General features: G+C 43.3%; 5 protein-coding genes and 1 pseudogene across 8 annotated transcripts; 4 read left to right on the forward strand and 2 right to left on the reverse strand.

Annotated features, from left to right (window-relative positions):
• Window positions 1-1,120: 1,120 nt before the first annotated feature.
• TOGARAM2 (TOG array regulator of axonemal microtubules 2) lies at window positions 1,121-40,806 on the forward strand (the record flags this gene model as incomplete). Its single annotated transcript, XM_082851435.1, is given in 24 exon segments — window positions 1,121-1,217; window positions 1,220-1,252; window positions 2,660-2,776; window positions 2,779-2,808; window positions 2,811-2,939; window positions 3,587-3,798; window positions 4,512-4,701; window positions 8,189-8,236; window positions 11,208-11,371; window positions 13,823-13,982; window positions 14,209-14,334; window positions 14,337-14,372; window positions 16,525-16,675; window positions 17,342-17,447; window positions 18,229-18,331; window positions 18,334-18,463; window positions 20,424-20,582; window positions 25,176-25,293; window positions 25,690-25,744; window positions 25,747-25,783; window positions 27,674-27,866; window positions 28,933-29,149; window positions 36,514-36,600; window positions 40,550-40,806. Coding segments are annotated over 24 exon segments (2,955 nt in total).
• Window positions 40,807-53,367: 12,561 nt separating this feature from the next.
• Window positions 53,368-61,981, reverse strand: PCARE (photoreceptor cilium actin regulator; the record flags this gene model as incomplete). The annotated part of the gene is made up of 2 exons (XM_082851278.1): window positions 53,368-53,542; window positions 58,236-61,981. The coding sequence occupies 2 exons, from the start codon at window positions 61,979-61,981 to the stop codon at window positions 53,368-53,370; spliced, it is 3,921 nt and encodes a 1,306-aa protein (XP_082707404.1).
• Window positions 61,982-90,855: 28,874 nt separating this feature from the next.
• Window positions 90,856-147,334, forward strand: CLIP4 (CAP-Gly domain containing linker protein family member 4; the record flags this gene model as incomplete). Of its 2 annotated transcripts, XM_082851675.1 has the most annotated exons (15): window positions 90,856-90,988; window positions 98,772-98,911; window positions 99,677-99,770; window positions 100,863-101,033; window positions 102,746-102,864; window positions 106,033-106,269; window positions 108,889-109,024; window positions 114,858-114,998; window positions 120,387-120,476; window positions 121,284-121,427; window positions 124,965-125,099; window positions 128,408-128,531; window positions 133,105-133,169; window positions 140,829-140,901; window positions 146,511-147,334. In XM_082851675.1, the coding sequence occupies 15 exons, from the start codon at window positions 90,856-90,858 to the stop codon at window positions 146,830-146,832; spliced, it is 2,124 nt and encodes a 707-aa protein (XP_082707801.1). The 2 variants fall into 2 exon arrangements, with proteins under 2 accessions (XP_082707801.1, XP_082707802.1); XM_082851676.1 differs by lacking the exons at window positions 114,858-114,998; window positions 146,511-147,334 and having other exon boundaries at window positions 140,829-140,905.
• Window positions 147,335-157,870: 10,536 nt separating this feature from the next.
• On the reverse strand, window positions 157,871-876,088 carry ALK (ALK receptor tyrosine kinase; the record flags this gene model as incomplete). Its single annotated transcript, XM_082851437.1, has 29 exons — window positions 157,871-158,554; window positions 160,436-160,526; window positions 161,211-161,345; window positions 168,563-168,664; window positions 170,923-171,015; window positions 182,506-182,603; window positions 188,729-188,858; window positions 190,264-190,328; window positions 190,458-190,548; window positions 191,228-191,414; window positions 193,394-193,498; window positions 194,497-194,649; window positions 195,138-195,236; window positions 196,475-196,657; window positions 199,249-199,393; window positions 200,148-200,279; window positions 205,770-205,920; window positions 216,129-216,291; window positions 236,362-236,490; window positions 236,661-236,755; window positions 259,684-259,853; window positions 278,639-278,739; window positions 280,907-281,038; window positions 288,762-288,893; window positions 344,259-344,386; window positions 485,204-485,405; window positions 640,826-640,990; window positions 660,483-660,608; window positions 875,422-876,088. 29 exons carry the CDS (start codon window positions 876,086-876,088, stop codon window positions 157,871-157,873), a joined length of 4,854 nt encoding a protein of 1,617 aa, XP_082707563.1.
• A 103,105-nt stretch (window positions 876,089-979,193) lies between these two features.
• LOC309969736 (small ribosomal subunit protein eS1-like) lies at window positions 979,194-980,040 on the forward strand (annotated as a pseudogene). Its single transcript has one exon. The product of its transcript is annotated as a small ribosomal subunit protein eS1-like (transcript).
• A 111,872-nt stretch (window positions 980,041-1,091,912) lies between these two features.
• YPEL5 (yippee like 5) lies at window positions 1,091,913-1,108,418 on the forward strand. Of its 2 annotated transcripts, none has more exons than XM_082851361.1 (3): window positions 1,091,913-1,091,951; window positions 1,104,900-1,105,064; window positions 1,106,508-1,108,418. In XM_082851361.1, the coding sequence occupies exons 1-3, from the start codon at window positions 1,091,940-1,091,942 to the stop codon at window positions 1,106,730-1,106,732; spliced, it is 402 nt and encodes a 133-aa protein (XP_082707487.1). In that variant the 5' UTR covers window positions 1,091,913-1,091,939; the 3' UTR covers window positions 1,106,733-1,108,418. The 2 variants fall into 2 exon arrangements, with proteins under 2 accessions (XP_082707487.1, XP_082707488.1); XM_082851362.1 differs by lacking the exon at window positions 1,091,913-1,091,951 and adding an exon at window positions 1,093,047-1,093,161.
• Window positions 1,108,419-1,153,433: the final 45,015 nt, after the last annotated feature.

The following is a 1,153,433-nucleotide window of genomic DNA, read 5'->3' on the forward strand; positions in this document are numbered from 1 at the left end:
CTGATCGTGAGGTAAATTCTCCTCAGACAGAGAACCCGAGTGGCTTGAGGCTATAATCAGCGGGACCAGGCAAAGGCTGGGCTGGGGCCATGCTGGCTGGGCCGGACTGGAGCCACTGTTTGGCCAGGAGGGTTGCTAGGAGCCGCTCGGCCTTCTGGGGCCTGGGTGGGGACGCGGCGGGCTGGCTTCCAGACGGAAGGCAGGTTTTCTCAGTCCCTGAGTTGGGATTTGTTGCTCAGCAAAAGGAAGTTGGCATTGCATCCTGCCCTGTCCCCAGATGATATCTCGAGGGACCTACTCTCGAGTAGAAATTGGGAGATTTGGGAGATGTGGCCTTTGCCCTTGATTTTATCACTGATCAGCTCTGGCCGTTCACCTCCCTGCCTGTCAGGGTGAAAATGGGTCACTCAGCAGAGAATTTAGAAAATTGTGTGAAGTCACAGCATCTGCGGGGAGACCCTTATCACATGGAAAAAGAATGAACTCAGATCAAGGGCGCGACCAGATGACTGACCCCAGAGGGTTAAGGGAGGCTGGGAAGGGCTTGGCGTGCTCAAGCGGTCAGCACAGGACACTGAAATGGCTGAGAGGGTCTGAGGTTGGCTTGGTCAGCAAAGTGAGAACAAGGGCCAGGAGCCTGGTACAGATGGAGACTGGCGCGCCTGAGAGAAAACTGGAGAGCTGGCCTCCGGGGAGGCCCTACCGCGTACCTGCGTGATAAGAGGGGTCACAAAGCTTGACACTCAGCGTGAGATTCCAGGGCAGCTGGCAGAGTGATGAGGAAAGTAGCAACTGATGGGGAAACAAAGTGTCAGACTCCCCCTTGATAAACTCCACCTTCCCCAAGACCCTGAGTTGTCCAAGAGCAAAGGCGGGTTCATGGGTTTCATGGACACTCTTCACAATGAACTCGGCCTACAGTCATGCAGCCCGGGGACTTGGTAATTTTGAAGCGTCCAAGAGAGTACAAATGTTATAAAAGAAGCGTCCTTTGGTTTAGTGGCAGATTTCTTCACTGTAAGAATGCTTTAACTCCTGGCGGGCTTCCCGCGAAGTGGTATAAAAAGCGTTTGTGGTTTGTACTGACTCCTTTCTGCCTCTCCCCATCATAGGTCCCTGGATGCTACAGGTTGGGGCCCTCTGGATACCTGAGGATCGTACTCACGGCCCAGAAAGTAGCTGCTCCCTGCAGACCACCTCCCAGGTGCCTTCTCCACCCAGGGCACGGGCACCCGTGACGCTGTCCCCCCAGGTAAGGGGCACCTAGGGAAGTCATGAGGGGGTGGGGATCTTCCTGGGGTACTCCCAGGGGCTCCGCCTGGGGGATGTAGCTGGGCTGCCGGGCTTTTCCATCCGGGCCAGGCTGTCTGTGGGCCCTCCCTGCTCAGCCGTCCGTCAGGGGCCTCCCTGGCCTGACTATGGCCTCCTCAGCCTGAGCTTTGCCTCCACTCTCGAGCTGGTGGGCTGGCCGAGGGGCTGAGCGTGGTCTTCTGTGGTGGGAAGATGGAGATGGGCAGAGGATACAGGAGTGGGGCCTCCAGGAGCACCAGCTGGCCCCATTTCCTCAGCTGACAGGGCAGGAGAGTGGGAACAGTGTGGCCAGCTGTGTGGCGGGAGACTGGGTCCCAGGCCTGGCGCTGCCACTGGGAGCCAGCTGTGTGGGCCTCAGTCTCCTCTGCAGAGTGAGGGGTCAGAGGTCCTGCCCTGGAGAGAATGGGTGCTTGTGAGGTGGAGGGCCACTTCTCCCTGGAGGGCTTGGAGCAGGGGCCTGGAGACCCCTTGGGAGGAGTGTGGAGAATCGGGAATGCCTGAGCAGTTCAGGAAACAGGCCGCGGTGCTCAGGGCAGGGCACCTGGGGAGCCCGTGAAGGAGGCTGAGAAGGTGTAATTGGGGGAGGGGTTTGGAGCCAAGCTGGGGGTAGAAGTCAGGCCGAGAGGGTGGGGAAGACTGGGCTCTGGTGGGGATCATGGTGCCCTGGCTGGCTGGAATTGGGATGGCAAGCCCCCACCTGAGGGCCAGGCTCTGCTTTGGCGGACAGGCTGCAGAGAGCCCGGGGCAGTCTGTCCTCAGTCCTGGCCTCAGTGGACTCTAAGATGCCGCTCTCCCTATGTTTCTGTCCCCCGGCAAGGTTCTGGCTCCGCTGGCCGTGTACTGTGGGAGCATCTCTTGGACCAGTGCTGGACACTCCCAGGGGGAAGCAGTGACTCCAGCCCAAAGACTTTTGGAAAAGGTGAGACTGGGGGACTGGGCCTAGTGACTTGGTCACATCAAATGACCTTCAAGTGCCCAGGGCAGCCTCTCTGGGGCCTTTGGGCAGAGATGGGGGATTCCACCTGACAGCTGCCCAGTCAGGGCCAGTGACCACAGAGCAGAGCTTGGGCCTCGTCCTGGAGGGAGGAGATGGGTGTGTTTAGATGCCCAGCTGTGTCCTCAAGCTACTGGCAGGTATTATTTTTACTTTGGTCCCTACTGAAAATGCCCTTTGGTTTTAGGTGGGTCCTTTCAATCCTGTGCCTCAGGGGATGGAGTTGTACAGAGGGGACCCGCAGGAACAGGGAAGTGGGGCTCTTCTAGGAACCCCGAGAAGGCAGGGCTGTGGTCCCTGGCTTCAGGACCTGGGCTCCTCTAGCACCGCAGCTCTGGTCTCTGCTTCCCTCAGCCTCCCTCCGGCCAGTGCTGAGCGTCCTGCCAGAGAAGCCGTCGCAGCTCTTGAGTGGATGTGGGGAGCCTGGCAGCCTCAAGCTGGGTGCTTCCCTGAAGGGCTGGCAGGCCAGGAATGGCATCCCAGGAAGCCCGGGGCCCTGTCACTGGGCCCCAGCCCCTGGTGCCACTTCCTTCGCTGGAGTCAGAGGCCAACCGTGTGGCCCGGGACACCACTCAGATTAAGGACAAGCTCAAGACAAGGAGGTTCTTGGAGGGCTTGGCAGCATCTCCCCGAGGTGAGCCCTGGGCCTGTCCACCTGCCACCTGGGCTGTGAGGACCAGCAGGTGTCCAGCTGGCAGCTGGGCTAGTCAGGGGGCGCCCGCCAAGCACCCTCTCTCTACACCCTCCACCTCCTCCCTGGAACGCCGTCTCCCACTGGGGCCTCTGCGGTACCTCCCGACCTGCCTCCCCATTCTCACCCTCGCTGCAGAGGAATTCTAGTCTTCTAGGCTTCGCTGCAGAGGAATTCTGGTCTTCTAGGCTTCGCTGCAGAGGAATTCTTTTTGAACACGAATCTGACTATATTCTTCTTTCACTCCCACGGGCTATGCTTAACGCCACCCAGTGGTTTTCAGATGGCCGCAAGGACTAGAACCTGTTGTCCTCACTCCTAATTCAGTACTGATTCTGTTTCCCTTTCTACCCAACCTGCCTCTGAATTTTAAATAGGTAACTTTGATTGACACTTTCTACCAAATTTTACAGGCGTGGGAAAGGACACTCAGCAGAGTCTAGTGGTGCGGGTAGAGCTGGGGGCGGATCTGCACCCTCATCTCTCCATCTCAGCTGCCCCAGGACATAAAGCCCTGTTGCCAGCATCTCAATTAACCCCATTCCCCGCACTCCTGGGACTAACCTACTCCCCGTCCCCACCCCCTACAGCCTCTCTGGATCCTGGGGGAGCCCCCAAAGGAGTTCCCCTGAGGACCGCCATTCCCCGGGCTGCCTCTCAGAGGCTGCTGAGGGTGCCCAGGCCGATGACTCCCATCCAGAGCCTCCCCACCGCCCCGGAGGCCAGCAGAACCAAGGACAAAGGCCTGGACCCACCCAGGAGCCATCAGGGACCCCAGGAGCTGAGACCCGGTGCCCAGGAGGTAAGGCGGTTGGACTGCTCTGAGTCTTGCTTCCCTGCCCTTCTGTTTTTCTTTCTATCCTTTACCAACCCCTGTTCCCAAGCCCTGAGCTTCTCTGGAGGTGTCTTCTCTGGCTTGGGAGTTGCCCCAGAGGTACTGAGCCCAGTCCTCCTGAGCAGAGGCTGTGTGACCACCTGTCTTACCCCTTGGTGGTTCCCAAGCCATCTCTGATATAAATGTTCCAGAATTCCTCATGCTTCTGGCCCTCCCCATTTTTGGGAAGGAACTGTGGCAGAGGGGAAAGAATGCTGGGCTGGGACTCCGGGGATCTGGGTTCTGGTTTTCACTCTGCCCCTCACTGGTTGTGTGACCTTGGGCAAGTCACTCCCCTCCCTGGGCCCCAGTTTGCACTAAGAAGAGGGAATTGGACCAGATGTTTTTGAGGATCCCTTTCGGCCCTGACGTTCTAGGATTTTCTGAAATGAGAAGAGAAAAACAAATAATAATAATAACAAAAGGGGTTGGAGTAGGAATGAGGGGATTCCCTTCTTGCCTAAAATGGTAAGGAAACAATGAACCTGGGCGTCCCAGGGTTGTGTGGCTGGAAAGAGAAACAGAGGATACTTGCCAGCACTTCTGCCCAGGTGGCTGCTGATAGAAGGGACTGCCTGCGAGGTGAGCATTCAGAGTGGAATGTTTCATGGACCAGACCCCTCCTCCAACTCCGCTCCCAGGCGCAGGTGTCCCAGCAGTACCTGCACTGCAGTGACGAGAAGATGCACAAGTCCCTGGCGGGCACTGTGATCCCGCCCATCCCAAAGGACAGGGTGCCCGCCGGGACCTCCTCCTGCACGCCTGGCTCCCTTCCCAGCCTCTTGCCTCCAGGCCAGGACATCCTCATGGGCCTGAGGCCTGCCACCACACGTAAGCAGCGCTAAGTCAAAAGTACCTTGCAGCCCTCTCTCCTCTACCCCCCAAGATCCTCTTGGGCTCCCTATGGCTAAGCCTCCACGCCAGGGCAGAACTCTAGGGGCTGGGCGTGTGAGGGGCAAGCCTCAGACCTGGGGTCGTCACAGCTCTCACCCTTGACTCCAGCGGGAGGGGTGTATGGGCTTAATTAACAATGTCTCGGCCTCTGTCTTCTACCAGTGTCCTGGTGTGTGTGGTTGCTGCAGTGATGAATAAAATACAAATTATTTTAAAACTCTATTGAATTCATGGTAGCTGTTTGTGACGACGTATTGATATTTTCTTAATTAATGGACACTAAAAATACAAGTGTTATCGTGTCTGTGTATATGGGGGGGGAGTCCACAAAACTTTTGAACTTAAAAAGGGGTCTTCATACCCCCAAAAGGCTTGGAATCAGTGGGTAGAGGATCTCTGTGTTGTAATGAATCTGGACTTATGGCTGGTAAGTGGGACAGAGGGTGCTCTCCACATGGCCAAAGACATCCCTGTGGTCAGGCCAGACTGCTGGAGTGACTGTGTGTGTATGTGAGAGAGAGAGAGAGAGAGGGCGAGAGCGTGCGCTTTATCTGGGGTCGGCTGTACCTATTTCTCTCAAGCTTCGTCTCTCCCTCTGTCTCCCACGCTGTCTTCCCTTCTGACTGTAGGCGTGTCCACATCTTTCCCACCCCTGGTGCAGTGTGGGAACCCACTGTGGACCTGCTCCTGGGTTTGAGTTCTCTGCCTGATTTCGCAGTTGACCTCCCTCCTCCCCATCGGCACTGCCTCCTCCTTTCCTGCTCAGACACCCTCCTCTCCCTCCCCTCTGAGAGTTCTTGGTGGCTCTCATGACTCTCTGGCCCCAGATAAGTGACCCTCCCATCCCATCCCACTGCTCTTGACTTTTTTGCACCATCTGAGCTGTTGATGCCCTTGAACTCTTCCTCACCTTCCTGACTTTAAACCTGCTTCTCGACCTTCCAGGCAGCCTCCTGTGCACCTTCTTTCATCATTTCTTAAGTTTGTTCCAGAGCCCTTTGCCCCCCACCTCCTTGTTCTCCCCTGGGATCTTATCTGTGCAGTGGCTTCCAAGATCATGGGGGATGGGTGACTTCCGTGTCCCCTGCTCTCACCCTGAGGTCTCTCCAGAGTCAAGCTCTGTGCTTCCATCCTCCTGTTGAGCACCCTCAGGGTCCTCATGGCTGAGGCAGATCCAGCATCAGAGGCAGCGAGGGAGGATGTGCCACCGTCACGGCATCACGGACAGAGCACCTCATGTTTCCCCAAACTGCCTCCCTCCTACAAGGTGCAGGTGTTCCCTTTGATCTTCCAATTTCAGCATCATCTTTGACTTTTGCTCCTATTGCCTCCTGTTCCCAACAGATGGCCACATCCCATTAGGTCTTTCTTGAACAGTAAGAGAAAATACAAAAGCTACCATCCCCGTCTTGCCCCTGCCTTTCCTCTCAGTTTGCACTTACTGGCTCCCTTTCGACCTGCCCCCGTAGCTCCCACCCGGTCTCCTTGCAGCCCTGGGCTCGCCATCCTAATCTCGTGTTTTCATCCACCCCCTGAATACGCCTCTTCCATGCATCTCACCTTTATGGACTTCCTGGTGCCAGCAGCTTAAAGATGAGTCTCCCTGGCCAGACCTTCAGCGTGTCCCAGCCCACCACGCCACACTTCCTCCTGTGCTGCTCTACAGGCTCCGACCCACCCTTCCCAATGCCTGTGCCGAGCCCTGGACGGCACCTCTGTGCAGCCCCAACATGAGCCTTTCCCCCTTGGCCCACTGATCAGTTCCTATGTTTCTCAAGCCCCAGCTCCACATCTGCCCCCGCTCTCAGGTCTCCCCTGGCCTCCTCAGGGGAGTGGGGAAGGGAAGCGCCTTCTCAGCACTGTCCACAGGCATCCAGCCTGTGCACTGCCTGACTACCTCCCGCCCACTGATTCGCTCCACGTTTATTTAAACCTCATTTCTATTCTTTCACTTGGAGCACTACAAGGCAGGGGCCATATCTGGGAATCTCTGCGGCCCCCATGGTGTCAAGCTTGGTCCTGGCCACGGACTAGTCACATAATAAGTATCTGCCCATTTGCTGCCCGGCTGTGCCATGGATTTCTCTCCATTGCCTCTGTGAGGCTAACAAATGGCTGGGAGGGAGCCTCCATTTCCGTTTCATCCATCCTCCCGTCCAGCCATGCATCCGTGTGCTCACTTAAAAGCTATGGAGCACCGCTCTGTGTCAGGCATCGTGCCAGGTGAAAGCAAAGCCCAACAAGACAGCCAGGGGCAACCACAGGGATTGCCCAGCTCCACCTCTGCCCCCCAAACCTGTTAGTGCTCCTGGGCAGTGGTGGGTTCCGTAGTGAAGACGCAGCGGAGGGGCTCCCTAGGCTGGGTGCCCTGGGGTGTTTGCCTACTGGCTGCAAAACACACAACCCCTCCATGTAGGTCCTGACCCAAGAGGCTGTGCGAGTTCCAGGGCGCAACTCTGAGTCTTGACTGGTCCAGGCCCACTCTGAAGCTCTGCCCCTACCTGTAGACCTCGGGTCCCCTGACCTCCACAGACCCCCTCGGATAGGGGCCCCTGGATCTGGGCAGGCACTGAAATGGGCTCTCCTGCTGCCTGTCTTCTAGCCACCCCGGCCCGGGTCATTCCGCTGAGTGAATCCCCTGAGGCCAGAGCACAGGATGTTGTGTTCCAGTCCTTGCGTTGTGGCTTGTGACCCTGTCAGCCCCCCAGGGGGTTCTGCTGTCTGTGCATTTCCCCGTGAGAAGAGAAGATCCATGTTGGAGGATGTATAGCTGGTCTTCACGGGAATGTAAGCCCCATGAAGGCAGGGATTGCCATCTGTCTTAGTGATGCTGTATTCCCGCTAAAATACAGTGCCGGGAATGCCCCATCTTCCTTTCCTGTGCTTAGTTTGGGATTGAACCTCTGTTACAAAACAGTGGTGATTTCCCTTCAGCAGCAAAGGGGGTCAGTCCCTCTAGACCCTGAGGGGCAAGGGTGGGGGGATCACCGAGCTCTCCTGGAGTGGGGGCTGTTCGGAGGACTTGAACTCAGTCTGCTCTGAGCTGGAAGGAGATTTATCCTCATCTGCGGCAGCCGCTCTCCTGCGGACAGAGCAGGGCACGGGCCTCCCTTTTGGACTGAGCAGTTTCAAGCGGAGGCTGGCTTCCTGGGGAATGGATGCGCTGTGCCTCTGGAGAATAGGGCTCGGAGCTGTGTCTGGACACTGAGGCTGGCCTGGCCTGGCCTGCCGGTCAGCCTGCCCTCAAGTTTGCGGAAGGGACTGCATCTCCTGCGGCTTTGAAGCCCTGGCCAGGAGCCTCGTTACAGGGCCACCCATGGCTCCGTCGGCCCTTGCCCCCTCCTGGAGCTAGCCTGGGCTCCTCACAGCAGGAGCTCTTGCTTGCCATCTCTCATGGGTGTTTTTTTCTCCCCCATTCTTTTAAGATTGGTTCGGGAGAGTGGGCCTTGGGAGAAGACCCCCAGATCACTGGGTATGTACTCGCCGTGCACACCCCCATGTGTTTTTTGACTCTCTGGTTCCTGGGCTGGATCATGGGATCAGAATTAGGGCCAGAGGAGACCTGGGTGCTGTCAGACTCAAGCCCCTCATTTCACAGACGGGAAAGCAGAAGCCACCCTGGTGCCACGGACGGTGGCCCCAGCTCTGTGCCGCCCTCCACCAGCGCAAGTCGCTTCACGAACACCCAGCTGAGAGAGACGGCGCTGTCCCCATTTGACAGAGGAAGGGGTTGAACTGAAGCTGGACCTTCTCCCTGGCCTCAGGGCACAGAAAGCAGCCTTGGTGCATTTGCACGCAGGTCCTCACGGCTCCAAAGCTGGCGCTTCTGACCCATCGTGTGTCTGCTGCCCCTGCGCGATTCTAAGTGAATAGAGGATTCCTCTCCAGACAGAGTGAGAAATTAAACCACATCCCACAATGCCTTAGTCAGCCCATCCCGGAAGGTTTCAGCATCAGGGGAATAGAGCGAACCCGGGTTGGCAGTGAGGCAGGTGGCCGAGGCCCAGGGAGGCTCTCCAGCCTGATGACCTAGTTTGTGGAGAGGATGGAAGGTTGGGGGAGGGGACCTGGGCGGAGCACCCTGAGCCTGGGCCGCAGGCGATGGGGGGCTAGAGGCGGCTGCTGTGCGGACCGGCAGGAGGGAGTGGACTCTTGTGTAGCTTCCCAGCAGCTTACTCTGTAATCAGCTCAGCAGGTGGGTCAGTTGGCCAGGGGGAGGCTGCTGCCCGAGAGGCCCCAGGGTTAAGATGCTCAGCTGCGCCCGAGAGGCAGGCCTGGCACAGAAACCTCTGTGGTGACTGCACCTCCCCCTCTCCCCGGCTGGGCTGCTGCGGGGTAGCCGGGGCAGTCTGGTGTGGCGCACGCCGGCACCCAGTGTCCCTTAAGAGCTACCCTGAGAGCCCTGGAACGGGGCTTTGGGCCAGGGGACACGAGCCTGTAGCTACGCCCTTGTCCGCCTCACCAGCTTGCTGCTTGAGAACCAGGTCCCCAGGGGGCAGGGGCAGGCTGCTTGGACAAGGCTTTCTAGGGTGTCTCTTGGAGGCATAGGTGAGAAGGGGCTACAAAGTGGCAAAGTCCTTAAGGGGCTCTCTGACCCTCCAGCTGTCGGCTGGGAACAACATTGCCCAATTTGGGGACCACGTCTGGCACGTAGTAGGGGCTCACGTGGTATTGTCTGAAGCTGAGGGCTTCCCCCAATCTTGTGGCTTTTCCGCAGTCCCTGCCCCGGTCAGCTGGCACCTGGACACCTGTACCCTCGGCCCTACCTTACTTCTGGGCAGATGGAGGCTTCGCCCCTCCTCTCCCTCGGCCCTGGATCCTTCTCCCAGGAGGGATCTTTGGCAGAAGATGTGAGCCAGGCAGAGATCTGGGGTGACCCGGGAGCCCTGCCGGACCCCCAGACTCAACACACCCTTTCTGGGGCTTCCCTGGTGGTCCAGTGGTTAAGAATCCACCTTCCAATGCAGGGGACACGGGCTTGATCCCTGGTCAGGGAACTAAGATCCCACATGTCGCGGGGCAACTAAGCCCACGTGCCACAACTACTGAGCCCATGTGCTCTGGAGCCCACATGCCACAACTAGAGAGCCCTTGCATCGCAACTACTGAGCCCGCACACCACAGCTAGAGAGAAGCCCATGTGCCACAAGGAAGATCCCACGTGCCGCAACTAAGACCAGATGCGGCCAAATAAATAAATAAATATTAAAAAAAGAAAAGGAAAAAAAAATACCTTTTTCAGCCTCAGGCAGCCCCAGATGGTGATCCCAATTCCAGAGGACCCCTGATTTGCAAGTTCACTCAAGGACAGTGAACTCCAAACTTTGTGAGCAGGAGAACCTGGTTAACATTTCTTTCATTAAAAGAAAACGAATGGGGTCTTTCCTGGTGGCGCAGTGGTTGAGAGTCCACCCGCCAGTGCAGGGGACACGGGTTCGAGCCCTGGGCCAGGAAGATACCACATGCCGCGGAGCAACTAAGCCCGTGCGCCATGACTACTGAGCCTGTGCTCTAGAGCCCGTGAGCCACAACTACTGACCCTGCGCATCTGGAGCCTGTGCTCCACAGTGGGAGAGGCCGCAACAGTGAGAGGCCTGCGCACCGCCATGAAGCGTGGCCCCCGCTCGCCCCGCAACTGGAGAAAGCCCTCGCACAGAAACGAAGACCCAACACAGCCAAAAATAAATAAATAAATTAATTAAAAAAAAAAAAAAAAGAGAAAACGAATGAACCTACCCGCACACTGCCTCTATTACCAGAAATGTGCTCTTTGAAGCCATTAATTGGGAAAATACAGAATGACAAAGAGATACTATGGATTTGATGTCCTTTGGAAATGAATTTGTATGTTATCAATTGTAAGAGCACCTGAAGGTCACTGGGTCTCAGCTTTCCTGTCTGTAAAATGAGAGCCCTGGGCTGGCATTAGTTCTCTGGGCCCTTCATGCTCTGTCATAGTCTCAGATAGGAGCATGGTGGTATATAACAGTCAGTGGGCTCATTTTATTTTTCCTTTTTCTGAAGTACACACCTCCCAGTTGAAACAGACTTACATTCTCAGGAAATATCTTAAAACTCTTAGATAACCGATCTGCCCCTATTTCCTGCCCAGCCTCCTCCCTCCTCCCTCCCCGCATCCCCCCACCCCCAGTCTTAGAATAAGGTGTGCAATACTAGTTGAATGAATGGATAGAGGGATGAAAGGAGGAGGGTGTTGGTCCTTGGGCAGCCTGTTCTATACGTGCCAGTGCCGCCCTGTAGAGTAAATTTAACCTGTGTCTTTCTCCAGCAAGGAAGCATTGGGCAGAAGAACCGAGGGTGAGGGGCTTAGGCAGGAAAATGTCACACCAACCACAGGGCCATAGAGCCTCAGCCCCAAAGGGATGGCTGCTGCTCCTGGGTGCTGGGCGTCCTCAGCTCCATTCTTGTTCTCTACTCCTCAGAGCCAAAACCTTTGGTCCTGCCCGTCAGAGACAGGTCTGCTGCCCCTGAGAAGCCTGCCCTGCCTTCCTCTCAGTCTGCTCCTATTCTGACAGCCTTCTCCTTCAGCCACGCCAAAGAAACCCAGCCCTTGCTAAAAGAAGAGGACCAGGAGAGTGGCACTAAGGTACCTGGAAAGCGAGGGGAAGAGGAAGCTGGGGTCAGAGTGGACCACTGGCTGAACACACACGTTTCTGAAATATGTAAGTGTGGGACCAGCTTGAGGAAAGCAAGGAAGAGCCCTGAGGCAGCTGCCCCTAGTACTTGAGGCCAGAACCTATAGATGGGTTTGGGGTGAAGGCTGGAGAAAAGAAGAGAAAGAAGAGAGGAGAAGCATGGAGGTGAAGGGAAGAGTACAGTGGGGAACTGAGGGGTGGGGATGAGGGAAGAAGGGAGGGCAGAAGGAGGTCACACATGGTTCAGAAGCAAGTAGGATGTGGGGGAGAGTGCAGAGGGGCTTAGGTGAACCAAGCTTAGTAATTTGAACCAACACCCAAAATAGCAACCCAGAGGCAGCTGACTCAGAGGCAGATCAGCCAAAGGCCTGTGCCTGACAGGCTGACAAATACCTTGGACTTCTAAGGTGACCTTGATCCAGATGATTCATCCAGATTCTCGTCTGGATGAATTTAGTGAAACGTGGAGAGTCACTGTTATGGTCATTATTTGAAACAGAGATATAAGAGTGCAATAAACATATCCTGAAAGCCTGCTGTATGCATATACTATGGGATCCAGTGATGCTGGTAAGGTCCAGGCACCACATCCTCCCACTCCAGCGAGGGTGACGGACCATGAGACAAAGGAAGAACAATTCAGGGCCATGAAATGATCTCATCCTCCACCCCACCTTAGCCGCTCACTCCCATGGTCATACTGTAGACGTTGGCACTGCAAACAACTTCACCACCGTCACTTCTCAGCCTCAAGCACCCCACTCACTCACCACCTTCTCCTACTGTTCTAGCTCAATCCATCTAATATTCCAGCTCCAGCACTTGTCCTTCTCCTGCATCAACAATGTTCTCCTTGAAATGGGATCATTCCCACCAGCATCCTAGCTCTCTGTTTCCTCTCTCATCTTAAAACCAAACCAAACCAAAGAAAAATATTGCCTTGTGTCTCTACTCGTCCTCTCCTGAGTGCAGGCCAGTGGGGCTTAGTCCCCGCCAGCCCCGTTGAGACTGCCCCCATTGAGGCATCAATGAGGCCACCTTCCCATGTGCAACACATCTCAGTGCTCTTCCAGCTTGACCCATTGCCAGCTTTTGTGGCTCATCCTTCTTGAATTCCCCACTGAGGGACGGAGATGAGGGATGGCTTCTTTCTTGCTTGTCTGACTACATCAAAATTAGCTCCTTCCTGGTCCTTCTTTGCTGGTGCCTTCTTGTCTTCCTGACCTCTACGTACTGGAGCCCCCAGGGCTCAGACCTCTAGCATCTTATCTATTTATACGGACCCCTGTGATTTGATCCAGCCCATGGCATTAGGTACCACCTCTATGCTGAGGATTCCCAGATCTCCCTCTCCAGCCCAGACTTTCCCCAATCTCCAGTAGCTGTTAAGTTATATGACTATGTTTATATAGAACTGATACTCGACGTCTCCATTTAGGTCTCTAATTATATCTCAAACTTACCTCGTCCAAGGCTTAACTGTTGAACAGTTACCCCGCAAAACCTCCTTTTCCCCGTGTCCCCTCTCCATGAATGGCAGTAAAAGGCAACTCCAGCCTTCCAGCTGCTCCGGCCCCAAATCTTGGGCCTATCCCTGCCTCCTGTCTTTCTCTCTCATCCCACACCTCATATATCAGCCAAAGCTGTGGGCTCTACTTTTGAAACATGTCCAGAATCTAGCCATTCTGCCATCTTCATTCCTGCTATCCTAGTCCAAGTCCCACCTCATGGGAACCCCTTGTTCTATTTTTGCAACTTCTCGTGAGTCTTAAATTATTTCAAAATAAAAAGTTATTAAAAACAACACTTAGAGAATACCCCCCATCCAGCCAAAGAAAAAGAAAAAGAAAAAAAAAGAATCAGATCATGTCAGTCTTCTGCTCAGAACCTCCAGTGGCTTGCTGTGTCCTCCAGAGGAAAAGCCCAAGTGCCCACCATGGACCACAGGGCCCAGTGCGCTGTGGCTCTGGCCCCATCCCTGCCACCTGCGACCTGTGTCCTGCCTCTCCTCTGACTCAGGGTGCTCCTGCCTCAGGACTCCCAGCCACGCCCAGCGCACCTCAGCCTCAGGGCCTTCTCCCTGCTTCATTTCATTTATGTCTCTGCTTCAGTTTCACCGCCTCTGGGAGTCCCCCTGGGTCTCCCTACCCGAAACAGAAGCCCCATCACCCTATGTCCCTTACTTGCCTTCCAGTGCATGTTGCCTGATACTAGAGGCTGTCTGTTTGCCGTCATCTCCCCACTCCATGTGGCTCATGGGGAGCAATGCCTTTGACCTTTTGTTCATTCTCAGAACAGCAATCAGCACACAGGAGCCACTCACATTCCTGATGATGGAATGAAGAAGGTATAGAAAGCACACTTGGGTCCCCAGCGTCATGGAGTTTGCCTTGATCTTGTACCGGATCCAGGTCACCGTAGCCAGGTCTGCCCAGGAGAAGATGCAGCTGAAGCAGATGAAGGAGATGGAGTTGGTCCAGAGAGTGAAGGAGCCGGAGAGGGAGAAGGGGAGGGAGCTCGCTTCCCAGAGCCTGGGCTCCCGGAGGACCTTGATGAAGGAAGGTACTGGGTGCTTGGGAAGGCCCTCTCAGGCTGGGCAGACTTCTTGGCCAACACCTGGGCCAAAAGAGAGGCTGTCCACGCCTCCCACCCTCTCCGTCCTGAGACTGGACAGGGAGCCACGTCTGCTGTCTTGTAGCTCACGGACGGGCCCATTTCCAAAGGGGGACTCTGGGGCCGGGGGACAGGCAGGACCAGCTCTGTCCTCGGACTTTCTCTGCCTCCACAGGCCTCCTTACCCTCCGGGGCAGTGGGACCCTCTCTGTGCCCACTGGGCTGAGCAGCCCCTGCAGAAACAACACTGGCGTCATCCTGAGGAAGCGGGCCGACAGGGCCTCACTGCCCAGCATCCCTGTCAGAAGCAGGAACTCAGCTTTGCCCGCCGTGCTTCAGGCGGGACCTAGACCAACTGGCTGGGGGGGCACGTGTCCCCCTCGCTACGCTGTCTTGGGGTGCTTTGGGGTGTGGCAAGGGTGACTTCTGCTGCTCTGCTTCTGCCAGTTGCCCATGTCAGAGGAGGGGGCAGCCTGGGGTGGTCACCTTGCCAAAGGCAGGAACAGTGTCTGGAAGTCAGAAGTATCTGGGGGCCAGGTTGGGGACCCAGGGCGTTGTAACGGGAATTGTGGATGGCTGGACAGGTGTGCCCAGCCTGCGTGACATGTCCTAGAGGACTCACCAGTGCACCGGGACCACAGATGCTGGAAGCAGCCTCCATGGGAGTAGCTGGAAACACCAGGAAGAGGAAAAAAGGGTTCTGGGAAGACCCTGGGTTCTTGCTTGTTGCCTCATAAAATGTCAGGGCTGGACAGGGCTGGTGACAGACTGGGATCTGAGGGCCTGAAGGTTCTATGGGGACACTCAGGAAGGTGCCAAGGGACAAGGGGAGGCCCTGTCCCCATTCTACCAGAGGAGTGTCTATTTTGTCTCCCCTTTTTGAATACTGGGGCTCCATGCGGGATTTCATTGGAAAAGATTTTGCTAGTAAAGAGCATTTGAAAACAAGCAGCCTGGTTCAGAGTTTCTTTAAATGTGGACATTGTTGGTAGAATAGAGCATCATTTTTGTGCTAGAAATAATATTGACTGGCCTCCCTTTTCTATTCTCTTTCTATCCTTTTGATTCCATCAAGTAGAAAGTCTTAATCTGGTGCTAGTTTTTAGCACCTCTCTAAGACTTGTGAATCTCCTTTTTAAACAAAGAGATCCTTCTCCCAGCTTGAGACATCAGACGCTGACTGTCCTTGTATAGCTTGAGTTTATAATGTTCTTTTACTGTACATATTTATCGTATACCATGACAACTAATCATTTACCAATTACGGTAGTGACATAAATTTCCCTTTAAAATAAACTTATTTAGGATTTGAAAAGTGGGTTGATTTGAAGAAAAGTACCATATAAATAAAGTAAAAGTAATTTAGAGATATAGCAAAAAAATCATGAGATTGGTAACTGAATGGTTGACACTTGGGAAATATTGAGCTATCTAACCTAAGCCACTCATTTTATAGACAACAGAGACTCAAGGTCACCCAAGGTCTCTCAAGGTGATGGTGGCCCATAGGGACTATGGCTAATGAATCTTTGGCAAATGAACCTTGATCCAATGGCAAAGCTGAGAGGAGAATCCAGGAACAAGTTCTTTTTTTTCTTGGTTTTAAATAAAGGACTGCCCCGATTCAGATTTACTCAGGACCTCCTAGATAGGCCATAGGGAAAGTCATGTAAAGACCAACCTCTGAAGAGAACTAGGCAGGAAGTGAGAGCTCTGGATTCCAGTTCAGGCTCTGTTGATGGAGGAACTGAGGCACTGTGGGCGTCCCCAGCCTCTGTGGGCTTCTGGTGCCTCAGCTCTCTGATTGGAGCATTGGACCAGATGGAAACCTCCAAACGTCCTTCCTGTTCTAGAATTTTATGATTCTGACATCTGTCCCCAAGGAAGGAGAGCCTAGGAAACGTGATCTGATTTTTAAACAACATCCCTGCTTATTGTCAGTCCCTGCAAGTGTGGCCACATCTTGACCACTCAAGTGTCAGCTGATCGTCTCGTCGGTGCCTTCACTGTCTCCTGCTTCCTCCCGCTGGCTGCCTTTGGGCCGCTTCCCTGTCTTGGGTGGCTTCACAAAAGGATGGAGAGACGGAGGGAAGGAGGAGGAGAAGCCGTAACACGGGCTCCTGGGTGGGGATGAGGTGAGAGCAGGGGAGTCATTCCTTGACAGACTTGCTGGCCTCACCTCGAGCCACAGACAGGGCGGGATTCTGGGTGTGTCACCAGCGCGGTGGGCTTGGTCACATGACATCAAGAGCCTATCACAGGCCAGCTTGTTTATAATAATCAGATGGGCGATGGTAGGGGTAGAAACTGTCAACCAGGGCTAGGAGTTCGGTGGTCTCTGTGGCTCCCCAGGGAGTGCAGCCCAGGCCCTGGCTTCTCACCCTCGCGGCTCCCTTCTCCCTGCGTGCCCCCTAAGGTGGGCTCGGCGCTGTGCGGGTCGCGGGTCCTCTGGGTAACACCCGCCTGCTCCTTTCCTTCTCTGTGAGTGCAGCTCACTCCTTACCTGCGGTGCTTACTTTGGGGTCTCCTGAGTGGGAAGAAGAGGAGGAGACGGACCTTCGGGCTTTTAAGGAGCTAAGGCCTTTCTCGAACGCGGAGCTGGGGCTGGTGGATGCCCTGCAGTGCTTGGACCGCAGTGACTGGTGAGGAAACATTCCCTGTGCTCCGGCCGCCGCCCCCCCGCCTCCCCCACTGCAGGCCCTCGTGGCTCTCCTCGTGGCCCAGATTTCATCAGAAGGAAGCATTGTCCCCAGGAGGAGGCGTGAGGGGGAGTGCCTGTGGGTCTGGCCGCCTGCACCTGCCCCGTGCACTGCTCTGTGGTGCACCAGAGCCAGCCCTTGAAAGTACGATCTGACTCTGTGGCGCTCTCATGGGGGCCTGAGGAAGGTCACAGCCCTTCATTTTTCTAAGTCGAGTTCATTCTGCTCCCGTGTTCCTCCCACACACAGTCTTAGTTGCGAGCAGAGCGATGACTTGGGGTCCAGAACCTTTGCAGGAAGGCCTCCTCGTCTTCAGTCCTCGCGTGCAAGCGCCTTCACTTGAAGGTGCTGGCTTTGTGTCTGGTGTAGGCCCGGGCTCTGGGGTGGGCTTCCATCCTGGGTGGGGATGGGCCCCGGGCCCCGTAGAATGGCTTGCACGGGACGGTTAGGATTTCAGCCTGGGGGTTACACCAGGACACCCTGCCGCCGAGGCCATTGAATCCCTCCGCACTGCGGTGGAGGTGTGGTGATGGGCATGCCCTGGTCTGCAGAGGGAGGGGGCTCCTTCCATGCCCACTGCCTGTGACAGGGCCTGGACTTGCTTCTCAGGCAGATGAAGGAGAAGGGCCTGGTAAGCATCCAGCGCCTGGCGGCCTGTCACTCGGAGGTCCTCGCTGGGAGGCTACACGACGTGTCCTTGGCCGTGACTGGAGAGGTGAGGCCTCCTGTGTCCTGTGTACTCCGCTTGACCCCAGCCAATCCCCCTTCCCTGGTGGTGTTGCTCAGTGTGGGTCACACAGCAGCCACGGAGGGGCCCACGGCTCCCTGCAACATGGGCATCCCTGCCTATTTCTCAGCCCTCAGCCACTGAAGCAGGAGCTAGCCACCCATTTCTCAGATTGGAAAGCTGAGGCCTGGGGTTCCCTTATTTCTAATCTCTGGGTATTGAAACAATCAGCATCTTATGTGCCCATTTGTCATAGCCCTGCATTGTCCTCTGTACTTAGGACGCCTCAGGAGGGATGGAGTGTTCTGGGCCAGATCTCTAACTTCTGGGCAGTTGTAACATTTCCCAAATTCTTTCTCCTATGGGGCTAGAGCTTGGCCTAGGCTGGGCTCAGAGGTGCAGTAAAATGTATCTTATCACAAGTGGAGGCCATGACCCATGCCCTTGGGAATAGACTGTTCCAGTGGGGAGCCTGTGAAGGTCCAATTAAATAATTGTGTTTTCAAGACTAAGTGTTACACAGATTTCAGATGATAATGATAATAATAGAATTGATAATTATGATGATAGCAACAGTAACAGTGTTTCTTTAAAACGGGACTGTTTTGCCCAGAGCAGCTGCAGGGTTTCCGTTTCTAGCCTGGCGAGGCCTGGGCCCAGGTGAGGGTGAAGTCTGCGGGAGGGTGGTGCAGGTTCCTTCTTCGTATGTGCTGGAGCCCTTGGCAGGGCCCAGCAGCCTGGCAGGGTCCCCCTCCCATCTCTTTCCAAGGTCACCAACCTCCACTCCAAGGTGTCCCGCCTGCCCATCAGCACCCTGGGAGAACTCTTCCGGGCCTTAAAGGAGAATATGGACCAGGAGGCTGAAGAGATCGCCCCTGCCTGCTCCAGAAGATGGGGAACACCAGCAAGTTCATCCAGAGGGCGGCCAGCCGGTCCCTGGGGGCCATGGTGCAGCACGTGACCCCCACCCGCTCCCTGGTGGCCCTCACCTCGGCGGGCATCTAGTATGCAGGGGCCTGTTGTCTGGGGGGGCGGTGGCCTGGGAAGGTGACGCAAAGGGGAGAGGCGCTGGGGTGGGGAGGAGCAGGGAGATGACGCAGGCACCTCACGTACTCTCCTGGGCGAGGAGGACCCCTGCTCCCTGGTGGGCTTCTCTCCCACCTCTCCTGGACCAGCCTGTGGGTAACGAGGGGAGCTCAGTGCAGCCCCGGGTCCCAGCTGGGAAGGGACAGGTGCTATTGTCTGCTCAACACTGGGGAGCCCGTAGTGGCTGTGGTAATGTCCCCAGAGACGGGGCGGCAGAGGCAGCCTTTGGCCTGTGCCTGAGGAGCCCCTGCCACTGTCTCAGGGGAGGGGTGCTTCCTTCTGATGAAATCTGGGCCACGAGGAGAACAAGGCACAAGACCTCCTCCAGCTGGTACCGCTTGGCCTTCTGGGGTGGAGGAGGGGGCTGGCAGCCAATGGAGCCTTTCTGCAGCCAGATCTGCTTTCTCTTCATGTAAAAACCAAACACAGCAGCAAAACCAGAAGCATTTCCCAAGCCCTTTCTCCCACAGGGTGAAACAGCTCTCAACCCCAGCAAGCCAGTTACGACACCGACCCTTACGCAGGGTGGCCTTTGGGGTAGAACCCAGGGCGTGTCGGAGCAGCCGAGAGGCCTTTGCCTACAGGCCCCCGAGCCGTGTTGCCTGGGTTCACATCCTGGATGGTTACTAAACTTCCCCATGCCTTGGTTTCCTCATCTGTAAAAGGGGGATAATACTGGGTTGGCCAAAAAGTTCGTTCGGGTGTTGCCGTAACATCGTGGGGCGAAACCCGAACGAACTTTTTGGCCAACCCACTGCTAATACTGTTGTGAGGAGTAAAGGAATTGATTCAGGAAAGAGCACTTAGAGCAGGGGCTGCCTCCACCTCACATCTATTGAACGCCCTCCGTGGCTACTGTTAACTCGGGAGAAATGAATTGTACTTATCTCTGGATTCCTCCCCATGCCGCCGCTTCCTGCCCTGCAAGATGATGACAGGAGTAGCTTACAGAGTTGAGGTGACGCTCGTTTGAAGGTGCTCAGTATGGTGCCTGGCAGGGAGGCTGTGCTCGCAGCAAACTGAGACAGTTGACGGTTGTCCGCAAGAACCAGGGGAGCCTGGTACAGGGCTGTGCATTTGAATTCCCGGGGGTCTGGCTAAAATGCTGATTCTGATTCAGGTGCTAATGATGCTGGTCCCTGGACCAGACTGAGTAGGGAGAGCCCAGAAGCCTCCCTTTGTGTTCCACTGGGACAGACCCCAGGACCAGTGTCACCTCATGGACTGTGGGCACATTGAATCCACATTGAATGGGGTGAGAAATAAAGAGGTGACATCCTGATGGGTTCCTCCTGTAAGATTTCAGGTTCTCCCTGAAATCATCCATCAGTCTCCTATCCCCCCCGGCCCCGTCTCAATTCAGCTCAGTGAACGTGCAGGAAGCTCCCACGAAGTGCTGAAGGGTCGGCATGTGCCTGGCACCCGTGGGGCATGGGGGATCCGACTGAGAGGAAGCCATGCGGTACCCCTGTACTTCCCAGGGGACAAGGACACTGCCACCCCCAGGGAGCACTACTGCCTGGAGGCCTCAGAAGGCAGAAGTAGGTTATTCTAAGTGGAGAAAATGTGGGGAAGTGCATCATTTAGGCAAAGGCAGGACAGGAGCTCAGGAAGGAACGGGGACGGCAGGCACACAGTGCGTCTGGTGACGTCACGTGCCTTCACGTGCTCAGTCCACCCTGTCATCATCCTTAGTTCCAGTGTCAGGAAGGTCTGCTCTTTCCTTGAAGATTCCCTTTAGTCTGCTCGGGACCAAATTCGGAGCCCACTGCGGCATGAAACATGGATGCACAGCTGTAGGTCCGTGTGTGCCAGGCTGGGGACCCACACACCGCATTCCTTGGCTGGGCCCTTGTCCGTGATTGTGTTTCCTTTCAGCCACCGAAACCCCTTAGTCTGGAAGTGCACTGCCGAGCACCTCTCGGTCGTCCCGGAGCAGATGGGCGCCGAGAGGCTTCTCTCAGGCACCAGAGAGAGCACAGACGTGCTGGTGCACAGCCTGGTGAGGCTGGCCCAGGACTCCAACCAGGACACCAGGTAATGCGGGGCCAGGGCCAGCCCAGGGCAGACAAGGCAACCAGCCAGCCTCGAGGGCCCAGGCCCAAGTAGCTCAGCTTCCCCGGGGCCACTCGGAAGGACAGCCGGTGGACGAAGCTGTGTCCTTTCCCTGCAGCTGTCGTCCCACCTCTCCACGCCGCCACAGCCGGGCCCGCTCAGGGAATGGCCACTACCCCCCGCCCCTGGCTCCCCTTTCTCACCTTCCACTCCCTCTCTAGCCATTGCAATCTTGCTCTAGTTCCCGTCCCAGCCCAGCTCCATTCTCTATGAGGCCATCCATTCATTCAATTTTTCAAGAGATATTTGATAAGCATTCTTTTCATTACTATGAATATGACTGTGAATAAGAAAAATTAGGCCCCTGCTGTCTTGGAGATTACCTCCTAGTTGGGTGATAAGCAAGTAAATAATTACGACAATTTTAGACACAGATAAGGGGTAAAACAAGAGGTAGTAGAGAACTGGGTCAGGGCTACTTTAGATTGAGAGTCAGGGGAAACCTTTCTAAGGAGTGACGTTTGAGTGGAGAACTGATGGGCTAGTAGGACCCAGCTCTTGGAGGGTCTGGGGTGCAAGAGTCACAGCAAAGGAAGATAGTACAGAGGCTCCCGGGTGGGATAAGCTTGCTGTTTAATGAAGAGAAAGGCGAGGCTTTGTGGAGCATCGTGAGTGAGGGGAGTGGCAGGCCATGAGGCGGAGAGGGCAAGGCCAGGCCTGCGGTGGGGGCCTCACAGGCCCTGGTCAGGAGCTGGGATTCCCGTTTGGGTGTGACCGGAAGCACTGGAGGATGTTTTCAGTAGGAGTGTGAGGCAGTGTTAGATGGTTTTAAGCAGGAGAGTGATAGGATCTGATTAACTGTCTTTAAAACCTGGTGTTGGGGTGCAGTTAATCACACTCCCCGGTTCATGGCGTGTTATCACCATGTCTAGGGCCCCCAGCACGCTCGGTACAGCTCCAGAGGGCACGTCCACACTGCGTCCTGTGTTGTGTCTGAGGCAGTGCCTTCGTGTGGGGTGTCCGTGCAGTGCAACCCTGGAGGGATGCGACGCACGGGATGCCTCCCACCCTGCCCAGTGCACTCCCACGGTGCTGTACCTCAGTCCTTGTAAGTGGCCCCTGACAGAGCCCAGGAGGATCTCTTTGGGAATTTGCCCGGAGCGCGAGTGAGGTCAGGGCCGTGTTCACTCAGGCCCCCCAGGCATCGCCAGGAGCCCTCACGCACACGGGGCCCCTCCACCTCCCTCCTGAGTGCCGAGGCGAATACATCCTTACAACATTGCAGTTTCTGGATTTCACATTTTTATCCATCTGATGGGGAAAAGTTCTAGCTCATGGCTGTTTCCGAATACTTTTTTTCCCCTTCCTGATTACTAACAAGTTTGAGTGCTTCTTTATATGTTTGCTAGCCTTTTGATTCAAAAAAACATCTCTTTATTCTGTTCCTCCTACAACATAATGTTAGGCTTTGGGAAATTCGATGGAGAGGAAGAAGGCCTAGACAAAACAGAGCTTTTTTATGCTTGGAACTTGCTGTCTCTGTAGGATCCTGTTTGGGGATTTTCTGCCTCTCCATTCTACCTCTCCAGGAATCAGCCCATGAAGATAGCACAGAGATTCTCTTTATCGGACCCACTACTGTTGAACTATCCTCTATCTGTCCTCTTTCTTAGAGGGGGCAGCAAGACAATTTTGGTCTTACTACAGTATTCTCCAAAATAATTTGTATATGCCTCAAGCCCTTCCTATATCATTAAGGATCCAGGTTTTTGAAAACCAAGTCAGGAAGAGACAACCCCTCAACCCTAGTATCTATTGTTAAATCCCTTCCTTGACTCACTGACCAGTGACAGGGCTGGATGACTAAAGTTAAAAAAAAAGAATTGGACATTTCAGGGGAGAGTAATCATGAAAATATTACCCTACGCACCAGATTTAATGATCCGCAAGCTTTCCTCCTGGTTTCCAAGCTGCTGGGTGATCTGATCTGGGGAAAGAGTGATTCACAATTTGGGCAGCTTTCTCATTTTTTAGAAAATATTCCCTTTGGTTACCTCATAAACAAAAATTATTTATTAAAAAAACAACAAACAAAAAACATCTCTGACTACTTACTGGAGGATTGATGGTGGGGGAGAGGGGCCAGGATGGAGAAGGGATGCCAGGCAGATGGCTACCCCGGAGTCCCGGCAAGAAGGGCTGGAGGCTGCAGCAGGGGGAGGAGGGGTGGAGTGGGGTATATTTTGAAGGCATAGCTGAGAGCAGTTGGGCGCTGAGGATTTCAAAGAGGAATCAAAGATGATGCTTAGGTTTTTAAACTGAACAACTGGGTGAATGATAGTGCCATTTACTGGCAGGAAGACTATTGTCAGGGAAGTAGAAGGTTTTGGTTGGCTGGTTCTTCATTGTTGGTGGGGGGATGGGCGTTAAGATCCAACATCTCTCCAGATCTAAACCCCTCTCCGTTCCGACCCTCTCTCTCACACTGGATGGCGTTGACAGCACTTCATTTTCCTTCTTGGAACCCTATGCTTCCGGCTTGCATGGTACCACATTCCCTGGTTTTCCTGGTTCCTCTGTGCCTTTCCCCCCGCCTGCCCGCACCCCATGCCCGTGGCTGCAAGAGTGTCTTCGTCCTCGTCCCCCTCTTGCAGCCTTCTCTGAGAGGTGCCGTCACTTCCTGTGGCTCCAGCCACGGCAAACTCTGATGCTTCCCCGTGTCTCCCTCCAGGCCAGCCCTTCTCTGAGCATCTGTCCCATCTCTCTGATGCCCCCACAGGGTCCATCACCGGGATGTCCCACTGTCATCGTCAGTGCAAACTGTCCCTAAATGAGCTCATTGCCTTCTCTTGAAGCCTGCGTCTCTGGCTGTGTTCCCTCTCTTATTAAAGTCACTATTATTTACCAAGTCATCTAGATGCAGAATGGGGAATTTCATACTTCATTTTCCCCCTCCACATTTTAATATCTTAGAATTCTAGGCATCTCACAGCTGCTGGTGGCCAGGCAGCAGTTATGACTTGGGCTTTACTATCTATACAGCTGCAAACTTGATCGTTGTTGCTCATTGTATAAACGTTTGAATTACAGTTTGCATCGTAGGAACTACATTATGAGCCTTTCTTTGCTGCTTAGCCTTTTATATTTATTTAAGGAGTCACTGTGGGGAATTGTTGGGTTTAATCGCGTTTAAAATGTCTTAGAAATATTACATTATTATTTGGCATTGAGATGAAGCGTTATCGTATATGAGAAAAGGCATGGAAATAGAGCGATGGGGCATAAATTCGATATTAACGCAAATATTCATCACTGAAAGAATGACCCAGATTCCACAGTTTCTTACAAAGCAACCAACAAGTACTTTATCCAACCTAAGGAAGGAAGGACACTTCCCACAAAAGTGTCACTTCTGTTTCTGAGATAGCATGTAAAAGGATGGCCTTCGCACACGGGGCTGTGTCACTGAAGGCAGTGGAAATCACCAGTGTCTTCTTTTTCTGTTTTTCCTTAGTGGAAAATAAATTAATGGTGCATTTTACAATCAGTGGAGTTTTAGGTTGAGTGAAGTATGATAATTCTAGATGCTTTGGGCTTCCCCTCCAATCACCTACCAAGCCCTTCAATTTCATCTTCTTTAGCAGCTCTTGAATCTGATCGTCCCTACTCACCCCCACCCTCCTGCCTATGTCAGGCCTTCATCATCTTTTGCCTGGACTATTATAATGGCCTCCTAACAGGTCTCCCGGCCCCGACCCTTGTCCCCAAAGATCCGTCCTCCACAGTGCTGCCTGAGACATTTTGACTTCAGTGCAAATCTGATCATTTCTCAGCTTCCCATTGCCTGCAGCCTAAAGCCCAACTCCTTCACATCTCCCTAAATTGAGTCCTATCTTCTTCTCTAGCCTATTCTCTCCCTGAGTCCAGTCCCTGCCGACTATTCTCCAACCACACACCTGTAGACCTATCAGACTGTCTTATGGACGCTGGGATGTCTCCCTCCTCCACTTACTCCTTAATCCCATCCCACTTGTGAACTCCTACTCATCTTTTGAGTCCCAACCCAAGGTCACCTCTTCAGTGAAGCCCTCCTTGATGCCCCCCCCTTACCCACCACTGTTTATCAGATAGAGTTGACCACTCCCCCCTATACTGCCCCGCTGCACACTTCCTCAGACTTCTAAATGTCTCATGCTAGAAAAATGTTAATACACTTTGGTATAGTCATCTAACAGAATATTATTTAGCCATTGAAGAGGATGACGTGGGAAGATGATTAATGGTAAAGTGAAAAAAGCTGGGTAAATGTTGCGTATATATTCTGATATCAATGAAAATGTATATATGCTTGGAAAAAAGACTATAAGAAAATATGTACAAATTTAAGTGGTTTTCTCTTGATAATGAGATTATGGTTGTTTATTTTATGAATCTAGTTCTTAACTGGGTGGGGATTACTGTCATAATGAGAAAAAGTATTAAAAATTCTCTTACTGCAATGAGAAGAATTATGTAGAGCAAATTTATATTGCATTTCCGTGGTTGTTTTTCATCCTGCTCTTTCTCCAATGGCAGGTTTTATGGCCGGAAGATGGTGAATATCTTAATGTCAAACACAAGGTTTGATGCATTTCTGAAGCAGTCCCTCCCATCCCACGACTTGCAGAAGGTCATGACAGCTATTAAACAGTGGGTGAGTCAGCAGGCAGCGAGGTGTGAGCTGGTCTGGGGCGGGAATCAGAGCTGAGCCCGGCAGCTCGCAGCCCTCACGCTGGTCAGGGGAGGGGGGCATGCACTCCAGAGGCTTTGATTTCATCCACACCTCCTGACGGGTGGAATTTCCTTCCTGGTGCTCAGACCTGCTTCTGCCTCTCACTGCCTGTGTCTCTTGAGCCTCCCTGGGCCTCTTTGCCTCCATCTTTTAAGTGGGGATCTTGATCCGTGACCCGATTACCAGTGCTCTGGAAGACCCCCCTGTGCCCTCCCAGGTGGAACAGATTATTCCTCTTGTTTTGGTCTAGACTGGAGTGTCTGGCCGTTCCCCATAGGGCCACCCCTTTTGGTTCATGTTCTGTGTGTATTTTTCAAGGGAATAGAAGATGGTGATGAACTTCCATCTGCCAAAGGCCGCAAGGTGTCGAGGAGTCTGTGGTGTGTGAGAATGGGCTGCCCGGCGAGGATGGGTACAGTAGCTCTTGTCTCCCTGGGGCTCCCCATCCAAGACTGCTGATGGAGATGTTCTGCTTGGCCCGGGCCCGCCGTGGTGGCCCTGTGGGGAGGGGTGTGCATCTGGGCTGTGACTGACACCTAGTTGGGTCAGCAGGACTCACGGGTCAATTTATGGGAAGGGCTCCCTCACCCAGATCTTGGGGAGAGCAGATGCTGGGCTCAGGGGCATCTGCTGGGAGAGATGGGCTCCTGCAGTCCTGGCCGTGTAGGTGCAGTTTAAGTGGGATGCATTGTTGGTCAGCCTTTTTGTGTGAGCTCAGAGTTTCTCCATTCACTTAGAGCAGCAGGGCCTTTCCCCATCAGAGTGGCCGGCCTGGGACTAGTTTAGAGGCAGAGGTGGAATCAAGGCGGATGAGAAGGAATGGGCCAAGGGGCTAGAGGGTGGGCATTAGGAGGGGTTAGAAATCCAACAGGAATCTGACAGTCACTCCTGTGCCCACAACTTAAGACCCTTCTGCGATGTCCCGGGAGGAACATGTGTAGACTCCTAAGCTGGGCCCCCAGGGAAGCCCCCTGCCCACCTCTTCTAGAGTAACTCCCTGCTCTCTCTCCCACGCATGCTCTCTCAGCTCATGTTCCCTGCGTTCTCTCTCACTCCTGTGCCTTTCCCTGTGCCGCGCCATCTGTACCGGAACATGCCTATTTATCCTACAAGACGTGGCTCACCTGTCACCTTCTCCCAGAAGCTCTCTCTGACTCTCTGCCCTCATGTCCTCCGGTGGGGCCGGTCGCCCCCCTCCTTCAGTCCTCTGTCTCCCATTGGTCTGTGAGCTCCTGAGGGCAAAGTCCACATCTCTCATCTCATAATTCTCAGTGTCTGACACTTCTCTTGGAACTCAGTAGGCAAAGAGTGTGGAATGTAGGGATGAATGTCAGAATGATGTGGGGCTCTATTGGGTGGGACCCGGGTGTAGGGCATGAGCTCAGAGACCCAGGTCTGAGTTGGCAGTGGGCGGTTGGAGTTCTGTGTGAAGCGGCTCCCATGCTGGCTGAAACAGGCCAGGGGAAATGATGGCCATGTGATCCCAATGTAAGACAACAGAGCTTCTTAACATTTCCCTAGTTCCGGAGGAGTGTAAGCAGAGCCTAGACAGCCAGGGCTCAGGATACAGGCTCCTGGTAAGACCTTCCCCCACTCTTAGGTTAAATTGTGCCAGTCATCCTTCCATGGATTTCCACCCCCTCAGTCCAAGCTCCCTCACCCCATTCTTTTTTTCTTTTTTTTAAAATTTATTTATTTAATTTTTGCTGCATTGGGTCTTCGCTGCTGCGCACGGGCTTTCTCTAGTTGCAGTGAGCAGGGGCTACTCTTCATTGCGGGGCGCAGGCTTCTCATTGCGGTGGCTCCTCTTGTTGCAGAGCACAGGCTCTAGGCGCACAGGCTTCAGTAGTTGTGGCTTGCGGGATCTAGTGCGCAGGCTCAGTAGTTGTGGCTCACGGGCTTAGTTGCTCCGCGGCATGTGGGATCTTCCCAGACCAGGGCTCGAACCCGTGTCCCCTGCATTGGCAGGTGGATTCTTAACCGCTGCGCCACCAGGGAAGTCCCCCTCACCCCATTCTTAACGTAGCTTCTGAAAAGAGGAAAAAAAGGCAGGAAGAGAGAGCCCTGCTGCCTGATAAGGGGATAGAGCTCTAGGCAACTGAACTGTTGCCCCCTGAGGAAAAAGCATTTCCAGAGTTCCCAAGGCCTGTGTCCCCAAGCGGCAGGTGGAGGGGAAGCTGGGATGGACTGCGTTGCAAGTGAAACTCTTGTTTCAGCCCCACCTGTCTTTGGGGCTTGTGCATGGGACAGGAGATGTGTCCATCCCCTGGGGCTGCCCAGGTCAGACGCTCCTTCCACGTAGGCTCAGCTCCAGTGGCCCGCAGCTGGCAGGGCCGCACTCCTCCACGCGGGGTGCCTTGGAGATGGCGGAGCAGCTGCGGGAGCTGCCGCGGCTGCTGGAGGCCGAGGAGTACCGGTCTCGGATGGAAGGCGTGGGGCGGCTCCTTGAGCACTGCAAGGCCAAGCCAGAGCTCATCACCGCCAACCTGGTCCGGGTGAGTGCTGCCCGTCTCTGCCCTGTCTTTCCCTGGTGGGCGCAACTTTGGAAAACTCGGGACAGGGCTGGACATTGCGCCAGACATCGCTTCAGGGTAAAGGGAGTCTGACAAGCACTCACTATCCAATTGCCACGGTAATGCCGTAAGACTCTCTGGAAGTGGCCAATTGGGCAAGGGCATCGCCTCCTGCTGGGTGCGCTGGGACCACTCAGAGATGTCCTGGGTGTCTTTCATCCTCCGAGCAGTTTTACAGGGAGGAGGGCAGAGGTGCAGGATGCCGCAGCTAAGGGCGACTCCTGATCCAGCTACGCACATGAGGTTTTGGGGGCAGAACATGTGGCTCGGAGTAAACACAGGCTTCCACAGGCTGGAAATGAGGGCAGATGCCTGCTACTTCCGGAAGTGAGGCAGCTGACACTCTACATAGAAGAGTAGTTAAGACACAGGCTTCAAGTTTCTTACTAGCTGTGTGATCTGGGCAAGTCATTTAACCTTTGTCAGACTCAGTTTTTGTTTTGGTGGTTTCTTTTTTTTTTTTTGGTACGCGGGCCTCTCACTGTTGTGGCCTCTCCCGTTGCGGAGCACAGGCTCTGGACGCGCAGGCTCAACGGCCATGGCTCACGGGCCCAGCCGCTCCGCGGCGTGTGGGATCCTCCCGGACCGGGGCATGAACCCGTGTCCCCTGCATCGGCAGGCAGACTCCCAACCACTGAGCCACCAGGGAAACCCGTTTTTTTTTTTTTTAATGGTAAACTGAGGACGAGAACACGTGCCTCATGGGTTGTTAAGATCACTCCATGAGCGAGTGCAGAGTACCTAACAAGATGCTCTACACCCTACACCCTTTGCACTCATCGAGTACTCAGTGTACAGCCGTTTCCCCTCTTGTCCTCCTCCCCTTTGAGAGGTGAGCTCTTCTTCGTCACTGGGAACGTTCTGGCACAGGCTGGATGGCCCCTGTCAGGGATGCAGGAGGAGTACCCTCCAAGGGCAGTTAGTTGGGCTGTGGGACTCCTGCCCAGACTGGGTTCCCATGGGCTCTTGGTTTCTGTTCCCTCAACAGGTCTTTGATGCTTTCACCCTAAGGCTTCAGGATTCCAACAAGAAAGTGAACCAGTGGGCGCTGGAGTCCCTCTCCAGGATGATGCCCCTCCTGAGAGAGAGCTTACAGCCCGTGCTGCTCTCCATCATCATTGCTGTAGCAGACAACCTCAACTCCAAGAACTCAGGAATTTACATTGCTGCGGCGACGGCGCTGGATGTAGTGATTGAGAGTCTGGGTGAGCCTGCCCACAGCCCCTGCTTGGCTCTGGTAGGCAGCTGGCTCCCTCCCTTGTCCCTCCGTAGGGTTAGGGTTGGACATTCCCACCTTCCCTGCTTGGGAATCAGCAGAGCAGTGAAAGGCATTGATTGGCTCTCAGGCCAAATATTTCCCCAGAGGTTGTGTAGGGCAGGGGTGGGCAGCCCAGGGCCTCCCAGGTTCTTGGTTGGCAGGATTTTCCATGGGACGTCCACCTGTTAGAAGTAGAGGAGATGTGGAGAATATCTAGTCTTGCCTCCTTGTGGTACAGGTGATGGAAATGACTCACCCCAGGTCACACAGCACCACAGTGAGTGAGCCGACAGGGCACTGATGGGAAAACAGACCACGATTGCCAAGAAGGAGCTAGGAGGAGTTGTCAATATTTTTCAGTTGTAGAGATGGTAGCAGGGGATGTGGCTTGTATGGGGACCAGGCAGGATGCTGGTGAGACAGTAGGGTAAGCCTGTTGGAGAGGACAAAGTTGGCCACCCTGGTTGTCTGACATGGGAGTCAAGCTGGGACCCATTGGCTTTTTGAGCATGGCATGAATGAGGGTTGCCTTTTAGGAAGACTGGGGCCAGGGCTTGGGGTGGGAGGGATTTGGGGTGAGGGGTGGAGAGTGAGGGTGGAGTGGAGGCTTGGGGGAGGAATGAAAAGAACAAAAAGGCGGGAGCTATGGGAGAGACATCAGGAAAGGCAGGAGCTCCTCTGTTCCTTATGTGCTTTGCAGTAGCACATCTTAGTTCTTGAACGTTAGGTGGAAATCTTGGTGCTGATACTTCTGTTATCCATTCCTTTCGTAGGTGATTAGACGGTGATATTCGGTGTATCTAGTACACAGACTGAAGTGCAAGTTTGAAACCTCCGGTGTGTGAGAACGTAGTACACGATAGACGTATGTCCAGACCAGTAGAACCACGAGTTTTCACAACCTAATCTTGCCTTGCTGGGAGGAAATGTATGATCTGAGAACCGCTGTTGGCTTGTTGCCATATGTCCCGATGAACACAGAGCAATGTCCTGCCTCTAGGACGTGCCAAGCATCCCCGTGGTGCGGCTGGAAACACTGCCTGGCGCACCCACCCCTCCTCCCCATACTGCACCCTGGCCTGAGTGCAGCTCCCTGGGGCTGGGACAGCAGCTGTGTCCTTGGCTGGAGCCTCCAGGAGACGTTTCAGTTACAAATCAAAGGTCTGGTCAGGCCCTTCTCCGCCTCTCGAGATCATAAATATTGTCAATTTCCTCTCTTCATCTCAGAGGGAATTTATGATTTGCTCAGTGTGTTGCTGTAGAACAAACAAAATAAATCCAGTTCTAAATTACGGCTGTTCTCGGCGCTGCTCTGGGTGAGTGAGATCGCTGTTGCCAACAACCGAGGCTCTTGGTAAAGCACCGCGGGCCCTATATTTATTGGGAAAACCTGCATCAAACAAAATAGCCTTTAGCTATTTGAAGAAGCTAAGCACCCTTGTCTGGCGAGAGGAGCTTTTAACGCTTCCCCCTCCAGGTGTTTTAGTTTCCCCTTTTTGCCTTTGAGTCGGCCTCCTTCTGCACGCTGGAGCCTTGGAACTTTGGGCTGCAGAATCCGGTGTCTCATACTGTCGCAAGACTCGGATCCCCTCTACGTGGGGCCCTGCTGTTTCCATTTGGGCTGGACACCCTGGAAAGGGGACCTGGGGATGGCCTGCTTCTGTGATTTGACCACACCTTGAGGCAGGTTGCAGCAACCAGGAAGATGCCTATACTTCTCCTTTCCTCCGGGGACAGGATCTCCTTGGGGATGGCTGACGGTGCTCCTTCTGGCCCATCAGCCGGAGGATTTGGTGCCGGGAGAATGGAGGCAAGTGAGAGGGGCACTGCCCTTCTCTCTAATCCTTAGGTCAGCGCTAGGCTGGAATGGAATGGGGTCAAAGGGATGGATGGAGCCCACTACCCCCCTGGCACAAGGCTCCAGAGTGTCACGTCCAGGGTGTTGGCTCCAGGTCATTTGAGCAGGCGTGGTCAAGGGCTTTGCTGTGAGCCATACTCTCTCAACCCAATCAGCAACGTTGCTTTTGGAAGTGTTCTTAACTGTGACGTAAGGATCCGGCTTCTAAATCCGTGAAGGTCAGAACTGGAGGGATTAGGTTGCCAATGAGAATTCATCACTGTCAGGGAGTACCAGGGGTGGAATCAAGCTCTCCCAGGGAATGGTTCTCTTCTGCCTGGAATGGTCTAGGCCTGGCCTGCAGAGGGAAAAACGGATGCAAGTAATGAAATTTCCCACTGTCCCAGGGGACTAGGTGGTGGACACAGAGGCTGGGGCGGGTGTGACAGGAGAGAAGGGTGTACGTCTTCCTTCCCATATCACCCAGGCTGAGCCCGGGCAGCTCTAGCCGACCTTTAGCACCCAGAGGCCCCTCCTGGAAGTGGCGTGGAGCCCTTCGAGCAGCGGGAGCTTTCTCCCAAGCCGGATTCTTCATGCCCCAGGAGGGATTCTGGGCTCCAGGCTGGAGAGGAGCTGTGAAGTGCTGTGAAATAAATGTGTGGAAAGTCACAGCATGTTACTGTTTGTTTCCTGCTCAATGGGGGCCAAGGAGGTCAAGAACACAGGTGAGGCAGGCCGTCTTCTGTCACAAAGTCCAGATCGCACAGCCAAACTGGGAGGTTGGTCTTCTTAGGTGACCTCTTGATTCTGGAATTGGGTGACAAAATCCACGCATCAGCCACCACGTCTCTCCCAGTCCCTTCCTTTTCCCTAGGGTGAGTGGGGCGGTGATGTGCTGGTTGACAGAACAGGTGGGATTTCTGCCCATGTCCCATTTTGGGGGACAGTAAAAAAGGAGACGTTGGGAGCCTTGTTCCCTGCCCTCTGCCCTCTGTCACTGCCTGCCTTAAGGCCTCTCTGGGGCTGAGCCTGGAGTGGCACCCTTTCTACTCCTCACCGAGACCCTCTGATTTCAGGGGAGTTGTTCCAGGGATAAGGCAGTTCCTCAGCAGACTGGCTGGTTCTGTCTTTGGGCTCTGTTACTGGGTTAGTTACAGAAGAAACTTCACTAATTAAAGCATCAGGCTGCTGACAGCTCACCGCACTCCTGGTTAGACTGAACGCCGGAAAAAGTTCTCTTAATGTAGTGCAGCCCCTGGCCAGTGCTGGAGGGAGCAGATAAACTCAGAAATGGGCAGCTTCAGATCTACAATACTTCTGCTCTTTTGCTCTGACTTTATTTAGTTTTTTATTATTATTTTTAAAAAATAAATTTACTTATTTATTTATTTTTGGCTGCATTGGGTCTTCATTGCTGCGCGTGGGCTTCCTCTAGTTGTGGTGAGGAGGGGGCTACTCTTCGTTGCGGTGCGCGGGCTTCTCATTGCGGTGGCTTCTCTTGTTGCGGAGCACGGGCTCTAGGTGCGTGGGCTTCAGTAGTTGTGGCATGCGGGCTCAGTAGTTGTGGCTCATGGGCTCTAGAGCACAGGCTCAGTAGTTGCGGCACACGGGCTTAGTTGCTCTGCAGCATGTGGGATCTTCCTGGACCAGGGCTCGAACCCGTGTCCCCTGCATTGGCAGGTGGATTCTTAACCACTGCGCCACCAGGGAAGCCCCTGTAAATACAATTTTGACTTTGCTCCTTTCATTTAATACCACCCAGTTTCCCATGCTGTTACATAGTCTTTCTAGTTAACTTAAATATATTAATATAAACTTTATTTTCCTCCACTGTAAAAGTCGTACTTATTAATTATGGAGAAAGTGAAAAATATGAAGCCTTCGGAAGGAAAAAAACTTACAGTCCCAACTCCTCAAAGAAACCATTATTAACATTTAGCGTTTTTTATGTTAGGTATTTTTTTCTGTGCATCTTTGTGTATAGTCATGATAATATTACACATTTAAATTTGCATCCTTCTTTAGAAGAAGCAGGCGTGAGCATTACATATAATGACACACTTGAGTCACTTTTAACAGTTCCGTCACGTGCTGTGGCATAGCCTGTAGTTTTCTGTTTCAGTGGATCTTTCCCAGTTTTCCTGCAATGAACAGACCTAGTTTTCCTGGCCACGGAGAATTTGGCTGTGTGACATATTATAACTTACTGAGTCTTGTGCTTATTGCTGGGAGCCCGGTTTGACTGCAGTGTCTTTGCTGCCACTGTCCACATAGCATGCTTCTTATGTTTTCTTAAAAGCTCTTCTCTGGCTTCCCGGCAGCCTGGGGATGATGTGGCTCAGTGACCTTGGGGTTTGGCTGAATAGAACAGGTGAGAGGCTTGCTAGACCTCAGCCCCACTGTGGGGAGGGGAGGCTAGGTCCAGGGAGGCCAAGGTGTCTGGCTTGCCAGCCCGTGGCTATTTTTTCTATATTGAAGGGCTTTGCTTGCCCCTTTGCGTGGGCAGCACCAAAGCCAGTGTGGCTTCCTTGTGGTGTGGAAGAGAAGCCTATGAAAACCCTGGGCTAGGCTAACAGAGCAGGATTTTTAAGTTTTTGAAAGTTAGATTCCAGCCTCTTAATTGGACGCCCTACCATGAAGGTTGCTGGGCTTTCAGAGTATTTTAGGTAATAATAGTAATAGCAGCCACAATAACTGATACTTGCATAGTAATTATCTGCTCAAGGCACTATCCTAAGCAGTTCTATGAGGAAGGTACTAGTATTTTATCCCTGTTTTACAGATGGGTAAACTGTGGTTTACAGAGGGTAAGTGACTTGTCCAACGTCACACAGTAAAACATGGAAGGTCCAGGCGATCTGCACCCAGAGTCCACCCCCTTAGCTGCTGTCTCATTAAACGTGGGTGTGACCTGAAAGGTGAGCCATCACTATGGAAGTAGTCAGAGGCAGAGAGGCAGCTCCTTGGGGTGGTGTCTGGGGTTTATAGACCAGTTTGGGCCAACTTAGTGTCTCTGCTTCAACATTGCCTTGTTCGCCATAAGCATTTATTGGGCGCCTGTTGTGTGCCTGGGAGCATGGGCTGGCACAGATGTCTGCTGGATGTGCATTTTCAAGTATCCCCCAGGTTCTTCACTTCTCTCAGGCTCTGGGAGGCCATGCCAGTGGCCAGGAGAGGGGAGGTCTAGCGGCACCCATAGACTGTCCTGGACTGAGTGTTGATGGGGGAGAGCAAGGAGGGAGAGGGCCTTGTTGTCAGAGGTGAGCTCATGGCTGATGATGGGGGTGGGACAAACAGAAGCACCTGGAAACAATAATGCAGGTGATGCTGAGATAGAGCTCTCTTCTTACACATTTACAGGTTTACCAGGACACCCTGAGACCACTTCTCGCTAACTGAAATGCTCTAGAGTCTGGCCTCTCTTTTATCTCCCAGAACAAATTATTTTAAAGACTCTGGACTTACGGATGGAGCTTTTGCAAGCTGCAGAGATGTGCATGTGTACATTTTCTGCTCTATATTTCTGACGGGTCTCAGCAGGAGAGCAAGGGAAGTAGGAGTTAGCTCTCAACTAATGGTTTTCTGATGGGAAAAACAAAGCTTTGCTTGTACATCTCTGGGGATGCTGGGGCTCTGTGCTGAGGTATGGAAGGAGCTCAGAGAAGGTGGAACCTTCCTGGAAAGACTTCCTTAGGCAGATTGCTAATCTCTGTCCCCTGCAAAGAGAAATCTGGCCTTGAGATGGTCAGCGGCTGGAAGTCCAGGACACACTTGCTGGGGCTGCTGTGGTAACGCACCTCACCTCCCAGACAGGTGCAGGAAGGCCCACAGCCGCATCCCTGAGGAATGCATTTTGCTGTTTGCCCACCTCCCATGGAATTCTGCTGTGCCTGCTGTGGTTGCAGATGTTGGGAGCTGGGGATGCTGGGTGCATCCAGGGGTCATGGAGAGGAAATCCAGGGGTAAAAGGAGATGGGTCCTGCCTTGTTGATTTTCTAGGTTAGCATCCCTTTCTTAGGTGAAGAGTCACTTTCCTCACCTTGCTCGTCCGTCTTTTGTGAGGGATGCAGGACTTCAAGCTTAATAGTTTGGGAAACCAGGAGACGTCAGCTGGAACGGGGAAGAAGGAGCAGCTTCTAAACCCGGTAGCTGTGGGATCCGGCTGGAGTTGACTTTAGAAATAACAATCAAAGAACGTCAGAGAGCCTCTTTATCCCCAAACATCCTCCAGCCCATTTGCTGGGGTTTCACCATTAGTGGTTCATCTCTAATAAACACTCCTTTAAGATCCCAGTGGAGAAGAGCTCGGGGCTGCAGCCTTCACCCATGGGTGTGGCTGGGTAGCAGGGGACCTGGGCTCCTGGGGCAGTGTGGCTGGAGTGCTCGCTGTAGGGGTGCTGGGAGGTTATAAATAAACTACTGAGAGATCATATGCGCTCCCCCCACCCCTAACCTGCACATTCCCTCCTCTGACCCTACCAGAGCCAGCCAGGGGCTTCTGCTCCTGACAAGATGACCAGCCATCAGGGTTTACCAGGGATGTGGGGCTTTCGGTGCTAAAATGGGGAAGGTCCTGGGCAGACTGAGACGTGTTGGTCACCCTAGCTCCAGAACCCCAGGCTCTTGCTTACATGAGCATGGATCCTCCCACCGCGTTAGAGTTCACGTTCAAGTGCCTGTCTCCTCCTCCAAGGAGTCTCTTGAGGGGGACGAGGAGCAGAAAGACCAGGTCTTATTTAGTTCTCAGCTCCACGCTTATTATTTAGAGGGGATCAGTAAATTTTCAACGTGGAAATAACCGACCATCTGGTAGTGGGTACATTCTATTGGTTAGAGCCCAAGTTCAGGCTTTGAGGAGAGCCGTGATTTCTGAATTCCGATCCTAGCCCTTTACTGACCTTTGGTATAATCGTGGCTCAGTGCCTCAGTTTCCCCTAAAACTGTATCTCTATATCCACATCTATATCTATTCATCCATCTATCTCTATATATCATTCACCTATCTGTTATCTATCATCTACAGCTATCGTATATAATACTTCATCTATCATCTACCTATTATCTATATCTATCACCTACTTGTCTGTCTACCTACCTCTCGACTATTTAGCTATTTCTATCTCATCTATCAATCGTGCACCTGTCATCAATCATCTATATCTACGTATTGATCGGTCTATCGATCTACCTACCTCTTTTGCCCCGAAGCTCACAGCAGTTTTGAGGAAGCACAGACAATATGAACCGGATCTACGGGAGTAAATGGGGCCTGTGATAGTGTAACTATCACTGTTCCCCAAACACCCCATGTACATTCACTTTTTAAAGTGGCCCCATTATAACCTAGAAAAATTAATTCGGCTTCCCAAAGCGGCTCTTCCCTATGTAGGTGCTGCGGGTACCTAGCCCGGAACAGTTGGTGCCTTCGCTCGGGCCACAGCATCATGGCCACTGACATTCTCCGTCTCTCCCAGACACCCTTGGCCTCCTACGAGCGTTTGCTGGGCGGGTGCGTTTCCTGAGTGGCCGCGCAGTGCTTGATGTCACAGAACGTCTGTCCGGTGAGCATCCAGCCTCCCAGCCCATCTCTGTTCTTCTTCTCTCCTGGCATGTAGTTGAACCACCTACTTATCTTAGACCAAAAATCATCAACTAATCCCCACAGACCATTTAAAAAAAGTTGATAATCTGCTTTAAAAAATAATTCCCACATTGCCAGAGACAATCTTTGTTTTGGGTCAAAATGAGGCAGGTCTGTACATAGCCAAAATAGTTTTAAAGAAACTATTATGCATTTCTTCCTCTTTGCAGATGGGGCTTCCACTAGCCCCACAGGGTACCTTTGTGTGAATCAGAAAAATCCACCTCTCTGGGTCAACACCACCTCATGGGTGCCTGGCTGGGTCAGCAGCAGCTCTGTCGCTCTGACCTTGGGCAGGTTACTTAACAGGTTACTGAACTTGCCAAAAGCCTCTTCCCCCATACTAGGAGGGTCCCACCTAGGAAGGAGGCAGGAGGACCCAATCTGTTCTCTAGACTCCCAAGGGCCCCCCTAAGATCCACACGGATCATGCCACCCCCAGCTTACATCCTTGCGTGGCTCCCAAGCAGTCTCCAGGATGGTGTCCAGGGTCCCCGGAGTGGCCGACAGGTCACTGCCTGGCCTTCTAAGCTCTGCCCCTTTTATTCACCCCCGGTGATATGTCCTGGGTCATTTACTCCTCATAACAACCGCACAAGGAGGGTGTGGGTTCCATGGTTGTCCCTTTTGTAGAAATAAGAAACACGGAGCTAAGGAAGGTTAAGGTCCCTTGACTAGTAATCCAGGATTTGTCTCCGGGAGCTGGGCTGCAGAGCCAAGCCCTCAACCTCTGTACGGTGCTGCCGTTCCTTGGGTGGCCCCTGCCTTGGCCTCTGGGCGCCAGCACGTTGCAGGGGCAGACCTCCCATCCTCTCCCCGTTGCCTGCCCACGGGCAAAGCCCTTCTCACTCTCCTTCCTCCACCGGGGCGGTGCCCACTTGGTCTGGCATCGCCTCCTCTGTCTCCCTTCTCCCTGGCCCTCCGGCCTGAGTTTCGCGTGCCAGCCTCAGTCGCTGGCCCAGCCAGGGCCTCCCAGCATTGAGCTCTCCGGGGGTGAACTCGGTGCATGTCGCCTGCCCAAGGGCGTCATTCCCGCTCCTCCGCCGCCCCATCTCTTGCTCCTGGCCTTGCCTCTGCGCCCTGGTTCAGTCCTCCCCGTGTCCCTGGAGTGGCCCCTTACTTCCGGTCCAGGCGCCAGACCTGCTCCAAGCAGATGGCGCGAGTGAGGCCATCTGATGGGGGCTACGATGCAGCTGCAGTGCCAGGCTGTGGGTGCCTTGGGGTGAGAATGGGGTCATGTAACTGAGACCACGTTGGGTATCAGACAAGGAACTCTTTTCTGTTACTCAAAATCAGCATTCTCTGATTACCTGTCCTTGCACAGGTAATTTATGGGCCCCAGAGGCGAGTGGGTATCCATTTACTGTACATATTACCCTTCTATTTCCAAGAGACCTCAAAAACAAGAGTTTCTACATAGTTCTATTAACTCTGTGTCAGCCAGGAACAGGGAAGAAAATTTCAATTGACGCAAGGTGTGGACTCACAATAGCACAGCTTAACGCAGGAGTAAATCTTTTGCTAATTACTTCAGCTGCCTTTTAAGCTCGATTTTAATGGGATTTTCCTCGTGATGCCCCCCTACCAGCTCCTGGGCCACCCGCTCCCCGCAGGCAGGTGAATGTGGTCTAAGGGTGGACGTGAGCTTCCTGGGGCCGGGGTGTGGATGCCTCACTGCGGGAGGAGAGGGTCCAGGGGTGAGGCGCCAGGAAGGAGGAGTGGGGGAGGTGTGGCAGGTTAGGGGCAGGTGAACCCCTCACCATTTGGTGGGGTCAGGGGAGCCCTGCCTGTGCCTGGCTCCTGCGATAGTTTTCACCTCCGGTTGCAGCAGAGATTCAGTGGAGGTTTAGGAAACCTTTGAGTTAGAGTTGTTCAGTACAGGTGGTTAATCGGATGATTAGTTTTCTTTCTGTTCCCTCTGGCTGCCCCCCTTCCACCTCCCCTTGCCCCTCCCACCCTCCCACCACCCTTGGGGCTGACCAAATGGCTTTAGGGTTAACTGTGCCCTCCCTTCTTAGCCTTTTTCCAGCACAGGTAACATAACTCTCACCTCTTGGCCCCATTTTATGAAGTTGGCGCAGCTGGCGTGGCTCACTGGGTGCAGTCCTGCCTTCCCAGGAATGAGGACCACCTTGACTTTGGAGGGCTCTGTGTCACCGGGAGCCCCCGGGGAGGCCCCCAGTGTGGGGTGCAGGAATCTTGAGGGTATGGCCAGAGAGTCAAGGTACACATTTCATGGGAGATGGCACAGTGAGAGAGTCAGGCTGAGCTGAGGGGGGCCCGGGCCATCCTCTCCAGTTCCCCACTATCCCAGGCTGGGTCTGAAATCAGAGGGACCCTACAGGGCCCCCGCTGCAAAATATCCTGGTGGGTTGGATGAAGTTGATGAAGGAAGAACAAATTGGGGGTTTCTCTAAAAATAAAACAAAACTCCAGACCAGCCTCTAAAACGTGGAACTCCAAGAGGTTTGGGGCAGCAAGAGGTGGGAAGAGCGTGGGCTTTAGAGTCAAGGAAGGCTTGGCCTCTGTCCTCTGCTCTTGTTAGCTGTGGGATCTGGGGCCAGCTCCTCGACCCCTGAGTGTTGATTTCCTCCGCTGTGAAACAGACGAGTGTCCTGCCTCTTGGGTGAGAGTGAAATGGCGTCACAGATGCATAGCTCTGAGCCTGGACTCAGGCTCCGGCAGTGTTAGTTTCCCGGGTGTGTCTCAGCTCAGGGAACTTTCCAACTTCTTTGTCCCATAAATAAATCAAGTGCTTCTCGAAGCGTTGTTTGCCTTCACCAGGACTTATCCTTTGGCGGGATGACAGGCAGCGTGCTGATTGTCAAGCAAGTATTTGCACGAACGCACGTAGGGTGACGCGGCCAAGGCTGCGGGCCAGAGCAGCCCCTCCGAAGCGGCTTGGGGTACCCCTTGATGAGGCCTTGACGTTGGAGGCAGCCCTGCAATTACTGTGTGACGGAGAGCCTGCTGGCAGGTTTTAGCCTGTCTCTGGGTTTTCTGGGGTCTCGAGAAGGCAGGGGGCCTGGGGTAACCAGATTTGGGGTGTTCTTCACTGGAATGAAGGGTCTGTGCAGAGCCTGATGGTTTCCAAAGCACGTTCACGCCTCCTGCATCACTGCTGGGCTTATCGTGAGGTGTGGCATCGAAACTGGGGAGGCCGTGCTGGTTTTATCTCCCACTGGCTGTTCTATCTTCCAGAATGCTTCATTTGAGAGTCTCGACCTTTCTTCCTAGTACAAGTTTTCGCTGTGTGAACTCTCCTAGGTGGTAATGCAGATTAAAGCACTACTAGGACCAAGTTACTCTTTGTCACATGCCTACTTGCATAGACACTTCGCCTACACGTATTATCTAACCTCTAACAGTCTTAAGAGTTTGGTTCAGAATTATTATCCTTACTTTACAGATCAGGCAACAGGCTCAGAAAGGTTGGGTGGCTTTCTCAAGCTCACACAGCTAGTAAATAACAGAGGCAGGATAGCAATCCAGATGCGTCTGCCTCTTTCCTTCGCCCTGGGCCTCAGGGACCAGTTATACTGTCATATGCCCTGAGCCCTTTCACCTTCGCATACCCCTTCCTCTGTAAAAAAAATGTTTAAAAGTGTACTTTATGACTGGTTGGTAGGAACATAAATAGAAATCAGGCTGGATAGCTTCAGACTTTTTTCTTCTGATTTTAAAAGAATTTAAAACATTTCCATGGGCCCCTAAGTGTGTTATGAGCCCTAGGTAGTGCGTCTAATGGATTAGTGGGCCCTGCTGGGTTGCCTGCCTTTTGGGGGACAGAGTTGGTGTCCCCAGAGAAGGCAGTGGGAGAGAGAGAGAGTGCTTGACTCAAGTAACTCTCCCTCTTTTCTGCCTGACAGTGTTGGTGGCCTCAGTTTACCCCCGAAAGCCCCAGGCCGTGGAGCGCCACGTACTTCCGGTCCTCTGGTACTTCCCGAATAACATGATCGGGAACGGCATCCTGCCCGGGCGCGGCGGGAGCGTCTGCACGGCCGTCTGCCGGCTGTGCAGGAGCCTCCAGGGGCAGATGGGCTCCCGGCTGCAGGACTTGGCCGCCAGCCAGCCAAAGCAAGTCCTCAAAACGCTCCAGGAGCTCTTAGACCCGGAATCCCTGTGAGACAGCCCCAAGGTCACTGACGGGGGCGGGGGAGGGCACCTGACAGCAAGACAACTGGCAGCTCACGCCCCTTTCATCTGGATTAAAGACAGATCTAGAATGAGCAATCGTTATTTTTATCTTATTTTATTTTTATGATGGAATAATCTCCTGGTCTACTTTCCCATAGAGTTCCAGATGTACGTAGAGTACTTTGAGGTAGAAATAAAATAATTACTTATTTTTCTAAGGTTTTATTGTCTTGTACTTTTTTACCCCCACAGAATTTTCTAGTAGCTAGGTTTACGACAAAGAAAACAAAACATGATATGCAAACAACCTATGTGCCCATTTTTGGATGAATGGATAAAGATGATGCGGTGCATGCGCGTGCGCGCGCGCACACACACACACACACGCAGGAATACTATAAGCCATAAAAAAGATGAAATCTTGTGACAACATGGATGAAACGTGAGGGTATTATGCTAAGTGAAATAAATCAAATGGAGAAAGACAAATACCATAAGATTTCACCCATATGTGGAATATAAAAGAACAAAAGCAAAAAACAAAGAAAAAGAACAAACCAAACAGAAGCAAACAAATACAGAGAACAGAGTAGCAGCTACCATAGAGGAAGGGGCATGGTGGGGGGAGAGCAAATAGGGGAAAGGGAATTAACTGTATGGTGATGAATAGAAACTAAACCTTTGGTGGTAAGCTCACTGCAATGTATACAGAAGTCAAAATATAATATTGTACACATAAAAAAATTAAAAGAGAAAACAAAACACGACAACAGCAAAACCAGCTGCTGATGCTACTGAGACGAAGAATGAGGGAGAGAAGTATAGCACAGATCCCCATGTTGCAGACCATTTTGGGGCATAGCTCCTATCTGTGCGCAGCTGGAAAAGCCCTCCTGAACCCAGAGACCCTGAGTTGGCCATTCAAATCCAGCCCATTTGTCATAAGCCTGATTTGGGGTGAACATAAGCATCTCTGGGGGACATCCTGCTTCTGCTTTACAAAATCTTCAGTGCAGCATCCTATGTCCTATGTCCTATGGGAACATTCTAACAGGATCTAAAGGCAAGGAGAGTTTGACATTGGCGTTACTGACAGCCTTCTCTGGAAGGTGGCTTCCTGGCTAGTTCTGAAGAGGACCGGATGATGATTCACATTTGAAAGACCGTAAACAAAAGGACTGGGTGAAGCACAAAGCACCATGGTGTGCAAATGTCATGCGGGAGCTCTGAAACCACACAGGTTACTCCAGCTGGGCCGGATGGGATCGTGGACCTGGAGAGGTGTGTTGGACGCAGGCTGGACCAGAACACGAAGAAGGTGGAGCCACTGATGGAGCAACGAGAGGAATGGGAAATGGGGTCCTGGCAGTGAGAGGGGGATGGATGCCAAGGGCTGGGGCTCTAGACACAGTAGGAGTGTCTCTGCCTTGCCTGGGGGCAGTGGCCGGCTGACAACAGTGTGACCAGAAAGAACTAGAGCTCAGATCGTGACCTCAAACACATGGGTAAGGTGAAGGCTGAAGGGGCAGCATCCCAGTCCCAACCCAGGAGCCAGACCCACAGCAGCAGTCTGGGGCAGATCCAGATGGCCAGGCCCTGAGGCCCAGCTTCATGCCAGCAAGTTTTCTGCCAGGCCCACCAGTGGACCCCTCTCCACTGTCACCCACCCCGAGGTACAACATCGGTCCACTTCTCTGTTCTGAGCCCCTCCTGAGAGTGTGGGGCAGAGGAGGCTGGGAATCTTCTGATCAGCTCATGCAATGTTGCCAGGTGTAACTACGCTGCCCCCCCTCGCCCCCCTTGCCACGAATGCCCTGGGGTGAGCCTGGGCGTGGCACAGTCATCCTGGGACTTGGGCTTTTAATAGGCAGCTTAAGTGTGCTGGGTAATTTCAGCCACAGCCTTAGCGGCTTCTCACCTCTTTGTGACCTTAGCAGGGACTTCCCCGGCACCACCATGCCCTTTGTTGATTCCGACTTACCGGGCAAATATCAAAGATGCCCAAGAGGCTGAATTTAAACTTTTACACAATTTAATTAATTGAGTTTGCTTGGAGTCTGAGCAGACTTCTTCAGTTTGAGACTGACATTTTCTGCTGGTCAAGATCCTAGAGCCTATCAGAATATTTCAGGATTTTTTAGAACTGTAGGAGCCCGAGGATTTTGAAGGATTTTGAGAAATTAAGCTCAAAGACGTTCCCCTGTCTGCCTGCATTCGGGTCCTGCCTTCTGTCTTCAAACCGGAAGCTTCCCATCTCCTGTGCTCTGTACCCATCCTCACAGGTGGGTGTTTAAAATAACTGAAAACAGCTGAAAAGCAAAGAATAAATCTTTGCATGGTTCTTTTCCCTTCACTGTTTCGGGTTTTAATCTAGTCTCTGGGCAGCTGGGCTCTGAGGGCAACACCCCTGGCAGTCTCAGTGGGGAGGCTGGCTGGAAATTTTGTCTCAAAAGTTTCCCACATCATTACTTTTAAAACAAAGGGAAGACAGCTTATTAGTAACCTGGGCCTGTTGGGAGTGCCTGCAGGACTGAGACCTAATGGGAAATGAAGATTGTCCTGAGAGCCGCGGCGGGTTTGAGCAGAGCCCACCTCATTCTTTGCTTGGCTGGCTGTGCGTGTAGCCAGGAGCTCTACTTACTCAAGGTGCTCTTGGGGTGGGAATATAGCATCGAGCTATGGAAGAGCTTTTTTATCTCTCTCTCTCTCTCTTTCTCTCTCTCCATTGTGAGAATCAAGAACCAAAGTCTTGTCTGAGAACATGTAACTGCTTAGGAATTCCTTGCTTGGGAATTTTTGAGATTTTAGGAAAATTGTTTTACAGGGCCCACTTCTTATCTTATTCTCTCTTCCCTGCTTCATTTCTTGCCTCCTGAGTGGAGAAAGGTTTCTCCATTCTCATTGTACTTCGGAATCGTCCAATGAGATTTTCAAAAATGCTGACACCTGGGCCCATCCCCGGGGATTTTTGTTCCATGGGTATGGGGTAGGGCCCAGACGGCTGTCTTCTCTTCTTTTCTTTTCTTTCTTTCCTTTCCTTTTCTTTGTTTCCTTCAGGCTTTATTGAGGTATAATTGACATATAACACTGTGTAAGTTTAAGGTGTGCAGTTGTTACCAAACCAGATTCATTTGCTTGACGCACAGGAAGCTAAACGCTGAGATGCTGAGGTCTGTAGCAGAGAAAGGGTTTCTAAGGCAGCCAAGCGAGGAGCTGGAAGAACGTTTCAGATCTGCTTCCCCAGAAGGTGAGGGGCTGGGATATTTGTAGGATAAAGAAGCAGGGGGGTTCTGAGGCGTGGGGAGTGTGGGGAAAGGTGATTGGAGATAAGAAAAAAGGTGAGGTAAGAAAAAGTTTGCGTTCTGTGCAGGTGCAACTAGGCTACGTGCTTCCTCATGGGACACGTGTTCAGAAAATGGTGGCCTTAGCATGTTCTGAGGGTGAAGTTTTTGGCCCTCTGACTTCAAAAGGTCATGACACTTAACGCATGCACAGTTGGAGGGTCAGTTGTCCCAACCAGTCTTAACTGGCTTGAGCTGGGCAACAGCTGACTCCAAGCTCCTGGAAAACAACTTGGGCAAACGTGTTATTGTTTAGGCTATGTAATGCTAGGAGGACGTGCAAGTTTTTGTGAAAACAATTAAAGCGAGCTTGATCAGCGTAGGCAGCTTATAGTTATTATTTATTAAGCAAGTTATAGTTTAATGGATCTAACTGATGACTAGCCTCGGCTCCACAATGTATTGTTTGATACGCTTACATATTGCAGAACGATGGCCGCCACAGCCTTAGCTCAAGCCTTCATCCGGTCACGCAATTGCGATTTCTTTTCTGTGTTGAGAATCTCTCAGATTTACTCTCTTGGCCACATTCACGTGTATAATACAAAACTGTTAGCTATAATCACCCTGCTGTACAGTAGATTCCCAGAATTTATCAGCCTTTTGACTGGAAGTTTGTACACTTTGATCCATGTCCCCCCATAGTCCCCACCCCTGGCCCCCACCTCCCCAACCCCTGGTAACCACCACTCTACTGTCTGTTTCTCCGAGTTCAGCTTTTTTAGATTCCACGTATAAGTGAAATCATACGGTATTTGTCTCTCTCTGTCTGACTTATTTCACTTTGCAAAATGACCTCGTTTCATCCAAGTTGTTACAAATGGCAGGGTTTCCTTCTTTCTTATGGGGTGTGTGTGTGTGTGTGTGTGTGTGTGTGTATCTCACATCTTCTTGATCCATTTCTTTTCTCTCTTCTCTTTTTTCTTTTCTCTACAAGTGATTCTAATGGGTGGCCAAATTCTGAAACCACAGTAAATCAAAGGTGTAGAAAGTGGCAGTGGCTTTGGCCCTGTGGGTGCCTGGCCTGCCAGCTCTTCCCAACTGGCAGCCCTGGGGTGTCCTGGGCTGGGGACAGAGGCTGACTGAGGCCAGGCACTGGAGTCAGAGGGGCTGGACTCGAGTGCAGGCACTGTTGCTCCTGGTGTGTGGCCTTGGAGACACTTGTCAACCTCTCTGATCTTCCCTTATCCATCCAGTGTGTGTGTGTGTGTGTGTGTGTTGTATATGTGGTAAGTGGGTGGGAGGAGGATGACAATATTGCCCACCTTAACTGGGCTGTTGTGACGATTAATGAGATAATTCTTGTAAATACTTAACACGAGGCCATGAGCACAGGAAATGCTTGACGAATATTGGCCATCATGTTTCTGGAGACATTGCTTTAGGATCCAGGTCTAGGCTCAGCTAGGACCAGGGTCTTGCGGGCTCTGCAGCCCTTGGAGTTGGAGGAGTGGATGTTACCTTGGAGACCTGCGGAGACTGAGACCCACTGTTAACTTGGCCGGGCTTGTTTCAGAGGATGGAACGTGGTCTGCCCTCTCTGCTGGGAAGCTAGCGCTGCTCTTGCCCCTGGAGCCTATCACCTCTCCAGTTGCCTTCCCCCTTCTCCTTACTTGACACGTCCCTCACAGCTACCCTCAGCATCCCCACCCCCTACCCCAGGAGAAATCTGGAAGCTCTTCTCCCTGCAGACTTGTTCCCTCCCCTCCAAGCCTCTTCTGACTCTCAGCTGGGGGCAGAATGGCTGGGAGGATCTCCGAGCACTTTCTTGCTGAAAGCATTTTCCTTATATTATAATTTGGTCCAGCCAATAGGAAAAGAAAGGAGAAATACTGATGGAAAGGGGGATCGTCTTCCTTCTCCTGGTAATGGAGGGAGGAAAAGGCGCCCCGAGGAGGGAAGACTGGAGGAGGGGTCAGCCTCTCAACAGAGTGTCTGCCGTGTTCCTGGTCCGTCATTCTTCTCAACATCTCGTAAGAAAGATATTTCTCCCATTTCCTGCTGAGGAAACTGAGCCTCAGAGATGCTTAATAAGCTACCTCAGCCAACGCCTGGGAATCACTGGGACTCTTGTTCAAGTGCAGACTCTGATTCAGATGGTCTGGGTGGGGCCCGAGATCCTTTGTTTCCAATAAGCCCCCAGGGGATGTCCATGCCACTGGTCTGGCAGGGACCACAATTTGGGGGCCAGGCCTTGGGACGCAGCTAAGGAGTGGCTGAGCATGGATCTGCACTCAGGGCTGTTTGACTCCAAAGCGCCTGGCATGCTCCAGGGTACTCTATGGCTCCCAGATATTGACCTCCCCTTGGGTCAGTCTGAGCCCCTTGAGAAGACCAGTTAAAATCCCATGGTCTCTTGGAGTTAGTCTGGCCCCAGAGTTCTGCCCTAAAACCTTCAGGGCAGAGAGGGTCTGCTGCATCTGCTCTTATCACCAGGGCTTGCTGCAGACACCTGGCCATCCAACCGTGGCCTTTGGTGGGATAGGATTTGTGCAAATAAATGAAGACCAACCAAATGAGAAGTGCAAAGACTCTCTATTCTTTATAGAGCTTGCTGTAGCCAGGGAGTCAGCCACAGTCACTCGTGTTCTGCAGAGACTCAAGGGCAGGTAGAGGAACAGAAAAAGGGGGAGGTTTCAGGTATGCCATGATTAGTGGAGCTGTTGGCCTGGAGAAAGGTGTAGACGCAGTGTGGATCGCGGCCTGCTGGCAACAGCAGCACCTGTGGTGCTTGTTAAAGTGCAGACCCCTAGGTCGCACTCCAGACCTACCGAATGAGAACCCTCAGCCATTCTTATACACCCTCAAGGTCAAGAGCCTGGGGCATCGTCCCAGTGCTCTTAGTGGCTGTTAGGTTTCCAGGCTAGCGCACACTTGAGAGTCAGCGTCCCTAAGCCAGTATTTCCCAAATGTGTTTGATGGAAACATTTGCTTGGGGAGGAGGGATGGAGACTGGAGGAGGGAGGGAGACAGGCAACGGGGTCCTTGGGGCCTGGGAACCTGATCTGCTGGAGATCAGGCCGGTTGCAGAAGCAGTGTCCCAACTGCCTGTTCCCAGCTGGGCTTCAGGAGTCCCCTGGGCAGGCAGGCAGGGCAGCATCACTGTGCGTACAGGTTGCTCACCAGGTGGGCGTTTCTGAGTCAGGGACCATTCAGGGGGTCCAGTTTTGTCCGTATTGTTACTGGGGCTTGCTCGGGGAGGCATTATGGCGTCTCTGTGTCCTACTACCTGGTGTTTCAGTGAAGAAGGCTCTAACATGTGAAGGGTTGGTTTTGTTTTAATCACAGCTTTATAATTACCTCTCTGTGGGTTGACATTAGCATCACTTAATTAGCATCACTTTGGGTCCTCCTTGAGAATTTTTACATCCAGAAAGTGATCCAGCACCTCTGTGGCTGATGTCAGAAGCTGTTATCTAAACAAAAGCTTTAGAATGTCACCAGGTTTTGTAAGCACAGCCAATCCTGTCCCCTTCCAAAGGAGAAAGAAAAGCTAGATGAGTAATTTTCACGAAGGCAATCTGTTTCCCAGGGTCTGTATTTCCCTTCTGTCTCATCCACTGGTTTTTACCACTTTGGGACACTGACAATGAAGCCTCAGAGGTGTCTCCAGAATGAGGCTTTGTCTGCTCCTGCCAGAAGGTTTCACCTGGAAGCCCACTTCGGGGGGGTCATGGCAACGAGGGACAAATAGTTTTCTGACAAGACTTTTTCTTAATGCCAGGGGCAGTTTTATCTGTGTGTGTGTGTGTGTGGGGGGGGCGGTGGATGAGGAGTGGTTAAGGTGCATTGAGGGGATTATTATTTTTTTTAATTCTCTTGGAAATTTTCAGCTTCCATCCAAGCTAGTTTAAGAGGAATTTCTAAAACTATAGCTAGACTTTGGCCGGATATGAAAAATTTCCTTTTTGTAAAAACTGGAGAAAACTGAGAATTTCTTCCAGAGAAGTTTGTTGTATCTTTCTCTAGGCTGCCCCCTGGAATAATCTAAATATTGTTGCAGTAGGTGTTAGAACCAAGGCTGGCCAGGGGCTAGGCGACTTGTTCTGCCACTAGCTGGCAATGTGTCTTTGGAGGAAAACATCTGACATCTCTCAGCCTCCCTTTTTTTTTTCATCTGTAAAAGGCACTGAAAAAATACTTGCTTTGCTCATCTCCCAGGGTTTTTTCCCCCAAAGATCTAATGAAACAATGTAGATAATTCTATTTTGAAAAAGTAGAGTGTTAAACACAGAGAAAAAATATAATTATGATTAACTCCAGTCTTATCCCAGTAAAACCTGCTATTCTGAAGGCATGCCAGTCATTCCTACCAGCTGACTGACAGATCACTTACGACTCAACGTGGGAATAACTAGGAGATTCAGAAACTTAATCTGCTTTTTTTCCTGTTTGGTATGTTTGACATATGTAGTTGTGATTGCCAGCTAAATGTTTTAGTCTTTTCACTTTGAAAGACATGGAATCCTTCAAAGAAGGAAGTCAATTCTAGCGGAGTTTGACAGCTGTTTTTAACTTTCTCCAAGGATCAAAGCTCAGATCTAGAAGGAGGGGGAAATGGTCCTGAGTTCTTTTCTTAATCAGAAACTTAGCATGCAGAGATGGCAGAGATGAACATTAAAAGCAAAGATGGCAGAGGGATTATGAGTTCAGTCCCCCCAAATGGCTCCATAAGATGGTTTAGAAAAGGCAGGTTTGCTCACGTCTTACAGAGGGTAGACGAGCCCATATAAGCCAGGTCACGGGGTGGGTTGATGGGAGTGTCAGGCCTCCGGCCCAGCCATCTGGAGAGGGAGAAAGTCTGGCTCGCAGGGTGACAATCACATGTACCACACCATTCCTTCTTCCTCCTTCTGCTTCTGTTTCGTTCTTCCTTCAATTCAGGCCTATCAGGTTCGTCTAGGGGCGTTAGCTCAGTCCTCAGTGCCACCATTCCAGCCAGATTGTTGCCTCGGGTGCTTGACTTCAAGGGTGTCTGAAATTACCGCATTCGGAACCCAGGCTACCAGGTCGGTTGAATTCTATAGTCACCTGATGCAGGGCCTTCAGACTATCATAAAGTTACTTTCTGAAGTCCATGAGTGTAATCAAGCCAGCAGCGTCCAGGGTCCTCCGTAAAACTGGATTAGAGTCCTGAGTGCATTAACTGTTTGCTCCCCTGCTTGTGCAACGCATCTTTAATTGCATTTCATAGAACCACCTGGATGGATTGATGGACCTTGATTTAAACTTCAGGGAGGTACAGGGAGGAAACCATAGTGCAGTATAACATGCTCTGTTAATATAGGCTCAGAACACATTTACTTTATGGCCGTTCAACAGACTTTGATGTGGGGCTACTTAAAAATATATTACCTTTGAAAAGCTTTGCTTTGGCAGATAGAGTGGGTGTTGGCAGCCTGTACGCAGTCAACCAGACGATCAATTGACAAACATGTTGACACAATAATTCATGGCACCACCTCCTCTGATACATGCAAAACGCTGGTTTATTTCAGAAAAATAGAATATATTTCTCAAAATCCCTTTCATTCATGTTGCAGGGTTTATGAGGCAAGTCTTGCCAAACGTAAGCACTTCACAATGAAGGAAAAGTCTCTCTGGTTTGTCTGCCCTTCATTTTCTATCAACGTGGATTATTTTAGGTTCTGAACTGGGTGTATGACGTGAGGAAGGAAAATAGATGCTGCTTAGAGTGAACGACCGCACAGAACCAAGCTGCGGAAGGAAGATATATTTCATCTTGAAGACTGTATTTATATTTGCAGAAAGCTATCACTGTTCCACTAGAATATTATATTTGCTTTTTTACTCCATGAATCCTTTTGATGGAACTAGAAAATTGTGTTTTTCCCCTGGGGCAGCACTCTTTGCTATGTTACTAATGTGTTGGATAAAGAGGGGGCTGGACACCTCCCTCTCCACAGCTCTGGGGTCCCCGTGTGCATGGAGGATGGCTGTAAACCCCCAGAAAGGAGTCGGCCCCAATAAGAATATGGGTATAATACGCACTTCTTAAATGAATCTCCTATGTGGACGCCCTTTTGTCTTTATACCCAACATTCCTTCTTGGTTTCTAACTGTGAAGAAAAAGAACAGACACATGAGTCTTTAATAGGTTGGGGCCATTGGCTTAATTAAACAAGACAAAACAAAACATAAACACCCTGCTCTCCCTTCTCCCTTGAGCACCGGAAGTGGATTGGGCCCGGCAAGCATGAGGTTCTTGGGTGGAGGGGGAGGGTGGGTAAGAGTGACCCATCTGAGAAGCTGTGGAGTGGGGCTTGCCCCTCAAGGCCACTGGGAGTGTGCTCTCCAGGCAGAGACAAAGACACAGATTTGAGGAAAGGCCTGATCTCAGGAGGGGTGAGACCGTGGATGCCACACAAATGGTCTATTGGGGTGGATTTAATTTCTTTTATACAAAGTCGAATTCACATGTAATATGGGCTGAGTGTGGTAGTTGGGATTGTAGCCCAAAAAACATACCTTTGACTCATCTGTTCCGGGGTCAGCTTGGCACTCCTTCATCTTAGACCTTTGCTGCCTTCCAGCCCCTTGGCCTCAGCAACCCCTCCCCTTTCCCCTCTGGGAAGATGACTTGGGATTCTTGAAGCCTCTGAGTCCTTGGGCATCACGATGGCTCCAGCAGCTCATCGTCCCTGCTGCCTGGGCCTAGAGGTTCTGGGTCTCTCATTACATCACATGTGAGGATATATGGCAGCAGCCTGGCCCTGTCCTGGCACAAGTAGGTGCTCAGTGGCAGGAATCCTGTGCACCCTGGATCCCTCCGCGGCTGCCTGCAGGACAGGAGGGGTGGGTGCTCTACCAGCCTAGCTCGGGCTGGTGGTCGGGGGAGCCTCTCCTCTCAGAGAACCTCCTGCCAGGCACCCTCATGAAGGCAGCAGTGGTTCATTCCAGACCCTTCCAGGGCATTTGCTCTGATGCCGACCCCCTCCATGACGTAATATGCTGCCTGGCTCCCAGCTGCCCACTCCTACCTCATGTCACTGCAGCTGGGTACCCTCAGCCACACCCACACACTCAAACCAGCCCCAAACCTCTAAGACCCTGTAAGGGGGGGACCTGTGCTGGAGACCCAGAACTTCCCGTTCTCGTGGATCTGGCCCCCACTTCTTATCCAGTCACTTAGACTTGATCATCCCTGGGGTTACATCCCCACGTTGCATCCCAGGTTCATCACCTGGGTCCCTGTCCAGTCTCCCGGCAGCTGGGGTTCTGCTTTGTTTCTTCAGACCTCCAGGAAGCCGGCCTCGAAACCCTAGCACGGGGCAGGTCCCCTTTCTGACCAATTCTCTTACCTCTGAGCTGGATTGCTCCACACGGCTTGCTTCCTGAAAGCCAGCCTACAGGGCCCAGCCCTCGTTACCCACGCTGCCGGCCTAACCATGCAGGGGGACAGTCCAGCTCTCTCTCAAGCAAGTTTCCTGAAGTTGGCTGTTCTCACTCACTCACCTGGGCCCGGGTGGCTGAATTTCCTCCTGTGTCCTGCAGCCCAGGCAGTTCCCAGGGCCCAGCCTCCAGCCCCTGGGTGTGGCTCTGCCCTGCTGTGGCCTGAGCTCTGCTCTGAGGATTAGTACACACTAACTGGGTGCGTACAGACATTTCCCAATAGACGGGTGGGTTGTGGTCCCTCTTGGTAGTTTAATCAACTGTTCCTGAGTGCCTTGGAAGAGGTTGTCCCTGTCACCCTGTCTGAATAACTGGACAAGTCAAGGTGGGGATCCTTTACTTGGAGCCGCAGCCTATCCCTGGGGGAGGGAGCTTAGTCCTCAGGACCCAGTTTAACATGTTCTTGAGTCGTGATCTACTTCAACAAGAAAGGACTTGAAGTCTATAATTTTTCCAAACTTAAAAAATCAGCTTTGAAGCAGATGTGGAGGATTGGCCCTTAGCTGTACCCTGTGGGTGAGAATTCTCGTCTTTTGACAACCCACTGAGCTGGCATTGAATCACCCAATTACTGCAAATTCTTTTCTAAATAGAAAGCACTCCACAGCCTCCAGTGGAAAAATTCCAAATTCTGCAGCGAATATCTAGCTCATTGGCAGAAGCAGGTTTGGGGCATGAACAATGGTTCTTCACGTCAGTCTCAACTCCAGCAGAAGTTCTGCAGATGACCTGGGAATAAGGTTGGCAGAGAAGCCCCTGGGGGAGACCAGGGTGTGTTTGTGTGTGTGTGTGTGTGTGTGTGTGTGTGTGTGCGCGCGCGCGTGCCTGCCTTACCCACACGTCCTTCTGAGCTTCAGCCCCCACGGGTTTCAGAGAATAGGCTGCTTTGTTTGCGAGGGTCGGTTGTACCCACTCAGTCTGAGAGGCGTGTGGGTGCATGGGGTAGAGCATCTGAGATATGCCTCTGAGACAGGCTTAGCTGGAGAGGCAGCAGGGCTGCACTGTTGGGCTGGAAGCTTTGCTTTTAGGGCTTTGGAGCTGAGCTTGGGAAGGAGGGTGGGTGGAGCTGTGTGTCTTAATGCCACCTCAGGCTTCTTATCTCTGGAGCAGTCAGCTTCTAAACAGAGCTCATGATGGGCACATAAAAGCTGTGCCACTATTTAACCTTAAAAAAAAAGAAGAAGCTTTCCACCTGTACAAGTACATACGTAGGCTTGCAAATGGAACAGTCAAGGGCAATGAAATGTTCAAAAAAATAAAAAGGAATGAAAGACAATAGAGTCTAGAGCCAGGCACACCTGTTTACGTTTTACTCTGTTCTCTTCCTAGTTGTATAACCTCAGGCAAGGCACTGGGTGGGGGGTGGGGAGTGAATGAACGAGAGGTGCTTTGGTTTTCTCATCTGCAAAAACCAGGAGAATGCTCTCTGCTTCATTCATTGTTGAACGAATTAAATGGTTTCACAGAGCGAACCCAAGTAAGACACCTGGCTCATGAAGCATGTGGTAAATATCGTTTCCTGCTAAATTAAGACCAGCACTTGAAGGATTAAAGAGTGTTGTTGTGGGGTCCAAAGTTATAGTTACTCGTTGAACCCCAAGGCAAACCAGGATCTAGGACTGCAAACAGTGATTGTTTAGAATTTAGGAGAGCCTCTGGGCAGTGCCCTTTCCAGGCCTTTCCTACCTCTCAGGAGGAGTTTGGTTGGCCCACCCTCTCTGGGGTTGTCTGACGCTTGGCTGTCACCCTTGCCTTCTGGGGTGACTGGCATCAGTGTGACTCAGTCAGCCAGCCCGTCAGGCCACTTCCTTCTGTTGGCGCTTGCCCTGGGCATGGCTGGCGCTGGCCTCCCGCTGCAGCCCGTGGCCCAGCACGCAGAGCTCTGGGGGCGGTGCACCCCTGCTGCCGCCCTTCGGTTCTGGGGCACAGGGACTGTTCCATGGCTCTGTGTCCTTGGGGCTCTCCTCGCTGCTGCAGAGAGAAAGCACAGGTGCCAATCAAACCCTCCTCGTTCCTCTGGCCCCGCCCCATCTCCATTCTGTCTCTCTCAAGCCCTCCCGTCTGTATCACCCACAGACCTGGTGGACTCTTGGTGCCAGGCCTCTGCCTTTCCATATCAGCTTTGCCTGCTGGTGCTGTCCTTGTGGGTGTCTGCTGGCACCTTGAGAGCCAAGCTCCTGGCGTTTCAGAGGACAGGCTGAGTCCTGTTCTCTCTTGGGATGCCCAGATCCTGCTGCTGTGAACAAAGCGTCTCCCTCAGGAACTCGGAAGCCAGGCCTTTATTTTGTTTTTGTTTTAAGAGCACTTCTTATTTAATAAAGAGCTAGGCTTAGCTAGTTGAATCAAAAATAACACCAACAATAACAGCAAAAAAAACCCTGCTTTGCTCAGCTGCCACCCTTTTCCTGAATGGAATAAAATGAAAACTGCTTGGCTCAGACCTGGCATTTGGCTAGAATAGAGCTTCCCAGCTGCTGAGTGCCACAGTGAGAGGGGCTGTGAACAGAGAGGGACACCCAATGTGCTCTGGGAGCACAGAATGGAGGGTGGTCACCAGCACAGATCAGGCCTAGGCCAGATGGGGGACCAGCTCGGAAAGCCACACTGGCTACGGGCAGCCAGGCTAGCCTGACAAAGACCACGTGGAGGGTGGAGTTGGCTGTCTGGGTTCGAGTCCTGGCCCTTCCACTTACTAGCTGTGTGACCTATAGCATGTTGATTGATCTTGCTGATTCTCAGTTTCCTGCTTTGTGAAAGGGAGATAGTAATAATACCCATCTCACAGGACACTCAAAGTTATCAATATTGGATGACGCCTGGAAAACTCTCCGCACACTAACCAGCATATGATAGGTGCTCACTAAATTGTCGGCTGTCACTGGTGCTGTTTTGTAGTAGGACTAGGAAGTCGCGCCAGCAAGGGACCTGAGGGACCACCCTGTCATATGACAGGTGGGCACCTGAGGCTCGGAGCCTCTCCATCAGTCACCTGAGGACCAGGACTGGCCCCAGCTCCGCACATGCACAGACCAGAAGCCCTTCTCTCTGCCCGTGACGGCACCTTCTCGACTGTATTATGAGTGTGCTCGGCTCTGCGTGGTTACGCTTACGTGGGACGTCCAACCAGTGGAGGACAAGTTTGAGTTTGGATCCTAACAAGATCAGGGTGGCAGGAATGGTGGGGGGAGGTGGGGTGGGCACTGACACGGGCCGTCATACGTGATTTTCAGGCAGTGAGGAACCCACCCTGTTCCTTAGAGCCAGTCTTATCTATGTCAGCCTCCGGCCCCATCATAAGTCCCTGCAGGACCCAGCGATTTGTGGGCCACAGCTCCCACCTTATTTTTTCTTCTTCCTGCGCCCCTTTTGAGCAGGGGTGGGGGCATGACACTTTGCTGCTCCCAGACTGGAGCAGAGGACAGGCCGTGGCACGCAGTGTCAGTGGAGGCTGACGCTGACGTGTGACGCAGGGTTTGGTTCTTGAACTGTGTCTTCCCCACCCCCAACCAGGTCCCACATATGTGTGAGGCTCAGGCCAGGAGGTCGACTGTTTTGGTTGCCATATGGCCGTGTTTCCACCTGTTCCCAGACCTGCTGGGGAGCCAGGCAGCCCAGGTCTCCAGGAAACGGGGTCAGGGGGCTGCAGAGAGACCCTGACTGGCTGGTCCAGTCCTGGCAAAATTAAAAGCACCGCATTTAGTGGAGCAAGTCTGGGCACACTGAGACCTGGATAGAGACAGGTGCCTTCACCTGGGCATTCAACACGTAAATAACAGTTGAAGCTCAGTAACAGAGCTTCCTGGGGAAGCCTCAAGGACTGTGCCCAATCCCCGGGCCCCAAGATGGGGAAGATATCAACACCATCAGTTTTTCTAAAAAAGCTGCACGGGATGACCTGCAGGGGGTCAACACCACACACAGGCCAGTGCATCCTGCAAGCCTGCCTCGGCGGCGAGATACAATGGGTAGGGCTGTCCCTGCAAGTCCCTGCTTGGGGAAACAGCCTGTAGGAGTTTCTGGCTCTCGGGCACTGGCTTGTTGTCTTGTTGCATGATCTCGGGGGAATCATGCTCAGTTCCCTGGCATTGTTTCCCATACGCAGGAGGGTAGAAAAAAATGCTTGTCATCTCCAGAGCCGCAAAAGCCCTCCTCTTACAGCTGGTGCACTTCTGCTCCCAGACGCCAGTTTTACAGGACTGAGTGGGGAGTGGGGTGTGTGTCTGGGGAATAGGCAGTTTCCCATCACATTCATCACGTGCTCACATTTTCACAGTCTGGAGCAGCTTAGACGTGTGGTCTGACCAGGAGATACGGGAACGGCTGTGAGTCATTCTGTGACCTTCCACGTGACCTTGGGAAGGCTCCTCTTTATGAATCCTCCTCCCTCTTTAAAGCTACAGTTACTCCCCATCCCACCTCATCTCTCTGAATATTGAGATTCAGGACATAAAACAACCTTTAAGGCCGCCCTATTCCGAGGAGAAACCTGGAAGAATGGCAATATTTTCTCCTTGAACAATTTTATGTTGCTTTATTATTGCTCCTGCTGTTTTAAAATGTTAGTGTTTTTAATTAATGCCATTTTATTGTTCTTGTTCTCTCAAGCTCTTCTCCTGAAGGGCACAGTTTTAGAAATCTAATAACTGAATAACTGGCTAGTGTGAGGAATAATGCAATAACATTTATAGAGGTTCTCAGATGAAAGGCACTGTGCTGTAGGAAGTTCATTTTAGATTTAAGAAAAGAGCAACGTTACATTAAGATTCTTGCAAAAATAATCAATATTTCATTTCTTTCAAGTGGCTGGGGAAGTTTTTATAACTATAATCATACACAACTTTCCTGAGATAATATCTTTATTTAAAATTGACTGCCTAGTACTTTGCGAAAAACTACCATTTATGCCAGGACAGACTGTGAAGGCTGTAACACATATCGCTCTGGCAGAAATTAACTTCTCATTTACACAACTGTGGGCAATGCAAAGATAGCAAGGACTGCTGTGGGTTGAGCTTTGTCTGATATGATATCAAGACACATTGATAAGAGTCCCTCTTTAAACGACCTCAGATTTACATTTTTCTCCCCATGCTACAATTTGGGAAAAGATGCGTGTCCCCATAAACTCTGAAAAATAATCACACCACCATTCAAGTCCTTTCAACTCCCAGGCAATGGCTATACTCTGAGTCACGCCCCCTTGTAGCTGCATGCCCAGACCTGTCTGCGGGGCTGCGCCAAGGACATGCAAGTCAGCTGCCCCTCATGAGAAAGGCACGATTAGACCTCAGCCGGCCCAGGGCAGGCATGGCAGCCCTTCCGCCTGGGTTCTGGTGCTCAGTGCTCATGGAGAGTCTTGTTCTTTTTTTCTTTTTTTTTTTTTTTTGCGGTACGCGGGCCTCTCACTGTTGTGGCCCCTCCCATTGCGGAGCACAGGCTCCGGACGCGCAGGCTCAGCGGCCATGGCTCATGGGCCCAGCTGCTCCGCGGCATGTGGGATCTTCCCGGACCGGGGCACGAACCCGCGTCCCCTGCATCGGCAGGCGGACTCTCAACCACTGCGCCACCAGGGAAGCCCGAGAGTCTTGTTCTTGCTCTACACTCCTCTGAAAGGGGAGATGGAGATGAGGCTGGATTGCAGAAGTGGGGGCAGGTCCTCAGGAGTATGGGGAAGCCAGACTTTTATATTCAATACCTCCAGGACCCGCTGTTTGTTAAGGTGTGTCCCCTGGGTGCCTCCCAGATCCTTTCAGGGGCGGGGGGGGGGGGCGGGGGGGGTTGTGTCCACGTGGTCAAAACTATTTTCATAATAATAGTAAGATGTTATGTGCCCTTTTCACTTATTCTTTCAGGAATGTAGAGTGGAGTTTTCCAGACTACATGATGTGTGATATCACAACAGATTGACTGTGGACAAAGGTCTGAGAATCCAAGTGTCTGTCTGTGAAGCCCACACCCTAAAGAGGTTTGTAAAACTATAAGACAGTGCCACTTCTTTCGCTCAATTTTTTTGTTATTGTGGAAAATATAGTTACTTTTCATTAGGATATAGTTTATGTTAACATAGAATGGGGTCGTTTTTTCAATTAATAAATATTTTAAACATCTCTCAATTTTAATTTGTAGCGCAGTAAAAAGCGATAGATGCAATGCACATAGGCAAAGGCTCCTTGGGGGTCTCGATTTTGAAGAGCTTAAAGAAGTCCTGGGACCAAAAATTTGAGCACCTCCCACTAAGATGCTGGGCTATTGCCGTAAACCAGGAAAGACAGAAATCAGGCTGCTGGCTCCAGACAGGTGACAATGACTCAACTTTGGGGGTCAAGTCACTTCACCTCAGTTTCCCCAAGTGTAAAATAAGGGGCACATGTGGTTGCACCAACCTGATTGTTTTAAACTTTTTTTTTTAAATTTTTTTTTTAAACTTTATCTTTAGTACAGCAGAGCCCCTTGCAATTAAATCTTTCTCGGGAACCTGAAGTGTGTAACAGATGAAAGACGGTTGCTTAAGCATGGGGGACTGGGAGATAGGACATTCCTAGACCCCTCTCCCAGCTGCTCTTCTCTGGGAGCACAGTTTGAAAACTACTGACCCAGATGAGCCTAAGGGCATATCAGCTCTATCCCAATAACTGCAGGGCTGTGGCCCGAGGACTCTCCTTACCTGCTCTGGCCAAGCTGGGATTCATAAGCGTCGCTGGTGGTGCCCGGGACAGGCAGGTGAAGGCGGATGCCCGGCTGGCAGTCAGAAGCTGTCCTTCTGATGAAAGGCTGAGGGTTGAGGGCACACAGGGCCGTCCCTCGCTGTGAGTCCGCCCTCAGTCGTGGCCCTGAGCTGCTCCTCCAGCATCCTGTGGGGGTCCCACAAGGACCTCCAGCTTCAGGTGGCAGTGATGGTGGGGTGAGTTGGGGTACTGTTGAGAATGGTGACTTAGCTTCGAACAGAGAGGAGGTGGCTGGACAGAAGATGGAACATGTGTTCCCAGATGCTTTGGCCGTGGCTGCCCGACTGTCTTCAGAATCTCTTGTTTCCTTGGGCCCCTGACTGGGAGACGCTGGGGGAGATGGGGAGGGGCCAGAGGCAGGGGAACTGGCTTCTGTGCACTGGGCAGGGGGGCTGGAGACCTTGTGCCGAGCGGGTGGGCTTGCCAAGGGAGGGGTGGACAGTTTGTGCTGCAGGGGAGGGGAGGCTCGTTTCTTCACTGTTGGGGGGCTTAGCATCCTGGGGCTCGCTGGAGGGCTGAGCGGTGGGCTGGGGGACCTGTGCACACAGGGCACACTTGGCTGGGCAGGTCTGTGAGTGGAGGGCACGCTTGGGTGCCTCTTGTCCACTCTGGGTGTCCAGTGTGCCCTCGTGGGAGAGGCCTTCCTGACCAGCACGGGGCTTCTGTCTTGGTTCTGCCTTGGGGCCTCGGGAGAATGTGGCCCTCTCATTGGCCTGGCCAGGCTGGGTTCCGAGGTCCTGTCCTGCCCGGATGTGTGGCTGGAGTGGTGCCCGTGGATGACCTTCCGGGGATGCTTGGAGAGGCCTGTGGCCCTGTCCGCTCGTGCCTGACTCTGAACCCTGCTGCCCTGCACCTCTGGGTTCCCGCTGGCTGCTGGTGGGTGACTGAGGTCCAAGGCGAGCTTTCCGGGATTGCAGCCGCTCTTGCTTCTCCCTGGTTCTGTGCTGCGGGCACTGGCGAGGGTGGCCGTGCTTTTGCTGGGCAGCAGGTCAGAGGGGCTCATGGCGGCTCTTAGCTTTGGGGAAGCCCACGTTCTCCGGGCGGGGCCGGCCCCTCCCAGCCCTGGCACGTGGGTCCCTTCAAGGGAGCTCTCTGCTAGATCGCTGTTTTCTGGGGGCTCCAGGGAAGTGAATGATTTGTCCATCAGGATTTCCAGAGGCGGTGGAGGGAGATGCTCTGGGTTCTCCTCTGTTTCACAGTTGAGGTCCTCACTCTTGGACGCTTCTGCTATGAGCAGAGGGGGAAAGGCGGGAGCAAAGGGCCTCCAGCCTGGGCCCATCCTGAGAGATTCTCCACCTGCTTCTGGAGAAATTCGAGGCTTTGGATACAAAGGGGCAAGTCCCCTGTAAATGGGGAACCTGGGAGGCATGGTGGGGACCCCCCACTTCCTGGGGCAGGGGCTCGGCCCAGAGTCCTTGGAATCCCCCAGTGTCCTTAGACCCTCGGTGGGACTGAAAGTTTCAATGAGTTTCTTGACCGATGTTCTGGTAGGACAGCTCTTGATGTTCCAGTCCCGGGCCCTGGGAGCCTCACTGGCCCTCTCACCTGATGGCATGACGTTTGGAAGCCCCTCAGCTTTCCCCTGCCAGGGCTGTTCTCCCTCAGGGTGGGGACAGCATTTCTGCAAGGTGCTCTGACTTGGCAAAATGCTGAAGTTCTTGGTGAGGGACGCCTTCAACTTGCTGATGGTGCTGCTTGGGGTGACCTTGCAGTAGTGGTCAGGCCTCAGCGCTGTTGCCCTGGGCTGCAGAACCTGCTTCTGGCTGTGCCCCTGCCGTCGGGTGTCCTGGGTGCAAAGCGCCTCCAGCCTCTGGCTGAGGTCTCTCTGGACCCTCCGCAGCTCCTGGAGCGTGGGGTCCTCCACGTGGCTCTTCAGACAGCCCTCAGATTGGGACCTCCTCTGCCTTGAGGGGGCCTTCCTGCTGTCGCTGGCCGTGTTCGGTCTTGGGGCCACCATGGTTCTCTCCTCTTCCTCGATCCATTCCTGGTGCTCAGAGGGCAGGGGGACAAACTTGATCCTTTCACTGATTGCTTCCTTCATCTTCAGAATCATTTCCTCGTCCTGGGGGCTCCTAAGCCTCCGGGGGTGTGGTTGAAATAGGCTTTCGGCACCACCGGCAGGTGAAGACCGAGGCCTCGCATGGGAAGCGCTTCCCTGCCCCGCACGCGGACTCAGGCAGCTCTCTTTGTCTTCCTCCGCCTCTGGGCTGCTGTCCTCACATTCACTGAGGGGCGGAGTGTCCATCAACCTGGAGCCTTTAGGAAAGTGTGCTTCCCTGGAGATCCTGATCCCAGGGGAATCACACGGAGCGCTTTGGCCCAGCCCCCAAGGCCTGGAGGCAGTATTTTCTGGGCCTGTGCTGGAGGGCCAGGGGCTCCCCGATCCACCCTGCACTGCTGGCTGAACCTTTGCTGTAAGAGGCCTGGAGAGCGGGCAGTCCTGGGGTCTGGCTGAACCCATCCAGAATGGGCTTTGCTGCCAGGTATGTCTGGACAGCTTGGCCTCCACTGTGGGTGGAATCGCTGGCCTCCACTCTGCAGGCTCCAGCACGAAGTCCCAGCTGGCTCGCTTGCCCAGTTTGTCTGCCAGCTGCACACACTCATTGTCAGCACCGATGCCACTGTCCTCAGAGCACAAGGGTAGGCCCTGCACTTCAGGGTCACCGTGGCCACTCGCTAAGCTCTCCAGGTGCCCCAGAACCCTGAGGAGGTGCTCATCCGCACCCTTCTTCTTGCACAGCTTGTTTCCCAGGTGGCCCGCGGCGCCGTGGAAGTAGCGGCCGGAGCCCTCCAGGAGGCTGTCAGAGAGCGAGGCCACCGTGCCGCTGAGCGCCTGCAGCTTGCTAACCGTGTACTGCAGAAGCTGCTGCAAGAGATCTGGCTGCTCCTGGGGCTCTCTTTTCTTCAAAGGCCAAGCCAGATCCTCCTTAACTTCCTGGAGGAGCTCTTCTCCATCCTTGGAGATTTCCCCTAAGAGCTGGTTGACCTCATCAAAACACAGCAACAGGAAGCCGACCATGGGCTGCAGCAGCTCCTGGGTCTGCGTGGCGCAATGGGTGATGCTCATAACTGCTTCGTATTTGGAGAGGCAGGTGTGCAGATAGGTGTAAGCACGCTGGTGGGCCTTCACCAGGGGCTCAGGGAAGTCTACTTTGTCTTCAGACTCGTGGGCAGGAAGGATGGTTTGGCAGTCATGGCCCTGTTTGCTCGACCTGTGACATTTTGGCCTCTTTCCCCATTTGGAAGTCTCCTGGGTATTGCTTTCCTCACTCTCTTCCCCAGAAAAGGCCGCCCCTTGTGATCCGTGGGAACTCTGTCTCTTGAATGGAACGTCTGTAGCCACGTAGCTTTGTGATTTGTTCAGCTGGGATGGGGAGGTTTTGGTTTCTGGGATCAGTCCTTCCATATCTTTCCTTTTGCCCAAAGTGGGATCTCTGGTGAGCTGACAAAGACTTTCAGCCACGGATTGGATCCACCTGGGACTTTGCTGCTCTTCTGGCCTCTGTTCCTGGGACGAGCCCCCTCCAGAGTCATAGCAGGTGGAGTTTTGAACCAGCAAAGGGATGGAACATCTTTCTCTGGGCCCCTGACATCCTGGCAGAGTTGCTTTGGGCTTTTTAAAAAACTGGATGCCACTCTTAGCAACGCTGTTAACAATATCACTGTGGGAAGGTGTACATCCCATGATGTCAGCCTGTAGTCATCTCCCATCTGCAACCCTCACAATTTTCAGAGAATTGTATTCAAAACAGGAACAAAAGGCAGTCTTACTAGTCCATCCAGGCAGTTTCCAAGCCAGAATCCTTTGAAGTCCAAGGTGCAATGTCCTAAACTTGGAACCGGCTTTCTTTACTTCCTTGGCCCCATCGTGTAGAGGTAGTGATGCTGCCGCCGTTCTGGTGTTGTTCTAAGTTTTGAACCCTCTGCTGCTGGTGAGCAATGGGGCAGTTCTCGAGGACTTCAGTCCCGTGGATTACCGGATTGCATTTTGCTCGTGTCCTGACAGATGTGCATGGCAAGTGGAACTTTAAGCCTATTAGGTTAATCATGCCCTAGCCAGTCAGCGCTCCCAGCGTGTTCTAATATAGAACTCAGCATTTACTATCTTGGGAAGCGGATTATTTTTGCACGTGCGTATGCTTTTAATTCTGTTCAGATGCCTGCCATATGAAACCTAGGGAAATGAGCCATAATTGCAGAAGGCTCTGGAAGAGACACATTTGTGGAGGGGAAGCGAGGGCTCACCGTTTATGAATCCTGGCAGAGAAGTGACCTTCACAGTTTAATAAGGGCAAACTAGCTGAGTGTGCTCCAACCTGCTGCCATCCAGAAGACCCCAAAACGGCACAGTAGCTGGGAATTGAGGTGATACATTGTTGTTTGTGTGGCTTATAAAAATGCTACGACTTTCTAGTGCTGGAGGACATCTCTAAATAGACAGGGAATAAAGAAGGCTTTCCTCTACACTAGAAAAGGGAGGTAGATCGCGGGGAGACTTGGAGGGGAAAGCAGGAAAAACTCTCCATCATATAAAGCTTAAGGCTGGTCCCTGTGGACTATAGGGGCTCGGGGAGACAATGCTCTCACAGGAAAAGGCTTTTTACTAAACCTTCCTCATAGGAAAATAAGCTAAACCTGGGCAGTGGAGAGCCATTAGGAGTAGAACTTAAGGGAAAAATGTATTTTCCTTTTCAAGCCCAGCTTCTATACTCAGTCTGAGCCTGGTGCTCTTGCCCATGGCTAAGGTCGCAGCTGCCCATTTAAAACCTCCTTTAGGGCTTCCCTGGTGGTGCAGTGGTTGAGAGTCCGCCTGCCAGTGCAGGGGACACGGGTTCGTGCCCCGGTCCGGGAAGATCCCACATGCCGCAGAGCGGCTGGGCCCGTGAGCCATGGCCGCTGAGCCTGCGCGTCCGGAGCCTGTGCTCCATAACGGGAGAGGCCACAACAGTGAGAGGCCCGCGTACCGCAAAACAAAAAAACAAAAAAACCTCCTTTAAAACTTTCTTTGCTGTCGGTAAAGTCTAGAGCAGGGGTTTGAAGTTGGAAGACTTGAGTTTAAATACTGAGCTCTTCTCCTTTTAGCTGGGGGAATTTCCACAAGTGATTTAACTTCCCTGGGGCAGAGCTCATCTTTGAAATGGGGATAGTGATATCTACTTCGTGGAGTTGTTGGGGGGATTAAGTCAATTGTCAGCTAATGCTAGGCAGGTGCTTGGTGTGGTGCTTGGTAAGAGGTAGGTACTCAAGAAAAAAAAAAAAGGTATTCCTTATTCCTTTCCCCCTGGCATCTAAGTCACTTGTAATAAAAGTCATGAGAAAATTCATTAGTTTGTCCAGGACCAAGCCCCAGTCATTTCCTGAATTGTCTGGGAATAACTGCCTACAGATGGCTTAGAGCCCCAGATCGGGTTTTTGCCATTCTACGTCTGTGCAGATGGCTCTCTGCTTGGCACACTGATGCCTCAGGACTTTTCTAAGGCCTCATTGTGTCACTTCTCTGTTCTTAAACACACAATAATTCCCACCAACTAAAGGAGGAAGAGAGGCTTTGATTTAACCATTTCATATTTTTGGTTATTTAGCTCATTGACAATGTTTAATTTTCCTAATAGAAAAAAGATTGCATCGAGCATCTCCTGAAGTTGCTGAGAATGGACTTACGTTCTGGCTTTACAGTTTTCATTTTCTCTCACTGAGCCCCATACAACCAACGAAAATAACATTGTGGGTTTTAGGACTTGGGGATCCCTCTTCTGCCGGGAGCAAGCTGCAGAGGGCTACCAGCCTGTGTGCAGAGCCTGGGGCCTATCACAGTCCTGTGCCCCAGAGTGCTTAATTAATCAAGTTCTCCTATCTGTTTATTTGAAGCAGGACTCATGGGAAACACAAAGCTGACTCAGTGCCTGAGGGCGAACTGCGTTAGGCATCAAAAAGTTGTTTCATTTGTCACAGCCTGAGCTGGCCCCGTAAACAAGCACACCATGTGGGAAGATTCTTCTCTCTTCCATTTAACACAGTGCAAAGCTCATCTGAAGGGTACTTTATGTAAGTTCTTCTCCTCTTGGGATTTTGGCCCCTGCTTGAATCATCTTTGTGAAAACTTTTGATCTAAGTGACTAAAATTATTTCCAAACCAATAATCAAAATTAAAGTATTTGCCCGGAGGATCAGCTGTCAGATAGCTCTGTGCCTTATAGACTGGTTTTCTTGACTATTCCAAATAATTTAGGAAGCTCTTTATTCACTGCCTCTCATTTTTCATTAAGACTCGCTTTTGTTTTTCTTTCTTTTCAAACTGGTGTGGCTTCCAATTAAAAAAAAAGAAGCATTACTTTCAGTGGGAATGTAAAAGTGACCAATTACTTTGGAAAACTGTTTAACAGTTAAACATACACCCACCTTCTGACCCATCAATTCTACTCCTAAGGATTTACCCAAGACTATTGAATGCCTAGGTCCACAAAAGGGACTGGTACAAGAACATTCATATTAGCTTTATTTAAAAAAATTTTTTATTTTTAATTTTTTCTGTATGCGGGCCTCTCACTGTTGTGGCCTCTCGTGTTGCGGAGCACAGGCTCCGGACACACAGGCTCAGCCGGCCACGGCTCACAGGCCCAGCCGCTCCGCGGCATATGGGATCTTCCCAGACTGGGGCACGAACCTGTGTCCCCTGCATCGGCAGGCGGACTCTCAACCACTGCGCCACCAGGGAAGCCCTAGCTTTATTCATAATAGCCTCAAATTGGAAACAATCCAAACGTTTGTCAATAGGGAAATAAATAAATTTGGCAGTGGAATACTTCCTAGCAATAAAAGGAACAAACTATTGAAATACGTAACAACATAAGCTTAAAAATTATTATACTGAGTGAAAGAAACCAGACATAAAAGTATATATGGAATAATTCCATTTATAGGAAGTTCAAGAATATACAAAACTAATCTATAGTTACAGAACTCAGAGAAGTGGCTACCTCTGGTAAAAGTTATTAACTGGATATGGGCATAAGGGAATTTCTTAGACTAATGGAAATGTTCTATCTCTTGACCTGGGTAGTGGTTACACGGGTATATGCATAGGTAAAAAGTCCTCGGGTGTACACTTAAGTTTTGCCTTTTATGTGTGTTAACACACACACACACACACACACGCACACACACGCGCCCCTAACTAAAATGCAATATTGTATACTTTACTTTGCGCCTAAGAGAGTCCCAGCTATAATATTCTTGGTCTTGGAAAAGGGTCCCTATATGAGTTGTCTATTGTTGCATAACAAATAACCCCCAAATTTAGCAGCTTAAAACAGCAAACATTATCTCATTATGAAACGTTATGTTTCTGTGGGTCAGGAATGTGGGAGCAGCTCCCTGGATTGTCCTGACTAAGGGTCTCTCATGAGGTTGCAGTGAAGGCATCAACCCGGTTTGCAGTTATTTGAAGGGTAGAGACTGGCACTGGTTGATTTGCTTCCAAGGTAGCTTGTTCACATAACTGTTGACAGAAGGTCTCAGTTCCTTGCTGGATGTTTGCAGGAGGCCTCAGGGCCTCATCATAGGGACCTCTCCATAGGGCTGTTTGAGTGTCTTACAACATGGCAGCTGGCTTCCCCCAGAGTGAAAAGTCCAAGAGAGAGCAAGGAGGAGGCCACTCTGTCCTAATTTCAGAAGCCAAAAACACCTTTACTTGCTTCACATTCTATTCTTTAGAAGTCAATCAAGGGACTTCCCTGGCGGTCCAGTGGTTAAGACTCTGAGTTTCCACTGCAGGGGGCGCGGGTTCAATCCCTGGTCGGGGAACTAAGATCGTGCATGTCGTGTGGTGCGGCCAAAAAAATAAGAAGTCAATCAATAAGTACAGTTCACACTCAAGGAGGGAAAAACTAGGCTCCACATTCAAAAGGTCACTAAATTTTTTTTTAAGATCTGGACATATTATAGGTCAAACCATGACATCCAAAACATAACTATGTACAGTAAACCTTTGTTTACTAAGGAATCGTCATTGCCCTTCAACATGTCAAATAAGTTCCACCCCATTTTTTTTCATGTGGCCCTGAACTAATTGGTCAGCAAAAGATGGTTCTCATGTGGCTCTGATTCTGAGCCAACACTGAAGTTCATTTAAGCAACCTAAAAAAATGCCTTATTTCTCAAATTCTGTCAGCATCACCAGTGAGCTCTCCTGAGCCTTCAAAACTAAGAAAAATTTTCCAATAGCCAAGCCTAGGGCACAGTTTGTCCTTCAGATCTGAAGGAATGTTCTTTGCAACACAATTTCCTGCTCCAGATGTGAGATGAGGCAATAAGCAAGCAACGACTGTGGTGAGCTAGCAGGAAAAGGGAGCTAGCGGTTGGTTGCAGACACTGTGTTAGGCACTTTACGTATATCATTTCACTAGCTTGCCTCCCCTGCTTTGCTGAGGAGAACCAGTAACCATCATTAAAAAATTAATCTGGCTACTGTTACACACCTTAGAGTAATCCATCCAGAGTTGCTCACGTGATAGGCAATTCTGTGGAAACCAGCACGTGACATTCAGGTGTCTGCTCTAAGTGGCTTCTGATTTGGTGATCATATTAGGAACCCCTGTGTCTTTTCACCAGTTCTTATCCTGTATGTCTTATTGTCTGAATCAGGAGTTACACAGGCCTCTCATTGTACTTCTGGGGGTTGACTGTTTAACTCTTTGAGTTGCCACTGAGAAGCCACCAAAATAAGTGTCTTCTATACTATGTAGCCTATATTTGGCATCAAAGTACCTTAAATGTACTCTCCAAATTTGGCAAGAATTTATCCAGTTTTGTTTTGTGTGTGTTTGTTTTGTTTTTTGGGTTTTTTTTTTTTTTTTGGTATGATAAGGTAACTTGTTTTATTGAAATAGATTAAATTCTTCCCTAAAAATTAGATATTTACCGTAGGGTATGTTAACTACTGTAACAAGCAACCCCCAAATCTCAGTGACTTAACACATGAAGAGTAATTATTGTTTACCCAATGCCAAGGTAGAAGTTCTTAGTTGGGCTGCTGTCTTAAACAGCTCTCCTCCAAGTGGTGATTTGAGGATCTAGGCCCTTCCATTTTGAAACACTGACAGCTTTAATACAGGACTTCCAAGGCAGAAGGGGAAGAGAGTATGGGGACGTCATACTGGATTCTCAGCTTCTTTGACACACCCATAATTTCTGCCCACATTTTCATGTCCAGGCCTTGTAACATAGCCCCACTTAGATGGAAATGTCCTGGGAAATGAAATCAGTCCCTGGCAGGATAGCTACTTTCCAGCAACATCTCTATACCATGGAAGGGAGCCCCAATTTTAGAGGCCCGGTAGTCTCCTCTGCGACACCCGTGTTTCCAGATAAGGAAACTGAGGCTGAAGAGTTTAGATAATTTGCTCAAATCACATAACTAGCATGTAGCTGATCTGGGATTTGAACCCTTGTCTCTCTGACTCCAAAGCCTGTGTTGTACTTACTACATTTTGGGGAATAAGACAGCTGTTATTTCAATCTTCTCTTGGGTTAGCAGTTCAACACATGTTGGGCTTTTCAGTCACCTGCTCAGATCCAGCCCCACCAGAGAGAGGGCTCTGTGAGAAGCAACTTTGGATTTGCTCTGCAGCCCAAAGAAGTCCTCTAGGTTTCCCTGCCCAACTGTCTCTGTCTCTGACAAGGACCTTTGGATTGATGACTTGGCCGGATGGTCATTGGTTTAAATTATGTCTCTGGGTGGCGACTTTCAGACAGCCCTTAGCCCTGAATTCCGGATCCCACAGGAAGTCCCAAACTCTGACACCCCTGCGCTCAGCCCAGACTCCTGGGTCTCTGGCCCTCAGCTGGCTCGCAGCCAGAGTGGTGCTTGGGACCAGGGAACTGAATATGTTAAATGGCTTTATGTTAACTACCAATTAATTGAAGTCTCTACTTGGTAAAGTAGACTTCTATTTCCAGCGATATTTTAAAGTAAGAGATGTGGATTTCAGCAAAAATGTTTGCATTTCATAAACATCTTTGCAATTTACCTACATTGTAATTTTTATTATTACTTTCCACTCTTTTCTTCTATTTGTACATATATTTTGCATAGTTGCTATTGTATTATTGTAATGCCACTGTATTATCCTCATTAACTTAAACGTATCAGAGATGTTTTCCATGTTATAGCGTTCACCACACTTTTTTTTTGAATTTTATTTTATTTTTTTATATAGCAGGTTCTTATTAGTTATCCATTTTATACATATTAGTGTATGTATGTCAATCCCAATCCATTCACCACACTTAAGGAGAAAAAACAGTGATGTGTATAATCGAGGCAACAACCTCTTACTTTAACAAAAAGATAAATAGCAACAAGTCTATATATATAAAGCAAAGCACAGTTCGTGAATTTGCTAACTCTTCTTTCCTGAGACAGATGTTTCTCAGGATAAAGTCCTTCACAGAAATGCATATAGACATAACCTCATACAGCCACCCCATGGTGTAGATGGATGGAGAAATACAGGATTTATTTGAGAAGCCAGTGTCTGTGTCAGAGACAAACATCTTAATGAAGTGGCAGAGCTGGACTTAAACCTCAGGTCTGGTTGACTCTCAGGCTCTGATCTTTCCACTGTCTCAGGCTGTCTGCTGTGATGGGTCAAAATGAGGGGTTGAAGTGTGTCGATAATTTTAAAATTCTGCTCTCAAGAGCCTGTGAGGGGTCTGAGGGACACCTCAGCTTTAACTGAACACTTCCATTTTTCTCTGTTTAATACACTGGGCTTTCCTGTAAAATACCTTGTGAAGGGATTTAGTAGAGATCTGTTGGGACTTCGCCAGTGCCCAACTCTGGGCTGTCACAATCCCTGTGCCACATCATAGATGGTTTCCAGGGTCCCTTCTGACTCTAACACCCTTGTCATTAGGATTGTGGTTCTGTAAGAGTCTGGCCTTAACAGCAAACAAGGTATTTTCCTTCAGAGCAATAATGTAGACGTCCGATCGCCATCCCTTCCTTACGAGTGATCATTAGGGGAACCCAAATCTCAAACCCTGTACCATGGAATTCTCCCACTGCCACTGGTCCAGATATATTGATCTGATTTCAGCTCAAATAGTACAGACATCAATCAGATTATACAATACCTTCATGCCCTTCCAACTTTCTTAATGCAGTAGTTATAGTATTTTTAAAACCGAAAAAAAGATTTTACTGTTTCTTCTTAATGTGAAGGCAATTAATGCACATAAATAAAACTAAACTGAAATGTGAATAATCCTACTGACTTAGGGATGGTGATGATGATGGTGGTGGTGATGTTTATCATCGTGAGGGTGCTAGGCTCCGTTGCAAACACTTTACATACCTTCATTAATTACGCCTCATGCAGCTCATGCCGCCGGAGGAGCAGGTTGTGAAGCTGAACACGTACAAATGGAATTTAATGTTATTATTAGACAAGACCCCATACCAGGAAGACAGGAAAGATTAAATTAAGCCTAGGTTTTCTGGGAGCTTGTCACTGAGGTGCTTGTAAAGAAGGCTGTGCCCTGAAAAGCCCTTGATTCACTGGCTGAATGGAGTCCCTCCTTTCTTCACTGCTGCCCTTTCTTCCACTCCCCAAGCCCAAGAAAAATCCTTAGCTCGTTGCCGTTGACCTCCAGGTCTCAGTCTCTGCACCCTTAACATGGGGAAGATAAGATGGTGCAGGGGAAGGGCTCCTGGCCTTGGAGTCAGAACACAGCATACAGGGGAGGAATTAATCAAGAATTCTTCCCTAGCTGTTAGATCACTGCTCACATGTTATCAGAAAGACCCATGGAAAAATTGTTTTAACATCCATATAAACGGAGGGACCACTTGCTAATTCCCAGTAGGGAAATAACAACAGAATCTAATTTCTTGACTTCTGTATATTTACTTTTAAACAGATGTACCCTGGGCTTTGGAAAGATCTTGGTTGTTAGTTGTACGAACTTCTCAAAATAGACTCTTGACTCTTGTTATTTTTGGTTTTGCGTATGTGTCACATTTGGGGAAAGACATCAGGTGATGATGTGAATTCATGGTGGAATGCGGGTGAGAATTGAGCCTCAGGATTTCCCAGGGTTTGCAAAGCAAGAAGAGAGAGACTAGCTAAAGAGCCTTTGTAACGTCATAGCCAACACTGTGCATTTTTCCTTATATTTAAATACTATAACATTTTCTGACCATTCCGCAAAATTGCCCTTGGATTGAAGAGTAGATAGCAGATTCAGTTCTTTTGTTAACATTTACATCCATAAGAATGGCTTGTCTGGGCTGACTAGGGGATGGAACACCAACCCCCGCTTATAACCTTACCTGGGAAATTTCATTCCTGCTCACTCCCAACTTTTTTGAATGCATTCCTTGTATAAATTTGGGATTACGAAGACAAAAATAGCCTTCCCCCAAACTGCCAAGTATTTATAATAATGTTTAAGAGAGATTAATTATCCAAGGCTGACCCTGAAGAACAACTAAGGCAGGCGATGATTAAAATACTTGAACTCAATCAGCTGGGACTTTGATCTTCTAGTCTCCAGAACCGTGAGAAAATAAATTTCTGTTGTTAAAGCCACCCAAGTCTATGGTATATTGTTACGGCAGCCTGACAAGACTAAAAGAGATATTATTTTTTTAAGAATGGCATATTTTTATTTATTATAGAAGCAATATGTTTAAACAGAAGCTTGTGTATGAATGTTCATAGCAGCACTATTCACTGTTCACTATAGCGCTATATCACTATAGATAAAGGTGGAAACAACTCAAATGTCCATCAACTGATGAAGGGATAGACAAAATGTGATATATCCGTACAGTGGAATATTAGCCATAAAAAGAGTGAAGTATTGATAATGCTATAACATGGTTGAACCTTAAAAACACGCTAAGTGAAAGAAGCTAGATACAAAAGGTCATAGATGACTCCATTTATATGAAATATCCAAAGTAGGGAGATCCACAGAAACAGAAAACAGATTAATGGTTGTCAGGGGCTGAGGAGTTGGGAGAATGGGAGTGACTGTCTTTCTTATGGTTAGATCGAGGCTGTGGGGTTTTGAGAGGAAGATCGCAGAGGTAATATGCCATTTTTATTACATCATATCAAGAATATGTACTGTCAGCATGATTTACGACTGCTGATGTGGACCTTGATGTCGATGATTATGATGTTGGTGTTGACCTGGCTGACGCAGTGTGTGTCAGGTTGTTCAACTGTAAAGTTATTCCCCCCAACTTTCCCTACTCTTTGGAAGTACTCTGGGCAGCCACGCAGGGAGAAGAGAGTTATGCTCCCCCTGAATATAAATATTGTTAAGGCTTTTGGTACAAATTGTGAAATTATTCTCCAGAAATATTTTACGAGTTTACATTCTCAGCAGCAGTGTGAATACGTGTCTACTTTACTGCAAATTTGCCGACATTGGTGTTACCCTTTAAAAAAAAAATCTGCTGATCTTAAAGAGGAAAAATGGCATCTCATTTGCATTTATGAGTTTATTAGAAAGTTGGTATATTTTAAAAATTATATACTTTGTTGGTCATTTGTATATTTTCTTTCAGGGATTACTTGTACATCCTTTCTTCATTTTTAAAAAATGAGGTGTTTACCTTTGTTTTATTAATTTTTAAGATATTAACATTTTGACTGGTCTTATAAGTTGTCATAATGCCATTGGTGTTTTTTTTAAAGTTTTCTTTTTGCCTTTTAATTTTGTTTATGGTATTTTGGGGGGTACAGAAGTTTTCATTTTACGTGATCAACTCTATCAGCCTTTTTCTTTGTAATTTCTATCTGTGTCGTCATGTTTAGAAATGCTAAATTTATACTTTGTAAAATACCTGGACAAATTTATAGTCAGGAAATTATTATTATTGTTGTTATTATTATTAGGAAGTTATTATTTTTAAAGTTGAGACTCCGTGAAATGGGAGGACATGGCTTGACTAGATTGAGCTTTGTCTCAGAAACAGCTAACAGTGGACACATTTCAAGATGGATGACTGTAACTTCTAGCCTCTTGCAGGGATTTCTGGGACTGGTTTTAACGTTTTAAAGAACTCTCAAAATGGAAGTGAACTGGCTGACGTATTATACTAAGTTCTTTGGGGTCACAAAATGAAAAACCAGTGGGATGACTTGAAAATGTGTATGTAAGCACTTAGTGAGAGATGAGCTTTGAAGTTTATGAGGATAACAAGTGTGATCATTGAGTAAGGAGACTAATTTGATCACCATCCTTCAGTAATTTACATATCTAAGTAAGTCGTCAGAAGTGGGGGAATGGGGGACTTGGGGTCCTAGAGTGCTGGGGTAGCCATAAACATATATTCTAACAAGTGGCTATTTCCCCAAAATATTTTTGAAACAATCTTGTTTAGAAATTTCTTCTGGTCAATTTCAGTTATGAAATAAAATTAATCTAATGACCGTTAGTATTACCTTACAAGGTAAAATAGTAAATGGAAATAAACCAGAGGATACTGCGGCAGACTGGGATGTGACAGGTCAATGGATGTGCTTTTCTCTTTACTTATGTGCATCAGATTTCTTCAGTGCATCTCAAGGCCTTATCTGGAGGCTCCTGACAGAAGAGGTACTTGTGTCCTCTCCCTGGACCACAGCCTGAGGCTGAGGAGAGAGGAAGCCAGCAAGCCTCGGGGGAGAAGTGCCTCAGGTCCTCTTGATGTGGCGAGTAGGAATGGTGGTGTGGCATGTCTAGGTACAAGAGGATAGAAGACTGGCCAGACCCAGTGTCCCACAGCTCAGAGTGGCATAAGAGGACACCCACAATGTCCTGAAGGTTTCTGTGTAGAGAAAATTTAGCTGAGAAAGAGAGAGAACCAGGGGGTTGGCCCAGGATGAAGTATGAAAACCAGGTGAGGACGGAGCTGCCCTCTTAATGGAGAGAATTAATGGGAACCCCCTTGTGTCCTGCAGACCCCCCAAGGGAGCATGTGTCATCTGCTACACCCAGAACCAGACAGCACAGATTAAGACCAAGAAGTGGGCTCCTAGGATAAGCCCTTGAGAGCTGAGATCAGTTCCAGGGAAGAGGAGAGGGCAGGGAGGATAAAAGAGAGGACGTTTTCAACCTAATTGTGACTGAATTATAAACTTGAATTGACTAAGAAATGACTGAATTCAAATGAATTTCTCTGAGAGTGACTAGATTAAATTTTCTCAATTATAAATTGAAATTACACTCAATTATAGGAGAATAGAGAAAATTACGCTTTTGCACACATGAGTCAGTAACTGTGAAATCTGTACTGGCTCCAATACTTACAGGCAGCCAGGTATCAGTAAATTCTCAAGAACAGAGCATGGGATCATTATGGGATGCTCTTTCAAGTTATTGCTTATCTGTGGCTGCAGTGCAAAAAGTCAACACAATGTCTTATCATCAGAAATCATGACAAAATATATTCAAATTTCTGTTCAAAATGTTCTCTTTATATTAGAAAGCAGAGCTAATGCTTGTTGGTGGAACAAGAACATGTGTTGAAGTTCTGAGGCGGTTCAGTCCAGATGATAAGCCTATGATTCTAAAAGGGGGAAGTATGAAATTGCAGGTTCTTCTGAATATCTTCTGTTTGCCCCTTCTAGGCCCACTGCCAAGCCTTGGTACCCTGGGGGGTGGGCAGGGCCCTAGGGCTCCCACCTTTGAGAGGCATTGGCAGGAACTTGGAGGGAGGGAGAAGAATGAGTCAGGATATTGGTTCCCCCATCTCTCTTTGGGAGAGTATCTTCAGCTTCCCAGGCTTCTTCCTTGCCATGAAGTGAAGGGCCAGGCCCCATTAACGATTCCTCCTCCTCTGCCATTGCTGCTGGAGCGTAAGAGGTAGGTTAAGGGTCATAGCTAATGGCCTCTGGCCCTTTAAATCTGGTAACCATAGCACCACAGGCAATGTCATTATTGTGTATTTGCTGCCTGTAGAAAAGCAGGCTAGTACACTTAAAGGAGGGTTCCACCCCAGGGAGGCAAGTCAAAGCCTGCCACCACCACCCAGGATTTCTCTAGCTGGAATCTGCATATGGGCCCAAGGGAGCCCATTATGAATACACCTGTTTCCATACACTCCCAGCCAACACTCTAAACAATTTGTGCTCTTGCTGAGGAAGACCCATGAGAAATTGAAAAAAATCTTTTCTGGATGACATTAAGAAGACCGTGACATGATGTGGGTAAGTTTCATCATAAAATGAATCTTGTGCCCGCCTAGGCCTCTGGTGAAGTCTCATTTCTGCCAAGGCACAGGTGAGCATGCTGGACAAACCATACTATTATTTTGGACAAATTAACACGGGTTTCAGTAACTGGACATAGACTGTGAGGCAATTTAGGTATGTTTTACATGAATGCATCCTTTCCTACCCAATAGCATCAAAAAGTCAGAAAGTCAGTTCAGTGCTTAAAAACCTGAATAAATTAAAAATGCTTCACAATCCACCTTTTATTTTTTTCCTTTTTACAATTGATAAGCCAGTATTGATACATTATTTTTAACTAAAGTCCATAGTTTACATTAGAGTTCATTCTTTGTGTTGTACAGACTATGAGTTTTGACAAGTGCATAATGTTGTGTATTCATCATTATAATATCATAAAAAATAATTCCACTGCCCTTAAAAATCCCCATGCTGCATATATTTGTCCTTTCCTCCTTCCCTCCCCAGCCCCTGGCAACCAATGATCTTTTTACTGTCTCCAGTTTTGCCTTTACCAGAATGTCATATGGTTGGAATCATACAGTATTGTAGATTTTTCAGACTGGCTTCTTTCACTTAACAATATATATTTAAGATTCCCCCCAAGTCTATTCATGGCTTGATAGCTCATTACATTTTATTGCTGAATAATATTCCATTGTATAGATGTACCACAATCTGTTTATCCATTCGCTTATTGAAGGGTGTCTTAGTTGTGTCCAATCTTTTTGTAATTATGAATAAAGCTGCTATACACATTTATGTGCATGTTTTGTACGGACATAATGTTTTCAAATCACTTGGGTAAGCACCTAGGAATGAGATCATGTGGTAAGACTATACTCAGCTTTGTAAGAAACTGTTAAACTGTGTTTCAAAGTGGCTGTACCATTTTTCAATCCTATCGACAATGAATGAATGAGAGTTCTGGTTGTTCCAAATTCTTGCCAGAATTTGGTACTGTCATTGTGTAGGGTTTTAGCATTCTAATGGGTTTGTAGTGATATCTCATTTTAATTTACACTTCCCTAATAGCTTACAATGTTGGGCATCTTTTCATGTGTTTGCTTGCCATCTGTATGTGTATTTTCTGTGGTCAAGGCTATTCAGATATTTTGCCCATTTTTCTAGTTGGGTTGATTTCTTATTGGTGTGTTTTAGGAGTTCTTGTATATTTTGGGTACAAGTCCTTCATCAGATATGTGTTTTGCAAAAATTTTCTCCCTGTCTATGGATGCCTTTTCATTCTCTTAACAGGGTCTTTTGCATAGCAGAAGGTTTTAATTCTAATAAGGTCCAATTTGTTAATTTTTTCTTCCATGAATTGTGTATTTGATGTTGTATGTAAAAAGTTATGACCAAATGCAAGGTCACCTAGATTTTCTATGTTATTATCTTCTAGAAGTTTTACAGTTTTGCATTTTACATTTATGTCTATGATCTATATGGAGTTAATTTTTGTTTAAGGTGTAAGATTTGTGTCTAGATTAATTTTTTTGCATGTGGATGTCCAGTTGTTCCAGCACAATTTGTTGAAAACAGTGTCCTTTTTACATTGAATTGCCTTTGTTCCTTTTTCAATGATTGGTTGACTCTATTTGTGTGGGTATATTTTTGGGCTTTCTATTCTGTTTCATTTGTCTATTTGTCTTTTCTTTTGCCAATACCACATTGTCTTGATTACTATAGTGTTATGGTTAAGTCTTTACATTGAGTCTTGTCAGTCCTGTGACTTTGTTCTTCTTCAATATTGGGTTGATTATTCTGGGCCTTTTGCCTTTCGATATAAGCTTTAGAATCAGTTTGTTCTTATCCACAAGATAATTTACTGGGATTTTGATTGGAAATGCATTGAATGTATAGATCAAGTTGGGAAGAACTGACATCTTAATAATATTGAGTCTTCCTATCCACGAACATGGAATACCTCTATATTTATTTAGATCTTCTTTCTTTCATCAGAATTTTCTAGTTTTCCTCATATAGATTTTTTTTTTTGGTGCTAGTGTTTATGGTGTTGTGTTTCTAATTTTGAATCCGTTTGTTCATTGTTAATATATAGGAAAGCAATTGACTTTTATATGTAGGTCTATCTTTTAAATGTCTTCTTTGCTCCTTTCTCTCTTTGCTTCTTTCTGTTTCTTGAAAGAGAGGATGGAACTCAGGATTTGGAAAAAGATATTAAATTAAACATTTCTAAATTAGTAGACTTCAATTTTGAAGAGCAGTTTTAAGTTCATAGAAAATTGAGCATACAGTATAGAGAATTCCTATAAGCCTCTCAAGCCCCTCACAGTTTCTGCTCACATCTTGCATTAGTGTGATACATTTGTTATGACTTTAATTTTTAAAATTTAATACAGAAAGTAGGTATTTGTGCTTTTAGGCAAAAAGAAATAATTCCTGCCCTCATGGAATCTACAGACCTCACCGGGAAGGCTGAACAAAATGCCTCCATATGAGCAACTAATACAAAATAGTTTACAGTTTTTTTTTTTTTTTTTGCGGTACGCGGGCCTCTCACTGTTGTGGCCTCTCCCGTTGCGGAGCACAGGCTCCGGACGCGCAGTCTCAGCGGCCATGGCTCACGGGCCCAGCCGCTCCGCGGCATGTGGGATCTTCCCAGACCGGGGCACGAACCCATGTCCCCTGCATCAGCAGGTGGACTCTCAACCACTGCACCACCAGGGAAGCCCACAGTTGGGTTTTAATATGTGTCCTTCCTTAAGTGAAAGGGAGAAATTAGGAGTAGTAGTTTGGAGTAGATAGGGAGCCAGCTCTCCACGGAAGAGGTGAGATGTAGGAAGGCTCTGGAAGAGTAGCAGGATTTGGAAAGATAGAGATTGACTGGATGCAAAGTGTAAGCATAAGAAATGTCATGCACAAGGATGCAGAGGGCAGTCTGGAAGGGGTGGGCTTTATCACGCTTGGCAGAGGTGGGAAATGACCTTGAAGAATGTCAGTGTGTATGGACACCAAGGGGGGAAAGTTGTGGTGGTGGTGGTGGTGGTGGGATGAACTGGGAGATTGGGATTGACATATATACACTAATATGTATAAAATAGATAACTAATAAGAACCTGCTGTATAAAAAATAAATAAAATAAAATTCAAAAAATAAAAAGAATGTCAGTGTGAGCAATCAGAAGCTGATAAAATGCTTAGAGCTGAGTTTCTAAGCAGATCTTTGGGGTCTGGTTCTTTTAGGATCATTGGGTTTTGGTTTCACATATACCTCAAGGCAGATATTCTGAACCCTTTGCTTCTTTGAATCAGAGTTACAGGCTCATGCCAGGGAGTGTTTCTAAGGAGAAGCACTGCCCTTCTGGGGAAAAGCTACCAAATGGGTCTGTACCTTTTTCATTTGCTACAAGAGTAGAATTTCATGTACACATATCAGGAAAAAGTAACTTGCTTGGGAGGTCCAAAATAGTAACACAGACCCCAAGGGAAGTTGCCCTGAGTTTCCCAGTCCCCTCACTGCCTGGCTGCATTGAACTCACTCTCTTTGAAGGGCTCTGTCATTTCTGGCGGGCAGGAGAACCCTGTGGAGTCTCCGAGGAGGGGGGAAAGCGAGGAGGGAAATGTATGAATCCCATAGCTTTAATCTCCTCTTACTACTAAGGGAAGAGCAAAGAGGGCATTAAATGCCCTATTTTTTTTTTTTCTTGGTCTGAATTAACTTATCTCAAGATGCCTCTCTAGAGTTATACATAATTGTTTATTTAGGTCACCAATAATGATCCTGCAGGGATTCAAAAAAGTTTTTATAGCGAAAGTACACATTCACATTAGAATTTTAATTACTGCCTTCTCCATATAGCCTTCCTTCATAATATCTCTCTGCATCCAACTCATTTTTTCCCCCCATTCCTGCTGCCTATAGGAGTGAGGTGGCTGAACTCAGGCCACTTACCTAACTATAATGATAGCCACATACTTGATCTCCTTGGCTACAAAGTCCCTCTCAAAGTGGCTTGGTTTCAAAATATGGAATCCACTCTTTTCCTTCATAATGTCTCATTCATTCTTTCTGTGAAGCATCTCTTCCTTTGGATTCTTACCTTATCCCGGGACCCTGCATCTTACCTCTAACTCTCCCATATATTCTGCATTAAGTCTAGGCTCTTTAGCCTGGATCTCAAAGTGTTTGCTCTAAAAACTTACAAGGCATCCCATGCATTGCTCCTGTCTTTGGTCCGCTGCAGCTCATGGGTATCCCTCTGCCTGGCATTTCTTTCTTCCCTCTTCCTCTAAAGGACGAATTGAGTTCTACCTCCTCTATGTAGGGTTGCCATTTTAAGCAAATAAAATACCTAGACAGACAGTTAAATTTGAATCTCAGATAAATAACAAATAACTTTTAAAAGTACAGTACATACTTATACTTAAAAAATTACTTGTTGTTTATCTGACATTCAAATTGAATTGGGCAATCTATATTTTTTCTGTTGAGTCTATCACTATGGAACTTTTTCTTAATGATCCAATTATCTCTTATCCCATTGTTTTTAGTTCCACAAACATCTCATTCAGTCTTTCATTATATGCTATCTTGTATTATTGATCGTATATGCAGAATTAACACTTATTGATCAACTATTCAATAGTAGGCACTGTGCTTAGTTCTCTTTATACAATAGCTTATTGAATTCTTAGAAGAAATATGTGGTACGGTAGTACTACGCTGATACCCATTTTATAAATGAGGAATCTGAGTCTTTGAGAAGTTATTTTATTTGTTAAGGTCCCAAAGGTAATTAAACTTGAACTTTCGTCTGTCTGTAGGGTGACCAACTTATTCCGGTAACCCTGGCACTGTTTTTGTTTTAAAACTGAAAGTGCCGTAACCTGGGAACACTTTCGGTTCCAGGCAAACCCTATAAGTCTGACTTCAAAGCCCGGGATTCTATCCTGCTTCCCATTTTTTGGAGAATTTTCATTTTTTTCCTCTCAGTTAGGCTATAAGCTCCCTGAGGACAGGGCAGTATCTAATGGCATTTATGATACTTAGAATTATTTAGTACATGCTTGACAAAGGAGGACCAGGAGCTCCCCTCACAGGTCACACCTCTTTTCTTGGGCCTCTTTGGATGGAAGGAGCTGAGGACCGTGTGGACCAGTGTGCTAGGAGGTGCCTGATCTCAGATGCATCAGAGATCTGAGTGTGGCCAGTAGTCTTTGCAACAGAGACACACAGTGTCCATGATGTCTCTGGCCATTGCTTGCAAAGATGCTAGGCTATTGTTACTAGCAACGATTCCTCTAAATTGGTGAAATGCAGCTCCTTAGCAGGCGTGTGCTGCCTCACTTGACAAGCTGAACCTTGAGAGACTCCCTGCTTTGAATTCTGAGTGAGGGCATGGGTGAAGCTGGAGAAACATCAGCACCTTGTTGGATGGACAGCACCCAAGAAAGCTGAGTGGCTGGGTTTTTTTTTTTGCTGGCACTGTGCTTTTGTGCAATGGGCACATATCCAAAAAATTAATATATTCTTACATTACTACGTAATAGCCAAGTGGTTGCCGCGTTACTGTTATGCGGCAAAGTGGTGGATGAAGTGTGATGTGAAACGCAGGAAAAGTAGGTTCCATCCCCTAAGGGCATCTGTAAAACTTGCCTCAGCTCCATTCTGAATGCAGGTCATTATTGAGCACATATTAAATATAAAACCTAAGCTGTCTGTGGAGAAATCATTTATAAAAATCATTTGCTACTTTAAAAAAATCTACAGAAATTGAATTGGTAAAGGCTAAGACTCAAGGTAACTATTTTAGGTGCTTAATTTCACTTTAAAATGCTCGAATTTTAAAATATGCTTTTGTTTCAGGCTTTCCTTAAGAGAGTATATCAGATATGGGACATAAAGGTTAGGCGGGGTTTCCGTTTTGAAGAGTGCCGACAGATTCCTTCGTTTTTCCCTCGTTAGAAACTCAGGTGGCTTTTCCTCAGTAGTGCATTAGGGTTGTGATTACCTTGATGATGATAAAGATATTGCCTGATATATTTTGATGGGCCTTGAAAAGATAGACTATAACTTCTTCTTGGGTTGAACCCCGTGTGAATCTAAAAAAGCAATTCACACTTATTTTTACTTTAACTGTTCCCTGCTGTTGCAAATATGGTTAGGTATGGAATGTCAGAACCGATCTTACTATCAATGCTGTTTCTGTCACAAAGGAGACTTTCTCATGACTCAGTACCAGCTAATTGGTCTGTCAATGGCTTTCTTTGTTAGGTGAGTCATTTGATCCATTGTTGACAAGGTGCAAGCTGCTCTCTACCCACTCTCAGGAAGTTCCAGTGGGTCTGACATTCTCTCAACCCCTAATCAAGATGTTATTATAGCAGCTGATGATTTCCAGTGAACAGAGATGAAGCTGTATTGGTTTTGTAAACAGCTGCTGGAAAGACAACTTGATGTAGCTTTAGTGATGTATGAATGCCTCCCACTTTAGAGTGTGTGCATGCATGTGATACAAAGACAACTTCTGTGATTTCTAAACTCCTTGGACATAATAATCTACCTTTACTGAGACTGAAATCTTAAAGGACCAGGCCCATTCAATCAACAAATATTTATTAAATTTTTACTATGGGCCCGATACTAGATATGTTCTAGTTATTGAGGATATAGCAGTGACAGAAATAGACGAAAACTTCTGTCCTCCTGGAGCTTCTTCTTTTAAAAGGTTATGGGTAAGGGTTCTATTTTGAACATGTTATATGTGAGATGCCTATTAACAGATGTCTATTAATCTAGAGCATACTCTAGATTAGATGTTGAGTAGACAAATGAATATATGTCTGAAGTTCAGGGCTGGAGACAGACATTTTGGAATCATGAAAATAGAGATGGTATTTAAAGCCAGGGACTGGAAGGGATCACCTAGTAAATGAGAAACTGGCTTCCTGGAAGCTCCTATAGGACGGTTGTAATGGTTCCTTTGAGGCATATCTATGAAGGCGATTGCCGAGTTATAAAAAATGCTGATAATTTTTTTTGTTTGTTTTACTAAATGTTACCAAATTGCTCTACAGAATGTATTTAGCAGTTTAAATTCTCATCAGCAGTGCATGAGGATTCCCATTTCCCCAAATCTTTGCCAGTAGTGGGGATTATCTTTCTGACTTTTGCCAGGTTGATGGGTAAATAGTGGTGTGTTGGAGTTGACTCATGAGAGCTGACTGAGCACATTTCTTCCCAATTTCTTGTTCAGTGACTTAGCACTGGTAGCTTGAAATCAGCAGGGGTGAGAGTATCTGTACCATGGAAACTGACAAACACTACAAATTAGGACTCTCCCTCAACTCCCAGCTGTTTCTAAGATATATACCAGCAAACCAGTGGCTATCAGCAGTATCACACTGTCTGTCTTTCCTTTCTCTCATTACTAGTGAGTTTGAGCATCTCTTCTGTGTGCTTGCTATCCTGGCTTTCCCTTCTGTGAATCACCTATTCCTATCCTTTTCTCACTTTTATATTGGATTCTCTGACTTCTTTTTGTTGATTTGCAAAAGTTACTTACATATTTTAGATATGAACCCCTAGCTGCTTTTGAATATCTATCTTCTCCCAATTTGTCAGCTGCCTGTTAATTTTTTCCATGGTATTTTTCATTGAAGAGAAACCTTCACTGTGATATAGTCAAATCACCTAGTCTTTTGTTTTAAGGTTTGCACTTTTGCCGTCTTGTTTTATGAAGTAAATCCCTACCCCTTATTCATACAGATTTTCTCCTACATTCTACCTACTTTTCAAATGTAGATCTTTAATCAATCTGGAGTTCACTTTGAATATGGTAGACATGGGGCATCCAACTCTAATTTTTCTTCTTAAACTAATCTAGTTTCCCCCAAACCATCTTCTAAATAATTTATATTTTTCTCATTGATTGGCAGCCCCACATTTACATATATTGAGGTCCCAGGGGTCTGCTGCTGAGTGTTCTATTCTGTGTGGCTGTTCCATTTGTTTCTGTACCAGTAGCATACTATTTTTATCACTATGTAGTAATGACGTAATATCTGGCAGGGTAGGTTTCCTCTCTCTGTTCTTGCTTTTCAAGATTGATTTAACTCTTTAAAATTTTAGTTTTCCTTATCTATTTTGTAACTTTATTGAAGTTCCTTAAAATTTGAGTTCCTGATGGAATTTTGGTTGGTATAACATTGAATTTAGAGATTAAATGGATATTTTTACACTGTAAAGTCATCCTATCCACAGTATATCTTCTTTTTATTCAATCTTCTTTTATGTCCTTAAATAGAACTTTAATTTTCTCCATAAAGTTCTTGCAAGTTGCTAGGTTAACTCTTGAATATTGTGCTTTAGAGTTTTATTGATATTGTGAATGGTCTCTTACAATCTATTATATTTCCTGGGTGCTTACTGATGAAGTAGAGGAAACGACTGATTTTTAGAAATTGATCTTGTATTTGGCAACCTTGTTGTACTCCCGTATAATGTCTAATAGTTGATTCTGTTGGGTTTTTTACGGTGATGATTTTATCATCTGCAAACATGATAGGAAGATTTTAGGGGTTCTACCCAGGGCTCTGATAGTCTATATTTAACTACCTCTGCTAGTTGGGCTCCAATCTGGCACCCCAATTCTCACAGCTGGATGTCTCCTGTACACTCACATTCTGGAAACAAGCCCTTGTCTTCCTCCCCCGTGAATCATATCCTGCCCAATACCTCGGTCCATGTACCAGCAGTGACACTGTCTTCTTTTGATTTTTTTCCCCTAACCATTTTCTCATGGACTGTGGTCCTGTTAGCCCCTGACAGACCTTCCTGATGCTGACATTTTGATTGGCTATCTGAATTTCTCAATGATCCCAGCTGCTCAACGCAGCATTTCTGTGTCCTGAATGCCCCAAAGTACACCCTGTGCAGATAATACAAAATTGTGGATCAACACAGGCCTTCATGATAGACAGACTAGGGTTTGAATCCTATTTCTGTCCCAGGGTACAGTGAGCCAGTTCCACAGCCTCCTGGAGTCTGATTCTTCATCGGTAAAGTGAAGGCAAGTAAGATCCCATAGGTAGGAATCAAACTGTGGTCAGTCAGTAATGTCCCCTTCTCCACATAGATGCTGACCACTGAGGCTGGTCACCTCCTGGGACTGTGGTTTATTGCTACATTGTCCAGGAACCTTGTTGTGCCTTCAGATATAACTGAATCTCAGCAGCTGCAGCTGGACCATTTCCCCATGTGCCTTCCCATCCCAGTGGACGTTTCATGTTCCCGGTTCTGGCCCCATATCATTACCCAGTCCAACTCCTGGTCTGAGGATTGTATAACCCATGGGGTGTTCCAAGAAGCATGACTCCAATCAGTGCTTGCATTCTTGACGATGGTCTAGGGAGTAACTTCAGTTTTTTCAGTAAATGTAAGCAGGTGAGTGGGAGATTCTCTCTCTAATGGCTTGGTATCCTGGGAATTTGCCAAGGCACTGTATAGTGTTTGGGTGTAGCAGAAAAAGCTAGTGGCCTGGCTGGTTCTCACAGAGACTTTCATTATAGTGAAAAGCAACTCAGCCAGCCACTGAGTTGCTTGTCAACCACTAACAGTGGTTTCTCAGAGGGATAATTTAAATCAGCAATAAAGTGAACTGTATATGTGGAAAGTTTGCCAACAGCACCTTCTGTTACACATAGACCTTTATGAATTTCTGTGGCTTACTGACAATAGGGCTTATTTACAGTTGCTTCAAGCCAACCAAGGGCAGATTATTTTCCTTCTTTTAACCAGTTACAGAGGTGGGTGGGGTCAGAGGAGAACTGGGTGTGATGAGAGCAGAGAGAGGGAGGCGGAACCCCCCGAAGGGGGGAGGAAGCATCTGTGTCACGTCATCATCCCTGAGAGTGCATAAGGTGCTGAACCTGCAGGGACAGAGAAACTGGCAGCTGACCAGGGACTGTGGGATGGTCACGGTGTTTAAACGTTGCATAAGCGCTATGAATTTTAGTTGACAGTATGTTCCACCCGATTCCACAATGGGATGTGACTGTCGCAAATGAGTATTTCGATACTGTGAGCTATGCTAATAGAAGCATAGGGCCAAGAAACAGGTGGCAGTCTCTCCTCTCTGCACTCAACAGGACACCCCCCATTCGTTCCTGAGCGTCACATTTAAGAGAGCTCTAGACAAGCTGGGATGCACCATAGAGACCCTTAAAATGCTGGTGAGTGGAATCTTAAGCATGTCTTATAAGGAGCAGCCTAAAGGACTGAGAATGCTTTCCCTGGATTCCTTGGAGTTGGACATGATCTGGAGTCTTCAGGGTAGAAATAGAACCCAATAAGGAGGAGATGCAGGGAACTGTATTTTAGCTTCCAAGGTAGGAAGAACTTTTCAACAAGGCTGGTCAAAGATAAAATGGCTGCTTTCCAAGGAAGTGAATTCCTGGTTACTGGAGGTGCTCAACTATGGCAACTTGGTGGGAGGATATCGTAAGGAGGACTCAAGCAAATGGAGGGGGGCCTTTTCCAGGGTCTGGAATCAATTATTCTAACAGGAAAAGATGCTCTTGAGTGCCTGAGCACTTACCTCTGCGCTTGAAGAGTCGTGGTAGACATTAATTTGTCCAACATTTGCTCTTGCCAGGCACTGCATTTGGTGAACGTGGAAGGTACAGTGTAGTAGTTGGTATATCAGAGCCAGAACAAAAAGGCCTCAGAGAAAGTTGTTACAGGGGAACACTACTGGCTCCCTGTTACAAACTTCAGTCATGGGGAAACAATGGACTCATTAAGTCCCTTCATTAAGTGTCAAGTAACACCTTTCCTTCCACAGACCAGGATGTCAGCATTCATCACCACTTTCTGATTCTTGGGGGATGGAGAAGGGGACCAGGAGAGAAGGGGGTGAGAAGGGAGCAAAGCATCAGGGGAAATAAACTTCTGGGACGACTACTTATGCATCCTCCTCTGCCTCTACACTGACACGCTTGGGTGTAATCATTCAACTTGGCTATGACCTTGACTAGGCTTTTTACAGCAAGACCTGCAAATAGGTAATTGACTGATGGCCCTATTCTGGGCCATGCACGGGGCTAGATACTGGGGAGCCTAAAAAGGGTAAGACGTGGTGCCTGCCCCTAAGAAGGTGTTGGAGTGCTTTCAGCCCAGATATGTGAGACTGGGAGGCCAGTCAGACTGGTCTAGCTAAGGGCTTTGACGGAGGAGCGTCTGTTCAGCGTGCCATGGGCTCTTTCCCCAAGCATGGCCTAAGGCCAGGCGGGGTTCCGCCGAGAGCCTGCCTCGGCTGCGGTGGAAATACCACAGTGGCGCCCCATCCTCGCAGGGTTGACGCCCGAAGCCCACCAGACCTTTCTGACCTCGAGCCTCAACCGTCGCTCTGCGGAAGGGCTCCGGGGTCGAAGGCAGGAGGCGGCGAGCTCAGGCGCGCGCTCCCCGCCTGTCTCCCCTCCCCGGCGCGTGCGCGGGCCTGGGCCGAAGCCTGCGCGCCGCCGGGACGCTTGCACTGCGCGCGCGCGCGCGCGCGCGCGCCGACCCCGCGTGGGGCCCGGCTTCGGCGCGCGCGGCGCGGAGGCGGCAGGCGGGAGGGGCCGGACGAGGTCGCGGAGCTGCGCTGCGCAGCGTGGCGCGGCGGGAGGCTTCGCGGCCGGCTACCGGAGACCGGTGCGGGGAGGAGACGCGCGCCTCTTAGCCTTCTCTCCGCGCCCCTGCGTTCCCCGTCGGCCGCCCGGAGAGGACCGGAGGAGGCAGGTGGGGCGGGAGGGCGCGGGGGCTCCGTGCCGGGCGGGCGGGGGTGCGGGTGCTCGAGGGCCGGTTGACGGTTCGGGGAGGGCAGCGCGGAGGCGTAGGGAGCCCCGCGGTCGCCTGCCGTGGGCGCCGGAGTCGCCGGCTTCTGGAGGCCTCCCTGGGGCGAGGGCGGGGTTGGAACGGCCCACAGGCGGGGAGCCGGGTTTCTGGTTTCTGTTCCTCACCGCCGGTTTAACTTCAGGATGAGATGCTGCCAGGTGTGTGGGACGGGCTGGACCCCACGGCGGAACTGAGTTCCGGCCCCCGCTCCGCAGCTCCAGCTTTGACCGCCCCGACGCCCTTGGGAGAGCGTCTCGCGCGCAGCGATGGGCAGCGTGCTGTACCCAGCCCTTCGTGGTTTTCCTGAAAGGGGCCTCTTCACATCTCTCATTACTCCCCTTGCTTATTAAGCTGTTTGAGAAACCTTTTGCCGGTGAGAATTCAAAGCTAAGACAAATGACTCTGCTTCCAGTCGTTTGCTACCCCGAGATTCCTTAATTCTAAATCATGGGAAGGGAAGTTAGGGAAAACACTTGCGCTGAGACTGCTAAACAGAAACGCCTCATCCTTGTGGGTTAAATTGGTGGGTTTATAATGTCAGCTTTCTTTTGAATTAGATGTCAGGTTGTTCATTAATCTAGAGACTATGTAGGCAATTTGGATTTAAACTCTGAGGCAATGTTTTGATATGTATCAGAGGAGGATATTCTCATGGGATGATAACTTGCTGTATGTTCCCAGCTAGACTGTGCTTCACATTGTAGCAACGTCATAGTATAAATTGGTGCCCTTTAAATATTTCGATGAAGAAACATCCTCCTTTGAAACATCCGCCAAATACTTTAATTGTACTTCACTTTCACATTGACATTTGTCATTTATGTTATCTTCTGCACGAATTAAAGTCATCTAAATGGCAGAAGATCACGTGGTGCGGGACATGTAGCAACTGTGCAGAGAAAGCAGATAATTGAAATTGGCAGAAGTCGAGCTTTCTGCATTTTTATGAGGCAAAGCCATCCTGGTTTCCATCCTATTTTGCTAATTTAAATATGCATTTTGAAATACTCTCGTTTGATATGGACTACCTGGGCTGTAAGATTGAATCTTGAAATAGAATGAATTTGTTTATTTGTTTTATAGAAGATTTGGCACATGGTATAGTATTTTGCGGGATTTATTTCGGACGTTTCAGATTTACCAGAAACAGCCCCTATCAGCAAGGCTTTTAGAAAAATATTTATATGATGTCTTTTATGGCTTATAACAACTCCAATTTTGAAACATACTAGTGATCTTCATGTTACAGAATCAACTTAACACTTTATCCCAGTGTAAATCTGCGAACATCTGGTTACTTTTAGGCTTACTGTTCTCTTGTTAATTATGTTTAATTAAGTATGCCACCATGGGCTTGCTTAGGTTGTTAGCCTTTGTTCCTTGTTGTTTCAGGCATTTGTATATTGTTTTCTTGTCTAGAGTTTGATTCAGTAGAACTTCCTGAGATGAGGGGAGTGTTCTTTCTTCAGTGTTCAGTATGGTAGCCACTAGTCACATGTGGCTTTTGAGCACTTATGTTTTTAGCACTTAACGTTAATGTTAGAGCATTGACCAGGTATCTCTGAAAAAAAATACAAAATATTAGAGCCATGTTACAAGTTGCATTTACTCAGAGCTGATTCGGGGTGATGAGATTCATATGTAAATCAAACTTTGGGGAAGTTGATTCTTGTTATTGCATCTGTTATGTACACAGTTAATTGGGGCCAACTTTTAATCTTGGATATCTTTACATAATCCATTCTCACCAAGTAACCATAGTAGGATTTGAAATGAAAGTATATACTCAATCCAGCTAAGCACATCTCTAGGTTTAACCAAGATTCCCAGATCCTTAGATCCAGAAATCGCTTTTAGGAAAGGATTCTAAACTAAAACTCTACAGAAGTTTGTGGAGATGTATAGCTTTCTTAAGTGGGACAAAAGGTAGAATGTTGGGCTTTTCGTGTGAAAGAAAGGGAATGGGACCAGGGGAAAATGCAATGCAGACACAAAATATGAAGAATATTCACTGCATTGTTCAGGTAATATAGTAGCTTCTATGGGTTTGAAATATCTAATATATAAAGTGAAGTTGATTACATCTTGTTGAATGAATCATCTTTCCACGTCAAATCTAGGATATGAATATTTATTAAATGTGTATAAAACACTAATCTAGCTGCTGTGGCAAGTGATAGTCGTGTAAGATACAGTTCCTGTCTTTAAGGATCTCAAGTCTACAAAAAAATGAAAGGTACACTCTGAAGGTCACTTTAAAAAATAGTTTTGAATGGGAAACCCCACTCTTTGAAAGGGAGGTTTTGAAAGGTGGCTTCCTCTTAACCAGCTCAGAAAGAAAACCACTTAGTCATTTTGCTGGAGCATTAAAAACATGGCTGAGTCCCAAAGTGTGATTGTAGTCAGATTAACCTTCCTAAGACAGCTTGAATCAGGACAGTCTCCTTTTAAAAAATCAACCGTTTCCAGTGCTCATGGAATTAAGTGGTTTGGTGTTTGATCAGGTATATAAAGCACTACTGAGGAGAGTCCTAAAAAACCACAACAGCCTTACCTCTTACTAGATGTGCCTAAGTTCCAGCCTGCTATTCCTTTAATGGGCTCCCCTTTTAAATTTATGCCCCTATTTCTGCCTACTCATCTTTCAACACTCATCTCAGTGATGCTTTTTTCACTGCACCATTTCTGATTCTCAGGAACTCCCATAACAAATGTTTCTTGTACTTAGGTTATGGAACATATTTCACTCAGTTTTATCGTCTATAGTTATTAGTACTATTTTATTCACCCTAGTAGATTGTAAGCTACCTAACAAGCATGGACCATCTGTTACTCATTTTTGTATTCTCTGAAACATCTAGAATAGTGTAGTGCCTTGTACATATTAATATTTATTAAATTTTATTTCTGGTCCTTGACTTTAAAGGATGTTTCATACCCGGCATAGACTATTTTGCTCAAATTTACTGCCAGGTAGGTAATTTGTAGAAGCCAACAAGTAGAAATCCTGACTGACTTTGAATACTGAGAAGCTATAGTATTGAAGGAGGGCTGTCTTTGTGGTAGGCGCTACTTTTTGAAATTGTTAGTATTTGAGGAAGTTCACCATGCTGTATGGCAACAACTTTTCCTATTTATGTGGCCAGGATAATGTCAAAATGATTCAAAGTATTGGGTGGTGAGTAATTTTAGCATCCAAGAAACCTTGAATACCTTTAACATAGTAACACTGTATTAAGTTATTTGATATATAATATCCATGTCCATGTAAACATGTACCTTATGAGAAAAAAGAAATTGCCTTACTCTTTACCAGTTTCTGCTGGTATTCAGAAAACATATGAATCTAATTGGAAACAAACCTCTTAGCTCAGAAAGGTGACTGTTTCTTTGGAGCAGGGTGGTGATGGTAGGTAAGCATGATAGGTAAAGGTGATAGACATAGAGTTGGTTTACCAAGTATAATAGAGCACACATTGAATAATATCTAGCATGGCATTATCTGCTAGAGTAAGCAGCTATCTGTTAACCATCTTTACTTATTCTATTCTTTCTACTGAAATAATCTAAAATCACCTTTATTTAGTTTTATAATATAGTTTTCTGCTTATATTTTGAACAGATATAGAGATTCGTAATATTTCAGACTGCAAAGATTTGGTGCAAAAGAAACTGGAAGGTTTTTAAGCTTCAGAGTTCAGTTTTACTAACATTTTCTCTGCATTCTGTGTCATCTCTGATACGTGTGCTGGGGTGCAGCAGCTGTCTAATTTAGACATATTTATTCTGAGTGCTCATGCTTCCTGGAAAAGAGAGGTAGTATAAGTGATGTGGTTTAAAAGGCATGGCCTTCCATCTTCTGCTGGGACGAACTAAACAGATCCTCTGCATTGTTAAGTGAAACCACGTCGGTAAGCTCCTAGATTTAGATTTGTACAAGTGATATGGTCAATTTTCAGTAAAGTTTTCTGGGATGTTGGAAAATAATGAGCACATTTTAAACTAGATTTTTTTCATGTGATGAGCACGTGGCATGAGCTACTGGATGACAGATGATAGAACTTGTGTCAGATCCTATGAGAAGTTAGAGATGCACCTACAAGGGATAACATCTCGTTTGTTACTGCGAGTAAAGAGAACATCACCCATTTAGGGCAGCTCAGTGTTTAAAAAATGTTTTCACCTATTATTAGGAAATATATAGTAGTAGTTTTTTATTACTCCCGAGCTTTGCCTAAAAAGATTACATGTGCCTGAGAGACAGTGTTAAGCAATGTATATTCTTTAACAACAGTTCGCTAAAAGGAAATATTTTTCCCTTTCTCTCTAAAATAGATTTTTGAAGGTTGAAGTTAAAAATGTCAATAGATTAGATATTTTAAAAAAATAGGCTTTTTGTGACTGAAGGCAGTTATTCTAAGTTGCATACAAATATAATAGATATGCTTTCCCCCCCACCCCCTTTCATTAAAGGTGGCTTTCTAGAAGATGACCATAGAGGACCTTCCGGATTTTCCATTAGAAGGAAGTTCGTTGATTGGAAGATACCCATTTTTATTTCAAGGTTCTGATACACCAGTTATCTTTTCCATTTCTGCAGCACCAATGCCTTCAGACTGTGGTACGTTAAGTTGCTGTGTTTATTTTCTGTGAACTGGTGACTTGACTTCTGTCTTACACCCTTTTATTATTTTATTTTATTTTGTGGTACGCGGGCCTCTCACTGTTGTGGCCTCTCCCGTTGCGGAGCACAGGCTCCGGACGCGCAGGCTCAGCGGCCATGGCTCACGGGCCCAGCCGCTCCGCGGCATGTGGGATCTTCCCAGACCAGGGCACGAACCCGTGTCCCCTGCATCGGCAGGCAGACTCTCAACCACTGCGCCATCAGGGAAGCCCTGTCTTACACCCTTTTTGTACTCCTAATTTTTCCTGAAACCATTTGTTGTGGTTTTCATAAAATTGCTAAATTTTCCTTTTTCAAAAATAACAATTGCTTATTGCTTTTTCTGCCTCTTAAGCTAAACGCTTTATTTCTGCTGTCAGCGTTTTTATTATGTAAAAACGTTCATTTTAAGCACCACGGTGGATTCAGAGGATTTTATTTTTAGAATACAGTGGTGCTTAGACATCTAGCATTCTTCTGCTATTGATGTATTTATTTTGATTAAATATATTGACTTGCTTAAAAAGCCATGTACAGAAAAAGAAAAAAAAGACATAAAAGCACAGTGCACTAGCCATCTTTAAGGGCCCTGTTGTCTCTGCAATACTGGGATTCTAATTAACAAACCAAATAATCACTGCTGAAATGATCCAAACTTGGGTGACAATGTAACAACAAGTGATGTGTTTTAATACACAAGCAAGCCTAATTTGGATCCTGTTTCAGTTGTCTCCCATTGTAATTATCAGTGTATACACAAAGTATAGTAAAACAAAACAATAAAAGCCCTGTACTTAGACAGAGAGGGTGAGACCTTTCCCTGGAACGTGGCGTGAGATTGATTCATATTTAAATTGGTTCATTTAAATGTTCTTTGTAAAATGTAAATTTAGGAGTATTCTAGTTTTTAATCTATTTAGACTTATTTCCCCAGGACCCTATTTTATCAGGTAGTTGATAAAGGAATAAAAGAAAACCAGGAGGTAAGCTTGATGGATGTGTTACATTTCTAATTTAGTTAGAGTTTTTCAAGTAAAATATTGGGCCACCATTTCAAATTGTCTTTGGAGGTAGAGATAATGCAATTTTTAAATATTAGTGAATATAAAATTATTGGATTGTGAATTTGTCTTTTTAGTCATATCCATTCTAATAACTACTCATCTCCAGGTATGCTATTTTATGGGTTCAGATTCTATAGCAGCTTGCCTTGCAGTCATCAAAGGTGTTACATAAAACCTGTGCCTACTAGATCTTGGGAGTTATTTGCAGTGTTTACAAAAATTGACTGGATATTGATTTTCAGATACAACAAAATCAGTTATGCGGGAACAACCTTGAAAAGCACTTTGCACCTTGCTAATGGCACTTCCCTCATTCTGTCTTGAGTCATAACTGTCTTATTTCCTTTCCCAGACTATAGCTCTTTGGATGGAGTAGAATCATGTTTTGTTTTTGTTTATCTCATTGGGCTAATGTAGTCATTTGTTGATATTAGTTGTTCAGTGTTTGTTGAATAAATACATTGGATGAAAGGTGATAATGGATATTGTTCCCTTTGTATAAGTGAAATTAAAAATTGCCTGTATTCTTAGAACGATAGATTCTTAGAATCTGAATGGACCTATAGTTCAGCTTTCCCTACTGATTTCCCAGTATAGAAATTATGTTTTCAGGTTCTCTGATAGATAACCATTCAGCTGCTTGGATATTGTCAATAGTGGGAAACTAATGAAATAGTCCATTTCATTGTTAAAGTTTTAGTTGTGATAAAATTGTTTTTGTATATGGACTCAAAGTATGTCTCCTTGAAACTTTGGCTAACTGGTTTGATATGTAGAACAAACACTTCTTTATATGATGACCTTCAAATATTTGAAGATAATTTGGACATTTTAAATTAAGTCTGTACTTCTTTAGACTACACATTTCTGGTTCCTTCACCAGTCTCTCATTGTCAGGATTTCTAGACCTTTTTCACTCTAGTTGTTTTCTTCTTAGTATGCTGTAGTCAGTCAGTGTCTCCTTAAAATGTGGCATCCAGGGTTGTATTTATTGAGTAAGTATTTGTTGAGGGCCTGTTATATGCTAGGTACTGTCCTAGATGCTGGGGATAGCACGGTGACCAAGACCGACATTCTAGGAGGGAAAACAGACAATAAACAAACAAATGAAGAAACCAATCATAAATATTATAGATTATAATGAATTCTGTGGAGAAAAGCAACAGGGTGCTGCGGCAGAGGATAATGGAGCAGAGAGGCTGTTTTAGATGGGCTGGTCATCTGGAGAATCAGAAGCAGCTGGTTGAGAGAAGAGCCTGGAGAGAAGTGTTCCAGGCAGAAGGATAGGAAATCAAAGGCACAGAGTTGGGGAAAAAACTTTGGTGTGTCCTAAGAAAAAGTGGAAGGCCTTTGAGGCTGAGAAGCAAAGTGGTTGAAGGGCAGAATGGCAGGAGATGAAGTTGGAGAGGAAAAGGCAGGGGCCAGACCAGGCAGGATCATTTAGGTCTTGGTAGGGAATTTGTATTTTATCCTAAATGTAATGGGAGCCATTGAATGTGAGACTGAGACTGAGATTAAAATCAAGAAACAAAGAAAAAGAAACCAACCCACACAAACCAGAGCTTAGACATTCAGCTCAGTGTTGACCCTTAAGGTGGTTACCCTGCAAGACTACAAAGATTTTTGGACTCTTTTGCTTTGAATGCCTTCAGAGTCAGTTTACATGTATTAAAAGTCCCCAAGTGTATTGTTATTATTTTTACATAAACAGTGAAGTTATCTCTTAAAGAGATTTAAGCAATAATAATAACAAAAAAATCTTATTTACCCACATAGTTACCATTTCTAGTGTTATTCATTCCTTTGTGCAGACCAGATTTTCATCTGATACCACATTCCTTCTGCCTGAAGGGCTTCCTTTAACGTTTCTTGCAGTGCATATCTGCTGGTGAGGAATCCTTTCAGCTTTTATATGTCTGAAAACATCTTTATGTCATCGTCTCTTTTGAAAAATATATTTGTTAGGTATAGAATTCTAGGTTGATAGTTTTTTCTTTCAGTGCTTAAAGATGTTGCTTCACTGTGTTCCCACTTGTCTTGATGGGAAATCTGCGGTCATTTTTGTTTCTCTGTATGTAATGATCTTTTTTTCCTGACTGCTTTTAAGATTTTCTGTTTATCATAGGTTTTGAGTAATTTTACTGTGATGTGCCCTGGTGTAATTTTCTTTATGTTCTTATGCTTGGGGACTGTTAAGCTTCTTGGGTCTGTAGGTTTCAATTTTCATCAAGTTTGGATAATCATTATTTCTTCAAATACTTTTTCTGCCCCTCCTCCTTTTCAGACACTCCACTTACACAAATATTAGACCACTTGAAGTTTTCCCACAGCTCACTGATGTCTTTTTTTCATATTTCAAGAACTCTTTTTCTCTTTGTATTTCATTTTGGGTAGTTTCTATTGCTCTGTCTTCAGGTTCATTAATCATTTCTTCTGCAGTGTCTAATCAGCTGATGATCTCTTCCAGTGTAGTTTTCATCTCAGATGTAGTTTTCATCACTAAAGTTTGATTTGGGTCTGTTTAACCTTTTGAACATTTGGAATACAGTTATAATGGCTGTTTTAATGTCCTTTTCTGTTAATTATAATATTTGTGTCAACTCTAGATCTGTTTTGATTGACTATTCCCCTGATTATGGGTCACGTTTTTCCCTTTGCAGGCCTGGTAGTCTTTGATTGGATGCCAGACATTGTGAATTTTACCTGTTGGGTGCTGGATATTTTTCTGTTTCTGTAAATATTCTCGAACTTTGTTCTGGGATGCAGTTTAATTACTTGGAAAGTGTTTGACCTTTTCAGATCTTGCCTTTATGATTTGTTAGGTGGTTCTGGAGCAGTGCTAATCTGGGGCTAATTACTCCTCACTACTGAGTACTCTACCCAAAGCCTGATGAATTTTTTTCTCACTCTTTTTAGCGGGAACAAGCACAGTTCTAGGCTCCATATGCTCACTGGGCACTAATCCCTCTTATTCTTTTGGATGGTTCTTTCCCTTACCTCAGGTTTTTCCTCACAAGCATATATTAAATACTCAAGGGGGACTCTCTTCAGATCTTTGGGGTTCTCTTGCTTTGCATCTCTCTCCTGTCTGATACACTGCCCTGTGAACTCTAGCTGCCTTATTTCCTTGAGCTCTCAGCTTTGTCTCCGCAACTCAAGGAGTCTGCTGGGCTTTTTCTTGGTTTCCCTCTCTCTCTGCTGAGATCTGGAAAGTCTCAGGGCAGAGACCTGGGGGCAGTTGTGAGACTCACTTGTTTGTATCCTGTCTCTTAGGGATTGTGTCTTTCATTAACTGATGTCCAGTGTCTTGGAAACCTCATTTCATCTCTTTCCTTTGTTTTTGTTTTCTGGTTGTTTCAGAAATAAGAACACATATGGTCCCTGTTATTCCATCTTGACTTGGTGGGGTATCCTTCCCATCTACCCTTCACCTCCTTTCTTTTGATTAAAACTTTTTTTTTTTTTTTTTCTGTGTGGAAGCTTAAAATTTGGGTGTAGTTAGATTCGTTAATATGTAGTATAGCTTAGAGTTTAAGATTATAGGTGAGTTTGGATTATAGGTCAATCCTGACTCAACAGGCTTGAGGATCCTGACTCAACAGGATCACACACTTCACAGTTGTGTGATCTTGGGCAAATGGCTTACTTTCTGTATTCCTTTGTTTTTTCTTTGATAAAATGAGAACAATAATAGTACCTACATCAAAAAAAAAAAAGTACCTACCTCATATGGCTGTCATGAAGATTAAATTAGGTAATATATGTAAAGTGCATAGAACAGTTCTGGCACCTATTAGACACTTTATAACATATTATCATTAGTATTTAAATGAGCTGTCTGCTGTTTGTCATTATCTCAGTATATAATTACAGAAGCATTATTATATGCTTTGGTATTTATTAGGCTAGTGTCCCCTACCCCCTACTCTGATCATTATTCTTCTTAGTTAAAATGTTCTTGCTTATTTCTCTTACATTTACTGTCTAGATATTTGCTTCTCATCACGTGGTACTCAGTCTAGTGGCATTGGCATCACTGGGAGCTTGTTAGAATGCAGTCCCTGCCCCCACCTGAGACTTACTGGATTGGAATCTACATCGTAACAAGATCCCTAGGTGATTCCTATCTACGTTAATGTTTGAGAAGCTCTGGCACAGATGAGCAGTAGAATAATTTTGTCTGTCTCCTCCCACAAATAAATCTTGGTGAAATTTTGATTGATTAAAATTGAAATTATTTAAAATAATTGTTGTTGGGAAAATCGACAGCCTTAAATATTTTATCTTCCAGTCCAGGAACATGATGTGTCTCTCCATTTAAGTCACCCACCACTTCAGTTTTCTTTAAATAAGCCTTACACATTTATTGGCACTTTTATTGTTATTATGTTCTTTTTCCATTGTGTTTCATTTTTTAAAAATGGGAAGTCATTTAAAAATGCAGAAAATGTAGTGATAGCAAACATGTGTCACACATATCCACCATCAGAAAGAATAATTATTAGCATAGTATCTTATTTCCTTTAGCTCCTGTTTTTCAGTTATAAGAATTAAAACCTTAAAGTTGAAATTCCCTCCATTTTCCTTTCTGGTTCCATTTTCCTTGCTCCCCAGAGGCAACCACCATCTTATATTTAGTGTGAAGATTGCAGACCATTTAATTATACATTTACTACATATATGAGCATCCATAGACAGTATATAGGATTGCTTAGTGTATTTGTAATTTTATGGAAATGATAGATGTTGTATATTATTCTTCAACTTATTTTATTGATCAATATGTTTTTTTGAGACCTATCCTTATCAATTCATAATGTAGATATCGAATTCATTTATTTAGTTGTAAGAAAGCATTGAATCCATCCTATGGATATACCACTTTCTATACATCCTCTATGGAGAGATGTTTCAGTTTCCCAGTTATTTTGCTATTATAACCAATGCTAGAATAAGCATTCCTGTACATGTCTCCTGTAGACACATGCAGAAGAGTCTGTTTAGGTATATATTTAGGAATTTCTCTACTAGAAATGCCCAATGCCTAGAAAAGTCACTGATCCATAAATATTTATTGAATGGCTGAATCAATTAGACCAAAAAAAAAAATTCCAGTAAACTGCTATTTATAGGAAACACACCCAAATCTTTGAGAAATTGGTATCTGTGTTGCATACTGATTCTCTTCTGACTCTTCTGTTTGTAGAGGACCATTTTGTTCTCTGAGATTTTGAATAGTACATGCTCTTAGTTTTAGTCTTTCTGATTCTCTTCTGATGGACTGCTCTATTTTTTTTTTTTTTTTTTTTTTTTTGCGGTACGCGGGCCTCTCACTTTTGTGGCCTCTCCCGTTGCGCAGCACAGGCTCCGGACGTGCAGGCTCAGCGGCCATGGCTCACGGGCCTAGCCGCTCCGCGGCATGTGGGATCTTCCCGGACTGGGGCACGAACCCGCATCCCCTGCATCAGCAGGCGGACTCTCAACCACTGCGCCACCAGGGAAGCCTGGACTGCTCTACTTTTATACACGTCCTTGGTTTTGTGCTTCTCCTTTCATCGTTCAGTTACCCTGATTCTAAAAGTAAGAGCTGTGTGTACATAGTATAATTTTGGAAAATCAATAAAGACACAAAGAAGAAAATAAAAAAGCCACACAAATCCTGCTACTCACATATGCTGTTAAAATCTGAGCTCAATAGTGAATTCTCTTGGGGAGACAGCATAATAGAGGAAAGAAGATAGACTTTGGAGGCAGACCTGATTTTCTACCCCAGATCTGCCACTTACTAGCTGTGTGAGTTTGAGCAGGTGTTATTTAGTCTGAGCTTTGGTTTCCTTATCTGCAAAATGAGAATAATAATACTTGTCAGGTAAGGTGTCTGGGAAGATTTGTAAGGTGTTTGGTAAATTGTAAGCACTCAGCAAATACTGCTTCTCTAATGCTTCTCTTCTTTAGATGCTTCTGGTTTTTTAGATTCCCTACCTTCTTATAGATTGTTCAAGATAGAATCTGATTTTCTTCTATTCTCTTTTATTCTCTAGCCATAGGATGATCTGTTCTCTCTGAATCTTAAGGAAGTTTTAAAAGATTTAAAAATCATGTTCAATTGTGTCTAGTATTCCATGTCTTTACTGATACATACTCCAAAATAACCCAATCACTCTGTCCCAAGGCTTCAAAGTAATGCCTGTTTATTATAGAAAATAAGGAAAACAGAGAAGTAAAAAGAATACTTAAAATTACACATTGTTCTAGTGCACTGTTGAGATTTTGGCGTATTTCTTTCTATTATGTATGTTTTAATCATGGATGTGGATCTGCTGTTCATGACATGTTTATGTTTTGAGAGGTGAAAATACCTATAAAATTTGACAGATTTTCTGTGCTTTAGAAGAAGTTCTTGGAAACTTCAGTGTTTAAGATCAGTACGCTCAGATTTTTGTTTCATTTGTGATAAGATGTAGTGTGTGATGCATGGAAATCTCATTCTCATAGCAGTTCAGAAATGCCTCATAATTTTTGGTGGTCCTGACTTTGAGAATTGCTTAAGGTAAATCTACTTTTTCTGCACCTAAAAATATTTTGTGTCATTTGAGTCCTGGTCTTGTTTATTATTTTCAATGTATTTATTTTGAAATTTTAACAAATTTAACTTACACCTTTTAAATTTCAAACAGAGTTTTCTTTCTTTGATCCTAATGATACATCATGCCAGGAAATTCTCTTCGATCCCAAAACTTCTGTATCAGAATTATTTGCCATTTTAAGACAGTGGGTTCCTCAGGTCCAGCAAAATATTGACGTTATTGGAAATGAGGTAAGGAATTCTAACGTTGTTAAGTCTTGTATTGTTAGGATTGTTAATTGTATAGATTTTTTTCCCCCATCTGAATGGAAAGGTGGTGATAAAGGGGAAACCTTTTAAAGATGCTGATGCTTGTTCTTCATAGGTTTTCATGGAGCAGTGAGTTAGTACGTTCTTTCCATTATTCCCTCATGCTCCTTACTCCCTGGCATCTGGAGTTCTGACATCTGACTCTTGGTGGGAGCAGAGGGAGCCTTCTTTCTTTGTACAAGTTGATTTTGTAAATTTAAAAATATACTTTCATGAGGTGATTTGATTACTGTCACATTTATCTATACTTTGGGGTGGCTTGGTAAAGATCTAGGCTTAAATATAATTTTAAAAAATATTTGATGTTTTGGAAGAGGGATAAAAGAATAGTGCTGGGTTCCTTGACCAGCATACTGTCACGTTGTAAGAAGAGGGAGCTTATACTTTTTAAAATACCATTACTCCCATTAGAAAGGAAATTTGCTTGTCCTTTGAGAAGTTAAGGAACATATTGGGGTGCCAAATTACTTTGGAATACTCTTTAAGAATTTCCTTCCGTCTGGTGACAAGTTCAGTTTTCATTTTTGTTGTAGGGTACAGACTTAAAATTTATCCTTAAGAGAAGCCAGTTCTGTCTACTCATTTTACTGAGAACTAATTTAATAAGATAGACTAACTTGGTTTCCCAGCATTGGTTTGAAATCAGTAGACTTTATGTTGTAATAATATCTTCCTTGGTTTCCTCAGATTCTTAAGAGAGGTTGCAACGTGAATGACAGAGATGGATTGACAGATATGACTCTTTTACATTATACTTGCAAATCTGGAGCTCATGGTATTGGTAAGTGTGTGGTGAATCTGTTAATGGCTTAAGACATCTGTATTTGTGCTTGTATAACTGTGTTTATGCCAACCAGAGTCCCTGGGAGGGCACCTGGCTGATGATAATACTATTCCCTGAATAGGCGAGGATTCAGTTAGGTCTTCCACACACCTTGTTGCCTTTCCTCCCTTTTCTCAAGGGAGTCTTTATAATCTCCTGGTATCTCCCAACTTTTCTGGAACAGGCTTCATACCAGCCTGTCTGCTAGGTGAGAGTAACTGGTAACACCTGGAACCTTCTTGAGAGTTTATGGCAAGGTTTGACAATCCATGCTCTGTTTTCCAGGCAGTCCCAATCCTACAGACCTGGTCTTTAGGTCTGTCTAAGGTCTGTTCCTACATACATAACATATGTGCATAGTTTCCAAAATTGATATTCGCCTGTTCTTTACTACTTTTTACACCTGCCTCTTACTTAATTATATACTGTGAACATCTCTCCCTGTTTCAATAGTCTGATACAGTGCTTCTTAAACTTGATAGCGAAGGACTTTTTTTTTTCTTTCTCTAATCCATCATGGAGTGATACTTTTGTAAAATAAAATAAAAATGAGTTTGTAATAGAAAAATGAGATGAAGACAAAATACAAGCCCAAGTATTTTTCAAAAGCATAAAATTATATTTCAGTTAATTTATTCAGAAGAAATGATTACACAGGGAAAAAGAAAAGAGTTATAAAAAGTATGAATTACAGTTTGGGACCGTCAGTGGTCCACAGAGTGCACTCTGTGTAGCCCTGGTTTTAATGGCTCTGTAGTATTGCATTATATGGATGTCTCATAATTTATTTAACCAGTGTCTTATTATTGTACTTTTAGGTTGTTTCAAAATTTTATTCATAATAAAAAGTGCTGTGATGAACATCTTTACAGCCAAGTGTTTATCTACCCTTGGGTTTGATTATTTTCCTGGAATAAATTCCTTGTTACATTTTTTGAGTTGTAAGTGTATATTCGGTACGCTGTTTGCATTGGATTTTTAGATGAGGTAGTAGATGGCCATCCACTGGAATTTGTACTGACGAAAAATAATTTAGAAAACCTTCTCTAGGTGATGTTGATACAGCTGTAAAGTTTGCAACTCAACTTATCGATCTGGGAGCAGATGTTAGTTTGCGGAGTCGCTGGACAAATATGAATGCTTTGCATTATGCTGCTTATTTTGATGTCCCTGAACTTATAAGAGTGATTTTGAAGACATCTAAACCAAAAGGCAAGTACTGTAAGATCACCATTAGATGTTATTAATTGAATACTTTATTAGTGGCATAAAAATTATAATTCAAAGATACTTTTACTTCTAATCCATCTTGTTCCATGTGACCTCCAATCCCATTTTATTTTTCAGAAACAGTTTAACTTTTCTTTATTGAAGATTAGTTACTATCCTTTCACAGAAGACTTAGTACAAAGAGAAACAAAATAAAGTGTTCTCTGGCCTTTTATATCTCTTCAAGTCCCCCAGTATAACATGGATTTTATAAAGTGTAATTGAATCTATGTATACTTCTTTTGTCTTACTTGTGTAGCCAGAAATAGAGCAATGAAACCTTCAGAGCTAAACATTGAAATCATGAAGAATATTTATTTTAGGTGGCATTCAGTTCTGAAATTCTGTGATTCCATTAAGGGATAGATTTTCATTTTTTTTTCATCCTGTCTTAATGGTGCTATCCTAAAATTGAACATCATAATATCTAAATCACAGTCCTGTATTTAGACATTCTCTCTGGGTCCTCTCAGGGGGTCAGTTTTCTTTTGAGAAAAAAATGAGGGCAAGTGCAGTAGTATTACTTTAAGTTAAAAGTTGTATGCAGTGTTTTCTCCATTTGTAGAAGACTTGTTTTAGAGATGGCATAGATAAATTTCCCAGAATGTCTGTTTCTAACCTCTGCTTTGTATAATTGTCCATCTCCTCTTTACCTTTTTACTTTTTCACTTTTTGAATGATGTTAGGAAGAAAGCCTCTCTTGATAGTACAGTGTCTTTAATAGCTCAGGAGAGTGTCCTGAGCATGTCTTAGTTTGTTTACAATAGTAGGTAGGGTGTGGGATGGTGGAGCTGTAGTTAGATTAAGGTCGGATTGGCAGAACCAGAGGTATATTAAACCCATATTCTAAAAAACAGTCAAAATGGGATCCCCAAATCTGGAGTATTTGCTGTATAGCATCGTGATGATTTGTTGAAAGTTATTAAAATGTTTTTAGAATTGCAAGATTCCCATTCTTATTGTGAAGTCCAAATTCATTTGTTGAATAAAGTATTGTGAATGAATACAGTATGTAAGCATGATGCATATGTTTAATTACTCTTTAATTTATTCCTGTCTTGAGAATTCTCCATTGTTTTACCTATTTTTTTCCGTGAAGAGGCAGATAGTAAATATTTTAGGTTTTGTGGACCCCATGGTCTCTGTTGCAACTACTTGATTCTGCAGTTGTGGTGTGAAAGTAGCCACAGAGACTGTGTGGCTGTGTTCTAATAAAACTTTATTTACAAAAACAGATGGTAAGTTGGTTTTGGCCATGGCCATAGTTTGCTAGTCCCTGACCTAAACCCTACTACATTATAGTTGTCATGGCAAATATGCAAGAGGTTTAATGAGAGAGTGTGTTAAGATAGTTACTTTTACAAATATGAATTATTGCCATTAATTGCTTTAAAATATAGTTTAGTTTGTGATGGTTGGAAAACCCATGATAATATCAGTCCATCTGATAGTGAAATTTTATTGTACTAAGAAAAGAATTAGTTAAGTAGGTTGTAATATGAAGAGTTTGTTCCATTGTGAGAATCGTCCTTTTAGTGGGTTGGTTTAAGTCTCATAAATAGCTAATACCCCTCCTCCCCCAAATAAACCCAGCCTGTCTCCTTTTACATTATACTAGCTTAATTTGAAAATTTTGTTAATATGCTTGCGATGTCTAATTGCAGATGTGGATGCCACTTGCAGTGACTTTAATTTTGGAACAGCTCTGCATATTGCTGCATATAACCTGTGTGCAGGTACTGTGAAATGCTTATTGGAGCATGGAGCAAACCCTGCATTTAGGGTAAGAGGTTAAATTAAAAGTGAAAAATATTAAAAGAATAAAAACATCAAGGGTGGGAGGGAGGGAGACGCAAGAGGGAAGAGATATGGGAACATATGTATATGTATAACTGATTCACTTTGTTATAAAGCAGAAACTAACACACCATTGTAAAGCAATTATACCCCAATAAAGATGTTAAAAAAATAAATAAATAAATAAAAAACAAAACAAAACAAAAAACATCTAACATTATCTCCCAGGAAAGAGTTGAATCTGGATGTTGTTGTAGAGCTCTTATATAGGTAAATAATTTATATTTTTGTGCTGCATGTAAAGAGTAATGGTGATAAATTTTATCTCAAATAAATTTAAGGCATAGCAGTGAATTTCAGTCCTTTTATATTGATAAGCTCTATAAACCTTACTTGCATTCAGATAAGTAAAATACTGTTTAAAGTATCATCTTTGAGTTTAAAAATGTCTTTCATTTAAGCTTTTGGTATATTTATAAAACCTTAGCTGTTAAATAAAAGCGCATATTTTAAAGTTATATTTCTGTATTAAATCATATTTTAAATTCTTTTGGAAAGAAGTTTTATTTCAGACAATTTAAAAAATGCATATTTAACAGTGCAGTAAACCTTTAAAATCGACTTAAAGGAAACATTTATTTTTTCAGGGTAATGTTATACATTTACAAAGTTAACACACAGGATTGAATTTCATAATCTTCAAATCATTTGGTATTTTGTTGTCTTCCCAAAAGTGGCTCTCAGTGTTCTTTTCTGTTGTATTGATAGCAGTGACTTGCTCTGGCAGGGATTCTTAATTGGGTCTGTGCCTTCTCTTGAAGGGGCAGGGGTGGGCAATGTTAGAAAAAGCCTCTTCCCTTCCTCTTTTCCTCGCTCCCTCTCTGCTTTCCTGTTTTCCCTTCCCTCCCTACTTCTTTGCCCCTTTTCTTTCTGTTTAACCCCGTTAATTATTTAATCAACCCCTTTCTTCCTCCTTCCCTCCCTCCTTCCTTCAGGTCCTCTTGTTTATTGGGCACTGGGAGAATACAACAACAAATACGTCTCTGTCATCAAAGAGAATATTGTCTAGAGGGGAGGACAGACAAGAGAGCAGTCAGTTTTACTGTAGTGTGTCCTGGCAAAAGTGATGTTGAGTGCTTAAACGTAGTTAAGAATTAACCAGGTACAGGAGGAAGCTGAGAAAGGCATGTTAGGCAGAGAGAGTAGCGTGCACAAAGGCTAGGAGATGGTAATTCAGTTTGGCTGGAGTGTGAAGGTGATACGTGTTTGCTTTTGCTAGTACAACTGTTGACAAGACCCTATTAGTGGAGAGAATATTTTGAACCCAGTAAGATGCAGTGAAGTGTGTCATTGAGGTAAATTACCAATTCAGACCCCAAAGAATTAATAGATTACCGAATTTTGGAGGTTAATACTTAAAAAAAAAAAGCAGTCAGCATGTGGGTCAGCAGTAGCCCTTGGATCAGACCCTGACAGCCACTACTTTAGAAGAAAATGGAATTCTATAGCTAATCATGAACAAGCCGCCTTATGTTAACACGATATCATTGTTACTTTATTATTATTTAGTATTTTTTAAACAGAAGTTTTATTTTATATAGGAACTGATGGAAGTGTGTGACTTACTCTAGAAAGGTGAGGACTTAAAAATCTGAAGTAAATATTCATTGTAAATATAGCTTATTTACAACTTATCATGACAGGTTTGTTGATTAAAAAAAGTTTTTTTCCCTCTTTTTCTCAAGAGTACGATTAGTGCTATAGGTATTTTCATTACATTTTGTACTTTTTCTTTAAAAAAAAATCGGGGATCAAAATAGTTCATCACTGTCCCAGAAATTTGATAATATGTCTTCCTACCATGTTTTTACTTAGGACGAAACTGACTTGAATTTTAAAATAAAAAATGTGAGGCACTTGCAAACTAAATGTGTTCTAAAAGCCTCATACTTTTATCCATATGGATCATTTGAAGATAATTATTAGAGGAGAAGGAAAGGGAAAAAGTTTTCTGAGCAAAAGAATCTTGGTTCATCTTATTAAGAAAAGATTACAGTCTGGAATCTTTCTGATGAAGCCTGAGTTTTTGGTTAGGGAACGTAGAAGAAAGAGAACTTGTTTGAGGGTAGGACAGCACAGAGCAGCAGAAGGGCTGAGAGTCCAGTGGGTGCTGGACATGGCCTGCAGTGTCATCCCTGCAGTAATTATGGAGATGATGCTGAGCGAGTCATTCATCTCTCCTTGCCTAATTTTCCTAATTGGCAAACTGGAAATGGTAGTGATATCTTACTTGTTTAGTTGGTGTCTTCTGCTACAGTCCAGACTCTTAACAGGTAAAAATTTTTATCTGTTTTATTCACAAGCTTTGTCTTGCTGTGATAACCAAATGAGATAATTTATATGATAGGATTTTGCTTATATAAACACTGTGCAAATGTTAGTGGGCCTGTGACTGCCCGTTTTTGCTTGCTGCAGGATAAATCCCAGCCCAGATTTTAGAAGTATTAAACCTATAGATTCTGTTCTTAAAATCTGAGTCACTCCATGAGTGGGCAGGATGGGTCAAGGTCACAGAGCCAAGGTGGCAGCTCTGGGGGAGGGGAGGGAGTCTCGGGTCTGGGGTTGGGAAGCCAGGCAGTCCTGTGACTTCTGTCTCCAGCCTGTGCAGCCAGGCTCGCTTCCCACTGACTGCCTTCCTGCTCTTCCCTGAGCCTGGACCTCGGTCCCCACCAGCTGAGCTGCCCTGTGTTCCCTCACCTCCCTGGACCTCTGCGCCAGTGCCTCTCAGCAGCGAGGCCCTCCCTGACCCCTGTGTGTGAACAGCCCTCTCTGTGCCCGTGTTCCCTGTCCCCCTTAACCTGCTTTGTTCTCTCTGCCGCTTTTTACCCTTCGATACACCATACATTTTATGTGTGTGATTATGTTCTGCCTCTCACCAGGCTGTGTGCTTTCTGAGGGCGGGGCTTTTGTTTTCTTCACTGTGTGCCTTTAGCACTTAGAATGGGGTCTGGCAGGTGGTAGAAGTTTAGTAAATATTTTTGAATAAATAAATGATAGATGAATTTAACTTACTTTTTCCAAAAATACTTTTATATGACCGTGTAGAGCTCTGAGCAGATATGAACTGAAAAATTTCTCTTCTCTTTATTTGTAGAATGACAAAGGACAGATCCCTGCTGACGTTGTTCCAGACCCGGTCGAAATGCCCTTAGAAATGGCCGATGCCGCGGCAACTGCTAAAGAAATCAAGCAGATGCTGCTCGATGCGGTGCCTCTGTCATGTGATCTCTCAAAGCCCTTGCTTCCAAGTTACGACCGTGTTACTAGCAAGGTGATGCTGACGTCACTTGGCCTGAAGCTGGGCGATCGTGTCGTTATTGCAAGACAGAAGGTATAGTCAGTAGCTGCAGTCTCTAAAGCGTTGTCCAAGGTCATTATGTGGCCTGTGTGCCAAGGGTGCAGTGTGGTTTTGAGTTTTTTTTTTTTAAGTTCCATATGTAGGTAGAAGGATACTTAATGGAAAACTTGAAACTTAGATGCACGGTTACTATAAAGCATAATTTAAGAATATAAACTATTCAAACTGGATAACGAAGACATCTTTATTTGAATGGGAGAAAAGTGGAGCATAGTGGAGCTGCCGAGTGAATTTAGAGGCATCCAGCCTGCAGGTTTTCCCTTGCAGCTCCCCGCTCGCACCCCTCCTCAGTAGTGATTCTCCCACAGCTACTACTGCACAGAAACGGAGCAAAGGTGACCCTCACTGTTCCTGGGTGTTTGGCTTCTTGATCCCACAAACAGGGAAATCTTAGATATGATTTCAACCTGGTAATGAAAATGTATGTGGGAAAGAGGACTCCCAACTCCACCCGACTGAAGCTTCTCTGGACACCTCTTTCTCCAGAGCCTCAGTTTCCAGGTGGCTTTCACTTGTTGCCCTTCTCTTTAAAAACCTCATATGGGAGAGTTGTTTTTCTCTTTTTGGGGCCAATTGGGAGCTTGGTATGGAGAATGGGACAGGGAATTTGCGCTTGCATGTGGAATTTCTAAAATAGCTACGGCTAAATATCTGGGTGGCTTCGTGGGGAGTGTTGTGCACTTTTCTCAGAAAACACTGAAATTTGAGTTACTAAGAAGGTTGCTTCAAAAAGGAAGGTAAGGGCTTCTCTGGTGGCGCAGTGGTTGAGAGCCCGCCTGCCGATGTAGGGGATGAGGGTTCGTGCCCCGGTCCGGGAAGATCCCACATGCCGTGGAGCGGCTGGGCCCGTGAGCCATGGCCACTGAGCCTGCGCGTCCGGAGCCTGTGCTCCGCAACGGGAGAGACCACAGCAGTGAGAGGCCCGCGTACCCCCCACCCCCCCAAAAAATGGAAGGTAAGCTACAAACTATTACACTGAGAATGACATTTACCAACTTCCACAAGAATACATTCATGGACATTTGTTAGTTTTCCGTTGTCCTATCTGTGGAGCTAAAATACCAAGAAATTATGAACGCATAGCATTTTCTCCCCTTTGGATTAATATTCAGCTTCTTTAGTATTCCTGTCCTACGTCTGAGAATGGACTTTTAGAAGAGTTATTCTGTTTTATTTTACTACTTTTTATTTTGAGTAATTTAAAGCTATACAAAAGTAGAAACATATAACGAACATGCGTATACCAGTCGGCAGTGTTTACCTTTGTCACCTCAGAGCCAGTCTTGTTTCATTTATATTTACCCTCAGTCTATTGCTTGTCTTTTCATTCTCTTAGGACTGTCTTTCAAAGAGCAGGTGTTTTAAATTCTCATGAAGTTCATTTTATCAAAATTTTATTTCATGGATTGTGTGTTTAGAATATCTGAGAAATTTTCTACTATGTTTTCTTCTAGATGTTTACAGTTTTAGGTTTTATATTTAGTTTTACATTTAATTCTGAGTTAATTTTTGGATAGAGTGCTAGGTATAGATAGGGTTTGTGTGTTTAGTTCTCTGTGTTTCTCTTTTTTTAAAAAATAAATTTATTTTATTTATTTATTTTTGGCTGCATTGGGTCTTCGTTGCTGTGCATGGGCTTTCTCTAATTGCGGTGAGCGGGGGCCGGTTGCGGAGCGAGCGGAAGGCCGTTGCGGTGCGCGGCCTTCTCATTGCAGTGGCTTCTCTTGTTGCGGAGCACAGGCTCTGGGCGCGTGGGCTTCAGTAGTTGTGGCACACGGGCTCAGTAGTTGTGGTTCGTGGGCTCTAGAGCGCAGGCTCAGTAGTTGTGGTGCACGAGCTTAGTTGCTCTGCAGCATGTGGGATCTTCCCGGACCAGGGCTTGAACCCATGTCCCCTGCATTGGCAGGCGGATTCTCAACCACTGCGCCACCAGGGCAGTCTTGTATTGCTGTTTTGAATGGAATATTTTATAAATGTCAGGTCAAACTGGCTTATAGCTGGTTTCAGGTTTCAGTTTTTCTGTGTCCTTACTGGTTTTCTGCCTTCTTGGCCTGTTGATTATGGAGAGAGGTGTGTTGGAGTCTCACTGTGATTGTAGATTTGTCTATTTCTCTTTTTAGTTCTATCAGTTTCCACTTCATATGTCTTGGAGCTCAGTTGTTAGGTACATATAGATTTAGGATTCTTATGCCTTCTTGGTCCATTGACTCTTTTATCATTATTTAATGTCTCTTTTTATCCCTGGTAATATTTTCCTTCTTCTGAAGTCTACTTTGAGAGAATTTTTTTTTTTTTTTTCGGTATGCAGGCCTCTCACTGTCGTGGCCTCTCCCGTTGCGGAGCACAGGCTCCGGACGCGCAGGCTCAGCGGCCCTGGCTCACAGGCCCAGCTGCTCCGCGGCATGTGGGATCTTCCTGGACTGGGGCATGAACCCGTGTCCCCTGCACTAGCAGGAGGACTCTCAACCACTGTGCCACCAGGGAAGCCCTGAGAGAATGTTTTTGAAAGACTTCCATGATGAAGTTGCAAGAGTGGGAAACTTAGAATTACTGGTAGTACTCAAAAGTTACTCTGATTTATGTTTTCTTTAGGTTGGAACATTAAGATTTTGTGGAACAACTGAATTTGCAAGTGGGCAGTGGGCTGGCATTGAGTTGGATGAACCAGAAGGAAAAAACAATGGAAGTGTTGGGAAAGTCCAGTACTTTAAATGTGCCCCCAAATATGGTAAGCTAGATACTCTCTAATTTCATGAGAATTAATTTAAAATAATAAAATTTTACTCTTTTATTATTTTTAAATAAAACTTTCTCCCCGGTTACTTATGTAATAAATGAAGCGACTGCCCTTTCCTTACTGTGAGCAATATTGTGCTTGGGAGAGGGTGTCTTACTAGGAGGGCACCTAGCTCTGGAGACCTTCCTGAATCCTGCTCATGGTGGTGTCATGAATGAAGGAGGGATTTTATTCTTTATTACCAAGGAAATACAGAGCTCTAGAGATTGAAAAACTTGAAAAATTGAAAAGCAGGTGAGGCCAACTTTATTACTGTGCTCCTGAGCTGGGATGATTCTTTTTCAGACAAATGTTTGCTTTATTTTATATTCTCTGTTTCTCTCGTATACACACACACACACACCTTGACACATTGATTTCAGTTTGCTTTTGTCACTTACTATGTTGTGAATATTTTTCCTTGTTGTGAAGTACTTTCCCAGAACATTAATTTCCCTGGTTGCGCAGTATTTCATCTTATAGCTCGACAGGGAAGGCAGTATATGGTACAGTGTTGAAGAGTATGGGCTTTGGAGCCCGACTGCTTGGGTGTGAATCAGCTGCTCTACCTACCAGCTGTGGGACCTTCTTTCTCTTCTTGTGCCTCAGTTTTCTTCTGTAAAATGAGGATAGCAATACCGCAAGAGTTCATGTGGGAATTAAATGTGTTGATAAATATATAAAGCACCTAGAATAGTGCTTGGTTCCCAGTAAGCATCCCCAAAATGTTAACTATTTGCTACCTGTTATGAATTTATCAAAATCACCAGTTTCCTTTTGTCATACACTTAAGATGGAGCCTCATTTTGGGGTATATCATTAAAATTTTTGTTTATAAAAAATGCCCATTATGTTAGATTTAAAAAACATAAAAAAGGAGAAAAAAATAAAATCACCTGTATATATTTTCTGTTTATTTTTTCCACAAAATTTGGATTATATATAGTTAGATAGTCTGCATTTTTATCTGACATCCTATTATAATTTCCTCAAATCTTTAAATATTGTTTGAAAATGTGATTTTTTATGGCTCAATTTCCTTTAATTTTTCCAATTTGATGGGTGAAAATTTCTGTTTAAATTCATGTTATTCTGACTGTGGTGAAATAAGATACCTAAAATGTTCTATTGTAGCACATGTATTTTTTGTGTTATCTTGGCAATTACCAAGAAATAATTATTCATATTATTTGCCAATTAAAAATTGGGATGTTAGCTTTTTAAAAAACTGATGAGTTTTTAAAAAATAAATGCATCTTTAGGGTATTAAGCCTTTATATTTATTACAGATATTTCGCCCAGTTTGTCAATTGCCTTTGAACTTCATTTGCAGTGTTTTTGGACACGTAGTTTTATGCAGTTAAAAGACTTTTCCTTTACAATTTCTTATAACTGCTTTTATGCTAAGGTAGATAGTTCTTCCTAATCCAGAATTCATTATAGGTTATATATTTTATTCTTTTGAATGTTTTAATTTTTAAATATCACATTACTTAATTTGGAGTTTATTTGGTTAGTTGTATAAGGATAAGAATTTAAGTTTAGTTTTACTCTATTAGCTAATTTTGGCAACTGTCAAGCAGACTAAGGGCAAGATCAAGACCATTAGCAACACAGAGAGCAGATGTAAACCAGAGCCATGAGAAATGCTTAGATTGTAACAGAATGCATGTGGCCTCCCAAATCCCATAATTCCAAGGAGAGGCATGCTTGATTAGGACAAAGATGGATACGCAAGGACCCTGTCTCCATCCCCTTTTACATACTTGACGGCAAGTTGGGGGGCAAGGGTCATGTGTTGGATTATATAAAAATGGGAATAGTCCTTCCTGCTGAGCCAGCTCAGTAGTCTGAGCCAGATCTTTGCTAAACTGTCAGTACTTGAGGTGTGGGGAGCAGGAGAGGCAGAGAACCCCCTGACTAAGCAGAAGCCAAAGCATTTGTCTCTTTTCAGCAACAGTTTTTGGGGGTTTTTTTCCTCTCTCTAAATCTGTCATTTTCCCTTTGGCTTGTTGTACTTCCTTTAATATAAATTAAGTTCTTATAAATGCTATAGTCTGTTTTGGGATTGTTTTGTCCCATTGATCTATTAATTCTAGCACATATTAGATTGTTTTGATTGTAAAAATTTTATAATAATTTTTTAAAGATCTTTTTAAAAGCAGCTTTTGGTTCATAGCAAAATTGAGAGGAAGGTACAGAGATTTCCTGTATACCTCCTGCCCACACATGCACAGTTTCCCCTTTTATCAACATCCCTTCACCAGAGTGTACATTTCTTACAGTGGATGCACCTACATGGACACATCATAATCACTCAGAGTCCATAGTTTGCCTTAGGGGTCACTCTTTGTGTTGTATATTCTGTGGGTTTGGACAAGTGTATAAGGGCATGTATCCATCATTGCCATATTACAGAGTGTTTTCACTGCCCTGAAAATCCTGTGCTCCACCTGTTCATCCCTTCCCACCTCAGCCCCTGGCAACCATTGACCATTTTATTGTCTCCATAGTTTTGCCTTTTCCAGAATGTCCGATAGCTGGAATCATAGAGTATATAGCCTTTTAATAATGCCTTCTTTCACTTAGTAATTTGCATTTAAGTTTCTTCCATGTCTTTTCATGGCTTGATAGCTCATGTCTTTTTAGCACTGAATAATACTCCATTGTCTGGAGGTATCACAGTCCTCCATTATTTCTCCATTCACCTACTAAAGGATATCTTGGTTGCTTTTAAGTTTTGGCAGTTATGAAATTTTTTTTATAATTTTTAATATTTGGTAATACTATTTTTATATCTTTTAATAATCACCAAAGTGAACACATATACCTAGTTTAATAAGTCAAGTTGTATTATAAGGTTTATTAAAACAACAGCTAAACCCTCTCCTGGCTTGCCCTTCCTTACTCTGAGACCTGTTCTTTAGAGGCAAGAACTTTTTTGACTTCTTTAGATGTATCTTCTGATGGTCATATTCATATTTTAAATAATATATGAATCTTTCCAATTTTAGACATCTATTGACTTCATACTATGAAGAGAAAGGTTTGGTGTTCGTACTAAGTCATTTTTTTTCTTGGTTTACTTATTTGTTTTGGTGGAGCACATCCTTCGGTAGCTTTTTGACAGAGGACTCATGGGGAGTGAATTTTTTGAGACTTTACATTCCAGAAATATGTTTATTTCTACCCTTACACTTCATATGATAGTTTAGTGGGATAAGGAGTGTTAGGTTGAAATTCACATTTTTTCAGTATTTTGAAGGTGATACTCTGTTGTCTAATGCAGTTTGGCAAACTTTTTTTGTAAAGGGCCAGGTAGTAAATATTTTGGTTTTATGGGTCATACAGTCCCTTGTTGCAAAACTATTCAGCTCTCCTGTTGTAGTGAATAAGCAGTCGTAGACAATATGTAAACAAATGGGTGTGGCTGCGTTCCAACAGAATGGTACAGAAATAGGCGGTGGAAGGGTGTGGCTCTCAGGCCATAGTTTGCCAGCTAGCATCCTGAGCTTCCACTGCTGCTGTTGAGAAGTTTCAGAGTCATCCTTTCTTCTGTTTTTGTCCTTTTCCCTGTTTTGGAAGCATCTTTGGAAGCTTTAGCTTTTTTTCTCTTTTTTTATCATTTTCTTTTTTCTTTAGAGTTTATACCATTTTTATTTCCTACTAAAATTTTAGTGGAGTTTTGGGAGGAATTGTGGTTAAACAAAATGGATCATGTTTATCCAGAAATTCATTACTCTTCTGTTTAAAAATAATTCTTCCTTATGTGTTTATTTTTAGTTAAGCCTTATCATTGTATGTCAAGATCTGAGGAGAGTCCCATCAGTACTTTGAGTAGCATGAGATTCTGAACAGGAAGGTTAACCCATACACAGTGCACACTTTGGGCTTTGATTATATCCAGCCTGTCATTGCTTTAAATTTAGTTTTGGTTTTCCCAAATGATTTAGTTAATTTAAAAAAAAAAAACAAGGAGAAAGAGCTATGTAGTTCATTCATTGAACGATATTATTGTGACATTAATGACACAGGTTTGAAAAATAATTTATGGTCTGCACTCAAATGTGTTTTGGTTTTCTATTTTTTACAGTCCTTCCTATATCCACACATACAACTTTTCAAAGATATAATCATAATGTAATCAAACATACAACTCAATTTTTGTTCTCTTGATTTACTTTTCATATATTTCTATATTTCTACATAATCTTCACTGTTTTACTTATTAACAGTGATGTCATAGTTCATAAACATAGTGGATTCATTTATTCTATTGCCAAATAATTGTTTTCTCCTACATATAGTATTGCAGTGATGATATACTCAGGTATGCAGTCTTTTCCTCCTATTTGGATTATTTTCTCGTAAATTAATTTCCAAAAGTATGATTGGGTTTTAATAGTAAACTAGAAATTGCTTTGGCTCTCGAAGTCTATCTTCTCCTTATAACATGCAAACGTAAGTTTGTAACCTTGTTCACACTTCTTAAGTATAAGTATTTCCTTATAATTAATGCCATAAAGTAAATTAGGTCAGAATTTTTGTCTTCAAGTAAGATTTTACATCCCACAGTATAAAATAATTTATTTCTTCAAACCCTTGGCAACACTGGATGTAATCATCATCAAGCTTGAGTGCGTGTGTGTGTGTGCATGTGTGTGTATTTGGCAAGGGAAATAATTTAGAGAAAAAAATAGAAAGCAAATCTGATAGGCGGGAGACAGAAGAGAGAAAACATTGTGGAGAAGTCAAAAGAGCTAGGAAAATCAGGAGGAAGGATTGTAGAATCTGATGGAGGAAAGAATTTTGAGATTAGCAGAAAAGTAGTATAGTTTGCACTTGTTAGCTATAAATGAAGAACTCACTTTTTGTAATCTTGAGCATTTCATCAAACCTATTTTAAAACAAGTTGTTTTAATGTATTACATTTTAGTCATAATGTGTCTTTGTTAGATTAGGCGTAAACACTGAATGGTAGTGTATAATGTACATATTATGTCTTTATTTTTTCTTCTTAAATGTCTTAGCCAAATAATCTTGGTATTTATAGTCCATATTCACTATTTCTAATGTCTGTGCATATTTATATATACTGTAATTTTATGCCTGGATAAATTTCTTTTTTAATGGAATTTTATACTCCTAGCTGCAGCAAACAGGCAGCCCCCTCCCCTTGTCCCCACATACCTTCCCACACAACACACACTGTATTGTTTCTGTTGTCAGTTGTCAGAAGCTGAGGGCTAAGCCTCTTGGGAAATTATGTTTTATACTCAAAAAGATTTTTTATATCCCTACTATGTGTAAGGCACTATAGTTAGGTACATTGGGGGAATGCAGAGATGAGTATTGGATTTTGTCTTCTAAAGTCTGGAAGATAGATAAAACATGAACATAAAAAGCTATAATATGGGAAAAAATATGTTCTAAGGAGCTATAGATAAAGGGACATGAGGAATAGTTTTTGTACTATATAGTGCACTGTTATTTGCCAGTACTTAGAAATAATTATAATTCTCTTTTCCCTGAGTTTCACTTAGTGCCTCGTTATGTTATGTGCTTCTTGAATTATTGTGTATGTTGTTAGTCTTGACAACTAGAGTGTAAACTCTCTGAGGGCAAGTACTGAGTGAGACGTACTTTTTCTCTGTCTCTCACTACAGGGCACCTAAGTAGACACTAAGAAAGAACTTAAAGATTTATATTAATGAATGGCTGTACTTGTCCTTTTATTTGAAGTGCTTTTAATTGCTTAACACTAAAATTCTGCATTCTCTCTTAGGTATTTTTGCACCCCTTTCAAAGATAAGTAAAGCAAAAGATCGAAGGAAGAATACAGCACACACTCCTCCTACAAAAGCTGTACCTCTCGTCAGGTCCCAGAAAATTGATGTAGCGCATGTAACGTCAAAAGTACATACTGGTAGGTCAAACCAGAAAGTTTGATATCTTGTTCGTGTTTTACTTTTATCTGTGGAATGCCTTATATTTAAATGGCTTCACACTTTTTGGTTAGCTGCCTGTGAAACCTGCATTTAATAAAACCTGCAAAGTTCTTGGTTTATGATTTTAATCCCTGACAAGCGTTTTTCAGATTTGTTCCTTCCTTTTTTTCTCTTCTATTTCCATACTTTTATCACCCCCAATCTAACCTCAAAGCTAGACTTCTATACCTCTGATAAGTATTTGTGCAACACAACTAGCTTTATGTTTCTCACCTATTCAAGAATTTTAGTGACTTTTTTTTATCAGAAAAAGTCTTGACTCTTGAAACTGGCCGTCAGAGACCTTTCTCCGATGGAGAAAGTTGAGCTGTGGTTTGTCACGTCTCACTGTCTTTTGTGTACATGGTTCTCACTCTTCCCGTCATACTTTCCCTATCTCTCTGGGCAGTATTTGACTTCTGCCTGAGGTTTGAGTCATTCTCTACCTCCTTACTCACATCCTGTTTCTCCATGAAAACCTCTGTGATGACCGCGCTCACTTCGATCTCCTCGTTCTCTAATTTCGTATCCACTCTAATCCGTACCAGCCTGTTGCTATTTGTTATCTTGGGTTTTGTCCTCTGATTGCTTTATTTGGGCAGATCTTCTATTCTGTTAGAAAAATCTTCAACTTTAAATGGACTGTGAGAGCATTTTGTACTTTCATATTCACTGTAGCACATAGCACAGAATAGGTGCTTAATAAATACTTGCTAACTCATCAATAACTGAAGCAGAAAGGCACTCACCACGACTAAAGGATTTTGTCTACAAATTTGGTTGGCCTTTCTGCTCTGTTCCACTGGCCTATTTGAATATCCCTGTGTTAGTAATGAACTTCATAATTACTATAATTTATTTATTTTTTTCTTTTCTTTTTTTTTTTTTTTTTTTTTTGTGGTACGCGGACCTCTCACTGTTGTGGCCTCTCCCGTTGTGGAGCACAGGCTCCGGACACACAGGCTCAGTGGCCATGGCTTACGGGCCCAGCCGCTCTGCGGCATGTGGGATCTTCCTGGACCAGGGCATGAACCCGTGTCCCCCGCATCGGCAGGTGGACTCTCAACCACTGCGCCACCAGGGAAGCCGTATAGTTTTTTAAAAAAATAAATCTTGATATCTAGTAGAGGAAAGCCTCCTATCTTTTTCTTGAACAGTGTCCTGCCTGTTTGGCCCTTATACATCAAACTTCCTTATAAATTTTAGAGTAAGTTGTTAAGTTTCTTTAAAAAAAATCTGTTGAGAGAGGAATGGGGGGCTGGGCAAAGTAGGTGAAGGAGATTAAGAGGCACAAACTTGCAGTTAAGAAATAAGTCACGGGGATGGAACCTACAGCATAGGGAACATGGTCGTTAATGTTGTAATAACTTTGTAGTGACAGAGGTAACTAGACTTATTGTGGTGATCAATTCATAATGTATATAAATGTCGAATCACTATGTTGTACACCTGAAGCTAATATAATATTTATGTCAACTACACTTCAATTAGAAAAATAAAAAGGAAAAATAAATAAATAAGGTGATAAATATATCTCCAGGGCAAGAAAATATTATTTTGCAAGTACAAACTGGAATTATATCTCAAAAAAAGTGCTTGTCACAAAATTAAAGTTTTTTTTGCTCCTTAATAGAAAGTTAACTTCTAGACAGATAAATTAACAAATTATGTTAATGTTATTTTTAGTGTCAAAGAATAAAAAATATCCGTTGAAGTTTTAGTTGGTGTTACATTTAAACCTTAAATCAGTTTGAGAACTGACATCTTTACAATATTCAGTCTTTAATCGTAAGCTTGGGATATTGCTTTATTTAATTGGGTCCCTTAAAAATATCTCAATAAAAGTTTATGATTTTCTCTACAGATATTTTGTACTTGTTTTGTTAGGTCTATTCCTAGGTACTTTAGACTTTTTGATGCTCTTGTAAGTAGTATCCTTTTAACTTGAAACCCAGAAGTACACAGCAGAGATGGAAAGAACGCTCAAAGAGAAGCCCTCTGTTTGTGGTCTGAGGAGCAGGAAAGGGGTCTCCTGCTAGACAGAAAGTGGAGGAAGTCCCTGTTTTCTTTTGTGATTGCTCTTCTTTACGTCTTTGGTTCTTTCCCACCGCAGTCCCTAGGCAGTCCTGCATGTTGTAATAGCAGCAGGGGATGGCCACGCACCTAAAACCCCAAGGGAGGGGAACCCTTGTTTCTGGCCAGAGAAACTGTGGTCCCAGGAACAGGGATGGAATCCCCATTAGTTTTTCTTCTTTTTTCTTACTGCTTGGCCCCATAGGCAAAGTCAATCTCAAAAGGTTATATGACAGGGGCTCCCCTGGTGGCGCAGTGGTTAAGAATCTGCCTGCCAATGTAGGAGACACGGGTTTGAGCCCTGGTTGGGGAAGATCCCACATGCCACGGAGCAACTAAGCAACTAAGCCACAGCTACTGAGCCCGCATGCCACAACTACTGAAGCCCGTGTGCCTAGAGCCCGTGCTCCACAACAAGAGAAGCCACCACAGTGAGAAGCCTGCACACTGCAACCAAGCGTAGCCCCCACTCGCCGCAACTAGAGAAAGCCCACGTGCAGCAACAAAGACCCAATGCAGCCAAAAGTAAAAATAAATAAAACAATCAAACAAGAAGGTTATATGACAGAGCAGGGAAATTAAAGCCTAGGCATTCTACCCAGAGTATCAGGAAGGGGTGCCTCTGGGAGCAGGAAAGTGTCAAGGAGACCGTGGTGAGGGAGGAGCTCAAGAAAGTGATCTCAGAATGGTGGGCTTACTGCCAGGTTGTGTGTGCATGCGTCTGACCATGGGCTTCGGTCTCCTGCACAGACCACTGCCCAGGTCTCAGACTGACTACTGGGTGGCTCAGCACACGAGACAGATCCCAAATAGGCTGTGGCAACTGAACTGACATTGGAGCCACAGTCACAGAAGATGGGTGGAAACTGCCAGCCTGAAACTAACCGTCTGCTAACTGTCGAATGCCTGCTAAAACAGAACAGAGCAAAACAGTCAGCACTCTCCATGGAATTTAAGCAAGACCCAAAGTCCTGTAAAATAATGTTCATACTGTACCGGATACGGTCCAAAACTGCTCCAGATATGAAAACCCAGGAAAATCTCACCAACTCTCAAGGAAAAAGACGATCAAAAGATGCCAACCCTGAGATTATACAGACATTTATCAGATAAAGATTTTAAAGAATATATTATAACCCTCTAAGAATTAAGGGTGAACCCTCTTGAGACAAATGGAAAAATTCAGCAGAGACATGAAGGTATAAGAAAAGAACCAATAATTCATATACACATGCACACACACACGAGTACAAGTAAAACTGAGGTAATCTAAGATTGGTGGATCGTAGCAATGTCGGTATCCTGGTTGTGCTTTTATGCTATAGTTTTGTAAAATGTCACCTTTGGGGAAAACTGGGTAAAGTGTGCAAGAGATCTCCCGATACTGTTTTTTACAACTGCATATGAATTTCCAGTTATCTCAAAATTTTCAAATAAAAGGAAAGACTCAAACGGATACTTTAGGACTGAAAAATATAACTGAAAATAAGAAATTACTCTGTGAGTTGACTTCACAGAGTCTCTCTCCCCCACCCCCACCCCAGTTTCTGCTGTTGTGGTTCTGGCCCTCACTCCTGGCCTCTGCTTCCAGTCTCTCCTCCTCTGGTTCCTTCTAAACTTTGCTGTTGGGGTAATGTTATTCACCTGTGACTGTTCATGGCATTCCTCCTTTCCAAAGCCCATCAGAGGCTCATTCCTTACTGAAGAGCTCCGGTTCCTTTGCCAGCACTGTTACCCTCTAAGATTTTACTGTGCCCCATCTATCCAGGTTACTTCTCCTGTGTCCCCCGAAAATCCATTTTATTCCAGCCAAGCTACTCATCCTTCTCTGACCCTGTCTTTCTTTTAAGTTTTTTTTTTTTCTTTTTGTCCATCCATAATGACTACCTTCAGTTCTTTCTGATCATACCTCCAGTATTCACTGGAAGAAATCTGACGTATCTCTCAAGACCCATATTGGAATGTGATCTTCTTGATGAGGCATTAATTTATCTTTATAACCATGATTATTGTCTCCTCCTTCTATGCTAGGGCTTATATCAAACATGTCCTCATATTATGGTTATTCATGTCTTTCTGCCACACCAAATTGAAAAGATCTTCCTTTAGGGCTGGGACCATGGCTTGTTTTGTTTGCGACGCTCAGAGTGCCAAGCTCATTTCTTCACCCAGAACGCTTTGTAAGTGAGTAGAATTGGAATGGATGCTTGATGGAATTCGAAACTGGGTGGAGTCCATTAGGTTTCTTATTTACATAGTTTGGTTCTGTAGAATTGAAACAGAAGTCTTAATATTAAGTAGAGTATTATTCATGAGCTCTCTTTTAAAATCAGTGTTTTGGGGGAGTTGGGTGTAGTGAGAGTCGGGTAGTCATTCAGAGAGTACAGGGTTTCTTACTATCTGACTCTGACTTAAATGAATAATTGCTATAATGATTTGCAGAAATTTTTACCGCAAATTTACTATCTAAATAGTCTGCTACAATGAATTTGCCTGCACACACCAGTGAAATCATGAGTTGTTTGCAGGCCTTAGTAAGTGTGCAGCCGTCGTAGCTGTATCAGGTTTGCTTTACATGCTAGCACTGTGCAGACACACTAAGGAGTGCATTAAGTATCAGACACTTAGATAGCTGTGTTTTAAATGCTTTATATTATTTAGAATTCCTTAGTGGATTTTTAAATAGGTGGAAAAGATACTTTAGTGATATTTGGGGAAAGTGATTGGGGTTTTCAGATGGGCTTAGGAATACATTCTTTTCTTTCCCCTTTAAATAGTGAAACATTGGCCCCTGCCGTCTGTGAATTTATCATCCAGCGTGTTCTCAGAAGAGGATAAGATTTAGATAATGAGGGATGTCTGTACTTTAAAAAGCAAATACAGGGCTTCCGTGGTGGCGCAGTGGTTAAGAATCCGCCTGCCAATGCAGGGGACACGGGTTCAAGCCCTGGTCCAGGAAGATCCCACATGCCGTAGAGCAACTAAGACCGTGCACCACAACTACTGAGCTCATGTAAGCCACAACTACTGAAGCCGGTGCGCCTAGAACCCATGCTCCGCAACATGAGAAGCCCGCGCGCTGCACCGAAGGGTAGCTCCCGCTCGCCACAACTAGAGAAAGCCTGCGCGCAGCAACAAAGACCCAGTGCAGCCCCAAATAAATAAATAAAATTTAGAAAAGAAAGCAAATACATATTTTTGTTTAACGTTAAAGAAAATTCTTTCTTGCTGAAAGTGTTTTGTTTGTGTTCTAGGATTAATGACATCAAAAAAAGATAGTGCTTCAGAATCAACACTTTCATTGCCTCCTGGTGAAGAATTGAAAACTGGAGCAGAGAAAGATGGTAATATAATTTATAACTTCTATTTTCAAAATTTAATTTACTGATTGAACTTTAAAATAATATAGTGATATAGCTTATATGAGGCTAAAGTTTAAAGTTTGTAAGGGAAGAATCATTACAGTAAAAATTTATCCTTAAAAATCCCCTAAGCAGCTCATAATAAAGTTTATGTATATATTATATACACACACACACACATTTTTTTTGTATAAAATCCTGTGTTGTGATTCTTACGTACACTTAAATTAGAGAATTACTGGACTAGATTAAGAGAATAAAAGGAAATTCCATAATGTAGGTGTCTTGATAACAGCATTTAAAGTTGCCTTTAGCTGTCAAATCATTGGGTGAATAGAGCACAAATAGAAAATTCAAAAGTATTCCTGCTTGCCTTCAGGTTAACTCAGAACATTTTAATATTAAGCTTTTGTTACCTTAAAAACACATTAGTATGTTTTTTATATAAATAAGATGTGATTCTACTAACTCATCTTAATTGAGAGGTGAGACAGCGGTGGTTAGGATAGGTAGTTGGTCTAAGTTGGTGACGTGACAGCGCTCCCCTGTATGAGATTGCCATCATATAGTGTGGGTCCTTTGGGTCCTTAAAACTGCTTGGGCTATAAAATCTTGTATGTGTGAACGACAGTCTATTTTGATGAAATCAGGCATTTAATTCAACACTAGTTAATCCACAACTGAGGAAGCTAAGTGGAGAGTTTCAGAAGGATTTACCTGGAAAAGCATCTCATTGGTTCACTTCTTATTTCCCACCCTCTGATGTGTTCTTTTCCTGTACCGTTTTAGTTACCCTGCTTGCATCCGTCAGCAGCTCCTCCTCTACATCTTCTTTGGAGCACAAGCAGAGTCACTCCAAGACACTGAATGCAAGTGGCAATAACAAGAAGACAATGAGCAAAAGCCCTTCTGTCTCATCTAGAGCCAGTGCCGGTATCTATGGCTTTTTCAACCAGGCTTTCTTGGTGTTTTTTATCTTGGTTTGTTTGTAAGTAGATTTGCTCTTTTTAAATGTGTAGAAGGAACCCTTTACTTCAGTCAGGTTGAACTACTTGTTCCTTCCCTGTCTCCCCCCAGCCCCCCACCTCCCTCCCCTTCGTCAGCACACTGGATCTCTGTGCCTTTCCCTCACGCTCCTACCATTTTTCCTTGTCTGGATTGACTTCTTCTCTTCCTCATGTATCTATGGACTCTAGCCCCTGTAAGGTTCGTATTAGAACTTTATGATAGATCTTCAGATACTTGGAAACCATACGGTCTGTTCTCTTTCTTTACTTATCTCTTTTCTAATCTAAACCTAATAATAATAACTGACATGTCAATGCATGTTATTTACTATTTCAGGTACTATTAAAGGAATTTTACATACCTTAGTTCATTTAATTCTCAAAATAAACCTATGGAGTAGGTACTATTATGATCATCTTCAATTTATGAATGAGGAAACTGAGGCTTAGGGAGGTTAGGCATTGGTGCACAGTGGCAGTTTCTAAGTGCACACCTGGGCTTCACCCGCAGGTCTATCTGATGCTTCGCTGCTACCAGAGTCCGCCTCTGTCTCAAGTACCTTCAGCTCTTCTTCATGCTGTAGGGTCCCCAGACCCTTTGCAGCCTGCTGGTAGAGAGCTGAACCACTGCCTCTCGGTACAAGTCCAGTCTGAGGCTACTCATGCAGTTTTGGTGACCACACTATGTCATTGGCTCAAACAGAGCCTTATGCCAAGTCTCTTCGTTTTGTGGCTTGACATAGGACTTTACGTTTATTTTCATTTAATTTAATTTTTATCCCTCTGAATTTTGTTTTTTACATCTTGTGTATAGCTTTTTCACACACTTTTGTGTTATCTTCTTATTTAAAAAGCATGCTTTCTCTATTTTTAGCCAAGTCGTTTAAAACTGTGTAGGAGAGGTTGACAGTGATTACCTTTTTAACTTGCTGTGAAGCCTGCATGATCCCATTCAGTCCACATTTCTTCAGTTATGTGTAAGGATATATAAAACACGTTTTCTTGTTGAAATCAACATATATATTGAATTTACTGCAGTTCAGTTATTTACCTGCATAGAAAGAAAATGAAGCCACTTTGGCATAACTTATTATTTATTTATTTATTTTTTAAAAATTGTTTTATTTATTTATTTTTGGCTGTGTTGCGTCTTTGTTGCTGCGCACGGGCTTTCTCTAGTTGCGGCGAGCGGGGGCTGCTCTTCATTGTGGTGTGTGGGCTTCTCATTGCAGTGGCTTCTTGTTGCGGAGCATGGGCTCTAGGCGCGGGGGCTTCAGTAGTTGTGGCACGCGGGCTCAGTAGTTGTGGCTCGCAGGCTCAGTAGCTGTGGCACACGGGCTTAGCTTCTCTGCCGCATGTGGGATCCTCCCGGACCGGGGCTTGAACCCGTGTCCCCTGCATTGGCAGACAGACTCTTAACCACGGCGCCACCAGGGAAGCCCATAACTTATTTTTAATGAGCCTCATAGTAATTACTAGATTCTTTTTCTAATACTTTTAATACTTGTACTGAACCAATATTTTATTGTAGAAAACGTTCATGACAGGATTTCTTTTTCTCTTTAAGACACTTAATCGTATGGGGGAAAAAACCCCAAACCCTCAGTAGTAACACTGATATAATAAAGTTAAAAGTTGAGGCCCTACAAGTGGAGAACCTGGAAACTTTGCTTGAATATTTATTTTCTGAATAGGTTCCTCTTCCCTTGAAACCAGTTTCTCTTTAATGCTGTGAGGAACAGAGGTGAAAAGGTGCAGTGATGTAGCGATCCCGTTTGTCCTCATTTTATTTACATTTTAAAGCCCTCTGCATTTGGAATTTGGGCTTTTGACATTGACTTGATTTTAAAATTTATGTGTGGGTATGGAATTATCTTTCTTACGCTTTATATAAGGGTATAGTTCTAGTGTGCCTACATACTTAACCTTTTTTTCTTTTTATAAATTTGAGGGGTTTGTGGACCTAAATAATAGTAGAGATGAAGAGAGTTATCAATTAGAGTGAGAAGGAGGTCCTTTTAAAAGGGGAGGGAGATGTGTGAGAGAAAGTTCCGAACCCCAGAGATGTTTTCTTAAGAAAGTATTGCTAGAGTGAGTAGATATTCCGCTTTCTCTGTCCGTTTGCATTTGGGGTAGATGTGGACCGTAGAGGGTGGACATTTAGGGGAAGCTAAGGACAGAGGATTAAGGAGAAAGAGGAGCAGAGAGAAGAGATTGGGGGATGGGAGAGGTTGGGGAGGACGTCTGTGAGCTCAGCCCCACTGTAGTCCACGTTGAACTCTCTGTCCTTGGTCCATTGTCTGCAGGCAGCGTGGGGACAGACGTGAGAGTTTCTGGTCACAGGGTCAGGGTTTTAAGTCAGGTGTGCCACTGACTCCTATGAACATCATGTCTTCATTAATTCCTGAGTTTGTTTCTTACCTATGATTATAATTCTCATGAAAAGCGCTTTGTAAACCGTGAAGTGCTTGGGAAATGTTAGTTATTTTGAGGGCCAAGGACTTTTTAATGTACACTTGATCCAGACCTTCCTTCTCCCTGAGTTTGTGTTCCTCATTTGTTACCATGTTTTTAGTTTCTCCCTGTTAACAGTCTGACTTACCCTCTATCCCGCACCCTCACGCAGGGTTCCCTAGGCCTTCTCAGATGACAGCCACTCAAATCTGTTCATGGACTGATGGGAGAAGCCTCAGGGGCCCACCTCTTCTCTGTTATAATTGAACAGCTTTCAAGGCAGTGTTTCTCCAGGACTTCTGATGTTCAGTAGCAGGAGTTGCAGGCTTTAGGTTTGAATCGAGATCTGGGCAGGGAGTGCTTTTGTTTCTAATAAGGAAATCAGTTTGGGGTAATTGGAATCTTAACAGCAATTTCACTTTTAAATTACATTTATGTATGTATTATTTACACTGAGTCCCACTGAACTACTATGATTCTAGCATTTTACTAGAATAGGGATGGGTGGACTATAGCCCATGGGGCAAATCCAACCTACCACCTATTTTTGCAAATAAAGTTGTATTGGAACATGTTGTGCCCACTTTGTCTGTCTGCTTTTGTGCTGTGACCGCAGAGTTGAGTAGTTGTGCAGAGTAGTATGGCTTGTAAAGCCTAAAATATTTACTATGCAGCCCTTGAGTCAGAACAGGTGTGCTGACCTCTGTTCCAGTAGAGAGTGCCACCAGGAAGTCAGAGAAAGCTGATACTTCACCAGGAATCAAGTGTAAGTCCCTGTGGCAATGATTGTCTCAGGAAACCCTTCAGATTTCTTTTGAGTAGCTTTACTTCACATGTGAGAAACACAGCTTAGATGCTGTGTATAAGGAAAGGCAGCATATATTGAAATCTCCAACTAACTAGACTGGTTAGAATAAATGGTAGTTTTTTGGCTTATGTGCTTTTTGACTTTCCCTTTGTTTTTTCTCTTTTCCTGCCCCATCCCCTTCCCCAACCAACCCCGAAACAGGTTTGAATTCCTCAGCAACATCTGTAGCAAGTAATGCACGCTGCGAAGGAGAACTCCGCCTTGGAGATAGGGTGTTGGTGGTGGGCCAGAGAATTGGTACCGTTAAGTTCTTTGGGACAACAAACTTCGCTCCAGGTAACTCATCTGTATGGTCTTTGCTCAACTTGAATTCTTTAGATAACAAAAGGTTCAAAATTTTACATGTAAATAAAACCTACAGAGAATTCTTGATTAATAGTTCTTGTGGGTGGTGGCTGTGGCACAGAAAATGGAAAGCATTGATTCAGATGCAGACGGTTTTTACTCAGGTTGATTGTTACTAATGAATTTTTCTTGCCATTTGTGTTTTAAATTGTCTAAAGTTAAAGTTAGTTGTTACTCTCCAGTTTTACTCTCACTGATTGCCAAGTGTGCTAAATAACAGAGAAAACATTTGAGGGTTAGATTTGTGCTAAGCATAATCTTGAAAATGAGTGGATAATGCGTTTACTGCATACAGCTTTTAACAGAGTGGCTTGGAGAGAAAAGCAAACAAAAAGGTTCAAAGGAAAATGAAAAACGTTTGCGCACTGTGGGATCTTAAAAATGCATGTTTGTGTATTTATATACTCACTCCAATCTAGACTTAACATTGTGTTTCCCAAAGTAAAGATTATCTTTCTTTTATATTTTCAGTAATTTCTGATTGTAATTTCAAACAGAAGCTGGTTGAATAAAACCATGTTTGTATTTTTAAATAGCAATATGCTGTTTTGACACATGGTGGCATTGCAGCATTTTAGGAAACGGTTACCTAGAACATTGATTTTTTTTTTTTTTTTTTTTTTTTTGCCGTATGCGGGCCTCTCACTGTTGTGGCCTCTCCCGTTGCGGAGCACAGGCTCCGGACGCGCAGGCTCAGCGGCCATGGCTCACGGGCCCAGCCGCTCCGCAGCATGTGGGATCTTCCCGGACCGGGGCACGAACCCGCGTCCCCTGCATCGGCAGGCGGACTCTCAACCACTGCGCCACCAGGGAAGCCCGAACATTGATTTTTTAAAAAAAGTTTGTAGCCTTCTGTCAAGAACTCTGAAGGATCTGAGATTTTACCCTATTTGCAAGTTAACAAGTTGGATTGCCATGGTTTCACAGATGCTGGCAGAAGATGGTAGGCTGCTGGGTCAGCGATAGAGGACCTCAGTGCTCTCTGCAATAGTGGTAGCCAAAGTGGCAGCATTCTCTTCTGTTTCCTGAGCCCCACTTCCCAGGGGGTGAGATAGGGAGGGCCAGGTGACACCTGTACACCCAGTGGTTTATGCTATAGGAGAGGATCCCCGAGCTTAAGGAATCTGAACCTTTGTACTAGACAATAAGCATTACTGTCTTTTGTGCCGGGGGAGACTCTGTCTCCATCCCCCAAGGCCATCTTCTCTACAAACATCCATGAAAAGACAGTCAGTGCCTCTGTCCATAAGGCCTGTAGAAACATGGAGAATTGTCTCCCAACACATTCTTGTTTCATTAGTACCATTTTTAATTGCAGTCCATCTACTAATGGATTGGAGATGGGCTATATGTTTTATAATTCATGTCTCTCTTAGGGCACCAGCTAGTAATTGAGATTAGTTAGAATGTTCTTAATATGGTTCTCAAATAAAAACCTAGGAATCCCAAAGGTAGGTTATTTTTCCACAATCACTATGTCTTCTGAGCTTCCTTTCTCTGGTTTTATTAAACAAGGCTCGAACGGTTTGTTTTGTTTGGAAGCAGTTGTTGTAGGTTGAATTTTAATTTTTAAACTCCTAGTGTAGAGCATTTAGAAATTTGAGAAGTAATAAGCAAATATAAAAGTTTGAAATTTTTCATTAAGGTCCTTCTGCTCTTTCAGAAAGAAGTAGCGTGTATTTCTTGTGTATTTCAAAATTTAGATCAATCAGTTCTATAGGACAGTGGTAATATCTAGGCTTTTTATAGATTATGAGATCTAGACCTGACAGAGGGCATGTTTAGCCCCTCCAGCATGTTTAGCAGTGCCACCTCGGAAAGAAAGTATCCAGACAGTATGCAGTCACTATTGTTAACACTTGCCATAATGCCTTCCTGCTGTGTGCTACACACTTTCAGGAGTTACATGGTAAACATGTAGCAGTGATATGGTGTATTAAAATGGGAAAATGCAAAAATTATATAGGAAAGCATCAAAGGCAGAAGGAAGTAAAACTTGGAAAATTATAACCGTGGCACTCAGAAATAACAATGGCAACCAGAGTAACCCAGTTAGCGACATTCAGAAATGCAATGACTGAGCATTAGTATGGCTGAGCAGTGGGTTTGATACCTCACTCTGTACCTGGGCAGGGTAGGACTGTTTAGGTATAAAAGACAATTACACGCATTACGTTAGTCTTTTCAACTCAAACTCCAATATCGGGAATGGACTCAGGTATCACCTTTTTGAACGTAAGAGGAAAAAAATTAAGAACTTCTAGATTGTCATTTTAGAGGTTATACAATTGACTCTTTGAACTGTTAATCTGAAGGGAACAGTATTTTTGTATTTTGTCATTTGTCATAAGTTTCTCAATATCTGTATCCTTTTTATTTGTTACTGATTCTAAGAGACCACATACAATTACTATTGTATTCTACTTTTAACTACAAAAATGAGTGGACTGTCAGGTACTTTTAACTGAACTGGAGGTACCCTCATCCAGAGCCATTACTCTAGGAGTATATGTCCATTTATCTAATATTTGCCACACTAAAAGCAACCTCACTATTTTAATTTTATGCTCTCTAGAAAAGGAAATCCTATTACTCTCCTCAGAGTGGGCCCTTTTAAATACTTAAAAGCCTTTTAGAAAATTATTCCTATTAACTTAACCTAAATCTTTTCATTTAGGTTAAAAATGATATTTTTTTCCTTCCTGGGTAGGGAAAAAATGAAAGAAAAAGAAGAGTCCCCATGAAGTCTAGTCATATTTTCCATATTATTTTTGTCCCCCTTTAATTATTTCAGAACTGTTTGTGGTATTCTAATACTGGAAGAGTAAAATGAAAAGACTGTATATTCATTTTATGATTTATACATCTCGGTATCATGCTACACTGCTCTCAAGTTAAACAGACCATACTACCGAGTTAAGGACAGTTTCTTATTGTAGCTTTTAGGTATATTTTGGTCATACACTACTGGTATAATAGCTAATCCTTGCCAAATTTGTGTTTGTACATTTTATCTTTCTCCCCTAATGTACAACTCTGCAATTATGCTTGTAAAATGTTTTTCTAGTTGAAAATTTTTCAAATTTTGTTTTATAATTTTATCATGTGAAAGCTTAATGGTCACGAGGATTTTGGTCATTTGTGAAGATGTTAAACCATCTAGACTTTGGGTTTGTATAATAGCATAACAATTTTGGATAAAGTGCAGATGCTTTTAAAATCCCATGTTCTTGTTCTAGGATATTGGTACGGGATAGAGCTTGATAAACCCCATGGCAAGAATGATGGTTCAGTTGGAGGTGTGCAGTATTTTAGTTGTTCCCCAAGATATGGAATATTTGCTCCCCCATCCAGGGTACAAAGGTGAGAAACAATGAAATTTACACTATTCACAAGAACTTTTTGTAATGTGCAGTGGGTTATAGTTAGAGTCCCTAATTTTATATTAAAGACATGCCCTGACTGTAGCCCATGTCTTCTTTCAAGGGGTTAACCAGCCACCTTCTTCAGAGGGAAGGCTCATGGAAAGCTAAATTTGCTTTGCTGAGGATTTGCAGTTTTAAAAACCTCCTTTATTCCTCATTTGCAAACCCTGTGAGTATGTGTAGGCTAGTAGGAGTGGTGTTTGCCGCTCTGAACAGTGAGAGCAGCAAGCTTAATCTGTCATGCAAACAAAAGTAAAAATGCTCTCTGATTGCCTCAGTCACATCCTAACTACATTAAATTTCCTGCCAGCAGGCACCCCATTCATTCTCCTACAAACCTAATGGAACCAAAATGGCATTTTCCTCTGATTTCCTTAGTTTTCAAAAATAGATAAGCAGTAGATCTTTGGGGGAAGTGAAGCTTCAAGGATTTATATATAATATACCTCCCCGGTGTTTCTTCTTAAGATAGTACGCTTTTGTACCAGCTCACTCTGGGTTTTTTAAAAAAAGTTGAGCAGAAGTGAGTCCTCATGAAATTCCAGGTACTATTGTGTGAAATGACTTAATGTGCTGAAAGAAGTTGGCTTGGTATGCTTTTCAGTGGATGGGAAATGGGATACTCATCTTTAAATAGGAAATAACATGTGTGGTATAGTCACATTCATGAGAATAGATCTATGATCTCAACCTTGGAGTCCCATCTTGTTCCCTCCAACTGGACTGTGTGACTGCCTCCTGGCAGATTTAACAGGTTTTATATCCATTTTCTTTCTCACTTTGTTTTTCTTATTGAATAATTACATGTAATTTTTGTATTCTTTTCCTTCTTCTATGATGTACTTAGTATAATTCTTTTCTTATTATTTATGATTTTATAACATTTAACGTATAATGCTTTTCAGTTTACAAAGTACCTTCAATTAAATGTTGTTTCATTTGATCCTAATAAGTATTTGGTCAGGTGAGCTGGCAAAGAATAACTACAGATGGTCCCTGACTTACAATGGTTCAGCTTACGAGTTTTTGACTTTATGGTGGGGCAAAAGTGATAAGAATTCAGTAGAAACTGTATTTCACATTTTGAATTTTGATCATTCCCTGAGCTAGCGATGTGCAGTACAATATTCCCTCAAGATGGCTGCGCAGGGCAGCAGCAGCTCCCAGTCAGCCACGTGGTCGCGAGGTGAACAACCAATACATTTACGACCCTTCTGTACCAATACAAGCATTCTGTTTTTCACTTGAAGTACAGCATTCAATAAATTATATGAGACATTCAACACTTTATTGTAAAATAGGCTTTGTGTTAGATGACTTTGCCCGACTGTAGACCCATGAAAGTGTTCTGAGCACATTTAAGGTAGGCGAGGCTAAGTGATGATGTTCAGCAGATTAGGTGTATTAAATGCATTTTCAACTTAAGGTGGGTTTATCGGGACGTAGCCCCGTTGTAAGTTGAGGAGGATCTGTACAAATAGTTATTGAGCATTTAGTAAGTGGTGGGCTCTGTACCATGTTACTTCATAAATCTCCCCCAGGCCCAGTGAGGTATAAGGTAATATGATTATTCCTATTTTTGCAGGTGAAGAAAAGTTACAAGAGTTACAGTAGCTTTGCTAAAGTCCTATAGCTACTGTAGGGGACGAAAAACTTGTCCTGTCTATGAATTAAACTGACAACAGATAGATGAACAGGAGAAAAATCATGCACACTTATTAAATGTTAATTTTACATGCATGGGGGCATCACAGAAAGCAGTGAATGCCCAAAGTAGTGGTGAGAGTGAAGAGTTTATAGACCATCTCAATAGGGGAAAGGGAGGGGGAGAACGGCCACTTGTGGGGGAGCAGATGATGTTAGGAAAGATTAGTGGGCCCTTAGGAAAACGGATGGGGACATGATAGTCTGTGACAGCGTCTGTCTGGGGTGTGGTGTTAACTACTCATGTTCTCTCCTGTGAGAGAGGCAGTCTTCTCTGCTTGATGAAACTCCCGGGAAGGGGATTTATGACAATTCAGTTCTTTTTTGGGAAGATCTGTTTTAGGCAGATAAGGGGAGTTCAGAGAAAGCCTCTGCCTGCATTTGTTGATTCTCAAATGTCTTTAGCTCAAAATAATCTTTACACCAGAGTGGCATGTTTTGGGTGGGATATTTTGATCTTGCACAGTAGTTAATGGTGGAGCTGGACTCAGCCCAGGTTTGTTATTTTGCTGTTGTTTTTTCCCTAAGCCCTTGCTTTTAGGCAGTTTGCTGGGGTTTTTCTTGGTAGTCATTTTATAATGAAGAAAAAGAGGTAGTAGCTAGTGGCACTTACACGTGCTGGCACTGTTTTAAGTACTCTGTATGTATTGTTTACTGCTGTGCAGCAACCCTGTGTGTCGGGTACTGCAGTTATCCCTATTTCACAGGTGGGGAAAGTAAGGCACAGAGAGGTTAAGTGAGTTGTGCAGTTGTACACAGCTCCCAAGTGGAGATTTGAGCTCAGGTAGTGTAGTATCAGAATGTGTGCTCTTAACCATTACCCTATAATGGTTAAAAGAGGCCCAGTGACTTTCTTTAGGACCTATACCTTATAAATGATTGATTTGGGAATAAAACCCATACTGAGTCACCCGTCAGTCTTCTGGGTTCTCATATTGCTTTGAACAAATCTTCATTAACACATTGCTTCATAAACACATTTTTTGACTTTATGGTGGTGCAAAAGTGATAAGAGTTCAGTAGAAACTGTATTTCACATTTTGAATTTTGATCATTGCTACAGTCTCTCCTAAGTTTTATTTGTCTCCTAGTCATGAGGACTGGGGTTCTCCGTCTCATGTTTGATTACCCGAGGAGCACATTCTGGCATGTTGTGTGCACAGTAAATATTGATCAGATTTTGTTCAGTGTTTTTATGCTGTAACGGCTTTCTTCTCTGTTATATTGTGAAGCCTCTTTCTCTCTCCCTTCTTTTTCTTGCTTTGTTTATGGAACACACATTTTTTACTTTTTTTTGCCATCTATTTGGTCTTCTTTAAGGTGATTCATTTAAAAGCAGCCCCCTCATCTTAGAAGAAGCAGGGCTCTCTCTCTAAATGAACTGCTCTCTCTATCCAGCTGTCTTCCTATCATCTTCTGATTGTCTCATTCATCATCATCAAATACTATTAAGTGTCTTTTAGCACTTTGTGCTGTGCTAGGCGTTCTATAAGTAAATAAAACAGACATGGTGCCTGATTTTGAGGAGTTTCTAATTTAAACCAGCTTTGGAGCTCTTTAAAGATAACACTGATCTTCAAGAAGGAAGAATTTTAAACTGGGGACTCCTGAGAGAACAGTCAATCACATAGTGACCAATCACAACCTCACCTTGCATTGCGCTCCTCCCCAGATTGTAGCTGGCCTTTTACAATTTTTTTATTTTAATAGTTCCATTAAAAAATGTGCCTCCTGTCCCAGAATGCACATGGTACTTTCCTCTGCTTGAATGGTTTTCTACTATCACCCAAGTATCATCTAGTTAATGCTTTTTCTTCTATTAACTTATATATCAACCAATATCACTTTAGAGAAATTCTAAGGCACTGACTGGATCTAATCTTTCTCTCTCTCTCTGTCTGTCTATTTTTTACTCAAGTGGTTTTTATCAGCATAGCATTAATTTTCTTATTCTCAGTTCATACCATTACATACTTATTACTAATGAACAGATCACTTTTAGAATTAGGTTCTCAACTCTCCATCACAGCATAATTCAAGTATCTGTCCTCTTCATCAAGTCATATTCTTTGCATTCATTAGTCTCTCATTGATTGCTGTATGTTATGTATCTTGTGAAAATGATGCATGTGAATTGCAAGATGAAATTGCAAATATTGTAAGAGTTGCAGGATTTCTTTATGGTAACAAAGTGTGCTGATGCAAGTGATTGATAGAATAAAGACTGCAGATTTAGGTCAGTAAACAATTGGAAGAAAATGAGACTGTTATAGGATTGGCTTTTTAAAAATAAAGAATGATTTGAGTATCAAAGAAATAGACCTATAGTGAACGTGACCTTTATGATTGTGCTTAGAGTCAAGTACAAAATAAAACATGTTGAATCGTATTAGCCAGTTTTATCAGAAAAATCACATATATACACAAACTCAGCTGATGTTTTTTCAATGTAAAAATGTGGTGTTTTTACAGTTATAACCTAACATTTGTTAAATTTCACATAAAATAAAATTTTCGCATTTTTTAGTTTCATCTTTGAAAATAAAGCTCCAAAGAAGCAAAGTCAGGCCCCTATTTGAAATGAATTCACCTGAAGTTGACTTTCTCTGTACTTACTATGCTTATATTGCCTGTCTGTGGTGCTAGATTGAAGTTCATCCCTGGCTCATGATAGATGCTTAGTAAATGCTTGTCGAACAAGTGAAATAAGAAAGAACCATTGGTGTGAAATCCTCAGTTAAGCACCAGTCTTAAATCTGAAGACCAGCTACTTCTAATGAGGTTTGCATTACTTGTTTTATTCACAGAGTAACAGATTCCCTGGATACTCTTTCAGAAATTTCTTCAAATAAACAGAATCATTCGTATCCTGGTAAGATTACGCAGTTTTATGTTCCTAATAATTATTTCTTTGCTTTTATTCAATGAAAAATTTTTATTGTAAAGTATATATGTATACAAAAGAGTATATGAAATATATTTGTATAGTTTGTGTAATCATAAACAACATCTGTTACCCACCCCATAGCCAAAGATGATGGTTACCTGTATGTCCTATAGAAACCGCTGAGTATCCCCTGAGTCTCATCTGCCTCCCTTTTCGTGTACTCTGTCTTCAGGTTGTGCATCTTGAATTTTATGTTAATTATTCCCTTGATTTTCTTTATGTCTATCCCCCATAGATATGTCAATAAATAATATATGTTTAGTTTTTTTAACATCTTTATTGGAGTATAATTGCTTTACATTGTTGTGATAGTTGCTGCTGTATAACAAAGTGAATCAGCTATACATATACATATATCCCCGTATCTCTTCCCTCTTGCGTCTCCCTCCCACCCTCCCTATCCCACCCCTCCAGATGGTCACAGAGCACTGAGCTGATCTCCCTGTGCTATGCAGCTGCTTCCCACTAGCTATCTGTCTTACATTTGGTAGTGTATATATGTCCATGCCACTCTCACTTCGTCCTAGCTTACTCTTCCCCCTCCCCGTGTCCTCAAGTTTAGTTTTGATTGTTGTTTGCTATGTTAGTTAGTGTTCCATTAAAATACATTATTCATTTATATTTGATGGATATTTGGGTTGTATCCTGTTTCTAACTATTAGAAACTATGCCATTGTGCACATTTGCAAACGTTTCTCCAGGATTGCCAGGCATGGGATATCCATATCTTCAGTCTTCCTGGGTGTGCCGAACTGTTCACATGGGCAGTGGATGAGAGTCTCTGTCACTTCTCACCTCACCAACAGTAGTCTTGTTTGCCCATCTGATGGGTGTAAATGGTATCTCCTTGTGGTTTTAATTTGCACTTTTCAGATTACAGATGAGGTTGGGCCTGTTGCCATGTTTATGGACCACATACATTTCCTCTTCCACGCTGTTCCTATTCACGTCTACTGCCCGTTCTTCTTTTGGTTGGTTTGTTTTTTTCTTATTAATTTGTAGGTTTCTTTATCTGTTTTGGCATTTTGTTTGTTGCAAATGTCTTTCCCAGTTTTTGACTTGTCTTTTGCCACCCCCTCCCCTTCCTTTTTTGGCATCTTTTGATGAGCAGGAGTTTTTAATTTTTAAGTTGTCAAAATAGCAAACCATTATGCTTTTGCATGTTTTGTGACTTGTCTTTTCATTGTCTTAACAGTGTCTATCACAGAGTGGAAGTTTTTAATTTTAATGAAGTCCAGGTTATCAATTTTTTCTTTCATGACTTGTGCTTTTGGTGTTGTATCAAAAATGTCACCACCAAACCCAAGGGTACTGTGATTTTCTCCTATGTTATCTCCTAGAAGTTCTGTAGTTTTGTGTTTTACATTTATATCTATGATTCATTGAGTTATTTCTTGTGAAAGGTGTAAGTCGATGCCTAGATTCATTATTTTGCATGTGAATGTTTAGTTGTTCCACCATATTTGTTGAAAAGGCTATCCTTTCTCCATTGAATTGCCTTTGCTCTTTTGTCAAAGATCAGTTGACTGTGTTAGTGTGGGTCTATCTCTGGGCTCTCTATTCTGTTCTGTTGATCTATTTGTCTTTTTCTTTTGCTAATACCAAACTGTATTGATTACTGCAGCCGTATAGAAATTCTTCAAGTTTAGTAGTGGACTTTGATCTTCTCCCTCAATGTAGTGCTGGTTTATCTGGGCTTTTTGCCTTTCTATAAAAACTTTACAGTGTGTTTATTGATGTCTGCAAAATAATTTGCTGTATTTTGATTGGGATTACATTGAATGTATAGATGAAATTGGGAAGAACTGATGTCTTAACAGTATTGAATTTTCCTATCCATGAACATGGAGTGCTTGTCCATTTATTTAGATCTTTGATTTCTTTCATCAGAGTTTTATAATTTTCCTAATATAGATTCTATACATGTTTTATTAGATTTATACCTACCTGTTTCTTTTTTTTTTTTTGGTGTTAATGTAAGTGGTATTGCTTTATAGTAATTCTTTTTACCTTGTATCAGCCTTCTTGTGGTTAAGTACTTGCCTAAAAAATCTTTTTCTAGCCATTGCCTTAATCTTTCTATGTTCTCATGTCTTTGGAATATCTTCTATTATCATTATTATTTTTTTTTTTTGCGGTACGCGGGCCTCTCACTGTTGTGGCCTCTCCCGTTGCGGAGCACAGGCTCCGGACGCGCAGGCTCAGCGGCCATGGCTCATGGGCCTAGCCCCTCCGCGGCATGTGGGGTCTTCCCGGACCAGGGCACAAACCTGTGTCCCCTGCATCGGCAGGCGGACTCTCAACCACTGCACCACCAGGGAAGCCCCTGGAATATCTTGTAAATAGAATATAACTGGATTTTACTTTTTTTAGAAAAAGACAACCTTTGTTTTTTAATCTGAGTTTCACCTATTTGCATTCATTGTAGTTAGTAATATATTTGGATTTATTTGTTATTTATTTGTTTTCTAATTTTTCAACTTTTTTGTACTTAAATGTTTTTCTTTCTTGACTTCATTCTGGTTATATTGCTACCCCCTCTTTTTTCCATTTAATTTTTTACTTGTATAAAAATTACATTCTATGAATATGCTTCCTAGTAATTAGGTACTTTGACATACATACTTAGCAAAGGCTAAAGTTAATCATTATGTTTACTCTTTCTCAAATAATAGGAAGTCCTTAGAAACTGAGTTTCTATTTTGTTTCCCTCACAAATTTCGCATTATTTTAATAGTTTTTATATAATTGGTATTTATTTAATTTGCTCATGCATGTCAGTATTTACTGATATCTTTCGTCATTAATCCTTAGAACTTACAGTTGAAATCATTTTGTTTCTACCTGATCTATATTCTTAAATATTTTTTTAGAAAGGGTCTATTGGTAGGAAACTCAGTTTTTGTCTGTCTTTTCTAATGATAGTTTTACTGAGTAAAAGTAAATATTGGTGCAATTTTTATTAGAGTTTGAAAGCTGTTTTCTCCCTGCATATTGACAATATAATTCTTCTGCTTTCTGTCTTCTGTCAAATTTTTGAGAAATCACCTATCAGTCTCCTTAATCCATACCATTGTAGGTGGTTTATCTTTGCTTTTTGACTGCTTTTAAAGATCTTCTCTATTTCCTTTGTGTTGTACAGTTTTGCTATGATTATGTCTAGGTGGAGATTTCCCTTTGTTTATTCTGTTTGGCATCTTGGGTCTTCCTGGATCTCGGAATTAGTATCTTTGATTAATTCTGTAAAATTCTTGCCCATATACTGAAAATATTTCTTCCTTCATGCTCTCTATTATCTCCTTCCAAAATTCTGACGAGTAGTATAGTCCACATTTTCACTTTTCCATGCCTCGTTCGTATTTTTCACAACTTTGTCTCTCTGGACTGCATTCTGGATATCTTCAGAGTATCTTTCTGTTTCTTGATTCTTTCTTCTGCTATGTTTATTCTACTGCCTAATTCAGCCGTGAAGTTTTTTAATTACAAATTTTTCATTTTTTTTCTTTTTGCAAGTCTGTTTGGTTGTTACTTATTGTCACTTATTCTTTCCCCACATTTTCAAGTTTTTCTTTTATGCTATTAAACATTTTAAATATTGTTACTTTTTATGATTAATAATTCAATATCTGAAGTCTTTGTGAGTCTGATTCTGCCGTCTGTTTCTGTTGAGCCTAACTTGTGGCACCTTCTTTCCTTGTGAATTTTGTTATTTATTGTTGTGAAATGCTTATTTTACTTAGAATTGAATGTATGGGAATTCTTTTAAGCCTGGGTTGATGCCTCTTGAGAAGATTGTACAGGCATATCTTGTTTCATTGTGCTTTGCTTTTTTTTGCTTCTCAGATACTACATTTTTTACAAATTGAAGGTTTGTGGCAACCCTTCATTGAGCAAGTCTGTTGGCGCCATTTTTCCAACAGCATTTGCTCACTTTATGTCTCTGGGTCACATTTCGGTAATTCTCACAATATTTCAAACTTTTCCGTTATTGTCATATTTGTTATGGTGTATCTGTGGTCGGTAGTCTTTGATGTTAGTATTGTCATTGTTTTGGGGCGCTATGAACCGCATCCATACAAAATGACAGACTTAATCGATGAATGTGTATGTTCTTACTGCTCCACCAACTGGCTATTACCCCATCTCTTTCCCTCTCCTCGGGCCTCCCTATTCCCTGAAACTCAAAAATCTTGAAAGTAGGCCAATTAATAACCCTACAATGGCCTCTGAGTGAAAGGAAAAGTTGCGTGTCTCTCACTTTAAATCAAAAGCTAGAAATGATTACGCTTAGTGAGGAAGGCATGTCAAAAGCAGAGACAGGTCAAAAGCTAGGCCTCTTGTACCAAACAGTTAGCCATGTGTGACTGCAAAGGAAAAGTTCTTGAAGGAAATCAAAAGTGCCACTCTGGCGAATGCACAAATGGTAAGAAACAGCCTTATTGCTGATCCAGAGAGAGTTTTAATGGTCTGGACAGAAGATCAAACCAGCCACAGAATTCCCTGAAGCCAAAGCCTAATCCAGAGCAAGGCCCTAACTTTCTTCAATGCTATGAAGGCTGAGAGAGGTGAGGAAGCTGCAGAAGAAAAGGTTTGAAGCCAGCAGAGGTTTGTTCATGATATATAAGGAAAGAAGCCGTCTCCATAACCTCAAAGTGCAGGGTGAAGCAGCAGGTGCTGATGTAGAAGCTGCAGCAAGTTATCCAGAAGATCTAGCTAAGGTCATTAATGAAGGTGGCACCACTACACAATGGGTTTTCAGTGTAGATGATACAGCCTTCCACTAGAAGAAGATGCCTTCTGGGACTCTCATCGCTAGAGAAGGGAAGTCAGTGTGAGGCTTCAAAGGAGAGGCTGACTTTCTTGTTAGTGGCTAATGCAGCTGGTAACTTTAAGTTGAAGCCAGTGCTCATTGACCATTCTGAAAATCCTAGGGCCCTTAAGAATTACGTTACATTGGGACTTCTCTGGTGGCGCAGTGGTTGAGAATCCGCCTGCCAATGCAGGGGACATGGGTTCTAGCCCTGGTCCGGGAAGATCCCACATGCCGCAGAGCTACTAAGCCCATGGGCCACAACTACTGAGCCTGCGCTCTAGAGCCCAGGAGCCACAAGTACTGAGTCCACGTGCCACAACTACTGAAGCCCGTGTGCCTAGAGCCCGTGCTGCGCAAAAGGAGAAGCCACCGCAACGAGAAGCTCGCACGCCGCAACTAGAGAAAAACCGCATGCAGCAACAAAGACCCAACACAGCCAAAAGTAAATTTAAAAAATACTAAATAAATTTATTAATAAAAAAGAATTATGTTATATCTACTCTGCTAGTGCTCTGTAAATGGAACAATAAAGCCTAGAGGACAGCACATATATTTACAACATGGCTGACCGAATATTTTAAGCTCACTGTTGAGACCTACTGCTCAGAAAACAAAAAAAGATTCCTTTCCAAATATTACCATTGACAATGCACCTGGTCACCCAAGATCTCTGATGGAGATGTACAGTGAGATTAACGTTGTTTACGTGCCTGCTAACACAACATCCATTCTGCAGCCTGTGGGTCAAGGAGTAATTCTGAGACTTCCAACTCTTAGTATTTAAGAAATACATTTCGTAAGGCTATGGCTGCTATAGACAGTGATTCTTCTGCTGGATCTGGGCACAGTTCATTGAAAACCTGAAAAGGATTCACCATTCTAGGTGCCATTAAGAATATTCGTGATTCATGGGAAGAGGTCAAAATATCAACATTAATGGGAGTTTGGAAGACGTTGATTCCAACCCTCATGGACGACTCTGAGGGGTTCACAACTTCGGTGGAGGAAGTACCTGCAGATGTGGTAGAAATAGCAAGAGAGCTAGAATTAGAAATGGAGCCTGAAGGTGTGACTGAATTGCTGCAATCTCATCGTAAAACTTGAACAGATGAGGTATTGCTTCTCATGGATGAACGAGGAAAGTGGTTTCTTGAGATGAAATCTACTCCTGGTGAAGATGCTGTGAAGATTGTTGAAATGACAATAAAGGATTTAGAGCATTACATAAACTTGGTTGATACAGCAGCAGTGGGCTTTGAGAGGATTGACTCCAATTTTGAAAGAAGTTCTACCGTGGGTAAAATGCTATCAAACAGCATCGCGTGCTACATCGAGAAATCATTTGTGAAAGAAAGAGTCAGTCGATGTGGCACACTTCACTGCTGTCATGTTTTAAGAAGTTGCCATAGACACCCCAGTTTTCAGCAAGCACCACCCTGATCAGTCAGGACCCTCCACCAGCAAAAAGATTGTGACACCGAAAGCTCAGATGATGGATAGCAGTTTTTAGCAATAAGGTATTTTTAAATTAAGGTATGTGTATTTTTTTTCTTTTGTACATAATGCTACCGCACACTTAATAGACTACAGTATAGTGTAAACAACTTCTAGATGCCCTGGGAAGCCAAAAAATTTGTGACTCGTTTTGTTGAGATATTTGCTTCATTATTGTGGTCTGGAACCGACCCTGCAATCTCTCTGAGGTATGCGTGTGTTTACTTCTGCCAGTTGCCTAGAGGCACTGCCAACTTTAGTTTACGTTCTCTGCCATGTTGTTGTTGTCGTCTTTATATTACACAGATAAAATGAATTTGGCTGGCGATCACAGATCTGGAGGGGAGAACATTTTGCTTTCTGCACAGTGGGGTTGACACAAGCTGCTTTCCTTTGTGTTCATCTGAGTGGTGCTTCATTTTGTTTCTCATCTGACTTGACACTGAGGATGAGCTGCTCGGGACGCTCACTTTTGTTAGGACCCCATCTTGGCAGGCCCCAGCTTCTCTGGAAGGCAGTGTAGTGCTGGGGTACAAGGTGGTTAGGTTGCTTTGGGGGAAACCTTCCATGGTTTCTCTTTTTGGTTTCTGGCCTCTTTGGAATTGTGCCACTTGTATGAGGTCAACAGTATTTTTTTTAAAAAAATTATAGTTGTTTTAAATTATACTTGCTTCATTCAGGAGGTTCACGCAGCACATCTGGTGTGCCGTAACTGCCAGAACTGGAAATCCCATTCTTTTTTAAAAGCATCTTTTAAAAACTTTACCTTTTGTGAAGTCTTTTTCTTTTTTTTTTTTTTTTTAATAACTCTGTCATTTGGGGATGCCAACAATCATAAGCTCTGAAATTCATTGTTCAGAATTTTATAAATGGGGTATATTTAGTGATAGTGTTTTTTTAAACCATTTTTATCCTTTTATTTTTTAATACGATTTATCAAGATTATAATATTGGAGAGTAAAAAGATTAAGCTTTATCAATGTGTAATTAGATTTCATTTGGTTTTCAGGAAAGTTTATAATAAAAACCTCCAAAAGTAATGTCATGATCTTAACTTATTCATGTAGTGCATAGTTTGATGAGAAAGGTGAGGTAACAATCGTCAAGAAGTCTAAACTGTTACAATCTGCATGCACTTATTTTCTTTGCTTTCTGTTTCCAAAGAAACACTTGGTAGAATAGAACGTCTGTAGAAGAAATGATAAAAGATAACTTTTAACAAGGACTGTGAATTTGTGATTTAGTTTTCCTCATCTGACCTTAACTTTCATATTTAGGTTTTAGGAGAAGTTTCAGTACAACTTCTGCTTCTTCCCAGAAAGAGATTAACAGAAGAAATGCTTTTGCCAAGTGAGTATTAAGAAGATTTAGAAAAAACGCCTTTCAGGATGAACATGACAGGATTCTGTGAAGAAATAAAAGTGGGATTTTGTATCTTTTACATTGCGTGGTAGAATTTTAACACTTAGGAGGAAAGGTGTGATGAGTGTGTCAGTGAGAAGAGTTCTTCCTCCCTCCTTTTCAAGCTCAATTAAAAATGTCACCAGTGACTAAAAGTAGTATACGGAATATATTTTCAAAGAGGTTTAGTACTGTTAATAAAAGTTGGAGGAATTTACATTCTGTGTTATCATTGAATAGGGTGGACTGATTTTAAACTCTGTTTACTTGATTAGTCAGAGAATTGATTTAATATTTTGGGAAGTCCATAAAAGGAATGTCAGGCCTATTTGCATCAGGTCATCTTATTATTATTTTAAAAAATACTCCTACTTCCTCTTGTAGAATATACTGCTCCCCTTTTCGTTGTTGTTGTTTCTTTGTAGAGAGAATCTCCTTTTCTCTTTTTCATTTATATTGCTATTTATAGACCTCAGACCCAGTTTACTCCCCCGAATAGTTTTCTGAGACGTTTAGGAACTTCTTAACCTTTTGAGGAATATGAGGCTCTTCTAGGCTGATTAGGTTAAGGAGGTGTTTTTTGTTTGTTTGTTTTTGTTTTTTAATTTTAAATCCTTCCAGTTAATCTATGAACAATGCCCTGGGGGAAAAACGTCTAGCTCAGTAGGTAAGTGCACTAGTTGTGGGGCCCTAGAAGCCACTAGGAATCATAGCCCACACAAGAGGACTTGACGATCACATGAGCAACAGGCAGGTAGTTTATATAATAATCTGGCATGAAGTTACTGGAAGGCCTCGCCAAGATCTGCGGTTTCACTTGAGAACCCTGACGGGTCCTGAGGCACTGTTGGGTACTGTTTAGCAGAGTTGGGTGGGTTTTGTTTTGTTTTTTTCCCTTCCTCAAAACCTCTACCAATTCTGAGATTTTAAAATTAGTCTCCTCACTTGAGTAGCTGAAAGAGTTTAAGGGCAATAACTTTATGCTCCAGTTTATTGAAGATATTCAAGAGTTCTTAGGCAGAATGGAAGAAATTACTAAGAAGAGGCAAGCAGGATATAAAGGATTTTGAAGGGGGAAAGGTATCAAAATCAGTGTCAAGATGTTGGTGAGGGGAAGAACATGATACAGAGAAGCAAGGGAAGGAGAGAGAATCTGAACCGTGGGAATTATACAGCAGGTATGGATATGTACAAGATGATCTGTTGACATGAGAAGAAAATATCAGTACTTCTGTTGGTTTTCTTTGAAAATAAAAATAAATGAAGCTTTACTGATACTTCTACAGATGGACTCTAGTACCTGTTTTAAAAAAATAAACATATTCTTACTGAGGATATATAATCAATTTAAAACTTATTTAGTTTTTACTTAAACAATATGTGACCAGATGTTTGGTGATCAGTGTTATACGAAACAAAAGAAAGACATTAGGTGTTTAGACTTTAGGTCCTAGGAAACCTGTCCCTGATCTCAGGGGTAAGAAACATTGTAGTGATTGGATGACCTTCTGCTGAAGTGACAGAGTTAATTGTATATTGTGCTGTTTTTAATCTGGAAGCATGATGTATTCTGAAGAATATGGGTTGAAGAAATGAGTTTATTGACATTTATCAAACCCTGTGCCATTTTCTTGTCTATTCGTATGGAAATAAAAGATACTTCCAGAAGAAGCATGGAAAATATAGTCAGAGATAATGAAAATCCCTGCGTAAGAAACTGGAAGGAATTGGGGCAAAGGGCATGTTTGCAAAAGAGGGCTGAGGAAAGGGAAGCAGCAGCCGGCTGCGCCGTTTTTTGAGAAAGAACAGATGTGCTTCTCCAGTTGGCTTATTGAGGTGGTGGGGATGAACACCTTCATTCAGAGGAAAAAATGATGGAGGCGGTGTTGGAAGCAATTCTTCTGTCTTCAGAATTCTTAGTATATCTAATACCAAGCATGGGGGTAATAAACACAGGGAGCTTGAGATGTTGGCATAGGTGTCACTGCCACCTGGTAGGCACAGGCATCCTCTCTCCCACCGTCTGCATCCAGCCTGGGATCTGTAGCTCACCTGTCGCTACATCTCATTTCCATCATTACCAACTTAGCTTCTCCCCGTGTTTTCAGAGTGCATCTCCTGAGAGTCTCCACTGGGTCCTCTCTGTGGAACCCAGCCTGTCCACATGATGTATTTGGCCAGCTCAAATTTGAATGTCTTTGGGTAGAACTCATATAACCCGGTTGGCTGCAGGTTCCATCATTTCACGTCACATGTTCTCATTTTCTGCCTGTCCCGTAAAGCTTTTGAATTCTCAAATGCGGAACGAAGTCCAGATTCATTGGCATAGCGTGTACAGGCCTGCCTGTTTCTCTGGACTTAGCTCTCGTGGTAAAATCCTCACAAGTGACAATTTGCTAAACTCTCTGCGCTGTTCAAAAAAATTTTTTTTAAGTTACACGTAATATATTTTGCTCCCATGACTATGTCTGCTTCCCTTCTCTGTCTGCTCATCTGTCAGATTTGTTCAAGTGTCACTTCCTCGCTGAAGTGTCTTCCCTGGGACCTTGAGTTCGAGGATAGATTTCTCCCTCTCTCGTGCGCCTTCTGCTTTGTACCCGTCTTTCTTGCAGGATCTGTAACGTTTTACAGATTACTATGCACAAGGTCCTGGAGCCCAGCTCTGGACCTGCCATTTCATAGGTGATCCGTTAATGTTTTTGCAGGAGTAAGCAACGCTCTCAAGTGTAGCGTAATTTATAAATTTCTCACTTCCCTGGGCTTTTAGAGCTTTGACGTAACGTGAATCAAATCATTCTTACTGGAATGTTAAATCTTTACCCAGACTATTAAGTTTTGGCTTGGATATCGAGTTCATTTATTACATATTTCTTTCTTTAAAATTTTTCTGATTATGAAAGTAGATTGGACAAAATTTGAAAAAATTACAGTAAATTAAATGCAGATCAAGATCGTCTGTAATTTTATCACCTAGATGAGATTATCACTGTTAGCATTTTGTCATATACTTCTCCAGCTTTTTTCTAATGCATGTATCTGAATTTTTAAGCAAAGTGGGACAAATCATACTCTATATACTCTTTGAAAGATTTCCCCTTAACATATCCCATAATAATAATAATTTTATTCTTCTTCTTTAATAATTTTACTCAGTGTGACTTTTGCAGTGTTTTTAAAGACTGTGCTGTGCTGTGATATGAAACATTTTTGTGGCATTTGATAATACGTGAAAAAACATGAACTAATGGTAGGTGGCATACTCTTTAAACGCATGTCCGCCTCCCCCTCCCCACCCACGTATGTATGTCTGTGTGTGTTCAGATGAATAGCTTTATTTTTTCCTAGTTCTTTCTTTTTTTTTAATTTATGCATTTAACTCTTTAATCTCTTGGGGATTTTTAAAATATGTAGTGTGTGGTAAGAATCATATTCTTTTCCAAATAAATGACCAGGTTTTACAGCATTCCTAATTAGAATGTTCACTCCTTTCCCACTGATTTGAAGCTTTACTTCTTATCACATATGAAATAATTGCATGTATTTTTCTAAAATATCTTCTCTGTGTCATTTAAAAGTACATTCTTACGCCAGGGCCACATTTTGTTTTTTTTTTAAATTTATTTCTTGGCTGCGTTGGGTCTTTGCTGCTGCATGCAGGCTTTCTCTAGTTGTGGCGAGCAGGGGCTACTCTTTGTTGGCGGTGCACGGGCTTCTCTTTGCGGTGGCTTCTCTTGTTGAGGAGCATGGGCTCTAGGCACGCGGGCTTCAGTAGTTGTGGCTTGTGGGCTCAGTAGTTGTGGCTCACGGGCTTAGTTGCTCCGTGGCATGTGGGATCTTCCTGGACCAGGGATCAAACCCGTGTCCCCTGCATTGACAGGCAGATTGTTAACCACTGTGCCACCAGGGACGTCCCCACATTGTTTTAATTTTTGTAATTTTATAATTTAACATAATGGCAATGTAAATTTTGCCATATTATTATTTTTCAACCTTTTCTTAATTATTAATACCCATTGTGCTTGTGAGCAAGAGCCTGGCCTTTGTGCTCGATAACCTTGGATCTGAACCCCAGGTCTCCTCTTTACCATCTCTCTGACCTTAGGCAAATAGCTTGATTTTTCTTAGCCTCAAATTCCTCCCTGGTTTGGGCGAGGTTGGATGAGATAATGTATGTGAAGGGTTTGGCACATAGTAGGTGCTCAGGAAGTGATAGATACTGTCATTATGTGAAATTCGAGTAATTTCATCAGGTTGCAAAAAAAAATATCATTTTGGGGAGGATTCATTTATATATATATGTTTCTATCCAGGAACAAAGCTTTTTCATTTTTCTTTTGTATATTCTTCGGTAAAGGCTTATACTTTTCTTACAGCTCTTATGTATTTCTTTGTTATCTTTGTATTCGTGCATTTGACGTGGTAAATAATATTTTTTCATTACATTTTATAACTAGGATTTATCAAATGTGGCATAGGACAGGCTTTGGCCTCAGTTTTCCTACCCATAAAATTAGAGTGCTCTTCCCGTCTCGGGGTCGTTAATAGGAAGAAATGAGACATGGTGTGTGAGAGTGTATTTAAATATACGGAGAGTGGAATAAAATAGAAACCAAGCAGGAACCAGACTCTGCTCGCAGTCAGGCTCCGTGCAGTTTTGGTAACAGGTTCCGAGTTGTCTCTACTGTGGGGCTGGGAGAAGGGTTTCTCCTGGAGGAGAGGTGACGTGGACGGCGGGTTGAAGGCTCCACTGGTGGTGGTTTCTGGATGACTGTTTTGGGAGGTCTCAGGTCATAGGACAAGCTCCTGGGCATGTTTCTGTTTTGGGCAGAGTTGGCTACTTCCCAGGGACAGTGGAGGAAGCCCTGGGCAGTATTGGCATGAGGCCTTGGACGGGTTCCACGTGTGGGTGCCCAGTAGTTGTGTCATCAGGTCAGGCTGGTGGCGGGTGCTAGGAGGCAGTGCCTTGTAAGTAATGTTTTGTTGTAGAGAAAAGAGGAGGGATCCTGATCCAGACAGCTAAGGTCCTTCCTAATGTTAGTGACAGGGAGAGTGGCAAACCCTTAAATGTAACTGGAGTTCATTCGTAGAAGGTGTGTGTGTGTGTGTGTGCATGTGTGCGTGTGTGTGTAGTTTCTAAAGTTGTGGATTAACAGGTTTTAGAAATGGTTTTCATGTAAAGGAATATTTGAAAGGTGAGCAAAATGTCATTTTATTTACCACGGCCAAAACACTAGGCTCTTTTCTTTTTGCTTTGTTCAACAGGTATAGGTGTCTTTTTTCTAATTGCTATTTTACCGAGGGCATGCGCATATAAAAATTGCTAGTGAAATCTTAAATCCAGATTAGGGTAGTATTAAAATAGCCAGAAGAGAAAAACGTTTTAATGTTAAAGAAAAGTATATCCGAATATTGCTATTTAGAATAAAAAAGATCAAGTCGTGAACATAAAGTATGCCCTTTTGTGAATGACTTGTGAACCTGGCTGTGGAAACGAATACGGTGAATTGCATCACGTGGCTTTCGTGTTTCAGAGTTTCTCTCGCGTTCCCTCTGCACAGGTCGAAGCCCGCTCTGCGCCGCAGCTGGAGCAGCAGCACCACGGCCGGCGGCCTGGAGGGGCGCGTGAGGCTGCACGAGGGCTCCCAGGTCCTCCTCACCAGCTCCAACGAGATGGGCACCGTTAGGTACCTGGGCCCCACTGACTTTGCCTCAGGGATCTGGCTTGGACTGGAGCTTCGAAGCGCCAAGGGAAAGAATGATGGGGCAGTGGGGGACAAACGCTACTTCACCTGCAGGCCAAACCACGGGGTCCTAGTGAGGCCCAGCAGAGTGACCTACCGGGGAATAAACGGGTCAAAGCTTGTGGATGAGAATTGTTGAGTTAAACTCCTACAGTATTAAATGAGCTCATACACACACACACACAACGTAAAATAAAGAGTCCATGGCAAATGGTTTACTTCATTTAGCTTTTAGCCGTTATTTAAAATTTGAAAACAGAGCTATCTTCATGAAAAGCATTGTAACAATTCAGAGAGACTCCTTTAAAAAGCTAGAAATATGAACTGTGGGAATCATGGTTCTCTTAAAACAATCTCAAAATCAGCCTTTTTTTTTTTTTTTAAGATTTAAAGCTTTAGACCCAAGAGAATTCTGAGACTTGGGAAAAAATGTGCCATTAAGTGACTGACTGGCGTTGCTCACTCTGTCTCATTTTTGCACAGAATAGTGGATTTTCCATATGCCATAACTGTGAAGGTTTTCACTAGCTTTGGTTAACATAAGACCTTCACATGACCTTTTTCTGTCAAGTATTTTCGGAGTTTTTATTTCTTTCTGTACTAATAAGGACAGTAAGAGAATAATAGCTGTGTGACTAGGTATTTTTCATGTCTTTGGGTCAAGTTATTTGCCCTTCCAGGAATGCCTCACCTACAGGTACATTAGGACTGTAGGTAAGGCATTCCTGGAAGGGACTCTGGAGCTCAGCCTCTTGCCCGCTGCCAGGTTCTAAAGCCGCTCTTCCTCACGCGGGGTCACAAGCCAGCTGGTTACCAGAGCTACAACTAGAACGTGGGTCTCCTGACCTGTGGCTCGGGCTCTTTCCGCTGTACAAAGCGTGTCATCTCAGATCTTTCTTCTGTGTTAGTGACTGACTGCCTCATCTGGAGGAACCACAAAAACCCATGATTAGGTTTATAAATTCAAGTCACAATTAGAATTTTTTGCACGTGCTTAATTAACTTCCTTATGGGACATACCTATAAAACATACATATATGAAGCACTTTTAAAATAAAGCATGATGCACTTTCCTCTTTGTGGAGGATTGGCCATCATTTCCTCCAGGGATATGAAAAACATTAAAAAAATTATATTTATGACAAGAGAGCAAATTAAGATGTGTTAAGAAGAATGTAGTAGCTATTCATTTAAATGTTTATGGTTTCTTGATGTTTTGTGTTATTATTCATAAAACCGGTGTTGCGTTTGCTGCTGTTGCTCTTTTTATATTTTCAGTTGTTGCAGAACTCAGCCTGTTATAAAGCTGCAGAACTGTATCATGTTTTTATTTTCCTTTTGAGCACATGTTAACAAACTAAGCTTCGTAATAGAGTGACGTAATAATGCAGAACATTTGTGTTGTGGATATGTATTGAAGTTTGTCCTGTATGTAGAAAGATATATCTTTTATTGTAGATATTTAGACTCTAAACTACCACGGAAATAGTGGAATAGTTTGCTTTATAAGATAAAAAGCATCCTTCAAAACGGAGCTTGCTTTGTGCTTTAGAAATAATACATTGAACTATTTTGCAATATACTATTTAAAATCTAAATTCTCTTGCTTTGCTGCCTTTTTAAAAAGGTGTGAAATTTCAAATATTGCTAGAGCTATTTTCCTGAAATACATTTGCAAAATAAGGCTGCTTTGTAATCAAGGAATATTTTTGATTGAAGAAAGTGACTGTACTGTGTCAAAAGTAAACTTATTTTATTATATAGTTTATTTCTTAAAAACTCTATTTATACCTTACCGTGAAGTCCATGACTACACTGAACTTGGTTGTCCATAATTCTTCCTGTTAAATATAAAACCCTGTATGTTAGTAACAGTAATGCCAACACTGAATTTATTTTGAGGTCAGAGAACCAATTGTTCTCATATTTAGATTAGGATTATTAAATCCATGTAATGTGTATGTTTACGTATACTATACATAAAAATTAGGTGTTTTCATTGGTGTTTTGCTTATGTCATTCAAAGTTCATGTCTTGAGCATTAATAAAAAGGGAAGCTGTTTTGGTTTGGAGTGGCATGTTGTCACTGACCCTGCCTGCAACTCTCCTCTTCTCAGGTACTCAGAGTATATATGCTTTGTAGTTCACTTTTTTCTTCTTACAGTAATGACTTGGATTTGTCCCATCCTTACCCTATAGCAGTGGTCTCCAACCTTTTTGGCACCAGGGACCGGTTTCGTGGAAGACAATTCTTCCACGGACCGGCGTGGGGGGATGGTTTCGGGATGATTCAAGCACATTACATTTATCGTGCACTCTATTTCTATTATTATTACATTGTAATATATAATGAAATAATTATACAACTCACTGTAATGTAGAATCAGTGGGAGCCCTGAGCTTGTTTTCACTTGCCGCTCACTGATAGGGTTTCGATATGAGTCTGCAAGCAATTGATTTATTACGGTCTCTGTGCAGTCAAACCTCTCTGCTAATGATAATCTGTATTTGCAGCCGCTGCTCAGTGCTAGCATCACAGCCTCAGCTCCACCTCAGATCATCAGGCGTTAGATTCGCATAAGGAGCACGCAACCTAGATCCCTCGCATGTGCTGTTCACAGTAGGGTTTGCGCTCCTATGAGACTCTAATGCCACCGCGGATCTGACAGGAGGCTGAGCTCAGGCAGTAATGAGAGGGATGGGGAGCGGCTGTAAATACAGATGAAGCTTTGCTCGCTGGCCCGCCGCTCACCTCCTGCTGTGCGGCCCAGGGGTTGGGGACCCTTGTCCTATAGAGTCTTAAAAAGTACCATGCTTCTACTCAGCAAATGAAGTTATGTTTTTAGCTACTCTCCGATTATATCGTTTTGATGGACAGAGAGCCATTTAAGAAAAGAATGTATTTCTTTGGTTTTCTAAAATTGCTTAATTATCTTTTATACCAGTGGGATTTCATTTGTTTATTTAGGGTTGGATAGAAAACCTTGAGTTTATAGATTTCAAAATATATATAAATAAGTATCTACATTCTACTAAAAGGCTTTGTTTCTATATTTCCAGGTAATTTGATGGGAGTATTTTTTAAGTGCTGAAAAGTGTTGAGATACAGACATTTGTGGAATCTGAGCTGAGGCACTGAAATCTTGGTGAGACCGTTGCACTGTCTTCTCCCGAACTCCTTATCCCCTCTCGTGTGTTATTTTTCTCCTTAGCATTTACCACCCTTGGTCATGCTACAACTTTTTGCTCATTACTTGTCCTGTCCCTCACTGGATTGAGGGATGGGTTTTGACTGTTTTGTTCATCATTTCCTCCCTAACACCTGGAATAACACTTGGCACCTACTGCAGGCTCGCGAAGCATTTGTTAAATGAACAGAGGCAGTGGAGGCTGTTGATGGTTTAAAGTAGAGGTGTTGTCTCGCCAGCTTCAGCCAGGTGGGCTTGAGAGACCAGGCCGTGGGACGGGTGAATTTTGCTGGGTAGGGGGGGGGACAAAGGACAAGAAAGGTTTGAGTCATGGTAGCCCAACTTTACCCCAAAATAGTGACATGAAGGAGATAGAAGAATGTTGGGTGTCAGGGGTAGAAATGGGGGCAGGAAAGACACAGTGGGGTCACCTAACTGCCTATCTATTGTCCCTGGGGCTGGTTTTGAATTTCTGTTGTGATATGATGGTAATTTAGGGAACACAGTAACATGTGTGGTCTAACACAGAGTGGATGAACTGGATCTCACCCAGGTGTGCACAGCATTGGTTTCTGGTGCCAAGCATTTTTGTTTCAGAGTTTTATTTTGGACCTGCCTATTTAGGCTATGTGATAATATTATTTAAGCCACGTTGACTGAGGCTAGAGACCTAATGTGTTAGGAATCATGCTTAGTTAAGAAATAGATCTAGTAATTTTAACCGTTCACTGGATATTTGTTACCTAAATGATTGACTCAGAGACATATAATATGTATCACCACATGGCAAGCAAGTAGGAGAATTTATTTTTTATTTTTCTTCATGCCCTTTGCTTCACTACACTTATTTGTAATACAAACACAGTAGGTAATACAAAACTCACATCACATATATTTTTAGTAATTGTTTAGTAATATCCCTTGGTACATAGGCTCTTATTTACAAACAATGTCACATAAGCTGCTTGAATATACAACAGACATTCTTAGTGGAGCTTGTGTGTGGGCTGAACAAGTTAAGTAGATCATGTTAAGATTTTCTTACTAGCAGAATATGATGCCTTTGCATAGGCAAAAACAATTTTTTCTAGCAAAATTTTTGCCAGTGCTCCTTTTTACAGAAGGGAAAAAGGAGTTTATGGGGAGGAATTAGAGTAGATGGACACATGTTACTGACAACAATATATTTTCATTATGCGTGGTAGAAATGAAATTTCTCTTCTGCTTGTAGCCTTTTCCCTTGACGAGAAAGGCACCAAGCGGTGTGGGAACCTTTTTCCTCTCGTCCCTTTAGAATATCTTATAACGAATAGAATTTTCACGATAAAGCAGCAGCAGGTCTCATTATTTTTCAGTTCAAATAGGGAAGTGTGGTCGTGGTGCTGCAGCAGGGCAGTAAGTTCTGAGTTATGTTAGTAAAGATACTCTAGGTGTTTAAATTGAGCCTATTAGCTTACAACATAACCTGTCCCTAGTGATCACTGCTGTCATTTGACAAATGATCATAAATATGGTTTTAATTTCAGCTCTAAAACCCTAAATGAACCCAGATGTCAAGTTTGTTGCTCCTGTAGATACGCAGGTCCTTACACTCAGGCACACCTTGTACGCCTCTGTCCTCGGAGGAACTGGTCTTAGGATTGGATGTTTAGTCGGAGTTGTTTGAATTGGATAGATGAAATTAAATAGGGAGTATCAGGAAGCTACTTGCGCTGAGCTGAATTTGAATTTGAAGCATTCCTAAAGTTTAGGAAGTTTAAATATCCAGATGCTGTGTTCTCCTTGACCTGTGTTGATCTCAGAGGTTAAGTTCTTTCACCTCCAGCCTGATAGAGGTGTTACTCAAAGTACCCTTACCTTCTTGAGGACTGGACTAACTATTTTTCACATAACAAATCAAATCAGACTGACATGGAAATGAATCATGTTAAAATTACATGCACAGGTTCAAGCCGTTCTTTTTATTCTTTCTCTAATACGACTTCCGAGATTCAGCTTACATCTCAGTCAACAGTGTTGTTGATGACACTGGCTGTCCCTGACAGTTCTTGTTATGAAGGATAGGTGTTACTACACAATATCTTTGGGAAAAATCCTAAAATGGATTTTAAAATGAATTTTAATAGTCATAAAAGTCCCAATTGGTCACAGGGGAAAGTAGATTTTGTATTATACACAATAGAGAAGAGGATTAAAGTGAAAGTTTTCAGTCTCCTTTATTGAACCTGCCAGTAAAAATGGATTTCTAATAAGAATTCCAGTAGATTATATGTATCAGTTTAAAATGTTGTGATTTTTCTCAAGCGATCTTTTCTCTTTCTTGAAGGGACTAGGGCTTAGGGAAGTAAGAAATAGCATGAGATTTCTTGAGGTCTCACTTCACACTCCTTGGGGTGTGACAGAGGAGAGTTCAGTGTCATGTTCTGCTTTAGTTTCTTTTATAAAACATCACCGGCTGCTAACTGGTACATACATGAGGAAAAAGAATTTGTCTTTAATCTTACTTTACTTCTTACTGAGAACTGTGAACTACCACATAAACATAATTTTGAAATAATGCAAAAATATTTAAACTGGTTTTTCTCCCCTCAACTCTTAGATGCGCTAAAATGTAGACAGTTGCCTGCAGTTGTCACAATCTTCTCTTGGTCTTTTGCTGGGGCATTTGAGTTGGCTATCTTTTGGGGATTCCCTACTACTAGATCCACTACAATGCTATATAATTCGGAACAGGTTTCCAAAAATTGCCCTCCAGTGGCAGTGGGTGTCTCCACAAACCCGAAAAGAGGGATTCTCTCCAATCCAGTGGTGACTGGGAGAGAAGACTCCTGTCATTAGTGGATTCCTCATCATCATGGTTCCATGATGCTTGTTCAGAGATGCCTGACTCCACAGACACTGCCTGGTCGCGAACGTGTGGCCTGTCCTGGGCTTTGTTACTCTGGGAATGAGCACTGACAGCAAGTGCGTCAGATCTGCCATCGAGTGTTAGGTGTGGTAAAAGATAACGCTTCAGGTGATAAGTCGCATGATTTTACTTTGCTAATAAGGTGGCCGCTGTGGCAAATGTAATAAAAGAGAGTAAGTGGTGCCGTGGTGAGCGTGAAGGGCGCGAAACAGACGTGATTCTCACAGTCCTGCGTCAGCTTTGCTTCTTTCAGGAAACCACCCCAGACAGCAATTTCATTTTGCCATGTTAATGATTTTGTGATTTGTTACAGAGATCTTTGAATAGAACAATAAACAGAGAGCTGATGCTAAACTTCTTTCTGGTCTGCTTTTGTATAAAGGTTAAATACAATTTGGCTCACTGGGATTGTGCACTGAATTAATTGGCTTTGCCTCGGAATGAATTAAGGGTCTCTCTCACACACACACACACACACACACACACACGTGCACACGCACACACCGGTCATGTCCTACCAACTGTGGGCCAGGTGTTGGGATTTACCTTACACGGAGGTGAAGTCTTACAGAATCATAGACTTCAGAATCAAAGGAAGGGGGCCTCTGAGACCAAACTGCTCATGTTTTTAAATGAGAAAGTGAGAGTTTAACTTGCTTGGGTCATGTAGGTAGGTAATTGCTGTCTAACACCTACGCCCTTAACTCCTGCTCGGTCTGCCTGCTGTTTCTCAAATAATTGATGAGCGCTAAACCATGCAACATATCATGACCATCTGAGGTTTTAACAGTCTGATAGTCATCTATACTGGCAAATAACCTCTCAAGATGTAAACGCTCTAGGGAGCGTTAATCTACTAGTTGCTAAGGCTTAGTGAGTTCATTTAGTAAGACTGCCTTTCAGCTAACACCGGCTGAAAAGCACCTACCCAACGAGCCTTTTAGTGATGGCGGGATAACTAATTGTGAGCAATTGCTTTCAAGGAGGCAGTAGGCCTTAGCAGATGAACGGAGTGGGGCAACCGCTGGAGCACGTGCCAAGCAGAAGGATCTGAGGAATGGACAGCGGACGGCGCTGCAGGCAGACCCGGGACCTGCGGTTCTCCTACCCTGGTGGTGCCGTCTTTACGTGGAAGGGTTACACGCGTGTTTACATTTACTGAACAGCCGAAGAGGGGAGAGACGTCGCTCTGGTGCTGTGGTTAGTGTCCGTGTTCCTCCCTGCCCCCCAACTCCATGCCATATTCTTCTGTTGCACTGAGCTTTCCAAATGTTTTAAAGCTGTTAAGCTAGGGCTAAAAATAGCTTTGCACTTGAGTGGTGCATTAGAACTTAAACACACCTACTGAGGATACCAAATCAAAACAGAATCTTAATAGAAGCCTTACCAGTTGTTCTTGATAATTATCTTTTATTTTAGGGCATCCTGTGGAGGATTATGGGAATGCTGGTTTTCGTTTTGTATGTTCACACAACAGCATAGGGAACCATCTGCTGCAATGAAATTAGCAAAGTCAAGTTGTATGTTCTTGGGGGACCCATTTAAAAAGTCATTAGCTGAAGACAGATTGACAACACACTTCATACGTTTTATGAATCTTGTCATAGGAAGTCTGTTATTCAGAGTAGTCTAAATTCATAAGCATCATGGTTTAGGTCTACAAAGCTCATGTGAATTTTAATCCTACTATTACGGAGAAAAATCTAGCAAAATAGCCTGATCCCTTAGACTTTCTTAGTGCTGTGCCACGTGGATTTGGATGCAAAAGCCTCACATTTTATGGACTGAAGTTAATCTCTGGTCACATAATATCTTAAGCTGTAGCGCTTACCAAGCACTACATGGAGAGGCCAGAAAATTTTTAAAAAGAATTCATCCAATGGGTTAAATATCTTCCTTTGATGCTTATTTTTTAACACTAAGTGTGGTAGAGAGTCTTTACATTCTTCTTTTGCCCTGAAAGCACTTGGTTCTGGTAGGGTTCTTGCTACCGTCATTAAATAAGTGACAGGCAAAGCCAACATGGCACAGAAGGGGAGCCGGGAGGGCCAGACGGGGGTGGTGGGGAGGGCAGGTGTGTAGAGACACACGCTGACTGTTGAAATTCTCCCCACACCCAACCCAAATCACTTGGGAATTCAAGAGGCATGAGAGGGAGTGCTTGTGCTTTCACACAATTTATAATCTTCCTGAGGGGCAGTGAGAAAGGGAAGTTGTTATCCTCATTTTGTACAATATATGGAGACGCTGAGGTATTGACAGGTCTGATAAGCCATGGAGAGCCAGGACTCACATCCTAACGGGCTAGAAAATCTGGTCTTTCAACTACTAAGTATACCTTACTCTTTCTAAAACATGAAGTTCATTCCTGCTATGTTGATTGGCTGTAATTTTGAGGTGCCACGTATTGATAAACTGGTCATTCCTCACAGATTGCTGATTTCCCAATGGAACGATTGTGAACTTCTGCTGAGCTTCCTTATAGACATGGAATAAGAATAATTATACTAGCTTATGGTTTAATTCACATAACATCTACAGACTTTTAATTGTGCCTGTTCATGTTCTGGGTGGGACTTTGCATCATAACTAATAAATATGTGAGTCCACAGCATCTGTACAAATTGCTGGAGCCATATGGCTCGAGCAATATTGAGTGTACAACAGTCCAGATTAATACCGTGCCAATACCTGGGCTTACAGTGAGTTAAATAAAACATCTTGAGGGCATTATATCTCAGTGTGGAGTTGTTTATTTTCCACGTATACAAGCTTTTAAGATTGGACTCTCATTTACACGAAAATTGATACCAATAAAGATGATTAGAGAGAATCAACAAATCAATCTCAGTGGTAGTAAGGCACAACCTGAAAATGTAATGGATCTGTAGTTTTTAAGAAGAGAAAGGGCTAAGATTTTTTTCCTTGTTAATGAAAGAGTTGGCTATTTAACCACGTAACATGCTCCCTGTTTCACTGGCTACTGGTGTTACGAATATAAAATGAAATTGTTCTTCTCAGTTTTGACAGCGCTCTGTCATCCTTTGAGGAGAGTGTTTTTCAAAGTGTGATTCTTGCACCCCTTCAGGTGGTTTACAAATTAGACTAATGTTTATATAATTAGACTTGACTTCGCACCAGGCATGAGCTAAAACTTTATTGATAACAGGTATTTAGAGATGAGTTCATTGATGTTTCATCTTCATGTGTGTCTGATGAAAATATTTTTGGCAGTTAAAGGAAAAGTGGTGTCCAGGGTATCAGTGCTTCTAGAGATGTGCAGAACTACTGACTAGGGCAAGGCTCTGCCACGGGAGGAATCAACACTCCCTGGTCTAGTGTTGGCTTAGAACAGAATGGCTTTCCCACAACCAGAGTGAGACTTTTTGTTTTCTTTTTTTTTTTTTTTTGCAGTACGCGGGCCTCTCACTGTTGTGGCCTCTCCAGCTGCGGAGCACAGGCTCCGGACGCGCAGGCTCAGCGGCCACGGCCCATGGGCCCAGCCGCTCCGTGGCACGCGGGATCCTCCCAGACCGGGGCACAAACCCACGTCCCCTGCATCGGCAGGCGGACTCTCAACCACTGCGCCACCAGGGAAGCCCCAGAGTGAGACTTTTGATGTAGGTGAACTTAAGAAGGTAGGAGAAAACGTAGATAAACACTGTCCTTTCACTTGGGAATGCTTAGTGCCTAACAAGCGATAAAAGATGCTTTCCTCCCAAAGCGATGTTTTGGCACAGCTACCACCAGAAAAGAAACTGGGCAAGAGAACGAAGGGGAGCAGAAAGAAAGAATGAGATAAAGCATCATTGCATATGTACATGTGTAAGGTTTAACAGATTCCCAACTCCTTTGCATGGAGATAAATTTCATCCGCGAAAACCAAGTTCAGAACTCCCATCCTAATATGTCACTGCCAACCTCAGCACTCCAAGTGTTCCTTAATTCCTTTACTCATTGCCACCCAGAGAAAAAAATTCTCTTTTACCCTGTAGTTGACAGGTATACAGATTATGCTATGTGTATTTCAGCAAATTTGTGTTTCCGTGTATGCTAGGATCACATGATTAAGGGAGCGAAAACTCGGGTGAAGCCCGAGGAAGGAAGGATAGATACTGCATTCGTACCTCTTCTTAGGACTGTCGGAGGGCCTGCTACTCCAATGATCCACCACTAGTAGTAGAAACTTCAACTTGGGAAGCTTCGTGATTGAAACTGTTGGAAGGTTTGACACTAATGCCCAAGAATGGATATGTTTCTATGCTTCCATGTATCACTGCTGCTTAAATTTTTTCTTTTTAAATCATCGGAGTTTATTTTAGTGGAAAGTCTTAAAATAAGTAATTAATAATTTAAATCTTGAGTTTTCAGCCCAGTAGGAAACCTCACACTCAGTTGTTCACTTTTAGTAGGAGGGTTCTCTTAAGGCATGAGGTATATTAATTGGATGTTGGAATCTCTCAATCTGTACCCGTGTTTTGTCATCTCAAAGCACTTTGAGTATTTGCATTTCATTTAGATGAGTGTATACACATCTTCTCTCTACTACCATAACTATTTACCACATTTTTACGGTCGTCGATGAATCACCACAACTGAAAACATCCAAACGTCATCCACAGTGACGTTTCAGCGAGTTGTCGATGATTTTTCTTTTCCAAGTAAAGAATGTCTTTCCTCGCGCTGACTCACCGCAGAGAACTCCCTTATTTCTGTTCCCTCTGTCCTCAAGTGGTCCATGCCCACATCAACAAGGTAAGGGAACATCTATGACTCCAACTAGGAAACACATGAGCGCTAGTTCTGCGTGCGTGGGGGCGGAGCGCACAGCATTGGAAAGAAACAGGGAGAGGTGGACACCAGCCGTGCGTCAAAACCCTGCGCAGCCCCGTTCGGGCCTCGTGTTTATCATTCGTCTTAATGAGATTTTCTCCTCTTGAAAGAACAGGATGAACCCGTGCTCAAAACCTCGTGAAGCAGTTTGAAAATACAGCTTGTGATGTGCCACTTCAAAACAAGTTGGCACAGAATGAAAAGTGACGTTTGCTCTGGGGCTCGCGCCCTCGGGCTGCCGCTCGGGCTCAGGGCGCAGGCTGGCTCTTGGCCGCGGGGTCCTCGTAGCGGCCCGGGCCCGGGGCGGCGGCCTCCGGGGGGAAGCCCTGCTGCTGGTAGCCGTAGTGGACGGTGCCGCACGGGAAGTGGCGCAGCCTGAACAGGGGCACGTCCCTCAGGCTGGTGGTCAGCGAGGACGGCTCGAGGAGCAGAGAGGTGCCTGGACGGTGGCCGGCGGCCGCGGGGGGCGGGATGGCACGGCCGCCCTCGCCGCCCGGGTTCCCCCTCTCGCGCTGCTCCTTCTTCGCCGGAGGATTGCTCTTTTTGGTGGGTTTCTCTGTAAACCAGGAGCCGTAGGTTGGGTTCCATAGGCTGGTGGGCTTGTTTCTGGACCCCTGGACTTGGTGCAGCTCCGAGGGCGGGTTGGACTGAGAGAATGCCATGTTAACGTGTCCCGCCTTCACGGCCAGCGCCCTGGCGCCTCGGGCAGAGGCCTCTGCGGCCACGGGCTTCTTGCCGGCTTTACCCGAGGAGGTGGAAGGCAGAGCCGTGCGGGCGGCTGGCTCGCGGCCCTCCTCCCGCTTGGCCTGGGGAGCGGAGACCAGCAGAGGAGGGATTCCCTCAGGGTCCTTGGGCCTCATGGGCACCTTCTCCTCCTCTTCCACGAGGGGCCCGTATTCTATGGGCAAAGCAGTGTTGATCACATCTGGGTCCTACAGGTGGGAGAAATGGACGGACGGAAACTTTGAACCACAGGCCAAACATGTTGGATCCGGAAGCTCCCTTAGCGCGGATGTCATCCGAACTTATTTTACAGATGAAGAGACTATTCAGTGTTTATTGGGAGTCTGCTAATTTATAAGCACGGGGGAATAAGAAACGGGAAATCATCCTCATCTCTGGAGAGCTTGGTGGATAAGTACCATTACGGAAGTGCCTGCAGGGTGCTGGGAGAGGGTGCCGGGAAGTGGCCCACTGCCAGGGCAAGGGAGAGGGGTCAGGAAAGACTTCGCAGAGACCACCTTTGGGCAAATCTTACAGATTAATGGATTTAAAAGATTGTAAATTACTTTTAAAAATGATTCAACTAAAAAGTCTATGTGTTTGACTTCAAGTGTGTGTGTGTTTGTGTGTGTGTTGGGGGCAAGGGGAGCGTAGGAGAGGAGAGACACACTATGTGGGCTTAACAGGTTAACCTCTAGTTCTCGTCTTTCCATTTCCATCATGTTTGGATGGGCTACACTTGATTATAACATTTCTGGGTGTTGTCATCGTATCATTACACGTGCCAATATCACAATGCAGTGGTTCTTTAACTAGTTTGTATCTGATGAAACCCAGGAAATACTGAAGTGCTACGAGGAAAACCGTTTACAAAATCACCTCTGTGCTAGATCATTTTTACAGCAACAGACTAATACAGAAAAGCAGAAGGCAGTTGCCAGAGATTTGAGGAAAATCTGTGGTAGAAAGCTTAAAGTTGCAGAAACTTGATTCTGTAATATTTTATGCAAATTGGAAAAACCATTACTTCGGTTTAACAGAAAAACATATAGGTCCAGTATTCATCAGTAAAGAGTTTAAGAATAAAAAACAACTACCTTCTAATTCTCTCTGCTTTAGTCTTAATTCCTTCCCTATTAATCATTAATCTCTATAGTGAGTCATTCAAAATATGCTTGTACAGAGTTCCTTGCTTTTAAGAGGGATCTTATGTACTTTGGAGAAGAAAATTACTCCAAAGTATATATACTTAAGTGGATGTATTCCATTAATATTACAACATAATAACCTAAAAGCCACTGAACGTAAAGGTCTCTGAAAGAACCCCGAATAACTTGAAGTCCGTGTAGATAAATGCCTTCCGAGCCCAAAGGACCCGAAAAGATGGAATCATGAGGAGAGGAAATGACTACAGTGTGAAAATGGGTATGTCTATTGTCACAGCTAAGATGAGAGGGAGTTTAGAGAGGTAGTGGCTTATTGTCTGACTTCTAAAATGTTCTCCAGAATTAGATATCCTGACGGAATGAGAGGCAAGAGAGGGAAAGAAAGCACATACAGCGGAGAGGAGGTAAGTGTTGGCCTGAAAGTGGTGCGAGTGGTGCAGAAGGAGGGGCCGCCCTGAAGGAGAGGAGGACACGGCTCCACTGAGGACGGCGCAGGTGCAGAGACGAGGGAAACGGAGGGGGCGGGGGTTCTCACTTGATGGCCTCCTCTCTTGAGGAGGTAGGAGGCATAGTCGTCTGCAGAAATGGTATCCCATTTCTATCAAAAGAGGAAAAACTTAGTCCTTACTGACGGAAATGGGAGCGGGATTTGCGTAGGGACCAGTGGGATGGCGGGGAAGCTGTGTGGCTTGGACAAAACCTCTCCAAGCCTCAGCTCCTCTTAAGTGGCAGCGACTAGTATTTGTCTACAAAACAGGCAAACTGAGCTACTACTCATTTTACTTTATAGATAATTAACATTCGTCCTCATGATCATAACTCATGTTTCCTGGCTGGTGTAACTGTTATTTCCCATTTTGGTATTTGCCATCTGCAAGACTTTTCCATATAAACGCTGGCCAAGGGGGGCGGAAATGTTTATACCTGGGTGCAGTATTCAATCCTCTCCAAAATTATGGCAAAGTTGGGCCTGTCTTCAGGCTGATGTTGCCAGCACTGGGTCATTATCCGGTATCTAAAATAAGAACAAGCACATTAATTAAAATCAAGAGAAACAGGATGAAAAATACGTTTTTTCCCCCAGCACTTTTCTAAATGGGACTGGAATGGTACTGTCTTCGAGGGTGGGGACTCATCTTGTCCCGTGTTGGCACATGTTGCCTTCTGCTGATGGGCAGAGTGTGAAGGTGTATATAACATAGGGCTCGTGAACATGGACATCCTGGTGTTTACGTTACATATGTCTCCTCTCGTTCCATTCCTGAATTAAAGTCAGCTCTGGGACAGAATATTCTATTTCCCATCTGCCTTGTTTGTGGGAACGAGGGATGCCAGACAGGACAGCAGAAAACGCAGGGAATAGAAACACTTAAAGGAGACTCAAGACCCATGGTGCAGGGTGGCAGGGGCGGAGTCTGGGACACAGATTCCTAGGAGGTGCTTGAGGCGTGTGAGCCTGGTGAATCCACAGCCTCCATCCAGACGACGGATACCTTTTCAGGTGTGACATTATTGCTTTCACGGGGCTGGAAGACTAACCCATTGAAGCCACAGACATAGTCCTCTCTTGGGGCATATTAAGTGAGGTCAGCCGTCTGGTTCCTTCATTTTAAAACAAAAAAGCATATGTGGCTGCAGATATTCTTTGAAAAGGAAAACTGTGCTTAGTAACTTGTAGAAATTCCTAAAAGAGTCGTACACAGGCCCGGGGCAGTTCTTAGGTGGGTCCATCCGTCCTCCACTGGTGACAAACTCCAGAACCTCCTGGTTGCTTTTGCTAGGGTACGGCATGTATCCAAGAGAGAAGATTTCCCACAGAAGCACTCCGAAGGACCTGCGCACAGGACGGGAGATGTGGATACGGGTACACACACAGACACAGGCACTGACACACACACGTGTACACATACACACTCGGACACACACATAAATACACAGACGCACATACATATCATACACAGGGTCATAAACACATACACAGACACACATACATAGACACACACAGACGTACACAATGTAAAATTTTAATTTTTTAAATTTCACATTTTTTCCACAATAAAGAACTCTTCATATGGAGAAAAAGAAAGGAATGAGAAAGTAGTCACATGTGAAGCTCCATAAAAACATAACCAGCATGTTATTTTTTTTTGTTCACGTTTCTGTGCTTAGATTTTTTTTTTATATAATTGCTGTGATTTTTTTGCAAATTCCATTATAGCATAAACATTCTGCATGCTAATACCAACATTTTTATAAATAGAATTTGACATGGCTGTAGAGTGTTCCACTGAGTAGCTGTGCCACAAGTTGCTGTATCATTTCCATACTGTTTTACATTTTTAAAATATTTAAAAATACTGTGCTGAACATCTTTATACATTTTTAAAAGGACAATTTCCTTAGGATAAATTTCCTGAATTTAGAATTAGGATAATCTAGTAAAATCTAGGATAATTTTAAAGGAATTACTAGGTCAAAATAATATGAACACTGAAACCGTCTTTACCCATATTGTCCATTTGACTTCCCAAGGGGTCACTCTGACCATCAGCCAGCATTGTGCATCAGGCACTCCCACCAACACTGAGAACTTCTGCTGACTTTCAAGGTAAAGAATGGTAGAATATTTTAAATTAAGTTTATTGACTTGATAATTAACACGGTTGAGTGTGTGTGTTAATTCACTTTTTTCTCCTATGAATGGTTCATATTTAACCACATATTGTCCATTTTAAACCACATATTGTTTTGGTATCGATCAGTTTTTTGATTTATAGACAAACTTGATATATCAAAGAGGTTAACCTTTTATCCACAATTCAAATAACTTCTATTAGTTGCTTTCTAATTCTCCTTTTTAGCATGCCAAAGATTTTTATTTTTAGGTAGTCAAATCTATTTAAAATTTTTTTTGTGATTTCCTCCATCTGTTTTATAGATTCTATAGTCCTCTCTTTACCAGCAATTAGATGAATATTTGCTATTTTCTTCCAGTTGTGTGTGTTTGTTTCTCTCTTCCCAAATCCAGTCGGAATTGAGTTTGGTGTATAGTGTGAGGTAAGGATGTCACTTTATTAGCTCTTCTAAAACCACTTTTCGAACAATACATATTCCTAAAATAATTTTCTCTTCAACTATTGACTTGTGAGTAAAACAGGCCTGTTCCAGGCTGTCTGTTCGCGTCGCCGATTTGCCTCCTTCTTGCACTGATGCTGCTCTCTTCTACTTTTTGTGTGTTTATGTTTTAATATCTGGTAGGGCATTTTCCCCTTATTTCTCTCTTTTTAAAGAAATGTATTTGATTTCTCATTTATTTGCTTTAAATGAACTTTATAATGATTTTTATCATGTTCCAAAATCATCTGCTTTGATATTTTGACTAAAACTTTTATTTTAAAACTTTAATTTCATAATTAGCTTTTTGACCCAAAAAAGAGCCTATTTTAATTTCTGTGTCTGGTTGTCGTTTTCTGATGTTAATAAATATTACCTCAAAAATTGTAAAGCACTATAGTTCCTCCATCTCCTAAGGAACACAAAGTACTTTTTATTGACATAATTTAGGTGAAATTTCAAAGGTTCTTGTGAGGAGAATTGGGCAAAGATATTTTCCATATATTTTAGGTGAGAAGGCTGAAGCAGAGGTTATTATACAGCTAATTCAAGGCAGACTGGAATACGTTATTAGATCTCTTAATTCTACTACCTACAGATTGCCTGGTGCATATATTATTCCTCTCTGTTTGGTGGTCTGCCCCCAAGGCAAAACAAAATAAGCAAAATCATGGATGAAACTGGCAGCAGGGCTTAAAGAATTCCAGCGATATGTTTTCTGCTTGTCTAGATAGACAGCTAGGGAGATAGATTGCAGTATCCTTTGAGAGAACCACTATATAGACTGAAAATAGGTGTTCATTTTCTTACTTTAGAGTTCAAGGGAGTAAGAAGTCATGCTGATTATAGAACGTGGATAATTTCAGGTAAGTAGTGTTGTCAGATTTAGCAGATAACCAGACAGGACACTCAGTAACATCTGAATTCCAGTTAAACAAGAAATACTTTATAGTATTAGTGTATCCCAAACACTGCATGGGACATACTTATACCAAAACATTATTCACTGTTCATCTGAAATTCCATTTTAACTGGCCATTTTGTATTTTATCTAGCAATCCTACAGATAGGGTAAATCTATATTTTGTATGCCAAATGGTTCTTTAATCACCTATAAGCTGAACCTGTCCTAAATAGGAACTACAAGGTCCAAAGCTTTGCACCAAAGCATTCAAAATCAAACAGAAACAAATATAAGAAAAAAATCCCACTCTGTTTCTCCTGGTATTGAACTTGCTCTGCCTGAAATTATAGAAATAGCTTAAGTGATTGCTGATGAAATTATTTTAAAAATTTGAATCAATGAATATAATCTGATGAAAAATTTAAAGTCACAACTGTGCTATGTTTATCACCTTTTAAAGCTAAACTTTATTTTCCTTTATTCATAACTTGAAGTTGGAAGATTGTCTCCAATTATGTCTCCGTGTTCACACTTTGCATGCCCCTTCCATCTGAACCACCACTGGCCCCAATTATGGTAGAGGGTGGGGCGCACTTTTAGGAAAAATGGGAACCCCAAAGTTACTGTATCGTATTTAAATCTCCAGCTGATTCCATCCCCAGTTCGCTGCAGTTCTCTGAGCTTCAAATTCATGTACCGCCATCTCCACCGGCCTATTTTAATAGACAACTCAGACTTGACATGTTCCAACGAGCTCTTTCTGCACCCAAACCCTCTCCTCCTCCAGTCTTTCCAGCTCGGCAGTACCACTGTCCAGCTGTCTGCTCAAGCAGCAAACCTAGGAATCGTCCTTGATCTCACTCTTTCCCACACCTCCCACTCCACATCCAACTTAGCGCAGTCTTGACTACTCTCAAGACAGAGCTTGAAACTGACCACGGCCAATGGCTTCCACTGCTGCCACTAGGTCTAGCCCCTCTCATCTCTTATCTAGAAATGAGCAGTGTTCTCCTAACTGGTTTCTCATCTTCACCTGCCCCACTCCAGTCTATTTTCAATGGAAGCCAGAGTGAGATATATATATATATATATATATTTGTGTGTGTGTGTGTGTGTGTGTGTGTGTGTGTGTGTGTTACGCGGGCCTCTCACTGTTGTGGCCTCTCCCGTTGCGGAGCACAGGCTACGGACGCGCAGGCTCAGCGGCCATGGCTCACGGGCCCAGCCGCTCCGCGGCATGTGGGATCTTCCCGGACCGGGGCACGAACCCGTGTCCCCTGCATCGGCAGGCGGACTCTCAACCACTGTGCCATTCATCTCTGATCTGTGTTTTTTTTTTTTTTTGCTGCGCCGGGTCTCAGTTGTGGCACATGGACTCCGTTGCTGTATGTGGGATCTTTTTAGTTGCGGCACAGGGGCTTCTTAGTTGTGGCATGCCTGTGGAATCTAGTTCCCTGACCAGGGATCAAACCCGGGCCGCCTGTATTGGGAGCATGGAGTCTTACCCACTGGACCACCAGGGAAGTCCCTTCTGATCATTTTTTACTATGATTTTATTTGTCTCCTTGGAAGCTTGCAGCATCTTGATCACCACTGGTCTGAAATTTCATGATGATGTGCTCTTGTGTTACTCTCTTTATTCACAGTGCTTGGCACTTGCTAGATGCTTTCACTCTGGAAACATATGTCCTTCTGGGAAATCTTCTTGGATTATTTCTTTGATATTTTTATTCCTTTCATTTCCTCTATTCATTCTTTCTGGGACTCCTAGTTCTCAGCTAACTGGGTCTAATGGTCTAATCCCTTTAATTTTCTTTTCTTTCCTATCTATTCCATCTATTTATAGTTGTTTTATTTTCTAGAAGATTTATTCGACTCTGTCTTCCAATCTTTCCATTACTTTCACACATCTATCATCATCTTTTAAAAACCAAAACCTTTATTTTCTTAAGAACAGTTTTAGATTGTAAAGAAATTATGAAGATAATACAGAAAGTCCCCACATACCTCACACTCAGTTCCCTCTATTTTTAGCATCTTACATTAATGTGATACATTCCTTACAATTAACGAGCCAATATGAAGGCATTATTATTAACTAAAGCCCATAGTTTATTGAGATTTCCTTAATTTTTGCTGAATTTCCTTTTGCTGTTCCAGGACCGCATTAGAACATCACGTTATATTTAGTTGTCATGTTTCCTTAGGCTACTCTTGACTTTGGCAACTTCTCAGATTTTCCTCGTGTTTGATGACGTTGACAGTTTCGAGGAGTACCAGTCAGGAATTTTCTAGAATGTCAAATTAGGATTTGTCTGTTTTTCTTAGGATTAGAGTGGAGTTATTGGGTTTTGGGAGAAAGACCACAGAGGTTAATTGCCATTTCATCATATCAGGTGAAGGTGCTTGCTATCAACATGATCTGTCACTGTTCACGTTGACCTTGATCGCCTGGCTGAGGTAGCGTTTGCCAAGTTTCTTTCTTCTCCCTGCTTCTCCCTCCCTGTGCTCTTTGAAAGGATGCTGCCGTGTGCTGCCCACATGGGCTCCGGGGAACTAATGCTCCATCTCGTTGGAGGGCTCTCTCATCATATTTTTATATCCAGGAATTTTTTTTCCCTAAAAACATTGTTTTAAATAATCTTTTGTCTTTAGATTATGGTTGCAATAATATAACTTTTGAGGATATTGTTTTTAAAAGTTTTCCTAAGCTTTCTGCATTCTTCTTCCTCCAAGTTCCTTTTTATACGTTTGTTTCCTTCAGATCAGAATCTTTTCTCAAGCGCTTGTTGATTCTTGGCTGTCTGTTCATGTATTAAGACTGGGACACGACAAAGCTGATGGGAAGCTCTATGTAGATGAGGCCTGTCAACTGGTGGGCAAACTGGCTCGCTTGTTTCACGAGGTGCATTAGTTTCCTGGCTGCTGTAACAAAGTACCACAAACCTGGTGGCTTAAAGCAACACAAGTTTATTCTCTCACAGTTCCAAAGGGTGGATGTCTGAAACCAGTCGCGTGGGCTGAAAGCAAGGTGACTGCAGGGCCACGCTCCCTCCAGAGGCTCTAGGGGAGAACTGTTCCTTGCCTCTTCCGGCTTCTGGTGGATGCTGGAATTCCTTGGCTTGTGGCCACATCTCTTCAGCCTCTGCCTCTGTCCTCTGTGTGTGTATGCAACTTCCCTCTGCCTCTCATGCCACTTGTGATGGCATTTAGGGCCCACTGGATAATCCAGGATAACTGTCTCACTTCAAGATCCTCAACTTAATCACATCTGCAGACTCCTTTTTTCTTATAAGGGAACAATGGCAGGTTTCTGGGATGAGGGCCTGATACCTTTGGATGGCCATTATTCAGCCCACTAGCACTTGTGGTGTCTGAAGTTTTTCACTTCATTGGTCAGTCCCTCCTTCAAGAATCTCCTCATCTCCTTCTGCCTAGCTGCCGTGTTCTTGGCACTGAGGGGATGGAGGGGGCATTATACCTTTAAGTAGGTAGACTTAAAAAAAAAAATATATATATATATATATATATATATATATATATATATATACACATGCTTATAGTAGAGAATTGCTGATGTCTGATGTCCCTAAGGCCGGAAAGACTTTAGTTCAACCTCTTCAGAGAGGGAACCCCAGCCCTGTGTGATGGTAGAGGAGGGATGGGGTGAGGGAATGATCTAGTTACTTTTTAAACAGATCTGTAACTCATTTTCCTCTCTGCTGCACCTCTACTTTCAGAGGTGCCGGCACCTTCCATCCCTGGGCCTTTCTGGGGCTCCTGATCAGGCAGAGTGAACCAGGCTGCTTCTGGATGGCCCTAGATATCAACTTTCTAATTTTCTAAGTAAGAGACCACTTGTCTGTAAACTCTCCAGTTTCCCAAATTTTGTCATTGTTGTTGTCTTTGACCTTGTGGATTTTTATGCAACTAAAAAGACTCCCTTGTATATGTGTGTGTGTGTGTGTGTGTGTGTGTGTGTGTGTATGTGTATTTTGGGAGGGAGCACAGGTTCAATTTGCCATTTAAAAAATTATGTGTTGCTCTTACAGGAATTATGTAAAACAGTATGGAGATTCCTCAAGAAATTAAAAATAGAACTAAAGATCTAGAAATCCCACTTCTGGGTATACATCCAAAAGAAATAAAATCAGTATCTTGAAGAGGTATCTGCACTCCCACGTTCGCTGAAGCATTATTCACAATAGCCAAGATATGGAAACAACCTAAATATTGATTGATGGATAAATGGATAAAGAAAATGTGGCATGTATATAAACCATAGAATATTACTCAGCCATAAACAAGAAGGAAGTTTGCCATTTGCAACAACATGGATGAACTGGAGGACAGTATGCTAAATGAAATAAGTCAGACACAGAAAGACAAACACTCAGAAGCGGAACCATGGACGCGGAGAGTAGAATGGTGGTTGCCAGGGGCTGAGGGGAGGGGGAGGGGAAGATGTTGGTCAAGGAGCACAAGGTCTCAGTTATGCGGGATGAAGAAGTTCTGGACATCTAATGTGCAGACAGTGTTTTCCAAACTGATTTTTAGCTGTAGAAGGGGTCTCACCACCACCATCACCTGCAGCACTTTTGTGCTCATAATTATTTCCTTTTCTCCATGATTCTGTCAATGTGGAGAATTTCATTGATCAATTTTTCTAGTCTTAACTCAATGTTGCATTCCTGGAATAAATCTAACTTCGCTATTATGTGTGGCTCTCAGTGTGTGGTCCCCCAGCCTGCAGCATCAGCGTTGCCTGGGAACTTGTTAGAAAGGCAACTTCTCAGCCACCTCAGGCCTTCTGAATCCTAAGCTCTCAGGGTGGGGTCCAGTGTTTACCTGTGTTTTACCAAAGCCTTTCCGGTGGTTCCGATGCTCGATGTACGCCAACCTCTGAGAGCTCCCGTAGGAGAGGTATGTTGATTCTTCTCACCCTTCCCCACGAGAGTGTGGGATCATTTGGCTCTCGAGCTCTACCTTAAGGCCCACGGTGGGACCTGGAGGAGGGCGGCAGAAAGACTCACCACGTGTCTGTTTTAGAAGTAAATATTCCTTCCATGAAGGCCTCCGGGGGCATCCATTTGACCGGCAGCATCGCACAGCCTCCCTTTCGGTAGTAGCTCGCTCTGCAGGGAGAAGAGAAAAGCAGACTTGGTTCTGGAAATGGCTCTGAGCCGGGTACCTTGAGAGAGTGGCAACAACATCTACCGGCTGATGGACTGAAATTAACAAGGGGCGCTTGTGGTTCAGGAGGGGAGCAGGGGACACAGATCACCTAGTTAACAACCTTCGTGTCACCTCACAGGAGACAGAACAGCCCACTGCAGGTGTGAAAGGAAAGAGCTACGCAATGACTAAAAATACCCACTGGCAGGTAGTTAGAGTTCCCTGATGGGTTTTGTTTATTACAGCTCACAATGCATAACATTACTCCAACCTTATAAGTACTGTTCTCGATGATCCACGGTAACGCGAGATCCCAAATGGGAGAATTGAGGGCAGGGCTGGTGTCCTACTCTGGATCCTCCTCGGCACTCACACAGCATCTAATTCAATACAGGTGCTTGACATGGAACCCTCTAGGCAGCGGGCGGGAAGCTGCATGCCATAGCAGAGCCCCCAGGAGAGCACCTGCCTTTCATGGCACGAGGTGACTCACTAGTTTTTGTCACTGATGTCATTAATGCAACTGACTGATAAAAACTAATAACTGAGTTCATACCACTGTGCTCCCACGCCTGGTGTGTTATGGGAGGCGGCTCCCCACCAGCTGCCTAGATTAATTACTCCAATAAACATGAACTGAGTACTTAGTATGTGTCAGGTGTTCTGCCACGTGCTGAGGACACAAATAAGTCAGACTCTCTCTTCCAAGGTATGGTTTAGTGGAAGAAACAGACAGAATCAACTGCAGTAAGAACAACACGTGATGATGTAGGTATGTACGAAGCTCGGTGACCAATGAAGAATGCATTTGTTCTACCCAAAGGGGGGGTAGAGTATAGGAGAAGTTTTTTGGGGGCGCTGTTGGAGCTGGAACGGCAAAGCAGCTCTCGAGGAAGACTATTCCTGACATGTGGCGTCGTGCGGTGCCTGTAGGAAGCCGGAGCTGTAGGGAAGTTGGGCGGTGAAGCCTAGAGCTGGGGAACTGTCGGTGCTGAGGATGGAGAGGAAGGGCCAGATCATGTGACTCACTAAGTCTCACTGCAACATTTGTGTCTTAGAGCACAGGCTCTCCCGGGGTGCTCTGAGACAGGAGGGGAAGGAAGGCTGAGACTCTGGGTGATAGAAGAGGGTGACATGGAGCATTAGCAGGGTATATGGTGGATACCAGTGGTAGATGACCGTAGCTGAAAACATTGCTAACTCCTAATTTCCTAGGTACTGCTGTCCTGTGGTAACAGGATGCCATCGGCATTCTTACCCCACGGAGATTGTTTACCAGTTCCGTGGGAGGCCTTCAAGGTCTCCCTTATTCTCCAAAGACTGAAAGGTCTACATGACCATCCCTCCTCACTCTACCTCTGGATTAGGGAAGGTGTAATTAGTGACCATGCAAGGGAGTCCCTTGCTCAGCTAATGGAGTGAGTCACTGTTGTAAATAATTAGACAAAGAAGAAACGGGAATTCCCTGGCCGTTCAGTGGTTAGGACTCTGCGCTTCCACTGCAGGGCAGGGGGCACGGGTTCAATCCCTGGCTGGGGAACTAAGATCCCCCATGCAGTGCGGCACGGACCAAAAAAAAAAAAAAAAAAAAGAAGAAGAAACTAGGGGTTGGGAAGAGAAGAGTGGGATAAAGTATAATAGAGTATTTTTTTAATTAAAATTTACTTTGTTTTTTAATGTAGCCTTAAGAATATTACAGGGGAAAAGAAATGAAGCTGAGCTAAGTACCTATGGGCTTTGAATACACTCCTGTGTCTCCTGGTGTGAGAAAAGAAGAGCCGATGAGCTGGGCCCAGTTTCCTGTCAGTTCTAAGGTGCTCTTGCCTGGGGTGATGGAAGCTAAGCCTGTTTAGAATTCCTGAGTATTGAGGAAAGGGGTCAAGCAACTTAAAGTTTACTTAGAAACGTTTCCCATATCAAGTATCCAGGTTATTCTGTGTCTCAGAACATGTTAGGACTATAGAGTTGGAACGAGAAAGACAATCTAATTAACGGCTTAGTGCCAATTATCGCAGGCAGTGTGATCCTTGAATTAGCCCTTCAGGCATGAGCAATGATTAAGGCTTCCCATGTCCTGAAAAGGAACTTAATGACATTTTAGGTGGCAGGTTGACAAGGCAGCAGAGATGCTTTAGGGCACAAGCAGCCTTGTCACACTCTCTTGAGGGGGTTAAGCTGAGGAGGTGAGCTCTGATGGGTGATGGCAGGCTGTACTCACCGGTAGATGTCTCGAGCCATTCCGAAGTCTCCAATCTTGGCCACCCTTCCAGGGCCTGGACAGGTCAAGAGGCAGTTCCTGGCAGCAATGTCCCTGGGAAGAAAAAAAATGAGAAAATGCATTTCCTAATTTTATTCTTGAAAAGATAAATGTATAATACTCAGCACAAGGATTTTCACCTCCAATCTGAAGGTTCTCTTTTCTTCCCTATAGTTCCTTGCTACATTATACTTCAGTATGAAAAAAATAGCTAAGCAATTCTAGGTCTCAGAACTAAGAGGGAGGGGGGAAGGCGGAAGATGGCGGAAGAGTAAGACGCGGAGATCACCTTCCTCCCCACAGATACACCAGAAATACATCTACACGCGGAACAACTCCTACAGAACACCTACTGAAGGCTGGCAGAAGACCTCAGACCTCCCAAAAGGCAAGAAACTCCCCACGTACCTGGGTAGGGCAAAAGAAAAAAAGAAAAAACAGAGACAAAAGAATAGGGACGGGACCTGCACCAGTGGGAGGGAGCTGTGAAGGAGGAAAAGTTCCCACACACTAGGAAGCCCCTTCGCGGGCAGAGACTGCGGGAGGCGGAAGGGGAAAGCTTCGGTGCCGCGGAGGAGAGCACAGCAACAGGGGTGCGGAGGGCAAAGCGGGGAGATTCCCGCACAGAGGATCGGTGCCGACCAGCACTCACCAGCCCGAGAGGCTTGTCTGCTCACCCGCCGGGGCGGGCGGGGCTGCGAGCTGAGGCTCTGAGGCTCGGGTTTCGGTTTCGGACTGAGCGCAGGGAGAGGACTGGGGTTGGCGGCTTGAACATAGCCTGAAGGGGTTAGTGCACCACAGCTAGCCGGGAGGGAGTCCGGGGAAAAGTCTGCACCTGCCGAAGAGGCAAGAGACTTTTCCTTCCCTCTTTGTTTCCTGGGGCGTGAGGAGAGGGGTTTAAGAACGCTGCTTAAAGGAACTCCAGAGACGGGCGCGAGCCGCGGCTGAAAGCGCGGAATCCAGAGGCAGGCGGGAGACGTTAAGGCTGCTGCTGCCGCCACCAAGGGGCCTGTGTGCGAGCACAGGTCACTCTCCACACCCCTCTTCCGCGGAGCCTGTGCAGCCCGCCACTGCCAGGTTCCCGGGATCCAGGGACAACTTCCCCGGGACAGCGCACAGCGCGCCTCAGGCTGGTGCAAAGTCACGCCGGCCTTTGCCACCGCAGGCCCGCCCCGCACTCTGTGCCCCTCCGTCCCCGCTGGCCTGAGTGCGCCAGAGCCCCCAATCAGCGGCTCTTTTAACCCCATCCTGTCTGAGCAAAAAACAGACGCCCTCCAGCGGCCTACACGCAGTGGCAGGGCCAAATCCAAAGCTGAGCCCTGGGAGCTGTGAGAACAAAGAAGAGAAAGGGAAATCTCTCCCAGCAGCCTCAGGAGCAGCGGATTAAAGCTCCACAATCAACTTGATATACCCTGCATCTGTGGGATACCTGAATAGACAACCAATCATCCCAAATTAAGGAAGTGGACTTTAGGAGCAAGATCTATGATTTTTTCCCCTTTCCTCTTTTTGTGAATGTGTATGTGTATGCTTCTGTGCGAGATCTTGTCTGTATAGTCTTGCTTCCACCATTTGTCCTAGGGTTCTATCCGTCCATGTTTTTTTTAATTTTTTTTCTTAATATCTAATTTTAATAACAATATTATACTTTACCTTCGTTCTTTCTTTCTTTCTTTCCGTCCTTCCTTCCCTCCTTTAGACAACGAATCATCCCAAATTGAGGAGGTGGTCTCTGACAGCAAGATTTAGGATTTTTCCCCATTTACCTCTTTTAGTGAGGGTGTATGTGTATGCTTCTGTGTAAGATTTTGTCTGTATAGCTTTTTTTTTTCTAAATAAGAATTTTTTAATTCAATAACTTTATTATACTTTATTTTATTTTTACTGTATCTTCTTTCTGTCTTTTTTCCTTCTGTCCCTCCTTCCTTCCTTCCTCCCTCCCTCCTTTCTTTCCTTCTTGCCTTCTTTCCTTCTTTGCTTCTTTCTTTCTTTCTTCCTTCCTTCCTGCCCTCCTTTCCTTCTTTCTTTCCTCATACTTCTACTAATTCCCTCTACTTTTTCTCCCTTTTATCCTGAGCCGTGTGGATGAAAAGCTCTTGGTGCTCCAGCCAGGAGGCAGGGCTCTGCCTCTGAGGTAGGAGAGCCAACTTCAGGACACTGGTCAACAAGAGACCTCCCAGCTCCACATAATATCAAACGGCAAAAATCTCCCAGAGACCTCCATCTTAACACCAGCACCCAGCTTCACTCAACGACCAGCAAGCCACAGTGCTGGAAAACCTATGCCAAACAACTAGCAAAACAGGAACACAACCCTACCCATTAGCAGAGAGGCTGCCTAAAATCATAATAAGGCCACAGACACCCCAAAACACACCACCAGACGTGAACCTGCCCACTAGAGAGACAAGATCCAGCCTCATCCACCACAACACAGGCACTAGTCCCCTCCACCAGGAAGCCTACACAACCCACTGAACCAACCTTAGCCACTGGAGACAGACATCAAAAACAGGAGGAACTACGAACCTGCAGCCTGCAAAAAGGAGACCCCAAACACAGTAAGATAAGCAAAATGAGAAGACAGAAAAACACACAGCAGATAAAGGAGCAAGATAAAAATGCACCAGACCTAACAAATGAAGAGGAAATAGGCAGTCTACCTGAAAAAGAATTCAGAATAATGATAGTAAGGTTGATCCGAAATCTTGGAGATAGAATGGACAATAGAATGGACAAAATGCAAGAATCAGTTAACAAGGACCTAGAAGAACTAAAGATGAAACAAGCAACGATGAACAACATAATAAATGAAATTAAAAGTACTCTAGATGGGATTAATAGCAGAATAACTGAGGCAGAAGAACGGATAAGTGACCTGGAAGATAAAATAGTGGAAATAACTACTGCAGAGCAGAATAAAGAAAAAAGAATGAAAAGAACTGAGGACAGTCTCAGAGACCTCTGGGACAACATTAAACGCACCAACATTCGAATTATAGGGGTTCCAGAAGAAGAAGAGAAAAAGAAAGGGACTGAGAAAATATTTGAAGAGATTATAGTTGAAAACTTCCCTAATATGGGAAAGGAAATAGTTAATCAAGTCCAGGAAGCACAGAGAGTCCCATACAGGATAAATCCAAGGAGAAATATGCCAAGACACATATTAATCAAACTGTCAAAAATTAAATACAAAGAAAGCATATTAAAAGCAGCAAGGGAAAAACAACAAATAACACATAAGGGAATCCCCATAAGGTTAACAGCTGATCTCTCAGCAGAAACCCTACAAGCCAGAAGGGACTGGCAGGACATACTGAAAGTGATGAAGGAGAAAAACCTGCAGCCAAGACTACTCTACCCAGCAAGGATCTCATTCAGATTTGATGGAGAAATTAAAACCTTTACAGACAAGCAAAAGCTGAGAGAGTTCAGCACCACCAAACCAGCTTTACAACAAATGCTAAAGGATCTTCTCTAGGCAAGAAACACAAGAGAAGGAAAAGACCTATAATAACGAACCCAAAACAATTTAGAAAATGGGAATAGGAACATACATATCGATAATTACCTTAAATGTAAATGGACTAAATGCTCCCACCAAAAGACACAGATTAGCTGAATGGATACAAAAACAAGACCCTTATATATGCTGTCTACAAGAGACCCACTTCAGACCTAGAGACACATACAGACTGAAAGTAAGGGGATGGAAAAAGATATTCCATGCAAATGGAAACCAAAAGAAAGCTGGAGTAGCAATTCTCATATCAGACAAAATAGACTTTAAAATAAGGACTATTAAAAGAGACAAAGAAGGACACTACATAATGATCAAGGGATCGATCCAAGAAGAAGATATAACAATTGTAAATATTTATGCACCCAACATAGGAGCACCTCAATACATAAGGCAAATACTAACAGCCATAAAAGGGGAAATCGACAGTAACACATTCATAGTAGGGGACTTAAATACCCCACTTTCACCCATGGACAGATCATCCAAAATGAAAATAAATAAGGAAACACAAGCTTTAAATGATACATTAAACAAGATGGACTTAACTGATATTTATAGGACACTCCATCCAAAAACAACAGAATACACATTTTTCTCAAGTGCTCATGGAACATTCTCCAGGATAGATCATATCTTAGGTCACAAATCAAGCCTTGGTAAATTTAAGAAAATTGAAATTGTATCAAGTATCTTTTCTGACCACAATGCCATGAGACTAGATATCAATTACAGGAAAAGATCTGTAAAAAATACAAACACATGGAGGCTAAACAATACACTACTTAATAATGAAGTGATCACTGAAGAAATCAAAGAGGAAATCAAAAAATACCTAGAAACAAATGACAATGGAGACACAACGACCCAAAACCTGTGGGATGCAGCAAAAGCAGTTCTAAGGGGGAAGTTTATAGCAATACAAGCCCACCTTAAGAAGCAGGAAACATCTCGAATAAACAACCTAACCTTGCACCTAAAGCAATTAGAGAAAGAAGAACAAAAAAACCCCCAAAGCTAGCAGAAGGAAAGAAATCATAAAAATCAGATCAGAAATAAATGAAAAAGAAATGAAGGAAACAATAGCAAAGATCAATAAAACTAAAAGCTGGTTCTTTGAGAAGATAAACAAAATAGATAAACCACTAGCCAGACTCATCAAGAAAAAAAGGGAGAAGACTCAAATCAATAGAATTAGAAATGAAAAAGGAGAGGTAACAACTGACACTCCAGAAATAAAAGAGATCATGAGAGATTACTACAAGCAACTCTATGCCAATAAAATGGACAATCTGGAAGAAATGGACAAATTCTTAGAAATGCACAACCTGCCAAGACTGAATCAGGAAGAAATAGAAAATATGAACAGACCAATCACAAGCACTGAAATTGAAACTGTGATTAAAAATCTTCCAACAAAGAAAAGCCCAGGACCAGATGGCTTCACAGGCGAATTCTATCTATCTATCTCTTTAGAGAAGAGCTAACACCTATCCTTCTCAAACTCTTCCAAAATATAGCAGAGGGAGGACCACTCCCAAACTCCTTCTACGAGGCCACCATCACCTTGATACCAAAACCAGACAAGGATGTCACAAAGAAAGAAAACTACAGGCCAATATCACTGATGAACATAGATGCAAAAATCCTCAACAAAATACTAGCAAACAGAATCCAACAGCACATTAAAAGGATCATACACCATGATCAAGTGGGGTTTATTCCAGGAATGCAAGGATTCTTCAGTATATGCAAATCTATCAATGTGATAAACCATATTAACAAATTGAAGGAGAAAAACCATATGATCATCTCAATAGATGCAGAGAAAGCTTTTGACAAAATTCAACACCCATTTATGATAAAAACCCTGCAGAAAGCAGGCATAGAGGGAACTTTCCTCAACATAATAAAGGCCATATATGACAAGCCCACAGCAAACATCATCCTCAATGGTGAAAAACTGAAAGCATTTCCACTAAGATCAGGAACAAGACAAGGTTGCCCACTCTCACCACTCTTATTCAACATAGTTTTGGAAGTTTTAGCCACAGCAATCAGAGAAGAAAAGGAAATAAAAGGAATCCAAATCGGAAAAGAAGAAGTAAAGCTGTCACTGTTTGCAGATGACATGATCCTATACATAGAGAACCCTAAAGATGCTACCAGAAAACTACTATAGCTAATCAATGAATTTGGTAAAGTGGCAGGATACAAAATTAATGCACAGAAATCTCTGGCATTCCTATATACTAATGATGAAAAATCTGAAAGTGAAATCAAGAAAACACTCCCATTTACCATTGCAACAAAAAGAATAAAATATCTAGGAATAAACCTACCTAAGGAGACAAAAGACCTGTATGCAGAAAATTATAAGACACTGATGAAAGAAATTAAAGATGATACAAATAGATGGAGAGATATACCATGTTCTTGGATTGGAAGAATCAACATTGTGAAAATGACTCTACTACCCAAAGCAATCTATAGATTCAATGCAATCCCTATCAAACTACCACTGGCATTTTTCACAGAACTAGAACAAAAATTTTCACAATTTGTATGGAAACACAAAAGACCCCGAATAGCCAAAGCAATCTTGAGAACGAAAGAAGGAACTGGAGGAATCAGGCTCCCTGACTTCAGACTATACTACAAAGCTACAGTTATCAAGACGGTATGGTACTGGCACAAAAACAGAAAGATAGATCAATGGAACAGGATAGAAAGCCCAGAGATAAACCCATGCACATATGGACACCTTATCTTTGATAAAGGTGGCAGTAGTGCACAGTGGAGAAAGGACAGCCTCTTCAATAAGTGGTGCTGGGAAAACTGGACAGGTACGTGTAAAAGTATGAGATTAGATCACTCCCTAACACCATACACAAAAATAAGCTCAAAATGGATTAAAGACCTAAATGTAAGGCCAGAAACTATCAAACTCTTAGAGGAAAACATAGGCAGAACACTCTATGACATAAATCACAGCAAGATCCTTTCTGACCCACCTCCTAGAGTAGTGGAAATAAAAACAAAAATAAACAAATGGGACCTAATGAAACTTCAAAGCTTTTGCACAGCAAAGGAAACCATAAACAAGACCAAAAGACAACCCTCAGAATGGGAGAAAATATTTGCAAATGAAGCAACCGACAAAGGATTAATCTCCAAAATTTACAAGCAGCTCATGCAGCTCAATAACAAGAAAACAAACAACCCAATCCAAAAATGGGCAGAAGACCTAAATAGACATTTCTCCAAAGAAGATATACAGACTGCCAACAAACACATGAAAGAATGCTCAACATCATTAATCATTAGAGAAATGCAAATCAAAACTACAATGAGATATCATCTCACACCAGTCAGAATGGCCATCATCAAAAAATCTAGAAACAATAAATGCTGGAGAGGGTGTGGAGAAAAGGGAACACTCTTGCACTGCTGGTGGGAATGTGAATTGGTTCAGCCACTATGGAGAACAGTATGGAGGTTCCTTAAAAAACTACAAATAGAACTACCATATGACCCAGCAATCCCACTACTGGGCATATACCCTGAGAAAACCAAAATTCAAAAAGAGTCATGTACCAAAATGTTCATTGCAGCTCTATTTACAATAGCCCGGAGATGGAAACAACCTAAGTGCCCATCATCGGATGAATGGATAAAGAAGATGTGGCCCATATATACAATGGAATATTACTCAGCCATAAAAAGAAACGAAATTGAGCTATTTGTAATGAGGTGGATAGACCTAGAGTCTGTCATACAGAGTGAAGTAAGTCAGAAAGAAAAAGACAAATACCGTGTGCTAACACATATATATGGAATTTAAGGAAAAAAATGTCATGAAGAACCTAGGGGTAAAGCAGGAATAAAGACGCAGACCTACTAGAGAACGGACTTGAGGTTATGGGGAGGGGGAAGGGTGAGCTGTGACAGGGCGAGAGAGAGTCATGGGCATATACACACTAACAAACGTAGTAAGGTAGATAGCTAGTGGGAAGCAGCCGCATGGCACAGGGATATTGGCTCGGTGCTTTGTGACAGCCTGGAGGGGTGGGATAGGGAGGGTGGGAGGGAGGGAGACGCAAGAGGGAAGACATATGGGAACATATGTTTATGTATGACCGATTCACTTTGTTATAAAGCAGAAACTAACACACCATTGTAAAGCAATTATACCCCAATAAAGATGTTAAAAAAAAAAAAAAGAACTAAGAGGGAAATGGAAAAGGATTTGGGGAGATTATTGAAATGTTTAATGGGATAATAATAATGAAAATAACTATAATAGGAACTAGAAAAGTGATTGGCCTTTTACTGTGTACTTAAGCATTGTTCTATGTGCTTCATATCTAATTCTCACAACTCTGTAAGACACAAGGTGCTATCATTATCCTTATTTTATCAAAAACACTTAAGCTAAGAGAAGATAACAGAGGGACGTAAGAAATGCGTTTGGCTGTAGGCTATTGTTCTGTACAGATTGCTGGTTGGTTTTTGCCGGTTGGATGAAGGAGTATTCTGGAACAGCATAATTTCCATGACCAGATTCAAGTAGGTCAAAGTATTCCCAAATACTTCTAGTTTTATTTTCTAATAAGCCATTATGGTTTTTACATCTGTGATTTTATCTAAAGCCTTTGCTAAGCTGTATGCATCATAGCTATGTGGCCAAAGAATCGCTTCTTTCGAGTTAGAAAGTTACCTTGTCTTCTTAGTTGTTACTCTCCAGATGGCCTATCCTCCCATAGCACACCTGTAAGCCTTGATCAGAAGCTTTCCAAGATTCATCAACTTCTACTCACTGACTGCTAACCCATTCTTTTTTTTTTTTTTTTTTTTTTTAACGGTACGCGGGCCTCTCACTGTTGTGGCCTCTCCCGTTGCAGAGAACAGGCTCCGGACGCGCAGGCTCAGCGGCCATGACTCACGGGCCCAGCCGCTCCGCGGCATGTGGGATTTTCCCGGACCGGGGCACAAACCCGTGTCCCCTGCATCGGCAGACGGACTCTCAACCACTGCACCACCAGGGAAGCCCCGCTAACCCATTCTTGACATGCATGTGGGGATTAAGGATGCAGCCAGAAGAAGTCTGGAATGGGTTTCTAATATCATTAAAGTCCTGGACGGGGAAAAAAAAAAGTACTCCTTGGGGGGAACAGGTGGTGTTTTCACATTTTCAGTTGGTTTCATGAAGGTTCTGACCTTTGGCTGAGAAAGAAGGACATGGAGAATAAACAACTGGATAGTATTAAAAATAGGGTCTGGATAGGGCCTCATGGCTTAGGAGATCAGAACAATGGGTCAGGGTGGGAGATGGATGTCATTAATGCCACTGCCCTGATCCAGAAGGTTTAAGTTGAATTTCGAGGAGCAATGGTGCATAAAATGCCCTAAGGCAACCATAAAAGCATAACATATATGACATCAAAAAGAAGAAAAAAATAGTAAGAGATATAGCCACTGCTTCTCAAGAGAAATATAGTGAAATAGACCAGGAACAATATTTATGGATCCAGAAAGGTCTTTCCATTGATGTGCAGGGAATGGTTGCTTAAAAAATTGATCTTGAATCTAATGGCAGGAAAGTAAATGTAACATCACAGAACACACCAAGAATTGGTAGAATGACACATATTTATGGCATATAATGGCATTATGACATATAATGGCAATAAAGCATGTCCAAAGGAAAGAGATCTAATAGAAAAATGGAAGCATGTGGATCTGGTGAGGGAGCTCCACTCTGAATTCAGCAGGTGTGGTTGCATGGGAGTCTGCGAATCTTAAGGCAGACACTGGGTGGAGGAAAGAGAATTAAGGTAAACCTATTGGGGGAGTGTGCCACAGACCTCAAGCCAGTTAGAAGATATAAAAGATGCTTTCTTCAAACCAATTACCTCAGAAGACAGCTTTGATCGAGATGGACAATTTCTGCTAATAGTCACCCTTTGCTTATAAAGCGATCATCTGATACATTATTGATTCAATCTTTGACAATTTCATTTCTCAAAAAAGATAAAAGGAGCAACAAACTGTTACTCTGGGATCTAATTCTGACCTTCAGTAACTATTTACAGATATGAAAGCCATAAGAATCTTAAGAGAATATGATCCTGTTATCTTATTATCTGTAATAACAGCACTGGATATAGTCAACACGTTATCATGCCTCTAGGAAAGCAGATTTCAAAACGTCAGAGGAAAGATGGATATGATCCCTCAGTCAGAGAATCTGGATGCTTGGTGACTAATGTGGGAGTGGAGATAAAAAGGCAGAAATGGGGACTTCCCTGGTGGTCCAGTGGTAAAGAATCCACCTTCCAATGCAGGGGATGCAGGTTTGATCCCTGGTCAGGGAACTAAGATCCCACATGCCGCGGGGCAACTGAACCCGTGCACCACAACTACTGAGCTCGCATGCGTCAACTAGAGAACCTGCATGCCACAAACTACAGAGCCCATGTGCTCTGGAACCCGTGCGACACAACTAGAGAGAGAAAAAACCTGCACGCCACAACTAGAGAGAAGCCCGTGCGCAGCAATGAAGAGCCCGCATGCCTCAACGAGGATCCCACGTGCCGCAACTAAGACCCGAAGCAGCCAAAAATAAATAAAATAATAAATAACTCTTTTTTTTTTTTTAAAGGCAGAAACGACCTCAGGGAGAAGTGAAGGGAGAGATCTGAAGTCACCAAGGGGACAGCACATGTTGCTCTCAGATGAGCCCAGATTTAGAGGATGTGGACAAAAGATGGCAAGATGGCTCTAGCCAAGGACTAATTCCAAAAAGAGTACAACCTTGTCATGTCTGAACAACAATAAAGCCCAGAGCTGAGATGTATGGAAAGTTGTGTACACATTAAAAAGGGCAAGAATAACAATGGCAGGGCTGGAGGAGAACAGAAAGAACGGAGCCTGGCTTCTCTTTTACTTCTGTTATTTCTATCAAGCACAATGATCTGCAAGTTGGAAAGGCTGAAAATCAACAGGAAGATCTGAAGATCAAAGTGATGAAGTGACAGTCAAAGGATGAGCCGATGTGAGCGTCTCGCCTTGTTTCCGGAATGGTTCTGGGAAGCTAGGCCAGTGTATTTCTTGACCTTCAACTTCCCCATTTTTATTAGGGAAGGAAGCATAGCTTGTTATCTACCTACACGCTTTTCTATTTCTAAACTCATACATATTCTCTCCTTTTCTACGTTGTATTACATATTCTAATTATTAGGAACATGTCTTATACTCTTGGATGGGTTAATGAATGTTTATTAGTTCACCAGGTTGTTATTTACTAAATTAGAAGCAAATGGTTAGGAAGAGCTTTGCAAAGAGCCTAACAATCTATTTGACTTTTCAGGTTTCAGAATCAAGCTGTCTGCTGAGAAAGCCATGAATGGCCACATGGAAGGAAATACGTGTCATCTCTCATGTCTATAGCATTACACATGGACTTGATGTACCAATGAAAACACCATTTAAACACAAGGAGTAGAGTAGAAGAGTAGAAGAAATGAAGTACAGAGGTGGAGAAAATAATCGTTATTTTTCATTTCAGAGTATTTTAGAAAAAAATAATTTATCCAATAAACATTTATTGTGCCCCACTCTGTGCCAGTGATATGAAGATGAATAAAACAGGGTCCTTGCCTTCGAGTTACTCATAGTCAGATATGTGAAAATATAAACTCCTTAAACGTCCCTTAAGGAGCCCAGTTTTCTAGATATGGAAACGTTCACATGATCTAGGACTTGACACAGGCAGGAGTCCCTGCAGGGGGTCAGGTATAGCTCATCTGGGTCTCCAGTGCTGGCATGGATGTCTTATGATCCCACTTTACCTATGGGCCAGATGAAGCCCTGGTAGAGTGGTAACCATCTTAAAGACAAAGCTGAGCCATCCAAACAGCTTTAGAGACCTATTGTTCTGCTCTGAAGGCACGATCTGGGCCCCTGAGACACGTAGGGAAGCATACAGAAGGTGGGGGTAGAGCAAGGCCACTTAGACTCACCGGTGGATGAAGTGATTTTCCTCTAGATACTGGCAGCCACAGGCGATGTCCCGAGCCACGTGCAGGAGGTCCAGCATGGCCAGGGAGGAGGGCTGATTCTGTGGCAGACAGAAGTGACCAGCTGATGAGAAGTTCTTGGGGGAGAGAAGATCTGAAACACTTCCCATGCTTGCTAGGAGGCCACACAGGTGCGCCACCCCCAGGGTCTCAGCCCTGGCTGCACATTCGAAATCACCTGGCGGCTTAAAAAAATGCAGATGCCTGGGCCTCAGCCCAGACCAAAGACTCCATCTCTGCAGGTGGGCGCAATATTTACAGGGTCGCAGCTCCCAGATGAGTGGGGCTGGAGCCCTAAACCACAGGAACCGGGACTGGCAGACGTCCTGCCCCTTTGCACTTTTTCTGCCCATTCTTCCACCTCAATCTTCATAAACATTTGGATCCCCCAAACGTACAAACAGGCCTGTGGGGAAATAAAGGGGGCTAATATTGTTTTAGAAATGCTCTAGTTAAATGCTTAAAAATATTTTTTAAAAATTAATTTTCTTCCTGAAGACCTAGACCTGAAGTGGATTGAAAAAGGAAAGCTTCCAGACAATGATGGGCAGCTGAAGAGCCATCTCCGGCCTTTCTGCATGATTCTCTTTTGTGCAAAAGCTGCTGCCGCCCCCTCACCCCCGCTGCCCCCGAGATGCACCCCGCCGTTGCCTCCCTGCAGCCTGGTGGAGCCCCGGGAAGTCTTTTCTGAGGGCTATGCCCTCCTTGGTGTCTTTTAAATTCCTAAACCCCCAAGTCTGCAGCAACACGTCGTCATGCAGTGTCACATTCACTGCGCTCTTCTGTGCTTATCTTACCATGTCCCCAAGGAAACTTCGAGGCACCCGAGGCAGGGCCTTCAGCATACACTTCCGTGGTCTCCAACACGACCCTTAGCTCGCTACCGTGGTTCAGTGAACAAGGGGGTTCGTTGGTTGATTACAGCGGAACTAGGGTTTACCCAGATGTCGGCCACAGACCGAGGGCCTCCCCGGGACTCCTTGGAGAGACAGCACGGGACTGAAGGAGGCAGAGAGGCGTTTGTCTAGGGCATATGCTTCAGTTCTGGGGGGGGGAAGGTTCAGGGAGGAGCATGGTCTCTGCCCATGGACCACTGGGCAGTGCCTTACATGCAACAGAGCAAGTCCCAGGACATGATCTCCTTTGATGCAACATCCCGTGTGGTCGGTAGGGAAGAGAGGTTACCTCTGTATTAAAGATGCGAGGGCTGAGGGCTCAGAGAGGCTCAGGTCACACAGTCAGCAGGGTGGAGCCGAAACTGCCCTGAACTGGGCTTTAAGGATCTGGGTTGGGGGAAGTAGGATTCTAGGAGTTAAAACGGAGTTTCTCGGGAGAGCGTGTCCCAGAAGGGCCGGAGTAGCCACGGGCGCAGCGCATGGTACCCAAGTGAGTACGGATGCAGCACACAGATGCCGTGAGGGCACATTTCGGTGCTCGGTTGAGCTGAGCTGGGCTTCATCCTGCTCGTCCCTTATTGGCTGTGTGAGCTGGGGCTGACCGCTTTGCCTCTGTCCAAGCCACCGTGTCCTGGTCTGTGAAATCAGCATGACACTCTTGGCCTCACTGGATGGTTAAGAGCACCTACAGTCAGAGGCACAGAGTGAGCGCTTCATAGAGGCTCTGCAGTTATGCAGGGGGCTGCTCCTGGGGGGTGCTGTGGGGTCTCGGGAAATGGCTCTTGTGTTGGGCTTCTCCCGGGACCTTGTCAGGCTGAGAAGTACTGGGCACTGTGAGAGACAGTACGCTTTTCCTGGGGAAAAGGAAAGTAATATATTTCCAAGGGGAATATGCATCCATCTTGCTATAGTATTAGAACAATCTTTTCTCTCTCTTTCTTTCAAATTGCTTTCTGTTCCTGCCAAAGAGGACCCAGTCCTAGCTCCCCCCCGGGTCTCTTTGTGTCTTAGCCCCCATCACTCAGTATGCAAGGACCACTGACGTCTCAAATGCTCCATGAGTCTGGTGTGCTGCAGGGACTAAACCTTCCCATGCATTAACCCACGGGCCGGGATTATCTGGGCTCCCTGTCTTTGGCTGCTCAGAGCAAATTAACCGCGCCGCTAATCAGTCTGAACAGAGCAGACAGACGGTAACCCATGGGTGTGTGTGTGTGTGTGTGTGTGTGTGTGTGTGTGTGTGTGTGTGTGTGTGTGTGTGTGTGTGTGTGTGCGCGCGCGCGCGCGCGGTGGCGGAGGTGTGGATGCTGTGGCAAATCCGATACTTAAAACTAGCAGTGCAGAGTGTAGCCAGTGTGCTCAGTGTCATTTCTATCCATCCTGGGCAAAGAAGGCCTTGGAACCAGGGTTTCTGCCCCCTATTCGCCACTGAATGCGGCACTTCCTTTGGCAACTCGGGCAGTCATGGTTATGGGTGTAGCCTGCCCAGTACTCAGAGAGGATTTTGTGCAGTATTTCCCAAAGCAGGCTGTGGGATGGAATTCAATCAAACAGGCATGGGAATCCCTGGGTTAAATAGGCTTCTTTATCACAGAAATGATCAGAGTCTTTGCTATACGCTAATGTGTGTTGAGAATCAGTAAGAGAGGAGTCTGCGTGGCTCTGATATTTGCTTGACCAAGGAATTCTTCTGAGCATGTGTGTGAGTGTGTAGCACCTCAGGGTACCGGAGTTCCCTTCAGGGACACTGTTTTGACCAATATCCTACTTTTACATGGGAGAAAAGAGGCCCCACTGAAGTGGAATAATTTCTTTGCTCGCAGTTTCTGAGGGGCTATTTCCAAAGGATAATGTATATACTAATAAAAGACAGAGTAATATTGATACCTGTTCCTTCCTTAAGTAGCTTCTGCATTTAGAGATGAAGGGTCACAGGACATGGGGGAGGAACTGTTTCACCAAGTGAAAAACAGACTAGGGATATATTTTAAAATTGACACATATGAGGGTAAGAGGGAAAGATGAAAGGAAGAAGCAAAGAATGCAGACAGGCGACACAAAATATTAAACGTGGCAAAACTCCATTTTGAAAAGTGATGAGATGCAAATGGTGCTGGGCCCTCATATTCCTGGCTCCTGACATGGCCGAGAAAATACCCCTCCACGCACTTTGGAGGCAGCATTGGTATTTGGCAAAGTTGAAGCCAAAGATGAAAACCTAAGCATTAGTTGCAACCAGAGGTTCTCACCTCTGTGCTGTTCACCTCTGACATCCAAGAAGCCGTCTTGTACTGAGCCTCTTCTCTAGAGCCATTACCTACAGGATTACCATGTTCCAAACAGCTATAGACACTATAGTGGTCAATGACCGCCACCTTGAATAAAGAGATTACTGACTCCTTAATGGCCTTTGTCATTATTGATTGAATCAACTGATATTAAAAGACAGCTACTAGCCTACATCTGGCATATATTAAACCCTCAATAAAAATTTGTTCAATAAAGAGAGCATCTGCAAAATTATTTTGACATTAAAAGGGTCCTTCCTTCTTGAGGAGGTGGGGTCCTGGGACCAAACGATGTTTTCTTCTGTACCCATGAATTTCATTTCCATGACAGACATGGTTGGCCCAGGTACCCATTCTGTCTTCTGAGTCTGTATATCCATCATTACTTCATGTCCTTCTATGCTGATGGTCCATGGAGCCACTGAGCCCCGGGGATGGCAGGAAGTGAGTACAGAGTGCTCGTGTGACTCTGAGTGCCCAGCCGGGTGCCTGCACACATCAGGTCATCATCAGGTAAGCCCGGAGACTCAAGGACTTCAAACAAATGAATCAGGTGGACTTCAGGCCTTTGAATCCAGTGAGCTCCACAGGCTGGAGGCACGACTCTGCCCACCCTCTCCTCAGGGCGTGTATCTCTCCGGCCCTGATGTCCATCAGCCAGCCCCTCCCTTCTTCATCATGTGTAGGATTTGCTGGTATTAGTCCCCTCGGTCCACTTCTAAATCGTGCTCCTTTCTCACAGTCAACCTGACCCCCACTCCACTAAGCTGGATTTTGTGGTTCTGAGAATCATGCAGGACACCTAGCAACCTCCTCCCCACCTCCCCACCCCTTCCACCCATGGCCGGAAGTTGCTGCTACAAACACATTTGCACGGGGTCACTCTGGAGGCTGTGATCCGACGTTTTAAATCACCCATCGTGGGCAGTACCTCAGGAACGACCAGCTCACCTGAGACGAGTGGGTGTGTAAAGGGGTAAGGAGGAGGACTGGGGTGCTACCAAGGGGCACGGTTGGCAGGGAGAGCCACACAGAAGAGCAGGGTCAAGGGTTAACGGGCAGATTTGGTGGGGGGGGATCCCGACCCTTAGAAGCGGCTCTCCCAAGCGGAGTCGACCTTCTGCTGGCTGTGGGCATCCCTCGGGCGGTAGCTGCAGCTAGAGGTCGGAACTCGGCAGCAGGCTCCTGCTCTGAGCCTCCTGGGGGCGGCTCTGGGGCTGGAGGTGGTGGGAGATATCCGTGACCTGCTTTTCCTTGCTGGTGCTTCGTTCTTTGAGACAACCTTCAAATCCTCTTTCATCATCAAGGGAGAGATACCTTTGCCTGCAAGTCCTCGGACTTGCCAAGTGAAGGGTTCCCAGATTCCCTTTACAAGGAGGTCACAATACTTTCTTGTCCTCAGCCCCAGGAATCTCCAGTGGGAAAGCCAGAGCTATGCCTCTGCCCAAAGTGTGATACCAAGTGTTCCGTGTGACGTCTGCCAGAGGCACTGCTTCCCAGCACCGCTCGGCCTTGCTGGGTGCTGGTGGGAAAGCCAAGGCTGGTGCCCAGACCTGGCAGAGATGCCGGCATAGCTGGCGGCATTTGCTCTGAACAACCCACCCTCACCTTGGCACTCAGGGCTTCTCGCAGGGGACCATCTGGATAAACAGCACAGCAGGCTGGAGAGAGCATGGAATCGGGATCCACCAGACCTGAGCTCTTTCACTGCCTGTGCACCTCGGCAAGTCACATGACCGCCCTGAGCCAGTTTTCCCGTCTCCAGAACGGGGTGAGATCTGTACCATCTCCAGAATGGGGTGAGATCTGTACCATCTCCTTCACAGGTGGTTGTGACAATGCAGATGAGGATTACCGTGAGGTGGGGGTAGTTCTCTCTGCCCCTCCCCCAGCCCCTTCCTCCTGCCAGGTGTGCTCAGGTGCACACACACTCATCTTCTCAAGGCGTTAGAGCGGACTCCTCTTAGATGCCGAGAGAGGCCACCCAGAGGCTTGCGGGAACAGTGTGGAGGCTCCTAAGGACGCGGTTTCTAAACTGAGCCTGAGCGAAGGCGTGGACTGGAGTAGGCGTGACCTTCCGAGGTTTCCGCAACCACTTGGGGTCCTCGTGAGGAGAGCGTTCCGTTCTGGTCTTGCTGTGGCAGAGCGGTTGTCGGTCTTGCTCTGCTGTCCTGGGGCTGGGGAGGGTTCAAGTCTTCCCCGTGGTTCTCGTAGTCCAGTGGCAACCAGAGGAAGTCAGGAAGTCAGGGGTCTGCTCTGCTCCAGTTTCCAGGGTCCAGGCCTCTTGAAGACCCCGGCAGTGTCAGGAGTGGACAGCTGGACTCCGGGCTCGCCCAGTGTGCTGTATTTTATAAATGATCTCTGTCCGAGATGTTCTAGCCTAGCCCGAGGAGTTCACGTTGCAGATGCTGAGGTTAGAGGGGGTTGGCTGCCCTAAGCAGGTTGTCTAATGGCCAAGCAGGGCTGGGCGTGGGTGGGTCACTTAGGTTTCTTCACTCCCCCAAGCTCTAGCCCTTTAACCATGACATGTATGCAGCACCTTCCTAAATACCCCAGCACTCTACTTTGATAGGAAAACTACAAGGTCAGGATGTCCACATCTGAGAGATGAGGACAGTGGGGTTCAGAACGGGTGGATGCAGAGTGACCTGCCCCAAGTCAGCTGGTTGAGTGAGTGACACGGCCGGCATGAAAGTCCCCCCACTGTGCTTGTCCCTAGTTTTGGTTTTCCACAATCAGCAGGCCATAAAAATAGATACAGCCTGGAGAAGCTGTTGCACAAGCCTTGCACAAGCTCCCTGGGGCTGGGCTCAGCCTTCTGCCACCTTCTGTCCCCTCTCTCCCGCCTTTCCCCCAGATCCGAGCCCATGGGCCGACTCGGTCCCACTGAGTATGTTGCTTCCCAGGCTGCCCACCCTGGCTCCTTCCTCCCCCTGCTCCGTCCCCCGGCACAGCTACTGGGAAAGGCTGGTTCTCACTCACCGGGCGAGGGCGCGTCTCTCGGAGGAAGGACTTGAGGTCTCCTCCTGCCATGAGCTCCAGCAGGATAAATCGCGGCAGGGCTTGCAGACTCACCCCGATACAGCGCACGATGTTCTGGTGGTTGAACTTGCTGCAGAGCAGAGGGGAGTAACCGAATTCAACTGAGCTGAGTCTGGGAAAACCTTAAGTGGGCAAAGCCGGGTACAGATTTATGCTTTCAGAAGCCAATTTTGTAAATGCTTTCTGTAAATGTGGGGAGCAGGGCTCCCAGGCTGGGCCTAAGCAGAGGATAATCCGGCAGCTGAGCAGCTGGGAGAACCAGAGGGCAGGTCTGGCGGGAGCTCAGTCTGCTTGAAAGAACTTGCTCGGGGGCGAGGGGGTGAGGACGAACTTGGGTGAGCAGGTGGGGCGGGGGTGGGGAGAGGAGGGCTTTGAGGCTGGGGCGCGGACTGCTGGCCAGGATTCACGTTTGGGGTTTGGGTTTTCAGAGGAAGGCCTCAGGCGGAAGAGGAACTGCTTTCCCGAGGGACTGCGTGAGACCTGCCAGGTGACCGTGTGTGGAAGAGAACAAGGAAGTGGGCCACGGATCCCACTGTGGACTCCTCATGGGGGCTCTGAGATTCGGGTTTTCCTGTTAACGTGATCCTATCGGGACACGTGAGGCAGCGGGGCCAGGCAACTCCACGTGGGCGCACGCGTGCAGAGGTGACACACCGGGTGACTGTACACCCAAATATAATGCTGCTTAGTTACTGCCAAGTACGGAGATGGAGTGATTCGGGTCTCCTTCCATCTACTCTTCTACTTTCCAGGTTTTATTCAATAATCACATACTACATGCTCAGTCAGAAAATACGTCATTTTTAAAGCAGGAGCTGAGCCTGCTGCTATCCTCCTATGGACCCAGCGCACCACACATGCTGCTCTGGACTCGTTCCACTTCTGTCAAGGGGAGACCTCGGGCTGCCCCAGCCTTCAGGATGTTTGAGGTTCCCCAGTGCACCAAGAGGCCATGAGCCTGGCCAGATCTCAAGGTCCAACATCTGCTGTCAGAGCCCCGGCCACTGAGACTCCCAGTGGGGGGCCCCAGATCCACCAATTGAAGGGTCAGGCCAGCTGGGTGGACCAGGGTGGGCGCCTTCCATCACTTGGGGGCCCATTTCCTTTACATGAGAGCTGAGAGCTGGGGTTGGCGAAGCACCTGGTGGAAGAGATACCTGGAGGAGGATTGTATCTTCTACTGTCAACAACCAGCATGCTCTGTTTCTTAAGAAAAGGGGGAAAAGTACCAGTGGTGACACAGGGATGCGGATTGAAGGTGGAGTGCTATCGATTGGATTCTTTTTCTAAGACAGCCATCTGGGTGCTGGTTCCACTCTGGTAAGACGTGCTAAGAATTTACAGAGTCTCCTGCTGGAGAGGGAGGGCTATGCTGCAGGACAATCCTGTTTCCCTCGGAGATGTGCCTGTTAGAAACATCTCGTGTCCCTTACAGGCTTGGGGCAGTGGTGTGGGGTGTCTCCCTGTATCGTTACCTGATGATCAGGGCTTCCATGAGGAAATCCAGTTCGTCCTGTTCGGAACACACCTCAGGCAGCGTCTGGGCACAGAAGGGAGGGTGGGAAGGAGAAGGAGGCTGTGAGCTGCAGAGGTCAGAGGCTTTCAGCAGAGAGCCACACTTACAGAGACCCCTGGCCAAGGTCAGGCCCACAAGGGAGCCGCCTCTTACCTTTACAGCCACCTGCAGGGGGCTCGGGTCGTTGGGCATTCCAGACACCTGACCTTCATACACCTCCCCAAACGCGCCGTGGCCCAGACCCCTGTTCAAAGAGAAGGCGAGATGAGACAGGGGCACATTTAGTGGACGCACACGGGAGCCAGGGGGTCACGCACACCCTCAAGGTTAATGCCCTCAGTCTGGCTTTGCTCGTCGGTCCTGGGCCTCCATTGCTTTACCCGGCAAGAAAGTTTCCAAGCCAGGATTCAGGACACTGGCTGGACATTCCTTCTGTGAACACTTACTGAGCCTCTATTATTTGCCAGGGACCTAGAGGGGACTAAGGCTCAGCCTGCCAGGGAGGCCTGTGCTCCCTGGGGCCGGGGGGGAGGGGCACAGACAGCTGGTGGACACCCCCTGGAGTGTGCTTGGTGAGTGACAGACACGTGCACAGGGTGCTCTGGGAGCTGGGAGTGGGGAGGGGAGCAAGGCCTGGGGAGGGGCACTTGGGCGGATTTTGAGGAGACCCCCATTCCTCCCATCTAATCCTCCTCTCATTGTACCAACCCCATGTGTATATGGGGTGTTGAACAAGCAAACACCCCCCCAATGGCCCTGAACACTGAACCTTCTCTCCCTGGGGTGCCCCGAGGGGTGGCTCTACTGGCTTCTTGCTGCCGGAGGAATTCGTGGTGCAGGGATGACATCGGCCCCCTGGAGATCTCCCTTCCCTGCCTCCCCCACACCCCCCGCTGCCCCCCAGGACAGTGATGGGCACTCACCGGATGAGGGTGATGTTTTTCCTGGGCACCTCCTTCAGGTCACTGATGGAGGAGGTTTTGCCGGCAAAACAGTAGTTGGGGTTGTAGTCGGTCATGATGGTGGAGGTGCGGAGCTTGCTCAGCTTGTACTCGGGGCTCTGCAGCTCCATCTGCATGGCTTGCAGCTCCTGGTGCTTCCGGCGGTACACTGCAGACACATGGAGGTCAGCGCAAGGTGGCCCGGGCCAGGCAGCCAGGCCACCTCCTCCAGGAAGCCTTCCTGGATCTCCAGCTCCTCCACAGGGATCTAAATCTTTCCATCATACTTAGTCATACGAACAAAATGATTACAGATGTGAAAGCGTACCTTTAACTGAAAGATGAAAGTAAATGTAAAGCTTAAAATCATATGAATGGAAAACATTTACTGTATCATGCAGGGGCAGAGGCACATTAGTTTGGGTCCTCTGAGAAGCAGACCCAAGACAGGATTAAACAGGCAAGGATTTTACTAGGGGAAATGCCTGTGAGAGATAATTGGGAGGGAACCCAGGAAGGCTGGGAAGCCACCATACTGTGTTGAAAGTCTGACCCCATGTGAAGGACAGGGTGAGGGAAGGTTGAGCAAAGACCCTAGATGGCCATTCAGTCTAAAGAAGTCCCAGCAAGGCTCTTGCTAGGTTCTGGATCCGCAGTCGGCCGTCAGAGGAGTCCCATGTCTCCAGGAGGGGGCCTGCCTTAGCAGCTCTGCTCTGCCCAGGCGCTGGGTGAGGCAAGCATGGCAATGGATTGGGGAGTACAGCTGGGGTTCTTGGTCACCTGTGTTTCCTACAGGTTTCCGGTTGAAGAACCGCCAAGCCACATAGCTGGAGACCGTCACAGAGTGAAAGTCTCTAAACTGGGTCTAAGCTGGTGCCTGAGTTCTAATTCTGCCTTTATTACTTACAAGCTGTGACACTGACAAGCGACACGTGACCTCTTTGGATCTCAGTCTCTTTCTCTGTAAGCAGGGACAATAACTCCTGCCCTGTCTCCTAAAGCCCCACTCCCCATCCCCTAGGTTTGTGGTAATGAAATGAATTCACCAACATAAAATGGTTTTGGAGGGAATTCCCTGGTGGTCCAGTGTTTAGGACATGATGCTCTCACTGCTGGGGTGTGGGTTCAATCCCTGGTCAGGGAACTAAGATCCCACAAGCTGTGCAGTGCCACGAAAATAAATAAATAAAGGCAGGCAGGAAGGAAGGAAGAAAGAAAGGAGGAAAGAAAGGAAAGAAGTGGTTTTGGAAAGTTCTAAACAGCTTTCCCAGTACAAGTGACCACTATCACTGTTACTACTATGTGTGAGAACATTCTATATATAAGGCAGACTCCATGGGGGTGATTCACGGGCCGGGGCCGGGGCAAGTGAGTCAACTCCTGTGCGCTCAGTTCCTCCTCTGTGAAACATGCCAACCGTGATCATAGCGTTCTTTGAGGGTCTGGTGAACTAAAATGTGTCAGTCACCCATCGCGTGGTAAGCGTGCAGCCAGGTAGCTCTCGTCATCCTGCCCTTTGCAGGATGGCATCACGGGGATCACATTAGCTGCCACCTCCCTGTCCCCCCCAGATTCCCTGCCCTCGAGCGGCTGGCCTGAAAGTGCTGTCCGGAGCTGAGCCTTTCCTTCTGCTTCCCCTCAGGTCCCTGCCCACCTGTCCCGGGCATTTCCAGCAGGAAGAGCCTGGCTGGACCATGCAGGGCCCTCTGCGACCTGCAGGTCAGCACCCCCTGGCTCACTGGCCTAATTGGAAACAGTCAGAAACCAGCTCTGCATTCTCTGCATGGAGTGGGGAAGGGCGGGCTGGAGGCGTGACACAGGAAGCGAGCCAGACTAGAAGCAGCCCAGGTCTGATGAGAGCTGAAAGGGAGGCCTGGGGTGGGGCTGACCTTTAGCACTCTGAAGAGTGCCCCCTCCTTGAGCAACCAGGAGGCTGTGCACAGGGCTGAGGTTCAGAGTCATGGCTCCTAGGAACCAGGGATGTGCAGGGGGTGGAGTGAGGGGGCCTTCACTGGCGTGGGCTGCCCTCATCACTACCACCCGGAGTGAAACCTCGGCATCCACGGCACAGCCTGAGATGCTGTTCTGTTCTGCCAGGTCTGCCTTCCCTGCCCCGCTTTGGAAGTGCTGGGGCTCTGGGACACTCACCGATCATGATGCCGGAGAAAGCCAGGACGAGGGCGGCCACGAGGGCAGAGGTCACGACGGAGAGGATCAGCGAGAGTGGCAGGTGGGGCTCCGGGGTGGGCGACACTGGAAGACAGGTCCCCACAGGGTACCAATGACCACACGGATTCTCCTCTGAGCTGGCCCCAAGTCAGAAAGACCCTCCCCGGCCTTGGACACCTGGACCACCATCCTTTTCAGAGGACCAGGGCATGAAGCAGGTTTGTCCTGGTTTTACAACTTTCAACAGTAGCTTTTGTGGGGAGGGAATATGTAAAAGGGATAAATATCAAAATCTGGACATTGATCCAAAACATCAAATGTGCATGACAGGATGAGGATGAAAGGTGAGCCAGCAGCGGCTGCAGAAGAGATTCAGGCACCTCAGATGACTACAAACTCAGTACGACCCAGCGACAGAGCATCCCGGTCAGTTAGACTCTAGAGGCTGACTTGATTCTCTGTCCGCGAGCGCACCGGGCCCAGCGCATGGGAGGGAGGGCCCGGGTGCACACTGGCATCGACCACACCGAGGCACCGTGCCTGGGCCCGGACACTGCATTTCAAAAGGGACGTTGACAACTGGAACACCAGGATGAGAAGGAGGCATAAACCTGTGTCCCACATGAATGGATGGAAATAAATGGGTTATTTAATGTGGAGAAGACTTGAGGAGGAGGACGGCAGCGCTGTGTTCAGACGCCGCGCCTGAAGGGCCCCTGTGAGCAGGGAGCCCAGGAGTGGAAGCTGGAAGGAACGGGTCTGGCGCTGTGACTCCCCGATGGGACGCTGTGCCTTAGGAGTACTGAGGTCCCTGGCGCTGGGGGGTCCAGTGGAGATGGGCCGGTCCCCTGGTGGGGATGTGGGGGTCACATCTGGGATTAGGGGTGGGACTAGGTGACTTGCGACTCCTTCTTGGGCCGTGACCCACCTTTCACACACAGGTCCCTCTACCCATCAGCAGAGCACTGGTGCTGGGGGCAGACAGGGGTGTCAGGAAGTTTACAAAACTGCATCTGAGGTGTCCCAGAACCAAAGAAACCAGCTGTGGCTCAAGCTCTGGGCTCCCTCCCCCACCCCCTTACCTATGCAGGAGACGCCGTCCTCGGCCAGCACTGTCCCGTGGTCACAGAAGCAGATGACCCTGTGGCTCTCGGGGTCCATGTGGCACTCATCTACCTCACAGTGGCTGCAGTTCAGGTAATGCTTAATATTCACTTCCCCGTGGCCCTCCATCACTGGTGAGAAGGAGGGAGGGTCAGCCTCGGGCGGAGGCCGCCCTGCACCCCACCCCCAGGCTCTGCGCTCTGTCTCCAGCTGGTCAGGGCGGAGGGCGGGTTCTCTGGTCCCTGCTCCTACGTCCCATTGCCGCTGGGAGCGCTGCCTGTGCAGGAAAGTCCACAGCGCATCTGGTGAGGGGAACTCAGATAGAGGACAGGCAGGCAAGTGGGAGGGTCCACACGAGGGTCACTTAGGTTGGTACAGGTACCGGGCCTATTACTGTTGCAGTTTCTAGGGCTGGCCAGTGTTCTCCTTCTGTGTCCAAATCAGATCACGCATCCTGATTTCCAGGAAACTTGGTGAGATGACCACTAAGTAGACTTGCCTGCAAGGGACCCACGATCACACCTTTGTGTCCTGGACTCACATCAGTAGCCCTGAAGTTTTAGCTGGGAGGGAGAACTGGCTTAAGGAAGCTGGTTCTGCCACCTGGCAGAGGGGGTACCTTTTAAAGCCGGGGTGTACAGGATGCCCAGTGGATTGATGAAGGAAACCCCATCCTCTCCGTCCATCTCGGGGTCATTGTTTGAGGCAGCATTGCCACCTGTGGCAAACCAGAGGAGAGTTTAACGCAGAGAGGTGGGTGCCCAAGTCTGGACACATGTGCGCATCAGCAGGGCAAGCAGCGGGGTCAGGGAGGGGCCTCGAGGGCGGGGCGGTGGGGAGGGAAGGGAGGCTCAGGGCACAGGGGCTGCACTTGGGGCTCGGCTCAGTAGAAGCCTGGTGTGTGGGCCACTTTCTCCTCCAGGTCCGGGCCAGCTCCCGCTGGGGGGTCTTCACCACTCTGCTGGGCCCCCCCAGGAAGCAGTCCGTGTTAGCAAGTCAGAAGAGTTCTAGTCTCCCCGGGCTGGGTTGGCCCCTTGGCCCCTCTCCCAGGACTGGCTGGGCAGTAGCACCGAGGAGTGGCTGTCCTGTCCCATCCGGTCAGGGTTGGGGCAGGGGGGATGGGCCCCTGTGCCTCTAGGCTCCTGTCCCTCCTTTCAGTGGGGGTTGGGTTATCTTTGGGCTCCTCCCCTTGGGCTCCGCCCACCCACCCTAGGCTTGGAAAAGAAGAGCATCTGGTCAACACGAGCATCTCACACACAGCGTAAAGCAAAACACGGACAGCACATCACAGCGCGTGCATGCATTGTGTCCTAGTCTGTGGGGATGCTTCTCAGCTTCAGAAGGCTCTTCTGCTCTGCTCTGAAGCCCAGAGGAGAGCTGGGGCCAGGGGCCAGCTGCTTGCTGAAGGGCTGGGCTGGGACTGCCCGCAGCTGCCCTCAGGGCAAGCACCCATCAGCAGGGGGAACGGCGCCCTTCTGGAAGCTGGCGGGCTGGGGCAGGAAAGGGAGTGTGGGGAGTCCATGAGGCCAGAAGCTGCACACCAGGCCCTCAGGGAGCAGGCTCGTTAAGGACTCGGGCCAGGCCATCCGAAGGGAGGCACGGGGTAGAGGAGTCTGGCCTCCAAGGCTCTCAGGCCAGTGCGTCCTTGGGGGAGGCCCAGAGGAGAGGCTGGGAAGCCAAAGCCCCTGTATCATTGGCTTTGGGGGAGATCAAGAATCGTATGGGATCTTGATGCTGCCCTATCGAAACCTTGAGGCAGGATGCTGGCTCGAAAGCCAACACCCTGCCTCTGGCTCGTGTGGTGGGGCTGGGAGGAAGGCGTGCAAGGTCACATTACAGTCCACACTGGGGGTGGGCCAGGGGCGTGCAGGCAGGGGCCGGGGGGCAGACAGGGAGGTGAGGTGCCTAGGACTAAGTGGGGAGGGCAGTGACACCTTGAACGCGAATCATCTTTACCTATATATCCTCCGCCTCCTCCACCTGAGGAGCACCCCCCTCCACCCCCTCCGAAACCCCCTCTGGTCTCCCACCCCCACTTCTTCACGGCCTGGGGGCAGGAATGTCCTCCGGTGGCACCTTCCAGCAAAGACTTTCCAGACCAGAGCAAGGAAGTGTTATCATTCCAGCCACCTCCGCCACCTGTGGGAAGAGACGGAGAAACGCCGAGGTAAGGGTGCTGGCTGGGCTTGGGCAGCAGCTGGGCCTGGCGAAGGAAGCGGGGCTCGGTGTCTTCGAGGGGTGCTTGCCCCTGTCCAGGTCCCAGGGGCCCTGTCCTCAGTGGGGCCTGGGGCCTTCAGAGTCCACGGCCGAGCGTGCCCTTTGCCCGAGGGAGAGCTGCTCTGGCCACAGTCGTGCATGTCCCGATGGGAGCCCCTCGCGCCCCAGCTTCTTGTCAGGCCTCTGGCTCAAGAGCCCGGCAGTGTGCTCGGTGAGGGACGGGGGAGGTGGAGGGGACAGGCTGCACGACTACTAAACTCTGCCTCTGCCTTCCCTCTATGCCTGCCAACTCCTGAAGCGCCCGGCCTGCGTTTCATTAACTGCTTCCCATCTCAAAGAACCGGGACCAGCTGTCAAAACCCTGCCGAGGTCACGGCAGTGAAATTCCTAGCAGGAGCCCTGGATTAAGGCACCACATAACCCAAAGTGCTTTAATTGTCTGCTAGGCAAGAACTTCCCCGGCCTGAGACTTGGTTTCCTCACCTGTCACTTGGAGATAATGAGACACCTCATGGGGTGGATGTTAGGATCAAAGAAGACAGGGAGCGTATGAAATATTTTACAAACCGCCAAGTGGAGGGCTCGTTGGGCGTTTGTGAGGCAGGACACACACAGGCAGAAGGCCTCAGACTCTGAAGCTCAGGCAGTGCCTTGCCTGCCTGCTTCTAAGGAGCTGCTCCGAGGTCAAGAGCAAAGAGAGCTGTGGGTGGAGGTGGTGATGCTCTGGCTACAGTGGCAGCAGCTGGAGCTGTGCTTCCCAACGCCTGGGCCTGCTCTGAGCTCTTGCAAATGAAATGTTCTTTACAGAGCTAGGTTGAACGTAACTGTATCTTAAGGCCACAGGCAGACCACAGTACAGCTCTCCCGAGGCCCTGGAAATTCCAGGACGCCCACCTTGTCTCCCCATATCATTTTGTGTGACATTTCAAGAGGCAGTTTACTCCGGAAGACCCCAAAGCCCTTTCTGCTCCAGCAGATGCTGGCAGGTGGGAACCAGGAGATACAGCTGTGCGTGTGTCTGCTGGAACCGTAAGGGTTAACCTGCCCGGAAGGGTCCTCTGGGAGAACTTGTGGCCAAGGTTCTTCTGGACCCAGAGGGGGCAGCAGAGGGACGTCTAGGTGGGGAAAGCTGCAGACAGGGATGACTATGGTGCTAGAAAGAGGGAGACAGGTTTCAGGAAATGAGGTCGAGGTCAGGAAGAAGCTTGGGTCTGGAACAGAGACAAGCAGAGCTGAAATGAGGTCCTGGACAAGTTGTGAGGACCTTCTGTCAGCTTCGGAAGCTACAGGACTCCAAGTGTTTGGCCTCCCTTTGCCAGCCAGAGGGTGGGTATGGGGCCAGTCAAGGTGGTTGATGTCACGTGGTGGAGGGAAGGCCCCTCAGCGCCGTTAGCCGGAAGTGGGCTCTGCTGGCTATTCGGGGCCGCGAGCTTAGTGAACAAGTTAGGACGAGATGGGCCTGATACCAGGTCTGCCCTCCTGCCCGGAGCACCCTACCCTTGCGTCCTGCACAGTCCCCAGCTAAGTTGGTTTCCGACCCCCACTCTATCTTGCAGCCTTCAAGCAAACGTGTGGAAAAGAAAACGATGGACATAAAAATAAAAACAGCAACAACAGTGTTTTAAAAAACGGACTAAGTACGAAACAGTTTGGCCATCTTGAGGAAAAAAATCCACCAACTTTCCATGAGCTTGTTGACTCTTCTGTAAAATGAAATGATATGTTTGGAACACCCTACAGGACTGTTTGGAAAAGCACATGTATAATAGATGTGGAAGTGCTTTGTAATTTATTACATGGTGGACGGATGTAAGGGGCACTGTATCACTGCGGTAATTCCTCGCTGTGGCCGCTTCTCCTCTTTCTTCTATCTCTCTCTCAATTGAAGAGAAAGTCTGAGTGTTTATTTTACTTAATCTCAAATCTTAAACGCCTTCAAAAATCCTCCCTTGATCTGATTGTGGAAAAAAGAAAATACAAAGAGGAATGGCTGACTTGGGAGGAATCAGAGAATTCACATCCCCTTTGGTGTCTGCCCCCTATTTCTGCGTTGCTGGCTCTCATTAAGGAGACAGAGAGCCCAACCATGGAGATTCCAGAAAGAGATTTTCCAGCAAGGAGCTGTGTGCCCTGGCAGCCCGGGGCCCGGAAGTACGAACAAGCCACAGGGGCCCGGGGGCCTGACTCTGCCCAGATTCCTTCCACCTGCTCACATCCAGTTGCGTTTGGTAAAACCCGGGGACGGTTGGGTTGGCGGTCAGACTGCTGCCGCCTGCCTCATTTTCTCAGTGACCTTCTGCAAGTCCAAACCCCGTGCTGGCAAGGGGGCCTCTGGGTCCCCAGTGTGTGGCCTGCCCTTCCTCTCTTGATCCCGGTACCAGTATCCAGAGCTCCCAGCATCTCAAGGGCCAGCGACTAAGATGCCCACAGGCGTGTGATGGCGCCCGGCCGAGCTGACGCTCACACAGTCCCGGGAGAATGTTCTGGGAGAGGGTGGGCTTGCAGTGGTTTACCTGCGGCTCCGGAATTGCCATTCAGCCCTAGAACTGAGGAGTTATTCTCCAGTCTCTCTGGGTGGAACGTGTCTGTCTTGGCTCCGTAGGCCCTGCCGCCACCGCCAGCCGCAATGATCAGGGGCACTGGCACTCCATCCTTCATCTGCCCAGGGGAGACATTCAGAGGTTGAGAAACCGAGTGCGGTTCCCACTCTGGAGACCCCTGAGCAATTTCAACGTGGCCGAGTGTTTGCTGGGCAGTGGGTGACATCTCAGTGGTCTGAGGGCCCTGATCTCATGTTACAACAACCCATCAGCTCTTCCATCCCCTCCAGTCCCGGGCTCGTATTAGTCCAGGTTCAGTACGTGAAGCAAAAGCACTAGGAGATAGAAATGTTTCTGAATACGAGGAGGCTGTTTCTACAGCCCCTTTCCTGAAGTTCCTCTCTAGACTCAGGGGTCTGGCAGCTGGTGTGCAGAAGCAGGTCTCTCTCCTCTCCTTCCTCTCTCCTTCCTCTGCACACTCAGGGGTCTCTGCTCTGATCCCCACAACTTCAAGAATAAGCCCTCGGCATCACCGTCCCTGCAGGAAGACCCAGCAGGAAACCCTTGCCTATTTTCGATGACATCAGAAAAGTCCACCTTAGGACAGAGGAGGGCACAGTGGGACCCTCTGGGACTCTGAAGCAGGATGGCAAAGGTGTGCGTGGTGAAATCCAGCTGGCATATCAACATGAGAAGGGCCTGTCCTTTCCTGGACGGACAGGGAACCTTATATTCCCTCTGGGCCTTGGTTTCCTCAACTTTAAACGGGGCTAAGAGCACCCGAAGTGCTTCATTCCCAGGTCTGTCCTTAGGATCCAACACCAGGACACAGAGAAGGCGCTGCCCTGGGGAAGCTGGCACCCAGACCTCACCTTAAATATGTAGGTTGCTCCGCCCCCTCCGCCGCCCCCTCCTGCCCACTCGTGCACACTTTTGTTCACGCGGATTTCTTCTTCTATCACGTTGTTCTCTCCAATGCAGACTTTCTGGATTAGTTGGTTTGTCTGGAGAAACAAAAAGCACCTCAGGTTTGTGCCCAGGGTTCTCTACCTCCCAGCACACAGACCTTCTATGTTTAAAGATAGGGTCTGACGATCTCTCAAATAGCTTGCCGTTGAATTGAGGAGACAAAAACTACACACAGATAACTGTCACTCTGGGCAGTATTGGAGAAGGACCACAGGGACAGCTTAGAAGAAAATGCATGGGAAGTTGAGGAGGGAGAGTGAGGCTTTGTTGCTGGACTGGTGAGCAGGGAGGACTGCCTGGGGGAGGTGGCATTCACTTAGGCCTTGAAGGATGGGGAGATTTTTAAACACTGAGAATGGGAGAAAATTAGGACATTACAGGGGAGGAGATCAGCATGAGTCCAGAGGGAAGGAGGTGAGCGTGGTATTTGGGGGGAAAAGTATAAGGAGTCTCTCTGGCTCAGAAAAGTCCATCTGAGGACAGACAGGTGGTCCAGGAGGACCTGCTGGATCCTTTGGATTCTGAAGAGGGGGTGATAAAGGCCCCATGCGGTAAGACAGTGCTGGCGGGAGTGTAAATGGGAGTGGGTAGAGGGAACCTAACTGGACAGTCAGATCCTGGACAGAGGCCTTGAATACGAACAGAGAAGGAGCTGGACTTCATTCTCTAAGCAGCAAGGAGCCACTGAGGGTTTTTGAGAAGTTGCAGTTTGAAGTATCTTGTAAAGAGAAGAAAACAGTGGGAGGCCAAACTCAGATTCTATTCCACCTGGTGTGGGCCCAGGCATCTGGGAGTCTCTGGGGACATGCTGGAAATTCCTGTGACCCAGAAGCCTGGAATCCCTGAATAAAGAGGGCAGCATTTCAAGAATAGCCACCCTGCTTGTCAGTCACAGCAGCTGAGACGAACTCTCCACGCATTGGCCTGACCTTGGAGGAAAATGACTGCTTTCGCTTAATAGAAAAAAGGCCAACAAAACATCAAATTTTCATCGAATGTTGCTGTGTAACCAGCCAGTGGACGTGGCAATTCATCTTGAGTGACTCCTTACGCTAAAGCACTCAGGGGTGCCGGGAATGAGTACTAGAGAAATTTCCAGATAAATAGCTGAGATGCAATTTGTTTTATGGCATTTTGGATTTAATGATGGAAATAATTTGATATGTTTTAGAGTGGATTTAGTGTGGGTGGAAGGGTCTGAATTGCTACTGTGGACAGCTGACATTTCTCCTGTGTATGTGCAGTGCCATCCAGGGCTGGGGCTGGGGCCGAGTGGCATGGAGTCTGCTGGAAGGAAACCCTGCCAACCGCTGCCTGGGGAGGGCCTGAGATGCAAGGGGCATGCTCTGAGGGCAGAGCCAGGGACAGGGCATGGAAGTGTGTGCTGCCAGCTAGGCAGAGCAGAGCACAGAAGACAGTGTCCAGTCTCACTTCCTGACTGGAGCTTTGCTGGGCCATCTGTCTGGATCTGTCCTCCTCTATTAACTGCAGAGCTGCGGGACTGCCCCGGTGGTCCAGTGGTTAAGAATCGGCCTTCCAATGCAGGGGACGCGGGTTCGAGCCCTGGTCGGGGAACTAAGATCCCACATGGCACAGGGCAACTAAGCCCGCGCGCCACAACTAGAGAGAAGCCCACGCGTCGCCACGAAAGATCCCACGTGCCGCAACAAAGACCCGATGCAGCCAAAAAGTCTAAATAAATAACTAAAAGAAATTGGGGAGCTGCCCAGTGCGAACCAGTGGTGCTAAGAAGGTCCATCCCCTCCGACCATGTTCCCTTTCTTCCTCTCCTCTGCCTGGCAGCAGTGGGGCCCCCACCCGTTGGGGATGCCCTCTTCCCTTGAACGGAACTTGCCAATGGCTGGAGATTGCTGGAGGGAGCAGTTGGGCTGCAGGATGGGCTTTGTCTAACTAGAGCCCAGCGTCAGCGCATTCCCCGCTGCCCCCGGGCGGCTCAGGTGTCTCCTTTGAATGGGGTGGGGGGAGGGAACAGTTGATTCGCTTCTCAGTCTGCATCTTTCTGGGTCCACAGCTGCATTTGGAGGAGCTGATCACTTTTCCATGATTCGCTTTCTTGACCTGACTTCTGGAGTCTCCTCTACATCCCTGGCTCCCCCCTCCCCGCCTCCTTTGTTGGTTCCTCTTTTCTCCATTTCTAAATGTTGGGGATCTGCAGGGTTCAGCCCGTGGTCCTCTCCATCTACACCACTCCCTAGACAATCTCAACCTGTCTCAGTTTATGCTGGCCTCTCCTGGATTTGCATCTCCTTTCCAGACCTCTCTCCTGAACGCCAGTGGCCTGTCTTCCTTGTCCACAAGCAGCCTCCACTTGGCCGTCTACCAGATCAGCTGAGCTCAGTGAACCTGCTCCTTCCGCAGCAGGCCCCAGCTCTCGTGAAGGCAGCTCCCTCCTTCCAGTGGCTCGGGCACAATTCTTGGATTTTATATTCTAAATACACCCAGAATTCAGCCGCTTTTCACCACCTTCACTGTTACTGTCTTTATCCAAGCCACCATCATCTTGCCTGGATGAATGCAATAGCCATTAGATTCATTGCCCCCGACTCCTCCCTTGGGCCCAAGTGGTCTGTTCTCCACATTGTAGCCACAGGAGCTAATATGCAAATCGCTTCAGGTCACTATTCTGCTCAAAACCGTCCTATGGCTTCAGTATGTTCGTCTGATGGCCTGACCCGGTCCCCATCACCCCTCCCTCATCTCTCACCTACTCTCCCTCCTGTTCTACCCACTCATCCTGGCTGCTCCTTGAGCACACCAGGCACGCTCCCGCCTGGGGACTCAGCCTCTGCTCTGCCGGAGTCCCCACTTATTTTCCTGGTTCAGTCCCTCAGCTCTTTCAGGACTCTGCTCAGCTGTCTTTTTCTCGGTAGGCTTCCCTTCACCACTCTATTTACGATTGCAAACTGCCTCTGAACTCCAGCACACCTGATGCCCCTTCACCCTACTTCTATGCACCCTAACCCTGTCTCTTTTGGGTGTCCTGAGGAACTTACGTTTACTGGTTATTGTCTGTTTGTCCCTCTTCCCCTGGAGTCAATGTAAGCTCCATGAGAGCAAGGATCTTCCTTTTGTTCATGAGTATCTCCCCAGTTCCTGGAACTGTGACTGGCGTGTAGTAGGCACTCAATACATATTTGCTGAATACATTTGAAAGACTTGGGAACTGGGTGGGTGTGGGCTGGCCCTTCACAGTACTTGCCTTGTGAGTGATGGTAGTGGTGGAAGCTAACATTTAGACCTATGGTTTTGCTCCCCTGGGGACGTTTGGAAATGTCTGGAGGCATTTTCGATGGTCATTTCTGAGGGATGCTACTGGCATCTGGTGGGTAGAGGCCAGGGATGCTGCTAAACAGCCTACAGTGTACAGGACGGGGGCTGAGGGGTGTGTGTGTGTGTGTGTGTGTGTGTGTGTGTGTGTGTGTGTGTGTGTGTATGGGGGGGTGGTTCCAGCAGCTGGAGCCCATTCCAGGCTTGGGTTGGCCAGGCACACGGGAAGAGCCACTCCACACAGAAATGCAGTAGAACCAGCAGAGCTGCCAAAGCCTGCAAGTTTAATTCCTGGGGTCCACTTCGTTCTCTAGTGAAGTCCATTTTTCGGCCTAGGGAGGACTGGAGATTGAGGTAGTGCCTGTAAAAGCTCTTTCTCCCTTTCTCAAATGACTCCTGAGGGGCGGAGGTGTGGAGCAACTGGGAAGAGCTATTCTTTTCCCCACGCCCATGCTATGCCCGACCCGACCAGCAGAGGGGGCTGCTCTCCGTCCCTGGCTTCTTTGGAACTTCCCTGGCACATCCAAGGTTTGAGAGCAAGTAGGTTGATTAATAAAATGATAAAATGCAGCAGTCCAGAGGAACAAGTAGATTACAATTGAATTAAAAAAGAAGGACTCAGTCCTGTGAAAAGACGTAATTGATGACAATCCAATCAAGTAAAAGTTCCTTGCGGAAGTCAATGCAATCTTTCTGCTTCGACGGAAGAATTACATTAGCACTCAATAAATTCCTGTGAAAATTACAGCGGCTTGTACTGTAATGGCTTAACACTTAACAAGCAGGTTGGAAAGTCCTGATTATAGTTGCTAAATAAAAGAGTCCAGACACTTCTCACGCACAAGCTTGCGCCTGCGCAGCTTACTCCCGTGGCTTGGTTTTCAGCCTCTGAGGTGGGGTTGGGGGTAGGGCACATACTTTACTCCTGGCTCCCAGCCTGGCGCCTGGCTCTTAGGAGCCTTGAGGTTATTCAGTGGAATTGAACTGCTTTCTCATAGCTCTTGTTCCCACATCTGTCTTCCAACTCTGCTCTTGAATAAGTTTCTGGGGAAGGAGCCCTGGGTCCTGAGACCTAGAACCCAGATCCCTGCCCCGGTCCCACCCAGTGCAGAAGTTCACCCTTGGGTGAGGGCGTGGCCTGGCCCAATGCCGAGAACCCCCTGCAGAGTGCTGAGTTCCCATCAAGACAGCCAGCACCACCAGGGTCCTGCGTCCCCCAGCACAGGCAAGAGGCATGGCTGCTGCTTTATCAGTCTCCACTGTCTCCCCTTCCTGGTCATTTTAGACCACTACTGGCTTTCTTAAGTACTGCTGTTGGAGCTCTCCCTGTTTGACAGCTGGACACCCCCAGTGGGGTCAGGAACCAGAATGAAGGGTTGTCTCTGGGGCTGCAGAGGATGACAGTCTGGCTTGTCAAGTGATGTGTTATAAGTGGAAAAGGGAAAAAGGCTGTAGAAACTGAGCCCCAAGCAAGTTTGGGGCAGCAAAAATAGGAGCCAGAGTCTCTGTGCTGCATTATGAGTGACTCTGGACAAGTCCCTTCACTTCTGTGGTCTCCATGTTCTCATCTGTGAAATGGGGGTAGTGGATTACATGGTCTTTCAGCTCTGAGTCTGTGCTTAAAATACTTAAAAAAATTTAATCACACAAATAATAAATAATATGTGAATGCATTATTTTTGTAACAATATCAGACATTACTGACAAAGCACCCTCAACTCCAGTCCCCTCTCCAGAAACAACCACTGTTATCTGTATCTTTCAGAACTTTTTCTATGGTTTTATATGCATATATGTGGCTATGAGTCTGTGATTTTGAGCTGAACAAGACATGTTTAGTCTGGTATTTTCCTGTTTATGATAATATGGCTAAAGACAATGGTGCCCTTGCAAGAAAGCTTAGGCAGTGGGCTTTAACTCGCACTTGTGCTAAGAGGAACCACCATTTGCCCATTTTAGCAGAATTCAGCTCTTCAGTTTTAAAGATTGCTCATAAAATCCATGCCTCAGCCTCGGTGCCTGTAGGGATGTGCGACCCCCAAAGCCACACCACCCACCTTCTCATGCACCCAAATGGCCCTGGAAAGGGAGGAGCGTTTGCAGGCAGAACAAAGGGTGAGTCCCGCCATCTTTGAACGTGAGGTCTCCAAAGGCATGTGTCCAGTGTTTGTGTCCTCTGAGGGACCTGCCTGGGTCCTGGTGAGTGTGGAGGAGAAACCCCCGCTCTGGGCACTTACACTGGGGCAGGCATCTTCCCCCTGCTGCCCGACCAGGATGTACAGCACATCGTCCTTCTCCAGGTTGAAGATGCCCAGCACAGACACGCCGTGGGATCGCATCATCGTGTTCTTCCCGCCTTTCCCGCCAGCGGCTCCGTAGCCTGATATGCTGCAACAGGACAGAGCGCATGGGCTCCTGCCATGGTATGAAGACTGACTCCCCTCCTGCCAACCCAGCGGCTCCTAACAGGCCGAGCGCATCACCCTCGTGCTGGAGGTCTCTCCCCTGCATCAGCCCATGAGGTCAGCAAGGAGGGTCCTCTCTCCGCTGTCAGGAGAGGGAGGTCAAGTTCAGAGAGGGGCAGGGAGATGCCTCATTCACAGAGCTAGGAAGGTAAAGAAGTAGTAAGGGGTAGAAGAGAGGAAGAGAGGGAGAAGGGGGGCAGGGAGAGAGAGAAGAGATGAAGACAGGGGGAGTCTGTATTAATGTGGGCTGTTGGGGTGATGGTGTCCTGAATACCTGGGGTTTCCTGTTATGGACTTCTCTCCCTGTCCAAGAGCAAAGAACTCATGTGGTCAACCTTAGACAAGTAATTGGACTTTCCAGTTCCTCATCTGTAAAATGGGGATAAGAAAAACCTACCTTCTAGCCCAGGTGTGTGGTGAAGATTGAAGAAATGAAGTGTCGCAAGTCTCAGAATAGTGGCTGGCATGTAAGAAGCACCCACTAAGTATTTATTATTCTTCTTACTGGTAGAAGGAGCAGTAATTGACTTGGTACAATGTTTTAAAGTCTCCCTATGGGGTCTAGACACAAGGAGTCCCACATGGAATGATTGAGGAGAGCGGTGTTTACGAGCACAGACTGTTTATTCGCATCCCGCCAGCAACTCCTTCTGGAGCAATGTGTGTGGGGACAACAAACAACCAATCATGATGAAAATAAAACCAGCAAGTGGGGATGCGGGAGTACTTCTGCTGCCCCTTAGGTTGTTGAGTTGAAGTCAAGCAGGGATGGGGGAGAAAGGACCCAACTGATGAACCGTACCAGAAGAGCGGTGTGCCCTGAAGACAGCTCGTGTGCCCGATAGACACGCCTCCCCAGAGACCGGCTGCCAGGGAGAGGGACTTGGGGGGCTTTCACGTCCCTGCATATTCAGATCCAAGGTCCTTGAAGAAAAGCTTCTGGGGAGAGCTGCAAGATGGTTTTGCACACGTGTGCACATGGCGGCTTCTCCACCTATACTTCTAGGAAATGTCCTGTGTTCCAAGCATGGGAGGGGCCTCCTGGAGGCCTTCCTAAGGCGGAGACCAGGCCTGTTCTGCAGAGACAAGCCTGGAGGGACAGCTGATGGCTAACGTGGCAGGTGAGGACCTGAGGTCTCTGTAGAGAGCGAGGGAGAATTGAGCCCACTGTCCTGTCTCCGGGGCCCGGCACCGATGGGAGATCATTGCAAACTGGTGTAAGACCACGTGCCTAAGAGGAGGCAGGAGACGGGCTCCAGGCCCTCGGGGGGCTTCCAAAGAAATTGGGGAGACAGAGTTATGACATCTCCCTGTGGGGGTGGTTATATCGGGGAGGCAAAGCGGAGGCACCAAAGGGCTCTGGGTTTCCATGTGAGGAGTGGACCTCTCAGAGTCCCAGATCCTTCCCTCGTCAAAGAGGGACCATTCTTTCCTTTCTGAACTCACAGGGGCATGGGAAGGTTCAACATCTGAAGGAGATAATGGGTGAAAGCCCCGAGAAAGTGGCAGGTCTCGGCACAAATCAGGGCCATCATGTGCTCGGGGCCCGGGAAAGAGGCGGAGGACTGCGACCGACATTGAGGCAGCGGAGCTGGAGGCCTTGGCTGGTTTGGGGCGTGTGGGGTGTGGGTTTGAAGTCGGCTTCATGGTGGAGATGATGGTTGGGTAGGACCCAGACAAGCAGAAAGAGGTGGAGGGTACGGGTCAGGCTTGTGTGAACGTGAATGAAGAGGCAGGAAACCTAGGCGCTGGGGTGGGGGAGTGGGGCGTCGTAGCTCTGCAGAGGGAAGTAGGGCCGATTCCTGAGCGTCCTGCAATGTGCCAGGCGTGAGTGCCTATGGCGTCCCCCCAGCAGCCGTAGACAGTAGCTGTTAGCGATCTCACTTGGCAGTTGAGGAAACCGAGGCCCAGAGGGGTCCATTTGGACCGGGCAAACCCTGGTCCAGAGCTCGACATTTCCCCTCATGGAGCCCATTTCCCCTCCGACATGCTGCTGCGAGGTTATATGATGCACGAGAGTGGTCCTAGAAGCTACTGGCCCATCCTAATTCACTCAGCCCCTCAGCCACACCCTCGCTCCTGACCCATTGGAAAAGGAGAGGTGATAAGGACAATTAAAAGGCTGAGGGAGAAGGAAGGCTCATTGCTGAAAGGAAAGCAGCAGAATTATTTAGCTCAGAGAAGGCAAGCCTGGGGCCGGGGTGGTGCTGGGCATTCCAGAGACTCTGTGGAGTATAGAGACAGCAACGTGGGCGTAGACGGGCCACATCTGTCCTGCTGGCCCCTCCAAGGTTCCGGGGCTTTGGCAGGTTACCTAAGAAAGTCGTTTCCATCTGAAGGTGTTGTGGGCTTGGAAAACTGCGGCCCAAGAGGGAGTCCTCACCCTGCCCACTTCTGCTATGTCTGAGAGGTAAGCTGTACCCGGCTCATCCTTTCTGCATCATTCGCATGCATTGTGAATCGTTCTGAACTCTTTCACATGTTTAAATTTAGCCAAAGCATTATATTTTAGAAGTTGCTTGTTCCTGACATGTTTTCCCCTCTCTAAGCCTTCTTTCCTATTTCTCTTGCCCCCAACCGAGTCTGAACTCCAGCCCCATTTGGGTCTTGACCTGGCTCTCGGCAGTGAAGTGGATGGAAAGAGCCCTGGGTTCTGAGTCATACCCTGGGCGCTCTGCTGGCTGTGTGACTTGGGGCAACTTGCTTAACCTCTCAGAGCCTCAGCTTCCCCTACCAAGGAAAAAAATGAGGACCCCCGCCCTCATGAGGGTAAGTAGTGGGTTTGAAAAGATTACAAACTGCTCCCAAGTGCAAGGGGGACTCTGGGCTGGGGTCAGCTCTACAGACCCCAAAGGAGACAGTAGAGATTGGCACCCAGGTGTCAGCAGCTGGAGTTTGCTTTCCTGCGTGATGGCCTCAGCCCCACGTTTCCACCTGGACTATTACTGGCTTAAAGACACGGGACTGGCGGCTGCCCACCTGGGCTACTGGTAGGGGGTAGTGCCTCCCTCATCAGTCCTGTGAGGCCTGAAATCCCACCACAGAGCTTCACTCCTTTGGAAACTTCTAGCTGCTACTAGAAGGCCCATCTCCTCCTGGGTGGGCTGTGCCACAGTGAAAAGAGCACAGGCTGGAAGCAGACAGACCTGGATCCAAATCCAACTCCGTCACTCAGGGCCAGGAACTGGGTTAGACATCTCCTGCTCCTGCCCGGGTGTTGGCCTTGCACTTGGTCAACCTTGAGAGCCAGAGCCTCCTGAACTTTTGTGTCCAAGGCACCTTGCTTACCTCTCCTGGTTCTGGCCCTGTTACTCGCCAGCTGTGTGACCTTGGGTAGTTTATGTACCCTCTCTGAGCTCCAGTTTCCTCATCTATCAAAGGGGGATAAGAATATTTACCTTAAAAGGCTGTTGTGAGAGTTATATGAGATAATGCCCCTTATAAGGGGCCTAGTTCAGCCCCTGGAGGGTAGCTAGTGAGTAACAAATAGTAACTGCTGTGCTAATGTACACCTGGGGGAGCCTGTCCACTCCTCTCCTGGGGTGACTTCTGAGAAGCAGAAGGGGGTGAGTGAATAAGGCCCCGGATTCTAGAGATCAGGGCAATAGGTGGAGCAGGGTGTGGCCGAGGAGCCAGGGTCAAGGGTGTTCAGTTTCACCCAGGACCTACTTCCACAGGGAGGCAGTGGGAGCATAATGCCAGCCCTGGCGCTCTGAGGACCCCCGAACTGTACGAATCATGTTACACAGACTTGTGCCAGAATAATGACCTCAGCCTGAATCTTCGAAGCCTTTTCCCATCCCTTGTAAACAACTTATTTGGATGGTTGACAAATGACAACAAATTAAAATACTTGCCACTCCAGTGGGGAAAATGCCTCGCAGTGATTCCAATTTACTGGAAGTTACAGGATACTGTTCTCAACGAGCTGATGCTGTAATTTTTTTGTTTGTCTTCATCTAAACCCACGTCCCCTAGTCAGCATGGATGTTTATTGGGTTTGCGTTTTGTATTATTGACTGTGAGCTATTGTTACCTGATGTAATTGAGTTGTGAATCTTCTTAAAATAAAGAATTAGCTGCAAATCAAAGTGGCTGCCTGCTGGAACCTGAAAGGAGAGCACAGCTGGTGTGCAGCGTGATGGCGGTGTCAGCGGCACACTTGGTGGGGCTGCCGGGGGCGGTGGAGGGGGGGAAGGAGTGAGAGGACCCCACCAGGGGAAGCAGGAAGCACCTCATTTCTCTTCCACACCTGCTCTGGGCTCTGCCTCTAACACCCAGTGGGACCTTGAGTGAGTCCCTTCCATCCTCTGTGTCTTGGTTTCCTCCTCTGTGAAATCAGAAGAGTTAGGTCCGCCCTGTGTATCCATCCTGCCTCCAGGTCTGCTGTGAGAGCACAGGAGACATTGGGTATGTGCAGGGCTTGGTCAGGGTGAGAGCTCTGTGCAGGTACAGAGTCGTATGATCCAGATGGGTCAAGCGAGCCATCAGATGACACCCCCGGGGGTCAGCGGTGGAGGCGTGTGCTCCTTGCTGCCCCAGTTCCATTCCAGTTTTGCACCAATGTGTAAGCCTCATCGTCCACTCATTCCCTACCACCTTCCTGACCCAGGAATATCAGAGCTGGAAGAGATGTCAGTGACCTCTCTCTCCAACCCCTCCTTCAACAGATGAGAGCAGGGGCAGCACACTTTCAAGGTCATACAGTGTGTCAGAAGTTGAACCCGAACTTCATTCTGCCTGCGGCTCATGGATCTTTGCTCAGTGCTGCCCCCCTCCCTCCACTTTCCCTGCTCTGTGCTCTTCATGGCTGTGGCTATCTGCACAATTACTCTGGCAATGAATCATGACTTGTGACTCTCTTCTACAATTGTTTAGAACTTGATTGGCATTGTGGACTGTTAGTGAACTTTTCTGCCCTGTGGCCTTTGCAGGGACTGCAAGACTCCAGAGGCTCAGTCCTCTCTACGAGTTCTGCAGCATCTATTCAGGGCCTGGCAGACAACTGGAGGCCCCTTGCACCGCACCACCCCGGCTCAGAGCCGGGCAGGCAGTAGGCGCTCCGTGGGAGGCCTGTGGATTTGAACGATGGTGTCATCCAGCTGCACGTGCTGGTCTGTGGCGCCAGGTGAGAAAACTAGTGTCAGTGATGGAGGCCGTCAGGAACAGCTGTGGCCCAGGTTGGCTGGGGGGCCTTGCTGGCTCCAGCTGGGATCTGAGACCTCTTGTACGTGATGTCTGAGGAACAAGTGAACCATGTGAGAACTGTCATCAGGAGCTGTGGGCTGTGCTTGATCAAAGTTTTTATAGACGATCTGTGGGCACGTGCGCATGCGTGTGCGTGTGTGTATTTGTGTGTGTACGTGGGAAGCTGGGGGAGGTGGGGGACAGGGAAGAATATGGAGAGGCAGGAGAACAGGCTATGGGCTGGGCCGAGGGAGGGAAGGATGAAGAGGGGAAGAAGTCAGGACAGCGAGAGGCTGGCTGGCTGACATCTGCATGCGACTGGCCCTGCGCGGGGTGTCACACAACGAATCGCACTAAATGCCCCCGGGCCTTGGAGCCGGACTCAGTCAGTGTGTGTCTCCATTTTAGGCGGAGGCTGAGGCTCCTGCCCCGGCACACACCCCACAATCCACGCTCCTGCTCTGATCCACCTTAGCTGCCCTCCTCCGTGGGCACTCAGAACCAAGACTTGGAAATCTCCCAGATCAGGTGTCCCTCCCGCTCCCATCCCACCCACCCAGTCCTCCAGTCATGCCGATTCTACCTCCCAAACATTTCGGCCTCTCCCGCCATGTTTCCCCTGCCCTGGTTTAGCCCCATGTGACTCTTGCCTCCATGACCTCACCAGCCTTCCCTCTGTTTTCCCTGCCTCCCCACTTGCTTCTCTCACCACCACCATCACGCTGGCACCAGAAGGAGCTGAACGTGTTCGGGAGGTGAGGCTCCAGCCTCAGGGCCAGGTCCTGCTTCAGCTCCTGCAGGCCCTGGCTGGCCCCAGGGGCTCCTTCCACCAGGAAGGCCCTCCCCTCGTCTTCGTAGACAACTCTGTCACCTTCAAGACTTAACTCAGGCTTCTGTCTCCCTGTGGAAGCCATCCATGAACTCAGGCCCTTCCCCTGGCCTCTGACACAGGGCTGTGTGTAAGCCTCCATTGCAGTACCTTCTACATCACACTGAAAGGCTTTGTTCCTACATCTACCGCTGACTGGGGCTCCTCTTGGGCAGAAACTGGGTCTTGCACCTCTTTATATAGGCATAGTGTCCTAATAGGTGCTTAATATGGTCCGCTGAGATGTGCACAGCAGGAGGGGAGCAGGTATGGACACCTGTCCTGTTCTGACAGAGGAAGTGGCAAATCCAGGGGAAGGGGAAGCCCAGGGCAGGAAAGCAGTATGTGCCTGTGTGGGGAGGAGATGGGGATTTAGGTTTTGCCCCAAAAGCCCCACCTTAGCCTGGCACGTCCCACCTGTCTCCTTCCTGGCCTGTCCTTCCTCTCCCTCTTCGTGGTAGTAGACAAAGGTGTAGAAGATGGGAGAGGAACACCGGCTAAATGACCAGTTAATTAAGAGTGGAGGTGTTTTCATTACTATATATAAAACAGATAACTAATAAGAACTTACTGTATAGCACAGGGAACTCTACTCAGTAGTCCGTAATGACCTATATGGAAAAAGAATCTAACAAAGAGTGGATATATGTATACGTATAACGGATTCACTTTGCTGTACAGCAGAAACTAACGCAACATTGTAAATCAACTACACTCCAATAAAAATTAATTTAAAAAAAGATTCTTTTTCTTTCTTTTTTTTTTACCTGTATGCATCCCTGAGCAAGCCCCAGGCAATGACGTCTCACTGTGGCACACAGTGGGTGCTTGATAAGTATAGCTCGCTTTCCCTCACCTCTCTGATCAGTAGGTAGAGACCTTGACTGTAGCAATAATCGTGCCAGGCCTCAAGCTGCAGCCAGGCAGAACTAGCTGAGCGCCACACTCTTCCAGGAATAGATGGACTCCCTAAGGAATGATTCCAACCTTTCTGTTCTCAAGAACCTTTTACATCCATCCTCCTGTGTGTCCTACGGTTGTCTCACTAGACGAACTGCACTTACTAAATAAGAATTAGTTAATATGGAGAAAATATCTTCCAGAAAAAGGGCACCTGACTTCTCAACCTGGATATTCTGACTTGGGGACATTTCGATGTGGTCTGAATAGCAAATCATTAAATGGTCTGCTGCTTTGATGCGATGTTATGTGACCAGCAGACATTATTGTCCAAGTCTCAAGCCTCATCCAGGGTCAAGGATGAGGTGAGGGTCAGGAATATCTGTAAGTCTTCGCTGGGTTAAAAAACAAGGAGTCAACAGCAACAACAAAAACCCAAAGGCAACATTGTTTGGCTTTGATTCTTCCATTTTGATATGGTGCTTCTCAGGCCAGTTCAAAAAAGTCCCGATCAGAAGAGTCCCCTTTACAAATGTGGGTACTTCGAAGTGTCCTGCTTCAACAGAGAAACGGCTCCTGCGCGTGTTTCGGAGTGTTCAGCGGGCAGTGCTGGGGGCTGGGAGCTAGTCTCAATATTCCAAAGAGAGAAACGGAAACCGTTCTCTGATTTGGGCTGGGCTTGTAGCAACATGGGTGGTTATACCGTGGCAATTTACACAGATCAGAAACCTGGCTAGACTTAGATGTGGCTGTGATTAATAAAAAATAGGAAAATGAATTATTACTTAATAAGTGTAGTTTGGCAGGCAAAACCTTTCAAAAGGCAGGGCCTATCTGAAGAAGTCAGAAAAAAGTCCTTGGAAGCAGAGAAGTCAGGAACTACGGCTGTTCCTGGAAATGCTGTCTGGCCACTGCCTGACACCACTCCAGGGGATTTCGCTGCCGTCACCTGGGCTGGGGAGCACCTGCCACATGCAGGGCATGTGCGAGGCACTTGTACGTGATCTTTGCAACCAACTGGGCAGGTGTTAGCAACCCCCAACCTTCGCCTTTTACAGGTGGGGAAACAGAGTCTCAAGAGATTAAATAACCCGCCCGAGTTTGGAAGTGGGTCTGATTCACACTATCTCAGGAGGAACGCAGCTCAAGAGGACCTCCATAAGTCGCAGAGGACTTCGAGCCAGTCTAGCCTGGGAGTTGCCCTGGGCAGGGATGGGACAATGGGTTTTGCTGGGGGTAAGTGTTGAGGTCTCTGTCTGCCTTACAGCTCCTCTGCTTTCTTCTTCACATTGCTTTTTGTGTGTGGGGATCTGCACCAAGGGCTGGGCTGGCCACTATCCCTTCAGGCGGTGGGGCCTCCCCTCCCAGGCTCTCACTTCTGGAGGCTTCCTGGAGGTGGGTACTGCATGATTCCTATGCCCCCTTCCATTTCCTGTTTCCTGAGTGGGAGTTTTAATGGAAAGAACCAATAGACTTTGAGACTGAGGGTCCTGGGTTCAAATTCCAGCTTTGTCACTGACTGAGTGGCCTTAGATCTATTGCTAAGCTTCCTGACACGTTTCTTCATACGGAATCAAGGGAATATGGATAAAAACAATAGTAATAACATCTACCTCATTGTGAAAAGGAGGAGGAATACCTAGTGGGTCCTCAACAGATATGCATCCCCTTCTCTCTAGGACAGTGGATGACCCCTGGAAATTCAGCCAGGTCGGAAGGGGAGGCCCGGCCTGCTCAGTATGGCGTGGCCAAGGGTAGCCGGAGGTCTTTGGCCATTTACTAGGGATGTGTGGGACCTGGAGCAGCTAATCTGATTGCAGTCAAGCCTTGTTATTGCATTCCTGCCCAGAATGTCATTTAAAAAGCACTCAGGGCTTTCCCCGGAATGCATTTACACTGAAGTCCCAGGGGTGGGAATGTGCGGAAAACAGGGCTACCTGAGAAGCCCCTTTCCTTCCCAGGGGGCTGAGGATGTGCCGGGGGGTTGGGGGCCGCGGGAGGGGAAGCAGCTCACTTCCCACTGTGTTCAGCCTCTAGGGGGCATCTGCACAAATGACAGCAAAATTACGATGCTTCCTGTTTACACAGCCCAGCCGTGTGCGGTGGGAGGAAACTCTGCAGAGCTGCGCCTCCGAAGTCTGGGCTTGGAGGCCATTTCTTGACCACGTGGCCGTGGGAAGCTCCTGACGCTCTGAGCCTCCGTTTTCTCAACTGTAAAATGAGGACTGCGGCACTGGCCTTGCCCACGGCATCAAGCTGAGCGAGGATGACAGCATGTGCTGTGGTTAACCCCGCGGCTGCATTGGCGTCATCGGGGAACTTGCTAGAAATTCAGATTCTCGGTGAATGAATGAATATGGATGGATACCATGAGTACAGTGAGTACCACTGGTGTCTCCCTCCTCAACCTGCATCCAATAAATGTCAGTGTTTTGTCATATTTGCTTCATTAATGTAAAAATGTTTAGCATGAAAAAAAGAAATTCATATTCTTGGACCCCAGTCCAGACCTATAAAATCATACACTCCGCGAGTGGAAGCAGCAATCTCTGTTTTAACTGGCCTTCCTGTCATTCCGATGCCCGCTCAAGGTTAGGAGCCACTGGTCTAGGCCTTGCCATTAGCTTCGCTTAGCTGAGTGCCCGTTGGAGTCGGGCCTCCCTCCAGCCTGGCCTGGCTCTGGTGGAACACTGTGGGGTTGGGCCTGGGATAGGAGTTCCAGAATAGTTGCTTCACTTGCACACAGTGAAGGCCCAGGAAAGGAGGGTCAAGCATAAGAAATCATCTTGCACGTGTATCACACTTTTGTCTCCCAAACATTTTGACATTCATTGCCTTATTTGAACAGCATGAAGTTCAAAGAACAGCTCACTATAATTACAGTTATTAATAAAGCTAAAGAATGTTCTGAAGCTGGTGCATGCATGCATATCATCTCCACAAATGAGTCTGGGCTCCTTGAGGACAGAGGACACAGCTTCCTTTCTTGCCATACTCCATTATCCCAAATCTCCCCAGCTCCAGCCCTTACACTCCAATGTGGGCCAGAGTCTGTGGCCTCGGAGCCTTGGCCTGCCCGGGCACCCCAGGACAGCAGGCATGCACCCAACGGCAGGACCCCAGTCCTCTTCGGGAGGGTGGATCTGCCCCTTGCCCTCCCCCTCCCCCATACCCACCTGTAGGTGTCGGTGGCTGGCACCTTCCAGGTCTGGATGCCCTTCAGGGGGCCCTCGCTCCCCACCACCACGCTCAGGTTGGAGTTCCGGTAGGCATTGTTGCACTGGGCCTGCGTCGGGCCGTGGGGCCCACTGGCCCCGCATGTGGTGAACAGCCAGTGAACTGCACACAAGAGGAAAGGCGATCACTCACTTGGCCTGGCCCTCCCTCCTCCGTGGGCCTCCCTCTGCTGCCTCTGAGCTGTCCGCTCCATGAGGCCAAACCCACATTCCAAGATGGTACCCATGTCGGGGCAAGGAACACTAATCAGTCATTTGAACTGGAAACGTCTGTTGAAGATCTACTGTGTGCCAGGCCCTGGACCAGATAGATACTAAGGGAGAGACACAAATGGAGCAGACTTGGACCCTGGCCTAAAGAAGCTTACAGCCTACTAAAGGGAGACCCAAAGGGATGCAACAAGACAGGACAGTAACAGAAAAAGAGCCTCAAGAGGGTCTGGCTAACATTGCACTGTGAAGGTTCTGAGGAGGGAGAGAAGACCCCTCTCAGGTGAGACAGGCGGGCGGTGGCCAGGTCCTCTCCTGGTTTCTCAATGAGTCCAGCACAGTGCTGGGCAAAGAACAGGTGCTCAATCTGTGCTATTGTGACTGGATCTAACCCGCTTCCGAAAGTTTGATATCTGCATATAGGATCTTCTTAGCTTGGAGAAGATCAGAAGAGTAAAGTGGACACAGAGTCAGCTCCATGCCCTCCTCCCCCACATTGGTTGGGTTTGGAAATGCATTAGAAGCAGCTCTCAGGCTCTCTATGTAACAGAGTGTAAAAAATGGGAAACAGGTCACATCTGCCTTTGGTGCACGTTCTTTTCCAAGCCCCTCACCGCTTCCTGGTGCTCTGTCCTCAACCGGAGCACCCAATGCTCTTAGGTGGCCTTCTGGGGGTGCCTCAGGAACACCCAGCACATCCCCACCCCTCCACTGCCACTGGGCCATTCCTTCCAAACTTTCTATCTTTGAGCCTGGCTGGACCTTGGGGAATTGTCAGATTTCATCCTGGCAGGAATTTTAACATGATTACAACCTATAAAAACTTCCAAAAAAATGTGCTCTTGATAAATTACTTTTACTTAAAATACAAAAATCTCATTATAAGATTGAAGAAATTATTTCCCTTTAAAGTGATTAAGTCGAACTCCACCTACAGAAAATTACGAAAAAATTAATTTGGGTGTATATAGTTTTGTTTGCTGAAGCATAAAATTCTTTTGATGACTTTCAGCTAACTTGATGCAAAAATGAAAGGTTAATTTGGGTTGCTAATTATTAGCAATCAGATTGAGATTACACTGGGCAGTCTTGATAATCTGAAAACCGGGCTGGCTGTGGTGGGCTTTTGTGACACTGCCCCAGAGCTGAGGTCGGGAGACCTCAGCCCTCGTTGGGGTTCTCATGCATACAGCTACTCAATACTGAGCACTCAATACCTTTCTTGGCTTCATTTTTTCGAATGAAGATGTTGGTTTCTATCTGGTTTCTGAAGGTTGTTTCAAGGGCAAGAGGGTGACGAATCCATTCATCTTTGGTGTGGATGGCTGATTGTTAATTTTCTCATCTATTTGTATTATAAGGGGTAACCTGTTCATTCAAAGGACTAACTCTTTACTGGAGGCATTTCAGCAGAGCTGTCTTGGCCAGATGTCCTTTCACCCTCTCCAGTGTTCAAATCACGTGTGTGGGCTGTGCCAGAGGGGAGAAGCGGAAAGGATTCAGGCTTTGAAATCAGCACGAACATCCGAGTTTGCGAGCAGCCTCATCATTGTTGATTATGGGACCTCGATCATGTTCCATTGTCTGTGAAAGGGGCTGGGTTGCCATGAGGATTAAAGAAAGCGAGGGGTATGAAAGGTCACTGTAAAGTCCAAAACTCTAAAAATGTGAGCTGTGTCGCTGACACCTGCCTGCACCCAAGGCCGGTGCTGTTCCTGACAATGGGAAACGCGGACAGGGTTTCTGTGTATAGGGATCCCTCCGCCAACAGCACCTAGGAATTTAAACTCGGTGAGTTGGGGATGACGATAGGAGCAGGGAAAAAGGAACAGCTCAGAAAAGAAGTTAAAAAGTACACTCCTCCCCGTGGTCTCTAGCTCCCTGAAGCCTATTCTGCAGGTTCAGTCTGTGCCTATAGCGAGCAGCCTGGGTTTGGGGGCAGCCTTATCAATCTGGGGCAGAAGCATGATGGTTCACTTAGTTAGTTCAGTCCTGGAAATTAAAGAATTTAGACATATATAAATATGTATTTTTTTTCCCCTGAAGAGTGTGCTGAGGAAGACAGTTCAAGGAAGGCGTGGGCTCGGCACCCTACTGGAGCACGTCCTTCAGCAGGACCCTCTTCTGCCTCGCTTAACATTGCTCTGAAGGTTCTGAGATGTTCCCAGAGAGGGTGGGCTTCTACTTCTTGGCCAAGTTGGGCATCTGACGGGGTAGGAAGAGGGGAATGGGCTTTGGATGCAGATGGGGCAAATTTTCTCATTGGATTTTACCTCTGATGAGGTATGAGAACTGGGGTAAACTCTACGTCCTCTCTGAGCCTCAATTTCTTAATCTGAACAAGTGGAGGTAATAACACCTAGTACTTAGACATGCTGTGGAGTATTCAATGATGACCTAAGCAAAGTGCTTAGAACAACATTATGCATTAGAGACGCATAGTGAATATAGCTTAAAAAGTGTGTAACTTCCTGCTCAGTTTTTGACTGTAAGGAAGCAGAGACACCCAATCTCAAGATTTATGTTCCCCAGTCCATAAAGAAGGGACTCTAAGGGCTGTTTCTCAATAAAGGGACCAATGTTTTCCCAACTCAGTGGACATATATTAGTCTCAGGTGGTTTCTATGCACAAAATTCTGTTTTCATTTTCAGCAACTGCTGATGGAGAGGTCCAGAGCGGGAATTCTTTCTAAAGTAGATTCCATGGGAATAGACGATTTGCCATCCCAGGTCAAACCCATGATTCACCCAGCTGGAATTCTGTTGCTCCCACAGCCTTCGAGGCATGGTGGTCCTCCCTGCTCCCTTGGATGGCTCTGAGTCTCGTAAATCTGCCCAAAGTTGTTTGGAATTAATTTCTGTGTCCCACCAGCAGCACTTCTTCGGGGTATGGATTCTCTGAGTTTATTGCCCATTGTGAAGGGCTGTCCTGCTTCTGATGTGTGTGGGCTTGTCTTACTAAAGCTTCATCCTGTCGGTTCTCTTTGCTCATTCTGTTTGGAATCTCATAGACATCACAGAATGCCACAGCAAGATGGGACCTTGGAGATATCTGAATTCAGTGGTTCCCAAACCACCTAAGGACCTTTAAAAATACAGATTCCAGGGCCCTGAAGATTCAGATTAGTAGATACTAGGTTGGGGCCACGGTGGAGGGAGGATAATATTTGCATTATATGACAACTTTTCCAGGAGAGCCAGACTGCTGTAAACAGAGTGGATAATCAGTCAAGCTAGGAGTTAAACATAGATCTTCTGAGTTTAAGTTCAAGACTTGAAAAGGTGCTACAGTCACCATGAAATCCTCAAGGAACCTTTCTGCAAGTCTGGGTTTTTTTTTTTCCCCCTTTTTAAACCTATGAGCCCAGAGCTCAGTTAAACCCGACCAAGTTTGCTCAGGACCGGAGAGTAGGCAGGCCACCATGAGGGGAGAGGAGTCTGGTCAGGGTATGTGGTAGGTACACCCTCAGCCTCAGAAAGTCCCACAGTAGCTTAGCCTAGCAAAGGGTGCACTTTAGGGGGTCACGGGCGCAAACCAGGGAAAACAGGTGCCCAGTGTCAGGACTCTGGCCCCCCGAGAGGCCATGGGGAGCCAGGGGGTGTCAAAAGGGAATCTGGTAACTGGAATGTTTACAAGATCAGCAAGCAGACATATGAGAGGGACTGGGTAATAAGCAACAAGGGAAAATCTTGGTTTTTAAAGAGAAGATCAAGGTCACAGTGAGACCAGCAGTGAGGTGAGCTTGACGCCAAGTTGCCAATCTGAGAGTTCAAGGGTCCTCACATTTCCCCAGCTGAGAGTCTACACTGATCCCCGAGGCTCTGTGGAGCTGTAGGAGGATTAAATGGCCCCCCAGGAGGAGCCTGGATTGGGAGCAGGCGAGGGAGGAAACCCGGCTCTTTCCTCTTCTCTTACTTAAAAAACAAACAAAAAAACAACCATTGTATTAAAACTCATTTATGAGAGAGAAAAGACGAGAACTGCTTTATCTTGTTCTTAATTATACCACCCACTGGAAACCTAGTTTAATACTCACAGCTGTATTGTATAAAGAACCCACAAACATCAAAATACTGATTGGTTATAGACAGCTGAGGAAAGAAAAATCCATTAAGCACTGGGTTTCATTTTAAGTATATTGCAGCCCCCTCCAAGAAGAAACAAATCAATTAGTAATACACAGCACAATGTTAAAAAAATAGGCTAGGTAGTGATCGTGCTGGTTTTATTACTGTTGCTAAGCCATCTCATCTGCTCGATTGAATGCAAAGAAATAAAACGTGATACAAAGGAAAACAAGTTCTCAACTATCATTACTAATCACAATAATAAGGATCTGCCTCACATCAAAGGCCTACATGGTTGTGCCACAGAAGAGTGCTCAATGGCTCTTGTGGATCTTATATACCATTTTTATTCTGATCCACGGAGCTCAATTTTATCCATATCTGTTGACTGAGCTGAACTTCATGGGAGCTGTGGCATATTGAACCATTTTGATGGCCACTGTAGATCTTGTTAAGCAAAATAATGACCAAAAATCCAAGTAAATATAATCATTCACCATCCATAAATGTATATGACACTATTCTTTATTATAAATTGGAGAAAGTAGCCCTTCTTGTGAGTACCTGGTGAAAATTAATAAGTTGTTCTCCTTATTAGGGCAAGATGAAAGCAATATACATATCGTTGCCATTGTGAGGTTAAAACATTTCAACTCTTTAAACAATGGAGTAGCATCCCCTTCTAGATACAAGATCAGTGTCTGATTATTGCTGTCTTTTTTTGATGTTAACAGTTGTTGAAGCTTAATGCCTAGGTTCGTTTATTTATTGGGAGTTGCAAAATAATGATATTCAAATTATATACTTTTTTCCTTATTTATTAGTTGACATATATTTATAAAGAGATGCTTCCTCTCACCTACCATGTTGTTACCCAGTGGTATAGTTCATATAGGAAAGGCAGGATAAATGCTCAGTTCTTTCTCCTTATTTGCAGTGTTCAAGGTAATGAATTGGTCCTCTATCATCCTCTGAAGCTGACTAATTAGTTGTTTGCATATCATTATGAATACATGAATTTAAACATATTTTGAGTTTTAATTAATCATAATTATTATTCCTTAGAAGCTCAAATTGTCACATTTTTGGTCAGTGGTAGCTTCCTGAGTTCTTTTACTTCCTTGCTATCTGGTATGATGAAATGTTCCTTCCCCCGACCTGGGCTCAGCCATTTTTTCAAAAGCTTTGGTTTCTTTTAGTGAAAAAAGGTTTTGTAAGTATAAAATCTGGGTGCTATAGACACTTATTGCTACCGGGTTGGTGATTGTTTCTAGGCTTCTTTAGTGGACAGAGCTAGGAAATATACATGTTGTATACATATGTATATCAGTATAAATACGCGCACACACACACACACACACACACACACACACACACACACACACACACACACATTTATATGACAAAATACCCATGAGTTCACACTGACAGTTCCAAACCAAAGTCAGGACTACAGGGTTTTTCATTTATCCTCTTCTATATTACATCTGTATTTCTTTTTCCACACTGAGAGTCTTGGTTTTCAAGAACAAAGGTGATAATGGAATTAGAATATTCTATAACTACTCATTCACTTTATCCTCCATTATACACACAATAGTATCAGAGTAACAATACTACTACTATACCATAATCAATAGAAAAACTGAGATCTGTAAAAACATTTTTTTTGGTATATGTGCTCTCTATTCTAAAATTTCTTGAAGTTGAAGTTGAACATTATCTACATTGTTTGGGCACATTGCCATTACATATACTACTCTTTCCTCTTTAACCTTTAGTTAGTCTGTAATTAGTGTATGCTTAATGCCCATATCAATCACGTTGATATATCTCTAGTCACTTTGGTTGTCTGAAGTTTGTTTTCAAGTAGATTCCTTAGGAGGGGCTCATAGGAGCAATATTCCTTGAGTTCTTGAATGTTGATAATATTTTTTCCTTTTGAGTATGTTAAATATATTACTCCATTTTCTTCTGGTATAAAGTATTGCTGTCAAACACTCTGATGATAACCCAAATTTCATTCTCTAATAAATCATTAGCTGTTTCTGCTTAGGTGCCCACAGTATTTTTTTTTCTCCTTAAGGTACAGCAATTCTACTATAATATACTGATACTTTGGTATTGCTCAATATGAGTCAGTATTCTCAGATACACAGATACGCTCTTTTAATAAGTAGTTTCGATAAGAACATCTTTCTTGAATTATAGCTTTAAACATTTGTTTTGTCTCCCTTCTTTGGTTTTCTTTATTCAGGCACTCTTGTTATCTGTGTGTTCGATCTTCTTTGCTCCTCTTTGATGTGCATCATCTTTTTGATTTAAAAGAGTTTCTCTTTTCACCTTCTATTTCTCATAAGGCATTAACTGTTATGTTTATTTGCTTTTGCACACCTTCTAATTTAGTCTTCATTTCTGAAATTATTTTTTCCTTTTATTTCAAATTCTTTAGAGAGTTCTACCATCTAGTTTCTGATTTTTGTAATAATGATTTATGTTATTTTCATTGTTTTCTTGTCTGTTAACTCATTTTGAAATAGCTTACAATTGTCATCTCCTCTGTGGACCTGTCTTTCTGGTATGCTTTCATTTTTCTGTAGGGATGTTATTCTGTCCTCTCTGCTCTTTTAAAATTCTTACTGTAATTTGGATGGGGTTCGATCTTGATACTTATGCATTCTAACATAAAATTAATTTGCTAGAACTTTTAGGATCCAGGAGCTTTTCTAACTTTACACAGCTCCCTTTACTCTTTTTTAATTTTCATATAGTGTTAAAAACTATGGCAGTTTGCTTTCTGACGTTTCTGGCTCTATTTCTTTCCCCCACTTGAATCTGGATATCTTCTCTTTTTGTGGTCCCTATTATCCCTATCCTAGTCAATATTGATTCCAGTCCTAGAAAGTTCTTCTCAGTGTGGGTCGTTTCCCGGAAAGGATGCTCAGTGGCCAGACTCTTCTAGCTCCTTCAGATCTTACCAAAGGCCCCTTGCTCTCACACACCACTGGGTTGGGGAAGAACTCTCCTAGTTTCAGTAGCTATTTTCAGATTGTCTGTCATTTCTAGCAAATACCTGTCAGCTATTTGGGGGTTCTCCTGTTCTCAGGTTTGTAAGAGAGCCTTTCTTCTCTTCCCCTTGTTCAGATGCTGATACTATGCAGGTCTTATGGTTGTTGGTGCTCTGTCTTCACTCACTTGTATTTTGGGGTTGGAGGGGAATATATTTGCAAAAAAATTTTTTTTTTGTAAATATACATGGGTTTTCAGTTTTGATACACGTTTCCTTGATTTTTGCATAGGGATTCAGAGAGATAAAAAAACAAAAACAAAAAAACTATGCTGTTACTGGCATCACTGCCGTCTTTCCAGAATCCTTAAAATTTTTTAAAATTTAGGAATCACTTGACATCATCTGCTATGATTAGCTCCTTTATACCATCTCTCTGGTCAGGCTCCTCACCTGTATTTCTACGCCTGAGACTGCAGGGTTTTTCAGACTTCACCTCAGGGACATCCCCACTGACCATGGCCTAGAACTTGCTGTTACATCATATTCTGCCCTTTTTCTGGATACAGCCCACTAAGTATAATTTAACTTCCTCTTGATAGTGCCACTTGGACTTAAGTTGTTTAGGGCTATTTGACCCTTTACTAAATGGCTGCAGATATAAATATTTTATATTAACTCACTGTCCTCTCTCTCTGCTGTCGGGTATGCTTTCTCAGTGGTTCAGGATGTTCTCTGATTAACCTTATTTGGTACCTAATGTTGGGTGAGGGCATGAGAAGGGCCCTATACCTCTCTGTGCATCAGACTGAGGGGCAGCTAGCTACAAAAAACCTTTACTTCAGAGTTTTGGAATGTATTTATACTTTGGTACTTATATTTGGTGGATAGTGGAAGGTACTAGAAGTATCTTCTATCCTCAGATAAAAGGATGCTGCTGTGATTCTGAACCAACAAGACTGGGAATCTTTAGTCCCTCAGTTTCAATGTACTTAATTACAGTACACGGATGGTGTACCTCCATCCTCCAGTTAGTTTAGTTTCTTAAAACCATGTTAGGTCAGTAGATAGGGAAGGGGGAAGAACTGTTACGTTTATCTCATAAGATAGGCAACCATGTAGAAAAGTTAAAGAAATGGCCTGTGGTTACAGAGACTAAGTGAGAAGGGGAACATCACATTTACTCTTTCTACAACAGTTTTCAGTTGATGAATTTTCCTTGTTGTTCTACTTTGTTTCTCAGACTGAATTTGTTTGCATCTACACACACACACACACACACACACACACACACACACCTCGTTTACTCATGCGTAGCTTTCTGGTCATTTCTCTCTTGTTCTATTTTGATGATGAGAAGTTAGGGGGGGGTAACAACAGTAATTGTAATACCAGCTCTGTCTTTTGTACTAGACATGCTCACACACATAATCTCTTCTTCACTTTTACATCTTTGTCTCCCTAGACCCTCACGCAGTTCCTCTAGATGGGCAGGATGCCTGTAAAAGCTGAGGTCTCCTGGGGAACAAAGACCAGAGGCCCACATCCCTCTCTGCTGGGAGGCAGACGTCCCTTCACGAAGAGGAACCTCTGAACAAGCCGGCCCCCCATCAATAGGGCAGCAAATCTGGGCTGTTGAGATAAAAGCTGCTTTCAGGACTGAATTACCCTAAACAGCTCTGACGCCTGGCAATCTGAGGCAGTTTTTAATGGCTCCTGTGATGGCGTCTGTGTTGTGTTCTCAGCCACCCCCTTCTCCCTGAGGGAAAGTGAGTAACACGTGAGAGCGGAAAGGTCACAGGAAAGACACTATCCTGAAAGCAGAGCTGTAAAAATTAAGTTAAGGGAGGCCTCAGGGCTAATTTGGTTATTCCCAAGTTGGCTTCAGGCCAGAGTTGTGTTAATAAAGTATTTGACATTGAGACGGGTGCTGCAGACTCACCCAGCTGGGGGTCACACGTAATGGATTTGGTTCTGAGGCTTAAGTGGGAAGTAGCAGTGGTTCAAATACCAGCCTTGCCACACTCAGGCCTGAAGGGTCATTGATTTCTGCCCCCATCTGCTCTTGTCCACAGACCTGGGAGAGAAAACCCTGGTCTGGTACCTCCTGTTGTAAGGTCCACTGGCTCCTGGGAGAGAGGCAACAGTGTGGGAGGCCAGCACCCCTCACTGCTTTATTGTTACTAGTTCTTGCTTATTGTTTGGTTCTAAATCATGAAGGGTGAAATCCTTACAAGGCCTTGGGACTGTAACACCTCTGACAGATGGGCAGATGCAGGTGCAGGCAGCCCAAGTGGCCAAGTGCTTAGGAGCTAAAAGAACAAATGTCCTGACTCCTGGGTCAGGGTCCCGGACCTTCTAAGATGAATTGGAGAACAGGGACACGTGAAAAGGGGGGAATCCAAATGTCCAGGGCAGAAAGGGAAGTAGTGGGGGAGCAAGTAGGACCAAATGGTGGACCAAAGACAGAAGACAAACTATGTTATACTAGAGAAGAGAAGGGAAGAGGCAAGTCTCTCTTATTCCCGCTTGAGGGCAGTCATGGTACCTGGAGATGCAGTGGCCATGAGGCAACAAGCATGAGGAAAAGGCCAAAAAGATCACAGAGAGGGGCCTCCCTGGTGGCTCAGTGGTTGAGAGTCCGCCTGTTGATGCAGGGGACACGGGTTCGTGCCCCGGTCCGGGAAGATCCCACATGCTGCGGAGCGGCTGGGCCCGTGAGCCATGGCCGCTGAGCCTGCGCGTCCGGAGCCTGTGCTCCGCAACGGGAGAGGCCACAACAGTGAGAGGCCCGCGTACCGCCAAAAAAAAAAAAAGATCACAGAGATGTGAGTCTTGACACCATCAGGCATTGAACTAATGAGACTAGTTATGTATAGGGCCCCCGAACCAACATCAGCAGTCATCTAAACAGTAATCTTTGTTATTGGACTGGACACGTCCTTGGGCTGCTGGACATTGGCTGGATCAGACATAATGTGGATGGAGCCTTCCTAGAATACAGATCTCCTCCCAACTGGCAAAGAAAACACCACTGACCAGAGAGTCCTGCTGCTCTCGCTCCAACAGCAATGCCAGGCCGGATTGGGACCGGGTTTCCAATGCTTCTTTAGAAACTGTGCGTGGCCTTCAGCCTGTCTTCCTTGGAGGAGAGCAGGTGTCTGGGTCACTCCCCCGGCCCAGCCTGCTCAGCCCAGGGGTGCTCCCCCTTCTCTACCACACTCTGCTCTGTGTCTGCACACTTCATGGTCAAGGCCTCTAGAGTTTATGAGAGCAGTAGTTACGTTGTAGAGGGGCCTCAGAGGTTCCCCAGGCCACGCCAGCCCAGGAGTAAAAAGTGGGGTCTTGACGATAGTAACAAATAGTATTATCCCGGTTCTGCTCTGAGGCACACCTGACGAAACCTTGAGTTCTCTCCCTTAACACCCATCGTTATAGCACACATGCTCTGCCACTGTCATCTCTGTCCCCTTAACTTGCTTTATTTTCTTCATAACACATCACCATCTGAAACTATATCATCTGTACACTTGTTTGTTTCCTGTCTTTCCCTCTAATGTGCAAACTTTACAAGAGTGAAGCTTAGCCGATTTTGTTCACTGTTTGTCTCCAGGACCTAAAACAGTGCCAGTCACACAGAAGATAGTTAATAAACCTTTGTTAAATGAAAAACAAAAACAAAACCAAGAAAAAAAAAATAGAAAAAAGAGAGTAGGCCAAACGCTAGCCGCCAAACCCACCTGAGGGGTTAGAAGGGGGAGCTCACACATGCTGCGGGTACTGTGCATGCTTCAAAGGAAGCATCTTTGACCCTTTGGAGTTCTTGTATTAGGGTTAGAACATCATAGGATGGAGTGGACCGGAGGCGTTCTGGTGGTACAAATGGATGTGTCGAAAGGCAAATTTTGTCTTACTCATGACGGCACAGCAGAGAGGGGGTAGGCTCCCAAGGAGCCGGCACACACCTTCACACACTCGCACACACACCAGCACACACTCACGCTCGCACACCCACACCCACATAACTGAGAGGCAGAGAGTCCTGCAGTGTTTCTAAGGAAACAGTCGAGTCCTGCTCCTTAGCAGTGTGGACACGCCACCGGCCCCATGGTTGAGGGAGCCGATCAGCTGTTAGACTGAATGGACCAGTTAGTAGGCTCCAAGTCATAAATCTGGGTGAAGGAAAAGAAATACTCCTTTTTTTCAGGGAGCTCTTCTGAGGCCCAGGAGTTTTTCTGACTTTCAGCTGGGTTGCTGAAGAAGCCCAAGCTGTACCTTATTTTCCTTACTTGTGAACATTAATCCCAGAACTGGGTCATTGAGTCTGTCAGTCACTCAATAAAAAATAACAATGAAAAGAATAAAATATACTCTCACATTATTATGCAGTCACTGTCAATACTCACTATAAAAACCAAATCAGGCCTCTGAGATCCAACCACCTGGGACTTGTTTGAAAAGCTGTCCCTGGAGAAAGTCCTGAAGTCCCCATTATTTCTGAGATCTTGGCAAGCTTTAAAAGACTAGAAACCCTCTTTCAATTTATACTGATGAGTGGGCCTTTTGGGGGGCAATCTTCTATGTCCTTACTCAAGTCACATATTTCCCCCAAGTGGAGTTTGAGGGTTTCACCTACAAATTGATGATCAGCTGGGTTGGGGGAATTGGTTGAACAAAAGGACCCAACGTGCAAAATACTGCCCCCTTTTTTCTTAAGACGGTTAGCTTTAAGAGGGCAAAAACTAGAATGTGCTTGAAACTTTCACAAAAAAATTAAGGAGGGCTTCCCTGGTGGCGCAGTGGTTGGGGATCCACCTGCCGATGCAGGGGACATGGGTTCATGCCCCGGTCTGGGAAGATCCCACGTGCCACAGAGCGGCTGGGCCCGTGAGCCATGGCCGCTGAGCCTGCGTGTCCGGAGCCTGTGCTCCGCAACGGGAGAGGCCACAGCAGTGAGAGGCCCGTGTACCGCAAAAAAAATAAAATTAAATTAAAAAAATTAAGGAAAAATATGCCCAGAACACATACTTACATACAAATAAAAGAGTGCACAGCTCATAGGTGGAGGAGGAGGATTATAAATACACTGAAAATGTATAGAAGGCAACATATGAGGGACAAGTGAACTGGCTTAGTCTTTTCTGTTATGTAGTTTAATAATGTTAATAATAATATCACACATTTTATATTAGCATATTCTTTTGTACCTTTCAAAGCAAATGATCTCATTTGCTCACTACAATAGCCAGCTCTGAAAAAGAACTGTGGCAGGTAATTATTATCACTACTTTATGAATAAAGAAAAAACTGGGGCTCAGAATGTTTGACTCTCCTGAAGTCCCACAGCTGGAACCACAGTCTCTAGAATTCTTTGTTGATCCATTTTCCATTCTGCTATGGACTGGCACTCAGTAGGTACTTAGTGAATATTTAAGTGTCTGTGGAATGTTGAACAGAGAGGCTTGAGATTGCTGCCAGGAATTCTGCCCATCAGAATCCACAATGAGCTCTCAAAGTTTCCTGGTGACTGGTTGACACACAAAAGCCACTGCAGGTAGGCTGTCAGGTGGCCCCCGTGATCTCTACCTCCTGGTAGCCACACGCTTGCATAATCCCTTCCCTTTGAGTGTGGGCGAGACCTGTGAGTTGCTTCTAACCAACAGACTATGACAAAGGTGACAGGATGTTATATACATGACTATGTTACATAAGATTGTAACTTCCATCTTGCTAGTAGACTCCCTATTTCTCTGTCTCTGTCTCTCTTTCTCTTTCTCATCATCAGCTTCCCCAGGAATTGCCAACAACCATGTGAGCTTAGGAGTAATTCGTTCCCCAATTGAGCTTTCAGATGAGACCCGCCCTGGCTAACATCTTATGCAAGCTTATGAGAAACTATGAAGCAGAGGACCCAGCTAAGCTGTGCCTGGTTTCTTGACCCACAGAAACTGATACAACAAATGTGTGTTGTTTTAAGCCGCTATGTTTTTATGGTAGTTCATTACAAAGCAATAGATACCCATCTGTATACCCCAAAGCCCTCCCCAGAAACCAATGCTTTCTTTGGCCTCATCTTCTTGGTAAGCACTCAGTGTGGAGGGCGCTGGTGGGCCCATTTATTCCCTGTGCCCTCTCTCTTCTCCCTGACTCAGTGATGGCTAAGGTGATTCCACCTCTTGCTCCTTTTCCTTTTGGCAATGTAGGGGCAAGCAGGGAGGAACAGCCTTTTGGGATCTAGAGTTAGCATTTCAGCCTTTCTCCCCCTAGTTCCACTGTCCAGCTCTGGGTCCAGATAAATTTTAAAAAACCTCTCTGTCCAGGATCGCTGAAGCTTTGCTCTAACAAGCAAAGAGCTGAATAGGCCCCGAGGGGATGCAGGGTTATTTTGCAGGCAGAACAAGCAAGTCTGAGAGAAGGACAATAATTAAAAGCGGACTTCCCAGATAACAAGTGCTTAACGCACCTGCACTGACGGAGGGGCCTTTGCGTCCTGTTAGTCTTGGAGCTAAACGATCTTAGTCAAGGTGTGCTGAGCTCAGAGTTCCCAGGTCATTTACTGTCTCTCACTTATGTAATCTTTCACTAAAACAAATGGGAAAAACAACATGTTTTCTCAGGCCAGCCAGGAGAGAGAAAGGCAATGGGTCCTCTCTGCTACTGAGAGGAACCACGGCACGGTGTGAAGGCATTTTGTCTGCAGCTTCGCCATAATGCCAACCAGCACGTCGTATTAGGCTGGGGGTTCGTGAAGCGTTTCTGAGTCTGCCACAGCTGGATGCTGCTGCACTATTTTTCCAGTGGGGCCCAGGGTCGGGCAGTTATGAAGTACACTGTTGATTCCTTGCTTTCTCAAAGGACACTGGATTTCTTTTCAAAAATGATGATCAGTTCAGCATAATTTGCAAGGCACCAGTCTTGGATGGAGACCCTTTCACCATCCAGGGCAGGATAAAGGCAGAGCCGGGGAGTGGGGGCACCTGTCCTAATTCCAGCTGTGATCAGAACTGGACACCTGATAAGGGATGCAGAGACTCCCTTGTACTGGGGTAACAGTGGCTTCATGTCAGGCTTATGTGGGCCCCGCTCTGGCTGGTACATTTTCCATGAGGGGCACTTTGGCTTGTTCGCAGCTGCAGGCCCCAAGGCACCCAGCACGGGACAGGGCACGGAGCGGGCACCAGCACAGGCCTGTTAAATTAAACTCGGCTCGATGTGATTTTTTTTTTTCTAGGAGAGAGATTCAGGGAATTGTGAACACATTAACTAGAAAGCAATGAGGTTTTCTGTGTTGAACGCTGAGCTGAATCTCCTCGTGGAAAGAGAAGATGGATGTACCCAGTCTGGATGTAGCAAGAGCTTCTCCCTAACCGCAGTCAGCAGCTGGATTGTTCCTAGTGGGCATGGGGCTAGAGCGGGAAGACTTTGGGGTGAGCCGGCTTGAGTGGGAACCCTGGGTCTGCAGCTGATTGGTGAGGTAAGCCGCATAACCTTTCTGATTCTGTCTTCCCAATTCTAAAATAGGGAAAATAATGACAGCTCATGTAGCTCACTTTGGGTCAAGCACCTCTCTAAGCCCTTGACACCAATTCACTTATGTGATCCTTTCCTCAAACCTATGAGATGGAAGCCCTAACAATATAAGTGCCATTTTTCTGGATGTGAGGAAACAAAGGCATAGAAAGGAGAAGTGAGTGGCTTTAAGTAGGTGGCAGGGCTGGGAGATGGACCGTGATGTCTCTCCTGGGGGACTGGTGGGGAGAGTCTGTAAGGATCACATAAGAGACACCTAGTGTGCTTAATAGCTGGAGACGGGCGTGCAGAGGGAAGGGGGCCGTCCGCAAACGTACGAAGCTCTGCTGCCAGTGGGTGCTCTGCTCAGGGAGCATGGCTTCTTATCCAGCCTTCAGTTCCTCCCTGCCACCATCACCGGGTCCCTGCAGAAGTGCTGTCTCTCCCTCGGCCGCCAAGCTGCCCCTGGGTCTTGGTGTCGGCCAGCTCCTGCGGATGCTGACTGGCTCCCCAGCTTGAAAGCCTCTTGCTCTGGGAGGGACTTGTTAACATGAGTAACGGGGATTGTGAGTCACGAATTAGTTCCAAGCTACCTCTCTCCCTGGAGCACAGCCGCGCTAGCTCCTGGGGAAGGGAGCTGCACCCAAACGAAGAGTGACGTCCTAATTGGAGGGCGCCGAGCCTGCCGCAGTGACTGGGGGCCCACGAGCCTTGTTAGAGCTGGTGCTTCACGCGTTATCACTAGTACTCTGGCTATAAATAGGTGATAATCTAAAATCAGTGGATAAGAGAGAACGCGCAGCACATGGTTAAACAGCAGGCCAGCTGAGCAGGGAAACGGCCAGTGCCCGAACGGGTTCCGAGGATTATATCTACAGCCCTGTGCCGGCCCAGCTCTCAAAGAGGGGCTCCCCGCAGTTGAACGGGTGCCGACAGAAGTGCCTTTCATGTGCACCCACGAAGGCTGGGGTGCACGGAGAGACGCAAATTAGCTGCAGTGATCAGCTTTCTTACATGTGCGGAGGTGCATTGTATGCCTGGTGTGCTGTTTTGAGTATTAGTGAAGATGCCTATGTGCTCTGTTTAAGCAAAAACTGACATTTTCAGTTCAGGGTTTTTCAAAGAGAGATTCCTCTAGAAGACCCATTCAACAGTGGGATTCCTTTAAGGTTTCTTGAAGGAAACTTTGCCCTTCCAAATGTTATTTGACTTACAAAACTTTACTTTGCATGTGATTTTAACCTTTTACACAACTTGTATAACTTAGAGCAAGTTACTTCCTCTCTGTGGGCCTCAAGTTCCTCATCTGTAAATGGGGGGTAATATTATAGTACGAGCAAATGAGATAATGCACGTGAAAGAGCCCAGCACATGGCGGTGCTCAGTGATAGTGGTTATTATTGTTGTGTAAAGAGGAGACGCATGAGGCGAGGCCTTTACTGTCTGAGAGCTGAACGCTGGGAGGATGCTGTGTGGCCTCGAGCCCGCCTCCTCTCCATCCCAAGGTCCACGCCCGTCTGCATCGAGGAGGTCGGGCTGCAGCCTGGGGTTCCTAAACTCTGTTTCAAACCAGGTTTTCCTTGTGAGTTTGTTAAAAAGGCAGAGCTTGACCTCTCGTTCTCAGACATTAAGATTACACAGGTCCGTGGGGCCCAGGAATCAGCATTTTAACCAGGAGCACTTGTGGGTCCTCCCTCCCCCAGCCAGGTAACCAGAAGCAGATGACGTGATGACACAGAGAAACCCTGGGCCAGATCTAGGTCCCCCACAGCCGACCTGCTCGCTGCTGCATTCATGCAGTCCCAGTTCGTCACTGGTTATTTCTGGAAGAAGCTGTTAATGATACAATGAACTTAGGAGTCTATTCTGAGGTCCCCCTGGAGTGAGTGGGGCATCTACCTTTACTTGTTGCCTGTCCTCCCAATGCTTTGGGGGCCTCCTGCCTTCAAAACTGGCACACAGTAAAGAGCCCCGGCTAAAGCAGGGATGCCAGCCGCCTCTGTACCTCCAACCTGGCATGAGGTTGTCTGCAATGCCAACAGCTGATAAGACGATAGGATTTTCTGGAACTGGATGAGAGACATGTATTTCTTTAGGAACTGGTACATCTTCACTAATGGGTATGCCGCTGAAATGAACCTGGCTGGGCCTGCAGGTGTGAAAGGCTCTGATGGAAACAAAGACCCCCAGTGAGTGAGAAGACAGTTCTGAGTGAGCGAGGCCAGGCCCCGTGAAGCCTGCCTTCCAATAATGCTGTCATCCCCAGAAGGGTGTGCTTGGAGCATAATGGCTCTAGCTACAAATTCTATTAACTCTAATAGTTGTTCTGTGGTGAACGGATAATGCATTTAGCAGAAATAGACCCAATCAATTTATGTGAAACACATAAAACTTTCTCATTGGAATTGGCATCTGTCCTTGAATCATAGGAGTGTGTGTGGAAATGGACAGTGTGTCACCCTCACTTCTGGGCACATTAGCAGTGGGCCAAGGAGAGCTCTGGCTCCCTTATGCCAAATCCCCTCAGCTCGTAGAACCATGGAGCTGGGGATGGCGAGGGACCTGGAGACTGTCTACTTCAACCTTGATTTTCAAAAGTAGCAGTTTTCTCTCCTTTGTCTGTGTTTGCGTTATTCCCTCAAACACGAACTGTTACCTGAGGGTTTGCTGACGTGCCCCAGCCATCAGATGAGGGGATGGAAGGCCGGACAGAGGTGAGACCTGTCTTAGGACCACAGCTTGCTAGTGTAGGCCAGCCGGGAGTTCTGACTCCTGGTCCAGTGCTCTTTTCCACACATTTTTAATTGTCTCCCCACCAACCTTTGGCACAGACGTGTATTCAGAATACAGTAAACCAACTGTCACCAACCAACTCAAAGGCAAGACTGTGTTGATGCCAGGGTTCTGCAAGTTATGGATACCTGTGGGTTGGGCTTGTTTGCATGTAAACTGAGCTGATTCCATCCTGCCCTCCTACACAATATGTAAGCTCGAAAGAGGAGAGATGGGTTAGGAAGCCGAGGCAGAGCCATCTGGCCCGGGGTCGGGGGAAGGTCCCGCCTGTCCTTACCTGGGCTTTTAGAGAGAGAGAAGGTGACGGAGCCTGCATTCACCTCCTCACCCCAGTGGTCATTACTGCTGGGGGGCGGGGGGGAGAGAGAGAGAGAGAGCGAGAGAGAGAGAGAGAGAGAGAGAGAGAGAGCGAGCACGAGCTCTGCAGCCTGTGATTGCATCATCCCAACCATATGGTTAGTGTGACTGTATGTGCAAAGTGGACAAACGTAATTTCTCAGCCTTAATACTTGCCCCATTTCTCTCTCAGTTTCTTCATCTGATTAGGTGAAGTGACTCAGAGGCTTCCGAGAATGTTCCGTGAAGCACCTGGACAGGCTATTCCCTGCCTGGATGCTACAGCGGCTCAGCTCTGCCCCGTGGGCTGGGCGCAAGGAAATCCCCAGACCCAGAGGGTCAGGCCCTCATCAGAGGGAAGGGCTGGCTTGGGGGACGTGAGGAGTGTTTAGAAATTTGGAAGCTCTGTGAGCGAAGGGTTTCAGAAGACCCAACTGGCATTTGCATTTCTAGGAGTTGCTCGAAAGCCTGCCGGGAGGAGAGTGGAAATGCCACCAGCCACCCTTGTTCCAAGCCCAGCAGAAACTGACAGTGCTGAACTTTGGGGAGAAAATCTTATTATCCAGCCTCCTCTGTCCTTTGTCGGGATGGCTGGGAGCAGATCTGTTTACTGATCATGCAGGGGCTCTCGTCTGGGCCACTCTCCCAGCTCTTTTCCATCTACAGCGCTGATCTCTGATAGGAGAATTAGATACTCGCAGTAGCTCAGTTGGCTGAAGAGTGCAGACTTCAGGGCTACGTCCGGGCCCCGTTTCCTACCAGCTGCGGGATGTTTACATTCTTCCCCATCATCGCTCTCCTCCCTGCAGTTCTAATAACAGCAGCGGGCCCTGGGCCAGAGTGAGGACTAGAGGAGTAGATGTGTGAGACGCCCCAGCCCAGGGTCAGGTGTGCTCACTGACTGTTCTTTCCTTCCCCTTCCCTCTGCCCCCAGCCCTCCCTTCCTCTCCAGGGGCTTCTCCCGGGTAGAAGCTCTGAGTTAGGTTAAGCTTGTCAACTACAAATTGACACTTGGCATCTACCTCTACAAGGATCAAATCATAGGCTGCTGTGACCGCTGACCTTCAACAGTCACCCTGAAAGGAGTTCAGGGGGTAGATCAGGAATGAGACACTCTGTGCTCTAAAAAAACTGGCAGAACAGGCCTTCAAATAGTTAGATACTTTCAGGAGAATTTTTTTTTTTTTTTGCGGTACGCGGGCCTCTCACTGTTGTGGCCTCTCCCGTTGCGGAGCACAGGCTCCGGACACGCAGGCTCAGCGGTCATGGCTCATGGGCCCAGCCGCTCCGCGGTATGTGGGACCCTCCCGGACCGGGGCACGAACCCGTGTCCCCTGCATCGGCAGGCGGACTCTCAACCACTGTGCCACCAGGGAAGCCACGGGAGAATATTTTATGAGCCCAATCCTTGCACCTCCTTATATCTAGAGAAAGCACTAAAATCTTTCGTGGTGATGTCTGCTCCTTGTGGCTAGCTGTAACCTTCATGAGACTAGCAGCAACCTTCTGTCCTGTGTGCTGCACTGCACGTGCTCCCCCTTCACCAAAACCACATATACACTGACTGTCCCCCCTGCCTCTTCAGAGCAGTCTCTCAGAGCTACGTGAAATGCCGTCTCCTGGGCTATCGTCCTCATATTGCCCCAAATAAAACTTAATGAGAAGTCACACCCGCAGTTTAGGGCCAGAGGCTGAAGAGGCCTATGTGTGAAGCAGCAAGGGCCCCACGAGAAGCCCTTCAGCACAGGGGATGCTGAACTAAACAGCTTCAGAAGGGAGCCAAGCTCTGGGGAAATGCGGTGAACCTGAAGCTTTGGGGGGTTTACCACTGATGAGCTAGTCTGCCTTTGAGCAACGGATAACCTTGGCCTTGGGCCCAGCCCTCTTTATGAGGAGAAGAAATTGATGGAAGGTGTGCTATGTTCAGTAAATGGGGAGTGGTTTCGAAGGACTGAGTTGAGAGAAGGGTACCAGCGTGGTTCCCGTTTGTGCCGGGGCCTGGGTACTTCCCAGCCATGGAGGACAGTTGCTCCTTTGCACAACTTTCAGAAGCTCCGTTTCCCCAGGGAATAGGACAACCAAACAGCTTCCTCTTGGAGCCCATTAGCCAGGGTGTAGGTGATGTTCTTTCTAAAGGTCGACTATTTTATTCTATAAACACCTCTCCCCACCCCAATCACAGCACATATCTTTCTTCTACCTTTTGCGACATAAGATCACTTTGCTCAGATATGTAAGTTGAACCCTTACCTGTAGGGTCAAAGACGGGGTTCTCTTTTGGTGTGCTTTCCCAGGGTTTTGTCTCCTTGTTTGGGTTTCCCTCAAACAGATTTCTTGACTTGGGTGCCGTATTCTGCAGCATCTTGTCCTCCCCACCAACTAGAATAGAGAAGACCCCACGGGCTGAGTTAAGTGAGGTTCGGTTTAAGGGAGAGAGATGAGCGTGCCCTGGGGAAGGTGGCAGAGACCACGGGCTTGGGTCTAAGAGGGATTGTGAGGCCCAGGATAGCCTGGGCTGGGGGCAAGTGCTGGGGACAGGGTGCACTCACTGGTGAGGTAGCAGTCCAGGCTGATGGAGATATTGTTGAAAGCCACGGTGGCTCTGGATCCTTGTTCCCACCAGGCAACGATCTGCAACCAGAACCTGTAAGCGTGTGAAGAGGAGCGGGTGTGAGAAACTACGCGGGTGGGTCATGTCCTGGATTCAACGTCCAGCACGATCCCAATGTGCACTGATGACCCGGCTCGCAACTGTAGCTGTTATCAGCCTCATCTAATCTCAGGGAGGCGGCGAGCGGGGAGCAGTCAACATCTCCCTGCTTCTCCAGCACAGGGCACTTCCCTTTCTGAGGGACTGCTCTGTAGGTTAATGGAATTTGGAGCTTGGGGCCTGAGATCAGGACTCCCGGATACTCTGAGGAGACCTCTTGTGCGTTCTGGGTGTGCAGGGTGGGCAGAAGGGCTAGGCTTCGTATCAGCTGGTGCTCATAGGCGGGGCTGAAGACATTATTAAACTATTGAGATGCTTCTGTGCCAACTGATAAAGCGCCTCTGTCCCCCACGTGTCCTCTGCTTGTTGATTGCCTCAGGCAGCATGGCTCTGTCCCTGGAGCCCCCTGGATTCCTCATTATCCAGCAACTGAAAGGTTAACTCCTCACACAGAGAGGGATCTCGAGGAACCCATGTCTTGCTCAGTATCAGTTCTGACTGGGGTTGGTCTCTGCAGTGCCCGACTGATTGTTAAATATTAAACGATTTGAGTGTGATCCCTGGGAGTGTTCGTAAGCAACACGGAGGGGGCCATAAATGTTAACAGTAAACCCATGACGTACTGTTTCCTTCCATCTCTTTCACAGCCTTGGAGGATCAGGTCCTGGGACTGTGGCCAGGGAAGGCTTTAGAGTGGGATAAATAGAAAATACCTTTGGTTCATCTGTTTCCTGGGAAGTCATCCTCCTGGAAGACTTCAGATAGCCAGCCCTGTCCTGCTGTAAAGTGAGTTTCCTGAGAACTTAAAAACCCTCTCCCACCTTTCAGAAAGTCAATCCAGCATGACCTTGGATTGCACAGAAGCAGGCACAGTCTCTGGTGTGGATGTTAAAATATCAAGAGAGACAACCCATGCCCACCAATGGGTGACTGGATAAACCACGTATGCGGTGGTCATACAATGGAACGCTACTCCCCAATATAAAAGAATGGGCATGGTTATAGGCTATAAAATGGATAGACCTCAAAAACATTACGCTAAGTTAAAGAAGCCAGATGGTAATTAAAGGCCTCACGACCCTATTCATCTACATTTTCCCATTTATATGAAACGTATAGAAGAGGCAAATCTATAGAGATTGAAAGCAGATTAGCGGTTTCCTGGGAAGGAGAACAGTATTGACTGTAAACCAACACAAGAGTTCTTTTTGGGGGGACGAAAACATTCTGCAACTGGATTGTGGTGTTCTTTGCACAACTCTGTACATTTGCTAAAAGTCATTGATGTGCACACTTAAAACAGGTGAATTGATGGTATGCAAATTATAGTTCGAAAATGCTGGTAAAACAAAAGGGGAGAGGGAACTCAGACAGTGGAGTTGGCAGTGTGGGGTAGCAAGAGCAGAACACAGAAGCGCTGGCAGGAGTGGGAGATTGACAGCATGCAGAAGGCGAGGCAAAGAGAGCAGAGCAAACACAGGAAACAGCCTTAGCAGAGGGAGGAGAGGCACAAAGGAAAGAAACCTGAGGAGAAAGAATGTCTGCTTATGATTTGCAGTGAGGGCAGCAAAGCTTTACAGTCAGTGCGTGAACTGCCACAGAGGCCGGAAGCCCCCCTCGTGCCCGTGAGCGGATGGCCTCTGATCCACACGTAGAAGGGCTCAGTGCTGGGACCAGAGAAGAAGTACTGCCTCTTGTGGGGGAAGGACTTGAAAACAAAATCAAACTTTTATCTAAATAGTGTTTTTGTGATCAATTATTCTTAACCAAGCTACTCCGTACATCCGTCTATGCCTTTACCTGTCTTATGAAATCTGGTCGATCACAAATAATCCTTCTTACTTGAAAGTCACGATTAGGGGGCCCAAACCTGGTTTGATTCTGAAGAGGCAATGCCTGAACCTGCTGTACTCACGCCAACCGCACTGGCGCCTTCAGGTCGTATTCCCCATGATGGGGCCCACGTGCCTCCATTAGGATAGACCGGTACAGAGGGCTGGCGGTTGGTTGGGCTTGGAAAGAAGAGTGCCCCGTGGAGAATCCCCAGATCCTGCTCTGGGTGGATGACTGTGCAGGAGGGGTCGAACCCACCCAACCTGTCCAGCCAGCTGTTGGCACAGGCCTCTGAGAGGCGCCTTTCGTGATGACCTTGACAAGAGATGGATTTTCGTTTCACGTACACCTCTCATGTACGTGTATTGGGTCCTACTTCAGACCTACAAGGGATTCTAAAAGAAATCAGACAAGATGCTGCATTCAAGTTGCTTGCTGACCAGTGGAGAGGCAAAGGGTGTCTACATCGGTGCAGAATCAGTTAGAAGGAGGTGGATACCACGTGAGAGGTGCCGGTAAGATGCTCTGAGAACTCAGAGGAAGGGAGAATTCCACCAGGCCGCGGAGATGGGGAGTACACCTGCACTGGGTTTCTCCACGAGTCTTGGCGAGGTCAGAGGTGTGGTTTTCCTGGATCTCCACAGGGGACATGGTCTACAGATGAACTCCTAGCTGGAGCCTGTGTAACCCCCAGGCACAGCCAGACCTGGGATTCTCAAGGGGCAAACAAGCGCCCTAATATTGCTGTCTCGTTCTCTTTACAGCAGTTGCCAGGGTTAGGGAGAGACTGCTCCCAGGCAGCAAGAAAACAGGTACTTAGAGCTACTTGGAGAGGGTGACTAGGAAGAATCACGTTCCCTGGTGGAACAGCAGGGAGGCAAATCTGCCCGACGCTCCTGCACAGCAGCGGGTAAGGGGCCCTCCGTCCACCTTTCCAATTCTCCACTCAGGCCCATCCTCTCCTAGACTGTCCTCCATAGGCCAAGGGGCCAGGCCAGGCACCGATTTCAGTGCTGACGTGCATCATGGGAGTACTTTCCAGGAGGGCCTGGGGAACACGAGAAAGTAAGTTACACCTGTGTGCCTATCAAGCATGGGGGAGAGGGCCGAAACTCCTGTTTCCCCCTAACTGATCTCTTCCCCTAAATGCATGTCTCCCCTTCCCTCTCTGCTCTCCCTGCCCCTCTCTTGCCTTCCTTCTTATTACTGAGAGATTAGAGCTGCAAAGTTCTCAACCAGCCACTGGGCCTCTTAGCATGGATGGCACGATGCAAGCTGGTGCTGGAATGGTTCCTAAATAGAAGAGTTTCTAAAGCGCTCCGCAAGGCAACGGCAGTGGCGGCTCCTGTCTCAAAGAGTTTGATTGACACTGGGAATTGCACATATTTTGAGTCAGGAACACTCATGACAATCAGGGAAGACTCAGTCAGATGCTGAATCAGATGTAAACATGTGATGCTGCCTCTGTCCACCCAGGAGGCCATGCTGCCAACCCTCCCCCAAATGCTCCAGACTCTGGAGGATGCAGGGAGGGGACAGGCGGGACAAAGGTGGGTCAGGCTGGGAAGTGGGGGGGGGGCAGGGGTGAAGCAGAGGCAGTTGGGGAGTGGGGTCTGGGGATGGTGGGGCAGGGAGGGCACAGAAGACCCAACCTAGGAGCTTCTTTTCTGTGGCACCACTAGCCAAGAGACCAGGGGGCGATCAGGACCCCCTAGACCCAGCCTTCTCTACTTTGGATGGTACCTCGCAGAGCATCTTTGCCTGAACCTCAGGTGAAGGAGAGTTTGTTCCTGGCTCTGCTTGCCCTCTCCTAGCTGGGGATGGGTGAGACTCCCTCAAGGCTCTCAGAGTCTTTCCGATCTAAGTGCAGACACGAAGTCATGCTCCAGAGTCAGCCGCGGCTTCAGGTCTTGGGTCTTAGCACATACCAGGAGGACTGCTCTGGGTCTGAGAGAAAACAAGGTCCATGCCACATTACTGCCAGGATGGCAGGGGCCAGGTGGTTCTAACAAGTGCACAGGTTACTCTGCTGCCCCAAAGCCCCAGCTCTGTGTGGGGAAAGGAAGCAGAGCCTCAGGGCCCGCACAGCCTCCCTCTCCCTCCCTGTGGGCAGCCTGGTCAGGGACAAGGAAAAGCCAGCTCTCTGGGGCTTGTCCAGCTCCCTTACTGAGCTGTGTCACTTCAGAGCGTGGCGGCTGAGATCCCTCCGTCTGGCCCTCAGCCGTGGGGATTTCACTCCCTGCCCCTCCACAGTTCACGCCTCCTCAGGGCTTTCTCTTTCTCCAAAGAAGACGCTTTTGATTGCCTGGGTGGTCGTTGCTTTTTCCCTCTTTTCCAGCCAGTGGGGTTTGGAGCTTGTTGCTAACACAGACTTGGCTAGAGATCTTGGCTGGAGCCTGGCTTTGCATGAAGAACAGCCCCCCGACTCTGTCTCGTTTAGCTTTACAGAGAGGCCTGTTGACAGCTGACCCAGGGGGCTTCTGTGAGCTGGCCGTTGGGGCAGAGGGCCAGGGTAGAGGGGCGGCCTTGGCATCAGGTGCCGCCCAGACCCACGGGGCAGATGTCTGCATGGGAGGTGCAGAGGCAGCTCACGCAGAGCTCAGAAACGCACAACCTTGTTCAGGCCACAGATTGTTAATGGACGGTGGATATAATGCCTTACTTGCCACCTTGCCAGCCTTAGGGATTGACAAACCTAATTAAGTTCACTTACTGATTTTAAATAGCTGACAAAAAGGTGTGCGTCTGAATGTGGACTGAGGGAATAGGAAGGCTTTGGAGAGAGAGAAGAAAGAATGGGCGGGCTGGGCGACAGGCATTTGATGGCTAGGCACCACATCTTGGATTACTCTGTGGGCCATTCAGCGGGCTTGGGAGGTGGGAGCGTCCCGCATCCCTCTCTGCAGCTTGACCATTCAGCAGGCTTGGGAGGTGGGAGTGTCCCGCATCCCTTTCTGCACGTCTTGGATTACTCTGTGGACATTCAGCGGGCTTGGGAGGTGGGAGTGGCCCGCATCCCTCTCTGCAGCTGGGGCTCTCCGGGCTCTGGCTGCTTAGGATGGGGCTGGCAGATATGCTGAGGAGACACGCTTTCTTCAAGTTCTCACCGTGCAGTTGACTTGCTCCGCAAAAGGCTTCTAAAATGGACTGTCGCAAAGCTCGGGTCACTGTATGCATTTCTATTAGAACGATGTATGTGATGACAAAGCCCTGCTGCGTCCATCCTATTATCTGCGTAATTGGCTTCAGTTACCAGTGGAAGAAGAAGGGCTGATGGCCAGCCTTGGGTGCCCGGGACCAGCCTTGGCTAGGATCGACGTGGCCAGGGCCAGGCACGTGTGCCCTGATGCTAGGAGTCTTTGGCTCCGGCACGGTAGAGCAGCGGTGGGCTGGACATTCTAGGCCACACTCAGCAGTTGGGAGGCCCCTGCTTCCCCGGCAGTCCCACTCGCAGAGTAATTTACCATCTCCTGACATGGTCTCCCCTCTGGGCATAATGACATCAAGAACAGAGAGGGGAAAAGTCATTACAGAGCGATTCCAGGGCTGCCAAGGGCCACACAGATCTTTCACAGTGAATCTGGCTTCTGTGAGGGAGCGCTTTGGGGTGAAATAGGGGAGAAAATGAATCTTCCGTCCAGCTAAGCAAGCATGGAGAACGCTCCAACCTTCCCAGCCCAGCCTTCCAGGCACTGGCTGTCTCTGCTCATTTTGGAGGCTGACTCTTAAGGATCTGGTGCCCACATGTGCTCTGGCTTGCCTCCTATCGGAAAGGCCCACCACAAGGATGTTCTGCCAGGCTGCAGAGCGGGGAGAAGCCCTTCTCCAGCAAGTTCCCAGTTTGCTCTTTCATTCTCTTATTCTGTGTCCCATATATTGAGCTATCCCTGGGCCCCAGGCTTTCAGGGGAAAGGTGAAAGGGAAATCTTGCTTCCTGGAGCCCTGGCCCATCGGGAGGTATCTGTGCACAAAAAAACCTGCCCCACAGGCTCGAGTGTGTCAAGTGCCCCAAGGGAGGAGAATTAATGTACTTTCCCCAGGGAGAGGTGGAGAGGGGGAGGGAGAGAGAGAGAGAGAGAGAGAGAGCGAGAGAGAGCGAGCATGAGAGCGAGCTTCTTGGGCTTGATGTCCCCTTCTGAGTTACTGAGGCTAGATTATCTCTGGGGGCGCCAGCATAAGAAGAGAGCTGAAGAAGGAAGGGCAGGGGCCTCCTGGGAGCATCATCTGCCTTGCCAGGTCACACAGGGAGACAGTAGCAGAGGGAAGATGGGAACTCGGGCCTCTTGCTTTCCCAGCCACTTTTTTTTGCCATCCCTTGCAGAACCATCCAAACTCTTTTAATCTCGCTTAGCCTCTTATGTCCTCCATACTACTGGTGAAGTACAATCAGCCCCTCAGAGCCAGAAAGCGCCTATACCCACTCATCTCAGAAAGACTGGGACACCTGCTCCACCTTTCTCAGGACACACAGACATTTCCAACACTAGCCTCATCCTCTACCCACTGCTGCTGTGCTAGCCTGTGGCTTGGAGGGCTCAGATGGTGCCAGAGATGGCGGCCCTCCCCATGGAGAGGAGATCCAGGGAAAGGGTGGTTGCTGGTTCCCTTCTCCCTTTATGAGGGTGAAGTAGCAGCCTTCTCTGCGTGGTGGAAGCAGAGTCTCAAAAGGTAAAGTGGGGTGAAGAATGGGCTGTATACTTGGTGGGACCCTGGGCAAGTCACTGAAACTTGTCAGGTGCACCTATGGTTTTTTAAAATCTATGTAATATGAGTATTTTCATATTGGAAGCCCTTCTTCAGTATGGGAGATTCTAGTTTGTTGTTCCTGTTTTATATTATTTTTTATTAGAAATCTGTACTTCCTCGGGCAGTATTATAAGTTACATATCTCCTCCTCTGCCTTCAAGCAAAGATTATTTGAGCACCTTCTATGAGTCAGGCACTGTGTCTGTAGCTGGGAGTATAGAGATGTATAAGACAAGGAACTTGACCTTGAGGAATACAGACAGACTTGTAATTCATATTATTCTCTGACCATGAGATTTGTCAAGTCCCTATTGGTTCTGCCCCCATAGAGCTAGAGTCTACACAACTTGAGAAAACATTGAATCTGGGCAGTGAGAGAAGTCAAGGAAGACTGAAGAACTGAATGCCTAGAAAAGAATGGTAGTGCTGTGGACGGGAGAATCACTCAGGAGTGAGGTGTGGGGTTGGGAGCCAGGTTGAAGGTGTGGGTGGGAAGTCAATCAGGCGGCTGGAAATCCAGCTGCTTTGCTTCAAATAGCAACAGCCCTGGTATCTCCTCAATTCCAGACCTTGTGCCTGGGAAGAGAAGGGGCTGAGAACACAGGGCTACATTTTCAGAGGCACTAAGAGTTAAGAAAAATGTATGCCTTTTTCTTGTAAACTGAGCTGTGGATCTGACCAATAAAATCTCGAGCAGATCTGAACATCCTGTTATTCTAAAGGGCTCCACTTATTGCTGTTTTGAGCAACTACTTCTTAAACCAGCCTCACAGGCCGGATCTGTCTCACTGTTTTGCACCCTTGATTGTGGAAATGTAGCAATCAAAAGCAACAACTTGTTCCAAACATCACGGTGAATCAGTGTTAGAAATAGGATTTAAAGCTCAGAGTTGCTAATCTACTCCTTGCTCCAATGATCTGGGATGTTTTCTGAGAAAGAAACAAGGCCAGATCCTTCCAGAGTTATGAATGTTTGATTTGTATATGTCAATGCCTGGCTGCACACGGCATTGCTAAGACCCCAGCCACTCTCTCGCTCTTCTCGGAGGCCTGACCCAAGCCCGTCCCAGGCTGATGGTGCCATTTGGTAGGCAGCGCCTCCTACAGCTCCTCTTCTCCCTTTCTGAGCTCCACTCTGAGGCTCAGATAATGTTCGGTCCCTCACAAGAGCCTCCAACAGTCTTCAATCTCAGTTTCCCATCCTCCATCCCATCGCTTTGCTCATGGCTCTCTATTCCCCACAGCCCAGAGTCCAAGATACTTGACCTAATATCCACAGCCACCCTCTCCAAGGAGACGGCTCAGGATTCTCTGACACAGCCTACTTGGCTATTCTTGAACGCACATAAAACATCCCCGTCTCGGGGCTTCCCCGGTGGCGCAGTGGTTGAGAGTCCGCCTGCCGATTCAGGGGACGCGGGTTCGTGCCCCGATCCGGGAAGATCCCACATGCCGCGGAACGGCTGGGCCCGTGAGCCATGGCCGCTGAGCCTGCGCATCTGGAGCCTGTGCTCCGCGATGGGAGAGGCCACAGCAGTGAGAGGCCCGCGTACCGCAAAAAACAAACAAACAAAACAAAAAGAACCCCATTCCTGTCTCGAAGCCTCTGCTTATCCTGACGGTGTTCTCTGGAAGGCCCTTGTCCCTTTCCCACTTCCCTAAGACCTAAACATTCCTCGAGGCCCAGCTTATAATAAGCCCATTTTCTCCACGCAGGCTGCCCTGACACGTGGGGGTCACTGCACCGTCTGAACACTGGCCAAGCTCTAGCGCACCCAGCACAGCGCTCTGTGTGTTGCTGTTTGCCTCTCAGCGTGGGTGCTCTGTGTCTCCCACGGCATGCAGGTCCTGTGACCCGGCAAGAAGCTGAGTCACACACCCCTTTCCATCCTCTGCGCTCGATGGGGGCTTAATATAGGTTCGCTGACAATGTGACAGCAGATGACACTTCTCCAGGCACTTGATTCCCTGTCTTGTCCACAAGACATCTGGATCTGACACTTTATGCCAGTGACTTCCAAATGTGGTCGACCCTCACAGTCACTTAGGAAACTTAAAAAAAAATTTATTCTGCGGCCCAGTATGTGATGTACTAAGTCGGAATCTCTGTGTATCTCTGTGTAATGCAGGGCCTAGGACTCTGCATTAAAGCAAGTTTTCTAGGTGATCGTAACGTCCAGCCAATTTTGTAAACCATTGTCCTGTGCTGTCCTGCTAGTCTAAAGTCTTTTCAAAATACCTTTTCCTGTTTATTTGTTTAATTTTTTGTTTGTTTTTAGAAAGGAAAAATTTAGTGAGAGAAATTCTCACTAAAAGTGAGAACGTGAGGGTTCGCTCTATCATAAAATTTGGGGACTGAAACATTCATACCTTAGAATAGATCCTGGAATTGATTTCAGCCTTGAATTATGAAGGTTCTTGGAGAAGACTGATCAATGCTCAGAGTAGCTACATAAGGAATCAGTAAGTGACACCTAATAGATGCCAGAGATGGGGGCCATATTCCTCGGCTTATCCCATCACACAACACGTATATATATATTTTTTCATCAAACCTATTTCCCTTTTTTCTGGGCACAGAGCTAGGCTACACTCCCCAGCATCTGTTGCAGTTAGTTATGGCTAGGTGACTGAGTTGTAGCCAATGGAAAGTGAGCTGAAGTGACGACTCATAAAAATCTTCCTATGCAAGAACCCTCCAGTGCTCTTTCCTCATTGGTTGTCTGAAGGCAAAGGATTTCAAAACTGGAGAGAAGGGTGAAGCCACAGAGAGAAGGAGCCAGGATCTCTGAATGACCACATGGAAGGCTACTTGCCAATTGGCACATTCATTTTGGATTTCACTTGAGTAAGAAATACATTTCTTTTTGTACAGCCTGAGGATTGGAGGTTTAATGTTACTCTGGGTAGTGTTACCACAACTACCGTATCATGTAGCACAAGCCTAGTTACTCAGGTGTGTTCAATGCACCTGGCGTGGTTGGGTTGACAACTAACCCACTCCTGGAGGTGGGGTGATGGGCAAAGTCAGCCCTTGGCTGGCTGCAGGTCTCTGAGCACAGCTTCTCTGACAGCTGCAGGACCAGGGACAGGCCTGGAGGAGGCAGGATGGGTCTTAAGGAGGGAGGTGTAGAGCGCTGGGACGCTAGTTCCTGCCTCCCTCTGGCAAGGTAAGGACAACAAGGCCAAGTTGCTTGTGAAAATCCTTGAACTTGATGGGTTTTGTCAGTGCAATTCACCCTGCTTGGCCTAACATTGTGCTGGAGCCCGTCATTCATCTTCTCTCTCTTCAGCCCCATGTTAATAAGCATGTCGAGGTCCTCAGCCCCTGCGGCTTCAGGAAGGGACACATGTGCTGTCACAGCTGGCTAGGGGCAGGGAGCACCTTTTGTTTTCTCCACTGCCTGTGAGGAGGGCCCTTGAAGGGCTGGGTTTTCCCTGTGGATGTGGACTCAGGGCAGCCGGACTCACGTTGTTGAGAAGGGCAGCTGCCATGCTGGGCAAGCAGAGCCTTGAGATCTTCCCCACCTTCTGCCCCCACCTCTGGTTTTGGAGCCTGTGGGGCTGCTCCTGAGTCTCTACTGTTAGGAATGAACGAACAAATGCAGGCCCGCACCCGGCAGCAGTCATCGCCCTCTGCTTCACTTGGCAACGGCTTATGTGGCAGAGGGAGAACCCCAGCTGGCCACCAGAGAGGAGCCTGTTGGGAAGCAAGGAGCCCCGACAGTTGTGGCTCACACTCCTCTTGCTTTTGGTGCCCCCCCATCCCCAGCCCTTACTGCCCTGTGATGCAACAGACTGGTTTTCCTGAAGGCCTCTCCTAATAGACAACACTCCTAGAGGGCTGGGCTGTATTGTTGTCTAGGTAAGCCCATCACCTGGCATCCTAACTGGGTAGGCAGTAAGTGTTGGCTTGATAAATAGTTACGTAATACCTGGATGACTTTGGCGGTTAGTACCATTTCACACCGGAGCATCTTCACAGGGTGCTCTCTGGTGAAGTGGAAGGAGATGGAAGCAGGAGCTCTAAGGAGGAGCCTCTAGTTTAACTGCCTGTAGGCCCTTGATTTAACCCCTTAGTTACTGAGAGGTGTGGGACAGAGCGGGCACCTCACGTTGTGAAGGAGTAAAGCACTGGGGAAGGGAGGTACATAGCTGCTGTGGGTGCAGAGAGAATGTCAGGGTAGGTTCAGCAGCTGCTGTGATAGTCGGAGCAGCCTGCCCAGCAGAAGGGTAGCAGGCACTGGCTGAATTGGGGGTGGGGTGCTCCAGGGTGTGATATTCTCCCATAGGCATATTCCTCCCTGGAGAAGGAGGGGTGGAGGCAAAGCAGTTACAAATGGAAATTTTTGGAGAAGGGGAGGCAGGCAGTGGTGAAGAAAGCATGCAGGGCCTGACCCTCTGCTGGTTTCTCATGGGGACTGGGTGGCCTGAGTTTTCTGTGTCAGTCCTTATGGAAGTGAACTTTATTCTCTGTTAAAGGTGATTCGTTAAATGTATAACCAAATGTATTTATTTTTTATGCTTTTGTTAGACATGGAACATTAATACATCTGCAAATAAAAGATGCCTATTGGAATGTATGCTCTAGTTTTGGAGTAGGGATAGTCAAAGGCATACTAGAGTGGTGACTTGAAAAGGCACATGGGGAGGGGCACAATGGCCTGGAAGGAAGAGTGGAGAATCTCCCTGGGCTTGTGATGCTGCCGCGCTGGAGGTGTGAGAGAAGGAAGGCAGACAGGGTGGGGCTGGGTCAGGGGAGGTCTCTAGCAGGAGCTGGTGGTGGGGAATTAAGACAATGGCTCTCAGGGGGTGGATGAAGCAAAGGAAACTAACTCAAAATTAGTAAGAGGTGTGGCGTAAAAAAATCCCCAAACCAAAATATTTTGTTAATTGTAATGGCTACTATATACCAAGTTTTCAACTATATGCCAAGCACTGTGCTTTCATTTCTTCACACATGTACATAGGAAGCGGACTAGCCTCAGGATCGAGGGAAAATTATTTCACCTCTTTAGACCTCAGTTTCCTCTTATATAAAAGGGATTAATTATAGTATCTACCCCCAAGGGACTGTTTTAAGGCTGAAATGAGATAATGCATTTTAAGTACTTGTTATAGTGACTGCCATGCAGTGAGGACTCAACAAATGCTAGCTCTAATCATCATCATTTATAACTTCCATGGCTCTATGAGGAAGCTGTGATTCAACTCACAAAAATAGGAATCAAACACAACTCTTTCAGGGGCGTAACTAGACCTGCAAACTAAGGTTCATTGGAAATCTCTGGATCTCCACTTTGGATTTTCACTCACTGAGTAGAGTACTTCTCTACTCAGGTAAGAATAAGTAATGAAAATGTCCCTCTAATGCCCTTCTCAACACAGAAGATGCTACACAAAGAGAAAGTATTGTGTATATAAAACAGGGATTCTGTGAATGAGAAACAAGAATGGACTAGGAGAAAAATCTTGACTCTGAGGAGTTTTTGGTCTAAGTACATGAAGCCATAACTCTCAGTCTAATTAATCCCATTTGAAAGATGACTTTGTGAAACACACCACTTGTCATTAGGACCAAGGATGCAAAGGGAACAGAAATCTAAATATCTCCAGAGGGAACATTTTCTTCTTGTTAAACTGTGTGGCTAAAGGCCTCTATAGTGATAATCCTGGGGAATAGAGCCTACATACGTGCGATAAGTTATGTACGTTCTATTTGGCTGTACGATTGCAGTGATTTGTAGGGCATGGCTTGATTCACGGTGTTTCCAAATCCATCTCGTAATAAGTTGAACTTAGCATCTGCTTCTGCACTGTAAGCATGTCAAAGCTTAGGATGGTGTAGGAGGATTGTGCTTAATTTATTAGGATATATAATTATAAAGAGGAAAACTAGGGTATGTCCCTGCAAGAGACTGACAATCAGAATAAAGGGAGAGAACTTGCGTTTCTTCCATTTTGAGAAAAGGTAGAATTAATTCCAGCAGAAGGAGTGGCAGTTGAATGGCAGGGGGAGGGGGGAAGCTGATGAAGTGGGGAGAGAATGGAGAAAACCAGTTATACGAGGGAGATATAAAGTAATGAGATAACTTTTAAGTACACATCAAGCCAGTATTTGAATTGGTGCTGTCCTTCAAAATTACCTTGAGAGACCACAATCCTGCAGCCTGTGGAACAAAAACCACATTCACAGAAAGGTAGACAACAAGAAAAGGCAGTGGGCTATGTACGAGATGAAGGAACAAGATAAAACCCCAGAAAAACAACTAACTGAAGTGGAGATAGGCAACCTTCCAGAGAAAGAATTCAGAATGATAGTGAAGATGATCCAGGACCTCAGAAAAAGAATGGAGGCAAAGGTTGAGAAGATGCAAGAAATGTTTAACACAGACCTAGAAGAATTAAAGAACAAGCAAACAGAGATGAACAATACAATAACTGAAATGAAAACTACACTAGAAGGAATCAGTAGCAGAATAAATGAGGCAGAAGAACGGATAAGTGACCTGGAAGACAGAGTGGTGGAATTCACTGCTGCAGAACAGAATAAAGAAAAAAGAGTGAAAAGAAATGAAGACAGCCTAAGAGACCTCTGGGACAACATTAAACGCAACAACATTCGTATTATAGGGGTCCCAAAAGGAGAAGAGAGAGAAAGGACCTGAGAAAATATTTGAAGAGATTATAGTCGAAAACTTCCCTAACATAGGATAGGAAATAGTCACACAAGTCCAGGAAGCACAGAGAGTCCCATACAGGATAAATCCAAGGAGAAAAACACAGAGACACATAGTAATCAAATTGGCAAAAATTAAAGACAAAGAAAAATTATTGAAAGCAGCAAGGGAAAAATGACAAATAACATACAAGGGAACTCCCAAAAGGTTAACAGAGCTAATTTCTCAGCAGAAACTCTACAAGCCAGAAGGGAGTGGCATGATATACTTAAAGTGATGAAAGGGAAGAACCTACAACCAAGATTACTCTACCCGGCAAGGATCTCATTCACATTCGATGGAGAAATCAAATGCTTTACAGACAAGCAAAAGCCAAGAGAATTCAGCAACACAAAACCAGCTCTACAACAAATGCTAAAAGAACTTTTCAAAGTGGGAAACACAAGAGAAGAAAAAGACCTACAAAAACAAACCCAGGGCTTCCCTGGTGGTGCAGTGGTTGAGAGTCCACCTGCTGATGCAGGGGACACAGGTTCGTGCCCCGGTCCGGGAAGATCCCACATGCCGTGGAGTGGCTGGGCCCATGAGCCATGGCCACTGAGCCTGCGCATCCGGAGACTGTGCTCCGCAATGGAAGAGGCCACGACAGTGAGAGGCCTGCATACCGCAAAAACAAAACAAAACAAAACAAAATCCCAAAACAATTAAGAAAATGGTAATAAGAACATACATATCGATAATTACCTAAAACGTGAATGGATTAAATGCTCCAACCAAAAGACACAGGCTCACTGAGTGGATACAAAAACAAGACCCATATGTATGCTCTCTACAAGACACCCACTTCAGACCTAGGGACACATACAGACTGAAAGTGAGGGGATGGAAAAAGATATTCCATGCAAGTGGAAATCAAAAGAAAGCTGGAGTAGCAATACTCATAGCAGATAAAATAGACTTTAAAATAAAGAATATTACAAGAAATAAGGAAGGACACTACATAATGATCAAGGGATCAATCCAAGAAGAAGATATAACAAATATAAATACATATGCACCCAACATAGGAGCACCCCAATACATAAGGCAACTGCTAACAGCTATAAAAGAGGAAATTGACAGTAACACAATAATAGTGGGGGACTTTAACACCTCACTTAACACCAATGGACAGATCATCCAAACAGAAAATTAATAAGGAAACACAAGCTTTAAATGACACAATAGACCAGATAGATTTAATTGATATTTATAGAACATTCCATCCAAAAACAGCAGATTACACTTTCTTCTCAAGTGCGCACGGAACATTCTCCAGGATAGATCCCATCTTGGGTCACAAAACAAGCCTCAGTAAACTTAAGAAAACTGAAATCATATCAAGCATCTTTTCTGACCACAATGCTATAAGATTAGAAATCAATTACAGGGAAAAAAATGTAAAAAACACAAACACATGGAGGCTAAACAATATGTTACTAAATAACCAAGAGATCACTGAAGAAATCAAAGAGGAAATCAAAAAATACCTAGAGACAAATGACAATGAAAACATGACAATGCAAAATCTATGGGATGCAGGAAAAGCAGTTCTAAGAGGGAAGTTTATAGCTATACAAACCTACCTTAAGAAACAAGAAAAATCTCAAATAAAGAATCTAACCTTACACCTAAAGGAACTAGAGAAAAAAGAACAAAGAAAACCCAAAGTTAGCAGAAGGAAAGAAATCATAAAGATCAGAGCAGAAATAAATGAAACAGAAACAAAGAAAACTATAGCAAAGATCAATGAAACTAAAGCTGGTTCTTTGAGAAGATAAACAAAATTGATAAACCATTAGTCAGACTCATCAAAAAAAGAGAGAGGACTCAAGTCAATAAAATTAGAAATGAAAACGAAGTTACAACAGACACCAACAGAAATACAAAGCATCCTAAGAGACTACTACTATGCAACTACTACTAAGCAACTCTATGCCAATAAAATGGACAACCTGGAAGAAATGGGCAAATTCTTAGAAAGGTATAACCTTCCAAGACTGAACCAGGAAGAAATAGAAAATATGAACAGACCAATCACAAGGAATGAAATTGAAACTGTGATTAAAAATCTTCCAACAAACAAAAGTCCAGGACCACATGACTTCACAGGTGAATTCTATCAAACATTTAGAGAAGAGCTAACACCCATCCTTCTGAAATGCTTCCAAAAAATTTCAGAGGAAGGAACACTCCCAAACTCATTCTATGAGGCCACCATCACCCTGATACCAAAGCCAGACAAAGATACTACAAAAAAAGAAAATTATGGACCAATATCACTAATGAATATAGATGCAAGAATCCTCAACAAAACACTAGCAAACAGAATCCAACAACATATTAAAAGGATCATACACCATGATCAAGTGGGATTTATCCCAGGGATGCAAGGATTCTTCAATGTATGCAAATCAATCAATGTGATACACCATATTAACAAATCGATGAATAAAAACCATATGATCATCTCAATAGATGCAGAAAAAGCTTTTGACAAAATCCAACATCCATTTATGATAAAAAACTTTCCAGAAAGTGGGCATAGAGGGAATCTACCTCAACATAATAAAGGCCATATATGACAAACCCACAGCAAACATCATTCTCAATGGTGAAAAACTGAAACCATTTCCACCAAGATCAGGAACAAGACAAGGATGTCCACTCTCACCACTTTTATTCAACATAGTTTTGGAAGTCCTAGCCACAGCAATCAGAGAAGAAAAAGACATAAAAGGAATACAATTTGGAAAAGAAGAAGTAAAACTGTCACTGTTTGCAGATGACATGATATTATACATAGAGAATCCTAAAGATGCCCCCAGAAAACTACTAGAGCTAATCACTGAATTTGGCAAAGTTGCAGGATACAAAATTAATGCACAGAAATCTCTTGCATGCCTATATACTAATGATGAAAAATCTGAAAGAGAAATTAAGGAAACACTCCCATTTATCGTTGCAACAAAAAGAATAAAATACCTAGGAATAAACCTACCTAGGGAGACAAAAGACCTGTATGCAGAAAACTATAGGACACTGATGAAAGAAATTAAAGATGATACCAACGGATGGAGAAATATACCATGTTCTTGGATTGGAAGAATCAGTATTGTGAAAATGACTATACTACCCAAAGCAATCTACAGATTCAATGCAATCCCTATCAAATTACCAACAGCATTTTTTATAGAACTAGAACAAAAAATCTTAAAATTTGTATGGAGACACAGAAGACCCCGAATAGCCAAAGCAGTCTTGAGGGAAAAAAACAGAGCTGGAGGAATCAGACTCCCTGACTTCAGACTATACTACAAAGCTACAGTCATCAAGACAACACGATACTGGCACAAAAACAGAAATATAGATCAATGGAACAAGATAGAAAGTTCAGGGATAAACCCATGCACCTATGGTCAACTAGGCTATGGCAAAGGAGGCAAGGATATACAATGGAGAAAAGACAGTCTCTTCAATAAGTCGTGCTGGACAGCTACATGTAAAAGAATGAAATTAGAACACTCCCTAACACCATACACAAAAATAAACTCGAAATGGATTAGAGACCTAAATGTAAGATGGGACACTATAAAACTCTTAGAGGAAAACATAGGAAGAAAACTCTTTGACATAAATCACAGAAAGATCTTTTTTGATCCACCTCCTAGAGTAATGGAAATAAAAACAAAAATAAACAAATGGGACCTAATGTTGCACAGCAAAGGAAACCATAAACAAGATGAAAAGACAACCCTCAGAATGGGAGAAAATATTTGCAAACGAATCAACGGACAAAGGCTTAATCTCCAAAATATATAAACAGCTCATGCAGCTCAATATTAAAAAAACAAACAACCCAATCCAAAAATGGGCAGAAGACCTAAATAGACATTTCTCCAAAGAAGACATACAGATGGCCAAGAAGCACATGAAAAGCCGCTCACCATCACTAATTATTAGGGAAATGTAACTCAAAACTACAGTGAGGTATCACCTCACACCAGTTAGAATGGGCATCATCAGAAAATCTACAAACAACAAATGCTGGAGAGGGTGTGGAGAAAAGGGAACCCTCTTGCACTGTTGGTGGGAATGTAAATTGATACAGCTACTATGGAGAACAGTATGGAGGTTCCTTAAAAAACTAAAAATAGAACTACCATACAGCCCAGCAATCCCACTAGTGGGCATATACCCTGAGAAAACCATAATTCAGAAAGAGACATGCAGGGCTTCCCTGGTGGCGCAGTGGTTGAGAGTCTGCCTGCCGATGCAGGGAACACGGGTTTGTGCCCCGGTCTGGGAAGATCCCACATGCCGCGGAGCGGCTGGGCCTGTGAGCCATGGCCACTGAACCTGCGCGTCCGGAGCCTGTGCTCGGCAATGGGAGAGGCCACAACAGTGAGAGGCCTGCGTACCACCAAAAAAAAAAAAAAAAAAAAAAAAGACACATGCACCCCAATGTTCATTGCAGCACTATTTACGATAGCCAAGTCATGGAAGCAACCTAAATGCCCACTGACAGACGCCTGGATAAAGAAGATGTGGTACATATATATACAAGGAACGAAATTGGGTCATTTGTAGAGACGTGGATGGATCTAGAGACTGTCATACAGAGTGAAGTAAGTCAGAAAGAGGAAAACAAATATCGTATATTAACACATATATGTGGAACCTAGAAAAATGGTACAGATGAACCGGTTTCCAGGGCAGAAATAGAGACACAGATGTAGAGAACAAACATATGGACACCAAGGGGGGAAAGCAGCGGGGGGTGGGGGGGTGGGATGATGAATTGGGAGATTGGGATTGACATGTATACACTGATGTGTATAAAATGGATGAGTAATAAGAACCTGCTGTATAAAAAAGTAAATAAAATTAAATTTTAAAAAAAAGAAAGGTTAAAAAAAATAGAAAAAAATTACCTTGAGAGCACATGTCTCTACTCCAGGGACATTGCCACTGCTCAAAGCATCTTGGGCACGGCTTTTGGAAATTTTTCTTGCTACTATTTATAGTAGGTTGTAAAGTTCCTATCACTTCATGATGAAGACAGACTATGGCATTGTTTCTATCACTTTGCCGGTTTGTAAGCGGACAGAAGAAATATCCTTCCATGGATCAATGCCTCCCTGTCAGCAGCCTGTATACACCTATGGCACATTCTCTGAGTCTTAACAGAAGGACTACTGTGAGGTGGGAGCAATCTGAGTACAGCTCTTTACTCTCAAGTGCCCAGTTCTGGGTCTCCCTACTCACAAGGACCAGGGCACACAATTAAGATCAAAGTCTTTCTTACAAAGTGATTGTGGCAGGACAGTGCCCAGAGACAAAGAGAGTGCAGGTACCAGGCAAGTCTCTAAAGAGAACTCCCTGTCACAAGAGTAACAAATGTTGTTTGGGTTCATCTGATGGGACACAGGTATTGTTCTGATATACAGAACACTGTATAGTAGTATTTCTTAAAATGTGATTCTATCTGTTTTGTTAGACGTAGTTTGAAGAGAGGAAGAATATTAGATGGATTCCAGTAAGTGAAATTCTCAGTTAATTCAGCTGGAATTTGAAAATACATGCAATTTCCCTCAATACTTTATTGTGTCAACATGCATTTATTGGGCATATGTGTTAGGTATGGTACTACACAATCAGGAAACCGCAATATAAGAGAGGCCTGATTCCTGCCTTGTTGGCGTGTATATTTAGATAATAAAAAACAGAGCAAAGAGTGATGTCATTATAAGGGTGTTTCAAGGGTCATGAGACTATATTGTATGTATACTATACAGTCTAGGGGTCTGGGGACGCTTCTTTAAAAAGTTAAGGAAGGGTAGTAATCAGGGAGATGGAAGGTAGAATAACATTGCGTGTGGACGGAATGGCAGGTGCAAAAGCCTGGAAATAAGAACTTATCATGATGCAACTGAGTTGAAAGAAGTTTAGTGAGGTTACCAGGTAGAGTAATAGAGGAGTGTATAAAAAGGGGCTGGTGAGGTTATGGTTGGATAGAGCACATGTGGGCCTAAATGAAGGTCTCTTTAAAGGAAATTGAAAGGCACTCTAAAAACCACAGAAGCCATGGAAGGATGTAAAAAATGAGAAATAATTAGATTTACATTTCAGAAAGTTTATTCCAGCTTCCTTGTGTAGACTGGATTGGGTGGGGATAAAAAATGGAGGCAAGGAGACAAGACAGGAGGTCACTGCCATATCTAGGTGGAGGCTAGTTTCATGTAATGTCTAGGGGCTATGATGAGTTTCTAGAGCCTGGGAGCTCTTTAGGGCTAGCCCTAATAAAGTTGCTTTTAAAACTTTGTAATGTCTGGAGGTTGGGGAACCTGGGAGCAGAGGTGATTTGGGACAGCATAGGGAATGAAGTCCTTGCCCTCTCAAGGTCCACGGCTGGAGAGCTGTCCAAGAGGCAGGTGCTGAATAGCTGAAGCCAGGACCTGCCTAATGACACTTCATGGCATGTGGGCAGACGGTAAGGTGCCAATGTCTACCTCAGGGTCGGGAGGAAGGGAGTTGGTCTTTGCCTTTTATCCATTTTCTTTGTCTCTTTCCCTTATTTATTTTCTTCCTCTACCTTCTCCATCTTCCCATTTTCATTTTCTGGCAATCTGGGCAGATATAGCTCACTCTCCCTGAAAGTAAGAGGGAGTATGTGCTTCCCCTTTATAAGAAGTCTACAGAGCACTGACGACCACAAATTCACATGAACACGTACCCCCATCTTAGGGTTGCATGACTGGTTATTATTGCTAAACTGGCCATCTTAGCCTTTTCTGAGGCATTAGATGGGGAGATATTATTATTATTATTATTATATCATAGTTATTGGTAGTAGTTACTACTGACTAAGCATTTACTGTGAGCCAGGCAGTTCACCAAGCACTTTACTTCTCCAAGCCTAAGAGGTAGACTTTATTATCTTTGTTTAATAGAATATGGCTTGGGACTTCCCTGGTGGTGCAGTGGTTAAGAATCTGCCTGCTGATGCAGGGGACATGGGTTCAATCCCTGGTCCTGGAAGATCCCACAAGCCACGGAGCAACTAAGCCCGTGAGCCACAACTACTGAGCCTGCATGCCACAACTACTGAAGCCCGCACATCTAGAGCCTGTGCTCCGCAACAACAGAAGCCACTGCAATAAGCCCCCGCACCGCAAAGAAGACCCAATGCAGCCAAAAATAAATAAATAAAATAAATACATTTAAAAAATAATAGAATATGACTTGACTTGGAAGATCAGCGGTTGTGATTTGTGCCACGTATTCAATAAATTATGAGGCCACAAAACTAAGGGATGATGATGCAGGGTGTGGGAAATAAACTTCACTGACATGTACTACACATAGATGCTTTTGGCAGTTACTTTAGTTAGTTTTGTAATAATCCTGTAAAATTGTACTGATGTTATACTCATTTTGCAGATGTAGGTGCCAAGGCCCAGAGAGGGTCAGTAATTGGCCGAGGTCACACTAGTTAGTGGCTGAGCCAGTGTTTAAACTTGGGACTCTCTGACTCTAAAGCCTGTGCTCTGTCATCCACAGGTCTGCTTTGGTTTTATGGGGCAGTCACATCTACAGCCTAGTTGGATTTCAGCGAGTGAAAGCTGCTCTGCCTCATTCTCTTCCAGTTCCATTTGCCTCTGGGTCTTGATGCCTCCTATATCATCTCTAGTTCCAGGGAGTGGGGAGGGAAGCATCCCACATCAGAGCGTGTCAGTGGTGGGCAGGCGCCCAGTGAATGGGGCCACTTGTGTAATTGCACATTTATTAGGTCACGAGGCATCATTCAACCAAGCTGGCCTTTGTCTGAATCCCCACAGGACGGTTTGGTCTCAATATCAGTATTGGAAATGTCAGTCTGGTAAACAGCCTTTAACAGGAAGGAGGGAGGCTAAGAACAAAGTCTCCTTCAAACAAAACTCTAGCCGACGGGAGTGAACAGAGTCAACATCTTACTTGCCTTAAATCCCCTGGAGTGGCTATGAAAGAGAGAGGACTTGCTGGGTTGAGGAGAAAAAAACCTTTTGATTCATCTGAATTAATTTAGCATTTCCCAGGAGGGAGGACTCTGGCATTACCCACCTGTTCCCCATGCCCTGCACACGAGCCCCTGCAATCCCGAAGGACAAAAGACTAGCCTATGGTGAGGGCGCCCACACTGCCCTTTCCTCCATTTTAATTAAATCCATTTGTCCTGGGGGCAGCACTGAGCCCTGGGATGTCCAAGTGCTTTGATCTTTAACCCACACACATCTGAAGGAGCGGGAAGCTGCTGCTCAGAGGTTGATGGCATCTTCGTATGACAGCACAGCTTGAGTTATGAGCTCTTGGAAATAGCAGACTCTGAAATCTGGGTGAAGAGTTTGGGACCCAGCTATATATTTACAAAGCTGTGTGTCAACGGGCATCACCCTCCACTTTGTCTTAAGCTCTTTGCCCTCATTTTTCGAAGGATCCACTAGAACAGCAATTTGAATGTACTGGGGAGTCAAAAGCAGAGGCTGCCCTGAGCCTAAATGTCATAGGCTTTGACATTTAGCCTATTAAAGATGGCTTAAAGATCCCTTCCAGATCCAGTTTTCTGTCCCATTTATATAAATGAGTCCCTCCCTCCCCGTCACTTTTTGGTCCGGAGCAGACCAGCACCAACTGTCGAGAGTTCAGTGTGACACAGCAGAGCATCACATTAGCAGCTGTGCTGGTCAGGCACTGCTGGCTCCAGGCTGACTGCAGGTGGCAGACTGGTGCCATCCTGGGGAGACAAGTGGCAGCTGAGCAGAGAAGTTACTGCTCCATTTCTGAGCCATGCGGAGTTAATGATCCTCTAGTCCAACCCTCTCAGTTTAAAGATGAGGAAACTGAGGTCCAGAGAAGTTCAAGGTTACAAAGGGCATTAGTCCTAGAATCTAACTAGGAATCGGGGCCTTTGGTAGAAGCACTCCCCTGTTTACTGAAGAATTTCTCATCCACCTGCTTTGGGGACCAGGCTCCACAGAGCACGGACTGGGATTGGCCAGAGCACCAGTCCTCACTCCAAGGCCGACTTGCTGTTGCTCCACCTCTTTGGTTCTCAGTGAAGGAGAACCCTGTAAAAGGGCCGGAATGAGGCTCCATAAGGTCTGCCCTACCTATGTCACAGGTTTTCTTATTGTTAAGAAGGAATAAATAGAACGCCAGATGGAAAAGTAAGGCAAAATCCATTAATTAAGAGAAAATGCCATATACACATAAAGCCTGATTATTCTTTGGGGGTCATATGAGTTGTTCGGTTCTACTTTTTCCTACAGATACTGGAGGCAGCCAATCAGGCCAGGCCAGAGGTGTGAGAGATACTCATCTCATTAGCATGGAAACCCCTCAGAGAAGTTCAGTGCTTCCTGTAAGTCTGCAGGAAGAATGTGTGTGCACATTTGTGTGTGCACGTGTCTGTGCATATCTGGATGTGTGTCTTGGGTAGAAGGAATAGGGGGAGGGAAGACAAGGGCCCCTCTGCATTTTGGCTGATACAGGAAAAGGGATTGATGGGGCTGGGTAAAGGCCCACCTGTCGGCCACATCAAGGAGAGGCAGCGCCGTCCACTGCCACAGGCTCAAGCCTTCCGTGGTGGCAACATGCCAGATCATTCTGCTTTGTTCCTTCCCGGTTTTGTTCTCCACCAGCACCAAGGAGACATTTCCCTGCAACACTCCACGGATGAGCCAGGACATTCGGAGCTGCAAGGGAGAGAAGAGCCAGAAGGACTAGGTGTTACTTACCTTCCTGGAATTCTCAAGGATTTGGCTGGAGATTCCGCCAAGGTCTTCCCCGTGAGGAGAGCTGGTCACCCACGGCCTGATCTCACTCGCGGTCTCCCAAAGTGGCTTTCACCAAGGTTCAAGGAGGTGAGAGGGGGAAACTGATGGGCAATTTTGGAACTTTGTTCAGGTTGATGTCATCATCTTAAACTTCACAAGATTCTGCCTCTAAGGGTATATCGACATCAATAGGGTATTAAATGAACTTCCTAAATAGGACCCAAAGGTTATTGTCTGTGGCCCCAATTCACTTTGTGACCTTGGGCAAGTGATTTTGTGATTCAATTTCTTTTAGCGATTTAGGTATCATTGATTTTTATTCCTTCCCCAAAGAGTGTAATAATCTTATTTGAATGGTACCATGTCATGTCTTAGCTAACTGGAGACCCTATGACTTGATACCTGTGGTCACTGGTGGGCAAAAGTGAGATAAGAATCTACCTATAAAGATCTTTTAATGTGGTATCTTTCAGAATGAGGGTGCACACTTTGCCTAAAGCAAGATATAATTGTATGTTTTCATTGTGTCTTTATTATAGGTTTCTATGGCATTGTACCCTAAGATATGTGAAAGGGAACTGTAACTAATCTATCTCAGAAAGTTTAAGTACAGTCATGCCCAGAGGCAGTATATACTATAAACAAGGTCTCTGGTCTTTGTGTTTAAAATAATAGAGGTTGTATGTTTGATAGACAATCTATAAACAACATTTAAAACTTAGGACAACTACAGCATATCATTGTCCTAAATATTCCTATTCAGATCCTGTAATAAAAATGGCTATTATAGAAAGGAAGATAAATTATGTCCTATGGCAATCTGGAGTTTTCATCAGCTATGATCCCTCCTTTTCTCTGATTCTCATTGTTTGAAGACATGCTTCTCTGTAAACCACTACTGCTTTTCTCCTAGACTCTAAACTCATGGTTGACTCACAATTTGATCGAAGAGGTTACGTACCATGAGGCACTGAAGCAGAAGACTCCCGGCTCGGTTGCATATCAACCCTTCACTAAGAAGGCCACCCCTGAGCCTGGTAAGCCTGGTCTATATAACCATATAACCTCTTCGCTTATACCTTTCCCATTTTCCCAAATCCAGTGTAGCAAATACTTGTCTCCACTGCATGTCCCAGGATAATCTCACAAATCTGTTAAATTTTTTCACTGGTCCCACTTGGCTTTCTTGAGCAGTCTGGATGCCATGACTGGAAATTTTAATCCTACTCTTGCTAACTAAACCCTCTCAGCCCTCAGCTCATTATCCTGCGGCGACCAGCTTGGGGCAATGCTTGCTACATGCTTTTTCTCCTTTTGCTCCCTGGCCACAGAATATTGCTGATTTGGACTGTTGAACCTTAATGTCCTGGATGGTTCATGTTCATGGTACTTATTCATCCACTGGTGATTTCCACAGTTGATTTCTTAACACACATAGCACAGTGGGTGTTTCAAACTCTTCCTCAATCACTGATGCTGTCACCTCTTGGCCCCCAATTCCCGATCCATTATTTTGATTCCTACTTTACTGATAAAGATTTACTGTACCAGGTGCAATCTTCTTCAACCTCTTTTTTTCCCCCACAGCATAATTATCTATTTATCTACCTTCTCTCTTCCTTCCCTGTTGTATAGGAAGATGTGTCCTTCACTTTCTTCTAACCCCTTCTCTTTCCACCCTGCTACCCTCGTCCTTGCTCTCAATAACAGCTCTTCCTTTCTTCAGAACCTTCAGAGTCTCTCTACTTTCTGGCTCCTCTATTTACAAACAAGATCAGGTTTCACGTATCCTGGAAAAATATTTTTTATTTGATCCTGCTAGCTCCTGTGGCTTGCAACCTATTTCTGTACCTCCATTCAGATGTTAACATTTTGGATAACTGGTACGTAACCACTGCTTCTATTTCCTTGTTGCCCATTCTCTCTTTAAATTCCTTCAATCTGGCTTCTATCCTCATGACTCTAAAGTAACATTCACCACGTCCTCTATAACTTTCTCTTTGTACTCTTTCCATAGCCTCCAAAAGTGCCTCTCCCTATCCATTCTTTCTCCCTTCTAAATTCTTCGGTATATCTCTGTCACATTTTCCTGTTTATCACTGCCATCTGTGACTCAGCAATGGTTTCTCACTCCCTATCAGTTAATATCAAGCCATTCACATTCCTCTATAATCTAGACAAATCAACTTTCTAATCATTCAATGGATATTTATCAAGTACTTTTGCTGAGCCACATGTATCCTCCTAGGATGGTCTAAGAGCTCTAGAGTCTGAGAGATCTGGATTCAAAACTTGTTCTTGCCACTTTGGTCAATTTGAAGCTCAGTTCTCTATTCTCTAAGAAGGGAATTGTTTTATCTACCTTACAAGGTTACAGGGCCAATTAGATGAGATAATACATAGTGCAACAAAATATTAAAAAGGAATTTTGGCTCAAGCCCTGAGGCAATAGATATTACATTTCAATGGGAAGTCTGACAGCATAGCGAGATACAGGGCTTTCAAGAGACGTGGATGAAAATAGGGTACACATTTCTTAATCCCTCAACCAGACTTTGGATATAAAAAAGTTGGTGGTTGACTCCTAAGAGAGAGTCTTGGGAAGGTGCTTCTGGTGTATCATGAGTTTCACCTCACTTCCCCTTCCTGTGAAGAAGGCTCCCTTTTCATCCCAACTCAGGAGAGAGTGGTTTTAGTGCTACCATAACAAGTACTCAATATTTACCCCCTGCAATTTGGGAGCACAGTGGATTAGTGTCAATATCTCACCTGGAAAATCTGAAGTATGAACAAGAGGGTGGTTAGCTGCTTTGATGGCAGAACAAGGGAGAAGTGACAATTTTGGGTGGCCTGCGCTCCCAGAGTTTGCTGGGGCAAAAAAAATGCATGAGGGCTGCACATAAACTACACTAGAGGGGGCCGTGTACAAAGGAGCCCATGTCAGTCATTTTAGATCTTGCCTGCAAGGGCTGCTTGGAGGGGTAAATAGAACTCAGCAGAAGGAAGCTGCAGGTATCCTGAGATGCCCAAAGGCAGAGTGAGCAGTAAGTGACCAACTGGATGGGAGACACATACGCCCTAGTCAAGGCAAAAGATTCCCAGCCATAGTGGAGGGACTGGGGAGAAAGGTAGACCTCCAAACAAACCTCAAAAGTGCCCCCTGTGAGAAACAGTAAGCCTTAAACACTTGTCACATCTGGAGAATACCAACGCAGGTCACTATAACAGTCTGGGCCAAGTAAGAGCTTCCCTATTCTCCTTACCTCTTCTCTTTCCCTGCACTTAAGATCTTGAAGGGTCAGAAGTTAGCAAGAAGAGGAGGAGAGTTGGATGAAGAAGAAAGAGGCCAATGATCACCGTCTCCCAGATTCCAGGCTTTTAATCTGCAACAGGGCCGAGAGTGGTAGGCGGAGGGGAAAGGAAGAAGCCCTGACTTTAAGCAAGACAGAAGTTTTGACGGGATGGGAATTTTGATTTCTCAATACGCCTGTGTTTTGGGTTTTGAAGAGACTTTAGGTGTGTATTACCTTAGAGTGACCAGATAAGTCGTGGGAACTGCCAGAGTTTTCACCCAGGAGTCCACGGGTTGGGGCTAAAGGAGTGTGGGTTCCTAGATTCCCCCCACAGGTCTACATGCCAGATTTGCACCTGCCGCGTTTCTCTGCTTCTGTGCTTTTGATCCTTCCATTTCTTCTACCTCCTCTTTCCTTCTTGCCACTTAAAAAATAAATCTTTTTTTGTTGTTGTTCATGGAGCCATTTCTTCTAATCTGTCTTAGAAATGACATCCCCCTTGTCTGAACTCTTATAACGGAGGCTGGTGGGACCGTCACGGGGTGTAGCTCTGCTGCCTTGTCTTCCCTCCTACCCTCATCCCCCTTGGGCCACAAGTTGCTTCAAGGCAGAGACTGTCTTATTCATCTTAAATTCACAGTAGTTGTCAAGTGTAGGCACATGGTAGGAGCCGATCAATGTAAGAAGGAATAAAAATGTATACATACACAAGAAGACCCTCCTTTTACCAGGTTCCCCCTCTCAGGGACAGAAACCAGCCCTGCATCCTGTGAAGCTCCTTAGCATTTGCCTGCATTCCAGGGGTCAGGTTCCCGGAAAGGGGGGAGGGTCTACCCACTTTGCAGCCAACTGGCTGTAGGCAAACTGTATAGTTCTCAGTTGCTCTTAGGAAACTACATTTGAAGTAGATTCTGCTAGTGGCATGAGCATGTCGGTGAGATATAGTCCTGTCTTATACAATAGACACGGGGCCATAGACCAGTGACTGCTGAGTTTCTCCATCTTCCTGCACTGTATTTTATGACAATAAGCCCGAGCAAGAGAGAACTGGGCTGGCTGCCAAAGGATGGTGCCTAGGATGGCATCCTTAGCTCCTTAAGAGGTCTACCGGGCTCCCTCTGGGTATCAGTCCTTGAGAGAGATGACCATCCATTCATTCAACAAATATTTATTGCATACCTACTCTGTGCTGTACATTATGCATATCTTCCCTGCCCTCAAGGAGCTTATCGTCTAGTCAGGAAGTCTGAATTTAAATGAGTAACTTCAATTGTGCTGAGTACAGCAAAAGGGAAAGTAATCAGAGCCACTTGACAGTGAGGACATAAGACAGTCAAGTCAAGACACTTGACGTAAGATAGTCAGGATTTGGGTCAAGATGGCCACTTAATCCAGTTTAGTGCTATGAATAAATAGAAGAATTAAAACTTAACTTTCATCTTACAATATTACCACCTATTTAGGCAACATGTATCTATAGCCAAGCTCAAGCCAAGGTGTGCACTGTCTGAGTTTCAGCAAAGTCTAGTTCTGGAAATGGATGCAAAAGGTTTGGAATAAGATTGCCTGCTGGCAGCCAGTGAGCTGCTAGCAAAGCATGCTTTTTGGCCATTTATGTTTTTCATCCACTGAGTGTTTGGTAAGATGAGGTAGCCAGGCAGATGCTGTTCTTTCTCAAGATACAGGCAGTGCAGAACCTAAAGCCTTTCACTTAACCATTTCTCACCTGTACTTAAACCCAGTGATTCCAGATTCTGCCTCTAAGAGTCAGTCAGTGCTTTGCTACTCAAGGAGGGCTCTTCAGGCTGGTGTCATCCATGTTGCCTGGGAACTCGTTAGAGATTCAGAATCTCTGGCCCGACCCCAGACCTACTGCATCAAAATCTGCAGAGAAGCATGGAACTAGAGAGCAGCCTCTAGGGCCTTGCCCCTCTGCTTCTATCACTCGTCCCACTGCCTTTCCAGAACATGCCAGAAGCAACTACTCTTTGTATCAACATTCATTCTCAGGTGGCTTGTCAGACTCTCCTTGTTTCCTTGCCTGTTGACAATTGGATAACTTGGAGTTTGTTCTCCAAGGCCAGAAAGAATTAACTGTATGAGTTTAAGCCAACCACTTACCCCTTTTGAACCTCTATTTTCTTATAGACAAACTTGTGATAATAACCGTACCATCCCTGCTGGCCTTAAAAGTGCTTATAAAGATTGAGTGGGGCTTCCCTGGTGGCGCAGTGGTTGAGAGTCCGCCTGCCGCTGCGGGGGACACGGGTTCGTGCCCCGGTCCGGGAAGATCCCACATGCCACGGAGCGGCTGGGCCCGTGAGCCATGGCCGCTGAGCCTGCGCGTCCAGAGCCTGTGCTCTGCAACGGGAGAGGCCACAAGTGAGAGGCCCGTGTACCGCAAAAAAAAAAAAAAAAAAAAAAAAAAAAAGATCGAGTGAACTAAAGAATGTGAAAGTAGAGCTCACATATAGTGAATGAAATGGTTAAACCTGTGGTTTTCAACGTGCTTTGCAGATTAGGATCACCTGGGGAGCTTTCAGGACTACCCACATCTGGGCTCCACCCCCAGAGATTCTGATTTAATTGGCCTTGGGTAGGTCCTGGGCACTGACAGTTTTTCAAATCTCTCCAGGTGATTCTAAAGTGCAGCCAGGCTGAGACCACTGGGAAGATGGGGCTACTTAGTGCAGGAAGCAGCCTGGCCTTCTCCATGAGGGGTCCATTTTCACCTTGGACTTTGAGTAAAAGGCAATCATTAAATAGCTAAAAAATGGCTTATGCTGTGCTCACCACCACCAAGGTATAGAAGGAGTGCTTTTCCTGCAGTGGGGGAGGACACAGTCCTCGGCAGAGGGTCTTCATGTGGCTGCCACACAATCTTTGGGCAAAGCCTGAGAATGACCTTGAGAGTGAGTGATCCGTGGGCTGAGGGTGAGCAGGGATGATCTGAGGATGCAAACAGGACCAGAACTATCATCTTGGACCTACAGGATAAGGTCCTCAAAAATTTCTTCAATAGAAGAACTGGAGGACGGATATCAATTCTTACAGAATATCCCTTATTAATTACTTGTATCTAAGTGTATAGAGCAACTATATGTGATTCCCAGAACAGATTGAAGGTTGAAGTCCTTTTTGAAGTCTTCCATTTTCTTTATATAGCCCTAGGTTAAATAACCCTTTTGATGTCATTATATGTGGATACTCAAATCAGGTAGGCCTGGTTTGATCTTGACAGTCAAGTTCAGGTACCCAGAGTAGGCAAAAAACTCTCTTGGAATTTGATCTTAATCAGACCAATTTCTATCTGGGTGGCCTACAGGATAAAGCACTTCATTAATTGACTTTCTTTTTTTTAACATCTTTATTGGAGTATAATTGCTTTACAATGGTGTGTTAGTTTCTGTTGTATAACAAAGTCAATCAGCTATATGTATACATATATCCCCATATCCACTCCCTCTTGTGTCTCCCTCCCACCCTCCTTATCCCACCCCTCTAGGCGGTCACAAAGCACCGAGCTGATCTCCCTGTGCTATGCAGCTGCTTCCCACTAGCTATCTATTTTACATTTGGTAGTGTATATATGTCCATGCCACTCTCTCACTTCGTCCCAGCTTACCCTTCCCCTCCCTGTGTCCTCAAATCCATTCTCTATGTCTGCAATTTATTCCTGCATTAACTGACTTTTTATTGAATATTAGAGAGCTATACTAGGCACTCGTACATGCTGTCTCATTTTACACTCACAACATCCCTTCCTGTACATATTATCATACCCATTTTTCGGATGTGGAATCTAAGGCTTAGAGAGGTTAAGTATGTCATGCATGGTCACTAAGCCCATATGCTGCAAACCTGGATTCCACACTAGGTTCTATGTTCCTTCTACCGTATCTATAGAGCTATACACATGTAACATATTACGGTAATACATGAATCTTTTGGGTGTGTCTTGTGAAGGTTTTCTAGATACTCGTTGCTCAAAGTGTGGTCTGTGGACCAGCAGTGCTGGCATGACTGGGAGTTTGTTAGAAATGTAGGGTCTCAGGCCTTACCCTTGACCTGCTGAATCAGAATTTATATTTTAATAAGATCTTATCATAGAAGCATCTTCATATTGGGGGAATTACCGATATAGTGCATTTTAAACCATTTACAATCTTCGTTTCTGCCTCTGCCGGACAATTAACAGTGTGTGTGTGTGTGTGTGTGTGTGTGTGGTGTACCTCAAATGTATTCACACAAATACGGGAAATCTTATACAAATCCTACATAATATCTGTGGGAAGTAACACTTGTCGGAGCCTGTAACAATAAAATTTTTGATCCTTTCTAGACCCATTCTAATAGATATAGATCATAAGTGACAGCTTTTGACTAATAAACCCTTTTACATGCAGACAACAAATGAGACAAGTGAAAAGAGACAACGCCAGGAGCACGCCACCAGCAATTGTATTTTCTGGCCCCAGCCTGCCCTTTCTGGGCCATTTTTCCCTCCCTCTTGGTGGGGCCCAATAGACTTTCCAATTATGTGCTACCAGTGTTTGTTATTTTATTAATTAAAGTTCTGTATGCAAAGCAGGAGCAGCCTCATGGCCAGGCCTAATGCTATTATTTCTCTCACGGCCCTTTCCTCCTCCAGAGGTAATGACTGCAATTTTATGTCTAGAATATGCCCCCTGTTTGCTATGCATATCTTGTGGCAACTTCACAAGTTTCTCTTGAACCAATTAAAAAAAAATCAGTATGGAATTTAGGCTGAAGTTGGACAAAAGAGACTCAATGGTATCAAATAATGTCTACTAGCAGGCAGCACCCCCAAATATAGGAAATGCTATGAAGGGGAGGTGCTACGTTTCTTTGAATTTCTGAAAGGCTGCATGTATTCTAGCAGTAGAAACAAAACCAAGAATGGATGTTCTAGTGCGTATTTCACCTAAACAGAAGAAAACACATTTTAACAGACTGAGATGCTCAGAAATGAGCTTGTTTGTGGCGGTGGGGTGGGTACTCCTTCGATATTCCCCACACTATGGGTCACCCAGCACTCACTGGATGGCCAGGATTAGGGATGTCGTCAAGGACATCCAAGTTTTGAATGGAGGTTAAAGCTTCTTCCCAATCTAAGATGCAACAGGGCTGTTAATTCTGGGTGTGAACTTGTAATTTTATTTTTTTAATTAATTTTTATCAGAGTATAGCTGCTTTACAATGTTGTGTTAGTTTCTACTGCACAGCAAAATGAATCAGCTATACATACATGTATATCCCCTCTTTTTCCTTCCCATTTAGGTCACCACAGTGCATTAAGTAGAGTTCCCTGTGCTATACAGTATGTTCTCATTAGTTATCTATTTTATACATAGTATCAATAGTGTGTATACGTCAATCCCAATCACCCAATTCCTCCCACCACCCCCCTTTCTCCCTTGGTTGAATTTGTAATTTTAAGAGGTCCTTGGTTTCAGTATGGTCTTATTAATTTTAACTGAGAGTACTGATTCACTGCAAAACCCAGTGTTTTGTACACCATCTTCTAATTCACCCAGAAAAAATAAACACCAACTCTCTAGCTATAAATAGCCTAATGAAAAATCAACCCGACTCAGCAAGAAGCAGGCCAGATGCGGATTTCTGATAACAAGCAAATAAAATATGCTGGGAAATACTTGCAATTACGGAGGCATAAGGATTCCTGGCCATGTAAGAGACTTAAAACATTGAGATCCTTTCTGAAAACAGCACCCCATGTCTTTCCTTCTTTCTCAGGCATCACACTGAAGCCACAGAACACCCAGCCAGGGACATCCACATGCCCCCTTAGCAAAAATACAGCAAGAAAAGCAATGAAGATTATATATTTGTTGGACCCTGGCTGGTGAAGTTACGAAGTTACGGGTATTTTTTTCCTTCTTTGGTATTTTCTTTCTTTTCTAAATTTTTTACAATGAACATCCATTACTTTTGATAACTAGAACAAAATGAATAAATTTAGGGTAAAATCGTATTTATGAAGAATGATATTGATCTAGGAAAATACAATATTAAGTAATGAAGAAGACACAAAAGGCTTATACGGTATGATACCAAATTTGTATAAACCCTTTATCTATCTATCCCTCTGCTCAAATCTACATTTATCTGCCTGGAAAGAAATTTACAAGCATGGTAACAGGGGTTATCTTTGGAGGGTAAGACTGGGCAATTTCAATTTTCTTCTTTAGTTTTTCCTAATGTTCTACAATGAATGCAGAGCATTTCTGTAATCAGAAAAAACAATAAACCCTGCATTAAAAAAGGCATCAAGGGAGGATTCCAATATCATTGGAAAGTGGGAGAAGAGAGTGCTGTCTTTTCACCGCTTTGGGGAGGATCAGGTTCTCTGGCCTGAACTGTGGGCTTTGCAAGGAAGACCAAGGGAAGGTGGGAGCTTCTGGGGGAATGAAGTGGGGTCATGCTGTGGCTCTGGAATCAGAAAGAACATTTCTGTCTTTATTTATGACATAATATCTCAGGGCCTCAGTCTTCATCTGTGAAATGGGGCCAACCATACTCTCCTTATAGAGTCACTAGGAGACTTTAATAGGATTATGTGAGCCCAGTGCCCAGCTTACCAAATACATTTATCAATGTTAGTTCCTCTTCCTGTATTGGAAAAAGCAGGTAGGGAACAATGACAGAGATAAACAGCTCACAAAAAGCAGAATAGGACAGGATGAAGGATGCTGTATTAAAATTTTCAGTCCAGTGTTTTATATTCCAGGTTCCCTATAGAATTATCTTTCCAGTCTTGTGGGAAGAAAACAATATTTTCTTTTGAGTTACATTGTAATGAGGTGATCTTGGGCAAACAACCTCCTCTGTGCCTCAGTTTCTCTGTAGGTGATAGAGATGATGCTGAGAAATAGCTTTGAAATCCTTTAGCTGGGGAACAGGATTGACTCTGTGAAATGAAATTCCTACAACCTTCATGAACAGCCATCAGAAAGAGAATGGACTCCAGGCACGAGAGTATCTGCAAGTCGCAAAGCCGCCTGGGGAGTGTTTATGCCCTGACAGCTGGGGAGAGTGTGCTTTCAACAGGTTGGCCCGTGCATGTGGACCACACGAACGTGTTATAATGATCACCACTAGTGGGAGCCACAAGGGGGCGTATGATGAACAGGTGGACTTGGAATCGGACCCAAATCTCTGCCAAGTGCCCAGGAGGACTTTATTCACACCCACGAGCCTTGACAGTAATTCTTCTATGCCTCAGTTTCATCATGTAATGGCTGAGGTATTAAGTTTGAATGACTCAAAGGTATTAAATTAATTATGTCTGACTGTAATTACAATGGCTGTTGATTACTTCAGCCCATTAGCATGTGTTCTGGCGGCATCAACCACATTACAGTAAGTGGTGACAGAATGCTAGGTTCCAGTGGCTTCCCAGCTCTAGGTACTGAGGTAAGAATTATTTGGACTCCAAATCTCAGTGGGGCTATATTTGTTGGACCCTTGAGAATCAATGAGGAGTCTCCTTGTTTGCGCTTATCCTGGATCAAGGTTATACTCATGATTGAGACGCTGCACAATTAATGAATTAATTATGATGAAGCAGGTTCATTGGGCACATCCCCCTGGCGCTAATACTAGGAACTGTGCAAAATAATGCTCCCAAGCTGTCTGCATGTTGCTAATTGACCCAGAGGAGAAATAAGAATGTCTGAATTTATGTCAGCAGTGGCTTCTTCACGTCTATGCAGAGTAAGAAGAGGGATAATAATAATTTCTGCCGTTCATAAAATATTGTAGAGATTGCAAAGAGCTTTCCTATTTTCATCTGATCCTCGAGCAAGTAACACAGGCAGTTTTATTCCCAATTAGGGAGACTGACTGACTTGAGTGACCTAAGTCTAGTCCAGTGACCTTAGGGTGTTTGCAGGATTGGCTTTGGAGTTGGACAGACCTGTTTTGAATCCTGGCTCTGCCTTTCACTAGCAAGGGTGACTAGTAAGTTACTTAAGCTTTTGAAGCCCCAGATTCTGCATCAGTAAATGGGGGTAACAATTCCTCACAAGTCTGTTTTGTTAATAAGATAATGCAAGTGAGATGCTTAGCACAGTGCCAGACACACAGGAGGGGATCACTATTTAAAAAATATAGTAGTCCCCTTAATCAGCGGTTTCCCTTTCTGTAGTTTCAGTTACCTAAGGTCAACTGCAGTCCAAAAATATGAAATGGAAAATTCCAGAAATAAACAATTCATAAGTTTTAAATTCTGCACCGTTCTGAGTAGCAGAACAAAATGATGAAATCTCCTGCTGACCCGCTCTGTCGCGCCTGGGACATGAATCATCCTTTTGGCCAGTGTATCCATGCTGTATACACTACCCACGTGTCAGTATAGGATAAAACATAGTATATATGGGGTTTGGTACTATCTGTGGTTTCAGGCATCGACTGGGGGTCTTGGAACGTATCCTCCATGGATAAGGGGGGGCTACCGTACTCCTTTAGTTACTCTACAGTTATTAAGGGTCCCTCCCTTAGCCCCAGACTAAGGGAAGGTTTCTTTCTCCTAGGAGTACAAAGATTTAGGGTGTTTGAGGGCTCTAGTTAAGAATTTTGGCTTGCTTTTTAATGTAACATAGCCACGTGGTTCATAAGTAACTTGGAGACCAGGACCTGTCATACTGAAAGTAAGTGTTCTTAACTTTTCTGCTGAATAAACACTAAAAAGTTCCCAGATTCCTGCGGTCTGTCTCCTGCACGGCTGGTCACATGGTGTGTTTGAAATGAATACTCGCTGGCTCCCCGCCTGAGTGAGGACCCTCTGTGCCCCTCCCTTCCTCAGTCCTCCCACCAGGCATCTGTGCGCCCATCGAACCCAGCCAAGTTCCACGCTGCCTTTCTGGTCCCATCCTGGCAGCTGCCATGTATCTCGTCCTGAGGGTGCCACCCCTGACCAAGTTCTCCAGATTCAGGATAGGGCAGGCTCTGGCCTTTGACCTTGGACTCATCACAAAAGTAATAATAGTAGGGCTTCCCTGGTGGCGCAGTGGTTGAGAGTCCGCCTGCCGATGCAGGGGACACGGGTTCGTGCACCGGTCCGGGAGGATCCCACATGCCGCGGAGCGGCTGGGCCCGTGAGTCATGGCCGCTGGGCCTGCGCGTCCGGAGCCTGTGCTCCGCAACGGGAGAGGCCACAAAAGTGAGAGGTAATAATAGTAATAGCAGCAGTGGAGGAGCAGAAACCACACTTATTAAGCATCTACCATGTGTCCAGATCCGGGCCGGGCACTCTTCTATCTTGGCTACTTGTTTCTCCCAACAGCCCTGCAGAGGATACTGAAGTTGAGAAGAGTGAGGTGTTTGCACAAGGTCACCCTGCTAGAAAGTGGCAGGATTCCACCAAGGTCTGAATGACCTCCAGGTGCTGCTTCTCCTATCACGTCACACTGCCTTGGTGATGCTCCTTTTGTCCTGACCCCGAATGACCAGCTGGGTTCCTCTGGACATGGGAGATGTCACAACTCTCGGGCCATGGGGCAGGGGGGGAGGCAGCTGCCTGGGGCCACCGCGCTGCTCTGACTTGCTTGAGATGTCAGCATCACCACATGGGAGCCAGAGGGGCCCTGTGCTTCCTGCTGGGCCCACCATGACGTCCTGGACAGAGATGGACAGCCCAGTTGGATGTCGCACAGGAAGCATGGAGTTCTATCCCTGCTTCTTCAAGGCTCCTCGAAGCTGAAGAGGAGGGGTGCAGAGAGTAGAGGGTGCAAAAACAAGCCCTAGCAAGTCTAGCTGGATTCGCTCTTGATTTAAGCAAACACTGAAGCCTGGAGCTGTCCGAAGACGAGCGGGACTTGCCTGTGAGTCGGTGAGCGTTCTGTCACTGCAGTGGATGTCACAGCATTAGATGAGATGGGAGTTGGATATCCAGACCTCAAACACCGTGCAAAGGTGCTCAGGCTCGTGGGAGGGGAGCTAGGCATGGTGTTGCCCCAGAATCCCCCCTAGCTTGGCATTGAGCCCTAACTGTTTACAAAGAGGGTTTCTGCAGCCACCACAAAGTGTTTGTGCAGCATTGCTTGGCCACGCAAGGCAGAGGCTGTCCTAGGTGGACTCTGGAAGAAACTGCTTGCTCTTCCCCCAGTCAGCACTCAGCTGAGACACAGGGGAGGACGGTAAGTAGGGAGAAGGGAAGGCTGAAGTTTGCTTCTCCCCAGGTGGGCCCATGTTCTAGGCAGAATGTTGAATGAATCCAGGAAATGACAGCCTTACTCAGGATCAAGCTCGTGAAGCCCCTTGGGGTAGCTTCTCCTTCCTGATTTGCTAAAATAAGTGAGAGCACGTGGGGCTGAGAACAAGGCACATACAAGGGGAGTGGCAGTGTCGCCTCGGTTGCTCAGGAATTAGACCCAGCAACTAGTCCCAGCTTGAGGAGAGGCAAAGTGGGTAACTAGTCTGCTACAAGATGGTATGAATTCCCTTCCTGCCTCTGGAGATGAGGAATCTATGGTGAGGTAGGGTGAGGGCTCTGGGTTAGGTGAGAGCCATGCCAGTCCTCAGGGATGCTTCTGAGGCCCACATCAAGTCCCCAGAAACTGAGAAGGTACCACCATTGCCGGGGACAGGGCAATGTGACAGAAAGAGCACGAGGCTTGAAGTCATAAGGCCTGAGTTTGCTCCTGATTTTGTATGTACTGGCTGTGCAGCTCTGGGTACATTTCTTTCCTGTCCTGAACAGATGGAACGCTCCATCCCCTGGGCAGCCCTGCATGAACCCTGACCCAGATCACGGGCGGGGCAGCCCCTGACACCTAGGATCTACTCCAGAAAGTGAGCTGCATAGAATATTCTTAGCGTCTTTAGCTCCTGCTTGTTGAGGGTTTGGTGGGGCTGACAAAGGAAGAGCCATTCAGGTTTTGCATTTTTTTCTTCCTCAAGCCATCCTAGAGCAATTATTGTTACTCTTATTCTCCTTTTTTTGCCTTTCCAAGGGGGATTTTGCTATTGAATTTAATAAACTGTTAAAACACAGGAGTCACGAAGTTCCTGTCTTCTTCCTATCTGGAGGTCCTGTTTGTCTGCCCATGGGGAGGGAGCGAGGCCAGCTTGACCAAGCCCCATCAGCACAGCCATGACACCCACTGTGGGTTACACCGAGATGCTGGAGAATGCCCCACCAGCCAAATCCCTGGGAAAGGATGGGCCCTGTGTCCAGGAATGGTCACCAGCAGCCTGGAAAGCCTTACAAAATCAACCAGAGTGCAATTCGCTGAACAACTCCCTCGCCTCCAGCCTTGCGGGCCCTGCCTGCGTAGCGGGCTCCTCCTCAGCGGGCCTTTGAGCAGAACTTAACAGGTGGCAGAAGGCAATTCCAGATGCCAGCCTCCTCTCCCACGTTCCTCTGGCCACATTTGCTGGTTTTAATGACACGGAGCTGAGGTCTCCTTCCCTGCAGGCCAGATAGCTTATGCCGACATGGAGGAGGCCCTCTGGTCGCCTTCTGCTCCCATCTCAGCAGCTCCTAGCCGCTAATGAAAGCTTTTATCACCACAGGGCTGATGCCAGGAGTAGAAAGGACCGGCTGTGCGCCAGCCCTAGCGTGTGTGTGCCTCCGTGTTCGCACGCGTGTGCTGGGAGAGCTCAGAGGCGGCTGCAGCTTTGGCAAGATCAGAAGACCAGTAGCCAGGAATTGGCCTGCCCTAGGCTGCCACCACAAATTAAGTGGCTCACGTGTCGCTTCCTGTGTCCCTTTCATTCCTGCAGCTCATAGATGAAAAACTACTTCCATGTTTTGGACGGGGGAGGAGATTGAGGGAAGCCCATTTCCCTACCCGCCCCCCCCAGCCTTGTTCTGTCCTGAGAACATGGCATAAACTATTCTAGTCACAGGCAGGCTATTCAAATAAAATAGAACTTCAAGCCACACTGGGCTTGTTGAGACATTCAGGCTTCTAGGATGTGTGAAAGGCAGGGGAGGGGTGGAGACGGCCCCTGCCACTCTCCCGTCCTTCTTATTACCAGCAGCTGCAATGCTAAACACATCCCAGTGTGTCTCCCAGCCACGGCGGAGGCCAGCAGTTCTGACAGCAAGCGAGCGCAGGAAAGCCACCGTGAGGCTCCCCTCCCCAGAGGCAACTTTAATTATTTGAACTGGAGCTCAGCAAAATAAAAATAAAATAAAATCGGAATATATCATAAGTGGTGCCTCACTTTCCCGCAGGGAATAGCTGGTGGTAGGTGGGCGGGGCAGGGCTGGGCGGAAGTCTTTAAATATTCAAGCCCCTCGTGCAAGCGTGCAGGCCGGGGTGGACGCAGCGTGTGCACTGAGAGCAGACAGTGGAGAGAGGCAGCTGGCTGCGGTGCTGCAGGGGTCTGGAGGGAGGAGGCCGGAGCTGGAGGGCTTCTGAGTGCTCTGCAAGCTGGTTGGCACAAAGACACACCCTGGCTCTGTCTCCATTGTCGGTGGGCACCTGACCCGGCTCCACGCGGGCTCTGAGAGGTGCTCTCCCAGCCCCTTCTGTCTCCACCATGTCTGTCCCCCGCCCTGTCATTTCTGCCCCCTTCTGTGACTCATCTTTCTAAAAGGCAAATCACAGCACATTCTTTGGAGTCCCAGGTAATGGAGGACAAGTCTCAGCATGGGCTCAGAACGAATTTCGGTCACAACTGGCAAGGACGCCTATGGCCAGTCACTCTTAAGTCTCATCCAAATCACCAAGTGTGGGGTTTGAAAATGCAGATCCCCGGGCCCCTGTCAGTTACGTCATTCAGGATGTCTGGGGTGGGTCCCAAGAATCTGCATTTGTCATGTTTTCCAAGTGACCGCAGCTGGAGAAACCTAGGCCTACTAGTTCGCTTACAGCTAGATTTCCAAGGAAAGGCATCGAAGGCGACACCAATTCCCCTATGGAACCCACTGACGACTGTGGGGTTTCTTGGAGTATTTTGAGCTATTCTGCAATTACTTCAGCTCCCTGGAGGCCATGGAGCAGGACTGTTAGGGTTTAGAGAAGATGCTCAGTGGTGGGTGTCAGCCTGGAGCTCAGCTCACCCAGCCGCCTGCTCCCGTGGGCCCGCCCCTCATCAGAGACCTTCACCCCTGGCTCTATCCGGTGTCCACCTTCCTGCACTATGGCCCCACAGCCATGGAGGCCTCTTTAGGGCTGGGGGGTTAACCTCACACAGTCTCACACAGCAATGCAACATCCGTTTCCCCGTCGCTGACATTCAGCCAGCCGGAGAGGTGGAAATCAACTTCCTGCCTTCAGCATTTAGGATTCGAGTGAAATAGATGGCAGGGCTTACGAACCTGGAAATGCATATTTCTATCTTGGTCATTTATTTTTCTGATGAAAACATTTCCCCCAACGTTGGGAATTCAAAGACCCATCAGCCTGAGATGAATAGTCTGAAACCCGAATGCGAAATAACTGAGCTGATCGCGGACTGGACTCATTGCTTTCCCTTCACTCCTTGTGCTGAGCCAAGTTCTGGAAAAGGGCAGGAAATAGCGGAAACCGCCCAGAGCAAATGTGACTGGAGGAATAACAGAACAGGCCAGTAAAACAAAACACCTGTTGAAGCTATTGATCAACCCAAAGGTTATTAGAGAAATGATGAAGTATTAGAAAAATACCAGTTTTACCTTAACATTTCTTTTTCTGAAATCAGCCTCATATTAAATCCAGTGAAGAATAAATTTAAAGATGGAATGCTTTTAAGGATCCCCCTCACCTCTCAGATGGGCCAACCAACTCTCCTCATTTAGATTTCTTCTTAAGAAGCTCCCTTTCTAGGTGCTGCTCTGTGGCACCCGAGAGATATCAATGATGACTGAGTAATTCCATCATCTGCACCGGAAAGCGTGGTTTCTCAAATACAATTTAACATAATGACTCTATTTATTTGTGCCCTGACTTCTTCAAGAAAGGATTTAAGGTGGCTCACAGAGATACACAAAACCTAGTCAGATAACATAAACTAGGAGAGGGTAAGGAAGATGGGGCAAACGTAGAGTTATAAAATTGAACCAGGAGTAAGGCTGCTACAAACCACACAGCATGAACCCCTATTTGCCTACTGGGTAAAGCATCAGATTTAATCTGACCATTCTTCTGATTAAAAAAAAATCATTGATACATCTCTTCCATTCTTTTTTTTTTATGTTTGTGGGTTTTTATTTCACAAAAAGCCTGGAGGGCTTGAATTTGCCTGTACCCCTAAGCAGGGGGAGGCTCTTTCCTGCATCTCTGCTGGTCAAAGCCCCACCTGCCTGGGATTGCTGGCAGCCCCTCAGAGGGGAAGCGAACCTAGTCAGTTTCACAATGCCCACTATTTCAAAGGGAACAAATTGCTCCAAGGGCACAGAGCTTTTCCTGAAATGAAGCCAGAAAGGTGTTTCACCTGTGAGTTTCCAGAAAGAGAGGACAGACGAATCTAAACTCTGTGCTGGCTTTCTACTGGGTGCAAGGCGTTGACGCAGTGCTTGGTGGGAGTGCAGAGAAGCACAGGCACGGCCCGGCTCTCCAAGAGCATGGAGGCAGGTTTTTGGCTAAGTCCTCTTCGTCTCCCCCTTTCTCCTTTGCATAATTATACAGGGTACCAGAGACTGTTGGTTAACTATTGTAGTACCTACGTTGTGCCAGGCCTTGTGATAAGCCCTTTACATATATTAACCTATTTAAGCCTCACCTCCTTGGGGTAGGCACTCTTATTGTCTCTACTTTCCAGGTGGGGAAACTGTGGTCCTGAGAGGTTATTAGCTGATCAAACAAATTGTACAGCCAGTCAGTGATGGAACCTGACTTGGACTTAGGTAGTTGATTCCAGAGTCCACGAGCTTCATCACTGGGCCCTGCTGGGGTCTAGCACATCTCCTGGTCCCTAGAGAATGTGACCTTGTGTTAAGAATCATGGCACCTTCAGTCTTCACATTAAAGAGGTAACAGCTACACGAACCATTTGGTTAAGTGGCTCTGGAGGTACCTCACTGAATGCCATTGATGCCTTAGAGAAATTTATGTAAGTCAAAGTTTTGATGTTCTATAATACTTAAAATGTATAATAAGAGATTGACATTTTTAAAAAGGATTCTGTAGCAAGTCGCTGTTACCCTCCCCTGCTGTGCCTTGGAAATACTTTTTGGTTTTGTTTAAATCAAGGTCCTATTGCAAATAGTTCAGTGAAGCTGAGTATGGTGTTTAAGGTAAGATTCTCTGCAGATGGGACTTTACCACGTTGGTGGGTACTGTCTGCCTACAAGTTGGCTCAAATGGCCCTCTTGTCCTCCTGCAAGAGAACAGGCAGCCCGACCGTCAGGTTACTTTGCTCATCTGAGTGGGTTCATCTGGAAGTGCCCAGAGGTGGGAGGAGAAGGCAGAGAACTAGAGAAACAGTGAGACTTGCCTCGCATGGAGAGTTCTTCATCGGTGCAGGAAACGTAGCGCTGGTCACCGTAGCACTTTCAGAGGTGGGGGCATCGGTGGTGCTGAGCAACAGGGCGTGGCCTGGGCAGAGAGGAAAAGAGTCAAAGACGCACCAACCTCGCACACTGAAGGGCCTCGGGGTGCAGGGTTAATGGGCCCTCCACCATGCTTCTCTAGCCTCAGGACATCTCTAAGGATACAGGTTTTCTGCGGCCTCTAATGGAGAAGACAGCCTGCTGACCATTGTCTACAAAACTTGGCTCATGCAAAGGTCTTCATTCCAAATTGCCTGCAATGTCCCAGCACCATACATCTGGGTTACTGCGTCCTTGATCTCCCAAGGTCACCAGCTTTAGCCCCTAGTCCGGGAGCAGCCTCAAGTATGCTGGACTCCCCCAGGCCCACCCCTGCCCCCCGTATCCAGTCATGCCAGCGCTTTGCCCTCCAATGGTCTCTAAACCTTCACTGTCTTCTTCCCCCTCTCCGGAGCCCAGGTCATCCTGTGCCCCATGTCCTGACCAGGAAGACTCATTTATTGTTTTCTAAGCACTGACCTGCCTGAAAACCTGGCAGAACATGAGCCCCAGCCCCACGTGGTGGTGGGAAGAAGCATCTGCAAATCTCCAGGAGTATTTTGTAGCTGGTAGGTGCTATGGAGATGGGGCCAGAGTGAGCTGACGACTTTTTAGGGGCCTCAGAGAACCCCAAGTAGGAATTCAGTCCTTCATTTCTATTTTTCTCTCTTAGCAAAGTCTTTATAGAGTTACTACCAAGTAACAAATTCAGGTGGGTCCAGAGCTGAGTAACTAGGCCAGGCCAGAAATCTTAGAAAGCACCCTGCCCATCCTTGAGGGGACATCAAGTGGCTGGGGTTATGTGACCCTGCAGAGAAAAGGCCTTTCGTGGTCGGTAGGTCATGATGGTTGTCTTCGAATATCTGAAGGGCTGCCTCTGCGGGAGAGGGCGTAGTCCAGTTCTGTGGGGTTCCAGGAGACAGAAATCAGGGCCAATGAGTAGAATTAACAGAGGGGTGGGGCTCGACGAAGAAAAGCGGTGTTTGATTCTGACCTGTTAAACAATGGAAAGGGCTACTTTTGGAGGCAGTGAGAGCCCTGTCACTAGAGGTATTCAACAGAGCGGTGAGGAGGCCGGGAGGAGAAGCAGGCGCTCTTGGCCTCCACGTCTGGGGAGGGCCCTGCAGCACTCCCCCGTGGTGCCATGACTCAGCCTCCGTATTCACGGGGCCCAAAGCCAACTCACTAGATGCAGCCAGCTCCGGGGACCGAGGACAGGACTGCACGGGCTCTGAGACCCTCAGTGGTTGATCTGGACATTGTCTTCTCTCACATTTATCATTATCATGAATCCTTAAAGGAATCTGTAGGATGTATGATCGTTGCTTGGAAAGAGAGAAATTTTGGTACAAGGGACTCTAGCTCCACAAAGAGCAGGTAGATACAGGGGAGGGGAAGGGAGAGAGACACCCCTGCCCGCCATCCTGCAGAGAAGTGGGCCCCAGGGCCTGCTCAGTCCTAGCAGCTGTGTACAGACCTAGGATAGGCCCATGGCTGGGTGGTCTGGCCTCTCCAGCAGCCCAGCTCTTGGAGATATGCTGGCCTCACAGACCTCCTCTGATCCCGAGGCCAGTTCCTCCGGGCGTGGAGTCAGCCCCGCCCAGCATGGGTGGCATCTCTTGGGTGTGTGGAGGCCCTCTGCCCCTCTGGCAGTCAAGCAGGGACTCTAATGAGGGGAGGGTGGGAGTTGCCAGCTGCAGCTGGATGCGGGATTGGGGGGGTATGACTGAGGAAGGAGGGCCGCAGGCAATGGTCTAGATATGGGGCAAGGTTCCCAGGGCACAGTTCTGGGGCAAATGACGCAACGGCCTACCTGAACCTTAGCTTCCCTGGTCATAAAGAGGGCTACAGTTTTCCTTATCTCTCAAGGATTTCTGTTCCTGATGCGTAATAGGTTTCAGCAAACACTTGTCAAATGAATGGATTATTATTATTGTTGCTTTTATTCTTATCTTTCAGCTAATCCTTGATCAAATTTCTCATTTTAAGGATCAAAAGGTGACATTAGCCTTGGCTTGATTCAATCATTCTAACGCTCAAGAGAGTGTGAAGAGGGAATTGTGTAGGTGTACCCCAGGGCAGGTCCTTGGGGGAGGTCCAGTGCCTCTGGGGTGGTGCCCCAAGTCTATTGTCTGGCCAGGTGGGCACCAGGGGAAGGGAAGAGAGGGTGGTACCTTGGTGGTCCTGGAACCGGGCATCCTTTAAGGTCCTGACTTGCCACTGGGGCGTGTGGGGTGACAGTGAGCTTTGGGTCCAGCCACAGAATCCATCCTCGAAGTTGCAGTAAAAACCAGCAGGGAGTTTACCTTCAGGGAGAGCACAGGGGTACAGTCATTTCCGGGACTGCTAAAGGCAAAATATGCCAACAGCAAGTAAAGTTAGCCAGGCATGACCATCCTCGTTAATGACAGCTCCCCAGCCAGACCCTCAATGTCTAATCATGCTCATAGTGAAGAGAAGCCCAATCCCTAACTTGTACGTGTGCTGGTTTATACTTTTCTGATCTTCAGAAAATAATAATATGGGGTACTGCTAACCCAGTTTTATATATGAAAAAGCAGAGGCTCAGAGATGTTAAGCAACCTGACCAAGGTCACACAGCCGACAGGTAACCCAGCTGGGATTTGAACCCAGCTCTTCTGCTTTTAAATTCTATGCTCTTTATACAGATCCACCATGAACATGATCCTAGAAAAGCCAGTGTGTAACTCACTGAAATTCATTTCTAATGGCACAATGATAAGAGTGTGGTGGTGGCAGTGGTAGTGTTGCCTGGGGGCTGGTTGGTTTGGGTCCCTCAAATCACCCCTGCGTGCAGAGACACATATTGCTCAAAACTATCTATTTGCTCCCCTTCATTTCCCAACCCCCTTGCAGTTAAGTGAAGCCACATGGCTAGTTCTGGCCAATGACACGTGAGTGGAAGTGTTGTGCATCTCCTGTGGATTGAGGCTGTGAAAAGCCCTGGTGTCATTTTCAGACTCTCTCTTCTGCTAAAGCAGCCAAGGAGAGTTCTCGTTCCTGGGGCTGCTGCATGATGGTGGCACTTCTGCCAGCAGGAGAGACTCCAAGGAGTAGAGGCCCCTCCCACCCCAACCCTTAGTGGACAGGTGCTGTAAATGTTATGTTAAGCCACGGAAATCTGGGGATGGTTTATTACTGCCGCATAACCTAGCCTCTCCTGACTAAGCAATCCCAGTCCCTGGGGCCTCTTTATATCATCTGTTGGCTCAGCATAAAGGGCCCTGTTAACGCTTTTCTCTACATCAGCCCGACCTCAGGTCCCATTAAAGAGGTCACAGTCAGTTCTATACACCATATATTTCCCCACTGCCCACAGAAGGAGGAGGACAGGAGGAGAGGGGTAGAGAGAGCTCCCTTGCTCCAGTTTACTTGGAGAATGGCTGCAGGGAAGGCTCTCAGCCCCGAGGAGCTAGTGGGCCATTCCAGGCGGCTACCCTGATAGTACCCAACAGCCCCGGCCAGGCCTGTCTCCACACAGCAGCTCTCGAGCCGGACCCACCGCTCTCAGTGTCCTTCCTCTGTCTCAGCCTTCTTGGCAACAGCAGGCTGACAAAGACGGCCCTACCGCTTCCTGGCTGTGACAGCACCTTAGTGAATTATTACTCATTTCTCCCTGATTCTCTGTGCATTTCACACAGAGGCAGAATTATAAATTAAAACAGGCTGTCACTGACTTTGAGCATCTCTTCCCATTTATACCCCCCTGAAGAAATCATCCCCCTCGCAAGCGCCGCATGTTCCCCTGATTAAAAATCCAAAAACTAAGGAGATCTTTCTATTTTATTTTTTATGCCCCCCTCAAGGGATCTCACATTCACTTCTTTAGCAAAAACTAACTGGTAGCTGGAAGTGACCTTCCACAAAGCGTCCTTCACACATACGCTTTAAACTGAACACCGTAATGGAAGATTCTAGCAGGCAATGGGCCCCTGGTAGAAGGAAGAGGCAGGGCTGAGCTGGGTCCTGCACAGTGTGTCATTCCCTCCTTACCCTTTTAGGAGGTAGAGGCAGAGAACTTAGCCTGGCTTATGGGTGTTGGTACCTCATCAGAACCGGACACCTGGGCTCTGGTCCTGGCCTCACTGCTTTCCGCTCTGTGACCTCAGGTAAGTCACTTCCTTCCTCAGAGCCTCAGCTCCCTCATCTATACAGTGGGGTAAGATTACTGTATATTTTGAAGGGCTGTTTTGAGGACAAAGTAAGGGAGAGAGTGTGGAAACATTCTGCAAACAGAGTTGAGCAAACATAGAGCGGCGGTGGCATTATTAATGATCACTCATACCCGGGACAGGGAAACTTAGCAGCAGGGGAGAGGCTGAAACTGCCAACACTGCCCTAGAGGCAGAGCCAGGTCCCTCAGCTGCCTCTCCGGAAATGCCTATGCCTCCCGCTGAGACAGGAATGAGGAAAGTCACTGGCACTCTCCACCTTCTGGAGGCCCGTCCTTGTCCCAGCTTGACAAAGGGTCCAGGGTGAGCTGGGAGTGGGAGCCCCTTTCTTTTTGGCTGACTGAATAAAAGGAGACGAGGTAGGCAAAAATAGTTAGGTCAACGGGCAATTTACGTGCCAATTAAAACCTTGAAGGGTGGGCAGGAGTGCCGAGAGGATTTCCAACACTGTAAGCACATCAGGGCATGTGCTCAGCAAGACCAGTCCTGAGGACGATGGTGGGGTGGGTACCAGCACCGAGCCCTCGGCAGATCAGGCCGGGTTGGGGAAATTGCTGGGAAGTCCACTGCTGAGCAGTGTTGGCGCCCAGTGTCGCGTCTAAGGTGTCACCCCCTTTGATCGCCTGCTCAGTGCTTGGCACACTGTAGGACCTAAATACTTATTTGCCGAATGACATGGGAGTGGGTTCAGTCTCCTAACCCTTTGCCACTCAAAATGTGGTCCAGGGACCAGTCACATTTGCATCACCTGTGAGACTGTTAGACGTGCAGAATCTCAGGTCTCTCCTTCCTACTTCCCGACCAAGTGAATCAGAATCTGCATTTTTAATGCTCTGCAGGTGACTCCTTTGCACCTTCATGTCTGAGAAGCGCTGCTCTAACCCACCCCCTTCTTGGGCTGCAGCCAGTTATTTTGTTGGCTGGATGGCCAAATCGGCTGTGTGTGGGTCAATCAATCCCAGAACATTTGGCACTTATGACACCTGATTCCACTCTAAGAGACACAAATTGATAGAGTCATAGAGATGTGACCTTAGCACCAGCTGCCAGGAGCTGCCAACTATAAACTCCAGGCCAGATGACACTACTTCTTTTCCTTCCTGTGTGACAACGTTGTTAACAATTTTTTTTTTTTTTTTTTTGCGGTACGCGGGCCTCTCACTGCTGTTGCCTCTCCTGTTGCGGAGCACAGGCTCCGGACGCGCAGGCTCAGCGGGCATGGCTCACAGGCCCAGCCGCTCCGCGGCATGTGGAATCTTCCCGGACCGGGTCACAAACCCGTGTCCCCTGCATCGGCAGGTGGACTCTCAACCACTGCGCCACCAGGGAAGCCCCGCTGTTAACATTTTTGATAAATATGTGTTATACATTTCCTTGAAAAATATAGAGTCATGGGAAAAGTGCTAGAAGAAATACATCAAAATATTATGGTTATCTCTGAATGTCTGAGAGGGAGGCTTATGGGTAATAATTATTTTCTCCTGTGTACTTTTTTGATTTTCCAAATGTTTTACAACCAACATGTTTTACTTTACAATAAAGAAATAAACTTAAAAAAAACCCTGTTTTTGCCTGATAGGAAGCGTATGCCCACCAAACCGATGAGATTATTGACTACGTGGAGGGGGACTGAGCTGCCTGCAATACTGAGAGAGTCAATGACCCAACCAAGGGATGAAGCGGGGCCACCTGACCCTTTTCTGGGGCACTGCATGCCGTCGAGGCCATTGCTCAAGACACACAGGGAACCTTGAAGACACCCTTCAGTGGGTTACAGCATCCTGGAATGTAAACATGGATCGGCAATGTTTAATTAGAAAGAGAAGGTGTGCGGTGTATGGTGTGTGGGCTTGGAGGACGGGGTGTGAACGGATCGGATGGAGAAGGGCAAGGGCGGTACCACCTCCATTTCAGGTCCCCTACTTATCCCAGCCAGAAATGTCCCACAAGGTTGCGTCTGGTAAGCTGAATGAGCTCTAGTGTGTGCGTGTAATTCCTTCCAGAGAAAATGTGGGGAGCTGAGGCTGGGAGTTGACAGGATACAACCTACGTTTCCCCTCCAAATTCTAGCCGTGGCAGTTTTTGGTTGAAAACTCTCGCTCAAGATTACTGACCCTCATGGGGGTTCCTTAGAAGACCTGGACATCCCCAACAGGCTTAAAGTGACCATTGCTCAGAGAAAATGTTCTAACAGGTTCCAGACCACCTGGGAAGGACCAAGTGAGGTCAAGAGCATTGCCCTTAATGCATCATGGGCGTCAGCACGTCAGCGGGCATCATGTTCCAATTCATATTAGAAGCGAGGAAAGTGAGGCCTAGAGGGTGGAGACGAATGATCTGAGTATCCCCCAGAAGAGCCCTGGACCTTCCCTGCCTTTTCCTCGTCCCTTCATCCTGGGTAGATATGCAGTGAAGGCTGTGCTAGAAACTGCTGGAAACTCACGAAACAAGTGAAACTGGCTTGCAGTGATTAAGAGCATGGGCTTTGGAATCAGACTGGGTCTGAATCACTGCTCAGCCACTGGCTAACAGTCTGATCATGGACTAATCTGGTTCCTCATCTGTAAGATGGGCATAATAGCATCACATAGGATTGCTGTGAGGGTGAAATAAGTTAACGCATGAAGAGTGTTTGGAGCAGCTCCTGGCATATAGAAAATACTCAATAATGTTAGCTGTTACTATTATTATTGTTGTTGTTATTTTCATGGGGATGGTTTCCAGAATCAACATCAGCCAGTGTGGTAGGGAAAACAGCAAAAATGCCAGAGAGAGTGGGGTGCCCAAAAAGGAAAAGGATACTTACTGAGTACTGCCAAGCTCAGAGTGGCCAAAAGAATCCTCCTTCTAACTGAACTCCCCTTCCCTTCTTGCAACCGATTTCTGTAGCAAAGAGCTCCATGGGGGTGTTCTTCAGGGCGGAGTGGTCATTCTGACAGCTGGTCAGAACAGCTTTTCAAGTGTGGCTGAAAAGCCTTCTGGGCTCCAGGCGCCTGCTTTCCTTACTGGGACCAGGCTGCCCTCAAGCTTGGAGTTGGTTCTAAAAACACATTAATGGCAAGCCCTGAAATGGTGGGAAAGTGCCCTAAGTCCACAATAATGGGCTGGATCCTGCAGGCTCCAAGCTCTAATCATGGCTCTGTTCCTGACATGCTGTGTGACCCTGAACAAATCAATTACCTTCTCTGTGCTTTCATTTCCCCAGTTGTAAATCAGGACATGGACTCCCTGACCTGTGTCTCAGCTGGGAAGTGGGTATCAAAAACTTTAAAAAGGCCAAAGCAAAGTCACACAGCTCAGAGGCACTGCTGGAAATAATACAGAGACAAATAACTAGAGAGACACACAGACAGGTCCCTGTCCAGGGCAACATGGGCAGGCCTAGCTTCCCCTTGGTCCATGTGTGTAGTGAGAGCTCCGAGAGGAAGCCAGGAGCAGAACAGTGCGGAACAAGCAAAGGGCTTTACCTGCAACTCTTTACTGAGCTTTATCTGACCAACCACTATTCCATGATTATTGGAAAACTTCATTGGAAAGTTTTGTATAAAAAGGACGATTTTCAAATTGAAAAATGGATTTCTTTATAGTTTCATTTAAAAGGGAATAAATAAAACCTTTCTTTCCCTAAGGGAAGATCTGTCCTCCAAATGACCTGGGGGACACTGTTACCTTCTTAAAAGCTATTTGGCAGGTCACAGCATCTTGGGGCCGGTGTATCTGAGGGGAGGGGCATTTGTTGGGTGTCCGAGCTCCACAGCACCCCCGGCTGCTGCATCCTTTCCCAACCACAACACCTTTGTTTCACTCCCTGCCCCTGTGTTGGATTTACAGCACTACAAGGACAGATGCCGTGTTACTTGTCCCTGCTCCAGTTTACTTTTTAGCTCATTATATATGTGTGCTAGAAGTGTCCGTGGTTTCCCTGGAAAAAACTTCTAGAGTGTTTACTCCTTGCCAGGAAGCAGCTGAGAACACTGTTTTCAAGTGTAGGGAGCACTGTGCTGGGAGTCTAACTCTGCCCCTAACTACCAGTGCGACCTCAGCAACCGGCTTCCTCTAGGGAACCCAGGTTTCCCAACGCATTTATTCATTTTGATCAACAAAGAGTCAATGAGCACCTATGCTGTGCCAGAAATCGTTTGAGATCTTGGTATGGGGAAGAGTACCAGGCCCACTCTGTCCACAGTGAGGGAGAGAGACATGGAAGCCACCTCCATGAAATGTGACGGATGCACACCCACTAGGATAGCTAACATAAAATGGCAGATAGGGCTTCCCTGGTGGCGCAGTGGTTGGGAGTCCGCTTGCTGATGCAGGGGACGCGGGTTCACGCCCCAGTCCGGGAAGATCCCACATGATCCCACAAGATCCCACAAGATCCCCGGGAAAAGCTCTCTCACGGCTGGGCCCGTGAGCCATGGTCGCTGAGCCTGCACGTCTGGAGCCTGTGTTCCGCAACGGGAGAGGCAACAGCAGTGAGAGGCCCGCGTACCGCAAAAAAAAAAAAAAAAAAAAAAAAGGCAGATAAAGAGTAAGTTTTGCTGAGGATATGGAGAAATGGGAATCCTTACACAATACTGGTGGGACTGTCAGATGGTATAGCCATTCTGGAAAGCAGCTTGGAAGTTCCTCCAAATGTTAAATATAGAGTCACCACCCGACCCAGCAATTCTACTCCTAGGTAGGAAATTGCATTTCCAAGAGAAATGAAAACATCTGTCTACACAAAAACTCATACATGAATGTTCACAGCAGCATTTTTCATAATAGCCAAAAAGTGGAAACAACCCAAATGCCCATCCGTTGATGAATGGATAAACAAAATGTGGTACAGCCGTACAATGAAATATTTTTTGGCGATAAAAAGGAATGAAGTACTGATATATTCTACAGCACGGATGGGCCTCAAAAACATTGCGCTAAGTGAAAGAATTAATCATGAAAGACCTCATATTATATGATTCCATTTATATGAAATGCCCATCTGTAGAAACAGTGAGTAGATTAGTGGTTACTTAGGGCTAGGCAGTGGGTGAGGGGGTCGGTGGGGGGAGGGATTGGAGGTACACGGGGAGAGATTGCGAGGGGTTTCTTTTGGGAGTGATAAAAATGTTCGAAAATTAGATTGTGGCGATGGTTGCTCAGTTGTGACTACACTAAATCGTACACTTTAAACGAGTGAATTGTATGGTATGTAAATTATATCTTTAAAAAGCTGTTAAAAAGTAACGAATGTTACGGTGCATGGATTCCAGGGGGCGGGTTCCAGAGGGAGAAGAAGCAACTATACTTGTGGGAAATGGTCAGAAGAGGCTTCCCAGAAGGACTGACTCTTGAGGTGAGTCTTGAAGGAGCAGATATGACTTAAGATGGGAAAGGGCATTCTGGGGAAGGGATAGGACACAAACAAAGCCAGGGAGGTGTGAGGGAGCTGAGAGGTGGTTTGATATGGCTGGAGCTGGGGTACACGGAAGGTTGTGGGGAGCAGGGAGGCAGCTGGGTGATGAAAGAAAGGCTTAAAATGTGACGGAGGTCCTGGCGTAGAGGGCTTCTCATGTCACGTTAGAGTTGGGCTTTAGTCTGCACTTTTTCTCTATACATGAGGCTGTTGAGAGCAAAACTTACAAGATCTTGCTTGGTTCTTAATTATATGCTGTTTCTAGACCATGGGTCTTAGCCCTGTGTTTTGAAGACTGTGTAGCTTTTGAAAGTTGCCACCAGAAGGACACAAGTGGCCCTGGTCATAAGGGAGGTCATTCAAGCCTCTGATGGTGGGGGAAGGAGGGCATGTGGGCATGGGTGGGGCAGGGCGGGCGAAGCAGCCCCATCTACTCACTGCACAGCTGGCCCTCATCTTCTCCCTGGGCACAGTCCCGGTGGAAGTCGCAGGCCTGCCCGAGCTGGAGGACTGTTCCGTTCCAGCAAGTGAAGGAACTCTGCAAGGCCATCTTGGAGCCCGGGGATGTTCCTGCAGAGCACACAGAGACACATGACACTGGTCAGCTTGGGTGGTCCCGTGGGAAGGCTGCGGGGAGAGCATCCCTCCCACGCCGTTCACATCTCAAGGTCTGAGACTACCCCATTTTAATCTGGCCGAAACCAGGGTCAACACCAGGAGGCTAAGAGGAAGTCAAAGCCCTAGCCCCCCGGCCCCCTGGCTGTGATGTGAGTAGTAGAGTGGGCCGAGGTTTGAGCCATGTTCCCCAACACTTTGGGGTCCTCCAACCCACGGCTTTAGTGTGCCAGGTGGACAGCTACAGGTGGAGTCTCATCTGCACACAGACAGCTTTCCCCTCAAGGTCAAATTTGGGGTACCAACAGGCATATCTGGTCCAGTATATCGTCCCCATGCACTTGACCCCAGATTCCACCACTGGAGTGACTAAAACACACAGCACTTCCTGTTTTGAAATGAAAAGAACGCCGTCGTAAGAGCAGGGCTCTGGGCCCTGGATCGGCTCCTCCATGAATGGCTGTGTGATGCTGACCCTGTTCCTTCTCTTTCTGGCCCCCTGTCTCCCCATCTACAAAAGGAGGGGTTTTGATGGTATTTCCAAGGTCTTGTCCAATTCTGAAATTCTTAGATAAGTCACATTATCCAGTGGAGGAAGGGAGAGGGGGCAGTTTATAGCAAACATATTAGCAGATATTTGCTTTTGTATCAAGAATGATGAGTTATGATAATTTATTAACCTGTGACCTCAGAGAGCCAAGCTTCAGCTGGCCTGGCCCAGCCTGCCTACTGAATGGGTCCCTTGCCTGGGGACCGCCTAGCAAGGGCCTGGCTGGTGTTTCTGACTGTGCCTCCTGATACCCAGCCTCGGTTGGTATGGGATGGGGGAGCCTCTAGCCCCTGTGGAGATGAGAGGGCAGGGCCCACCTGGGTTGACCTCCTATCCCCACCCCCCAGGTCTGGCTGCCTTGCTCTCTGTCCTATTTCCTAGCTCTATCCCGATGGTAGCTAGTGCCTCAACAGTCCTCCCACCCCCATACTACCTACCTCAATGCTCAGCTGGGTGGTGGAGAGGATGAACCAGGACCCTCACTTGGCCAAGCCCCACAGCTTCTCTGGGCCTCACATGAGGGGCGGGCTTCTTTAACCCTGGCTGTGAAATTAGACTCTTCTTTACTAAGTTTTATTTTAATAAAACCTTACAGCTGGTTGTGATGTGGGACTCTCCAGGTTAGATGATCTTTAAAATTCCATGATTTTCTGGTTCCCAACAGCACTGAAACTAACATCAAGTCCAGCCTCTTTACTTCTAGAATCTCTCTGTATACCTCAGCCCATCTGGTTCTGTAAAGAAGCCAGGCAAGTCTTAATAGTGTCCATTTCCTAAGTGGGGAAATGGAGTCAGAGTGGTTAAGTGACTTGCCTAAGGTCACACAGCTGATAAGTGGGATTTAGACCCAGCTTGTCCGACTGCAAAGCTGGCCTCTCCATCTCATGGAAGGGGGTGTTGGAGGTGGCCCTGGGCCCTCTTTCACAGGCTAGTCCAGATAAGGCTCAATGTGTCAGCTTATGGCGGATGGCTACCTGGCATTGTCAGACCAGCCTCCAGCCTGGCTGGGCGTTCTCAGTAGTTCCTGGGCATGGGAAACACAGGCCCTTCTGCTTTCAGGGAATCACATCCAAACCCTTTAACCTGTTCTTAAAGGTCCTTTGTGATGTGGGCCCAAATTTCCTTTCCTGTCTCACCTCTCTCTGTCTCTCCCCATGAACGCTGTGCTCTAGATGCATCTGGCATTGGTTCGTTGCAACCTGGCACTAGAACACACGTGTATGCTCCCATCTTCTCCACTAAGCTGCTCGAGTCTCTGTGTGTTCCCAGCCCTAGCCAGTGCCTGGCCCCTGGGAGGGTTCACAAAAGCCCTGCACATTAGGTTATATGGCTGAATAATGCTGTGTCCCCCCACCCTGCCCCAATACCCATATCCTAATCCCCCAAACCTGTGAATATGTTACTTTATGTGGTGAAAGAGACTACTGGTGAGATCAAGACAAGGATCATGAGGTGGGAGATTATCCTGCTTATCCAGGCGGGCCCAATATAATCACAGGGTTCTGATAGGAGGGTGACAAGAAGGTCAAAGTACGAAGTAGACCTGGTGATAGCAGCAAGAGTTTGGAGTAATGTGAGGAAGACGTCAACGTATTTAGGATAATAAGAAAAATTCTCCTTCACTTTTGCTTGGTGATTTCTAGTTTCCAAAGTATTTTTTCCTATGCCTTGTACATGATCACGAAATACAGTTAGGACCTTATGGCCCTCATTCCCAGCCCGACCGAAGAAAACATGAGCCACATAAAACGCCTGTAAAGCCTTCCTCAACTTGGAAACAAATGTAAGCTGTGTCCTGTTTTCTTCACACCTTATGATTAGGCCTTGTTTCTCATTGTGTGTTTTCACGAACACATGCACGTTTCATATACCAATTACTTGTCATTCCCCAAAGAGCTTTTACTTTTACAGTTTCTTTTACTTTCCTTCACTTGAAAAATATACGCCTATTGTCTAAAGTTCAAAACCAGGGTAAAAATCAACAAAACAATGCCCAGAATCCCACTATCCAGAAGCCGTCATTTTTTTACATCTCGGTAGATTTCTCTTTCGTTTTTTTTGGCCTGTGCTTTAAAGGTGTGTATAGTTGTGTCATATATGTATGTTGCTTAAATTAATTAAAATTATATCACAAGCTTTTCCAAGGGCTTAAAAGGACCTCATAAGAATACTTTTTAATGGCTATAATACTACGTGATATGTACCATAATTTATTTCAACATCAGTCAATGACTGGATTGTTAGATTGTTTATAATAACACTTTGAAGAGTATCTTTGAGCATAAACTTTCACCCGCTTTTCAGATTATTTTCATAGGATAGATTCCCAGAAGTGGAATTACTGAATCAAAGGGTATAAACATTTTAAAGGCCCTTGACACATATTGCCAAATTGCTTTCTAGAAATTAATCCAATTTACACTCTCACCAGCTGTGTTCATACATGCATGTTCCTCTTACTACATCCTGGCCAACCCTGAATATTATCATTATTTTTAACTAAAAGTATCCCCCTGCTGTTTTATTTGTATTTCTTTGATTGTGAGGGTGAATATTTTTTTGCACGTGTTATTAGCTTTATTTTACTCTGATTTTTAGGGAATTGCCCACTTCCTTTTGCCAGTTTATCTGTTAGGGTATTCATGTTTTCCTATTGAATTGTATGACATTATTAATAAGGATGTGAAACTATTTATTACATGCTTCACATTTCTCCCCAGTATTTTACGTGTATTTTCATTCTGTTTATAATGATATCTAGGAGTTTAAAATTTGTATGTAATCTAAACCTATCCATATTTTCCTTGGTGATTTCTTCTTCTTCTTTTGCACCTTAGAGAATTTGTTCCACGTGGGGTTGGTAGGTAACGTGTGGGTCGCCTTTCGTAGTCCTTGGTTTGCTCTCTCATTGCTAAGGTTGCCCTCTCATCAGGGAACGTCTTCCACCAACTCCTCCTCTTTCAGCAATGGGGATACACATCTCAGCCCCTCATCTGTGACATTTTCATGGACTCTCCCATTCTCTCCCCATCCATGGACTGTCCTTTCCCCTGGGATACCACAGCACATTACTTCTTCTTGCATTTAACTTGGCAGACGTTCTGCTGATACATTATAACCAGCCGTTTGCATGCCTGTCTTCCTCACCAAACTCTAAGTGACTTGAAGGAAGGGATCAAGTCTTATCTCCATGAATCTATAACAGTACCTTGTATAGGGGTCTCCCCACCCCAATATTTGGGACTTGAACTTATCCATTGAAGCTATCATCATGCCCATTTTATAGTTGAGAATACAAAGGCTCTGAGTGGTTACATGGACTGCTGGAGAGATTGGTGGAAACCCACATTTTCACATCTTGTTCTCTATCCTTTGTACCGTGTCTGTCTATGGGGTCCCCCCTCCCCAGGTGATGAGTGTCCTCAGGAGTGGTGATAATGGGTATGAAAGGGCAGGGAGTCAGTATCCCTGCCCTTTACTCCCAAACCTGGACAAAGAAGGGGTCCAGTCGTGGGAGGGGTGTGCCGCTTCCACTCTCTGGATGCCCCAGTGTTTATCCCCAGGACCTCTCTGTTGCACAGCCACAGCCCAGAGAAGCCAGCCCCTTAGGCCCTGCTTCTACCTGCCCCTCCCTACCTCCTCTCCCTGGCCGGAGACGTACAGCCTCCTCCATACCACAGGGAACTTTATGCTTGTGAGAGAGTCAATTAGATGGATGCCTAGTACTCTGATCTCTTCTAGCAGCCCAAACTCAAAACTAATGAAGCACAACAAAAAAACAACTGCTCTGTCTTCTCCAGTTCTTTTTTTTATGGGCCCCATAAATCCCAAGGAGGAAAGTACCCTTGGTGAATGGTTTTAATCAAGGGCCCGAGTTTCTGAAACAGCATCCTTTCTGTGGTTGTGAAATGATTGTTCTGGCTTGTGGAATAGGGTAACCTGAGGCCCTGCATGGTCACAACCTGCTCCAATGCAGCAAGGAAGGGGCGGAGCTTAGACAAGAAGATCCAGCACCCACTTTCTTCCGGCACATCCTGATGCCTTCCAGCCACGAGTGCCTGTGATTCCTGGAAACCACTGAAACACCAAATGCCCTAATCACAGCAAGATTAGGGAGAGCTAAGATCAAGCCACTCTGGGGAGAACGCTTGCCTGGGGACCTTTTGTTAGCAAGGGTCTTCTGCATGGAAATTTATTTATTACCTTTGAAAAGGTAGTTCTTCCCAGAATAACAATATAAGTCACTGGGGGTAGTAAACTGTCACCATTCCTTACTTTTGTATAGCATCGTAAGAGCTTACAATGTGCTTTCCTAATCCTTCTCTCTTTGAACCTCATAAAAAACTGGTAGAATAGTTATTATTATTCCCATTTGATTAATCAGAAGACTGAGGACTCAAGAGATTAAATAACGGATAGAGAAATGCTTTCTCAACAGCAAGGCACCACAAAATGCAACCAATTGCTTGCTAGGTGCTTTGCCTGAGGTCTCACAGCTAGTAAACCACAGGGAAGGCCCAGAACCTGGTCGGATGATCCCGGGTGGGGTTCTTCTCCCATCACTTGGATTAGATCGCCTTCTGGAGCAGCCCCCTGACGGCCCAGCGAGTCACTTGGGAAGTCAGAAATACTGTTGATGTTCAGGGCCCACCTGGACCAATGAAACCAGTATCTTTGGAGGATGGGCCCTTGGCCCTGGTGGTTTTAAAAGCTCTGGGCATGATTTTCATGAGCACAGGGTTGAGAACCACTTCCTTGGAGGGCTGGCGGATTTGCCCCTGAGCACCTGTGTGTCTTAGATGGGTCTTTTACCTCTTGGGTTCTCCACTGCCCCCGGGTACAATGAGGGGGTGTGGCCTCAAACCCAACCTCCAAGACCCCTTCCATCTTCAACATCCTGATTCTGCAGTTCTGAGCAATGGTTGTTGGTGGCTCTCTGTTTACAGGGTTGACCTGATACAGTGTGTGTCGTCTTTATTAATGCTGACCATTTAATGACTTCCTGGAGCCTGCTGCCAAGTCACTCACCCACCAAGCTTCCCCTGGTTTCCTCATGTTGGCTTTTCCTGTCTCAGTCATCTGTCATTTGCATCCTGGAACATCTCTCCTGAAACAGCATGACACTTGCTTGCCCATTTCTCTCCTCTGGGTGCAGTAGAAATCAGTTCAGATTTGCACCTGAGACACGTGTGGCCTGGGTGAGGTTACACGAACCTCTGTTTGACACCATGGGTGACTCATCGGGTTCACTCGATGGGAGTGATTCCTTCTCCCTAATTGCGCATTCAAAACAGAAACCCACACCCCTCCTTCAATCATGTCTTGGAGATTTGATGCTACAAAATCTACACAACTCTCTTAACTCAATTTTTTTTTGAAACAAATGTCAAGTTTTAGGGCACTTAATTAATTTTTAATTATGGTGATTTATGTAGCATTAAAAAAGGCACATTTGTATCAGCTTTCAGGCCATCTCCCACCTGCTTGCTCTTGCCTAACTAATGACACTCATTAAAGGGGGAAAAATTGAGTGCTGCATCAGTGAGAAGGGGGTCTTGCTCTTAATTAAAGAGAAGGGGAGATGACGTGTGGGAGGAGGCTGACTTCCACAGCATGGGGAGGTCAGGAGTGGGGCTGGCTGGAGCCCAGAGGCTGGGCCAGGCTCCCAGTGGAAACTTACTGCTTCGCGGGATGAGGAGAATCAGGTGCTCAAGGGTAAAGAAGCCCAGAGACGTGAAAATGGGTGGTGACATGATGAGGACGTAGCCACAGTGCTCGCAGGCTAACAGCCGCCGCCTCTGCGCGGACGTTAATGGGGATGTTGGAAGGTCTGAGAACTGTGTAAATTAAGCCTGGCAGAGACCAGTCCTGCCGAGGGCTTTGGCCTCATAAATTGTAGTGTGGACAACCTCATTAAAGAACTGGCATCTTGGATTCCTACTCAAAATATAAATCGGTGAGGAGAGGGCCCGGCTACAGAGGGCCCAGCGGGCTGGGTGAGGAAGTGCCGTGCTGGAAGTCTGGAGAGCTGGTTCGAGGCCTCGCCTTTTGCCACGAGGCCTCTGGGGCCATGAGCAGGTCACTCCTCTGGGCCTCAGTTGCCTTGTTTGTAGACTCTCCGCAGCCAGCCACTCACACTGACCACGGGCTTAGGCTACTGCCTTGATGGTGCGTCTGTAGACCCTCTGCATCTGTCACATGGAGCTTGGAGATCAGGCTGCTTCCGGGGCCCCACTGCAGACCTACAGGATCAGAACATCTCGGGGGGACTCTGGATCCAGCATGTTCCACAAGCTCCCTGGGTGAAAACTGGGTGCACCACAATCTGAGGACCTCTAGTGTTAGGGAAATGAATGGATCTTCAGTTCCTTCTCCCCTTGGAAGAATCCCAAGCCTTCCAGCACCACCCTCTCTCTCACCGGGACAATTCCTTCCTTGGTCCAGAGCTGTCAGAGCTCCTTTCATGCCTAGATTCCATTTCTGTTATGACTCCAGCAGGCCCAAGGCACCCCTTCGTTACTTTGTGTTGAAGAGACCCCTAAGGTACAGAGAAACTAACACTAGCTTCCAGTCTTCTCTTCTGCTAGCTAGTGGTGTGAACCCTGACACAGCTCACAGGCTTCTCTCTTCTGCAAGTTGGAGAGGCTATTTAATTTACAGGATTTCTGTGAGGATCAAATGACATTGGGTACATAAAACAGTATGTGGGGTTCTTATGAGCTAATTTTAGAAAGTGTCCCAAGGAGTTTGGGAGAATTGGCCATGGAAGTTGGGTGGGAAGTGGTCAATGGAGGGGTTGGACAGGCCAAATTTGGGGGACAGAGAGCACCTTTGGGGATCCCTCACATCGCACAGTAGAGGCGACGATCTACAGGGCCAGACCTTTGCAGCAAAGCAGTGGCAGAAACAAACGCAATGGTAATTTGCAACATAAATAATAGCTATGAAGAGTAACTGCAATGATGAATTTTCAAGATTATTTGTCTCTGGAGTCACCCCTACCACCAGTTAGCTTTCTGAGCCCAGCTCCTTTCGGGTCCGAATCCAAACCTTTGCTGGTTTCCACGGGATTCAGTCCAAATTGAGGCTTAGCACACCCGGAACAGCCCACTTTCCCAGATCACCGTGTTCCTTTGCATCTTCAGCTCAAGACCATGACTTGCGGTGTTTTGAACATGCAGCCACGGCTTCAGCCTTTGTGTAAGCCGATTGGGTGGGCTAGAATCATCTTCTCCATCTGAGCAACTCCTCCTAACTCAGGTGTAACCTTCCCCAGCTGCTTGTTCTTCTCTCTTGAAGGAAGACATGTGCCTCCCTCTGGGGCGCTCTGGCAATTGCTATACACCTGTAACTGTGAACTCGTCTCTCGCATTGGGCAATTACGTCTGCATTGCGAGCTTCTCCCACCAAATTCTAAATTCTTTGAGGCAGGGGGTCTGTCGTACTTATTTTATCTCCTGGAGAGTGCCTGGCACATGGCAAGCACTAATGAATGTATGTTGAAGTACAAGAGAGATCACCAGGTTTAAGCAGAAGAACAGGGTGAGGTAGGATTTCCTTGCATTCTGGAAACTGCAAATTCCTTTAGGTTATACTGTAGCAATTCCACACACACATCCCCCCGCAGCCAAATCCCATTCAAGCTTACAATTATTGAACGACTATGTTCAGAGCTTCTACTAAGAGCCTGGGGTTAGAATAGTGAACAGAGGGTGACATGGGTGACCTAGTTTGATAGGTGGGCCATGGGAGCCCTCTCTGGGGAGGAGATATTTGAGCTGATACTGAAGAATAAGAGAAGTCAGCTGTGTGAAAAGGCTGTGGAGGAGTAGGGAGTGCATTGCTGGCGGTGGGAAATGACGCTAATGATCTAGGAACAGAGCAAAGGCCAGTGTGGCTCAAAAAGTCACAAAGGGTTGGGTCATGAAGGGTCACTGGGGAGGAAGGCCGAGGCCTAGCTGGGCAGGATCTTGCAGGCTGTGAGGAGGGGTGTGAATTTTGCTTAAGGGGTTTAGGCAAGAGACTGAAAATAATGTCATTGATTTTTTTTTTTTTTTTTTTTTTTTTGCGGTACGCAGGCCTCTCACTGTTGTGGCCTCTCCCGTTGCAGAGCACAGGCTCTGGACGCGCAGGCTCAGCGGCCATGGCTCACGGGCCCAGCTGCTCCGCGGCACGTGGGATCTTCCCAGACCGGGGCACGAACCCGTGTCCCCTGCATCGGCAGGCGGACTCTCAACCACTGCGCCACCAGGGAAGCCCTGTCACTGATTTTTTAAAGAGCTCATTCTGAGCGATTTAGGGAGAATGGATTAGAGAGGGCAATGGAAGTGGGAAAACAAGCTCATAGACCATTGTAAGTGACCAAGCAGGTGATGGAGGCAACCTGCCTGAGCCTGCTGGTGGTGGAGCTGGTAAGAAGTGAGTGATGTGAGCTTCGTGTTGGAGGTGACCCTGACAGGACAGGCTGATGGCCTGGAGGTGAGGCTGAGGGAGAGGGGACATCAAGGATGGTGCTAGGGTGAAAGCATGGTTGCCAGCTGACATGACAGAGCTGGTTTCAAAATCCCAGATCCTCAGGGTTGGTCTTCATATAAACTTATGAAGAACCATGAGGATTCCTGCAGGCCATCAGTAGGAAAGCAGTATGTGTTTCATTTCTGCGGTTGAGCTCTCCTAAAAAATTAAAAACTTTCTCTCTGTAGCCTCAACACCCCTTGATTTTGTTGCATGGTCCTTTTCCCAAGGTTTCTCTATGTGACATTCATCTTCATTGCTTTGCTGAAAAGACAAAGCAATCATTTTATTTTTAATGTTATAAATGACCTCGGTGCACATTTACCATTAATCTCCCTAAAAAGCGATGACATTTAACCATTCTGCACCACAGCTCCCCATACACTATGTCATTTTCTCCTCTTGTTTGTTCAGTAAACAATGAACAATTCCAGTTGCACCTTGGAGAATTAATACTAATCACAAACAAATTACATCTACAACTGAGACCACTGGAGGGACTATGCAGATTACACAGTGGAGAAGGCTGCTTGGGATGGAGAGCGAGGGGGAGTAGAGATCATTCAGACTGGAGGAGTAGAGACAGGAACGCTGATTAGGGGGAGTGGTCCCATGAGGCACCTCCACAGAAGGGAGTCGGGGAGATCCGACTTCTTGAAGACAGATGGGAGGTCATCTAGCCTCCATTCCATCCATGGAAGCCATGGTGGGAGGAACGGCTGCTTGATGAAGAGACAAGATAGCCATTGGGTGCTGATACAGATATCAAGCACGATGAGAATAACTACCACCCTCACCATTCGCGGAGTGCTTATCATCTTCTAGGGACTGTGTTAAAGGTTTCCTACGCATCATTTTATTTAGACCTACAGCAACTCTATGAAGTAGTTATTATCTCCAATTTACTGAGAAGGAAACTGGGACCCAAGGTCATAGAGACAGATTTTATGTCTACCTGACTCTGAAGCCCATGATCTTAATCAATATGCTAGACCTACCAGGTGGAAAAGGCCATGTTAGTAGCCCCAGAAATAAACAAGAGGGAGGCTGGCGGACTGCAAGCAAGTGGAGTGACAGAGAGAAGATGAGCTGGAGACAGAGGCCCCATGGTCTTGGGAATGTGGAGGGGTGGAGGGTGAGGCTGGCTCAGGTTCTGGACTGGCTTCTGGCCCCTCAAGTGCTGGTCAAATGTTTTTAGGGGAGCGATGTACCAGGTAGGTGCTAAGACACGGTCCAGGCATAGGGGAATAAGATAGGACTTGAATATCAGAATTCATAGTTTATCCCCTGGACTGGACAAAAATCTCATCTTTATCAGAGGCTTTTGGGGTCAAAGGAGATAGCTATGGAAAAGTACTCTGTAAACCAGTGAGTGTAGCAAATGATTAAGATTTTATTTTTATTATTAACCACCTGACATTCCCATAGGATCTCACCGAAGCCACAACAGGCTCACTCCTCACCTCCTTTGTCTTTACTGAAATGTCACCTTCTCAGTGAGGCTTTCCCTGGTGACCTGATCTAAAGTCTCTCCCCTGACTCCACCCTAGACATTTCCTGTCTCCCTTCCCTGCTGTATTATTTCTCCTTGCTACTTACAGTTGGGCAAATATACAATGTCCTTATTCGTTTTGTTGGTAGTCTTTCTCCTCCACTAGCATTAAGAGGATGGATGGAGAGCTTAGTCTGTGTTTTCACTGTTGAATTCCCAGTTCCTAGAACAGTGCCTGGCATATAGTGGGCTCTCAATAAAAGTTTGTTAAAAGAATAGGTTATAGGGCTTCCCTGGTGGCGCAGTGGTTGAGAGTCCGCCTGCCGATGCAGGGGACATGGGTTCGTGCCCCGGTCCGGGAAGATCCCACATGCCGCGGAGCGGCTGGGCCCGTGAGCCATGGCCACTGAGCCTGCGCGTCCGGAGCCTGTGCTCCGCAACGGGAGAAGCCACAACAGTGAGAGGCCTGCGTACCGCAAAAAAAAAAAAAAAAAAAAAAGAAAAAGAATAGGTTATAGACACTCTTCAGTAAATAACTTTGGGCAGTGGTTTCAGAAGCAGGACTTATGTTTTACTCACAATTTAGAATTTGTATTTTTGAGAAAAGGCATTTCACTGAGGAGGACTTCACGTAGTCCCAACCCCCATGGCTCCACGTGTACATAGCTGGGATTCGTCTATATAAAAACCAAGTCACGTAAGAGGCTCACTGCAGTGATTGTGGCCTGCTCTGTCTAAAGACCTCACTCAGTGCTGCCAACCCAGTTCAGGACGATGGCTGCACACTCACACGTACAGTGAAGCACTAACTGGGGAAGGTGGGCTGTTGAGGAAGCTGCAGCAGGCAGGGGCTGCTGGGACCTTGCCACACGGGGTGGGAGGAAAGATGTGATGGCCGATTCACAGTAGGTAGCGAGAGGCTGAGACACTGTCAGAAAGTACTTTCCATTCCAGGCTCAAAACTAAGAGGGAGGCTGGGACCAGGCCCCAAGCTATGAATGTTCAGTGTTCCAGTCAGAGTCAAGATGAAGCAAAGTTTTCCTTGGAGGAAATGTGAAGAGCTTCTGTGTTATTCATTTAGATAGGCAAAGAAATCTGGAAAGGGGGTAGAGTCTCCTATGAAATGATCAAGGTCACTTGCTTTGTCTAGGAGTCAAGAATCTCTCTACACTTTTTGGTTTTTAGTTCTCTTCTAAGACTCTCATGTTGGGGTCTGACCTTCTCAGAACCACAAAAGTGGGAGAAATCTAATGAAGAAGGAAAGCTGGATGACAGGCAGGGAAGAAGGTTAAAATAATAATAATAAGAAGAAATAATATTCAATGGGTACCTACTATGTACCAGCCATTTTTTGTGTGTATTATCTTTCACTTGATTCTTTGAACGGACATAACTGAAATACATAAGAAGATGCGTGATTTAGAATGGTTACCATAAAAATGTGGAAAATAGCAAGTGTTGGCAGGATGTGGAGAAGAAATTGGAGCCCTGTACACTGTTGGTAGGAATGTAAAATGTGCAGTCAATGTGAAAAACCGTATGGTGGTTCCTCAAAAAGTTAAACATATAATTACCATGTGATTCAGGTATTCACTTCTGGGTATATATCCAAAATAACTGAAAGCAAGGTTTAGAAGAGATATTTGTATATTCATGTTCATAGCAGCATTATTCACAATAGCCAAAAGATGAAAGCAACCCAAATGTCCATCAATAGATGAATGGATAAATAAAATGTGGTATATACATGCAATAGAATATTACTCAACCTGAAAAAGGAAGGCAATTCTGACACATGCTACAACACGGATGAACCCTAAGGACATTATGCTCAGTGCCACAAGCCAGCCACAAAAAGATAAATACTGTGTGGTGCCACTTACATGAGGTACCTAGAGTAGCCAAATTCATAGAAATTCAACTTCCACAAATAGTGGAGTGCTGGTTTCCAGGGAATGGGGAGAGGGGAGAATGGGGAATTGTTGTTTCATGGGTACAGAGTTTCAGTTTTGCAAGATGAAAAAGTTCTGGTAATCGGTTGCATAACATGAATATTTTTAACACTACTGAACTGTACACTTAAAAAGGGTTTCATGTTATATGTATTTTACCACAATTTAAAAAAACCCAAGAAGATGATTATGCTGGCTTTCTTAAGTATGATTATCAGCCTATTGATTTATGCTGGCCTTGAAAATAAGCCCTAATTAAGACGGCAGGGCAAGAAGACATCAATATGGCCTCATGAGAAAAGCCCGTTGCAGTGGCTCTCCGAGAAGTTCAGGTTCTTCTTCTTCTTTCCTCTTCTTTTAAATCCCCCTTCTGTTTGGCTTCCAGTGGAATATGCTGATGTGTGAGGCACTGGATGCAGCAAGAACACACTGGCCTGGTGGTGAGGAGGCCTCAGATCTGCCCTGACACTGCCACGCACCAGCCGAGTGATGTTGGACCAGGCCTGCGCCCTCTTGGCCTCGGTCTGCTTATCTGTGAAGTGATGGGGTTGGACCAGATGAGCTGTAAGGGGCTCCCTCCCCACTGCCGTGGGTCAAAGACTCAGCCAACCACAGGGAATAGTGGAGAAGAGTTCCATTTGTAGGAGGAGGGTGCCAGGTGGGCTGGGGGGAGTAATGGTGATAAATGTGAAAGACAATTTGGAAAGCCTATGGGGAGGCTCCCAGCTCAGCTAGAGTCCTCTCAGCCTCTACTCTTGCTATTAAATAAATGTAGGGCACATCACGCTGAGGGCTGCTTCAGGCCCAGCAGATCCCCAGGCACACTGGGCTCCATTTCCACTTCTATTAGTATTTCCTGAACACCCAGGGGGGTTCCTGCCTGGTACTCTATGCTTGAGAGTAAAGTGCTACTGAACAGAGTTTACAATTTCTTTTAGAGAAAATAGGTGAGAAAAGAGGCAAGATTTGATGGAACAGATATTTGAGGACACCTACGGGACTGTTCATGCCCACAGGTCTTAGGCAGACCTACAAAGTCTCAGGGGCACAGACACGTGTCCTCTCTCAGTTCAGGGAGGGTCCAGAGAGGAGACCGGTTCTGCTAGGGAACTTCTGGGAGTATGAGGACGACCCATTTTAGATGGACCTGATGGAAAGTTTTTTAATTGTGTTGCTGTCCCAAATCTCCACTGGTCTTTGTGATCTGCCAAACTGTGCAGAGGCTAAGCAAAGAGGATTGGTTTTGGAGGCAGATGGACCAAATCTGAATTCTGACTTCACCACTTGGTCTTGTACAAAGTACTCAATTGCCTTGAGCTTCAACATCCATCTTGCAGGGTTGTTTTAAGGTTTAGATATATTACAGATGAACCTCAGTGCCCGGTACATAATAGGTGTTCAATAAATGGTAGATGATGAAGAAGACATAGTCTACCCTCTTGAGGCCACCCTGTACGTTGGGGCAAATATGTGGACAAATAGTTTTCATCATGGTAATCATCATCTGATAAGTGTTAAAACAGGTAACAGAGGTGTACTGTGACAGTTTTAAAACTGATCTATACATTCTTTAATAATTCTCTCGAGAGGGTTATTGGGAGGTGGAGATCTCTGTCTCCTTCTCTTGAATCCAGGACTGCTTGGACTAATTGCATATGGTAGAAGCCACCATGTGACTTTTGAGACTAGAGCACTTGTTCATGGATATATTTGGCCCTGGAGCCTGGAGCTTCTATGTAAGAAGACTGACTCCTCCAAGGCTACCATGCTGGAGAGGTCATGTGTAGGCACCCAGGGGACAGTCCCAGCTGAGCCCAGCCTCCCTGCCATCTTTGCCAATGCAGCAGACATGCAGAAAAGCCATCCTGGACCCTGCCCATCAGTCGGTCTGCCAGCTGAACACCATTGTGTGACCTCTATCAGTGCCATGTGGTACCAAAAAAATTACCTAGCTGAGGCCTGCCTGAATTCTTGTCCCACAAAACTGTGAGGCAGAATAGTTGTTTTAAGCAGCTGTACTCTGGAGTATTTGCTACTCAGAAATAAGAAACTGGAACGTATGAATGACAGGCACACAGAGGTGTCTGATTATGGGGCAAAGGAAGACTCTAGAAAAGAGGCAACACTTGAGTTGTGCTCAGAGAATGGGCAGGAGTTCACCAAATAAGGAGAAAGGACAAGGGAGCCCCAGGAAGAGGACAGCATGCTCAGGGAACAGCAGGTTGTCTGGGTGACCCCAAGTATGAGCTGGGGGGTCGGGGCAAGCTGGAAAAAGAAGCCGGAAGCAATTCGTGAAAAGCCAACACGCGTTATCTTATTCAGACCACATAGCATCTACACGAAGTTGTTGTCATTGTCTACATTTTACTGAGAAGGAAACTGGGATCCAATGATTTGTAGAGTCCTTTGCAAGGTCACAGAGGATTGGCAGAGCCAGAATTCTAACAGGCCTGCCTGACTCTGAAGTCCATGCTCTTAACCAATATGGTAGACCCACTAGGGTGGAAAAGGCCATTTTAGAATCTCAGGAATAGACAAGAGGGAATGCAAGCCCACAGATGACAAAGAATATCTAAAATACTTTCAGAAGGGACAGAACTAGAGCAGGACACAGGACTAGGACCATGTCCTAGAGGGTGTGGAGAAAGGTGTGGGGTAGGGTGGAGCTGGGGGACAGAGATGCTGGTGGCCAGAGGGCCATCGCAGGAATCTAGGCAGATCTAGGCCAGGATAGGACTGTGGGGTGGAGAGAAGGGGGCTGGTGAGAACTCTTTCAAAAATAGAGTCGTCAGGATAGGACTATGGCATGATGGAGGAAGACGTACAAGACGGCACTGAGGCTTAAGCCTCGGGCACTCGTGGACCTTTATCTGCAAAAGCAGATGAGAGAAGTAGGCTACTGCTGGCTGGGATGGTGCCGAGGGGCAGTGAGCTGGACCACCCACACCCCTTCTTCTTGCGGGGCCTCCCAGGGCGGCTGCCGTGTTGTTAGGGCCCAGGGACAGGGTTACATCAGGGAGCTCGGGGAGTGCCAGGAGGACTCCGACTGTGGCTCAGGGTAGCACGTGCAGGATGGTCCGGAGGTGAGGGAGCATTCTGGGAAGGCACGGCTCTAGAAGGAGCTGGCACAGGGGTCTTGTGTGTGGACACACCCACAGGCTGCAGAAGGGTGAGGTGTGGGCAGAGAGCCTTGGGATCCAGCTGGCCCCGGTCCCTGTTAACTTGGCTTCCCCATCACAAGCTCCTGTCTGCTGCCCTCCCCCAGCTTGTCACGAGGGGTGGTCCTTAAAGCTCCGAGAGCGGAGGGCTCCACAGCCCCTCCCTACCCTGCAGTCACCGCAATGGTTTACGGGTCATGGACTCTTAGTGAAGCCAAGACTGGCCTGAAGATGTAGGGGTGCCTTCTCCCCTCTCCTCCTCTGCTCCAGGGGTCTATTTCTTCCTCCTCACCACCTGTACCGCGTGCCAGCAGCGTGTGGAGCCCGGCCCTGGCATGGCCGTGTCATGGTGTCTGGGGAGGGGCGGGCAGATGCGTCATGGCTTTGGCCTTGCTCCCTGTGATGGAGATCGCACAGGGCTTCTCCCCGTGGGTCCCAGCCTTCCCAGCCACAGCCCCCGCCGCCTGCCTCTGAGCACAGTGAGTGGAGGGACTGAAGGCTCTGCAGGTAGCAGACCACATTCAAGCCCAGCTCAGCCGCTTAATATTTGTGGGACCCTGGATGTGTCCAACCTCTCTGAGCCTCAGCTTCCTCTTCTTGAAAATGAGAAAAATGTCTTTTTCTTTTGCAAGGTAATTGTAAGGGTTAAGCAGCATTTAGGAGAGCAGTCAGAGAGAGGCTGGCCCATAACACTTCCCTCTCCAGTCTTCACACCTGGGATTCCACCTCACCGATGAGGAGAATGGACAGGCAGCTCTGCTCTGAGCTTGGACTGGCAGTCACCGGCCCGCCTTGTCAGCTGAGCAGTTCTGGGTGGACGAGTCCCCCCTTGCTGCTTGGCACACACCTGCCTCTTGGTGGACGATGGCAGCCCTGGCTTCAGAGGGGGCTGCTCTGTGCTGGATTCCCCTCGCAGCTCTTGGTTGAAGTGCTCAGCCCCGCCGAGGGGAGAGGGCAGGCGCCAGGTGGGAGGAGGATGCTGGCTCAGACCCCAGGTTTGGGCAGCTCTGCAGTTTGATCCTGGCATTCGGAGCAGCAGCAGAGCCACTTCCGGACCTCGTTGCAGCATCGCCAGCGTGCTGGCAGGGCAGCCTCTTTGCCTATGGCAGACTCCGGGCCAAGGACCAGCACCAGCAGTGCTGACGACTGGGACTCATCCAAGTTATCGACGGGGCCAGATCTGCTGGTCTGGGATGTCTTATGTCTAAAGTAGGCTCAAGCAAAGAGAAGACTCTCAGGAAGATGCTTGAGCACAGACATCTTTGAGCTAAGCAGCCTACTTCCTGCAACGGTCATGTCAAACTTCGGAGGCCTCCCGCCAATGGAAGGTAGAAGCGGGGGAGGGGATGGGAAGGGGTAGGTGTGGTGGGGTGGAACTTGCAGCACATTTAAATTGTACCAAGGCTCTGGTGCTGGAGACCTCTGTGTGCATAACTCTGAGTTTAAGTTTCAGAAAGGAAATGAAGGTGAGGACCACTAGTCAGAACTTCTTATAAAGTACACTCTACTGAAAGCAAAGTTACTCTCTTCAGTGAGAATAAACAAGCTCAAGTCCTTGAAGATAACAGATGAAAAACTCAACTGTTTCTAGGTTGTTCAGAAAAGGATTTGAGGTTACCTGCAATTACATGTAATAAGAGATATAAATAAATAAATCAGGGTGATCTAAGGGTAATATTTTAGTACAAATGTGCCATAGAATTTCTACATGATAACTAAAATTTGGCTAAAGTACATTTCTGTGCTTCCTAGTAGCCAAAGCAAAAAAGGAAACAGGATCCATTATAAGGTTCAAAGTGTTCTTAGGAGAATGCTTTTTCTGACATTGAGCTCTAAGAGAAATGGTTTCCCAGGTCCTCATCAGTGTTACAGTTAACACCTTCACCTGCATCTGTAAAGCCAATACAACAGCAAGTTCATTTAGCCATTTTTTATAGTGCTATCTCTGAAGCACATAAGTCAACTGAGGGTCAGATTTTAGAAAGTTGGGCTGCATTAAATTAGCAAAGATTTTAAAATAATATTCATTACTAGCAAGGATGTAGTGGGTTAGGGACTTTACATACTGCTGGTGAGAATATGAACTATAGAACTTTTCTAGAAATGTTTGGAAATTGGTTACAAGAAGCTTTACAATTTTGCTCAGACTCTAAAACCCCAAAGTTCCCCTTCTAGGAAACATCCTTGAGGAAACAGAGAGTTATACAGATAATTTAGACCCAAAGACATTCATAGCAGATTATAATATCATAAAAGTAAAAACAAAGAAGGAAGAAATCCAATGACAGGGGAATGGTAATTACAGTTGGCACAGCTGTGTCACACAAAGAGATGTTTCTAAACACTTTTACTAACATGAGAACATTTTCATGGTAAATTAACTTAAAAAAAAAAAAGACAAACTCTCCTGTTTCTAAGAATGCTGGGACAGCATGGCAAAACCCATGAGAAAAAACAGAGAAAAACTAGAAGGAATATATCAAATTGTTAGCCCAAGTTACCTCTGAGCTGGAGGATTTTGAATGCTTTGAGTTTTCTTTATTCTACCTTTTCTGAATTTATGTGATCTATAATGGGCATGTATAACTTTTATAATCAGAAAAAAGGAAGTAAAGTTACCCTAAAAGAAGCACGAGAGAGTCAATCCTCCCCCTCTTCCTAGACCAAGGCTTACATTCTAAGGAGACCAATTCGTCCTGCGTTTCTATTCGTGAAACCCTTCGAACACTTTCACTTCCATTATCTCATTAGTTTTTCACAGTCACTCCAGGAGGCAGGCAGAGCAGGGTTTCCATACATTTTTAGAGAGGAAAACATCATGCTTAGCGATGTACCATTTGAATGGAATCTCTGCTTTATTTTCAGGAATCCATATCTCAACCACACCCCTGACCCACACCCGAGAACCTCCTGCTGGTACAGCGAGCCCTGTGGTAGGTAGGGATGGGGAGACGGACCTTACCCACGCTGGACCACCAAGCTGTTGGCACTTCTCAGGGCTACTGCATCCCCGAGATGTCCACAGTGCTCTGGCAAGGCTTCTAAGTCAAGGTTTAGACCCACACTTCTGACAGAGGCACAAACTGCTACTTTGCACTGCTGATCTCGACATCTGATTTCTTTTGACAGCTAAGTAAACAAATCAACTAAACTCTGATACATTTTCTGTTCTGTCTTATGTCAGATTGAATGTGTTCCAGGCCCAACACAGTGCAGAGGAGTTTGGGCTTACTGGCTCAGGAGTAAACTGTCAACTATTCACTGCATCCATTTCACTCACTGAACTAGGAAGCAATTCCTGCGTCCATCTGTCAGTCTCTCAACCGGGAGGAGAGGAATGAATCAGAGGCAGCTGACCTGGCCAGGCAGTCCCTAAGAGCTGGTCATTCACTCTGCAACATGCTTCCATTACAATCAGTGGGATAATTCCACTCCTAATTTCTGCCCTGATGGTCAGACTTGGTCTACGCCTGCTCCACTGACCTCACTTGTCTCTCTTGTAGAGCAGTGACTCAGAATAATAAAGGCCTTCATTTGCACAGCACTCTTCATTTTTTTGAAGCTCAATAACATAAATTATTTCATTTGATCTATAATTCTACGACATATTATTGTCCACCTCCGTTTTACAGATGAGAAAGCTGGTTCAAGGTCAGATGGGTTGTAAGGGGTAGAGCAAGACTAGAGTCACGATCTCCTGGTTGCCAGTCCAGTACACCTTCTCGAACATCCTAGAGCCTTCTAAGAGTGAGATCTCTTACCCTGCCTGAACAAAAGGGCCCTGACCATTCCTCTGAAGCTCTGGTACTCTGCCTCTGCTGGAGTCTGATTTTCCAGGTGGGCTGCTGCGCTGGTAGAGGGCACACTGACCAGGCAGCATGACTACTAGCCAGCCAGCTGGTGTCCCCTCCCTTTTTCATATTTAAAATTTTAAAAAATAGTGGTAAAATACACATAAAATGTACCATCTTAACCATTTTTAAGTGTACAGTTCGGTGGCATTATGTACATTCACATTGCTGTGTCACCATCCACCATCCACCTCCAGAACTCTTTTTGACTTGCGAAACTGAAATTCTGTATCCATTAAACACTGACTCCCCATTGCCCCCTCCCTAAGCCTCTGGAAACTGCTCTTCTACTTTTCTGTCTTGACGAATTTGACTACTCTGTGTACTCCATACAAGTGGAATCACAATTGTCCTTTTGTGCCTGACTTATTTCACATAGCATAATGTCCTCAGGGTTCATCCATGTTGTAGAATGTGTCAGAATTTCATTCCTTTTTAAGGTATTCAGCCTCATTATTCAAATAATTCATTGTATGCATATACAATTTGTTTATCTACTGATGGACACAGATTGTTTCTACGTTTTCGGCTGTTATGAATAATGCTGCCATGAACACTGGTGTATGAATACCTGTTCAAGTCCTGACCGTTCTTTTATACAATGGCAGAATAAGCATGTAGCCTACATTTGCTGAATCATCCTCACAATAATTTTCAGGAGCTGAGACATCTTCCCTTCTTTTTTTCTGTCAACTTTACTGACGAATATTTTATGTATAATAAGCCACATTCATTTGAAGTGTACAAATTGATGAAGTATGACAGTGATATACATCCGTGACGCCATTACCATAATTAAAATAGAGTATCTCTCCATCACCCCCCAAGAAATTCCTCATGCTCCTTTTCAGTCCATCCTTTCCCTCTAGCCCTGGGTCCTGGTACTGGTCTGCATTTCGTCACTCTAGATTCGGTTGCATTTTAGATAAATGGAATCATGTGGTACGGAGTCTTTCTCCTTCTCCATTCTTGATAATGCCACCCACTGAGCTCAGAGCCTAGACCCTGGAGGGTGGCGGGGGGGCACTGCAATGGGGAGGCTTCTGTTTGGGGTTAGTGTCTACACGTGGAGGGACACATGACAAGCTTCTGAGAAGCTACTCCAATCAGCCAGTGGCCAACACCAACTCCAAGTATTGGTGTGGCCAGACCATTCCATTATTTCACTTTGCAAGCCATTATGCAACTAATTTGGAATCTGTTATACTCAAATTTTAGGAAATTTCAGTAAAATCCTATATCCTTACCTCAAAGTATCGAGTTCCCAGAGGGGCTGGGGAGAAGAGAAAGTGACCCTATGTGATAAGGCGCTTTGTATATGATGGCTCACTTGATTCTCACAGCAACCCTGCAACATATGTTTTGCTCTCTCCCTAATCCAGATGGTAAAGAATTTTCAGGGGTCTAGTAACTTGCCAAAGACCACTCAATTATTTAGTTTTCGAGTCATTTTTCAGGCTCTGAAACCTAAGCCCCTCCCCTTGCCCCCTGCCTCTTCATGGGTGGAGAGGTCCCTGATGATGCAGACAGGGGATGGCAATGGGTTCTCTGCCACAGTCAGTGCCAACATCTTTGGTAGCAATTCCTGCTTGCCTCAGGCCAGTCTCAAGCTTCCCCTGACCTGCATCGTGAGTCAGATCCACATCCTTGCAGGCACTGACCTCGGCAAACCCCAAGCCTCCCGGGACTGCTGCCCGCCAGCTACAGGGCTGCAGCTTGGCGCTGAACTCTGTGTTCCTTCAATCCAGGCTCTGCTGATAACACTCTGGTGAACCCAGGGCAGATTCTCCCCAATCAAAACAGCTGCAGAGCAGCCTCTACATGCCATGTGGGACTGCAGAGATAAATGACACAGCATGGCCTTTGGCCCTGAGGTTCCCAAGTCAGATAAGACAATGTTGCTGGGGGATGCCAGGCTAAACAGAGAGTGTGCTTACTTGCTTCTGATCACATCCTGGTTATTAATTAACCTGGGGCTACCTGTCAGAGCAGATGTCCCTGCTTAGCAATGAGAGGTGGGAGCAGTTCCATTAACACTTGGAAGAAATACCAAACAAGACCACTAAAGCTAATCATTTGGTTTGGTTGGGGTGGGGTGGGTGGGGAAGGAGTGACACGGCTGATGCTCTGAGCTGCTGGGGTCTGCCTGCAGCTAAGACCTTGGCGCCTTTCTTAGAAGGCAGAGAGGAGATTTAGGTCCACATTCCGGGCCCCTAAGCAAAGGAATTTGGGAAGCCTGTCTCCTCTTACATCTAATAAGATTATAAAAGAATTAATTATAAAAGAACTGGATTACTGTCCCATCCACTCCTAAGATGCAGGGGCTACTTGGGCAACAAGGGGGAAGGAAGGGGCAGTAACGGTGTTGTGAGGGGGAGACTTTAACTTCCATCGCCTCTCCGGCTCCAGCCCTGAGAATAACGACTGCTCAGGAACTGGGCTGCCTTCGAGCTAACCCTCCACATCCGCGTAACGCCTCCCATGAGTCACAGAGGAGCTCTGCACCTGAATTACTGCGAATTACTCCAAGAAAGTGGTTCTCAAACTTTGGCACGCATCACAATCTGTTTTCTTAAAACCCCCAGAATCTTTCATTCAATAGGTCTAGGATAGAGCCTGATAATTGGCATTTCTAATTATGACAGTGCTGTGGTCCTGTAAACACATCTTGAGAACTTCTGCTATAAGGGTTTGGCTATAAGGAACAGCTATGGGGCTTTGCTGTGTCACCTTGATGGCCTGCCTATTAACATGACAAACTGGTCCCTGAGGGCTGGGGAAATTTGGGAGCGAGGGAGTCTACTCCCTTCTCTCAGAGACAACACAGTCTGTGCCAGGTTGGCCGTGGGTTGACAGCGTGAGCTATGGAATTCTGCCCCCACCCCAGTGAGATAGTCTCCTCATCTCTCCCAGGCTGACTTGGCATATCTACCCAGCCAGATGGTCCCCCACGATGGTCCATATGGGTCTGCTTAGGAGAATGAATGAACTGTGTCTGTAAAGAGCTGGCAGCTGTCTGGAGAGGGCACCTCAGCCCAATCACCATCATAATAAATGCTTTTCATTCATAGGGTACACTGTGGGTCCTCAGGGCACCCATGGGCCTCAGTTCGCTGGGGCTTTACAACAACTTGGACAATCAGGTTGGTAGGAAGCAAGGTGAGAAGGTGGCCATGTATCAATAGTATCATTCTATGGTTGAAAAGCTGAAGTTCAGAGGCCCCAATTCACAAAGCCAGTTAGTAACAGGACCAGAGTTCTTCACACACTGGTTCTTCATACAACAGCAAGTGTAAGTCACTCATATGGTCAACGTCATGGTTTCTGAAGCACTTTGACACATATTATGCGATTTCATCTTTGTTATAATTCTATGAAGTCGTTATAAAGCCACTAAGAGGTTTGGTTCTTGTCCAGACCACATGGAAGGAATGAGGCAGAACGGGTCCTGAACTGGGCTCTGAATTCGGGCTGCTGAGTTTGACTCTTGTCTAACATTGCATGTTAGCTAGCAAATTAAAGGCTCTGAGAAGCCCAATACTAGAGAAACTTGGGCAACATTTTAAAACTCAACATTCATTACATGTATTTGACCAGGGGGCACTTTTTCACCCCAACAGTGGTAGGAGATACTGTGTTATATCATGGCTTTTTTTTTGCAATTAATATATAGAATTATTAAAGATAGATGAAACATACTTTTATTCTTTTGGGACCTTATATTCTTGTGGGGGTTAAGACATATGGGAAAACTGAGGAGACGTGTATTAGAGTTTAGAGGTAGGACTGACTCACACTCACTGAAGGCTTCTCAAAGGAGACAACATTTGGGTAGGGCCATGGCAGATCAGTAGGGACCACCTGGCAAGGACAGACGGGAGGGTGTCCCAGGCAAAGGCCGGCGCACAAATAACATGCCCACACGGGATGTGTCAGTCTTGCTGCCTGCACTGCCCCGAGTTCCTGTATCCTCATCTCCACCTCATCTGACTGAGCCAGGGACAACCAATCCCTAGGCTGGCCATAACCTGAACGTATGTGAACGTATGTGGTCCAGCTCAAAGAAGTAAGCTAGAGCAATCAGATTCTCAACTTGGGAAATCTGGGCAAATACATGGAAAGACTCAGTGATCTGTGGCAACAACTGACGCTGAAAATTCTTGAGGTGGAGTCAGGCTGGAGAGGACCGGATGGGCCAGGTGCTGTTCAGTTACCTCAGCGGGGGGCCGGGGGGGCCGCGGGGAAGGCGCGTGCTTATTCCTTAAGCAGAGGGCTCTGGCTGGAAGAAGATGAGAGGAACCGACACTCGGTTGGGGCTGATCCACGTGAAGAGCAGATGTTGGCTGTAAAAGCCAAGAACTCTCCCGCTGGGGACCGCGCAGCCCTGGGAATTCAGAACCTCCTGAGGCCTGGCCCCAGCGAAGCCAGCCCTGTCATCACCCCAACGTTTGCGGCCACCATCTCTTCTTCTAGCCTCTACAGGTGGAAGGATTGGATGACGACCTTCTAAGAGCAAGGTGGTGCAGTATTACGGAGAGGGCAGGGGGCTAGAAGTCAGCCGTCTGTGTTCCAGTGTGCCGACCGGTAGCCATTCAACTTCACGTCTATCTGCGCCCTCACCTCCTCCACTGGTAACCCAGACACAATAAGGAGTGTGGGGAAGAGCAAAGGCAGTGCCGTGCGTGAAAGCCCTTGGTCAGCCTCATGAGGGGTATAGGTTTATTACTGTTATCAGTTGTGGAACGTAGGTAACGAGGAAAGGCGGACATGCTTTAAAAGCCACGGGGTGGCCGGCGATGCCTGCGGGAACGCCGCGAACAAGTCTCCAGCTGTAGTGGACCATGAGGTCCCGAGGGGGGTACAGCGTGAGGGCCGCGCCCCAGCCCTGCTCTCCCATATCGCCCCCCAAAGTCACGTGCGTGCCCGGTGGCGATCGTGAACGTGCTCAAGCGAAGGCACAGGAAACAGCAGGTCAACTGGGGAAACTGAGGCCCAGAAGGGTTATGTGAGATCGCGATGCTGACGAATTAATCAGCGGTGAGCAAGTCGGGCACCTCAGATCCATCTGTAGAGCAGTGACCCCAAGGCACCGGGACGGTGATGGGTAAGACGAGGGAGAGGAGAGGTCAGAAGGTGTTGTCTGGGGGACAGTGAGGAATAGGGGGTGTGGGGAGGGGGCAGAGCTCAACGGTGCCTGAGGGAGGGCGTCTCTGGGAAGGGAGAAAGGTGAGAAGGGTCAAGGGAGTGGGAGTGAATGGGCAGGGACCACTCATTCAGCATCACAGTTGGCACAGGGCTCACCTGGCTGCCCCTCTCATTCCAGGGTATCTGACCACAGGCACCCCTGTCTCAGACATCACTGATGCTGAACTGGAGTGAGAGCACACCTGACTGATTGATCATCTTGCAGATGAGGAATCTGAGGGGAGGGGCTAGTCCTGAGTCCCCTGACGTTAGGGGTTGACTTGGCCCCCAGGCCGGCATCTTCCGGGTTCTGCCTCAGCGACCTCCCTTTCCTCCGTGGCCCACCTCCTTCACCAGGCCCGGCTGGGCCACAGGGGCTGAGAAGAGCTACTGGGCTGGCAGAGGGCTGCTCCAAGGGAGGGTAACGAGTTGCGGGCATTGTTCTTCCCTATCAATCAACCGTCAATTTTTCACCTTTTTCTGTATTTACATTTGCAATTACTCCAAATTCCAGGAAAGAGAGGAGAAACAAAACAAAACGTGATTGAAGACTCATCTCTGGAACTTTCCAGCCTGAGAGCACAGAGCTCTTGTTGTGCTGCCGAGTCTGGGTCTGGCACCACGCACAGCCAGGCCCCATCTCTAGAGGGCAGAGCGCAGGGGATTTACAAGACGCTGTCTGAGCTGAAGCCGCCCGTCTGCACACCAGGGAGAGGTGTTGTGCTCACACTTGTGTTGAGCTGTAAGGGACCCGAGGGCAGAGTGCTGAGGTTTCGGTATTTTCGGGTGGAGGAGGTCATGGTGAAGTGAGGGACTCAAGGGAAAATATTTATTGAAAGCTTCCTATTAGGTTGAAATTGCCTACAATGGACCATTTTGGACCCACGAACACCACAATTTCATATGATTCAACCTAATGCATACAGACGCTGCAGAATTCTTCATAAACACTCCACAAGGAAAACATCTTCACTGCTTTTTCCCTGATTAGGATAGTGAGACTCAAAGCGAGGGAGAGAAATGGACAAATGCTGAAACTTTGAACAAAGGACAACCATTTGGTCCCTATTTGCAGGAGAGCCTCAACTCTGAGACAGAGGCACTTCCTTCACTTGCAGCTCAAACGTCCCACATTATCCTCCCACTAACACCTGCACCTTTTGTGTGACCTTCCAGTGGTCTCATGTGCCAGCCACAAGGTCTTTCAGAATTTTATCTGAGTATGTAGGGGCCACAAAAGACTGGAAACGTGTCCAAGGAAGGCAGGAGGTTGCAGAGAGGCTGCTACCGGCACTGGCTCTAAAGGAGTCTGTCGTGCCTTAAGTGGCTGCGTTCTTTCCATGCTGTATGACCCCTTCCTGGCCAAAACTGAAGGGCAGCCCCACCACAGGCTAGCTGAGCACCCGTTGTTCAGTTGCCCTTGCTTGAAAGGCCTATCTGGGCCAGTCAGATGCCTTTCTTCAGAATTTGAGACTGAGGCAGTGCTGGTTGCCTGTGAGGGCTCAGCTGAAGGGTCCTGGGGTGGATTTGGGGCCGAGGCAGCCATTCTGGGCCACGTTCCAGCTGAGGTTAAGCGGCAGCTCTTTAGCAGAGCAAGGCGACAGCAGCATCCCATCAGGGGTGCACGGGACACCGGGCCAACTCTTTATCTTCCTCTTTATCCTTTCTCCTCCTTATCGCAATTTTAGACATAGAAGAACTGAAACTCAGAGGCTTTAATTATCCCTGCCTCATAGGGGCAGAGGTGAGGTGCTCTCACATCGTGCATACACACACACACCACCCTTCCAGGTCTCTGCAATGCACACCATTATGCCGTGCTCTCATCCCTCAGCTGAGGCTTGTTGCCCAATGGGCCCTGGCAGTAATTGAATGGCTGCACTCGAAGGGAAATCCTTTAAGCCACAGAAAGAGTTCTGCTGATTCAATCTCATCTAATTAAGAATCACTGAACTGTCAGACACATTGCCTTTTGGATTAGGCATAAAACTAAGACCCTGAACTCTCCAAGCCTTTTTCTTCTTGCTCCATACTCTGCCCATTCCTGATGTTTGCCCAACATTAGGGGAAGCTTAGCTCCAAAGTTTGGGTTACCCTGAGGTGGGATATACAAAGCCAGAGCCAGGAGGGAGTAAGACTCCCTGGGCTCTGCACCAGGCTCCTCAGAGCCCTAGGTCCAGTGGTGTGCCGGAGCCAATCATGTGCCTGCATCTCTTCCCAAGTCCATGTTCAGTCACCTCAGGGTGGTATTTTAAAATTGGCCATGAGAATGTTTGCACTGCAGAAACTGACAAATGCTAAAATCAGGGCCCCCTCTCTCCTACCCCTCTGGAGAGGCAGTTGTTAAACATGTGCTGGCTCACCACTGCCCAGGGCCCCCAGAGGGACCACGAGAGCCTGCATGGAGAGTGTGGGTGGAGGCTGAAGGGGAAGAACTGCAGGCCCCTCAGTCCCCATGCAACCCCGGCAGCCCTGCTTTTGTCCGTTCCACAGACTAATAGCAGCTGACCTTTACTGAGCACTAAACATGTGCCAGCTTCTGTGCTGAGGTTTTACAAGTATTGACCCACTTTATCTCCTTATGACCCTAAGAGTAGGTAGTATTATTAACTGCCTTTTTGCAGATGAAAAAATGAGGCTCAGAGAGGTCAAGTAACTCACTGCAGGTCACACAGCTAGTAAAGATGGAACCAGGATTTGAATTCAGGCAGTCTGACTTTTAACTCTCAATCTTTTTTTTCTTAATTTATTTTTTTTTTAATATCTTTATTGGAGTATAATTGCTTTACATTGTTGTGTTAGATCCTGCTGTATAACAAAGTGAATCAGCTATACGTATACATATATCCCCATGTCTCCTCCCTATCCCACCCCTCTAGGTGGTCACAAAGCACCTAGCTGATCTCCCTGTGCTGTGTGGTTGCTTCCCACTAGCCATCTATTTTACATTTGGTAGTGTGCATATGTCATTGCTACTCTCTCACTTTATCCCAGCTTACCCTTCTCCCTCCCCGTGTCCTCAAGTCCATTCTCTACGTCTGTGTTTTTATTCTGTCCTGCTCCTAGGTTCTTCAGAACCATTTTTTTCCTTAGATTCCATATATATATATATATATATATATATATATATATATGTTAGCATGCGGTATTTGTTTTTCTCTTTCTGACTTACTTCACTCTGTATGACAGACTCTAGGTCCATCCACCTCACTACAGATAACTCAGTTTTGTTTCTTTTAATGGCTGAGTAATATTCCATTGTACCTATGTGCCACATCTTCTTTATCCATTCATCTTTAACTCTCACTCTTTTGCTTCTTTACATTAGATTTAACTTGGGGGAAAAAAACCCCCAGGTAAAAAAATATTAGAAAATTAACATTTTCACTAAAGTATTAATCGAGAGACCTGAGTATGCCCTTCTACCCTCCTGCATTTTGCTACCCCTGGTTCTAAATTTAGTAGACACTGCTTGCTCAGAGTTGGCTCAGTGAATGAGTGATAAGTATACTTCAGAAACCCCAAGCTTGCTCCACTCCTCCTGTCTGATTCTGGGACAGGAGACTGAGCAGACCCACTGGGGTGGTGGAATCACTCAATCATGCTGAAAATGACACCTAAATAAATAAAGAAAATCGAGCACACCATCTGGGCTCTGCACACAGCGTGGGCTCCTGTGCAGCTGCTCGGTGCTGTTTATTCTGGGCTGCCTTGGACAGGGAAGGAGAGACCTGAGTGCAGCTGAGGGTAAAGACTCTTCCAGGTTCCTGGATAGGAACTGAAACCTATTAGTGCCTGAAGCCTTTCCCACCATTTGTAACACTCCCTGGACTGCCCCAAGTCTAACTTTCCTCAAAAACTCCCAATCCCACCCTCAGGACCTTCAGCCACCTCCACTAGTCACAGTTTCCTAAGCAAGCCCCAAGGCTTTTCCCCATTGAATTGAATGAAAAGGTTTAGTCAGGACCGTGGTTGTCACTTTGTTCTCATATATTAGCTCTAATGAAAGCCTCAGCATCTCCAATTCTCTGTATTAAAATTGGGATAGGACTTCCCTGGTGGTGCAGTGGTTAAGAATCCACCTGCCAGTGCAGGGGAAGGTTCGTGCCCTGGTCTGCGAAGATCCCACATGTCGCGGAGTAACTAAGCCTGTGCGTCACAACTATGGAGCCTGTGCTCTAGAGCCCGCGAGCCACAACTACTGAGCCTGCGTGCCACAACTACGGAAGCCCATGAGCTTAAAGCCCGTGCTCTGCAACGAGAAGCCACCCAATGAGAAGCCTGCAAACCACAACGAAGAGTAGCCCCCGCTCGCCACAACTAGAGAAAGCCCGTGCACAGCAACAAAGACCTAAGGCAGTCAAAAATAAAAATAAATAAATTAAAAATATATATATTGGGATAATGAGCTACCATGTGGGTTAGGGTGAGGATAATAAGATAACCCATCTAAAGGCCTAGCACAAGGTTTGGTACCTGGCCAGGACTGAATATGGTCGGCTCTGATTAATGGTGACGAGGTGTATGATAGTGCTTTGCCCTCATTCCCTCCTCAACACTGTTCTCACTGTCCCCTCACCTGGATCACCCTCCACATCTCTCTGTCCAAGTTCTACCCCCTGGCAAGGCGCAGCTCAGTTGGTTCTTCTTTGAAGACTTGGGTGGCTCTTCCAGGGAGAAGAGGTCACTGATTTTAGCTTCTAGAAAGATCAGTTATATTATTTCTGAAGTCTCAGCAATCTTGGCAAACTTTCACGGCAGGTGTCTTTGCTATTTAGGGTCATACCATGGCCAGATTCAAAACTCATCCTGTCCTCCTGGTCACAGGTGAGTGCTGTGCCAACCCCCCAGTTCTCCCTGTCCTCTGGAATGTTCAAGGTACCCCATGTGTTCTAGCAAACATTTAGAGAAGAGCTAACACCCATCCTTCTCAAACTCTTCCAAAAAAACTGCAGAGGAAGGAACACGCCCAAACGCATTCTACAAGGCCACCATCACCCTGATACCAAAACCAGACAAAGATACTACAAAAAAAGAATATTACAGACCAATATCACTGATGAATATAGATGCAAAAATCATCAACAAAATACTAACAAACCGAATCCAACAGCACATTAAAAGGATCATACACCATGATCAGGTGGGATTTATTGCAGGCATTCACGGATTTTTCAATATATGCAAATCAATCAATGTGACACACCATAATAACAAATTGAAGAATAAAAACCATATGATTGGGCTTCCCTGGTGGTGCAGTGGTTGAGAGTCTGCCTACCGATGCAGGGGACACGGGTTCATGCCCCGGTCTGGGAAGATCCCACGTGCCATGGAGCGGCTGGGCCCGTGAGCCATGGCCACTGAGCCTGCGTGTCTGGAGCCTGTGCTCCACAACGGGAGAGGCCACAACGGTGAGAGGCCCACGTAATGCAAAAAACAAACAAACAAACAAAAAAAAACCCATATGATCATCTCAATACATGCAGAAAAAGCTTTTGACAAAATTCAACACCCATTTATGATAAAAACTCTCCAGAAAGTGGGCATAGAGGGAACCTACCTCAACATAATAAAGGCCATATACAACAAACCCACAGCAAACATCATTCTCAATGGTGAAAAACTGAAACCATTTCTTCTAAGATCAGGAACAAGACAAAGATGTCCACTCTTGCCACTATTATTCAACATAGTTTTGGAACTCCTAGCCACAGCAATCACAGAAGAAAAAGAAATAAAAGGAATCCAAATTGGAAAAGAAGAAGTAAAACTGCCACTGTTTGCAGATGACATGATAATCTACATGGAGAATCCTGAAAGTGCTACCAGAAAACTACTAGAGCTAATCAGTGAATTTGGTAAAGTTGCAGGATACAAAATCAAGGCACAGAAATCTCCTGCATTCCTATACACTAACAACAAAAGATCAGAAAGAGAAATTAAGGAAACACTCCCATTCACCATTGCAACAAAAAGAATAAAATACCTAGGAATAAACCTGCCTAAGGAGGTAAAAGACCTGTACTCAGAAAACTATAAGACACTGATGAAAGAAATCAAAGATGAAACAGATGGAGAGATATACCATGTTCTTGGATTGGAAGAATCAATATTGTGAAAATGACTATGCTACCCAAAGCAATCTATAGATTCAATGCAATCCTTATCAAATTACCAATGGCATTTTTTACAGAACTAGAACAAAAGATCTTAAAATTTGTATGGAGACACAAAAGACCCCGAATAGCCAAAGCAATCCTGAGGGAACAAATGGAGCTGGAGGAATCAGACTCCCTGACTTCAGACTGTATTACAAAGCTACAGTAATCAAGAAAATATGGTACTGGCACAAAAACAGAAATATAGATCAATGGAACAGGATAGAAAGTCCAGAGATAAACCCATGCACCCATGGTCAACTAATCTATGATAAAGGAGGCAAGGATATACAATGGAGAAAAGATAATCTCTTCAATAAGTGGTGCTGGGAAAATTGGACAGCTACATGTAAAACAATGAAATTAGAACACTCCCTAACACCATACACAGAAATAAACTCAAAATGGTTTAAAGACCCAAATGTAAGACCAGATACTATAAAACTCTTAGAGGAAAACATAGGAAGAACTCTCTGACATGAATCACAGCAAGATCTTTTTTGACCCACCTCCTAGAGTAATGAAAATAAAAATAAACAAATGGGACCTAATGAAACTTAAAAGCTTTTGCACAGCAAAGGAAACTATATAAATAAGATGAAAAGACAACCCTCGGAACAGGAGAAAATATTTGCAAATGAATCAATGGACAAAAGCTTAATCTCTAAAATATATAAACAGCTCATGCAGCTCAATATTAAAAAAACAAAAAACCCAATCCAAAAATGGGCAAAAGACCTAAATAGACATATCTCCAGAGAAGACATACAGATGGCCAAGAGGCACATGAAAAGCTGCTCAACATCACTAATTATTAGAGAAATGCAAATCAAAACTACAATGAGGTATCACCTCATGCCAGTTAGAATGGGCATCCCTCAGAAGATCTGCAAACAACAAATGCTGGAGAGGGTGTGGAGAAAAGGGAACCCTCTTGCACTGTTGGTGGGAATGTAAATTGATACAGCCACTATGGAGAACAGTATGGAGGTTCCTTAAAAAACTAAAAATAGAATTACCATATGACCCAGCAGTCCCACTACTGGGCATATACCCAGAGAAAACCACAGTTCAAAAAGACACATGCACCCCAATGTTCATTGCAGCACTATTTACAATAGCCAGGACATGGAAGCAACCTAAATGCCCATTGACAGATGAATGGATAAAGAAGATGTGGTATGTGTATACAGTGGAATATTACTCAGCCATAGAAAGGAATGAAATTGGGCACCACGAGTAGCGTAAATCCGCATTCAAGTAGAACCGGTGAACGGTCGAATTTCCCGATGCTTGAGAAATGGAGCATTGATGTGGATGGACCTAGAGACTGTCACACAGAGTGAAGTAAGTCAGAAAGAGAAAAACAAATACCGTATGCTAACACATATATGTGGAATCTAGAAAAATGGTACAGATGAACCGGTTTGCAAGGTAGAAATAGAGACACAGATGTAGAGAACAAACGTATGGACACCAAGGGGGGAAAGTGGGGGGGAGGGGGTGGTGGTGGTGGAATGAATGGAGAGATTGGGACTGACATGTACACCAATATGTATGAAATGGATAACTCATAAGAACCTGCTGTATAAAAAATAAATAAATAAAATAAAATTTAAAAAAATTAAAAAGTACCCCGTGTGAAGTGCCAAGCTCTGGCTGGGACTCTACCTGTCGTGTTCTTTTCTGTTAACAATTCCCCTTTGCAGAATCTGCAGGCTGACTTAGCAGGGTCTCCTGGAAGGGTGGGCAGAAAGAGTGCTCTTCTTACATGTGGTGCTCGATGGTATATCTCAGGAACTATCCCCTTGATTTCTGAGATGCTTAATGATATCTCATTGGCTTGGTCATTTCCTGGGTCTTTATAATCCAATAATTACTAGTTATCGAACCTCCTGATGTACTAATCACTGTGCTAAAGCCAGAATATACAATTCCTTATTTACTCCACTCAGCATCTCTATGAGATAAGTACTATTATTATCAGTATTTTACAGATGGATAAGTTGAGACTAAGAGAAGAAAAGGAACTGACCAAGTTCACACTGCCAGTAAATAGCAGGATGGAGACTTGAGCCCAGAGTGTCAGACTGCAGAGCCAGAGTTCTTAACCGATATGATACCGAGTTTGTCAAGGTATCTCTGAAGTTGTGTGTGTGCGCGCGCGCGTGTGTGTGTGTGTGTGTGTGATGAACAACTTACAGAAAAGTAGGAAAAAATCCAACGATAGGCTTTGTTCTTTGAATTAAGCAATGTATTCAGAAGATATTTTATCTTATTTATTTGGAACTTTACTTCTCTGAATGATGACTGATAAGACTAACCAAACTCTATAATTTTTAATAAATGTTTTAGTCTAAGGTGAAAAGTAAAGATGAAGATCCCTTACTCAGATAAATATTTGGGCCTCAGGAGGAACGTTAGGGAATCAGCCTACTGTGTAGGGCTCTCCGTCTTGTTTGTCTCCAGATAAGAACAAAAGTCTCCCGGCATTTGGCCCCCAGGAAGCAGTCCGGCTGAAAGCAAATTCTTCTAAGGGCTCCGGAGGAACCATTTCAATCTTAATTTTGCTCAAGCATCGGGAAAGTCGATTGTTCACCAGTTCTACCTGAATGCGGATTTACTCTACTCGTGGGTGCCCACCTCTCTGCACAGCTTCTCATCTGCATCTCCATAAAATCAATGGTGTGTGGTCTCAGAGAGAGGCGGGCACTGATGCCACCTCTCCTGTTTGGAGTCACCTGCTCTTCTCTGTTTCCACAGCTTCCCCCACGGTGGCATTTCATTCTGTTATAACTGGTTGTCATATATCCTTCTTCTTGACGACGGCACAAGCTCTGTGAGGATCAGAGATTCCCTACTATGCACATTCCTAGGTGATTAATATGTATTTGGGGAATTAATAAATAAATGGTTCCAGCAGAGGACTTTTTCAACTAAGGGATGAACAATTAGAAATATTCTAAGTATATCTAGAAGGATGGCCCAAAGCAGAATTTAAAAGGAGCCTTTCAACTTGCACTGTAGTATCGGCAGTCATGCAAACTGGGACTGGTGTCTTCCCTGGATCATCAAATCAGGGTTTGCACTGCAGACAGTCCCCCATGCCTTGACAGAGGGGTTATTTAGGCTGACCCATTGCTCCTCTGCACCGAGATCCTAACCTCCATCCCCTTCAAGCTCCACTGAAGCTGTGCTATACGGCTTTCAGACTGTCCCCACCCCCCTACCCCCCCGCAGCAGAGTTCCTGGCAGGGCTGGTGTCCCAGCCTTCTCAGCGGGGAGCTTAGTCAATTAGCCCAGAAATCCTGTTCCCTCTTCTTTGGGTATTTTCTTGGGGTTGGGCCAAGTCATGGTATTTCATTAGGATAATCAAAGGGAGAAAGGCAAACTCTCAGGATGTGAACGTCTCTCACATAATAAAAGCTGACGGGTAATTTATGGCTGTTCCACCTGAGGGTGACTTTGGGATCAATACACTCTCTAGTTGGACTTCCAGAGACTCGGTTGATACAGGCTCTCGGTATCATTAGGGGGCTGCACCGGCCAGCTCACCTCCCAGAAGGGGGCCAGCGCCACCCAGCTCATCCCCAGACTGCACATCTCCCGAGCAGGCGGCCTGGTTGGGTGGTCTCACCACCGTGTCCCCTCCTCTCTCCATCCTGTATTCTACCTGATACAGAGTTGAGGCAGCTCGGCCCTCTGGTGGTGTCTACGTCTTTGCAGACTTTGTCCAAATGTTTCCACATTGCTGTGGGGAAGAAGATGTGCGTTTCAATTCCCTTCTCATGTCCAGGGCAGCGGGTGTCCACAGTCCGAAAGCCTGATCAGATTTACAAGCCGTGAGTTGTGGCTTTTCCACCTTATCTCAAGTGTCCCTGGCCTTCTGCCGTCCACTGACTCTGCTCAGGAAGGCAGAGGCACACAGCCATGAGGGAGCCTTCTGTCTCAGTCTCCATTTGAGCCTGAGCGGGTTCCGTTTCCTTTCTTTCTGCATAGTGAGCTGCTGCAGAGTCTGTACGCTGTCCTGCGCTGGCCACACAACCCTCCCCCATCTCAGGTCTAGCCTCTGGGAGGCCTACTGGCCTCTGCAGAGTAGGAAGTACAAAGGACACACATTAACCAGAGCTTCCTACACAAGGCTCACCCCTGCACACAGTGGGTTCTTTGCTCTAAAGCCATGTATTGAACCTGTTTTGTTAGTGACTTCACGTTAAGGTTTTACTCATTGGGCATCTTCCATGTGTACGGCTCTGTGGTAGGTGTCTGGTGCTGCGGAAATACAGAGATGATTCATGGACTCTTATCCTCTAAGAGTAGCAGTGTTAGGGCAGATATGATAGGAGCACAAATAACAAGGAATTGTGGTAAAACATAAGTACCAGAATGGTGGTAAAAATAAAAGCCTGCAGACATTTAGAGGAGGAGAAGTTATTTCTAGGTTGACGAGATGAATTAGTTATGCTTAAATTTTGTGCTTTATAGTTGAGATGCTTGTGTATGAGGTTTGTTGAAAGAGGGGTGGTAGGAAGCCCACTTGTTCTTGGTTCTTCCAAGGATAGAGTGTTTCTCTGAATCCCCGCTCTCTACTCATCCTGTCACTGGGGCCTGGAACCAAAGAGGCTGCCAGGGGCTCAGTGAGAGGCCAGGAGAAGTGGAGAAGAACGGCCACATCTGAGGGAGGTTCCTGGAGGCTGCGCCGTCAGAAGCTGAGCAGCAAAGTTGCCCAGATCCTCCTTGTTGGAAAGACTCTCTCAGGAGCCCTCAGGAAACTGATGCACCTCAAATCCACACCCCGGATTGACAAAACAGGTCCCCGTGCTGTTAGCAGTGGTGACAGCTTTCAGACAGGGCATACCCTGAGAAAACCATAATTCAAAAAGAGTCATGTACCAAAATGTTCATTGCAGCTCTATTTACAATAGCCCGGAGATGGAAACAACCTAAGTGCCCATCATCGGATGAATGGATAAAGAAGATGTGGCACATATATACAATGGAATATTACTCAGCCATAAAAAGAAACAAAATTGAGCTATTTGTAATGAGGTGGATAGACCTAGAGTCTGTCATACAGAGTGGAGTAAGTCAGAAAGAGAAAGACAAATACCATATGCTAACACATATATATGGAATTTAAGAAAAAAAAATGTCATGAAGAACCTAGGGGTAAGACAGGAATAAAGACACAGATCTACTAGAGAATGGACTTGAGGATATGGGGAGGGGGAAGGGTGAGCTGTGACAAAGCGAGAGAGAGGCATGGATATATGTACACTACCAAATGTAAGGTAGATAGCTAGTGGGAAGCAGCCGCATAGCACAGGGAGGTCAGCTCGGTGCTTTGTGACCGCCTGGAGGGGTGGGATAGGGAGGGTGGGAGGGAGGGAGACACAAGAGGGAAGAGATATGGGAACATATGTATATGTATAACTGATTCACTTTGTTATAAAGCAGAAACTACCACACCATTGTAAAGCAATTATACCCCAATAAAGATGTTAAAAAAAAAAAAAGTCCCATCAGCATTATTCACCAGGGCAGGAGAACTGGTTTTGGTATCTGGGAAAAAGAGCCGTTTGGGTAATTACATTCTGTTTCCCCGAGCCTCCTCTAACTTATTAATGGGAGATAATATTCCACATTCTAAGTCCAGAACCATCCCACAGAGCTGCTATTAAGCAGCTGTCACTTTCCTCCCCATAACTGGATGCATTTCTCTGCAGGAAGAATGACCTCTGGTGTGTGTGTGTGTGTGTGTGAGTGTGTGTGTGAGTGTGTGAGTGTGTGTGTGTGTGTGTGTGTGTGTGTGTGCGTGTCTGTGCTGCATCAATCCTGGCATGCAGGAAATGTATGCCACAGGCAGAGGCAATGCACCGTAGTGGGAAAAACACTGCACTAGTTGTCTGGAGACCAGATTCTGGTTTTGGCTCAGTCGTGACTTGCTGTGAGACCTTGAGTCAGTCACTTGATTTCTCTGGTGCCTGGGTTTCCTAAGCTGTGAAGTGAGGAGGCCGGGATGGGTGATTCCCGTGAGATCTACAGTTTGGGCTCACTGGGTGGGCTCTTTTTCAGCAGAGCAGGGGCTCTGCATGACTCTTGCTTTGGGCTGGAAACTTTCAAAATGGATTGGCCATGTGATCCTTGGATACTGTGGTCTACCCACCGCCAGCAACCCAGAGAGTGAAGGCTGTGGAGGCACTGGGCCAGGGTTCTTCTTTGCTCCTCACTGACCTAAGGCGTAAGAAGACTGGAAACAAATTACAAAGGCTCATCCTTTCCCTCACTTCATTGCTTTTCATGATCCGTATCAGACCTCTGACCCCATTAAAGTAATGGGAAATTAGGGAGAGAAGGATGGGGAAAGGACACAAAGGCTTGGGGGGTAAGACGGGAAGTGGGAAGGGGCTGGAAAAGGAGGAGAAACAGAGAAAGGGAGAGTGTGGATGGATGCAGGGAGTGCAGGCATGGATGGGGGGCGAGAATTAGCAGTGTGTGTGGGAAAGAGGGACAATCGTGGAGACAATCATGGAGAAGGCGGTACTGGAAGGAGACCAAATACAGGAGATGGCAGAGGTTCTGGAGGTAAGTGCTGGAAGTTTAAGAAGTTCAGTTCCTCTTTCCCTCCCTCCCTCCTTCCTTCCTTCTTTCCTTCCAACAAACACTTATTAGCAACCCACGACCTGACACACAATATTCTACATCAACGGCCTAGGTGCTAAAGGTGCAAACGTGAGCACAACATGGTCCTTGCGTGCAAAGGAGCTCACAGTATATTAGGAGGAGGCAGAGTGTTTACTGTGTGACAAGGTGCGGAAAGCCTCTCACAGGAGAGGTGTGTATGCAGCAAGGGGAGTGGATCGATCGTACGGGACGGGGGAGGGAAGGGGGGTCAGGGAGCCTTCATGGAGCTGGATGGATCTCTCTAGAGGAAGAGAAGAATCTCTGTGCTTTTCTATACGCAGCTTCCCCTCTAAAGCTTTGTTGAATTATCTTCACGCAAGCCCCGAGTTAGTCACTGCATTCTCGCTATTTCCACAGCGCTGTGAAACCATTTTATCTGCATTCACCTCACCGCATGGTAATCACTTCCTTCAGTGTCTGCCTTACTCACTAGGCTGAGCTCTTTAAGGCCAGGAAACTTGGTTTAATTGCTTTTATATTTATATCGCCCAGGATCTAGCATGGAGCCAGCGAACAGCAGATGCTGAAAGAAACCACAACCCCCCAAACTCCAGCCCCCCCCCAGAACAATAACAAAACCGCCTTGAATGAAAGTGTTAGGCATATGTAATTTCCCTTCTACTGGTTCCCATCTACATGGGTTACCACCACAACTAAATTTCTAGCCAGCATTTCCACCACATTGCTGATATTTTGGGTGGAAAAGGGAAAGATGTTCCTCTGAATGCTTTTATCAACATCCATGCCTTGCCTTCCCTCTTTTCCCCGCCTCTCCCTTCCCTTCTCTTTCTTTTGCACCTGCCTCTTCCCCTCTCCAGGGATCCTGAGTGAAAGGGGGTGAGCCCCAGTTTCCCTTTCATCCTGGATGTCTAGAGCCTTTTCCTACAAGTGTGGGGTTTCAGGGATCTCTTCTCAGGCACAGCCTGGGGTGTGGACTAACATAATGAATCAATGGCTTTGGGAATGTCTGTTTCCTGGGAGCACAGACCCCACTTTGGCTTCCTTATTCCTGGGGCCTTCATCCATTGCTGTTGGGCTATTTTCTGGAAAACAGCATATCCAGGGAATTGGAGGCAGGGCCTTTTCCATGGAGTGGTGCCTCTCTGAGCTCACAGCACTCAGCCCCAAAGAGGTTGGTCTCTTGACTGGGAAGTCAAGTGTAGGTGGAAGTCAGCTGTCCTCCTCCCTCATACCCTCATGAAACCTTCACTTCTACTGGGACATGTCCACTAGGTCTATGAGCTCCCTGGACCACTGTCACCTCTGGATCTAAGGGGTAGGTTTGAGGATTGTCTAGACTGTAGTTGGCTTGGCCTACATATAGGTTACTCAGTATATTTTTCTGAGGGAATTGTGTCTTTTAATCTTTGTACACAAGCCCAGGGACCTCAGTGATGGACACATTTTAAAAACAGAAATAACTCTTCAATTCATCATTCCCACTGTGAAAGCAGGATACTTGGAAAGCTGTAGAATTTGTCTACAATTCAGACTCAGTTATCTCTTCAGAAAAGTTATTAAGAAGTGTATAGAAGAAACCAGATTGCAATCTGTTTGTGAAAAGCATTGGGAGAATATAATACCGTAGCTGGAAACTGGGGTACCACTGCTGCGGACTGACACGGCTTTCCCTATGAGACCTCCTTCTTCCTCCCATCCTGGGACTGAGATTAAGAAACTCTAATGGTCTCTCTGAAATACATCTAAGCCCTTAAAAATGTCACCCAACCTCACAGTCCCTCATTATTATGGGCCATAAACACATATTCAAAATGGGAAACAACTAAATATGACTGAGTTAATGTTCTATGTTGAATTGCAGTCTTTCATGATGAGAGATTAATTAAAAGGAGGCTTTTCATCCAGATTCCTATGTCTAAGACAGCTACCCCACCTCCACAGCAAGACATCTGGTGTTCTCAGACCTGGAACAGAAGTGCCCAGCTTAGGTAATGATCACATTGCCTCATGGCTCCTGGAAAGGGGAACAGAACAGCGTGAGGAGATGTGGCGATTTCTCTGAAACACAGGGCAGGTGTTAACCTGGGGAAGGTTCCAGCTGATGAGGTTGGCTTGCTGTGGGCCTCATGTTACTGCTTAGGAAAGCTGGAAGCCCCTAGTACACTTGTGCTAAGACGGAATCAGTTCTGATAGAAATCCTGCCAGTTGTTTCTGAAGGACACATTGTCCTTGAGGAAAGCGCCAACTATCGTTCCTTGCAAGTGCCCTGGTTTTCACTGTCCAGGAAACCGAAGCCTGCTCAGGGATCCTTGTCAAGCTCTTCCTTAGCAAAACGAACGAAGGAGAGCTGGAGCTCAGGGCAGTGGTCAGGAGGCCTCCCAGAGGCTGGGTGAAGCCGTCCTGGTGGAGACTGAATGTGGAGTAGAGAGCAAGTGTGGGACTGGCATGGTCCTAACATGCTGTTTGTTCTCATTAATTCATTCATCTATTTATCTTTCATCCATCAAGCACATCTTTATTGAGGACTTATTATGTTTCAGGCATTGGGCCATTGTGTGAGCTGGTAGGACCCATTTTGGTGAGTGGGGGCAGGAAGGAGGAAGACGTATAGAACTCTAAAGAGAAAGAAGGAAGAGAAGGGTTTGAAAATTCCCGGTGCCAATTTGTTACACAGGTTGTCTCACTGAGTCTAAGCCCATTGCTCCAAAGTTGCCATTATAATGACTCTCATTGTACACTGAGAAATAGCCAATGCTTAGAGCGGCTGAGTTAGGTGATTTTGGGGTGTGGCTCCAAAATCCGTTTCACTGCGGTGCATGGTCCTCAGAGAGTGTACCATCTAGACGGGCAGGGACACATTCTCATGGGTGCTGGAGGAATCAAGAGTTGGTAGACTCTACAGAACACATAGACTAGCACTAAAAGTGAAATCACTTTCTATGAGAAGCCATGAGCAGCGGATGCCTTAAGGCTAGTTAGTGCCAAATGCGTGGTTTAAACGACAATACTGTGGGAAGTGCTCACGGATGTCACTGGTAGAATGTCCACCTAAATGATTAAGCGAATATCTGAAATCATCTGAAACATTGATACATTTGCCTTGTTTACAATTTCCAGCTGCTGATCTCAATTTTCCACTCCGCTTGGACTTCACAGACACTTTCCACACTGTTCCCTCTTAACTCATTTTTTCGTTCACTCATTCAACACTATAAAAACTCATAGAGCCCCTATCATGTGGCAGGCTTTGAGCCAAGAGCTAGGGATACAGAGATAAGGTGGAAGGCTTGCAGCTTAGCAGGAGGGGGAAATAACAGAAGCAGAAGTCAAGCAGGCTTTGGTACTTGGATGACCCACCCCAGTCCTGTAAAGCCTTGCTGGAGCTCTGCACACAGAGCCCTGGGCTACCTCTCCTACCACACTTACTGGAGTTGTCTGCGTGGGAACCAAGGGCTGGGGTGGAGGTGCAGCTGAGGAGTTCTGCACCTGACAAAAGAGCCCATTCGTAGTGACTGTGTGACTCCTTTTCTAGTTTTTGTCTCTGAAAAGCAACAACCAACAATTAGAGACGGGGGAACCTCATATGTCAGTGGGGCCTCTGATGAAGTTGCACCAGATTATATAATAACATGGAAGTGAAAATAAAGATTTTTAAATCTAGAAAAGTCTCAAGAGATTGGATTCTTTAGTAAGGTCTCCAGCCTTGGTTCTGGAAGCCTAGATTTCTGTTGTGGAGTCCAGTTAGTAGATGGTGGGAAAATGGGAAGCCCAATTTATACATCTGGACATATACCAGGTAGGGAGATTCCACCTTCCTTAATCAATGCAGAATCAGAACCTCCAAGTTTGGCCCAGAAGGAGGACTTCCTGGTTGGGGGGGAGGGGCTAGACTTCAGCTTTTGCTCCCTCTCTTCTGCTTTTCTTCCCTCCCTTCCTCCTCCTTTTTCTAAGGTTTGTCATTTCCTTGGAGAATCCTGTGGATCACTACTGCCATCTTCAATCTGGTCTCAGGAGTGACATTTAAATCCTTTAAGATCCTGGACAGTATCCAGACAAAACTCTTGGAGTACAAGCAAGGTAAGCTGGAACGTTCAACACGACTCTACTAAAGACGGGGAAAGACAAGGGAGAAAACTTCAGGTGTGCACCATGAGCTTAGACTCTGTGCTTGCTGACCCCAGAAGAGAAGAAAGTTTTCCCAAGCCCAGCTAGTTCTCCTATCTAGCTTCTAGTGTCTTCCCATGCAGTGAGCCCAACCTCAGCTCCAGTACCCAAGAGCTCACTCCAATTCCATTTCTTGACCCCCAAGAGGAAAACACCAGACCCTCTTATCTACCCAGATCCTTGCCTTTGCCATGTGATTAACACCAGGAAAGACTTCCATCTTAGGTGAGACCTCACTCTCAACTAAAGACGGTGGTCTTGCCCCTAAGGCCCTCCTCAGGGTCACCGTATCCAAATGTCCCTCAAAATTCCTCACTGCTCATGAGTATGTACGTGCTTCTCTCTCTCTCTCTCTCTCTCTCTCTCTCTCTCTCTCTCTGTGTGTGTGTGTGTGTGTGTGAGAGAGAGAGAGAGAGAGAGAGAGAGAGAGAGAGGGAGCGTGTGTGTTTTGGGGCAGTGGCGAGGTTGCTGAATGAGAGCGTGACAGCTACATGAAGGGAAAGGAGGAAACATGGGGGAAGGGCAAAAGGAGGAGAGGAGAAAATCTCTGCTTAGAATCAGGAAGAAAAGAGGAAGACTCCATGTGCACACACCCCAGATCCACCCCGATGTAGCCAACCTGCCTGTCTCAGCTGTTGTCTGTGGGTGCAGAGCCTCAGGCCTGTGCCTGGAGTGAAAGCAGAGCAGGGCTCACCGATAATGGAGGCGGCCACAGCCAGCCCAAGGCTATTCCACGGCCCACTTTTCTTTTCCTCACAAGAAGAGGAAGAAAGATGAGAAGAGAATGAGTTAACAGACAAAAAGACAAAGATATCCAGAGTGTGGGAGAGATAGAGGGAAGAGAGGCTGAGGGCAGGGAGATGCAGCGAGAGGCTGTCGACGGGATGCCCCAAGAAACAACTGAGAAGGAAAATGATCTGTCTGCCTTTACTTATTTATTATCACAGAGTGAACACATGACAGGACTCTGAAAGGAGGAGAAGCTTTGGCATTACACACAGCCACAGGTAAGAGATGAGAGAAAGGAATGGGGAAAAGGGCCACACCAGGGGAAGAATGGCAGAGACTGGCCGAGATGACAGGCCTGTAACATTAGTGTACACACATGCTCTGTAGATAAAATAAGAGAGAGAGAGAGAGCGCACGTGATAGCCAGTGAACAAGCGTCTGTGTCTGTGCACTAACAAGAAAGAAAGATATCATTCCTGAGATGGTAAGATAGGAAGGAAGACAGACACCATCTTTCCTTCTAATTTTCTGCTTTCTGTTCTAACCCACATAATGTAATTCTGGGCATTTCTCACTCCAGCTATATACACTCATGGGCCCAAGTCCATAGGACGGAGGCTTTGGGCTACTCACAGGCTCTCCTCAGCCTCTGGGGACTGGGGTGCAGGGAGCTTGCTCCATTCCTGACCCTCCTAGAGACCCAAGTGACCTTCTCCAGGGTCCCTTCTGCTGCTGTTCCCAGCTGTGACAGCCCGTTCACCTGCACTGAGCCATCAACCTACAGATAGGCTGCCTCCTGACCCTAGACTTGGGCTGCCTGTCCCCGTAGCACTGGGGAGCTCATCAGAGCCAATGTTTTCATTATATTTACATTTCACAAATGAGTGAAAGGATCAGCTTATAAAAGCAAAAGAAAGTCGAGGCATTTAATCTCCTTGGGCCTTTTAAGACAACAGACTTATCATGTTCATGTGAATTTCCAGGAAGAAGCCTCTGATGAAAGCTTATTGCCTCTCAGCTGCCATTGGCTGGCGCTGCCGCGTGTCCTTCCTGTTCATTAGAGCGGAAGGGCATCCTAGTGTGGCTGTAGCCTCACAGAGCCTGTGCCCGCCTTCCGGCCCACTCCCCCACCGAGCTCTGGAGGATCCCAGTGCTGCCATGATGACCCCATCGCCCCCCTGAGTGTGACCTGGGATCCAGACAGGATATTACACCCGTGTTCTTGAAGGAAATGATAAGACCCTGGTCTACCAGTTGCATGAATGATTAATGAGGAGTAATTACTCAATATTTGTTAAGTGTTTTACAGACACAAAATGCTGGCTAAGAGCTAAATGAAGAAGCAAAAGCGGCCAAAGCCGAAAGACTTTACAACCACCCATAAGCTTCTCAGAGAATCCCAGAATGTCGGAGCTGAGGGAAGCAGGGATCCCAGAGACCATTTGCCCTGTGGTTTGCAAGCTGTGCATTGTGGGGCTTTCCAGGCAGCTGCGGAGCAATTCCCAGTGTTTCTTCCCCAAGCAAATCACAACAAGAAAGGCAAACTAAAGTTCCACAAAAGCTATGCTCACAGCATAACTTGAAGACAGAGAGGGCCCCAAATGACAACATAACCATGAGTGAAGAGAGCAGCAGAGCAGGCTCCTGAGCTCCCAAGTCTACGCCCATCAGCGAGCAGAGCAGGCGGTTCCCTCAGCCCACCCTCACTGTCCTCCACTCTGGACGTTCCCAGACCCCTGATGTGAGGCGCTCTGTCCAGGGATCCAGGAAGAGAGGAAGTAAAATGTCTCCCAGATCTTCAAAGGTTTGGTACCCCTCCCTGTGTCCCCCTTCAAACAAAAAACAAACCAAACCAACTCTGAGATCAATTCTGTCCTTGGGGAAATTTAAGAAGCTTCAGGCCAATGCACAGGGGACTTTGCAATCTCATAGTTGTTAGTCCGTCCCTGATCTGGTACCTAAATTTTAGGAACTGAGCCCTTCTCTGCTTCTTTTGGTAGATGAGGGCCGCACTGCTGATTTCTGGTGTCACCTGGGTTCTGCCTGCCATTCTGCCCATCCATGGCTTGCATTGAGAGGATACCTTCCCTTTGGCACCAGCTTTCCAGTGGGTGACCCCAGGCCTGGCTGTACCTCCTCTTACCCATGTCCCTCTGTCCCCCTGGAATGGTGCTTCACCAACATACCCTCTGATGTTCCCCCAATGGCAGAGAAGGGTGAAGTCACCTCCCAGAATCTGGGGAATCACTACGAGCAGAAAAGGTCTTTTATCTTAAATTTGTGCACAGTTTTCATTGGAGCCCAATATATAGCCCTGAAAATTTTAATAGAAAATGTCCTTCCACTCCAGTCTGGAAAGATGTACCATGTTGATTCTGTGGGTTTGGAAACTCCCAGAACATCACTATATATTCTTGAGGTACACGCATCCCAGCGTGAGAAGCGCTGGCCACACTTCACCTCAAGCCACTTGGTGGATCCTGCCCCCTCCCCATTTGCCCACAACCAAATGCCTTCAGCCATCATCCCCTGTGCAGATGAGCCTGTGGAGGCAGTGCAGTGAGCCTGATCTCAGACCTGTGGGGCAGAGCACTGAGAGCGGAGTTATCCCACCCCTCCTCCAGGGGACGTCCTGTCCTTAGACTTCACCAAGCCCCTGAGTTGTACAACTCCCTGTTGGCCTGATTTTCCTTGATGACTCATACCAACTGTTTGTACTAGGTTAATTAAGAGGTGCCAAGGCCACTGGATCAATACCGCCATGACACACTCTTTGGACTTAGAGAAGAGTAGAACTAACCCTGTTCGATTTCCCACTAGGTTCCAGGCATGTGGGCACCCAGACTAACATATTTAATCCCCACACGGACCCTGGGGCAGGTACCACTGTCTTCATTTCACACATGAATTATCCAGTACCGCAGGGTGTAATGGATCGCAGCACCCAAACAACTCAGGACCCAAATCCATGTTTTTCTCATCCAAATCCTATCCTCCTTCCACTATTCATTATGTGGTGTCCCTTGTTGTTCTTTCTGTTGCATCTTTTTGCCCGTTTCACCTGTTATGGCCTCTATCAAAGAATGAAAGAAACAGAAGGGGCGAGGTTGGAATATATGAATTTTTTTCTCAGCTGTTCCAGGAAGATGAAACGGGGCTGGGAGAGGTGGTGGATTGAAAGAGAAGTGTCAGTTTAGACATGGGTTATCATCTCCAGAATTCAATTATCTGGGCCCGCCCTGTTTGCCTCACAGCCCTAGGTGTTAAGGAATGGCTACAGAAGGGCCTTAGAGACCTGAAGAGGGAACACAGCTTCACCAAGCCCCTCATTCCTCACCAGCTGGAGCGATAGTCTCATTAATAACCAGGGCTTAATCCTCCGCATTCAAAGAGGCTCCCATTACCCAAAATAATAATTTTTTTAATTACCCAGGCAGAGTGGTAATCGCATATTGAACACTAAGAATGATTTAAAGCTAATAAATACTTTTGGAAATTTCTTGAACATTTTAATGAATTAAAAGTTATGAAATATTTATAAGCAGTAACAACACCATTTAGTACCATTAATAAAATAAATACATTAGTCAGAGAATGAAATTCATTACTATTTTACTACTAGACATTGATGTCAATGACTGAATATTGCTCCAAATTACTTGTCAGATAGACCAATTATTTTAGTGTGATTAATCTTTTCAATTATTTCTTTTATGTAGTTGTAATTTGGAAGTAATTTTCTTTTGGGAGTACAATGACCTCAGCACACTGGTTCCTTATCTATTTATATTTTAAGACCTTTTGTGTCTGCCCCCATTTCCAGGTGATTTTCAATGGTCGAATGTTTAAAATAGTCGCCCAAGCAGTCACTATTGTTCCCAAGCACTTCGTGGGGCATTTCTAATTGGCTTTATTAGTGATTATGAATAAGCCATTCATAAGCCAACAGCAGCTATGCATCAGTAGGGAAAGGAGGGGCGGACAAAGTTCTTTTCTGGTTCCACAAGCTGGGGGCCTGGTTGTTTTAGACCCCATGTTTAGTCTGCTTGAGGAGACAGTGTGACAAGCAGGTCAAAGGACTTTTAGGCTCTTCCTTTGTCTCCAATCATCTCCACAGGATTAAACGGTCTTTCTCCTTTGGGGACACAGTGGATTCTGTGCACTGAGTCACAAAGGAAAAAATGACTGTATTAGAGATAAAAGCATACAGAAGCAGCTTCCTTCAAAATCAGAATGTAGATCTGGGCTGTCAGGGTCTTTGTTGGACATGGGATAACCTCTACCTCGGCCCAATGGTTCAGACAATGCCCAGAGTGAGAGTGAAAAGTAGATTCAATTTACATGCCGATTAGAGAACTATTAGGGAATATTAAGGAATTATTATTAAAATTGTTATGTGTGATAATGATATTACGGTTCTTTCTTTTTTTTCTTAAAGAGTCTTTATCTTTTAGAGGTGTATGCTGAAATGTTTATGAATAAGATGATATAATGTCTGGGGTTTAGAAAAAGCCGTCTGGGAAGGAAAGAGTGCAGTGGTGGGTTACAGCCAGCTCATACTCATTGGCAAGAGCTGATTATTAAATTTTCAGAAATTTTGTGAGCTAGCTGATAAACAATTACTATTGAAAATTAAATTCTATAAACTAACAATTAAATAAGATATATTATTAAGAAGGTAATATATTAAAGAAAAAACAATAAAAATTAAAGTGAAAGGTGGGTGTGACCCTGCAAATATATAACACACCCTGGGCGAGTCGTGCAGAATTATTCAGCCCTGGTTCCAGAATGAGGACATTTAGCTCAGTCAGGGGACATGGGAGAGAGAGGAAGATGGTATTTACTGTGCCAAGCACTGTCCTAGGGGCTCTTCACACAATATCAGTTTTAATTTCCCAGCAAACCCATAATTATATATTATTAGCTCCATTTACTTATGAGAAAACCCAAACTCATAGATAAAAACAAACTAACAAACAAACAAAAAACCTCTTCTGAGCTCAAAAGGGTGGTAAGTGATGGAGCTGGAATTCTACACTCATTCTGTCTGATTCCAAAGCCTGTAATCTCTCTCCTACATTGTAACAGCAAAACCTTTATTCACTGCTTACCATGGGAAAAACACTGTTAGTTGCTAACTGGGATATAGGAGATTAAAAAAAAAAGACACGGTCTTTTTAAAACTAGAACGTAGCATCCATCTATTGAGCAAGACATAAATAACTCTGGAAGGAAGTAGACTGTTCTAAAACAGAAATATATGGAAACACAATTCTGGGCTGAGACTTCTTGGAGAAGACAGCATTTGAGCTGAGATTTTAAAAGACCTGTAGGACTGGGACAGGCAGATATTGGGAATGGGGGAGGGGGGCAGAGCTGGAGCGAAAGCTTGAGGTGGGGAGGCATTTGGGGAAATGTGAGTAGATCTCAGTGGCTAGATGAAATCATCATTTTAAACAGTATAGTCCACAGATAAATTATGGGCAAGAAGCTTTAGAAACTGGGAATTAAGAAGGGGAGTGTTTGGTAAACGGGGCTCACCCTCCACCTGGAAGACACAGTGAGAACTAAGTGAGGGCACCAGGCTGTGGCTCCCATTTCTCCTTGGCTTTCACTTCCAAGCAACAGCGCCCACCACCGCACAGTTGATTCAGTCCCTTAAAGAGACCAACCCAGGTGGTGGCCACCTGGGTGCCAGCGTCAGGTTGGCAATGCCGCAGCTCCCACTGCCCACTTGGCATTTGGTTATCATTAACATGAAACGTTTGCAGGAGGCGTCAGAAGAGCCAGTTTATTTCTGTGAATAGTAGTTTCTCCATGAGAAGCCGAGCAGGAGAAAGGGAGCAGCCTCATTTTTAAAGGCCTCAGGCCAGGTGAGGGCAGAGAAGTCAGGTAGCTCAGGGCAATACCTACAAACACACCTCCACAGCCATCTTCTCTTTTGACCCTCATGATTAAGGTCAATTTCAGGACAGCCATTGGCATATTGTTATTCTTATTTTAAACTAAAAAAACGATCAGTGTGCCAATTCTGGGGGACACCTTTAATGTCCCTTCTGATCCACAGAGTTGGCTAGTCTATGGCAAATAAGAGGTGGAAAGGGGACTTAAATCCCCTGATTGCTGATTCAGCGCACGTTCCGTGGTCTGAGAAAGGCGCATTGCAACTAGTTTGGAGGAAGACATCTCTACAAATGGAGCACGTATTCAATACCTCTGGTGCACACTAAATATAAGCCAGGGAGGTCTTTTGGAAAGCAGTGTTTGTGCCAAGTAGAATGGAGATCTTAAAGCCACCACACCAAAACTAAGTCCTAAGACAGAAACAAGTTTATATCAGTGTCACTATATACATATTGTGTTTAGTTTAGTACTGCTCAGTAAATGTCTGTCGAATGAGTGAGTGAATGCACGGATGGATAGAGGGATAAATGAGTCTGTTACATAGAGAGTTTTCTGCTAGCAGCCCCAAGACAGTGTGTCATAGTAATCTTCATTTTACAAGCACAGACTGACGATCCTGCAGGGCATTGCTTGCTTTTGGAACAGAAAATGCCCAGTTTGGGCCAAGCTGCCAGGAGCCCATGAGGTACTCCTTCATTTTACCCAGCTGGATTTTGGAGCTTACTCTAGAGGCTAATTGGTTCCACATGGCTGGCCAAAGATTAGAATCTGTTTGTTTAGCTTCTCTCATTTCCTCTTGTCAACTCTGGGTCTAAGGAGGACATCCTCCACTGCCCATCACTGTCTTTGGTGAAGTAAGAAGAGAGAGGAGACAAGGCCAGGAGATGCCACGCATGTTTTACTGGAAACATTCATACCAGCTCCATACCTAGCATCTCAAAGCCAGGACCCACAGTGACAAAAATTTGTCTTGTGGAAATGGCCCATATTCAAAGTACAATAGCCTTGGCCTTAGTCTTAATCATTTAAAGAAGGTATGGTTAATGTAACTACTTTTGTCTATCACATTTTAAATAAGTACAATATGATAGGATCAAAAAGCTGGAGTTAATACGAGAGTTGAAAATCAGACTGTCCAGGGGTTCTCAAACTGTACTTCATGAAAATCCATTTGGAGGGTGTGTCAAGGGCTGTGGAACGGGTGGGTTTCCCACCCTCACTTCCTCAAGGGCAGCTCTGCTTGTGTAATTTTATATACTGGACTTCTATATAAGATTTTATTTGAATTAAGAGTTCAGCCTCTAAAAAATGTTTAAGGACTGTGGATCTAGTTCAAATGCACTCATTTTAGGCCCAGAGAGGTTAAGATATCTGTGCATCTCCAACTCTTCTGGGACACATGTTTTAAGGTATCCACGGTGGGTGGACTGCATTTGACACCTTGGATTTCTTCCCTTTCCTGAACTACAGAAGTTAGCGAAATACCCACCCTGCCCCCCCCCCACGGGTAATGTGAAGATTCTGACACCCTCTCTGAATGGATCAGAAGAGGTAATGTGTAGGGAGATGTCTTGATAGGGTAAGGGGTCAAGAGCACTTCTTGTTGAGAAATCTGTGAGTGAGCAGAATGTGGCGCTGACCTGGGAGACCTCAGCTGTGAGATTCTTGCAGGTTCATTAGAGAGGAGTGGAACTATGGTGACCTGAAGTAAAATATGCTTAAGCTTACACTGGAACCATTTTTAGTTCCTTGATTTGCCCACTGTTGATCGGGGGCGGGGGGGGGGGTGGTCCTCCTAAACTGCCTTTGACCCATCTGGGCAGGGAGAGGGAAATTCTAAATTGGTTTCTTAGAAAAAGTGAGAACTTGACAACCATGAGATGGAAGTAGAAAGCACATTGGGCTAATCAGTAATTTAGTGTGTCAAAGTTCAAGGTAAATCTTTAGGCGTTTGTGCATTCAATTTCCACATGGTGGAGGGAGGCACATTAGATGCTTTCTGAGGTCCTGTCCAGCAGGGACCTTCTACAGGTAGCAGCAATGTGTGGTAGATAAGAGTATGGATGCTGGAGCCAGCTGGAGCCAAAGCTGTGAGACTTTGGGTAAATTACTTAGGTCTCTGTGCCTCGATCTCCCCATCCATATAATGGGAGTGATGATAATAATAATATATACCTCACAGTAATAAGGACTTAATGAGTTAATATAAGCAATGTGCTTAGAACAGGACCTGGCACATAGAAGGTGCTAGATGGGTGTTTGCAATATGTATTTTTATGAGCTGGTCAGAGGCACACTGATAGTTTTCAAATCCTTTTCAGTATGCTAATCCTGCCATTCTGACATATGTCTTTCTGTAGCTTTCTCTGAACATGAGGGGTCCCCATGAGTGTCCTTCACAATCCTATTGCTCTGGGTTGTTTGCTGAAGAAAGGTCGTTTTGAAAGGGTTAAGGGTTCCCTGGGAGCCAGGGCATGGGTGTCTCTAGGAGCTGACATGCCTCCCCTCAGTGCTGAATATACACACTGCTCTTTCAAGATGAGGGGAAAACCTCTTCCAAGTAATTTCCACTCACTGCTACTTTCTTTTGGGAGTAGTAGCCCAAAGCTATAAAAGCAGGAGTAGCATTTATCAATTGATTGATTAGCCAATCAGTCAACAAGTATTTACATTGTGTTTCTTATGTATTTATTAGCATGGTGTTAACTGCCCCCTGGAGAAATAAAAGAAATAGAAGACAAGGTTCTGAACCTCAAGTTAGGGTCCTAAAATGACTAGTTGAGAAATAATTATAAAACAGCTACTAAATTTAGATGCAGAGAGCAAAGTCTTCCGAGAAGAATTTCTTTAGCTGAGAATGATGTTCTGGAGGGTTTGGGCTCCAAGCTAGATCATAAATGATCAATCAGTGTTCAAAATGAAAGGCCTGGGACCAAGTAGGGCACTCCTGGCATAGTGTACAGAACACCAGTCTGACTAGAGGACAGAAGGTGTAGAGAACAGAGGGCATAATGTTGAACAGATACAGGGGGGCCAGATTGTAAGAACCTTGGAAATCAGGCAGAGACACTGGGGCTTTCCAGGCAAGACTGAGCAGTGGTGAAAATACCAAGGTCAGAGTCAAGATGGTCCAGCTCTACCATCAACTGGCTGGGTGACCCCCAGCCCATCATTTTCCTGGCCCCAGGAAATGAGTGAGGTGGTCCATTCTAGCCCTCATATTTCTGACATGGTAGACAATAAGAAGTTACTGAAATCCTCATGAAAGTGCCACAAGAAAAGGAATTTGGGGGAGATTTTCCTGGTAATGTGCGAAGGATGGATAATGATATCAGGGAGACCAGCTGGCTCTTGCCAAAGTCCCAGTATGCATATGTTAAGGCCTGGATAAGGCACATGGCTGAGGAAATGAAGTCAGAAGGATAAACTTGAGAAGCAGTAACAGTAGCATCTAGATAGCAACAGATAGAATGTGAGGCAGCCACAAGCCTAGAGCTCAAGACTTGACCATCTGGATGTAGGGATAAGAGGAAGAGTCAAGGATAATTTTAAGGTTTCCAGTAATCTATAAAACTCCAGCCTTTACACATTCCATTAAGGCAGCAGAATGTCATGGACAGAAATACTGGCTTGGTGATCCAGTTGACTTGGGATTGAGTTTGGCTCTACTTTTCCCTAACTGAATGACTATGGCAACTTTAGAAACTTCTGTGAACTTCAGTTTCCCCATACGTAAAATGAGGATAATAGTACCTATTTTTTAGTATTATTGTAAAGCTCGCAGGAGATAACTAACACACGTAAAGGGATCAGCACTTTACCTGTGCACATGGTAAGTGCTCCACAGATGTGAGCTTTTATTGCTTATTAACTGAGCAGCTATTAACTGTTACATACTGTGATAGGTGTCAGGATTCAGAGAGAAAAGAGGCACGACCTCTGCCCTGATGACACCCACAGATAGATATCATCTCCTATGCGAGGAAAATTGTCCAACTTCCCCTTTCTCCAGTTTAATTAAAATGGCACCTCTTGGGGGCTTCCCTGGTGGCACAGTGGTTGAGAATCTGCCTGCCAATGCAGGGGACACGGGTTCGAGCCCTGGTCGGGGAGGATCCCACATGCTGCGGAGCAACTGGGCCCGTGAACCACAACTACTGAGCCTGCGCATCTGGAGCCTGTGCTCCGCAACGAGAGGCCACGATAGTGAGAGGCCCACGAACCGCGATGAAGAGTGGCCCCCGCTCGCCGCAACCAGAGAAAGCCCTCGCACAGAAACGAAGACCGAACACAGCCAAAATAAATTAATTAGTTAATAAACTCCTCCCCCAACATCTTCTTAAAAAAAAAAAAAAAGGCACCTCTTTTCACGTGGGACAAGGAAGGGTTGTAGAGTTCTATAGAAAGTAGACCAGACTACTTTCTGCAAACCTGCAAACCTATTAACAACCTGGCTAGCATGTCATCAGCATCACCCCCTCAAAGATATTACTTCTCTCCTCTTAGCTCCTCCTCTTCATGACCTAACTAAAGCAATGACCTCAGAAAACGCAGACATTTGTCTATATCAAACAGGCCTTGAGTACACCTCCAAAACAACTCTTTCCCTTTAAATATATGAGGGTAGCTTTAGGGTGCTTCTTATGTTTGCAGCTTGTCCACACCAACTGATATGCACCTGAATTTGTTCTGTAACAGGAGGAAGAGTTAGAAGTTCTCAGGACACACTGGGACCACTTTGTTCTTCTCTGCCTTACACAGATCCACAGTGATCCCTTCACACCCCTTGGTGGTCACAGGATTCTAAGCCTGAGAAGGAGTGTAAAGGACACCTGTTCCCTATGGAAGCCATCTGTTCTTGGACTTGGAGCCTCTGAAGGAAGGTAGCTGGGCCATGAGAACCTCCCTGGGTCTCCTGGCCAGTCTACTTCCCCTAGGGAATCAGACGAAGACTTCCTTTCTCCCTCCTTAAGAGAGTGTCCTGCCAGAAGAAACACTTTCTGGATCATTAGAGAAAGTTAGAGAGGTCATCTCTCTTGGCTTCATAAAGGTAGAGAAGCAGAAAAGAAACATGTCTTTTAAACTGTGCAACAGGTCACTGCAAATGCAACATAAGCTACAGAGGAAAACTTTTGTAGCTGAAAGGAAGTTCTAAGGGACGAAAATTGTGCACAACTGGCTGATATCCTTCAAAGGTAGAAAGAATTTTTGCAGGACTATTTGTGCTGGGCCTGATACCTGGAGTTTTGTAGTCACTTATTCCCTTCTTCTGATGTTGTTCAAATGCAATTAGGCCAGTTCTGGGAACTAATGCCTTCTCCTTGACACATTCTTGTTAACCGGCTCCATTTCAACACATGGCCTCTTTTGGACAGTACATAGGTAAACCCTTGACATTTGTGAACACAGAGAGGTTCACAAATCCCTAAGCTCGTGAGTGTGGAAACGTTTGTACAAGCTCCTGGCTTTCTCCCAAACCACATGTTTCTTGTACAGTGCCTCACATCACAGGCTAAGCAACCTTTCAACTTGAACTGAAGTTCAATCTATCATGTTATGGTGACTTCTCTTTTTCCCACACATAAATCAGTTTTGATTAAAGAAAAAAAGAAACAAATACGCTTTTTCAAAGTTCTTGCAAGGCCAGCAATGAATGAAGAGCTACAGCAACGTAAGGAATTGGGTGGTCAGTGGGCTCCCTACCAAAGGGGGTCCGCTTCGTATACCAGCTCCAGATTCAAAACGGGGCCTCTACCTGCAACAGATGGCTGTGTGCTATGGGCCTTCATGGTTGCTCATGAACAGTCTAAATGGAGAGGTTAGGTCTGGGAGTGCCACAGGCTTCCTTCCTGTCAACACTTCATTCTTGGGCCGCCAGACCACAGGTTCCATGGCACAGGTGAGAGCTCCCTTCCCAGTGAGCCACTGGGAAGAGGCAGGCACAGCAGGAGAACAGTGGCAACGAAAGCAACTCTTTCCCTGAAGATTTGTATAATTCAAGCCCATCTTGTATACCCTCTACATGTGGGAAATAATAAAGGATGTTTATAATTATGACCCTAGGTCTTCTGAAGAACCAAGGAAAGATCGACCTCATATATGTATTGATGGCCAATCTTATCCTGCATACCAGTCAGACTTGAGGCAACGTCTAATGAAAGATACATATAAAACATGATCTTGAAAATAAGAATAGAAGATCAAAAACTCTGTAGAGGGAGGGGGAAATAAGCTCAACAAAAAACTACACAGATATAATTATTGTGATTAAGTACTGCATTTAGTTCAGAGTTGCCTGGCAACAAAGGCAAAAAGAAAAAAAATCAACAAATTATTCTTCAGGAGAGAGATGTCCTCTCTTGGTAATAAATCTTGAAATAAATTCACAATATAGGGCTTATGCAAAAGAAATTCAATGACACAGTGGACCATGCCCTAATGATTTTTACAAAATAAGCAAAAAAATTCACATATAACCATTTCCCACATTGTCCCTTAATGACAGCTTAAATCAAATCATTAAAAATATATAGTTGTAGATTTTACCTCAGGAAGAAAAGTAAAATACTAATCATTATCAAGTTAGCGGGGTGGAGATATAGGTGAAACAAAAATGGCAGAATGTTGATAACGGTTGAAACTGGGTTGAGGGTACATGGCGGTTCACTGCACTATTCTATTCAATTGTGAACATTTGAAAATTTCCACGAAACAAAACAAAACCATAGCTGAAAGTATTTGACAACCAGGGGAGTTAAGCTAATGTGTTATCTAACAAAGACTATATTCTATTTGATAAAGTTTTAAGTTAAGCAGATATAATACTATACTCGATCTTTGAAAATTGATCAGCTGAGCTATGGAGCACTTGACAATACTCACAATCAGACCCAAAGCACTGTAGACATTTCTATATAAGTGTGCACATTCCCAGCTAATCATGGCGGCAGGTAATTGACCCACTTAAGACAACAAGCTACCAAGGAGTGGAGGGGAAAGCCAGATTCAGGTACCTTCGCTGCAGTTTTTCAGGGCAAAGAAGTCCACTGCAGACAAGCTTCGGTTTCCACTCGAGATGTACTCCAGGGCCACTCGGAACGGGTTCTCTGGGCGCCCAATTCTTCCCTGCAGCACAGTCCAACTGGTTGCATTGGAAAGCAGAGGGGAAAAGCATAGAAAAACGGTGATGAGAAGCAGACCTAACCCGCAGAGAGGTCCTACCCCTGCACTGGCCCACATTCTTCATGCCGCACCAACAGGTGGAACCCTTTTTCCTCTTTCTGATTGTGCTGAGGCTAACCCTGTGTGCTTATGTAAATACTGCCTTAGGACAAATTCTTAGAACCTGGGTCAAAGCGTATGTACATTTAAAACTCTGAGGATGGTGACTCTGACGGCAACACACACACATTTGTTTCTTTCTTGTCCAGCTAACTCAGAGACCCAATTCTTAAACCCACTGTAGCCATTGGTGTTCCTTTTGTCATACTTTTTAGGCAACTGCAGACCTTTGGACTACGTCAGTAGCTAGTCTTACAGGAAAAGAATATACATGTCTGAGAAAATCTGCCAGCAGAGTGAAGGAATTGTCTTCAAAGCATTTGTCAGTGTATTCATTATTATCTCTGGAAAGAATGCTTGGTTTTTGTAATTTTATCAGATCCCAAAGTCTCAGAACCCTCAGGTTTGCTCTATAGCTACTTAAGGGAAGCTAGCAAGTGCTATTTATTTACTGAAGGAAAATTAAAGTGCACTGAAGCATGTGCTTTGGGGTAAAAGTTACCTAAGATTGACGTGGACTCCGCAAAAAGGTTCAAACAGAAGAAGACGGAAGCTGGTCAAACACTGAGCACTGCATCTATCTATAATCAAGGACACTGACACGGCTGGAGAACGGAGAATAAGCTAAATGAACATTTTTACACCTCACTCAGGCTATTAACCTCTTGGAGTAGCCTCCTGTCACTGATTGGAACATCAAATTTACTTTCCAAAATTGATTCAGGGTTTTTTTTATGTATATAGTTATTTTGACAATTTTGTGTGGAGAATGGAAATTACCTGGACTATTTTGTATTTTCTTTCCTTTTAAAGAGAAACAATTTTATTGAGGTGTAATTGATGTACAATAAATAAATCACATGTACAAAAGTGTACAATTCGATGAATTTTCACATTTGGATACACCCATGAACTCATCACAATGTTTCATAGTGTTTTGCCACTAGGTTGGGCTTAGGTATGGCAGTACAAGTACAAAGGAACTTAGGGAAAGACTAGCTTTCTGTTTGAAAAAAATTTAAAGCACCCTCCCAAACCCCAAGTATAAAAAATATTAAAAATCCAGAAAAGTTGGTCAAGGAAAGTAAAAGTCACCCAGAAGGTCATCCAGAGACTACCATGGTGAACTCCTCTGTGAACAGCCTTTTAGCTACAGTTTTACACAGATAAGGTCATACACACATAAGCTTGCTGTGACTGCACTTTGCACTCAACAGTATGTCACAAGACAATAAATATAAATTACATGATCAGTTCAATGATTGCATTTTTAATGATTTGTGCATTGTTCCTGATTTTTCCTCTCATGCTGAGGTTAACCCTGTGTGCTTATGTAAATACTAACTTAGAACAAATTCTTAGAACCTGGGTCAAAGTGTACATACATTTAAAACTCTGAGGATGTTGTCAGTCCTCCAACAGTGAATCAGAAGGCCCATTTCTCCATTTGCTTATTTGCTTGTTAACACTGGATCCCATCAAATCTTTTTTTTTTTTTGGTCGCACTGCACAGCTTGCGGGATCTTAGTTCCCCCACCAGGGATTGAACTGGGCCCTCGGCAGTGAAAGCGCAGAGTCCTAGACACTGGACAGCAAGGGAATTCCCAAGATCCCATTAAATCTTCTCCATCTGTTAACTTTTGGTAATGAAGGCGTCGCCTAAGGCAATCTATGGTCTTTCGGGTGGGTGTTCCTGGATGGGAGTTTTTGTCTCCGGTCCCTGCCATGTTGTTGGGCAGGCAGTGCGCTCTGCTGAAGGCAGAAGGCATTTCTGTTCCCTTTCTGTGCTCTTCTGTAGTTAATTCAGATCACTGGAGCCAGTGCCTCAGCCATTTAATAAAAGTGTATTAAATGTATAGCTGATTCACTTTGTTATACAGCAGAAACTAACATGCCATTGTAAAGCAATTATACTCCAATAAAGATGTTTAAAAAAAAAAGTGTATTAAGTTTCCCAACAATAGATTACGTAGAAGGGATTATTGCTGTTGTAGTTTGTTCTCTGTTACTGTACCCAACAGGATTTCTATCCAAAATAAAACCAGTACAATTGAATAAGGAAAAGGAGGCCTTCTGTTTAAATGTGTGACTGTCAAAGAAAAAAAATTTGAAAAGAAAATGTAAATGAGGGGTCCTTAAGGAAAAACACAAAGAGAGCAGAATTTTTCTTGTTCTTTTGAAAAATAAAGGACTCTTATTTTCGAGGAAATATGGTGATAAAAGGCATGACTATTCATATTCTTCCAAAATCATAGCTCTCTGCTCTGAGGAATGATGGATTTTAATTCCAGGTACACAGTGGCCCTTGACAATGATTTCCATTTCTGTATTGGCACTAGCCCTCTGGAAAAATGTGTCAATTGTTTTAGGGATTAGTTTCTGAGTTACTGATGCAATAACTTTTGTCTGAAATTCTCTGGCCTCCCATAGTTTCCTGCTGCAACTTTAATAACTTTCAGAGTAGTTGCCGAACATGATTTTATAACCAGGGAAGTTGGGACTGAAAAAGGGCAAGCTTAGACCTAGGCTCAGATTTGTGTAAGAGACAGCAAAAACCCTGTGAAAAAAAACTCAAGCTCTCTTTTCTCTCTGCCTCCATCTTCTTTGTTGACATCCCAGTGGTCATGAAACTTGCTCATTAGGGTCCTGTTTTCCTCTTTGGCTGGTGGCAACTCTACTTCTGCTTGCAAAGGGGAAGGTTATGTTCTAACCTAGAGCCTGCTAGAGACAAAAGTGCAGCTGTACCCATGTGCTGGGGATTTGTGGCCATCTCAGCATTGGTGCTTTAGTCAATCAATACGACAGTGAGGGGAGGCCATCTGGACTTTGGGAAGCCAAAGGCACAGTGTGGATGGCCTGTCACCATCCGTTATCTTCCAGTTGCCTCTCTGGAGCTCTCCACTTCCAGTTCTGGCTCTGCTCACCATTTGCCTGATGACTTTGAACAAGGTAGTTTACTCTGAATGTCTGAAATTTGGGATGTTTTCTGATCAAATTGTCTTCTCAACCAGAGAAAGTGTTTCCCCAATGTTTTATTATTTAAAGGGGAAAGAAAAGAATGTACTCCTAAGCCCATCTGAAAACCCCAATCACTTTCCCCAAATATCACTAAAGTATCTTTTCCACCTATTTAAAAATCCACTAAGGAATTCTAAATAATATAGAGCATTTAAAACACAGCTATCTAAGTGTCTGATACTTAAGGCACTCCTTAGTGTGTCTGCACAGTGCTAGCGTGTAAAGCAAACCTGATACAGCTATGACGGCTGCACACTTACTAAGGCCTGCAAACAACTCATGATTTCACTGGTGTGTGCAGGCAAATTCATTGTAGCAGACTGTCTATTTAGATAGTAAATTTGCGGTAAAAATTTCTGCAAATCATTAAAGCAATTATTCATTTAAGTCAGAGTCAGATAGTAAGAAACCCTGTACTCTCTGAATGACTACCCGACTCTCACTACACCCAACTCCCCCAAAACACTGATTTTAAAAGAGAGCTCATGAATAATACTCTACTTAATATTAAGACTTCTGTTTCAATTCTACAGAACCAAACTGTGTAACTAAGAAACCTAATGGACTACACAAGTTTCGAATTCCATCAAGCATCCATTCCAATTCTACTCACTTACAAAGCGTTCTGGGTGAAGAAATGAGCTTGGCACTCTGAGCGTCGCAAACAAAACAAGCCATGGTCCCAGCCCTAAAGGAAGACCTTTTCAATTTGGTGTGGCAGAAAGACATGAATAACCATAATATGAGGACATGTTTGATATAAGCCCTAGCATAGAAGGAGGAGACAATAATCATGGTTATAAAGATAAATTAATGCCTCATCTAGAAGATCACATTCCAAATGCTGGAGAGGGTGTGGAGAAAAGGGAACCCTCCTGCACTGTTGGTGGGAATGTGAATTGGTACAGCCACTGTGGAGAACAGTATGGAGGTTCCTTAAAAAACTACAAATAGAACTACCATATGACCCAGCAATCCCACTACTGGGCATATACTCTGAGAAAACCATAATTCAAAAAGAGTCATGTACCAAAATGTTTATTGCAGCTCTATTTACAATAGCCCGGAGATGGAAACAACCTAAGTGTCCATCATCGGATGAATGGATAAAGAAGATGTGGCACATATATACAATGGAATATTACTCAGCCATAAAAAGAAACGAAATTGAGCTATTTGTAATGAGGTGGATAGACTTAGAGTTTGTCATACAGAGTGAAGTAAGTCAGAAACAGAGAGACAAATACCGTAGGCTAACACATATATATGGAATTTAAAAAAAAAAAATGTCATGAAGAACCGAGGGGTAAGACAGGAATAAAGACACAGACTTACTAGATAATGGACTTGAGGATATGGGGACGGGGAGGGTAAGCTGTGACAAAGCGAGAGAGAGGCATGGACATATATACACTACCAAATGTAAGGTAGATAGCTAGTGGGAAGCAGCCGCATAGCAAAGGGAGATCAGCTCGGTGCTTTGTGACCGCCTGGAGGGGTGGGATAGGGAGGGTGGGAGGGAGGGAGACGCAAGCAGGAAGAGATATGGGAACATATGTATATATATAACTGATTCATTTTGTTGTGAGCAGAAACTAACACACCATTGTAAAGCAATTATTCTCAAATAAAAAAAAAGAAAAAGAAGATCACATTCCAATATGGGTCTTGAGAGATACGGCAGATTTCTTCCAGTGAATACTGGAGGTATGATCAGAAAGAACTGAAGGTTACCATTACGGATGGATAAAAAGAAAAAAAAAAACTTAAAGAAAGACAGGGTCAGAGAAGGATGAGTAGCTTGGCTGGAATAAAATGGATTTTGGGGGGACACAGGAGAAGTAACCTGGATAGATGGGGCACAGTAAAATCTTAGAGGGTAACGGTGCTGGCAAAGGAACCGGAGCTCTTCAGTAAGGAATGAGCCTCTGATGGGCTTTGGAAAGGAGGAATGGCATGAACAGTCACAGGTGAGTAACATTAACCCAACAGCAAAGTTTAGAAGGAACCAGAGGAGGAGAGACTGGAAGCAGAGGCCAGGAGTGAGGGCCAGAACCACAACAGCAGAAACTGGGTTTTGGGGTGGGGGAGAGAGACTCTGTGAAGTCAACCCACAGAGTAATTTCTTATTTTCAGTTATATTTTTCAGTCCTAAAGTATCCGTTTGAGTCTTTCCTTTTATTTGAAAATTTTGAGATAACTGGAAATTCATATGCAGTTGTAAAAAACAGTATCGGGAGATCTCTTGCACACTTTACCCAGTTTTCCCCAAAGGTGACATTTTACAAAACTATAGCATAAAAGCACAACCAGGATACCGACATTGCTACGATCCACCAATCTTAGATTACCTCAGTTTTACTTGTACTCGTGTGTGTGTGCGTGTGTATATGAATTATTGGTTCTTTTTTTATACCTTCATGTCTCTGCTGAATTTTTCCATTTGTCTCAAGAGGGTTCACCCTTAATTCTTAGAGGGTTATAATATATTCTTTAAAATCTTTATCTGATAAATGTCTGTATAATCTCAGGGTTGGCATCTTTTGATCGTCTTTTTCCTTGAGAGTTGGTGAGATTTTCCTGGGTTTTCATATCTGGAGCAATTTTGGACTGTATCCTGTACAGTATGAACATTATTTTACAGGACTTTGGGTCTTGCTTAAATTCCATGGAGAGTGCTGACTGTTTTGCTCTGTTCTGTTTTAGCGCATTCGACAGTTAGCAGACGGTTAGTTTCAGGCTGGCAGTTCCTACCCATCTTCTGTGACTGTGGCTCCAATGTCAGTTCAGTTGCCACAGCCTATTTGGGATCTGTCTCATGTGCTGAGCCACCCAGTAGTCAGTCTGAGACCTGGGCAGTGGTCTGCGCAGAAGACCGAAGCTCGTGGTCAGACGCATGCACACACAACCTGGCAGTCAGCCCACCATTCTGAGATCACTTTCTTGAGCTCCTTCCTCACCACGGTCTCCTTGACACTTTCCTGCTCCCAGAGGCACCCCTTCCTGATACTCTGGGTAGAATGCCTAGGCTTTAATTTCCCTGCTCTGTCATATAAACTTCTTGTTTGTTTGTTTTATTTATTTTTAATTTTTGGCTGCATTGGGTCTTTGTTGCTGCACGTGGGCTTTCTCTAGTTGCGGCGAGTGGGGGCTACGCTTGGTTGCAGTGTGCAGGCTTCTCACTGTGGTGGCTTCTCTTGTTGTGGAGCACGGGCTCTAGGCACACGGGCTTCAGTAGTTGTGGCATGCGGGCTCAGTAGCTGTGGCTTAGTTGCTTAGCTGCTCCGTGGCATGTGGGATCTTCCCCAACCAGGGCTCAAACCCGTGTCTCCTACATTGGCAGGCGGATTCTTAACCACTGCGCCACCAGGGGAGCCCCTGTCATATAACCTTTTGAGATTGACTTTGCCTATGGGGCCAAGCAGTAAGAAAAAAGAAGAAAAACTAATGGGGATTCCATCCCTGTTCCTGGGACCACAGTTTCTCTGGCCAGAAACAAGGGTTCCCCTCCCTTGGGGTTTTAGGTGCGTGGCCATCCCCTGCTGCTATTACAACATGCAGGACTGCCTAGGGACTGCGGTGGGAAAGAACCAAAGACGTAAAGAAGAGCAATCACAAAAGAAAACAGGGACTTCCTCCACTTTCTGTCTAGCAGGAGACCCCTTTCCTGCTCCTCAGACCACAAACAGAGGGCTTCTCTTTGAGCGTTCTTTCCATCTCTGCTGTGTACTTCTGGGTTTCAAGTTAAAAGGATACCACTTACAAGAGCATCAAAAAGTCTAAAGTACCTAGGAATAGACCTAACAAAACAAGTACAAAATATCTGTAGAGAAAATCATAAACTTTTATTGAGGTATTTTTAAAGGACCCAATTAAATAAAGCAATATCCCAAGCTTACGATTAAAAGACTGAATATTGTAAAGATGTCAGTTCTCAAACTGATTTAAGGTTTAAATGTAACACCAACTAAAACTTCAATGGATATTTTTTATTTTTTGACACTAAAAATAACATTAACATAATTTGTTAATTTATCTGTCTAAAAGTTAACTTTCTATTAAGGCGCAAAAAAAACTTTAATTTTGTGACAAGCACTTGTTTTGAGATATAATTCCAGTTTGTACTTGCAAAATAACATTTTCTTGCCCTGGAGATATATTTATCACCTTATTTATTTATTTTTCCTTTTTATTTTTCTAATTGAAGTGTAGTTGACATAAATATTATATTAGCTTCAGGTGTACAACATATGATTCGACATTTATATACATTATGAATTGATCACCATAATAAGTCTAGTTACCTCTGTCACTACAAAGTTATTACAACATTACCGACCATGTTCCCTATGCTGTAGGTTCCATCCCCGTGACTTATTTCTTAACTACAAGTTTGTGCCTCTTAATCCCCTTCACCTATTTCTCCCAGCCCCCCATCCCTCTTGCAACAGATTTTTTTTAAAGAAACTTAACAACTTATTCTAAAATTTATAAGGAAGTTTGAATGTATAAGGGCCAAACAGGCAGGACACTGTTCAAGAAAAAGATAGGAGGCTTTCCTCTAGATATCAAGATTTATTTTTTAAAAAAACTATAGGGCTTCCCTGGTGGCGCAGTGGTTGAGAGTCCGCCTGCTGATGCAGGGGACACGGGTTCGTGCCCCGGTCTGGGAAGATCCCACATGCCGCGGAGCGGCTGGGCCTGTGAGCCATGGCTGTTGAGGCTGCGTGTCTGGAGCCTGTGCTCCGCAACGGGAGAGGCCACAACAGTGAGAGGCCCACGTACCGCCAAAAAAAAAAAAAAGAAAAGACAAAAAGAAATTAAAAAACTATAGTAATTATGAAGTTCAGTACTAACACGGGATATTCAAATAGGCCAGTGGAACAGAGCAGAAAGGCCAACCAAATTTGTAGACAAAATCCTTTAGTCGTGGTGAGTGCCTTTCTGCTTCAGTTATTGATGAGTTAGCAAGTATTTATTAAGCACCTATTCTGTGCTATGTGCTACAGTGAATACGAAAGTACAAAATGCTCTCACAGTCCATTTAAAGTTGAAGATTTTTCTAACAGAATAGAAGATCTGCCCAAATAAAGCAATCAGAGGCCAAAACCCAGGATAACAAATAGCAACAGGCTGGTACGGATTAGAGTGTGTACGAAATTAGAGAATGAGGAGATCGAAGTGAGCGGGGTCATCACGGAGGTTTTCATGGAGAAACAGGACGTGAGTAAGGAGGTAAAGAATGACTCAAACCTCAGGCAGAAGTCAAATACTGCCCAGAGAGATAGGGAAAGTATGACGGGAAGAGTGAGAACCATGTACACAAAAGACAGTGAGACGTGACAAACCACAGCTCAGCTGCGAAGCAGTAAGAGACTCCATCGGAGAAAGGTCTCTGACGGCCCCCTCCTGCCTGCCTCTCCTGTTCTCCCCTCAGCCTCCTTCCTATGCCCGCAAAGACCCACGTGGCCTGGAGGGGGTTTGTAGGGCAGGGTACTGGCCTGGGAGCTCAGCAGGGTCCCAGGGCCCCCGTGGGCCAGGCGATCGCCCTCCGCTCCTCTCTCGCTCTTCCCGGAGAGTCCCTCCCGCTTGCCTCTCCTGATCTCTCCGGCCTCAGGGGCGCTGATCCTGTCTGGCCTCCACTTCTCCACCCGCCTCAGTCCCCCTATATCCTACTGGTTCACTCTGGGGTTCCTCCCATCTCCTTGGGTGTCAGGGTTCCTGACCAGCGGCCGCAGGCACCCTAGTTGTGGGGAGACGCTAACTCCACATATTCCCACACTGCCATCTTTAGCAATATGAATATTAACAAGAGCAACAATTCCAGTGATAACAATAACAGCACTAATAATGTGATCAACAGCAACAGTTAACTTTGATGGCCTACTGTATGCTCTGCTCTTCTTGCTGAATTTTAAACCCAGCGTCATGTGACTCCATAGTCCCTATGAACACCCCCTTAAACTGTCTCTTTTAAGCTTCTTAAGGTTAGAAACCATGTCCTCCTGAGCCTTTGTTTCAACTTCTGGCCCTGGTGAACACGGTTGGGGAGCTGAAGCTAAAAGATGTGGTCACTGTCACGTTCTGTAGTGGCTACAACAGCCAAGTCATTCAGGTGGCGACTACCCCCATGCTGGGATAGCCAAGCTCATGGGTTAAGTTGAGGATGATGGAAACCACACAATTAGACAGCCAGCAACGACTTTTTCACACAGAACTCAGTCATATGATTATTATTACTACCGAGCGTAACACTGTCAAGACTCAGGCCTCACAGCTGACATTACTCCACATGTCCCTTTGCTAAGACTCTCTCTTGACAAGTGGCCGGACGTCCGTGTGAAGATTCATTAGAAATAAGGAATTGGGCCTATGGGAGCTTGTCTAGATCAATTAAAAAAAAAAAAACTCAATTGCACTTCTCTCCCTAATCTCATCCTAAAGGAAAAAAAACACACATAACTTTCAAGGTTTTTAAAAAATAGACCTTGTAGTAGTTCTGCAGCAAATATAAACCTTTCAGCACTACTTTTTACTGTTTCCATTAAACCAGCCTGCTTTGAAAGCATTTTTATGGGAGAGAGCAGGAGTGAAAAATGCCAGATCAATGTAAATTTTACTGGAGAGTGTTGCTAGCGAAGTTTCTGTAATAATAATAACACTTGGCATGTGGTGTGGGGTCTTTTACCCAAGTAGCCCTGGCTTTGTTATTCCTTGTCCTTCAAAATTTCCCAGAAGTTAGATGCATGTGTCCTGGAGAGGATTGGATCTGGATGGAAGCTAGGTTTCAGGTTGATTCAGGATGTGGTTCCCACGAGCCTGTGGTGGAAAAGAGCTGCCCTGAGGCTGAGGGTGGCCTCTGGCTCTGCTGGAGGGGAGCTGTGGGAGCAGAGGGGTGCTGAGACAGGGTTGGGCTCCCTGGGGCCACAGTGGACTCTACTGCGACCTTAGCACTGGCGGCTGGAAAGCAGTTTTGATTTCTATCAGAGATACCGTATGGGTCACAGGCATCCAGAAGGTGGCCCAGCCTTCCTGAGGCGGGGGCCAAGACAATGTTCCCAGACTGCGCTTCCCCTAATTCTTCTGCCATGCTTTTGAGCAAAGAATAAAATTGAATGGTTTTGGGCTCTTTTTCCTGGCCTCTCTTTAGCTTCTTCTAATCTTACCTCCTCCCTCCCTCCCTCCTTCCCTCCATCCTCCCTTCCTTCTTTCCCTCCTTCTTTCCTTCCCTCCTTCCCTCCCTCCTTCCTTCCTTCCTTCCTTCCTTCCTCCTTCACTCCCTCCCTTCCCTTTTTCTTTCCTTCCTTCAGGAGAAATATATTAATTAAGAGTGGAAACTTTGGAGGCAGACTTCCAGTTTTATAATCTAAACTCTGCCTCTTACTGGCTGTGACCTCTGGCCAGCTACCTACCTAACCTCTCTGTGCCCAGTTCCATCATTAAGAAGTGGGGATAATAATAGAGCCTTATAGGGGTGTGGTGAAGACCATGTGGGTTAAGACATGTACAGTACTTAGCTGACACTCAGTAAGCATTAGCTAATACTGTTATTAATATGCATTAGCTAATACTGTTATTATTGTGCTAGTGTTTCTTTTCTCTCCTACACCCACTACGGCGGATGACCTTACAAGGAATTAATTTACAAGGTGAAACAGGAGACTGACCATGTGTGACAGGATTTCAGGGATTTGGGGAGAGCCTCCCACCCCAGAACACCAAAACTTTTGGGATTCCTTCCAGTCTCCCATGGGGAGCTGAAGAGACAAATGCACAAATGCAGATACCCCAGGGAACATTGTGCCCGGCACTCGATATACATTTCATTTATTTGTGTGTGTGTGTTTATTCATTCCAGAAAGGATTTAAGGCAGCTGTCTTACTTTATCTCATTTAATTTTCACAATAAATGCATGAAACAGATATTGTCATCCTTATTTTATAAGAGAGAAAATTGAGGCTCAGAGAACCTATAACCTTGCCCATGTAGTAAATGGTAAGAGGCAATATGAACCGAAGACGATTTATCTTCAAAACTGTTGCACTTTCTACTATATTGCACATGGGTGTAAATTTATGTTAAATGTAAATAGCTAGTTTTATAGAAGAGCTTTCTAGTGGGTTGGGGGTGGCTAGTATTTGAAGAGTGGCAGTGCTCAGAAAAGGCCTTCTCCAAGAACTATTTTGGCTTCTCCCAGTGAGGCCCCAGGCTGTCTTATTCCTTCTCTCCTCTGGTTCCACATCATCATAACCAGGTTGGAATACATGGGCTTGTGGGAGGGAGGCAGATATCCACCCTGGTCCCTGGCTGAGAGTTTTTTCCTACATTCTATATACCAGGCCACGAAGAGGAGACTGAGTCGACTTCTGCAGACCTCACCCCTAAACCACTGGGGGTGGGGTGGAGGGGAGTAGACTGATTATAGCCACAGTTATAAGAAAAAATGTTAGTAGAAGAAATGTTCTTAAATGACCTCCTGGTGACCAATTTGCTTCCTGGATTAGCATAATCTCTACATTCTATTTTCAGTGGAACACACTTGCTCTGAATGTTCAAGGTTACTCTCTAGTGCTCCTATACTTTCCACCCCTATCACCTGAGCTAATTTAGCTGTTCCCAATTCTGTTTATGCCAATTGTACTCATTAAGTTGATACAATGTGAGCAAGAAAAATTGGAATTACTTTGTGAAGACTAGTAGAGGTAAGTCACTAAAAATAATTGCTGTTTAACTAGATGTGAATGGGGCAACAGAAAAGATCAAGGGAAAAAAGCCTTAAAAATCCCAAAACCTTCAGATTGGTTCACGAGTGTTCTAAAATTATTTCCATCTTAGAGAAATTGAAACTGAAAATCGTGGCTGTGGTGTCATGGTGTCATGAATGTGACTTACATGGAAAGACAATGCAAAACTCCCAATCAACAGGGCCACACTGGAAGCAAAGGCCTTGGCCCTACAGCAAGAGACTGGTGAATTAGCATATGCTTAGAAATTGCAAATTAAAATAAAATGTTTAAGGGTGTAAGTTGATTCTCAAGCAACTATTGGTTGTAAGCTTATTGTCCAAGAACATTTCTTTGCTCTAGTTTGTATTTAAAAATACCTAGAGGGCTTCCCTGGTGGCTCAGTGGTTAACAATCCGCCTGCCAATGCAGGAGACACGGGTTCGAGCCCTGGTCTGGAAAGATCCCACGTGCCGCGGAGCAACTAAGCCCGTGCGCCACAACTACTGAACCTGCGCTCTAGAGCCTGCAAGCCACAACTACTGAGCCCGAGTGCCACAACTACTGAAGCCTGCGTGCCTAGAGTCTGTGCACTGCAATAAGAGAAGCCACCACAGTGAGAAGCCCGCACACTGCAACGAGGAGTAGCCCCCGCTCACCGCAACTAGAGAAAACCCACGTGCAGCAACAAAGACCCAATGCAGCTAAAATAAATAAATAAATAAGATTAAAAAACAATACACAGAGGATTCACTAGCGGTTTTCTTTTTTTTAAAGGAGGGAACACTGATTACTTAGGCAAAAAATCAAGTGCGAGAAAACTTCTTCAAGTCAGAAGTAGTGAGCCTGAGAGCCCTGAGGCCCCCTTTGATTTCTCTGAATTTTGGATTAGGTCCCATGCCAGTCACTATCTCCTCCAGCATCCCATGAGCCTCCCCCATCGGGGGCTGTGTGGAGGGACCAGTGGGATTCTGGGCCGGGGAAGTGAGAAGGGAGAGAGTTTGGTTGGTACCAGCATTCCAGGAATCATTTAAAATTACAGAAGAGAGCACAGGAGGGGACCCCAGAGGGGTTCCCCATTCCACAGACTCTTCAGACAGTGTCTCTGGCAGGGTGGGTGGTGGCTTTTCTCTGAGTAGAGGCTCAGGTGATCATTTCGCCCATGGAACTTCTTCTGTATGGGGATTTGGGCACATCACACACCAGCAGCCAGTGGGAGTCTGGAATCTGTTTTCCTAACTTTCTCTTCCTTCCAATAAAATTTTAGCACCACCTGTTCTTTTCAAATACAATCATTTTTTTCAAGCCAACTCGATGCAGTTAGTTCTTTTGTTTTTGTCTTTTTAAAATACATCCTCCGCAGAGCCAGATAAAGAAGATAAAGAAAACACTGAAACCTGAAATGTGGCCATTTTCTGGAGGATCCCTCCTTTGGCCCAGTCTGCCTCCAGCTTGAGCCCTGAGTCCTGAGTGGGGCAGGGGTTGGAGCTTTAAACCTGTGTCCCCGCCTCAAGGCCCAGGAATTGAGCCCAGGCAAGCTGTCCTCCTTGCCTGTGCTCAAATGAGAGCCAGTCTCCCATCTCGCTCCCTAGAGAACCAGCCTAAATGCCATTTAATGCGTTAATGTATTGATTCATTCAGTGTGAACTCAAGCCTCTGTGCCAAGCAAACTGCTGATGCCCAAGCCCAGAGGAGGCTCCATTTCAGTCATAAATCTCTGGCCAAGTCAGGCCACTGTGCTGAAACCGTATACGGTAGGGTAGACCTGGCCATAAACTGTGGCGCTGTAAGCAAATTCTGGGGCTGGGATAGTGGTCAGCTGGAAAAGGATGGAGGGTCCTGGCCGGGTGGGGTCGGGACAGCCCACAGGTTTGTCCCCACTAAAGATGATCCCCCATTTCACACACTGCTCCTGTATTGCCCCTTTGCTGGGTGGCCATCCAGGGGCATGGAGGCAACTGCCAGAGGCATTGATGGACCATATCCCAAGCTCCCTGGCACAGAGAGGCTCAGTGGCCCTGCTAGAGCCTAAACTGTACTGTGGCAGGTATAGTAGATGATGTTATTGTGGGGTTGAAAGATGTAAATCTGGCATGAATCTTGGAAACCTTGGAAATCACCATGTTCAATCCTGTCACGTGGCAGAGAAGGACTGAGGCCTGAACTATTCTCCTCTACTCTGTAGACACAGAAGGGTTCTATTCTATACATTGTGTCTGGAATAATTTCTTTAAAACTCAAGCATGACCATTGCCCTCTCCATTGCCCTCAAGACCCGCCTCTGGTTCCCCGTATATGGCAGGGCTCTTTCCTGCCCCTGTGCATGTGCTCAGGGGGTTCCCTGTACCCAGCATCCCTTTTCTATGTTTTCTCTACTGGGCTGTTCTTCATTGATTAGGGAATTCATCTTCCAGCTTGGATTGAATGACTGGTACAGGGGAGCAAGGGCAAGACGTGCCTGACTCTCCCTGAGACATTTGTAGAAAAGCTTCTTGAAGGAAGTGACATTTGTTATTTTTGGCTGGTCTACTCTGGTCTTAGAAGGGATGTTTAGAAATGGTGGTGTTTTGTGTTGAATTGTGTCGCTCTAAAAAGCTATGTTGAAGTCCTAACTCCCAGTGCCTCCGAATGTGACCTTATTTGGAAATAGAGTCTTTAGAAAGGTAATCAATTTCAAATGAGGTCATCAGGGTGGGCCCTAAACCAATATGACCATGTTCTTATAATAAGGGGATTATAATAAGGGGAAATTTGGACACAGAGACAGGCACACACACACAGAGAATGCCACATGAAGATGAAGGCAGAGGTTTGGGGTGATGCATCTTCAAGTCAAGGAATTCCAAAGATTGCCAACAAACCACCAGAAACTAGGAGAGAGGTGTGGAGCAGATTCTCCCTCACAGCCCTCAGAAGGAAGCAACCCTGGTGCCACCCTGAGCTTGGACTTCCGGAACTGTGAGACAATTAAGGTTTGTTGTTTAAGCCATCCAGTTTGTTATAGTTTGTTCTTTCTTATGGTAGCCCTAGCAAACCAATATAAGTGGATAGTTCAAAATCATCCCCACCAGAATGTAAGTTGATACAGCCACTATGGAAGACGGTACGGAGGTTCCTCAAAAAACTAAGAATAGGGGTTTCCCTGGTGGCGCAGTGGTTGAGAGTCCGCCTGCTGATGCAGGGGGCATGGGTTCGTGCCCCAGTCCGGGAAGATCCCACATGCCGCGGAGCGGCTAGGCCGGTGAGCCACTGCCACTGAGCCTGCACGTCCGGAGCCTGTGCTCCACAACGGGAGAGGTCACAACAGTGAGAGGCCGGCATACCGCAAAAAAAAAAAACCCAAAAAACTAAGAATAGAATTATATGATCCAGCAATCCCACTCCTGGGCATATACCCAGACAAAATTCTAATCCAAAATAATATATGCAACCCTGTGTTCATAGCAGCACTACTGACAATAGTCAAGACATGGAAGCAACTTAAATGTCCATCAACAGATGAATGGATAAAGAAGATGTGGTACGTATATACAATGGAATATTACTCAGCCATAAAAAAGAAATAATGCCATTTGCAGCAATACAAATGGACCTAGAGATTATCCTACTAAGTGAAGTAAGTCAGAAAGAGAAAGACAAATACCATATGATATCACTTATATGTGGAATCTAGAGTATGACACAAATGAACCTATCTACGTAACAGAAACAGACTCAGGGACATAGAGGACAGACTTGTGGTGGCCAAGGGGGAGGGGGTTGGGGGAGGGATGGACTGGGAGGCTGGGGTTAGCGGATGTAAGCTTTTATATACAGAATGGATTACAACAAGGACCTACTGTACAGCCCAGGGAACTATACTCAGTATTTTATGATAAACGATAACGGAAAAGAAAAAAATATCCCCCCCGCAAGTGGAGAAACAAACTTTACAATATTTTTACTGACGATGGATGACGCGTGGCATCACCCCTCTATGTGACGACCCCCGCCACGGACAGGCAGCCCACAGGCTGCTGGGAAAAGAGTTCATTTCTCGCAGAGGAGCCCCATTTTCCTTGGGGCCAGAAAGAGCGCTGGGCATGTTCCTACACATTTACCTCAGGCTCCCAGATGAGCAATAGCACCTTCGCCTCGGGGAGGCCCCACTTTAGAATGATACTAGAAAGTGCTGGCTACTAACCCAGGAGCCACGGGCCCATTAGATTCGCCTGGGTGATGCTCATACCTTTAAGCCATGCTTGAAGAAACTAATGGAATTTGAACTTCAGGATTCTACTGTGTCAGCCATGTGGGAGCTCTCTAGAACGTAGCAGATGGAACCACTTGAGGGGCCCTGAGATTGTGCCCATGGTATGTTTAGCCGGGAGCCAATTTCTGGGCTGAAATTTCCACCACCAGTTCTCACACGACAGGAAAGGGTCAGCTCGAAAGAGTGACCTGGAGCTTTGCAAGGATGCGCTAGAAGCAGAGCACTTGCGAAGCAGAGGCAGAAAGATGTGGGCTGGGGTTAGGGGTGGGCAGGAATCCCTAGGCGTGGGCTAAGCTTTCCTCCCCCTCTCAATTCATCTTGGACTGTGAATATTTATAATAAGAAAGCCTTGGACACTCAGAATCTTTTGACATTGGCCCTGGCCCTATATACTGGAAACTGCAATTTTCTGGAAAGGGCAGGCTCCCTGTTCCCCCTTCAGGGGTCTATTTAATCAACAAGGGCTTGGGGAACACTCACCTATAAGACAGGAATAGCCCACCTTCCTTTACCTGCCTCCCAAGGGATGTATGCCTCTCAGAGTGCCTTAGAAAGGGCTGCCTGAGTGCCTACTGTATTACAAAGGTCACCATAGCCACCGGTGAGGCTGAAATGCAGTTTTGTTAAAACCAAGGCAAGCAGAGACTTCCAAAGAGTCAAAACAACTGACTCCTGGGGATGAGGTTGTAAGACCCACCCTTTTGCTCAGGCCTTGTACTGATAGATCATGGAAGCTGGAGCCTATCCAATGGTTGGCATGTTTCTCGTGGAGCCCAGAGGGCAAGCAGGGTCCTCTTCCCCTCCTCAGTCTAAGGCGTCCTCAAAGGACAGAGGACTGCAGGAGCAGACGGTGACAAAGGCTGGGCAGAGTCCAGCAAAGGAGCTCCTGGCTAGTGTGAGCACTGTGGGTGTTTCCAAAGCTCTGCTGACAGCTTGCAGCAGGTTCAGAGACATCATTCAAAACAGCCCTGAGCCTTTGATTCTAGGGGCTGGTTGCCTCTGCACCGAGCAGGTGGCAGACACTCATCTCTGGCTCTTCATGCTCACAGAGCAGGGGCTGGGTAGCAGGCGCTGCTGTCGGTGGACCCTGAAGGATGTGGAAGGGAATCTGTGTTCTGCTAGCATCTCTGCCTTTGGAAACCCGCCAGTGGTGACATCCAGCAATGATGGTAATACTTGCTATATTGTTATTAGATTATTATAACTGTTATAATACTGACCACTCTTGGATAAAAAGGAACTCTACACAGCCATCTCATTTAGTCCTCTTAGGGGCTGTTAGAGGTAGGAGTTGGTGCCCCATTGTACAGATGAGGAAACTGAGATTCCAGCAGGCGAATTATCTTGCTCTCGATTTAGTAAGCAACATTTCATAAGCTGAGATTCAAACTCTGGCCTGTCAAACTTGAAGTCCGTGGATGTCTCTCTATGCCTTGGCTTCCCACAGAAACAGGATGTAGCCTGGGCTGCTGTAGGAGATGGGGAGGCTGGCCTCAGACACTCAGAGATACCACATCTTCAGAGCTGAGAGGTATCCCAGAGACGGCTGAGATAGTTTCTTGAGGGCCCACTGCGTGCAGAGCACAGAACTTACTGCATGTATCAGGAGATCTAGACCAGAGATGGGCTCAGGGTGAAGATGGACCCCCAGGCCAGAATCCTCAGGTTCACATGGTGAGTGCTTCTTGGGACAGCCATGGGACCACTGCCTCAGCACACTGGCTCCCATCTGAGTGGCTCCATGTTTCCACACACACCCTCTCACCTGATTCTTACAGCCCCCCTGGGGGACAAGAACACAGGTGCTCTTATCCTCTGTCCCACAGCCAGGTAGAGTGGAATAAAGGGTTACAGGGCTTCCTCAGAGGACTAGATAGGAAGTGCCAGGGCTTGGTCTCGTGATTCCCAGGCTGGTGCTCTCTTCTCCATCCCCTGAAGACTCCAGAAACAGGAAGGGCCTTGGCGTGTGGGGATTGGCTGCCATGATGTCTGCCTGACACTGGTACATGTGGAGCCTCGCTAATGATGTTCTGTTTCTAGAGCCATCCCTTGGCGGGGGCATGAAAAACATGTGTGTAGGGAGGGGCCTGGGAAAAATCTGAGTTGGGAGCCTCCTCTTTCCCTGGCATTTTTACATGGATGAAAATAAATATCAGTTCTTATGGGACAGGGATAATATATAACTCTTCCCATTTTACAGATGAGAAAATTGAGGCATGAAAAGCAGAAGGAAATGGAACTCAGTTTTTTAAATAGAAAAAGATCACAGACGCTAGAAACTTAGGGCCAGTATCTGACACCTAATCCTCGTTGCCTCTTACTGAACTGAGTAAAGGTAACTGGGGCCCTTTAGTCCTCACCTATGACTTGGCTCTGTTTGTGTTTTGTGGGCAGGTGCCTTGGGTGGACCAGGGGCTAAAGTCCCGTATTGAATTAAATTATATGTCACTGTATCCTTTAGTATCAAGTACATCATCTAATTTAAAAGATCTTATTACTTATTTTCCGTTATTATAAAAGTCTTTAGAGCATGCACACATACTCCTGTCAATCTGATATCAAATATTAGTAGAATTTAATATCTTATTTTTAGATGAGTAATACATATAAGTTGCTATGTTAATAGTACCCCCAATGAATCATTTTGCCCATGGGGTGACTACACTCTGCTTGGAGATGCCCCTTAGTCCATTGCCTTGTTAGATCAATACTCTTGAGTGAGGAAGGCTCTTCGTGCTTTGGACCAGGCCACTAATTGTCTTCTCACAGGTTGCGCCAGCCAGTGCAGAAAATCCCTCTGTAGGCTGTAAAGGGCTGATGACAGAGGGCCTGCGGTACCTCCTCGCAGAGGTCGAGGAGTCTCATTCCCTCCTGGCTGCCTTCACTCAAGGTCAGGACTGGAGCATCAGTGTATGAGGCCCTGAGTCCTGGGTTTTCTCTTTTCCTCCCAAGGCTCTTTGGTGAATTCCCCTTTTCCCAGTCTGAGCTCTGTCCCCCACCCAGCCCACTGTCAAACAGAAGCAAATGCTTTTGGCCCCACAATTAAACCTTCTTTCAGCAACTGGTGACTCTGGATACAGAGCGGTGCATTTCTCCCATACAAATTGCTGTCACCAGATATAAAGCACTAGTGACACCTCAGAGGTAGCTCCTTTAGCTACTCCTGCCCCCAGCATTCTGTCTTAGCCCCTTCACTACACCCTGGTCCAGCTGGATGTTTGGGAAGAGGGTAAGAGCTTGCTGTCACTCCAGCTCTTCTCTCTTCTCTGTGACATGGTTGCCCTTCACAGGCTGTTGCTGCTCCTGTATCCTCTTTCTGTCCTTGGTGATGGGGGTCCCTTTTCAATACTGTACAACCCCTCAGATAACACCTGCTTTCACTTTTCCCCCAAACATCACAGGGCTCCCTAGGGCTCAGTTAAAGGATCTCTCCCCTCCCTGACCCTCCCACCTGAATCCTCAAATCATATTCCTTTAAGCTATCTCCCATGGAAAAATTCCCAATATCATTTGCATGTTTCCAGAATTGTACAGCTTTCACAACAAGCATGGTGGAACATGCACATCCTAACGCATTCATTTCTTGCTTCCTCTTGGGGAGTGGAGGGGGAGGGGTAGATGGAGGTACGATCCCTGAACTTCCAACTCCCTGTGAGGGGAGATTCCTAAGAACCCTCCCAGGTTCTTTGGTGGGAGTGTTTGTTAGACCTGGTATCCTCAAACTGGGCCCATGGTTAAAGCCTCATATGCAAGATTCCAAAAGAGGGTGACACAAATTGAGTATTCAGATTGGCCCAATCCCGGGGGCCACTGTGTGCAAATAACTGAAGTCTTTTAACAGAGGTGTCTAAGAGAGCGATTAAAAGGGAATTGCAATTATTGAGCCCAGAGGTAACATTTCAGAACTGGCCCATAAATTCTGATTTGACATGAAATTTAAAACTCCCCAGTGGTCTCCAATGCCATATTAAAAGAGCTTTAATACTAAGAAGTAGAAATAATGAATGATAATCAGGGTGCTGTTTCTAGGAGTAGGGGCAGCTCTGAGGGCCAGGCTGGCAGGGAAACACAGGTTTGCATTTGGTTGTATTTTACATCCCTCACTTCACAAAAGAGCAGTGCAGGCAGGGAGGGTGGGCTTGGCAGAAGTGTGTTGAGTGAAAACCTGGCAGAGCCATTCCCCAGGGTACTCCAGCTCCAGCTCTGCTGAAAGCCACGGGTGCAGTTGTCTGTTATGCAGCTGCTCTGCGCCAGGCCCTGCAGGGAGCAGCTGCTGGGTGAGGGCTGGCCCGGGAGCTGACGTGGACAGGCAGCATGGCTCCTAGGAAGAGCGCTGGGCTGAGAGTCCAGAGATCCTGGCTTGAGATCTGGCTTTTTCACTGGCTGGTGGTTTGGCCAAGTCACCTCACCTCTCTGTTCACGGCTCCTCTATTTCACTGACTTCCTCACAGGACTGTTGGAAGGACTACATGGTAGAATGTATAGGAGAGTGCTTTGAAAATATATGTTATATAGATTTCTATTGTTTTGATATCTGGTACCTGCCTTGATGTGGTCGTTCTCCTCTGGACGTCTTTTAAGTTTGTTCCTTTACAATTCGTCGACAAAAATACAGCTAGATGACTCCTGAGGCTGATTTCAGCTCCTGGATACTAGGGCACTGGCAGTGCCCTGCACTGGATTGGCTGATGCAGGGAATACTGGTCAACCCTCCCTAGGATTTGGTTCTGCACCTGCTGCCCCTTAGGGCGTTGTCTTCTCAAGCAGCTGCAGGACACCAGGGCTTTATGTTAACTTGTAATCAATCGGAATCTCTCCACCTTCCCACCCCTCTCTAATCCTCTTCCCACAAACTGTTTCCAAGCCAGATCTTATAGGGTGTGGCTCAGAGCAGCAGATGGTTTAGAACCTGAGTGCAGGACCATCACATTTCCTGCAGCAAATTTTAACTGGTTTGGTTTCCAGAATTTAGAATCTGTAGTATTAGCCTTCCTACCAAGCTTGGTGTCATCAGTAGATCAGCCCCCCTATGAAATGAGATAACGAACATGTGGCTTCTAGAATGTCATAGGTCTGAACAAATGTTGATCCCCTCTCTGCCACCATTTCGGTCATGCATTAAAAACATGGAAGAGTCATCAAAGGTCAAGGCAAAGCCCTTTCTCATTTCTCTTAGAGACACCTTTCAGATGGACAGAGCTCACTCACTATGCCTCTTCGGATACAAGCGTTCAGTTTGCTGCAGACTCATCTACCAGAATATTAAGGGAAACACTGTCAAATGGGTGCTTAAATCAAGATGCTCTGTCTGTCACTTTCCCTTATCCTCCTAATCTCACACCCCTTCTGAAGAAAGGGTTTTCCAGGACTGGCTTTAGGTGAGCCTGTGTTGACTCTTGGAATCGCCGCATTCTTTTCTAAAAGTTCCAAAACTACTTCTTCAGCAACTTGTTTAGAATTTAACTGGGGTTAATATTTTTAAATTCAAAACATTTTCTGATTGACTCCTGATGTAAATAGAATCCTAAAAATATAGCATTGAGATCCTTGCATTTAAACCTAAAAATAAAATTGTCTATAAAAGGAAATCTAGTCAGATTAGCCTAGTTTCATCTGATATCGAGAGCACATAACGATGCACTCCAACAGGACACTTTACAGTTCACGCTGGGTTGGTATAAAAATCTGACTTTGAACAACAATTAATGTGGCCACACAACATGTGGAGGTCCTGTTACATTAATCTGTAGCAAGTGTTTTAGCGGTAGGGCAAAGGGAGAATAATACAGGAATCCTACCCTCAAGGAATGTTTTAATTGCGAAGGCTAAAGAGGTAGCATGGAATAAGAAATAGATTAGCCCAAGGTGCATACAAGCAATTTCACTGAATTCAATAAACACTTACTGAGCATACTGTGTACCAGGCACGTGGTAGGTCCTGGATATAGATGAGACATAGATCCTGCCCTAAAGGGACTTATATTCACATGTTGAGACTGCTTAAGAAAACTCAAAGTCAGGGAGAGCCTAGCTCAGCATGGGACAAGATTAATTAGGAGGAAATCTGAAGGAAATAGAGGCAGGGAAAAGACAGTCCAAGTAGGCCTCATGACACAAGGAAAAGCACGTCAGTCCTTCAGTTTCTGTCACCTGATTGCTCCAGAGTTTTAAAGTTCAAATCCCCAAGACAGAGACAATGGTAGAAGTGTCGAGAGAGAAGCACAATTCAAGTTTAACAAGAAATAGATAATGTTACAGGTCAGGGAATCCGTTTCAAAATAAGACGTTCTTTTTGACAGTGTCCCTTTAAATGATGTGACTCTGGGGACTCTTCCTCTCTCAGCATCTGCCACCCTACATGATAATTAGCCAGCGACACATTTTTCTTTGTTGTTCATTAAAGATTAATGAGGGGCAGAGCTTCAGGCCTGGTTAGATGGAGAAACCCTGAAGAGTACCTTTGAACCTTTCATATCTGTTCCTTTTGGAAATTCTGATGAACAGGTTTTCAGTACAACAATGCCATCTAACCTATAATAGGTCTTTGGTGGAAACTCAGACATTTCTGGCAGGTTGTCTCCCACCATCAGCTTAAAAGCACATGCATGAAAGGAGGCAGAACAGATGTTTGGAGCTCTGTAGCGGGTTGAGCACATTTCATGCCAGGGTGATGGGCATTTTCAGCAAAGTGTGTCTCCTCACTGTGCTAAGCTACTAAAGAAACCTCAGGTAGAAATGCCAGGTAGCAAGGCACCACTGTGCAAACACAGCGCGCTCTGGTCATTTGGAGGCAAGTCCTCCTTTACCTATTTATTTTGTTCTAACTGTTGGATTTCTGCTTAGTTCTCCTCCTGCAGACAGCCTCACCAGGAGAGACTGTGAGGTGATAAAGGAAAGTTTATTTAACAAAAGGGATAAAAGAAAACTAATAGAAGTTTAAATACTTCTAGTTAAAAGTAAGCAGTTGAAAATAATGGAGAGAGGAATGATACAGAAGACTCTGGAATAATTAACGTCTTTCTGAAATTTAGAAGGCCCTGGCCCTTTAAGATTAGCACACACGAATGGATTCAGGCTGATTTAAATCTTGCTACACAGAATGATGCCTGATTTGGTCCACTTTCTGCTCCTTTCTGTCTTTCACTTTCTGAATTTGGCACTGTTTAGCATCTTGTACAATGCCCTGTACCCAGAGCAGCTCAAAATCCATTAATAGATGATGTTGATGATGCCAATAATCAGAGCTGAGAGCTGTGATTGTATTATAAGCAAAGCATTTGACTAATTGCAGAGCCAGCAAGGCCCAGAGTGACATTTCTCCATCCCTATCACTGATGAGCATGACCTTGGGACAAGTCACCCTCTACTGTTCCCTGGGGATGCAATTCAGGGAAGGCCATGGCACCTTCTATAGAAAAGGTCAAAGGAACGAACACATCATTCCACCAAATATGCCTGTGTCTTCCCTAGGCTTCTCTGGGACTCTGACCTCCCGAAGCCCCTCTCCCACACCTCTTCACTCTCCATTCCTTCTGCCCAGAACCCCTTTGTACTGAGACTCCTTAGAATTTGAGGTAGAATGAAAATCTATGAGGCTATGAGCTGAACTGTTCCCAGCCCATTCTCAAGATTGCCTTCAGTAAATATGAGGTCCCTCTTAGGCTCAGGGGCCTCAGTCTGACCAATGACTAACACTTCTGGAGTCAGGTCCAACCATCACTGATGGTTTCTCTACTCATCTGCAGAGTCTGCGTAGAGCTGAGATGGCTGCCCAATTCATGGACCTTCTGTATTATGAAATTAAAACAGAATTTTCAGGAAAGAACAGGCATGAATATTGATGGGGAGGCAGAACTTCCTGATCCCCCATCCGTGGCAGACTCTGATCTTGTCCGTGTGTCAACCGTCCCAATTAGCAGCACATCTGATTCTGTGCCTGGAGTCCACAGGCATCACCTGTGCTCCTTGCTCAAGCCTGGGCAGGCAGAACTGCCCCTCAGCTCTCTAGGCAACACTTCCAGCTGCCTAGAATTCCTAACTTTCTGATCTGAGGCAGTTCTTTATCTTCTTAGCAGACCATATTTTCCACCCAGGCTCAACCATAAGTAAACCTATGAATTTATCCCCTATGGGTGAGATGTGCAACATCCCAGATAAGGGCTTCAGGAAACCTGGCTTCTAATTCCACCTTTGCTGCTGTTCATAGTCAACATTTACTTAGTTCTAATTGTTCTAATGGATGTTGTGTTAAGTTCTAATGGATGTTGTGTTAAGCACTTCTATCCATTTTTTTCATTCAACCTTCACCATATGAGGTAGGTCTATCATGATGAGGAAACAGAAATTGAAGAAAGTTAGGTGATTTGCTCAAGGTCACCCAGCTAGTAACAGATGTAGAGTGTGAACCGAGGACTCAGGTCTGCTCAACTTCAAAACTACTGCTCTTAACCACTACCTGTACTGCCTCCTGATCCATGTGGGACCAGGCAAGCTCCTTTGGGTCTCTGGGACTTGGTTTCTTCTTTATTTGCAAAATAGGGGCGTAGGTCTAGGCCTTCCCGAGGGACCTCCAGCTCCCACATGCTATAGATCAAGTCCTCACAACACCCTCTTTGACCAGCAGCCTTTTCTACCCACATTCCATTCAGAGCTTCCTGGGCTTGTGCCCTCTTCCTATGGGGCCGCTGACTTTTCTCTCCCCCACGTGCCACTGTCATGGCGGCCCAGCCATCACATCGCCTGGCATCTCCTCCATCTTCCTCTGCCTCACCTTGGATGAGCGTAGATTTTAGAGAGCAGGTGAGCCAAACAAAGGCCAATACCTCATGGTGTGCCTTGGAAACCAAACAGTGACAGAGACCCTTAGGACTGGAGGCACAGAAACCTGTATCACCATAGTCAAAGGACGATGAGTGAGCAGGCTCCGGGGTGGGGTCTGGGAAGATTCCTAGAGGCAAAAGTATTCAGGAAAAGACCTTGTTTATAGAATGTGCCAGGAGCTCCGGATGGGCGTGAGCCATACAGGGCAATGAGCCAACTGGAGCTCAGGATGCCGCTGAGAGAGGAGCACACAAAATGTCTTAGCCTGGCCCTTTGGGAGACAAGTCCCTACCACCAGTCACCTTGAACTAATCTCTGCACTCTTAACCTGGAGTCTGGGGTTCCCTGGAGGAATAAGCATGTGTTACAGGGACCCATAAAGTATCCTTTTTTTACTTTAAAAACGGCTCATACAATACTCTGATTTGAGAAATCTTATCTAACCATTATATGTACTAATGACCTTGAGTGAGCCATTTCATCTCTCCTGGACTGGTTCTTCATGTTAAAAAAAAAAAAAAAGGAGGATGAGTGGATGAGATAATTTTTAGTTCTAGGAATTTCAGGCTGAGAAGACAAGCATTTAGGAGGCAGGCAGACCTTTCTGAGATTGCTGCCCCAGACAACTGCCTCAAGGTCACCAGTTTTGAGCATGAAGATGCCCAGTTAGAAAACTGATATTTTCTCTGGCATAGAATTGCCCAGGGAGAAGGAAACACACAAACAACCACATGGAGAGGCTGATTTATTTCTGTGTCTTCCACATCTCAACCCATATTCTCTAAAGGAAAAGAAAACCAGGGACTCATTTAGTTGTTGTTTGCATTCTGGAGACAATGGAGATGCCATCTCATCGGTGAACAGTAATGCAAGTGGAGGGGAGGCACAGACAGGTGGACCTGATAACGTGCAACTCAAGGAAGAAAGCCCATATTTATTCTTGTGTCCTCTAAAATGTCACTTGTCTTTTCTCCACTTGTCTTCAATACATACTTCACTATTAGCTTCAAGTGAGGTAAGAGGATAGGTCACCTTTCAATTTGTTTATCCAGCCAGAATAAAGTGTTCTCTGAGGTCGTCTTTGACCTTTTTCTTTCTCTCTCTGCAGAGAGCTTGCCCATTCTCACAGGTTCAGTGCTGCTTTCTGTGCAGATGACTTTCAGATCTTCAGCTCCAGCTCTGATCTGATGGGTCACCTGGGCCACCAGTGCTGCACTTCCTGCTGCTGTGAACCATTTCTTCCCGGCTGTCCCCCACCACATGGTGCTCCCTTCAATCAGCCAGTCCTCCCATCCATTATTCTACATGTCTCCAGAGGGTAGGAAACAATTCACAAGCCCAGGGCTTCCTTGAATTGCTTTAATCAGAGAAGAGACCTTTGGACCTCCAGCCTTGTAAGTACCACGATTGGCAGGGCCAATGGCTCTCCATCAGGCCTCATCCTCTTCTTTGGTACTTTGGGGCTGTGGCCTTATATTTTTGCTGACTTTTGCCTTTCATTGCTAAGGCTCTTCTCTGGGTTCTTGATTCCTAAGGGGCTTCCCACCTGCCTGCCTGCTCTGTTGGTGACCTGTTTTGCTTGTTGAAGCCTAGATCCTCCTGCCCACTTCTCTACCCCATTGCCCCTTTCTGGCTTCTCTGGCTGCCCATTCTCCAGGTGCCCTGTTGGCTGCTCATCTGTTCTCTGCTTGGAACTTGATTCAAGTCAAGTTCTTCGAGTCCCACCCTCTTGCCTGAGCCTTTATCTCAGTCACATGTATCATTAAACATATATTCAACCTTCATAACTTGCAGCTCAGGAACCTTCAGAGTATGAGAAGAACACAAGGAAATCAAGGGGTTGAATCAGATGATCTCTAGGACCTCTTCCAGCCCTGAAATGCTATGATTTAACAGCACTGAGAAACCATTGCGGTAAACTCATTCACTTGAGAGATGAGAAACTGAGACCCAGAGAGATAAAGTAACTTGACCGCTTGGGGACTGAGCTGGGATTAGCATTTAGGTTTTTTGAGTCTTAACTCTTGCCAAAACTCTCCAGCTTTGCTGTTGTTGTCTCCCTCTCTCCCTGTAGATAGCCCTAGTTCAATCCCCTTGGCCGTCTGTTAGGTTGTTGTTTACTTGGAAATAAGAAGGAAAATAAAAGACCCTTGCTCCCAGGTCACCCCTTACACTAGCAGCTTCAAGATGGCAGTGGGAATGTGCAACGCACTTACGAGAACAAAGCGTTTTTAAGGACTAAGCACATTGATTGTTTGTGTGTGAGTGGCACCACTAATTACAAACAAGTCCTGTCTATTTATTAAAGCAAGCCCCTTTCAGACATTTCCCGCATTTAAACAACCCTTCCCCACAATTAGGGTAAATTAGTAAGGTTTCACTGAACTAATGAGACAATGTTTGTGAGGCTTGTCTTGATTTTTTCTAGGCTGTTTTGAGACCAGAGTCTATAATTGGGATTCTCAAACTGCCACATTCAAGGCAGGCTGCATGAAAAGGGAGGTTATCAAAACCCCCAGTCACTTCAAAGAATGCCACTTGGAGGTGTGGCTCCAGGCCCAGGGACACGCATACACCTGCATGTCTGCACAGGATATGGGCACACTCACACGTGCACATATATGCACCTCACACATATATACATACTTGTACAACAAAATCACATGTTTCTGTTCACAGTTAAGCTTCCCCCTCCCTCACTAACAAGTGACTATCCAGAATGCTATGGTGCTGACATGCTGGGTCTGAAATCCTGCCTGATTCATGAAGGATAATACAATACAAATACAGCAAAATAATAGCAGGAAACTTTTACTGCAAACTCGACTTTTGTTAGCAACTATCTTCACAACCTTCCACAGGATGTGTTATCTCCATTCAACTGGCACAGACACTGACGCCTAGTAACCCAAAGGGCATGGTTAGTACGCTGAGTTGGCATTCAAACCCATAATCTTTCCACTCTCTCCCAAAGCACATCCTTTATCCCTAGTCTAGTTCCTTCTGCTAAAGCTCTTTTTGGTCACCTAACCTGGCATGCTTTTCTCAAAAACTCTTTTTATCCTTTTAGCATAAGATGGAGTCTAAACTCAGGTCATTACCCTTTCCCCAGCCCCATCCTGATCCCTTAGATCCTTCAGGTCTCTACCCTGCATCTCTACAAGAGACTGTGAGCAAGGAGTGACCTTAGGGTGGTGAATTACTTCTTCAATCCATTGGTTTGTAATGAGCAGGCTCCCCAGTCAGATTCACTGTTTTGAGACCCGAAGGCTGCAGGTCAGAAGTGGGAGGGTGGGATGGGTACAGAACCCGCTCTTCACAATCTCTGCCAGGTGCCTGAATGCCTATATGCCAATCCAACAAGAAGCCAGGGGCTTTGGGGAATGGGATTAGGGAATGGAACTCCAATTTGCAGGAGAGCCATCTTTTTAGCTATTTCTTCCTGTACCTGATTTGTGATGTGAAATAGGACTAAGTCCCCTTTTAGCTTCTAGAAATATCAAATATGGCACCCAAGGGCCAGGCTTCAGAAGTTTAGTTTTGAGTTTTCCAGAAGCAGTTTTCCAAGGGATTAGCATGAGTTAACAGAAGATGGTTCAACAATAATCATTACGGGAGACAAGGGATTTTCAGAGGCTATCAGACTTTGGGAATAGTGTCAGGAAGCATGAATAACTCACTTTCGTGGAGCCACGAGGAAGAATATCGAGACTTCAGATCCAGTCTTAGGCTCCTTTTGGTCCTTTTGTCTCGATTCCCAGGATGCAATGTGATATACTACAGCAGTCAGAGGGATGAGGGTTCAAATTCAGATTTCATCCACCAATAGCTACCTGACCCTGTGCCAATTACTTAACCCCTCTAAAAGTCAGCTTTTCCACGTGTAAAATGGCGTTAGACTATAAGCTCCACGTTGCACCTCCAATACCTGACTCAACACCTGCCTTGTAGTATGCAGTCAATAAATATTTGCTCATAAGACAAGAATTACTCCTGTTATAGATTCTCTCAGGTCAAGCAATGTTAGCATCCTTCCTTTGCTTTGTGAATCAACCTCTGAAACCCATTCTCCTTCCTTTCCTCAAAATTCCTGAATCTGTTCAAGAGGCAAACTTATACTTCAAAGTGATAGTCCTATAGATGCTACAAATATTCACAGACACATAGAATTTCATCCACAAAAGAGAGCCCTAGGGTTGAAAGGAGAGACCCTCTGTTCTAATCCCTTAGTTCACCAGATGAAGAGACTGATGGGGAAGAACCTGATTTGCCCAAGACCACACAGCTAGTGACAGAGTATATTAATTCCAAGGCAAGGCTCTTTCTCCTGATTAAGCAGTCTCTAGCCTACATCCTGTGATCACCAACTAGACAATTTCCAAGCCAGATAAAAAGCCCAGATATGACACCAGGAAGAGACTCTTCCCCAATGCTGTCCCATCCCTCGTGCTTTACATGCATAAGGAATGGAACTGCTGTGTTCTAGTCTTGCAGCTGCTAAGAATCATGGTCCCATGTACTGGAATTCAGCCGAATACCATGCTTAACATTGAGAGCTCACTAACCCTAGTGGCTGGGCTTTTAATTAGTATGCTTCAGGACATGTTTATTTTATGTATTTACTTGCCACAAGTTCAGTTGTAATTCTATTTGCGAAAATCAACAGAAGAGACCTCTAAGCTTCACAATCCTGGGGCACAGAACCCCTATAATTCTTGCTTGCTGGTTTTCTTCTCTTACCCTATACTCACAACCCACAAGAAGCGGTTTGCTTTTACTGGCTGGATTCGATTAATCCTTAATTTGAGTAAAACCACAGAGAGCTAGATTTCCCAGTTCATGACCTTCGAGGCCTGACTCAACTCTGCAATTAAAAAATATTCACCTAGACCAGAAAGCAGTCAGCCTCTATGTGCTCTGGTTGGTCTAATTCCTGATGTTTTCCAACCTCTACACCTCAGTGCTCCTTGGGGATTCCTGGGACCAGAAAACCCAGCCTTTAGTTCCAAGCTTTTATACTCTACTCCCTTAGAGTATTTTTTCAACCAAGGAGTTCAGAGAAAAAAAAAAAAGCATAATTACTAACAGATATTTTATTACCTTGCTTTTCAAATCATATTACTAAGAAGTGAGTTTCTTTGCTTTGGGTGGCATAGGAAAATAGAGATTAGAGGTTAAGGGGAAGTTTGTCTAGTATTAACTAATTTGTTGATCACTCATTCTTTTTTTTTTTTTTTTTCTTGCTTTTTTGCGGTACGCGGGCCTCTCATTGCTGTGGCCTCTCCCGTTGCAGAGCACAGGCTCCAGACGCGCAGGCTCAGCGGCCATGGCCCACGGGCCCAGCCGCTCCGCGGCATGTGGGATCTTGCCGGACCGGGGCACGAACCCGTGTCCCCTGCATCGGCAGGCGGACTCTCAACCACTGCGCCACCTGGGAAGCCCCATGTTGCATACTCTTAATAAATAATTTTTTAAATGATGAATGAATATAAAATGAATGAGTGATCAGGCTTCCCTGGTGGCGCAGTGGTTGAGGCCATGGCCACTGAGCCTGCGCGTCTGGAGCCTGTGCTCTGCAACGGGAGAGGCCACAGCAATGAGAGGCCCGCGTACCGCGAAAAAACAAAAACAACCCCCCAAAACAAGAGTGAGGTCCGCGACTCCTCTGTTCGGATGGATAACCAGGTGGAGTGAGTCGCCAGCAGAGGAGACTGCGGGTGACTCCCTTTCTGCTTTGTCACCCTTTATGACCCGCTTATGGTCTCAGCGCCCTTCACAGGAATGTCTTGCTTTGCAAAAAGAAACAGATAATAACTACAGAAGGGAGAAATGCTAGCCCTGCAGCCTGTTATTAAAAAAGTATGCGGAAATGGAATGCTGGCGAGAACTTACTTTTACACCGACAAACTTGCCCCCTCTGCTTTGCAATTACACGCCCAGAACGGCAGCAGAAGCAATCCGGAGGCTGCATGCCCTCCTCCATCACGGAACTTGTCAGGGAAAACAATGGCCAAGGGGGCTGCTGATGGCTCAGGACCCCTTTTGTCTCCACACTGTTTGTCCATGTTCAGCCCAGGATGGCTCTGGTGGAACAGTGCTGTTGGTTCCATTCAGCCTGGTATCCAAAGGGGAAACTGGCTCCAATCCATTCCCGGAGTCAATGAATATCCTCTGCTGGTACTGCAAGCTGCAGCCCCTCAATGCAGAAGTCAACTGAGCAATGAGAGGAAAAGCTGTCCAGATTGAGTGCAAGCAGGAGGCCACCTTCTGTGAGTCTGCCTTTGGCTCCAAATGACTGTGCTTGAACGTGCTGATTAAGTCGTGTTAAGTGTTGACTTAATGAGTGATGGGGTAGGAAAGAGAGTTTTGTGTGCTAATATCAGCTCTGCCACTGAGTCGCCACCACAATGTACATTCGTTCATTCAACATTCGTTGAGCAGATGTCATATGTCTGCAGGCGGCTGAGAATATTAAGATAAATGAGATTTTTGAGGGGCATTCTGGGAGAGGAGGCATTTGGAAGGCTATTTGATGTCTCTGGGCCTGTTTCCTTTAAAGGCAAAGGTGTTGGACATTATTTCTAAGGCCTCTTCCTACTCCAACAGTATGTGAGTGGGAGACTGGGCTCTCTGACCCCACCAGGGATGAGCAATGGGTTACAGATGTGGTTCCTGACTCCGAGTTCACTGTTTCACGCTCAGCTTGGCTGCCACGTATGTCTCAGAAAGCCAGAGCATCTGAGTCAGGCAGGAGAACCCTAAGTGCCAGGCTTTGGTCAGGCATCTCGAGCCACCTCTGCCCAGATCACAGCCACAGTGGGGGTAAAGAAGAGCCCTTACCTTTGAACTTCCCTGCAAAGCCCCATTCTGCAAATCGTAAACTCTATGGGACACCTCACTGTCAAGAAGAGCCTTTGTTTGCTAGAAATCCTAGAAAAGCAACTCATTTTATAGTCAACTTCTTTTTTTCTTAACTTCTAAGAATGATTAGGATCGGCTGTTAGAGGAACCCCATTCTGGAATTTTCCTGGACAACTTCATTCCACACTGAGGCTCCTTGGGCTTTGTCTATGAGGAGAGGCCAAGGGCTGTGAGTCTGAGACTGAAACCAGGTGGTCTCTTAAGAGCCTGGAGGTAAGGTAGGTGTGGCTCAGTCGCTCTAGGCCAGGATCACAGAAGTAAAGGGCTGACTTTAATGACAGTCCAGTCCTTTCAGAAGAACCTAAAGGTACCCAGCAAAATCGGGTGAGATCCAGGAGGGTTACTTTCTCACTAACAGAAAACACAGTCCCCCTCTGCACAGGGACAGCCTTAGGAATGACTAACTGCAGGCCGCACATTGGTGGGATCTACTCACTCAGAAAAACCTCATCCCTGCTCCTATGGGAGGCCTCTCTGGTCCCAGGCTTCTTACCAGCTAGAGCAGCACCTCGGCCTTAGTAGGTCTGAGTGTTTCCTGAGGTGCCAGTCGAATGCGACACTCACCTTTCTCTCTTCCAGCTGCCCTAACACTTACTTTCTGAGAAAATGTTTGATGAAAGCAACAGGCTGCTCAAGAAGCTTTTATTTAGTTTGTTTTCTTTTTGAGACTTGTTGGGTATCCTTTACACCAAGCTTATCAAATGGAAATAAGAAACGCCAGTGACATCTCCTGCCAGCTGCTGTTTCTTCATGAGAGTCCCCATATAAAGGATGGAAGCACTCAGCATGGCCTGGGGTTATTGTTCCTCAAGGATCCCAAGTCTTACTCTTTCTATAGATATTGGAAGTCCTTCATCTTGAAAGTTGTTTCAGGAACTGCTTCGGAAGTGGTGCCTGGGTCTATGACAACCCCAAACCTCAATCAGAACAGCATTTGGTACTTTATTTTTTTTCTGCATCAAATCTCTGTTTAGTCTAAGGGATCTTACCTGTAAGTATGTCACCAACAATGCCAGGGGAGATGGGCATGGGTGAGGACTACTCCTTATATTTTTAGGAGGAGAAATGGAGGGCACATTAGTGTGAGAAGGAGAAAGAGAAGAGGTTTCTTTGTTTGTTTGTTTTTTTGTCTTAGCCCAGGGAAACAAATCTGGCAGTCGATCACAGACTATCTCTATGTGCCCCAGCGTTCATGAAACTACATTCTTTCGCATGTCATTTCACTTAATTCTAAAAGGAGGAGGAGAATGAAGAGGAGGAAGGGGAGGAAAGAAACTAAAACTGACTTAAAAAAGACTGTTACTTGCCTACGAGCCCTTCAGCTAGTGGTGAAACTAGGATTTGTATCAGGATCAAAACCCTAAAGTCCTGGCTCCCCCACCACGTTGCATCGACCTAACCAACAATCTGCATCCTTTTGTGACTAACTACATGGGATCGATTAGCATCAATTGGGAAGATGGTCAGAGTCAATGCCTAGGTTATGCTACATCTCAATCTGTCTTCTCCAGGCTGCCTCAGCTTGAAGATGCAAGTAAGTCAGCGGCTTGCTACTGGTAACAGAATATGCCTTTAGAAGTACGTCTTCAATTCTCCCTGCTTCTTCATGATGAAGCTGGTGTTTACAGGCAAATGATCTAATCAATAAAACCGCCATCAACTGCAGCAGGACAAGCTAACAGAAAATGTACATTGTAGATGAAAAAGGCACAGGCAAGAATAATGACGCCCCCATTCTCCGACTCAATAAGAACAATTAAGAGGGGGTGAATGATTCCTCTGGCCACTGGGGAGGCTCACTCGGCGGTTCTGGCTGAACTTACCTCGTGTACAGGTAGGGATTTACACATTCTCACATGTTTGCACTAAGAATGACAGAGAACAAAGGGAACAAAGAGGAAGAGGAAACATTCTCCTTGTAAAATATTAAAACATTACAGATCAGCCTAGTGTCCTCTTTCACCAGCAGGCTCCCTTCTTCCCCTTCCCACTCCCTTCCCTAGAGGTAATCACTATATTAAGTTTGGGTATGTATCTTCTTGTGTCTTACAAACGCACACACAAATATGTATCCATAGAAATTTCCACAAGAAGAATAAATTCATGTGTTACTTGGGTAATGAAAATTTAATTCAAAAAAAGAAAAGAGAAGAGAAAGAAAAAGTGAAACTTTGAAAAAATAAAGCTCACTTTAGGAATGAAGCTGATTCAACTTTTAGGGTGTCCAACAGATCATTGTATTTGTCAGAAATAGACTCAGGTACAGTCATACTGTTAATGACATAACTGATCTGAGTTTCTGAACAATACAGCATTAACCTAACCTAAACTAACCTTAGCACTAAACTAAAAGCTGCCAAACTGACGAATTATGCAAAAATCAGATAGCACAAAATAATACTACTATGATCTGTTGCTGAAATAAAATCAAAGGAAGACCTTTTGCAAATTCCAGAGAGCTTAGTACTATACTTCCTGAACATTGTGACTATATAGTACCCGTTGATTTAATTTAACAAATTTAGGATTAAAGTTGTTCTTACATATTATGATTGCCATTAAGGCAAAGGAACTAATTAGCAAAGTCAGAGAAGTTGCTGTGAAGATGCACTAATCAGCCTGAAAGCAAAACGTGAAAGGAGAGAGAAGAGCTGTGTGCTGATAGATATTCTTGGGCTTGTTATGCCTAAGAGTTCAATTATTTATCCATTCATTTGTAATTTTTTTCATTCATTCAGCCAGTACCTGTATTCCAAGCACTATGCCAGACACTAGAGCACAATGGCAGTATGGTGAAGTGGGAAGACCACAGACTTTAGAGAGTGACTTGGTTTGGGCTCTTGGCTCCAATACTTACTAATAGCGAGATTTCAGGCAAGTCACTTGCTGTCCTTAGCTTCAATTTCCTCACCTATGGAGGGATGATAATAACCAACTTGCTATTGAGGGGATTAGAAATAATATTCACAGAGCACCAAGCATAGTTCAGAGTAAATGTAGGCAGCAATTATTATTTGGATACAGCCCCTATTCCAAAGGAGCTCCCCATCTGGTCTGAGAGAGACAGAAAGATAAAGAATTGCAGAGGGGCTCCACTTTTGGAATGGTGACATGAGGAGCTCTGAAGACCTGTTCCCCAGTGAAAGACGCATAACTGGTGAAAATTGTTTTAAAAAACCTAATCATTTAATGCCTCTGGAAATTGTCTGAGGACATACAGCAAATGAAAAAACATTTATTCAAGAAAATCTACTAAAACTCAGTAAGAACAGTGAGCATCTGTGACATTTGAACCCTCCTTCGCTCTCCCTGCTCAACATGATGGAAACTCCACTCCAGGCAGTTTCAGTGAAGAACACAGGGCTCCCTCTATCCCCAGCTCCTGATCTAGGGTTCTGGAGCCTCTCCAGGAGGGGCAGGCCAATAACAGTTCTCATCTTCCCCAGCCATGTGTAGTAGAGGCTAAACTCCAGGCAAGTGTGGCCAAGAGGTCAAGGCTCTCTTACCACACCCAACCCCACTCATAGAGTAGAGGCTCTACTTGAAACATGGGACACTGAGAATGTTGGGGTCTTGATTACCCTGACCACAGCTCATGTGTAGGATGGAGGTGCCAAGCTGGAATAGGCAAGTTGAGAAGAAGAGAAGCTACTAACCCTGCCCAGCACCCTGCCCATAAAGCAGGGTGTCACTCCAAGAGAAACAGTCCCCAGCCCCAGGGAGAGGCAGGCTATAAGAATAGATATCTCCAAAGTTCTCTTGAAAGGAACTGACGTTATTTGAAACAGTGTGGAAGAGTTCAGGCCTAAAGATGCTCTTGAAAACAATGGTGATTTTGGTGCTAAATAATTGAGAGACTGGTAGGTTCAAGAGAGCAGAAGGTAAACAGTAGGACAGCTATTTTACCAGAGAGAACCAGGGAAAGAGACAGCTAGGAAGAGCCCAGCTGAGTTCAAAAGAAACTTCAAAGAATGCAAAGGGACCCACATTTAATTGGATCAGACTGGAGGAATATATGTCCCCAGAACTTTGCCAAAAACAATAGAGCTATCAGATAATAATTTGTGGCAGCCAACAGCTGGATGTGATGCTAGAAGCAGACAATTTAACAGAGTCAGGGAAAGAGACAGTTCAAGAGAGCCCTGTTAATACCACTGACATTGCAGGATGTCATCCTAGCATAACCAAGACTGAAGAGTGATTTCAGATGCTTCACCCTGCAAGGGAAATAGACCTCACTGAAGCCAGATAAAGTTACATCACGGGCACTGGGGGTTAGGGCTTCAACATATCTTTTTTGGGGCCACAATTCAACCCATAATATCCACACACAGACTTATTGCAGTAAAAATGCTCAATGTCAAAGACAAAGAGAAAAATTTTAAAGCAGCAAGAGAAAAGTGACTTGTTACTTACAAAGGAACCCCAATAAGATCAACAGCTGTCTTCTCATCAGAAACAATAGAGGCCAGAAGACAGTGGGATGATATATACAAAGTACTGAAAGGTTAGGGGGTAACCTAAACCCATCTACATGCTGTCTTTAGGAGATACACGTTATTTTAAAAATACAAACAGGCTGAAAGTGAAAAGCTGGAAACATATATGTCATGTAAACAGCAACCATAAGAAAGCTGGAGTGGGTATGCTAATATCAGACAAAAGTGATATTAAAACAAAAAATGTTATCACATATAGAAAGGATATTTCATAATTATGAGGATCAATATATTAGGAAGATATAAAAATTATAAACATAAACATATGTAACAATAGAGTCCTAAAATACATGAAACAAAAACTGATGGAATTGGAGGGAGAAATAGACAATTCACAATAATAGAAACTTCAGTATCCTCTTTCAACAATGGATAGTAATTAGGCAGAAGATCAACAAGGAAATAGAAGAATAGAACAGCATAATAAACCAGCTAGACCTAATAGAAGGATATAGAACATCTAATCCAACAATAGCATAATATAAATGCTTCTCAAGTGTACATGGAACATTCTCTGGGATAGACCACATACTAGGCCATAAAACAAGCCTCATTAAATTTAAAAGGATCGAAATCACACAAATTATTTTCTCTGAACATGATAGAATAAAATTAGAAAACAACAGCAGAAACATATTTGGTAAATTCATGGAAATGAAACAACACACTTCTAAATAGCAGAGGGTCAAAGAAGAATTAGGTGAACTAAAATAAAGAAATAATGTGCCAAAACTTGTGGGATGCAGCTAATGCAGTGCTTAGATGGAAATTTATAGCTGTAAATGCCTGCATTAAAAAAGAAGAAAGGTCTCAAATCAATAACCTAACCACCCACCTTAAGACCCTAGAAAAGAAGGGCAGACTAAGCCTAAATCAATCAGAGGAAGGAAATAATAAAGATTAGAGCAGAAATTAATGAAATAGAGAACAGGAAAAAATAGAGAAAATCAAAGTTGGTTGTTTGCAAACATCACTAAAATTGGTAAATTTTAGCTAGGTTGACCAAGAATAAAATAGAGAAGATGAAAATCACCAAAATCAGGAATGAAAGAAGGCACATTACTATAATACCAACCTTACAAAATAAAAAGGATTGTAATGGAATACTATTTTTTAAATGTGCCAGTAAATTAGGTGACTTAGATGAAGTAGACAAAGTCCTAGGTAGACATCAACTAGGTTATATGTGAGAGTTTATTAAATTAGTAATAAAGAAAAAAACCTGTCCACAAAGAAAATCTCAGGTCCAGATGACTTCACTGCTTAATTCTACCAAACATTTAAAGAAATAATACAAATTCTTCACAAACTCTTCCAAAAAATATAAGAGGAGGGAACCCCTCAATTTATTCTATGAGGCCAGTATTACCTTGATACCAAAAACAAGGACGTGATGAGAAAAGAAAACTACAGAGCAGTATCCCTCATAGATATAGACAAATATCCTCAACAAAATACTAGCAAAGTGAATCCAGCAACATATGAAAGGGGTTTTACACCATGACAAAGTGGGATGTATGTAAGATTGGTTTAATATTTCAAAATCAATTAATGTCATATACCATATCAGTAGAATACAAAACAAAACCACAGGATCATCTCAATAGATACAGAAAAAACATCTGACAAAATCCAACACCCTTTCATGATAAAATAATCAACAACTAGGAAAATATATAAGATTTCAAAATCAATTAATGTCATATACCATATCAGTAGAATACAAAACAAAACCACAGGATCATCTCAATAGATACAGAAAAAACATTTGACAAAATCCAACACCCTTTCATGATAAAATAATCAACAACTAGGAATAATCAACAATAAGGAATCAACAACTAATAAAGAGCATCTATCAAAAAATCCACAGCTAACATCATACTTAATTACAGAAGACTGAATGGTTTCCTCTAAGATCAGGAAGAAGAGAAAGATATCAGGTCATGCCACTTCCATTCAACACTGGGGGTACTAGCCAAGGCATTAGGCATGAAAAATAAGGAAAGGAAGGATTGGAAAGGAAGAAGTAAAACTATCTCTATTTGCAAATGACATGATCTTGTATACAGAAAATCCTAAGGAATTCACTAACAAATATTAGAATTAGTAAACAAGTTCAGCAAGTTTGTAGGATACAAAAATCAATTGTATTTCAATACACTTGCAATGTACCATCCAAAAAAGGAAATTAGAAAACAATCCCATTATAATAGTATCAAAAATATATTTAGAAATAAATTTAATAAAAGAAGTACAATACTTATACTCTTAAAAACTACAAAATATTGTTGAAAGAAATAAAAAATATCTAAATAAATTTTAAAAATCCATGTTCATCATCACTGTTGATATGATGCCAATAGTCCCCAAATTGATCTACAGATTAAGTGTAATTCTATCAGAATCTCAGGTGACTTTTTGGTAGAAATTGAGAAGCTGATCCTGAAATTCATATAAAAGTTTAAGTGACCCAGATTTTAATAAGAACAAAATAGGATGATTTATACTTCCTGATTTCAAACTTACTATAATGTGACAGTATTCAAGACAATGTGATACTGGCATAACTATAAATACATAGATCAATGGAATAGAATTGAAATAAACTCTCACATTTATGGCTAATTGATTTTTGAGAGGATACCCAGACAATTTAATGGGAGAAAAATAGTCTTTTCAAAAAATGTTGCTGAGACAACTGGATATTGAATGCAAAAGAATAAAGTTAGAGCCCTACATCATACCATAGAAAAGTTAACTCAAGAGAGTCAAAAGCTTAAATTAAGTGCTAAAACTATAAAATTCTTAGAAGGAAACATAGGAGTAAATCTTCATGACCTTATATTTGGCAATGGAATCTTAGATATAACACAAAAAATATAAGCAACAAAAGAAAAAAATGGAGAAATTGGAATTCACCCAAATTAAAAACTTTTGCATTCTAAAGGGTATCATCAGGAAAGTGTAAAGATAACTCACAGAATGAGAGAAAATATTTGCAAATTATATATCTGATAAGGGGCGTGTTATCCAGAATATACAAAAAACTCTTACAACTCATTAACAAAAAAACATATAAACCAATTTTAAAATGTGCAAAGTATGCTGTAAACCAACTGTAGGGGAACTTTTTCTGTAAAAGGCCATATGGTAAATATATTAAGTTTGAGGGTCACACAGTCTTTATTACAACTACTCAACTTTGCTATTGTAGCACAAAAGCAGCAACAGAACATGTATAACAGATAAACATGGCTGTATTCTAATAAAGTTTTATTTATAAAAACAGGTAGCTGCCCTGAGGGTCATAGTTTGCCAATCCCTGCACAACAGCAACTCCTAAAAGATAAAAAAAGCAAAGAGGTAAAGCTAATAAGTCAACTGTGGAGATACAATGGACCCTATGGGCATACCCAGACTGTGACAGGTGCTCATTGCCTGATGTAAAGAGAACAACTAATGAATAGTGTTTAATGAATGAACAAAGAAATGAATGTGCAAGGCATAGGCCACATATTGTATATGATCTCCCATGTTTTCTGATGCTAGATTCCACACAAATCTCCTATGTTTGGGGGCATCTTGATTGAGAGCCCAGTCAGGGCAGTGCTGGTACACTCTGTCAGCATTCCAGATGAAGTGCAGCTGGGCTGCAATGCAAGGTGAGGTCAAGGAGCTACGTTGCAAAGGGATGGCTTTTTTCTATAACTAGGGGGTAAAAGTAAGAGTTCTTGGAAACATAATCACTTCCACAAAAAATAAATTTGGAGATGCCAGAGACAAGAGAACTATTATAAGGAACAAACCAGAAAGGACAACACTAAAATAGCTGAAGACATAGAGGGATCTAGGAGTTTGGAAAATCAAACCAAATGAGAAATATGAGAAGATAACATGCTCTCAGGTTGTGTCCCCCAAGAGTCATTACTTTGTATTCAAGGCTATATCTACAAGACAGAAAACAACAGGGTGAAAAGCGGAACATTCAGGCTAATGGATTAACTAGGAGGTGAGAGTCAATCCTCTTGACTCCTGTAAGCAACTAACTCTGAATTTTAGCCAAAACTAAATCACAAATCAAAACCACTGAAGTGATTTGTCTTCTCCATTCATAATGGTCTATTCTAGGCACATGAGGACTGACTAATGAACCTGGTTAAACCTTTCTTGCTCAGGATTACGTGCAAATTGTCTACTTGCCCCTTGACTCAGCTGACTGCCAGGTATGTGTACTGCACCAACTGCAAGCAAGAACAGCAGCAGGGACTTTGGGGTTGTTCAGCTAGGTCTGTGCCTCTGGTGATGGCTGCCAGCAGATTTGAGGCTCCCCGAAGTTGCTGCAGTGATTCTTGCTATAGAAGCTGAATCGACCTGTGATTTACAAAAGAGCACCCCCCTAAAAGTTCCACCAACCAAATAGGGATTGAGAGCCTACTAAGATGTTTTGGGAAGCAGATATGAATCAGATGTGCATTCTGTCTTTAGGAGCTCCCAGGTCAGTATAGGAGCAAGTGTTCTGCACCATTTCATCTCATTCCATTCTCATTCCCATTCCCGTTCGCTGAGTGCAGAGGCAGCATTTTACGGGCTCTTGAAGGATGGAACTTGAGGGCGGACATTTAGCATAAAAGGAACTTTGGGGAGACCCCCTCAATCCCTGAAGCCTAGGTTACAGGTACGTAGGCCTCTCTCTGACACAGTTATTTCCTGGGTTTGTACTGGGACAAATAACGTTAGATTTTATGATAACTAGGTCATTTATTTGATGAAACTTGGTCAGTATCAATTTTGTCCTTACTCATGCCATGGCATTAATTACAGTACACATGACTGTGTTATTATGATTCCATTTTTTCCCCTTGAGAATTCGACTCTAAGCAGTGGATTACCTAATGGTAAATTAGATGTTGTCATTTTTTGCCGATCTGATCCATCGACCAGCAATTGATTTGTAAGTGATTCATCCAGACATGCCCTTGGGCCTCTGTCCTAGTTTCTCAGTGAAGTGGAGGTGAATAAGCACTAGACAGTGAGTTCAGAGACCTCAGTTCTAGCCCCAGCTCTCCCACTTACTAGTCATGAGCCATTGATCGTTTCCCTGCTCTGGGCTTCCTTATCTCTACCAGGAGGAAATCTGTAGTCAGTAAGATCCTACCCAGCTGGACCATCTATGATTTCACATAATCAAAAAAAATGTCCTCTTTATCAGACTTGTAGAGAAAATCTCTGTCTCCCAAGTGACCAGGCAATGTTTAACAACCACTGATATAAAAGTCTGTTATGACAATACTGGATGCATGGTAGGGACTTCAGGACGCCCCCTGTAAGTACCCTTTGCTTAGCTAAGTGACAGTTTCTCAGACTCCTCTGGTCTCAGCAGTGCTTCTTAAACTTTAACGTGCATGTAAGTCACAGGAGGATTTTGTTAAAATGTAGATTCTGATTCAGTAGGTCCAGAGTGGGGCTAAAGATTCTGTATTTGTAACAAGCTCCCAGGTAATGCTGATGTGCACTACACTTTGAGTAGCAAGGTTCTGAGGGTTTTGATGAGAGGACAAGAGACCAGTATTGGGAGGCCTGATACTATATCTGAGAGAATACCAAATTTCTGCTAACTTGTGCTCTCCCCAAGTGCTCACCCCAAGGCCTTGCTCAGAGCAGGTGCCTAGTAAGTGCTTGCTCACTGATTGATGGATTTTACTCTTTTGTTAAAAGTTACAAGAAAATGTATCTCTTTCCTTCTTCACTACCTTGGCCAATTTAGCCTAAATGGCTTCTCCGACCTGGTGTACACACCCTGTCCTGCTGGTAATTCCTATTAAGGCTTTCTGGATCTCTTGGGCCAAATTTAATGGAATATCTACAAGATGTTTCAAAACTCAGAGCTTCTTTGACCCCAAACTCCCAATATCTGGATCAGTCACTGGGTGTTTGTAAAGTAAAGGAAAGTGTGAAGAAGTAGTGGGCATAGGGGTGCATACTTTTGCCTGCAGTTTTATAAAGGATGTTTTCCATATCACGTCACCACTTGCACCTGTACAAGAATCCCTAATGTATCATCCTTGGTTACATTTCCAAAGGGAATGCATGCAGTTTTTAACTGAATATTTTCAAAAACTCCTGTATCAATCTTATATAGCTATCTATATGATACACTCTAAGTAGGCACATTGTCCTTTAAAAAAGAGGACGGAGGGGCATAATGGACTAATGAAAATAGGGTTGGGGCTACAATGGGATATTGGGGATAGCTTATTCCTTTTCTGAAAGGTGACAAGCAGAATCAGTCCCAAGGCTCACTCTCACCCCGGCTTTGCCTCCTAGGAATATCAAATTCACACGGATTGCTCTCTGATGAACAATTTGCAGGCTAAAATGGAAACAAGTTCATCAATTTAAGGCCTGGATTGCCATAATGTGTTTTTTGCTGAATATGGTGTGCATTACTTGGAAGCAACGCTAGTTGCATCATAAATATTTCAGCTGTTAATGTTTGGGACTTGTTTTTTTGACCTGGTTCTAAATCAGTCCATGAGTAATAACAATAGTTTGGTATTTAGAGTTCGAGGCGTGCTGACAAGCCACATGATTAAAATTCATAAGATAGGCGTTTATCAAAATCACACCTCGCTCACAAAGGAAAGGCATTGATCACTCCCCAACACATATAACATCCACTTACAATGGAGAGTCGCCTTCTAATTCTAATGGACATTGCTGGGCTCATGATTGGGAGATAAGGCAATTGTATGTTTCCCATTAGGTCAGTAGGAAATCCATTTGCAGTGACACAGTTTCGGATCACAGATCATTAGAACTGGAAGGAATAGTGGAAATCTTCCAGCCCGAAGCTGTCATTTAGTAGATAAGGAAACTAAGACTACAGAACTGAACTGATTTGCCCAAGGTCGTAGAACTATTTAAAGAACCCAGTACAGTTCAAGAAAGTACTTGCTTTGTATTAAGCAGTGTCCTTGGAAGCTCCCAATTTAGTGGGCCATTACCATTTCTACCAATAGATTTTTGTGGCTTTGACCCAAAACACAGGGGAAATGAACTAATCAATTAAAGGAAACAGAGTTTCTACCACTTGACATTCATTCATTACACACAATATATATTGAGCCTACTATATGCCTGGCACTCAAATGATTAAATGCCAAAGTCATCAAACTCTTTCACCTGGAATGTCAAAGCTTATTTCTCAACATGAAGACTCATAGCAGTGTTCAGCCCACCAGACCCACTCTGCTGGATCTACTTCAAGAGTAATCCCTTTATACGTCTGTCAGGGGTGGCCCTGCCGGGTGCTGTAAACAAGAAGATAACTGAGAACAACATAACATCTCAAAGGTTTTGAACCTCCAAGTGCAATGCTAGGTGCTTTTATATCCATGATCTCACCTGGTTCTGGTAATTACACAGTGAAGTATTGCCCTCTCCCCCACATATATACATATATATATATATATATATATATATATATAAACATAAGAATAGCGAAGTTTGTACAAGTTTTATGAAGTCTATCCAAGGTCACAGAGGTAATAAAATCTGAAGCTAAGATTTGAATACAGGTAAAGTTGACTCCAAAAGGCAATACAAGCTTCACCCTTTTGCCAATTTTATTGAGGAACCGTGTCAAGAGCAGTCAGCTAGACAGATTTTGGCAACTTTAACCCTTATAGTGCTATAGACTGTTTGTGTCCACTCTTCCCCCCAAATTAATATTTTGGAGACTAAATCCCCAATGTGATGGGAGGCAGGGTCTTTGGGAGGCGATTAGGCCATAAGAGTGGAGCTGTCGTGATGGAATTAGTGGTCTTATAAGGGGATGAAGAGACCAGAGCTTCCTCTCTTCACCGCGTCAAGATATAGCAAGAAAGTGACTGTCTGCAAACCAGGAAGTGGGTTCTCTCTAGATGCCGAATCTCCTGGTGTCTTGATCTTGGCCTTCCCAATCTCCAGAACTTTGAGAAAACGTTTGTTATTTAGGCTACCTAGTCTGTAGTATTCTTACTATAGCAGCCTGAGCATACTACCACAAGTAGCAAAGGTAGGATCCATTTGGTCATTAAGAGTCTTTCCTCCCACTTGTTGACCATTTAATTTTCCACCTTTGCCTTTGGTATTTTTATTTTTCTGTATAAGACATGGACTTAATAATGCTAAGATTTGACTTTGAGTATAACTTTGGTCCACAAAAAAAAAAAAAAAAGAGATAGCTAGAGGCCAAGAGGCATAGCAGGTACAGCCAGAGAACATTTTTAGTAATGCAAGAAAAGTGTAAGATCCATTTATTACAAAACCATCAGTAAGACTTGAACTCCTTAGAAATCTGATAGACATTTAAAAAATTTACCGATAGATGTCAACCAATTTTGCCACATCTTCCTGAGAAGACATGGTGAACTGACAGAAATGAGGCCAGGACCCTTTGCTCCCTTCTAACTTCTATCACTTGTACCTATTCCCAAGGGGACTGGTTTCATAATCTTTCAGCTGATATTGCCACATCAAATTATAACCTCCAAACTCTTCTCTTACATCATTTTCATTAGTCCCTTTAAATTAATCTGATTCAACTGATGCTATTAACTGAGACATAGCAGGTATCAAGAGTTCATCTTCTACTGGGTATCATGAGGTCTTTGAGAAGAGCCCCTTTCAACAGAGGCCAGTTTTGTTGCTATCATACTGATGTTTGCTCATCAGCTGATAACTCTCTATTAGCCCATCAAGTTGAGCTTTTAATGGACAAACTGTATCTGTGACGGCAATTCAATTTCCACTCAGCACTTGTGGTTCCTTGATACCTTGAAATTCTTTAAACCTGCTTGATCAGCCACCTGAGGTAAATGGCTTAGTCATTTTAAGTTTTATGAAACATCTGTGCAATTTGATCATAGACCAGAGGAGAAAATGGCTCTGAAATTCTCCTCAAACCATTAGCAAGCACAGACCCCAAGGGCTACGTGACATAGAATTCAGGGGGAGTGGGAGAGGTAACAGTCAGGGCCAAATCCATAGGATTTGGTTAAACTGGAGCCACTTAAGGGAATTGAATAGCATTGGTGTTTTCTAGGCTGACCTTTTGATGCTGCCTCCAATGGTGACCAATTATGAAGTGGAATCAACTCAATTTATCTGAGCTTTTCCTCTCTTCCTAGGGCCTCTTGGGGTGGATATGCAGACACACGACAGCCTCGTAACTACTTTTCCCTCTAAGTGTCTCATTCCCTCCTCCTTATTCTTTTCCCTCCCTTCTTCCTTCTCTCTCTTACCTACTCTAGGTGCATCTATTTTTGAAACTACATTTAGGCCCATGGTTCTACAGGGAAACTGTTGGTTTGAATACGTGTGATGTGAGAAAGAAGAGCGGCCCCTGACATGCAGAAGCCGGCCTGGCTCTCACAGCTCGGCCACGTTATTCTCCTATCAGAAACGAACACAGAATACTAAGTTCGGACAGGGTTACTCTGAGACCATGATAAAATGAGACAAAGCATGGGCCCTTCTAAGCACTGATGAAAATAAGATCACTGTGCTGCGTACAAAATACCAGACACCTCCCTCTTGCAACAAAGATGAGTTACTACTTCTTCTTTACCAATTACAATTGCAGCATGATCCTCATTCTAGTCTTTCCTCTCTGAGAAGATTTACTGAGATACCCAATCATAGAATTGTCCCTACTTTGGTACAGAATCCAATTTAGAACAACCCCCTTCTTCCCTAAACCTCCCTCAAATCATCCAACCAAAGCCCAAATCCTATGGTAGGTTCCTTCTAACACCCTCTTACTGAAACACCCCATGCTTCCCATGGTGTCTTTTCTGTACTGCAACTAGTAATAAACCCAGCTTGTGTAGCTACAGGTGTGTTACTGGTGGCCTTTGCCTGAAGGACATTGACAAGTGATAAAAATAGCTCACATTTAAATAGAAATTTACCTTTTAAAAAACTTTCACAAGCATTATTTTATTCAATCTACATGACTATGAGGAAGATGAGAGGTATTATTGTACCCATTTTCCAGATTAGGGAATTGAGGCCCAATGTAGTTAAATGGGTTGTGTAAATTCAAATATCTATTAAGTATTGGAATCAGCGATTAAGCCAAGTCTGCTTGTTCCATACTCAGTGTTTTCTCCCCTTGGCTGGTCCTAGAAGAAAGAAGTCCCTCAACTATTTGTTAATGCTTCACCAACTGGAGATTGCAGGTGAGAAGGGAATGAGGTTGGTGGTAGGCACAATGTTATGGAATAAATCTGAAATATCTTTTAGAAGCATTGATTTTAATATAAGATTTTTGAGGAAATAAGTTAGTTTAATATTTTTTAAAAGAATGAGGTTTAAACGTTTTGGAAAACTCAAGAAAAAGTTAAAGATAAAAAGAGAACAAAGAAATTTGTTATTTGCTGCAAGTGACTTAAGGCTACTCTCCCAGATATCGTCCCCACCCTCCAGGGGTCTACATTTAGGGATATTTAAGTGGAGCTGAGAATTCCCTCTAATGTCCATCAATCCATCTCTGGATCAAAAAGCATGAAGCAAACACCTTGGACTGGCTCTCTTGTTTCACTGCTGAGGGCAAATTTGTCCTCGGGGCCATTAGGGTCAATGGAGTAGGGTTTCGTGTACCCTGGGGCTCCTATTGATTCTGGGGGAGGGGAGCTGTGGACTTGTCCTGGACGCCAGTTCTTCTTTAGAATTCTGGAGCTTGGCAATCTCCAGGCCAGACCTCCCTGTGGGACTCAAGCCAGAATCTGGCCCCTCTTTGGACCAGATAGTACTGCTGAGAAGCATGGGTGCAGTGGGAGAGGACCCTAAGGGAACTGGCCTTGGCTCCAGGCCATGTCAAAGCCCAACATTTACCCTAGGGCATACGCTGGTCCTAAGAGGTATACAAGCCTGCAGGGAGTTTGAAATCTGACCACTGTGCCCAGGCAAGCTGCTTTTAACAGATTTACTCACACATACAAGGTTTAGAAAGCCACCATCTCCTCTCACATCTGGCATTCATCTAGACCCCAGGGGCTACAGTACTGAAACAACGTGCAGGTACTTTAAATAGAACAAATGAGTATTGTCAAGGACTACCTGAACTGACAAACTGTTCGTATTGTAATGTTATTTTAAAATATATAATGTAGAAGTGGGTATAAACTCCTTATGCTTATAACCTTTGCATGACTATTAAAACCAAACAAAATAATTCAATAATTATTTGCGAAGTAAATACAAACAAATGTACAAAACCATGGAATTCAAATTAACAGACAATTCAGTGTGATGCAGGTGCTGTTTACTGAAACACGTTCCTGCTCACAGGACACATAGGGCATCAGACTGCTTCTACTCAGGTTCTATTTTGGGTTGAATTGTACCCTCCAAAAAGATACGCTGAAGTCCTAGCCCTGGGTAGCTGTGAATGTGACCTTATATGAAGTCTCTGTAGATGTAATAAAGTTAAGATGAGGTCATTAGGGTGAGTCCTAATCCAATATGATTGATGTTCTAACAAGGAGAAAAAGGAAAGCCACACAGGGAAGGGCCTGTGATGGTAGAGGCAGAGATTGGAGTGATGTCGCTGCAAGCCAAGGAATGCCAAGCATCAATGGCCACCACCATTGGCTAGGAAGAGGCAAAGAAGGATTCTACTCAGACTCTCAGAGGGAGCAAAGTCCAGCTGACACCTTGATCGCAGGCTTCTGGCCATCAATATGGTGAAAGAATAAGCCATCCAGTCTGTAGTCCTTCGTTACAGCAGCCCCAGAAAACTAATCCAGGTCTTTTCAGGTTGACATGCCTTTACTCCCAACTCTGTGTGAGTTGTGTGATGAATCAATTCTACCAAGGGTTTTGCTGTGCCAGCTGCTGCAAACCCTTCTTTTATCTGGGTCCTCTGTGGTCTTTCGGCCATCAGGGACCTGAACCCACACCATGTTTTCCTCACTTCTTTTTTCATGTGTCATGACAATGAAATCACCACTCTTTGGTACGAAAGTGATTGAAACACAAGATTAGTAGGTGCCAGGGCAGCTCCTTATTGGTGCTCACCTGGGCTCCTGACTCTGGAGCAGCTGGAGAAGTGATGGGAAACTTGTAGGGCTCAGAGAACTCGCTATTTTCCAGCTGATCTGGAAATATGTCAATGTTTTTATAACCAGCGTAATCATATTGGTGTGTACCACCTGAACATCAGTACTGGCTTAAGAACCACAGAAGAGCCAACTACATGCTTCCATGAAGTGCTTTGGAAGGGGCTGGATGTTCTCTCAAGACCTTGATTTGGGTATTATGATTATACTGAGATTAAGGTGTAACAATGTCTTTTCAAACATTGGCAGGAACAGGAATATACATCATTCCTCTGAAGCCCAGCAAGTCCCCTCTGCTGCGTCCATCTGGCCCATTGTGAGAAAAGTAAAAATTATGGTCATAGGAAAGAAAACAACTTTTGGTTATGCTGTCTTGTAGAGGCACAAATCATTTCCAGACAAGCTAAATTAGCACTAATTTAGAAGCAGATGTCCAACTCCTTCTCTGGTCTTGCTAGTTTCATCATTCAAATCTTTGCAGGAAGCAGGCTCATAGGTACACCAAAGTATACCTAAGATCACTAATGACAAACCCAAATCATGCCTACCCTCCACCCTCCTCCGGCAGGCATCTTTCCCCTCCTTTATAATCCTCATGATAATGCCACTTGACCAGTAAAAAGAGCATCTGTGGAGAAAATGCACTGAATCAAAAAACCTTATAGTACAGGGAGCTCTGGGGCATTCATTACACAAATTACCCATCAACTCCATTGTTACTCTCTTTCCTCTGATAAATTAAAAAAATGTTGAGACTTCTAAGCATGAATGCAGTTGAGCCAAAAGTTTTCCTATAAATATGGATGGGAATCCTGGCTCCTTCATAACAGCCCTAGCCAAGAGCTCTGGACAGTTGGCTCGGAGGCAGTGTGGGGCGGTGGGAAGTGTGCTATCTTGGGGTCAGGAGACTGGGTTTTTTACCAGCTTTTCTACAACCTGGGTGATCTTGAATACTCTCCTTTAGCCTGTTTGAGATTCAGATTCTTCACTGGTAAAAATGGGGCTATATTACTTATTTTCCAGGCCTGGTTGCTGTAATTACGAATAAAATAATGAAAGCACACCTAGACTCCCAAGCATGTGGAAATGTATGTGTGGGTGTATGTATGTGTGCGTATGTGTGTATCCACACACATACACCCACATACCTAAAAACCCTATGCACTACAGTGAAATGGACACTGGGCTGGACATCAGAACACTGGGTTTTAGTCCTGGCTTCTTTGCTATGTGAACTTGGACAAGTACCTTAGGCTTCTGGGCTTCAATTTCCTCATCTGTAAAAGGACAATTTTGGACAAATGATTCCCAGTGTCCTTCCCGGGTCAAAGGCCTCTGATCCTAACTCAGAATTTGACAGGGCAAAGTCACAACTCGACAAGGATGCAGGGGTCAGGGAGCACTTCCTGAGTGTTCTGCTCAAAGGATGACTGTGGGATGGAGAATGAGGGCCCAGGCCTGGAGTGACATGCTGGCAGCTGAGGGTGGCCTTTCCCTTCCCTATGACCTCCCCTTCTTCCTTTTCTCTTCAAGCTCTCCCCTTCTTGCTGTTGTTTCCTCACAGTTCGACCTCAGCTCTGCCAGGAGATGGTCCAAGGGTTTCAGAAGTGGTTGGGAAGGGGCACTGCTAAGTCTCTACGCTGAACAAACTGCTGGTTCACTCAGCCCCTCTCACAGGTCATGGGGGTGGACTGAAAGTAATAAAAAAAATAAGGGCCCTTTCACTAGTGATGAAATTAATGGATGGCCATTCAGGAAAGAAGTGGAGGAGACTGTTTAGTCCTATAAACACAGTAAGTCCTTATGCCCGGGCAACTCCGAGAGGCTTGAGCTCACTGATCATCAGGCTAATAGTAACTCCTAGTTCAGGCAGAATGTTTCTTCTGAAGGTTCTGCACCTTTCTAGCTATAATTTCCTTCCCTCTTCCAGTGCTCCTACAAAGCTGCTCTTATTATCCCCAAAATGCATATGGAGAAACTGAGGCACAGAAAGGAGAAAGTCACATCATGATTGGCATTGGTTCTCCTATGTTCACAGAAGTTTATATCAAACTACAATAAAGAACAATGTAATTGCTAATGGACTATTTATTTATCCTGTTTGAGCAATCCCTGAATGAAGAGGACAGAGGACAGAAGGTGTGCCATGGGACAGGGGGCCAGGAGCTGCCAGTTCTGCACTCTCTCCTTCCTCTGTCCTCTGTCCCTTCTCTTGCTTGGCTTGAGGCAGCTGGAGGGCTGTGGGCAGGAACATGAGGAAAACTGAGGAGTGTGGAAAAACACTGGCTGGGGCTTCCCTGGTGGCGCAGTGGTTGAGAGTCTGCCTGCTGATGCAGGGGACATGGGTTCGTGCCCCGGTCTGGGAAGATCCCACATGCCGTGGAGTGGCTGGGCCCGTGGGCCATGGCCGCTGAGCCTGCGCGTCCGGAGCCTGTGCTCCACAACGGGAGAGGCCACAACAGTGAGAGGCCCGCGTACCGCAAAAAAACACTGGCTGATGCAAGCCACAGGGCAAGCAAGTAGCCAAGTCTGGACAAACCAACGGTGATTTTGATATAAATGACCTTCTCAGAAAAGTCAGTTCTCACTGGGCATCTTGAAATGTTGGGGGCTAGGTAACCAAAGGCCCACAGTTTGGATGCTCTTTTGTAAATGAAAAGGTGGAGATTGAATAGATGAAGACTGGGTGCCCAGGGGACGACAGAGGGCCAGGCTGTAGCATCCAGGGCTGCATTATGACTTCCAAGGGCCTGGGCACTTTTGCCATCACGGGACCCTTCCTCCACAAAACACATTAAAAATTCGATTTTACAGTTGCGTTGGTGTACAAATATTGGCTTGGCCAAAAAGTTCGTTCGGGTTTCTCATGCTACGGCAAAACCCGAACGAACTTTTCGGCCAAACCAATATATTAATATTATATGTTAAAACATTTTATTCCACCTAAAAGCTCATTTTCCTCCCTATGATTTTCAAAGAAATTAAAATGTTTTCATGGGGCCTTAAAAGCATTTGTGAGCCACAGGCACTGTGGGCTGTGCCTCAGGGATTAGTCAGCAGCGTGGGAACATTCCTTGCCCCCTAGGATGGCCCTTCAGGTCTGCTCAAGCCTGTCCAGTCCAGGCTCACCCAAATGCACAGGAGCAGCCTCAAAGCATCAGTCTGAGCTTCTAGGAGATGCAGATGCCCCATTGCCTTTACAGATGAAGATACTGAAGCTCAAAGAGGCCAAGGTCAAGTTATCCAAGATGGAGGGGCCAGGTTTTGAACTTTGTTCCGTCTGGCCCCAAAGCCCGTGATTTGACTCCCACTTCCCATTGTGTGTATCTGTGTGTATCTGGTGCTCCTGAACACTACTCCCTAGACCAGAGGTCTTCCTGTCTGGGACCTACATCAGAAACATCTATCTACCTATCTATCTATCTATCTATCTATCTATCTATCTATCTATCTATCTGTCTATCTATCTATATGATAGATGTTTCTATATAACTATATCTATATCTTAGCAAATATGGAAATGAGTAATTAAGCAAGGGTGGATAGGTGATAGTATGTCATAAGAAGAAAAGTCTAAAAATAAATTCTACCTAATGCAGTGGAAAAGGTCCCACAGAGATGCTCAGAGGGAAGAAGAAATCAGAGGGAAAAAAGAAAGGATTAATGTTCTGGTAACCTGTAAGCTGCTTATAGTTTCACCCCATTACCATAACTTTCAGATAACTGTCTCAAACAATAAAAAGGCAATTACTTAGGGCCAGATGCATCACAGGCTAGGCAACACTGTCTTTGAGCCATCAGGGGTTCCCTTGTACAGTTTCCCAATGGCAGTGTGGAGGCTGAAGAGGAGACACTGGATTAGCAGTAAATGGGGACATTCTGCCTCTTCTCAACGGAACTCTGGATCAATTCTCAGAGCATAAATTCTCCAAGGACCAAGAGGCCTAGATTTGGAATAAAGTCTAGGCATGACCATTTACTACCGTGACACGAGCAAGTCACTTCACCTCTGTAACCTCCTTGCTAACGAAAAGTTTATGGCAACCCCAGCCTTACCAAGCACACAGGTTTTGGTGAGGCTTAAATGAAATAAGGGATGTACATTGGGTTTGTGAACTACAGAGCACTGTCCAGATGCTTGAAACTTGACCCTGCCCGAGAGTCCCCTGTTCTCAGACTTCATCGTGTCTGTTTCCCCTGGATACACTGAGCCAGGGGTGGTCACAGCTTTCTAAAATCTGGCCCCATCACCACCAGGATCCCCAAGCTGGGCCGACATACAATGGCAGTAGATTACACGAATTTGTTTTATTTTATTTGACATACTTGGAACTAAGACTTTTTGAAAGCACTATGCAAATATATGTAAATGACTACATTTCATGCAAAATTATGTGCAAATAGTGTCCCTGTGTTGGCTTAGAAAGATCTGGTGGCCAAAGGCTGTTTATATCCTTGGAAGAATCAGGAAGAATATTTTAAACGTCAGTCACCCTTCCAGGTGTTTAAGAAAATACGGATGTTAGGGAATCTAGAGTTTACTGTGTGGCTTACCAGCTGGTCATGATCCCTTTTCAGTACTCATCAGGATATCAGACATCAGTTAAACAGTCTTTCGTTCATTAATCATTGAACAATGATGGTGCCAGGCACTTAGTGATGGAAGAAGAGTAAGGTCCGAGTCCTCCCTTAAGGACTCCCTGGCAATGTGGATGCCAGAGTTGGCTGTTACAACACAGCTGGGCATCAGTTTCCTGACATACATTCCTGGTTGGTGCCCGATTCTGTTCTGAATAAAGTCCAAATACTTGATCAAGGCGCTCAAGACTGTTCACAACCTAAACCCAACTGACCTTTCCACCAGAATCTCTTCCTCTACCCCTCTGCTTTCCCCATGTGTTTAGTATGTAATATTAAGTATTCTTCCAAACATGTTAACCCCTCCCTGGATCTGTGCCTCTGACATTGCTTATTTTCCAAATACCAAAGAGCATTATTAAATCACTGCTCCTAGCCTGAGTCTCCTGTTAGTAGACAAACAGGAGTGCTTTGCTAACTTACGCTTCTAAAGCCAAAGACAGAGCAGGTGAGTCTTTAGTGATCAAATAATCCAACACCCTTGTTCTACAAATGGGTAAATTGAGGCTAAGAGAAGGGAAGGGACTTGATCAAGGTGGTAGAGCTTGAACAAGAACCCATGTGTCCTGACCCAACTCCAGGATGCTTCAAAACAATTGCATCATGGTCATAGCTCACAGCTATAAGCACAAAAAAAATCAAGTTGAACTGCTTCCTAGGGGTCACCTTAACAAATCAGGCTATGTTTACTGAACATCTTCGCGGGTGGAAACTCGTGAGCAGACACGAATTCTGGGACAAGGCCAGCCCCTCCAGGGGATTACAATCCAGATGCTCCTAGGATGTGCAACCAGTCTTTGGTTTAACGGTAATAACGTCCATGAGAATAGCTCACATGTACTGTCCATTAACCCTGCGTCAGGCGCTCTGCAACCTTCTTCTGCTCCTCCGAAGTCTGGACAAGAGGTTTTCAACCCTGGCTGCACACTAACATCACCTGGGGAGATTTGAAACCTATCAGTGCTCAGCCTCCTTCCTGAACAATTAAACGGAATCTCAGCAGTGAGGCCCAGGTGTCAATACCTTCAATATACCTAGAGGAGCCAGGCTGCAGACAGAGGAAATGATGCGGCTCCCTCCCTGTGCCTAGAGACCCTCTCTATGTCCTCTGATTCTGTCACCCACTTGGTTCATTACCCACGGCGATGGTACAGCTGCACTAACCCTGATATGTCATCCGGCCTCCTCCTGCTTCCATCCATCCTGAGATGACGGAGGAAGCAGGGAACAGACCTCCCTTAACACTGACCCTCTAGGGGCCAAGCCCTATTACTTGTCCAGAGGTCATTTTCTGTTGTTTTCTTAAGAGCAGCCCGCTATGATTTCTTGCAGAAACCGCTCTAGTAGGTACACTCGCCTCTGGGCTGGAGGCATTCAGATTAAGCCACCACAACATCTGGGTAGCATGGGGACCGAGAGTACACACCAAACAGGTCTGCTGACATGCGGTGCTTTTGTCAGATTGGGAAATTATGTTGAGCAGCACAGCAAGCAGTGGTTTCAGGAGGCGGAAAAATCCTATGTGTTCATCATAATGCAGTCCAAGATGATTGCCCTGAATGAATGAAATAGAATAGAACTGGTCCTGGTTTGCTGAGCACACATAAAAGAAGGGAAAATGGAGTTAGGCCCCGTCCTTCTCTTCAGTCTGTTTCTATTAGGAGATGACACGATTCAATGGCAACTTTGGTAAGAAAAGAGGGTGGCTAGGGGAGAAACGCAGGGATTTCACCTTGAACACGGATGTCACTTTACATCTCAGGGTCAATGGCACTGGTCTTCCGGGTAAGTTCCTGCCTTTGCTTCCTAATCAAAAACGCACCCACACCTCTCGTCTTTGGGGCGGAGGGCCTTACCACTCTCAACTTTTCCCCATCTCTCTGCTGCGTAAATTACTGTGGAGTTTTCCTCACAAGTGTATTGTCTAAGGGAGGGGTGGGGAGAAAGCGATGTTGCTTTTGATGCAGTTCAACAATTGGTGAAGGAAAAGGGTGAACAAAAAGTGATGAAGAGTCGGAAACTATTTTTTTTAAATGACAAAGGAGAGTAACGTTTTTAGTTTCCGGTATTATTGTTTTCTTTGTAAATTTAGGGCCAGATGCAGCAATTTATAGTTTATTATTCTTTCCCGTGGCGCTTGCTAAAAATTTCAAAGTTATACCATACTGACTTTCTTTCGCTTTGTATTTCACTGCTAGCAGACACAGTTTGAATCAAATCTCTAACAAAGAGAGAAGGCTCAGAGTCTGCTTGTTTGCTGAAACTGCTGGAAACCTTTTTGATTTTCCAAGAAGCCACAGAGGACGCAGGGGTTTCTGCAGTCCACAGACTTAATATACAAAGTAATTTAGGGGAGAGGCTGGCTTGGTTTTGCTGGTAATGTGAGTTCATTTGCAATTCTCTTCCCTTCTCAACCGGCTTGAAAACTAGTACTGAAATTCAGAAGAGGGTGTGTGTGCCTCTTGGGCGTGTTAGGCCAGAGGATGTGTGCTCTCTGTCTACACTCTAGGGAAGGGATGGCTGGCCATGCATCATTTTTTTACAGCTGTATTTGCACAGGTGGGAAATAACAGTGTCATCTTGGAACAGCAGACACAATGATATACGTGTTTGGGGGCATCTACAGAGCACAGTGAATCATGCAACATGCAAGTCAGCCCCACTATAAGTCAACCCACGCTGCCCACCAAAAGCTTCTTAGGTAAGTGGAGACGCTGCTTCGGATTACTCTGGAAGATGAAAAATATCCCCATATATATTCAGGCCAATAAAGTAGCCATGCAGGTAAATAAAAACAAATCCTGAAATCAGAGTCTCAAGGTTGGAAGACACTTTAAAGATGACTAGACCAGCCGCCCATCCAGACACCCATGCTTGTGTCCCCTTAACATCTTTGCATATCCTCCTCCACTTACTGGTTTGAACCCCTGTGATGGGGCTCTCACTGCCTGCTCCACAGCGGTTAACCCATCTCAACTTCCCATTGTCCAGGCGGTTAGAAAGCAAAATGAAACAAACCCCTCTACTTTATGTTGTTAAAATCATTGCGTCTACTGCTTGATCCTAGTTCTATCCACTAGTGCACAAAGGGCAGAAATAATCCCTCTTGGCATGACAGTCTTCCAAGAGTGGCAGACAGCTGTCACGCCCTGTAATTTATTTATTTGTTCATTCATTAGCTGAACCTGTATTGAGCATCTACTACATGCCAGAAAGCAGGGTCCAGGGCTAGGATTTGGAGAACACGGAACCTGCTCTCACAGTACCGTAGGGAACTATATACCTTATCAACTAAGTTGAATTTTTTGTGGTAAGTGAAGGTCTAAACAATGTCCACGGGGGCCTACAGGAAAGCATATTTATTTGCCTGGTGGGAGGGAGGTGAGTGGAAGCAGAGAAGACCTCCCAAGGCGGTGGCTGTGGTCTTACACTCTGAGGGCTACATGTTTCCTACCTTCTCTTCAAGCTGCCGGGCAAATTTCTCAAGAGGGTATTTGCACATCGGGGTCTGGCCAGTCACTGTGTTGGGGTATCCGTTAACGCAGGTTCTGACAGTCTGGACTCTTAGGTATGTTTCTGCTCACAGTCCAGACCCAGCTTGCTTCACCTGTGTTTGTACCTGGAGGCACGGCATCTGGAGCAGGGAAGCCCTCCGAGGGGACAATGGCCCTGAGGATCTGGCTGAAGAACCCGAGGGCTCCTGGATGCTAGTTCCCTCCCCAGTCACTTCCCTATAGGAACTGTCTGTGCATATGAGGCTCTTGTGTCAAAACCCCCATCCGTTTCACAGAGGCATGGATTGCCAAGGGAAATCGTGAAGCTCCTTTCGCAAGCAGTTTGTCTGCAATGTGACGTATTTGGAAGAAAGGGGCCATGTTAAATATGAAAGCTCCTGGGGCTTCCCTGGCGGCGCAGTGGTTGGGAGTCCGCCTGCCGATGCAGGGGACATGGGTTTGTGCCCCGGTCCGGGAGGATCCCACATGCCGCGGAGCGGCTGGGCCCATGAGCCATGGCTGCTGGGCTTGTGCGTCCGGAGCCTGTTCTCTGCAACGGGAGAGGCCACAACAGTGAGAGGCCTGCGTACCGCAAAAAACAAAACAAACAAACAAACAAAAAAACCAAAAACCTATATGGGACGCTGGGTTCAGAGACCTACGTTCAAAATCACTCAGATAATTACTGTGTGCCCCTAAGGATGCCAGTTAAGCCCGCTGAGATTGGGTAATCTCATCTGTGAAATGGCTTTGGTAGCAACTCTAGCTCTGCAGGATTATTAGAACACTCATGGTACCAGTTGGACCAGAGCTCTGAGGGTCCTACAAGTGCTAGATGTGGTAATCCCAGGGCACTGGCAGAGCCCTGAAAGGTCCGTGGAAGTGACTTCAACAAGGTCGTTGTGCTCGCAGGAGCTTTAGCTGTGCAGGGCGGACGGGGCAATGCAAAACTAATGTCTCTATAAGGGAAGCATGGGAAAAGGGTGGACAGATCAAGCTCTGGAAATCAGCACTTGGGAGAAAAAGAGGAAAATGAAGGGATACTTCTTTAAGCCTATTTAAAGTGGATAAAAGAAATTGTAAGTGGAAGAATATGTTACAGTCCTCTTAAGTCTACTATTTCATGGAGGTGGGAGAAAAAGGCATAATGAAAGGGGAACATTTCTTTTTTTATATCTGCAGGGCTATAGCCTATAACTAATGAAGAGGGGAATCTGTTAACTTGAAGACAGAGAGCTCATAAGGAACTAGGACTGGGCAGGGTTTCTTGGGTGACTTTCCTCAGATTACTGCTTCTTTTGTTAAAATCCATGTCGCCAGGCCCCATACCATACCTAAAAAATCAGAACCCCTGGGGTGGGACCCAGCACTCTGCGCTGCTGCATGTTGCCCGGGTCATTTTTATGAAGCCTAATGTCTAAAAAACCCTGATTTTGGTGAATAAACATTCACAAAGAACACCTGTTTATACCCAAATCAGATCCTGTGGGCTTTATATGTTAATATCAACTTCATGGTTTCAGTATTTATACTATAGTTATGTAACATATGTTTGTTATACGAAGTAAATAGTATATTTTCAAGTCTCAAAGTTTATTTCAAAATGTTACATTTATCTTCAAAATGTTACATTTCAAGCAGCCTAACTTCATGTGCTTGAGAATGCTTTTAGGTTTTAGAAAAATATATGGTGGAATAGGAATGACCTCACGCTTGCTCTACTGCACATGGGTTTCCAACCTTCCCCCTGCAGTCTGTCTCTCTCCCCAACCATAGTCCACCTCATATACCATGGTTCTGTAAGGTTACTCCTTTCGCCAAAAAACCCACCAGTGGCTCCCCACTGCCTATGGGATAAAGATAAAACTCCTTGGCCTGGCTTCCAGGCCTTTCACACGATATGGCTCACCTGCCAGCTAATCTTCCCCTTACATTCTCCTACACACACCCCCAAACGCCAGCCAATCTAGACTACTCGTCATCCTCATCTGGAACTTTACATCTCCAGAACTTCGGCTCACACCAAACTTCTTCATCTCAACCCATCAGAATCTTACCATCCTTCTAGATCTTTCCAGACATCTAAGCACTGCTTCTTCAGAAGCCTCTTCTAGCCATCCAGTTACAAGTGCTTCGTCCAAACCCTACAGTATTTTTTTCTGTGCTATGCCATGGTCTTAATACATGCTACCTAGTATTGTGCTTATTTGCATATTTGTCTACTAGCCTTAAAGTTACTGGAGAGCCGGGCCCGTAACTCACTCAACTCTGTATCACCCATAGAAACACACCTAATAAGTGACCTCCAGAAGGCATACGTAAGTGGGCTATCCAATAGAGCTTTCTGCCATGATGGAAATTTACATATCTGTGTCATCCAATGGGGTAGTCATTAGCCACAGTGGAACTCTTGAGCACTTAAAATGTGGCTAGTGTGACTGAGGAAGTAAATTTTCAATTTTATTTTATTTTAGCAAATCGAAATGTAAATTTAAGTTGTGGATGTGGCTAACGAATATACTATGGGGCAGCACAGAGAGAACATATTTAATGGAGGAAGATGCACTGCACTTAGAAAACTTTTAAGCTTGCTGCCCTACCTTCAAGGTTCACCTCATCTGGTTCTCCCTACTTCTGCATCCTTAGCTCCCACCACTCTACCCCTTACTCACCCCCACGCCAGCCAGGCCTGGCTTGTTTCCTTTTCTTAAGCAGGCCTTGCTCATGCTGGTCTCTAGGCTCTTGCTCTTGCCCTGTGCTTTGCCTCGAGTGCTTTTCTCTCAGATCTCATTCAGCTGGGATTTTGTTACTCAGGTCTCAGCTCAAATGTCACCTACATAGAGAGGATGTCCCTGATGTGCCGTCTAAAATGGGCCTCTCTTTCTGTCACCCCACCTTCTCATATTTTCTTTACAACCCTTTCACTGTCTAAAATCATCTAATTTAGTTTGCTTCTTCTTTATTGTCTAACTCTTCCTAATAAAAGATGGGCTTCTTAAGGAAGCACTCAAATACCAATGTGTAATAAAATCCGTGGATGAAAGCATGATGAGAAAGAAGATATTTGCATAGTTTCAAACTATCTCCCAAGATACTAATTAATTATAAAGGAGAAAAGGGTAACTTTATTACAGAGGAGAAAACTATCAGAAACCACCCTTACCAAGTGTTAACTTTCCAAATGTAACCCAGGGTTAACAGCACCAGTGACAAAACATTTTGACATCAAGTACATCACTTCTGTGGTATCCTCCCAATAATGCAGAACCACAGTCTAAGCATGAGACATTAGACAATCTCAAATTGAGTGACATTCCACAGACTATCTGACCAGTTCTACTCAAAAGTGTCAAGGTCATGACTGAAGGATTGTCAGACTGGAGAAAAATAAGGAGACGTGATGACTAAACATGATACAGGAACCTATATTGGTTCCTGAACCAGAAAAAGGAGTAGGAAAACTGGAAAAAAATCCTAATAATATCTGTAGGACTGTTAATTTCCTGGTTTCAGTATTTATACTATGGTTATATAAGATGTTGGTGGAAGGGGAAGTTAGGTGAAGGGTATATAGGAACTCTGTACTATTTTTATAACTTTTACATAAGTCTAAAATTATCTTAAAATAAAAGATTTTTCTAAAAAAATATAAGCTTTTGAGAGCAAGGGCTTATCTGTCTTGTTTTAGAACACTACCTTTTACATAGTAGGAATTAGCTAATTATTTGTGAATGGGAGGAAGGTGAGAAAGAAGAAAGAAGGATGGAATAGAGTAAGGGAGAAAATGGTTGAGGGAAAGAGGGGGGGAAGGGAGGAAGAAGAATTGGAGGAAATGTGGGAAGAAGGGAGTGCACGCCTTTGGGAAGATTCAGAAGAAGATGTGAAACATAACAGCCCTGTTAAGGTCCTCAAGGAAAAGACTCACCCACAGCATCTGTCACATGGCCTAGATACACAAGGGCTCGGGGATATGCCCCAAGCAGGGGCTGTGGCTATTTACCCTTGTGTTCCCGGAACCCAGCGCCCATGTCACATTCTAGGTGTTCGATACACATTTACTGAATTCGATTTAAAGTAGTTAATGACTTGGCTTAAATGCAGTGGTTGGATTAACACATGCAATGCCTTCCTAAGAGAATTCTCCAGCTTTCGGTGGGCAGGTTAATAACTTTGGCTGCTGAACTGAACTGGCACAGTCTAAGGCCTGGGTCCTGAGGGCTTGGGTAAGTGAGTCTCTATAGACTGTTGGACATTGGAGCAAAATTAATTCAGTGAAACAGCCCATCCTGGGATGGCCTACAGAACTGAATTTATTTTCAAGAGCAGGATGTAAAAACTCATGTGCTGCGCTGTCCTCCAAATTTAAGGACATAAGAAGGGCTCAAAATTTGAGATGTCTTTCCAGTAGAGGGAATGAAATTTCACTGATGAACATTATTTCAATTCTATCTATAAATGACTAATTGTGTGCCTAGCATCTAGTTATATACTTCCTTAGCTGTTCACAGTAAAAACCCTTTGAAATTATGTTAATATTTCTGCTTCACAGATGAGGAAAATAAAGCTCAGAGAGTGAGATGACCGATCCTAATTTACACAGCACTAAAGTCATGAAGCCAGAACTCAAGCCCAGCTCCCGCTCATCCAAAGCTCTTGAAAGGGTCTTAGACATCATCTGTTCTGACTCCACACTGCTCTGCCCCATCTTTCACGCTGCTAATAGTAGTCATTAGCAGGTGGGATAGACTAGACTTTAATAGAAAGGGGCCCTTGGTCACCCTCTTTCACAAAGTGTTGAAGCAGGAGGCCAGTGGAACAGTGCAGAAGCCCAGGGGAACTGTCAGCAGACTGGGGGCCTTTCTTGCCTCTCATATTATTAGCTGTGGGATCTCAGTCAAGGCATTTGCCCTGTGCAAGCGTTGGCTGGTGTCATCTGTCAGATGACAAAGATATGGAAGCCTCTCCTATCCCAGGAAAGCTGCAAGGTGGGGCCTTATGTCTGGTCTCCAGTTGGAGACTCCTGTCGTCCTGTATGCCAGCGACAGACACGGAAGTGGTTTAACTTGCTGAAATGCTGTTTACACCATGCTAATTACACCAACCTCAGAATCTACTATCTTTTTCTCTCCCTCACTGCTTCTATTTCATTGTCTTTCTGACTCTCTCTCTCTCACTCTGAGTTTTCAAACAAGAACTGTTTGTTAGCTCCACAATCAGAACAATCTAATTGGCTGCAGAAAGGAACATGCATGATATCCTCAGTGGGAACCTTAGTTGGAACAAGGTCAAAAACCACTTGACTGCCCAAGTGAAGTGAGAGAAACGGGAATTCAAAAGCCTCTATTTATAACTGTGGAAACTGAAATTTTGAGCTGTGCTCTTGACCAGGTACTTACATCATGGAAACAGTCTGTCCATCCTTGGGTGGCTTTTCAAGATAAAAACAGACTCAATGGAGCTCTTCTCTTAAACAGAGTCTCTCCTCTATGGTTTTCCCAAGGGCCCTGAGTTCTGAGCATTGTGCTGGTGCAAGGAATACAGCAAAAAGTTTGAAGCCTAGGAGCTCTAGGTTAGAACTGAGCCTCTTTTGCTTACTAATAGCCTGCTGTTGAATAAGTTACCCTAGATTTTTGACCCTCAGCTTCCTCACCTATAATATGGGAATGCCACTTCACATCCATTAGAATGGCTATAATCAAACAACAAGAACAACCAGAAAATAACAAGTGTTGGTGAGGATATAGAGAAATTGGAACCCTCTTGCATCGTTGGTAGGAATAGAAAATGATATAGACACTGTGGAAACATTTTAGCAGTTCCCCAAAAAGTTAATCATGGAATTACCACATGATCCAGCAATTCCACTCCTAGGTATATACCCAAGAAAACTGAAAACAGGGACTCAGATACTTGTACACCAATGTTCATAGCAACATTTTCACAATAATCCAAAAGTGGAAACAACCCAAGTGCCCTTTGACAGGTGAATGGATAAACAAAATATGGTATGTACATATAGTGGAATATTTTTAACCTTAAAAAGGAAGGAAATTCTGACATACACTACAACATAGATGAACATTGAAGACATTATACTAAGTGAAATGAGCCAGACACAAGAGAACAAATGCTGTATGATTGCATTTACATGAGGTACCTAGAGTAGTCAAATTCATAGAGACAGAAAATAGAATGTGGTTGCCAGGGGCTGGGAGGAGAGGGAAATAGGGAGTTTGTGTTTAATGGGTACAGAATTTCAATTTGCGAAGATGCAAAAGGTTCTGGAGATGAATGGTGTGATAGTTGCAGAAAAATGTGAGTGCCATCTGAACTTTACCATAGTAAAAAAATGGGAATATTACCATCTAACTTACTGGGTTATTTTAAAGATTAAAGTAGATATCATATGTGAAATATCTAGAATGATGCCTGTCACACTGTAGTTGTTCAACACATACTGGTTTCCTTCCCCACAGAGCATATCTAATTTTCACGAAGCCTCTCCTTGCCTTACAAGATTATAACTGAAAAGTGGCCACACAGATGGAGACGGCACAGAATAACATTTCTGCACAAAGATGATCATACTCAAAGAAGGAACACAATTAGAAGTGAGTCTGGAGAACTTGCTTCCTTCTATTTTATGCCTTAAGAATAATTTATTCCTTAAAGCAAAGTGAAGGCAGAAAGGTGCACCTGAGGAACCATTGCAAATCTCTCTTGAGTTTAAAACAAGAAGAGAGAAACACCTTTCTAGGTCTCAAAAGTGAAGGAAAGCATCCTAACCTACCTAGTTCATTGGGCCGACAAACATTTTAGCACCAGCTTAATTCAGGCGTGGGAACCAGAATCTCATCCACCTTGCTGAATGGTGTTTCTGGGTGGGGATCACCACACCTGCCCACCTATGCTCAGATGACCTTCAGAAACTGGATGACGAGGTAAACTGGAGGGCAGTCCCTGCTTGAGGCAGGAGTGGGGAGGGGTTCCGCAGCTGGCTGGACCTGGACTTCTAAAGGATGATGCCAAAGAGTGTTTCTCTAAGCCTTCTTCCAAATCCAACTTTTGGTACATCTGTGGCTCCCTGTTGGAGAGCAGGTTGCAGCCTGCAGGTTTCAGGGAGAACTCTTCCAACAGGAGCCCAGGCCAGGCCCTGAGCCCCCAGCATACCTGGCCAGGTCAGGCCAGGACTGTCCCTCTTTTTCTCAGGTGGTACCTTTGAACACTATGAATCAGGGAGCTTAGGCTCAAATCACTTCTTCAAACCTATCACATCTAAGTATAGAGGGTATAAAAGTAAAAATAACAGTGGTTTATCAAGGGCTTACTATGTACTGGCGACTGTACTAGGTGCTTTACACATTATTCCATTTGATCCCTAGAACAGCTGTGTTGTCAGTATTATTATTCCCATCTCATGAGTGCAAAAATGGAAGTTGAGAGAGCCTAGGTGTCTTGTCCAAGGTAAAAAAAAAATCCTCCTTATTTCCATATACTTCTCCCCCTGCTCTTCCTAACTTTTCAGCACCTTGAAGGTACCGTTGACATGTTAGAAAGTTTAGGAAGTTCTCAGGTGCTGTGCTTACAAATAGCCTTTGTGCAAGCTCTAGAGGTGTGCTTGGCTTGTAGGAAAAAGGCTTAAAGAATGACAAATGAACACTTGCAATCTGCTTTTTTTAAACCAATAACCATATTGACCATGCGACTCTCACAGTATTTTTACAACGTGTGTATATATGTATATCTATATAAATGTAAACATATATGTATATATGTGTATATGTGCCTCCACACACACACACGCACACACACACACATCTATCTATATCTATATCTATATCTCTCTATATATACATACACAAATATTTTTCAGCTCCAGTTATACAACTTGGGACACACAGCCTAGAATGATCACCTATAACTTGATTAATTTGTTTCAAAATCAACCAGGAAAGGATCTGCTTAATCATACCCAGACACTTAGCTTCAGACATGCTATGTCGTTATATTATGTAGACCTTTTCAGTATTTCTGTCAAGGATTTTGTAGTAATTTATCATCTGCCCTTCCCAACACCCTGGGCTAAGGAGATGCCACTAATCATTACAGCTTGAATTTGTTTTACACTCTCTTTCTTTTGAGGGAGTCTATACCCTTTAAAGATACTACATAAGTCTTGCAAATAACTTCGAAACAGTCTTGAGTCTTGAGATTTCTTATTGACCTATGGAATGCATTGGAAAACTTCCTATTGTTCCCTGTGGATTGAATTAGGAGACTTCCATGGTGTCTACTGCTAGCAAGCTTGGGCGATAGTGAGTTCATTTCACAGACGGTGACTGAACAACTGAACCATAGCTGAAGTGTCCATTAAGATCTAGGTCTCCTGGTGCTGGAGAAAATTGTCAATAATAATAAAAGTTGCCAACATTATTGAGTGCTTACAGTGTGTTTCAGGTTTAAGAGAAGGTATGGTTGCTATTCAGTAGGCTGCTCCTTTGTTTGGTGTTCCCCTCCCTCGTTCCTCAAAAAACCCACTGCATGTGCACATCTATGCAAGAACACCTGGCTCTACCTCACTGGGTTGTCCCCAGTCATGCAGGGCCATGGTTCTCCATTTTAAGGGGCATAAGGATTACTTGGGAAATGTATTAAAATATAGGTTTCTGGGACTCACCTAACATTTTAGTAGGTCTGAACTTACATTTTTAATTATCAATCTTTCTGATGCCTTCTAATATAGGCATCGGGGGGTATACTTTGATAATCACTGATTCAGGACTTGCAATGTCATTCTCATTCTCTACTGAAATTTTCACCTCCATTCACTTCTCAAACATTCACCAAGAAGTTAATATAATAAAGAATCCCATGTGGATGGTGCTTTTGCAGTTTGAAAATCACTTTCATGTACGCCCTCATTGAAGCTCACAGCAGCCATCTAAACGCCATCAGGTAGGTGTGGGGGCAGACACGGCAGACACCAGAGAGCTCTCTTCTTCTCTACCAGCAGCATCCTGATGCATTTATCTCTTGGGCTGGAGATCCCATGAAACCTGGAAACATGGGTCCCGTATCCTATCCAGGGAAATTTTTTTGACGTCCAAACAAACTACTTTAGGCAACTGATTAGCAAAAAATGGGCATGTTCTAGCTAATGAGATATAAAAAGAAGTATACTGGGGAGAATTCCCCTTCCTGAACTAAAAAACAACTTCCTAAGGCGAATGCCTGCCCCTTCTTTCTTTCAGAAACTCATAAATGAATAGTCATCTCGTGACTGTAAAGCGACAAGCATAAGGATGAAAGCCCAGATGCTAAATATGGTGGAGCAGAAAGATAAAATGATCTGGGGGTCTTCAACAATACCACTTAAATTGTGAAAAAAAAACCCTCAGCAACTGAATACATCTGAACTTGTTCTTAATTACAAAAAAGGAACCTCTGGGTTTTTTGGGGTTTTTTTGAGGGTGCACTCTAAATTAGATTTTCTCTGCCACCTTTAGCTAAAAGCATCCCTAACTGATCCAGAGGTGTTATAATTATTAAAATCCTTCTTTTATAGAAAACAGCCACAGAGAAGGTTAAGTTACTTGCTTAAAATCTCTTAGCAAGTAAATAGTGGGTCCTGGACTTGAACTCAGATGGACTGACTCTAAATCCTGAACCACCTACCCTGGAGCCTCACTGTACAATAAAGGTGTTCCAGTGACTACCCTGCAATAGAAGTGAGTGGGGGTCTGGGCTCCTTATCCCACTTCAACTAGAATAATTCTTATTAATCTATTTTATAAATTGGACTGTCAAATATAAAACATAATTTGAAGAAAGGGTTCTGCTGATTTAAAATATAGTTTAAAATAAAGTAGCATTATGCCTTGCTGTTTTCCCCTTATATGTAAGGAATTGTAGATACAAAAGACTACAATACTTGATCTTTGTTTTTAGCACATTGTTACCTAGTTCAGGAGATAAGACATATACACATACTGTGTTGAGGAGCAATGCAGGAGTTAAACTAAAGCTGTTTAAAGCAAAGGCTACTTTTGCCACAATATGTCCCTGAAAACAGTGTTATAAAGCAAATAATTATAAAATGATTCTTATTTCCCCCATAGGAATTATGCCATAAAAAGTGTTGTACTCCTAACCAAAGATGTAGGATCCAATTAATTATAAATATAGCCAATAACAAGGCTCAAGAGCAAAATGTAACATCATTTGAAATAATAAAATTATGTTCCAACTCCTATAAAATGAGAATGAATATATTGAACATATTATAGCACATTTGGGATTATTGTATAATCAAAGTAGTCATATAATATAAACATAAAAATCTATACCATAAATCTGACCTAAAACTAACATGCTATCAATAATAAACCAAAAACATGTGAGTGATAATTTTATTTGCTTCTTTGAGACTTCAGCTGGAATTTTACAGGACAATGTAGATGCTCACTTCTCTTATAAATGTGAAATAGACAAGGAAATTAGCACTTATGCACTCCCTTGTTTTGGACTGACTCCTGCAGCAAGCAGATATATTCCAAATATTCATTTGAAATACCACGGAAAATGATGACTGTTGTTCCGAGATCCACAATGGCAGGTTAAATACTGAAAATATGTCTTAAATGTAAAAGTCTGCTGTTGCTTTGGTTTATTCAAAGCTCCTTACGGGACTTCTGCTTCTGCCCATGTACATTAACTGCTATAGGGATTGGTCTCCTGTCATAAACAATCAGAAATCCATATAAAGTGGTGGGTTTCAGGTATTGAACAACAGGCAGCACAAGACTGTGGTACATGACAGAAGGGAAAGAAATGAGATGAGCCTTATAATTTCCCCAGGTTATTGCCTGGAAGAAGCTTCCAGGTTGCAATTAAGGGCAAGCAAACCCAAACAGAGAGTGTTGACTTTGCAGGGTTGAGGCCAAGATGGAAGTTTGGAAAGAAAACCAAAGTAGCTATCTATGATTTCCAGGCAAGATACCAGAGAGGAAGATGGAGAGAGAGAAAGAGAGAGGGAGAGAGAGAGAGAGAGAGAACATGAACACCCTGGAAATCTGCAGAGGAATCCCCTTTGGTTGAGTATGAATTCATGGATGTATGTGAGAAAACCACCACAGGACAAGAAAAGAAGCACCAGAAAGCAATAGGCTACAATTCCTGGAGCCAAGGCTATGAACAGTCTGCGTCCCAACCAGCCAGAGTGGACAAATCTAGTAATACCATTCAGTAAAGTACTCAGAAGAATCACACTTTAGTAGTAATAGGGTTAAGTTATGTTCAATGTTCAATGAACCCCAACCTGAAAAAAACAAAAAGTCATATCAAGACCTATCATAATCAAATTGCTTAAAAACAATGATTAAAAAAATGTTTAAAGCATGCAGAGAAGAAGCATACATTATGTACAGGGGAGCAAACATAAGAATGGCAGCCAACTCATTGTTAGAAGTCATGCCAGAAGACAACAGAGCAACATCTTTAAAGTGCTGAAAGAAAAAACTGTCAATTTTGACATTTTTTTAAGCAAAAACATTTTTAAAAAATGAAAGCAAAGTAAAAGTTTTGCAACAAAAAGCTGATAGAAACTTTCACTATAAGACATGTTAAAGGAAGTTCTTCAGGCAGAAGGAAAACACCAGATGGAAATCTGGATCTACACAAAGGAATGAAGAATGCCAGAAACAGTAAATATGTAGGTAAACATAAGAGACACTTGGTCTCATTTTTCAATTCCTTTAAAGGACTTGACAGCATAAAGCAAAAATAATAAGGTATTGTGGGATTTATAACATGTAGAATTAAAGTGTATAACAACAACAGTACAAAGGCTGGGGGTGGGGACTGGACATACACCAATATACCTTATACTACACATGAAGTAATATTATTTAAAGGTAGGTTTTGATAACTTTAAGATGAATACTAAAAACTCTAAAAAACCCACTAAGATATAAAAACAAAGAAATACAGCTAATAAATGGAGCTAAAATTGAATTTTAAAAATTCAACTAATTATTCAACTTTTCATGGTCCCAGGGCACCACATGGGTTGTTTCTTCCATGAAAATATTAGTAAAGACCTTAGAAAAGAATTTCCAAACCTCTCTAATGTGTTGATATCTTAGTTCTCAGTATCTGTTGTCATTCTATGTCCAGAGAGTCATGGAAACCACACACACACACACACACACACACACACACACACATCAAACTTTATTTGGAGACTGACTGTCAAATATGCCACACAAAATATGCATAACAATATTCAAATACATGTTGATGCTCTAATGGTGCAAATTTTAAAGCGTTATTAAATTGATAAGACTATCATTTTTTTAATCAATTGATGTTTATGACTAAACAACTTCTACTACATGGGAGTCATTAAAAGGGCTCCTCGGGTTTCCCTGGTGGCGCAGTGGTTGAGAGTCCGCCTGTCGATGCAGGGGCCACGGGTTCGTGCCCCGGTCCGGGAGGATCCCACATGCCGCGGAGCGGCTGGGCCCGTGAGCCATGGCCGCTGAGCCTGCGCGTCCGGAGCCTGTGCTCCGCAGCGGGAGAGGCCACAGCGGTGAGAGGCCCGCATACCGCAAAAAAAAAAAATTAAAATTAAAATAAAAAAGGGCTCCTCAATTTTGAAAAGGCCAGGAACCGTGGAACCACTGTGTTGGATGAAAGGACTTGGCCTTGAGATTCTTTCTTATATGTAACAAGCAATCACTGATGGTTTCTAAATGGTGTGACACAGGACAGCAATGCCCTCACATATTTTAGATTTGATGAAGTGAGGTAGAGAAAAGTCAAATAGTTTGTTCTAAAGCTCAGTGACTAAAACTAACTTGAATAATCACAAATCAATCACCCAGTTGTTAACTTGGGTGGCATCCAGTTTTCTGGATCACTGAGTGACCAGACACATATTATATATCTGATAATTTGAGTTATGTGATTAGATATTTGTTGATAGGTTATTATCTATGATATCTTTAGTGGACATCCGTAATTTTGTGTGATGTATGCTTAGTTCCTTCATCTGGGGAACTGCCACATTTTCACTTGATTTGATTCTGGTGGGGTTGTTAATAATCCCCTCCCCTTCTCCTTCTAAGCTGGGGATACCCATTCCCCTCACATACAATAATTGATCCAGCTTGGGCACATGGCCCAAGAAAGGGCAATGATTTTCCTTTCTTGGGAATTATATAGATGCTGTGTGAAGGAAACAATGATGTCTTCTCTAGGATTCTGAGCACTGAGAACCAAGTTTGACTAGAGCTTCTAGGGAAACGATAATAGAAATAAGAGGCAAGCAGAGTTGAGGAATGGAAACAGAGTCCTGCTAACAGTACTTAATCTGTTGTTTAATTAATTAGCAAGCCTATATAGAGTACTTATTATGTGTTTAGCACTGTTCTTGGCCTTGAGGGTGTGGCAGTGAACAAGTCCTCTAAATGCTTACATTCTAGGGAATTCTTGACAGGGTGGAATCTGAAGCCCAATCCTAGTATTTTAGACTTCCCAGTTACATGAGCCAATTAATCTTGCTTTTTCACTTAGTTTACCTTTAATCTCTGTCACTTGAAAGAGTTCAAACACACTCTTAAATCTGATTTTAAAAGCTGAGAGGATCATTTAAAAAGAAGAGCTTGACTGAAGACCAGAACTTGGAATCCTCTCACTCTTTCTAGTATAAAAGCTAATCAGCTAGACCGGTGCTTCTCCAAGTGTGCCTCAGAGATCCCTGGGGGTTCCTGAGTGTTTTTCAGGGGATCCATAAGGGCAAAGCTATTTTCATAATCATATTTAGATGTTCTTTGCCTTTTCTGCTCTCATTCTCTCATGAGAATATGGTAGAGTTTTCCAGAAACTACATGATTTCTACTAAGGCAGACATTAAAGAGATCTGCAAAACAATGTGTAACAATGCCACTCTTCTCACTAAATTTGTTTTAGTTTTGGTAAAAATGTTTTATTTTTCTTAAAATATGTTTCTGTGTAATGGATTTACTATTATTTGCAAATGTATTAACAGATAAATATTTTTTAAATTTCTGAGGTTAATAATAATATAAAATCAATATATTTAACCCACACAAACAAAAATTGGGGGGGCCCTCAATAATCTGTAAGACTGTCAAGTGATTCTGGGACAAAAAAGTTTGAGTCCTGCTAATCTAGACCAGTGCTGAAGAGTCGGTGAGCCAATAGATATATTTTGTGGTGAAACTGAGGAGCCATGGACATAACAGACTAGAAGAATGTCAGCTTACTGGAGGTGTGGGTGCAATATAAGTTCACGAGCGTACATTTCTCCCTTCTATCCTCATAGATGAAAAGGTCAGGTTCAAACTGAATTGGCACAACACAAACTGCAGTAACTGCCTCACCATTAATGGTACAGACTGGTGTGTCTTGGAAGTAGCCAGCCCTAGTGAGGCCTGAGAAGGTAAAGATGGTGCTAAGAAGCTTTCCTAAGGAAGCTATTCTCACCACCAATCTGAATGAAGGAGCAGGCATCCTGTCAACAAGATAATGAAAAGATAAATGTTCAATCTATTCACATCTGTGGATATGTTGGACCAACATAAGGAATTACCCAAATCAGTGAACATTAGCCATTATCTTGTGGCAAACTGACTTCTCCATACCAGAACCTTTGATTTGACAGGGCCTGGGAAGAGCCAGTGATGTCAACAAGAATATCAAATAAGAAAGCAGCAGGTGGTCTTTGGATATTGCAGCTTTTATTAGCCTAAGTATTTTGATAAGGTCCCTCTGACTCTAAGTTTTAACTTGTATTTCAAGGGCTTCTCTCCAAAAAGCTGAAATCACTGTGTCTATTCAGCCCCAACATCCTTTCACAGGCATGCTCCAGCTCCATGGCAATCAAATCCCTCCCTATTCTTTCCCAATTCGGATCCTCCTTGCAGCTCTCCTAATGGCATCATTCTCCTTGTCACTGAGGTTCTCAGCTTAGAGTGTTTGACTTCTCTTTCTCTCTTGCCAATACTAATCTACCTCCTTTCCTCAGGCCAGCCCCTTCACTGTCTTTCAGTAAGTTGCTGATTTCTGCCAATTCTACCCAGTCTTTCACTGAGACTCCACAGCCCTGAATCATCTACTCCTTGATTGAATCAACGTGACCTGCCTGCCAAAGAAAATGAAACTTTTCTGAAGAAGAAGAACATCATCTAAAGCTTCTGGAATTCAATAAAATATTACCAGGGATGACAGGAAACAGAGCCAAATGACCCAAAGCCAAGATAAAAAACAAAGAGAAAAACAGACCTTGAAGTCTGGTACTGGAGTTATCAAATACATACTTTAAAATAATTATCTGAAAAATATGTTCAAGAAAATCAGTGAAATATAAAGAATTTCATCAGAGAACATGAATCTATGAAATAAGGATCAACTGGAAATTCTAGAAGTGAAAAATACAATAACTGAAATCAGTAATTCAATAGATGGGCTTAATAGCAGATTGGACACAGCAGAAGAGAGAATTAGTAAACTAAAAGAGAGGTCAGTAGAAAATAGCCAGATTGAATCACAGGGAGAGAAAAAAAAAAGAATGGAAAACACAGAAAAGAGTCAGAGAGACATATGAGACACAATGAAAAGGTGTAAAATAGATGTAATCTGAAGTCCTAGAAAGAGAGGAGAAAGAGAAAAGGACAGAGGCAATATCTGAAGGAAAAAAATTTTTTTTTTTTTAAATTAACAAAACATTGTTTCTTTATAAGCCCCAAACAGAATAAACATAAATAGTCATATCATAATAAAGCTGCTTAAAATCAAAGACAAAAAGAGAATCTTTAAAATAGCTAGAGGGGAAAAACATATTACCTCTAAGGAAGCATCAATAAACCTGAACACTGACTTTTCAACAGAAGCAATGAAGGCCAGAAGAGAACAGAGTGATATACGTAAAGCACAGAAAGAAAATGACTGTCAGGCAAGAATTATTTACCCAGTGAAAATTGTCTTCAAAGATGAAGGTAAAATAAAGATATTTTCAGTCAAAATAGCTGAGCAGTTTTTCCCCAGCAGACCTTCATTAAAAGGAATATTAAGAAGAGTTCTTGAGGCAATAGGAAAATGGTTCCAGGCAGAAGCACAGTAATGGAAGGAATTCAAGAGCACTGGGAAGGAAAAATATGCGAGAATATTTAAATAAATTTTAACTATTTATTTTGACACAGTAATACTGCCTTGAGAGGTTTAAAATATGTATATCAATAAAATATATAACAACAAAAGGACAAAAGATAGGGTGGGAGTAAATGGAATTTAAGTAATCTAAGGTTCTTGCCTTGTGCAGGAATGGTAAGCATACTAATTTAATATATACTTTAGTGATCTCTAGGGTAACAATTAATGGCATAGTAATATGGTACATAATCAAGTACTTTTCCATAAAGGTTATTCTAGGCTTTACCAGTGAATTCTTCCAAATATTTAAAGATGCAGTACAACCAATTTCATACAAACTCAGCAGCAAATAAAAAAAATAAGGGAGACTTCCCATTTTGTTTCACAAGGTTACCATACCTTTGATAACAAAACCCAAGAAGGCTTACTAGGAGGAAAAATTACAGGCCAATCTCTCTCATGAACGCAGATGCAAAAGTTCTAAACAAAATATGAGCAAATCAATATGAGTTACATGTAAAGTAGGTAAGCCATCACCACAAGTTGGGCTTAACTCTGAGATACAAGGTTGGTTTCATTCTCAAGATTCAGTCAGTGTAATTCACTGCTTTAACAGAAAAAAGAATAAATATTATATAAATGACTTGATAGATATGGAAAAAGAACTGGACACAATTCATCACCCATTAATGATTAAAACCCTCAGCCCATGAGCTATAGAAGTTGTGGCAGACTATATTTTCCAAACATGGCCACAGCAATATGCTGCCCCCCCACGCTCTGCCAGAGCTTGCAGGACTCTGTGAGCAGCTTGCTGAATAGAATACAATAAGTGTTGCCATGTGACTTTTGAGGCTAGACCATAAAAGGGAATGCAGCTTCCACCCTGACCTCTTGCAGGATACTTGCTATTGGAACCTATTCCCCATGCTATGAGAAAGCTCAAATTAACCTGTATGGAGAGACTGTATGTAGAAGCCCAAGTAGAGAGGCCCCCAGCCAACAGCCAGCATCAACCACCAGATGTGAATGAACAAGCTTTCAAATGATTCCATCCCCTCAACTTCAAGTCTTCCAACTGAGGCCCCAGATATTGTGAGGCAGAGATAAGCCTTCCTTACTAGACTCTGTATAAATTCTTGACTCTCAGAATCTTCAAGCATAATAAATGGACATTTTTTGCCGCTAAGTTTTGTGATGCAACCATAGGAACTGGAACAGAAGGAAACTTCCTCAACCTGATAAAGACATCTTTGAAAACCCTACAGCTAACATCATATATAATGATGAGATACTGAAAGCTTTCCTCTGAGTTAGGAATGAAACAATGATATCCATTATCACCACTTCTAATATACATTTTACTGGCTCTCTTAGCCAATACAACAAGGCAAGGAAAAGAAATAAAAGGAATAATATTTAGGAAAAAATAAAACTCAACTTTGGCAGATAACAGGATAGAAAATCCAAAATAATCTATAAACTTTTCGAATCAATATGTAAATTTAGCATAGTCTTTGGATACAGCATCAATATACAACAAAAATTATATTTAAAAAAACCTAGGGGCTTCCCTGGTGGCGCAGTGGTTGGGAGTCTGCCTGCCAGTGCAGGGGACGCGGGTTCGAGCCCTGTTCTGGGAGGATCCCACGTGCCGCGGAGCAACTAGGCCCGTGAGCCACAACTGCTGAGCCTGCGCGTCTGGAGCCTGTGCTCCGCAGCAGGAGAGGCCGCAGTAGTGAGGGGCCCGCGCACCGCGATGGAGGGTGGCCCCCGCTTGCCGCGGCTGGAGAGAGCCCTCGCACAGAAACGAAGACCCAACACAGCCATAAATAAATAAATAAAATTTAAAACAAACAAACAAACAAACAAAAAAAACCTAGTCATAAAAGAAAAATAAAATTTTTAAAACAACTTTTACAAAAGCACTTAAAGATCACAAAGGAATGAATCTAAAGAAATACTGGCAAGAACACAAGGAAACCTACAAAATATTACTGAGAGAAATTAAGGAAGACCTAAGTAAATGGAAGGCTCTATTACGCTAATGGATTGGAAGACTCAGTACCGTGAGAATATCAACTCTCCTCAAGTTAATCTAGAGATTCAATGCAATCCCAATCAGATTTGTGTGTGTGTGTGTGTGTGTGGTGATTCTAAAATGTATATGGAAATGTAAAGGGCTAAGCATGGCAAGGACAATCTTGAAGAAGAACAAAGTTGGAGCATTTAGAGTACCAGATATCAAGATAAATCATAAAGCTACATTAATGAAAACAGAGTGGTACTGACACAAAGACAGACACATAGAGACCAACTGAATAGAATAGAGTTCAGAAACAAACTTATAATCACCTGATTTATAACAAAGATGCCATTGAAATGCAATGGGAAAAAGATAATCTTCTCAACAAATAGTGCTGGATTAATGGGCTACCTATTTGAAAAAGTGAGTCTGCATCTCCACTTCATGCCATATATAAAAATCCACATTAAATAAATTATAATCCTAAATATGAAAGGCAAAATAATACAGCTTCTAGAAGATAGCATAGGAGTATATATTTATGACATTGGTGTAGGTAAATATTTCCTAAACAGGACATAAATAGGACTAACCATAACCCCAAATTAGTAAATAGGAGTTCATAAAAATTTAAAAGTTCTTCTCATTAGAAGATACTGTTAAGTAATTGGAAAGGCAGACCACGAACTGGCGAAAAAGATGTGCAATATTCATAATGCATATATCTGATACAGGACTTTTGTTCAAAATACATAAGGGACTCCTAAAATAAATAGTAAAAAAAATACAGTACAATAACATCAAAAAAGAGCAAAAGATTTGCACAGGTCCAATAAGCATATGAAAAGATGTTCAACATCATTATTCATCAAAGAAATAAAAAGTTAAAAACAATGAAATACCACTTCACACCCTGTAGAATGGCTAAACACAAACATAACAGAACAAAATAAACAAAAACCCGACCCTACCAAGTTGAGAATATGGAGCAGCTAGAAGTCTCATATATTGCTGGAGGGAGTGTAAATTGGTACAACCACTTTGGCAAAATGCTTAGCAATATCTTCTAAGGCTGAACAAACACACACTTTTTTTTTTTTTTTCGATACGTGGGCCTCTCACTGTTGTGGCCTCTCCCGTTGGGGAGCACAGGCTCCGGACGTGCAGGTGCAGCGGCCATGGCTCATGGGCCCAGCCGCTCCGCGGCATGTGGGATTCTCCCAGACCGGGGCCCGAACCCGCGTCCCCTGCATCGGCAAGTGGACTCTCAACCACTGCGCCACCAGGGAAGCCCAACACACACTTTTGACCCTCCTAAGTAAATATCTGAAAGAAACGCATACATATGTACACTGAAAGACATGTACATGAACAACCTAATTCACTGGATAAACTGGGGTACATCTATAAAATGGAATATTACACAATGAAAATGGAATTGCCAGTACATACAACTAAATGGAAATAGCTCACAGACAAAAAACAGTTAATATTATTCATATGCTCATTCATATAAAATTATATACATTTTAAAAGCAGGAAAGCCTAGTCTATAGGGAAAGAAGTCCAAATAATGAATATTTTTAAGGAATCTGTAATGACCGGAAGGGGCATAGGGAGGCTTCTCGCGTGCTGGGAAATGTTTCATGTCTCGGTCTGTGCGGTAGTTTTATGAATAATTTCATTTTGTAAGAATTTATGCACTGATGTGTGGTTTTTAGCGTATGTATTATATTTCATTTAAAATATTCAAAGAAGAAAAGACATGAGTGGTGGCTGGGGATGCTGACGGCAGCAGTGATGATTTTCTGTTCCTCAGCAGAACTGTGTTTCTTTTCCCAGACGCCCAAGGAGTGGGCTCCGTGTAACTGTCACGAACAGAGTTCCAGTTACCACTGTGTAACTAACTCTGGAGCAATACTGCCTATTTTGCCTCTGGGAAAAAATTTTGAATTCAGGAATTAGCCCTCTTTCACAAGATGGCATTGCAGTATAGAAACTTACTCCTGAATTAATTTCTTATTCTGTTGGACTGGGGGAAGTTTAGTTCAGATTGGTCTTCTAGAGGAATAAAAGTCAGTCGGGGCCAGAAGAGAAAGACGGTTGTGGGGAAGGTTGATTCATCAGATCAAGTTGAAAGGCAAAGACAGAGGAGCACAAAAACCTGAACTAACTAACTACTCAAAGTGCTTTGCCTGTCGGGCCTGTCTGCCACTCCTGCCACTTGTCAAGGCCCAGGCTTTGGCGTCACTTTGAAGGGAGACCTTAGAGGACCCTCGAAGTTTCTGCAGAAGAAGCTGCCTCGGGGCTCCTCTGTCTAATCTGAGGTCCTTTCCTATCTCCCCCACTCAGCGTCAACTCTGCCTCTGATTCTGCAGCTCACCTCCTGGAGCGGCAGTGAGGGAGGGGAGTGGAGAGGAGACAGTGAGTAAGGCAGCAGGCAGGTCAGCAGGCAGCCCTGGAGATCCGCCCCCCAGCGCCCGGCCCGCCGCTGAACCAGAGGCGCGTCTCAGTGCCATGGGGCGCAGGGAGCCCAAAGGCAACATTCAAACAGGAGGGCTTTCCTTATTTTTTTCCTTATTTTTTCCTGTCTCTTATTAGTGTTCCACATTATCTCAGCTCACACCATTGCCATTTGGCTAAAGAGGAAATAGGCTCAGGGAGGGGAAATGCCCTGCCCAAGGCCACATACTTTGTAGGTGGCAGAATCTCCTTCCATCTTATCCCCTAGGCCCTCCCTACCCTGTGGGGCTTCCTCCCTTCTCCAAGCCCTCACACTGGTGAACACTCTGGGCCACTTGGGTTAGCTGCATGAGATGACATCTCCAGGCCTTTCCAGAGGGCACCAGAGGGAGGCACGTGTCACCGTCCTCACTCCCTCCCCTTTAGTGTGTGGCCGGATCCCTGCTCCTCCGTGGAGATATCGGCAAACCCCTGGGGCCAGTCTCCATTTGGCCCTGGCCTCTCAGTCAAAGGTTTGAAAATTCTGGCTGAAAAGTTAAGACAGCTGAGAGCACAGCTGGCTCCCACTGAGTAAAGAGCACTGAGGTCCCGATAAAGGCTCATTCATCTCCAGGAGCCTCATGCTTGAAAGGCTCTGAGCTCCTGAAGAGAAACTGTGCAAACTGACATCACAATAAACAGAGAAAGCATGTCTATAAAATCCCAGACAGGCAGCAATGCGACTGGTGACATCGAGTTCCACAACCGCAATGAAAGGAGAGTCTCAGTTGTGCCATGTAGGGCCAACTTCAGACAGATAGCGTGGGGACAGTGGGCCAGAGATCCCAGGGAGCTGCAAGCCCCACCAGCACTTGCTATGGGAGGGAATGGCCACGAGACTCCCTGGGAATGATCTATTAATTTGTGATGCTGAGACCAATAGGATTTGTTATTCACTTTCCTGATGATAAACTGAGGCTCAGGTTCATGTCTTTAGTTGTCAACTCAATTGCTGCCCTCTTCTCCCCATTCGTCCATCCATCCATCCATCCGTCCATCTGACATACAATGAGCACACAATAGGTTCTAAGTGTGAAGATGAAACAAAAAAGACCGTGTTTCTGGCCTTGATGTTCCCAGAGTATTGCGGAAGTGACAGACATACAATACCCACAATCTTTTTTAAACACCAGCAGTTTTTCCCTCCATTTATAAAGATAATTGTAGGAAAGATACATTGTAGAAAAAAAAGGAAAATTTCTGAAAGTATCCAGAAGGAAATAAAAACCACACATAATCCCACTATACAGAAACAACTACTGGATGTATTTAGGGATATGGATATAGCTCATGACCAGGGCCATGGTGGAAGAGGCAGAGAGTGGGCAGGAGCACAGAAGAGAGAGGGAGTTGGCAGCCCAGGCAGTCAGGAGGGCTTTCCAGGTGGAGGAGGGCGGTGCTTCCAGGTGGGAGGGAGCACAGGAAAGGGCAGGAAAGCATGGCATGTGGGCTGGGACTCAGGGTATGTGAGGGCGCCCAGGGAAAAGAGATGAGAGGAGGGAAAAGACAGGTCAGGCAGGTTGCAAAGCAACCCCACGGGCAGAAGGAACTAGGATTCCATCCTGTAGCCTCTCTCGCTGTAATGTCACATGCAGAAATTTGTTGTGAGATGCATTGCTAGTAATTTGTTAACAATGATTCTTCAGGTACTGATTGACTTGCCTTTTTATAGTTGTTTTTCTTTAGAGCAGTCACTGTGCACCTCACTCTCACTCACTTGCATTCTAGTCAGTTTCAAGAGTGGATGGGAAAGGGGCAGAGTAGAGCAAGGATGGTGCCCCCCACCCCATTCCCCTGGAAATCTGCATCAGCATCATTACTCCTGCCCCATTGATAACTGTCTGCTTTGCCTCCCCTTTCTGTCCTGATTAAGTTCTGTGAGGGTGGACTCCATATCGTCTTATTGTTAGCTACATCTCCAGTCCCTAGCACATTTTATTCATTCATTTATTCATTTAAGAAGTATTTATTGAATATCTACTATGCGTTGGACAACCAACTCACTTCACTATGTCGAACAAACCTCCCAGCCTCATGGAGTTTACGGCTTAGTTCGGGTGTGAGGGGCAGACTTTAAGCGAATAAAGACACCAATAAATGTTTCATTACAAAGGGTGACAAATACTATGGAAGAATAGCACAGGGGTTCTGCATGGGAGGACTAATCAGACTGGGAGCAATGAAGAAATCACTGAGGAAATTACATTTCACTTGGTTCCTAAAGGGGCTGAAACGTATCAGGCACTAAATAATTATGTACTGAATGGAAGGAAAGTCAGAATTTGCATATGCTAATGGGTGTGTGTCCTGCGTGAGGTTTGTCTCCATCTAAGCCTGGCTGCTGTGGCCAACAGCTGAATAGCTTGTAGTGTGGGATTGGCACAGTCAGATGTGTGTTTTAAAAAAGATTGACGGCTACCTCTGTTGAACCTTAGCTTCTTTTTTGTAATTTCTGCGAACAGGCCTAGATGATCCCTAAGAATTCTTCTACTTCTCCCTTCCAGAATCCTTGACCAATCAGTCAACACCTATCTGGCCCTTAGGCCAAGTCAGCATTCAGGTGAGGTCAACCTTGTCCTCTGTCACCCCTCTCCCACTCAATCTTCTTCTCAACTGCTATTCTTCTTTTAATTGTCCTTGAGCAACTCCAATAGACTTCCTACTAGTCTTGTTCTTATCAAAACTGCTTTCATAAAGTGAAATCAAAGAATGATGTAAATGCCCAGTAAGGCTTAGTGCATTATTACCTTCCCTATTAGCAAAGACAAATTCTTGAACCAAATAATGGAATGCTAACAATGGCATTCCAGCCACATGGAGGGCCACAGATGGCTGTCCTGGGCCCTGCACTATGCCTTCAGGGACGTGACTGGGTGGTGCGGAGGCGGGATTCCCATTTACCACTTGGTGGGCGGAGGATCAGTAGAGTGGGGACGCCAGACTAGAAAGGCTGTGGATGTACAGGAAGAGGTGATCCATCAGAGAGCTGAGCTGAGCAGTGCAGGTTGGGTTAGGTTTGGGTAAGTGAAGAGGAACAGGGAGATGATGCCTGGCACAGAGGGTTTGAGTGGGTCATAGAGACTGGAATGAGCCAGGGACCTGCAGATTATAAACCCATATCAACATGCTTAGTACCACCTTATCCCACAGGCCAGAGGCACAGCACGCAACACAGAAAGTTGCTCTATCACTTACCAGCTGTGTGGTCTGAGATACAATGCTTACCTTTCTGAGATTCCATATCATAAAATAAACTACAACACTTGTCTCTCTAGTTGTGGTGAGGATTTAGGAAGATGGAAACTATGAAATTGCCTAGGAGAGTGCCTGGCGCACAGTGTGTGTTCAATTGATGTTTGATTTTCTTTCCTTCCCAGCTAAGCAAGTCAGTTAAGTCCCCACCCTCAGGTTCAGGCTGCTTCATCAGAGACATTACGTGGTTCTTAACAACCTGGAGTGGTTCCCAGATTTTGAAGGTCATAGACTAAAGGGGTAACATTTCGAAATTTCCAGCTCTTCTGCTCTGGGAGACAGCAGTTCTGAGGGTGACAGATCCTAACCAGCTGCCAGTTTTAGAGGTGCAGGGACGGCAAGCATCGGGCATGTGGAAAGATGCAAAGGAAAGTGGGGTCTCAGTGTGGTAAGGGGCAATGAGAAAGGTGGGGACTTCAGATGGGCCTGGATGGCTTAGGGCAAATTACTTACCCGGCCAGCATGAGGCCGGCAGTCAGGAAATGTGAGCTGCAGCTGAATGTGATTTAGAATCAAGACAGCTCAGGTTCTACATGGAGGTGCTGTGCAGGAGCATATAGGCAAGGCAAGGCAAGATCTTCTGCCAGCAGATAACACATTGATTTTAAACAACAAAGAAAAAAGACTATTTTCCCAAGTCTGAGTTCAATATTGATAAGCTGTACAAAGCACTGCCCCACTTGGTGTATGCTTCTCCATCCATAAGAATTGAAGAGACTGCCTCACTTTCAGCTTCTCAGAGCTCTCTAGGTTCCCTGCTTTTGGCTCCAGACCGAATAGATAGAAATATGAATATCAATATAATCACAAATATGAATATGAATACAAACACACAGGTGAACATAAACATGTTCATACATATAAAACATAAACCTGTAAATGAATGTGGTATACGTCTCCCTCCTGTAATCTCTTTTTAGAGTCAATCAACAAACCATCTTGTACTGTGCATGTGACTATAATGATCCTTATTTTGTATAAAGTGCATTGCAGCCTCAAGACAGCCCTCACATCCATTGTCTGCCATGAGTCACTCAAGCTCCTTCCAAGAAAGGTAGGACAGGTGCTGTCATCTGTGTGTGCATGTGGAAACAGCCATGGGCAGGTGGAGGACTTGTCTCCCTGGTGGCCACTGCTTTCTCTTCACTACTCCCTTACTCTGTGCTTTTTCAGGAGAGCTTTGAAGTAGAGGACTTATTTTGTGCTCTCCAGGCTCCTGCAGACCAACTAGGAATGAGTCATTTGCATATGCAAATCAAGTCACATCACCAGGTTACTTAGGGGAAAGGTTCCACCCTGAGCTTTCTAGGCTCCAGGCCTGCATGAGAGAGCTGTAGGATTTGAGCTCTTAAGCACAGGTTTCTCAGAGTACAGCTCTGTCAACAAGACCTAGGAGGGAGCTAATAAGCAGGCCAGGGGATGCTTGAACACATGGGTCTGAAACTCACTTTTTATCCACATGGTGATTTTGGAATTAATTAAATATCCCATTTTACCAAAGCTTTAGGGTGTTTTTGCTCTAGATAGCTTCTTTTCTCTTAACTAAACTGAGGCCCATAAAGGAGAAATACAGTGCATGAAATCTCTGGATGTCACACCATAAATCTCAGGCATGCGAATCTCCTTTAGGATAAATTGTAGCGTTAAAGTATTTGCATTTTCTCCCTGTATTGTTGGATGCAGGGAGTTGAGCCTTTTCCAATCATGGACACTTTGATTGCAGACTATGGGGTAAGACAGGGGACCATGAGGCAGCTTTACTGTAGGCCCTAAGGGTTGCTGGTCCTCTGCCTTTCTGCCACCACCGAGAGACATGAGTGCTTCCATTCTGGCAGTGACCTTGGGAGAAGTTAGTAAAATGTGGAGGAGAGCCTTCATCTCAGGGGTGGAAGCCACAGGTTTAGACCGGGAAAAGGGGCATGGGATTCTTGGAATCTGGCACAGAAATCTTTGAGCTAAAATATACTAGACAAAGAACTAAAATTTGTTAGTCTTTTTTTCATTCCCTTCAACCTGTGACTCACTGTTGTATTCATTCAGTTAAATGATAAAAAGCCATTTAAAAAGAATGGAAAAACTATATATCAACACAGAAAAATCCCCCAATGTGGAGTGAAGAAATACAAGTTCTAAAAGACATATATAGTATGATCAAAACAAGAATATGCATTGGCTGTGGACACATTCATATGTAGGAAAAGTACCAAGTCTCACATGGAATAACACCCAGCAGCTTCAGGAGAGTGATGGGGGAGATGAAGGGGGAATGGAGCCAAGCCTTAGCCTTATCAACTGAAAAAGGGGTAAAAGAAAGAGAGCAAATAGGGCAAAATGTTAATATCTATTCTAAGCAGTGGGTACATGGGTGTTTGTTACATTATTTTCTGTATGTCTGCAATATTTCACAATTAAAAGTAAAATATTATTTTAAAAAAGAATAAAAGATACATTTTTTGCCATTTGGAGAGATGTTGAAATGGTTATCTCGTTGCTTTAATTTTAATTCCCTGAGGTTGAACATCTTTTCATGGATTTATTGACCATTCTACTTCTCTTTTGTGAACTGCCTGTTTATATTCTTATTTTTCTTTTATTTATTTGTCTTTTTGTTTTTTATTCTCGACCTAGAAAAACTTGTCTAATGACTCCTTAAATAGACATAACATATTGTAAGTATTTTCAGAGCTGATTGAGTTGTATGGGACTTTCTCTCTGAACTGATGCCAGGTTGTCTGTTTATATGTCTCGTCTCTGCTTTTTTGTTGTCCCCCTGCCCCAGGGACATGTTTACCTTTCTTGATCTTGTCTGTCAACCTACGCAATCACTTTATACACCAGCCGAGAGGAGAGGTCAGGCAGACACAGGAAGGGAAGCAGAACTGGGGCTGGCTGGGTCCGCTAGAGCCTGACAGGCACTATCAACACACAGGTGGATGCGAAAACGGGCAGCGAGGAAGCTTCAAGAAAAACTATCTATTATCTGGGAAGCTGCACGAGGTGTCCTGAGCCAATGCTTCTCAATGCGCATATGAATCCCCTAGAGACCTTGCTAAAAATGCAGATTTGGCAATTTGGAGGTCTGGGTGAGGTCACACTCTGAGCGAGGTCCTAAACAAGGAAAAAGAGATTGAGTGTGGTCCTCTGAGTCACTGCATATAGCACCTGAGTGTATTCCTCTACTGGGGGCCTATGTTCCTGCGTCTGAGGATCAGTAACAGATTTAGGGAAGGGGAGGCCTTGGAGATTATTCTAAAACAGCTGGTGAGGAATTAGCTGCCTATGGAGGTTCAGTGACTCATCCAAGCCCACGTCACTGGTTAGTGGCATTGCAGATCTGAACTAGAACTTGGATTCCTGACCTGTAGTGTATTGCTTTAACTATTTTACCATTTCATCATTTTCATCTTAGTAAGAAAACAAACTCAGCAGTAAGAAAGAACTCATTAACTTGCCAACATATTTGGCTCCACGCAACTCCCCGTGGACAAACCTAGATTAAGCAATGGGGAAGGGAAATTTGTTTTTCAGTCTTTATCACAGGATTCCTGTAAACTGCAAGCTCCTATAATAGACTTCACTTATGATTTGATTTTACCAAAAATCAATTTATGTGTACTATTTTATCAGCACACATTGCATAAATAAAGGCCCACCTTAACTGATTATTCTGTGCCTGCCAGACCCTAGGTCCCTGTCTTTCTTTAGCTTTCTAGAGTCTCTGACTTTGGTGAAGCTACTTCTTTAGGCTTCAATTTCTTCAATGGTGTTAGACTCATTGTCTCTAAGTTCTTTTCATTTCTGATGATTTTTGAGTCTCAAGTTTTCTTCTTTGTATACCTTAAATATGATTTTCTGGGACTCCTCTGCAGCTGTCATTTTTCTCTTTACATGGTTCACAGCTTTCCTGCCGTGAAAAATGATACGTAAAAAGGAAGGACTATTGATACAGTAGTTACTTTGTATTCAGGAAGGAGGGTCAAGGTACTATTTAAAACCCAGCAACAGAATGACTTGTGGATTGATTTTCTTAAACCTCAGTTCTTCTTACAAAAGAAGGAAAGTAATTAATTGCCCCACATCCTACCTGCCTTAGAAGAAAGAATACGGCCCGAAGAATACGGCCCGTTCAGTGGGCTTGTTAGAAATCCTAATTAAGCCAATTGTGCCTTTCCTTTTTTGCCTGTGACCACAGATCCCAAATGGACAAAGTATAAACCTTTAGTGTAACCCCTGGGTGAATCCTAACCAGTCATTGCCTATTTCCCCTGAGACAGTCCTGGTATGAGACCAGTATTAGAAATGAAAACCCCACTAGTGTTTGAACCATAAAGACTCTCTCTGGGCTTGGAAAGGTATTGCTAGGGGTAGGATTCAGCTGGTCAGTATGAGATATACCACTGGAAAACATGCCATGAGTAGAAGTAAGTTATGCCACCGCTGTGGTTTTACAAAAGGGAAGGTTGATTTGCGAGATTTTCTAGTCTCTAAACTCTTAAAGTCTGTAGTTCCAGAATTCTGTATCTGAAGGTGGACTTGAAGTTCAGGCATAAATCCTACTTGTTCAAGGTCAAGGAGAACTAAGGGTGAAAGATGTCTGTGCCTACATCTGAGGGAGGATTATCAAATCAGTGTGGATTAGTAAGGAAAAACAGAGATCAAGGCTAGAAGAATGAAAGCTGGGAACACCTGGGAAAAGTTTACCTAATGTTTTAAACCTGTGTCAAGTTAATAGCGTGACAAGAGGTCACGTACTAAGGCTTTCTTCGGCATGAGATACATGTGTGGTTCTCACGGGTCCTTTGCACATAAATGAGTGTTGTTAGTGCAATGGAATGACTGCAGTGTTGTATATTTCAGCTAATGAGAGAGCAGGAGAATGCTGTCCAAGAGAAAACAAAGCAAAACAAAACCAAACAAAAACCTGAAGAACTTTGGAGAAGAGAGTTCTTTATTCCTCCGTGATGTCATTTATTCAAATCCATGGCAAGAACTTCCACAAGAGGGTTTCCGTTTGTGCCTGGAGGGGCAATGGATGGGAAGGGAGGTGGCTGAAGAGTGCCAGTGGCAGCCTGACTCGATTTACAATCATGCTTTGGATCTGCCCAATCCTATTTCACTCAGCTATGACTACACAGTTATTGGGCTAAGAGTGAATGAGCAACAGACACCCTAAAACTGGAAACCTGAAGGGCAGGAACTTGGAAGGGATTGAAGTAAAAATATTGTGCCTAGAAAGACACCTGGAAAAGGAATTGCAAGAGTAGGTTCTAGTGACCAGCAAGCTGCACAATCCGAACACGGATCTGCCTCTCCTGAGCCTTAGTTTCCTTAGCTATAAAATGAGTTGCACTCAATGGTTTTAAATCACATCTGTATGCTAGCATCACTTGAGGAGCTTTCCAAAAGGACCAGTGTGTAGGCACCACCCCAGACCAACTGAATCAGAATCTCTGGGGCAGGGGCACAGGCATCAGGTTCTCTTTAAATCTCCGCAACCAACTCTAATGTATGTCCAGGTTTGAGAACTACTCTTGCGTGGTGGTCCATGCACCAGTAGCATCAGTATCACCTGGGAACTTTTCAGAAGTACAGAATCTCAGGCCCCAGCCCAGAGACCTACCCAACGGGCATCTGCATTTTAGTAAGATTCTCATATGATTTACATGTACATCCAAGGATGAGAAGTCCCAAGACAGATGATCCCTAAGTAACATTTTACTTTAAATTGTGAAATACTTTTAACACGTAGAAACCCTTAGAGAATAATTTAAATAACACCTGTGTGCCCAACCCAGCTTTATCAAATCATTATTTTTTTACCATTTTGATTTAGGTTTTGTTTAATGTAATAATATATATTTTAAGTTGAAGCCACTCTATCTATCCTCCTGAATCCTAGTTTTTTCCATCTCTTCATAGATGTAGTCACTATCTTGACTTCAGTCTTTTTCTATTTCATGAATGTTTTTATATTATTATTATACAGGTAGGTAATTAGGTAGATAGATAGACAGATAGATAGTTAGATAGACAGATAAAATGGCTTTGTCTATTTAATAGGTTTTCCGTTACTGATCCATCCCTGCATTCCTAGGACGAATCATAATGGGTTATGCTATATATACTTTTAAAATACACTGATGTATTTGGTTGCTTGTATTTTATTTAGGACTTATGGTATTAAATGAGATTGGTCTAAAGTGTTACTTTATTGTCAGTTTTGTTATCAAGAGTATGCTGGCCATATTAAATGAGTTAGGTAGTTTTACCTTTTTTTCTATTCTTTGAAATAGTTTGTAAAAGATAAGGTTTATTTATCTGTTTCTGGGGGGTTAGAAAGGATCTTGCATCTTTTACAGGGTGTTGAAGATTCACTTTCATTAATCATTATCAGTTTATTTGGCATTTCTGTTTCTTTTTGAGTCAATGTTTGCAATTTATCTGTTTCCAGAAAATTGTGTTTCATCTAAGTTTCATTGATTCACTTTCATTAATCATTATCAGTTTATTTGGCGTTTCTGTTTCTTTTTGAGTCAATGTTTGCAATTTATCTGTTTCCAGAAAATTGTGTTTCATCTAAGTTTTCAAATTTATTGACACTGAATTTATTTTTAAAAAGTTCTACTATAGCTGTAGTTATTGCCTGATTTTCCTTTTTCTCTTTTGTTTGACTTATTAGTTTTTTCCAAAGAACCAGCTTTGCTAACCACTCTTTATTACCCTTTTAAAAAAAATATTTTCTGGGCTTCCCTGGTGGCGCAGTGGTTGAGAATCTGCCTGCTAATGCAGGGGACACGGGTTCGAGCCCTGTTCTGGGAGGATCCCACATGCCGCGGAGCAACTAGGCCCAGGAGCCACAACTACAGAGCCTGCGCGTCTGGAGCCTGTGCTCCGTAACAAGAGAGGCCCACGCACCGCGATGAAGAGTGGCCCCCACTTGCCACAACTAGAGAAAGCCCTCGCACAGAAACGAAGACCCAACACAGCAAAAATAAATTATATATTTTTACAAAAAGAAAAAAAACTTAAAAATTTTTTTTAATTTAAGTTTTATTAGGTTTTAAATTTGTAACTTGTTGCGTTAAATCATAATTTTTTTTTTTTTTTTTTTGGCGGTATGCGGGCCTCTCACTGCTGTGGCCTCTCCCGTTGAGGAGCACAGGCTCCGGACGCGCAGGCTCAGCGGCCACGGCTCACGGGCCCAGCCGCTCCGCAGCATGTGGGATCTTCCCGGACCGGGGCACGAACCCGTGTCCCCTGCATCGGCAGGCAGACTCTCAACCACTGTGCCACCAGGGAAGCCCCTAAATCATAAATTTTTTTGGAAACTGTATATAAGGCTATAAATTTGATCTCAAAATTCACTGTAGCTGCATTTCACAAATTTTTATTAGCACTTTTATTGTATATCAGTTCTAAATACTTAGTAATTTCCACTGTGGTTGTCTTTTAATACATGAGTCATTTAGGACATTTTTATGTTTTCAAACATATGTTGGTATTATTTTTATTCTAAATTTAATTGCTCTGTGATCAGAGAATATGATTTCTATGGCATCAGTCCTGGGAAATGTAAGACTTCTGAATATAGAATGTGGTACATTTTTATAACTGTTTTACGTGTCTGTGGAAAGAATGCCAACTCTATACTTATTGGGCTCATAATAAGATGCTACATGTTAATTTCTTTAAAATTTTCTGTATCCTTACTAATTATTTTTCTGTTTTTCAAATTTCTGATAGAGTGGCTTTTTCAGTTCCTCTTTGTTTTTGCTCAGTTTTCTTTTACTTTACATATAACTAGGCCACATCATTAAGTACATGAACATTTACTGCTGCTATGTCTTCTTGCTAGAGTCTTCTTTTATTATTTTTGTTGTGTCCCTTATCCATATTACAAGCTTTTACTCAGAGTTCCATTTTGTCTGATATTAATCATTTCTTCTGGTCACATGGTATGTCTTTTTTCATATCCTTATTTTCGATCTTTCTGTGTGGTTTTGTTTAGGTGTGCTTCTTGTAAGGAGTAGGTAGCTAGATTATGTTTATCTTTTTAAATTCATTGTGAAAATCTGTCTTCTAAATAGGTGACTTTAGTTAATTTACCTTTTTGTGTGATTACTGATATATTTAACCTATTTCAACCAACAACCATCATTATCTCTTTGATATTTTACAATTTTCTTGCTTTTATTTTTCCCCTTACCTTCTATTAGATAGATACTATACTATATCATATATAGTACAGATACCATATATACTATAGCATATATAGTATATGCTATGCATATTATATTAACTTTATCCTCACCTCAATTAGAAGCTATAGATTATCTTTCTATTCTTTGAAACAGTCTTAACATTTTACATACATACTTAACTATAATTTATTTTTAAGAAAAACTAAATTGAATTTTTTTCTGTGTTTCTATCCTTCTCCCCAAAACAACATGGAACTTATAATCCTTAAAGTACATATTGAACACCACTTCCAATCTTGTTTTACTTTTTTTAGAGTTTTAGTTTTACCTTTTAAAATATCCTAAATTATTTCTTATAATCAATGATTAGTTATAATATCTTAAAATTTACCAACATATTTTAATCATTTCTGAGCTACTCTTTCTTCTATCCCATACCTTGCCTCCAGATTTATTTTCCTTTTTGATGAAATACATTCTTGAATATTCTTTTCATGAGATTTTATGGATTGTAAAGTCTCTTAGTCCTAATAATTCTGAAAATGTCTTAGTTTTGACCCTATTCCTTAATGATACTTTACATGACTTTGAAGTTCTAGGTTGACTGAATATCCAACACAATTCTGAGAAAGAAGAACAGAGTTGGAGGAATCACTCTCCCTGATTTCAGACTACAAAGCTAAAGTCATCAAAACAGTACGGTACTGCCACAAAAACAGACACATAGATCAATGGAACAGGATAGAGAGCCCAGAAATAAACCCATGCACTTATGATCAATTAATCTATGACAAAGAAGGCAAGAATATACAATGGAGAAACGATTGGTGCTGGGAAAACTGGACAGTTGCATGTAAAAGAAAGAAATTTGAACATTCTTCTAAACCCATATACAAAAATGAATTGAAGACCTAAATGTAAGGCCAGACACTATAAAACTCTTAGAGGAAAACAGAGGCAGAACACTCTATGACATAAATCACAGCAAGATCCTCTTTGACCCACCTGCTAGGGAAATGGAAATAAAAACAAAAATAAATAAATGGGACCTAATGAAACTTAAAAGCTTTTGCACAGCAAGGGAAACCATAAACAATATGAAAAGACAACCCTCAGAGTGGGAGAAAATATTTGCAAATGAAGCAACTGACAAAGGATTAATCTCTAAAATTTACAAGCAGCTCATGCATCTGAATATCAAAAAACCAAACAACCCAATCCAAAAATGGGCAGAAGACCTAAATAGACATTTCTCCAAAGAAGATTTACAGATTGCCAACAAACACATGAAAGGATGCTCAACATCATTAATCATTAGAGAAATGCAAATCAAAACTACAGTGAGGTATCAACTCACACTGGTCAGAATGGCCATTATCAAAAAATCTACAAACAATAAATGTTGGAGAGGGTGTGGAGAAAAGGGAACCCTCTTGCACTGTTGGTGGGAATGTAAATTGATACAGCCACTATGGAGAACAGTATGGAGGTTCCTTAAAAAACTAAAAATAGAACTACCATATGACCCCGCAATCCCACTACTGGGCATATACCCTGAGAAAACCATAATTCAAAAAAGTCATGTACAAAGTCATGTTCATTGCAGCTCTATTTACAATAGCCAGGACATGGAAGCAACCTAAGTGTCCATCGACAGATGAATGGATAAAGAAGATGTGGCACATATACACAATGGAATATTACTCAGCCATAAAAAGAAACAAAATTGAGTTATTTGTAGTGAGGTGGATGGACCTAGAGTCTGTCATACACAGTGAAGTAAGTCAGAAAGAGAAAAACAAATACCGTATGCTAACACATATGTATGGAATCTAAAAAAAACCCAAAATGTTTCTGAAGAACCTAGGGGCAGGACAGGAATAAAGACTCAGATGTAGAGAATGGACTTGAGGACATGGGGAGGGGGAAGGGTGAGCTGGGACAAAGTGAGAGAGTGGCATGGACTTACATACACTACCAAATGTAAAATAGCTAGTGGGAAGCAGCCACATAGCACAGGGAGATCAGCTTGGTGCTTTGTGACCACCTAGAGGGGTGGGATAGGGAGGGTGGGAGGGAGATGCAAGAGGGAGGAGATATGGGGATATATGTATATGTATATCTGATTCACTTTGTTATAAAGCAGAAACTAACACACCATTGTAAAGCAATTATACTCCAATAAAGATGTTAAAAAAAAAAACCCAAATTGGATTCAAGACCTAAATGTAAGACCAGATACTATAAAACTCCTAGAGGAAAACGTAGGCAGAACACTCTTTGACATAAATCACAGGAATATTTTTTTGGATCCATCTCCTAAAGTAAAAGAAACAAAAGCAAGTATAAACAAATGGAACCTAATTAAACTTAAAAGCTTTTGTACAGCAAAGGAAACCATCAACAAAACAAAAAGACAACCTACTCAATGGGAGAAAATATTTAGAAATGATATGACTATAAGTAGAAACAACAATTGCTTTCAAGCTTATTGCAATTTGTTAAAAAAAAGAAATGATATGACTGATAAGAGATTAATATCCAACATATCTAAACATCTTATACAACTCAACATCAAAGAAACAAACAGCCCAATTAAAAAAATGGACAGAAGAACTAAATAGACATTTTTCAAAAGAGGAAATGCACATGGCCAACAGGCACATGAAAAGATGCTCGACACTGCTATTCATCAGGGAAATTCAATTCACAACCACAGTGAGATATCACCTCACACCTGTCAAAATGGTTATCATCAAAAAACACAAATAACAAACGTTAGAGAGGATGTGGAGAAAAGGAAACCCTCATACACCACTGGTACGAATGTAAGTTGGTGCAGCCACTACGGAAAATAGTATGGAGGTTTCTCAAAAAAGAAAAAAAACAATAGAACTACCATATGATCCAGCAATTCCACTCCCAGGCATATATCTGAAGAAAACAAAAACACTGTTTCAAAAAGATACATGCACCCCAATGTTCCTAGCAGCATTATTTACAATTGCCAATATACAGAAGCAACCTAAGTGTCCATCAACAGATGAATGGATAAAGAAGATGTAGTATGTACACACAATGGAATACTACTCAGCCATAAAAAAGAACAAAATTTTGCCATTTGCAGCAATGTGGATGGACCTGGAGGGCATTATGCTAAGTGAAATAAGTCAGACAGACAAAGACAAATACTGTATGATATCACTTATATGTAGAATCTAAAAAATACAACAAACTAGTGAATATAACAAAAAAGAAGCATATTCACAGATAGAGAGAACAAACTAGTGGTTACCAGTTGGGGGGAGGGGCAATATCGGGGTGGGGAAGTAGAAGGCACAACCTATTGGGTATAAGATAGGCTCAAGGATGTATTGTACAACACAGGGAATATAGCCAACATTTTGTAATAACTGTAAATGGAAAGTAACCTTTTAAACTTGTATAAAAAATTTTAAAAAATGTTTTAAAGAAAAAAATTCTAGGTTGACAGCTTTCCCTCAGCAATTTGAAGATATTATCAGACTACTGTTTTCTGGTATCTTTTGTTGCTAATGAGAAGTTTGACATTCTGATTATAGCTAATCCCTTTAAAAAATATTCTACTTGGGCAATGTTTACAAATACCAAATCATTATGTTATATACCCAAAACTAATATATCAACTATACCTCAAATAAAAATATTCTACTAGTTTTTTAAGGACTTTCTCTTTATTATCCTTGATATATACGTATAATTAAGGAATATATGTATATATATTCCTTAATTCTGCTGCATACTTGGAGTGAACTTTTTATCTAAATAATTCTGCCTTTCTTCACATCTGGAAAATTCTCACATTATTTCCCCAAGTATTGATTCTCCTCTATCCCTTCTACTCTCTCCTGACACCTGACTATGTAAGACCCTCTCTATCTTCCACATCTTCAACGGCTTTTTTAAAAACTGAGAAAGTCTCTTTGTCTCTCTCTGCTGCGTTCTGGGTGAATCCTTGAGTATAATCATAAACTCCACTAATTTTCCATTTGAACAAGACCATTCCAGAGTTCATCTCATCTAGTAAGCTGCTAAATTTTACTTAAAATTTTATTTTTAATGACTATCTTTTTATTTCTAATATTTATAATTGGTTCCTTTTCATATCTCTCTGTTCTGATTTCATGTCAGCCTGCTTTTGTTTCCTAACTTTTGTTTCCTAACTTTTTAAACAGAAGTTTCCTTTATGTATCTATTTGAGTATATACTAAATGTACTTGTTTTAAAACCAATTCAGACTGGTACATAAGTTTCTTTTAATCTGAAGAGCATTCATATCCTGATCATTGATTTTAGCCTTTCTTCTTGACATGGTTTTACATTTTCGGATTTTGTACTTGAAGGCTAGGCTCATTTTGAGTGATTTGTTTGTTTACATGTCCTCCTCTTCCCAGCCAGGCTTACCCCTCCTTGTGTAGTTGTCTGCGTGGCACTTGCAACTCTCTCAAGGCCAAAATCAGATCCAATCACTGGCAATTTGCTTCAGTTCCAGGTCACACGACATTCCTCATAGGACTACGGCTTGCTAAAAACACTGGCCTAGGCTCCCTGTATGACTGGGGGAGCTTATCCCATTGTCAACCCTGGCTAAAGCACTGACCACTGAGCTCTCATCTTGGTGGTCACCCTTAGAACTACTTACAAGTAGGGGCCAAATTCCTAGCTGAATGGACTGCTTCTCTACCCAGAGCCCTGGAGGCCTGCAGCTTGATCTACTCACTATTTTCCACTTCTGTTCTGGATTTGAGAGATGGTGTCTGTACTTTTGAGCTCAGTTATGTTATTCCATACCTATGATTCTGATATATTTAGAGGACGGGAGTGCAAAATACATGATCTTCCTCAAAGTCTAGACTTGTAGAGGAAGGCCCAGGCATTGCCAGCAGGTTAATGGGAGTCTTGTTTTCTTGGAGGTTGGAGTCAGTATATATTAGGTTATCTCCTAGCTTTTAGAATACAAGTACCAGAAGGACAAGGTCCGTGGTCCTCCATCATTCCATGCATTTCCAGAACCCAGGAGACTGGCATGAAATGAGTGCTTCACAAATGCTATAGGAAAAAACTAAATAAGCTTCTCTGGACGTTTTTCTGAAGCTTTCTGATAATGTTATTAGACTTAAATTCAAGCATCTACCCCCTGGACCATACCTTCAGTGTTGCACATAAAGTCAGCACATTTTAAGATCAATGACATCTTGAAGTCATCCATTAACTACAAAAGTCAGAGCTGCTTAAGAGAGATATGAGCATGCCCTGTTTTATCACAAAGGAACAACATGGAAAAATATTCCCTGATAAATATTTTACCAGTAAATTAAAAACAATAAGCAAATACCTTCAAATTGCTTTCACAGTGTGCTCTGTATGTTTTTCTCTTTGAATATTATTTATGTGAGATAATTTACTGATATTGTTGTTACCCCAAATTATATACCAAACAAAATTAAAAGTACTACACGGGAGGAAATAATGAATAGTAGCAGTTAATTAAAAACAAAGTGAGTACAATCAATGCCTGCTGAATACAATAATGAGCTTAATTTAATTTTCATTTAATGGAAAAAAATGAAGCTTAAATCAACTGCCTATGGAATTAAAGGACAGCAATTTCAAAAATGCAAGTTTTTCTAAAGTAGAGTCTTAAGAGAAAAATAATGACCCAAAACAATGCTAACTAACAGGTCCATACACATTTTCCAGAAGAGTTAGAGGGGACCACTGTTAGCAGGACTACGCATTTCCAGCTTCTGGAAGGTAGAATTAATTAAAAAGCAACTCTAACTTTCTGAACTCTGGACTCATCAAAAAAGTAGACAAAAATTGGATTTCTAAGGATTGCCAGTTTGGGATCATGGCCCAAAAGGGACTGAAATAAACAGAGTAGCATGTGGAGGAGCTTGAATGGGGGTTTCCCATCGGCTCTCTGCTGCATTTGGAACAGCAGCCGGGCATGAGGTGGGAGAGCTGTGTGGGAGGGAACTGCTGAGCCCCCAGACAGTTGTCTGTGGCTCTGACTGAATCTGAAGCTGAGGGAATAGGATTCAGGTTAGATGATAATGTGGCACTGTTCTTCCAAGTCCCAGCGTGGATTTTGAGGAAAGGTGGTTGCATCTGATTAGAATTGTGCTACTTATGAACTCCAACATCAGCTGAAGAAAGGACTCTACTTGAGATGGTTAATCCATGAAAATGTGAAATGGGAGGCAACATGGTACATTGTTCAGAGCAAGGTTGGAAGTCCTGTCTCCGTAGTTAACAGTCCTGTGACCTTGGGCAGCTCACTTAACCTCTCTGAAGCTGTTTCCTAATCTGTAAAATGGGGTTAATGGTAGATGATTCAGGAGATGGGGAGACATTTACTCCATGCAAACTATGTACCGGTCACCTTACTAGGTATTAAACATTACTTCATTGAATTTCCTGCTCATTTACTGATCTGTCATTTTATGAGACAGAATCAGAGTCATAGACAGGGCCAGACCCAGCACTGACAGCTTGTGTGTCTGACCCCCTCCCCGCAGGCCTCATGTTATCCTGTGCTTATTCCTGGATCTCAGTCCTCATTCAAAGGCAAGAGGAACCCAGTGTGGCTGGAGTTATTTTGGTCTTCTCTGCTCAGCATATTTTCTCAGATTGTTTTTTTGTTTCTGTTGGACTCTTCCCTAATAGTTATGCACACATGCGTGCATACATAGACACACCAACAGCCTTTGACATTCTGCCTGCCCTACTTAGACCCTGGCTTCATAGCAGCAGGGATTAACTCATATGCAGGTCTAGGTAATCCTAGGACCGTTCTCTGCACAAAACAGGTGCTATTAATATACGCCTATGTAAATGATTAAACTTTTTGCATTCTTTTAGTTTCGTAGGCTGCTTTTTGGGCATCTGACAAGTTCCTATTATTTACTCCTTGATAATTTGTCACCATGCTCTACCAGGTGCCTACTTGCTATTATATAAGTTGTGTTTCATCGTGCTGTTATATTCAGCAGAATGCTGGGGTCACTTCCTAAACTGATGCTCAAACACTGGTGACTCCCCATCTCTCCTAAACATCTAATTAATCTCAGCAGCTCTGGAGCAGAGCAGCACTAGTTCAGGGGATGTCAAGCAGCTCCCCCAGCATGACTGATCGCATTGGAGCTGTAGGGTTGGTTTAGGTTGGATAACATTGCTAAGAATCGAGATAGCCTTCATGGTCATGTTTCATAAATTACACTGAGGTTGGTTGAAAAAGCAAAGAATGGAAAAAAAAATGGCATCTAACATTCTTTTCCTTATAATTTACTCATGATCTCTACCTCTCACTTAGTAATGACGGTCTATGGGGAGAACACCAGATCCAGTCTATGGGGAGAACATCAGATCCAGTCTATGGGGAGAACATCAGATCCGGTCTATGGGGAGAACATCAGATCCGGTCTATGGGGAGAACATCAGATCCAGTGGAGCCCCAGAACCATGGTGTATCTTTAAAGGGAAATGAGAGCATTAGAGGTGTGAATATCAGGTAGACTTAGCAGGAAAGTGAAGTTAGTTGAGCACTTGTGATCAAGCCTGGTCCTCCTCCACCTGGGAAAGCTGTGGTCTTTGTCCAAGCCCATGACTTTGGTTTCATGGAGCAAAGGAGAGGGATATCACTTTATTAGCACCAGCTCAACACCCATGATCACTGGGATTACTGGAGTAGTGAGTGGGGCTACAAGCTCTGAGAAGAAAGCAAAGGACTAAAAGCTTGCTAAAGGAGAATTCACAACCAGTCATCTTCAGGATAAAAAGAAAAACAAAAACTCCACTTAAAGAAGAATTAGAGATGAACTATGAACTAGAGCAGAACTATGCAAATGAATATGCATTATGCAAAGGAGAGGAAAAGAGACCACAATTATTTATTTATATGTTTACATCTCATATTAGTCTGTACATTTCTCAAAACAAGGTCTGAATCTTAGTTTTTTCCCTTTTATATCCCTGAGGCTTGGCATAATACATAGCACTTAATAGATGCTCAATAAATGATTAATTGAGCTAAATATTCCACAAGCACAAGTACTTCCAAAGATGTTATATTAATCTTTGGGGCTTGATCCTGCCCCAAATCACAAAGCATGACAAACGTGTTATCTGGGGCATAATAGGGTGTGTGAACTCCAGAAGGATGGGTTAACTGAAGCAGGCAGAACCTGGGCCCTAGAAGCTTATTCCAAAATGAGGAGTTGTCTCAGGTGCTGAGCCTGGCAAAGGCCCAGGATCTGGAATCTGAAGGACATGGCAATAGGTATTGCTGGTTACGCAGGTGTTCTGAAGAGGACGTGGCCCCACAGAAGGGAGAAACATGTTAAAAAGAAGACCAATAGCAGGCAATGCTCATAAAATGCGGTTTTCTTTGCTTCTCCCCTATGCCCAGAATGGGGTGGGTCCACAGTATGTGCTCCATAAGTATTCACTGAATGAATGAATGAATGAACGAATGAACTGAATTGGACTGGCTGAAAGCCAAGCCTGCCTACCTCAAAAGTCCATGCTCTTTCTACTCCCCATCCACCCTATGCTATGCATCCACTATTAAAAGGGGACATTTCTTCATATTTACCCAGGAGGCAGGAAAAGGTAAGTTCAGTTCTCTAATCTGCTAGACCCAACAGCTGAGTTTTGATTCTAAAATTCATGTTAAATACACAGTTCGCGCGTGAGCAACATTACACCATCAAAACTGGAATACAATTCAACGAATTGAGTCAGAAGCAGCTGATCTTGTTTATGAAACAGGTTGTTACTTTTACTCAACATGTGTCCTTTTTTTTTTTTGCGGTACGTGGGCCTCTCACTGTTGCGGAGCACAGGCTCCGGACGCACAGGCTCAGCGGCCATGGCTCCCGGGCCCAACCGCTCTGCGGCATGTGGGATCTTCCCGGACCGGGGTACGAACCCATGTCCCCTGCATCAGCAGGCGGACTCTCAACCACTGCGCCACCAGGGAAGCCCCATGTGTCCTTTTTTAACTGACAAATTAGTTGGAGCCAGCAGGAGAGGAGGCTGGGAGGGGATGTGGAGGACCCAGGACCTGGGAGAAACAGGAACGAAGGAAAAGAAGCAGAGAAGGCCACCTTCTCATCTGAGCAAATGAAATTTTTCTCAGGCACTTTTCATAGATGCCTAATGTCCTTAACTAACCACACTTAATTTAATTACCTTAAAGGTGAACTGGATGCTGAAAATTCATTTATATAACAGCAACTAAACCCTTAAGAACAAATGTATAGGCTGTAGGATTAATCTAGCAGGATTAATCAAAAGCTAATAATGAAAAATACCACCCTTGGCTTGACTGGAAGCATATGTCATGGTTTCCATTCCAAATTACAGTATTGCAGGATCTGTTTTAATACTCAATCACATTAATCGGCAACACTACAGTTAATGTGTTTTGTAATCCCTTCCTTCTAAACCAGAAACTAATTTATCTTTAGGCTGTGTCTTCTTTCCCCAACCCATCAGCAACACTGTCACCCTTGCTACATGTGTGTATTGAGTGTTTTTTCCATGGAAGACATGGGGCTCTCTACTGGGCAGGCATGGAGAAATAAAACAGTCCCTGCCCTTGAGGAGAGAAGAGACAACAGTGTGAGTCCTTGGTGGTTCAGGTCAGAGTGGCTTAAAAAGAGTGGGAGAAGGCATTAGGGATGGGAAGAAAGAATCAGGACCTTAGGGTGAGACTCTGCATTGGCCTGGACTGGGCCCTATTCAGTTCTGGCTTCTCCAGGGCCTGGCTCAGTGTCTGGCACAAAGTGGGGCTTAGCAAGAACTTGTTGACTTCATTTTGGTCCAGTGGTTCTGCTAACAAGAATGAAACTGAGAGAAATGTCTTGTGTTCATAAAGGTTCTTAAAGGTGAGTTCTGAGGCTGGATGTGATATCAAGGGTGTGGTTGTCTAAGTCATGCAGGTAACTCAAGGCTGTCTTGATTACACAGATGCCTGTTGCAGATTAGATGTAGGTAAGTGTTCTGAATTTTAAAAATCAATTTCATAGTGGGAATACTGGCATAGATCCTTGGCCCAATTTTAATCTAACCAGATGGTTTGGGAGCATTTAGAAAAGAATGCAGGGATCACTGAAAAGCTACTACGGGTAAATTCAGAATCAGGCATGCAAACCAATGTCATTTTCTCTCTGTTAGGCCTGGCACAGGTCGGGGAGTAATGCAGCAGAGAACATGCATCTCATTTCAGCTTTCGATGAAATCTCTCCTGCTATCCTTTCAAGTAATAAGATAGATGTGGATTAGTTGATAACAGTATTAAGTGGATTTACAGTTACTTGAGCTTCAACAGCAAAGGAGTGTGGATTAATGTCTCTCTGCCCTCTGCCCTGTCCTATTAGAGGTTTTTATCCAACACTGGGATGAAGACTGGAAGGCTGGCTGATCATATTTTCATATGGTTCTACCTGGGTGGCTCACTCCTGTGATTCTGGCATTTCCAGTTGCCTCAGGGAGTCCTCTGGTCCAGGCCCTGGTCTCCCCTCATTCTTAAATTCTGTCCCCCAACCCAGCCAAGGCCAAAGTCATATTATATCAGAGAATGTTTTCTCCAGTCGTCCCGTAACGGAATGAGCTGTCCTTCTAGGAGGTCCCTGCATCAGTGACAGGTTGACCAAGATGATCTCTGAAGCTTTCCTGTCTTCCCTTTTTTCTTTCATTATCTGAGGGAGCAGTGTGTAGTGAAAAGAATATTTGCTTTCAAAACAGAACTGACTTCACTTTTTACTCTTTTGGCAAATCTCAGTTTCCTTATCTGTACAACGGGAATTATAATTCCGACTTTACAAGGTTGTGGGAGGATTAAGTCACATGGACTCTCTGAAGCACAAAGCACAGAGTAGGCCCTCAATAATGTTAGCTACCCCCTGTCTTCCAGCACCCAGGTCTAGGACTTGCATGCGGTGAAGAGGCTGAATAAGCTCCCTGAGAAGTGCCCTGCAGAGCCCTTGGGGCTTGGTTAGTGATACAGTCCACAGAATCCCTCTTTGCAAGGCCATCACTACCAGGATAACATGTCCCCAAACACGGTGAAGTAGCAGGTTCTTCCTACCCTTGAAGGTCTTTGCAGAGCACAGGGGAGACATCGGGGTGAGTGCAGAGAAATACGTTGAGTCTCCCACTAACTTGGCAGGCAAGCAGGCTGCTCAGTGTCTGGGGCAATTACCCCAGAGCCCCCAAATGAGCAACAAGAAGCAGAATCCCCAACTCGATGGGTCTGGGGAGGGTTAGTTGAGATAAGGAATGTGAGATTGTCTGGATCAGAGCCTTACATCCAGAAAGTGATGAATAAATGGCAGGTTTTATAATTATTTGTAGTATTAGTATCAAGAACAGCCCAAGCCTTTAGGTCTTCAGACCTGGTATTAGTCCACTTCAGGGGCTCTGTTAATGGCGAAGGAGAGTGCACTTAAGACAATTTGGGCAGAAGCTGTGGGAAAATCGTGATGAGAGGTGAATGCTAAGACTGCAGAAAGCTTGGTGAAACAAAGGATATTTAGAAGGCCCACGAAGTTTGGGGCTCTGAGATCTTTTAAGATCTGAAAGTTTTTAAACCAGCAACCTTTCCCACACTCACGAGAACTGCCACACTGGAGTGAGGCATTGAGTCCTAAAGAGGGCGGGTGGGGAAGCAGGGGTTGGGTATGGCTCCCACACAGGTTCTGCCCCGTCCAGGTGGGTATCTGACAGGCCCTTCTGCAGCTCATGGAACCCACCCTGCAATAGAAAGGGGCAGGTTGAACTAGCTGCTTCCTCAAGTCCTTCCCAGACTTAAAATCATGGGATTCCAGGTCTGCCCAGGCTTGTGACACAGCATAACAATGGACCTTTTGGGTGCCTCAGTGATTCTGCCTCAAGGCTGGAATCTCAGAATTGACTCACTGCCTAGTAAATTCCATGTTACTGTGAGAAGCTTAAAGTTTACTTTAGAGATGGTCTGTGCGTGTGCATGTGTGTGTGTATGTGTAGCGAGTCATAGTTCTTTGCTGTTAGACCTCAGTTGGGGCTATTTCCTTTCTTTCATGTATTTGTTCATTCTGTAAATGTATTCTGCTCACCTACCATGGCAGACTCCATGCTTTATGCCATGTTCCCCTAAGTTGCCAGCACATTCTCTACTCAAAAAAAAAAAAAAAATTCTAACATGTTTCCATTTGGCATGCTTTAAGAGGATAGGGTGTTTGATGTACACTGAGTATGTTCATATTGGATGAACTCAGGGAGTGTGCTGGGCATCTCCTGCCCAACCCCTGATTCCTTCTCTGCCCTTCTCCCTGTTTTTTGCTGCAGGAGGCTGAGCTGCATGGAGTACATCCCCAGCTCCTTTGCTTTCTGTCTTCTAGCTGGGTTTGGCCAATGGGGAGCATCACTGTAGATTAGAGGGAGGAAGGAGAGTAGCATTGGGGAATCTACTTCTCTACTTCCTTTGCTGCCAGTCTGTCCCTCAGTAAAGGTCACTGCCCTTCTCAAGGCAGCCTTCTCTCCACAGCTCTCTCCCTCTGGATTCTGGTAATTGCGCTCCACTTTCCCTTCAGGACTTGGGGCAGTAACGGCCTGTGGTTACTGGCCCTGGGCTACTGCTCTATCCCTGGTGGTTCCCTTACCCTGCCCACACTTTTATAAAGAATCTTCTCTCTTAAATGCACCTCAAATTATCTAATTGAATATATCATCTCTTTCCCTTCTGCCACCTTGAATGATAATCTATTCCCACCTTCTCATTTTTATTAGGGGAGGAAACTCAGGAGGTGACTTGCTCAAGGTCACTCAATTACAGAAAGCCAGGACTCAAATGGAAGAAGCCCAGGATGAATATATAGAAAGTTGACCCAGATTTTCCTGTTTTCTTATGTTTAGTCTTTTTTTTTTTCCCCCCTCAGTCCCTGGAAAATGCTGCCAGGAGGATTCACAGTGTAATTAATTATTCTGGCGCATCCCGTGACTGGAGCTATGATTTAGCAAGTCTACTCGAGATGCTGATGAATCAAATAATGAAATGCACATTTCAGTTTCAGTTAAGAGAATTCAAACCTAGTTGAGGAAAGGAGTACAACCTCGCATGCCTTTTTTAAAAGAGGGAAGCTTTATATAACTTCTGCTCTGAGATTCATGCCCCAGTTCCCCCCACAACTGATGATGATTCCTTGTTCAGGAATCTACTGTAGTTTCACATGTAGGGATCAAACGAAATAACCTATCTGAAGTATTTTAAGAAGTGTAATGGGCTTCCCTGATGGCGCAGTGGTTGAGAGTCCACCTGCCGATGCAGGGGACACGGGTTTGTGCCCCGGTCCGGGAAGATCCCACATGCCGCGGAGCGGCTGGACCCGTGAGCCATGGCCGCTGAGCCTGGGCGTCCGGAGCCTGTGCTCCGCGACGGGAGAGGCCACAACAGTGAGAGGCCCACGTACCGCAGAAAACAAACAAAACAAAACAAAAAAAGTAACATGCTTCGCAAAATGCGAAGCTTTATAGGCACTCAACCTATAAACATCTGATTTAAGGAGAGCATATGCATATAAACAGCCCTTTTCACCTTACCTATTACATCAGATCCAAGCTCTTTAGGCAAAATTTTAAGGCCCTCTAAAACCTTACTGCCTTTCCTCTACAACTGCCTCACTTTTTCCTTAAGGCAGTGTGGGGTAGTGGAACCACTATAGATCATCTCTTTTCAAATCCTGGTTCAGGGTCATCAATGTATAGCTGTGCAGGCTGTGTCCTGCACAAGGATGCCACATCTAAGGCATTCACATCACAGATACTATAGCTCTTTATTTCTTTTTAAGGACAACTTTCCAGGAGGTGGTAGTAGAGTGGCTTGCTCTGTTAAAGTTGTTATATTATGACAATTTTACAACAGATGAAAGGAAAATGTCTTGAAAAAGGGATTCATTTTCCTAATATGCAACTATATGAGTTTATGAACGTTCTTTAACTTAACCCTGGTCTCCTAATCTAATCAGTGGGCATCTCTTAGAATAGAGATGGCAAATACATTTGTGGGTACCACATCACTCTCTGCCCATGGCAGATCCCACAGCCCATCAGGACTCCCTTTCTCACCAAGCCTGGATGCCACCCACATGATGCCCCAAGCAACTACTAACAGCCAATTGGGGTTGGCTGATGCCCATTTGCCATCACTGCGTGAGAGGGTAGTTGTAAGGATCTCAGGATGATGAACCTACAGGGCCTGGAATATGACGATGCCTGTTGTTAGAGGAGAACACAAAACTTCTACCAGAGCTCTGGGGATGTTGTCTACAGCTTGGCATACCATTCCCTCTATTGGCAATACCTGGTGCCCACCTCTCCACCAACATATGCTCTGCCTCAAACATTGAATGAATATGAACAAAGCCTTGGTCTTTGTCAAACACTGTGCTTGTAATCCAGAGTGACCTGGTCTCCCAGCTCTATGCATGTCCTCACCAACCTCAGATCATTCAGGGCCCTTTTCTCCTCTGTCAGCTCCACACAGACCCACGCTCTGTTGCTCACTACCAATCAGCACTTGGCGGTGACTTGCAAGTCTTTGTAAAACTGATTATAACTCTTTTATGTGGCTAGGCCCTATATTCCCACCGAGAAGGCAAATCCCTTGAAGACAGAATCTTTTTCTTCCATTTAGGTTCAATACTCTGCTCTCATGGGAACTCCATAAACCGTATTGTTTTGGTCATGTAGGGTGCCCTGACAAATAAAGCATGAACATGTGTTATAACTAGTCCCTGGTCACCTTTTTCATCTGAGGCTAAGAAAATGAATATACATAGTCATAAAATGATTATTACTCTCCTGGTCCAGAAAGTAAGTTTAAATTTTTTCTCTCTTCTTAAGTCCAAGAAACACAGAACTAACTGAAAGCGCCTGAGATCTTTATAATAGTATCACTTATAATAAGTAATAATAGTATAAGTCAAAATACAATTTCTTTATGCCATTGCTATTAATTTCGTTAGCATTCATTTCTCTTTCCCCCTCTTCTCATTTGGCCAAATGCATTTCAGTAAGTGCATACAGGAGCTAAGAGGATGACAAAGTGTTATGGGTTTCAGTATTTATTCTCTGCTCTCCTAATACTGCAACTGTATTCCTTCCAGATTAGATGGCGTTTTGACTGTGGGTGATGGGATTAATGTCCAAATATGGTTTGGAAAGTGGAATGGGAGGCATGGTGACTGGGTTGCGGGGGTTGTGGAGGAGGAGGTATCCATGAAGTGTTAAGCTATTTAGGCAAGGAAATACTCATTGATATAAAATACACAAAAATACAGAGGAGCTTTGAAATGTGACACTTTTCAGGAATCCAAAGCAGGATCCAAAGAAGTGGAGTGTGTGTGTGGAGGGCGTACAAGATGCGGGGGAAGTTACCGCAGCTTTCTGGTTTCTGGTTTCCTCGTCTGTAAAATGGGAGTGCTCACGTGCCCTCAATGACACTCCTGTTGTCACAAGAATCAAAATCAGTCGGAGTTGTGCAGCTTGGGGCCTGTGCTGAAGCATCCTGCTGAGGGGAGGGGGGCCCCGATCCAGCCCGGCTCCGCGTGCCGAGCCTCAGCCTTTGCTCATTTGTCTCCCGAGAGCCGGAGGGCTGTATCTGATTTGGAAGAAGGAGACGTTTGTGCTCGCAGCTGCCCGGATTATGTAATGACATTCTTCCTCAGCCAAGGGCTTCTACTTTTTTCTAATGAGCGTCTATCCTTCCCACCAATGGAGACAGGGCGGACTTGGATCATCATAATTGAACACGGGCAGAAGTGGTGGCATGAAGACACCAAGGAACAGATTCACAGCATCACAGCATCTTGAAGCTGAAAGATCACCTATTCTAAACACTCCCATTTTTCAGAAAAGGAGTCCAAGACTCAGAGTAGCTCCCCTCACCCTCAAAAAAAAAAAAAGAAAAAGAAAAAGAAAAGGCTTATTACTTAGGTTCATAAAGCTGGCTGGTGGCAGCTGGAATGAGAACCCTGGTGTCCTGGTTGGCACGCTTGCACATAGGAGTCCTCCAGTCCCAAGACACATGCTTGTCAGCCCAGCTTTGCTGCACTTGAGAATCCACCCACTGAGTACTGCCCTTGACCTCCTTCCCAGGGGTCCTCTCCATCAGGCTGAGGGCTCACTAGTTTCACGGACGCTTGGAGTGTGAACGCTTTCTCACCACATCTCCCTGAGGCCTCCGTCTGGAACCCCCTCCCGTCCCTCTAGTCCCTCTAGCCTGACTCCTCATCCAGCTTGTTCACAATTATTGCTCAAGCTATAAATTCCAAACTCCAGCACCTTCTCCTTCCAGCCCTCCTTTCTTCATGGGTGGCCTCCGCTTCTCCCACAGTGAACCTTCCTCAGTGGAAGTTGATTCCTGCCCCCAGCCCGTTTCTTCCTGACTGACTGGGTCTTGTGGTACCCTCAGCTCCCATCCCCCCCCCCAGTGGCGCCTCTGTCTTTCAACAAGCTCTTCCCCTTCCTGTCCTAGCCAGCCAAGTAAACTTTCTTCTTCACACCATCTTCCCTCCCTGGTGGTTGGTTTTCTCATTCATCTAACATTTGTTCCCACCTCATCACCCTGTCACCATCTCTGGGGACATTTCAACATCCCACAAATATGTGGACCTCACAGTTCCTGTACCTGGATGGTGTCCACTCCCTGTCAGCACCACTCACCTGGACGCTGCCATCCCACACAGCTGCTCGACCAGGACTTCAGCCTCCAAAGTTCCTTCTCTTTCTTCCGGAACCATCTCCTCACCCTCATCATGAACCCTAGTCCCTGACTTCACACCTTCCTAGCTCCTTTGGATCCTGATTTCCTTGCCATCCAGCCCAGGCCTCGTGGAGGTGGGATTTACCCATGCCCTTGCCCATCCTGGGAAGCTTGTCTCTCTGGGAAATGTTCCATGTGCTCTCTTCCTTCAGGCCACCAGCAGCTGAGCATTGTTGGGCTTCCCACACGCACAGGGGCTCTGATCTCAGCTGAATCCGTGCCGGTCCACATTCCCTACAACACCGTCTCCAAACTCTCAACTCTTCTCTGGCACATTCGCGTCTTCTCACTGTCAGCACTCGGTCTTGCTTCCCACTTCCCTGAGGAGACAGGAGCCCTTCAGCTCCCTGTTCTCCGCCTTATTTCTTCCTGATACCTCCTCCATCTCCTTATCCTGCCTTGTTTCAAAGGGAGAAGGAATCCCCCAAAGCATCCTTCCCAACCATTCCAGATCCTTCTAGAACATCTCTCCTTTTCTTTCAATCCCTGTGTCCCTTGCTAAATCTTTCTTCTCCCCTGTCCACTGATTCCTTCAAGTTTCTGCCATCATTCTCCTTCCTTTACTATCAAACTTCAATGTCTTATTCTCCATTCACTTGGTATTTAACCTTTTGCAGCCTGACTGCCAACACAATTCTCTGAAGAAGCTCTCCTAGGGGTTGCCCGTTACCTCTTACTTGTCAAATGCAAAGGCTTTGGTCAACGTCTGTCATGCTCTAAAACGATCTCCTTGGAACTCTCTGATCCTTCATTTCCATGTCCCTAACTGGCCCACTGCTCCTGCAAGTTCTGACCACACTTCCCTTCCTTGACCCACTGGAGTGTGGCCTTGGCACAATTCTACGCCCTCTTCTTCCTACCTCCCTGGGAAAGCCCATATCCTCCCAGTGATCCCTTCTCTGTGGAACACTCCATTGCATCTCTGGCCTCAAGCTCTCTCTAGACATCCTGATAGACCTTTAAAGTTTGTTGTTGTGGTGGTTAAACTATACACAACATAAAATTTAGCATCTTAACCATTTTTTAGTGTACAGTTCACTGGCATTAAGTACATTCACTCTGGTCTACAACCATCACCACCATCTGTCTCCAGAACATTTTTCATCTTGCAAAACCAAAACTCTGCACCTGTTAAACAATAACTCGCCATTCCCTCCTACCTCCAGCCTCTGACAACCATCATTCTGCTTTCTCTCTCCATGAACCTTACCTCCCTAGGGTTCTCATATAAGTGGACTCATATAGTATTTGTGCTTTTGTGACTGGCTTATTTCACTGAGCATAATGTCCTCAAGGTTTGTCTAGGTTGTAGCATGTGTCAGAATTTCCTTCCTCTTTAAGGCTGAATAATATTCCGTTGCACGTATGTACCACATTTTATCCATTCATCTGTTGATGGGCACTTGTCATTAACAGATTTTTAATGAGCTTTTCCATGCCAGGCTCCGTGACAGGCACTGGTGTACAGCAGAGCTTGCAGTCCCTGTGGCGCCCTCATTATTGTGTATGAGTTGCATATCCCCAAATGCGGGTCCCTCCAGGGTACAGAGCATATCTGGTTTCTTTGGCAGCTTCAAACCCCTAACAGAGCCTCTTGCAAGAGTCAGTGCCCAGTAGAAATTTGTTCATTGAGTGAATGAATGAACCCAATAGGCACTTGTGAATAGATCAGTTTTATAAATACCTACCTTGAAATCCTTCTCTTGAAGTTTCACCCCAGAGAGTGTTTGCAGTAGGTTACCTCCAAACACAGCACGGATCACTCAAGTTTTTATCACTGAGAGGTTCTTGTTACTCCATAAATCTTGTGCTCCACCACTGTAAACTGCCATTGAGCAAGCAGAACAACGGCATGGGCATTCTTTTTATCAAGGGCCTAGTTTCAAGACAGATTAACTTGAAGGGAAGAGCACCAGCCTGGGTACCTGCCCCATCCCTCATTCTTATTGTGATTAATGAGATGAGGCACATATTTTTTTCTATTCTGCCTGCAAACATATTGAGTTTATGCCTCATCTCACAATGTTAAATATTGTCTTAGAATTGCATTATCTCTTACACAGATGGATGGGCCTGGTGCTGTGTGTACTGCTGACAGTTTTCCTGAAGTGGAACCAGGATTGGTAAGGGAATTTTTCAGCCATGATTATAGCTGAAAAGCATGCAGAGACCTTCAGTAAAACGAGACTATACAGGTATGTAGTGAATCCAGAACCAAAGGGTTCACGCAAAGATGCAAAGATGCAGCAGACCAAGAACCAAGTCAGTAGGAGGTAGACGTATCTTAATGGTGGGTGGCTAATGCCATCTTGAAGAAGTAAAACCCTTTAAAAGATCATGTCTCCATATTTGTAACTTGAGTGCCTTAGCACTAAGGAAGGACTCAAGTATTTTTGAAATGAATGAGTTTATATTTTTCAAACGGTTTTTGTATTTACTATTTTATTTTATTCTTAAACTAACCTTAGATAGGTAATGATTTATTATTCCCAATTTACAGGTGAAGAAACTGAGACACAAAGTGGCATTATGAGTTACCCAGTTACCAGGGGGCTGAGATTAGTAACCTGGCCTGTTGAATTTACATGCAGGGACTGCTCTTCCACTTCATTCAGTCATCTTTTCAACAAATGTTTGTTGAGCAACTAATATATTCCAGGTTCTAGACTTGATTGTGCATGAAGGTTGGGGAGATGGAGACATGCTCTATTTCCTCAGGGATATCAGAGTTTACAGAGGACAGAGATAGGAAAACGAATCATTATAACCAAGTTTCCAAGAGCAAGAATAGAGCCACGGGCACCATACTGTGGCCATGGAGGTCTGGGGGACTAACTTTGCTTTGTGAGGCTGGAAAGGCTGTGGAGAAGAGATGATATTTCAATCAGAGGAGTTTTCTAGTTAGACATAGTAGATCAAGAATCCCAGCCCAGGGGCATGTGCAAAGGCACAGAGGTGGAAAACAGTGTGCATCTTCAGGGAATTCCAATCAGCATGGCTGGAATGTGGGTGTCATGGTGAGGAGTGGCAGAGGAGAAAGATTGAAGAAGCAGCAGGGGCTGGATTCATTTAGCATCCAGTGGACAAAATTTATAGAGGACCTACCACATGGTATGAACTGTGTTCGATGTGGTTAATCCAGTGGATATAATGAAAGAGAGAGGTCCTTGCCTCCATGGACCTTTCTTTCTATTGAGCGAGTTAGACAATAAACAAGGAGTCAAGTACACTAATTAGTTACAGATTGTGAGTAGTGCTAAAATGAACTAAACAAGGTGGTGTAATAGAGAAAAACAGGTCACAGCAAGCATTCCACAGGTGGTGATGTTTCAGCTGAGACCTAAAGGATGAGCAGCAGATTATAGAGCCACGGAAAGGGTGTTCCACGCTGCAGGAGCAGGAAGTGCAAAGGGCCTGTGGTTGGTAGAGACAGATGCACAATGACTGTAGAGAATAGTATGAAAGGTGGTCAGATATGTGGGCAAAGCAAGGTCATACAGGGCTTTGGTCCAGATTTTATTCTAAGACCAATAAGAAGCCATTCAAACATTTACAGTGAAATGACATAATTTGAATTATACTTTTAAAGTTTATTTTCACTGCTATGTAGAGAATGAATTAGAAGGGAGCAAAAGTGGAAGTAGGAAGGCCAGTTAGGAGACTACTGTTGTCACCCAGGTGAGAGATGACGGTAGCTTGGACCAGGGAGGTGGGAGAGTGGGGGTAAGTGGCTAGATATATATTTTGTAGGTAGAATGGGTGGGACTTGCTCTCAGAGTGGATATGGGTGAGGGGTGAAGGAGGAGATGAGGAAGAATCCCAGCCTTGGGTAATGCTGGGACGGTGGGGTCCTTCCTGAGATGGAGTCGGGGAAGCAGCCAGGGGTGGACTAACCTGGAGAACCAGAGAGACCCCGAGGCTCGGCAGTAAGGTGGGCTTGATTTCACAGAAGAGGGATGCCCTGATGCTGAGCATGATACCATTGTCAGATTGGCATTTTAGAAGGTTGTTTTGACAGCTGCATGGAGAGAGGAGGCAAGGCGCCTAGAGACAGAGAGGTGAGTCCAGGGTGACTGTAATGGTCAAGACAAGAGGTGATGAGGGCTTGAAGCAGGGCAGAGACCCTGGGCTGCTTATGGTCTGCTGACACCCCGGGTGTCCAGCTGTTAGGATTATGAGGGAAACGTGGTTCCCACTGGGGAGGGGAGTGGGTAGTAACTGGACCACGGTAAGGGTAGCCAGCTGGGTACAGAGTAATCCAAAACCTTTGGGGCCTCCTGATGAGGCATAACTTGGGAACAGATGGGATGCTCTGTTGTTCTCAGGGCAGGAAGGCGAATTCTTACCCCAGAGCCAGGGAGGGGGCTTCTCCCTACATATATGCCAGTTCCTTCTCAGCAGACTGGGGCATCAACAGCTCCAGAACAAAAATGCTGTCTAGAGATGACTGAAGTGCCTTGAGGGCAGTGAGTTCCCTGTCACAGAAGTTCAAGTAGGCCGACAACCACTTGGCAGGCCTTCAAATACCAGCTGGAAGTTGTTTTAAATATCCTAAAAGTCTCCTTCCTGCCAGAGCTTCTAGTTCCCCTTGGGTTCTGATGAGCTTGGGAGATCTGTGTTGGGTCAGACACTCCTGACATGATTGAAATTCCGTTCTGGGTGGAAGAGCTTGAAGGGACATTGGAACTGAGCCCTCGGCTGCCTATGCCATTAGTGGTGGCTGGGGCTTCAGGGAGCTGCTTCATGCTGATAAATGGGTGCAGGGCAAGCCATGGAGAGCAGAGGCCATGTCACACATCAGAGCATTCATGTGATGGCAGAGAAATCATCATTCCAAGAGGCCAACGCCAGCGCTGATAGGCTCTTTCTATAACATAAGACAGCCAAGGGTTTCTATAGCATCCCTAAAGAGAACACAATGAAGGGTCGGGAAGAGTTCAAACTCAAAAGGGGACAGATTAATTGGGAAAAAAATCACGTTTGTTTGGTTTGGTAGCCAGCAGCAGCCCCACTGGGATTATTTGCTGGCATCCACCATGGGGTGAATGGATATGGAAGAAAACCTGGTGCTTGTGTAATGTAAATGGCTGCAGACGTTGTAATAAAACTCACACAGACTTCTGCAGCAGTCCCCTGAACTAATGAATTCTGGTTTGCTACAATTTGTGGTTAGCACTCCCAGAGCCAGTTATCCTCTGAGAAGCATCTCTCCTCAACTGCTGATGTTTATGGTCAGTGCTCTCCAGGGTGACTGTGGCTGGGGGAAGGACGTCCGACTAGACGGTGCAGAGGCTCTTAGTAAGCCTCCACCAGAGACAGTGTTCTGGGGCAATAGGACTCGGGCTCTTTTCTCCATGTACAGAGTTCTTAGATCAGGAATCAAGCTTTGGGCATTTGATCCCTTTTTGTCTGCACACTTCTTGCTTTTCTTATTCTATCAAGCACGTTACAATAAATATCAATTGCTTTCACTGCTCGGTAAAAACCAATGAGCATAGAACATGACTTGGAGTAACAGGAGGTGATTAGAGAATGAGATACTCATCATCAAGGGAAAACAGGAGTGGTCTCAGATAAAGATGAGGTGAGTTCATCAATGGCTAATGACCTTGGACTTTTAGAAAACATGGGACTTAGCTTTACAGATTGAGCAGAATTTGGAGGGGGCAGGGAAGACTGAGAGAGTATATTTTGGGTGGGACATTGGGGCAACGGCCCAGATTATAACTAAGGAAGTTGCTTGAAGTAAGAGGCAGAAGTTGGCAAGGATATTGGAATCCTTGTGCACTGTTGATGGGAATGTAAAATGATGCGACCACCATGGCAATAGAATGGTGGTTCCTCAAAAAATTAAAAATAGAATTACCACATGATCCAACAATTCCACTTCTGGGTATATATCTAAAAGAATTGAAAGCAGGCCTCAAAGATATATGTACATACGTGTTCATAGCAGCATTATTCACAAGCCAAAATGTAGAAGCAACTTAAATGTCCATTGACAGTTGAATGGATTAATAAAATGTGGTATAAAGATGGAATGGAATATTATTCAGCCTTTAAAATGAAGGAAATTCTGAAGCATACTACATCATGGATGAATCTCAAGGACATTACGCTAAGTGAAATAAGTCAGTCACCAAAGTACAAATACTGTATGATTCCACTTATATAGGAGTACCTAGGGTAGTAAAATTTATAGAGACAGAAAGTAGAATAGTGGTTGCCAGGGACTGGGGGTAAGGGGAATAGGGAGTTGTTGTTAAATGGATACAGAGTTTCAGTTTGGGGATGAAAAATTCTGGAAATGTATAGTTAGTAATGGTTGTACAACACCTTAAATGTACTTAACACAATTGAACTGTACACTTAAAAATGCTTAAGATGGTAGGTACTTCCTTGGTCATCCAGTGGGTAAGACTCCGTGCTCCCAATGCAGGGGGCCCAGGTTCAATCCCTGGTTGGGGAACTAGATCCCACATGCATGCCTCAACTAAGAGTCTGCATGCTGCAACTAAAAGATCTGCATGCAACAACTAAGACTCGGCACAGCCAAATAATTAAATATTTTTTAAAATACTTAAGATGGTAAATTTTATGTGTATTTTACCATTATTAAAATTTTAAATTAAAAATTATTTTTTAACAAGTAAGAGATAGAGTAGCTTCCAGATGCAAATCAGGAAGAGTAGGGCTCAATTTTCACTAACATTTCTGTGACCCAGTGCCCAGCCCAGTGCCTGGGGCTTAGAAGTGTTTCGTGTTTGAGCGACAAAAGGAATGAGTGGAACTTAAATGCTTCAGGAGAAGCAAGAATAGGAGCAGGAAAGGCAGGCCAGGCTGACTGAGACATGACTTAAGGTGTGTCCCCACGGCAGTGTGAGAGGCCACTGAAATCATTCAGCTGACGCTTCTGAAGGTCTGCTCACCAAGCCACCTGCTGACTGTGATCTGAGTTTTAGCTGCCCATGTGGATCTGCTTGTAGGCAGAGAACACATATGTTGGCCAAAGAGAGGATTCTAACCAATCATTATATGTTTTATCGGGCATTTAAAAATTAGCATATATGATTTACATATGTTCTTTGGGAGTGTGGTTTGCCTGAGTCTTGAGTATGACTGGTCCTGCAAAACTGAAGGTCTGGTCTAGAACTCGGTGAGTCTACTGAGGCATTAAGGCCCTGGAGGGCCTTGCTGGCTTTCTCAAGAATCGAGAATCGTTTCTACCATCACTCATCAGATGAGCAAGGAGAGCAGAAAGTCCGCTCGGTCCCTCTCTAATTATTCTCGCCTCTAGCCCCAATCAACACCTGCTTGTGGACATTCACTGCCTTTCCTTTAGACCCTTGCTAAGCAAAGTGGTTGGAGTAGCATCAGCATCACCTGGGGAGCTTGTTACAAATGCAGATTTCAGCTCCATCCCGGACCCACTTAAACGGAATCTGGATTTAACTAGATCTCTGGGTGGTTCCTAAGCACAATAAACCATCTCATTCCTGTTCCCCATGCTCGCCCAGTCATGGGAGTCATCTGGCATGCATTATTAAAGAGTCCCAGGCTCCTCCTCCCGGAGATTCTGATTCAGTAGTGGAAATGGCATGTGAGTAGTGTGTGCAGGTACCACAATGTGCGAAGAGTCAGGAAAGAGGGATATTTAAGCCATGCTATAAAAAGATGCTTGTTTCCGGGACACACACACACACACACACACACACACACACACACACACAGAGCCTAAGGTGCTAATGTCATGTGCAGGAGGCTTCCTTATAATGAAAGCTTCTAGAGGGAATGGACGCTGACTTCTGTGAATGTTCATAAGCAACTTGTAGCAAATTTGGGGTATTCAGTATTTAAATAACAATTCTGGCTCTGACCTTTTCCAGCATTACTGATTTCAGCCTCCTCTCTCACTGAAGCACCTCCATCACATCCCTGGTTTCCCCCGATACATTAAAAGAAGCTTTTTTTAAAAAAAAAAATGTAGCCAAGATACAAAGGCTTTAAAGAGAACAGGGAATCCTTCAACCATGGAGAAGGCTGTTTTAAGAGTAAATTAGGGGACAGAGTCAAGATGGCAGTGTGGTAAGACTCCGAGTTACCGTCTCCCCACAACTAGGGTGCCTGACCACTGCTCGTGGGGGACCCTGCCACCCAAGGAGACAGGAGGAACCCCCAAGTGAACCGGTACGATGTGGGGGGACTGAGGCGGGAGGGGAAGTGGAGGCCAGACAGGATCCTCGTCCCTGAGGCCGGGGAGATCAGGAAAGGCAGGTGGGAGGGGCCCTCCGGGAGGAGCGGGAGAGGAGCAGAGGGCGATTACCCCACCCACTCAGGCCCAGGGAGCCTGCTGGGCTCCCACGCCTGTCCCCTGCCCTCCCAGGGTGCCCCTCCCCCCAGCCACATTGGTCCTGAGGGCATAGGAGGGAGGCCGGGGAGATGAGGAGTGCAGCTGGGATTGGCTCTCCGGTCCTGGAGGAGCAGGAGAGGAGAGGAGGGCGTTTGTCCCGCCCACTCGAGCCCAGGAAGCCTGCTGAGCTCCCAGGTGAGGTCCCCTGCCCGCTGAGACCAGGGGTGGGGGGCACGCCTGGGCCCCTTCTGTTCCTTGAGCCTAAGTCCCACCCCCCACAGCTCCCAGGGCCTTTTCCAGCCCTGTGGGTCCTGAGCATGGGCCCCGCCCACCACCCAAACCTCCCCCTTGCTTAGGCCCCACCCTCCACAGCTAAGGCCTCCCCCCGTTTTTTTTTTCTTTCTTTTTTTTTTTCCCTTTCCTTCCTCCTCTTTTTAACTATTGTGGTACTGATGTACCTTCCAATTGTTGATTCATCTATATATTTATCTTTATATTCTTTCTAACATATTTGTTAGTTTCCTAGTCTAAATTTTATTTTTTACTTTGTTATTATTCGTGTTTTTTTTGCCACCCCATATCGTGGGATCTTGGTTCACAAGCCGGGGGTGGAGAGACTAACAGAGAACCTCAGACCCCAGGGAATATTCATTGGAGTGAGGTCTCACAGAGCTCCTCATCTCAGCACCAAGACCCAGCTCTACCCAATGGCCTACAAACTCCAGTGTTGGAAGCCTCAGGCCAAACAACCAGTAAGATAGGATCACAATCCCACTCATAAAAAAAAAAAAAAAAATGAGACAGCAAAAAAATATATCACAGATGAAGGTAAAAACCTACAAGACCAAATAAATGAAGAGGAAATAGGCAGTCTACCTGAAAAATAATTCAGAGTAATGATAGTAAAGATGATCCAGAATCTCAGAAATAGAATGGAGTATGGATTGAGAAAATACAAGAAATGTTTAACAAACATCTGGAAGAACTAAAGAACAAACAAACAGAGATGAACAACACAATAACTGAAATGAAAAATACACTAGAAGGGATCAATAACAGAATAACTGAGGCAGAAGAATGGATAAGTGAGCTGGAAGACAAAATGGTGGAAATAACTGCCGAGGAGCAGAATAAAGAAAAAAGAATGAAAAGAATTGAAGACAATCTCAGAGACCTCTGGGACAACAATAAATGCACCAATATTCGAATTATAGGGATCCCAGAAGAAGAAGAGAAAAAGAAAGGGTCTGAGAAATTATTTGAAGAGACTGTAGTGGAAAACTTCCCTAACATGGGAAAGGAAATAGTCACCCAAGTCCAGGAAGAACAGAGAGTCCCATACAGGATCAACCCTGGGAAAAACACACCAAGGCACATATTAATCAAACTAACAAAAATTAAATTCAAAGAAAAAATATTAAAAGCTGTGAGGGAAATACAAAAAATAACATACAAAGGAATCCCCATAAGGTTATCAGCTGATATTTCAGCAGAAACTCTGCAAGCCAAAAGGGAGTGTCAGGACATACTTAAAGTGATGAAAGAGAAAAACCTACAATGAAGATTACTCTACCCAGCAAGGATCTCATTCAGATTCGATGGAGAAGTCAAAGCTTTTCAGACAAGCAAAAGCTAAGAGAATTCAGCACCACCAAATCAGCTTTACAACTAATGCTAAAGAAACTTCTCTAGGCGGGAAACACAAGAGAAGAAAAAGACTCACAAAAACAAACCCAAAACAATTAAGAAAATGGTAATAGGAACATACATATTGATAACAACCTTGAATGTAAATGGATTAAATGCCGCAACCAAAAGAGAGACTGGCTGAATGGATACAAAAACAAGACCCATATATATGCTGTCTACAAGAGACCCACTTCAGACCTAGGGACACATACAGACTGAAAGTGAGGGAATGGTGAAAGATATTCCATGCAAATGGAAATCAAAAAAAAAAGCTGGAGTAGCAATACTCATATCAGATAAAAAAGACTTTAAAATAAAGACTGTTACAAGAGATAAGGAGGGACACTACATAATGATCAAAGGATCAATCCAAGAAGAATATGTAACAATTATAAATGTTTATGCACCCAACATAGAAGCACCTCAACACATAAGGCAAATGCTAACAACCATGAAAGGAGAAATCAACAGTAACACAATAATAGTAGGGGACTTTAACACCCCACCTACACCAATGGACAGATAATCCAAACAGAAAATGAATAAGGAAACACAAGCTTTAAATGACACAATAGACCAGATAGATTTAATTGATATTTATAGAACATTCCACCCAAAAGTGGCAGAATACACTTTCTTCTCAAGTGCACGTGGAACATTCTCCAGGATAGATCACATCTTGGGTCACAAATTGAGCCTCGGAAAATTGAAGAAAATTGAAATCATATCAAGTATCTTTTCTAACCACAGCACTATGAGATTGGAAATCAATTACAGGAAAAAAACTGTAAAAAACGCAAATACATGGAGGCTAAACAGTGCACTACTAAATAACCAAGAAATCAAAGAAGAAATAAAATAATACATAGAAACAAATGACAATGAAAACACGATGACCCTAAACCTATGGGACTCAGCAAAAGCAGTTCTAAGAGGGAAGTTTATAGCAATTCAGTCTCACCTCAAGAAACAAGAAAAGTCTCAAATAAACAATCTAACCCTACACCTAGAACAACTAGAGAAAGAAGAACAAAGAAAACCTAAATTCAGTAGAAGGAAAGAAATCATAAAGATCAGAGCAGAAATAAACAGAAATGAAGAAAAAAATAGCATAAGTCAGTAAAACTAAAAGCTGGTTCTTTGAGAAGATAAACAAAATTGATAAACCATTAGCCAGACTCATCAAGAAAAAAAGGGAGAGGACACAAATCAATAAAATTAGAAATGAAAAAGGAGAACTCACAACTGACACTGCAGAAATACAAAGGATTGTAAGAGACAACTACAAACAACTGTATGCCAGTAAAATGGACAACCATGAAGAAATGGACAAATTCTTGGAAAGGTACAATTTTCCAAGACAGAAACAGGAAGAATTAGAAAATATAAACAGACCTATCACAAGTAATGAAATTGAAACCGTAATTAAAATTTTTCCAATAAACAAAAGTCCAGGACCAGATGGTGAATTCTATGAAGTTAGAGAAGAGCTAACACTGATCCTTCTCAAATGCATCCAAAAAATTGCAGAGGGAGAAACACTCCCAAATTCATTGTACAAAGCCACCATCACCCTGATACCAAAACTGAAAAAGATATCATAAAAAAAGAAAATTATAGACCAATATCACTGATGAACATAGATACAAAAATCCTGAACAAAATACTAGCAAACAGAATCCAACAGCACATTAAAAGGATCGTATACAATGATCAAGTGGGATTTATCCCAGGGATGCAAGGATTCTTCAATATATGCAAGTCAATCAATGTGATACACCACATTAACAAATTAAGGAATAAAAATCATATGGTCATCTCAATAGATGCAGAAAATGCTTTTGACAAAATTCAACACCTATTTATGATAAAAACTCTCCAGAAAGTGGGCATAGAGGGAACCTACCTCAACATAATAAAGGCCATATATGACAGACCCACAGCAAGCATCATTCTCAATGGTGAAAAACTGAAAGCATTTCCTCCAAGATCAGGAACAAGACAAGGATGTCCACTCTCACCACTATTATTCATCATAGTTTTGGAGGTCCTAGCTACAGCAATTAGAGAAGAAAAAGAAATAAAAGGAATCCTAATTGGTAAAGAAGAAGTAAAACTGTCACTGTTTGCAGATGACATGATACTATACATAGAGAATCCTAAAGATGCCACCAGAAAACTAGAGCTCAACAATGAATTTGGTAAAGTTGCAGGGTACAAAATTAATACACAGAAATCTTTTGCATTCCTATACACTAACAACAAAAGATCAGAAAGAGAAATTAAGGAAACACTCCCATTTACCACTGTAACAAAAAGAATAAAATACCTAGGAATAAACCTGCCTAAGGAGGAGAAAGACTTGTACTCAGAAAACTATAAAACACTGATGAAAGAAATCAAAGATGACATAAACAGATGGAGAAATATACCATGTCCATGGATTGGAAGAATCAAAATTGTGAAAATGACTATACTACCCAAAGCAATCTACAGATTCAGTGCAATCCCTATCAAACTACCAATGGCATTCTTCAGAGAATTAGAACACAAAATCTGACAATTTGAATGGAAACACAAAAGACCCTGAATAGCCAAAGCAATCTTGAGAAAGAAAAATGGAGTTGGAGGAATCAGGCTCCCTGACTTCAAACTATACCATAAAGCTACAGTAATGAAGACGGTATGGTACTGGCACAAAAACAGAAATATAGATCAATGGTACAGGATACAATACCTAGAGATAAACCCACGCACATATGGGGACCTAATTTACAACAAAGGAGGCAAGAACATACAATGGAGGAAAGACAGCCTCTTCAATAAGTGGTGCAGGGAAAACTGGACTGCTACATGTAAAAGAATGAAATTAGAACACTACCTAACACCATATACAAAAATAAACTCCAAATTGATTAAATATTAAATGTAAGACCGGACACTATAAAACTTTTAGGGTAAAATATAGGAAAAACACTCTTTGACATAAACCACAGCAAGATCTTTTTTGACCCACCTCCTAGAATAAGGGAAATTAAAACAAAAATAAACAAATGGGACTTAAGCTTAAAACCCTTTGCACAGAAAAGGAAACCATAAAGAAGACAAAAAGACAACCCTCAGAATGGGAGAATATACTTACAAATGAAACAACAGACAAAGGATTAATCTCCAAAATATACAAACAGCTCATGGAGCTCAATATCAAAAAAAAACAAACAATCCAGTTAAAAAAATGGGCGGAAGACCTAAATAGACATTTCACCAAGGAAGACATACAGATGGCCAAGTGGCACATAAAAAGATGCTCAACATCACTAATTATTAGAGAAATTCAAATCAAAACTACAGTGAGGTATCACCTCATACCGGTCAGAATGGCCATCATCAAAAAAGCTAGAAACAATAAATGCTGGAAAGGGTGTGGTGAAAAGGGAACCCTCCTACACTGTTGGTGGGAATGTAAATTGATACAACCACTATGGAAAACAGTATGGAGGTTCCTTAAAAAACTAAAAATAGAACTACCATACAACCCAGCAATCCCACTACTGGACATATACCCTGAGAAAACCATAGTTCAACAAGAGATATGCACCACAGTGTTCACCGCAGCACTATTTACAATAGCCAGGACATGGAACCAACCTAAATGTGCATCATCAACAGATGAATGGATAAAGATGTGGCACATAGATACAATGGAATATTACTCAGCCATAAAAAGAAATGAAATTGAGTTATTTGTAGTGAGGTGGACAGACCTAGAGTCTGTCCTATAGAGTGAAGTAAGTCAGAAAGAGAAAAACAAATACCGTATGCTAACGCATATATATGGAATCTAAAAAAAAAAAAGAAAAAATGGTACTGATGAACCTAGTTGCAGGGCAGGAGTAATGAGGTAGACATAGAGAATGGACTTGAGGACATGGGGTGGGAGGGTGAAGCTGGGGTGACGTGAGAGTAGCATCGACATATATACACGACCGAATATAAAATAGTTGGCTGGTGGGAAGCAGCAGCATAGCACAGGGAGATTGCCTAGGTGCTCTGCAATGGCCTAGAGGGGTGGGATAGGGAGGACGGGAGGGAGGCTCAAGAGACAGGGGATATGGGGACATATGTATGCATATGGCTGATGCACTTTGCTGTACAACAGAAACTAACACGGTATTGTGACGCAATTATACTCCAATAAAGATCTATTAAAAACAATAAATAAAATAAAATATAAAAACAGAAATTAAGGAACAGGAAACATTCAGTGGCTCTGAAACTTAAATGCCCCTAAGTGTCTGAATTTTACAATATCTTAAATATATTCATAAATACACTATTTGTATCTAATACATAAAATGTTTTCACACGCACACACACACAAAAGAGTAAATTAGATCAGCAAAAGCTTTCTGTACTTACTTGTACAATCCCTTTGGTCCCACCTACTCTTGAGCTTTTCGCTGAATATAAAGTCTGAAATATGGAAGAAAAGAGCCTTTCTACCTTCTAGGCAAGTATCTCACTCTGGGTCCTCATGAATCCTTGGAAACCTTAATTCATGAATGAATTCTTATCCCTGAACTGACTCATCAAAGAACAGTGACTCACCCTAAATTATGCAAAAATCAAGGCTACATAACTGGAATCTATTCCAGTATATTTCCGATAGAATGCCTTTTACAACAACTAAGAAAACCTTTTAGGTAAGCAATTGTAATGGAGACTTGTTTGGCCTTTAGAGTGCCAGGAAGAAAGAAAGAAGGTAGCATTAGAGAGAGAGAGAGAGAGAGAGAGAGACAGAGAGAGACAGAGAGAGACAGAGAGAGAGACAGAGACAGAGAGACAGAGATAGAGAGTCAGAGAGAGACAGAGAAAGAGGGAGGGAGAGAGAGAGATTAGGTGATTACGTGTGAGGGAGGTTTATTTGCAAGATACTTGTTATCTGTTTGTGTTCACATTTGGGATTTGTCACTTTGCAATCAGAAGAAGAAAGACCAAGCAGTGGCTTTAGTCACCACTCCCTACTCTAGAATTCCTTATGGGGATCATGGGTGTAACACAAGTTACTACGTTGGATCTGGGTCAAGGTGACCAGTCAATCTGCTGACATTCCTGTGGCTTCTCTGGAAGAAGGAAAGAGAAGTCTCAGAAGAGGTGGAAAGGCAGCTGGGATGAGCAGAGAGTAGGAAGCTGCTCTGCCTTTCTCTTCTCAAACCAAGGCGGTGACAAAATGTCTGGAGCTCCTTTAGTTAATTTCTTCATCTGCTCTGGCAAGGATGATGTGTGCCCAATAACTGACATTCTTAAAGCCCCTTATGAGTCCCTCATGGCAGGTGGTTGCTATTTCAAAGCATAAAACTATTAGTTGAGAACAAATCAATATTTGTTTAGTGTGTGCCATGTGCTTAGCACCATGCCAATCACAAAGGTGTGCAAAGTAAGTATAAAACATGGCCCCAACTGGAAGGAGACCACGTCTCCAGTGCTTACAAGCAGGCTTTAGAACTCAGAAAGAACTGAGAACTCAGAACCCACAAAAACCGAAGTTCCAATCCTGTTCTAATGCTTTGGGAAGTTATTTGATTTCCCTTAGCCTTAGTGTCTTCCCTGTAAACTGAAGTTAGTAATATTTACTTCATAGGCTTCTACAAGTATTCAATACCTACAATATTTGTAAAGTGCCTAACTTATACAAAAAAATTCAATAACTAATAGCAAAAGAAGAGTAAGAACAGTCCCGTTGGGGAAACCAGAAACATCTATACAAAACAATCTGTGAACAAAGAGAGCACTGGATGTTGATAGACTAAGTAAACAAAGAATTTAGTATAGCAACCTACAGGCATTCTCTGATGGGATGGGACACCGGAGTGTCATTTAGTTTAGATAGTTATATGGAATTGAGAAATAAAGAGAACAGAGTGGGCTGAAGTCTCCCAGGAAGCCTTCGTGAGGGAGGTGATTCATGAATCAGGGGCTCCATTCTGACTAGCTGTATTCTAGCCATGTAAGTCAGACCAAGGGACAAGTGGGGCACAAATAAGTGACCTTGATTCCTCTGCCCCTCCAGCTGCCATCTCTCACCAGTTCCAAGCTAACCACCTGCACACCCACTTCCACACCTATTAATGGCATTTCTATATCTTCTTTTGTGTAGTGTCCATTAAAGTCTTTTGACCATTTCTTAATTGGGTAGGTGCAAGCCGTTTGTCAGATATATAGGTATAGATATAGGCATAGATAAAATCTCAAATATTTTCTCCTATTCTGTTTTTTCTTTTTTTAAATGGAATCCTTTGAAGAGTAAAAGTATTTAATTTTGATAAATTCCAATTGATCAATATTTTGTTGTAAGGTTTATACATTTCGTGTGCTAAGAAACCTTTGCTTACACAACTTTGCTGCAATTTTCTCTATCTTTTCTTCCAGAAATTTCATAGTTTTAGATTTTACATTTAGGTCGATGATCTATTACCAGTTAATTTCCTAAACATTTTAATACGTTCCCATTGGCTTCAAAGTCATGCCAACATGCTAACAACTCCCAAATTTATTTTTATTCAGCCCAGATCTTTTCTCTGAGCTCCAGAGCCCCATGTCCACCTGCATATCCACTTGGATGTTTATAAGATTCTAAAAACTCCATCTCCAAACTAAAATTTCTACTTTCCTCTCCACATGTGTGCCTCCTTCACTTTTGCCTGTTTTAATGAATCGCTCCATCTACCCAATTGGTCAAGGCAAAAATACCTTCCTTTCTCTCTCACCTGTATCCAATCCAGCACTAATCTTGTCCATTGTACCTTGTACATAGATATGTACAAGCCTGTTCACGTCTCTCTATACCTCACTTTCTGACTACAGCACTACCCTCCCCGTCCTCTGGACCACTGAAAAGGTCTGGAGTCTCCAGCCACTTTTACTCTACCTCCAATTCACTCACGGTTCTATCCTTAAAACTCTACATCAGCTTTCCTTGGCTCTTAAGATAAAGGTTGTGGTCCTAAATGTGTCTGATCCCTCCTCTGCCTTTCTCCCCATCCTTTTCCCTAGTAAGCCCTCTCTTTACTTTCAGACCCAGATGCATCAGTTTTCCTTTATTTCCTCAAAAATATCTCACTTTCAGGGCCTTCATATGCTGTTCTACTCCCAGAAAGAATCTTCCCACTAGTCATGATACTACTCTTTCTTCAGACTTCAGTTCAAAGGCCACTTCCTCTGGAAGGCTCATCTGATCCCCTGGCCGGGGTCAGCTTCCCTCTTTTAAGAGCTCATAGAAGCCTATACTCCTTCGTCATGTATCATTATGGCAACTGCATGATTATACATGTAATTAGTAACATAATATTCATTTCATCCTCTAGAATGCAAGCTTCCTGAGGCCAGCAATTTTTTCTGCTTGTTCTCAGGTTTTTCCCCACCATCCCGTACATTTCCCTGCATGTAGTAGAGGAATACTTATTGAGATAAGTATTTAGTGAATGAATGAATGAATGAACGAGTGAATGAATGAAAGCAAAGAGAAAGGCAACCCTGGACAGAAAGAGAGGGGGAGGTGGGCCACGGTGCAAGATCTCACCAAGATGGGGGTCAGAATGTAATTACGTGGTTGTGAGAAACACGCTTGTGGATTTTCTTTTTGAAGTGAGAATCAATAAATAATTTTCTCTCCCCAGTCATGTAAGCAGGCAACTAATTATAGCAAGACCGGTGAGACCTACATTGCTCTCATCAAAGTCAACCTGTAACCAGCTTTAAAAGCGTATGGTAAAATAGTTTCAGCACAAAAGATGCAGATGTAACTCTGAATTCTCTGATCACAGCAGCTTCCTGTTTAAAAGCAATTAAGTGCAGGCATCAAAAGGCATTAGCAAGAGGGGAAGGTTCAAGTAGAGGAAGATATTTTCAGAGCCAATTGGAAAAGAGACAGATTTTTTGCACTTTTCCTCTAGAGCTTTTGGAAATCCTATTCACACAGATGTGAATGGTCAGTTCAAGCCTGACTGAGCAGGGCTGAGGAGGGCAGGGTCCAGCGATTTGAGGGGGGCTCGGGCAGTGGGAGAGCAGGAGTCTGGGTCCCAGCTCAGCGGGGGTTCCCACACAGCAGCAGAATGCATGCAGACTTCCTTACCTCCATCCTGCCTCAGTTTATCCAGCAAAATGTTATGTTTGTGTCCCTCCCCTTAGTGGTTTTTCAATTTTGCCTATAAATAAAAGGAAATAAGTGCACTACTGGGGACTTGGTTGGAGCACAGATCTGATCCTCCCCCCGCCTCTCCTTCCCTGGGCTCTGGAGTGAGACCCTGTGGGTTCAAATCCCAGCTCTGATCAGTACTAGTGGGACTGTGGGCAAGCTCAGTGCCTTCATCCATAAAATGGGGATAATAACAGTGATACCTCACAGAACTATGGTGAAGATTAAATAGGTAAATATAGGTAAAGGCTCTTAGAACAATGCCCACCATATAGTAAGTGCTATGCAAGTGGCAGCAGTGGTCTTTATGCATTGTGTTCTATCTCTGGTCAGAGATTCTACAACTTTCTGCCTGCCTAGCACAGAGGCAGATACCCTTACCTATCATCTACTTCAACTCAGAAATTAGCATGACAATATTTTTGAGTTCTATTTGGAAATATTTCTCAGTCAACAAATATTTATTGAATATGTATCGTGTGCCAGGCACTGTTTTGGACTCTGTAGACACCAAAATGAAAGCCTGCATGAAGCTGGGGCTCCACTGAGAGAAATGGGCAGATATGCACATAGTTGGTGACCTTCCATGAGATTGGCGCCATTACTCACAAAGAGCCTTAGGGGCTAAGAGAGAAGGGACACACAGGGATGGAGATGTCCGGCAGATCTCCCTGAGAAGATGCCATTCTTACAATCCTCATGGTTGTACATCTCAGGCTTTGAGATCTTAATTATGGCATTATACAACTGATGTTTTATTTCTCTTGTGTAATCTAATGCACTATCATATCTCTGAACATAAAATTAAAATAGACTGAATGGATTCAACCCCCTTTTACTGAGGAACTGCGCTAAGGACTTTCACACACATTATATCATTTAGCCAGTTCTCTACGAGGACGTCCAGATTTCTTCAGAAACCAGGATGCCAGATGGGATAATTTTTTGATGGATGGAGTCCATTACCAGTTTAGGCCATGAGCTCAGGTGACTGAGAAAGCATAAATCAGACAATTGTCCTGGTGTTGCCACTCTCTCCAATTTTTAAACCTTCTGCTACTAATGGAGATATTACCTGACTTTCCTGATGGTAAAAGAATTAGTTCATTGAATCACCACCTGATCATCCGGATGGCAGCTTTTCTTTTTCACTGGTTTCCAGAGCATTGTTTAATTTTTACACTAGAGAGGGTGGCTGGCGTGTTTTGTTTCTTTGTGTGTGCTATGTTTTACTGCCAAGGACTCTGGCTGTCTGGTTTGCGCTTAAACCTAGATGTCATGTGTGTGTCTGATGGATGGTGGAAGAGGAAGAGATGCTCCCCCCAACTCCCACCCCGTCGGCTCCTACTTCCAGCTGTGTTTCACTCAGAGATCACCAAGTCAAGCTCAGTTTGTCAATCAAGTTCCCAAATCTGAGCTCTTAAAAGATCTCACCTAGTTCAGTGTTCCCTAGAGGGATGGAGAATTAAACAGGGCTGGTGATGGGTTACAGGGTTCCCCAGTTCCCTTCTGTGAAGTTCAGCCACAGAGAGTGAGTCAGAATAGTCATGAGGCTGTCTCCCTGGCACTAACCCCAGACCTGTTTTAAATAACACATCTAAATGTTAATGCACACTTAAGACAACAGTGCAGCTCATACTCTTTCCAAATTGATTCATTTTGCAGTGAGCCTGATGCAATTTACTCAGTATAAAAATGTCTCCGGCAATTAGGGGAACAAAGGGGCAAAACTGGCAGACCACAAGGATGACAGACAAAGAAGATGACGTGAAAGCTGGGGCCAGAATTAATTTTCTTTTTGAATCAGACATTTTGGGGAATGTCAGTAGTAAACAAAAGCATTCTTCACAAGAGAAACGTGAGGATTCTCCATCGGCAAAAACCGATGGGAACAGTCTGAGACGTGACTTTGATGGAATGCTCTGGCAGCCTCCCTGGTTCCTAATGGTGTCAACTTGCGGGTGTCTGGGTTTCAAACAGTAGATACAGCTAGTGGAAGAAAGAGTCAAGTTTACCCTACATTGGTGGGTGGGGTTTTCCAGATCACTGAAGAATAAGTCCTTTACCCCTTCACTAGTAAGATCACATTGGAAGAATGTGGCTCTGGCAAATATGCTAGAGAAGAAATAAAATTGTTTAGCCTGGGGAAGAAAGCTAAGAAGAGACATGAAAACTATCCTCAAATGAAAAACTGCTTTGTTAGGAGAAAGTAGGCTTGTTCTATGTGATTTCAGAGGAGAAATAGAGGATCAAGATAATGGTGAAATGGGAACGGGACTAACATATATTGTCTACTCCAATGATCCTAGGTGCCTTGTATACATTATCATAGTACTGCTTCATAGGGAAATGGCGGTATTAGATGCCATCATATGCTTTCGTGCTATGACCATGGTAAGAACTCAATATATATTAGCTATCATTGTTCAAAGCAATAATCCTCACAAAAATCCTACAAGGTAGGTATTACTGTTCCCATTTTATGGATGAGACACCAGAGGCTTGAGGAAATTAAATAACTTTTTAGAGACATTCAATAACTTTCCAAGGGAACAAAGCCAATGAGGGGGCCATTAGCAAGTTTTTCCTAGCAGCTCTAGCTGCCCCGTGATGGGGTGGTCTGCTGTGCAAGATGGTGAGTGTGCTACTGGTTGGAGCCAGGTGAACTAAAGTCAGAGGAGCTTAGGAAGAGGGTCTTGCATTGGTTAGGGGTTGAATTCAATAACTTTTTTTTAACATCTTTGTTGGAGTATAATTGCTTTACGATGGTGTGTTAGTTTCTGCTGTATAACAAAGTGAATCAGCTATACATATACATATAACCCCATATCTCCTCCCTCTTGCGTCTCCCTCCCACCTTCCCTATCCCATCACTCTAGGTGATCACAAAGCACCGAGCTGATCTCCCTGTGCTATGCGGCTGCTTCCCACTAGCTATTTTACATTTGGTAGTGTATGTAAGTCCATGCCACTCTCTCACTTCGTCCCAGCTTACCCTTCCCCATCCCCGTGTCCTCAAGTCCATTCTCTACATCTGAGTCTTTATTCCTGTCCTGCCTCTAGGTTCTTCAGAACCATTTTTTTTTTTTTTAGATTCCATGTATATGTGTTAGCATATGGTATTTGTTTTTCTCTTTCTGACTTACTTCACTCTGTATGACAGTCTCTAGGTCCATCCACCTCACTACAAATAACTCAATTTCGTTTCTTTTTATGGCTGAGTAATATTGCATTGTATATATGTGCCACATCTTCTTTATCCATTCATCTGTTGATGGACACTTAGGTTGTTTCCATGTCTTGGCTATTGTAAATAGAGCTGCAGTGAACATTGTAGTACATGACTCTTTTTGAATTATGGTTTTCTCAGGGTATATGCCCAGTAGTGGGACTGATGAGTCGTATGGTAGTTCTACTTTTAGTTATTTAAGGAACCTCCATTGTTCTCCATACTGGCTGTATCATGAATTCAATAACTTTTAAGCTTCTTTAATGCTTGATAATTCTATGACTGAAATATTTTCCAAGTTCTGCTAGCTAGACTATGCCTTTAACCCATCTTAGCATAAATGGTTAAGTGGGAATGTGAACTTGGAGACACAGAAGAAGGCCAAGGACCCAAGGACCATGGACATACAGTGAAATGCAGGAGTTTTTATTTTTATCTGAATTCTGGCTTTGTCAACCACCAAATTCATCTGGCTCACATTCCGTACACAATGAATGTGCTGTCGCTGGCTCCCCACACCCCAGAGGCCAGTTAGACAACTTAGACAAGGTGACAGAAGGTTAATCAAGAAAGATGACAGACAAATGGGGATTTTTAGAAATGGAAATCATCTAGGTCTATTGAGAGGATGACCCAATGGGCACCAAGAGGCTCCCTATGGGGAGTGACCAGGCTGCAAAACTCCAGACAGAGGAGTCTCTCTCAGGCCTGCAGGTAAACATCCGATAGAGATAGAATAATGAATAAAATTCCATGCAGTCAGGGAGGAATGGTAGTCCTGGGAGAGAAAAACAAGATAATGGAGGGGATATTCAAGGAACAGTGGAGAGAATGCAACTGGAATTCATCCTAGCTTGTGTGAAACGATAAAAAACTCAATAGGAGCCAGTGTGCTTAAAGTGGGGATGTAAAGACTTCAGTAAACTAAGGAGGGGGAGAAACTGGGGGAAAAGTACCAAGTAGAAGATTAAGAAACATAGAAAAAATATATAGGAAATTACTTAGAAAATTGGAAGGGATAAAAGGATCACAGTGGGGTAATCAGAAAACATTGGAACCACTTATTTCTGAGGCTAATGTATGCCGGCATCTGCTTAGCAGTGTGGGATGGTTAGGCTACAAATGATGACACAGGCTGAGGACAGTCAATATATTTGGGGTTGGGTAGAAGGAAGCAAGTTGTTGTGGAAGATAGAGGTAAAATTTTGGTCAAGAGCTTTCTAGGTGCATTTTTTTCCCCTTAAAACTATATCTTAAGTTCTTGAAGAGTTCTTGGCCCCTTTCTTTTCTTCTTTTTTTCTGGCTGTGCCATGTGGCATCTTAGTTCCCCAACCAGGGATCGAACCTGCGTCCCCCTGCAGTGGAAGCGTGGAGTATTCACCCCTGGACTGCCAGGGAAGTCCCTAGATAGCATTTCTTGAACATACACTGTGAGTCAGGCACTGTGCTAAGCACGGGAGATAAAATGATAAATAATGCCCATCCCTATTCTTAGGGAGCCTACTTGGTGAGAAAGACATGTAAAGAAACAGATGTGGTACAGTGCTGAGAGCTCTAATAGAGATGTGGAACAGGCAACAAAAGTTGGTGCAAAGGACAGTGTAATTAACACAGCTTGGGGTGGGTGTAGAGTCTCAGGAAAGGCTTGATGGAAGAGGAACTAAGAGATTCATTCTTGAAAGAGGAGAAAGACTGTATGTGGTGGTCAGGCAGGTGTGTGTGTGTGTGTGTGTGTGGAGGGGGACAAGAGGGCTTGAAACAACTTGCTTTACTTGGGGGCAACTGTAAGTAGTTGATGTAAATGAAGTACGGGTCTAAGGGAATGGGGCGAGGCATGCTCAAGAGAGGCGGGGCCAGGTCAGGGTTGGTGTCATGCCAGTGGCCTCAGACTTGAGCCTGGGTTGGACAGGGTTTTACTGAAGGGTTTGAAGCAAAGGATTAACAACAGCCTGCAATATTCACCTGCCAGTTCTCTCCTTAAGGTCTTGATTTGCTCCGTTTTGGGACTTCCTAATACCCAGGAAGAGTCACTGAGGTTACCATCCTCGAAGGCTTCAAGGAACGTTCCACAGAATTAACAGTACAACACAGAATAACAAGTCGGCTTTGGCTTCTCCCTCACACTCCTTCAAATGGACTGAAAATCTGAGTCAAGCAGCAGGGCCACGGAGGAAACAGACTCTCTCCTCAGAGGCCCATTGCTCACCAGTCATTTCAGCAAAGTTACCCCGTGGGTGGAGGAAGGCCCCAGACACTCAGGTTACCTGGTGCCTTTGGGTGAATGGCCTCACGAAATATCCAAGCCACTGGCAATGGTAGTTCGCACGCCTGGGCTCAGCCTGCTCTATTCGAAAGCTGTGGCCTTCCTTTCAAGCCCTCCCCTTTCTTGCCACCACAAGACTTACCCACTGGCAGAGGGAAAGCTATCAGTAATCTGAAAGCAGTGGGAACTCTCCTCTTGGAGTTTAGTGATGTAAGATTCTCTCAGGAAGAGACTTTGCACCAAATCCGTGTGTAGATTTTTGTAAAGCCTTTTAAATGTGAAATCCCTTGGTTGATCAGCTCTTAACATAGGTTTGAACCATAAAAGAATGCATCTCTCTTCTAACAGCAAGGAGTTTAGCTAGACATGTGAGTGTGGCACTACAAACAAAACAAAAAGGAAAAAAAGAAAACTTAGAAGCAGGCCAGGTAATGAAAAACAGGGAGCTTGACTTTGAGGCCTAGAGTGAGTACAAGGCTGACCTGTGTGATTATGCAGGTTGTGGTGTTTCTTTACTCCTGTGCTGTCAGCACCGGTTACCTAACCCTTCTCCACTACAGCTAAAAGAGCTGATGATTCCATCACCTGTTTTTGCCTCCTTACCACAGACAGAGACCTGATACCTGCAGGCAGGGGGCAGGATTGGAACAGAGCTTCAGGAAATAGGAATCCGAGGCCACATTCCCTGGTTGGACTTTCTATGACCTTCTGCAGGGCCAGGCATAATGCTTTCTAGTTCCTGTTCTCAGGGCTGCCTGCTCTCCAAAATGTGTTTCTTCTGTGGGCTGAGGCCTTAGAATTTTACCCTTAATTTTGGATGGGAAGGATTATATATATATATATATATATACCATAGAAAATATGCAGCTGGGCATTTATTAAGAATAATCAAAGGTTAATCATCACACATAAATGATAATGTATTCCTAATTATTGATGATAGGGAAGCCCGTAGTACAGTGATTGAGAGCATGGACTCTGGAGCTGGACTACTTGGGTTCAAATCCGGTCTGCTGTACTAGCTGTGTGACTCTTGGGGAGTTACTTAACCACACTGAGCTTCAGCTTCCTCCCCACTATAAAATGCAGGTAATAAAAGTGCCTCCCTGGTTGAGTGGTGGTAAGCATAATGTTAAGTGAGATGACACATGGAAGACACTGGTCTGAGCCCCAAATTCACATGTGGAAATCTAAGCCCCAATGTGGTAGCATCAGGAGGTGGGGCCTTTGGGATGTGATTAGGTCATGAGGATGAAGCCCTCATGAATGGGATTAGTGCTCTTATAAAAGAGCTCCAGAGAGCTCCCTTGCCCCTTCCACCATGTGAGGACACAGAGAGATGGCACTAACTATGAACCAGGAAGAGGGCCCCCTTCCTGCTGGCGCCCTGATCTTGGACCTCCAGACCCCAGAACTGTAAGAAATAAACTCCTGTTGTTTATTAGCCACCCAATCAGTGGCATTTTGCTATAGCAGCCCAAACAAGGACTAAAATTTTCCATCTCATCCTTATTATTATTATTATTATTATACAAATTAAGAGGAATGAAGGAAGGGAGGCAAGTCCCTACTCAGGCTGCCAGGGTGCCGGCTCATCCCCTGCCAGCAGCCTCACTCCTTCTCTGTTCTCTATGTGTTGGCACGTAGGAAGAAGTCAGCCATGAGAGAGCACTGGATCCCTGTCGACTAGTGGGAGAGCCAGGACTGCAGCTGGATCATCACAGGCCGCAGGGCCAATGCCATTCCAGGAACCCTAAAAGAGCTTCTCAGAGGAGGAGAATGAATAAGGATCTCTGGCAGAGAATGAGGTGGAGGGCAATCCATGAGGAATAGCGTGCCTTAGCTACTCTTCCTGCAAAGGAGAAGGAGGGGAGGAAGGAAAGATGACAGGAGAGTCCTGGGGTCTGAGCCAACAGTGGCCAAAAAGCATAAAGAGCTTGTACTCTGAAATCCACTTGTGCTGGAGCAGAAAATAGTTGCATACATGGACTGTCTCCAGGGAGGTAGATCCTACCAGAGGGAAAGAGAAAGTATGAAAAGTGCCTGGACCCAGGGTGAAATCTTTTGAGCACTTGTAGCAGGATGTTTGCTACAAGAAGAGGTGGGCTAGGGGTGGGGGTCTAGAGACGTTTGTCTGGAGACTGCCTCGGTGGGAAGTGGATGGGTTCTGTTGCCACACAAGCCAGTGGGACATACACCTGAGAGTCTGGGCACGCTGAGAGACTGGATGGGGCAGGGTGGCGGAGCGATCACGCGGCCCCAGCACACCACCTCCTTTCTCAGGCTGCCAGGCCTTGGCGTATGTGCCCCCTTTGTATGGGATGCCTTCCTCTCACTGTCCGCCTGACCACTCCCCTTCTCCCATCAGAGCCAGCTCAGTTGTCTTCTCTGTGCCAGCTTGTCACCAGCACCTCCGCGGCACCTGCGCACACACCCATCACAGCACTGCAACTGTCCCTGATGTCATCCAACACCAAACCTCATTCTGAGCCCCTTGAAGGCAGGATGAACCATCAGAGTCCAACCACTGCCTGGGACAGAGTAAGACTCATAAACGTTTGTTGACAGAACGCATGATAGAATGAATGGGTGAATTCCTTGACACCAGTGGTGTATCGCCTAATTCCTCCACCTGTTCTTAATATCTCCCTCCCCACTGGGAAACGGTGAAGCTCAGTAAGCACTCCTGAGATGAGAAGAGATTGCTTTTATGCATTTTGACTTCTCTTTGCATATAACATATATTTATCATTATAGGATTTGCCAGAGGGGTTTACAGGTATTCACAGTTCTCTAATCTTCCTAGTGTTCAATCCATCAAATATCCAGGGCACAGTGGGAAAATGAAAGCAATCAGCTCAAAAGAGCCCCACTACAAGCCTTGGGCTGTCAAATCTCGAAGGTCAAAACTGGCAGAAGCCGATGGTCTTTTCATTTATTTTTCTTGACGCCCATCAATGAAAGCAATCGTGAGTAAAAGTTGTACCTGCCAGGAAAGGAACTGTCCTTTGTACTTAGTGGCAACCTTCACAGTTGAGGTATACTCTGACAGCTGCTTCCTGAGCCCCAGGGAGAATCACACATCTATCCCTGGGCGTGGGCAGAGGGTGGGGAGAAGTACTTCTTATCTTTTGACTGATTGGAGACTCTTCTGTGATCTCAGGCTGAACTTTTAATTTTCAGAGCTTAGGTTTAAGAAGACTTGCATCACAGAACTATTGTAAACTGATCTGCTGTCCGTTCACCTAACACAGAACACCTTCTATGTGCTAGATGCCGTGCCAGGCACTGTGAAGAATGAGAAGATGTACAAACCAAGGACTCTAGCTTCAAGGCACGTGGCCCAGAACTAGATGACCAAATATCAGATGAGCTTTTCCTGACTGGTTGAGAACAGCTCTTAATTTCCTCAGAGCCAGGTGTGCTACAAGAGTTCAACTACAAGGCTTCCTCGGGGAAATAACGTGAGATTTTAAAAAGACACAGAAGATCTGTGTTCCCCTGTGTGTTACCCATGACTATCGACAAATCACTGAACCTCTTTTCAGTGATTCAGTTTACTCATCACTCAGATTCAGTTTACTCATCTGTAAAGTGAGGATAATAATATATACGACACAGATTGCAGTGAAGATGAAATGAGTCAATGGATGTTGATGTATCTGGTACCCTGAACAAGCACTGTGCAGATATTTACCATGAATATTGACAACATAGTGTCTACCTCCTAAGAACAAAAAAGAGTGCCATGGCCCTGCTGTTAACCTGGGAACTAGATGAGAGACAATATACGGCATTCTGAAGAACAAGATGCATGGTAGATGGTGGGTGAATAGTGGATGGATGGATGGATAGATGGATGGATAGATGGGATGGAGACTCCCTCTGACTCTAAAAGGTCAGGCTCCCTCTAGTCCACTATGTATTCTTCTCAGTCTCCATGGCCTTGAAAGCCACAGTCCTTTTGAAGAAAGAATAACAGATGTGTTCTGAGAAGACCAACCAGTGGAGACCAGTCCCATCCATGACCTGGGATACACCCAGCTACCCCAGCTTGGGAGCTGCACAGCAGGCAGGATCAGACCAGGCTTGGATAGCCTTGTCACTAGGATGTCTACCCATAAGGGAGAGAGAAATGACTCTCCACCCTGCACACAAGTCCATCTCTCCTCTCCAAGCTTTCTTTTTAACTTTTCTCTTTCGTGTTTAGTAAATAGTTATAGAAAGCTACCCGCTTATGTGATCAAGCAAGTCAAACTGAGATATTAGCCGTCATTCTTAATTTTTGATGCACATCAGAATCCCGGTGGCACTTCTAAAAATTCTTATGCTCATGCCCCTTTCCACTGGGGGGGAATTCAGCTGTATGAATTTTGTAAACTGTGTGGGTCTTATTTGTACGCCCAAATCTTGAGACCTACCATTTCGATGGCTTAAAGTCCACGTGCTAGAGAAGACTAGCATTTAATCACTGTTTCAATATTACTACTTAAAGGGGTGAGAAATAGGATACATCCAGGCACAGTCAGTGGGACTGGTACTTTGGGGTGCAACCTAGATCTTTCCGAGGGGCATGAAATTGCTAACCTTGGCCCTTCTTACACCCACTCCCCTACAACCCTGAGCAGCCTGGAGGAAGACTGGCCCAGGAGCCCTGAGAGGGGCAGCTGGGAGGGGTGAGGGGAACACCCACCCTGCATTATCGAATTTAACTTCACAACCACCCTATGAGGTGGTTCGGTTATTACCATTATACAGATAGGAAAGCTGAGGCTCCCAGAGACTCAGAGACTTGCCCAAGCCCACACTGTGTGTGGGGCCTACCTCTCCGCAAACTTAGGACTGGAATCTCATGACCGCCTCTGCTCAGAGAGCTCCCGGCTGCACGACTGTTCCCGTGACGGGGTGTCCGGGAAATATGTCCCTGACAAGCCTAGGTGTGAGTTTTAAGGCTTTTAAAAATCATCTTTAAAGCCTTTGAATGGCTCTCTCTTTTTAGTGTAAATCACCCGGACATTAAAGCCCTTATTGTACATTTATTAGTGTGTTATTCAGACCAAGGGGAAAAGGGAGAAGCTGACACTACGAATGACTTTGAAAGTGAGAAGAAGCTGGGTCTGAAATTAAAGCATTGTGACACTGCCACTCAAGGGCATCAATTTCCGTAAATGATCACCTTTCTTTATTCCTGATCGCGTTTATCCTGTTATCAGTATGTGAGGAGAACTCTGGCCGGGGATGCTGAATGCCACAGGCCTCTGATTGCCCCACGCTGGCCGGACCTGCCACAGTGCCCTGGGCTGACTGAAGTTAAACCTAGCACAGCCTGGCAAAGGCAGTCAGGCATCTTTTCAGAAGCAAATGCCCTGCGTCATCTTTCCACGTTACCCTACCCTGAGCCTGTCCCTCACTCAGCCTGCTGAGACCAACCGGTCTGTTTATAGGAAAATCCAGGGTTCTGTACGTTAGCGGTGGAAGGTCTCTGTGGGTCAGTAGTGGGTAACTGTCCTGTGTGCCAGACTGGGGGGCCCGTACATAGAGCAGAGTCTAGTATTTCCTGCTCTTCCATCCTGAGTGGCAACCTGAGGTGGCGTGTTGGCGTTGCAGGATGGAGGAAGGGGCGGGGGCACTGGAATCTCCACTTCAGGAGGTAAGAAGCTGAGGTGGGAAAGAGCTGTGGTTGTTCTACTACCACACTGCAAATTAGCGGTGGAGCCCCGACTGACAGCACACTTCCTGACGCCCACAAATCAATATCGCTTTGGGTTAAATTCCTTCGGCAGGTCTCCCATTAGGATTGTTCCTGTTTTTTTTTTTTTGGTTTTTTTTTTTTTGCGGTACGCGGGCCTCTCACTGTTGTGGCCTCTCCCGTTGTGGAGCACAGGCTCTGGACGCACAGGCTCAGCGGCCATGGCTCACGGGCCCAGCCGCTCCGCGGCATGTGGGATTTTCCCGGACAGGGGCACGAACCCGTGTCCCCTGCATCAGCAGGCGGACTCTCAACCACTACGCCACCAGGGAAGCCCTGTTCCTGGTTTTAAAGCTGGACTCTTTGGTCAGAACTGACTGGTTTAAATAAACATGGCAGCTGTGTGGGTACACAGCACGGACATGGGTTATTCTTCACCGGGGCAAGGGGCTGCAGTTTTTAGTCCAAGGGCAATGAATTTGAGAATTTCTTGATGCAACTATTCAGCTGGGAGACAGACAAACGAGAGCACAGGAGAACTGGGCTCTGGGGTCCAACATGGGCGTAAGTCCTGGCTTTGTCAGGAGCCTGCACGTTGACCTTCATCATACCTCATCAGGCCTCTAGGCCTGGCTTCCCACATCAGGAAATCAACGGGACAGATGGAACTCAAGTCTCCTTTGAGTGTAGGTGTTAAGCTCCCACAGAAAGGTGAAGCTTCATGCCATGAAGAATCTTGTTTCTCTGCTACCCACTGGAATGAGCCTTGTTTGTGCTGTGAAAAGGCCCGGACCGCTTATCTTGGCTCAAGCCCGGGTATCACCAAATCCTTTAGGTTTAAAACATCTTTTCAAGAATTAGTAATTCAGGGCTTCCCTGGTGGCGCAGTGGTTGAGAGTCCGCCTGCCGATGCAGGGGACACAGGTTTGTGCCCCGGTCCGTGAAGATCGCTCTTACAGCCTGAGACACCGCCAGCCCTTGTGCTTGTGTTCTTGGGTCCAGGAAGGCGCCGGTTTCACACTGCCAACTGCTGCTGACTGCGCTTTCAGCTGAAAGGCAGTGATGTGCTGGAGGCAGAAGCAGCAGCTGGGCTGCCTGTGCTGGCTTTGCTGGCCAGTGACCTTAGCTCAGCCTCTTAAAATTTCTGGGCCCTAATTTAAAAACATCTGCATAAGCAGATGTTTTTACTTGTTTCTCCCTTACTGGACTGGATGCTCCTTGAAGGCCGTGCCTGTCATCTCCGGCTGTGTATTCCTAGCACCTATTACACGGTGGCGCTCCATCCATGGGCGTTAAATGAATTATGAGTGAGAAGGATCTAGCATGTATTAAGTATCTACTACAGTTGGGTACAATGTGAGCCATCTTCCTCATGCCGTTTCACGACTCATCATATTAAATAGGTATTATTATATTCATTCAATTCATGGAACTTCGTGGCCTCTAATTCAGAATTAAGATGTCCTCTGCCTGCTGGATTCTGTGGCCAGCGGGGCTGGCTGTCTGACAGCCCATTTCTCTGCTTCCTTGCTTCTGTGGCCGCTCTGGCCGGGTGGATGAGCAGGCCAGGCACGCGTCGTCGGCTGTCCCCTGGGAGGCCCCGGGCCGAGCCAGGCTGCCTTGGCAGACTCAGGCGCTCGCGCTCTGAATCATTCAGATGTCACGCACGCTGCTGCGGCCTTCCAGGCGATGAGGAGGGGGTTCCCCAGCAGCCTCCCCCAGCCTCCCGTGCCTCCACGCAGGCTGCTGCACCAAGTGCTCACGACTTAGTCGTTTCCTGGGGACTTGGTGGCCTCTGACTTGTCTTTCCTCTGAGTCAGGCTCTCCCCAGCTGACTTTGCTGTGACAACTTCCTTCCTCGCCACTACAAATGCCGAATGTTGTTCTCCCAGTAGCGGTCCCTGAACCACCATGTTCTGCTCTGAGAGGAAGCCATCTGTAGTCATCACTCTTATCACCACCAAGATTTCACCACGTCCCCCTGACCACAATGATGGGCTGCTGGGGTCATCTCTGATATTAAAGGGAATGAGCTTCCAGCAGGGCAAACTGCCAAGGACCTCAAAACCAACAGATTCTTGAGTCTGACACTGACTCCATAATCAGAGAGCAGACGAGTCTCAATCCTTTGTGATCCCCAATTGTAAGCAGAGCAGAGCAGAGCAGATGAGGGTATTAAGTAATGGCCTCTTATATTTGTATCCTGCTCAGAGTGTGCAAAGCCCTTCACATCCTTAATTGCACTGACCCCACATGACCCCACGTGACCATGTGAGCTGGGCCAGCATCATCATCCCCACTTTACAGATGGAGAAACCAAGGCTTAGGTGGGGATGGAATTTGCCTCAGGTCATAGAGCTCATTCATGGAATATCCTTTCATGAACCATCAAAGGCTGGCCTTCTGTATCCCTATCACCTCTATGGTCCTAACAAATACAAAATACCCAATAAATGATTGTTCATTGAACTGACGATTGAATAGTGAAATAGGACTTAAATTTAGGGCTTTGATTCAAGGGCATAATAATTTTTCCGCTGCACTACTGTGGTCCAATTGAGCTCTTCCAGCAATGGGTAAAAACAGTCTGAAGTCAGGCTGGTTAGGTTCAGACCCCCTCCTCCCTGTCTAGCCAGTGACCTTGGGCAAGTTATTTGGCTTCACTGAATTTCTTCATCTGTGAAATGGAAGATAATAACAGTACCTGCTTCATTGTGTTGTTGAGTATTAAATAAGAAAAGGCGTGTAAAGTGCACAGCAGTGATTGGCTGGCACATCTAGGAAGTGTGTAATTAGTGTTAACAATAGTTGCTACTATTGTAATAGTAATAACAATTACTATTGTTATAGGGTATTATTGTTATAGGGTAGGGATGGGCCTTATGTGTCTGTGAAACCCAGTACCTGGTACAGTGGCTGGCACATGCACATGAGTATAGGGCTCAAGACACTTGCCTCCCAACGCTGACACTCATCACGTGACAGGGAGCAAGTCCCTTACCTCTCCTGGCCTTAGTTCCCACACCTGTGAACTGACACGGTTGAAGCGGGTAAATCCCAGGGCTCCTCCCCGCTCTAAAATGCTCTATTTATTTCAGTGGTCTCAGTGGGGCAATTTTGCTCCCCAGGAAACATCTGGCAATGTCTGGAAACATTTTTGTTGTCACAACCCGGGGAGGTGCTACTGGCGTCTAGTGGGTAGAGGCCTGGGAAGCCGAGGACCATGCTCAGTGCAGTGCCCACGAAAAGAATTGTCCGGCCCTAGACATCAATAGTACCGAGGCTGAGCAACTCGGATCCAGGCCGACATGAATAGCCAGAGCTCTCTGAGTTGCTGGACAAGTGCCTGTGACCTGCAGCTTGCCAGGCCCAGCAGCAGAGCTCCTCCATGCAGCAAAGCAGTCTACAGGTCGCCCCTTCAGCTGCGCCCTTGCGCCCTCAGCACGCTGATCTTGTTAGTGGGGAGGCTATAGCTCAGGCATCTTTAACTTAAACTGGACTCACTCTTGGCCCGGCCAGGGAGAGGGGAGAACATCTCGGCACAAGGCACACGGAGCCTGGCCTGAGGCAAAGCCCCTGAAGATGTAGGGGCAGCCCTAGCAAAGCCATCAGGTCAATGGGCTTGCCCAGCACCCCTGCTCTCTTCCTCCTGCCTCAGCTCCCACCCTCCAGGGGGCAGACCGATCCTGGTGACGGAAGAGTCAGGCTGGGAAGAAAATGCATTGGCCAGCAGGGTGGACACGGAGACTGGCGGCCAGGGCAGCCTCAGGGGACGCTCACGGCCTCCTGCACCGCGCAGTCTTGGTCTCCTTGTTCTCAACACATGAGGAGGAAAGGCTGCCATCACATGCTCCCTGGCTGTTCAAAGAATCTAGATCAGCTCTTTTTGCAAGGTTCCTTCATCTTCCATTTCCTCTTTCCCAACCCCATCCTTTACCCCCTGAATTCCTGCTGAGAGGCTATGGGTTTCCCAAAAACAGCCTGAATGAGGAAAGGGGAGACCTGGGGTCCAGTTAAGGCAACTATAAATAGGCTGCCTACCTCTGCTCTCTGCCTCAGTTTTCCTGTTTGTTAATGGGAACTCAGCTGGTAGTTATGAGCACAGGAAGATAAAGAGGGGAAAGCTCTTAGCAAGCCCCCGTGGCCCATCACACCGAGGCGCTATCGTTTTCCTGAGGATGCTAGACAGGGACCAGGCCCTGCTACTTAGGAAGTGCTGAAATCCTGCAGCACTTCTCCTCTCTCACACATGCTCATTCTCAGCCTGCATTTCAGGGAGACCCCAAACTCCATGTCCACCTGTGACATCAATGTCTCCCTACCCGCTACCTAGCACCTCAACAGATTGATTGCCTGAAGTCCCAGCAGCCCCAGGAAGAACTCTCTGGTCTCTGCCAGGCTTGGTGGGGCAGGAATGTTGAGCAGAAGTCAAAACAAACAGCTCATGGGGCTGGGCAAACACATACAGGATGGCACTGCAGCCGAGGTCACCACCATCCCCACCCATGGATGGGAGACCTTGCCATCTGGGGCTTCTCACAAGAAAAGGAGGCTATGCTGGAGGAAGCCTTGGCCATCAGAAGACGGCTCATCCCTAATAGTGGGCAGCTCACACACCTGACATTCCTGATTTCTGGTGAACAGACACAATTGGTGGCTGGGTCCCTCCCAGCCAGTCCAACGAGACATTTCAGAGGTAAGAAGATAGATATGAGTTTAGGTATGAGGAGAACACCTTTTCTGAAGCCAAGATTTCATTCCTGCTGGGACTGTAGCAGCTGTAGTTCTTTGAAACACAAATAAATACAGATGGGCCAGTAGCAGGGGAGTGGGGTGGAGACTTTCAAGATATGAGCAAGGAGGCCATATAGCTTTATGGGAATTGCAGTAGGCAGGATCTCCCCACTGACCCAGCACACCATGGAGATGGGGAACATCATTGCTCAGATGGAGCCTTTCTGAAACGTATTTTCTTAGAAGGAAAAATTTGAGGTCTTTCTCTAGCAAACGCGCCACAAAGAAGGATCTCGCACTCTTGTTGGTTATCGGAGCAGGGACCCCTCAAAACTGAAGTCTTATGGAATGAGAAAAAAGGCAGGCACAGAGGTTCCCTTGTTCAGGTTTGCTTTCCAGCGTCACTACTTCTAGAGGCCTGATGGGTCACTGAGGAAGCATGTGAGTGTGTCCAGGAGGCTTAAGTTCACTGACATGGGTATTGGGTATGACTTCGATGTTGTGCAAGCCTTAGAGGTTCTAGAACAGATCATGTTCCTCTCCTGAACTGATACCATGTGGCATCCCTGACCTATTCTGCTGTGGTGTCCCACACTGCTGTAGGACCTGCTTGGGCAGCCACAATTGTTTGCTCTTTCCCTTCCTGCCAGATTTCTTCTGGTAAAACCCAGTTTCCAGCATATGCAATTACTTTCATATTGGCCTTTCAACACTCCCCTTGGCTGTTTTCTTCTTGGCCCCATCTGGACTTTGGGAAACGAATATCTTTAATACCCACTCATTAAATGTCCACTCTGCCAGCTGGTCCTCTGGCCTCTGGAAGGACCGTCAGCCTGGGCAGCCAGAGGACCCCACAGATCAGTGCCCAAGACACCATGCAGGGAATATTAGCAGTAATGGCTCCATCTGGATCCTACTACCCATTAAAGGACGATTGTGAGTTTTAAATAGATGTCAATTAAGTAGATGTCAAATTTCCAGGGTGTTCTGGAAATTTGTAGCCCAAAGCCAAATCTCCATTTACATAATGGGTTTTGGACACGGGGAAGGACTTACCCATGCTTTCCTGGAGTGGGTACCAGGGGGATCTCTCTTCCAGCCTCACTGTGGGGCAGCAGCCGGGCGACGTACCTCCCGGAGGGCTGCAGGTGCCTGTGCACCGAGACGGCCAGCCTGCAGTGCTCGCTGCTGCTTCTCACCCATGGACTCAAGATGCTGTGCCTGGAGTTCATCGAGGTGTTGAGGAGGAGGAAGGCGCCTGCCAAGAGACAGGGAAGGTGACTCTGCAGCGTGTCCAGAAGGGAGGACCAGCATAAGCTCTGTGGCGGGATTTAGAGACCAATGGCGTCAGAGTCAGCGATGCTGGAGGCCTTTCTCGCCTTCCTTACACACACCTGGCCCTCTTCCCCCTCTCTTAGGTTGTCTCTGTAAAAAGCAAAGCCTGAGGCAAGAGGATGGTGACCTGGGACTTGGGCTTTATCATCAGGCAGATCAAGGTTCTCACCTCAGCTCCCCTACTTACTAGCTCTATGTTCTTGAGACTCAGGTCCCTCATCTGTAAAATGGGAATGAAAACATCTACTTCAGTGGTTGTGAGGATTATGTGAGGTAAGCATGGAGAGCACATTACACAGTTTTAGGTAGAGAGGAAGCACCCTTATAAAATAATCAATTATTTGATTTCGACTGTCTTCTAAGTTAGAGATGACACTCACAGATTCTTTCTTAGCCAGTAGGCACAATTAACAAAGTCCCATAAGAAGCAGAAGACTAGGACAGATTATTTAATCCCCAAAGAGTGATGAGAGTCAGAAACTCAACCCAGTGCTAAGATGTTCTTGGTGGAGGAGGGCAGCCTAAAGAGAGTCCCTCCCTCCGTACACGTTCCCAGAGTGGAGGCAGGACATCAGTTCCATCTTATAAACAACCACGTAGCGTATCTCCACACCTCACAAACCAGGACACTCTGGGGTATCTCAGGCCACGCTATGGGTCACAGTTTAAATCAGAGCTGACCTGAGTTCTCCATATCACACTCAAGCCAACTTCGGACTCAACTGACATCTGCTGGACAATTCAGAGTTTCCCAGGAATGTATGGGTTGGCTCTAGGCTTCCCAAATAGTTATGACCAGTTCAAGGTTTTCTCTGAGAGGTGGGTGGCTTATTTGGGTCACTTATTATGTAGCTAAGATCATGGCTCCCACTCCTTTGCTTTCTAGCTAAGTGATCTTGGGCAAAGCTTTAACTTTCTCTGGTTTCAGTTTCCTCATTTATAAAATGGGGTGGGAAGGGTTGGCTGAAGTCAATCATCTCTTAAGATTCATTTCAGCTCCTGAGTCTACGAATCATATGCATTTGCAACTGGTCTCCACAAAGAGAGCCCTACAAGTCCCTCCTGGTGCCATGCCTGCAGAGTTTCCCTCTGGGGCAGGCCAACCCTAACTCCAGTAGCACAGTCCAAGAGACCCAAAAGCACCTTGTATTCATGGGGATTACTGTCGGCATAAAAGCAGGGCACCATTTTATGTTCCCGGTATTCCTTCTGGTGCATTAATTTTACTTGCTACACTCTGCACTGAAGTTTTGGACCTTTAGATGCTGCTCCTTTTGCAGTGAAAGCCTAGTCCCACAAGATCCCCAACTCCTGTAGAAACCAGCTAACAAGTGCTCAGCCTTCTTTAATCACCCCCCAGTGCTTTGAATTAGTCTCTTTCTGCAGATAACCCAATTTACCGAGTAGGCAAAGGGAACTAGCAGCCTACAATAAAGAATGATGCAGATGAAGGAAGGGGATTCTTACCAGAAGCAAAGCATTTCCAAGCACACATATTGTGTCACGAATTTGGAGAGGTGCAATGTTCTAGAAGTAAATAAATGTGACTTCTAATTACAATCAGGATGAGGTCAGCACAAGACTGTTTCTGAGTTGAATCAGGGACTTGGGTCAGTACTGGAAACTGAACCCTCTGTAATTACTGGGAAGTTTCAGCATGGCCTATGGGCCTTTGAAAAGTGCTCTACAACCCTCAGTAAATAATCTATATTATTATCCTGTTTTACCATGGGGGAGACATTCTTGTCACAGGCACAGAGGTAAAAGAAAGGAATTAGAATTAAAGACTCAGAATTAGAAAGGACTTTAAATAGTGAAAGCTATGTGGGATTATTAATAGATGAAAACAGGAAATGGGACCAGAAGGAATTGGAGGTACTTTTAAATGTTTTCCTCCTCCTCTATCCCAGTTTTGCCTTGAAAACATAGAAGTTATATAAACATATTCAAACAAAGTAAATTAAACAAATGCATATTAACAAATTCAGTGTTTTAGGTAGGAACTTATGGGCCTTTCCAAAATTTGTTTCTAATAAGGTAAACTATTGCTTCTGATACTGTTTAGATTGGGGTTGCCTTTAGTTCCTTTTTAAAAAGTGCTCCTAAGTAATTCTATCCTCACAGGGATCATCCTTTGATATGAAACTGTTTTTATAAATAATAAGAGGCTACACCAATGATGTTGAAGTTCTTGGTTATCTACTCCTCATCCAATTCACTATTCTTTCTTGCCAACTGGGGTGCTGTAAGTCTGATTAAATGTTCATGTCTCAAGCCTTCATTTCAGTTAGCAGTGAACTTGGCTTTGAACAAGGAGTTCTGTAAGCAGAGATCCACTGGCCGTGTCTTGGGAAGAGTTTCCTTTCTTTACAGAAGGGATGGTGTCACTCCCACCACTATTTCCTTCTTGCTGCCTTGAATGAGGTTGTGACAGCTAATATGTAGCAACCACCTTGTGACTATATGGAAAAAGTTAATACATTTACAAACCCTGACAATGTACAACTGCTGAGCCCGGGCTAGAAACTGTCTTTTTCTATGATTTATTACAAACTAAAATAGCAACTTTCTACTTGTTTCAACTATCACGTCAAGTCTTGTTGCTATCAGCCAATTCTAACTACTTTATATGAGTTTATATAAAGTTCTCACTTGTGGATATTAAAGTTATAATTTTGAAAAAAAAAAAGGACTTTAAGATTATCTAATATAATGTCTTCTCTTTTCTAGAGAAGCAGACTGGAAATCAGAATGAGGAAATGACTTGCCCAGTCTTAATTTGAAAGTCCAGAGACCGACCAGACTCCAGGTCTCTGGACTCCTAACCAGTGTTCTTGCCCTTGTATCTTTCTCATTGTCCCACTGTATTCTTTATCCTAAAATATGACCAGGGTGCCTTGCGGGCAAGTTGTATATCTCAGGAGCCCAGACGGATGGGAAGGGAGAAAGGCGGGCAGATGGGTACTGGACCAAATCCATTTGTTCACTGGATTCCTTACTCCTTTCTGCCCTCAAATTTCATTTATTGGATGCCTGCTTTGAGCAAACATCCAACCACTGGCTCTGCCCTGGGGACACAGACATGAGCCAGACAGTTCTGGCTTTCAAGGAACTCGAGGTCCCATAGGGGTGATGACATGTCTGCACTAATTTTAATCAGAAGTAGAGGTTACAGAGTCATAAGACACATAAGACATAAAGCACTTTGGGAGGCTCCATGAAAGAGACATTAGGTTCAGTTGGGAAGACTCATAAAGAAGATGACCTTTGACCTAGGTCTTAAAGGGAGAGAAAAACAAGGATATTGGCAGAAACAGCTGTGCAAGAGTTGAGAGGAAGAGGAGTGAAGGCAGAAATGTAGAAAATGTGTAGTGGCGTTTGGCTGCAGAGTGGCACACGTGACGAGAAGGCTGAGAAATAAGGAAGGGCAGTGAGTGTGGACCAGACCACAGAGAACACTTCATTCCCAGCTAAAGATGTCCAACTTTACTTTGTGGATAACAGGGAGCCAGAAGCGGTTTTTGAGCAGGACGGGGACATCATCAGGGTGGTGCTTCAGGAAGATTAATTTGGTATGGTGGGGGGCAGGAGGGATCAAAACTGACCCAACCTCATCCTCTACCACCAGTTCACACTAGGCAAGGACGAGACTAAATGCAAATGTGATGTGTTTAGTATGTTACCTTTGTAAGCAAAGGTGCTATGTTAGGGACAGACTTTGGGACTCTACCAGGGCTTCTAACACTAGGCTAGTGTATATCTTTTCAGAGCAAGTGAGAGCCCTGGAAGCATCTCTGGGGGCACAGTCTTGCTGCAGACACATTGGGGGTGCATTCTGGGGTTAGGATGAAGCCACACATGCCACATATTAGGGAGCAACAATTGTGTCTTGGTCTGAGACCCTACTCTGGTATTTTTAGTTGGTGGAAAGTTGGATTGAAACCAGTTTTCTGAGCTACTAAAAGAAAGAGTGTGGGCAAAATAAAGGAGGTGCTTCCCTTTTTCTCAGAAAGATAACATGCAAGTGTGCTTGTGTGTGTGCGTGTGCACGAACGCGCACACACACACGCACCCCTGTGAAACTCAAGTTCCCAGCAGGAGCAAATCAAGCTGAAGTTGCTGGGGCTTTGGGGCTTATCCTGCACCACCGTTCCCCCCTCCTGGGTGTGGAAACACATTTAAATTCTTTCCTGTGATTCAGTACCTCAATAATGAGACTCTTTCAAAGTTGACTGGAAGATGGATTACTTTTCCAGTTCTAATATGTGAGATAATGTTTATATGAATTTTATTTTGTGCAACTGAACTATCAACAAGGGACTGAGCTTAAAATATTTTCACTCTCAATGAAACTCCATAGTTGAGAGCTCTCTCTTCATCAGCAGCTTTCCTCTACCTCCAAAAAATAAAACAAAAGGAAAAAATACATTTCGTAAGCTCCTTGGGATATTGTCAGTATAAATCTTTTAAAGTCAGTGAGAATTTCTCTCTCCTCTTTCTCTGTTTCCTGTTTAGTTTGCTCAGAATAGCTTGGGGCTATGGGAAGGCTCCTGGGGTCCCTTCTAACTAAGAAGGATGGCCTGGCATCTCACAGATCTTCCCCCAGTGTGGGCCGTGGAGGGGTGGAGAGGCAGATCAAAGAGCCCTGCTTACACGGTGCCACGATCATGGTTTCCTTATTATTGGATTGTGTTGATGTGTTCAATGATTAAATATGAAGTGGTTATTATTTTTATCTCTGGTCACCCGGCATAGGGATGTGTTGCTCTTATCCCAGCCAGCAGGGCTCAAATTATGAGCCAGAAACCAAGGGGCATGAATATTGAGATAAGACAGACTCTTTCATATTCAGGCTCTATCTCTATCCAGTTCTAGGCTTCAGACGAATCATGTAAACTCTTTAAGCCTTAGTTTGCTCAGAGTTAATATGGGTAGAGCCTCCCTCATATGGCTGTTGTGGAGATTAAATTAAACCACATGCATGGAGTGGCCAGTTCAGTGCCTGGCCCTTAGTAGGTATGTGAGGAATGTTGATTTCCAGCTTTGAGGGGTGTCTCAGTCTGGAGCTCCTTTTATCTATCACTAAACTTGGAATCAGAAGGACTGAATTTGAGCCCTGGCTCTGCCACTACCAAGGTTCCTTTGTTTGTAAAATGAAAAGGTTGGATAGAGTCTCTCTGAGGACGCTTAGAGCTCCAAACTGTCAGTAACTCTATCTGCCTGCCTAGAATATTATTAATCTAAAGGAAACATGTCAAATCTCCAAGCTCCTAAGTCCTAAAGACTTCTCCTAATTCACCTCTCTGAGGCTTCTATGCCAACAGTTTCAATCAGTTGGCCAAATATTCTGTAAACTGTGATTCCCTGCCCTGACTCCTCTCTTCCAATGCACATGAATGCATCCCTGGGAAGGGCTCCTGTCCTAGCATCATTTGTTTCTGTAGATGCTGATGCTATAAGGCTGGTACCACCTCTAAATGTCTCGTATTTAACACAATGCTTGCCATATGGCAGGCACTCAATGACTTTAAAAATGAAAGTAATTTATACATATGGTGAGGAGTTAAATAGTTCAGAGTAGCTCACAATAATAATTAAAAAAAAAAAAAAACTATCCCCAAATCCTGCTCCTCTCACCAAGTCCCAAAAATATTTTTAAGGATTTCTAATTTCTTTTTTTTTTTTTTTTTCTAATTTCTTTTGGCAGCTGCCTTCATGATTCTAGATATTATGATCACAGAGTTATTTGTTGGTGCAACAATTTTGGCTCCTTAACACTGATGGTACAGTAAAAAAAAAATGATACTAACCCCCTTCTAATTCTTTATTTTTTTAATCCCGTTTTACTTTTTTTTATTACTTTCCTTTTTAACTCTTCATGGCAAATGTATCACTTGTTCCATCAGCTTTAGACAGCATCACCTGACTCTCCTCCCTGGAAGATGATGCTATTAGTCTTCCTGCTCTTCTGCATTTTTCCACGTCCACCTCCCAAGGCAGCTATGTTTTCCTCTATATTGTCAAGGTTGTGTAAGAATGATTAATTCTTGTGTTTTGTTTATAGGTTGATGCTAAATGTTGAAAATCAATAAACAGAGCTTTTATACTGAAAACTATATATATATTTTTTTCACTACAGTGACCAATGGTTATATTTATAAACGTCTTTATAGGTCCAGTAATGCATCCCACTCCACAGAGAATGTTTCTAACATCAAGAGTAAATGAATATTCATTCTCTCTCCTCTGTCTTACATTGTCACTTGTCAAAATTGTGGCACGTTATAATTTGCTTTATATTTATTTGAATCAGGAGTCTCTTGTGCACTTTGTTTTTTCAGAAATTTCTAATTGTTTTTCTCTTTTATTTATTTTCTATTTGCCTTTTGCACCGTATCGCTAGCACTTCTACACATTCCTTGAAAAATCTCTCCCTTCTTCTTGAAGACGTTGACACCCTGTTTTTAATTTGTACCAGTTGCTTTCTGGGCTTCCAGTACAGCTATTATTCTGGAATTCATTTTCACTAGAGCTCTTCCATTAGTCCCACCATCCTCAGGAAATTTCCTCAGGGGAAAGCTTCTTGGCGAATCTTTGAATATCTGCAATATTTTTATTTTGTTTTCATATTGGTTAATAGATTTTCTGGCTATAGTTTATAGATCAGAAATTTTGCTTCAGAAATTTGAAGGCCTAGCTTTAGTGCTGTCTAGCATCTGTGTGACTGAGGTGAAGTCTGAGGCTGGTTTTACTGTTAATTTCTTTGTAGTCAACCTGCTTTCCCCCCGCCCCCTTTGGAAGCCTTCAGGATCTTTCTTTAGGAGGTGCTGAAATTTCAATACAATGGATCTAGGAATGGATCTCTATAAAAATTCTGCGGTAGCATTTGGTGGGCTCTTTCAATCAGAAAACGCATTTCTTTCATCTCTGATAAATTTGTTTTATTATTTCTCTGATATTTTCATTTCCCTCTTCTCAGTCTTAAATCTTTCTGAAGAGATTTACCTCTCAAGTTAACTTCTATTACCTAATTTATCTTTGTTTCCTCTGGAGTCAATTTTTTTTGTTGCTATTTCTTTTTCATGTTTCTGGGCTATCATATGTAGGGTGGTCCTGGATCAGCCCCTCATATAGAAACAGGAGAAACGAGGAGCACAGATAGAAACTTCTCTGCACACAGTCAGTGCTTGCTCTCCATGTCAGAATTGGCCTGATGGCTGGTGGGGAGCCGGCCACCCTGCAGTGCCCGGTCCCCAACTCCAGCATCATGGACTAGTCACGCTCTGCATGAACCATGAACACACCCACTAGCAGCCCTAGTTCTCCCAAGTCCACTTGAATGTTTAGAGAAGAGCCCCCTGTTTCTCTCCCTCATGGTTAAGCACCCTGCTATGTTTTCATCTGGGAAAATGGGGTTAAAAGGCGGCAGAGACAATATGGGTTAACCACACCACAGAGGAATCTCATTCTTCCTCCTGACTCTCATCTTTACTTCAGAGGATCCCTTATCAGTACTCGTGGTGCCTCCCAGCAGATGGGCTCCCTCCTCTGCTCTAAAGGGAGCATTTTCTCAGCTTTGGTCACTTTATTTCCTCCATCAACAGCTTCCATCTCCTCTTTGTGCTCTAGAATTCACTCATGGTTCCCTTCCTGCTCTGTTTGCTATTCAGGATTTATTCCTCTGTTGAATCCCTTATTATTGCTTTAGTGGGACTGCAGGAGAGAAGAAGACAAATGTGTGCTCAGTCCACCATCCTGAACCATAAGGCTCTTAATCATATTCTTTGCATGAGAACACAAATAAACAAATGCATGAATGGACAGATTTCCATCTCAATAAATCACACACAGTTCTGGCACCTCTGGCTAATTGTCTATATTGCAATTAAACTATTAAATCATTATTACAAGCTATTGATTGATAATGATGCCATTCATATCACGGGGGGCTTAAAGAACAACAGAGGTTTATTGGGCTGGAATATGGACAGAAGAAGTGCAATGTGCAGACACATGCCACTAGGTGCAGCGTCAGGGAATAATGCCATGCCATCCCCCAGAGTATGTTCCACAGAACACCAGCCCCACAAGGTGTTAATAGGTAGTATGAGAAAGCTCTGGGATCAAGTAAGTTTGAGGATTACAGAGTTAAACAAAAGTAAACAGGTTCTTTCCTTGCAGGACGTCTTAGAACCTTAATATGCCATTAAGATTTGTGACTCTTCAAGAGTAAAACATAAAATGAAATTTCCCAAACTCCTTTGGGCACAGAACTCTTTTGCTATTGCGTATCATGTACCATGGAATATGCTTTGAAAACTCTATTCTATTTCTGCTCTAGAGACCATTTGCAGAAAGTGAGAAAGGAAAAAACCATCATGATAAGAATGAAGGTAGTGTAGAAGTGAATAATATATCTATATCTACATCTATGTCATCTCTTAAATCTTAAATCTTCTCTCTTTGTATGACTTTCAAACTGTCCTCTCATCAAAAACTAAGATTCTTATAGCAGAATCATGCTTTTGGAAAGCCTCCTCTGGGTTACTACGTCCGTCTCTCTACCTGAGGATATTTAAAGATGCTACATTCCACATCTGACTTTCAGAATGTCAGAGCTAGAAACAAACATGGTGGTCACATAGCTTAATCCCTTGCTGTACTGGGGAGAAAACCAAGAAGCAAATAAGTTAAACACTTGCCCAAGGTCACGCTGCAGATTAGTGGTAGATCTGGAACCACGAGCAAGGTTTTCAGACACCCTGTCCAGTGGAACACCCAGTATCTGCCTGCCCATAATAGAGTTTTATGATGATATTTTTGGTCAAATGTTCTATGGCTTGGTCTCCAGTTGCCCCAGACATCACCTTCTTTCTTTGCACTTTCACAGCTCTAAGGATCGGGCTCCAGTAGATTGCATCAAGCCCATCTATCCGACTGCCCCATATCTAAAGTCACAGACTAAAGCCTGAGCAGGTGGGAACCAGATGGATGAGTTATCCTCTGGAAATCACTCACAGGGGCTTAGGGTAGTCCCCCCAGTCTGGGAAGTATTTGAGGGTCTCCTCTGTTCATGTGGTCTTATGAAGTGCCAAGCCAAACTGGGGGCACTGAGAGAGCTCCTTTATTGTTTATTTTCCAAATTCGAATTCTGCTACCCCATGTAATCTCAACTCAGGTTTTAGGTTTTAGTTCAAAGTTTTGAAATTTACAGGAAGGAATAGGTGGGATTGTCCTCATTGCCATGCCTTGCCTAAAAGTGGGATAACTTAGGAATCCAGACTTAGAGCCCTTGGGAGTTATTTAGTCCAACCTTTTCACCTGGCAGGTGAGACGTTCAGTCCAGGGGGTTGAAGGGATATGCCTGGGTTCCACAGCAGGCAGCTGAGCTGTGTTAGGACCCAGCTCCTCCAGTCCGCCCTGTTTCACTCTGCTATGATGTCACACACTTGGAATTAGCTCTGCTACCCTCCACCACCAGAACTTAAATGTATTGCTTTCCTGCACCTTCATCATGAAGTACTTTGAAGAGAAATGGTATTGGTTTTTGAGATCTAATGATTAGAAAAACCAAGTGTGTTCATTAAGGGAGGAAAGGGAGGTAGAAGGAGTTGATTTTTATTAACAGTATTATTAATCTTAACACTATGAGTTCAGTTGTAGCGTAAAGTGGTAGTACATTTGCCTATTTGGTGGATTTCTGTAAACTATCTCTCAGGTCCAAGTTAACTGAGGCAAAAAGCTCCCTAGAAATGGTAACATATATTTATGCTTGTGTGTATATACAGTGAATACATGTATATTTGTGTGTGTGCATGTGTAGACATACTCTATATGTGTGTGTATATATATATAGATAGATAGATACATACATATATTTACATGTATATATCCGTGTGTATGTGTGTATGTTTATGTAGATCTCATTTTAGATCTCTGACCCTGTTAAAAAGGACAAACCTTTTTGGGGGAGACATATTTTTTTTGTTTATGTTTTTTTTAACCAACAGGTTTCATTTAGGAAAAAAGGAAAAGGCCAAAGATCTCTACATACTCTGTGTGTCTCTGTGTCCTGGGGACTCAGCAAAAAAAAGATAATAAAAGGCAAAGCAAATAACTAGAAGGAAACAAGCTGAAGTGCTGAGAAACCTCTTTTCCCTAAGAGCTTATTGCGATAATCCTCAAGCAAAATGGAGCAGCACTTGATTTGATGAGACAGAGAAAGCAGAAGCCATAGGAAAACTAAACATTTGATTTAATTCAAAGAGAAGGAGGAAGGAGAGATAAAAGTATTTGCTGTAGGCAGGGTAGGGAAGGGAGGAGTTAGGGGACTAAAGTGCCTTTGGTGTAACAAAATCCACTTTGGAAGGAGAGAAGCATGAAATGAAGTTTTCCTTATTTTTTTTTTTAACATCTTTATTGGAGTATAATTGCTTTACAATGTTGTGTTAGTTTCTGCTGTATAACAAAGTGAATCAGCTATATGTATACATATATCCCCATATCTCCTCCCTCTTGCATCTCCCTCCCACCTTCCCTATACCACCCCTCTAGGTGGTCACAAAGCACCCAGCTGATCTCCCTGTGCTATGAGGCTGCTTCCCACTAGCTATCTATTTTACATTTGGTAGTGTATATATGTCCATGCCACTCTCTCACATCATCCCAGCTTACCCTTCCCCCTCCCCGTGTCCTCAAGTCCATTTTCTACATCTGCATCTTTATTCCTGTCCTGCCCCTAGGTTCTTCAGAACCATTTTTTTCGGGTTTTTTCAGATTCCATATATATGTGTTACCATACGGTATTTGTTTTTCTCTTTATGACTTACTTCATTCTGTATGACAGACTCTAGGTCCATCCACCTCACTACAAATAACTCAATTTCGTTTCTTTTTATGGCTGAGTAATATTCCATTGTATATAGGTGCCCCATCTTCCTCATCCATTCATCTGTCGATGGACACTTTTTAGATGAGGTAACTAAGGTTTAGAGATATCAGTTAACCTGCCTATCAGCTCAAGGTGGTGCAGATGGAGGGGCCCCGAGCCTAGGAGGTCCATACAAATGACTGAACACTTACAGCCTTTCCCTGGATGATGGCCCTTGCAAAAGCAGCTGGGCTGTGTCTGGGTAATGTGAACAATTTTACGCTATCAAATCTTACATATAAAGTTTACCAATTTGTCATTTTATATTGATGAACTTGAGTGTTCTATAATGGCTTTCCTTAGTATTAACTTCAATAATATTTGATAAGAATAATTACTATATTTAAAGGTACACCAATTGCTTTATGGGTATTGGATGGAACTTCTAAGCGTAATTATATTCATAGAAATCAGAGTAAGTGAAAAAAAAAAAGAAAATCTAAGTGAAGTCACTGAATTTATATTGTAAACTAAGCTTTCTTTAGGACTTCCTTAGCTATTACAGCTAGGGAGAGAGAAAAGCCCTAAATTTCAAGTGACATCTAAATTGTGAAACAATAGTCAGGCCTGGAGAAGAAGGTTTAGGAAAGAGTTGGCAAATCATCAGTCCTCAGAAGCCATTGTCCATGGGTGGGCTTTCCTTTGGCCCAAGTCTTGGTCAGCACTGGCTTTTAAATTTGGATTGGTAGTCAATGTTTAAAAGTCAGGAAACATCAATCACATTAATATCTGCATATCCAGCTGCTCTGGGGGGAAAGAAAGAAGGTCTGGCAAGAATGGGCCTGGTTTTTTGGTGGCAGTAATTGGCCAGAGTTGAATATCTGCTACCCACTCAGTGGTCTCAATGTGCTCTTACTTCTCCATAGTCCCCACCACTCCCTAGTGTCCCATCACTGAGGATGAGGGTCAGTGGCCATTTATCATCATACTCTTGGCCCACTCCATTAATTACTTGGTCTGACAGGCTGCTGTAGGCATTTGAGTTTTAGTTTATGACATCAAATCAGACTCTTGGAATCTGTGTGGTAATCTCAACCATGGAGCTACGAGGATTCATTTTAATTCCAGTGCTTCTGAACTGGGAAGAGTCAGTCTGAGTATTTGATCTGCCCATTTCTATAAGTGGAATTTGCTGCCTACTTCCTACCCCTACCCAACACTTCGCTCTCCTCTTTGTTCCCTTGGTTTGGACCTAATGAATATAATTTATGTTGCCTTCAATTCAGAAATTCTATAACTAAAGCCCAGCTAAAGAAGCAGATGGCTAAATGACACTCATTGTGAGAGTCTGAAGATGCAGTTGGTATCTTGTATCTTACATCCTAATACAGGTAATCATGGTAAATAAATAAGGGCAGACTCTCAATTGCTTTGGAAAATAAGAATGCTTTGAGTTTCAAATATCAGAAAAAAAAAAGATCAGTTGTTTAGGACTAAATAAAAAGAAAAGGATAATTGTCAAATATTTACAAAAACAGTTTAGAAAAAACACTTGGTTATGGAAGAAATAATAGCTTTTCAGGCTATTTTAGGTGTAAGTTTGTGCAGAAGGAAACTGCCTTAAGAGCCAAGCTAAAGGATCATAATGTAGGAGAAAAGGATTGAAATCCTGAGCAGCTGCAACCCTACCGAGTGAGGAGATGGGCAAAATTGGCCCCAAGGGGAACTTGGCATCAGAGCTCTGTACCTGTAACGGCCCACCTGGTATCTGGTAGCCTACCTGAGAGATGCTGCAGCCTGGAGTGGTCATGGCCCCAGCACTTGGAGCTTTGGTCCCAGCACTTGAGGCTTTGACCACCTGGGCCAAATCCTGGCTCTATTGTATGAGGTGTGATCTTACTGTACAACGAGGTAAATAGCCTCTCTAAGGCATTTGTAAGATAGGGACAGTGATAGGACCCTCTTATAGTGTTGTGGTGGGGATTCATCGAGGGAAACCATGTAAAAGCACTTAGTATCCTCTCTGGTGTTCATCAAAGGCCCAGTAACTATTCATTCTCATTATTACTGTCATCACAATCATTACTATCATAAATAAGACTGTCCTGAGCACTTAAGTTGTTGTTGACAACTTTCAGTGATGAAGGATACAAGAAATGAAGCAGGGACACATTCTCAGGGTCACAGTCACTGTATAGTGACCTGAATGGCAGTGGGCCAGGGAGGGACATAAGAAAGGCAGCCACTGTGACTTCACGGGTTCACTCTCCTTTAAATAAAAGTTATTATCAAGACATCTTAGGTTTTCCTAGTAATTTTAGTGGGGCCCATGAGAACTATCCAGGTTTCATTTAAACCTGGAAGTGACATCCAGCTTAGGGTTTTCTGATCAATATTCTACCTGCACAGGTTTATACTCATGATATTTCCTAGGTTTCTGGAAGTCTGTTACTAGGCCTCAACGGACCAAAGCTAGCCTGCATTCGTAGTGTATATACTTACAAGGTTTAGCCTGTTACACATTATAAATATCTCTCTTCCAGAGAACTTGTATTAAATTACGTTTCTATATTTTGATTTCTTCCTTCTTTTAATACTATCTGGTTAAATCAGAAATATCTTTACAAATGTTTCCGTTTTATTATCTGACTCCAGTCTACAATATTTCATACAGCATGTGGTCTATTCCATGGATTAGAACATTTATCCTACAAAGGTTTAAAAAAAATCACATATACTTTGTTCTCTAAGTACTGTGCAAGTTTTAGACAGCTAGATATTCACTGACTGATTGATGACTGAAAAAAAGCAAACACAACCTTTTTTAATGGAAAAAAAGAAAAGAATAAGGGCACTAAGCATAACCTTGAAATTGAGACATATCCTCTAAATTCTGCTTATAAGTAGCCTAGAGCAGGTGATCAAATAGCCTATTTGGAAACACTAAGACATATTGAAAGTGCTTGGTTTTCAGGAACCAAATGGTCTTCAGAAATGTAGGTATTTCCTATCCAGCCAAGGATGCTGACACTCTCTTAGGGAACTACTTTTGAAATAATTCCAATCAGACCCTCAGGGCTCAGGCCTCAGAGATCCCTGGTCTCAGAACCTGGGGCATTTGGCAAGAGGGATGTTTCAGCAGGTTGGCAGACTGGGAACAGGTGGTAGAGACAGGTCAGCATCCTTTACTTTAACCCTTTAACAGATGGGTGCTAGACAAAACTGACCAAGGGCCCCCGAATGAAAGCATTCTCCTTCATCTGAAACACCCACTGATAGGTTACAAAACAGATTTTAGATCTACTACATAGAGCATTATATTGAGTGGGGTGGGGGAAGACTCTAAAGGGGTATATGTACCCTCCTTGTCCTCAAGGAACATATAATGGAAAGAGAAGTAAGAGCGAAACAAAAGGCACAGGTAGGCCATGGGTGCCAAAGAGCTGTAAAATAATGGATGCTGGGATTTTAGGTTGTGAGTTAAGATGGACATTTGCATATGTGCCGTCTCCTGTGCCCTCTCCTCCAAGCTGACTCAGGGAGTCTGGGCTTGCATGCATGTGCTCTTCTGAAGCCCTGGCAAAGGGGTCCTCTGGGCTAAGAGTCCAGAGTGCCTTTAAAGACATGAAAGGCTGTCTCTTTCCTCCTCCCATGTCTGGCTAATGATGTCTGCACTGCATTCCTCGTTTGAGTCCTTGTGTTTCAAAAATTCTCTGGTTGGTGGAACACACTGATGCCAACAAAATCCGATCTGAAAAGTTCTTCCTTCTTTCTGGCTTCTATAAATACTATATGAGCATTCTTAATCAAAGGCCTATCTCTTCTTCATTTTCAACCATGTTTATCTGTTTACGGCATGTGTTATAATGCTTTAGGTCATTCACAGAATCAGAGAACTCTAGACTTGGAAGGACTCCTAGATTTGAAAATTTTTGATTCCACACTGACACGCTTCTGCTCATCTCAGAGTTAATCCTTGGCTAAATGGATTCTGCCTCTCCCAGGAGTCCTTTTTACTGTTAGTTTTGCCTATAGAATGAAGCCCAAACTCCTTAGCCTGACTCAGCATCACCTTTACAACTCCCTGCCCCCAGGTCCTTCTGTTCACTCTGTGACCCAGCCCCCAATCCACAGAGCTGGTCACTGCTATCCTGGGCTGTTCTCCTCCATGCCACCAAGCCTTTGCACAGACCATCCCCTCTGCTCTTCCTCCCCTTCTCCACCTAGAAATCTCCTACTCACTCTTTAAGGCATAGTCAAAGGTTGCCCTTCTGATATGCCTTTTCCAACTTCCTCAAGCAAAGTTAGTCTTATTTTCCTTTCCTACATCCATAACATTGTGTATAACATTTTCCAAAACTTAGTGCCTTATTATGACTTGTGCCCATGTTTCCAGCTAGTCTATGTTCTCCCCAAGGGTGCACATCGTGATTCATTCATTCAGAATTCATCCATTCATTTATTTATTCATTCTCCCCAGCATTTCTCCCAGTCCCTGCAGATAGGAGATACCCATAAGTGACTCCTGAATTAAACTGACACGGATTTTAGGTTTAGAAATGTGAAATAATCCATTAATTGCTGTAACAGATCAAACCTGAAAAGTTTAAGAGGGTAGCCTACAATTTTCTGTTCATAAACACTACCATAAACATGCACAGGTGGGAAAGCTACCTTTCTAGTCAATATACATCCAGTATCTGATACACTCTGAAAGATTCTGACAGGTCTACCCAGATCTGAAAGCAAAGAGAGTTCCTGAAAAGGTGGATGGATGTTAGCTTAGCTGCCTTAAGTGGTATAGATAACCCTAAACGGAACTTCAACAGCCTTTCCAGGAATTTGTGTATTGAAGGGGGACCCATCTGATGGTCTGGAGACCCTTACTCTGTAGGTGGTTTTGAAGACTCAGAATTACATCCGAGGCTATTTGGTAGGGATCCAGAGAGCCAAGAGACCAAACATCTCGGGGTCTTTGATAACTGGGTCAGAGTGATGGAGTAAGAGGTGTAGCCCCAGACTCCTGCCAGAAGAAGCACTGGCTAATCACTCGTCGCCACTGACAAGAGATAGAGATTTCCAGAACTATGACATAATTTTTATCATGTTCAGCTTTCTAATCTTCGTTGTCTGGCCATACTCTGAATATTTGCCATCAACCCTTCATGAGGTTCTATATCTTCACTTAGGGGGATATACTTCTGTTAATTTATCACCTTTGGTTCCGTGAGAAATGTATTTCAGCAACCCAAGGATAAATTATTGTAAAGCATATTTATTTAGTACAATCTAATTATTGCAACATTCAGTAAAGGCAAACGAATAAGTCATAAAAGAAGAGTAATAAGAGTGGAACTGCTGTGCATGAGTTTATGGTGAGCATATACGTGTGTGTTTAGAGATGCATGGACGTGTGTGTGTTTTTGTGTGTGTTCTTCTGACCTGGCTTGGGATTCGAATAGGATGTCTGTCTGGGCAGAGATACTTTTGATCTGTACTGTCCAATACAGTAGCCCCAAGCCCCATGTGGCTATTGAGCTTTTGAAATGTGTCTAGTCCAAACTGAATGTGTTATAAAGTATAAAACACACAGCAGATTTTGAATACATTTTAAAAAATATCTCATTATTTGGAAAGCAGTTTTGAAGATTCTTAAAATGTTAAACATAAAGTTAACGTATACCTAGCAATTCCGTTCTTAGGTACCTACCCAAGAGAAATGAAAACATTTCTGTATTTGTCTACACAAAATTTGTATGTGAATGTTCACAGCATTTTATTCATATGTAATAGCCAAAGACTTGAAACAACTCAAGTGTCCATTAACTGGTGAGAGGATAAACAAATTGTGGCATATCCTTAAAATGGAATATTATTCAGCAATAAAAAGGAACAAAGTACTGATACACGCTACAACACAAATGGATGTCAAAAACATTATGTTAAATGAAAGAAGCTAAACACAGAAGACACATATTTTACAATTACCTTTAAAGCTATAGAGACAGGAACTAGATTAGAACTAGAACTAGCCTGGGGCTGGGGATGGGAACTGAGAATGGTTACAAATAGGCTGAATGCTTTCTGGGGCATGATGGACCTGTTTTAAAATTAGATTGTAGTGGTAGCTGCACACCACAGTCTAACTCTATAAAATTACTAAAAATCATTGACTCTTATACCTAAAATGAGAAAATTTTGTACTATGTAAATTATACTCAATATCTTATTAATATATAATAACTTCAAGTGTTATTTTTAATGTAATAATTTTTATATCATTTACATATTGAAATTATAATGATTTGGCTATACTGGGTTAAATAAAATGTATTCAGATTAGTTTCACCCATTTATTTTTACTTTTTTAATGTGGCTACTAGAAAATTTCAAGTTGCCTATGTTGCTTGTATTACATTTCTATTGGACAGCACAACTTTAGAAGGTCCCGTGATACCAGCTAAGCATAGCTCCACAGCTCCTTACAATTTCAGAGAATGGCTTCCCTTCTTTCTGGTTCACAACAAGCCCCATAAGAGAAAAGAATGCTTGCACCCTTCAAAAGACTTTAAAATAAGGCGGCACTGCCCGGATTACAGTTATTAGGTGACTGACTATACAACAGCAGCCTGGTGACTGGAAGAGGAGTGTTGGGCTGGGCATGGAGGAAGGTATGGCCCTTTGCTGGGTGAGGCACAGAAGCTTAAGAGGAAACAAAGTTCAGTGTCAGTAGAGCATCCACCGTGTCTGAAAACGGATCATGTTCATTTATATCCACATGTCCACACACCCTTTATCTCTCTCAATGCCAGTGTTACCTGCTAAAGTAATATAAGAATATAAGCTACTAAAACCACTTACGAGGATCTAAACTTAAATGCTACTAATATATTGAGACAAAACTAAACTTTATTGAAAAAAAATAATATCATACAGCATGTTAAACGGGTAAATGTCAGTGGCCTGGGGTAGGCAGGGGGTGGAGCAGGGTTATTATCACATTCTCTCCTTGTCTGGGCCAGTGGTTCCCAGCTCAGGCTTCCCATTAAAATTACCTGCGGGACTATAAACATATGTGGATGCCTGGGTTTCATCCCCAGATATTTTTATTTAACTAGTCTGGGGCGGAGTCTTGGTGATGCTATTTGAAAGGTTTGCAAAGGGACTCTGGTGTAGGCCAGCATGAGCATCACCGATCCCCGGCCTTGCTCAGCAAGGACATAATAATGGATTTAGGATTAAGAGAAAGAGGAAGAGGAAGAGATGGACAAGGAGGAAGCACAGACTCCCACCGGCCACACAAACCTTGCAATCCTCTGACCAGCCAGGGCAGGAATCCCCCTCTGCTCTCCCTGGCAGCCATCCAACTTCTGCTGGAGCACCTTGAGGAGGGTGCTGCCTGCAGCTTATGGGACAGCGCCTTCTGTATCGGATGAGCTTTCATTGTGAGCTGTGTCTGACCTAGTCCAAGCTCAAACCTGCTGCTCTCTAATGTCCATTCACGGGTCCTATCCTGCCATCTGGACAGGACTGAGGAAGTCTATCCTCTCCCCACACAATGTTCTTTCCACTATTTGAAAACAGTTATCAGGACCTCTAGGTTCTCTCTTTTCTACGCTGTATACCCCCAGTTCTTTGATCAGGCGTGCCCCCTCTCTAGGCCTATAACCTTCTCAGCATGTATTTGTCAATTTCCTCTTTAAAATGTGGAGACTCCAAATGTTCGTTCTCCTGATGGTGTCTGCTCAGGGCCAAGTACAGCAGGACAATTTCTTTCCTTGATCAGGCCATTACACTCCTCGTAATTGGCTCAACAGCAGAACAACCGGGAAGGGGAGAGGGAAGAAGAAAGTAAAGGGAAAGCTAGATTCCCGACATTTTCCATCTGCAAAATTTTAACATTTGCCTATGGCACTTCACAACATACTCACTGGAGTGAACGTGGACCCAATTTACAAGAATGGAGGGCTTGGGGGCAGAGAAAAGATTTCTCTTTGTTCTAACATTTCTTAACTGTTAGCCTTCTATCAAGTGCTCCAGTGACCAGAGGTTGGGATCCTTGGCAAAATGACATTACTCAGCAAAGGGCTTAGCAGATCTGAAAGGGCTAGTCCATCCTGGGTAGGATACCTTCTATTTGGAGACGTGACTTGGTTCCCAAGGGTAAGATCAAATGAAGATTACATCTCCTGCCTAGACAGGCCATTACATCCCCTGCCTAGACAGGCCATTTAAACTGCTGTGAATTGAAGCTGGTCCTTATATTGCTTTGCTCACAAAAACATGGCCTCCCAAAGCAGTGGCCAGTTTGACTCCTCTGTGCTGGCATAGGGCCTAGAACATGGTAGAAAGTATTAGCTGTTTAACAATTAATTACCCATATCTCTCTCCAAAGACAATTCATTTCAAATTCAGTTTACTTGCATGGAACACTCACTCTGTGCTAGATACCCTGGTAGGATGCTTTTACATATTTTTATTATATAAATATTTTCAACTTTTCCAAGGGGGTAACTTGGATTAAAGAATGAAAGGGAGACACTGATTACCATTCAGAAAAGATCACTCGACTCCAGGGGGAGGGAGGGTTGATGTTAGAGTTGGGAGAAGATCCAGGGAAGCAACAGGAAAACTCAGGAATATCTAGTCTTCCTGCCTGATCTTGAGGCCATCTGTAGACTAGGATGATTTTCAAAGCCTAACGCATCCTCATCCACAGTGATGCTGCTCACGTGGATCACGGATCCTTCCCCCCTGAAATCAGCAAAATTCTACAGACAGACATGGCAGAGGCTGAATGACACACCAGGGGGAGGTAGGGCAATTGATGATTTTGTCACATACAAACCCATAGTCTATTTCTGATGTGGGGAGTTGCCTCCCCCATCCCTGGGGATAATATACCCTCCTCTCAGGGGATAATCCTTCTGAACCTTGGGAGCAGACCATTCTAACTTGGACTCTCAAAGGCCAGTCTCAAGTGGGTGACAGACATTTTCTCTTACCTGTATTATCTTTTTAACTATCAAAATTGAAACAAAATCAAATCAACAGAGGAGTAGACACTGTCAAATGGGTGTTCACAGAACACCTAGTCCTGTGCCTGGCATGGAGGATCTCCTCTACCACTTCCCATCCTTATAGAAGGAAAGACCACTGTTTCCTACCTCTATTGAGACCATGTGGCAAAATGCCCATCTCCTCCAAGATTTCTTGTCACTACCAAGGTCATCTGTAGGGATGCCTCACCCTGGGTTGCTCAGTCTATCCTTCCATTTATTCCTTTTTTTCCCTCCATTTCCCTCCTAAGAAATAAATGATAATAATAAAAAGCACTCGTATTTACAGAGTCCTGGAATGGAAGAGCACAGTTTATCCACTGAGATCATCACGAGTGAGGAATCAGAGGCCTTAAGAAGGGTGGTGACATCTAAAGCTCTGCTCTGAGTCAGAGACAAGTTGTTATCTTTGGGTTGTTGCTTTACGTTTTGGTGTGTTTGTGCTGCAATAATTGGTTTTTCTATGGTTCTTCCAGGGTTTGATCTGAGAGGACCCCTGGGCCTCTTGCTTTATTACAGAGAGACTAGGGAATGGGGTCCTGCCTGCTGAGGGCAAAGTGATTGAAAACTTCTACTCTGGTTTACTTTCCCTTAAGGCTCTCACTATGGTATTTGCAAAGCCTCCTCTGAGTTCTTCCCAGGAAAATAGAGATTAGATGCTATGCCTCAGACGCATGTGGCAAGGAGGCCTTAGAAAGAGACATAACAGCATCACAATCAATGGAACAGAACACGGTCCATAGCAAATTTCCCAGCAACCTTCCTGGGGGCAGGCAGCGCTATGGTGGACCAGATAATGGCAGGCACGGACCATGCTGGGCTCTGAGTCACTGCACCGTCTTCACCTTCTTTCCACCTTAGGCTAAATCAAGTGCTTCTCAAACTGGTCTGCCATGGGAATCACCTGGTGCCTTGAAAAAAACACTGGTATCTGTGTCTCACCCCCAAGATTGTGACTAACTGGTCTGAGTGGGACCTGGGCTTTGACAATTTTTTAAAATTTCCGGGAAATTCTGATGTGCAGATAAATTTGAGAACCACCAGGATGAACTGATGGAAAGCATTGTTTCTAGAAGAGATCCAGGAATTGCATAGTTTGATAGTTAGATCAGTTCCAAACTCTCACCAGGTGAATGTCAGCAGTCTGCTGGGGATTTTAGGGCAGCTCAGGTAAGGCAACCAGTTTCATTCTCATAGGTATGGATGACATTTCTATGAGACTGCTCTGCCTAGACAATGGATATGTGATGTGCCCTCCTAGGCAATCTGCTTCCTTCCTTGGGAAGGAGAAGACTTTGTCTGCTTTCAGATCCACCATTCATAGACCTTTCCAGAGAGTCAGGACAGCTGACCTCTCACTGGGACCCCAGACTTGCAGCCCATGTACAACTGGGGATAACAGTACAGCCTACTGACCTGAGGCTGTTTTCAGAAGGAATTAGAAAGGCAGCAGCAGCTGCTTCCATTTACCGATCACCTGGCTGTGCCAGGCATGGCGCTGGGGAAAATGACTGCACAGCACAACTCCAGCTGACAATGTGAACTGTGGGGCTGTTGTGGCTCTGCATGGCAGGATGATCTAATGTAGTCTCATTCCATCCTTACATAAATCCCTGGGAGAGAGGATTAGTATACCTATTTTTGCAGATGACAAAACTGAGGCAAAGAAGATTCAAATCTAAGAATAAAAAAGACCCCAAACAGTGAAATGGAGATTTAAACTTAGGTTTTGCTAGCATGTAGCTTCCTAATGGTGAGCATGAAGGGCACTGAAGTGCAGGAAGATAGATAGATAGATAGATAGATGGATATAGATAGATATCCCAGGACCCTGTTTGGCAAGCCTAAGAGAAGCTTACAATTAGTGAGGGAAGGGTAGCAAGAGCAAAGGGAGGAGAAAACCAATCAAGTGTTAGAAACCAGGCATCAAGCAAGTGGATTATGGAAAAATAATATTTGTTAGCTCCTGAATAAACAACAACAGAGCCCAAACAAATGAGAGGAACCCTAGGGATCTCCTTCTCAGTCAGATTATTCAGTGGAGAATCCCCAAGGCAGTGGCCCAGCTCTCTTAATTGCCAGCAGCCACCTCTCCCCGGATCGGTTTATCACATGGCAAAGCAGAGCGGCAAGACAAAAGCCAGCCTCCCCTCACCCAGTCCCTGTCGCACAGCAGCAACTTCACAGCATCTTGCAAAATACAGAGATTGTTATTCTGAACATAAACTCTGTTTTTCTCATAGAAGGATTTTATTACCTTTTGCATATGAGTTCAATACTTGGTGGGATTAAATTAGAGCAGTTAAAAGAGAAAAAGAAGAAAAGGAGGAACAGGAAGAGGAAGGAGCAGAAAGGGAAAGAGAAGAGGAAAGGAAGAAGAAAAAAGGAAGGAAAGAGAAGAGAAAAGAAAGAGAAAAATCTATGGGCATGTGTGGGGACCACTACTAACACTCAGAATTTTGTGTATCAGCACTGAATTAGCTTTTACTGCCTTGAGAGACTTTTCCAGTGTGGCTAGTTATACAGGGTCTACTGGAGCTGCCCTTTATGGCAAGTTGAACCTAGTGTCCCATGCTTGAGCTACAAGCTTGCGGGGAGGAAAGCCAGGTCAGGAAAACAGGCTAAGGCCCAGCCAGAGCCACCCTGCCCGGATCACTTTATGAGCTGTTCAGTTTATCCTGGCCTATTCATGATGGCACTCACCACGGCTGAACCTTAACCAGTTATTAGGCTCCCGGGGATTCAAGTGGCCACATCATGCTTGGTCAGGACATCTTGGATTTACACAGAACTCACTAGAGCATCGAGGAAGCACCACTAGCTTGTCTCATTATATTTAAGAAACCAGTAATAGTAGCAGAATTGACTTGCTGTCTCCCAAAACAAGAAATAAGATGTTCTGGGTGTATCCCCGAAGCACTCACGTGTTGTTAAGAAGTTAACCCTTGTAAGAAACCAAGGCAAGAATGCTGAGAAACAAGTTGCCACACATGTTGCTGGCAGGAACGTACATTGGTTGAAGATTTCTGGTGGAAAATTGGCAATAACTTTGGAATGTGGCAAAAACCTTAGCCTCGGCAATTCAAAACTGAAAATTTGTTTAATAGAAATGATATGGAGGTGAGTAAAATTTAGTTTCCAGAACATTATGACATATTGATAATAGTAAGAAAAGAAAGAAACAGCCTAAAAAGGAGAATGGTTAAGTGAAGTAATTCATGCATACAATGTGAAGAGGAGATAAAGCTGGAGGAAAACAACCGACCTGGAAGATAATTATGATATATTTCTATGGAATAAAAAAGTCACAAAACAGAACTGTAGTATGATCTATGAACTATGTATCATAAATATATGCATAGAAAGAAACTGGGGGGATATGCACCAAAATGTTAAATGTGGTCCTCTTGAAGTCATACAGCTATGAGTAATTTTTCTGCCTTTTTGGCTTTGGTTTCTCAAATTTTCACAATGAATATGTTATTTTAATAAAAATAAATTATAAAAGTTTTTTTTTTTTTTTTTTTTTTTAAAGATGTAAGGAACTCTGGGTGGTGATTTCTGTAAATGAAGAAATCCTAGTGAGGAGGAGCCTTTAAGGAAAGCCAGCTGCTCTGTGACCAAAGGCTACAGAAGCTAGATCACACTATTTGGTTGTCTCACTGCCTTCGGTATTCTCAGACATTAAAAACTCACTACATACTCAAGGCATCCCAGCTGACAAACTAATTACCTATGGCTTAGATAATTGATTCCCTACAGATACTGTGGGATCATGTGACCAGGGCCCAGAAATACTGGCCTTGCTAAGAGCCAACAGGCAGGCCCTGCTGACATTTTTCACTGTTCATTCGCTCATAAGCTCATGGGGACCAAGCGCACATTCTTCTCCACACGCCCAGAACCTGTCCTGAGCCTGGTACATAGTAGCCAATCAGGTGTCTCAGAATCGACAAAGCTTTTATCTGCTCTCTGTTTTGGCAGAATGACATTTCAAAGACTCTGATCCCAAAAGATGTCTTCAGACAGAAATGTCACAATCACACAATATCATCCATTCATTGCTACACTTGAAAACGTTCTGAAAACTTTGCACGCCTCTATCTCATGGAGAGCCGCTGCACTCCCTGAAACAAGTCACTCGCTGTTCCCTAGGCAAGTCTCGCCAGGTTTCCACTTTCTGAGCGAAGTGGAAAAGAGGAAGCAATTATCTGGAGAGTTCAGGTAAAACGTCAGCTTTCTTCCGAATCCCCTTTCTAGTCTCAATCTCATTCCATCTCCAAGAAAGCATTTTCCTGATTCATTCCGCTGCATTTTCTCAATTCCTAGTTTAGTTTCAGAGAGAAAGCTCAGCCTATTAGTGTTAAGTACCAGACTCGGGGACGTGTGCACCTTGTGTCATCTCTTGGAGGGACATTTTACCGTGATAAATGGGCTTTAATAACGGAACGTTGAGAAAGATGACACAGAGATGATTTACCCACGTATATATTATGACATACTAAATTGCAGACAGTTTGGGTGAGACTCTGAGTCTTAAATGAAACAACCAATATCTGCACCAGCACACAGCCAAAGAAACTGCAGAAAACAAAAACATGAAAACATCCATTTGTCACTGGGAGCATTAGGGCCAAAGCCAAGTTCCCCCCAGCCCTTTTCCAAATCGGCTCTGCCATGGGTTTTTGCCTAGCTGCGGAGCACTGAACTGAAAAAGTGGTTAATTAATGAAAAACTTGAAATTCAGCAATGAAATTACCTTTTCCGGTGACTGATAAAGGCAGCATAAATAATTCTGTCTCTCCCACAGTTGATTGAACAGAGTGCCTTTTCTCTTTTGTCAACCGCACAGAGACATTTTTTCCCCCCCACGGCTACATTTTATAGCAGCGACAAGTGTCAATGCTTAAGTTTAGGCAGGAAAATGAGAAGGGGCAGAGAAAATCGAGTTGGGAACCGGTTTCAGTCAGTAACTCTGAATGAGTGTGTGCTTTCCAGGCGGGTGACTCAAACCCTTCAAGTCCAGGTTCCTAGTGGTCTCTGGGCGCAGCAAAGCCTCGGGAACCTGGGCGCCAAGGGATCCCCCTTCCCTCCCCAGCTCCACCTGCACACTGATCCCACAGCCTCTGAAGTGAAGAAAGAAAGAGGAAATGTGAGCTGGGCCCCTGGTCGGCGGAGATGGTAAAAACAGGGGAAAGAACGAACTTGAATTGCGGAGAAAACGCTTCTTTCCTCTGGATCCTGCTTTCTTGTTTGTAAAATTGGTGTGTGTTGCCAGTGTATTCTCAGCGGGGCTGGGTGGGAAAAGCAGTTGCTTGGCACTGGAGTGGTCATGGGCGATGCCATTTCATCAGCCTGACTCCTGGGTGCAGTCTGCAGGAGGGACTGACAGAACACGCTCCAAAATTATGCTGGGTCTCTCCACCTCTTGCCCTGGGAAAAATGAGTCTCTTTTTTTAAGACTGTAGCCTGGGCCCTCTGTAGTAGCCTTCTTTCCACCCAAGGAAGGAGGTTGGGCTGGAAGAAGGAGGCCAGAGACCCAAGGAGGGAGGCTTCCACCTGTACAGCCCCACTGGCAAACCCTTTCCACATTGGCTGTTAACTTGTAGTTTACATGTGATGTAAACTACTTGCATTTCTGCCAATGTACAAGGCTCTTCATCCTACCTCAGTGAATTCTGCATGTTTCCTCTCATTCACCCTTACAGCATGGGCTTGGAAATCCAATAGCTTGGTTTTGTGACTACAGCAGTGATAGTAACAGTGATCAACACCTACTGACCCCTTACCACCGCTATTCTAGGTCCTCACCCAGAGGTCACTTAGTCCCATTTCTAACACTTAACTGCATTACTTGGTAAATCACTTAGCCTTACTGAGCCTGAGTTCCTACTAAAATGTGCCTCACAGAAGTCAGGGGTAAGAGCAGATGGGAAAGCACAGGATGTCACTCATGCTTAATAAATGGGACTTTCTTTCCCTTTTCTTCCCCTAAATGAGGTCCAGAGAGAGTGTCTCCTTCTACAGATGAGGACATGAAGGCAAGAAGAAAACTGACAGAGTTCCTTAACCATTGCTTAAACAATCCGAGGGCATAGAAGCACTCCTGGGGACAGTCTGGAATCCTTCCTCTGCCTGGGCCCTATGTTAAGGACTTAAGGGAACACCCTCAGAGGATAAGAAATGATTCCAGCCCTGAGGGAATCTCCTACCTAATTGGGGAGTAGCCTATCACTGTAGAAACAATTAGCAAATCTCCTTAACAAGAGCCTCTGGGTAAAGAGTATATTCCTCATCCCTAAGGGAGGCTGCTTAGGATTATTTATTCCTCATTAGACTCTCTAGGGCATGCTAAGAGCTGCACAATTAAACTCCTTATAGCAAGGATGCAACTATTAAAACCTAGGATTCTAATGAATTTCTAGAAAGAAAGAGAAGATAAACACAACTAAGATGGATTCTCAAGATATTACAGGGACACTAGACCTGGAAGATGATTTAAGGAAAAGAGTTGCTATATGCATATGTAGTTGTCTCAGTATGTGAAACTGGCTTATTTTCAGGACCTCTTCCCTAAGGGAGCTTGGCAAGTTTGCCCAGGTAGGAATGATGGTGGTCAAGAATGTGAAAATTCTGGGAGTGCTGTGTGTGAAGAGGGAAGCGTTTGAACAGAAGAAAGTGTGTCTGTGAGAGTGCTCTGGGTCGGAAGGGCCCATAGGGTCCAACCATCCAGTCCAGACCACAGGGTCTCATACAGAGATGCAAACAGTTTCAGGCAGAGCGGGATCTAAGGCAGAGCCCGTGGAGAAAGTTCTTCCTCAGAACTTGGGTGACTTCAGCTCCAGAGGAGGGATCCCTGGAGCTTATCTCTCTTAGAGTTTTCACTCTCCCCACAGTAAAGCTGGCTGCTCTAGCAAGAGTGATTTTGATGAGAACGGAGTTCCCCGGCATAGGGCACCCTTGTGTAGAAAGCAGATGGAGAACGCTGTAGCCAGGGAGGGCTCATCCACAAAGAAAACCTTTTATTTACCGGTTTCTGAGAGAGGAATATAATACTGTTCTCTCAGCAGCCTTTTAAATGAAAAGCAGGAAACATAAAAGCTTTTCAAATAATTATAACAAAATAATACAATCTTCTGTCTATATTATGGATAATTATGGAGCAGAGAGGCAGGGAGAGGGGAAGGGGGACAAAAGAGGGGAAAGAGAAAGTTGGAGGAGAGAAAAATGGAAACAGAGGACCATAGAAGGAGCCTACAGGCCCAGAGGGAGTGGGGGAGGCATGGCATCACAGGTTTCCTTTCCCCCATCAGGGTGAAAGATGAAAACGAATAGTCTGCAGAGGGACCAAGGAGATCTATGCTGAGCCACACAGAGCCACATACTCAGAGGCATCCAGAGACCCACAGGAGGTCAGCCATGCAAAGGGGTGGTTTACAAACAAGAACACCTGCAAACACAAAGAAAACCCAGCTGAAGAATGTGTCAGAATGAGTGACAAAAGGTTAAGAACCGATGTGAGGGAAATCATCTTATCCTCACTTTCACTGGAGACAACTCTGAACTTTTCATCCTGCAAAATGGGTAGAATCACGTCCCATTTTAAAGAAAAACAGGTCTGTGTTCAGAGTGTCATTTCCCGATTGTGACGCTTTGTTTAGAATATCTCGGCTGACATCACGAGCTGTCTGGGCTTTGCTCAACCCTAAGTATAGGTGGCAAGTTCTTTTCTTGGAAATTCTCCTGTGAGGCAGATTCGATGACAGGTCTTAAGCCCTTGATGGAGAACTCAAGATTTTAGACCATCCAGAGACATGGTTGGCCACCATTCAAATGAAAAATTTCAGACTTTACGATTGAACCCAAACTCCTCAGCACCACACACAAGACCCTGGGGTAGCTGGGCACCCCCTCAGGGGGAGTCCTTACCCCCTCTCCCCAGCACACATCTCACACTGCAGCCATACTGAAGGTTCCTTCGTGCCACTGAGCCTTTGCACAGGCCTGGCACGCCCCTTCCCACTTGTCTGCCAGACAAACCCATACCCTCCTTGGCACCTAGCCTGGGTGCCTATTGTATTCTCATGACACCTTCTATCTCTTCTCCATAGCACCTACCACCAATTTAATGAAATAATAGTTAACTATGAACCTCTAGCAATTGTTGAGTTCTTCAAAGTAAAGCCCACGCCTGTCTTTATCTTCAGCTCCTACCCCAGTGCCTCTCAACGCTTGGTAGTTGAATGTATGAATGAAGGTTTCTCTCAGCTATTTCCTCTGAGAAATGCCTCTGATCCACCTTACTTCTCCAGCCTGTGGGAGGGGCCTCTTCCCCTGCCGTCCCACAGTGTCCAGTGCATTCCTTCCCCAGTCCCAGACGCACAGCACTGTAGGTGTCTGTGTGTCTCTAAGGGACAAGCGTTCTGCAGTGTTTCTTTAGAGAATCAGGCCTCCAAGACAACACTGCCCCCCTCAGGCTGTGGCTACTGAGCTCTTTTTTTTTTTTTTTAAGTATTTTATTATTTATTGAAGTATAGTTGATTTACAATATTACGTTAGTTTCAGGTGTACAGCATAGTGATTTAGTATTTTTACAGATTATATTCCACTAAAAGTTATTATAAGATAATGGCTGTAATTCCCTATGCTATACAATATATCTTTGTTGCGTATCTATTTTATACATAGTAGTTTGTACCTCTTGATCTCATACCCCTAATTTGCCTCTCCTCCTTCCCTCTCCCCTTTGGTAACCACTAGTTTGATCTCTATATCTGTGGGTCTGTTCCATCATCCTGTCCATCCGTAGGTCCAAAGAGGTTTTTATTAAGGGGACCAGTCTCTGGGTAAGCTTCAGGGAAGATGGGATAATTCCCCGGCTTCCCCTTGTTTTGATGAAAAGCTCCTACAGCTCCTGCCTTGCCTTCCTCCCCTCCTTGCCCTCCCTCCCCTTACGTGCACAACAGGACTGAGGGCTCCCTGCGCACAGGGCCAAGTCTGACTTCCAGAGCCCCCTTCATGCACCTGCCTCTTAAACAACAGCGGATGGCTGATTACCTGTTGCCTGACGCAACTGCATGATACGGTTAAGGCAAGTATTTGTTCAGTCACTCATTCAACAATTATTTACAGTATGCCTATTCTGTGCCAGCCACTGAGCTAGACGAGGAGGTCAGCAATCTATGGCCTGAAGGCAAATTGAGCCCAACATGTCTTGTACGGCCCATACAAAAGGTAAGAATGTTTTTTATCTTTTGAAATGGCTGGGTGGGGGGGTGGGGAGAATATTTTATGACATATAAAAATTATATAAAATTCAAATTTCAGTGGCCATAAAGTTTTACTGGGACACAGTCATGCCCATTCATATACGCATTGTCTATGGCTGCTTTCACGCTACAGTGACAGAGCTGAATGGTGGCAACAGAGAATGTACAGCTCCCAAAGCCTAAACTATTTACTATGTGACCCTTTACAGAAACAGCCAACTCCTAATCTAGACACAGTGACAGAGCTGAATGGTGGCAACAGAGAATGTACAGCTCCCAAAGCCTAAACTATTTACTATGTGACCCTTTACAGAAACAGCCAACTCCTAATCTAGACACAGGGATAGAGCAACAAGGATGACAAAGTCTCAGCTCTCACGCTGGACTCAGAGGAAGGAGACAGGCCACTGACAAATAAAAAGTGAGAATGCTATGGAGAAAACTTTAAGAAGGTAAGGAGGATAACTTTGATGGGCATGGGTAGGTAGCAAGAAGAGACCCCCCTGGTGAGCTGGCATTTGAGCAGAGACCTGAGGGACGTACAGGAGGGGACCTGGATGAGAGGGGGAGAGGATTTCAGGCAGTGAGAACCCCAGGTATTAAGGCTTCAAGTGAGGAGAGTCCTTGGCCAGAACCTTCCATCTGAAAACTTCCCTTGCAGTCATCATTGATACTGGAGCAGAGACAGCAGGCTCCTCTGTTTCTAACCCTGTGTGGGGAGGGAGTGTGGTGCAGCGGTCAGAATGTGGCCGCACATCGGGAGAGCTGTGTCTGGATCCCAGCTGTGCTCAGAGATTTGTTCTTGACGTTCCGTCTCCCTGAGCCTTGCCCTGCCTCCTTACCTGTAAAGCAGGGCCATGACACCTCTGACCCCAGGATGTTGAATAAGATGAATTTGAAGGCTCTTTCTAAACTGAAACACACATGAGGGGGTTAAGTATCATCACGATGGGCTTCTACCTGCCTGCCTTTTTGGGGGCCCCTGCTTTTGACTGTCAGCCCCCATCGGTTGGCTACCATTTATCTTGAATTTTCTGGGACAGCTTTGACTTCATGTGTTTGGCCCCACTGGCTCTATAAACCATTGAAATGTCCCAGAAAGTCACATATTTTAGCCTCCGAACTACCTCTCCTGACTACTTCTCACAAGTGCCTGCCCCTTTGCAGACCCTCATTCATGAAGATTTGGTGCGAAAAGCCTGACCTCTGGGCGGGAACAGGGAAAAGCTCCCTAGAATTGCTTTGAGGTCAGTGCTTCCACCATTTTGCAGGCGAGGAGTGGGGCGGCACTGCATTCCTCTCTCGGGTACTGCTCAGGTACTCAGGAGGATTTTAGGGGCCTGTGTTTTCTGCTCTGGAAAATGGGATGACTCACAGCCCCTTTCCTAAAAGGATGCCTTAGGGACAAAAGTGAGCTGCTGCAGTGCCCTTTGACGCCTGGGAGATACCAGTGAGAAAAGGGTCATGCGTAAGCAATGTATTAAATTATTAATACCTGTTCTTTGGCAACTTCAGAGAATTCAGGCGGGCACAACCAGTGGCATTCCAGCTACAAACTCAATTCCATTTCCTACTGCTATTCTCCTCTCAGAGCCTCTTGAAATCAAACTCTAATTCTCATCGTGTGAACTTTGTTTACTCATGAACTTTGATTCACCAAGTGGCCACTCTAGGTGAACATTTTTATAGGACTGAATTAAGCCAAATTGATTGTGGTTGGTTATAAGAGTGAATGCGGGGGGGGGGGGGATCCACAACAGGATACCAGTAACTTAAAAATAACTTAAGAAAACTGCCAAAACAAGAGATTCTTGCTTCTCGCAAGGTTCCATCGACACTGCCTCCTACAGACTCTCATCTTATGGCAAGTGGTGTTTAACCAGGTTTTGATCAGTGTTCATTCTTCGTTATCTAAGTGATGGCTGAGGTGTGAAAGCAGATGATAGTCTCCCGCCTCCACTGCACCACTCCCATCTGACCGGGTCTCCTAAATAATCCTGGAACTTTGTGACATTTTAATTTGCTGGAATGAGACATAATATAAGCAGGAAGGCTCAGGTCTGTGCATTTATCTTGCTTGGGGGAAATTAGTGCTGGCGCTAGAGCACACCCACTGTATACACGAATGAAAAAATACAATTCAATTTGTGTTGGAAGCTTAGGAGAGCAGGGCAACCATTTGTTAAGTGTGGGGTAATTCAGCGCCTGTTTTGCAGAGAAGCAGCGCTGAATCCCCCAGTTGGCAATTTTGCCAGCAGATAAGCGAGTTCCCAGCCTCCTGGAAAGTTTCTGGGCAGAAGATTGCTCTTCTGCAGTGCTGTGGCCCTGGAGCGGTGTTTCTGTTGGCCAAGTCTGCCTAGCGCCAGGCTCACCAAGCACACGGCCAGAATGGAGTGCAGGGGGGCTTCACGTCAGGGACACGTTGATATGCTCCTGAAAGGCATATCCTGAGAGGTATAGAGTGTCGCAGGGGAAACGTTTTCATTTGAGAACACACTGTTCCCTTATCAACCTCCCCACTCAAGACTGCCTGCAGGTTCCTGCTGGTCTCACTGCTGAAGAAACAATGAGGAGGCACTCCAGGGAAGAGCCTGCGGTGACCCCTTTTCTGTGAAATGGCAGATGCACAGGGGTGTGGCTGACTGATTCGCCAAAGTACATTTTGGAGAAATTAATGAATTTCATTTCATTTGAAATGAATGAAACAGAGAAATATGTTGTATTGATAAAAAGCAGGGGTTGCCTATACATTCCAAATGGCCCAGTTTACAAGTGTGCTTTGCCCCAAACTCACCTGATCTTTAAGCTCTCAGAGACCAGGAGCAAAACTCCGAGTCCCCCTTTCCTGCCTGTCTAGGGCCATGGCTGCAGGTCCCAGCCTGGGTGGTGCTCTTCATTTTCCTGCATCGGTTTCCTTCTTAGCCCCCTGCATGCTCCCCTGGGACCGCAGGCTAGCTTGGCAGCCCCCGCCCTCAACGGCCACTGCCAACGTGGTGAGGGAGCGGCTCTCATCCTCAGCGGGTGCTCTGTCAGGTTTGCTCAGGAAGTGGGCGCGGCCCTTGCTCCCTCCTGGTTCGATCTCTTTTCTGTCCACCCAGTACCCTCAGGAAATCTACCTGCTGATTGCAGATGCCCCTGGCAGTCCCTTCTCGGGTCCTTAGCAGAATTTCCTAGCTACCTGTCAGCCCCCTCATGCTCCTCGGGAGCCCAAGACGTCATGCCCTTGCGTGAAGTGGCACCGGAGTTCATAAAATACCCTCTGGTGTGTCTGGGTTCAAATATTGGGCTTGCTCTTTTTTCTTTTTGAGTCATTTTATCCCTCTGAGCCTCAGTTTCCTCACTTGAAAATAAAGATATACACTTCAGATGAGCTTAAAACAGATAACTTTTTGTAACAGTCTGCATACGACCTGTGCTGGCATCCAGCAGTCACTGAATAAATCGCACTTCCTTGCCTGAGGTGCGAAAAATGCAAGAAGGGATTTGGTGAGCAGTCCAGTGCTCACAGTGCGTCTAATTGCCTTATATAACACAGATAATAATATATGGGTGCAGGGGGCGGGCTGGTTAAGTCCACACGGAGGGGATTTGGGGCTGAGACAGTGAAGGATTAGTAAAGGCAGAGAGAGGAGATGAGGGTCCTATCTGAGGGGATGCTGCAGCTCCGTGCATCACTGCCCATCACGGGACCATCATTTTAGCACGTGTAATCCACCCCCAGCTTTGCAAAATACAGGAACATGTCTCACAACTTCCTTGTTTCCCAGATGGCTTAAAACACTGACCCAGGACTTCCCTGGTGGTCCAGTAGCTAGACTCCATGCTCCCAGGACAGCGGACTCAGGTTCCATCCCTCGCCAGGGAACTAGATCCCACATACCTCAACTAAGAGTTCACATGCCGCAACTAAACATCCCTCATGCCACAACTAAGGATCCCATGTGCTGCCACAAAGATCCCACGTGTCACAACTAACACCGGACACAGCCAAATAAATAAATCAACAACAACAACAAAAAACCCCACTGATCTGAGAGCGATGCATGTGCTTGGTGAAACTCTGCCCCAGGTTTTATGTGAGTTGGCAGGTGATGAGTCTTTTCCAGCAACCTAAACGGACAGCCTAATCCAATTCTCAAGACACCTAAGGTCTTTCTTCTTGCAGGATAGGGTATTCAATCCTTGAAGCTATGCTGCTTCCTAGATCAGGGGAAAGCAGAGAGAGGCACTGGGTACCAGGGAGGTGGGCAGGCCCAGGGCAGCACCCCCTGGCTGCACTGGGCTCTCTCCCCTGGTCAAAGAAGAGTAGGAGAGGATCTTGATCTGCAATAGCTTCGGGAGGGGTCACAGGGTACAGCGCCCTGAATTAATATGGTCTCTGTTCAGACACCTGAGTCCGGGCTATTAACAGAATCATAAAATGCTGAAGCTGAAAGGGCCTTTGAGACAGCTTATTCCAGTGCTTTTCTAACCATGCTCTGCAGAGTCCTGAGCTTGAGAGGCGATCTCAGGGTCTGCTAGGAGTGTGCAGCGGAGAGAAAGAAGGCACATGTTCCTCTCCACCTTCGACCAGAACCACTCCACTCCACCTCTTTCTTAATGCTGGAGGGTGTGGCCACTGAAGGGTTCACCTGGTATAAAAGGGTTCCGCTGCAGCAAAACAAAAACTGCCACGAAAGCCCCAGAGTTGTTTATCCCATGTCCACATTTGAGAGTCAAAGGAGCCTGACTTCTCCAAGGTCTCCCAGCTGGCTAGTACAAATCCCGGCTGGTTAGTCAAGCTCTTCCCCCACAGCCTGCCCTTCAAGCAATCTGATTGCTATCTCCATGCTGTCCCGGCTGGTGATGCCAGGAGCTGTAGTCACGGTCAGTGGAATGTGGGAAGTGGAAGGGGGTCTAAGCAACGTCGACAGGGGAGTGCACAGTCTGGAAGAAGCAGCAGCTATCTGCTGTGAGATATTTCAAGGAGTTCCTGGTTTGCCAGGCCCTTTCTACAGCATCTGTAGGTAGCTCTGCTGAATGGGTCTGGGACTCCATGGGACATGGAGCGGCACCAAAGACCCCAGAGCCTGGGGTTCTAGCCCTGCCTCTGCAGCCAATTTGTTGTGTGACCTTGGGCAAGTAATTACGTTTCTAAGCCTCCTCATCTACAGATGGATTATTTCTAAGATCATTCCAGCTTTAGAATTCTAGGCTTTCTCTCATCTTTAATGATGACATCATCCTCGTACAAATGTCTATATTTAAAATCAACTTGCCATGAAAAATAAGTCTCTGCTCCCTCTGTGTATCCTTACAAGCTTCAGGTGCCTTAAAGATGCCCATGGCTTATTTAATCTGACCTTCAAAAAGATGACATTCTGGTCCACTTGGTGGGGTGACATGACAGAAAATGTTCAGCCCAGCTTTGATGATAACCTGTATTGTTATATGCAAAGAAACTCCGGTGGCCTCCTGCACACCCTCATCGATGTCCTCAGTGCTCTTGCTGAAATTTTGCCCTTTTCCTCTATGCCCTGCAAACTGACTCAGCATACATGAGCCATCCCAAGGCTTGTCCAAGAGCACCTGTTACGTGACAGACTTGAAAAACTGTGCATACAGCCAACTAGTTGGACTATGAAACAGCTGCTCTGAGGCATGGAGGGGGGTGCCCTGTGGAGCCCTTAGGACAGCAGAGATGGTGCGTGTGGCAGACTGAAGGCTCTGGGTGAGTAGCCACAGCATCCATGTGCTCTGGACACTGGGCATATAGAGGAAAGGTGAACAGACCCCTTAGCGAGGACTCCAGTCTTGACCGAGCAAGGCACGTGGGTATACGGCCCCCAAAGAGGGCATAATTCTAGGAGTCAACAGCCTCAAGTTCTTCACCCACCAGAGCCCAGCCTCATTGTAGGAAAAGCACTGATTCACTCCGAGGCTTCAGGATGCTATTAAATTACTTTTCCATTATTATGTGATTTATGCTGGGATCAGGCTGAGAGGTCCCTGCATTGCTTTCCCCTCCTCACCTCACCCACCCCCGTCTCAACCACTGCCCAAACATGCACAGAATTTATAACGCTGAAATTGGCTCTGAGACCCGGCGCTGTGGCATTTTTCTTTCTGTGAGGGGTTTTTGCTACTGTGTGGGTTTTATGCATATGTCCAGATGATTCTTATATTAAGTTGCAGGAAAAAAATTCAATTTGTTTTTTATTAAAGACCAACCGCTGCCCTGCCAGTCAAGCCCATTTATTTCACTGAGCATGGATTGCTCATGTCAACCCATGATTACCATGCGCTACCTCGATAACAGCCTGCTGATTATCCCAACATCTGAAAAGCTGCCTTTCGTAAATTACATTCCAACTAACGAAGCCCAGATGCACTTGCTTCCGTGTACTCTCTCGCTCTCCCTCTCTCTGTCACGCACAGGAGCCAACCGCAAGGCCAGCGCTGGCATCTGAATGTCATTATAACCTAAGCCTGGGATTTCAGGCCCAGCCACAGTGGAGGTCTCCTTTGCTGTGGCCCTCGGAAATCAGGTTTACATAACTCCCCTCCGCTTCAATGTGCCGTCTCCCAAAGTTTGATTGGGAGTCAGATTAGAGCTCCATTATTACGGTCAATGCAGAAAATCCAGACACCAGGCAGCGCTTTAATTTAGGATAATAAGGAAGATGAACCACATGTGGTGCTGATAGTGTAGGTGCAAGGGCTGTGATTTTTAAATTATGCTAAACAGATGTGGAGGGGAAAGTTGCCATCCATATGACAGTTTAATTCAGCTTGAACAGAGACAGGCCCTGACGTGGTTTGGGGCTATTTATGCCATCCTGCTGCCCAGAGGCGGCAATTCAAAGAGGCTGAACGGCAGCTCGCCCACGGGTTTCCACAGTGGTCAGCCCTGTCGGGTTCTGCTGAGTGATAGCTTAAAGGCCTTTTCTATCTTAGTTTCCTCATGTCTCAGGCAGAGAGAAAGAAAAGGCCAGGACTCAGGGGTGAATTAGTAATGGTGAATATATGGTGCCTCTTTTCCCAAGGTTGAGGTTTTCTACGCAGCTCTAAGTCCTTACCAAGAACTGCTAGGGATAGAGCCTGTGTGCAGCAACAGCTCAGAAGAAGGGCCTTCCCTGGTGGAATTCACCCAGAGCCCCAGAGCCCAGGGAACACCCACAAGGACCACTCTGCTGTGCCCACTTCCCACCAGGCTCTGCTCACCACTCCCTGCAGTCAGAGCACTAGAGGAGGAGACGCTGGGAAGGTGGGGCATCTTGGGGGCTAGAGATTGCAGGTCAAGGCTAGAGGTGGGAGGCACTTGGACCAATAGCCAGAGCTGCAGGAAATGCTGACCATCAGAGATGACCAGGGAAGTGCAGGTAAAGCAGGGACCCCAGCTCCTGGACTCACGAATCAGGAAGGAGTCTCTTTATTCTCTCTTCCTGCTTCTTTTCAAGTGAGAATAATTTTTGAGAAGATTGGCATCTGGCTCTAAGTTTTTGCCCAGTGATCGCTTATATGCTCATCCTGCCTCATTTCCTCATCTCTTAAGCAGAGAGAAACGTGAGAAAAGCCAGGATAAGGGTAGCGTGGGCCTGGGTGAATATGTGGCACCTCTGCAGAGTGGGCTGCAAGGTGATGGTCATGGTGCAATTCTCTCTCCCCTGTCCTTGAGTGTAGACTCAAGCCGAACATTGACTCAACAAGCATTTATTAGGCCCTGTCTGTTTGAAAGGCCTGACCTCATGTTGTTTGCACTGTTTATATAGGAGAAGATCTGCATGGACAAAAATGTATCTGGAGAAGAGAACGAGACTAGAGCCTAAAAGTGTTAGAAACAAAACACCATGCAGGTGCAGCAGAGGGGAATGGCCTTCTAGCTGAGGCAATCCTGAAGGGCTCAAGGAGGAGGGAGATTTGAGTGGAGCTTATAAACTCCATCCCAAATCCTGGAAGAATGGGAATCTCACTCACTTTCCTTCTATGTGTTTTTATTTTGTTTTTTTCTAAATGCAGAATGGACTTTTTCCTGTATTCTAGCAATAAGGCCCAGAGAGGGAATTTGAGGCAGGAGCTCATAGGACCAGTCTGATAATTAGGACCTAAAATTGAGGCCTTGGGTTTGGGGAGGAACCATGAACATGTCAGATTGTTCAGAAACCCCATCCTAGACATTCTCACCTGTCCTGTAACTGCCAGCTTTTTCAGGGCTAGAGAGGCTCATGAATTAAAGGGACACTGCAATGCCATCTCATTTTGTTAGTTCCTATGTCGATGCTCGAAAGAACGTTCACCTGCACAGTAATTCTAGGGAACAGGATTCTCCGAAGTCTGGCATCAAGATTCCCTTCCAAGAAGTGATCATGTTTGTTTCATAGACAGAACTAGAGAAATAAAGAGTACAAGAATGGATACACAGAAAGACAAACAGGCTGAATCAGAGACAGGCAGAATTTTTTCCAGTGTCATCTTCACACAGGGAAAAGAATGAAAAGTCAGAATTCAAGGCCAGCACTCTTCTTAATCCAGAGAAATTGTTTTTTCTACACTTTGCTTCCTACTGTTATTTACATAATGTTACAATAAAACAAAACATTTGCATCATGCCTTACAATTTGTAAAGAGTTCCAAATCTCACAAACATTTGTTGATCCTTCCACCATTATTAGTCTCTATTTAGAGGTGAAGAAATTAAGTCACACAGACATGGAGTGATCTGCTTAAGGCCACCTCACTGGCCAGGAGGAAATCCCACAGCCTGCCTCTCTAATTCAAGGAAGCTTCTTCCATGCAACCAAACGTCCTGGCTCTCTGCTAGACCTCTAGTCACAGCAGAGCCCTGAGCAGAGAACATGCCTTGATTCTAATTCTCCTGACCTCAGTTTCCTGATTTTTAACACTGAGATATAAATGCTCCATCTGTTCTGTTCCTTGACCATGACAAACCTGCTCCCTTCTTCCCTAAAAAGAACACCCTTTCTTGGGTGCTATTCTCTGATTTCTTCTGTGGCCATAAATGGAAGGACAGACTCCTGTATGTACCAGCATGTATCTTGCTTGCTGTCACTTGTCCCTTCTCCTACAGACACAACCACTTGATGAGCCAGATAAGCCCTTTACAGAAAACGTGGAATGTTAACAGGGTGATAGCTGGCATATGCCTCTGGGGCATTGTACTGGCCTCTAGTAGAAATCTCATTATCTGCCTAAATTTGTTTACCAAATAAATGAGACAACCTATTTATTTATCATGTAAATTTAATTAGAGGCCTGATTTATTTACTCTGTGTCTATCAAGGTCTCACCACCTTCTCCAGCTCTGCATTCGGGCCACTCTAGCCACGGCATGTAACAAGGAAAATGAGCTCTGTCTTCCCTGGATCTTGGCTCTGGAGCAGCAGGAAGCAGAGTGCTAAAGGCAAGGCCGAGATGTGGTGAGGGGGGGTGGAAACTCAAAAGACAGAGCCCACTCCCCCCAAAACCTCCAAAGTCACCAAATCTGAACGGGGTTTCTGTGAGAATGAGTCCCTAGGAAGCATCCTGGAGTCAAATCTAGTAGGATTTAATGTAAGGTCAAGGAGGTAATAAATCCATAAAATACCACACTTACAGTCACTCCATCATACAGGGAGCTTCCGCTTTTATTATTTGTTAAATGTTGTTCCTCTACTTTTAAAAGCAATAAATGTTCCTTGGGAATTTTTCCAAAGCAAAATCTGAGGACTAATGGCTGGTTCATCAGGATCTCAACAGGAATTTTGCAAAGATATTAGTCAAATAAATTTGGGCAAACCTGAATTTAACAAAGTTTGATATAGTAATCATGCATTGGGACTCTCGGAAAGGCACGCAGAGTACACATGTGACTTTATACTCCTGTGATCGTGGAAATGATTCCTTTTCTCACAGAGAAACTTGGTAATTAAGGATCTGCAGAAATCCATAAACACAGTATATCTTTTCATCTGTTTGTGTCTTCTTCAATTTCTTTCATAGTGTCTTATCCTTTTCTAAGTACAAATCTTTTACCTCCTTAGGTAGGTTTATTCCTAGGTATTTTATTCATTTTGATGTGTTTATAAATGGGGTTGTTTCCTTAATTTCTCTTTCTGAAAGTTTCCAGTTAGTGTATAGAAACGGAACAGATTTCTATACATTAATTTTGTATCCTGCAACTTTATCGAATTCATTGATGACCTTTAGTGGTTTTTTGGTGACATCTATAGGATTTTCTATGTTTAGTATCATGTTATCTGCAAACAGTGATAATTTTACTTCTTCCCTCCCAAATCAGATTCCTCTTATTTCTTTTTCTTGTCCAATTGCTATGTCTAAGACTTCCAATACTATGTTGAATAGAAGTGGTGGGAGTAGGCATCCTTGTCTTATTCCTGATCTCAGAGGAAATGTTTTCAGCTTTTCACCATTGAGTATGTTAGCTGTGGACTTATCATATATGGTCTTCATTATGTTGAGGTATGTTCCCTCCAAGGGCACTTTGTTGAGAGTTTTTATCATATATGGATGTTGAATTTTGTCAAAAGGTTTTTCTGCAACTATTAAGATGATCATAAAAACCACACAGTTTTTATTCTTCAATTTGTTACTGTGGTGTATCACATTGATAGATTTGTGGATTTTGAACCATCCTCACATCCCTAGGGTAAATCCCATTTGATCATGCCATATGATCATCTTAATGTATTGTTGGATTCAGTTTGCTAATATTTTGTTGAGGATTTTTGCAACTATGTTCATCAGTGATATTGGCCTGTAATTTTCTTTTCTTGGATATCTTTGTCTGGTTTTGGTATCAAGGTGATGCTGGTCACAGAGAATGAGTTTGGAAGAGTTCCTTCCTCTGTAACTTTTTGGAATAGTTTGAGAAAGATAGGTGTTAAGTCTTCTCTAAGTGTTTGGAAGAATTCACCTGTGAAACTATCTGGTCCTGGATTTTTGTTTGTTGGGAGTTTTTTTTTTTTTTCATTACTGATTCAATTTCATTACTGGTAATTGGTCTGTTCACATTTTCTATTTCTTCCCGGTTTAGTCTTGGAAGATTGAACATTTCTATGAATTTATCCATTTCTTCTAGATTTTCCATTATATTGGCATATAGTTGTTCTTAGTAATCTCTTATGATCCTTTGGATTTCTGTGGTGTTGGTTTTAACTTCTTCATTTTCATTTCTGATTTTATTAATTTGGGCCCTCTCTCTTTTTTTCTTGTGAGTCTGGCTAAAGGTTTATCAATTCTGTTTAGCTTTTTAAAGAAGCAGCTTTCGGTTTCATTGATCTTTTCAATTTTTTTTTTGAGTCCCTATTTCACTTATATCTGCTCTAATCTTTATGATTTCTTTCCTTTTACTAACTGTGGGTTTGTTTGTTCTTATTTTTCTAGTTCCTTTAGGTATAAGGTTAGGAAGAATTAATATTGTTAAAACGACCTTACTACCCAAAGCAATATACAGATTCAATGCAATCCCTATCAAAATACCAATGGCATTTTTCACAGAACTAGAACAAATAATTTCAAAATTTGTATGGAAACACTAAAGACCCCAAATACCCAAAACAACCTTGAGAAAGAAGAACAGAGCTGGAGGTATCATGCTCCCTGACTTCAGACTGTACTACAAAGCTACAGTCATCAAAACAGTATGGTACTGGCACAAAAACCGACACACAGATCAATGGAACAGAATAGAGAGCCCAGAAACAAACCCACACTTAATGGGCAATTAATCTACAACAAAGGAGGCAAGAATATACAATGGAGAAAGACAGTCTCTTCAATAAGTGGTGCTGGGAAAGTTGGACAGCTACATGTAAAAGAATGAAATTACAACATTTTCTCATACCATATACAAAAATAAACTCAAAATGGATTAAAGACCTAAATGTAAAACTGGAAACCATAAAACTCTCAGAAGAGAACATAGGCAGACACTCTTTGACATAAATTGTAACAATATTTTATTTTTGGATCTGTCTTCTAAGGCAAAGGAAACAAAAGCAAAAATAAACAAATGGGACCTAATTATACAAACACTTTTGTTTAGCAAAGGAAACCATCAACAAAACAAAAAGACAACCTACTGAGTGGGAGAAAATATTTACAAATAATATGAATGATAAGAAGTTAATAGCCAAAACATAGCTCATCAACTCAATGTCAAAACAGGTCATACAACTCAATATCAAAAGAAACCAAACAACCCAATTAAAAAATGGGCAGAAAACCTGAATAGACACTTTCCCAAAGACATACAGATGGCCAATAGGCATATGAAAATATACTCAACATTGCTAATCATCAGAGAAATGCAAATCACAACCACAGTGAGATATCACCTCACACCTATCATAATGGCTATCATCAAAAAGATGACAAATAACAAATGTTGGAAAGGACGTGGAAAAAAGGGAACCATTGTACACTGTTGGTGGGAATGTAAATTTGTGCAGTCACTGTGGGTACATTATGGAAGCTCCTCATAAAACTAAAAATAGAACTACCATATGATCCATCCAGCAATTCCACTCCTGAGTATAATCTGAAGAAAATAAAAACACCTATTTGAAAAGATACATGCACCCACATGTTCATAGTACCATTATTTATAATACCTGAGATATGAAAGCAACCTAAGTGTCCATAAATAGATGAATGGATAAAGAAGATGTGGTAGATATAGGTAGGTAGGTAAGTAGATAGATAGAGAGCTAGATAGATAGTGGAATACTACTCAGCCATAAAAAAGAATGAAATTTTGCCATTTGCAACAACATGGATGGACCTGGAGGGTATTATGCTTAGTGAAATAAGTCAGGCAGAGAAAGACAAATACTATATATTATCATTTATATGTGGAATCTAAAACATAAAACAAACTAGTGAATATAACAAAAAAGAAACATTCACAGGTATAGAGAACAAACTAGTAGATACCAGTGGGGGTAGGGAGTGGGCAAGGGGTAAGATAGGTGTAAGAGATTAAGAGGTACAAACTACTATGTATAAAATAAATAAGCTACAAAGATATATTGTATAGCACAGGCTCAGTAGTTGTGGTGCATGGGCTTAGTTGTTCCATGGCATGTGGGATCTTCTGGAACCAGGGCTCAAACCCATGTCCCCTGCATTGGCAGGCAGATTTTTAACCACTGTGCCACCAGGGAAGCCCTCTGTTACTTTAAATATTCTCTATGTATTTAATGCTTTCCTATTTGTGGGCATTTAGCATGTTTTCAGGGTTTTATTTTGTTTTTTGATGTTATAAATATAACTGTGTAAAGATCTTCCTAGAATATATTTTTGTTCAAGTTTTAAATTATTATTTTAGGATAAATTCCTAAGAGAATTAGGAGTTTAAAAAATACAAACTTTTTATATTGATGTAAAGTTGATTTATATTATGTTAGTTTGAGGTGTACAACATAGTGATTCAAAATTTTTGTAGATTATACTCCATTTAATGTTATTATAAAATATTGGCTATATTCCCTGTGCTGTACAATAAATCCTTGTAGCTTATTTATTTTATACGTAGTGGTTTGAGTCGCTTAATCTCCTGCCTGTATCTTGCCCCTTCCCCCCTTCCCTCTCCCAGCTGGTAACCACTAGTTTGTCCTCTATAAGGATATAAACATTTTTAATGTTTCTGGTAAATATTGTACAACTACTTTCCAAAAATATTGCATCAGTCTACATTCCTGCTAGCAGCATAGGAAGCATGCCTATTTCATATTGACTTCACTGGCAGTATTATGTTTTTATCATTTAAAAAATTTGCTAATTTTGTAGTTGAAAACAATTTATTTCTTAATTTATATTTTTTCATTGTTTAACATCCATCATCATACATGTTACAAAATTTAAGTTGCATTTTTGATTACTAGAATCTCAATCATTTTTCATCTCTTTATTAATCTTTTCCACATATGTTTCTTTGAATTGTTGCTTCATATGTTGCCCATGTTTCTTTTTAGGGTATTAAGGCTTTTCATTTTTACTTATATGAGACTTTTTACACATATTTAATACATCCACTATCTTCCTACGTTTTTTTTTTTTTTTTTTGCGGTACGCGGGCCTCTCACTGCCGTGGCCTCTCCCGTTGCGGAGCACAGGCTCCAGACGCACAGGCTCAGCGGCCATGGCTCATGGGCCCAGCCGCTCCGCAGTACGTGGGATCCTCCAGGACCGCGGCACAAACCCATGTCCCCTGCATCGGCAGGCAGACTCTCAACCACTGCGCCACCAGGGAAGCCCCTTCCTATGTATTTTTGAAAAATAAGTTTGTGTTTCCATTTTGTTTACAATTTTTTTTAATTAATTAATTTTATTTATTTATTTTTGGCTGCGTTGGGTCTTCGTTGCTGCACGCAGGCTTTTTCCAGTTGCGGCAAGCGGGGGCTACTCTGTTGCATATGCAGGCTTCTCATCGCGGTGGCTTCTCTTGTTGCGGAGTATGGGCTGTAGGCGCGCAGGCTTCAGTAGTTGTGGCTCGTGGGCTCAGTATTTGTGGCTCACAGGCTCTAGAGCACAGGCTCGGTAGTTGTGGCACACAGGCTTAGTTGCTCTGCGGCATGTGGGATCTTCCCCGACCAGGGCTCGAACCCATGTCCCCAGCATTGGGAGGTGGATTCTTAACCACTGTGCCACCAGGGAAGCCCTGTTTATAATTTTTTTGATTGCTATTTTTTATTTCTTATATAATTATCTCAACATATTTGTTCAATTATTTTAATTCTTATCTACATTTGAGGACAAAGTAACTGTCCACACATCTTTTCTTTTAAGTTTCAAAAAATGCTTTGCTCTTTTAAATTTAACTAAATTTAGCTGAAATCCAGAATTTATTTTGGTATATTTTGGGCTTCTGTTGAAGACTCAAGCCCTGAGCCCATGGCAATGCATCAGTCATCGCTAAGATCCTTTTAGCTAGTGGTTTTGCTATCTAACTGGGACATAGGAACACTTTTAGTGTTCATTTAACCTGGCCTCTTTGAAGAAAGTAACGCAGGTAACAACTTATGCACTGTGATTAGAAGTGAATCAGGAGGATTCCCCCACCCCAACCCACGGCCACACACCAAAAAATATATAGTACATTTAGCAACCAGGGGCAAGACCCCAAATTTTCCATTATACACATATTCCTTTTCTTTCTACTAGGTTACAACAAACAAACAAAAACCCAAGCCAGGGAAGTAAAATCCTTGAGATGGATCCCAGAGTTAGGGGTGATTATTTTCCAGGACTTTTTAGCTAAGAGTCCCAGATTCAACAGGACAAAACCCAGGATGAAGGAACATTGGGATGGGGGATCCATAAGGCTGAGGTGGGCATGGCCTTACCTGCCTGTGAGGGCGGGGCCTAAAGCACAGCTTTGCACCTGCATCCTCCTGCTCCCCCCTCCCCTTAGCCTGAGAGTTAGCTCTGCTCCCACAGTGGGCCTTTCTCCACTGATGAGTTAGGAGACACCCTAGGGCAATTGGAGGGAGAGTAATCTAATTCCCCTGCATGTGGAAGAGGGACAGTATATTCCCAAGTTTCAGACCCAGGCACAGACACAAAGTCCCTGGTCTCCTGTACAGCAGACACATGATCCCTGGCTGTTACTTGATGTGTTATATCTGTCTTTCATAACTGGCTTAGGCTGTGAGCTTATTTTTAAGCACAACTCAAAGCATCGATTTCACAATGAAATATAAAGCCCAAGGTGATATGGCCCTGACTTTTTTGAGAGATCACTTCTCCTTCTGCCTCTATCAGAGTCAGTAAGGTTTCTTTTTTTCCCTGAGATGAACTAGTTGGAGGAACCAAAGGTCTCAGCACCTGAAAACCACTTCCCTTTTCAGTTCAACAACATGCTACTGTCAGTTCTCTGGCCTGGGGCAAATACTTAGCATTTTGCATTTGGTTTTCCTGAAAATTCCTGTCAGCAGCTTCACATTTCCTTCTTTAGCTTCTTTCATTCCAGATCTCCCAAACAAATAACTAGAGGTTGGGTGACATCTTTTAGTAAATTTCAAAAAAAAAAAAAAAGAAGAATAAAGGTGAGAGACTGTGTTTATGTTGTGTTCAATATTCTCTTATGTACTAAAAAATAAATTTAAGTAGCTTATCCCTCCAAAAGCAAGAATGTACAGGAACATTGAAATATTACCTAAACAATGAGGGTGTGGGACAGGAAAGAAGTGGGCGGGCAGAGTGAGGGGAGGTCAACCCTCCCAGATCCAGTCCTCCTCTCCAATCTTGTGCAGAGATGCTTCTTCTAGTTCAAGAAGCCAGAGAACGAACCCCTTAGAGTTTGGGTCAACAAGGCCTTCTGTCCCCCTACCTCTCCGCCCCACACCCCAACCAGGACAAACTTACTCTAGTTTGTTCACACCAAGGATTTTAAGTAGGGTGACCATGTGTCCCAGCTTTCCCAGTTCTGTCTCAGTTTACACCATTGTCCCTTTCACTCTCTGCTGTGGTCTGAATGTGTGCTGAAATTCTAATGCCCCCTGTAATGGTATTAGGAGGTGGCCCTTTGGGAGGTGCTTAAATCATGAGGGTGGAGCCCTCACTTGACCATACTGGTATCCTGATCTCAGACTTCCAGCCTCTAGAACTGTGAGAAATAAATTTCTGTTGTTTATAAGCTACCCAGTGGTATTTTGTTACAGCAGCCTGAATAGACTAAGGCACTCTCACAAAGGTCTCAGTTTGGATGATAAATTATACAGTTACCCTAATTATTTGTAGAGAAAGAGATGAAGTAGAAATTAAACTCTCATTTTCTCTCTAGATTTGGGGATTGAGGTAAGATGAGTCACACGCTATTCCAGGAGTTGGCGAACATTTTCTGTAAAGGATCAGATAGTAAATATTTTTGGCCTTGTGGGCCAGACAGTTTCTATTACAACTAACTCAACTTGGCTGGTGCAGAGAAAGTGGTAATAGATAATATGTAAACAAATGTGCTTGGTTTTGTTCCAAAAAACTTTATTTATGGACACAGAGATTTTAATTTCACATAATTTTCATGTGTTACAAAATAGTTTTCTTCTTTTGATATATTTTTTAACCATTTGAAATGTAAAAGCCATTCTTAACTCAAGGGCCAGATTTGGCCTGCAGGTCATAGCTGACCCCCATGCTATTCTCTCACCTGTGTGAACACACTTGGGTACTTGTGGACGAGCCCCTTGTTCTCTTCTGGGAGGTGCTCTGTTGGTTCTGTTCTCTGTATACATTTGGTATCATCGTAGTCAACAATTATATTTATACAGCCTGAACACATGGCTGAGGTTTGAGATTTCGAGAGGTGGAAGAAATCTTATTATCTCTGCAGTTTTCAACCATGGAGCGGTGACAGGTGAGGTGTATCATAAGTAATTTGCTACCAATAATAAACTACCAAAGCTTGCGAGGGATTAATGCCTATTCAAAAATTAGAGCAGATTTGACATTTTCATTATAAGAGGGCTATTCTCTCTCACTTCATTCTGATCTGCTCTCTTAGGGTAGTAAGAGGGGGTCTCCCAAGACATGAATGACAGGTGAAGTTCACAGGCAAGACCAACTGTCAGGGATGTCCCAGAGCTGTGTGACAGGTGAAGGTGGAGAAGCTCTGACCTGGTCCAAGCTCATTCTTTTTCAGATGGGTAAAGGTCTTCATAACAGCCCTGCATAAGGAAGGGCCCAGGAAAAATGTGGTGGACCCATGTCTGCACACAGCGCAAACTGAGGGGCAGAGACCAAGCAACGTGCTCAAGGTCACACAGCTTATAAGCAGTAGAGTTGGAGCTCTAATGCAGGTCTCTAGGGTCCTGAACTTTGTGGGCTTTGCTATACCACACAGCGTTCAGTATCACAAGGGCCAGAGAAACCTCAAAAACTCAGTCTGCTGTTTTCAGGCCATGACTATGACAATAACCTAAAGCATTGGGTCACTCCGCCATTATTGTACAGTCGGGGCCTTCTCATCCATGGTGCTAGCATGGGAAGTTGCACTATCCCCATCTTATGGATGAGTAAACATTCAGCTAATGACCTAGAGGATCCAATCAATATTCACAGAACTGGCATAAAGTGCTTCTATAAAGACAGAATCGGTGACCAAAGAGTGGTTATCTCTGTATGAGGTGGAAGCTCTTTGGCAGAATGGAAAGTAAACAGTGAAGTACCCTGTAGCAGGCTTGTCTAATTGCCAGTGTGGAAGGACTTTGGGGTCATCAAGTCAAATTCTCTACGTGCCAGGGAATAGGACGTTGTTGAGCACATTGGGGAAGAGTCTCCCCCAAATGCCAACCAGCCAAAGCTGGCTTGTCTGGCTTGTCATCAGAAGGACTTCTTGTTAGCCAACCTGTGCCCAGGTCTACAGGGCAGTGATGACCGTGTGCATAACTATGACTAGGGGCACGCTAAGGACACATGCATCCTCAACCATGAAACAATTTAATTCTTCTAAACATAATGCTATTGGTAATTTTATTATGTTTTAATTCCTTGAAAACTGGTCACTAATTTGTATTGCATTAATCAGTCTACAGTGAAATACCCAAATCATGTGCATGAATGGTTCCAGAGTTTGTTTTCAGTTGGCTACTTTTAAAGGTTGATTTTTTTTTTTTTTTTTCGGTACGCGGGCCTCTCACTGTTGTGGCCTCTCCCGTTGTGGAGCACAGGCTCCGGACGCGCAGGCTCAGCGGCCATGGCTCACGGGCCCAGCCGCTCCGCGGCATGTGGGATCTTCCCAGACCGGGGCACGAACCCGTGTCCCCTGCATCGGCAGGCGGATTCTCAACGACTGCGCCACCAGGGAAGCCCCTAAAGGTTGAATGTTTTACATCCAAACTCATGTTCATGTTCAGTAGCCCCCATATTAAAACAAAACACTCATGATGCCACCTAAACCAGTTTCACTTCTCAGGTCCTTTGGAGTGCCTCATTCTGACACGAAATGCTCCTCTCATTCCTTTTAGTCACTAGAAAGAAGTTCAAAGAGTTAAAGCTCCTCTTAAATTTGGGACCTCCAGCAATATCAGGCTTACCAAAGCATCCAGCCAGCCACAGCTACGACAGTAAACAAAGGGAACCATAGAAAACAAGACAGAGAAGCACACAGGAGGGCTGGACTCAGGTGAGTGGGAATGGCTGCCTCTTTCATTACACCACAAAGCCCTGAAACATTAATGTTGATGGCTAGAAAGACAGGAGAGTATAAAACACTGGAGGAGCACAGGCAGAGGCTAGACTCTGCTAGAATTTAAAGAGACAGAAATAAACGCAGAGCGCCAAAGCAACCCCTTGGAGACTGTGCTTGGATTTTTCTTACCGAAGGTCAGATAGAAAAGGGAGGCAAGGAAGGAAAGCAGCAAAGACAGAGAGAGAAATGGGAGGAGAGGAAGGAGGGGGGCTGGTAGGAGAAGGGAGAAAAAACGAAGGCTTTTCTCAAAACTAATCAATGCCCAGAACCTTAGTTACGTATATGACTTTGTCTTCCCCCAGCTGTGGCCTGTGCCCTCTCTTTATCACTGTTATCAGAGCTAAAACAAACCTTTGGGGCCGTCACTAGCATTTTCAGGGCCTGAATTCTTTCTGGGTTTTAGTCTTTCTGCTGCCTTTCTCACGGGTCCATCTTTAGCCTTTTTGGCTTAAGATCTCTTTTTGCCAGTGTTTCATCTTTCCGACACCTGGAGAGAGGGATCGCCGGCGCTGGCGACTTCCTTCTCCTCACTTCCTGGCTAGGTTCAGTGTTCGGTGAAGCAGAAGAAATGACCCTCATTCCCAGTTCCCCTGCAGTGGGTTGGATAGTGTCCCTCAAAAAGATGTGTCCTAGTCCTCGAGTCCAGCACCTGTGAAGGTGACCTTATTTGGAAATAGGGTCTTTGCAGATGATTTTAGTTCAGAAGGAGCCTGAATCCAATGTCTGGCATCTTTATAAGAGACAGGAGAGGGAAATTTGAGACACAGAGGCACAGGGAAGAAAGACGTGTGAAGACGGAGGCAGAGATTAGAGTACTAACGTAGGCCAAGGAATACCAGGAGCCGCCAGAAGCCGGAAGAGACAAGGAAGGATCCTCCCCTAGAGACTTCGGAAGGAACTTGGCCCTATCGACACCTTGACTTCAGACTTTAAAACCAACAGACTTATAAGAGAATAAATTCCTGTTGTCTTAAGACACCTGGTGTGTGGTAATTTGCTGCGGCAGCCCTTGGAAACTAATATATCCCGCTAAGCAAACTCTACCAATATTGGAACATTTCTTTGACACAGAAAGGACAGTGGGTTAAAATTTGGTTCTCACAAGTTGGGACAAATTAACCCACAGGTTATGCTCCCCCTGTGCCTGGTTGGCATGTGCAGTAGAAGCTTTGCGTGAAGCCAAAGGTAACTGGTCTGTGAAGGGCCATTGGGCATTTGGTTAGAGCAAAAGGTGAGGGCATCAGGTCAGGAAAGGCCCAGAAAGGGAGATGGTTGGAAATGACCTCAAATAGCTACAAAGACTAACCTTATTGCCTATGGATGAGACAGGTAGGGCCCCCCAACCCCATGGCTTGGCAGAACTCTCAGTTCACATTTTCACATTCCAGCTCCCCTTCCCCTGGAGTGGAGAGATGGGGACAGACTAGAATTTCTTATTCCAGGACATAGTCTCTCCCAAGACTGGGATAGTTGGCCCTTCTTCACCTAGATCACTGCCTATCACTGACTTAGCAGCCCCTTCTCCCTTCATTCTCTGCCTGCTTCTCACCTCCCACTCCAAAGCTGGCTTCCTTGTAAAGCACATAAGGATCTGGGAGAGATTCTTAAGTCTGGCTGAGCAGAAAATCACATTCACTTGGAAGGAACTCTAGGGCTGTGCACAAAGTAAAGTCCACTTTGGAAGAAAGTTAGGCAGTCGGCCAAGACACTCATTAATTCATAGAAATGAAAGAAAGATGTTGCAATGCTTATTGGGAGGGGACAAACCCAGTGGTTAACTGCAGAAACCAGAAAGGTCAGAAGGTGAACGCTCCTCTTTTTATTTTCTCTGATACACTATGTGACCATGGCAAAGCAGTATATTCTCTGGACAAGCTTCTCTATGGGAGATACAGTGGTGAGCGAGCAAGAGCTGATTGTTAAATTTTCAGGAATTTTGAGAGAAGGTTGTTAAGTACCGCTATTATTAAAGTTAAAGTATACAAACTTACAATTAAAATCAGTGCTTGGGGCTTCCCTGGTGGCGCAGTGCTTGAGAGTCTGCCTGCCGATGCAGAGGACACGGGTTCGTGCCCCGGTCCGGGAGGATCCCACATGCCGTGGAGCGGCTGGGCCCGTGAGCCATGGCCGCTGAGCCTGCGCGTCCGGAGCCTGTGCTCCGCAACGGGAGAGGCCACAACAGTGAGAGGCCCGCGTACCGCAAAAAAAAAATCAGTGCTTGTCACCAGGGGGCGATTTTGCACCCCAGGAGACACTGGCAATGTCTGGAGAGGTTTTTGGTTGTCACAACTTAGGAGCGATACTGGTGTCTTGTGGGTGGAGGCTAAGGGATGCTGCTGAACATCCTATTATCACAGGCCAGACCCCTAACAAAAAATTACCCGGCCCCAAATGTCAACAGTACCAAGGGTGAGAAATCCTGAATTACAAAAATTAAATTAAAAACAAAGGCAATCAATACATCAAATTAATCACTTCCTAATTATTTACTAGCGTCTATGTTTTTGAGGTTATAGATTTCTGCACATATTGTATCTGCATGGTGGAAATACTATATAACGGTGTGACCTGTGCATCTCTTCCCAACACCACATTCAGTAAAATCATGTCAGTAACTTCAAACTAGCCACAATGGGCAGATTTACACCATGGAAATAGGCAAAAACTACATATAAGGTTTCCCCTCTTTTTTGGAGATCTAATTGTTAAATATTCAATAGCACACCACTTCAGGTACACATAGGTATAGGGTATCTGAAGGGCAGTGGGATTTTCTCTTTCATTTTTTACTTCTCTTAGAAGAACACAGTAAAATGGAGATCTCCATTTTTTCTAAACAAAAACTGGGAGGGGGGACAAAGGAGGCTAGAGAAATAAAGTCCCATATAAAAATGCAAAAGGAAGAAATGGAAAAATTGGGTGTTTACAAGAAAGAATTCTAAATGGAAAGGAAGTCATGCATCCAAATCTATCTTTTTACACTATTAAAACATCTGGATGAAAACTGAACAATCGGGCTTCCCTGGTGGCGCAGTGGTTGAGAATCTGCCTGCCAGTGCAGGGGACACGGGTTCGAGCCCTGGTCTGGGAAGATCCCACATGCCGCGGAGCTACTGAGCCCGTGAGCCACAACTACTGAGCCTGCGCGTCTGGAGCCTGTGCTCCACAACGGGAGAGGCCATGACAGTGAGAGGCCCGCGCACCGCGATGAAGAGTGGCCCCCGCTCGCCGCAACCGGAGAAAGCCCTTGCACAGAAACGAAGACCCAACACTGCCAAAAATAAAGAAAAAAATTTAAAAAAAAAAATGCAAAAAAAAAAAAAAAACTGAACAATCAATCTTTCACTCAGATGTCTGAGTGATGCCAAGTAGATGAATACTCAAACATTTAGATTACATGAAGCGTAATATCTCAATATTAGGAAATATTAAGATGATTTTCCACTTTTTTCTTGCTGTTCAGATATGTGAAAGCAATTTCAATTTTGCTAAAGTAGAACTTGGTTTCAGAATGATCCACATTGGAAACCAGGGTGGGCACTAGACAGTGGCTGCCTCGCCCAGATTTGCCTACTTGCTGTGTGTATAACTGAGATTACTCTGTGTGGTAATGGATTTAAAACAGCCTCCCTCAATAAGAAAATGTGGTGGGGGGTGGCGAGAGGAAAACAAAGAGAAAAAACAGAACATTTTCAAGTAAAGGAAAATTTTATGAATTTTAGAACCAAGTACGCGAATGAAAGAAGTCTGATGAGATAAAGTGGTGGCTTTGAGAGCGAAGCCCAGGGGAGAGGTTCTCTGAAGTTGAGAGAATTCTGAACTGAGGGGAGAGCACAGGGGAGCCCCAGACAATGACAGGAGTGAACTGTGGCCGGAGACGAGGCATCTTGCGCTTCAGGAGATGCGAGCTGGCTGGACAATGAGGAAACGGGGCTGGGACTGTGTTTGAGGAGTTGTGGGTAAAGGACAGTGTCCACTCAGACCCTGGGAACCCAGACAACTGAGCCCCGTCCTCGCTCTCCAGAAGGTGGATGTGGGCGTGGAGAGCGCATAAGTTAACTGCTGGGCCTCCCAAATGTCCGTCTACCAATGGCTAAGTTAACCTCAGCTTGAGGGGCTACATGAAAAATTAGTATCCTAGAAAAAAGACAGGAGGGAACATTCCAAATATAAAACAGGGCATCACTACTAGCTAGGGTTATGGGTCGTTTCTATTTTCTTCTTTCTACAGTTCTGTATTTCCAAAATGTTCTGTCATAAACAGGGGCTAATTTATAACCAGAAAAAAAAAAGTTGGTTCTCAAAAGAGAAGATGAACACAGTAAGTATATTTAAAAGGTCCATGTCTTCCCAGATTATAGTATAATCTACATGGTCAGCCCAAAATGCAGCACTGAATTGTCCTTGTTGCAGTTTGGGTTTGTTTTCCGCAATTTCATGAACACCGTCTGAATAATGATATTTCGGCTATATAGTAAAGACTTGGATTGACTTACATCTTTCTGATTTTAATAGCTCAAAGGCAGAGCAATTTAGACCAGTGATTCTCAAACTTCTTGGCCCATCTCTCAATTTCAACTCTAATTCCCACTATTTTCTAACTAGAAAGAAAATATATGTGAATATTCACTTTATTTCAGAACGATCAGTAATTTTTACCTGTTATTCTTGAAGTTTGAATTTTAATATACTGTCCTAACTATCCAAGTTCTGCATGTGATAATGCCTATTTTTTTCTTTAGATTAATAAAAGATATATGTAACTGAGAAATATTTACTGTCTATTATGTTCCAGGTACTGTTTTAGGTTCTGTGGACACAATAGTGAAAAAAGTAGGCAATGTTTCTGCCTCACATAGCAGTACGTCGGATATGTACATTTCCTGAAAAATTCACTTGGTTAGGATTATGGATTCCAGAAAGAGCTGGAGGACCAAATCCTTTAGTAATATATCCCATTTCACAGTTGTGGAAAACGAAGTCAAATGCATTGGTGACTTAGTTAATTGAAGAGTTAAGAATAGATCCTCTGCATTTCTAGCCCAGTGTTTCTTTTATTATACCCCAAAGATGATAAATACTAATAAAAACTACACCTCATTTCAACAGTGTCTCATCTGTTGTTAATTATCAATGATTTCCTTAGCTTGATTTAATGATTGTTCTCAACCTTCATCCTACTGATCTCTGTAATATTTGTCACTGGAATCATCTTTGGGGTGAACCTAAACTTTAGGTTTGAGTTTCAGCTACATGTGTATAAATTACCCAATACAGAGTTGGCACTGACTAGACACTCAACAAGTGTTAGCTCTCCTCTCTTACTTCCAATGACACACTATTATTTTCTTCTTACCTCTGATCTCCCCAGTTGAACCTGTTTCTACCACACCCTTTTGCTAGATTTTTCTTTCCCCAAACCCCACTAGAAGCTCTGTTCTGGGACCTATGCACTTCTCACTTCTCCTTTTATTCCCACTGATGGGAATCACCCTCTCTCTGAAAATGACTCTTAGATCTACGGCTTGAGTCTCAGTCTCTTGCATTCTCCATGTCCTATATTTTTAGTAGCCTATAGGTATTCAGAATATTTTGCTGTCAGCTTCACTCGACATGTCCTAAACAACTCATCTTCTCTTTCCCAAGCCATCTTCCCCTACCTGAAAGTGTTCTAGGCAAAGGGAGAAATATGTCTGAAGACTGAAGTCAAGAGAAGAGTATGGACCCCTAAAGAAATGACAGAAATTCAGGATGACTGGGAGATGGGGAGGGGAAAGCAGAGCCTGGAGGGGTGATCAGGGCCAGATTTTGAGAGCCTTGAGCCATGTTAAGGATTTATGAGTTGCTCATGAAACCCAGTGGGGAGCTCTAACAGTAAGCGGCTGGCTGTAGACAAAACAGTCCTTGAGAAAACAGACTCCAGAAGAGTGTTGATGTGGTGGCAAGGACTCCAGCCACCTGAGAATTTCCCAGGCACAATGGGGCAGGTCTGACTCCTAATAAGGAGCATTGAGAGCAGGTGTGGAGTTTCCCAGGAGTATTTCTGGAGTGCATACTGACTTCTACACCTTGAATGAGGTCAGACCTCATCAAGTGGTCCATGAGGTCTTTCATCATTACTCTTTGTGGTGAGGGTCAAAGGGGACTTTCTGGTACTGAATTCCTCCCCAGAGGGAGCATTCCAGTCTGGGCCATTGGGTTTTTAGTTTGTGTAACTATGGGCCAGTCAGTACCTATATCTCTTAGCACCTCCAGACTTCAAAATGGACATGAAGATACCACTCACTCCAACACTGGGAGTAAGATAAAATCAATGAAATTCTTTAAGGTCACAGAAAAGTACCTGGGAAATATGAGACTATTAATAAAAGTTAGCTGAAGGAACTTGGAAGAAAAGAGACAGTCTTTTGGAAATCCGATCCCCTGACTGGCGGTGACAGAGGTAGTGGACAGTGAGCCTGGCCAGCCTCACAAATCAGACTCTACTTAAGTAGCTACTGTCAACACGGTGTTGAGGGAGAGGAGATTTAGTGCTCATTCCCAGAGCCATCATATCTGTTGTGCTTCAGAGCATGTGAAAGGTGATAAATCATATAGGAATATGAATTGATGCTGCTAATTTGGTGCCGAGTCCTTCCATTTGCCATGGAGTCATCAGAAATTCCTCAACAAAGCCAGGTGCCCTTTTCTTAAAATTACATAACCAATCAAATAATAAATTTATTAATACCTAACATGAGAGTGACTCATACAGATTTTTGCATTAGGGAAAACAAGTCTGACAGCTGAGAGGTCTCACTGGTTCTAATGATCTAATCAGTAATTCTGTCCATTAAGGGAAGATGTGGCTTCCTGATTAACGTGGAACCTTAGCAGTGTTTTTAATAAAAGTTTTAATACGTCCTGCTACTCAGCTGATGTCATGTTTAATTAAAACCTTGAAAGCTCCTAGAGAGCTCTCTTTTCTTTTCACCAGATGAGGAGATGCAGAATGCCTCTGGCGTAGGAAGAGGACAGCAGGGCAGGTAGGGGATGCAGGGCCGAGGAGGATTGAGAGGAGAGGGCTAAGCACTGCTCACACGAGGATTGTGCTGATGCCAATGCCAGTTTCCGCCAAAGGACGCTGGGCCAAAATTTGACCACCTACTCTATCTCCTCACTTTAAGGGAGGAAAAAACTGAGGATCAGAGAGTACTTTTAAAAAACACGCACTGTGTTTTTTTGTTTTCTTTGCACATGGACTAGTGTAATAGGACTCAGTATAGAAAAATAGGGGTGACACTAAGGCAGTGCATGACCCTAAAGCAAACTGCTCTCATCCTAATACCTTTTATTAGGGACACCGTGAAAGTGCATGGCTTCATAACTTTATAAAGAAGGAAGGGAGCTGCAACAGATATAGAAAGCAAAGGGCAGTTGGCTCTCGATTTAAAATTACATGATACTAAGTGAAAATAGTGGGCTATAAAAATTATATATATATATGCATAGTATATATATACATGTACTGATTCCAATTATGGAATATATAATATATATGTACACTCACATACATTGAAAAAAGACTGGAAGGAAATGCTCCCAAATATTAATAGTGATTAAAAGGCTCTGGTTGATAGGAGTATGAATAATTTTTATTTTCTTATTTTATACATTTGTATACTTAATGAATATTCTACAATGGGCATGAATTGCTTTTATGATAGAAAAACTTATAAACATATCATTCATATTATTCAAATAAGTATTATGCTTTAAATTATAAGGCACCTTAAACCATACTTCTGTTCCCTATTATAAAATATATGAACAGCTAAAACTACAAGTAAAAGGACACATAGAAAATCACAAACCAAAAAAAAGAAAAAAAAAAATCTCTACTTTAAAATAACAATGTCCAGGCACTTAAGTTGTATGGTGTGGAACACTGTAAAAAGATATAGCTGTGTCATCAACAGATAAGTTACCCGCAAAGGTAACTTAAGAAACAGTGTCTGGCTTTAAAATGACTACAAAGAAAATCTGACAATAAAATTCACTTAAATATCTGACTCTGCAAAAAAGTATTACACTCTGTCCTAGAGGAGTGCTATGTAATTGAAAAGCCTATGGTGTAACAAGAACATCCTTAGAATAAGGGAGAATCCCAAATGTGATAAAATACAAGTGTGAGCTCTTAAGTACTTTTTAATGTTTGAAAGTCAACGAGGGACTGACCCCCAGGAATAGGATGGTGGCTCTTTTACTTGATAACACGTTTTTAAGCTGAAAAATCCCTTAGCAGGGGATGAGAAGTTGCCATTAAGAAAGCTGGGGGCTCGAATCATGAGGTACCAAGGGGGCTTTTAGGTTAAGCTGTTGAATCAGCCTGCTCTTGGGGTATAAGAATGTGACCAGGGCTTTGTTGGCAGGGCCTGCAAGAAAATGCAGGCTCTCAGGGATCTGCCTGGATCAGAAGGGTAGTATCTGAACTTGTACTTTCTGTTCAAGATGGGAAAATGAGCATAAGCTATACCTCACTTTTGCACACCAAACACAGGAAAGGATAGAACAATATTTGAATAATAAGAGTTAACTAATATATATCTCATACTGAAAAGCAAGAAAGAGACTTCTCACTAGACAAATAGTGATTCCTTAAACATCAAAAGAGATAAAGAAAAAAGGGAACCTTTAATGGGCAACAGGGCCAATGCTTTTTGCCTACAGTGAAGCCAAGACCATCCTCAGGAGGGTGGGAGCTGGGTCATGATGCTCATAGGTGTTGCAGAACTAAGCTATGTCATCTCCCACTCCTGCCATCATACCAAGGTTGGGGTGCAGGCAGTGTTGAGCTGCTCACCTGTGTCTAGGTTAGGAAAGCTCCAGTCATATGAGACCAGGACCCAGAGCTGCCTTGCACCAGTGAGGATGGGCTGGGAACCACACCACCCATCCAGGAAGGGGTCAAACCAGTGACCAGCACAGGCCTGATCAACAGCCACTTCCCTTCAAGCCTGGAGCTAAGGCCCTGCAAGATGGTTTCTCTGGGGTAGCACCTAGAATATTCAGAGGTAAAACCTCTAGTAGAAGATGAGCTCACAAACCAGAAATCCTCCAGCCTGTGTGGGAGAATAACACCTTGAAAGGCAGACGACAAACAGAAGAACTTACCTGAGGTGAATAAAGATACTAGAATAACCTTAAGTGAGCTTCTGAGTGAGTATCTTTAAGAAACTCAAAGAGATAAAGGAGGCAATAGCATTCATGGAAAAGAATGTAAGATATGGAATAACAAGAGGGGGTTCCAAGAAAGAAAATCCATAGGCATTTTGGAAATGAAGGCCGTAAAAGAAGAAATTAAATCATTGTTTATGTGGAAAACGAAATGTTGAGGCTGAAGACATAGCTCCTGGCATCAGAGCAGAAGCAAACCAGAAGACAGGGATGAGGGAAGCAGACTCTGAAAGGTGCTGGGAGACAAGGCGAGATGTCCCACCGAGACCATGTTGCTGCCTGGGTGCAAGGCACTGCTTGTACGCCATGTTGGTCGCACAGTGTGGTGGGCCTGGGAGCTCAGAGGATTCAGGTAGGGCTGAACTTTTTGGGAGCTAGATGGTAGGATGAGATGACTCAAAGGGAGGGGCTGGGCACTTCAACAGCTGGGCTAGTGAATAAGCTATAAAATAGAAATTAGAGCACAGAGGCATGGTGGTGGGTTGGTGGGGGGTTAGGAAGGAACTCAGGTCATATATTTGGTAATAGGCAGCTTAGCTTGGAGAATTAAGAGAGGGCTAAGTGTCTCTACTGAAGCTTAATGGCAAATTCCTTAACAGGCAAGCCCAGGGGATATCCATCTACGTGGAAATGGAGAGGGCTGTTTGGGTCATCGACTATACTTGGTTAATGGTTTCAGAATAGGGTTTGTAACCTATTTACAACTCCTCAGAAATCACTCAGTTCTGGAGCTCAAATTCACTGTGAAATAGTTAAAAATAACCAAAATTGCATTTGCACACAGCTCTGCCTATATGCAGAGAAATTTCTTCTGTCTGATGCCCCTTCTAAAAGTAGTTTCAAACTAGCCAATTCAGAGCTTGGCAAGTGCTCTCTGTGAACAGTACAGAAATATCAGAGGGGGCCAGGGAGTGGGAGCTTGGTGTTGAAACAAGCCCCGCAGACTGGTTCTGAGTACTTTACAAATATTAATTTCATACTTAATCAAGATCTTGGGTACCAGTTATAGCTCCATCCTGATTTAATGACTTGATCCTGGGGCCTCAGCTTCCCCATGTGTCCCAGTGGATAATCATAACTCCTCCACCTTCCTGTGAGGACACCTGGAGTATCCATTGCAAGGATATGAATGAAAAGACTTTATTAACTGCGATGTGAAATCAGGGTAGTGACTTAGGGGGATATTCCCAGGGGAAGTAGGTACAACCCAAGGCCTGGATTCTAAAGACTCCATTCTTCCCAGTGGGAGTGTCAAGAGTACCTGTGGGTTTGTGTGATGACTGCACAAAGAGAACAGGACAGAATTACGGTGCTCACTCAGCTTCTCTGAGGGTTCTGTAGAGTCAAGAGAGCCGTGGGAAGACACTCCCAGAAGAGAAAAAAAAAAAAAGGCAGGCAGGAACCTCATACAAATAGGCCTGAAGAACACGTCCAGGGGAGCAGTGCTGGGTTCAGGTGACTCGGAACACAGTTTGGGCAGATTTCAATAAAACGGGTCCAGAACCTTGTCATGCCATGTGTGGTCTGGACGCCCCTTAGCAGACTCAGACGCAAAGCTTACTGGATCATCAGACCTGAGGGGGAGATAGAAGCTCTGAGGCAAGCAGCTTCATGGCGGCACAGAAGGAAGCTAGACAGAGCTGGCCAGAAGCCCTGAGGCTGCCTCCTATGACACCTCAAGGTGTGAGGGGACAGGAACTTGGCCTGGCTCAGAATTCTCTGGGGTGTGAGCCTCTCATGGTAGGATGCTGATTTACTGGGAAGTTAAATGCCTGCCACCTAGTTTATGTCACTAATTACCTGTGCTGCCACTGAAGTAATAGAAATCTGAACAACCTTGATATGAATCATATCTTTTTGTTTTTTCCTCATAGTTTGCCAACAGGATAGAAGTTATCATTTTCCTGAAGAAAGTGGCTTGATTTTTCCCTGATTTTTGTTGCACAGGGCTTGGACAGGTACTACCACATTCCATTGACCCAGGGAGTAGCCAGACCTGGGTTCCCTCCTAGCTCGGGATCCAACATGGACAGGCTTGTAGAAAAGACTCTTTTCACAGAATCACAGAGAGCCAGGCCTGGGGAGGACCCAGCAGTCACCAAGTCCAATGGCCTTTCATGGAACTCTATTTTTGAATGAACTCCTGCTCTGAAGGGCCCTGGAGTCCCTCCACTCGGTCATTCTTAGGTCACCTGCCTGGAGACTCTTGATGTATAAAAGTCCTTTATTTTTCAGTTTAGGGAAGGGTAAGCAATGTGCCCAGGACCACATGACAAGGGATGGCAGTACTGAATCCAGAACGCAGCACACCTGACTCTCAGTTGCAGAGTTCTGTTCTGCTTCACAATGTCACTACCTCTCACCTGCCTCCCAGGCGAGGAAAAAAGAGCAGGATGAAGAGGCCAGAACCTCTGGGAAAATATAGGAAGACAGTAAGGAAGGCACAGGGAACTCCCTCTCCTGTGTCACATTTGGAGACAAGGTCATTCCCTCACACTGCCCCCAGCACACTGGGCTACCACATTCTCTCTGAAAACTTCCTGGAGCATTTACTTACCTGATAAGACTGTGAAGGATTAAAACTCATCAGTCAGTTTATCAGTTTGACCTTATAATTCCTCTCTGCCTAGAAGACTTCCTTTTTTTTTTTTTTTTTTTTTTTGCGGTACGCGGGCCTCCCACTGCAACGGAGCATAGGCTCCGGACGGACGCGTAGGCTCAGCGGCCATGGCTCACAGGCCCAGCCGCTCCGCGGCATGTGGGATCTTCCTGGACCGGGACACGAAGCCGTGTCCCCTGCATCGGCAGGCGGACTCTCAACCACTGTGCCACCAGGGAAGCCCAAGACTTCCTTTTTTAGCCACTCTTTCCTGGCTGGATATCACTCATCTTTAGGTCTCTGTTCTCATTTCATTTTCTGATTCCCCAATTTAAATGATATTTCACTGTTATAATTCCTAATTAACTCTTTATTTTCCTTCCTATGACATTAGTAATTACATAAAAACGATTCAAATTATTTGTTCAATATCCATCTCTCCCATCAACAATAAGCGCCACGAGGCTAGGATCGCATCTGTCATTGTATACCCAAGGTCAAACACAGAGGCTGGCAAACTACTGCTTGTGGGCCAAATCTGGCCTGCTGCCTGCTTTTGTATGAACCAAGAACTGAGAATAATTTTTCCACTTTTAAATTGTTGGGGAAAAATCAAAAGTATAATATTCTGTGACATGTGAAAATTATTTGAGATTCAAATTTCAGTGTTCATAAATAAAGTTTTATTGGAACACAGCCATGCTCCTTCATTTATATATCGACTTTGGCTGCTTTTGTATTACAATGGCAGAGCTGAGTAGTTACAACAGAGAAGAAAAGCAGAGAAGGGCCATGCTGAAGTTCAGACATGTGTCGGGGATTAAACTCAGACCTTTCAAACTCCTGCAGCGTTTCCACTTATTGAATTTCTCCAAACTGACAACAAGGACTGCAAAAACCACGGCCCAGAATCTAACCTGGCCCTCACAGCCGGTTTTCTAGATATCCGTGACAGGTAAATATCCCCAAGGACCTGGGATAAAAGGTGCTTTGTTAAAAGCCACTTTGAACACCTCCCTGAGAAAAGACACTTACAGGGATAAAGCGTTTCTGGTGAAAAGGGGCCTGATGTGTTCTGTTTGTGCTGAAGTTGAGGTTTCTTTCCATTCTACTACAATATGCAACAACCGCAGGAGTTTCATGTTCTGACACCAGCCACATCGCTCTGCTTTATCTTGCTTTTGTTCCTGCTCACATTTCTGACATGGGAACAAAGCCACAGGCCTGTGCAAACAAATGTCCCTGGATTAGAGTGCTCTGCTCAAACCAGCTGTATTAAGGTGGCAATACTGGTGTTAATTCAAGTCTCTCGAAAAGTCAGTGAATCCTTCCTTCAATCATTGCCATTGGAATATTCAAGCATATTTCAACTAATAAAAATAGGTGATGTTTAATGACACTGGGGGCTAGGGTAGCTGCTGGAGGAAGCTATGGGGAAGGCAATAATCTAAAGCTCAGAGGAAACCATGTTTGAGTTGATAGCTTCGATCTCATAAACTCTCAGGATTGGAAGAGGTCTTAAAAGGTCATCTAGCTGTTAAAGACTGAATATATCCCCCTAAAATTCATGTGTTGCAGCCCTAAACCCCAATGTGATGATAAAGGTGGGGCCTTTGGGATGTAATTAGGTTTAGATGAGGTCGTGAGAGTGGGACCCCCATGATGGGATTAGTGTCCTTATAAGAAGAGGAATAGAGACCAGAGTGCTCTCTCTCTCCAACATGTGATGACATAGCTAGACAGCAGCTATGCAGGATTAGGCATCTGCAGGTCAGAAGAGAGCTCTCACCTGGAGCTGAATCTGCCAGGACCTTGATCTTGGACTTCTCAGCCTCCAGACTGAGAGAAATAAATATTTACTGTTAAAGCCTCCCAGGCTCGATATTTTGTTATAGGAACCCAAGGTGACTAAAAAGCCAGCCCATCCACACACCTGAATTTCGAGTGTCCTCTCCATAGTTTCTGCTTGAATTCTTATGTGATGCCGCCTCCCCACCCCTCTAACAGAATCAAAATGACTAATGATCATCAATGGAAATTTGTTCCCTATAAGTCTGACCTCATATTCTTGGTTCCATCCTTTGGATTCCATTTCCCTTCCATGAAAGAGGCCCATGACTATGCCATGTGTCCCCACCTCTCAACCCCGTCGCCACACCCCCATAACCTTACCAGCCATCTTTTTCTAGGCCCAGCAAGCTAACATTTCCTAACCATTCTTTATACGATATGCTTCCAAGTCTCATATTTCCAATAAAGTTTTCAATAGAGAAAATAAGCAGCCAATGTGTTAGATGCTCACTTCATTTCCCATCCCTGACTCCCTCCCAGGAATGAGGAAATGAGTTGCAAGTAAGTGAAAGCCTTACTGGATAAGCCCCAATGTGGATCGTTAAGAGTTGCTTTCAGTTTGGACCCAAACAGGTGTCTTGTGAAAATGGCATAAAGAGTAGATATTCCTGGTATCAATCACAGAGAAAAGGGGCAGGACCCCAGGAAGGAAATGGGAATCTAAATGGGCCATTACAGGTCTTGGGCCTCTGTGTTGAACTTCAAAGAATTTAAGTGTATTTGAGAGTTCTCCTAAGTGTAAGGGAAAGAAACAACAGCCCCTGCCACATAGAAGTAGCTAGAACCTGGACACCCCTGTGGGCAGTTGCACTGAAGAAGAATGAGTTCACCTCTTGATGCAGATTATCTGGTTCAATGGTTAGCCAAATCTAGCTTGTTGCCTGTTTTTGTAAATAAAGTTTTATCAAAACTGAGCCACACCTACGATTTACCTATTAACTATGGTTGCCTTTGTGCTATAATAGCAGAGTTGAGTAGTTTGTGACAGAGACTGAGCCTCAGTAGGCCTAAAACATTTACTAGCCCTTTACAGAAAAAGTCTGCCACCCCCAACCTAGTTCACCATTTCTGGTATTATATCCTTACAATAAGGGCTGCGGTATTCCCCCTTAGGCCAGAGTGGTACAGGGAGCAGTGCCTCTCTCCTCGAGGAGGTGGCAGCATTAGAAATTGGGAAGAACCCTCAGTGGGCCAGAGGATTCCCTCTCCAATATCATCATATTTTCCCTCTTTATTGGATTATTCCTGAGCAAAGAACATATCTTTCATCTCAAAAAGCAAACCAACACTCTCTTGAACCCCATCCCCATTCCTCTGCTGACATTTATAACAGACCTTCCCTAAAACATTGTCTATACTCATCTCCCCCAATTCCCTCTTCCTACTCTCTCTCGAACCCACTCTACTGAGGCTTTTTCCCCTACCACTCCCCTGAAATGGCTCTTGTCAAGGTCACCACAACCTCCGTGTGGCTAAACCCAAGGTCAAGTTTCAGTCATTGTACTCAGCATATCTACAGTATTCTACAGATAATGAGCCTTCTCCCCAAACACTTCCCTCTCTTGGCTTCTGGGATCCTACTCTCCTTTGGCTCTCCTCCTACCTCACCAGCCCCTCCTTCTTAGTATTCCATGGGTCGCCATAATCCCCCTGACCTCCAAATGCTGGAATTCCCTAAGGCACCTCACTAGAATGCCTCTCTCTACCTACATGTTCTCTAGGTGATCTCATCCTGTCTCATGGCTTTGAATGCCAGTGACTCCCATATTTCTATCTCTATCCTCAGTCTGGAATGTTCTTTCCCCAGAAATTTGCTTGGCTCACTTCTTTCCATGTTTTTGCTAAAATACCACATTATCAGTAAGGTCCTCCCTGATCACCCTCTGTAAATATATGTATAAATATCACCCTCACCCCTCACTCCTGCCTACCAGTGCTCCCTTAGCATGCTTTTTTTTTTTTCTTCTTAGCACTTATTACCATCTAAAATCCTCTCTAAATATATTTAGTTATTTCTCGGTTGTTTTCCCTCATTAGAACATAAGCTTTATGAATGCAGGTACTTTTTTGTTCTCTGATACAATCCAAGGGCCTAAAACCCTGGAAGACGCATAGTAGGCCCTCAGTAAATGCTTCAGGGTGGATGAATAAAGGTGTGAGTTGCCTGCCTCGGGATTCTAGGAGTCAACATGATTTCATAGCTGAGGAAGCTAAGTTTAGGTCTTTTTGCCTCAAATCACATGGCTTGTAAGTGGCAAAACTGATATATGAATCCTGGTCATGTGATTGATGGGGGGGTGTGGACACAGGTTCCATTTCTGCTCTCATGTAGCTTTTTTTTTTTTTGCGGTATGCGGGCCTCTCACTGTTGTGGCCTCTCCTGTTGCGGAGCACAGGCTCCGGACGCGCAGGCTCAGCGGCCATGGCTCACGGGCCCAGCCGCTCCGCGGCATGTGGGATCTTCCCGGACCGGGGCATGAACCCGTGTCTCCTGCATCGGCAGGCGGACTCTCAACCACTGCGCCACCAGGGAAGCCCTCTCATGTAGTTTTTCAGTGAAGGCCGACTTTGAACAGATAATGGCAACTTAACCCTTGACCTCTAGGCCAGGTTCTTCCCGAGGCTCCCTGTTACCACCAAAATGACCCTTTGAGACCAAGGTTTTTGTCCTTAAGCAGCCATTACTCCTTCTTGCGGCATAAATCTTAGAGGATTCTGGAGCATGAAATGAATTTTTATCTCACATTTAAGATAACCTTTTCAGCTCTCTAAACTATGACTATTATTAAGTAGTGAGTATCTTGTGTGGTTTGTCACGTGTCCCTGTATCTCCTGGTTGGTCTCCCATATTTGCACTTCTAGTTTTTAATGCCCATACCTTAGCAAGGTGAATGGTTTTAATTTTGTTACCCTCACCAGAGTCTAGTCCAAAGCACTGAGTCTGCCCTTTCATTTTGAGAAGATTCTGCTATACAGTGGCCAGTGGGGAGTGCCAGGGGTTCTGTGAGATCTTTAGCCCGTCCTGGTGGCCCACGTAAGAAAAATGTTAAGAACCATTGTTACAGAGGTCTTCCCTCACTCATCTCTCCATTCAAAGTGAATAACATCTTAGAACCCAGAATCTTAGATTTGGATGGAATCACCAATGTCATATTGTCCCACTATTTTGCATCAGTCCAGTGACCCCGGAAACATCTGTGACATGAGGGTCACCTCCACTTGAGCCTCTTTATCAACAAAATATTTTTACTCTCATGTAACTTTCCTTAGGTTGAGTCAAAAACAGCCTCACCTGAAGCCTCTGCCCATTGGTCTTGGTTTTGTTCTTGAGACCTAGTCTCATGTAAATCTCACCTTTCACTTTATTGCCAGGTCTTCAAATAGTCCTGTGAGCATAGAAAAAAGCACTAGATCCATTCGTTCTGGACCTAGATACCAATCTAACTCTTTTGGCTATTAAAACGAATATTGGCTAATAAATCTTTCTATTTACCCCCAGGCAGCAATGGAGTTAAAAGTACTGCCATTACCATGGTGTGGATGGAGAAACCAAGGCATATGGATGGCAGATGACTCACTGTTGGCGCAGTGGACAAAAGATTCGGGACTACTTGTCCTTTGCTCTGACTTGGATTCCCTAATGTAGTACATACTCCAGAGAAAGCTATTATAATAACGACTCTAAGAACATTAGAATTGCTATTATTGAGAAAGATGCAGTTTCATTTAAAGGGTTTCATTCTTCTTAGATGAGTTCTACTTTCTGCTTTCCCTTCATTCGAATTCCATGTTTATTATTTCCACTCCACTCCTGGCCTGATAAAGCTAAAACTCCACTCACACCATCCAGCAAACTAGACTCCAGGCAGCAGCAGACAGGGGCATTTGGTCTTCTGGAGACAATGGTTTCTCTCCAGTTTGGTCAGCAAGCCGATTTAAACTGACAAGATCATAGCTCTACAAAAATAAGATCTATTAATTGTCCTGAGGAAGGAAAAGGTCATTGGGCAAATGTTACCCTGTATCTCATTTTTCAGCTAGAGTCTGGGCATCAGCATCAAATCATTTCTCTGTAACTAGATCCTGCCTCTCAGCAGTAATTAAAAAAATGACTCAATAAAATCATGCTCTATGTCTGCTTGTGAATTTTGTTACTTGAATACATTTCACTTATACCGAAATCAGTCTGGAGTTGCTGACGCTGTACTTTCCTCAGGACCCCACTGCAAAATGTATTGAAGGTATCTGGGACCATTAATTGATTCTCCCGGATTCCTGTTGTAGCCCATTTCTCAGGCTTCAGCTCCTAAGGAAGAACAGATGTTTCCTTCACATGACCTGGGTCACTAATAAAGGCAGGGTATGGGAGGGGGCAGTCAGGGAAATGTTACCCATCAGACCAAATGCGATTTATCTGATAGACTCCAGGGATGGTGGGCTGCAGGAGAATGGTAGCAAGAGCACCATCAAAAGTATAGGCCTTATGGACATATGTACACTACCAAATGTAAAATAGATAGCTAGTGGGAAGCAGCTGCATAGCACAGGGAGATCAGCTCGGTGCTCTGTGACCACCTAGAGGGGTGGGATAGGGAGGGTGGGAGGGAGATGCAAGAGGGAGGAGATACGGGGATATATGTATATGTATAGCTGATTCACTTTGTTATAAAGCAAAAACTAACACAACATTGTAAAGCAATTATACTCCAACAAAGATGTTTAAAAAAAAAGTATAGGCCTTGAGGGGATGGAAGATGTGAGACGTTGTATAGGGAAAGGAGGCTGCAGAGGATATTTTCTCTAGCTCTCCTTGGTGCTTTGTGGGCAAAACCCATAATGCTTTGCCTCCTTGGGCTATGGAAGCATATTTTCAGATTCAACAAACATTTACTAAGTATCTACTATGTGCCCATCAAAAAAGTAAACATTCTCATAAATAGTACTTCATTTAAACCTCATTATAACCCTGTGAATTAGGTGGAGTTGTAATGTGGGTTTGGGGGATTTTTTGCTTGCTTGTGTGCTGTTAGCAGTTTGATTAAATGGTTATGTCAACCATCTTAAACCTTACTGGGAGACTGGATAAATAAATGAACAAACAGCAGACAGACACATAAGTTCTTCCTCTCCAATATTAATGCCACTACCTCTTTACCAGAGCAGATCCAGGCAGGATGACTTGCCCAAGATCACATGGCCCGAAAGTGGCTGAATTGAGACTTGATGCCAGGGTGGGCACCAGAACCCATGTTTCCTCCTCCCCAAGCCCCACCCCACTGCCTGCCATGTTAATGGTCTGTTTAATGCATTTGTACTCAGGAGATATCTTTGTCATCCCATCTCGGCAGTGTTCTAGCAGTGTCTCTGATTTTAAATGTGAAGAAATTTAAAAAATAAGCCTTTTCTAATATAACTTGCATCTGTTCCCTTCACTTTTAGCTTCAAGTTTGCTGGGGTTTTTTGTTTTTTGTTTTGGCTGTGCCGCGAAGCTCGTGGTATCTCAGTTCCCTGACCAGGGACTGAACCCCGGCTATGGGTGAAAGCCCGGAATCCTAACCACTAAGCCACCAGGGACCTCCCTCAAGTTTGCTTTTTTAATTTTTATCCGGGTGATCATTAAAGTCCCTGATAAGTTTCATTTCACTCTGCTTTCTTGGTCTCACTCATTCCTGGCAGTCATGTCCACATGTCAGGGTTTCAAACTGAAGACAAATGTAGGAATTCTACTTCCAACATGGATAACTTCTCTTCTGTTCCCAAAGTTATCATGAGATCAACAAGTGCTGAGCCAGCTGAGGAGGAATCACCCTTGTCCAGAGGAGAGTTCTCTCTTGTGGTCATTCTCTTTCCAGCCACTGCTCTTCTGACCTCTTCCTTCTTTTCCCTTGGCCTCAAGCCCTGAAGCCTGGCCTGCTGTGGAGGAATCCACAGTGGCAACTTCTCCAGATACTTCAGCTCACAAAGTGGGTGGGGGTGGGAGTGGGAGGGCTACACAGTGCTTACTGAGGGCTTGGGCTGTTAACGTTGAGGAGGAGGGGAATCTGGGAACAGGAAGTTTTGCTGTCTCCCCTCCTGTCTTCGGACAAAGTCTCTCTCCTTGACCTAACTCTCACCAGGCTCCTCAAAGCCCTCTGCACCTTGACCTTCAGTGTCCCTCCTTGTCCGGCCTGTATAGCCCAAATGTAGTACGAATCCTGTCAAGTCAGTTTATCCAGATCCCCACCCCCGATATCTGACCAAATTACTCATGCGGCACCCCCGCCCGCCCCCCGCAGGTGATGTCTGATCACCCAGGCCTGCCTTCAGCAAGAATCCTGTTAGGTCAGCGTAACAAGAATTAACCTACTTTCGAGCGGTTTTCCATCACCAACTGCTCTTTGGCTATAAATGCCCACTTTTCCTTGTTGTATTCAGAATTGAGCCCTGTTCTGTACTGGGGTCTCTTTTCTCCTACTGCAATTCTTCCTGAGTCAAATCTGTTTTTACTGTCCAGCTCTGGTTCTCTTTGACATGTCAACAATCAAAGAACAACGCCAGACCAGTTTGGGAAGAAAGGAATCAAAGCAAATATAAAACTTAGGGAGCGTGACCTCCTCTCACTCTGGATGTGCTCACACAAGGGGGGGGTCGGAGTAAGCATACATGTTCAAGTACAACAGCAAACATGAACGGAGAGCAAGTTCATGAATTCTAGTCCTGTTAACATTTCAATCCCCAAATTAATTGTTTAGTCATAAGTGTTCTGCCACAATTGTGGTCATATCAGTAGCTTTCTGTCAATGAACCTAAAAAACTTTATTAACCCAAATTATTTTTTGAATGCTTATACCAAAAGGAAGCCTGGAGCTAACTTTAGTGCTCAACTGCAATCATAAATTTATCCCAGATGCCTGGCATTTCTCATTCTCCTCTCCTTTTGATTAGTTTTGGCTCCCTTTCCATTTTTAATTGTCAAGGTTTATTTGAGATTTAACATAATAAATCATCTCAATCCTTTTTGCATTTCTACTCAGGAAGTCAAATTAGCTAATATTTTCAGATGTTGACATTCCTTTCAGGAATAAGCCCTTACTGTAAAAAAATCAGCTTTGGAAACACAAGTGTAAATGGAAACACAATCCACTGGCTCGCACACTGCTCTTCCTTGTTGTGGACGCCAGCAGACATTTGGTCCCCAGCTGGGCATGTAACACTTAAGTACATAAGCACCTTACACATCTATGTCTCCTACACCAAGGAAATAAAGCCCTCTTCTCTATGGAACAGAGATTTTGAACACCAGGTAGTGGGCCTGACTTCAGTGTTTTTCCATAACAAATAAACAGCATTTTGTACCATTAAGTGAATTTGCACTGTCCAAGCAAAATGGCTTCGAATACTGCCAAATGCGATTATCAAGACTGATTTACTCCTGCCCTGCGGTAGCCTGGCTACTTAGCTTTGTGCAAATTCAGCTGGACTTGCTTTTCCTCTGGCTAAGCAGAGACAGGGCCACTTCTAGCGAGTCAGGGAAAAGGTGAGCTCCACAGCACAGGGAGTAATGGACAATAAAGCAGAGGCATGGTTTGCTGCCTAGCTCCATCATCTTGCTTCCAACCAGTGTTGATCTGGCTCAGGGAGGTCAGGCTGTAGGAGACTCAACAGGGATGTCTAGGATCTGAAAAAGTGAGGAGGAGCCAGAGGCAGGGTTACTTTCACTCCATTCTTCCTGTCATTCCTTCCCTAAACCAGTGCCCTGCTTTTCTTGGACCCCTGGGTCCTTAGACACCCGCTGACCAGCACCCCCTGCCTCTTCACCCCCTCCCTTGACAGCAACCCCTGCAGCAGGTTCCAGCGGGCTCTGGCACCAGTAGGACCTGGTTGGTTACCCCAGCTCTGCCACTTGTAGCTCTGTATCACCTGACTTCTTGGAAATTCTATTTGCTCAACAGGAAGAATAATCCCCACCTCATGATTAAATTTTAACGTATTTTAAAATGAAAACAGAATATCAAAAAAAAAACAGATATCTGCACTCCCATGTTTGTTGCAGCATTATTCACAATAGCCAAGATGTGGAAACTCAAGTGTTTGTCAATGGATAAATGGATAAAGAAGACGTGGTATGTATGTATGTATGTATGTACATATGTACATACATGCATACATACAATGGAATATTATTCAGCCATGAGAAAGAAGGAAGTCCTGCCATTTTGTGACAATATGGATGGGCCTTGAGGGCCTTACGCTAAGTGAAATAAATCCATCTGAGAAAGACAAATACTGTATGATAACACTTATATGTGGAATCTTAAAATAGGCAAACTCAGACAAACAGGGAGTAGACTGGTGGTTGCCAGGGGTTAGGGGGTGGGGGAAATGGGGAGATGTTGCTCAAAGGGTACAAACTTCCACTTACTAGATTAAGAAATTTGGGAATCTAATGTACAATGGTGATTGATCTTAGCTAATAATACTGTATTATATACTTGAGTGTTTCTAAGAGAGTAGATCTCAAATGTTTTCACCACAAAAAAGGAATGGTAACTCTGTGACAGGATGGAGGTTGTAGCTAATGCTATAGTGGTAATCATTCTGTAGTATATAAGTGTATCAAATCACCACTGTTGTACACCTTAAACTTATACAATATTATGTGTCAATTATATCTCAATAAAGCTGGAAAATATATATATTTTTAATTTTAACCTATTTCAAGTGACTGGCATGATGTTGGGGTACCAGTAAAGGCTCAGTTATGGTTAGTTCCCTTCCCTCTCTATCCTCCAGCCCTCGCCCCCCCTGGAGACTCACCTAGCTTGTCTCTTTTCTTCAAGGTTCTCCCCTCTAGACTGATAGCACATTCCATCCCCTCCAAATAATTCAGAGATTGACACGTATTCTCTCCTTGACCAAATGTTAGTCAGGCTCGCTGAGCCCAATGAGGCCCCATCCTCCAAGAGCCCAACTTAGCAAGAATCCTGTCAAGATGGTTTAGCCAGAATCTTTCATCCTCAGTATCTGATCACCCTGGCCTGCTTTCAGCAAGACTCTTGTTATGCCCATTTATCCAGAATTCCCCATTATTCCTGATATTTCCTCTTTCTAATTTTCTGCCCTCACCCCTTCAATCCTTGGCTATAAATTCCCACTTTTCGTTGTATTCGGGGCTGAGCTCAATCTGTCTCCCATACTATAAAATCTCTATTGCAATAGTCTTGAATAAAGTCTGCACTACCATTCTTCAACAAGTGTCACGACTAATTTTTTTCTTTAACAAGACCTCAAGCATCTGTGCTCTTGCTTGTGACTTTCTGAAATTTCTGTTCCCTGTTCTCGTCTTTCCAACTTGGTTAAATGATATTCACTTCTATAATGTCAATTCCTTTGCACAATTTTCACGGGCAACCCTCACCGCCACTTCCAAGGCCTGTCTAGTACAGGACTCGGCACCAGACAGCCTGGAGTCAAACCCCAATTCCACTTTTCTTTAACTTTTGACCTTGGGAAAGTTATTTAACCTGTCTGTACCTCCGTTCCCTCATCAATAAATGAGGAGAATAATTCTACCCCCCACACTGGACTGTTGTTGCATGAATTCTATTGAGTGCTTCGATATAGTGTCTGGCTCACAGTAAGTGCTCAGTACCATTGCTGTTATCTCTTCTCACATTTTATAATTATCTTTGTTATTAATAATATCTGCCCTGTCCCCACCCCCAATCCTAGACCAGGAAGCTCCTCCACAGCAGGAGTGGGTCTCACTCATCTTTGCATTTTCCCTCCAGCTTCACGTCACCATGGCCCACCATACGCACTCAGTCCCTGTGCTGATAACAACTGGTCTGATAAAGAATTCATGGCAGGTGTTGATGGGTCCCACATATGAACTCTCTGGCAGTTTACTTCTACATTTTTCAATAGCTTCGTTGAGATATCTTCAGTATACAAAATCTATATATATTTAAGGTGTATAACTTGATGTTTTGATATATGTACACATTGTGAAAAGATCACCACAATCAAGCTAATTAACATACCTATCACCTCTACAAAATTACCATTGTGTGTGTGTGTGTGTGTGTGTGTGTGTGAGTGTGTGGTGAGGAGTTTAAGAGTTATCCTCTTCACAAATCTCAATTATACAATACAGTATTGTTAACTATTATCACCACACTGTACGTTAGATCTCTAGAACTTAGTCATCTTACGTAACTGAAATATCCTTTGGCCATTTCCCTCTCCTCCTAGCCCCTGGCGACCACCATTCTACTCTCTGTTTCTATGAGTTTGACTGCTTTAGATTCCACTTATAAGTGAGATGATGCAGTATTTGTCTTTCTGTGTCTGGCTTATTTCACTCAGCATAATGTCTCCCAGTTCCATCCATGTTGCTGCAAATGGCAGGGTTTCCTTCTTTTTTAAAGTTGAAAATATTCCACTGTGTGTGTATGTATGTGTGTGTGTATATATACATTTTGTCTCTATTTCTGTATCACATTTTCTTTATCAATTCATCTGCCAAAGTATATTTAGGTTGTTTTCATATCTTGGCTACTGTAAATAATGCTGCAATGAAACTGGGAGTGCAAATATGTCTTCATGATCCTGATTTCAGCTCTTTTGGATATATACCCAGAAGTGGGATTGTTGGCTCATATTGGTCTTGGCAATAATCTTTTGGATGTGACACCAAAATCACAGGAAACAAAAGCAAACACAGACAAATGGGATTACATTACTGCCGGGGAGGGGATGGGCCAGTTCTTTAGAAATGCTCCTAGTCTTTGACCCACATTCAGCCTAGTTCATAGCAGTCAAACCAGCCTTTTTTCAGGGAAAGGCCTCATCTTAGGAAACCAATGTCTCTGATCAAAGGTCAACTTCAAAATCCAATCCAGAAGCAATTACAGCAGTGTTTTAAGAACCACAGTTGAGGGTCAGAGTTCAACTTTTTTTTTTTTTTTTCCTGAAACAAGTTGCCTCTGCCCGTTGACAAACAAGGTTGAGTCTCAGGGGACTATAATACAATTCTAATTTCAAATCTAAAGCTCCATGCTCCTTTCAAGTTGTCATCAGTTTGCCATACTGCTTTGTTGAAAAAAAAACAAGGTCAGTGGGCATGAGCTCTGTCATTTTGTTTCACCTCCATTTCAATGATGCTCTGCCCCTGAATCCACTTGCCCTCATTTTGGGAAAAGAAGTTCCCTCCTCTCCAGAGATAAACCCTCCCTCTGTGCTACCGACCTGTCCACTCTCTCTCCCTCAAGGAATTGAAGACATGGATCCCGCCCCCAGTTCTCCTCTCTCCATCACCTGCTACCACCTGGTGCAGAGTTGCCCAAACTTTGGAACAGGTGGTTACTACTGGTGATGTGCAAGATGATTAAAAATAAAACACTTTAAAATAGTTATGCATTTAATTTGAATATGTATTAAGAAACAAATTATATAACTAGAACATCAAACCCATAATTTTGCAGATATTACTGCTTTAGGTGAAGTTAAATACATTTAAGTTTTTTAAAAAGCTAACTGACTTATAATAACACCAAGTAAATGACAGCAGGAGGGATATGTGGCTTTGGAAACAATGGACTGAAGTTTGGATGGTCTGCACAGTAGAGAGCCCTGGGCTGGCAGCCAGGAGTCCCTGCTCTGCCACTCACTCTCCATGTGGCCTCAAACACATGCCTTAACCTCTCTAGGCCTCCACTGGGATTGTTTGTGATTTCACGGGGCTGGCTCTTTTCCTGATTTTCAAATTCACTCAGCTTTTCCCAGTGTGTTTAAAAACAACCTCTCCAAAGTATTCCTTGGGTGTGCTGAACCCTCAAGTTTTAGCTCTCTGGGTTCTCTCCATCCCTTTTTACTGTGTGAATTCTGAGGTGTTGCATTCTTAATCCCTTCCCTCTCTTAAAAGCCCCACAATCTGCCTGCAAGCCTGATGGCTCCTCTGAAAGAGCCCTTCAATGTTACTGTGACTTCACAAACAGCTGCTAGTATGCAGCTTCTGGAATAATACAACTTAAATGGGCTTTGTGGACAGGCCTAGGAACCCACCCTGATGCACAGTGTGCTCTATCCTAGGAGAATGGATTCTGAGCTGCCAGCATCTCATTCACAAGAAGACTTTTAGAACCTATCTCCATTCATTTATAGTTGAAGACCCCTCCTGGATTGTCGAACAACATGCAGCGAGGGTCCCTGGGCTGCTGCCCTCACTTGCCCTGCTGCTGCCTTCTGATGATGTGAAGGATGTTGGAGGAATGCCAGGAAGCAGTTCCTGGGGCACTGGCTTAGTATTATGGGCTGAATCAGGTGCCTACACCCACGGTGAGGGCTTCCAAGGGACATCAAGCAAGGGCAGCCGCCCACTGCAGCCCCAGGAGAAGCCTGGGGTGAATGAGGACAAGCAGCTGGGCTTCTGGGTTCAACAGGGCCAAATGATTCCCTTTCTTCCTGTCTTAATCTCTTAATGTGCTAAATGGCAATAATTAATATTGAGAACAGGAAAGACTTGGTGTTAAGTTTGCTAGCACTGCTGTAAAGAAGTACCACAACAGAAAAGTATCATCTCACAATTCTGGAAGCCAGAAGTCCAAAATCAAGGTGTTGACAAGGTTACTTTCTTCTGAAGGCTGTGAGGTAAAGGATCCCTTCCAGGCCTCTCTCCTTGGTTTAGAGATGGATGTCTTCACACTCACATGGTGTTCTCCCTCTATGTGGCTTGTGTCCAAATTTCTCCCTTTTATAAGGACATCAGTCAATTGGATTAGGGGCCCACCCTCCTCCAGAGTGACCGCATCTTAACTGATAACAACTGCAACAACCTTACTTCTAAATCAAATCATATTCTGAGGTACTGGGGAGTGAGGGCTTCAATATATGAATTTTTGGAGGGGCACAATTCATTCCACAGCAGACATGAAGAACCGAACAAGGAGCCAGGACAGCTGGATTCTAGAACCAACTCTACTCTAAGCAGCTGTGTGGTACAGAGTACACTGAGTAGGTTCTCTAGGCCTCAGGCTTTTCCTGGGCCCCTCAGTCTGAAGATTTAAGACTAGACCATCTCAAAAGCCCCTCTAGCTCTAACAGCCAATAGCTTCATCATCTAACTGAAACACATCCAAATATTAACAAAGCATTTAAAACTTCTTACATGGAAGATACAGTATAAACACTAAGAAATAATAACCCCCGAGCCTCCATAGAAAAAATGCATACAAATTCAAAGTGGTTTTCAAATATTATTTCATTAATCCTCACAAATCCTCTGTGAAGTAGTATTTTTAAAGAGCAAACTGACAACTGTGCTATAATCTGGTCAAGTAAAAGAACAGTATCTCAGACAAGATGACAGCAGACTAATCTGCCACAGGGAGGGCTTAACATTCAAAGGCCATGCAAGTCGGAAACAAATAGGAAATTTCATCTCAGGTGGCTTCCAAATAGGGGTTGGAAATGAGGTCTTGGCTGCCATCCTGGGGGACTTTCCAAAGGAGGGAGGGGAGATTTACGAGCAGAGTTTCTAGAACACATGCATCATTCATGGCCTCTAATTTTTCATGCATAAATATTTGAGCTGATATTTAAGATCTAGGAAATCTTCTGGGAGGGAATTACAATGTTTTCCTGAAGAGTGAAGAAAAACACTGCCCTAGATGATTTTCTTTTTCTTTTCTTTTCTTTTCTTTTTTTTTAATACCAGGGCTAAAAAGGTAGGTGAGGTTGAGATTATGGAGATGTGGCCATTTCACAAAAGCCCTCCCCTTCCCAGCCACTGGCCATCATCCTGATTCTGACCAGCTCTCAGAGACAGCTGACCACACACTCTATCCCAGGACACTGATCCCACATTCCATCTAGAAGATGAAGTGGGCAATTGAGTGAAGGAAGCCGACCCCTGGGCACGGGACAAAAGGTTACATCCAGGTTTGGACTTGCACAAAGGCCCTCTGCTATGCTGGATGATGGAGAGGCCAGGAAGACACTGCTTGATCAGCCCAAGCTTAAATAGTTCCTTCACTGGCCAGGCTTCTGGCCTGAAATTCCAACATTGGATATTTTTTGGGGGTTGCAAGAATTTCTATCTCCAAGTGACTCCCTTTAAAATCCAAATTCTTCTAGACGTGTGAGGGGCTACACCTCTTAACTAATCACCAGCATCTTAGTGTAAAAGTTTGTCCTAACAATCCTACGCTGTGGTGTTGAGAGATTACTTAGACAGGAACTGGCTATGGTAGGTTCCGAAGCCTGTGGTGGGAACTAGGAAGGAGGAGAGGAACAAAAAACAGGTGTCATAGGGGTGGCTGGACGACTCTGAAGATCATTTCTGCCTGTTTCATTACTCTGTCAGATGGGCTACAGTACAGGTTAACCTCATTTTAGTGAAGCAGCAATACTAGTAGTTTACATGTTAACTTTACTTAGTGAAGCATCAATACAGCTAAACTACTGTAACATTTAATACTGTGACCCAACTGGCAAATCTAATCTTATGCAGTCAGAAACTCCATTGCAGGGTCCTACTGAGATTGTTTTTATTATCAAAACCAAAGAACAACAACCTTTAAAGACTGTAAAAGAATCCAGCTTCTCTGCATGACCTAGACCCAGCCTCACATCTCAACATACCTATATCCAATCTCTTATAGCTCCTCAAATAAGCCAGCTCCCTCACACCTCCTCTGTACATGCTGTTCCCTTGGTATGGAATGCCCTTCATGGCCCCTTCCACCTGGCTAACCACTATTCTTCATTCAAGACTAAACTCAAGCCCACACCTTCCAGAAAGCCTTCCCCAACTTCCTAGGCCAGGTGTGGGTCCCTCCCCTGCATCTGGCAGCAACTGCGACTCTGGTCATAATTGTTAGTTTAGTTTCCAGTTTCTTCCTCTAGAGCATAGGCAGAACCAGTGGTCTCCATCTCAGCATCCCCAGTGTGAGACCCAGTTCCCAGCACCTAGGAAATGCTGAAAAATATTTTTTGTGAATGAGCCATTATCTTACCTGTTAAATTTGCTGATTTAAAAAAAGACAGAACTCGACTCTGCTGAGGGTGCATTGAAGCACTCAACTTCTACTTTGTGGTGGAAATATAAATTGTCTCAAGGCCCTTGGAAAGCCATTTGGCAAGACACATCACACACAATAGTAACATCATAGCCTTTGACCTTGACACTCCTGAGAATCTCTCTTCAGAAAATAATATAAGCTGTGACAAAGTGATCACCATGATGATATTCAGGGCAGCATTACTTAAAATAGAAAATACCTGGAATGAACTTAAATGTCCAATAACAGAGGAGTAGTTAAATTGCAATCCAATGCAATGTTTCATGACCATTAAAAATCATGGTTATGACCCAAACAAAAAATGGGCAGAAGACCTAAACAGACATTTCTCCAAGAAGACATACAGATGGCCAACAGGCAAATGAAAAGATGCTCAACATCACTAATTATTAGAGAAATGAAAATCAAAACTACAATAAGGTAACACCTACACTGGTCAGAATGGTCATCATTAAAAAGTCTAAAACATGGGCATATACACACTAACAAACGTAGTAAGGTAGATAGCTAGTGGGAAGCAGCTGCATGGCACAGGGATATTGGCTCGGTGCTTTGTGACAGCCTGGAGGGGTGGGATAGGGAGGGTGGGAGGGAGGGAGACGCAACAGGGAAGACATATGGGAACATATGCTTATGTATGACTGATTCACTTTGTTATAAAGCAGAAACTAACACACCATTGTAAAGCAATTATACCCCAATAAAGATGTTAAAAAAAAAAAGAATAATAATTAAAAAAAAAAAGTCTAAAAAATCTACAAACAATAAATGCTGGAGAGGGTGTGGAGAAAAGGGAACCCTCCTGCACTGGTGGTGGGAATGTAAATTGATACAGCCACTATGGAGAACAGTACGGAGGTTCCTTAAAAAACTAAAGCTAGAACTACCATACGACCCAGCAATCCCACTACTGGGCATATACCCTGAGAAAACCGTAATTCAAAAAGAGTCATGTACCACAATGTTCACTGCAGTTCTATTTACAATAGCCAGGACATGGAAGCAACCTAAGTGTCCATTGACAGATGAATGGATAAAGAAGATGTGGCACATATACACAATGGAATATTACTCAGCCATGAAAAGAACCGAATTGAGGTATTTGTAGTGAGGTGGATGGACTTACAGTCTGTCATACAGAGTGAAGTAAGTCAGAAAGAGAAAAACAAATACCATATGCTAACACATATATAAGGAATCTAAGAAAACAAAACAAAAAAAAAGGTTCTGAAGAACCTAGGGGCAGGACAGGAATAAAGACACAGACATAGAGAATGGACTTGAGGACATGGGGAGGGGGAAGGGTAAGCTGGGACAAAGTGAGAGAGTGGCATGGATATATATACACATATATATACATATATACACATATACACATATGGATATATATACACATATATATACACATATATATACACATATATATACACATATATATACACAAATGTAAAACAGATAGCTAGTGGGAAGCAGCTGCATAGCACAGAGAGATCAGCTCAGTGCCTTGTGTCCACCTAGAGGGGTGGGATAGGGAGGGTAGGAGGGAGACACAAGAGGGAGGAGATATAGGGATATATGTATATGTATAGCTGATTCACTTTGTTATAAAGCAGAAACTAACACACCATTGTAAAGCAATTATACTCCAATAAAGATGTTAAAAAGATAAAAATAAATAAAAATGAAAAAAATTTAAAAGTCTACAAATAACAACTACTGGAGAGGGTGTGGAGAAAAGAGAACCCTCTTACACTTAAGATACAATCTGCATCTTAAACATGGGTTTGCCAAGAGAGGCAAGATAGACGAAGGTATTCCCATCAGAGGAAACAACCTGTAAAAATGCAAAGAAGTGAGAAGAAGCACAGGGCTCTGGAAAACTGTTCACGATAGGTATAAGAGACTGAGTGTTTGTGTCCCCTCAATTCATATGTTGAAGCCCTAACCCCCAGTGTGATGGTATTAGGAAGTGAGGCCTTTAGGAGGGAATTAGGTTTAGATGAGGTCATGAGGGTGGTGGAATTAGGTTTAGATGAGGTCATGACGAGATTAGTGTCCTTACAAGAAATGGGAGCTCTCTTTCCACCATGTGAAGACACAGCAAGAAGGAAATCATCTGTAAGCCAGGAAGACAGTCCTCACCAAAAACCTGACCATGCTGGCACCCTGATCATGAACTTCCCAGGCTCCAAAACTGTGAGAAATAAATTTCTGTTGTTTAGCCACCCTGTCTGTGGTATTTTGTTATAGCAGCCCGAGAAGACCATGACAGTGTGATTTTTTCACTCTACTTTTCTGCTTCGAACATGATTGCCTTCTAGCAAGACAGGTCTCCATCTCTGCAGAGATGATGGTGGAGGTTCAAGGAGTAGGAGAGACTTGCAGTGAAAAGAATGTTCCTCTTACTCCTTCCCCAGCTGTCAAACATCACTGCACCCAGGGGCTCCTCCAAAACCATCTGCAATCTACCCACTGCAGTTATTAGACCTGCTTCTAGGAGTCTGGGTGCAGTTTCCAAAAGAGAAAGATACCAGTGTCAGGTAATCATGCTCGTCATTCCCTAATGATGCTTAATGCCAGGCACCGCAGTGGCTCTGAGGCCTGGCTGACGCAAAGAGGCTTGGCTGGGCAAGACACACTCCAGAAGGCAAACAGCAGCCTTTTCCAGACCACCATGGCTCTGTTTCATGAAAGATTTCTCTCTAGCCCAATTATAAGAGAAAATTCTCCTCTGTTCTCTGGCCCCAGCCACCCTCTACACAGAACCAAGAGAGGATAACATTTTTTCATGCATTCTAAAGCAGGGCTGTTTGCAAGGAAGAACACTTGCCTGCTCTCCACTCCCTCTCTCCCAAAACACCGCTCACTGTTGATGCTGCAAATTTCTGCATCAGATGGCTGGTAGTCCATCTCTGTTCCCTAATTTAGCAAATGAAGATGAGTATTATATTTACATTGTGTGAACTGCAGTGGGCCAGGGAATTGTGAAGCACTTGATCCATCCAACTTAAGTCTTGTTTCTTGCAAACGCGTCTCTGGCTGGTTTACTGCTAAGACCCCAGCAGGAGACAGGAATGAGAAGGCATGAGTCACGTCTTGTTTGTTACAACATGAAGATGTCCCAGGACTTTTCAAAGCGGGAAAGAGGGTGGAATGATGAATACTTCAAGTTCTATGAATCAAATATGAATTGAACTGTAATCAGGGCTTAAAGTAGATGGCTGCATAATAAGCGCTAAACAATTCATCTTTCTGTCAGGTGGCAGAAAGTAATTTATTCATTACCATTTAAGCAAGAAGACAGTGTGTTTAAAGACAGAAAAGTTTAGCGTGTTCCATTTTTGATGGCACTGCAAAGGGCCCAAGTTGAAAGAAACTGCTGAAAAAGGGAAAAGGAGTGAAGTAATCTTTAGAGCATCAAACCTTGATTTGGTTTGGGAAATATCATTAATTCTCTTTCAGAATTCAGGGGAGAAATCAACAGGGCTTAGTTGAAGAATTCTTCAGATGAAGAATTAGTAAATTCAGTGAAGCTTCATCTTACTTTATGCATCTCAGGCAGTCCCCAAACAGCTATGTGTAAAGTTAAAAAGTAAGTATTAAGCTATATTCTTTTCCCTTTGACTTCCGTTATGATTTCAGATATACGTTTCCTTGAGACCCACAAATATAATAAAAGCACCATTTAGTCCTCTTATGATTCACTGAAAGCATTCTACCTTTGTCAACATGAAATCTATGAGCATTAAATCGTCCCACAAAACCATAAGAAAAATTTATGCTTTTCTGTATAATCTTGGCACATTCAGGATGAATCACATGTATTCTCCATTAAAACATGTTATATAGCAAATTTTCACTTTACTGCAATTTTTCGTGACTCCATGGGACTTAAATGTATAAGCAGCCATAGTTACCAGGAGAATGCTTCAGGATTTCAGCCAAACTTATGAGCAGCAGGAACCATATGGCAGAATTTTCTTGGACAGAATTCAGTTTTACCACTTCACAACTATTATACTGTATTCATTTGTTATTGCATAGCAAACTTACTACGTTGTTACAAAGAGGATCGTGTGCAGTTCTGTTTTAAAACTTAGTAGAATTCTGCTTAAAATGCTTGAGTCAGAAAAATATGTCTAGCTACCTTAATAACTAAAATCATATCCTTGGCAGAAACCAGACTGCAGAACCTGTTTGCTAAAATAGTTCCTATGTAATCCCAAGCAATTCAATGCAAATAACTTTTAAATTAATGAAGCTTTAAAGGAGAAGCTATCTAAATACCAAAAAGTCTGTAAAAAAAAATTTAAAAGACCATAATAAAAGAGCTACATAATACAAATTAAGTATGTTCAAAACTCTGTGATTTGTCTCTCCACAGAAGCTGCAGCACACCGCCAAACATACACAGGGCTGTCATTCTTTCTTTTGTAGAGAAGATGCAAGGAACTAAAATTAAAATGGAGCCTAAGCCTGCTATGAGAGGGTTTAGAAGGCAAAATTACATGCTTTCTATGATAAGCTGCAAGTTGTTATTTAAAGAAGGCACACAGAGCGCTGTCTAGTTATATGTGTGCTATAGCAATGAAGTCAGATCTAGACCTGGGCACCCTGGGAGAATTTCCCCCTCACACATGTTTCTGGGTGCTTAAGAAGCCCCACACTCAAAGTCAATCCACAGGACTACTGCCTATTAACTATGGTTAAAATAATTTTTCATATCAAATATTTTAAACCTAATTATATTTAACAAAGTAACTATATACAAGTGCTAGAAAGTTCGAGATTCTAAGGAAGGAATGGAGCAAGTGGAAAATTGCTTTCTAAGCACAGGTGTTTTATCCAGCAGACATCTATGGTAGTGAACAGGTTCATAATGGCCTACAACAGGAGTCTGTTTGAACCTTTCTTGAAATGGAATATTGAATTCCCCCACATAGTAGTCAGACTCTTCTTTTAGGAATTTTTTTTTTTTTTTCGGTACGCGGGCCTCTCACTGTTGTGGCCTCTTCCGTTGCGGAGCACAGGCTCCGGATGCGCAGGCTCAGTGGCCATGGCTCACGCGCCCAGCCACTCCGCGGCACGTGGGATCTTCCCGGACTGGGGCACGAACCCGTGTCCCCTGCACCGGCAGGCGGACTCTCAACCACTGCGCCACCAGGGAAGCCCTTCTTTTAGGATTTTTAAAGCTAAGGTATATAGGAGAATCTTAAATTGAATAATCTTAAATTGTTCTTGTAGTTATTTCTGTTACATCAAGCACAGATTCCAAAAAACCACAATCCAAGGCATTGCTGTCCACTTAGTAATCACTATCTATCTTTCAACAACAACATTCAATATTATTGAGTTGCCAGGCTCTGTGCAGTCCTTTACATACATGATCTCCGTTAATCCTGATAGCAACACTCTGAGGTGAGTACTGTTATTATTCCCATTTTATAGATGGAGTCTTAGAGCAGTAAGTCACACTGCAGCAGGTAAGGGACAGGAACTGAATGCAGGTCAGCCTGACTCCACACCCAGAGTCTTAACCATTAAGCTAACTGAAAACAAGCTGACCCTGAGAGGTTGCCTCACATTTCTAGACCTATAAAATGATGGGCATACCCTAGAGGCAGTAGTGTACCCAATAAATGCAGCTCCCATTCTATGTTCCATCATTGCCTATAAAAGTTCTTTAATAATAAATAGTAAAACATTATTTTTTAGGTAGTTTATGTCAGTTGTCTTCCTGAGGCACCACAGCTACAATTCAGAGTCTAGACAGAAAGCTGACTAAGCGTTAATAGCCACATGTACCTTAAAGTGCTGGCAATGGCATGAAAGAGGGTGAGGTGGAAGGCACTTGGTAGGAGTACAGTAGCTGTGGATGCACAGGAAGGTACCCTAAGTGGACTGCAGATATTCCTTCTCTTCTGGCTTTTTCCAAAGCCAGTGGGGAGAAAGTAAAAGTCTCTCCTTGCAAAGAAGGAGGAAAGTAAAACAGTAGCTAAAAGGCAACCTTAGGGACTTTCTGGAATTAATGGAGCCATCAGAGATAAGGAATTTTATTTCACTTTTTTGAAAGTGATATTAAGCCTAAGTACAGGGTCTCTAATTCCAAGCACTGGGGAGTTATATGGTAGCTCAGGGACTTTGACACTCAAACTACCATAAATGAGAAGAAAATGTTTTTGTTGAAAGCAGAGAAGAAAAAAAGAGATGGAATCAAGATTGGCAATCATTGAGTACCTGAGTGTACTAGGTACTTACAAGTTTTAAAATGTTATTCTTAAGGGTATCACAATAAATGTTATAGCAATCCTCCTAGATTAATGCTTTGCTAACTTAGTAAACACATATAGGAGGAAATATATACTACAGTCATCATAGGTGATCTTTTGAAATTTGGTTATCTATGTCTTTGAGAAACTTTGGTATTCACCCTGCATGACTCATAGCCTAGTTACCTACTGATGTCTACTGTTTCTTGTGGGCTAACTTTTCAAGCCCCAGCATCACATTGGCCAAGGATCCATTATTACTAATCCCTCTTTAGACAGATGTATTTAGGTGTGATTTGTGTAGTACATGGTACTTTAGGTTCTTTGTGAAAGTTCAGGATATAAAAATGTACATTTTCAAGATATTCAAATAAGAAAGTCAATTCACTGGGTCTATAGATAAAATGACCAAAGTAAAACTGTACTAAATATATACAAACTACATAAAAATAAGTGAATATCAAGCTCTTACAGTTATATAGAGAGCTTTAAGATTTATAAAGCATTGATGCATTCTCTATATCATACATGTTGTTCATTAAGATTCATTTAAGAAAATTTTTCATTAATAGATATCATTGAATAAGTGATGCTTTTGGCCCCTGGGGCATATCTCATGATGAGGATGATGAAGACTACGTCTAAAACTAACTCAAAAACAAATCAAAGGAAACCTAGCCTTTATAATCATTCCAGGTAGGAGTCTAAGCTGTTCATAAATTCAAGAGAATTGAGATCAATCAGGGAAATCTTGGTAACATGGATGAGCCTCTACTTCTGGCTCTGCTAATATGTGTGCATCTGTGAGAATGAAAATGTGCTTTAATTCTAGATCCCATCGAGGGATTGGTTGTGCCTTTCTATAGCAGCTGGCGGGACAGTAGACAAAGGACTAGATTAGGAGTTAGAAATTCCAGCTCTACCAGTTATTAGCTCTGTGACCTTGGCAAATTAGTTAACCTTTCTGAGTTTCTTCTTTTTTTTTTAATGGCTAAAACTGAGAAAGTAATATCTGTCCTGAGCAATTCAAAGCACTATTTGTTCATCAAATGAAAATGGATGTCAAGGTCTTCTGAAAGCTGAAAAATAAGCATTGAACTCCACAGTTAACCTGCTTAAGAATGAAATTTAGAGCTTGCAACACAGCCTTCCATGCTCTACACCAGGGGTCCCCAACCCGCCCCCGGCTTGGACCGGTACTGGTCCGTGGCCTGTTAGGAACCAGGCCGCACAGCAGGAGGTGAACAGTGGGCAAGCGAGAAAAGCTTCATCTGCCACTCCCCATCTCTCCCATCGCTCACATTACTGCCTGAACCATTCCCCCCGACCCACCATCCGTGGAAAAATTGTCTTCCACGAAACCAGTCCCTGGTGCCAAAAATGTTGGGGACCGCTGCTCTACACCCTCTTCTCCCATCCCATGTACCCTGCTTCAGTTTCCTCTCCATTGATCTATGTATCCTCTGCTCCCACAACGTGAATCAAATCCCCATTTTCTCCCATGTGGCAACTTTGCAAAGCACTTCATTGTGTTTCCCGTGCATACCTCGTTTGATCATCCTAACCCTTTGAGGCAGACAGAATAGGGATTGTCTCTAATTAGCATATAAGGGTGAAAATAAGTGAACTGCACAGGTCTCACATGACTAGTAAGTGGTGGAGTCATGAGGTGAGTCCAGATCTGTCTCTTAGAGCTGCCTCCTGCAGAGAGTTTCTGCAAGTCTCTACCTAGAGTAGGTGGTAAACTCCTAAAGGCTGAGACTTCTCCCTCTCCACTTCCATGCTGTCTGGTGCATAACTTTGCATGAAGTACGAAGTCAATAAAAGTGAGTGATGCTGAACTGAGCCCATGAGAGCCGAGAGAGCCAGGTTCTACCCTCAGGGTGTGGGGCTGGTGGGAATGTAGCTGCTATGGACTGAATTGTGTCACTCCCCCACAAATTCATATGTTGAAGTCCTAGCCCCCATGGTGACTGTATTTAGAGATACAGCTTTAAGGAGGTAATTAAGGTTAAGTTTAGGTAATTTAGGAGGTAAATAAGGTTAAATTTAGAAAGCGATTAAGGTTAAATTTACATGATTGAGGAGGTAATTAATGTTAAATAATTAAGGTTCAATTAAGGTTGAACAGGGTTAAGATAAAGTTAAATAAAGTTTAAATAAATAAGGTTTAAAGTTTAAATAAATAAGGTTTAAAATGAAGGGTAGAGCCCTAATCCAATAGGATTGGTGGCCTTTTTAAGAGGAAGAGATCTCTCTCACTCTCATATACGTGAGGACACAGTGAAAAGGTGACCATTGGCAAACCTGGAAGAAGGCTCTCACCAGAAACCAACCATGCTGGCACTCTGATCTTGTACTTCTAGCCTGAAGAACTATGGGAAAATGAATTTCCACTGTTCAGGCCCCCCAATCTATGGTATTTTGTTATGACATCCCCAGCAGACTAGACAGCAGGGGTACATACTGCACCTTGGGTTGGGGGTGAACTGAGTCCATGATGACCTACTTCATGAGTTTAATGGGCTTCATTTCTCACTTCTTTCTCTGGTAGAAACTGTTTCATCATAGTCATAACAATGATCATGTCAAAAATTTTCTTTAGAACATGAAGAGGCTCCACTTTGGGTATGTGCTCAGGTGTGGGATAGCTTTATCATGTTAAAAACTACCTGTGGGTCAAAAAGGTATTCTCAAAGGAAATCTTAAAATACATTGAACTGGATGAAAATGAAAAACAACATATCAAAATTTGTGGGACACAGATAAAGCCAATATCCCTGAAAGGGAATTATATATCGCCAAATGCTTACATTAGAAAAGAATAAAATTCTCAAATCAATAACATATACTCTCAACTCAAGAAACCAAAAAAAGAAGAAAAAAACCCCAAATGAACCCAAAACAAGCAGAAGGAAGGGCATAATAAATCTAAGAGCAGAAATCAATAAAACTGGAAACAGAATAAACAATAGAAAAATCAATAATGCAAAGAGCTGGTTCTTTGAAAAGATCAATAAAATTGACAGACTTCCAGCAAGAATAACAAAGGTAAAAAAAGGCAAGAAGCAAATTATCAATATGAAGACCAAATCAAGGGATCCTATAGATCCCACAGACATCAAAAGTATAATATGATTATATTATAAACAATTCCACATATATCAGTTTAACAGTGTAGATAAAATAGACCGATACTCAAAACCACAAACTATCACAATTTTTCCAATATGAAATAGATAATTAATTTGAACAGCCCTACAACTATTAAGGAAATTGAATTCATCATTTAAAAACTCCCCCCAAAGAAATCTCCAGGCCCAGATGGTTTCATTGGAGAATCCCACCAAACATTTAAAGAAGAGTTAACACCAATTCTACATAATCTCTTCCGGAAAATAGAAGAGGTACACTTCCCAATTCATCTTATAAAGCTGAAACTACCCTGATACCAAAACTAGACAGAGTACAAAAAAAGAAACTATGGTCCAATATCCTCTCTGCATATATATGCAAAAATCCTTAACAAAATGTTGACCAAAAAATCAGCAATATATAAAAATAACTACGCACCATGACCAAGTGGGAATTATTCTAGGGATGCAAAGCTGATTCCACACTCAAAAATCAATCAGTATAACCCACCATATTGGCAAGCTAAAGAAGAAAAATCACATAATCATATCAATTGATGTAGAAAAAGCAATAGACTAATTCAACATCCATTCATGATAAAAACTCTAAAGAAACTAAGAACAGAGGGGGGTACTTTTTAACTTGATAAAAAGAAGTCTACAAAAAACCTATAGTTAACATCATACTTAATGGTAAAAGACAGAATGCTTTACAAGTTGAGAACAGACAAGATGTCCACTCTAACGACTGCTATCCAATATAGTACTGAAAACTATAGCAAGGACAATAAGGCAAAAACAAAGGGGGGGGCGTTGAATAAGAGGCATATGTATCAAAAAGGAAGAAATAAAATAGTCCTTATTTTTATTTTTTATGAAAATGGAACTTTTTATTGAAGTATAGTTGAATTACAATATTATATTAGTTTCGGGTATATATCATAGTGATTCAGTATTTTTGCAGATTATACTTCATTTTAAGTTATTACAAGATAACGACTTTAATTCCCTATGCTATGCAGCATATCCTTGTTGCTTATCTATTTTATACATAGTAGTCTGTAACTGTTAATCCCATACCCCTAATTTCTCCCTCTCCCCTTACCTCTCCCCTTTGGTAGCCACTAGTTTGTTTTCTGTACCTGTGAGTCTGTTGCTATTTTGCATATACATTCACTTGTATTACTTTTTTAGATTCCACATGTAAGTGATATCATGCAGTATTTATCTTTCTCTGTCTGAATTATTTCACTGAGTATAATATTCTCTAGGTCCATCCACATTGCTGCAAATGGCGGAATTTCATTATTTTTTATGGCTGAGTAATATTCCATTATATATATATACAACATATCTTCTTAATCCAATTGCCTGTCGATAGGCACTTGAGTTGCTTCCATGTCTTGGCTATTGTAAATAGTGCTGCTATGAACATTGGGGTGCATATATCTTTTTGAATTAATGTTTTCATTTTTTCCAGCTATATACCCAGGAGTGGAATTGCTGGATCATATGGTAGTTCTATTTTTAGTTTTTTTGAGGAACCACAAAAGACCCTGAATTGCCAAAGCAATCTTGAGGAAAAAAAACAAAGCCTGAACAAAGTCCTGATTTTTAGATGATATGAGTGTCTACACAGAAAATCCCATACTATTTTCCAAACTGGCTATACCAATTGACATTCCCACCAACAGTGTAGGACAGTTCCCTTTTCTCCACATACTTTTGTCATTTGTTATTTGTAGACTTTTTGATGACAGCCATTCTGACAGGTGTGAGGTGATATCTCATTGTGGTTTTGATTTGCATCTCTCTAATAATTAGTTATGTTGAGCATCTTTTCATGTTCCTATTAGCCATTGGTATGTCTTCTTTGGAGAAATGTCTATTCAAGTCTTCTACCCATTTTTTGATTGGGTTGTTTTTTTGTTTTTTTTTTATCTTGAGTTGTACGAGCTGTTTATATATTTTGGATATTAACCCCTTGTTGGTCACATCATTTGCAAATATTTTCTCCCATTCAGTAAGTTGTCTTTTCATTTTGTCAATGATTTCCTTTGCTGTGTAAAAGCTTTTAAGTTTAGGTAAGTTCTATTTGTTTATTTTTGCTTTTATTTCTTTTGCCTTAGGAGAATGATTCAAAAAAATATTGCTACAATTCATGTCAAAGAGTATTCTGCCTAGGTTCTCTTCTAGGAGTTTTATGGTTTGGGTCTTTAAACCATTTTGAGTTTATTTTTGTAAATGGTGTGAAGGAATGTTCTAATCTCATTGTTTTACATGTAGCTGTCCAGTTGTCCCATCACCATTTGGATGGGAAGAAGAGACTGTCTTTTCTTTATTGTATAATCATCTCCTTTGTCATAGATTATTTGACCATAGGCGTGTGGGTTTATTTCTGGCCTCTCTATTCTGTTCCATTGATCTGTGTGTCTGTTTTTGTGCCAGTACCACACTTCGATTACTGTAGTTTTGTAGTATAGCCTGAAGTCTGAGAGGGTTATATTTCCAGGTTTGTTCTTTTTCCTCAAGATGCTTTGGCAATTCAGGGTCTTTTGTGGTTCCACATGAATTTTAGGATTATTTGTTCTAGTTCTGTGAAAAATGTCATGGGTATTTTGATAGGGGTTGCATTAATTCTGTAAATTGCTTTGAGTAGTATGGCCTTTTAAACAATATTAGTTCTTCTAATCCAAGAGCATGGGATATCTTTCCATTTCTTTGTATCATCTTTAACTTCCTTCATCAATGTTTTATAGTTTTCAGAATATAGGTCTTTCACCTCCGTTACGTTTATTCGTAGGTATTTTATTCTTTTTGATGTGATTTTAAATCTGTTGCAATTTTAAATGACATTTTTTTACTTTCTCTTTCTGATATTTCATTATTATTACTGTATAGCAACAAATTTCTGTATACTAATCTTGTATCCTGTAACTCTGCAGAATTCATTTATTAGTTCTGATAGGTTTGTGGTGAAGACTTTAGGGTTTTCTATATAAAGTATCACGTCATCTGCAAATAGTGACAGTTTTACCTCTTCCTTTCCAATTTGAAAACCTTTTATTTTTTTTTCCTTGCTTGATTGCTGTGGCTAGGACTTCTAATACTATGTTAAATACAAGTGGGGCATCCTTGTCTTGTTCCTGAATTTAGTGGTAAGGCTTTCAGCTTTTCACCATTGAGTATGATGCTGGCTGTGGGTTTGTCATAAATGGCCTTTATTATGTTGAGCTATGTTCTTTCTGTACCTATTTTGATGATAGTTTTTATTATGAATGGTTGCTGAATTTGCCCTGATTTTTAGATGACATGAGTGTCTACATAGAAAATCCCAAGGAATCAATTTAAAAAATCACATAACTAATAAGTGAATTTAGCAAGGTTGCAGGATACAAGATCAACATACAAAAATCAATTGTATTTCTGTTTATCTGCAATGGACATATGGGCATCAAAATTTTAAATGCGATATCATTTACAATTGCTCAAAAAATTGAATACTTATATATAAATCTAACAAAACCTGTATATAACTTGTGTGCTGAAAACTACAAAAAGCTGATGAAAGAAATGAAAAAAGGTCCAAATGAATGGAGACACATACCAAATTCATGGATTAGAAGACTCAACATAGTAAAGATCTCAATTTTCCCCAATTGACATGTATATAGGTTTACAGTAGGACACAAAGATACCAGGTCCTAATCCTTGGAATCTGTAAATTAACTATTACCTTATAAGGAAAAAGGGTCTTTGCAGATGTGATTAAGTTAAGGATCTTGGCATGGGGAGATCATTATGGATTATCCAAGTGTTGGATAAATCCAATCAGAAGTGTCCTTATGGTAGAGGGCAATTATACAAACACAGGAGAAGGTGGTGTAATGACAGAGGCAGAGAGCAGAGTGATGTGGCCAAGGAGTTCTGGAAATCACCAGAGCTGGAGGCAAGAAAAGGATTCCCCTCTTAGAGCCTCCTGGGGGAGACTGGCCCTACTGACAGCTCAGTTGTAGATTTTTGGCTCTAGAACTCTGAGAGAACATATTTCTGTCATTTTAAGCCACCAAGTTTGCGGTAATTTGTTATAGCAGCCACAGGAAACTAATAATAAGGTCTAATACAATTCCTATAAAAATCCCAGGAAGATTTTGGTAGACATAGACAAGATTATTCTTAAATTTATATAGAAAGAAAAGGGATCTAGAATAGCTAAAACACTTCTGAAAAATAAGAATGAAGTGGGAAGAATCACTCTATTGATTCCAAGATACTATATAGCTATAGTAATCAAGACTGTGTGCTGTTGGTGGAGGGACAGACACATCGATCCATGGAATAGAGTGAGAACACAGAAATAGACTCAACACAAAGCATGCCCATATTCTTGACAAAGGTGCTAAAGCAATTCAGTGGAAGAAGGATAGGCTTTGCAAATGGTCTTGGAGCAATTGTACATTAACTACAAATGGATCATGGACTTATGGAAGATGAAATAATATAACACTTTGAGAAAAAATATAGGAGAAAATTTTGGATATATAGGGCAAGGCAAAGAACCTTAGACCTGACATCAAAAACACTATCCGTTAAAGGAAAAAATGATAATTTGGATTTCATCAAATTTAAAAACTTTTGCTCTGCAAAAGACCCTGTTAAGAAGATGGAAGGACAGGGCTTCCCTGGTGGTGCAGTGGTTAAGAATCTGCCTGCCAATGCAGAGAACACAGGTTCGAGCCCTGGTCCGGGAAGATCCCACATGCAGCGGAGCAACTAAGCCTGTGCGTCACAACTACTGAGCCTGCGCTCTAGAGCCTTTGAGCCACAGCTACTGAAGCCCGTGCGCCTAGTGCCTGTGATCCACAATAAGAGAAGCCACTGCAACGAAAAGCCCGCACACCACAACAAAGAGTAGCCACCGCCCGCCGCAACTAGAGAAAGCCCGCGCACAGCAACAAAGACCTAACGCAGCCATAAATTAATTAATTAATTAAAAAAAAGAAGATGAAAAGACAAGCTATAGATGGGGAGAAATTATTTGCAGACCACGTATCTGAGAAAAGACTGCTAACTAGAGTATATAAAGAAACTCAAAACTCAATAGTAACAAACAAACAGTCCAATTAGAAAATAGGCAGAAGATGTGAACAGACATTTCACCAAAGATGATATATAGATAGCAAATAAGCACAGGAAAGAGGTTAAACATCACTATTAGGGAAATGCAAATTAAAACTACAATAATAGATAGCTAGTGGGAAGCAGCCGCATAGCACAGGGAGTTTGGCTTGGTGCTTTGTGACCACCTGCGGGGGTGGAATGGGGAGACGCAAGAGGGAGGGGATATGGGGGTATATGTATATGTATGGCTGATTCACTTTGTTATAAAGCAGAAACTAACACACCATTGTGGAGCAATTATACTCCAATAAAGATGTAAAAAAAAAAAACTACAATAATATATTACATGCCTATCAGAATGGCTAAAATCTTAAAAAGTGACAATACTAAATACTAGAAAGGATGCAGAGAAACTACAGCACTCCCACCTTGCTGGTGGGAATATAAAATGGTCCAGCCACTCTGGAAGACAATTTGGCAATCTCATATGAAACTAAACATGTGATTATCATAGCACCTAGCAGCTGAACTCCTAGGAATTTATCCCAGAGAAATGAAGACATTTTCACACAAAAACCTGTACTTGTTTAGAGCAGCTTTATTTCTAGCCCCAAACTAGAAACCCCAATGCTGTTCAGTCAGTAACTGGTTAAACAAATTATGGTACTTGTATACTATGGAATACTACTAAGCAAGAAAAAGGAATGAACTACTGATGTATGCAACAATTTGGGTGAGTCTCCAAAGAATTCATCGTGAGTGAAAAAAGCCAATCCCAAAAGGTTACGTACTGTATGGTTCCATTTATCCAGTATTCTTGAAATTATAAAATTATAGAAATAGAGAACAGAACAGTGGGTGCCAGGGTAAAGGAAGAGATGGGGATGGAAGGGAAGTGCTGTGGCTATAAAGGGCAATATGAGGCATCCTTGTGGTGTTGAAACTATTCTGTATCTTAACTCTATCAATCTCAACATCCTGGCTGTGATATTACACTTCAGTTTTACAAGATATTACCATTGGTAGAAACTGGGTAAAGAGCAAATGGAATCGTCTACATTATTTCTTACAATTGCATGTGAACCTATAATTACCTCAAAATGAAAAATTTAATTAAAATATATAGTTGCTATTAAAACTCAATATGCATGTCAATGAAGTGAGTGGAGGGATCTAATGTTCAAATCAGAGCTTTATGAATGTCTGTGAAATTCATTCCTCTTTATTGACTCCATTCTCCCTAAAGCGGCACCTCAAACTTAATACTTAGAGAATTCTCCTGACCATGGCTAGCATCTTAGCAATGATAGAAAATGGAGGCAGGAAACTGGGGCATCAGTACTTGCTTACAGCATGACCATGGACAACCTCTGCAATCCTCAGCTTTCTCACTTGCAATGCAGAGATAATAATGTCTACCATGTTAGGCTTTTGTGAAGCTTAAATGAGATAAGACCTCTAAAGGATCCAGAACATGACAATACCTCAATATATAGCAACTTCTGCCAATATCAATAGTCAGTGATTAGTATTCACCTTCAAGAAGCATCTCCCACCCAGAAAAATGCTGTGGATATATCTATGTCTATGTCTGTGTCTGTGTCTGTGTCTATATTTATAGCTATATCTATATCTATCTGCATCTAATTTCCAAGTGGCAAGAATGCTGACAGCCAGGATAGCCTAGAGTGTCAGGAAAATTGTTTGTGGCAACAGTAGTATACCAAAGATGACAGGATGGAGGAAGGAGATGGAAGTGGGCTGGAGCATCTTCATGAGGCCAGGGACTCAGTGAGGTCTCTTCTTTTCTCCTCTGCCTGCCTCTGAGTCCTTTCCCAGCTCCACGTGTGACTGCTCTTTATCTTACCCATTGAGCAGCCTGGTTTTTGCCCTAAGCTTATCCTGCTTTCACGTGATCTTCCCAGTAGACTGTAGAAGATCAGCCTTGTTGGGCTCAGAAGGTCTGATATAATCCTGGCACCACCTCCCATTATCCAGGTGATGTTGGGCAAGTCTCTCTCTGAGCCTTGTTTTATCCATGTATAAAATGCAGATAATGAGCCTGGTGCACAGGGTGGATACAGGAGTTAAATCAGCTCTGAGGTACATACATAGTATCCAGCATACAGTACATGTGGAACATATGCTCATTCTTGTTTCCTTTAGAGACAGAAATGAATTCTTAAAGTAAATAGGGTTTCCACTGCAATGTTGGACACTTAAGTAGAAATGGAAAGTAAGTAAAATTACACTCTTGCCTACAAAAGCACTCTAATTCTGACCTTATAATAGAAGATTTATGCCAATGGAAATGTAGCTTTCACATGGAATTCCAGGACAGATTACAAAGCTTACTCTATTTAGCCACTCCCCAGAAAACAATTCAAGGGGAGGACAGAGACACTAACACTTCTGGGTCACTTGAGGATAGCTTTGGCAAGAATCAGAAACAAAATCACCTCAATAAGCTGTTCCAAAAGGGTTCCCTCTCCCAGAAGCTCTGCCATGTCTCTGCATGGCAAGGAACACCCTTGCCAGCCGGACTCCCTCTATTCATGGCTCCTGCCAGTACCACCTGTGAAAGGAACCCTCTGGACTTTAAAGGGAATGTATCTCAGAGCCTCATGAATTTCTTTTTTTCGTATATCTCCCTGCCTCATGCCACTAAGGATTTGAGGAAGCTTATAAGACTTCGTACTCTAAAATAGAAAGCTATAAATAATTTAATAAATCAAGAGCAGAGAAAGTACATTTAGAATAGAAAATCAAGACCAGGGCAAATTTATATTGCAAGTACACAAGCCATAGGCTTCCACAGTTACAAAAGTTGAGCTGAGAATATGGCTTTGAGCTTCCTGGCAACAAAAGCTAAGAGAGAATAATGTGGTACAGAAATTCAGAAGGCATAAGGAAAGCACTCACCAGTTCCCCAAGGAAGCAAAGCTCTTCCTGACATTAAATCTAAAAGAGCATTTCTTGGGTGGGCCTTTCCATAGGGGACATGGAGTGCTGTAGCAAATGGCATCCACAACAGTATCTCCACAAAAGGATAGTTCTGGGCTCTGTGTAGCTTCACCCATGTATCCTCTAAGAGTAACACTGCAACAGCAGTTCTAGGAAACGTAGATCTAAGATGCTGGGACTAGATGTTCAGTTTAGGGGTGAAATATTTTAATCACTTAGAGTTTTTAAAAATGTATCTGGGGGAGATGTGGATACTGGGAAAAGGAGGGAAGCCCTTAACTCAGAGAATTAGACAGGAGGAGGCTCAGTGTCTTTGTTTCCCCTTACATCTCTGGGATTCTGTATGGTCAGTTCAAGTGCCTGGTGATTCTTACACTCATTCCTCCAACAACTATTAAGCCAGGTATGTGTTGGACAATGAGAAATTAGCTTTGAAAGGACAGCTGTGTCCATTTGAGGCTTATCATGAGTGAAGGAAGAAAGATACTGAGCAAGTAATTACTGGTGTAGTCACTGTTACCAATGGAGAAGCACCAGATCTTACAGAAGAGATTGACTGGGGGTGTTAATTTAGCCTGGTGGTCAGGGAAGGCTCCCTGAGCAACAGAAATTTAAGCTAAGAGCTGAAGGATGAGGATGATGTAGCTGGGTAAAATCTTATAAATGGAGAGAAGAGCATATATAAAGTCCCTAGGTGAGAGATGTTAAAACATTCCAGAAACTGGAGATGTTAGAATATCCCAGAAGCCCAAAACAGTATGGCAAGAGGGAAAGGAAGGATGTCTGGTAATGAGGCTGCTGAAAGGAAGTGGAACAGTTTATTAAGGGTCTGGGAAGACTTGCTAAGGATTTTTATTTTATCCTAAAAGAAACAGGCAGCCACTGGCAAGTTTTAAGTAGGGGGATTATAATGTCGGTTCATAATTCTGATGATCACTAGTTGCTGTGTGAAAGAAAGGATGGGAAAACAACAAGGGTGGATACAGGGAGACCATAGACTTCCTAAGACTAGGTTATTTGGGCGAGGGGGAAGCAAGAATCTTAAATGAACAACAGGTCAGCACCAGCAAAGAAAAGATGACCACACTGGATTCTGAAAACTAATCCAACAGCTTACAAGTTGAGCACTACAAGTACGGTACATGGTGAATCATCTCTGCTGAACGCAGTAGCCCCTGGGAAAGGCAGGGGCACTGAGACAGACACTAATAACAATGCAAAGTCATTCACACTTTTATTGTTTGATTATAATGAGTCCACTCATCATGGTAATAATAATAATGATGTGTTTGAATAACATAATTGCTTAATAGCCATTCCTTACCACCACTTACCACCACCTACCACCACCCCCTACATTAGGATGAAACTAAAGTAACCTAGAGAATTTATCAGTCTAAAAGAGACTGAAAACATTGGTTTTCTCTGTTAGTAGCTTTTAAGAAATAAATTTTATACAGGACCCAGTTATTTCTGTGGCTTTAAAGAGGAACTTTCACTTACAGTAACGAAATGCATAGGGGTAATTTTTTCAGGAAAACCCCTTTCAAATGAACAAAATCTTTCTTCGTGGAATTCAGGTAGTCTCTGGGCCTCGGTTTTGCCATCCCTAGTTGGGGGTGGCGGCCAGACAATATTTGTGGTTCTCAAACCTGGCCATGCATCAGAATGAGCTGGGGAGCTTATTAAAACCTCACTTGTCTGGGCCTCATCCAAGCCTCTGGGTGTGAAGCCTGGGTATCTGTATTCTTAGATGCTCCCCAGTTGACCCTAAGGATTAGTTGGGGCTGTGAACCACTGGCTTGGCTGATCTCTAAGGTTCCTCCTGTATTCAAAAGGACCCTGTTATTCAATGTGGGTCCAGCTGGGAGTTTGTTAGATGTGCCAAATCTCAGGCTCCAGCCTAGACTTACTGAAACATAATCAACTTTTTTTTTTAATTTTTATTTATTTACTTATTTATTTATTTTTGGCTGCGTTGGGTCTTCGTTGCTGCATGTGGGCTTTCTCTAGTTACAGCGAGTGGGGACTACTCTTCATTGGGGTGCGCGGCTTCTCATCATGGTGGCTTCTCTTGTTGCAGAGCACTGGCTCTAGGTGCAAGGGCTTCTGTAGTTATGGCACACGGGCTCAGTAGTTGTGGCTCACAGGCTCTAGAGCACAGGCTCAGTAGTTGTGGCACATGGGCTTAGTTGCTCCATGGCATGTGGGATCTTCCCGGACCAGGGCTCAAACCCGTATCCCCTGCCTTGGCAGGCGGATTCTTAACCACTGCGCCACCAGGGAAGCCCCATAATCAATTTTTTTTAACAAGTATCCCAGGAGACTGAATGCACTTTAAATTTTGAGATGCTCTAGTCTAGGACTCTACCTTTCACACGTGGTCCTCAATTCCTATAGTTCAGGAAAACTTGGCAGCTGGGTAAGAAAGCAACTTTCTAGGAGTCGTACAGCAACTCGGCGACTGAGCCTAGAATACAGTTCAGTTGTCCTTTATCAGCAAGGACACGATGCCTCTCTCACGGCCATAAATAAGCTCAGAGAAAAGAAGCCGGATCAGCAAAGGTAAATCAAGTCCTGGATTGTTCAGGCACATGCATATATTGGGAGACAAACAAAAAAGGAAGCACTAAAATCTGGTGCATATTTCTTTAAAATAAATAAATAGTAGATAATCAGAGGTTGGCTTCAAATCTGGGTCTGTATAAATTTCTTTTCAGGGGTATTGTATATCCTCTTCCCTTTCAGCTTCCTTTTTCACTGGGCCCTTCTCATCCTGGGTTATGTTCTGCAGTTTCCCTGACTCAGACCTGGATCTCGCCTTTTCACCTAATCTTAAAAAAAAAAAAAAAAAAGCAACAACCATAAAAACCTGTGTAATTTCCACCATCAGTAGAATATGAATAAATTCCAAATCTCTTTCCATTCCTACCTCTCTACTTCATTCAAAACCAACTTGCCTACTGTCTTCAGAAATGTATTCATTAACATTCACTCAGTCATTCACTTAATTAACATTTACTGAGCACCTACTTAGCATGATACCCAAGTATCATACTAGGTGGGATTAAATCAAACCCATCTCTACCCTCTGGGGGCTCATAATTTATTGGGGATTTAAACTTCAGAAATAATAATAACTAACAGAAAGGGAAAAGTGAAGATTTCTAAAGAGAAAGAGATAAAACGGTTTGGGAGAAAGTTAAAGGAGAGAATCCTTTTGTCTGGGGAAGAATAATAAAAGTTTTTTAAGGGTTACAGTGGGTTTGAAACATGCATCAAAGAGTGAAAATAATAATAATAATATGGGTAGATGTTTAATCTTCCAGGGCTGGCAATGGAAAGAAAGGCATCACCAGCAAAGAGAACAGCATATGGCAAAGGCCTGTTGCTTACCACATATATAGGGTTAGTAAACAGCTGAATCTAGCAAAGTTGACTTCAGTGGCCCCTGTATGAAGGTAAAGTAATGGAAAAATATGTTGGAACAATTATGGAGGTTTTAAATTTTAGGCTAAGAAATTTGAACTTAATTATATTAGCAATAGAAGACACTGAAGGCTTTCTCAATAGAGGAGTGACACAGCCAAGTCTGAGATTTTGGAGGAAAATCCTGATAAAAGAGTATTGGACATTGAAAGCCCAAAGGAAGGGTATCATGAAAGGCTTCGTACAGGGCAATGAAGGCATGAGCTAAGAGCAGGCAGAGAAGAGGGGGCAGGGACAAGAGATGCAGTGATGATGGCATCTAACTAGATTGCAATTCATCAGGGATTTGCAAGGAAGAGAAAGAAGTAAAAATAATGCTAAAAGCTTGGATCTGGATGTCTGGGAGGATGATGGTACTAATCAGGGAACTAAGACAGTTATTTTGAAGGAAAGGCAATAAATTCCGATTGGGCATCTTCAGCCTAAGACTCCAGTGGGAATCCAGGAGGAAATGTCTAGCAGGCAATTGGAAATATAGAACTGGAGACTGGAAGAGATTGAAGGAAGTGATTTGGGGATCATTTATCTTAGAGATGAGAGTTGAGGCCATGGGATTGAATGAGACAGGAGAAAGAGGAAGAAGAGGAAGGCACCGAGGGTGTTTAGTTGGATGTTCTAAAATCAATATAATAGCAGAGCTGAAGATCCCTTCTTATCTACCTACCCCACCCCCCACCCATCTGTCCTTCACAGCAGCTTTCCCTGCCCATCTCCACCAAAGTTCCTCATTTAGACATGTCCCTTAAGGTTTAAGCTTCACAGAGGACTTAAAGATGTCGTTGAAGCATTGGGAAAGCACTAGCCTGGGAAACACAGATTCTAGTCTTGATTCTGCACTAATTCCCTTGATACTTGGGTAGGTAATCCTAATTCTCTGGCCTTGAGTTTGCATCTAAAGTGTAGAGGAGTAGACCAGAAGATCCACAGTCTAACTCTCCGAGTCTTTCCACTGTGACAGCAAGGAGCTTATGAAGACCAGCCGTTTCACTCTCTATGACATCACTCAAATATGCCACATTTTCTCCTTTCCAATGCCAAATCACTGATCATTTGACACTTCTACTACTAAATTTACTTGGCCTGCCTGCTGCTCCAACTAAGATCATTTCAGGCTTTCAATGACTTCTTATTTCTTCCTATATCAAATTAAAAATTTGGATCATAGTATGTAGTAGGTCTCTATCATTAGTTGGGTCCTCCCTGTTTCCCCTTATTTTCTGCCATGATTGGCAAAACTGCCACTCAATATCAAGTAGTACAATTTTAAAATGTTATATATTTATGCAGAACTATTTCACTAAATAAACACCCAGGTCAAATTATCCTTTAAAGTGATCTTAAATTCATGTGATATTTAATTGCTTCCTTTATTAAGAGAAACTCCAATATTTTTATCTCACTCATTCGATATGGTGTTGAATCCTAGGGTTGTTCGGGAACAGTATAGACTTCTTTGGGGAAAAATCTCCCTTCTCCTCAGTGTCACAACTCTGGCTCGCTCTGTCTTGTAACTCAGACCCTCTTCTCTGAGCTGGCTCAGAAAAATCAGGGGAGGAGAGGGAATGGGGTTCTACAGTGATAGAAATCTAGCAGTTTCCTGTCATCTTTTATTATTCCTTGCTTAGAGTTGCTTCCAGCTTTCCCTGAAGTTTCATAAACACAGAGATTATAGTCATGTTGGTGTGTCTTTGCATTAGCATATTAAATGTCAGTGACTATTTTTTTTCAAATTAAAGGGTTTTTTTTGTTTTGCTTTGTTTTTTACTCTCCAGAGATAGCAGAATCTTCTCCATTCATGTAGGAATCCAGTTGTTAGCTATCATGTTTGCTGATAATTTAAAGAAGTTTATAACCCTTAGCAACCAGGTACGCTCACAGTTTGTCTATGACATGAATGGAAGACCTTAAAAATACAAAACTCAACCTCTAGTAAAAACAGTTTTCTAAGAATACTTCTTCAAAAAGATAATTTTTAAAACAATGCTTGCATAGGTAATTTCTTAAGTAGAGAGTTAAAGTGGTTTCAGAAAACCAGGATTAATTTTAATGACCCTCACTTACTTAGTTCATTCCCCCAGGAATACTCAGTGAATATTCTGCATGTCTGGATTTCACTGGCTTTGAATGTAAGCCCCAGGTGTCAGATCTCCATGAGGTCATGCAGATTCCCACAGCCTCCAAGGCCTTGGAGGCATCACAAAGTCAGTATTACCTGGAAAGACCTAGGACCAATCCTTGGGAGCAGTGAACTAAGAAAGTGTCTTTGCTTTTCTCTTTTCCTCTATTTTGTAATATTTTTGCTTCCACCAGGTGGTAGTAGGTAGGTGCTTCCATGGCAAAGGTGGAGCTATCAAAGTGTATAGGCTCACTTTCAGGAAATTACCAAAACAAACTCTGTTTAATGAAAGACTGGAAATCTTAATTAAATGGGATCAATATTACACGCAGAATAAAAACAAAAATACAAATGTAAATGAGGTGTCTTTCCTTGTGGGAAAAGTCAGAAAATGTGTCTGTGCATGTGTGTTCCATTATCTTGAAACAAACTGTGAACTAACTTGGCTTCTTTCACATTAGACCCAGTGGTCAGTTTGCTGAATGTCTTGCATTTCCACCCACATTTTCTTCACTCTGAGAAAAGAGAAGCCCCACATGCAAGTTTCAGATTCCAAATACTTTTGGGGTATCAGTTTCATGAAAAGAAAAACCCGCTTTATTAGAATCATCACAAAATCTTTTAATTTTAGCGCTAGAAGGGGCTTTAAAGATCTTCTACTTCGAACCCCGCCATTTGACAAATGAGGAAACGGACCCCAGAGAAGTTGCATGATTTATTCAAAGTCACCCAGCATGTTAGTGGTATGGACCAGAGCCCAGCAACTATGATTCCAATCAGGCTTTTGTCCCATCTTCCACCAAGATGCTCCTGCCAAGGTCACCAGTCATCTCCATGTTATTAAATCCAGTGGTCAATCCTCAGCTTCAGGTGTTCTTCTTGGACCATCAGCAGCATTTATCCATAACTGATCACTCCCACTCCCATAGTGTCTTCACGTGACTTCCAGGACACAGGACCTTCTTGGGTTTCCTTCTACCTCACCGTCCTCTCTTCCATCCCTTTTGCTGGTTCCTCCTCATCTCCCCAACTTGTTGGAGGTCGCCAGGGCTCAGCCTTTGGACCTCTGCTCTTCTCTAGCTACACTCATTCCTTGGCTAACCTCATCTCCTTAGTAAAGACCCTGAGTTGTATATTCAGCCCAAACCATTTCCCTGACTTCCAGGCCCATTTATCTCTCTGCTTTCTTAAGATCTCCACTTGGACATCTAATAGATGTTTCAAATTTTTCATGTCAAAACTGAATTCATGATCGACCCATACAAACTTGATCTATCCAAGGTCATTCCTAACCCCAGTTATTGTGACTCCATCCTTCCAGGCCCAAACTTTCCAAATCATCGGTAGGCAATACCTCCAAAATACACCTCAAATCTGACCACTCCTTACTACTTGTCCTGCTAGCATCTGGTTCAAGTTACCTTTTTTTCTTGCCTAGATTCTTGCAAATGCCTTCTACATATCTACCTGCCTCAGCTCTTGTAGTCTAGTCTCAACTTACCAGCTAAAGTGATCCTTTTAAAACTTAAGGTAGAGCATGTCACCCCTTGCCTCCAAACCTTCCAAAGGCCTTCCTTTTCTCAAAGAGTAAAAGCCAAAGTCCTTACAATGGTCTACAAGACCATACATCTTGCCCCCCAACTCCCTCAAACCTCCCTGACCTCATCTCCTGCTACTCATCCCCTGACTTACTCTGCTCCAGTCACCTTGGCCTCCTGGCTATTCCTGAACCTTCTAGTCGTTCTCCTGCCTCAGAGCCTTTGTGCTTGCTACTCCCTCATCCTGAATGCCCTTCCCCAAGATGTCTGCATGGCTCATTATCTTACCTCCTTCAAGTCTTTGCTCAAATGTCAACCCTCACACAAGGCTTTAACTGACCACCCTTTAAAACATTTTGCCCTGTCATTCCGACCTTCCCGGCTTTATTATTCTTTATAGAATTTATTCTCTTCTAACACATTGTATATTTTACTAACTTATTTTTTGTTTTTTTCTACAAGAATATAAGCATCAGGAAAGCAGGAATTGATGTCAATTCTGTTCACTGATGGGTCTCCAGTACATAGAACAGTTCCTTACACATATGTGTTGAATAAATAGTTGTTGTATGAATCGATGGATAGAGTGAACGAATGAGTGAAGGAGGGAATGAATGATGGCTCCAAGTCCAGTCTCCTACTATAACATATGGTTCCTCTGTTACTTTCATACTTTTCTGGGCTTGGAAAAATCAGTTTCTAATACAACTGCTCCTAATAGTGTAACTAATGTTGGAAAATTCGATACGGCAATAAACTTCTGCCATCACTTCTTTATTTGGGCAGATAAGGCTTGTTCTCTAAGAGCTGTGTATTTCTTTATAAGCGTATACTTGCAGTTCAGATGGGCTGCCACCAGGTAGAACACTATGCCTGCAGTCAGGAGCTCTACCTCTCTAATCTATCTCCCCCTCTTCCTACATACTGTCCCAGGCCAGGCCATAGTCTCCTCCTAGGTCACTTGCAGAAGCTGCTCTGTTGGTCTTCTGTTCCTCAGCCTTTCTCCCTTAATTCTCCACCCTGTCCCCTACAACCAGAATGATCTATTTTTGTGGTCTTCAATCTTTTATTTTTTAATGGCCACTTCTTTTTACTTGTAGGCAGACTTACAGAACAGAGAGTCGCTATTTGAAGCTCTAGCCCCACCTCAAGACTGCCTCTGAAGATGCCTCCAGGTCTCAGAGTTGTAGAAGGCAGTTCATATTCCCTGGATTGATATGGGACCTAAACTCGGCCTGGACACTCTGCCTCATGTAAACCAGAAAGCGCTCCCTATCACCTAGAAAAGTGTTTCCTCTACCTTAATCATCCATGCACCACCTTCGTGATTTTTTGCCACAGTTGTGTGCATCTCGTATTATTATCAACTTAATGTTTTTCTTAAAACCAACTCACATTTATAAACTTAGTTTAAGGGATTTGTATCACCACCATAAACTAAAAATCAATGTCATTTGTTATGAATAGAAGGTACTTTAAAATTAAATATATAACTATTCAAATGACAAAGATCATCAGGTACATCTGTAAGTGCACACCACACTGTGGGAAACACTGGCCTAGAGAGTAAAGCCCCAGCTCCTTCCCATGGCCTGTTCAACACCCTCCAGGAGTGTGGACTTTCCTATGGTTCTCCTCATGCTGTTTCATGCCTTCCTGAGTTTGTTCATGCAGTTGTTCCTTTTGCCTAGAATGCCTATCGCATTAACATTTAGTTTTAGTTGAAAAAAATATTTTTATTAAAGTATTACACATACATAATTTAAGAAGTCAACTAGTACTCTAGGCTTATAACAGAAAGCAGTTTTCCCTTCCTAATTCCCACTCTCCAGAACAAACATTTTAGATTATTATTTTTTAATTGTGGTAAAATACACACAACATAAAATTTACCACTTTAACCACTTTTAAGTGTAGAGTTCAGTGGCACATTGTTGTGCAATCATCACTACTGTCCATCTCCTGAACTGTTTTCTTCTTTACAAACTGGAACTCCATACCCACTAAACAATAATTCCTCATTTCCCATCCTCCTAGCTCCTGGATGGTGCCACTCTACTTTCTGTCTCTATGAATTTGACTAATCTAGGTACCTCATATGAGTGCAATCATACAGTATTTGTCTTTTTGTGACTAGGTTATTTCACTTAGCATAATGATTTCGAGGTTCATTCATCGTGTAGCATGCAACAGTTTTAATTCACTTCAGGAATTCCTTTCGCCATTATATTCGGAATTCTCTTTGCTTCTCTTCTGGGATGGATCTTTTGTTTCAGTTTCATGGTTCCCATGTTTTCCTATTCCATGTTTTATTCTCTTATTTCCATGTGGCACATCCTCCCGTATCTTTTTAAGAAAGGGTGCATAAAAGGTAAATTTTTTAGACCTTAAATTTATGAAAGTATCTTTATTTTAACTTCTTTTTTTTTTTTTTTTTTTTTGTGGTACGCGGGCCTCTCACCGCTGTGGCCTCTCCTGCTGTGGAGCACAGGCTCTGGACACGCAGGCTCAGTGGCTTTGTGGCACGTGGGACCCTCCCGGACCGGGGCACAAACCTGCGCCCCCTGCATCGGCAGGCGGACTCCCAACCACTGCGCCACCAGGGAAGCCCTTAACTTCATGTTTAATGGAAGTTTGACTGGATATGAAAATTTGGCTTGGAAATTATTTACCTTTGGGATTTTGATTACATTTATCAATTGACTTCTAGATCCCCAAGTTGCTGATGTTAAGGCAGATATTACTCTGATTCCTTATTATTTGTATGTGATCTATATTTTTTTCTTCTGAAAGATGTATGATCTTTCCTCATTCTCTATTTTTTAAAAATTTCACAATTATGTGCTATTATGTATACCTTTTATATTTTGGAGCTAATTGTGCTGAGCACTTTCTGTGGTTATCATTAGTGTGTGTGTGTGTGTGTGTGTGTTTAAGTTTTATTCCTGCTCCCAACACTGACTCTGAGAATCCCATCCCTTTCTTTATTTTACTTCTTGGTTTTGGTTTTGATCTCTGTTTTTATTTTTCTTTTCTTTCTTTCTTTTTTTTAATACAGCAGGTTCTTATTAGTCATACATTTTATCCACATCAGTGTATACATGTCAATACCAATCTCCCAACTCATAACACACACACCCCACCCCCTGCGGCTTTCCCCCCTTGGTGTCCATACGTTTGTTCTCCACATCTGTGTCTCAACTTCTGCCCTGCAAACTGGTTCATCTGTACCATTTTATAGGTTCCACATATATGCGTTAATATATGATATTTCTTTTTCTCTTTCTGACGTACTCTGTAACACAGTCTCCAGATGCATCCACGTCTCCACAAAAGACCCAATTTTGCTCCTTTTTATGGCTGAGTATATTCCAATGTATACATGAACCATGTCTTCTTTATGCATTCATCTGTTGATGGGCATTTAGGTTGCTTCAATGACCTGGCTATTGTGAATAGTGCTGCAATGAATATTGGGGTGCATGTGTCTTTTTCAATTATGGTTTTCTCTGGGTATATGCCCAGTAGTGGGATTGCTGGGTCATATGGTAATTCTATTTTTAGTTTTTTAAGGAACCTCCATACTGTTCTCCATAGTGGCTGTATCAATTTACATTCCCACCAACAGTGCAAGGGGGTTACCTTTTCGCCACACCCTCTCCAGCATTTATTGTTTGTAGACTTTCTGATGATGCCCATTCTGACTGGTGTTAGGTGATACCTCATTGTAGTTTTGATTTGCACTTCTCTAACGATTAGTGATGTTGAGCATCCTTTCAGGTCTTTGTTGGCAATCTGTGTGTCTTCTTTGGAGAAATGTCTGTTTAGGTCTTCTGCCCATTGTTGAATTGGGTTGTTTGTTTTTTTAATTTTGAACTGCATGAGCTGCTTGTATATTTTGGAGATTAATCCTTTGTCAGTTGCTTCGTTGGCAAATATTTTCTCCCATTCTGAGGGTTGTGTTTTCGTCTTATTTAAGGTTTCCTTTGCTGTGCAAAAGCTTTTAAGTTTCATTAGCTCCCATTTGTTTATTTTTGTTTTTATTTCCATTACTCTAAGAGGTGGATCAAAAAAGATCTTGCTATGATTTATGTCAAAGAGTGTTCTTCTTATGTTATCCTCTAAGAGTTTTAGAGTGTCCAAACTTACACTTAGGGCTCTAATCCATTTTGAGTTTATTTTTCTGTATGGTGTTAGGAAGTGTTCTAAATTCATTCTTTTACATGTAGCTGTCCAGTTTTCCCAGCACCACTTATTGAAAAGGCTATCTTTTCTCCACTGTATATCTTTGCCTCCTTTGTCATAGATTAGTTGACCATAGATGCATGGGTTTATCTCTGGGCTTTCTATCTTGTTCTATTGATCTATGTTTCTGTTTTTGTGCCAGTACCATATTGTCTTGATTACTTTAGCTTTGTAGTATAGTCTGAAGTCAGGGAGTCTGATTGCTCCAGCTCCATTTTTTCCCCTCAAGACTGCTTTGGCTATTCGGGGTCTTTTGTGTCTCCATACAAATTTTAAGATTTTTTTGTTCTAGTTCTGTAAAAAATGCCGTTGGTAATTTGATAGGGATTGCACTGAATCTGTAGATTGCTTTGGGTAGTATAGTCATTTTCACAATGTTGATACTTCCAATCCAAGAACATGGTATATCTCTCCATCTGTTGGTATCATCTTTAATTTCTTTCATCAGTGTCTTGCAGTTTTCTGCATACAGGTCTTTTCTCTCCCTAGGTAGGTATATTCCTAGGTATTTTATTCTTTTTGTTGCAATGGTAAATGGGAGTGTTTCCTTAATTTCTCTTTCAGATTTTTCATCATTAGTGTATAGGAATGCAACGGGTTTCTGTGTATTAATTTTGTATCCTGCAACTTTACCAAATTCATTGATTAGCTCTAATAGTTTCCTGGTGGCATCTTTAGGATTCTCTATGTATAGTATCATGTCATCTACAAACAGTGACAGTTTTACTTCTTCTTTTCCAATTTGGATTCCTTTTATTTCTTTTTCTTCTCTGATTGCTGTGGCTAGGACTTCCAAAACTATGTTGAATAATAGTGGTGAGAGTGGGCATCCTTGTCTTGTTCCTGATCTTGGAGGAAATGCTTTCAGTTTTTCACCATTCAGAATGATGTTTGCTGTGGGTTTGTCGTATATGGCCTTTATTATTTTGAAGTGGGTTCCCTCTATGCCCACTTTCCGGAGAGTTTTTATCATACATGTGTGTTGAATTTTGTCAAAAGGTTTTTCTGCATCTATTGAGGTGATCATATGGTTTTTCTCCTTCAATTCGTTAATATGGTGTATTACATTGACTGATTTGCATATATTGAAAAATCCTTGCATCTCTGGGATAAATCCCACTTGATCATGGTGTATGATCCTTTTAATGTGTTGTTGGACTCTGTTTGCTAGTATTTCGTTGATGATTTTTACATCTATATTCATCAGTGATATTGGTCTGTAATTTTATTTTTTTGTAGTATCTTTGTCTGGTTTTGGTATCAGGGTGATGGTGGCCTCATAGAATGAATTTGGGAGTTTTCCTTCCTCTGCAATTTTTTGGAAGAGTTTGAGAAGGAAGGGTGTTAGCTCTTCTCTAAATATTTGATAGAATTCACCTGGACTTTCGTTTGTTGGAAGATTTTTAATCACAGTTTCTATTTCATGACTTGTGATTGGTCTGTTCATATTTTCTATTTTTCCCTGGTTCAGTCTTGGAAGATTATACGTTTCTAAGAATTTGTCCATTTTTTCCAGGTTGTTTATTTTATTGGCATAGAGTTGCTTGTAGTAGTCTCTTAAGATGCTTTGTATTTCTGCAGTGTCTGTTGTAACTTCTCCTTTTTCATTTCTAATCCTATTGATTTGAGTGCTCTCCCTCTTTTTCTTGATGACTCTGGCTAAAGGTTTATCAATTTTGTTTATCTTCTCAAAGAACCAGCTTTTAGTTTTATTGATCTTTCCTATTGTTTGCTTTGATTCTATTTCATTTATTTCTGCTCTGATCTTTACAATTTCTTTCCTTCTGCTAACTTTGGGTTTTCTTTGTTCTTCTATCTCTAGTTCTTTTATGTATAACGTTACATTGTTTATTTGAGATTTTTCTTGTTTCTTGAGGTAGGATCGTATAGCTATAAACTTCCCTCTTAGAACTGCTTTTGCTCCATCCCATAGGTTTTGGATCGTCGTGTTTTTCAATCCAATCCATAAGGTTTGGATTGTCATTTGTCTCTACGTATTTTTTGATTTCCTCTTTGATTTCTTCAGTGATCTCTTGGTTATTCAGTAATGTATTGTGTAGCCTCTATGTGTTTGTTTTTTTTTTTAATGTCTTTTTCAAGGTAAGTGATTTCTAATTTCATAGCATTGTGGTCAGAAAAGATGCTTGATATGATTTCAATTTTCTTGAAAGGATCACCTTCCTCCCCACAAATACATCAGAAATACATCTACATGTGGAACAACTCCTACAGAACACCTACTGAATGCTGGCAGAAGACCTCAGACTTCCCAAAAGGCAAGAAACTCCCCACGTACCTGGTAGGGCAAAGGAAAAAAGAATAAACAGACACAAAAGAATAGGGACGGGACTTGCACCTTTGCGAGGGAGCTGTGAAGGAGGAAAAGTTTCCACACAGTAGGAAGCCCCTTCACTGGCAGAGACAGGGGTGGGCCGGGGGGAAGCTTTGGAGCCACAGAGGAGAGCGCAGTAACAGGGGTGCAGAGGGCAAAGCGGAGAGATTCCCACACAGAGGATCACTGCCAACGAGCACTCACCAGCCTGAGAGGTTGTCTGCTCACCCGCTGGGAAGGTGGCAGCTGGGAGCTGAGGCTCGGGCTTCAGAGGTCAGATTCCAGGGAGAGGACTGGGGTTGGCTGTGTGAAAACAGCCTGAAGGGGGCTAGTGTGTCACAGCTAACAGTGAGGGAGTCCCGGAAACAGTCTGGAACTGCCTAATAGGCAAGAGACCATTGTTTCAGGATGTGCAAGGAGAGGGGATTCAGAGCACCACCTAAATGAGCTCCAAAGATGGGTGTGAGCCGCGGCTATCAGTGTGGACACCGGAGACAGGCATGGAACGCTAAGGCTGCTGCTGCAGCCACCAAGAAACCTGTGTGCATGCACAGGTCACTACCACACCTCCCGTACCAGAAGCCTGTGCAGCCCGCCACTGCTAGGGTCCCGTGATCCAGGGACAACTTCCTCAGGAGAACAAACGGCTTGGCTCAGGCTGTTGCAACCTCACATTGGCCTCTGCCGCTGCAGGCTTGTCCTGCATTCTGTATCCCTCCCTCCCCCTAGCTTGAGTGAACCAAAGCCCCTGAATCAGCTGCTACTTTAACCCCCGCACTGTCAGGGCAGGAACAGACACCCTCATGTGACCTACATGCAGAGGCAGGGCCACATCCAAAGCTGAACCCCAGGAGCTGTGCAAACAAAGAAGAGAAAGGGAAATATCTCCCAGCAGCCTCAGGAGCAGTGGATTAAATCTCCACAATCAACTTAATGTACCCTGCATCTGTGGAACACCTGAACAGACAACGAATCATCCCAAAATTGAGGCGGGGGACTTTGGGAGCAACTGTAGACTTGGGGTTTGCTTTCTGCATCTAATTCGTTTCTAGTTTTATGCTTCTCTTAGTTTAGTATTTAGAGTTTATTTTCATTTTTAGATTTGTTTATTGATTTGGTTGCTCTCTTCTTTTTTATATATATAGATATATATGTATTTTTACCTCTTTCTCTTTTTGTGAGTGTGGATGTGTATGCTTCTTTGGGTGATTTTGTCTATACAGCATTGCTTTTACCATTTGTCCTAGGGTCCTCTCTGTCCGTTTTTTGGCTTTTTTTCTTTTTTAGTATAGTTTTTAGTCCTTGCTGTCATTGGTGGGTTTGTTTTTTGGTTTGGGTGCTCTCTTCTTTCTTTCTTTTTTAAATTACTTTTCAATTTTTAATATTTTTTTATTTTAATAACTTTATTTTATTTTATTTTTTCTTTCTTTCTTTTTTTCTCCCTTTTCTTCTGAGCCATGTGGTTGACAGGATCTTGGTGCTCCAACCAGGTGTCAGGTCTGTGCCTCAGAGGTGGGAGAGCCAAGTTCAGACATTGGTCCACCAGAGACCTCCCAACCCCACATAATATCAAATGGCGAAAACTCTCCCAGAGATCTCCATCTCAATGCTAAGACCCAGCTCCACTAAACGACCAGTAAGCTACAGTGCTGGACACCCTATGCCAAACAACTAGCAGGACAGGAACACAACACCACGCATTAGCAGAGAGGCTGCCTAAAATCATAATAAGGTCACAGACTCCCCAAAACAAACCACCGGATGCAATCCTGCCCACCAGAAAGACAAGATCCATCCTCATGCACCAGAAAACAGGCACCAGGCCCCTCTACCAGGAAGCCTACACAACCCACTGAACCAACCTTAGCCACTGGGGGCAGACACCAAAAACAAATGGGAACTATGAACCTGCAGCCTGCAAAAATGAGACCCCAAACACAGTAAGTCAAGCAAAATGAAAAGACAGAGAAACACACAGCAGATGAAGGAGCAAGGCGAAAACCCACCAGACCAAACAAATGAAGAGGAAATAAGCAGTCTACCTGAAAAAGAATTCAGAGTAATGATAGTAAAGATGACCCCAAATCTTGCAAATAGAATGGAGAAAATACAAGAAACTTTAACAAGGACCTACAAGAGCTAAAGAGCAAACAAACAATGATGAACAACACAATAAATGAAATTTAAAATTCTCCAGAAGGAATCAATAGCAGAATAACTGAGGCAGAAGAACAGATAAGTGACTTGGAAGATAAAATAGTGGAAATAACTACCCCAGAGCAGAATAAAGAAAAAAGAATGAAAAGAATTGAGGACAGTCTTAGAGACCTCTGGGACAACATTAAGCACACAAACATTCGAATTATAGGGGTCCCAGAAGAAGAAGAGAAAAAGAAAGGCACTGAGAAAATATTTGAAGAGATTACAGTTGAAAACTTCCCTAATATGGGAAAGGAAATAGTCATTCAAGTCCAGGAATTGCAGAGAGTCCCATACAGGATAAATCCAAGGAGAAACACGCCAAGACACATACTAATCAAACTATCAAAAATTAAATACAAAGAAAAAATGTTAAAACCACAAGGGAAAAACAACAAATAACATACAAGGGAATCCCCATAAGGTTAACAGATGATCTTTCTGCAGAAACTCTGCAAGCCAGAAGGGAGTGGCAGGACATATTTAAAGTGATGAACGGGAAAACCTTACAACCAAGATTACTCTACCCAGCAAGGACCTCATTCAGATTCAACAGAGAAATTAAAACCTTTACAGACAAGCAAAGGCTAAGAGAATTCAGCACCACCAAACCAGCTTTAGAACAAATGCTAAAGGAACTTCTCTAGGCAGGAAACACAAGAGAAGGAAAAGACCTACAATAACAAACCCCAAACAATTAAGAAAATGGTAATAAGGAAATACATATCGGTAAGCACCTTAAACGTAAATGGATTAAATGCTCCAACCAAAAGACACAGACTGGCTGAATGGATACAGAAAGAAGACCCATAAATATGCTATCTACAAGACACCCACTTCAGACCTAGGGACACATAGACTGAAAGTGAGGGGATGGAAAAAAGATATTCCATGCAAAAGGAAATCAAAAGAAAGCTGGAGTAGCAATACTCATATCAGAAAAAATACACTCTAAATTAAAGACTGTTACAAAGACAAAGAAGGACACTACATAATGATCAAGGAATCAATGCAAGAAGAAGATATAACAATTGTAAATATTTAGGCACCCAACACAGGAACACCTCAATACTTAAAGCAAATGCTAAGAGACATAAAAGGGAAAATCGACAGTAACACAATCATAGTAGGGGACTTTAACACCTCACTTTCACTAATGGACAGATCATCAAAATGAAAATAAATAAGGAAACACAAACCTTAAATGATACCTTAAACAAGATGGATTTAATTGATATTTATAGGACATTCCAACCAAAAACAATAGAATACATTTTCTTCTCAAGTACTCATGGAACATTCTCGAAGATAGAGCATTTCTTGGGACACAAATCAAGCCTTGGTAAATTTCAGAAAATTGAAATCATGTCAAGTATCTTTTCTGATGACAACGCTAGATATCAATTAAAGGAAAAAATCTGTAAAAAATACAAACACATGGAGCATAAACAATACACTACTAAATAACCAAGAGATCACTGAAGAAATCAAAGAGGAAATCAAAAAATACCTAGAAACAAATGTCAATGAAAACACGATGACCCAAAATCTATGGGATGCAGCAAAAGCAGTTCTAAGAGGGAAGTTTATAGCAATGCAATCCTACCTCAAGAAACAAGAAACATCTCAAATAAACAATCTAACCTTACACCTAAAGCAATTAGAGAAAGGAGAACAAAAAACCCCAAAGTTAGTGGAAAGAAAGAAATCATAAAGATCAGATCAGAAATAAATGAAAAAGAAATGAAGAAAAGAATAGCAAAGATTAATACAAGTGAAAGCTGCTCATTTGAGAAGATAAACAAAACTGATAAACCATTAGCCAGACTCATGAAGAAAAAAAGGGAGATGATTCGAATCAGTAGAATTAGAAATGAAAAAGGAGAGGTAAAAACTGCACTGCAGAAATACAAAGGATCACGAGAGATTACTACAAGCAACTATATGCCAATAAAATGGACAACCTGGAAGAAATGGACACATTCTTAGAAAAGTACAACCTTCCGAGACTTAACCAGGAAGAAACAGAAAATATAAACAGACCAATCACAAGCACTGAAATTGAGACTGTGATTAAAAATCTTCCAACAAACAAAAGCCCAGCCTTAGATGGCTTCACAGGTGAATTCTACCAAACATTTAGAGAAGTGTTAACACCTATCATTCTCAAACTCTTCCAAAATAAAGCAGAGGGAGGAACACTCCCAAACTCATTCTATGAGGCCACTGACACCCTGAAACCACAACAAGACAAAGATGTTACAAAGAAAGAAAACTACAGGCCAATATCAGTGATGAACATAGATGCAAGAATCCTGAACAAAATACTAGCAAACAGGGGCTTCCCCGGTGGCGCAGTGGTTGAGAGCCCGCCTGCCGATGCAGGGGACACGGGTTCGTGCCCCGGTCCGGGAAGATCCCACATGCCGCGGAGCGGCTGGGCCCGTGAGCCATGGCCGCTGAGCCTGCGCGTCTGGAGCCTGTGCTCCGCAACGGGAGAGGCCACAACAGTGAGAAGCCCGCGTACCGCAAAAAAAAAAAAAAAAAAAAAAAAATACTAGCAAACAGAATCCAACAGCAGATTAAAAGGATCATACACCATGATCAAGTGGGGTTTATCCCAGGAATGCAAGGATTCTTCAATATATACAAATCAATCAATGTGATACACCATATTAACAAACTGAAGGATAAAAACCATATGATCTTCTCAATAGATGCAGAAAAAAGCTTTTGACAAAATTCAACATCCATTTATGATAAAAATCCTCCAGAAAGTAGGCATAGAGGGAACTTACCTCAACATATTAAAGGCCATATATGACAAACCCACAGCCAACATCATTCTCAATGGTGAAAGACTGAAACCATTCCCTCGAGGATCAGGAACAAGACAAGGATGCCCACTTTCGCCACTATTATTCAACATAGTTTTGGAAGTTTTAGCCACAGCAATCAGAGGAGAAAAAGAAATAAAAGGAATCCAAATCAGAAAAGAAGAAGTTAAGCTGTCACCGTTTGCATATGACATGACACTATACAACGAAACTCCTAAAGAGGCTACCAGAAAACTACTAGAGCTAATCAATGAATTTGGCAAAGTATCAGGATATAAAATTAACGCACAGAAATCTCTTGCATTCCTATACACTAATGATGAAACATCTGAAAGAGAAATTAAGGAAACACTCTCATTTACTATTGCAACAAAAAGAATAAAATACCTAAGAATAACCCTACCTAAGGAGACAAAAGACCTGTATGCAGAAAACTGTAAGACACTGATGAAAGAAATTAAAGATGATACAAACAGATGGAGAGGTATACCATGTCCTTGGATTGGAAGAATCAACATTGTGAAAATCACTATACTACCCAAAGCAATATACAGATTCAATGCAACCCCTATCAAACTACCAACAGCATTTTTCACCAAACTAGAACAAAAAAACTGCACAATTTGTATGGAAATACAAAAGACCCCGAATAGCCAAAGCAATCTTGAGACAGAAAAACAGAATTGGAGGAATCAGGCTCCTGGACTTCAGACTATAATGCAAAGCTACAGTAATCAAAGCAGTATGGTACTGGCACAAAAACAGAAATATAGATCATTGGAATAGGATAGAAAGCCCAGAGATAAACCCACGCACCTATGGTCACCTTACCTTTGATCAAGGAGGCAAGAGTATACAATGGAGAAAAGACAGCCTCTTCAATAAGTGGTGCTGGGAAAACTGGACAGCTACATGTAAAAGAATGAAATTAGAACACTCCCTAACACCATACACAAAAGTAATCTCAAACTGGATCAAAGACCTAAGAGTAAGGCCAGACACTATCAAACTCTTAGTGGAAAACATAGGCAGAACACTCTATGACATAAATCACAGCAAGGTCCTTTTTGACCCACCTCCTAGAGAAATGGAAATAACAACAAAAATAAACAAATGGGAGCTAATGAAACTTAAAAGCTTTTGCACAGCAAAGGACAACATAAACAAGATGAAAAGACAGCCCTCAGAATGGGAGAAAATATTTGCTAATGAAGCAACTGACAAAGCATTAATCTCCAAAATTTACAAGCAGCTCATGCAGCTCAATATCAAAAAAACAAACAACCCAAACCAAAAACGGGCAGAAGACCTAAACAGACATTTCTCCAAAGAAGATTTACAGATTGCCAACAAACACATGAAAGGATGCTCAACCTCACTAATCATTAGAGAAATGAAAGTGAAAACTACAATGAGGTATCACCTCACACCAGTCAGAATGGCCATCATCAAAAAATCTACAAATAATAAATGCTGGAGAGGGTATGGAGAAAGGGGAACCCTCTTGCACTGGTGGTGAGAATGTAAATTGATACAGCCACTATGGAGAACAGCATGGAGGTTCCTTTAAAAACTAAAAGTAGAACTACCATATGACCCAGCAATCCCACTACTGGGCATATACCCTTAGAAAACCATAATTCAAAAAGAGTCATGTACCACAATGTTCATTGCAGCTCTATTTACAATAGCCAGGACATGGAAGCAACCTAAGTGTCCATCAACGGATGAATGGATGAGGAAGATGGGGCACATATATACAATGGAATATTACTCAGCCATAAAAAGAAATGAAATTTAGTTATTTATAGTGAGGTGGATGGACCTAGAGTCTTTCATACAGAGTGAAGTAAGTCAGAAAGAGAAAAACAAATACCGTATGCTAATACATATATACGGAAACAAACAAACAAAAAAATGGTTCTGAAGAACCCTGGGGCAGGACGTGAATAAAGACGCAGATGTAGAGAATGGACTTGAGGACACGCGGAGGGGGAAGGGTAAGTTGGGATGAAGTGAGAAAGTGGCATGGACATATATACACTACGAAATGTAAAATAGCTAATGGGAAGCAGCCACATAGGACAAGGAGATCAGCTCGGTGCTTTGCGACCATATAGAGGGGTGGGATAGGGAGGGTGTCAGGGAGACACGAGGGGGAGGGGATATGGGGATATATGTATATGTATAGCTGATTCACTTTGTTATAAAGCAGAAACTAACACATCATTGTAAAGCAATTATACTCCAATAAAGTTGTTAAGAAAAAAAAAAAGCCAGTTGGAATCTCTGTGTGCATGGATGGGGTCAATTGCTTTGTAAAGTTCACAGGAGGATGATTGGGCCAGGACTTAACCATTGTGTTAAGGGTCCCCCCTCCCTGTCAATATGAATAGATTTTTCTCTTGGGCTTGTCAATCTCTTAATGGAGGCTCCTTCTGCTTTCCTGCCTGGATAGGTAGGCATATGCCTGACTGCCACTCTCCTTAAGTCTTTGGTTGGGGAGGAATAGGCCTGGGAATCTCACCATTTAGGATACAGACTCTCCCTTAGTCCCCTAGTAGTTAGTATGGTGTAAACCCATGACCTCACTTCTGCCTGTCTCCTGGACTCTCCTCAGATTCCATTTTGGACCCCTCTATTCTTCCCCCCAGTTGACACATTTCCACCTTCAGCCTTTACATATGGCTCCCCCAAGGCCTGCTTTCCTCCCGTGCCAGCCTTCAGTTCAGACAGAACATCCCTGATATCTTTTAATGAGCCCATAAATTTTACCTTTCAAGTAAAAATAGAACCTATGAGTAGAGCCCTAAATCTAGGCAGAGGATGAAGATTCTTTGGAAGTCAAACTCTAAGTACTTGGAACCACAGGGAAGGGAAGGAGGAAAGAGAAATACCCAATTCATGCTTTTCAGAGTTTCAGATCCCTGACTTTAAGATACCAAAAAACAAGAGATTGAAGATGAATATCAGGAAACATTTAGACTGAAGCAAGCCTTCAAATGACTATGCACATAGTTGATGCTCTCTGGAAACATATTAAGGTGAATTTAACATAAGGGTCGTGTGGCAGATATATGGTAACTTCTTACTGGAACTAAGATTTGGGGGTCTTCAGATGTCTCGGTGCCTCATCAACAATTGGCTTCCTTTTTCGATGATGCACTGCATCCCCTTTAACAGAGCCTTTAATTTCTAACCTAATCTTATTTGTCATGATTCTGTGAGACATGCCAAATAAAGCTTTCAGGTCTCTGTGCATTTTGGTATCTGGATATGTCTGACTCACTTAAGCGCTTTCATCCAGTGACAGTAACCATACCCGATGAGGTCTCCATGTTAACAGGGCTTAAATGTTTTCTACCCCTTAGGCTCTTTGGGTGATGATTCAACCAAAGAGAAAATGGGAAATGAAAGTTTGCACCCCCTCCCTTTCTGACTGCAGTGCACTGCAATAGGGCTACTTTTAATGTGCTTAGCAACAATTAGCTCTTGAAGCTGCAACAGCTGCACAATGCTGATGCTCTCCAGATGCAGCCAATGAATTAAATCATGCGATAATTCAATTGGAAAATTGGGTGTAATTATGGAGAATGCAGAGTCTGCTAGTGACTTCAAGCTCTTGGAACAACAGTGGTGTGGGCTATTCAGAGAGCATGTGGCCTGCACAGAAACTGATATGGGTGTTTGTAGGAATCTAGGTCCCCTCTCTGACAATGACAGCATTACCTAGCCCTGTGCTCAGTTAACAGTTAGCTGAGTGCCACCAAAACAAAGCTTTTTAACTTCAAAACTTTTCACAGACCACCCTTCATGACATGATCATGGCTATACTTTGAGTATCTGCTGGTTGAAAACACGTAAACAAATAAAGGTTAGAGCTCCCAGGACTAGCAGTTCATGTATTAATCCAAAAAGCCAGTTAAGACAGAGAATTATAAAATAGGACACTTAAACATTCAAAATAGAAATAAACTAGAAGACAGGTACATATATTCACATACCCATCTTGATGTAGGGCCAAGGCCAAGGTCTTGGGTCCTCTGTGAGTCATCTTTCTTACAGTCCCCATATCCATAACACATTGCCTATAATTTCCCATTTGGGTTTATATAAAGAAGAACAGGAACCTAAAAGGATTTGCAGCGAATTTTGAATAGACTTCTTAAAGATATTCATGCTTTTCTTTCCAAACTTTTATGGTCATCTTACTCCCAACGCAAATGCTCTGTGCACTGCCTTGCAGTTGTGCCCTATACAATTCGAGGGGGTGTCATCCATAGTGTTCCTCAGAACTGTTCTGTGACAACCGGCAGAGCCTTTCTCAGTGGCCCTGCATCATTCAGCAGCAACTTCTTTTTTTAGTGGCTTGCCTTTATTGAATCTTTCCAAAGCATTCAACTGAATTTTCATAAAAACAATGGCTCTGTTCTTGCATTGTAATTGAATTTTGTAATTACCATAAATATCTTTGCGAACAAATAAAACAAGGGACTCTTGGGAAGCTAACATCTTAACTGATGGCAGCAGAAGGGTGCAGGTATGCTAGAGAATAGCCTGTTGACCTCGAGTGTTCAGGCTGTTGTTAGCATCAATCACGATGCTTTACAGAGAGAGCAGTTAATACAGTGGGTTGGTAAAAGTGGAGGTTAATGAAGACAGCTTCTACTGTCCTGTGGATGCTCTTAAATGAATTTGTATTTTGTTCTTCACTATTGCTTCTATATGTTTTTTTTTAACATCTTTATTGGGGTATAATTGCTTTACAATGGTGTCTTAGTTTCTGCTTTATAACAAAGTGAATCAGATATACATACACATATATCCCCATATCTCCTCCCTCTTGCGTCTCCCTCCCACCCTCCCTATCCCTCCCACCCTCCCTATCCCTCCCCTCTAGGCGGTCACAAAGCACCGAGCTGATCTCCCTGTGCTATGTGGCTGCTCCCCACTAGCTATCTATTTTACATTTGGTAGTATATATAAGTCTATGCCACTCTCTCACTTCGTCCCAGCTGACCCTTCCCCCACCCCATGTCCTCGAGTCCATTCTCTACGTCTGCGTCTTTATTCCTGTCCTGCCCCTAGGTTATTCAGAATCTTTTTTTTTTTTTGATTCCATATATATGTGTTAGCATATGGTATTTGTTTTTCTCATTCTGACTTACTTCATTCTGTATGACAGACTCTAGGTCCATCCACCTCACTATAAATAATTCAATTTCATTTCTTTTTATGGCTGAGTAATATTCCATTGTATATATGTGCCCCATCTTCCTCATCCATTCATCCGTTGATGGACACTTAGGTTGCTTCCATGTCCTGGCTATTGTAAATAGAGCTGCAATGAACATTGTGGTACATGACTCTTTTTGAATTATGGTTTTCCCAGGGTATATGCCCAGTAGTGGGACTGCTGGGTCGTATGGTAGTTCCATTTTTAGTTTTTTAAGGAATCTCCACACTGTTCTCCACAGTGGCTGTATCAATTCACATTCCCACTAACAGTGCAAAAGGGTCCCCCCTTCTCCACACCCTCTCCAGCATTTACTGTTTGTAGATTTTTTGATGATGGCTATTTTGACTGGTGTTTGGTGATACCTCATTGCAGCTTTGATCTGCATCTCTCCAATGATTAGTGATGTTGAGCATTGAAAAATAGCATGTAGATAGCATTTTACCTTTTCATCTATGAACAGATTTTGGGATTCCTTATCATAGATCCCCAGGCATAAGAGTCCTCACGTTGGGACCTCCTTCCCTGGCTTAGAGTTTCCTGCCCATAAAAAATGAATGAGGCTGGTTAATGAAGTGGTAAGAAATTCTCTTGTATAACAGTGATTTGAAATCATGAGGAGATTGACGAAGGTATTCTACTGAGAGCTACTCTTTCCCATAATGAAAGTTTCCTGAACAGATTGAAGGCCACAAGCAATTTCGATTTCTAAAGAGGAAGAAAGTCATCAGTTTATCCACTTGGGATTTTCTCCAATTCCTGTTCTTTTGGCTGTGCCTTTGAGTACAACACATGTTTTAATTAGGTCAGGCCAGGAAATAGCAACCTCTTCAGATCTGAGAAACACTCTATTGAGGAACAGTTCCCTAGAATCAGACAGTCTTCAGTTCAAATCACGACTCTACCACTTGTTTACCTAAGTTAACTTAAGCTGAACATCAGTCTCTCGTCTGTAAAAGATCATGGCAATAAGTATTCCACAGAGGTCATGTGAGTATTAGATGCTTCAACGTATCCCAAAGGACCAGAAGTGTGTAGATGCTCAATAACTATTAGGCAGGAGCAAAGGGTAACCAAAGTTACTGGAAAGTAAAGGAAATGGGAAAGTTGTAAGGCATAGAAACAGAAGATGAAAAATAGAGAGGGAAAGAATACGAGAAGTAATAAAAATAATATACAGAATTTTATAGTTACAAAGCAAAAATTTATACACGTTGTATCACTGGCATATCCCAACAATGCTGTGCGACAGGACAGGCATTAAATTCATTTTACAGAGGAGGAAGCTGAAGCCCCAAAGAGTAAGAGCTGGCTAAGATGACGGAACAGAGTTGGAACTAGACCCAATGTCTCCTTATTCCCAGCCTAGTACTTTGCTCACGAGGCCTTATGGTCTCCAAATTTCTGTCTTTACCATACCACCTTGGAGACTCCGTGATGAATCCCATACTCCAGATGGCCAACTTTTGGTCTAGAGAGAACACATACAAGCAGAGTCAGGACTCTAGGAAGCTGCTCTGGGTCTTCCAAATCTAGCACAGCTTCAAAGAATTATTTCAAGAGACACAGGATGGAGAGAATCTATTAAAAAGAAAGCTTTGGCCATGAGCTTGTATGCAGGGGAGCACTGAATATGAAAATTGCAACTGGAGATCACTTGAAATTAAGGTCTGGAGAAAAGTGATGTTATAAGTCCTGAGTTGTTTTATTAGTGGATAGAAAACTACAGGAAGTGATATGTTTTGAGGAAGAAAAATTTAAAGGTCTAATGTAGCTCTCCAGGCATATTAAAAGATGTTATTTCCATATCCTTCTTGGATAATCAATCATGCCACAGCAAATTAAGAGTTCTTATTTTTAGCCCTATTAGCCACACAATGATAATGAAAATTGATTACAGTCACATTCTACTCCTTAAGACGTTGTCAGTAAATGAACTGAAATGCCCCAGAATCAATCCATTTAAAAAATACACCAGAGGTTGAAAAAAAAAGTCCTCATCAATTACTCTGATGTCCGTTAATAAAGAAAAGATGATAAACTGGCTGCTTCTGTCATTGGTAGCTTACTGTAGGCCAATAAAACAAGTTCTTTTGTTCTACCAACTAGAGACATCATCAAGAAGCTTAATGGATCAGAACGGCTGAAGACCAGATATTGGTTCCCAGAAATAGAATTCAGAGAAACGTTAAAAAATACTATTAGGGGCTTCCCTGGTGGTGCAGTGGTTGAGAATCTGCTTGCTAATGCAGGGGACACGGTTTCGAGCCCTGGTCTGGGAGGATCCCACATGCTGCGGAGCAACTAGGCCCATGAGCCACAACTACTGAGCCTGCGCATCTGGAGCCTGTGCTCCACAATAAGAGAGGCCACGATAGTGAGAGGCCTGCACACCATGATGAAGAGTGGCCCCCGCTTGCCACAACTAGAGAAAGCCCTCGCACAGAAACGAAGACACAACACAGAAAAAAAAAAAAAAAAAACTATTAGGAATATGCAAAAACCAAAGAGGACAAGTCACGTTTATCTCTGATTTATTAACCCTCAAAGTCTAAGAAGGTTCTGTGTGTCTGGATTAGAGAAAAGTGATCTTGAGATGCTCCTGTAGGTGGAAAAATGGCAACTTCGGAATATTGTAGAAATGTTGGTAGGTACCGAATATAATAGGACTAATAAACTAGAGATTTGGAGAAACTGGGAACTGTAACATTTTGTGGACATAATTAAATGGTTTGAGGTTCATGATTTTGGAAAGATATCAAGATGTCCAATGGAATAGTAAATTATAATATACCAGTTCCCTATGGTGTTTCTCTAAGCCAGTCTTCTGGTTGCTTGGAAAGACACTGAAAATAGTATCTTAGGAGATGTACAATAACATTGAAATCTTACTAACAACAGATTCCGTGAGGAACTCATCAAGTCCTCCCTTTGATTATTCTGAGCTATGTCCAGTGGGGCCTAGAACATCTCAGTAATGACCACATTGGGCAAGAAGATAGTCCCTTAGTTTCTAGGCTCATGATCTCTGGACTCTCATCCTCAGCTTGTTTGTAAAGTCTCAATTAGTTCCATTCATAGATCAAGTTTCTTAAAACAAACTCACAAACATGTATCATATAATTGCTTTGAAAAATTCTAAACTAATCTAGACACTCTGTAGAAAAAAACTGAAAAAATTGAGATGCATTTCTCTTTTCTGAGTGACTGAATTTAAACAGCTTGGGAAAATGCTGGATTAAATCTCAAGTTTCTCAATACTTCTTGCGTTTCTCTATTGATTGACATGTGATCATACAATAGCCGAAGACTGGGTCAAGGGAGTTGAGTCTCCATTCTGCTAAATGCCTATATCTCTATCTCTATCTCTACATCCATAGACTTCTTCCTCTAAGAATATATAATTCTGTCTGAGGGTCAAAAGCTTACGTGTACATACAAATTCAAATGCACAGAGGAGACAAGACAGAAATTTTTGAGGTGATAGAACTTTTTTTCTTGATTGTGGTAGTGGTTTCACAGCTGTGTATGTTTTTTTCAAAACTCATGGGACTGTATGCTACAAAGGGTAAATTTTACAAATGTCCCTTCCAACTCAAGTATTATATGAATATATTTAAACCACCCCAAATCAAACACTTTAAATTTCTATCCTGCAGAACACTTATAGGAGAACTAATGACCATAAGCATGTTTTGAAACCTGGCTAACATATATACACACATTTCTTTCCATATCCAGAGGAACATATTGAAAGAAAAAAATGTTAAATTTCAATTCTTAGCTAATGTAATAGTACTACCTAACATATCTTTCTTTTCTTTCTTTTTTTTTTTTGGCGGTACGCGTGCCTCTCACTGTTGTGGCCTCTCCCGTTGCGGAGCACAGGCTCCAGACGCGCAGGCTCAGCGGCCATGGCTCACGGGCCCAGCCGCTCTGCGGCATGTGGGATCTTCCCGGACTGGGGCATGAACCCGTGTCCCCTGCATCGGCAGGTGGATTCTCAACCACTGCGCCACCAGGGAAGCCCCCTAATATTTATTAAATATTAACTGTGTGTCAAGCATTTCTATGTGACATGGACATATTAATTTATTTAATACAACAGCACTATGAAGTTGAGATTATTACTGTCTCAACCTTACACATGGGGAATCTGAAACACAGAGAGGTTAAGTGACCTATTCAAAGTCAAACAGCAAGTCAGTAGTAAAGCCAGGATTTAAGCCGGGCAGTCTGACCCTGAGACTGGAGTCTCTGTGGGGAGACTCAGTATCCAATGAGCGAGGAGGAAAACAACTATACCCTGTGCCAAGGTAGATCTGGAGTTCTGGAGCCTGTGAGTCCCCATCACAGACTTCATTGTCCTAGCTCCTCATTCTCCATTTCTCTTTGCATGGAATAAAATTGGTCAAGGAAGAAATCTTAGAAACTTTTTCCTATTTAGTTAAGGAGCACAGTGTCTCCCTGGTCTGCCTTCTCATTTTCTCCTTCTCACTAAGCACTCACTCAAAGTATCCATCAAGCACTAGGGCATTGGTTTGGGTAAGCTGCCAGCTAGAAGCAAGATTTCTGAAGTTACAAGGAGGATGAGCCACACGGGGCGATCTTTTGCAATCCAGTGCCCCTGCCCTGCTACCTACTTATGGTGGTTTTAAGACAATTAGTTGGGCCCAAGAGTCTTAAAGAAAGGAGCAACAGGGCTAAGGTGAAAGACAGTGTGCGCTGGGGGGGAATGCAAAATCTGGACTGCAAAGATAACATGGAAAAACAGGGAGCCAAGAGACAGCTTTGATGTTAGAAAGAACACTTAACTTGGGGTCAAAAGTCTTGGTCTCTGTACCAGTTGCATCTTTCAGTAGAAGCATAATTCTGGATATTTTACCTCTGTGAACCTCAATGACCTCATCCATAAAATGGGGATAGCACATAGGGTTGCTGTGAAGACGAAAGATGTCTTTGAAACTGATGTGCACCTTGTAAAGCACACAGCAAATCTGAATGAAAATGGCAGAGTACCAACCCAAGGTGGCTAGACAAAGGGGCCAGGGGAGTTGGGAGTATGAACATAGATCAACCAGAATGCCTGTCTTTCCAACAAATGCCTGAGTCAACAAACACAAAATAGCTCTGCTGTCAAGAAAAAACAACAACAACAAAAACTAACTGTAAGTAGGTATATTTGAAAGTCACTTTGGAAGGAGACCTTGAAGAAAGGATGGAGGATGTTGGGGGTGGAGAGACACTTCTCCCAGCAAGACTATAAAAGATGACAAGTTAGGTCACGGTGGCTGAGGAGGAGACAGTGATTTGTTGTCTAACTCTCCAGCCACGATGGAACTGTAACTAATGAGGTTATTCTGGTTACAAAGGAAGCATTCAGCCCCTAATGAAAAACTCTTTGGTGACTGGTGTTAGGGAAAGAGAAAACAAACCAGCAGCTTATTATTAGTTCCACAGCAAGTTAATTAATTTTTGCCAGTCACTTCAGGTCACTTGCCGGCCAAAGCATCTGTCTCACTCATCTGAACAGCTGGAGGGATGGCAGGAGTGTCTCCAGGACATGCATTTGTCCCCGGTTCTGGGAGTAGGAGGTGTGGCCAACCACAAGGCTGACAAAAACAGGAGCTTCTGGGGTTCTTCCTGTTCCCCCCAACCCCCACCCACTGCTCCATGATCCACTCAAGGCGAGTCGAAAGACTGTAGTAATTCCACGAGATACAAAGGAAACAAAAATACTTAGAATAAGGTTATTCCTGCCTCTATACATCATTTAAATAACCTCATTTACTTAGAATGAGGTTATTCCTGCCTCTATACATCATAAAACTACTTAGAATGAGGTTATTCCTGCCTCTATACATCAGTTAGAAGTCCACTATAGAGCGGACTATAGGCCCACCTCTCCCACTGAAGAGCTTTAGAGCCATGATAAGGTTGCTTAACTTCTCCAGGCTTCCCTTAGCTCACCTTAACTGCCCACCTGCATGGAAAGATGTGCATTTGGCATCTCATCTAGCATCAGGAAATGTGAGTTAATAAATACATCCTTTCTCAAAGAAATGTCAAGCATTTGGCAGATACTACTGAATATCCTTTCAGAAAGACGTCACTGGTCCGGTAGAGCCCCTCTTCGGAGATGGGAGAGCCAGGGCTAAGAAAGTGCTTGATCAAAACACCCACGTATTTGTACAGAGGTTGACCTGGCCTCAAAAAATACTAGCAATTTTTCTTTAGACATGTAATACGCAAGGACATTGAATGCCGTTTTGTTGAGCATGCATATTCGTGTTAGTATATTTACTTTCTAGGGTGGATTAAGTGATACAAATTTTCTTAATTATATGTTTTGCATAATATATAATATACATATATAATATTTATTACATACTCACCCCTAGAATAGACCAAGATAAAGAGACTTATAAACTACACTGAAGCAGGGACCATAAGTTTAGTCCCCTCTTTGAGCCAGTTTAAGCTACTGTTCAGCTGCTGTGGGTTTTAAATCTCTTATATTTTATTTAAGATTATAAAGTTTTCAGCAAAAAGAAAAAAATCAGCTGGGGAGGGGCTCATTATCACAAGTCACCACATACATCTTACCAGGCTTTCACAGTAGCCTTCCCTCCACCTCCTTTTGAATAAAAGACTGTGAAGTTAAAGCCCAAGTTTTTTTGTTTTTTGTTTTTGTGGTACGCGGGCCTCTCACTGTTGTGGTCTCTCCCGTTGCGGAGCACAGGCTCCAGACGCGCAGGCTCAGCGGCCATGGCTCATGGGCCCAGCTGCTCCGTGGCATGTGGGATCTTCCCGGACTGGGGCACAAACCCGTGTCCCCTGCATCGGCAGGCAGACTCTCAACCACTGTGTCACCAGGGAAGCCCAAAGCCCAAGTTTTAATGTCTATCCAGGTGCTCAAGAACTGTAGTCCCTCTCCTGCCACCTCCTAGCATGCACATTCACTGTCAGCCCACTGCAGGTAGTTAACAGAAATGATCGGGATCCTCTAAACCCATTCAAACAAAACAATTAGTGGCTGATAGGGAGGTTTGCAGTCTTACCAGGAACAATGCTACTTAATGAAACAAGCATTGCATTCACTGACAGCAGTTCATGTCCCGCGGCAAATCAGTTGGTGAGGGTCTCAGGTAGGCAAGTGTGTATGATTAACATCACTGCAATTAGGAGTGGGCTCCTCTGCCTTGGGAAAGTGAGCTGAGGAGATGGGATGGAGTCTCCACTATGGGTTGCCGCTGTCGTCTACTGTGACTCAGCACTGCGTAGGACCTGGACTGCTCACAAAAGCTTGCCAGGCACTTTAAATGAGCAGGAAAGTGAGACATTCAAATTGCTGTGTTCTACGTCGGGAGACTGGAAGTTCAGGGAAATGAAGCAAATTACGTAGTCTCTCAGGGCCGAGACTAGACCTCATATATTAAAAGAGCAAGCAAACAAACTGCACCAACCTATCAGGTAAACAGACTCCAAAATAAAAGTCAACTCATTTTCACACTTATAATATATGTCATCAGGGACCAGGCATTTCTGACAATTCACTCTAACTCAGTATTCACTTGGAAAGTGAGTATGGATGTTAGTTTTTTAAATTTAATTTATGTATTATGTATGTATGTGTGTGTATCTATTTTTATTTTCAGGTCTTGATCTTCATAAAAAATTTAATATAAGCAGTTTAACCAGTCTCTTAGAGATACCCTTTCTCCTATTCTCTTCCTATCTGCACTCTTTATATACTCTTCCATCTTCTCACTTTGTCTCATCTCTCCTCGCTTCTTCTTCCCTTTTCTTTGCCCTAATATGGCCCTTTCTTACATATCCTTATTTTCTGTATTATTAGCTGGAATATCTTTTGAAAAGATCAACACTCCTATCCCAAGACATCATAAAATAAACAGCTGTTTAATATGTACAATTTTGGAAGGAAGCCTTGACCTTAGCAAGCAAGTCCCTGATGTAACGTGGAAAATGGAGGTGAGATGGGTCTCTCTGGGGCCCAGGCCCAACCAGGGCTCTGCACTCACAGACTCCCAGACACGCTGGCTGACTGGTTGTGTGATTAAACTCTGGTCCAGGAGATGCTGTACCAGCTGAAAAAGGAAAGCACGTGGACTGTGAACACAGACGGAAGAACACTTTAAAGCCTGAGTCATCTGCGTCCAATTTGTTCAGAGGAGCAAGGAACAGAAGAGTGGCAGGTCTCAGCTGCTCTCCTGAAGGCCATTCTCATCCAGAGGTCACCTGTGGGGCTGGGGCCACTCCCCGGATGCCAGCTCTGTCAATCCTCAGACCAATGCTTAATTCTGTCCCCTCTTTCTTTCCAATAGATGGGGTGTGATGAGGAAGGAAAGATATATAGGAGGAAGTAAGGGCAAAAGGGGGATAAAGAAAATCAGGTGAAAACTGGGAAGAAGAAAAAGAGGAGAAATAGAGATACGGCCAAGGGAGAGGGGAGAAGGAGGGCAAAGAGAGGTGGGAAAAAGCATGGATAGAGGCATCAGGCAGGAAGCCAGTAAGGCTGGAACTTTCCTTCTAGTCAAAAGTGTGCACAGCTGCACCAAGTGCACTGATCTTCTCTTTGGGATCTTGTCATTTCCACTATTTTCTGTATATCTTGTCTCCTCCTAAATGTGGTTACACAGCCCTCCCCCACCCCACCTGGAAGCACTGCTTTGGCCGTAACGGCATAGAAGAATTAGGTTGCCCTGACTGAAACCGTGGTGCTCGCCCTACTTCTCACTTGGTTGACTTCTCCCATGAAGCCCTCATGGTGGGCCTCTTCCTATGTGGTCAAAAGCACTCACTGCCCCTCTGTTCATCTCTAGCTCCTGGTAACATAGTTATGGAAAGAAAGGGAAGATATCAATATTTATTGAGTATTAATCACTGGTCTAGGGATTTTATATATGTTGCCTCATAGAAATCTCATCATAGTCCTACAAGTAGGTATTATTATTAGTCCTATTTTACAGATGATCAATTAATTTTGCACTGCTTCTGTGATTTGGGATGTAACCCTAAGACCGACCACACTGTCTGGCTCATTATAGTTTCATTTAATGAATAAACAAATGTTTCCATTTCTATGACTGAGATAAGAATAGTTCATGGCAATGTTGTGAGGACACATGAATGTGAAATTCCTTTGAACCCTAACAACAGAAAGAACAATGATTGTTTAGGACTTATAGGTGGTGTTTTAAGGCCTTGCCATGTACTAATCATTTAATCCTCACTATACCCCTGCAAGGTAGGATTCTTTACTTGGATTGTGCATATGAGACATAAAGTAACTTTCCCAAGGTCATACAACTAATAAATATGGAGCCAAGACACGAACTCAAGCAGTTTGACTCCATGGTCCTTGTAACCACTCTATACTCTACTTACACACTTACTGAAATGGCTGTTCTACATCATTTAGAATCTGCATAGCAGGAAACTTCGGTCTAACAGAGGCCAATGTAAGAAAAGCTCTTATCTGCTAAAGTCTCACTTATGTAGCAGGTTTCATACTATGTCTTTTATAGCTGTCTTTTCAACGCATATGCTGTCTAGAAGTCAACTAGGGCCTGCTTCCCTGCCCTCTGAGGTTTAGAGAAGATGAGCTTAAACCTCTAATTCCATACTTTGTGGAAGTTTAAAATTTTCAAATTCAAATTAAGATTTTCAAAATTCCCAGGTGCTCATGGCCATTTCTGGCTTCAAACTTGTAAATTGTCTCATTTGTGCCAATGTCATGTTTGTCTTATAACAAGTTGGCCCCAAGGTGAAACTTGACCCCTTCCCTGAGTTCCATCAAAAAGGCCACTTATACAAGGCAATTTGTGTGTTACTAGAAAACAATAGTTTTGTAGTCAGGCACAACAATAAATTCAGAGAAGGAATTTACATCACAGGAATACAAATGACCTCAAAATGAACATTAGTCATGCCAGCTCCTACAGTCCTTCAACAACTCCTCCAGTAGGAAACTATCAACAATGGCTTCACCCGTCCTCTCTCCCATTTCTCTTCTTTCGGGAAATGTCCTCTCATTATTTTCACCACAATACGTGTACATCCATGACTACAGATCTACTATCTAACCCTCAAGCAATTTGTATGAATATATTTTTCCAAATAAAAGACAGTTTCTCCCCCAGCGGAAACTATGTGCCAACTTTTTTGTTGTTGTTGTTGTGGTACGCGGGCCTCTCACTGTTGTGGCCTCTCCCATTGCGGAACACAGGCTCCAGATGCGCAGGTTCCAGACGCGCAGGCTCAGCGGCCATGGCTCATGGGCCCAGCCGCTCCGCAGCATGTGGGATCCTCCCGGACCGGGGCACGAACCCGTGTCCCCTGCATCAGCAGGCGGACTCTCAACCACTGCGCCACCAGGGAAGCCCTGTGTGCCAACTTTTACAATACAGTTAAACCCTTGCCACAAGCTTGTGACATCACTTTCATGAAAGTATAAGCTCCTTGGAGAAAGTAACATATCTTTACACTGCTATGTATTTCCCATTAGGCCTAGAAAAGTGTCTAGTAGATACTAAGTGCTTAAGAGCTGTTAGAAAATTGACAAGAAACCAGAGATCTGCATATTCCTACATCAACTCATAGAAAGTTTGGCTGTTGGACTAATACTCCCTTCACTGTACACATTCTCTGAACAACACTGACTTTCCATAACTCCATGTTCGACTACCACTACATTTCCTTAAAGGGCAATTCATAAATCAGAGCAGACTAAACTGTGGGCCTAATTTCCCCCCACTGAAACTCATAATATTCATCTTTCCAACCAACCATAAAACATGATTCCAAAATGACCTAGTGATTATGTCTTGGGGAAACTGAAATAAGTTTAAGTAAAACTGTCTTGATTGCACTGACACAAAATTCTTTCACAAAGCCATGCTCTTATTAATCAGTTCAGGTGAGTCAAAGTAAACATAATCAATCAAACTTTAAGAGAAGAAATTGAAAGAAAATTCTTGGTCCAAAAATGATTGCTTTCCCTCTCTGTTTCCTTCCCATCATCTTCCTTCACTCCCTTCCCCATTCTCTCAGCAACTTTTACCCAAGAAGAACCACAGGCAGTGATGACAGCTGTGCTGGAGCAATTTCCCTCTATTGAGTTTAACCTCACGAGGACCATTTCAAGAGGACTGGATTGTATTTTGGATGACTCACAGATGTGTTGTGTATATAAGACATACTGAATATGTTCTCACAACAAGGTTCAATGAGTCAGGCAATCTCTTCAGCTATTTTTCATTCTCTTTTGTTTAATGTTTAAAGGAAAGCATAGGACAAAATCTAACATTGGACATCGGGGGTTGAGAGAGTTTAGACTTGGTTCCACATGTAGCAATGCAGGGAAATCACAACAAATAGGTCTAGTCTATAACCTGATATGTTTCAGGTCGGGATATTTATAATACTCCTCTCTTGTGCTTGCCTATGTGTCAAATAGAGAAATAATGAAATGTTTGGCTCTGTACTGAAAACACCCTGAGAGGGACTTTTGAATGTTTCTTTGTTTGCTGAAACAAAAAAATAAGAGGGAAAAAATAGAGAAGTGTAATATCTCTGGGAACTCCCTTGTTTTCTTGGTTCCTCATTTACTTCCTCCTGATTCGTATAATTTTTCCAATTCTTCCCCAGGTAAAACGTCCAGAGATGATTCTCCTACAACACTGCTCCTATAGTCAATGTCTCTGAGAGCTGAGAGAGACAGCTCAGTGTCAGCCTATTAAAATCTCACTTCTACAAGCAAAGGTAGTAATGATGGAAGGGCATTCTCACCACAATTCAGAGCCACGATTTGCATAAGTCCACAGAAACTTTCCATGGAATGATAGAAAATCAAACTCGTGATCTGCTCTTTCTGTTTCTGAGCTCCATTTTTCAGATAATGGCATTACAAAATATCTAGTTGCTGAAACCATGCAATCAAGTTAATATTGATTCTCTTTCCCTCAGTTATCAAGACAGACCACAGATTCACAGCCTTTTTCCTACCCCCAGTGGGACTGTCCCAGTTTGGGTCTTCATTTGTACTTGAGTAGCCTCTTACCTGACTCTTTCTTTATATTCTTCCTCCATCACTATCAGACTGATCTTGGTAAAACAAGATCTGGCCAAGTTACCTCCTCTGTTTATAAGCCCATTAACATCCTCCTATTGTCTGCCTTATAAAGTCTGGATTCCTTAATGTGACTTTTAAGGTCGTTCTTTACAAGTTGGTTCTAAACATGTCTTTCCATCCTTGTGTCCCACTACAACCCCATCCCACGTTGCCCCTTGCCCCAACCATCAGCAGCAGCATAATGGCTTCCAACTGTTGAATCTCTCTCTGTGCTCTGCACAGTGCTATGTTCTATACAGATAACACTTCCTTTATCCCCCCAACAATACTCACAGCTGATATGATTACTGTTAGAATTTTACAGATCAATTACAGAGGCTGAGTAATTTGTCTCCATCTCCTGGGTGAATTGCCCTTTCCTTGCCCATCTTACGTAATATTTTTTTAAGCCCCTGGTCAAATAGCACCTCCTCTTTGAAGCTGGCCTCAGCAACCTTTGGCTCTCCCAAATTCCCCTTCTCTCCCCTCTACTGTTACTCTCAGCCTCCTCTATTTTTCCATAGAACGTTCCATAAACTTGATTACAGCAGTGATCACTATCAGTTTAATGTGTCTGTCACTTAACTATCCTTCATGTCTTACGCATTTATGACATTCTTCATCCTTTATGTCCACCATGGGCCTGGCACATAGTAGGTAATAAGAGTTGATTTTAGGGTTGAGTGCTGGGCTCCAAGATGTTGGAGAGCTCCCAGGTATTAGGGGTTGAGAGGGAGCCTAGGCAGGATAAGGGCATGGTGACAAGGATAGGTAGGGCTCTTGGCTAAGGCCATTATATTTACCTCATCATTCAGAATTAGAGCTGAAGTTCATTATAGGATCACATGATATTGTTTGAATCCATACGGCTCCTTCTGGGACCCAGACCAAGGCTACAACTTGGACTGGAAACCAGGTAGACTTGCTAGCTTTTAAAGGATTTTTTTCATTAAAGCACACAGATAAGATATAATATATATTTCACTCACGTAAGAGCTGCCTCCTCTTCTTCCTGAGAAGTAATGAAATAATTAAATAGAACTGACCCCTAACCTGAACCTTCCCACCCCACATCTCCCCGCTATGATACCCTGCTGTTTCTCATTCCCTTCTGCTGTCCTGCCGCCACACTGAAGTTCACACAACAGTGCTCATCTCTAGGCCATTTTCAATTAATTTCCTGAGTAAGATTTCACGAGACACTATCAAACCTTTTGCTAAAATCAAGATATATTACGACTACTCTATCCCCTTAGTCTACTAATCAAAAAAGCAATCAACTTTGTCTGGCATGATTTGTTCTTTTAAAACCCGTAATGCTTATTGCTCATAATTCCATTTTCTTAGATAGTATTTTTTTTCCTCTTAATATTTGTTCCACTGTTTTAACAGGGATTGAATTACTAGATGGTAGTTTCTAGGATCCCTTTTTCCCTTGCTGCTTTGAAAGTTTGCTACCTAATTTGATACTATCAACATAATGGTATTTCCTTATTCTGTTGCATCACAAAAGAATAAGAAAGGCGCTTCTAGGAGTCACTTGGTCAATGCCCTTGTTTCTTCACAAGACTCTCATCACCTTCCTGAACCATTCTAGACCACTATCCATTTTTCAGGATTTCCCAAACAGGAGAATCTGAGACCTCTTTTGATAATTGAATCAGTGATTCACAACCTATGCTTGGGAAGCACTTCCTAATTTCTCATCCAGGTTCCTTCTAAAGGAGGATGGTATGCTGAAGAAGGCATATATCTGATCCCGAGTTCAAATCCTGAGTGTGCCATTTACTAGCTGTGTGACTTTAAGTAACTTTATTTCTTTTTTTAATGAGACAAAAATAAGAATTTTTAAATAAAAACATTTTAAAATGTTATACTTCTTTCATTTTTAATTACAAAAGAAATATATGAAAAATTCTAACGACTCAAAAGTGTATTATCCCCTTGGCTCTCCAACCAAGATCCTACCCTCCAAAAGTAACTGGTGATAACGATTTGATGTAAATGCTTCCTGGATATTTTCTATACATAAATAAACACATATAAGCCAAAATGAGGTCATAATACTCACAGTACTTTACAACCTACGTTTTTCATTTAACTATGTATCAATACATTTCCATGTCAGTACATATACCTATCCAAATTTTTTTCACAATAAGTATGTAATAATTTTGTAATTAATTATGTAATTAAATTTTGTAATTAGACTTGTTATTAAATCCTAGTTAATTTGGCCAGTTCTTATTAACAGACCTAAAGTAGCTTCCAAGTTTTCTCTATTGCAAATACTAATGACAATGAACTGTGATAATGTTTAAACAATTAATGAAAATCAAGTGAGGGAAAGAGTGAGAGCTGTGAGACCGTGAGAGTTGCCCACTAAAGGCAGGCTGCTCCTTCCTCTCCCTCTCCCCACAACCTCCCCTAATAGCAGAACTTGATGGGACAGGGATACTGGAGGTGGCCCCATCCTTGGTCACCTTGAATGATGGGATGGCACAAAGGAGCACCTTTCACTCACCCAATCTGAAGTTCACTGTGAAATTTTCTAAATCCTCCTTGGGCACTGCAAGCTGGAGTCTGGTTCATGCTGCTGCTTATACCCTGAGTGTCCTAGGGCAAGCTCTTTACCTTTTCTGGAGCTCAAATTGTTTATTTATAAAATAGTGATAACTTTTCTGATCATAACTCTCACTGCCATTTATTATTTACCATATGCCAAATACTGCCAAAGGAGAGCTTTAGTGTATTATCTTGTTTAATTTTCACTAAATCCCTTTGAAGTGGATGATATAACTCTCATTTTTAATTGGATTTTTAGGCTTATTAGTGAATTGCAGGAGTTATACACATCGTTTACATAATATATAATTTCTAAATATTTTCCACCAGGCTGTGGCTTATTTCATTTTCTTATGGTGTCTTTTAAGTACAAAAGTTTTAAATTTTGATGAGGTACAATTTATTAATTTTCCTTTTATTGATCATGATTGTAGTGTCATATTGAAGAACTATTTTCCCAACTCCAGGTAAAAGATTTTACCCTTTTTTTTTTTTCCTAGAAACTGTACAGTTTCAGCTCTCACATTTAGGTCTATATTTGTTTCGAGTTAATTTTTGTATATGGTGTGAAATAGGGGTCTAAATTTGGTTTTTTGTATATGGATATCCAATTATCCCAGCACTGTTTGTTGAAAAGACTACCTTTCCCGCATTGAATTGCCTAGGCACCTTTGTCAAAAATCAATTGATCATAAATGTTAGGATTTATTTCTGCACTCTCAAATCTGTCCCATTGATATATATGCCTCTCCTTGCCCCAATATCACACTGTCTTTACTACTTTGGCTTTATAGTAAGTTTTGAAAGAAGATAATGTAAATCTTCCAAATTTTTCTTCTTCTTTTAAAAAATGGTCTTATAGGACTTCTCTGGTGGCACAGTGGTTAAGAATCCGCCTGCCAATGCAGGGGACATGGGTTCCAGCCCTGGTCCGGGAAGATTCCCACACGCCGCAGAGCAACTAAGCCCGTGCACCACAACTACTGAGCCTATGTGCCGCAACTACTGAAGCCCACACACCTAGAGCCCATGCTCCACAACAAGAGAAGCCACAGCAATGAGGCCCAGGCACCGCAATGAAGAGCAGCCCCTGCTCGCCACAACGAGAGAAAGCCCACGTGCAGCAACAAAAACCCAATGCAGCCAAAAATAAATAAATAAATAAATTTACACAAAAAAATTGTCTTATATATTCTAGGTCCTTTGCATCTTCATACAGATTTTAGGGTAAAGGAAGGAAGTAGAGGGGAAGGAAGGGGAGGGGAGGGGAGGGAAGGGGAGGGGAGGGGAGAGGAAGGGAGAGGGGAGGAGAAAAAAAAAACCTGCTGGGATCTTGGTAGGGATTGCATTGAATTTACAGACCAATTTGGTGAGTAATGCCATCTTACACTATTGAGTTTTCCAATCAATGAAAATATAATGGCTCTCCTTTTATTTATATTATCCCTTAATTTCTCTCAGCAATGCTCTGTAATTTTCAGTGTGCAAGGCTTACACTTTTGTTAAATCTATTCCTAAGTATTTTGTTCTTTTTGATGCTTTTATCATTTGAATTGATTTCTTAATTCCCTTTGGGAATTGTCTGTTGTTAGAACATAGAAATATAATTAATTTTTGTATATCAATTTGTATCTTGTGATGTTCCTAAATTCATTTTTTTGTTCTATTAGATTTTGCTTTCTTATGTAAATTCTTTTGGATTTTCTAAATAAAGGATCATGTTACCTGGTAATACAGAAAATTTTCTTTTTCCCTTTTCAATCTGTTTACCTTTAATTTCTCCCTTCTTCCCTCCCGCCCATCCTCCCTTCCCTCCTTCTCTCATCTTTCTTTCTTTCCTGTCCTTATTGCACTGGTAAGTTTCAATGTTGAACAGAAGTGATGAAAGCCTTGTCCACAATCTTGGGAGAAAGCTTTCAGTCTTTCATCAAGTATGTTGTTAGGTATGGGTTTTTCATAGATGCTGTTCATCAGGTTTAGGAAATTCCCTTCTATTACCAGTCTGTAGAGAGATTTTATCATAAATGGATGTTGGATTTTCTCAAATGCCTTTTCTGTTTCTATTGAGATGGTCATATTGTTTATGTCCTTTATCCTATTAATATAGTGTATTACATTAATTTTTTTGAGAATGTTAAACCAATCTTGTATTCTTGGATAATTTCCAGTTGATCACAGTATCATTCTTTTCATATGTTGCTAAATTTTATTTGCTTATTTTCATAAGGCTTTTTGTATCTATGTTCAAGATGGATATTGGTGGTTTTTTTCCTTGTGATGTCTTTTTCTACCTTTAGTATCTGGGAAAAGTGAGTGGTCTTATAGTGTGAGTTGGGGTGTTCATTCCTCTATTTTCTGAAAGAGTATATGAAAAGTTACCAATATTTGTTCTTTAAATATTTGCTAGAATTCATCAGTGAAGACATCTAGGTTTGGGCTTTTCTCTGTGGGAAGGTTTTTAATTACTAATTCAGGTTATTTACCTGTTATAGATCTCTTCAAATTTTTCTATTTTTTTTCTTGAATTAGTTCTGATAATTTGTGCCCTTCTAGGAATTTGTCCATTTCATACAAGTTGTTTAATTTATTTACAACTTATTGTAATATTGTAAACAATATTTACCATGTCCTTATATTCATTTAATTTCTTTAGGGTCTGTAGTGATGTTCACTTTTGCTTTGCTGATTTTGGTAATTTGCTTTATCTTCTCTTTTTCCCCATGGTTAATCCAGTTAAATTTTATTGCTCATTCCAAGAACCAACTTTTGGTTTCATTGATTCTCACTACTGTTTTCTATTTTATTAATTTCTGTTCTAATCTATGTTTCTTTTCTTCTCCATGCCTGGGTTTACTTTCCTTTCTTTTTGAGGCTTTTCTTCTTTTCTAACATAGGCATGTAAATCTATTCACTTTTCTCTAAGCGATTTTTTTTAGTTTTATCCCCTAATTTTTATGTTTTATTTTAATTTCCATTTAGTTAAACTTTTCTAATTTCCCTTGTTATTTCTTATTTTATGCATGAATTATGTGTTTAATTTCCTAATATTTGTGGATTTCCCAGATTTATTTCTGTTGTCAACTTCTAATTCATTCCATTGTGGTTGCAGTATATACTTTGTATGGATTCCATTACTGAGACTGTTTCATGGCCTCACACATGGTCTCTCCTGGAGAAAGTTTTCTGTGCACTTGAAAGGAATGTGCATTCTATAGTTCTCGAGTAGAGTGCTCTATATTTGTCAGTTAGGTTGAGTTGGTTGTTAGTATTGTTAAAGTCCTCTATATCCTTTTCTGTTTATTGTTCTATTCATTATTGGGAGGGGGTTATTGAGCTCTCCAACTAGAATTGTTAAATTATCTGTTTCTCCTCTCAATTGTGAGAGTTTTGTTTCATGTATTTTGAGTTCTGCTGTTAGATGCATATACATTTATAATTGTTATATCTTCCTGGTAAATTGACTCTTTTATCATTGTAAAATTTCCATCTTTTCCTTAGTAATGTTTCTTGTCTTAAAATCTTAAATTTTTCTGATATGAATATAGCTACTTCAGTTCTCTTATGGCTACTGTTTGCAAATATTTATTTTTCTACCCTTTTACTTTCAACCTATTTTTGTCTTTGAATCTATGATGTACCTCTTGTAGAAAGCACATAGTTGGATCTTGCTTTTTTATCTAGTCTGTCAATCTCTGTCTTTCGATTCAATGTTTGGGCTATTTACATTTAATATAACTAGTGATTTGGTTGTATTTACACTTGTCTTTTTGCTATTTGTTTTTTACATGTCTCCTGTCTTTTTAGTTCCTTTGTTCCTTCTTGACTGCCAAGTATTTTGCAATGTACCATTTAAAAACTTCTGTTGAATTTTTAAAAATGTTTTTGGAGCTATTTTCTTAGTGGTTGCTCGACGTTATGCATCTGAACTTATCACAGTCTACTTCAGATTAATACTAACCTAATTCCAGTAAAATACAGAAACTTTGTTCAAATATAGCTCCTTTCCATTTCCTACCCTTTGTTCTATTATTGTCTTATATACTATATCTATATATGTGTAAAGTCAACAATAAAGCTTTGTAATTGTGCATTTATATAATCTTATATCTTTCAAAAATGTTAAGAAAAAATAAGAAAAAAATATTTATTGAGTCTTTTATATTAACTCACATATTTACTATTTCTGGTGTTCTTCATTTCTTCCCATGGATACAAGTTATCTCCTACTATAATTTCATTTCACTCTGAAGATCTTACTTTAATATTTATTGTAAGGCAGGTCTGCTAACAACTGTGTATTCTAATTTTCTTCCCTGAAGATTGTTGATGGTCCTTTTGTTGTTGCTGTTTTGCTTTGTTTTCTTTCTTAAGTTAGTTTCTTTGTTTAATCACTTGGCTGAGCTACATCTGTGAAATCCATCTTCCCTATAATGTGTGGCTGCTGATGTCTCTGTTCAGTTTCTCTTTTTTTTAACGTTTTCATTTTACTTTTTATCCTGAATTCCTATGGGTCATTTGTGTGTAGCTTAGTGGTCTGCAGATTTTTGGGCAGAGGATATGCTCAAACACCTTGAACCAGTAAAACTTCTGTCTTTTGCCAGTAGGTCTGTTTGTGGGTAAAAAAGTGCATTCAGTGCTTGGGCTGCTCATCTCCTTCATGTCTCCTCTGCATATATTCCCAATCTTAGGGTTGACTAGAAAGTTGTGGCTGGCTTGGACTCTTTCCCATCTCCACTGGAAATATACATAGTCTCAATCATGAATGTGCCTGACCCAACCATGACAGAGTCGCAGGCCAATTGAGTCATAGGTTTTCACTTTCACCTACAACACTGCCAGGCAAGTACTTTACCTCCTCCTCCAAATCAAGTGAGCCCCCTTCAAGTGTGGCACAGAAGCTGTTGGTCTTCACGGTGTACCCTACTTTGGCAGGACCTCTGTGTAGACTAAGTTAGGTAGACAGGAGAGGCACCAGGTCAGAATGCCACAGACTCCCACGGTTCTTACCTGGGGCTTATCTGCAACCACACACTGAAGGAAAGATAGAAGTTCAACAGCTTCTTAAGCACAAATGCTTCTCAGATTGTTAGATTCATTTGGCCAATATTCAGAGCACTCATATGGTTGTTTTTGTCAATTTAGTCCAGCTTTGGAGTTTCTTTTCAGGGAGATAATTTACCAGTCCCTTCACTTGGCCATAGCTGGAAATCCTGCCTCACCTTACTTCTCTGAACCTTATTTTATTAGTCTGAAACATGGATATTCATTTTTCTGAAACTACTTTATGGGCTTATTGAGAGAATCATATAAGACATAGTATGATAAGTGCTTGGCGTAAAGTAAGCCCTTGGTAATCATTGACAGGGTCATTGTATACAGTTGGGTGGATTGTGCCCTGCACAAATGTGTTAAGTGAGGGGGCAAGTGGGGCTGAGATTCAGCTCATGTTCTGCTTGTCAAGTTATGAGTTTTAGCACTGGCTGCATCCAACCAGAAGAGGCATTTTCTCCTAATTCCTTCACCCAGTGGAGGCAACTTCTTCAAATTCACACAGAGGTGCCATATAGCCTAGCTTGTCCCAGGGCTGCCTTACCTCCCCTTGACCTTAGCCCTTCTTGAGCAGGCTAAATCCTTTTTCTTGATCTGGTCCAACATGTTTACAGGAAAGCTCCTTATCAATATCATGCCTTTTGGTTGTTTCTCCTCTATTTTCACTTTATTTTTTCTTTTCCTTTTCCAGGGTAAATGGACTCAATGACTCTATTCATGCATTTGTGAGAACATGGGTTTTTAAAAACCTGTGGGCTGCCACTGCTGCTGATAGAGGTGTTGGGAAAAGTATGGCTAATTACATTTCCTGCAGAAGCTCAATATATAAATCCCTCTGAAAGATATGACTCACTAGGGATCCTTCTTCCACACCGTCCTAGCACCTGGTTCCCTGCTGAAGAACACTGACTCTCCATCTTGACTGTGACCTCAGGGACAAAGAAGCCAATTGACTCAGCTTATTTTTCTCTTACATGAGGTTTTAATTTTAAGTATTTCCTCTTGAAACACAAGACTTCCAGAATTTGCCCAACTTTCTTGTTTCTCTAGCAAGCAATATTTCTCAAATTTATCCTTGTACAAGTATCACACAAAAGGCAACAGGTCTGAATTTGTCTTTATCGGTAGGAGAAGCCTACTTCCAGTCTGTGTGTCAGCTAATCCTGCTGATCCTGCCTATTCTGCCTCCAGAGTTGTTTATGTGAAGGATGCATTTGCTTTTGAGGAGAAATAGAAGTTGAGGAGGGAAGAGGGCCACAGGACACAAGGATAGAAGACAGACGAAAAAGGAAAGACAGAAAAAATAAGAGAAAGGAATGAAGCACTCATGTGAAGGCTAAACAATTGCCGTTGATCTCTGGAGGGTTGCCAAGCCCAAAGAATTGAGACTATTAACTTCTCCAAATTCTTCATTTTGAAACACTGATTATTTTGATTGCTCTATATTTTAATATGCTCAATGTTTTTGATGTAATTTATATTTAAAGACTAAATAGGGAAGAATCTGTGTTAAGAGCTTGGACATGGGAGGGATAGCAGCAATGCACTGATTCCCCCCACACTTGGCAGCTCCCTGAGTACATACCACTGTTGGAATGGATACCTTTGGGGTATAAATGCAGTCTCTTAATAAATGAAGAAAAATAATTCTTAGGAGAGGCAGAGTATATAGTCTCAGGAATGATACCCGAATAATATTTTGTACTTGTGTTAGTGCAAGCAATATTGGAGGGGAAGGTATTGAACAGGAGCATCTTATACCTTTGCTGCAGAAGTGAATTTAATTCTACTTCAGAATGAGAAGACCATTCTCATTTGAAGCATTCGCATTTTAGACCATTCTAATTTTATTTACAAGGAGTAACTAATTCTTTATTGCCAGCATAATACTTCAAATACCTCTTCCATTGCTTCCCAGTGCAGAGAATGCCAATCACATCAGACAGAAGACAGGTGCCAAAGAGAAAACAAGTGCAGGTCGGGGTACTCCATAACAGAGACACAGGGAGCTGCCACACCATGCATGCAGCCAGTTTCATTAACAAGTAAGTCTAGTAAATCCAGCATACTTTCAAATAATAACAGCTTCCACAAAAATTAGCTAAGAAAGAACTGATACCAAATAAATATGTTTCGATTAAGTATGACTACCAATTAGTACTAAAAATTCTAAAGCAAGAAGTGGAGAGAATCAAGATAGATCATAATGCTTTAGATAAGAAAAACCTAGACTCTTACGATAGCAACCAGGTAAAAGGTCCTTACCAATCCTTCAGTGGGAAAACTGGACACTAGATTTGAAACTGTGCACAGTCCTTCTCAGCAAATTCTTTTGTCACGTCAAAAAAGTCTTAAATATGTTATACATGGACACCTGGGCCAAATAAGGCTTTTAGGGTCAAGATTCTTAAATCAAGACAGAGCAGTAACCCTTGCTTCAGACTGCTGTGGCTGGGATGACTGTTATTGGGCTGGGCTATGTGTTACTCTGCTATGCCATCTTCCTGTTTACAGAGTGGTCTCTTGTGCATCATCTCCATTCATTTTTATAACAAGTCAGGAAAGAGAGAGACAGAGAGAAAATGACCCCCAGGTCTCTCTTCAACTTACATTAGACCAGTCTTTCTCTATCTTGAATGAGTAAAGATTATCTTTCCACTCTAAGTAGAATTACACTGTAGTTATCCCCATTCAAGAGAATTTTATTTTATTCCTCTTTGCTAGGTCTTGGCTTTCCCTCAATTCTCTTCAAGCGTAAATTCCAAGCGGTTCATAGCTTTTCTTAAACAGAGCCCATATTTCTTTAAGATGCGTCTTATCTGAACCATTTGATATATAGAAATCAGTGAGGCTAAAAATCCAGATAACACTAATAAAAAACCTTAATAAGAGGAAGTAGAAAATCAGAAAAACAACTCCACATGCTCTTAGAGCCTATCTAAGAGCCTACACACTCAATTTACCAACTGAAAAACTGAGGCCTGAGTTCGCATGTTAGCCGAGGGCAGCCCACCACTCCCAACTCTCAGCACAATGCTCCCTACGTTTCTGAAAGGGCAGTTCTGGTTGCAGTAACCGGATTCCATCTTCTCATACTGATTGAATCGCTATGTAGCCCAGATGGCAAGCTTCATGCTGTGGCTGCCTGAGGCAGCACTCCTTGCCCTGGCCATCTGCAGAGAAGGCATGGGTGAGAGTAGCCTTCCCCAGATCCTTCTGAAGACACTGCCCTTACCAGATACCACAGTGGATAGGCTGTGTCATGGAACAGAGGGAGTCTCCCAAGCATCACTGGTGTGTGCACGATGCCCTGAACTTCCGAATCCTGTTAGACATCTAATGAGAGTAAGTCTTATATAGGAGTAGCCTGGGAAGCACGGTGTTTTATGAAGAGTTTGATATAATGGAAAAAATATGAAATTCAGTATTCAAAAACTGGAATTCAAGACCTGGCTCTGCCACACTCCAGCTTTGTAGACTTTGTAGATGAGCAACTTACTTCATCTCTCTAAGCTTCCATCTGTGGGTCAAGAAATACGCAGTGATTAATCTGCCTGCCAATGCAGAGGACACAGGTTTGAGCTCTGGTCCGGGAAGATCCCACATGCTGTGGAGCAACTAAGCCTGTGCACCACAACTACTGAGCCTGCGCTCTAGAGCCCATGAGCCACAACTACTGAGCTCACGTGCTGCAACTACCGAAGCCCATGCACCTAGAGCCCGTGCTCCGCAACAAGAGAAGCCACCACAATGAGAAGCCCGCACACCGCAACGAAGAGTAGTCCCTGCTCGCTGCAACTAGAGAAAGCCTGCATGCAGCAACGAAGACCAAACACAGCCAAAAATAAATAAAATAAAAATAAATTTTAAAAAGAAAGAAATATTTAGTGAATGTCTATTTTATTCTGGGCACTGGGCCAGGCTCCTGGGACATCACAATGAATGAGAAAGACCCAGTTTCTTCTGAGTAAACGTGGGACATCATAATGAATGAAAAAGACTGAGCTTCCTCTCTTTGAAGCCTACTATTTAGCCTTAGTTTACCAACCTATACATTAGGGACACTAACACTACCTGTCTCGTTGTTTTATGAGAATCAAAGGTAATCACGGATGGAAAATCACTTTGCAGACTATAGCTCTTTCCCGTTTCTCTTGAGACAGAGCCCAGGGCCTGACTGGCAGCCACTCACCACTGGCCCTGCATGTGTACTTTCACTGCATCTTCCACCTACCTCTCACTGGAGCTTCATAGCAACTGTCCTGGGCAGCATCACAGCTTCCTTCCACAGGTGAGGTAGCCTCACCCCAGCTCCTCCATTTTGAGCAGTGAGCCTCTCCAGGTACTAGCCTGGGGTGTCTTCAGTCCTTCTTACCCACAGGAGCCAGACTCCCAGATGCAGCTGCATACTTCTAGCCTCAGCTCCTGCTGCTGCTCTTTCTGTTCCATTTCTGGTCCACAGAGATGTTTGCCCTGTTCCCTGTACAGGGGGAAGTCTACAGACTGCCTTCCCAGCAATAACTCAAAGGACATCTTCTACAGTAACTACAAGGAAATGTGTCTCTAAGGCCCAGTCAGTCCTCTGAGCCCTGCTCTTTCCAGAACGGTGCCTCAAAAGCATATGACTTTTCCTCCAAAGTTCCTCAAGACCAGCAGTATTAGTTTCCTATGGCTGCTATTACGAATTATCAGAAACTTAGTGGCTTAAAAAAATACAAATTTATTATCTTACAGTTCAGGAGGTCAGAAGTCTAAAATGAGTTGGTGGGCTATGTTCCTTCTGGATGAGATTCAAGGGCAAATCTATTTTCTTACTTTTTCTGGCTTCTAGAAGTTGCCTGCATTCCTTCTCTCATGGCCTCTTCCTCCATCTTCAACACCAGCAGCTGCTGTGCTGCCACTTTATGTGGAACTGTTTCCCCCCCTTGATTTTAGGTGTTCCTTGACTTAGATTTTAATTTACAGTGCCCTGCATTCAGTAGGGGATTACCAATTGTTGATTTAGGGAAGAAATATATGATTCAAAGAATAAATGGAATTTAAAAATTTATACAAATAGCTCATAATTAAACGATTTCAAATCTCTGTCTCTCTCTGACCTCTGATTCCATCATCACATCTTCTCTGACTCTGGCTCTCCTGCCTCCCTCTTTCACTTATCAGGACACTTGTGATTCCATTGGGCTCATCTGGAAAATCCAGGATAATCTCACCTGCAAAGTCCCTTGTGCCATGTAAGGCAACATATTCATAGGTTCTGGGGATTAGGGCTTCTTTGGGTGGCCCTAATTTTATCTGCCACACCAGCTCACGGCACTATGCTGTGAACACTCCTCAGACTTGCTAGCCTCTCAAGGAGCTCCTCTTCCTCCCCTCAAGAGTGCCATATAGGTTTCCAGAGGCAATGCCCCATCTTGGTGCTGTGGTCTGAAGAGTGACTTGAGCCATGAGGGTGTCCAGCTTCCAGAACCCATGGCTAAGTCTTTGGGAATGGGTATATCTCTTGAGGCTGGTGGGGATTTCTGTGGCTCACAAATTTTGTGCCAGGTATATGGCTATCCTTTGTATTGGATATGTCTACTCCCAGTCTTATATCAGAGCAGGAAGCAGCCTTAGTGACAATCTAGTCTAAGACTTTTACCTTACAGATGAGGAACCTACAGCCCAGAGAGGTAAAGTGACATCCCTTATGGCAAAGTTGGGACAAGAGTCCAGGTCCCTTTTCCCTCCAACTCTTGTCTTCCTCTCTTACTCCACATGCCTTGTGGGCAAGGTTGTTAGATTCAGCTAAGGAAGGGCACAATCTTCACCAGACAACCATAATCCATCCCTTCCCACTGAAGGCTTCCTGTAGAAGGCAAAGGCAACACCCTGGAAGAGGCCCATTCTGATGGGGAGGCAAGAAATACTTCACCAGACACCCTGAAAACATGCCAACTCATTAAGGCAAATCCCTCTCTGGAGCTCAAGGTCCAGCTGCCAGGTTGGCACCAGAATCTCATTAGTATGAAAGAATCACAAGTCACAGCTTGTTGAGGGGTCAAGATCTAAGTCCCAGTGACCTGATTGCTCAGGAGATGACAGACACATTTCTGTAAGCAGAACCAGGGAACTAATACGGCCTCTCATGGTGAGTTCCAGAAGAGGGGCAGGGATAAGAGGCTACCAATAGCCCCAGTGACCTTAGTATGATGAGAAGTTGTGTTCATATGAAATGCATGACTACCCAGAACCCTTCTGATACATCTGAAGGGGCAAAGATTGAATAGAAATAGGTCACGCTGATGTCACTCCTGCTTACATGCTGCACTTGGCCCCTGGGTCCATTCCTGAGCCTTACGCACAAGTGGTCACCCTTTGTAACCCTTCAAGGATAAGCGGAGCAGAAAGAGGGTGGGGTGGGGGTACTGTGGATTTGTGAGAAGATGTGAACTGCTGGTGCCCTGTAACCTACTCAGGCAGGCAGGAACGCAACCTGCTTGTCCATCTGCTTGTCTATCTCACCCAAGCCAGTACAGCTGGATTCTTTGGTCGTTGTTGTGGCAGAAAATAGTTAACATGTTTTGACATTTTTTTTTTCCCAAAGAAGTCTAAAATAATTCAATAATACATAGCCTCAAATGAGAATTTTTTATCTCTTTATATTAAAAAAATAATGACATGTTTTATCTTATTATAAAAGTAGTACATGCTTATGGACTCAAATTTGGAAAATACCAAGAGCACATAGGAGAGAATAAAAATCACTGATAATTGAGTCATCTAGAAATAACTTCTGCTACTATGTTAGTATATTTCCTTATAAGACTTTTTTTCTTATATACATATAGTTTTCTCTTTTACAAAACAAGTTATATAACACACATTGTTTAACCTTTTTTTAAAAAATCTAATAATAGGCCTTGAATACTTTCCCATATTACTAATAATTTTTATATAGCATAAATATAATGGCTGCATAATATTTAGGTATACTATATCTTATTTAACTAAATCCTTATTGTTTGAGCATTTAAATGATTTCTAGTTTTTCACCATGATAAACAACACCCCCAAGATACGTTTTTAGATAAGCCAATAGAAAATATTTGGTTGCAACCCTGTTCCTCAGGCCTGTCAGGTAGTCTATAGAGAAAAATATCTTTTGATTCTTGATGGTGAGTTAGTACATTAATAGCACTTAGACAAGAAGTGATTCCTTTCCTTTTCAAACCATATAGATTCTGAAAAAAGAGACTAAATGGTCTTTGAAACTCAGAGAGACCACAAGAGCTAAACCTGTCTGCAAGGCCTTCTTGATGGAGAGTGCCCAGCCAGCGCAGCTCAGGACATGATAGATGAATAGACAGGGGGAAGTCTGCCCAGAAGGCTTCTTAAAGGACTGGAAAGGTACAGAGATATCAATGACTCTGGGGCTGGGTGACGTGCCTTAGCAAACCCAATCCCATTTATAGAGGACAGATGTCCTGAGGTGGTCTCCAAAGTGTGTGCATGATTATTTTTATTTTAATTTAAAGAAGAAACAAAATAAGCTTTACCAATAGTATTATACAATAGAAACAAATATATGCATATAATTGATGAATACATACATAGCAGGGGTGCTCAGAAATATTTTACTAATGGGGCATACAATAAAATAAAGTTTAGAGACCACTGCCTTAAACCAGAAACTTCATAGTAGACAGGGTGAGCAGAATAGGAAGGGAGCTTCAGGGGAACACTCGACATAGATAGACAGTCCCAGTTTGTATCACCCCATTTGATGTAAGTGAAAAGAAAGGAACATTGTACTGTCCTGGAGCACGCGTGCGTGTGTGTGTGTGTGTGTGTGTGTGTGTGTGTGTGTGTGTGTGTGTGTGTGTATTTCCAATTACATGTTTCTTCTATTCCAGTTTGCCTATCTCTCCTGACTGCTCTCCCAGCTTCAACATCCTTCTAAACCAGAGGTTTTTGCTAAAGACTGATTATACAGACAAAGTGAGGGGAGCAATTATTGACCACCAGAAGCTAGGGAAGAGGTATGGAATGGATCCTCCTGCAGAACCTCCAGAAGGTACCAAACATATCAACATTTTGATTTCAGACTGCTGGCTTCCAGAACTGGAAAACATTAATTTCTGTAGTTTTTTTAATAAATTTATTTATTTTATTTTATTTATTTTATTTTTGGCTGTGTTGGGTCTTTGTTGTTGCACATGGGCTTTTCTCTGGTTGTGGCAAGTGGGGGCTACTCTTCGTTGTGGTGTGCAGGCTACTCATTGCCGTGGTTTATCTTGTTGTGGAGTATGGGCTCTGGCATGTGGGCTTCAGTAGTTGTGGCACACAGGCTCAGTAGTTGTGCCTCACGGGCTCTAGAGTGCAGGCTCAGTAGTTGTGGTGCACGGGCTTAGTTGCTCCGCGGCATGTGGGATCTTCCTGGACCAGGTATCAAACCCGTGTCCCCTGCATTGGCAGATGGATTCTTAACCACCGTGCCACCAGGGAAGCACAATTTCTGTTGTTTTAAGCCACCCAGTTTGTGTTCATTTGTTGCAGCAACTACTAGAATCTAACACAGAAGGGTACAATAGGAGTGGACCAAAAGGCTAAATGACCCCACTCTGGCACTGCAGTACCTCGTCATCTGTGGCAGCTTTGCTAGTCATTTCAGAGCTCCAGAACAGTATTTCTCAACTTTTTGAAAACTAAGCTACTTAGATAAACAGAAAAATCTCAGTAGCAGAGGTCCATCCAGGCCCTCCACCAAAAACAAAACAAAAGAAGGTAGAAACTTGAGAATCACTGCCCTGGAAGAGAATTGACTTGATACAGGAAGACTGTAGACTCCCAGCTGAGTCTACTCCCATTCTTCCTGTGTATGCATATGAGCGAGGGGTCGGGGAGGAGTTTTGGGGAGGAACTGCTAATCTGTTGTCCATTTTAAAGCTAGAGCTTAAGACTGGATGCCTAAAATCAAAATGAGGTCACAGACACCCCAAAACACACCACTGGACGAGGTCCTGCCCACTAGAAAGACAACATCCAGCCTCATCTACCAGAACACAGTCCCCTCCACCAGGAAGCCTGCACAATCCACTGAACCAACCTTAGCCACTGGGGGCAGACACAAAAAACAACAGGAACTACGAACCTTCAGCCTGCAAAAAGGAGACCCCAAACACAGTAAGTTAAGCAAAATGACCTGGAAGATAAAATAGTGGAAATAACTACTGCAGAGCAGAATAAAGAAAAAGAAATGAAAAGAATTGAGGACAGTCTCAGAGACTTTAAAATAAAGACCGTTACAAGAGATAAGGAGGGACACTACATAATGATCAAGGGATCAATCCAAGAAGAAGATATAACAATTGTAAATATTTATGCACCCAACATAGGAGCATCTCAATACATAAGGCAAATGCTAACAGACATAAAAGGCAAAATCAACAGTAACACAATCATAGTAGGGGACTTTATCACCCCACTTTCACCAATGGACATCATCCAAAATGAAAATAAATAAGGAAACACAGCTTTAAGTGATACATTAAACAAGATGGACTTAATTGATATTTATAGGACATTCCATCCAAAAACAACAGAATACACTTTCTTCTCAAGTGCTCATGGAACATTCTCCAGGATAGAGCATATCTTGGGTCACAAATCAACCCTTGGTAAATTTAAGAAAATTGAAATCATATCAAGTATCTTTTCCGACCACAACGCTATGAGACTACAAATCAATTACAGGAAAAAGATTGGTAAAAAATACAAAAACATGGAGGCTACACAGTACACTGCTAAATAACCAAGAGATCACTGAAGAAATCAAAGAGGAAATCAAAAACTACCTACAAACAAACAAACCAAAAAAAAATATCTAGAAACAAATGACAATGAAAACACAACGACCCAAAACCAAGGGGATGCAGCAAAAGCAGTTCTAAGAGGGAAGTTTATAGCAATACAATCCTACCTCAAGAAACAAGAAACATCTCAAATAAACAACCTAACCTTACAACTAAAGCAATTAGAGAAAGAAGAACAAAAAAACCCCCAAAGTTAGCAGAAGGAAAGAAATCATAAAGATCAGATCAGAAATAAATGAAAAAGAAATGAAAGAAAGAATAGCAAAGATCAATAAAACTAAAAGCTGGTTCTTTCAGAAGATAAACAAAATTGATAAACCATTAGCCAGACTCAGCAAGAAAAAAAGGGAGAAGATTCAAATCAGTAGAATTAGAAATGAAAAAGGAGACATAACAACTGACACTGCAGAAATACAAAGGATCATGAGAGATTACTACAAGCAACTATATGCCAATAACATGGACAACCTGGAAGAAATGGACACATTCTTAGAAAAGCACAACCTTCTGAGACTGAACCAGGAAGAAACAGAAAATATAAACGGACCAATCACAAGCACTGAAATTGAGACTGTGATTAAAAATCTTCCAACAAACAAAAGCCCAGGAACAGATAGCTTCATAGGCCAATTCTATCAAAAATTTAGAGAAGAGCTAACTAACACCTACCCTTCTCAAACTCTTCCAAAATACAGCAGAGGGAGGAACACTCTGAAACTCATTCTACGAGGCCACCATCACCCTGATACCAAAACCAGACAAAGATGTCACAAAGAAAGAAACTACAGGCCAATATCACTGATGAACATAGATGCAAAAATCCTCAGCAAAATACTAGCAAACAGAATCCAACAGCACATTAAAAGGATCATACACCATGAGCAAGTGAGGTTTATCCCAGGAATGCAAGGATTCTTCAATATGTGCAAATCAATCAATGTGATACACCATATTAACAAACTGAAGAATAAAAACCATATGATCATCGCAATAGATGCAGAAAAAGCTTTTGACAAAATTCAACACCCATGTATGATAAAAACCCTTGATAAAGTAGGCATAGAGGGAACGTTCCTCAACATAAAAAAGGCCATACATGACAAGGCCATATATGACAAATCCACAGCCAACATCATTCTCAATGGTGAAAAACTGAAAACATTTCCACTAAGATCAGGAATAAGACAAGGTTGCGCACTCTCACCACTGTTATTCAACATAGTTTTGGAAGTTTCAGCCACAGCAATCAGAGAAGAAAAAGAAATAAAAGGAATCCAAATCGGAAAAGAAGAAGTCAAGCTGTCACTATTTGCAGATGACATGATACTATATATAGAGAATCCTAAAGATGCTACCAGAAAACTACTAGAGCTAATCAATGAATCTGGTAAAGTAGCAAGATACAAAATTAATGCACAGAAATCCCTTGCATTCCTATACACTAATGATGTAAAATCTGAAAGAGAAATTAAGGAAACACTCCCAATTACGATTGCAACAAAAAGAATAAAAATACTTAGGAATAAACCTACCTAAGGAGACAAAAGACCTGTAGGCAGAAAACTATAAGACACTGATGAAAGAAATTAAAGATGATACAAGCAGATGGAGAGATATACCATGTTGTTGGATTGGAAGAATCAACATTGTGAAAATGACTCTACTACACAAAGCAATCTACAGATTCAATGCAATCCCTATCAAATTACCACTGGCATTTTTCACAGAACTAGAACAAAAAAATTCACAATTTGTATGGAAACACAAAAGACCCTGAAGAGCCAAAGCAATCTTGAGAAAGAAAAATGGAGCTGGAGGAATCAGGCTCCCTGACTTCAGACTATACTAAAAAGCTGCAGTAATCAAGACAGTATGGTACTGGCACAAAAACAGAAATATAGATCAATGGAACAGGATAGAAAGCCCAGAGATAAACCAAGCACGTATGGTCACCTTATCTTTGATAAAGGAGGCAAGAATATACAATAGATAAAAGACAGCCTCTTCAATAAGTGGTGCTAGGGAAACTGGACAGCTACATGTAAAATAATGAAAGTAGAATACTCCCTAACACCATACACAAAAATAAACTCAAAATGGATTAAAGACCTAAATGTAAGGCCAGACACTATAAAACTCTTAGAGGAAAACATAGGCAGAACACTCTATGACCTAAGTCACAGCAAGACCCTTTCTGACCCACGTCCTAGATAAATGAAAATAAAAACAAAAATAATCAAATGGCAACTAATGAAACTTAAAAGCTTTTCACAGCAAGGGAAACCATAAACAAGACAAAAATACAACACTTAGAATGGGAGAAAATATTTGCAAATGAAGCAACTGACAAAGCATTAATCTCCAAAATTTACAAGCAGCTCATGCAGCTCAATATCAAAAAAACAAACAACCCAATCCAAAAATGGGCAGAAGACCTAAATAGACATTTCTCCAAAGAAGATATACAGACTGCGAACAAACACATGAAAGGATGCTCAACATCACTAATCATTAGAGAAATGAAAATCAAAAGTACAATGAGGTATCACCTAACACAGGTAATAATGGCCATCATCAAAAAATCTACAAACAATAAATGCTGGAGAGGGTGTGGAGAAAAGGGAACCCTCTTGCTCTGTTGGTGGGAATGTAAATTGATACAGCCACTATGGAGAACAGTATGGAGGTTCCTTAAAGAACTAAAACTAGAACTACCATATGACCCAGCAATCTCACTACTGGGCATATACCCTGAGAAAACCAGAATTCAAAAAGAATCATGTACCACAATGTCCATTGCAGCTCTATTTACAATAGCAGGACATGGAAGCAACCTAAGTGTCCATCAACAGATGAATGGATAAAGAAGATGTGGCACATATACAATGGAATATTACTCAGCCATAAAAAGAAACGAAATTGAGTTATTTGTCGTGAGGTGGATGGACCTAGGGTCTGTCATACAGAGTGAAGTAATTCAGAAAGAGAAAAACAAATACCGTATGCTAACACATATATATGGAATTAAAAAAAATGGTTCTGAAAAACCTAGGGGCAGGACAGGAATAAAGACACAGATGTAGAGAATGGACTTGAGGTCATAGGGTGGGGGAAGGGTAAGCTGTGATTAAGTGAGAGCGTGCCATGGAGTTATATATACTACCAAATGTAAAATAGATAGCTAGTGGGAAGCAGCCGCATAGCTCGGGGATATCAGCTCAGTGCTTTGTGAACACCTAGAGGGGTGGCAGGGAGGGTGGGAGGGAGATGCAAGAAGGAAGAGATATGGGGATATATGTATATATATATAGCTGATTCACTCTGTTATAAAGCAGAAACTAACACACCATTGTAAAGCAATTATACTGCAATAAAGATGTTAAAAAAAAAAAAAAGCTAGAGCTTAGCTAGAGATCAAAATCTTATCTCGCTAATTCCAGAAGTAGTAGACATTAAACATGCCCCTGACACTTCTTAAAAAGTCACAGAAAGCCTCCACCTGATGATTCCTCAAGATTTTATTAATCTATAATATTGTGTTCTATCAAGATCATCACTTTTATTATCTTGCTGCTCTGAATTGTTTCTCCCTTATTATTCTCAGCTACAGGGGCCATAAATTAAATTCATTCAGAATTTATACTCCTACAGTTCATTATATGTGATTGGTATTATCTCGCTGCCTTTCTCTGGCTCTTCTATAACCCCTGACAAGAAATATTGTAATAGAGTCTAAATACCATCCAACCAATAAATGTTGAGTTTAAAAAACAAACAAGAAAAAAAAAATCTATTGACTACAGTGCCCTAAAGGGCACTCCATCACTCCTTTTTATCTCCACCGATGGTATTATTTCTGCCGAAATGACAGAGAAAGTGAGATTCTAAAGAGTTGAGAGTTAGGTCCTTGCTTTGCTGCAGTCTGGATTGGGCATGTCATTTTCTCTCCCCTCACCTTCACCTCTTTCCCTGAAGGCCAAGGGACATTACAATACATCAGCCTGCTTCAGGAGGAGCAACCCTACTTTAGGGAACAAACAGATAGCGATGTAATCAGTTGACTCAAAAATCAATGAGTGGTCCATTACTGGAAATTCTGAACACCTCTCAGTGACCTTCCAGAAGCATCGCTACAAAACCTGGGAGGATAGTCTCTTGTTTCTAAGACTGACCAAGGCTGTGGAATATAGATCCCTCCATTAGACCCCAATAAAAATAAACACAAGTATTTGATAATGGTGAGATTCCCCCAAGTTATGTTTGGATGTGTTTGTTCACTAAAGAACTTGATAAAATGAACTGGTATATCCACAGCGGCTTTGTCATGGTTGTTCCCATCATCATCTTCAGTGATGTGAGATTCTACCACGCTAGGAAGAGCGGTGATTTTTCAGAGAGATGGAAGTTGGCAATACTTACTAAAAAGTGGAGATTCGAATCCTGGCTGATTCATCTAATGGGAAATGGTTCACATTCAATGCATGCTCTGGCCCTTGGGACTCAGCTTTATAGAAACATAAAGGCCTCAATATATTTCCACAGTCAGGACCACCGAGAAGTGAGTATTTCTTTCTTCCCTCCTCTCCTTCCTTTTTTTTTCTCACAGTACAGGGAGTAATGGGCAGATGCTAAAGATCATAAGATCGAGGATGGAGGAGGAGAAACCGGTCAGAGAGTGGCAATATATAATCTATTGGCACTGCTTTAAAACTTGTTTAAAAATTTAAAAAGCACTGATCTTCAAAGTTATAAAGTCTGACACCACAACATCTGTGGACAATTGCCACTTGTCCCTCTCTCCTGATCTCACTGAACTGCAATCACAATTCAATAGTTATCAGATAAAAAAACCGTACAATGACCAAAAATGCATGTACTGCCAGGACTGTTTCTAGAGGTTAGGAATTGGGATCCAGAGACATCCCTAAGGGTGGCTGAATGGGAGTACACCTGAAAAAGGGTCCACACCAATAGTACAGTAAACCTCAGAATCATCTGAGAAACTTACACAACCATAAAATAAAACAGAGTCCCATAGAAATCAAAGCTGCAATGACATACTGTATTCCATCCACCAGATGAACAAAAATGACAAAGTCTGGCAATACCGGGTACTGGTGAGGATGTAGGATCCCGGATGTACTAATACATCACTAGAGGGAGTATAACTTGGTGCCACCACTTTGGAAAATACATTGGATTATCTATTGAAATGGAAGCTGTACCTTGTGACCCAGAAATTCCACTCCAAGTTCTACGCTCTAGAGAAACCCTTGGACGTGCATACGCACCAAGAGGCAAGCACAAAAGTGCTGACAGTAGAGTTGTTGGTAATAGCAAAAGGCTGGAAACAACCCAAATATCTAATGACAGTGGAAGAGAGAAATTGTGGTATTTTTCTGCAATGGATTCAAAACCAAATGAACCACAGCTACATGCGTCAAAATGAGCAAATCACAGAACAAAAACATTATTCCATTTATATAACAGGTTGCAAATCTAATCTATATGTTGTTTGAGGCTATATACGTAAGTGGTAAGGCCACAAAGAAAGCAAATGAATGATTAACACAAAGTGCAGGATAATATTTACCTCTGGGGAAAGGGAGAGATTTTTGATCTGGGTGGGGGACAGAAGAGATTGTAAAGGGACTGACAACATTCAAATTCTTACACTTGGTGATGAGAATACAAGTACTGATTTTATTGTAATCTTTAATCCTTGCATATATGTTATATCTACTTTTTTGCACATGCTAGCTTTTATAGTAAAATTTTAAAATCTACAGATTTCTAGGCTCTATCTCAGATCTACTGAATCAGAATTAGGCTATAGCGCTTAGGAAGTATTTTTTTATAAGTTCTCCAGAATATTCGGATGCATTATTGGGTAGAGAGCACACACCTACACACATACACACCCTACGTTACACAACAGTATCCAGATGAAAGCAGCTTAAAATATGTATCAAAGTCAAGAAATTTCAAGGGAGTCATAAAAATAGAAAAGGTCAGCCTGGGAGAGTGTGTAGAAAAGAAAGGTGCCTCATAGTTCAGGGCTCAAGGCTGATGTAGAAGCCTGGGAGCATTAGTTACTAGTTATTAGTCTCCCATGAGCGTACTTGAGCCCTGTCCCTGTTAGTTTCCCAAGAGCATCTGCCTGAGATAATCACCCCTAAGAACTGGGCCCACAGCAGGCTGTCACCACAGCTTTCGCTACAAAGACAGAAACATGATATGGTGAAAAGTATTCTGGTCTATGACTCATCACGGCAGACATCTAGACCTGGACCCACATGTATAAGCTGATCTTTAGCAAGTTGCTTCCCCTCTCTGAGCCCTAGCTTTCCCATCTGTCCTGACTCCCTCACAAAATTGGAATCCAATGAGACAGTGCAGTTGGAAGGGCTTTGCAAACTGAAAATACTACTCTGAATGTCCAGTAAGTCCAGTACTATGTCAGTTATCATTTCTTCCTGAAAGTTAGAAATATAGGTGGTCTATTCTGGGTCAGTAAAGTTTTCTGAGTCCAAGGAATTGGGAGCTCTAAGATTTGCCTTACAGAGACCTGAGGCAGTGCTAGGGCTTAGTGCCTCCACATCTCTCTCTAAAAACTCAGCAAATATTTAACAAGCACCCACTACTTACCCTCAGCCTACCTTTTCCAGTCCTGATAATTTAGAAGAGGATGTTCATAAACAGCAAAGAACTACTGGAAGCACCTTGCAGAACTAATATGCAGTCTAAATATTCATTAATGGCTTTGAAACTAACATTTAACTCAGTTATACAACACCTTCCAAATTAGGATTTTTGTGTTTTAACTGGCAACCCCATTCCAAATGAACAAACAGATTAACATTTTCTTCTATATCTTACATTGGGAAATCTGCATGAAAGAGAGCTATGAAATCCTATTTTCTTTCATTAATAAGAGCGTAAAGGGTTGGATTGATCCTGAAATTGGACTTGCAACCTCCTCTTCCTTGTATAGCCCAAGAAGACATGAAGAGGCACAGATATTACAAACAGGTTTCAAAGGAAACAGGATGGAACAGGGGTGGAGAAGCCTCAAAATTTCAAACAGAAATAGACATCCCAGCCCCATCCTGGCCCATCTGGGGCGCTTTGCAGTGGCCTCTACCCTTACCTCTGGGCATCTCCTTGGCATGCTCCTCTTCGGGCCCATCCAACAGGTCCATCTGGGAAGCCTCCTCGGGAGGGACACGGCGCCAGGACCAGCTCTGGTTCCCAAGGTTGTGCAGTGGAGGGGAATACTCCAGCTCACAGGGGAAGTCAAAGCTGCACTCCAGACCTGCAAGGACAGCCAATGGTCAGTGGAGCAAACTGTCTCCCAAATGTGACCTTCCAGCCCCACTCCTCCACTCCAGGAAGTTGGCCTCCATCTCACCCACAACCTTCACCCTAACGAGGTATGGCAGGCTGTCAATTCCACAGGTGGCTGAGCTCCATGAAAAGGAGACTACAAGAGAAAAGGAGACTACAAGAGAAAAAAAGTGTTCTTTATATAACTCAGATTATGGGAGGTATCTTCACAGAAGGCAGGTAAAAAAAGAGCTAAACAAGTCAGACCATGAAAAGTTTTGCATCTTGTAAGGTTACCTGGTGACATGGAGAGGGCCTGAGGTCAAGTGGGCAGAGCCTGGCTTTGCAACCAGATGGGTCTGAATCTAAGTCAGGCAAGAAAATTAACCTCTCTGGCCTGAAATTTCCTCACTTGTACATTGGGGATGATAATTTCTACCTCTGGAGATTGCTGTAAGAACTAGTAGTATAATTCATTATCTGTACACATGAGTCTGGCCCACAGCTGATGCTCAGGAAAAATCCTCATCAGGATCCTAACTGAGGAGAGAAGGCCAAAGGGAACTTAAGCTGCTCACAACCCTGTTTGACAGCCCTATCATCTATTCAATCACCCTCCAGAGAGGAGAGCCAAGGCTGTGATAGCTAATGAGTTTATTCTCTCTTGGGGAGGGAATGGGGAAGGTCACTGGGTAAGGAGAGAGAGAAGAGGCAGAAAGAGGCTGTGTCCTGGGACTCTGTGTGATCGCTTTCTGGGCTTCTTTGCATGAATCATCCTTGTGTCCAATCATTCCACGTCTGCCCTACTTTTAGGATACACTTACCTTCTCTTTCCCTTGCCTTGCTTGTTGTTTATTACCCAAAGTGGCTGAAGTACTTTGTACCTAGAAGGCCTCAATGCTCACTGATGGATCAATAGAATATGTGCCAAAAACCAAATTAGTCATCCACCCTTTACTTCATCATCTCCCTTTAGCCCTGGGGATGTGAAGAAAGGGAAAATTTGATATAAAGACCATTGGATGGGAATATGGGGAATTTGATTGGTATCCAGGCTTGGCCAGTCTCTTCTCACATATGGAACTTGGTGCCCTCATCTGTAAATAAGAGGTTTAGACTTGATGATTCTAGAAACAAGTACCCAGTGAAACCTGGGTTCCAGCTCCAACTCTGCCATTGATTTGCTGGTTACCTTGAATAAGCCACTTAACCTCTCTGGGCCTTAAATTCATCAAATACAGAATGAGACCCACACTAGATGTCTTCTAAAGCTCCTTCCTGATTCAACTTTTTTTTTTTAACATCTTTATTGGAGTATAATTGCTTTACAATGGTGTGTTAGTTTCTGCTTTATAACAAAGTGAATCAGATATACATATACATATATCCCCATATCACCTCCCTCTTGCGTCTCCCTCCCACCCTCCCTATCCCACCCCTCTAGGTGGTCACAAAGCACCGAGCTTATCTCCCTGTGCTATGCGGCTGCTTCCCACTAGCTATCTATTTTACATTTGGTAGTGTATACACGTCAATGCTACTCTCACTTCATCCCAGCTTACCCTTACCCTTCCCCGTGTCCTCAAGTCCATTCCCTACCTCTGCGTCTTTATTCCTGCTGATTTGACTTTTTTAAGATTCCAAAGTCCTTGCTCTCAGAAGGGTTATAACTAATTTGATAAATCAATCTGTGCGGTGGTGCTAATGACTACTAACTCCCAATTATCATTGTGCATTTTAACAGCTGCTTCTGGAGCTACTGCTACCTTGATCTCCAAGATGAGTCTCCTGTTGGGAATTTCAGGAGGCAGAGGAGAAGTAGGGCCAAGACTAGTGCAGGTAGCCAGTCACTGGAATGTCCTTTAGTTACACCATAGGAGATGGCCCTGCCCTGGAGTAGGAGCAAAATAATGCCCACTGACATTGGCCAAACGATCTAAGTTTAGGGGGGGAAGAAAAAAAATCCTTCAATTACCCTTCTCAACCAGCCGAGATTTATGTACCAGCTGCTCTCCAGGAGCCGCCATCCTTCTGGTCCTAAGGTTAATACCTGGTCCTAAGGTTAATACCACTCGCCCTTTCACGATTCAGACAATTCACCTTTATAATGTCAAGCTGAAACAGGCAGAGCTAGCCTTGTTTGAGTTGACAGGCCACTTGCTGCCTACATATTTTATCAGCCTTGAAGAATTTCTACCTGCCTCTGGGGGCTGAACTGCTGCTATGAGTTGGTGTCCATGAATTGTAGGCTGTCTTAATCTTCAAGACTTGCTTGCCAGGAACCTGGTTTGATAGCAGAATGCAAGGAGAAGAAAACCGATCCAACATTTTGTACTTTGTAGCACAAAAATTATTCTTATAACGAAAGGTGTAGCCATTAAACCTGGCTCCTCTGGGGATGATTAACAAGACCCATCCACATTAGTGAATGATCAAGTCAGAAGGTGGGAGAGAAAGCTATTGGCCACCTCCTTCCCACATCAATAATTACTGGTACCTTTCCCAAAGCGTCAACTTCTGAGGCCCATCCTCCATCTTGACTTTTCTTCTCCAATTAAAGTCATCCTATTTCTATTTGGGACAGAAGTGTGGCATGCCAGCTCAGACACTGCCTGGCAAATGCGCTGTGTGCATATTAGACAAACAGACAACAGAATACACAACCCCAGTCTCAAGTGCCATCAGTCCCTGGATCTTTGAACTCTGGAGAGTCTGATAATCAGCTGTGTTTGGGTCAGACCCTGCCTAGTAAAACAAGCTAGGCAGATACTGTTGTTATCAAATGGGTTCATTTGGAAATTCTTGCCCTGAGGCAGCTTCTCTTTAGCTGTCAAAGATGTACTCTTTGGCTTTAAATAGGAATGGAGTTAATGTTATTGCTCATTTTGGGTGAAATCAGATTGGGCTTTTCTATATTCTGATTTAATTTCTTATAAAATTTCTACACAGGTTTCTCTCTCCTTTGCTAGCCTCTTTGTCTTTCGAGCAATAATACCTGGGATTTGCCTTCTCTGAAAACACCAGGTTAAGCCTCATTTTCCTTAGGCCTTTTCTGAGTTTCTAGACCTAGGGTGCTTCTTGGATCTCCTCTGACTCCGCCCCTTTGTGGTGGGTGCTGTAGAGTCTCTCCCACAGGCAGGACTCAGAGGGGCTAAGGGTTTCCGTGAGGTGTTCAGCCTTAAGCAACCCAATGGTTGAACAGGTCCATGCCCAAGGAGAGGGGCGGGAAATCACATTCACTGACCCCGGCTGTCTGCCAGGGACTGTGCTAAGGAGTTTCTTGTATCACTGTATTTAATCTACTGAACAAAACTGAGAAGGGAATTGTGTCTTCTCTTTAAAGCTGAGGAAACTGAGGCTCAGGAAGTTTACTCTACTTGTACAAAGACCAAAGGACTACCCTACGGCAGAGCCAGAATGTGACCCAGGGCTGGTTAATGCTGAAGATCTAGATGTTATTCATCACACCTCCACAGCTTCAGAATTTAAATCCAGGGCCAACAGATTAAATTATACATGAGAAACCTATGAAGTGCTATATTTCAGTTATTATTAGATACTAAGTCTGCAACCTTTTCATACCTGTAAAGGCTTCTGTACTACCCTAAGGAGACAGATCTATATTTCCTCTGTGTCAGGTCCATTTTACAAAGTGACTGACCTTCAGAAGAATCCAGAGATTTCGACCTTCCTTTTTACATACCTGTTTGGAACCAGGAGAATCTAACTTTCCAGAACCTGCTAAAGACATAGTTGAAATCACTGCTCCCCACTTTCTAGTCACTTCCATCATGGAAGAAAGATAAAGTAATGGAATCTTCTGGAAATAGCTGGCCTGCTGAGAGAAGTGTCAAGTGCTGTGAAGGGAAAGGTCTTGGTAGAGCAGTGAGGATAGTTCCAGGCTCGGTCCTGCACACAGCAGCTGAGGGGCCTCAGCACGTCCATTCCTCTTTCTGTGCCTGGCTTTCTGCATTTGAAAATGAAAGAGATGGAGCATACCCCCTCTACGGTGCCCTCCATCTCTGAAGCTCGTGATTCTGTAGAGCTAGAGCTCATCTTTGGCCAACACAACCAAACCTACAGACCGTTGGTCCCCTCACCCTGCCTCTAAAAGAGGGCCTGCTGTCATCCCTAAAGCAGGTTCCCCAGGGAAGGAGGTGGAATGTGCATCACACTCCATGGGGTCTCAGTTTGCCTCAAGATTGTCAAAGAATTAAGAAGGAGGGTTCAGGCAAGTTTTACAGATGACTGTGCGAGGGTGAGTGTGTGTGTGTGTGTGTGTGTGTGTGTGTGTGTGTGTGTGTGTGTATTCATGCATTTTTGTCAGTCTGTACCCATATTCTGAAATCTTCCAGGATATGAATCATATTTCAAAAACTGAATTAACAGTTAGCTTCAAGGAATTGTTCTAGTATAAAACACAGCCATTCAGAAGAATGGCACAGTAACCCATCAGAAGAACCCTGTGGTGGCCCTGCCCAGAGTGATGCAGTTCCCTTGGCTGTAGTGAGTTGGCAGTGACCAAGCACTTTGACACTGAATCTGAAGGTGGAAATCTAGCCTCTGGGAATGTGTGAAACTACCAAAGCAATCATGCCCAACACCTGTGCCTAGGAAGCCAGCCTTGGCCACTTGGGCAGAGATGGGGATCTTCCCAGCCTGCGCTACAAGAAGGAGATTGCATGGAAGTTTCAGGCACCGTCCATAACACGACAGAAGGGTAACAGGGAGATGCGGTGTACTTTGGACCCTTGGGTCTTCCCTTGGGCGGACTTAGAAAATCCAGCAGCCCTCCTATGTATCCAGATTGACCTCAGGCTCCCAAAAAATCCCTTAGATCAAGGTCCTTTGTACCTCCTTCATCCTAACCCTGTAAACCTAGAGACCTCTCACTAGTTTCCTAAGTCTCCTTAAGACAATTCAAATTAGGGGCCTCCTTTAGATTTTAAGACATGCCTCCCAAGGCTGGCTGGTTTCCAGATGACCACAGGGGGCAGATGCCAGCCTGGGCAGGTCCATAGGAGCCCACTGGTTGATGTCGCCCAGCCTCAGCCCAGCTCGAGGACTGGAAGCAAATAACACAGAGTGAAAAGCACAGTCATAAAAAAAGAGAAGAATGCCATGTTTATCAATCCCATGATACTTCACCCTTCATTTTGTCTCTTATTACACGTGTTCCAGAAGTCAAGCTTGGGGTTGGACTTATGCTCTCGACTCTGGTAGCACGCGGCATATGTTTACAGAAGAGCCCAGACAGGGGGAACTCCATGAAGGCCTGTGGGAAGTACTTGCTTAATTGATAACATTTACTGAGGGCTTACCATGGTCAGACAGTATGCCAGGCACCCTACATCATTATCTTATTGAATCCCTATGAAGTAGGCAGGACTCTTATCCCCATTTGACAGAGGACAACACTGGGGCTTAGAGAAATGAAGTCACACCTGAAGTTACTCAGACAGGAAGTGACTGTTTGGGCTTCCACTGACCTGCTTCCTCCATGGGACCACAAGGCCTTGATGTCAGTATCTCACAAATGGAATTATGAACTGAAAAGGTAGCAGAAAGACCTCCCCTCATTTAGAGCCACAGACACCAACAGGAGTCAGACCTGCAGTGAGGGAGGACAGGAACTGGGCCCATGCAGGGACAGGCAGGGACACGCTGGAGGCAGGACAGAAGCCGAAGCATCTGAGCTGTCCTTAAAGGCCCTGATCCCACCTTCACAAAGGTGGACTTGGGATACCCTAGGTGAGGACTGAGTCAGTGTATACACCCATAAGATCCAAGTCTTAATCCCCGTAGGCATGACTCAGGAAGCCAAGCCTACAGGTGCATTAAAGTCTGGGGCTCAATGTTCGTGTCTATGTTTCTTGACGTCTTCTGGGATATCCTTTGTGTTTCCTGGGTAGGGATGAGGGTTACAGGTAAGGGAACTGACAGTGGGATGGGCAAGTTTTCTTTGGCCATCAGGGGCCCACAAGAGAGTTTATTCAACTGCATACTCGGCCCTGGGATCTGCATCTGAAAACAGAATTATCAGGTTTGCTACTAGTTTAAATATGGCAACATGACTGTGATTTTGTCTTGGGGTTACTTTTCTGTCTCTAGTTATCTTGACCCAGTGTTTAACTACTGGGATGCTGATAGCCTGACACGGGGCCTGATGCCCCTCACTTGCTGAATGGTGGTCTCTCTGGTCCTACCCAGCTCTGCAGTCTTTTCCTATGTGTCTCTGCCCATATGTCTTATTCACTAAGCAACCTTAACACCATCACGGTTGTTTCTCAGGGATAGGGCACAAGACCTGAGATTTGACTCCAATCCTGCCACTTGTCAGCTGTGCAGTGCAGGGCACTCTCTCCCTCTCTCTGAGTCTCAGTCATTTTAGTGATAAGACTAACTTCCCAGAACTGCTAGGAGGACTCAGTGAGATGATCCATGTGCTTGGAATGGAGAATTTCCAGTGCACATTAGCTGATTCAGAATTTACATAGCCATGCCCTTTTGAACACAGCTTTCTGTTTACCAGGAGAAACGGTATTTATGTGGGGCAGTCAACTGATGGCACATGGCCATTTCCTTAGTATTCTGCTGTACCGTGGGAAAGTCGGTATTTCGGCCTGAAGGTGATATTCGCAGAGTCAGCTGTTAGAACTTGAAGTGACATTTGAGGTTGTTTCTTCCATTGGACAGGTGAAAACACCAAGACCCAGGCAACGGAAAAGACTTATCCAGGGTCATGTGGCTGGTCAGGAAGTCCTTCACACACAGTACGGAGGGCATTTCTCCTGGCTGTGGAGGCCTTTCCGAATGCCATCCTCTCCAGTAGGCACCAGGCCTGGGCCGGACTGAAAATCAGAGTTACTGAATCACCAGCTCTCCCCTCCTCAGGCTTGGCTTATTGGCACGTTTAAGCCGAGGCTGGACTGATTCATGGGCGGCATATACAAATGCCAATGTATTCCTGACAAACCTGATTTGTATATTCAGTAAAGAACCATGTGAAGCTTCATACACATGTGGCAATTTTCTTATAGGTGGCCTTTAGACGTCATAAAATAGAGCTTTGTATTTGAAACTACAGTTCATTACATAAAGCTCCAGGAACCAGCATTCTCGAAATACTGTCAGTCCTTAAGAATTGTATCCAGCTCAAGGGAACTCCCTTGGCTGCCACCAATCCTGAGGCACAAAATGGGGTCTCCTTTTCTCAAGGGATTCCCCAGAACTTTCCAATTGTTGCCCTCAAGGTCATGAAGGACCTTGAGGACCATCTTAGAGGAAGAAACTGAGGCCCAGAGACATGATGGGGTTTGCCAAAGGATGCATGGTGGGTGAGTTGCAGGATTGATACTAAAATCCAGTTCCTGACCTTGCAATTTTTACTATTTTCATTCAAAGCTGTGGGTAAAAAACAAACAAAACAATACCTTAAATAATTCTTAAAATTCTAAAAAATCTATACTGTGTTTTTCTGGAATAAGCTGGCAAAAACATACATGGCTAGGTTTCAACCATTTCCCAATGATTTGATGGCTCAGATAATCTCCAATAAGGCTTTCTGGCTTCTTTCATCCTAAATGTCCTCTTCTGCCAACAAGCTGCTTTTTGATGGTTGCTGGAATCTCCTGCTGGAGAGCAAGTCTGTGCACAGGCCAGAAGCTACAGTGAGAACAAAGGGAGGAAAAAGGGTGGCCTAGGAGCGAAAGGGGAAGATCACTAGAGTATTCTTGGAAACTGTTCCGGCTCTGGGCCAATCAGCCTTGTGCTTTTGGGCAATTTATTTAACCACTTGAGTCTGGATTTCCTCATGGATAAACCAGAGAGAATTATCACAGTAATGATGCTGATAAAAATCATAAAAATAATAATATCTGCTGTGACAATCAAATAAGGTAACGAATGTGGAAGTGCTCTCTTACCAATGAGATACTGTATGTGGATATTCTTACCACCTAGGGCCTGTGCTGCAGAACACATCAACATCACTTGATCTCCCTGTGCCTCAGGTTTACCACCAGGAACCTGGAGATGAGCTGAACTGACTTGACCTTGGAGGACTCAGGGAGATGCTATCCAGAACAGATACCCTCCTCCCTTCCCTGTCTTGTATCAAAACCTCAGAGGGGCACCAGGGTGTCTGGGGGATAAACAGAAGCATAGATCCTGCGTGCGGTCTGGCTGCTAAAGGTGAAAGCTTGGCTCTGTCACTTACTAGCTGTGTTATCCCAGGGCAAATTATTTAATCTCCCTGTGGCTCAATTTTTTCACTTTAAAATAGGGATTAAAACAGGGGCCACCTCAGGAAACCGTGAGGAGGATTAAATGCAATACACACATCAAGCACCTGGCGTGGGGACTTGCACATCGTTTGATTATTACTAAGTGATGGCAGTCATTGCTCTTGCTCTCCAGGTGGCTCCAGGCTCAGCCACGACAGAGGGGAGATAAAAGGCATGTCCAGCACTGCAGGCAGAACTTTGCCTATGTCAAACTTTGTTGAAGCTCCTCACTCAATCTTTGTTTTTTGATGTGCTGATCAAGCTTCCCTTTGGAAGTGAAGTCATGCTAGACCTTGAGTAAGAAGATCTAGGTTCTAGCCCTGGCTCTGAGGTGTTACTTCAAGCTAGTCCCTTAAGCTCTCTAGGCCTCAGTTTCCTCATCTGAAAAATAAAGTAGTGGAATGAAATGAGTCTCATCCATCTCCACCATTCTAAGATCCATTTTCCCTTTGGACAGATGGCTGAAGCAAGCGCTCTAACTTGGTTCTAGCCAGCTGGTCAGCAGAATCCCAAGATTCCTGACTTCCAGCTCAGGCTCAGATGATTAGAGACTTCCACTCCCCCTTTCTGGGTTATCTCCTAAAGGAGCACTTAGCCCACCAGTCACCTTTGATGTTAATCCACCAGCTGCCATCAACATCTTGTCACACACTTTATAAGACCTGCCCCCCGTCTGCCCCCCTCCCACCAACCACTGTTCATTTGTCGTGGTGTCCCAGAACTGAAATCATTCAATTCTTTCCCACCGCTTGCCCCCTACAATGCATCTGGGAACCAATTGCCCAATTCAAGACATCTGTTTAGCTCACTTATAATCAAGCTGCAGCAAAGAAGGGCCAAGTCTCCTTCAATCAATTAATTATATAAATGCAGCCTCGGAAGACAATCTCAGAAGAGGATGTGTGTGCATGCATGTTCACAATGGTGGGAGATTGGCACAGAAAGCTCAATTCTCATTTCTCTTATCTGTGGACATAACAATATTACAGATTGAAGAAACAGGACTTGGCTCTTCATCCCAGAACAGAAAATTGAAAATAATTAGACTTCTGAAGTTAACAGCCTCCTCATTTTATAGATGGGAAAACTGAGGCTCAAGAAGGTGAAGTGACTTGGCCAAAGTGGAATGGCCTAGGGCCTGGAGAAGCAGAAAGCTAAGACCAAAATCCAGATTGGACTTCCAGTCCAGTTTTCTGCCTACAATTTATGCAGAACATGGTACCTCTAAGAGAACGAGGCCAGCTCCAGAGAGCATGGTGAAAACCCTGGTAATTTGTACACTGCTCAGCATGACATCCACCCAGATGAGATCATTCCTGAAACCAGATGGTTGGAGGAGAGCTCTGAGTAGTGTGGTAGCCCCAATAACCAGAAAAGGTCTTGGGAAGCCTTGACCTCAGAACATGCAAGATGGTCCTCCCCACTTACTCTTCTGTCTCTTCTGGTGAGGATCTCCTGAGTGTTGGAGGTGAACATGAGGTTCCTCCCTGATGCCAATCTCAAAACACAGCCTTCCCTAGCACAAACCCTGTGACCTTCAGAAACTCCCAATCTAGTGGGAGAGATGGACTTACTCACGCCTGGCTCTCACGGTAAGCAGACCTGGTGAAGCCAGGAGGACACAGAACAAGAGAGACCTTCTGCCTGAAGGATCACAGGCTCAGGGAGGAGGCAACTTTTGGGCTGCATCTTGAAGGATGGAAGGATTTTGACAGATGATAGAGGTTTAGCTAGGAAGTTTGTTAAGAATAGAGGAAGGAATGAGGTTATTCCAGGGAGGTGGGTAACTAGTATTGCTTATTTTTATGTAGTTGTATGAATTTTGAAGCTGGACTGCATAGCATTAAATTCCAGCTCAGATAGTATCATGGTTAAAGGTAAAGTGCTTTCAGGTCCCAGAGGACAAAGTTAGGGACTTAAAGAAAGTTAAGGAAATATTTTCTAGCAAATAGAGCCATGCCACCAAAATGCAGGCTATTGGCTTCTCACTGGAGTGGGTCTGATTCCTCTTCAGAGAGCATCAGTGAGGCACCTGTGCTCCAGCACATGGAACTCTGTCCTTATAGTCAGTCCTGACAGTAATGCCATCAATTAGGAATCATGACCATTCCCATTTTTCAGATGACAAACAGAATCAAAGAGAGTAGCTTGAGTCACTGAAGGTAATAACATTCATAAGAATCAGAGCTGGCAATGAATTCCACAACTCAATCCCAACTTGAGTTTCTTCCCCACTGTTCAAACAGAGGCTGGGATATGTCTTGCTTGGATGTCACAGAGGAGATTCAAATAGCCAACTAGGAGGTGAATGAAAGACCTGTGGTTCCCAAACCTAATCCTACAGTCCCCAGGCCCCAGAATTTTGTTTTTAAGAAGCTCTCCAGGCGATGGTGAGGCAAGTAGACTGAGCCTGGATGTGACTTTACCCACACCGGGATGGTACGGACCCTACACTGATGCAACCCTTAGGGCAGCATGAACCCGCTGAGCTGACAGAGATTGAAGGAATTAAAGTGATGATATGAGTAAAGCAATGCTCAGAAGTAACATGTGAGGAAATTCTCTGCAGCCCAAGTACTGAGGAAATATGAGCCATCACCCACGCATCTGCTGTGGAGGGTTAGATGGGGCTCTGCCAAGCAGGCAGCCTGAGTGTGAATCTCAGCTCTGCCGCTAGCCCTGGGCAGATCACTGACCTCTCTGCGCCTAGTTTTCTCAGCTGTAAGATGAGGCTGTGTGACCAGACTGCTATGGGCCCTGACAGCTCACAATCTCCATGAATTTCTCACAGACCAAATTATTCGAGGCATCTACTCAAATGGGCGGGTTAAAGTCTTGTTAATCTGAGGGTTCTTCTGACATGAAGTTTTGCACCTGAGATTGTTCTTGACAAAACATTTCATTTTAAGAGGATTTTCTCTCATTTTTCTCACTCTTGATCAGTCATTTTCCCGCATATGTTTTGGACACATGTCTTTCTAGACTGGTTAGAAATGCTCTGTATACAATATCTCAGATGTCCCAAAGCTGTCAAAACAAAAATTTCCCAGCTCACTCATGTCTGCTAAATATGCTTCTTTAGATTGAGGGGAAAACAAACAAACAAACAAACAAAAACAACCTGCCCAAAGTAGTTAAAGACACAGCTTTGACTTCTAAATGAAAATATGCCCAGGCCAGGAACTGTTCTCCCCTTACACACGTCTTTTCTGAAACCAATTAATATGACTTTAGGAATAAGAGCGTTTATGGGAACATCCATACCTTTTACTAAAATAGAGATCCTCAGGGGCAGAAAAGCTCCAGATTGGGAATTGAGAGACTCGAGTATACTCCTAGTTTGCCCCTGGATTGTTCAGCAAATGTTGCAATTTCATCTAGTGTATGTTTACTAAGAACCCAACCAAGTACAAAATACTGGTGTAAGTACTGGGGATGCAAAGGAAACAAGATGCAGATTACTTGACCTCTAAGAGCTTACGGTCTAGGAATCATGATGATTCAGGGCCACACATAACTAAGATATGAAGAAAAGTGTGACATCAGACATGCAAAGTGCTGTGGAAAGACATTATATAACCTTCCTTAGTGAGAAAAATGGGAACAGTGAGGTCTACAACCTTGCAGGTTATTCTAATTTGGGGTTAATTTGGTCACCAGCTGTGGGGTGTGAATGCTCACTATATGGTTTCCAAAAAGAAGCTCTACTAAATATAACAGGCAGACTATCTCTTTTTTTTAAAGAATGAATAAGGATTTTATTTTATTTTTTTAATGTTTGACTATTTATTTTGAAATTTACATACGGTAAAATGTCCTCATTTGGGCATACATTTCTAGAAGTCTTGACAAATGCCACAGGCTTAAAACCTTATTTCCCAAGTAAACCTTCCTATTAGGTTTGATGGTCCATCAGACCCAGGGGTATTGCACATATATACAAAACAATCATACAAGTATTTAAGCAGCACCATTCAGATGGACATTTAGGACCATCTTAGGCCTATGATAAAAGTGAACTAGGCTAAAATCTCTACGAGGGGCAGGAGCAAAGAGCTTGGCAAACTGTAGACACCCACTGGATGAGTGGATATACGATAGATAGATAGTAGATTAGATAGATAGATAGATAGATAGATAAAAGTGACGTTTATCATCTTCTCTACCTTGGGTTGGATAAATTAGACTCATCCATGATTGCTTTATTATATGACCTAGTTTACACTTGGGCCATAAAAAGGATGAAATACAAACTAGGAAAGTAACTTGAGTCATAAGAAACATCTGGGGAGTCCAGGGTTTTGTGGAGTTGGTGTCACACAGTGGGATTCTTGGAGAATTTGGGATGTTCGGGAAACAGTCAGAATGTTCTCAGATTTCAAGAGGGGGATGATACCACCCTAGTGTTACAAAAAATTCCATCAACTTTTTCCATAAGAAAAATTCCAAGGCGAAAGAGACTCAGGGCAGCCTGGGTACTCAGGAAAAGCTCTGAGATAGAAGCAGGGACTGAGCTGGGCCTTGCAAGCTAGAGCAGGTAGAATCTAGGGAGACAGGTTCAAGGGAAGGAAAAACAAATTAACTGTGGATAAAATGGAATGAGAAAGAAGGAAACATGGGGGAAGGAGGAGGTATGTAAAACAGAAAGGGTATTTACCAGAGTGAGGAAAGGCCTTCTCACAGTCCTTGTTCGTTGGGTGGCTTCGACACTGTTGGTGACTCCCACATGTAAAATTCTTTACCCGTTTGGTTTCTGTGGCTATTCCACCTTCTGGTTCTCCTCCTATCTTTCCTATTTCTTCATCTCTGTTTGTCATGCTCCTCTTCTGTTTACTTCTTAAATGCAACTTTCTGTATCCCTTCTGGGTCTTCAACCTCCAATCACAGCCTCAACCATAGCCTATGCTAATAATTCTCTGTCACACCTCTCTCCTCAAAGCCAAGGCATGGATTTACAACTCTCTACTGGCCTTCTTCACTTGCATGTCCTGAACGCACTTCAAATGTAACTTGTTCAACAAAGATCTCACCATCTTCTCCTCTCCCTCTAGACGTCGCAGTCACCATCTCTCCTTGCCAAATGTTTCTCCTCCTCCCTACTCTGATAATGGGATCTCCATCTATTCAATTACTCAAGCTGGACTCTCCCACGTGGGCAACCAAGTCATTCTCACCTTATAGCCAGAATCTCTCCCAGGTTCCCCTCCTGCCCTTCCTTTTCCAACTTATGCTTCACATGTAAGATCATATCTAAACCCTTAGTACACCCAGAATTAACTGTTTCTCCAGGCTCATCTCTCCCAGACCATCTTTACCCTGTGTCACTGGGCTTGACCTGTTCCTGGACACCCTTTTGTACATGCATTCCCTCTGCCTGGAAAGCCCTTCTCACTGATCTCAGTGGTGCCTGGGGTCCAAGGCCCAGCTCAGCAGTCTCTGTCTCCAGAACATCTGCCTTCCTAAGTCCTCCACAGAACTGTCTTTCCCTCCCTGTGTTTCAGGGAGCTTTGGCCACGCCTTTGTTACTGCACCTGTCATATAGCAGGCATGTCTGCCTCTTCCTCAAGAGCTCCTTGTACTATTTGTATTTATCATGGCCATGTCTAGAGCAGAGCCAGGCATACAGTTGGTGCTCAAAGAATGTTTATATACATTATCCCATTCTCTGGGACACTAAGGGGGAAATGATGCAGGCAGATAGGTAGGGATGCAGAAACAACCCTCAGGAGGAGGTTGTTCAAGATTGGAGCAAGCTTTAGGGAGCCACCTGCCCAGGTGTGAGAGCTGAGACCATGTTAATAGGAGAAAGAATACAAGGCCAGGAGACCACACAACCCTGAGTGATCCTTTCCACACTGTCTATCTGTTGGTCTGTCTCTGTCTCTGTTCCCCCATTCATCTCTCTCTTTCCCTTTTGTCAATTCCTTTCCCTGTCTGTGACAGTCATTTTAAATGGATCTCTTTTGACTTGTTTTTCTTGCTTTTGTGTCAGTTAGTTAATCATTCTTTTATTATCTTTTAATCTGACTTGTTTCCTTTCCGTTTCTCCTCACTCAGTCTGCCATTAACATAGAGATAAATTGTTGTTATTTATTGAGTGGGTCTATATGTCTTTATTTTAAAGGCAAGGAATGTGATCCAGTGGAGCATTTTAAACAAGTATCTCCTTGAAACACCTGAGCCAACTGCTTTTCACTTGATTTCCACAGACTGAGTTCATTGGTTCCCAGCAGGTCACTGGTCCTCAGGGTAACAGATGTTCCCTGCCCTCGGTCTTGTATGACTGCTGGCACTGCTGTCCCCTTTGGGACTCAGCCTTTTTGGTGAATACATGCAGAGCCTTGTGCTTACCATGTTGTAGATAAAAATACAGAGGCAAGGGCTAGGAATGAACTTGACTTCCCAGCTCAGTGGAGCAGGGCTGGGAAGAGAACACAAAAAGGCCTGGCCTATCAGGGCAGAGGAATTGGTAAGAAAGCTTTCAGCCCTGACAATGGTCCACAAGGGATGCTCCCTTGTGGAGCTGCTTTTCACTGACACCAGGCTTCTGAGGGCAGAATGGCAGATCACGGCCAGCCACATTAAATATGTAATTTCAGAAATGTGATCAAACTGACTTCCTGCCAGAGCTATGAAGCAAATCCCACGGGGGGCTGGAGGACTTATTTGTTTTCCATTTTTGATTCTGTGGTAGGTTGATTTTTTTTTTTTTTTTTGAGAGAGAGATTTAATTTACCCAGTCTTTTCAATCAGAGAAATTGATACATTAACAAGACTGGTGTTGGTGGTAGCAGCAGCAGGGGAAGTAATTAAAAAGTCTAATCTTTCTTTGTTTCCAAAAGCACCAGTCCCTAAATTGGATGGGTCCCAATGGGCTTGAAAGCAGACAAAGTTTTAATAGAACCTTTATTTAAAGTCCAACAATGACTTTGTTGTGCCCTGATGCTGAGATTTTAGGAGGAATCTTTCTTTTCCATGATTCAGTGCTCTGGACACTGGAGGACTGGAGGGATGAAGGATTACATTAGTTTACTAGGGCTGTCATAACAAAACACTACAAAATGGGTGGCTTCAAATAGCAGGAATTTATTCTCTCACAGCTTTGGAGGCCAGAAGTCTGAGATCAAGACGTTAACAGGACCATGCTCTGATGGCTCTAGGAGGATCTGTCCCAGGCCTTTCCCTAGCTTTTGGTGTTTGCTGGCAAGCCTTGGCATTCCTTGGCTTGAAGATGCATGATTCTAATCTCTGCCTCCATTTGTACATGGTGTTCATCCTATGTGTCATGTCTGTATCTCTGTTCTCTTCTTATAAGGACATCAGTTATATTGGATTAGGGCCTACTCTAATCCAGTATGGACTCAACTTAATTGCATCTACAAAGTCCCTATTTTAAAATAAGGCCACATTCATGGACACTAGGGGTATATTGAACCCATAGCAGGGACCAGAGTCTATGGTAGGGAAGGCAAGACTGCCCATAGTGCCTCAGGGGGCCTACATCCATGTCTAGGAAGAGGTGAATTACCTGGCCTACCTGGGATAGTCTCAATCTGGGGACATCAAGCCTTGGTCCTACAGCTGCCCACATCTTGGATATCAGATTGGTCATTCAGTCCAAACACCAGGTTGTCCAGGGAATGAGTGCCCTCTCCATAGAGTGGGGACTTCATCTTTGAATTAACTTTTTGATGTGGTAGAAAGAGCACTAGACTTGAAGTCAGAAAATCTGGGTTCAGTCTTCTCTAATGCTCACCAGCTCCATAACTTGGGAGCACGGTTAATAAATGTCTTCAGCCCTCAATTTACATTTCTATAAAAGTGGGATATAAAATAATTTTCACTCACCACAATTTTATGACAAGCTTAAGTGAAAAAGGGGGGCATGGAAGAGTTTTGCAAAGTATCAACCTTTTTTTTTCCAATAAATGAAAATCCTCTTTCTCTGCCTCATCTGGGTAGAAACTTTGGTTATTCTACTTTAAAAGGTGATCTGATTCTTCATACACCCAGAATAGGCAAACATGAATTAAAGGTGGGCAGGATATCATCTGCTTCTGTGGCTCTAGAACTCAAAGTGATTAAAACCCCCAGTGGCCTCAATCTCTTAGCTACCTGCAGTTACCAAATAAAACAGGTTTTTATCTGGGTAGGGAGTTGGAGTCCAATCCTTTAGCCAAGCCTGTAAATAAGTCTTAAGGCATCAGAGCTGGATGATAAAAGGAAACAAATTCTTTCTTTAGATGTCCCCCCCCACCCCGCCCCCAGCTTCTTCAAAGCCTTGGGGGAAGAATGTGCAGCTCTGCTTGTTGATGATGAAATTAGCAGGCTCCCATCATTCAAGACAAGAGACAAGAAAGAGCTGGAATCTGATACCAAATGCCATTGAAGAAAATATATTTTACACAACATAAAAGGCCCCAACGTAAATTAGAAGAAATATGGGGAGACTTCAAAAAGGTAGGTCAAACTTTTTCCTCAAGCAGATAATTACAGACTGGGTTGAGTAAATCTTATTAGTCTCTCTCCACCTCGTCTCTTCTCATAAAACACCCATGAAAAGAAAGCCATACTCAATTCAGGACTGGACAAGCTTGCCTGAGAGGGATGGCCCGCCACTGCCTATCATGATGCCTGTGGTCGGGTTGTTGATGCCTACCTTTGCCGCCCTCTCCTACCTCCCCGTCCAGACGTCCCCGCCCACCTCCACCCCAGAACGCAGGTGAAGACAGCCAGCCAGGCACCAAGCTCCACCACTCAGGGCCCGCAACGACTTGCTGAGTCTTGGTTACTTCTCACTGTCTGAAGAACTATCCCTTCAGGCGGCAATTTTCCAGTCAAATTTCTCTGCCCAAGTTTGAGGTCTTAAAATTAATGAAGTTGTTAACATTTCTTAAAATGTCTTTTGCGGCAGTTGAAAGGTGTGGATTTACCACCAGTGAGCCTGCTGGCCTCTTTGGTTCATAGAGAGATATGGGCTGAGCCCCGCAAACATCTTTAAGAGAACAGGAGTCTCAGTTTGCTCTGCTGTGTGTCTCAGGACTAGTCTTCAACCTCAGTGCCCCAGAGGTGCTCTTTGTGGCAACGGGCTGAGCTCCCTACAGGATTGTTTCTCTGGACAATAAGCTCTGAGACAGCAGGAGCAAGTCTCACTTATGTTTGTTTCTGTAACACCTCTAACATCTGGCACTGAACCAGGCACACACCGGTGGTGGTGGGGACAGGTGGGTCCTTATGAGTCTCAGCTGAATTAAATACAGGAAGAGATGAAAAGGCTCTGAGATTACCACTGCACTCAGTCAAGGAGCCACCAACCAAGAATCATCTATTCTCACCCTGTGACTCGGTAGCAATGACGGTGCTGACCTTGGCACCCTCACTGAGCATTTCAGCAAGGCCTGACCAATGGTTTGGGTTCCCTCCTCTGCCAATAAGGGAAATCATGAGGCTTCTAGGCTAAAAGGAGCATTTGAAAGGAATCCTAGGAGTCTTGCATATCTATTCCTTTGCCCAAGGAGCATGCCACCCCACCCTCACTTTATACATGAGATAGGTGAGGCCCAGGGAGAGGAAACAGGTGTATCAGAGCCAAGCAGTGGGCATGTAGCAGTTTTAATAAGCTCTGGTGGTTTTCTCCTTTCAACCTGAAATCTCTTTCTCGATGCTTCAGAGAGAACAAATGCAATGTCCTCTGTGTCATGCAGGAGGCAGACCGGCCTGTTTTGGACATTCTACATTTTATAGAAGTTGTGTAGATACTGAATGACTTTGAGAGCAAATTCAAAAAACGTTATCCAAAGACTGGTTCTATCACAAATCTGGTTTTACAAAGCAATAACAGTATAAAGGACAAGATTTCAATTATTTATAAACACCTGCCCTTATCCTAAGATGATACTCAGTGTCTGGCTTAAATAAAATCAAGAAGTAATTCTTATCTGGAATCTCCTGACAACTACTGATCTTCCCCTGCAACCGGGGAGGCTTAGCAGTATGGCAGGAAACATCCCAGCAGAGTACAATTCTAAACTGCCCTAGGGTTTTTCATGCACTTATTTTTTTAAGTTTGAAATGAAGGTACAATTAATATGAACCAAGACTCACTGCTCTACGAAAGAGGGACACTAGCAGGTGGAAGGTCTGTTAGGTGCACTTTAAAAAGCTCAGGCCCAGGGGCAGAGACTGAGTGGCGGGAATAGGTAAATATTCCCAGAAGGGAATCTAGAGCTCAGTGTATACCAGGTTCATAAATACTTAGTTGAATCAGGCCTGATGAGTGAGTTCCATCCCTGAAGACCTCTGCATTCATTTATCATGCACAAGCCTCTGAGTTTCTTCTATGTGATGGGATAAAGTGGGGAGCAAACAGATTTGTGCCTGCCCTCATGGTGTTCACCCTAAAGGAGTTCAAGAGAAGAAAAAAATGTCCAAGTTGAAATACATCAGCTCTCCTCCAAACCTACCCCTTTCCTCTGCAGAGGCCAGCTCCTGTGAGCTATTAGGATGAACACGGAAGATGAGGAATGCTACACCATGTAAATATGGCCTCACCCTAGCAGTCTGCGTAGGTAGCTCCCTAGGAGAAAAAGTGAAGGGAAGAATTCTGCTTTTGTAGTTAGAAAATCCACTTTGTATGATCTTATTATGCTCAATTTCTGCATCTTTAAAAATGGAATGGGACTTGGCCTCCTTACCTCTGAGGTTATTGCAGAATCAAATGAACTGAAAATAATACCTAGGAACACGTCTGGGTACTTTTAAGGAGGTACCTAAACATAAGGAAATCACTTGAGGGGCCCCAGAAGACCCTCATAATAACAATCCTCTCTTCAAGAGATCACTATTAGAAACACTCATGGGTTAGAACCCTGTATCTAGAAAGCTACAGTCAAAATGCAAATAAGCATTACATCTAATGACTGGTAAGGGGATGTCAGGAATACCACACATATAAAGGCTGGGGGGATGAGATATGGCAGCAACAAAGCCCTTGGCTTCCTCCAGGATACATAAGGCAGCTGTCAGTCTGGAGAAGCCAGTCCTGGGGGAAACGGTCTTAAATTGGGTGTCAATGGAGACTAAGGGTACAGAAAGACTTCCTCCCCGACAAGCCATACATCACAAGCTGAAACTCACAACTTCTTTAATTATGAGATGGTGACTGTACATCACAAATAACTATCAACATATACTTACCATATCGGCTGCGATGAGACAGGAAAGGGAAGGAATCTTTCATTATCCAGGTCAGATTCCAGGCAAGAGAATCAGGAGGAAGAGAAGGCAGGTTTGCTGGTGACTCCAAGGAGCTCTGACGGGAACCTGAAAAGACAAAGAGAACACTGATCTTTGCCCTTGGGATGTGTCTTTTAGCTGTCACTCATATTGCTTATAAAAGAAAATTCATAAAAGGCTTTCATGACATCAGCTGGAAAATGAGGGGAAAAAAGACTGAGTCACGAGTAGGTTGAATTGACCTCAGGACCTCACTGCACATTTTCTACCAAGGGCAGCCAGATCGAAGAAGTCCGAATCTTGTGACCTAGGCCATGCCAAAGATCTCTGGGAGATGAACTAGAAGCCAGGCTACTTAATGGCTTGGCCTAATAGCTCTATCCAAAGTCTATTCTGCTTATCAGAATTTGTGCAACTTTACAGAGAACTTTAACTCATCTCATTTAAACAATGCCTCCACTCTACTTTATGTTCCGACTTGTAATTTCATCTAACGTTGTTTGCTTGGGTTATTGCCTTATCAATGAGAGTGTTGAAACTGCACTCAGAAGTTATGAGTTTTGACAATTGTGTTATTTTCAGGAAAAAAAAAAGGCTAGGTGATGAGTTTTCCCATAACTAAGAGTCCAGGGAGCCACAAAGGATTAATGTTTCTGATTTGCATGAGAGAAAGAAGGGTTGAGAGAAAAGGAGCAAAAGCAGCATTATTCCTTTGCTTAACAGCACCTCAAGTGGGTTTTGTGGGATGAAAAGTAATTATAATATAGCTACAAATCAAATGAACACAGGCTGCATGCTCTTATGCAGCTCTTCCCAGAAATCCCCAACTCAATCACTATTTGCTAAAGTTTTAAGGCAGGCAAAGCTTTTTCTGTTAAAAAAATAGAATCAGTTTGAGAATCAGTTCTGTTTAGGAGATAGACACGTAGCAAGACTGAGTGTGAGGAGAAGGCAAGGAAGGGAATTTCTTCTGCAGCTTCCAAGGGCGAGGCACCATGCTGGGCTCTTAACCCACATAATTTCCCAGTGACTCTCTGAGATAAGCATTACCATCCCTGTTTCACATATGCAACAACTGAGGCTCAGAGGGGCAAATGATGGAATCTGAAACTGAAGCCAGTTTTGCCTTGCCTCAGGAGGCCATGCTATACCATGGGTGGGCTGGTTTGCTACTCAGACAGTAATTGTTAAACCACCTGGACTGATTTCACAAAGAGGAAGAAGAGAAAGAATAAAAGGAAGCAACAGTAGCAGAAGCATTTTTTTAGCCTATTTGCTTTGTAGATTCTTCCACATCACCTCCAGCACGCGACCCTCCTTCAACCCTCTTTTAGTATCAATCCCTCTTCACACACTTTAAGGAAGTAACTGCCCTGAGTGGCCACAGCAGACTTTTGTTTCCAGATCGCTCTACTGTTTTATCTACAGGTGCTGCCTTTGGGTGAAGCCCACTTGTTCCTGCCACTAGAACAGAATGGGCATTCTACGTTCTCCTTCCTAAAAGAAACACTCTTCTTTCTGCCTTCCAAAGATTTGACCTGGCAGTGCTGGCTTCTGAGTACGCAGAAAAGAGTTTTTGACTTTTCTCCCACATCTGATCTAAAGAGATAAGAATTGAATTGGTTAGTACCCAGATACATCTTTTGCAGCATTTCTCCAAAATGGCTTAGAGGAATGCACTGAAAGGGGTCAGAAATTATGTTAGTAAGTTTCAGAGAGCAGCCATCTCATTTCATCCTCACATCAACTCTGTTTTATAGATGGGCAATGGGGCTGAGAGAAGTGAGGTCCAAGACCACACACGTCTACTTAGGAGCAGGCTTGAGTTTATTAGACTTTTAAAGAATTAATAATATTAATTGAGTGCACATGGACCAGGCATTGTGCTAAGTGCTTTAAGTGTGTGATTACATTCACTTCTTAAAACAATCTCGTGAATAAGTATCAATACTATTAGTGGGCCTTATTTTGAACCCAGGGAAACTGAGGCTGAGAGAGCTTGGATGCCCTAACTGTGGCCACATGGCCAGGCAGGAGACCAGAGGCAACAGACCAGATTGGCCTGATGCTATTGCCCATGCTCCTTCCACCACCCTTCATGGACCCCCACAAACTACTGCATGGTGCTTCTCAGTTCTGTACAGGGCCCTCCAGCATCCCCACGAGTCAATGGCTAAGGTCAGAGATGAGAGTATGCTCCAGAATGGGGCAACAGTGCGAGGGATGTGAGAAGGCTCTGACAACCAACTCCTTGCAATAACCCCCATGTGATTAAAAATCTGCATCTCTATGTCTGTGTCATCAGCATAGTTCAAATTTTAAGCAATTCTGAAGCAACAGGAAGACCAAGTCTAGGCAACATTTCCCTGTTTCACAATGATGTCATTTTTTCTTAGCCATACAGTTTGGGAATGGTATTAACTTCTTCCTGGATGTGAAGCACCAAGTGGATGGGGCTAGACTTCAGGAAGCACTTATGAATCTGTGGGTTTGCAGAGTGGCAGATGACTTTTAATATGGATAAGGGCCAGGTTATATATTCAGGGAAAAAAAATATCTGAAATCATTCAAAAGGAAGGGCTCTGAGGGCTGAGTCATGGCCCAGCAAGGAGCCATGGGCATCACTGTGAGTCATTCCTAAAGACATAAGCTTAAACCATTTTATATCCAAAAATGCCAATAAATACCTGGGCACCTTCAAAGTTAAATACTGAAGAGAAAGCAAGCATTTTCATCCCACCCCTATGGGAACTCCCAGAATTTCTGCTAGTAGGTTGGGTTCACACGGTCCTCAGAGGGAAGTGGATAGTGATTTGCCGGATCAGGCTGGGCGAGCTAATGGAGGCGTCACCCAAGAGGATGAGCCTCCTCACCTGAGAAGGTGAGGACCGAGAAAGACGCAGTCTACATGAATGAGGTTGTTTGCCCAAATCAGAAGCACTGACACAGAAATGTTCTCTAATTAAAGTTAACAGAATATGCATACATTTAGAAGAGAAAAAAGAAAGTACTGCATTTAAGTGCAGGGAAGAGGCTCTCTGCTCCCTTCACACTCCATCTCCACCACCTACCCCCCATCCTCAGCCCTGGTGGGAATGGGGGTTTCCGGCATAGAGGAAAGCTATGCCATAAGAAGCAATCCATTTAAGCAAGAAAAAATCTTGGCTCTTAGGGACTTCCCTGGTGGTCCAGTGGTTAAGAATCTGTCTTGCAATGCAGGGGATGCTGGTTCGATCCCTGGTGAGGGAACTAAGATCCCACATGCCGCGGGGCAACTAAGTCTGTGTGCCGCAACTACTGAGCTTGTGTGCCACAAGTAGAGAGAAGCCCATGCACTGCAATGAAGAGCCCACTCACCACAAGGAAAGATCCTGTGTGCTGCAACTAAGACCCGATGCAGCCAAAAAAATAAAATAAAATAAATAGTAAAACAAAATTTTTTTAAAAAGGGCTTTTCTGGTGGCGCAGTAGTTGAAAGTCTGCCTGCCGATGCAGGGGACACGGGTTCGGGCCCTGGTCCGTGAAGATCCCACATGCCGCGGAGTGGCTGGGCCCGTGAGCCATGGCTGCTGGGCCTGCGTGTCCGGAGCCTGTGCTCCGCAACGGGAGAGGCCACAACAGTGAGAGGCCCATGTACCACAAAAAAAAAAAAAAAAAACAAAACTTGGCTCTTTGGTGCTTCCCTCTGAGAACGTGAGGATCAGAGTAAAATGGGTCTCACCAGCACAGACTTATGGGGTGACGGTGTGAATTAAGACCCGCTGGCTCAAGTAGAGTGTACCTTGGAATCCGGGGGAGAGAGGCAGAAAGGAAAGGAGAGGGGAAAGTAGGAGCAAGAGCTTCCAGGTGCCCAAGTGATGGCCAAGACCCCCTGAGGAGAAAAGTAAGGAAATATATTCTGGACTGTGGGCATTACTGATTGGTTACAGATAAGATAGTTTTATGTTTTTCCTTTGGGGTGGGGGAGATGGAGATGATATCCTGAGCCCTTTTCCAGGCACCACAGGGTGTCTAGGCAGAATGAAACCCCCAACCTCTTGACGCAGCTTTTTCCACTGTGCACCACCCCCCTTGCATCCTCAGCTTAGATTCCAGTGTTCAACACTATCATAATTCCACTGTAATAATTCCCTTGCAAACAACTGCAACTCACTTCCTTCTTCTGTCCTTCACAATTGTCCTGAGCAGCTGAATGTGGTGGTAGGAGAGGAGGGGAGCAAAAGGGGAGGGGGAGTACACCAGATGCTGACAAGTCTCACTTTAAAATCATGACAACAAACCTCAACAGGACCCTCAGGCAGGACTGCCCAGGAATCCTTCTGAATTTGCTAATGGCTCAATTCACCCTCCCTCTCTCTAGACCCACTCCTTCCAAGTTTCTCTTACCTTCAAGCTTCCAATCCTCCACCCCCACTCCTCTACTTTCTCAGCTAGTGAACTTGTTTCATTGAAAAAAGAGAAACAAATCTACCAACTTACAGGTATCAGTACCTATATATGCTACCTTCTGTCCTGTTGTAACAGATATGCTGTCTACATTCCTAAGCAGTGGCAGCCTCTCCACTTTGGTGCTAATCTCATCACTTCCCAAGAAATCAGCTGTTGCAATAGTCTGCCCTTTCTCCTGCATCAACAATTTCCCCCCCTTCCAAGTCAATCTCATCTGCAGCAAACATACACCGTCTTAAAATAAGAAAAGAAAAAACTTCCTTGACCTTCACACTCTTCTTCAGCCATCATCCAATTACTTGCTCTCCTTCACAGCTAAATACCTTAAAAAGATTTGCCTATGCTTCTGTCTCTAGTTTTCTCCTCTCATTTTCTCTTTTCTTTTAATGTCTTTTTTATTTTTATTTTATTTATTTATTTTTGGCTGCATTGGGTCTTCGTTGCTGCGCGCAGGCTTTTTCTAGTTGCAGTGAGCGGGGACTACTCTTCGTTGCGGTGCGCGTGCTTCTCATTGCGGTGGCTTCTCTTGTTGCAGACCACGGGCTCTAGTCGTGTGGGCTTCAGTAGTGTGGCACGCAGGCTCAGTAGTTGTGGCTCACAGGCTCTAGAGCACGGGCTCAGTAGTTGTGGCACACGGGATTATTTGCTCCGCGGCATGTGGGATCTTCCCAGACCAGGGATCGAACCTGTGTCCCCAGCATTGGCAGGCAGATTCTTATCCACTGTGCCACCAGGGAAGCCCATCCCCTCTCATTTTCTTTTAAACTCAGTTAAATCAGGATTGTCTCCACTACTCCAGGTCAAGGTCACCAAAGACCCCAAGTTGCATACACAATGAACGAGTCTTGGTCCTTCTCTTACCAGACCTCTCAGCAGCACTGGACCTCGCCGATCCTCCCTGCTTCTTGGATTCTTAACATCTCAGTGACCACATGGTCCTTGGTTGCCATAGTTCTTGTCTCCTAGTTCGGTGGAAGGTCCTCTCTACTCTTCTTTGCCAGATCCTCCTCATTTTCCGGGCTGTACAAAAGGAACATTCTCCACTTGCCAGCAGTAACTTCCCAGGAGATTTCATGGCTGAATACTGTATTTCATCACAGTGGTTTTAACCAGCTGACAATGATCAATGACCATGAATTTCAAGTGACCCCAGGACACCAGACCCTTCCTGAACTTCACTAAAGTCTCTTAACCAATGAACAAGGGACTTGTTTTAACCAAGCATGTTCAGACTTATGAATTCATTCTCTCCTATGCAAAGTGCTGATTTTCAATTCTGAATTAGTATGACCACCATGTAACCTTCTTCCTAAGGCTTTAAAAACTCTGACTTGGGCTTCCCTGGTGGCACAGTGGTTGGGAGTCCGCCTGCCGATGCAGGGGATGCGGGTTCATGCCCCAGTCCGGGAAGATCCCACATGCCGCGGAGCAGCTGGGCCCGTGAGCCATGGCCGCTGAGCCTGTGCGTCCGGAGCCTGTGCTCCGCAACGGGAGAGGCCAAGACAGTGAGAGGCCCGTGTACCAAAAAAAGAAAAAAAAAAAACTCTGACTTTTATTCCTTAGAGAACTACTCAGTGAATTTCTTGCCTGACATGTAAATAAGCTCAGCTTTTTTTTTTTCTTTTTAAAAAATGTGATGGGGGAGGGAATCTCTGTTTTATTATTTGATAGTTGTTAAAAGTTGGGTAACTTGGGACATTTCTCTTCTCCATCTAAACTCACTCCCAAAAATGATCTCATCCAATTTCAAAGCTTTAAATACCATCTATATATTAATACTACTAAATTTATATCTCCAGGCCCAACCTCTCCCCTGAACAGCAGAATGTATGTCCAACTGCCAGTTTGAAATCTTCATTTTATTCCTGGGTAAGTATCACAAACTTAACACATGCAAAAATAAAAACTTGATGTCCCTCCACCGAAACCCAAGGTGTTCCCTATTTCAGATAGCGATGACAAAACTCTCCTGGTTACTTGGGTCAAAACCAAGGAGGAATCCTTAACTTCTTTTTCCCACACCCCACATCAGTTTATCAAACAATTTTGATGACTCTACCTGCATTTTGTCCCTCTCTTCTCTCCCCACATCACCTCTTACCCTGACAACTGCTATAAGCTCCCAGCTGGTTCCCTGCTTCTACTATTGCTCACCTTCAGTGAGCTCTCCACACAGCAGTCAGATTGACACTCCAGCCCTGAAATAGCATTCACGTTTCTTGCCATAGCCTAGCCCTTTAAGGCCCCACATGATCTGGCCCCGGTTCTCTCTCTGACTTCATTTCCAAACATATTTCCCTTGATCATGGAGCTCCAGCCCCACAGGCCTCCTTTCTATTCCTAAACTCGCCAAACACACTTCCATCTCATGGCCTTTGCACTGGTGGGTCTCTCAGCCTAAAAAGCTCCTCTCCCCTAGAGTCACAAGGTCATTTCCTCTCTCCATCCAGGTCTCTGCCCAAATGTCACCTCCTCAGAGGGAGCTTCCCGATCATCCTATAGGAAAATAGCACACCCCATTAACCACTCTCTATCACCTTGACCTGCATTTATTATTGCTTATATTTATATTCATCTGTTTATTGTGTCTCTCCTTAGTCACTGCTATGTCCCCATGCCTGGCACATAGTAGGCACTCAATAAATATTTGTCAAATAATGAAACCAGAGCCTTTGAGAAAATTATTAGCTCTGGTACTTATTAGCTGTTTAACTCAGGCTAATCACATACTTTACATGGGTTCACTAGCAAGCATGTTTTACAAACCTCCATCAATAAAATGTAAAAATGCTTCTCTTCTAAACGCTCCTTGGAACTGCTCCTGCCTTGCCTTATACACATTTTACTTATTTATTTTCCTCTCAACAATAAAACAATCAGTGACAGCCTGCTAGTTTCTCCCCTTATTTGAAAACACACTTAATAATGCATTCTTTTACAATGATTTTGTGTCACACGAAGCAAAGCTTAATGTGACCAAATAAATAGCTGTCCAGATGTCAAACAGCAGTGAGTGGGCACAGCAAGGCCCCGTGCACAGGAGAGGCCTCCTGCCTGGGACTGGCAGCCCAGGGAAACAGTTTCAGTATTCACGGGGCGGATCCCACACCTGTGCAGCCAAAGAAACCTTCTCAGTGAATTTACATGACTACTAGAGTCAGCGGTGATGTTGGAGTTGTGACAGGCAGTTCATTTAGTCTGAAAAACTGAGATGTGATTTTCAGACAGAAGAGGGAGAATTAGCAGATGTGTCCTTTGTCCTAAACACAAAGACCTCTCCACACCTTCTCCAGGCCTGGAAATTGAGGGGGCTGAACTAGAGGTTCACTAAGCTCTTCTCCAGTTCACATAGTCAATTCTCGAGGAGTTTGCTTTCACATTTCCTTCCAGCTGGCTCATTCAGAGAGGAGCTATTAGTGTCAGGGCGGAATTTGAATGGGAACTAAAAGGCCCCCACTTCACCTCACCTTTCACTAAACCCCACTCCCCCCTGACAGGAAGGTTTGTGCTCTTTCTTGGTAGCTCAAGTCCTGAAGCAAAAATTATTATTTCTCATAATGTTCTCTTGTACCATTGAAAGGCATAGTTTCAACACATGTTCCTTGCCTCTACCCGATCCCAAAAGGACCTGTGTATAACTACTGAGTTCATTCAGCGGTGAACCCCATATGTCAGTCAATAAAAGCAGGCATTCCTTCCCAAGGCATGGCATTAAGGAATATTGATGCAACACAAAGGAAATTGTCCGCATGGTTCTAGCTCTTGGGGATTGGTTACCTGCAGGGTATATTAGACCCAAATGAGAAAGGGAATCACAAAGAGGCTGCTGCAGAAATGGCTAAAATGTGTAAATTTGAAGCCATCACACTTTGGCCACTACTTGCTTTTTCGTCCTTATTTCCCACTCAGAATCCTTTCACATTCTATGGTCTCCGTTACACATAAGTCTCCAATCTTTTGCCCAAGCTGATCTCTGCCTAGAACGTCCTTCTTGACCTGCTGCTTTCCTAAATTCTACCCTTTCTTAAAGGCCGAAACCGAATCCCTCCTTCTCCAAGGTTGCCCATCTTTCCTGAGCTGGAGCCGCATCAAAGCAGTTGAGCTGGGATCTGGAGTGGCCCAGAGCAAAACTTGACTGGGCCTTCCTCCTCCTTAACCACTACAGCTTATTGCCACCTAGGAAGGTGCCATTAGACCACTTATCAAACAGGCCGTTCAAACTACCTTGGTTGTTCATGACAATGAAGTATAATACTTTATTAATTTCGTTCACAAGTCTCAAGCTCATAGATTTAGAAGAAATTAGCAAAAACTTTTCATGGAGGCTGTTGTTCTGTCTCATGTAGTATATGCTTCCCAAGGTCAAGGTCAGGGCCAGATCAGGGGCATAGACCCCAGGTAAGCCCTGATACCATGTCTGTGTAGGCCATTAGTGACTCATAATTCATGGTCAAAGCCAGACAATGAAGGTAATATGACATTCAATGTTGCCCCTTTAGAGTTTGTGTCCCAAGTCACTACATTGTGATCTATCTAGAGATGACCTCAGTGTCCCAAGAAAGAGCTCCTGACTGGCCTGTGAGCCTGCAATGTCTCCTCTTGCCGTGGAATCCCTGCTCCAGGTGTGCTTGGTCCCTGGTCCTACCTACCTAGGCCAGGTAGACTCACTGGCTTTTGGTAGTAGAGGAAGAATAATTGGCATTTGTACTAAGCCAAGAACGCAACAAAGAAGGTATCACTCTCCAGATAGCCTGATGCTTCACACACACACACACACACACACACACACACACACACACACACACACACAAACACAAGCACTCCTCCCAGGCCGGAGTGCTTCCATTAGCAGGGCAATGTGACCCTGTGTTCTGGGTCCGTTTCTGTGGCTTGTTCATACTCTCTTTATGAAATTTCCTCCACTGTGATCTCGAACCTATCTTCTCCCCCCAAAATACACTGACTAGAATAATAATCAAAAGGAAGACTTTGAACTGCCACCAGGCCTTTCATTTTGTGATCTCAGAGAGCTTTACCAGGCACTAAATAATTAATGTACAACAAGCGACATAAAGCCCAGGCAGCCTAGGGAACTAGTCCCTCAATGAAGGACCCTTCTCTTTGCAGGTGAGGGAGTGACTGTGGGGACAACTGCCACCAGCAGGCCCAGTAGTCTCTGGCTGAGTTGGACAAGAAGCTACAAACTATCCATAAACAACTAGTCTTCTCTTGACCTGATATTTCTAGTTAGGAAGCGACAGTTACAAGGGTGACCCCTGGGGAGGGCATGGCCCATTTACACTAGAAGACGTGACCTCCAGCGTAGAGGAGTGGATCCTAACTACTTACACGATCACTGTGGTTTATGACTTACTGATGCCTTTCAGGGCCTCTCACTCTCATAATCCTTACAATAGTCTGATTAGTTAACCCGTTTTACAGATGAGAAGACTGAAACTCAGAAAACACAACTGCCCTACCGAAGGTCACATAGTGAGAATCATGATAGGACATTGGACTGAAGACCCTGATATATGGACCAACCAGAAATGCCACTCTTCAACACAGACCTCTTGAAGATGATGTTGATTGCCCTGGAGAACAGTGACAGTGTGTGAAATACAGAAGAAACACCGATCAGATTGCAGGTGCCTGAAGCATTCTCCTAACTGAGGACTACAGAATCCCTTCAGGTCAACCAAGAAGGTGACCTAGAAACACACACCTTCAGTCAGGGCAGCTGGCTCTCCAGGGCCTCAAGCTCAGCCAGCACTGTTTCCATGACAACCACCAGGTCTGATGCTTGGCCTTGAAATGGGGCCTTGGCTGGTCCAGGGAAATGACATTTGGGATGGGGAGATGGAGAGGGGCAGAATAATTTCTAGTAACTTCCAGCCCTTTCAATCCTTCTTTACCTACTTGTCACTCCTCTCATTCCAGAAAAAAAAGAGTCTATCCTCCAGGAAACCACACTTTAAATACTACTTTGCTCAGAACAAAGACCTTTCACCCATGGCTGGACACATTTCTAGAAACCAGAAGCAAAATTGTCTACAGGCTGCTGTGTTAGATAGAGACCTGAGTTCCTGGGAACAGTGATGTTACCGTGAGACCTTGGGTTAGCTACTTAACATTTCTGAAGCGTTGTTTCTCTACCTTTAAAACTGAACTCATCGTGCTTTCCCATCCAACTTTAGGGATGCTCTGAGAATTAATGAGACAGTATATACAAAGCCCTCAGGCTCTTTTGAAGAAAGATACATCAGAAATCCTTGTGCTGTTACCAAAGGGCATTGTCATGATGATACATTTTAAAACATTCTTCACCTGTATTACTAAAATAAACTCAGCTTAAATTAAAACAGATAAGCCAATAACCTAATTTGCTTCTCCCTGTTCTGGTGCTGCATTTCCCTCTTGCTTCCATTCATCTTGCACTGTGAACAGCAGTGGTCAATGTTACCCTTGACTCCTATGCGGAGACCCAGGGTGAGAGAGTTGGGAAGGATTGTAAATACTGTTTATGTATGTCTTCCCATCATATATACGAGGAAGCTGAAACACAGGAAGGACCAGTGCTTTACCCAAAGTCATCTCATTAGTGAAAACTCAAGAAACTGATCTTCTGACCCTTCATTCTGTGTCTCGCCTAACCATGGAAGAAGGTAATAAAGAAAGAAGGAGGGGAAAGAAATAGAGTGACATATATTTTGTTCCTTAAACCTTTAAACTACTGCTCTGTGCAATACTCTGGGATGAAAAAGAAAGTAAGGGAAAAGCCAATACTTCATGTGTGCCAATTATGCATACAGGCCCCATATTGGGTATTTTATAACCATTGTCCCATGTCAATCTCACAATTTTCTCAAAGGGGGATTATTATCCCCATTTCTAATGAGACCTAAGGCTCAGAGAGATTAAGGAACTTGCCCAAGGTCCTGGAGCCAAAAAGGAAGGAGCTAAGATTAATTCATTTGATGAGTATTTATTGAGCATCTCCTATGTGCCAAGCTCTGCCCTTGACAGTTAGGATGTATTAGTAAATAGAATTAAACATCTCTCTTAAAGCTTACAGGCTGAGGAGCTTAGAGTGTGGTGGGGCAGCAACAGACAGCAGTCCAACAACTTCACAAATCCTTGCAACATCTCAGGGTCAGTGCACGTTATAAAGGAGAGATAGATGGGGTTTCCCTGGTGGTGCAGTGGTTAAGAATCCGCCTGCCAATGCAGGGGACACAGGTTCAAGCCGTGGTCCAAGAAGACCCCACATGCCGCGGAGCAACTAAGCCCGTGTGCCACAACTACTGAGCCTGCGCTCTAGAGCTCACAAGCCACAACTACTGAGCCCACGTGCCACAACTAGGTGGCAGACTTTGGAAGCTGTTCAAAGTACCTCTGTAAAAGCGCCATAAAACACCTTGGGGAAAACATGAAAGTCATGCTGCCACCATACAGATGAGCACCCTGGAATTAGCTGCCAGAGCAATGTCTGAAAAGAGAAAATTCAATGGCCCACATTGCTGCCTCCTGGTTTGCACCGCCTCCAAATCGCCTGACTCTGAAAGCAGAGGCAGTAGTTTGGAGCCAGCAAGTGTGAAGGAATGTCGGAGCTGTTATTTGCCTTCATGCAGCACATCTTGAGTGCATCTTTTAGAAAGATAATTTCAAATACTCTTTCAGTTTCACTACAGAAAATCCGAAAAAAAATCAGGAAGGTCTAGAGAAGAAAATAAATATGACCCATACCTCCACATCCAGAAAGCCAGTGTTACCCTTTTATAGTATATTGTTTTGTGACTTGGTTTTCACTTGCTTATCAAGATAGCATTTGGCTTAAGGTCTGTTGAGGAGATGGAGTTACTCTCCACCCGTGAGATCTGTGTCTGCAGGACTGAGAGACGTCATCTCCAGAAGACCTGTGGGCCAGCACCAGCCAGCTCACACCTTGGGGCACAGATGCTAAAACCATGGAAACCTGACACGCTCTCCGCCCACAGCATGGGCCTGCAGTCAAAGGCAACACAGGACAGTCTTTAGTGGGAAGGCGGGACCCTGGACTGGGTAGAGTTGAGAGCAGCTGGGATGTGAATACAGATAAGTCAGGGGATGCTGTGTACCCTCAGCATCACTGCACTTCACTGGGCAGAGGGGCAAAGAACTTCTGCTCCAGTAGATGCCTTAAAGAAGTCACAAGATTGTAGGAAATGTATTTCAGTGCTTGAACCTCAAGGATAGATGCAGTACTCTGATTTCATAACTTAGGAAAGATTGTTTTAAAAAGAGAAATCCCATCTTATTCTCAAAGGGACAGTCAAGGAGGGTAAACTAAAGACAGAGTTCTATCTCTCTGTGGCCAATGATATACCCAACAAATGCATGACAGCTCTTAAAGCCCCTTCATATGCATTCAAGCCTTTGATTCTTACAATGACTGTGTAAGATATTTTTAAAAATCCCAACTTAGAGAGGAAGAAAATGAAAATCAAAGAGGTTAAGTCAGTGCTTCCTAACCTTTTTCTATATCATGACACACAGAGAAAATGATAATATTTGTATGGCCCACTGGGGTAAACAGAAGGCAACTGGCTTCGGGTGAGGATGGGACTTTAGCCACACCTGGTCCACCTCAGCCTCCCAGAGTTGCTGAGGGCCTCAACAGTTTGTTATCTCTGCCTGCCAGCTGGCCATCTACAACACACCCATGACACGGCACACTGTTGGGGAAGAAAGCTCTGGGCCAAGAGGTATGGCCACAGTCACAATTATGAGAAGTGACAGAGAGCGCCCTTGCATCTTGCCCTGGGGACACTTTGAAACAAAAACAGAGATGTTAGCCACAGAGGAATCCAGGACTTACTCCATGGGCAGAGTCAGGAAAAGAGCAGGTGTGTCCAACACTGTGTCATCACCCACACAAAGCAGGTGATTTTGGTAAATAAGGGTCTTAAAGTTGGATCTGATAATGCCTTAGAAAGTTCCCTGCAAGCGTTTATAACTGCTGAGATGCTTCACCAAGAAAAGGGTTGAAACTCAGCTCCTTTCTCTACTCTGGGAAATTCAGAAAATAATTTCACAGGATGGTTATTGAATGGTCCAAAAGTAATGATTACAAATGACTGAGTTAACTGCTATAGTGGCCTCATCTGTCATCATACCGGAGTCTTATCGGAAGTCTCATCAGAATTAGTGACTCATCGTGACTGATGACATCTGCTGACCAAGCCGGCTTGGCTCCCTCCCTTGCCCCTTCAATCATAGTGGCAGGAGGAGCCTTCTAAGGTTTGAGCATAAACTCTGAGGAATTGCCTTTGGCAATGATTCCAGGAGTAGCTTCCAAGATAATGGACACTTTCTCCCCAAGACTTCCTAGGTTTTGCTGTCACTGGAGATTCTGGGCAGCACTGGGACATGATGGCTACCAGCACGTGTGTATAAGAATCTAAACCCTCTGAATAAAACCCTGCTGAATAAAACGTTATATTCAATACGAGTAGTTTACACTCAAGCAGCATCTACACAACATTAAACTTCTGGATGGGAAATGAAAATATTTCCTCAGTTCCCTATCTCCAAATGCAAACCAAAGGTTTCCATTCTCATCAGGATAGCGTGCCCTGTATTGATCCAGCCCAAGAGAAGCAGCCAGGATTGAGAATTAAAAATATTTGGAGGAGATGAATGAAACACAAGCTAATTGGATACTACTACTTATATTACTTATAATTGTGTATAAGAAGGCACCTGACCTCTAGGGAGGTTCTGTCCATGACCTGGAAAGGCAATTCCCTACTAATTGTTCACACTCAGCAACAGATTAGCAGTGGGAGGGGAGGCATCACTTTGCCCTGAACCTTTCACACAGGGTAAATAAACTCTAGGTTTTTTTTGCGCGGGGACACATCCAGAGACTTCTGGAATCCCGACACAGGTGAATAAGTAGCATATCATTTCCTCCATAAAATGCATTGCCACAATAGATAGAAAAATCAAATTACCCACTAAGCGACTTGTGACCACACCCAGCCTAAGGGTATGAGGCTTTCAAATTCTTACCTAAACAAAATGAAGATTTGTTACATATAGTGGAATTTGGAGACACTTGCAAATAGTAGAAACTATGACTGTTAAATCTGCCACTACTAAGAAGTTGCTGTAGTCAGAATGTGAAAGTTACGGGGATAAAGCCAGATCCCAAAGCTACTTTTCCAGGTACACTGGGGTTCACTGGGGGTATGCTGGGGTTCCAGACTTTGAAACAAGCAGAGGGGAGGCAAGAATTGTTAGCACACACCCTAGAAGTTCTATCTGTGGCTTCCTCACTCTCCAGATTTGTAGATCTGTGCAGTTTTCTTGTCCGAGATAAGTAGCAATTATATCCACAATAGGGTTAACTCACCCATGAGGTGAAAAAACTGAAGGGAGACATGTTTGTGGGTTGCTAATTGTTAGGGAGACCCCAAAAGTAAAGACATTGGGCTCCTGACCTTCCAGAGTGGATATAAGTGGTACGGATGTTAGACCAACAGAGAGAAGCTCCAGAATGAGAAGCAGCCTGCTGGTGAGAGCAAGAAAAAAGCTAGGAAGTGAGTAGATGAAAATCCACTCACAGAGCCAATAGGAGAGCATGACAGCAAAGAGAGAGACACACAGGTGGCTAGTGGGGCCCTCACCCTGCTAGTGCAAGGGGGAACTGAAGGAGAGTAACCCAGCCGGGCTCCCCAGAAGTCATGTAGAAATTAACAAGCATGGTCAGGGAGGACAAAACCTGATGTCACCCCAGCAGAATGAAATGGCAGCCAGGGCCCCTTCCAGTTTTGAATTGTCATTTTTTATAGAGATATGTGATAGGACGTGTAGGTTTATAAAAGGAGCCGTAAACTAGATTAGGAAGAGGATGCCAGATGGGGAGTCCCAGATGGTATAATATCATCTTGGAGTTTAGATCATGGGCTTAGACATGAGACTGACCTGAAATCAACTCACAGCTCCAACACTTACTACCGCCAGGGTGACCTCAGGCAAGCTATTCAACTTCCCTAAGCTTCACTTTCCTCATCTGTGATGTGGGAACAATAATAGGCTCAACCTTATATACTTGCCTTGAAGACTCCATGAGAAAGTGCCTAGGAACCACTTAGCACAATGCCTTACGTAGAGTAAGCATGCAGTAAATGCTCTTTATATCACCATAAACAATAATGTATTATTATTACAGTAAATAAAGGAAATGCTGGACAAAATTTGAGCACATCCATTAAGAAGTCTGAGTTCTAAAATTTCAGAGAGAGTCCACATGGTGCCTAAGAGGGAGAACATGAGTTTTGTGGGCAGCAGGCAAAGACCTGAAATCCATACACAGCCACATAGACGGGGCAGGTTTTCAGAGCTGTGTAGACAGTGACAGCGGGGGTTGAAGGGACGGTCTCCAGAAAAGGTGGCAATGAGAGCTTGGACCTGCAGATCCTGGCAGACTATTCGCCTGTGTCAGAGAGGCCAATAGTCGATGGCCTGAATGTAGAGTTCTGATGCTTACAAAGGGTGGAGAGGGCCAGATACATTGTCAGTCTGAGAGGTTACCAAGGTGAGAACTCAGGCATGGAAAAACAAATTAGGTACCCAATTAGGAGGGAGACTTGGAGAACAAGCAGAGGGACAGGGCACAGAACCAACACTCGACTCAGGTGTCAGCCTCTTTCTGACCCTGTTTCCTGGATTCGTTGACTGCAACCGAGTCATCTGTGCTCTTTATATTCATTCCCCTCACCCACATTCAAGCCCAGACATACAGTGCTGCTGCAGACGATCTCCATCACCGTCTGGAAGCTCTGAGCAATCATGGAGATTTCAAGTTGTGCCAGAGAATAGGAGACTGGCTAATGTTTTCAGATTTTTTTTTTTTAATGAGAAAAAAGAATGGAGTTAAGAGACCATAGACTTAAAAGCTTAACAATGCTCTCTGGCAAAATTCTAAAATGGATAATTAACCAGAGGGCTTGGAAAACTTTAGAAACATATACTGATCATAGGGAAACAAAACGAGTTCAGTAGGAATAAAACATGGTCAGATTAAGGATAACATTCTTACTAACCAAAGAGCAACAGATCTCCTCCCCACAAAAAGAAAAAGTATAAAATCAAGACCCTATAAAATAAATAGATCCTGATCTCCTTTCCTCCCTTATTCCCTCCCTGTGTCTGTCCGTCTATCTCTCTCTCCCTCCCTCCCCTTCCTACACTCATATACAGTAATACAAATGGCTAATAAATATTTGACAAAAGTTCCACTCCAACAGTAATGAAAGGAAAGCAAATTAAAACACTGAAATGCTACCTTTTACTTACTGAATCAGAAAATATTTTAAAATAATTAATACTTTAAATAGCTTGAATTAATTTAAACTAAATTTAAAATAAATTTTAAAATAATTATGCTGAACACTGATGAGGGGCAATGAGACAGACAATTTTATACTTCCCTGGTAGGAGTATAAATTATAAATTTAATGTCATTTGTAATAATAAAGTAATGATGGCTAACACTGAGTGCTTACTATGTATAAAGCCCTATACACATGCATCATTTTATTTATTTATTACAACAACCCTATGAAATAGATATCGGATATCCTCATTTTGCATCTGAAGAAATTAAAAGGATAAGAGTGTCCAAATGCCCCAGAGATTCTGATTATCACATGTCATCTGGGAGAGGGAGGATGAGGGTGAGTGGGGAGAGGATGAGAGGAGAGGATTAAAAAGTCCCACAGGTGGGCTTCCCTGGTGGCGCAGTCGTTGAGAATCTGCCTGCTAATGCAGGGGACACGGGTTCGAGCCCTGGTCTGGGAGAATCCCATATACCGCGGAGCAACTAGGCCCGTGAGCCACAACTACTGAGCCTGCGCGTCTGGAGCCTGTGCTCCACAACAAGAGAGGCCGCGATAGTCAGAGGCCTGCGTACAGCAATGAAGAGTGGTCCCCGCTTGCCACAACTAGAGAAAGCCCTCGCACAGAAACGAAGACCCAACACAGAAAAAATAAATAAATAAATTACTAAACTCCTACCCCCAACATCTTCTTTAAAAAAAAAAAAAGTGCCACAGGTGATCCCGATTTGGACATAACTATCAATATCTCTCTGATGAGAATAACAATACTGCATTATACTGTACATAAGCAATTTTGGCAATATTTAGAATCTTAACAGTGTTCATATCACTGAATTTGATTCTATCTTATGAAAAACATTCTAAGGTTATAAAAATATTTGTGAAGAATTATACTCTACAGTAATTTTATAATGGTAAATGTTATCTCAGTAACATTGAGATAACTTAAATATCTAGCAATAGGTAGAATGATTAAGTAGTAATAGGAAAAATAATAATAACTTTTATTGTATGCTCATTATGTGCCAGGTACCAGTTTAAGCTTTATTTGAATTGTCTTATGTATTCCTTACAGAAACTTTAAAAGATAGAGGTTATAATTATCCCTATTTTGGATATAAGGAAACTGAGCCGCAGAAAAGTAACTTCTCAAGATCAGAAGATAACCATGGCAGCATCAGGACTAGAACCCATGCAATTTTACTCTAGCATTTTTACTATTAACCGTCAAATTCTATATATTTATTTCCATGATGAAATATTATGAAGCCATTAGAGATAACGTTTTCAGAGAGTTTTTCATAACAAGAGGAAATATTTACATTATACTCTTGAAAAATTGCCTATATAGTATGATCTCAACTATGTAAAAAATATACAAAGAAAATGCCTGGAAGGAAATACACCAATTAACAGTAATGTCTTTGAATGGTTTGGTTATGAGTCATTTATTTTCTTCTTTATATTTTTCTGAATTTTTCTAATTTACTAAAGTAAGCATGTGCTCTTTATATTTTTAATTATTTTTAAATCCAGGGTGAAAAACAAGGAAGTCATCCTCATGCCAAATTACCCTTATTTCCATTTCGACAATGTATTTTAAAATTTGAGGGACTTCCCTTGTGGCGCAGTGGTTAAGAATCGGCCTGCCAATGAAGGGGACATGGGTTCGAGTCCTGGTCCAGGAAGATCCCACATGCCACGGAGCAACTAAGCCCATGTGCCACAACTACTGAAGCCCGTGGGCCTAGAGCCCGTGCTCCGCAACAAAGAGAAGCCACCACAATGAGAAGCCCGCACCGCAACGAAGAGTAGCCACTACTCGCCACAACTAGAGAAAAGCCTGCTGGCAGCAACGAAGAACAAATGAAGCCAAAAATAAATCAATTAATTAATAAAATAAATAAATAAAATAAAATAAAATTTGACAAAGTAACATATTTAGTGCAGTAAGAAAGGGGGGGCATCCCTGGTGGCACAGTGGTTGAGAATCTGCCTGCTAATGAAGGGGACACGGGTTCGAGCCCTGGTCTGGGAAGATCCCACATGCCGTGGAGCAACTAGGCCCATGAGCCACAACTACTGAGCCTGCACGTCTGGAGCCTGTGCTCCGCAACAAGAGAGGCCGCGACAGTGAGAGGCCCGTGCACCGCGATGAAGAGTGGCCCCTGCTCGCCGCAACTAGAGAAAGCCCTCGCACAGAAACGAAGACCCAACACAGCAAAAATAAATAAATAACTTTAAAAAAAAGAAAGGGAACAAATGTAACAGAAAATATCTTGAATTATTTATTAATGGAACAATGCTTCCTGTATTATGTAAATTAAAGAGGATCAAGATTAAGGCTTATTTACTCTTGAATTTCTACTCCCTTTACCACAGTATCTAACAGAGTGCCTTATGCAGTGTTAACTTTTGGCAAATATCTGCCGAACGAGTGATCTTGTCTTGTTTAATATTTTTTTAAAAATCAGTGACAAGGCATCGAAGAGATGTTTATGGAATTTGTAGTGACAACTGATACAACAGAAAACAGACTCAAGATTTGAAATTATCTAAGCCAAATACAGGATGAAATATAATACTCATTGAAGTTTTCAAGGTATCAATTATTTACATATCAAAAGCCTCAAAATGATTTATCCATTGCTTTGCTTCTAATTCTAGAAACATCCCAAGGAAATAATGAAGAATATGCACAAAGACTTAGCCTGAATGATATCCCCTGTAATACTTGGTAACACTTAAAGATTAGAAACAGGTAGATATATAACAGTGATGACAGGTTACATATACTATGGGTATCCTTAAAATACAACATTACTCAGTAAAAGGATATTGTAGAAATTTATTTATTGATTTAGAAATATTATAATATGTTAAGTAAAAGAGGCAAGTTATAAAACAATACAAACAGTGTGATCCTAGTTTAGTTAAAATACATATGTTAGATAGCTACAGATAAATGCATGGAATACACATTGGAAGGCTAGACATTAAAATGTTAGCAGAAGATATTGTTGAATGGTGTAATTATGGGTAGTTTTGTATATTTGTATTTTTTTCATTATACCCTGTTGAATGTGAATTACTTTTTTAAAAATGTAAAAATATCCTCTATACAACTATAGAATGTGTTTTAGGGTGTTGTAGTTGGTGCTGATTTTACAATATTTCATGTAAAAAAAAAGTCTGGATGTATGATTGCCCTAAGCTCTTATGTAGCTAGCAATGCAGCATGGCAGCTAAAAAGACGTTAATTCCAATCTTAAGTGACACCACTAGCAGCAAAACCTCCAAACTATAGGCAGCATTGACTCCCCTGGGCTCTGCAGTGGGCAAAGAACATTGATAATAACTGCATTCAGTTCTTATGTTGTTTTAGGAAAAGAACCAACAAACCTGGGAGTCCAGAGTAAAACAAGCAGGTAGCAGGGACATCTGCTATGAGCAAGGTTTGCCCAGGAAAGAAGAGTCTACTGAGAGGTATTACCTCTACCATCCTTCCCAGCTTGGTATCTGCTGTATTTTACATAATCCTCCCTGTTTCTACCACTAGGAAACATCCTGGGCTGGTTCCCCAGAATAACACAGTACATTTGTCTGCACAGAGGATGGGAAATGGCTGGAGTTGAACTTCAGACCCTGCAATTTAGAGCCAGGAGGAACACAATGATCCTGTTGAGAGTATCTGAGCTAAGCTGAGAAGGAGAAAGACAGGCACAAGAGGGGATGAGCAAAACTGAAAGGCTGGTGGGCCTAATGAGAGCCTAGAAACCCAAAGCCTGGCGTGGGAGGAGTTGAGAAGCAGAGAGATCACCAGCAACAGCAAGACAGAAAGACAGCTTGGGCAGTCTCAGATCTGGGAGGAGCTTATGCTATATTACACTCATTCATTTATTTACCAAATACTACCTGAGGACTTGGGTGCTGTAGACATAAAACTGAGTTTCATACCCAAGTGGCCCTGGCCCTCATGGAGTTTAGAGCCTGTGTCAATAGAAAAAGAACAACCAAATGGACTTTGTTGAAAAGTAAATAACACATTACAAATTTACATGTTCTTTTTGCAGAAGAATCATGCTCAAATTCTACGTATCATTACTTTTTATCAGAAAATAGGCTTCCATGTTTATGTCCTGACAGCATAATTTAGCATAGGAGCCCACTGGACAAATTCTTTAACTTGCACAGCCATCTACTACTTTGTTGTCACCCCAGATTTACAGGGTGGTGATAACGCAGCTCATGAAGAAGTCCCTGCTCATATTTAGAGGAGGTTGCCCAGGTTTTTAAGACCAGGAAAATTTTGAGGCATGTTTTAGGTATATATATCTTAGGACTTTCAACATGGGGAAAGGGTGTCAAATGAAAAACTGAAATGATCATACAAGGACTGTTGGAGACAGACTCATTTATTCCCTATTGGAACTGAATTCATTAAAGACTGGCCTGAACTTAAGTACATAATTGGCCCTATCTGACATTTTGAAGCTTTATGCTTAAAGTTTCATGAGACTCAAAATGAAATGTTTGTAAGTTAGAACATGGAAGAATAGTTGTTATTGATAACTCAAATCTCAAAATAGCAAAAAATAATTTCTGTGACATGTGATTTGAAGGGTGCATAGAAAAGGGTACAAAAAACATGGTTAAATATTTTGCAAAGTTTGATAAACCTGGATTTACATTTCCATCCTACCACTTATTAGGTATGTGACAGAGGCAGATTAATGAATGTATTTGAGTCTCAGTTTTGTCATCTGTTAAAAAATGGAATGGGGATATAAATTCCACTTTATGTAATTACTAAAAGATTTCATGAGATGTGTATTGTGAATACCAAGCATATATCAATGACTGCTTTAATGTGAGTCTCCTCCCCGCCCCACATTAGAATTAAATTGTTGGAGGCCAGCATGGGTTTTGACGCTGCAGCCACTGATTCACAACATGGCACTGCAAGGAACTCTATCATCATACGTGCCAGGCATTCGGGATGTAACTAGGAATGTAGATAAAATGTCAAAAACATCTTTCAGTTCATGTAATGAAGTTTTAAAAAATGCATTTATAATGTCTCTTTTATCATTTTTATTGCATTCAATTCAGCAAACATTTATTGAATGCCTACACCATCCATATTCATTCTCTAGTTTAGTGGAACTTCAAAGAGCTATTGCATTTCTCTGTGAGATGAGAGACTGGTGTTTCACATCTCTCATTCTGACACTGAGAAGTTTTCTGGCCCCAACTCTGCAGGGTCAATATACTTGACCTTTAAGCTTCACTCTGGTACTAAGGAGTTCTATCAGCTTCATGAATTAACAAAAAATAATGCTTCCCACATAGTAGGAAATCAAACAATTATTCAATAAAAAAGGGAAGAAAGAAAGGAAAGGATGGAAGAAGGGAAGACATTCTGAAAGAGGGAAGGAGAGGCACCCCTAGTCAGTCACACACAGATAGATAGACAGATGGCAGTCAGAAGTACAAAGGACAGTCAGACAGACAGAGGGATAGGTGGTTAGACACACAGAGGGATAATCAACAGACTGATAGACTCTTACTTATCCTCTTGTTCTCTTATCTTTTGACCATGACAGTTCTTACCTATTTCATGGGCTACTGAAACAAACATTTTAAAAATGAAAGCATTAGGTTCTAAATGGTAATGAAGAGTGTCAATATTAAGTGTCAAATAAAACAGACAAATCACACTAACATAAGAATACTTGATTTGTTAAAATTTCTATAATCTGCCTACTGAAGCCAATCAATTTCAAAAAACAATCTGATAAAGAGGTCAGATTCATTCTGAACTTTTCGGTCGAGCTACTTGGTTAATAAATCTAGCCAGCCCACGTTTCCCCTAGTGACATTCGTCTAGTCATTGGGAAGCCCACAGGGACCAAGCTCTACTCCTTTCTTAAAATTAGAGTCGTCCTGATGATTCTTCCAAAACAAAAGTCTCTTTGGCCCTCATCCGCTTATAAAGTTCCCGGGGCAAGCTGAAGGCGCCATATATATAGACTGAATGGGACTTAAGCTGCATAGATCCTACATTGCTATGAGGGACCCTAGTTGGTAAGGCCTGGCAGTTACATGACTGAGGTCCAAAGGGGATTTGGAGGAGGAGCTGAGGTGGGGAGGAGAATCACTCAGCCAAAGTGCTGGGACTCAAGGTTTAGTCACTCATGAAAAACAAGCTAAATATTTTTGCAGTAAAACCTGAAATCTGCTTCCCCTATCAGTGAGAACACTGGCCTCCTGCATGCCAACATCTTCACAGCCACAGGGCTCCCCTGGGACTTGGAGACAATCTCTATCACTTGACAAGGCCTGAGTTTCCATTCAGCCTCACCTCAGGCAGGGCCTGTATGACTATGGATGAACTGGGGAGGGAGGTTATTTTGCCCAGGGCCCTATTACTAGAGGAGACTGCAATGCCAGGTTCATTACGTAAGGTACCATCTTTAACCCTAAGGTGGCACTGCTGACCAATACCTGTAGGGCAAGCACTCAAAATTGCTTTTCCCATAGTAGGCATGGGCTACTAGTGCTAACACCCTTCTCCAGTTGCCCTTGTGATCAACGGCCTCCATTTACAGGCTGCCGGACTTGGACAGAGACCTGGGCTGGAGCTGAGAGAAGAGATGGGCCGCCCTGCCTCTGTTGCAGGTTGTGAGCAAATTACTCCCTGGCTGTGGCTCTCGTTTTACCTACAGCCTTTATATCCACATCTTAGATCCTCCACCAAGCTGGGGATCCAACACTGGATGTCCACCCCTTAGTTTAGTGATCTAACCAACTGAAGCCAATGACCACAGCTCAGGGACAGAGAATCTCAGGCAGGAGACCACTGGCATGTCAAACCTGACCTACTCTCCCATTCTAGCTAGGTGATCAAAGATGCCTTGGGTTGCAATTTCAATTGAGGTTCCAATACCAAACCTCTTATTCCCTCCTTTTCCTTTGCTCTAAGACTGACAGAGCATCCCACAGCGAGAGCCAACCTTACACACAGCTGCAGTCAGTACAACAGCTGCAAAGCCCAGCTGAGGAACAGGGTCCTTCATGTGCCAGCCATCCTTCAGTTAAGGACTCATAACACCAAGCACCTTTTGTACTTTGGCAACATCTCTGCCAATATCACAATAATGGCCAAGCTCTAGGCAGTAGAAGGATAGAAAACGCAATATCCCAGGGATATAATCCAATCTCAGCAGCCTTAAACAGACTAAGAAAAACAAGTTGTGTTCCGGCTGGGCTCTCAGGACTAATGTTTTCTGACATTGAGTTTCGTGATCTGCCTGTCCATGGTTGGAGGGGGTAGATAAACAAACAAATCCATTTTTCCACATTGATATTCTATAAGCTAGCTGAGATCTCTAAAGCCTCTACAATCTTTTTTTTTTTTTTTTCTCCAAAGCTTGCCCAGAAGTACTATTTAATTAGAAGAGTTTCTCCTGTTTCTATTAGAGGTATGACGTTTGATTTGGAGACCTGGCTTTCAAAGCGACCCTTTCAGGCAGGCTAGCTTTTGTCCAACAGAAAAGCCTAGCCCATGACAGTTTTGTACACAAGACAGAGCAGGACTCACCTCAGTGGTATGAAATAAAAGAATAATTGAAGGAGGCAATAGACTTGGAAAGAAAAGCCAACCACTTGGCACAGGAAGGGGATGAGAACAAGGATACAGGGAACAGCCCAGATCACTTTCACTTTGTCTTCAGAGAGCCCCTGAGGACCGATTTCTGTTTGAGCTGGAGCCTGTAGTTTTGACAAAGTCCCCAAACATGATCCCTAAATTGATTTCAAATCCTTCTTCAGAAGAAACTGAAATGATAAAACAAACAGCACCCTTTAGAGACCATCTGCCAGAAATCACTCAACAGACGGGGGCATAATACTATACACAGAGAATCCTAAAGATGCTACCAGAAAACTATTAGAGCTAATCAATGAATTTGGTAAAGTAGCAGGATACAAAATTAATGCACAGAAATCTCTGGCATTCCTATACACTAATGATGAAAAATCTGAAAGAGAAATCAAGAAAACACTCCCATTTACCATTGCAACAAAAAGAATAAAATATCTAGGAATAAACCTACCTAAGGAGACAAAAGACCTGTAGGCAGAAAATTATAAGACACTGATGAAATAAATTAAAGATGATACAAACAGATGGAGAGATATACCATGTTCTTGGATTGGTAGAATCAACATTGTGAAAATGACTCTACTACTCAAAGCAATCTACAGATTCAATGCAATCCCTATCAAACTACCACAGGCATTTTTCACAGAACTAGAACAAAAAATTTCACAATTTGTATGGAAACACAAAAGACCCCGAATAGCCAAAGCAATCTTGAGAACGAAAAACAGAGCTGGAGGAATCAGGCTCCCTAACTTCAGACTATACTACAAAGCTACAGTAATCAAGACAGTATGGTACTGGCACAAAAACAGAAAGATAGATCAATGGAACAGGATAGAAAGCCCAGAGATAAACCCATGCACATATGGTCACCTTATCTTTGATAAAGGAGGCAGGAATGTACAGTGGAGAAAGGACAGCCTCTTCAATACGTGGTGCTGAGATAACTGGATAGCTACATGTAAAAGTATGAGATTAGATCACTCCCTAACACCATACACAAAAATAAACTCAAAATGGATTAAAGACCTAAATGTAAGGCCAGAAACTATAAAACTCTTAGAGGAAAACATAGGCAGAACACTCTATGACATAAATCATAGCAAGATCCTTTTTGACCCACCTCCTAGAGAAATGGAAATAACAACAAAAATAAACAAATGGGACCTAATGAAACTTCAAAGCTTTTGCACAGCAAAGGAAACCATAAACAAGACCAAAAGACAACCCTCAGAATGGGAGAAAATATTTGCAAATGAAGCAACTGACAAAGGATTAATCTCCAAAATTTACAAGCAGCTCATGCAGCTCAATAACAAAAAAACAAACAACCCAATCCAAAATTGGGCAGAAGACCTAAATAGACATTTCTCCAAAGAAGATATGCAGACTGCCAACAAACACATGAAAGAATGCTCAACATCATTAATCATTAGAGAAATGCAAATCAAAACTATAATGAGATATCATCTTACACCAGTCAGAATGGCCATCATCAAAAAATCTACAAACAATAAATGCTGGAGAGGGTGTGGAGAAAAGGGAACACTCTTGCACTGCTGGTGGGAATGTGAATTGGTACAGCCACTATGGAGAACAGTATGGGGGTTCCTTAAAAAACTACAAATAGAACTACCATATAACCCAGCAATCCCACTACTGGGCATATACCCTGAGAAAACCGTAATTCAAAAAGAGACATACACCACAATGTTCACTGCAGCACTATTTACAATAGTCAGGACATGGAACCAACCTAAATGTCCATCGACAGATAAATGGATAAAGAAGATGTGGCACATACATACAATGAAATATTACTCAGCCATAAAAAGAAACGAAATTGAGCTATTTGTAATGAGGTGGATAGACCTAGAGTCTGTCATACAGAGTGAAGTCAGAAAGAGAAAGACAAATACCGTATGCTAACACATATATATGGAATTTAAGAAAAAAAAAATGTCATGAAGAACCTAGGGGTAAGACAGGAATAAAGACACAGACCTACTAGAGAATGGACTTGAGGATATGAGGAGGGGGTAGGGTAAGCTGTGACAAAGTGAGAGAGTGGCATGGACATATATACACTACCAAACGTAAAATAGATAGCTAGTGGGAAGCAGCCGCATAGCACAGGGAGATCAGCTCGGTGTTTGTGACCGCCTAGAGGGGTGGGATAGGGAGAGTGGGAGGGAGGGAGACACAAGAGGGAAGAGATATGGGAACCTATGTATATGTATAACTGATTCACTTTGTTATAAAGCAGAAACTAACACACCATTGTAAAGCAATTATACTCCAATAAAGATGTAAAAAAAAAAAGAGAATTTACAGGTGTTAAATGGGCCCCCAGGAATTGTAGGTCTCTTCAGGGCACAGGTTCTAGTGAGGACTCTATGAGAATTACTAGAAAATTGGATCAAGACGGGCCTGCGAGGCTCCAACGAAGCCCATTCGTAGTTCACCTGGAGGTCTTGAGACGTAAAATCTCCCTCTCAAATCAAAAGTGCTTAGGCTATGTTTTCTTTAATTGAAAATTCACAACGAAGGCTCTCAGAGAACATTGGATTTCTATACTACAGCATGCAAAACTTAGACATACAATCCGAAATGCCTAAAGCTCGCAACTTTTCCTGTTTCCATATTGGTTTCCTACATGACCTTGGGACTAGCAAATGCATGAGAGAGTATCTAGTCCAAAGCCAGCACACAGAGGAGGAAATTAAAGCCCACAGAGAAGAAGCTACTTGCCCAAAACTTTGCAGGGTGTTGGAAGAAACAAGATCTCACTACAATACAATGTCCTTCCTAATATCTCTGCTACTCTGGACCCAGAGTGGATGGAAGAAAAGACACTATGGTAGGGGGTGGAATGGACCAAGGCAGGGAAGGGTGCTATTCCAGTTACCTATTGCTGTGTATCAAACCACTCCAATACTTAGGGCTTAAAACAATGACAACATTTATTTTGCTCACAAATATGCAGTTTGAGCAGGGCTTGGCAGGTGCAACTCATCCCTGCTCCACTGAGGGTCAGCAGGGGTATCTGAAGCCTGGGGGCTGGAATTATCCAAAGGCTTGCTCACTCACATGTCTGGGGGTTGATGCTGGCTCTTGGCGGGGACCTCACCCAGGGCAGTGGCTGGAATATCTATGAGTGGCCTTTCCATGTGGCTGCCTATCTTCATCACAGTCTGGTGGCTGAGCGCCAAGGGTGGTGGCGGGGGAACACCCCAAGAGGGAGAGAGCAAGATGGAAGCTGTTACCTTTTCCAATGTAGCCTCAGAAGTCACTCAGTGTCCCTTCTGCTACTCTCAGTTAGGTATGAGTCACTAGGAAAGTCCACTTTTAAGAAGGGAATTACACCCCACCTCTTGACAGAAGGAGTGTCAATGAGTTGGCAGACATGTTTCAAAGCCATCACATATGCCAAAGACTTTTTTTAACCACATGGGGTAGAAAATAGGGGTGGTTTACACTATTTTAAACAATCCCACAGGAAAACTTGTTTTACTCTGTGAATACTATATATAAGGCACTATACTGAACACTTCATTTATTTATTTATTTATTTATTTTTGGCTATGTTGGGTCTTCGTTGCTGTGTGTGGGCTTTCTCTAGTTGCAGCAAGCAGGGGCTACTCTTCGTTGCGGTGCACGGGCTTCTCATCGCAGTGGCTTCTCTTGTTGCGGAGCACGGGCTCTAGGCACGCGGGCTTCAGTAGTTGTGACACGCGAGCTCTAGAGCGCAGGCTCAGTGGCTCGTGGGCTCTAGAGCGCAGGCTCAGTAGTTGTGGCGCACGGGATTATTTGCTCCGCGGCATGTGGGATCTTCCCGGACCAGGGCTCAAACACGTGTCCCCTGCATTGGCAGGCGGATTCTTAACCACTGCGTCACCAGGGAAGTCCTTGAACACTTTATATGCATTATCTCATTTCAATGTCAATTCTAACAACAATAGAAGCTACACTCACATTTTACCGATGAGAAAACTAAGACTCAGAGATTAATTTGCTGAAGCTCACTCAACTAGGAAGTGGCAGAGAAATGTTGTATTCTGGTTCTAAATCTCTTTTCACAAGTTACACTTCTTCAGCAATAGACAGAAACTGTATATTGGTGATGTGTTATGGTTAATTTTACATGTCAACTTAACTGGGCCAAGGGATGCCCAGATATCTGGTTATACATTATTTCTGGGTAGTCTGTAAAGGTGTTTCTAGAAGAGATTAGCATTTGAATTGGTGGGCTGAGTAAATCAGATGGCCCTCCCCAATGAGAGTGGGCACCATCCAATCCACTGAGGGCTTGAATGGAACAAAAAGGCAGAGAAAGTTGAATTTTCCCTCTTTGCCTGACTGTTTAAGCTGAAAATCAGTCTTCTCTTGACCTTGGACTGGAACTTACACCATCAGCATCACTCCTGGTTCTCAGGCCTTCAGACTTAGACTAGAATTTACACCACGACCTTTCCTGGGTCTCCAGCTTATGGAAGGCAGACCATGGGACTTCTCAGCCTCCATATTCTCATGACCCAATTCCTTATCATAAATCTCATTTTATATGTATAAACATACACATATATTCTATCTCATTTTGGTTCTGTTTCTCTGGAGAACATTTATACATGGTGCAATATCCTAAAATATGCTGAGCCCTAGAGAACTGTGATATGATTGAACCTTCCATCATATGCAATAAAATTAGGAAAACTCTCTTTCCCACTTGCTGGCAAAGTCTTTTTCCTGTACAGATGGGAAGAAAGCTGGGGCTATCAACTTGGATGGAGTACTCCTGGTGAAACTCTGTCTACCTCGTGTACTAATGGAGGGGTCAGTGGTTCTTTGCCTGGCTGGATCTTTTTCATTCTTCAGGCCCAGCTTAGATGTCACCTCCTTAAACAGTCCTTCCCTGATCACCCTATTAGAGGAGGTTCCCATATGCTGGTATGATCCATTACTACCCATCATTTGCTTTCTTCACGTTGCTCATCCCAATCTGTAACCACATCTCTGTTTAGCCACTTGCTCACTGTCTGGCTCCCCTCCTAGAGTGCAAACCCCATGAGGGCAGCGATAATCTCTATCGTATGCATCTATACCAAGTGCTAAAATACTGCCTAGCAGAAAGTAGGTACTAAATAAATATTTGTTAGAAATGAAAGAAGGAAGGAATCCTAGACTGTTAAAATCTTGAGATCAATTACTGACCTCTAGGATGCTAGAATATTGGTCCACATCCTCAAGCCCCACTATGAAAAAATCGGGTATAATAAAAGTGATCTTAATGAAGTACTTTCTATGAGTCAGATACTCTGCCAGCACTTTATGAATATTTTCTCATTTAGTCCTACAACAACCCTCTGGGATAGATATTAGAAATAGTCCCATTTTCTAGCTGATGAAACTGAGGTCCAGAGAAGATATATAACTTGCCCTCATTTAACACTGCTAAAAAGAATCAAAGCTAAGATTCCTACTGAGGTCTGTTTGACTCCATACCTGATCTCTTAGCTACTGGGCTATATTGCTAAGTATGGGTGTGTGTAAAGATCTGATAAGAAAAAGCAGCTGGAAATCAATTTTGAACAATTAATTTTTGTGAAAAATAAGAATTGCATACAAAAATCTCTGGAAACGCATTCCTGGCATAAAGCTAATATTTGGACTGGGTCTGTGCATGCTGGTGACAGGTACCCAAATTATAGGAGAACTGTTTCTGAGCCTCTTCAAGCCTGGATCTTTAGAAGACAAATAGAGACAAATATGACAAGATCTGGCTTTGTTTGAACCCTTTAAATAGGAGGATGACTTAATCTAAACTCTCAGTTTTCTACCTAGTGATAGAATTTTATGCAGAAATCAGCTCCCATGCCACCTCCAGTACCTCCCCTAGTTGGGCCTTGTGACACTAACTTGGAGACCCGTTAGTGAATGAAGCTTGATATCTTCTGGGCTCCTCCACAATTCTAGAACTTTAGGCCAATTTAGGAGAAAAAAGTTCCTATAATTTTTCTCAGTTACTAGCCTTACGATGTCTATTGCCCTTTTAATTCTAAGCCTTTGATGTTTTCTACTCAGTCCATTATATCTGAACCATATTCCCAGTGTCTTCTCACTTGGGACAGAAAAATAAAATCTAGCTTGCATTTGCCAGCCCTTCTATTCATCATGCAGAAACATAATGGAATACGCCATGTAGATATTGTTATGCTAAAAGAACTACAATTCTTCAGATGAATCTCATGCAATTCTGTATTTCTCACAAAATCTCAGGGCTGAAAGATACTTCAGGAGGCCACCAAGTGCATGTCTCATCTCAAAGCCCTTGGCAATGACAGCTGACCCTTCTGCCTCTCCTCCATCAGTTCCATGTGTGTATGTGTGTGTGTGTGTGTTTGTATTTCTGAGGGGGATGGGTCACTCTAATCCATGGGTGGCCAGTACTGACTGATGGAAAGGTCCTCCTTATTTACAATTTCAACTTGACTTCCCTCAAAATGCCCTTTGGAAAACTGGTGGGAAAATAGTTCTTTTCTTCTAATCAGTGCTCTATTCATTATATGTTCCAACTAGTCTGAAATTTTAAAAACTTATCTTTGGAAGCAGGTGCTTTCAAGAAAGATTTCTTCCATAATCAAATAAATCTCATGAAGAACTATCTACAAGTAGTAGACATTAAAAAAAACTGTTGAACAAATGAATAAATGAATGGATGAACTAGTTTCTTCACATCAATAAAAGTAGAGGTTTCCATTATATTCTTTATAGATACTCCTGGGTCACCACCCAAGTACATCCATTTTGAAGTGAGAGGAAGAGAATAACTCTGTCCTCCTCTGGTCTCCAGCCCAGGAGACCAGAAGAAGCATCACCTTAAATTTCCCATACCCTCAATATCCAGCAAAGGACTTAGCACAGAATGAACGTTCAACAAATACTCCAAAGAATTTCCAAAAAAGGAAAGAGTCCCAGAGACCATTCAGCCCAAACATTTTCCTCCCAGAAATATAAAAGAGAAACAAACCAGCAATACTCAGAGGTTAGGTCTAGGTACTAGACATGACTGAGGAGTTCTTGGAAGGCTCATTATTTGAATGTCCCCTCCCCCAAACACCTTTTCATCTGCTATTGATGCCTAAAGTTCCTTGAATGGAAGAGTAGAGCCTGTTCCAGCACATATTGTCAAGCCTTCCCTTCAAAAGTGTCAAGATCCAAAGAAAAGATGAATTAACCTCAACTCACACTAAGGTGTAAAGAACTACTGGCAAGTATTTTCCGGAAAGCTAAATGAAACCAACTACAAACAAAAGAATGAGTCCAGTGAGTCCTAAACCTTGCCTCTCTGGGCTAGGTGGTAATGAGTGAACTGGGTTTTCCTCTCTCCTCTGGAAAGAACAAAAGGTAGTTTGGAAAGATGTTTGAGTGAACTTCTGTTCTTAAAAGATGCAAGACCCACAACCCTACACTCCTTAGGTGTTGACCAGCTCTCCAGTGGTTTGCAAGGGCATCTATTACCCCATTAATTACACGTCAGGACATGCTCCAGGATGTCTGAGGCAGGACCCACGGGACACTGGTACTGTGTGAGAGTCCTTGGTCTACTCTGGAATGGCACTTCCCACTCACGGCTTTAAGAAGCAGCTGTCCACATGTAGCAGGTGGTCCAAGCAAACGGTCTAAGGCGATGCTTCTCAAATGTTAGCATGTATATGAATTACCTGGGGATCATGTTAGAAATTCAGGTCTTGACTCTATAGTTCTGGTTTGGCCTGAGATTCTGAATTTCTAACAAGCTCCCAGGTGATGTCCATGCTGCTGGTTCATAGACTATACTTTGAGTAATGATGGTCTGTACAATGCGTAATTACTAAAAGTAACTAGGCTTAAGAAGCTTCTTGGGGACATGTTAAGCAAGCACTCTCCCTAGATCCCCAAATGCAAAGATTTTGATTCAGCAAATCTGAAGTGGGGCCCAGGAACCCTGAGTGATTCATAGAAGGCAGTTAGTGGACAGAACTTTAAACGCTACTAACAGAAGATTTTATGGAAGGCATGTCCCCTGGCCTGTACCGAGCAGAAATAACTCACCTGCATCCAGTCCTCCTGACCACTTAGGACAGTGGCTCTCCAACTTTAGGATGCATCAAAACCACCTGGAGGACTTGTTAAAGCATGGATTTCTCAGCCCACGGCCAGAGTTTCTGATTTAAGTAGGTCTGGTGTGGCGTCGGAGAATTTGCATTGCTAACAAGTTTCCAAATGATGCTGACCTTGCTGCTCTGGCTACCACATTTTGGAAACCAGGGGTCTAGGTGAAAGGTAGTCTTATTAAAATCACCAGAGCAGCTTTTCAACTCACCCCTACCTACCCACCCGCATTATGACATTCTTTGGGGGTGTGGGGCTGGTGGTATGTCTTTTTAAACAGCTCCTCAAGTTCTAAGCACACTAATCCTGAATAGACAACAGAATTAAATAAATGTCCTCAGGGCACCAGAAGGACCTGTGGGACTTCTTGCTGACTGGGGGCAGGGGTCCCAGATGTGCTGCGCCTTCTATCCCCAAAGGAAGTCCTTAGGACCAAGCCCAAGGAAAGACCTAATCCTTGCTGAGGAGGAGGGAAGCTCCTACACAGGGTGGTGGGACCCCATTCTCCCTCTCAGTCCCCAAAGAAAAAGAGGTCATAACTTCCTCCAACTCAGACACCTTCAACCAGATGAGCTCAATCATTTATTGGCCCACATGAGGGTAGCTTTGCTTTAGTCAAACAGCTTGCCTATATGGAAAGTAGGGTGACACTTTCTAGTTCATCGAGTTCTTCCCCAGATTCCCACAAGACAGGGAGAGGAGAAATGAGTTCTCATTTCACAGAATGGTAACACCTTCGCCCTGGGACCTGTGATAATTAGAGGTATGGCCCCTTCCCTCAAACAGCCCCAGACCCTTGAAATCAGGTTCATGTCAACATCTCAGGGGCAGCCTTGAGAAGTATCTCAGGGAAGAGGCAGCAGACAAAGAAGTCATCCCAGACAGACAGCACCTCAGCTGCGCATGTGAGTGCTTGGAGCTGGGACCGGAGAAGTAGTGTTATTGGGTTTGGCCTGTCCTGTGGTCTCGGTGCTGGTGAAGGCATTGGGTCGCATGCTTCTTGGGTATGAGCATGTCAGTTTCTTTTTCTCTTCCTAGGCAACGACTGCATTTTCTGCTCCTCTTGCCTTCTGCCACTCTGAGTTAATGAATGACACCAGACAGCTGGTTTCCAAGGCAGCACAGGATCCCAATGGTCAGAACCCTACCTGTGTAAAGCTCCAACCTGCCAAAGCTTAGGGACAATTCTGAGGCAGAAGCTGCCTTCCGTGGGGTGACATGTAGCTGGGTGAGGTAGCGGCAGAGGGAGTGCTGATCGTGTTCTCATGCTCTGGATTTTGGGGACACTTTCCAGTTCAGATATTCTGTCTTGTTTGACCACAAGCCCCAATCTTTGGTGATGAAAATATATATAAACCCTAGAAATACTATTAATAATAACCTCAAAAGAACAATGATGGTAATTTTAATTAACATTTTTGAGTCTCATGGTATAGGTAATGTCGGTCCCATTTTAGAGATAAGGAAACAGAGACTCAAAAAGCTAAGGTAATTACACAAAGCTACCACTGTCTAACCCGGGTCTGTCTGTCACCAAAGACCTTCCCTGTCCTCCATACCCTGCTGCTTCTCCCCTCACAAAGGACACCAACTTGGCAGAATGGCCCTGGAAGGTAGGAAGAAGGAAGAATAGTCTTGTCATCTGACCATCAGAGTGACCTCAAATAGTCATTTAGCCTGACCTGGAGCCCCAGGTTATTTAATTTCTCTTGTGGGGACCATGCTGAGGATTACACACAATGGAATGTAGAAAGGCATCTGTACCCTACAAATGTCTACACTTAAGGAAGGGGGGTTTATTTTATTTTCAAAGGTGGGGAAATGGTTCAAATCTTTGTCCATGGACAATGCAGAGTTTCTGTTTATCATAATTCATATCACAGATTACATATATGGGCACAGAGTTCCTAAATTGAGGTTACTGTGTTTCTCAAGAAAACCCAATTACATGCAGTTAATAAACACATTTCATAAACAAAAACAAACAAAACTATACCAACACTGTAGAATGGCCCTTAAAGGTAGGAAGAAGGAAAAACCTTGCTCCCCAAGAATTCGAAGGACACACCCAAGAGTGAGCGAGAGGATTCGGAGCTGGAGCAGGGACTGGCGCTCGGCTGGCTGGATGCCCACCCCCAGCAGCAGCTAGCTGGGTGTCTGCCACGGTCTGCAAGTGAAGCCACAGTAGATGTCCTGTGCATTGCCCATGTCCAGCTGCCACCAGCTGTTGAGGCTAGTGGGGCTGTGTGCGTTCCAGCCCTTGTGCTCATACCAAGCCCAGGATAAGTGCCCGTCTCCTCTGCTAGGCCCATCAGTCTCATTTCTACTTTTGTCAACATCCTGCCAACAGTCTTCCAACTCAGAAAAGGTCTTTGAAGCTAATATGGCTCTGCCCACGGCAGAAACACACAAAGGGTAGAGAAACAGGTTGAGAACTTCAGAATGTGCAATAAAATGGAAACCCTTCCAATGTTCCCAGCACTGAGGCATTAAAACAAAATCATTTGACAATTATTTGCCTGGATCAAGAAAGTGAAGTCATTTTTGGAGCAGCCACTAATCTTAAAAAAAATGAGTGTGATTGGATCTGAGCAAGGAACCAGAGCACTTGAAGATTTTGCTGCTGGAGGCTCCGCACGTTCATGAGGTATGGACAAAGACTGGAGGGTGAGTTATGGGGGGGGCGGCGCAGCCACTGTGAGCATTTGCAGAAGTGGTAGTAGTTGACTAAGTTAAGATCAATGATTTCCCTGATTACCTTGCTTCCTCCTCTTGCAATCCTGGTCTCCGTCTCAATTTCTATTCTTATCGGCCAGGAAAATAAAGATTGTTTACGGAGCTGAAATAACACCTGCTTGGTTTATCTTATTTTAGAAACAATAAAAGCTAGGGAGTTGGAGAGATTAAGGAGGAAAAAAATCAATTGTATTCTTTCATGTTGGAAACATTAAAAATAAGTCACCCTGCTCTCTGCTGTAAGGCCCAGTTTGGCTCTCCATTACCCAGGGCGATTTCCAGTTTCAGCCTGCGACTTCCCAAGGTTTAAACTCGACTGCACTATAACAGGGTGCCCTTGAAAGACTCTAAGAAACTTTTTTCTGGTCAGTTTTTGATAATTCCAGGCCATGAATTTGATGCTAAACATGCCAAAAGAAAACATTCACTTTGGGCACTAACATCTAAACACAATCAGCAGCCTGAATCTGGCTAAATTCCTTTAAATGTTTTCAAAATGTTTTAAATCTTGTTACTTTGTAGCATCTTTGTAAGGAAGGCAAAGGAGATTTTTCCCCTCTTATACAGATGTGAGTGTTGAAACCAAAAAGAAAAAAAAAAGGATGAACTGACTGACCGCAAACCACAAGGATAATAAATGGTTAAGCTGGATTAGAATCCAGGTTTTCTGACTTCTAATGCAGTTCTCTTTCTACTCTGTCATACGCCTTTGCAGGATGCTGCCAGCCCAAGCATGGGAGTGGGCTTATCAGATAAGACAGCCAGGCCATCTAGGGTAATCATGAACAAGCATGGCAGAAGGAAGGATACAGCATTCTTTCTCCCCCAGATTGCATCTCTCTGCAGAAGGATATCTGGAGCAGGACAGGGCAGTTTGAAGGGTGACCCATCACACACACACACACACACACACACACACACACACACACACACACACACACACACACACACACACACACACACACACACATACATACATATACACCCCTCCCCTGCCCACCCTTACTGACTGTAGGCAGGATACCAGCCGCTCCCTGACTCAGTTTCTTCATCTCTGATGAGGGAATACCACATATTCTAAAGCAGTGTTCCAAAACTATATGGCAACGAAGATCTATTTTCAGGCTAAACATTTTTGCCAACCTATGCATGTTGTTAGCTGTACCTGAGTAGCCACTGATATTGTTATTAATCAACAAGAAAAATGACTCTGAGTGAGTTTATATTTTTCTAAGCACAATAGCTTCTAAATTCATTTGAAGAAAAGTAGTATAGAATGTGCAGGAGAAAATAGCTCCTCAGTCTAAGGAGCTGCTGGGAGCCAGTATGGATATGAGATGGGCTCTTCTATCAGACCCAGCCCCAGAGCTGGTATGAAGCATGTATGAGTGGGTGACTTTGAGCTTGGCTGCCCACGAAGGAATGTTTACGAAGTTTCTCCTCTAGTAGCTTCTCTAACAGCACTAACTTTGGGAGGCGGAGGCGAGGGGATCGGTGGGGAGTGGCAGTGAGGGACCCTCTAGCAGTTTCCCACAATGAAGTCATTTCATTCTGAAACTGGCAGCCAACATCACTGTCTGTGGGCTGTTGGCTTCTTAGCTCCAGCTCCCCTCAAGGGACCAGCCTGCTTCAACCTCAACCCCGCACTCAGGGGCCCTGACTCTCCACAGGGGAGAGGCACTATATGAGGGTCCAGGCTGCATCGCAAAACGCTTTGGCCAGGAAGCCCCAATGTCTCAAACACCCAAACATCCTCGGCTCTGTTCTGAGACAAAGCCATAGGTTGGTGCTTTGAGGAAAAACACTGAGGTCTGGGGGAGGTGTTCTCCAGGGACCTATTTTACCACGACACCTGTCTGCAGACTATCTCAGGGGACCGAGATTCAAAGGGCACATGGTGGAAAATGCTAACCTGACATCTTCCTTCTCCTCAGACTGGATCCTGCCTATAGAAGACGGCTGGGTTTCAGAAGGGGGAAGTGGGAGACAGGAGCTGTCCATTCCTGGGTGCCTTGACTCTGCCGGGCAACAAACTGAGCACATGACATTCCTTCTCATGTAATTCTCTTATTAACTTTGTGAGGCACATATTAATACCCACCTCCCCATTTTGTACAGGGGGAAATTGAGGCTTTGAAAGGGTAGCTAACTTGCACAAGGTCGCAGCTGGTCGGCAGAAGAACACTGAGGCATGGCTGGAAGCCTGTGCTCTTCCTAATGGATGTCCCCACAGAGAAGAAAATGGCAATGAAGAAGGTTTGGGACCCTCATGGTATCTATGACATATCGTCGACCTATGGATTACTCTTCGGACCTGCCAGTTCCTCCCTTTCCACCAGTGCTAAAATGACTCAAAAAGAATAATATCTATACATTTTGAAAAGTACATGCAAGGAGGCTGCTGTTAGCCCAGATCCATCTCAGTAGTACTGACATAGCATGGAGCCAGAATGCTAATGACAAAACCTAAATGACACACACAGGACAGATAGGCTGCGGAATCTGAGACACCTGGCCCACATCTTCAGCCTCTAGTGCTCTTCCCCCTCTTTACTTGGCTACCTGCTGGTCTCGCTTCAGGACTCAGCTCAGAGGCCCCCTCCTGGAAGAGGCCTTCCCTGACCTCCCAAATGCTCTCAAGGGCCCCAAGACTTTTCCTTGACAGCCCTTTTCAGATTTTCTACTTCATCATTCCTAAGTGCTTGTGCAGTATCTGCCTTCCCAGCCAGGCTGTGAACTCAAAACGGAGCCAGGACCCATCTGTTTCTTCCCCACCACATAGCAGACCCTTGTAAATATATGTTGACTGCTTTAGAACTGCCTTGGGACTTTAAGAGAACAGAACTAAGCCCTGTATGGAAGTACAGTCCATCATTTATTCATTCATTCATTTATTCTTCAAATAAGAGCCAGATACCGAACTGGGATAACAGTGAATAAGAACAGCAAGATGAACCGGTGTGCAGGGCAGAAATTGAGACACAGATGTAGAGAACAAACGTACGGACACCAAGGGGGGAAAGCCGCGGGGGGGTTGGCGGTGGGATGAATTGGGAGATTGGGATTGACATGTATACACTGATGGGTATAAAATTGATGACTAATAAGAACCTGCTGTATAAAAAAATAAATTAAATAAAATTCAAAAATTAAAGAAAAGAAGAGCAAGATCCTGCCCCCCAGGAAACTGACATTCTAAGTGGGAGAGCAGACCAGGAACAAGTAGGACAGATACATAACGTCAGGGAGAGGTAAGAGCTATGATGACAAAGTAAAGCAGAACAGGGGGCTAGAGAGTGTCAGCGTGGTCAGGGAAGGCCCCTAAGAAGACGGCAGCTGATCAGAATCCTGTATGCATGGAGGTCAAGAACAGCAGGTGACACTGAAAGAAAGAGGAGAGTTCTGGGTCGAGGACAGTATGGGTGCGAAGACTTTAAGGCAGGAGTCTGTGTGGCAGGGTCCAGAAAGGGCCAGGAGGCCACTGTGGCTGGAGTGAAGACTAGGAGGGGAGAGAAGCAGGAGGTGAAGTCAGAGGGGTGGCCTGGAGCACGATGATATAGTAACAGTGGCTGGTGCCAGGCACTGTTTTAGGTGCCCTAGGAGAGCCCATCATCCCCATTTTACAGATGACAAGGCAGAGGCATAGAAAGGCCAACTGCCTGCCCAGTGATATAAGTGGGAGAGTTGGAATTTGAACCCAGGTAGTCTGATTCCAGAAGCCAGGGTCTTGTTATACCACCCCTTTATGCCCTGTACACAGGTTGCGAGATAAAATAAGGAAATAAGGATGCCTAGTTACATCTGAATTTCAGATAAACAACAAGTAATTTTTTAGTTTAAGAGTATCTCAAATATTGTGTTGGCATCCTGTGTTTGTTGCTGTTGCCATTGTTTTTTTTATTTTTTTGGTCAGGTCTGTCAACATCACCTGGATTTCTTCCTAAACGTCCTGAAATCCTTTAGAGCAGAGGTCAGCAAATTTTTTCTACAAAGGATCATTTAATAAATATTTTGGGCTTTGAAAGCCACATACAGCCTCTGTCACATTTTTCACTAGTTTTTTTTTTTTTTTCTTTTTGTTTGCTGTTGTTTGTTTTTAGCAATGCTTTGAAAACCATTCTTAGCACACAGGGCATGCCATCTGCAGTTTCTGATCCTTGATCTAGAAGGTTTTGAGTACCAGACAGACATGGTCTTACTTAGGTCTTGGTTCTTTGCACTCGAGAAAACTCTCGCAGAGTCCTAAGAGACAGTGTTCACACCTTACCCACAGTACTCTTATTTGGGGAGCATGAAAGGGTTGGCTGATTTTTGGTTCAACATTGGCTGGAGGAATGGTTGCCTGCTGGACTCAGAGTTGGCACTCACTTTGGCATACCGTGCAGTCATGGTTCCTGACTAATGAAGCACTGGACAAGCCTTTTCTGAGGATCAGGTTTGTCCTAGTTGTGTCTGGGATGGTGATTTGACCACAGGGCTTCCCTGCCCATGGGATGTTTCAGAGATGAGCGAGAGCTGCACCTTGTGGACCAAGCCTCCTCGGGCTCCTTTCTGCTCTCCAACCCTGTGTGTGTGCATGTGGAACCCTGCGCTCTCCTCAGCTTCTTCTTCTCTCCCCAGGCTTTGCTCCTGCCTTATTCATCACCTGTCCCCATGGGTGACCCCCTCCAGACCTCTATTGCTTCTTTCTTTCTCCTCCTCCCAATTAAAAAGGCTTCAGTCAAAATACATTTCCTACTCCATCAGACCTTCAAGTCTCCCATTTCCTGGACATTTCAGATTTGCCCGGAAAAGTCTCAAAGGTAACGTCTTGTTTTCCTTTTGTTCTCACCATGTCTTACCAAGTCCCTTTGTATGCGTGGAGATCACTTCCTCTTTATATGCTTGGTGTACACTGTCGTAGAATTTAACTTCTCTGAGAATTAAAAGCCATCTCTGTCTCTCTCTCTCTCTCTCTCTCTCTCTCTGCAATCCACACTTCACTTTGCACATAATGAAGGTACTAGATTATTTTCCAAGTGCAGTTCTTTCATGTCCCATCCCCTTTCTCTGTGCTTCCAAGCTGTCTCCTCACTGCTTGCCAGCCTCATCTCTTTTCTGAAGTTAACCAATTTAAATGCAAGTCTGCAGGATCCTCACACAAGACCTTTTTCTTCATTATTGTACCTTCCTGTTCCTTGAAAACATTCATCATCCTTCACCTAACTTAGGTTTTCTGTCGGCCTTTCCATTTTTCCAATTTAGTAGCTGATTTAGCTGGTATATAATAAATAGTAAGTAATAATAAAACAACCAAGCAATACTATTGACTGAGCCCTCCACCAGGGACTTAGGAAGTTCTAGAGAAATAAAAGATCCATGGATATGCATGTGTGTGCATGCACGTGTGTGGGGTGGAAGAAGAGGTATGTCATTTTGATTTAGTCTTCTAGGGACAGGATATAGCACAGGAGGTCTTCCTCTTGATATCCTCTCTGGGGAGTTTCCAATGTCTGGCTATGACCAATCTGACTGTTTTAAATCAGAAACACTCTATGGCTTTTGGACAGGATTTTAAAATCATAATAAGAAAGATGTCCCTAGTTTCTATCTCTCTTTTCTATAATTTGGTCCTCTGGGTTACCTGATCCTGTGGAATTTGTAGCTGGAGAAACTCATTAGTGATATGTACCATGTTGAGAGGTCTGAATATTTATTTAACAACAGTGTGGATGAAAGTATTAATAAGTCACTGCTTCCAAAGTCAAAAGCCATTGTCACATTAATTCATTTGTGCACACAAGATGTCCACTGCTCCTAAGAGTGCAAATAAGAGCTTTGCCAATATGAATGTAAGACATAATTACTCAACAATAAACACACTGTACACTAGTAACAGCTGTTATCAACAGCATGTTTGAAACCAAAACAAAGGCAGTACTACAGGATTTTTTAAAACCTCTGCCTATCATTCTCATGGAGGTAAAGTCAGAGGAAGTGTGACTAAGCTAGAAGTATTTTACTCAGCCACCATTCTACTCCTGCTTTCAGACCAGGCAAGATGTTTGGCCTCATTCTGTCTAGCCTGAAAGTAGGAAGATGAATTCTAAAAGAGAGTTACTTAGAAGATCTTCAGGACAGGACTATTCATTGGTTATGTATCAATTTTATGTTTTTTTCTTGTTAATATTAGAGAACTAGCTTTGATAATTGCTTTACTCTGGCTGTGAATTTTATATCGGCCTTCCAGATAAATAGAAGTCCATATAGCAATGGCTGATCACCATTTATACTGAGAATCTTGTCTGATAGCCCTAACTGTGGGGGAGAAAGTGACAGTAAATGTAGTTCATTTTGTGAATTTCTGTAGTATATATATATATATATATATATATATGTATTTGGTATTTTCCATATATTCACAAGGGAGCCAGCACAATTCAAGACAAATGTGAAGTAGGCAAAATCTTCCCCCCCCCATTAATCACTGCCCCCCCACCCGCCCTGCACACACACACACACATATGTTCAGCCTGTCTCAGCAGTCTAAGTAACTTGTGTGAGACTCTTGGTTCCCGTACTTATTATCTGAGTGACCTCAGGCACGCTATTTCCCCCTCTAAGTCTCAGTTTCTTCATTTGACTATGCGGCGGGGGGGGGGGGGGGGGGCGGTAATAATAATATTTGCATCCTTACTGGGTAAGGATGAAGTGAGAAAATGCACGTCATTGTCTTGGCTGCCACACCTGGCACATAGTAAGGGCTTACTAAATGTCAGCAAGTATTATTATTGTTGGCCAAGCTACCCCAGTGCAGAATGCACTGAGGCCTACCCTTCCTGGAGATGTTCCAAACACTAGACTTCAAAAGCTAAATGGACCCATCAGATTCCATAAAGCCCTCCTCTGTGATCTTTGCTAACTACTCTGACCTCTGACCTGGTCCAGGTGAGTGCCATGGATTCATGAGTTGCCCTGTTTGACTGGCATTTCTCTCTCCTGCAACAGGCATTATACACACAAATGCTGGGATCCCTGCTCAGTTTTGTTTAAGGTAGAAGGAGTGCTTGGTACCCTGGAATGCAGACAACTCACTAACCTTTAGTAAGATCAGGTGAGCTGTCTTCAACATGCCTCATCATGCCTTCGTCTCCATCCTGGAACTCTGAATGCACCTCTGACTGTTTTCATGCCTACACCCCTCCAAAGCCTCACAGTGCCCCCGCCTTCCCTTCTGCTCTAAGGAAAGAAACAACTGCTTGTGGCTGCAGGTTTCCCAGAAATTTCTGGTGAATTATTTCTGCAGCTCTAATCTGCCTTCCAGGGACACAGGGCCCACCTTCCCAGAAAGAATACATCCCCTCTCTTAGGAACTGTTGTTACATTGTAGAATCCAGCAGCTGCAGGGTGACTGGGCCTTAGGGGCCCCTTCCCACTAAAAAAGCATGAGCTTAGGGGACAGACACAGGGCTTCATTGCTGGAGAACTAAGAGAACAGGCCCCATTTATAAATGTGGGAGGTAGCTTGGCAGAGAGGAGGAGTAGGCAGACATTTAAGGCAGACAGATGAGAGTAGAGCTCCTAGTTTTCCCGGCCACGTCAGCCTTCCTGTGCCAAATGGTGGCAATAATAAGGATGAAGACTCTCCACCGGAAAAGCAGGCACTCCTGAGGAGTATCTCCCTCCTTCTCAGCTGAACCTGGAGGGCAGCCTTACTCGGGGGAACGCAGAGTTACACTCTTCCTGGAGAAGTAAATCCTTTAAAGGAACAAGGAAGAGCCAGCACTGTCAAGCAAAACAGAAATAGATTGGAAATGATTTCCAGTGGAACTGAAGCAAAAACTACAGAGCTGCCTTCCCCTGCAGCTGTCTGCTGGGGACTCACTGGGGAGTCCCTTGGTGCCCCCATTAAAGAGACCGCTGGGCTTGTCCTCAGGTTCCACACAACCCCAGGGAGAGCGGCACGTTTGTGAAACAGCTCGCCCTCTGTGGATGAGAGGAACCCCCCCCAGACAAAAACAGACTTCTGGATGGGGTGAGCAGTCTCTTCCCTTGGGTTCCAGTAATGAGTCCAGAAGTTTAGAAGGCCTTTAAACAGGAGGTAAGGAGAATACAATGCATATTTAGTACCTAATTTAGACAGTTCACTTAAAAATCAAAAAGCATTCACCTCTACTTAAAAATGGCCCGTTCTAGGTTAAATTCTTAATTATTCTGGAAAATACCAATGAGAAGCTGTAAATATAGAGTCAGGGAATAATCACGGTCTACACAGTGTAAATTCAAGTCAATCGGTGTAGGGGGAAAGAAAATCATTTGCCTTTGACATTAAATCCATCTGTTCTTTAAAGTCGTTTTTCCCTAGCCGAGGATTTTACATTTGCTATGACCAAACCAGCTCCAAAACCTTCTGAGTTTAGACAATACTTAATCTGAACGTCTAATAGTTCATTCTTCTCTAACATCAGTGAACACTTCCATTAAACCAAAGTTATTATTATCAACATTATGAGGCCCGACAGAAGCAAGCCCATTGTTCAAATGAATTGACCTCTACTACAATTGACCTTAACATTGCTCAACTGCTGGACAGTCAATTATCTCATGATTTCCCTTCAAATGGGCCTCATTGCTGAAGTAACTAATCCATTACAGAGGGAAGGTTATTTTAATAGCTGAGTGGAGGGTTGCATTTTGCAGTTGCCCCATGAGTATATATTGTGGAGCAACTTATAGACCTCGATCTACCTGACAAGAGAAAGCATCATGCCAAATCCATGTTGCAGGAGAGAGAGAGAGTAAAGGATTAGTTAGGACTCCATTGTGACTGAGATGATGTCAGTGCTTAAAATATAAGCAGTTTTTGGAGATGCACCCCACTGTGTCTCTGAACTGTGAAGCAGAAGAGGAAATGGGAATACAGGGAGGCTTAAGCAACTAGCAGGAGGCACCCAGCCACACAAGGAGCCTGGGGTGGGGGGAGCTCTAAGGCCCTTCCTAGATCCAGAAATCTATGGTAGTGCCTCAACAATGGTTCTGGAGTCAGGTAACCTAGGTATAGGTCGTGTACCACCACTATCTGGCTGTATGACATTGAGCAAGTTGTATACTTTTGCTAAACCTCGATTTCTTCATCTGTATAATGGGGGTAATGATATCCACTATATAGGGGTGCGTTGAGGATTAGATGACATATAAGGCACCAGTCTCGGATCAGACGCATAGTAGGCCCAACTAGTATTATTACAATGATATAAATAACATTATCTCTTTCTAGGCACTTTGAGAGTCAGCTTTTCCCCCAGAGATGTGACCCTTGAGTTTCCCTCTGCTTGGATGGAGATCTTGGCATTGGGACCTTCAAGGATAGGTATTTTTCCAGGCCATGAATGAGGTCTAATAAAATAGGACAGTTAATAAAAATGAGCGCTTCATAAACCAGGAAATTAAGTGTTTCCCCATCAAACCAAGCTCAGCCCCCATGTTTATCGGATATTGGAGACCCAGCTGCCTCTGGAGGAGCTCATAGCACCTCTGCTGCAGGAAACCAGTTGGCCCTGCCTGACAGGTCACAGGGGGTAGCAGAAGGGTGGAGGGTGCTGTCCTGTTGTCCCTTCGTATAATTTTGAAGGTTGCACTCCATAGTTATTGATGATTTGTCTCAGTCCTCTGAGACCCCTGAAATCTTAACCCACGTCCCCTAGCCCCAGGACACCAAAAGGGAGTCTTGGCTCCTATTCCCATGTAATAGGGCCAGGGCCAATTTTCTGGGCTGGGGCCAGAGGGGAGGAGTGGTGGGAGCTGTAAATGGGTGAAAAAGAAAGAAAGGGAAGACCACTTACAAGAATCCTTAGAACTCCCTCCAGTACCAACTTATTTATTTTGCCCTCACAGCCACTCTGGGAGATGGAGATCATTAATCTCTAAGGGACAAGTGAGAGGACAGGGACCCGAGACATCCTGTAACCTCTGTGTGGTCAATCATGAATAGAACACAGCTTTCCCTCAACCCTAATCCAATGTGTCCAATCGATTCCCTATTCGAGGTTAATCCCTTGACTTCTCCATGCCAGTGAATATACATCACCAATATAATTTTTTAATATTTATTTATTTATTTGGCTGTGCCAGGTCTTAGTTGCAGCACGCGGGCTCTTAGTTGCGGCACGCGGGCTCTTAGTTGCGGCACGCGGGCTCTTAGTTGCGGCACGCGGGCTCTTAGTTGCGGCATGAGGGCTCTTAGTTGCGGCACGTGGGCTCTAGTTCCCTGACCAGGGATTGAACCCACACCCCCCACATTGGGAGCGCGGAGTCTTAACCGAAGTCCCCACCAATATAATTTTAAATAGCCATATGATATTCTATTGTATCAATGCATAACTGACTCAGCGGAATCCATAACAACTCTAACGTTTGCTACTATAAACAGTGCTATGGGGAACAGAACCGAGGATAAATCTGTGTAGACAAAGCAAGCTCAAATCCAGAAATCTGACCTTCTCTATCTCTTCGTTAAACACCTAGGATGGACCCCCTTGGATCTCCCACAAAGCCCAGCTCCTTCATAGTGTGTTCAGTGCCCTTCAGGCTGCTCTGGACCTCTCAGACCTGCAAGCTGGGCATTTAAATTTACACAGTGTAGGTTCCATTCTCTTCCTCAGCCACCAAGAATCACTCCATATACTCCATGCAGGCTGTGCCTGTATAGTTGTGCATAGTCTCTCCACTTTCTGAAACTTTCTTCTCATCCTCTGCTCATTCTTCAAGACATATCCCAGGAAGTCGGTGCTTTCCCTGGGCTTCCCAGCACTGCACACACATCTCTGTTATGGCACCTAAACAAATGTCTATGATCTAAACTTACATATATCTGTCTCCAAAACAGGACTGTGAGTGCTTGAGGATCTGATTGGAACTGAGTCTTCCTCATATTTATATGCAGAACAACAAGCATCAGGCTTAGAGCAGAGCTGGAGCTTAATAAACGATTGTTAAATAAAATCCTTTATATAACTCACCTGCAACACCTCACCTCAACCTTACTTTTGAATAAGAAGCATATGACTGTCCTTGACAGAATTGGAATACATGTCCAGGGGAAGAGGAAGAGATCTTTACTGCCAGGTTCTGGGTGTGGTTCCTAACTAGCCCAGAGCCCAGCCTCCAAAAGGCTCTTCTGGAAGCCACTGTACACCCTGGACTTCTGAGACTCCTGGCTCTTGGATGAGGGCAATCCAACCCAAAGAGGGCAGAGGTGACTTCCCTAAATTCAAGGGTTCTTCCAGTAATAATGACATCAGTATAGTTTACTTTTGACAGTGGTCTACAGACATTAATAATGAGAACCATGGCTAACATATAATAGGGTCTACTATGTGCCAGGGACTGTGATCAGGAATTTTCATATAATTTTCATTTTTCATTTGATTCTCACAGTAATCTGATGAGGTATTCACTAGTATTACCCTCATTGTAGAGACAATGAAGTAAGATCTAGTTTAAACATTTTAAGTAACCTGATTAAGGTCACCCAAGTTATAAATTGCTCTGCTTCCCAATACCTTGGTGATTCTTACTTCAACTTTTTAAAGGCAGAGCAGGGATAGATGTCAGGAGACAGTCGCTCAGCAGGGTAAACAACACGGTCAAGGCCACATAGCTAGATTAGGAGACCAAACATTCCAGTTTGCCCAGGACTATTGCAGTTTTAAAATGAAGCATCCTATGTCCTGGGCAAACCATCAGTCCCAGGCAAACCAGCACGGTTTGTCCCCCTATGAGGAAGTAGAACCCAGGACCTCTGACTCCTGGCACAGCACTCTTTCTATCACAAACTATACTTTCTCTCTTCATAATGGAAGATGAAGTCATTACGATGCACGTATTCATTTTTCCTGGGCCCTTAGTGAAACAGGCATTTCAGGATCTGTTTATAACATCAATCACTTGGGCTCTCAAGAAGAGACAGACCCCAGCTGGAACTGTTCTTTCTAGTACACTCCAGTGATGAAATACCCAGTCTCTCTCCTGCCTCCTTCCCCTGCTCAGCACACCTGGACTCCTGCCACTCATCTGTATAACGTTCCTAGCACCATCTGGCCCAGAATCTCGTGTCCTGTCAACAGGGATGTCAAGCAGGCAAGATGAAAGGACATAACTCCAAGAAACACTGCTCATCTTCTAGCCCCAGTCTGGGGGAAGTTCTGACGATTACTCATTAGGTAGCTACAAGAAGAGAAAAATGACTTGTTACCATCCGGCTGTCAGTTGGTGCCTGAAGCAGCCTTTGCTAATTCTTGTTTAAGCAAGTCTTCTGGAGAGGGTCCTAGGACTTTCAAATTAAGGTGGGTTATAGGCTGGAGTATCTCAAGGGGATACCAGGGAATTTTCATGATTTAGAGACCTGATGACAGCTGTGGCAATGTCTGTGGTTCTGCCAGCAGCCAGCACATCCTCTCTGTGTAAGTGGCAGAGGGGACAATGGACACATTTAGCAAAGGGAGCCAGAGCTCTAAAGAGCCTAATCTTCACATCCAGTATCTGAGCCAGCCTTCAGATTCTGGGTAAATGTGGGCCTAATAAATGGTAATTGAGCCACTCCGGGAAAGTCTGATGGCTTTTTGAGAAATAAACTTCTTCATGTCCTTGTTAGGACATCTACTCAGTATACTTTCCTAGTATAAAGCAAGAAGAAACTGCATAGAGAGAAAAACAGCTTTGATAACATAAAAATCTACTAATTTGTATGTCAGAAGATGTCAAAAGTAAAAAAAGAAAGAAGAAACCAAAGGAAAAGACACAACAAAAGTTTGATTACATTGATATATAACGTTCTTGATAATCAATTAAAAATTATAAACCTGAGAATATTAAAATGGGCAAAACTGAACAAGACAGTGATTTTAAAAGTAGCTACCCAATAGCTAAAAAAAATAATAAGGGGATAGTTTAATCAAATATGGAGATGCAAACTTAATGAAATTTGCTTGTGAAATGCACACAAACACATGCACACACACACACAAGAGTGCAAGGGACTAGAGAAATAGTCTTTTATCATCAGCTGGTGGTACTAAGTATGAGTGCAACTTTTGTGTTCAGCAGCTTGATAATAGGCATTATGATCTTTTAAAAAGTCCTTTTTCCATAACCCAGTAAACCATTTGCATAAATTCTAAAGAAATAATTAGAAATGGGTTAAAATGATATTGTAGATTATTAATTAAGCATTATTTATAATAATGAAAAATTTTTTAAGAGTCTAAATAGTTTAAAATACAAAATACATCTACACAGTAGAATTTTACAATTATTAAGAATCATGCTTTCAAAGGAAATTTAGTGATGTCAGAAAAGCTCACAATGTAACACTGAGCATAAAGGCAGTACATATATAAATTGTATTCAGTATGATTCTAAATTATGTTTGTGTGTGTATTTGTATATATACACACAACAGAATATGTTAAGGTGGTGGGATTATCAGAAACTTCAAGTTTTTTATTTAACTTCTCTCTAGTTCTCAAATACAGAATGACCTTGCATTACTGCATAATCAGAAAACAATCTTTCATATAAAAGAAGGCAAAGAAGAGTATGGAAAGGGGCTTGGGCCTCTTCACTTTCATCCTCACCCCAGCCCTTCCTTTACTTTACCATCTACAGACATTGTATCTCTTTGTTTCTAGGCTGTCTTCACCTCCCTCCATGTCTCTTTTCTGATAAAGAGAGGACAAGGAAAGTTTGTGATTAGAACCATCATTTCTTTCTTTAGCCACTGAAAGGCCAATAGTCAGAACCAGACCCCCTATGGTTGGAAGGAGGAAAACAGCACCCAACCATAAGCTCCTTGAGGGCAGAGACTGGGCCCCCAGTCTCTGGGCCTCAGCACCTAGCCCCGTGCCAGCCAGGCCACTGAACTGACCTCAGTGTAGGTGCATTTCAGCACACGCTGTCTCTCACTGCTAAGTACCAAGGGCTATTGAATATGTGGGATGCATCTCTTCCTTCAGAGGAGCTCCCTCTTCAGAGGAGACATTAGACAGGTTTACAGTGAACTATAGCACACAAAAAGAGGTACCATGAAACAAATGTGCGCTGAAATGCTGTGGGAGGAGAGGGGAGTGTAAACTCGCAAGGACAAAGGGGATGAGAAAGCAGACAAGAGCAGCAACAGTTTGGAAACTGGACAGCAAATGGATGAGTAGACTAATATTCAATTGATTTAACAGATCTGAGAAAGCTGTATCCTCAGCTGACACTGTGGAGGCCTAGAAGCAGCCCCATTTTCCCAGCAGAGCTTGCCCCATTTACCCAGCAGAACCCCTCAAAAGGAGGAGGAATTGACTGTACCACCTCTGCAAATGTGGGACAGGAGGGGAGCTAAGTAAAGAAGCTTGATCAAATTCCACTTGAGAAGCAGTGGAATCCACAGCAGGAATGAAATGTGCATTTGCTATCTGGACTGGGAGAGATGGAGACCCACTGGTCCAGGGGACACCAGGCACAACTAGAGGAAGAGGGAAGAGTACTGGACACAGGGGAAAGAGTGGGCATTTACATCTTAAATACCGAGACCTCCAACTTTCTTCCCCACTGGGTTTCCACAAATGTAGCCACCAGACCTGTACCTGTAAGCAGGAGACTGAGAGGGCTTTCCTAGGGGGATATGAACATGGTAAGCAGAAAGACCTAAAGACACTGATATCGAAGTTCTCCAGCAAAATAGTCCAGCCACAGCATACAGTGAAGCCCACAGGTAACAAGCCTCAATGGCAAGCTCAGAGCTTCCAGACAGCATTGAGTGCTCTGCTCTTAATAAGAGCAGAAACTAGAGTTCACAGACACATGAGAAAAGTCTCTAATGTGAAATATGGAAATCAAATCACACAGGACAAAAGCAACCTAACAGGAATCATTCAAACAAAACATTTTATATTCAAAATATATTTAATAACCTGAAGATACAAAACAAGATATACTGCATTTATGCAAACAAGGACTGGATAATATAGAAAAAGAACACTAAGAGAATAAAAAAAAGGGACTGATGAAATTTATAATATTATGGTAAAAATGGAAAGGTCAACAGAGGGTTATAAGATAAGGAGATAGAAAATAGGACAGAAAAGAGGAGAAAAGTAAATGACAAGTCCAGGATGCCCAACATGCAAATGATAAGAGTTCCAGAAAGAGAGAACAACACACACACAGACACAGACACACAGACACAGACACACAGACACACAGACAGACAGACAGACACACACACACACACACACACACACACACACATGCAAGGGAAAGAAATTAACCATAAAATAACTCAAGTCAAGGAAATGTGTCTCAACTGAAAGACTCGAATTTCCAGATTAAAGGGGGTTCATACAGCAATATAAAAATAAACTCAGAAGGCACAGTGTCATGAAATTTTAAAACACAAAGGGCAAAGATATAATCAAATAAACTTCCAGAAAGAGAAAAGCAAAACAGATCCCATTCCAAAGATTGTGAATTTGAAAGGCTTTGAACTTCTTGATAGTGCAAAGCTAGAAAACAATACCGGAAGCTAGAAAACAATGGAGTGATGCCTTCAAAAATCTGAAGATAAATGACTTTCAACCTAGAATTCTATACTAAGAGAAACTACCAATCAAATATGAAGGTAAATTAATGGCTTTGTCAAATATACAAGGTTTCAAGTATTTTACCTCCCTGTATTCTTTCTCAGGACACTACATGGGGATATGTTACACCTGAATCAGCAGGACACTGGCAGAGAGGGGTTTAACACAGGACAGGCAAAGGAAGTTCTTAGGATGAGGCAGAAGGGCGGGCCCCAGATGCCAGGGTGTAACCCATCCAGTTCAGAGCAGGGCAGAGGGTTCCAGGAGAGATTTCTTAAAGAAGATGAGATTGGCAGGTGAATGAACACATGTGATAGATATGTAGAGAAGACATTTAGAAAACTGGCAGAGAGTTTGGGGTTGAAACAGTGATAAATTCAGAGGAAACTAAGCAAATATAAAAGGATATAATGTAATCTAAATGTAAATGTAAAACAAAACAAAAATAAAACAAAACCCCTAGGGAAAATAAAAGATTGTGCATGAAAGGAAAAGTAAAGGCTTAGCCATGAATCTAATTTGCATTGCCATAGAGTATAAACACTGAATATTGACTTGAACAAAATTAAAAGGTAACACTATAGGGAGAGTGGAGGGAAAAGAAAGGCATGGTTTGGCATGTCTAGTAAACAAACGATCAGGAGCAGAGGACTGCTGTGTTCATTGACAAGACTTGTTCACCATTTGCCTTTTTAAACTACAGGTAGGCACAAATTTTGATAAAACAATAGAATGTAAAAAAGGAGTGAATCTCATTTCTTCGAGTGCCCTTTCTTCTCCCAGATCATAATAGTGTTTTCCTATCTGTTTTTGTGTTCAAAGCAGAGGACTGGCTTAACATGCAACATAAGGGATTTGGGTTAGACATGGAGGAAAAACTTCTTTCTCTTCAGAGCTCCAGGAAAATGGGACTCACGTAACAGTGTGCTGGAGTTTCAACCTGTATCTTTGTTATTTCATGTTTGTCTTACCTGGTAACATAAATAAAAATATCAACCACCACTGATGTTGGAACTCTACTCCTTTGTTAATTACAACCATATGTTGCCTACAAATTTTTTTAAATTGGCAAAAATCAACAGAAGCATTCTGTGAGAATCAAGTTAAATTTACAAAGAAAAACTATTTATTATTATCTGTAAATTGTGCAGTACATATCTTTTATATCAGTAAAATATACATTAAATGTGTGTGTGTATCTATGTGTGTGTGTCTATACACACACACATTTTTCTTTTCAGAGTACCAACGGTTAAACACTTATAGGCACACCACTGGACCTACAGCTATTGCTCAGGAATGAGTAAGGAATAAGGAAGTCTGACTAGAGAAATTTAGCCAAAATGATCCCTCAGGAGCCTGCATTCTTAGAGTGACTTCTACCGTCCCCTCTGTTCTTTATGACTTCGGAGAGGAAGCCTCTGCCCTTTGGGAGGGTTTAGCTCTGACTTCATCGGTTAGTACCTTGGTAGATTTCCCCAAAATGCATTGTCATTGATGCCCATAGAAGGCAAAACTCACTACATAAGGATGGGTAAAGATGGGTTTCTTTGGTATAAAATTAAGAATTATTGATAACTGAAAGACTCATTATTTTTCAAAGAAATACAAGTAACACATTTATCCATTGGGATGGATGATGGAAATGACAGCTGAACTATTTATTGCATTAAGCACTATGTGCGTTTTGGGCTGAATTTTGTTTCATGGATTTCCTCATAAAATTATATTATTTTCAGAAAGCATCATAAAAAATAAGAATTTAAAGAAGAAAGAAATTAATTTAGAATCTCGAAAGGAACAGGAGAAGGAAGAGGATCTGTGAAGACCTCTTTTATGTGAAGACTTCTTTAAAGAGAAGGTCTTAGAACTAGGATGGCACTGGAGTTATAAAAATCTTGGGAAAAATACAATTTGGTAGGATAATATCCAACTGAGAGCTAACCCTGTTGATGAAAATGTCAGAAAAATATAAATCAGGTGCCTGACAATGCTCAGAGCAATTGAAAGCAATGCACAGTGGTGGCCGGAACAACACACCTCTGGTTAATGCCACCTCCTGAAATGGCCAGGTAAGGTTTATGTTATACTATCTTCAGTGCTATTTACAAACAGGATACTTAATTAGTGTTCATTACATTGGTACAAGTGACTGTGAACTCATTCTCTCTGTGTTGCTCTGAAATGCCCTGACGGACACATTTCTCACTGAAAGGAAAGCTCAGCTCTGAGGCAACTTAATCTCAACCCCTCCCTGACATCTGCAGACACACATGCTCCAGATAGATAAGAATCAACTGTCAAGTTGAGAGTTTGGGGTTCTCATGCTCTCTGGCTCCCCATCTCCATATTTATCCACTTCGTAACCATTCTGTGAACCCAGGGCTTTGGCCTTATATCTTCCATCTTGTATTACGGTTTACTGAGTGCTCTTATATACATTCCCTATTTCAAGCCTCTCAACAATCCTATGACAAGGGCAGAGCTGGCAGAATGCCCATTTTCCTGAGGATGAAACCAGGATTCCCAAAGGTTAATGCCTTGACCAAGGTCCCAGGGCAGAATCCAACCTAGGATTCCTGCGGTTGTTTTGGATTCTATCCCAGTGCTTTTTCCAAAAATGCTGACATTTGGACTCTGAGGTGAGCCTAAGAGATAAAAATAGAATGCCACGTGTCTGATAAATTTCTTCCAATAAAATACAAAAGGTACAGCTCTTCAGGCCAAAAGAGAAATAGAAAAACTGGAGACAACAATTAACTGACTTCGGTTGTGTATGTATGGACTCTCTTTGAAAATGGACAGTATTAATTGTACTCCCAAGAAAAATCAGTAGACGAAACAAGCTTCACCAAAGAGTTGCCAAAAAGATGATTTCAAAATGCTGACTTGGTGCTGGGTTAATTTAAATTTACACAGTTAATCATTCTATAACTGAAAGAAGGGATTTATTTCTGGATGTAATTAACTTGGATGTTCATGTCAAGCAGACAACTAGGTTCTAAGAAGAGAAAAGATGGAGACAAGAAAAGAAAGCCAGATTGAAGATCTGAACAAGGCAAGGGAAAAGATCTTTTATTTTAATCACTGAAAGTGTCAATAAGCACATGGCCACCTTTGACTGATTAAAAGACAAACCAAAATACAACATGATGCTTGGCGGAAAGTTATAAAGGGGAGTCATAAATTAGATAGGAATTTGGACAAAAGGGCTTTTAAAATCCTTTCTTACCCTCAGGTCTTGCTGAAATCTGTGAGCAAAACCATTCTCTAACTTGGAAGTCAGGGTAATGTTTCACTGAAGCTGACTATTTCTGTTACCAAAACACTTGACCTAAAGCAAAGTGACACAGTCTTGTTATTTTGCTAACCAAAGAAACTGGAGATAGTCATGCCACTAGGAGAGAAGGAAACCTCTCCCAAGTAGCTGAACACCACATGGAAGAATGAGGTGGAGGACTGAGATGTTATATCCCGAACCTCTTACTCATAGCTGGAAACCAGTTCCACCATGCAGGATATGAGTAGTCTCCCTCCCCTGCAAAAAAGCCAAAGCAGAGGTGAAAAGAGAGAGAGAGAGAGAGAGAGAGAGAGAGAGAGAGAGAGAAGGGCTCCATATACCTTTAATGGACGATAACACAGTGGTTAATAGCTTAGCCTCATCTGGATAGATTTCTTTGTGTTCAAATCGTTGCTTCCCAACTTACTAACTGAGTGACCTTGAGACAGTTACTTAATCTGTAAAATGGGGATAATAATAGTACTGACCCATAGGCTATTGTAGGATTAAATTAATTAAGTAGAGCTGCTTAGCCTCCTGGCTAGAATATAGTAACAATCCAATGAATATGAGAATGAGCAATTGCTGTAATTCAAAGTTTTAGTGAGAAAGTGTTGCCTTGAAGGAGAACCATAAAGGTTACAAGAAAAGTGTTGGCCTCATAGAGTGTTTCAAAAATTCTTGATCATTTTGAAAAAGTCACATGATTTTCAAAGACTAGAGAACTCCCAGACACCAAGATGTGGATAAACTCAAAACAGGTCCTAGGTCCTAGTTTGTGTCAAGCCCTGGAAGCCAAAATTATTTTCATGATTCCTTCAGGGCGCCGGCTGTGCCAAGGTGGACCTAGGATTACTGGTGACCTGAGTAGAAATGCCTCAACAAGTGGAACCCAGAAACCAGGTTCTGGTACCCAATGTACTGGTAAGTGGCTCTGTCACTGGGAGGGAGACACAGAGCTGGGACCTTAGTCTCCTAATCTAGTCTCAGGAATGAGTCTCCTCAAACCACCGCAAGGGCAGGACGAGGGTGCATTGGGCAGGGTCTGACTCCCCAGTGATGTGCCCAGGGTACCAGCAAAGCTGGGGCTGACACGTGAAACTCGCATTTGCTATTTTAAAGCAAAGATTAAAGTATTCATTGATGGGAGAACCAGAACTGCATGAGACAGTTCATACCTGTTTTACAGCTTACTGTTATTTTACCTTTAGTTCTCTGGCAGGACTAGACAAATGAGCACACCATAAAACTCTTACAGACCAAGGTCTCTTAAAATAGTCACCCAGCCTAGAAGTGGGCACCCACGAGGTTAGTGGCAGCGGCTTTATGGAGAAGGAGAAGAGGAGAAAGGGATGTCAAGGAAGTCTGTGTCCACTCAGACCTTCCCTCTGCGCCCTCTCATGCCACTGGCTATCTCTTTGCCTATCTCTGGGTTCCTTGGTCCTTCTGCCGCCCAGAGACCCCAGAGTCAGAGTTCCACACTGCCAATTTCTGCTGTATTGCTTCCTTTCCATTCCCCAATGTAGACATTTTCTCAGTTCAATATATCTCAGAGGGACAGTTATTAGAATAGCCCATAAGATGAGGGAGCTGACTGGCCGTTCTCTTTTACATGCCTGCAGATCACTGGGGGCTCTTGTGAAAATGCAGATTCTGCTTCGGCACGCCTAAGCTGGGGGCTGCGATACTGCAGGCTACCGAGCTCCTGGATGATGTTCGTTTCTCTGGTCCTCAGGCCACACTTTGAGTAGGGAGGGACTAGAGACCTTTCCAGCTCTGACTGCACTAAGCTTATGAGCTCACCCAGAACCATCTCAGACAGAAGTTCCCAGAACATTCCTACAGGCTCCTTGCTTTCCGTGCCATCCCTGCACAACAGCCCAGTCTTCCACCTTGTGAAAACAGTGAACTCAGATGCAGAAGGGCTCCAGTAGCAGAAGGACACCTCAACTCCAGGCACAGAGGTGTCACAGAGGAAGCTTACAAACGTGCCAGAATGACTACACTGGGTCTTCAATAGTTCCAGGTATCCTCCCCAGGGGAGTCCTCAGCAAAGGATAAAAAGTCTAAAAAAACCTTAAATCATTTGCATTCACAGTACAGGGAATACAAATATATTAAGATGTGCCCCACAGTCCTTGGTGTCAGGTGGCAGAGCTAATCACCTCATGGTGAATCAGATCAGCTTGGTGGCAGTAATTTAGCCTCCCTTAAGCATCACTGTGGACTCACATGTGAGGATAAAAGACTGAAAACACTCTCAAACAAATAAAGAACGCCTTTTGTGGCTGGACGGGCTTCCCAGGAAGGGCCACTGTCACTGAATAAACTTCGGCACAAATGTTAGACTTGGAGAAGACTTCCTCCCACCAGAGTGAGAACAGGCCAGAATGACAGCACGTGTGAATTTCCGGACAGCTCAGATTCACTGGCTTTGAACACGCAAGGTTGTATGTATGTGCATGTGTGCCTGCATGTATGTGTGTGCAGGTGTTTCCACTGGGGTATGAGCACACGTGTGTGTGTGTGTGTGTGTGTGTGTGTGTGTGTGTGTGTGTGTCTGTTGGGAGGGCAGCAGGAGCAAGGCCGGGAGGAAGAGGTAAACGTACTGATCCTTTCTCTATAAAACGGCTACCATCTCCTTAACAGCCTCCTCTCTGTTTCCCTGGAAAAGATGACACTAAAACTCTGTCCTTCAAAAACCTATCAAATATGACTAGGAAACACAGTCTACTCTTGTGAGGTGAGGGGAGAGGTTTTGATTATGACATTGGCACCCCTCCACTCCCTGCATGTCCTATCACAGGTCTTCCTGTCTGAGAGGACTTGGAATAAAGGAAAGCCTTGTGGTGGTCTGACTGGGCTCTCAGGAAGGACCAAGTGGAGATGATCTGCCAGCATCCTCCCATCAAGCACTCTGCACACCAAGGAGGCTTAGCTCAGGGCCGGGCTGGCAGGGCTAAGCTCCCTCTGTGATGGTGGGGTCAGGCCAGCTTCCCTACCAACACCCGCCCTGCTTCTCTGGCTATGACTCACAGGCATGGATAAAGCACACCTTCGAAGACCTTGAGGGAGCTCTAGAAAAGTGGCCTCATTGGGGATTAAATCAGGTCTCCCCATTCTAATTCAAGTCAAGGATCTCCCCACACCTGCTCCATGGACTCCTGAGCTGAATCCACACAATTCTGTCTACAGATTCCTCAGTGGGTGTTCCTAGTGGTCACCCAAGCATTAAATTCTGGAAGAGAAGCTCTCCAAGGAAGCCAGTTCTTGGTTTAGCAGATAATCCATCATGTGCTAAATCACTCAGAAAAGTGCCACCCAGTTGTTAGAATAAAGAAGGTTTAATTGCTAAATATTGGGCTTTAAAAACCAATCAAGTGTAGAAGGTAACTTTAATTAGACAGAAAAATCAGATAAACAGAGTGTAAAAAGCTTAGTGTTTGAACAGCATGTATCTCACCATGCCTTTATTCTCCAAGGGCGTGGAGTCAAGACAGAGATCAGGCCTCTGCTACCCACTTTGACACAACTATAAGTAAAGGGGACAAGTATATCACTTCACTCACACCCAGAAACAGTCTTTCATTTATGGGGCTTTTGGATAAGACTCCTTGATCTTGGGAATGCTGAGAAGCAAATACCCAGCATCAATTGTGGATCAAGAATCCCAGCCCTGAAGACAATGGGTATCGACTCGTGATTTCCACATGCACACTCAAAAACACAGACTGAGATTATCAGTTGACTTGCAGTCAATACTGTCTAAACACTGCATCTATTTTGGAAAAAAAAATTCAAGACATGTCACAGCCCTTTTCGACTCAGGCATTTCAACAACTTTCAGGATCTTGTTCTGTGCCCTCCTGTCTTCCATTGAGTTGAGAATGCCAGGTGATGGGACGCTCACCTTCTTACTTTGTCTTTCACAAAGCTCATTTCCTGAAGCTGTGAAGGTGATGGATCCACCTCAGTGAGTTTACTTGTGAAGCCCTTGTGACCCTCACCTACTGGAACAGCTTTGAGCTGCATGGCTTGGGCCTCCCACTCACTTGGGTATTTTTAGAACTAAGCATAGAACAGAAATGAACTTTTCAAACAGGAAAGGAATGCAAAGTGCTTAGGGCTGGTTTTCAAAGGGCAAAGCTCATTTTAAAAGACTGTTGGTTGGGACTAACTGCAACATGACAGGTTCATGTGGGGTCAGGAGCATGCAGGAGGGAGCCAGGTGTGGAAAGCTAATCCTTGGACACCCAGGGAAGATCTGAGCACCAACCTCGGCTGAAGTGAATGTTCACGTTAGCACAACTGGAGGCCTGTAGCAGGAACAGATGCCACAAGGAAGAGCCCACGTTGCTTGAGGAAGGTGAGGATGGCGAGAGATTCTTCAAATACATCCAACATCCTTTCCATTGACCAAGCGTTAACCTTATCATCACATGGAAACCTAAGTTCTAATTTTTAAGATCTGTTTCTTGCGTACTCAGCAAAATGTTTTTTGATGACTTTCTAGATGCTTAAGTGTAGTTCAAAGAGCAGGCCAGGTAGGAACTGACTAAAAATATGCCAAGGCAGCCAAGCATCATCTTCAGAAAAGATAGAACTACCCCACGTTCTGTTCTCCCCCTTTACTCACTCTTAACAGAAGTAATTTCTAGGTATCTACTATGTGTCTGGCAGCCACCAGGGATGGAGGAAACAGAGATGATTCTGATACTACCCTCAGGGAGTTCAACGTGTAATGAAGGACAAACATACATACAAATACTTAAAACACATCCACCTCCTTCTGGGACTGAGCACAAATGTAGCGCTTTGTTCTGCAGAACACTACCCTTGTTTTCCGTCCCACCTTCTGCCTTGGCAGGGCCAGTCCCTCAAAGAAATATACCCCATCATGTAAGCTTTTGCACAAATCCTGTGCTCCAGAGACAGGTGGAAACCACTCTCTAGGCTTCTTCCAAGCTTACCAATAGCTGTAGCACACCAGCCTCCCCACTCTCCAATGGGCCTTCCAGGTCAGAAACCGGGCTCCCACCTCCAGGGTGCCCAAGATCACGTAGTTGACACGCCAGGCACACTTTTTAGAAACAGATCGTCTGCAAAGTGCAAAGCAAACAAATAAACTTTCTCATCTATACAAAAGTGACACTGCCTACTTATTAAGACGGGTGATGAGCTGTATTGAGTTTTTTCCCTCATCTCCTATCCTGTGACCAAAAGGTTGTAAGCCATAGAATATTAGACCCAGCCAGGTTTCTCATGGGCTCTTTCCTCTGTCCCCTATTTCACTCTACAAAATAGACCTTTGCAGGGCTTTTTGGATTTGTGAATTGCCCACAGGGAGAATTTCTCCTTGACAAGAAGCCGATGGACCCATAGGCGGGTCCACCGATTGGCCTGGGTGCAGGCTTCTAGAGCTCAGGAATAGGGTTATTCTTGAAAGAAACACATGTAATGAAGTGGAGCAGGATGACGGCTCGAGATAATAACTGATGGGCTTTTTATTCCATATATTTCCTCGTACCTATTGACACCCGCCTCTCCCCATTCACTGCATCAGGAAAGGGGTGACAGTAGTAGAAAAACCAAGAAAAGCAGTTGAAATCTAAGGGCCAAAACTTTTGCTTTGCAAGAGCCTAGGCTTTACAATAGCCTAATACCTGAAAGGTTGGAGGTTTAAACAAGGGATCCGGAAGCTAGCTCACAAGTTACACTCTCGTGTCCTGAAATTAGATTAGGACTCTCTGGAATTGTGCTACAGGTGAACTAGAGAGAGACAAAGAGGCTTGTGGGTCAGACATGAGTTTCTTCATGGGACTCAGTCCAACTCTCTGTCCAGTGTCCCCAAGCTGGTCTGCCTACAGCCTGGACTCAGGATCCCAGCAACGCTTGCATTTTCAGGGACCAGAGGAGTAAAGCATTTTCCTCCCTCCACTGCTCCGCCTTTCCTCTCTGTGCCCGCCCAGCATGTATTCCCCTCCCCATCCCAGCAGAACCCCCTCCTGGCCTCAGAACAGTTCTGTGCCTGTCACCCTTCCCAGCCTTCGGTAGTCTTCTAGGAAAGGAGACCAATTACAGGGACTACTTTTAGGAAGCCAAATGAGAGCCACGACCTGATTTCCCATCATCCATCAAGTCATAACAATTCCAGCAGTTTGGGTTTGAACTGAACCGGTGACCTGCACCTGAGTGAAAGGCTCCAAACACAATTATCGTTCCCCAGAGCAGCCTTCCACGTGCCTGTGCCTCTCACCTCGCCTGTTTGAGAACACAGACAAATGAGCCTTCTTGACGTGTTTATGCCAGTTCTGATCCCCCAGTCCTTACTCACAGACCCTTGTGCAGAGTGCCCTCCAACCACATTCTGGATGGATGTCCTGTGTAAGCCATCCTCCTCAACATTAACAGTACTCAAAACAGCTTTAACATCAACACTCCTGCTGCCTTTGATGGTAGAGGCGTTGGGACCCATTTCCAGGCTGATTCAAAGAAATCTGAGCCCACGCAAGACATCTGTCATTACTCAAGGGCACTGACTTACAGATAGCTGCTGCATTCTAGGCTCCCCATTTTTGCCTGCTTTTTTCTCGGGGATGTGCTTTTCTCTTTTTAGCATCATAATCAATAGTTCATATCAGGCACCACTATGCTAAACTGTCACCTGACATTTAGTTTTGATGTTATTCTCCTGGATGGAACACAATTTTCTCTCTCTTCAATGCCTGGAATATTGAAAGGGCCTAAGCAACAATGTCCAATTAGGTGTCAAGTCACAGTCTTGCTATAGGACTAAGAAAAGAGAACACAGCCTCAGCTGCTCCCAACTCACCACAGACCAATGAAAAGCAAACTCAATGAGTGTCAACTTGTCTCATAACAAAAGCCCATTTATAATTGAGAAAGCAGACACACACAAAATTAGATCAAAGGCCCACTACTTTTCATTCATGATGTACCATCCCTGCTGAGCAACTGTAGATTTTTTTTAATGACTAAAAAAATTTTTAAATACCCCCAGTTCAACAACAAGAAAGTTTCAGGAGAAATCTCATCTGAGTTTTGCTGCCCCAGGAGATGAGCTGGTTTATAGCTGTTTTATCAAAGAACTTTGAAATATAAAATGCTCCTGAGAGGTTAGAAAGGAAAGAAGAAAAACACTGTCCTTCAGGGAGACTAAGCACTGTAACATCCCTCTCCCCACTAGGCTCCTTGGGGATAGTCATCCCTCACGTGTTCACCCCCAGAGACAGAGTCATAAAGGAGCAGGTAGGCTGAGCATCCACCTGAGTTCTCCAGGGTTCCACTACCTGGTGACCTTGTATAAATGTCAATTTCCTTGGGCTTCAGTTGTCTCATCTGACACACAGGAGCTGGATCCAAGAATATCCAAGAGCTGTTTTAGATTTGAAATTTTATGACCCTTTGATGGAAGCGAATGGGAATACCATAACGTTAGATGTGAGAGGGAGCAAGAGAGAGAAGAAGAAATTAGGGAGTGAGGAGACAGAAAACAGAAAACCAGAAGAGCAGTGTAACAGGAAACAGAAGGGTAGACAAAGTGGGGAGGTAAGGACAAAACAAAGATGAGGTCAAAACAACTTTAGTTCTAGTAAACACTAAGGATAATGATGATTTCTATTTATTCAGCACCTACCATGCTGTATACACATTTTCTCTAATATTCACAACTTTCTGAGGTTGAATTAATATATCCATCTTATAGATGAGGAAACTGAGGTTCAGAGAGGTTTAGAAACTGGTCTAAGTTCACACTGATAATAATTAATTAGACCATGATCGAACCCAAGAACCCAAGCCAGCCATCCCACTATGTTATACTGCCTCCTAAACCATTCTCCCAATTGTTTAGCAAGAGATCCAGTGCTCCCTTCTGCTTTAGTTTATAAAGTGTAGTTCAAGTAGAGGATCTGTGAAGAATCCAAGAAGGCAGCATCTTCAACCAACAGCAGTTTTGAATGTGCCTCTGATGGAGAAAGGAGGGATCAAGGTGAACATGCTCTAAATCATCGACAAGAAGTATCACATTGTAGGGTGAATCCTACTATAGGGAGACAGTGTAGCGAAGTGAGGGACAAGCACTTGCTTATAAATCAGGAAAACAGGGTGTAGATTCTTGCCACAAATTTCTTGAATGGCTATGCATGAGCCCGACCTGCCCTACCTCCCTCCAAGAACTGCAGAATACCTGGGTGCACATGTGCTGTTAGGTAAAAAGTGTTGGGTACAAGCAAGGGTAGTAAGTGAGGGGAGTGGGGAGATCAGAGCTCTTTCAGCAGAGTATACCAAGGTCCTACAAACTGCAGACACCTGTTCATTGCTTCAGGAAAGTCAGGCAGAGCTTTAAGAAAATTCATGATTTTTAAAAAAAAAACAAACTTTCAGTGAAGACAAACTGGTGAGTGAGATTGCTAAAGTCGTTTTCATTTTGTGCAAGACTCAAGCCTGACTCCTGTTAAATAGAAAGCTCCTGAGTACATCTGAAAGATGATTAGATTTACAAAAGTTTCATTTCTCCACAACCTTTCACACAGCCTTGCATTAACAAAGAAGAGTTACACGGGTATGAGCCCATGTGATATGGGAAAACGTGTAAAAGAAGCAGCAAGGCAAACGAATTTGTGCAGGCCATGAGGCTAAGACCCAGAGAGAAAGCAGATGAGACTAAAAATGAATCCTGCAGCAGAAAAAGGAATTTAGTATGAATGGCAGCCATGAACCACCACTGGCCCCTACTCTGGTCTCCCCATCACCACATCCCTATGGGTTCTGACTACTCCTTATCTTCCATTCCCTTGATATTAGGATGCACAGGAAAAGTTCAGAGGAATTTCATCCACCCAGGGAACATTTTAGAGTTGATAGATTTCTTTTTTACCATATGCTGAAAAGGTGTCTGGGACTACATAACCAACTTTGCCCTACACCAAAGAATGGGATCAAAGTCACCAAGGATCCTCTTTGGCACTCTTCTGTAAACATTAATCTCACTAAAGTGAGCCTAAAGTCCACGTCTTTATTGAAAGTGTTGGTATATGAAAATATTGGTTAGGCATGGCATGTAAGCATAGTTTGTAGAAATGGAAACACATCATCATTTGCTGCAGATATTAAGGAGTTCTATGAAGGTAAGAGAGTTTCTTGAAAGCAAGCAGTGATTACAGTCAATAAGAGACATGCTCCAGAGCCTCTGCCTGGTCTTTAGGCTGTGACCTGTCTTTAAGGACCGCAAATTCAGTTGTCTCAGTTCTTCCAACCATCTGACGGTGAAACAGCTGTTTAGATTAAGGCGCCTAGTGATAACTTGCCGAGTGCCTCAGGTACATGGCTCACGACCTGGCCACGTGCCGCAGCACCTGTCATGACGGGTTTCGAGACAAGAAGGGCTAGAGTGTGTGAGAGGCAGGCAGTGAGGGGATGTTCCTGTGGACGAGTGAATGTAACAGACTTCATCAGGGAAGGAAGGAAGAGGTCTAGCTGCTGAAACCAGAGAGGTCTAGACAGATCCCCAGCAGCCTGCCTTGGAAACTGGGAGCATTTTTGTTGCTTGTGTGATGCAGAGGCTGGGGAGAACCGAGGTTGTACAGCGACTTGGGGATTCAGGTGAGACTGAGTGAGACTCAGGTCACAGGCAGGACTGGACAGGACTTCAATCAGACTGGCTTACTGTCAGAAATAATAAAACTGAAAAGGACATGCAGAACTACAGAGCTGATGGACAACAGTGATCCCAGGTTCCAGGGTCAAGGGGCTTTGGCTTCAGGAGCCAGCGGACTAAGGAGCTGGAGCCAAGGGACCCACAAGAGCTGTACCTCACAGAAGGTTAAAAAGTAAGAGGAACTGCACTGTCTGATTCAGACACAGCTTTATGTTGTTTGTGTTTCCAGTTCCCCCATCAGTGCCACTTTCTGTAGAGCTGCTTTTTTCCTGGAGGTGAAAGTATGAATAGATTGTTGTTTCTTCCTCCCACCTTCACATTTAACCAAGTGTGCAAAGAGCTAAATCTAAAAACATGCTCCATACTGGTATACTGTGTGTGCATGTGTGTGTGTGTGTGTGTGCGCGCGCAACGCTCACATGCACGTGTGCCTGTCTAGAACTGGGTCTAGGTCGCTACAATATCCCAGGGCAATGTGAGCATAAAAATTGCTACCATTTATCGAGCACTCACTATGGGCACAGTGATGACCTCTTGAATCTCTAATCCCTATAATGCCAGAGGACAGGATTTCATTTATTCCTTTACAAGGCTAATGCTGAGCCTCTCCAGTGCTCCCCAGAACAGAGCTTACAACAGAAAATAATATAACACATGAATATAATATCAACACACCTTCCTGTAAAAGGCAAGGTCTAGAAAAGTAATGTCTACACTTAGACAACTAGCCGGACCCTTCTACCTGAAATGGCTGAGTCAGCCAACCAGCTGATCTGACTGATTTTGTCCAGTGAACTGACTGATTGATTGACTGGCTCGGTGGAATAACACAGTTACTTCAGCATCATGTCGCCACAGCTTTGCAATGTGTCTCTGCTGATGAAATGAAGTGAAAAGCGATGAAATTATTACAGATATTTCCCGTTTCAAAGATGCCAGCCTGGATTGTTAAAACCTCAAGAACTTTTGCCATAAGCCAAACTGTATGATGTAGAAGGAAAAAGGGATGCCATGGACAGATCCCTAACTGGGTTTGCTTTTGTCCCTGGTTTTGCTTTTTTTTGGTTTTGGTTTTGCTTTTTTTTTGTCCCTGGGTTTGCTTTTGTCCACCTAACTCTCAACTCTGGCTACTCGTTAGAATCATCTACAAAGCTTTTAAAACCATTCATGAAGGGAGGTCCCAAAGACACTGATTAAACTGGTCTGGATGGGAACCTGGACAAGGGTACATATTTTTAAAGCTTCCCAGGTGATGATAACGAATAGCCATGATTGAGAACCCTGGATTTTAGTGATATGGTCCCTCTGGGCCTCAGTTTCCTGTTTATTTAACAAGAATTTTGGACCAGGTGATATCTAGGGCCCTGTACATTCTAAGATTCCTTGTTAATTTTGATCCCATCCTCAGCTGACAGGCAGCTCTGAAAAGACCACTGTCTCTTTGCATAATTCAATTCCCGAATGCCGCCAAGACGGTTGACCTACCACAGGGGGCTGGCATGTAGGTTAACGAGATCGTATTTGCAAAGTGTTTGGGGCTCTGGGGAAGGAATCTCTAATACATGCAGCTAAAGAATGATTACAGCAACATTAATGTCATTTTTTTTTTTTAGGAAGAGTAAACCACAGTTCATAATCCTGCATATGCCATAATTAGACTATCTTGCCTGGATGGAGTGCAGCAGAGTGGAAAGCAGGTAAGAGAAGGTCTGCTCTTGTTAAGACTAGACACCAGGTCAAGCCTTCATGTCTATGCAATCACAATTGATGTGGACTGGACTTTAATCTATGCAAAGTCCTCTGGTCCCCAAGCACACCCCTGGTAGACTTGTGACCCACGTCTTTGTGGATCTACTTCCATGTAATAGGGACAAAAGATTAATCTTTGGGTCTTTTCCAAGAATAAATAATCATTACTGGGACTCTATTTCTAAGATGTTACTTCCTTTGCTGTTTTTGACACATTAAAATTAGAAGAGATGAAATAACCTTCTTTAAGAACTGATTCATTTGACCTGCCCATGCATAGGCTATAGGAACAGAAACAGACTGTGAAGACTCTATAGACCAAGAAATGTGAATTTGTGTCTGGCTCTACCTCTTACAAGCTCCATGACTTCTGGCAAGTCTCTCACTTTCTTCTACCTTTTTTTCTTCTGTTAGATAACACATGAAAAGCACCTAGCAAAATGCCTAGTATAGTTCAATAAAAATTGAGTTTCTGATCTCTGTATCATACATGGGGAACCACTGGTAGATACTATCAGACTTGAAATCAGGGATTTCCAAGTAACAGTCACTTGGCCCAAATGGCACTGAAGGCCTCTGGTAAGCCAGATCTTTTGCTTTTCATGGCCCATCTGCAATCTCATTCGTTCATCCATTGACTTACATTCAACCAGTTTCTACGTTTTGTCTAATATAGACCCAGAGACAGACTTTGTCATTAATGATCAATTAACAACTGAAATTCTAGGGAACTTGAAACACTCCATTTTAGAGTTCTTTCCAAACAACTGAAAATTTGTATTACTGTCTAATTTATGAACCAGTAGTTCTGATCATAACATGAACTGATGAAATAAAAACCTGGAATCTTGAAGAAGGCTGGATTCGTGTATAGGTTTAACCATTTCAACAAAAACACCAATAGGTTTTCTTTGGAACTTGAAAAAATTATTCTAAAATTCCTCTGTTACAACAAATAGTTTAAAAAGGTTTTCACCTTTTTTGAAAAAGAAAATTAAAAAGTGTGATGCTGACAACAAAAAGAGACCAGCGGAACTGAACGGAGACTCAGGAACAGACCCAGGTCTATGTAAGAATTTAATACATGATAAAAACAGTATCTCAGTTTAGTTGGGAGGGCAGGATTAGTCAATAAATATTGCTGGAGCCATTGGTTAACTATGTGGGAAAAAGTTCATTTAGCATCTCAATCCAAATCATTCACCACATAAAAAGGTAGATAGAATGAAATATGTTTGAAAAAATCCATAACAAAACTCAGTGGAAATACAAAGTAGTATCTCAGGCATCTCTAGAAAAGAAAGGACTAAGATTAAAAGCAATTTAAAAATTAAAAGAAAAAGGAAGAAAATTTGACAACATGAAATTTTAAAACTGCATAAAAATTATGTAAAAGGCTTTCGAACTGGGAAAATTTACAACAAACAGTGGTTACTCCTGATATCATCCAAATAATTTAGAAAAACACTGAGACTAGTAGGTTAAAAGTCTGTGGACATTAACAAAAAATACACACAAACCTAGGGGCAGGACAGGAATAAAGACGCAGACGTGGAGAATGGACTTGAGGACATGGGGAGGGGGAAGGGTAAGCAGGGACAAAGTGAGAGAGTAGCATTGATATATATACACTACCAAATGTAAAATAGATAGCTAGTGGGAAGCAGCCACATAGCACAGGGAGATCAGCTTGGTGCTTTGTGTCCACCTAGAGGGGTGGGATAGGGAGGGTGGGAGGGAGAGGGAAGAAGGAGGGGATATGGGGCTATATGTATACGTATAGCTGATTGTGATACAGTAGAAACCAACACACCATTTTAAAGCAATTATACTCCAATAAAGATGTTAAAAAAAATACACACACACACACAAATTGTTAACAAACATGGAAAATTGTTCAAACTCACTAGTAAGCAAAGAATTGCAATTTAAAATAAGATTGCATTTTTTCTTTACCTATTAAATTTAAAAGTATTTTTAAAGTAATATTCAGTTCTGGCAAGTGTTCAGTGAGATAAGCATTCTTATATACTGCTAGTGGGAGTATAAACTGTTCTGGTAGAGCCTTTCTTAAAACTCTCTGAAAGCAAACATAGATAGCCTTTACAATGTTCCTACCTTTTGACCCAGTAATTTAACTTATTGAAATCCATCCCAAGAAAATGATCTGATAAAAGCTTTTTGCATAAGAATACTCATTGCTGCAATCTTTATAGGAAACACAAAACAAACCAGAACGAGGAAGCAAACTAGCTGCCTGAAATAAGAAATGACAAAGTAAATTACAGACATCCATAAGATATTATGTAACCTCTAAAAAAGATGTTTATTAAGAGTTTATGTAATGTTAAGTGAAAATATGATCTTAAAAATGTTCTTGTAAAAAAAAAAAAAAAAGGCTTCCCTGGTGGCGCAGTGGTTGAGAGTCCACCTGCCAATGCAGGGGACACGGGTTCATGCCCCGGTCCGGGAAGATCCCACATGCTGCAGAGCGGCTGGGCCCATGAGCCATGGCCACTGAGCCTGCGCGTCCGGAGCCTGTGTTGTGCTCCACAACGGGAGAGGCCACAGCAGTGAGAGGCCCGCGTACCACCAAAAAAAAAAAAAAAAAGTTCTTGTAATATATTTTCACTTCTATGTTTAAAATTCACAAAGTAGAGACTGACAGGAAATATTAAGTTGTTAAAAATAATTATTTTTCAGAAAGAGAAAAACAAATACCATATGCTAACACATATATATATGGAATCTAAGAAAAAAAAAAGGTCCTGAAGAACCTAGGGGTAAGACGGGAATAAAGACACAGACCTACTAGAGAATGGATATTCTCTAGTAGGATATGGGGAGGGGGAAGGGTAAGCTGTGACAAAGTGAGAGAGTGGCATGGACATATATACACTACCAAACATAAAATAGATAGCGAGTGGGAAGCAGCCGCATAGCACAGGGAGATCAGCTCGGTGGTTTGTGACCACCTAGAGGGGTGGGATAGGGAGGGTGGGAGGGAGGAAGATGCAAGAGGGAAGAGATATGGGAACATATCTATATGTATAACTGATTCACTTTGTTATAAAGCAGAAACTAACACACCATTGTAAAGTAATTATACTCCAATAAAGATGTTAAAAAAAATAATAATTTTTAGTTGGTAGAATTATGGACTATTATTTTATTCTGTATTTTCCATCATTTAAAAAATAATGTATATTATTTTACAATAAAGTTTTATAAACAGAATATAGATGCATATTCCAATTATTACTTTGCAACACTTGAAAAATGGGATTTGGTCTTCAAACTCAGTCACTTTTTCTTTCTACCATTCTCTTGCTTCTTAATCTCTATGAAACCCACACACATGGCCTTGAAGGAGGAATAAAAGGATCGCTTATTGCAGGCCTGATTTTTCTCTCTTATCCCAGAAGTCAAATGGGAAGACTGCCTCTAAACAGGAGATCTAAGGCGTTGTGCAGGAAGAAAAATCGATAAATGCTTGACAAAGGCTCTCTCTGCTGGGGAAGAGCTCCTGGGATGACCAGAAGTTTTGTGATAAAGCATCCAGTCTCCACAGCTGTCTTCCTAATAAACCAGAAGCACATTTACTGTAGCCTGGTGGGTGACGATCAGCAAAACTTACCAAAAAATACAGCACGGATTTCCTCCAAGTGTTAGCAGCCAATTTCATTCTGGGAGGTAAAATTACTGGAACTGATAAGCCAATATTAAGGGACCAAAAAAGCTTCTTAAATATTCCAAAGACCAATTTGAGCCATCAGACTCACATCTGAACAAACGGGAAGATGGCAATCTGGAAATTATAATAAGAATGCATTGATTTTGTACCTCTTTTTCAGCTTCATTATGATCTCTGAGAGTGGAATGGATTAATTTTATGTCATTTTCTCCTAAGCCTCAGAATACTTTCTTTCGGGTCCTGAGATATGAGCAGGAAGCACAGATGGCCCTGTCTCCTCCAAGCCAGCAGAGACTGCAAACGACTTTGGAGTTGTTTAAATGTGTTCCTTTTCTCCAAGCAACCTGGCTACTTGGCAGCTGTTCATTTCAAGGCTCAGAAAGATGCAGGTGGAGATGAAACTACCTTAAAGGAAACTTGAGGCTGGAGGGAGTGGGGTGTGAAAATGTGCATGATGAATGTCATGCGGTAGGGGGCAGTTGAGCTATCTTTTAATAAGTTGTTTTTGTTAATGTAAAAGAGTAAGTACAAATAAAATCCTATTTGTTTGGTTTTAGGAGATAGACACAGGGTCATGGTATCTACAACTTACTGTCAAATGGTTCAGTGACAACAACAATAACAAAATATTATATATAGATGTACATAAATATGTATTGGTCTCTGCCCCCAGTTCCTGGCACAGAGCTCCTAAAACCCTTGTAATTTCCTAAATGATAAGAACACTAGGAGCATCTTTTGTTTGAAGGAGGTGACCCTGGCTGGGCTCCTGGATGGGGGCTGGTCAACAGAAAGACCAAGCCATAATTAGAAATTTGGAATTTACAGCTTTACCCCACGCCCCTGGCCAAACTCCAGAGAGAAGAGAGGGGCTGGAGGTGAGAGTTAACAATTGATTGTGCCTATGTGAGGAAGCCTCTACAAAATTCTAATGGTAGTGGGTTTGGAGAACCTGTGGGTTGGTGAACACATGGAGGTGCTAGGAGAGCAGCACACTCAGAGAGAGTGTGGAAGCTCCACGTCCCTTCATACATACCTCGCCCTATGCATCTCTTCCATGTGGATGTTCATCTATATCCTTTACCATATCCTTTTATAATAAACTGGTAAATGTAAGCAAGTGTTTCCCTGAGTTCTGTGAGTCGCTCTAGCAAATTAATTGAACCCAAGGAAGGGGTCACTGGAACCTCTGACCTACACTGGTGGATCAGAAGCTCAGGTGATAACCCGGGCCTGCAACTGGTGTCTCAAGTGTGTGTGGGGGCTAAAGGGACTCAGTCTTGTGGGACTGAGCCCTTAATCTGTGGGATCTGACGCTGTCTTCAGGTAGATGGCATCAGAATCGAGTTAAATTATGTTGCAGAGAATTGCTTGGTACGAGGGAAATCCTCCACATATTTGGTGAGAAGTGAAGTGTTCTCTGTGAAGGTAAAAGAGACACACAGGATAAAGAAAGACACAGTAGATAAGAACTGTGTTTTTCCTTACATAGAAAGGGAAAAAGCTGAGCTTTTCCTTTACAAATATATAAGCATATACATACATGTATGTGTGTATACACAAAAAGAGAGAGAGAATGTAGCAAAATATTGAGAATTGGAAAATCTAACAGAAGTGTATATGGAGATTTATAATAGTATTCTAGCCACCTTTCTTTAGATTTGACTCATTTTTAAAGATTTTTGACATAAATTTAAAAATGATTTGTTCTGTAACTCTGTTAACAGTGCTGGCTCCACAACTGGGTGAACGCACTGTATTCTAACCAGTCCAGATAACTCTGTATTTGTTTAACACATTCTCTGCTTTCCCACCTCCATGTGTTGCTCATGCTATCCCCTCCACCAAAAATGCTCTCTCCTCCTGCTATGATTCATCAATCTTTCATAGATTTTTTTTCAAATACTCCTTGAAGCATCCTCTGATCTTTGCCCCTTCATCCCCAATCATATCTGGTTTCTTTCCTTTGAATCTCACTTAAGACCCAGTTGATTAAAGTAGCCTCCTTGGCTTGGAGGTCCCAGAGCACCCCATCCTCCCTACTCCCATCAAATCACTTATTACTCCTTACTGTCACTGTTTGTTTAATTATCTCTCTCCCTTTCTGGATTATAGGCTCCCTGAATGCAGGGACCTTGTCTGTCTCATCCATCAATATATCTCAAATGCCTGGCATATAAATACTCACCAAATATTTGTTGAATGAATGAACTACTTATGCACTGGTTTGTTATTTGTCCACTCTTATATTTTAAATCTCCTTAAGATCAGGGACTCTTTCTTACTCATGTCCATAACTATACACAAGGTAGGTGTTCAATAAATACTTGTTGAAGATTTTAAAAGAGAGGGAAATGTGAGGAGTTTTTCACTTTTACCAAAGGACTAGACTCGTATATTCATGTAGTCATTGACCCAAGAGCTTGAGTCAAGTAAGGCTTTAGCCCTGGCCATCCAAGGGGCACAAGGGGAAGGCATACATAAGTGGGTGGGACCATGTGCAGAAGAGAGTGGGTGGTGAGCTTTGGATCTCCCTGGTCAGTAAGCAAGTCTTACAGCTGGGGTAGGGAAGACTGCCTGAGGGTTAAAGACCAAGGAGAGCACTGCACTGGAACTGTCATCAAGCACTGATTCAGGAAGGAGAGGGTGAGCACACCTGCCAGTATCATTTACTACATTAGATAATCAGGAAACAAGCTCAGAAATCTAAATTCAAAAGGGGAATAACTGCCATCCTTTTGGTAATGTTAACACAGCCAAATCCTCTTTTTCTGTGTGCATGTATAAAAGTATTTTGAGTGCTTTATTACGAAATCAGTACCTTCACCAGCTACCCTCCATTTTGAAATAGCCAAGTACTCTCAGCCATAGGTTCATTCACAGGTGCAAATTATCCACATGCATCCCATTGAAAGAAAAGCTAAGAAATTAAGAATTATTTTTTATTGCCGCTCGAAAATTATGATTTCAAATATTTCTGGAATGAGAATCATTGGTTGGAAATTAGAAATAATACATAACATAGACTTTGTATGAGATAGAAAATATGTAGAATTTGGTTTTCCCATCACAAACTACAAATTCCCTGCTCCTAGTGTCCAGGTCTTTCTAGCAAAGGTACTTGCATGTGCATTTAGGGAATGGCGAAGCTCTCGAGAAGTAGGGGATGATCCTTGACCATGTTCTGTAAATTGCCCCCACATCTAGAACCTGCCGTGCCTCCACAGACATCCAAAGGTAGGATGATGGTAACCCAAACAACTCCACTCATCCTTCAAATGCCATTTAGGTAGAGAAGCTTTTATCCAGCCCCTAAGGGCAATATGCACAGAAAGCTTATTCCTAGAGGGGGAGGGATTCTGACTTTTCTGCAGAATTTTCCTGAAAAACAAAAGAGAAAGAATGAGAGCATGGCGAGCGTAGTGGCTGGAACACTGTGTTCCATCAGGGGCCCTGACTCTAGTCCTGCCTCTGAGCTTATTATCTGTGAGAACTTGAGTAAGACATTAAGCATTTCTGAGTTTCTGTTTTACCACCTTGAAAATGGGAATATCAATATTTGCTCTCCTCTGTCACAGAGCTATGGTAAGGAATCAGTGAGATGTGGGGATGTAAAACTATCTGAAATCTAAACCTAGCTAGCTGCACCAGCTAGCTCTTTTTGGTGTGGCATTTCTCACCAGAAAGATTACAACAGAACCAATAAAGCTTCCAGAGATCTTCATTCCATGTTTTTTTCACTTCATTTCTCTTTTGACTAAAGAAGAAACATTTTCAGAAACTTCCAATTTTAAAAACAAACAAACAAACAAAAAAACCTCCTGAGTGATCCACTGAGATACAGCCAGGGCAGCAAAGAGGATGCTGAAGCGGTTCTGAAAAGGGCTATAGGGAAGAAATGGGTTGGAAAGAATGACCAAACATCACTTTAAGAACCTTAGAATTTCAGGGTTTTTTAAAAGTTAGAGAATAGTTGGCCAAAAAGAGAAATGGATAAAAAATCATGATAAAAAAAGATCTCAAAATGAGAGACATACTACTGCACTATCATTAACAAATCGCATTTGACTGAACAAGGAGTGCAAAAGTGGATTCCCAAAAGGCATGATGCCAGTGGTCATATATTCATCTATTCATTTATTCACTCAGTGTACCTGCATTCAGAATTTTCTCTGTGCCAGGCACTGTGTAGCCTTTGGGTGCAGAAGAGGGCAAAGGCCCTACCTCCAAATAGGGGAGGCAAATATGCAAAGTAACAACTGTAGTTCACTGTGGTACATTCAATCCTCTAAGAATGATGGTGGCCCAGAAGAGGGACACCCACACTGCTTAGAAGTGAGTGATGGGGAGGAACATGGGAGAGGGAGGAAATCCCTCAGAGGAGGTGATGCCCTGACTGAGGCTAAAAAGGGTGAAAGCTGGGGCAGGGAGTTCATGGCCAAGAGACAGCAGGATCAGTCTCTCAGAGAATAAAGACCTAAGGTAGGTCCAGCCACCACCATGCTGGCCAAAGGAAAGGCCTCAGGTTGAGTCAGCCCTTAACATTCCTCTGGGCAGACCAATAAATCCTTGCATGTATCTTCATCAATCCAGCAATCCCTGAACCATTCATTCATTTAATTTATTTGTTATTTATACCCTGTCTTGTTTTAAACGTAATCTTAAGATGGTTATATAAAAGCGAGTTGGAAGGAGGAGTTTAGGTCTACACAGAGAATAAGTTGCTGTGGAACAGGATCCCTGTTAGAAGCAGCTGTTCACTAGGGACAGACTGCTCACAGCCCCTTATAACAACCCCCCCAAAAAAAAAACAACACTGGGGTTAAGGGCCCCGGAGCTTCCAGCTGACAACTGGAGAGCTTTCAGAGGGGCCAGGGCCCTGAGGCATTCAGATTTCCCCCACATTGGACTTAATAGCCGATTTTTCTCTTTGAGATCCAAGAAGAGTCCTTTGGCTCAAATCTATCCCATCCACAACCACCACCAAGGAATGCAGGCAGAAGGGAAGAACTACAGCTTCCCCAAGGCTTGGGGCCTCCAGGTCCTGAGCAAGACAATTTGGGGAGCTAACTCACAGCTTAGTCATTTTACAACTCTGATACATGGTAACAGAACAGAGCCTTGCAGCTGAGAGTAGGCATGCTGTTAGTTCCCATAGGCTCACTCTCCCTCTCTCTGTCTCTGTCTCTCTCTCTCTCATCTAGATTCAGATGGGTCCTACTCACAGAGCAGAACAACCCTAAGGGCATGCACAGCCTTCTCCTTCCCCAGGGAGGGACAGGTGTTGAAGCAGCCACCCAGGCTCCCAGGAATCCACAGATAGAAAGATAGGTACATCCTTTAACCCAGAAAAGATCACGGAGCAGGAGACCTCTCTCCCACCTACTTAACGGAGGAAAAGAAAAACTATATGTAATAACCAGTGGGTGGTGTGAGAAATGTCTCCTACCAAGAGTAAGAGAAGAAAACAAGAAACATAGGAAACAATAACCCATTTGCTTTCCCAATTTGCAGTTCCCCTTCATTGCATCTAATTTGAAAAATGCATAGAATTGTTTAAGCTCAATGACTAGTCATCTATCGCTCCATCCCAGAGACTGTTTTGTTAAAAAAAAGAGAGTGAGAGCATTCTAGTTGCCACGTGTACTGAGCAAAGCTTCAGTTTTCTCATGTTTTTAATGATTGTGAATTCAGCACCAAGACATATAGGTTTCTCCTGTATTGTGCATTGTGTATGCTGTTGCTGTGCTACCTTCAGCCTCCTTCAAGGATCAGAAGGCAACACAGCCACTTCAAGAGAAACTGGTCTCTATTCCTTGTTTTTGCTTCATTTTCTTCCTTTAACGTTTTCATTTTTGCTTTCTTTCTTTCTGCTGAATCCCTGTCTGACTTCTCTCTTTTTCCAGGAGAAAAGAAATGTACCTCTCTATTTGCCAGGAGAACACAGACCATTAAAGTTAAAAGAGGCTCTAGAAATCTTCCAGGAACCCATCATTTCATATTGAGGAAACTGAGGCTGAGAAATCACAGCCTGAAGTCACAGTTGTTGACTGAAGAGTCAGCTCTAGGATCCCAGGTCACTTAACTCCTATGTTAGGATTCTTTCTACCACTGCACTGCAATGCAGTCTCAGGGTAAAACTGTTTGGGACGTCACAGAATTAACAACTTCTTAACCCCTGGGTCTAGAAGGGCATAAATAATAATGATGACAATAATAATATATTCCAAATCAAAACCTACCTCTAGTTCTATAAGGTAAACTGTACTATCAAAGAAAATAGTTCTGTTTCAAATGTTGATTTGTTAAACATCAAAACAAAACAAAATAAAATCTCCCAGACCAAATTAAGTACAAATATGTTTTGCTCAGTCACATAAGAAACCCATTCATGCCTCCCAAAATAGTCACGCACTTAAGCTCAGTCAAAGTAGGGAGAGTGGGGCTTCCCTGGTGGCGCAGTGGTTGAGAGTCCGCCTGCCGATGCAGGGGACACGGGTTCGTGCCCCGGTCTGGGAAGATCCCACATGCCGCGGAGCGGCTGGGCCCGTGAGCCATGGCCGCTGGGCCTGCGCGTCTGGAGCCTGTGGTCCGCAACGGGAGAGGTCACAACAGTGAGAGGCCCGCGTACCGTTAAAAAAAAAAAAAGAAAGAAAAAAAAAAGTATGGAGAGTGAATGAGAGGAGAAGAAAGCTGAATAGTTGATTGTAGTGGCCAACTCCATGGTCTTGCCTGTCACTAAAGGGAAATGGGGAGGACCTCTCATAGCCAATTCTGTATTCAGGGGCTCATTATTAAGTTGGCAGATTATGCAGGATCTTTGTTTTTCCCATCTCCCTCTGCCAGCATGAGTTTTAAACCACTGTTCTCTTCCCTTGTACCTACACTGGAAAGGGGAAAAGAAACAAAACCCTGAAACTAATCTGGTTATCAGTTGGGTTTATAACAACAATGACAAAAGAGGAGGAGGTTGAAAATCAAAAAGAAAGTCCAAGACATATTTTAGACAATTATAGCCATCCTCTCTATACCAAACCCCAAACCATGCATTCTGGTTTAGTCCAGTTTCTCTGTTTCCTTTTGAATGTGCAAATAACCTAAATGGGGTTTTTAAAAAATAAGAGAACTTTTAAAAATAGTTAGGATGTATTCAAAGGAATTCTTTAATTATCTAAATGGCTTGAACTATAATGCAAGTAAGGAATTGCTTTTATTAAATGCCAAGTCTTTTTTTTTTAAAGCAACCTCAGGGAGATACTCGTTCTCAACAAGCTGTGTCGTTGCGAGCAAAACAAAGTGGCAATTTGGGCAACTGTCCATGTAATTCAGACCAAATTCAGACCATTGCCACAACTCCATTAATGTGAGGTTCTGAACAACTTAGCTCATCAGGCAGCAGACTTGGGCAGGGAGTGGGCCAGAAGAGATCCAGCTCCCGCAAGCTAGTATTGAAAAGCTGAATATGGACAAGCAAACCCTTGTCTGTTGACTTCAACTGGTTGTTGAAGCACAAGCTCCGGACGCGCAGGCTCAACGGCCATGGCTCACGGGCCCAGCCGCTCCGCAGCATGTGAGATCTTCCTGGACCGGGGCACTAACCCGTGTCCCCTGCATCGGCAGGCGGACTCCCAACCACTGCGCCACCAGGGAAGCCCAACTGGTTGTTTAATCATAATTAAATGACCAGCAACTTGTCATTAACTTCTTAAAATAGTAATTGGTCGTTTGCACGAGTCTGCCATCCCACTATCATGTTTGGGGTATTCATCATAGTCAAGGTGTGGAAAATTGAATAGAGAGTTTCAATGGTCTCTGGCTCTGTTTAGAGATAAAAATAACATTGGGCTGTCAGGGTGCTGGTCTTCACCTTCTTAACCATTAATTCAGGTTGCTGTATGTTTGTTCAGATCCATCATGTGGAAATTGTCTTTTTATCCTACTACGAGAAATAAATTGGCTGCACCAGGGTTGATTCATTCATGTAGAATAAACATTGTTTCGGGTTGTCTACAGTGAAATGTAGATTAAAGACAGTTATGCAGCTAGATAACGGGATCCCAAGCTTGGAGGTGGAGGGCTGGGGGAGGGGACCCAAACCATTCTGCGGATCTGTTTCTCAGTAAACCACATCGCTCTCCATTTCCCTGCTCATCTCCATGGGATCGGCCTCAGTGTCCCTTAAAGGAAGCATTTTCAGGGAACAAACAACTTAGGCTGAGGAAATTAACCTTCCCCAAGCAACAATGGTAAATAGATAAGTAAGCTGGGAGACATAATATATGTATGCTGAGTATTAGAAGCTGGGTAAGAAACACCAAGTCAATTGTTTTTGAAGACAATTAGACAATACTCAGAGGCAAACCAAGAAAACGAAATCTCCTTTTCTTTTTCTCATTACTGTATTGCAGATGTAAAAGACTGCCTATCTGTAAAGCCAGCAGTTACAATATTTTCAGAACAATTATCTCATCCTCCAAAAGCTAACCACTGTATTTACAGATGAATTTCTAAGTGCACATTAAGGGTGCCTGCCTGCTGCCTCTGGCCCCGCAGACAGGTGAGCAGGGCTCACAAGCAGCCAGTGCTCTGCCCCCCTTGATGCCATGTCATTCCACCTGGAACTAAGGAGATCGTAGGAACTGAAGAGGGGCTGGGTGTAGGGTATGAATTCGTCCCTGAAGCCTTATATTTGGCCCAGCATTCTTTAGGTCACAAAGGACTTTCATACCACCACCTCACATGCAGCTTGTGACCATGACCATGACCATGAGGTGAGGTAAGTAAAGCCTGGAGGACTGTCCATATTTGTCAGATAAGGCAACAGAAGGTCAGAGAGGTTCTCAAGCTAATAAAAACTTCCTTGCCTGGAGGTAGGGCCCATGGCTCCCACCATACCTCTGGTGCTTTCCATTTGCTGGAGGAAGGCCAGCATTTGGTTTAGGGTGCTCACCAGATGTGAGGGTGCCGCCCATTAGTCCTACTTCTGACCTTTCAGAATATGCCTACCCTCTCTGTTCCTGAGATCCATCACCTATAAAATGAGGCAAGAATAGGGACAAAATGACTGATTCATGACCACTTTCCTGCCACACAAGGAACATCCAGGCCTGGGTAGCGAGCTATTTCTGGATGTCTAAGAGAAAGGAAGCAAAAAGAGGGAGCCGCAGAGGAAGGTCTCAACTTAGATGGTGGTAAAAAGGACAAGCAGGGGTCTTGAAGGAAAAGATCTTAGGTCTATGTTAGACAATTGTCAGGGAAAACATAGACGTACAAACACACACACACACAGACATACCTCTTCATTAAAGAGATCTCAGACAATTCAACCACCTAAAGCACTTTCACTTGGGAGTGATCCTCAGCAAGGATTACAATCTGTGCAGACCGAAGATGACAATTAAAACATTATTTAAAAAAAAAAACACAAATAGCACTTGGGTCTTTATGGTGAGTTGTCAGGTGCTACAAAGAGCTCATCTTTCTCATCTCTCCCTTGACAACCTAGAAATATCTGTCACTCTCATCCCTGTGGCTATAACAGTAATACAATAAGAAACAAGGGAGGAGATGAATCTCTCCCCATACTCTCACCTAGGGGAAGCCAAGGGAGGGTGAACGAAAAAGAATGGAAGATAACTGGAGCAGTGTGAGTCTAGTGCTATCGATTTTGCATCTGTCTCAAAGCATTACTCACCGGAATGGCAGCAGCCCTTAGGGAGGGCTCTGCACTCAAGGGCCCAAGGCATGCCAGGGGCAGGAGCCATGGGAAGAGGGATTCTCAGGGGCTCCTTCCTTGGTCTGCTTCCAGGTTCCAGTAATTTGCTATTTAAGTGTCAGTAGTTTTTAATTAGCATGTGGGAGCTTTTTGAAGGTGCAAAGCGCTGGGTGGGTGGTTCAAGCAAATATCGGCTTAATACAGCCAGTAAGCAAGTAGAAGTGAAAGTGGAAATAGAAACAGTTAATTACGGGATCATTAGGGATAATAGATGGAAGTAATAAAAATCTGGAGTTGAAAGGGAACTAAAGCTTCCTAGTACAGTTTCCCCCAAAGTATAGGATTCATACCACTGTTAGTATGTTAGGATTTTAGATGGGCCAGGGAACGCTGCAGGTGACACAAGGACAAGATATTAAATGTCATTAAATTACATCGTGAGAAAGTTACTCCTGTTTCAATTCTCTTTTATCCCTTCTGAGTACCTCAAAAACAAAGTCTCAATTGGATGCTACTATGTCTTTAACACTTCTCTAACACTTGTCAAGCCCCCTTTTTAACAGAAAGAGAGCAAGCTTCAGGTGTAGAACCTTTGATTTACCCAAAGCACCTAGCAAGAATTTAATCTCATTGCTCGGTATTCATTTTAAATATTCTTTCAAGTATTTTCCATATCCATTTGCTATAATGACATGAGGTTTCTTCTTTAAACATAAATTTATTGAAGTAAAAAATTAGTCCATTTAAAAAAATATTAAGTACATGTTACACAAATAGGACATGGATGATGCGGCACTAATGTGACTGGAGCTCAGAGAACAAGGGCCCAGAGCAGGAAATGGCTTGCCCAAAGTGGCACATTTGGTTGGTGTCTTCCACTCCTGTTGCTGGGCCCCTATGAAGGAGGAGAGAAGGTGAAAGTCAGCCTTGTCCAAAACGCATGTGGAGCTCAGAGAAGCCACATGACTTCTCTAAAACTCTGGGACCCAGGAGCCTCGGCAGGAGTCAGTCCCTCCTTATCAGGCCAAGAAACGTACAAAGAACAGTCAATTGACCCCCACTGGGTACATCACATGGTGGTGATAGAATTAGTCTCTTTGCCTCATTTTCTTTTCCTTTTCCATCAATTTCCTAGGTCCCTGGAGATAACAAGTGAGCTCAAGCCAGGATGCCTCTCAGATGGAAAAACAGACACGCCCTTATCCTACACTCCCTGGTCCATTCTCCAACACCTCTGTTGGCCTGAATGCACCACCGCAGGAGGTAGTGGCTGCAAAGAATGGTGTTAAGTACAGTATTCTGGGCCTCCAGAGGGCTAATCATCGCCTTTCCACATGGCAGCCCAGTGTGGCCAGAATACTAAGTGGAAAGCAAAATCCAGCCTCATGCTGCCTGCCATGCATCACATCCATACACAACTGCATCTTGATGGATGCAGAAGACACAACTTTATATGACTGTCACGGCCCCAGTGACCTTTCAGATCCCTGAGTTAAAGGATCCATTATTCATCTTTATGTACAGCTTCCTATGACAGGTCTGCATGATAAAGCCCAGAGACACGTTGATGAAGTAAATAATTTAGCCCCACCCATAATCACCTGCTGTTCTCAAATCCTAAAGCCTTTCCAGGGGTTGCTTCATCAGACCACTGAGCCCCTTACTGATGATGCCAGGGCAGCATAAACTTTATGCAGAAGCTAAACTGCATCCACTAGCATATGAGTTTTAAAGAAGAATATGGATGAGGGACATTTTCTTATACAAGGCTTTGCAAACACAAGCACACACATCCATTTTTTAAATAACAGATACTGTTTTCTGGGCACCTACTATGTGCCACGTGTTATACTTGGAACTTTCACACGTTATTTTGTTTAATTCTCCAAATAGCCTTGCAAAGTGGCTCTTAGAATCTCCATTATACCGAAAGTCAGAAATCAGTTAAGTATCTTACAAATGTCACCCCAATGGCAAGTAACAAGGCAGCAGGGCTTTTTAAAATTTTGCTGGAACAAGGGAGGATATTAAAGAATGAACGGCTGCATGGCAGAGTTGGAATGTGAACTATACTTGGTCTGATTCCATCAATATTCATTCTACTAGCCTTCACTACTTCCCTGTCATTAAGGAAGCTTGGTTTAAGGGCAGGAGAGGGCTGCTTCTTGATATATATGCCTAGCACCTTGCTTCCTCAAGGCCTTTATCCTGATGGTAGGGGTGGGTATGCAGGACATTCAGAATAGTATATGAAATCCCAATGACACCCACTTACCATGTTGAGATACAGTCAAAGCATAGGCCTCATGGGGCTCTTGATGTATCTTCTGCTGCCCTGTCCTAAATTCAAATGATTACTTCCCAGAGATATACATAAAGCCAGAAAATTCCTGAGAGCAACTAGTATTGGCCAGTTGGTTTATGAAGAGAGCAACAAAGTAACTGCTGGATAGTCCAGCCTCATGGAAAAGGACCAGTCTATCTGCAACCAGTTCGAACTGCTTGGGCTTGTATCTGCCCATAGCTTTAGAATCCTCCCAAGTCACTGACTGGAAAAGCTTGACAAGCCCATGGATTTCCTGCTCCAATTTACTCATTACATCTGAGTCTAATGAATACAAATGGACAAAACTTGAAATGTAACACAGACAAAAGAGAAGAGCTATGGTGTCAAGATGGTGGTGTTCTGGGTACAGTTTCTCCTTTACGATTTAAATTAATTAAGATGTCATCATTAAAAAAAAATAATGGGTATGTAGTCATATTGTTAAATGTCAAGAAGATGAAGACTGAGAAAAAAACTGTTGTATTTTGTAGTTGGGGGTGACTTGTGTTGAGGGACCTCAGAGAACAATGGGAAGAGGTCAGGAGCAGAGTCAGAAAACAGGTTCTCTCCTCAGTTTCAACACTGACCAGCCTGGCAAACTATGCAAGTCACTTGGCAACACTGTCAGCTTTCTGAGCCTCAGACCCTAGGCTGATAAAAAGGCAATCACAACACCTGTCCTACTATCTCCTGGGCTTTATATTAAGGGTCTGTTATGGACTGAATTGTGTTCCCCCAGAATGTATAGGTTGAAGCCCTAAGAGGAGATAATGGAGATAGGGCCTTTAGGGAGGTAATCAGGTTAAATGAGGGGCCTTACTTTGGTAGGATGGGTTTCCTTATAAGAAAATGAAGAGACACCAGAGATAGCTTTCTCCACACACCCACAGAGGAAAGGCCATGTGAGGACACAGTGAGAAGGTGGTCATCCATAAGCTAGAAAGAGAAGCCTTACCAGAAACCAATCCTGAAGGCACCTTGATTGATTTTGGACTTCCAATTTCCAGAACTGTGAGAAAATACACTCCTATTGTTTAAATCACCCAGTCTGTGATATTTGTTACAGCAGCTGAACAGACTCATACAGGGTCCAAAGAGAAGAAGTCTTAAAAGAGTTGTAAAATGACACAAAAATGAGGAGAATTCACATAGTCTAATGCCAGGCTGTGAGGAAGAAAGGGAAAGGTGAAAAGGTAGAAAGGGTACATCTTAACTCCTCCTTTGGAATTTAAGAGCATGATACAGGGGAGTAGCTTGAGGAGGTAGCACAATGGAGAGAGGTTTGGTAGGATGGGGTCAAAATCTTTCCCATAAGTACCTAAAAGAGATGTGGAGATTGCCAACCCATGAGATACTAAAAAATAGTAGTAGTTACACTGCATCATCATGAGGTCAAACCATTTCTTAAGAGAAGAGGATTAGACCAAATTTAATAGTCCCTCCAAACCGGATGTTCTCTGGTTCCAAAGGCTATGCATAGGCAGAGCTTTCAAATTATCAAGCAAATAACTCACTGACAGGGGGTGAGATGGGACTAATTGTTTGCCTCAAACAAGAAATATCCTGTTCTTCACTTAACACAAGCTAATTTCACACAAGGAGGTAACTCTGAAGCACAAAAGCAACAAAACCAAGGAGAGGATGGTAGATTGTGTTGTAAGATTTGTAATCTCTCTGCCTCTCCATTCCTAGTTCTGATCTGGATTTAAAATTCATGTTATTGGTGATTTTCTTCTCCTCCATCAAGGCTGAATATCTCATTGCAGAAATGAAATCCAAGGTGGGCATTGAAAAAGAAATTGGGTTTGAATCCCAGGTTACCCACTTACAAGCTGTGTGACCCTGGCAACCCATTTAATCTTCTGATCCTCAGTTTTCTTATCTATTTCATGAGATGGATTGAACTTAGGATCTTCAACTACATGACACGCACAAAGCCAGACCTGCTTCCCACATCCCACACCCTTAACAGACATAAATAATCAATTCTGGCTCTCATTCCCACTGAGCTCACATACAGACTCAGAATACAGGGCCGCCTCAATCAGTGGATTCAATCTGGTACAAGAAATAACATATATTTATGTTATACCTTCCTAGGTAACAGATGATGTCTAAGTCCTTTCCTTTTCAAATGTTCCCAGATTCTGTGATGCTAATGTGGCAAAGTGATGGCACAAATAGAGTAAAGTCTTGAAAAAAATTAAGTAGAGGATGCAAGGGGAAAGAAACTAAAGGGGCGTGGGGGGTGGGACACAGACAAATATGAAAGAGGACAAGGTAAATCCCTATTTTTAAATGACAGTAATTAGGTCCTCCATGCCTCTTTGTGCCTACCAAGTGTTAGCCGGGGGGATGCAGGTGCCTGAAGAAAGAAGAAGGTATGAGACCCAGGTTACAGCACAGTCCACCTTCACCCAATTCTCCTTCACATATCTCACTATGCTTGGACCCATTGAAGCTACACGCAACAAAAAATCAAGTATGCACAAGCAAAACCTGGAGGAGAGGGAAGGGGGGTGTCATGGGTACACTGATAAATGTTTAACTGCCAACTTTGGGGATAAGAGAGGAGATAAGCTCTGATTTGTAGCATTTGCCGATTTCTGTGGTGTAAATACTCCCACAATTGTCAATTTCTGGCTATCAACAAAAAGCTGCTGAACAGGATTTGGAAGAAACACACATAATTGGCTGTCAGAGGCCTGTGTGAGCTGAACTCCAACACACCCCTGAGGGGAGGAAAACACAGGGCTAATACCAACCACTGAGTATCTTTTTGCAGCACTGCCCCCCAAGAACTTTACATTATTATTCCATATATATCCCATTCCTATTTCATGGGGTTTCAGATTAAATTCCATTTGCCTTCTATTGAGGAATTGTAACAATACTGGTGTCACCAAAATGGAGCCTGGCTCTAGGAACCAGAAGCCCAATGAAGTACAAAGAACCACTGATTTGGCTCAGCTGATTTAGGCTGATGCCACACGAAGGGGAGGGGAGATCTCAACCATCACTACAGATGCCATATCTATAGGGAGACCTCAACCCCCAAGGTCCTTCACAGAGTCCACCATGCTCCAATCATTCCTGGCTGTTTTTCCTCCCATAACATCTCTCACCTGGGTTTCTGGCATTCAGCACATATTTATGGGTCACTTATTATGTATCAGGCACTGAGCTGGGAACTCCGGCTACACATACACATGCACACACACACACACACACACACATACATGCACGTGCTCACACACACATACACAGTCTAGGAGAGGAGACAGACATAAAATATGACAATGAAATAAGTGCAGGAGATTGGTTCAAGATGGCGGAGTAGAAGAACGTGCTCTCACTCCCTCTTGCAAGAGCACCGGAAGCACAACTAACTACTGAGCAATCAACAGGGGGACACTGGAATTCACCAAAAAAGATACCCCAAATCCAAAGACAAAGGAGAGGCTGCAATGAGATGGTAGGAGGGGTGCAATCACAATAAAATGAAATCCCATAACTGCTGGATAGGTGACTCACAAACTGGAGAACAATTATACAACAGAAGTTCACCCACTGGAGTAAAGGTTCTGAGCCCCACATCAGGCTTCCCAACCTGGGGGTACAGCAACGGGAGGAACTCCAGATAATCAGACTTCGAAGGCTAGTGGATTTGACTGCAGGACTTTGACAGGACTGGGGGAAACAGAGACTCCACTCTTGAAGGGCAAACACAAAGTAGTGTGTGTATCAGGACCCAGGGGGAAGAAGCAGTGGCCCCATAGGAGACTGAACCAGACCTACCTGCTAGTGTTGGAGGGTCTCCTGCAGAGGCGTGGGTGGCTGTGGCTCACCACAAGGAAAAGGACACTGGCAGCAGAAGTTCTGGGAAGTACTCCTTGGTGTGAGCCCTCCAGAAGTCCACCATTAGCCCCACCAAAGAGCCCACAGGCTCCAGTGTTGGGTCACCTCAGGCAAAACAACAAACAGGGAGAGAACTCAGCCCCACCCATCAGCAGACAAGCGATTAAAGTTTAACTGAGCTCTCCTCACCAGAGCAACACACAGCTCTACCAACCACCAGTCCCTCCCATCAGGAAACTTGCACAAGCCTCTTCGATAGCCTCATCCACCAGAGCGCAGATAGCAGAAGCAAGAAGAACTACAATCCTGCAGCCTATGGAACAAAACCCACATTCACAGAAAGAGAGACAAAATGAAAAGGCAGAGGACTATGTAGTGGATGAAGGAACAAGATAAAAGCCCAGAAAAACAACTAAATGAAGTGGAGATAGGCAACCTTCCAGAAAAATAATTCAGAATAATGATAGTGAAGATGATCCAGGACCTCAGAAAAAGAATGGAGGCAAAGATCAAGAAGAAGAAAGAAATTTTTAACAAAGACCTAGAAGACTTAAAGAACAAACAGAGATGAACAATACAATAACTGAAATGAAAAATAAACTAGAAGGAATCCATAGAAGAATAACCGAGGCAGAAAAATGGATAAGTGACCTGGATGACAGAATGGTGGAATTCACTGCCATGGACAGAATAAAGAAAAAAGAATGAAAAGAAATGATGACAGCCTAAGAGACCTCTGGGACAACTTTAAATGCACCAACATTCACATTATAGGGGTCCCAAAAGGAGAAGGGAAAAAGACAGGACCCGAGAAAATATTTGAAGAGATTATAGTCAAAAACTTCCCCAACATGGGAAAGGAAACAGCCACCCAAGTCCAGGAAGCACAGAGAGTCCCAGGCAGGATGAATCCAAGGAGAAACATGCCGAGACACATATTAATCAAATTGACAAAAATAAAAGACAAAGAAAAATTATTGAAAGCAACAAGGGAAAAATGACAAATAACATACAAGAGAACTTCCATAAGGTTAACAGCTGATTTCTCAGCAGAAACTCTACAAGCCAGAAGGGAGTGGAATGATATAGTTACAGTGATGAAAGGGAAGAACCTACAACCAAGATTACTCTACCTGGAAAGGATCATATTCAGATTCAACAGAGAAATCAAAAGCTTTACAGACAAGCAAAAGCTAAGAGAATTCAGCACCACCAAACCAGCTCTACAACAAATGCTAAAGGAACTTCTCTAAGTGGGAAACACAAGAGAAGGAAAGGACCTACAAAAAAACCCAAAACAATTAAGAAAATGGTAATAGGAACATACATATCAATAATTACCCTAAATGTGAATGGATTAAATGCTCCAACCGAAAGACACAGGCTCCCTGAATGGATACAAAAACAAGACCCATATTTATGCTGTCTACAAGAGACCCACTTCAGACCTAGGGACACATACAGACTGAAAGTGAGGGGATGGAAAAAGATATTCCATGCAAATGGAAATCAAAAGAAAGCTGGAGTAGCAATTCTCATATCACACAAAATAGACTTTAAAATAAAGAATGTTACAAGAGACAAGGAAGGACACTACATAGTGATCAAGGGATCAATCCAAGAAAAAGGTATAACAATCATAAATATATATGCACCCAACAGAGGAGCACCACAATACATAAGGAAAATGCTAACAGCTATGAAAGAGGAAATTGACAGTAACACAATAATAGCAGGGGAAGTTAACACCTCACTTACACTAATGGACAGATCATCCAGACAGAAAATTAATAAGGAAACACAAGCTTTAAATGACAAAATAGACCTGATAGATTTAATTCATATTTATATGGCATTCCATCCAAAAACAGCATATTACACTTTCTTCTCAAGTGCACACGGACCATTCTCCAGGAGAGATCACATCCTGGGTCACAAATCAAGCCTCAGTAAATTTAAGAAAACTGAACTCATATCATGCATCTTTTCTGACCACAACACTATGAGATTAGAAATCAATTACAGGGAAAACAATGTAAAAAACACAAACATATGGAGGCTAAAAAATACGTTACTAAAAAACCAAGAGATCACTGATGAATCAAAGAGGAAATCAAAAATACCTAGAGACAAAGGGCAACAAAAACAATCCAAAACCTATGGGATGCAGCAAAAGCAGTTCTAAGAGGGAAGTTTATAGCTATACAATCTTACCTCAAGAAACAACAAACATCTCAAATAAACAATCGAACCTTACACCTAAAAGAACTATAGCAAGAAGAACGAACAAAACCCAAAGTTAGTAGAAGGAAAGAAATCATAAAGACCAGAACAGAAATAAATGAAATAGAAACAAAGAAAACAATACCAAAGATCAATAAAACTAAAAGCTGGTTCTTTGAGAAGATAAACAAAATTGATAAATGTTTAGCCAGACTCATCAAGAAAAAGAGGGAGAGGACTCAAATCAATACAATTAGAAATGAAAAAGGAGAAGTTACAATGGACACCACAGAAATACAAAGCATCATAAGAGACTATCTATGTCAATAAAATGGACAACCTGGAAGAAATGGACAAATTCTTAGAAAGGTATAACCTTCCAAGACTGAACCAGGAAGAAATAGAAAATATGAACAGACCAATCACAAGTCATGAAATAGAAACTGTGATTAAAAATCTTCCAACAAACAGAAGTCCAGGACCAGATGGTTTCACAGGTGAAACAATCAAATATTTAGAGAAGAGCTAACACCCATCCTCCGCAAACTCTTCCAAAAAATTGCAGAGGAACTCATTCTATAAGGCCACCATCACCCTGATACCAAAACCAGACAAAGATACTACAAAAAAACAAATTTACAGACCAGTATCACTGATGAATATAGATGTAAAAATCCTCAACAAAATACTAGCAAACAGAATCCAACAACACATTAAAAGGATCATACACCATGATCAAGTGGGATTTATCCCAGGAATGCAAGGATTCTTCAATATACGGAATTCAGTCAATGTGATACACCATATTAACAAATTGAAGAATAAAAACCATATGATCATCTCAATAGATGCAGAAAAAGCTTTTGACAAAATTCAACACCCATTTATGTTAAAAACTCTCCAGAAAGTGGGCATAGGGGAAAACTACCTCAACATAATAAAGGCCATAGACAACAAACCCACAGCAAAAATCATTCTCAATGGTGAAAAAATGAAAGCATTTCCTCTAACATCAGGAACAAGACAAGGATGTCCACTCTTGCCACTATTATTCAACATAGTTTTGGAAGTTCTAGCCACAGCAGTCAGAGAAGAAAAAGAAATAAAAGGAATCCAAATTGGAAAAGAAGAATTAAAACCATCACTGTTTGCAGATGACATGATACTCTACATAGATAATCCTAAAGATGCCACCAGAAAACTACTAGAGCTCATCAATGAATTTGGTAAATTGCAGGATGCAAAATCAATGCACAGAAATCTCCCGGATTCCTATACACTAACAACAAAAGATCAGAAAGACAAATTAAGGAAACAATCCCATTCACCACTGCAACAAAAAGAATAAAATACCTAGGAATAAACCTACCTAAGGAGGTAAAATACCTGTGCCCAGAAAACTATAAGACACTGAGGAAAGAAATCAAAGATGATACCAACACATGGAGAGATATACCATGTTCTTGGTTTGGAAGAAACAATATTGTGAAAATGACTACACTACCCAAAGCAGTCTACAGATTCAATGCAATGCCTATCAAATTACCAACGGCATTTTTTACAGAACTAGAGCAAAAAATCTTAAAATTTCTATGGAGACACAGAAGACCCCGAATAGCCAAAGCAATCTTGAGGGAAGAAAACAGAGCTGGAGAAAACAGACTCCCTCACGTCAGACTATACTACAAAGCTACAGTAATCAAGACAATGTGGTACTGGCACAAGAACATAAATATAGATCAATGGAACAGGATAGAAAGCCCAGAGATAAACCCATGCACCTATGGTCAACCAATCTCTGACAAAGGAGGCAAGGATATACAATGGAGAAAAGACAGTCTCTTCAATAAGTGGTGCTGGGAAAACTGGAGAGTTACATGTAAAAGAATGAAATTAGAACACTCCCTAACACCATACACAAAAATAAACTCAAAATGTATTAAACACCTAAATGTAAGATGGGACACTATCAAACTCTTAGAGGAAAACATAGGAAGAACACTCTTTGACATAAATCACAGCAAGATCTTCTTTGACCCACCTCCTAGAGTAAAGGAAATAAAAATAAACAAATAGGACCTAATGAAACTTAAAAGCTTTTGCACAGGGACTTCCCTGGTGGCACTGTGGTTAAGAATCTGCCTGCCAATGCAGGGGACACGGGTTTGAGCCCTGGTCCGGGAACATCCCACATGCCACGGAGCAACTAAGCGTGTGTGCCACAATTACTGAGCCTGCGCTCTACAGCCTGTGAGCCACAACTACTGAGCCGTTGTGCCACAACTACTGGAGCCCATGTGCCTAGAGCCCACGCTCTGCAACAAGAGAAGCCACTGCAATGAGAAGCCCACGCACCACAATGAAGAGTAGCCCCTGCTCAAGGCAACTAGAGAAAGCCTCAGTGCAGCAATGAAGACTCAATGCAGCCAAAAAAAAAAAAAAAAAAGCTTTTGCACAGCAAAGGAAACTATAAACAAGACGAAAAACAACCCTCAGAATGGGAGAAAATATCTGCAAACGAATCAACGGACAAAGGAGTAATCTCCAAAATATATAAACTGCTTATGCAGCTCAATACTAATAAAACAAACAAGCCAATCCAAAAATAGGCAGAAGACCTAAATAGACATTTCTTCAAAGAAGACATACAGATGGCCAAGAGGCACCTGAAAAGCTGCTCAACATCACTAATTATTAGAGAAATGCAAATCAAAACTACAATGAGGTATCATCACACACCGGTTAGAATAAGCATCCCTCAGAAAATCTACAATCAACAAATGCTGGAGAGGGTGTGAAGAAAAGGGAACCCTCTTGCACTGTTGGTGGGAATGTAAATTGATACAGCCACTATGGAGAACAGGATGGAGGTTCCTTAAGAAACTAAAATAGAATTAGCATATGACCCAGCAATCCCACTAGTGGGCATATACCCAGAGAAAACCATAATTCAGAAAGACACATGCACCCCAATGTTCACGGCAGCACTATTTACAATAGCCAGGTCATGGAATCAACCTAAATGCCCATCGACAAATGAATGGATAAAGAAGATGTGTCACATATATACAATGGAATATCAGCCATAAAAAGGAACAAAATTTGTAGAGACGTGGATGGACGTAGAGACTGTCATAGAGAGTGAAGTAAGTCAGAAAGAGAAAAACAAATATTGTATATTAACGCATATATGTGGAACCTAGAAAAATGGTACAGATGAACCGGTTTGCAAGGCAGAAATAGAGACACAGATGTAGAGGACAAACGTATAGACACCAAGGGGGGAAAGTGGTGGTGGGGGGGTGGTGGTGGTGGGATGAATTGGGAGATTGGGATTGACATACATACACTAATATGTATAAAATGAATAACTAATAAGAACCTGCTGTATAAAAAATTAAATTAAATTTTAAAAAAAGAAAAAAGACATACATATCAAAATAAATAAATATATAAATTAATTAATTAAATTTAATTTAAAAAAAAAGAAATAGGTGCACAGTGGAGTCTGGTCTCCTTTCCCAGAGTCCATCTTCTGTTCAGAAAGTATAAAGTATTAATTGTATGTTATTTATTCAACAATCTCTTTGCCCGGCTACTATAAGCCAGGCTCTCTATTAGGTATAGTGATGGCACAGATAAAGGAGAAATCATCTCTTCTCAGTGCATCTTCTTCTGGTGGGCGTGAAGTAATTGAGCAGGGTCTTGAAAGAAAGTAGAAATGTGCATCCCTGGCAAAGAGATGACAAGCACAGTCACGTAGGGGAATATACACATGGCTGTGTGAGGAGCATGAGGTTCTGCCACGGGCTAGTGAGGCAAAGATGTGTAGGACACAACCTCTGGCCTGGAGAAGCTCACAATTTGGTGGGAGAGACAGACTTAGAGTTGCAGTGTGGACTACCCTCACAGAAAAAGTGCTGTTCAAGTTCACACATACATATACACATGCGCACACTTCTCACTAATGGGCTCATGCTAGTACCATACAGATAATAAAGATAGGGTCAAACTGGTCCTGACTTGAAGATGTGTGCAGTCCTGCTAGGGAACCAAGACTTACATACGACAGAAGTGAAGTGTGGTACTCTCTTAAGAGGTAATAAACTTCATGGGATTTTAGATTGGAAGACATTATTTCTGGATGAAGATGCAACCAGGAAAGACTTCATAGAGGATGTGATGGAGGGCTGAGAAGCATCCCCGTAAATCTGGCTGATTCTGAGCACAGCATGTTCATGCCTTCCTCCAGCCAGCATTTGCTGAGCACCTACTAAGTTTTCACACTGTGCCAGATGTCAAAGGAGACACGAAGATGTCTTTTCTGCGGTTCCCCTCCCTCTGGTCAGCATTCTCTTTCTTGTATTTAGGTGAAGGTGCCAATCATCCCTTTCAGTCTGGCCAGCAAGCTTCAAAGAAGGGCACAGCAGAGGTGTCACAAGCTAGAATCTCTGGCGCTAAGGACGGAGGTGTAAGAATTAGAGAGTGGATTGGGGAGGAGGGAAGCAGGCTAAGGAAATAAACCTATCGAGGGCTGCAAGGCTGAATACACATTCTTGTTACATCACAAACAGGGGGGCAATGTCTCCCTCAAGACAGTCTATTGAATTCATTACTTAGATGAAAATAGAAGCATACAAATCAACCTCCTAGAACTTGGTTGCATGTTTCCTCAAAAAACAGAAGGCCCCCTCCCCCTGCACAAATAATGCTCCATTGTAGTTTGACAACTTGTTCCCTGGACCAATGCTGAACTCTACAACACACCCTTGCAGCATCCACACCTGCCCTGCCTGCCCTGAGTCCCTCATCTAAACTATCTAAGTGTGTTCTCTTTGTGGAATCCTTTAATCCATAATTATGTGGCAAATAGCTATTATACTGCCAGTCCCATAAGCAGCTGCCTGGGAAACCTCCTTCTATAACTCATATCCAGAACTAATAGAACTTTAGTGAACTGAATTCTATTAAGTCCGTGGCTGTCATGGCTGAAAGACACTTAAGGAGAGGAACAAAGGATAAGTTAATGTTTCCGTAACATCTTTTAAGCTTCTCTCCAGAAGTCTGGGCCAAATCTCCCCCACAGTGCTTCAAGGGAGGAACAGATGTGCAGCTGACCTCCTAGGGAGCGAGAGCACAGGTTCTCGGCAATGGAAAAAGAAAGTGAAACAACATGGAACACTTCAGTATGTGTCAGGCATGGCGCCAAGCACTCTACACAGGTGAACTCAACAACAACCCCAGGGGGAGGTGTGCTACTATTACCTCATTTTACAGAAGAGGCACTAGTGAGGCTAAGTGATTTGCTCGTGTCACACTGTACTTAATGTACGTGGTGGAGCTGTGATTCAGTAGTGCTCTTCCAGGGCCCTTGGGAAGACAGACCATGCCTGTTTTCCAAACCTGCACCTCACCTTTGCTCAGGGGTTAAGAGTCAGACCTACCTGAGCCCCAATCCTGGGACTGCCTTATTAACTGCATGAACTTGAGCAAGTTATTTAACTTCTCTGAGCCTCAGTTTCCTCCTCTGTGAAATGGGACTAATACCTATGTCATAGGGTTGGTGTGAGAATTACATGCAGTTAAATGAGCTTGGCAACTAGTAAGCTGTCGACACAGGGAAATGTTAGTAGCAGTAGTAGTTGTGTTTGTGTCCCAGAACCACAGAATGTCAAGTCTTAGAGACCCTCTAATCCAATCTGGAATGAATAAAAGGATAATACATGAGCAGATCCAGCGTTAGTGTTATATGCTTTCTGGTATGTTGCCGGCTACAAGCAGAGAACCATAAAAATCTAGAGTGCTTTGTGACTGTGTCTGGAATCTCAGATATTCCTAGCACAGCAGTCCAAATTAGGGTTAAACCCTACTTCTGTCACTTCACAACTGTGTGACTTTGGGTAAGTTACTTAGGCTTCCTTAGCCTTTGTTTTCTTCTCTGCCAAATGGGGATGATAATAGCCAAACTGCAAAGCTGTGAGGATGAGTCAAAGTGTGTACAGTATTTAACACAGTACCTGCATTTCTTTATAGAATCACCACTAAACACCGCTTAGGGGCACACTTTAAAAAAGGAAGTGTTTAGCAAAAACTTTCTGACCTCCAGAACATGTTCAAAAGCTTCTCTCCGGGCTTCCCTGGTGGCGCAGTGGTTGAGAGTCTGCCTGCCGATGCAGGGGACACGGGTTCGTGCCCCGGTCCAGGAAGATCCCACACTCCGAGGAGCGGCTGGGCCTGTGAGTCATGGCCGCTGAGCCTGCGCGTCCGGAGCCTGTGCTCCGCAACAGGAGAGGCCACAACAGTGAGAGGCCCGCGTACCGCAAAAAAAAAAAAAAGCTTCTCTCCCACCCAAGGCTAGGGCCTTTGGTGTCAGCCACGTGAATGCGGTCACCCCATCCCATATCTCAAATTGGTATCCAAGGTTGCATCCTGCCCTACAGTCTTGTTTATCCCACAGTTTTTGTGTGTGTCATTTTAATTTGTTTTTATTTAAATCAGTTGCCAACACTTAAAAACAGCAAGCCTTCATTTATGGTCCCACATTCCCATAAGGCAAGAGTCCACTTAAGCCTGACCTCTTTCATTGAAGCCAGCTTGTACCATTTTATCAGACTGGGCTTTTTTCATTCTTTCATTTCATTACATAAATTGCCTACACCTATAGGCATTTAAATTTGTAACCCCTCTGGGTTCAATTTAAATTTTCTGTGTTTCTACGGCTTTTCCTAATTTATTTAAAAATAAAACGGAGGGGGTAGGGACTGTTCATTCAAGTCTTTGAGTGACTCCAGTATTCCTGGTCCACCATCTGTTTAAACAGATCTCTTTGGTGGGACCTAGAAGGCAAGGGAGGCACCTGGATACTGCACAAGCCCCCTTCTTGTGCTGGTCCCTCTCTGAGAGAGGAGGTTTGCTCTTGGAAGCCTCTGCTGTTAGATTGTGGAGAGGTCTCTCTGTGGGATTCAGAGAGGAGGTCATGCAGAGGTGCATGGAATCAACTGCTTTAATGAATAATATTAAGGCAGCGGTGTCATCATTAATGCATGAAATAAGGATGAAATTAAAGATTGAGGGAACAGGGTGTGGGAGTGGGTTAGTCATGTGCCTCCCTCCCACCTCCTGAACATGCCCCCCCCCCCACCAACTTTTGCTTCCTGATACAATCCTGAAAGACTCTGTCCCAAGACTGAGCCTCTAAAGCTCCCATACCCACTCTTTCTCCCGGGGTTATGCTCAAACAGCTTGAGGAGACCACAAAAGTTTAGTTGCCAGCCTGCTCTCAAAGCATCATCACCAATTTGAAAGGAGGCAAATAGCTTTAACCACATTGTACAGAAGAGAGAAACACAGACTGGGAAGTAAGTGGATTAAGGCCACACAGCCAACGATATGTGTGTATCTGGACAGACCCTGCCTCTTTAAGGTTGAAGGCAGCAGTGAAAACTGTTACTTATTTCTTCAACAAACACATATTGTGAGCCTGCTGTGATTGCTGTAGACCCTTTGAGAATATAAATAATTCTTAACACACGGCCCAGGCCTTCTAGTGAAGGAAACAAGACAAATCCACATGAAACGTTAAGTAATAGATTCATTCATTCGGGCAAGCAAGGAAGAGCAGGGCCATTTGCAGACAGACAAGTTCCCCTCTGTGTTGGCTGGGTGGCTCTGAGCAATTCTCTTCCTTTCTCTAACCCTGTTTCCTCTTCTCTAGAGAAGATAAAAATAATCCCTGCCTCGGGCTTCCCTGGTGGCGCAAGTGGTTGAGAGTCCACCTGCTGATGCAGGGGACATGGGTTCGTGCCCCGGTCTGGGAAGATCCCATGTGCTGCGGAGTGGCTGGGCCTGTGAGCCATGGCCACTGAGCCTGCGCGTCCGGAGCCTGTGCTCCATAACGGGAGAGGCCACAGCAGTGAGAGGCCCGTGTACCACAAAAGAAAAAAAATAAATAAAATAATCCCTGCCTCTTGGCATTTCTGTATCAATGAGATAGCAACATATCAGAAAGTACTTTGTAAATAATGATGTCCTAATCCAATATAGCTCATTATTCTTAGTAGTGAATACCTACTATGGACAAAAACAACCTGCTTAACAAATGGGGATGTAAGATTAATCAAGAAAGTTTATTCTAAAAGTGATTACTAACCACATCCTACTGAAAAGACTTCATAAGAGAGCAAGCACCAGAAGGAAAGATGCCAACAAGAAGAGCTCTGAGCTCCAAAGAGGGAGGCTACCCAGTGTCAGAAGGAAAACCCTAGCTGTAGGGTCCGTCCCCCAGGTTTGGGGCTAGTGCTACACCAGCTGACTCTGCTACCCTGAGCAACTGGCTGAGACTCCCTGTGCCTCCGACTTCTCATCTGTAAAATGAGGTTATTTGGATTTAATTATCTGCACGGCTACTCCCAGCTTGACAGGCTGTGATCTATGGTCTATGAGGGGCTGGGCCTTGAAAGCTGAATCAGATTTCAGTAGAGGAGTGGGAGCTCATGAATAAAGACAAAGGGGCAGAGACAGGAATATACAAGAGAATGGGAATAATAAAAAAAACCCTGGGCTTCCCTGGTGGCACAGTGGTTGGAAATCCGCCTGCCAATGCAGGGGACACGGGTTCGAGCCCTGGTCTGGGAGGATCCCACATGCCGCGAAGCAACTAGGCCCGTGAGCCACAACTACTGAGCCTGCGCATCTGGAGCTTGTGATCCGCAACAAGAGAGGCCCGCGCACCATGAGAGGCCCGTGCACCGCGATGAAGAGTGGCCCCTGCTTGCCACAACTAGAGAAAGCCCTCACACAGAAACGAAGACCCAGCACAGCCAAAAATAAATTAATTAATTAATAAACTCCTACCAAAAAAACTTGACGTTTATTGAGTGCCTACTTTGGGCCCTGCTTTAAGTGCTTTATGTGTATTAACTCATTAAATCCTCATAACAACCTTAAAAAGTAGAAAAATTATCCTTATAAGGGGCAAGATGGAGGCACTGGGAGGGAAAGTAGTAATTTGCTCTAGGTCACACAGCTTAGTAAAGCCTGGGATTTGAGCCAGGGTAAGACCCCAGAGCCTACACACAACACCAAACCACTAGAATAAATTATAGGTCACACAGCACGAATGTGTTGAGGGGATGAGGTGTGAGATGAATACACAGTGTGACTGCAAGATGGTATCTTTTCTAGTGATCTTTTCTGCTCCTAAGTCTTAGCAACAAGGCTGGGGCCATGCATTCTGCCACTGGCGTGCCCAGCCAACCACTCTGTCCCTCAAGAGTGGACTGCTAGGCCAGAAAAAGTAAAGCCTTCTTAATGGAGACTCAGAAGAGAAAGGGTGTTTTGAGGTCACCTGCCCAAACTCCTCTCTATCAATATTTTACTGACTTGAACAAGGAGGCCCAGGGAACTTAAATGTCTTTCCCAAGACTTCATACATTCATTCATACTAAGCATCTAATAAGTGTCTTGTATTGTAAAAGACCATGGAGGTGTACGGCTGAGCTAAACACAGATTAAACAAAAGTAATAAAGAGAAGCAAGTCCCCTAATGGGGAAATGGAGGTGGTGTTGGGAACTTGGAGCTGGAAAACTTAACTTAGGCGAGGGGACTAGAGGGCGCCTTCTACAGGGAGTTAAATTTAAGCTGAGCTCTTAAGGGTGGGTTATCTAATTACAGAGAAAGCAAGGAATGAAACTAGAAACCAAGTGTCCATAGACAGTCCTCCTCAGGCTTTGTGTTAGAAAGTTAAGGACATGTTTCTTCCCACCATCCAGTATTTCTCTGCAGAGAACAAAAGTGCATTACAGACACCCTCTTGGCACACCAAGCACCACTGTGCGAGAAGCAGGGAGTGAGACTTGTTATTCCTCTTATTATCTCCTATTACTGTCTGCTTCCATTTTTCCAGGGCTTTGAATTTGTAAAGCAGAGAGGAGTTTGATGTGACCTGGATTATACAAACACCTGTGTGGATGTCACTGCTGTCTTCTCTCTCCAAGAGAAATTACTGCAAGTGTGTGTGTTTGAACCAACTTGGTCATTATATCATTTGAGTTCTTCCCTTTTCCGTGGCCTATTTTTAGATTCCTTCCCCCATTTTCTGAGCCTGGTTAGAAGAAGGTTTTCATTTTAATCACGCTCTCTGGGCAGGCCAAATTTAGGCATAATGAAAACAAAAAGTGTCATGCAAAATGCGATGCCAGAGGAAGCCCAGCCAGGCGCGTGTACTGCATCCCCAGCACACGCTGGCCGGAACAGCAAGCAGGCTTTCCAGCCTGGGACCTGCTGTTCTCCCCCAAAGCAAGGCAGCCCATTAGCGCTCTGCTCCGGGAATATTCTGTTGCATAAGTAACGTAGCTCTGAGCTGCTCTGTCCCCAATCCCTTCAGCAGCTCCATAGCGGATAAAGAGTTTGATAATGCCTGGCCCAGCATGGGGTGGCCCTCACCTTGGGGACCCTATGCCACAGCTTCTGCCAAAAGAAATAAGACTAGTCTGGTCCTGGACTGCAGATTTATCCCTAGGGTATTGGTTCTACACCCTAGCTGCACATGAGAATCACCTGGAGTGCTTCTAAAAATACTGCTTCCCCGGGAAGACACCCCAGACCAAGTGAATCAGAACTTTTCAGGGTGGAACTTGGGCAGAAGGGTTGTTCTCATTTTTGTTTTCTTTAACATCTCCCTCCTCCACTCTACCCCCGTGATTCTCAAGTCCAGACTGGTCGGACAACCTTTTTCCCAAAAGAATTGGGAAAGGGGAGGCACATCTTGTCACTCAGAATGTTCCCACCCTCTCCCTGCTCCCTGGGAACCTGTTAAAAATGTAGACTCAGCCCCCAACTGACCTACTGAATCAGAACCTGCATCTTAACAGATTTCCCTGGACTCTGGGAGATGTATACTCACATTACAAATCGAGAAACATTGCCTTATTCCCCTGTTTCGGGGGGAGTTTTTTTGTTTGTGTGTTTGTGTGTTTGTTTTTCATTCAAGGCTATGTGTAAAGCCACCAGGACTTACGTCTAAGAGCCCAGATTCAGCAGCCAGACGCTGCTGGGCTCAAAACCATTCTGCTGCTTATTTGACTTTGGATATGTTATATACTCTCTTTGTGTTTCAGTTTTCTTATCTGTAAATGAATTACAGCATTTATTTCACAGAATTGTTGAGTGAAGAAAATTAGTTAACAGTGCTTAAAACAGTGATTGGCTCCTTTTAAGTGTTCTCTGAGTGTTATCAATTATTACCATGAGAGGGATAACTGGGTGAAGCCCTAGACTCCCACCCACTCTGATGTTTTCACATCTCCCTATTGTGTACAGAAAAATTCACTGCCATACCAAACTGATGTTACCAATTGTATGGTAGCACTTATATCAGGGCATTAGGTAAGGGTTAAAACAAATACATGCAGCATGAGGATGTATGTACATTTGTTCTCTCTTTTTTAAATCATTTTTATCATTTTTTATTAAAGTATAGTTGATTTACAATGTTGTACACCTTTGTTCTCTTTTGCTAAAAGGACTTCACTTGGAGAGCTAGCCTCCCCACAGTCAGCAGAGCACTGAAAGATGTTACCAGAAGTGACTGCTTGCTTACGCCATCCACACTCCCTGATGCATGATGCTACCTCAGTGGGCCAGAATGCAATGTGTCTTTCTTGGGGTTGGGTCCCACTGCAGGCGAGGAATGGAAAATTCCAGTGCCCACATTCACTTGACATGAAGATGGAAAACATATGTCCCTAAGATTGGGATGCCTTGGGTAACAGGCTGTCCACAAGCTCTCTAATACTCCTTCTTCTTTTTTTTTTTTTTTTTCTTTAGCAACTCACTTGCAATAAATAGAATGTGGTGGAAGTGATAGCACATAACTCACAAATTTAGGTTACACATCAATTCCTCTGGGGAAGGCAGCTACCATGTCATGAGCTCAGTCAAGTAGCCCTACAGAGAGGTACACATAGTGAGTGACTGAGGCCAAGAATGAGCCATCACAGAAGCAGATCCTCCAGCCCCAGTCAAGCTTTCAGATGACTGCAGCCTTGACCAACAACTTGACTGCAACCTGAGGAGAGACCCTGAGCCTAAACCATACAGCTAAGCCATGTCTGGACACCTGACCCACCAAAACTGTGAGATACAATAAAATCTGTGGCACCAAGTAGAATCCACCTTGTGCTCTTCCACCCACTGGTGCCCGATCAAGAAGAGGAAGGTTGTACGAGTCATGGAGAGAGCTCTCCCTAGCCCCACCTTCTGCCATCTCCCACCCTGCTTGGTTTTCATTTTCTCTGTTATTGCACCCTGTCCCCAAGAATCTACCTCTTGGGAAGACTGCAGGAGGACTTGCAGGAATCTGGGTAAATTTATCTTGCATAGGAGATGAAAGTGAAGAAGCCCTGAACTTCAGGACCCTGGGGCCTTCTCAGTAAGAAATTCTGATCCCTGAATTTCCTCAATCCTCCTTCCCTGAAAGGACCAAGACCAGCCCCCACAAATGAGAATGAAAAGGAAGCCATCACCACCCACAGCCTTGGCCACCCACCCATGATAAAGTACATCTGGAGTGGTCCTGGGGAGCTCAGTTACTCCAGACCACTCAGGTCCCGACATCTTCCCGGCACTAATGGGAAGACCTCTGGAATGCATTTCACAAACTGAATTGTCCTGACCTCTCTCTGTTGTACCCATTCCTCAGACCTCGGGGAATAGAGAGAAACTCAATCTCCTGCTGCCAGTCAGGATTAAATTTTAGCAAAGGAAAATCAATCTTGTCTAAACCACTCCTCCCCACAGTCACCCTCCTAAAGATTACCCCAGAACAGGGGATTTGAGGGCTGATGGGCCTCTCCAAGGTGACTATCCTCCATGTTCTCCTGACATTCCTCATGGCCTGTTAGTAAGCAAAATGATCTCACAAAGCTTCTCAGTCCCTATTTGCTTAGCTTCTAAGCCTCAAATCAGGTCTTTTTCTACAGAAAGAAATAACAAAGATGTCTGGAATTTACACTGTCCTCTTCCCTAAGGAGCCCAAAGGATTTTATGTACATTTTCACGGTAATACAGTAAAGTCATCTCCCAGGCCCTGGATACCTCCTGATTCAGCCAAGGGAGGAACCAAAGCACAGAAAGGTGAGTGGTTCCATGGCTCCCCACTGCCCAAGGGGTAGATCTGGAACTCCACCTGGCTGGACTAGAATCTGTTGGCAGTTTACAGGACCTGCCTAGGGTTCTAAAGTGCCAGAGCAGTAAGACAAAGGCAGAACCAGCTCTCAGCTGGGCGAAGGCAGAGGAAATGTGAAACTGGCATAGCTGAATCTGAATTCTGACCATTTGCTAGGGGCACCATCCTGGCCTCATGCATAGTCAAAAGTCATGTGCTATTGGCTCAAGAGTTGCCTCACTTCAGCTTGGCAGTGGCTCCAACTGAATGGCTGGTGCCCACCCTGTTCTCTAGGACTTGGTCAATTTGCAAAAACTGACCTGGAGGAAGTCCCTCTACCTCTCTGACCCTCAGCAATGTTCCTCACTCATAAAATGACAAAGAAATTCCTCCCAGATCTAAAGTTCTAAGAGCTGACAAATATGAAATCTTGAGAGGTATGGCAAGGGATATAGGATTAATAGAATAGGCAGTAGAAGACCTTGATTCTAGTCTTGGCCCACTAGCAGCTGTATGATGTTGAGTGAATCACTTCACTTGGTTTCCTCACCTATCAAATGAGGTGGCTGGTCATATTCTCCCTAAGGTCCCTCCCTGTTTGGCCTCTATCTCTAAATTCAATGATTGTACAATATGTGGAAGGAGCTATAGTACAAAAAGTCTGTTCCAGACATTGACTCTTCTTTGCTTCATCTCTTCATCTTTCCATCCATTCATTCAGCACATATGTACTGAATGCCTATCACAAGGCCAGGTTCTCTGTTAGTCACTGGGGCACAACAATGAGAAAGATGAGCATGGTTCAGTCCATGTCCTAATTACAGTCAAGGGGGAGAAGGAGAGAACTAAATAAATATCACAAAGTGTGTGTGAAAAGCCAGAAGAACAAGGGAACTTGGTACTTCAAGGAATGTAAAGCAACAGGATTGAACAATGAGGTGCAAGGCAGGGAATGGTGGCAGTTGAAGCTGGAGAGTAGGCAGGAGGCAGATCTAAAGGACCAGATACTCCAGCTTAAAGATCATTTCTATCTAAGGGCATTCTAGAAGAGATCACTGAGTGATTTTAAGCATGGTTGTAATGAAAATAGGTTTTTATCTTGAAAAGCTTATTTTATGTTTTATTTTTTTAAAAATCACTATTGTGTACCAGGGATTGACTAGATGAAAATAAAGGAATCTATCTAGGATGCCAGTGCAGTGATTCAGACAGGAGATGATTTGAACTTGGACTAGGAAGGAGATGAAGAAACATGGAAGCATCTAAGGAATAGTTACAAGCTAGAAACCAAAACAACAAAATAAGGCAGTTAGATGTGGAGGTGGTGGAGCTTGAAGGAGAGGGATTACAAGAAAGACGTTCAGGAGGCTGGGGAACCATTACTAAGGATGCCTGGTGATCCACAGCTTGCTCTTCTGACTCAACGGATGTTAAACCAAACAAAATAAGTTTTCTTTACACAGCTGCCCTTCCTCAGGCCCTTTCAGGTGACAGATACCCACCTGGGACTGGCCTGCCCTGTGCTGCCCTACCACGCCCTCCCCAGAAGCTCTGTCATGGTTGTCTGTTTTGTAGGAAGGAGAAAATCACAATAGTTTTACAATCTACATGAACCCTGCCTCTCCATCTGGGATAGTAGAAATCCAAGTGCAAAACCCAAACTCTTGGGGGGAAAGGAAGAGAGAATGGCTGTGATTTAATAAGACTTTTTTGTGTGTGAAAAATCAAGCAAAACCAGAAAATATCCCTGTAGTTTGTGGCATTTGGGGCTTGATTTATCATCGGCTTCGATATATCACCATAACAAAATTCTACAATGAGAATCATCAAAACATTCTGAATTACTACAGACAGTCTCCCCAGCTGATAAAAAATCTCTCTCTCTTTTTTTCTACTCTCTCTGTCTCTTTATGTGTCAGGGTTTAGCATTCACAAACGCAGTCGATCTTATACAAGCCTCATGCAATATTAAAATGTTTATACAACCCTTTCTGTGCTTGAAGCAGCAGCAAATGTTCCTGGTGTGCAAGGAATGAGGAGAATAATGTTCTCACACTCTCAGGAGAAAAACCCAACACCAGACCAATGCCTGTCTTGCCCTTCATGATTAATCGGCACAATAAAACAGATCTCGTTCTCCCTGGCTACCTGCCACGTCTTTGGGACCCCAAGCACTGACTGAGCACAGAGGAGAGGGCATCTCCTGGTTTCTTTGCCGTTAGGAACAGAGAACTGGACTGACACTCAGAATGCTTTTAGCTAAGCTCATGGCTGCAAGTCTACAGGCACATGCTATGCTGATATCAGTCCGGGGTCAAACTTTATAGCATTTAAGGGGGCATGTTAATGGTGTGACATTTCAGAAAGGTTTGCCTTCAGCTGCTGTACTCCTACAGGAGATTGATTTCCAAATATATGAACTCAAATCCAAGTGTTAGACATTAACAGAGAAACTGGTCTTAATCCAGTATCTTTCAAGCATGATCATGAGATTTGTGATGGAGCAAATATTGCTAGAAGGAAAAGAGAGGCTTAGAGATATCAAGTAATGGTCTCAGAACAGCACACAGTTCAGAAGCATCTGTCGTTGTATAGCTTTTGTCCAGCACAGAAAAATTAAAATATCAGAGCTGAAAGGGTAGGCCTCTAAGATGATTTTATACGGAAGGAGTCAAGCTCAGAGAGGCTAAGGAATGTGTTCAAAATCCCTAATTTGTGGTTCACTGTCTAAAGCAAAACCCCACTGACCACCTAAGAAGGGGCAAGCCAGACATTTCCAACAGGAAACACACTTGCTCCATGTAGTTCGCTGTAATGATGTGATGTTCTCTAATGTACAGGTCTTCTCTGCTTATGAATTGCTATCAAGTAATGAGTGCTTTGCAAAGTTTACCTATTAAAGATGATTTCTGGTTATTATTTCCAGTCCAATTTGTTTAGTGAGCTCTCTTGGCTGAGGGCAGGGTCAGGGACTTAATCGGCAGTCTCAAACTCCATCTGAGGTGATTCATGTCCCTTCTGAGAAGCTGGTTCCACAGCCTGAGAAAGCTCCCACCACTGGCTTTGCAAAGGGCCCTGGGATGAAGGGTGGATGGGGCTAAACTAACCCAGCTCTACCCTTAGGGCCTACTGGAGTTGAGCTTGTAAATTCTGGTGTCCCTCCCAAGACCAGAGAGCTGGGTGAGAAGCAGTCCAAATGTGCGTTTGTAAGATCAGCGAGCAAGAACATCCCTTACCCGCAGTCCTACTGCATGGAGCCTAAGATCATTACCAAGCAAGGCTGTACGTGCTTTAGGCTCTTCACAGCTGTTCTGACTACAGTTTATTTAGAGTCAGATTATAGGTCTGCATTTACATGAAGGAGGTGGGTCCACTACTAAGATAATTTCCATTTACAGAAGGAAATACATTATTCATTAGATTAATTCTCAGTGAATTGTGAACCCATCCTAACACTACTGAGTTCTCATGTTAGAAAAATCCCAGGGTACCAGTGCAAAGCTGACCCAGATTCTCTAAAGCCTGTTGCTGCAAGCTATAAGCGTATATACCTACTCCTCAGCCTGGTATGGCCCTGGTCTGTGAGGCTCTTTCCCCCTCCTGGACTTTGATCTCTCTTCCAGTAGCTACAAGTCTCAGCAAATACTCTGGGCTGATAGAAGCACAGGAGCTGTCAGACTCTGGGTGAAGATTTGATATTTCCATTAAGTCGATGCCATAATGTGCTGTCTCTCCCAAGGTTTTGCTTTCCAATCTGGGCATCCTTCATCACTCCCTTGGCAAACCGAAGTGGCACGGAGCCACTGGCTGCTGAGACGTTTAACACTGACTTGGCTTGGCTTTGCTGAGACAGAGTGTTTGTGTAGCCTATCACCCCCTCTATTCAATGTGTAGTGGATGTTTTAGTGAGGCTCTTGGCTGTAAATACCTTCAGGAAAACGTTTTTCAGTCATTTCTTTTAACTCTGTGAGCAAATACATACTTTGTCCTTCACAAAGACACTGACAGCAAAGACTTCTCTCTCCTTTCAACTGAATTAATCATGCAGGGGGAAAAATCCCCAACCTTCAAAGAGTAGGGTTGCTCCTAATGCAGTCTAAGAAAAATCACTGGTCGATTTCCAGGATGTGGGCATAACCCAATATGACCCATTGGCAGTCATTACCTCCCCAATCCTAGAAACAGATCTGGGGCTTTCAAAAGATACTCCAGCTAAGAGAAGTCCTACTGGTGCAAGGTCTTCTCCAGTCCCCAGCCCAGGACTCCTGAGACCTGGCTATTCAAGGTGATCCAGTAACAGACAGCATCAATATCACCTGGGAGCTTGTTATAAATGCAAAGTCCCAGGACTCACCACTAACTTCCTGAATCAGAATCTGCATTTTAACAAGATCCTCAGGAGACTGGTATGTATATTAAGCTTTGAGAAGCACAGTTTAGATCTTCTTTCCTCTGTGCCCTTAGGTATGACAACTCCACTATAGGCCGAACTCCTAGTTCCTAATCAGCTCCTCTTCTGTTTTTACTGTTTGCACTGTGACCCATGCTGACCCGTCCCAACACTGTTGACCCAAGTCAGTTTATATTTTTGGCTTCTCATCCCACCCTCGTTCTAATTTACAGCTTTTATGGCACGAGTCTACCAAATACAATGCCTTCCCAAGGTTCAACACCTAATAGTTAGCCTTGGTTATTAATAAAAATCACTTAACTTGTCTAGGCTACATTTCCCAAGATGCTAAATGGCCACATACATATGTGTCACTCTCTATGGGACACACATGCCAGGAGGACAAATGAGGCCATTCATATTTAATAGCACTCATTATTATACAGCAAGTGCAAGGTATTATTTGTGAGCAAATATACAGCAAGTGCAAGGTATTATCTGTCTAAGTTAATGGCTGCTATCTCCTGAACTGGCTAACCATTTTCATTGCATGCTTAATTCTGAGACTGCTAGCAAAGTTGCAGTTACACAGTGCTCTTCAGCTGGGTAAGGTCTTATCTTACAAATATCTCAGTGTACTTAACAGGCTATTTGGAGTAACTCTAGCAACAGGAAAGGAATCTTGAGTTAAGGGTGAATTTTCACTATTATACTGGGAGGTGAGGTCCCCTGCCTGCTTTGTCACCTCTATGGAGATGGACAAGCAAGGGACTGTAATGTGAGACATCTCACTCAACATCATGAGAAGACTGGATTGGAATTTTGGATTCTCAGAAGTTAATTCCACAGGACTCTGGACAAATGACAGGACTGGAAGAGGTAAAGCAAGATTATGGGACAAGCAGGCAGTAATTTCAGAAAGCTAAGTGTGGAGAGTCCCATCACATCAGTTTCTGGCAGGGGGTCTCACAAGCAGGAGTATGTCCAAGAAGCAGAGACAGAGCTCAATGTGTCAGAATCAGTAAACTGAGGTGAAGAGAAAGGGGTGGATCTCTCAAGGGGGAAAACAACAGAGCAACAACCAAGAAACCCAAAACTGGTTGCCTATGGAGGGGTGGAATATATAGAATGAACATGAGAGAGAGGCATGCGCACACAGGGCCCACACAAATGCCCTAGCCCAATTAAAAGGACTTTGTAAACTGCAAAGGGCCATGCAGATGTTTAATATATTATTAAAATTGTCCTAAGATACACATCAGAAATGTGAAACTCCAAAATGCTAGTGAAATTAGATAATGTGTCCAGTAAGGTCACAGATCTGGTAAGGTCAAAACCACTGACTTCTCAGCTAATGCTGTCTGGGGACAAGGTGAGAAGAATGCTTCTTACTGACTGAGAGTTCTAATTATATGGTATGTCTACTGTCTACATGGTACCCACCCAGTTAGTAATAAAAAGTGAAAAATTCAGCTGAGTTAGCCAGGTTTTGTGGGCTTGACACAATGCCAAATAGCCAGTCTCATCAATTCTCTCAACTGATTTGACAGGTTATCTTGGGAAATGGGTTGACAGAGCTGGAGGCGGAAAATTCTAGGGGAAGGATCAACTCTAAACAATTAGGGCAAAGCTAATATATAGAAACTAGATAGAGTGGGAGGCGACGGTAAAGATTTGCCAAAGTTAATAGTGAAGTTGGTTTACACATCAGCTATAATGCCAATATAATGGAAATCAAGATGAAGAACTGAGATTGCAACAGGAAATACTCTGTCCAGAAATGTCAACAAATACAAGGTGTGTGAGTGTGGGAAGGGGAGATCACAAAAAAAGGAGGGAAAGAAAAAGAGGGGTATGATTCTATACTCCCGAATTGGCAATTGGTCCCAAACCACTTTACTGCACCAAATTTAGAAGTCTTTCCACATCACTCACACCAAAGCCACGAAGACCAGAGTTCCCCGATCCACCTTCAGCACTAACTATACCATCAACTACAGCAAGAAAAGCACACACCTTCACTTCAAATCATGGCAGGCAAAATTCCATTTGCTTTACCTTTCAAAAGAGCAGAAAGGCAATGCAACTTATTCAGCTCTCTTAGTTAAGAAAAATTTCCCCTTAAGACAAGCTCCCCCAAACCTTGTGATCTAAGCCAAATAAAGAGGCAGCCATCACTCAGGCTGGGTAGTGAGGGGGTAAATCAAGTGATGACAAGGAAACAAGCAATTGTGACCATGTCGTTTTGTATAGCATGGTAGCCAGCAAATAATAAATAACAACATGAGCTGAAGGCAAATCTTGAAGCTCTGTTTTGTTCTAAGTTGATTCAGAAGCTGAGAAAGTAGGAGAAATTAGAAATATTTGGGAGGCATATTCAGTGGCTCTACTATGGAGTATACATCAACAGTCAAAACATACTGACATAAGGAAGAAATGGCCTTTCCATCTGAGACTTCAGCAACCACTAGCATTTCTATCCTCAAATAATATTACAGCGCATTTATTCCACGCCATTTTCATAAAAAATAAATTTATGAGTCTTCTTGTTATATATAACTGAAAATGAAGGTACAGAGCCTTTTCTTCCTCCCTTGTGATCACACTAGTGGACCACACCAGTGCTTCACCCAGATCCCCTTATACAGCCTTCTGCTGACTCTGCATGGACCAACCTCCTCTCCCCAACCCTGGCTATGTGTAGGCATAAGAAAGCCTAACTCCTTTGCTTTGAGTTGGGAAAACACCAAGGCATAATTTAAGCTGCAGAATTCCCCTGTAAAATCAGGTTGCAGCATACCAGCTGAGGGAATTTTGCCTGAGATCATACCTTAACTTAGTTTCTTCCCTTCCCTATTGTGCTTCCCCCACTCCCTTAGTATTCTCCCCTGGGAGCACTTCTTTAGTAAGTCACTTGCATGCTAATTTTTATCTCAGGTTCTGTTTCTGGAGAACCAACCCAAGACAATCAAGTTTTATCAAAGTTCTCTCTGACATTCAGGATAGGCTAAGTTATACCATGAAAACATGTAACACCCCAAATTTCAGTAGCTTAAAACAAGGATTACTTCTTGTCCATGCTACCTGTCCATTGAGAGTTCTGTCTCTGCTCAACTTAATCACTCAAAGACACAGGTTTACAGAGCCATCATCTTGAACACTGCCAGTTACCATGACATAATGAAAAGAGAAACTGAAAGACTCAGCCAGCAATATGTGTTCCCTCAGAATTAACGCACATCACTGCTGCTAACAACACATTGTCCAGAACCAGTTCCATGGCCCCACCCGAGCAAAAGCATCCAGGGGTGAACTTTACTAATGACTTCTATAGTAAATCAGAGCTTAGAACCCTGATATCTGTTGCCCCTCTATGAAATATGGCTTGCTTTCCATGAGTAGCAATTTATCCCCATAATCTGCTTACAGATACTTTCTCCAAAAGACTCTGTGGTGGGTTTAGAGAAACCAAGAGCTGAAAAATACTGCTACTATTCCAGCTTTCCCATGGGTTGGTAATTAGTAATATTAGACAATCCATGGTGAGTGCATTAGTTTCTCCATATTCAAAATGAACTAACAAGAATTACTTTGTGTGGTCTTTTACTTGGTCAGGATATATATAGCCTAATGAAAACATATGAAATTACTATTTCAGAAATTGGATAGCAAGCAGCAGAAGACTGTGACCTCTGAGAAAAGGGCAGCAGATGAGATAAGCCACGTAACTGACTCAGTTTTCTATCTGGAGGCACTTGTTGTACTGTGGTACAACACGGGGGGGCCCAAACATGATCTAGCCCAGGAGACAGGCATTGAGTTTCAGGGGTACTGAGGTGGTTGGAAATTATGTGATATGGTACCAGAAACAAGGGAGCTATACAAAGAAGGTGATCCACAAACCTGCAGAGAAGTCTCCTTTAGTCTTTGGCTGAACACTACACTGCACATATGCAGGGCAGACTTCACAGGGCCAGGAAAATAACATCTACCAAAGAAACAAAAATTACCAGAGGATAACTCTTCCCTTGCATCCTAGAAATTGTATTTCAATCTAATGAAAATTGCACAGGACTGGGAGACATGAGAGTCCTCACCAACACAGTGGAAAATCCTCAATTAATTCAGTATAGACCTCAGAAAGTCCAGTCCTTAATGGTGGGCCTAAGCTAGCCTTAGGTTCAATGTCTTACCTAGGAAAATTTAAAAACAAGCCTCGAAAGGATTGAACTGATTCAAAAGTAAATTGATTGCCTATCAGAACAAAATTAAACTATCTATCAAGGAAGACAACAAAATCCAGGCAGTCAATGATGTAGCATCAATAATGTCCAGCATACAATAAAAGAATTAGCAGATGGGCAAAAAAAAAAAGCAAGAAAATGTGATCTATCACCAGGAGAAAAGTCTAGTAGAAACACATTGGAAATGATAGAGAAGAATAAATTAGCAGTCAATGACTTTAAAATAGGTATTTTAAATTTGTTCAAAGATTAAAAGGAAAATATAAATTTAATGAGAAAACAAAGAAGAAATAATAGAGAAATGGTAAATGAAAAAAAATCCAAATGGCAATTCTAGAAGAGAAAAATACAATGTCCAAAATGAAAATTTCACTGGATGGGCTTAACAACAGATGACACTGCAAAAGAAAAGATCAGTGAATTCGAAACCAGGCAATAGGAACTATCCAAACTAAAAGTAGAGAGAAATAGAGAAAAAAGGATGACAAGAACAAAATGAATATAGTCTCAGTGATCTCTGGGAAAATATTAAGCAGTGTAACATACAGGTAATAGGCCTAACAGAAAGAAAGCCTGGATCAGAAAAAAATGTTTGAAGAAATAATATTTCTTCAATATTATAAAGAAATAATAATAAAGAAGAAATAAAATTTTTTGCAAAAACAAAAAATTTTCCAAGTTTGATGGAAAATACAAACTTATAGATCTAAGAAGTTCAATGAATTCTAAGCAAGATAAATACAAAGAAAGCTACACCAGGGTACATCATCATCAAATTGCTAAAAATTAATGATAGATAAAAGATTTGCATACAGGTGTGCACAGGAACTTTATCTATAATAGCTCCAAACTGTAAATAACCCAAATGTCCGTCAACAGGAGAATGTATAAAGAGTTTTTAATATAATTATACAATGGAATACTATTAATCAATAAAAAGGAATAAACTGATACACACAACATTTATGGATTTCACAGATATTATGCTAAATGAAAGAAGCCAGACACAAAAGAACACATATTGTATCATTCCATTTATATGAAGTTCTGGAACAGGCAAAAATAATCTATGTGAAAGAAATATGACTGGTTGCCTATGTAGGAGGGGTTACAGGTAAGGGGAATGAGGGGTCCTTCTGTGGTGATGGTAATGTACATCTTGATAAGGATAAGGGTTATACAGGTACATGCAACTGTCAAAACTAATCTGTAGGGCTTCCCTGGTGGCGCAGTGGTTGAGAGTCCGCCTGCCAATGCAGGGGACGTGGGTTCGTGCCCCGGTCCGGGAAGATCCCACATGCTGCGGAGTGGCTGGGCCCGTGAGCCATGGCCACTGATCCTGCAAGTCCAGAGCCTATGCTCCACAGCAGGAGAGGCCACAGCAGTGAGAGGCCCATGTACCACACACACACACAAAAAAACTAATCTGTACACTAAAGAAATGTGCATTTCTTGGAATATATATTATTTTTCAATAAAATAATTTAAGAAGTAAAAATAAAATCAACATCTGTATATAAGTGGTCAATAATGTATTTTTATTTTTAAAGTACAAAATACTTCAAAAATACCATTTTACTGGTATCATTTTACCACCCAAAATGACGTCCATATGTGCCTATGGATGCCTGAAATTCCAAGTAATTTACCTTGAAGCTCTATGCCTCTTCAAAAATCAAATGGCCTTTAAATAGGGCCACACTGAAAACCATTCGCACCTTATTATATATTAGTTTCTCAGCTTTTCTAAGAATGTGTTTTGGGCTTCCCTGGTGGCGCAGTGGTTGAGAGTCCGCCTGCCGATGCAGGGGACACAGGTTCGTGCCCCGGTCCAGGAGGATCCCACATGCCACAGAGTGGCTGGGCCCGTGAACCATGGCCGCTGAGCCTGCACGTCCGGAGCCTGTGCTCCGCAATGGGAGAGGTCACAACAGGGAGAGGCCCGCGTACAGCAAAAAAAAAAAAAAAAAAAAAAAAAAGAATGTGTTTTGTGGGGATGGCTGAGTCAAATACCACGGGAGTCACAAGAGATAGTTTTTCTTATGTGTTCTAATTTCCCCTCAATAAACATATATTACATATGTATTAAGAAAAATGAATAAAGTTTTTTTAAGTAAATGAAGATCCTGGTTGACTGGGCAGGGTGGGTGGCCCCAGCAAGATGGAAAACTGGCAGAGGAAAAAGTAGCTCAGAATTCCAGAAGACAAATTTCATCATCTTCAAGATTTCAAGTAACTGCCTTCCAATTCAGACCAGCAAAACATTAGGATAATCGAGGCAATTTCCTACACAGAGAGACATGACAAGATATCTTTAAGGAAATTTCAAACTCAGAATGAATACGTTAAAAGTAGATCACAACATGAGCTTTTTGTTCATGGCAAAATGAATGTCTCGCCATTCCCAGCACTCCTCACATTCTCTCCTGCTTCCCTGCTTTGCCCATATCCCTCCCAGAGGGATGGGCCTTTCATTCCTCTGGAATGACTTTTTCTTTATATCTGCCAATGGAAAATCCTCTTATCCTTTAAGTGTCCCCAAAGGGCCTTCGCTGAGTGCTCCCTTCTCTGGACTTGCATGGCTCCCAGTGTCTGTCTTATGAAATCTAGCATAGCTTGGTATTGTGGCTCTCTACAACAATAATGATTCCAATAATAACTACCATGTATTGTGGGTTTACTATATGCTACTAAAATAGTAGCATACTAATTAATAATCAGGTCATGTAATTCCTTCAGCCACTCTTCAAGGTAGATAACATTAACCTGATTTACACAGAGGAAACCAAGGCTTAGAAAAGCCAAATAACTTGCTCAAGGACAAAGGTGGTCTACTTAGCAGATCTAGGATTAGAACCAGGGCTGCCTGACTCCATAGCTTTTGTTCCTAAACACTATACTACCTCCTTGACATCCATGTCTCATTTATCCTAAAATAACAAAAACAAAATTTATCTCTATTTCTATATCACTTACAAATGACAGGCAGAGTGCTACACTTTCCTTGAAAGAAGGGATCAAGGTTTGCACATCTTTGTATTGCTTCCTGCATCTAACATAGTGTCTGGCAAATAGGTACATCCCAACATACGCTTGAAGGGATGGATAGGTAGACAAGCCCGTTGCAAGACTCTAGTTCTTACCCTAATTCCAAAAATTGTATTCTTAGAGCATCAAGCAACTGAAATGAATGATTAAATGAATAAATAAATGGAAACAAAAGAATCTTAGTTCCTACTTCAAATATAGTCTCAGTATTGGGTATAAATCATGTGGTTTTGCTTAGTCATTTTTTTAAACATCTTTATTGGAATATAACTGCTTTACAATGGTGTGTTAGTTTCTGCTTTATAACAAAGTGAATCAGATATACATATACATATATCCCCATATCTCCTTCCTCTTGCGTCTCCCTCCCACCCTCCCTATCCCACCCCTCTAGGTGGTCACAAAGCACCCAGCTGACCTCCCTGTGCTATGCGGCTACTTCCCACTAGCTATCTATTTTACATTCGGTAGTATATATAAGTCCATGCCACTCTCTCACTTCGTCCCAGCTTAACCTTCCCCCTCCCCGAGTCCTCAAGTCCATTCTCTGTGTCTGCATCTTTATTCCTGTCCTGCCCCTAGGTTCTTCAGAACCATTTTGGGTTTTTGTTTTTAGATTCCATACATATGTGTTAGCATATGGTATTTGTTTTTCTCTTTCTGACTTACTTCACTCTGTATGACAGTCTCTAGGTCCATCCACCTCACTACAAATAACTCAATTTCGTTTCTTTTTATGGCTGAGTAATATTCCATTGTATATATGTGCCACATCTTCTTTATCCATTCATCTGCTGATGGACACTTAGGTTGCTTCCATGTCCTGGCTATTGTAAATAGAGCTGCAGTGAACATTGTGGTATATGTCTCTTTTTGAATTATGGTTTTCTCACGGTATATGCCCAGTAGTGGGATTGCTGGGTCATATGGTAGTTTTATTTTTACTTTTTTAAGGAACCTCCGTACTGTTCTCCATAGTGGCTGTATCAATTTACATTCCCACCACCAGTGCAAGAGGGTTCCCTTTTCTCCACACCCTCTCCAGCATTTATTGTTTCTAGATTTTTTCATGATGGCCATTCTGACTGGTGTTAGGTGATACCTCATTGTAGTTTTGATTTGCATTTCTCTAATGATTAGTGATGTTGAGCATCCTGTCATGTGGTTGTTGGCAATCTGTATATCTTCTTTGGAGAAATGTCTATTTAGGTCTTCTGCCCATTTTTGGATTGGGTTGTTTGTTTTTTTGATATTGAGCTGCATGAGTTGCTTGTAAATTTTGGAGATTAATCCTTTGTCAGTTGCTTCATTTTTGCTTAGTCTCTTGAATTCTCTTCCAGTTTTAAGATCTGCAAATCTAGCTCCTGTTCCTCTGCATTTCAGAAATATTACTTTTCTAATTTATTTTCTGTTGAAAGAAGATTACAATGAAAAACTATGGCTATCATGTTGTTTGCATGAGATCTTAAGTTCAGGAACGAAAGGACTCAAGGCATTCACACATACTATGTCAGTAAGTTAGGACCATGTAAGTTAGTGCATCTATTAATAGATGAACATTTCTGTGACACACTGCAATAGGCAAAGTACTTCTGTTACACTATCTTATCTGACCTTCACACTTTGGAGTAGGCAAGGAAATTTGTATTACCCCAACTTTACAGATGAAGGAACTGAGACTCAGAGAGGTAAAGTGATTAGCTAGTAAATAAAGTCAAGATCTCAATCTAAGTCTTTTGGCTATAGTTAGTTATCTTTCACTCTCACCACACTGTGTCTAGCTCATTAATCATCAAAGACAGCATCCCTATTCAAACTATTACTCCACGTGGATAATAGGACCATTTTGTTAGGCCTGTGTTGGGGGACAGAATTAACCCTCTTCCTTTTGAGTAAGCCATGTTTTGTCGGATTGGTCCTCAATGTAGTTTTAAGTTATAGTAATATAAGGTTATGTCTTAAAAAGTCTCATAAATACAGACTATCTCAGTATCACCCCATTATTTTCTTTAAGTAGGCAAACTGAGGTCTAGAGAAATTAAGTGATTTTTTTTTCCAAGACAACAGTTCACAGAATCAAGTCTTAATATATCCAGCATACTATATACATACTGTATACAAGCTAACCTAATCTGAGCTCCTTCCTATGTAGCAACTTATTCTACTGCATTCATGGCAGGTACCCCTTCACTTGTACCTTTACCATCTGAATCCAGTTCTATCCATTTGTGTGTTAGGTAAGCATAATAATCACTGCCATTAAGAGTTGAACCTCTCTGGGTGGTGACTTCCACCCAATTTTGCTCAGTATTCTTGAGAGCCCTCTATTGGTCTTCTGGGGAATAGCAGGCAGCCTCTGTTGGCTGTGCTCAGTGATCAATGAGTCTCAGGGAGCTTTAGTGAACAACCAGCCCAGTCAGTACAGCCTAGCCAGCACTGCTCATTTCAGCGCCATCTGAAACACAAAACAGGGTGAAGAAATCTGTGTTTGCCAAATTGAAACAGGCAGATTTGGCAGTGAAACAGACTTTCATTTTCTCAACTTCCAAAAATATCCACCAAAACTAATTTCTCCAAAAACTAAACTCTGCTCTGAATCAGGGGCTTGTCTGGCCTTTCTTCTGCCACTAATGTTCATTCACCCTCATCCCACCTCCTCCCCACTCCTACCCAGCCATGGTGTACAGTATGATGACATGCAGGTTGTACAGGTCACATACCTCCTAAAATTACTTTCCCTGCCCCTCCTCCCTCCATCCTTCTCTTTTTTCCTCCTTTCTTCTTACTCTTCTTCCTTCCTTCTTCCTTTTTTCCCTCCCTGCCTCCTCTCCTTCCCTTCTTCCCTCCATCCCTTTCTCTCTTTATTCTAACAAATTTGTATCAGAAGCTAGAAAGATGACTATGAATTGAAACCTGCCTCAAGGTGTCTACAATTTGAAAGGGAAAATGTGACAGGTATATTTATGACAACTTTAAAAATATATGAAGAACCCTAGGAGAGGTTCTATCTAGGCAGACTCTTGTGGTTGCAACGAGTTACCTCAAGTAACAAAGAATTTATTGGAAGTATACCTGATCATGGGAACTCAGAAAGAGCCCTGCTATCACATCTCAGAAAAAGCAGAAACTGGAGGGTGAACCTGAACTGGTTGGGGGGTGTTTTAGGAGCTCACTGATCATCACTCTAGTGCTCCACTGGGGTGCACAGCTACATCCTATGTGTCAGTTTTTGTTTTTTGGTTTTTTTCTCACTTAACAATGGACTTTCTCACCCACTACACAGTCACCACTCAACTCTCCAAGGATAAACAATCACGCTTCTGGGTTAGGGGCAGCTGTAGTTAAGGGGCAGTAAGGGCTCTGGACATTTCCAATGGCAATAGGGCAGGAGCTGATTACCACCATCCTCCAGGCCTCCACAGCATGGATCAAGCACTGGGGAGAGAAGGTGAGGCAGTATTGAGCAGGCAGGGCTCATTTCCATGACAGCAGCTTTGCCAAGTGCTATATTTGTCTGTGTAGTCTCAACAACAAGAGCAGTGTGCCCTGAGCACCTGGGGTTGTGGAAACATCCCTTTCCACACCTAGTTCCATCCAAACTCCTCTCTTACAAGTGGGGAAGTAAGTTGTATCTGGGGAACTATGGGCTCAAAGTTCATAGATATCTGGACTTTGGTGATAGGATGCTGAGGGGAAGGGAAATTTTTAGCAAATGTTCTAGCATAAAGGGCAGAGGAAATGATAAAGGGGAAGTTCTCTGGCTTCTCACCTCTTGTGAGGCTAGGTTCACAATCTCTCCTCCCCACTGTGAGAAGTCCCCAGGACATGGCTTGACCAAATGTCCAGGGAAGGGTGAACAGGTAAGGATGATCGGGTGAGACTTGAGTAATACTGGTATTATGAGGTCCTGTTGGTAGAGAGAAGGGGAATGGGACTGAGGGTGGAAGGCCAGGGCCTTGTCCACTAGAAGGGATCTTAGTGCCCCATGACCACACAGAGTTAGTTTCAACTATGAAATGGAATTACTGGTAGTGAAATTGTGCCATACTTTGCACCCACTCCCACTCAACAGGTACACGCCTACACATACAATTTCCTCCAAGAGTTGTGTGGGTGTGTAGACAACTTCTTAACTCCTGAAGATGGCTATGCAAGTGCTAGAAGAAAGGAGAGAAGGAGATAGAAAAGAAAGAAGAAAAGAAAAAAGGAAGGAAGGAACAAACTGCAAATGTGATTGTGTGGATGGCTACTGATGGATATGGTTATCATACACTCCTACAGCGTAAGGATGGGCAGAGTGAAGTCCAAGTTCTAGGTGTAGATTTAATCATTGAGGGAAATTTACATTGTAGAGACCTGGCCAACAGCTTTGTAAAGACTAAAGTGTTCACTGATTTACTTAGAGAAGGACAAAACTTCTCACAATTTGTCAGTATAATGGACATGCAATAAATAGTTACTTATCAAAACCAGAAGCCAACAGAAGCCCTGGGACCATGGAATGTGTTGCCTTGAGATATAGTGCACACTGGTGACCAAAGAGCATCCTCTCATCCCACACACCATTACCACCAAGCACCTACTGTGTGTCAAGCACATCATTAGGCACCAAAGACTCAGTCCCTGCCCTCATGAAGCTTACTGTCTAGTGGGCAGCCAGACATCAACCAGTTAATCTCACAAAGAGAGGTAAAACTCAGCTATGACAGGTACTTTTGAAAGAAACATCCACAAGTGTTAATGAGAACATAGAATGGATAATCTGATGTATAGGACCTGGTAAAGGTCAAGGAAACCTTGAGGAAGTAACCCCTGAACTGCTATCTGAAGGATAAGAAGGATTAATCTGAGCAACAAGGGAAGAAAGAACATGTTAGGTAGTGGGAACAGCATATGCAAAGGCCCTGTGGAAAGGAGAAGCAAGGTGAGCACAAGAACCCTCAGTAGGGCAACAGTATGGCTAGATGGGTAGCAAACGGAAGCACAGAGAACGAGTAGTGCCAGATGAGGGCAGTGGGGAGCAGGGACAGATCATGCAGGGCCATGTGTGCCATTTGAAAAAATGTTTTCACTTTATCCCAAGAGCAAAGGGACTCAATTATGGATATTTAAATGGGTACTCAAGAAAAGGTTATTGAATATATTATAGATAAGCAATGTAAAAATGCTTGTAAACCTCTGATGTTGTAGGTGAAATGTTATTTGAATACATCCCTGTGCTTTTTCTCCAGGATTAAGGTCCATAGTTGTCATTAGATTCCCAAAGGGGTCCACAACCCTCCAAAGGTTAGAACCATTGTCCTGGTTCTTACTGGGAGAGTATACTGGATGATTTCTTACTAGGGTCCCTTACGTCTCTAAGATTCATGAGCATAAAACCAACCCTGAGTCATCTAAGAGATTGACTAACTAAGGTTCACTGTCACCAGCAGAGAAATTAGAGCTTGAAGTTAGAAAATATGGTTTTGTTGTCACTAGCATCAGTGTATAGCAAAGAATACACTCATCTTCACCCCGATTCCTGCCTCCATGTCTGTGTCTCTCTCTGTCTCTGTCTCTCTCTGTCTCTGTCTCTCTCTCTCTCTCTCTCTCTCTCTCACACACACACACACACACACACACGCTGCCCATCCCAAGGAAAGGCCCCTCATAGCCTGTGGATATCGACCCCTTCAGAACATTGACACTGGAGGTTCCCACGGCTGTCGTCTAAGGCCCAAGAGCATTTACATAACCAGCTCAGTCACAGCTAGGCTGGGGGGGAGGGGGATTACGAATACATGTCTACTCACTTCCTCTCTCCAGGGCCTCCCTTGTTCTGCTAGCAAAGTGAAAATATGGCAAGTGGATCATAGCGAACAAAGGCACAGTTGAAACTCAATGATTTGAGTCACCGGAGAGGAGCACCAGCGTGAGCAATCGTGGGCACAAGTGGTGGATCATCCACCCTGGGATCCCAGGGCTGAGGCTACTGATCCCTCAGGCCCATGTAGACCCCAGTTTCTATTTCAGCAGTGATTCCCAAAGGGTGCTCTTTTATACCTTAATTCTAGGGGATGTTAATAAGAGTTCTGAAAATAAATAAAATTCTATGGTCAAGTGAATTTGGGATACTTTGGATTATAAAAGATGCAAGAGGTGTCCTTGCATCTTTTATAATCCAAGGTCCCCAATCCCTTATAGCTTCTTTTCAACCCTAGAGAAGGAAATCTAGTTTATAATTTCCCAAAACTGTTAAAAGACTTTCCCAGAAGACTTTGGTTGAGGAGCGTCTCACAACATCTGTGCTCCAAGGCAGATTTGGGGAAATCCGGCTCTCCAAATTCTCTTAAAAGGCCTTGTGTCCTGGTTCATGACAGGGTTCTCTTTAACACAATGTATAGCCCCCATTTCCCATTCAAGGCTCATATTAAATCCTACCTCATGAAGGAAGACTTTGCCAATGGTCTCGTCTATATTTAGTGCTTGCATACTGGGTCATACATTTTGAGGCCATGACTGTAAGAAATTTAATTTAGGACTTGGGAATGTGATGTCTTATATTCCACAGTCTGGCCCTGCTGGTCTCATGTTTTATTTTCTCCACAATATTTATCATTATGTAGAATTGCCTTGTTATATATATATATATATATATATATATATATATATATATATATATATATATGCTTATTTATTGTCTGTCTTCCCCTCTAGAATATAAGCTCCATGAAAACAAGAACTTGTCTCTTGTAGTCATCCATCACCTAGAACCTGGCACACAGTAGGGATATAAATATTTGTTGAATGAATGATTGCTCTCAATGATCTGTTGCTTATAACTTTTGTTCCATAAGAAGTACTGCAATCTGCTTGAAAGCAGAGACTATATGTCAGTGCACTACAGTAGAAAGGGATCCAAGATAAGTGAGAGGAAGCCTGCCACTGTGTCCCCTTAGGGAAGGCTCCTGACTTCTCTGTGCCTCAGTTCCTCCTTCTGTACAGCAACTCCCATAGTACACCATTGTACACCTACACCCAACTCAGAGTAAGCATACAAAAGGTCACTGAGTGATTGAATAAATATTTATCACGTCTTCTAGACATGCAGTGAGTGCCCAATAAATACTTTTTGAAATAAAATAGTAATACTTTTTTTTTGTTTATATGGTAAGAGGGATATAATCCTTTGTAAAAGAAATAGGCATTTACTTTAAGTATTAGTGAATTTTACTGGCACATATGTTGAGGTCCCAATACTGATGTTGCTCCACATTTAGACTTTCTCAGTCTCCACAGCCTATTCAGTCTATCCTGTGAATGGCTTCCTTTCTCCACCCATAGTCTTCTGAGTGGTCCAATGCCCACCTCCTCTCCCTGGCATTAAAGGACATTCAACATTGCAATAAAGGGATGCCATGTTCCTTTGGAGACTGCCAAAAATTGGGCAACCTCCTCACTGGGTAGAAGTACTACTTCTACTGGTGGTGGTGGTGGTAGTAGTAGTCATTATCATGATAGTCGTAGACACCACCTACTGAGAGTATATTACATGCCAGCAACTATGTGAAGCTCTTTATATATATCATTTAATCATCACAAGAATTCCAAGAGATAGGTTCTATTATTATGCCCATTTTACAGATGAGGAAATGAAGTTCAGAAAAAAATCATTTGCTCCAGGATTTATAAGCAGGTCACCCTGCCTCTAGAACCAGACTCTTGCTGAGCTATAGAATTTGTAAATACACGTGAAGGGAATAGGAGTAGAAACAGATCTGACTCCCTTGCCATCTCCTCTGCATGGAAACATGGGAAGAGAAGCCAGGTGGGCCCACCAGCTAAGGCACAGGGAAGAATCTCAGGTTGAATGTGGCTTAGGAATCTCCAAGAGAAGCTCTGGTTGCAGGGGTTCCCGTCCCTCTCTGCGGGGCCTCAGCACTCCCTTATGAATAGTTATCCCCCTTCTGGAGCTGCTTACCACACAGCTGGGAAAATAGTACTGGGAAAGTTGGGGAGGATGTTGACCAGGACCTCTGGAAGTCTGCTCCTATCCCCCCTGGAGCTGAAACTTTGCCAGCAGCCCAAGGAGCTGAATGAATGCTCCAGGAGCCCTGAGGTGCTAGGAAACCAACAGGGAATTTTAATTGAAAGCAACTTGCTAATCAGGTACATACTCAATGTTATAATTACCCGGTGATGACAGCACCATGAAGTACAAGCAAGCAGGAAGTACTGACCAAGCAACTTTAAAAGGTTGGTCTAATGCTCTTCATTTTTCACTATAGCCTAAATTGCGTTTGTGCTTTCAGGGAATAATGAAAAAGACAGAAAGGTGAATGACAATCCAGTTCCAAGCATCCCAGACTGAAAAATAAAAAGAGTGAATTTTCCTCTGAAGCCAAATAATGACATTCATTCATCCATCACACTTTACAGAAGAGCTGTTTTGTGCCAGGCACTGTGTTCAATGGTGGAAATATGGATTGGGGGCTAGGGGGGAGAAAGGGGGGATGAGGAGGAGAAAAGGAGGGACGAAGAAGAGGGAAGAGAGCAAGACAGGAGGAGGGGCTAGGAGGAAGAAAGAAAGAAGAGGAAGCGGGGGAGGGAGAAAAGGAGCGGAAAAGAAGAAACAGTCTTGCCTTTAGATGAGCTCATTGTCTAGTGGGGGAGACAGGCTCCTGCCTCCAACACTATAGGTTCAGCTTAGGAGCCAAATGGATTTAAATCCCTCCATAAGGTGGCAGAGATTTCCAAGTCTCCAAGAAGTGTCCTCTTGGCTGCTGGCAAGACTGGGTATGCAGCTGCCAGGGCCCCTGGGGGCTCAGAGGCAGAGGGTGTGAGTGTGCCTTAGTCCCCCAGGGATGGGGCAGGAGGAAGAGTTTCTTCCCAGCCAGCTCAGCAATACAGTGGGACTTCAATTCCAAAGTCAGCGCAAAAGGTGAAAATTGCATAGAGTCAAAACTATACTTGAAAATCCCTTAAACTGGCTATAAAGTGCAGCATATGTGCTCTGCTTCATGTTTACCACCTGGTTCAGAAAGGCTTTTTCACAAGCTGGTTTAAAAACCACTGAGCTAGACTTACAGGGAGGAAGGAAAGGAACATCTCTATGCAGATGATGGGCTTTCAAACCATATGGTCTTCAAGATAATTATCAAATTGCTAGTAGTGAAAGGGGGACGAGTAGAGAATTCTAAACTGTCTCTGCTAGCCTGCAGGGCTTTCTGCATAGGGTTTTAATACCCAGCCTTTAAAACCTTAATAAGTGTTAATGGATTTGTCTGTTGTCCAGAGGGTTCCCTGGGATGGGGAGTGAAGGTTAAGCTCTCAGCTCTGGGGGAGGGGAGGGAAAGGTTCAGGCAGGTCTGGGCTCTGAACTCCCTGTAGCTGTGATCCCACAACAGGTGCAGGAGGACAAGATGGGGGAGCCTTTCCAAAGGGAGGCCGGTCCTGGGGGCGGTGGGCAGCAGCTGACTCAGGAAGGGAAGCTGAGCTCACAGGAAGTGCAGAAGTAAGGGCCACAGAGATTCGACCGCCAGAGAGCCAAGCAGTGGCCAAGTGGTAGAGACCCTGGAGTGGGCAATATCAACTCAGGCAGCACTTGGTGGATGGACCTGCCTATCCTCCTAGAGTTTGTACTCTAAGTACAACCAGGATATGCCAACTCTCCCCATGGTCTCACCTCCTCTGGCAGCCTCCCTGGGCCCCCAGCATTCCCCTCGCCCACCCTAGGAGTGTGCTCAGATTGGTCCCCCATCTCCCAGGACCTGCCTGTTCTTTTCCGCCTGCATAAGTATCACCCCTTCTTTGAGGTCCCACCCAAACTCCACCTCCCCTGAGAAGCGGGGGCTCCCACGGCCCTGTCTGGGCGTGGTACCCTGTCTGCCCTTCCTCCCATGGCCCTTCCTGCTGGCTGCCCTCATTTGACACCAGCCGTGTGGCAGTGAAGAGCACAGATTAGAGCCCGACCTCCTGGCTTTCAACGTTACCCATGACATACTCGTGAGTATGGGCCTGGCATGTGACTTGGGCCAGGCACGCCTCAGCTTCCCATCCACACATGGGGGAAAGAATAGAAACTACCCCACAGGGCTGTGTAAGAATTACAGGAGGCAAGGGATATAAAACACCTAGTAGGTGCGTGGCACAAGACGAAGTGCTCGACAGACGTTTTCCGTTTTTTCTAAATTGAAGTATTGTTGATACCTCTGGTGTGAGGTGTTATTTTGTTGCATTTTAACCTCACACTGGAAACTACCTACACGCCCATCAACAGTAGAATGAATGAATAAATGGCCATGCATTTACACGACAGACTAGCATACAACAATGAAAAGGAATAATCTATGACTAACAGGCAATGGTATGGATGGACCTCACACGTGTAACGTTGGGAAGCCAGAAACAAAGAGCACATAGGGTACAAAAAAAGGACAGTGATTCTCTAGCGGAGGGACGCAGCTGGAAGGGGAACGGCGGGGACAGGGAATTTCAGGGTGCTGCCATGTCCTGCTTCTTGATCATGGTGAGGGTAACAAAGGTATGTTCATTTGGTAAGATTCTTTATACTGTTAGTTTAAGATCTGTGACTTTTTCCTATAATTAATATAGTTCAATAAAAGGATTTAAAAACAAGTGTGAAGCAGTCAACTATCAGGGATGCCCAAGAGCCTGGGAAAGAGACAGAAAAAATATTCCCAGCGGTGACTGCAGAAAATTCCCTGCTTGAGGCCTCCCAGCAGTGCCCTTGCCCACAACCCCAAAGATGGCTTCATCTGGGGTCAGGACAGTCCAGGGGCTTCCCCTCCCTGGGCCTGGTAGCACAATCTGGTCTCAGCCTGCCCCTCCCAGCATATTTTCCAGTACTTCCCAATGTGAACTGTAAAATCCTGTCAAGGCTGCTCTCTCAGGATACAGGAAGAGTCCTAGCTAATCCTGTCCCTACACCTTCTCTCAGGCCCTCCTTCTCTGCCATGCCAGGCTTGTGCCCACCTCCTCCAGGAAGCCTTGTCTTACTGCCCCCACTCTTCATTCACTACTTAGTCTCTGGAATCCTACCACGGCCAACCCAGGCCATTAGAGATTTAACGTGAAGATGTCAGGGATGCTTCACTGGGAGCTGTGTGTGTACTTTCATCTGTCTTCTCACCCAGGTTCTCAATCCTTTGAAAGGAGACATCTTTTTCTGCATCCTTTTTATCATGCCTAGCACAGTGCCAAACGCAATTAGAGGCAACTATATTTCCATGGGTTGGTCCAATAGTTATATTGTCTTTTCCTGAATTAGTGGAAGTTCTAATTAAGACAATTAACTGCCTTATTGGATTGTAAGGAAATGTTCTAAAAGTACAATAGCACGTTATCGACCAGAAAAAGCCCTTCCCTGCTCAAAACCCTTTAATGGCTCCCCACGGACCTGAGCACCAACTGCAAAAATCTTTCCCAAGGTTTACAAGGCCCCTTCCACTGGCTGCTCCGTTCACGCCCTTCCCCACTTGCTCTTCCTTCGCTTCTACCACACTGGACTGACTTCTGTTTTTCAAAAGGACCAAGTTCTCTCTTGTGCCAGGACCTTCCTCTGGAACAGTGTTCTTAACCCCACACTTCCCTCCCCTTTGTCTTGACCAAATTCTAATTCTTTCTCAGGTTTCACTGAGCTCATTTCCTCAGGAAGGCCTTCCCTGAATGCCTAGACCAGTGGTTCTCAATCTTGGGCAGGGGTCAGAAACTCCTGGGGGGCTTGATAAAACACAAGCCCTTAGTCTTTCTGATTCCTTGGGTTTGGGGTGGGACCTGGAAATTTGCATTTTTAACCAGTTCCCAGGTGATTCTGGTCCGGGGACCACACTTTGAGAACCACTGGTCAAGACCAAGTGCCCCACCCCCCTTGTTACAGTCTCCAAGGACACCTCTTCTCGTCCCCTTTACGTCCGTGCTTGCCATTGTCTGTTCAGTGTTTAGCCTCCTCACCAACTGTAACTTCCACGAGGGCAGGGCAGTGCCTGAATAAATGAAAACAGAAATCTCATATTTCTATGGCACCTTAATGTCACCAAAGCACCGCCACCTATTGCCCTGTTTGATCTTTAAGATGGTTCTGGGAGAAGGGCAGAGCAGGTAGAGATTGCTCCTGTTCCTCAGATAGACTGGCTGAGATTCGGGGTGCTCAGGGGACATGCAGGAAAAGGGCAGAGAGGCAGTAAGCAGGAGAATAAGGGCTAAAACCAGCATTGGCTTACGTTTCAGCCCAAGAGAACTTTTTCATTTTATTACTCTGTTCTGGCCATATCTGCCTGTGGGGGAAGATAGAGAACAGAGCAAAAATTGTTACTGATTTTTCTCTTCTGTTCCCCTAGGTGCTTCTACAGGTATAAGAACTCCAGCCCATTATGTAGTGTTTATCCCATGACCTGTGGCACAAAGTTTGATTCCTTGGAGGAGCATATGCTAAGGGGACTAAAGTAGCAATGCATTAATAATTCATACACCTTCTTACCTTTCTATGGGCATCACAGCCTTCCACCCAGGTGACAATAAGACAGGCAGATGGGGTGTGTCAGTGCCAAGGCTGTGCAGTGAAATCTTTGTGGCTGCAGTGAAGTCTACGTGGCTCTTCTGCAGTGAAATCTGTGTGGCTCCCTAACCTCTCCAGACTCAAAAATCAGGTTGGCAGCCTCACCCACCATCACCCAGGCTCACCAAGACGGGCCACCCCAGGTGGTCCAAGGAGTATGACAGTGGCTGTTGATGCATTCTGCAATGTGGAGAAGGTCTCTCACACCATGGGACAGATCTCTCAAGTCCTAGCTGTAGGAGTCAGAACTGGAGAAGCGGATTTCCCAGCAGAGATTTCCAACAGTTCTGGAATCTTCCTCCACAAATACTCCCCCTGTCCTAAGTCGCTCAGTTACAACTCCTGATGGTACACAACCTAATGGGTGTGTTTGACAGCTAAACTGAGAACAACATAGAGAAAACTCATAAACTAGTGGTTGCTATTATTAAATGGGAATATAAAACCACCTTTACTGATGTAGGCTTTCAAAACCACCAGTATGGTTGAGGACTTCAAAACTTATACCTCCAATCCTAACTCCTCCACAGCCTGTCTGATCTCCCCACTTGGATATTTCACACACATCTCAAATCCAGCATGTTCAGAGCTGAACTTTTTGTTTCTCCTCACAAACCAGTCTTCCCCATCTTAGTAAATGATAGCTTTATCTTCCTGTTATTTAAACCAAAAACCCAGGCTTCATCCTTAATTCTTTACCTTATCTCACTGGATGCCCAGTCTGTCACAGGTCCTACTTGTCTGACTCCAAACAGTATCTCAGAGCCATCTTGCTCTCCCCACTTGGACCATGCCAGGCCAGCTGCCATCAACTCTTACCTAGTCTGGTCCGGCAGCTTCTCGACCGGCTTCCCAGCTTCCACCTCTGTCCTTCTCCCCATCCATCCTCCATGCAGCCATCTGAGCAGTCTTCTTAACATGTCAATCAGACTGTGCCATCCTCCCACTTTAAAGCTTTTCAAAGGCTTCCCATCCATTGTACTTGGAATAAAATGAGTATTAAACTCATTTTATTGGAATAAATATAAATAATAATATGAGTATTAAACTATAAATAAATAAATGAATAAAATGAGTATTAAACTCATTCCTACAGCCTGGAGATCAGGCAGGATCAGACCCTGCCTGGCTCCCCAGCCTCTCGGATTCTCCTTCTTCCTTCCGTTTTCTCCTTGTTTGGGGCTCATCTTTCAGACTTGCCAGGCTTCTCCCCACCTCCCAGCCTTTCTATTTACTGTTCCCTCCACCAGGAATGTTCTCCTCTTACCCCCACCCTCCACCCACCCTGAACAGGATGGGACTTTCTCATCCTTCACATACCAGTTTTCACATCCTCAGACCCTTCACTATCTGCGCAATCTATATTAACACTCTCTGGGTTCTCTTTAATTTTTATGGATTAATATGATTTACTTAGTCAGTCATCCATTGTTTGACATTTAGGTTGTTTCCAACTTTAGATTAACAACCCTGGGTTAAACATCCTTGCAATTAAATCTCTGCACGTCCCATGATTATTTTCTTAGAATAAAGCCCTAATATCTGTATGTATTTATTTTATTCAACACACACTGATATACCACATCCTCTGTACCAGGCAATATCCTAAATGTTTTACTAATATGAGTGCCTTGATGTGTGTGCACACTTTTTTATCGTTAAATACACTCATTTTATTTGTATATATTTTTATTTTATGGTGCTAAGAACACTTAACATGAGCTCTACTCTCTTAACAAAAATTTAAGTGCACAATACAGGATTGCTAGCTACAGTCACACTGTCATCCAGCAGACCTCTAGGACTTATTTATCTTGCATTATTGAAAAATTTATACCCATTAAACAGCAATTTCCCATTTCCTTTTCCCCCCAGCCCTTGGCATATTCTCTTTTATAGCCCTGTTTCTTTCCCATGTCCTTCATCATATTTTATAATTACATATTTTATCTGTGACTTTTTTTTTGGTCTGTCTTTTTTTAAATAAATTTATTTATTTATTTTTGGCTGCACTGGGTTTTCGTTGCTGCACGCAGGCTTCCTCTAGTTGCGGCAAGCGGAGGCTACTCTTTGTTGCGGTGCACAGGCTTCTCATTGCGGGGGCTTCTCCTGTTGCAGAGCATGGGCTCTAGGTGCGCAGGCTTCACTAGCTGTGGCACGCGGGCTCAGTAGTTGTGGCTCATGGGCTCTAGAGCACAGGCTCAGTAGTTGTGGCGCATGGGCTAAGTTGCTCCATGGCATGTGGAATCTTCCCGGACCAGGGCTCGAACCCATGTCCCCTGCATTGGCAGGCAGATTCTTAACCACCGTGCCACTAGGGAAGTCCTGGTCTGTCTTCTTGATTGGACTCTGAGGTCTTTGAGGACAGGAACAACCTACCTTATTTTCCACTGTAAACAATGTAATCCACTGTAATCCTGGTGCACGGCATGGGCCTGGCACACAGGGGGACTCAATAAATATTTATTAAATGAACCAATGAAGGAGGAGGCACCATGGTTTCCAGTGTATTGGAAACCCTTAACATACATTATGCCACTTAATCTTCACAGTCACCCTGTAGTAAGGTTATCATTATTTCCTTTCTACACTTGAACATACCAAGGCTCACAGGTTAAGAGACTTACACCTACACCTGAATCAGTCTGAGTCTTGAGCTCACGCTGCACGGTGCTGAGCCTAAATGGCCAAGCGACCCATCTCTTTATGCAGTGCCATCCTCATTTCTTGAGAACGACACTGGAAGAGCTACTCCTTTCCTCCTGCTATCAAGAGATTGCTGCCTCATACAGCTGGGAAAATGGAAATGTAAAGATAAGAATCTTGATTAATAGGCTCATATATAACCTTTAATTAGTTGGTCAATATTTAAGGATTACATCCTTGAACTTTAGGAAAAATTAAAAGAACAGCTCCTAAAAATTAATTAGTAGGAATCAACACACTGACAGAAGTCTCCCTGCTTCCCTTAAATGAGTGGTTACAGGAATTTACAAGTCCTGGTTCTCACTTTAGAGCCACCAGGTCAGAGAAGATTGGAGAGACAGAGGCCCTGCCAATTTTGCACATCCATGGCTTTACAGCTCCTAGGCCAATCCTGATGAAAACTAGCCTCTGTTTAGTCTTCCCAACTCTTCAACTATTTCATTGTTTACTTCCCTGTAATTTTCTATGTGTATAGAATCATCACATTTTAACACCAAAAAGTACCCTAAAGATCATGTTTTGTTCCTTAATGTGTGACCCCATTAATTCAGATGACATTAATTTGAAATTCATGATAATTACATTAACATCGAGTGAGAGGTACTGTGGCTTCTTCCAGTTAAAATATGCATATGCTCTTTACTGATTCGCCGTCTCGTCCCAAGAAAAGATGTGACGAGACTGCCTGATTAATGTATTGAGCTTCTCTGATGGAGGAAGAGGAAAAACAGATGACATGGAGCTGTAGGTTAGGAGTCTTTCCTCTGGTGTCAGGAAAACCTGAGGTTGAATTTTGTTTCCACCATCTTCCAGCTATGTGCCCTTGGACAAGTGACTTAACCCAGCCCCAGCTCTCTCATCTGTAAAGCAGGAAATATCAGTATTAATAATGTCACTATCATAGGGTTGTTATGAGGAATAAAATAAATGTTGCATGTGGAGTGCTTGGTACATACAGTATCTAGCTCATAGTAAGTGTTTAGTAAATTACTACAGCTACTACTAGTAACGTACGTTGTCATGGTGAAAGCACCTACTATGTGCCTGGCATTTTACATACAGGACTTCACTTACTTCTCCCCTCACCTCTTGAGATAGGTTTTACATGTGAAGAAGCAGTCTGAGGATGAGTTAGTAATTCGCTCAAGGTCACCAGTTAGTAGGTACAGGAAAAGATATCTGAAACCAGATGGTTGTAAATCCACCATCAGGCTGCTTTCACCAAATCACGCCTCCCATCTAAGTGGGTAAAGGAGGACTGGTCGTGTCGTCTGTCTATCTTTGATGTGCACAAAAGGCTGAAGGTGTGTGTGGGTGTTACACGGAGGGGACAGGGGTTTCAATTTATGGAGAAGCATCATAGGTGGAAGGACCTGTGTCTCTCCTGAGGACACATAGCTGAGAACTCAACATAAGAAAGAATGTCTAACAAGTGAAGTTCTTGAGTTAGGAGGAGTGCTGAATTAGAAATAAGGTGACCTCCCAGTCTTTTCTGCCTCTAGGATTCTGTAGTAAGTTAGACCATGGTTCTTAGTTCTACTTTTTAGCTAGGTCATCTTAGCTGTCCTTGTGTAACTGCATGTGCTGGGCAGAGAACTGTGGGGATGGGATCTGGCAAATACAGGACCCTGACCTAGAGGTAGGAAACATCTAGAAGGGGTGAATGTGCATCTCTGTGGAATTTAGAACTGGACTCAAAATTATTTACCTTATTTATAAATTACCCAGAGTATGGATGTGCAATGCACTTTCAGAATTTGCAGATGACAGTAAGTTTTTTGGGGGTATTAAATCGGCAAATTGATTTGAAGAAGCCACAAGATCCTCTGAGATTATGTGGTTAGGTGGGGAAAGGCAGCAGGGGAGTTTTCTCCAACTTAAAGAATTCAGAGTTCTCAGTTCCCAGTTAAGACCTAGGGAATTCACCTGGGAGTATCTCCACGATTGGACCCCAAAGGTCTATTTAATGTGTTTCTATAGCCAAAAACATAGGAAAGAAAAAGAAAGGAAGAGGAAAAATAAAAACCAAACAGAAGATCCCATTCTGACTATACTGAATCATGGTGCAGCCACCATTGGACTGTAGCTGAGTGTGGTCTGATCCCTGCTGTTTAAGAAAACAAAAAATTCACAGGTGGGGAACCAGAGAAGAGCAGTTTCAACTATCAAAGGAACACTGAGGTTACTCTAAAATTTTTGGGATTCTTCAGTCCATATGCAAGAGCACCAAGGGAGGTATGAGTGATGTCTTCAAAATCATGAATTATAAGAATAAGAACACTGGAGAAGCTGAAGCCAGAGGTACATTTTGGAAAGGAAGTAGAAACATTCTCTAATTAAGTGAAGGAAAGCCCCATGAAATCTATTGCTCCCAAGAGGCAGAACTGACAAAGAATAAATGGTTCAGTTCAACAAATACCACTGAGGATTAGAACTAGGAGTGCTAACATTTTTTTTAATTAAACTTTTTATCTTGAGGTAAATGTAGATTCACATGTAGTTGTAAGAAATAATAAGGAAAGATCCTGCTGTGTACCTTTTACCCTGTTTCCCTCAAGGTAATATCCTGCATAACAGTAGCACAACCAGGATACTGACAATGATATAATCCAGCAGTCTTAGTCAGATTTCCCCAGTTTTAATTGTACTCGTGTGTGTGTGTGTGTGTGTGTGTGTGTGTGTGTGTGTGTGTGTGTGTATGTGTACGTGTGTGTGTGTGTATGTGTGTGTTTAGTTCTGTGCAATTTTATCACATGTGTTAGGTCTTGGATCCACCACCACCAGTCAAGGTACAGAACATTTCCATCACCACAAGGATCCCCTGTGTTGCCCTTTTATAACCACACCCACCTCTCTTTCGCCCCCATCCTCAACACCCAGTTACCACTAATTTGTTCTCCAGCTCTGTAATTTTGTCATTTCAATAATGTTACATAAGTGGAATCATAGGTGCTCTAACATTTTATGGATAACAGCATATAATTAAGGATGAGGAGCATCCCTTGAGGTAATAATTCATACCCAAAGTTGAACTACCCCTTTCACAAAGTATCTCTTATGCGCTAACAGTGGGCTACACAGACGATGGGTCTTATGGAGTTGAACTTTCTGACATTCACAGGAGATAGCCACTTTGTTTTATTTAACAACTTGAGTGGATGGGGCAGAATACAGAGGGGCCATGTCCCACTAGAGGGGCCATGCACTGGGACAGGACCCTCCATAGATGATAAGAGGAGTGACAAGAAGATGCAGGGTCTGGAGGGTCCAATGTAGACAGCAGTTGTTCAGCAAGTGGTCAGTTCTGGGATAGCAGCCAGGCTGGGCCAAAAACACCCTGGAGAGGAAGTTGGCCTCTGCTCACCCAAGAGACTATGCATTAGTGACATGTGTAAAGAAGGCGGCAAGCAGCTTAAGTTGTTGAAAACAAGCCATTTTCAAGAACTTTAAAACCACTGACTTCACCCATATGTATTAAATAATCAACAGATGGTTCCAAACGAGGAATCAGGGGCAGGCAGCAAAAAGACAGGGGAGGAGGCCACGGCAGGAAGGACAGAGACTTTGAAATCTTGCCCTTGGGAGCTGTGGTCTGAGGCTTACCCAAAGGAGGAAATTCTTAATGATGGAACTTCTGGTAATGTGACAGGTTTTTTGTTTTTTTTTAAGAAAAGGTAATTTTATTGTTATCTCTCACATCCCAGCATATGGCAACTGCTTGCTCACTCTTGTTAGGAACTCCCTTGCTCAACCATGAGGATGGGTAATGTCCGGAGGTTCTACCAGCTGGCTAGGGGACAGCCAAGGCAGAGGAGAAAAAGAGAAAAAGAATCAAGAAAACAAGGGTAAGATAACAACAGTGATTATTAAGATTTCTTGGAAATAATAATTTATTAACAAAAGCTACACTTAAATTGAACACCTCTTATGTACCAGAAGAGTCTGCTAAGGCATATACTGTTGGCAGCCATGAAAATGCACGGCTCAGATGTCCTGCTACAGGAACGCGGTTGACCAGCAGCCTCAGCAGCCACCCCTCTGACTCCGAGAGTCCACAGCAAGGCCACGCTTCTGCCTTGGCAGTTCCCAGACAACGACTGAGCAAAGCAGTGATACCACTATCAGATTCTGCCAACAAGCAGCTTTGGCTCAAGGGCTCCCCTCTGGCCTGGTCAAATCTTTCTCGGAATGCTTTCCTTCCCCTCTCCTTTGTAGGTGTCAGACCTGCATCAACATCTGAAGACCCACCACCTTTTCTGGCTTCCTTAACTTTTTCTTTCAAGGTATTTCTCCCAATAAATCTGTTGCACACCTAATCTTGTCTTGGCATCTGGTTCTCAGAAGACTTGGACAGAAACAATGCTTTATGCCATTTCATAATTATGATAACCCAAGATATAAATACTATTGTCCCCATTTTCCAGATAAGAAAACTGAGACACAGAGCGGTTAAGCGCTTGCCCAAGATCATTCAGCTAGTTCATGGGCAGAGCTGAGATCCAAACCCATGTGTGTCTGACTCCAGAGTCTGTGTTCTTCCCCCTAGCTACCCACACATGCCAGTCCTCCCTTCATCTGCCACACTGCAGTTATACTGGCCGTATTCCATGTCTTGAACACAACTGGTTCTTCTGCCTTGGGCCTTGACCCACATTGTTTCTTCTATTTGAAATGTTCTTCTCTGGAAGGGCAGGTTCCTTCTCCTCTTGGGTCTTGGCAAAGGAGTACTACCTGGCTTCCCAAACTAAGTGGATCCTTTCTGTCTTTCTCTACCTCTGCCCCTGGTTTATTTCCTCTACAACATTCACTTCAATGTAAGATTATTTCCACTGCTTTACCGCATAGTGTTTTTCTCTGTTTCTGCCCCTAGAATTCAAGTCCCAAGATATCATGTCTTTCTCTTTCCAGTGCATTGATAAATCCTACTATAGTGCTTGGCACATAGTCAATCAATACATACATATGTGCTGAATAAATGAATGTATTTGCATGGCACTTTCCCATATATATTCTCTCATTTAATGAGCAGGGGAAGAGAACACAAAGAAAAGAGGTTAAATCCATTGGATGAGAGAAAAAGATCATGCCACATCTCTATAACAGTCTCAGGTGCCAGGGTGTCTCTAACGATGGAAGAGTCTGCAGCTTGAGAGGACACATCCATCTTGGGAGAAAGGACAGTGTTTTTCCTAGAAGAGATGTGTATAGAGCCAGCAGTTCATGTGAGTCACACTGTGATGACAAACACCTACCATCCTCAACCCTGAAGGACACTGGAATCAAGCAGGGCTGATATCCATCAAAGGTGTCAGAGATGTCAGCCAGGTTCTCTCAGCCACACTCTGGCCTGATGCTACTAAGTTGAATGGGTTTGCCCCTGTCAATCCAGGGCAGAACTTACCTGCAGGCAATTAGATTAGCAGAGCTGGTGGCTGACTCAATGACATCTTCCCAACATGGCCATGACCTCTCTGCCACCCTAAAATGACTTCACAGGGCACGTTCACTCAGTGGGACTGCTACTTAGCCCCCACTTTTACTGAGAAGCTGGCCAGAACTATTTCAAAATAGTGGGATTAGAGTTAGGATTTCCAGGAGCAGAAGGAGGAGACAAGCCCTCCCTTTCTTGGGTGAGGGGGAGACCCTTTCTGGCAAATCTAGGACAATACTTCCTGAGACTCTTTCAAGAGGGACTGCAGCTGCTCCCCTGATGCAAGATTCATCCTCACTGAACTCAAACTTCTAGATCACCTCCTAAATCATCCTGGAAGCCACTGGGTTCAGCACCAAATCCTGGTCTATTCCACCCAACATCTAGTTATATCATCATCATTTGATCTCTCTTGGAAAATTCTCCTCATCTTACATGTTATAGAGAACTTAGCTTGTCTATCATTGTTTGATGCTAATCATCATCATCCTCATCTTGTCATCATCACGGTCATCCTCATCATCCAATAATCCCATGTATTTTAAATATATCCTTACAGATTATAAAGTATCTTCAGACACATGATCTCATTTAATTTTGACAACAATTCTCCTTGCATAAAAGAAATGCATTATTTAGGACCTTCTGTTACAATGGCTAGAGAGACAATTCATACTAGCTCCAGCCAACAAGGGAAGATTTTGCTAGGACTCAGGCTGTCTCAGAGAACCCAAGAACAAGCAAATAGTTGGGCGTCCAGAGCACACTGGTACCTGGGCCTGGGAAACTCCCACGACCCCTCTCAGCTTCTTTTGTCTCCACCTTTCTGCCAATTTGCTTTATTTGTTTTTCATGTGTGAATTGACTTCCTCTGCTCCTCAGTTTGATGTATAACAATCCACATACCCAGACACTCATAGATTCACATTCTACTCTCTCTCCTGACACAACTCACTCCTATCCCCAAATTCCAGGATAAGAAACTGTTGGCCCATCTTTGCTCAGATATCCATCCCTAGATCACATGACTGTGGTCATGGGGGCATGAGGGTAGGGACTGTGGTGAAGGAAAACCTAGGCTGGCAAAAAGCCTGTCTGGTACAAAGAAACTGAAAGTTGAAAAGGCAAATTTATTTAAATAGATAATGTGTGTGAAATCACCTAACATTCTGTCCGGCACATAGTTAGTGTTCCAAAATAGAAGATATTATTGTTATTGATATTCTTATTATCGCCCAAAGTCATATTACCAGTAAGAGAGGACTCAGAACTTGAAACCAGGTCTCTGGATGCCAAAGGTCTCTCTCCCCAGGGCCCAAAGTTCTCTGGGGGCAGGGACCAATCTATTCAGCATCATATCCTTGGCATCTAGCCCAGTGCTTGGCAGGAAATTAGTTCTTTACGTTTTGAAAAATAAACAGTTGTTTCCACTGTTTCTAAAGCCACAGCAACATCAATGTCTTTCTCAGGGCAGAGAAAGACAAGGTTATGGGGAAAATGTAGGCTGACCCTGACCAGCCTAGAGGCTGCAGAAGGGTCTCCTCCCACTCCTCAGGAAGTAGAATGAGTCCACCTCGATCCTCAGGAGATCATCTCCTCCACATCACTTCCTATCTCCAGCTCAGTTCCAGGAACTGAACTCACTCCCCCTGACTCTCTGGTTAACTGGAGTGAAAAGAAGGGCAATGAAACCCCTTCATGTCTACAGAGCCGCAGTTGACAGCGTGATGAGCAATACACTGGGGGCCTCGAGCAGGGGGAGCTGGCAGCGTCTGCCGCCTTTCAGGAGAGGTGCCAGCTCAGTGTGCGGCATGCTCAAGGCTTTCACAGCCCACTGGGGGTTGGCGGGTTTAGCGGACCTTGTCTAAGGACCAAACCTACATGGGAGTGGAAGAATTTTTAATTTCTATGGTAATAAGGAGCTTAAACTGCAGTTCTATTTACAGGTTAAACTTATGAGCTACATCCCTATGCTGAAGGCTGATCACTATGATATGCAGATTTGGCAGGGACTAGCGAGGACTAAAGAGAACCTACATGAGGAGGAATTAGAGTTTGCAGATGAAAAGAACTCCATGATTAAAGGCTTCGAGAGAAACTGAAACAGAGAAGGGACTGAAGGAAAAAAGTCCTTAAAGACCTATTGAAAATGTGCCACATGGAGAACAAGTCACCTGTTTGAAAATCCAAAACTCTTGCAACAGTCGTGTGGGCAAGACAAGCGCATCACGCATCCCGGTGAGGCTCCTGGGGGCTCTGTGTTCCTGCTCTCTCTGATCTGTGGTTCATAGGCGGCAGTGAGCAACGGAAACCCAGGGTGCCTGTCACAACTGTGCATTCCTAGGCATTTTTGCCACTTGCAAACAAGTCAGTTTCTACCTTTTGGCAAAAATATATACACTGGCTCAATATCTGACGGGTGAAATTCATTATCTGGCTGGCACTGGATGACAGTTTCCAGGGTGACAGAAGGATTAATATATTTACATAAAGAAAGCCTGCAGCCCACTCCACATTCCACAGGATAGATACTTCACTGAACAACAGCAGAATGATAGGTTGAAGGGGAAACTTCTAGAAAATAGTCTTCATTTTATCGAGGCCCAGAACTCAAATGAGCATGTCAAAGAAGGCAAAATAAAGTTATTTTCTTGTGTCCTTACATCCCTTCAAAGAAGTCTGGTCCTTAAAAAAAATCAGGAGATTGTCATAATGTCCTCCAGAGTGAAGGCACCTGGAGTAGAAGTACCATAAACCAAAACCGTCATTTGCTCAGTATGTAACTTCTGTATTAAGAACAGTCAAAATGGTATTTCTGGAAGGTAATTTGATCTAATTACAAGGTTCACTTGTCCTAAAGAGATATTCAACCATTCTGTTGCTCTGCGCATGCTACTCAACTGATTCATGAATTGCTGTTTTGTCCCTGACAACTTGAGGGCTTACAATTGCCTTATGACTTAGGATGTTTTGTAATCCCCTTTCGGGAAAACTGAAACACAAAGAGACTGAGAAGCGGCCCAGAGTCACAAAATAAGACTGTCACCACATCAAAAGGAAATTGAGGCCTGTAAGTGGAGATGCAAGGACTCCAGGTCATGGCATCTTAGCTTGAGCTATTGTTCTTTGTAACCTCGGCAAACTCTTTTACTACACTGGCTCTTCAATTTCCTCATTTCCTCCATATTTGGCCTTCCTGCCTCCCAGAGTTGTCCTAAGGGCAAAGTGTCCTTGCACTGCTTGAGTGAGGAGTGTGGTGGAAGGAGATGACACAGCCACAGTTGGTGAGGATGGAGGAATGGGCAGCTGCCCAGGGAGCAGTGTCATCAGTTCCCATGGTGGGTGACAACAGAGAAGACACGGGCCCTGCAGAAGCAGGTGGACAGCAAGGGTGGCAGGAGCAGGTAGGATGGACCTGGGAGGCCCAGAGCCTGGAGAGTACTCCTAATGCTTCAGCTGAAACAGACTGAGGACTACCCATTAAGGAGGGAGTGGTGAGTAGAAAGGCTATAGAGTTAAAGCAGGAAGGTGGGAGTATGTATTCCAGAAGCCAAGAAAAGGAAAAAGAAGGAAAACAGATGGGCTGATTGTCTCATCTGGCTTTAAAAGAAGCCCCAAGAAGGAAGGTGGCCAGGAGAAAGAAAGGGATGAGGGGCCCCTGCCCTTGATTCGTCTATTTACTCATTCAATAATTTTGAGCACCTACTACGTACCAGTCACTGTTCTGGGCACTTATAAGACATCCATGAACGTCAATAGACAAAGATTCTGCCTTTGTAAAGTTTATATTCTACAGAGGAGAAATAAACAATAAATAATAAGATAAAATTATCTAGATTGCATGTTAAATGATGTGTTATTGAAGAAAAAATAAAGCAAGGAAGGGTAATAGAGAGTTCCAGGGTGTGGGTGAAGTCACATTTATTTTTGGTTTTTTTTTGGTTTTTTTTGGCGGTACGCGGGCCTCTCACTGTTGTGGCCTCTCCCGTTGCGGAGCACAGGCTCCGGACGCACAGGCTCAGCGGCCATGGCTCACGGGCCCACCTGCCCCGTGGCACGTGGGATCTTCCCGGACCGGGGCACGAACCTGCGTCCCCTGCATCGGCAGGTGGATTCTCAACCAGTGCGCCACCAGGGAAGCCCTGAAGTCACATTTAAATAGGGTGGTAAGGAGAGACTTCACTAAGAAGGTGACTTTGAGCAAATATATGAAGTTATTGAGGCAGCGAACCATGTGTGTATCTGGGGGAAGAGAACATCAAGCAGGAGAAATATTCTAAGCCTCATGTTCTAGGTCAGCTTGTCAAAGCTTCCTGCCCTGATAATGTACCTCATCAAAAGATGGCAACAACAATATCTTGCATCCCACATGCTCAACTTTTTTTTATTTTTACATTCAACAAATATTTATTAGTTACTTTTACACATGCCCCCTCATGCCTTGAAACTTGGTTTCTAACCCAACTCCCTGTTCCCAGCTCAATGGATTTGTGGTATAAACAAATAACAAAACTCACAGTGTTTGTCCTGGGAGGCACTGTTGTATGATATTTATTTCTTTTTTTATACAGCAGGTTCTTATTAGTTATCTATTTTATACATATTAGGGTATACACGTCAATCCCAATCTCCCAATTCATCACACCACCACCACTCCCCACTTTCCCCCCTTGGTGTCCATACGTTTGTCCTCTACATTTTTCTCTCTATTTATGGCTTGCAAACCGGTTCATCTGTACCATTTTTCTAGATTCCACATAAAAGCGTTAATACACAATATTTGTTTTTCTCCTTCTGACTTAACTTCACTCTGTATGACAGTCTCTAGGTCCATCCACATCTCTACAAATGACCCAACTGCATTCCTTTTTATGGCTGATATTCCATTGTATATATGTACCACATCTTCTTTATCCATTCGTCTGATGATGGGCATTTAGGTTGCTTCCATGACCTGGTTATTGTAAACAGTGCTGCAATGAACACTGGGGTTCATGTGCCTTTTTGAATTATGGTTATCTCTGGATGTATGCCCAGTAGTGGGATTGCTGGGTCATACGTTAATTCTATTTTTAGTTTTTTAAGGAACCTCCATACTGTTCTCCATAGTGGCTGTATCAATTTACATTCCCACCAACAGTGCAAGGGGGTTCCCTTTTCGCCACACCCTCTCCAGCATTTGTTGTTGGTAGATTTTCTGAGGGATGCCCATTCTAACCGGTGTGAGGTGATACCTCATTGCAGTTTTGATTTGCATTTCTCTAATAATTAGTGATGTTGAGCAGCTTTTCATGTACCTCTTGGCCATCTGTATGTCTTCTTTGAAGAAACGTCTATTTGGGTCTTCTGCCCATTTTTTGATTGGGTTGTTTGTTTTTCTAATATTGAGCTCCATGAGCTGTTTATATATTTTGGAGATTAATCCTTTGTCTGTTGATTCGCTTGCAAATATTTTCTCCCATTCTGAGGGCTGCCTTTTTGTCTTATCTACAGTTTCATTTGCTGTGCAAAAGATTTTAAATTTCATTAGGTCCCATTTGTTTTTTATTTTCATTACTCTAGGAGGTGGGTCAAAAAAAATCTTGCTGTGATTTACGTCAGAGCGTTCTTCCTATGTTTTCCTCTAAGAGTTTTATAGTGTCCGGTCTTACATTTAGGTCTTTAATCCATTTTGAGTTTATTTTTGTATATGGTGTTAGGGAGTGTTCTCACTTCATTCTTTTACATGTAGCTATACAGTTTTCCCAGCACCCCTTATTGAAGAGACTGTCTTTTCTCTATTGTATATGCTTGCCTCCTTTGTCATAGATTAGTTGACCAGAGGTGCATGGGTTTATCTCTGGACTTTCCATCCTGTTCCATTGATCTATATTTCTGTTTTTGCGCCAGTACCATATGGTCTTGAGTACTGTAGTTTTGTAGTATAGACTGAAGTCAGGGAGTCTGATTCCTCCAGCTCTGTTTTTTTCCCTCAAGGTTGCTTTGGCTATTTGGGGTCTTTTGTGTCTCCATACAAATTTTAAGATTTTTTGTTCTAGTTCTGTAAAAAATGCCGTTGGTAATTTGATAGGGATTGCATTGAATCTGTAGATGGCTTTCGGTAGTACAGTCATTTTCACAATGTTGATTTTTCTAATCCAAGAACATGGTATATCTCACCATCTGTTTGTGTTATCTTTGATTTCTTTCCTCAGTGTCTTATAGTTATCTGAATACAGGTCTTTTACCTCCTTAGGTAGGTTTATTCCTAGGTATTTTATCCTTTTTGTTGTAGTGGTGAATGGGATTGTTTCCTTGTTTCGCTTTTTGATATTTTGCTGTTAGTGTATAGGAATGCAGGAGATTTCTGTGCATTGATTTTGCATCCTGAAACTTTACCAAATTCATCGATGAGCTCTAGTAGTTTTCTGGTGGCATCTTAAGGATTATCTATGTAGAGTATCATGTCATCTGCAAACAGTGACAGTTTTACTTCTTCTTTTCCAATTTGGATTCATTTTATTTCTTTTTCTTCTCTGATTGCTGTGGCTAGAACTTCCAAAACTATGTTGAATAATATTGGTGAGAGTGGACATCCTTGTCTTGTTCCTGATCTTAGAGGAAATGCTTTCAGTTTTTCACCATTGAGAATGATGTTTGCTGTGTGTTTGTCATATATGGCCTTTATTATGTTGAGGTAGGTTCCCTCTATGCCCACTTTCTGAAGAGTTTTTATGATAAATGGGTGTTGAATTTTGTCCAAAGCTTTTTCTGCCTCTATTGAGATGATCATATGGTTTTCATTCTTCAATTTGTTAATATGGTGTATCAAACTGATTGATATGCATATACTGAATAATCCTTGCATCCCTGGGATAAATCCCACTTGATCATGGTGTATGATCCTTTTAATGTGTTGTTGGATTCTGTTTGTTAGTATTTTCTTGAGGATTTTTACATCTATATTCATCAGTGATATTGGTCTGTAAATTTCTTTTTTTGCAGTATCTTTGTCTGGTTTTGGTATCAGGGTAATGGTGGCCTTGTAGAATGAGTTTGGGAATGTTCCTTCCTCAGCAATTTTTTGGAAGAGTTTGAAAAGGATGGGTGTTAGCTCTTCTCTAAATGTTTGATAGAATTCACCTGTGAATCCATCTGTTCCTGGGCTTTTGTTTGTTGGAAGATTTTTAATCACAGTTTCAATTTCATCACTTGTGACTGGTCTGTTCATATTTTCTATTTCTTCCTGGTTCAGTCTTGGAAGGTTATAACTTTCTAAGAATTTGTCCATTTCTTCCAGGTTGTCCATTTTATTGGCACAGAGTTGCTTATAGTAGTCTCTTAGGATGCTTTGTATTTCTGCGGTGTCAGTTGTTACTTCTCCTTTTTCATTTCCAATTCTATAGATTTGAGTCTTCTCCCTTTTTTTCTTGATGAGTCTGGCTAATGGTTTATCAATTTTGTTTATCTTCTCAAAGAACCAGCTTTTAGTTTTATTGATCTTTGGTACTGTTTTCTTTGTTTCTATTTCATTTATTTCTCCTCTGATCTTTATGACTTCTTTCTTTATACTAACTTTGGGTTTTGTTTGTTCTCTTTTATCTAGTTCCTTTAGGTGTAAGGTTAGATTGTTTAATTGAGATTTTTCTTGTTTCTTGAGGTAGGATTGTGTTGCTATAAACGTCCCTCTTAGAACTGCTTTTGCTGCATCCCATAGGTTTTGGATCATCGTGTTGTCATTGCCATTTGTCTCTAGGTATTTTTTGATTTCCTCTTTGATTCCTTCAGTAATCTCTTATTTAGTAACATATTGTTTACCCTCCATGTGTTTGTGTTTTTTACATTGTTTTCCCTGTAATTGATTTCTAATCTCATAGCTTGTGGTCAGAAAAGATGCTTGATATGATTTCATATTTCTTAAATTTACCAAGGCTTGATTTGTGACCCAATATGTGATCTATCCTGGAGAATGGTCCATGTGCACTTGAGAAGAAAGTGTATTCTGCAACTTTTGGGTGGAATGCCCTATAAATATTAATTAAATCTATCTGGTTTACTGTGTCATTTAAAGCTTGTGTTTCCTTATTAATTTTCTGTCTGGATGATCTGTCCATTGGTGTAAGTGACATGTTAAAGTCCCCCACTATTATTGTGTTACTGTCGATTTCCTCTTTCATAGCTGTTAGCAGTTGCCTTATGTATTGAGGTGTTCCTCTGTCAGATGCATATATATTTATAATTGTTATATCTTTTTCTTGGATTGATCCCTTGATCATTATGTAGTGTCCTTTCTTGTCTCTTGTAACATTCTTTATTTTAAGGTCTATTTTTTCTGATATGAGTATTGCTACTCCAGCTTTCTTTTGATTTCCCTTTGCATGGAATATCTTATTCTGTCCCCTCACTTTCAGTCTGTATGTGTCGCTAGGTCTGAAGTGGGTCCCTTGTAGACAGCATATATACAGGTCTTGTTTTTGTATCCATTCAGGGAGCCTGTGTCTTTTGGTTGGAGCGTTTAATCCGTTCACATTTAAGGTAATTATCGATATGTATGTTCCTAGTACCATTTTTTTAATTGTTTGGGGTTTGTTTTTGTAGGTCCTTTTATTTTCTTGTGTTTCCCACTTAGAGAAGTTCCTTTAGCATTTGTCATAGAGCTGGTTTGGTGGTGCAGAATTCTCTTAGCTTTTGCTTGTCTGTAAAGCTTTTGATTTCTCCATCAAATCTGAATGAGATCCTTGCTGTTCAGATTAGAGTAATCTAATCTGAGTAATCTTGGTTGTAGTTTCTTCCCTTTCATCACTTTAAATATGTCATGCCACTCCCTTCTGGCTTGTAGAGTTTCTGCTGAGAAATCAGCTGTTAACCTTACAGGTGTTCCCTTGTATGCTATTTGTTGTTTTTCCCTTGCTGCTTTCAATTAGTTTTCTTTGCCTTTTTTTTTTTTTTTTTTTTTTTTTTTGTCAATTTGATTACTCTGTGTCTCAGCATGTTTCTCCTTGGGTTTATCCAGCCTGGACTCTCTGAACTTCCTTTCCCATGTTGGGGAAGTTTTTGACTATAATCTCTTCAAATATTTTCTCGGGTCCTTTCTTTCTCTCTTCTCCTTCTGGGACCCCTATAATGCAAATGTTGGTGCGTTTAATGTTTTCCCAGAGGTCTCTTAGGCTGTCGTCATTTCTTTTCACTCTTTTTTTCTTTATGCAGTTCCATGGCAGTGAATTCCACCATTCCATGTTCCAGGTCACTTATCTGTTTTTCTGCCTCAGTTATTCTGCTATTGATTCCTTCTAGTGTATTTTTCATTTCAGTTATTGTATTGTTCATCTCTGTTTGTTTGTTCTTTAATTCTTCTAGGTGTTTGTTCTTTAATTCTTCTAGGTCTTTGTTAAAAATTTCTTGCATCTTCTCGATCTTTGCCTCCATTCTTTTTCTGAGGTCCTGGATCATCTTCAATATCATTACTCTGAATTCTTTTTCTGAAAGGTTGCCTATCTCCACTTTAGTTAGTTGTTTTTCTGGGCTTTTATCTTGTTCCTACATCTGGTATATAATCCTCTGCCTTTTCATTTTGTCTACCTTTCTGTGAATGTGGTTTTTCTTCCACAGGCTGCAGGATTGTAGTTCTTCTTGCTTCTGCTGTCTGCCCTCTGGTGGATGAGGCTCTCTAAGAGGCTTGTGCAAGCTTCTGATGGGAGAGAATGGTGGTGGGTAGATCCGGGTGTTGCTCTGGTGGGCAGAGCTCAGTTAAACTTTAATCTGCTTGTCTGCTGATGGGTGGGGCTGAGTTCCCTCCCTGTTGGTTGTTTTGCCTGAGGTGACCCTGCACTGGAGCCTGTGGGCTCTTTGCTGAGGCTAATGGCAGACTCCAGGAGGGCTCACGCCAAGGAGTATTTCCCAGAACTTCTTCGGACTATGTCCTTGTCCCTGTGGTGAGCCACAGCCGACCCCTGCCTCTGCAGGAGACACTCCAACACTAGCAGGTAGGTCTGGTTCAGTCTCCTATGGGGCCACTGCTCCTTTCCCTGGGTCCCGATGCACACACTACTTTGTGTGTGCCCTCCAAGAATGGAGTCTCTGTTTCCCCCAGTCCTGTCGAAGTCCTGCAATCAAATCATGCTAGACTTCAAAGTCTGATTCTCTGGAATTCCTCCTCCCGTTGCTGGACCCCCAGGATAGGAAGCCTGACGTCGGGCTCAGAACATTTACTCCAGTGGGTGGACTTCTGTGGTATAATTGTTCTCCAGTTTGGGAGTCACCCACCCAGCAGTTACGGGATTTGATTTTGTTGTGATTGCACCCCACCTACCATCTCAGTGTGGCTTCTCCTTTGTCTTTGGATGTGGGGTATCTTTTTTGGTGAGTTCTATGTCTTCCTGTCAATGATTGTTCAGCAGTTAGTTGTGATTCTAGTGCTCTAGCAAGAGGGAGTGAGGACACATCCTTCTACTCTGCCATCATGAGAAGCTGTCTCCCACAGGCTGTCCTTATAATGTGACTTTAACACTCCTTCTATCACCTTAAGTCTTGAGACTGGCAGAAAAATGATCCTACGTAACTTCTGAGCCATAAAAGGTAGTAAAGCTTGTGTCTGGTTCTGTTGGGACACTCACTCTTGGAACCCAGCCACCAAACAGTGAGGAATCCCATATAGCCACCTGGGGTGACAAGTAGGTATTCTGGCTGGCAGTCTCATCTGAGATCTCAGCTGACAGCCACCCTCAATCAGTAGGCAGATGACTGAACAAATCTTCAGATGATTCCAGCCCCTAGCCATCAGTCTCTTCCAGACATTGAGTCTTCTGAGTTGAAGCCTCAGATATCGTGGAGCAGAAGCAAGACGTCCTTGTGATGCTCTTTCCAATTCCTGACTCATATAATCCATGGGCATAATAAAGTAGGTGTTTTATACCTCTAAGTTTGAGTGGTTTGTTATGCAGCGAGAGAAAACTGGAGCATACATATTAGAGTGTAGAGCCTACGCCAGCTAAAAATAAAATATTAATTTGCTTGTCCTTTGTGCCTATACCTTCCTTAGGTACCTCTAAGGGAGGAAAGTGGTTTGGCTAAGGTAAGATTAATGTGTTTCTTTGTCCCTTGAACTAGGAACTGCCTAATATTCCCAACATTACCCCTAACAGAGATCAACAAAAAGGAACAAATAGGCCATAAACAAACCTTATTAAAAAGTTAAAAGAAGTATCACAAATCAGTAAAGAAGAGAAGATTATTTAAAAATTGATACTGGAAGAACTGGTTAACTACTCAGTAGAAAATCAATTTAGATCCTACACTTAAATAAATTCAGTATGATCAAAGAGCGTAATATAAACAATCAAATAATAAAACAGAAGAAAATATGGATAAAGGAATACTTTATTTCTTGTGGGGAAAGACTTTCTAAATTTAAAAGCAAAGAATTACAAAGGAAAATACTGTCAGACTGAGCTGCATGCCAAAAAATTATAAGCAATTTTAAAAGACAATGACTAAGGAATAATATCTGCAACAAAGATTATAAGCAAATGAGCAAATACCAAAAAACAAACAAACGAAACAAAAACACTAAGATCCCAATTGATTAATGGGCAAAGAATGCAAACAGAAAAATTCGAAGTGGGAAAATCCAAATGGTAAGTACTCAACCTGATGGGTTATCAAAGAATTTTGAATTAAAATAATAATGAGGTAATAATGATCTTCATCTATAATAATAGCAAAATGATAATAATGCTGTATTGTGAGCTGAGTATTCTCATACATTACTGGTGGAAGTATACATTTAAATAATCTTTGGTGAAGTAAGTTGGCAAAATGCATAATAGCAAATCAAAAGAAAAAAGTACTTGAAAACAAGTTAGGGTAAATTTCCACCATTAGAGAAAGAGTTAATCAAATTATGATATATCTATTAAAGAAAATAGTATGCAGTTATTAAAATCATGTTTACAAAGATATTTTAAATCAGCAAGCTACAGTGCTGGACACCCTATGCCTAACAACTAGCAAGACAGAAATACAACCCCATCCACTAGCACAGAGGCCGCCTAAAATAATAATAAGGCCACAGACACCCCAAAACACACCACCAGACGTGGACATGCCCACCAGAAAGACGAGATCCAGCCTCATCCACCAGAACACAGGCACTAGTCCCCTCCACCAGGAAGCCTTCACAACCCACTGAACCAACCTTAGCCACTGCGGACAGAAACCAAAAACAACGGAAGCTACGAACCAATAGCCTGTGAAGAGGAGACCCCAAAACAGTAAGTTAAGCAAAATGAGAAGACAGAGAAACACACAGCAGATGAAGGAACAAGGAAAAAACCCACCAGACCTAAAAAATGAAGAGGAAACAGGCAGTCTACCTGAAAAAGAATTCAGAATAATGATAGTAAAGATGATCCAAAATCTTGGAAATAGAATGGAGAAAATATAAGAAACGTTTAACAAGGACCTAGAAGAACTAAAGAGCAACACAACAGAGATAAACAAAACAATAAATGAAATTAAAAATTCTCAAAAGGGATCAACAGCAGAATAACTGAGGCAGAAGAACAGATAAGTGACCTGGAAGATAAAAAAAGTGGAAATAACTACTGCAGAGCAGAATGAAGAAAAAAGAATGAAAAGAATAGGGGACAGTCTCAGAGACCTCTGGGACAACATTAAACACATCAACATTCGAATTATAGGGGTCCCAGAAGAAGAAGAGAAAAATAAAGGCACTGAGAAAATATTGGAAGAGACTATAGTTGAAAACTTCCCTAATATGGGAAAGGAAATAGTTGGTGAACTCCAGGAAGCACAGAGAGTCCCATACAGGATAAATCCAAGAAGAAACACCCCAAGACACATATTAATCAAACTATCAAAAATTAAATACAAAGAATAAATATTAAAAGCAGCAAGGGAAAAACAACAAGTAACACATAAGGGAATCCCCATAAGGTTAACAGCTGATTTCTCAGCAGAAACTCTGCAAGCCAGAAGGAAGTGGCAGGATATATTTAAAGTGATGAAAGAGAAAAACCTACAACCAAGATTACTCTACCCAGCAAGGATCTCATTCAGATTTGACAGAGAAATTAAAAGCTTTACAGACAAGCAAAAGCTAAGAGAATTCAGCACCACCAAACCAGCTTTACAACAAATGCTAAAGGAACTTCTCTAGGCAGGAAACACAAGACAAGGAAAAGACCTACAAAAACAAACCCAAAACAATTAAGAAAATGGTAACAGGAACATACATATCGATAATTACTTTAAATGTAAATGGATTAAATGCTCCAACCAAGAGACATACACTGGATGAATAGATACAAAAACAAGACCCGTATATATGCTGTCTACAAGAGACCCACTTCAGACCTAGGGACACTTACAGACTGAAAGTCAGGGGATGGAAAAAGATATGCCATGCAAATGGAAATCAAAAGAAATCTGGAGTAGCAATTCTCATATCAGAGAAAATAGACTTTAAAATAAAGACTATTACAAGACACAAAGAAGGACACTACATAATCATCAAGGGATCGATCCATGAAGAAGATATAACAATTGTAATATTTATGCACCCAACATAGGAGCACCCGAATACATAGGGCAAATACTAACAGCCATAAAAGGGGAAATCAACAGCAACACAATCATAGTAGGGGACTTTAACCAAAATGAAAATAAATAAGGAAACACAAGCTTTAAATGATACATTAAACAAGATGGACTTAATTGATATTTATAGGACATTCCATCCAAAAACAACATTCCATCCAAACAACATTTTTCTCAAGTGCTCATGGAACATTTTCCAGGATAGATCATATCTTGGGTCACAAATCAAGCTTTGGTAAATTTAAGAAAATTGAAATCATATCACGTATCTTTTACGACGACAATGCTATGAGACTAGGTATCAATTACAGGAAAAGATCTGTAAAAAATACAAACACGTGGGGCTTCCCTGGTGGCGCAGTGGTTGAGAGTCGCCTGCCGATGCAGGGGACATGGGTTTGTGCCCCAGTCAGGGAAGATCCCACATGCCGCTGAGTGGCTGGGCCCGTGAGGCATGGCCACTGTCCCTGCGCGTCGGGAGCCTGTGCTCCACAACGGGAGAGGCCACAACAGTGAGAGGCCCGCGTACTGCAAAAAAAAAAAAAAAGAATGCAAACACTTGGAAGCTAAACTATACAGTATTTCATAACCAAGTGATCACTGAAGAAATCAAAGAGGAAATCAAAAAATACCTAGAAACAAATGACAATGGATACACGACGACCCAAAACCTGTGGGATGCAGCAAAAGCAGTTCCAAGAGGGAAGTTTATAGCAATACAATCCTACCTTAAGAAACAGGAAACATCTCAAATAAACAACGTAACCTTGCACCTAGAGCAATTAGAGAAAGAAGAACAAAAAGACCCCAAAGGTTAGCAGAAGGAAAGAAATCATAAAGATCAGATCAGAAATAAATGAAAATGAAATGAAGGAAACAATAGCAAAGATCTGAAACCATTTCACCAAACTGAAACCATTTCCACTAAGATCAGGAACAAGACAAGGTTGCCCACTCTCACCACTCTTACTCAACATAGTTTTGGAAGTTTTAGCCACAGCAGTCAGAGAAGAAAAAGAAATAAAAGGAATCCAAATCGGAAAAGAAGAAGTAAAGCTGTCGCTGTTTGCAGATGACATGATACTATACATAGAGAATCCTAAAGATGCTACCAGAAATCTACTAGAGCTAATCAATGAATTTGGTAAGGTATCAGGATACAAAATTAATGCACAGAAATCTCTGGTATTCTTATACACTAATGATGAAAAATCTGAAAGTGAAATTAAGAAAACACTCCCATTTACCACTGCAACAAAAACAATAAAATATCTAGGAATAAACCTACCGAAGGAGACAAAAGACCTGTAGAATTAATGCACAGAAGTTAATGCATAGAAATCTTTGGCATTCTTATACACTAATGATGAAAAATCTGAAAGTGAAGTTAAGAAAACACTCCCATTTACCACTGCAACAAAAACAATAAAATATCTAGGCATAAACCTACCTAAGGAGACAAAAGACCTGCAGAAAATTATAAGACAGTGATGAAAGAAATTAAAGATGATACAAATAGATGGATAGATATACCATGCTCTTGGATTGGAAGAATCAACATAGTGAAAATGACTACACTACCCAAAGCAATCTACAGATTCATTGCAATCCCTAGCAAACTACCACTGGCATTTTCCACAGAACTAGAACAAAAAGTTTCACAATTTTTATGGAAACACAAAAGGCCCCGAATAGCCAAAGCAATCTTGAGAGCAAAAAATGGAGGTGGAGGAATCAGGCTCCCTGACTTCAGACTTTACTACAAAGCTACAGTAATCAAGACAGTATGGTACTGGCACAAAAACAGAAATATAGATCAATGGAACAGGACAGAAAGCCCAGGGATAAACCCACGCACACATGGTCACCTTATCTTTGATAAAGGAGGCAAGAATATACAATGGAGAAAAGACAGCCTCTTCAATAAGTGGTTCTGGGAAAACTGGACAGCTACATGTAAAAGAATGAAATTAGAACACTCCCTAACACCATACACAAAAATAAACTCAAAATGGATTAAAGACCTAAATGTAAGGGCAGACACTATCAAACTCTTAGAGGAAAACATAGGCAGAACACTCTATGACATAAATCACAGCAAGATACTTATTGATCCACCTCCTAGAGAAATGGAAATAACAACAAAAATAAACAAATGGAACCTAATGAAACTTCAAAGCTTCTGCACAGCAAAGGAAACCATAAACAAGACCAAAAGACAACCCTCAGAATGGGAGAAAATATTTGCAAATGAAGCAACTGACAAAGGATTAATCTCTAAAATTTACAAGAAGCTCATGAAGCTCAGTAACAAAAAAACAAACAACCCAATCCAAAAATGGGCAGAAGACCTAAGTAGACATTTCTCCAAAGAAGATATACAGATTGCCAACAAACACATGAAAGAATGCTCAACATCATTAATCATTGGAGAAATGCAAATCAAAACTACAATGAGATATCATCTCACACCAGTCAGAATGGCCATCATCAAAAAATCTAGATACAATAAATGCTGGAGAGGGTGTGGAGAAAAGGGAACCCTCTTGCACTGGTGGTGGGAATGTAAATTGATACAGCCACTATGGAGAACAGTATGGAGGTTCCTTTAAAAACTACAAAGAGAACTACCATATGTCCCAGCAATCCCACTACTGGGCATATACCCTGAGAAAACCATAATTCAAAAAGAGTCATGTACCACAATGTTCATTGCAGCTCTATTTACAATAGCCAGGACATGGAAGCAACCTAAGTGTCCATCGACAGATGAATGGATAAAGAAGATGTGGCACATATATACAATGGAATATTACTCAGCCATAAAAAGAAACGAAATTGAGTTATTTGTAGTGAGGTGGATGGACCTAGAGTCTGTCATACACAGTGAAGTAAGTCAGAAAGAGAAAATCAAATACCGTATGCTAACACATATATATGGAATCTAAGACAAAAAAATGGTCATGAAGTACCAAGGGTAAGATGGGAATAAAAGACACAGACCTACTAGAGCATGGACTTGAGGATATGGGGAGGGGGAAGGGTAAGCTGTGACAAAGTGAGAGAGTGGCATGGACATATATATACTACCAAACGTAAAATAGATAGCTAGTGGGAAGCAGCCGCATAGCACAGGGAGATCAGCTAGGTGGTCTGTGACCACCGAGTGGCGTGGGATAGGAGGGTGGGAGGGAGGGAGACACAAGAGGGGAGAGATATGGGAACATATGTATAACTGATTCACTTTGTTATAAAGCAGAAACTAACACACCATTGTAAAACAATTATACCCCAATAAAGATGTTAAAAAATATATAAATAAAAAAGATGTGGAAAATGTAATCAAATTTTAAATAAAATTAAAAATATGCAACTATATGTATTTTTCCTCAAAGAAAAAATTCTAAGATGTGCCTCAAACTAATAGTGCTGGTTATGTCTAGAGATACTAGTGAATTTCCTTATTTATTTTATAAATTTCTGTTTTGGTAGACTTTTTTTAGGGAAATAAAATCAGGGCAACACTGATTAAGATTTGTTTCCCAATTCCCCTGTAAGAGAAATTAAGTGCTATAGGTCTGTGATGAAGAGCAATCCTCATTGCCCACAAGAACCACAAGGCCATGCCATATCACAGGGCAGTTCATACAACCACTGTTGGAAGAAAGGGGGCCAAATGTAATGACTCCAGGACTGTCTTGCACCTCAGCCTTCAGTTTGTGGATAGGTATGTTTCATGTTCCTTTTCCAGTCCATTGTGGGAACACAGAGGTACAGCTGTTCAACACACATGAACCTTGGCGTAGACCTCACTGGCTTCAGGAAAGTTGGTAGAAGCCCAGAGTTGAGGAGGGGGATGCCTGACTGCAGAAGAGAGATCCCAGCGAAACCAAGCCCACGGCCAACCGCCACTGCAGGCCTCCTCTGGCCTAGCAGAAGTTTGTATCTAGACTAATCCAGGCTCCCCTAGGGTTATCTCCAATTAGAATGAAGGCCATAATATATCCACACAACTCTCCTGCACTGACCCCTTAAATCCTCCTGGATGGAATGTCCTGGACAGGATTCATGGGATCAGCCACTACATTCCCTCATGGGGGTCCTCCCACCCCCACCCAGCTAGTGCTCCATAGATAGAAGCCCAAGGCTGGTTTTTGTCTAACCACACGGCAGTGAGAAGCTTAGGCCCATTAGACACAAGCAACGAGAAAAGGGAAAAATCAAATCAGAGTAGGCCCAGCATCTAACAGCAACAAAACCTTTGATTCTGGCATCAACTCTCAACCAATGGTCCCAATTATATCCCTGACCGTAAAAAGCCTGTGAGAAATGTAGAAATTGAAGATGTGCTTAAAAAGAGGCTTGGGATCACTCTATAGTAAATGCTGTTGATAGCACATGGGTCATGGAATCATGGACCCCTAAAAATCAGGTATTAGCAATTCCCCTTTTTTTACAGAGGAGAAAAACTGAAGCCTAAAGAGGGAAAGTGACTGGTCCAAGGCCACACAGCTGGTTCACAGCATATGGCAGACCATCTCTGACAGAAGCTTGGCATTAGTTTTAAAGAAGCAATCACAATTTGAGAACAACGACAGTACCTGCCTCATCGGAATGGAGAAAAAACACGCATATCTGGTAGAGAGGCCTGCCTTGTGACACCCCCTCCTTGCCAAAGAAACAATGAAACCTGTTGCCCTCCAAGCCACAGATTGTGTATCATTACATACAGGGCTGATAATCTCATGGGCCTGTTGGACACACTGACCCTTAGACCCAAGCTTCAGGAAACCTCACACTCTCCACCTACATCATTTTTTTATAAAGTTCTAGATACTTTCATAGAAGAGACCCTAGAATATTTAAATAATGATAGGAGGTTGACTGAACTGGTCTCCAGAACATTCTTAATGCAGAAGAACTGAGGGACTTATAAATCTAAAAAATTTAAGAAAAGAGCTAGTCAGGGGATACAGCTGACTGGTGAAAAGCCGTATGACATTAAGGACATCCTATGATCTTTCTAGGCCTCAGTTTTCTCATCTGGTCAGGAGACAAAACAGGTGGACAAAACAATAAAATATGTGGTAGATAATTATTAAGGCCTCTCATAACTATATATTTCTTTAAATTTCTTCTTCCTCATCTCTGCTATAGATTTGTTCAAAACCAGCACTCCTCCCCACTTTCAAGTTGGCTAGGGCATTTACCAATCAAAAAGTAAGCAGTTTAAAAGATGTATAGGGCTTCCCTGGTGGCGCAGTGGTTGAGAGTCCGCCTGCCGATGCAGGGGACGCAGGTTCGTGCCCCGGTCCAAGAAGATCCCACATGCCGCGGAGCGGCTGGGTCCGTGAGCCATGGCCGCTGAGCCTGCACGTCCGGAGCCTGTGCTCCACAACGGGAGAGCCCACAACAGTGAGAGGCCCGCGTACCGCAAAAAAAAAAAAAAAAAAGATGTATAACACCTCTCCTTGGAAGAGCCCCAGGGGATTCCCAAAGTCTACTTTGGAAGTGACTTAGACTGGGTGGGTTCCTCAGCTTGCTCTGTCCGCATCCACACTCCCTTCAGGAATCTGGGGCACTGCTGGTGTCCACTCCAGGCTGCAGCTCTTGCCACTGACTCTGATGTTTTATCAAAGTAACAGGCCAGCATACGCCAAGGGAGCAACAGAAGCTGAGGTGCGACCAGAACTCTGGCATTTGAGACATACAGGCCCTCAGAAAGGGAAACCTAGTGGTGATGATGGGGAGACAGTAATAACAACTGCGCTCAAGTGTTGGTTTCAGCTCAGACAGAGAGGCAGAGGGGCAACTAAAATCAGTGGAACAAACCAAGATGCTAGAAATCTGCCCAGAGACAGAATCCAGAAGATGCCTAGAGCCAAACTCTAGGAAGAGAATTCAGCATTTGAAGTCAAAGCTGCATCTCAATGGAAGCCAGACAGGAAGAAGCAGATGCCTCCCAGTGGCTGTATCTTGAGCAGAGCAGTAGCCAACTGAGCTGGAGTCACCCTTCTCGGGTGCCTGTGATATGGAACCACCACCAGAACAATCAGAAGCCCCACCGTTTCCTCGCCACCCAGATCAGAGTTGCATGAGAAGCGCTTCCACTCTGCACTGGGCCTCAAAAACCTGACCCTTTTAATGCCGTCAATAAAGTAGCTATTTCCTCATGTGTCATAGGAACTTGGTTTGGTCTGGAAGCTCTTTTTTTCTGCATGGCCCAAATTGAGCAGTAGAGAAATACAGGTTCCAAAAAGGGCCATTCTTACAATGACCTCACCAAGTGCGAATAGAAATTGCTCTGCTCTCAAAGCATGAACTAACTACTAACCAAATCTACTGATGCAAAGAAATGGATGTACAAATCCTCCTGTCCCACTGTCCCGGATTTGTGCATCCCTAAATACTTGGTGTGATTGCTTTCGTGGCTTTAAAAAATTGTAAGATTATTTCCTCATCTATGGCTTCCTTCACTGGGCCCCATCCCTACCACCCAGAACCAAGCAACACTCGACATCTGTCAACTGAAGCCCAGTACAAAAAAAAGTGCTCTGTTGGTGTGACAAAGGCTGGCATACTTGAAAGAAACCTTGGCAATGACAAGCTGTATCAGATACATCATTACAGACATTTCCCTCCCTCTTGAAAGGAACTCAAAAATTGATGAGAAAACTAAGACGTGCACAGTAAGGGACACTGCTGGAGCCCTTACCTAAAGCAGTTACCATATCATGGACAGGACCTCTCGGCCCACATGCATCCAGAGAAAGCACTGTTTACACTGTTCAAGCACGCTTCAGAGATTTTATCTCCACATTACCAATGTCATTTCTCAACATGCCAGGAATAGAGAAGGAAAGCAGGCATGATATGGGTTTTCACATGGGGAAACTGAGATACATGTGGGGAAATCATTTCTGAAAGTCTTACAGGAAGCCATTGGGGGAGGTCAAGAGTGGATTCTGGACTTGCATACAGTTATTCTCATATCAGAGGGGACTTCATGAATGATATTGGAGGTGAGTTTACACAGAAACAAACAGCGTGGACTTAACTACCAAGATCTGCCTTGACTCCTAGTTCTGTCCTTCCCCTCCCATCAGATGAACCTCCTTAGAAGTCCTCACCTATTATCAGTCTTTATCACTCTGGCTGCACATCAGAATTTCCTGAGGAGCTTTTATAAACATATAGCCGTTTCTCAAAAAGTTAAACATGGAATTATATGATCCAGCAATTCCACTTCTGGGTTTATATCCCCAAAAAATTGAAAGCAGGGGCTCAAACAGATACTTGCACACCAATGTGCATAGCAGCATTATTCACAATGGCTAAAAGGTGGAAACAAGCCAAATGTCTATCAACAGATTAATGGAGAAATAAAATGTGGTACATACATACGATGTAATATTATTCAGCCTTAAAACGATTGAAATTCTAACACATGCTATAATGAACTTTGAAAATATTTGCTAAGTGAAATAAGCTAGACACAAAATGACAATTATTACATGATTCCACTGATATGAAGCACCCAGATAAAGTGAATTCATAGAGAAATAAAGTAGACTAGATGTTACCAGGGGCTGAAGGCAGGGAAAAATGAGGAGTTACTGTTAAATAGGTACAGAGTTTCTGTTTGGGGTAATGAACAAGTTCTAGAAATGGACACTGGTGTTGGTTACACAACACTGTAAATACATTTAATGTCAATGTACACTTAAAACTGGTTAAATTTTATGTTATGTATAATTTACCACAATAAGAAATAAATACATAAAAAGTTTAATAAGCACAGAACATTTTTTAAAAAATCGTGTCTGGGACTTCCCCAGTGGCACAGTGGTTAAGAATCCTCCTGCCAATGCAGGGGACATGGGTTCGAGCCCTGGTCCGGGAAGATCCCACATGTCATGGAGCAACTTAGCCCATGCGCCACAACTACTGAGCCTGCGCTCTAGAGCCCGTGAGCCACAACTACTGAAGCCCATGCGCCTAGAGTCCGTGCTCCGCAACAAGAGAAGCCACCGCAATGAGAAGCCCGCGCAACACAATGAAGAGTAGCCCCTGCTCGCCGCAACTAGAGAAAGCCCACGTGCAGCAACGAAGACCCGACGCAGCCAAAATAAATAAATTTATTTTTAAAAAGTCGTATCTGTCCTCAAATCTCACCTAAAACCAATTGAATTATAATCTCTTGGGTGTGGCCCATGTGTTTTTAAATATCTGACCACCCACTCAGCCCTTTGTCCACCCATTCTTGCCTTTTCCCCTAGACAAACAAATGAACATTAATCGAATGCCTTGCATAATTTAAGCACTATGCTAAGAGCTAGAAATGAGCACCTGAGGATGGAAAGTAATTGATGAGGCTCCCATGGCTAAAAAGTGAATGTAGTGATTTTTGCAAGTCCACAAATTCTTACATACTCCTTCCTTAGAGTATGAGCTGGACCTACATACCGGCCTCCAACTAATAGAATAAAATCCTGCTGCTTCTGGCTTGCTCCCTCCCTCTTGAGTCACTCACAGTGGGGGAAGCTAGCTGCCATTATGAAGTGCAGAGCCAGAACTTGTCTCACCCTAGTCCCTGGTCCTGGTTCTGGTCCTGGTGTGGGTGAGGACACTCCAGCAGCTGGGTGCAGGGGTTCTGGTCCTGGTGTGGAGGACCCTCAGGATGAGCAGCTGAAGCCTCCACCAATAGCCCCATGAGTGATCTGTCTGGGAAGCAGGTCTTCCAGCCCTCCTCCAAGTATGAGGTGACTTCAGCCCTGACCAACAGTTGACTGCAACCTCAGGAGAGAATCTGAGCCCCAGCTAAGTCATTCCTGAATTCCTGACCCTTAGAAACTCTGTGAGATAATACATGTTTGCCGTTTTAAGCTGCTACTAAATGTTGAGATAATTTGATATGTAGCAAAACCTGTATTCAAAAAAAAAAAACCTGTATTCAAACAAACCCTGGAGTTTAACTAGATTCTCAGGACTGAAAGTGACCTGAAAGGTCATCAAATCTAACCACCCAGCCCCTTCATTCCCAAGTGTCTGCTGCATTTCTGAATAGCTTCTCCTGGCCCTCATCTGTCTGCCTGACTTCTAGGTCATTCATTCAGCAAATATTTATTGAGTGTCCCTTTACCACATATGAACGTTAAAGGGTTGAAGCAAACACGGATACCATACCTATGTATAATGCCTTGATCCCGGATTGTCTCTGCTTTCATAGCCTCCCAGTACCCATAACAAAAATCAGTCTCCAAACCCTATCCTACAGAAGGGAGCTGAGAGCAAACCAAATCCAGCACATTTACATCATAAGTGAGTCAACTGAGGTCCAATGAGTAATCTGCTCAAAGATCAGTGTCTCCTTTGGCCCCCATGGGGTCACACTTAGATATTAGAAATAAATATGTAACTTTTTCTCCCCTTGTTTTTAAGCTAAAGTTGGAGGCTGTTGTGGACCAAAATAGACATCCACCTCAGAGCTCCGCTTGCTCTTTCCTCTGCCTGGAGATCTTTCCTCCAGGCATGTTCATGGCTCCGTCTCTCACATCATTCCCACTCCTACTCTAACATCACTTGGCACAGAGCCTGCCCTGCCCGTCCTCCGTAAAAAAGCATCACCATCACTGTCCACGCCCTTAGCAGGCTTCACTTTCTCCCTAACCTTTATCGCCCCTTGATATGCTATGTATTTCTTGGTTTATTGCCTGCTCTCCCCTCCAGAATATAAACACCATGAGAGCAGGAACTTTTTCCCATTTTGTTTACTACTGTATTCCTAGTGCCTAGAATGGTGTCTCACACACAGGAGATTTTAAATAAATAATAGCTTATTTGTTCATTTGTTCATTCATTCATTTAGTGAGTAAGTTAGTTGTTTCCGGAGGCCCTAGTCCACCATCAATTTAATTGGCTCAGAATTTCACAGAATGCAGAGGCAAATTATGGGCAAGACCCCCACTTCACCAGTCCTTCCACACAGAGGCTCTGCCCAGACCTTCAGGGCAGGTGGGCTTCAGGGGCTGCTCCTCGTGGCTGCCCCTGGCTCAGTGGTAGGAGGATGCAGCAGACTGCCCAGGAGGCTGCCGTTCCCCCAGGCATGACCAGCTGCCACGTGGCTCCCAGCGAAGCAGAGGCAAGGAAGCCCCTCTTCCCTCTACCCAGCACCAGGACACTGGACTCCTTCCAAGGCCCAGAGGAGAGACATGTCCACCAGATCAGAGGGCAGGGGTTGGGGGGCACCTGCTTACTGCAGTCTGTAGGGGTGATTATTCCATCCACCCCAACTTGGGAGACAAATTGAAGAGAGTATTGTTTGGTAAGAATGGCTTTTCTGTTATTGTACAGAATAAAAGGCTGTCTCCTTCATTTTGTTGTATTGCAGGGTAAATCAAGTACACAGCTTTTTGTTTACCAAGAAACCACCTGTTTACCATTTGCAAAGGGACTTGATTGCCTCTGAGAAATATTAGTGTGGCGCTGCAGTATTCTACCCACCGAGAAGTAGAAACTCGAGAGAAAAAAACAGAGGAGAAAGTCATGGGTCTTTAGGGAAATTAGGTCTCCGGGTGGTTAAGTGATAGTACTGGAAACTGTCATAAGTCAAGCCTTGTGTTAAGTGTGTGTCCACTGCATCTACTGTCCTCACACATCCCTGTGATTGTCCATAGTTTACAGACTGAGAAACTGAGGTTTGGTAGTCACGTGACTTGCCTGAGCTCCAAAAGCTGGTAACCCATCAACCTCAGATTTAATACCAAGCCTCAGTTTTGTTCTCTGACAAATATGCTGCACTGTCCTGCTGGGGCATTTTCTAACACAGCTTTACCCAGCTCAGGTCTGGATGTTACCAGCAGGCCCAGGTCACTACTGGGATCTTGGAATTTCCAATCTACTCTGGAGAATGAAGCAGTTTCTAATAACCATGATGAAGGAACTCCCTTGCCATAAGATTTGGGAGCAAAGAGAATATCAAAGGAGGGGAGCCAGGCCAGCACAGGGTACCAATCCCAGCAGACAGCTGGGCTGAGGGACTGGGAAGGATTACAGTCGGCAAATGTGTGGGGTACAGGGTCACTGGGTCTATGAGGAAAGTGGCATCAGGAGACTACATCGGCCAGGAATCCAGAGTCAAAAAGGCAAGGCGAGTAGATGGAGCTGGAAGAGAGGCCAGGACAAGGAGCTGCACGAGAACACAGCAGGCTGGCTGGGCAGAGTCTAGGCAGAGGCGCTAAGCAGAGAACAGGCAAGAAACAGGACTGATGCTAGGTAGTGCCACCCTGGTGGGCCCCAGTTTCCCCAGGGGAGGTAATTCTACTCAGCACCCTTTGCCAACAATGACTCTAGGACCATGACTTTGCACTCAATGACTAGGGCACTCAGCTTTCCAGTGTATGGTCCTGAGGGGCTACTATTCACAGGTAGCCCAGGCCTGCATGGCAGCACCAGGACACACAGACCTGACCCAGTTGACAAGAAGCTCTCCTCCAATCAATTCTCCTGGATTCTGAGAGCATCTGGCCTGGAAAACTTCCAACCTTTACACAAAGCTGTTTGAGGAAATACTTTCATTTTCAACCAGTGCTTCTCAAAGTGCCAGGCCATGATGAAATAAGGAGTGTACACCAAGCAAGCAGCAACACACTGCATCCTCCTGCAAGAAGGTCTTGCAATGAAAAAAATGTCGGCTGAACTAACCTGCAAACTCAGTGATGAAAATGATTTACACTCTGGTGCAAGATCCTTACACTGGATCCTTGATCCAGTCACGACTGGTAATGGTGTGTGACCAGACAGCCTGTTCTAAACTCTTCTGCTCCAGCTCCTTGGTCTAATGCCTTCCCCTCCCAAACCATGTCCCAGGAGACTGACATAGAAAGTTGGGGTGTCGAGGACATCTATTCATCTTGACTCAAAAGATGGGGTGGCTGTAATACACCAGCTTATTCTGTCCTTTTGCTCTCAAAAGCAACAGAGTTATTGTTCCTTGAAAACAAACACATGCCCACTTATGAATCAGAAGAGGAAGGAAGATTGCCACAACAAGTCTTTTAGGGAGAAATTTCTCTTTCCTTCAGTAAGAAGCAGCCAGTAAGTTTCCTGTAAATCTGGTAACTAACAAGGCCAAAACTTCATGGGTTGAATTTCTCAGAGAAGAAAGGCCACCTGAATTATTTCAAAAGGACAAATTATTACTTCATAGTCATCTGATACTAATCCAACTCTTTTATCATCTGTGATAATTTCCTCTGACTGCCAATGTGCTGTGGCAGATTTAAAGCAGATCCAAGAAACCCCATCCTACAGATTTCTTCTGCATCTGTTAAAGTCTGGGTCTTGTCAGAAGAGATTGCATTGAGGAAGTGCTGTCTCTTCTGCAGACCAATCCTTGGAGAGATATCTCCCTCATTAATGACAAGGCCACTTTGTCATCTCTCAGAGCCAATCTCCCCCTGGCTGCCTTGGGGAAGAACCTGCTCCTCTCCATTCTGCTCCACGCCTTTGCTGCCTGTCAGGTTCTATCTCCATTAGGTTGTGGTCACTTGGAATTAGTTGTGAAGTAGAAAGAACCAGCTGGGAAGGCTGATGTGCCCCAGGGCAGGAGGGTGTGCTGATATGATCTGGAAAGGAAGCAGTAGCTTGGGTTTTGTTCTTAAATATTTGGGATCATGAATCTCACTGAAATCTAATGAAAACTATAGACCCTCTTCTCTACAAAGAAAAAAGGGTGCTCATAAGTGTCGCACACAAAAGAATTCTCCAATCCACTTGTGGCACACAGCTTAAAAGCCACTGACTTAGGGGCTCTCTACACCTCAAGACCTACCTAGGCTCCTCCTTTCCTCTATTATAGGTCCTTGGGGATCTATGGATACATGGACTTCGGTTTTCAGCACTGAAAGAGTAGCTTAGGTGGGTTTATTATAAGGGCACATGCCTGAGAGAGAGGAGATCCAGGTTTTAATTCTTCCCGTATCTAATTGCTTAGATGTAAGAAAGCTGTATTTCCTCTAGTCCCCAATTTTAAAAATGAGGGTGATGAACAACTTCTTCAAGGAGTCTTAAGGGTTCCATGGAGCAACCAGGCAGCTATAACAAGAGGCAAGATAGAGGCGGGGTGAGCAGGGTTTTGTGGCATTCTCACCCCTCTCCTTCAAGTAGAGCAGCTCTTCTGGCCTTAAGAAGTTTGAAAGTCTCTGGATTAGAGGTTCTCTAAGGTCCCTTCCAGGGCTACCTTTCTAGGATTAGCTGTCTGGCCAGGACAGAGAACTGAGCCAAGAATGGATGGTTCAAAAGGGGGCTCACTGGAGTCTGCACACACAGCTCTTGCCTCTACCCCAACAGAATGTGGGTCTGTCTTCAATTTTGCAGCCCCAGAGGCCACTGACTCAAGCTAGATGCACCTGGCATGAGATGCAAATTGTCTGGAAGACAGCAAGGAAGAAAGACTTCTCTGGGTTAAAGGGAGCTGCAGACTGCTTAGTCCTCACTTGCAATCCCTCCAGTTACAGGGAGCTGAGCCTTGCAAAGTTCCAGGGGCACCATGTGAATGCTGAAAGAAAGAGCAGGCTGCTCCCGACCCATTCAGGGTCGAGCTGTGTTACTGTTATTGTTCTGCTAACTTGCTAAATGGCTGTAATTAAAACAGGGCTATTATCATTAATTATGATCCTCCCTCTTCTGATTGAAAGGTTGGTGCCTTTACCAAGTTTCAAAGAGCGGCATTTCTGTATGTTACAGGAAGCAAGGGAGATACATGGGGCTGAACTGTTCTGACTCTGGAGCAAAGAACATGGTGGCATTGTTGGGCACAGCAAACTTTCGTGCCCATGGGCCGGGCTCCCCGGCCAGCACATCCAGACACAGCAGGCTGCTGGCTGTCTCCCTGACTCCTCCGCCTGCTGTTACAAGGTGGGCCACTGTAGTCTTTACAAAGTAACGTAATGGGACTGGGAGAGTGGATGAGATTCCACAGGCAAGAATGGGCTAAAAATTCTGCCTGACTTTTTAATGCTCAGCTGAAATGCCACCTCCTCCATGAAACTTTTCCTAATTCCTCACCTTCCCACTTCCTCTTCAACTACTCTAGGTCAAAATGAATCACTCTCATCATTATTTTCATTGCATGTCCTCTTCCCCCTTCCCTGGTCTCAGAACTCAAATTCTCTATAATTTCTACTGCCATCAAATTGGAGGAAGAAACTAGAGGCTCCTCAGTCCAGTGAGTCCCAGGGGTGGGGCACATCCTTTTGTGTTTCCTGATCCTGAGCCTGGTGAAGACCCCCCAACCACACCACAGCCTCCACCCAATTTGTCCATCTGCAAGCAGGGACACTTTCTTGAGGCTGTCTAAATACACAAACATTTCCAAGTTTGCTGCGAAACGCAAAAGGTAATGAAGGATTATCAATATGAGAGCCTCGGTGTCACCTCATAGCAAACCTTAGCTTGAGGCAGAACACCTTCCAGAACTGGCTGTCAGATATGGAAGTGTTAAAATCAAGAGAATAAAGGCAGACAGGAAGAAACCAGTGACAGACTGCAAACAGGTCATTTTAAAAAAAGAAACAAAAAATAATGTATAAACAAAACACGATAAACTATAAACACATAAACTATTACACTGGGTTTAGAAACTTCATTTATTTATAAAAATTAGACAATACCAAGTAGGTTTCACTTCATCTGTGGAACAGACATGAGACGTCCAAGGGGCTGTTTATGTTTTCCTAATACTAAAGTTGCCTCATACAGGATACTCAGTTACATTTGCGTTTCAGATAAATTTTTAGCACATGTGTATCCCAAATATTGTATGGAACATGTTTATCTGAAATGCAAATGTAACTGGGCATCCTATGTTTTTATTTGCTGAATCTGGCAGTTCCAGCTAATATCCAAACATTTTTCCTTGGTAATAAACAGAAAAACAAGTAAACTTACTGTTGATACTGACAGGGAATTTTACCAAAAACTAAGAATCCCTTATTTTCCTGTTAGGAAGGTCAACAAGATGGGGGTTCCCCATCCTAGCCCCTCCCTATCCACACACACAATGCAAAGCCTGAAACTAACTCTAGCCACTGAGGTCTGTTTGCCATTCCCCAATCCCTCTGGCCTTTTCCTTATTTGAGGCCTTTGCTCTAAGTATGCCCCTCCTTGGATGCTCTTAACCCCATCTCTCTCTGGTAAATCTGCACAGGCCTATCTTGGGCCAACTATCCTCTGGCCTCTGCCCAGTGATACTCATTAGTACATGATGAGGAAGTCCTGATGGAGGTGCTGAGTCTCTTTCACCACTGTAATGGCACCCCCAACAGTGCCAGCATTGCACCAAGCACACAGTGGCACTCAGTAGAAGATGCTGAATTGAAATACATTTCTCTCCCAAAAGGTATATACAGAGAAGCTCCAACTCAATGGGGTTAAAAACTAGGCTCTGATCTACTTACTCATTGAAGATTGAGACAGGATTTTCTCTTAGGCCAATTAATTACATTTGAACCTGTTGCCTAAGAACAATTCAACACATATGTGCAGCACCCCGGTCCTGTATCTCTCTAGTTACCTGCATCTTGGTCTTTGTAAGCCCTTCCATCAGAGACTGGATATAAAAAAAGATGAAACTCAAAACTCAGGTTATGGTACCAGCCATGTTCATTTCCTCCCAGGAAGAAAGAGAAAGAAGTAAGAGTGCTCTTAACTGACAGTACCTTGTCTGGCCTGAGGGCAAATGCATCTCAATCATGTGCCATGAACAGAAAACCGAGTGCAGTCAAGGGAAATTCAAATCGTAGAGACCTACATTTAACTTCCTGATGGTTTACCTTGAGCAAGTTATATAACCTCTTTTGCTTCAGTTCCATCATTGATAACATAGGAATAATTAGACCTCACTCATAGGGTCACATGAAGAGTAGCTGATATAACACAGTAAAGCACTTACTTAGCTCAATGCTTGGCAGTGTAGACACTTAATAGATGTCAGTTTTCAGTCTTATTTTAAGACTTGCTGTGGTTTACACAGTAAAGACAAGAAGAGAAAGGCTGAAAGAACAGCATTCCCACTTGAAATCAGGAACATCTTAAACCATGCTAGCATTTGACATTTCTCTCAATGCCTCCCTGAGTGAGTTATTGTTGTCATTTTGTCTAGTGCTTCTCAAATTTTTATTGGGCGTACAGTTCATCTGGTACTGATACATTTTAGGTAACAAATGACCACAAAAATGTAGTGGCTTAAAACAACAACTATTTTATTATATCTCATGAATTCTGTGGTTCAGAAATTCAGGCAGGGCTTGGTTTAGCTGACTCTTCCACTCCCTATGGCACCAACTAGAGTCACTTGGTGGTATTCAGCGGTAGATGGGCTGGTCTGCAGTTCCACGGTGGCCTCACTCATATGTCCAGCATTTTGGCAAGGGTGGCTGGAAGACTAGGCTTAGGGGAGACAGATTAGCAACATGCTTTCATGACAATCTGAGGGCGCTCAGATTTCTTACATGACAGCTAGTTTCTCCCACAGTGAGCATCTCAGGAGAAAACTACAGGGCCATTTCTGACCTACTCTCCGAAGGTCATACAGGGTCACTTCTGCAATAACTAACTATTGGTGAAAACAGTCACAAGCCTGCCCAGATTCAAGGACAGGAAACATAGACTCCCCACCTGTCAATGAAAGTATCAAAGATTTGGGGCCCACTTTTTAAACTGCCACCCTAGAAATCTTATAAAAATGCAGATTCTGGTTCAGCAGGGGTGGGGTTGGGCCTAGGATTCTGCATTTTTAACAAATTTCCAAGTTATGCAGATACTACCCTTTCATATAACACTATACACAAAAATAAACTCAAAATGGATTAAAGACCTAAATGTAAGGCCAGACACTATCAAACTCTTAGAGGAAAACATAGGCAGAACACTCTATGACATAAGTCACAGCAAGATCCTTTTTGACCCACTTCCTAGAGAAATGGAAATAAAAACAAAATAAACAAATGGGACCTAATGAAACTTCAAAGCTTTTGCACAGCAAAGGAAACCATAAACAAGACAAAAAGACAACCCTCAGAATGGGAGAAATTATTGCAAATGAAGCAACTGACAAAGGATTAATCTCCAAAATATACAAGCAGCTCATGCAAGTCAATATCAAAATAACAAACAACCCAATCCAAATATGGGCAGAAGAGAGGAGCTTCAAGATGGCAGAAGAGTAAGAGGTGGAGATCACCTTCCCCCCCCACAAATACATCAGAGATACATCTACATGTGGAACAACTCCTACAGAACACCTACTGAACGCTGGCGGAAGACCTCAGACCTCCCAAAAGGGAAGAAACTCCCCCACGTACCTGGGAAAGGCAAAAGAAAAAAGAATAAACAGAGACTAAGAATAGGGACGGACCCTGCACCAGTGGGAGGGAGCTGTGAAGGAGGAAAGGTTTCCACACACTAGGAAGCCCCTTCGCGGGCAGAGACTGCAGGTGGTGGAGGGCGGAAGCTTCGGAGCCACGGAGGAGAGCGCAGCAACAGGGGTGCGGTGGGCAAAGCAGAGAGATTCCCGCACAGAGGATCGGTGCCGACTGGCACTCACCAGCCCGAGAGGCTTGTCTACTCACCCGCCCGGGCGGGCGGGGCTGCAAGCTGAGGCTCGGGCTTTGGTCGGATCGCAGGGAGAGGACTGGGGTTGGTGGCGTGAACACAGCCTGCAGGGGGTTAGTGCGCCACGGCTAGCCGGGAGGGAGTCCGGGAAAAGGTCTGGAGCTGCCGAAGAGGCAAGAGACTTTTTCTTCCCTCTTTGTTTCCTGGTGCGCGAGGAGAGGGGTTTAAGAGCGCTGCTTAAAGGAGCTCCAGAGACGGATGCGAGCCGCGGCTATCAGCGCGGACCCCAGAGACGGACATGAGACGCTAAGTCTGCTGCTGCAGCCACCAAGAGGCCTGTGTGCGAACACAGGTCACTCTCCACACCTCCCCTCCCGGGAGCCTGTGCAGCCCGCCACTGCCAGGGTCCCAGGATCCAGGGACAACTTCCCAGGGAGAACACACGGCGCGCCTCAGGCTGGTGCAACGTCCCGCCGGCCTCTGCCGCCGCAGGCTCGTTCCACATCCGTACCCCTCCCTCCCCCCAGCCTGAGTGAGCCAGAGCCTCTGAATTAGCGGCTCCTTTAACCCCGTCCTGTCTGAGCGAAGAACAGACGCCCTCAGGCGACCTACACACACAGGCAGGTCCAAATCCAGAGCTAAACCCCAGGAGCCGTGCGAACAAAGAAGAGAAGGGAAATCTCTCCCAGCAGCCTCAGGAGCAGTGGATTAAATCTCCACAATCAACTTGATGTACCCTGCATCTGTGCAATACCTGAATAGACAACGAGTCATCCCAAATTGAGGAGGTGGACTTTGGGAGCAACGATATATATATATATTTTTTTCCCTTTTTCTTTTTGTGAGTGTGTATGTGTATGCTTCTGTGTGTGAATTTGTCTGTATACCTTTGCTTTTACCATTTGTCCTAGGGTTCCATCTGTGCGGGGTTTTTTTTCTTTATTACTTAAGAAAAGTATTTTTCTTAATAATTATTTTCTATTTTTTCTTTTAATAACTTTATTTTATTTTATCTTCCTCTTTCTTTTCTCCCTTTTATTCTGAGCCGTGTGGAGGACAGGCCCTTGGTGCTCCAGCCAGAGTCAGGGCTGTGCCACTGAGGTGGGAGAGCCAAGTTCAGGACACGGGTCCACAAGAGACCTCCCAGCCCAACGTAATATCAAACAGTGAAAATCTCCCAGAGATCTCCATCTCATCGCCAAGACCCAGCTCCACTCAATGATCAGCAAGCTACAGTGCTGGACACCCTATGACAAACAACTAGCAAGACAGGAACACAACCCCACCCATTAGCAGACAGGCTGTCTAAAATCATAATAAGGCCACAGACACCCCAAAACACACCACCAGACATGGACCTGTCCACCAGAAAGACAAGATCCAGCCTCATCTACCAGAACATAGGCAATAGTCGCCTCCACCAGGAAGCCTACACAACCCACTGAGCCAACCTTAGCCACTGGGGACAGACACCAAAAACAAAGGAAACTACGAACCTGCAGCCTCTGAGGAGGAGACCCCAAACACGTCAGTTAAGCAAAATAAGAAGACAGAGAAACACACAGCAGATGAAGGAGCAAGGACAAAACCCACCAGACCTAACAAATGAAGAAGAAATAGGCAGTCTACCTGAAAAAGAATTCAGAATAATGATAGTAAAGATGATCCAAAATCTTGGAAACAGAATAGAGAAAATAGAAGAAAAGTTTAACAAGGACCTAGATGAACTAAAGAGCAAATAAACAGAGATAAACAACACAATAAGTGAAATTAAAAATTCTCTAGAAGGGATCAATAGCAGAATAACTGAGGCAGAAGAATGCATAAGTGACCTGGAAGATAAAAAAGTGGAAATAACTACTGCAGAGCAGAATGAAGAAAAAAGAATGAAAAGAATAGAAGACAGTCTCAGAGACCTCTGGGACAACATTAAACGCACCAACATTCAAATTATAGGGGTCCCAGAAGAAGAAGAGAAAAATAAAGGCACTGAGAAAATATTTGAAGAGATTATAGTTGAAAACTTCCCTAATATGGGAAAGGAAATAGTTGGTCAAGTCCAGGAAGCACAGAGTCCCATACAGGATAAATCCAAGAAGAAACACCCCAAGACACATATTAATCAAACTATCAAAAATTAAATACAAAGAATAAATATTAAAAGCAGCAAGGGAAGAACAACAAGTTAACACATAAGGGAATCCCAATGAGGTTAACAGCTGATTTCTCAGCAGAAACTCTGCAAACCAGAAGGGAGTGGCTGGATATATTTAAAGTGATGAAAGAGAAAAACCTACAACCAAGATTACTCTACCCAGCAAGGAAATCATTCAGATTTGACAGAGAAGTCAAAAGCTTTATAGACAAGCAAAAGCTAAGAGAATTCAGCACCACCAAACCAGCTCTATGAGAAATGCTAAAGGAACTTCTCTAAGTGGGAAACACAAGAGAAAAAAAGGACCTACAAAAACAAACCCCAAACAATTAAAAAAATGGTAATAGGAACATGCATATCGATAATTCCCTTAAATGTGAACGGATTAAATGCTCCAACCAAAAGACACAGGCTCGCTAAATGGATACAAAAACAAGACCCATATATATGCTGTCTACAAGAGACCCACTTCAAACCTAGGGACACATACAGACTGAAAGTGAGGGGATGGAAAAAGATATTCCATGCAAATGGAAATCAAAGGAAAGCTGGAGTAGCAATACTCATATCAGACAAAATAGACTTTAAAACAAAGACTATTACAAGAGACAAAGAAGGACACTACATAATGATCAAGGGATCAATCCAAGAAGAAGATACAACAATTGTAAATATTATGCACCCAACATAGGAACACCTCAATACATAAGGCAAATACTAACAGGCATAAAAGAGGAAATCAACAGTAACACATTCATAGTAGGGGACTTTAACCCCCCACTTTCACCATTGGACAGATCATCCAAAATGAAAATAAATAGGAAAACACAGCTTTAAATGATACATTAAACAAGATGGATTTACTTGATATTTATAGGACATTCCATCCAAAAACAACAGAATACACATTCTTCTCAAGTGCTCATGGAACATTCTCCAGGATAGATCATATCTTGGGTCACAAATCAAGCCTTGGTAAAATTAAGAAAATTGAAATCAGATCAAGTATCTTTTCCAACCACAAAGCTATGAGACTAGATATCAATTACAGGAAAATATCTGTAAGAAATACAAACACCTGGAGGCTAAAAAACACACTACTTAATAACCAAGAGATCACTGAAGAAATCAAAGAGGAAATCAAAAAATACCTAGAAACAGGGCTTCCCTGGTGGCACAGTGGTTGAGAGTCCACCTACCGATGCAGGGGACATGGGTTCATGCCCCGGTCTGGGAAGATCCCACACGCCTCGGAGCAGCTGGGCCCATGAGCCATGGCCACTGAGCCTGCGTGTCTGGAGCCTGTGCTCTGCAACGGAAGAGGCCACAACAGTGAGAGGCCTGCATACCGCAAAAAACAAAACAAAACAAAACAAAACCCTAGAAACAAATGACAATGGAGACACGACGACCCAAAACCTATGGGATGCAGCAAAAGCGGTTCTAAAAGGGAAGTTTATAGCTATACAAGCCTACCTTAAGAAACAAGAAACATCTCAAATAACCTAACCTTACACCTAAAGCAATTAGAGAAAGAAGAACAAAAAAACCCCAAAGTTAGCAGAAGGAAAGAAACATAAAGATCAGATCAGAAATAAATGAAAAAGAAATGAAGGAAACAATAGCAAAGATCAATAAAACAAAAGCTGGTTCTTTGAGAAAATAAACAAAATTGATAAACCATTAGCCAGACTCATCAAGAAAAAAAGGGAGAAGACTAAAATCAATAGAATTAGAAATGAAAAAGGGGAAGTAACACCTGACATTGCAGAAATACAAAGGATCATGAGAGATTACTACAAGCAACTATATGCCAATAAAATGGACACCTGGAAGAAATGGACAAATTCTTAGAAATGCACAACCTTCTGAGACTGAACCAGGAGGAAATAGAAAATATGAAAAGACCAGTCACAAGCACTGAAATTGAAACTGTGATTAAAAATCTTCCAACAAATAAAAGCCCAGGACCAGATAGCTTCACAGGTCAATTCTATCAAACATTTAGAGAAGAGCTAACACCTGTCCTTCTCAAACTCTTCCAAACTATACCAGGGGGAGGAACTCTCCCAAACTCATTCTACGAGGCCACCATCACTCTGATACCAAAACCAGACAAAGATGTCACAGAGAAAGAAAACTACAGGCCAATATCACTGATGAACATAGATGCAAAAATCCTCAACAAAATACTAGCAAACAGAATCCAACAGCACATTAAAAGGATCATACATTATGATCAAGTGCGGTTTATCCGAGGAATGCAACAATTCTCCAATATACGCAAATCAATCGTGATACACCATATTAACAAATTGAAGGAGAGAAAGCATATGATCATCTCAATAGATGCAGAGAAAGCTTTCGACAAAATTCAACACCCATTTATGATAAAAAACCCTCCAGAAAGTAGGCACAGAGGGAACTTTCCTCAACATAATAAAGGCTATATATGACAAACCCACAGCCAACATCATCCTCAATGGTGAAAAACTGAAACAATTTCCACTAAGATCAGGAACAAGACAAGGTTGTCCACTCTCACCACTACTATTCAACATAGTTGTGGAAGTTTTAGCCACATCAATCAGAGAAGAAAAAGAAATAAAAGGAATCCAAATTGAAAAAGAAGAAGTAAAGCTGTCAGTGTTTGCGGATGACATGATACTATACATAGAGGATCCTAAAGATGCTACCAGAAAACTACTAGAGCTAATCAATGAATTTGGTTAAGTAGCAGGATACAAGATTAAGGCACAGAAATCTCTGGCATTCCTATACACTACTGATGAAAAGTCTGAAATTGAAATTAAGAAAACACTCCCCTTTATATTGCAACAAAAAGAATAAAATATCTAGGAATAAACCTACCTACAGAGACAAAAGACCTGTATGCAGAAAATTATAAGACACTGATGAAAGAAATTAGAGATGACACAAATAGATGGAGAGATATACCATGTTCTTGGATTGGAAGAATCAACATTGTGAAAATGACTCTACTACCCAAAGCAATCTACAGATTCAATGCAATCCCTATCAAACTACCACTGGCATTTTTCACAGAACTAGAACAAAATATTTCACAATTTGTAAGGAAACACAAAAGACCCCAAACAGCCAAAGTAATCTTGAGAAAGAAAAATGGAGCCAGAGGAATCAGGCTCCCTGACTTCAGAGTATACTACAAAGCTACAGTAATCAAGACAGTATGGTACTGGCACAAACACAGAAATATAGATCAATGAAACAGGATAGAAAGCCCAGAGATAAACCCACCCACATATGGTCACGTTATCTTTGATAAAGGAGGAAAGAATACACAGTGGAGAGAAGACATCCTCTTCAATTAGTGGTGCTGGGCAAACTGGACAGCTACTTGTCAAAGAATGAAATTAGAACACTCCCTAACACCATACACAGAAATAAACTCAAAATGGATTAAAGACCTAAATATAAGGCCACACACTATCAAACTCTTAGAGGAAAACATAGGCAGAACACTCTATGACATAAATCACAGCAAGATCCTTATTGACTCACCTCCTAGAGAAATGGAAATAACAACAAAAATAAACAAATGGGACCTAATGAAACTTCAAAGCTTTTGTACAGCAAAGGAAACCATAAACAAGACCAAAAGACAACCCTCAGAATGGGAGAAAATTTTTGCAAATGAAGCAACTGGCAAAGGATTAATCTCCAAAACATACAAGCAACTCATGCAGGTCAATATCAAAAAAACAAACAACCCAATCCAAAAATGGGCAGAAGACCTAAGTAGACATTTCTCCAAAGAAGATATACAGATTGCCAACAAACACATGAAAGAATGCCCAACATCATTAATCACTAGAGAAATGCAAATCAAAACTACAATGAGATATCATCTCACACCAGTCAGAATGGCCATCATCAAAAAATCTAGAAACAATAAATGCTGGAGAGGGTGTGGAGAAAAGGGAACCCTCTTGCACTGGTGGTGGGAACGTAAATTGATACAGCCACTATGGAGAACAGTATGGAGGTTCCTTTAAAAACTACAAAGAGAACTACCATATGACCCAGCAATCCCACTAATGGGCATATACCCTGAGAAAACCATAATTCTATAAGAGTCACATACCACAATGTTCATTGCAGCTCTATTTACAATAGCCAGGGAATGGAAGCAACCTACGTGTCCATCGACAGATGAATGGATAAAGAAGATGTGGCACATATATACAATGGAATATTACTCAGCCATAAAAGGAAACGAAATTGAGTTATTTGTCGTGAGGTGGATGGACCTAGAGTCTGTCATACAGAGTGAAGTAAGTCAGAAAGAGAAAAACAAATACCATATGCTAACACATATATATGGAACCTTAAAAAAAAAAAGGTTCTGAAGAGCCTAGGAGCAGAACAGGAGTAAAGACGCAGACGTAGAGAACGGACTTGAGGACACGGGGAGGGGGAAGTGTAAGCTGGGATGAAATGAAAGAGTGGCATGGACTTATATATACTACCAAATGTAAAAACGATAGCTAGTGGGAAGCAGCCGTAAAGCACAGGGATATCAGCTCGGTGCTTTGTGATCACCTAGAGTGATGGGATAGGGAGGGTGGGAGGGAGACGCAAGAGGGAGGAGATATGGGGATATATGTATATGTATAGCTGATTCACTTTGTTATAAAGCAGAAACTAACACACCATTGTAAAGCAATTATACTCCAATAAAGATGTTAAAAAAAAAGAAAAAGAAAAGGTTTTGACAACCCGTTATGTTGCATCTTCCACTGCACCCAAATCCTTCCTGTTTGTTACTGTTTCTGTTGTCTCATTCTCTGGTAGCTTCATTTAATTTAGAACTCAGCCAGCTAATCTCTTCTCAGGCTTACTGGAAGAGCTGCTATGTTCAAAGACCTTTATTTCAAAAGAAAGAAATATCCTTATGTTTAGATTTCACAGGGAGCTTAAAATGGCTAAAGGGAAAACCTCTGGCACATGAGGATGTCAGGTCAGGTAGTCATAAAGCCTTCTGGGTACCTTTTTCTCCACCATCCATTTGAATAGAGACACATCCATAAAGATGACTGTGAGAAGAGGACTCACTGGTGGTTTATCACCTCTTGGAGATTCAGACAATATCTGTGACTCAGCTAGCTGCTGACCGATAAACGTTGATGCCTAGGGTTCTGGTCATACACATCAATGTCCCAATTATCATGGCTATTCCTGGGTATGGAGCCTTGGGCCTGGAGGCATTGAGCACACAATTCAATCAATTTTTTTTCTATAAAAAAGGAACTTATGTATTAGCTAATGACCAATGTTAACACAACTATATTAACTTACATTTTCTTATTTAAGAAATGATACAATTCAAAGCAGGATTCAAAGAAATATAAACCTCTAGATACAATATGGCAACTTCTGGGCTAATTCTCAACTGTTACAAATTACCATCTCTGTAGCACCTATTTTTTAATGGATTTTGCCGTTTGTTCAATCAAAATAAGCACAGGTTTGGGCTTCCCTGGTGGCGCAGTGGTTGGGAGTCCACCTGCCAATGCAGGGGACACGGGTTCGTGCCCCGGTCTGGGAAGATCCCACATGCCATGGAACGGCTGGGCCCGTGAGCCATGGCCACTGAGCCTGCGCGTCCGGAGCCTGTGCTCTGCAACGGGAGAGGCCACAACAGTTAGAGGCCCACGTACTGCAAAAAATAAATAAATAAATAAAAAATAAGCACAGGTTTTATCACATGTAGAACTTTCAGGGGTTGTGCTGCTCCAGTCACTGAACCTAGTTCAGAACTCAGAGGCACATGGGCACCGGTGGTCTTGAAACACGCTGTGATTTACCCAAAAGAAATCATGTATGCTTCTTTCAGTATGTTGTAGTAGCTCTGGAGCACTTTAATTTCACAGAAGTCAAGTTCAAGACATGTACAGTGACTTCCTATTAATTTTCCAAAAAGGATTTCTTCTTACTATACCCACAATCTTTGCATCTTTTATACTTTCATTTGAAAACCACTTGGAAAAAATACCAAGTTACATGTCAATTTCCAAGATGGTTTCATTACCATTAGAAAAATTTTACCCTAACATCCTATCCTAGCATTTCCTACTGACTCGTGGGAAACTCACTGTTGGTATAAAAAAGGGATTTGCATGCTGTTTGTTGATACACATTTTGTCAAGTGAAGTCTTAAGAGAACAACAGGGTGCTTTACAAACATACTATAGAGCACTGTTTCCAAAAACATATACATCCTGAGGTTTTCAGTCCTCTAAACAAGTATTTCTAGGCCATTACACTTTTAGGTGGAACACAGGGCCTTCTCTCCTGCCTACAGTAGGAGAGAAGCAAGCTTCACCCTCTGTCTTAACCAGATATTTACCTTGGTGATAGACCCAACACCCCATACCACACTGCACTGTGATTTAGCTGTTCTGTGAAAGTGTGCCTTTTCCCTGCTCCAGTCAGACTGTATGTCACTAGAGTGAAGGGACCATGTCATTTTTGGTAACCTCTGTTAGTTCCTAGCCTAATTAGTGTTTTAGGATGAAAAAGTGGGAGTTTCCAAGTCAAACAAGCCTGAGCCTGAATCCCCGAATGCCTTTGGTAGAAATCTGGATTTCTGTGTACTGGGTTTTCTACAAGTGAGTTTGAAATTCTGTCTTTTGTTCTCTCTGTAGCTACAAAGTAGCTACAGACTTGATACTCCTTCTCTTGCATCCTGGAACCCTCAAAACAAACATTTTGTGGGGTAGGATTTCATTTCCAGGCAGAACCTCTCTTTAAGAAGGGAAGTGGCAGTCAGCTTTGTTCCCATTTCCTTCTAAGGAGAACAACCACCAGTGTCTATATTTGAATAATATTAAACAGTTTACAAAGTATTTTCACATTTATTATGTCCTCAGACTGCCCCAGAATCTCAGTGGGGTGGGCAGGGCTGGTATCATAAGTTCTGTCATATAAATGTAACTAATCTAAAGTCATAGAATTAATAAACTGTGAACTGGATTTGAAAACAAAGGTCTCCTAGTAGCTAAATGTTCCCTTGCCTCAATTCCACATTGTCAGAGCCTTGCCTCAGGCCACTCAGGCCAGAAGCAGGCTCAAGTCTTGGACAGAGGCCCCCAACTCTTAGCTCAGTGCACATCTCATCAAAATGTAATAAAAGGGGAACTGCAGGCAAATAGACCTAAGTTTGTAGCCTAGATCTGCCCTTCCTGGCTGTATGACTGTAGGTAAGTTCATTTCTTTGGAACTAGGTTTTCTCATCTGTAAGTTGGGGATATTGACTTCCTTCAGGGGGGTTTTGTGAGGATTAAGTAAGTTAATATAAATGAAAGCATGGGGATTGGTTCTCTATAAATATTTATCAAATTGGGAAAAAGGAAGAAGAGGGGCCTTCCTGCCCAAAGTGTCGTCCTCTTCACACTTGCCACATCATGGTATTTGAAAGTCATTCCTTTGGAGGTAAAGACTCATCTCCTCCAAAAATGGAAATAATGATCAGTCATACACACCTAGTGACACCCTTCAGCCTTTAAGCAGATTTTTTTAAAGAGGATGTAGGAGAAACAAGCACCCCAGTGTAACAGGAGACCTGGAGAGGATGCCGCGTGACAATTACCCTTTTATAGTAATGTGGGTAATGCAATGCAGCTTTAATGAGCATAATGTTGCCATTAACACATCTACATTAGGAAGTTTCATATCAAGTATTTCATACATGCCTCCTAAACGCTTGTCAAATCATCATGGTCAAAGGCCATAGAAACCGGAAATGGCCTTAGAGATCACTCCACCACATCTCATCTAAAAATGACAAGTCTGAGGCCCATAAAGAAGGACACTTTATGATTCTGGGGAGAACTGTAAGAAACCACTGAATTCTGATGCTGTCTGGGAACAAGTGTTAACACTGACATCCAACTGCTTAGGGAGACACTGACTCACCATCAGCTCACACAGATCTGGAACTGCCACCCGAAAGCTGAGAGCTGAAGGGGTTGGTTAGGGAAGTCATTGCCATGTCACAGGCGGAGCCACAGATGCAGCAATACCTGAGGGCAACAGTGGTGGGGAGAACCCAGCCACTGCCCTCCTGACATCCAGCCTTTCTCCACACAATGCCAGAGCCAAGAGCAAGATTCGACAAAAGCCCATTCTCCAACCTCATGTCCACTGTTTACCTAACAGCGGCTCGACTGAGTTCAGTCAATCTCCTCCTGACCCAGTCAGATGACTGTGCACACACAGCCATGATCCCAAGCATACCCCCTGAGATGGACTCTGTTATTGTCCTGCAAATATTTAGTCTCCCCTCTCCATCTACCATGGGAGAATATACTTCCCTGCCCCACTGATGTTGGCCTACCTTAGTATTTCCTTTGGCAACTGGAATGTATTAGAAGTGGCAAGGTGCCAGCTCCAAGCAGAGGCTCTCAGAGCTCTCTTGCACTTGTTTCCTCTGCCATGAGAATATGGAGGCTCAGATAAGAGGTGTCCCTTCATCCTGCATCCCAGAATGAGAAGATGCGTGGTGCAGATCTGAACCTACTGACAGCCTGGAACTGACAGTACCAGCCATCCATGGAACCAACAGGCAGCGTGAATGAGAAATACATAAATGTTGTAAAGCAACAAGAGTTTGAGGTTATTTATGCAGCATAACTCAGAGAAAGATTTCTACTACACTCTTCATTTGCTGATTGTGATTCCTGAATGAAGAGATATGCCTATTTCCCTCTCCAATAATAGCTTCTGATAACGTACTCTGCACTAGACCCTATGTCAAGTGCTTTACAATCATTAGTTCATTTGATCCTCACAATGATCTATAATTGGGATATTGTCCCCATTCTATAGATGATAATTTGAGGCTGAGAAAACCTGAGGGCTGAGAGCTGAAGGGATTGCTCACATAACTGATAGGTAAGTGGCCTGTCTGGGACTTGGAACCAAGACCACCCCTTCCACCACCAACACTCCAGACTGCTTCTATGGGCACTGATGGAATTCAAACACATAGAAGCCTATATATCCAGAACCTCTCCCCTCCTCCCACGCACACATTATTTCCCAACAGAATATAATCTTTTTTTATTTTAAATACGCTCTTGAGAGAGAAAAAATGACTTGCAGATCTTCAAGATAATCTAAGTAACCCCTCAGGCCCATTTTTAAAAGCAAGTTGAATTTTGAGCCTTCCCAAGGTTGACACGGTCAACTCCATCATGCCCAGAGCCAGGTAGACCCAGCTCTCATGAAGTCTTCCAGTCCATTCCCCAGTAAGGCACAGCGGAGCCTTGTGATGGCCATAATGCTCCCCCTCTTGATTTACAGCCCCATCTATTCTGGGCCTCTCCTGATGGGCTGTTCTCATTCCCTGCTGCCTGACAGCTTTAGAGATTCTTCTCAGGCCATAATTTCTGAATATTTCCACCCCTCCCCTTCCCTGGCTCTGGAATTTCAGCTATTTTCCATTCAGAAAAAGGTTGCTCCATTTATTCACAGCTTCATGGTTCTTTTACATTTATTTACTGCTCAGCCACCATCCTGATCAGGTATTTAAAGATAAGCCTGTCTGCTTCTGACGAGTGACCCCGCTCCTTTTTCTCATTGCTCTGAGTTTCTCTTTGACAGACTCATAATATCATTTTATATATTTGCAGGCTTCCAACTCATTCCATTATTCTTTTCCTCTATCAAATGAGATAATGGATGCAGAAAGGCCTGGGAACTTATAAAGGGGTGTATAAACGTTAGTCCTTTGCTATTGTTGTTGTTGTTTTTATAACTAACAACTTCCCAAGTTCAATTCACTGTGGTGCAATGTTAACTCTCACTGCTGTGAAGGTTTCCAGATTCATTCTCAGCTTCAAACAAACAAAACACCAGGTTTGAGGCTGTCCAGGTCTGAATTCTCTGGTGTACAATGTTGCCTATAATAAGCAGGCTGCTGGGCTTCCCTGGTGGCGCAGTGGTTGAGAGTCCGCCTGTCGATGCAGGGGACACGAGTTCGTGCCCCGGTCTGGGAAGATCCCACATGCCGCGGAGCGGCTGGGCCCATGAGCTATGGCCGCTGAGCCTGCGCGTCTGGAGCCTGTGCTCCGCAACGGGAGAGGCCACAACAGAGAGAGGCCCGCATACCGCAAAAAAAAAAAAAAAAAAAAAAAAATAAGCAGGCTGCTGCCCAGGCTTCAAGCTTGCTCAGTTACCTAGAATTCTGTTTTCATGATATCTGTAGTAATAGGAATTAGGTCATTTAAATGAATGGAGCTTATTAAATTTCAAGAGCAGTAGCTCAAGAAGTTGTTTACATGGGGGAGATCATGGATCTAAGAGCTGGGTTCAAATTCTGCTCTGCCATTTATAAACGAAATGACCTTGGCCAAGGTAACTTCTCTGAGCTTCCATTTCCTCATCTGCAGTCTTTCCCTAGACTGGTATGAGGACTAAATTCAATAATCCTATAAAAACCCTTAGTGGAGCACCTGGCACATGATAGCCATCCAATAAAAGCATGTGACTAATAATATTAATAAAGAGATGGAAGAGTAGAAGTCATTGTTTAAATGCTCATAAGCTTTCAGGCTGGAAGGGATATCAATGACCTGAACTCTTTTCTTATAGTAGAAGATCAAGGAGCCCAGAGAGAATTTAATTGTCCTGATCTCCAAGCTCTGAGAACAGGGGCCACTTCTGTCTCTGTCCCCTTCCCCGTACCTGGCTCACAGTAGGCACTCACTGAGTATTTGCATTGTGGAAGGTGTTGTTGGACTCAAGACAGCAGCACAGCATGGTGGTTGATGGTGGGTGTTGGGGTCCAAGAGCCCTGGGCAAGAGCCCTGCCCTACCACTTGGGTAAGTGACTTAACCTCTCTAAGACTCTGTGAAGTGGGAAAAGTGTACGTACTTCCCTCATAGGGCTGCTTAGGAGGGTTATATGAGAAATGGAGGCAAAAACTAACTCAAAACAAAACACAACACAACAAAAAAATAACCAACAAAGCGTTAGGTCTTAAACTCTCAATAACTTATCTAAGATCACCTAGTTAATTAGTAAGAGACTTGAGAACCCAAGTAGCATGCCTTCTAGCCAGGATATTTTCTTCTAAAATTAAAAAAATCAGGGTGCTCTAATGTTATCTAATGCTTCATTCTTATTCCTAAGCACTTTTTTTTTAACATTTTTATTGGAGTCATATTGCTTTACAATGGTGTGTTACTTTCTGCTTTATAACAAAGTGAATCAGTTATACATATATCCAAATATCTGTTCCCTCTTGCATCATCCTCCCTCCCACCGTCCCTATCCCACCCTTCTAGATGGCCACAAAGCACGGAGCTGATCTCCCTGTGCTATGCAACTGCTTCCCACTAGCTATCTATTTTACATTTGGTAGTGTATATACGTCCATATATACACTACCACTCTCTCACTTTGTCCCAGCTTACCGGTGCCCCTCCCCGTGACCTCAAGTCCATTTTCTAGTAGGTCTGTCTTTATTCTTGATTTGCCCCTAGGTTCTTCATAACTTTTTTTTTTTTAGATTCCATATATATGAGTTAGCATATGGTATTTGCTCTTCTCTTTCTGACTTACTTCACTCTGTATGACAGACTCTAGGTCCATCCACCTCACGACAAATAACTCAATTTCGTTCCTTTTTTGGCTGAGTAATATTCCATTGTATATATGTGCCACATCTTCTTTATCCATTCATCTGTTGATGGACACTCAGGTTGCTTCCATGTCCTGGCTACTGTAAATAGAGCTGCAATGAACATTGTGGTACATGACTCTTTTTGAATTATGGTTTTCTCAGGGTATACGCCCACTAGTGGGATTGCTGGGTCATATGGTAGTTCTCTTTGTAGTTTTTAAAGGAACCTCCATACTGTTCTCCATAGTGGCTGTATCAATTTACATTCCCACCAACAGTGTAGGAGGGTTCCCTCTTCTCCACACCCTCTCCAGCATTTTTTGTTTGTAGATTTATTGATGATGGCCATTCTGACTGGTGTGAGATGATATCTCATTGTAGTTTTGATTTGCATTTCTCTAATGATTAATGATGTTGAGCATTCTTTCATGTGTTTGTTGGCAATCTGTATATCTTCTATGGAGAAATGTCTATTTAGGTCTTCTGCCCATTTTTGGATTGGGTTGTTTGTTTTTTTGATATTGAGCTGCATGAGCTGCTTATAAATTTTGGAGATTAATCCTTTGTCACTTGCTACATTTGCAAATATTTTCTCCCATTCTGAGGGTTGTCTTTTCATCTTGTTTATGGTTTCCTTTGCTGTGCAAAAGATTTTAAGTTTCATTAGGTCCCATTTGTTTATTTTGGTTCTTATTTCAATTTCTCTAGGAAGTGAGTCAAAAAGGATCTGTGATTTATGTCATAGAGTGTTCTGCCTATGTTTTCCTCTAAGAGTTTGATAGTTTCTGGCCTTACATTTAGGTCTTTAAACCATTTTGAGCTTATTTTTGTGTATGGTGTTAGGGAGTGTTCTAATTTCATTCTTTTACATGTAGCTGTCCAGTTTTCCTAGCACCACATATTGAAGAGGCTGTCTTTTCTCCAGTGTATATTCTTGCCTCCTTTATCAAAGATAAGGTGACCATATGGGCGTGGGTTTATCTCTGGGCTTTCTATCCTGTTCCATTGATCTATATTTCTGTTTTTGTGCCAGTACGATACTGTCTTGATTACTGTAGCTTTGTAGTATACTCTGAAGTCAGGGAGCCTGATTCCTTCCACTCAGTTGTTCTTTCTCAAGATTGCTTTGGCGATTCACAGTCTTTTGTGTTTCCATACAAATTGTGAAATTTTTTGTTCTAGTTCTGTGAAAAATGCTGTTGGTAGTTTGATAGGGATTGCATTGAATCTGTAGATTGCTTTGGGTAGTATAGGCATTTTCACAATGTTGATTCTTCCAGTCCAAGAACATGGTATATCTCTCCACCTGTTTGTATCATCTATAATTTATTTCATCAGTGTCTTATAGTTTTCTGTATACAGGTCTTTTGTCTCCTTAAATAGGTTTATTCCTAGGTATTTTATTCTTTTTGTTGCAGTGGTAAATGGGAGTGTTTCCTTAATTTCTCTTTCAGATTTTTCATCATTAGTATATAGGAATGCAAGAGCTTTCTGTGCATTAATTTTGTATCCTACTACTTTACCAAATTCATTGATTAGCTCTAAGTTTTCTAGTAGCATCTTTAGGATTCCTATGTATAGTATCATGTCATCTGCTAACAGTAACAGCTTTACTTCTGCTTTTTTGATTTGGATTCCTTTATTTATTTTTCTTCTCTGATTGCTGTGGCTAAAACTTCCAAAACTATGTTGAATAACAGTGGTGAAAGTGCACAACCTTGTATTGTTCCTGATCTTAGTGGAAATGTTTTCAGTTTTTCATCATTGAGGACAATGTTGGCTGTGGGTTTGTAATATATGGTCTTTATTATGTTGAAGTAAGTTCCCTCTATGCCTATTTTCTGGAGGGTTTTTATCATAAATGCGTGTTGAATTTTGTCGAAAGCTTTCTCTGCATCTATTGAGATGATCATATGCTTTCTCTCCTTCAATTTGTTAATATGGTGTATCACGATTGATTTGCGTATATTGAAGAATCATTGCATTCCTCGGATAAATCGCACTTGATCACAATGTATGATCCTTTTAATGTGCTGTTGGATTCTGTTTGCTAGTATTTTGTTGAGGATTTTTGCATCTATGTTCATCAGTGATATTAGCCTGTAGTTTTCTTTTTTGGTCACATATTTGTCTTGTTTTGGTATCAGGGTGATGGTGGCCTTGTAAAATGAGTTTGGGAGAGTTCCTCCCTCTACTATAGTTTAGAAGAGTTTGAGAAGGATAGGTGTTAGCTCCTCTCTAAATGTTAGATAGAATTCGCCTGTGAAGACATCTGGTCCTGGGCTTTTGTTTGTTGGAAGATTTTTAATCACAGTTTCAATTTCAGTGCTTGTGATTGGTCTGTTCGTATTTTATATTTCTTCCTGGTTCAGTCTCAGAAGGTTGTGCGTTCCTAAGAATTTGTCCATTTCTTCCAGGTTGTCCATTTTATTGGCATATAGTTGCTTGTAGCAATCTCTCATGATCCTCTGTATTTCTGCAATGTCAGGTGTTACTTCCCCTTTTTCATTTCTAATTCTATTGATTTTAGTCTTCTCCCTTTTTTTCTTGATGAGTGTGGCTAATGGTTTATCAATTTTGTTGATCTTCTCAAAGAACCTGCTCTTAGTTTTATTGATCTTTGCTATTGTTTCCTTTATTTCTTTTTCATTTATTTCTGATCTGATCTTCATGACTTCCTTCCTTCTGCTAACTTTGGGGTTTTTTTGTTCTTCTTTCTCTAATTGATTTAGGTGTAACGTTAGGTGGTTTATTTGAGATGTTTCTTGTTTCTTAAGGTAGGATTGTATTGCTATAAACTTCCCTCTTAGAACTGCTCTTGCTGCATACCATAGGTGTTGGGTCGTCATGTTTTCATTTTCATTTGTTTCTATGTATTTTTTGGTATCCTCTTTGATTCCTTCACTGATCTCTTGGTTATTAAGTAGTGTGTTGTTTAGCCTCCATGTGTTTGTATTGCTTACAGATTTTTTCCTGTAATTGATATCTAGTCTCATAGCGTTGTGGCCAAAAAAGATACTTGATACTATATCAATTTTCTTAAATTTACCACGGCTTGATTTGTGACCCAAGATATCATCTATCCTGGAGAATGTTCCATCAGCACTTGAGAAGAAAGTGTATTCTGTTGTTTTGGGATGGAATGTCCTACAAATATCAATTAAGTCCATCTTGTTTAATGTATCATTTAAAGCTTGTGTTTTCCTATTTATTTTCATTTTGGATGATCTGTCCATTGGTGAAAGTGGGGTGTTAAAGTCCCCTAGTATGACTGTGTTACTGTCGATTTCCCCTTTTATGGCTGTTAGCATTTGCCTTATGTACTGAGGTGCTCCTACATTGGGTGCATAAATATTTACAATTGTTATATCTTCCTCTTGGATTGATCCCTTGATCATTATGTAGTGTCCTTCTTTGTCTCTTATAATAGCCTTTGTTTTAAATTATATTTTGTGTGATATGAGAATTGCTACTCCAGCTTTCTTTTGATTTCCATTTGCATGGAGTATCTTTTTCCAACCCCTCACTTTCAGTCTGTATGTGTCCCTAGGTCTGAAGTGGGTCTCTTGTAGACAGCATATATACGGGTCTTGTTTTTGTATCTATTCAGCCAGGGTATGTCTTTTGGTTGGAGCATTTAATCCATTTACATTTAAAGTAATTATTGATATGTATGTTCCTATTACCATTTTTTAATTGTTTTGGGTTTGTTATTGTAGGTCTTTTCCTTGTCTTGTGTTTCCTGCCTAGAGAAGTTCCTTTAGCATTTGTTGTAAAACTGGTTTGTTGGTGCTGAATTCTCTTAGCTTTTGCTTGTCTGTAAAGCTTTTAATTTCTCTGTCAAATCTGAATGAGATCCTTGCTGGATAATTTTGGTTGTAGGTTTTTCCCTTTCATCACTTTAAATATGTCCTGCCACTCCCTTCTGGCTTACAGAGTTTCTGCTGAAAGATCAGCTCTTAACCATATGGGGATTCCCTTGTATGTTATTTTTTGTTTTTCCCTTGCTGCTTTTAATATATTTTCTTTGCATTTAATTTTTGATAGTTTGATTAATATGTGTCTTGGGGTGTTTCTCCTTGGATTTATCCTGTATGGGACTCTCTGTGCTTCCTGGACTTGACCATTTCCTTACACATATTAGGGAAGTTTTCAACTATAATCTCTTCAAATATTTTCTCAGTCCCTTTTTTTTTCTCTTCTTCTTCTAGGACCCCTATAATTCGATTGTTGGTGCGTTTAATATTGTCCCAGAGGTCTCTTAGACTGTCCTCAATTCTTTTCATTCTTTTTTCTTTATTCTGCTCTGCAGTAGTTATTTCCACTATTTTATCTTCCAGGTCATTTATCCATTCTTCTGCCTCATTTATTCTGCTATTGATTCCTTGAGGAGAATTTGTAATTTCACTTATTGTATTGTTCATAATTGTTTGATCTTTAGTTCTTCTAGGTCCTTGTTAAACATTTCTTGTATTTTCTCTATTTTGTTTCCAAGATTTTGGATCATCTTTACTATCATTATTCTGAATTCTTTTTCAGGTAGACTGACTATTTCCTCTTCATTTGTTAGGTCTGGTGGGTTTTTACATTGGTCCTTCATCTGCTGTGTGTTTCTTTGTCTTGTCATTTTACTTAACTTACTGTGTTTGGGGTCTCCTTTCCACAGGCTGCAGGGTCATAGTTCCCATTGTTTTTGGTGTCTGCCCCCAGTGGCTAAGGTTGGTTCACTCAGTTGTGTAGGCTTCCTGGTGGAGGGGACTAATGCCTGTGTTCTGGTAGATGGGGATGGATCTTGTCTTTCTGGTGGGCAGGTCCACATCTATTGGTGTGTTTTGGGGTGTCTGTGGCCTTATTATGATTTTAGGCAGCCTCTCTGCTAATGGGTGTGGTTGTGTTCCTGTCTTGCTAGTTGTTTGGCATAGGGTGTCCAGCACTGTAGCTTGCTGGTCGTTGAGTGGAGCTGGGTCTTGGCATTGAGATGGAGATCTCTGGGAGATTTTCGCCGTTTGATATTACATGGAACTGGGAGGTCTCTGGTGGACCAATTGTCCTGAACTTGGCTCTCCCACCTAAGAGGCACAGCCCTGACGCCTGGCTGGAGCACCAAGAGCCTGTCATCCACACGGCCTAGTCCACATCGCTGCGGGGCTCCCTGCGTCGGCCGAGGGCCTGGCAGCTGTGGCGCAGCCAGACTGCACTAAGCACTTTTTTTGTTTTGCCATACGCGGGCCTCTCACTGTTGTGGCCTCTCCCGTTGCGGAGCACAGGCCCTGGACGCGCAGGCTCAGCGGCCATGGCTCATGGGCCAGCCACTCCACGGCACGTGGGATCTTCCCAGACCGGGGCACGAACCCGTGTCCCCTGCATCGGCAGGCGGACTCTCAACCACTGCGCCACCAGGGAAGCCCTACTAAGCACTTTTTTTAATGCAGGATATTCTTTGACTTTCAACTCCCTTTAAATTCTCAAGTATTTTGCTTTCCATTTAGAGAAAGACAGGGAACTATCCAAGTATAGCAATGGGTTAAACACACACACATACACACAAACACACACTCTGCTTACACATACTCCTCTTAAAATGCACTTTTTGGGTTAGTATTTTCCATAGAAAGATATAGTATTTGCTTAACAATCAGTGAAAGCCATAAAACTCTAACATTTCTATCAGTGGTAAAACCTCAGTATGTCAAGTCATATGCCCAGGTTCCTTTCTGAAGACTTAATATCAAGGTGTCATCATTATCCATAATACATTATTGAGTCAGGTCTTAAAACTTAATGTGGCTTTTATGCCTGGAGATAAGGCAGCATTTGGGGTTGGCAAGTTATAGTGGCACACACAAGGACTGCTGGTTGAGCCTAATTCTCTCTCTAATTCTTAATTAGCCCTGAAATTTATTATTCAGGATAGCCTCCTCCTCGCCATTTTGCACTGTGAATGAGTGACAACCTAGGAAGGCAGACAACCTGGAGTGAATCGGGGTTCCATTAGGAGATCTTTTTTTTCATTTTGAAAGACACAATGTGAACAAGGGTTAAAAGACAAAGCTTTGCTCTAAAAGAGAATGGGCTGTGAGTTGAAAGTTATATGACTAGAAGTCTTGGCAGAGAGACAAAAACTGAGATTGGAAGGTGCAGCTCCAAGAATCCCTATGCTGTGGCTGTCAGCCTGGCTAAACCGTGGTCCTGCTCCTGTACCATTCCTTCAGAAACCTACTGGGTGACTGGTTAAATAATGTGGAAAAGAAATCATGGCCTTTGTAAATGAGTATTGCATGATTGGTCATGGTTTCTTATTTTACTCCTTCTGGATTATATTTGCATTTTAATAGTACTTCCAGAGGCTTAATTCAGGAGGTCCCTCACCATGTTAATTGTGAGCCTCAATCCGGTTAATTACTGGTTTATCAGCAGGTTACTGGCTATTGGCTCTTCTAGGAGTTTCCTTATGGCCAATGGGCATTTGAAAGGAGGACCACAGGAGTGAGCCAGTGGCTTTCCAGTATTGCCAATGGCAGGAGTGAAAAGCGGGGGCTGGCTACAGGTTATGGGTCTATGGCTTTCCCTGGCCTTCTATGCATTTCACAGGCATTGTGTTTGGTGCCAGAAGATTCTGGCATATGTCTCTCCATTGTAGGGGGCATAAACTAAATGTCCCATGGGGGTCCACAAACTGTTCCCTGAAGTGGTATTACGGGAGTGGCAGAGGGGATGCAAGAAGACAGACACTGCCATAGAAACAGCCGGGCAAGGCATGCAGTCACAGCTCTGAGGTAGTAAATCCCTCTTGAAGGAGGCAGGGTGGGGGCTATGTGGCTTGGAAGAGTTGACATTTAAGCAGAGACTTGAGATATGAAGAGCATTGCCACAGTTGGAGAGGAATGGAAAGGGCACCCAAAAGAAGAAATAGCTTGACAAAAGCACAGAGCTGTGATGGTGAATTGGGTGTCAACATGAATCGAAATGTGTTGCCCCCAAACTCTTATGTTGAATGCTTAAACCCCATGTAAAAACATGTGAAAAAAGAGGGAAGAAAAGTGAAGGGAAAGAATACAGAAGACCTAGTTTCTACGTTGTTGATTCCCAACAGTAGATCCACAGAGAATCTCTCTCCCACATCTTCCCCTGGCTCCAGGCACACCCAGAGTTATCCATCTCCTGCCACCACCAGTAGCAGAACCGGTCCATTTTACTCAGTGAGCCCATTTTGATTCCTTCTTCCAGGTTTTAGGTTTAAAAGTACAGAGAAAGACCACATTTCTAACCAAAGATGGAAGAGAAAAGGGTTTCTTTGAAACTGATCAAATGCAATTATGGCAGAATATACAATTCACATACCTTTGATTAACCTTTACCTAGAGAGAAATGATCGGTGATTAAGAATTAGATGAGGTGAATAATTATGTCAGGAATCTGCCTTCGAAGAAATCTCTTTCAGCACTAGAGAAAAACTTGATAAAAAACAATCATGGCTGTAATAGTGCCTTTTAAGGAGAATAATTAACTTGTAATAAGAATTTTGGCCTCGACTTAAGCCCTGTAAAATAACCCTTTTCATTAACTTCAAGTTCAGTTAGCATCCATGACTGTTCATTTAGAAGTAACCACAGCATCAAGCTTCCTGACGACTGAGCCTGTGACTGCTCAGACTCCAGCTATAAGGCCCTCAGCCTTTCTACCAAAGGAGCTGCACAGCCCCAAAGTGGGAAGCTTGGAGTGGACACACTGCAGGACAAGGGAGAATTTGGTTCTCTGAAATATGAAAGTTTCATATGATGCTGAAGTTTGTAGGGACAAAAAAAGAAGGAAGAAGAGGAAGATGAGGAAGAAGAGAGAGGGGGAAGGAGCAGCCACTGCCATCTCCAGTGGTCTACTAAACTTAATATTTGAGGTCCAAGAGCCCATGTAATAGCATGACAGTGAAATTTCTCCTGTCTTCAGCTGAGTTGAATTGGTAATCCAGACGTTCTCTGGGATTGTCCTAAGTGAAAGGAAAGCACCCCTACAAGATATGACCCAGAGGGAATCAAGAGCCTAATATGAAACCTTCTGCCCTTTCTATAACTCCAAAAATTAAAAATGATGATGTGACTAACCAGCAGGCATTTTCCCCCTTCCTTCTTGCTAACAGAGCCTCAACTCTGATCAGGTTTGGGATATCTATGTACTTCAAGAGCACTGCTCTAGATCTGGGAGATGACTACTGAACAGTTTAAGCCAATGGTTATTAAAGTGCAGCCCCTATACTAACAGAATACTTGTTAGTAATGCAAATTCTCAGGCCCTACCCTAGACCTACTGACTCAGAATCTCTGGGGATGCAGCCCAGCAATGTCTGTTTTAACAAGCCCTCCCAATGATTCTGATGCAAGGTCAAGTTTGAGACTGTGTGAATTGTGCTATTTCCTCTTGATTTAGGCATAGTCATGTGAGGTAGCCCTAACAAATGGGACACAAGGGGAAAACGACTAGCAGCCTTTGTAAAAGTTTTCCATTCTCTTATGAAGGAACAAAGGACAAACTCTGCCCTTTTTCAGCTTCATGTGAAGGTGCCTGGAGCTTCTGCAGCCACCCACCCTAAGGAAGGCAGAGTGGAAAGACAGAAAGGACCTGGGTGCTCCTGTGCTCCTGCCTTTCCATGTGCTCCTGAATTAACCAACCCTAGAGACACACCAACTCTTGACTTCTCATTATACAAGATCGTTCAGCTACTTTTAGTTGGGTCTTTGTTACTTGCAGACAAAAGCATTTTAACTGATTTCAATGAGAATAAGCATAATCATGGTACAAATAACATCTAGAGATGCACTTACCACGTGCCAAGTGCTGTGGTGACTGCCTCATGTGCAGCATCTCAGTTCATCTTCACAGCTGGCCTTGCCTCCTCATTGACCTAAAATCCTCACTATTAGCAACACTTCTGGAAGGCTGTAGTCAACATGCACTGACTGACCTGGGAGTGCTTTGAGGGGCCTGGCCCACTCCAATTTCCCTGTCTTGCCCAGATAATGGGTCTTTCCCAGATACATCTACCCTAAGGGTAGGCCAACTCATCCATTCATTCATGTATTAGATTTCAGAGGAGGAGAAAAAGGTAAGGGGAGGAGAGCATCTGCATGGAGTGCCACCCAAGGGATGTCACTGAAAATGGGCTGCCTAATAGAGAGCCCTGGACAGCTGATGGCTGTGGACCAAAGAGTGACTGTGTAGAGGACAAGGGCAGGTGGCCAGGGCCACACATCAAGCCGTCCTTGCCTTTTATCCCCAGGAACTTGTTAGTTTCTAAGGACTGCGGCCTGCTCCTCTTTCTTCCACACTCCTTTATCCTTGACCCATAGTTCTTAAATATCCAATATTTAAACACATTTTTTTTAATTTTAAGGAAATTTCAATTTATTTACTTCAAAGTAATTTTCTAGCACCCACTATGGTACCTTGTATGTAGTTGGTACTTCTATCAATGTCTGTCCACAGTCAACATGAAAATCAGAAGCTGTAATGCAGCCAAACTGTAGTATCCACATGCCCTTGACCAGGCTCCACAGAAGGTCAACGAAAAGTATACACAGGATGCCCTGAAAAATGAAGGACCTGGTGCTGTATTTCCTTACCACTCTGCCTCATCCTTCAACCTGTCCACCTCGAGAGAGAATTGTAAGGAGAGAAGAGGGCATCCCACTATGATAGGTAAAGGAAAAACAAAAGAGAAAGCAGGAAGGAGAGAGGGATGGGAAATGAGTGACCTAGCTGAGGAATGTATGGATCTGAGAACTACTGGATTCTCATCCTACCCCACAGGCCTCTGTAAAATTACAATCAAGTGTCTTTTTTAAAAAATAATTTTTGCTTATAATAGGGATGGAAAGGAAGCACAAGTTTGAAACAAAAAAGAAACATTCAGGCTTAGAAAACTAACCCCAGTTAGGGGATCCCAATCCCAGTTCAGTCACTTACTAATTGCATGATCTGGGCAAGTTACATAACCCCTCAGAGCCTCATTTGTGAAACAGAGATTAAAATATCCATCTTTTGCAGCTGTGAAGATTAAATGAGAGAATGACTATAAAGTGCCTGGCATATAATAGATGTTCACTAAATGTTAGCACCATGTGTCTTATTTCTCCAACTTCCTCCTCCTCATTATTACCTTACGTAAAGTCAAGTAGATACTCTCTGTACCAGGTAATGCTTGAGAACGTCTAAGCAAATTGCTGGGAAATTTTTCTCTTTGAAGGGGAGGAAGAAGAAGATAAACTAAAGAAAATTCAACTTTGAGTGCTGTATCTGCTATTTGTGCAAACTCAGTTCAAACCACAAATGAAAACTGAGTGCCAGGAGAGGAGTCCCAACTTCAAGTCCACCCACCAGGTCTGAAAACCCTACTTCATCTGATTACATTATTTGCCAAGCAGCTCTGTCTCTTGCTGAGAATCACTGCTTTACTTAATAAAAGCTGCAAAACAAACAGTGGGGCTGTCCAGGGAACTGAGAATTTAGCTCTTTAATATTTCCTCCCATAAATATAAATGGTTGTTTTCCTATAGAGAAAGTTTGTATCCCTCTGATCTCTGAAGGATTGGAGAAGGTGCCAAGAGGATCGTCATATTTTCTGGTAAACATTCCCGATCACCTTAATCTCTTCACTGACAATCTTCTGATCTGACAGAAATAGAGGTTATTGTGTCCCTCAGTTTATAAAGTATTAGGGGAAGGGTAAGTGGATCAGAGAGAAGAACAGAACACAAAAATCATCAGGGAGACAGAAGGGAGGGGGAAAGGGAGAATTACTTTTAATACAGTTGCATAATCCATAATTCAGCAAGCTTTTCATTTCTCTTATCTTCTAAAAAACATGAAATTAAGCCTAACCAAAGTGCATAATTTATGAGTCTCTGTGCTGATGATTCCCAAATCCCCATGCCTAACCCTGACTTCTTATATGAGTTCTAGTCCCGCATTTCCAATTGCCTACAGAATGTTGCTGCCTGGAATTGGTTACCATCTCAACTCCCCATGCACCAACGGAACTCAACTCTTCCTCCCAAATTTCTTTTCTCCCCCAATTCTTCTTTCCTATCAAATGAACCATTGTTCTTCTAATCTTACTGGTAAAAAGTTCTAGAAAAACTTGGATTTCTCCCTCTTTTGCCTCTGACACCAAAGTCTGTTAAGTTTTTCTGGAGTCATCCTTTTCTCCACCATCCCACTTTCCAAATCTTCCCCCACCCTCCACCCCAGATTACAGACTCCAGTCTCTACATACTAATCCAGACTGCACACCATTACCAATTTCATTTTCCTAAAATGCTATTCACATCAGACCTATTGATGGCTGCCTATTTCTTGCCATGAGGAGGTTAAACATTCTTACTTGCTCTCCACGGCCCTCCTGTCATGTCCTGATCCCATCTTGTCCATCCAACTGTACTTTCCAACACAACATTTCTTCTCCAAACAGAGAAGTCCCAGTAGAGCATGAGGTTCATATTAGGTAATCCAGGAGGACTGGTTGAGTTAATCAAACTGAATTGAGCAACCTTCACTCCATGGTCCATGCTCCCCACTTGGAGTGGTCTCCTTCTTTCATCCTGACTATCCAAACCCTACTCATCTCCAGGACCCATCAAGCCTCAGCTCCATCAGGAAGCCTCCACTCACTAACCCCCTACTCACTGTTCTTTGCTCTAAGACATTTAGCCTTTACATCTACACCCTCTTGTATCATTTCTAATAGTTGGTGTAATGCTTAATAGGGCTTTCAATTTTACAGAACACTATTCTACATATATAATCTTATTTGAGCCTGTCAACAACCCTGTGAGATTGGAATCATCCCCTGCACTTCACTAGGACTCAAAAGAGCTTAAATGAAGATCATGAAGCTAATCGATGCTGGTGTCAAGTCTTGAATCTCCAACTTTTGACTCCAAATCCCATATTTTTGGTCTTCCTTATTGAACTATAAGTTCTTTAAAGTCATGGACCACATTTTACGATTATTGTCTTTTACCCTATAGGACTTTACAAAGTTCTAAACACACAAGAGGTCTCTATGATTATCTGCTAAATGGAGAACAATGTTAAAGAAATAGCCAATAAGTTATTAAGAAGTATAGGCTTCCCTGGTGGTGCAGTAGTTGAGAGTCCGCCTGCTGATGCAGGGGACATGGGTTCATGCCCCGGTCTGGGAAGATCCCACATGCCACAGAGCGGCTGGGCCCGTGAGCCATGGCTGCTAAGCCTGCGCGTCCGGGGCCTGTGCTCCGCAATGGGAGAGGCCACAACAGTGAGAGGCCCGCATACCGCAAAAAAAAGTATATATGCATATATTCTTCATGCATTGGAAGAATTAATATTGATGAAATGACCATGCTACCCAAGGCAAAATATAGATTCAAGGAAATCCTTATCAAAATACCAAAGGCATTTTTCACAGAACTAGAACAAATAATTTTAAAATATGTATGGAAACACAAAAGAACTCCAATCACCAAAATGATCTTGAGAAAGATCAGAGCTGTAGGCATCATGCTCTCTGACTTCAGATTATGCTACAAAGCTACAGTAATCAAAACACTATGGTACTGACACAAAAACAGACACATAGATCAACAGAACAGAATAGAGAGCCCAGAAATAAACCCATGCACTTACGGTCAACTAATCTATGACAAAGGAGGCAAAAATATACAATAAAGAAAAGACAGTCTCTTTAATGAGTAGAGCTGTGAAAACTGGATACCCACATGTAAAACAATGAGATTAGAACATTTTCTCACACCATATACAAAAATAAACTCAAAATGAATTAAAGACCTAAATTAAACCAGAAACCACAAAGTTCCTAGAAAAAAACATAGGCAGAACACTCTGACATAAATCATAGCAATATTGTTTGGACCTGTCTCGTAAGGCAAAGAAAACAAAAGCAAAAATAAACAAATAGAGCTAATTAAACTCAAAAGCTTTTGTATAGCAAAGGAAACCACTGACAAAATGAAAAGACAACCTACTGAATGGGATAAAATATTTGCAAATGATATGACTAATAAGGGGTTAATACCCAAAATGTATAAGCAGCTCATACAACTCAATATCAAAAAAACAAATGAGTCAATTAATAAATGGGCAGAAGACCTGAACAGACATTTTTCCAAAGAAGACATACAGATGGCCAACAGGGACATGAAAAGATGCTCAACATCGCTAGTCATCAGGGAAATGCAAATCAAAACCACAATGAGGTATCACTTCACACCTGTCAGAATGGCTATCATGAAAAAGACCAAAAATAACAAATGCTGGTGTAGATGTGGAGAAAAGGTATATTAGTTACAGGTAAACAATTCTTATCAAAATCTGCTAGTTACCAACATATAAGAATCAGAGAAGGTTATCATTTCCTATCACTGCTCTGTGAAATTCTAATTAACCCTGCAACTGTTTATAGAAATAGGATCTTCCCAGTAATGGCTTCAAAAAACCAGCCCTGGAAATAGGTTTGAATCACAGAATTTTAATAGGAAAGGGATAGTAGTGATTAGAACTCACTTATTTCACATGACAGAAACTACAACTGAGAACGTTTAGGTGATTTGCCTAGGTTCAAATAGGACAAGTCAGCATATCCTAAAATGAAAACCTAATCCCATGACTCCTGGTCCAAAACTCTCTTGCCTCCTTCCACTGCCTCAACTTACATAGGTTTTCAAACTTCATAGTTAATTATAGAAATAAGGACTTTTTCTGCTATGAAAGTAAAAGATCTTAGAGTGAATATCTTAAGAGTTTAGAAATAATCTTCATGAATTAATTAAAATTATTTGACATTAAAAAAGAAACAAAGAAAAGATTTGCTGGATCCATATGGAACTCTTAGGAAATGCACAATGGGATGGCACTGATTTTCTGATGACTTTAGCTCTTTGAGTAAATAGGCTGCTTTAGTCTACAACATTTAAAGCTTTCTTTTGGGTTCTTTGCTTAATTGTATTTTATAAAGGATAAACTCTAATTTTGAATACAGCTAAATTTCAGCAAAGATGATATAAAAAAGGAACAAAAAATAGTTTTTTATTAATAAAACAATATTGTTTTATTAATAAAACAACAATAATACTAAAATAGAAGATAGTAAATAATATTTCCAGTCCTTTAATCATGTGGCAGGTGCTGTACTAAACTCTTCTTTTAATTATCTCATTTACTCCTCATAAGGACCCTATAAAGCAAATGCTATAATGATCTCTATTATTACATAATCTCTATTTTACAGATGAGACTTCCAGGAGCAGAAAAATGTTATTGTCTCACTACTTTATGAACTTCTAAGTTCTGGAGTTGAGTACCAGAACCAGAACTAACTTCAGATTCTATTTTCTTAACACAATGCAATGATGTGTCATTTCAGAAGTAAACGGGTTAACTAATGTTCATAGTTATTTTTTTTAAACATCTTTATTGGGGTATAATTGCTTTACAATGGTGTGTTAGTTTCTGCTTTATAACAAAGTGAATCAGTTATACATATAGATATGTTCCCATATCTCTTCCCTCTTGCGTCTCCCTCCCTCCCACCCTCCCTATCCCACCCCTCCAGGCGGTCACAAAGCACCGAGCCGATATCCCTGTGCCATGTGGCTGTTATTTAAAACAAAAACAAAAAACACCTTTCAGAGCCTCTACTCTAAAAGGGACACTGCTGCTTCTGATGATAATTGAGTATGAGGTAGAGTAAAGAATGACACCCTCCACAGGCTGAAGGATTATATACTTCTATCAGGATTTACACAGCTGGAGCAAGATAATTCTCCCTCCTTCTGTTTTAACAGCAAAACGTCTTTAGTAAAATGGGGATAAGTGATTCAAGTAAAAATGCATATATATAATATTTTGTATTTAATCAAAGGACAGGACATGTGGATTGTAGGTCTTTCTCTGGAATGCTACCAAACCACACCATGCAGATATAGAAAACCCAAACACAATTTTGTGTCACAAAATACTTTCTTGATATTATCAAGTGTTCTCATTACTTATCAGGAATCACTTACCACTTCTTTCTATTCTGATTTTTCAGAATGCTTTTTCAAAACATTTTCTGTTTTCTTAAATGTAAACATCACTGCTTATGCTGGCCCCTTAAAAGTGTTTATGATTCTCATTGGTCAGAATCTTCATGTAAATTAGACTTAAGTCTAAACTATGTTTCTAAATATTTAAGGACATAAATAATCTCTAGCCATCCTGGCTGTCATTTTAAGCTATTTGACATTTATTGTTCTGAAGAGAAGAAAGGTCAGATGTATCAAATCTGCATTTGTACTTCTTGACATTTTTCTCCAACCAGAGTCTTCCAAACTATGGTATTAAGACTAATACTATGAAAGGAAGGAAGGAGGGTAGGAAGGAAGGAAGGAAGCAAGGGAGGGAGGGAGAGAGGGAGGGGAGGGTTGAGGGGAGGGGACTAGAAGGGAAGGAAGGAAAGAGGGAAGGGAGAAAGGGGAGAAACCTTTCTCTGTAGCACATTTCTGACCTTAGCTGCCCATTGTGACACATGCGTATTCAGTGCTTTCCTCCTCAGCTGCATTTGTAAAGCAGATGTGTGGGTTCAGAGGGGCTGGAGCATGAAGGGAAAGGCAGGATCTGTGGAATGGAAGGGGATGCATGGCTTCGTGATCAATTTAGCATGACCTTTGCTCATACTTCACGGAATGGATTGAAACCATCTGTCCCCACTCCTGGGCTCTCCATCCTTCATCTCTGCATGGCCCTCTGCACATCTGTCCTCTCTCCAGTCACCCCTGCCTGTGGTTCTGCCCATTCCTACCTCTAAGCTGCAGTATCACAAGGATTCCCAGTTAAGAGTCTCAACGTGCTCCACAATGATCAGATCACAGCAGCAGAAACTGTCCTCATCTGAAGGACACCCCTTAAGAGGAGAAGGCGTCAGGAGGAAAGAAGCATAGTGAGCACTCTGAAACCCAGAGTTTATGAGGAAAACTGACAAGGGAGGCTAGAATGTCTGTTTTCTTCACAGCATTCATCATCTTTTCTTATTATATATTTGTTAATTTGCACACTCAATATGCTTCCCTCCACAGTCTATAAACCCCATGAGGGCAAAGCCTTGGTCTGTTTTATTCATTGCTATCTGTGCATCACCTACCACAGTGTCTGATACTCTGAAGCTGCTCAATAATTATTTGTTGAATTAACAATTTAAAAAAAAAAGAAAAGAAAAAGGTGAGAAAAAGGAAGAGAAAGAAAAGGAGGAGACAAAGGAAATTATCCAGCATACGTAGGATAACTGACTTTAAACATTTATAGGGCCCTCATATTGGAGAAAGGACACTACTTGGGGAACGAATAACAGTCACAAGTAGGAGCAATAAGACATAGCGATTATAGGGGTAGAGTTAAACTGGTTGGGATTCAAATACCAGGTCCTTCTCTCCTTAGCTATGTGACCTTGGCCAGTGACTTAACCTCTCTGAGACTTAGTTATCAGGGAATATCTAATAAAATGGGAATAATAATAAAATCAACCTTACTGTGTTACAGTGAGGACTAAATACAGTAATCTGTAAAACTGTTCAATTGTAGCTGTTACCATTAGTATTAAGTTACGGAGGAGTAGAATTCAGCCAGTATTAAATATTTTTCCAACAGATCTGTCCAGCAAGCACAGGGCAGCCTCATAAAATAGTGATTCTCCATCCCCCAGACATATTTTAAAAGATGAAATGGCAGTAACACTAGTAAAGAAGAGACTGCAGAAGCAGACAGAGCCTGGATGGAATGGCATCTGAGGCCTGTATAAGAGTCTGCAATGCCTAGATTGAGTGGTCTTGCTACACAATTATCCCCTTTCTTTCTGGTACCTGAAGCTGCCTTTCTCTTTAGCTTTTCCCCTTCCGATTTTCAACATTAAGAAGTTTATCTATCCTTAACACACCCTTTCTTCATTCTGCTGAACCCTCTAACATCACTGACATCTCAGTCTCCTTCTCTTCTCTTCTTCCTTTCACAGATAGACTCCCTGAACTACTACGTAAGCACATTTTGCTCCAATTTCTCAGCACTGCCTCTGAACTTCCTTGTGCCTGTGACTGCTCTCCAGAAGGCTCTTGGTCAAACACAATGACCTTTCTACTCATCTATGGAACATCTGTCTCCCTCAGTTTCCATGACACCACACAATCCAGCGGCCTCTCTTCCTTCTTGTAACAAAGTTCTTTCTGATAACATCATTGACTCCATTCCACTGCCTAATTCTGAGCCTTCTCAAATCTCAGGTGTGACCTTCCTTCCATGTAAATAGCTCCCACATCCGTATCTGCTGTCTGGACCTCTCACTTTTTCCTGTTTCCACTCCACATCTCCATGTGCATACCAGATAACCTGATCCTCAGATGGATGCCCACTACAACTGTTACCATGCTAGCCACTCTCCCCCAGACCAGATCCTCATTCTAACTGTCTGCTTTATCAGTAACACTACCAGTCTACAGCGTCCCCGGCCCAAAACCTTAGACCTTTGACTTCTTCCTTTTTGTTTCCCTCACATCTCGGTGTCTCTGAGTCCCTCATTCCTGAGCCAGTGGGACAGCCTCTCAGGGCTCAGATCCAACTACCAGCCCTCCCTGTGGTCCAGGCCTGAAACCCATGACTAAACTACATTTCCTAAAGAATCTTCAGTCAATGTGCAATCAACATGCATCACCCCTTCTCAAGAACTAAACACTTTCTGACTTCTTCAGCATCAAATGTAAATTCTTGACTCAATAAGGCAGTCCCACATCTAATTCAGAGTATCTGACTCAGTACCCATCCCCTCAACCCCCAATACTCCTTAGACCTTTCTGTTCTGGCTAGTTCTACTTTCTTACACACACACACACACACAGATACCACAGAGTCAGTCTGTCTCTCTCTCTTTCTCTCTCTAACCAGTTGTTCTTCCTCTGGGCATTATTTTCTGTTATTGCCCCAAGTTGAAAGGTCCTTTGCCCTTCTCTTTTTCAAGTCTAATTATGTACTCACTCCAAGACCTCTCAAATCACCTCCTTCTGGATGTTTTTTCTAACTCACTTCTATTGTAATCCCAAAAGAAAACCATCATTCTCAGCAGATATCCTTTGACTTGACTCCCTGCCAAAAGGTAATAAGTTTATTCTTTCTAAAATTTCAGAGGTATAATTTCCTGTCTCAGAGGAACTTCACCTCTCTTATCATGCACTGAACAAGTGGAGCTCATCAGACTGTAAAGGAATGGTTTTGGGATCTGGAGGTACAGATTGAACCTGTCCCTAATCACCCCAGCAGGAACTGACCTCTCCAAGCCTCCACTGAACCACTATAACCACTTGTGTCATTTGTCCACCATTCAAGTGATACCTTTCCCTGGAGTTATTTATTAGCATGGCTTGTCTGCCTTTTCTCCCCAGCTAGCTGTGAACTCCTCCTGGGAGAAAGAGATTGTATTTCATTCAACTTGGTAAGTGCTCAGTAAAAAAACAAACCAATAAATAGCATTTCCTCAGGCAAAAGTCCAAACTTATAGGTATCCATAAAAAGAATTCCTTTGTCTGATTTCTCTTTGGTGAGCCCTCTCATCTATATCTGTATGTTTTTTATCAACATTTTCTCTAGTGCTGAAAGAGATTTCTTCAAAGGCAGATTCCTGATATAATTATTCACCTCATCTAATTCTTAATCACCAATCATTTCTCTCTAGGTAAAGGTTAATCAAAGGTATGTGAATTGTATATTCTGCCTTAATTGCATTTGATCAGTTTCAAAGAAACCCTTTTCTCTTCCATCTTTGGTTAGAAATGTGGTCTTTCCCTGTGCTTTTAAACCTAAATCCTGGAAGATGGAATCAAAATGGGCTCACTGAGTAAAATGGACCGGTTGTGCTACTGGTGGCAGCAGGAGATGGACAACCCTGGGTGTGCCTGGAGCCAGGGGAAGATGTGGGAGAGAGATTCTCTGTGGATCTACTGTTGGGAATCAACAACATAGAAACTAGGTCTTCTGTATTCTTTCCCTTCACTTTTCTTCCCTCTTTTTTCACATCTTTTTACATGGGGTTTGTTTCTCTGGAAACAAACCAATATGACTCTGATCTCCAAATTCATCATACAGATGCCCAGCCATGATGGAGTACTCAACAAGCACTGGATTAGCCCTTCTGTCATAAAAAGCTGTGAAATTATAAAAAGCTGACAAAATATATGAAAAAACTGTTTTTATTGGATAATCAGTAGCACAGGATTATAATTCTTGAGAGAGGGAAAATAAAATGTGGTAGGCCTTAGCACTGCCCTGATTTTCTGCCTGGAGGCATTTACCACACCCTGATACAGGAAGGAGAGATCCAAATAGAGCAAGGTGGTCTCACAGGCCTGAGGTAATAGACAGCAGAGTTTGGGAAGGCTGATGCAGCTTGAATTATCAAGGAGCAAACCAGAGAAGGAACATCTAGATGGAGAGAGATAAAACACTCCATAAAACTGCACAGGGGTGCCCTTGAGTCTTTGGCTGAGTATTAAGTTGCATTCATAGGATGAGATTATACAAGGCTGGGTAAAGAATAGTTATCAGGAAAAGAACATCTCTGAGGGAAGTGCAAGCTGAAAAACTTCTGCAGCTCACACAGAACTGGGAAACGTTTAAGTGCTTAATAACCAGAGTAGAAAACCTCACTGAACACTTAAGGCTTTCAGTGCAGACTGTAGAAAGGCCAAATCTTAAGACAAAACCTAAATTAACCATAGAATAAAGGCTCCTCTAAACTCCTTTAGTAAAACTTGACAATAATCCTCAAAAGTATCAAATTGATGGGCAAGTAAATTAACTGCCTGGCAAACAAAAGTTAACAGTCTTTAAATGAAGACAACAAAATCCACATACTCAACAATGTAATATTTGTAATATGCAACATCCAATAAAAAATTACTAGGTATACAAAGAAGCAGGAAAATGTGACATTTAACCAAGAGAAAAACTGGTCAATAGAAACAGACACAGAAATGACAGAAATAATTTAATTAGCAGAAAGGAACTTAAAAAATTATAACAATGTTTATTTAGTGCTTATTATGTGCAAGGCACTATTGTTTTAAGAGCTTTAGGTATTATCTCATTTATTCTCACAATAGCCCTCCAAGAGAGATAGTCTCTTTGTACCATTTTGAGGAAACTGAAGCCCAGAAAGGTTAATAAGTAACTTGCCTATGATCAGCCCAGCTTGTAGGCATTAAGGCTAAGATCTGAACCCAGGAAGCCTGATTCTAATGGCTGTGCTCTTTCCCATGGTACCAGACTACCTCAGAAAGAACTTTAAAGCAGCTATTATAAATATGTTCAGGACTTTTAAAAAAACATAAACATAATGAGGAGAGAAACATAAATGGAAGTAGATATTTTAGAGCTAAAAAAATGTATAATATCAAAACTGAAAATATATTAGATGGGCTGGTTTATCAGCAGATTAGACGCTGTAGAAGAAAAGGGAATGAACTTTGGACTTCCCTGGTAGTGCAGTGGTTAAGAATCCTCCTGCCAATGCAGGGGACACAGGTTTGAGCCCTGGTCTGGGAATATCTCATATGCCATGGAGCAATTAAGCCCGTGCACCACAACTACTGAGCCTGTGTTCTGGAGCCCGTGAGCCACAGCTACTGAGCCCACGTGCCACAACTACTGAAGCCTGTGTGCCTAGAGCCTGTGCTCTGCAACAAGAGAAGCCACCGCAGTGAGAAGTCCTCGCACTACAATGAAGAGTAGCGTCCACTCGCTGCAACTAGAGAAAGCCTGTGCGAAGCAATGAAGACCCAATGCAGCAAAAATAAACAAATAAGTAAATAAATAAATTTATTTTTTAAAAAAAGGGAATGAACTTTAAAACAAGCAAAAAAATCTATCCAGACAAAAGTGGAGAGAGAAAGAGGGCTGAAAAAAAATTAATAGACCTTTAATGAAATGTGGGAATACATTAATTGTATAACATAATTGTAATTAGATTCTTAGGAATAGGGAGCAGAAAAAATGTTTGAAAAATTTCCAAATATGATGAAAAAGATAAACCTACAGAACCAAGAGTTGCTCAGCAAATCCCAAGCAAGAAAAACAAAGAAAACCACAATACACATAATAATCAAATTGCTGAAATCCCATGATAAACACAAAATCCTAAAGCAACCATGGGATGGTAGGGAGGGAAACAGAAGGGGAAATACAGATAAAAATTTCTCTGATTTCTGATCAGAAACAATGCAAACCATGTAACAACAGGACAACACTAAAGTGCTATCAACCTAAAAGTATATCCAGTGAAAATCTTCAGAAATAAAAGCAAAATAAAGACACTTTTAGCAAACAGAATCTGAGCAAATTTAAATACAGAAGAATGGTACAACACTAAATATTAATGGATGAAAGAAAAATATTGTAGATTGAAAGTGATTCAAAAAGGAACAAGGAACTTCTACTACAGCCAAGATGGAGTAAGCCCACTAAATCCTATTATCCTGCAGCTGACAACCAAACACTCTGGACAAAATACAAAAACAACTATCAAGGGACTCTGAAAAGTAAATAAAACCAGGAATATTGAGGAAGAAAGTCAAAACTTGGAAAAGCAACTCATAAGGATACCTGGAGAAATCCTTTCTTTCTGGCCAAAAGGCCAGGAAAAGGGCCCTGTGATCCAGAGAGTATGGAGGGAGATCTCCACTTCTTTGCTTGTTCTTATCTTTTTTTCTCATTTCACGATAAGCCCTCAAGAGAGCTAGCTTAGCTGGTGGTGTCAGTAGCCAAAATTCTAATAGAAACCCTGTAAAAAACACATCTTTCAGGCCAGAAGACTGGGTAAAAGGAACCCCTTCAGGCCAAAGAGTATGGAGAGAATCCCTGTTTTGTTTCTCTTTATCTCTCTGTTTTGCCTGAAGGCAACCCTAGTTGCAGGAGTTGTGCCACAGTAGTACAAGTGGGTAAAACTGTGAATTTAAGGAAAATCTAGAAGAGGAGAGAGATGGAGAAGGAAATATGTTAATTCTGTAAAGAAAATGACCCAAGGTTCCAGCTCACCTGTGAGCAGCACTTGGGTGGACAGACTCAAAGCAACAAAACAAAGGCTTTAAGAACAAAACTAAGGTTTAAACCACACTCAAGTGTCAGACCAAACAACATAATGTTCAAATTTTCCAGGATGCAACCTAAAACTACACAACATGTAAAGAAGAACAAAAAAAGTGACCAATTCTTAAGGAGAAAGATAATCAACAGATGCCAAAAACAAGATGATCAGTTGCTGAAATTATCAAAGACTTTAATGAAGCTGTTATAACTATGTTCCATGAGGTAAACATAAACATTCTGGAAAAGAGATGGAAAGGTGGTTCTCAGTAGGTAAATAGAAATTTTTTAACGGAAAATTTAAACTGAAAAATATATCTAAAATAAAAAATTATCACAAAATGGAGATGACAGAGTAAAGATTCAGTAAACTTGAAGACAAATCATAGAAACTGTCCAATTTGCAGAACTGAAAGAAAAAAAATTTGAAAAAATAAATTAGCAGAGCCTCAAGAGCATGTGAGACAATATCAAAAGGTCTAATAGTTGTGCAATTAGAGTACCATAGGGGAGTAGAAAGATATTGGTGCAGGGGCAAAAAGAGGAAATAATGGCTGAAAAACTCCCCAAATATCATGGAAGACCTAAATTTACAGATCAAGAATCTCAACAAATTGCAAAGAGGAGAGAATCAAATAAAATTTCATGCACAGATCCATCATAGTAAAACTTCTGAAAACCAATGACAAAGGAAAAATCTTGAAAATAGCTACATATAGGGAAGAACAATTTAATGACAGAATGCTCACCAGAAACTATGAAAGAGAGGAACAACATTCTTAAAGAGCAAAAAGAAAAGAACTGTCCACCCAGAACTCTGTGCCCAGTAAAAATATTCTTCATAAATGAAGGGGGAATAAGGACATTCAGATAAGGGAAAACCTAAGAGAATTTGTTACCAGAAGGCCTGTTCTAAAATAAATTCAAAAGGGAATTCTTTAGATTGATGGAAAATGATAAAATAGGGAAATTTGGAGCTTTAAGAAAGAAGGAAAAACAAAAGAAATGGTATGTATCTGAGTAAATATAAAGGACAAGTTTTCTCCTCTTAAGTTATTTAAAATACGAATAACTGCTGAAAGAAAAAATTGTAAATACTGTCTAGCAGGATTTTAAGTTATGTAGATATAACACATATGACAACTATAATATTAAAGGGGTGGGTAAAGGGACATATATAGTTGTAAACCTTCCATATTTTACTTGAAGTAGTAAACTGTCAACTCAAAATAAACTGTGAAAGTCTATACATATATAAAATCCCAAGAGCAAATACTAAAATAACAATACAAAGAGATGTAGCAAAAAAACAGATAAATTAAAACTGAAAAATATTCAACTAACTCTAAAGGTGCCAGGAAAGAGACAAGAGAAAAACAAAAACCAGAGACAGAGAATAATAATAATAAAAATTGTAGATCTAAATCCAACCATATCAAATATAACATTAAATACAAGTGGTCTAACACACCAAGTAAAAGATAGACATTGTGAGACTGAATTTTAAAAAAACACATAAAATCCAACCATATGTTTTCAATAAGAAGTATACTTTAAATAAATATATAGATTAAAAGTAAAAGGATAGAATAGATATACCATGTTAGCACTAATCAAAAGAAAGCTGAATGGCTATATTAATATCAAAGAAACTTCAAAATATGAATATCATTAGAGATATTGCATAAAATCAAAGAGGCAAATTATGAAGAATACATACCAATCCTAAATGTGTAGGCACATAATAACAGAGCTTCAAAATAACAGAGCTTCAAAGTAGAGAAGCAAAACATGATAGAATTGAAAGGAGAAAGAGGCAAACAAAAACCTAGAGACTTTAGCACTCCTCTATTGGTGACACATATAACAAACAGACAGAAAAACCAAGGATATAAAAGACCTGAACAACACTATTAACCAAATTGACCTAACTGACATTGATTGAACATTCCACCCAACAATAACAGAAAACATGTTGTTTTCAAGTATACATGGAAATTCAGCAAGATAAGGGCCATAAAATAAACCTTAACAAATTTTAAATTATTGAAAGCAAACCAAATATATTCTCAGACCATATCAGAACTGAACTAGCAATCAGTGAAAGAAAGATATCTGGAAAATCCTCCAAATATTAAGAAATAAAACATACTTATACATAACCATGGGTCAAAGAGAAAGCCAAATGGAAAATTAGAAAATACTTTAATTGAATGTAAATGAAATTTCATTACAACATAATGAAAGTTGTACGATGCAGCTAAAGCAGTTATTAGGGAGAAATTTTAGCATTACATGATTATATTTGAAATAGAGGGAAAAAATCTCACATCAATGATCTTAAGAAATTAGAAACAATTAGAGCAAATTAAACCCAAGGCAAACAAAATGAAGGAAAGATAATAAAACCAGAGCAGAAATCAATGAAATTTGAATAAGAAAAATAATACAGAAGAAATCAATATCACAAAAGTTTTTTTTTTAATTCAATAAAATTGGTAAATTGGTCATTCTCTAGCCAGAATGATGACAAAGAAAAGAGGGAGATGTTGCAAATTACCAGCATCAAGAGTAAAAGAAGGGACATCACTACTGACCCTACAGACATAAAAAAAAATAAGGGAATATTATGAACAACCTAACTTGCATTAATTCAACAAATAAGATGAAATGAACCAATTTTTTTAAGGATACAAACAAACTACTAAAATTCACTCAAAAATAAACAGATAATCTGAATAATCCTATAAGTATTAAATAAATCTACTTAGTAATTAAAAACACTCCAGCTGGGGCTTCCCTGGTGGCGCAGTGGTTGAGAGTCCGCCTGCCAATGCAGGGGACACGGGTTTGTGCCCCAGTCTGGGAAGATCCCAATGCCGCGGAGTGGCTGGGCCTGTGAGCCACGGCCTCTGAGCCTGCGCGTCCGGAGCCTGTGCTTCGCAATGGGAGAGGCCACAACAGTGAGAGGCCCACGTACCACAAAAAAAACAAACAAACAAACAAACAAACACTCCAGCAAAGTCTACACCAAGCCAAGATGGCTTCAGTAACAAATTCTACTAAAAATAATTGAAGAAAGAAAAAACTACAATTCTCTTCCAGGAAAAAGAAGAGGGAGCACTTCCCAACTCATTTTATGATCCCAGCATTACCTAGACCCTAAAACGTGTCAAAGACATGAAAAGAAATCTATAGACCAGTAATCTTCATGAACATGCAGAAATCCTCAACAAGGTATTAGTGAGCTGATCCAACAATATGTAAAAAGGAGAATAAGGGGCTTCTCTGGTGGCACAGTGGTTGAGAGTCCGCCTGCTGATGCAGGGGACACAGGTTCGTGCCCCGGTTTGGGAAGATCCCACATGCTGCAGAGCGGCTGGGCCCAAGCCATGGCCGCTGAGCCTGCGTCCGGAGCCTGTGCTCTGCAACGGGAGAGGCCACAACAGTGAGACGCCCGAGTACAGCAAAAAAAAAAAAAAAAAAAGGAGAATAAGTCATGCCCATGTGGGGTTTATCCAGGGAATTTAAAGCTAATTTAATATTTGAACATTAAATACTACAGTTCATCATATTTATCAAAAAAATAAAGTAGAAGTAGAAAAACCATATGATCGCCTCAATAGAAGTTCAGTCTGAGGGAAGCCAGACACCAGGTCACAAGGATGTTCCAACAGTCCTGTGGAGAGGACCACCTGGTGAAGAACTGAGACCTCATCAGTAGCCAGCATCAGATGGCCAGCCATGTGAGCAAAGCACCTTGTAAGTAAATCCTGCAGCCACAGTCAAGCTTTAAGATGACTGCAGTTTTGGCTGATATCTGCCCACAATGAGAGACTCCACGCAAAAAGCGCCAAGTCAGGCTTTTCCCAAATTCTTAACTCACAGGAACTATAAAAGATAATAAATTATTTACTATTATTTTGAGCCACTAACTTTGGGGGTGATTTCCTATGCAATGTTGGCTAACCAATACATAGAAATACAAATTAAAACCACAATGAAATGCCACCACGCATTGACAATACCAAGTATTTTCAAGGATGTGAATGGAGCAAGTAGAACTCTCATACATCACTGATGAGAGTATAATATGGTACAGCTACCTTGGAAAAATAGTTTTTCAATTTCTAATAATGTTAAACATGCACTTACCATACAGTCCAACAATTCCATATGATTTAAGAGAAATGACAACATATGTCCACAAAATGAATTATACACAAAGTGTTCATAACAGCTTTAGTCATGAGAGCCCCAAACTTGATACAATTTAATGGTCCATCAACAGATGAATGGATAAATAAATTGTAATACAGTTGACCCTTAAACAATGCAGAAATTAGGGGCACCTACCCTCCTTACAGTTGAAAATCTGCATATAATTTATATTTGGCCCTCCCAATACAGGGTTCAGTTCCTCCATATCTGTCATTCCACATCAGTGGATTCAAACCACTGCGGACTGTGTAGTATTTACTGTTGAAAAAAATCCACATATAAGTGGACCCTCGCACTTCAAACCCGTGTTGTTCAAGGATCAACTTGTATGTTCATACAATGAGATACTATTGAGCAATAAAAAGAAACAAACTACTAATACACACAACTACACAACAAAATCTTAAAAGCATTGGAATTCTAAGCGAAAGAAGCCAGACACAAAAGAGAATATACTGTATGACTCCATTTATATGAACCTCCAGAACAGACAAAACTAATCTACTGAGACAGAAATAAAATCAGACATTGCCTAGGGCAGGATGTACAGGGGGTTCACTGCAAAAGGTGAACCTTTTAGGGGTTGACAGAAATGTTCTATATACTGTAATAATTAAGACGTGGTTACACAGATGTATACATTTATCAAACAAATCAAACAGGTGCATTTTATTATATGTGAAGTATACTTCAATAAAATTGAAAATAACCATTATATAATGTTGGTCATAAGTTCAGACACCAGGGCAAAAATAATCCTTCCAGACCAAAAATAATCAAGTGTTCCTCCCTTCCTCCTTCCCTCCCCCTCTCCCTTCTCTTTCTGTCACTCTTTTGGTCTCGTTTTCTATATCTATGCATCTCAGTGTCCAGAAGATAATTCCTGCCCTCTATTTTCCTGGGTTACCTCTTCTTATACATTCCTCTCTCAGTTTCTCCACTTATATCTCTGCCATTCTCATTTTTCTCTCTCTATATATATAAATATTGTTGTGTTTCTGCCCACCTTTTTCTGTCTGCTCTACATTTTTTTCTCTTCTTTGACCTGAATATAAGACCAAAGAGTTTTGAAATTTTTGATTTATTTATTGAATATTTTATTTGTTAATTTTGACTGAGTGTAAGAAATGTTTGTTTTATTTAAAATATTTTACTTATTTAAAATAAAATTAAGAGTTATTACATGTAACTTACATGGTCCTTGGTTGTTACTTTTCCCTCTGTGAGTTAATGACCTCATTTGTAACAAGGCCCCCCCTTCCCTGCTTTAGGAAGCTTTTGAAGAATCCATTCTGGCCACCAATGGAAGAAATATAATCAAGAACTGGGGAAAAAACTAACACTTGTTGAATACCAACCGTGTGTCAGGGCTTACTACATGCCTTATCCTATTTAATTATCACAGTAACCCTGGGAGGTGGGTATTATTTTTCTCACTTTACAAATAAGAAAAACTGAAGTTCAAAGAAGAAAATAAGTAGCCTTGGGCTTCAACCCCAAATCTTTGACTTATTATTTTACCCATTATTTAGAATAGGACCTTTTACTTTTGATTTTGCACAAGTTCAGTTCCTTGATAGGAAAATGTATAAATAAATGCTGTTATATTCATATAAAGGAATACAACACAGCAATTTAAGAAAAAGAAAGAAAGAATGCTGGTACACACAACGACATTGATGAACCCCACAGAAATCATGTTGAGTAAAAAAAGCCAGACACAAAATAGTAAATGTGATATGATTCCATCTACATGAAATTCAAAAATAGACAAAACTAATGGATGATAAGGATGGTTACCTTAGTTACGGGGTGGATACAGACTGCAAAAGGACAGGAGCAAGCTTTCTGGGGATGCTAGAAATGTTCTGCATCTTCATCTGGACAGTGATTATATGGGTGTTGTATATGTGAATTATCATCAAGCTGTACACAAGATCAATGCACTCAATCCACTTTATTGTATTTATTGTCCCTTAATTTAACAACAAATCATATTCTGACGCTAAAATACAGGTTCCTATGTCCCACTACCAGAGATCCATTTCCAGAGAATTCGGGAATTGAGCAAACTGATTTCAATGAAAGAATCTCACTTTAGGAACCTTGAGGAAGGGCTACACAACCCCTTCTCAGTTCTTCTGAGCTGTTAACTGAAACTTAAGGCCTGCCTCAAAGTCTGGGACCTTGTACAGCTGCTCCTAACGCCAAGTGTTGGCTGAAACCATGGATGGATAAAGCAGAAACTCAGTACCTTTCATGATCTTGTATATTCATTTTTTCTACTGCCCTATATATTTATTTCTGAATAATCCAGACTGAAGCCTTCCACATAGGTTATCTCATACAATGCTCGTAGCGAATCCATGAGGCAGTCAAGACAAGATCTGTATTATCTCCTTTAGGAACAAACACCCAGAGGCTCAAGGAGTTGCACACTATTTCAAATCCAATAAAGGAAAATATCATAAAAGAATCTAGGCCTCCTAGCTCCTAATCTAGTGTTCAGTTCACCGAAGAATATTTATTTTAATTATCTGGGCTGAGAATGTAAAAAGGATCTATAGAGGAGTTCTGCCCATGCCCACCCTCATGAACCTATATTCCAGTGAAAACTGAATAAAACATAAATAAGAGAAAAAGAAAAATATAGCCAATGGTTGAGATTTTCCTTCTGATTTCTTTTGGCTAGTTGCCTGATTTCCTTTAAGCATGCTTAGATTTCTATTTTTAATTTCATACTTTTTTTTCATACCTACCCTTTAGCATTTTCCTTACTCCAGGGAATTCTGGCTGCCTACCTCTTCATGCACCTGTTGTTACTTAGCCAGAAAGGGACGATTCAAGGAAAAAAGACTCTTAATTAACCATTTGGTTAGGTGAATCTGCCCCAAAGGAGCTCTCCTCCTGCCCTGTTCTGGGGCCTCCCACTTTCTGGAATGCCTAGGTTATATCACCAAATGAATCTGACAGAATTTCCCTGGGAAAGGACCCAAGCTCAGAACAGTCCAGCTGGAAATTTCATCACAAGATTTACTGAAGAAAATAAAAGTTGTTCTGAGAAATGTGGCTCACCCAAAAAGGCACTGGGGTACCTCCCCCCTTCCACTACCTCACCACCAGGCCAACGCTCACTTTTAACTGCTCCTATCTCACACCTTTACTGTGTGAAAGAGCCCAGGTCATCACTAGGTTAAGAAACACTGGCCACAACCTAGATCGGAGGACAAGGCAATGGTTCTAAGGAAGAAGGCATCCACAGGGCTCCTTGCTAGTTCTATTTGCAGCTCTCCCCACATGACCCCTGGACCTATAACCATCCTCACCAACACCCATCTTCTTCTACTCCCAAGCACAGATGATGTCCATGTGCATCTTTTGGAGGCAATGGCTCACCTCTGACTCACCAAAAAACCCACCACCTATAAAATCCAGTGTAGATGCTTAACAGCTTATTTTAGGTTGAGGTATTTTCCTAAGTCAGCCTCCCATTCAAGTCGATGGGCTATGTGTCTCCATGGAATTTCAAAGATTTAATTGCTTTTCATGGGCTCATGTCCATTACCATTTAGGACTTTCCATCTCTCCATTTGACAATGAAGAGTGAGGCTAGAAGTGTACAGGAAGGGCACAGCTCCAGCTAATTACAACAAAGGAGTTATCAGAGGCCAGTGGTCCAGCATGTCTGTGGACATGGTGGGACCTGGACTGCACAGATCACTCTCAGGGAAGATCCACCATCTAAAAACCACTGTTCTGTAATGCCTCTATCTTTTTCTTCCTTGGCATTAGTTTTCATACTTTCACAAAGTTAAGGCTTGGTTTATTTCTACAGAAGAACAAAGAATTGGATTGTAAATATGCTACTTGAATCTCTGGACTGAATCCAAGGTCAAAAGACCTATAAGAGGATAATAGTTGATAGGAATAAAGTAAATACCACACCTCAACGCCCCTTCTCATCTATATTTCTGGGAAAACCAGGCCTTCCATGATTGGACAATAGAAACTACCACCCTGGCCACTCCCTACTTCCACTGGATCTCACCTCTTATCTCTTAGGAATTAGAAGTTAGTTGCATGGGGAACGCACAGTACCACAATTCCTGCCAGGGTTGTCACGTATTGCCACACATGAGGACTGCACAACTCCAGATGGCACCATTCAAATAGGCTAAAATGTATATAGAACCCTTGGAATTGTAGAGTGCACAACCTACACAACCAGATGCTGGGGTGTTGCTGCTTCTAGGAAAAATTATAATTGTTCATATTGATGGAGCAGTTTATGATGTGTCAGGCATTGGGTTAAGGATTTACATGCATCATCTAATTTAATATTCATGATGACATCTTGAGATAGGAACTATTACTATACCTATTTTTCAAAAGATGAAACTGGGCCTTAAAGATTTTAAGAAATGTGGTACTTTCCTGGTGGTCCAGTGGTTAAGATTCTGCATTCCCAATGCAGGGGGCCCAGGTTTGATCCCTGGTCAGGGAACTAGATCCCGTGTGCCACAGTGAAGACCCGGCACAGCCAAATAAATAAATATTTTTAAAAATTCACCTCCTCAATTAAAAAATAAACAAAACAACTTTCCAAAAAAAAAAGATTTTAAGAAAAATTTCCAAGTCATGGCTATTGCCCAACAAATATTTATTGTATGGCCTTCTGACAAAGATAATGTAAAGCTTTTCCTCTATTTTTATGTCTTGGTTGTTTATAACATGAACCTTGAGATGATTCCTGTAGTGGAAAGAGCTCTGATTTGAAGGCAGGATCTGTGGTCCTAGTCAGTACCTACCACATCCTCTAGCAACTCATAACCTCTCAACACATAAATGAAAGTTTCCAGTTCTAAAACTTTCTATCTGAATGTCCTTGAAAAAGTGTTATCAAACTTCTGGATTCCAGTTACTCCATTTATAAAATAAAGCAAATACTTGCTCTTCCTACTGTAGGATTGGTAACAATAATAAATATTAAAGTGATTTATAAAGTTCCATACAACTGTAACAGGACATCAAGAATGGCTATTTAAAAAAGCAAAATGTTTTTTATAAATCAGGCTGGGCAAATTTCTATGAAGTGAAGTTGTCAGGCAGTAATGTTAAGAGTAGCAGTAGGCTGCAGCTTTTGCTCACACAACTCTCCGCTTCTCCTACCCACAGGCCCATCCCTCTTCACTTTCAGCAGACAAACTGCCTTATAAAAGCACTCATTTATATTAACGATAACACTCTCCTCCAACATCTCACACACAAACCCCTTATGAATCTTATTTCTCTTTTGTAAATTTGTGAAAGGGTCAACTGGATTTAGAAGAATCCCATCTTTCAAACAGCTGTATATATTCTCAGCATTTCAAAGGGTTTTCAGTACCAGTAGGAGTTCACCAAACCTAGAACTGATCTCATCTTCTCAAGACCCGGGTACCTTTTGTCTTGCCCAAGGACTTGATGCCACACACACCTATAAATGCATCTTAGATGCATAGTCCTAGGTGAGTGTGCCTCCGCCTACTGAATATACCAAAACCCCAGAGAAACACTCTGTTTAATCTGGGGACAGAGAAGAATAAACTCAGTAATTTCAAAATATTTTTTCCAAGATACTAACAATCTTCTTGTAAGCACTTCTCACAAACTTCAGAGTTACATATGCAGTTATTTTCTTTTCCTCTTGGAAACATCAATACCCAGAGAATCTCAAGAGTTGTAACCCAAAATATCCTGATTCCTGCCGCTGGTCCCCATCCTGGCTCTCCTGCCTGTTGCAGTTTCTCAACATTTGAAAATACAGAACTGATTAATTATGAATGCTGTGGATTGTCTGACCCACATCTCACCTTACACCTTTGCTCCCTTGGAATTCCATTCCATAGCCAGAGGAATATCAATTTCAGAAAATAAGGTTTCCCTGATATCCAACCTGAAGTTTCCTTCTGAAAGGCTCATCCTATTACTTCTGTGGGCCACACTAAATAACTCTTCTTCTTCACTGCCACTTTCCCTCCTCAGAGATTTGTAGATTGTTACCATGGCTTTCCCTTCATCACCACTTAGCCCAGCCATATATATTTAATTCTTTTCATCTTTCATCATAAATCAGTCCCTTCCACTCTTAAAGCAGCTCTCTGCTCTTCTCTGGACTAGTTCCAACCCTCCCAATTCACCTCCAATAACCGATATCCCTTCTGGGAGCTCCAGTTTCTCCTCTTTATCTTCCTTCTCTCTCTTTGCCCTTTCCAGAAATGAAATGGGAAGGGACTGACAGTTATGTGAGGTCAAGGGTCAAGGGGTGTTGCATTGCATACACCTACTCTAAATTGCTTAGGCCTCTCCGTGGTACATATAAAGTCCCAAATCATATCCCCTTTCTTGGAGTGGGAAGGAGGGTATTAACAGGGAAACAGGCCCTCTTACCCCACAGGTCATTATCCTCTAGGCCTCTGCATGGAAGATGGCAGAAGCAAGATGTCAAAACGTCTACAAAACAGGTTACAAAGTAGAGCTATGGGCAATGTGGTAGCCTCCAGGCAGACAACTTTTTTGTGGTTTGGGCTGTCCCAAGATAGTGCACACCATTTGTACAGTCCCAGAAGCTGTCTCTCTACCTCTTTTCCATGAATGGGTGCTCTGGGGAACTACTTCAGACTTCGAAACGTCGATCCCATTTATAAATTCAAAACAACCCACAAAGAAAAGACATTAGTATGTCATGCATTATAAGGCCTCTTTAGACATTCTTTTGTTCTGTCAGATAGCCCAAACTGCAAATGATATGAAGGTATTGCTTTGTCCTGACTAGGTGCCTTCCATTTTTTACCACATTCCTAGCCATGGTCCTGCTCTGGTTTGGTACCCTGTCTTTAGTCTGAGATAAATGGACTGCCCCAGGCCCCTCAACACAAGGGGTGGAAGAAGACCCATCCTCTCTGCTTCCCTCCCCACAGATAGTCCCATCAGCAAGATGACGCCCCTCTAGACCAGACCACTAGTTACTTGGGCAGAAGCAGGGAGAAATTTACTTAGTTGTGCCTATTTTCCTTTGCTTAATTGAAGATCCTATGTCACAGAACAGGTAAATGCCTTTTCTACAAATCAGAGCCTATATAAAAAGAAGAAACCCATTTCCTCAAACATGATAAACAGTAAAATCAATCCAAGTGTGAGAACCTAAGCTTCAATTTTCATACAAGAAAATGAATGAAACCACAATAGTATATGCTGCCCCAAACATGAAACATGATATGGAAGGGTGTGTCCACTCCCTCCATAGGGAATCTTAAGTGGAGACTGTATCTAAATGAGGTTGGGGAGGCACTGGTAAAGCGAGAAGCTAGGCCTCTAGTCCTGCATGGCCGGCTGCCTAACTGCAGACAGCATATGTCTCAGAGCAGGAGAGTCCAGACTGTTCCAAGTGTGGTCACCACAAGGCCTGAAGTGCTTTTCAGTTAAGCTGTCTCTCTGGAGGTCATCGGGACCTCATCCAGTTACACTTAGTGTCTTATTTGATCCCATCAATAAACATTTGATCCCAATCCTGCTGAAAAATGCTTGGCCAAAATTTCTAGCCTTTTAATAGCAGAATACTGGCTCTTTCTAAAACCACCATTGCTAGATGTATCGAATGATGCATAAGGGCTTGGTCCAGCTGCCAAACGGACTGTGTTGCTGATGGAGAACTTGGGATGCTCATTGTGCTTCCCTACTGCCAGTAGCAGAGCAGCTCCTGGAGCACACTAATCTCTACATGAAACTCCCTCACTCGGCAGCTTCAACTCCCTATCTAACGCTTGACTGGAGTATATTCTTCAAAAGCATTAAGCGTGTGACTCTTCACAGGCAACACTGATAACTTCAAGCAACCTGCCTGTTTATAGTAGGTAAGTTCAGGGCTGTAGAAAGGGCCCTTTTTGCCTATCATCAACATCTACACTGCTAGAGCCTACGGTCATTTAACAAGAAATGATGGGAAGGTTCCAGAGATGCTCAGAGACATGAAAGTGGAAGAAAATCTGCATTCCCAGAGAAATAATTTTTATATCCATTACAAAAACATTAAGCACTAAAAGAGAACGTAGCATGTATAAACCACAGAAGCCAAGACAACATTAAAGCACAGCTGTTCTTTACAAAAGTATCTGTAGTGTATGGAGGTTCCTTAAAAAACTAAAAATAGAACTACCATATGACCCAGCAATCCCACTACTGGGCATATACCCTGAGAAAACCATAATTCAAAAAGAGTCATGTACCGCAATGTTCATTGCAGCACTATTTACAGTAGCCAGGACATGCAAACAACCTTAGTGTCCACTGACAGATGAATGGTAAAGAAGATATGACACATATATACAATGGAATATTACTCAGCCATAAAAAGAAATGAAATTGAGTTACTTGTAGTGAGGTGGATGGACCTAGAGACTGTCATACAGAGTGTAGTAAGTCAAAAAGAGAAAAATATCGTATGCTAACACACATATATATATGGTTCTGAAGAACCTAGGAGCAGGACAGGAATAAAGATGCAGATGTAGAGAATGGACTTGAGGACATGGGGAGGGGGAAGGGTAAGCTGGGACGAAGTGAGAGTGTGGCATGGACATATATACACTACCACATGTAAAATAGATAGCTGGTGGGAAGCAGCCGCATAGCACAGGGAGATCAGCTCGGTGCTTTGTGAACACCTAGAGGGATGGGATAGGGAGAGTGGGTGGGAGACACAAGAGGGAGGAGATATGGGGATATATGTATATGTATAGCTGATTCACTTTGTTATAAAGCAGAAACTAACACACCATTGTAAAGCAGTTATACTCCAATAAAGATCTTTAAAAATATATAAATAAATTAGTTCCAAAAAATAAAAGTATCTGTAGTGAGACAACAGTATTGGCCTCCTATCTCAGTTCACAGAAAGCACTGTCAAATTCATCAGACCCTGTCTCTTACCATGAGCTAGTGTAAATTCCAAAACTGAACACAAAGGGGTCATTTTAGGTGCCAATGCCACTAATGCTAATGCTGAAATATGCATCCAGACTCTGTTTTCCATGCGGACCACATACCAGTATGCCTTCTCTGCAATGACTGAGAAACCTCAGCTTCTGAATATCCCTGCTGCATTAGACTATTGGGTATATGTGGGAGCCTGTGTGTGTGTTGGGACAAGCATGGGAGATACTTGTAGCTCTACAATGGGCTTTTCTTCAATGCTTTCCATCCAATGAATACAAGACATTAGTAACCAGTGGAGCATAAGAATTTCATTTATTTCTGACAACAAGAATGACAGAAAAGATGCTGGGTTTTGCCCAATGAAATTAGTGTAGGCTTTTAAAAGTCATGCTTTCTTTTCTGTGCTTTCTCATTCACTTATATTGTGTATTTTATTGACAAGCCTTTCCCCAATGGTTTTACAAGAGAAACATCCATTCAAAGCCACCTGGTTTTCCCAGTCAATGGATATTATGGAAAGAGTTAGAAGTAAGTGTCTGAATAAACACCCCAACTCAGTGAATATGGGAAGAAAATGAGAGTAAATGAAACAGAAACTCCATTTCAGGAGTCTCCAGCAGAGAGATCTGCAGTGAAACAGGCCTGCCAGAGACTGTCATCCAGATCTGTTGCTGCAGATATTCAAGCTAAGAATTGGAGAGAAGGAACTGGGGACAGGGAAAGAAAGGGAAATCAACTATTGTCTCTTCCTGGCTTCAGAGTGACTCCCCAAAGGAAACAATCTTGGCAACTTTGCTCCCTCTCTCCACAGCTCCGTCCTGTCCCCTGTCCCTTAGTTCCTCTAGGGCTCTCCCAACACATCTGAGAGGAAGAACAAGAGTCTATGAGTGGCTAGCAGCCTGGGGTTAGGTGGAGAGCAGAATGAATTAATGAAGAAGAGGCAATTTCTAGGTAAGCCAACATTTGGATGGGATAGCTGGGTGGGATTCAGTAATATGAAAAGGAGTTCTATATTCCATGAGAAAGTGTATCACATTTCCAAAATCTGTGGAGGCCAGGAAGAGGAACAAAGCGAAAAGAAGAAGGGCAACAGTTCTGAGATCTAGAACCAAGCTCTCAGAACACAGACTAGAGGGATTTAAACTGTCCCAGGAGCCCCAGAAGAAGGGCATCCAATCTTGGCTGAGACCCTGTGTAAAGTCAGTAGAAAGAGTTATTCTTCCAAGAACAGGAAACTTTTTTCCCAACTTGGTTGCTGGGGAGGAAAGGAGAGTCACCTTGGGGAGTGACTGCGTTCAGGGAGAAAATAAGAAAATACGGTCTAACTGGGGAAGGAGGTTTGTGGAAGGAGGAAAGAAAGCTAAGAACCGCAGGCTGAGGTTTTGGAAACGAGGTGGTTGATAGTGGTTGCAAATTGATGCCTGTAAGAAACCAAATCCCGAAACGCTCGGGCGGGAGCTGCTCACCGGTCCCGGTCGCGAAGATCTGGAAGAGAAGGCGGGGCTGGGAGGCGCGGATCGCAGCGGACAGCCTTCCCTCTCTGCCCACTTTCGACGCCTTCTTCTCGGGCATCAGGCGGATCCTCAGCCGTCCTTCGCCGTGGCGAATCCACCAGCTGAACAGCTCAGTGAGGTTGAACTGGAGCAGCCCCGCAGTCGCCTCCCCTGGGGACCCTACACAGCCCTCAAGGATCGCCTCCTCTCCCAGCTCCAGCACCAGCTGCTTGGCGCGCCGGAGCTTGCGAACCGAGCCTCCCTTCAGCACCCTGGACAGCGTCCATGCCCGGGCCGGGGCGGGAGAACTGGCGCCGGGTGGTGGCCCCACCAGCCTAAGCAGTGGGGCGCAGTCAAGAGCCAGCGAGCCGCGCGCCTCCAGCCGGCGGGCCCTCGGCTCCGAAGGGGACGGCGGCGGCAGCAGCAGGTCCCGAGCATAGACGCGAAAGAGAGAGGGTACCACAAAGTCCACCGCCAGGCTCTTCCTCTGCAGGCGCGAGTAGCTGAGCGGCTCCCGGGGCTGCAGCGCCGACCCCATGGCTGGTGAGCCCACGCGCTGGCCGGTCTCGGTCCCGGTCCCGGAGCCTGAGGCTGCCGGTGAAAGCAGCAGCAGCAGCCACAGAAGCCCTATGGCTCCCATCCCGCCAAAGGGGGGTTGTTTATACTAGTCTCCCGAGTCTCCGGGATCCAGCCTCGCCCTCCGCTCCCCCCACCCCCCCAAATGGGAAAGGGCTCCGAACAGTCGTTGGTCCTGAAGGGCTCCTTCCACCTGATCTCAGGGGGATTGTGCGTGCACTCGATTCCCTTTCCTCCAACTGCAAGGAGGCGAGCAGGAATCTCAACAAAACGCTGCTGGAGGCTCAGGGGCGTGTCAAGAGACCCTGAAGCGCGAAGGTTTCGGCAGCTGGGACCCTGTGCCTCCCGCGCACGGCGCGGAATGCCGCGCCCCCGTCCGTAGCTCCCCGCGCTCTGGAACGAGAGAGACTACTATGGTTGAAGGGAGATGGCAATTGGGTACCGTCCTCTCCTGCCCCCCGCGGCCTGAGCTGTGGTGTGTCCGCTCTCGAGCGGCCTCCAATCCTCTGCAACTTTCCTGCTGGGAACGATGGCTTAGAGCTGTTGTCTGCTGTCCTGGCCGCCTCCTGAGCTGCTTTCGGCTCCTCTGAGCTCCTTTTCCTCGTCTGGGGGGGGGGGGGAAGGGGGGGTGACCGAGGGCACCGGCTTCCTTCTCTCGCACCCTCCTTCGACCCTCCGCAGCGGGAGGTCTTTGGACTGCACTTCTCGCTGAACTTCTGGACCTGAATCGAGCCCCCGCCGCTCAAGTTTTCAGCGTCCTTGCTCTCCTCCGGCGTCTCAAGAGTTCCCAGGCACCAGAGCGGCCCTGGCGGCAGCAGCGGAGTGAAAGCATTCAGGGCCCGAGAGCCCGAAATCTTGCTGCCCCCTCCTCACTCATCAGCAGCTCCCGCGTCTTTTGTGGCTGGCCAGAGCGCGGCCGGAAGTCGCCTCTATGCTCCGCGACCCTCCGGACCGCTGCAGCGGGGGTGCCAGCTGCTACCACCGCTGCCACCCCCGGAGCCGCTCTATCGCAGCTGCCTGGGCGTCCGCCACTTACAGCTGGAGAAGCAGAGAGCGCGAGCCCTGAGCTGGCCGGGCCGAGGCGGGGGCGGGGCTCGAATGCCAACTCCTCTCCGCAGCTGGGCCCACTCAGCCCCGCCCCGCCCCGCTCGCACCCGCCAGCCAATGGCGCGGCGAGGTCGGCTTCCTATGCAAATCTGCAGAGGCCTCGGCTTTCATTGAGAAAAGCACAGAGCCCGCCCCGCCCTCCATCCATCCCTCCTCCCTCTCTCCCTCCTTCCCCTCCTCCAGATTCCCTGCCCTATTTCGCTGCTGTGTGAACAGAGGCGTGTTTTGGATGAATGGTAGGACTGGAAGAGGCCTTTGTAATCAAGCATTCTCTCTAATTTTGCATTTAAGAGAGTAAACGGGTCGGACTTCGGAAAAGCAGTTCTGGAATAAAACTGGAGGCCAGGGGAAGGGAGGGGGGAGGGGCAGCGCGACACTGCCAACTCGGAGCTTGGATTAGAGCCCTGAGACATAATCTTCTCTGACCCTTCCATTATTTGAACGCATTCCTGGGAACCTAACGATCCCACCATCCACACAGGAAAAAATGGCGGGGGGGGAGGGGAGGTACTGGGGGGAGGGTGGGAAGCGGCTGGCAACCTCACAGAGTTGCGATTCAGCTACAACAAATATTTCAGATCTCAGTCACCCCGCGTTTTCTCAGAATGGTGCTTAAATATGTGTCACCTCCTTTACTCTATGCAAGGTAAATATTTTAAACTCTAGTTTTAGAGGTAAGGAAACTGACTCGCAGAGATCTTAACTGATTTTCCTAGGGTCACATAGTCCTACTTGCCTCCCAAGCTCTTACTCAGGTGCTCTTAACCACTGCTCTCCCATACCCTTCCATGGGTAACAGGCTAAGAACATCTAGGAATGACTTAGCTAGAAGGAATAATGATTTGGCATTCCTGTTCACAGCCTTGGGAGTGAGAGTTCAGAACTGCAGGCCATTTTTATTCACCTGTGAAGTCAGGGCTCTATCTCCAGTCTCTCCCTTCATCTCTCCTGAGCTTCTATCACAAAACCTGGATAATGGCTGTGTTTATAACAAGTGGTTCACTAGAATCGTAGACAAAACTACAATCCTTGGTGCACAGAGTGGAGTTGAATCTCCCTCACTGAGCAACAAAGCAAGACCTGATCCAGAGAAGAAATGATGCTCCTACCTTGGTGGCGGAAGGGAAGGAGGGAGAAAAAGAAAGAGGAAGGAAAAGGTATGGAGGTTAATAATTTCCTAGTATGTAAGCAAATATGTTTGGATTTTCATCATATTTCACTGGCATGCACACTAGTGAAAGAATAATTTTCTATTTGAAATATTAAAAAGACTAAAACACAGGTCCTTTCACTCCCCACTCCAGTCCTTTTTTCTCTATATAATTCTTGTCCAACTGACTCCAGAAATTTGTCACTATGAATCAGCTACAATCAATGGCCAGTAGGGGGCTGCAGAGACTTTCAACTTAAGACACCCGCCAGGATTTAACATTTTCCCAGATAATCACCAGGACCACTGCCTTCGCACCTAGTGAACAAAAGGGTCTCAATTCTCATGCTTTTATAAATTTTCTCAAATTTCCCTATAGAGAGAAGTGCCTCTCTATATAGATTAAATCACATTGAATCTCAAAAATGTTCTCTTTTTGTTAGATAATTTAGAAAAAGTAAGAAATGAATATTGCTAGAGGCTACTGGTTACTATACATATGCATCTGTAAGAGTGTGTGTGTGTGTGTGTGTGTGTGTGTGTGTGTGTATCACATCACATAGTGGCCTTTTGGGGAAAGATATATATTACTGTTTCCATTATAGAGACAAAACACCTAAGGCTCAGAGACGCAAAATAATTTGCCCAAGGTCAAACAGCAAGTAAATAAGAGCTGGAATTCAAACCAGTGATTCTTTTCCTCCAAAATTTACACATCTCACTGAGACAAATTTGGCCTCTTCCTCATGCCTACAGCTATAATTTTGACACTTCTATCCTATATCATTGCTATCTAAGCATGGGAGATGGAAAAGAGCAGTTAAGAGCAAATGGAGAAGATAGAGACAGAAAGATTAAAAGTGTGAGCAGAAGTGATAACTAACATGTCTTGTGCACATATTATGGACCAGCATATTTCAAAATAATTTTCATGTATTATCTGATTTAAGAGTCACACTAACACTGTGAGGGGAAGTAACAGTATCTCTATTTTACAGATCACAAATGGAAGCTCAGAGAGGGTAACTTCCCAACAACAGACTACACAGGTAACAGGATTTATTACAGAATTGGAACCTGGATACCTGACTAAGAAGTCCATGTTCTCAAATCCTGGTGACCTCACAAGACAGAAAGTGGAGTGTGGGAGAACAGACTGAAATGGGTAGAGGTGAATAAGGAAGAAACTGAAAGCCCAACTCAAAAAAGAGAGATATAGGGAGTGGGAGTAGCAGGGAGAGCAGACAGGAGATACTGGAAGCCATGAAGACACAGTTAATGAGGTGGGCTGCTCTGGGTCACCTTGTTGATAACTTGGGAAAGGAAAGGGCCAAGAAGGACACTGAAAGCACCAAGACCCTCCTCAGGAAATTCCCAGTTTCTGGTAATAGTCAAGTGGACAACTCAGATAAGGAGGTGTTTGAATTCTCTATAAGAAGAGCAGTAATAAAAACAGCATTTCAAATCCAGGCAGTGTGATTTAAGGCAAAACACACATCAGAACTGTAAAATCTGACTGAGACCTACAGGGTTAAGTCAGGCATTCAGTTGGTCAAAAAGAAGGAGGAGGAGGACAAAGGAGAAAGGGAGAGAGAGGAAAAGAGGAGGAGAAGCAAGAGAAGGAAAACAAGGTAGGAGAAAAATCAATAAGATGAGCTGAAGCTAGACATTAGAAGACACTTATTGCTAAGACATTTGGAAACTCACAATCAGAGTAGCTTACCCTGGAACAAGAGCAGGAAATTTGACCTAGAAGAAACATTCAAATGAACTGTGGATTTGTGTTCAGGAAACAAGATTTTAATCACAACCTTCCTTCTCAGAGGCTCTATGGATCTTGGGGAAATCCTTGATTTCTCTTGGCTCATACATCAAATTAGAAGAAGAACCAGGTATAGTTTTAAGACACTGTCCACGCTGAATTCTGTGTGAGATTCTACAAGTGGCCAAAAGGTCTTATTCAAGACAAAGGACCACAGCTGACAGGTACTAGAAGGAGACTATGAACTTCCAAGGGAACCAGAAAAAGAGTTTGAACCTAATGCTAAAAACAGGAAAAATAAAACAAAGATTTCTTTTTAAAAATGTGTCTGTACTAGTAGACAGACTTGAGCTCTGAATCTATAGCCTGCAATTGCTGGCCAGTCATACATAAGATACCTTCTAATAATCATCATGCTAAGAGGAAAGTAGCTAGAGTTGTTAATTCAACCATTATTTATTAAGCACCTACTATTTGCTTGGCTTTACATGAGGTGCCAAGGAGAGATACTGTGATGAATCTGAAAACAGACAAGGTTCCTACTAGCATGAGGTCTTGATAAAATTAAATGAGAAAATCCGGAATACAAAATTGAATTCATGTCTATGCTATAACTAAGCAAAAATTACAAATACAAAAACAAAAAACTGGAGGAAAACACTGATAAATAGCCTTATTGGGGGTGGCAAATTGTGGGTGATTTTTTTTTCCTTTTACAAATAACTTTTAATAGTTTTGTATAATAAATAATAATAGAATTCGATTTCCATGAAGAAAGTATATCAGTCAGGATAGCTAGGTTATGCTGTAGTAACAACAAAAAAACAAATCTCGTTAACGATGAAATATATTCTCATAACCCATATCCATTTCAGGTCAGCAGAGAGCTCTGATCATCATAATCATTTAGGGATCCAGGCTATGGAGCAGCTAACCTCTACTGTGAACTTAGAGGGTCTTGCACCAAAAAACTAAAAGTTCCAACCTGGAAATGACCCATCCTTTCTTACTCATAACTCTGGCTGGAAATATCCATATGATGACCTAGCCTATTATGAGAGAGCCAACAAGGTGGAGAAATATCCAACAAACAGACCCATTGATTCCCAAGGAAAAGGAAAACCTGGAAGTGTTGACTTAGATGACTTAGACCAGGCAGGATCTAGAAGACTGGTGTTACCCAGAGAAAAAACGATCTTAACTCTCCTGGGATCCACAGCCAACAGGAGAGCCCAGACATCAGAGAGCACAGCCTCTCAGTGTTTGCATATGTCATCGTGGAAAAACAGAAAAGCTTGGTCTGCTCTCATCCCTCACAAGGCATGATATAAGAGGCCGCAGAGACACAGAAAAAACCCTTCTCAAACACCAAAGAGTGACAGCTTTCTCCCGGAAACTATAAAAAATCTCACATTTACTGAAGAGAGAAGAAACAACAAGCGAGAGCAAAGCAAACAGTTCACCACTATGTACTTCACAGCAACCCCCATGTTTGCTGAAGCACAGTACATTAGGGAAGAAGGCCATGAGCTATTACTACAACTAGCACGTGTTGGTTTTATCACCTGCTGCTATCCTAATATTTTCTTGTCTTTTTAAATATCCTTTTTGGTCAGGGAAGATAAAAGTAAAACTTTTTGGGTAATTTGATTATCAATGTAGTCCTTTTGAAAAATCTTTTAAGGGCTCCAAACCAACACAGTATCCATTCCATTTAGTTCTTTCTGACTTTCAGCCAACACAGGTTAGTGCCCTGGCCTGTGACTTTTAGTGGCATCAAGGAGAAGGCTTTGGTATCTTAGAGCCTAATCATGTCTGTGTGATAGATCAGATACATCGTAGACAGGTCAATCTCTGAGCAATAGATTACATCTAGTTTACCTGCTCCAGTTGTCCTAATGATCAAAATAACAGGCAATTCCCACTGGCCAGTCCTATCTGATCCATCATTTTACATCTGCATTGTCCTGCCTGGTCTTCTGTCCCGGACTTTCTTTCTTATTCAGACCCAGGGGTGACTGAACCCCTTTGACTGAGCCCTACCCAGATGCAGAGACGAATCTCGGTTCTACTTAGGAGGAATTAAGATCAGATGGCTTAGCATCAATTGCCTTTCAAGCTAATCACTGAATCCTATTTCGAATAACTGCTATTTTTGTCTTGTTCCTGTGATCAAGCCACACCTTATCCCTAATTTCTTTTTTTCTTTTTTTCTTTTTTTTTTTTTTTTTTTGCAGTACACGGGCCTCTCACTGGTGTGGCCTCTCCCATTGCAGAGCACAGGCTCCGGACGCGCAGGCTCAGTGGCCATGGCTCACGGACCCAGCCGCTCCGCGGCATGTGGGATCTTCCCAGACCGGGGCAACGAACCCGCATCCCCTGCATCAGCAGGCGGGCTCCCAACCACTGCGCCACCAGGGAAGCCCTCCCTAATTTCTTAATGGGCTGAGCTTAGCCTTGTTCTTACAGGGCCCTCCCCCTAGTCGATACCCTTCCTCTGAAATCTGCTCTCCACTGACTGGTTTCTATGAGCCAATCTCTTGTTGGCCCAGGTGTATGCATACTAGTTCCCAGTCTTCTCTCCCATGGATGCCCATCTTCCCCCCCCCCTTCCCCCTTCTTCTGATTGGGCCCACAACCAAGAGTAAGCGTTGCTTATTATCATGGGACACAGGCCATGGCCATGGTTGATTAGACCAGAAGTGAACACCTGACTCTAGAGAGGCCCATCCCCAGGCTAGGTTGAGCCAATCAGCTTCCCTCTCCAACTAGGAAGCAGAGACTGTGTGGAATTGACATGTGAGTCATGAATAGTGGGGCACCATAATGCCCCCTTTCCTAAAAACTGATGGTTTCCATCAGGCCTTGCAATAAACACCTCACTTTTTTTTTTTTTTTTTTTTTTTTTTGCGGTACGCCGGCCTCTCACTGTTGTGGCCTCTCCCATCGCGGAGCACAGGCTCCGGACACACAGGCTCAGCGGCCATGGCTCACGGGCCTAGCCGCTCCGCGGCATGTGGGATCTTCCCGGACCGGGGCACGAAGCCGTGTCCCCTGCATCGGCAGGCGGACTCTCAACCACTGCGCCACCAGGGAAGCCCTAAACACCTCACTTTTTGAGAAAATTTGGGATGGACTTTGCTCCTGGCAAATCAAACTAAGACAAGGTGGGACACTTGCCCTTTCCCTCTCACTAGTCCTTCCTGGCACTAACTCCTTACAAAGATCCTACCTAGACACTGCTCTCCAAGCATAGGGGTATCTGACCCCAACACTACTCACCCTGCTATCCAGAACTGACCTGGGTTATCCCATTAAGACTGAGCCCCAAAGTCCTCTGATTTCTCTTCTTTGCTGTGAACTGAGTACCCAGGTGGATTCGGCCAGTACTGGGAAACCTAGATGCAAAGAGACCATATTTTCAAATCCACAAATCTGGACATGTGGTCTGATGCGACCTCTGTGTATAGCAGGTTTTCCACATTTGAGGCAATTTGGATGCTGCATTTTTCACACGTAGCAGGTATTTCAAGGATTTATATAAAATAAAGTTACATCATGCTGATCCAAAGTATCCAGGATGCAAGGCTGTAATACCAGTGACTAATACTTGGGCCCCGAGCACATGACAGCAGTCCTGTAAACAGGGAGAGCTATCTAGTTGGAGGAGGAAAGGGCCTCCTTCATACTTCCTTCCCCTTTCCAAGTTCTAAATTCTGCCAGATGGTTCCTGGTGGCTTAGCAGCCTCAGTATGGCCATGCTAGTCAGTCCCCACTCTGCAGTAACAACCCTCAAACTTCCCACCGGTCTAGGATGCTTGGCCATGGAACACTAGCCACGCTAGCCAAGCTAGCCAAGCTCTGAAGCCTTGCCTATTACTTCGAACAGCAGGTGTCCACTAGTGGTACCCAGCCTCAAAGATGGCCCCATCTCCTTATGTTTGCACCCTTGTGCATTGCCCTCAGACACTGAATAGGACTCACCAGTGTCACCAACAGAATATGTGGAAATGATAGTGTGCAACTTCTGGGTCTGGCCATAAAAGACACTGTGGCTTTCTTGGACCACTTGCTCCAGGGGAAGCCAGCTGCTATGTCATATGGATACTCAAGAAGCCCTATGGAGAGGTCTGTGTGGCAAGGAACAAAGGGCTCCTGCCAATAGTCAACCCTAATTTGCCAGGCATGTGAATAAGTTGCCTTAGAAGCAGATCTTCCAGCCTGGGTCAAGCCTTCAGATGCCTACAGCCTCAGCTGACATCTTGACTGTAACCTCATAAGAGACCTTGAGCCAGAGGACTTATTTAGGTCAAATTCTTGACTCACATAACCTGTGAGTTGATAATGTTTACTCTTATTTTAGGTTGGATTAATCTGTTATGAAGTAATGTATAACAAGTATACCACTCCTTCCATTTCACTAGGTTCCTCTCTCCCCCCTTCTACCTGCTTCCCCAGCCAAGCCACACCATTGCTGACCAATCCGTCACAGCTGGTGCTGCCTGTCCCCAAACATCCACCAAGATGGATCATCAAGCAAGGTAAGGCTCGTCTAGCAACCAGAGGCAGGATACCCCTCAAAAACACTTCACTGCTCCATCAGCACCTATAACGGAAGCTACGCATCCCCTCAGAGCCCTGGGAATTAATACTTTCCATTTGTTCCCTTTCTCTTATAGCATTTTATTTCTGATTATAAAAGTGATACATATTAATTATAGGAAATTTGAAAACTTCAAAAATATATTAAAAGGAAGTTTAAATAACCCATAGTCTCACCACCCAAAAATAATGACTCAAAATTTGTTATATTTCCTTCCAGTATTATTTTAAATTACTACAATTTGGTTCATGCAAAGTCATATCCTACACAGTTTTTTTAACTTAACATTATATTGTGAGCATTTTCCCACATCACAGAACATTCCAGGGATTTATGATTTTTAGTGACTGCAGAGAATTACAATGTATAGATGTACCATAATTTGTTTAACCAGTCTTTATTTTTGGACATGGTGCTATAAATAATCCTGTGACAAATATTCCTGTACATCGATCTTAGTCCATGACTCTGATTAATTCTATAGTTCATAAATCTCTGTTTTCATTTCAGTTCATTTCTTTAGATCCTTAAGTTTCTTTATAAAAAATGTAACCACTAACACATGCATAGAATTGAAAAGTTATGCAGTGAAAGTACATCTTTCTCCCACCAGGGTTCCCTGGTCTTCCCAGTGCCCTTTTCCAGAGGAACAATTTTACCTTTTCTGGGGTATTCATGCAAAACTCCTCTGTGCATATACAATCACATATGTGTAGATCAGTGGTTCTCAAAGTGTGGTCCAACACCCTGGGGTTCAAGACACTTTCAGGGAGTCCATAAGCTCAAAAGTATTCTCATAATTCCAAGGCATTATTTACCTGCTTCACTTTTTTAAAAATTTATTTTATTGAAGTATAGCTGATTTACAATATTGTATTAATTTCTATTGTACAGCCAAGTGATTTGGTTATACACATATACATTCTTTTTCATATTCTTTTCCATTATGGTTTATCACAGGATATTGAATATAGTTCCCTGGGCTATACAGTAAGACCTTGTTGTTTATCCATTCTGTATATAATAGTTTGCATCTGCTAATCCTAAACTCTCAAGTAATTCCTCCCCCACCCAGCCTCCCCCTCGGCAACCACAAGTCTGCAGATGTAGAAAACAAACTTATGGTTACCAGGGGGTAAGCAGGATAAATTGGGAGACTGGAATTGACATATAGACACTACTATATGTAAAATAGATAACTAACAAGGACCTACTGTATAGCACAGGGAACTCTACTCAATACTCTGTAATGGCCTATATGGGAAAAGAATCTAAAAAGGAGTGGATATATGTACATGTATATGTAACTGATTCACTTTGCTGTACACCTGAAACTAACACAACATTGTAAATCAACTATACTACAATAAAATTTTTTTAAATAAAGAAGATATATATATACACAATGGCATACTAGTTAGCCATAAAAAAGCATGCAGTAATGCCATTTGCAGCAACATGGATGGACCTAGAGATTATCATACTAAGTGAAGTCAGTCAGAAAGAAAAAGATAAACAGCACATAATACCACTTAAATGTGGGATCTAAAATATGACACAAATGAACTTATCTACAAAACAGAGACTCAATTGCTTCACTTTTATTTTCTCACAAGTGTACAGTGGAGTTTTCCAGAAGCTTTATGATATGTGATCATGTCATCACTTTGGCAGCTAATGGAGTGTGTGCTTGTGTATTCTTGGGTTTTCTAGAATTTTCTAAGACAACTGAGGACCCTTGAGTGGGGTCCTCAATAATTTCTAAGATTGTAAAGGCCTCTGGAGACCAAAATGTTTGAGATCTGTTGATATAGATCCTAACACAGACACACACACACACACACGCACACGCACACACATACAAATTGGTAGCATGCTATACATATACTCTGTAGCTCTTTTCTTATTATGAAAATATGTATTGGGGATTATTTCATCACAGCACCTATAAAACAGCCTTGGTGTTTTGAGTGGCTATATTTCCTTCTATTTTATGGTTGTTCCACATGTATTCAACCAGCTCCTACTGATGGAATTTAGTTTATTCTAAATCTTTGCTTCCATTATTACTATAACAATACATATCGCACAGAATAACTTTGTATGCTCTTCATTTTCTACAAATGCAAGTATATCTCTATAATAAATTCATAGGGATAAAATAGCTCAAAGGGTATGCACATTTAAAATAAGTACTGCCAATTTGTCTTCCACAGAGAATATATCACTTTTTATACCCAAAATAGTTGAGAGTGATTGTTTCCTTGCAGCTTCATCATCACACTGCTATCAAACTTTTCATCACTAAAATCTGATGGTTAAAAATATGGTATCCCAGTGTACTTTTAAATTCCATTTCTTCTATTACGAGTAGATCAAAGTATATTTTTCTTTTTGAAAAGTCTTTTGTATCCTCTTGTTTGTAAAGTCCCTCCTTATATACTTTGCCCATTTGTCTTTTGATTTGTTGATTCCTTCTTATCGATTAACAGGGTTTCTTTAAGTATTAAGGAAACTAACACATCTCTTGTCTTTTGCCTTTTGATTGTTTTATCTTACCACACAAAACAAATTTTGCAACTATCAAATTAATAATCTCTTTTATGGCTTCTGGATTACAAGCCCCCCCCCCGACCCAACACACATATGATATTTTAAAGTTTACACTATATTTTCTTCTAGTATTTTTATGAGTTTTTAACGTTTTAATTTTGTATTGAAGTACAGTTGATTTAAAATGTGTTAGTTTCAGGTGTACAGCAAAGTGATTCAGTCATACATATTTTTTTCAGATTATTTCCCATTAAAGATTATTACAAGATATTGAATATAGTTCCCTATGATATAAGTAAATCCCTGTTGCTCATCTATTTTATGTATAGTAGTTTGTATCTATCAATCCCATACTCCTAATTTATCCTTCCTCCCTCCCTTTCCATTTTAATAACCATAAGTTTTCTATGTCTGTAAGTCTGTTTCTATTTTGTATATAGATTCGTTTGTATTATTTTTTAGATTCCACATATAAGTGATATCATATTTGTCTTTCTCTGACTTAGTATGATATATTTTAGGTTCATCCATATTGTTGCAAATGGCAATATTTCACTTTTTTATGGCTGAGTAATATTCATATGTGTGCGTGAGTGCGTGTGTGTATATATAGCACATCTTTTTAAACCAATTGTCTGTTGATGGGGCCTTGGGTTGTTTCCATGTCTTGGCTATTATAAACAGTGATGCTATGAACATTGGAGTGCATGTATCTTTTTGAATTATAGTTTTCATCTTTTCCAGAGAGAGGCCCAGGAGTGGGATTGCCGGATCATATAGTAGCTCTATTTTCAGTTTTTAAAGGAACCTCCACACTGTTTTCCATAGTGGCTGCACCAATTTACATTCCCACCAACAGTGCAGGAGGGTTCCCTTTTCTCCACACCCTCCCTAGCATTTATTCCTTGTAAACTTTTTGGTGATTGTCATTCTGAATGGTGTAACGTGATGCCTCATTGTGGTTTTGATTTGCATTTTTCTAATAATTAGCGATGTTGAGCATCTTCTAATGGGCTGTTGGCCATCTATATGTCTTCTTTGGAGAAAAGTCTATTTAGGTCTTCCACCCATTTTTTGATTGGGTGATTTGTTTTTTTTGATATTGAGTTATATGAGCTGTTTATTGATTTTGGATATTAACTCCTTATCAGTCACATCATTTGCAAGTATTTTCTCCCATTCTGCAGGTTGTCTTTCCATTTTGTTGATGGTTTCCTTTGCTGTGCAAAAGCTTTTAAGTTTGATTAGGTCCCATTTATTTTTGCTTTTATTTCTTTTGCCTTAGGAGACTGATTTAAGAAAATGTTGCTACGATTTATGTCCAACAATGTTTTACTTATGTTCTCATCTAGGAGTTTTATGGTGTCATGTCTTATATTTAGGCCTTAAACCATTTTGAATTTATTTTTGTATATGGTGTGAGGGAGTGTTTTAATTTCACTGATTTACATGTAGCTGTCTAGCTTTCCCAACACTACTTGTTGAAGAGCCTGTCTTTTCTCCATTGCATATTCTTGCTTCCTTTGTTATAGATTAGTTGACCATAGGTGTGTGGGGTTATTTCTGGGCTCTCTATTCTGCTCCATTAATCTGTATGTCTGTTTTTGTGCCAATACCATGCTGTTTGATTACTGTAGCTTTGTAGTATTGTCTGAAGTCTGGAAGGGTTATGTCTGCAGCTTTGTTCTTTTTCCTCAGGATTGCTTTGGCAATTCGGGGTATTTGTAGTTCCATATAAATTTTAGGGTTATTTGTTCTAGTTCTGTGAAAAATATCATGGGTATTTTTTTTTTTTTTTTTTTGCAGTACTCAGGCTTCTCACTGTTGTGGCCTCTCCCGTTGCGGAGCACAGGTTCCGGACGCGCAGGCTCAGCAGCCATGGCTCACGGGCCCAGCCGCTCCGCCGCATGTGGGATCTTCCCAGACTGGGGCACAAACCCATGTCCCCTGCATTGGCAGGCGGACTCTCAACCACTGCGCCACCAAGGAAGCCCTATCATGGGTATTTTGACGGGGGGTCACATTAAATCTGTAGACTGCTTTGGACAGTATGGCCATTTTAACAATACTAATTCTTCCAATCCAAAAGCATGGGATATCCTTCCATTTCTTTGAATCATCTTCAACTTCCTTTATCAATGTTTTACAGTTTTCAGTGTGTAGATCTTTCAATGCCTTGGTTAAGTTGATTCGTTTGTATTTTTTTTAACATGATTTTAAATGGGATTGTTTTTTATGCTTCAATTTTTTAATCCATTTGGACTTTTCTGGTAAAGAATTAGAGTCAAACTTTATTTTTTAATTTGATTCCTACATGGGACTCATTGAATTAACTCAGTATTTCATAAAAAACCTTTTCCCCACTGATAAGAAATGCCACTTTATTATAAAATAATTTTTTGCCTACATTTGGATCTCCTCCTGGTTCCCCCATTCTGTTCATGGATCCATCTGTCTACCCCTCTCCAGGAATATAATAGGTAGAAAGCTGTCCCCTCCTCCCAATTATTCTTCCTTTACAGAATTTACCTATCCTTGCTCCTTTATTTTGCCATATGAATTGTAGAACTCAACTAGTTTTTTAAAAACCCTGTTATTTTATCTACTGAGATGACTTAAAATTTACAGGTTAACATAGGGAGATCTGCATCCTCATAATGTTGAGTCTTTCTATCAAGAAAACAGGAGGTCTTTATTTAAAAAAAAAAAAAAAGGTTCTTAGTAACATTTAACAATCTCTTCATATAGTTTTTGCATATTCCTTGTAATGTTCATTCCTACTGTTTCTTTTGCTATTGTAAACAGATTTTTTTTTCTTTCAGATATAGTTTCTAACTGGTTATTGGTATTATATATTGGGATGCTACTGATTTTTCTATACTCATTTTGTATATCTAACTTTCTTACCAAATACACTTGTTGCTTGTAATGGTTTTTCAGTTGATCCTCTTGGACTTTCCAAGTACACACTATATCACCTGCCAACAATGATAATTTTGCTTCTTTCTGATTTTTATACCATCTTTCCTTCTCTTACCAAGTTTTATTGGCTATCTCCTCCAAAAATAAATTAAATCATAATGACAGTAGTGTACAGCTTTGCGTTGCTCCTAACTTTATGAGAATGATTCTAATATCTCACCATTAAGCCTGATCTGGGATGTGCCTTGAGAAATACAACTTTTTTATTGAATTACAACTCTTACATTTCCAAACTCCATGCTCCCATCAAAATTTCAGATCCCCCCAATTAATCATTGTGCCCCCATCCTGCATCTGCCAGATAATGTGTGTGTGCATCTCAAACTGGAGGAATGAGTTTGCTGTCCAGAATCAGGTGGTAAACCTTGACCTGAGGACCAGAATAAGATATTTTTAAACATTCTCCTCTAAAGGGGATTACCATAAAGGAGGTAATACACAAGTTTCAGCTTAGGGTGCTGAGTGAGAAGTTAATATTGAGGCCTAACTAATGTTCAAGGAATATTTAAGAAAAGGAGATCATGCCTACAAAATCTTTGAAACCAAACCTATTCATATACCACTGATCTCTTTCCAGACAACCCCCTTGTCTGTCTCTGACTCACAAAGCATATTTCAGCCCTAGCCTCCGAGTCATTTCAGACACACTTTTTTATCCTGACCCCAAACCAACTAATTGTCATCCCTGTGCAGGCTGTAAAACCAAACCTAAAAGCAGTAATTCCTGAAGAACATAAGAATAGCCTGGGATGCCTGCTTAAAACTTCAGAATCTTGGGCTCCACTCAAGACCTGCTGATTCTTATGCACACCAACATTTGAAGAGAAGCACTGCCTTATAGTTCCATCACTGTTACAAGAGCTAATGAAATTCCCTCCAGGGCCTAGGAAGTCCAGCCCTTCTTCCTCAACTCTTCCAGGTCCAAGTTAAATCATCAGGCTGTTCTTAGAATTCTCTCTGTTTGCTCTGGCCACCCTAGGGGAAACAAACATTATTTCTAAACTATCTTGACCCAGAGTCTCCAAGGGTTCCCATGCATTTATTGGAAGATGGAGACATGCAAATCACTCCTGGGTAGATTCTAATGGACATTCTGAAGGAAGTGGGTAAGACATGCCCATTAAACCTGGGACTAGATGAGGTAACTTGGAACCTTCTTTAAAGAAGTCAGCCTTTGCTGTGATAGCCATGAGAAACTATGACAATGAGATCTTTCCAGCCATAAAGGGCATGTACCCAAAGCTCTGTATGCCATATTTATGAAGCAAGCTTGCCTCTAACTCTGCAGTGTCTCAGAACCCAGGCCTGCTCTGAACTGCCTCAGATATTAAGGCTAACAGGAGCAAAATGGCATCTGCTGCATCCCCTTGTTGCCCCATCACTAATCTGCTGGCTCCCATTTTTGTAGGAGAGAATTGGTTGCCCTGTAACCACCTCTGCCCCCTTCCTGCTTCCTCTTTTCCCCCAAAGCCTGCTGAAGCTGAGCAGGTCTCATCTGCAGCCTGCCCGAGTTTATGGTCACAGGTAAGGACAACAAACCCTTCAGATGAACAGCCATATCTACAAACTGTCTACACTCACTTTGAAAAATGGCCTTTGAACACTGAGGAGTCCCACAGGCAGCTCCTGTGGTTGGAGTCAAATGTGGTGAGAAGAGGCAGAACTACTGAACTGCTTTTAAATTGGTCTTTAGGCAACAGAGTAAAGTTAGCTCAGCCCATTAAGGAACCCTCACTCAGAAGCTGCCCCACTGACATGCCTCCTAGGGCCTACGGGGACTCCACTAATGAATTTCCAGTTGCTTCCCTGCAAGTCACACCACATCAAGGCGAGTTTGCAGGGACATGAATGCATGCCTGGCCTACTGAGGGAGCCCAACTGGTGAGTTTAGCTTCTATCTCCAGCAGCATGACATAATGAAGGAAGCCCCTACGAGGGAAGCAAAGCATTTTTCCAACCTCTCTCTCCACTTCTTTACAGCAGTGATTTTCAAAGTCTGGTGAATACAAGAGGTCTCCCTTCCTTCAGGGAATGATGAGTGTTCTGTAGACTTTCATCATGACATGGAATTATGGGCTACTTAGTAACAACTTAAATTGAGTTATCAAGGTTATTAAATGTTGGCGTTCATAAACTAAAAATGTACTCACTATTTGAGTTTGCAGAGGAGTTTAATTCAGTACCCACTAAAAAGTGAGGACACCTTGAAAAGCCTGGCCGCCTTTCCCAGCTCCTGCTAACTGTGAGTGCAATGCCTTAGAGGCAGTTGTACACCAACAATCTTCAGGAAGTCGGCTTTCTTATCACCAGGTATTCAGTGCCATTGTGAGTTGCACTCAATGCAAATAATACTCCAAGTGATTCTACTACCAACAAGATTACCACACTATTGTGAGCTGGTGAGGTTTTCAAGAGCTGCTACTTTTAATTTTTCAAAATATAAACTGCTGTTCATTTTGCTTCATTAATATTAATTTAGAGTATTATCAGTTATTTGTTTAACTCTATGGTGTGTAGTGATATATGGCTGCATTAACAGTACTTTGGGCCTACAATTTTTCCAATTATTAAAGTTTAATATTAGTCATCTATATCCCTGTGCTAATTTGCTTTTATAAGGACACTTAATGTGTTGTGTGCTGCCTGTGAATTTGTGCCATTGGAATAACTTGAACCTCTGTCAAAGAAAGTGTGATAAAATCACTGAGTTGTTTTAAAATCACAAGGCACTTTTAAGCATATATTGACTTGTATATGCTCACTTTCTTCTTTTATAATGTGAATATTATGCAATATGTATTGGGCTGGCCAAAAAGTTCATTCGACTTTTTCCATAAGATGGCTCTGGCAGCACTTAGTTGTCATTAATTTCATTCAGAACAGTTTTCTTAGATTGTATTGTGACAGTTGTCATATCAGTGTGCATCTAAAAAAAAAAACTTATCAAAATTGGTGAATTTTTGTGTAGCCATTTTGATATTGAAGATGGAAGAAAAAAAGCAACTTTTTTTTTTTTTTTTTTTTTGCGGTACATGGGCCTCCCACCGCTGTGGCCTCTCCCGCCGCAGAACACTCTATGACATAAATCACAGCAAGATCCTTTTTGACCCATCTCCTAGAGAAATGGAAATAACAACAAAAATAAACAAATGGGACCTAATGAAACTTCAAAGCTTTTGCACAGCAAAGGAAACCATAAACAAGACCAAAAGACAACCCTCAGAATGGGAGAAAATATTTGCAAATGAAGCAACTGACAAAGGATTAATCTCCAAAATTTACAAGCAGCTCATGCAGCTCAATATCAAAACAAAAAACAACCCAATCCAAAAATGGGCAAAAGACCTAAACAAACATTTCTCCTAAGAAGATATATAGATTGCCAACAAACACATGAAAGGATGCTCAACATCATTAATCATTAGAGAAATGCAAATCAAAACTACAATGAGATATCATCTCACACCAGTCAGAATGGCCATCATCAAAAAATCTAGAAACAATAAATGCTGGAGAGGGTGTGGAGAAAAGGGAACACTCTTGCACTGCTGGTGGGAATGTGAATTGGTTCAGCCACTATGGAGAACAGTATGGAGGTTCCTTAAAAAACTACAAATAGAACTACCATACAACCCAGCAATCCCACTACTGGGCATTTACCCTGAGAAAACCATAATTCAAAAAGAGTCATGTACCAAAATGTTCATTGCAGGTCTGTTTACAATAGCCAGGACATGGAAGCAACCTAAGTGTCCATCGACAGATGAATGGATAAAGAAGATGTGGCACATATATACAATGGAATATTACTCAGACATAAAAAGAAACGAAATTGAGTTATTTGTAGTGAGGTGGTTGCACCTAGAGTCTGTTATACAGAGTGAAGTAAGTCAGAAAGAGAAAAACAAATACCGTATGCTAACACATATATATGGAATCTAAGAAAAAAATAATAAAAAATTTAAAAAAGGTCATGAAGAACCTAGTGGTAAGATGGGAATAAAGACACAGACCTACTAGAGAATGGACTTGAGGATATGGGGAGGGGGAAGGGTAAGCTGTGAGAAAGTGAGAGAGTGGCATGGACATATACGCACTACCAAATGTAAAATCAATAGGTAGTGGGAAGCAGCTGCATAGCACAGGGAGATCAGCTCGGTGGTTTGTGACCACCTAGAGGGGTGGGATAGGGAGGGTGGGAGGGAGGGAGATGCAAGAGGGAAGAGAAATGGGAACATATGTATATGTATAACTGATTCACTTTATTATAAAGCAGAAACTAACACACCATTGTAAAGCAATTATACTCCAATGAAGATGTTAAAAAAAATTAATAAATACATACATGTACCACAGTTATAGAAGATGTTAACATTAGGGGAGGCTAGGTGGAGGTGGATGGGAGCTCTCTGTATTATCTTAATTACTCTACTGTAAATCCAAAATTATTTTAAAATAAAAAATTTGTTAAAAAAAAAAAGATTTGTGCAGTGTGGGAAAAGGTGCTGTGACTGATCCAACGTGTCAAAAGTGGTTTGCGAAGTTTCACGCTGGAGATTGCTCGCCGGACGATGCTCCACGGTCAGGTAGACCAGTTGAAGTTGATAGCGATCAAATCCAGATATTAATTGAGAACAATCAACATTATGCCACACAGGAGATAGCCAACATACTCAAAATATCCAAATCAAGCACTGAAAATCATTTTCACAAACTTGGTTATGTTAATCGCTTTGATGTTTGGATTCCACGTAAGTTAAGTGAAAAAAACCTTCTTGACTGTATTTCCACATGCAATTCTCTATGTAAACGTAAAGAAAATGTTCAATTTTTAAAACAAATTGTGACAGGCGATGAAAAGTGGATACTGTACAATAATGTGGAACGGCAGAGATTGTGGGGCAAGCGAAATGAACCACCACCAACCACACCAAAGGCCGGTCTTCATCCAGAGAAGGTGATGTTGTGTACATGGTGGGATTGGAAGGGAGTCCTCTACTATGAGCTCCTTCCGGAAAACCAAACGATTAATTGCAACAAGTACTGCCCCAATTAGACCAACTGAAAGCAGCACTCGACGAAAAGCGTCCAGAATTAGTCAACAGAAAACGTATAATCTTCCATCAGGATAAGGCAAGACCGCATGTTCTTTGATGACCAGGCAAAAACTGTTACAGCTTGGCTGGAAAGTTCTGATTCATCCACCGTATTCACCAGACACTGCATCTTCGGATTTCCGTTTATTTCAGTCTTTACAAAATTCTCTTAAAGGAAAAAATTTCCAGTCCCTGAAAGACTGTAAAAGGCACCTGGAACAGTTCTTTGCTCAAAAAGATAAAAAGTTTTGGGAAGATGGAGTTATAAGTTGTCTGAAAAATGGCAGAAAGTAGTGGAACACACAAAAGGGTGAATATGTTGTTCAATAAAGTTCTTGGTGAAAATGAGTCTCTTATTTTTACTTGAAAACTGAAGGAACTTTTTGGCCAACCAATATTTCTCACTAGCAACAAATTTATCATGATTTGGTTTTCTCCAATTCTTTTTTATCCTCTCCAATTCCTATCCATCACCAAAAGAGGGGATGGGTGGGCCATGGAGTCTTTTGTCTCACCCAACTGTACTCTGGTCAAAAACACTTAAGGACGATGGGGGTTCAAAGGGGAACTGCAGGGGAGGCCCATGGCTGGGGGTCCTGGCCTCCACCATTTCACTAAAGCACAGCAGCTTGCCTCAAACCTGAGCATACACTAAGTTTCTATGTTTGCAGAAAGAATCCTGCTGCCAAAAACTGTTTGAAATCTCTGCACTCCATTTTTCTATTTATGCAATACCACAGTCATTTAAAACAATGCTAGAAAAATCCAGAAAGAAAACACTACCTTGTTAGTTGTGGGAGTTGCTGTATTTTAAGAAAAGGAACACGGAAATGAATAGTCAAAGCAATGAAAAAAAAGGTGGAACTAGGTATAGAAGAAGGTTTCATTCAGCTCAATTTAACCTAGCAAAGCACTCAGCTGGCTGTTGAGAGAGAATGGGGTGGGAATGATGCTAAGATGAATTAGAAAAAGATCCTAGATTTTTTGGTCCAAGAGAACAATGAGAGAAGTTCAAAACTGACTATGATACAGAAAAGAGAGATGCAAAGGGCACGGGGGAGGGGAGCAGTCTAAAGGAGAGAGGATCACTTTAATTGTGAGGGATGAGGGAGGAAGCTTCTCCTCCAACCCTGGGTTGGCATAACTTAGTCATTCCACAGAAATTTACCACTGAGAAGGCACTTCGCAAGGCCAAGGAAAGGATACCGAGAGCCAAGGATGCCCTTGTTCATCTCAAAACCAAGGAAAGTGATTTAAGACAAGGTTTCTCAAACTTGATTGTGCATACAAATTACCTGGTTGGTGGTAGAGTCTTGGTAAAAAGCAGATTCTGGGGAATTCCCTGGCAGTCCAGTGGTTAAGACTCCAGGCTTCCACTGCAGGGGGCATGAGTTCCATCCCTGGTCGGAGAACTAAGATCCTGCATGCCGCATCGCATGACACAGCGACGGCGGGGGGGGGGGGGGGGGGGGGGGGGGGGGCGGGCGGGGGCGGGGGAAGCAGATCCTGATACAGCAGGTGAAGTGTTGGCCTGATATCCTGCATTTCTAACACTCTCCCATGTGACTCCAATGCTGCTAGTCAGATACTTCGAGCAGCGGGGTCTAAAAAACCATGCCACAGTCAGATGTTAGTAATACATCATAAGGCATTAACTTCTGTGACAAATACTGCTACTTGCCTGCCCAACATCCATTCTCTTTTTATTTTACAATGAGAGTCCCAGTTTTGTTCGTCAGGGTAATATGCTCAGCTAAAACTGTTTGCTTCCCCAGTATCCACTACAGTGGTGTTGCAGGAAGGGGGTTACTCCTTCCAAGGGCCAAGAGTGGGGCTCTTGTCTAACACTCAGAAATGAATTGTCTAAGGAGACACACATGCTGACAAAGCAAGAGACTATATTGGGAAGGGGGAGAGCAGCAGGCTAAGGGAACCCAGGAGAACTGCTCTGCCACGTGGCTTGCAGTCTCAGGTTTATGGTAATGGAATTAGTTCCTGGGTTGTCTCTGGCCAATCATTCTGACTCAGGGTCTTTCCTGGTGGCACTCGCATCACTCAGCCAAGATGGATTCCAGCAAGAAGGATTCTGGGAGGTTGGTAGGACATATGGACTGGCATCTTCTCTCTCCTTTTGACCTTTCCCGAGTTTTTCCAGTTGGTGGTAGCTTGTTAGTTCCGCATTCCTTACCAGGACCTCCTATTCTAAGATAACTCATGCAAGTGGCTACTACCTTGCCTTGCCAGGGCTGGAGGTTTCAGTCAGTGTTTCCCTTAACAGTGGGAGTGGGGGTGACACAATTCAGACAAAAAAGGTGCAGGCAGAACTTTCTGGAGAAGGTAACCTTTCCTGTTTAAAATGGCAAAACCTCTGATGGGGGAGGTCTTGGTCTCTGTCTTGGCTTTCGGTGTCTTCTCCTTTTTCCTGACTGAAATATGGACCTAATGCCTAGAGAGGCAGCAGCTCTCTTGCCATCATGACATTGAAAACCACAGACTCAAGGTGGTAGAGCTGGAAGAAGCAGCCTGGATCCTTCATGCTTTGTGGACTCTGCCTTCCTACTGTTTCTTGGTGTCTAGGTTTGGGTTTCCACAGAAGCAGCCCTCAGATAGGAATTCAACTGTTGTTCATTTGGGAAGTAATCCCAGGAGATGGTGACACAGGGAAGGGAAGGAAGCCAAAAATGGTGTGTCATCTATTCAGTTACCACAGTGGGAAACTGGAGCTTAGTCCCACTGGGGAAGTCCAAGAGACCATGTAGCACACATACCAGAATTATCCCACCAAGGGGAGAGGGAGTTGGAGCATGCACCCATGAAATCCCATCCATCCTTGGGGGAGGGCTGCTTTTGCAGGGCATTAATTCTCCAGCACACTGGCTTGCCGTACACACAGGCCAGACATACTTCCACAGCCTGAAAAAACTCTCGGACCAAGATTGAGGATATTTTCAGTAGCAGTGCGAAGCATATAGACAGGCATCTGCTGCACCTGGTAAAACTCAATCCAGACTCTGTTGCCGAGTCAAACACAATTCTAGCTGAAAATCACCTTAGGAGTATTCTGATTTTGAAAGAAGTTCTCACCCCTATCACAAGAACATAGAAGGCAAAATTATTTAACACTAAGTTATATATCTGTAATGACAGAGTGCAAGGCAACATATTTAGAGGCAGGAAGCCTTTTCTAGCAAACTTTAAAACACACTATATAGGCAACTACATACTCTGCCAATGGGAGCAGGCAGCAAGCTTCTCCACAATGTGGGGATTTGATATAACACCCAGAGCTTATAAATATGTTATTCACACAGAATATTTTCCCACTTAGTCTAGATTTCATTTTCTTGCTTCTTGGGCAAATCAAAGAGACTTTCCATGAGTTCAGGAAAAAGCATTCTCCAGGTAGGGAAAGCTCCCATCCTTCTAAATGATTAGCATCCTTATGAATGACTCAGAAGATGAAATAAGAAGAAAGTTACTCAGAAAAGCACATGGCAGCAAGCTGAGACAAGGCAGAAATGTGAAGAAAGATGAAAAGAACGAGTTCATAAAGTTCTTGAATGTAGAAACCGGAAGTGAGGACACTGAGATCGTCTTTTATTCTTGTCTGAGCCCTCTGGCTGACCTTGAGGAGAATGAAAGCAGCGTGGGAAGGAGAAGGGCCCTAGCCTCAACTCCACTCCACTGCCCATCACCCCACTCTCTGCACAGCACCTGGGTTAAGGGTTGGCCACAGCCAAGGCAACACAGACTGGAAATTAAGCAGGCATAAAAATTCAAAGTTCAGTGATTTCAAAGAAAAACTCAGCAGAAAAAGCAGCCATCACTGAGGGGCAGAGAGCAGCAGTAGCTGCAATGATACGGTATCACCCCCCTCCACTGACCTAAGGAATGAGCTTTGGGCAGGCAGGGCCAGAGTGCCACCAGGACAAAAATCAATAATAAAAACAAAAACAAAAAACAAAGAAAAAGCAATAAGCCCAAGCTCACGGAGGAGAAGGGGAACCGCTTTCTTTTTAAAGAATTGTAAGAACTTTTCATGGTCTCAGATATTTCCAAATCAGGTTTCAACACAGCCAAAGGGCATGCAATTAAGCAAATGCTTTTGGTACATGAGAGTAAACGCTTTACTTTCTTTGTTGTTGTATAAATCACAACGATGGAATTGTCCTTCTTGAATCACCAATGCAGGCCCCGAAGTGATCTTCATCACTTCTTTCTTAGGAGTTTGTTGGCCTGGTCTCTTAGGAGTTAAGACCTTTGCGAATCTCAGCTTACAAGCTTATCCATAACAGGAGATATATCCATCTTTTCCATGTCTTAGAGTTGTTGTCAAAGTCAAAACAGAAAATGTATCATCTATGAGAAATGGCTTATAAACTGAGAGTACATGTAAAAGACTATTATTACTAACATTACGGCTGTCCCCTAAGCAGATCTGGGTTTGCTGTTTATACAATATTAGTGTGACCTTGGATAATACAATAATACAATGTGACTCTGAGGATTAAATGAGATAGTATGTATTCAGACCTAGCACAGGCCCTCGCACATTATATGCTCTGTATGTGCTGGCTATTGTTATCATTATCATCATCATCATCACCACCACCACCACCAACAGCATCACCCTCATCATCATCAACATGTCGCATTTATTTTAAATTATAAATGCCCCCAATTAGTGAACATTCTCTTGCTTTGATTCATGAGCATTTGCCGCTTGTGTTTCCTTTTTGAGCCAATCTCTAAGCCACCAAACAGCATCAGAAAAGTGAGAAATAAGACTTTTACTGATACCCTGAGGGGTTTTTCTCTTCCAGAAGATAAGTAATGAATGAATGTGAGGTTACTTTGAAAACCAAATAATGTACCCTCCATATTGTTATTACTTTTGCCCAGTTTTTATTTTTGTCAACAGCACTCACACAGGTGTTGTCACCATCAAGCCTGGGAAATGCAGAAAAGGAGGCTGGACCTTTTCAACCAAGCGGTCATGGAGCAGATTTTTCATTAGCCCTGGAGCTAGTCAAAGGTAGTTTAGCCACCTGTGGACAACTCAGGTCCATCCCATCCATCACCCTTCCAAAAACTCATAGCATCACACAATGTGAATGCTGGAAAAGCCCTCAGCAATCTAGTCAACCCTTTCATTTTATAGATGGGGCAACTGGGATAAAGAAAAATAAAGGACTTGAACAATACCCAGATAACGAGAGGTAGGACCAGAGCCAGAACCCATGTCTACTTAACTCTCAACCCAGTGTTCTTTCACTACCTGGTGCCACCTCTTCTTGCAGTCAGGTGGCACAGTCAGAGCCTTGGCAGGAAGGGTGGCAGGAAGGCAGCTCATGCAGGTGGGAGAAGCCAGGAGCAGCTGGAAATTAGCTGGCAGCAGTGAAGATGAAACATATATGGAAACAAGCCCCAGGAACAGATAGAGGCAGGCATGAAACAAGGCAAGAATGGAGCAGACCTGTCCAAAGGGTAGGAAGAACAAACGCAGCTGGCAGGGACATCTAGCCAAGCTGTCAGAGACAATTACCTGGGATCCAGACTCATGGGACTCGCTGTGTTACTGGTTCCACATCTCTAGGAAGTCCAGCTCTGACCTGGAGTGACCAGGACTGAGGGATGGACTATTATTCTGAGATATAAAGGGTTGACTTTGGTTTCTGATGTTATTTTGATTATGGGTGTTCCAACCTTACCATTCCAAAGGGTCTCATGTAATGAAAGCTTAGGTGAAGGGTGGAAACCACAGGCTAACAGTAAGAGTTTCACAGATCTTGAGTACAAAAGCCTGGAAAAATGAAGCAGGAATTTCCTCCCAGCCCTGGATACTGAGAGCATTCACCAGGACTGAGTTTCTGCAAGAGCTGACGATTAGGAGAATCAGAAGAAACTGGTCCTTAATGAAAGGAAATTTTCATGTTTGTCCCATGACTTACATGCAACTTAAAAAATAAATCTTAAAAATCAAATCCTTTTATTCTGAGGCAACTATATAGAATGTGTGAAAGACCACATTTTCTACCTATTAGCATTCCCTGAGTAGAATAATAGCTTTGTGGAGATAAAGAGGGAACTTGAGGCAGAAAATAGTATGTACAATGGCACAGAAGTAAGAAACAGCACTCCTTGACCAAAGAACAGCAAAGATGACTGGAGAATGGGGTGTGTGTCAGACAGCAACCACAGAAAGGGTTGGAAAAGCAGGCAGAAGTTAGAACTTGGAGGGCTTTGCATACTAGATGGGGTCCTTTGGACTTTATCACAATAGATCCTCATGATGAGTCTCAAGCACAGTCGGTCATCATTATTCATACATTTGATATTTGCAAATTCTCCTACTCACTAAAACTTATTTGTAACACCCAAATCAATACTTGCAGTGCTTTCTCTGTCACTCACAGACATGTGCAGAGCAGCAAACATTTTTGTACACATTCCCAATGAGGTGAAACAAGGTGGTATTCTTTTGGTCTCAGTTTTCATACTATAAACCAGGGCCCTTTCTGCTGTCTATTTAGTGCCACGTTTTTCACATTTTGTGCTGTGTATTAGTGATTCCACTGTTTATGGTAGTCCCCAACTGTGCTGCTGGAGTGCTGCACAGCAAGAAGGCGAAGAAAATGCATGTGTTAGACAGGCTGCACTCCGACATGAGTCACAGTGCTGTTGGCCGTGCGTTCAATGTTAATGAATCAGTGATAGATATTAAATGTTTTTAAATAGAAACACAAAGAAAACAGCGTTATGTATTGATAGATTAATTAAACTTTTGCGACAGAGGCTCACAGAAACCTAACTCTGCATTTCCCCCTAGGAGCCCTGATTCAGTATTCACTAATTCAGAGTTCTCATCGCCTTTACAGAACATAACTACCACGAATAAAGAGAATCCACTGGACTTAGCACAGCTTTGTTTTATTTTACTTTTAAATTTCCATTTCAAAAATGGTGAACCTAAATCTCACAAGGCTGAGACTTGCCCAAGGCCCCATATCTACTAAAAGATGGAGCCAGAACTTGAACCCAAATGGTGTGACCCCCAACTCCCATCATATTTCTACTCTGAAACACTGAAGATGCTAAAATAACAGAAATGCCAGTGTCCAGTAGGCCAGGTCTTAGAAATCTGCAGTCAGCTACACCACAAAACTGAAAGATAATTCACTGCAAGTCTGTAAGGATGCCTAGCCCCTCCTGGTTGAAGGGAATGGCCAGGTAAAGCACTAGAATCCTGCGTGGCTCCACCTGAGCTGGGCTTTACAAAGATTAAACTTATCAGTGGCTTGTTACAGGATCCACAGTTGGCAGTCCCTGGAGGAGCCCAGTGTCTTAACATTCCACATGCAGCAGAGCCTGTTGGCCTGGAGTCAGATAATAGCAGCCTGGTGTATGTACACTTAATGGTCCCTCCGGCAACTCCAAAGCCCTCCTTCTGCTTCCAAGTCCTGATATATTTTTAAGGAAGACTGAACAGATTATGAAGGAAATCAATGAAGGGCATGGTATTGTGAGGGAGCAAAGTAAGAAAAGGAGGCCATGGGGTGAAGTAGAACGACAGCTTTCTGCTCAGGCTGTGCTCCTTTGGGGTTCTTAGATGCCTGTTCTTTATCCAGCTGGTCTGCATGAAAATGTAAACACAACTCGTGAGTGGTGAAGCGTGTGTGTGTTGTGTGTGTGCGTGCGTGTGTGTGTGCGTGTGTGTGTGTGTGTGTATGTTGGGCAAATGGGGTGAAGGGAACCAAAATATCAGAAGAAAAAAAAAAGAAAAAATTTCCCATCTGCTATATTAGTAATTGACCATCTCTACAAGATCCCCTTCAAATCTGCCCAAATTTGTTCCTTCAAAGAGAAAAAAATCAAAATTGAAAAGCGTCAAACTAGACAGCAGCAGCTCCAGGTTAATCATGGAGTTTGTCTTATCAGCCCCAGCTTCTCCTTCCAAGATTTTCTGCCCCTCTCAGACGCTCAGGACCCCCTGGCCTCACCCTGTGTCCACCCTCTAAGAAGCACGGGATTTACTGTTTAAAGGCACCCTGCAGGCCAGCTAATCAGAACACGTACCCAAGGCAGGGATATACACTTTGGCACTATTAAGAGGGTCTTTCGACCTCCACTGGAACACTGTCCACCCTGTGAAGTTGTGGGAGAGGGTTCCTCTAATGACAAGGTCAGCAAACTACGGCCCACAGGCCAAATCTGGCCGGCCACCTGCTTTTGTAAATAGTATTTTATTGTCACACAGCCATGCTTATTATGTATTGCCTATGGCTACTTTCATACTACAGTGGCAGAGTTGAGTAAATATGACAAAGACTGTATGGCCTATAAAGTCTAGAATATCTACTATCTGTCCCTTTAGTGAAAAAGTTTTCCAGATCCTGCTTTAAATGAAATGGAAGGGTCTTCTTACATTACACTGAAATCTGCAATCTGCCCTGTTGGCCATCATTCTCCCCTGGAGTGCCATGGGAGGCTATGTCCTCTTCCATCAGACAGCTCACCCCTGTTCACCATCAGACAACCCTTTGGTTATGTATAATCAATCACTGTGGTTTGCTCTTGGTTCTCTCTTCCCTGAGATGGAAACCCCTGCCATATTCACTCACTGCTTGTATTTTAGAAGGGGACCAATGCACACCCATGCCTGATCATGCTCTGCATTCTAAGGAAGCTCTGTATTCCTCATGCCCACTCCCTCCCCTCCCCTCTGCCCCAGAAATCTTTGGGTTCTTAAACTTAAGTACTTAGACATATAGTGCTAGATATAACTTGTACTTATTTAGCATCAATTCCCTTTACAAAGAGCCTGTCTGGTGAGATTTGCTTTGCCTATTAATCAATTTGCAGCCCCTAGCCAAATGGGTAGGGTAACAAGCAAATGTAGACAAGAAGGAAAAAATGTTTGAATTCCATTTGGCTGGATATTAGAATCAATGATTGCTGTAGAGAAAAAAAAAAAAAGACCTTATAGACCAATTCTTTTATTTGCAGAGGAGTGAGCAGAGACCCAGAGAGCTTATAGAACTTGCCCAAGGTCACGAAACTGAGCAGTGGTGAGATTTAGACCAGAACTCAGGTGTTCTGACTCCAGGATCATTCTTTCCACTGTTGTTTTTATTTTCATCTCTCCATATGACTAATTCCGTTAGAGCCATAGCAACAAATGTTTTGGGCATCTCAATGAACATAACTGGGATAAGAGAAGATCTGTTCTAGGCCATATTACCCTATATACAAAGATTCCTCTTCATCCCACTTTCCCCCAACTCTCTGAGGCTTTGGAGTCAGGCCTGCGACAGTCAGAAAAAATCATCAACATTTATATAATTTACTGAGCACTTACTATGTACCAAGCAGTCTGACAACTGCTTTTACACTGATCATCTCATTTAATCCTTACAACAACAAGAAGGTATTATTATTATCCACATTGTATGACTCAGAAAACCAGGTTTTAAAAGAGCTAGCTGAGTGGCTATTTGGTGGAACTGGGATCCCACAACCAGACAATCTGACTCCAGAGCTGGAGCCCTGTGGCCCCCATACTCTCCTCCTCCTGTTGTTGAAATCTCACTGGAGCTTATTTACTGCATGACACAGAGCCAAGTCTTTTCACAGAGGCATTGTTTGGTTGTCCTTTCCCTAATACTCTTCATCTCTTTCTCTTCTTCCATTTTCATGTGCAATCAAGCAATGATTTTCTTTGTGCAATCAGAAAAGATCTATAATGGACCCATTACAAGTCTATATCTCCTTTTCCTGTTTCTCCTCTTATTTTTCTCTCCTTTCATTTTTTTCTTCTCCCTTTAATGGCTTACATCTGCCTAAAGTGCCCACAGGTATTCCCAGCTCAGACAAGGCATGCAGGAATAAGAGTTTGCTCTGCTTTGGATCCTGTTCTGTTAAAGGCACAGTCCACGCTATTGACCCTACCTCCTCCACAGCAGGCACCTGACTCTGGCCTGACAAACTTGGACCCTGAATTCAGTTCTGCTCATATTGGATCTTTCTACACCACACACTATAAGTGATGCTGGAATATAAAAAGAAAATACACTCCCTGCCTTCCTGGAGTTTACTGCCTGGTGGGGGTCAGGGAAACTTCCAGGCAAAGAAAAACACTTAATCTGAGTACTTTAGGATCAGCCAAACCCAGAAAGAGAAAGAAGGTGTGGGTTCATGTAGAGGATCTAACATGCATGGATCCTCAGTCTAGGGTCCACTGAACATGGAGGAATCCCTTGAGCCTATTCATGGGGTAAGACTAAGAGTCCTTTACTCATATAACAGCCATGACTCAGCAAGCGTTTGCACTGTATCTTATGCCTTTTAAATGTTATCTCATTAATTCTTTACACCGAACTACTGGGTAGGTAGCATTTGCCCCACTGTATAGATCTTATGGGCTTGGAGAAACTAAGTTCCTTGCCCAGTTTAGGAAGATAAGAAGTGACTCAGGTGAAACTGGAAAAGTGCTTATTCTGATTTTCAAGTCCATGCTCCTTACCTCTACATACATTTCTGCCCTCCCTGGAGCAGTGTGAGCTTCTCTTTTCCAACCTGAGATATAATGACCCATTATTCACTGGGAGCTTTTATAAGAGGTGAAGTTGGGGGTTGAATATGCTCAAAAGGGTTACATGAACCCTGAGGGCAAATTGTCAGGAAGAGCATGGGCAGTTGTGCCCTCCCAGCGGCATCCCCCCTCGAGAGGTGCTCGATGGCACAGCAAGAAAAGCACATGGTGTTCAAGGGCAATGTACCGTGTTTGTGTCCTCTCCCTCTGCCACACTTTCCAAAGCTGGCATTTCTGCAGGGTCCCTTAGACTGGCTCTTGGGGCCTGTGTCTCCCTCCCCACCATTACTAGGCCCCTGCCTTATGCCTGGATGTCTGGATGCTTGCCGATGTACAACAGGTGGCTCTGCAGTCCCTCAGGGCTCCCAGCACCCCTGAACTCCAAGCTGAGCTCCTGACTGCTGGCTCCAGCACAATCTTGGCCTGGAAATTACCAACTGCTTTTGGTAATGACATGGCCAATGATGGATAAATGCTGTACTCCTTCCTCCAGATCCCTTACTAAACTTAAGTATCCAGTACTTAAAAAACAAACAAACAAAAACCCCACAAAACACAAAGTCAGCAGGTTTACAATAATTAAACAAAGCCCTGCAGGCAGAGCTGATGCAAAGCCCATGTCCAGAGCAGTGAGGGAAGCTGCAGGTTGGAGCTTGTGTTTGCACCTCCCTTTGGGCCCAGCAGCTGGGGCCTGGCCATGTGCGTTTGAGGACCAGCTGCAAGATGGGGAAACCAGGACTCCTTAGAACAGAAGCTAGGTGCTGAGACTAAAAGAGTTGTGTGAGGCCAATAAACACTGGGCTTGTTTTCCCCTAAAGGCCCCCAGGGTATTAGTTATAGTCAGAACAATCTTCTTAAATCCAACTCTGTGTTTTCTGTCTGCCAGTCTTATGTCTGAGCAGGGTTAAGTTCTGGGAGACAGTTACCTGTGGCCGGCACCCGACACTTGAGAGAGCAGAAGGGTTTAAAGTCAGAAGAACTGGATGAAGCAATGTCTCAGTCACTTGCTGGTTGTGGAACCCAGGCACAGCCCAAATCTCCCTGAGCCTGTTTCTCACCTATAAGATGAACAAAAGATGTATTACAAAGACATGAAAACCCTACTGTGAGCATCAACTGAGTTAATCTATGCAGAGGGCAGACATGTAGTAGGAGCTTAATCCCCTTTGGTGAAGACTTACTTGTTTATATGTCAGTTTTACATTCAGAAAACTATCAGAACACAACATTTATTGTATTGTAATTATTACTTTATAACTCCCTTTTCCTATTTGATTTAGAACCCCTTAAGAAGAGTTATTCACCAAATGTTTGCTGAATCAGTGAATGAAAAGATGGAAGGACAAGAAAAGGAGAGAGCAGTGGAAAGAAAGATTTTAATAAATATATATGGGAATTTCCTTCTAGCTACTATGTATTCCCCTCAGCACATGGATGCATGAATCCATTTAACAAACATTTGAGGGGGGGGCACATTTGCTGTGTATTAAGTGTTAGATATACAAAGAAAGATAAAAAAGATACTCCAAGAAAAATGAAAAGCTCTCAGGAAAATTATGGTCCAAATATGAAGCAGCTGGCTTGACAAAGAATAGGAGATCACTGTACTTAAAGAAGAAATGAACTGGATTTTGAACAACAGACAGGCTGAGTGGTAAAAGGAAGAGGGAGAAAAGTCTTCTCTTAACAAGAAAAATGTACAATTCATAACTTTAGGATAGGGGTTGAGGAGGGGCAAGCACAAGAAAGGCAAAATCCAAATATGAAATCAGCTTAAATACGACATGATTTGGAGCAAGTGGTGGAATGTAATAAAGAAATCCATTTGAGGATTTTCCCCTTAAGATGTACAAGAGGAAAGATATTGCAACTACAGAGAAAGATTGGTAACTGGAGCACAGTATTGTACTTGGCTCTGCAATGAACAGTCAGCACCTCCTCATAAATAACCTCAAAGCTTTGTGTTGGCTTCCACTTTTGGAATCAACTTAGAGTTAAGGCAAAGAAAACTTAATTATAATTCCAAAACATCATGTAGATACTCTCAACTTTAGCAATGTATGATTCAGCTCACAGAAATTGAGAGGTGAAGGAACAGGAAGTAAAGGGAGGCGTAATGAATACCCCAGAAGATATGTATTCTTTATTGTCAGAGGTATATTTCAAGGGATATCTGGATCAAAGGTAAATATATATGTAATTTTGTTAGATATTACCAAATTCCCTCTATAGGAGTTGTACCATTTCACATTCCTACCAGCAATGAATGAGAGTTCCTGTTTTCCAGCCCTAATTCCAAAGGATAAAAAATGGTATCTCAGTATAATCTTAATTTTAATTTCTCTTATTATGAGTCAAGTTGCATGAATTTTTTTATCATTGAAAAGTTTCTTCTAATTTCGATGTAGTCAAATTTATCTTTTCTGTTATTAAATCTGGATTTTACAGTCAAAGTTCAAAGCAGAATTAATAAGAATATACACAAGTCATAGCAGATTTTGCCCATGTTTTATTCTAGCACTTGTGTGGTTTTGTTTTTCATATTCAAGTCTCTGATCCATTTGGATTCCTGAAATAAATCCCATGTGGTCACTGAGCATAATCCTTTCTATGTTGCTGGATTTAGTTTAAGAATTTTTGCATTTATTTTCATGAAGACTAATGCTCTGTAGTTTTCTTTCCTTGTGATATCATTGTCTGGCTTTGGTGTCAAGATAATACTGGTCCCAAGGAATGAGCTGAGAAGAGCTCTTTTGTCTATTTTCTGAAAATGTTTGTGTAAGATTGGCATATATTTGATTCATATATGTGAATTCATTCAACTAGGCCTGGGCTTTTCTTTGTGGGATGATACTAATCAGAATTTTTTACTCATTGTATGCCTATTCAAATTTTCTATTTATTCTTGAGTCAGTTTTGATATTTTTGTGTCTGTCTAGGAATTTGCTCATTTTATAGAAATTACTGAATTTGTTAGCTTAAAGTGATTTATAATATTCTCTTATAATTACATTCATTACATCTAGCGATGTCCCTTTTTCATTCCGAATATTGGGCAATTTGTGTTTTCTCTCTTTTTCTATGTCAGTATGGCTAAAGGTTTGTCTTTTAAAAAATCTTTTTTTTGTTTGTTTTTTTGTTTTTTGTTTTTGCGGTACGCGGGCCTCTCACTGTTGTGGCCTCTCCCGTTGCGGAGCACAGGCTCCAGACGTGCAGGCTCACCGGCCATCGATCACAGGCCCAGCCACTCCGCGGGATGTGGGATCTTCCCGGACCGGGGCAAGAACTGGTGTCCCCTGCATCGGCAGGCAGACTCCCAAGCACTGCGCCACCAGGGAAGCCCAAGCCCTGGTAAATTTAAGAAAATTGAAATCATATCAAGTATCTTTTCCGACCACAACGCTATAAGAGTAGAAATCAATTACAGGGAAAAAACTGTAAAAAATACAAACACATGGAGGCTAAACAATACACTACTAAATAACCAAGAGATCACTGAAGAAATCAAAGGGGAAATCAAAAAATAACTAGAAACAAATGACAATGAAAACACAATGAACCAAAAGCTATGGGATGCAGCAGAAGCAGTTCTTTGAGGGAAGTTTATAGCAATACAATGCTACCTCAAGAAACAAGAAAACTCTCAAATAAAGAACCTAAACTTACACCTAAAGCAATTAGAGAAAGAAGACCAAAAAACCCCAAAGTTGGCAGAGGAAAGACATCATAAAGATCAGATCAGAAATAAATGAAAAAGAAATGAAGGAAATGATAGCAAAGATCAATAAAACTAAAAGCTGGTTCTGTGAGAAGATAAACAAACTGACAAAGCATTAGCCAGAATCATCAAGAAAAAAGGGAAAAGACTCAAATCAATAGAATTAGAAATGTAAAGGAGAAGTAACAACTGACACTGCAGAAATACAAAGGATCATGAGAGATTACTACAAGCAACTATATGCCAATAAAATGGACAACCTGGAAGAAATGGAGAAACTCTTAGAAAAGCACAACGTTCTGAGACTGAACCAGGAAGAAATAGAAAACATAAACAGACCAATCAGAAGCACCAAAGTTGCGACTGTGATTAAAAATCTTCCAACAGGGGCTTCCCTGGTGGCGCAGTGGTTGAGAGTCCGCCTGCCGATGCAGGGGATACAGGTTCATGCTCCGGTCCAGGAGGATCCCACATGCCATGGAGCCACTGGGCCCATGAGCCATGGCCGCTGACCCTGTGCGTCTGGAAGCTGTGCTCCGCAATGGGAGAGGCCACAACAGTGAGAGGCCCGTGTACCGAAAAAAAAAAATCTTCCAACAAACAAAAGCCAAGGACCAGATGGCTTCACAGGCAAATTCTATCAAATATTTAAAGAACAGCTAACACCAATCCTTCTCAAACTCTTCCAAATATAGCAGAAGGAAGAACACTCCCAAACTCATTCTACCAGGCCACCATCACCCTGATACCAAACCCAGACAAAGATGTCACAAAGAAAGAAAACTACAGGCCAGTATCACTGATGAATATAAATGCAAAAGTCTTCAACAAAATACTAGCAAACAGAATCCAAGAGCACATTAAAAGGATCATACACCATGATCAAGTGGGGTTTATCCCAGGAATGCAAGGATTCTTCAACATACGCAGATCAGTCAATGTGATACACCATATTAACAAACTGAAGGAGAAAAACCATATGATCATCTTAATAGATGCAGAGAAAGCTTTCGACAAAATTCAACACCCATTTATCATAAAAACACTCCAGAAAGTAGGCATAGAGGGAACTTATCTCAACATAATAAAGGCCATATATGACAAACCCACAGCCAACATCATTCTCAATGGTGAAAAACTGAAATCATTTCCACTAAGATCAGAAACAAGACAAGATTGCCCACCATCACCATTATTATTCAGCATAGTTTTGGAAGTTTTAGCCACAGTAATCAGAGAAAAAAAAAAAAGGTATCCAAATTGGAAAAGAAGTAAAACTGTCACTGTTTGCAGATGACATGATACTATACATAGAGAATCCTAAAGATGCTACCAGAAAACTACTAGTGCTAATCAATGAATTTGGTAAAGTAGCAAGATACAAAATTAATGCACAGAAATCTCTTGCATTCCTACACACTAATAATGAAAAATCTGAAAGAGAAATTAAGGAAACACCCCCATTTACCACTGCCACAAAAAGAATAAAATGCCTAGGAATAAACCTACCTAAGGAGACAAAAGACCTGTATGCAGAAAATTATAAGACACTGATGAAAGAAATTAAAGATGATACAAACAGATGGAGAGATATACCATGTACTTGGATTGGAAGAATCAACATTGCGAAAATGACTATACTACCCAAAGCCATCTACAGATTCAATGAAATCCCTGTCAAACTACCAATTGCATTTTTCACAGATCTAGAACAAAAAATTGCACAATTTATATGGAAACACAAAAGACCCCGAATAACCAAAGCAATCTTGTGAAGAAAAATGGATCTAGAGGAATCAGGTTCCCTGACTTCAGACTATACTACAAAACTACAGTAATCAAGACAGTATGGTACTGGCACAAACACAGAAATATAGATCAATGGAACAGGATAGAAAGCCCAGAGATAAACCCACGCACCTATGATCACCTTATCTTTGTTAAAGGAGGCAAGAATATACAATGGAGAGAAGACAGCCTCTTCAATAAGTGGTGCTGGGAAAACTGGACAGCTACGTGTAAAACAATGAAATTAGAACACTCCTTAACACCATACACAAAAATAAACTCAAAATGGATTAAAGACCTAAATGTAAGGCCAAACTAAAACTCTTAGAGGAAAAAATAGGCAGAACACTCTATGACATAAATCACAGCAAGATCCTTTTTGACACACCTCCTAGAGGAAGGGAAATGAAAACAAAAATAAACAAATGGGACCTAATTAAACTTACAAGCTTTTGCACAGCAAAGGAAACCATAAACAAGATAAAAAGCCAATCTCAGAATGGGAGAAAATATTTGCCAACGAAGCAACTGACAAAGGATTAATCTCCAAAATATACAAGCAGCTCATGCAGTTCAAAATTAAAAAAACAAACAACCCAATTCAACAATGGGCAGAAGACCTAAACAGACATTTCTCCAAAGAAGACACACAGATTGCCAACAAAGACCTGAAAGGATGCTCAACATCACTAATCGTTAGAGAAGTGCAAATCAAAACTACAATGAGGTATCACCTGACACCAGTCAGAATGGGCATCATCAGAAAGTCTACAAACAATAAATGCTGGAGAGGGTGTGGAGAAAAGGGAACCCTCTTGCACTGTTGGTGGGAACGTAAATTGATGCAGCCACTATGGAGAACAGCATGGAGGTTCCTTACAAAACTAAAAATAGAACTACCCTAGGACCCAGCAATCCCACTACTGGTCATATACCCTAAGAAAACCATAATTCAAAAAGAGTCACGTACCACAATGTTCATTGCAGCACTATTTACAATAGCCAGGACACAGAAGCAACCTAAGTGCCCACTGACAGATGAATGGATAAAGATGTGGCACATATATACAATGGAATACTACTCGGCCATAAAAAGAAACAAAATTGAACTATTTGTAGTGAGATGGATGGACCTAGAGTCTGTCATACAGAGTGAAGTAAGTCAGAAGGAGAAAAACAAATACCATATGCTAACACATATGTATGGAATTTAAAAACAAAAAAAGAAAGGTTCTGAAGAACCTAGGGGCAGGACAGGCATAAAGACGCAGACGTAGAGAATGGACTTTAGGACATGGCGGGTGGGGAGGGTAAACTGGGATGAAGTGAGAGAGTAGCACTGACAAATATACACTGCCAAATGTAAAATAGCTAGCTAGTGGGAAGCAGCTACATAGCACAGGGAGATCAGCTCGGTGCTTTGTGACCACCTAGAGTGGTAGGATAGGAAGAGTGGGAGGGAGACACAAGAGGGAGGGGATATGGGGATATTTGTATATGTATAGCTGATTCACTTTGTGATACAGCAGAAACTAACACACCATTGTAAAGTAATTATACTCCAAGAAAGATGTCAAAAAATAAAATAAAATAAGTATTCACCCACATAATTACTTTCCTTTATTGGAGTCTAAACTTGCACTTGCAGTTGATTAAGGATTCTATATTTTACAATTTTTGATATGATGCATTTATTCCCTCTGCTTTGTAATGTATCCCCACTAAAACTTGTTCAAGGTAAGTGTGACATTTTTAAGACATGATTTTTAAGTGGTATCTGTGTGCAAATTATATTAGCACTTCCACATTGAATTGTTTTTATTTTAATGCATAGTGTCAAACAGATAAATACGTAATTTGTATTCTTGGGAGTCGAGAGAGTGGTATTAAAATTATCAATATAATAACATGCTTAAAATCTGAAGTTCAAGGAAAGTTATGAATATATGTTGGCGTTTTATCTCATAAAGTCATTTTCATCTTAAAGCTAGTCTTGGAATTTCTGTATCAAATAAAATATGTCAGTACCTCCCTTAAAGAGTAGACAGCCTAAAGGTAGAAGATGGAAGGAGATAAGAAAAGAAAACCAGCCCTATTTTAACATTCTCCTTTCTTCTTACCTTGTTGTTTTTCCTCTGTAAGTTCTGCCAACCTGGTTCCTTGACTCTGCATTAACTATGATATACATTTTTATGACTGTTTACAATTTACAAAACACTTTCACATTCATCTCATTTAATTTTAGTCTCACAAGACTCCCAGGATATCTGGAAAACAGTTCTTTTTGTACCAATTCTTCAGAAGATGAAACAGGCTCTGTGGAGTAACTGATTACCCAAGCTGCCTGGCTGAGTGGGGATCAGAGCTCTTTTTGCTCCCCTACTAGCCTTCCCAGCACTCATATTATATATCAGGCGCTGACATCCTGGCCTAGCCACCTTTTAGGGTCTCTCTGGGTACCTTCCCTAGGAGCAGATGAGACCTCTGGTGAAGTTGCCTGGAGCAGCTGACTCCCTTAGGAAGAGTATGGACTACAGTCAGAAGATCTAAATTCTGATTCTAGTCTTGGCCCTGCCTGATTCACTTAGCAACATCAGGCCCTTTACTCATCTTGTCTAGGCCTCAGTTCCCCCATCTATAAACTGGGGATATAAATGTGCCCTGACCACCTCACAGGCAAACTATGGAACTCGACATGATACATATATAACATATATGAAAACAATTTCCAAAGCAGTGGTTTCATTTCACTGTGTCTCATAGACCCCTGGAGACGCCCTCTTTCAAGGTCTATGTCTTGGGACCTCATCATCCTTCGGAGTCAGTGCAAGTCCCCAGGGGTCCAGCCAGGCACAGGACCTGGAGGGGAGAGAAAGTGCATTGTTATTGCCCTGACCCTCCCCCAGGGATGACTAAGGAGGCTGCTCCTGGAGGGGCCCTTCCTGCCCTGTCAGTCCAGCTTGCCAGTGGCTGCCCAGTTACATCGTGGATCTGGTCTCCCCGAGTGTCCCTGCCTCAGCCATGGGTGGGGGGGCGGAGTTACATGACCTGATCTGATGAGAGCCACGGCTCTGAGGTGCTGGAAGCCAGCCCAGTGCACGCCCCCACGGAGCCTGCCGGGACAGCTAAGACTGAGAGGAGGGGAGGTAGGGCGCAGCAAGTGCAGATGCAAGCAGCAGCTGTTCCTCCAGCTCCTGTTCCCGGCCCCAAGGGTCTGCTTCCCCATCCTCCTGACCTCCTCAGGATGGAGTCCACTGTGTTCTGCGCTCATTACATGTTTACCTGGGTAAAGCTTCAAACCCTGGATTAGGCAGGTCCTGGCTGGGAAAATCTGCACTGCTAATGAGGGACAGCCAAGCAGTGGGGAGAGGGGCAGTGGATTAAGAAGAAGTCCTGGATCCAGAGCTACAAGAGCAGCCCTGGGAGAGTAGAGGAGGCTGGGGATCAGGGAAGCCCTGAGTTGGGAGAGGGGGGCAGGAGAGGGCCCCTGCACTTGGTACATAGTTTTCAGATGTGCTTCTAAGGCTTTACACAAGTGAGGCTCACCATGTATAGGGAGGGAGAGGCACCTGCCACGAGGCCCCCTGCATTTTCATAATGGCTAGAGGATCAAGCCCAGAGACAGGAGGTGTCTGCAGGGTTCAGCAGGCCTGTTGGTAGAGCTGGAGGAGTTGCTGTCTGCTGCAGGGAGCCCCAGCCTTTGGAAGATTTTCATTGTCATCTGTCTAAAGTGTTTTAATAAGGTAATAATACTGCCGGTAATGGCTGGCATTGATGGATACTAAGCATTGCACAGCTAAACCATGTGCACGCAGTATTTCATTTAATCTTCAAAATGATTCTATAAAGCAGGGGCAACAAGAAAACTGAGGCTCCCTATGCAACTTGGCATAGCCTGTAATTACGTGACGCAAAGCTCTGAACTAGGGATGGAGTCTGACTTCAGAGCCTGTACTCCTAAACAGCCTGCTGTTTTGAACTGACTCCCAGACATGAACAGACTCTATTAAATTACATCTGAGGACTCTTTTAAGGAGAATGCCAAAAATATGTCTATTGAGCACCTAGTTTGTGCTAAGCATTTCACATTTATTACCTCGTATTCCTCATGACAATCCTATGAGATACTCTTCTCTCCAGTTTACAGATTAGAAAACTGAGACTCAGGGATGGTAAGTGATTCACTCAAGTTATGAACCTGGGATCCAAACCCAGGTCTGTCTGACTCTAGGGTCCATCCTCTTTCCACCAGGCTGATCTGGATGTGTTTATTTGTGATTCTCACTCAACTTCAGGGGCTCCTCATTAAAAAGAGAAGAAGCCCCTGGAGAAGCTATAGGATTATGGGGGAAAGGGATCATAAGTTCAGGGTGGCAAGTATCATTCCAGAAAGGTTTCTACAAATCCCCAAATCCTGAGAGTTACTGATCCACATTTTGAGAATCTTGGTTTCAGAGCCATTAACCCAGAGCTCCCTGAGATATAAAGTCACATGTTTTTGAAAAGTCTTGAAGGGGAAAACATCAGACCAAGAGTCAAAAGAAGTTTGCTCAGGTTCTCCCCTGAATTCTCCGAGGGACTTCCAGTAAGTCAATTATCTTCCCTGGGCCTGTTTCCTAATAAGACCTCCTAATGACCTTCCAACTCTAGTTCCTCATCCTGCAGTAAAATCTATCTTAGCCCATGAAAGTGGTTCCCAGTAAAGATGAGACAGGAGGGAGGCAGGGCACAACCTTTAAAAGAATGGGGACTTCCCAGGTGGTCCAGTGGTTAAGAATCTGCCTTCCAATGCAGGGAACACAGCTTCAATCCCTAGTCGGGGAACTAAGACCTCACATGCCATGGGACAGCTAAGCCCGCATGTCGCAACTACTGAGCCCCCACACTCTAGAGCCCACGTGCCACAACTAGAGAGAAGCCCATGCGCTGCAACTAGAGAAGCCCACTCACCCAACAAAAAGATCCCACATGCTGTAACTAAGACCCAACGCAGCCAAATAGATAAATAAACATTTAAAAATAAATAAATAAATAAAAGAATGACATAGCCATTAAGGACATGACATAAACTGGTTAGAACCAACTAGGTCCAAGATGGCAGATGAGTCAATTTCTGCTAGATCTTGAGCCTCAGTACAGCTCATGTAATACATCAGCAAGCTAAATGACACACCCACAGGCGCCGTGACAGTTCCAAGGCCAATCATAAAAGGCCAAAAAGTGGGTGGTGGCCCAATTCCTGGAAATCCCTGCCCCTTCCCCCAAATAGCTGGAATAATCCTCCCACTCATTAGCCTATGAAATTAACCACCCCTATAAAAACTGACAACCTGGTCCGCTGGGACCTCTTGCCTTCTGAGATGGCCCACACTCTGTCTACAGAGTGCGTATCTCCCTGAATAAACCTTTCACTTTACTATGGCTCACTCATGAATTCCTTCCTGCATGAAGCCAAGAACCCACACTTGGTGGCTGTCCCAGGGACTTGCCTGAGACCTGAGACATGACCATCCTCTCGTGCCCCACTTTCTTTCCTGAAATAGAGATGTCCCGACATATTAATTGTGAAGCATACTACAAATCATTTGTTACTAATATTAGGTGTGCCAAATTAGAGATCATTCATGTAACATCACTTTCACTCATGATGATGAACAAGCAGGAAGGAAAGGATGAATTTCAACCAGCGCTAGAATGACACAGATACAAATTATTGGTGCTTCAAGGTTGATGCAGGTAAGGGTCAGCAAATTATAGAGCTGAGGCATCAGGAATGTGGCACAGACAAAGTGCCATTTGTATTAGGTCTTGAAGGACAAGGAGCTTTCCAGGGAAGAAGGGCCTTCCAGGAAGAGGACATATTAGATCCAAATGGTCTTCACCAACCATGATGATACTATTCATTCAGAGCATGATAATCCAGGCAGTATCCTCAGGGGAGACCTCAGGGTTCACAAGCCATAGTGTAAACAGGGCAAGCAGCCTCCCTGCTGCAGGGAGGATGAGTTCTGCAGTTGCAGTTTCTAGGGACTACTGGGAACAGAGGACATTTTCCTTCTTTCAGCAACTCCTCCCAGAGTCTGAGATCCTGCCCTCCTATATTTTGTCTTCTGCCCAGACCTGCTCAGTCTTGTCCAGTCCTGCCCAGCCTTGCCTTACTCTGCCCTGGTCCACTCAGCTCTAGAAGTCCTACCCAGTTCTGCCCAGTCCTCCTGACTTCTGCCCAGCCTGCGTGTCCTTGCCCGCACCTGTTCAGCACAGCACAGCCACGCTTCGCTCTGCTCAGTACTGTGTGGTTCTGCCCAATCTGCCTTGCCCAGCTAAGCCCTGCTCAAACCAGTTCATGTTCTGCTCAATCCTGCCCAGCGAGCCCTGCTTGGCCTAGCCCTGCCCAGCCCTGCCTTGGTCTAGTCCAGGACTATCCTCTCCCCTCCCAGACTCAAAGGAAGCCTCTTTTCTCCAAGATATCCTACTCCCTTTCTAAGGCTATGTTTGGGGACATTATAAGAAATAGCCCTAAGAAACCCACTACTGCATCTATTTTAAGAACTTTGTCAAGGACATTGTTTACTATAGGGATTCTCTTTATGGAAATCCTTGAGAGATGTTTCTCTCTGGATTCAATAATAGCAATTGTGCTTCTCAATTGACTGTATTGTTTTAACCTCAGGACACTGTGACCCTATGATAGTTCCAACTGTAGGGTCTTGCAAGAAAGCAAGGCGCAAATAAATGACACGCCCTTACAAGTGTATAGAATCACAGTGTACATTTCTGCACTAACATTTTTTCAGCTTACATTTTTTTCTTTGCCTCTTTTATTTATTATGATTAACTTATTTTTCTTTGTAATCTACCTTGAATTCTTCTTAGAAAGAAGTTGGGCACAAATAATAAGGAACATTTATTAAACTTCCACTCTATGCAGTGTTGCATGGATGGGGGTCCCCTGCTCTTTCACACACCTGGACGAGGCACATGGAAGAGCCCCCCTGTTGTATGTGGTGCTCCATTAGACACACAGCCCCTCCAAGCAAAAGGAAGAACTCACTCAGCAGGGTGATTGCTCTTATGCAGAACAACCTTGTAAATGCTTAAGAACTGGTTGTATTTGCTTTAGGGACTTTAAGAGAATCAGGTTTGAAAAACAGACCTGCAAAAGATAAGTGATTGACAGCTTTAGGTCTCCTAGAAGCAGAGCTCACAAATGAGTAAACATTGTCAGCTCATTGATTACCTTAAGGCAGAGGGAGGGAGGAGCTGAGTGGATATAGGAGGAAAAAAACCCCAAGTGGCATCAACTTGCATGCAATGGGCACAATGTATACTTCAATGTAACCTTTACCATCATCAAAAAGGACCAGAATTCATGAAGGTCCCACTAAGTAGAGAGTCTGAGGATACAGAGAGTAAAAGAGATGATCTTTACCCTCAAAGACCTCACATTCTCAATGAATAAAGAAGTCAGATAGGGCTTCCCTGGTGGCGCAGTGGTTGAGAGTCTGCCTGCCGATGCAGGGGACACAGGTTCGTGCCCCAGTCCGGGAAGATCCCACATGCCGCGGAGCGGCTGGGCCCATGAGCCATGGCCGCTGGGCCTGCGCGTCCAGAGCCTGTGCTCCGCAACGGGAGAGGCCACAACAGTGAGAGGCCCGCGTACCGCAAAAAAAAAAAAAAAAGAAAGAAAAAAGAAGTCAGAGAGATTAAAAATTACATGGTACAAACTTGTCTGTGCTGAGTGTTCAGCTGGCAATAGGGTATCATATAGGCTTTGACTCTAATGCAGAGAATGGATGGAAGCACGCAGGAGGCCAGCTATCCAGGACCATAACAGCAAACCAGCTGCTCTGAGCAGAGTGGTGACAGAGGTGGCAGAAAAGAAACGGTAAGTGCCAACATAACCAGAGACAAAATAGAAGGCAGTCTCATTGTACATGCATTTATCTATATAAATTCAACTATGGGAGTGTGTATGTGCATGCATGAGAAAGAGGGAGGAACAATGAAAAACGTCATGTTCATCTGCCTGCTACTCCTCTCAGTGGTCATGTTTCAGGGAATGAGCATGAACCAGAATCTATGAATCTGATTCCTTCACTAGGACTCAGCTACCATGTGCCTCTCATAGTGTAAGCATCTCACAGAAGGGCTCTGTAAGTCTAATATGTAAAGGTCCTTTTTTACATGAACCCCCTCTTGGTGTCTTCATAAAATTATATATATTGTTCTTGATGGGTGATCTAAGGAATTTTCAGAGGTTAACTATGGACTCCAAGTAATTTCCTACTTTCTCCACTTCAGACTTTTGAGCTCCAACCTGGATAAGATGCAACTCTGTAAAAATATCTAACAGGTGCTTATATGCTTTTGATGAATGAGTAAATGAACAAATGAATGAATGAACCAATGAACGAACAGATAAAGAGGAGAAGGCAGAGATGAGAATAAGCCTCAAGCTGTAATCTGCAGTGATTAATAAAGGGGTCACTGAGACAGTCATAGAAGCCCAGAGTTGGAGCTGGTTTTGAAGAAATGTCAGCAGATTTCACTCTTTGTCACCTTCTTGTCATTACACATGTCATTTCCTCAGTCGAAAGCTCCTATCCTTCTTTCCCTACCTGAACTACTTCTACTATCCTTTAAGACTTGGCCTAAACATCACATCCTTAGTTAAATCTTTTCTGAACCCAATGTGAAGATTTAGTTACTGTGCTACCTTAGCACAAAGTATGTACTTCTATCAAAGGACCTATTTATAAGTGCTTTATGATCATTTATTGCAGTGTGTCCAACCTTTACTCATCTGGGAACATCTTATTCATTGTTTATTATTGATTCCTCTAAACAGAGCCTGGAACAAAATGCAAATTAAGAGAGTGAGTTCAGTTAAACACAAGCTGAGATTGATAAGACACCCATCCTGGTACGTTGAATTATTGGTCCCATTCTTCAGCCCCCTTGTAGTAGCAACCTCGTACTATGACCTCAGGGAGGGAAAAGTATACTTCCTTGCCACTTGATTTTGATCTTGTCCAGCAGTTTTCAAGCTGTGAGATGCGAACATCTGTAAGGGGGCAGGGTGGTACCTGGGATACTTTGGGGAGCTATGAGTTCAAAACTACTTTCATAATAATACTAAGACATTACTTGCTCTTTTCACTGAGTTGACATTTTCACTGATGGTACAGAGGCAACATTAGGTAAGACTGCTGGCATCTTAGCATGAACCAAGGCCACACCACCAACTGTACCAGTAGTCATGACATGATGCTCTTCACAGCCATGCACTCATGTCAAGAGAAAATTGCACTTTCTCTACCAATTTCCTTAATGAAGCAGTAAACAGGCTTAATTTCATTAAATCTTGATACCTAAGTAAATGTCTCTTAATAGTCTGTGTAAGAAAATGGGAAGTAAACATAAAGCACTTCTGTTGTATACCCAAGTTCTGTGGCTGTCCTGAGTAAAAGCCCTTGTGCGATTGAGTTGCAGGCTGCATTAACTACTCTTTCCATGGAACACTTTTACTTGAAAGAATGACTAACAAACTATGATTATTCAGACTTGTGTATTTAGCAGATACTTTGTCAAAAGCAAAGTGAGACTGTCACTCTTAGAAAACACCTGACAAAACTTGTTGCTAATGATACAATTTGAGTTTTTAAGCCAAAATCAGAATTTTGTAAAACATTTTGTATCAGTGTATTAAAGAGTCTGATTCCATTTTTTATATTTGACAGGCTCCACCCCATCTCTTTCCCTCTTGCCCCACATTTGACAAGCTGGTAAGAAAGCCCTGGTGCTCTCTCCTTGGGCATCAGCAGAGAACTCCAAACCACACAAACCCTGGATATGCATGGGAATACTCACTCTGCCCCTGCCCTCCTAACCACAGTAAAAACCAAAGCCGCTATCCCCTTGTCTCACTCAAGCCATTTCAAAATGGCTTGGATGCATGAACTGCTCTCTGCAGAAAGCCCCAATATATGAGAAATGAACTTTTTTTCATGCTTTCTTGGTGCATGTGTGCCATCATCAGTCTCGACATCCAAGCAAATTTGGGGTGAGGGACTGATCCCAACCTCCAAGGCAACCACAAGACAACAGGCATCGTAAGCATGATGGTCTAGGCAATGACCACGACCACCTAGGGGTGTTTGTGCTCTTATTTTTGGATTGCTAACCAGCTCTGCTGCCTGTTAGGAAGTATGCATTTGGAGCTGCTGCCTGCTGGCCCGTATGCCCTTTGAGCTGTGCTGCGGCCTGCTGACAAGCTTACACTCTGAGCTGAGCTAGTTTGTGCTGCACGGCCTGAGTCCGACTGAGACTCTGTTATAGATCTAACTGACCTAAATCAAAAACTTTGATAATTGGCAGTTAGGTACAGGAGTCCCTAAATGGGATTGGTGCCTTCCTTAAAGTCACTCTGGGTGGTGTGTCATGGCCCAGATCTATCTTTGTGTCTCAGAGTGAACCATGTGTCTTGCTTTTACCATAAGCTGAGCCTGACCAACTCCAGGCTCAGAGAATGACTCTCTAGAGAACACTCAGGGACAAACATACAACTGTGCCATTGGTGGTTGCTCAGACGAGAAAGAACAACTAAGTATGTGGCATGCTAAGGTACAAGCTCCACAGGGCACTCGGCTCACCGGGTCTCTGTGCAGCTGAAACTGCTTCTCTGCTGTTGCTGCTTTGCTTCTGTCACAAAAAAGATCGTGATCCTCAGCACTGGAGAGGGGAAATCTGTGAGGCACAGATACTAATGAAAATGTACCAGTATGTGTCATCCCAATTCCCCAAAGGGGCCAGAGGAAACTATAAATTTACTGGAAAATTGAAAAAGTGATCACCGAAGACTCTGCGTGCCACCACCTATCAGCATGCTCAGCGGCCATTCCAACTCCACCGTGGAGCACAGGCGCCACAGTCAACAAAACAGATGGTATTTGTGGGTGAGGTTACGTGGGGCGTGAAATTCCTGACCCTTATAACGCTGACTGGAATTCCCCAAATGGAGAAACTTAAAGGTAGGACAAGGCAAGACCTCCCCCGAAGTGTTCCTTATAACTACTCAAAACTCTTTTATTCGGGTGGAGGAAAAAGAAACTATAACAGAGGTCTGTGATTTGCCCTACTGGAAATTCAAAACTGACTATAAGAATTTATTCAATGGGAAGATGAAAAGGGAACCAGCTGGCTATTGCACCTCTATAACACAGTTCAGAATTAATGTTAACATTTGTTGAGATTTGTTAGTTGGCAGGCATACCTCATGATCCCAAAATTAATAATTTATTGAGCAACCCATTTGATCTATTGAAATGGGACCATAATATGCACTGTCCCACAGCATTCTAGAGCTCATCTCCCTGTCTTTCCTCTCATCTACTGGGTGCTCACAACATGGAAATGAACCCATCCCACTGCCACCACTGTAAATGTTCATGCCTTCAATAGTTGGAAAAACTTGAAGGAAGAATAATAGTTATTGGGGAAAACTGGCATGATGCAATGTATTTATTATTATTTTGAGAAACATCCCAATCAATCAGAAGTGTTTACTACCCCAGAACAGGGCCTTTTGATGCTGTACCAGACAATTTTTTTTAAAGAAGGTCATCCCCAAAGAATCGAAAAGACCTGCTTCCGCCTTTTAGCCAGGCTGCCTCATTAAGAAAGCATTAGATGGCGTAGAGTTATTTGTTGCCTCACCAAGGACCTCCAGGCAATCAGCCTCCCCAAAACCAACAACCTCATCAAAAGGCCTAATATTGGAGACTCTGAAATCTGGGTCTCCCAATCATTTAATCTTGGGCACAACCCCTGAAGAGTTACAAGCTTTATTACAGCAAACTATGCAGAAGCTACAAGGCACCCAATGCCAGGCCACACCAGATATATAGCAAGTTGCCTCCAGACCTTCATGACTCTCATGCCCCTGACACCCCAAGGGCCCACAACCCAATATCCTGATTTTAGGCAGTGGCAACGGCCACAAACCTGCTACTAGGTACTCAGCATCTCCCAGAGGTACAAGCCACCACCCAGGGACAATTTTCCCTTATATCTCTCTAGTGATTCATTGGCCTCCCCACAACTGGCAAATCTTCATGGCCTTAGCCAATATTGGGGTCAAGTTACAATTATACCTGGGGTCCCACAAAATTTAAACAATGTCCTACCTATGTTCTTAGGGGAGTTGTGGGACATTAAAATATAGGGCAAACAGCAATGCCTCATCTTAACCATTAGCATTATTTGTCTTACCTGAATTCCCCAAGGTCATAGCACTAATTTCCCTAAAATATCCCATAGTGGGCATGGATACCCCGACTCAATAAGCAGTAAGTTTGAATTAAACAACGTCTTTGGCACTTATAGCTGGTTTCACAAAATGGGATCCCATAGGCCTTCTCCACACCTCCCTTTAACCTGGTTAAAGCAGTTAATATAGCTCAATATATTTTAAAACACGACCCACAGGAATTAAAAGCCATTATGCAAGACTTACTGAAGGAATGGGTCATTGTTTCTACTGTCTCCCTCTTTAATAACCCAATTTGTCCAGTGCCCAAACTTGATGGAAATAAATGATACCTAACAGTGGTTTACCCTAACCTTAATACCATAATTCCCTCAATTAAGGTTCCCATATCTAATATCATTGATATTACTGACTCCACTCAATCAGCAACTGCAAAGTATTATGCTGTTATAGATTTGGCTAACATGTTCTCTCCACTGCTCATTTTGACAGCCTTTCAACTGAAATATGCCTTCCCCTTTGAAGGAACACAATATACTTTCACTTGCCTCCCCATGGGGTGTTTCAACAGCCCTGCCATCACACTCATTCTTCGCAGGCAAGATCTTAACTGCATTGCATTTTCTCCAGGAACACAAGTATGACATCACACTGACTACATCCTCCTTTGAGGAGATTCAAAGGATACATTCACACAGGAGATACAAACATTTGTCATAGACTTTTTCAGTTAGGGCTGAGTCATTGTTCCCCATAAGATTCAAGGCTCTACAATTTCAATAACATTTCTGAGCATTACTTGGTAAAGGAATCAACTCCTCACCTTATTTGCACCCACTGATTTAAGGCAGGCCCAACACTTGCTGGATCTGTTCAAATTTAGAGGCAATATATTCCTCACTTACAAATTTTACTAAATCCCATTTATGTTGTTACTCACAAATCAGCCCACTTTGAATGGGGCTCCCTACAACAAAAGTCTCTAAAATCTGTCCAAATTGCAATGCAACAGGCAATCCCATTAGTGCCCTCTGAAGACTCCTTCACTGTACAGGCATTAGCAACCCCCTCCTGAAGTTTCTGGACCACCCATGATGGCCATAAATTGCTCATGAACTTTCAGTGCAATAAACTCTTCAGCTTCATACTATACAATATTAAAGCAGCAACTGCTGGCCACATATTGGGTTCCTCTTGCGATGCGTAGAAGCTCTCACAGACCCTGAGCCCAGACTTTACTCAGCTTTACGAGACCAATCTTTACCCAGCTGCCCATTATGTCTTGGGTCACAAAAGCAGCATCCTACAGGCTCAGCATGGTCACAGAGGCCTCCTTATTGAAATGGAAATAGTACTGACAGGTTAGGGCCAAATCTGGGCCCACTGGAATACCTGGACCTACAAGAGGAGATAGCTTCCCCTGTCCTCAATACCTAGCTAGATGCAATGGCACCAGAGGTGATCATCCCTCTCCCAGACCCGCTCGCTGGCTACCTGGAGAGCCCCTCGGAACCAACTGAGTGACCAGAAAGGGAAGTCTATATACTTATGGGTGGTAGTGGCAGCATCATACATGATAAAGCCCACTGGAGAGCTGCTGTACCCCTAACCAGTACATCCCTAGTCAAGGGTAGGACCCAAGGTCAGCACCACTGGCCAAACCTCATGTGGTCACCTTAGCACTAGAGGATGCCCTGGCCAACAATCTGTGCCCTCTGCACATTTTTACAGCATCTTGGGCCAATGCCAATGGCATGATCATCTGGTACAACATCTGGCAACAACAATTCCTCATCCAAGGTTATCTCCTTTGCAGTAAAAAACTCAAGAAATTTCATGCCTCACAGACATCCAAAATATAAATCAATGTCATACATGTCTCTGTACAAAGTAAAGCCACAATACAAGGCGTCACCAAAACACTCCTCATCACCTTCAAAGTTCCAGACATCATTGATAGCTACCAAGGCACTCACTTCACTTTTCAAAATACACAATGCTGAGTTTAAAACCATGTTTTACATATATTACTAATTCATTTATTCTTCCGTTATTCACTGAACACCTTCTAGGAGCCAGACACTAGGTTCTGGGAATACAATAAATAAGGTAGGCATGGCTTTTGCCTGCCATGAGCTCATAATTCCAAAGGGTAATGGTCAGTTCAACAGTAAATGAACACACTGATAAAAGTGAGCATACAGTGCTAAGGGAACCTCTGGGGAGGTACCTATACTGAGAACTGAAAAATAAATAGAAGTTAGTCATGTTTGGGAGGGAAAAGAGAAAACTGTTTCAGACATGCAAGAAGAACATGGCTTATCCCAAGAACTGAAAAATATTCACTGTGGCTGAGAGCAGAATGCTGGAAAACAGAAACCTCTCTAGGTATTTCAAATACAGTAAATTTAATAGAGGGAATTTTTTTTACAACTGTGATAGAAGAGTTGAGAAGATAAAGAGAGGATGAGGAAGCAGCTCAGTGATCAGTGACAACAGGAAGCCAGAGGAGGGTTACCAGAGCCCAGAGCTGGAGCTAGCTGGCAGAGGCCACACAGCACAATGATGACTGCCTGTCAGGAGTAGGGCTACAGAGGTCACAACAGCCTGGTGGGAACTGGAGCCAGAAGGAGAAAGAGAAAATGCAGCCATTTCTGGAGACACCACCTGACCTGGAACAGCGGTTGGGGAGTAGAAATACCCTCCCCACCCTCATCCCCCACCAATGCCTTTGGTAGGCCAAACCTAGGTGGAATCCAGCCGAAATGAGAGCCCTGGAATGCATTCTTTCAGCCCCATTGTAATGTAGAGGAGGAAAAGGAACAGATCTGAGGGCAAACAGGCAAAAGACCAACACAGTGAAGGTAAAACTGAAAAAGGAGGCTGAGGTCAGATCACCTACAGTCTTGCAAGTGCTTTACCCTAAACACAATGCTGGCCTTTGAAGGGTTTTAAGCAGAAAGTATATGATTGATTTTGCCTTAAAGATTACTAAATCTTGGGCTTCCCAGATGGGGCAGTGGTTGAGAGTCCGGCCTGCCGATGCAGGGGACACGGGTTCGTGCCCTGGTCCGGGAAGATCCCACATGCCGCGGAGCGGCTGGGCCCGTGAGCCATGGCCGCCGAGCCTGCATGCCCAGAGCCTGTGCTCCGCAATGGGAGAGGCCACAACAGTGAGAGGCCCGCGTACCACAAAAAAAAAAAAAGATTACTAAATATTTTAATAATTTTTTTAGCTTCAGTACCTGAGCATAAAAAATAGGTTTCATTGTAGTAGATGTGATCATAAAACACCTGAAAGTATGATCTCCCCATTTAAAAGCTACAATGGTAAGTTACAGTGTATCTAGAGACTGGAAACAAGAATAATGAGGCATCTGGGAACCACGTCATTGAAGAACCAGTTTGAGGGTATCAGTCACATTTCTCCTGGAGAACAAAGCTCTGAGGGAAGCCATGACACCTGTCATACTATATGAAGAGCAGCCATGTAGAAGGAGGTGTAGGTTTCTCCACTGATATTCCAGAGGGAAGAGTAAGGAGCCAGGGGGGATGATGGGAAAGCAGATTTCATTTCAATTTTGATGGAAGAACTTCCCAACACCTAGAACTTCTAGCAGTGGAATGGACTCTCTCTGAGATGCTAAGTTGCTCCACAAGAGAGTAAGCTCCCAGTGAGGAAAGGTGATCAGATGAAACCTTTTATTAGTTGTGGCCAGGTCAGGGGGCAGTTATAACACCATAAAATTCAGCAGCTTAATATGACAAAAGTTTAATTTCTTGCTCACACTACAGATCCAGTGTGGGGCAGGAGGGATCTTTGTTCACCATGGTTTCTCAGTGTTGGGCACACAAGCATCCTGATCACCACAAAAGTGGGAAGGGAAAGGTCCCCTAAGAACCTCTGTCCATTGGTGACATGATATCCTCATATTTCACTGGCCAGAGCATGTCACACCGACACAACTACTTAAAAGGGTTGTGCTCAGAAAACAGAAAGCCAGAAATATTTAGAGAATAGCACTGAGGACAATCATAAATTTCCATATCTTGATTATACTTGTTCTGCCTACTTTGCAGGATGGTTGAGAGGTTAAAATCATGCATGACAGTTCTTCATAAGGATAAAGTGGTATGAAAATGAATGGCGTGCTGATGTCCTGCTCCTTGTTCACTGCTTCCTCCTTAGTGCCTAGTGCGTAACAGAGGCTCTATAACTGTCGGCTGAAAGACTATATGGATTAACAAATATTTTCAGTTGATTTTTCTTCCTGTGAAAATATGAGTTGAATCTAGATATATTTAGGAAAAGGTGACTAGTCCACTATCATTTATTAGGTTGTTGAAAAAGGGACTCCTTTATTTAGACAGAAGATGAATTAAACGATCTCAAAAATCCTTTTTAACAACATCAATAACAAAATGCTAACTGCACAGTTTCCCTCTGGAGAAAAAATACAGTGGTTATCCTGAAATAAGGGCCTTGGTTTCATGACTTGTGAAAGAGATCTTATTCTCTCTAATAAATCCCTCCTCCACCTACTCTTTACTTTGTGGCTTGGCTTTATTACCTTGATAGCATGAAACACTTTCTGAACTTTATTTACTGTGTCCCCATCATGCGTAGTAGCAAGGTGAAACAGGAACATAGTTTTGCTCTCACTGGGAACCCCCAAGGTCAAAAGAGTGCTGGTCACATAGTAGATATCCAGTATTTGTTGAATGGGTGCTGTGAAATAGAGGCCCCAACCTCCAAATGCCAAGGCAAGTTGTCCTAGGCAAGGAAGCTTCCCTCTCAAGCTTAGCCATTTCAGTTACCAAGGGGAAGAGGAACCCCACTGGTAAACACAACCCTTTTGGGGAAAGAACTTTGGCCCACACAATAGCAGTTTTCTGCTGAGGTGGCATTTTCCCCAACACATTATGCTAACGCCAGTTGGAGAAGATGCTGAGGACTGTTATTTCCTAATTTGATTCTGCCATTTCCAGTAATGGAAAGCTGCCTTCCAGCCATCCATCTTAATAAGTGACAGATGCATTTCATTAAAACTTCCTTAAATAATTTATTGTGGTTTTAGGAGGGAAAAACAAGAAAGAGTGCTGTTTTGTGCCCCCATGTATGTCAACATTTTAAGAGCCATTAAACGAAGCAAGAGCTCATCTTCAGTTGAGAATTAAGTGGTCAACTGATGCCAACCCAAGTGTGTTTCTCAAATGCATCTGTCCACTGGACAAAGGCAAGAAAGGCTGCTAGGGTGTGTCGGCAAAAGAGTAGTAATAGTCATTACACATGATTTGACACTTCAGATAGCACTGTCTGTCCCTAAACAGACTGTAGAATAGAGATAGCTAATTCTGTAAATGGACTCTTCTCAACTTTGCAGCTCTCTGTGGGTAAACAGGTATATAAAAATCCAGTATAGTGAAAATAGCATTACATTGGTTTCAGGAGATTTCAATTCTAGTCTTGTTTCTACTGCTTAGGAGCTCTGTGACCTTGGCCAAGTCAACAAAATAATCTCTCTGTCTCTCTATCTCCTCCTTTGTACAGTGAAGATACAATACTTGTCAAAACCACCTCACAGGTTTATTATGAGGATTAAATGAGACAATAAAGAGAAAGAACTTACTAAAGTATGAAGAAACTTTCAGAAAAAACACCTTCATGAGAATAGGGATTTCCTTCCTTTCTTTCTCCATTTCTTCTTTTCTCCCTCCCTTCTCTCCTTCCTTCCTTCCCTCCTTCCTCTCTCTCTTCTCTTCGCTTCTCTTCTCTCTCCTTCTTCCCTTCCTCCCTCCCTTCCTTCCTTCCTTACTTCTTTCCTCTCTCCCTCCCTCCCTCTCTCTCTTTCTTTCTCACCCTTATACTCCCATATCCCCAGTGCCTAGAACACCACCTAGCATACAGGAGGTATTCAATAAACGTTTTTGGATTACTGACTATCATGGTTAGTTTTATGTATAACTTGACTGCACCACAAGGTACCCACATATTTGGTCATACACTATTCTGGGTGTGTCTGTGATGGAGTTTCTGGATGAGACTAATATTTGAAATAATATGCTGAGTAAAACAGGTTGCCCTCCCTAACGTGGGTGGACCTCATCCAGTCAGCTGAAGGTCTGAACAGAACAAAGAGGCTGAGTAAGAGGGAACCTCAGCCTCCTGCTGGCTTGAGTTGGACATCAGTTTTCTCCCGCCCTTGGACTGGAACATATACCATCAGCAATCCAGGTTCTCCGGCCTTCGACCTGGACTGGAACTTACACCACCAGCTTTCCTGGGACTCCAGCTTGCTGACTACAGATCTTGGGGCTTTTCAGCCTCCATAATTGTGTTATCCAATTCCTTATAACAGATAAATAGATAAATAAATAAATAGATAGATAGATAGATAGATAGATAAATAGAGCAACACCGAGCGAGCGAGCGAGACAGAGAGAGAGAGAGAGAGAGAGATCTGTATATCTCCATCTCTCATCCCATTCACTAGTTCTGTTTCTCTGGAGAACCCTAACTAAAATACAATGAATAAAGCACAATAAAATGGACAGTGTTATTAATAATTAACCATTTGAGTTGACTTGACCTTCTAGGAAGTAGACACAAAGAACTTTAGGTGTGTGAGCTTAAGTAAGAGAAATGTGACAAGGAAGTTCAATTATAACTCAGGACATGTCTTTTTATACTCAAAATCCCAGGTAGGACTGTTCAAAGTTGTGTAGTTTATGTCAGTACTGTTGTGCTACTTTCCTCTGAAGTCTCATATGCTTAGCAGTGTATATGCGTTACCTCATTTAATCCTCACAAGCCTATTATCCTTACTCTATTCTACATATGAGAAATACTGAATCTCAGAAAGTGCAAATAACATGTCCAGTGTCAGAGGTGGTGATGGAGTGGTGGAGCCAGACTTGAATTCCTAACCACCATGCCACTGCCTCTCAGATTCCAACTTTGATGGCAGAATTACAGGTGCATCACCTAGTATGCATTATGTTATGAATATTACTAAAAATCCAAGTCAAATTGACTTAAACATGAAGGAAATGTATTGATTCATACAGAGAACCACAATGTAGAGCTGTCTTCAGGGCCATTTGATTCAGAATTGTGTTCCATTTCTCAGGTTTCACCCTTATTCATGTACTTGCTTCATCTCTGACTGAAGCAAAGTGATTACAGTTATTCCAACACAATATTCATGTTCTACATCATCCAGAGGGAAGAGAGAGACATGAAACTTCTCTTCTCCAAAACTTGGAGCAGACTAACAATCTTCACTTTGATTTGGACCAACCTGAAAGAATCAGAGTGGCCAAGGTATGCCCATGCACTGAGTATTAGCTTAGGCCTGGGTTATCATCTGGCCTTAGAACAACACCCAATCAAGGAAGATGAGATTACACTAATTGGCTGAAGGTGAGGTAATCCCCACCTCAGCACAGAAGGAAACTCTGTGCTATTAGAAAGATGGGGGAGGCAGCAGCACATGCTAGGAAAGCAACTAACAGATGTCCACTGCAGCATTTAAACAAATACCCTTACCACTAATGTGTCAGGACACTTTTTTGAGTAGTGACAAAAAACCGTTCTTTCTCATTCCTCTGAGCAAGCTGTGGCCTCACCACTCTACATCCATCCTCCCTTCTAATAACTCAATAGTCCAATAAATATGAGGTAGGCACCTTACTCTGTACAAGCACTAGTGGATTGACATTCAAAGACAAACATGATTCTTGTCCTCAGAGGACTTGCAGTGTGGTAAAACTGGAAATTGATCACAACAAGGGCAGAGGGGAAGAGAGGGAAATCATTTGAGAGTTGGATGGATGTGCATGTGTACAATGGACAGCTGGAGTCTTATAAACCTGAAACTTTTCTTCTGTAGGGGAATCAACCCAAAGCATTTAATCATCCTTCAAAGCTTGTTTTATCATTTTCCCTGTTTTCTTTTGGACCAGTTCCCCCATCTTTTTTCTCAGACTTTGAGTTCCATGGCATATGCAGTGCTCAGGGGGTATCCTGATTCACCCTAGTCTAATCCCACACCCCCTCTCCCCTTAGTATATTTCTCATTTATGCATGCTTGGCTTGTTTTTCGATATCCTTTCATTGTAGATCTGGGCTGTGTTTAAATATTCTCATTTGTAGCCTGCCTAGAGCATAGTTGTTTTTTAATACATGTCTATTAACGATAGTAACTACATTGATAAAGGATTTCAATCCCTGGGGCTATTAATCAAATGCTTTCTGACCAATTATAAATTTGTTTTGGACCGAAATATTTACAGTTCTCAATCACTGGCAAGTTGCTCTGGTTGCTTATTTTCTACACACTGGCATAGTGATATTAGAAGCCGAGCCTCCTTTTTTTTTTAAATCATTCTACAGATTTTTCAGGCCTAGGAGCTCAGCACATTTATCAAACCTCATGAGGTTATTAGGAGGAGTAGGCTTGACTACCCACATTTTTATGGATGTTAAAAATGTACAGTATTAGGCTGCATCTTAATCCAGGGTAACAGCAGAACCAAGACTACAATTTCAGTTACCAGGTATGCCTGACCTACCCTCAGTGTCTCCTTCCTCAGGGACAGAGCTGAGGAGTAGATGAATGCACTGCAGACAGTTAGGAGGGAGGAAGCAGGTATTTACTGAGCACTTGCTATGTGTCACATACTTTCATAGGTTTTCATGTGAACCATATCATTTATTCCTCACAAATGTCTTAGAAAGATAGTTATCTTATTCTCATTAGACAAAGAAGAGAGTAATATTCAGAATTATTTAACTTACTTGCACACAACTAATATCTGGTAGAGCTGGGATTCAAACCCCAATCTTACCCCAAGCTTTGTCTTTTGCTCTGTACATTGATATCTCCCAACGTCAACAAATCCCTGAATTTGAAAATGTTTAGAAAATGGCATCTGAGGACTGATGGAGATGAGCAGTCCTCACAACCTGACCACACCATCTTGCCATGACATTCTATTAATGGTTTGGTGATGGTGATGAGTGTAGCTGGGGAAGTTGACTGCGTTCTAATTCCATCTCTTTCTTTTTTCTCCTAATTCCACCTCTGCTGCTAACTGGCTGAGTAATCTTGAACAATTCCACTTCTCCAAATATGTCCAATAAATATTTTTAAATAGCTAGATGGGCTTCCCTGGTGGCGCAGTGGTTGAGAGTCCGCCTGCCGATGCAGGGGACACGGGTTCGTGCCCCGGTCTGGGAAGATCCCACATGCCGTGGAGCGGCTGGGCCCGTGAGCCATGGCCGCTGAGCCTGCGTGTCCGGAGCCTGTGCTCCGCAGCGGGAGAGGCCACAAGAGTGAGAGGCCCACGTACCGCAAAAAAAAAAAAAAAAAGCTAGATGGATGGTTATGTTAGTGAATGCTCAAATGAGGGGGCTGTTGGTGACTTTGGCTCTCTCTGCCCCTTGACAATCCTAAAAGACACTTGGAAGTTTGATCATCACTTAAGAATAAGTTCAGACTTCATCAGCTGTTGCCAGTCCAAACACAATGGTATAAAAGCATAAAATTTAGAGCGTCTACAAGTAATAGAGGAGAGAAAGATAAAACGCTCACACAGCTGCTCTGTGCTGGCTTTTCTTGGCTGGTCCCTGACAATGCCCCAAAATATCGAGTTCCATATGAAGAACAGGCTGGAAATGAAATCACAGAACAGAGTAGGGAAAATAGAAATCCCTTAGGACAGGAAAGGATGAAAAGGGGAAAACAAAAGCAAATGTAAGATTTTCACACGTGCAGGAAATCCACCTTTACAGGAAGAGACCAAGGGGATTCTTGGGCATCAGAGTGTACAAGAGAAAAGCATTAGATTTGGAAACATGAGACAGAGTTCAAGGATGGCTCTATAGTGATCCCTGGGTGACTGTAGAGAGGTCATGCACCTTCCCTGCAACTTCTTTTCCCATCTGTAAAATATGGATAACAGATCCATCCCACCTACTTCACAAAGTTACTCTAAGAGTTCACTGAGAAACAAGAACAAGAAGGGCAGGTTTCAGCATCCCATATGGGTTTCAGATTGCTCTGCATGTCATTTTAATTATTCTTTTTCCACAGAACAATATAATTTGTATGTGAATATGCTTACTTTCCCTACTTGTACTTTTTGGGGGCGGGGACGGGGGTCAATGAATCAACATTTATTGAGAACCTACCACATGCAAAGTTTGTAGATGGATAAAAAAGTGTGTGAAAACATACTCTCAACCACCTTAAGGAATGGAAATATTGGGTTGGCAGAAAACTTCCTTTGGTTTTTAAGTAAAAATAAAAGGCATAATTTTCACTTTCACCAAGAACTTTATTGAACAACATATTCACCCTTTTATTCCACTACCTTCTGCCATTTTTCAGGCAACTTCATAATTCCATCTTCCCAAAACTTTTTACCTTTTTGAGCAAAGAACTGTTCCAGGTGACTTTTACAGTCTTCCAGGGAACAGAAATTTTTTCCTTTAAGAGAATTTTGTAAAAACCAAAATAAACAGAAATCCGAAGGTAAATGTCTGGCGAATACAGCAGATGAATCAGAACTTCCCAGCCAAGCTGTAACAGTTTTTGCCTGGTCATCAAAGAAACATGCGGTCTTGCATTATCCTGATGGAAGATTATGCATTTTCTGTTGACTAATTCTGGACGCTTTTCATCGAGTGCTGCTTTCAGTTGGTCTAATTGGGAGCAGTACTTGTTGCAATTAATCGTTTGGTTTTCTGTAAGGAGCTCATAATAGAGGAGTCCCTTCCAATCCCACCATATACACAACATGAACACCAGCCTTTGGTGTGGTTGGTGGTGGTACCTCACAAACTCTTCTGTTCCACATTATTGTACGGTATCCACTTTTCATCGCCCATCACAATTTGTTTTAAAAATTGAATGTTTTTGTTACATTTAAATAGAGAATCAATACCTACCCATCCACTGATTGTAAAGCTAGTTTGAAACTTTGGTAGGCAGAATTGGTCCCCAAAGATATCTATGTCTTAATCCCCAGAATCTGTGATACGTGAAGACATAGAACAAAGGAGAATTAAGTTTGCAGATGGAATTAAGTTTGCTAATTAGCTGACCTTGAAATGGGAAGATTATCCTGGATTTTGTGGTTGGTTCCAATTAAATCACAAGAGCCCTTATAAGTGGAAGAGGGAAGTATAAAAGGGAGACTCAGAGACAGCAGCATGAGGACTTGGCCCAATGAAGAAGGAAGAATGCATCCATGCCAAGGAATGTGGGCTGCCTTGGGAAGCTAGAAAAAAACAATAAAATAGTTTCTCCTCTAGAGCCTTCAGAAGGAATGTAGACTTGCTGAGACTTTGATGTTAGCCTACTGAGACCCACTTTGGACTTCTGACCCCAGAACTCAAGATAATAAATTGACATTGTTTTAAGCCACTAAGTTTCTGATAATTTAGGAAACTAACACAGAAATTCAGTTTGTTAGTTTTTTTATAATTTGGAGAGACAGTCCTCACTATCTTGAACTTCTTTGCAGGTAAACCTCTATTCTAAATATTTTTATTTCTGAGTCTTCCTTGACAAGCACCATGTAAGAATTAATTTTCTACCATTGAAATGGTAGCCAGAATATGAGATATAATGTTCCAGTCATTCATTACAGATTATCCCACCATTTAGTGGCACAAAACAGGCATTTATTATGCTCATGGATTCTGTGTGTCAGGATTTCAGACAAAGGCAATGAATGTGGGGATGGTTTGCCTCTGCTCATATCTGCGTCCTCAGCTATAAGATTAGAAGGCTGAGGGTACCTTGACATCAGGGGGTTAAAATTACCTTAAGAATTACTCATATGTCTAGTAGTTGATGCTGTCATCTGGGACATTAGCTGGGAGTACTGTCTGGAACACCATCATATAACGTCTCCATGTAGCTGGGACTGCCTTACAACGTGGTGACTTTTCCAGAATGTCATATTGTAGGAATCATACAGCATGTAGCTATTTCATGCGTATTGATTCCGTCACTAAGCAAAATGCATTTAAGTTTCCTCCATGTCTTTTCGTGGTCTGCCTGATAGCTCATTTCTTTTTATCACCAAATAATATTTTGTTGTACGAATGTACAATTTGTTTATCCATTCACCTTCTGAAGGACATCTTGGTTGCTTCCAGTTTGTAGTAATTATGAATAAAGCTGCTATAAATATTCACTTGTAGGTTTTCATGTGAACATAAGATTTCAACTCATTTGGGTCAATATCTAGGAGTGCAATTGCTGAACCACGCGGTAAGACTATGTTTAGCTTTGTAAGAAACTGCCAAACTGTCTTCCAAAGTGGCTGTACCATTTTATCTTTTCATCAGCAATAAATGAGAGTTCCTACTGTTCCACATCCTCATTAGCATTCAGTGCTGTCAGTTTTTTGGATCACATCCATTCTAACAGGTGTGTAGTGATACCACATTATTGTTTTAATTTTTAATTCCCTGATGACATCTGACATTGAGCATCTTTTCACATATTTGCCATATGTATATCTTCTTTAGTGAGGTGTCCGTTCAGACCTTTTACCCAGTTATCTGTTTTCTTACTGTTGAGTTTAAAGACTTCTTTGTTTACTTTGCATTCAAGTTGCTATTAGATATGTGTGCTATTAGATATGTGTGCAGATATTTTTTCAATCTTTAATTTACTTTTTATTCTGCTAACAGTGTCTTCCACAGAGAAGGAGTTTTAAATTTTAGTAAATTTCAGTTTATCAATTTTTTATTTCATGGATTATACTTTTGGTATTGTATTAAAAACTTATCACCAAACCCAAGGCCACCTAGATGTGTCCTATGTTATCTTCTAGAAGTTTTATGTTTTTGCATTTTATATTTAGGCCTATGATCAATTAAAAAAAATTTTTATTGAAATATAGTTGATTTACAATGTTGTGTTAATTTCTGGTATACAGCAAAGTGACTCAGTTATAAATACATATACATTCTTTTTTAATTATTATATTCTTTTCCATTATGGGTTATCTCAGGATATTGAATATAGTTCCCTGTGCTACACAGTAGGACCTTGTTGTTTATCCATTCTATATGTAATAGTTTGCATATACTAACCCCAAACTCCCAGTCCATCCCTTTCCCAACCCCTCTCCCCCTTCCACAAGTCTGTTCTCTATGTCTGTGAGTCTGTTTCTGTTTCATAAAAGTTCATTTGTGTCATATTTTAGATTCCACATATAAGTGATATCATATGATATTTGTCTTTCTCTTTCTGACTTACTTCATTTAGTATGATAATCTCTAGTTCCATCTATGTTGCTGCAAATGGCATTATTTTGTTCTTTTTATAGCTGAGTAGTATTCCATTGTATGTATGTACCACATCTTATTTATCCATTCATCTGTCAATGGACATTTAGGTTATTTCCATGTCTTGGTTGTTGTGAACAGTGCTGCTATGAACATAGGGGTGCATGTATCTTTTCGAATTATAGTTTTGTCCAGATATATGCCCAGGAGTGGGATTGCTAGATCATATGGTAACTCTATTTTTAGTTTTTTGAGGAACTTCCATACTGTTTTCCATAGTGGTCGCACCAACTTACATTCCCACCAACAGTGTAGGAGGGTTCCCTTTTCTTCACATCCTCTCCAGCATTTGTTATTTGTAGACTTTTTGATGATGGCCATTCTGACTGGTGTGAGGTGGTACCTCATTTGGTTTTGATTTGCATCTCTCTAATAATTAATGATGTTGAGCATCTTTTCATGTGCCTGTTGGCCATCTGTATGTCTTCTTTGGAGAAATGTCTATTTAATTATTCTGTCCATTTTTTGATTGTGTTGTTTGTTTTGTTGTTGTTGAGTTGCATGTCTATGATCCATTTCTAATAAACTTATGTGTAAGGTATAAGGTCAGTGTCTACATTCAATTTTTTGTATGTGAATGTTTAGTTGTTCCAGCACCATTTGTTGAAAAGACAACTCTTTCTCCATTGAATTGCCTTTGCTCTTTTGTCAAAGATCAGTTAACTGTACTTTTGTGGGTCTACATCTGGGCTCTCGATTTTTTCGATTGAGCTCTTTGTCTATTTTTTCATGAATACCACGCTGTCTTGATTACTAACAGCTAAAGTCGTAGAACCAGTTCTCCGACTTTGTTCTTCTTCTTCAGTATTGTGTTGTCTATTCTGAGTCTTCTGCCTTTCCATATAAACTTGAGAATCAGTTTGTCAATATCCATAAAATAACTTGTTGGGATTTTGATTGCATTGAATTCAATGGGATTGCATTGAATCTACAGATCAAGTTGGGGAGAACTGCTATCTTGACAATATTGAGTCATTTTTGGAAAATACGATTTGCCACACTTCATGAGGGCAGGAACATTTTTGCCTCTTTTGCACTGTTATAGCCCCAAAATCTAGATGAGCATTTAACAGGATATAGGTGCTCAATAAATATTTTTATTACATGAATAAGTAAGTCTTTCCAATAGAATGTCCAACCATGCATTCTACATCTTTTAAATCATCACCCTGTCCTAGGCTCTGGGCCAAACCTGGGGGTGGTGATCCCATACTCATTTGGACTTCTCTGGACCCAGATGATGGAACTTGGAGCCTGAGGCTATAACCTCTTCCATTAAAGAGCATAGCATGGGGTAGCTGTCATATGCATACTCAGCCCACCTCTTGTTAGCGGCCTCATCAAATAAGGTGCAGACCTCTTCCTCTCTCTGGCAGTCTCTCTTCTAAGACCACAAGTGCCCTGGCTGGAAAGACTGCCAGTAAAATCATCCCTGGACATCTGTTCTCTACCCGTCATAATCCTTGGGAAATAGTTTTTTTTACTGGGGACTCTGGTGGTATCAGTCTCTGATGCCTTTCTATCCTAGAAAGAGATTAAATTTTGTTTGTTTTTAAAAAATAAAAGCAGAGATAGGGCCTTAAATTTCTCCTTCTGTGAGTCTCAAATGTCTCTGTATCCTCTGGGGAATTTCAGAGAAATTAACACTGTCCATGTAACCTAACAAAACTACACTTGTATTATCTTCCTTCCAAACATTGTATAAGCTACCGGGTATCAACCCAAAGTTTAAAGCATTCTATAGTACTCTTTCAAACTCAGTTTCATCACTAGTGCATGGTGTTCTCCAAATCAGCAGTGACTTCTAAGAGTTCACACTCATCTCTGCCCACCACTTTTCCAATAGAGAAACAGCCACTTCCTCAAAACTCATCAGTCCCAGTGCTATGGTAGTCATCAATCCATCTGTGGTACAGATATGTGCTATACTGGCATTCTCAGTAGTCCTAGATGAGGTACCCATGTGCAGCAGGTATGAATTTATTCCATAAAATGGAACATAAGAAATTTTACATTACTTTTATCTCCTGAAATAAAATTGACTCTTTTCTGAGACCCCGTCTCATTGGGTTGGTAGGAAATTCAACTATAGTCACTATTGTGGCATAGTTTCCTCACCCAGAGTTGGCAAAGTTCCCAGGGACCTGGCCTAGTGTGTGTGCATCATTCAGGAATGGCTCTATGGTCCATGGTCTATCGCTAATATGATCATTGTCCAAGCCCATGAAATCTCACAAAGGTGAGCATCTCCTCTTTCCTGGGCTCATGGCCAAGGCTGAGTGTCCAGAGTACCAGGTCCAGCCTATTTTGGTGCCCCAAGGAGCCATTCTTCTGAGGTCCTCCCTCCTCCCTGCAGTACCTTCCAGGGCCACACACTGGTGCCTACTACCATGAACCTAAGAACTTTTCTTTCTCTCCTGGTCTTCAGGGATGTTCTAAAATCCTCTTTCTCCTCTGACAGTTTCAAAATCTTGAGGCTCTTGGATGCCACGCACTTGCCTCCACCTTCTTCCCTTCTCTTGAAGCTCAGCACATTCCCTTCTGAAGCACAGACTTTGGCAAAACAAAAGCCAGGAGAATCACTGTCTCCTGGGGGGAGGAGGAAGCTCCTGGGATGAGGGAGGCCTTGGTGGGGTACAGAAAATGCACACTGTATAGCTTTAAAAACAAAGCCCCAGCCTTGCTTCAAGATGGGGGAGGAGTAAGACATGGAGATTACCTTCCTCCCACAAATACATCAGAAATACATCTACATGTGGAAAAACTCCTGAAGAACACCTACTGGCAGAAGACCTCAGACTTCCCAAAAGGCAAGAAACTCCCCATGTACCTCGGTATGGCAAAAGAAAAAAGAAAAAACACAGACAAAACAATAGGGATGGGACCTGCACCTCTGAGAGGGAGCTGTGAAGGAGGAAAAGTTTCCACACACTAGGAAGCCCCTTCACTGGTGGAGACGGGGGAGTGGGCGGTGAGGGGGGAAGCTTCAGAGCCACAGAGGAGAGCGCAGCAACAGGGGTGCAGAGGGCAAAGTGGAGAGACTCCCACACAGAGGATCGGTGCCGACCAGCACTAACCAGCCTGAAAGGTTTGTCTGCTCATCCACCGGGGTGGGCAGGGGCTGGGAGCTGAGGCTCGAGCTTCAGAGGTCAGATCCCAGGGAGAGGACTGGGGTTGGCTGCGTGAACACAGCCTGAAGGCGGCTAGTGCACCACAGCTAGCCAGGAGGGAGTCCAGGAAAAAGTCTGGAACTGCCTAAGAGGGAAGAGACCACTTTTTCGGGGTGCGCGAGGAGAAGAGATTCAGAGCACCACCTAACGAGCTTCAGAGATGGGCGTGAGCCTTGACTATCACCGCAGACACCAGAGACAGGCATGAAAAGCTAAGGCTGCTGCTGCAGCCACCAAGAAGCCTGTGTGCAAGCACAGGTCACTATCCACACTTCCCCTCCCAGGAGCCTGTGCAGCACGCCACTGCCAGGGACCCATGATCCAGGGACACTTTCACCAGGAGAACACGTCACACCTCAAGCTGTTGCAAAGTCACATCGTCCTCTGCCACCACAAGCTTGCCCTGCATTCCGTACTCCTCCATCCCTCCGGCCTGAGTGAGCCAGAGCCCCTTAATCAGCTGCTCCTTTAACCCCGTCCTGTCTGCACAAAGAACAGATGCCCTCAGGCAACCTACACACAGAGGCAGGGCCAAATCCAAAGCTGAACACCAGGAGTTGTGCGAACAAAGAAGAGAACAGGAAATCTCTCCCAGCAGCCTCAGGAACAGCGGATTAAATCTCCACAATCAACTTGATGTACCCTGCATCTATGGAATACCTGAATAGACAATGAAACATCCCAAAATTGAGGCAGTGGACTTTGGTTGCAACTGTAGGCTTCGGGTTTCCTTTCTACATCCAACTTGTTTCTGGTTTTACATTTATCTTAGTTCACTATTTAGAGTTTACTATCATTGGTATATTTGTTTATTGATTTGGTTGCTATCTTCCTTTTTATATTTTTATATCTACATAAATTATTTTTTTCCTTTTTCTCTTTTTGTGAGTGGGTATGTATATGCTTCTTTGTGTGAGTCTGTCTGTATAGCTTTGCTTTTACCATTTGTCCTAGGGTTCTTTCTGTCTGTTTTTATGGGTTTTTTGTTTTGTTTTGCTTTGTTTTATTTAGTATAGTTTTCAGCACTTCTTATCATTCATGGATTTGTATTTTGGTTTGGTTGCTCTGTTCTTTCTTTCTTTTTTTTCTTTTCTAACTTTTTATTTTTAAAAATTTTTTATCTTAATAACTTTATTTTATTTTATTTTTCTTTCTTTCTTTCTTTTTTTCTTACTTTTCTTCTGAGCTGTGTGGCTAACAGGGTCTTCATGCTCCAGCCAGATGTCAGGCCTGTGCATCTGAGGAGGGAGAACCAAATTCAGGACTTTGGCCCACCAGAGACCTCCTGGCTACAAGTAATTTCAAAAAGGCGAAAGCTCTCCCAGAGATCTCCATCTAAACGCTAAGACCCAGCTCCACTCAAGGACCAGGAAGCTACAGTGCTGGACACCCTATGCCAAACAACTAGCAAGACAAGAACAAAATACCACCCATTAGCAGAGAGGCTGCCTAAAATCATAATAAAGTCACAGACAACCCAAAACACACCACCAGATGCAGTCCTGCCCAAAGACAAGATCCAGTATCATCCACCAGAACACAGGCACCAGTCCCCTCCACCAGGAAGCCTACACAACCCACTGAACCAACCTTAGCCACTAGGGGAAGACACCAAAAACAACAGGAACTACGAACCTGCAGCCTTCAAAAAGGAGACCCCAAACACAGTAAGTTAAGCAAAATGAGAAGACAGACAAACACACAGCAGAAGAAGCAGCGAGATAAAAACCCACCAGCCCAAACAAATGAAGAGGAAATAGGCAGTCTACCTGAAAAAAGAATTCAGAGTAATGATAGTAAAGATGATCCAAAATCTTGGCAATAGAATGGAGAAAATACAAGAAACTTTTAACAAGGACCTAGAAGAACTAAAGAGGAAACAAGCAATGATGAACAACACAATAAATGAAATTACAAATTCTCTACAAGGAATCAATAGTAGAATAACTGAGGGAGACAAATGAATAAGTGACCTGGAAGATAAAATAGTGGAAATAACTACTGAAGAGCAGAATAAAGAAAAAAGAATGAAGAATTGAGGACAGTCTCAGAGACCTACGGGACAACATTAATCACACCAACATTCGAATTATAGGGAAACCAGTAGAAGAAGAGAAAAAGAAAGGGACTGAGAAAATATTTGAAGCCATTATAGTTGAAAACTTCCCTAATATGGGAAAGGAAACAGTCAATAAAGTCCAGAAAGCACAGAGAACCCCATACAGGATAAATCCAAGGAGAAACACGCCAAGACACATATTAATTAAACTATCAAATATTAAATATAAAGAAAAAATATTAAAAGCCACAAGGAAAAAAAAACAGAAAACATCCCAGGGAATCCCCATAAGGTTAACAGCTGATCTTTCAACAGAAACTCTGCAAGCCAGAAGGGAGTGGCACAATATATTTAAAGTGATGAAAGGAAAAAACCTAAAACCAAGATTACTCTACCCAGCAAGGATCTCATTCAGACCTGATGGAGAAATTAGAACCTTTACAAACAAGCAAAAGCTAAGAGAATTCAGCACCACCAAACCAGCTTTACAACAAATGGTAAAGAACTTCTCTAGGCAGGAAACACAAAAGAAGGAAAACACCTACAATAACAAACCCAAAAGATTAAGAAAATGGTAATAGGATCATACATATCGATAACTACCTTAAATGTAAATGGATTAAATGCTCCAACCAAAAGACATAGACTGGCTGAATGGATACAAAAACAGGACGCATATATATGCTGTCTACAAGAGACCCACTTCAGACCTAGGGACACATAAAGACTGAAAGTGAGGGGATGAAAAAAGATATTCCATGCAAATGGAAATCAAAAGAAAGCTGGAGTAGCAATTGTCATATCAGACAAAATAGACCTTAAAATAAAGACTATTATAAGAGACAAAGAGGACGCTACATAATGATCAAGGAATCAATCCAAGAAGACAAAACAATTGTAAATATTATGCACCCAACATAGGAGCACCTCAATACATAAGGCAAATGCTAACAGCCATAAAAGGGGAAATTGACAGTAACACAATCATAGTAGGGGATTTTAACACCCCACTTTCATCAATGGAGAGATCATCCAAAATGAAAATAAATAAGGAAACACAACTTCAAATGATACATTAAACAAGATGAACTTAATTGATATTTATAAGACATTCCATTCAAAAACACCAGGATACCTTAATTCAAGTGCTCATGGAACATTCTCCATGATAGACCATATATTGGGTCACAAATCAAGCCTTGATAAATTTATGAAAATTGAAATCTTATCAAGTATCTTTTCCGACCACAGTGCTATGAGACTAGATATGAATTAGAGGAAAAAAATCTGTAAAAAATACAAACACATGGAGGCTAAACAATACACTACTAATTAACCAAGAGATCACTGAAGAATTCAAAGAAGAAATCAAAAAATACCGAGAAACATATGACAATGAAAACACGATGACCCAAAACCTATGGGATGCAGCAAAAGCAGTTCTAAGGGGGAAGTTTACAGAAACACAATCCTACCTCAAGAAACAAGAAACATCTCAAATAAACAACCTAACCTTAACCTAAAGCAGTCAGAGAAAGAACAAAAAAACCCCAAAGTTAGCAGAAGGAAAGAAATCATAAAGATCAGATGAGAAATAAATGAAGGAAAAAATAGCAAAGATCAATAAAACTAAAAGCTGGTTCTTTGAGAAGATAAACAAAATTGATAAACCATTAGCCACACTCATCAAGAAAAAAAAGGTAGAAGACTCAAATCAATAGAATTAGAAATGAAAAAGGAGAAGTAACAACTGACACTGAAGAAATATAAAGGATCATGAGAGGTTACTACAAGCAACTATACGCCAATAAAATGGACAACCTGGAAGAAATGGAAAAATTCTTAGAAAAGCACAACATTCCGAGACTGAACCAGGAAGAAATAGAAAATATGAACAGACCATCACAAGCACTGAAATTGAAACTAACTGTGATTCAAATTCTTTGAACAAACAAAGGCCCCGGACCAGATGGCTTCACAGGAGAATTCTATCAAACATTTAGAGAAGAGTTAACACCTATGCTTCTCAAACTCTTCCAAAATATAGCAGAGGGAGGAACACTCCAAAGCTCATTCTACGAGGCCACCATCACCCTGATACCAAAACCAGACAAAGATATCACAGAGAAAGAAAACTACAGGCCAATATCACTGATGAACAGAGACGCAAAACTCCCCAACAAAGTACTAGCAAACAGAATCCAAAAGCACATTAAAAGGATCATACACCATGATCAAGTGGGGTTTATCTCAGGAATGCAAGGATTGTTCAATATACAGAGATCAATCAATGTGATACACCATATTAACAAACTGAAGAATAAAAACCGTTTGATCATCTCAATAGATGCAGAAAAAGCTTTTGACAAAATTCAACACCCATTAATGATAAAAACCCTCCAGAAAGTAGGCATAGAGGGAAATTACCTCAACATAATAAACGCCATATATGACAAAATCCCAGCCAACATCATTCTCAATAGTGAAAAACAGAAACCATCTCTAAGATCAGGAACAAGACAAGGATGTCCACTCTCGCCACCATTATTCAACATAGTTTTGGAAGTTTTAGCAACAGCAATCAGAGAAGAAAAAGAAATAAAAGGAATCCAAATTGGAAAAGAAGAAGTAAAGCTGTCACTGTTTGCAGATGACATGATACTATACATAGAGAATCCTAAAGATGCTACCAGAAAACTACTAGAGCTAATCAATGAATTTGGTAAAGTAGCAGGATACAAAATTAATGCACAGAAATCTCTGGCATTCCTATACACTAATGATGTTAAATCTGAAAGTGAAGTTAAGAAAACACTCCCATTTACCACTGCAACAAAAAGAATAAAATATCTAGGTATAAAGATACCTAAGGAGACAAAAGACCTGTATGCAGAAAATTGTAAGACACTGATGAAAGAAATTAAACATGATACAAATAGATGGAGAGATATACCATGTTCTTGGATTGGAAGAATCAACACTGTGAAAATGACTCTACTACCCAAAGCAATCTAAAGATTCAATGCAATCCCTATCAAACTACCACTGGCATTTTTCACAGATCTAGAACAAAAAATTTCAAAATTTGTATGGAAACACAAAAGACTCCGAATAGCCAAAGCAATCTTGAGAAAGAAAAATGGAGCTGGAGGAATCAGGCTCCCTGACTTCACACTATACTACAAAGCTACAGTAATCAAGACAGTATGGCACTGGCACAAAAACAGAAATATAGATCAATGGAACAGGATAGAAAGCCCAGAGATAAACCCATGCAAATTTGGTCACCGTATCTTTGATAAAGGAGACAAGAACATACAATGGAGAAAAGACAGCCTCTTCAATAAGTGGTGCTGGGAAAACTGGACAGCTACATGTAAAATAATTGAAGTAGAATACTCCCTAACACCATACACAAAAATAAACTCAAAATGGATTAAACATCTAAATATAAGGCCAGAAACTATCCAACTCTTAGAGAAAACATAGGGAGAACACTCTATGACATAAATCACAGCAAGATCCTTTTTGACCCACCTCCTAGAGAAATGGAAGTTAAAACTAAAATAAACAAATGGGACCTAATGAAACTTCAAAGTTTTTGCACAGCAAAGGAAACCATAAACAAGACCAAAAGACAACCCTCAGAATGGGAGAAAATATTTGCAAATGAAGCAACTGACAAAGGATTAATCTGCAAAATTTACAAGCAGCTCATGCAGCTCAATAACAAAAAAGCAAACAACCCAATCCAAAAATGGGCAGAAGACCTAAATAGACATTTCTCCAAAGAAGATATACAGATTGCCAACAACACATGAAAGAATGCTCAACACCATTAATCATTAGAGACATGCAAATCAAAATACAACGAGATATCATCTCATACCAGTCAGAATGGCCATCATGAAAAAATCTACAAACAATAAATGCTGGAGAGGGTGTGGAGAAAAGGGAACCCTCATACACTGTTGGTGGGAATGTAAATTGATACTGCCACTATGAAGAACAGTATGGAGGTTCCTTAAAAAACTAAAAATAGAACTACCATATGACCCAGCAATCCCACTAGTGGGCATATACCCTGAGAAAACCATAATTCAAAAAGAGTCATGTACCACAATGTTCATTGCAGCTCTATTTACAATAGCCAGGACATGGAAGCAACCTGAGTGTCCATCGACAGATGAATGGATAAAGAAGATGTGGCACATATATACAATGGAATATTACTCAGCCAGAAAAAGAAATGAAAATGAGTTATTTGTAGTGAGGTCGATGGACCTAGAGTCTGTCATACAGAGTGGAGTAAGTCAGAATGAGAAAAAGAAATACCGTATGCTAACACATATACATGGAAGGTAAGAAAAAAATATATCATGAAGAACCTAGGGGTAAGACAGGAATAAAGACACAGACCTACTAGAGAGTGGACTTGAGGATATGGGGAGGGAGAAGGGTAAGCTGTGACAAAGTGAGAGAGTGGCATGGACATATATACACTACCAGATGTAAAATAGATAGCTGGTGGGAAGCAGCTGCATAGCACAGGGAGATCAGCTTGCTTTGTGACCACCTAGAGGGGTGGGATAGGGAGGGTGGAAGAGAGGGAGATGCAAGAGGGAAGAGATATGGGAACATATGTATATGTATAATTGATTCACCTTGTTATAAACCAGAAACTAGCACACCATTGTAAAACATTTACACTCCAATAAAGATGTAAAAAAAAATTAATGCACAGAAATCTCTTGCATTTCTCTACACTAATGATGAAAAATCTGAAAGAGAAATTGAGGAAACACTCCCATTTACCACCGCAACAAAAAGAATGAAATACCTAGGAATAAACCTGCCTAAGGAGACGAAACACTTGTACTAAGAAAACTATAAAACACTGATGAAAGAAATCAAAGATGACATAAACAGACAGAGAAATATACCATGTTCTTGGATTGGAAGAATCAATATTGTGAAAATGACTATACTACCCAAAGCAATCTACAGATTCAGTGCAATCCCTGTCAAACTACCAATGACATTCTTCACAGTATCAGAACACAAAATCCTACAATTCGTATAGAAACACAAAAGACCCCAAATAGCCAAAGCAATCTTGAGAAAGAAAAACGAAGCTGGAAGAATCAGGCTCCCAGAATTCAGACTATACTAAAAAGCTAGAGTAATCAAGACAGTATGGTACTGGCACAAACACAGAAATATAGATTAATGGAACAGGATAGAAAGCCCAGAGATAAACCCACACACATATGGTCACCTCATTTTTGATAAAGGAGGCAAGAATACACAATGGAGAAAAGACAGCCTCTTCAACAAGTGGTGCTGGGAAAACTGGACAGCTACATGTAAAATAATGAAATTAGAACACTCCCTTACACCATACACAAAAATAAACTCAAAATGGATTAAACACCTGAATATAAGGCCAGAAACTATAAAACTCTTAGAGGAAAACATAGGCAGAACACTCTATGACATAAATTACAGCAAGACCCTTTTTGACCCACCTCCTATAGAAATGGAAATATAAACAAAAATAAATAAATGGGACCCAATGAAACTTAAAACCTTTTACACAGCAAAGGAAACCATAAACAACACGAAAAGACAACCAGAATGGGAGAAAATATTAGCAAATGAAACAGCTGACAAAGGATTAATCTCCAAAATTTACAAGCAGCTCATGCAGCCCAATATTAAACAAACAAACAACCCAATCCAAAAATGGGCAAAAGACCTAAACAGACATTTCTCCAAAGAAAATATACAGATTTCCAACAAACACATGAAAGGATGCTCAACATCACTAATCATTAGAGAAATGCAAATCAAACTACAATGAGGTATCACCTCACACCAGTCAGAATGGCCATCATCAAAAAATCTAGAAACAATAAATGCTGGAGAGGGTGTGGGGAAAAGGGAACCCTCTTGCACTGGTGGTGGGAAAGTAAATTGATACAGCCACTATGGAGAACAGTATGGAGGTTCCTTAAAAAACTAAAAATAGAACTACCATACAACCCAGCAATCCCACTACTGGGCATATACACTGAGAAAACCATAATTCAAAGAGAGCCATGTAAAAAAAAAAAAAAAAAGAGAGAGCCATGTACCACAATATTCATTGCAGCTCTATTTACAGTAGCCAGGGCATGGAAGAAACCTAAGTGTCCATCAACAGATGAATGGTGAAGAAGATGTGGCACATGTATACAATGGAATATTAGCCATAAAAAGAAACGAAATTGAGTTATTCATAGCGAGGTGGATGGACCTAGAGTTTGTCATACAGAGTGAAGTAAGTCAGAAAAAGAAAAACAAATACTTATGCTAACACATATATATGGAATCTAAAGAAAAGAAAATGGTTCTGACGAACCTAGGGGCAGGATAGGAATAAAGACGCAGACATAGAGAATGGACTTGAGGACACGGGGATGGGGAAGGGCAAGCTGGGATGAAGTGAGAGAGTGGCATGGACATATATACACTCCCAAATGGAAAACAGATAGCTAGTGGGAAGCAGCCGCATAGCACAGGGAGATCAGCTTGGTGCTTTGTGACCAGCTAGAGGGGTGGGATAGGGAGGGTGGGAGGGAGACGCAAGAGGGAGGAGATATAGGGATGTATGTATATGTATGTCTAATTCACTTTGTTATAAAGCAGAAAATAACACACCATTATAAAGTAATTATACTCTAATAATGATGTTAAAAACAACAACAAAAACAAAGCCCCAATTACTATTTCAGTAAATCATGCTGCCACAATTAAATTAGTGTAATTATAGTTAATAATCTCTTCTGTAACAGTTTTTATCACCTGTATATTCCAAAGTAAGTTTGAAAAGGCCCTCTAGCTACCTATAATCTGAATCATCACACCTTTGTCAGCTCATCAGCATGCTGTCTTCAGTTTTTCTTTGATTAAGGATGGTCTTGGACTTCCCTGGTGGTGCAGTGGTTAAGAATCCTCCTGCCAATGCAGGCGACACGGGTCCGAACCCTGGTCTAGGAAGATCCCACATGCCACAAAGCAACTAAGCCCATGTGCCACAACTTCTGAGCCTGTGCCCTAGAGCGCGCAAGCCACAAGTACTTTGCACGCGTGCTGCAACTACTGAAGCCCGTGTGCCTAGAGCCTGTTCTCCTCAACAAGAGAAGCCACCACAATGAGAAGCCTGTGCACCGCAACGAAGAGTAGCCCCTGCTCGCCACAACTAGAGAAAGCCTGCACACAGCAACGAAGACCCAACATAGCCAAAAATAAATAAATAAATTTTAAAATAAATAAATAACAACGACAACAAAAAAGAATGGTCTTGTCTGGAACTCTCTCTCCTACTGGACTGTTAGTTTCTTATGGGCAGGGTCTGAGTTTTTGTAACAGGTCCCAGTAGAAAAGAGATGGCATGTTGAAATTGGATAATTCAAAGAGGGTTTATTTACCAAGATGTAGGAAAGACACAGGGAACCTAAAGGTTAGTGTGGGAATCCAGAGCTAGCAGAAACCCAAGGGAATGAGAGAGGCTCAGGTAAATGGACCCCTGAAGGAAAGAATAGGAAAGAGTCAGTAGCTGGGCCAAGGTGACCACAGGGAGGGAGCCATGGAATGCCAATATCCTGGCCTCACTCTCCTCACACCAACTGGGTTCTCCATTGGTCAAAACCAACCAGAAACCAGAGGGCATCAGCACCGTTAATGTAATCCATACTGCTCAGCCTTGGGGCAAAGAATGAGGTAGCTCCTGTGGGCTCTAAATATTGTGAGTAGTTCTTCTCTCAGGATCAACTCTAGTCTGTGCCCTCCAAAGTCTTAGAGCTCAAAAAAAAAAAAAAGGGCTTCCCTGGTGGCGCAGTGGTTGAGAGTCCGCCTGCCGATGCAGGGGACACGGGTTCATGCCCTGGTCTGGGAAGATCCCACATGCCGCAGAGCGGCTGGGCCCGTGAGCCATGGTCGCTGAGCCTGCGCGTCCGGAGCCTGTGCTTCGCAATGGGAGAGGCCACAACAGTGAGAGGCCTGCGTACCACAAAAAAAAAAAAAGTCTTAGAGTCTAGTGATAGAGAAGGAACCCAAACCGAAGTCTCTTCACAAGTCCAGAGCTTGCTCCATTCCCCTCTGCTATACTGAATCCCCCTGATGATTCTGAACCCTACAAATACTTAATACTTAGTCTGAGATGTGCAATCCAACTCTTGGTTGTAAGGTGTTTTGTAATTTACATGGGTTATGTTATTACCCCTAACTCGACTGTAAGGTCTGTGAGAACAAGACTTGTATCTTGTACCTTGCTTGTATATCTTATACCTCTAAACAGTGTATTACCCACAGTGGGTGCTTGATATTTGTCAAATGAGTAAGCTATTGAAGGGATCTTAGAGTTTCCCTACAGATTTAAGCTACGAGTCAGGAGTGCACACTTTTTAATGAGAGCCATGCCCCACTCCTATAGAAGTTCTCAGGAAGAAAACTACCTATATTCAGGTATAGCTTCCAACCTCCCTCCTCCCTTACCCCTTGTAACTAAAGCCCTAGAGGTAGTCCCAGACACGCCTCAAGAACAGAAAGCTGATGCAAAGGCATGGAGTCATTCATTCATTTAATTATTCAATTAACACATAACTATTGAGGATCTCCCAGGTTCCAGGCACTGAACTAAGTACTGGGTATACGGTAGCAAATAAGACAGATATTAGACGTATGAACTTACAAATTAATATAAAATTGAAAAGTGCGACAAGTATAGTAAATATTTTTAAATGAAAGAAACAGTGGATTAAGAGATTAGCAAAGACAGGGGACATGGGGACATGTGTATGCATATGGCTGATTCGCTTTGTTGCACAACAGAAACTAACAAAGTATTGTGAAGCAATTATACTCCAATAAAGATCTATTTTTAAAAAAGAGAGAGAGAGATTAGCAAAGAATGGCTTAGGTGGTCAGTGCCTTGCCCACACCCCCAGCTTACCCCAGAGGTCACCACACAGTTTTTTCCACGTGGATGGCTTTCTGCATTGTCTCTCTGCTTCAAAGCATTGTCTGCTCTCCAGGCTGCTCTGGGAGTTGGTGCCACAGGAGCAACCTTTACCTAGAGAGGCCTGAGAGCTGGTGGATAAATATGCTGACTTCCTCAGGCTTCAGGAACAACTCTGAGGCACGCTGCACACAGGGCCTGGGAACAGAGCCCCAGGTTCCACAGCAGTGACTTACTCATTACCCCACACTTGGCTGACTTGGTTCCCTTCTCTCTACTGCTTTCTCACTCCCTTAGCGGTACTTCCTGATGCTGCCCCCTCAAATAAATAACTTGAATCCATATTTTTCTCTCAGGGTTTCCTTTTTGGGGGAGCCAAAAGTAAGACCACAGAAAACTCACTTATATTAAGGTCAACGCCCACTTATACTGAGACCCCTCCAAAATGAGGGGTCTGTGACATCAGTTAAACATAGTCCGAGAAAGAGACAAGTCACTAAAATTTTGGAAGAGAGGTGAGTCAAAGGCTGGTGGTCCTTCTTTACGGGGTGCGGGGTGGGGGAGAAGGAAAAGAGATGCTTTATACTGGAAGGGGAGGGGTAGCGGGAAGGAACGGAGGGAGTGATGGCGTGACAGCATAATGGGACCAGCTGGCAGCCACAGGGAAGAGGGAAACAATTGTTCCATACTTAACACAGAAGGACAGAACTCAGTTCCCACCTCACAGTGACTTGGATTGTGCAAAGCTGAGATAAGGGCCTTATAATAGCAAGTGGTGCCCCATGTGGATTTCTTCACGAAACTCAAAGGACGGAAAAAAGGCACTGTGTGAACTACTGATTGAGTTGCTTGGAATTTATGTTTAATAACCCCTCCTCTCCTAATGTTAAACTTCAAGGAAAATACTATTTATTATTAAATAATGACTTCTTAGTAGCCAAGATAACATCATTAAATCCTTGCCACCTAGCACAGAGAAAGAGAAGGTGCTCAAAAATAGTTTGACAGACAAATGAATGAGTATGGAACGTGAGTTTTGGGAGAGTATTTATTCCCTTCTTCTGGTGTTTCCTCCTTCTTCCCTTAACATAGCACTCCTGGTTCCTCCTGTCCTGTCATTCACTGTGCCCTGGGAGGTACTGAGTGGCCCATCCAAATGCTGCATTTGGAAGACAATCTGGGGAAGGTAGCCTAGCCCTTTTCGAGATCTCCTCTTTCTCTTCAAAGTAAGCCATCCACAGGTGCATGCATTGTCTCAGCTCCAGTACCTCTAGGACAGGGTGCACAGTTCAGCCTAGTCCTGGAGTTCAACCTCCACCTAAGGACAGTCATATTCTCTAATATCGGTTATGTGATTAATAGCAACACTGTGGTCCCTATCAATTCTTTCATCTGATGTCTTAAAATTCAGTTGGTTTAACACCCAACATTACAGAAAAAGAATCACATGACTTTAATGGAACAGAATAATAGAGTGAAGAAAAGAGGCCTGAGTTCAGTTGGTCTTCCACTTACCAGCTCTTGTAAACTTGGGGTTTTACTTTACTTCTCTGGGTGGGGGGGTACTCAATTTCTTCACTGTTGCAAGAATTGGACAAGATGAATTCTGAAGTCCCTTTCATGAATCCATGAATATAGGATTCACAGGGTCTTCTGCCTCTGGGAAGGTTTCCCTGTGCTACATGCTCTGGGTGTGATGTCTCTTCTCTGTGCAGGCCTGGCACCCTGTTCTGTCCCTCATGATAGCACTTACCAAACTGCAACTGCTTGCATCCTCAGCTAGTGGTTGAGCACCAGGGCAGGCTTCATGCTTACCTTGTTCCCTGCAGTACCTCCAGCACCTGGTACACCTCATTTCAGGTGCTTAATAAATATTCACTGAAGTCATAAATGTGATATAATCTAAGGGAGCAGAGGGCCCCTGTGGTATAGTCAGCCACTCTCCCCTGGGTGAGAGGAGAAGAAAAGCATCACAGTGGTGGATCTAGCCACATCTCTCATGCCACACCACCTCCCCAAGGAATCTGGGAAGTAGATCAAATACTGGAGAGCAAGCCTGGATTTTGTATCTATTCTGAAGGAAAAAAAAAAAAAAACTTCCTATATTGTTTTGCAGATAAATCTGCTAATGCTGAGGAAATAGCAAGCCATCTTTAGGGGAGAGGCGACCATCTCTCCCATCGATTCATCCATATTTACAGGCATCTGGGTTGGGGCTATTGCTCTATGTGTGCTCAGATTCTCAGTGAGGCTTTCAGCAGTTGGAAAGCACAATAAACTCCTCTCCATTCCCATCTGCACAAGCCCATGCTGCAATCCTTCCCCCCTGCAAGTCCTACCTGCTGTCATGAGACTTCTCTCTGGAATTGGAGTAAATGAGCAAATCAATCCTGAGCACGCTTCAGGTGGCTCTGTGACCTTGCATTCCTCCTGTGACCTTTTCCATGTTGCTCTTTGCATGGGCAACTTCAGCCATTACATTAGCAACACACAATTACACCTTCAAGGTAGATTCAAGTTCAGGATCTGCCAGGACACAAATACCTTAATGAGGTGACAGCCATGCAAACTTCTGAGTGGTATAAATCAGGGCTCTGATAGATTGCAAAGATATGTTGGCAGGTTCATGCCCCTGCACAAAAAGAGGAAAAGAGAGGAAGGGAGGGAGGGAAGGAAACAGGAGGGAAAGGAGGAAGAGAGCAAAAAGAAGGAAGGAGAAAAGGACCTTTCTATGATAATGCTGGTGGTAGTATGCAGCACAGTGTTTTTAAAAGTGATTTCTAATGCTTTTAATCCAACACTTGCACCCTCATCCCTACTGCTTTGATTCTTCTGCTGGTTAAAATTCCTGCTGGCACACTCAGCGTTCAGCACTCCTATAGAGCACGCACTCCCAGATGACAGAACACACTTCAGCTCTAGGTTTTCCTTGCCTCTCTTGGTATCCTCCCAATACCCCTTGGCCCATGGGGTACGGAGCAGGGTGGAGTCTACCACACACACTCCTAACTTCTGTCAGGGGTCTAAGGGAATAAATCTCTCATCCAGAGTCAGAGTGCTTGGGGGCCACTATCCAGCCTCCAACACCAGCCAGGAAAAGGAACTCCAGTGGTGGTACTCTGGCTATGAGGTGATAGAAGGACCCTCTCATCCCTGAACCTACTCATCCACACTCAGTGTTTGGCTCAGTTCTATGCTGATTGCAGAAAGAAAGGCTATTATTCAAAATGGCCCAGGCAACTCCCTCAAGTCCAAATATGTGCCAGATCCTGAGAGAGTAATGAGAAGTAGAACCCAGGGTCAGAGGTCAAAATAAAAGGAAGTAACAATGGATCTGTGAGAGGCAGTCAGCCTGCAGGCATCCCCTGAGACTGCATTTCCTTTCATGGTTCAGTGGCCACTCTACAGGCATATATTTGCCTGTCTTAAAGGCATAACTGTCAGAAGTGATGTGACATTTCTAGTCCCGGCTATTTCCCCCACAACAGTCCCATCATCTCCCATGCGCTTCAGAGTAGATGTCCCCATGATAATGAGAATAGAATGAGCAATCATCTTTTCCCAATTTACCCTGGGAATGGGAGGGACCCAGTGCAGTGCTGTTCAGTAGAAATATGTCACCTAAATATGCAATTTTAAATTTTCTAGTAGCTACACTTTTAAAATGTAAAAACAGGTAAATTATTTTAATAATACATCTTATTTAAGCCAATATATCCAAAATATCATTTCAACATGTAAGCAATATAAAAATTGAGATATTTAACACTATTTTTCACAGCAAGGGCTTTGAAATCTTACATGTATTATTACAGCACCTTTCAATTTGGACTAGCCACATTTCAATTGCTGAACAGTCATATACACCTACATAGTGGCTACCATATTGAACAGCATAGTCCTGGTGGGATTCCCAGAAAGTTGCATTCTTTGGTGTTCCCCAATCATTCTAGAGATAACTGCTTCAGGTGTCTGAGCAAGTAAGGAAGGACCTCTGGGGAAACCAGAAGCACGAAGCATGGCTCACCAAAGGAGCCAGGAACAGCAAGTAAGGACATGTCAGTCTGACCCCAGATAGGAAGAATGATTCCCACTCCAGCACAGGTGCTATTATGCTCCCCAAGGGATAAAGTTATCCCAGGTTCCTATATGCTTTAAAAGCTGGTCCCCAAAGCCAAAAATGCTGGGTCCTGGCTGCAAACTGATTTGGTGAAGGCTGTAAACTAGTGGCTTGCAGATGTATCATGTTTGGCCTGAAGATTAATAGCCCACCTAGTCTTTAAAAAAATTGCCTACACTTAAAAATTGAGTGATTTTATTAAAAATCTAACTTTCCAAATTCTCTTGAAAAATCAGTAGACCTGGGAAAACTAGGCCCACATTTCCACAAGTCAACACACTGCCTGAGCCAATACTCCTGCTGACTTCAGTTGGGTCGCCTGCTCTCCCATCACCACAGACTCCACCTCAACCTACTGTCTTTCCTATACAACAGCCAGGAGTCAACTGCTATTTATCATTGCAATTCCTCTCTTATTTATTTATAAAGAAGAGAGTAAAGTATCTCTTGCCCAAAGTGGGAAAACCAAGATTGACCAAATGGCCCACATGCTTTCTGAATCTTGCCTGCCTTTTTCATTGTGACCTTTTTCATTGTGACCTGCCCACAATACCACACAGAAGACAGATCCAACAGGTCCTTTTGCCACCTTAGTCCCTTCATATTTCTGAAAGTCTTTCTTTTTTTTGTCTAAATGCACCAGGCCTTCCTTCCAGCAATGAAACTCCGTGGTGCTCTGTGTCAAGCCCCTGAAACAGACAGGAAATTGAGCCCAAGATGCTCTTCCCTCTTCCCAAACCAAAATGAAGGAAGAAGCTATGACCCTCACAGACAGGAGAAGGGAGTATTTACATCAAAAACACACAGACACAATGGTCACTCGGCCCCTCTGGCATCCTATTTACCTGGTAAAACTCAGATCCTATTGATAGCACTTAAAATAGAGTAAGTTTTCCCGTTTCATAGGCAGCACCCCTCACCCTCACCTCTACACCACAACTATCCCAGAAGAGGCATCTAGATCTGCACCTGTACTACTCTATCTCATTTATTTGCATATTTCTTTCCCTCAACTAATGTGTTAGCTCCTTGAGACCAAAGTCCAGGGCTTATTTATCTTAGCATCCTTTACATCCCTGGCATCTGACATAAAGTCACTCTTTGAAGACTAAGCGTAAAAAAAAAAAAAAAAAAAAAAGCAATAGAGAACAAATAAAACAAACTTTGAGTCATTCAGTCTCCAAATTACAACCTTGCTATATATTGTTTATTAGTTATGTGACCTTGAGCAAATAAAGACTTTCTAAGCTCAGTTTCCCAGTTTCTTGAAAAACCCAGATATTGTGCTTATTAGACCAAAACTTCAAATATAAAATTTATAGCTTTAAAATCTTTATTAAAAAAGAAGGAATCTCAAGTCAGTAACCTAATTTCCACCTGCGTTCATGGATTGGAAGACTACTATTAAAATGGCAGTACTTCCCAAATGGATCTACAAATTTAACACAATCCCTATCAAAATCCTAGCTGGCTTTTTTGCAGAAACTGAAAATCTGATCCTAAAATTAATATAGATATGTAGGGAACCCAAAATAACCAAAAAAAATCTTGATAAAAATAGTGACTCAATTTCAAAACTTAATACAAAGCTACAGCAATCAAGATATTGTAGTACTGGGGACTCCCTTGGTGGTGCAGTGGTTAAGAATCCACCTACCAATGCAGGGGGACACAGGTTCAATCCCTGGTCCGGGAAGATCCCACATGCCACGGAGCAACTAAGCCCATGCGCCACAACTACTGAGCCTGCGCTCTATAGCCCGCGAGCCACAACTACTGAGCCCGCATGCCACAACTACTGAAGCCCACGCGCCTAGAGCCTGTGCTCCACAACAAGAGAAAGCCACTGCAATGAGAAGCACGCGCACCACACGAAGAGTAGCCCCAACTCGCCGCAACTAGAGAAAGCCCATGCACAGCAACGAAGACCCAACGCAGCCAAAAATAAATTAATTAATTTTAAAAAAAGATACTGTAGTACTGTCAGAAGAACAGAAACAGATAATATAGATTAATGGAATAGAACTGAGAATCCAGAAATAAACCATTTATGGTTAATTCATTTTTGACAAGGGGGCCAAGACAATTTAAAAGGGGGAAAGAATAGTCTTTTTCAACAGATGTGCTGGGACAATTAGACATCAACATGCAAACAAATGAATTTGCACCTCTATCCCATACCATATACAAAAATTAACTTAAGATGAATTAAAAATCTAAATGTAATAGTCAAAATTATAAAGCTCTTAGAAGAAAACATATGTGTAAATCTTCATGACTTTGGATTAGGCAATAGTTTCTTAGATATGACACCAAAAGCACAAGCAATCAAATAAAAAAATAGAGAAATTGGACTACATCAAAGTTTAAAACATCTGTGCTTCTAATGATACTCTACTATCAATAAAGTGAAAAGACAACAATCCACAGAATTGTAGAAAATATTTACAAATCGTATCTACTAAAGATCTAGTATTCAGAATACATAAAGAACTTTTACAGTTCAACAGTATAAAGACAAATTACCTAATTTTAAAAGGTGAAAAGAATTTGCGTAGATATTTCTACAAAGAAGATATATAAATGCCAATAAGCACATGAAAAGATGCTCAACATCATTAGCCATCAGGGAAATTCAATTAAAAACCACGAGATACCACTTCACATCCACTAAGATAATTATTTGAAAAAGTAATAATAGCAAGTGTTGGTGAAGATATGGAAAAATTGGAACTCTATACTGCTGGTAGGAAAATAAAATGGTACGGCTACTTTGGAAAACACTTTGACATTTCCTCAAAAAGTTAAACATAAACATCAGGTGACAAAGCAATTCCATTCCTAGATACATGTCCACACAAAAACTTGTATAGGAATATTCCTAAGAGTATTATTCATAATACCCCCAAAATGAAACAAATCAGATATTCATCACTGATGAATGGATAAACAAAATGTGGAGTATCTGTCAATGGATGATTATTCAGCAATAAAAAGGAATAAAGTACTGATGCATGCTACAACATGGATGAGACTTGAATACATTATGCTAAGTGAAAGAAGTCGGTAACAAAGAGGACCACATATTGTATGATTCCATTTATATGAAATATCCACAACAGCCAAATATATAGAAACAGAGAATACATTAACAGTTGCCCAGAGATTGGGGGATGGGGGGAATAGGTAGTGACTTCTAGCTGGGTTTATTTTGGGGGTCATTAAAGTGTTCTGGAATTAGACAGTGGTGATAGGTGTACAACTGTGAATGTACTGATACTAAAAACCACTTTTAAAAGGTACATTTTATGGCAAGTAAATTATATCTTAAGAAAAGAAAAAGACAAGGCCTTTGGGCCATGTGCCATTTAGCTACTTATCTTTTTTGTCATGGTCTATTCCTGGCCAACTTGAAACAACTGGCCACATGAGGAAAAACAGTTATCTTGTATTATGTCCTCAACTTTCCAACCTTCCCCCCGCCATTTCCTACTTCTATGAAACTGAGCCATAATGTGTATTCTTCCCAAAGATTTCCCCAATCCAATTATTAAAACCCATACCCATCCTAAAAAATTTCCTCCCATTATCGTAACATGTCCTCCTTTCCAAAGCCAAACTATCCACGGTGCCCTTGACCACACCCACTCCCAGCTCTAAAGTCTTGCTATATCCCCAAACCTTCTCATTTTATATGTCCCACTTCCCCCTTTCTGGTATCTCTCTCTTTCCTGTTATCCTGGAAATATGCTCATATTGCTCCAGTCCTTAAGAGGAAACCTTCCCTGATACTGGGTCCATTTCCATTTACTATACCATCTTTTCCCTCTCTTTTTAGGTAAACTTCTCAAAGAGTGGTCATAGTTATTGTCACCTTCAACTCTCTCCACTCTGGTTCCCACTCCCATTCTTCCTCTACTGAACCAACTCTATAATCACTAGATGACTTCCTGACTCAAATACCGTAGGTAGTTTGGAATAACCTTTTTTTTCCTATACTCTACTGCATGTGGTACAGATTATTACGCTCTCCATCATGAAGCTCTATTCCTTGATTTCTAGGAGACCACACACTCCTGGTTCTTCTCCTATCTTTCTAATGATTCTTTCAGGGCCTCCTTTCAGGGCTCTCTTTACTCCAACGCAATGCTTCAGTATTGGTATACTCAGGGTTCTTCCCAAATGCTCTACTCTTTATACCCCACTTTTCTCCTTAGATAATATCATTTTAACTACATGTTGATGACAGCTAAATGTCTCTCTCCAACCCAGACCTCTCTATCAAGCCACAAATTTATATATCCAACTGCCTGATGGATGGGTCTATCTTTCCAGTCATCCCTCATGTACCTTAAATTTACCATGCCCAAAAAAACCCTCATCATTTTAGTTGGTCATCTACCTTCACTAGTCACACAAGCCAAAAAAATTTAGACTCTATTATCTTTTTCCCCCACAACCAGGCACTAACACTACAAATTTTACCTGCAAAATATTTCTCTAATCTATATTTGTCTCTTCAAACTTAGGCTTCTCATCAAGAGCCTCTTAACTGGTTTCCTTCCCTCCAAGTGTGTCTTTCTCAAACCCATTCTCTATATAGCTGCTCGTATATCTTTCAAAACATTCTCCTGCTTTATACATTTCATGGATGACCTACAGGATGAAGTCAAAAACCCAAGAGAAGTCCATAGCTAAAAGGACTCCTCCCATCATCCAGATTCCTTCCAGTATCCTATCACTTTCCAATGAGATTTTTCATTTTCATTCTAGAATCCTGAACCTGCTTGTAATTCATCTCTAGTCCCCAACCCTCAACAAACACACACACACACATATATACATACCTACACACACACACACACACACACACACACACACACCCCATTCTCTATATCTCAGAAGTAAAACAAGCATATATTTCCTTTCCTCCCCATCACTTCCTGGATAATTCCTACTCATCCAGTAAGTAGCCTCTCAGGGTTTATTTCCTCAAGGTAGAAGACCCTTCCAGATCCTCCACACCTGACATACTCTTAGATGAGTTAAGGACTTCCACTTTATGCTCTTTAATGCCTCATACATATATCACTCATTATAATTACTATATTCTATTTTAATATTCTGTGTCTCTCCTACTAGTTTGCAAACTCCATGAAGGGAGAGCCCATGTCTTTGTCATCAAAATTCCCTGCACAGGGCCTGACACAGGGAAGCATCCAATAAGTAGTATGTAGACTGAAGGAAAGAACACTGCTATAACTATGCACAAAGCTATGCACAGCTTTGACTAGACCAAACAAATGAACAAGCAAGCAAAAGGAATTCATTGGTTGGGGTAATAAGCTTCAAAGTCCAATGTAAGCTTCAAAGTCCAATGTAAGCTTCAGGTCCAGCTAGATCCAGGTGCTCAGAAATAATACCAGGAAGCTGTCTATAGTACTCTTGAGGCTCAGAAAGACTTTTTTCTCAATATTTGAGCAAGACCTCTGGACCTGACATTTAATGGGTCAAACTGACTTGCCCTTCCCAGAACCAATAATCAAGGCTCTCTCTGTTTAGAAGGCCTGGGTTGTATCCCCACTTCTAGAGCAGGGGGTTAAGGTCAGTCTCTCCCAAAAATAACACTGGCAAGTGTGGGGGAAGGATGGTTAACAAAAGGAAAATTGATGTTTTCTTACCAGAAGAGGGTAAATGAAGGCTGGACAGTCAGAAACAGTAGTCATTCATGACAGGAGCTCTTAGCTTGTCAGCTCGTAAGGACAATGTTTGTCCTTCCTCTGTAGTTGCCTGCAGATCCTGCAAGCTGCTGCATGCACAGTGGCAACCTATGCCAGGCTGCTGACTGACTGAGGGGTGAGTCAGTATAGACAGCACCAGCAGCAAATGAGTCTGTCTGCACATGTGCAAGGCAAACGTCACAGAGCAGGTGGAGGCTCTGGCTGGGAAACATTTTGCTTTGCAGAGCGCTGAGTATTTATTTGGATTAATGGCTTTCCGGGTTGCCAAATTTCAAATATAAATCAAGTATTTATTGGTGATAGATGGCAAAGAGAAAAAGTATACTTTGAGGGTAATCATTCATGTATTCCCACTCATCTGTCATTGGAGTAGTTGACTTTCAATCCCATAAACTGGGGACCCAAGTGATAATAATATTTCCTCACACTTATACAGTGCTTTAGCAGTTGCAAAGTCTTCCCATATGTTATTCATTTTGGCTTTAAGTCACACACCTGTGCAAGTGAGATTTGTTATCCCCATTTTACAGATGGGGAATATGAGACTCCAGGTGTTAAGCGATTTATCTATAGGTGACAGGTCAGGGATTAGAATCCACGCTGCCTGATATCAAAGCCATAGCTCTCACCAAAATACCACACTGCCTTCTCACCCCCTTTATTGCTGTTCCCGTAAAGCATAGCAATAATGTTAGTTGAGGATTTTTCAAGTAGCCATGCCCTTTCATACACATACATATTTCATACATATTTTTACAACAATCTGTGAGATGAATATTATCCATATTTTTTGATAAGGGCTTCCAGATCAAGAATTGTGACTATAAGTAGACTAGAGAGGTGAGTCAGAGATAGAAGGAACTACTTGACCAGATACTGTTTTCCTCAAAAATCCTTTACTGTGTCCAGCTTCCCTTGAGAGATCCAGACAAATGACAAGTCCTGACTATTTCTGATCATTAATCAAATGCACAGCACGATCATTACAGAAACCTTCCTCCTTCAGCATTCTCTCAAAATGAATCTGTTCTTTCTTCTCAGTTTAAGTCCTCAACCATCATTCTTACAGATAATTGTCTATTTGTACAAACCAAATTTCTGTCCTTTTAAAATTTTCATCAGTCTTGCAGATGATGGGCCCCCACTTCACACGTGTATCTGACCTTCCTGAATCCTTCAGTGTCAGCCAACAGCTCTTTTTCTTGACCCACTTAAGCTTCCTTTTACATGTCAAGTGTCTTATCTGAAGATTTGTTTAACCTCACAGAGAATTCGATATGAGTTCTTTGCTTGTAATAATGGCCAATCATCTTCCACAATCATGAAATGAAGCACTTCTTTTCACTGTGGCTGCAGGGCCAGGCTAACTCAATGACCTTAGATACACTACAGCTATAAGATTAGCCTTGTTGCTACATGGCTTTACCATTCCTGAGTCAACATGTGACAAGGAAGTCATTCTCCATACTTCATATCATGTGTTACGTTGGCTTTTTATATCACAGAATGCTGGGGTTGGAAAGGCACAATCATAATCCAAACTTTCCTGTCTTTAGATGAATAAACTAAGATCCTTGAAGTAGCCAATATAAAATTTGGCTGAAGAGTAAGAACAAGTCCTCCTATACCAAGCTAACAGACAGGATCCTTCTTCCTTAGGTTTTCTTGGAAAATATAGTGATATCTTGATCTATTCTGAACTCTAGATCCCCCTGTCTTGTACATCCTCACACTAATTTCTTCTTTACTGGCATCGTAATCTGTTTTAACAAGATATATACTCAGCAATGTTCTCTTCCATTTTAATGTGGTAGAAAGAGCTCTAGACCTGGACTCACCAGATCTGGGTTCTAGTCCTGGCTCCACCACATCTGACCTTGGAGGTACCAGAAAGCCTCTATGAGTCTCCTCCTTCTGATATATAAAACAGGGTAATACACCAGTCATCATGGGAGTGGTGGTGCCCGCCACCACTTCCGGATGAGTGCTACAGACTAAGGGAGGAAGACACCATATCTAAGAATTTGTTCAGGCCAAATGATTATTTTAAATGATTATTACATCATTATTAAATTATTAATATTATAATTTAATATTATTATTATTAAAAAAAGAAAATGTCCAGGGTCTTTGACCATCTTTCTCTTTAGAGCAATGGGCCTGGGACATACGGGAGGATGAATAAAGAACAATTGATGAAGCACTCTCTCTGTTCCTGGCAGCACAATCTATGCAGATGATATTGCAGAAATGATGATGTTTCTTTTTCCTTTATACCACTGTCTCAGAGAAATACTGTGTGTCTTTGTGAGATGTCTGTGTGTGTGCATGCACGCGTACAGGTTTGAAGACAAGGAATAAAGAAGGGGCCTACCATCACAGTGATGGAGGGATTTCCAGTGGGCATCAGACCTTGGAGTGCCAAAGCCAACCCTGGCCTACCCCATCCAAGTATGTCCTCCCCATCCCATTTATGCTGTTACAGATCAAGTCCCTGGTTTGAGGTATAGTGAAAAGAGTAGATTCTGGGATGAGATCAACCTCTGTGATACAGGTTATGAGTTTTAAGTTTTCAAAAGGTGGAGGTTTTATATGTTGGATAACGGAAAAAGTCTCTCACAAATGGAGTGAAAAAGAAACCTCAAGCACAGGAGGCGAGACTAGGTATCAGGGTGTACCCAGGGTGGGGGGCGGGGCCCAGTGAAGAGTTTAATTATTTGGTTAGGTTTTTTTCCCCTTGGACTATGGAAAAAGTCAAAGCAAGCATTGGTTCATCACCTTTTTTCCTCTAATACTGTAATTACCTTAATTTATCGCCACCAGCCATTCAGCTCTGTATGGAGGTGAGATGGAGGATGGAAGATGCAGGGCAGTGTAGAGATGTGTGGCCTTCCCCAAGTCTCCCCTCTGCTGAGGTCCACAGGGCTGTCCCATCATCACTCTGTGTGGGCTGGCAGTCCCTGCGTTCCAGGTGGTAACAGCAGTGAGGTGAGGAGGACTCCTGATGGAGCTCTGAGGCATGAAGGCACTTGTATCACAGAGAAGTGGATGCCAATGTGCACTTCAGTAGCGGCTATGACTCTTGAATGGGTAGAGCCTGACAGGTGACAGGCATGTGACAATGGTCTCTGAACTACTAAGACCACGCTGGTAAGAAAGATGATCAGCATTGCAAGATTGTCCTCTCTGTGGCTCCTACTCTTCCCCAGGCCTCCTGTGGTACAATCTAATTGTCAGAGAGCAGCCACCTGCTCCCAGCACCTATCCATAGTCCCTGCGCCCAAAGGTTCCAAAGGATGCTCTCCTGGTCCCCAGCAGGAAGGAAGAAACTTGATAACGTAGGTCACTTCCAAATTTTCCCATACCAGTCACTGGGCATGGCCAGAGAACTTCTGGGCACTCAGCTATTCCTATTTCTGGTGACCTTGCTATTTCCCACTGCTTGGAACAACAACAAACATGAATTATAGTAAAGTAGCCCCTGTTCCTTGGCTCCCCAATGCCACAAGGCCCTCTTGGGAGCAAAAAACTGTGTGCTGATCTGAGACAATCACTGTACTCCCTCTTAATTAACCTCTTTAAAAACTAAGCCACTATTCCCCAGAGTAGGAAGCCCCTCCTCAGAGTACAGTCATAAGCTGTCTCCAGTGCCTCCCTGTGGTAACATTTTCAGCTTCGCAAACCTGAATAAGGCCTCCACATTGCCTAAGCAGCCAAACTTGGGGAATTTCCCATCTTGCAGAGGTACCACCTCCGGGATTTAGCTGACATCATAGAGCTGGGGCAAAGGTTCTCACCCCTAGGCCATAACAGGGGAGGTACATCCTTATCTTTCAAAGCAGGGCCCAATAGATTATTTCTGGAGCTCATAAATCAAGTAATGGTGAAACACACATTATTAAGAGGTATGGAAATAACCTCCAGGAGAACTAAAACCAGAGACAGTCATGCGTGGTTATCTTCAGGGAGTAATATTTGGGAGGAGAAGAGGTGGAAAGCCAGACACTGTTTTTCTCATTTTAAGCACTTGTATATTATTCAAAAATTTAATGTATTAATTTAATTTTTAGACTGATTCATACAAAAAATAAAGGGGGATTAAAACATGTCAAAACACAATGAAATGATTAAAAAATGAGTATGTATGAATTATAGATTCAAAGAATCCTTAGAACTAGAGAAGAAAAAAAATCTAAAAATTCCCTCTTCCATTTCACTCTCAATCTTCTACTTGTTTACAGTTGGAAAAAACAGGCTCAAAGGAAGAAAAATTACTTTTCTAAGGTCTCACCGGAATTGACGCCTACAATAACCTTATTTCGACAACATAATCCTAGAACAGTGTTTGAAGCAGAGGCAGAGCAGGGAAGAACAAGGTCCAAAATCCAACCTGTCATTGTGCCCTGAGGGTCCTGTGGGTTACATCAGCAGAACTAATTGCTGCTGAGCAATTCCAGCCTCTGTGGTTACAGGGTTTACCTGAGTGGTAGGATGTTACCTTGGGGCATCCTGGCTACAGAAGCTGCTGGGCCCACTGGCTGATAAGGAGAGAAGTGCAAGAGGAAGATTTGTATCTGATTTAAAAGACCTGAGTTTGGCAACACTCTGGTTCTGTGATCTTGGGGAAGCCACTTAATATCTCTGTGCCTCATTCTCCTGATCTATAAAATGTAGATAAAAAATACCCACTTCACAGAAATGTTGCCAGGAATAAATAAGTTAACATATGTTAAGCACTTAGAACAGTGCATAGCATACATTAAGTGTCATGTACCCAAAACCCCTAAAATTTTAATAAATACATGTAAGTAGAGAAAATTTGGTATATCTGAAGTTGACCAGCATACTGGGGAAAAAAAGTAGATAGGAAGGCATGTTATAAGCTAAGATTCCACAGGGTATTCCTGACACTCCCTGAGAAGACAATGCAAGACTTACATGGGAAACTGATCAGTCACCATGACTGGAAGCACAGGAGGCTGTCTCACCTGCCATGCCAAGAAACACCTGATGACACCAGCTGAGAGGGCATCTAGCTAACTGGAAAGAAACCAGCATGTCCCAGGGTCACAGGGCAGAAGGCTGTCACTAAAAATGAATGTAGAACCAAGAATTATTAAGTATCAGATGAAGGTGAACATAAGAGGTAACTCTCCAACAATGTAAAGAAGTTCCATGTGGGGAACTAGTAATAGAAAAAAATTTAAAGGGCTTTTCAAAGATGCAGTTAAAATCCTCCTAAAAATTAATTACACATTTTATCAATAAAATAGGAATAAGAGGTTTTCAAATAGGTAATTCCTTCAAAGAACCAATTAGAGATTTTGAAATTAAAAATACAATAAATGTTTAGTAGTAAAGTAGATATAACTGAAGAGAAAATTAGAGAACTGGAAGACAAATCTGTAATAATTTATCCATAATTCAAAACAGATAAAGAGAAGAAAATATAAGAGTATGGTAGACGAAAAAGTATGAGAAGCAGGACAGTATCTCCCCACAAGATTGTTATTAATTACAAATTAAATAAGTTAATTCTTATTAATTATGATGAGAAAAGAGTGACTTTTATGTTGGATAAACCTGACAGGCAGCATCCTAATCATGTGGGTGAAGTTAACATGACCAGTAACAGGACAAATCAACACTATGTCCCCCAGATATGATATGCACTAAGAAGGGCACATCACCTCTGTGGTATTCTTGACAAAGATGCTTAGCTTCAATCTACTCAAGAGAAAACATCAGACAAGCCTAAACTGAGAAACACTTTACAGAATAATTGGCATGGATGTTTCAAAAGTGCCAAGTTCATGAAAGGCAAAGAAAATCCAAGGAACTGTCAGACTAAAGGAATCAGGGAGATGTGCCAATTCAATGTGAAATCCTGGATTAGATCCTGGACCAGAAAGAGAACATTCGTGGGAAAACTGATGAAATTCAAATAAGGTCTGTAGATTAGTTAATAGTCTTGCATCAGTGTCAATTTCCTGGTTTTGAGAATTGTACTATGGTTATGGTTAAGATGTTAACATTTACAGAAAGCTGGATGAAGAGTATATTAATATTCTATGTACCATTTTTTGCAACTTTTCTATACATCCAAAATTATATCAAAATTAAAAGTTTTTTAAAAAATCACTTGAAACAGTGCCTAATACAGAATAAGCACTCACTGTATGATTGTTGCTATTTTGGTTATTTTTGGAAGTCACATTTGAGAACATTTCCTACATCCATTTCCCACATTTCCTAACCTGTGAGCTAATTTTCTGAAAATCCATTTCAAATACTGTCTTTACATAGAACATGTCTTCTACATTTATGTACTAATATTTTTCAAAAGTATATAAAGTGCATTTGCAGACTAATAAAAAGCACACTGATTTAAAAAACAGCAGTTAATAGAAGTCAACAGCTGTTTATTATTCTGAAAACTTGTAGCAAATGAGAAACAGATGCTTAATTAGGTGAAGACACCTATCAATATCATGCAAGAAAAGAATGTTTATTATCATTGATATTATTCAACATAGTGCCAAAACAAGAAAAACTGCAAGAGAAAGAAATTAAAGTTATTTAAAAATGGGAAAGAAAATGAAACTTTTATTACCCACAGATGAGATTATATACCTAGAAAGTTGAAGAAAATAAGCTGAAAAATAATTGGAATTCATCAGAGAGTTTAGCAAAGTATCCAGATCACTACACAAAAATCAGTGACTTTTTAATAAACTAGGATTTATCAATTTAAAATATTTTCGAAAAGAGATCATATTCATGACAGAAACAAAAGCTACCTAAAAATAAATCTAGTAAAAATATGCAAAGCAGGGGCTTCCCTGGTGGTGCAGTAGTTGAGAGTTCGCCTGCCAATGCAGGGGACACGGGTTCGTGCCCCGGTCCGGGAAGATCCCACATGCCACGAAGCGCTGGGCCCGTGAGCCATGGCCGCTGAGCCTGCGTGTCCGGAGCCTGTGCTCTGCAACGGGAGAGGCCACGGCAGTGAGAGGCCCACGTACCGCAAAAAAATATATATATATATGCAAAGCGTTTTTTATTTAAAAAAACATAAAACCTTACTGAAAGTTTTTAAAGGCATGAATAGAGATCAATTATGTTTATGGATATAGAGATTTAATACTGTATTTCATCTCTCCCCAAAACAATCTATATATTAAATTCAATCCCAGTCAGAATCTCAATGTGACTGTATCATTCAGGGTCCCAGCAAGAGACTAAGAGCACACTCAGATTAGGATGATTCCAGGGAGTTTTGATAAAGGGGCTATTTACACACCTGCTATTTACACGATATAGATCTAGGGTCTAGGGAAATCAGAAGGAAGAGTGCCATCCCTACCCCAGAATATGCAAAATGGGGCTATTACCCCACAGGAAGATAATCTGGAATCCAAAATCTAGAAGGAAGGAGTTGAGCAGATATGTGACCTTCCATAGCAGAACACAGCCAGCCCAAAGCAACCCTGCAGGAAGAGAGCCAGGAGAATAAATACCCCAACCCCATCCTGGTCACTCCCTCCATTACTGGAGATCCCCCATTAGTCAAACCCACCTGGAAGCCCAAGTGTAGGAGTGTCTCTTGATGTAGTCTATATATTCCATACAGCCTCCCAGAGCAGCGGGCATGGTAAAAAAGGATAGAGAATGGATCTGGAGAAGTAAATACAGCCTATCTGTCATTGTAAGGAATAGATCAATGGAATACACAGAGAATCAGAAACAGACCTTTGTATATATGGGAATTTGATAAGTGATAGACAGAGCATTTCTAATAAGAAGAGGAAAGATAGATTACTCAAAAACTGATATTAGAGCAGGAGGCTGTCTCTTTGAAGAGGGAGAACAGTTAGGTGATGAAATAAATACCTAAATGTAAAATAGAAAGCTATAAAAGAAATAGAAGAAAATATAAAATAATATTTTGATGTCCTTGGATATAAAGATGCCAAAAGTAAAAATCACAGAGATAAATAAATCTGACTTTTCCTAATGCTATATATTAAAATACAGCATTAAATAATTATTAAAAAACTAAGTTAAAAAATTTGTAAATATAAAGAAAGGACAAGTATCCAGAATATTCAAAGACTCTGAGGAATCAACAAGAAAAGGACAGCCTAGTTAAAAAATATCATCTGGGGATATGAACAAACAGTTCATAGAAGATTTACAACTGAGAAATAAATAAACAAATGTACAATCTTTCTAATAGACATGAAAATATCAACTTAAATACTATTTTTCACTCATCAGATGATCCAAATGTTAAGTAGTATAATACCATGTGGGAGAAGAATATGGGAAAACAGCTATTCTCTTGCATCACCAGTAGGAGTAAAAATCAATACAACCACACTGAAGGTCAATTGACAGTATCTGTTAAAACTGAAAACATGCCTACCTGCTGACCCCTTCTTTATTCCATTATTTGTCCCAGACATTATTTGTTAGATTTGTTTTTGTAAGAAACATTTACAGAACTCTTACAAAAAAAGAAGCAAGTACAAAGATACCCCTCATGGCATGGTTGTATAAGCAAAACCTGGAAACAAACAAATGTAACCATATATGCATCTATCAATGGCAGAGTGATCAGATAACCGGTAATACATTCATTCATATTGGAATACTATGCACCAGTTAAAAGGAATGATGTAGGTCTGTATGTGACAACTTGAATAGATTCTAAGATATACTGTTGAGTTAAAAAACAGCAAGTTACAGAATAACAAAAATTATATATCATAAAATATGCACACAAGGAAAATGTTTGTGGAGAATACAAACCAAACCTAAAATGATAAACAGTACTGTTCTAGCCAGTGAGTGACAAGCTGAAGTCTGCTGGAGAATTCAGGAAAAGTTTGCATTATCATATCATTGGCACCATCACTTCCTCTTGACTCTTCCCCTTTCCTTAGCTGCAAGGGAAGCTGGACAATGTAGTTTTTAGCTGGGTATACTGCTGTTGTTAGGAGGAATGTCAGTGTTTCTCATGCACCTGTAACCCAAAATGGCCAAAAAATACTCCTCATTTGCTTCCCTTAAAACGCTCCTCTCCTATGCTCTCCATCAACATCACCCACCTAATCCCTAACTCTGGGCCTCATCATTGACTCCTTCTCCTCAAATTTCACATAAGAAGTTGCCATTACTTTCTAAACATACTTCCCACTTATCCACTTCCCTCTGTTCTCTCAGGCCCATCATCCTTTTCCTGGAATTCTACCAGACTTCTCTATGTCTCCTTGCACCTCTAACCTAGTGTTTGCAATGATTTTCTAAAATGTAAAAGCAGATCATGAAATGGTCTTCCATTATCTTTACAAGAAAGTGCTAATTTCTTATCATGGCTTACAAAGCCCTTCATGATGTGGCCCCAACTCTCTCTCCAGCTGCACTTATTTCCATTCTCCCTTTCTCATTATTCAGCCATTCTCAACTTTTTTTCATTCCTCTAATGAGCAACACTTTCTTCTGAATTCAGGAATCTTTATAGGATTTTTCCCCTTCACCTGGAATACTCCCCACCACATCCACTATGTCAAAATAGTATTTAGAACATCTTCAGGGCTCAACCTAGAAATACTTTTCTCCAAAGAATCTTCCTTAATTCTCCTCTCCTATGAGAAGATGATAATATTATTAGTTATCTTTGCTGCAATAACAAACAACTGCAAAATCTCAGTGGCTTACAACTAGCTCTTAACTTTCTTCCCATGTTACATGACAGTGGCTTCACGTCAGCTCTCTTCCCTGCGTCTTCTCATTTTAGGGCCCAGGCTGATGGAGCAGTCCCAATCTATAACATGACATTCTTTTGGAAACATGGGACGCCTCTAAACACTTCTCCTCAGGCATGGTACACATGACATCCTTACATCTGTTGACCAAAGTATGTCACATGGCCAAGTTCACCATCATTGGACTGAGGCGTATACTCCTCCCACAGGGAGACACTGTAAGTCACATGGAAAAGGGAAAGGATGTTGAATCCTCTTACTGGTAAGGGAGGAAAAAATATTGAAGTTAATTATATAATTTACTGCAATGATAATGATGATAGTTATAACATTTATCATTTATTGGGTGTTTACTATGTGTTGGCTTCATGTTAAATGTATTAATATAAATTTTTCATTGTAGTCTCACAACAACAGTAGATGTTTATCACTGCCCCCACTGTACAGATGAGAAACCCGAGGTGAAGGGACTTTAGGCAACTTGCTCATGTCACATAGTGAGTGGTGAAAGTCTACATTTAAAACGAATTCCAGTTCTGTCTGATCAGAATCCATGCTTTAAATCAATATGCTATGCTTCTCCCATAGCTCCCTGCTCCCCACCAAGCTTAGTACCTCACGCAATTGTTTCCTGGGTAGCCTTCAAAAGAAGATAAATAACTATCACAGTGCCTGGTACAGAGGAGGGTTCAATCAACAACTACAGAGTGAATAAATAAATTTCTGCACCTCCTTCCCCTATCCTCTATTTAGCTAACTTCTGTTCAAAGTTTCAGTTTCAGTTTAGGTGTTAATTCCTTCCAGAAGCTTCCTCTGACTATACAGGCTGAGTTAGGACTCCTCTTCTGTGCTCCTATAGGGACTTATGCATAGAGCTATGTTTGTTCTTATCATAATGACTGTAATGAACTTTGTGACTTTTAAGAGCAGGGATTGTATTCCATTCATCTTTATCTCCATAGTGCCTAGAAAAGCACCAATAACAAGTGCTCAATAAATGTTTGCTGAATGAATGAATGAATACAGGAATGAATAAATGATAAGCAGACACCAAGACCACCTTGTGGTGCTCATACCCAGGACCAAGCCTAGCTAAGAGGCTGACAAGTCATTTTCAGAGCAGAACTCTGTATCCTCTACCTTCTCTTACTCGCTCACACTCAGAACCTACTGCTTCCTATTCGTCCTCAAATACACAATACTACCTTCCATATCTCTTGCCCTCTCTGGCTGTTGAGGTATGGGGCTTTTTCTTGGCTGAGTATTCCAAGCATAAGAGAGAGGGAAGAGAGATGGGAACTTCTCGATGGCTGCCCTACTCTGCATAAGCACTTCTCTACCACAAGCAAGGTCTTCCTTCCCTCAAACTCATTCCAAAAGGCACAGATCTGAGGATGCACTAAAATACTGCCACCCTCATGCCCCAAGAGAGGCTACTGAGATGCTCAGGGGAGAAGAATAAGACCCACAGGAAGAAGGTCTGTGAAACAGGCTCATGACTTGTACTCCAGGCAAGTTGGGAAACCTGCAGTCAGGCCAGTCTAAAGCAAAATTCGGAGGCCACGTTATTTGTTGGCAATGCTCATGGCTCCTCGTGTCTGAACCTTCTATCTCTTCCTCCGTTCTTCTTTCCTTCTTTCCCATGGTTGGTACCCCTGAACAGGGTTATATGCTCCAGATGGAATCTGATACATTCACTCACTCTCTTAAGGGCCTGCTCTGTGCACCAGGCAGTGAAGTCAGCTTCTTTCCCACCATCAACTCCCTGCCCTTATAGAGCCCACAGCCCAATGGGGGAGCAAGACAAGACACAAGGAATCAGACTAGAAGCATAAAATAGGTACAGATTGTAAGGTCAAAGACAGATGTAAACAAGAGGCTGAAACAGAAAATGACAAGTCATGGAGCACCTGCTTACGATGGGATGGTCAGAGAAGGATGTTGGAAGATCAAGATGTTTAAGCTGAAACCTGCAGGATGAGGAGCCAGCCACACCAATACAGTGAAAGAACATACATTCAAGTACAGAGAACAACACATAAAAAGGTGTGACAAAGTTTGTTGTGCTCCAGAAACCAAAAGAAAGCATATAGCTGGAGCATGTGGGCTGCAGAGAAACATGGTATGAGATGAGGCTTAGAGGGGTGGCACAGCCAGCTCCTACAGGCCCTTGTGGGCCATGGTGAGGAATGTGGATGGGGAGTCTCTAAAAGGTTTTCAGTATGGGAAAGATTGCCTGCTTTCCATTTTAAGAGCATCATCTGGTTGCTGTGGAATAAAGCAGAAGGAGACCATTGTATTTCTCAGAAGACAGATGATGGTAGTAGCCTAGATTAGAGAAGGGGCTATGGAGATAGAGAAATAGATTTTATATATAATATGGCTTTAGACAAGTTTCATATGTGGTGTCTAAAGATATCCAAGTAAAGTTGTCAGGTAGACAGCTGGAGCTTAGAAGAGAGGTCCACGTTGAAGGTATAATTTGGAGTCACGAGCATATTGATGGGGTTTTAAGCTGAGGGGACAGATGATATTCCCCAGGGAGAGAGAGCCTAGGACCAAGCCTTGAGCACACCAATATTAAGAAGTCAGGAAGAGGAGGAGCTAGTGAAGGGGGTTGAGAAGGACGGCCAGGGAGGTAAAAGGAAGGAAATCAGGAGACTCTTGCACCACAGACACCAAGATTAAGAGGTTTTAAGTACAAATGACTGATAAGGCTTAATATTTCTGTTCTTGTGACAGCCGAAACAAAAGGCTCTGAATAAATGTTAGTATTCTTTCTTCCCCTAGTCTTAGATATTTATATGTTAATGATATTTCTATGCTAAACCTTTACATCAAAAGAATTGTTCTCTATTTGTGAGATTTTAAATATAAGCCTATACACAGGGATGCTTAGGGAAAGCGGGAACACTGATAATGAAAGTACATCACACGTAAAGACACATATTCTTTATTTATAAGAAAAATTTCTGTTGCTGGGAGACTCCTTAGAAATCATCTAGTGCCCTGCCTTATACATTTAGGCCAACCTGGTGACATCAATAACGAGTATCACATGATAAAGTCACTCAGACGCTAATAATGTACCAATCACCAGTCGCACAGGCATCTGCGCTTTAACAGGCCCTCCAGGTGAGTCTGCCACATGTTCCAGTCTGAAAACCACTGTATCACAAGAGTCTTCTGGCCTGTTACTCCATTCCTACCTAATTGGTAATGCAGTGGGCACTCTGGAATAAATAAATCAAAACTGTTGTTGATCATCAGGCACAGCCTAGCAAGTCTTGTCAGCCAATGGTGAGAGAACAAAGGGAGCAATGCTAGGATTTATCCCAGGTCCTCTGGCGGGACCCTGGAGGCAGCAGAGCAGCCAAGGACCCTGACTCAACTGGATCATACCCCTGGGTATGAATCCCTTCTCAAGGATTCTCCATCTCAGTAATGCTGCTATCCCAGGGATTATGGTCAAATGGAAATGCATTAAATTGTAAATCACCTTACCCACCTGTGCCAAGAGAAGACCTGGAAGAATTCATTAAAGTCTGATGGCACCTGTACCTGTCATTGTTGCACACCTCACTCAGGTTAGGCCATAGAATACAGATAATAATACAGATTATTCACCCCGAATATGGCCACTGTGTAATGAGCTCCTCCAGGGTTAGCTCCTAACAGAAAGTAGGAAAGAGTGAGGCAGCAACTTACAGCAAAGTGTTTCCAAGAAGGGCCAGGATGCTGGCGTGGAGGCCTTGTCCTATCTCTTCCACTAACTCACTGCATGTCCATGAGCAAACTGCTTCCATTCTGGCCCCCATCGCCTCAACTGGGAAACAGATTGTTTCCAGTGCCACTCAAACTTTACCATGCACAAAAGTCACCTCATAAAGGAACCAACCATCCCTGTGTTCCCATGACTGAGGCAGGCCCTGAGACATTGGAGTTCTAGTGCTAAAACCAGGAAAGTCCTAGGCAAGCCAGGATGAGTTGGTCACCCCTATACCTGGAGAGCTTGTTAAAATAGTGCTGGGCTTCACACTTCGATTTGTTTCTAATAAGCTCCCTGAATGCACTGTTACAGACTAGATGGTATGGTGGCTCTTAAATGCCTTTCTACAGACCAACCACATTAGACATACCTGAGGAGCTTGTTAAAAATACAGATTCCATGGTTCCAGCACCAGAGATTCTTATTCAGTGGGGCTGGAGCTGGCTATCTAAAAAGCTTCCTGGGTGATGCCCTGCAGAGACTAAGAACCGCTGAACTAGATAATCTCGCAGGTTCCTTGCAATTCAAACATCCCATTGCATTTTCAGTGTCTATATCCATCCCCATGTATTAGTAAAAGCTCCGCACAAGTTGAGGGACAGCCCCCAAGTCACTTTCTCTGTACTTCAGTCATGCCACGCATCACGCATTTCCATTTTTGCCGTGAGCAAAAGCATCTGTTAAAAACAGCACAGGGGTCCCTGGGAGACAGGAGTGCACATTCAGAGTGGGCGAACACAGGCACTTAGTCATGGATGCGTCTCTCACCTGCCCTGGGGGAGACCCAAGTCTGCGTCAAGGAGCTCCAGAGAGCTGCCCGGATATGAGCCAGTCACGAGGGCCTCATTGGGGATGAGTGTGCCCTGGTCTGTGTGTGTCATGCCAGGTGAAGTCAGACGCAGGCAGAGAGGGAGCAATCAGTGTTTCCTGTACTCAGGGCTTGGCAGTCATGACCCAGGACACTACAAACAACCTGCAGTGGGACATAACTGAAGAGTCCAACCACGGGTGCAGCATGATGTCCACCTCAGCTCTACAGCAGTGACGGCCCAGAACCTGCGGCTGCAGCTGAGGCTATGGGCTCTGAACGGGGCAGGTGCTGCCACCTCCTGGCCCTGGCTCAGGCTGAGCCATGGCAGTCTTTTCTTGGATCTGGAATCTCAAATCACAAATTCTGAAGAGTCTGATCTAGAAAAGACCACAGAGATCCCTTCTCTCACTGTACAGAAGAGGAAACTGAGCCCCTTAGACGTTGGCAGGTTCCCCCCTACACCCCAGTGTGTGGCAAAGCCAGACTCAAGTCCAACCTGGTGTTTCCCTAGCACCTTGCTGGTTTCCTGCTTCTTTAAGCCAAACCACTATATCCAGTAACCTTGACTGCAGAGGGAGGTGGGGTTTGTAGAATGATCTTGGTAAGAAAAGCGGCTTGGCCGTCATTCAGTGCTGTACCCATCTGCCTCCTGCATGCTTAACCCTCTACTGGAGGTAAGCAGAGACACTGGCCAGGAAAGAGTACTTGTTGTTTCCCAGAGGACAGAAGAGAATGCTCCACAAATGCATATTTTCAAATGTACTCTCCAAAGCAAACAAGCATCATATAGAGAAAGGTCCCTATCTTCCTCATACCAGACCATTCTGACTTTATAGTTTCTTTGTTGTTGTTCTTCTTCTTTAAAATTTGTTTCAAGTGTGGACAAGATGGCAGAGTAGGAAGACCCTGAGCTCACCTCCTCCCATGGGCACACCAAAATTACAACTATTTACAGAACAACTATTAATGAGAATGGACCTAGAGACTAGTAGAAAAGATTTCCACAACTAAAGATATAAAGAAGGAACCACAATGAGATGGGTAGGAGGGGCAGAGACATGGTATAGTCAAGACCCACACTCCCAGGTAAGCAACCCACAAACAGGAAAAGAATCACAATTGCAGAGGTTCTCCCTAGTCTGGGGTCCTGCACTGGGAAGACAACTCCCCAGAACATGTGGCTCTGAAGGCCAGCAGGGCTTGAATACAGGAGAGCCAGAGGGCTGTAGGAAACAGAGACTCCACCCTTAAAGGGTGCACACAAAATCTCACATACTCCAAGACCCAGCACAGAGGCAGTGATTTGAAAGAAGCCTAGATAAAACCCACTTGCTGATCTTGAAGAGCCTCCCAGAGAGGCAGAAAGCAACTGGGACTCCCCCAGGAGACATAAATCAGGTGCTAGCCACTTGGAGGACACCATTCTAACACAAGGAAACTGATGCTCACAAGCATCATTTTGGAGTCCTACCTGTAGCCTATTAGCACCAAGGGCTTACCTGCCTACCTGCCAGTAAGCATCAGTCCCAAGATGCCCCAGGCTGATTAGCCAGCCAATTGGGGACCCAACCCCACCTACCGGCAGGGCTGCACCAGCCCCAGGGCCCCATAAAGTGTCCTGTAGCCAGCTAACCCAGAACAGGGCCTCACCCACCAGCATGCCCAGGACCTGATCTGCCCACCAATGGGCCTTCACCAGCCCCAGGCCTCCCTAATCTCCATATCCAGCCATACAAGAACCTGCCCTGCCCATCAGTGGCCCAGCAACATCCACATGAGGCAAGGCCTGGCAGCCAACTGGGCCAGGGGCCAGCCCCACCTGTCATGCACCCACAATAGTCCCTGCCACAACAGAAGGGCCCATGCAGCCTACATACAGGGCACCCCTAGAGCATATAGGTCTGGTGACCAGAGGCGAGTATACTGCTGGGCCCCAAAGGACATCTGCTACATAAGGCCATTTCTCCAAGATGGGGAAACATAACTGATCTACCTAGTACATAGAAATAAAAACAGCAAATTAGGCAAAATGAGGCAACAGGGGAATATATTTCAAACAAAGGAACAAGTCAAAACCCCAGAAGAATTAAGTGGAGATAAGCAACCTACCGAATAAAGAGTTCTAGGTGATGATCATAAAGATGCTCAACAAACTCAGGAAAAGAATAGATGAACACAGTAAGAACTTTAACAAAGCGTTAAAAAATATAAAAAAAGAACCACATGAAGCTGAAGAACACAATAACTGAAATAAATAAATACACTTGAAGGAATCAAGAGTAGATTTGAGGATACAGAGGAATGGATCAGCCAACTGAAAGAAAGAGTAGTGAAAATCACCCAAGCTGAACAGAAAAAGAAAAAGGAATCTTTTTAAATGAGGAGAGTTTAAGAGACCTGGGACGATATCAAGCATACTAACATTCACACTATAGGGGTTCCAGAAAGAGAAGAGAAAGAAAAAGGGGCAGAGAACTTATTTGAAGAAATAATAGATGAAAACTTCCCTAAACTGGGAAAGGAAACAAACTTCCAGATCCAGGAAGCACAGAGAGTCCCAAACAAGATGAACCAAAAGAAATCCACACAAAGAAACACTGCAATTATGATGGCAAAAATTAAAGATAGAGAGAAAATCTTAAAAGCAGCAAAGCAAAAGCAATTAGTTATGTACAAGGCAACTCTCATAAGACCATCAGCTCACATTTTAGCAGAAACTTTGAAGGCCAGAAGGGAGTGGCACAATATATTTAAAGGGATGAAAGGAAAATAACTATAACCAAGAATACTCGGTTGAACAAGACTGTCACTCAGATTTGAAGGAGAGATAAAGAGTTTTAAGACAAGCAAAAGCTAAAAGAGTTCAGTAGCACTAAACTGTCTTTAAAAGAAACACTAAAGGGATTTCTCTGTATGGAAAAGAAAAGACCAAAACTACAAATATAAAAATTATGAAGGGAAAAATCTCATTGGTTAATGCAAACATACAGTAAAGGTGGCAGATCAACCACTTATAAAGCCAGTAGAGAGGTTAAAAGACAAAAGTAGTAAAATCATCTATATCCATAATAAGTAGTTAAGGGATACACAAAACAGAAAGATGTAAAATATGATGTCAAAAATATTAAACATCACTTGAGGGGGAGTAAAAATGCAGTTGTTAGAATGTGTTCATACTTAAGAGATCATCAACTTAAAATAATCATACAGGGGCTTCCCTGGTGGCGCAGTGGTTGAGCGTCCGCCTGCCGATGCAGGGGATGCGGGTTCTTGCCCCGGTCCGGGAAGATCCCACATGCCACGGAGCGGCTGGGCCCGTGAGCCATGGTCGCTGAGCCTACGCGTCCGGAGCCTGTGCTCCACAACGGGAGAGGCCACAGCAGTGAGAGGCCCGCATACCGCAAAAAAATAAATAAATAAAAAATAATCATACAGACAGACAAAATAGACTTTACAATGAAGACTATAACAAGAGACAAAGAGTACATTACATAATGATACGTGGGTCAATCCAACAAGAAGATATAACAATAGTAAATATATATGCACATTCAACAAAGGAGTACCTAAATACATAAAGCAAACACTAACAAACATAAAGGGAGATACGTACATATCACAATAATAGGAAGGGACTTTAACACCCCTTTACATCAATGGACAGATCATCCACACATATCAATAAGGAAACATGGCCTTTAAAAAAAAACACATTGGCCTTTTGGCTCTCGGAGCAGCACCATGGCGGTCGGAAAGAACAAGCGCCTTACGAAAGGCGGTAAAAAAGGGAGCCAAGAAGAAAGTGGTTGACCCATTTTCTAAGAAAGATTGGCATGATGTGAAAGCACCAGCTATGTTCAATATAAGAAATATTGGGAAAACACTAGTCACGAGAACTCAAGGAACCAAAATCGCGTCTGATGGCCTCAAGGGTCGTGTGTTTGAAGTGAGCCTTGCTGATCTGCAGAATGATGAAGTTGCATTTAGAAAATTCAAGCTTATTACTGAGGATGTTCAGGGCAAAAACTGCCTGACTAATTTCCATGGCATGGATCTTACCCGTGACAAAATGTGCTCCATGGTCAAAAAATGGCAGACCATGACTGAAGCTCACGTTGATGTCAAGACTACTGATGGTTATTTGCTTCGTCTCTTCTGTGTGGGTTTTACTAAAAAACGCAACAATCAGATTCGGAAGACCTCTTATGCCCAGCACCAGCAGGTCCGCCAGATCCGCAAGAAGATGATGGAAATCATGACCCGAGAGGTGCAGACAAATGACTTGAAAGAGGTGGTCAATAAATTGATTCCAGACAGCATTGGAAAAGACATAGAAAAGGCCTGCCAATCTATTTATCCACTCCATGATGTCTTTGTTAGAAAAGTAAAAATGCTGAAGAAACCCAAGTTTGAATTGGGAAAACTCATGGAGCTACATGGTGAAGGTAGTAGTTCTGGAAAAGCTACTGGGGACGAGACAGGTGCTAAAGTTGAACGAGCTGATGGATATGAGCCACCAGTCCAGGAATCTGTTTAAAAATCAGACTTTTAATGGTGACAAATAAAAGAACTCATTTGTGATACTTAATTTCTGATCACTCTTTTTTTTTTTTTTAATTTTTTTTTTTGATGATGAGAAACAATGCCATATTTTATTTTATTTTTTTTTTTGCGGTGCGGGCCTCTCACTGTTGTGGCCTCTTCCATTGTGGAGCACAGGCTCTGGACACGCAGGCTCAGCAGCATGGCTCATGGGCCCAGCCGCTCTGCAGCATGTGGGATCCTCCCGGACCGGGGCACGAACCCGTGTCCCCTGCCTTGACAGGCGGACTCTCAACCACTGCGCCACCAGGGAAGCCGCTGATCACTCTTTTTAAATAATCTGACACTAGTCAGGTGTTCTGATTTGATAGTAATGTGGTGAATTTTTCTGACCTTTTGTGTGGATTTTATTCACTGCTCTTAGTTACTAAGTAGCTGAGAAAGGGTAGTGATCTGTTTTCAGCTGGAATGGTTTGGACGTGTTAGAGATGGTGAATAAAAGGAAACACTTCCTTAAAAAAAAAAACAAACACATTGGACTAGATGGAGTTTAGCTAGATAGATAGATAGAACATTCCATTCAAAAGCAGCAGAATACACATTCTTTTCAAGTGCACATGGAAGTCTCCAGGATAGATCACATGCTAGGTCACAAAACAAGTCTCCATAAATTTAAGAAGACTGAAATCATATCAAGCATATCATATCGTATCAAGCATATCATATCGTATCAAGCATCCTTTCTGACCACGACAGAATGAGACTAGAAATCAACTACAAGAAAAAAATTGTAAAAACACAAACACATGGAGACTAAAAAATATGTTACTACAAAAACCAATGGGTCACTGAAAAAAATCAGATGAAATTTTTTAAAACCTAGAGACAAATGAAAATGGAAACAACAATCCAAAAATCTGTAACACAGGAAAAGCAGTGCTAAAATGGAAGTTTATAGCAATATAAGCCTACCTCAAGAAACAAGAAAAATCTTAAATAAACCATCTAATCTTACACCTAAAGAAACTAGAAAAAGAAGAACAAACAAAATCAAAAGTTACTAAAAGGAAAGAAATATAAAGATCAGAGCAGAAATAAAGACTCTGAAAAAATAGAAAGGTGAATGAAATTAAGAGCTGGTTCTTTGAAAAGATAAACAAAATTGATAAAAATGTGGCCAGAAAAATTTAAAAGGAAAGACAGGGACCAAATAAAATCAGAAATGAAAGAGGAGAAATTACAACTGACACAGAACTGCAAAGCATTAAAGAGATTACTACAAAAAAACTATATGCCAATAGAATAGACAACCAAGAGGAAACAGATAAATTCCTAGAAACATACAATCTCCCAAGACTGAATCAGGAAGAAAAAAAAAAAGAAAATATGAACAGACTACCAGTAACAAAACTGAATCCATAAAAAAAAGAAAAAAAAATCCTCCCATCAAACCAAAGTCCAGAACCAGATGATAGCTTCACAGGTGAATTCCACAAACATTTAAAGAAGAGTTAACACCTATCCTTCTCAAACTATGCCAAAAACTTTCAGAGGAAAAAAATGCTTCTGAACTCATTCTATGAGGCCAGCATCACCCTGATACCAAAACCAGACAAAGACACCACAAAAAAAGAAAATTACACGCCAGTATCACTTATGAACACAGATGCAAAACTTCTCAAAAAATAGTAGCAAATTGAACTTCCCTGGTGGTGCAGTGGTTAAGAATCCGCCTGCCAATGCAGGGGACACAGGTTCAAGCCCTGGTCCAGGAAGATCCCACATGCCACAGAGCAACTAATCCCGTGCACCACAACTACTGAGCCTGCGCTCTAGAGCCCATGCTCTGCAACAAGAGAAGCCACCACAATGAGAAGCCCGCGCACCGCAATGAAGAGTAGCCCCCACTTGCCGCAACTAGAGAAAGCCTGTGCACAGCAACAAATACCCAACGCAGCCAAAAAATAAATAAATTTATTTTAAAAAAAATATTAGCAAACTGAGTTTAACAACTCATTAAAAGGATCATACACCATGATCAAGTAGGACTTATCCCAGTGATGCAAGAATAGTTCAAGATCCACAAATTGATCAATATGATACACCACGTTAACAAATTGAAAAATAAAAATCACATGATCATCTCAATAGATGTACAAAAAGCTTCTGACAAAATTCAACATACATTTATGCTAAAAGCTCTCCACAAAGTGGGTATAAAAGGAACATACCTCAACATAATAAAGGACATATATGATAAACCTGCAGTCAACATCATACAAGGATGCCCACCCTCACCACTTTTATTTAACATAGTATTGAAGTCCTAGACACAGCAATCAGGCAAGAAAAAGAAATAAAAGGAATCCAAATTGGAAAGGAAGAAATAAAACTGCCACTGTTTGCAGATGACATGATACTATACATAGAAAATCCTAAGAACACCACCAAAAACTACTAGAACTCATCAATGAATTCTGTAAAGTTGCAAGATACAAAATTAATATATAGAAATCTGATGAATTTCTACACTACAATGAACTATCAGAAAGAGAAATTAAGGAAACACTCCTATTAACAATTTCATCAAAAAATTACCTAGGAATAAATCTACATGAGGATGCAAAAGATTTGTACTCAGAAAACTGTAAGACACTGATGAAAGAAATTGAAGATGACACAAAAAGACGGAAATATATACTGTGCTCATGGATTGAAAGAATAAACATTGTTAAAATGACCATACTACTCAAGGCAATCTACAGATTCAAGGCAATCCCTATCAAAACACCACGGCGTTTTTCACAGAACTAGAACAAATAATTCTAAAATTTGTATGGAAACACATAAGAACCAAAATATCCTTGAGAAAGAACAAACCTGGAGATATCATGCTCCCTGATTTCAAACTACACTGCAAAGCTACAATAATCAAAACAGTATGGTACTGGCACAAAAACAGACACATAGATTAACAGAATCAAATAGGCCAGAAATAAACCTACACTTATGTGGTCAATCAACCTATGACAAAGGAGACAAGACTATAAAATGGGGAAAAGACAGCCTCTCCAATAAATGGGGTTGGGAAAACTGGACAGCTACATGCAAAAGAATCATACTGAACTACTTTCTCACGCCATATACACAAATAAACTCAAAATGAATTAAAGACTTAAATGTAAGACCTGAAACTATAAAAATTGTAGAAGAAAATATAGGCAGTATGCTGGGTTTTTTTTTTTTTTTTTTTTTTTTTTGCAGTACGTGGGCCTCTCACTGTTGTGGCCTCTCCCATTACAGAGCACAGGCTCCAGACGCGCAGGCTCAGGGGCCATGGCTCATGGGCCCAGCTGTTCTGTGCCATGTGGGGTCTTCCCAGACCAGGGCACGAACTTGTGTCCCCTGCATTGGCAGGCGGACTCTCAACCACTGCGCCACCACGGAAGCCCAGCAGTATGCTCTTTGACATCAGTCTTGGCAATATTCTTTTGGCTCTATCTCCTCAGTCAAGGGAAATAAAAACAAAAACAAATGAGAGGACATTAAACTAAAAAGCTTCTGCACAGCAAAGGATACTGTCAATAAAACAAAATGGCATCCTACAGAATGGGAGAAGATATTTGCAAATGATATATCTGATAATGATATACAGAGAACACATACAACTCAACATCAAAAAAAAAAAAACACAAACAACATGATTAAAAAATGGGCAAGAACAAGGAGATCAGCTCGGTGCTTTGTGACCACCTAGAGGGGTGGGATAGGGAGGGTGGGAGGGAGACACAAGAGGGAGGAGATATGGGGATATATGTATATGTATATGTATAGCTGATTCACTTTGTTATAAAGCAGAAACTAACACACCATTGTAAAGTAATTATACTCCAATAAAGATGTTAAAATAAAAAAGAAATATAAACAGGAGGCCAGTTGTAAAAAAAAAAAAAAAAAAATGGGCAAGAACCTCAATAGGCATTTTTCCAAAGAAGACATACAGATAGACAACAGAAGCATAAAAAGATGCTCAATAACATTAATCGTCCAGGAAATGCAACTCAAAACCACAATATCACCTCACATCTGTCAGAATGGCTGTTATTGAAAAGAGCACATATGAGATATGTATTTGATTATCCCTGTGTAAAGAGAGGTAATCACTTGTGGAATAGAAAAATATAGTAAAACATCCAAAAATAATAATGAGAATAGCAAACAAGTAATAATAAATAATATAGGGCTTCCCTGGTGGCACAGTGGTTGAGAGTCCACCTGCCAGTGCAGGGGACACGGATTCGTGCCCTGGTCCGGGAAGATCCCACATGCCGCGGGGCGGCTGGGCCCGTGAGCCATGGCCGCTGAGCCTGCGCGTCCGGAGCCTGTGCTCCGCAACGGGAGAGGCCACAACAGTGAGAGGTCCGCGTACCGCAAAAATAAATAAATAAATAAATAAATATTATATTTTATTGAATTAAACACACTACCAGTTGTCAGAAACTCTTATTTTTTTATTGGAGTATAGTTGATTTACAGTGTTGTGTTAATTTCTGTTGTACAGCAAAGTAATTGAGATACATATATATACACACACATTGTTTTTTATATTCTTTTCCATTATGGTTTATCTCAGGATACTGAATACAGTTTCTTGTGCTATACAGTTGGACCTTGTTGTTTATCCATTCTATATGTAATAGTTTGCATATACTAACCCCAAACTCACAGTCTATCTGTCCTCCACCTCTTCCTCCCCCTTGGCAACCACAAGTCTGTTCTTTATGTCTGTGAGTCTGTCTCTGTTTCATAAAAGTTCGTTTGTGTCATATTTTAGATTCCACATATAAGTGATATAATATGGTATTTGTCTTTTTCCTTCTGACTTACTTCACTTAGTATGATAATCTATAGTTCCATCCATGTTGCTACAAATGGCATTATTTCATTCTTTTTATGGCTGAGTAGTATTCCATTGTATATATGTACCACATCTTCTTTATCATTCATCTGTTGATGGACATTTAGGTTGTTTCCATGTCTTGGCTATTGTGAATAGTGCTGCTATGGACATAGGTGTGCATCTACCTTTCTGAATTATAGTTTTACCTGGATATATGCGCAGGAGTGGGATTGCTGGATCATATGGTAAATCCATTTTTAGTTTTCTGAGGAACCTCCATACTGTTCTGCACAGTGGCTGCACCAACTTACAATCCCACTAACAGTGTAGGAGGGTTCCCTTTCTCCACACCCTCTCCAGCATTTGTTATTTATAGACTTTTTGATGATGGCCATTCTGACTGGTGTGAGGTGGTACCTCATTGTAGAGAAACACTCATTTTATGTACCACTAAGAACGAAAAAAATGCTACTAATCAGTTTATGGAACACTATCCCAACTTCAGAGATGCTGCAACAAATGCAAAGGAAAAAAAAGTATGCTTTAAAGTGGTGAAGTTTAGTAATAAAAATGATGACTAAATAAATGTATGGAGCCCTAACTATATGATAAGTCCTATTCTAAATGTTTCAAGTATATTAATTCATTTAATACTACCAATCTGATGAGGTAGTATGACGTATCAACACAACTGTTAACATCCATAGTTAGCCAAACAGATGGCTTAGGCTTAATGTAAATTCAAAGTGGAGTTACTAAAGGTTTTATCTGAACTGACAATTTCATGTTTTAATCAAAGCAACAATTAAAATTGTGTGAGAAAATACTGCTCTGATGTTTTCTTTTATGAGATGAATTTCTAAAATATAACCTTGTCTCATGCTCAAAAACTCATCCTTAGTTTTGTTTCAATCCTTACCATATAAAAAAAAAAAAAAACATTGTTTCTCATCTTTGTTCTATAAACCTTAAAATGCCCTTGGGCCAAAAGCAATAAATATTTTGATTCCATTAAAAAAAGGACCACAAATAATACGTGTTGGCGAGGATTTGAAGAAAAGGAAACACTTGTGCATTGTTGGTGGGAATGTAAGTTGGTACACCCACTAGGTAAAACAGTATGGAGGTTCCTCAAAAAATTAAAGATAGAACTACCATATAATCCAGCAACTCCACTTGTGGGCATTTTTCTGAAAAAATAAAAACACTAATTCTGAAAGATATATGCACTCCTATGTTCACTGCAACATTATGTACAATAGCCAAGATATGGAAGCAACCTAAATGTTCAACAATAGATGAATGGATAAAGAAAATGTGTATATACATACATATATATACATATTTATATATATATAATGGAGTATTACTAAGTCATAAAAAAGAATGAAATCTTGCCATTCGTGACAACATAAATGGACCTAGGGGGTACTAAGCTAAGTGAAACAAGTCAGAAGGAGAAAGACAAATACCATATGATTTCACTTACATGCGGAATCTAAAAAACAAAACAAATGAACACACATAAACAGAAACAGACTCACAGATACAGGGAAAAAACAAGTGGCTGCCAGAGGGGAGGATGGTGGGGGAAATGAGTAAAATAAGTGAGGGAGATTAAGAGGTACAAACTTCCAGGTACAAAATAAATGTCACAGGGATGAAATGTACGTGGGGAATATATCCAATAATATTTTAATAACTTTGTATGGTGGCAGATGGGAACTATGATGGTGATCATTTTGTAATGTAGAGAAATACTGAATCACTATGTTATGCCCCAGGAACTAACACAGTGTTTTAGGTCAATTATACTTCAATTTTTAAAAATCCAAAAATAAATTGTTGGGACTACGGAAAACTCCCTGTATCACAGGAATCAGCACTTGGAGAGATCAGGTATGCCCAGCAGAGCTATTCAGAGACCAAGGCTTGGGGGCAGGTGAAACAAAAAAAAAAAAAGAAGAAGAAGAAGAAGAAAAAGAGAAGGTAAAGAGAGAAGAGGGAAAAGTAAAAGAGGAAAACAGAGAAGGAAGGAAAGGATGGACAGAAGCAAGCATTGGGTGTCAACCTGGGTCAAAGACTGCTAACCTTTGCCTCAGTAAACCTCTCATTCATTCATTCAGTCGTTCATCAAACATTTCAGATGCCCACTCTGCCCAAGACATCCTGCCTGACCCCAGAATAGATAGACACAATAAGGAATCTGCCTTCAAAGAACATATGAGGTAAAGACATGCAAGAAAGAAACCCTACCAAGCAACTATTATACAAAGTGGAAGGTGATGGGTACTATGGTAAGAAAGACACAGTACTGTGGGAGCGCAGAGGAGGAAGAAGGCATGTCTAGTTGGAGGAGAAGAATTAAAGAAGGAAGTATCATTTCACCAGTGCTCTAAAATCATGGGGAAAATGGCTGCATGCAAAGATGAGCTTTAGGGCATTTGGGAAAGAAAAGAAAGGAAAGGCATGAACTGAAAAAGAAGGGAAAGCAGGTATGGGGAACACAGTGGCTGAAACGCAGAGTGAAAAAAGGGAAGCGTGGATGACATGTGGAAAAGGTGGGAGCAGACAAATCAAGGAGAGCATGGTAAAGCAAACTTGAGTGCCAAATTCACTTTATTCTGTAGACAAGAGGGAGCCCCTTCAGGTTCTTAAACAAGAGAGGGACATGATCAGAACTGCACCTGAAGAAAATTAATCAGTAGCGGAGTAATAGAGAAACCTGTTGTGAACACAGCAGCTTGAGGGAGGAGAGGGCATGAGTTCATGGGAAGAGGGGTCTTCTGTCCACTGGGATTTTATTTTGCAATTCAACTACAAGCGCTGAACAATATGTCCCAGTGTTCATACTGCCGGAATTATATCCGCCAGTTACTGCTTCCTGTGCGCTCACTGCCAGGTTTTCTCGTCTATGAGCTGCCCTAGAGAACAATAATAATATCCACAGCTTCCTATGGCCTCCATTCTGTTCTGCTGTCTCAACAAAGCATTCATCTTTGCTCCCAGCTGAATAAGGGCTGTGTTTCTGATGGATACTCACCATCAAAGTCAAAAGCAAATGTGCTGGCGCATTTGTGTGCTACATGGAAGGTGGTCTAATGGTCATTCCTGGTGACAGACACCTAGGGCTCCCTTGCTCAGATGACAAGCCTTGTTCAAACCTATAGGTTAGACATGTTGGGCCTCTCTGACTCCATCCCTACACTGGCCCTTGAGAAAAAGTGACATCAAACAATTAGAGCAATTTTAGCACCTCAGAATGTACAGAGAGAAGATGAAAGAAGCCTGACCATGCTGGGGCTCCTCCTAGAACAAATGATTCATCAAACAAACTCGCCAAATATCTAATCTTTAGTTTTAAATGACTAGGTCCCCTTGTTCACAGCCAGATAATCAAATCTGTATATTGGAAACATGTTTCAGTCTTTTCTGAGTTGGGTTTTTTTTTTTCAATTTTAAATAAATAAGAGTTCTTTCCATGGCAGTTTTTTTTTATTTCCTTTGCTTCACAGACTGATTAATCACAGGCTCAGCTCCACAAAAAGCCAAGGGAAGGGAAGAAAATAAATGTGAAGGCCCAGCCATTTCAGGTCTCCTCTGGCCTTCCCAGGGTTTAATACCCACCAGCTACTCCTGGAGATGACACAGCTTCAGACACGAGCTGAGCCCTGGGGACAGGTGTAGGATAAACCCACATGTGTGGCTGAGCCAACTATTCTTTCCTTTCTAGGCTAAACATTATCTTGAAAAACCAAGTGGAAATCAGTAGGATTCTACAAACTTCTGACCTTTCAAGTTTGTGTCAAGTGACAGTATAAGAAGCAATGGACTCGAAGGGAGAGGCCTGGGTTTTAGACTCGGGTATGCTCTTCACCAGTGGTGGGACTTTAGCCAAGTCACTTCCCTCCCCAACTTCAGCTTCCTCTTCTTTAAAAAGGGCTTACTTACACGTGAGGGGTTACTCACAGGGGTTACTCGCAGGCTTTCATAAAATAAAGTGAGTGAAAGCACTGTGCAACAATATGGTATGAAGGCTGACAAAGTGCACCCACTTCCTCCCTGACCACAGGAGAAGTCATGTAGGTAAAAGGCTTTGCAATGCTTATAAGGAGCCCTTAAAAGCAGCATGGAGTAGTGGAAACAGCATAGGATTTGGGGTCAAGCAACCTCATTTAGGATACTGGCCCTGTTGTGTTAACTTAAGCAATTCACGAACTCATTCCAGGCCTCAGTCTCCTCAAGTGTAAAAAGAGGATAATGATGCCCACTTCAAAGTGTTTAAAAGGGGCTGGTACCAAATCTCTTAGGAAGAGACTCCTTTGTAGGAAAACTTCCCTGAGAAGCTCACCCAAGATATATACAACCTGTAAAGCATGGATATCACTGGTACCAAGAGCTCAGAGAAGGTAGCAAAACTTCTCTGCATGTGACAAGAAAAAGGATTTCTAAAAGAAAAGGCAGAGAAAAACATGAGGGAGTAGCAAGGGGAAAGCTAGGGAGATAGCTAGTGGCTTTGACAGGCAGAATATAACCTCCTGCACCCTCTTCCCACCCCACCCCACCATGCCTCAAATCTGTAGCAAAATTACTAACTAATAAAAAACCTTGGTAGAAGTGCGCGGGGCCGGGGGGGGGGGCGGTGAGTGTGTGATGAGGCTGAATTTTACATCTGGCCAGTCCAGTGCAACTTAGGACCATGAATCTGCATAAACCGTGAGGACCGGCTTAGGCCTTTCTCTGGCTATGGAGGCCCCAGGCGACATCACTATTGTATTATTGTTGTTGCAGTAAGAAATGGGTATGGCACATCAGCAACATTTCATTCAAACAGTTAAACTTCTGAAGAACGGGCTTAAACCAGGCAGAATTTTGATCATCGCCATTCCATTCTGCACATTTCCTAGGGAACACAGAATGGCTGGGACACCTGAATCAGACATGAAAGAATCAGGAGCCTCCTTTCCATCTTCAACCTACTATTAAAATTCGGGGGGCTTCCCTGGTGGTGCAGTGGTTAAGAATCCAACTGCCAATGCAGGGGACACGGGTTCAAGCCCTTGTCCAGGAAGATCCCACATGCCACGGAGGCAACTAAGCCCGTGCACCACAACTACTGAGCCTGTGCTCTAGAGCCCGCGAGCCACAACTACTGAAGCCCGTGCGCCTAGAGCCCATGCTCTGCAACAAGAGAAGCCACTGCAATGAGAAGCCCACGCACCGCAACGAAGACCCAACGCAGACAAAAATAAAAATAAATAAATAATAAATTTATTTAAAACTAAATAAATTAAAATTCAGGTGGGGAGTGTATGAGGAGTATCTGTTATTGGGTCTTAAATGGTAAAGAGGACAGAGCTTCCACAGTAGGAGAAAAAAAAGATTAAACCGATTTCAGGAGGTTTTACTCGCCTCTTTACTTTTGCCTCCATGGGATTTTGCATATTTTATCCACGGTGCCTTCCAATAGTTTAGCTTTCAACAGGTTGCTTTTTGGCATTTCTCCTAACCTAATTAAGTGTCTGCCTAAGCCAAGGGGGTGACACTTTTTCTGGCTGAAGTTCTTCCCAGCACGCCCAGCACATCCAAGTCCAACACTTACAGTGGACATCACTTATGCAGCTTGGGGCAAGGAAGGCCCCAATATTTGATCTTTGCCTGATGTCTATAGTCTAGTTCACTTCATTTGAAGAACATTATCCATGGTATATTGCCTGGCAAATTATTTATCCTTTGGGTTATTGTAGTAAACTTGTAAGCAGGTGGGGTTTTAGATTTTCCATCCTGTCTCAAAGAAAAATGAACACGCAATGTAGGACACCTACAATCCCTCATCCATCGTCGCCCACTGGCAGGTGATCTGCTTCAGCTCTTCATGCTGCACACAACTCCTGCATTTCTCTCTTCTATTCTGCTACCAGGGAGAGATGTGAATCAATAGCAACTCTTGATGACAGCGATACCCAGATTTGGGGCCCGCTCCTCATGCTGTGTAGGCCACGTGTTCTGGCCTCTCCTGGTTCCTTACTGACATTTATTCATAAACCCTAGCTCTGGCTTCCGTTCACCTTTTGCCTCACGTCCCCAATCCTGGCCTCATCTTTAAAACTGCTTAGTGGTCTGCTCTGACAAACCAAAATTCCCTCATTTCCATCAGGGTCTGTCTATACTGGGGTGCTAATTAACTTCTGGCTCTCCAAGTTACAGAGCTCATTTGCTGACTCACAGGAGACTACCAAAGGAAGCCCTTCATTAGCATTCCTGAGCTGCTCCTTAGCCACTGTGAGAATCACACCATCCAAACTGTCAAACTCACCAGACTGCAGGAAGGAAAAATGACTGACTCTACTTGGATTAATGGCTCTTTACTGCCACAAGAACTCACTGGGCATCTCCTAAGGGCTCAGCACTATTGGGGGAGGGCTATCAAATCTGTACAAGGCAAACCCCTTTCTCAAAGCAATGGGGGGCAAGACCCACATTTATGAAACAACTAAAATACAATATACAAGAAGAATATAAGGCATCAAGACCAAGGCAGTTTTATTCCAAAAAGTAAAACTGATTTAACATTTTAAAAATCTATCAATGTAATTTTCTAATTTAATTGAAAAATAATTTTCAAAAATTAGTTTAATAAATAAGGGAAAATCATCTGATGAAAATCAACACATGATTTGAAAGAAAAAACTAACTTAGCCAACACGGAGTAGAAGGGAACTTTCTTCATCCAACAAACGATGGCTACCAAAAATCCTACAGCAAACACTGCGTTTCACTGAATCACTGAATGCTTTTCCTCTGAGACTGGGAGCAAAACCATGATGATTACTTTCATCACTTTACAATTACTGAGTAAATTGGATATTCACATAGGAAAAAAACTGACCCCTCTCTCACACTATACATAAAAATCAATTCCAAGTGGATTACAGATCTAAATATAAAATGCAAAACAATAAAGCTTCTAGACAGTAACATAAGAGAATTAACCTTAGTAGCAGGTAAAGATTTCTTAAACAAGGTACAATAGCACTAACCATAATTTAAAAATTGATAAACTGATCTACTGATATATTAAAATTAAAAACTACTGTGCTTCAAAACACAACATTGATAGAGGAAAAGACATTATATATAACTGAAAAAACGAGCTTATCCAGGCTATATAAATAACTTTTGCATATCAATTATACAGACAATTCAATCAGAACTGGAGCAAAAGACTTGAACAGCCAGTTCACAAAGGAAGTATCCAAATGGCCAATAAACATAAAAGTTTCTTAAACTCATTAGAGATCAAAGAAGTGCACATTAAGACCACATACAATACCACTACACTTCTTCCAGAATGGTTAAAATTTGGGCAGTTGACTACACAAAGTGTTGGTGAGCATGCGGAACACCTGAACCTCTTATGCATTGCTGGCGGGGGTATAAATAAGCATAACCATTTAAAAGAAGTGATAATATCTACTAAAGTTGAACAACTGTACACTCTGTAACTAAGCAATTCCATTTCTCAGTATATGCCCAATAGAAATGCCTACATATGTGCATCAAAAGACACACACAGGGCTTCCCTGGTGGCGCAGTGGTTAAGAATCCACCTGCCAATGCAGGGGACATGGGTTCGAGCCCTGGGCCGGGAAGATCCCACATGCCACAGAGCAACTAAGCCCGTGCACCACAACTACTGAGCCTGTGCTCTAGAGCCTGTGTGCCACAACTATTGAGCCCGCATGCCACAACTACTGAAACCTGTGCACCTAGAGCCCGTGCTCTGCAACAAAAGAAGCCACCGCAATGAGAAGCCCATGCACCGCAGCAAAGAGTAGTCCCCACTCACCTCAACTAGAGAAAGACCTCACGCAGCAACAAAGACCCAACGCAGCCAAAAATAAAATAAACTAAAAAAAAAAAACAAAAAAAACCACACAATAACATTCAGAGCAGCAGCATCCAGAATAGCTCAAAAACAGAATCAACCCAAATGTTAATCAACTGAAGAATGGATAAATACATTTTGGTATACTCATACAATCAAATATTACACAACAGAAATGAATAGACTACTGGAACACACAATATGCGTGAATCTCACAAACATGATACTGGGCAAAAGAAGCCAAACTTGAAAGAGTAGATACTGTATTATTCCATTTATATAAGATTAAAATATAGGCAAAACAAATCTGTGATAGTATAGGTGAGTCTTCCAGGGTGCTGGCAGATTCCATTACTAGATGTGGGTAGTAGTTCATGGATGTGTTCACCCTATGATATTTATCAACCTGAAGAGGTGTTCCAAGGTAGGGGGACCATGAGAGTGGTCTACCACAGCAATGGCCAATGTACAATGATACTAAAAAGCAGCCTGGTTGCTTTTCTCTTGCTTTTAAACTCTCTGCAGTGAATGCCCCCCCTCCCCGCCACAGTTCATTGCCTAAAGCTGCAGTTCATTGCCTAAAGCTGCAATGAACTGCTCCCACCACCCCTCCTTACTACTACTGATCAAGCTGTACACTTAGAATTTGTACAACTTCTGAATGTATGCTACATTTCAATAAAAACTTTTATTCAAAAATTTTAAAGGCAACAATTAAAAGAACATAAATATGATCCATCACTTCTAAATCAGAAAACATTAATATAAAATATAAACCCAAATTCATTTCATGACAGTGGTTGACTTTAAGAAGGGAGGAAAATGGAACTTCAGCTTTATCTGTACATGTGTGTGTATAACAAAAAAAGGGCCACTTTAGGAAAGTCATTTCTTTGGGAGGGTAAGTGAAGGCAAACACTAAACATCATGCCGTATAGGCACAAAGGAAAGGATTCATCCTAAAAACATACAAGAAAAGAGGGTCAATAAAAAACGCCCGTGATGCCCCATTCTGTAATCCTCCCTCAATCCCGAGGGCCAGGGCACATGCAGAGGATGAGCTCAGGCACAGGAATGTGATGAAGAGGAGGGACTGGTGCCTGCTGCCCCTATCTAGCAGGGTCTGAGCTCATGTAGCAGGCAAAAAGACCTTGGGGCCTAGAGCTGTGCAAGGTGCTTCTGGAAATCCCTTAGGACACTGGTGCAATAACTGATGCTGAAATCAGGACAGCCCAAGGGAAAGGGCAACCTGAGGGGTAGGTTGTACCACAGGAGAAGTGAAACAGAACATCAGGGTCTCTGCCAACCTCCAGTATAGGCATACCTCATTTTATTGCGCTTTGCTTTTTTTTGCACTATAAAAATACTGTAGTTTTTACAAATTGAAGGTTTGTGGTGGGACCTTCCTGGCGGTCCAATGGTTAAGACTCCACGCTTCCAAGGCAGGGGGTGTGGGTTCAATCCCTGGTCAGGGAACTAAGATCCCATATGCCACATGGTGCAGCCATAAAAAGAAAAAAAGAGAAAAGAAACTCTTGCCAAATTGAAGGTTTGTGGCAACCCTGCGTCAAGCAAGTCTATCAATGCTCTATTTCCAACAGCATTTGCTCACTTTGTGTCTCTGTCACATTTTGGTAATTCTCACATTTCAAACTTTTTCATTATTATTGTATTTGTTACGGTGATCTGTGATCAGCGATCTTTGATGTTACTACAATAACTGTTTTGGGGTACCACAAACCACGCCCATATAAGGTGACGAACTTAATCAGTAAATGTATAAATGTTGTGTGTGTTCTGACTGCTCCACTGACTGGCTGCTCACTCCCCTCTTCAGGCCTCTCTATTCCCTGAGACACAACAGCATGAAATTAAGCCAGTCAATACCCCCTACAATGGCCTCTAAGTGTTCAAGTGAAAGGAAGAGTCACATGTCTCTCACTTTAAATCAAAAGTTAGAAATGGTTACGTTTAGTGAGGAAGGCACATCAAAAGCTGAGATAGGTCAAAAACTAGGCAAAAAGCTAGGCCTTATACCAAACAGTTAGCCATGTTGTGAATGCAAAGGAAAAGTTCTTGAAGGAAATTAAAAGTGCTACTCCAGTGAACACACAAATGATAAGAAACAGCTTTATTGCTGATATGGAGAAAGTTTTAGGGGTCTGAATAGATCAAACCAGCCATAACATTCCCTAATCCCGAGCAAGGCCCTAACTCTCCAATTATATGAAGGCTGAGAGAAGTAAGAAAGCTGCAGGAGAAAAGTCTGAAGCTAGCAGAGGTTGGTTCATGAAGTTTAAGAAGCCATTTCCATAACATAAATGTACAAGGTAAAGCAGCAAGTGCTGATGTAGAAGCTGCAGCAAGTTATCCAGAAGATCTAGCTAAGGTCATTAATGAAGCTGGCTACACTAAACAACAGATTTTCAGTGTAGATGAAACAGTCTTATATTGTAGAAGTTGTCATCTAGGACTTTCATAGCAAGAGAGAAGTCAATGCCAGCCTTCAAAGGAGAGGCTGATTTTCCTGTTAGTGGCTAATGCAGCTGGTGACATTAAGTTGAAGCCAATACTCATTTACCATTCTGAAAATCCTAGGGCCCTTAAGAATTATGCTAAATCTACTTTACCTGTGCTCTATAAATGGCACAACAAAGACCGGATGGCAGCACATCTGTTGACAATACGGTTTACCAAATATTTTAAGCCCACTGTTGAGACCTACTGCTCAGAAAAAAAGATTCTTTTCAAAATATTACTGCTATTGACAATGCACCTGGTCACCCAAGAGCTCTGATGGAGATATACAATAAGATTAATGTTGTTTTCATGCCTGCTAACACAACATCCATCCTGCAGCCCATGGATCAAGGAGTAATTTTGACTTACAGGTCTTATTATGTAAGAAATATATTTTGTAAAGCTATACATGCCATACATAGTGATTCCTCTGATGGATCTGGTCAAAGTCAACTTTAAACCTTCTAGAATGTATTTACCATTCTAGATGCCATTAAGAACATTTGTGATTCAAGGGAAGAGGTCAAAATACCAACATTTAATGGAAGTTTGGAAGAAGTTGACTCTAATCCTCATGGATGACTTTGAAGGGTTCAAGACTTCAGTGGAGGAAGTACCTGCAAATGTGGCAGAAAACAGCAAAAGAACTATAATTAGAAGTGGAGCCTGAAGACATGACTGAAGTGCTGCAATGTCATGACAAAACTTTCACAGATGAGGAGCTGCTTATTATGGATGAACAAAGAAAGTGGTTTCTTGAGATGGAATCTACTCCTGGTGAATAAGTTGTGAAGACTGTGGAAATGTCAACAAAGGATTTAGGATAGTACATAAACTTAGTTGAAAAAGGAGGGCAGGATTTGAGAGGATTGACTCCAATTTTGAAAGAAGTTCTTGAATAAAATGCTATCAAACGGCATTGCATGTTACAGAAAAATCATTTGTGAAAGAGTCTATTTGATGTGGCAAACTTTATTATTGTCTTATTTTGAGAAATAAGCCACACCAACCTTCAACAACCACCACCCTGATCAGTCAGCCAGCCATCAACATCCAGGCAAGACCCTCCACAGCAAAAAAAGACTACTTGCTGAAGTCTCAGCTGATGGTTAGTATTTTTTAGCAATAAAGTACTTTTTAATTAAGCTATGGTTTTTTAGACATAATGCTACTTCACACTTAACAGACTACAGTACAGTGTAAACATAACTTTTATACATGCTGAGAATTCAAAAACTTCATGTGACTTGCTTTACGGCAATATTCGCTTTATTGAAATATTCACTTTATTACAGTGATCTGAAACCAAACCCACAATATCTCCGAGGTATGCCTGTAATATCTCCTTGAGCTTTGAGGACCCAAGAGTAAAGGGCCTGGCAAAAGGAGTCCCCTCTAGACAAGCAAAGGGTCACCTACTGAATCACAGTGTTTCAAACCCACAGGGTAAATTAATCATGGTAATTCTAATTCTCATGGCACTTTACAGTTTTCAAAGTGCATTTGAATACAACATATACAACATTTCATTTCGTTTACTGAGCCACTTTGTAGAGTTGACAGAGACTGTGCTTTTTTCTTTCTTTCGAAACAAAAACAGTAAACACTTATGAAATTTGGAAAATACAGGAAGGGAAAAAACTACCTGTAGATTTTCATGCTTAACATTTTTTCAATAGTATATCACATTCTAAGAATTCATTTTGTTGAGTTTTTCCTTTTCATTAAGTTGTAATCATACTAAATATACAAATTTGCATAGCAGGGATTATTATGCCCATTTTAAGGATAACCAATCTGAGGCTCAAAGAAGTTACATAACTTGTCTAAAGAGACAGGGCTACTGAGTGAAAAGTCTGGGTCTAGAACTGAAAAATTCAGACACTCTGTTCTAGTTTTTGATGAATTTGAGAAATAAGTAGAATCTCTCATTTCTTTGTCAACCTACCACCTCAGGCAAGTCATTTTCTCTTTTATCTGCCCTTGTTGGCAGGAAAAGAAGAGAAAACACAAAGTCTTACAAAAAACAAAAGCTCTGAAACTGCTACAGGAGAGCTGGGAGCACCTGCAGTTAAGGATGAGGAATGAGGGAGGCTGTAGTTGGCTCCCACTACGTGTTTCTTCCTTTGGACAGTACATGAGTCAGGGACCTGGCAGAAAACAGACAGCCCCTCTAAAGCTGGTAAGAAAAGCAAGTTTAATGAAGGCACTGTTTACAAAGGTGTGAAAAGAGCTAAGAGAATGCACCAAAAAAAAAAAAAAAAAAAAAAAAGACTAAGTCCTGGATCAAGAAACAGTAGAATTGGAAGCTGCAAAGAGCTGGGGCTATAGGAAAGGGACTCAGTCTCCCCATTCCACTGCAGCAGGGAGGAAGCTGAAGAATAAGCACCCCAATCCCCCTCCCCTCCCATGCTCTGAATACCTGCCAGTGCCTCTAAGGCACTGAAATCAACCAGAAGCAAGAGGGCAAAGGATAAAGCCATCTGGGGTCAGCCCCCTAGGACAGAGGCAGCAGGGAGAAGCAAGGAGAGTGCATCTGGAGGGCAAAGAGAAAATAGCAAAGATGGGCTTTCCCTCTTTCCTACCAAAGGAAGCCAAATGGGGCTGTTCCTAAATTAATGATTTACAGGAATGACGTCAGGCGACTTCCCTGGTGGTGCAGTGGTTAAGACTCCACGCTCCCAATGCAGGGCGACTGATCAGGGAACTAAATGCCACATGCATGCCGCAACTAAGAGTTCGCATGCCACAACTAAGGAGCCCGCCTGCCGCAACTAAGACCCAATGCAAATAAATAAATAAATAAATAAATAAATGGAATGACATCAGAATTCAGAACCACCCAATGTGTCTATAGCTGGGACAGGCAAACTATAGCCTACAGACCAAATCCAGCTCAAGTCCTGTTTTTTTGCAAATGAAATTTTATAGGAACACAGCCACACTTATTTGTTTAGGTACTGTCTATGGGGCTGCTTTCAGACTATACACCAAGTTGACTCTTTAGGAGAGAGACTGAACTGCCTGCAAAACTTAATATATTTACTATCTGGCCCTTTGCAGAAAAAGCCTGATAAATTTTCTTTTTCTTTTCTACAAGAATCACATTCATTTAACATTCGTTCTACAAGTATTTATGGAATGCTTATGTTTTGGGCATTGGGGATACAGCAGGTGAGCAGAACAAACAAAAAAATTCTATCCCTGTGGAGCTAGTGGGAGGAGACAGATACGAAACAAAATAAGTAAATGATATAGAATCTAAAAATTGATGAATGCTATGAAAAAAATAGAGGTGAATACGGGGACAGGATGTGCTGGGGAGTTGGGGAGAGGCTGCAATATAATGCATATCATGCTTTATCTAAATCACTTCACTGAACTCCAACATAATGTAATGAGATACTCTTTCCCCACTTCTCAGATGAAAAGGAAAATGAGACTTAGAAACTGATCCAAGACCACATGGCTAATCAATGCTTCTATTGGGATTTGAACCCACATCTGGCTGCTCCAAAGCTCATTTGTGTAACAACTCCTCAAAATGAGAGCACTGGCTCAGAAAAGTAAAATGACTTCCAATAAGTTTTCTCTTTTGATGCTAACAGAGCCAGGACTATTTATCTTCATCCTCCTCAGGGTGACTTGTCCAAGCTCACTCTGAGTTACCAACCAAGCAAGGCTTAGAATCCTTATCTTCTGAAGCCAAACTCAGACATTTAATCTACAGTAATCCAACAGAATTCTTAGCAGAAAATGTTTCGAGGAGTTGATCAGAATTGAGAAAAGTTAAAAACGAATGTGGAACAGACTCAAAGAAAGCAAAAAAGCACTTTTCACACCATAAACTGGGTTGCATAGAGATGCAATTAAGCAAGCAAACATAGAATAACAATGCTACTAAACACATACTTCCCCAAAGACAGAGTGATGAGTCTAATAACATCATAGCTACTAGCTTGCCAAGGTCAGACATTCCCAAACATCTCTAATCAATTGTTTCCCCATCTTCCAAAGGCCAGATTACAATCACCTTGATATATAGGATGTAGGTCTGAGTTGTAGAGAAGAGGAATAAATATCTGGGATATAAAACAACAAAAAGAAATTTTTCTCTCTCAAATGTCCATTCAAAGATAGCACAGTTCCTGTTCTTGGATGGGATGGCCTAGGGAGTGCTAAGTAGAAGCCCTGGGTCATAAAGAGCCTGTCATTGATTCTCCCTCCAGTCAATGAAGTCCCTAGGCTAGTAGAGCTACTAAATTTCAGTGCCAAGTATTAGTACCTTTTCCTGATTGTAGTGATTCAACAACCCCCAGTGAGGGTGACTCACAGGAAGAGTTAGAGGGCTGAATGTGGCCCTGGAGCCCACACAGTTGTCATGTTCATGGACATCACCTGGCATTTACATCAGCCAAGCAGCTGGGCCTCTGAAACAAATATCATCAGCATTATCCCATCTGGTCACCATCATTCCAGCCATGGCTGTTTGGTCCTTGCCCTCAAAGCCAGGACACACTGAGATTGGGGTTGCTCTTAGAACAAATAGGGAAAGGGAAGGTTCCAAGGACCATGTGGAGTCATAAAATGTATGTCCCTAAAGGCCCTCCAGATAGTCTAATCCAAGAAGAGACAAAAGCATCAATGAGAAAAAGTTGAAGGGTGAAAGAGCTGAATTAAAGATTAAGTGACAAAGGAAATGACATAAAAGATCTCTGGATAACAGGGTTCATAGAGAATAGGAGGGAAGAGAATGGGATCTTTATAATACGGTGTGTCTTGCCAGGGCAGAAGCAGTTTCTTAAAAGAGCTGCACAAAACCAGGTGACAGCCACCCTTGCTTGGCACTTGTAATAGCAGTCTCCATAATGGACTTCTTAAAGACTGCCCCATCCACAGGGCGAGAGTGGACACCTGATCCCAAATGCCTCAATTCCACCCCCCACCGAAGGCCAACAATATCAAATAAGGACAATCAGAGACTGAGTCAATCAACCATGAGAAGTCAAGCTAGGAGGTATTTAGGTTCAGAGGCTCTACCAGGTAGAGGCCAGGATGGGCTCTGGGCAAACAGAGGTAGAAATAAATGTTCAGAAGGGCAGAGAAAGCAGCCCATGCAGCCTTGGGGGCAGAGAACAGAGTAGGCTGACAACATTAGGTTCCTCTGACTCCACAGAGAAGCCAAGTTTTAAAATCAGGAGCTCCCCTACCACTTTAGTTTGTTTAATCAGTTTCTCTTCTATGAAATGGAACAATTCTAGACAAAAGGGTTTTGTCCTGTTATAGTAGCCAGACTAGGCCCAAGATGAAGTCCCTCATGCTAAACCCAAGTCAGCAAACCAAAACTTAACCAAGTTTCTATGCTTGGTTCTCCGAGAAAAGGTAGGCCTAGCCAACCAATCAGTGCTTGCCTGGTCATACAAGTTACCTGCCCCGTAGAGAACAGATGTCCAGGGATGACTTTACTGGCAGTCTTTCCAGCCAGGGCTCTTGGGGTCTTAAAACAGAAGGCAGACTGCCAGAGAGAGGAAGAGGCCTGCACTTTATTTGATGAGGCCGCTAACAAGAGGTGGGCTGAGGAGCTTCAAGATGGCGGAAGAGTAAAACACGGAGATCACCTTCCTCCCCACAGATACGTCAGAAATACATCTACAGGTGGAACGGCTCCTACAGAACACCTACTGAACGCTGGCAGAAGATCGCAGACCTCCCAAAAGGCAAGAAACTCCCCACATACCTGGGTAGGGCAAAAGAAAAAAGAATAAACAGAGACAAAAGAATAGGGACAGGACCTGCACCAGTGGGAGGGAGCTGTGAAGGAGGAAAGGTTTCCACACACTAGAAGCCCCTTCGTGGGCGGAGACTGCAGGTGGCGGAGGGGGTAAGCTTCCGAGCCACGGAGGAGAGCACAGCAACAGGGGTGCGGAGGGCAAAGCGGAGAGGTTCCCGCACAGAGGATCGGTGCCAAGCAGTACTCACCAGCCCGAGAGGCTTGTCTGCTCACCCACCAGGACGGGCGGGGGCTGGGAGCTGAGGCTCGGGCTTCGGTTGGATCGCAAGGAGAGGACTGGCGGCGTGAACACAGCCTGCAGGGGGTTAATGCACCACGGCTAGCCGGGAGGAAGTCCGGGAAAAAGTCTGGACCTGCCGAAGAGGCAAGAGACATTTTCTTCCCTCTTTGTTTCCTGGTGCGCAAGGAGAGGGGTTTAAGAACGCTGCTTAAAGGAGCTCCAGAGACGGGCGCGAGCCGCGGCTATCAGCGTGGACCCCATAGATGGGCTTGAGACGCTAAGGCTGCTGCTGCCGCCAACAAAAAAACCTCTGTGCGAGCACAGGTCACTATCCCCACCTCCCCTCCCGGGAGCCTGTGCAGCCCGCCACTGCCAGGGTCCCATGGTCCAGGGACAACTTCCCCGGGAGAATGCACGGCGTGCATCAGGCTGGTGCAACGTCATGCCGGCCTCTGCCACCGCAGGCTCACCCCACATCCGTACCCCTCCCTCCCCCCAGCCTGAGGGAGCCAGAGCCCCTGAATCAGCGGCTCCTTTAACCCCGTCCTGTCTGAGCGAAGAGCAGATGCCCTCAGGCGACCTACACGCAGAGGCAGGTCCAAATCCAAAGCTGAACCCCCGGGAGCTGCGAGAACAAAGAAGAGAAAGGGAAATCTCTCCCAAAGCCTCAGGAGCAGCGGATTAAAGCTCCACAATCAACTTGATGTACCCTGCATCTGTGGAATACCTGAATAGACAACGAATCATCCCAAATTGAGCAGGTGGACTTTGGGAGCAAAGATATATTATTTTTTCCACTTTTTCTCTTTTTCTGAGTGTGTATGTGTATGCTTCTGTGTGTGATTTTATCTGTATAGCTTTGCTTTCACCATTTGTCCTAGGGGTCTGTCCATCCGTTTTTTTGCTTTATGTTTTTTTTCTACTTATTAAAATTTTGTTTCTTAATAATTTTAATTACTTTATTTTATTTTACTCTACTTTATTTTATTTTATCCTCTTTCTTTCTTTCTTTCTATTTTTTCTCCCTTTTATTCTGAACCATGTGGATGAAAGGCTCTTGGTGCTCCAGCCAGGAGTCAGTGCGGGAGAGCCAACTTCAGGACACTGTTCCACAAGAGACCTCCCAGCTTCACGTAATATCAAACAACGAAAATCTCCCAGAGATATCCATCTCAACGCCAAGACCCAGCTCCAGTCAATGACCAGCAAGCTACAGTGCTGGACACCCTATGCCAAACAACTAGCAAGACAGGAACACAGCCCCATCCATGAGCAGAGAGGCTGCCTAAGATCATAATAAGGCCACAGACACCCCAAAACACACCACCAGACGTGGACCTGCCCACCAGAAAGACAAGATCCAGCCTCATCCACCACAACACAGGCATCAGTCCCCTCCACCAGGAAGCCTACACAACCGAGTGAACCAACCTTAGCCTCTGGGGACAGACACCAAAAACAACAGGAACTATGAACCTGCAGCCTACAAAGAGGAGACCACAAACACAGTAAGTTAAGCAAAATGAGAGACAGAAAAACACACAGCAGATGAAAGAACAAGGTAAAAACCCACCAGACCTAATAAATGAAGAGGAAATAGGCAGTCTACCCGAACAAGAATTCAGAATAATGATAGTAAAGATGATCCAAAATCTTGGAAATAGAATAGAGAAAATACAAGAAACGTTTAACAAGGACCTAGAAGAACTAAAGAGCAAACAAATAATGATGAGCAACACAATAAATGAAATTTAAAATTCTCTAGAAGGGATCAATAGCAGAATAACTGAGGCAGAAGAACGGGTAAGTGACCTGGAAGATAAACTAGTGGGAGTAACTACTGCAGAGCAGAATAAAGAAAAAGAATGAAAAGAACTGAGGCCAGTCTCAGAGACCTCTGGGACAACATTAAACACACCAACATTAGAATTACAGGGGTCCCAGAAGAAGAAGAAAAAAGAAAGGAAATGAGAAAATATTTGAAGAGATTATAGTTGAGAACTTCCCTAATATGGGAAAGGAGATAGTTAATCAAGTCCAGGAAGCACAGAGAGTCCCATACAGGATAAATCCAAGGAGAAACACGCCCAAGACACATATTAATCAAACTATCAAAAATTAAATACAAAGAAAACATATTAAAAGCAGCAAAGGAAAAACAACAAATAACACACAAGGGAATCCCCATAAGGTTAACAGCTGATCTTTCAGCAGAAACTCTGCAAGCCAGAAGGGACTGGCAGGACATATTTAAAGTGATAAAGGAGAAAAACCTACAACCAAGATTACTCTACCCAGCAAGGATCTCATTCAGATTTGATGGAGAAATTAAAACCTTTACAGACAAGCAAAAGCTGAGGGAGTTCAGCACCACCAAACTGCTTTACAACAAAGGCTAAAGGAACTTCTCTAGGCAGGAAACACAAGAGAAGGAAAAGACCTACAATAACAAACCCAAAACAATTAAGAAAATGGAAATAGGAACATACATATCAATAATCACCTTAAATGTAAATGGAATAAATGCTACCACCAAAAGACACAGACTCGCTGAATGGATACAAAAACAAGACCCGTATATATGCTGTCTAAAAGACACCCACTTCAAACTTAGGGACACTTACAGACTGAAAGTTAGGGGATGGAAAAAGATATGCCATGCAAATGGAAATCAGAAGAAAGCTGGAGTAGCAATTCTCATATCAGACAAAATAGACTTTAAAATAAAGACTATCACAAGAGACAAGGGATCAATCCAATCAAGGGATCAATCCAAGAAGAAGATATAACAATTGTAAATATTTATGCACCCAACATAGGGGCACCTCAGTACACAAGGCAAATGCTAACAGCCATAAAAGGGGAAATCGACAGTAGCAAAGTCATAGTAGGGAACTTTAACACCCCACTTTCACCAATGGACAGATCATCCAAAATGAAAATAAATAAGGAAACACAAGCTTTAAATGAAACGTTAAACAAGATGAACTTAATTGATATTTATACGCCATTCCATCAAAAAACACCAGAATACACTTTCTTCTCAAGTGCTCATGGAACATTCTCCAGGATTGATCATAGCTTGGGTCACAAATCAAGCCTTGGTAAATTTATGAAAGTTGAAATCGTATCAAGTATCTTTTCCGACCACAACACCATTAGACTAGATATCAATTATATGAAGAAACTGGTAAAAAACACAAACACATGGAGGCTAAATAATACACTACTTAATAACCAAGTGATCACTGAAGAAAACAAAAAATACCTAGAAACAAATGACAATGCAGACACGACGACTCAAAACCTACGGGATGCAGCAAAAGCAGTTCTAAGGGGGAAGTTTATAGCAATACAATCCTAACTTAAGAAACAGGAAACATCTCAAATAAACAACCTAACCTTGCACCTAAAGCAATTAGAGAAAGAACAAAAAAAACCCCAAAGTTAGCTGAAGGAAAGAAATCATAAAGATCAGATCAGAAATAAATGAAAAAGAAATGAAGGAAACAATAGCAAAGATCAATAAAACTAAAAGCTGGTTCTTTGAGAAGATAAACAAAATTGATAAACCATTAGCCAGACTCATCAAGAAAAAAAGGGAGAAGACCCAAATCAATAGAATTAGAAATGATAAAGGAGAAATAACAACTGACACTGCAGAAATACAAAAGATCATGAGAGATTACAACAAGCAACTCTATGCCAATAAAATGGACAACCTGGAAGAAATGGACAAATTCTTAGAAATGCACAACCTGCTGAGACTGAACCGGGAAGAAGTAGAAAATATGAATAGACCAATCACAAGCACTGAAATTGAAACTGTGATTAAAAATCTTCCAACAAACAAAAGCCCAGGACCAGATGGATTCACAGGCAAATTCTATCAAACATTTAGAGAAGAGCTAACACCTATCCTTCTCAAACTCTTCCAAACTATAGCAGAGGGAGGAACACTCCCAAACTCATTCTACGAGGCCACCATCACCCTGATACCAAAACCAGACAAAGATGTCACAGAGAAAGAAAACAACAGGCCAATATCACTGATGAACATAGATGCAAAAATCCTCAACAAAATACTAGCAAACAGAATCCAACAGCACATTAAAAGGATCATAAACCATGATCATGTGGGGTTTATTCCAGGAATGCAAGGATTCTTCAATATACGCAAATCAATCAATGTGATACACCATATTAACAAATTGAAGGAGAGAAACCATATGATCATCTCAATCGATGCAGAGAAAGCTTTCAACAAAATTCAACACCCATTTATGATAAAAACCCTCCAGAAAGTAGGCATAGAGGGAACTTTCCTCAACATAATAAAGACCATATATGACAAACCCACAGGCAACATCGTCCTCAATGGTGAAAAACTGAAAGCATTTCCACTACGATCAGGAACAAGACAAGGTTGCCCACTCTCACCACTCTTATTCAACATAGTTTTGGAACTTTTAGCCACAGTAATCAGAGAAGAAAAAGAAATAAAACGAATCCAAATTGGAAAGAAGAAGTAAGGTGTCACTGTTTGCAGATGACATGATACTATACATAGAGAATCCTAAAGATGCTACCAGAAAACTACTAGAGCTAATCAATGAATTTGGTAAAGTAGCAGGATACAAAATTAATGCACAGAAATCTCTGGCATTTCTATACACTAATGATAAATTCTGAAAGTGAAATTAAGAACACACTCCCATTTACCACTGCAACAAAAACAATAAAATATCTAGGCATAAACCTACCTAAGATTACAAAAGACCTGTATGCAGAAAATTATAAGACACTGATGAAAGAAATTAAACATGATACAAATAGATGGAGAGATATACCATGTTCTTGGATTGTAAGAATCAACATTGTGAAAATGACTCTACCACCCAAAGCAATCTAAAGATTCAATGCAATCCCTATCAATCTACCACTGGCATTTTTCACAGAACTAGAACAGAATATTTCACAATTTGTATGGAAACGCAAAAGACCCCAAATAGCCAAAGCAATCTTGAGAATGAAAAATGGAGCTGGAAGAATCAGGCTCCCTGACTTCAGACTATACTACAAAGCTACAGTAATCAAGACAGTACGGTACTGGCACAAACACAGAAATATAGATCAATGGAACAGGATAGAAAGCCCAGAGATAAACCCACGCACATATGGTCACCTTATCTTTGATAAAGGAGGCAAGAATATACAGTGGAGAAAAGACAGCCTCTTCAATATGTGGTGCTGGGAAAACTGGACAGCTACATGTAAAAGTATGAAATTAGAACACTCCTTAACACCATACACAAAAATAAACTCAAAATGGATTAAAGACCTAAATGTAAGGCCAGATACTATCAAACTCTTAGAGGAAAACATAGGCAGAATACTCCATGACATAAATCACAGCAAGATCCTTTTCGACCCACCTCCTAGAGAAACGGAAATAAAAACTAAAATAAACAAATGGGACCTAATGAAACTTCAAAGCTTTTGCACAGCAAAGGAAACCATAAACAAGACCAAAAAACAACCCTCAGAATGGGAGAAAATATTTGCAAATGAAGCAACTGACAAAGGATTAATCTCCAAAATTTACAAGCAGCTCATGTAGCTCAATAACAAAAAAATAAACAACCCAATCCAAAAATGGGCAGAAGACCTAAACAGACATTTCTCCAAAGAAGATATACAGATTGCCAACAAACACATGAAAGAATGCTCAACATCATTAATCATTAGAGAAATGCAAATCCAAACTACAATGAGATATCATCTCACACCGGTCAGAATGGCCATCAAATCTAGAAACAATAAATGCTGGAGTGGGTGTGGAGAAAAGCAATCCCTCTTGCATTGGTGGTGGGAATGTAAATTGATACAGCCACTATGGTGAAAAGTATGGAGGTTCCTTCGAAAACTAAAAATAGAACTACCATAGGACCCAGCCATTCCACTACTGGGCATATACCCATAGAAAACCAGAATTTAAAAGAGTCATGTATCAAAATGTTCATTGCAGATCTATTTACAGTAGCCAGGACATGGAAGCAACCTATGTGTCCATCAACAGATGAATGGATAAAGAAGATGTGGCACATATATATAATGGAATATTACTCAGCCATGAAAAGAAACAAAATTGAGTTATTTGTAGTGAGGTGGATGGACCTAGAGTCTGTCAAACAGAGTGAAGTAAGTCAGAATGAGAAAAAGAAATACCGTATGTTAACACATATATATGGAAGGTAAGAAAAAAAAAAGGTCATGAAGAACCTAGAGGCAACATGGGAATAAAGGCACAGACCTACTATAGAGTGGACTTGAGGATATGGGGAGGGGGAAGGGTAAGCTGTGACAAAGTGAGAGAGTGTCATGGACATATATACACTACCAAATGTAAAATCGATAGCTAGTGGGAAGCAGCCGCGTAGCACAGGGAGATCAGCTCAGTACTTTGTGACCACCTAGAGGGGTGGGATAGGAAAGGTGGGAGGGAGGGAGACACAAGAGGGAAGAGATATGGGAACATATGTATACGTATAACTGATTCACTTTGTTATAAAGCAGAAACTAACACACCATTGTAAAACAATCATACTCCAGTAAAGATGTTAAAAAAAAAAAAAGAGGTGGGCTGAGTATGCATATGACAGCTACCCCATGCTATGCTCTTTAATGGAAGAGGTTATAGCCTCAGGCTCCAAGTTCCATCAGCTGAGTCCAGAGAAGTCCAAATGAGTATGGGACCACCACCACCCAGGTTTGGCACAGAGCGTAGGACAGGGTGATGATTTAAAAGATGTAGAATGCATGGCTGAACATTCTATTGGAAAGACTTACTTATTCATGTAATAAAAATATTTATTGAGCATCTATTTCCTGGTAAATGCTCATCTAGATTTGGGGGCTATAACAGTGCAAAAGAGGCAAAAATGTTCCTGCCCTCATCAAGTGTGGCAAATCGTATTTTCCAAAAATGACTGAATATTGTTAAGACAGCAATTCTCCCAACTTGACCTGTAGATTCAATGCAATCCCAATCAAAATCCCAACAAGTTATTTTATTGAAATTGACAAACTGATTCTCAAGTTTATATGGAAAGGCAAAAGACTCAGAAGAGACAACACAATACTGAAGGAGAACAAAGTCAGAGAACTGGATCTACAACTTTAGCTGTTACTAATCAAGACAGGGTGGTATTCATGAAAAAATAGACAAAGAGCTCAATCGAAAAAATAGAGCCCAGATACAGACCCACAAAAGTACAGTTAATTGATCTTTGACAAATGAGCAAAGGCAATTCAATGGAGAAGGAATAGTCTTTTCAACAAATGGTGCTGGAACAACTAAACATTCACATAAAAAAAACTGAATGTAGACACTGACCTTACACCTTACACATTAGTTTATTAAAAATGGATCACAGGCATGCAACTCAACAACAAAAAAACAAACAACACAATCAAAAAATGGGTGGAATAAGTAAATAGACATTTCTCCAAAGAAGACATACAGATGGCCAACAGGCACGTGAAAAGATGCTCAACACCATTAATTATTAGAGAAATGCAAATCGAAACTAAATGAGGTTCCACCTCACACTGGTCAGAATGGCCATCATCAGAAAGTTTACACGGGCTTCCCTGGTGGCGCAGTGGTTGAGAGTCCGCCTGCTGATGCAGGGGACACGGGTTCATGCCCTGGTCTGGGAAGATCCCACATGCCACGGAGCAGCTGGGCCCGTGAGCCATGGCCGCTGAGCCTGCGCGTCCGGAGCCTGTGCTCCGCAACAGGAGAGGCCACAGCAGTGAGAGGCCCACGTACCGCAAGGAAAAAAAAAAAAGTATACAAATAACAAATGCTGGAGAGGGTGTGAAGAAAAGGGAACCCTCCTACACTGTTGGTGGGAATGTAAGTTGGTGCAACCACTATGGAAAACAGTATGGAAGCTCCTCAAAAAACTAAAAATAGAGTTACCATATGACCTGGCAGTCCTACTTCTGGGCATATATCTGGACAAAACTATAATTCGAAAAGATACATGCACCCCTATGTTCATAGCAGCACTGTTCACAATAGCCAAGACATGGAGACAACCTAAATGTCCATCAACAGATGAATGGATAAAGAAGATGTGGTAATCAGAATGGGGCTTCCCTGGTGGCGCAGTGGTTAAGAGTCACCTGCCAATGCAGGGGACACGGGGTTTGAGCCCTGGTCCGGGAAGATCCCACATGCTGTAGAGCAACTAAGCCCATGCGCCACAACTACTGAGCCTGTGTTCTAGAGCCCACGAGCCACAACTACTGAGCCCGAGTGCCACAACTACTGAAGCCCACATACCTAGAGCCCGCGGTCTGAAACAAGAGATGCCACCATAATGAGACGACCGTGCACTGCAACAAAGAGTGGCCCCCACTCGCCGCAGCTAGAGAAAGCCTGCTTGCAGCATTGAAGACCCAACACAGCCATAAATAAATAAATAAAATGATGACACCCCCCCCCAGTCATGATGTATAGAAGGAAAATAAAATTTCCATTTTAAGTTAAAAAAAAAAAAAAGATGTGGCACATTTATAAATGGAATACTACACAGCCATAAAAAGAATGAAATAATGCCATTTGCAGCAACATAGATGGAACTATAGATTATCATACTAAGTGAAGTAACTCAAAAAGAGAAAGACAAATACCATATGATATCACTTATACGTGGAATCTAAAATATGACACAAACAAACTTCTATGAAACAGAGACAGACTCACATAAAGAACAGACTTGTAGTTGCCAAGGGGGAGGGTGAGTGGGAGAGGGATAGATTGGGAGTTTGGGATTAGCAGATGCAAGCTATTATAATATTGTAGCATGGATAAACTACGAAGTCCTACTGTATAGCACAGGGAACTATATTCAATATCCTGTGATAAACCACAGGGAGATCAGCTCCGTGCTTTGTGACCACCTAGAGGGGTGGGATAGGGAAGGTGGGAGGGAGGGAGACGCAAGAGGGAAGAGATATGGGTATATATGTATATGTATAGCTGATTCGCTTTGTTACAAAGCAGAAACTAACACACCATTGTAAAGCAATTATACTCCAATAAAGATGTTTTAAAAATAAATAAATAAATAATAAATTTTTAAAAAGTATCAAAAAGAATGTATATATATAACTGAACCACTTTGCTATACAACCGAAATTAACACAACATTGTAAATCAACTATACTTCAATAAAATAAACTAAAAACAAAACTATTGCATTTTAAAGATGCAAGTGACCTCCAGAAGCGACCTCAAAGACCCTCTAAGACACTCCTATCAGGCAAACCACTTCATTTCCATAGGCTTCAGTTTCTTCATTTGTTAAATAAGAGGCACAATCACTCTCTAGGTCTGTGTTTTGCTTTTCTACTGACATGAAACAGATTGCCACAAACTTAACAGCTTAAAACAAGACCCACAGTTCTGAAGGTCAAAAGTCCAGGCCAGCATGACTGGGTTCTCTGCTCCGAGTATCACAGGCTGAAATCAATGCATCAGCCAGAGAAAACTCTCCTTTTAAAAGGGTTCATGTGATTAGGTGAGGCCCACCAGATAATCTCTTTATCTTAAGGTAAACTGACTAATTTTGTTAATTACATATGCAATATCCCTTTTACCATGTAAGATATATCATCACAGGAGTAACATGATGGGTGATGGTTATGGGGACCATCTTAGAATTCTGGCTGTCACACTCTATTATAGTTATTATTATTCCAATACTTTTTTCTCCTTTCACAATTTCTCATCTATTAAATGTGGGTGAGGATACCAGCCTCTCACTTCATTTGCCCTTAACATCATTATGGAGTAATGTCAGCGTGTTTTAAGCATCAATGGAGTTAGTTGTTAAATAAGTATAAAGAATCATTACTTGAAGGTGAAGGAGAGAAGAAATAAACATCTCTGAATTTTGTGAAAAATAGATTCCTACCCTACTGAGCTGAATAACAATAACAACAGTAAGAAATCCTCTCACTCTTAAGATTTTGGAATTACATTTGTCAAAGTGTTTTCTGCAAAACATGAATCTTTCCAGGATCCCCTTAATGAAAAGGCTCCAGTCAAATCAGTTTTTCAAATGCTGCACAGAATATCCTCAACCTCTGCCCACCTTACCCTCTCTACCCCATAGTAACTTATAAATGCACAATAATATATTAAAGCATGTGAGAAACTTCAGTTAATAAATATATATGGCCACAAATCCCACGTAGCTCTTATTTTTTTAATCTGTTCATACCAATTCCAAATATAACATAAGCCCCATGAGAGCACAGATTTTGTTTGGTTCCCTGCTGTAACCCCAGTGCCTATAACAGAGCTGGGTTTAATAAGTGGTAATATTGAGAAAATGAATGAACCAGTGTCCCAGTGAACACATTTTAGGAACTAGAATCATTTTAGAATCTAGAATCATATATACGAGCTAGTCCAGATGACAAAGGCTGATCTGGTTCAAAGATGGGAGAGAATAGTGGCTTGAACTCCATTGATGTTGTTTTCACTGAGACTGACTTCCAAACCAGCAAATCATGCAGTGCAAAGTTATTTACAAGACCAAGGGCACAAATAAGTTAGTGCAGCTCTCCAAGGGCACCCAAAGTTTGATGGTCTGTGCAGCCCTCACAGAGTCAGGCTAATGCAAGGCTTCTCAAACTTTAATGTGCATAGGAACCACGTGGGACTTTTGTTAAAATGCAGATTCTGATTCATTAGGTCTGGAGTGGGGACTGAGATTCTGCATGCCGAACAAGTCTCAGGTGCAAGGATGATGTTAGTCCATGGACTGCACTTTAAGAAGCAAGTGGTAAAGGATCCCTGACATTGGGGGTTGCCAGCATTCACGGGTCCATTCTAAAACTATGTAAGGAAATTCTTGCAGCACCACAGTGGTATATTTCGTCTACTGTTTCTTAAAGAGTTATTGGTCCCACGGTAGACCTGACCAGGACCCACCAGTCATGGAAGCAAACCTGACCTTGTGCTTAGCAAAATAACATTTACCCATGTAGTAGAATAAATATTCTATAACATAGTTTTTTAATGGCTGCATGCTATTCCACTGTATAAAATTACAGTAGTTTATTTAATAAAATCCCTATATGACATTTAGATTGGTTAACATTAGATTGGTTTTTCACTACTACAAAAATGTTTTACTATTCACAAAAATGAGATGAAAACCTTATAACTTAAACTTTGTTCATGTACTTAATTTTTCCTTAGGATAAAATCATGGAAATGGAAATGGTTCGTTTAAAGTTATGCCTTTGAATTTTTTGACTTCTATTTTACCTTCTTCATTTCTAGCTCCAAATGTCACAATTGTTATGAAGGGGTGTGCGCGCGTGTGTGTGTGTGTGTGTGTGTGTATAAAAGATAGAAAGTAAGATAGTGAGAGAAAGAAAAGGAGAAAGACAAAGAAATCAAGACAAAAATGTATTATTTCTCATAAGCATTAATCCAACTCCTATTTTGTTCCAACTTTTCTTTGCTCAGGATACAAAAAGCTTACTATTTCTTCTCATTGTTGAGACCTAGACCTCTAGAAGATTCTCTAAAAATAATCGTCAACCACAGAGTAGGCAAAATATGGTCATTCAATAAGGAACATTTACGTCCTCATCATTTATTCTCCAGAAGCATAAGATGTTGCCACTTGTGGAAACAGATGGAGAAATCATTCTCTTCACCAACACATTAAACAAGGGGACGGGAGGAAGAGGGCACTACAGAATCTTAAAAAATGCAAATAAACATGCAAATTTTTGATGGAAAGAATTCTAGCCAAAAATTTCAGGTCATTTTTTTGTGGTCTAAACTATTTTTTAAATATTTCTCAAAATAATCAAATGTGATCTGGATTTAGGTTTTTACCCCCACTTTACCCCAATACTTCCAGGAAAGGTTTGCTCAACTACATCTAAGAGTTCACATGCAGAACTACTGAAAGTCCAAAATTCATGCCACCACATACTGCCACCATGAAGGAAGGAAAACAATTAGAGCTAAAACATTTTTTTAAGAGTCCTAGAAAAAAAGCCAGCTACTTGTGTAAATGGCTTTCTGCAGTATTTTTATATTTTTTATTAAAGTATAAATTACTTATAATTCATCCATTTAGTTCATCCAATTCATCCATAGATATAAAGGTTCCTTTATACCTATTTGCAGCCAATCCCTGACACTGGGGTAGTAGGCAACCACTTACCTACTTTCTACAATGATAGTTTTGCCTTTTCCAGAATCCCATCTAAATAGAATTATTCAATATGTGGTATGGAGTCTTTTGTGTCTGACATCTTCAATTTACCATGATGGTTTTAAGATTCATCCATGTTGTGATTATCAGTAGTTCTTTCCTTTTTACTGCTGAGTGATATTCCATTGTTTGGATATTCCATATTTTATTTACCCATTCACCAGTTGGTTGATATTGGGTTGTTTCTAACTTGAGACTACTATGAATAATGTCTCCATATGTGATCATGTGTGTTTTTTTTCTTGTATAGATAGCAAGCAGAATTGCTGGGTCATATGGCATGTGTATGTTTAGCTTTATTTAAAAAAAAAAAACACCTGCCAAACTTGTTTTTAAGAAGGCTGTATTATTTTTCATTTCCTCTAGCAATATGAGAATTTCAGCTGTTCCATGTTATTTTCAACACTTTACTACTGTCAATCTCTTTAGCCACTCTTGGGAATATGAACAATAGCTCACAGAGGTTTTATTTGCATTTCCCTAATAACTAATAATGTTGAGCATCTTTTCATGTGCTTGCTGGGCATTTCGATATTTTCTTTTGTAAAATGTCCGTTTGAATCTTTTACCCATTATTTAAATTATTTGTTTTATGTTACTACTGAGTTGTAGAAAAGCTCCTTGCACTTTTGTATGTACTTTATCAGATATATATTTTGCAAATAATTTTCCCTATTCATGGCTTTTCATTCCTTTTCTTAAACGTTTTTATATGAGCAGAAGTTTTTCATTTTGATGAAATCCAATTTATAATTTCTTTCTTTTATGGTTTAAGCTTTTTTGTCCTATCAAAGAAATCTTTGCCTAAACCAAGTTTTAAAAGATCTTTTTGTTTGTTTTTTTTAAGTTTATCTTTATTGAAGTATAGTTGAATTACAAGGTTGTGTTAATTACTGCTGTACAGCAAAGGGACTCAGTTATACATATACACATTCTTTTTCAAATTCTTTTCCATTATGGTTTATCACAGGATACTGAATATAATTCCCTGTGCTACACAGCAGGACCTTGTTATTTATCCATTCTATATATACCAGTTTGCATCTGCTAATCCCAAACTCCCACTCCTACCCTCTCCCACCTCCCTCCCCCTTGGCAACCACCAGGCTATTCTCTATGTCCCTGATTTTGTTTCTGTTTCACAGAAAGTTTCATTTGTGTCGTTTGTTTTTTATTTTTAACATTTTTATTGGAGTGTAATTGCTTTACAATGGTGTGTTAGTTTCTGCTTTATAACAAAATGAATTTGCTATACATATACATATATCCCCATATCTCCTCCCTCTTGTGTGTCCCTCCCTCCCACCCCCCTTATCCCTCTAGGGATAAGGAGGAATAAGGACCCCTCTAGGTGGTCACAAAGCACCGAGCTGATCTCCCTGTGCTATGCGGCTGCTTCCCACTAGCTATCGATTTTACATTTGGTAGTGTATATATGTCCATGCCACTCTCTCACTTTGTCACAGCTTACCCTTCCCCCCCCCCCCCACCGTGTCCTCAAGTCCATTCTCTAGTAGGTCTGCATCTTTATTCCCATCCTGCCCCTAGGTTCTTCATAACCTTTTTTTTTTTAGATTCCATATATATAGGTGTTAGCATATGGTATTTGTTTTTCTCTTTCTGACTTTTAGATTCCACATGTAAGTGACATCATATGGTATTCGTCTTTGTCTTTCTGCCTTACTTCACTTAGTATGATAATCTCTAGTTGGATGCATGTTGCTTAAAAGATTCTTTTATGTTTGCTTACAAATTTGTTATGATTTTAACACTGTTTAATTCAGTTTTAATTAATTTCATGTATGGCAATGAATTAAGGGCCAAAGTCCATTTTTCCACATAAACAACCATTTGTTCCAGCACCACCCACTGAAAAAATTATTCTTTCACCACTGAATTATCTTGACACCTTTACTGAATATCATTGACCACATAAGAGTGATCTGCTCCAGGACTCTCAATCCTGTGCCAATGATCTACAAGTCTATCCTTATGCCAATACCATATTGGCTTGATCACTATAACTAGAGTATTCTCTGTAATCAGAAATGTAAACCCTTCAACTTATTTTTAACTGTTTTGATTTTTCTGGGTCCTCTGTATTTCCACATAAATTTTAGAATCAGCTTGTCAATTTCATTTCTTAAAAAAAAAGCTGACTGGAATATTAACTTAGAATACATTGAAATTATAGATCTATTTTGGGAGAGTAGTCATCTTTACAATATTGGGTATTCCAATTAATGAACCTGGCATAGCTCTCTACTTATTTAGGTATTCTCTAACTTCTCTCAACAATGTTGTATATTTTTCTGTGTAGAAGTCTTACAAAGCTTTTGTTAAATTTATTTCTGAGTATTTTGTGCTATTGTGTATGAAATTTCTAAAATTTTATTTCTGGCTTGTTATTTGCTAGTATACAGAAATACAGCTAATTTTGGTTTTCTGATCTTGTATCATGCAATCTTACTAAATTCACGTAGTTCTAGTTCCTTTTTTCTTGGAAATTCCTTAGAACATTCTACGTACATGCTAACATTATTTTCAAATAAAGTTTTATTTCTTCTTTTCAAATCTCTATGTCTTTTGTTTCTTTTTCTTCCCTTATTGCACTGGCTAAGACCTCCATTACAATGTTGAATAGAAGTGATGAGAGCAGATTCTTCCTTTATTCCTGACCTTTGATGGAACACATTCACCATTAAGTGTGAGGTTAGCTGTAGGTTTTTCATAGATGCCCTTTCTCAAATTAAGGATGTTCCCTTCTAGCCCTAGTTTGCTGAGAGTTTTTATTTTGTTGGATTTTCTCAAAGGCATTTTCTGCATTTATTTAGATGATTAAATAACTGATTTTTACCTTTTATCTTATTAACATGGTGTATACATTGACTGATTTGATAAAGTTAAACCAACCTTAAATACTAGGATAAACTCCATTTGGTCATGGTATACTGCCATTTTTACATATTGCTGGATTCAGTTTGTTTAAACTTTGCGAAGATTTTTAAATCTGTGTCCATGATGGATATTAGTCTGTGGTCTTCTATTCTTGTGATATCTCATCTGGGTTTGGTAATAGTGGCCTCATAAAATGAATTGTGTAGTGGTCCTTCCTCCTCAATTTTCTGCAAGAGTTTGCACAGGACTGCTATTATTTACTCATTAAATGCTTGATGAAATTCTCTAATAAAGCTATCTGAGCTTGGAAGGTTTGTGTTTTTTAATTAAGAATTCAATGTATTCAATAGATTTGATACAATTCAATTTATTTATGAGTGAGCTTTGGTAATTTATGTCTTCCAAGAAATTTATCCATTTTATCTAAGTTGTCAAGTTCATTAGCATAAAATTTTTCATACCATTACTTCATTACCCTTCAGTGTTTGTAAAATCTACTGTGATGTCCCTGTTTCATTTCTGAGACTAAGAATTTGACTCTCTTGTTCTCTCTCTTTCAATCTTTCAATCTCTCTCTCCCTCTCCCTCTCTCTCTCTCTCTCTCTCTGCTATCAGTCTAACAAAAGTTTTATCAACTTTACTGATCTTCTCACAGATGAGCTTCTGATTTCATTGATTTTCACTAATATTTGCCTGTTAAAATTTCATTGATTCCTTCTCTGATCTTTATTCTTTTCTTCCTTCTATTTCCTTTGGGTTTAATTTGCCCTTTATTTGTTAATGTAGAAGATTAGATAATTGATTTTAATATTTTCTGCTTCTCTAATGGAAGCATTTAAAGCTATCAATTTTCCTCTAATCATTTCTTTAGATGCATTTTGCAAATTTTTATGCATTGTATTTTCATTTTTCATTTAGTTCATAATACTCCCTAATTTCCATGTAATTTCTTTTTGATCCACATATTATTTAGAAGTATGTTGTTTAAATGTCCATATATTTGGGAGTTTTTCAAATATCCTAGGTGTTGATTTCTAATTTAATTCCATTGTGGTCCAGTAATTTTAAGTTTCTAAGTAGAGAGTCACTTCTCTTATGGAAATCAAGAATAGCTTTATCATATGCAATGAGAAAAAGGAAGAGTGCCAGCAAGAATAACCAATTGTTCCCACACCACAGATTGAAAAGGCTCTCCTTTCACACTGAATTACCTCGACACCTTTACTGAAAATCAATTGACCATATAAGGATTGTCAAGTCTATGCCAATGATCGACAAGTCTATCTTAATTCCAATACCATACTGACTTGATCTTTGTAGCTTTACAATCCAGTGAGTCTAAGTTTCCAAGTAGAGAGTCATTCCTTACATGGAAATCAAGAATATCTTTATGTAAAATGAGGAACATGAAGAGTACCAGCAAGTCCTTTACCTCCTACAATCATATATTCCTTCTAAAACTCACAGAGGCTTGAGAGTAGACACTGCCCATGTGAGCAGTGACGTATTATCCAGCTTAGACGTCCTTTTCTTGATAAAGCTTTTTCCAAACATCCCAGGCAGAATGCCACCCTTTGACCTCTCAGTTTTGTTCAAAAGCACTTGGTTCCGGTGTTTAGCATGATGGCTGAAACCAAGATGGAACTACAGAGGTCCAAATTCTGGCCTTGACTCTCCTCTACTCTGAGTTTTTTGGTGTGTTACTACAGCTGATATTACTGCCTTTAGGCCTTTCACTCTTGGACTCAAGACAACTGCAGCAGATAAAGGCAAACTACTTTTCACGCCTTACTGAAACCTTTAACTTTACTCTGTTTAGTAATTTTGGAATACCTATTCAGTCATTCTGTAGTTAGTACATGGTTAGAGTCCAATAGACATCATCATAGAAAATACTGTTTTTCATTGCAAGGCCTTATCAATTTTTGTTCAAAGTGAGTAAAAATCTTTTTCAACATTCCCAAAGCCATTTTAGGCTGGCATAAAATAACCTAAAAGACTTTTTCCTCAGAACTTTGAGCAATTCAAAATGGGAATGAAAGAATGGAAACTTCAATCCTAACCACAATCTCATCCCCTGGTATAGTGTAATTTTTGAACAACAACGACTGCAGATGACTAACTTGTCTGAAGTGGCCTTGTATTAATCATGAGTAGTTTAATTTTTAAAAAAATATATATGTACATATATATATGTGTGTATGTATATTATGCATATATTTTAAGGTGTGTGCCATAAGAAGTAAAATCCTCTCTCTCCCCTCCACATGAATTGTCATTTCCCACAGGAAATGACTGATTAAAATTTGATTGTAACTGGTAATGTTTAAAAATTGTTATTTAGGGCTTCCCTGGTGGCGCAGTGGTTGAGAGTCCGCCTGCCGATGCAGGGGACACGGGTTCGTGCCCTGGTCCGGGAAGATCCCACATGCCGCAGAGCGGCTGGGCCCGTGAGCCATGGCCGCTGAGCCTGCGCGTCCAGAGCCTGTGCTCCGCAACGGGAGAGGCTACAACAGTGAGAGGCCCGCGTACCGCAAAAAAAAAAAAAAAAAATTGTTATTTAGTAGCCTCTCAAAGGCTATTGACAAGTTATAGATGTGATTTTTCCACATAGATGGACTCCTAGCATTTATTTCTGGTTCCATCTCAAACCTCACTAAAATGACAGTAAAGGAATAAATAGGACAGTGGCCCAAAAAAACAAAGAAAACAGTATCAACAAAGTTCTTTGAAGATGAAAAGCAAGTCAACAAGTGTCTTACAATCCCAACCTGGGTTTCAGATTTGTCTACTTTCCCTGCTTGGGAGGTAAATCCAATCTGCTTTCTAGGACCTCATTCAATATAAATGATTGTCCAAAAATCACCAGTCATTTGAGGAAATGGAAGTCAACAGATAATATATAAAATTGAAAACTCACTATGAGACATAAATTGTATGTTAATAGAAACAGGAGATAAATAGAAAACAACCAAATTAAAGAGTTGGAAGTCTTTACCAATGGTGAGTGGAACTCTAAGGTGAATGGGGTAAACAGGGACCTACAGTTTTTTAACATAAACTTTGTAGTATTAGTTGATTGTTTTAATTATACATATGTATTAATTTGACAAAAATTAAAATTATGTTTCTAAGAAGCCACTAAGTTATTTTTTTGTTTAACAGAACTTTTAATTTCTATTTCACCCAGTGTTTTTGCTCTTACTTTAGGAAGACAGCTTCAAGTGTAGTTTTACATGTTTGTAACATTCTTTGTGCACCTATGCATCACTTGGAGAGTTCCCAACTTCATGATGTCATAAAGAAACATATTTAAATCAGGAGATGAATACCCTGTTGCAGTCACACATGAATATTTATCTATTATAACCTCCCATTCAGCTACAGACATAATAGTACTTATTTTATCGGTCAGTAAAGCAAATGCTCTAGGCTATCTTCATATCTTCAGTAGGACCTGTGTTTAAGTGTTTACAATGCACCACGTCCTGAGCTAAAGCCCTTTCTATGCGTTATTACAACAACTCTATGAGGTAAGTGCAGTTATCCTCCATTTTAAAGCTAAGGAAACTCAGGCCTTGAAAGGTTAAATACGGCATCCAAAATCATCCAACTAGTAAATGACAGAGCCAGTTTTGTCAGACTTCAAAATTTATGCTGCTATCCACTACACTATTCTGCTTCTTTTGTGTTTCATAGCAAAATAGTTCTGCTGTTTATCTGGTTCCTGTTTCACTGCTGCTGCACAACACTGGATGAGGTGTCATTACCAAAGCAATATTTCCTTTCCCCACATACTGTCCATCTATGTGTGTAAGTGCTGTAAGATAAAAGCATCATTGCTTCTCCTTTGCTCCAACGCCATTTCCCACTCAGTAAGACTATGAAGAGATTCACTCAAAAAGAGCCTGCAGGAAAAATGAGATGGTCTTCATAATTTAAACATTCCCTCTAAGGATGCTTTTAAGGCTATTCAGGGTGGCATCCAAGAATACAGAACTCTTGGAAGAGCACGGCCAAGGTATTCACTAATATACAGGTGTCATCCTGTCTACAATAATGACAGAGGTGTAAGAATTTCGCTGCCTGGAATATTTAATGTCTTGAAGATTTCAAGGTGAAAATGCCAGGATCATAAAAGCACTGTAGTAAAACATCTGGGTGGAGAACACGGGTGAAGTTCCTGGCATACACATCCCCATGGTCCTTTCATTCACAGCCATGCAGAGCCACAAGACACACCCACTAGTACGTGCTCTGTTCTGCTTACAGCCTTTGGAAAGAAACATTTCCTTGACAGCATTTGCAAACCATGTTTTGTTTTTCTCCTCCAGAATAATTTGCACTGCAGAAATTCTTCCATATGTCAAAGTTGGTCTCATCATTTTGCTTGGAAGAAGGAGGCAGGGAAGAAGACTATAGTTAAGGAGCTACTTTAAACCAGAGCATGTATAAATATTGTAATGGCATCCTCTTGACCTAATGCTTAAGAACTTCCTGTTCCTGCAGGCTTCACCTCATTTCTAAAGTGTAGGTGATTTTGCACTAAACATCAGGTTCTGACATGAAAAATATGGCAATACAGCTGAAATATAGCTTAAGATCCTGAATTTTGATAACACTAATACCTTAACTGCTATTGCACGTTATACTTATATTAGCTAACTGATTCTCATAACACAGTGAGGATGCAGGTGGAAGTATTACACCACTGTTTAAACCTGCACTCTCCTAGAGATGGTTGTGTGCGTTATCTGTCCACTTTACCTGATTGTGGGCTCCTTGAAGGGAGGGACTGGAGTCCATTAAGGGACATCCATTGAGCTATGGTGATACGGTGATGGGAGATAGGACCACACCATGAAATGACAATGGGCCCTGCCTTAGCCTCTTTGGGCCCCAGATCTGGAAGTTTCCAAGCCCAGCAAGTGACTGAATGACCAGTCTCCATTCATATGCAGAACGCAGAATGGGCTGAGCCACATCTCTGCATTCCATTCCAGCTCCTTTGCAACTACTTGAATAAGCAGGATTCCATTAAGACACAGGTCTGGGTTCAGAGATGGAGGCTTTTTTCCCTCCTGTTTTCCCTCTAGGAGTCTCCAAACTTTTGCCTTCTTGTAGGCTTAAATTCTGGACTAGTTACAATGCATTGTTATTCTTGCTGGGGGTGGGGGATGGGGTGAGAGGGTCAGACAGGGAGTTGAACATAAATTGATTATGAAGACCATGCAAACAAACACTTTGAATATAACATCCTCTACAATGTCCTCGCTTCACTATCACTATATAAACTTGCAGATGCACAGTTCTAAATGTTCCTAAGAGATGCTTTTCTAAGGTAGGTCATGTCACAAACTTCAAAAAGGAAGCATCCAACAGGTATTCTGGTAGGACAGAAATCTTTACAGCTGTCTGACTGGCCTGGAAACCTGTGAGGCCTGGACTTCCTGATCCCTCCTAGCTCCGTGTCCACTGTTTTTGGCCTGGGGCTGCTGCCATTGCCCTATATGTCTCCAAGGCCTATAATCTTGCTCAATAAGGCTGCCATAATTCCAACAGCTTTTACACCCTTATGTACCTGCACCCCTACACCCCAAACCTTCACACAACAATACACCAATGCCACCACCTGGCTGGAACTATAGCCAGCTGACCCCATGTCCTGCATAGTCATAGCCAGTTATTCCACCAGAGTTCAAAGCTGCTGTAGCAATGTCTGCCAGACAATCAGCTTATCCCTCACTCTCTACCATTCCCCTACCTAGCTTCCACAAAGCTATCACTGTGGGCAACTCCACTACCACCACCGAGACCTCTTCCGGGCTAGTCAACTGACTGCACACTAATGCTCAAATTCCCATCTGTATCATAGTTTACTTAGGACACGGTTTATTAACACAGTTTCACAGCTGACTTAGCTTTCCTCCAGTGGTTCTCAACCCCACATACATTAGAATCACCTGGAGAGCTTTGACAACATACTGATGCTTGGACCTCACACCCAGCGAGGCTGCTTTAATTGGTCTCAGGTAGGGCCCAGGTATTGCTAGGCTTTATAAGTGACTCTAATGTGCATCCAGGATTGAAAACTACTGCTTTATTACCTTTATGTCTCTATGTGAGAGACATGGGTGGCGCTTATCAATTTAACAGGTCACATCAAACACATACAAGTTAATAGGATACTGATTCATTTTAATGGAGTACATCTGCAACATCTTAACGTTTATAGCATTGAAGAATTCCTCTCATGGTGCTCATAGTCTGAGCATCCAGGAGATGCCAGGGTCCATCTTTTAACACTAGTTCCAGGGTCTCTTCAGAGACCTCCAGAACTCTGAGGTCTAAGCAGCTATAATTAAAAATCTATTCACACAGTTTGGGTCAACATGAAGCAATAGGTAACGCACAAGTTCAATAAGGTAGTGAACTGTCTTCCTTCTGTCATGATGATGAAGTGCTGCTTGCAGGCCAATGCGCATCTTTCTCTTACATTTAAGAATTGTCTTCTACCACCTGTTGTCAGTGAATGGGGCATGTCATACGGGGTGGTATAAATAGTCAGAAATGAACTTGCTGCACCTCTGTGGGGTTGCCTGGCTCTGATCACTGTGGTAGCCCCACAATAAGACCTTGGCTAGGATGAGGAGGTGCCACTATACCTTGAAGCCAGGCCCTCAGAGCAAGCTCCCTGATTAGGTATGTCTTCACTCTCAGTGAGCTGGGAAGTGGTGCTGCTTTATGGTGAAGTGCATAGGCCCTGAAGTTTCAGGTGATACGCCTCTGTTTGAATTCCAGCTTCAACACTTTCTGGCTATGTAAATTGGAGGCAGATATAATAACCTAATTCATAGAGTTCCTTAGAGGATTAAATAAAGTAATGCATGTAAAGCTACTTAGCACAGTGCCATGTAAGTAAGTCATTACTGTCTGCTAATAGTGCACATAAAAATTTCCACTTTGCATACATAACTTTAGAAATCAGTTAGGGGAACAAAAAACAGACAGGGCCATGTGAAGACATCCTAAACATGATATTTCACTGTTAATTGTTTAAACAATTTGGAAGTGGAAATGGGGAGAGTCCTTGAGAAAGAAAAAATTGAGAGAAAAAAATGTTTTCCTGTTCCTCACCCAACACCTCCTTCTCGTAACTAGCAAGAAAAGCTCCTTCTCCTGGATTCAACAGAGATAAACTCTTCTCATTCTCCCTCCTGATAAAAGACTGGAGGCCAAAGAGAAAAGGAAGATTCTGAATCAGACAATTCCCAAAGAATCTCAGCCAAGAGAATGGCCTTTGCTGTCCCATGCTATGATCTCGAGGGCTTGGTGAGGCTCTGAGTCCGCTGAGCACTGCTTACACAGGCCATTGAGCTCTTCCAATGGCCACTTAAGCCAGGGCCATAAAGAAAAGTTGACTTTGCCCTTTAGACAGTAGAGTGAAGTTGCTCTTTCACTCCACAACGCACTTTCCTGAGTGTTTATGTGCCAGGGCAGCAAAGTCAGGCTGTAACTGTTCCAATACAACTCTACCCAAACCTCCTAATGTCCTTCGCTATACTCACAGCTGAGCAACACTCAGGCAAAAGAAATCACTCTCACTTTTGGTAAAGAAAAAAGAAAAAAAATCAATAAAATAATTTCCAATCTGTTCCTTACAACTCGATGCCCCAGAGTGAGTCAGGAACAAACATATTAGCTTTGGAAAAAAAGACAGCTTTTAGAAATATGATTTGATCTATTTGGATGAGCAATCATTAGGCTTGAAATTCTCTGTGTCATATTTGCCAGTCAATAAAGCACACAGGGATAAAGACCGCAGGGACAGCTCCTTTCATCTGGCACCAGCTTCCAGACTGCATCTATAATTGCTATGAAGATCATCAAACCATCCAGTGACTTCAGGGAAAAGCTTAATTCTCACCAAAATGAAGCAACAACTAGTTTGTAACAAAATAGTACAGTTCCCCTTAGGACCCAGCTCCTCATTTCAGCTTCTTAAATTGGAAATATTTTATTTTACTAAAGATTTGAATCAAAGTATAATTCCTGTTAGCCCTGGCCTTACCCAGCCCTGTTCAACAAAGTCTTTGAGGACAAGCCCCACACAGTCCCCAAGCCAACCTTGACTAAGACAAGGGTATATCAGAAGTCCCATCACCCTCAGTGGATAGGATCTAGATAAGTTACATTGCGACAAGCTTGGGGGGATGCTTGGGCTCTTTGTGTCCTATTCCAGAATTACTCTGTTACCCACCTGACTGTAAGAATGCCATTTTATAGAGACCCCAATGTTGTGTCTAACTCACTGGATTAGAGTCTTTTGAATATTACAGACTACCCTCCTCACTAGACTGTGCTGTAACTAGTCAGTTCCAGTAGGGCCAGACCAGTCCCAGCGTGCCTCACCACCAAGCCTGCCTGAATTATCAGAAATGTTTAGGGGTTTCTGTTGTTGTTGTTGCTCCACCCCAAGAAACTTAATCTCAAATGAAGCATTTTAACTATAGCTACATGGTCTTGGGAAAATCACCAAATAGCATATAAGCTAGGCTAAACTTTAAGGGATGCAGGCTATATCTGCAAAGCACTAGATGTGTGCTCCTAGACAAGTCAATTTACCAGCTGTCAGCATCAAATTTGCATTTTAAGTTTACCTAGTGTCATGTGTACAGCTGCTGCCCAGCCCAGATCACCTTTTCCAGGACAGCACCCATCCCCCACTGTTGTGAGTATTGGCTGCCAATGCTCACAGCTGCCACTCTTCTTTGAAGAACTGCCCTTGGCCCACTCTCCACTAGCCAAAGAGTGGTTAACATGGGTTACAAAGGGTTGGCCCCTTTGCCTCAAGGTGGGGCCACTTGTGTGGTGCCATTTCTACTCCAGAGCATCCCATGGGATCAGGCTGAAGCTGAGCTCTAGCTGGGAGCACATCCTTTCATTTTTTTCCTCCTTCTATGTCCTGCTTCCCTCATTCTCCTTCTCAAGAGAGCACTCTCAATAAAGTTCTTACACTAGCATCCCCAAACCCCAGCTCAGGCTTTGTTTCTAGGGAACCTGACACAAGGCAACTATGATCTGTGTGGAAAATGGACTGCAGCAAATGAAGACTGATGACAGAGAAACAAGTTAGGAGGCTGCTGCGACAATCCAGTTACTCATTGTTGGTTCTTTTCTGTTCTGTTCAGAAATTCCATGACTCTCTGGGTAGGATCCTGCTGTACTCATAACAAACTCATTAACTCTGTTCCATATGTTAGAACAAACATAGGTCAAACTGGCACAATGAGTTGTTTACTCCATTGGGTCTGGTGGTCAGAGAAAGAACAAACAGAGCAAAAACCGAAGCATCTGATTTAACAAGTAACCAGACTGGAAAAACAGATCATCTCCCAGTTCTTCAATGGGAATTTAAAATAAAAGCTGCTGGGGATCCAATGACAGGTCTCTTGACCTAGTTTGCTATTGATTTCTCATAGATTATCCAGGAATATTTTGCAACTCAGTCATCCACCCTCTGCAGTCAACAGTTTCCCCTGGAGTGAACAAGTGTTACTGCATAGCAAAGGGAACTCTACTCAATATTCTGTAATAACCTACATGGGTAACGAATATGAAAAAGAACGAGTATATGTATAACTGAATCACTTTGCTGTACACCTGAAACTAACACAACATTGTAAATCAACTATACTCCAATAAAATTTTTAAAAAAACAAACACAGGTTATAAGAATGGAACCTAAACATACCTAGAAAGTAGATCTACTTTGAAGATATCAAGATGCATACAAAAGCAGACTGGTCATGGGTTTATCTATAATTCCAATCAACATGGAAGTTCATGCGTTTCCTTTGACAAAGTATATCAGTGTTTCTCAAACTGGGGGCTGTAGAGATAGCCTCAGGAATTCCAAGCTCTCTGTAAAAATTGTTTTCTATTTCCGTTTTTTATGATAACCTTTACAAATTAATCTAAGTTTATTCTGTACCTCATGGATGGTCACTGATAACTGAATACTGTCATGAGATTTCAATGTTAGTGTTATAACTGGGTGTTGACATACTGACACCAAGTGATTACCCAGAACTACAAGCGCTTAACTTTTAGTGAAGGATCTCTCAAGCTGGAGATATGTACATGTATCCTCAGGAGGTTATGAATTTTCAAGTCTGAGAAACACTGGACAATAAATTTATTTCTGAAGGTGAACAATACCACAAATTCCAGTTGCCAACATGATAGCAAGTGGTCAAAATGAGGAGCTGGTATTCTGATTGCCCTGCCACCCATCATAGAACAGAAGACAACCTAGCCAGGAGGGTAGAGGCATACCTGTGAAAAGTCAAATGACATCAAGTGTTCACATCCCAGAGCTGTTGTGGGTCACTGTTGCTGTTGTTACTGTTATTGTTTCTAATTAAAAATCTTTAATATACCAATTATTAAAGCAAGGACAGTAAAGTTGTTCCAGCCTGAAGACAGGGCATATTTTTATTTCTAGCTCCTCAGAACCCAGCTGCTGGGCTCTTAGGAGATACTCATGAAACATTTAACAAAAGAATAATTATGCATTAAGCCACAGAAGTGGTCTCTCAATTATAGGCTAATGAAAAATGCCCAGATTATAAATGATTATTTGATTGATAAAAAACAAGTCTGCATTCATAGGTGCTATAACTAGAAAGAAAAGCAATGAAGTTAGTACCGTACCAATCAGGAAAGTGATTACCTCTGGAGGGAGAAGGGGGTTGAGACCAGAGTGGAGGACATAAAGACCTTCTGGGATGGCTGGTAATGTTTCTATTGCTAGGTGACAGTTACATGCGTGTTTTATTTTAAAACTATTCAGTATACTATGAATTTATGTTTCTGCAACAACAGTGAAGCACTATGCTCTCCAGAGAAATGCAAATCAGTGTGACCACTGTTACGCGAGAGAAAGAGTACTGGGCCTAAAGTCCAAAGTCCTAGTTTGAATCTCAGGTTTGCAAGTTGAGTAACCTTCGTAAACCCCATAACCCCTCTAAGCCTCAGTTTTCTTATATGTAAAATGTGGATATTACCAACCTCACAAGGTACAGTGATTCTTAAATGAAATAATACATGTGAAAATGATTTGTTGCTTTGTAGAATGGAAAGCATTATAAAAATGTAAACTTGGTTGATATTATTTGGAATTGCTATTGCAACTGAGACACTGTGGCTAAGAAAATGAGGGTCTGGGGCCCACGTGCCACTAAAATGAGTTCGTCGGTTTTGTGTCCCGTGAAGCACATCTTCCACATTCTCACTAGTCCCAGGCCTGCCTCCTCTCTGGCTTCCTCTCTCTGACACAGACCTTGAGCTCATGCCCTACTATGCCCTTACACTCCCCCCAATTGTGTGTCATGCGTTCTCTGAACCCAGTGCTTTCCTATAAACTGCTTCTTCTATCTGGAATTCTTTACTCCCTGGCCCACTCTTCCAGCTTATCACTCATCCATTCATTCAACAAATATTTATTGAGCACTACTATGAGACAGGTACTGTTCTAAGTATCAAAGATAAGTTCCTGCCCTCACGATGCTTACATTCTGATGATGGCTAACTCATACTCTCCCCACTGTGGCTCAACTCAAGGATCACTACCTGCTCCAGGCTAATTTCCTAAATGTCCTCTACACACTAACAACCACCAGTCACCAATCCCCACTGAGTTCTGACTGTCCCTCTTGGCCCTCATAGCATCCTCTGCACTCAAATACTAGTCTGTCTTGCCTATTCATGCAAATGGTGAGCTCCTGAGTATGATGATTACATCTTTCAAATTCATTTGCAGAGAAAAGCACATAATAATAACAGCTGTGCACTGAGTGCTAAAGATGTGGCTAGCACAGTTCTAAGTACTTTTACATACTGATATATTTAATTCTTACAAAAACAATATGAGGTGGGCATTATTACTGATCCAGTTTGAAGATGAAGAAACAGGCACAAGGAGGTAAAGTGACTTGCCCAAAGTCACAGAGCTGGTAAGGGGTGGAAGCATAATTAGAATTGCTGGCATTCCCACACCTGATCACTGTACTCCCCAGCCTCACAGTTAGGAAACACTATAGATATTTGGGGGTAGAGGAAAGGCAAGGAGGGGGTCCGAAGGAGAGCCATTTGCTCAGCAAGTAACAGGATAAGAAGACCTTTTTTTATCAGGTACTGGGAGTTGGGACAAGCCTGAGAGAAAAAGAAAGAGAATTTTCTCTCTAAATTTCTGCATCTATTCCTATTTCCTTTACCCCTTCACTTCCTTAAACTTAAGCTACCTTGGGATTATCCAATCAGTTCGAATATGCTTTAATTAATGACACTGTTCAAGCTGGTCTCTGTTCTTTCAAGCCCCAAAAGACAACCTCATGAACAGGGGGACTGAGGACTCCAGGACTGTGGTCTCCTTCCTGTCAGTCAACACCAGATCCCCATGGTGTGAAACACAGCTGGGATGCAATGTGAAGACATGCTTTAAAGGCTGAACTGGACCCCCAAATATCACCTGGTAAAGCAACAACAGACTCAAAGGCCTGTGAGGGAAAGCAACTAAGAGAACTGTGGAAGCAGGCGGGGTATGGGACAACAGGTGTAAGATGGCTTGTACAGGAATCAAGTACAACAGACACGCAAAGTGGGCTTCCCTGGTGGTACAGTGGTTAAGAATACGCCTGCCAATGCAGGGGACACAGGTTCGAGCCCTGGTCCAGGAAGTTCCCACATGCTGCAGAGCAACTAAGCCCGTGTGCCACAACTACTGAGCCTGCGCACTAGACCCCGCGAGCCACAACTACTGAGCCCATGTGCCACAACTACTGAAGCCCGAGCACCTAGAGCCTGTGCTCCGCAACAAGAGAAGCCACCGCAGTGAGAAGGCTGTGCACCGCAACAAAGAATAGCCCTCGCTCACCACAACCAGAGAAGAGCCCGTGTGCAGCAATGAAGACCCAACACAGCCAAAAATAAAAAATAAATAAATTAAAAAATACTAATAAAGTGAATGTTGAAAAACAAAAAACACGCAAAGTGACTTTGCTTTTTATAACTTCGTTCGGAACTTCTGGTTAAGCATGGCAGATTGAACCCATGCATTTATCTCTGCTTCTTCCTCCAATCCTAGTAAAATGACAATAAAAGAATTTTTTTTAAGTGTGAATCTGTAAGGACAAAGAGGAAAAAGAAGACAACAGCAGACAAAAGATATCAACAAGGCTTTGGAAAATGGAAGTGATAGCCAATTATATAATACAGAGAAAGCTGAAATGAAGCAAAGCTGAAAACTAAGCATGAAGAGAAAGAAGTCATCAAGAAGCAAATGAATTTGTACACCAGAACCATAAAAAACCTCTGAATTTTCAGGAACCAGAAAACTCAAATGGCTGAGGCGAGGGATGGGGCTGAAAACAAGAAGATTAAAAGCAGTGAAGAGGCCCACTCTCAAGTACCCAAGTGACTACATCTCTCTATTTTGGCAGAAGACTAGAGGTTTCGCCATTAGTTTAACAGAACTAAAAAGGCTCTCTCAAATGCAAATCAAAACTATAATGAGATATCGTCTCACACCAATCAGAATGGCCATCATCAAAAAATCTACAAACAATAAATGCTGGAGAGGGTGTGGAGAAAAGGGAACCCCCTTGCACTGTTGGTGGGAATGTAAGTTGATACAGCCACTATGGAGAATAGAATGGAGGTTCCTTAAAAAACTAAAAATAGAACTACCATACGACCCAGCAATCCCACTACTGGGCATATACCCTGAGAAAACCAAAATTCAAAAAGAGTCATGTACCACAATGTTCACTGCAGCTCTATTTACAATAGCCAGGACATGGAAGCAACCTAAGTGTCCATCAACAGATGAATGGATAGAGAAGATGTGGCACATTTATACAATGGAATATTACTCAGCCATAAAAAGAAATGAAATTGAGTTATTTTCAGTGAGGTGGATGGACCTAGAGTCTGTCATACAGAATGAAGTAAGTCAGAAAGAGAAAAACAAATACCGTATGCTAACACATATATGTGGAATCTTAAAAAAAAAAAAAGGTCATGAAGAACCTAGGGGCAGGACGAGAATAAAGACACAGACCTACTAGAGAATGGACTTGAGGACACGGGGAGGGGAAAGGGCAAGCTGGAACAAAGTGAGAGAGTGGCATGGACATATATACACTGCCAAATGTGAAATAGATAGCTAGTGGGAAGCAGCTGCACAGCACAGGGAGATGAGCTCGGTGCTTTGTGAACACCTACAGGGGTGGGATAGGGAGGGTGGCAGGAGGGAGATGCAAGAGGGAAGAGATATGGGGATATATGTATATGTGTAAGTGATTCACTTTGTGATAAAGCAGAAACTAACACACCATTGTAAAGCAATTATACTCCAATAAAGATGTTTAAAACAAAAAAAAGGCTCTCTCTTGAGCACATCAGATTTATCAGAAAATAAGGATCAGGTACCTCAGTGAAAACAGTAGAATTAAGTGAAATTCTATATATTGAAGGAGACCCAACATAGAAGTTTTGCATATCTTTCTTTAAACTTATTCCTAATACATGATGCTTTTGATATTTTTGAAAACAGTATACTTTTTGTTTCCATTTTCTAATTGTTTGCTGCTATTGACCACTGACCTTGTATCCAGTGACCTTACCAATTTCACCTAATAATTCAAATCCCACATCTGTGGAATCTTCTGAATTTTGTGTACACAATCATGTCATCTGCAAATAATGAGAGTTTTATTTCTTTCCTTCCTATTCATTTTGCCTTTTTTTTTTTTCTTGACTTATTTCCCTGGTTAGGACTTTCAGTACAATGTAGGAGAGAAGTGGTATTGGGGGCATCATTGTCTCCTTCCTGATGTTTCAGGAAAACTTTTAAAATTTCACCATTAATTATGCTTACTGTAGATTTTTATTATTTTTTGGCAAATTCTTATCTTAATAAGGAAGCTTCCTTTTACTCCTAGTTAGCTAAGAGTTTTGGAGGTTTTTTATCATGAATGGGTATTGAGCTTTATCAAATGTTGTACTTCAGGGACTTCCCTGGTGGCACAGTGGTTAAGAATCCGTCTGCCCATGCAGGGGACACGGGTTCGACCCCTGGTTCAGGAAGATCCCACATGCTGCAGAGCAACTAAGCCCTCACTAAGGGCTGCACCATAGTAGTGATGGTGCATCACACTAAGTAAGTAGTGTACCACAGTTACTGAGCCTGTGCTGTAGAGCCTGCACTCCACAACTACTGAAGCCTAAGGGCCTAGAGCCCATGCTCCGCAACAAGAGGAGCCCGCGCACCACAATGAAGAGCAGCCCCTGCTCACCGCAACTAGAGAAAGCCCGCGTGCAGCAATGAAGACCCAAAACAGCCAAAAATAAATAAATTTAATAAATTTTTAAAAATAAGAAGAAGAATTAAAAAAAGAAAGAAAGAGTTCCAGCCAGTCCTGTGGCATGAGTAAGTCACCAAGGCTCTCTAAGCCTCCCATTCTGCATTAATCAATGGGATTCATCATATCAACTCTACCTACTTCCCGGGGTTGGTGTGCAGATACGATGAGACAATGCTTACAAGAGTACTGTGAAACTGCAGGACACTGTTCACAATAAGAATGACATCTGTGACCCATCCAGTTGAATGATGTTGTCAAAAAAGCACTGTCTGGGACTTAGTAGCCTTGCTTTCTCACCCAGAAATCTAAGAATGTGTATTTCCCTCATTTTTATTGCTTTTGTCATAGTTTAGGCTCTCTCTTTCCCTCTTGACTTTCCCTCACTTAAAATATTTTTTAACTTTTTGCTAAAACGCAATGAAGCTATTCCCTTTCTTCCTTCACACACTTTCACTGCTAGAATGAGAGACCAGACATTTGAACATGCCTTCCCATACTTCATTCCTCTTTGTGGATTCTCCCCAATGATTCCCACCCTTACTCTTCTCCTTTCACAACAGGTAAACTTACCTATGATCAAGGCCAGTTAAAATGAGAATTTGTTTTCCACGTCAGGTCTTCCTGACACTCCCCTTTGCCTCTTCTCCCCCTTGCCTCTTCATTGTGTTCCAGATCTCTCCCTCCATTCTACCTTAATTATTCAGAAGACATCCACTGGAGCCACCTATTGTGCCTGGCCCTATGCTAAAAACAGAGAATACAAAGTCAAACAGAACACAAACTCCTCAAGGAACTTAGAGCCTAGTGGGAGACACAGATAACTAACCCAACAAATAGACTGATATAATCTGATATGACTAATGATACATGCGCTGATGGAGAAACACCTAACCCAGTATGGGGCTGTGGCTAGAGAAGGCATTGCAGAGGAGGAATTATATAAGTTGGCTCTTAAAGAATGAATTGGAGATGGCTAGATGAAGGAGAAGGAAAAGGGCATCCCACGTCAAGGGAACAGCATGTGCAAAGGCATGAGTGAGCGCAGCCTTTGCAAGAAAATCACAAGAAATGGCTGAGCACTGGCTGTACTTGAGGAAGCTCTGAAAAATAAGATACTGAGATTTAGGCAGAAAAAAAACAAATCATGGTGGAGGGTGGCATTTGCTAAGCGAAGAAGCCATGGGGAGGGCTTCCCTGGTGGCACAGTGGTTGAGAATCCGCCTGCCAATGCAGGGGACACAGGCTTGATCCATGGCCCGGGAAGATCCCACGTGCCGCGGAGCAGCTAAGCCCGCGTGCCACAACTACTGAGCCGGAGCACCTAGAGCTCATGCTCTGCAACAAGAGAAGCCACAACAATGAGAAGCCGCGCACCACAAGGAAGAGTAGCCCCTGCTCGCCTGAACTAGAGAAAGCCCGCACACAGCAAACGAAGACCCAACACAGCCAAAAATAAAAACAAACAAATTATTAATTAAAAAAAAAAAAGAAGCCATGGGGAGCCGCTGAAGAGGGAAGTGGTAGAATAAGATTTGTGTTTTAGAACTACACGCTGGTGGTTCTGAGAAAGGGCAGATTGAAGAGGTCCTAGATGGAGGCATGAAGACCAATCAGGAGAGGTAAGAAGTAAACAGAAATTCAATTAAGTCAGTGACCTTGGGAATGAAGAGAAGGGTAGACTCAGAGATAAAGAGGAGAAAGAAGCTCTAGGACTTCCTGACTAACTGGACATGGCAGGGTGTTGGGCACAGTGAATGAGAGGAAGGGGCCTTGGTAGAATGACACCCAGGTTTCTGACTTCAATATCAGGGTGAACAGAGGCACCATCCCAAAAGAAGCTTCGCATAAGAGATAAGCTTGTTTCTCACACATTTCAAAAGTGATGATTAGGTTAAGTGAAAGACATCAAACACAAAAGCCTATGTACCTTATGCTCTTTCCTGGCTGAGACCAAGCATAATGTACCTCTGCCATAAACAGCCAAAAGGAAAGGAACCCAGACAGCAGCTTCTCTTCCCCAGGTCCACACTGCAGCTGGAGTGGGAGAGGAGCAAGAAAGGGCTGCGTACCGTGACACACAGCCAGTCTGCAGCTGTAAGCTACAGAGACAAAGACAACTTTGCTTAACTTTCTAGCTTACATATAGATTTTGAAGAACTTCTAAATATCAGTTGTGTAAATTCACATATGTATATTTTGAAATTAGTTCTTGTGAACAGCTATATCCTGTTTTAGCTAAATGTGTAGTCTCTGGGTAGTATGTTACATTTGAATTTTAGTATTTGAAGAAAATTTCTGGCTTTGTATATGTCCAAATACTGCATTTTTTTAACTGTAAAGAAATAAATTTTTCTTTTTTAAAAGCTGTAAAAAAAAAAAAGCCTATGTACCATTTGACTCTATTTTCATTAACTTCTAGAGAAGGTAAAACAACATAGTGACAGAAAGCAGATCAGCGGTTGCCAGGGGCTAAGGGTCAGGCAGGGGACCAACTGCAAAGGACGACAAAGAAACTTTTTAGGGTGAGGGAATACTGAGAACCAAGGCTAAGATGTGAAAAAAAACTTACAGAGTGAGAGACAGTACATTTTTCTAAAGTCTATATTTTCACTGAGGTGGTAGTTACCTACATTCATAAAACTATACACCTAAAATGAATGAACCTCAATAAAACTACTTTTTAAAGCAATGTCCTTCAGGACACCCAGGCAGAGACGGAAATAGGCAGAGCTCTGGATATAAAATACAGATTTGGAGAGGAGATTGTATAGAGTAGAACGGAGGCCAAGGACAGCACCCCTAGGAAACAGGGAGAGACCATGGGTGCAGAGGAGCCCAAGATGCCAGCTAAGAAGAAACAACTAGAGAACTAGAAAGTACACCAGGAGAAAGTTGAACTGAAGTTGAGGGAGTGTTTTTAAAATGGGTGAGTAAACTAATAAGGACCTACTGTATAGCACAGGGAACTCTACTCAGTACTCTGTAATGACCTATATGGGAAAAGAATCTAAAAAAGAGTGGATATATGTGTATGTATAACTGATTCACTTTGCTGTACACCTGAAACTAACACAACATTGTAAATCAACTATACTCCAATAAAATTTTTTCAAAAATATAAAAATAAAAATTTTTTAAAAGGGGTGAGTAATCAACAGAGTAAATGCCCCCAGACAGCTCAAGGAAGATAAAAACTAAATTGGAGTATCACTGGTTTCGTCCATCTGGAAGACTTTGGTGGAGGTAAAGTCAGAGATTTCCCTTCCTTGTCCTGCTATTCTCAATACAAACACAAGGTAGCCTGAGGCAGTGGTTTGAAAAACATATTTAACAACAAAAATCTTGAGAAGCAAGGTGGTAGAGAACTTGCCATGACCAATCCCAAATGTAATGACTTCCAAAACTTTACTCACTTTTGGCTCTGAAATCCAGTTTATGAACATTTTGGCCACAGGTATACCATTCTGGTCATGCATTGGTTAAGTGAAAATTAAAATCAATTACAATAGAATTGCACAAGTACCCTCTACCTGAAAGCAAAGGCCTAAATGGGTGCTGGGTGATGGCTGCAAGTGTTGCTGCCAGGAATTTAAAAACTATAAGAACACATACTGGAAATATACAGGATATATAAGACCTACCATACTTAATGCCCTGAACCAAGGCTGACAGAAAAGGAAAATTTACAGGGTGGGGGATAATACATTATTTTAAGGCCAAGAGTGACACCCAGTGGTCATGGCAATTACTCCAGGCTCTCAACACTTCCCTTTTTGTTCAGGGCACAAGAGACAGGCCTACTCCCAGACATTACCCAGCCAGGGCTGCCCTCCAGCTTCCCAGGCATGTCAGGCTGAGGGGTGGTGAGAATTAGGTGACAGTGGGTAAATGAGCTAAACTCGGTGAAACACACAGATCCTTTTCCATGATGACAGCTGAAAAGAGAGCTTCACAGCCTCTAAAGTACTTTAACATTTATGGCCTCATTTGATCCTCACTACAACCTCACAAGGCAGGCAGAGCAAGCTGTCACAGCCCCATTTTAAGGAAAGATTAAACCACAGAGAAGTTAACTTATTTATCTACAAACCCAGGTCTCCTGGTCCTAAGGCAAGTGGTCATTCCTTAACATCACATCATCAGGACTTAGCCGGGGAGATGCCTTAGATGTGGGGGTGGGTATCTACAGTCCCACATCTGGCACCCCAAGGGCTAAGACACAGCCTCTGAGTGAACCCAAAGTCATTTAGTAAACAAATACTTCTGGTGCACACACTATGTGCCAGGCACTATATGTACAAGAACAAAAGACAATCCTGTCCTGAAGATATTTTTAATCTAGCCAAAAAAGCAGGCAAGCACAATGGGATGGGATGAAATGGGATGGGGCTGTGACACGTAGGTTCAGAGTGCAGCAGGAGCACAGCTTTCCTGAGGAGGACTAAGGACCAGAAGCGGGAACATCTATTCCACAGACGCATGAGGCCTCAGCCACCAGCAGCTCAACAAATGCTCTCTCCAGTGTATCAAACCACCTCTTTCCAAAAAGGATGGAAAATAGAGAAGATAATTCACCTTCAGCAAAACTAGGAAACAGCCAAAACCCCAAAGCCCAGGGGATGGAGAGTAACTGCCATTTGTGCCAAGTCAAGGGAGGCAGCAGAGAATGGCCTTGGGTGGTGCACAGTTCTGGTGAAGTCTGCAGACACCACAAAAGGCCAAACCAGCAACGGTTAACTTGAGTAAAGAAGGAGGGGCATCTCAGAACTCTGCTCAGCACCACCAAGGGAAAGGGGAAGCAGGAAACTGGCCGAATTCAAAATCTTTACAAAAACTATCCCTCTTGTGGCCAGGTAGCAAACAGCTCTGCTACTTCTGATTGAAGACAGCTGAAAAGAAATAAGTGCTAAAATGCTATCCAAAAAATCCTGTGACAATGCAGGATTTTATGATGAGTAAGCAGGCTTGCTGCTCATGCTAAAAACTGGAAATGGAAAACATGAAGCAGAGATAACACTCTGGGGCACGGAACAGGCAATAGGGGAGAGGAGCTCCTGCTATAAATATCTAAAAGTATGGGATAGGTATAACAAACATCTTTTTTTTTTTTTTTTTTTTTTTTTGTGGTACGCGGGCCTCTCACTGCTGCGGCCTCCCCCGCCGCGGAGCACAGTCTCCGGACGCGCAGGCTCAGCGACCATGGCTCAAGGACCCAGCCGCTCCGCGGCACGAACCCGCGCCCCCCGCATCAGCAGACGGACCCCCAACCATTGTGCCACCAGGGAATCCATCAAACATCTTTTGAATGCATAGCTAAGCTCATAGTAAAGTAAGGGAAAGTCACAAGGTCTAAAAATAGAAGTCTAACTGAAAGAAGATTGATGAGAGAAACCTAGGCTGCCCTGGCTTCTCTGCACAGAACCCAGAAGCCCTGTTTTAACAGTCCCATGGAAGATCCAAGATCAGGCACTGAGAGACCCAAGGTGGAAGCTGGAAGTGAGACTTCTGTATGCATACAGGGTCTCTGAAGAGCACACCCTTGCAGAGCGGTGAGCTGGGGGAAAATGTTAACGTAGGAGCTGTCTCAGGCCACAACACAGAGCTGGGAAAAAAGGCTCCCTGGGAATTTATTAGCACAAGCCTTCCCTCCCACAGGAGGGATTTGAAAATACACTATCTATATGCAGAGAACCCCAAAGGGAAAATTAATTTCAAGTGCTTCTTGGTAAAAATCACCCTGGGTCCCTGGCAGATGCAAATACAAAATTGCTCAAACCCCTCAGGATTCCCACAGTCAGCAAAATATGATCAAACCAAAAATAACCAAAAACACAAAAACAAACCACCAGGAAAGGGTGAACAAAAAAAGCAAAGATTTAGATCCCAAATGACTCAGATGACAAAATTATCAGATAGAAAATATAAAATAAGTGAAAGCAGAAGAGGACATATGTCAACAAGAACACTTGTCCAGTGATGTTCATGGCAGCTTTATTCATAATGGACAAACCTGGAAACAACCCAAATCTTCATCCATAGGAGAATGGATAAACAAATTGTGGGATACTCATCCAGTGAAGTACTACTCAACAATAACAAGGAAATGAATTAAAGAAATTAACTACAACATGGATAAATCTCAAAAAATTATGCTGAGAAAAAGAAGACAAATACAAAAGCCACACATAGGGCTTCCCTGGTGGCACAGTGGTTGAGAATCAGCCTGCCAAGGCAGGGGACATGGGTTTGAGCCCTGGTCCAGGAAGATCCCACATGCCGCGGAGCAACTAAACCCACGTGCCACAACTACTGAGCCTGTGCTCTAGAGCCCATGAGCCACAACTACTGAGCCCGTGTGCCACAACTACTGAAGCCCGTGTGCCACAACTACTGAAGCCCACCCGCGTAGAGCCCGTGCTCCGCAACAGGAGAAGCTACCTCAATGAGAAGCCCATGCACCTCAAGGAAGAGTAGCCCCTGCTCTCCACAACTAGAGAAAGCCCACGCACAGAAACAAAGACCCAAAACAACCAAAAATAAAATAAATTTAATTAATTAAAAATAAAAAAGCAGCCACACATAGACACTGTATGATTTTATTTATATAAAGTTCAAAAACAGGCAAAACTAATCTATGGGTGATAAAAGTCAGAAGATCTGGGAAAGAAGAGGAAAATAAACTGGAAAGTTCACAAAGGAACTTTCTGGAATTATGGCAATATTCTATATGTTGACAATATCCTATATGTTGATTAGGACAAAGTAGGAGAGAGGTTAGGATATACAGTTGTTAAAACTAACTAAAAAAAAAAAACTCACTAAGATTTGTACATTTTATCGTATATTAATTATATTGTGATAAAATATACATGTACATTTAATGAAAAGGGGAATGGAAATCATGTTCCAGCCTATAAAAAATGATCTAGAATATTTGTAAAAGATCCAGAAACAAATTAGAAATAAAAATATAATCACTGAACTCAAAACCTGAATAGATTGTGCTTAAAGCTATGGCTTGTATCAGACCAAGTCTTCTATCAGGAATATTTAAAAACCAGAACACATCTGTTATTTAAAAGATGTTTCCAAACATCAGAGACTTACCGAAATAGTGAGAACTTGAACCTAGACCTCAGAGAGAAGAGAAGCATAGAGATGGGAGTCAGAAACACAGGTACACTTTTTCCTCTCACAATATTTGCTGAAAGTGACAACAAAGAAGTTGAGAAACTAAGCAAAGCTTCTGGTAGTCTCAAGGGCTACCGAAATCAACAGTGGAGTCCAGGACTCTGTAAAGTATCCCCAGGATTTCAGGTGGGCGCCTGGAAGAGGTACACCCTCGGAGTAAGACTGATAGCCGTCACAAAGACCAATACCAGGTGAATTTCAAAATGAATTAGATCTTCACCTAGCACAATCGCCTGACTGAAGCAAAAGTATTGGGTGGGCCAAAAAGTGCCTTCGGTTTTTTAAGTAAAAATAAAAGACACATTTTTCATTTTCACCAAGAACTTTATTAAACAACTACCACTACCTTCTGCCATTTTTCAGGCAACTTCATAATCCCATCTTCCTAAAACTTTTTATCTTTTTGAGCAAAGAGCTGTTCCAGATGCCTTTTACAGTCTTTCAGGGAATTGAAATTTTTCCATTAAGAGAATTTTGTAAAGATCGAAATATATGGAAATCTGAAGGTGCAATGTCTGGTGAATATGGTGGATGAATCAGAACTTCCCAGACAAGCTGCAACAGTTTTTGCCTGGTCATCAAAGAAACATGTAGTCTTGCATTATCCTGATGGAAGATTATGCATTTTCTGTTGACTAATTCTGGACACTTTTTGTCAAATGCCACTTTCAGTTGGTCCAACTGGGAGCAGTACTTGTTGGAATTAATCATTTGGTCTTCCGGAAGGAGCTCATAACAGAGGACTGCCTTCCAATCCCACCATATACACAACATCATCTTCTTCGGAAGAAGACTGGCCTTTGGTGTGGTTGGTGATGGTTCATTTCGCTTGCCCCACAATCTCTTCCATTCCACGTTGTTGTACAGTATCCACTTTTCATCGCCCAACACAAGTTGTTTTAAAAACGGAACATTTTCATTACGTTTCAGTAGACACCTGCATGTGGAAATACGCTCAAGAAGGTTTTTTTCACTTAACCTATGTGGAACCCAAACATCAAAGCAATGAACATAACCAAGCTGGTGCAAATCATATGCAACGCTTGATTTGGATATTTTGAGTATGTCGGCTATTTCCCACATGGTATAAGGTTGATTGTTCTCAATTATTGTTTCGATTTGATTGCTATCAACTTCACCTGGTCTACTCGACCGCTGGACCATCGTCCAGCGAGAAATCTCGCACAAGAAACTTCAAATCCCCAGCATGAAACTTCGCAAACCATTTTTGACATGTTCAATCAGTCACAGCACCTTCTCCATACACCGCATAAAACTTTTTGTGCATTTCACTACTGTTTTTACCTTTCTTAAAATAATGAAGCATAATATGCCAAAAATGCTGCTTTTTTTCTTCCATCTTCGATATTAAAATGGCAACACAAAAACTCACCAATTTTGTTTTTTTTTCTTTTTTAAAGGAAAAGTCACTATATTTTTCAAACACTTTTATGGTTTTGTTTTCCACTTTTTTTTTCTTTCTTTGTGTGTTTTTGTTTTGCGGAGGTTTTTTGTTTGTTTATTTTTTAACATCATTATGGGAGTATAACTGCTTTACAATAGTGTGTTAGCTTCTGCTTTATCACAAAGTGAATCAGTTATACATATACATATATCCCCATATCTCTTCCCCCTTCGTCTCCCTCCCTCCCACCCTCCCTATCCCACCCCTCTAGGTGGTCACCAAGCACCAAGCTGATCTCCCTGTGCTATGCAGCTGCTTCCCACTAGCTATCTATTTTACATTTGGTAGTGTATATATGTCCATGCCACTCTCTCACTTTGTCTCAGCTTACCCTTCTCCCTCCCCATATCCTCAAGTCCATTCACTAGTAGGTCTGCATCTTATTCCCGTCTTGTCCCTAGGTTCTTCATGACCATTCTTTTGTTTTGTTTTTTAGATTCCATATATATGTGTTAGCATATCGTATTTGCTTTTCTCTTTCTGACTTACTTCACTCTGTATGACAGACTGTAGGTCCATCCACCTCACTACAAATAACTCAATTTCGTTTCTTTTTATGGCTGAGTAATATTCCATTCTATAACTGTGCCACAGGGACTTCCCTGATGGTCCAGTGGTAAAGAATCCACCTTCCAATTCAGGGGATGAGAGTTCAATCCCTGGTGGGGGAACTAAGATCCCACATGCTGTGGGGCAACTAAGCCCCTCGCACCACAACTAAGACCCAATGCAGCCAAAAATAAATCAATCAATATAACTGTGCCACAGCTTCTTTAACCATTCATTTGTCGATGGACACCTAGGTTGCTTCCATGTTCTGGCTATTGTAAACAGAGCTGCAATGAACACTGTGGTACATGACTCTTTTTGAATTATGCTTTTCTCAGGGTGATTGGCCAGTAGTGGTATTGCTGGGTAGTATGATAGTTCTATTTTTAGTTTTTTAAGGAACCTCCCCATACTGTTCTCCATAGTCACTGTATCAAACTACATTCCCACCAACAGTGCAGCAAGAGGGTTCCCTTTTCTCCACACCCTTTCCAGCATTTATTGTTTTTAGATTTTTGGATGGTGGCCATTCTGACTGGTGTGAGATGATATCTCATTGTAGTTCTGATTTTCATTTCTCTAATGATTAATGATATTGAGCATTCTTTCATGCGTTTTTTGGCAATCTGTATATCTTCTTTGGAGGAATGTCTATTTAGGTCTTCTGCCCATTTTTGGATTGGGTTGTCTGTTGTTTTAATATTGAGCTGCATGAGCTGCTTGTAAATGTTGGAGGTTAATCCTTTGTCACTTGCTTCATTTGCAAATATTTTGTCCCATTCTGAGGGTTATCCTTTCGTCTTGTTTATCGTTTCCTTTGCTCTGCAAAAGCTTTGAAGATCATCTCAATAGATGCAGAGAAAGCTTTCAACAAAATTCAACACCCATTTATGATAAAAACCCTCCAGAAAGTAGGCATAGAGGGAACTTTCCTCAACATAATAAAGACCATATATGACAAACCCACAGCCAATGGTGAAAAACTGAAATCATTTCCACTACGATCAGGAATAAGACAAGGTTGCGCACACTCACCACTATTATTCAACATAGTTTTGGCAGTTTTAGCCACAGCAATCAGAGAAGAAAAGGAAATAAAAGGAATCCAAATCTGAAAAGAAGTAAAGCTATCACTGTTTGCAGATGACATGATACTATACATAGAGAATCTTAAAGATGCTACCAGAAAACTACTAGAGCTAATCAATGAATTTGTAAAGTAGCAGGATACAAAATTAATGCACAGAAATCTCTGGCATTCCTATACACTAATGATGAAAAATCTGAAAGTGAAATTAAGAACACACTCCCATTTATCATTGCAACAAAAAGAATAAAATATCTAGGAATAAACCCACCTAAGGAGAAAAAAGACCTGTATGCAGAAAATTATAAGACACTGATGAAAGAAATTAAAGATGATACAAATAGATGGAGAGATATACCATGTCCTTGGATTGGAAGACTCAACATTGAGAAAATGACTCTACCACACAAAGCAATCTACAGAGTCAATGCAATCTGTATCAAACTACCATTGGCATTTTTCACAGAACTAGAACAAAAAATTTCACAATTTGTATAGAAACACAGAAAACCCCAAATAGCCAAAGCAATCTTGAGAAAGAAAAACAGAGCTGGAGGAAATCAGGCTCCCTGACTTCAGACTCTACTACACAGCTACAGTATGGTACTGGCACCATAATCAAGACAGTATGGTACTGGCACAAACACAGAAATATAGATCAATGGAACAGAATAGAAAGCCCAGAGATAAACCCATGCACATATGGTCACCTTACCTTTGATAAATGAGGCAAGAATATACAGTGGAGAAAAGACAGCCTCTTCAATAACTGGTGCTGGGAAAACTGGACAGCTACATGTAAAAGAATGAAATCAGAAAACTCCCTAAAACCATACAAAAAAATAAACTCAAAATGGATAAAACACCTAAAAGTAAGGCCAGACACCATCAAACTCCTACACGAGAACATAGGCAGAACAGTCTATGACATAAATCACAGCAAGATCCTTTTTGACCCAATTCCTTGAGAAACGGAAATAAAAAGAAAAATAAATAAATGGGACCTAATGAAACTTAAAAGCTTTTGCACAACAAAGGAAACCATAAACAAGACGAAAAGACAACCCTCAGAATGGGAGAAAATATTTGCAAATGAAGCAACGGACAAAGGATTAATCTCTAAAATAAACAGCTCGTGCAGTTCAGTATTAAAAAACAAACAACCCAATCCAAAAATGGGCAGAAAACCTAAATAGACATTTCTCCAAAGAAGACAAACAGATGGCCAAGGAGCACATGAAAAGCTGCTCAACATCACTAATTATTAGAGAAATGTAAATCAAAACTACAATGAGGTATCACCTCACACCAGTTAGAATGGGCATCATCAGAAAGTCTACAAACAACAAACACTGGAGAGGGTGTGGAGAAAAGGGAACCCTCTTGCACTGTTGGTGGGAATGGAAACTGATACAGCCACTATGGAGAACAGTATGGAGGTGCCTTAAAAAAAATAAAAATAGAATTACCATATGACCCAGCAATCCCACTACTGGACATATACCCAGAGAAAACCATAATTCAAAAAGACACATGCACCCCAATGTTCATTGCAGCACTATTTACAATAGCCAGGTCATGGAGGCAACCTAAATGCCCATCGACAGACAAATGGATAAAGAAGATATGGTACATATATACAGTGGAATATTACTCAGCCATAAAAAGGAATGAAATTGGGTCATTTGTAGAGATGTGGATGGATCTAGAGACTGTCATACAGAGTGAAGTCAGTCAGAAAAACAAATATTGTATATTAACGCATATATATGGAATATATGTGGAACCTAGAAAAATGGTACAGATGAACCGGTTTGCAGGGCAGAAATTGAGACACAGATGTAGAGAACAAACGTATGGACACCAAGGGGGGAAAGTGGGGGTGGTGGTGTGATCAAGTGGGAGATTGGGATTGACATATATACACTAATATGTATAAAATGGATGACTAATCAGAACCTGCTGTATAAAAAAATAAAATTCAAAAAAAATGATCCAGTGAAGAGGAAAATGACGATGGAAGAACTTGAATGGAAATGAAGGTGGCTGCAGAAGCAGTGCCCCTGAGCAGATGCGAGGAGGTAGGATAGAATGCCAAAGGTGGACAAATTTAGGAGCCTGAGGATTAAACCGAGAATAAGAGGAAGGAGGAAGGAGCAGAAGGGGAGAGACAGAGTGGGAGGGTGGAGGTACGGATGGGTGGCGGTGCAGGTTCTCTTCTGGTGGCTTTCGCTGTCTCACAGAAATAGGACCTAAGAGCTCAACTGTCACGGGTTATAACGGAGAGCCATGCAGCCCCTGCTCCAGCCACCTCCCGGGCCCTGTGGAGCGTGAGCTGGAGCTCTGGGAAGCTGCTTGCACGGCTGATACCATTTACCCCAGGTGCAGACCCGTCCCTACACGCAGAGGCGAGAATTCCAGAGCCCTCGCAAACCACGGCCGCCCCCAAACTGCAGAGGCCGACCTGCCCCGCCGACCACCCCCCCTCAGACGTGGCTGCTGAACCATGCAAGCAGCTCTGGCCAAACACAGAGAGGACGATACGGGGCCCTCACAACGACCGTGTGTTCTAGAACGTTGCTCTCAGGCAACCTGCAAGCCACAGACACGTCGTCGGCCTCAGAATATGAGGGCTCTCTCTGAGGAGAGCAGCGCGACTCACCTCCACTCAGCCCCAGGCCTGTTCCAGCGTCGTCGGCGCTCGGCCTCACTCAGGGCTGCTGCACCTCCTCCCAGGCGTCCGGCCCTCAGCTAACCCGGAAGCAGACGCGCACCCGCCGCGCCGCAAGACCCGCGAGACCCGCAAGACCCGCGAGACCCGTGCCCACTGGGACCTGTACCCGCCCCTCCCTCCCACCCTGGGTGTTACCTAGGCCTGAGCAAGGTTTCCTGAAGGGCTGTCCTGGGGGCATGGGAACATACTGAAAACCGCGGGTGGTAAGTACATTTCTGTCTCCTGTGGAAACAGGAACAGGTCCTCCCTTAGGCAATGAACCTCGCTCCAGTGTCCGCGCTTCAGCAAACCTGAGCCAGGCATCACCGTAACCCTTCGGTGCGTACAAGCGAAGGCAGGGTGGGCAGTGGACGTTATTACACGAAGCCTCGTGTGGAGAAATGATCAGAAATAGCTGTGGAATTGGTCAGATGGGGACCGACGAGAGGAGGGGGGAGGAAACCTCCAAATTTAACTAGGATGCACAAGGACTTTGGATTTACAGGCTAGCAGAAAATGAGAAGCCGTGGGAAGTTTCTTTATGTGGACTCAGTAGAGCTGGGTCTTAGTGTGAGTACACCCGCACCCGACCCCTCCCCAGCCCCACCCGACGCAGCAGCCCCCCTGCACTCTCCATCCTCAGTAGCGAAATTGATACATCAGCAGCTATGGTTTTTGATGTGCAGGCCCCGAGATACCGAGATTTTTCATGATGTCCTCCTTATACCGTTTCCTTTAGAAACAGTTTCCGGTGTCTTTTATCAAAATCATGTGAAGTTTTCTTTCCAGTGCACCCAGTTTAAATTACAGAAAAATCCAAAGGATCAGAGACCTAAGACTTAAGTGGGTTTTTTTAATAAATTTATTTATTTTATTTTTGGCTGCATTGGGTCTTCGTTGCTGCACGCAGGCTCTCTCTAGTTGCAGAGAGCAGGGGCTACTCTTGGTTGTGGTGCGTGGGCTTCTGATCGCGGTGGCTTCTCTTGTTGCGGAGCACAAGCTCTGGGCGTGGGCTTCAGGAGTTGTGGTGCATGGGCTCAGTAGTTGTGGCTCACGGACTCTAAAGTGCAGGTTCAGTAGTTGTGGTGCACGGGCTTACTTGCTCTGCGGCATGTGGGATCTTCCTGGACCAGGGCTTGAACCCGTGTCCCCTGCATTGGCAGGCGAATTCTTAACCACTGCGCCACCAGGGAAGCCCTTAAGTGTGTTTTGATACTCTTAAACAGTAGGTCAAATTTTGTAGCTCCTTATCCAGATGCAAAAGGAAAATACTGAGTCAACATGAAGCAGGCTTTACATTGGTTAGATAGATTTTTTAATTTGATTTATATTTTTTTAAATTTAAGAGTTTAGTTGAGGTATAATTGATACATAATCAACTGCACATATTTAAAGTGTACAATTTTATAAGTTTTAAGATATATGTATACCCGTGAAACCATTCCTACAATCGAGATAGTGAACTTACCCAGCGCTTCGAAAAGTTTCTTTGTGCCCCTTTGTAACACCCCCATTCTGCCCTTTTTGGCTTCCCCTTACTGCTCAGGTGACCATGATTTACTTTCTGACACTACAGATTAGTTTGTATTTTCTAGAATTTTTTATAGATAGAATCATGTAGTATTTACTCTTTATTGTCTAGCTTCTGCCATTCTGCATAATGACTTTTAGATTCATTCATGTCCTTGCATGTATCAGCAGTTCATTCCTTATATTGGTCAGTAGTATTCTCACCTGGATGCACCACCGTTCATCTTTTTACTTATTGATGGCTGTTTTGGTTGTTTCCATTTTTTGGCTCTTACAAATAAAGCTGCTGTGAATATTGTTTAATAATTATAATAGAAAATATGAGCAAAATATCACCTATGAAAGTAGGAGACAGCAAATGGACTATGAGAATACGATAGGACTGCTGAGCAGGTGCAAAGGCTCCACTGAAGTTTGTAGTATGAATTTAGAGTAAGACCAATCAGCATGGTTTTGTATATTTTTCCAGCCATCTTCAGCTGCATGCGTATAGGCATAGAGAAGACAGAGAATTACATTTAACCAAGGTTAGAGTTTTGCGCTAAGAATGCTACAAAGCAAGAGAGAAGCAAGATATTTGAGAGTGCATCCAAGAGAGGAGGGATGCTGGTTGGCCATCAAGTTTGCAGAAGGACATGATTGTGTTTGTGTTTGAGTGTATATATAAACAGGTGGGTAATTTTATAATCTCAGTAAATATAGTTGATGAATTATGGTTTCAATCCTTTTCAAAACTGCCAGCTTAAGAAGCTCTCAGCTCATAATAAGATAAATGAAAAAGAGAGAATGGGTGGTTTATTTGTAGGACTCTGGGGCATTCCAGAAAGGCTATTCAAACATAGTTGAAGGGAATTCAGCAAATAAATAGGATGGACTCACCCATATCCACCTTTTTCTCTGCCATTCTCCACGGCTCATCCCCAAGCTGTAAGAGGATGGATTTGTGTGTTGATACACACTGCAGGTGGTCTGTAGTGGTCTGAACCACTTTGTAGTGGTCTGAACGAAGTATATTTCCACAATGAAAAGTCACAACATACACAAATGCAGATAGAGTCTGCATAGAATACTAGAAGGAACACTGGTCCGCTGAACAAGTAAACCTAGGCTCAGGTCCCAGTGTACCATGCCCTAACAGGCCAGTCTCCTAACCTTGCTGAGCCATTGTTTCCCCATCTGGGAAATGGGATCATTCTTAATCTACCAACTTCACAGAGTTATTATTCACAGAGCAAAGGGGATGACCCTTTGCTCTGGGAGAGCAGAGAGTACTGTCTATCTCAGTTATTCGAACCCTTGTATCTTGCACAGTGCTGGGCTCATAGTAAATTCAACCAACATTGATGGTTAAATAATAGATCAAATGATGGACATGAAAGAACATTTTTAAGCTAGTAAGTATGACACAAATGTTAAAGAACTGCATTCCTTTTCTGACTCATGCACTCTCCTTTCCCCACACTGGTATTGTTCCAGCAATCCCCCTATAACCTAAAAGTTTACAACCTTTTAGGTCCACCCTTCAACCTAAAAGTTTTCCCCAGCCCTTCCTGGCCATGTGATATCCCCAAATATCCAGTCAACCATCCCATAGTCAAGGACAACAGTGGACAAGGACAACATGCCCCAGCACAGCTGAGATCTCCTAGGCCACCTAAGTCACAGTACTCCCATCATCTTGAATATACATACAGTCTTCCAGGACCACCCCTCACACAGAAGCCTCCCCTCTGCAGACCTCCAGGGATATCAAATAGGCCTGATCCCCCAAAAGCCCTCCCCAGTCAGACAAGCCTCACTCAGGATCTCAGCTTCTGCAGCTCAGCCCAGCTCCTCAGCCCCCTTTTGTTCCCACTTCAGCCCAGGACTCAAATCTGTTTAGAGAACCCCTACTTTGCCCTCCTGGCAGATGGTGGAGGAAGAAGTGGAACCTGGTAGCAGCAGCCAAATTATTAGCCCCTTCACCTTTACCTCTTAGCAACTCTAAAAGTGATGTCACAGGTAACCTAAGAGTAAACCAGGACAAATTCAACAGAAAGCTATCCTTGCCAACACTCATCAGGTCAAGGTAACAAAGGAAAAAAACCCAAAAAACAGGCAGATAGGTTCAAAAGCTGACGCCACCACTTACAGTGTCCACTTATTAGGCGTGTGGTATGTTGCTTAATGTCTCCAAGCTTCTGTTTACCACCTAAAAAGTAGAGATTATAGTACCTTTTGCACAGGGTTGTTGGATGGATAACAGAAATCATTTAAGTACCTAGCACATTACCTACTTTATACCTCAGTCAATGTCAGTTCCCCTCCTCCTCTGACTCAAGGCCTCCACTTGCAGCCACAACCCAGACCCAGATGGAAGCATTTCCCTTAACGCTTTACTTGTGGACCCTCCTTCCTTCATCACTGCAAGAAGGAAATTAACATTGCCCTGCACTCTCCCCTTACCTTGCCCTTCTCAGAATCACCCTGAGATCACTTCCTCTTTCACAGAGGCTCAGAAATGTCAGGGGCCTTTCTCAAGGTCACAGTTCCTACAAGGCTTAGCTGAGATTCAACCCTAGTTCTCAGGAAATCCAGCATCTACTTTTATGCTTCCCACAGCACTTCCCTTCAAAAGGATGCATATGAATCAGAATCACAAACTGGTTTAAATAGTTATACAACATCAAGAAAAGAAACATCATCCAGGAAGGGCAGTTTACTCAGGGGACATCTTTATCATATTTTCAAATATCCGGCTGTCCTTGAGTCTCCTCTAGTCTGAATTTCCCACTCACTCCACAAAGGGGCAATATTCAACAAAGTTAGGTGTAAAGCAACATATTTAGCAGGGATCCCTGAGGGTATCAACCCTTCAACCTTATTAAGCCCTTGCAAGTAAAGACCCTCACTGATAAGTACCCTGAAATACGCTAGGGAGAACAAACATGAATATCACAACAGAAGAGTGTCCTTCAACTCCCCTACCCCCATGAAGACAAAAAAGTGTACTCTCAGGGGCTGGCCTGCTACTTTGGTCCTACAAGTCAAGTCAGAAAAACAAGAAAAAAAGGAAGGAAGGAAGGAAGGAAATGGGATAAGAAGAAAATGAGAGAAGGGAAATAAAGACAAAAGGCTGGCAATAAAGGAACAGGGCCAGGGTTAATGGTCAAGGAAAGCAAGAAGGAAAGAGAAAAGAATGTTCTGAAAGTGAGGTCCTTACATTTCCAGGAACCCGGGTCAGGACATGTAGGAAATCAGAGAGAGACAGTCACTTGGGCAGAGTCACACAGCAGTCAGGGCAGAATCACCATTGGTGCTGGACTAACGTTCAGCCACTAGGCACCACTGGGGTGCTGAGTCCAAACTAACTCTATAGGGCTCCAGGATCAAAGACCCATAGATTGCTAGAGTTAAAACTGACCTAGGGCTACTCCTTCCAGAAAGATGGAGTAGACATATTTTTCCCTATTTTTTTCTGCTAAGTACAAATAAACACCCTAGACATTAAAATAAACATAAGAAGACTCAAAAAGTTAGGAGAAGACAGGCAGACTAGTGACCTCAGGGAACAAGAAACTATGCAATGGTGAGTTCTCTAAGTTTTCTTTTTTACCTCAAGATTGGATACTAGAGAAGTTGGCAACTTAGAAATGCCAATAAGTGCCAAAAAAAAAAAAAGCTCCAAGCAAAGTCTGTTCTCTCTTGCCAAAGGACTAGGAAAGGAGCAATCTAGCAAGACAGAAAACTTTTAGACAAAAACCACTCAACTCCAGCCAAGACCACAGAAAAGTTGTGGCCACCCCAGCCTCCATCCTCACCAGTAAAGGCCAGATGGAGAGCCTAGATTTCCACTTTTGTCAGGCTGTAAAAAGGCATCGCAAACCCCCTTCCACCCTACCTGCAACTGGTGTGTAGTCAGAGAAGGCCAAGTGGGAAGCTGGGGTTTTAATTCTTGCGGAGCAGAAAACAGCCATCCCCGACCACATAGAGTGGAGTGGTCAGTGCAGACTATGTGGGGATCCTGGATTTCTAGTGGCACCCCTCCCTTCCTTTCCCTGCTGGGGGGGTGTTAGGGGATCAGAGGAGACCTAGTGGAGAGTTGGGATTACACCACCACACAGTGATAATGAGGCTAGCTCCTCCATCCCCACTTCCCCGTGGTGTCAGCAGAGGACACGTAGGGAACCTCAACTACTGTCACTGTCTAGTAGTAACAAGAAGTCTTTCTCCCCCAGAGGTATGCGCTGAGGCCAGGAGGAGAACCTGAACTTCCATCCCCACCTAACAATGACAGAGTAATATATGTCCCCCTTTCCTTTACCAAAGCTGTGTCAGAGAAGACCTGCTAAAACACAAGATTTAAATAAGATCCAGAATCTCATAACATAATACTCAAAATATCCTAGTTTCAATAAAAAATTTATACCAAGAACCAGGAAGATCTCCACTTGATTGAAAAAAGGTAATCAACCAACACCAAGATGACACAGATGTCTAACATGGATTTTAAAGCAGCTATGATAAAAACCCAGATAGTATTGGAGCTGAATTAGAATCTACCTCCGCTGCCTTTGCCTGAATAGGGAATCAAAACCAAGGAAGAGCTTTCACACTGGGGAAAGAGCTGACTTACCAAAAGGCTATGGCTCTAATCCTTTATTTTGTTTTATGATAATAGAGGGAGGTTGAGAAGGAAGTAGAGATTTTTGTCCACAAGCTAATTTTACAAATATCCATGCAAGCTAAACTGGCACCCAGAACAATAAATTGCCTTAATCAAAGGCGTTGACTTGGAGTTAAAAAATAAAATAGGAAAATTTCATAGAAATGTTTCCCTTCTGGAAAAAAATATAAAGTATCTTTGGCCTAATTCAATCTAAACTTTCTCCTGAATCATTAGCTTGTGAAACAGCTATGATTAAAATAGTAACTTTCTTTTTTTTTAAATTTATTTATTTATGGCTGCGTTGGGTCTTCGTTGCTGTGCGCGGGTTCTCATTGCAGTGGCTTCTGTTGTTGCGGAACACGGGCTCTAGGCACACAGGCTTCAGTAGCTGCGGTTCGAAGGCTCTAGGGCACAGGCTCAGTAGTTGTGGCACACAGGCTTAGTTGCTCCGCGGCATGTGGGATCTTCCCGGACCAGGGATCGAACCCATGTCTCCTGCATTGGCAGGCAGATTCTTAACCACTGCGCCACCAGGGAAGCCCAGAATAGTAACTTTCTTTAATCTGCTTCACTGCCTGAAGAATAGTCCCTTTCCCTCAGAGTAAAACAGTATCCAAAAGACCAAATTTTAATACTTGCTTTAATGCAGTTTTGCTTCCTTTAGATATATATTTGTAGCTTAAGACAATTAAAAATGCAGGTACATACATTTTTCAAAACACAATGATTGCCTGATTTTTATCTAACACAATTAAAATTATGACATTTTAAGGAACATGAAAGCATAAAATTATATTATAAATTGGAAGACTCTGATTTACCAATTCCCATTTCCAATCAGGTTGACCCCTGAGGAAATCTCTTCTGTGTTTCTGTCTCCCCATCTATAACATGGAGAAAATAATTATTCTCTACTTTTCTCAAAAGGTTTTTGTTTCAAAGGAATGATGTGCATGAAGTGCAAGGTTAACAGAATGCTATGTTAACTTTATTTCATTTCCTTATTTATGCTCCTCTCATTCCACAAAGGAAGAATTAACTAATATTAAGTATTTGCTGCTTCAAATTTTATTGAATAAATCTTCCTTCTTGAAGAAAGTCTATCAGAGAAAGTGTGGCAGTCAGTAAGCTGTTTTCTCTTGGCTTTAAACTCATCTTTCTTCCCTGCTTTGTGATGCTGGCACTGCAACCCTACTTTGCCATTAGGCTCTGGCAGTCAGGGACTCTAGAAGGAATCTGCAGGCTGGCAGAGGAAAAGAGGACTGCTCCTTCCTGGCTGCTTCCTGTTTCTGTAAGTATTGCCCAGCTGCACTACTTCACCCTGGCAGCAGCAGTTACTTGCAGCAGCAGCAGCTAAATCCAGCTTGCAGTTCTTCTAGCACTTGGAAAACCAGTCCTATCATGCTGCCTCAGAGACACCAGCACCAGTCCAGTACCAGCCAGTGGCTCTCCCCCATCAGAGGTGTGAGTCCCAGATCCACTGTAACCCTCCTCCAAGCTCAGAGACTCCAGCACCAGTTGAGTAGTGCCCCTTCCTTTAGCTTCTAAATTTCAATCATCCCAATCTTCTAGAAAGGAGTAGGAGTTAAACAGGAGGGGTCGGATGGGCTCAGGGGGCGAGGTATGAAGTTTCAGTTATGAAAGATGAATAAGTTCTGGAGATCTGCTGTACAGCATTGTAACTATAGTTAACGATGCTGTATTATACACTTAAAAATCAGTTTAAAGAGTAGCTCTCTCAATATCCTGTGATAAACCATAATGGAAAAGAATATGAAAAGAATGTATATATATATATATATATATATATATGTATAACTGAATCACTTTGCTGTGCAGCAGAAATTAACACAACATTGTAAATTCACCGTACTTCAATAAAATAAATTTTTTAAAAAAGAGTAGATCTCACATTAAGTGGTTTTATCACAATGAAATTAAAAAAAAAAAAGTAGAAACGTATATATAAAAAGGAACAGTGACCTGAGCAGGGATATCAGTTTGTGTGAACTTTCAGAAACTAAACACAACAGGTCCCAAAATGGCCAGAAGGGAATTCAGCCTGACCACCACCTATGCTGTGAGGGGAGAGTGGTGAGAGAAAAGCTGGAGATACAAGAAAGGTCCAGATCTCATGCACCTTGGAAAGCCAGGTAAGAAGTTTGGACATTGGAATAATACAGTCAGATTTGCTTTTTAAAACAGTTACTCTGACTGCTGGGAGGAGAAATGACTAGAAGTGACTGGGTAGGAGACATAGATGCCAATTAGGAGTGAGATGATGGTGGCCTGATCTTGGATAGTAACAGCTGGATGGAAAGAAGTGTTAAATAGGCAGTGGAGGTGGCAGGACTTGATCAGGTGACTGATTAGCTATATGGGTAAGGAAGAAGGAAGACCTAAGCATGATTCCCAGGTAGATAGTATTGCCGGTTGCTGAGTTGGGGAACCCAGAAGGAGGAGGAGGTTGGAGGTATAGACAATGCATTCTATTTTAGGTGGAAGTTCTAGCAAGATATCCAAGTGTTTCTGTGGGTCCAGAGCTCGAGAGAGGGGTCTGGGCCCATTTAAACACTGCCCAGGACTTCCCTGGTGGTCCAGTGGTTAAGGCTCTGCACTTCCACTGCAGGGGACAGGTTCAGTCCCTGGTCGGGGCACTAAGATCCTGCATGCCACACAGCACAGCCAAAAAAATAAAAATAAAAGTTAAAAAAAAAAAAAAAACACTGCCCAGGTGAGAAAGTGCCTAATTTAGGTAGAAACAAAATCCAGTTTGCTGTTATTGCAACTGTGGTTGTCTTAGGGCACCATAATGAAGGTGACTTAAACAACAGACATTTATTTCTCACAGTTCTGAAGGCTGGAAGTCCAAGATCAGGGTGCCAGCGTGGTCTGGTTCTGGTGAGAGCTCTCTTCTTGGCCTGCAGATGGCCACTTTCTTGCTGTGTCCTCACATGGCAGAGAGAGAAAGAGATCTTCCTCTTTTTATAAGGCCACAGTCCTATTGGATTAGTGCTCACCCTTATGACCTTGGTTAACCTTAATTGCTTCCTAAAGACTCTGTCTCCAGGTATAGTCACATTAGGGATTAAGGCTTCAACACATGAATGGTTGGGGGGCACAATTCAGCTCCTAGCAGTGGAGGAATAGGTGGGTTGGGTTATCTCAGCCTAATATCATTAAATATTCAAATGAGACAACTATTTCTCTGTGTCTGGAGTCCATGCTCTCCAGGCCACCTTCTAGTAATCTTGCTTCCAATGGTCTTTAAGGAAAGAAGGCACTGGTCTGGCCAGCACAAAAGCTTAGTATACTTGGTGCACATTAAGCACTATGGCATCATCAGTGTGGGTCAGAAAGCTTGAGACTGGAAAATTCTGGCTCAGCTTTGAACCTACAAAGCTGAGAACCAGATTCCGGACCTTGGTGAATTCATTACAATACGTATAACTGCATGTGGTTTCCTAATGGTCAGCCAGCCTCTCCCAGGAAATATTCCTCTGCACCACCAGCTTCTATCTTGCCTAGCTCATTTAAAAGGAGGCAACAACAAAGCGAACGGGCTTTGGAGCAGGCCCTTGCAGTCCATGTGAATGAGATCCCCTGGAGTTGTGCAGTGCCCAACCTGTGCTGCTGCACGCAGAGGCCCTGTTTGTAGTCACCAAAGCAAAGTTCAAATGCCAGTGCCTCTACTTACCTACTGCAGAGCCCTAGGCAAGTCACTAACTTACCTACCTTGGAAAGAATATATTAAGAAAAAATATCCACCTCAGAAAAGTGAATTGAGTGGAAAATGGTATGTGAGCCTTTACCCCAGTACCTCGTACTTGGTAGGCAATCAAAACTTATGGCTTTTTTTATTTTTAGAGAGGAAGAAGAATAAGGAGTAATAAAAGTCAGGTGAGGCATTGTGCATTTTGTATCAACATATGATTTTCACTGCTGCCAACCTAATATTGCAATGAAATGGTTATTCAGAACCATTCCCTAAAATCTGCGGGGGCTGTGGGGCATAAGGGGGACAGCGGTGAATGGAATTGCCCATGAAATGGCGTGGAGTCCACGTTTATGCCCAAAGGGGATCCATTTTCTATTCTGATCACCACTCCCCCAGCAGGAAGATACTCTTCCTGCAAAATGCAGCTAAAAATGCCCCCTAATTGGCATGAGGAAACTTCCAGGAATCAGGTATATGTTCATTATCTTGATTGTGGTGATGGTTCTATATATATATATGTCAAAACATCAAATTATACACTTTAAATAGGCACAGTCTATTGTATATCAGTTATACTTTAATAAAGGTGTTGTGTTTTTTTTTTAACACTCTCAAATCATTGCCAGAGTTTGCCAAACACTGATCAAGGTAGAGAATGCCACACATGGGGCAGGGGTGGGAGGGGAGGGTGTGGTGGGAGATTAGATGCAGGATAAAATGTGCACAGGTTAGAAAGAGATAGTCAGCATTTTGAAGGATGTAGCAACAGGAATGAATCTCCTGGGAAAATGACTGATGAGGACTGCAGTTAAAATAAACCTGGAACTATTTTTATATGGGATTAAAGGCCTAAAAAGCAAAGTGCCGTCTCCCCACAGAATGGGACAGAAATGACATGGGACACGGCAAATCCTTAAGAGGAGTCCTTTCACAGTCTCTCCTGACCCATCCTACATGCTTCTGTCAGAGTCATTTTTCTCAAAGATCATTTTCATGGTGAGCTCTTGCTCTCCCATTTCCCTGGTCCCGCATGATTTACATGGACAAGTACAATACCCATCTTTCCTTTCTCCAGCTTTTCTCCTTTACAGTCCAGTCTAACAGGCCCATGGCTCTCCCTGGCACTTCCTCAGCAATCCCCAAGTTATATGGTTCCTTTCCACCCCAAGGCTGCCCTTCCCCCTTTTCCCCTAGAATGCAAGCTGCCCATCCTTTTAGACCCAAATTAATTTCACATCCTCTGAAAATCCATTCTTGGCTCCACCACTAGATGATAATTTATCTTTCCTTTCATTAAAAACCTATCTATAGAGACTATATTTCTGAACCCAAAATTGGGACACGTGGATATAGAATTTTGTACTGTTGACAGATGTGAAAGACAGTCTGGGAAATGTTGCTTGAATGCTCAAAAATTGGACTCTGGAGGACGTTTTTATAGTGTATGGGGCCAGGGAACAAAATATTTGAAGTGGTGATTGTATAGGGCATCCAGAATTCATGGCCGTATCTGTCCTTTGGCTTTTGGCATGAGTTACATACAGTGCATTATTAAATTCTTTTATTCATATTGTTTTTCCAAAACTAAGCTTCAGTTAACTTGGGAAGAGGAACTGTGTCAATATCCAGATATACTCTCAACACCTAGGCAGGGCTATAGAGCAAAAAAATGGTTATGAGTAAATAATTTCAAGTCCATAATCTCTGTGGGAAAATTATTCCCATATAGTATCACTATCATTCACACTTCCTTTTCCATTCTTCCGTGAACAGCACCTCAAACCTGGGATACAGCTCATATGAGTGATACAGTGGAGAGGTAGGGTGAGGAACTGACCTTTAAAACCCTATGTTGTTTGCATCATCCTATAACCAATACTTTAGGGAAGGTAAGAAGTAATAATAATAAAATAAGTCACTGCTAAAATGTAGAGTGAGTTTCTGAAACTTTAATATGTGTAAGAATCCCCTGAAGAGCTTGTTAAAATCTGATTCCCGGACCCCATCCCCACAGGTTCAGTAGGTTTGGGATGGTGCCTGGGAATCTGCATTTCTCGGTCGAGGCGGATGCTGCTGATCTTTGCACCACACCTCGAGTAGAAATGATGTAGCATGCGTGCTGAAGGAAACAAGTGTCACTAAGACCTCTTCGTGAAAGTGGTGGTAGAAATCCAAATCAAGCTATCTTAAGTAAGAAAACAGATTTGTTGAAAGGAAACTGGAATGGGTAGCTCACAGTGTGAGCGGAAAAACTGCAGAAGTGGGTGAAAATCTGAGGACCTCAGGGACTGGATCTGAGGACTCAATCATCATTGGAACTCAGTCTCTTTTATTATTTTTTTTTCACTTTAATCTGTTTGGCATTGTTCTCTCCTACTACCAGTTAATTATCTTCATATAGTGGACATGGCTGCTGGAAATTCCAAATTCTTATCAAGTTCCGTATTTCAGTTATTTATTTCTGTATTACAAGCCACCCCAAGCTTGGTGGTTTAATACAGCAACAATAATTTATTTTGCTCATGAATCTATAATAATTATTACTGTTACCTATTATTTGGGCAGGGCTCTCATCTTTATTTAGTCTTTGTGGTGTCAGCTGGGGTTCAAAGTCTAGGGTGACTTGACAGCTGGGATCTGGAACCATCTGAGGGATCCCTCACCCACTTGTCTGGTGATTGATGTTAGCTGTTGATGAGACCTCAGTGAGCCTCAGTGAGGCCATCAGCCAGAACACCTGTTCATGACCTCTCCATGTGGCTGCTTAGGCATCCTCATAGCATGGTGGTTGGGTTCCAAGAGTAAGCGTACCAAAAGAATCAGATGGAAAACACTTATCTTTTATTATATAGCCTCAGCTATCAAACAACATTTTTTCCACCACAGTCCCAAACTTACCCAGATTCAAGGAGAGGGAACGTAAACCCCATTTCTCAACAGGAGGAGTGAAAAAGTCACATTGTAAAAAGAGCTGAAGTCTGGGAGACATTGTTGTGAGCATCTTTGAAAAATACAGTCTACCACATTTCATAACCTGAGATATCGGACTTTCTCAATTACTGTATGAAAAATCCCAGGGGAGAAATTTGACTGACCTGGCCCTGTTCAATGCTCATTCCATTAACCAATTATTGTGTACAATAAAGAGCCTAGCCTGCTCAATGCCCGTTCTGTGCCTGGTTAGGGAAAATAGCCAAAAGATGTATGTTCACTATAAAATAGAACTTCCCAGGTTTTGGTCGTTCTGGACACAAGAGTCTTAGCTATAATAATCAAGAAGGGTTCACAGAGTTCAGATATCTATATGTGAAAACATCTGGAGGAGATTGTTCTCAGAAATGTATAGGTGCTATGGACTGAATGTGTCCCCACTCCCAAAGTCATATGTTGAAATCTAATCCCCAATGTGATGGTATTAGAGGTGAGGCCTTTGGAAAGTAATTAGGTCATGAGGGTGGAGCCCTCATGAATGGGATTTGGCCCATGTAAGAAGAGACCAGAGAGCTAGCTCTCTCTCTTTCCATCATGCAAGGATACAATGAGAAGTTGGCAGGCTGTAACCCAGAAGAGGGCTCTCACCAGAACTAGACCCTGATCTCAGACTTCCAGCCTCCAGGACTGTGAGAGATAAACATTTGTTGTTTGTAGACCACCCAGCCTATGGTACTTTGTTATAGCAGCCTGAACTGACTAAGATAATTGCAACAAGAAAAACCAATGAAGGAGGAACTATGACTAGGTGTTGGGTCAGTGAGAAGAGTTCTGGCAGTCCTGTAAGTCGGGTGAGTCAGGCCAAGTCCTGGAAGAGGCTACAGGACCAGGAAGAGTCAACCAAGATGGACAGGGCAGACACACACTTAGGGATGGCAGGCAAGATGCAGAGTCCAGAGAAGCCAGGAAGGGGAGGTTGGTAAGTTCTATGGTGGGGAAAGGGAGGCTCCATGGCAAGTGGGCACAGCGCAGCATACTTCTGCTTATATTATCATTAGTTCTCACAACAACCCCGTGATATAGATATCATTTCCATTTTCAAATGAGGAAATGGATGTTCTGAGAAATTGAGACGTTCTCCCCAGGTCATCCAAGAGGTAAGCAGTAGGGTTGTTTGAACAGGGACAAGTCAAAGTTATAGGAGCAAATGGAATTCACACCAGTAAGCAAGAGGCCCAGGTGTGTGCTCTGGTCCTAGGGCAGCCCTTGACGGCTCCCATTCCAGCCCTGCTCACAGTGTGCAGTCTGCAGACCCACATGCAAACCCATGGGCCACAACCCAGACCTACTGAATCAGAACCTCTTGGAGTGTGGTCTATAGACTTTTTAACAACCTGCCAGCTGATCTTGAGCACACTCGAGTCCAAGCAACTCTGCTCTACTCCATTTTATACCCACTGTTTACTCCAAATAGCCTGGATCCACCCATATAAACTGTATCCAGAACATGGTAGACCTTCAGGAAACATGATTAAACAAGGACAAGATGTTTGGATTACCTATGATTTACTTTATATGTTGCCTTGAGGGTGACAAGAAATCAAATGTATGGACCTCTAACGGCTTTACGAAAAGTCTTCCTGCCCTGACTCCTTGAACTTACTGCTCTCCTTACTCTATATTCCTTAAAATATATAAAGTTTGGACCCCTTGTTTGTTATATTTTACAGTTGCCTTATATGTTTGTGATCTGCCCATGCTTATGTCTTACTTCCCAGTTAGGCTGTAAACACTTCAAGGCAGATGCAGGCACAATGCCCTATTAATGTTAACATACCCTAGTGACTAGGAGAGAAGCTCAGCAGAAGCTCACATAAAAGGATCATCTTTGAGCCAATATTTTAGGCACTTGATGAGCATTTTGCTAAATGTTTTATATGCATCATCTCATTTGATCCATACAAGTACAATCCTGTAAGCTGGGTGTCACCTTGAGGAGACTGAAACCAGCCTCACATATAGGTGGGTAGTGTTAGAGGCAGAAACAAACCCAGGCCTGTGTGATGCCACAATCCCTGCTCTCAGCAAGTATAATGTAGGATGCCCACATTCATTACGTTAAGGTGTCACTGCTTCTTACAAGCCCTTCTGTGAGCACTGGCTGTGTCAAGTGTTTAATACAGTAAGTGCTCTAAAACTGTCAGCTACTTTCAGTATGCAACATTATGGTTTAAAACACCTGGTCATATATATCATTTGATTTGTTTCTCAAAACAACCCTTGGGGTATGTAGAACCCCTATTATTTTCCTTAATGTTACAGGTGAAGAAACTGAGGCTCAGGGGTGTAAAGGGCCCAGGTCTCTTTTCCTCCTTGCATCGATCGCTCTTTCCACTCTGCTGCTCCCACCACTTATGTCACATTTCTCTCCAGTCTGGAACATTCCCACCAGCCCTGCAGTTCTGGACTCTTCTCAATTTGTGCCCTACCAGACTCCCACTTCCAGGGACAAGAGTGAAGACCTTCCTCCAGCTACAAAGAGTCTAAGAAAAAGCAGATACAACTTCTTGAGGCATCAAATTCCCAATCTCTGAGAGGCAGAGAGCAACTCCAGCATCTGAGCTGAAGCACCTGAAGGTGATGCCTCCCCAGAGCTTTCTCCTCACAACCTCCTCATCTCCAGCACTGCTGACTCCACTCCAGGCTCACACTTCGGAGACCTCTTCTGACTTGCTCCTCTGAGTTCAAAGGACTTGGGAGCCAATACAGGAAAAGAGTGTCTGCTGATTGGGCTCTGCCAGCAGCAACCCTGTCCACTGGGGTTTAATCCCCCTGCATGATCAGCTCTAGGGAAAGGCTGCTGTTTGACTTTACCACTGTGGGTCTGAAAAATTGATCTGTGGTGTTCAAACTTTTACCCTTAATAAGGAATTTTTTTTCAAACCAAATTTTTCCAGACCCCATAATAAAAGAGATAAAAGTGGTAACAGTTTCTTTAGACATTTTAAAATTATTCCATGTGCAGAATCAAATATAACACTTTTAGGGAAACTCTGGAGAGCTAGGACTCTCCAACAATTTGAAAAGCCCCTGGACCCCTGGGCCACTGAGGGCCTGTCCAGCTTCACCCAGCACGTCCTCTGGGTTAACCAGTATGGCTTGTGAAGAGCAGTGTGTTAATCCTTAACTCAAACAAGGTTTTGAAAGGGGAGGTGGTGTCAGTAGCATAATTTGTGGGCCTCACACATTCAGTGTTAGTATTTACTGAGATTTAAGGGGAGGGGACAGATGCTTAAAGAAAAAACCAGCGTTGTTCATATACTACCTTCTCCATAAAGAAAATTCCCTGGGCTCACTCACAAAACCCTTATGTTGTGAATCCACTTAAAATCAATTGTGACCCACCCCAGGATGATGCCACTCTCCCTTGCCATCTCCTCCTCTGCTCCCTCCTGCCAGCTTCAGCACCACTGTGTTCTTTTCTCAGTGTATAAATTTAGCTTCGAGAAGGATGAGCAAGGCTCATGGCCAGTGTGCTCTCTGCAGGTGGAATGAGTCATCCAGCCTCCAGAGGGGCCTCTCCCCCAGCTTGCCAGCCTGTCTTCAGCTACTCACTGGGGCCTGCTTACACACACCTGAGGGGATGTCTCCTGTATCGTGCTGCTCACTCACCGAGAGAACCAAAACTGTAATTAAATCAACCCAGAAGATGTTCTGTTCCCTGCATTTGGCTTCTCTAACTCCAGTTAGCTTTTTTCCTCCTTTATACAATTTATTCACAATGGGCATATTATTCGGATCAGATGGTCAAAGTAGGCCCACTCTGCAGTAAAACAGCACACCTTTCAGTTTTTTCTTTTTTTTTTTTTTACATATATACATCTATGAAACCACTACCATGAACAAACTTTTCCATTACCCCCAAAATTCTCTCTCCACCACTATCCCCATACAACCACTAATTTCATTCAGTCACTACATGTTAATTTTCATTTTCTAAAATTTATATATATATGTGATCATACAATATGCATTTTTACCTGCTTTTTCACTCATTATTTTGAGATTCATTCATGTTGCATGAGTTGCTGAGTAATATTCCATTGTGTAGATATCCCACAATTTTTTTATCCATTCGCTTGATGTACATTTTTGTTGTTTCCATTATTCGGCTGTTACAAATAAAACTGCTACATACATTTGTCTACAGGTCTTTGTGTGGACAGAAACTTTTGATTTCTCTTCGATAAATAAGCAGAAGTTAAATATTGGCTTATATGGTAGGTGTATGTTTACATTTTTAGGAAACCGTCAAATTATTTTCCAGAGGGGTTACATCATTTTATATTTTATATTTCCACCAGTGTGACATGAGTATTCCAGTATATTCATATTCTCATAGCACTTCGTAAGGTCAGTGTTTTGTTTTGTTTTAATTTTTAATTTTAGTGATTCTAGTGGTCCTGGAGTGGTATCTCACTGTAGTTTTAATTTGCATTTCCCTGAAGACTAATACTGTTAGGCATATTTTCATGTGCTTATTGGCTATTTGCATTTCTTTATTTGTGAAGTGTCTGTTCAGATATTTTCCTTACTTTATTAATAGTTTGTCTTTTGTTGTTGTTTTGTAAGAACCCTTTCAATCTTCTGAGTACAAGGCCTTTATCTGATACGTTCATTGCAAATATTTTCTCACAGGCTGTGGCTTGCCTCTTTAATTTTCTTAATAGTTACCTTTTTTTAAGTCTTATTATTTATATAGCAGGTCCTTATTAGTTATCTGTTTTATACATATTAGTGTATATATGTCAATCCCAATCTCCCAATTCATCCCACCACCACCGCCCCCAGCATGCCTTTCTTCCCACCCTAAATTCTAAATGCTTGAAGGATTTGAGCTGAATCTGATTATTTTTGCTTTTTACCACTTGCCATTTTACACTAATCTGCTTATTCCAGTCTTTCCCATAAACATAAATATATTTCACTTCTCTCTCTCTCTCTCTCTCTCTCTCTCTCTGGCCCATGGTTTTCCTGCAAGGCTAGGACTTCCCAAAGGCCTGTTAAGTGATAGACACAGTCTTTCTTTAGAAAAGGGGGAAAGGCTGCCACCTAGTGTCCGAAAGGGAATATGCGGACATGAAAGAAGTCAGCCAACCATGTCTGCAAAAGTACATTGCTTTTTTTTTTTTTAATTTATTTTATTTATTTATTTTTAGCTGTGTTGGGTCCTTGTTGCTGCGTGCGGGCTTTCTCTAGGTGCGGCGAGCGAAAGCTATTCATTGTGGTGCACGGGCTTCTCATTGCGGTGGCTTCTCTTGTTGCAGGGCATGGGCTCTAGGCGCGCGGGCTTCAGTAGTTGTGGCTCACAAGCTCTAGAGCGCAGGCTCAGTAGTTGTGGCACGCGGGCTTAGTTGCTCCACGGCATGTGGGCTCTTCCCGGACAAGGGCTCGAACTCATGTCCTCTGCATTGATAGGCGGATTCTTAACCACTGCGCCACCAGGGAAGCCCAAATACTTTGCTCTTAACCTGCCAATTTCTGGGAACAAAGCTGAAAGTTTGTCTCACACAATCAGGCAACTGGTATACATTGAGAGCTAAAGAAATGGTGTGTGTGAGAAAAAAAACATTGCCCATTCCTGGTACAGAATTATCAAACATCCCAATTTACTCAGAGACCTAGGAAAGAGGACTTTCAGTGCTAAAACCAGGAAAGTCCTGGGCAAACAGGGACGAGTTGGTCACCCTATCTGGAGAGATGAAATGGCTCTGGAAGCAGAAACTGTAAGAAAGAAGAGACCTCGGGCATCTGACTGGGACATAAGACTCAGCTTGAGAAGGAGACTTTTTGCTTTTATAGGAGAGACTGTGCTTTATGGATGTCATAGGGAAGAGGTTTAACCAGGGAGCAGAGAAATTACTTCAAGCACTAGCCAAAAATATCTGGAATCAAGAGACCGGGCTGAGCTCAGAGGATTCTCTGGGGGTCTCCAGACTGAGGGATCTCAGTTAAAATCATCTGTCTCCTACCTGGACAAAGGTGGGTCCTATACCTGCCCTTATACACTTGGACTTGCTGATCTGGGCAGTATATTGTTTGTATAAACCTCTAACACAGCCTCAATGCTTCAGGTAAATGCATTCAGCTAATTTAAGAAGTGAACCAGAACTTGGTGCTTCATTGACCATTTGGGAATCCCCCAGTGAGCATGTTGACTTCAGGGTTGTCACAGAACAAATGTTTGTGTCCCCCCAAGATTCATATGTGGAAGCCTAATCATTCTCAGTGGGATAGTATTCAGAGGTGAGGCCTTGAGGAGGTGAATATGTTTTGATGAGATCATGAGAGTAGAGTCACCTTGATGGGATTAGTGTTCTTAAAGAAAAGGAAGAGACCAATGCAACCTTGCTCTATCCACCCTAACCCCCCAGGCCATGTGAGGACACAGCAAGAAGGCATTTGTCTGCAAGCCAGGAAAAAGGGCTATCACCAAAACTTGACCATTCTGGCATCCTGATCTCAAACTTTGCAGCTGCCAGAACTGTGAGAAATAAATGTCTGTTGTTTAAGCTGGTATTTTGTTATACCAGCCAGAGCTAAGACAGAAGTCAATCTGGGCTCAAGTAACAGCTCTGCCACTAACCAGCTGTATGACGTTGCACAGGTGATGTAACTGTTCTGAAGCTCCTTTTCCTCAATGGGCTGTTTTGCGGATTGGATGAAGCGTGCACAAAAAGCACTTTAGCCCAGTGCCTAACATTTGGCCAGCACTGGGTAAACCCTGTCTATCGTCGACCAGGCAACCCAGAGTCACTTACCAGCCCTGAAGCCAGAGACTGGGGCCCCTTTCCTTTCTTCCAGCAGAGCCCAGATTGAGCCTGTTTTCTTTCTATTTGAAGTTTCCAGCACCTTCTTTACATCTTGATTTTCTTCCCACCTAATATTCATCACCCTTCTCCCCCACCACCCATACTGGCTGCAGAGTGGAGATAATAATAGCAATTGTGGGGATGAAATGAGATAATTCATGTAAAGAGCATAGAGCAGAGCCTGAGGTTAAGAGCATAACAATACTCCTCCCATTGTTACTGTTATCTCGCCTTCCCCTTCCTAGCCACAGGCCCTGTTCATTCCAACAATTGCCAGAAATTGAGGGAAAAAAGTTCAAGAGATTCCCTAAATTTCACCCTAAAATCTAAGCCATGCTAAAAGGCTTCAAAGGCCTTCCTGGTTAACTTGTTCATCCATTCAGCAAAGATTCTTGTCCTCTGTGCCAGACACTTGGTGAGACAGGAAGACTGTCATGTGAACAGGTCAGACGGTCCCTGTCCTCAGAGAGGCTGGGCATTAAAGGCAAATTACAATGAGATATGAGAGAGCGGGTTACTTTGAGGGCTGTGGGCACTTGGAACAGAAGAACCTGTGTCCCAGGCAGGATCTCCCAGGGCAGTCATACTCAAACTGACACATGAGGGATGAGGATAAGAATGAGTTCAGGCCAAAGAAAGGGTCAGTGGGAAAGGTGAAGAGAATTCCCAGCCTTGGGAGAGAGGTCAGGATGGCCGATACCAGGACTCAGAGAAGGAGGAAAGACAGAATAGAATGGTGTGGGGTGACACTGGCAGTGGGGAGAGGTAGGAGCAAGAACACACAGGACCTTAAAATTCTCCGTAAGGACATTGGACTTCCTTCTGAGGGTGATGGGGAGCCCCAGGAGAGCCGGGAGTAAGTGATCAGTTCTGAATTCGGAAAACTTGCTCTTTTATTCCTAAGGATAAAGCTGAGCAAACATCATCTACCCCTTCTTTTCACTAAATTTTTCAGAGAAGGTATAGTTAGGATGGGGCCACCAGTCTGAGTACAGGCTGCTCAGACAAGTAAATCTCATTCCAGAAGACTTCCAGACTAGGAAGCCAGACTTTTAAAGAGCCTGTTAGGCAAGGTAGCACATTTCTTCCCGGCAACTCACCCGAGTGAGGGACTGGATTAGGGCTCTGCACCCAAGCCCAGATGGTGAGGGCTGGTTGGGAGCTAGCAGTGAGCCAGCTGCAGGGCCTTCATATGCCTCCTTTTTCTTTTTATAGCCAATATTACTGCGAGTTTTTACAATTAGTCAACAAATCCAGCTTATTCTAACCCCTATGTATTTCTTAAACCCCACCTTCTATATCAGTTGATCTGTCATGATTTAACAAAAATGGCCTCTGTTTTTGAATGTGGGTGGATGGATGGGGTGGCGGTGTAGAGAAGTTGTATATAAAAAAGAGACCTTGTTTCAGTCTTCACAGAATTTATGGTCTTGGGTGGGGGGGGGGGGATGAATTCAGTAGGAGAGGACAGTGATAATGATAGGGACAGAGTAAAGGGACAAAGTAGGTGATTAAATAGTTAATCCCACTAAGGGATCGTAAGAAAGAAAAAGGTATGGGAGACAACTGATCACTCAAGAAAGCAGGTTTGCTTAACCACAAAACCAAGCAGGCTTGCTAGCAACAAAACCATACAACAGAAGCATGAGACATGCCCCCAAACAATAAAACAATTGTGGAATGAGACCCACATCCTCCCCAGTGGGGTCACTAAGTAAATGATTCCTAGGACATGCTATTTTGTGCACACTAAAAACAAAAATATAAGGAAAAGGTGACATTATACTGAAACCTGAGATGATTTAACATATTTTAGTATGTGTTACTGCCTTTTTACTCATTTCCATTGCACCATGACAGTCCTGGCTTGACCATGTAGTTAGTGATACAGGAAAACTCCCCCTCCCGACGTGGAGGAGGAACTGATGATGGAAGCTTGACATCTCAAGAATGAGGAAGAAGGTGGTCTTCTGCCCCTCCCCACTCTTCCTTTGATTATAAGTATAGCCCACTAAGTTCTCTGGTTGGCACCCTCTTTCCTGCCCACCTGCTTGTAAACCTCACAAGTGTCCTATTCTAATAAATCACTTCTTATCTATCACTTTGCCTCTCGCTGAATTTTTTCTGCGCTGAGACATAAAGAACCGGAGCTTCTCAGAGCACCTCCCCCCAGACACATTTCTGTGGTTTCAATAACCTCTCACTTCATGGGTAGGGAAACTGAGGCTGGGAATGCAGGGAGCCATGTGCCCAAGAATAGGGTGGAGTGAGTGCCAGGGCCAGGCCTGGAACCCACCAGACCTTGCTGGCTATCACTTACACAAAAGCCTCAGGGAAGAGCTGGCCCCGTTCCCTGCTCTGTGGAAGGCTGAAAGTAAGCCATGGGCCAGATTCTTAGCCATAGTCCACTGGTGCTGCAAGAGCCCCCAGTCCAGTCATACAGACCTTCCCTTGGTTCCAAACAAACCAAGTTCATACCCACCACCTCGGAGAGTTTGCTCTTATGGTTTCCTCTTACTGGAGCGCTCTAACCTCCCAATCATTACTGGCTTCATCTTGCAGGTATAGCACAAATACCACCTCCTCTGAAAGAACCCCCAGAAAACCCTTCCTGAAGTGACCCCACACCCACACCCCAATGAGTCTCTCTCTGCCCTAGCATCGGGCTTGCCATCTTCATCATACTGAGCCACCATCTGACAATGCTCTTTCGTTAACTTTCTCTCCCATGCCCCAAGCCCTGGCCCACAGACTCTAAATTCCAAGAGACTGGCATCTTGTCTGTTTCATGCCCTGCTGTGTCCTCAGTCAAGGGAAGAGGCCCAGCACATAGCAGGCACTCAAAAGCTTTAGAATGAATTAATGAAAGAAATGCTTTTAAAACAAATTCATGTCAAGTAGACATGGAAATTATTATTTGCAAGTAACTAAATTCAAGGCTGGTATAGTGGAAAGAAGACTAGGTTGAGCAGTCATAAGACATGAATTTTAGTCCTAGGTGGATTTTTTTTCTAGCCGTACGGGTCAACACACTGAAAATTTTGAATCTCAGGCTGGTTTGTTGCCCGTTAAAGAAAGAAGACAATGCCTCACACATCAGTGCTGGAAGGGTCGAGCTAGAAGTTTATATTAAAATGCTTTGTCAACTATAAAGTGTGAATAAATATATTATCATAACTTTTATCAACTGAAAAAAATGTACAACCTAAAATTTGAGAATAATATTTTATTCGGTGGATGTACTAAGGAGTTAAGACCAGGAGACACCCTCTTAGATAGCTCTGATGGAAGGTGTGGAACCGGAAAGGTAGGAGCCGGGATATATAGGAGTTTTTGCAAAAAAACCCCAATAGTTGGAACATCAAAAGATTACTGTTAATTAAAGAAAAACCAGACATCTCACGTTAATGAATTTAGTGCTTTTCTATATATGGGGAGATGCAATAGTCTAGGCTCATTGAAATCATTCCTTTGATATGCACCTTAACTATCTAGGGCCAGTATCCTGCTTTTCTCCATCCTGAGTCCCCTCAGGGTGCCCATGGGGTGTGGGTTCGGGGGAGGCGCACTGCTGCAGTGGCTGATGGCTTGATGGCCACAACATCCTCTGTTTACTGATATGGCAGGCAACATTTTTCATCCACACTTTACAAAGGAAATTACTACAGTATTATATAAGTACTTTCCCTATCCTAAAAATAAGCTCCAACTTAAAAAACACTGATCTAGAATCAACATTTCAGAAACTCATCTAGTACATAGCAGGAATCATTTCTACAAATGAGGACAGAGTATATAAATTGTGTCTATTCATGGACCATGTTGGGTTTTTTTCACACTTTGCCCACTGACAGCTGGCTTCACTTTTTTTTTTTAATAGATCTTTATTGGAGTATAATTGTTTAACAATATTGTTTTAGTTTCTGTTGCACAACAAAGCGAATCAGCCATATGGATACACATGTCCCCACATCCCCTTCCTCTTTAGCCTCCCTCCCATCCTCCCTATCCCACCCCTCTACTAGGTCATCGCAAAGCACTGAGCCGATCTCCCTGTGCTATGCTACTGCTTCCCATCAGCCAACTTTGAAGTTTCATTAGGTCCCATTTGTTTATTTTTGTTTTTATTTCCATTACTCTAGGAGGTGGATCAAAAAAGATCTTGCTGTGATTTATGTCAAAGAGTGTTCTTCCTATGCTTTCCTCTAAGAGTTTTATAGTGTATGGTCTTACATTTAAGTCTTTAAACCATTTGGAGTCTATTTTTGTGTATAGTGTTAGGTAGTGTTCTAATTTCATTCTTTTACATGTAGCTGTCCAGTTTTTCCAGCACCACTTATTAAAGAGACTGTCTTTTCTCCATTGTATGTTCTTAACTCCTTTGTTGTAAATTAGGTGCCCATATGTGCGTGGGGTTATCTCTGGGCATTCTATCCTGTACCATTGATCTATATTTCTGTTTTTGTGCCAGTGCCATACTGTCTTGATTACTGTAGCTTTATGGTATAGTTTGAAGTCGGGGAGCCTGGTTTCTCCAACTCCATTTTTCTTTCTCAAGATTGCTTTGGCTATTTGGGGTCTTTTGTGTTTCTATACGAATTGTAAGATTGTTTGTTCTGATTCTGTGAAGAATGCCATTGGTAGTTTAATAGGGATTGCATTGAATCTGTAGATTGCTTTGGGTAGTATAGTCATTTTCACAATATTGATTCTTTCAATCCAAGAACATGGTATATTTCTCCATCTGTTTATGTCATCTTTGATTTCTTTCATCAGTGCTTCATAGTTTTCTGAGTACAAGTCTTTCGTCTCCTTAGGCAGGTTTATTCCTAGGTATTTTATTCTTTTCGTTGCAGTGGTAAATGAGAGTGTTTCCTTCATTTCTCTTTCTAATTTTTCGTTGTTGGTATATAGGAATGCCAGAGATTTCTGTGCCTTAATTTTGTATCCTGCAACCTTACCAAATTCATTGATTAGTTCTAGTAGTTTTCTGGTGGCATCTTTAGGATTTTCTATGTATAGTATCATGTCATTGGCAAACAGTGACAGTTTTACTTCTTCTTTTCCAATTTGTATTCCTTTTATTTCTTTTTCTTCTCTGATTGCTATGGCTAGGACTTCCGAAACTATGTTGAATAAGAGTGGCGAGTGTGGACATACTTGTCTTGTTCCTGATCTTAGTAGAAATGCTTTCAGTTTTTTACCTTTGACTATGATGCTTGCTGTGGATTTGTCATATGTGGCCTTTATTATGTTGAGGGAGGTTCCCTCTATGCCCATTTTCTGGAGAGTTCTTATCATAAATGGGTGTTGAATTTTGTCAAAAGCTTTTTCTGCATTTATTGAGATGATCATATGGTTTTTATTCCTTAATTTGTTAATGTGTTGTATCACATTGATTGATTTGCATATATTGAAGAATCCTTGCCTCCCTGGGATAAATCCCACTTGATCATGGGGTATAATCCTTTTAATGTGCTGTTGGATTCTGTTTGCTAGTATTTTGTTCAGTATTTTTGCATCTATGCGCATCAGTGATATTGGTCTATACTTTTCTTTTTTTGTGATATATTTTTCTGGTTTTAGTATCAGGGTGATGGTGGCTTTGTAGAATGAATTTGGGAGTGTTTCTCCCTCTGCAATTTTTTGGAAGAGTTTGAGAAGGATCAGTGTTAGCTCCTCTATAAATGTTTGATGGAATTTGCCTGTGAAGCCATCTGGTCCTGGACTTTTGTTTGCTGGAAGATTTTTAATTATGGTTTCAATTTCATTACTTGTGATAGGTCTGTTTATATTTTCCAATTCTTCATGGTTCAGTCTTGGCAAATTGTAGCTTTCCAAGAAATGTCCATTTCTTCGTGGTTGTCCATTTGATTGGCATATAGTTTTTTGTAGTAGTCTCTTACAACCCTTTGTATTTCTGCAGTGTCAGTTGTGATTTCTCCTTTTTCAGTTCTAATTTTATTGATTTGTGTCCTCTGCCTTTTTTTCTTGATGCGTGTGGCTAAAGGTTTTTCAATTTTGTTTATCTTCTCAAAGAACCAGCATTTAGTTTTATTGATCTTTGCTATTGTTTTCTTTGTTTATATTCATTTATTTCTGCTCTGATATTTACAATTTCTTTCCTTCTACTGACTTTGGGTTTTCTTTGTTCTTCTTTCTCTAGTTGTTTTAAGTGTAGGGTTAGATTGTTTATTTGAGATTTTTCTTGTTTCTTGAGGTGAGATTGAATTGCTATAAACTTTCCTCTTAGAACTGCTTTTGCTGTGTCCCATAGGTTTTGGGTCGTCATGTTTGGGTCGTCATTTGTTTCTATGTACTTTTATTTCTTCTTTGATTTCTTCAGTGATCTCTTGGTTATTTAGTAGTGCACTGTTTGGCCTCCATGTATTTGTGTTTCTTACAGTTTTTTTCCTGTAATTGATTTCCAATCTCATAGTGCTGTGGTCAGAAAAGATGCTTGATAAGATTTCAATTTCTTCAATTTTCCAAGGCTTGATTTGTGACTCAAGATGTGATCTATCCTGGAGAATGTTCCATGAGCACTTGATAAGAAAGTGTATTCTGCCACTTTTGGGTGGAATGCCCTATAAATATCAATTAAATCTATCTGGTGTATTGTGTCATTTAAAGCTTGTGTTTCCTTATTTATCTTCTGTTTGGATGATCTGTCCATTGATGTAAGTGAGGTGTTAACGTCCCCTACTATTATTGTGTTACTGTTGATTTCTCCTTTCATGGTTGTTAGCATTTGCCTTATGTATTGAGGTGCTCCTATGTTGGGTGCATAAACATTTATAACTGTTATATCTTCTTCTTGGATTGATCCTTTGATCATTATGTAGTGTCCCTCCTTATCTCTTGTAACAGTCTTTATTTTAAAGTCTATTTTATCTGATACGAGTATTGCTACTCCAGCTTTCTTTTGATTTCCACTTGCATGGAATATCTTTTTCCATCCCTTCACTTTCAGTCTGTATGTGTCCCTCAGTCTGAAGTGGGTCTCTTGTAGACAGCATATATATGGGTCTTGTTTTTGTATCCATTCAGCCAGTCTGTGTCTTTTGGTTGGGCATTTAATCCATTTATATGCAAGGTTATTATCGATATGTATGTTCCTATTACCATTTTCTTAATTGTTTTGGATTTGTTTTTGTGGGTCTTTTTCTTCTCTCGTGTGTCCCGCCTTGAGAAGTTTCTTTAGCATTTGTCGTAAAGCTGGTTTGGTGGTGCTGAATTCTCTTAGCTTTTGCTTGTCTGAAAAGCTTTTGACTTCTCCATCGAATCTGAATGAGATCCTTGCTGGGTAGAGTAATCTTGGTTGTAGGTTTTTCTCTTTCATCACTTTAGGTATATCCTGCCACTCCCTTCTGGCCTGCAGAGTTTCCACTGAAAAATCAGCTGTTAACCATATGGGGATTCCTTTGTATGTTATTTTTTATTTTTCCCTTGCTGCTTTTAATATTTTGAATTTAGTTTTTGTTAGTTTGATTCATTTGTGTTCTGGTATGTTTTTCCTAGGGTTCTCCTTTATGGGATTCTCTGTTTTTCCTGGACTCAGGTGACTATTTCCTTTCCCATGTTAGGGAAGTTTTCAACTATAATCTCTTCAGATATTTTCTCAGACCCTTTCTTTTTCTCTTCTTCTTCTGGGACCCCTATACTTTGAATGTTGGTGCGTTTATTGTTTTCCCAGAGGTCTCTGAGACTGTCTTCAATTCTTTTCATTCTTTTTTCTTTATTCTGCTCCTCGGCAGTTATTTCTACCATTTTGTCTTCCAGATCATTTATTCGTTCTTCTGCCTCCATTATTCTGTTATTGATTCCTTCTAGTGTATTTTTCATTTCAGTTATTGTGCTGTTCATCTCTGATTGTTTGTTCTTTAGTTCTTCCAGATGCTTGTTAAACATTTCTTGTATTTTCTCAATCCATACCTCCATTCTATTTCTGAGATTCTGGATCATATTTACTATCATTACTCTGAATTCTTTTTCAGGTAGACTGCCTGTTTCCTCTTCATTTATTTGGTCTTTTAGGGTTTTACCTTGATCCTTCATCTGTGACATATTTTTTTGCCATCTCTCTCTCTCTTTTTTTTTTTTTTTATGAGTGGGATTGTGTTCCGGTCTTACTGGTTGTTTGGCCTGAGGCTTCCAACACGGAGTTTGTAGGATATTGGTAAAGGTGGGTCTTGATGCTGAGATGAGGAACTCCATGAGACCTCACTCTGATGAATATTCCCTGGGGTCTAAGTTCTCTGTTAGTCCAGTGGTTTGGACTCGGAGCTCCTACTGTAGGAGTCTCGGCCCGACCCCGGGCTCATGAACCAAGATCCTGCAAGCTGTGTGGGGCGGCAAAAAAAAAAGAGAGAGAACAATAACGAAGTAAAAAATAAAATTAGACTAGGAAACTAACAGATGTGTTAGAAAGAATATAAAGATAAAAATATAGATGAATCAACAACTGGAAGTTACCTCGGTACCACGATAGTAAAAAAGAGGAGGAGGGAAAAGAAAAAAGAAAAAGTGGGGAAAAGGCCTTGGCTGTGAAGGGTGGGGCCTACGCAAGGGCAAGGTTTGGGCAGTGGGCGGGGCCAATGCTCAGGACCCACAGGGCTGGAAAAGGCCTTGGGAGCTGTGGGGGGTGGGGCTTAGGCTCAAGGGACAGAAGGGGCCCTGGCATGCCCCCCAACCCTGGTCTCAGAGGGCAGGGGACCTTACCTGGGATCCCAGCAGGCTTCCTGGTCTCGAGTGGGTGGGTAAATACCCTCCTCTCCTCTCCCACTCTTCCCAGAGAGTTCCTCCCACCTGCCTCTCCTGATCTCCCTGGCCTCAGGGTCGCAGATCCTGTCTGGCCTCCATTTCTCCTCCCCCCTCAGTCCCCCTACATCCTACTGGTCCATTTTGGTGTTCCTCCCATCTCCTTGGGTGTCAGAGTCCCCCACCAGCGGCTGGCAGGTGCCCTAGATGTGGGGAGAAGCTAACTCCACATCTTCCCACACAGCCATCTTGACTCCGCCCCTGGCTTCACTTTTAAACAATCTCTTTTGTCTGATTGTTATTTTCTTTTTTAAAAGGCTTTCTCCTTTTATACCTATAATATATGTTCTTGCAAAATTTTTAGAAAATACTGTTAAGTATAGAAGAAAACAAAATCACCTGTAGCCCTAACATTCTGGAGATAACCAAAGTACATATTTTGAAATATTTTCTTCCAAATTCTTTTCTAAAATTGAAATTGCATGTGACAGTCTCATTTTGTACAGAGCTTAGAGTGAATGTGCTACATAAAAATGGCTCTGTTGAGCCGCCTGAGACCCTAGTGAATGGGAGGCAGATGGCACAGGATGGTAGAAAAAGCACGAGAGTTTGATTCTGACTCTGCTTCTTGGTAGCTTGTAGATTTGGTGCAAGTTATTTAGCAAAATAATAATTCCTACCACATTGGGTGGTTGTGAGTGCTCAATAAAATAAAATATGTAAATCGACAGAAAAGTAGTATTGCTCGATAAATGATAGTCATATTATCAGTACTGTTAGCCATAATGTCTTTAAAGGTGGCAGCTCAGTCTTAATGCAAGGAGTTTAAATTGAAGCAAAATTGGCTGGAGCCAGACACAGTGGGTTAGGACAGGGTGAGAACTCTGCGCTCCTTGCTGGAATGCAGTCTTGTGTGTCCAGAGAAAACCTCCTGTCTGAGGCTTACCCTTGAAAACACTGATCTAAACTAGAAAATCAATGGGAACCAACAAAACCCAGATCTGGCCACAACTTAAGGACAGTAATCAGAGCTCTCTGTCACTGGCCCAATGCCGAGAAGTACATGTGGCAAAAGCTGTGGTGTGTCATCCAGAGTGTCCTTCCTTCTGGATGAAGGACTGGTTCCCCAGCTGCTGGAGCGCTGTTGGCAGACCACCCTCAACTGTTAGCCCTCTCCAGGGGTGACCTCAATGAAGAAAACTGCCTTGCCCTGTCACATATCTTTTTGGGATGAGTCCCATCCTGTGACTGATGATGTAGGAGTCTAAAGGCCTGCACCTCTTTTCCCAACTCGGGACAGCTCTGAAAGCCCACCCCATCTTCAGAATGCTCTGTAGGGTCTGCTGAGGTTCCCATGAGGACTTGACATCTCTGTCTACGCAACCTTGCTCTGTTCGCTTCCCTTCTCTTCCGTGGGTGCTGGTCCCCAAAACGCCCCCTACTGAGCTTCCTACATGCTAGCTCCATGTCAGAGTCTGCTTCCAGGAGCCTCACCCACTCCCCCTCCTCACTTCCTCCTGGGCAGTCCCTGCTGCCCAGGGACAGCCAAAAGACTAGGCTGACACTAGATTTCATTCTTACACTTTACCTTTTTAAAAATGTTACATGAGGGCTTCTGCTTCCAGAAGGATGGAGCAAGCATACTTTTCCCTATTTGTCCTGCTAAATATAACCACAAACCCTGGACATTCAATATAGTACAAACAAAAGAAGACTCTGAAGGTGGAGAGAAGGAAGACAAGCTAAGGCCCTTGGGACTCAAAGAATGACACTGTGATTAGTGTCTTGAGTTTCCTTTTTGCCTCATATACCCCAGACCTGGAGCTGAAGAAGCCAGCAACTCAGAAATAGAAACAGGCACTCATAAAGCCTGCTTTCTCCAGCCAAAGAACCAAGAAAAATATAGTCTAGCAGAAGAGAAACTTTTATACAATAACTACTCAACTCCAGTCAAATGCCACAGAAAAAAAAAAACTATGGTCCCATCCCCACCCTCACCAGCAAAAGGAGCCTAGACCTCTATCCTCATCAGACTGTAATAGGGTTCCCAAGCCCCCTGGCAGGGTGTTGTCAGAGAAGACCAAGTGGGAGCTAAAACTTTCCTTCTCCCCTTCCCCCATAACCATCTAGACATGTGGTGTCATTGGTGGCCACATGGGGAGCCTGGACTTCCACCCCCATCCTGCAGTAATGAGGCATCCCTACCTCTCCTCACTAGACTGGTGTCATAGGCTCAGGGGAGGCCTAGTGGAGAGTCAGGACTTTCACCACTGCCCAGTAATAAGGAAGCCACTTCCTCCTGTGGTACAGTAGAAGCCACTCCTATCCCTCCCTGCAGGGTGTGTAGTATAGGCCAATAGGGGATCAAGAATACCCACCTCCAGGGACTTCCCTGGGGGCGCAATGGTTAAGAATTCGCCAATGAAGGGAACACGGGTTTGAGCCATGGTCCAGGAAGATCCCACATGCCGTGGAGCAACTAAGTCCATGCACCACAACTACTGAGCCTGCGCTCTAAAGCCAGCAAACTACAACTACTGAGCCTGTGTGCCACAATTACTGAAGCCCGCACACCTAGAGCCCATACTCTGCAACAAGAGAAGTCACTGCAGTAAGAAGCCTGCGCACTGCAGCGAAGAGTAGCCCCAGCTTAACGCAATTGGAGAAAGTCTGCCCGCGGCAACAAAGACCCAACGCAGCCATAAATTAATTAATTAATTAATTAATTAAAAAAGAATATCCACCTCTACCCAGCAGTACTGAGGAATCCTCCCCCTCAGGTGTCAACGGAGGTTGGCTGAATGGAAAATCTGGGCTTCTAACCCCACCCCTGGGAAAATGAGGCAGCAGCTCCCCCTTCATCCGCTGGGCTCACACTAGATTTTATCTGACACCTGCCGGAGTGGTGTTAGCAGAAGCCAGCTAAAATGGAAAGTTTAAACAAGATTCAGAGTCTCACAATATAAAAGCCCAAAATAAACGACTTTCAATAGAAAATTATTCATCACAGCAAGAACCAGGAAGACCTCAAACTAAATGAAAAAAGCAATCAATAGATGCCAATACCAGGAAGACAAAGATATTAGAATTTTCTGGAAAAGATTTTAAAGCAGCCACAATAAAAATGCTTCAGTGAGCAATTATAAGCACATTTGAAACAAATAAAAAGATTTTTTTTAAAAAAGCAAAGAAAGAGGGAACAATGGAAATTTTAGAACTGAAAATCACAGTAACTGAAATAAAATAAACCCAATTGGTGGACTTACAGCAGAATATAAGAGACAATAAAAAATCAGGGAGCCTGAAGATAGGACAATAGAAATTACTCAATCTGAACAACAGAGACATAATAAATTGAAAAATAAAAATGAACTGAGCCTTAGGGATCTATGGGACTAAAACAAAATATCTAACATTAGTGTCCTGGAGAAAGAGGACTGGGCTGGAAAAGTCCCTTAATATATAATGACTGAAAACTTCTCCAAGTTGTCAAAAGACATAATCCTACAGATTCAGAAAGCTGAGCAAACCCTAAACAGTTAAACTCAAAGAAATTCACACTAAGGCCTACCATGGTCAAACTTCTGAAAACTAAAGACAAAGAAAACATCCTAATAAGAAACAACATCCCCTTATAGGGGAAAACAATTTGAAAGACAGCAAATTTCACAAAATAAGACATGGAATCCAAAAGGAAAGTAGAACAACATTTTTCAAGTGCTGAAAGAAAAGACTTGTCAACCCAGAATTTTCTATCCAGAGAAAATATCCTTCAGGAATGAAGGATAAATCAAGATATTCTCAGATGAAAGAAAACTAAGAGAATTTTTTGCTCGCAGACAGAACTACACTAAAAGAGTGGCTAAGAAAATTATCTAAACAGTAAGAAAATGCTTTTAAAGGAATCTTGGAACATTAGGAAGGAAGAAAGCACACACAAGCAAAAATATGGATAAATACAATAGTCTTTCCTTCTCCTCTTGAGTTTTCAAAATTAAGTTTTATTGTTAAAGCAAAAATTATAATACCGTCTGATGTGGTTCTCCATGTAGAGGAAATATTTAAGACATTTATATTATAGGTGGGGAGGGCAAGGGATTTAAGTTTCTATATTTCATTTGAACTGGTGAAGTGTTGACAACAATAGACAGTAATAAGTTAGGTATATATAATGTACTACCTAGAGAAACCACTTAAAAAGATAACAAGGACATATACTCAAAAAGCACTATAGAGGAAAAGGTGTTCTAAAAGAAAAGTTCAAGCAATCCAAAGGAATGAGGGAAAAAGAAAACTAAGAAATGAAAAACACAGAAAACAAATATAGAGAGAACAAAAGATAAGACACAACTGAAGTCCTAACATACCAATAATTACACTAAATGCAAATGATCTAGATACACTAAAAAATGGAGATTGACAGAGGGATTGAAACGTTATCACCTAACTATATGCTTAACACAACTATGTGAAATTTTTAATTTGACAAATTACATCAAGATCAAAAGTCCTGAAGGCTTTGCAGAGGTTTTCTATGACATTCAAAGAGTGGGTACAATTCACAAAGTGTCTGGGAGCTCTAGGGAGTGTAATGTGGCCAGATCATCAGGTACCAGTAGGGGAAGGAGATGGTGGGGAAAGTGTCTACAGTGGAAGGAGCTGCAGGAAGATGATGGGTACAAGAAACAGAAAGAGTATGGTGGTCATAGACATGTGCCGCTTGGACCTCCCACCAAAAATAAACTACTGCAGGCAGCGCAGCTTCCAGTGGCCACAACTTTGGATCCACCAAAGAGCATGCCTCAGCTGCACTTGCCTGGCCTCTCCCAGCCTGAGCCCACAGGGGCTACTGCAGCTGGGCCATTTCTGCCTGATGCAGAATTCCTCTAACAGGCTCTCTTTTTTTGGAGATGGCCCTAAGCTCTTGCTCCGCAATCTCCCTTTCCTCTTTCCTTTCACAGTCCGATGCTCTCACTTGCTTTAGCCTCACCTCTTCAGCTGTTTCCTCCGTTGCCCATCTTGCACATTAATTCTCTGATTTGATCTTGGCATCTGCCTCTTGGAGGACCTGAACTGACCCACAGAGAGAATCTGTGACTATGTGACGGAGAGAAAAGCTGACTGGGGCTCAGCACGTGTGATTACTAGCCCCATGCCCTCTGCTGTGGGCTGGGGAGATTCAATGCTTCCCCAGCAGAGCTTAGATAAGACATCCCCCACACCAGGCCCCTGTTGTTGCTATTATGTTCTGGTGAGGAATTCAGCTACCATGATACCTTGGTGATGAGAAGACTGTGGGGATCTGACTGATTACAAAGTGGCAGTGTGCTGCATTAGACTGTGCTACCACCCTAATAACCCACCAGTGATTGCAACAAAATCACTGTCCCGCAGAACCTTGATTTCCTCATCTGTAAGATGAGAGAGTTAGGCGACATAATCTCCAGGCTCCTTCAGCTCTACAGTTCCATAAACTGAGTTTGTTAAGATTTCAAATTTGTGAATGTGGTCTTTACTATCAAAGAGAAAGATGACTTTTCTTTATTAACCAATAGAGTTAAACAGAGGCATGAGTTTTTCTTGTGAACAGCGCAGTTAATCCCAGGCAGAGGAGAGCAGGAACAAAATGGATAGGGAAGAGGGGACACTGAGACCTTGGGGTGCTCTTGGGCTCCTGCCAGAAGCAGAGGTGGTACAGAGACCATAACCTGCCCTTACTTGCATTGACTTCTTTTTTGAAACTACAAAGGTTTTACAGCCTCTTTATTTAATTTAAAAAAAAATGATCAATATATAGTGTAAAAGCTAAACTGCTTAAGGGTTATCATTGTTCACAGTTTGATGTTTCTCTTTCCAGGTCTTTCTCTCTTTTGCACAAACTCATAAATTTCCACTTATACACATCTTCTCTTTTGAATTTTAAAGACTATCAGAGAAACAGAAGCTTACTGTAAACAAAACAAAATAGAACAAAAAAAGAAAAGAAAAAAGGTTTTTTTAGAAGACCCGGAAGCTTATGAAGAAAAAGTATAAGTCCTGACTCATCTCTGTCTAATTCCAGTCAACTCCCAGGAAGTAACACACATAGGAATATACAATCACTGAATTGATATCTCTACTTGCATTCCAAATAAGCAGCTCAAATTTAAGTCCAAAATGGGCTTAAATGATTCTTGTCCCACTCCACGCCCCAAATCCATTCTTTGAGGCCCCAGTGTTTCCCCATCACTAAAGGATCCCAACATTTATCTCGTTGCTCAGGCTAAAATCTGGGAGTCAGTCTTGGTTCCTCTCTTTCCCTCACACCCCACATCTACTGCATCAATAAGTCCCATTGAGATGAATGGTAAAGAAGATGTGGCACATATATACAGTGGAATATTACGCAGCCATAAAAAGAAACGAAACTGAGTTATTTTCAGTGAGGCGGATGTACCTAGAGACTGTCATACAGAGTGAAATAAGTCAGAAACAGAAAAAAAATACCGTATGCTAACACATATGTATGGAATCTTAAGAAAAAAAAAGATTCTGAAGAACCTAGGGGCAGGACAGGAATAAAGACGCAGACGTAGAGAATGGACTTGAGGACACGGGGAGAGGGAAGCGTAAGCTGGGACGAAGTGAGAGAGTGGCATGGACATGTATACACTACCACATGTAAAATAGATAGCTAGTGGGAAGCAGCCACATAGCACAAGGAGATCAGCTCGGTGCTTTGTGTCCACCTGGAGGGTTGGGATAGGGAGGGTGGGAGGGAGACGCAAGAGGGAGGGGATATGGGGATATTTGTATATGTATAGTTGATTCACTTTGTTATACAGCAGAAACTAACACACCATTGTAAAGCAATTATACTCCAATAAAGATGTTAAAATAAGTCCTGTTGACTCTGTTTTCAAAATATCCTAAATTTTGCCATTTCTCACAGTGTCTATTATCACGGCCCTGTTGTAAGCCACTGTCTACTCTCACCTAGATTATAGCATTCGATTTTTGACTGATCTCCATGCTTCCAAGAGCAATCAGAGGAATTGTTTTAAAATGCAAAATGAAAGTGAAGTTTAAATGACTGCAATGACTTTCCATTACACTTGGAATAAAATCCTACCCATTTGGCTCTATGTGATCTTCCCCACTTTTAAGCCCCTATGCCCCAGGCTCACTAGCCTTTCTAGGCTACGTGCAGCACCTTCCATGCAGGGACCTTCAATTTTCTGTCCCTTCTGTCTGGGACACTCTCCTCTGGCATCTTCACTTGGTGCTCCTTCTCAAATATCTCTTCCTACAGGACCTCAAATAGCTGTCCCACACTTAACCCTACACACTGCTGAGTTCTCTTCAAGATAAGATAACCTGCAAGTATTTAATCACTTACTTGTTTAGTTTCCCTCTCACTAGAGTCCATCACCCATGAGGGGCACAGACTCGATTGTAGTCAGCACTGCATCTCCAGTTTCTAAAGCAGTGCTTGCTAAGGACTTCCCTGGTGGTCCAGTGGTTAAGACTCTGCGCTTCCAATGCAGGGGCCACGGGTTTCATTCCTAGTTGGGGAACTAAGATCCCACATGCTGCACAGTGTGGCCAAAAATTTTTTTAAAATAAAAAAATACTAAAAAGTAAATAAATAAAGCAGTGCTTGGTACACAGTAAGTGCTCAGTAAATATTTATTGAATGAAGGAATGAAAACATACATATGTGTCCAGAATTTTTTAACATAATGGTTTTATGCTATATTTACTCTTTTCATGTTGTTCTTTTCACTTAAAAAATATCACACAAACACCATTCTATGTCAGTGCATATAAACCCACATCCTAACACAAGATAGCATACCATGTTTATACCATAATTTATTGAACCATTTCCCTACTGATAGACATTTATATCATTTCCAGGGTGTTTTTTTTTCTCCTTTTTTTGATATTACAAATAGTGCTTGAAAGAACTCTCTTTTACATATATTCTTGCACCCTTGGATAAGTGTTTTCACAGACTAAGTTCCAAAAGTGGAATTGTTGGTTTAGAGTCTTTCCTGACTTTAAAGAGAGAACTGTGGGTTGGGAGAATGAGTGTGGACTTCATTTCACAAGGTCTGTATTTGAATCCAGGCTTTGCCATGTGCTTAGCATTCTGTGGCATTCAGGGTTTATACATAAGAGATAATGAGTGTATAAGTATCTTCTAGAATACAAAGTTGTGTACAAATGGAAAAATTATTAATCAGGTTGTGTGGCATAGCAGTTAAGAGCATGGGCTCTGGAGCCCTACTGCCTGAGTGCTCATGGAAGCCCCACTGTTTACAATATGCCTTGGGCAGATAGGTTAACCTTTCTATGCCTCAGTATTGTCATATTTTTATAAGATGTGGATACAGTATTAGCCATCCCATAGAGTTATTGTATTAGATAAATTAAAATATGGGTAAAATATTTAGAATACTGAGTAGCACATAGTAAAAACTATTTAAATATACTATCATTGTTGTTATTACTGTGACTTATTTGGGACCATATAAAGTATTACTTCATGAAGAACAGAGCTAACTAAATACTTCCTGATACTTCTTTTGGTTTAGAAAAATGTCCTCACATCTTCATAAATTATAAAAATCTCTCTTACCGTCTCCTTCCCCTTACCTGAGCTTTCTCACTCGTTATTAAAGTTGTCACCCTTTTCAACTTGTTCACGTGTCACACAGAATACTACATATGACCTACTCTGCATTCTACATATGTCATTCAAAAACTGGATTTAAAAAAGAAAGGAAAACTGTAATACTTCCCAATGATTTCTAAGGGGAAAAAACCACAATGACATAGCGCTGCTTGGAGAAAATTAAAAACTCACCATCTGGTGATGGTACATGGCAGTGTATTTTACTGTCACGTACCATCACCAAAAGGCCCTGGTTATTATTCATGGTGTGTTCTTCTTGAAATTCGGATGGCACATCCACGAAAGACAAAGCTCAGCCCTGCTTGAAGTCTTTCTGCAGAATTCCCACTGAGCTAAACAGTGCTAGTGAAACAGAGCTGTCACAGTGGGTACAGTTAACCCTATTTGGCTGGTACAGGTTAAGTAACATGAGGTTTTGTTACCAAGTCCAAGCTCGTACTGCTCGCCACACAGGCCAATGAATCGGAGACGAGGTGTTGAGGCAAGGAAGACGACTTTATTCAGAAAGCCGGCAGACCAAGAAGATGGAGACTAGTGTCTCTGAAAAACCATCTTATCGGGCTCTGGATGCCAGTTTCCTTTATAGAATCAGAGAGGGAGAGGCGGTGAGGAAGTAAAAGGGCCATCATTCTTGCAAAACATCTGGAATGAGCAGTCTCTGTGAGGGGATGTGTTAGTTTCTTCTTTCTTGCAGCCATTCGCAGGTGGACGGGGTCAGATTGTCTCCCAGAGAGCTGAACATCAGAGGGGCAGGGTTCCCTGAGGCAGGCCATTATGTACGATTAGAATGACAAAGGCAACGAAAAGCAAAGGTTAAAGTCAAAGAAACAGATCCAACGTGGAGTCCGATTTAGTTCTTCCCTGTTACAGTTTCCCAGGAACACAATGGCCATGGCATTGGGGAAAGACAAGGCTATTTATAATCTGATAAACAAGCACTGATTTATGTTTCTATCTACTGTGTGGTCATTATATTTGTATCTTTGAATCCTTTATCTCTCTGTGTGCCTCTCTTTTCTTTCCTTTTCTTTTTCCAAGAAGTGATCAGTTTGCCCATTCTCCAAAGTCTATTTTGAGCCAGGGAACACATCTGCAGAAGTCAAAAGTTTGCTAGCCATAAGCCGCCTCCAAGATTACTGATATAATTACAACCTTTGTCAAAACAAAGGGATTTCTATGAACTCCATAGGATGAAATCTTTTCAGATCAAAGCTTATTCAGCTGGCACTGGTTAAAATTCAGAATTACAGTAAGGATGTAAAGGTATTGTGATAGTTCATTACGTGTCAACTTGACTAGATCATGGGATGCCCAGATATCTGGTTAAACATTATTTCTGGATGTGTCTGAGAAGGTGTTTCTGGAAGAGATTAGCATTTGAATCCATAGACTGAGTAAAGCAGATGGTCCTTCCCAATGTGGGTGGACCTCATCCAATTCACTGAGGGCCTGAATAGAACAAAAAGGCAGAGGAAGGATTCAACCTTTGAGCTGGGACATCAATAATCTTCTGCCCTTGGCACTGCTGGTTCTCAGGGCTTCAGACTCAGACTGGAATCTATACCATCAGCAATCTGGCTTTCAGGACTTTGAACTACACCACTGGCTTTCCTGGATCTCTAGCTTGCAGATGGTAAATGTGGTACTTCTCAGCCTCCATAATTGTGTGAGCCAGTACCTTATAATAAATCTATCTATCTATACATATATATTCTATTGGTTCTGTTTCTCTGGAGAACCCTAACTAATACATACTTCTTGATAGAACACCTAAATTCATCAGTCCTGTCACCAATATGTCTAACAGACTCATTTTTAAATTTGCATATAAGCATTCCCTTTCCAATAGTGAGGCTCTGTTCCTAAAAACCTAGGTTTTGAAACTTTTAAAATTGAGGCTCTCAAGACCTTAAAGACTTTGGGATTAAAAACAAACTTACCTGTAATTATACTTTAAAAGAAATGTATTGGTCCAGCCAAATTTCTTAGACTAGCCCTTATGGTCTCTTTACCATCTATTGTCAGCCTCGGTTTCTAACCTTGTCCCTGGCTATTGCTCATTACAGACGTTATTCTGTTAAACAGAGGCCCTCAGTCTTCCATCTTCCCCAAGCATGCTGACGCTTCCTGTCTCTGAGCCTTAGTTTAAGGGCAAATTGATCACCAAGGAACTTTTACAACAGATGCTAGAATGCATCCTGGCAATGTCTTCAGCAATAAAAATATATGGCTCCATCTGCCTGGAACAGGACCGCCCTTCTTTTGAGAAATGCCATTGTTATGGGCTGAATGCTTGTGTTCTCCTATCAAAATTCATATGTTGAAGCCCTAACCCCTAATGTGATGGTATTTGGATATGAGGCCTTTGGGTGGTAATTAGGTCATGAGTGTGGGCCCTTATGAATGGGATTACTGTCCTTAAAAGAAGAGGCCAGGGCTTCCCTGGTGGCGCAGTGGTTGAGAGTCTGCCTGCCGATGCAGGGGACATGGGTTCGTGCCCCGGTCCGGGAAGATCCCACATGCAGCGGAGCGGCTGGGCCCGTGAGCCATGGCCGCTGAGCCTGCGCGTCCGGAGCCTGTGCTCCGAAACGGGAGAGGCCACAACAGTGAGAGGTCCGCGTACTGCAAAAGAAAAAAAAAAAAAAAGAAGAGGCCAGAGAGCTAGCTAGTTCACTCTCTTTCCGCCGTGTGAGGATACAAGATGTTGGCAGTCCACAACCTGGAAGAGGGCTGTCACCAGAACCTCGACCATGCTGACACCCTGGTATGGGACTTGCAGCCTCCAGGACTGTGAGGAACAAATATCTGTTGTTTATAAGCCATCTAGTCTATGGGACTTTGTTACGTACTATAGCAGCCATTTCCCCAACTCCAACCCCATGGAACTGGGAAGGTATAGGGGATGCCAATCACAAGACCTCACACATCTGGCCATGGTGACTGGTCCCTGATCCAGCCAGGCCAATCAGAATCCTTCTCTAGAACTTTCCTAACTGGAGATTGCAGGGAAAAGACTTTCCTCTCTTGTCAGGAAGCTGTGATAATGTAAGCATGGAGCTGCATGAGGCCATGGCAGGGAAGTGCAAGGCAAAACAGAAGTGGAGACAGAATCAGCCATTCTTGGCCACATCTAAGTTCTCTCGGGCCAGATCAGACCACCCTTCCTGTTCTTCGGTGATGTGTGCCAATACATTTCCTTCTTATGCTTAGTTACTTCAGGCTGGATTGCTGGATTACTGGTATGGACTGATACAGGCAGTTTTGCAGAAGATGCAGATTCTTCACATGATCATTTTTTTGTATCATTCCTCAATAAAAGTTGAGGGCACACTAAACTTAAAAGTGCTTGTGGCAATAAAATTTATCTTTATCAGTTTTCTGGTTGCTAAAGTTAAACATACACATTTAAAATATGTTTATGAAAACTAGGACAGTGTAGAAAGTGAATATTTCAGAATTTTGTCTGTATGTATATAAATACATATAATGGTATTTTTGTAAAAAATTGGATCAGACTATGCATTTAATCAATCCTATTGCTTACATCTTTCACTTAATAATGTATTTTGGATATCATGATATATCAATTCATATAGATCTGCTTGGTGCTTGGTGGTGTTTTAAATGTTTATGGTCAAAGTGTGTCCTCCTAAATGACTACCACTGGTAATAGTGGTCAGTAAGAGTGTGTGTTATCTCAATGATGGAATTCTAGCTTAGAGCCAGGAGACCTGTGCAATTGCCTTTTTGTGTGCAGACAGGTTTTGCAAAAAGTTGAATGGCTCATTTCTTTTTTTTATTTTTTGGCTGCGTTGGGTCATCGTTGCTGCGCACGGGCTTTCTCTAGCTGTGGCGAGTGGGGGCTACTCTTCGTTGTGGTGCACGGGCTTCTCATTGCAGTGGCTTCTCTTGTTGCGGAGCACGGGTTCTAGGTGCGTGGGCTTTAGTAGTGGTAGCACGCAGGCTCAGTAGTTGTGGCTCGTGGGCTCTAGAGCACAGGCTCAGTAGTTGTGGCGCACAGGCTTAGCTGCTTCGTGGCACGTGGGATCTTCCCAAACTAGGGCACAAACCCGTGTCCCCTGCATTGGCAGCTGGATTCTTAACTACTGTCCCACCAGGGAAGTCCCTGAATGGCTCATTTCTTACCTCCATGTCAGGCTATTGGCAGTATTTCAAGTACTCTTTGAATCAGGGTTGAACCATGGGAGAGAGCTATCAGGTATTTGCCGGGCAATATGCAAGGTGACCTTATAATGTGGACAGTACAGGGAAAACAGCAAAACCTTCTCACTCTGGACTCAGCTTCATAATCAAGAGTCATGGAAATAATATCAAGAACTAACACAGCAGCAACTTTTACTGAGTACTTAATAGGTACCAGGGACATTGGCTAAGCATTTGACAACAGATGCATTATTTAATGCTCACAGTAACTCAAAAATTATCACTATTTTCAGTAATTAAATTGAAGCTCTTGCCTATGGTCAGACAGGTAGAAAGTGGCAGTGCTGGTATTTGAACTCGAGCTAAATAGCTCTAAAGCCTGTGTTCCTCACCACCATTTATCCTGTTCTATTCTCCAGTTCCCCAGCCCCTTCCCCTGCCACCACCGACTTGGGACATTTATCTGTCCTTACCTCAAAACTCAGATTTTGAGATGTAAACATTTTTATTGTTGGGAAAGTTTGTGGAAATTTTACTAATGCTTTTGTTGTTGGTTTTAAAATAAATTTAGAGGAGGATATTACAATATCCTTTTGGTTGACACAACCTGATGCAAGTAAGGGTTGGAGGTTTATTGACTGAGATTCTGCTCCCTGACCACTTCAACATTTGCTAGGTCAGACTTATGGAAATAATATACATTAGAAGAAATATAGTTATGTGCAGTAACAAAATTAAAACTAATTATAAATAGCACCAAGTAATTCATAAGGAAACTCAGTATACAATACGACTTTAGGAAACAGGTGAAGTATTAGTTTCCTATTGCTAATGTAACAAATTATCACAAACCTAGAGGCTTAAAACAACACAAATGTATCATCTTATATTTTGAAAGACACAAGTCCAAAATGGGTCTTATGCGGCTAAAGTCAAGGTATCAGTAGAGTGGTGGTCCTTTGGGAGGCTCTAGGGGAGAATCTGTTTCCTTGCCTTTGCTTGTTTCTAGAGGGTGCCTGCATTCCTGGCTCATGGCCCAACATCACTCCCATCTCTGCTTCCATCTTTACATCTACTTCTCTGACTCTGACTCTCCTACCTCCCTTTTCTTTCTTTCCTTTGTTTTCTTTCTCTTCTTTCCCTTCCTTCCTTCCTTCCTTCCCTTCTTCCTTTCTTTCTTTCTTTGTTAGAAAACCTAGTTTATTTTTTTAGTGGTGGTAAAATGCACATAACATTTATCATCTTAACCATTTTTAAAGGTAAAGTTCAGTATTATTAAATACATTCATATTGTTGTGCAACCAATTTCCAGAACTATTTCAACCTGCAAAACTGAAACTCTACACTCCTTCAACAACTTCTCATATCCTCTTCCCCCTAACCTCTGGCAACCACAATGCTACATTCTGTTTCTATGAATCGACTACACTAGATACCTCATATAAATGGAATCATACAATGTTTGTCCTTCTGTGTTTGGTTTATTTCACTTAGCTTAATGTCTGGAAGGTTCATCCATGTCATAGCATGTGTCAGAATTTCTTTCCTTTTTAAAACTGAATTATTTCCACTGTATGGGTAGACACATTTTGTTTAAACATTAAATTGTTGGACACTCACGTTACTTCCACCTTTTGGCTATTGTGAATAATGCTGCTATGAACGTGGGTATACAAACATCTCTTCAAGACCATACTTTCAGTTATTTGGGGTATATACCCAGAAGTGGAATTGTTCTATTTTTTACTTTTTGAGGAAACTCCATACTGTTTTCCATAGAAACTGTACCATTTTATATTCCCTGAAACAGAGCACCAGGCTTCCAATTTCTCCACATTCTTGCCAACACTTTTTGTTTTCTGTTTTGTTTGGTTTTTGTTTTTTTAGGAGTAGCAATCCTGATGGGTATGAAGTGATATCTCATTGTGGTTTTGATTTACATTTATCTAATGATTAGTGATATTGAGCATCTTTTCATATGATTGTTGGCCATCCTATCTCCCTTTTATAAAGACCCTTGTCATTATATTGGGCCCACCTGAAAAATCCAGAATAATCTCCCCATTTTAAGATCTTAACTTAATCCCATCTGCAACGTCCCTTTTGCTACATAAGGTAACATACACAGGTTCCACACATTAGAACACAGATAACTCCGTGGGGCAAAAGGTGTCATTATTCTGTCTACCACAGGTGACTACTTTACTGCCAAAGCCAAAAGGATAAAAATTCTGAAGAATGGATGTTTGGCTGATGATTTCAAATACAAAAAAGAAGTATGTTACGATCAGTGACATTTGAGACAGCTTTTAGTAAAGTGGCAGGACTGTAACTCAGAATAAGTTATATATTTTTTTATGTTAACTACTAATCTGAAATTGTATTTACATATATCTGTTTCTTCCCAAAGGAGCTATTTTGTTTAAATTACCCAGAGTTCTCATAAGTTTAGGTTAAAGTGAAAACCATACAGTCCTAGGCTAGTATGTCAACTCTACGCTACACAGCATTCAGGATCCAGGTTCCTTTCCCTAGGATGGAATCCTGGTCCTTGTGGTCCAGGCAACTTTGCAGGAAGCAGGATGGCGGGGGTGGGGTGGGCAGCAAATGCATGTCATGTCAATATAAAGCAAGGGAAAAGATAAAGGGGTTATTGTAAGAAGTTACATGGGTCTAAACTATAGTGTTAGGTGTGAGGACAGGTCACTTGTATGTAGAGTCCAAAGAATACTTGCAGCAATTGACGAAGTCATGGGGGATTGGGGGATTGGGGTCCATTAACAGACACGATAAGGGAGTGACAATCCTAGGCCTAAGGAAATTGTTGTTTGTCTCTGCTGTTGAGAGAGGAAATGTGGGTTCTGTTTAGAACAAACTGAGCTTCAAGATTCAGAGTTTTATCCAGGTATAGATGTCCATCAGACCCTGGAAAAGAAGAAAGGTTGTTTTTCATCCAACACAGGAGAAAGTGCCAAGAAAATAGGTGATGTAGGAAAAAACATGAAGCAGAGAAACTTTGAAGTAGCTCATTTCCAACAGTCTTCATCTGACTTTAAATTATGAGACATGAGTATCTGCAGAGTGAGACAGGTGGGTGGAGGCCCACATGTTTCAAGCTTGGGAAGCAAGGAGGTTTCATAGGCCATGGGAAGTGTGGGGAGGCTCATAGCTGATTGCTCATGAAGCACACACTTGAAAGGTGGTTTTACCTCTAAAGCAGCAGCGCCAGTGTGAGTCCTTTAAAGCAAGAGAAGGCACACAGAGGAGGGGTCCAAGGAAACAGCAACAGAAGGGCATTCTGAAAGCCTGACCCAGGGTTTGTAGTTATATTGAATCACCCATCTGGGGGGATATCAGACAGTTTAGGCCAGAAAGTATAATCAGCAACCAGGATAAAACACCATGGTATGTTGGTGTATGTTGGTATATTCCTGTTTCTTATTTTATGGACTTGAAGAATGTCAGAGTTAGCATATGTCAAGTGATGAAGGAACTTTTATTCAAGAAATGTAAATCTGGTTTAATGTTGGAGATGGGTTATTGTAATACATCACATAAAGGAATAAAGGGGGAAATGTTTATCTCAAAAGACACTAAAAAGGTATTTGATAAAATTGCATACCCATTTTAAAAAAAGAAACCTTACAAACTATCGATAACTTCTAGGAATTTGTTTGACAGAAATATTCACACATGTACTCAAAGATATATGTACAAGGATATTTAAACAGAAATAAAAGGCAAAATGACTAGAAAGACGGAGGCAAAATTATGATCATTTGCAGGCAGAGGAATTTTCTATCCAGAAAATTCAGGAAAGTAAACTATAAAATCGTTATCTTTCCTACAAAATAACAACCAACCAGTTAGAGTTATATGATAGGAGAAGTTTCTATTCACAGTAACCCCCTGTATTAGTTTGCTAGGGCTGCCACAATGAAATACCACAGACTGTGTGGCTTAAGTAACAGAAACTGATTTCTCACAGTTCTGGAGGCTGGAATTCCAAGATCAAGCAGTCAGCAGGTTTGGTTTCTAGCGAGGCCTCTCTCCTTGGTTTGCAGGTGGCCATCTTCTCTCTGTGCACACACATCCCTTGTATATCCCAGTCTCCTCTTTTTACAAGGATGCCAGTCAGATTGTTCTAGGGCTCAACCCTAAGAACCTCATTTCAATTTAATCACCTCTTTAAAAGCCTTATCTCAATATACAGCCACATTCTGAGGTACTGGGACTTAGGACTGCAACATACGAATCAAGGGGGCATAACTCAGTCCATAATATCCCCAGAAAATATACAATACCTAAATATAACTCTAAGAAGATAGAAGCAACCTAAAGGAAGACAGATATATCATGACATTTCACTGGAAGACATAAAAGAACACTTGAATAAATGGAGAAACATACCATATTCTTGGTGGGAAAGTCTCAATATTATAAAGTGCAAATTTATTCCAAATTAAATTAATAGGTATAACACAAATCAAACAAGATAAAATATCAAATCTCTCAAACTTTCTTTTTATTTCTCTTCCATATTTGTTATCTTCAACAGTAAATTCTTTATTTCTAATGGGCATGCCACCATCATCCCAGACCCATCAGCTTTCACCCCAAATCAACTTTCTCAACCACCCTATACCTAGCAATAGGAAGTCATCACCCTACCAATCACCTAGGATAAAACCTCTGGTTTATCTTTGAAAATTCTCTCTTCTTAGTCCACCTACATACAATCAGTCAGTTCTGTATAGCCATTCTTGTTAATGTTAAACCTACCCCTTCCATTCCATTCCTATCTGCCCACCTTTCCTCATATGTGGATCCTAACTCTGCACAACACCAACACCTAGATTTATCTTTCTAAAATATGGTTTTAATCATTCTTTTACAAGTTTACAAATGTTGTATTCAATACCTCTATTGGGTGATCTTGGACAAGTTATTTAATCAATATGCCTCTGTTTATTTAGCTGTAAAATGGGAATGATAGCAGTACTTACCTCACTGGGTTATTATGAAAAGTGAGTTAATAATTTTAAAGCACTTGGAACAGTAAGTGCTTTATATGTATTTGTTAAATGAATAAATATCTTTCCCATTGTTTTTTGCTGGTACTTAAAGTGTTCACTTTGAGAAAAACTCATTCCTTGGGGTTTAGGCATTGTATGCCCTTTTCAAACGATTATATTCAGAAATATTTGACCAATATTTTATTAACGAATACAAGTTTCTAAAAAATATATTTTTAATAGCAAAAGATTGAAGGCAACCTCATGTCTGTTAGTAGAAAAAGTAATGTTTAATAAAAGATGAAGTCCTATTATAAAAAACTATGGAGACAAAGGTAAATTTGTAGATAAAAGGTATATTTGACATGGAAGGATGGCCATAACATATTGCGTGAAAAAAGCAAATTGAGGAATAAGAGATGCACGTTCCTTTCAGGAAGAATAGGAAAAAACACATGAAGCTGTAAGCAGAGGACAGTCTCTGTTATGAAATGAGACTGTATGACCTTCCTACAGTGAACATGTATTGATTTTGTAATTAAAACTAAGTAAAAACAAATGAATAATGAGAAAAAAAACTTTTAAAAAGTTTTAAATTTCCTCATCTCTTGGAAAACTCGCTGATCAAAAGATAATCCAGGTTTTTATCTGCCCTGAATGAAAATACTGGTGAGTTTGGGGTTGGTGAGGAGTCAAATGCTACGATTTGCTCCGAAACCTCTATCCCACTAAAGACAGCTTTAAGCACCTTGCAGGTTAGTCTCAAATGTTAGTCTTTATTTTTTACCTGAGAAAGAGGCATCGTCAAACATTTCTACTTTATCGTCAAACATTTCTACTTTATCCATTAATCCAAAGACCATTAATGTAATTACCTGGGAAATTCTAATTTAATGAGACGCAAAATCTTCCATTTTAAGCGTTGATGAGGATTAAGGGAATAGCTACCCTTTTCAACAAACAAATCTCAGACTCTCTGAGGCAAAAAAATCTTCATGTATAAGACTCTGAATTTTCTCATCTTTTTGATAAATACTTCCACTACCAAGAAAGAACTCAGGCAGTTGTAAATAAAGTTCGGCCACACCTGAAAAATGCTTTCTCCAGTTGTTCCTATATGCCCAGACTCAAAGGGTTTGGGGTTTGTAAATAAAAGGTGGCCTACTGTAAGGAGGGGCAAGAGTAAACAATCTCAAAGAAATTAATTACACGGTGCATTTAAACTATCCAGGCACCTGCTTTACCTAGAAAAACTGCCTGTTGTTTTCATCACTGGGTCTCAGGAAACTAGGCCCTAGCCACCACCTGGTGACGCTGATAACGCGCAATGTCTCTCAGCTGCAGCAATTAGAAAGGCCGGGCAGTCTCCTTTAAGAAGCTGACTCACGTGGACGCTGTGTTGTGTGCTCTCAGCTGGGAAGGGGGTGGATCTCAGGTCTCTCCACATTGGCTGCGTCTGGAGAGGGGGCAGAGTTAGCCTCTTTGATTGGCTGTCCGAGTCCCGGGCGTTGGGTCAGGGGCGGGGCGAGCTGCAGGGAGATTGCCCTGGGTCTGCGGCTTCTGGGAGGGGCGGGCCGCGACGCAAAGGGGATCGGGAGTGGGGGAGGGTGAGCCAGAGAAGGGGCGGGGCCCAGCGGAAAGGGCAGGGTGCCAGGGAGAGGGCGGGGTCTAGAAATGATGGGCGTTCTGGGCCAACCGGGAGAGCCGACTGTTCGAGGGGCGGGGCTACGCCGGGTGATTGACGCTGAGGCCCAACCAGGGAGAGGCGGGGCCAAGGCCAGGGCCTGACTAAACCTGGAGACTCCGCTGGCTGAGGGGGCTTCATTTCAGCTGAGGACCGAAGAGCCGCTGGCGGCCGTGGATCTTACAGCCGCTCGGGGTGAGTGCGGCGGTCGGGGGCTGGATTCGGGGCCTGAGGGGGGCTGAGGCGCCCCTCCGGGTCAGCGGCTTCGAAACACTCGGGATCGGCCCGGGGAGGCCCAGGCAGGAAGTGCCTTTTCCTCCCCGCGCTCCCTCCGGGGTCCCAGCGCGGCCGACCCCCGCCCCTCTGGGCGGGCTCCGGTGCCGGGGCTGCGGGCTGACGAGCTGGCCTGTTTCCTCTTTGTGAGGCCCAGGCGCGGCGGCCGCCGTCAGCCCGCCCCCGCCGCGCAACCGGGGCAACCGGCGCAACCGCAACGGACGCGACCTCCATCTCGGCGCCCGCGCCCTCCCGCCCCGGCGCAGCCTCTAAGGCCCTGCTCGTCGCGGCCGGGGCTTCCGGCGCCCCTCCGCGGGCAGTTTGGCCAGCGACCCCGTCGCCTGGGCTGCCCCGCCCCCACGGGCCGCGTCCCCGCCGCAGTGTCGGGGGCGCGCCCCGGACTCCGCGCCGCCGCGGTCTCCGCCGGGCCCTGCGCCCACGGCCCCGAGGTGAAGTCCGAACTCGACTCCGAGATGTGCGGCGTTAATAACGCCACGGCGTGGCCTGTCCTTCAAAGGGGCCACATCCCCTTTCGGTTGGCACTGGCCATGAGCGGGGGTCGGCGTTGGCTTTTGTTTGCTGCCCCCCAAAGGCTGGATGCCCGCCACCCTGCCTTCTTGCACCCCAGGAGATCCCCGGGCCGAGGGAGGGGTACGCTTGACGGAGGGCGTGGCGCAACTGCTGGGCGGCCGTCGGGCGGCCGGGGCCGCGGGGCCGCCCGCTCAGCTGTTTCCGGCCCGTGTTTGTTGTGCCGGAGGAGGCCCGGCCGCGCCGCGCTCGGGCCCCGGCCCCTCCCGATTGGCCCGCGGCGTCACGTGCCTGCAATCAGCTGGGGCTAGCCTGGGCCGCGGGGCGTGGGTGGCTGCGGCGGTGCTCACCGGCGCGGGGTGTCGCGCGGCCGCCTGCTGCCCCACGGCGAACAGCATCCTTGCTTTCCTTGTCGGTGGGGCGTATGCGCGCCCTGGTCACCCCTTTATTCTGCACTCGTAGGTAGGACAATGAGTATTCCGGACAGCGGGAGTTGGAAAATTGGAATACTACAAAGATCTGTTTAATCCCGACACCGATTAATCTCCCCTTGCGCGGAGAGTCTGGGAAGGTGTACAGCTCATTTATTTTTAAATTTTTTCTGTTTACAGAGCCCTGTTGGTAATCTGAGGATTTTTATTTCAGATCTCCTTGACAGATGGAAAACCTGAAGTAACCTCAGGCTAACCTTGTGTTTTGGGGAAATTAGACTTGCTGCTGAAGTAACTGGGGGTAATAGGGTATTAGCTAATCTTGCACAATTGCATATGCAGTGTTGCAGCTGTGTTCCAACAAAAGACGAACAAAAATGCATGAAGTGTGTCCAGGGTACATATTTGTGCCAGATGTGAAGCGTCTTGGTGGAATCTTTCCCTAAAAGTTTATTGCATACTCGCGCTATGTTAGGTAAGAAGGAAATTGCAAATAATTTACGATCTTTTCTCTAGAAACGCACAGTTTTTAGTAAAAAGGCATAGGCAAATGAAATTGGGTAACAGTACGCAGTTAAATATTAGTAAGTTATGAAATGACGTTGTAGAAGTTCAAAAATGGGGCAGTGAGAAGAGTGAAGCATCCTAGAGTGGATTGATATTAATTAGACCTAGAAAATGAAGAGGCTTTGGGATGCTATTGGGCAAACAGAGGCCTAGGAGGAAAAAAAGAGGCCCAGAGCCTTTATGGATAGTGAGAAGGTAGAGCTTGTGGAATTTGGCACACAAAGTATTTTCCACATATGCCATTATCTTTCTGGCTTTGTACTGGAATACCAGGTAAAATGTTATGCTCCTTGGAAAGAACCAATGTCTGCCTTTATCACATTCTCACCCAGCTCAGTGCCCAATACAGGCTTACTGTTTGGCTTTTTTTTTTTTCTTTTTTAAGTTTATTTCTGGCAGCCATCTTATCTATAGGAGAGGGTGTTGATGAAATGTGCTTAAGTAAGTTATTTAACTCTATACAGGGACACTAAATTGGATTTTAACATGTAAAATACATGTTGCTGCTTCTAAAATAATCTGGCTGGATCATTGAGGACCTTTCCCTAGACTTAGTTGCCTTTTCTTTTGCTCTATTTAAGTGGTAGGAAAGAAAAAAAGGTTTAGAAAATTAAAAAGGAAGGGAAATAAGGCCAAAATTAAGTCTAAAAACGATATTAAATTAGCTACTACCCTCCAAAAAAACAGTCCATGAGACATGAGGCTAATCCTAAATATTAAGATGTGAAGATAGTCCTACTAAGTATAATCCTGCCCAGATTATCACTTTAGGTTTCATAGTGCCTAAATGGCCATATAAACCAATATCAGTTTCTCTGATAATCCTGTGTAGTAATGTCTTGGTGGTGTAGGAACTGAACCTTAGGTGTGACATGAAACTTGCTACTTGACACCTGAATCAGGAAACCAGAGAGTTAAATTGTACTCCAGTCCATCCAGTTAGAGGCTTTTTTGACTCATGGTATTGCATCACAGCAAATGAGAGATCTTGAATTTGTCTTGCCAAAAACTGTTTTGGGGCGATTACCGACTCAGATTGTTTAGCTGACTCACTGAGTTACATGACTAGTCTTATTTTCTGGAGATGACTGAACAATAAGAATTATAGAAACAGTGAACTTGGAAAACATTTAACAACAACAAAGGCATTATTAGCAGGCAAGAACAAAAATATAAAAGTTACTGTCAAATGAAGATCTGAGGGCTTCCCTGGTGGCGCGCAGTGGTTGAGAGTCCACCTGCCGATGCAGGGGACACAGGTTCGTGCCCCAGTCCGGGAAGATCCCACATGCTGCAGAGCGGCTGGGCCCGTGAGTCATGGCTGCTGAGCCTGCGCGTCCGGAGCCTGTGCTCCGCAACGGGAGAGGCCGCAACAGTGAGAGGCCCGCTTACTGCAAAAAAAAAAAAAAAAAATTGAAGACCTGATTCCACAACCAGAACATCATTTGAAACAGCAAAGTAAACTGGTCAGTTATTGCAAGAGAACAAGAGGAAAGCATAGCTTTCTTGTGTCACTGAAACCTTGGCTTGGTGAACATTTTGTAAAAAAAAAAAAAAAATTGGAAAATTGGTTTTGTGGATCAAACTAAATTTATTATTTTCTCTTGTAGGTTTTCAATAGAACTTCATCACAAATTGGTATGAAATAGTTGATGAGATAACAGTAGAGTTAGATGCTAATTATAGTAATCAGTCCAGCACTGTTAAAAGTCCTTTGAGTTTTGTTCCTTCCCTTTTTGGAGAGGGAAGAGACTGAAAACCAGATATACAAGCTTGCTCCCGCATGTTTCCATTTTAGCCAAACCATTGCAAAACACAGCCTTTCCTGGAAGGGCAGATTCCTTTAACCCTTTCTGCACGAGGCTCCTGCACACTCAGTTCCCTGCAGGAGAGAGTTTTTGTGTCTTGTATTTGCCCACCACCTCCTAGTGCAGTGGAAAAACCCCTCTTACCTGTCCAATGATAGCTAGAGTTGGGTGGAGTGTGTGTTTTGTGGTCTGTGGAAATGCCCTGAGGAAATAATTCTTTTACAAAGGAGAAGTCTATCTGTGGATTGGGTGTTTTCCCACCAGAGGGTTCTTAGAGATGCCTCCCTGGTATTTTTAGGGCTGGGAAGTGTGATTCTTCCTCCTGTGAATTCTACTTGCCAGGGTTGAGTCCCAACTGGATTATTAGTTACAGGGAGGGCAAGTGCCTATTTTAAGACCTAGAATTATGATACTGAGAATTTGAGATGCTTCACAAGGTTTCTAACTTTCCTCCTGCATGTAATTTCTGTCACCTGGTCACTTAGCTTTGCAGTGATTAACAGGAAATGAAGCCAGTTAATATTGTTTGTTTCATATCCTTTCTGAGCCTTGCTTTCTTCATCTGTAATTGGAGGGGGAAGTTCAGGTGGAGAATGTTGAAGAAGATAATCTAATTTTACTAGATTTATCTTTATTTAGCATTTATTGTGTGCCAGGCACTGTTCTCAAAATGTATTATCGCCATTTAATTTTCACAACTCAGAGATGGGTACTGCTGTCACCGTTTTATAGATGAAGAAACTGAGGTGAGGATACCTTACCCAAAGTTTATGCAACTTTTAAGCGGCAGAGCTGAGATTTGAACCCTGAGTTCAAGTATTTGAGCTACATTGTTTAAATCCTAGGGGTGGAGAGAGAAGGAGGCAGCAGCTGGGTATACTATCTATTTTTATAATCTTTGTATTGTTGATCTTCAACATGCTGAATTTACTACAGAAAGTTAAGGACTTTAGTTAGAAAATCCATGAAGAAGAGGGGAGTGGGATTAAATTGATTTTGTTGGATACTCCTGTTGATCCTTAAACCTGAATGCCAATCAAGTTTCCTTTTTTTCTGAGAAAGACTGTCTGCTTTTTAAATGAAAAGCTCTTCTGCTCTCCAAACAGTTTTTTCAGCAAGGGTCAGCACACTTTCTGTCAAGGGCCAGATAGTGAATATTGTGAACTTTGCAGCCCATAAGGTTTAAGTAGCAAATACTCAAATTCTGCCATTGTAGTGAGAGAGCAGCTAAGTATAAACAAATGGGTATGGCTCTGTCCCAATAAAACTTTATTTATGGTCACTGAGATTTGAATTTCATGTAATTTTCATGTCACAAAATATTCTTTCAGTGTTTTTTTCCCAACCATTTTAAAGTGTAAAAAGCATTCTTAGCTTTTGGGTCATATGAAAATAGGTGGTGAGCTGAATTTTGTCTGTAGATCTTCGTTTGCTGACCCCTGCTTTTAAAGAATATATTCAGCAATGAACCAGACTAATGAACAGGATATTTGTTAGTGTGTATGTGTGTGTGGTGTGTATAAATCAGTTCCAGTGGTGAACAAGTGGAATTTGAAATTAACACAGTACCATTTACATTAGCACGCCCGCCCCCGCCAAAGAAATACTTAGGTACAAATCTAACAATGTGTATACGATCTATATGAGGAAAAATACAAAACTCTGATGAATGAAATCAACAAGAACCAAATGAATGGAGAGAGATTCCGTGTTCATGGATAGGAATACTCAATGTTGTCAAGATGTCATTTCTTCTCAACTTGTTCTGTAGATTCAATGCAGTCTCAGTCAAAATTCGAACAAGTTACTTTGTGAATATTAACAAATTTTTTCTAAAGTTTCTATAAAGAGGCAAAAGACCCAGAATAGCCAACACAGTATTGAAGGAGGAGAATAAAGTCAGAAGACTGACACTACCCAACTTCAAGACTTAATATATATCTACAGTAATCAAGACAGTATGGTATTGGTGAAAGAATAGACAAATAGATCAGTGGACTAGAATAGAGAGCCCAGAAATAGGTCCACATAAATGTGGTCAACTGATCTTTAACAGAGGACCAAAGGCAGTACAGTGGAGCAAAGATAACCTTAAATGTGCTGGAACAACTGGACATTCACATGCAAAAAAGTGAATCTAGACACAGACCTTACACCCCCACTCACAAAAATTAACTCAAAAGTGGATCACAGACCTAAATGTAAAATGCAAAACTATAGAACTCTTAGAAGATAATATAGGAGAAAACCTAGATGACCTTGAGAATGGCAATGACTTTTTAAATACAACACCAAAGGCATGACCCATGAAAATAGATAATTGACAAGCTGGACTTCATTAATATGAAAAAGTCTGCTCTGTGGAAGGCAATGTTAAGAGAATGAAAAGACAAGCCACAGACTGAAAGAAATATTTGCAAAAGACATATCTGATAAAGGACTGTTACCCAAAATATACAAAGGACTCTTAAAACTCAACAGTAACAAAACAACCCAATTAAAAACTGGGCCAAGGGCTTCCCTGGTGGCGCAGTGGTTGAGAGTCTGCCTGCCGATGCAGGGGACACGGGTTTGTGCCCTGGTCCGGGAAGATCCCACATGCCGAGGAGCGGCTGGGCCCGTGAGCCATGGCCGCTGAGCCTGCGTGTCTGGAGCCTGTGCTCCGCAACGGGAGAGGCCACAACAGTGAGAGGCCCATGTACAGCAAAAAAAAAAAAAAAAAAAAAAAAAAAAAAAAAACTGCGCCAAGGACCTTAACAGATGCTTCACCAAAGAACATACACAGATGGCAAATAGCACATGAAAAGATGCTCCACATCATATGTCATCAGGGAAATGTAAGTTAAAACAGTGGGATGCCACTACACACCTATTAGAATGGCCAAAATCCAGAATACTGACGCCACAAAATGCTGGTGAGGTTGTAGAGCTCATTCATTCCTAGTGGGAATGCAAAATGGTACAGCCACTTTGGAAGACAGTGTGGTGGTTTCTTAAAAAACTAAACGTACCATATAATCCAGCAGTGACACTCTTCGACGTTTACCCAATGGAAAACTTATGTCCACACAAAAACCTGCATGGGGATATATATAGCAGCTTTAGTCAATAATTGTCAAAACTTTGAAGCAACCATAGTGTCCTTCAGTAGGTGAATGGATAAATACACTGGTACATCCAGACAGTTGAATAGTATTCAACACTGAAAAGAAATGAGCCATGAAGCCATGGAAAGACTTGGAGGAACCTTAAGTACATATTGGTAAGAAAAAGAAGCCAATCTGGAAAGACTATATACTGTATGATTCCAACTGTATGACATTCTGGAAAAGGAAGAACTATGGAGAGGTAAGAAGATCAGGGGTTGGTGGTAGAGGGAGGGATGAATAGAGCCCAGAGAATTTTTAAAACAGTGATAACATAATGATGGATATATGTCATTATACATTTGTTTAAACCCATAAGATGTACAACACTGAGAGTGATCCCTAAAAAACTATGGACTTTGGGTGGTTATGATGTGTCATTATAGGTTCATTAGTTGTCACAAATGTACCACTCTGGTGAAGGATGTTGATAATGAGGGAGGGTATGCATTTGTTGGGGCAGGGAGCATGTGGAAAATCTCTGCCTTATCTTACTGCTGTGGACCTAAAACTGCTCTAAAAAACTAAATCAAAAAACCTTTTTTTAGAAAATTGTTTTATTGACCTGGAAATTATATAGTCCATAATGTCTTAATTTTTAAAATAATACATTCCTGGAGACTGTCTTTCATGGATTTCTGAAAGAGAAAAACTATTTTTTCTCTTAGATTCTATAAATCCTATAAATTTAAAAAACTGTAAAAAGGTAAAGGTCTTAATGTATTGCTTCACTGGAGTCTCCTATTAAAATAGAAATTGAAAATTCTAGGTAGCTAAATGCTATTTATTGAAGAGGGAGGAAATTGAAATCAATTACTAAAATATCAACATATCATGTGTGATTTTCACTTATATTTTCAACCTGACACCTCACTGTTTACAGTAATTTCAAATGAACTGATGTTAGGCTTCCAGTTAAACACTCAAATTTGATAATTTTCTTACTTCCACCTTTTAAGGTTTTAATAACCTACAGCAAAGAAAATCTAGTACCCAAGAGACCTTATTTATTAAATTATTTGGGGAATGGCACTTATAAAAATTAAGATTATTAGATTCTTTTTTGCTTGAAATGCTAAAAAGGAAGAGAGCATCTTAAAGCTTTAATTAATGATGAGTTTGGTGCTAATTTTGGTTATAAACTTGAACTTCAACACTGATACCATAACACACATTTTATTACTTAGGGACACAGTAAGTGCCCCCAGAATCAATACAGAGAACATTAGTCATCTGTGAAAGCAATTCATTCTTAAAATATTTTAGAGATATGTGACTGAAGATATTTGGTACTCTTCTAAATCCAAGCAAGGTGATTAGCATATCTGGGAAATAATTTAGATGTAAAAACAGTCAGAAGGTAGATCATTGGTTGCCTGTGGCTGGAGATTGACTGAAGAAGGGTTTGTGGGGATTTGGGGGAGGTGATGGAAATATTCTAAAGCTAAAGGGTTTGTGGTGATGGTAGCACAACTTTGTAAATTTACTAAAAGTCATTCATTTGTACACTTACAATGGCCAAATTTTATGTTATGTACATTATTCCTTTAAGAAAATTGTTTTTAAAGAATCAGCTATATTCTATCCTGTCAGATAAAAAGTTTCAAAGTTTGTAGAGGAGTGGTCTGTATAAGCTCTTAGAAAGGGGTGGCTGAAGTCCATGTCTTTTGTAAGTAAGGCTGAAGTACCTTTTGTAGCACTATCTAATTTAGCATAAATGTAGTGGCACCTGTGAATGTATATTGCATTTACTAATGCACACTCCCTGACCACAAGAGGTTTATCTAGAAGTGATGAGAATTTGAACTAAGACATTGATGAGGGAGGGGGAGGAAAGACCTCGAAAAGCGATCGCGGAGGTATTGTCAATTTTGCAGTTTCTTAAAGAAGTTGCCAGGGTTTCTAGTTTAGGAGAGTGATTGGAGTTGCCATCAACAAAGTTAGGGAATATAGCAGGTTCAGCATGGAGACAGGAGGGGTGCATGATAAATCTGAGGGAGAAGGACTGAATCTGGCTGTCTCTTCTGGTCACTAGAGAGTAAGTGGGGTGAAAAGAACTGGAGCAGAATTTAGTTCACATCCCAGTTTGGGTGGTTTCATAAAGTCACAGTCTTTATTTCTTCCTCTGCAAAATTAGGATAATATCTACTTTAGAAATTGTCAAGATTAAATGTGATATGTAAAGTACCAAATGCAGTGTCCCATATTATTAAGTCTAAGAGAGAGTTCAATATATTGTCCAGGTCCAGAGAAACCTGATTCAGGTGTTATGTTTTAGCTTTTTAATGACCTTCCCCCTTCTGTAATGAAGTGGCAGTCTGCTTGACGTCAGTCCTCCCGAATGTGCGCAGGGGAAGTGAGCACTAGGTTGCACTCCTAGCCCAGCGAAGCTAAAGCCTAACACCTGGGACCCAATGGCCTGCGAAGGTTTTTCTATGTCCCAGAGACCTTCAACAGCAAGTGGTGTTTTGCTTGCTTCTGCTGGATTCCATGGCATTCAGGCTTCTCTCTTTTGGCAAATTAGAACTACATTTTACAGTTTTATATACATATATAGAACTCTCCAAATGGCAACTGCAACTGGGAATAGTGATTCTGTACAGATATTTTTAGTCTTGGTAATGAATCATGTAACTGAATCCAGTAAAAAATAGCTGGGTAAAAGTTAAAAATAGTCTGAATTTGAAGCAGGGAAGAGAAGGCATGTTAAATCTATTTACCCCATTTAGAAATAGTTTGCATGTATCCAGTAGCAAGCAGATGGCCACAGTTAATGTTGTAATACTGAACCAAAGATAGAGATGTAGGTAGAAGGTATCGGGAGAGTTCATTTTGAAGTTCTGAACATTTTCCTCAATAGTATTGTATCTGTCACAGTCAATTCAAAAATATATAGTTATTCTTGCATTATGGTTGAAATAACTTACAAGATGAATATTGTATTTAAAAGTTTGAAGGAAAATTGGCTTGAAAGTAACAGTTCCCAGAAGCCCAAGCTGGAGGCTAAATTACTGCACAAATACTAGTTTTCAGAGAAATATAGATTCTGAGGACTATGTCTTCAGAGGTGAGACTATAAAACCCTGCTGTTGATTCCTTTCTCTAAATGACCGGTATTAAGAAAGATGACCAAAATCAACTACTCACAGGGTCGTTGAATGCTTAATTTATATCAAGAGTCATAAACTCAAATGTCTTAACAGGTGAAGTAATTTTGTGGCACAGAATGGACACAAAGCAAATGAAATGGCCTAGCTGGGGGAGTCGCAGCCACCACTCACCTCTAGCCAGTTGTTGCCCTATGAGAATATATGCCCTGTGTTGCCAGCTCTCCCCATTGTTTTTTGTTTTTTTTAAAGGCCCAATACAGGCTCTTAATGAAATCTCTCAAATTTTAAGTGATTCTCAGCGGTTTTTTATTAAAAGTAAAAAACTGTGCTCCAGATTAAACATGTCCACTAGTGTTTTGTGAGGGAAGGGTTGTTTTGTTCACTGCTGTATCCCTCTGCCACCAAATGAACTCAGCCAGCAGGCCTTAGATTTGCAGCCTTTGACCTTTGCATAACAAATAATGTGTTCTTAGGCATCTGGGAAAAGTAATGCTATCCTAGAGACTGAAACAATAGACAGCAAGTCTTACCTTCTGTTGTCGTTTTGCAGAAATACAATCAGAAAGCTAAATGTCATTTCATAAGTCTTGTGTTTTTACCCAGGATTTACTCATTGACACTTTTGTTAGTGCACTGGCTTTCCTTTTACAAGCTATACATTATAATTATAGTCACTATTTGTTTTTCATTCTTTATTAAACTCCCGTATCATAATGTGTAATGGGAGTCATAATTATCTTTGTGATAATGACATTTCTGATGACATTAGAACTGCCTAATGGCTGAGGAAGTTGACAGATGTTAGAAGGAATGGAATTTTTAATTTGTAATGGAATTTCCCCAAGTTTAAGATGACAGTGGATTACACATGGCTTCTAGATTTTACTTTTCCATAGTGGTAGCTGTGTTAGCTCTGCGTGCCATTTTAAAGACATATAATGTTAAATATTTAAAACATAGGAGCTGATCACGCAGGAATAAATGCTTTTTAAAATGAAAAGCTATAGTGTATTCTTGACTATGTCTAGATCTTAAAAATACTGTTTTAGGGGATTAATTGCAGTGAATTTAAGAAGTTGCATATATTAACTCTCCTAAGTTTTAAAATATTGGAGTGTGATTATCCTTGTTTCAGAAGTTGGATTCAGAGATTTTTTGCAATGTTTCAGAACTTCTGTGATTTGTTGAATTGGAAGGATTTCTTAAAAATAGTAAGCTATATAACGACGGCTCATCTTTCCCTTCTTCTCTGTTCTTGTTTTCCTAGCCTTATGCCAGCCTAGACCATCTTGTGTGTCCTCTTCTTGTGTTAGAGTAATGGAAAAATTTTGGCTTTGACTTGGGTGAGCCATATTCCCGTCACGATTTTCTGTACTTGAAAGCTGTGTAACCTTTGACCAGTTAGTAACCTTGGGTAATCTTTGAAATGGGGGCGATAACTTCACAGAGTTGTCGTGATGATTTTGAAATAAGTAAAGCATCCTAGTACAGTGCTCCACAGACTCAAACTTAACTACTGTTAGTGCCATCACCCCTTCGTGGTTGTTGACGCACCTGATGACCAGAGAGCCAGGCCCCCCATGCTCTCGAACCAGACTACCCTCTTGTTTTCTGATCGCCCCTTTTTCTACTCTTATCTGATCATCCCACTCTCATCCCACAAGTCTTTTCTCAAATTACACATACTCAGAATGTATACTTAACCCTGTGCTAAACCTCTTTTCTCACCTCTCTGCTTGTGCTTCTCATCATTCAGTTTGATATTCCACTGTCTTCCTGTTTTTTTCATACCGATCAAAAGAGAAGTGATACCATTCTTTGGCTTTCCTAAGCATGTTTACTTCCTTGACTTACTGCTTCTAAAATGTTCTTAGTTTGGGTATGCCTATTTGTTTCCTCAGTGTGTGAACTTCGGATCCTTTTGTTCAGAGTCAGCTATTTCACGTATTAAGTACTATAAAGAGATCACATGTGTATATAAATGGTGCTCTATGACACCACCAAGTAGGTACTAACAAATTTTTTCAAAAAATCATAATGTGTTTCTTGTCCTTTTCCATTTGCTCCTAGGTTTTTAGAACTTCAGCTATAAAAATGGGCAGGATTTTCCTTGATCATATTGGTGGTACCCGTCTGTTTTCCTGTGCAAACTGCGATACGATCCTGACCAACCGCTCAGAACTCATCTCCACTCGATTCACAGGCGCCACTGGCAGAGCATTTCTTTTTAACAAGGTTGGTGGGGAAAACCAGTTTCATTTCCTAAGTGGGTTCAGTGGATATATTTGATAGCAGTACCAGAATACCCCTCAGAGCATGGAGATGCCAGGAAGAGTCAGAATGAGAGCTGTGCTCTATAGAACTGATTGTTGAGAGTTTAAAGATTGTATTATAATAAGAAGGGTGGTCTCCGTTGCTTCAGAAGACATTCAGTGTAAGAATTTGGTAGTTACTTCACAGACTATTGAAGGGGCCAAGATACCCCCATATCACGGATTTATCCTTATAGAGAGGTAGCTGCATTAAGCTGTCATAGTTTGACAGTGCAAGTGAATAAGGATCATCTAACCAACTTCCCTTGCTTTAACTTATGCCTACCCACTCATCCTTCTGATTATGATTTGGCTAAGAGGTTTGCTAACAGGAAGAGCGCTTCCTGACTTACACATTAGTGTATAGTCTGCCTCCTTCTCTAATTTCTGGCTGGCTTTGAAATTGGTTGATGTGATTCTGCCTCCTGGAATCTAATGTGTACCAGCAAACTTGAATTTCCAAATACTTTACGCTAAGGAACAGACCTAGTCCAAGGTCCTGTTCTTAGAAGTTCAACTTAAACCTCTCCAGTGGACACTCCCCTGTTCCACTTAGAAATAAGTTTTTTCTCTCAAAGAATTGATAGCATATATACCCCTTGCTCTTTATTTCGGTATAGAGCAGGGATTGGCACACCATGGCAGGCCAGCTGCCTGTTTTTGTAAGTACAGTTTAATGAAGCACAACCATATTTATTCTTCTATGTATTATCTATGGTTGCTTTTGTGCTACAACAGCAGAGCTAAATAGCTATAACAAAGACTATATAGCCGTCAAAGCCAAAAATATTTACTATCGGGTTCTTTACAGAAAAGTAAAGTGTAGAAGATTATTGGGTGTTAAGAATCATTGGAAATTCTTCACAGATTCTCTGAACCCACTTGAAAACTATGTATTGCAATCTACCCCAGTCTCTTTATAGATAAAATGTAATTTCAGAAACAAATCTGCCAAATTTCTTTTTATGGGGTACCTGTTGCGTACTAGGTTCTTTTGCATTGGTAGCCATAGTTGTACTCATCATTGAGTGGTGAATTATAACAGTTGGACCCAGACCTACGTTTTATGACTCCAAGTTAAGGACTCTTCACTATAACACAGAAGTGTAACTAACGTGTATAATAGTGTGACTTAGACTAATACAATAATGCATGATTACATTAGATGTCCAGTTGAGTACAGATGCTTACCTGTCCCAGCAGTTTGTAAAAATAGCTCTTGGGAAGTGTATTGCAGGTTTGACTAAAGTAACAACTGCTATTCGTTTTTCTGAAGTTGCTGTTCTTGCACCAACAAAAATATTGTGTACCATTTTTGGCAGATAACTTACATGGCTTTGCAATTTTGTTTTCACATGTTTCTTAGGTAGTTAACCTGCAGTACAGTGAAGTTCAAGACCGGGTCATGCTCACTGGCCGCCACATGGTTCGAGATGTGAGCTGCAAAAACTGCAATAGCAAACTGGGATGGATCTATGAGTTTGCCACTGAAGACAGCCAGCGTTATAAGGAAGGCCGTGTGATCCTAGAACGTGCGCTAGTTCGAGAAAGTGAGGGCTTTGAGGAGCATGTACCATCTGATAACTCTTGAAGAAAAAGAGATAAATCCATCTTTTTCCCAGGTCTTCTTCACTGAAAACAAAAATCTACTTACATACACTGTCACCTTAGCATCAGAGTCGGATTCATGAACTGTGGAACAAGAGGTTGTGAGAATCTATGATGGAACCTTTCTTTCCTTCTTTCTTTTTTTTTTTTTTTAAATTTTCTATTTTCCATCCAACAGCAGTGTGTAGAGAGAACATTATGCGGATGCCGTTAATTTTTTTTTCCCCTATGTTTACATCTTGAGGCAGAATAGTCTATCTGCAGCTACATGGTGGGCTATGTGAGGAAAAATATCTGGACCATTAGAGTGAAAAAGTGTTTTATGTAAATTTTGAAAGGAAAATGTGTCAAGAGCATGGTTCTTAAATTTATTTGGGCTTCATTTTAAAACTTTTTTTTAAACCCAGTTATTTCACTTGATTTGCTAGCTTCAGAGAAGAGATCCGAATTTGTGACCAGCGCTAAAGGTTCAGTGTTAGTATGGCTTGTGCTGGCCATTGTGCCATATTCTTGTTGGAGATGAACCGTAGCATCAGAGCCCATTCTTCCTTGTCAGTCTTGACCCAAAGATGTCACCATTCCTAGTTACTTGTCACCACATAATTGGTGTTGATTGGAAACTTTTCCTGATATGGGGCAGAACTGCTTGGTTGTCTTTTCCATGTAACTTAAGCATAGTAATATAAATAAAGTAATAGTTGGATGTTTTTGGTCCTGTGTTGCTTTTAAAATCACCTTTTAAAAGAGCAGAGTATTTGATAAGTAATTTTCATAGTAGTGTTTCTTTTCATCTCTTAAGCTAAATTGTGTGTAAGATTCTACTTTGTTTAAATTAAAGCATACTGTTTAAATCCACAGTATTGCATTTAGAAAACAGTTGAACAGAATGTCAGTGTGCATTCATGCAGAAAGCATTTCATCTGCATCTGTTTTAAAAGGAGGGAAGTGAAGCAGCCTATCTAAAACTACTGCTTTGCAAAGTGTTTCAACCTATCCTCCTCAGTTTTGCATTGATTTTGACAAGTCTGTGGAGCCTGATAGTTACATCAAAGGACTAGATCTTCTAGCATTATTTTCTCAGATCTTCCCTCAGAAGTTTAGCTGTTGAAATTGAAATTCTCCTTGGCCCCTTCAAATAGAAAGGGATCAAATTTGACTCAGGGGGTTATTTTAGCCCAAAATTTACAACATTATGAAGTATTAAAATGTAAATGTTTCTCTATCCAAACTATTTCTAGATATTCGAGTATTTCTGGTGGAATAAATGGCGTTAAAATTGGCTAAATGAATGAATGGATGTTTGCTCAATTTCTAGGTCTTTGTCTAGAGATGAAATTTGCCTCAAATTAGTTAGCAAAATCTTTCTGTTATTGATACTAGATGTGATTTCTGAGTACAGTTAGGATTAAGTTTCTCTTATTTGCCTTTGGGCTCTTGGTTAGAGGCATAGGCCTCTGATTTGGTAGGTGTATAATATTGCATTTGAGATATGTGGACACAAATTCTTCTCTTTCCTTCACCATGGACTAAATCTCCATGCATTAAGACACAACACTGATTCCCATTCATTTCCATACCAGCCTTTGATTATATGCAGATTCCTAGTAGCATGCCTTACCTATAGCACTATGTGCATTTGCTGTCACAATAAAGTATATTTTGTCTTGCATTGGTGCAAAACTGCTACTTATTTTCCACTATCCTTGTCTAGTAATCATCTTAGTTTTTATCTATAAACACATACATCTTACCTTTGAGTAGCTATAGCTTTTTCAGTTGGCAGTGATAAAGTGACATTCTGGTTTAGGTAACTCTACCTAATTTCCACATGGAGATACTGAATTTACAAATATTAACTTCTCTGAGATGACTTTTGCCTCAGACACTGACACCTATAATTCAGTATATATGAACAAATAAAATGTCAAAGCACTAGGTTAACTTTTAGGTGGCTGCACCAGGTACCATAGCAGCAAGTTCCTCTACACCCTTCCTTTTAAAAACTTCCATTTGCAAAAAAACAAAAACAAATAGCAATATGGAGGATCCAGTCAGATTGGATTGTTTACAGAAAAGCAAACACACTGTGCACTTGAGATGGGAAACCACTAGTGGGAATGATTTTGCTGTGGGAAGGAAAAGTTAACCAAATACAGGTGAATATACTGTATAATGAGTGGCTTACTGAAATGTGTACAGAGACTGTCCTAAAGTGAATATTCTGAGTTAAATATCTGTTAGTAATTATGTAATGATTTAAGTTACAATTGTGAGTGGCTACTTTGGGATTGGAGGAGAAAAATAGCAATACCATAACTGTTTTCTATTTTCAGTTTTCAATACCTATTCATAAAAGTTATATATGGGGTGTTTAAATGTAGAGTCTGGGCCCTAGCCCAGGCCTAAATCAGTCCACAGGTAATTTTTTTTTTTTTTTGCGGTACGCGGGCCTCTCACTGTTGGGGCCTCTCCCGTTGCGGAGTACAGGCTCCAGACGCGGAGGCTCAGCAGCCATGGCTCACGGGCCTAGCCGCTCCGTGGCATGTGGGATCTTCCCGGACCGGGGCTTGAACCCGTGACCCCTGCATTGGCAGGCGGACCCTCAACCTCTGCGCCACCAGGGAAACCCCACAGGTAATTTTTGATCAGGCAGGATTTGGAAACTACCAACTGTACAATATTCAGAGACAGGTTTATGGATTTCATTTTTACAACAGTTAAAAATACCTCACAGTTCAAACAGATCCACTAATTAATTGCATGTCACTTTTTAACACTGGTTTCCCACCAGGAGCCATATAAAACCAAAACTTAAATCTAGGAAAGGTGTGAATTGGGAATAGAGCAAGATTAAACTGAAAAACTCCTTTTAAGGTAGCACATTGCAATGATAAGAAGATATCTGTTATAGAAATAAAGCACAACTAAGAGGAGAAATTAGCATGGATACTCATCCTAAATTGGATATGAATTGTATGGCTTCTTTATTTTAAAATATTGGTACTTCCCAAATTGAAACTTTTCTACATTAAGGCAAAAAAATGTACATTTCAAAGCACCATTAAGGGTTTTGTGATCCTGGGCATTGCTTTACTTACTTATTATTTATTTTAATTAATTAATTTATTTTTGGCTGCGTTGCGTCTTCGTTGCTGCACGCGGGCTTTCTCTAGTTGGGACGAGCGGGGGCTGCTCTTCATCGTGGTGCACGGGCTTCTCATTGTGGTGGCTTCTGTTGTGGAGCACGGGCTCTAGGCATGCAGGCTTCAGTAGTTCTGGCACACGGGTTCAGTAGTTGTGACTCGCAGGCTCTAGAGCGCAGGCTCAGTAGTTGTGGCGCACGGGTTTAGTTGCTCTGCGGCGTGTGGGATCTTCCTGGACCAGGGCTCGAACCCGTGTCCCCAGCATTGGCAGGCGGATTCTTAACCACTGTGCCACCAGGGAAGGCCCATATTTATGTTCTTTAAAATCATCTGCAATTTGACCATTTTGGGAGGCTTGTTAACAGTGAATTATGTCTCCATTCCCTCCCACTATACTGGATTGGTCCCTGAGGTGGAGCCAAGAAATCAGATTTTTTACAAAACTGCAAAGATAACCTATTGCTAAGATGTTAGAATCACTATTCAAGGGGTTGTTCAAACAAAATAATGTATAGTTTTGGTGTGCTTCCACCTGGTAAACGCAGGTGTTTATCACAGGAGGCCCACAGACTTAGAAGTATGACTAAGAAAAAGCAGATTAATTTCCACCTGCTTTTTAAAAACAGTGGCTCTTTTAAACAGTTAAGTACAATAGTCAGATAAACTGATGTTTAAAGAGAGGAGAAGTTTCGGGAAGAGTTTCTAGAAAGATCACTAGACTTTATAAAGACCTGTCTTCAATGCTGTGATTTATCAGCTGCGTGACTGGGAAGTATGTGACTTAACCTCTGAACCTTAGTTTTCTCAAGTATGAATTATGAAAACAAGCCCTATCTTAAATGATTCTGGTTAGAATATAGTGAAATATATGGCCTAAAAACCTGTTAAGTATCATGCAAATGTTTGAAATAACTACTGTTTTTTTTCAATAATCCTGAACAACACTTCACAACTTAATTTTGCTCTAAATTAAAGAATGACCAGAATGCTTTCAAAGTTTTATAAATCCTTCCTGGTCTTGATATGTACTGCTAAATCTTTAAGGGAATTAGGGCATGAAATCTGCTGTTTATCAAATGTTACTGTCTTGACCTTTGACCATAAGAAAGCTTTCATCATCTGCTACAATAGACATTTTACTTTGCTTTCACAGATTGTCAGAGCTTCTATTTTTGTCCTAACATGGAGCAGAAGGAAGGGAAGGTTAAAAGTTCATTAAATACAACCTCAGTGATAAAGAAAAAAGCATACAAGTTTTCTCCCCAGTCAGACAAATTTACTTTTTGAAAAGAATCCTGCAAGAATTTCCACTAAAATTGCACTAGTTACTTTTCACATCCAATTTTCTTTCTCCCGTGTTTGCCTCAGCCTATTTCACACTACTGCTATAATAGTGTTAGTTCAATTTTTAAAGAACCCTAAAATTATGAGAAACCATTTATATACCAGATCATCTCATTTTAATCCTACTCTGGTAATTTGCCCTAAAGATGAACAAGTCATCTCTCAGCCCTGGATTTCTAGTAAAGTACATAGACAGATTTTGTGTAATAATTTTAAAAACTTGTATCCAGAGCAAAGCCCAGCTTTGAAAAAATGTATTGACCAGAGGTTTTCAGGGATTGGTGCAGTTTGAGAAACTTCACTGGTGTGCCCCTGAGTCAGGACGTTGGCTTCAGTTGTCCCCCAGAATTTCATTCCTCTTCCACTAACTGTTGGGGTGCCATGGAGTAAGCTGTCAGCATCTGGCACACTATCTTCTCAGCTGACCCGCTCTCTACCTGTAGCCCTCCCAGAAAATACTGGGCAAAGTGGAGGCAATACTACGAAAGCGTGAAATCCGTGAGTATTCTCTGTCCCTGGCTAAGCCACCTCCCTTCCTCCAGCCTCTAAGCCAACTGGAAGGTGCTCATAGACATTTCTGAAACCTGCCAGTATGCCAAAAGGAGTCAGAAGTATTTCCACCCCTTTCCTAAGAAAGTCTTAGGTCCTGTTTCAGAGTGGCCTCCTTAGAAATTGAGTTTCAAAGATGGGGGCAGCGGGGTCTTTTTAAGGACTTGAGTAATAAGGAGTAAAAGAGTCGAGTGGTCCCACTGAAGAAAAAACGTTTGTTAATATAAAATTAGCTGAAACCCATGCTACCAGAAAAGCACCAGTAGGTGGCAGGAGTATGCAGGATATTCAGTTCTTAAGTGCCAGTCTGGCCTGCCTTGGAAAAGAGTTAATATCTGGGGCAGTCTGTTACTGCTGTTAATGGTCAGCTAACCTGAAGCGAGAGGCGATTTCACCCCACTGGAGTAGAATTGCGGGGGGTCAGATGAAATCGTCCGTGAGAAAATGCCCTAGAAACTATGAATTACTATACAAGTAATAGTACTATTTCCAGATTTTTATGGTAAGTGATTTTTTCCCGCCGTGTTTGTTTTAGTATCTAAAGCTTTAGCTTGCACAACTTCAAAATTTTTTTTCAACAACTATTTTTTGATATTGTCTTTTGACAATGACAGCCTGAGGTCACAGGAACATCACAGTGTGACTTTGAAGTTAGTTAACCTCTTGAAGCCTCATTTCCTCAACTTTAAAAAAATATGGAAACTAATTTCTAGAGAACATGTGTGAAAACTATAAGCCCTACAGTATTCTAAAAACAAAACATTTCTATAAATTGAGTGAGGTTCAATGAGTTATTTAATTAGCTTAGGCTCCAGTTACTAGAAAGTATTTGCTCGTTCATTTATCCATATTCAGCAATATCTGAGTGCCTATTACGTGTGTCAGGCAATATGCTAGTCATTAGTCAGCAACACCTGGCACCTACTTCCCAGCAGCCTTACGAAGGATGTTTGCAAAGCCCAGTACAAATCCTCAAAGCCACTGTATCAATACTGACTGTATTCCTGCTACAGGAAATGAAGACATTCAACATAGGGGTACACAAGCTCATAAAGCAGAATAAAAGGTCTTTGTTTTTCCAGCAATTAAGTTCTAAGTTTGAAAAGAGGAAACCTACCAGTTTAAATGGAAATAACAGAAATCATCTTTCCATGTGCAATGGACTCTGAAATTGGATTAACCTTACATTCTAAAATGAGCTTCCTCTGTCTCCCTTCCAGAAGCAAATGTAAATCAGCATTTTCAGGGCACATGGAGAAAAGAAGGAACACCAGCTCACCTCCAACAGACATGCCAAGTAGAGGACTTCCGTAACAGTGAAAGGCAGGGGCCAAGGCTCAGAGCCTTTGCACAAGAAACGGCCCAGGTAAAGTGTTCTTTAAGTTGGATTGGGGGAGAAGAAAGGCAAAGGTGAAAGAATTGTAAACTTGTAGATTTAGGCATTGTCGGATTAGTGATCTCAAACTCAGATGCCTTTGGATGCCAGACAGTTCATTAAAATAAGGAAAGTGGGCCTGGTGTAAGACTACTGAAAGGGGTGGTTATAGAGTGAAGAGGGGGAGCATATACCAATTAAAGACAGACGCTTGGTTTAAGTCAAATAAACAAAACAGCTTATTCTTTACACCTTAGGGGCTCCTGCTTACATCCCTCACCTAGTCCAACCTCTCATTTTAAACATTTGGAAACTAAGACCAGGAGAGGTGAAGTGACTAAGGCGTGTTCTCTGTAAGTAGCAGAGAGAAGACTGTTTTAGGTGAGGCATTTCAACACAACCACAGAGTATGCTAGAGGTCGGATGCGTTATTCATATTTCAGAGGAGACTTTGGAGGCAGACTGCCTAAGAGCATAAACTCCGTGGCCAGAGGGCCTGTGCCTGAATCTCAGCTGTAACACTTAAGAACTGTGCCCTCGAGCAAGTTTCTTAACCTTTCTGTGCCTTGGCTTCCTTGTCTCTAAAATGGGGATAATAATTGTACTAACTCCATAGGGCTGTGGTGAGGATAAAATGCATCAATATGTGGAAAGTACTTAGACCTGTGACTGGCCCATAGGTATTATCAATTCCGTTTCCAGATGAGGAAACACATACTTAGAGGTCAAGGTCACACAGCTTTACTAGAGGTCAAAAATCTGCATAGGCGCACACACACACACACACACACACACACACAGCTGGCATGGAACTCCCTCTCAGACATACTGACTTCAAAGCCTGACCTCCTGAGCCTCACATCTGCAGTGACCAATGAGAAGGAAAGGGGGGGCCAGAGCAGAGGCCGGAGCTCTGTGGCTGGTTCGATTGCTCTACTTTTTAGGAGTAATGTAGGTTTCCAGAAAAGCAAGCACAAGGATGAGGCAGTTATTACATCAGTGTTTCTCAAACTTCAGCATGTATTAGAACTAACTGCAGGGTGTGTGAAAACACAGAGTGCTGGCATCTTGCACAGGGTTTCTGAGTCAGCAGGTCTGGGATGGGGCCCAAGAATTTGCATTTCTAACAAGTTCCCAGGCAATGCTGAGGCTGATGGTCCAAGGACCATACTGTGAAAAACACATGAATTTCTTCTGATCCTCAGTGTCATCTCATGAGCTTGGCATTTTCTCCATTTTATAGTGGAGAAAACCAAGATCAGAGAACATGGCTGACTCACCCAATATCATACCGCTGGAGCTGGGTCTTGAATCAAGTTGGTCTGACACCGAAGCCTATGTTTTCTCTACCTCACCACGTGACATGAGGTGTGGGCAGTTATGCTTTGCCAGGCACAGAGCTACGGGCCAGAGGCATAAGGAAGGTTAGGGGTCTGTCGTGGGCTGGAGTGTGCAGGTGGAGAAGATGTGAGGGAGACTTCCCTGGAGAAGTTCACCAAGTGCCCTACCTGCCCTGCCACTGAGTCTGACTAGGTCACATCCCTGACACTGACACTGCCTTCATTAACTCTCCAGTTCCTGCTCCCTGTAAGGCCCCATCAGCCTCCACAAGCTCACTGCCCGCAAAGCTTCAGTCACCTTAAATTCTTGTCCACCCCCAAAAGTGACACGCTTTCTCCAGCTTGCTGTGCTGTGTCCAGGTTTCCATCCGACTGGGATGCCCACCCCCTTCTTGTCCTGGAAGACTTGGCAGCCCTGACCACCATCCCTCAGTCCCACCACTGTGGGTTATGTGCTCCTCCTGTACCTTCCCAAGAATACCTGGCTTACCTCTTTCATAGCACTTGTGTACATTGTTGGGTAATTATATATTTACCAATCTATTTCTCCTTCTACACTAAATTTCTAGTCTAAACCAACTTTTATCTCTAAGTCCTCAGGGGCTATTACAGTATATGGTACAGAGTGGTGGGGCAGTGGTCCCAAAACTTAGCTGCACATTAGAATCACCTGGGGATCTTTTTAAAATTCTGACGCCCAGGCCACACTCCAGGCCAATTAAATCACAGTCTCTGAAGATGAGATAGGATATCAGCATTTTTTTCAGCTCTCCCCAGGTGATTCCAACGTGCAGACAAGCTTAGGAAGCACTGAAGTAGAGTTTCAGGATGCAGGATGGATGGATGGATGGATGGATGGGTGAATGGGTGGATAATCAAGTTGAAGTTTGAATAGGAGAGTACCAGGCAGAGAGAGGTAGAAGATTTTCAATAAAAAGTAACAGCATAAGCAAAAGTTCAGGAATTTGAATTCTGTGCCATAGGTAGATGGAAATCATTGCAAGATTATGAGTGGAAGAGTGAAACAAACAAATATGTTTTTTAGGCCAGTTGGCAACTGTGAGATCTTATTGGAGTAGGGGAGGCAGGAAAAAAGTGAGTTTTCTGCTTCACCCTCCTTCTAGAGACTGGCCTCTGGGAGGCTGCTGAACTTTCCAGAGAGGCAGCCCAAGTGAAGCTTGATTGTGGGAGCACTCGTGGCTACTGGGGCAGGGGTGGCGGCTTGTCATCTCCAGCTGCTGTGAAACTAGGACTCAAATCCAGGTTTTTCTGCCTCTGAGTCTCATAACTCTTTATACTTCAAATTATCAGCCCCTCCAGGTGGCTTCTGACTCCATAACCTGCTGTGAAAGTAAAACTTGACAAACTCAAATGCAAAAGCAAGCAGACATTAGATCATCAGCGGCCACTAATAAAGCTGAACCTGCCAGTTAAACAAGTAGCTCTGGAGATCAAACTGCAAAGAAAAGCAATGATGAAGCCATCAATTATACTCTCCAGTTTTATCTTCTAGTTAATCGATCCATCCATCAGCTCTCTGATACTCTAGTGGTTATCCTCTGCATTGGGTTTTCCTGGGTCCCCAGGAGGCTGCCCACCCTGCTGCACCCCATTTTACCTGAAACCAGGTTGTCCTCTGGCCAGTGTCTTTCCTTCTCCCCATTCCCCAGACTAGTGATGGAGGTGGGGAGGAATGTGTGAACTGGAGTCGAAGGACTTCACACACTTGGTCTTCTGCTTTCCCAGCCACACGTCGAGAAGGTCCCAGGCATTCACCTGGGAGGACTAATCAGGCCCCATGCACCTGGTCTGTTTTTTTATCGTTTTTCCCTGTTCTTCCCTTCCTCATAAAATTTTCTCTCTCCCTTCTCCTTTTTTGTTTATTATTCCTCCCATCCCCTTTCCTTTTCCCCTGCCACCACCCTCTTAAGCTTATGACCACTTCTCTCCCATTTGTCTACCTGTTAGCTTCCTAACCCAGGGATACCACACTCAGATTTTGCCCTGGGCAGGAGCACCTAGCCCAGGAGGAAAGTAAGGACTGAGCTTGCTAAGCCCAGCACCTGCAGAACTGCAGCCTCCCAGAGGGTGTGTCTTCTGATAGAAACAAAGGCACTGGATGGGCTGGCTACCTCAGAGTTCTTTGTATTCTTTCTGTATCTTTCTCCTCTGTTCTGGAGCAATGCAGTGGGGTGGACAGAGCATGGGCTCTGGTGTCACCTCTGTTCAAATCCTGGCTCTGCCGTTGACTGGTTCTGTAAACTTGACTATGTTATTTGACCTCTCTGAGCTTCAGTTTCCTCATCTGTGCCCCCCTCCTTGGTTGTTAGCTCTAAATGCCTAGAAAGGCATTCAGCATAGTGAACACAGAACAAAGTCTTGAATGTTGACTCAACCACTTATCAGCCATGTGACCTCACTATCTAACCTCCCTAAGTCCCAATTTCCTAACCTCTTCCATGGGTGATAACAGGACCAAACTGGTAGGGTTGTGAAGATAAACGAGATAACTCAGGGAAAGTACTGAGCACCTGGACACATAGTCAACATGCAATAATTGCAAATTGTATGCTCTGTTTGATGTTATGTATTATTCTCACACTACCTAGCACATGGTAGGTGCTTGCTGTAGCCAGCCTCCAAGATGGCACCAGGGATCCTCACCTTCTGGAATTCATATCCTCGTGTAGTTTACTCCCACACTGAATCACAGCTAGTTTGTGTGAATATCGTGCAAGTGACAGTGTGTGACTTCCAGGGCCAAGTGGTAAAAACCATCTGAGCTTCCACTTCACCTTCTTGAATCACTTGCTCCAGGGGATGTCAGTCTCCAATGCCATGAGATCGGGCAAGCAGCTGTGGAGAGGCCCCCATGGAGAGGCCCTGAGGCCCCTTGCGAACAGCCAGCACAAACTTGCCAGCCATTTTAATGCACCACCTCTGAAGTGAGTCCCTGAGATGGCTGCAGGCCTGGCTGATGTCTCATGGCCACGTGATGGGAGATCTGGAGCCAGAACTGCCCAGCCACACCAAATTCCTGACCCATACAAACAGTATTGTTTTTTTAAGCCACTCATTTTTTCTGCAGCAATAGTTACCTAATATAGTGCTTTTAAAAAAAAGTCAGTCTCCTCTCCCAAGTGAGGAACAACAGGTTGGCATGTCCGTCTGCAAAGCCACGCAGTCTAGCATATGACCAGCAGGGAGCGCCATTGGACCATTTTCTTATCTGGCATTTTTTTTCCCTCAAGCAGTGGGCGCACCTGGGTCTGGCAAGAGGAAATGCCAGACCTCCCAGGAAATAGACCAGCCACTTCAGGCCCCTGCTCCCCGTGGACAGAGCTGATGGCAGTCCCTGGGGAACAACCAGGCCCAAGAATCGGCTCAGAGTAGATCCCTTGCCCGTGTAGCTAGGAAGCCCAGAGAACGGCTCAGAACCCTGCTTCTCCCGCTTCACAGCTTTAAAGCAAGTTCTGGGCAGGCTTGAATACAACTCCCCAGTGGCCAGAGAAGCTCCCATTCTTGGGCTTGAGCAAAGACCCTGATCACGGGTGCTGTGGCCATGAGGCACCACTGGGGGAGGGTTTGTTATGTCTTGTCCAAATGACTCATTCGCCCCTGAGAAGAAAGGGCCAAAGAGAGCCTAGCCCGAGTGACAGGCCTTGCTCCCTCTGCTGTGCTGGTGCACCGGAGCCCCCACCCTGCCAGTGAGCACACCTCATGGTCAGCCTATGAGAAAGTCCTGCTGCAGGAGGGCAGTTGACACTGTCCTTCTTGTGCCCAAGGTTTTGGGACCCCTCATCACATATTTGCAGACCCAGGCCCAGCCTCAAGGAGTGCAGGCCTGTCAGCTGGGTCTGCCCCAGCCGTAGAAGAGTTGGAAACCAGGGACCAGCTAGCCAGCCAGCCAGCCTGAGAGAGGGCCCGCAAGCTGGAGACAGCTGGGGTCAGAGTGCAGCACCCTAGTTCCTGCTGGGAAGTGAGAGATGGGTTGGACAGCTAAGCACCCCTCCTTGCTCTCCTCATCCTTCAGAAAGAACAGAGAGCCCTGATGGCCCTCATCTCCTCTGAGGCTGAGACTCGGGGTATCAAAGGCCTTCCTGGTTCTTCTGCTACATCTTCCTTGCCCTGGAGAGGCAGAGCTTTGTGGGGGAGGGTAGAAAGGGCTAGAACAGATCCTGGATGCTTTGCCTCATTCCTTGTTGGTGATGGGGTCAAGGTAGGGGCTGGGGGTGAGAGGGTGAAGATTAATGTACCAGGAGTTGACTGATGCCTGATACCTACTCCCCCTGCCCTTAGAACTGGGTAGGAGGCAGAACCACGTGGGCTCCAGGGGGCTTGTGAAAATGTCAGGAAGGCACCTGTTTTCTTCTGATGTAGTGTGCTTAAGCATTTACACATTGAGCTACATACATATAAGTAATATTATACATCGCTTTTATTTCTCCTTTTTATTGCAGGGTGTTATTTTTCTTTGAAATTATGCACATAGATAGGTGTTAATAATTATGAGCTTCAACACTGTAAAGGGGCACATGATGGTTAATTTTATGTGTCAACTTGACAGGGCTAAGGGATGCCTAGATAGCTGGTTTCTGGTTGTGTCCCTGAGGGTGTTTCTGGAAGAGATTAGCATTTGAATCAGTAGACCAGTAGTAGACTGAGTAAAGAAGATCCTTCGCTGGTGTGGGTGGGCATCATCCAATCCCTTGCGGGCCTGAATAGAACAAAAAAGGCGAAGGAAGGGCAATTCCCTTTCTCTCCTTGAGCTGGGACATCCATCTTCTGTCCTCAGACATCAGAGCTCCTGGTTCTCAGGCCTTTAGACTTGGACTGAATGATACCACCAGCTGCCCTGGCTCTCCAGCTTGCAGATGGCATATCTCAGCCTCCATAATCACATGATCCAATTCCCATAACAAATCTCCTCTTGTATATCTACATATATCCTATTGGTTCTGTTTCTCTGGAGAACCTTGACTAATACAAACCATTAAAATGGTTATAAAAGAGAGGCATTGGGTTTGATTGTGTTGAGAAGCACTGCTGTAGAGGGATTGATTATTGCCTCAGCTCGTCCCTTGACAATTCAGTTCTATAAGGGGCACTCATTTCTTAGGCTCCAGAATTATGCTATCAGTTAGCCTTATGCAGCTCTGATTAGAAAAGGTAGAGATAGTACTTTAACCTTTAGCCAGATACACATTTTGAGCCTATCCTTGTATCAGCCCCATTGTCAAGACACTGTGATAGCTATCCCTTATTAGGTGTCTACTAGGTTTAGGTGCCTTCATTCTGCAGGTGAAATAGCTACAGCTCAGAGAGGTGAAACAACTTGCCCTAGGAAGCTCAGCTAGCAAGTAATGGAGGAGATCATCCTGCTTGATCTGAAGGCTGTGTTTATCACACGAAGCCCTGGTGCTTCTGAGAACAAACTTGCACTTGACAGGTGCTATAGGTTGCATATTTGTACCCCTCCAAAATTCGTATATGAAACCTAATCCCCAATATGATGGTATTAGGAGGTAAGGCCTTTGGGATGAGCATAGGTCATGAGGGTGGAGTCCACGTGAATGGGATTAATGCCTTATAAAAGAGATCCCAGAGAGCTCCTTTGCCCCTTCCACCTTGTGAGGACACAGCAAGAAGACAGCCATCTATGAGCCAGAAGCAGGCTCTCGCCAGACCCCAGACCTGCCGGCTCCTTGATCTTGGACTTTCCAGCTTCCAGAAGTGTGAGAAATAAAATTTTATTGTTTAAGCTACCCACTCTGTGGTATTCTTGTTATAGGAGCCCAAATGGACTAAGAAGACACCAGGTTCCAACTTGTTTGGGGAAGCCCCCAGTTGACAAGAAGTGTGGTTCTGTAGTTATTGTCACAAACCATCCCAAAGCTGATCTTCTCCATCCTGGATGTTGCACTGGGACCCTCACCCTCGCCAGATCTCAGTCCCAGCAGTGAGAGAAACTCCAGTCCCTGCGAAGATCTGTGGTTAGATGACTGAACCCGCTCTCGCCCAGTGAGTTGCTTTCCCTCTCTAGATATGCCACATTGTTATTGTACAAGAGCATATGTTATAATATTTGATAGAGTTAATCATGTTCATTCCTTTCGTTTTCAGAATTTTCCTGTTGCACAGCAGGCACTCAATAAATTAAAAAAATTATTTTATATTTAAGTATAGTTGATTTACAATGTGTTAATTTCAAGTGTACAGCAAAGTGATTCAGTTACACATATACATATTGTATATCTATTCTTTTTCAGATTATTTTCCTCTGTAGGTTATTACAGAGAATTGAGAAGAATTCCCTGTGCTATATAGTAGGTCCTTATTAGTTATCTATTTTATATATAGTAGTGTGTATATGTTAATCCCAACCTCCTAATTTATCCCTCCCCCGCACCTTTCCCCTTTGATAACCATAAGTTTGTTTTCTAAGTCTGTGAGTCTGTTTCTGTTTTGTAAATAAGTTCATTTGTAACACTTTTTAGATTCCATATATAAGCAATATCATATGATATTTGTCTTCCTCTGACTTCACTTAGTATGATAATCTCTAGGCCCATCCATGTTGCTGCAAATGGTACTATTTCATTCCTTTTTTATGGCTGAGTAATATTCCATTGTATATATGTACCACATCTTCTGTCAGTGGACATTTAGGTTGCTTCCATGTCTTGGCCATTGTAAATAGTGCTACAGTGAGCATAGGGGTGCATGTCTCTTTTCGAATTATGGTCTTCTCCGGAATATGCCCAGGAGTGGGATTGCTGGATCATATGGTAGTTCTATTTTCACTTTTTTAAGGAACCTCCATACTGTTCTCCATAGTGGCTGTACCAGTTTACATTCCCACCAAAAGTGTAGAAGGGTTCCCTTTTCTCCACACACTCTCCAGCGTTTATTGTTTATAGACTTTTTTTTTCCCCCTTTTTTTGGCGGTACGCGGGTCTCTCACCGCTGCGGCCTCTCCTGTCGCAGAGCACAGGCTCCGGACGCGCAGGCTCAGCGGCCATGGCTCACGGGCCCAGCCGCTCCGCGGCATGTGGGATCCTCCTGGAACGGGGCACGAACCCGCGTCCCCTTCATCGGCATCTCAACCACTGTGCCACCAGGGAAGCCCTGTTTATAGACTTTTTGTTGATGGCCATTCTGACCAGTGTGAGGTGATAACTCATTGTAGTTTTTTTTTTTTAAATAAATATATATATATTTATTTATTTATTTTTGGCTGTGTTGGGTCTTCATTGCTGTGCACAGGCTTTCTCTAGTTGCGGCGAGTGAAGGCTACTCTTCGTTGCAGTGCGAGGGTTTCTCATTGCAGTGGCTTCTCTTGTTGCAGAGCACAGGTTCTAGGCATGTGGGCTTCAGTAGTTGTGGCACTTGGGCTCAGTAGTTGTGGCTTGTGGGCTCTAGAGCACAGGCTCAGTAGTTGTGGCACACGGGCTTAGTTGCTCCGCGGCATGTGGGATCTTCCTGGATCAGGGCTCGAACCCGTGTCCCCTGCATTGGCAGGCGGATTCTTAACCACTGCGCCACCAAGGAAGTCCCTCATTGTAGTTTTGATTTGCATTTCTCTAATAATTAGCGATGTTGAGCATCTTTTCATGTGAATATATATTTTTTCAATTTATTTATTTTTGGCTGCATTGGGTCTTCATTGCTGCGTGCGGGCTTTCTCTAATTGCGGTGAGCAGGGGCTACTCTTCGTTTTTGTGCGCAGGCTTCTCATTGAGGTGGCTTCTCTTGTTGCAGAGCACGGGCTCTAGGCACGCGGGCTTCAGTAGTTGTGGCTCGCGGGGTCTAGAGCGCAGGCTCAGTAGTTGTGGTGCACAGGTTTAGTTGCTCCGCGGCATGTGGGATCTTCCCGGACTAGGGCTCGAACCCACGTCCCCTGCGTTGGCAGGCAGGTTCTTAACTACTGTGCCACCAGGGAAGCCCCAATGTGAATATTTTTATAAATGAATGCTTCAAGGGTGTTATGGTCTTGGTGGCATGATAAAACTAAATAGATAAAAACAAATGGTGCTATAGGAATATATTCATTCAACAAATAATGACTGAGCACCTGCTACGTGTAAGGCATTGTGCTGAGTGCTGTGGAAGATCCTAAAGTAAGTGAGCAACAGATACCCTCCCCGGGTACCAAATGTAAAGTACTTTATAAAACAACCCTTGTCTTTATCTCCACTTTCAAGGCACACAGAATGAAGTAGAGACCTGCATCGACCAGCTGGACGAGGCATATAGAAACTGAAGCTCAATACAATTCTAGGTTGTTATTCAGGTAGAAATGCACAGCAGCATGCAAAATGGAGAGCGTTCTGCTGAAACCATGGAGACGTTGGGGTGCTTCCTTCTGTCCTATGGAAAAAAGTGGGGAGCTGTGAGAATCAGAGTGGTAGGCTTTGAGGAGAAGCTGGACACATGTTTTTAGGAAAATGACCCAAAAAGGAGCCCCCAAGATTATCCACGTGAGGTTGATGAATGCCTCCACCCCAGGGACACTCACCTTTCCAATCCCTAGTCTCGTCAGGTGCTCTTACCTGCAGTAGGGAAGAGCAAAGGCAATCAGCGGAGGCTCCATCAGCCCACGATGAAGAGGACCCCCAACGAAAAATGTTTAGAAAACCATACGGGCCCCTTCTATGTGAACAGTCTGTCAGAAATGTCTGCCTCCTTACAAAGAAACAGACTAGTCCCAACGTATCTTAATAGCTTCATGAGCTTCTGCGCAGTCAGGAAATTGATTTTCTGTTCTCTCCTGACTCCTTCTGGACAGTGGAACTCAGTTATCAAGCTTTACTTCCTGGTCTCCCAGTAACCCTATTTGGTGAAATTAGAGTTAGGAGTTTAATTCAATGTAGTACAAAGCCCATGAGGTTGGCTTTATGGTTTCAAGACCTCTGCTAGGAAACAGAATCCTGCGGTCTCTATTCCTCTTCCAAAAATTGACGGAAAGGTGGGGCGGGGCGGTGGAGTGGGCTGGGGGTTGGCACAGCTCTCCTGAGTTCTGTGCCCCCTGCACCCTGAACTGCTATGCTTTGAGCCCTTTCAGGGCTATATATCTATCAGCCTATTCTGTGAAGCTTGACTGGCACCTATCTTCAAAAAAAAAAAGAGGGACTATTAGATTTCTTTTCCACGCTGTATAAAAATAAAGTGACGAACTGAGCCAAAACACAAATAGCGGGCATTCTTCAGGCGCCTCCCAAGTGGGATGCAGTTTACATGCGGCATTTAATATAATCCTACCCTCGGCCAGCTGCGTGGGCACATGACCCACGTAGTTCACAGGGGCCCACTCTTAGGAGGGCCCCTGCACTTGGCTTACTGCTCTGCTGTTGTTGTCATCTTGAGATTCTTAATGTCTTCTGAGCAAGGAATTTTCGTTTTGCACTGTACCCTGCAAATTATATAACCAGTTCTATCCTCACCATAACTCTGTTGTTCGGTAGGTATTGTTGATCCTAGGGAAACCAATGTTCAGAGTGGGTTCAGAACCTCACCCAAGTTCATACAGATGGAAAATGGCAGAGCTGGGATTTGAAGCCAGGTCCCTGCTGCCAACCCCAAATCCATGCTCTGTTGATTCAGTGGTGCTGCCCTCCTGACTTGGTTGTCTAATTCAAGTCAGCCCATCTCTCTGAATTAGGATATTAATTCTGGACACTACAGGTTAAAGTGCATTAGCAGGTGGGTTTTTCCCCTTAATCATCAAGATAATTACTTTAGAACTCTAAATAGTTCTGAATGTGTAGTATTTATTTTCCAACAAAATGTTTTCCAGCTAAATCTGCCAAATTTTGTTTTTGAAACCTAGGCAGTCTTTTTATCCTCATACATTTTTTTGTTTTGTTTTGTTTTTGTTTTTGCGGTACGTGGGCCTCTCACTCTTGTGGCCTCTCCCGTTGTGGAGCACAGGCTCCGGACGCACGGGCTCAGCGGCCATGGCTCACGGGCCCAGCTGCTCCACGGCATGTGGGATCTTCCCAGACCGGGGCACGAACCCATGTCCCCTGCATCGGCAGGCAGACTCTCAACCACTGCGCCACCAGGGAAGCCCTATCCTCATACACTTTTAAAATGGCATTACAGATGTCAACATGAAGAACACTTGCTCTATAACAAAATTACATTTCTTTCCAAGATGTAGTGATTTAATAATTAAAACAATATCCATGAAATATAAATACAAGGTATTCATAAATAAATTAAATTGGATTGTGGTTTCTAAGAGCCAATTATCATGTAAAATATCTCTGTTGGTTGAAATAATATGAGAGCAGAATATCAATTCTGACATTCTCTATAGGCCATTGTTATAAATTGCTAGAATGGTCTAATAGGTTATGGAGTTTTATTGAGGTTTGAGATGGTCCTTAAAATATTCATTATGTGTTAGAAATTAGTTGTCTTGATTGATTTTAGTTATAATTCAATTATATGTTTACAGCATGGGAGAAGGAGGGGTGCTGTAGAACTGAGAAGAAAAGTCTGTTCTACTTATGAAATAATAGGAACTAAGACAGTGGCACCATGATTAAGAAGTTCAGACAAACCTAGATTTGAATCCCAGTTTCACCACTTTCTAACTGTGTGACCTTGAACAATTTACATAAATTCTCAAATGTCTTCATCTATAGAAAAGGGTTGTAATGAGGAATAAATTAGATAACGCATAAGGCACAGAGCACAAAGCGCTCAGCAAGCCCTAAAATAAATGCTAGTTCTTATGATTTCTGCTGCCACAAAGGGGGGATTGAAGGGTTTGGGAATACAGCCCTTTCCTACCTCAGTTATTTTGCATCAACTGAAATCTTAAGGGCCATAACAATTTCTACAGCAATAACTTGAAACATTAGTGGGATAACTCAGTGGTGTGTTGGTAGGTGGCAGGGAGAGTCAGGGAGCCCGGATTTCTAGTGCTTCCTGTTTCCATGGTGTAAATACTCCATCAAGCTACCAAAGCGTTGCTGCTGAACGTGGAGTTGGGAAGGGATGCATGCACTCACTTCTCAAGAACTGCTGTGACCTGGTTCCACGCCCACTGGGAAACCATGGGTTCCAGTTCTGGCTCTGCAGTAATCAAATTGCATGACCCTGGGCAATTCCCACCATCCCTGGGCCTCAGCTTCTTCATCTGTAGTAGTACCTATCTGGCATGCCTCATAGGGTGGATGTGACAATGAAATAAATAAAGGACATGAAAAACTATTGAACCTGTGAAACAGTGGAGAGTAAATTGGCAGTACTGTTGATGCACAGGCTTCTGTAATTACAGAGGGAGCTTTGTCTGATTTTAAGGTCCCAAGACTGGCAATTCCTTTGTCTTTTGATCTGCTGCTCAGCTGGGCACTCCAGCTCCTGGTTTATTTACCTTAATCTTTCTTTTTTTCCTTCTCTCTGACCATTTAGCTTATAGTGGTTATCTGCACAATTAACATAATAAAGCAAGTTAGATAGGCTCTTTCAAGCCCTAGGGAACAAAGACTGGCTCCAGTTTCTTGAGGCCTAATGTGATCTGAGAAGGAGATTGAGAAACGGCAAAGCGTGCCCCACCCACCCTTGGAGCTCAGGAACAAGGGTTCCTTGTCCTTCAGGACCAATGGCTGTCCTGGTGACCTGATCACCTTGTTTTCCCCTTAGTTCCAGACTCTAGTCCCCCTGACAGTCAAGAAACTCTCTCGGACTTTCCTGGTGGTGCAGTGGTTAAGAATCCGCCTGCCAATGCAGGGGACATGGGTTCGTGCCCCAGTCCGGGAAGATCCCACATGCCGCGGAGCGGCTGGGTCCGTGAGCCATGGCCGCTGAGCCTGCGCATCCGGAGCCTGTGCTCCGCAACGGGAGAGGCCACAGCAGTGAGAGGCCCGTGTAAAGACCATGGGTTCAAGTCCCAATCTGGGTTTTGGCTGGGTTCGAGTCCCGGCGCATGGGTTCATTTCCCAATCTGAGTTGCACAGTTTCATCTTCATCTGCAGAATGGCGATCATAGCGCCTACCTCATAGGGCTAGTATGACATTGAAAGAGTCAGAACATGTAAAGCGTTTAGAGGAGTGTCTGGCGCATCAGTCCTTGCTGACAGACTTCCTGCTTCTACACCATCTACCTGTGGTCTCCGCATCAAGCCTGGGCTCTGATTAGGTCTCTTTGCCACAGTCCAGTGTAGTGTTTCTCATGGATGGAGAGCTCTCACAGGCCTTCTCTCTTGTCTGCCTAAATGTGGCTGCCATTGGCTACGAAGCACTTTCACAAGACACAAAACAGGGCACATTGCTGGTGAGGAGCCTCCCGTCATCTGAGGGGGGCTGTGGCTGTGCAGACACCCTGAGTCTCTTGGCTTCTCTCCTATACAGCAAGCAGGCCTTTCTGAACATCTAAGAGGAGAAGACATCACCCATAAGCATATTCAAGAAGACATATTCTGTGGCTGGGTAAAAGAAAGTCCTGAGGATTATAATCAGAAGAAAATACAAGGAAGTTTGGTTACTTTTTCATCAGTGGATCTTTCAGAGGTTTGTCCTTGATTTGAATATTTAGTCTTCAAAGGCTGTGCTGGTTGTCAACCTTTTCTGGCTCCAACACCCTGAGTGGCCCACTCCTATCGGTAACAACCTCTAAGGCTGCCAGTGAATCTCAGGCTGGGGTATAATAATCTCCAAGGGCTTGGTTAGCTTGATAAGAAACAGTCAGTTTCTTCATTTTCCTCAGAGGGAAAGCATTTAAGAGTGTGTTTCCAAGGTTCAGCTGCTCGTTTAATAACAATAATAATTACCTTAATGTTCTTCAATAGGGGATTAGTTAAACAAATTATGGTACATCCATGGTACATGATGCAGCCATTAAATTAAATGAAGTAGAACAATACACTGTATTTCATTAATGGTTACACAGCTCTAAAACTGTACCATGTGGGTGGCTTTGTGAGTGTTACAACTTGCGGGTGGAGATTGCTGTTAAGAATTTTGGAATTAAGGAGCAGGCCAGCTGCATCTTAAATTAAAATCAGATCCCTGGATGTGAGCCGAAATTGCATTTGTATCCTGGCCTCCTGAAAGGGGGAGGGAGAGAAGAACCCGGCATGAACAAGTTTCCTGGAACACCACTGGAAAGCAAAAGGGACGTTGTAAAGATGAGGATGAGACTGGAATTACAATTTCTGGGAGACAGCATGGTTCAGAACTGGCTGTTCCAAGTGGAGAACGATTGTGTGAGTCACTAAATGGAGGAAATCTCTGAGACTCCCTTGCGGAATCGGAATTGGCTGGTCAGGCTAGTTCAGGGCCAGCAACCTGCTTGCCCACCAGCCACTGCCTTGGGGACCAAATATCTGGGAAGCACAGGGTTGAACTGCTTTCCACTGGGAAGATGCACAGGGAGCCCTATGCTGGGGGGAAGAGGAAATGTTTAAGAAGGGGTTAGAACGTGCTACAGAAAGAGGACGAGGATAAACAGACACCAGAGCAGGGAGATGCCACCACCCACCCAAGTGAGCGTTTCCAAGGCCCCACCCAGAGCAGTGTTGGCAAGAGAGCATTTCTGGGCGGACGGGTCACCTTCACTTCTCTGAAATAAGCATATGGCAGGGTAGATAGCAACTGGGATGGGTACATCAAAATCATAACCTTACAGCTGGGACTTGGGGAACATTGACATCTCCCCAAATGATTGCAGTGTGCTTTCTGTCTGGGACCCGAAGAGCAAGGCACAAGGGTTCATGCACGCCCTCCCTGAGTTCCTGGGCCAATGATATGCAGCCAAAAACGAGTAAACCACAGGGTATTGGCCCTCAATGTTACTCTGAGGTACCACTGAATGTGAGTGCCCGTGAGCTGAGGAAGAAAAGAAAAGACACTCCAGCAGCCAGTAAGAAGCAGGACTGAAAAGTGGCGCTCAGGTCTGATGTCCAGGCTGGTGTGGCTCCACTCTTTGAGGACAGATCCCTGATGTTCCAGGTCTCAGCGGGTATGGATAAGCAGGTTCCCCTGCCCAGGGCTCTCAAGTACTGAGTATAAGTCTCTAATTTGCTTTCCACGTGGCAAGATAAGGAGTGAGAACAGTGTACTCCCATCATTCACCTTCAGATATTTCACCATGAGATTGGAAATGGCTTTGCATTAGTTGTCTGTCGCTGTGTAACAATGTGGCCCAATACTTAGTAGCTTAAGACAATAATGATTTATTATCTCTTGTGGGTACCAGGGCTCAGATATTCAGGCCAAGCACTGTGAGGAGGGCTTGTCTCTGCTCCACCAACTCTGGGGCTTTAGCTGGAAGGAGCGAAGGCTGGGGCTGGAATGATGGGAAGGCTCATCCACTCACACAGTTGACTACTGAGGCTGACCACAGGCTGAAGGCCTAGCTGGGCTGTTGGCCAGAAAACCAACATGTAGCCTCTTCATGTACTTTGGGCTTCCTCAGAATATGGTGTCTGGGTCCAAGAACAAGGGTTCCAAGAGAGCCAGGCAGATGCTGTATCCTCTTTATGCCCTAACCTTGGAAATCACATAGTATCACTTCTGTCACATTTGTTGTTGTTGTTGTTATTGTTAGATTTTGTTGTTGTTGTTAGAATTGAGTCACTAAGTCTAACCTGTACTTAAGGGGAGGTTTAGATTCCCTCTTTTGGAGAGAGGAGCTTCAAAGAATTTGTGGACCTATTTAAAAACCCACATAGGCCTCGTAGTTACGTGGATTATGACAAATAGGGATTGAAAGGCTGCTTGCTCCCCACAGTTCCTTTCCCTTACCATAACTAAGGTGTTGAAGCTTGAGGGGACTAGGAATTGAAAGGTATCATTAAGACTTTTGCTGTCCAATCCCACTACTGGGCATATACCCTGAGAAAACCATAATTCAAAAAGAATCATGTACCACAATATTCACTGTAGCTCTATTTACAATAGCCAAGACATGGAAGCAACTTAAGCGTCCACCGACAGATGAATGGATAAAGAAGATGTGGCACATATACAATGGAATATTACTCAGGCATAAAAAGAAATGAAATTGAGTTATTTGCAGTGAGGTGGATGGACCTAGAGTCTGTCATACAGAGTGAAGTAAGTCAGAAAGAGAAAAACAAATACCGTATGCTGACATATATATATATGGAATCTAAAAAAAAAAAAAAAGTTTCTGAAAAACCTAGGCGCAGGACGGGAATAAACATGCCGATGTATAGAATGGACTTGAGGACACGGGGAGGGGGAAGGGTAAGCTGGGATGAAGTGAGAGAGCAGCATTGACATATACACACTACCAAATGTAAAATAGATAGCTAGTGGGAAGCAGCCACATAGCACAGGGAGATCAGCTCGGTGCTTTGTGACCGCCTAGAGGGATGGGATAGGGAGGGTGGGAGGGAGACGCAAGAGGGAGGAGATGTGGGGATATATGTACATGTATAGCTGATTCACTCTGTTATAAAGCAGAAACTAACACACCATTGTAAAGCAATTATACTCCAATAAAGATGTTAAAAAAAAAAAGATTTTTACTGCCATGGTGCCATTCCAACCCCAGCCTAGTATGTGAGAAGGAGGTAAAATGGACTCATTCAGCTCTAGCCAGCAGTGCCCAAAGAATCCCCAGAGAGGAATTCAATATGGTCCTAAGAAGATTATGATGTAAGAAAGGGAGGTTCTAGCCTGTAAACAGGGGCGTTAATAGGAGGCATTATTAGACATTGGACATCCCCTTGGGAAGGTCCACAAAAGAAATCAGCAGAGGGGAAGGGGAACTGGACAAAACCTATTAGCATGTGAGTAGGAATCTCTCTAATGTTGTGGGTTTGACCCTGGCCTCTGCAACACGCTAGCTATTTAAATTACAACTGCCTTAACCTAGCTACTTAGCTTGTATGAGCTTTGGTTTCCTCAGCTGTAAAATGTGAATGAGAGCAGCACCCATCTCGTAGGGTTTGCGTGAGAATTAAATACAGGTAACCTACAGTGCCTGGCACCTGGCACATCACTGTCATGTTGTTGTTGTCCTGTCTCCAGCCTTTCCCCTCCCACCTCTAAAGAAGACTCAGTTTCTTCCTCTTTCTGAAGCTGAGGGGTCTTGTCTTGCCAGGGAAGTTTCTGTGAGCTTTTCCTATGTGAGAGGAGGGAAGGACCATGAGGAAGGGAAGAGGAACCGGGACTCAACGCTGAGGGACAAGTTTTTCATGGAATTTTGAAGAATGAAATGCAGGATAGTTCAGGGGTGTGAGCCAAGAGAATAGGAGAGAGAAAAAAAAACAGAGTTTTCTAAGACAGATCCTTCATGTGGTTCAAAAAATATGAATATGAACTTGAGTTCGTTTTTAATTACCTTTTGGTTGTCGTGGCTGTTTCTTTGATCAGGACATTGCTCAGAATCTAGACCGTGTGGAGACAGTTTTGTAGGTGTTTGTTACACATTTTGAACTAAAACTAAGGCTCAGAACTATAGATATAGCTTGATTCTATTTGTGTATGCTTTTGCATAGAAAACTTCTGGAAGAAATACAAGCCACCATTAACAGTAGTTTTCTTTGGGCTGAGAGAGAGACTATTACTTATTTTGTACTCTTTGGTTCTACTAACTTTTTCTTTAACATGGGCAGATATCACTTTCTGGATCTACTTGACACAAATTAGGTGTTTGTTTTTGTTTTTATAAATAGCCATTTATTAAATACCCATTAAATATCTGTGTTAGAAATTTTATATGTGTTATATCTGATCTTCATAACAACTTTACAAGATTGATTCCATTATTTCCTGTTTTATAGATGAGAAAATTAAAGCTTGAAAGATGAAGTGAATGTTTTAGTTAGGAGATACACACACACACACACACACACACACACACACACACACACACACGTATATGCATATATATAGAGAGAGAGAGAGCCAGAGAGAGAGAATTTTTGGCTCACCTGATTGTGGGGCTGGCAAGTCCAAAGTCCATAGGGCAGGCCAGCAGGCTGTCAGCGTGGGTAAGAGCTCATGCTGCAATCTTGAGTCTGAATTCAGCAGGGCAGCAGGCTGGAAACTCAGGCAGGGTTTCTATATTGCAGTTTTGGGGATAATTTCTTCTGGAAACCTCAGTCTTTGCACTTGAGGCCTTCAACCAATTGGATGATATGTTTATATTAAGTTGAGTAGTGATAACACAGGTATATTCATAAGCAAAAATTCACTAAGATTTTTATATTTTACTGTATGTATGTTATAACTCAATAAGAAAAGGAAAAAAAGTATTGAGCAAAATGTCACTTTTTTTTTTAACAAAAGCAAGGAGGTGATTCTCACGAGAGTTGGGACACTGCTGCCTTTAGGAAGGAGTGAAGAATTGTTACCAGAAAGGACAGGAGGGGGTAATATTCTGAAGTGCAGATAATATTGTTTCTTGACCTGGAGGTGGTCGCACAGATGGTCATTTATTCATGAAAGTCTTCATAACATTTTTGTTTCATATACTCTTATGTACATGGCTATGTTTTACAACTTTAAAAAAGTTTTCAACAATCAACTTAGTTGTTGCTCTCTTTTATTTATTTATTTTATTTATTTATTTTTGTCTGTGTTGGGTCTTCGTTGCTGCGCACGGGCTTTCTCTAGTTACAGCGAGCGGGGGCTGCTCTTTGTTGCATTGCGCGGGCTTCTCATTGCAGTGGCTTCTCTTGTTGCAGAGCATGGGCTCTAGGCACGCAGGCTTCAGTAGTTGTGGCACGTGGGCTCAGTAGTTGTGGCTTGCAGGCTCTAGAGCGCGGCTCAGCAGTTGTGGCGCACGGGCTTAGTTGCTCCGTGACGTGTGGGATCTTCCCGGACCAGGGCTTGAACCCATGCCCCCTGCATTGGCAGGCAGATTCTTAAACATTGCACCACCAGGGAAGCCCCAGTTGTTGCTCTCTTGATGCAACTGAAGACTGAAGATGCTGGGAAGGACTCCCCCCGCCCAAGTGCTTCAGCTTGGAGGGCCAGCTCCCGGGTCAGGCTCTGCTGCCCCTCCCTGCAAGGACCACCTCCTTCACCTGCCTCTCAGCCCATTTAGGGCTCCTGGAAATTGCCCCTCCCGCATTTCAGGGCTCCTGGTCAAGAGGAGACACATCTCATTGTGGAAAATTTGTTCTGTTTCACTTAAGAAACAGCATTTTCTTCCCGTGTCTGATGTGTTGATTAGATTTCAGACAGGATTAGCAGGGTTGATGGCATTAAGTAAAAAGTCATCTCCTTTGGAAACAGCCCAGGAAGTCTGGATTCCATTTTTAAAAGCGTTGGATCCCATTAAGATGAAATATTGAGAACCGTGTGGATTCCGATTCGATGGGAGAAGTCAGAACTCCAAGTACTGGCAGGCCCGTGTGGACATCTCTGGGGCAGAGGGAGGAGGGTGGGAAATGAGGATAACATAATTTGTCAGTAAGAGCAGAGAATTCTCGGCAACTCTCTTCCTCAAGAACAAGTGATCAACAAATCAAATATGGCCCATCTGCCATCTGCTGAATGAATTACAGTACACCTGTACCATGAAATAATTGCATTCACTTAAAATTTCAAATTAGAGTTATACCAATGGACTTGGATAGAGTTCCACCAGGTATTATTATTAAATGAGAAAAGCAAAATATTTTAGCTTTTAAAGCATCTAAAATATGATCCTATCATATAAAACCATGACAAACAACCTCCCCATTTATGACATGAGTACTTGTGTACATGAATATGTGCCTCTATATGAGTCTACATATATGGAGAAAAATATGGAAAGAAACATACAAGATTGTTAATATCAGTTACCCCTGGCAGGATTTGGGTTTGTGGTAGGTGCTGAAGAGGGTGGGGGAGAGAGGAAAGTTGGAACCAAACAAAAGGGAACCATAACAAAAAAGAGCCAACGAGTCTGATGTGATCACATTTATGTGTTTATGTAAAAATGAATAAGGGGGAGGGTGTTAAACTGTGTGGTGCATCTCTACTGCCTCTAGCCCTGCCCTGGGCATTGTAAATAACAGAGGAAGACTCTGTCCACTAGAAGCTTACACTCCCTTTGGGGAAACAAGGCATAAACACTTGCAGCACTTGGTGTCAACATAATCTGACACTCTAACCTCTGTCTCCTGTGTTCTTGTTTATTTAACAAGCATTTCCGGAGCCCACACTAGGCGCTAGTCATGGTCACTCCCCTAGGGAACATATCTAGTTGTGGAAAATGCAATATAATTAGAGATGGATACATAGAGGCGCTGAGTAAATATTCATTGCATTGGGTTAAAATAGCTATAATTTGGACATAGGTGCTATATAAGATTTTTGTCATTATAGTCAAATCAAGATCTAAAGGGACCTTACTACCTATCCAGTCTGACTTCCTTATAATTACATATGTGGAAACCGAGGCAAGTAGATGAGAATCGTCACTTGTAATGTACAGCAGAGCTGGGATGCCAACCCACAGCTCAAGGACCACTCTTATTTCTTTCTGCCATAGTGTGAAGTCTTCAAGCAGAACTGAGAACAAATAATGCCTGAATGAAGCATTTGACATTTTAGTCATGTTTCAGATGAGGCAGCTGATATAATGGGGAAAACATTGTGCTATAGGTTGAATTCTGTCCCCCCAAAAGATATGTTCAAGTCTTAACCTCTGAAACCTGCGAACATGACCTTATTTGGAAATAGGGTCTTCAGATGTGATCAAGTTACATCTGATGAGGTCATACAGGATTAGGGTGGTCCCTAAGTCCAAAGTGACTGGTATCCTTATAAGTAGAGGGAAAAGACATAAAGGAAGTTTAAATACCTATTACAGAGTGAAAGAAGTCAATCTGGAAAGCCTACATACTGTATGAGATTCTGGAAAAGGCAAAATGATGAAGACAGTGAAAAGATCAGTGGTTGCCAGGGGTTAGAGGGGAGGGATGAATAGTCAGAGCACAGAGGATTTTAGGGCAGTGAAAATACTCTGTGTGATATCATAATGATGGTTACATGTCTATACAGTTTTTCCGAACCCACAGAGTGTACAACACTGGGACTTCCCTGGTGGTTCAGTGATTAAGACTCTGTGCTTCTACTGCAGGGAGTGCGGGTTCGATCCCTGGTCAGGGAACTAAGATCCTGCATGCTGCATGGTGCAGCCAAAAAGACCCCCCAAAAAACAAACAAACAAAAAACACAGAGTGTACAACACCAAGAGTGAACCCTAATGTAAACTACGGACTCTGGGTGAACATGAGGTGTCAGTGCAGGTTCGTTGATTGTAACAAATATATCACACTGGTGGGGTATGTTGATATGGGGGAATTTTGTGTATGTGGGGAGCCATAGGGTATACAGGAACCCACTGTACTTTCCACTCAATTTTGCTAAAACTGCTCTAAAACGTATAGTGAACCTAAAACTGCTCTAAAACGTATTGTCTATTTAAGAAAAAAAAAAAAGAGACAGCAGTGCTCATCTCTTGATAGATTGAAAAATGCCTCTCACAGATCTCCTGCCTCTGGTCACCACCGTTTCCTGGTAGCAGTGGCCAGTGGGTGGGATTACAGTGAGGCCAGGTGTAGGAAAAGAAACATGCTGGCTGCCTTCAGCACTTGTTAGCTTGCAAACAAAGAGCTTTCCCTCCTTGTTTGACCAGGGGCCAGGAGGGGGCGCTCCTTAGCAGGCTCATACACCACTGCAATGCTCCCGTTGAAATAGGAGCGTGCTCTTATTTTTAGCAGATCTGTGTGTCAATGTCACCCTGAAATGAAAGTGCCTGGATGGTGGCAGGACATCATGCTGGGGGCTAAGGGGTCAGTAATTCCAGGGCTGTGGCTGTGGGACTGGATGACAAAGTATGACCCAGAGTTGAGGGAGGGGAAATGTCACAGTGCCTTCCATCCCCCCGACAATAGCCTGTGTCTTGAAGGTGGTGAAACCAGGAGGAGGGAGGCAGCTGTGGCAGAGAGGGGGTTGCCTCCCCCCTCCTTTCCCTCCTCCTTATCATTTTGGAGCTGTGCTAAGCACTTCACATGCATTTCTTTATTTCTTTTTTTTTTTTGTCTTGCTATTTTCTTTCTTTAAAATTTATTTTATTGAAGTATAGTTGATTTACAATTCTATGTTAATTTCTACTGTACAGCAAAGTCAGTTACACATATACATTTATGTATTGATATATATATGTATGCATTCTTTTATTCTTTTTCGTATTCTTTCCCATTATGGTTTATCACAGGATACTGAATATAGTTCCCTGTGCTATACAGTAGGACGTTGTTTTTTAATCCATTCTGTATATAATAGTTTGCATTTGCTAATCCCAAACTCCCAATCCATCCCTCCCCCACCCCCCTCCTCCTTGGCAATCTCCAGTCTGTTCTCTATTTCTGCTTCACATGCATTTCTTTGTCTCTGATTTAGTGTCTAAAGGTGACCCCTCTCCTTTTATGAGCTGTGGGCCCCTGAGCCTATCACTTAACTCTCTGAAGCTCAGTTCCCACGTTTGAAGTGGGGACATTAGCACCTGCGGGGGGTTACTGAGGGTGTGGGGTAGTGGAGACAACCCAGGCTTTGAGTCAGGCGGCCCAGGGGCAGTTCCTGAAGTTCTGCTCACCAGGTCCCTTCTTCTCCTTGCACTAACAAACAGAGATTATCATACCCCCTGCATAGGATTTAGGGGAGAATTTAAGGGACTTAATGAAAACCTACCACTTGAATGTCTGCCCTGTACCAGCCATTACACCAGGGCTCCAACACACACTCATTTAGCATGACACCTGATGATAGCATATGAGAGATTAAGCTGTTCCCATTTCACAGATGAGGACACCGAAGGAAGAGAGGTTAGGTCTCAGAGCTCGGACCTAAAGCCAGGCCTGGGGTGCACTTTCTAAGATAAGTGTCTGTACAGCAGGCACTGACCCTTAGCTCACAGGGCTGACGTAGGAATCAAATAACAAGGCATTTGTAAACAACGCAATGAAAACAGTGCTTTGTAAATATAGGCAGCTTAAAACAAAAAAGTACTTCTATTTTTTAACTTGACATTTAAAATTTGGAGAACATCACCAATGTTATATTCTTGTGGATAGTCTTATTTAGACTAAAATTGCAAAAAGTGTTCACCAACTGAAAATATTTTTACAGCTCCCCCAAACTGTTTACTAACAAGCATCCACAGGTTTGTTTTTATGGTACTGATGTAGTTTTGAATGTCAAATGACAGTCTGCTGGGATGGAAAATCAAAATAGGGCTTTTTGTTAAAAAAAAAAAAAAATAGGACATCATTTAGCCCAAGTGGAAGATACTCAATAAAAAATTTTAAAATACACTTTTTTTCCCTGGTGGCTGTCACATACAGTCTTTCTCTCTCTCCCTTCCTCTCTCTCTGTCTGTACTGCATTCCCTCAACTTTGCCTCCTCTGAGCTTCTGCTCTGGCTCTTGGTTTCATTTCTTCTGTTCTCTCTTCACTGGGTGTTGACTGCTGTTAGTGACTAGTTGTGCTGCGGACGGAGCTCCCTAGGATGGACGCGAGGGCTGCAGGCGAGGTCCCCTGGGCAGGGCCAGCTTTATAGACACGTGGCCAGTGCAGTCACACAAGGCCCCGCACTCCTAAAGGGTCCCTCCACTCTTGGTTTAATGCTCTGCAGTTGCTGTCTTGAAATTCTTAATAATTCTGTCTTTGAATTTGTGTTTTTGAGTGAAGTCTGATGAGACAGTGGAACCTGGTCTCATTCATGGTCCCTCCCCTTGCCGCCTCCCAGGGACCCTCTTCCCTGCCCCCTGGGGCTCCAGGCCCTGCCTGCCTGCCCCTCCCCACCCCTCTCCTGCAGCCACTGCCATTCTCTGCCCAGGGGGTGACCAGGTCTCACTGGAGGGACAGACCCATGGACCTGATTACAGGTATGGGGAAGGTCATGGTCAGGCACATGCCCTGCTCCCACCCCGCCACATCTCAGGGTGGGGTTGCCAGCAGCCGTCCTCCTTCAGGGCTGGCATAGGTGGCCTGGCTAGAACCTCCTGCCGACCCCTGATGGAGGTACAAGTGCATCTGGGTGTGAGGATTGCAGTCCCTTGAGGTCACCTGGCCTCTGTGGCTTGAGGTGGTAGCCCTTCAGCTGTGGGAGGGGAGAATGACTTTCCTAACCCAGCAGGGACCCTGAACTTTTATTTTGCATGGGGTCCCCAAATTATGCAGCTGACCCTTCCTCGGGGGTCTCTCTTCCAGTACTTCAGTGGGCACCAAGGTCCCAGGTCTTGTTTCATTCTTTTCCTGCCTCCTGGATTCCTCCTCCCCACTGTCCTTCACCTGTTTCCTCCCGTTCTTTCAGAACTCAATTTAGATGCCATCTCGGTGGGCCCCCCCGCCCCGCCATTCCCAGCCCTCGTTGGTGTCGCTTTCCTTTCTCTGCTGTGGCACCCAGTGCAGCCTCTGCCATCAACTCTGGCTCTAGGCCTTGTACCCTTGACCTCTTTGGACCTCAGTTTCCTCTTTATAATGGGGGAGGGAGGGTTGGCGAGCTCTTGGAGGCCCCTTCCAGCTCTGCCTTCCAGTCCGTGATTCCACACGTGTGGGTCTCGACCCCCAGCAGGAGTGTGAGCAACGTGCAGAACGAGACCTACCCTTCCCCTTGTCTGTGCCTCAGTTCCCACCCCTGTGCTCAGCACATCGCAAACACCTGACAAATGTGCATTGAACTGGATTGTGAAAGTCTGTAAAACACTCAGTTCCTTGGAACAAAGGCACAGCAGGCCTTTCAGACTCTCCTGCAAAGGGATCTCTTCAGGCATGTGACCTGGTGTGGCTTCAGGCTTTCAGATCCATCTCATGTCCATCCAGCTGCTCCCAGTGGGCTGCGGCCATCATAGTGCAAAGCCTGGGTCAGCCTAGAGGTGGCCTTTCCTGGCTGTGTGTCCAGCAGAGGCCACTGCTGCCCCAATGTGGGTGCCCTGTGTGAGCTTCCCTGATGGGCTGGTAACTGTCTACTCAAGCAGGGTGTACCCTTGACCTTTTGCCCCAGCCTGAGAGTCAGCTGCCCTTTGCCCCTGGCAGCCAACTGGCAGCCACTTGGCCAGAGACCAAGGGGGACGATAGCTTGAAGGCAGGCAGCTGGCCTGGGAGTCCAGCCTTCAGATGTCAGCCCATTCCAGGGGGAGGAGCACAGGTGATGGGAAAAAAGCAAGAGAAAATCACCTCCTCCAAAGGGCATCGATGTCAGAGATATAGTACAGATTTGAACACCTAGGGTGGGGAAAGGAAGACCAACTCTACTCCCTCGGACTTCTCAAACTTTAGAGCGCAGAGGAAACACTTGGACAGAGTATTTAAAATTCAGATTCCCAACCTCACACATGAGAGAGTCTGACTCAGTAGGTCTGGGGTGGGCCCTGGAATCTGCATTTGTATACTGTCATGGAAGAAGGTGGGCTTTGGAGAGTCTTGGGATCAAAGCCCAGCTCTGGGGTTTAACTTTGTGTCCCTGAACCCCTCACTTTATCCACTGGAGTTTGATCAGAGAGGCAGAGCCACGATGAGTGATACCAAGTAAAGACATTTGGGGGAGAATTAGGCATCACACAGTTGCGGATCTGGTTAAGCAGTCTACATAAAGTCATTGTTTCTGCATCCAGTGTTGGGCCTGAAGTCCCCTGGGCCAGCAGTTGGGAAGGAAAGATAAATGTGAAGTAGGGGAGAAAAGGACAAACTGGAACCCACAAAAATGAACTGGGCCCCTCAGGGAGAAACTGCAACTTGCATTTGTCTTGCTTCCTTTCAGTGACGCAGGTGACTTGCAGGGTTAGTTGGTGACCCACAGAGCCACACACACAGCTGGCCCAGGATTTGGAGAAGCAGATGGAGAAGACTGGGCTGGAGCAAGAGGGACAGTGGACTCACAGCTGCCACACACCAACGAGGTGAGCCAGGAGCCCAGCATCAGCCTGCGTGGCGGGCACTGGTTGGATGGGGTTTAAGGAGTGCCCTTTATACAAACAGATTTCCCTCTCCTAAAATATATTTTTAAAATTTGACAAGAAAACCTGAAAATATAGAAAGGATTAAACAAGGAAATAAATAAATAAACCCATAATTAAATAATCCACAGCTACTGTTAACATTTAGGGTTTTGTCTTTTACATATTTTTCTATTATATATTATATACACACACACATCTGTATTACATATAGTTTCACAGTTATAATTAATTTGTGTATACAGTTCTGAATCCCACTTTTTTCTCTTAACATGATTCTTGTATTTGCCCAGTGATTAAAGTTCTTGGAAAACATCACTTTTATTTTTTTTTTTAAGATTTTTTTTTTTGATGTGGACCATTTTTAAACTTTTATTGAATTTGTCACAATATTGCTTCTGCTTTATGTTTTGGTTTTTTGGCCACGAGGCATGTGGGATTTTAGCTCCCCGACCAGGGATCGAACCTGCACTCCCTGCATTGGAAGGCGAAGTCTTAACCACTGGACCGCCAGGGAAGTCCCCTGAAAACATCACTTTTAATGGATATCATTGTCCATCATAAAGCTGTAGCATAATTGTTCAACAATTTCCCTATTGTTGAACATTTATGCTATTTTCTGTATCTTTAGTGGCAATGTCATGAACATCTATATACACCTTAGTTCCTATCCCAGAATATGTCCTCAGGACGATGGAATTACTGGTTAAAGAGCACCAACATTTAATGCTTTACCCCCCAAAGAAACTATAATCCAAACATATAGAAAAAATATACAAAGAAGGTGTTTCTTCCTACTTTCAACCCTCAAGCCAGGAATGCATCCAATTTTGACCGTTTGCCTAGTACTCAGTCAGGAATGAAGAGTGGTTCAGTGATACCCAGCTCTGATTCTTGAGTGATTAAGGCGTGAGCCCAGGCAGCAATGAGCACCCTGTTCAGGGTGCCAGGGGACTCTGGCTCGGGGCCCCTCAGCACTGAATCGCTGGACTGACATGTGTTCTCCCCACCGTGGAGAGGAGATGCAGGGTGGAGAGGGGATGCAGGGTGGAGAGGGGATGCGGAGCAGAGGAACCATTCTAGCCCTGGCCCCCCAGCACCCTCCCTCACTGGAGCCCTTCAGGCTGGGAGTGCCGGCAGAAGGCCCAAGAATCGATGGTCCTGAGGTCAGTGTATCTGAGGTTTGCTCTTGGCCAGAATTCAGAGTAGGGAAAAGAAAACTGCATCTGGGTCAAGGTGAGCCTGTCTGGTTGGAGGTCCCAAGGCTACACAGAGGACAAGAGTGATCAGAGCATTGAGCCAGGTGTGGCATTGAAGGAGAGCAAAGATGCTGGTTCACACAGGAACCCCGCCGGAGGAGCCCTTCCATCTGAGATAGTAGCCCTCCCTGCGGGTGGTCAGCCACACAGTCTTAAACCTCCACGACTTACATCTTAGTGCCAAGGCCATCCCTTCATTTTAAAAGGAAGAAGGAAGAAAACTAGTACCCACTGGGGATTTGCTGAGTGCCAGGCACTTTAAAACACAAGGGAGGCCTATTAATCGCCATTGTTACAAATGAGCACACCAAGGCCAAGAGAAACAAAAGGCCTTGCTTAAGGTGACGGGGCCAATTAATTAAGGGCTAGGGCCAGAACTGGGTGCTTCTCAATCCCTGGGTACAGAGGCAGGTACAGTAGGGAGAAGACCACTGAGCTTGGGTACTCATCCAAGCTCTGCTGTGTATTACTTCTTTGAACATAGGGATGGTACTCATGCCTTCTGAGCTTCAGCTTTCCTCTTCTGTAAAATGGGGGACTGCTTGCTTTGTAGGGTTCCTGTTCAGAGTAACAGGGATGATGCTTGAAAAGGACCTGGTGTCATGCTTGGCCCACAGGAGGAGCTCACTAAAGCCAGTTGTAACATTCACTACTTTTGCTTCTGTCCCACCTCTTCTGGGAGCCCTGATGGGGAAGCCCATCCAGGTATGGATGGATCACAGGGATTTCTGGGAGACTTAAGTCTCTGGAACGAATCCCCTCACTCCCTGACCACCCCACCGGCCCCCATCATGTTCGACCCCAGCGCAGAACGCTGGCAGCTTGATTACTTTGCAACACTCTGGCTTTTCTCTCAGAGCAGAAAGAAGGCTCCGGACTCTACATCACTTTCATGCTCCCCAGATAGACCTGGTCCCCAGACAGAGGAAGGACAAGGCTCAGAGCTGGGGGTGGGGGTGGGGAGGAGGTAACTGGAGCATTACCTGTACGAAGTGTCCAACGTCCAGGTGATATTTTATCCTGCTCCTTGTGAGGGTCTCCAGTGAGCAGAGGACTGTTAGTGGCCTGCGCTCTTGGTGCCTAGGCCTTTGCAGACCCACCTCAAGTTTTCCTGGGGGTTTGGCTAAGCGCTCCCACCTCAGCCCTTTAAAGGCTCTGGGCTGAACTCAGCCACCTCCGACAGGACCACGAAGGACCAGCCAAGCACTCGATGGCTGCTTCCCAGCCCGCCTGGGAAACGTTTCATTTTCTATTTGCAGAATCACAGATGTTGACTTTTGATCTCTTCCTCTCTCCCTCTGGGCCTCAAATCAGTAACGACAACTATTTCATTTCTTTTTAATTTTTTTTTCTTTTCCCTATAAAGAGAAAATGTCATGAGGGCTCAGAAAGGCTGTTAAAATATTGTAAGAGTTTATTACACACTGGCTACTGGGGTGAGAAAGAAAAGATCTAGTCCTCTCCACATAAAGCCAGTGGCAATCATCAGAAGGGGGCTGAGTGGGGCACCTTTAAAGGCAATGTTTTTAACCTTCCATGTATTTGTACACCATCCAGGGATCTTGTTATGGTGCAGATTCAGATTCAGTAGGTCTAACGAGCTCCTGGATGAGGGAGGTCCACACTGCTGGTTCCGGACCACACTCAGAGAAAGACGTTGAGGTTCTGCCTGTCTCTATCCTGCTCCAGTCCTGAAGTGCTGTGATCTATAAAACCCTCCCTGCCATCTCCATGCAGCTGGGGCTGTGTAGGTAGTGCTGGCCAAGCTTCTCTCAGCAGACACTTTAATATAATTAAAACCCACACTAGATTCTTATCACTTCTGTTCTGTTTAAACAGAGGATATTCAGATATATACACATTTCCAGAGGTGTCTTTGTTTTTTTTGGGTTTTTTTTTTTTTTTTTTGCCACACCGTGAGGCATATGGAATCTTAGTTCCCCGACCAGGGATCAAACCTTCACCCCCTGCAGTGGAAGTGCGGAGTCCTAACCACTGGACCGCCAGGGAAGTCCCCAAAGAAGGTGTCTTTGGACCAGAATCTGTCCCAATAGGTCACACAAAGACTCTTATTGGGGGTGGGGGTCTTCCTTCTCTCACTCCTTTCCATCCTTTGGGTTATTTGTCATTTTTTCAAATGAAATTCAGCTCAACCATTATGATATCATGCTGAACCTTTTGCCACTCCACCAATGGGCAAGTCTCTGAATACCCAGTGAAAATTACCTTTTTCCTTCTATATTTGCTAGTTACTTATTTAAAAATTCATGTTCTATGTATTTAGAGCACATAGGCTCAACTTTAAGAAAATGTATTATATGACTGAAACATAATGCAGTGGATAATTAGGGTGCATTAGAAAGTGACCTCAGTTTCATAAAAGGATTCACTGCAGCATGCCTTCAGGTGATGAGCTCTTTTCTGGTCATTTAACTATGAAAATCTTGCTCTCGGAGATTCTGATTTAACTGGTCTAAGGAGGGACTAGGGCTCTAATTTTTTTTTTAAAGCTCCCGGGGTGATTCTAATGCACATCCAGGTTTGAGAGCTACTAGACTAAATGATGTCAAGCTTCCAACTTTAAACTGTTCAGATGACTTGCTGTTCATTTAAATTCAACACACATTTTTGTACACCTGTCGTGTGCCAGGCACTATGTGAGGCTTCAGACACATGAAGTCCTGGTTCCTACATTCAAGGCTCCCACAGACTAGCAGGGGAGATAAAGCATTCAGAATTAATTTTTTCTGGAGACCCCACAAATAGTGAGTCAGGGAAACGGTGTCTGTAATGTACAAATAAAAGGCAAGGAAGGAATGGGCAAACCTGCCTGTATCTCCTCCACATCATCACTATCCCTCAACCTTCCCTCCAAAGGGAATAGAAGATGGATTAAGTAGGAGAACAATGAGCTGCAGGGCAGACGCTTGGCAATCAGATTTGGGTTCTGGGGAGAATGGGAGGGCTCTGGGAGGCTGAGGTGTGTAGCCATCCAGACTGAGTGATTTCTTTTTTTTTTTTTTAATTTTTTGGCTGCATGGGTGTTCGTTGCTGCACGTGGGCTTTCTCTAGTTGCGGCGAGCAGGGGCTACTCTTCGTTGTGGTGCCTGGGTTTCTCATTGCAGTGGCTTCTCTTGTTGAGGAGCACGGGCTCTAGGCACACTGGCTTCAGTAGTTGTGGCATGCGGCTCAGTAGTTGTGGCTCGCGGGCTCTAGAGCGCAGGCTCAGTAGTTGTGGCGCACAGGCTTGGTTGCTCTGAGGCATGTGGGATCTTCCCGGACCAGGGCTCGAACCCATGTCCCCTGCATTGGCAGGTGGATTCTTAACCACTGCGCCACCAGGGAAGTCCCCAGACTGGGTGATTTCTTAATGCAGGAATGCAAAACCTGCCCGCAACTGGCAAGGAGTATGAGATGATTCTCAGCAGCTCCTCTGCCAAAACTGTCAAGAAATTCAAGTTGCCTTCTCCACCTCCTTTTCCAAATATGTCCCCAGCCTCCCGGTTTGGGTGCTCTTCTCCCCAGATGGCCTTCCCTGGTCCCCTCACTGCTCTAGGACCCTCACCCCATCCAGGCTTACCTGTCCCCAAATAACCTCTCACCAATGGTAGTTCTGACCCCTGTGCTGCAGGCATCAGTGAGTAGGGCTGGCTTCCACATGGAGCTACGAATGGCCAAAAGACCCACTCAAAAACACTTGCATTGTAAGGTAGGGACTCTGTTCTTCCAAATGTCACTCCAGCGTGGGAGAAGTCAAGAATGAGATGTTTTAATAAAGGCAGAACCAGGCAGCCCCCAGCTTACACTAATCCACCGAAGAGCAGAGCAAATGGATTTTGGCAGAAAGTACTGTATGCCCCAAGCATTCCCCTTGACCTTACTTCTGGGCCTCACTTCTGGGTCAAGTGGGATGCTCTCCCACAAGGGAGGGAGAACTTGCTCCCAGGCCAAGTTGGCCAAAGGGGAAATGGGCTGCTTCTCAAGACGCTCAGCTTCCGCATTTTGTGAGGATATGGGGTGAGGTTTGGGGGCAGGACTATTTGAACAATGAATAGGGTGTTGGCTACTTTTAATGTGCGTTACAGGGAGCCTCTAAAAACCACTTTGTGACCTGCCTTTAGCTGCCTTCCAGCTCTATGAATCTTTGAAATATTTGAACTGAATTTAGGAGGTCTCCTGCAAGTGGAGGAGTCCTGGAAATCCTGCAAAGCCATGTGTATGAACAAATATTAACTGGGACTCTCCTCAGACCCCACTCTGTGACCCTCAAGTATTTCCTATCACTCAATCCTCACGGTCATTCCAAGGGGTAGATATTATACCCATTTTACAAATAAGGAAACTGAGGCTCAAAGAAGCTGAAAGATTTGCCCAATATCCCACAAAAAACAAGCAGTTTCGAGCCCAGGTTTCCTAACTTTTAGTCTGATGCTCATTGTATGATATTATGATTTGTATTCTGTTCAGACACAGTAAGAGCTGGAAAAATCCCAGAGTATTTATTCAAGAAAGAAAGTGATCTCAAAGAAGAAGAAATGGATTTGGAATTGAATGGATGGGTTAGCTCAGGGCAATCTCGTGAGTTGCCAGCAGAGGGCAGAAGCCTGCCATTCTATATAGGTGCTTACATCCTTTAAAGCCCACGGAGGTCTGGGAGTAAGTGTAGTAAGAATTTTTCACCGAGAGGGAACCCAAAGAAAGAGTAGGAAAGCACCAGTGTGGACCGCTGTGGTTTCAGGTGGCATGCATCTGGGAGCCAGGGGCATGGAAAGAAAAGCATTCTCCTCTTCTGGGTCCCCTGCACCCAGAAGGCAAGAGGCCTACAGCAGCACAAGACACTGAAACATGCACGGATTCGAATACAAACAATCCAAGATTTGGGTCCTCAATCCCCCAGTGTCTATCTTCTGTCACTTTCCCTGTTTGTGCCTGCGTCTGCATCCATGAAAAGAAGGTAATAACAACTGCCTCGTAGGATGATCAGCTAAAGTACTTTGCAAATTATAAAATGTGCTGGCAGGTTAGTGGAGCTGGGTTTGAATGAAGGCTGCTCTAGTGTCTCTCACTAGCACGTGAGCTGTTGACAAGGAGGCCAGGTTGACACCTGTGCTGGGAGGCCAGGGGAGGGGGTGTGGAGCTGGGGATGTGGAGGTGGTAGGCAGAGGAGGGGATGCCACTGCCCCCATTCTCTGGTCAGGGTCACTCTGACCTCAGGACACTCCACTCCAGTTGACATGCTTCACATGGGCTGCCTGTCATCCGGGGTCCTGTGTCCTCAGAGGAGAGCCCCGAACCTCCCCGGCAGCACCTGAGAGGCCTGAGTTTCAGTGATGTGGCCCAGCTCCCTCAGCCCCAGGGATGGTGGGCAGAGTTCCTTCCCAGCCAGACAGCTCAGAACTGAAATGCTGCTGGTGAGGCTAAGTGCGAGAGACCAAGGACCCCGTTGCTGCTCACCCCCAACCCGGCACTCGTCACAGTAACAACACTTTACAGTTCTTCCCAGGAGCACAACTTCCCATCTCATTTTTGATTTTGTTCACCAGGCCAACAGTCCTGAGAGGGAGGTAGGACAGATCCAGTTTTAACTCCAATTTTTTAAGAGAAAGAGACTCTCAGCCAGCTTAACAATTTGTCCAAAGTCAAGCAGTAGTTAAAAAACAACAACAAGAACAACAATGACAAAACCCCAACCAATTCAGAACCTGGTCTTATGGCCTTAAAGATACCACCTTGTACTAATGTTTCTATCAAGAGAGATCTTCTGTCTCTTTCCATCTGCTTTCTCTCTTTTTAAACTCCCGGTATAGACATATAAGGTCATCATTCTCAACTTATATACATTATCATCGTCAAGCTAAGCGAAGACCTTCTCTTGTTTTGTTTGATTTAATTTTATTTCCTTTTCCTATCATCCCCAATTTGTGTTCCCACTCAACACCTCTTCTTACCCCCTAAATGGGCACCCCCTCTGATTTGGTTGGTTGGTTCTTTCACTGATTGATTGATTCATTCATTTATTCATTTGTAGGCTTGAGCCAGATACATTTCTGACCAATAATGTGTTTATGAAGCTATCAACAAGCATGTTTTTGTTATTGTCGTTCACAACTCATGGACCCTAATTTTGATTCCTTTTTTTCTACACTTCTAGTCATTTCCCATTTACATTTATATGCTTTACTCATCCCCTACTCCTGCATCCCTAAGTATATTACCTGCTACTTGTGCCTACTTAATTTGTTTTATTCTTATTGGCTTCTGATTTGTTTTATATTATTCTAGACTTTTTATCATCTTGGAAGTGTTTCCCTCCTCGTTTTGTATTATTTGTTTATTTACTGTACATGCTTCTGAGTCCTTCATCCAGGTTGGTGACAGTGATGTCCACAATCAACACATTAGTCAGTCCTCACCGTCACCTAAAGTCCGAGTAAGCTCCTTACGAGGCTGACAGTAAATCACTGAACTCTTGCTTTGATCTTTTACCAGTTTTACGTACTCTTTCATAGTTGGATGCTGAAGCAGTGGTGTCCAATAGAACTTTCCACGATAATGGAAATTTTCTATACTTTTGTACTGTCCAGTATGGTAGCCACTAGCGACGTGTGGCTATTTGAGCAGCTGCAATGTGGCTTGTGTGACTGAGGAGCTAAAATTTAATTTTAATTAATTTAAATTAAAATTTAAATAGCTTCATATGGCTACCTATTGGAAAGCACAGATCTATTGCATTACTACTCAAAATGTAGTCCCTAGACCAGCAGCATTGCCATCTGGAAGCTGGGAGCTTGTTAGAGATGCAGAATTTCAGGTACACCAACTTCTACTGAATTAGATCTGCATTTTAACAAGATTCCCCGTATGATTTCTATGCACACTGAAGTTTCTGCCCTCCTCCCCAGATTTACTGAGATATAATTGACATATAATCGTGTAAGTTTAAGGTGTACAATGATGTTGATTTGATATACTTGTATATTGTGAAATGATTACCACCATAGTACTAGCTAACACCTGCATCACATCACATAATTACCATCTCTTTTTCTGTGGTGAGAACATTTAAGTTCTACTCTTGGCAACTTTCAAGTATAAATACAGTATTATTAACTATAATCACCATACTGTATATTAGATTCCCAGAACTATTTCATCTTATAACTGGAATTCTGTACCCTTTGACAAATATCTCCCCATTTCCCCCACCTCCAGCCCCTGGCAATCACCATTATAGTCTATTTCCATGAGTTCAGCTTTTTAGATTTCACATATAAGTGATATCATACAGTATTTGTCTTTCTCTGTCTGACTTGTTTCACTTAGCATAATGCCCTCAAGGTCCATCCATGTTGTCACAAATGGCAGGATGTCCCTCTTTCTCATGGCTGAATAACATTCATATATATATAAAACATATGAATGGATAGAGAAGATGTGAGATTATGTCTATATCTATATCTGTATCTCACATCTTCTTTACCCATTCATCCATTGGCAGACACTTAGGTTGTTTTCAATCTTGGCTATCCTGAATAAAATGCTGTAAAGAACATGGGAGTCCAGATTTCTTTTAGAAATCCTGTTTCCATTTCCTTTGGATATATATCTAGAAGTGGGGTTGCTGGACCATATGGTAGTTCTATTTTTAATTTTTTTGAGGAACTTCCATACTGTTTTCCATAGTGGCTGCACCAGTTAACATTCCCACCCACAGTGCAGAAGGGTTCCCTCTTCTTTACATCCTTGCCAGCATTTGTTATCTCTTGCCTTTTGGAGGACAGTCATTCTAACAGGTGTGAGGTAATATATCATTGTGCTTTCGATTTGAATTTCCCTGATGATTAGTGATGCTGAGTGCCTTTTTACCTGTTGGCCATTTGTATGTCTTCTCTAGAAAGATGTCTCTTTAAAAAAAAAAATCAGAGCATTTGTTTGTTTGCTATTGAGTTATATGAGCTCCTTATATTTTTTGGATTTTAACCCCTTATCAGATATATGATTTGCAAATATTTTCTCCCATTCTGTAGGTTTGATTTTTTTCTCTTTAAAGGTATTATGCTTCTTTTGTAAGAATGATACTCAAATACATCATGGCTTGTTTTGTTTTTGCTATTTTGAAAAAAACTGTATGTTTTTCATATATTTTCTATTTTAATATACTTTTTATAGGTGACATATCAATAGAAGAAAGATATTTGTGATATCTTCATTGAGCAAACGCTGAGCTTTCTTATTAGTGCTAATAATTTTTTTATTATGTTGAGTTGTCAGTGTGGTCAGTCAGAGTTCTCTCTCTTTCCTTCCTATAGCTCTTATTTATTTTTCTGATTTTTATTGCTTTAGCTAAGTCTCTAGTACTATGCTGAGCCATAGCAGTGATAACAGGCACCCTTGATTGTGGGGATGAATCTAAACTTTCTCCATGTAATATATATGTTGTAGACACTTAATATATAGCCTTCATCAAGTTGAGAAAATAAACATTTATTCTAGTTTTTTTGGAGACTTTTTAAAAAAATTCAAAAGTGTTTATTTGATACAAATGGTTTTCACAATAAAAGTTCAAATGTTTTTTAAAACATTTCTTGAGATAATCATGAAATTTTTCTTCTTCTGTTCATTAATGGTAAAAATTACATTAATAGTTTTTTCTCACATTAAACTTTCGTGTATTCTAAAAATAAACCTTACTTGGTCATAACTTTTTAAATACACTGTTGGATACAGTTAGGTAATATTTTATGTAGAATTTCATATCAATATTCAAACATGAAATAGCCTTATAGTTTTTTGTTTCTTTTTTTTTGACCATCCTTATCTGACTTTGTAATGAAGATTAGACCAGTCTTATAACAAAGGCGAAACTGATTTCTATTTTCTGGAACAGTTTGTATATGTCAGGGTATTATCTCATCCTTATGATTAGGTGGAACTTATCTGTAAAGCCATCTGAGCCTAGGGCTTTTCAGGAAGAGGGAAGGTCTTTGATTACACTGTAATTCTTTATTGAATACTTGACAATTCAGTTTGCTGTTTATTACTGTTACAACTTTGGAATTTCATATTTTTCCAGAATTGTCTCAATTTTAATGTCTCCAAATTTCAATTTTTCATAATATTGTTAGTCTAAAACTTTTTGTGCTGGTGCTTCTTTCAATATTAATTGCATGTTTACATATCTTTTTTCTTCTTCTAACTTTGTCATATACTATTTGTATATTTTACAACCTTTTCAAGAAACCAGCTTAATGTCTTGTTGTTTCTGCACTCTGTCTCTCTGATTTCTGACATTATGTTATGTTTTCCTTTCCTCCCCTCCTTCTGCTCCTCCTCCTTCTCCTCCTCCTCCTCCCTCATCCTTCTCCTCTTCCTCCTTCTAGGTTTATTCTGGAGCTTTTTTCTAATTTCCTGCATTGAAAAATTGGCTCTAAGAATGTTTCAAAAGGGGTTTGGAGTAAGCCCTCTGAAGGCTTATATACTTGATACTACTTTTATTTTACTTGCATTTAAATGATGTTTTGGCTGGATATAAAATTCTAGGTTTGAAGTCCTTTTCCACCAACACTAAAAATATTACTTCATTGCTTTCTTGTATGCATTTTTGTTATTGAGGTTTCATATCATTCTGATTCTTTTTCCTTTTTCATTGATCTACTTTTTCTTTATAAATATTTTGAGAATTTTCCTTGTTGTTAATGTTCTTAACTTTTACTACAATATTTCTAGGTGTGAGTTCCTTTTTTTATCTATCTTGTTTAACACTGAATCCTTTCAACAGAAGTTTTATATTTTCTTTATTTCTACAACATTCTCAATTACGATACCTTCAAATATAGCCTCCTGCCTTAATTCATTTTCCCATTCTGGCTCCAAAGTCTGTGATACTAACCACTTCACTATCCTCCCGCTCTTGAAAAGAGAGTCAAGATTTCGTTGCCCTCGTCTGCTTAGGCACTGCCTCCTTCCCCCACGCTAAAAGGCCATGATAGGGGCCTATTTTGCCTCTGTATTCTTAGTGTGTCAGTGCTCACTGTGTGTTGAATGAATGAATGAAGAGAATGGAGGAGTGGCGGTGACCACAGGGCTAGAGCAGGAGGTGCTGTTGCAGCCGGGGCAGCAACCAAGCCTCATGACAGTACTGTGTGCCCACACCCAGGTGTATGACCTCTACAGGGTGGCAGCTCCTTAGCAGACCCCTCCCTGTGGGAGGAAACACCTAGGGCAGCCAGCCCAGCCCAGTCATGTTCTAAGATAATGACCTGGGGTGAGTGCCTGCCATAGCTTTGACCAGCTCTCCATTTGGCTCAAAGCTCCCTTCTGGCAGCTGTGGGGCTCCCGATGTGAGGCCGGTCTGACTCCTTCCTGTCCAGCTGTGGAACCAATGGCAAGTTGCCCTCCTCTTTGACCCTCAGTGTTCTCTTCCATATCTTGGGGAGAATGTTACTGTCCTTTCCAGCTTGCAGGGGTGTAAGGGGCAGCAAAAAATTATTTAAGTGCTTGTAAACAGGGTGCTGCTCTCATCAGGGACAAACCACAGTGCATGTAAAACTCTCTGACCCTGGAGTCTGCGTTCAGAAGGGAGATCCCACATGGGGACATGTGGGCCTTGATCTAACCCTGCTTCCTTGGAGGGGGTCAAGACTCCCCACAGGTCTGTGGCTCTTCAGATCATTTGAAAGAAACCTCTGGGAGCTAGAGCCAACTCCAGTTGGGTGATTCCATCCACCCTTCACCCTCCCCTCCCACCCCCTCACTCACAACCCTATACTGTATTACCTCACTCCATCCCCCCACCATTCCCTGCTCTGGTTTCATTGAGGCTCCATTCTGACTTTCCCTGCTTGTAAGAGGGCCCCAACGCCCAGAGCATTTCCCTTCCCCTCTGCCCAGCAGAACTTCTTTTGCTATGTATATAACTTATGTCCTGCTCTTAGCTAGGCCTAAGCTGAGGAATTCAATCTAAGTGTTCCTTGGATGATATGGGCTTACTCCTCATAAATTTTATATATATATATATATATATATATATATATATACACATATATATATATATATTCTTTCAGTAGGGCACCCAAAGTCTTAGCACAAAAGTAGAAGTACCAGGTCTCTTGGCAGCCTGGAGCAGGAAGAGGGGAGGAGTTGTTCCAAGACCTTCAAATAACCCATTTAGGCAGTAATGTGGACTCTTGAGAATATGCCCTTGGTTTCCAAGGCACAGACATTTTTCTGAATGAAATTCTCTCTTTTGGACCCAGGCTATCAGCTCTTTAGAACCACCCCCCTTACTTTCAGCTTCTCTCTCTCTTTTTTTTTTTTTTTGCAGTACGCCGGCCTCTCACTGTTGTGGCCTCTCCCGTTGTGGAGCACAGACTCCGGACGCGCAGGCTCAGCGGCCATGGTTCATGGGCCCAGCCGCTCCACGGCATGTGGGATCTTCCCGGACCAGGGCACAAACCCGTGTCCCCTGCATCGGCAGGCGGACTCTCAACCACTGCGCCACCAGGGAAGCCCTCAGCTTCTCTTAATGGCCACTCCCAGCAATCTTTGAAACTTTATTGATTCATACTATTTTCTACCATCTCCTCAGTTTTATTTTTTAAGTAGATCTGATACCCTTTCAATATTCTTGCTTTTCTGATCTTCTTTCATAAAAGTCTTCCTTTTCTATAGCTTTATTTTAAGAGGTTTCAAGCATGAGGTAAGAAATTAGATTTGATTTTCTTGGGCACCATCCAACCCTGAACTCAAAGATTCTGTGAAATTTGCAACGTGGTTAACACTAAACTAGCACCACTGAGGACCACTAATGATTAAACCTGCAATAATGTGGATGGTGCCTTTCTACCTAATGAGAAGATACAACACTAACCAGTAAGTTCTTTGTCTGGTGTTAAGATTACTGAGTTACTCTGACATTATCTAGTTTGAATATTCAAACTAGTCACATTCCTGGTGTGCCATGGTAATCCTATCTTAGTAATGACAATAATAGATAACACACAATATACCAGGCACTTTACATACATTAACTTATTTATTTCTCATACTAATGCTGTGAGATAATTAATATTTTCATCCCTACATTACAGAAGGGAAAACTGAGGCATAGTAAGTTTAAGTAATTTGCCCAAAATTGGAGTTGGTAAATGATAGAGCTGGGATTCAAACTCAGCAGAATGGCCTCTTTCCCATACTACCTCCTGAAGATCAGAAAAGATTATTGTGTACCCCCCTATATGTAATTATGCTGTCATATCTCCTCATAGGAGACTATTGGAACCCTTTTCTTTACCCTTTGTCGTTATGATATGTGTCTAGGTTTTACCTTTTGCACACTGGGAAACGTTGGAAGAATTAGGGGATCTTTGAAGCGGATAAGAAATACAAGTAAAGGGCTTCCGTGGTGGCGCAGTGGTTAAGAATCGCCTGCCAATGCAGGGGACACAGGTTTAAGCCCTGGTCCGGGAATGTCCCACATGCCGCGGAGCAACTAAACCTGTGTGCCACAACTACTGAGCCTGTGCTCTAGAGCCTGAGAGCCACAACTGCTGAGCCTGTGTGCCTAGAGCCCGTGCTCCACAAGAGAAGCCACCGCAATGAGAAGCCCATGCACCACAACCAAGAGTAGCCCCCACTCACTGCAACTAGAGAAATCCCGCGTGCAGCAACGAAGACCCAATGCAGCCAAAAATTAAAATAAATAAATAAATTTTTTAAAAAAGAAATACAAGTA

Source organism: Leucopleurus acutus (genome assembly GCF_964270905.1).
Source record: "Leucopleurus acutus genome assembly, chromosome: 12".
Lineage (NCBI taxonomy): Eukaryota > Metazoa > Chordata > Mammalia > Artiodactyla > Delphinidae > Leucopleurus > Leucopleurus acutus.

Bases quoted from the DNA above. Each gene is read 5' to 3' on its own strand.
- YPEL5 (XM_082851361.1), top strand. The intron at 1,105,065-1,106,507 runs GTTGGTGGGGAA...CATGTTTCTTAG, and splicing joins GAGCATTTCTTTTTAACAAG to GTAGTTAACCTGCAGTACAG.